This window comes from Schistocerca serialis, chromosome 9 (assembly GCF_023864345.2).
Source record: "Schistocerca serialis cubense isolate TAMUIC-IGC-003099 chromosome 9, iqSchSeri2.2, whole genome shotgun sequence".
NCBI classification, from domain to species: Eukaryota; Metazoa; Arthropoda; class Insecta; order Orthoptera; family Acrididae; genus Schistocerca; species Schistocerca serialis.
The window spans coordinates 35,327,528-36,480,960 of NC_064646.1; the positions used below are offsets into that span (position 1 = coordinate 35,327,528).

A 1,153,433-nucleotide genomic window follows, 5' to 3' on the forward strand; every position below is an offset into this window, starting at 1 on the left:
GTAGCCCTGTTCATAAACTTGAATAACTACGTTATATGTGTGTTGAATGTCCTCTTGAATGGTGTCTGTAATATTTGGGTGTTGCTCTCCATTTTGGTCAATATCTATAACTGTTAGATCTTGCTGTATATTTTTAGTTGGCTGTTGTGTTGGTGTTTGTTCATTAGTTGTCTAGTTTTCAACTAACCTGTGTTTGAGTTTTGGTTTTTGCAAGTCTGTTTTCTTTGTCATACTAGCATCAGCTGAAGTTCTATGGCTGTTTGGTTCTACTCATGGATTATTCTTTGCCCTGTTCTGCGCCTTGGCCTCTGCAAACGCGGGCTGATCTGACATGAACGGGGCCCTGGCTTGCCAATACCCTAGCTAACTTCCCTATTTCTGGCTGTCTGGAAAACTCGCCTACTGAATAACGGATATAAATACAGAACCCGACAATTCTGCTTAGCAAATAAATTTGCTGATTTGCTTCAACTGACTTTGCGAGACTGTCTTGCTGCCTTGTCTGCTATAGTGCCTTGACCTTCCTGCCTAGGACAGTCCTTATCACCCTATTTGTATACTTTTATTTAACTGTATAGATAAAACATCAACTCGCCAAGCTGCGGCAGAACACATACATTGTATACTTTAACTACCCTAGACTGTCGAAGCTCTTTGGAACAATACCCTCAGATGTACACTTGTTTATACAATATGCTAAAGGATACACAGTACAATCTATTATTTTCTTCAGGAAGTTGCAAGATATGTCATATATATCTACACTGTCTGATGATTTCAATTGCCTTTCTGTTTTTAGGATGCAACCAGGTAAAACCACAGAGAACACAAATGTACTTGCATTTATTTGGTGATGTATAAAAATTGTGTGAAAGGAACTCTTATGAGCTAATATCAGGTTTGGTACCATAATAGTAATTCCTACCTCAACTGACGTAGTTTTTGAGAAGAGAGAGATTAATTTTGTCATTTCTTTTATCATTAGCAACACCATTTATTCATTTCCATGTGGCTTTGGACTTACTAGCGCATTTTTCAATACCACTGAAATTGTGTGCTGCTTTGGCTTCCAGAATGGATTTTTTATTCCCATTTGTGGTTTTAACATAAGCTATGGTTGACAGCAGAAAGAAATAGGAAAGGTTTTCCTTGAGCTATTTGGTTGGTTGGTTTGTGGGGGTTGAAGGGACCAGACTACAAAGGCCATCATTCCCGAGCTTTTTATTACTACTGCCATATATATCAGTAACATATATAATGAATGCTTTTCTTTCCATGTACGTCTGCCTCCATACCATGAAAGTCACCTACAACAAGTGGCGATAACTTCATGTATGAGTGTTACTCCTCTAAGCTTCCATGATCAAATATGTATTGGGAAGAAATATGTTGGCTGACACTAACAATGTATGCTTTCAGAATTTTAACAGTAAACCATCCCATTATGCACAAACACCACTATTGTAGTATCTGCCACTGGAGATGGATGAATATTTTCGTGACACCTTTCCGCACGATTTAACATAGCAACTTCTCCTAATACATCAGTATCATCTGTGAACAGCCTCATATTACACATGCTTGTATTTTGTACCAATTGGCAACAGTGACAAACAATACAGAATGCCTTCCAGAAGTCAAAGAACATAGCATCAACCTGGGCACCATAGCTTGTCCATATCAATTCCTCCGGAGGAGATGGACAACTGGCCTCATACACATACAGTTGGTACATGACACACTACAAAGTAAAACTACTGCTAAAATGCTGTAGCTAGTGTTGAACCATGACCTGACTCAAATTAAACATGAACTGAATTCACACGTAACTGTGCCGTCAAAGAAGAATGGCCCAATCAAGGCCCGGTAAGACAACCCACACCACACATTTACTCCTGGCAAATTCACGGCTTTGTCTACACAGACGTTTGGATTTTTGGCAGCCCAGTAGATGCAATTGTGGCGATTTACTGTACCATTGAGTTTGAACCGTGCCTCATCAGATGACACAAGCATCTCTGCAAACTCTTCATCGCTGCGCACCATGTTAGTAAACCACTCACAGTACTCAATCCTACAAAATGGGTCATCCTCATTCATTGCGTGTAGCAATCGTGGGAAATGAAAAGACTGGCTATGGACAGACAAAAGTGGAAGAGGCTTAACCCATGACAAGACCTGCCGTAAGGCAGAATACTATACTACTATTAACTTGGAAATCATAACAGTCTTATTTGGCTTGGATGGAGTAGCTTGGAGAAAGGAAAATCTAAATAAGTGTTTGCACACTAATTTTTACTGAGTGAAATGGGTGTGTGCTCATGGTCATAATTATTTAATTTTCATATAAAAATAATGTTTCATTATTTCTATGAGAATATATCAGCGTTACTAATACCAGTTATGATAAAACTATTACAGTGATGTGATATAAAATCTGTATTTAGCATGGTCATGTTATACAACAAGCAATTCAGATAAAAACATAAAACGTGATGTGGTCCTGTAGTTACACTAGAAACACATTATATTGAATTCTGGTAATAGAAGTGCAATAACGATTTAACAATGAAACAGATAATATCAATGCACAACATATGTTACAATACTTTTAGGCACAAAATCATCAAATTACATTCATGTTGTAACAACAAATAAAGCACCAACCAGCAATCTTCTAGCAGCTACTGATTAAGCTTGTCACCAAATAATGCGCTTCCTACGGTGATTCTGAAATAAGAGGAATAAACTTTATTTATTATTATGATTCAGTCTAGAAATAAGAAAGTTAACAACATTGTTCCAGCAAAAGAAGGATTGTATAAATTAACATCACAGCCACACACTGTTTTAATTCTAAAAAATAAATATAAACATTGTTTTGGGTAAATGCATTCCATTACTATAGAGCCACAAAGTCAGAAATAATATATTTTTTGTACATGTATACTTGCACACGTAAAATAATTATCTACCAAGAAAACGTGTAAGCGAATGGCTCAGCAGAAAAGGACATATGTCAGGGGTTGCTGCTCAGGAATTCCTTAGAAATTACATTTCTAGATGCAATATCAGAGAGAAATTTTTTTTCTCCTTTTTTTTTCTTTAACTAAAACAAATCATCTGCCTGAACAACATTGTAACCAACATTTTTGTTGAAAGTGAGTTACAGTTGGAACAGCGTTGCATCTGACACCCTGCATCTACTAGTTTGACTGTTTCCGCCTCACATTAGCAATCAAATCATAAAATTCTTTGATGCAGAAAACAACATTGTAAGTGAAAGTGTCATGGGTAATGTACTGAATGTTGTGGTAATAAAAACAGTTGAATAAAAGAAGAATGTGTAAAGAACATTTGTGATGGAAGGACAATAAACACAAGGCACTGAAGAACAGTGGATAACCTTTCCTATCATGGAGAAATGCTCTTGTTCCTGGAAAATTGTCACCTGATGGGATGAATAGAGCACCATAACTACTATTCATAATGAAAAAAGATTCTTTATAATTTATGTAGCCAAAAATATGTAGCTATATGTTAAATATTTACAGAGTTGAAATATTGTGATGTAACATTCAGTCAAAACTTGAGGAATTCCTTATTACAGGGTATAAGTTTTGTAAGATGTCATAGGGGTTTTCCCTACAGGAAAGAATCATATATCCGATCATAGTCAAAGCCAATGGTAATGCATTCCTTGTTTGCAAGGTGTTGAGTCAGGGGATTTCAGGAACCTTAGTGACCCAACCCCACAAATGTATTGAGGCTCATTCAAAATAACTGAGCGTGTCCACTAACGAATTTCATCTGATGACCCTACGACAATGATACTACTACACAAAGGGGAAGAAAAAGTCACAACATCCTGCAACTGTGGGCTTGTTTCTTTGTTTATTTATTTACATTTTCTCTGCATGGAGCCAGCACAACAATGGCTTTTGCAAATGACAGACATAACCCGTATGACAAAAATTATATTTACAAATTATGTTACTTGATATGATAGTTGTGTCTTACATCTATTTAATACATAGCTTATATGCTATTGGTTAATATCAAAAGCAGTTTCTTACAATTCACTGAATAAATATAAACATTTTTTCTATTACAAAAGATTTTTAACTTAGTAATAAAAATCAATCCTCTTACATGTTCTTAAATAATTTGGTAGATTGTTAAACCACATCAAACCACTGATGCATGGGCTCAAATCTGCCATTTTTAAGTTTGTGCTTTTCTGAAAGTAGTTATATGTTTTTGTTGTGCTCATGTACACCACTGCACTTGATAACTGCAGCTGGTTGACATAAAAATGTAAGTAATTTAAATATGTATACAGAGAATATTGTAAAGTATTTGTGCTGCATGAAAACTTCATGATATGATTCTCTACGGCCTATCCCAAGTACAAGTCTTATTGCTCGTTTTTGTAACAGCAATATTCTTTTCATGCAGATGTAATGTTTGAGTAGGAATTATTTTGGTGAGCTGGGTATAGAGGTATAAGCCATTACTGACTTTTACACATAGAAAATGAATATGAAACTTGCTCGCAGATTAAAAATGTGTGCAAGTAAGTTCCATTTCACTCTGATGCAGAGTGAAAATTTCATTCTCAAAATTCATGTGGTTTGTCCAGTGCAGATTTTCATCAACATACACATGCAGATATTTACAGTTGCATTTTTCTGTTGCCAAGATGTTTCATATATTACTTACATTGGCATTGTGAGAACTGCCTGTTTTAAATGTCAACAATTGAAATTTGGTTACATTCAGTTTGAGGCCCTGACTGTTGATGTATTTGATTAATTATTTTACACCATTAGTACCAAAAGATTATAATCCCTTATATTCTCTAAAAAAGAATAAGACTGAGAGGCCATCTGCATACCTTATATCATGGGAGTTAATAGGTAAAGCAATGTTGTTAATATATAGGGGAAAGAGAAAAGGAACAAGGACTGAGCCCGAATGTACGCCCTGTGTGACTGTTTCACTGATGGACTGAAAGTTTATAATTTCTTCAACTAATTTAAATGTCAGTGTAGCGTATTGCTTACAGTTCAACACATATGTGGCTATACGATGCTTGTGTGGATCCTGTAAACAATACGAGTTCAGTTTTTTAAAGAAGTAAGCCATGTGTGTCGAATGCTTTTGTTAGGTCTAACAATACATCTGCAGTTGGCACCCTCTGGTCCAACAGATACACTTGAGATCTGCATCCTCTGTTCAGACAGGCAGTACACCTCACGGAAGAAATGTGTAGCTGCTATGGTCATACTTAGCCTTTTCTAAAGACACTCTAGGAATCTATAAGCAGTTTGCGTTTTGTGAAAAAGGCACTAAGCTGGGACAGGATAATACCTGTGAATATCTTACCTAAGGTGGGAATTAATGATATTGGTCTACAGTTATATACAACTTCCTTACTTCTCTTTTTGTACACTGATTTCAAAACATTTATTTTTAGAAGAGTTTGACACATATTTTACCTAATGCTGCAATTATCACATACACTCCTGGAAATGGAAAAAAGAACACATTGACACCGGTGTGTCAGACCCACCATACTTGCTCCGGACACTGCGAGAGGGCTGTACAAGCAATGATCACACGCAGGGCACAGCGGACACACCAGGAACTGCGGTGTTGGCCGTCGAATGGCGCTAGCTGCGCAGCATTTGTGCACCGCCGCCGTCAGTGTCAGCCAGTTTGCCGTGGCATACGGAGCTCCATCGCAGTCTTTAACACTGGTAGCATGCCGCGACAGCGTGGACGAGAACCGTATGTGCAGTTGACGGACTTTGAGCGAGGGCGTATAGTGGGCATGCGGGAGGCCGGGTGGACGTACCGCCGAATTGCTCAACACGTGGGGCGTGAGGTCTCCACAGTACATCGATGTTGTCGCCAGTGGTCGGTGGAAGGTGCATGTGCCCGTCGACCTGGGACCGGACCGCAGCGACGCACGGATGCACGCCAAGACCGTAGGATCCTACGCAGTGCCGTAGGGGACCGCACCGCCACTTCCCAGCAAATTAGGGACACTGTTGCTCCTGGGGTATCGGCGAGGACCATTCGCAACCGTCTCCATGAAGCTGGGCTACGGTCCCGCACACTGTTAGGCCGTCTTCCGCTCACGCCCCAACATCGTGCAGCCCGCCTCCAGTGGTGTCGCGACAGGCGTGAATAGAGGGACGAATGGAGACGTGTCGTCTTCAGCGATGAGAGTCGCTTCTGCCTTGGTGCCAATGATGGTCGTATGCGTGTTTGGCGCCGTGCAGGTGAGCGCCACAATCAGGACTGCATACGACCGAGGCACACAGGGCCAACACCCGGCATCATGGTGTGGGGAGCGATCTCCTACACTGGCCGTACACCACTGGTGATTGTCGAGGGGACACTGAATAGTGCACGGTACATCCAAACCGTCATCGAACCCATCGTTCTACCATTCCTAGACCGGCAAGGGAACTTGCTGTTCCAACAGGACAATGCACGTCCGCATGTATCCCGTGTCACCCAACGTGCTCTAGAAGGTGTAAGTCAACTACCCTGGCCAGCAAGATCTCCGGATCTGTCCTCCATTGAGCATGTTTGGGACTGGATGAAGCGTCGTCTCACGCGGTCTGCACGTCCAGCACGAACGCTGGTCCAACTGAGGCGCCAGGTGGAAATGGCATGGCAAGCCGTTCCACAGGACTACATCCAGCATCTCTACGATCGTCTCCATGGGAGAATAGCAGCCTGCATTGCTGCGAAAGGTGGATATACACTGTACTAGTGCCGACATTGTGAATGCTCTGTTGCCTGTGTCTATGTGCCTGTGGTTCTGTCAGTGTGATCATGTGATGTATCTGACCCCAGGAATGTGTCAATAAAGTTTCCCCTTCCTGGGACAATGAATTCACGGTGTTCTTATTTCAATTTCCAGGAGTGTAGATAGGTGGTTATAAGATTTATTTTAAGCACCCCTTAGTAATTGTGTCGGCTATGCCTTCCCATCCAGATGAATTTTTTTTTTCTTTAGCATGTGTATAACTTTCCAACTTCCTGCTCGTTTACCTCCCAAATTCAAAGTCAGCACACTGAGTGAGATGGCATGGGGTATCAACTTGTGAATCTATAATAAGGATTGGTTGGTTAGTAGGTGAAGTGAAATAGTTATTAAAAATATTACGCTTAGTGCTTGGGCTTTTTACAAAGTTACCATCATGTCTTATGCCGAATGGTTCCATGTTCATATATGGTTACTACCATTTTGACAATGCTTAACTACCTTTTGGGCTTCTCTAACAGGGCAGCAGTAGTCATAATGTCTCAACAGGGTTGAACAGAAGTCACTCCATTCATCATCAAACAAATCAGGATTATTTTTAAAGGTATTAACATTTGTGTTATTCACAGTTCCTTTCTGCATAAGGATCTTTGTTATTTTTGGCACAGCTGAATTTATGTACTCTATCACATGACAGAAGTGGTCACAGTAATGAAAATCTAAGCTACTATAATTTAGCTTATGTGATTGTCTTTTAATTGTGCCTGTCTGCAACTTGACATGTGTTCTTTATGATAAGTGATAATCTGTCTTTTCCTACACTGTTGATATTCCTATGTGGAATTTCCACTGTTTGAGTTTTACCTTATCTATAATATTTCTGCTGATAATAGCATAATCTGTTCTAGTGGAGGAAGTGTCCTTTACTCTAGTGTCTGGTCTTACTATATTTACAAGATTATTTGACCTTAATACATCAGTGAGTATCTAATTTACTGTACTATTAGAATTTGCATCTATATTACAGTCACTAAATTTAGCAAGGTGATTAGGGCCAGTCCAGTGTGGCCAACTACCCTACTAAGTCTGTCCATAAAGCACATTACATGTGCAATGGTGGGCTATATACGCCAGTCATGTTATCGTCAGCTAATTTCAGATCATTGTCTGTATTTTAACTGAACCTTCTGTAGTGTGGTGTTCAAGACAGGATTTTTTTTTTTAACAGTTACATGTTTACTAACATTTATTGCCACACCACCACTTTGCAGAATTGCCTGCAACAATTATTTCCTAACAGGTAACCTTCTGATCTGTAATATATTCTTTCATTGGTTTTGGTCCATGTTTGGGCCGACCGGTACATGTGGCGAGCGCTCCTCTATGAATATTTGCAATAAATCCAGTTTGTGCCCGAGACACTGAACATTTAAATGCATCACGTTTAAGGGATTTGTTATAGGTTTAAAACTTTGCTCTGATAACATTTATTTAGGTTACAATTTTTACAATAAATTATAGTATGAACTTGATCTTTAGTACTGTTCTGCAATGACTTATTTCCCAGTATGGGTTTGCTTCAAGTGAATAGGGTTCAGGCACATCAGAACTACATCTACATCTACGTTTATACTCCGCAAGCCACCCAACGGTGTGTGGCGGAGGGCACTTTACGTGCCACTGTCATTACCTCCCTTTCCTGTTCCAGTCGCGTATGGTTCGCAGGAAGAACGACTGTCTGAAAGCCTCCATGCGCGCTCTAATCTATCTAATTTTACATTCATGATCTCCTAGGGAGGTATAAGAAGGGAGAAGCAATATATTCGATACCTCATCCAGAAACGCACCCTCTCGAAACCTGGTGAGCAAGCTACACCGCGATGCAGAGCGCCTCTCTTGCAGAGTCTGCCACTTGAGTTTGTTAAACATTTCCGTAACGCTATCATGGTTACCAAATACCCCTGTGACGAAACGCGCCGCTCTTCTTTGGATCTTCTCTATCTCCTCCGTCAACCCGATCTGGTACGGATCCCACACTGATGAGCAATACTCAAGTACAGGTCGAACGAGTGTTTTGTAAGCCACCTCCTTTGTTGATGGACTACATTTTCTAAGGACTCTCCCAATGAATCTCAACCTGGTACCCACCTTACCAACAATTAATTTTATATGATCGTTCCACATCAAATCGTTCCGCACGCATACTCCCAGATATTTTACAGAAGTAACTGCTACCAGTGTTTGTTCCGCTATCATATAATCATACAATAAAGGATCCTTCTTTCTATGTATTCGCAATACATTACATTTGTCTATGTTAAGGGTCAGTTGCCACTCCCTGCACCAAGTGCCTATCCGCTGCAGATCTTCCTGCATTTTGCTACAATTTTCTAATGCTGCAACTTCTCTGTATACTACAGCATCATCCGCGAAAAGCCGCATGGGACTTCCGACACTATCTACTAGGTCATTTATATATATTGTGAAAAGCAATGGTCCCATAACACTCCCCTGTGGTACGCCAGAGGTTACTTTAACGTCTGTAGACATCTCTCCATTGATAACAACATGCTGTGTTCTGTTGGCTAAAAACTCTTCAATCCAGCCACGCAGCTGGTCTGATATTCCGTAGGCTCTTACTTTGTTTATCAGGTGACAGTTCGGAACTGTATCGAACGCCTTCCGGAAGTCAAGAAAAATAGCATCAACCTGGGAGCCTGTATCTAATATTTTCTGGGTCTCATGAACAAATAAAGTGAGTTGGGTCTCACACAATCGCTGTTTCCGGAATCCATGTTGATTCCTACATAGTAGATTCTGGGTTTCCAAAAATGACGTGATACTCGAGCAAAAAACATGTTCTAAACTTCTACAACAAATCAACGTCAGAGATATAGATAGGTCTATAGTTTTGCGCATCTGCTCGACGACCCTTCTTGAAGACTGGGACTACCTGTGCTCTTTTCCAATCATTTGGAACCTTCCATTCCTCTAGAGACTTGCGGTCCTTGGACACTAGTGCAATGCTTCTTTATCCCAAGAAAGCCTTGCGGTTGCAATCCAGGGCAATAGGATCCTCCTCTTTAATACACTTGTCGCACAGTTCACTTAACTGGGAAACCAGCTTAGCCTTTCCTTTTTCTGTTTAAGAGCAGTCTGTGGCTTGTGTGTTCATCACAGTTCATTTTTTTTTCCAGCTGAAAACTATGGAATTTTACTTCTTTATTGATGAGAAGAAAGCAATGTGCACTACATGTGTATACTGGGGGAAGTCATCCAAGATGTGAAAAGGGTCCTTTCAGATGCCATGAGGGGTACAGGGTGCAGCCAACTGCAGGTGGTGGCTCATGTCGGCACTAATGACGTGTGTCGCTATGAATCGGAAGATATTCTCTCTCGTTTCCGGTGGCTATCTGATTTGGTGAAGACTGCCAGTCTTGCTAGTGAGATCATCTGTAGTATCATCAACAGGACCAATTTCAGACCTTTGGTACAGAGCCGAGTAGAGGGTCTGAATCAGAGGCTCAAACGGTTCTGGGACCGTGTAGACTGCAGATTCCTCGACTTGCACCATAGGGTGATGGGGTTTCAGGTTTAACTAAATAGGTCAGGTGTCCACTACACACAGGAGGCGGCTACACGGGTAGCAGGGGCTGTGTGGCATTGACTGGGCGGTTTTTTAGGTTAGACAGTCTCGGGAAAGATCAAAAAGGGCTCCAGTCTCAAAGGCTACAGGGCAAAGAAATGGCAAGAATCGACTAAGCAACAGTCGGTATTGTAGTTGTGAATTGTCGTAGCTCTGTTGGAAAAGTACCAGAGCTTCAATCGCTGATAGAAAACACTGATGCTGAAATCGTTATAGGAACAGAAAGGTAGCTAAAGATGGGGCTAAATTCTGCCAAAATTTTTACAGAGGCACTAACCGTGTTCAGAAAGGATAGATTAAATAAAGTGTGTTTGTGTCTGTTTGTAGTAGTTTATCCTGTAGTGAAGTTGAAATAGATTGTTCCTGCGAATTACTATGGGCAGAGGTTATACTCAACAGCCGTACCAAAATAATAACTGGCTCCTTCTACCGACCCCCAGACTCAGGTGATGTAATAGCTGAACAGTTCAAAGAAAACTTGAATCTCATTACAAGTAAGTACCCTACCTATACAGTTATAATTGGTGGAGACTTCAATCTACCCTCGATTTCTTGGCGAAAATACATGTTCAAAGCTGGTGGTAGGCAGAAAACATGTTCCGAAATTGTACTAAATCCTTTCTCTGAGAATTACTTTGAACAATTAGTACATGAGCCAACACGAATTGTAAATGATTCCAAAAACACACTTGACATCTTAGCTACAAATAATCCTGATCTAATAGAGAGCGTCATGACAGATACAGGGATTAGTGAACACAAGGTCATTGTAGCGAGGCTCAACACCATATAAACCAAAACCACTAAAAATAAACGCAAAATATATCTATCTAAAACAGCAGATAAAAATTTGCTTGATGCCTTCCTAAGAGTGAGTCTCCATTCCTTCCAAGCTAATAATGTATGTGTAGACGAGGTATGGCTCAAATTCAAAGATACAGTATCGACAGCAATAGACAGATTCATACCGCATAAGGTAATAAGAGATGGGGCTGATCCACAATGGTACACAAAACACGTCAGAACACTGTTGCAGAAGCAACGAGAAAAGCACGCCAAATTCAGAAGAACGCAAAATCCCCAAGAATGGCTAAGTTTCACAGAAGCTCGAAATTTAGAGCGGACATCAATGTGAGCTGCTTTTAATAGTTTCCACAATGAAACATTGTCTCAAAACATGGTAGAAAACCCAAAGAGATTCTGGTCATATGTAAAGTACACCAGTGGCAAAAAACAAGTCTATACCGACACTGCGCGATAGCGATGGAAATGTTACCGATGATGGTGCCACTAAAACGGAGTTACTAAATGCAGTTTTCTGTAATTCCTTCATGAAAGAAGATGAAGTAAATATTCCAGAATTCAAAACCAGAACAGCTGTTAGCATGAATGACATAAAAGTAGGTATCTTAGGTGTTGCGAAACAACTCAGATCACTTAAGAAAGGCAAGTCTTCCGGTACAGATGATATACCAATCAGGTTTCTTTCAGAGTATGCAGACACAATAGCCCCTTTCTTAGCAGTCATATACAACCACTCACTTGACGAAAGGTCTGTTCCTAAAGACTGGAAAGTAGCACAGGTCACACCAATATTCAAGAAAGGAAATAGGAGTAACCCATTGAATTACAGACCCATATCATTGACCTCAGTTTGCAGTAGGATTTTGGAGCATATACTGTACTTGAACATTATGAATCACCTTGGAGAAAATGACTTATTGATACATAACACAGATTAAGAAAATATCTGTTCTTGTGCAACACAGCTAGCTCTTTATTCCCATGAAGTAATGAGTGCTGTCGACAAGGAATCTCAGATCGATTCCATATTTCTAGATTTCCAGAAGGCTTTTGATACCATTCCTCACAAGTGACTATTAATTAAATTGCATGCATATGGAGTGTTGTCTCAGTTGTTTGACTGGATTCGTTATTTCCTCTCAGAGAGGTCACAGTTCATAGTCATAGACATGAGTAGAACAGAAGTGATATCTGGCATTCCACAAGGTAGTGTCATAGGCCCTCTGCTGTTCCTGATTCACATAAATGATCTAGGTGATAATCTTAGCAGCCCCCTTAGATTGTTTGCAGATGACGCTGTAATTTACCATCTAGTAAAATCATCAGACAATCAATTCCAATTTCAAAATGATCTAGAGAGAATTTCTGTATGATGTGAAAAGTGGCAATTGGCACTAAACAAAGAAAACTGCGAGGTCATTCACATGGGTACTAAAAGAAATCCGATAACTTTTGGCTATGATAAATCGCATAAATCTAAGGGCTGTCAATTCAACTAAATACCTCGGAATTACAATTATGAGCAACTTAAATTGGAAAGACCACATAGATTATATTGAGGTGAAGGAGAAACAAAGACTGTGCTTTGTTGGCAGAACACTTAGAAGACGTGACAAACCCACTAAAGAGCCTACATTACACTTGTCCACCCTCTGCTGGAATATTGCTGCGCGGTATGGGATCCTTACGAGGTATGACATCGAAACAGTGCAAAGAAGAGCAGCTCGTTTCGTGTTATCGCGCAATAGGGGTGAGAGTGTCACTTCTATGATTCGCAAGTTGGCGTGGCAGTCACTGAAACAAAGGCAGTTTTCTTTGCAGTGAGATCTATTTACGAAATTTCAATCACCAACTTCCTCTTCCAAATGTGAAAATATTTAGTTGAGACCCACCTACGTAGGGAGAAATGATCATAAAAAATAAGAGAAATCAGAGCTCGAACGGAAAGGTTTAGTTGTTCCTTTTCCCCATGCACCATTCGAGAGTGGAATGGTAGAGAAGTAGTATGAAAATGGTTCGATGAACCCTCCACCAGGCACTTAGGCGTAAATTGCAGGGTAACCATGTACATGTAGATGTAGTATTAACTGTTGTGGCATATCATGCTGTCCTGGCACAGTTGCGATGATGACATTTATATTAAGTAGTTTTGGTAATCTGTTTCGAGAGCATCACAGAGCAGTCTTGTTTTACTTTTTATACACACCGTTTCCAATACCTATAATCATAACTTGATTGTCTTTATTTAGTTGGCTTGTCTCTATTACAATATTCTCCACCATTGCAGTTAACTTGACACCAGGTTTAACCTTAGCGACAACTGAATGTTTTGAACATATACTCTCATGGAAATGTGTGGAGACGTCTTTTACATGACTGTCAGCATATGGTAGGGGTCCTCTGGTGCATCTTTGCATCAGAAAGTTAACTTTATTTTTTTATTTTTTATTTATTTATTTATTTTGGGAGTTTTGTATTTGCTTTTCTGTTTGCCTACATTGGTTTTATTACCATAGTCTGCACCTAGTGCTGAAAATTTATTTGACTACACTATCACTGGGACCGTAATTACACGTTGAACTTGTTCAAATGTTTTGCTCAGCATATACCAAGTTTCATGCATGGACAACATTATTGTCTCATCAAAGCATCGTGGAAAGGCTGAGAGATACTGGGAAATGAATACTGTTGATAGCTAAAATTTCAATTTTCTTTATCTTCTATGATAAACTTTCACCAGTCAAAACCACACAAAAGAAAGACTTACTTGATATCTGCCAATATATCCCAGCCGAAATATGGAATTGCTATCAGCATCTACCAAATTAGTAGGGAGTTTGCATGTCAGTCTTATAAAATCTACTGACTGAGGACGTTTATTGCTTATTGGATCTGTAGACAAGATATATTGATAGACCAAATAAAATTCTATTACATGCACTGATAAACATATATTGTCTACAGACTAGCATTTAGCAAATTATGATCATTTGCAGAGGTATTCATCATATTGGATTACAATTTTGTTTGCACCATTCATGCTATTATGTACACATATTTCTATATGACAACAATGGGAAGTTTCTGAATGGAATAATATGTAAAATAAAGGAAAGGCTACCATGCAACTACAGCAGATGGACATGTGTCATTCATGTAAAAACATGCAACTGAAGACAGTAGTCACACTAGCTATCGAGCTCTTGCTCTTTCTCTAGGAAAAGTACACACATTTGAATACACAACCACACAGACACCCAAATGCATATACCCATGGCCAAGTGAGGGAGACTGTTGATCAGCAATTACTGAAAGCAGTTGCCTGGGTAGATGGAGGTGGGGAAGGGATAAAGACAGGCGCACAAGGTGAAAAGTGGGTAGCGGGATAGCGTGAGGCAGGTCTTTCGACACATGACACAGCACAATGGTAGTAGTTCAGATGGTAGAGCATATGAGAGATAGAAATCCTTTCATCTTGTTGGGCAGTCACTGAGTCACCTGTCAAACAAGCTAATTCACACTATCCCACTGCCCATTCCTTGCCTCATGCATCCTTCCCTACCCACTCACAATCTCTGTCTCTCTCTACCTGGGCAAGTGCTCTCCAATAAGCACTAAACAATAGTCAGTCAAACTGCAACTGCAGTTGCTGCATTTGGGTGTCTACATGGTTCGTGTATGTGAATGTGTGTACTGTTGCAAGAGAAAGGGCAAGAGCTCGAAAGCTAGTGTGAATACTGTTTTCTGTTGCATGTTTCTTTGTAACACACATCAGTCAGGTAAGCAGTTGCCTTTCTTTCCTCTATTTTACATATATATTCTATATGGTTTCATAGTATTTTCTATTCTCCTTTAAGAACATATTTTCTGTTTAATGTAAGTTACATCTTTTTTTATTGTAGTACCATATTGAAGTTTGTCTTGAGCTATAGTAACATAAAATCATTTATACTATAGTAACTCTTTACTCTCTCCAATGTTTTAAGAAACTTTTTGAAAGTATTTTAATCTCTCTCTCAAGTTTGAGGAGAGTTTTTCTTGTGCTTATGGCTTTGGTATTTCATGGCACAGTGTATGGGCTTGTGGAAGAGGTTCCATTTCCTTGTGTCATGGTTGTGTTGTGTCTTGATATCTTTATTATTCGCAACATATTCGAATTTTGTCCAGCATACGAGTTGTATAGGTATATGCTCAGTAGTGTTTAGTGTTAGTATCTCAAGAGCTTTAACTGCTGGCCTACATGATTCTCCATTTAAGATTGGTTATCATTCTTATTGCTCTTTTTGTGATTTAAATGCCCTATTAATGTTTGATCTGGAGGTGCCTTCTCACAGAACCAAGCCATAAGTTAATGCCAACTGGATTAGTGCATAGTGTGTCATTTTCATAATATTTGTGTCTTATTAGATAGCTGAATTTTTGGCAGCACCCATAGGTTTGAGTTTTCCACTTCTGTATTCTACACATGTTTAGTGTAATTACAACAGAAACTAAGTTAAATTTTTCACTTTCTTCTGTTGCTGTTGCTTACGCATATTTCTATTGCAATAAACATTATGGTTTTGATCTATTTTGTTATGTTTTCTCAAAACAAGCAAAACAAGCTTTCTATTTCCACAAAGAGTAACCCAGCTTAACCAGAGTGTTTCAGCAGAAAAATGTCATAACTGTGCAAATCCAGAATTATTCATCCAGGAAAATTAAAACATTGCTATTTTCCAAAGACAACATAAGCAGTTGTGTAATTACAATTGTGTACTTATAAAAATATGCAAGATCAATTTTAACACATATATACTGACTGACTCAACAAAGGCCAAATCAGTATGTCTAAAATAGCTTATTTTTCTCCTGAAAATTTGCTTACTTGTTGAACAATTAAAATGTGCACGATGAAGACCTTTGAAGGAAAATTTACCCTAATTGGTGAGCATACTGTAAAATCAACCACTGGCAACACAGTTGGACCTACAGATTCTGGGGTGCCTGAAACATTGTGCAAAGGGGAGTTGGAGCATCTTGGAAACACTGAAATCAAAAAGAAAAATTTTGGAACAATAATAATCTGCCACTGGTTGGATTAAAATCTTTTATTTTGTGTTCGCAACTGTTATGCATTTTCATGTGACTGGTCTATCGTGTCTTTATGCTGAAACATGAATGCTACAAGTATCTGAAGCTACTGATCCCAGGGTCTGAATAAAGTCAAAAAATCTGGAGCCTTTTTTATCACTATTACTTCCCTTTGAAGAGAAATGAAATGGCATTACTGACCCACAGACTCCATCTGGGGATGTTCAGCCACCTAGCGCAATTGCTTGTAGTGTACGCCACTTGGCAACTTGAATGTCTGATGAAGATGAGATGAATGACTAGGACAACACAAACACTAAGTCCCAAATCAAGAAAATGTCCAACACGGCCAGGAATCTGACTCGGGGCCCAACAAAATTGAGATACGTCTACATCTACATCTACATTTATACTCCGCAAGCCACCCAATGGTGTGTGGCGGAGGGCACTTTACGTGCCACTGTCATTACCTCCCTTTACTGTTCCAGTCGCGTATGGTTCGCGGGAAGAACGACTGTCTGAAAGCCTCCGTGCGTGCTCTAATCTCTCTAATTTTACATTCGTGATCTCCTCGGGAGGTATAAGTAGGGGGAAGCAATATATTCGATACCTCATCCAGAAACGCACCCTCTCGAAACCTGGCGAGCAAGCTACACCGCGATGCAGAGCGCCTCTCTTGCAGAGTCTGCCACTTGAGTTTGTTAAACATCTCCGTAACGCTATCATGGTTACCAAATAACCCTGTGACAAAACGCGCCGCTCTTCTTTGGATCTTCTCTATCTCCTCCGTCAACCCGATCTGGTACGGATCCCACACTGATGAGACATACTCAAGTATAGGTCAAACGAGTGTTTTGTAAGCCACCTCTTTTGTTGATGGACTACATTTTCTAATGACTCTCCCAATGAATCTCAACCTGGTACCCGCCTTACCAACAATTAATTTTATATGATCATTCCACTTCAAATCGTTCCACATGCATACTCCCAGATATTTTACAGAAGTAACTGCTAACAGTGTTTGTTCCGCTATCATATAATCAGACAATAAAGGATCCTTCTTTCTATGTATTCGCAATACATTACATTTGTCTATGTTAAGGGTCAGTTGCCACTCCCTGCACCAAGTGCCTATCCGCTGCAGATCTTCCTGCATTTCGTTACAATTTTCTAATGCTGTAACTTCTCTGTATACTACAGCATCATCCGCGAAAAGCCGCATGGGACTTTCGACACTATCTACTAGGTCATTTATATACATTGTGAAAAGCAATGGTCCCATAACACTCCCCTGTGGCACGCCAGAGGTTACTTTAACGTCTGTAGACGTCTCTCCGTTGATAACAACGTGTTCTGTTTGCTAAAAACTCTTCAATCCAGCCACACAGCTGGTCTGATATTCCGTAGGCTCTTACTTTGTTTATCAGGCGACAGTGCGGAACTGTATCGAACGCCTTCCGGAAGTCAATGCTAACCACTGGACTATGAGCTGCTGACCTTAGAAGGGAACATTTACTTGTTAAGAATACCTGTAAACTAGTAAATAATAATGAGAACATCACATAATTGTTGCAATTCAAAAGTAGTCACAGTCAGATCCAAAATAAAATGAGATTCCTAGACTACTTTTCATTTTTAAGATAATAGTATCCTGTGGTTGCTGTTACAGCATGTCCAGAGCTTTCAAACTACTCACGAATGCTTCCTAGACTTGTTTGAGAAGTCTGCATTCTTTGTATTGCATCAGATCTTTGAAGTCCTTGTGCAATGCATTAGTCTGAAAGCTGTGGACACCTTAAGCAGTAACCAGTATGGGGTGGTTCAAAAAGATCCACCCGGTTTCAGAAGATTACATCTACCACATGAATGAAGATGGAAACCTACGGTACATTTAACTAATGACTGAAAACAAAATTTTATCTTGGCACCATTCTTAAGTTACTGATTCATATGGTTGCCACCAGGTGTCACCCTGATGCAAACAGTTCACTCGCTCGTTCTTTCATTACCCAACGTGTATCAAGTCAAGATAGCTATTAAGACAGCAAGAAAAGGTATTTTGCATTCTATGTTCAAAGTGGTACAATGTACTTGAAACTGTGTGATGTGGCATTGAGAGAGGGACACAGCACGTCCTCAGCAGTGGATCAGCAATAAGGGTCAGATGGATTTCGCACTGCATCACTGGCCTCCAACGTCAACTGATGTCACACTATGTGATTTTTTGTTTTTTGTTTTTTAATTGTGTGGATTTAGGAAATACCTCATCCACGTGCCTCTCCCTCCAACAACTTTGAGTGAGCAGTGATGCTACATACCAGCAGCCGTAACTGCAGTACCAACAAACATGATGTAAATAAATATTGTACCAAAGGGAGATAAAATGCACACCAAAAATATTCCAGAACAGCCTATCAAAGAAGCATAAATAACAATGATGTCATACTACTCAACAAAATAAAAGAGTAACTAAAAATTGCTGCATACCCAATACTTGAAACATAACTAAAGGTATTTCTAATAAAGCACTGTTTCTATTCTGTAAAATAATTCCTGGATCTGTAAAATAAATGTTACTTAAAAATTTAATTGTAAGAACAAGTACTTTATTTTTAATTTTCCTACTAATTTGCTGGTATTATGTATTACTGTACTTTATTTTCAACTGTCCTTCAACAGTTACTGATAAATTAGGATTATATGAATATCTATGAACTTATTTTCTCTCCTCTACTTATTAAGTATAACTGCATCCTCATTTTGACCTTTCCAATATCAGTTGTACAAGTTTGGTGAATGAAATAAAAGCTAGACCATTAAAAATCAATCAGTCAATCAATTTAACTTACCAGACTGATGAAAATGAAACTACAAAGTAATTCACTAATAGGAAAAGTCAGGTAACAGCTTGTTTTCGTGTAACCCACTTATTTAATGCCCTGAGAACCAAGCTGAGGAGAGGGGAAGAAGCGTAAGTTGAAACTGATTTACTTATGTGTTAATAATGTCTCTGAGTTGACTGGTAGTATGAACTAAGGACTGTTCAACAGGAAATAGTATGTTTTAAATCAAACACAAGGTCAAGGCACCATTTTTCTTCTAGTGGTAAAAACATAAACACGAATTTATTTTAAATTCTCCTTTCAGATCCATAATATATTGATCTATAAATTGGCAGAACTTACTGGTAACAGATAAGCTTCTTTTTCCAAGCGCCTCATCTCAGCAAGGATCCGTTGTTCCTCTTCAATGATCTTTTGTTTTTCTCGTTCAGCAGCTTCTCTTTCCTTTTGGAGTTGGTCCACTTCATCTAGTTGTTTTTGCAATAGCTGAAAAAGATTAAAAAAAGGAAGGCTCTTAATACAAATGTTTCAGCAATCATCCTGGTTTCCAAATAAATTTCTCTGGACACATCACAATAATACAGAAATACAACTATGCATTAAGACAATGATATTTTGTTTTATCATTTTCAACTGTTCTATGAAGTTATTACATAAGTGTACTTTGCTAACTGCAGAAACCTACTACCAATTTCATTTTTAATTAGGATCACTGTCTTGAACAATTAAACTCTCAAAAATATTTGTCTTGAACAATTAACATCTTCCCTACCATACAGAGATGAACAGAGATAAGAACACTGCTATGTAGCTCACTTTATCCTCCATTATACCATTTCCAAAATAACTATAAGCTTAAAGCAGAAAAAAATGAAACCAATTCAGCACACGCCCTCTCACAAACAAATAGCCAATTTATACTTCAATTATTCTCATTTTCCATGCAATGAGACATCTTGCTCCATTCAGTATATTTTATTATTCAGTTTATTTTTTCCTCCCTTCTTTACAATGAGAGGTCAGCTCTTGCAACCCACCAAATCTGATGAGCTTCAGCATACTCTTCAGATGTCAACTGACAGTCATTCCTTCGAAAGGACTGAATTTCCTACAATTTGTTTTCAAATTAAATGTGAGTCAAAGTTCATTATGCAGGATCCATTTTTGACCAGGCAGACTCTTTAGGAATCTCTTTACACAAATCAGGCCACTAAACTAATAATTTCTGACAAATCGAGGAATAGGGTTTTTGATTTATTGCAGATATAATTGAGGAGGAAAGCATATGTTAACCAGGACAGTGGCTAAATGCTATGAGGCCTGCATTCAAATCAATTAGCAATCTACTTCTACATACATGCCACTGTACTGTGTGTGGCAAAGAGTGTCCTGTAACACTACCAGGTATTTCCTTTCCTGATCCACTTACAAATGGAACAATGGAAAAATGTCTGTCTATATGCCTACGTACAAGCCTTAATTTCTCCTATCATATCTTCACAGTCCTTATGTGAAATTACTTTGGTGGAGGTAGAATCTTTCTGCTGTCATCTGCAAATACTGATTTTCTAAATTTTCTCAATAGTGTTTGGCAAAAAGAACATCGGTTTCCCTCCAAGGATTCCCATTTGATTTCACAAATCATCTTCACAATACTGTTGTGTTAACAGAACCTACTGGTAACAAATCTAGCAGCACACATCTGAATTGTTTCAATGTCTTTCTTTAATCTGACAACATGGAAATTCCATACACTGTGTGATCAAGAATGGGTTTCACTCGAGTTGTATACATGGTCTCATTTAAAGACAAAATACACTTTCCTAAAATTCAACTAATAAATTAAAGATGACTATTTGCATTCCCCATTACCGTCCTTATGTGCTTGTTCCATTTCACATCTCTTTGCAATATAACACCCAGATATTTAGTTGATGTGATTGTGTCGAGCAGCACACAATTAATATGGTATTGCCGGATTATTTTTTTCAGCTCATCTCCACTGACTTTCATTTTTCTACAGTCAGAGCAAGCTGCTATCAATCACACCAATTAGAAACTGTGTACAAGTCATCCTATGTCCTTCTGCAGTCACTCATCGACGGTACTTTCCCGTACACTGCAGCATTGTCAGTAACATTTGCAGATTGCTGCTTACCCTATCCATCTGATCATTCACGTATATAAAGAATGAGAGCAGTACTATCACACTTCCCTGGAGCACTCCTGACAATACCCTTGTCTCTCTTGAACACTCACCATTAAGGACAACACGAGGGGTTCTACGGTTAATGCAGTGTCTATAGTTTTATATAAAAACAAAGATGAGGTGACTTACCGAACGAAAGCGCTGGCAGGTCGATAGACACACAAACAAACACAAACATACACACAAAATTCAAGCTTTCGCAACAAACTGTTGTTGCGAAAGCTTGAATTTTGTGTGTATGTTTGTGTTTGTTTGTGTGTCTATCGACCTGCCAGCGCTTTCGTTCGGTAAGTCACCTCATCTTTGTTTTTATATATAATTTTTCCCACGTGGAATGTTTCCCTCTATTATATTGAGTGTCTATAGTTTGACGTAAGTGTTCTTCGGAATAGCCACAAATAGGTGTAGGAGTAGACAGGACACAACAAACTTTCAAAAAGTGTTTGAAAAGTAAGAGGTCAGAAAAAGCTGTGAAGAAGAAGAAAGTTTTGTTGTTAGGTAGTTCACATGGTAGAGGTGTTGGCCAACCGTTGTAGGATCAGGTTACCAAGTCATAAGTTTTTTAAACCTAGTGCAACTCTGGGTCAAATGATAGAGGATGTAGGTTCACTTTGTAAAGAATTCACAAAGGAGGACAGGGGGAATAGTGGGTGGGGCAGGCAACAGAATAGATAGGAACCCTAATTATCCAATTGAGAGTGACCTGGTAAAGATAGCTTCAGCAACCAGACATATTTGTGTTGGGTTTGTGTCTGTTCTGAGGTGCCATGACCGGCCTCATTTGAACTCTTCTGTTAGGAGGGATAATTTAGAGGTGGAACTGCTGTTTGGATCAGATATGTGGTCTCATATCAGTGTAGTTCCTGTTGACTCTATCAGCAGGTGGGACTATACTACACATGGCCTTCACCTCATTCCCCTCAACAGGAAAGGGAAGAGAAAACTGTCTGGGCTAATAGCTAATAACATGGGGAGAGGGGGGGGGGGGGGGGGCACTGTCACGAGTGGGAAAGTACCAGTGGTTACAAGTGACAGATCAGCAGTTTTTTTATGGCAGGGAGGTCAGAAACAAAAGATGTTCAGAGACAGGCTGAAAATGACATTCACATTGATAAAAACAGGCAGTCAGAGAGGAAATTCTAATGTACACAATTCAAGCAGACAGCCTCTGATTGAAATTAGAAATACTGAAAAATTGGCAGGAAAATTAGGTTCATACAGTTGTAATTCAGCCAGTGCAAAAAATCAGTTATCATTATTGCATCAGAATATCCAAGGACTAATGGGTAAGCTTAATGAGTTGCTTATTTGTGTTGAAGAATTAAAGTTGAGCAAACCAGTTGATATAACCTGTCTCTCTAACATCATGTGACTAATGGCATAGATATGTTAAATGTTACAGGATTCAAGTTAGCTTCTTATTTGTGTAGAGAAAAGAGGAGTTGCCACATTTGTCAGAAACTGTTTTGATTTCAAGAATACTGATATTAATAGATTTTGCTCAGAGCAGGACTTAGAAGCTTGTGCAACAGAAGTAGTATTTCATAATAAGTCCTTTATGATAGTAGGTATATACAGATGACCTTCAGGAAATTTTAACCTCTCCATAAAAAAAATCTGGAAGCTCTGCTGTCCCATCTCACAGTAGAAAACAAGGAAATAGGTTGCTGGTGATTTTAATGTGGATTTATTGAAAAGCTCTGTCAGTGAACAATTACTGCAGTCAGTAACACTATCATTCAATTTAGTTCCTACTGTGAACTTTGCTACTAGGATATGTAAATGCTCAAATGGCTCTGAGCACCATGGGACTTAACATCTGAGGTCATCAGTCCCCTATGTAAATGCTCTGAGACTGCTATTGATCATATCTTTGTAGGTGAATCTAGGAAAAAAAGTCATATCACAAAACCAATAGTAAATGGGCTATCTGATCATGACATGCACATCTTGTGTTTAATATTGAAACTTGTCAGGATAAAAAAAAAAAAAATCTATTAAATCTGAGCACAGGAGGGCAATAAATGAGTCGAAAATTGAGAAATTCAGGAAATTGCTCAAAGACATGAACTGGATAGATGTTTACAATATTTCTGACTCAAATGGAAAATACATAGCTTTTATTAACACCGTTACCTCCACTTTTGAAAACTCTTTTCCCCTAAAGATAACTCAAATCACACAGAAGTCAAAAAATAAACCGTGGATTATGCAAGGAATAAAGGTATCATGTGGGACAAAAAGGAGGCTGTATCTACTATCTAGGAACAGCTCTGATGCTAAAATTGTAATGTATTACAAGGAATACAGCAAAGTATTTAAGCAAGTAATCCAGGAATAGAAGCAGCTTTATTATGAGAAAAAGATAATTACATCAGGCAACAAAATAAAAAACTGTATGGGATATAGTGAAGACAGAGACAGGTGGGGCCAAAAAGGAAGAGGAACAGATAGCCCTAAAAATAAGTGAGACTTTGGTAGCAAATACATGTAGTGTTGCAAACCTCTTAAACAAGTACTTCATTTATATTACTGACAGCTTGGGGTTATCAGGTTCGGTGAACAGTGCAATGGAGTATCTGAGACCAGTCTTTAAAAATAACTCCAGTAAAATGGAAATGATGCTCAAGTCTCCCACTAAGTATTCCAGTGGGTATGATAACATATCAATGAAGTTAATCAAAGACTGCTCATGTGTGTTGAGTTCCATCTTAAGTTTTTTGTGTAATCAATCTCTTATCAGCAGAATATTTCCAGACTGGCTAAAATATGCTGAAGTTAAGCCTCTTTACAAGAAGGGGTAAAGATATACCATCAAACTATTGAGCAATTTCTCTCTTGCTGGCTTTCTCAAAAATATTTGAAAATGTTGTGTTCAAGCATCTCCTTAAGCATCTGACTGCAAATAATATATTGTCCAAGTCACAGTTTGGATTTCTTAAGGGTTCTGATGTAGAGAAAGCTGTTTACACTTACAGTGAGAATGTACTTAATTCATAAGATAATAAATTAGAGGCTACTGGCATTTTCTGTGACTTGTCAAAGGCCTTTGACTGTGTGAGCCACAGCATTCTCTTAAGTACATTAGAATATTATAATGTCACCGGCAATGCTGCAAAATGGTTTGAGTGTTATCTAACTAACAGGAAACTAAGGGGGTCATTGCAAAGTACCAGTCAGTCTTCATCTGGCTGGGAATTAATTACATGTAGTGTTTCTCAAGGTTCCATCAAGGGTCCATTGCTTTTTCTTGTGTACATTAATGACCTCTCATTTGTTACATTGCCAGATGCTAAGTTTGGTTTGCTTGCAGATGATACAAACATTGCAATAAGTAGCAAGTCAAGTAGAGATTTAGAAATAGCTGCTAATCAAATTTTCACTGACATTAATAAGTGGTTTAAAGCTAATTCACTGTCATTAAACTTTGAGAAGACCCACTACATGCAGTTCAGAACCTGTAAGAGATTTCCTTCCAGCATGAGTATTACATACAAAGACATGTAGATCAAAGAGGTTGACAGTGTTAAATTTCTGGGATTACAACTTGATAATAAATTCAGATGGGAAGGGCATGCTACAGAATTGCTTAAGTGTCTAAACAAGTCTGTGTTTGCTGTGAGAATTATGTCAGATGTAGGACGTATAAATATAAAAAAAACTTGCATACTTTGCTTACTTTCACTCTATTATGTCATATGGGATCATATTCTTGCACAACTCATCAAGCCGAGCAAAAGTTTTTAGGGTGCAAAAGTGTGTGATAAGAATCATTTGTGGTGTAAATTCAAGAACATCATGTAGAAACCTGTTCAAGGAACTTAGTATTCTAGCCACTGCTTCTCAGTATATTTATTTCTTAATGAAACTTATTGCAAGTTAATACATCTCTATTTCCAGCCATAGCTCAATACATAGTATCAATACTAGGAATAAGAACAATCTACATGAAGACCTAAAATCACTTACCTTGGTCCAAAAAGGGTCCAATGTTTAGGAACACAAATTTTCAATAAATGCCAGCAACCATTAAAAACTTGGTTTTAGATAAAGCACGGTTTAAACTGAGTTTGAAAGACTTTTTTGTAGGCAACTCCTTCTACTCGATAGACGAATATCTTAACAGAGACTGTTAAGCCAGCTTAAGTAAAAATATCTGTTAGATTTCAGTTCTGACAGCACTTGGTCACAACAGTCAAGATTAGGTATTTTGTGTATGATAAATTTATTAATAGTGCATAACAGTATTTCATTCTGATAGCACATTAATTCTGTAAATATTAGATGGCACAGTTTACCGCGTTGTATTCAACTATTTCGACAATCTCCTGACAAATTATCAGGGTAGCAAGTATTATATGTAAATTTTTTTTTATATTATTCTTTCTGACATGTTTCACAACCACAAGAATCATCTCATTATTTGGATCTAAGGAACAAAAACTGAATCTAATCTAATCTAATCTAGACATGCACGTATTTCTCAAGGACATTTGCATTGAACTATACAGACACTATCCAATACAGACACTGCACTAAATGTATTTCATGCCAAAGCACGGCAAACTGATGAGAAAAACATTGTCTATCCCTATATGGAAATCTTACGAATGGAATATGAGCACTTTAGAATGCAGACATTACGACTTGTGGAAGTTTGGATCAGTCCAGGAGGTGTGCACAGACAGCTGAAGTGATTTGGGCAACCACTTGAGATAAGCGAGAAATCCAGATTTGAGTCCACGTCTGGCCCAAATTATTGTGTGTCTATAGTAAAAACCATACAGTTGTTGTAATATCTCATACTTGCAACTGTGAATACATTTCATAACACTGTATTCTATTATGTGAAAAGTCTTTGAGCCATTCCCATATCTGGGAATCTACTCCATATGCTCACACCTCCACTGACAGTTTGCAGAGGGGCACCGTGTCAAATGCTTTCTGGAAACCTAGGAATATGGAATCTGTCAGTTGCCCTTCATATATGGTTTGTAGGATATCATGTGAGAAAAGAGTTCATATGAGTAATGCTCTCTAAATTCATGTTGGTATGTCAACAGAAGCTTTTCTGTCATGAAGGAATTTATTATATTCACACTTAGAATATGTTCAAGAATTCTGCAGCAAACAGATGTTGACAACATTGGTCTGTAATTTTGTAAGTCCATTCCTTTACCCTTCTTATATATAGGAGTGACCTACACTTTTTTCTGGACTCTTTTCAGTGAGCAAAAGATTTGCAATAAATACAAGCCAAGTAAGGGCAATGATGAACAGTATTCTCTGTAAAGACAAATAGCGATTCCATTCAGACCTGGCGATTTGGTTGTTTTCAATTCTTGCAGTTGCTTCTGTACGCCAGGGATGGCTAACAGTATGTCCTACATACAGGAATCAATGCAATGGTCAAATAACAGTGTGTCTGAATGATCCTCTGGCATGAATAATTTCTTAAAAATAAAATTAAAACTTCAGCTTCCCTTCTGCTGACTTCTACTACCACATCCGACTGGTCAATGAGCACCTGGATAGAAGCCTTCAAACTGCTTAATGATTTTACGTAGGAGCTGAATTTTCTCTGTTTCTTGGCATTTGCTGAGGTATGAGGGTGAAAGTTGTTGTTTGTATATTGATCTTTTTATCAATGCATTAATTTCTCCTTTTATCTGTCGATATATCCATATTCATTTTTCAACTGAGAGGTAACAATTTCTGCTTTCTTTTAAACAATGGAAAATCCAGGATGGAAAGTAACAATATTTTGAAAAGGAAAGTTGCTACTCACCATATAGCAGAGATGCTGAGTCGCAGAGAGGCACAACAAAAAGACTGACACAAATAAAGCTTTTGGCCATTAAGGCCTTTGTCAACAATAGACGTGTACACACAGGCGCGCGTGCGCGCAAATGCAAACACAACTCTCACACACGACTGTAGTCTCAGGCAACTGAAATCATACTGCGAGCAGCAGCACCAGTGCATGATGGGAGTGGCGACTAGGTTGGGGTAAGGTGGAGGCTGGGGCGGGGAGTAGGAGGGATAGTATGGTAGGGGTGGCAGACAGTGAAGTGCTGCAAGATAGACAGAGGGCAGGGGAGAGGTAGGAGGGAACTAGCAGAAATGGAGAGAAGTAAAACGATTGAGTGTGATGTTGGAATAACGGCTGTGTAGTGCTGCAATGGGAACAGGAAAGGGGCTGAATGGGTGAGGACAGTGAGTAACAAATGTTGAGGCCAGGAGGGTTACAGGAATGTGGGATATATTGTAGGGAAAAAGTTCCCACCTGCACAATTCAGAGAAGCTGGTGTCGGTGGGAAGAATCCATATGGCACAAGCTGTGAAGCAGTCACTGAAATGAAGGATGGAGCATGTTCAGGAACAGGGTGGCCCACTTGTGTTTTGGTCGCAGTTTATCAGTGGCCATTCATGTGGACAGACAGCTTGTTGTTTGTCATGCCCACATAGACTGCACCACAGTGGTTGCAGCTTAGCTTGTAGATCACATGACTGGTGTCACAGGTAGCCCTGCTTTTGATGCGATAGATGATGTTCGTGACTGAACTGGAGTACGTGGTGGTGGGAATGTACGGGACAGGTCTTGCATCAAGGTCTACAGCCTAGCCACCTATGGTCGTTGCATCTGCAGTGGCGAGCGGTCCATCCAAATGTACCGAACGTCTCACTGAAGCCTTCATAGACTGCAATTATTCTCTCAACCTTGTACAAAAACAAATCTCCCATGCCTTGTCTTTCCAATCTCCCACCACCTCCCAAAGTCGCACCATCTGGCCACAGAGGAGCATTTCCCTCATAACTCAGTACCACCTAGGACTGGAGCAACTGAATTACGTTCTCCGCCATGGTTTCGACTACCTCTCACTGTGCCCTGAAATGAGAAATGTCCTGCTCACTATCCTTCCCACCCCTCTCACAGTGGTATTCTGCCGTCCACCAAAAGTACACAATAAACTCATCCGACCTTACACAACCCCTGTTCCCAACCCCTTACCTCACGGCTCATACCCCTATAATAGACCTAGATGCAAGATCTGTCCCATACATTCTCCCACCACCGCCTACTCCAGTTTGGTCATGAACATCATCTATCCCATCAAAGACAGGGCTGCCTGTGAAACCAGTCATGTGGTCTACAAGCTAAGCTGCAACCACTATGGAGAATTCTATGTGGGCGTGACAACCAACAAGCTGTCAGTCCGCATGAATGGCCACCGACAAACTGTGACCAAAAAACAAGTGGACCACCCTGTTGCTGAACACGCTCCATCCTTCATTTCAATGACGCTTCACAGCCTGTGCCATATGGATCCTTCCCACCAACACAATTATGCAGGTGGGAACTTTCCCTGCAATACATCCTACGTTCCCATAATCCTACTGTTCTCGCCCATCCAGCCCTTCCCTGTTTCCATTCCAGCACTACACAGCCATCATTCCACCATCACACTAGTCTTTTTACTTCTCTCCTTTTATGCTACCCCTCCCTTCCCCACCTCTCACCTGCCCTCTGTCTAACCTGCAGCACTTCACTGTCCACCATCCCCACCATACTATCCCTTCCTCTCGCTGCCCCAGCATCCTCCTTACTCCACCCAATCGCCAATCCCATCATTCACTGCTGCTGCTGCTCACAGTGTGGTTTCAGTTGCCTGAGACAGCAGTCGTGTGTGTGTGTGTGTGTGTGTGTGTGTGTGTGTGTGTGTGTGTGTGTGTGTTGTTGACAAAGGCCTTTAAGGTTGAAAGCTTTATTTGTGACGAGTGTTTTGGTTATGCCTATCTGTGACTCAGCATCTCTGCTATATGGTGAGTAGCAACTTTCCTTTTCATAATACTGTTTCTGCTTTCTTTGAATTTCCTGAATTACATTAGTAAACCACAGTGGGAATTTCCTATCTTTAAACCACTTACTCGGCACATACTTCCCAACAGTGCAATTTCCAACCTGTTTAAACTTTACCCATAATTCCATTATGCGCATCATATTGGAACTAACTTAAGTTCATTCAGTGTCGAAGAGGGATGCTAACCACTGCTTATCCACTCTGTCTAACAAAAGTACTTTTTAGACTTCTTGATGGATTTATTAACTTAAGTATGCATCACTACTGTGATGACATCATTATCATTAATCTCTGCCTCTATATAGACACTATCAGTAAGGTCAAGCCGGTTTAAGTACAAGGTTTCAAATATTTCCATTCCATGTGGGTTGACAAACTAGCTTCTCAAGACCATTTTTGGAGAACATTTTCACAACTACTTCAGAAGACTGACTGTCGGTACCGCCTGCAATGAATCCATAGATGTCCCATTCTATCCTCAGTAGGTTAAAGTTGCCTCCAACTAATGTTACATGACCTGGGTATTTCTTCACTACTGTGTATAGACTTTCTTTGAATGATTAAAAAACTGTCACAATGGAATCATGTGGCTGATAGAAACATCCCATAATCAGCCTGAGTTCCCAAGAACTGTTACACACATCGAGGTAATTTCACAGTCAGGCTCAATTTTTACCTTCAAATTGTCAACTGCAATTAACTTTTCCCCTCCTATGGTGTCTTATCTACCTCTTTGATATACATTCCATGCTTTGCTAGATATTTCCGAGCTTTCTACTTTGGGTTTCAGCAAGATCTCAGTTTGAGAATAATCTGAGCATGACAACTTTCACGGCGGGCAGTAAATTCTTCAGCTTTGTTATGAATATTTCGACAATTTAATGTAAAAATTTTGACAGTTGAAATACCTTTACTTTCTATGCCATCTGATTTTCTCTCTCTATGTAACGACTGGCAAGCATTCATTGGAGGACCTAAAACTACGGCCTAGCCTAAAACACCCCACAAGCACTCTGCTATCCGAATAGCTGCTTCCTTTCTGTAGTGCACCCCTGACCTGTCAAGGAAGTCCTACAATTCTCCACCCCACAAAATAGGTGCAGAAATCTGCAGTTAAGACCATCACAGAATCGATGGAGCCTCCAGTTAAGATCCTCTACTCGGATCCAAACCAAAGGAACTCTATCAATTCTGAGTTCAATAGCATAAATTGTGAGTTCTACTTGGGCTTAATGAGGGAGGCCAGAGGACATCACCACTTCCACGAGCTGCCCATACAAACTGATGATAGCCTCGAACTCTGAGCGACAAGCACCTTTCGTGCCAGCCTAAGCCAAAACTTCAAAATGACCGCACCCTGCAGCCTCGAAAGCCACATTCAGAGCCTCCTCCACATTTTGGCTATCTGTAGCAGAGTATTTGCAGTTGCAGAGCACGGTCTCAGGAGGTGACAGTGATATGAGAATGAGTGTCGTAGTGGTGAAATGGGCAAGTGTGTGAGCATTCACGCAGGGAGCCTATTAGGAACACTAACAGTGAACGGGGCCCGTAGGATATCATCTCCACTGCATGGTATGCTCCACTGCACCTCCAAAGATGGATGCAGTGGTTTTTGCTTCCAGGGAAGAAGTGGGACTCGTCGCTGGAGATGAACTTCTACCAGTCTGTAGGACCACACGTCTAACACTGTCGATACCAGGTGAGTCAGGCACCACACTGTGTGGGTGAGAGTGGCAGCTACTGTAACGATCAGTGTGCGGTGAGCCGTGCACAGTGCCACCACCTGCCAACGGTACTAGCATTTACGGGTTGTTGTACACATGGCAGTACAGCCCATCGAATGGCTCCTATCACCACTGTCGGATTTGTTTTGAGCGTGGCGAACAATCTGTCGGTCCTCCCTCCTTACGGTACATGCTGGACATTAAGACACTACATGTCGTGCTACCAGCAATGGGCAATGGTGGTGTCCGTACGACAGGTGTGGTGTGCAGCAGGACTACCCCAGACTCTCCCACCCCACTGTTGAGCCTATTCCACAGGCACAGAGAATGCTCAGGTGATGCCCTAGTGACGCCTCCCCCTATCATAATGGCCAGCACAGCTGTTTTGGGACCTCTGGATGCAACATCACAGCTCCACTGACTCTCCCCAAGTGCAAACTTAATCAATGGCACAGCTGGTGGTGTGCAACATCCAAACCCAGTTCACAGTGGATCAGCTAGGTCCTTCTGGGTGCAGCTATTCTTATGATGATCAGTGTATTTTTAAAAAAGAAATTTTATTGTAAACAAGTAAAAAAGTGACTGCTGTACGTGCCTCCCACAAACTTCAACAATATATATTTGAGCCTGGGGAATGAAAAGGGAAGTTGCCACTCACCATACAGCAGAGATGCTGAGTTGCAGATAGACACAACGAAAGGACTGTCACAAAATAAGCTTTCGGCCATCAAAGGCCTTTGTCGAAAATAGATACACAACTGCAGCTTCTGGCAGCTGAGAAACAGCAGCAGTGCATGATGGGAGTGGCAACTGGGTGGAGGTAAGGAGGAGGAGGAGGCTGGGGTGGGGAGGGGGAAGAATGGCAACTTTCCTTTTCATAAAATTTTTACATTCCATTCTAGATTTTCCATTGTTTGAGTTGAGCCTGGGGAGACTTTTTGTGTCTTTTTTTCCTTCATGTAATGTATCAGCCATTTTTAAAAGACTATAAAGAATAAAAAGAAAAAAAGTGTTTCATAGTTATTGCACAGTAATTTCTGCCCTCCCTGCCCACCAATCAAAAGAAAAGAAAAATCCCTCCTAGCCATCAAAGCCATCACACTGAGTCAAATAGTTTGTATCATAAATGCAGGAAAAGTATAAAAACCATCTACATTAAGCACACTATATAAAAACCATTAGTCAATTGCATGGGCTGACCTCTCCTGCTTATGTGCATGTTACTGATCTTTTAAAACATTATACGTCTTATAGTACATCGGAAGCCTTCAAGCTGCTTTGTGTCTGAACGATTATTTATGTATCTCCTCCCTGTACACCCCACATTAGAAATAAGATACAATTAATGCTACACCCACTCAGTTATATTAAATATATTAGCTTTCAACATGTATTCACTATTATTTCTCAAAAAAATTAAGGAATAAAGATACCAATTTGATAAACATGAAGGTAACTGTAATGGTTCTCAAAGCATTGGGAGGTTGGGAGGAGGGGCAGGGAGAAGGGGCTGGGGGTGGTGGAATACCTTGCTATATTACAAACATCCTTTTTACATCGTGTATTTACAGCTCTCATGAGTGTTCATACATGTTAAAATTAATTCTAATTTTTTTTCCACTTTTTGTTGAACACACACCTCAAGTCACTCTGTAATAGTGTGAATAACGGTTTCAATACCAAAAGTATAAATACAGAACATACTTTCTCAGTATGACAAAATTCCATGGCAAAAATACAGTCACTTTACACATACACTAACAATTCATTTGTAATTCCATTGCACTAGTCTGTTTACTACTGAGGAAAGGTGAAATCAGTATCAGAAACTGCCAACCTTGTAAATCCCCAACCATACTCAGTCCTATTTTTTAAACGAGTACTTGCTACTAGGAACACACATATGAGATGCAGGCAGGTCAAACTTACTTGTTTCTCAATTTCCAGTTTGTGATTTCTCTTGGCAAGTCCCTGCTCCTCTCGTTCTGCCTGAAGCTGCTGATGTGCTGCTTCCACCTCAGCAAGAATATTTTCTCGCTCCAGTATTAGAGCACGTTGTTCTGACAGATTGCGTTGAAGCTTTTCTTCCAGCTGAACAGATACAAAATTAAATGAAGACATATTGCAATACAAACAAACTATTGAAACTTATTACTATGATTAAAAAACATTACTGCTTAAATTCACTGTCTCATTTACTTAAAGAGGAGGAGGAAGGTTATACATCAGTGGCTGACATGAAATCGTATTTTAACTGAATTTCTCACTTCACCTACAGCTATGTGACTACTCTGCAATTCACACTTAAATGTTTGGCAGAGGATCCATGGAACCACTTTCTGATTATTTATTGACTATTCCATTCTTAAATAGCATGTGGGAAAAATTAACATCTAAATCTTTCAGTGTGAGTTAGGATTTCTCTAATTTCGTAACAAAAGTTATTTCCCTCTATGTAGGTGGGAGTAAAAAAAACTATTTTGCATTTGTAGGATAAGGAAGGCGACTGGAATTTCATGAAAATATTTTTCCACAGCAAAAAATCCCTTTATTTTAATGACAGACACCCCACAACCCACTTATCTTATCTGAACACATTTCCCCCCTGTCCCCCTCCACCCACCCTTTTCACTGTAATACAAAATGGCTTACCCATAAATATAAATTCCCCATCAGTTCTGTTTGCAGATGATACTTCTTCTTTAATTCAAGATGAAGATGCAGAAAAAATTTCGAGCTCTATCATAAGCATACTGGATACACTAGAAAGCTGGTTCCAGTTAAATGGGTTGAAACTGAACATTGCAAAAACCCATATGGTACATTTCAAAACGAAACATTCAAAACGTGCGGAACTTAAAAGACAACATAACGATCAACCTATAAATGAAGTTTACACAGTCAAATTCCTGTGACTAAATGTGGACAAGAACTTACACTGGAATATACAATTTGACTTCCCATCAAACAAACTAAGCAGTTCTATATATGCAACGCAAATACTAGCAATTTCCACCAACTTGAGTACACAAAAAATTGTTTACCATAGTTATTTTGAATCAGTCATTAGATATGGAATAAATTTCTGTGGAAGTTCAAGTAGTGTATCTCGAATACTGGAACTGCAAAAGAAAATTGTCCAATACATGTGTACTGCATAGCAAACAGAGTCTTCTCACTCATTATTTCAGAAACCACAAATCCTGACTGTTCCCTCCATATACATTTATGAAATTATAATCTTCCTACACAACAGACAAAAGTTATTTGAGGAATAATTTTAACCATACATGTAACAGAAGAAATAAAAATAATTTTATGCTACCCACACACCAGTTGAAATTACATGCCTGGACTCCACAGTAAATGGGGATGACAACATATATAACAAGTTAATGAACAAAAACATATTTAATATGAAGCCAGAAATCTTAAAAATGAGGCTACAGCAGATTCTGTGGGAGAAATGCTACTATTCAATGGAAGAATTCATAAAGGATGGAATGGTAATTTGAACAAGGGGTAATTAAGTGTTATATTTCATTGTATGTATGTACATATAACAATATTCTCTTACTATTATAATGCTATTTGTTAACATCAGCTGTTCTTTGTTTACAGTGACATTCTACCACAATTTGATATATCTCCTGTATCTGAATCAAATGATTTTGATTATGTAGGTTATGAGACAGATAAACCACAATTCACAATTCAACAAGTTGCCCTTCTTTGTACTATTGTATTGTCCTCCATCAACCCTATCTGGTAAAGATCCCATGCTTGACACCAATGTTCCAGAACAGTATGGGCAATAGCACTGTAGGGATTCTCTTTCGTATATTTTTCACATCTTCCAAGTGTTCTGCCTAAAAATTGCAGTCTTTGGTTCACCTTCCTCCCAAAATTTTCTATGTGGTGATTCCAATTTAAGTTGTTTGTAACTGTAATCCCTAGGTATCTGGTTGAAAAAACATCTTTTAAATTTGTACTATTTATTATGTAACTTAAATTGAATCAATTTTTCAGTATTCATGAGGTGGGCTCTACACTTTTTATTGTTTAGGGTCATTTTCCCCTTTTTGCACCAAGAAGATATCTTGTCTAAATCATTTTACAATTTGTTTTGATCTTCTGATGAATAGACAGCAAACTACAGCATCATGTGCAAACATTCTAAGACAGCTGCTCAGATTGACTCCAAAATCATTCACACAAATTAAGAACAGCAGAGGGCCTATAATACTTCCCTGGAGAACCCCATAAATCACTTTGTTTTCACTAGGATAACTTCTCCTAAATCACTACAAACTGTTATATTTCTGATAGGATATCATGCATCCAGTCTCACAACTGATGCAACATTTCACAGCCATGTAATTTGGTTAGATGCTGCTTGTGAAGAATACTGTTACAAGTCTTATGAAGATCTAGAAATATGGTGTCAACTTTAGGACCCTTGTTGATAGCACTCATTACTTCATATAAATAAAGAGTCTGATGTGTTGAAAATTTGTTGTTGGCGTCTGAAAGCACAAAAGTATTCACCCCTTTGCTAACTTGTTAGATAAAGATAGGTAAGTTATGTGAATTGAGCTTACTTGTGCAGAATCCAGCAGAGAGAAGAAAAACTGTACAGTGTTATGGATAATTTGGTACAAGTAATATAATATGATATTTATGTAGTTCATTATGATCCTGTAGCACCATGAAATTCAAGTGGTGTGTGTGTGTGTGTGTGTGTGTGTGTGTGTGTGTGTGTGTGTGTGTGGGCGCGCCTTTTGCCTGTTGCCTATTTTTGACAAAGGCCATGAACCCGAAAACTGCTGAGCTGTCCTGCACAACTGCTAAGTGTAGTTCTGTGAAATTATGATTAACATCTGAACAGGTATTTAATGTTCTGAATGAACATTTGGGTATGAGAAACCTGTTATCAATATGGATAATATGATTGTGCATAGCTGGTAGCAAGCGGACATGTTCATGTATCACCAGAATTTGATTATTTTCAAGCATAGTTCAAATGAGTTTTTACTTCCAACATAAAAACAAGGAATAATCCCTTCAATACACGTTCCAAAAGAAGAATAAACTTGATGCCTTCGAAACATTTTGGTAACTTTTTTTTACAATTCTTGGATATTAGACAAGAGGAAAATGATCACAGGCTCATTACACATTTTAATTTAAACCAAGTTTGGCAGAACACATCAAAAATTGCCCATTTGGGAAGTAAAAACACTGTTCTTTGTTAGGACACTACTTTTGCTCAAATTTTGGCAATTTCTTTGAGCATAATTGTTGAAGCACAGTACGAACTCCTACATCTACGTTTATACTCCGCAAGCCACCCAACAGTGTGTGGCGGAGGGCACTTTACGTGCCACTGTCATTACCTCCATTTCCTGTTCCAGTCGCGTAAGGTTCGCGGGAAGAACAACTGCCGGAAAGCCTCCGTGTGCTCTCGAATCTCTCTAAATTTTACATTCGTGATCTCCTCGGGAGGTATAAGTAGGGGGAAGCAATATATTCGATACCTCATCCAGAAACGCACCCTCTCAAAGCCTGGAGCAAGCTACACCGCGATGCAGAGCGCCTCTCTTGCAGAGTCTGCCACTTGAGTTTGTTAAACATCTCCGTAACGCTATCATGGTTACCAAATAACCCTGTGACGAAACGCGCAGCTCTTCTTTGGATCTTCTCTATCTCCTCTGGTATGGATCCCACACTGAGGAGACGTACTCAAGTATAGGTAGAATGAGTGTTTTGTAAGCCACCTCCTTTGTTGATGGACTACATTTCCTAAGGACTCTCCCAATGAATTTCAACCTGGCACCCGCCTTACCAACAATTAATTTTGTATGATCATTCCTCTTCAAATCATTCCATACGCATGCTCCCAGATATTTTACAGAAGTAACTGCTACCAGTGTTTGTTCCACTATCATATAATCATACAATAAAGGATCTTTCTTTCTATGTTTTCGCAATACATTACATTTGTCTATGTTAAGGGTCAGTTGCCACTCCCTGCACCAAGTGCCTATCTGCTGCAGATCTTCCTGCATTTCGCTGAAATTTTCTAATGCTGCAACTTCTCTGTATACTACAGCATCATCTGCGAAAAGCTGCATGGAACTTCCGACACTATCTACTAGGTCATTTATATATATTGTGAAAAGCAATGGTCCCATAACACTCCCCTGTGGCACGCCATAGGTTACTTTAACGTCTGTAGATGTCTCTCCATTGAGAAGAACATGCTGTGTTCCGTTTGCTAAAAACTCTTCAATCCAGCCACACAGCTGGTCTGATATTCCGTAGGCTCTTACTTTAACTATCAGGTGACAGTGTGGAACTGTATCGAACACCTTCCGCAAGTCAAGGAGAATGGCATCTACCTGGAAGCCTGTATCTAATATTTTCTGGATCTCATAAACAAATAAAGTGAGTTGGGTCTCACACGATCACTGTTTCTGGAATCCATGTTGATTCCTACAGAGTAGATTCTGAGTTTCCAGAAATGACATGATACGTGAGCAAAAAAACATGTTCTAAAATAAGTGAGAAACTGTAGCAGCCCGGCTGTCAGTGAACTCCTCACGACAATGGTGGGGATAGTCATCAAAAGCTCAAGGAATTTATTCAAATTGACACGGCTTGAAAATCGAGAACGTTTTATTCATGTATGCCATCGCGAAAGACTCCGAGGATAAGTAGTATACCAATTTTGTGAAAATTAGTGATTATTTGAGTGCTTATAGGTGCGTTCAGTTTAATATTATGATTATTTACGCAGTATATACATTCAAACAATTAATCAAAAATGACAGTAAAATAACTAAATCATAAGTAACAGCCAATTTCATGACCATAAGACAAGGTAAAGAAGCAGTGAACTAAAAGCAATTGGTGCCTCCAGGAGTAATGTTTGGTGATTTGACACTGTGAAAACTTGACTGGAGAAATTTTGAGGGACTGATGACCATAGATGTTAAGTCCCATAGTGCTCAGAGCCATCTGAACCATTTTTTAGAAATTTTGAAGAAGGAAGGTTAGCAGTTTTTATCATAAAATGCACTTATGCCTTGACACACAAATATGCCCAAAACTTTATGACCGCTGCCCACTGCAACGTTGTATGCTGCGTGTTGGTACTGAGGGCACGTGACACAGTAAGAGAAGCGTATGAGGGAGCAGAGACGAATGGGGAATCATTCTAGCGATGCTAAATGATGCAAATGTGAAATTCACTGACTCACGTAACTTTGGCAAAAGCCAGATTGTTGTGGCCAGTGCCTGGGAGTGAGCATCTCAGAAATGATCTACACCTCATCACAGAACATAGGGACCAGAGACTTGACTGCTCCCCAAAGCAGGATACACGACAATCTGTGCCAGATCTGGCAACAGAGTACAATGCTGGCACAGGCACATACGTTTTGGAGAACACTGTTCAGCACACAGTGTTGAATGTGGTGTTCTATGGAAGAGGACCCCTACGTTTTCCCATGTTGACCCAACAACATCATTAATTATGATAACAGTGGGCACAGGACCATTGAGATTGGAACACAAATCAATGGAATCAAATCATGTCACCCATTTATTGTTAAACCAGATCAATGGTTGTGTCCAGATAAACTGTCCTCCAGGTGAACGGCTGCTCAAAATATGCATGACACCATGGATGCAAGTCAGTGGGAGCAGTATTATGTTATGGGAGACATTCACTTGGGCTTCCATGGGATCTGTGATGGTAATCGAAGGCTCTATGTTGTATGTGCACTATATGGACATTACCAGGGACCACTTATAAACCCTTATGCTTCCCCAATAGCAATAGCATCTTCCAGCAGGATAACTGTCCGTGTCACAAGGCCAGAATCGTGCTGCAACTGTTTGACGAGCATGACAGTGAACTCAAGTTGACATTTTGGCCATCAAATTCAGGTTATCTGAATCCGATAAAACCTAAATGGGATGCTATCGAGCATCAGCTCTGCATCCACAAATCGACTGCTCATAAATTATGAGAAGTGTGTGACCTGTGCATAAGCATCTGGCACCACAAACCTGTGGAAACCTGTCAAGTACTTGTTGAGTCCATGGCTTGCAAAATCATTGCTGAATTGCATTCCAGAGGTGGACCAACACACTTTTAAGTAAGTGATCATAATGTTTGGCTCGTCACTGTATCTTAAAACAGAGATGAACAAAGATTTATGCAGTAATTTTGCATTGCACATAAATTAAGTGATAAATACTCCATAAACAGGTTACTGTTGTACTGTGGCCTCATGTACTTCACTATGTTCTGAAATATTCTACCACATTTATACATTGCTTCCAAGTGGAAATTACACTATATGCAAAAACAAAAATCCAAAATTACTAGTCTCGTACAGAGATCGCACTAACACCAATGAAAATCTTAAATCTTGCTTCTGTGTTTTTACATGTTGCATCATAGTTTATCTGATTTGTTGTGTAATGGAAAGTCAAATGAAAACCAAACACTCTCTTCAAATGGACCATGAAATGGTTCCATTCAAAAGCAGTCACCACCAACATTAAGACATTTATCCCACTGGGAACGAGATGATCAATTCCTGTTGGCTGCTGATGGACCAACAACCGCACCCACTCTTGCACTTCCATGTCCGACTGAAACTAACATCCACATACACCTTTCTTCAGGTTGTCAAAGATGTGAAAATCACATGGAAAAGATCCAGACTGTATGGACGACATTGCAGTGTTTCCCAACGAAACTGCCAAACTGTAGCCTTCATCTGATTGGTAGCAAAGCACTAAATTGTCATAAAAACTAGGTGATAAAATTGTGAACTCTCAGTCCACCAGTGAACCTTTATTACAAGTTGTACCACAGGGCTCAATCCTTGGACCCTTTCTCTTCCTTATATTTATTAACAACATTGCACAACTCATTAACTCCCATATTGTAACCTATGCAGATGACATGTCAATCTTATTCTATGAAAGTGAATCTAATGAGCTAGAATCTCTTGCTACCAGTGGTATAACAGAAGTAACAAAATACTTCAATGATCAGGGACTCAAGATGAATGTCACCAAATATCAACTACTGACATTTAAAACAGGCAGTTCTCACCACAACAATATGAATAGTGTGTGTAATATCTCTGCAACAGAAAATGGTAAATTCCTGGGTGTGTATGTTGATGAAAATTTGTGATGGGCATACCACATTAATTTCGTATGCAGGAAAGTCAGTAGTGCCACATATCTCCTCAGCCAGCTCGCAAAGATAGTTCCTAGCCAAGCACTGAAATTAGTATATTATGGAAAACTTTACCCCTATCTTAATCACGGAACTGAACTATGGGGCTTGTGCAGCCAATGTACATTTAAAAAGAATACTACTACTACAGAAAAGAGCAATGAGACATATACATGGGATGGGACATAGAGATTCATCTCGTGAAGTGTTTGTGCAGCACAAATATCTGACAATATATTCTCTGTACATCTTCAAAATAGTTGTATTTTTTATAAGTCAACCAACAGAAGCTATCAAGGGCAGTGACGTACATGATCACAACACTAGAACTAAGTGTAACTATTTCCGTAACAGAACAATGTTAAAAATGACTGATAGAAGTCCATATATCAGTGGCTTAATTTGGTACAACAAGCTACCAAACGCTCTAAGAACTTACATGGGAAATGTCTTTAAAACAAAATTAAAATCTTTTTTAATAGAAAAATGTTTATGTTGTTTCAACAAATTTTAAGATAGCGATTGTAACAGCTGTAATGTGATAAATGTAAAAAATAGACATAAGAAGCAACAGCTACACAATATAGTGTATTTTATAAGTGTAAATATAACCATAGTATTAAGTCTGACGATTGCAAAAGCCATCATTACGATGGCTCCACGCAAAGAAAATGTAAATAAATAAATAGTGTGGGAATAGGCATTACCATACAACAGGATGACTCCATACGACATCATTCCTGGGCATTTTGACTTTACGCTGCATCGCAGTTTCTGCACAGTATCTTCAGAGAAATGTAATTGTGGTTCCACGCTCAAGGAAATCAACAAGCAAAGGGCCCCTAGATTACTCTGTGCTTGGTCATTTCATAAAAACCTTCCTATTTAAATAGGCACTGTGAAGAGTGAGTCATTCTCCATTTAACTTTCAATAAGAGGTGTTCTGCACAGTCAGTCTCTGTTAAAATATCTTGTGTGAACTGTGAAATGTATTTTATTCATTTCATAACGTACACAATTTCAGAACATATGTCTGATGTACAGGAGACATGTCAAGGTTACAATTTGCTTATTTAAAATTTTGTCACACTTACAATAATACTTTGTGGAGCAGTTACTTACTTAAAATTTGTCAAACTTACAATATTTATATCTACTATAACTATCATAAATTTTTATTCCATTTTAGGGATCCAGCTCAAAGTATCACTACATACTTCATGAAATCTTCCACAGAGTAGTAGCATCGTTCAATTAGAACATCATGTAACTTGCTTTTTAAAATATTTATCTTCATATTCATTATGTCACACCCTTTTATTGTGTTGTGAATTTTCATACACTGAGGAGTCTGAGCAAGCTGTTTTAGACGATGAGAGATGAGGATACAGTTTTCTTTATGTCTTGTATCATATGAATGTTCAAAATGATTGTTTTTCTAATAGATCAGCTCTGCCGTGTACAGAAAAGAACCACCTCAAAGATGTATAATGAGGGGACAGTTAATATTTTTAGGTCTTTAAATAATGGTAGACATGATGCCTTCAGCTGTGCAGAGCACATGTTGCGAATGATTTTTTACGACTTTAAAATCTGTGTAATGTTTCCCAAGTTACCCCAAAAAATTATGCCATATCCAATAACTAATTCAAAGTTGCTATAATATGCTATTTTTCTGGTGGCCATATCAGTGGCACAGGCCAAAATTTCCATTGCAAATGCAAGACTGTTTAATTTATTAGCTGGATAATCTATATGAGAATTCCAACTCAAAGTTCTGTCCAAGTTTATTCCCAGGAACCCGACCGAGTCAAGTTCTTCCATTTTTTTTATTTTTGTGAGTGATGCAGATTTCTTCAGTTTTTGACTGTTTGGCTTTGAAACTCATGATGTGGGTTTCTGAAATGTTCAGCCTCAAGCCATTTAGACTGAACCATGTTTCCAGATAACTTAAAGTATTTATGATACTCTGTGGTATACTGTCAGAATTTTTATTTTTAATTAGGGCAGAAGTATCATCTGCAAACAAAGTTAAATGATTATTTATATGGAGAGGCAAGTCAAATAAAAATGAGCATATAGCATTGTTGGCCAGGAGGCCCCATATGGGGGAGTTCAGCCGCCATATTGCAAGTCCTTTTCAGCTGACGCCACTTCGGCGACTTGCGGGTCAATGATGATGAAAATGATGATGAAGGACACACAACACCCAGTCCCCTGCCAGGAATCGAACCTGGGCCCCCTGCGTGGTAGGTAGAAATGCTACCGCTACGCTACACTAGGCGGACGAGTGGTAAGTCATTTACATTGAACAGGAATGAATTGGGTCCAAAGATTGAGCCTTGAGGAGCACCTTGTGACACAGTTTTCCACTCTGAGACGTAATCTGCTCCATTTGATGTGATTACTACCCTTTGTTTCCTCTCCCAGAGATATGATTCAAACCATTTCAAAGCAATATTCCTCAATCCATACCTGTTGAGGTTGAAAAGCATCAGGGCATGGTTTACAGAGTTGGATACTTTTGTAAGATCACAGAATATTCCTGCGACCTAGCTTTCGTATCTAGTTATGCAGTAAAAACAAAGATGATGTGACTCACCATACGAAAGCGCTGGCAGGTCGATAGAAACACAAACAGACACATACATACACACAAAATTCAAGCTTTCGCAACAAACTGTTGCCTCATCAGGAAAGAGGGAAGGAGAGGCAACAGTTCGTTGTGAAAGCTTGAATTTTGTGTGTATGTATGTGTCTGTTTGTGTTTCTATCGACATGCCAGAGCTTTCGTGTGGTAAGTCACATCATCTTTGTTTTTAAATATATTTTTCCCGCGTGAAATGTTTCCCTCTATTATATTGATATATTTGGCACAAATTCTTTGTCTTTAAATATGTCTACTTGTGTCTGTATATGTGTCGATGGATATGTGTGTGTGTGCAAGTGTATACCCGTCCTTTTTTCCCCCTAAGGTAAGTCTTTCCGCTCCCGGGATTGGAATGACTCCTTACCCTCTCCCTTAAAACCCACTTCCTTTCATCTTTCCCTCTCCTTCCCTCTTTCCAGATGAGGCAACAGTTTGTTGCGAAAGCTTGAATTTTGTGTGTATGTATGTCTGTGTCTGTTTGTGTTTCTATCGACCTGCCAGCGCTTTCGTATGGTAAGTCACATCATCTTTGTTTTTAAATATATTTTTCCCGTGTGGAATGTTTCCCTCTATTATATAGTTATGAAGTAATTTTTTCAATTAACTCATGTATCACATCTACTGTGTTTTTGCCTTGTTGGAAGCCAAACTGGTTATGTGAAATGATATTCTGTGTGATGAAGCTTTGTATCTGTAAAGCAGCAATTTTTTCAAATAATTTTAATATGACAGGGAGTACAGAGATGGAGTGATAATTTCCCACATCATCTTTTGAACCTTTTTTAAACAATGGTTTTACTTATGCATATTTTAAGAGAGAGAGGATGAGCTATTATGTTGTAAAAATCTTTAATTATTTTGGTGGGTGGCCCACGCCAGCCAGCAGACTTTTTGTGTTTTAAGGAGAGTGTGATATTTTCAACAAATTTTGCTGAGACTGTGTTGAACTTTTAAGACATTCACTGGTATTACCTTTTAACCCAAAACTATTTACTTTCTGCTCGTAATTTGCTATGTCTAAATCAGAGTTTGCTATATTTATGAAGTACTCATTGAAGCACTCAGATATTTTGAGCTGGATTTACAACCAATTTTTCCTTAAGTTTGATTTTTGAAATATCTTGTCTGTGATTTCAGACGCCTAATTCACACTTCACTACAGACCATACTTCCCTTGTTTTATTTTTCGCTCAAGAATGAACTTGTTATTTGCCATTTGTTTTGAAGCTTTCACAACTTTTTTAAAAATAGTTTTATAGTTTCTAACATATTTTACAAAATCAGGATCTTTGTTGTGCTTCAGCTGATTGTGTGGCTTCCTTTCCCTCTCACTGGATATTTTTATTCCTGGTGTGAACTATCTTATCTTACTTGGTGTTTCATTACAATATGATCTTGGCAGGAAAGTTTCATTAAATACTTCAAGAAAACTGTTTAATAATGTACTAAAGTTTTCATTTGTTGAATCACCATCCCCGAAACACCACTTAACTTTACTTGGTTTCTCAAAGAATATTTCTATATTTGTTTTATTGATACTTCTTTTGATATATTTTTCTCATAATATGTGTATCGCTTTTTGGCAGTGAGACAAACGAGGCTGAGTGATCAGAAAGTCCTAAGTTTAGACAGAATTGATGTACATTATCAAAGTAGTAATTTGTTACAATGTTGTCGATGCATGTTGCTGAGTGGATATTTTCTCTAGTGAACTCCAAAAAACTTAGTTAAAAACCAGACTTTTTAATTGAATCAATAAATTTTGTCGATTGTTTATTGTCATATTAAAATCTGCTGCTATTACAATTTTTTTCTTCTTTTCTTTCTTTAGTTTATCTAGCAAGCACTGGAATTTGGAGAGGAAAGGTGTGACTAAGGCCCTTTCTGGAATTCTGTAAATTGAAATGATTAACATATTAAGGTCTTTAAGCTCTATACAACAACTTTCAAATATGCAATCTTCATTTAAACAATTAAAATCTGTTTTCACTTCATAGCTTATAGAAGAATCCTGGAGTATGCAGCAACCTCCGTGAGATTTTTTTCTCCCTGCAATAGCTGCTTGCACATAGAAATTTTCAATTTTATTTAAAATATTTATTGTATTAGAGCTAAGCCAGTGTTCATTTAAACAAATAATTTTTATGCTTTTACATTCTGTGGGAAGAATTGTAACTCATCGAGTTTGTAGCTTAGACTGCTGGAAGATTTAGAATTTAAGCCATTTATATTCCAGTGCATCAAATAAGAATTTTTGCTTGTTTTAATGGTATTAAACATACATTTTCGTAGACACTCTTTAGCAGTTTTCTTTTCAGCTAATAGGCATTTTTCTTTTACATCCCTTCCAGTAAATATTAGTTTCCCTTAGTTTCAATGGATTTGCAAATATCCATAAACATTTTGTTGAAGGTCATCGATCCTAGTCTGTTTAGATGCAGTGCATCCTTGGCTAGACATTCCTTGCCCAAACTCATATCTGAATTTATAAATACAGCACCTAGTCTGTCACAACACTCATTGAGTCTGCAATTGATTTGACTGATATAACTGTCACTCACCAACTTCCTGTTTATGATTCCACTGATCACTATCCTGGAAGCAGGGTAAATTTTTCTGGCTGATCAGATTATATTTTTTGATTTGTTAATAATTTCCTCTTCATTGTATCCTCAAAGGGAATTTGTCCCAACATAGAAGAAAACGGCTTTGTAATTTTGGTTCGCTTCTTTTTTGATGTTTTCTCTTCAATTTGCAATGCTTTTAAAATAGTTACTGAGCTGACGGAACCTAATTCCTGGGCAGGCTTCAACTTCACAGGTTGGCACTATGACATTTTTCAACATGGAATCGCCAATTATGAGAAATTCATTTTCAGCTACACTTTTAATGCTATCTTTTGTTCTCGAACTTTTCACTTGTCCATTTATATGTAGCATTTATGTCTACCGAGTCTGCACTTTGTTTTATTTCATGTGACATGAATCGCTCATCTTGCAAGGAGCTCGTATTTGTATACCTCCGCGAATGGTGTACTTCCTTGTAAGCTGTACACAATAAAAAAAAACTTTGAAGACATTTATTTAAAGCTTCTCTTTGGAATATTTAACAACAGCATTGATAAAATTTTAACAGGTATCAAGATGGACACTTTCATTTGGTTGACAGCCTGAACCTCTGAATAATACGTAATATGCAAGATGCAGTACCTGAAGAGATCATCATTAATGTCAACCTAGGATACACTAAACATTGTCATCAAAATATGCCAAGGTGGGATAGCCCCACTTGTTATAACACCACCCTGAATAAAAATAATATTTTTTCCCTGTTTTTTACATGAATAAAAATACTATTTACATGGGAACTTACCAAATTATTTCCAAGGTGCAATTTTCTAAACCTTATTATTCAGTGTATAGTTTACACTTTACTGATGATGATGATAATAATAATAATATACATAGTCATGTAGAAACATTTTATTTAAAGAAATATTCAAGTAAACCACGTGCACTTTCAAGTCCAGCCAAGCTAATAATTATTTGTTTTATGATCGACATACCTCGTGGAAGTATTAATCTCCATGCAGTTTCCAGAGGCCCTCTGCCACAAGAAGTAGGGACTGATGACCAAGCAGTTTGGTCACCCCCCCCCCCACCCCCCCACCCCAAAACCAACCAACCACAAGAAGAGAACAATCTTTTGACCGTGCAGAGAGAGAGTAGTGCAATCTGAGTTTTGGTGCAAGGCAGCTGCATGTAATTATGTCAGGTAATAAAATTTACTCAGTTGTATCTGCTGCATTAGTTTCTTATGACAGTCATAAAATAACAGCTTGTACTATGAACCACCCACATCAATGACCCCGAGTCAGTTGTGAAATTCGCAATTCTTCAAAATTTCGTCATTTTTTGTTATGACAATGTAACACCACACAATGCCCAAACCAGCAAATCGCTTCTGGAGTGCAGTGGTGGAAGGACTGCAGTGCAGGATGTGACGTGCTCTCAGTGCACACAAACAATTGCAAAAATTGAGTGCACTGATGACTCAACATCATTAACATCAACCAAGGCTACGGTAAACATTCTCATCAAAATATGCCACGGTGGGATAGCCCCACTTGCTATAATGCCACTCCTAACATACATAGTATTTTTTTTCCTTTTCTGCTGTGTTTTTATATGAATAAAAATACTACTTACATATGAGCTCACAACATTCTACAGACATCATCGAACCTTCTGTACCTCAACAATGCCTATCACTTGTGAATCCAGTTTCATGCCATGAGTACAACTATGTTTATCAATAGTTTTACAATGATCCCATAATGTTTGTAGCAACATTTTTGTATCATCTGCTCCTTCCATGTCACACGTGCAATATGAACATTCGCATACTGACCCGCATCAACCATTTGCGTGCCACAAACAATTGTCACATATGTCGATTCACATTCTGGACCTGCTTTCAGATCTGAAGGATAGTGCCTTTGCGGCCAATGCTCCCATTTGAAACCGAGTGCAACATACATGTGACAAGTTGCGCGCCTCCTGCATCTTCCACAGCATGAAATGCAAACATCCAGACATTTACTGTTTCATTACAATAAACCAGGCTTCACGCACAATCAGCAGCCACCTTGCCTGCTGCAAGAGACAATGCTGCAAATTCGGCCTTCACTTCATGTCCAAAGCTTAGTACTCTCCTCAAATTGCCACCTTCTGATGTCGCTAACAGCCCTTTGTGGTTCACGACGACTGTGAATATTTCTATGGCAACAGGAGTCCTCAGTGGTGATGCTAGATATGTCAGTTAACTCTGCCACCTACCAGTTCAAGCGGAAGTCATCAGTAACGTCACACTGTCTCTGCCTCAAACAAACAAGTTCGATGCAGTGAAGTTCGCACTCCAACAACACCTATCACGTAACCCTGAACAACAAGTACAGGAGGCTTTGGCAACACTCTGTGACACATCTGGCGATGTCTCTGTGCCCTTTGTGCCAAACGTGGTACTACGGATGCTATGGATTGTTAAACTACCAATGGAACTTCAACTAGCAATGACTACACAAGTCTGAACCTCTCGAGAAATGACTCATGCTAACTGATTGTATGTCCTTCATCATCCATCACTGTTGATTAATAAACAAACAGGATGATGACACACCAGGCAGCAGATGGGTGTTACCATCTTCATTGCCAACCACAGTCAGCTGAGCAGCTTAACGTGACCTGAGGGTGACATCATGCTTCATTGTCTACTACAGTAAGAACACCCTGCCCCTACCAGAGATAAGGTCACGCCCAGTAATGCGACCTCTTCACGACCATCGTTCTGCTGGTGTCATACTACCTATGGGCAGACAGCTTGAAAATATCAAAAAACATGCGAGATCCCAAGCGGGCTGAAATAGATGCTTCAGGCCATTCATCACAACATAGTCACCTATCACTCTTGCACGGTGCACAGGCTCACATCTCTTCTACGGTACCCATGGACAAATGCCTCTTCGTTCAAGACCTAACTACAAAACAATTCTTCCTTGTTGATATCGGCTCTGATATCAAGTCTCTGCTCTATAACAGCACGCCCACTAGTCTACACTTCAGTAGATGACTCAGAAATCTCCATCCATTGCATCATCTTGTGCACTGTTCAGCTTACACTGGATTTATAATGCATCTGGACATTTTAGCTCATGGATGTGCACAAGCCTGTTATTGACATGGACTTTTTACACCAGCACAAACTTTTGCCTGACATAGTGCATGTGGCGTCAACACACCACAATACCTCGGCTGCGGTCTGAGGACAATTCTCTTAGACTACACCCACTGCAATGTATTCTGCCAGATATATTTCTAGTCATGAATCTATGATAGAAAAAAATCCACTATGTGTCCACGATTCAAAGCATTCTCTCCTCTCAGCAGCAATACAGTGACTTCTTCACAGAAGCACAAGTACTTCACAATGAAAATTCTGACCTCCGCCACAGCATAAAAGTGTCAATAACCGAACCTGCAACAGTATGCACACTTATACGTGAGCTCATTTGACACGGGCCAGCTGCTACCCTATACTGTGCACCCTCCTCACCGCCGTGGTCTGGACTTCACAGGCATTCTGCTGCGCCACGCACAAGTGCTAGATGTCAACAATAACTTAAAACTGGCCACCACGTAAGAGGTGCCCCCCTTCCCCTTGCCACCTGCCTCCAGACGGTTCTCAGCGAAGCACTCAGCATAGCTGACTAACAACAATGCACACCTCATAGTCGGTATGCTACTAACTACAGTGTTAGTTAACAGACAGAGCACTGGTCCCAGCCACCACCTGCATTTGGGCTTATGCGTGTGCAGTACGCGTCGGTATGATGCTTAGGGTTATGACAACAGATGGTCCTCCTGTCAGACACATACCGTATTGCCTCTGCCCTGCAAATTTACAAGCAACTGAAAACACTATTCATGAACTTTTACATGCAGATATTGTCCACCATCCGACAGCCCCTAGGCATCACAAATTAAACTTCTTCCCAAGAAAGATGGTGAAACAAGACTTTATGGAAACTACACAGTTCTTAATTCTAGAACAATCCATGCAGCTACCCTGGCCTGAATCTCCAAGACTTTACACATGTGCTCACAGATGCAACAATCTTTAGCATTATCAACAGCAAACATGCTTACCTGCAAATCAAAAAGTAGATATCTTAGGTGTTGCAAAACAACTCAGATCACTTAAGAAAGGCAAGTCTTCCGGTACAGATGATATACCAATCAGGTTTCTTTCAGAGTATGCAGACACAATAGCCCCTTTCTTAGCAGTCATATACAACCACTCACTTGACGAAAGGTCTGTTCCTAAAGACTGGAAAGTAGCACAGGTCACACCAATATTCAAGAAAGGAAATAGGAGTAACCCATTGAATTACAGACCCATATCACTGACCTCAGTTTGCAGTAGGATTTTGGAGCATATACTGTACTTGGACATTAGAATCACCTTGGAGAAAATGACTTATTGATACATAACCAACACGGATTCAGAAAATATCATTCTTGTGCAACACAGCTGGCTCTTTATTCCCATGAAGTAATGAGTGCTGTTGACAAGGGATCTCAGATCGATTCCATATTCCTAGATTTCCAGAAGGCTTTTGATACCATTCCTCACAACTGACTATTAATTAAATTGCGTGCATATGGAGTATTGTCCTAGTTGTGTGACTATATTAGTTATTTCCTGTCAGAGAGGTCACAGTTCGTAGTGATGGACAGTAAATCATTGAGTAGAACAGAAGTGATATCTGGCAATCCGCAAGGTAGTGTCATAGGCCCTCTGCTGTTTCTGATTTACATAAATGATAATCTGAGCAGCCCCCTTAGATTGTTTGCAGATGACGCTGTAAATACCATCTAGTAAAACCATCAGACAATCAATTCCAATTACAAAATGATCTATAGAGAATTTCTGTATGGTGAAAAAAGTAGCAATTGGTACTAAACAAAGAAAAGCGTGAGGTCATCCACATGGGTACTAAAAGAAATCCGATAAATTTTGGGTATACAATAAATCGTACAAATCTAAGGGCTGTCAAAACAACTAAATACCTAGGAATTACAATAACGAGCAACTTAAATTGGAAAGACCACATAGATAATATTGTGGGGAAGGCGAAACAAAGACTGTGCTTTGTTGGCAGAACACTTAGAAGATGCGACAAACCCACTAAAGAGACAGCCTACATTACACTTGTCCATCCTCTGATGGAATATTGCTGTGCGGCGTGGGATCCTTACCAAGTAGGATTGATGGAGGACATCGAAAAAGTACAAAGAAGGGCAGCTCATTTCATGTTATCATGCAATAGGAGTGAGAGTGTCACTGATATGATTCGCGAATTGGGGGTGGCAGTCACTGAAGCAAAGGCGGTTTTCTTTGCGGCTAGATCTATTTACAAAATTTCAATCGCCAACTTTCTCTTCCGAATGTCTAAATATTTTGTTGATGCCCACCTATGTAGGGAGAAATGATCATCATGATAAAATAAGAGAAATCACAGCTCGAACGGAAAGATTTAGGTGTTCTTTTTTCCCCACGCGCCATTCGAGAGTGGAATGGTAGAGTAGTATGAAAATGGTTCGATGAACCCTCTGCCAGGCACTTAAGTGTGAATTGCAGAGTTACCATGTAGATATAGATGTAGATGTACAAATTTCGATGCGCCCTGACGTTATACAAAAGGCTGCCATCATAATACCAATCAGGCTTAACGAATACCTTCTTACACCTTATGGCTTAAAGAATGTTAGTCAAACATTGTATCAGTTCATTGACGGCCTCTTCCATCACTTCCCCTTTTGTTATATGAGTCTTGATGATATTTTGGTTTTCTCATGTTCCTCAGAGAAGCACACAGTTCACCTAGAACAATTTCTAACCACGCTGCAGCAGGTTACTATTATCATGAATGAAGCCAAGTCACAGCTACATCAGTTAGAAGTAATGTTTATTGGGCACACATGTAATACGTCCAGCATTAAGCCAATCACCGAACGAATTGACATGCTTAAAAACTTGCCTCTTCTCGAAACTTACCATGACTTGCATCATTTCCTTCTCAGGATTCTCAATTTTTATCACAGACACAGGCATCACATAAAGCTAAGAACAGCTTGATGCAGACCACCAATCTCTCTTCTTCCCTTCCTTCCCTCCCTCTCTCTCTCTCTCTCTCTCTCTCTCTCTCTCTCTCTCTCTCTCTCTCTCTCGCCCCCCCCCCCCCCCCAAACCCAGAAGCTCATCTCACACTCACCACTGATGCTAGAAAATCTATTGTGGTTGTGGTACTTCAGCAGATCGTTGACAGTCTCAGCGTAAATTGTCGGCCTCTGACAGTGAGCTTTTCGCTGTGTGTATGGGTGACAAACTTTTTCGAGAAGACACTGACCATAAGCCAATGACCATAAGCCACTGGTCAACACCATTAGAAATCCCTCCAAAGATGCCATATCTCGGCAGTACAGACACTTAGACCTCATCGTGCAGTGTACTACTGATGTGCGTCACATTCACAGCATAGACCACATCATCACCGACTATCTGTCCCAAATCTGTGTGATATTTCTGTAGTATGATTAGAAACTTATGGTAGCCAAGCAAGGAAAGGGCTCCATCATCACTGATCATCTTAATGATATGGTTAAAATCCTGTAGATTGAACATTGCACTCTCCTCTCCACTAATATAACACTGCTCCGAGACGTTTCTCAAGACAGAGTCAAAGTCCACAGTTTCGATCACTATGTGTCTAAAATGTTTGACAGACTACAAAACTTTAGCCACCTGAGTATCAAAGCGTTTGTACAATTAGTGACAGACATGTTTGTGTAATCTGATGTCAAGTGTGATGGCCATCACTGAGTGCAGAGTTGCCTTCCATGCCAGTGTCCAAAAACGAACTGCCATACCCAGCCACAATTCGAGCGGTTCCCTATTCCAAGATGAGATCCGTCATGTCAACTTGGACACTGTTGGACCACTCAAGGATTCTGACAGATTCCGTTACCCACTTTTGATCAACAACAGAACATCTCATTGGGTTGAAGCAACTTCCTTATGTGACAACACCGCTGAAATGGTTGCATGTACCTTCATGGAAACCTCGAATTGTTCATTTTGGCGTGCTCGATCTGGTTGCCACTTATTAGGGCTGCCAGTTTGAGTCAGATGTCTTCAATGCCCACGTGTGGACAACAGCATATCACCTGCAGAGCAATGGCCTCATTGAGAAGTGACACAGGACCACGAAGCAGCCCTAATGTACCACAATGTTTCGTGGCTGGAAGTGCTGCCCTGGATTCTCCTTGGATCTGCTCCCCATATAAAGAAGATTTACGTATCTCCCCAGCAAAGGTGATGTATGGGAAACCACTAGTCACACCAGCTGTCTTTGCAGGACCTATTAATGATGCCCAACAACAGGACCCACTGGCACTCTCACTGCATGTTCGTCACACCACTCAGAAGAAGCACTTGCCACCTCTGGCTCCCCATACAACCCCCACAGTACTCGTACACAAAGAGCTCTCTACTTGTGAATATTTCACAGTGACCGATGACACAGTTCGGACAGCTCTGCAATTGCCACACACTAGTCCATATCTGGTACTCCAATGCGGGCCACAGCCATTTGTTATCATGCTTCACTGCAAGCCCATGACAGTCTCCCTCTCCCATCTCAAGCCTACCTGGGTTCTACAAGGTACTACATCCTGAGGATGACACCTCGGTCAGCGCTACTGTCGATCAAGGCATGCTGCAACTTCCTTTCCCACCAGCACAGTCGTCTCTCAATGACCAAACTCCTGCTGTTCTATCACCACCACCATCGCCTCTGACTTGGCCATCCACGCCAAGCTACGACCAACCATGATATCCACCGCAGCACACCTGGTACACTACCATGTCATCTATTTACACATCAATTATGACAATTATGACAATCACTTGAGAAATGTGCAAGTTACAACATGGCCAATCCAGTTGCCCACGTCGACGCAACAACACACGTCGACGCAACAACACACAGCGACGCAACAACACACAGCGACGCAACAACCCACAGTGCTCCTCGTCATTACCAGTAGGAAGCCCTGTGTGAGTATCGATCTTAGTGCCATTTCCAGAGCCCTCTGCCATGAGAAGAGAATGATCTTTAGACTATGCATAGAAAGAATAGTGTGACTTTAGTCCTGGTCCAAGGCAGCTACATATATTTATGTCAGCTAATAAAGCTTATGTAGATGTACCCACTGCATTTGTTATTTACTGCAGTTGTAAATACCGTCCAGTACTGTGATCTACACACAGCCTTCTTTCAAAGTCTTTAGTTTCTTTATTCTAATAAACGACCCCTCTTTCTGAGAACTTAGTGCAACTCTAGATGTATTCAAATCTCCAAATATAGTCCTTTTGAAAATTCAGTGTTATTCTCTTATTCTAATTTTTCTGATCACAAAAATCTAGACTTTTACTAAAATAACATTTTTATGAAATATTTCAGTTAGATTTTCAGTTTCCAGAAATTTGTTAGTTGGCTTTGCTGGAACATGAGGGTGAAAGTACACATACTGAATTCTGCCCATAAAAGTAGAACTGGCTATGTGTACTATTTTAACGATATTTAAACAACTGCCAATTAAAATAACTTCAATGCCTAATGTTTATATGTATTCTCTACTTTTCCTGTCTTCTACATTGTTATTTAAAATGTAACAGCTTCGTATCCAAGCAATTTATTACATACATATTTACGTGCCAACAGTTGACAATGCCACACGCTTGTGTGCTTTCGTAGGACAGTGTTAGAACAGTAGTCCACACGGAGCTACTGTAGAAAACAGTCAAATGTGTACAGTCACTTGTTGAGTATGGACATTGCATTAATGCCACTTGTTAAATTTTGTCAGACTTCCCAGGGTCAAGGTGGTTTACTGATTTATTGTGTTAGAAATATGAAGTTAACTGAACAAAAATTGATCATCATATGCTAACTGTCAAAATAAAAAGAATAAAATGAAAATCTACTCTGAAGGCATTATGCAAAGTTATCAATAAATTTCCATGATCAAGAAATCTTTTTAGATAAGCTTTCATAAAAAGAAATCTTGTGTTACTTTCTCTCTCTCCAAAAAGTACTTGGCCGAGGAGTGACCAAGGCATTGCAGCTGGGAGGGGGGAGAAATGGGGTGCAAATTGTTGGAACATTCACTCCTTTCATAAGATTGGCTCACCTATTATTATATCCAAACAAACATGTGGCTGGAAAACATTCCGAGTCAAGTAAAGAGCTTATGCTAACCATGCATGGATATTTCTGGACTTTACAAACTAACACTTAAAGCATGTAATCTGCTCACTTGATACATGCAGATCAAAGTGTACCCAGCTAAAAGGGGATTAGATAATAAATTATTAAGCGTTATTTTGGTGTAAGGAAACTTTTCACTTTCCGTCACATATAAATGGGTTTTGGCATTGCCCATGTACATAAAATTACATGCTAGGAGCAGAGAAGAAATATGATGCCATGACATCAACATTTCACAACATAAACCATACAGTCATGCTGCTGCGACAGATGTACCTGCTGTTGCACAGCCTGGAGGACTTGTAACATCAGCACTTCTCTGGCCTGCTCTTCAGCTTTCCAACGAGATTCCTGCTTTTGCCACATCAACCGTGCTTCTTCACTGCAACATTAAGCACTGTTTCAGAAATTATTCAAAGATCATGTAACATAACAGTCTTCACTGATCAAGAGCTGAAATGTTTCGTAAAAAAAGTTCAAATATGGTAAACAAAGAAGAAAGCATTGTGACAACACTTTAATACTAAATTATAGCGAGTCATTCAATAGATAATTAAGGAACATTTCAAGGTCCTTGCAACAAACATCTGGGGTTGATAGACCACGTCATGAGAAACCACTTCTGTTGGAGACAAAATGTTTGCTGATGCTTTCTGGCGCCATTTAAGATTAGTCATACATATGAGAGATGACAGGAAGTAGACACTCTCTCGCATTCACACGCAATCTGTGTTGCCTATCAAGTCACCTGCTCCACATGTAAGGCAAAACTGAAGTTTCTGATTCATTTATGAAACATCTTTCACTTTGAGACACCCATTCTTATGGTTTTCTTGTGGAAAATCTCAATTTTCTGTGGTGGGTAGTATGTGGATGCAACAAACATGGTTAGCAGACACTGTTAGTTCTGTGAAATCTTGTTTGAGGACCAGCAAATACTAAAGGATGCCTAGCATCACTGAAAAGCATGGGCAAACATTCTGTCTCTAACAATACTTGTTCCCCATGGCATGATACATCATCCCAAGAAATTTGTCACAAAGAGTTTGAAACACCCTACATGTACTAGTGAGTTCTCCGAATTCAACCTTTTGTTGTCTCTTTATCTGTGCCTTCTTCTGTCCTGTTTCAGTTGATGCCTGTTACTTTCTTCAGTTCTTTATTCAATGATTGGGTGGTCTGCCTTGTTGTCTCCTGTCTTCCTTCCATCATTTCTTCATGTGATATATCTTGCCCATTCCTATTTTAGAGTCTTTACACTTTTCTGCAACATCCTGAACTCCTGTTATTTTGCTTTCGAAAAACTTGTTTCAAATCCAAGTTTCAAAGCCATGTATTAATATAGGGAGGACACACTATTTGGAAACAACCTCATTTAAGTGATTTTTTGACTGAGACTCATGGATATTCAAATGCGTGCTAAAGATGGGTTCCATGAAAACAGACCACAAGGTCCAAAGAAAAGCAGTTTCATCTGAAATGTTGGAAAAGTTTGAAGTGATTTGACACTTGGGTGCCTCACTATGAGTTAGAAACAAAAAGGCAGTCACAGGAGTGGCACCATCCTCAATCAGAAAATGAGAAGAAATTCAAGATAGCTTCCTCTGCTGACAAATTAATGAAGACAGTCTTTCGAGATAGTGATGATGACATTCTCATGGATGTGTTTGCATTACAAAATGGGTAAAGCATTAATTCAGACACATATATTAACTCTCAGGACAAACTCAAAAACTGTTTACGACGTGTTTGGTCTGACAAGCATCAAAAAGAAATTTTTCTCCAACACGACAATGCACAGCCACATACAACCGTCAGAACCTGGGAGCACATCATCAAACTGGGATGGACATCACTGCCTCAATCAGCCTATAGCCCAGACCTGGCACCCTCAGACTTCTATCTGTTTGGACCAATTAAGGTCTGTATCGTTTTCCTCATCATTGCGGGTTCTGGGTTCGTATTCTGCATAAAGTCAATTGGACTTCAATAAAAGTTTTTATCTTTTCTCATTGCCTACACTTTCTCCTCGGCAGGAAACACCCAATCAGGTTCCACTCACTGCCAGTGCTAAGTCTTTAGGACCACAGAATTTCATTTAGGTCACGATCCACCTTATTTGTAATTCATAAATAAAAGTTTAAAACAGTCACCTTGTTTATCTGGATATCAACAAGTGCTTCTTCAAGATAATAATACATTGGCTAATGACAGAATCTACAGATACACTGTATACTCCAACAACCAGAATGCCATAAAGCATTAATACTGCAACTGAAGGCTGCTCCACTCATGTGTTTGCTTGATATGGAATAAACTTTGAAGATGCACTGAAAACACAACTATGCACAAAGGGCAAGAGCTGCTACCAACAGGAAATACATGCTCTTACAAAACACTGACATATGGCTATAGAATGCACTGGGAATTATATAGAAAACAATACATATAAAAAAATGTTGACTGATACTGTCGCCAAATTCTAACTACTATGAATAAATATGCTCTGAGAAAAATATTGTTTTGGTGCATTATTTACTGAACAACTCTTGTACACTCAACAAAACAAGAATTTATTTACTTTATTCTGATACAATGAGAGACTTTACTCAAGTGACCTTGGCTTACGTGTTTTAAGAAAACGGCATATTGCTATTCACCATATACAGGAGACAACACTGAAGAGCCAAAGAAACTGTGGTACACCTTCTGAATATCATGTAAGGCTCCCACGAGCATGCAGAAGTGCAGCAACACGACACGGCATGGACTGGATTAATGTCTGAAGTAGAGCTGGAGGGAATTGAGACCATGAATCCTGCAGGGCTGTCCATTGATCTGTAAGAATATGAGGGGGTGGAGATCTCTTCTGAACAGTACTTTACAAGGTATCCCCAATATGCTCAATAATGCTCATGTCTGGGGAGTTTGGTGGCCAGAGGATGTGTGTAACTCAGAAGAGTGTTCCTGGAGCCACTCTGTAGCAATTGTGGACATGTGGGGTGTCACATTGTCCTGCTGGAACCGCCCAAGTTTGTCGGAATTCACAATGGACATGAATGGATGCAGGTGATTAGACAGGACGCTTACATATGTGTCACCTGTCAGAGTCGTATTTAGATGTATCAGGGTCCCACATCACTCCAACTGCACATGTCCCACACCATTACAGAGCCTCCACCAACTTGAACAGTCACCCGATCACATGCAGGGTCCATGGAATTATAAGGTTGTCTCCAGGCCCGTACACATCCATCTGCTCGATACAACTTGAAACAAGACTCATTCGAATAGGCAACATGTTTCCAGTCACCAATAGTCCAACGTCGGTGTTGACGGCCCAGGCAAGGCATAAAGCTTCATGTCGTGCAGTCATCAAGTGGAACTTTGGCTCTGAAAGCCCTTATCCATGATGTTTTGTTGATGATTCACAAGCTGACACTTATTATGTTGTTGATTGTGTTGTGTTCATAAACATTTTATTTTATCTGTCATTACTTTCATATTGTAATTTCATGTACTGACACATTCCATGACCTTGGAGATTTGCCTCCTCAATTTGGCCCAATGGAACTAGATGTGTAAATAAAATAAATAGAAGGCTGCATGGTGCTGGAGCGAGAGCAGGGAAGGGGATAGGTAGATAGGGAATGGGAAGTACTTAAGCTTGTGGCCAGCATGTGTGTGTTCTCTACTTCAGAAGAACGCCTTCTGGCTGAAAGATTGAATATATAGCAGTCTTTTTGTTGTGCCTGTTTACGGATCAAGCACTTCTCAGTAAGGTGAGTAGCAAACTACCCTTTTCATAATACTGTTGTTATTCCATCCTGGACTTTGCATTGTTTGAGTTATGTGATTTCTATTGTCAAGACTAGATACAAGAGCATACTAAGGACCTGTTGACACCTACTTGCACAACATAACTCAAATGGCTGGTTCGTTGTACAGTCAGATAAGAAAAATTCTGATTAAATCGGCAAGATGAACAATCACTAATCTGGTACTGATATGGCTTTTAGCAAGTTTCCTCATACTGCCCTAGGAAGAGACTGCATTATACAGGACACCTCAAAAGGAAGTTTATATTTGAGGAGCTCTCTGCACAAATTGGAGGAGAGTGCTTGGCCTTTCAGAATTCATCAGTCAAGTGTGTCAGAATTTTCAAAAAATGGTCATTCGCTGACTGTAGCATGGAGGAAATTTTGCAGCGATCATGGATTGCATAATGTACATGATGTTCCTTAAGTGCTCCCCTTATCCAGAAATGGATCAAAATGTTTGAAGAGATCGGTTCAACACTGGCCAAACTTAAATCTGGGTGACCAACATAATCAAGTATGTAAATCAGTCTGTTCATGATGATCCTAACCTCTCCATTCATAAGTGTGCAAGTTCTTTAAATGTGTATAGATTATCACTGCACCTAATTCTTCCAAAAAACCTTAAACTGCACCCCTACAAAATCCAGTTAGTGCAAGAATTAAAGCCTAAGGATGCAGGCATAGGCTGCAGTTAATGATGTGACGGAGTCTCCTTCATTTATAAACATCTTGTTTTCTGTCAAGGCTGATTTTCCCGTGAGTAGTCGTGTCAATAAGCAAAACTTAAAGTGCAACTTAAGTGCAATTATCCTAAACGGAAGCATGAGAAACTCCTCCATTCATCAAAAGTTGCCGTATGGGCTGCAATGTCAGCTTAAGAGCATAATTGGCCCATATTTCTTTTCAGGACGAGAGCAGTCATGCAGAATTCAGAACATTATGTGATGATATTAAATTACTTTTTGGTGCCTGAATTGCAAACTTTCCTGGTTATAACAAAATAACTGGTTCCAGCAAGACAGAGCCACATCAAACATATCCCATGCATGTATACTGCGAGTTCATTAAATTTTCCCTGGCGAACTGATCTCCAGGAAGGATGACATCAATTGGTCCCCATGCAGTCCAGATTTGAGCCCCACAGATTTTTTCTTATGGGGATATGTCAAATCTACAGTGTATGTTAATAATCCGACCTCTCTGGAGCGTCTGAAAGAAAATATTCATAGCGAAATGGCAGCTGTCCCAGTGTCTATACGCTGTGCCATGATGCAAAAGTTTGTTCATCATTTCAGTGAGTCCTGTAGGTGTACTGGGTTGCATTTAAATGACATTGCTTTTAAGAAATCAATTCCTAAACTATATATTTCAATAATAAATAAAGATTTTTGTCGATAGACTTCAATCTGTACTTATTTTGATGAATCAAATATATATACTTTCTTTTGAGACACCCTTTATATATCCTTCTTCTTACAGAAAACACAATATGCAAATGAATGAACACAAAAATAGGGAGGACTGGGTTTACAGAATTCAAATACAGATGGCATAAAAGATATTTTATCCTTAGATGAGGGTCATGATGTTACTCCAGGAAGCTCACAGTAACAAGCATCAGATCAGCAGTGATAGTTCAGTTATACGTTCAACAAAACATTTTCCTAACACACAATGACAGGTATATTTATCTTGGTTTTCTAGCAGCATTGGGTTTACTTTTCCTAGTCGACACTGTAATAAGCTAATCTGTCACAACTGAAGTGGTGGTATTTTACATGAAGAAGGACCAAATTGTGTTGTATTGAAATTCTTCAGAGGCTAATGAATGTATGTATGCCATCAAAGACTATGTTGATACATACAATGGAGAAAATTTGGGAACCTCACCAATCTCACTAAAAAGTAAACAACATGGTATATTCCTCTGTAGGGTTTCAGCACCAATCACCTACTTTCATATGCCGCTGAAAGTATATATGAGGGCTATTCAAAAATTATCTGACTTTTATTTATAATATCAATCTTTATTCAGATACAACTGTTTGACACTAGTCACTTTCAAAATAGTTCCCTTCAGATTTTCCAAACCTCTCCCAAAACTATTGACACTGCTAGTAGCATTGCTGGAAATACTCTTTTGGAATGGTGTGCAGCTGCTCTGTTGAATTCTGTATATCATCTTCCCTATTCTGAAATCTGGACCCTTACTGAGTCTTTTTCAGTTTAGGGAAAAGCCAGAAGTCACTTGATGCTGTCAGGGGAAAAGGGAGGCTGACAAATCACAGTCGTATTGTGTGTGGGAAAAAAAAAGAAAGAGAGGGCGGGGGGGGGGGGGGAGGGGGGGGAGGGGGCGGGGGGCAGGGAATTGAATTAACTGAGAATGCTGAGAAGATGCATTATCATAGTGAAGATCCAAACTGCCTACTGCCCACACAGGTCCAGCTGTTTGCATCTCGCTGTTTCATGAAGGTGATGCAGAACCTCTGGGTAGTACTTCTTATTGATATTAGTACCATTGGCGCATGCTTGTGATGGACCATGCCACTGGAGTCAAAAAAGATGGCCAGCATGACTTCACATTGTTGTGGACCTGCCTAACTTTTTGGATCTCGGAGACGACGAATGCTTCCATTGTGATGACAGTTTCTGGGTCATACCCAAAAACCAATGACTCATCACCTGTAATCACTGTGGTAAGAAAGTTGGGGTTACTATTCACAGTATCCAGGAAGTCCTATGCGATCTTCGAACAAAATTGCTTCTGCTCAGTTGTCAGCAACTTCAGCACAAATTTTGCTGAACTCCTCCTGAAGTCCAAATGTTCCATTAAAATGCATCCAATATTAATTTTAACCTTATCTTCGAGTTCTCAGATCATGATTAATCTATCCTGTATCATTAGTGCCCTTACATGGTATTTCACCTGCAGATGTTGAGGGACTACCTGAACGTGCCTTACTCTTCACTGATGAGTGGCCATCTTTTAAGCAGTTGAACTATTCCTTTATCTGTGTAGTACCTGTTGCTTCTTCTCCAAAAACTTGTTGAATCTTGCAGCTTGATTCAATCTGAGAATTGCCAAGCCTCAAACAAAATCTGATGCAATAACTTTGTTCCACTTTTTCTGTCATTTGGCCCACAACACACAATCCGATGACTACCACTTACAAATGTTCACTTGTCAACGTCTAGCAAGTGACTAGTTGTATCTGTAATTGGAAAAAAAAAGATCAGGCACGCGTACTACATATGCCTACAAGCATATGTAGCATACACGTGCCAATACCATTACGGGTTTCGACAATAAAAAGTAAGGTTGGGTACTTTTCGAACAGCCCTCGTACTACATGAACTCCTATTCATCAGTCTACTCATGGAACCTGTAGAGATCAGATTTACACAACAGTAATTTTACGCTGCAACAATTACTACATGTTTAGCAATATATGGAAAGGAAGATTGTGTTTGACATCCTGTCAATGACAACAAGGTCATTAGAGATGCAGGATGATCAAGGAAATGGGCTGTATACTTTTCAAATAGCCCATTCCAGCATTTGCCTCGAGTAAATTAGTGAAGCCACGGAAAGCATAAATCTGGATGGTATAGTGTCCCCTTTGAAATAATACAAAAAGACTTAAAAAACAGTATTTATAAAGAAGAGACATTTAAAAATTGAATAATATACATTTTTATCATGTACCCGTATTATAATAATTTCTCTGTGTAAGTTTCAAGGGCAAAGAAATATAACAAAATGATCTAAAGAGACTACTAGATACGCTCTTTTGTTAATTTTTTAGTTCTCTTCACTTCTTCTCTTGTCTTGGTTGCGTGTAGACGGACATCTTGCGAGTGCTGGCAAATGTAAGCATATTTGTACTAATTACGCAGATAATATATTGATTTAATATTATTGTGAACTTTTAACTTGTAAGAGGTGATCCTGATTTCATGTCCGCCTTCCTTGAATTAACCTGCATTCGAGTAATTTCCAGTGCAACAATCGCAGTGGCCGATGCAGCCAATGACGCCATTATGTGGCGATATTAACTTATAAAATTTGTTGTTGTTGTTGTTGTGGTCTTCAGTCCTGAGACTGGTTTGATGCAGCTCTCCATGCTACTCTATCCTGTGCAAGCTTTTTCATCTCCCAGTACCTACTGCAACCTACATCCTTCTGAATCTGCTTAGTGTATTCATCTCTTGGTCTCCCTCTACGATTTTTACCCTCCACGCTGCCCTCCAATACTAAATTGGTGATCCCTTGATGCCTCAGAACATGTCCTACCAACCGATCCCTTCTTCTGGTCAAGTTGTGCCACAAACTTCTCTTCTCCCCAATCCTATTCAATACTTCCTCATTAGTTATGTGATCTACCCATCTAATCTTCAGCATTCTTCTGTAGCACCACATTTTGAAAGCTTCTATTCTCTTCTTGTCCAAACTATTTATCGTCCATGTTTCACTTCCATACATGGCTACACTCCATACGAATACTTTCAGAAATGACTTCCTGACACTTAAATCAATACTGGATGTTAACAAATTTCTCTTCTTCAGAAACGCTTTCCTTGCCATTGCCAGCCTACATTTTATATCCTCTCTACTTCGATCATCATCAGTTATTTTGCTCCCCAAATAGCAAAACTCCTTTACTACTTTAAGTGCCTCATTTCCTAATCTAATTCCCTCAGCATCACCCGACTTAATTAGACTAAATTCCATTATCCTTGTTTTGCTTTTGTTGATGTTCATCTTATATCCTCCTTTCAAGACACTGTCCATTCCATTCAACTGCTCTTCCAAGTCCTTTGCTGTCTCTGACATAATTACAATGTCATCGGCGAACCTCAAAGTTTTTATTTCTTCTCCATGAATTTTAATACCTACTCCGAATTTTTCTTTTGTTTCCTTTACTGCTTGCTCAATATACAGATTGAACAACATCGGGGAGAGGCTACAACCCTGTCTTACTCCCTTCCCAACCACTGCTTCCCTTTCATGTCCCTCGACTCTTATAACTGCCATCTGGTTTCTGTACAAATTGTAAATAGCCTTTCGCTCCCTGTATTTTACCCCTGCCACCTTTAGAATTTGAAAGAGAGTATTCCAGTCAACATTGTCAAAAGCTTTCTCCAAGTCTACAAATGCTAGAAACGTAGGTTTGCCTTTCCTTAATCTTTCTTCTAAGATAAGTCGTAAGGTCAGTATTGCCTCACGTGTTCCAGTGTTTCTACGGAATCCAAACTGATCTTCCCCGAGGTTGGCTTCTACTAGTTTTTCCATTCGTCTGTAAAGAATTCGTGTTAGTATTTTGCAGCTGTGACTTATTAAGCTGATAGTTCGGTAATTTTCACATCTGTCAACACCTGCTTTCTTTGGGATTGGAATTATTATATTCTTCTTGAAGTCTGAGGGAATTTCGCCTGTTTCATACATCTTGCTCACCAGATGGTAGAGTTTTGTCAGGACTGGCTCTCCCACGGCCGTCAGTAGTTCCAATGGAATATTGTCTACTCCGGGGGCCTTGTTTCGACTCAGGTCTTTCAGTGCTCTGTCAAACTCTTCACGCAGTATCATATCTCCAATTTCATCTTCATCTACATCCTCTTCCATTTCCATAATATTGTCCTCAAGTACATCGCCCTTGTATAGGACCCTCTATATACTCCTTCCACCTTTCTGCTTTCCCTTCTTTGCTTAGAACTGGGTTTCCATCTGAGCTCTTGATATTCATACAAGTCGTTCTCTTATCTCCAAAGGTCTCTTTAATTTTCCTGTAGGCGGTATCTATCTTACCCCTAGTGAGATAGGCCTCTACATCCTTACATTTGTCCTCTAGCCATCCCTGCTTAGCCATTTTGCACTTCCTGTCGATCTCATTTTTGAGACGTTTGTATTCTTTTTTGCCTGTTTCACTTACTGCATTTTTATATTTTCTCCTTTCATCAATTAAATTCAATATTTCTTCTGTTACCCAAGGATTTCTACTAGCCCTCGTCTTTTTACCTACTTGATCCTCTGCTGCCTTCACTACTTCATCCCTCAAAGCTATCCATTTTTCTTCTACTGTATTTATTTCCCCCATTCCTGTCAATTGCTCCCTTATGCTCTCCCTGAATCTCTGTACAACCTCTGGTTCTTTTAGTTTATCCAGGTCCCATCTCCTTAAATTCCCACCTTTTTGCAGTTTCTTCAGTTTTAATCTACAGGTCATAACCAATAGATTGTGGTCAGAGTCCACATCTGCCCCTGGAAATGTCTTACAATTTAAAACCTGGTTCCTAAATCTCTGTCTTACCATTATATAATCTATCTGATACCTTTTAGTATCTCCAGGGTTCTTCCATGTATACAACCTTCTTTCATGATTCTTAAACCAAGTGTTAGTTATGATTATGTTGTGCTCTGTGCAAAATTCGACCAGGCGGCTTCCTCTTTCATTTCTGTCCCCCAATCCATATTCACCTACTATGTTTCCTTCTCTCCCTTTTCCTACACTCGAATTCCAGTCACTCATGACTATTAAATTTTCGTCTCCCTTCAAAATATGAATAATTTCTTTTATTTCATCATACATTTCTTCAATTTCTTCGTCATCTGCAGAGCTAGTTGGCATATAAACTTGTACTACTGTAGTAGGCGTGGGCTTCGTATCTATCTTGGCCACAATAATGCGTTCACTATGCTGTTTGTAGTAGCTTACACGGAATTCCTATTTATTATTAAACCTACTCCTGCATTACCCCTATTTGATTTTGTGTTTATAACCCTGTAGTCACCTGACCAGAAGTCTTGTTCCTCCTGCCACCGAACTTCACTAATTCCCACTATATCTAACTTCAACCTATCCATTTCCCTTTTTAAATTTTCTAACCTACCTGCCTGATTAAGGGATCTGACATTCCATGCTCCGATCCGTAGAACGCCAGTTTTCTTTCTCCTGATAACGACATCCTCTTGAGTAGTCCCCGCCCGGAGATCCGAATGGGGGACTATTTTACCTCCGGAATATTTTACCCAAGAGGACGCCATCATCATGTAATCATACAGTAAAGCTGCATGCCCTCGGGAAAAATTACGGCTGTAGTTTCCCCTTGCTTTCAGCCGTTCGCAGTACCAGCACAGCAAGGCCGTTTTGGTTATTGTTACAAGGCCAGATCAGTCAATCATCCAGACTGTTGCCCTTGCAACTACTGAAAAGGCTGCTGCCCCTCTTCAGGAACCACACGTTTGTCTGGCCTCTCAACAGATACCCCCCCGTTGTGGTTGCACCTACAGTACGGCTATCTGTATCGCTGAGGCACGCAAGCCTCCCCACCAACGGCAAGGTCCATGGTTCATGGGGGGGGGGGTGGGGGGTGGGGGGGGGGGGGGGGGGGGGAGGGTTATAAAATTTAGCGGAAGCAAAAAACTCGCCTGCTATTAACATAATATACATTTTTCTCCACAGCCGCCCGACGCTGCAGAAAAGACGTAGCTTTAAGATTCTTATTTTCAGTACAATAGCCAAGAGCCAGACTCAGACTACAACTACAATGCAATGGTTAACGGAGGTAAGAAGAAAGTGAACTGACTAGCCAAGGAAATTAATATGAAAAGTTTATTCCATTGTTCAACTTATATGTTCATGCTTTAAGATTCAATGAGTCTAACATTCATTAACGTAAAAAATAATTTCCACTCAAGTTTAATATTGTTAAAAAAAAGGAGAACTTCACAAAAGCATTTAATTGTAAATCAGAATTGAATGAAATATTTTGATTAAGGCCAACCATGTGAGTCGGCAACAATCAACATTACCAATAAATAATATATTAAATTACAACGACCGACGGACGCGAGAATGGCTGGATAAATTCAAACCACCATCCTTCCAAATGCAGTTCCAGTGAAACATGGAAACGGGCACTCAATGTTCAGAGGCTACAGATAGACTGCTGAATTACTAAAGTACCTCCATCACTGACATCTATGACGTCTCTAGTATCAGTACAGTTACTGGCACAGATTAGGTGTACTGCCTAAAGGAGACACAGTGACGGTCTTTTAATGAAATTCTTTCATTATTCAGCCCCACTGACAATGAACTTGCCAGGAGAGAAACATATCCACAATTGTCAGGACTGAAGGGTACTGTTAAATATATACTATTATGTTTTGTCATCATCTGTTAATAGGATGACTATACTTGTATCCAATAATGAATTGCAAACTTTTCCATGCATTGTTGTCTTCATGTACACACATCCAAGCTGCTTATTCATCTTTTCTCATGTCATCAGGCCATCTTTGATTAGATCATCATCTCTGTCTCAACTTATCTCCTGGCATCCAGGAAAGAACTCCTTTGGTTCACCTCATACACTTTCGCCTGGGTACATGTCCTGCTGAAGTTTATGTCATTTTGATTGTGTGATTCACTTGTTTGCTAAGTAACTTTCAATTTTTCTGTTATGTATTATATTTGAATGATTTTCATATCACATGTACATGTCTTACTGCAAGAAGACAAAACTAGCAACACACACTGATGGTAAACTTTGTTCCTTACTTAGCACACTAAAAATACTACAGGCCATTTCTACTCTTTTGTTTATATCTTTTGCTGTCCATTCAATCAGTGTCTTTAACTTCTCTAAATACAAAAATTCATCAACTGGTTATATGATTACATTGTTAATTTTTACTATTTTCTTAATGAGAAGTTGGTTACGCATTCTTTTTGTGTCAGTATAACAGATTTTGTGGTCTACTTTTAAATTTGCTATATCTTGATGTTCCATTAATTTATATTGTTTATCTCCAGGACATGCAAACAAAGCAATGTCATCTGCAAAACACAAAGATGGTCTAGACATGTGATTAAGTATGGGTATACCTTCTGCCTTTTAAGGTGACAAAGTACAATAGATAATAAATTTTTGAGAAATTTAAGTATGTAAGTTATTGTTTTACTCTAAGTATGTTACAGGTTCAAAAAAAATGCCTATGGAATAGGAGGAGTCACCAATTTCAGTTTCTTTTCAAAGCTAATTTTGCTAGGAATTTTACATCATTAGGTGTGTTTTTAAAACTGTTCCTTGGAGTGGGATTAACTTGTTGCCCCCTTCTTGTACTACTGCCAACTTTAAAGAAGAGCAATGCATGCCCTGTTTCTTCATCATAAAAGTGGACATTATTATTCCTTTCCTTTTTGATGGACTACTTACAACAAATTTCTCTAGAAAATATTTGTATAGTATTCCCATATAGTTAAAATTTGTAACCCTTCCAAAGGGTGTTTTTAGGATAATTGTAGAGGACTTCACCTATTGTTTTTATGGCACATGCATATGCAGTGCACATATATCCTCTGTAATGTAACTAACCTAAAAATATAATTCCATGTACACTAATGAATTAAAATAGGTTAAATATGACAACTATTTTTGTTTTCGCATTTCCCTGGGTACATTCAGATCGCCTTTTTCTACTTCAGGTGTGCTCTGACTAGTGTGGCGTGGTGTTGATCTACCGAGGCTCTTATGTGTCTTGAAAGCAACTACAAATAAGCTCTTTTACTTGCTTGCTAGGCCTATCGTAATTGAAGATTTCAGGGTTAACTCCCTCAGCCTTTGATAAGCTAATATACTACAAGGCAGCAGCTGCAGGTTTTGGTCCACCCCGGGTATTTTATTTCCCTAGTATCCACATTACCTGGCGAGCATTCCCCTATTCGCCACCTGGGGAGGCACCCGATGGGAGACCAGTAAACTTCACATGGGGGTGTTGATCTATCATAATGTGGAACCTTGTATACTTTCAAAACTGGGCAAATCGATGATACGTTTTTAGTTAGACACAAGTGACAATAACCACAAATTCTCCAAGAGAATCTAGAGCAACTGTACCTATGTAGCACACAGAATACATGAGAAAATTTAACAGTAAAACACAACAGTAAGAGAAAAACTCTTTGCAGATGATAGGTACCTCGCACATAAAAACTACTACCATGGAAGTAACTGCTGAGTTAAATGTGCCTCTAGAGGTCTCAATGATATCAGTGTAACAATAATACATTGAGAGTTGTTATTTCCAGTCCACTTGTGACTGTAACTACGAAGGTCTCTTAATACAAGGAATACAGAACCAGTACTACCAATTTATTAAAACATGTAATATGGTCTGGTGGGTCTACTGCTGGATTACTCTAAGTCCCAAGACATGTAAGAAAATCCAGGGGCATGTACAATCCAGACGGTCTTTTCTCAACTTTGAAGCAAGGTTGAATGCACACAGTTGTTGCGGCATGGTTTCCCACATACCACATCGTCATGATGAGAGGAGAGGTACATGGTAGTTCTACAACTGTTTAGGTGGCTGTTATAATTCAATAGCGCAGGAATTGTTCTTGACAAGGGATTGTATCTCCTAAGATAATGCACCCCCTCAGGTGGCTTGGAGCATCTATGATTGGTTTCATGACAATGAATATGAAACAATATGTCCTCTCTGGCTTACATGATATTTACATGTGAATATTAGGGCTAAGACTGATTGCAGTTTATATTTGAAAAGAAAAATACCTATAATGCTACAATTTTGACCAACTAATATACATGTATTTATGACACATGCTACAATAAACTATAAACAATCTAGAGGCGGGAAATTATTTCTAAGAGTCTGAGTTGAAATGCTGAAGTAGCTGAAGTGGCACAAATGTAAGAATGACTGAGCAATAACAAAAGTCATATATATCACTAGTAAATAAATACTAGAATTATCAAAGGTGTTTACAGATACAATCTACAGCCAAAAAACATTAGAACTCACCTGAATAATGAAGTTAAAAATGAGGTTTATGTATGTTTAAAGCAAATTTGTGTACAACCTTTCAAAGCAAATACTGGCCTTTAATCTCATTTCTCAAATACTCGTGTTACATTATTTTCTCTAACATAAAACAATGGAAAACCCTGGCTGGAATGACACAAAATTCAACAATGGAAAATCCAGAATGGAATGTAACAATATTATGAAAAGGATAGTTGCTACTGACCATATAGCAGACATGCTGAGTGGCAGATAGGCACAACAAAAAGACTGTCAGAAAACGAGCTTTTGGCCAACAAGGCCTTCATTGGAGATAGAATGTAAACACACACACACACACTCAGACAAATGAAACTCGCACACATGTGACTGCAATCTCTGGCTGCTGAGAACACATTATTATCAAAAGGATAGAGTGTTACCATATAGAAGAGATTCTGCATCGCAGACAGGGACAACATAAAGACTGTTATACATTTAACTTTTTGGCTAAAAGACATTCTTCTAAAGTAGGAAACACACACACATTCACACAACTATGAAACAGTCACTGAAGTGAAGCACATTGTGTTGGGCAGCACGTTCAGCAACTGGATGGTCCAGCTGCCTCTTGGCAACGGACACCTTGTTGGTTGTCATGCCGAAATAGAAAGCAGGTCAGTGGTTGCAGCTTAGTTTGTAAATCACATGACTGCTGCCAGACTGGCAGAACATATGAAGGGACGTAAAACAAACTTCACTTTTGGTATGCTGAACAGCACCCAGTTGGTGGGCTCATTCTACAGCAAAGCCTGAATGCCTGCTGTAACACACAGGCCACTTCCTTCCTCCTACCCAGCACCAAGGTCCCCCCAGCTGTTGACTTGGGAACTTTCTCCATAATATGTCCACTCACCCCACAACTGCCTCAGACTTCGCCTCTGTCAGTCTAACCCCCACTCCCCTTCCAATACACACAGTTTTTCCTTTCTCCATGATGTTTTTATCACAGTTTATTTATTTACTCTTCTCGTCCATTAGTCCACATGCTTTTCTTTCTTTTTGAATCCCCCCCCCCTACAAATGCCATCATTAGTGAACACTTTTGGTGGGATCCTGCCCACTCGTCTCTTACAGGGTGCCTAGGAAGCTGCTTTCTCTGATAGCTAGACAACATACAAGCAAATCACATTAATGGAGTTTATTACAGTAATTGAAGTGACAATACTTAACTGTGTATTTATATAATAGAGGGAAACATTCCACATGGGAAAAATATATCTAAAAACAAAGAGATGTAACTTACCAAATGAAAGCGTTGGTATGTTGATACAGACACTAACAAACACAAACACACACACAAAATTCAAGCTTTCGCAACCCACGCTGCTTCATCAGGAAAGAGGAAAGGAGAGGGAAAGACGAAAGGATGTGGGTTTTAAGGGAGAGGGTAAGGAGTCATTCCAATGCCGGGAGCGGAAAGACTTACCTTAGAGTAGGAAAAAGGGACAGGTATACACTCGCACGCACACACACACACACACACACACACACACACACACACACACACACACACACACACACACACACACACATACCCATCTGCACATATACAGACACAAGCAGACATATGTAAAGGCAAAGAGTTTGGGCAGAGATGTCAGTCGAGGCGGAAGTACAGAGGCAAAGATGTTGTTGAATGACAGGTGAGGTATGAGCAACGGCAACTTGAAATTAGTGGAGGTTGAGGCCAGGTGGGTAACGGGAAGAGAGGATATATTGAAGGGCAAGTTCCTATCTCCAGAGTACTGATAGGTTGGTGTTAGTGGGAAGTATCCAAATAACCCGGACAGTGTAATACTGTGCCAAGATGTGCTGGCCGTGCACCAAGGCATGTTTAGCCACAGGGTGATCTCATTACCAACAAACACTGTCTGCCTGTGTCCGTTCATGTGAATGGACAGTTTGATGCCGGTCATTCCCACATAGAAAGCTTCACAGTGTAGACAGGTCAGTTGTTAAATCATGTGGGTGCTTTCACATGTGGCTCTGCCTTTGATCGTGTACACCTTCAGGGTGACAGGACTGGAGTAGGTGGTGGTGGGAGGGTGCATGGGACAGGTTTTACACCGGGGGTGGTTACAAGGGTAGGAGCCAGAGGGTAGGGATTTCATAGGGATGAACCAAGAGGTTACGAAGGTTAGGTGGACGGCGGAAAGACACTTTTGGAGGAGTGAGGAGGATTTCGTGAAGGATGGATCTCACTTCAGGGCAGGATTTGAGGAAGTCGTATCCCTGCTGGAGAGCCACATTCAGAGTCTGATCCAGGTCCTGAAAGTATCCTGTCACAAGTGGGGCCTTTTGGGGTTCTTCTGTGGGAGGTTCTGGGTTTGAGGGGATGAGGAAGTGGCTCTGGTTATTTGCTTCTGTACCAGGTCGGGAGCGTAGTTGCGGGATGCGAACGCTGTTTTCAGGTTGTTGGTGTAATGGTTCAGGGATTCAGGACTGGAGCAGATTCGTTTGCCACTATACCTAGGCTGTAGGGAAGGGACCGTTTGATGTGGAATGGGTGGCAGCTGTCATAATGGAGGTACTGTTGCTTGTTGGTGGGTTTGATGTGGACGGACGTGTGAAGCTGGCCATTGGACAGATGGAGGTCAACGTCAAGGAAAGTGGCATGGCATATGGAGTAGGACCATGTGAATCTGATGGAACCAAAGGAGTTGAGGTTGGAGAGGAAAATCTAGAGTTTTTCTTCACTGTGAAGCCAGATCATGAAGATGTCATCAATAAATCTGTACCAAACTTTGGGTTGGCAGGCCTGGGTAACCAAGAAGGCTTCCTCTAAGCGACCCAAAAATAAGTTGGTGTACGAGGAGGCCATCCTAGTACCCATGGCTGTTCCCTTTAATTGTTGGTATGTCTGGCCTTCGAAAGTGAAGAAGTTGTGAGTCAGGATAAAGCTGGCTAAGGTGATGAGGAAAGAGGTTTTAGGTAGGGTGGCAGGTGATCGGTGTGAAAGGAAGTGCTCCATCGCAGCGAGGTCCTGGACGTGTGGAATATTTGTGTATAAAGAAGTGGCATCAATGGTTACAAGGATGGTTTCTGGGGGTAACAGATTGGGTAAGGATTCCAGGCGTTCGAGAAAGTGGTTGGTGTGTCTGATGAAGGATGGGAGACTGCATGTAATGGGTTGAAGATGTTGATCTACGTAGGCAGAGATACGTTCTGTGGGGGCTTGGTAACCAGCTACAATGGGGCGGCCGGGATGATTGGGTTTGTGAATTTTAGGAAGTAGGTAGAAGGTATGGGTGCAGGGTGTCGGTGGGGTCAGGAGGTTGATGGAGTCAGGTGAAAGGTTTTGTAGGGGGGCTAAGGTTCTGAGGATTTCTTGAAGCTCCGCCTGGACATCAGGAATGGGATTACCTTGGCAAACTTTGTATGTAGTGTTGTCTGAAAGCTGATGCAGTCCCTCAGCCACATACTCCCAACGATCAAGTACCACGGTCGTGGAACCCTTGTCCGCCGGAAGAATGACGATGGATCGGTCAGCCTTCAGATCACGGATAGCCTGGGTTTCAGCAGTGGTGATGTTGGGAGTAGGATTAAGGTTTTTTAAGAAGGATTGAGAGGCAAGGCTGGAAGTGAGAAATTCCTGGAAGGTTTGGAGAGGGTGATTTTGAGGAAGAGGAGGTGGGTCCCGCTGTGACGGAGGACAGAACTGTTCCAGGCAGGGTTCAATTTGGATAGTGTCTTGGGGAGTTGGATCATTAGGAGTAGGATTAGGATTATTTTTCTTCGTGGCAAAGTGATATTTCCAGCAGAGAGTACGAGTGTAGGACAGTAAATCTTCGACGAGGGCTGTTTGGTTGAATCTGGGAGTAGTGCTGAAGGTGAGGCCTTTGGATAGGACAGAGGTTTCGGATTGGAAGATTGGTTTGGAGGAAACGTTAACTGCTGAATTAGGGTGTTGTGGTTCCAGATTGTGTTGACTAGAATTTTGAGGTTTTGAGGGGAGTGGAGCTGGAAGTGGGAGATTGAGTAGATGGGAGAGACTGGGTCTGTGTGCAATGAGAGGAAGTTGAGGTTTGCTGGAAAGGTTGTGGAGGGTGAGTGAGTTGCGTTTCCGGAGGTGGGAAACCAGGAGATTGGATAGTTTTTTGAGGTGGAGGGTGGAATGCTGTTCCAATTTGCGGTTGGCCTGTAGGAGGATGCTATGAACAGCCGGTGTGGATGTGAGAGAGGAAAGATTGAGGACTTTTATTAAGGATAGGAGTTGACGGGTATGTTCATTGGCTGAGTTGATGTGTAGGTGAAGGATTAGGTGGGTGAGGGCTATGAATTGTTCAGTTTGGAACTGGTATAGGGACTAATGGAAAGAAGGGTTACAGCCACAGATGGGAACTTTAAGTGTGAGGCCTTTGGGGGTAATGCCAAATGTCAGACAAGCTTGAGAAAATAAAATATGGGAGTGTAATCTGGCTAGGGCGAAGGCATGTTTGCGGAGGGAATGTAAATAAAACTTAATGGGGTCGTTGTGGGGATGGTGTGAGGGTGACATGGTATTAGAAGGTGGAAAGTGTAACATGAGGCTGAAATGAAAATGAAAATAAAAATATAAATATATGGGGAGACATAAAGGTGAACTGGAAAGCAACTGGATATCTGGTGTGAAAAAAGGCGAAAAAGTGTTGGTTATAGCTGGGCTTGTTGATCCTGTGGTGAACTTGTGTTGGTAGACAACGATGTGCACAAAGGTTAGGTGGTTGTGTTGCCGCCAAAACACGTTAAAGGGTGGAGAAATTCGGGAAAATTTCAAAAAAACTGCGTGTAAATGTATTAAAAGGAGTGGTTTTGTGGTGGCAGATTATGAAAATGAAGCTAACAATTGTCTGACGAAGAAATAATGACGTTAAAACCTGTGGGAAGATCAGTGATGTGGGAAAAACGGAAATGGAAATAAAGTGAAAGTTGTTAGAACTAGCCGAAATTGTTTAATAGGTGGAAGGAACTGTTTCTGAGCTAGGAATGGCGGATTTTATAGTAGCGGTACTGTTGAAAGCGGGGAAAAAATTTTATTGGTTATGGTTTGGAAGTGAGTTACGTATTATTGAGTATATATAGGCAGGATAAAATTGCATGGTAGATTACACTAAAAAGGAGAAGGTGAATACAAAGTGAAACTACTTGCGCAAACAAAAAGAGAAAATAAGATGACAGAAAAGATTTAGAAATGCAACAGTGACAATAACAAACATAATTGTTGGGTTCAAATTAATGATATGAATATAATAGAGGGAAACATTCCACATGGGAAAAATATATCTAAAAACAAAGATGACGTAACTTACCAAATGAAAGCGTTGGTATGTTGATAGACACACTAACAAACACAAACACACACAAAATTCAAGCTTTCGCAACCAAGGGTTGCTTCATCAGGAAAGAGGAAAGGAGAGGGAAAGATGAAAAGGTGTGGGTTTTAAGGGAGAGGGTAAGGAGTCATTCCAATCCCAGGAGCGGACACACATATCCATCTGCACATATACAGACACAAGCAGACATATGTAAAGGCAAAGAGTTTGGGCAGAGATGTCAGTCGAGGCAGAAGTACAGAGGCGAAGATGTTGTTGAATGACAGGTGAGGTACGAGCGGCGGCAAACTTTGTATTTACAATGAGTTGCCGCAAGCAATTGACGACTTGCAAATAATCAATGTCCTTCAACATATACAATTTTCATGTAAGATAATCACACAAGTTCACAAGTCACTGCTATCTTTAACATCACTGCGACTCTTCTAGTGCACGTCTTTTACTGTCCGGGTCTACTGGTGCCCATCTTCTACTGTCCGGCCACGGCTAGGCAGCGCGTCACTTCTATTCTCTTCGTGTAGACGCTGCTCCTGTAGTGGTGACATCCCATCAGCATGCAACTGGCTGACGTCATCTCACAGCCCTCTCTGCTGTATCGTTCTTGATCTTCGTGCCAGCGTTCCGTCATTGTTCCTTCAATTTGCATTTTATTTTGTGTTTCTAATCATGCTTTACATCTCACTTTATACACTCTTCAACTATTTCTGAACCAAAGCCAGTACAGCGATTACTAACGCACTATCTCCTACTCTCTCCAACAGCTTTCCATCTATCTTTGCTGTTTTACCTCCTCATAAAAGGAGGGTCCCTCTCAGCCTCAGTTGTAAATGATCTGCGACCCATCCCTTCACCCTCTCCTGTAAAAGATCCATTAACTAAATGCTCTGCTCCTTGAGAAAAAAAACCGTGGGTTCAAAAGCCAAGAAACACAGTTATCTGTTTTTATTTTGTCAATACTGAGAAATGTGCCTCCTTGACTGTATGCATTAGCCACCCCAAATTTCTTTGAGATTATTAGAGAATTCAAGAAGTCTTCTCAAGTTATCAATGTTGCAACCATACAACAATATTACCTGTCTGATAACCTGAGAAGAATGAATCAATGAAATTCACTGAGAAAGCCTGACTTCCCACGTATTTCATAATTTCATCATTTGAACTGCTTTCCTCTTAACAAAACACATTATCTAAGCACTCTTCAGTGTTTCCTAATGCAGCTCTTCACTCTTCTTTTTCTGTTATCTTACATGTGTAAACAAATTCTACAGAGGCTTTCAAATCGTGATTGGAACAACGTAGTGAATGCATGCAGTAAAGGATTTTACGATGATAAGTCAGTACTCATTTTATTAAAATATATCTTCTATACACCATGAGCTGCTCCAAAAATGTCTTATTTGCCAAAACCGGTTTTCAGGTTTATAACACACCATCAGTAGCATCTGATACAGAGGAACAAAACTATATGTGCATCAATTTCTACAAAATGATAACTGTACATATATAGCAGTAATATGTCTACTTACATGTGCATTTCTATAGCAATGTTAGCAATGAAATGACATGCTTGTCAGTTAATACAACAGGATCTGAAATATGTCCTGCAACACAGTACACAGTTTGTCATATATGTTACTGCAGTTAAATATTGGCCAGTGACAATTCTTCATAATGTTTGACAAACTGTCATATGGAGTAAATGTGGAACTGACAGGTCAAGGAGTCCTTTCGTTATTTCTAAGATGACGTTTATATAAGTCTGTGACATGCATAATGTAAGTACACTTAGATTACTGCTACACATGTACAGTTACCATTTTGCAGAAACTGATGCACATACAGTTGTTTGTTCCCTTGCATCAGGATGCCACTGATGATGGATTATAAACCCGAAAACTGGTTTAAGCAATGTCTTTGATGTCTTTTAACAAATATCCAAGAGTTGTTGAGCACCAAGCATTCAAGGTACGATAAGTCAGTACTAATTTTGTTTTCATTTATTTTCCTTATCCACAAAACTTCCCAGGACGTTTTTCATATTCTTGGACTGATCAACCATTCCTACTAACCTCTCCCAAATTGCAAAACCTATCTCCAAAGAAAAATTCTCACCCTATGAGTCTGAATTTTTGTGTCATTTCATACACTATTATTACAGCTCAATGTAGGGAGAATAGAAACATCAGGTTTTTCTAACTGCACATGAATGTTAAAAAACTTAACAGAAAATTGTAATCTGAATTCCTCCAATTACTAAAATACCTATTATAAAACTAATTTTGTATTAAGACAGGTCATACATGAAGGACAATTACCATGCTTCAAACTGTCACTGACAAGTGTCATGTAGTGTAGTGCAGACAACCATATGCAGTTCCATGTGAAAGACTTAGAACTACATTTTAATACAAAACAGCTATGAGTACAATTAGTTAGTAATAGTTTTTTACACACTGAGACTTACTCAAACATTAACTCCATGTCTGCAATTCTTTTCTTCTCTTCTTCCCGTTGCATTTTTAACTGATGTTGTGTTCTCAGCATCTGTAATTTTAACGCTGCTCTTTGGATCTTTTCTTCCTCTGCCTCTTCTTGTTCGAGTGCAATGATCCTTTCCAACATTTTAAGATCTTCCTCTACTTGTTCTAATACTTCACGAGCTCTTTTACGTAACTGAAGCTGATACTGCTGTCGGTGAAATACACTGCAAAAACAATAAAATTTATACCATGAAAGGAAGGTCATCTGTATGTACAGTTAAAATTGATCGTAAATCAATAAACAAATAAAATCACAAACTCTTAACAATCAATACTTGTTCTTACTTAAGAAGCTGTAAAGAAAAAGGAATGGACAGGAATTTTGGAGGGGTTGTGGCTGTGTCCATTTCACTCCTGCCTGCAAACAACTATCATGACTACATACCGATAAGCTCAGAGACTATCGTAACCTGTGTTTCCTTACTGTCTTCTCAACCACTGCATTCCATCTAATTTGAAGAGATTTCAGGACTGCAACCGGTCATCACAAACTTCACTCCATGATATTTCAACTGGTCACCTGCCAGTCATCTTCAGCTGAGCCATTGTAGATTGATGAGGACATTCTCCGCTCCACCTTATCTGGCGCACTGATGGTACTGCCACGCATGCATCACAGTCATGGTGACACAAGGACTACACACCACCTGGCGGCAGTGCTGTCGCTGGTGGAACTGCAAGGATCAGCTATCTCCGGCATTGCCAATCGCTGCAGTCAGCGAAGTTTTCTGGCGTCTTTGTCTGAAGCAAATCTTGGAAATGTCAGAATTCTGTGCATTATCCAGTGGGTAGCCATTTCCATGGTTCACTAGATTTTCCACGATGCATATTTCGACAGATTCTTTTATAATGGAGTCCCAAAAAGATGTTGCTGTGGCCAAAATTAATGTTTTGTCGTACTTCATTGAATGTCAATAGACAATGTTCCACACCTGCTGACTTCCTGTGTTGCACAAGATGAGTGCAGCGTTAATGTTCTGTGCAGCGTTAATGTTCTGTGCAACATTCTTCCATTGTGTGTGTGTTTTTTGTCCTATATAGGCCGTACCACAATGGCAAAGTATTTTGTAAATTTCCGCCTTCTCCAATAACAAGTTATCCTTCACTGATCCCAGCAGGTCCGAAATCTTAGATGGTGGGTGGAAAATCACTTTCACCTGAAAATTGCTAAGGATTCTTGCTATTTTGAAGGAATTATTTCCAACAAAGGGAGTATGACAAAACATTAATTTTGCCTGCAGGAATGGCTTTTTGGAACTCCATTATAAAAAAATCCATTGAAATATGTATCACGGAAAATCTAATGAACTGTGACAATGGCTATCAGCTGGATAATGCGTGGAATCCTGTCATCTCCAAGATTTACTCCAGACGAAAACATCAGAATACTCCGCTGACTGTGGCAAGTGGCAACGCTGAAGACAGCTGATCCTTGCAGTTCCACCGACGAGGGCACTGTGTGGTTGTCCTGTCACCGTGACTCTGACACATGCACAGCAATATTATCAGGGTGCTATAAAAGGTACAGCAGAGAATGCCTTTGTCAGTCCATGATGGTTCACCTGAAAGATGACTGCCAAGTGTCCAGTTGAAATATTGTGGAGTGAAATTTACAATGACGATAAAAATTCTTAACGAAGTAAAATGCACTCTATACCACTACGTAATACAGCCATCTTCCCAAAATTATTTTTTGTATCAGGAACCCATCTTAGGAATGATATGTCACAAAATATCAGAAAAATTAAATTCCTTTCACACTTCAAAAGACTCTAATAGACCACCTTCTGTCATATCATCTCTCCCACATACTTGTCCACAACTCATTCTTGTCAAGGTCCCCTGCCTTCCACTCTTCTCTTCCCTTCCCTTGTAAAACATTCCTCTACTGAAAGACTTTACCTTGTAACAGCTATTGTCAATGTAATTTTCAGTCTTCTTCTCTTTCACTATTCCTTCTGTTTATGATAATACTAAACACGGCTTCAAATGTGCTGAAGTAATCAGTATTATTTTTACTCTTAATGCCATAATAATAATAATAATAATAATAATAATAATAATTACTGTTGCAGAAGAAGCTGAGTAGAACTGAGGTGTAGTGGTGATGATACTAAACTGTTGCATGGAGGGTCACAAGTTCATAACTCACTTGGACTGTACAATTTTAATTTCTATATTCGGTTCGAGTTCATTCTAAAAGTATCCACAAATGTCAAGAATCATTGTACTGGAATGTCCCGTAGCTGTATATACACTGTATGTGTTCTGACCGGAGGCAGTTCGCTCCGCTCTCTTGCATGCGCAAGTGCTGAATCAACCTTCGTTAAATGAAGTTACTGTTCGTCATTCATCTACTTGCACTTTCTTCTACGTTACAATACTGTTAATGCCAATTATTATTATTAATGTATGCGTTGATGCATGTTATTGCTGGTCCGACGGAAGACTGGATGTTAATGTCCTAATCTGGTCAGCTTAAGTCAGGGTTTCATAGACTGTGGTACACGAGGACATTTTAGGTGGTACACATACAATTAAACAAAACATATACTGATATAAGAGGAAATCAAATGAAAATGAGAAAGATGAAAAAAAAGTAAGTAAACTGTTTATTATTTCAAAAGTAATCACCCTTACTATTAATACTGTGAAACAAGATGGTGAATTGCCTTCATGGAAAAATGTTTGCAGTTGCCTATGCTTCCATGATTGTACCCAAGTGTGCACCTCTATGTCCAAAGCAAAGGAACCACCACAAATGTCTTTCTTTAGGGCTCCAAAACATGAAAATTGCATGGGGAGATATTGGGACTGTATGAAGGAGGTGTAAGGGCTTCCCACAGAAACCCTTTAAGGGTAGTCAAAACAACCTGTCACCAAAATGCCCACCCACATGTTGTCAGGGTGAATTTGGTTACACTGCCCAAGTTTCGCTGAGAAGACCTGAAATGACTTTCATGCAATCCTGATTCCTCCTCATGCGATTTCCATATTTTTGGAGCTCTGAAGATAAACATTCATGGCTGTCCATTTGCTTCAAATGAAGAGTTACACATATGGATACAATCATGGTTCCAGGGGCAACCACAAACATTTTTCCATGAAGGCATTCAACATCTTGTCTGACAATAGGGGTCAATCCATACCAAGTAGTCCAGCACTGGTTGCTTGACCATCTAAGAAAAATTTTGTATTTGCTGGGTGAATTCCCCCAATGTTTAATGGAAAATCTCATATAAAGATGCGAAACAAATACTAACAAAGAGATAGAGGGGCTGGCCAGTACTTACCTCAGCTCAGTACAGCCGATAGATACACAAAAAACAGAAACATCTCCTAGGCGGACAGTTCGTCTGTTAAATTATTCATATTTTTTGGACATCTCCTAGGCGGACAGTTCGTCTGTTAAATTATTCATATTTTTTGAGATGTCCAATACCCAGCAGCGGAGCATGCCCTCCAGCATAATTCTAGGGACCTAGGAACCTGCTACACTGTATGTGCCATTTGGCTTCTCCCACCCAACACCAGTCCCTCTGAACTGCGGAGATGGGAACTTGCACTCCAACACATCCTTTCATCCCGCCATCCCCCTGGACTGAACCTACGTTAAACCACCTCACTCCCATTTACTCCTCAGTCTTCTCCTCTTTCCCTTTCCTCTTTAGCCATTCACGCATCTTTTCATCCTACATAGTTGTGTTTATCTTTATACTATATACCTCTTTACTTCTGTATGCATCCTCTTTGGTTTGAAGCTGGCACAGTACTTACAGTAGAATATCTTTGGCTTCCTCTGACAACCATGCCTCCATCCTTGCTACCCTCCCTGTTTTCCTTTCCCTGTTGCTTCATAACCTGGGTTGTGTGTAACTGAATCTACTTTCCCTTCTTCCCTTTCTTTCCCCTCTCTCCTCCCTGATGAAGGAACATTTGTTCCGAAAGCTAGGAACGTAAATTTTTGGTTCTGTTTTTTGTGTATCTATTGGCTGTACTGAGCTGAGGTAAGTACTGGCCAGCCCCTCTATCTATTTGTTAGTATTTGTTTCCCCCAATGTTTAGTAGTCACAAAAATATTTTTTTAAAAAAATTATTGTTTATTATTTTGAAATGACGGCCATATTTGTTCTAGGCCACATGCATTTTTTTCGTATTTGCAAGCATCTACATTTTTTTACAGTTATTCAGTAGTGGATTGTCCTAAGCCTTTCAGATAAAATGCATTCAGTTCAACACACTCTGGGCTACAAATTAACATCATTATCACTTAGCTGAACGTATTCTTTAACATATTTTTGACAGTTCAAAATTATCAGCCACAAATTTAAAAATAAAAAAAAACCCTCAATTTTTGAACAGTAGTTTCCCAAAGAAAGATTAAATTCTCAGCTTTAATATTTTTTCTGCTATTACACTGTATAGTATAGTTACTTTTTATAGAATATCAATGGTCAGCAGCTTACACCTAAAAAATACGCTATTTTAAAAATTGATTTTATTTTTATTTTTCCATTTTGTGGCCTGCAATATCTTTGTTGGGGGACCAGATAAAAATCTTAAATTTCACAGGTAATAGACCTTTATGATATCAAACTTCAGTATAAATTTCAGCTTTGAGATTCAATTGGAAGTTATGGAAAAAGGATTACAAACATGAGTCGAAAATACTTTTTTTAACATCTGCAATATCTGGTAGGCTAATCAAATAAAGTATACCAACTGCATAATGTAACACACCACATTACACTAGCTAATGATTATTTGCCAAAATAATGCTGCGGTAATTGTTTCAGCAGGCTAACAATTGCATCTGCAAGCCTATACAAGTCTGACTATTGTCTTCCCCCTTACACCAACAATTATATACTCACACTAATTTAGCTAGAAGTTCTTGAAGTGTGCAGTTGAAAGATGGAGTGTCAGTGTTCTGTTGGTGTTATTATTAATGAAGCATGTCATAAAAGTGTGTATGTAGTGTATCCTAAAGACATTACTTTAATCGAAGATTACAGTGAAGAAGAAAAAGTGTTGTTTTACTTACGAGTCGGCCCAGAGGTCAAATCAACATGCAAGTACCATGAAATGAAATACTTAAGAAATTTTTATCACCTTTTTGGTCAGTCTTGCATGAACTCTTTTGAGAAACATAAGAAACCTATAGCAAAAGGTCTGCAAGAAATAACATTTGATCATTATTCTAAAAATAAAAGCTCTTTTGTCAATCTCATACCAGGAAAATCATTGTGTCCAACATGTTATTCTAAGATATTTGTAATTCAAAAGAGAAAGGATAGTGAAACCTCAGATACAGAATTTTGTGACTTATCAGCAACCATTAAAAAAGTAGATACAGCTTGTATCGCCTGCTAGTAAAATTAGAAAACTAAGTCAAGATAAAAGACCAAGTGCCTTGAATACAAAAACTGAGAAAGTGGCAGCTACAGCCAAAAAGAATTTGGAAGTTTCATTTCAAAATACAATTTGTACTAAAACAGATGGAAGTACTAAAACTTCACCAACCGAATATGATGATTTGATAGAAAAACTAAAAATTAAATGCGGTACTTCAAACAAAGAGGATAAAATTAAGATTATCAGTTTACTGCTGAATTCTTAGAGTCGAGCAAAAGTTAGTGATGAATTTAATGTGTCAGAATGTCTTGTTAAATTGACAAGGCAATTAGTAAAAGAACAGGGAATTTGACCAGCATTACAAAAGAAAAGTGCATATAATTTGGTAGACGAAAACACAATCAATAAAGTTATTAAGTATTATGATGATGACAATAACAGCCATTTGATATCTGGCAAAAAAGGTTAATGTTCTGCAATTTAAATGAACTGTTCACTGAATTTAAAAAAGTAAATCCTGACATTAAAGTTGGAAGATCAAAGTTTTGCGAGTTGAGACCAAGATGGTGTATTGTTGCAGGGGCATCTGGCACCCATAATGTGTGTGTGTGTGTGTGTGTGTGTGTGTGTGTGTGTGTGTGTGTGTGTGTGTGCGTGTGCGTGTGTGTGCCATCATCACGTAAAGTTGATGATAGATGGGGCCAATCGACTATAAAGACCTTTTGGAAGTTATGGTATGCATTACTGACAGTTACAATTGTATGATCAAGGGAAAATGTAAAGATTGTCCAGGCAAACAAGCCTTACTTGACATGTTTGAAGAATCCGAAGAAGACGATTTAATGCCTGACAATACAAAATACAAACAATGGATGACACAAGACAGAACTGAAATGGTGACAGTCATAAAATCACGAGAAGAGTTTTTTGGAGTGTTGGTGGCTAACCTTTAAAATCTGAAAATGCATCATTTTACTGCAAAAGCTAAAAGAAAATTTTTGAAAGACAAAAAGCAAACCTTGAAATTAATAATGAAGTTTGATATCATACAGGTCTACTGTGAAATTTTAAGATTTTTATCTGGTCCCCCAACAAAGATATTGCTGACGACAAAACGGAAAAATTTAAAAAAAAATCCATTTTTTAACATAGTGTATTTTTTACAGTGTAAGCTGCTGACCATTGACATACTGTAAAAAGTAACTATACTATACAGTGTAATAGCAGAAAAAATATTAAAGCTGAGAATTTAATCTTTCTTTGGAAAACTATTGTTCAAAAATTGAGGTATTTTTTTTTTTAATTTGTGGCTGATAACTTTGAACTAGTAAAACATATTAAAGAATACATTCAGCTAAGTGATAATGATGTTAATTTGTAGCCCAGAGTGTGTTGAACTGAATGTATTTTATCTGAAAGGCTTAGGACAATTCACTACTGAATAACTGTAAAAAATGTAGATGCTTGCAAATACGAAAAAAACGCATGCGGCCTGGAACAAATATGGCTGCCATTTCAAAATAATAAACAATAATTTTTTTAAAAATATTTTTGTGACTACCAAATATTGGGGAATTCACCCAGCAAATATAAAATTTTTCTGAGATGGTCAAGCAACCAATTATTTTTTCCTTGGACCACTTGGTATGGATTGACCCATAGGGCAAATGTATTAAGAATTATGGCGATTACTTCTGAAATAATAAAGTTTACTCACTTCTTTTCCACATGTCCATTTTCATTTGACTGCTTCTTATGTAAGTAAAATTATACTATTATTTTACTTTATTTTTAAAGAAAAACGACAATGAGAAAACTGATTGATAAAACTAGAATCTAGATAATATTAAAGAAAATGGATTTAACACATAATGTTTGTTTCAGAGTGTATGAAGGACACACGAAGATCAGACTGTATGCTTACCACCACTTCCTTCATTAATCATTGCTGCCTTGACCAGGAGTGATTCAGCTTGTTTTGACATTTACGATACTCTGATTGGGCCTTGTTAGTGGTTATACAAAAGTTTTCATGCCGTTTTGCGACTACTGCCAACTTACACAGTGCACTAATGTGTCGTGCTGCAGTAGGCATTACACAGTGAACGGTTAATTGTTGTTAGTGTCACATTGCTGGACGTTACGTTAAATGACATTGTGATGTGAAGAAAGTTTGTGTCTGGAACTGGAGTGTTACAATAAACTGATTCTTGACCACTGTAACTGTGATTGTGTGACATACGTCATTGTGTTTTAAGTTAACCATGAAGTGTTATTTAACGAAGCAAGCTCCTCCTACCTCCAAGTATGCAGTTAAAAAACTTAAACCAACACCTAATCGCAAGGATTAATTGACTGATTTCTTTATTAATCCATGTAACAATTTACATTGTGTGGATTTCGTCAGCAAAATCATATGCAATACAATATACCTACAATTTATACACATAAAATTAATATTTACACACATTTTTAAAGTATCTTGCATTAGTTTTATATCCTTATGTAATTTTCTTATAGTACTGTAAAATTCTAGATTTCATATTATAATTATTTCCTCAAGTATTACAATGCAGGCTACTTTAATTATGCTTCATGTTTTAATTCAGATAGTCTGTTACTGCATAATAACTTTTATTTAATAAAAATTTTTTAGTTTTGTTTTGAACTGTCCAATTGTGTCAATATCTTTTAGATTTTGGGGTATTTTATTATATAATTTAACATCATTGTACAACAAGCTCTGCTAAGTTTTAACTTTATTTTTCCCTCTCTAGATGCAGATTGTACTGGTTTTTAGTTTCATAGCTGTGTACTACAGAATTTTTAACATAGCAGTCAATATTATTATTATTTTTTTTTTACATACATAATACTTTGAAAAATGTATTCACAGGAGACAGTTAGGATTTCCAGCTTTTGGAAATGTTCAAGGCAGTGAGCCCCACTGCCACTCCTGGTTATTATACGAATTGCTCTTTTCTGTAATTTGAAAACTATTTGAATATTTTTACCATTGAATCCCCAAAATATTATTCCATAGGTAATAACAGAGTGGATATAAGAAAAATATACAGATCTGACACATGTAGTATCACACTAACAGAATCGCTACAACATGCTATGTTCTTAGAATTCTGACTGCAGAGTAAGTATTTTAATATGTTCTTCCCACTCTGACTGTCAACATGCATACCAAGAAATTTTGTGTAATCTACACATCCTATAGTTTCATCGTTTAACTTAAAGTTGTTATAGTGTGGTTTATTGGAGACACAGAAGTTAACAGCATTTCTTTTTTTTAAATTTAGTGTTAGTTTATTATTGGATGCCCACACACGTACAATGTTCAGTGTTTGTTCGGCTTTTTCTTTCAGTGCATCTGGTGATTTGTCACTGATTAGAACATTTAAGTTATCTGCAAACAATATTGTTTGTCCATGCTTGATGCTCTGTGGAAAGTCATTTATGTAAAAAGTTACTCACAATTTGTCTTTTGCAGTAAAGGTTGGCACAGAAACCAGTGATAATCCACTTCATCAATGCATTGCAAGCTTAGAAATGCTTTCAAATCAAAGCACGATTGGTAAACCTATAGATTTTTTAAAGGAAATTTATGCTTTGTAAAAATGAATCTGTATGAATGGCAAATTTTGTTAACACTGATATGAACTTGATAAAAGCCTCATACATGGTTAGTTTTAGAATTGCAAAGGAAGGAAAACCTCACACAATTGGCAAACCTCTCTTACTGCCAAACACGTCTTCCGATACCAAAGAAACATTGTTATTACGAATGTAAGAGTGCACTTATATCACTCTTCAAGTACCCGAGATTACAGATGGCACAAACAAGGCTTAGATCCTCACTTTTGTACATTTTGGCTATCATGAAGAATTAAGAGAAGAGTTTTTATTTTGCAAACCATTTGAATCAAATATTCCAGTACACAACATATTCAATATGACTGACTTTCATCTGTAAAAAGTAGGTATTCCTTGGCAAAAAGTGTTGATATTTGTACAGACAGAGCCAAGGCAATGTACAGTCACTGAAAGAGCTGGCAGCAAAAGTGAAAATAGTTGCACCCAATTGTCGAAGCACACCCTATACGATACACCGAGAAGCATTGGCTTCTAAGGAAATGACACAAACACTTCATATGGTTTTGACAGATGCTGGAAAGGTTATAAACTTAATTAAAGCAATGACTCTAGACTCATGGCTGTTCACGCTATTCTGTGAAGATGTGGGAAATAAATTAAAAAGTTCACTTTTTCATACTGACGGAAGATGGCTCTCTCTTGGCAAGATTTTAAGCCGGATATCGGAACTGAGGTTCGTGGCTTCTATGATTCTCAGTTGCAAAAACAGTGACATGAAGAACTGTTTTGCTGATGATCAGTCGTTATCAAGATTGCCCTATATAGCTGATATCCTTGACGGGTTTCACATTTTGAATATGGGGCTACAAGGACAAGGCCCAACAGCTCTCTAAGCAGATAACAAAATATTGTCTTTAGTTCACAAGTACTGAATAATAACTTTTTCACATTCCCTACTCTTACATCATTTTTGGAAGACAATGAAAGATTTATTTCAAGACACTGTTACACAACTAGAGATCATTCAGAAAAGTTTTGGAAAGTACTTTCCCAAAGATTAAACAAAATATGACTAGGTAAGAAATCAATTTTAACGAAAGGTAACAGAAGAAGTAATCATGAAATAAACTTTCGTTGACATGAGTAATGACATCTGAATGGAAGATGTTTTCAAAAACAAAACTGTTTTCTTTTTGGGTGGGAACAAAACCACAACACCGTTCTCTTTCCAAACAAGTAATCTGATTTTTGGCACTGTTTGTTACTGCTTACATGGATGAAAAATGGGCTTCCTGAGCTTCTGTACATTAAAAATAAATATAGAAACAGACTTAGTGCTGAAGAAGACTTGCGAGCCAATTTGAGCTCAATCTAGCCAGACTCTGAAACTGTGATAAAGATAAACAGCAACTTGCTTCCAACTGATACACGTAGTGTTCTTTCATCATAATCTAAATTTGCAGAATGACTACATACTGATTTTGAAGTCTGATTTACCACCAAAGTTTGATATGATTCTAAATATTTGTGCTTTTTGGCCACTGATTTATTTTAGTCCATGTTCAGTTTATTACTCTCTTGCACAACTGGTTTACATTATTTGTGATCCAAAAGTTCGATAAATATTTAAATGTCATTCCTCTCTTAACACTGGATATTTGTATCAGAACCAGTTTAGTTTAATTTCATATTATTTGTGACAAGTAAGTACCGCATGTGAATGTGAATGACTCTGTAAAATAGTCCTTCCACAAAACCTTATTACCTGTGTGTCACATTTCCACCATACACAGTAGCTGGCAGCACGATGCAAAAACCATAAGTGTATTGTCAACACTGGGCAAAATGGTCAAAATTATTCACCACATTCTGTTCCTCACTCCAGTGGCAGACATCGCTCAACCTTCCACCCCCCCCCCCCCTCCCCCCAATCCCCACCAGCTCACAGTTCATTAAAAAGTGAACAAGCCATAGTGGTACACCAAAATTTCTAAAAAATGCCAAGTGGTGCACAGTACAAAGTCTGGGAACCCCTGGCTAAATAAACCATAAATAAATGACTTATGAACAACAGGATCAACATGAAAAATTATACGAAAAACACACACACACACACACACACACACACACACACACACACACAGAGAGAGAGAGAGAGAGAGAGAGAGAGAGAGAGAGAGAGAGAGAGAGAAAGGATGACCTGCTAGTTTGATCTTTGTGGCATCATCTAAGGCAGAGAGCTGGGTGAATAGTAGAGGCAAGGAAGGAAAACAGCAAAAGACAAGAAACTGCAATGAGGCAGCCAGAGAGCGACCCTAGCAACCCCCCCCCCCTCCCCCTCACTCCTGCTTTACTCCACAGGTCTATTCTGCAGCGGGAAGTTAACTTCTAAAACCGTTCAGCAGACCCCACTTCACTGTAGAATACTGGCTGAATGTTCACATCATAGAATGGAAAAAAGGAAATGGGATCATAGAGATAAGCTTTCAATGAGTGTACACAAACCACTCTCTTGTATAAAATGTAAAACTATGATGTGGACTTAACAGTAGAGATAAAGAGTTGTCAAGTTGCAATGTTCATTGAGAAGCAGTGAAGTTGGGGCTCTCTTAACAGGATATAACCCAATGACAGACTTTCCTTTTCTTTCTTTTTCCTGTTACAACAATGGGGTGAATACTCTCACCTGAACATGTGGCCACGAGTTGGTCAGGTACAGACGATACACGGCCAGCAAATGACAGTACATTTCCTTCGAGAAGGATGAGGAGGAGAAGGAGGTCTTGTACTTGTGGACTCCTTAATGGTATAGAGCTTGTTCGTAGTGGCCATAATGAGCCATTCTTTATTCCAAGCCACCAAAAGTTGAAGACATAGTCAATTGCAAGCTGGATCCCAGTATTCTCATTTCCAGAGTTTCATCTCAGTAGCTTTCTTTGCTAACTAGCCAACAAGATTGTTTCAAGAATCGCTAGATTACTTGGGACACACAGGAATACAGTCAAGGTCCCAATATTGCCGAGGCAAGAAATAAGATTGTGAATGGTCAAAACATATGAGTTTCTAGGATAGCATTGGCCTATTGTCTGCAGGCTGCTTAAATGATGACACTTTTGTGTGTGCAAATGCAAATATAAGGAAGGGATTGGAAAGTGGCCACTAATTATGCTGTAAAACAATTCACTCAGATGGTATTGAATGTTGTTCATGATCCCAAAAACATGTGTCGACATTTGAGCTGTCATTACAGATGACTGTTGAATCAAGGAATTCACCAAGAACTGAGAGACTCAACCACTGAGTTGTCCATCATATCATTTGGTAAAGTAGAAAGGTCCAGTCAGATTTTTGGACAAGGTATGCACCAGAGAGCATTTGCAGAGATAACATGATGAGAGGGTACAATGGTGAGAGGTGAAGGTCATAACAAAGATACTCCAGACAAAGTACTGCTGGAACACCAGACCTGGATCACCCCTAAGGGAAGCAAATCTGTGTGTTACGGAAAAGGATATGGTGAGCTGAGTGTTCAGCACAGCTGTGAGCATATTCTGCATACTTCAGTAGTAATTGGTGATGTCTCATCCATGGAGGAGAAATCCTAGCCTCGACCAGGAGGCTGCCCAAAAGTCTAGTCTGAAAGGTGCCAGCTGCCAGCTGCCAGCTGGATCCCGCACTGCTGAACCAGGTCCAGAAGTTGTAATGTCGAAGTGACTACACTGATCTACAAGCAAGACACCTGTAAACCAGTCAGGATAGGACTAGTACTCTGCACAGATGCAAGTGGATGGAATAGTTCACGCATCATAAGATGCGATTGTGGTAGTAGAGCGTATTGAGTTTTAACGGGTACTTCTTTTTAAGTTGGTACATATGCAGTAGACACATCAACCAAGCATCACATAAAAGTCCCAAACATGATATGACTTTAGTAGATCATAACAAAAGGAAAGTTCTGAATCTGAATGAATGGTTCTACATTGGCAGAAGTACAAACAAGTGTCTTTGTGGTGAAAAACTGGAAGTCATGTGTGAGAGCTATGGATAGTGCTTTCCTTATGGCACCTTGCATCTGGGGTTCAGCAACGTTCATGACTGAAGAACAGTAGGAAACACAAAAGTCAGGCACATACAGTGGCAGTAAACCAAACAGGCCAGTGAGACTATACACCCCACAGCCACTGCAAGCCCATTAATTGCTATCAGAGAAACGGTCACACTGAGCACAGAACCCTATGGAAGTCCATTTCCTAATATATGGAGTGTATTATAGGATGCCTCAACTTGGACGAAAACAACTGGAGAGAAAGAAGAAGGGTGGGGGATCTAAAGCCCCATTCGTATACTGTGATGTGCTATAGACCTTCCTGAAGTCAAAGAGACAGCAGTGAGGTATGGGTGATGGGAAAAAGTTGTCTATGTAGCAGACTTCAGTCAAATTAAGTCATCAGTTGTGGATCAACTATCTCTAAATCCACACTGGCTGTTGCACAAAAGATCCCTTGTCTCAAGAATCCAACACAGCCATCAGTTCACCACTCATTCAAGCAATGTACACAGAACATTCCTGAGACTTATGAGTCTGTAGTTATACATTTTGTATTAAGTTTCACTCATGCTCCAAATCACATGTTGCTACAGGAAGTGTAATCATCATTCTTTGTTTTTACTGTCTAGTACTGAAGTAGTTGTATCCTGTATCAAGTCATTGTTGTTGTTGTGGTCTTCAGTCCTGAGACTGGTTTGATGCAGCTCTCCATGCATACAGTAAAGCTGCATGTCCTCGGGAAAAATTACGGCTGTAGTTTCCCCTTGCTTTCAGCCGTTCGCAGTACCAGCACAGCAAGGCCATTTTGGTTAATGTTACAAGGCCAGATCAGTCAATCATCCAGACTGTTGCCCCTGCAACTACTGAAAAGGCTGCTGCCCCTCTTCAGGAACCACATGTTTGTCTGGCCCCTCAACAGATACCCCGCCGTTGTGGTTGCACCTACAGTACGGCCATCTGTATCACTGAGGCACGCAAGCCTCCCCACCAACGGCAAGGTCCATGGTTCATGGGGCAGTCATATTCATTTGTAGAGTATCACTGCATGGTATGGCGGCATTGAAAGCAGCATGTCAAGCTGCTTTCTTGAGGGCCCATCATCAAGGACACTTGGTTGAGTAATGGTGTGGGAGGGTCATGACAATTGGAAGTGATAACTCTCACAGAAGTTATCATGTGTGCTGGATTGGATTGAAGAGACAAGACTAGGGCTACACATCACGAGATCAATGGCTGTATACACTCCACGTGCCACATTAAAATGAGATGGTGTGCCTCTGTTTAGTATGCATAAGTCAAGGTCTGTGGTTACCTGTTGCTGTTCCATTGCAGTACCATGTCACCACTCCTCAATCGGTTGTGAGTACCAAAATAGAATGGGAGGCGAAAAGGTGGAGGTAGCTAACAGATCAAGTCAAGTATATCCTGATGTGTCAGATTCCTGTCTAGAGAGAGATAGGCATTACAGAGAGTAAAATCCATAGTTGCATTTATGTAAACAGCCACACCTTCTACTGATTAAACTTTATCACTAAAAATATCCACACGCACCAGACTCCAGACATCAGCTGATGTCCTTTCAGGGCCAACTCTACTTTTGAAATGGGCACAACAGCTATATAGTGTAGGGGTATGTTTCAGGGAACCTAGTTACCTGAAGGGCTATACATTATGATGGATAAAAGATAAGTAGGTGATTGAGTTCTGCAAGGTGGTGAAAATTACATAACAGGTCCACTGGATGGTGGTTGTATAGGTACCCAGGGGTGGCAGGGAGGCAGTGAGAGGATGGGTCATGTTTCAGTCTACCTGCACCACATGCTGACTAAGGATGATGTCAACATAGGTAATTTCAGTTTCAGTGGTACAGGGGAAGAGGGTTCCGGTGCAACTGATGCTGTCAGGTACACCTCCACCTTTGGTTTTTTCCTTGTCCTATTTCTTTGTTATTTTTGTTCTCTTTGTGAAGTTTTAGCTGTAGTTGGGGGTTATTTGGTTTTCTATAAAAAAAAAACAGGGAGAATGAACGAGTTGTCCTGCAGCCCACAGTTCACATCTCCACGGAGCACTAAAATGTCGTACCCTGAGGCAGCGACAGTCTGCCAATAAAGTCCAGGTGAAGGTTATCCTGTGCTGGGCAATGCTGGATGGTTTGGACTCCTTTTCCAGCAAAGGGTAGGGAAACAAGGTCCATGAAGTGGGTTTAGAAGGAACAAAGGGGAAAGGGTCTTGTCCCCCTCACATACAGAAGAATTCAGGGGCCACCTGGGCCTACCATTGAGAGAAAACCAGTTCACTTCACCTTTATTATAGATAGAGTTTAATTACTGTGTTTGTACAGTTTGTGGTCATTTGAACTGGATGTGAAGGTTTACATTTTTTTCTTTGTCTCAGAATACAGAAGGTGGTTAAGGCTTTTGTTTCCTGCATCTTGTTTTTCCTTTCTTTAACATGGGATAGATCAAAGAACATGGGGAGTGTTATCTCTGCAGTTTCCACATACGGAGGTGCTGATGCAGGGTTGACAACATTTGTCCAAAACACTAGCATTAAAACCCCATGGAAGGTGGTAAGAAACACTTTATATTACAGAAGGATACCAATATTTAACCTTTCCAGGTAATATGTCCTCTTTGAAAGTCAAAACTGAAAGCTGAAGTACCCACTCTATGATTCATTCACCCCCCCCCCCCCCCCCCCAGCAGTTGCATACAGTGAACAAAACAGACACTCCATTTTTCCAAATTTTTCATACAGTCCTCCATGTGTCTGTAACATGATATCTCAATGAGAAATAACACCCTGGACCACACAAGAGGTTCTTGTGGAGAGGGGGCAGTGAAGGTGATGGCGACATCAGTGAGCTTCTCACAGCAGGCCAGTGCCTGTAGCTGAGTAGGTACTGCTGTTTTAATGAGGGTACAACCACTTCCAGGCTGCTAATGGATGCTACTTCCTCACATTTTTTGTCAATATGTAAGAACAGTGGTTCTGTACTCAAAACGATTCACCACCAGTTTGGTCACAAACTGGTTACTGAGGTGAGTACTTCTCGCCATTTCTAATGAATTTGCTTTCCTCTCATGCCATCGTCAGTAAAAGGAAAGCCTTTTGACTGTCCCTTCCCTCACTGTACCAGTTCGTTCTGTCTGGTGAGAATTCTGAGACCTTCTGACTATATGTGTGAAAGGTTTATGCTCTTCATTGCAGATCATCCAACATGGTTGCAAACAAGGGCTCTACCCGCAGGTGTCACCCCCACCACAGCAATACACGCCCAGCATGGCAGCCATCACTACGAGTCCCCACGTCCCTAACTCAACAGGTACATACTCCTTTGCGCATGTGAGGAATTTGCAACTCTGACATCAACAATGCATTCCAAACACTGTTAAGGCCCTACGACTGTACAGGTGTCTGATGACCCCTACAATGGACTGGCTAGTATGTTACATTTCAGGGGTCTAATCTGTCTTGACTGACTCAGACAAGAGGAGCATAAGACAGAATTGAACAGTGGATGGAATGTGTTTCACAATAGGTGAACTTCTCTGCACAGCCCATATTACCATAACTTTTTGAAAAAGATGGGTGTCAAACCCAATTCCACAGAATGAACACAGCTTAGTCAACAAACGTTTTGGGAAAAATGGAAAAAAGTTTGAATTAGTAACCCTAGTCAGTGTCCAAGAGCAAAGCCAGATTCTCAAGACAGAAGCCGTCCTACACACCAAGTCAGAGAGAAGGTGCAATCAGACAATAGGACTGCAGTACAGGAAAGGAAGGCACTGCAATGGCTCAAGGCACCATGCTTGCCATGCATGTACCCACAAAAGAGTAATGAGCCCAAGGAGAGGATAGCTGGTGAATTATACTTATGGTATGGAAAGAGGAACTAGCACCACAAGAGATCAGAGTCCTGCGTTAGCCAATCATGTACTTACAAAGCAACTGTAAGCTCCCTTGGAGTGGAATTTGAGTGGAGCAAAGTACCAGTCCTGAGCTCATGTGGGGCTTTGAGGGGATGGGCAGGTGGAGGAATGTGATAGGATGGGGCAGGTTAGAGCACCACATGCAGGATCAATGAGATAAATAAAAGGGGTAGTACATGGGAAGGTGGAGGATCCAGATTAGGACGACATACAAAGTGGTAATGAAAGGACAGAATAGATGAACTGAACAAACTGAAATAAATAACCAATAATGAGTGCATAAAAGACTGGAATTGGGGCAGGAAACTGGAATGGACTGAGAAGAGGCTGGTGCAGGAGATGGAGCAGTGGGTCTTACTGTACCATTCCTCAGTATTTTTACTTTTTATTTTTATTTATTAAATGAATGCTAAGTTGTTTTAACAGAGGGAGGACTTGATGCAACTCTACAGGTTTGTTAATTTCACGCCATTCTTAGGATATGTATAAATAAGAAGGAAAATGTACAATGTATGATTTACTGCACATTACTGGTAATTTTTATTTCTCCCTTGTGCAATGAATGATAATGTGAATATTGTTTTGTACACATACTACAATAAAGTAAAGCAAAGTGGGTAAAATGACAGCAGCAAACGTAGTGTCATCACAGCTGAAATAAGTTATTAACAACTCATAAATGATGACAACACCACACAGAATAATGAACAGATAGACAGACAGACAGAGAGAGAGAGAGAGAGAGAGAGAGAGAGAGAGAGAGAGAGAGAGAGATATATTCTCTCCTCCACTCCGCTTTCTCTCCCACTCATTCTCGATTTACTTATTGAGGTATTCCTGAACTCACTGCAGTTGTTGCTTTCGAAGTTTCTCTTGAGTTCGTTCTCTCTGCTGCCGTAGTTCTTCCAGTTCTGCCTGCTTCCCTATTGCTTCTGCTTCTTGCCTTTTTAAATCTTCTGATTCTTTCTCCTTCTCCCTGGAATTGCCATATTTTAATAAAGTTTTCAGCTGACAATTGATGATTATGGTGGCTTGCATCCATCACTTCCTCCCTCATCACACTTCAGTAAGCAATTTTTTTTAAAAATTATATCAATCACAAGGACAAGTTGTTGTAATTTCATTTTGAATTACATTGCTTTAATACTGTCAGGTAGATGATAATTTTATAATAAAAGTATAGTGGTGTGGAAAATCTGGTGCTGCCTGTGGGGGTTTGCAGGGATGTGGTGGGAACAGGATGTGGGGCTGCAAGGTTCAGCACTGAAAGAATTTGCTGGAGGGATTGGTTAAGGACTATGCAGATGCATTTACAGGATAGAATGTGTGTGTGTAACATTTGAGTGGGGGTAGGGAAGGAGATAAGTAAGTGGGACACAGGGACTAGTGAAGGTCCTGGGGCAAAACGGTGTGTGTGTGTGTGTGTGTGTGTGTGTGTGTGTGTGTGTGTGTGTGTGTGTGTGTGTGTGTGCGCTCAGCAACAGGGTGATCCGGCTCTATCTAGCCCACAGTTTGGCAGTGGCCATTCACACAAACAGACAGCTTGTTAGTTGTCATGCCCATGTAGAAAGCAGCAAAGTGGTTGCAGCTTAGTTTGTAGATTACATGACTGCTTTCGTATGTAGCCCTGCCTTTAATGGGGTAGGACACGCCTGTGACAGGTCTTGAGTAGGTGATAGTGGGATGGTGTATGGCACACATCTTGCACGGTGAAAGAAGGGTGAAAATACCGGGAACCTACTTTTGGTTGGGTTTCTGGACTCAAAAACCAAATTTGCTGTGGACTTCTTTGAGAAACTTCACGTGTGAATATCAACAACATTAAGAAGACACGTCAAGTTGCAGACGGCTGATTAAAAGACACTTACGTAAGCCACAGCCTTCACTAGTGAGGACGGGACACACACCATTCACAATCAAAAGCCAGTAAGACTCACTCACAAACGACTGCCAGCTCCGGCATCTCGGGCCAGAATGCAACTATCACTTGGGGTGCAAGCAGCAATCTGGAGGGGCTGGTGAAGGGAAATGAATAGCAGGGATAGTGTGGTCTACTTTGCTCTTGGCTATGTTTGGCAGTGGCCGTTCATCCTGATGGACAGCTGGTTGGTAGTCATACCAATATAAAAAGCTGTGTAACGATTGCAGCAGGGTTGGTAAATGACATGACTGCTTTCACAGGTGGCTGGGCACCTGATAGGGTAGGATAAACCTGTGACAGGACTGGAACAGGAAGTGCTGGATGGGTGGAATGGGCAGGTTTTGCAACTGAGTCTTCCACAGGGATATGATCCTTTTGGCAAGGGGTTGGGATTGGGAGTGGCATAGGGATGCACTAGTATGTTGTGGAGGTTGGATGGGTAACAAAACACCACTTTAGGAGGGGTGGGAAATATCTTAGGTAGGATCTCTCTCATTTCAGGGCATGATGATAGGTAATCAAAGCCCTGGCAAAGGATGTGGTTCAGTTGTTCCAGTACGGGGTGGTACTGTGTGACAAAGGGAACGCTGGTCTGTGGCTGGTTCTTGGGGTTGGTGGAAGGACTAGGGATGTGCGGGAAAATGGCACAGGAGATCTTTTTGCAGACTAGGTCTGGGGGATAGTGCCTGCCTATGAAGGCCTTGGTGAGACCCTCAGCGTACTGAGCAAGGGAGTTTTTGCCACTGCAGATACACCATGCCTGGGTGGCTAGGCTGTATGAGAGGGATTTTTGAATGTGAAAGGGGTGACAGCTATCAACATGCAGGTACTGTTGGTGGTTGGTGGATTTAATGTGATGTCATATGCCTTTGTGATATCCAAGGAAAAAAGTGTAAGACTGGATACGAACACAAGACAGAAAAATTTGAAATTTTGCTATTAACCACTATGCTACTGACACGTTTGACTTTATCTGGTGCAAGCATACCAATGAACCAGCTTTGATCATCATTTTTTCCAGTGTAAGGATAGCGATGAACCAGCACCAAAGCTTAGATCATCATTTTCTCAGAAACTACCGTGTGTTGGAAGCTAAGCCTAAAGAGGTGTCTTTTTATTTTCAATCTTCTTCCACCTCGTGAAGTTCTGACTGTGACAGCGAGTGGAACAAGGTTTCAGGCCGCAGTGCTCAACAGTGACAGCTGCTTCCAACAAAATATTTTTCAAATGCACTGGACAATCAAACGAAAACCTCAGAGTTAATTTTAAAAGCATGAATAGTATGGTGTAAGGGGCTTGCCAAATGAATGCATCAACACATATTTGGAGTATTATTTTCAGGTAACAGAAAAAAAGAACATGGAAGAAAATAAACACCAGATTCACTTTTTTTTTTTTTTTGTAACAATTTGGCAGCAAGTACAGATGTACATGATATTACTGCTAAACTAAATTACAGTGATGTAGTTAAAAAGATCGCTTGTGTGAAGTGCTAAGATGAACTTAAAATGTATAGTGAACGTATTTCAAGTTTACAATCAGTAATCTTAGGATTAAGAAGAGAAAATGACAGCCTAAGGCATGAAAATATGGAGCTTAGGTCGAAACAAAGCATGGGTGTACTGCCAAAAGTTAGTAACTATAAGTCGATGGAATGGAAGACAGTAAACGGCAAATGTAAAGCACAAGGCGAAAAAAATGTCACCTACAGTGAGTAAACCAAGTTTCGAGTGTGAAAACAATTTTAATATCCTTTATTCCGAAAACTGTAGTCAAGTGACTGGATCGAAATATGAGGTAAATTTGAGTGGCACACTCTTATGGAAAACGTTACAAAAAGTAATCTTCACAGCAAAAAAAGTGAAAACCCACACAAAACAGTTAGATTTGCCCTACCTGTGCCTCAGCTCTTACCAGAAACCAACAGTGGTAAATTTGAAAGTGTGAAATGTGGCGAAAACGAATTTCATGAACTATGCAGTGGCAAAACTAACAAAAAAACGGTAAAAAATACGACCGTCAAACCGTCGAAAAAGGTACAAATTTCTCTTATTAACAGACAGCCACGGCAGAAATTTGGCGAGTGTTTCACAGGACAATTACAAAGATATCCAAGCAATAGGAATAGTGAAACCAGGTGCAAGTACGAAATCTGTTACTGATGTCGACCTGCAGGGAAACAAGAAAGAAGAGAATGAATATGTAGTGTGTATAGCTGGTGCCAATGACATCGCAAGAAATGAAGAACGAAATTGCCTAGCAAGCCTGGAAAACTTCCTAGAAGCAAATAAATCATGAAACACCATTATTACAATGCTGCCTCACAGGTATGGTCTCATGTACAATTCGTGTATAAATAAGTTGATTCAAAAAACAAACATTAAAATGAAACAAATATGTGCTCATTTTGGCAAATGTAAAATATTAAATATAGGTAAACTGAAAAGAAGCCTACATACCAGATATGGTATGCACCTAAATTTTGAAGGCAAAAATTTCTTGTGTGACAAAATATGGTAAATTATCAAAGAAAAAGATGATTTAAACAGAATTCTCAGTCACAAAGTAGACTGATGTTTTTTTAGGGGAAAGCATAATAAATTAAGCCTTGCATATCAGAATGTCCAGTATGTAACTAATAAAACAGAGCAGCTGAGTGTTTACCTAAATGAAACTAAGCCACACCTCTTCCTAGCGAGTGAATCGGGATGCAAGGAAGAGGAAGCATATGGTTACAGGCTAAAAAATTACAAACTTATAAACTTGTACTGCAGAAAGACACACAAAAGTGGTGGGGTAGGCATTTATAGTAGAAATGATGTAAAATGTGAAAAAGTTAAATGGATAGATGATCTGAGTACTGAAATGATATTTGAGGTTGCAGCAGTAAACCTGAAGTACGGAAACAACAGCCTTATTATAGCAGCACTGTATAGGTCACCTGGAAGTAACACAGAAGAGTTTCTACATTGCCTAGAGGACTTGCTGGAGGGGACAGCAGTATATAAAAAACACTTGTTGCTTGTTGGAGACATCAACATAGACTCATTAAACAATAGTGTTAACTATTTGTGCTATATGGATGTATTACAGTGTTATAACTTTAAACAAATGAATTCAGAACCTAGAAGAGTCATTGCAAATACAAAGACATGTATTGACCATGTTCTCACAAATGTAGGAAAAGAGAAAGCAAATGTAAACACCTTAGAAAACTACATTTGTGATAACAGAGCCCTTACTATGGAAACTGATGTAGGGAACATAGATGTAACTGAAAGTGATAAAGTTATATATAAAAGAAAATTTAATTATTCTAAACTTAAGATGGCACTAGGGAATGAAAAATGGGAACCAGTGTACAATGCAACTGAAGTGAATGAAAAATGGGAATATTTTTATAAGTTATTCAGTAACACTTTAAATCAAACCTGTCCTTTAGTTGAAAAAGTAAATAAAGCTGTAAACCATAAAGCCGAGAATCTCCCTTCTGAAATTATTGAACTGAGGGAGAAAATGAAAGATTGCTATATACTTTTTAGAGATACTAAACTACAATATTTCTCAACAACATATAAACTGCTCAGAAAAACATACAGAGAGTCCTTGACTAACCTAAAAGCACAGAAATATACCTCTGAAATAAGGAACTCTAGCTGTATCAGTAAAACTGCCTGGAAAATAATGCATAAAGAAAGTGGGAAACAGAATTCTTATGAACACAGCAACATAACATTAAAAGAAAATGGTGAAGAAATAAATGACCCAAAAGAAGGGTGTGAGAAATTTATACAAAAGTTCAGTACAGTTGGTACAAATGAAGTTCATGTCAAGCCACAAAATTTTAGTCTTGGAAAATCTAGCCAGTCCTTTTACATCCACGGCATTACTGAGAGGGACATCCTAGCAATCATATCAGCACTTCGATCAAAAATGTCTTGTGGCTGGGATGACATTTCTCCTAAACTGCTAAAGGAATGCAGCGATGAATTAGTGAAACCCCTGACTCACTTGATAAGTACCTCCCTCAGAAATGGAGTATTCCCTGACCTTTTGAAAATTACTGAAAAGGGATTAAAAACTGACACTAAAAACTACAGGCCAATATCATTAACCTCAGAACTAGGAAAATTGTTAGAGAGAGTAATACTAAATCAAGTTGAATCATATTTCACCAAACACAATCTGTTAAACAACCTACAACATGGATTTAGAAAAGGGAGATCTACTACAACAGCAGTAGCATCTTTTATACATGAAATATTAAATAAGCTGGACAAAAGTGACAAGGTAATAGGCACTTTCCTAGATATGAGTAAAGCATTTGATACTGTGAATCATACCATTCTTCTGTGTAAGCTAGAAGAGTACGGGTTGAGAGGACTAGCCTCGAAACTACTTACCTCCTATTTGAAAGACAGGAAACAGTGTGTAAAGCTAACTTATCTAAATAATGAGCAGCTCCTAACAACCAAATCAAACTTCAGGACACTTCAATGTGGTGTGCCTCAAGGAAGCATACTAGGGCCTTTTCTGTTCCTTGTATATGTAAATAACTTATATGAACCCCAAAATTGCATGGTTGTAAGCTATGCTGATGACATATCCTTCATCGGCTGTGGCAGTGATATGCAGTCTGCAGCTAAAAGTACCGAGGTCAGTTTCAATACTCTGTCCGCATACCTTACAGCAAACAAGCTTCTTGTAAATAAAGACAAAATGGTAATAATGAAGTTCATCCACTGTTATAATGCTGTCATAACTGATACAGTATTTACATCCCCATTGGGTCTTGCATATGCAAATTCACATAAATTTTTGGGCATCGTTGTTGACGAACACTTATCATGGAAAGAACATGTAGATAATATTTGCAAGAAAATCAGTAGAAATGTGTGTCTACTGAAATGGGTCTCAGCCTTCTTGGACCATGATACTTTAAGCAAATATATTTTGGGTTAGTTGATCCGCACCTTCAGTATGGTATTGAGATATGGGGTGGGGCATCAGCAGTTCATATAGATAGACTTTTTAGATTACAAAAAAAGGCAGTAAGAATGGTAGCCAAGGTAAAGAAGAGAGAGCCTTGTAGAGACATCTTTAGAAAATATAAAATTCTTACGGTGTACTCCCATCTATATACTGCAGACAGTCATGTTCGTGAAACAAAATCCTGAATTTAATATGAGAAACAGAAATGTACACAACTATGTTACACGGGGAAGGGAAAATTTTCATAGAATTGTGACCAATAAAAAGGCAATGGACCACAGTCCACACAGAATGGTAGCAATTTTTTACAATGCACTACTCTGTGAACTCAAGAAAGAAAATCTAAATATGCTAAAGAGTAGACTGAAGCAATTATTAATAGAGAAGTGTTGTTACTCTATAGAGGACTTTAAATTGTAGTGCCATCTTGGAAAACAGTGTATATAGACAATGTCTCCAATCTACCAGTCGTATGAAAGAATGTAATTATACACTGTATTATGTGTACTGTACTATTATAAATATAAGCTAAATTGTGTTACACTATAGAGGAATCTACTTGTAGTGCCCTTTTGAAAAATAATGTGTACAGACATGGGTCTGATCCATATGTTGTTATGAAAGAATGTAAATATTTTACTGTATATGTGTAATGTAATCTAAATTTTCCTGACAATGTCCTAAAACTTTTTATTATATGGACAGAAAATAAATAAATAAATAAGTTAAGGTGTTCCACAGGCCTCAATTTTAGCAATTATTTTTTTCTTGTATACAGAAATGACTTCTCATTAAGAAGAAAGCATAATGTGTGTTGTTTTGTGGAGTGCTCTCTGCCATGCCCTTCACAGTGGTTTGCAGAGAACAGAAATAGATATAATTATTGCTTTGCAAAGCTGCTGAAGTCTTTAACATATATTATAAAGAAATCCAGATCTCTGCTTTAATTGTCAATCATCTACATTAGTCTTGGAGCATCCTTTATGGCCCTTAGTTTTAATTTCATATGATGGACTTGTAAGGAGCTATAGACAAAGTCATTCCTCCCTCACTCCACCTATCAGTGGAAAAGAAAAGGGAATGATTAGCAGCGGTACAAGGTACACTCTGCCATGGCTTACAGAGTATGTATGTATTAAAAAACAAAGATGCTGTGACTTACCAAACGAGAAAGTGCTGGTAGATAGACACAATAAAAAACACACAAACACACACACAAATTTCACGCTTTCGCAACCCACAGTTGCTTCATCAGGAAAGAGGGAAGGAGGGAAGGAGAGGGAAAGACGAAAGGATGTGGGTTTTAAGGGAGAGGGTAAGGAGTCATTCCAATCCCGGGAGCGAAAAGACTGACCTTAGGGGGAAAAATGGACAGGTATACACTTGCGCAAGCGCGCGCGCGCGCGCGCGCCCACACACACACACACACACACACACACACACACACACATCCATCTGCACACATACAGACACAAGCAGACATATGGTTTTTCATAAAAGTAATTAACAGATTTTCTGGAAGGTACCACTGTCACTTTTACATATACTGTGAACAGTAATGGAGGAGATCATGCAATAAAATGTGTTGGCAGCAAGTGTTTTTATATTGACTTCTGAAGGACATGTGTAAGTTAATTTCCAATAACATGCTTACAAAACAATGAAAAAACTATTATATCCCACGAGTCTAGAGACATCCAATTGGACTTCCAGAAAAATATCATCCATACCATCCTGGAGATAGCAATGGCAGATAAGTGTAAAAAATATTTCACAGTCAGCTTAACAGTTCATGCAACTGAACTGCTGACAAAAAGAATGGAGAAAATATCTGAGAATCTGTTAGGTGATGATCAGAATGGCTTTAGTGTAAGTGAAGGCACCACATGCAGTTCTGATGTTGTGCTTGACAATGGAAACAAGACTTAAGAAAACTCAGGACACATTTATAGGATCTATCAACCAAGAAAAAATATTTGACAATGTAAATTAATGCAAGATGTTTGGAATTCACAGAAAAATTGGTGAAAATACAGGAAATGACAGGTAATATACCATACATATTTGAACCAACAAGCAATAGTAAGGATGGAAGATTGAGAAAAATTGCTCATATTAAACAGAATGTAAGATAAGGATAGTCTTTCTCTCCTACTGCTCAATCTGTACATCAAAGAAGCAATGCTGGAAATAAAATAATGGTTCAAGAGTAGGATTAAAATTCATGCAAAAAGGACATCAATGATGGGATTTGCTGATGACACTACCATCATCTTATGACGAAAGTGAGGACACTGAATGGAAAGACAGTCTATTGATACAGAAACTAAAAAAGTAATGATTAGTGAAAAATTTACCATCAAAATTTGGGACCACGAAATAGAACAATTACGGAAGTATGTTACCTTCAAAGCAAAAAATAAGTCATGGATAAAGCAAGGAAGACATCAAAAGTAGACTAGCACAGGAAAAGGGGGCATTCCTTACAGAAAGAATGCCTACTAGTAACATATTTGTCACAACAGCAGATACTCTGTTGGCAGTATTTATTAATGCTTCAATAACGATCAGCAACATATGCCATACATACTGTTTCTTATAACAATGAAAATAACCAATTTACGACAATATAATGCAATTGGACAGATTTAAAAAAAAAACTACTCACTAAGTGGGGCAGGAGAACACACACATCAAAGAAGGTTATACTTATGCAAGCTTTCAGAGTCAATTGTTCCTCCTTCCGGCAGAAGGGTTGAAGGGGAGTGAAAGGGGTGAAGGAAAGGTGTAGATTTCAGAAAAAGTCACACAGAACTGCGGGTCAGGGGCGGCTTACTGAACGGGATGAGAAGGAAAGCCTCTTTTCCTCTCATCCCGTCTGATAAGTCTCCCTGACCTGCAGTTCTGGGTGACTTTTCCGAAATCTCACCCTTTTCCTAAACCTCTCCAGTCCTTTTATTTACCCCTCTTCCTTCCCCTTCAACCCTTCTGCCGGAAGGAGGAGCCACTGGCTCCTAAAGCTTGCATGAGTATAACCTTATTTCATGTGTGTGTTCTCCTGCAGCCACCTGGTGAGCAGTTATTTTATTTGTCCGCTTACATTAAATAATGTTTCTTACTTTATTACAGCAACCTGCTCCATCAGCTGCTGCTGTAGCAACTCAGCCTTCTTTCTCTTCAGCTCCTTCAGCTCCTCCTGCTTACGTTGTTCTTCTAAAAGCTTAGCCTCTCGCTCACGCAATGCTTCCATTTCTTCCTGCTCTCTCTTTGCTCTTAGCTCTTGCTGCTCCTTGACCTGATCCACCCACGCCCGTTGAACCAACTGCTGCTGCTTCTGCCGTTCCCACTACAAATATATTACAATTATGTACTGAGAATAATCTATGTTATTTCTCAACATTATTTTTTTTACGTAACCAAAATTAATGACTGAACCATCATTTTCAATACTTCTTTCACCACTAATGATGAAAAATACACACATTGTTTAAAAGTTATTGTTTTTGTCAAAAACATTATTTTGAAAACATCACGGTTCTTCACCATCATCTGTATATTCTGTTCTCATTCTTTTTTTTCCTGTCAATATACCTAAGTTGTGGACAACATTTCAGGACGCACTTTCAGAAGATTTTCAGAGACAGTATGTGCTACCTGATGCCTACAACCTCGCTCTGCTAGAATAGGAGAATGTTTTTACATATCATGGCAAATCTTGCCAACATTTCAACCTGGTGACCCCTGTTGTGAATGTCACACAACACAAGCATACAAGACCATACAAATGGCAAGACAGCTTACCAAAAGGTAAATATAGAACAAAAGGCAACACATGAACAAGTCTTACATTCAATAAGAAATAAAATTTCTAACAGTTCCTTCACTGATGGACAGGACACACCGGTAAAACATTTGTCTACAAAACTTTGTGTCACATTTGACAAGATGAAAACAAGGTTTTTTGCTGCCCATCTCTTACCTGGGGGCACATGCCACACATGATTTTCAAGCTACTCATCTTGAACACAGCACTCTCATCGATTCACACTCACACAAAGGATGTAAAACTTCTCTGTGACTCTGACCACATCTTCTGGGGTGAGATTTTTGTGTCATATTTGACAAGATGAAAACAAGGTTTTTTGCTGCCCATCTCTTACCTGGGGGACACATGCCACACATGATTTTCAAGCTACTCATCTTGAACACAGCACTCTCATCGATTCACACTCACACGAAGGATGTAAAACTTCTCTGTGATTCTGACCACATCTTCTGGGATGAGATTTTAGTGGTTCCCAAACATGTGCTATGCACTGTCGATTGACATTAAGGAACCTCATGAATAATAATCTCGCTTATGGAGGCAAAATGATTCTGTTTGGTAGAGATTTCCGTCACGTATTACCCTTCATTAGACAAGCCAGTACAACAGCCATTGTTGAAACTACAGTTAAACAGTACCCTTATTGCCTCATGTTAAAATTCCAAAGTTAGCTCAAAATATGAGGGCAAATGATGATCCCATTTTCACTGAATGGTTACTTAAATGTGGTAATGGCGATTTACATAATCAAACTGGTTACTTCACTGAAGCAATCAAAACTCCTAAACATTATTTTGTAGTTATGACAATTTTATTACCACTACATTCAATGTCAAAGAAATCAATGACCAAAATGTTTCTCAATTCCATTTAGAGGTGATTGCATGTCCAATAAATGATTGCAAGTTGTTGTTGTTGTGGTCTTCAGTCCTCAGACTGGTTTGATGCAGCTCTCCATGCTACTCTATCCTGTGCAAGCCTCTTCATCTCCCAGTACCTACTGCAATCTACATCCTTCTGAATCTACTTAGTGTATTCATCTCTTAGTCTCCCTCTACGATTTTTACCCTCCACGCTGCCCTCCAGTACCAAATTGGTGATCCCTTGATGTCTCAGAACATGTCCTACCAACCGGTCCCTTCTTCTACTCAAGTTGTGCCACAAACTCCTCCCCAATTCTATTCAATACCTCCTCATTAGTTATGTGATCTACCCATTTAATCTTCAACATTCTTCTGTAACACCACATTTCGAAAGCTTCTATTCTCTTCGTGTCCAAACTATTCATCGTCCATGTTTCACTTCCATACATGGCTACACTCCATACAAATACTTTCAGAAACGACTTCCTGACACTTAAACCAATACTCAATGTTAACAAATTTCTCTTCTTCAGAAATACTTTCCTTGCCATTGCCAGTCTACATTTTATATCCTCTCTACTTCGACCATCATCAGTTATTTTGCTCCCCAAATAGCAAAACTCATTTACTACTTTAAGTGTCTCATTTCCTAATATAATTCCCGCAGCATCATCCGACTTAATTTGACTACATTCCATTATCCTCGTTTTGCTTTTGTTGATGTTCATCTTATATCCTCCTTTCAAGACACTGTCCATTCCATTCAACTGCTCTTCCAAGTCTTTTGTTGTCTCTGACAGAATTACAATGTCATCGGCGGACCTCAAACTTTTTATTTCTTCTCCATGGATTTTAATACCTACTCCGAACTTTTCTTTTGTTTCCTTTACTGCTTGCTCAATATACAGATTGAATATCATCGGGGAGAGGCTACAACACTGTCTCACTCCCTTCCCAAATACTGCTTCCCTTTCATGTCCCTCGACTCTTATAACGGCCATCTGGTTTCTGTACAAATTGTAAATAGCCTTTCGCTCCCTGTGTTTTACCCCTGCCACCTTCAGAATTTGAAAGAGAGTATTCAAGTCAACATTGTCAAAAGCTTTCTCTAAGTCTACAAATGCTAGAAACGTAGCTTTGCCTTTCCTTAATCTTTCTTCTAAGATAAGTCGTAGGGTCAGTATTGCCTCACGTGTTCCAACATTTCTACGGAATCCAAACTGATCTTCCCCGAGGTCAGCTTCTACCAGTTTTTCCATTCGTCTGTAAAGAATTCGCGTTAGTATTTTGCAGTTGTGACTTATTAAACTGATAGTTCGGTAATTTTCACATCTGTCAACACCTGCTTTCTTTGGGATTGGAATTATTATATTCTTCTTGAAGTCTGAGGGAATTTCGCCTGTCTCATACATCTTGCTCACCAGATGGTAGAGTTTTGTCAGGACTGGCTCTCCCAAGGCTGTCAGTAGTTCTAATGGAATGTTGCCTACTCCCGGGGCCTTGTTTCGACTTAGGTCTTTCAGTGCTCTGCCAAACTCTTCACGCAGTATCGTATCTCCCATTTCATCTTCATCTACCTCCTCTTCCATTTCCATAATACTGTCCTCAAGAACATCGCCCCCGTATAGACCCTCTATATACTCCTTCCGCCTTTCTGCTTTCCCTCCTTTGCTTAGAACTGTGTTTCCATCCGAGCTCTTGATATTCATAAAAGTGGTTCTCTTTTCTCCAAAGGTCTCTTTAATTTTCCTGTAGGCAGTACCTATCTTACCCCTCACGAGATAAGCCTCTACATCCTTACATTTGTCTTCTAGCCATTCCTGCTTAGCCATTTTGCACTTCCTGTCGATCTCATTTTTGAGATGTTTGTATTCCTTTTTGCCTGCTTCACTTACTGCATTTTTGTATTTTCTCCTTTCATGAATTAAATTCAGTATCTCTTCTGTTACCCAAGGATTTCTACTAGCCCTCGTCTTTTTACCTACTGCGTCCTCTGCTGCCTTCACTACTTCATTCCTCAAAGTTACCCATTCTTCTTCTACTGGATTTCTTTCCCCCCATTCCTGTCAATTGTTCCTTTATGCTCTCCCTGCAACTCTGTACAACCTCTGGTTCCTTCAGGTCCCATCTCCTTAAATTCCCACCTTTTTGCGGTTTCTTCAGTTTTAATTTACAGTTCATAACTAATAGATTGTGGTCAGAGTCCACTTCTGCCCCTGGAAATGTCTTACAATTTAAAACCTGGTTCCTAATTTTCTGTCTTACCATTATATAATCTATCTGAAATCTGTCAGTATCTCCAGGCTTCTTCCATGTATACAACCTTCTTTCGTGGTTTTTGAACCAAGTGTTAGCTATGATTAAGTTATGCTCTGTGCAAAATTCTACCAGACGGCTTCCTCTTTCATTTCTTATCCCCTATCCGTATTCACCTACTACGTTTCCTTCTCTTCCTTTTCCTACTCTTGAATTACAGTCACCTATGACTATTAAATTTTCGTCTCCCTTCACTACCTGAATAATTTCTTTTATCTCATCATACATTTCATTGACTTCTTCATCATCTGCAGAGCTAGTTGGCATATAAACTTGTACTACTGTAGTAGGCGTGGGCTTCGTGTCTATCTTGGCCACAATAATGCGTTCACTATGCTGTTTGTAGTAGCTTACCCGCACTCCTATTTTTTTATTCATTATTAAACATACTCCTGCATTACCCCTATTTGATTTTGTATTTATAACCCTGTATTCACCTGACCAAAAGTCTTCTTCCTCCTGCCACCAAACTTCACTAATTCCCACTGTATCTAACTTTAACCTATCCATTTCCCTTTTTAAATTTTCTAACTTACCTGCCCGATTAAGGGATCTGACGTTCCACACTCCGATCCGTAGAATGCCAGTTTTCTTTCTCCTGATGACGATGTCCTCTTGAGTAGGCCCCGTCCGGAGATTCGAATGTGGGACTGTTTTACCTCCAGAATATTTTACCCAAGAGGACGCCATCATCATTTAATCATACAGTAAAGCTACATGCCCTCGGGAAAAATTATGGCTGTAGTTTCCCCTTGCTTTCAGCCGTTCGCAGTACCAAAACAGCAAGGCGTTTTGGTTAGTGTTACAGGGCCAGATCAGTCAATCATCCAGACTATTGCCGCTGCAACTACTGAAAAGGCTGCTGCCCCTCTTCAGGAACCACACGTTTGTCTGGCCTCTCAACAGATACCCCTCCATTGTGGTTGCACCTACGGTACAGCTATCTGTATCGTTGACGCATGCAAGCCTCCCCACCAATGGCAAGGTCCATGGTTCATGATTGCAAGTACAACACTCAATTAATGTGTTATTTACCTGGAAAGGCAAAGGGTTACTCAAGTTATGATTCTATCCAAACTGAAGAAATAAAAGAACATTCCATTGTATTCCATAGATTTCTTGAACTTTTTAAATCTGCCTGATTTACCACATCATTTGTTTTCAAAGAAAAATGCTATTATTCCATTAATTAAAAGTCTTAATGCTAATCGGGGATTCATTAATGGTGAGAGATTAGTGGTAACTCACTTATGTGAGTAAGTACATCATCACTGCTAAATTCATTAACTCTGATAAAACTGTGCTCATACCCTGCAAATACCTTCTGATACAACCACGCCTTTCCAGATGTAAGGGAACAATCCCCAATAAAACTGGCCTTAGTTATAAACACTAATAAAGCCAACGGTCAAACACTTCAGAGGGCAGAGTTGTATTTACCAGAACCTGTTTTCTCACAGGGACAGTTATATGTGGCTTTTTTACGAGTTTGCAAACTCAGTGATATTTATGTTTGTGCTAAAGAAACATACAGCCAAGAAGTAAATGATGATCAGATTATAACTGCTGTTTTCAAAGAAGTTTTGTAAAATAAAGAATGTTTAAAAAATAAAATTTATCTACACGGACAATATCTACTCTTCATATGTTTTACAACTAAACATCTATGTAAATAAAAATGTAAATGTTTGTTCATTAAAAAGCATGTATCTCTGAAAGTTCTTGACCAATAGCTTTGAACTTTTGACACAAATTGCATCAAAATACTCACATGTTTTTATATTCTTACTGGAATTCCATCTTGCATATAAGTAATATGTATTTAATAAAAGGGAAACGTTATAAAAATGTAAATGTCAGTTTGTTCAAAATTGTTAATCTCCAAAAGTTCTTGATCGACTGTGTTGAAATTTTGTCACAATGTTGAATTCTAATACAGGAGAGCTTTTAGGTACCTTCTCCTGCAAAACTTGCAGGACTAGCACTCCTGGAAGAAAGGATATTGCAGAGACACGGCTAAGCCACAGCCTAGGAGATGTTTCCGGAATGAAATTTTCACTCTGCAGCAGAGAGTGTGCTGATATGAAACTTCCTGGCAGATTAAAACTGCGTGCCAGACCAAGACTCGACATCAACACCTTTACCTTTCGCAGGCAAGTGCTCTACCAAGAGTACTCAGATCCTGAATTCCTGGCTAGTTCAGCTGCATTGTTGATAACTGCACAATTTGGAGCCAGGGACATGACACCCTGTCCTCATTCCTCCACAACTTGGCCACCTTCATCCTCATTACTCAGTATCACACCAGATGGAACAATTTAAACACATCCTTTGCCAGGGTTTTGCCTAGATACCATCATGCTCAAAAATTAGGAACTTCTTACCCACAATCCTTTCAGTCTCTCTCAGAGTACTGCTATGCTGCCAAAGCAGTCTACAAAACATTCTGTCCATACATATGTCATATATATTCCCATCTCCTTCACAGAATACCCCAGTGCAGAACAAGTCTTTTTCACACCCTCATCCAGTCCCATCACAGTCATATACCCTGTAAGAGGAAGGGACATATGTGTAAGCAATCATTTCATATACCAACTCTGTTTTACCTTTTGCACATGCTTTTATGTGGGCCTGACCACCAATCAGTTGCCACCCAAATTAAGGCCACTGCCAACTGCGACCAAGGGCATGGGCAACTACCCAGGGGCAGAACACAATGCTCAACTTTATATGGTTGCCTCACAACTTGTGCCGTGTTGATTCTCTCCCAGTAGCAGATTCTCTGAATTATGTAAATGAGAATTGTCCTTATAACACATCCTTTGCTCCCGCAGACCTCTTGGCCTCCACATCCACTTGCCTGTTTCATACTCGCCTCCATCCCTGACTTCATGGCCTCCTCCTAACTTCAGCCCACTAATTTACACTCTAACTTTCTGTAATTGTAGTCATCGTTTTTTTTCAATCTCTTCCCCTCAATCCACCCTTCCACCTAATCATATCCACCATGCAACTTCCCTTCCTGCACCACAATAAACCACTGATGCCACATTCATATTTTGTTTCCTTGATGTCTTTCCTTACCAGCCCTCAGTCACCCCCTCCTCTATCTCCACACTATCACCTTTATTTTCCGATCCACACCATTTAATCCTTCATCCAATTCAGCTGTTAACACCAGAAAAATGTAGCTGTATACTATCCAGGATCATATTTTAAAAAAGGAAATGTATCATATTAAAATAAGGAACGTGTTTCACATAATAGAAAAGTGAAGACTGTACAGGAGCATATTAGAAAAGTGAAAACAGTACAAGCACAGATGATAAAGTCAACTACTTAACTTGCAGAAAGCAAAGGGTTCTGCACATGTGATGAAAGCAAAAGAAAATATCAAATGGGATGAGGAAACTAGAAAAAATGGCAGAGTGTCAAGCACAAAGAACAGAAACATGATATAATACGCAGAATTAAAAATACAATTTGAAAATTTTCTCGAGAAAATGTGAGAAAATACCATAGTAATATGACAAAAAATTTATTTAAAAGAATGACATGAAGAATACAAAAATCAGACCTATGTTTGACAAATAAAACATTTCATCAATTAAGATGACAAATGGCATAGTAACTAACAATAAACACAAAATTGCACAAGCATTCCATGGTGACTTATTTAAATGTTAGCATGGTTTGAGAGGTAAGTCACAAACAGATAACTGATCATGAAAATAATAACATCAGAGAAGCAATACAAGACGTGGGTATAAAGTATTTTACAGTACGAACAAACGAAAAGCGTGAGAGGATGGTGTAATATCATTATAAATGGTAAAAGCTGAAGGTAAAGCAATACAACAGAGGCATTGAATTTTAATGAAGCAAACAAATAAGTTGGCTTTAGAAATGGATATAGCACATTGGACTACTCGCAAGTCAAGCATGAAATGATAGAATAGGTGAATGAGATGAATAACAACTTTTTCTGGGATTCACAGATTCAGAAAAATCTTTGGAGTCAGTTAAACAGAATTGTACTAACAGTGCTTGAAAAACAAGACACAGAGTCTTAGAATACTGAAGAATATGTACATTAATGCTAAGCCTTCTGTAACACTTCATTAGGATAGTGAGAAATTCAGCACTTGAAAAGAGGAGACTGACATGGATATTCTAATGACACTAGAAACTATTTTCTTAAGTCTCAGAGCAACTTTTTATACGCTTACACTGAGCAAACCATGACTGAATGTGTGCTCATAAAATATATCTGAACCACCTTTATTTTGTTAAGAAGTTGCACTGTTTGCTGTTAGTGCAGATAAGCTGCTGCAACATATGAATAAACCTGATAGTGTCAGTTTGAAAGCAGGCTTGAAAATCACTTATAATAAAACTAACATCATGTGTAAGTACCACGATGAAAACAAATAATATAAGATAAAAATTACTTCGCAGTACCAGTTGATGAGTCGTCGTACTTTTGGTGGTTGAAAACATGGACTGTAGAGACAGGAAAGGTTATAAATAAAAGAGCAGATAAGGTAGGGACTTGTTTCTGTAAAGTAAATGAGATTTTGAAAAGCAAATTTTCAAAAATGAAAATTCACAAATTGTGTGTATTATCACATCTCATGTTAGAAGTGAAACACGATTCGTAATCTAAAAACAATTACAAAACTGAGAGTTGTTCAGCGAGTGACGGAGAGATTCATATTGAGATCCCAAGAAAGAGAGGATCAAGAAACAAGGTGACATGGAAGATGTAATAATGAAAATGAAATGAAATTGACTTGTCAAAAGCTTTTGACATGGTGGACCATAAAATTCTGCTATCAAAGCTTGAAAGATATGGTATTCGAGGTCTGTCCAACAAGTGGATCAGTTACTTCCTGACTAATCATAAGCAGGCAGTGAGCATCAAGCACACAAATATTGAACTAAAAACTGTATCTAATCACTTATCGGACTATAAACAAATTAAATGTGGTGTACCCCAAGGATCAGTAATGGGACCCCTTCTGTTTCTTCTGTACATAATTGATCTAAGCTTAAATGTTGATGCACACAAAACAATCACATTTGCAGATGACACCACGATTCTACTAAAAGGTGACGACGATGAACAGTTACAGCAGACAGTAAACATGGTCACGAAATAACTTAGCAGCTGGGCACAGAGTAATCAGCTTGTAATAAACAGTAAGAAAACCATTGCTCCAAAATTCCATAAGGACATGTTTATCCCATCAGTCTCTATCAATGACAAACCAGTTGGTAACAATACTGAAACCAAATTCTTAGGACTTTGGCTGCAGAGTAACATCAGATGGAATAGGCATATTGAATATCTCAGTGCAGAACTGAGTAAAATATGTTACCTTCTTTGTTCATTAAAATCATGCTGTAGTGAGAAAACAGTATTGAATGCATATCATGCGTACTTTCATTCTCGTCTCAGATATGGGGTCACCTTCTGGGGAAACTCTAAAACAGCTAACCAAAAAAAAGGGCCATTAGAATCTTGTTTGGGTGCAAGCCTAGAGACTCTTGTAAACCCCTGTTTAAGGAATCTGGTATTCCTCCATTACCATGTGTATACATTATGGAAACGCTTTTGTTCTTTAAATTAAATGTAATAGGCAAGGACTGGAGACTGCAAAAAAAAACTGTGATATACATGATCACTTTACCAGACAAAACAGAAACTTACATATGACTCAAATCAGCACAGCACTGTGCCAAAAAGGTACTTTTCACATGGGAGTTAAGCTTTATAACAAACTTCCTGAAAACATAAAAGCTATCACTGAGGTCAATACATTTGGAAAATCTCTAAAGTCATATTTACAGCCTCACTGCTTTTACTCCATTGAAGAATATTTAAATTTATGAAATGTGTTATATAAATACTTACGTGTAAAGTGTATTACTGTAACCTTAAATATGTATGCCTTGAAATGACTTTCAGCCTGTATATTTATAACTTGACTTGTCCAATGTCTCATGCATAAGCTGCTATGTAGATAACAGGACCAATAAAAATACAATACAATACAATACAATACAATACATGGGCAGGACATGCATGTAAGTAAGTGGATGGAGGATGGACCCAGGACCCAGTAATGTAATGCTAAAGCTAAGGAGTTAATGGCCCAGTGTCAATATTTATCAGATTTGGTACCTTCCTCTTATATTCACTCAAAAGTAGTTTTTCACTGGATAACTTTTCCACTTCAGTGTACAGATTACAGCAGCAGTAGATGTGTATTTTGCAGACATGGAAGTGTGCTGAAGTGATGGAACCTTCTCTCTCGAAAAAGGATCACATTGAGAATAAGTTAAATTTTTAATCTAAGAAACCACATTTTTCTGTAATGTATTATTACTCCTGACTATTGACCAAATTTGTAATTGTCAATAATGTGCAACAAAACTGATAACTTCTTGTTCTTGTCAGACATGTGTTACTGTGGTGTTTCATCACATTTAAAAGCAAACTGCGTTAATATTTCAGTAGTCACAATTATAAAAAGGGAAATGAAAATGTGAATTCTGAGAACAAATATTAGACCTGATATTTGTTTTATCTGCTGAACTAATGTCTCCTTCTGTAGATGGGTATGAACACACTCAAAACCGCAAAATTTTGTACATGGCTGCACGTTCAGAGACCATGAATGCATTGGATCTGATAAAGAGATAGGCCCCATGAAAGGAATAGAGAAATATTTTTTTGAGTTAGACTCGATAACAGAAGTGCCTAGCATAGTAATTATTTTAGCAGTTTTCTTTTTGGGGATGTCTTATACTATGTTAGGTTTATACTCGTTAACTGCTATTGTTTTAAGTAAATTGATTTCGTTGTTGAACTTTTCTTTAGAAAGTGGGATGGAAATGGCTTGGTGAGCAGCAGACTGAAAGAAGGCTTTTTTATGTGATTGTGGATGAGTAGAAGATGCAGGAACGATCTGGTCGGTATATGTTACTTTACGAAAAATACTCAAAGAAATTTTATTTGTTTCTATGGTAAGCATCAAGTCAAGGAAGTTTTATTGACGGGCCTCATTTTCAAATTCGATAGTGAAAGAAATTTTCTCTTGAAGATCATTGAATAGGTTAAAGATACGATCAACACCGTCAGCGGGTCCTTTGTAGATGATTAGAATATCGTCAACGTATCTGGAATATGAAAGAATGCCTAGTGACGCAGATGGAAAACAATTAAAAAAATTTTCTTCTAGGGAGTTGATGAAAATATCAGCAAGGACACTAGCTAACGGATTTCATATAGCGAGACCGTCTGATTGCTGGTACAAATGTCCATTTTGAAATAGTTGAACTTGACTACAACTGAGATGAGATTCATGAAGTCTGTGATTTGTTCATCTGAAATATCTTTTTTGAACCGACGTAAATTTTTTTCTACAATTCTAAGCGTTTTGAGTACGGGGACATTAGTATAAAGGTTTCTGATGTTGAAAGAAACTAACTTGGTGTCCGAACTGCATTCTAAATCTTTTATTTTTTGGACGAAGGTGTGACTATTTGGGACAGAAAAACTGTTCACAAAAACGAATGATTCTCTCTGAGTTTCATGTAGAAATTTGGCCAGATCATGGTATGCACTATTCATACTATTAGATATCGGGCAAATTGAATGATTATGTTTGTGTATTTTAAATTGAGACCAAAGTTTTGGGGGCTGAGGGTTCATATTAATGAGCATTTTCTTCTGAAATGGTTTGAGTAGGAAATTTGCACTGTTGATGGCTGTCCTGACCTTTTTTTTGTAAAACTGGAGTCGGATCCTCGTGCAGTTCCGAAATATTATTTTAGTTAAAGAAATCTAATGTTTTTTAAATATATTCAGAGTTATAAGCAATAACTAAATAGCACCCTTTGTCTGACTTAGTAATTAGGGCTGCACATTCAGAGACAGTGAATAGTTACAATTGAAAGAAAATAGCCCTCGGTCACAATTTTTAATGAATTAACCGGGTTTCAGCACTGCTAGGAGTGTCTTCCTCAGAATTTAAATCAAAGAATGGTCTATAAAATGGTCACAGAATTACGACTAAAAATGTATGATACAGAGCATAAGTACAGAATCATCGTGAAAGACTAGCAGTACTTATGTGTCATTTATAAAATAATAAATATGCCGAAAGGGCATTAGTCACAAAGATATTTAAGATAAAAAATTGTGATGGCAAGCCACTAAAAATGACTGTCAATCACCATTCATAATTCCTTAATAGTTCATAAACGAAAGGTTTTGTTTCAATAAGTACATTGAACAGAATATAAGTTGTGACAGTTAAATATGATGTACTCAAATGATCCTATATGACCAAAATGACATATGTAACAGTCTTTCCTGTTGAATCTGTACAGATAAACTGCACATGAGCCATGTCTCATGTAAGTAATATACCATGCCCTGCCTGAGGTTTTTCAGTCAAGGATGTTCACAAATAACGGGGAAAAGTTCTCTTTGGCCCCATTCACTGTTGTCGCCGGTACGCTGCCGCACATTCACCTGTTCAGGAGTTGAGCCATGCTTGCTACTCTTTGTTCTGTGATATCTTGGGCTTCTGTGAAACCCCCTTAATGTAGCTAGTATGAGGCCATACATCATCTTTCCACAACATTTGCTGGGTAAGTCCTGAGGATCAACCACAAAGCATTGGTTTGTATGATACCAAAACCCCTTTGAGGAGCACATTCCCTCTGTACAAATCCCCAATTTGCCTATTCCACACACAGAAGCCTGTATGCCCAGACCCTTAACCACAATGTGGGCATGAAATTGCGATATGTCTTGAACATATGCAGCAGTAGCTTTTAGTTAGTTGTAGAGGTGCAGGCAATTTTGTGCACAATGTTGCTTGCTTAGTGTTTGGCAGTCAGTCTCAGTTGTGTGAAGTTACACCTTTCTTCCAGCTAGCCTCAGAGGTACCATGTGACTGTTGACCTCGTGATTAGATGTTTTCTAATTTAACTGTAGTATTTCTAGGAAAAGACACTGACCTTTTAAGAGTATGTACACAGTTTCAAGTAGAGCTATAGTTCATTTATTTTCTACATACCACTGAAGAATGTTGGAGAGAACCTTATTGCCATTACGTCCATCTCAGTTCTTGAGATCACCTACACCAGAGTGAAGATATTGTCAGAAAATCCTATCACCCGATTGACTTGGACATCTTCCAACAGGTACAAGACAGGGTTGATTGCCAAATCCCAAAATACTACCCTGCAAACTGACCCCTGCTGGCACACCTTATAATTTTTATTCCTCTTCTGACCATTCCACAGCTCTACCACTGCAATAATCAGTAAAGCTGTAGTACAGACATTGGGTGTCTGTAGCTCTCACATATGCAGAAATAACTCTGGCCACCATGAATTGTCGAATGCTCCTAACTATGAAAATTAATATTGCAACTGCATGTTTTTTACTACATGCGTATTGTTTTGGTCTCATTCTTGACCACATCTTCAAAAATTTTTCAGTTCCTAAAATCAAACTGGCACTGATTATATCCATGGAGCTCCATGTGCAGCTGTAAACTGCCACAAGGGAGCCACTGGATCTTCACAAGTACAAGGGCTATTCAATAAAAATTGATCATACTTTTTTTTAGAACATACCTTTACTGCCCCTCATAATTTTGATGGTCCTTATCAAAACAGTCTCCTTCAGATATGACACACTTGACCCAGTGTTTCTGTTAGTCTGCAAAAAAATACTGGAAACCACTTCTCAAAAAGTGCCTTCAGAATCACCTCCACAGCCTTCACTTTCTCTTCTGGTGATGAGAAATTGCTTCCACAAAGGTGTTTCTTCAGGTTACAGAAGGCTGTAGGAAGGGTGAGGGGTGCACTTCACATTGATTTTTGCAAGAAACTCAGTCAAAACATTTGCAGTATGCAGACGTGTATTATCTTGGTGCAGCATCCAGGACATCCCCAAAGTACTGTACAGTTATTGATGTATGTGTAAGTACAACATGCTGATAAATCATTCCACAAAAAGCAAAAAATAAGATTATCATAACTTTCCCAGCAGAAGCAACCAATCCTTTTCCTCACTGACCTTTACTGTTTGCTCTCAGGATCAAAATGATGTAGGCACTTTTCATCAGCAGTGATCATCAGCAGTGATCATCTTTGAAAGTAACTATGGATCTTCCTCTAACATTAACTTCAACTGCATGCACACCCACAAGCAAATGTCCTTTTTTTCCCAAGAATTAGTAGCCTTGGAACCCACCACACAAAAATGTGTCCCAAGTGTAAATTGTTTGTCGCCAACTGGTGAATGGCACCCAATGAAATTTCCAATATTCTAGAGAGTATTCATTGATCCTCTCTCACAACGAAGCAGTGGTGTCGATGTCCTCTTTTGCTGAACAGTAACTGGATCGTCGGGCCTACCTTCCTTTGAAATTGACCGTCTTCCCTCTTTCAACAATTTAAACTTTCTTTGAGCTATGCTGTAGGGAAGAATATCCTCTCCATAGGCTTCTGTAACAATGCATAGGCCTCAGCTGAAAATTTGTCGAGCTGAAAGCAGAATTTCAAAGTCACATATTGGTCACTGTGTGTCACTTCCATTGCTATGATAGGAGATACTGAATATATCTCAGCTTGTCCACCTCTCACAGGTAGGAACTACACTATCCAATCACATTAATGTGATTCCCTATCAAAAGTCTGAATATGGTCCACACAGATAGATGCATACTTATGTTGATCCGCTGTGCCTTCCAGAATGATGAGATCACCCAAGGAATGCCACGAAAACATTCCCCAGACCATAATGCTCCCTCCTACACCCCGAACCCGTCCATCGATTGCTGCAGGGTGTTTGATTTCAGACCATACATGCCAATGGGCATCTGTCTGATGGAGCACAAAACTTGATTCATCTGAAAAGCTCACCTGTTGCCATTCAGTGGACACCTAGTTGTGGTATCGGCACGTAAAGTCCAGCCTTCATCGCTGATGAACAGCTGTCAGAATGGGTGGATGAACCAGGTGCCTGCTCCGGAGACCCGTACACGGCAACGTTCGCTGAACAGTCCTCGAGGAGACACGACAGATAGCAGCACGTGAACAATTTAAAAACTTTGCCGTTGTGGAAATGCTTCCACCCTTGGGCCAAAAGCCAATGATCGTGCCCTTCTGGATGTCAGATAAATTGCTCTGTTTCTGCATTACAATAACAACAACTGCACTATTTTCCGTGCCTCCCCCGTCAAGTTATACGTACCATCCACTGCTAGTGCTGCCACCCGCCACCTGTCAGTGGTTTTGCACACTGACATCGAACATAGGCAGTGGTCACATTAATGTGACTGGACCGTGTAGAAGTAACAACAATGAAAGTAATACAGCGTATCTGTTACATGCTAACAGAACATTGTAAGATTCAATTACAGTGTGAGAAATTATGACCATAAAAATATAATGATCATTCTTTATTGAACAGCCCTCACATGGTAACCAGACAGATTGGCCTATAGCTTGTAGTATTTGTCTGACCTTCACCCCTGAACTTTTTGACTACTACAGTTTTCGCTAATTTCCGACTGGCAGGCACCTTGGCCATTTTTAATGAATCATTAAGCTGTCTGGTTAGGAATGAAATGATTTGCACTTTTATTTGTTTGAATGCCTCAGTTTAAATATTAATCGGTCCTGAAATCTTACAATTTTTTTAAATTTCTTTATGGCTATGGCTACTTCTTCCTCAGTAAACCGTGTAGTTAATAATTAGTGCATTCACTTTGTAACACATATCTAAGCTTTGAACACAGCTGATCTGCATCTAGACTGGCATTTGGGACGAGTTGAAAAATAGATATTCTGCTGACTGTCTCCACCTGTGGATCACCAATCTGTCTTCAGCCTTTATTGTGGGCAGAACGATTCAAGCTTCGATCTTCTTTGTAAGATCAGTAATTTGTACAGTTTATCCCTAAATATCAATCTTTAACCAATTTTGTCAGTAAGCTTTCCCACTGTGCTTGTTTGGGCTTTCCAAGCAATTCTTAGTATTAAGACTTCAGGTTTCTATATTATACCTGTTAGGCTACATCGATGGACCTTTGACTGCTCTCTTCTGGCATCACCTTGTATGCAGTGTAATATATGTCAACTCAGGTGGCCACAGAATATTCTTTAATGGTGAGATGGCAGTTTTGGGTATGTGCATGTTGTATGTTTTGTATTATTTCTTACAGGGTCTGTGCACTTAGCTCTATACTAACACAGTGAACGGGTGATGTGGGCTACTGTATCACGTAGCTTGTTCCAATTTGCTTCTTAAAGATTTTTTATCATTAACTGTTAATGTAACTATATTGAGATCACTACTACGCAATCCAAAGCAGACGGTCTACATGGAAATTTTATTTATAACATATTTGTTACTGTCATTTGTACATTAGTAGGTGTTCCAGCTCTCCATGCTAGTCATGGATTGCCCTGGATAATTCATCAACAGGCGAATTTCTTGGACTGTGTCTAAAACCTTCTGCCCCCCCCCCCCTTGTCATCTGTGTGCCTGCTAAACCAGAGTGTGTTCTTTTTTATCATTTATCTCCATAGCTATCACAAATTTTGAGAGTGCACGTGTCACTTTCCTTGACATTTTTTAATATATGTGGTCTGAATACTGTGCATATGTATTTATGAGCATATCTGCTCGTTTGATCTTACAATACAAGACAAATATTCACTACACATTTTTAATGTTTTATTAATCATTACACTTCTTTTTCTAACTACAATAACTGCCTTAGGGCTAGCTTATCCAAGGAAATAACGAAAGTATGGAGGTGAGTATTAGTCGTCATGTGAAATACATTTCAATACAGTACTGGTGACAGGAGATGGAGCTCTAATTCAAGTCCTTGTAGGTGTGTAGACCTAAATGTTCTAATCTTTTTGAGTAGATCTGATGTGGTAGGTCACATAATTCTCTGATAACTACAGGCAGATTGTTTGTCACCAAGATTAGTCTACCCGCTGTGTAAGTTGAGACAAGTGATCGCAACTTTTCATACCTAGGTCTAGTTATGTATCTCAGCATGATTTGCATCATTCTTTCACCCTCTATCTTAATGAATTTTAAGTCATCATGTCTGTAAATCTGAGTTGATTTTAGTTTCTAAATATTCTCTGGTGTCTACATTTGCTGGTGAGATCACATCGCTTATTACAATATTCATTTCATCCTTATTCATACATTTCATAAGAAAATATGTCTACTGTTCCTATTGGCACATTGCCTGTCTGTTGAGTTTGCTCTATAATTACACAGTGTGCGGGATATGCATTCCACTTAATTTATTAGTCAGCCTTCGTTCTGTCATACATTTCTATCAATGAGGCTGTAATACCCACATTAGTCAGTTGAGAATCTGGTTTCTTGCACAAGGCTATACCAACCCGGGTAGTGTTTCATTAGTTTTATAGGTTCAGCAAGATGGCAGAAGCAGACGTTTTCATACCACTGGATAATCACTGTATGCATTTTAATAGACAGTGAAAGTTGTGAAAAATATACCACAGTTCAGTGTGAATAGATTATATTTACCTGTTGAGAAATTATTGTCCACCTTCATAATTTCTGTAGGGAACGCCGTAGCCCCATGGCCACTGAGGTTTCAAAACTGTCAAGTTGTTCCCTTCCATTTTCTTCTAATCATTATGGAGTTTTATTTACTGCTGGGAAATATCTGGGCAGGTTTCAGGAACTGATGATGAATGGACTACGCAATGGCCAATGTCCTTCCTTCATCTGAGGCATGGGATGCTGGTGATTTGTTGGCTGGATCTAAGGATGGAAAGTAGCCCTCCCCAAATAGGGATCAGTTGTGAAGATTACTGCTCTGCTTGGAGAATGGGACTACATGGTAGTCGAGGCAGATACAGAAGGAATAGTAGGCACAGAATACCCTCTTTTTCTTCCTGTGATTGGTAGACCATTGGGACTGTCGAGGAGAAAGTGAGTACTTTCTTAACCTCTGTACAGGATGTAAGCATTCTTATTTCTTCCAAACTTCAAAACTAATTAATCGGTCAAAACTATTATGCTCCTGTATTTTGTGTTTTTTGCAAAGAATTAGTAAGTCACTGAGTGGAGGGGACTACTTTCCACACAGTTAATGCAAACCAGTGGTTCTCCATGTGGTGCATTCCCTTGTAATGGTTGACCATAATCTCTACAAAATGAGTCATTTGCACATACAGATGCATTTTTAACATCACATATGGGTTTGACATCATGTCAAAAGACAGCTAGTTTCCTTTTTCTGGGTGCAACTCACCTCCAGTGTATCTCCTGCTATCTTTCAGACTTCTTTGGACAAGGGGAATGTTTCTAAATTAGCCCATATTTCTTCACCCATTTGTAGTGTAAGGCCACAATGACAAATTATTCCTTGCACCACAATGAGGGTCTTATTAGATGTAATTGTGACAAGGGATCACCAAGTATGTTAAACTGGAGCAGTGCCTCCAGATGAGTGGGAGATTGACTTTTTGATTAATATACCATCCACTTCTCATTTTATCTAATGAAGTGACTGCACTGAATTTTAATTCTATTTGTTCTACTATGAACGATGTTTCTGCATTCAGAAAGGGTCACTATCTCTTCTACTGTACTATAGTGCATATGCTTCTCCTGGTTTCTTAAACCAGTTTTCTTCCCACAGTGTAGCTAAGGAAGGAAGCAGTTTGGGATTATATCTCTCAGCATTGTACCGATTTCATCTGTAAGGCAAAACTGCTGCATGTGTACAGCCACCAGCTTGTGATGGTTGAGAATCTCTCCACTGTGTATTGCCTACCTTTGTGTCACTTAACAACCAGGGACTCCCCCCCCCCCCTCCTCATGGCATCCTGACAGGCAGGGAAATAGTACCCTGCCACAGAAACTGCTACATGACACAGGTAACCATCCCACGGAGTCCTAGAGTCCCCGATGCAATGGGCACTTTCTCCTCACCACTGATGGAGAGTGGACAACTCAGGTATCGAAAGTGCAGTCACTAAGAAGTCAAGGGAACACTTAGCAACACCCCCTACCCACCCCTCACCCCCCTACACAGGAGGTTGGGTGCCACACTGGTATATGGCCACTTGTCCGTTATCACAGACAACAGGTGAATAACATGGAATTGCATGCCATGCAATTCATGCCACACTTAGTGACTTTCCCCATACAGCCTGCCCCATACAGCCTTTACAAAGAAAGTTGAGAGTCAAACCCAGTAATAGCAACCAAAACCAATTTGCCAGAAATGATGGTAAGATTTAACTTAAATGACGAAAGCTAATGACAAAAATTCAAGTCCTTGTGCAAGCTCAGTGCACATCAAAGAAGTCAACATTATTGATGAGTCAGAGGAGAAGAATAAACAGAATCAGTGAGGGATGGATGGGATGAGTTGTGGCATGAGGTAAGAGGAGAAGCTCCAATAACTCAAGGTCCCTGAGCTCACCATGGACATGTTCACAACAGCATACTCAGCCCCCAAAAAGCAAAATTAAACAATTGGTCATGTATTTTCTTTTTTTGTACTTTTTGGCAGCTGAAGATTACCTACACTGGATTTTAGAATTAGGGATCAGTTGACCGCATCCAAATACACCACTTACTGTATGAAAGATGTTTCAATTGTCTATGAAAATCTGTGTTCTCAAAAAGATCCATATTCATCTACATCAAGAAAGCAACTGACTGTTGAAGAAATAAAAGAAAAACAGAGATGTAACAGATTAGTGGCCAGTCTGATTGGAGACTAATTGCACCAATGACAAAAAGTCACTTATAGCGAGGAGGTTGTCGCAGTCTGGTCTTTGTGAAATCCTTCTAAATGGGTTACAGTTGAGCCCTGTGAGGGTGATTTAATTTAAGGGCTTTTGACTTTCTCAGAACAGCAAGCATTTTCCATCCACTGTTACAAAGAAACTTCTCACGACTGCTGGCAGGAAGCAGCACCTTACATATTATGCTACGAAAATGGTGAGTGGTATCTATTAAATAATTCTAAAATATTAACTTTAAATAGTATTCATGTTATTTTGTTGTGGAGATTACTGTAGAAGTTGCTGGGAATCAGATGGGAGAAATGTATGAACAATTAGTAGAGGTGCAATTTCCTGTCCAGTCGCTGGATAGTGATGTGCTACAGAACATTTATCAGTGTCAGTTTTAATTCTGCCCAGAGTGGCTGCCCGCACCTGCCTCAGTACGGGCTGCCCGCGGCACCACTGGTGGTGGAGGCGCAGCTCGGCTTCGCGCAGACGCGCCGCGTCCTCGCGCCTGCGCAGCTCAAGCGCCGCCAGCGATGCCTCCTGCAGCTGAAGTGGCGGCCGCCCCCGGCCCCGGCCCCGCTCCCTGGCTGCCGCCGCACACTCCGCATCCAGCTGCTGCCTCTCTGCCTCCAGCAGCTCGCGGAGGCGTTGCCTGCGCTGCTCCAGGCACGCACGCCGCTGCTTCTCCGCAGCCTCCTTCTGCAGCCGCTCCTGGCTGTGTGAGGAGACAACCTAGCTCCAAAGCATGTAGTGTACAGTCTCTCTAGATTATCTTAGTTTACTTTTACATGTCAGATTCGTGACAACTTACCGTGACAAGGAATGTATAAATGTGTCCACACGTAATGCACATTTTCCCTGGGAAAATAAGGCTTCGTGATAGATATTTACGTAACTGAATGTTTTTCTAAGTTTAATCTACGACAAAGTTCAATATATACAACCAAACTATTTACGTACTACTAACTCAGAAATACATCTATGGGGTTCAACACACACTACACTTTTTATTGACTGCTACAAGACTTTAAGGTTTGCTGGTGACATTATAAATCTGCCACACTGCAAAGGACTTGAGAGCTCAGTTGAAAGAAATTGACAATGTCCTGAAAATATTTATTCTTCTTCTTCCTCTTCCTTTTTGTCATCTTTCTTCTGACTGGTTTGATGCCGCCCGCCATGAATTCCATTCTTGCACCAACCTCTTCACCTCAGAGTAGCAACTGATAACCTACATTCTCAATTATTTACCATATGTATTCCACCCTGTGTTTTCCTCTACTGTTCTCTCTAGTACCGTCAAAGTTATTCCCTAATGTCTTAACAGATGTCTTATCATCCTGTCCCTTCTTCTTGTCAGCGTTTTCCACAGATTCCTTTCCTCGCCGATTCTGCAGAGAACCACTTCCTTCCCTACCTTATCAGCCCATCTAATCTTCGACATTGTTTATAAGATTATCAATAAGGGGTAACAGAGTGTATTAAAATTTAATCGGATAATGCTGGGGTAATTTACATTAAGGAGACAAAAGTTGTTGGATACCTATTAATATGGCGTCAAACTTCCCTTTCCCAGTGTAGTGTAAGAACTTTAATAAGTGGTGTGGACTCAACAAGTCCCTGGAAGTCTCCTGCAGAAATAGTGAGCCATGCTGCCTCTAATAGCCATCGATAATCATGTTAAGTGTTGCCGTTCAGGATTTTGTGCACAAAGTGACCTCTAGATTTTGTCTCATAAATTTTCAGTGGGACCCGTGTTAGGTGATGTCGGTGGCCAACCAATTAGCTCAAAATGTCCAGAATGTTCTTTAAACAAATCACGAACAATTATGGCCCAGTGCTATGGCACACTGTTGTTCAGGAACATGAAGTCCATGATGGCTGCAAATGGTCCCCAAGTAACCGATCATAATCATTTCCAGTCAATGATTTGTTTTGTTTGGCCAGAGGATCCAGTCCATTCCATGCAAACACGGCCCACACCATTATGGAGCCACCAACAGCTTACACAGTGCCTTGTTGACAACCTGGATCCATGGCTTTGTGGAGTCTGCACCATACTCAAACCATACCATCATCTCTTACCAACTTAAATTGAGACTCATCTGACCAGACCACAGTTTTCTAGAGTCCAACCGATATGCTCACGAGCCCAGGAGAGGCTCCGGAGGTGGTGCTGTGCTGTTAGTAAAGGCACTCGTGTCTGTCGTCTGCTGCCATATCCAATTACCAATTAAAGCCAAATTTCGCTGCACTGCCTTAACGGATACACTCGTTGTATGTCCCACATTGATTTCTGCTGTTATTTCGTGCAGTGTTGCTCGTCTGTCAGCACTGACAACTCTACGCAAATCCGCCGCTCTCAGTGATTGAGTGAAACTTGACCACTGCATTGTCTGTAGTGAGAGGTGATGCCTGAAATTTGGTTTTCTCGGTATACTCTTGACACTATGGATTTCTGAATACTGAATTGCCTACGATTTCCAAAACAGAATGTCCCATGTGTCCAGCTCCAATTATCATTCTGCATTCAGAGTCTGTTAATTCCCATTGTGTGGCCATAACCACGCCATAAACCCTTCCACGTGGATCATCTGAGTACAAATGACAGCTCTGCCAAAGCACTGCCGTTTCATACCTCGTGTATGTGACACTGCCGCAATCTGTATACAGGGTGTTACAAAAAGGTACGGCCAAACTTTCAGGAAAGAATTCCTCACACAAAGAAAGAAAATATGTTATGTGGCCATGTGTCCGGGAATGCTTACTTTCCATGTTGGAGCTCATTTTATTACTTCTCTTCAAATCACATTAATCATGGAATGGAAACACACAGCAACAGAACGTACCAGCGTGACTTCAAACATTTTGTTACAGGAAATGTTCAAAATTTCCTCCGTTAGCGAGGATACGTGCATCCACCCTCTGCCGCATGGAATCCCTGATGCGCTGATGCGGCCCTGGAGAATGGCGTATTGTATCACAGCTGTCCACAATAGGAACACGAAGAGTCTCTACATTTGGTACCGGGGTTGCGTAGACAAGAGCTTTCAAATGCCCCCATAAATGAAAGTCAAGAGGGTTGAGGTCAGGAGAGCGTGGAGGCCATGGAATTGGTCCGCCTCTACCAATCCATCGGTCACCAAATCTGTTGTTGAGAAGCGTACGAACACTTCGACTGAAATGTGCAGGAGCTCCATTGTGCATGAACCACATGTTGCGTCGTACTTGTAAAGGCACATGTTCTAGCAACACAGGTAGAGTATCCCATATGAAATCATGATAACGTGCTCCATTGAGCGTAGGTGGAAGAACATGGGACCCAATCGAGACATCACCAACAATGCCTGCCCAAATGTTCACACAAAATCTGTGTTGATGACGTGATTGCACAATTGCGTGCGGATTCTCGTCAGTCCACACATGTTGATTGTGAAAATGTACAATTTGATCATGTTGGAACGAAGCCTCATCCGTAAAGAGAACATTTGCACTGAAATAAGGATTGACACATTGTTGGATGAACCATTCGCAGAAGTGTACCCGTGGAGGCCAATCTGCTGCTGATAGTGCCTGCACACGCTGTACATGGTACGGAAACAATTGGTTCTCCTGTAGCACTCTCAATACAGTGACGTGGTCAACGTTACCTTGTACAGCAGCAACTTCTCTGACGCTGACATTAGGGTTATTGTCAACTGCACGAAGAATTGCCTCGTCCATTGCAGGTGTCCTCGTCGTTCTAGGTCTTCCCCAGTCGCGAGTCATAGGCTGGAATGTTCCGTGCTCCCTAAGACGCCGATCAATTGCTTCGAACGTCTTCCTGTCGGGACACCTTCGTTCTGGAAATCTGTCTCGATACAAACATACTGCGCCACGGCTATTGCCCCGTGCTAATTCATACATCAAATGGGCATCTGCCAACTGCGCATTTGTAAACATTGCACTGACTGCAAAACTACGTTCGTGATGAACAGTAACCTGATGATGTTATGTACTGATGTGCCTGATGCTAGTACTGTAGAGCAATGAGTCGCATGTCAACACAAGCACCGAAGTCAACATTACCTTCCTTCAATTGGGCCAACTGGCGGTGAATGGAGGAAGTACAGTACATACTGACGAAACTAAAATGAGCTTTAACACGGAAATTAAGCATTTCCAGACACACGTCCACGTAACATATTTTCTTTCTTTGTGTGTGAGGAATGTTTCCTGAAAGTTTGGCCGTACCTTTTTGTAACACCCTGTATATGCGTATAGCTATCCCCTGACTTTTGTCATATCAGTGTATTAGGAAATGAGACACTGTAATGCCTCATTTCCTGGCCATGCCTGTGTGCCCTTGCTTTGGCTATTGCCTACAAAAGGGTCACGTTCTGAGGGAAGGAGGCTTTCTGCAAACTGGAGCTGATTGGACGGTCTTTCTGTAATCCTCCTAAGTGGATTGTGGTCGGATTCTACAGGGCTGCCTTAGACAGTGAGTAATTTTTCCAACATTCGATGTAGGAAAGGTTCTGAAGTGTCCTGCCAGATGGCAGCACCTTAAAGAAGCGTTGTGAGAAGCAGCAGAAAATAGCTAACGAGAATGCCTGCATTTCGTTCCTGATTGTGGTTTGCTCAAAGATGCATACGTACAATAATTTCGCACAGAGGATTTTGGAGCTCGCAAAATAGAGTCCGTGGGAACTGGGCATGAAGCGACAAGTTTTGGGCAGTCTGGGGTGCTATTTGTGTTCCGAGTTTGCAATCATTTCACAAGCCTGGAGTTAGTGACCTTTCGTGATCGACGAGGTTTCGTTTCCGGTACGGAAAGCCTACAAAGCATTTGAAACTACGTTCCCTTGCACGGCCAACGAATTTTGCCCACACACTTCCCCGTTCTTCGCAATGAACGTCGCAGATTACTGAACGCAGACATGCTGGGTAAGAAGAGGCTTCAGAGAACAGGGATGATGCGATAGCCAGCGACCCTCGTGAGACTGACTCCACGTGTGCGAGCAGTGCAGTCAGCTGACGCGGGGTCGCCGGGGCAGGGCGTCGCGCGGCGCACACCGCCAGCGGCTGCGTGCTGAGCGCGGAGGCTGCTAACCGAAGGGGCGCAGGTTCGATTCCCGTCCGCGTCTTTGATTTTCTCCGTTCGTGCACAGGGCGTTGTGTTTCCCTTACCTTTATGCCGTCATAAATGCCACGAAAATCGCTTACATAGTGCCAACGACACGTCTAAGACTATGTTAACTTCATATAAGGACACGGCTCGACACTGATGAATATTCTGAATTGTCCAATGACACTGCTGTATCTTCTTTCCACTGTTGAGATGGCTGTGTGGGCACATCTGTGGATACTGTCCGCCACGGCGAGTATGGTTTCAACGCTGACAGTAGCAGACGAGGTTTGCTCTTTGATCCGCAAAACAACTGAACTTGTCTGAAGTAGTGGGGATATTTAATGCGAGAAAGGCGTTTCTGAAAAAGGGAAATTTGTTAATATCGAATATAAATATTAACTGTTACGAAATAATTTCCGAAGATCTTTATCTGGACCGCAGCCTTATACGTCGATTAAACGTAGACGATAAGCAGTTCAGACAAGAATAGGATCTTTTGAGGTGTGGTGCTACAGAAAACTGGGTTTATCATATAAATATCTAACTATCTAAGAGATACTGGCTGAAACTGAGCAGAAAGAACTTTATTCCACAATATGTTTAAAGGAGGGGATAGGTTTATGGGACATAAAATGGAGAAGTCAGCTCGTAAAATGGAGAAGTCAATTGACAGCCCTCTCGGCGATTAGCAGGCAAATTTCGTGACACCTGAGAGAGAAGGCCTGGAGAACCTGGTTCCCGAGCATGGGCACAGCATTCTGACTGACGCATTTACAGAGTTCAGGGGGAGTGGTCGGATTTAGTGACTGTCGAGCGATCTCGTGTCCATAGGCAGAAAGCCTCGTATTGGATCGCAGGGATAGTAGCTAGCGGCAGGTGGGGCCGGATAGGCCTACAAGTGATTTGCTTCCTGAGGTTTAACCGAATTCAATTTGTTTTTGTGGAACATAGAAGTGTGGCGTTTTTGTGTGTCGTTGACCAACTGACTTTGAACGTTCGTTGCTGGGAGCGGCGTATAAACCGTTAACGCTGTACATTTTTCGATCGAGAGGTCCGATCTCTGAATGTTTCTGAAAGTAGTTATATTGCTCCAGGACGGTTATTAGCAGTGGAGGTAATGCCGAACTACTGAACATTTTAACAATGTCTCGAAGCGAGGTTGGTGATCCGTATTTAAAACTGGTTTTAATAGGGCACAGGATTAATTTACATCCGCCGATGAACGTTTCCAAGTAAATCTGCAGAGTGTGTGGATTCCGGCCGCCAGGAAGCTCAAAGGAGGAGATAAAAGGAACGCTCGAGGTGGGTCGACAACGTTACAAAACACGGATGAGCAGCGTGTATGCGTATATCCGGAGACAACAGCACAAGGAAACGCGCCGGGCAGGCATTTAACCTGCATTGGGCGTCGAATGGTTGATGAATACGGAAATTTTCTGGATCAAATGACTGAAAAGCAAAGTGAGAAAAGGCCCGGGTTTCAAAAGAAAAGAATGGTCATCTGCCGCAACGACAACACACCTGCCTACAAGGCAGAATATGACAGTGAATAGCTGTAGGACGTAAAGTACGAATTTTTGGGAACATCCATCGTTTCCAGATTTGGTAGCCGCTAGCTTCGGCCTATTCGCACACGAAAAGAAATTTGTGGCTGATAGACTTCAAGAAGAATATAATAATTCCATTTCCAAAGAAAGCAGGTATTGACAGATGTGAAAATTACCGAACTATCAGTTTAATAAGTCACGGCTGCAAAATACTAACGCGAATTCTTTACAGACGAATGGAAAAACTAGTAGAAGCCGATCTCGGGGAAGATCAGTTTGGATTCCGTAGAAATATCGGAACACGTGAGGCAATACTGACCCTACGACTTATCTTAGAAGCTAGATGAAGGAAAGGCAAACCTACGTTTCTAGCATTTGTAGACTTAGAGAAAGCTTTTGACAATGTTGACTGGAATACTCTCTTTCAAATTCTGAACGTGGCAGGGATGAAATACAAGGAGCGAAAGGCTATTTACAACCTGTACAGCAACTAGATCGCAGTTATAAGAGTCGAGGGGCATGAAAGGGAAGTAGTGGTTAGGAAGGGAGTGAGACAGGGTTGATGCCTATCCCCGATGTTATTCAATCTGTATATTGAGCAAGCACTAAAGGAAACAAAAGAAAAGTTCGGAGTAGGTATTAAAATCCATGGAGAAGAAATAAAAACTTTGAGGGTCGTCGATGACATTGTAATTCTGTCGGAGACAGCAAAGGACCTGGAAGACCAGTTGAACGGAATGGACAGTGTCTTGAAAGGAGGATATCAGACGAACATCAACAAAAGCAAAACGAGGATAATGGAATGTAATCGAATTAAATTGGGTGATGCTGAGGGAATTAGATTAGGAAATGAGACACTTAAAATAGTAAAGGAGATTTGCTATTTGGGGAGCAAAATAACTGATGATGGTCGAACTAGAGAGGATATAAAATGCAAAGTGGCAATGGCAAGAAAAGCGTTTCTGAAGAAGAGAAATTTGTTAACATCGAGTATTGATTTAAGTGTCAGGAAGTCGTTTCTGAAAGTGTTTGTATGGAGTGTAGCCATGTATGGAAGTGAAACATGGACAAGAAGAGAATAGAAGCTTTCGAAACGTGGTGCTACAGAAGAATGCAGAAGATTAGATGGGTAGGTCACATAACTAATGAGGAGGTATTGAACAGAATTGGGGAGAAGAGGAGTTTGTGGCACAACTTGACTAGAAGAAGGGATCAGTTGGTAGGACATGTTCTGAGGCATCGAGGGATCACAACTTTAGCATTGGAGGGCAGCGTGGAGGGTAAAAATCGTAGAGGGAGACAAGGAGATGAATACACTAAACAGATTCAGAAGGATGTAGGTTGCAGTAGGTACTAGGAGATGAAGGAGCTTGCACAGGATAGAGTAGCATGGAGAGCTGTATCAAACCAGTCCCAGTATTGAAGACCACAACAACAACAACAACAGATATTTCAGTTCAAATGGAGAGGTTAGTGCGGCCTCAGCCGTGGGCGCACCTGGCCTGGTAGTACTGCGGCGACGCCCAGTTGTTGTACTGGGTCATCTGGCGGTCCCAGTCGCAGAAGTAGCTGCGCACGCCGTCCCAGTGCCGCAGCCGGTCGTCGTCCGCGTTGCGCTTGCGCACCAGCGCCTCCTCCTGGCGCTGCAGCCTGCGACCGGAGGGCGGCCGCGCCGTCGTCGCGCCCTCGAACAGGCTCATCCCCCACCCTGCAACACAAGACGCCGGGTCAGTGGTCAGGTGACAGCTGCAAGAGTCACAGCTGTCGCCGCGACTCCAGAAAAATCTCTAATACTCCTTTGCTTCCACTTCGCGACATTCGTCAGATAGTTCGCTACATTCGTGTACTTCTATGGTTCTATGCCTTTTTGCAATAAAGTGCCCCTTTCTACATCTACATCTACACGACTACGCTGCAATGCATAATTAAGTGCCTGGCAGAGGGTCCATCCTACTTTTTCACCAATCCACCCTCGAACAGGACGTGGGAAAAATGAACACTCAAATCTTCCCTTGCGAGCTCTGATTTCCCTTATTTTATCAAAATAATCATTTCCTCCTATTTGGGTGGGCGTCAAGAAATATTTTCGCTTTCGGGGCAAACAACTGAAGATTGATATTTCGTGAGAAGGTCACGCCGCAACTAAAAACGCCTTTCTTTTAATGATCACTGGGCTGGCGTAAGCTGGCGCCAGCACACCATGCGGCACAGAGGTTGCGAGAAGATCGACAGAAGCCAAAAACAGACTCGCAGGAAACGCGCCGCCAACGCCCTGTCGGCCGCCAGTATTTGGATCGCCGCCGCGTCCCAGTTAGTTTTCCAGTCTGTCATCCAGTGAGTCACCGATACATCAGTCGCAGCCCAGTCACTTGCAGTCGCAGACAGTCCCAGACACCACATAGCGACCCGAGTAGTGTACATAGTGGACTTTGTACTTCACCAGCAATGAGGCTAACGTGGACTATCACACAGAGCTTGTACCACAACGACTATAAACTTTCCTTTCTTATGAATAAAGAACCCTGCTAATATAGGAGCGCAGTTTGTGTTATAGAAAGAGGTTACCAGCCACCAAACAACATCCTCTCCCTGCTTCCCATGGTACAGCTCTACAGGGAAAACGTGACGACATAAAAATTACCACCCCAATTACCCGGGTGAAACATATCCATGACACTCTCTCCCCCATTTTGCGATAGTATAAAATGAGCTGCCCTTCTTTGTACTTATTCGATGTCGTTTTTCGATGTCCTCGGTCGCCCATACCAGATGCGCATCCCACACTGAACGCCAGTACTCTAGCAGCGGACGTACAAGTGTGGTGTAAGACAGTCGCTTCAGTAGGTCTGTTATATTTTCTAAGTGTCCTGCCAATAAATCGCAGTCTTTTGTTTGCTTTCCCCACAAAATTGTCTATGAGATCGTTCCTGTTTATGTTATCGCCAACTGTAATCTCTAGGTACTTAGTCGAATTTACAGCCTTTGGATGTATTTGATTTATCGTGTAACCGAAATTTAGTGGATTCTCTTTAGTACACATGTGGATGACTCCACACTTCATTATTTAGAGTCAATTGCATGATTGCAATTTTTTCCCACGAAGATATCTTGGATAAATTGTTTTCAAATATTTTTTTATCTTCTGATCTTTTAGTAAACGGAAAACGACAGCATCACCTCCAAACAACCTAAGACGGCTGCTCAGATTGTCTCCTAATTCGTTTATTTAGACAAGGAGCAGCAGAGGACCTATAACACTACCTTGAGGAACGCCAGAAAACACGTCTGTTTTACTCGATGACTTGCCGTCAATTACTCTGACCTCCCTGACAGGAAATCACGAATCCAGTCGCATAACTGAGACGATACTCCACACGCCAGTAATTTGATTTGAAGCCGCTTCTGGGGATGGTATCAAAAGCCTTCTGGAAATCTAGAAATATGGAATCAGTGTGAGCACTAATTACTTCGTGAGAATAAAGAGTTAGTTGTGTCTGACAAGTACGATTAGGGTGACCACATTTTCTTTGGACAAAAGTGGGACTTTCATACATTTTCTTGGTCAAAAAGTGGGACAATTTTTGTTTCTCGTTAAATATCACTTTTAATGCTAACATTTCTTCTTCCTCCGCATATATAGCCTTCACTGATATTTGTGTGTGTGTGTGTGTGTGTGTGTGTGTGTGTGTGTGTGTACAAAACCAAACAAAGAATGGAAAGACTGGAAAGAAGTACATTTCAAGTTTTCAGAAATCTGCTTATTAAGAAATGTAACATTTATAACACAGAATGTAGAAAGACATACAGTAACAATAACTACAAAAAAAGTTCTTAGTGAACACAAGGAATTTATGGTTTTGTCGATTCCACACTACACTCATATTTCTTCAAAGATGAAATTTCATTCAGCAACTCAGGTTTGCCTAATAGGTATGAACAGAAGTCAGTGCAACTGTATTTACTGAAGTTTAAACAGGTCAGTAAAATACACTTAACGCTCCTCACCGTAAATCTATTCCTCTCATCTGTCCACTGTGACGATAGGTGACGATAGTAAGCTGAAAACTCTTTCAACATTTGCGTTGTGGGCAGGGAGTGAAAAGAAGTACTGCGCTATATTAAGCGATTCTCTGAACTGTTCATTACACTGGCAAGATCTGAAAACCTACACCATTTTTCATGTGCCATCAACTGATTCCATTGTTCACTTCTGTTTCCACTTGTTTTACAAATGACTGTATATGAACTATTTCATCAAATAAGAGGCTGTCATTTACCAGAATGCCCTTTTCATTTAGCCACATTGAAGTATTTTCAACTACTGACCATTCTGGTGGTTCTGTGAGCATCATCCATGAGAATACAGAAAACTCAGCTATTCCCTGTAACCATGAGGATAAATAGTCTACTGAAGCATCATAAAACGTTGATACTGCTATTCAAATTTCTTAACAGACTGGTCATCACAATCATTCAACGGTTTGTTTACACTTAGTGGTACAAAATGTTCATGTTTCCTTGAATTTAGACTTGTCAAAGCTTTATTTAAGACTGCTAATACTTCACATATGGAATTATTCTGTTTCTCAATGCTCAGAATGGATTGTTGGAAAACACTCATTTGTGAATGTACAAAAAGTAAATAACATTCATTTATAGGATCACTGAAAAAACTCTTTAAGGTTGCAGGGCACTTTGAGTTAGACTGTGACAAATAGTAAGATTTCAAAGGTTCATACATTTTCAAGATCCTTTCTATGGCTGGCAACAATGAAAGCCACCTTGTTTTGGAAAAGTAAAGTACATTTTTGTAAGTGACACCAACAAATTCACAGAATTCGGTGAGTTCTGCAACACAAATAGAAAAAATATGAAAATGGTTGTACAATTTCATGACAATGCAGTCAATGTCAACAGGTAAAACATCACAAGCACTTTGAAGTGTGTTATGAACAACATGTACTGGACAACCTATGCCAACAATGTTAGAGTTTTTTAATTTTTCTTTCAGATGTGTGAAAACATTATTACCCTCTTTCTTCATTAACCCCCCAAAATTACAGTTAGTATTGTCTGCACCAAATGCAACACACTTTGAGATGATACTGAATGACTGTATAACATGAGAAAGATAATTGGAAATTGTTTCGGACTTCTCGTTCTGCAATTCATCAAGATCAAGCAATTTCGTCTGCAGTCCACCCTCACTTACAGAAAAATACTGAACTATCACAGGGCAAATTTTCTGCTGCCCATGGTTGCTAGCATCAGTAGATATTAAAAAGTATTTTGCACTGTTTACAGCAGCTATTACCTGTTTCTGGGAATGCGGAGCTGTAACATTGTTGATAATTGCTTCACACTTTGTTCTTCCACACGAAACATTTTCTGCAATCTTAGAATCAGGAAAAAAATTTTTTGTTTAGTTGAACACTGCAGTCATTAGAACGATAGCTTTGGTGGTGTTTAACAACATGGAATGACAGGGTTCCTTCTGCTGCAGCTACGTTTTTCTGTTCCTGTGTATTTGAAGTTACAAAATATCTCGTCATTTTTTGCGAGGAACCTGCCGATAGAAGATTTTTCCTATGTATTCTGATTCCATATGATGCTTGAGATCTGCAGCACCACCATGAGACACGGATACAGCACAGTTACATACGTTACATTTTGCTGAACAGTCATTGTCTGTAGCAGTGAAGCAAGGAAATTTCCTCTGGAGCTCTTCTGAAAACTTTGATTTTCGTTTCCGCATCGCCACGACGTGCTAGCACTTCACGAAACTGATACTGAGTGCTGTAGACTTGGCCACTGTTTCTATGTTTCGATACAGTGTATCGATACGTGGAACTGTTTCAGTGTTTCAGAACGGCTGTGGTTCTCTGTTTCGAAACAGTGGTGTTTCATTTCGCCCCTGTCTCGGATAACCGGACCAGACTGGATCTCGAGCCAGACACAGAAACTGTATCGTTGTTTCAAAATAAGGCTGTTTCAGTCCACCTGTGCTTGGAACGGACTAACTGTATCAAAACAGTGATGTTTCATTCCGCTCTGTGTCGGACGAGATTCGGGCCGGCACAGGTACTGAAACACAACATACCATTTCATGAAACACTTTCAAGAGTGTCGAAATCTTTTTGACAGGCAATAGCATGAAGCTTAAGATATCCGAAAATAAAGCTTCGTTTCTAGCTGACTGTCCTATTCCGAAATGGCGTAACATCTGCTTTATAAACACTAACCAAACAATAAAACAACGCGTACTATTCACATTCAAAATAATAAATATGTGAAAATCATTAAGTTAAATTACACTTTTTTCATAACATACGCTTCTCTGTTCATGTATAGTAATCATATTAAGAAACACAAGTAGACCTACAACATTTTGAATAAAGAAGGCGTAGAGTGACAGTTATTAGACACATACTTAAATTTGATGTAGGTATAATTGCAAGCAATGTTTGATGGTTGGTTGGTTGTTTGGGAGAAGAGGCCGAACAGCGAGATTATCGATCTCATAGGATTAGGGAAGGATGGGGAAGGAAGTCGGCCGTGCCCTTTCAAAGGAACCATCCCGGCATTTGCCTGGTGCGATTTAGGGAAATCACGGAAAACCTAAATCGGGATGGCCGGACGCGGGATTGAACCGTCGTCCTTCCGAATGCGAATCTGTTTGACATATCACTTATAGTGTAATGGTGAACGGGAAGGGCTGGGGAGCATGGTGAATTTATAGTAACGGTTCGAAACACCTTGAAAGACAAAATTTTTTCTGTTATATTTTGTTATTTATTCGAATTATCTGTGAGTCTATAGTCAATGTGCCTATTATCCACAATGATTCCCTTTGTGTGCATGGAAATTAGCAGGATGGGTATATTACCCGCATTAACGGAATGTGGGAATCCCAGTAGCACGTCCGTAGTTTCTGCAGTTTGCTCCCACCTCCAGTTCCGTTCGTGGTGGTTCTTCTGTCTTCAGCTATGGCTGTCCTCAGCCAATTGAAAAGTATAAAAGTCACACGACACGAAAGCAGTGGATTTCCTGCAGGAAATACGAAATGCCTATACGCCTAAGTGATAGTTTCATACTTTCTGCAATATGATTAGCGCTCTCGCTCCTCATTTGTGTTTATATGGACATACTTATACAGTAGACATTCAAGATGATAAAATACACTCCTGGAAATGGAAAAAAGAACACATTGACACCGGTGTGTCAGACCCACCATACTTGCTCCGGACACTGCGAGAGGGCTGTACAAGCGATGATCACACGCACGGCACAGCGGACACACCAGGAACCGCGGTGTTGGCCGTCGAATGGCGCTAGCTGCGCAGCATTTGTGCACCGCCGTCAGTGTCAGCCAGTTTGCCGTGGCATACGGAGCACCATCGCAGTCTTTAACACTGGTAGCATGCCGCATGGACGTTCACGTATGTGCAGTTGACGGACTTTGAGCGAGGGCGTATAGTGGGCATGCGGGAGGCCGGGTGGACGTACCGCCGAATTGCTCAACACGTGGGGCGTGAGGTCTCCACAGTACATCGATGTTGTCGCCAGTGGTCGGCGGAAGGTGCACGTGCCCGTCGACCTGGGACCGGACCGCAGCGACGCACGGATGCACGCCAAGACCGTAGGATCCTACGCAGTGCCGTAGGGGACCGCACCGCCACTTCCCAGCAAATTAGGGACACTGTTGCTCCTGGGGTATCGGCGAGGACCATTCGCAACCGTCTCCATGAAGCTGGGCTACGGTCCCGCACACCGTTAGGCCGTCTTCCGCTCACGCCCCAACATCGTGCAGCCCGCCTCCAGTGGTGTCGCGACAGGCGTGAATGGAGGGACGAATGGAGACGTGTCGTCTTCAGCGATGAGAGTCGCTTCTGCCTTGGTGCCAATGATGGTCGTATGCGTGTTTGGCGCCGTGCAGGTGAGCGCCACAATCAGGACTGCATACGACCGAGGCACACAGGGCCAACACCCGGCATCATGGTGTGGGGAGCGATCTCCTACACTGGCCGTACACCACTGGTGATCGGTCGAGGGGACACTGAATAGTGCACGGTACATCCAAACCGTCATCGAACCCATCGTTCTACCATTCCTAGACCGGCAAGGGAACTTGCTGTTCCAACAGGGCAATGCACGTCCGCATGTATCCCGTGCCACCCAACGTGCTCTAGAAGGTGTAAGTCAACTCAGCAAGATCTCCGGATCTGTCCCCCATTGAGCATGTTTGGGACTGGATGAAGCGTCGTCTCACGCGGTCTGCACGTCCTGCAGGAACGCTGGTCCAACTGAGGCGCCAGGTGGAAATGGCAAGGCAAGCCGTTCCACAGGACTACATCCAGCATCTCTACGATCGTCTCCATGGGAGAATAGCAGCCTGCATTGCTGCGAAAGGTGGATATACACTGTACTAGTGCCGACATTGTGCATGCTCTGTTGCCTGTGTCTATGTGCCTGTGGTTCTGTCAGTGTGATCATGTGATGTATCTGACCCCAGGAATGTGTCAATAAAGTTTCCCCTTCCTGGGATAATGAATTCACGGTGTTCTTATTTCAATTTCCAGGAGTGTATGTAGGTTTATTAGATTACTAAACACAAACTGTTTCACTGTTTCGAAACAGCGTATCGAAACATTACATTGTACTGTTTCATTTGTTTCGAAACAGTTACGTGTTTCAGTTTGCCCATCTCTAGAGTGCTGACAATAAGGGCAAGCAAAAGCAAAGAAAATAAAAGAGTACGCAACAATTGTAGTGCTTAAGCTGTACATTATCAGGGGGTTCCAACGCACGAAATGTCAGTTTCAATTGATAGTTCATAAAATCGACACTCGGAAAATATTTTAACCACTTTGTAAATGTCTGAAAATAATCCTTGAAAATCGGGACAAACAGCTTGTTTTTTTAAAAAAAGTCGGGACAAATTTTTGAGCCTTAAAAAACGGGACAATCCCGATTAATCGGGACGTATGGCCACCCTAAGTACGATGTTATATGAATCTGTGCTGACTATCTGTTAATACATTGTCTTTTTCGAAGTAATTCATAATGTTCGAACACAGTATATCGACGTCAGTGATTTGTGTCTGTAATTCAGGGAATTACTCCTACATCCTTTCTTGCGTATTGATTGATCTGGACCAGAAAACTTGCTTTTATTAAGACATCTGAGTTACTTCATCACACCGACGATATATACGGGGGCTGTTCAATAACGAATGACCATAATTTTTATGGTCATAATTTCTCGCACTAAAATTTAATCTTATGACATTGTTAGCTTAATGTGCAACAAACACGCCATAGTAGTAGTTTCATTGTTGGGACTCATGGTTCCCGCCTGTGAGAGGCAGGCAAGGTCAGACATGTTCAGTATCGCCTACCGCTGCAAAGGAGGTAACAAGCGAGGAACAATATGCGGCTCTGAAATTCTGCTTTCGTCTCGACAAATCTTCAGTTGAAGGCTACACTACATTACAGGAGGCCTATGGAGAGTCTGTTCTTCCCTACAGCACAGCTCGAAGTGGTTTAAAATGTTTAAAGAGGGGAGACAATCAATTTCAAAGGAAGGTGGACTCGGTGCTCCAGTTACTGCTCTTATGGAAGAAAACATCAACATTGCCATTGTCATTGTGAGAGAGGATCTATGAACTACTTTAAGACCACTTTCTGAAATAATGAATATTTTATTGGTTGCCACATATACGTTGGTGACAGAAAAAGTACACATGACACGTGTTTGTGCGCGATGGGTTTCAAGACTGTTGATTCCCGAACAAAAGGGCGTTCCCGTGCAGGTCTGCATGCAGTTAAAGTTGATGTTAGAGGAAGATCCGGAGTTTCTTTCAAATGTAATCACTGCTGATGAAACCTGACTACATCATTTTGATCTAGAGAGCAAACAGCAAAGCTCAGTGTGGAAATCTCCATCACCAACCCCTCAAAAAGCAAAAGTGGTTGCTTCTGCTGGGAAAGTTATGGTCATCTAATTCTTCGATATTCAGGGAATAGTTTATCAGCATGTTGTACCTGCACACGCATCAGTAACTGACCAATACTACAGGGATGTCCTGAAAACACTGCAAGTCCATATCACGCGCAAAAAGACCACATTTCCGTGAAGCACGCTGGATGCTGCACCACGACAATGCGCGACCGCATATTGCCAATGTTGTTGATGAATGTCTTGAAAAAAATCAACGTAAAGTGCATCCCTCACCCTCCCTATGGTCCGTATTTAGCCCCATGTGACTTTTTCTATTCCCTAACATGAAGAAGCGCCTTCGTGGGAGGCATTATCAATCATCAGAAGCAGTGGTGAAGGCTGCGGAGTCGATTTTAAAGGACCTCTCTAAAAATAGTTTCCAGCATGTGTTTGAAGAGTGGCAGAAACGCTGGGACAAGTGCATCACATTTCAGGGAGACTATGGTGACAAAGGACCATCAAAATTATGAGGTTGAGTAAAGATATGTTGTGAAAAAACATTATGATCATTCTTTATTGAACAGCCCTTGTACTTCTAAGTTAGGCATGTTGGCAGCAGTTCTTGATTAGTATTCTGGAATATTTACTTCGGATTACATTGTGAAGGAATACAATATTTAGTAACTATATTTAGTAACTCCGCTTTAGGGGCATTGGTATCATCACCATTGCTATTGGGCAGTGAAGGTATCGATTGTGTCTTGCTGTTGGTGTACTTTACATACTACCAGAATATCACTGAAATTTCTGCCACATTTCGAGACTGTCTTCCTCGTTAAAACATATTCAAATTTAACTGGAATGCGAATCCCTCTATGTACAAAGCACTGCGATAATCTGTGATATAATTTTATGCAATTCTCCGCTCGTTCTGTAAAACAAAGATCAATTGCCGACACTGTCTATGCCTAATCGATACCTCCAGACTGTTCATCACAACTAGAGCCTGGATTTTTATCTAATTACGTATTATTTTCCTTCACTCCTCGGTACCTGAAAATGGCAAATTTTAAGGAGGCGCTGAATTAAAGCTTCCAGAAACTTTTGAAAGAAGAATGGTTAGCACTCAGCTATACTGTCACTTTATTACACGGACAGTTTCAGTCCAGACCATCTTCAGGTATACCATGACATCATCATAATGAGATGTACGACAATCCATGTACGCATCTTGTCACAAATCAACATGTCGGTTCAGCTCTAAACCTGGGCCACATATAGTATACAATAGATCTGTGACGAAGCGTATGGCAAGACTAGTCTTTTTGTTTCCATCCCCTGTCAGAGTGAATTCCTCAGCTTTTTCGCCTCAAATACAGTATTTAGTGATATGTTAAGGATTTAATTCATTTTCATTATAATGGGTGATTGCAAGAGGCTCACAGAAGGAATCAACAGGGTTTTTACGAATAGACTACTTTCGTTTTTGGCTTCGAAATAGTTGCCTTTGTTGAAGCAAAGTAACTATTTTAAAACTCGTAAAAGCTGCGATTAGCTAAAATACATTTATCGTAAATTAGTTCAGTACATCACAGTGTACATGGACCGGAACAAAACGATAGTAAAAAGAACCAGAAGCCAACAGGTAGTTTGTCAACAAGTGGCTATGAAAGCCTTAACAGTCTTGTTTTTCTTATTTATTAGAGCGCTGAGATGTAGATAGAAAATACTTTGGTAAGTTTCAATTACAATTGTTATTACTAAAAATACACTAAGTTGTAGGATTCCGCTGGAATTTCATCAAAAGCGGCGATTTACTTTCGCCCGATTTTTTAATCTTTTTTTCTTTCCGATTAGCATCTTCAGTGGCGAGTTATGAGTAATGCCAAAATTTTTCTAGGAGTCATATTGATTTTCACTTCTTTCGTCAAAACACAGTGGAGTTTACACAGCTACATCTCACTGAATGCTAATGTACGAGGGGCGTTCAGCAAGTAATGTAATGATTTTTTTCCTCGACCAGTTAATGTTGAAAAATGCGGAATTTATTGTGGGACATCGTGAAATATTCCCACTTCAGCCCCTATAGTTTCATGAAGTTCCGATAGCTGCCGGCGCTTTACATAGGCTTCAAAATGGCACCAGTAAGGGGCGTGCCTTCCAAGCACAGGCGTTTGCTGAATGTCTACGGAGACATGGCAACGAACAAAAGCACTATGAGTCGTTGAGCGAGACGTCTGTCACTACCGCAACGAGGTCGCACAAACCTGACCAGTCTCCAGCATGCCTGCTGGCCGCAGACAGCTGTGACTCCTGCAATGTTGCAACGTGCGGACACCCTCATTCGAGGTGATCGACGGATCACAATCAGCTACCTCGCTGCATAACTGGATGTCTCTTTTGGTAGCGCTGACACACTCGTTCACCAGTTGGGGTCTCAGATGTGTGCGCCCGATGTGTTCCTCGCCATAAAAACCATAAAGAGCAACGAAGGACCAACTGCACGAATCAGCTTACGTATTATGAGGCCGAAAGTGACAACTTTTTTGTCGAAAATCATCACAGGCGATGAAACGTAGGTTCATCTCCTTCAACCGCAAAGAAAACAGCAGTGCATGGAGTGGCGCCACACCCCCCTTCATCCGAAGAAAAAATTCAAATCGTACCCTCAGCCGATAAAAGCAATGGTGACGGTCTTCTGGGACTCTGAAGGGACTATTCTGCTTGATATCCTCCCTTATGGTGCAATTATTAACTCTGAAGTGTATTGTGCTAACCTCAGGTAATTGAAGAAATTACTTCAGAATGTTTGCGCCACAAAAATGCAAACAAACTTCTCCTTCTCCATGACGACGAAAGGTCTCACACAAGTTTGCGTACCCGAGAGCAGCTCACATTGGACTGTTCTTTCTCATGCACCTTATATCTCGCGCCTTCCAGCTCCCATCGTTTTGGCCCAATGAAGGATGCACTCTGCAGGAAGAAGTATGTGGATGATGGGAAGGTTACTGATGCAGCAGAATGTTGGCTCCAACGTAGACCAGCAGAGTGGTACCATGCGGGCATACAGGCCCTTGCAGTAAGGTGGCGTAATGCCGTCGCATTGAACAGAGATTATATTGAAAAATAGGGTTTTGTAGCCAAAAGAGGGGGCTAATATGGTGCACTGGAATCCTGTATAGGACCAACCTGCTTTCAGAACTGTGCGGCTGGTCCCGACGGAGGTTCGAGTCCTCCCTTGGGCGTGCGTGTGTGTGTGTGTGTGTGTGTGTGTGTGTGTGTGTGTGTGTGTGTGTGTGTGTGTCCTTAGGATAATTTAGGTTAAGTAGTGTGTAGGCTTAGGGACTGATAACCTTAGCAGTTAAGTGCCGTAAGATTTAACACACTTTTTTTTCTTTCAAAAAAAAATGTTGCATTATTTATTGAACGCCCCTTATACGACTGAGTTCTTAAACAGTAAACATGCAACTGAGGACAAGGAAGGAAGCTTATGAAAAAGTTCTTTCTTGCTATAACAATAAAACTCTAATTTCTTCATTTTCATTGTTGCAAACATACTCCAATTCCCATTTCACCAGCTTTTGCTGCACTTTAAAATTTTGTGGTTATCGTACACTACAGCAAATAAAGTTTCACATGTTAGACATATAGCAAAAGACTTTCCTGTTTTCATGGTAAATCTACCATAACTCGTTTCGATAATTCGAACAGTTTATGGGATACGAGTAGGGTCGCCAGATTTCAGTGAGGGAAAATGGGAACACATTCACAGACACTGAAATTGTTTAAAATACTTACTGCATTTTTTCTTCATAATACCCTCAACACAATGAAGGTGAGCATGCAATTCTCAACATCTTTCATTAGACAATACTGTCTTATAAAAATCAGTGCAAAAAGTGTACAATTAATTTTTTTATTAGATCAACTGAACATCTGTTTCGCTCATCCCTCCATTTAACGTTCATAATGGAGAAAACTCTCTCCATGAATGCATTTGAAGGAAATATACTCAAAAGAAATGTAACTAAAACTAAAACACTGCACAATTCTGATGCGCCAATCATTTCAATAAAGTAGACCCATCTGTGGTATTGCCATAGTAGCTAACTTTGCTTTCTAATGCTCATTTCCTTCCTCCCAAAACAAATCAGAAACCATAGCGACCTCTGAATACATATTAGCTACACTAAGAAAATCAACAACACAAAATGATTCGGCTAATTTCAAAATATTTTGAAACTCGGCTTTTATTTCCAAGTGATATGCAATCCATTAAGGACAAAACGGTACTCTCATCAAAATCAAACCATTTATTTAAATATTTCAGACAAACTTCATACAAATGTCTGCATTCTTCCAGTTGTGTTTGTTTTTCACCTGGGATCAGGTCCTCCAATTTATTAAGCAACTGTTGCACCTTATACCTAAAAACAGATCATTTGTCCCATGTTCTAACTCATCACATGGAATACTTCACATATTGTCAGTTTATTTTTTTCTAAGATGAGTACAGCCTTCGAAAAAATCTCAGTTAAGTGCAAGGAAAATTTTAGATATATTTCCACTACAATAAGTTGTTTTTCTGAACCAGACACTACTATCAATTTGTTTTTAATGAAGCTGGCGCAATCATCTACACTAGAAACGTTTGATATAACTGCAAGAGATTTTTCAACAATCTGTGGCAGGCTTTAGGCTTAACCACCTTGTAGGTACATGTCTCAACAAAGCACTGTATTCTATATCAACAAATCGAAAGAAATCTTTCAACTGAGATGCCCTTTTAGCTGAATTTGAGAAATGGTTGAAAGTCTTAATGACTAACATTTCAATTCTATTGACATAGCGTTCACACCAGATTTACAGCAGTTATGGACTATATGTGCGCAGCGATTTGATTTCACTATATCACGATATTTCTTTTTTAAGTGAACATAAACAGAGTTTTTCTTCCCATAGTTTGGATTTGTATTGTCTGTAGAAAAACTTGAAACCTGGGACAAATTCAACTTGTGTTTTGGAATCCTTTTCAAGATCAGCTCAGACGTTGCAGATGCAGATTCACCAGAGTCCTCACAGAAATCTAGAAATCTGTGGGACACGCCTGCTTGCACATCGAAGTACCTTACAGAAATAGGTTAACACTTTTGATTACTAACCCCTTTGATTACCTTTGTTGGAAGCGTCAAACCCCACAACAAAAAAATTTTACCTTTCAATTTATGAGTTAAATTATTGACGCTATATGTTTCCAAAACAGCAGTAATTAATGCCTCACATCTTGTTTTATCACACGTGATTTTATTTGCAATTGCGAATCCGGAAATAACTGAGAAGATATTTTTACATTGCAGTGAGTGCTACATAGCTAAGATGATGTTTAACTGTGTGAAACGCGAATGTGACCTAAGATGCTGTTATCTGAAAAGGAAGAAAGAAGCACTAGTAATAGTGTCTTTCTATAATTCCCTAAACAGGTCTATTATTACCTTGAAAACTAGAAATGTTGAAATTAGTGACACGTTCCACATAATTAAATGACACGTTCCACATCATTACGAAATTTTGTGTTCATGATCTATGGAACAAGGATTAATGTATGTATGTACGTACCTACTACATACCTTTTCTACTTCAACAGAGTCCACCTTGTAGAGACTTTTCATCGGTGTGGTTTACAGATGTTAAGCGTCTTTATCTATTTTGAACACACTACTTCCACAACGAAATAAGTTCTAAAACGTAAAATATACGACGGCTTGCGATAAAGTGCTGAACCTGCTCCCGAAATGAAGGAAACAATGTGCCTTGCTGCGTAGAGTGGAAGTACAGCTTGTTTACAAAAAGAAGAAAAATTCTGACGGGGTGCGGTGTTAGGGGAATAAGCCGCAGTTCCGTCACGCAGTGTTACTACTAAATTCGCACTTATTATAATACCGGTACCAATTTATGTCCAAGCTAGGCTCCAATCGGAATTGATATTTTCATGTTGAATGACGGTGTTTTTTTGCTTCTAATTCCGTATCATAGATAATTCTAAACTGAAAACAGCCAGCAATAAAAATTACATTTTTGGCAATAAAAAGAACACACCACAACAATTACTTCGCAACGGCTGCAAAGCAAGGTTGTATGTTGCATCGCTGAGGTCAGTTTTGCCAACTCCTAGAAAACGTTCCAGATAGGCATCTGTGTTTGACAGAAACACTGAACTATTAATAAAAAAACACTCGGGTACGAAGAAATGATTTTATTTACATAACTGTATTTTATACAATGCAACTTATAATCTAAATACCCTATTATGATAAACAGACACTGGCGAATTATTTCGACTAATTCTTAAGCGTTGTGATGACGTTAATTGATATAAAACAAGACATTTTTATGTAAGGGTATTTGATTCATTATATGAAAAACTTGGTAATGCTGTTTGTTCACTAACTTCGAGGTTAGTAAACCTGAAAGTTAAGACGATAATGATAATGAAAAAAAAATAACACACAGTACGAATTCTTCTAATTTAACATGAAACAAAAATATTTCGGGAATGATAAAAATGTGCTCCGATTTCGACTTACAAAACATCGTACATTTCGTCAAAGGCTTGAGTATCATGTTGCGTTTTACTATTGCCTGAGAGCTTGGGACCATGAATATTGACGTTGAATAATTCGAGCATACGAGTAGATGGAACGAATTTGACACATGAACCGCAGTCTCTTTGCAATGTAAATCTTACTATCATGATACTTTGAAGTACTCCAAGAGGCAGGTTATTGCGCAATTTATTTATAGTTACATGTTCGATACTTGCGTTTGGTATTGGTAGCGTGAGCAGTGCCATTGAAAATTTGGCTATATTTCCAAAACGCTTTTGTCCAGCGAAATCACAATCTTGAAACACCTCGGTAAAAAATTCAACGGTGTTGGCTACATTCGACCACGACTTATTTTGTAACTGATTCCATTCCGATTCCATTTCATTCTTGTCGCCGTGTAAGTGAGTTCTGTTAAATTTTAGTGAAAATTCCAGACACACCCAGTTTTATTTGAGGCAAACGCAACTTGAGGGTGAAGATTGGCCATCGTCTTCAGAATAGACAGATTATCTGGCAATCTTTTTTGAATTTCTCGCCCCAAAGTACAGAGAAATTTCTTGCACTGTTCTTTGGCATCTGGTAAGTCTTTCGTCGATATTTTCTGCAATGGAGTGAAACTGATAGCCAAAATACATTACGGATGTATGCATTAGATGGGACTCGAAATCAAAATCCGCAAATTCACTGTCACTCACCTTCTGTAGGCTCGATGGTACATCAAGTTCTTGCCGTAAACTTTTGAATATCAAAAATAGATCTTCGAGCAACTTAGTAGGTTCCTCGCGGTCACTTTGGAAAAGTAAATTCAGTTGCGTTATACTTTTCAGTTCAAATTTGAAGGAGGCCAGAAAAGCTTTGAATGGTACTGCTGTTCAGCCATAAAGCATTTATCTTCCGATTTAGCAATTGAAAATAGCAGTTGTAGTTCTTCCCACTGATGTAATATTGTGTAATTGCCTCGGACCGTGCAAGCCAACGTGTTCCACTAGGGCCTTGAATCTTTTTTTGTTTTCCAGTGCCATTCATAGTTTCGTACAGTATCTTATACTTTTCTGATCGTTTAGGGCTGTAGGAAAACCAATTACGCGTTTCCCGTACGAGGAATTCCAGTTGAGGCGGTAATGTCTGCGATGCCTTTTCAGCGCACAAATGGAGTGAATGACAAACGGACCTCATGACAATTATGTCACCTATTTTATTCTTAAACAGAGCGGTGACAGAATTGTGTTTCCCAACCATGACACTCGCGACATCGACGCCAATCTCGACCATATTTTCAACTCTCAAACCATCTTCTTCTAACTGAGCTTTAATGGCACCGAGCATACTTTTTGCATTAGCATCAATTATTTTTATCAATCTGTAAAAAGTTGTGATCAGTGCCTTTTTCTTTGCACAGAAAAATCGCAGCATAGCACACAAAACTTTTTGCGTTGAAAGATCAGTGCTCTCATCGATTATGATCGAATACGGACCATCACCAATTGCTTCTACCAAATGCTGAAGCATGCAAATTTTTAATTAACATCGAATATTTAGTATGATGGAGTTTTAGACCCGAAATCGCAGGCAACGAAACTGATTTGAACGTTGAAGTCAAAGTTTTGCATGACTTTGCAGATTTGTCGAATGCTACAGCCTTCTTATGTTTTTCAGTCTCTGCGTGACTCACGAGATCCTTTTTGTGCGCTTTTAACGTAATTCGACGGTACTTGCAAGTCGTGGAGCATGAATCAGTTGGATCAGGTCCTATCCAACCTGTAATAAAAATAATACCAAATTGAAGAATATATAACGGTATTTATCAGTGCAAATTAAACCAGATTGACAAGATTTAGACAATTTTTAAATGAGTTGCAAAGACCACCTCAACTGCTTGGGGAACGGAATAAATGTAAACATATTAGTTAAAAAGAGCTTTCACACCACCTCTATATCTAACGTCACGAGTGCAAGCATGAAAATATTCAAAATGCCGTGCCGATAGAAATATCCCCATGATTCATTCATAAGCTAGACAAGTTAGCGAACTGATATAGAAATAAAATTAATGTGCAACACCTGGAAGTAATAGTCAGTCACTGCCAAATCAAGCTCCTGTTCAAAGGCATTCCACAAGTCACCTAGCGACGTGGCGCACTACGCTCGCATTCGGGAGGACGACGGTTCAATCCCGCGTCCGGCCATCCTGATTTAGGTTTTCCGTGATTTCCCTAAATCGCTCCAGGCAAACGCCGGGATGGTTCCTTTGAAAGGGCACGGCCGACTTCTTTCCCCGCCCTTCCCTAATCCGATGAGATCGATGACTCCGCTGTTTGGTCTCCTCCCCCAAAACAACCCAACCCCATTCCACGAACTGAAATGAAACGCACGGACAACTGACATACTTGACCTACTTTACCTTTTTTAAGAAAATGTTGCGAAAATCGTGGCTGGTCTCCTGGTCCGGAAGCTTCGAAGAAATTCTTGTATAATAAATATTGATCGGAAGAACCAACATTTACATGACAATTCATTACGAATATTGCTGCAAAACAATGTCTGATGGAAACAATCTGACACCGGAAATTAGGTTATCTCCCTAACCTCATTTTACTTTCCAATTTAGATTTTCCGTGATCACATTCGGTTATTCTTTATTTCGGACAGAGTATGATAAAGAGAATGTAATATTTCGACTAGAATGCGATATATTATGTACAGTTTTTATACCAATTAATAAACAAAATTTGGCTGCAAACCTTTGAGTTCTGGATCAGTCTCCCAACATTTCGCATAGTATCTTTTCGTGTTTTCTTTTGGCATTCTACCATGAATATAAGCACCAATCGTTATTCAATGATATTCTTGTTCATTTCGTGGTACTTCAGAAAGGCAATTGTAACGTACTTCGTAATTTTACGGAGTAGAATACGCTGCTACATAGGCCATCAGGTACCTGGCCACGTTAGAATCTCAACCATGGAGAATAGAGTGAAGGCGTGATCACAGGATAGAAGAATACGTAGTATCAGCGTACTGGAAATCTGTTCTTTCTATAGTTCCGTGTTCTACCGCGGGCGCAACATCCACCAATAGTAGTACAATACCATTGAGCGCCACCGTCTACATATATACACGTCTTAGATGTTGCCGACCGCAGCGCCGCCACAAGAGGTACGGATTTCGTGTCCAACGCTCAAGCACGCTGTGCACACTCCTTTGCTCTAGTCTCCATGAACTCAACCGCTATCGTTCGCGCGCGTTTTCTGTCTTTCTCTCAGTCCCCCCCCCCCCCCAATAATCCCTCCGTAAAAATGAAGCACCTACAAAAAACCCTTTCCATCTAGCTTCCTCCAAAATTTGGGGGAAAACCCCTAACTTCGCAACACTGGCTGAGGTTGGCATCAACCGACACGAAACATGAGCAGGCCGAAGCCGACCGACTTCTGCCGCGCTAAAGCTAGGCAGGCTTCGTTGATCAATTTGTTAACAGACTGCAAACAACGCAGTTCTGCTTCTGACGTCACATCCGTTTCACTCTCAGTCTAAATGCGCTCCCTAGCATGAAAAACGTAAAATTTGGTACTGGAAGATTAAAAATCGGAACGTTTGGCGTACGGTTGAAGGTTTGCACCGTGCCCGGAACAGAACAGGAAAATTCCTTATTGTTCCGGCTAAAACCGTACGTCTAGCAACCCTAGATGTTATGCATATCCCTCACTCATAATGTCGTTTGCGTATAGCGGAAGTGAGCACCCTACATACAATCCATTTTCTGGAGACTTGGGATATACAGGGTGGTCCATTGATCGTGACCGAGCCAAATATCTCACGAAATAAGCGTCAAACGAAAAAACTACAAAGAACGAAACTTGTCTAGCTTGAAGGGGGAAACCAGAAGGCGCTATGGTTGGCCCCCTAGATGGCGCTGCCATAGGTCAAACGGATATCAACTGCGTTTTTAAAAAATAGGAACCCCCATTTTCTATTACATATTCGTGTAGTACATAAAGAACTATGAATGTTTTAGTTGGACCACTTTTTTCGCTTTGTGATAGATGGCGCTGTAATATTCACAAACACATGGCTCACAATTTTAGACAAACAGTTGGTAACAGGTAGGTTTTCTAAATTAAAATACAGAACGTAGGTACGTTTGAACATTTTATTTCAGTTGTTCCAATGTGATACATGTACCTTTGTGAACTTATCACTTCTGAGAACGCATTCTGTTGCAGTGTGATTACCTGTAAATACCACATTAATGCAATAAATGCTCAAAATGATGTCCGTCGACCTCAATGCATTTGGCAATACGTGTAACGACATTCCTCTCAACAGTGGGTAGTTCGCCTTCGGTAATGTTCGCACATGCATTGACAATGCGCTGACGAATGTTGTCGGGCGTTGTCGGTGGCTCACGATAGCAAATATCCTTCAACCCTCCCCACAGAAAGAAATCCGGGGACGTCAGATCCGGTGAACGTGCGGGCCAGGTATGGTGCTTCGACGACCAATCCACCTGTCATGAAATATGCTATTCAATATCGCTTCAACTGCCACGCGAGCTACGTGCCGGACATTCATCATGTTCGAAGTACATCCCCATTCTGTCATGCAGTGAAGCATCTTGTAGCAGCCTAACATCGGTAGAACATTACGTAGGAAATCAGCATACACTGCACCATTTAGATTGCCATCGATAAAATGGGGGCAAATTATCCTTCCTCCCATAATGCCGCACCATACATTAACCCGCCAAGGTCGCCGATGTTCCACTTGTCGCAGCCATCGTGGCTTTTCCGTTGCCCATAGTGCATATTATGCCGGTTTACGTTACCGTTGTTGGTGAATGGCGCTTCCTCGCTAAATAGAACGCGTGCAAAAAAATCTGTCATCGTCCCGTATTTCTCTTGTGCCCAGTGGCAGAACTGTACACGACATTCAAAGTCGTCGCCATGAAATTCCTGGTGCACAGAAATTTGGTACGGGTGCAATCGATGTTGATGTAGCATTCTCAACATCGACGTTTTAGAGATTCCCGATTCTCGCGCAATTTGTCTGCTGCTGATGTGCGGATTAGCCGCGACAGCAGCTAAAACACTTACTTGGGCATCATCATCGTGATTGACGTTTCACATAAATGTAATATAATGCGCAATAAATGTAATATAATGCGCAATAAATGTAATATAATGCGCATACATAGGGTCAGAAATCCATTCCAGTACGATTATGCCATAGGTGGTAAATCATTGGAAGCGGTAACGACCGTAAAATACTTAGGAGTTACTATCCGGAGCGATCTGAAGTGGAATGATCATATAAAACAAATAGTGGGAAAAGCAGGCGCCAGGTTGAGATTCATAGGAAGAATTCTAAGAAAATGTGACTCATCGACGAAAGAAGTAGCTTACAAAACGCTTGTTCATCCGATTCTTGAGTATTGCTCATCAGTATGGGACCCTTACCAGGTTGGATTAATAGAAGAGATAGACATGATCCTGCGAAAAGCAGCGCGATTCGTCATGGGGACATTTAGTCAGCGCGAGAGCGTTACGGAGATGCTGAACAAGCTCCAGTGGCGGACACTTCAAGAAAGGCGTTACGCAATACGGAGAGGTTTATTATCGAAATTACGAGAGAGCACATTCCGGGAAGAGATGGGCAACATATTACTACCGCCCACATATATCTCGCGTAATGATCACAACGAAAAGATCCGAGAAATTAGAGCAAATACGGAGACTTACAAGCAGTCGTTCTTCCCACGCACAATTCGTGAATGGAACAGGGAAGGGGGGATCAGATAGTGGTACAATAAGTACCCTCCGCCACACACCGTAAGGTGGCTCGCGGAGTATAGATGTAGATGTAGATGTGGCTGAACACTTCCTGTTTCCTTAAATAACATAACTATCCGGCGAACGATACGGACACTTGGATGATGTCGTCCAGGATACCGAGCAGAATACATAGCACACGCCCGTTGGGCACTTTGATCACAATAGCCATACATGAACACGATATCGACCTTTTCCGCAATTGGTAAACGGTCCATTTTAACACGGCTAATGTATCACGAAGCAAATACCGTCCGCACTGGCGGAATGTTACGTGATACCACGTACTTATACGTTTGTGACTATTACAGCGCCATCTATCACAAAGAGAAAAAAATGGTCCAACTAAAACATTCATATTTATTTTCGTACTACACTAATACGTAATAAAAAATGGGGGTTCCTATTTAAAAAAAAACCGCAGTTGATATCCGTTTGACCTATGGCAGCGCCATCTAGGGGGCCAACCATAGCGCCATCTGGTTTCCGCCTTCAAGCTAGACGAGTTTCGTTCTTTGTAGTTTTTTCGTTTGATGCTTATTTCGTGAGATATTTGGCCCGGTCACTATCAATGGACCACCCTGTATATCTATCTCCTCCAGAGCTGAAAGTAAAATTTAGTATGTTAGCTACATTTCACACGCATTAAGGCATTACCTAACATGCGCCATACAAAAACTCACAGCGACATCTGTATTTCATCAGAAACCATTCTAATTTCGTATGGTTGCTTACTTAATTTCTAAATATCACAGAAAGGTTGATCATTAACGAAACGATAGACAGTTCAGTATGAAGCTGAAGAATGAGACTATGATGAGGTAACAATTTTTTTATTCAGCAGTTTCTTTTCAATTGTTTGAGAAAGATTGTAAGCGGCCGGAGTGCGCATGACATTTGACTTGTCCGAATACTGCTGCATCTTGACAAGGTGGCTCACAGACTTCCGCGTGTGCACCTTATAAAATACCAAGGCTGTTTCGTTCTTCTAAACTAAATCTTTCGATACAGACTTCTTAGTATAAGAATCATCCGATACCTTTTTTTCGTCGCATTCTCGTAATCTTCAACTTTTTTTTTCAGAATCTCAGTTTTTTACTATTTTCGTCCTGGTTTGCTATTTCACTACTCATTTTGTAAATTATGAAAACATTTTAGTGCGATTTTCACACCGGATAAGTTGACTCCAAACACGTAATCACCCTGATATTTATTACGACCCGTTTAAATAAACAGGGTGATAACTGCATAAGGCAAAAATACGTTTTAATGTAGCAAACTATTACATAAAATCAGAATTTCATCGACGTTGTCGAAAACACAGATAATACTTACTTTACTGAAAATCATCAGATACATACACTGACTACTAGACTATTTGGAGTTGTCATTCGCGCCATAACTGCGAGTAGATAGTTGCAAGTAAGTTTAGAAAAGTAAAGGAGGTCGGGTATATTTCTCCGAAATTGTTAACTGATTACCGTCATAAGACTGCGAGGTCAAGAGCCAATTTATAGGCATTCTTTTGATAGTTTTGTCGAATATTACTGATGTTGAATCAAAGAGCTGGCAACAAATCAGCTATGTTAAAAGTGGCGTTAGCCTTCTCACTTAGTTGGAGGTGAAGATGTTTTGTCTGGTTTCGGAGGAGGCAAACACAGAAGGGTAAGGGACTATTAATCGTCGGCAGTTCAAACGTACGGAGAATGGTGGCACCCCTTAGGGGAATGGCACCAAGGGACAGGAAGGGACATCAGGCACTCAGTGCATATGCCTGGAGCCTCAGCGTGTTGAAGAGGCTGTTCCGGCAGGCACTGATGGAGTTTCAACGAAGCTCGCAACTTGCAGCGTTGTCCCCAGAACTGATCGTCGCCCTTTGGTTCTGAGTCGAGTAGAAGGACTGAACCAGAGATTGTTGATGTTTGGTTTGTGAGGCGCTCAACTGCGTAGTCATCTGCGCCCGTACGAAGTCCCAATCTTTACACAGTCCAATCTAGTCACATTCACAAATGATGAGGCCAATACAAACACCCAGTCCCCAAGCAGAAAAAAAAAACAACCACGCCAGCGATCGAACCCAGGACCCCGTGACAGCAATGCTGGCCACTAGACCACGAGCTGCGGACCTGAACCAGACTTCTACAGTTCTGTGACAAGCTAGCCTGCGACTCCTTGCACTTGTGCCATACGGCTGAGAGCAGCAGGGACCTGCTAAATAGGTCAGGTATGCAATACACATCAGAGGCTGCTATTCAGTTAGCTGACTGTGTGTGGGGTGCTCAGAAGTGTTTTTTTAGATTAGGCGACTCTCCATCCAATCCACAAAACGATAGCTGTAGGAAACCCAGAAGTATCAGTGTAAGATCGAAAGAAATATCTACCACAGTTGGGAGTATTTAAGTCCTACGGTAAACTGCCGAAGCAATCGCAACAAAATGTCAGAGTTTGAAGCATACATTAAAAGAATTGAAGCTCACATAATACTAGCTGGTTGAAACCTGAAATTGATAGCAGTGAAATTTTTGGGGAAAATGATTATGGATCCTTCCACCGCCCACCAGACTCATCTCCTGATGCAACCGAAAACTGTACAGAAAACCTCCGTTCACTTGTATGGAAGTTCCCCTATCATACTGTAATCATCAGTGGAGACTTTAATCTTACAACAATTAATTAAAACAATTACAGTATTGTTAGTGGTGGACGTGATAAGACATAGTGTGAACTTTACTAAATGCCTTCTCTGAAAGCTACCTGGAACAGGTAGTTAGGAACCTCACTCATGATGGAAATATATCGGATCTAATGGCAACAAATAGAGGATGTCCACATTGAAACTGATATTAGTGACTATGACGTGGTTGGGGCAACAATGATTACCAAAGTACACAGAACAACTGAAACAAGCAGAAAGATGTATATTTTCAGTAAACTAGATAAAAAATCAGTAGTGCCATATCTCAATGAGATACTTGAAGCTTTCAGCACAGGGCAGGAGCATGTAGAGGAACTCTGGCTCAAGTTTAAAATAACCACAGTTTACCATTCTCTGGGCTACAGACAGAGAAATGCTGAATGAAACGCGTTTGGCTGTCAAGAGAGCAATGCGTGATGCCTTCAATGACTACGCAATCTTTCACAGAATCCAAGGAAATTCTGGAAGTATGTATAGGATGTTAGTGGCAGCAAAGGTAGTGTCCAGTCCTTAACGAATGAAATATGAACTGAAACTGAGGGTAGGAAGCAAAAGCTGAAATACTTAACTCCGTTTTTAAATGTTGCTTTAAAAAGGAAGACCCAGGAGAATTTCTCCAATTTAATCTTCGTACCATTGAAAAGATGAATGAAACAAGTATTAGTGTCAGTAATGTTGAGAAACAGCTGAAATTATTAAAACTGAACGTCGAGGCCCCGATGGAATCCCTATCATATTATATACTGAATTTGCGGATGAGTTAGCCCCTCTTCTCACTATAATCTACCGTAGTTCCCTCGAACAAAAAACCGTGCCCAGTTGTGGCAAAAAAGGCACAGGTCACACCCATCACCAAGAAGGGTAGTAGAAATGATCCGCAAAACTACCGTCCAATATCCTCGACATAAAATTCTTGCAGAATCTTAAGAGCATATTCTGAGCTCAAACATAATGAGGTATCTTGGACAGAATGACTTTCTCAGTGCCGACCAGCGTGGATTTCGAAAACATCGATCATGTGAAACCCAACTCGCACTTTTCTCACATGACATACTGAGAGGCAACTAGGTAGATGCTGTATTTCTTAATTTCCGAAAAGCTTTTGATTCAGTACCGCACCTACGCTTATTGTCAAAAGTTCAGGCATATGCGGTACCAAGAGAAATTTGTGACTGGATTGAGGACTTCTTTGTTAGGGAGGACACAGCATGTTATCTTGGATGCACAGTCATCGTCAAACGTAGAAGTAACTTTGGGGGGTGTGCCTCAGGGAAGTGTGTTGGGGCCCTTGTAGACAATGTTAATAGTAAAATCAGGCTTTGTGCTGATAATGCAGTTATCTATAATGAAGTACTATGTGAAAGAAGCTGGACAAATATTCAGCCATATCTTGATAAGATTTCAAAGTGGTGCAGAGATTAGCCACTTGCTCTACATGTTCACATATGTAAACTTTGCACTTCACGAAACGAAAAAAGATGTAGTCTCCTGTGACTATATAATATCAATGAGTCGTTGGTGGAACCGGCCAACTCATACAAATTCCTGGGTCTAACACTCTCTAGGGGTTTAAAATGGAATGATCAGATGGGTTCAGTCGTGGGTAAAGCAGGTGGGAGGCTTCAATTTATTGTAGGACACGGGGGGAAGTGCAGTCTGTCTACAAAGGAGATTACTTAAAAAATCACTCGTGCGACCGGTTCTAGAATATTGCTCAAATGTGTGGGACTCGTACCAGATAGGACTACCAGGGGATGTTGAACGTACACAGAGAAGGGCAGCACGAATGATCACAGGTTTGTTTAATTCGTAGGAGAGTGTCTCACAGATACTGGAGGAACTGAACTGGAAGACTCTTGAAGATAGACGTACACTATCACGTTAAAATCTATTAACAAAGTTTCAAGAACCGGCTTTAAATAATGGCTCTTGGAATTATTACAACCCACTGCGTGTGGCTGGCATAGGGACCATGACGATAAGATTAGAATAATTACTACACGCACACAGGCATTCGAACAATCATTCTCCGCGTGCTCCATATTTTAACTGAACGGGAAGAAACATTAATAGCTGGTACAATGGGACGTACCCTTTTCCATGCATCTCAGGGTGCTTTGCAAAGTACAGATGTGGATGAAGATGTAGACCAACTAATTTCAGATCTTGAAGAAACTAAGTCTACCGCTGGACGACTGCTGCCATTCCAAAAGATAAGTACTGACATGAAAATATTGTAGCTTCACAATATTATCGTTATTCATTGTTAACATTTAAGAATCTTCAAACCCTTTTTTTGCTAAATAAGGTCTAATAAATTGAAGAGATTCATAGTGAGTCAAGACTCTTCCGCTTTAGCTGCCTACGATGAGGCACTGTTAACTGACTTGCAGTTTTTCAGAATAGGATTTTATTGACAAAGTGGGAACATGTTTTTATAAAAAAATTTAAAAATATTTGTGGAACGTGCATTTAAAAAACTGGGCGTACGTCTGCCGGAGCAGAAACATATTACAGGATTTCTTTTACTTATTTTATGCTTTTCATTATGGCGTCCCTGCAAAACAGGCTTGGTTAAGTAACGTTACTTTTACTTTCGTGCCACTTGCATTACTTTACCATCAAGGTCGGTCGTGTACATTGCAAGTGGTTTCTTGCCATAGGTTCATTCTTTTTCATAGTTTTCCATCACAGCAAATCTCATGATTCATGGTATCAAACTGTCAAACTGGGGATGAATGTTTGGCAATATGAGTTTATAGTAGAACTAGTCCATAGCACTGGTATTAACAAACAGTCAGCGGTTTTACATTTGCTTAATGGTAAGTGATTCAAAACGCACCAGTACTTCGGTGGGTTGCTATTATTTAGCATCGCAGAACCCGTAGACTAAGTTTTTTACACCCTTTGGACATAAATTTTAATGGTTGCATTTATTTTTTTATATTAGGTGTAATCACCCCGTGTGTCCAGCTTGACATTCGCGTACTGATGCTTAATGCCAGTTTTACTGTTGACAACAACCTATAATGGATTAACATTTTCGCTTTGCAACTGAACTACGGGGCATCATAGCTATCTGTCTGACTGAGGGCTAAACATGTGAGCATTGACTTTTTAAAAAATTTGACAGTGTCACAGTTAATGTATGTTCGACAAATATTTCTAAGAATTTTTATAAAAAAATTCCCTCCTTCACTTTCTTAATAAAATTCTATTTTGAAAAATTACATTTCAGTTAATAGTGTATTCCCTGAAGATGCATCTGTAACGGTGCGGAACTGCTTGTGTTCCCAATAGAGGCCTACTAAACAGCTAAAGTGGCTTGAAGAGACATCATTCACAGTGAACCCCACAACTTCTAAGACCTTTATGGTAGAAAACGGATTGAAGACTTTTAAATATTAACAAAGTTCTTTTAGCTGTGGTTGTTCTGTGTATAAAATAGTATGAAACATCGTTATTCATGTTGCAAAATAGTGATGATCCTTAAAATGAACGTTGTGATTTTGTTCGATTATTGGTTGGTCATCTATTGTATGTGCATGTTGTAAGCAGATATAATATGGCGTGCTGAAAAGGAAAGCCTCCGATTTTTTATATCAAAATTCTATGAGGCTTTAAATAAAACTACCATTATTAGCATTGTACATCTTTATTCTTGATGTGTACATATTTACTTCTCAGCTTATTCACCCTGGTGACGGAACACATTTCTCCCAACGAGAGGCCAGTTTGTTGATAATCTCATTGTAGAAAGATGGACTTTGTTGACGCAGCCACAACCTGACTTCTGCCTGCAAAGCTTGGTCACTTAGAAAGTGCAGTCCTCGAAGGTGTACCGCGTGGTCTAGGGCGCCTTGCCACGGTTCGCGCGACTTCCCCCTTCGGAGGTGTCCCTAGAGTAAGTTAGTTTACGTTAGATTACGTAGTGTGTAAGCCTAGGGACTGATGACATCAACAATTTCCAAAATTTTCATTGAAGGTCTTCTTTCACAGATGAAAATAGGATGCAGCCAACTCTAGACTGTACGGAGGATGACAAACAACAATGAAACAAAGGCGCCGAATAGTTGCACATGTCGCAGTGCTCGTGTGTGGACGAACTCATCGAATTCAAAACTTGGTTACAGTAAGGTGTTTCTCTCTCACCGACATAGTTACGTGACATACCAACATTTTACACGCTATAATGCGAATGGAAAAACTAGTAGAAGCCGATCTCGGGGAAGATCAGTTTGGATTCCGTAGAAATGTCGGAACACGTGAGGCAATACTGACCCTACGACTTATCTTAGAAGCTAGATTAAGGGAAGGCAAACTTACGTTTCTAGCATTTGTAGACTTAGAGAAAGCTTTTGACAATGTTGACTGGAATACTCTCTATCAAATTCTGAACTTGGAAGGGGTAAAATACAGCGAAAAGCTATTTAGAATTTGTACAGAAACCAGATGGCAGTTGTAAGAGTCGAGGGACATCAAAGGGAAGCAGTGGTTGGGAAGGGAGTGAGAGAGTTGTAGCCTCTCCCCGATGTTATTCAATCTGTATATTGAGCAAGCAGTGAAGGAAACAAAAGAAAAATTCGGAGTAGGTATTAAAATCCATGGAGAAGAAATACAAACTTTGAGGTTCGCCGATGACATTGTAATTCTGTCAGAGACAGCATAGGACTTGGAAGAGCAGTTGAACGGAATGGACAGTGTCTTGAAAGGAGGATATAAGACGAACATCAACAAAAGCAAAACGAGGATAATGAAATGTAATCGAATTAAGTCGGGAGATGCTGAGGGTATTAGATTAGGAAATGAGACACTTAAAGTAGTAAAGGAGTTTTACTATTTGGGGAGCAAAATAACTGATCATGGTCGAAATAGAGAGGATATAAAATGTAGACTGGCAATGGCAAGGAAAGCGTTTCTGAAGAAGAGGAATTTGTTAACTTCGAGTATTGATTTAAGTGTCAGGAAGTCATTTCTGAAAGTATTTGTATGGAGTGTAGCCACGTATGGAAGTGAAACATGGACGATAACTAGTTTGGACAAGAAGAGAATAGAAGCTTTCGAAATGTGGTGCTACAGAAGAATGCTGAAGATTAGATGGGTAGATCACATAACTAATGAGGAAGTATTGCATAGGATTGGGGAGAAGAGGAGTTTGTGGCACAACTTGACTAGAAGAAGGGATCGGTTGGTAGGACATGTTCTGAGGCATCAAGGGATCACCAATTTAGTATTGGTGGGCAGTGTGGAGGGTAAAAATCGTAGAGGGAGACCAAGAGACGAATACAGTAAGCAGATTCAGAAGGATGTAGGTTGCAGTAGGTACTGGGAGATGAAGAAGCTTGCACAGAATAGAGTAGCATGGTGAGCTGCATCAGACCAGTCTCAGGACTGAAGACGACAACAACAACGAGTCCTCTAGTGACAGAGAGCAAATATGAAGACATAAAGAATAAAGGTGTAGAACATTAATAACGTTTGTTTTATTTAAAAAGTTTTACGAGTTTTCACATAAAAAATTCAGCACACGTTCATGTATTCTCCGGCTTTCTTTGTGTTCTCACACCCGTCCATCAGCAAGATAACGCAAGATCGCGTGTCGGTCGCAAGACGGCGTGGTGCCCCCGCTGTTCTGAACCACCTCCGCACAGAGGGTGTTCAACTGCTGGCCGGCTCCCCCATTGGAAACACGAGGTCACGGGCTGCCTCCGGTCGGCAGCACCACGACTGGTGAACCTTGGAACGGAGCTTTCTGAGTGAGGCGGCAGGCCACCCGAGCTTCACCTCCAGTCCATACACAGCCGGGGCAGAACCAACGTCGCTGTCGAGAGGTGGCGGCTTTCTGTACTGAATTTCACATCCTGTACACCCCCACTCAATCGCCTACAACTTTAACGGTTTATTCTTCCTATTACAATCTATAATTATACATAGTAAGTAAAATTTCGTAATTTGCGACCCCGGCCCAGCGGTGTATATAGGATAATTTACTAATACGAAAGTGTGTTTCATACAGTAGCGAATAAATATGCAACAACATATTTATGCAGTCTGTGTAATCCACAGGAACAAGATTAGGTGCCTGGATTCTTGAAAATAATTTCAGGTAGCAAGGTGGACAAGATGATACGTTTCCTTTGTCTGTCCCCGTAGTGGTCGGTCATGGTGTCGCGCGAAACTCGACTCCCGACCGTACCCTGCATCAGTTTTTTAAACTGCTACACTTTCAAAATCAGTCTACATAATAATCATCTGCTTCGCTTTGGCCGCGTGACACGATTCAAATTATCCCTGCTCTTCCACCAGTAGCAGCCAAACTACTTTCAGAAAGGTTCCCCAGGGCTGCGACTCCTTCGGCAACATCAACAAAAAAAGAAGCAAGGTAACAACTCAGAGTCATCTGGTCGAAACTCACATACACACCAAACTCCAAGTTTCCACAGAAACGAACTTACACACCACGTTCAGTTTGACCTCGCGACATCCGCCTCGTTCGTTGATCACCACCACCACTGGCCAGCTCGTCAGTTGCGCTGTCCTCCGATACGAGGACTCTTCCCACGGGGCACGTGCATTGCTCACTAATCTGCAACACTTTTCTAGAAATTCGCTAAGTGGCTAAGCACAATACCCATTTTCTTGTACACGTCTAGATTGGAAAAGTATACTTGCTGATCAATGAGACTAACTAACTCAAGACTTCCAGTTGTTCACTATTTTAAATCACAAGCTCAGCCTCACAAGGATACGTCCCCAGCTGTGGGATCAACTTTTTGAAACGAATCTATATGGTGATGTAGGTTAAGGTTTACAGTCTGAATTGTAGAATTTGAGACACGTGTTGAGAGACAATGATTATAGCAAGAGAGACATTGCAAACGCTTTCGAATGACGCCGAAGAAGAACGCCTTGTGAATCGGCAGAAGAGGCCAAGTCAGCAGCTTTCCTGCCATACTGTGTGACAACGGGCAGCGAGTTAGGACGTGTGCTGCAGAGACTTGCACTGACACCAGTGTTTCGGCCCGCCCCCAAGTCAACGAGATACGCTGCGCCCTGTTAAAAGACGACATAGCTCTTCGTCTGCCCGGTGTGTGTAGTGTCCCTTGCGAGTGCGGCAGTATCGATATAGGCCAGACAATTCGCACAGTTGCAGAGCGCTGTACCGAACACAAGCTACATATTAAACAAAGGGAGATTGACATGACGGTCATAGTTGAGAACTGTCCAGAAAACAGACACAGAATACAGTTAGAAAACGCGAGAGTTCATGCGTACCCGTAATTCCGTTATAAAGGAGGCGACTGCGATTAGAATAAACAAGTATTTTTAACAGAGACAAGAAGTACACGCTTAGTACGACGTGGGGGCGGGCTTTGTATATCGAAAAGAAGCGGAGACGGATGTGTCATGCATGTAGGGAGGCGGCAGCGGCAGTTTCAAACTTGGTGCCGGCCCCTTACGCCACCTGACGTCATTTCGTTCCGCGGCGGCAAGGAATTCCTATGATCTGCACGTCTCGCCTTCCGCGCACACGTCGTTTCGGCCCTCTATGGTTGGTTCCAGAGGCTACAATCATGGCCATAGAAGCGTAAAACCGTACCAAAACCCGCCCATTTCGACACCCTCGTGTAAACCTCTCCACCACTTACTTCCGCATCCCACTACCAAGCCTCTCATCATACCGTGACAGCACTACAGCATCCTATATAGCAACATCCGCTCACTACCCGCCAATAAGCCCTTGTATGCATACCCTTTCCCAACACAACATCGAGACCTTCATTTCCTCCAACCACACCATACCATCCGTACCTCTCCCTATATCCGCAACCACACTGATAACCCTCCTACCCCCTCCCCCTCCCCCTTCCCTGGCCTGAGGTGGAGTAGCAATTGGCCATCACAGGATCATCCTCATTCGGCCGCAACCCTTATTCAATAACCTCACCGAACAGCTTACACTTAGCCTCCTCCTCAAACCCCTAACTTATTTGTCCTACCATCCACAACCGACCTAATAATCCCATCTCCTATGATTTCATCACCAACATCGAATGTACCATTTGCACCTACACTCCTGGAAATGGAAAAAAGAACACATTGACACCGGTGTGTCAGACCCACCATACTTGCTCCGGACACTGCGAGAGGGCTGTACAAGCAATGTTCACACGCACGGCACAGCGGACACACCAGGAACCGCGGTGTTGGCCGTCGAATGGCGCTAGCTGCGCAGCATTTGTGCACCGCCGCCGTCAGTGTCAGCCAGTTTGCCGTGGCATACGGAGCTCCATCGCAGTCTTTAACACTGGTAGCATGCCGCGACAGCGTGGACGTGAACCGTATGTGCAGTTGACGGACTTTGAGCGAGGGCGTATAGTGGGCATGCAGGAGGCCGGGTGGACGTACCGCCGAATTGCTCAACACGTGGGGCGTGAGGTCTCCACAGTACATCGATGTTGTCGCCAGTGGTCGGCGGAAGGTGCACGTGCCCGTCGACCTGGGACCGGACCGCAACGACGCACGGATGCACACCAAGACCGTAGGATCCTACGCAGTGCCGTAGGGAACCGCACCGCCACTTCCCAGCAAATTAGGGACACTGTTGCTCCTGGGGTATCGGCGAGGACCATTCGCAACCGTCTCCATGAAGCTGGGCTACGGTGCCGCACACCGTTAGGCCGTCTTCTGCTCACACCCCAACATCGTGCAGCCCGCCTCCAGTGGTGTCGCGACAGGCGTGAATGGAGGGACGAATGGAGACGTGTCGTCTTCAGCGATGAGAGTCGCTTCTGCCTTGGTGCCAATGATGGTCGTATGCGTGTTTGGCGCCGTGCAGGTGAGCGCCACAATCAGGACTGCATACGACCGAGGCACACAGGGCCAACACCCGGCATCATGGTGTGGGGAGCGATCTCCTACACTGGCCGTACACCACTGGTGATCGTCGAGGGGACACTGAATAGTGCACGGTACATCCAAACCGTCATCGAACCCATCGTTCTACCATTCCTAGACCGGCAAGGGAACTTGCTGTTCCAACAGGACAATGCACGTCCGCATGTATCCCGTGCCACCCAACGTGCTCTAGAAGGTGTAAGTCAACTACCCTGGCCAGCAAGATCTCCGGATCTGTCCCCCATTGAGCATGTTTGGGACTGGATGAAGCGTCGTCTCACGCGGTCTGCACGTCCAGCACGAACGCTGGTCCAACTGAGGCGCCAGGTGGAAATGGCATGGCAAGCCGTTCCACAGGACTACATCCAGCATCTCTACGATCGTCTCCATGGGAGAATAGCAGCCTGCATTGCTGCGAAAGGTGGATATACACTGTACTAGTGCCGACATTGTGCATGCTCTGTTGCCTGTGTCTATGTGCCTGTGGTTCTGTCAGTGTGATCATGTGATGTATCTGACCCCAGGAATGTGTCAATAAAGTTTCCCCTTCCTGGGACAATGAATTCACGATGTTCTTATTTCAATTTCCAGGAGTGTATATTACTGCCACTGACCTCAACATCCATAATACACTCCTGGAAATGGAAAAAAGAACACATTGACACCGGTGTGTCAGACCCACCATACTTGCTCCGGACACTGCGAGAGGGCTGTACAAGCAATGATCACACGCACGGCACAGCGGACACACCAGGAACCGCGGTGTTGGCCGTCGAATGGCGCTAGCTGCGCAGCATTTGTGCACCGCCGCCGTCAGTGTCAGCCAGTTTGCCGTGGCATACGGAGCTCCATCGCAGTCTTTAACACTGGTAGCATGCCGCGACAGCGTGGACGTGAACCGTATGTGCAGTTGACGGACTTTGAGCGAGGGCGTATAGTGGGCATGCGGGAGGCCGGGTGGACGTACCGCCGAATTGCTCAACACGTGGGGCGTGAGGTCTCCACAGTACATCGATGTTGTCGCCAGTGGTCGGTGGAAGGTGCACGTGCCCGTCGACCTGGGACCGGACCGCAGCGACGCACGGATGCACGCCAAGACCGTAGGATCCTACGCAGTGCCGTAGGGGACCGCACCGCCACTTCCCAGCAAATTAGGGACACTGTTGCTCCTGGGGTGTCGGCGAGAACCATTCGCAACCGTCTCCATGAAGCTGGGCTACGGTCCCGCACACCGTTAGGCCGTCTTCCGCTCACGCCCCAACATCGTGCAGCCCGCCTCCAGTGGTGTCGCGACAGGCGTGAATGGAGGGACGAATGGAGACGTGTCGTCTTCAGCGATGAGAGTCGCTTCTGCCTTGGTGCCAATGATGGTCGTATGCGTGTTTGGCGCCGTGCAGGTGAGCGCCACAATCAGGACTGCATACGACCGAGGCACACAGGGCCAACACCCGGCATCATGGTGTGGGGAGCGATCTCCTACACTGGCCGTACACCACTGGTGATCGTCGAGGGGACACTGAATAGTGCACGGTACATCCAAACCGTCATCGAACCCATCGTTCTACCATTCCTAGACCGGCAAAGGAACTTGCTGTTCCAACAGGACAATGCACGTCCGCATGTATCCCGTGCCACCCAACGTGCTCTAGAAGGTGTAAGTCAACTACCCTGGCCAGCAAGATCTCCGGATCTGTCCCCCATTGAGCATGTTTGGGACTGGATGAAGCGTCGTCTCACGCGGTCTGCACGTCCAGCACGAACGCTGGTCCAACTGAGGCGCCAGGTGGAAATGGCATGGCAAGCCGTTCCACAGGACTACATCCAGCATCTCTACGATCGTCTCCATGGGAGAATAGCAGCCTGCATTGCTGCGAAAGGTGGATATACACTGTACTAGTGCCGACATTGTGCATGCTCTGTTGCCTGTGTCTATGTGCCTGTGGTTCTGTCAGTGTGATCATGTGATGTATCTGACCCCAGGAATGTGACAATAAAGTTTCCCCTTCCTGGGACAATGAATTCACGGTGTTCTTATTTCAATTTCCAGGAGTGTAGATCCGCTTTTGAATTCCAACTGTGGTACCAGTTTACTCAACCCCTCCAAGGTGAAATTGTCTCCATGTCACAGCATACCTGTCCGAAAGCAACACAACCCCAGATGTCATCCTAGCATCACCCAACCTCCTTGGACACCTCACTGCACAAGTCCTCGATCCAACTGGAAATGATCACGTACCTGTCCTCCTCGCCATTTCCTACACACTACTCCATCTCCATCGTCATGCACCCCATCCAAATGTTATCAATTACTGCTCCCGTACCAAATGGAATGCCTACCAGGAATCCTGAAACAGACCTTGTCAGATGCTATCTCCGCCCATATCACTATTATATATATCCTCAGCGCCCCACTCTCCCCCACAAGCTGCACTCCTCCGTGAATCCCATCGCTTACTTCAATCCTCCCTAAAGGCTAGTGACTGGGAACCGCTCAAACACCTCTGGCAAATACAACGACGCATTAGAAATTTACTCAATGCTGGAAAAAGGCGGAACTGGCACTAGACATGCATCAGACTCAATGCTACACTCCCAGTTAACTCTCCCAAATACTAGAAAACATTCCACCAACTTACTGGCTCCCATCCCATTCCTCATTACCCGATATTTCACAACGACCGACCCTTACCTGACGACGTGAACAAAGCAACTCACTTTGTGTACTATCTCTCAGGCATCTTCCCCATCCCTGACGACCCTCACTTTGACTGCTCCCAATTCCCTTCTGTCCCCGAATACACAGATACCACCCCTGGCCCTCAGCTTCTGGTACTTCAACATACCAGAAACGCAATTAAACACATCAGTCACAGCACAGGACATAAAACAAGTACTTCACAGGAAATGCAAGACGTCCGCTGGTCATGACTGAACTACCTATCGCCACCTCAAAGAATGCCCTTTCTCCTTTCTCATCACCTTTGCAACCCTGTATACCACCATCCTCTCCAGAGGCTACCATCCCAACCTGTGGAACGCCTCCAAAATCCTAATTTTTTTTCTCACCAAACAAACCCCCCACTGATACCTCCTCGTACTGCCTCACCTCAGTGTTTAGCAAGGTCTTTCAATCAATCCTCTCCTGACACATCCACCAACATCTGCTCCAACAGCATCTGTTTTCTATTACCCAATTTGGCTTCTGTCCCTCCTTTTCTGCTGATGATCAACTTCTGAACCTCACCCCGATCTCCTATCCCAACAGCTCAACAACTGTACATCCGCCATCTTTGTCTCCCTTGACCTAGAGAAAGCACGCAACCACGTAGGGCATTCCAGTCTCCTTTCCAAACTCAAGAGTTATGCACTTACAATCAATTATTCCTGTCTTATTGCGTCCTTCCTCTCCAACCGGCCGTCCTATGTCTTTTTACCATCACTAATTCCCGAACCTTCCACCCCACTGCAGGAGCGCCCCAGGGATCCTCCCCTCTCCTTTACCTCTTATACACTGCCGATGCCCAAACCACCTCCTTCAGTATGGTGATGACATCACTTTCCTCGCCCTCTATCCTATGCTCCAGAAATCCCAACAATCCCTCTAAATCCACCTGAATCAATTTACCTCCTGGTGCAATCAATGGCTCATTAAAGATTAACCCCTGCAAAACGCAGGTAATAGTTACAGGACACACCATCTGGAGCTTCCATCTCCATGACTTCCATTTCACAATTTAAGACCGTCTCATCCAGCTAACGCGCTAAAATACCTTGACTAACCTTCGAACAGCAACTAATGTGAAGACCTCACCTACCAATCACCCAACAGAAAGCCCAAAACAGACAAACTACTAAAGAGGCAAAACGTGGGGACTGCACCCCTCCACAGTCCTTCACACATAGAAACCGCTGATCTGCCCCATCCTTTGCTATGCAAATGTTGCATGGATATCCGCCCCTCCCAAGTTCTAAATGTCCATCCAGATACTTGAATTCCATGCTTACCGCCTCGCTTTCTGCATCCGCTTACCTTCCCCCACAAGGATCCTTTAACTCAGTAAATTTCGATATCTCCTCACTCACACTGAACACCTCTGGATAACCTACACCACACGTAAACCCGACTCCGACAATCATACTGTGTCCCCTCCCCTTTGCAATCCTAGTGTGCTGCTACATCTCACACATCCCACCAACCCTCCACCTGCACACCCTCCACATCCTCTCGCAAAGGAATTTCAACCGTCTCCCTCTCCCGGATCACGTACTCTGCCTCGACATAAATCCGTCCTACCAACACTGAATCAATGAAGACAGCATTACATTACTTCTATCCCCCCATTAACATCACCTTTTAAAGTAATTTTAAATTCATAGTACATACGTCTCCTTGTTCTTTTCTTTTAGCATCTAAGTTAGAAGTAAATTCTACTGGCTGCAGAGTGGGTTGTTCGTGCCGCTGCCAGCCGCCCCGCCCTCTCGGTTCACATGGGGGTGAGGAGGGAGAGATAACAATAAAGGAAAAAAATAGTCCAGGCAGTCTGTGGTTTTTACTCCTGACGACAATGGCAGATACAGCCATCGAAAGCTCAAGTATTTTATTCGAACTCATATGGCTTGGGAACCAAGAAAATTTTATTGACATTTGAATTATATTCCTATTCTTGTTTTTCCTTTGAAATTGCGTTTAAATTTCCGTGCTTAGCTTGGAATCTGTTTAATGTTGTCATAGTTACAACTGACGTCGCAGCCAGCTAAAATAAGAAACTTACTCGACTGTCTCATCAACAGCAGTTTTTGATCTACGTGGGTAATTTCCTGTTAATGCTATTACTTGCGTGTTATTTCTAAAGCAGCAAATTGTAGTCAGACCAGCAGATCTGACTCATGAAATTACAGCGAAATCCAGACATTTAGCTGCTTACAGGCGTTGATAAATATCAACGGGGGCAGTTGAAAATGTCTGCCCCGACCGGGACTCGAACCCGGGACATGTCCGAAAGAACAGATATCATCTTCATATAGATAAGGCTTACCGGCTAACGATCTTCTTCAGTGCGGATGCACTCACATTGCCCGAACTCTTACGGGAATCAGTAGAGTGAATGCCGCGAGTAATCCGTATAGTGGGCAGGGGCACTATAAATGTAGTGTGTTGACAGTAAGTTGGAAGTGTGGGTCTTACGGGGAGTTTGCAAGAGACACTCCCCTGCAGTCGCATTATCCTCTGTGTCCTCGATGGCTCAGTCGGAGAGAGCGTCTGCCACGTAAGCAGGAGATCCCGGGTTCGAGTCCCGGTTGGGGCAGACATTTTCAAATGTCCCTGTTGATATTTATCAACGCCTGAAAGCAGCTAAAGGGATGGATTTCATTGTAATTTCATTCTTCGAGAGCTGCAAGGTCACCAATGGTATGTCCGAAAGAACAGATTGTTTATTATTGACGAATTGCGGCTTGCTCTCGTTACCTTCACTGAAACTCAGCATTTGCACTTTGATTGTAAGCGAACACTGGAAATTCTATTCAGGGAACTACGACTGTAAGTACTATATGTGTGAATATACACGAGGTGTAACGGGTGTAAGTACAGATCATACAGATGACTGAGAACAATGTACTGAACAACATTACATCGGTATTTACTTCATTTGGGGACAAATAATTATACCTATTACGATTAGTACGTTTTAGGTTGGTTAGTACCTCCAAGTACGTGTAGCAAGAGCAAGCCACTGATATTTATTTTCCTCTGGGTAGCAGAGTATCGTGGACGCATGGATACAAAACGGAGAGACTATACTGCCGGGCATAGTCCACTTTGTGGCACAAACGTGCAGAAAACACCAGGCAGTAAATCATGTGATGTGTTTCCAGGAAGACTGTTAGAGAAAAAAAAAAGAGACACTAATCCACTAACGTGGGTACATATTAAGTTAACAAGGATCTCAATATCTGTATGTATACGCCTAACACCCTGTACTGATTCAAGAAAATGTTTATCTCTCTACGAAACAATACCTCATTTACAACTCTTGTGATCCCGCTTGTTATAAAACGATTTGTGCTTATGTTTCTTTTGGATTCGTTAACCTTCAAAGATCAAGGCTCCAGGAATGTAGAACTCTACGAATAAAAGATCTTGCTAAATGGGAGAACAAACATATTCGCATTTTGAAATCATGTTTACTTGATTTTAGCTGCTTCGAGCTGGTGTACGTCTCTTTTAAGTGTCACTTCTGCAGAACAAATTTAATAATATAGCAAGTATGTTTGAATGGGCAAAACGAATATTTCAATACTACAGATTTTTCACGTTTTAAAAACCGAGCGTAAAGAAGATTAGGACTTTTTCAATGACATATGGAATTCATACAACTTGTTACTGGCTCTATCTAAAGTTTCAATTATTTATCTACATAACCCATCAAATTTCTAATTATTGTGGACCTCCGCTTTGGACCCATTGGCAGGAAATTTGTGCAAAACACAAAACAATCCTATGTTTACAGGAGATAAACGAAAGACACTATGTGTGCCGGTAACACCTGTCCCTTTCGTTCCGAAATGCACGTCCAGTTGGTGATGGCGCTCCTCTAGTATTATATAAATCCAAATTCGCCGGTTCGCTGTGACCTACGGGGAAGTGCTCTGCCGACCGACAGCTGATTGACCCGCGTCGTGGCATTAGTGCAGGAGAGAGCGCAGCCACAGCAGACTTCCTTGCCGGTCGTACAACGCCACTGAACTTGAATCGACTCCCCTCCAGACGCTGCTGCGCGAGACTTCCTCGCCTTGCCGCACCTGCGGAACAAACAGTGCGACCTTCTCGTCAGACCATCCAGCAGTGTGCGTCCAGCACGCCAGAGGCCAGCACACGTGTCCACCGGCGAGCATGTCGCAGGCAACGTGCGGTGAGTCCGGTGTTTACGTTTACCTGTGCCTGTGCTCCGCGAGCGGTTACGGTAACGCCACGGCTGCCAAGTCAGTGATTGTTCATATTAGGCCTCAGGTTAAAGAGCCAGGGATCTAACAAACTGCTGTCTTTGCGTCTTCAGAGACCCAAGCACAAGAAATCTCGTACTCCAGACTACATTTTTAAAAGTTTATTTTTTCAATTTTTAAGATTCTTTCGAGATGTTATCTATACGGATGGTTCTAAGTTGTGGAATATACTCGTTTGTTCACCTGTTGTTATACATACGGTCTTCAGAGTCCGCCTTCCAGAACAACAAACAAATTATGAAGCCGAGAGATACAGAGTCCTAAAGGCACTCGAGCCGGTGAGCAACCGTCACGGTAGTGCTCCGACTCTCTCTGTGCCCTGCAGTATGTACAGCAAATGTATCCAGCACTTCCACCACGTGCTAACTCTGTCGGGTACGGGGACATATCGGGATATGAGGAAACTATGCAGCCGACGAAGCAGCCAAGGAAGCGAGTTGGTTGGGCGTTGCGATCCGCCCAGCACGTTTTCCTCTCGTTGTGCGGCAGAAGGGTCACGTGTAAGCGGGGGCGCGATTGGATGGAGGTGGTAAACACACAGTTTCCTCATCCGGCAGCATGATCCACCAGCACTCGACGCTTGTTGAACATCACTTTCGTTCCAACGTATTTTGATCACTTGTTTTTCACATACTGACGTAACGGCGGCCGGCCGCCTCTTTGGTTGGATGGCCTGTCCACCATCCCGGACACAACAGTAACAGGGTAACACGCTCCGCCCCTGTTTTTTATTAAGCTGTCAGCTATCCACATACAACCAGCAGTTTTAGTATTTTTATTCAGCTGATCCTCGTTCCCTTAAGTAGCATCCCAAGCCAAACTGAATCTTAAGCATCGTAGTTTAGTGTTACCAGGAAAGCCTCTACCCACATTCTTCAAAGAATCAAATTACCACGTATGAAACAGCATCAAACATTTGATTCCTTTAAAAACGAGTTGATGTGTTAAATATTTGAAGTTAAGCATCTAAGCAAGAGAAGTTTACGTGCATACATGTCCGAAGGAACTTTCCATCACACTTCTGAGCAACACAGCAACTGCAATATCGTACTTTGCAAAAGGTTTGAAATTATATTTAAAGTCTCTAAGTACTGTTGTTCTCAGATACTGCATGAATATATCAGTAATTTGCAAGCCGTAAGTTACACTATAGCTCAATATACACGCTGTATAGCTTCTAGCAGTAGTACTTGTCTTACTGTGTTAAACCTTTAACATAAGACTACACATCTTATTGAGCAGCTTACGAAAACATTTTTAATTTTTAAATCTGGTCAATAATTAAATGAAATAGTGAAAATTGCCCACGGAAGCCGTTCGACAGCCAACCTGTATATGCCTTCATACCAATTCGACGAAACATTAGCCTGGTTACATCCATTACTCGGCAGATTAGCTTCGTGTGTCGAGTATGCGATATCAGCTTTTCTCAAGCACAAATATGCTGCTGGTTCTCAGCGTGAGGTGCTGAACTTTAGACAATGTGTCTAATAGTGTAATTTAATACGACATTATGCCATCCTAGGCAATTTATAACACTTAAACACTTGATAATGGCACTTTGAATCCGAAATCATGATTATCCAACTATGAATGTAACACTTTAAGGAAAAATGAGAAAATTTCGACACTCTACTTTTGAAACCGCAATATGAACAAGCAGTTATCCCCTTTCCTCTGCACTGTTAATACGGTCGGAATAGTTATTCGCAGGAAATAACATCAAGGAGTCACTCAAAAATTGCAATAACAATCACGCAGTTTCCCTCGTGAGCAACACGCCGACAAACGCATCAGATGCTAAATACAAAGGCACAGCCGAGAACGAAGAAAATCATACAACCGCCCCTGTTAAATGCGGGCACAAGTATTTCTATTTACAGGGTCCACGAGATCACACTCGTCTCCTTGCCTCAACAAGGGGAAAATCACACAAAAAAGCACTGCATCCGGAAAATACCTAATAATAACAGTCGGAAACGTAAGAGTGAGGGTTAGAAACCAACGCCTATTCTTTCATCTTGCAGAATATAAGGCTAAAGTTATAAATTTAACTTATGTACCGACACCCAACTTCCTTTTACTCACTTTAGAAATGACATCGGTAGCGATCGCCGGGTAAAAGTTGATCCCGTATCGCACGTTTCCCACCTCTGAAGCAACTTTGATTATACGTGAACTGGGTTACATAACTCTCTGTACTCGTCGGGCATCAGAAACAGTGATATCGGAGTTAAAAAGACGACGAAAGCAGTAACAATGTTTCATCGTGGAATGAGCGGAGTTCTTAGGAGAGGTTGTCGAAAGATGAGAAGTATATTCATTTCCTCGTATCTAAATCGAAGAGATTCGGCGGAAAGCTGCCACACGTCAGTCGCCGGAATAAAAATGAGAGTTGTATTTTCCTCGCAGGAAGTCTTTTCTGCAGCATGTGAGGTGGGTTATTTTTAAAAAGATACACCAGTTACTTTAGTGCGATGCATCGACAGACTGAAAGAACGTGAAATTCCGGTGAGTTATAACGCAGTAGGGGGCCAGACAAGCGCTGAAACCACTGCAGAGACAAAAAATTGGCTGCTACTGCCCCGTCCACAGTAATGTCAGGAATTAGCACATCACCTTACAACTGTTCGGCGCTCTTAAGGAAGCTCACCTGGTCGTCGCATTCAGTATAAGGAGATTGCAAAATTCTGTGCTCAATTCCTCACGAATTTCGACAGTAATTTGTACAGCTTTTTTATGTTTTTGTTGCAGTTTGGAATATTCAAGATCTATAGCATTAAACTACCGAAACATTTTTCTTGGACCAGGAAGATTGAAAATTATCAAAATCTTTAATGTGATATGCATCTTCGTATTTTCGCGGCACAATGATTGTTCCACAAAATTTCGGGCGTGCAGCCGCATAAATTTCACTTCTGATGTTTCGGCTGCATGCCGTCCAGTCATCTTCAGAATGGGCGGGATGCGGATGACTGACGCTCAAGCACTTGCTCCGTCTTTTTAAACCCGTGGACCGCGCCACTGCGCTTGCGGCCACTGATACATTAAGGCGCCAGAGATGATGATCGGCAGGCAAAGAGGTAAAACATGCATGAAATTAGATCTATGGTTGCATGGTCGATCCACACGGTGATATCGATGTGTCACTGCGAGCTGCACCATTGCGACGTCTTTGTGAGTTTACTACAGAAAGTGCGGGATTCCATGATTTGTAGTCCCAGATAGATGAGGTCGAGGCTAAAATTTCGACGTTATCGTACACCATAGGGTGGCCAGTGTCTATACAGTGCTCTGCCACCGGCGATTTATTAGGTTGTAAGAGCGGGGTGTACCTGCGATGCTCTGTGCTAGAGTCCTGCATGACCGAGTAAGCGAGCACAAAATACGAGATGGGGCGAGCACACCCTAACTCGATAGACTGCCCGCACTAGTTCTCGTGACCGAGCATAGATGCCGTGACCGAATACGTAGCAGGTAACTTCACACACATTACAAATGTCATTATCCGTGTGAGACAGCAGCCAGTACGGCCTTCTCATTTGTGGCGTGTCTGTAATCATGCAGCGCGAGGAAGCCAGTGTAGTAAGACGTAAGATTGAAACCAATGTTTACAGATTGAAGAAACGGGAAGGTCTAAAAAGCCAAGTATGGAGTACATTTCTGTTAGTTGTAGACGAAAAGAGTGCGTCTACTGGGTACGTATCGTGCATAAACTGCTCCACATTATTGTGTTTCCAGTCGGGAACTACTCATTTAAAGAAACACAGTTGCAAGAAACCTCACAAAGATACAGCTCCTCCAGGGTTACAGGCAGCAATAAAAAATAGTATTACAGCAAAGTGTGTTGCAATGTGTGTTAAAGATATGAGACCTTTTAATGTTGTTTCCGCTGAAGGTTTCAGAGAACTAGGCCAAGAATTAATACATCTAAGTGTGCATTACGGAGAAGTTAACGTGGCAGATGTCATGCCATATCCCTCTACTATAAGCAGACATGTCAAAGAACAAGCTGATGCAATACGAAACAGCATAATGCCTTCTGTTATTGCGGAAGTTATTAATAAAAACCTGTGCTGCGACAGTTGATATGTGGACTGATTCGCATAATCAGGTGCACTATTTGACGCTTACAACACATTACATAAACACAGATTGGTCTCTTGTGAACAATGTTTTATGTACAACAAAATTCCCGGACGTTAAGAAGACGGGAGTAAATATTATGAAAGAAACTGAAGAGAGGATGGCTGATTGGGACATTTCGCCGGCCATGTTGCACATTTTTGTTTTTGTCTCCGACCAGGGTGCCAATGTGTAAAGGCTTTGGAAAATCACTAAAGGATTCCTTGTGCTGATCATTGTATAAACACAGCACTTAGCCATACTTTCGATGAAGATAACTTCTTGTTAAATCATGCCCCGAACGTCGCATCAACAATAAATACTGCAAAATGCATTAAGAAAAGTGGCCTCTGCTCGTCTTTGAAATCATCGTTGAAACAAGAGGTCTGCACTCGCTGGAACAGCTTGTACACTATGCTGGAATCCTTACACACTCAGTATAACGAAGTTGCTGCTTTGCTGACGGAAAAGGACTCCGCTTACAGATTGCAAGGATATGATAGTGCGCTTGCAGGAAAAATTGCGCATTTCCTGAGACCATTTAAAGAGGCCACAGATGAATTAGAAGGCGAAAAAGAACCGACAATCCAGTTAGTTGTTCTTTGGTTTCACAAACTGCAACAAATTTGCAGTGTCAATGACATTGACTGTCAGGTGATTACTGCAGTGAAAAGCACTGTTTCATTATGATACGCGATAGATTTATAATTAACAAGCGTAATTGATGTGTACTAACAGATATGTATTTTTTAACAGGAAGTACAAAGGATTAAAAATCGAACCTTGGCTTTCGTTTGTGAGAAGATTGTGATCACTTCCAGACATAAAATTGCTACGTTTCTTTGGCCGTCTTTCCGTGGTCTTAATATGCTTGAAATAAATGAAAAGCAGGAAATTCTTAGCAATGTGCGACAGATGTGTGCTACTTATGCAGGTACAGCATGCAATCATTAGCATAATCGTTTTTGTATAGTTAGTGGACAGTGTATTATAGAGAAACGGGAATGTTATAATTCGTATAATACTTCATTAACGTAAAACACCTGGTTTTTACGGGAACTTTTCGATGATTTCCACATCAGTCCTGTATTACTTGTCTCTTTCGTTTATTATCATAGATCCTTCAAGTACTGTGTCATCACCACCCAGAAAGAGAGATCGTTTCAAGGAATGGAGGAACATCAGATCATCCGCAGCAGATGAAGTAGATCTCTACATTTTAATGCACCCCGGAGACGATGATGACATCTTAAAGTGGTGGAGCAGACAAGAAACAGATCTGCCAGGCCTGGATGCAGTTGCAAGACGTATTTTATGCACCCCCGCAACAAGCGCACCTAGTGAAAGATGCTTTAGTAAAGTCGGCATGTTACTAACAAATCGCCGCAGCCAACTAAATCCGGAACGCGTTAGTGATTTACTGCTGATCAACAATAACTATAATTTTGTTTCTGTTGCAAACAAGTGAAAAGTATGACAAGTTACGTCTGTAAAAGTTTAATGTTTTTTGTATGCTTTCTTCATAAAGATGATTGTCTTGTAGATTACAGGGAAAGCACTTATTTAATGTTTCCTATTGATGAAAGGAAAAATATATCTTCTGTTTGGAAATGAGACTCGTCTTCTATCCGCGATTGTATCGAAATATCATTTTACTTTCCAAGTGCTTTATGAATTTAGCAGTATCACGTACCCGTCCTTGGAAACGTTAATTTTGTATTAAAAGAGAGAGAGACAGAGATAAATACATTGTGTGTGTGTGTGTGTGTGTGTGTGTGTGTGTGTGTGTGTGTGAGAGAGAGAGAGAGAGAGAGAGAGAGAGAGAGAGAGAGAGAGAGAGGCGTTGTATTTGTACAGTACAGTGCAGAGCCGGGGCGAGGGGAGGTGAGACGTCAGTGGTGACCGGTCATGCTCGGTTATCCGCGTGTCCGGAATCCGGACAACAGACACGGGGCGAGTACGTGACCGAGCCGAGTCGTGTGGGGCCGGACACGAGCGGCTCGGTCCCCCCGTCAACAGGCGAGCCGTGACCGGTCAAACAGGGAGCGCTGCAGCACTCTACTCTGGGCATCTCTCATGTACTGTACGTGTCGCCTGTCCGACGTATGAACGGCCACACCCACAAGGGGATCTGGTATACCCAAGGCTCCCGAAGCACCAAATCATCTTCAACGGAACCCAAGAGTGCTGCTGTCTTTGGTGGTGGGCAAAAAATCACTTTCACTTTGTTTTTGCTGCGGATCTGTCCTGTTTTTGACGACAGGCTTCCCACATATGGCAGAAAATCCATGGATTTCCGTGTTTTGTCTCTGCTTTCCTTACGCCCCTGTTGGTTTCATTCGTGGCCTTGGTGGTCAACTTCTTTATGGACGACTTCAACAAAAAGGTGCTGGAATCAGCTACCTTGAAGCCCACAGTATTTTGGAGGTATGTTGCAGACACGTTTTGTAATGTGGCCCCATGGTAAAGACACATTAAAAGAATTTGTAATCATTTCAATTCCATCCACAGACAAATTTAGTTCACAATGGAAATCGAAAAAGATAGAGGCCTTCCATTTTTGGATGTTCTTATACGGATTCATATTTACGGAAAAATAGCTGCCACCATCCTTCGCAGACGATGAGTGTTCTCAGCAATCCGACACACAGACCACACGTAGTTGCTGACGAGAGCAGTGTGTAGGACGAGTTTCTACACTTGAGAAGGGTTTTTAAAACCAACGCGTATACTCCAGACCAGAAACGTAAGACATTACGAATGAAACAAAAAGTACACATACGGAATGCGGAAGAAAACACGGAAAGTTTTAAATCCATGGCTTTTCTGCCATACGTGGGAAGCCTATCATCAAAAATAGGACAGATCCTCAGCAGAAACAAAGTGAAAGTGATTTTTTCGCCCTCCAGAAGAGACAGCGGTATTCCTGGGTCCTGTTACAGATGGTTTGGTGCTTCGGAAGCCTTGGGTTTACAAGATCCCCTGTGACTGTCGCCGTTCACATATTGCACAGACGACACGTACAGTACATGAGAGATGCACAGAGCACCGCAGGTACACCCCGCTCTTACAACCTAATAAATCGCCGGTGGCAGAGCACTGTATAGACACTGGCCACCCTATGGTGTACGATAACGTCGAAATTTTAGCCTCGACCTCATCTATCTGGGACTACAAATCATGGAATCCGGCACTTTCTGTAATAAACTCACAAAGGCGTCGCAATGGTGCAGCTCGCAGTGACACATCGATATCACCGTGTGGATCGACCATGCAACCACAGAGCTAATTTCATGCTTGTGTTTTACCTCTTTGCCTGCCGATCATCTCCCTGAGCGCCTTGTGTATCAGTGGCCGCAAGCGCAGTGGTGGGGTCCACGGATTTTAAAAGGACGGAGTAAGTGCTTGAGCGTCAATCATTCGGCTCACAATGAAGATGGCTGGACGGTATACAGCCGAAATGCCAGAAAAAGAAGTGAAATTTATACGGCTGCACGCCCGAAATTTTATGGAACAATCTTTCATATGAATTCGTTAGAACTACACTAACAGTCATAAGATAAAATAATTCTCAACAAACGATTCAGTAATGAAGCAAGAAGTTTAAAAATTGTGGATGGTTGACGGCTAACGAAAGATATGAAACAGCTAGAAATTACGAAGTAGTGAAATAATACTAGTTAAAACTTTTTCACGAACGCTTTTGGCTGAGTGAGTCACCGATATTTAAAAAAAAAAGTTCTGGTATTGCACAAAATTTTCAAATCTGTGATACACTCGTGCAATCGTCACATAAAGACGCGCAGGAAATAATGCCCTTATTTATTGGCGGACGGAAATCCTTGTACTATATTGTAAAGTGAGAAATTACGAAAACTGTGTTGCATAAATTTAACTTCGTTGTCTTGTGAGTTAAATGATAAGTAAATTAGCGACTAATTCAAATAATTTCAAAATTAATGTGTCGTTTATTTTTCCGTCGCCGTTCCTCATTTATTTATTTATTTTTTTACAATATGACTAGTTTCCTCCTTCCTGGATCACTTCAGATGTACGTAGCTGCGCAAACAACCCGTCGCGTCTTTATCGGGACTACAATGAATGCTCTGTTCGATTTGTAGTTCCGGTACAGAAACGACATGTTGCTTGCGCAACTACGTAGATCTGAAGATGATCGACGGGCATCGAAATTAGTCATACTGTAAATAAAATCCGGATAAGTGTAGGTAGGACCCGTGCACCGAGGGCTTGGTAGAAAATTTTACATAGTTCATTATTCCGCGAATCGAGAATCTCGACGATTTTTACCTGTTATACTGGCAAGATATCAAAACGTGTGACATACATAGCCGTGTCTTTTGATTACACTGAATTACAATGCTTAATTTTTTTACACCCCTAATGGACCATAGACCTTAGCACGTGAGAGAAATTTCAATTTGATACAACTACCCGTTCCTAAGAAAAAGCGATCTTAACAGACTGTCAGGCGTACTGGCGGATAACAAAACACAAAAAAATGTAACTGTCGTGTGATGCAATTGTAAATTAACAATTTTCGGATTTTTTTACTTCACTTGTACTGTAGAACCTTGCTTCCTGCCAAATTTCATGATTATAGGTCAATGGGAAGTATCTTACAAGTTTTGATGAGTGGGTTTGCGAGTATGTGACATAAATGGCCGTATCTTTTGAGAGCATTGTCGTAAAAGCTTTAATTTTTTACACCGCGAAGAGACGGTAGATCTTAGAATGCGATATAGATATCAACTTAACCTCCACCCGTTCCTGAAAACAAAAGCGGTCTTAACAGTCTTAAGAACGGACGGATGGCTGGACGGACGAACGAACGGACACACAAACAGACTGGTTGGCTGACAACAATGTGATTGTATACGCGTACCGTTTGTACCGACTGAAGTATTGAGCACCAAAAATGTGCAACTGGGACTTAAATATAAAAGATATACAAAATTTTCACTAATATCAACACAGTTGCCGAATTCTCTTCCGGCGAGTATGTCGGTCATAGTGAGTTCTGGGAGATGAAGAGTGAGTACTGAGGAGCGAGTACTGGGAGATGATGAAGCTTGCACAGGATAGAGTAACATGGAGAGCTGCATCAAACCAGTCTCAGGACTGAACACCACAACAACAACAACAACAACAGCGAGTTCTCGTAATGGTGAAACAGTATTCGTCAACAATAATAATTTAGAGATGATAATTTTGGAAATGGTAGATACTACAACAGGAAAAGTCAGAAAGATAACAAAACTATTTAAAATGAAAGAATGAGACGGAATCCACTAAGAAATAAATTTTGGAACTTAGCTCCTTCTTGCTCTTTGCAATTATTAAGAATGCATTTACACTAAGACGAGTTCCACAAGCTAAGAAAAAAATAAAGAAACGAACATTCTGTACTGAAGTACCTGATATTAGCAAAAGAGCTGTTGCATCTAACGGTGCTCCCTATATAGTAACCAACAATGAACTGATCATCAATGATATGGTTCGTTATTCGCATGATTAGCTTCTCTCCCGCAAGTCATACGCCACTCCGGGCAAGTCGGCTGTTTTTGCATTCCAATTCGTTACATTTACTGTAGTTTAGAAATTATTCCAAGCTAAAAAGTCATATTTTTATCTGAAACAGTGATCATACTGTTGTTTTATTTAATGGCAACTGTTAATTACGTATCTTTTCGTCAAACAGTGTACGTGTCATATACGCTACTGTCAAAAAGTACGAAGCAGTGCAGAACCGCGGCTCAGAGCAGCACACTGCGGGACGCCGTTAGTCCCAGTCCACGCCCACGCTTCCTGGTCACGCCATCACTCCAAACGCAACCGTCTGTGCTGTGGTGTCAACGCCAGCCTGCGCGTGGGGCGGTACTCCCCGGTACAGCTGCCGCTAGTACGAGTGCGGGAGGTCCAGAACGTTCTAGGTAGTGCATTACCTGTTGTTGGATGGCAGGCGCAGATGTGGAGGGGTTGCGTTCTCACCGGTGCGACCCTCCCACGTGGCGGTCACACGTGGTCGACCGGAACCTTGACGAGGAGTACGCCTGCACGCAGTCAGACGTCACGCTGCCGTCAGGTTCAAATGCCCCACAAAGCTGGATACTGCGCGGTTTGAGCAGCCTGCTAAATGAAGACCCCTTTCAAACTCTGTCTCACATGAGTACGCGGCATTTCCGTGTCCATCACAGTGATCAGTCTACATCAAACGCCGTTCGCGCCCGTTTTAGACGCTACCAGCCTCAGCAACAACGCAAAACACCGACAACACTAATGCCCGGTTTTAAAACTGGCAAATGTCAACGGTAAATCAATGATGAGGTTACTGTACTGCCATGTATTGGTGATTTGTAGGAAACTTAAACAGGCTGTGTGCGGCTGCCAGCAGTACAGTTTCATAGAGCGTTGCTGTTTACTATACGGTTCAAGACTGTAGTATACAGTCGTAAGGATTTTTAGTAATTAATACACCGATTCTAGCGGCGTAGATTGCTACATCGTCAACAGTATTTTAATACGAGATGTGCCTTCACCCTCATCCCTTCTCCCCAGCCCGCCGTTTCTGAAAAGTGTTTCTGGGCAGAAACTGAGGAGTGACGTACACTTTGCAACTGGTAGCTGACTCGACAGCGACGCAATACACGTGATCCAAAAGTTACTCATTACTCGGAAGCCTGGTTTACACCAGAGCGAAGGCAAGTGAACGAGCATCAGCGAACGTGAACTTGTGTAACGGTAGGTAGGAGACTGCGAGCGAATACCATTTGTTCTTATTCCGTTCGTATTCGCTGGTGCTCGCTCGTGTTCTGCTCGTTGGCGGTCTTTCGACAAACCATCAGAAGATCTTCGCGTCCTCTCCGCTTCGGCGCTAGCAGCGCAGACGGCTATGCTCTGTTGTTTTTCATGCGAAATACTGTTGGTGTTGACGAGCGTCAACGACGGTGTGGCCTGAAGAGTACGTCCTATGTAATGTTGGTGACAGAAGAATACAGGTATAGTAGGTTGTTGTGGGACTCGAGAGCATATGCCGAAGAAAAAGAAATGTGACTGGCAGAAAATTACCGTGATCTCAACGGTACAACTGGGGAGGTGACAGAGGTGATCAATTTATTACATGCTTTCGTCAAGTAGAAAAGAAGTGAATAAGCACAAGCTTTTTATAAAGCACAACAAATGTGTTTGGAAGAAATCAAGTACGGATACATATCTATTATGCTGCTCAACATTAAAAATATGCGAAAGACGTGGTGAGTGATTATCCTTTTGATGCCAACATGTTACCTGTCTAAGAAAGAATTAGCAGATCAAGCTGCCTATATGACAGGTTTACGTATGTTCCACTTTTCATTAATCATAGTTTATTGACGTTCTCTGCCTTATAAGTGTTTTAGTAAAACTCTTGAAATGCTCCACAGTGCCACTGCAGCCAGTAGGAACTATCGCAGATGTAGCAGCTATTGAAATGTGAAATCATTTGTAACATATAATGACAAGTGAAACTGAAAGGAAACAAACGGGAAAAAAGTAAGTAAACTTTATTATTTCAAAAGTAATCGCCATAACAGTTAGTGCATTTATCCAACTAGCTCTCTGAGACAAGGTGGTCCTCGCCGTCACGAAAACTCCAAAAATATGGAAATCGCATGCGAAGAGATGGGGACTGTGTGGAGGACGTATCAGGGCTTCTCAACGAAACTTCTGCAGCGCAGTCGAAGCAACCTTGGCAACGTCGCTTCCCACGAGGTTTTCATATTTTTGGAGCCGTGAAGAGGGACATTTGTAGCCGTAGATTTGCTACGAAATAAGAAGTGCGCACATGGGTACGTAATGGTTTTACATGAAGGCACTGACCGTCTTGTGACACAGTGAGATAAATGTATTAACAGTTACGGCGATTACCGTCGACGTAATAACACTTTACTTAGATTCTTTGCATCTGTCTCGTTTTCATGTAACTGCCCGCCCCCCCCCCCCCCCCCCCTCCATGAATGTTTATATTACGTTGCTCGTCGGTAATGTGTGTTTTGATTTTCAATTTGCTCCTCAGTTGTAATGCGAAGCCAGCGAAAAGCGTCAAGCGACATACGCGCCAAGCTTTAGGGTGACGCTGAGGACGGCTGGAGATGCAGTTCAGTGTTACGCGCACTGCATTTCACACTTACACACAAATTTAGGCACCTGCATTCTTCTTCTCCAACATCGGTTTGCTTGCGTGTTAGTCATGCAAATATTCATATCTGCATATGAAGAAGTTTTACACTGTAACTGGAAACTGTGTTTATCGAGTGAAACCTGCCTGACGATTGTAAAAAATACTACTACGCAGCAATCGTAGGACTTGCGCACTACTATGCTTGTCCCCCGTCGCACGCTCTCCTTCCGTTTCCTCGCATCAACGCTCGTTCACGGGTACAAACGAATGGTAATAGAACATTGGTTAACTGTATGCGAATGTTGCTTTACATTCACTCCAGTATAAACGATGTCTGGCAGCTCTGATGTCAATATCGAAGAGCAAATAAAGACGTTTCGCTTTTCAACCTTCTTGCTGTACTGCATCATCGGAACAACGCCCGGAGAGAGATTGGCGACGCACAGGAGACCGACGCAGCTGAGGCGGCTGCGAGCGAGCCGGACACTTCGGTGCGAAGCGGTCGCGCAGAAAGCTCGTGCCTCGCAGTATCGCCCAGGGGGAACCACCGGCGAGCTTCGATGACAAAGCGGCCGGCGGCCGGCGGCCGGCGGAGGCCTGGCTGTCTCTCACACGGAAGGGCGGCAGCGGCGGCCAGCGACGTCGGTAAAAGCTGCGTCCGAGCAACTAACTGTGTGGCTTGTATGTCGTACCTGGCCACCATCAAAGGGATAATATATGAGGGAATACTGAACAATGGGATACACCGCCTCGACTTTGACCACACATCTGTACACAAATTCTTTAAAAAGACGAACAACAACGAAACGATTCGACGCTTCGTTTCCCAAGGTAACTGCTTAATTATTTACGGCTCACAAATTATCATCTATGATTTACATCTACATCTACATCTACATCTATACTCCGCGAGCCACCTTACGGTGTGTGGCAGAGGGTACTTATTGTACCACTATCTGATCCCCCCTTCCCTGTTCCATTCACGAATTGTGCGTGGGAAGAACGACTGCTTGTAAGTCTCCGTATTTGCTCTAATTTCTCGGATCTTTTCGTTGTGATCATTACGCGAGATATATGTGGGCGGTAGTAATATGTTGCCCATCTCTTCCCGGAATGTGCTCTCTCGTAATTTCGATAATAAACCTCTCCGTATTGCGTAACGCCTTTCTTGAAGTGTCCGCCACTGGAGCTTGTTCAGCATCTCCGTAACGCTCTCGCGCTGACTAAATGTCCCCATGACGAATCGCGCTGCTTTTCGCTGGATCATGTCTATCTCTTCTATTAATCCAACCTGGTAAGGGTCCCATACTGATGAGCAATACTCAAGAATCGGACGAACAAGCGTTTTGTAAGCTACTTCTTTCGTCGATGAGTCACATTTTCTTAGAATTCTTCCTATGAATCTCAACCTGGCGCCTGCTTTTCCCACTATTTCTTTTATGTGATCATTCCACTTCAGATCGCTCCGGATAGTAACTCCTAAGTATTTTACGGTCGTTACCGCTTCCAATGATTTACCACCTATGGCATAATCGTACTGGAATGGATTTCTGCCCCTATGTATGCGCATTATATTACATTTATCTACGTTTAGGGAAAGCTGCCAGCTGTCGCACCATGCATTAATCCTCTGCAGGTCCTCCTGGAGTACGTACGAGTCTTCTGATGTTGCTACTTTCTTGTAGACAACCGTGTCATCTGCAAATAGCCTCACGGAGCTACCGATGTTGTCAACTAAGTCATTTATGTATATTGTAAACAATAAAGGTCCTATCACGCTTCCGTGCGGTACTCCCGAAATTACCTCTACATCTGAAGATTTTGAACCGTTAAGAATGACAAGTGTTCTTTCTTCTAGGAAATCCTGAATCCAATCACAAACCTGGTCCGATATTCCGTAAGCTCGTATTTTTTTCACTAAACGTAAGTGCGGAACCGTATCAAATGCCTTCCTGAAGTCCAGGAATACGGCATCAATCTGCTCGCCAGTGTCTACGGCACTGTGAATTTCTTGGGCAAATAGGGCGAGCTGAGTTTCAGATGATCTCTGTTTGCGGAATCCATGTTGGTTATGATGAAGGAGATTTGTATTATCTAAGAACGTCATAATACGAGAACACAAAACATGTTCCATTATTCTACAACAGATTGACGTAAGCGAAATAGGCCTATAATTATTCGCATCTGATTTATGACCCTTCTTGAAAATGGGAACGACCTGCGCTTTCTTCCAGTCGCTAGGTACTTTACGTTCTTCCAGCGATCTACGATAAATTGCTGATAGAAAGGGGGCAAATTCTTTAGCATAATCACTGTAGAATCTTAAGGGTATCTCGTTACATACGCCGTCATTGGTTAGAACCGAAGAGTTGTATCCCTTTCTTTAGTTGATCCGTGGTGTTATACCCCGTACGAGTAGTCACAATCGTAGCAGGGCAAATGGCATGATGACACTTTGGCTGCAGACCTAGCCCTCATACTACTGCTGAATGTCGTGACTTAGGTACACAGTCAGCGTACGGTCTGTCTTAAATCTAGTAGGAAAGTTTTAACCAGTGGGTTCATTTATCTCCTGAACAGCATCTTAATGGCGTAAAGGTAGTTAGCTGTTGAAATTGTGTAACATCTGCACTGTCGTTTCACTGACGAAATGAAATGATCGTATGGCATGGCCGGGAGGCTCCATGAGGGGAAGTTCAGCCGCCGCATTGCAATTTCTTTAACGCCACTTCGGCGACTTGCAAGTCAATGATGATGAAATGATGATGAAGAACACACAACACCCAGTCATCACGAGGTAGAGAAAATCCCTGACCCCGCCGGGAACCGAACCCGGGACCCCGTGCGAGAACGCTACCGTAAGACCACGAGCTGCGGACGTTTCTCTGATGATTTCAGGGGACTTTCATGTGCATGATGGTAGTCTTTTCGATTCGATTTTCACTCTGGCGAATGATTTTCAGAATCGTATACACCATGTGGTTTAGTTACAAAGCGCAAGCGCAATAAAACATTTATGAAAAGGCGACGCGCAGAATCACGTTCGTAGAGTGTGTGTGTGTGTGGGGGGGGGGGGGGGGGTTCTTGGTGCTCAGTACCTACCTGAGCCAGGAACGGGGTAAAAAAAAAAAAATTTTGGTTCAGCCCGCCCACTTGTATAACTATTCGAACATCTGTCTCACTGCAGCTTTGTTACAGTATATGAAACACGTTTGAACGACGAACCCGAGCTGGCGCCCAGGCAAATTGTGCGAATCGATTAATTTCTTCTGCAAGACATTTTAATTGGGCTGAAAATAATGCTCAACTAATGACGCCATTTGTATGTGCACCGTTCAGATTTTACACGCAAAAGTAGTCAACGTCGTTCAGATTATAAGTGCAAAAAAAAGGAATACGTAAATAAATCCGGGTTGGAGGTAGACTGGTGGTTCAAATTTGGTTCACCGGTAGATCTAAGACAACTTTTAACCATTTAAAAAATCTTGCATCTTTTGGATTTGATGGGAGAAAACACGTTTTCTGCGAGGTATTTGAAGTGTGCCACTTCTATACTGTGCTTTACACTTGTACGAAACGGTTCTAAATTAGCACGAAGGTAGATAAATGGATAATGCCAAAAAGAAATTCTTTTTTATCCAATAAACTTCGTTCTTACGTGAATCGAATGCGCAGAAAGGTTTAAGGTGATTCAGATAAATATGAAATGCATTATTTCGATAAAATTGGAAACTCGCATTCAAAAGTCTAGCTTTATGCGGGTTTACGTGCAAAAAAACACGTCTTTTGTGAGTGTTTCTACGCGCGCCACATCTATGTCTCAAACGTGTGAGAATCTGTTCAAAGTCCGTGAGAGGATGAACAAATACATGTAATTGGTGGTTGTCCTGTTGTTCTCTGACATCTTTCTCCGTTGCCACGTTGCATATAAAATGCTCGTAAAATGCGGATTTACGTTACGCGAATCGCACTTGCTGAGAAGTCTTAACGTGATACAGATGATAGTAAAAATATATTCTTAGGGTAATTATAAGAAGCTTTTCCAAAAATCTTATATCGTTCGGCTGCGAAACACAACGCGTGTGCAAATGAATTGTGTTTCGTAGAAATGCGCTGCATTTTAAGCATATAATTAAAAAACTTGTTATTACAGTTGAATATCGTTTCGTTGTTTATATCACTGGCTTTAAATCACCAAAAATCTGTGTGCCTGTACAATAATGCACGTACCAATCCAGAATTATGTCCAGCCTTGTACAAAATGGTATAGGCCTACTGTCTGATCGAGCATTTAAAAAGGTTTTCGCGATGACCACGCAGAAAATTAAACTAAACCGGAAACTGCAATTATAAAAATAATTGTCAAAAAAGTCATCTTATTTTTAATGAATAGAAAATGATTCACTGCGTTTTCTTCAGAAACTATTATGCTGTCTTGCAGAAAATTTATTTTCAAACAAAACAAGCTGAAGTTCGACAATTTTATTACAGGACTGAAAAGTTGATAGTATTTTGACGTGTATACATTGTTTCGCAATTGTTCTACTTATTTCAGCCTACTAATTCCGATTGGTCGTTGCAACATTTCATTTCACGCCAAAATTAGTCATGCGGGTTTTTCTACCAGTCATTTGTTAATTTTCAATTTTTATTATTGCTTACTTTAAAAAAAGACAGGACTTTTACGAGATAATAACAAGGGGTATGCTTTTCAATAATTCACTATTTGTTGCACAAATCCTTCAGCTTACGACACAGTAAGCAATTAAGTATGTTTAGCTATGTAATATGGTGATACCGTAAGTTTATCTACATAATATAAACTATTTACAGACATTATCATCGTAAACTTCGCGCAGTATTTAATATTTCTTTCGCTATCGTATTTATGTTTCGATCAGTCGTCGCCCAAGTCAACAAGAATCTGCATCGGATTCCAAGCTAGGGCGGTTTAATGTCAAAATTTTGGGAACAGAATGAAAAATGCTTTTATCGTAGCACAAAAGAAAGTGAACATATCCCAGACCGAATTAGTTGTGTAAAAGAAGGGATGTAGCCCTCAAAGACATTTAAATCAAAACATCTTCACATATTCGCGCTTTTCTACGAGTTAACTCTATTTCCCTAGCGCAGTGTGCTTCCTTAGCTGCAAGGTGTTAATACACCCACATTTTGTAATTTATAGCCAAAATCCTTGATCCTGTGTCCAAAATCCAAAAGATTCGCCAGCCATAGTAAACAATATATTAAAAAATATGGCCTAAGAGGATACTTGAGACATCTAAAAAAGTTTTACTGAAGGGATAACATTTCTGGGGGTGGATTTGTTCCGCGGGGGAGGGGGGGGGGTTGGGAACGCTAGTAATTTTTTGACTTCTGGGTGGGGCGGTGGTCGATTTTTTTCACGAGAGGCCCAATTTCTCCCGCCAAACTCAACCTATGTTACATTAATGTTGAGGGGTGAAAGGACAAATAGACACAAACTTATGTGCGTCTAGACAGTGCGTTTATAATAGAAAGTATCCCAGAGTGAGGAAGCATGTATCCTGAACTTTTAATGACACGCTGTGTCATATTGCACGGCATGACAAACGCCATGCTGGATGGTACGATGGCATGTGCTTATGTTAATACGACATGGCATCATGCATCTACTTTGCTTGACACGATGCACTGTATTACATGACATGGTTACTAATACGCTGATGGGAAAAGGCGCCAATATGTCACGATGTTTTGATTTAAGTGCCTTTGAAGCTGCCAGATAAGACGAAAAATCCGGTTTCCTTCTTTTGCATCCCTAAACCCGCCCAAGACATATTCGCCTTCTTTGTGCTATGACAGTAGCATTTTTCACTCTGGTAATATTATTTTAAAATATCTTTATAAATAATCATGCAGACCATGGGTCTGATCGCACCAGTACAGTTCATTCGGACACATTTTTCGCATGTATCAGCCCTACGATCAGGTATCATTAAACGTGCCCCGACTGGGCGAAGGGGGCTTACTCCGTCCCCAGACCTAGCAGTTTTCCGCTGAGTGTGTGTTCTCTGAACAGCATTCCACGAGAACAAACCAACTGCGTCTGTACTTGACGTTGCTCGCATCTTAGGTAACTGGGCTATGCACAGCTCTGTTTAAAAGGAATAGCTCGAAGTATTCGTAGGGTCGAGCCGCGCACGTCCGCTTTCATGTCCAGCAGATAGGTCGCTGCAAATAATAACCTGTAGCTGTGATCCTGCAGTCAAACAGTCTACACAATGGCTACAATTGCGAGTTAATAAAATACACAGAAATACAAAATAAAAGATAAATGAATAATTTAATAAAAAGGGTTCTATTCTAATAGCTGTAATTGATGTAGACGACAGATAATTATGTTGGATAATGTTTATCCATGAAAGTACGTCTCCACTAAACGGAAAGTGGTCCTACGATATCAAAATAAAAAAAAATACAGACAGAAAATAATCTTATCAAATCCAGTACTGTTACGTTGAGAGCCTTACGAGCATCGTAGCAGAATCCCCAAGCTAAATAGTAATCCAAGGCGTGTGAAAACTAAGTCCATTTCGTGATCAAAATACACGAAATATTCATCAGCTCAAAATAGTTCACGGTTCAACATGATGATTTCAACACATCGGAGATCACGAGTAAAAACTCAAAATCTGTTTATTCTCATTTCCATAATACAACTGGAAAAAATCAGAGAGTATTGTGCACTCAAGCGCCAAAGAAGCTGGTATAGGCGTACGTATTCAAATACAGAGAAATGTAAACAGACAGAATAGGGCGCCGTGGTCGGCAAAAAACTATATACTACAATAAGTGTCCGTCGAAGTTGTTGGGTCGGTTACTGCCGCTACAGTCTGCCGTCTGGGTTCAGAGGTCATCCTCAGTTCGTACAGGCGGTTGGCGGAATTGGTAAAGGCGGAAAGCCTCGCTCGCGGGGTGGAATCAGAGCTAACTATTTATAGTATCGTTCCCAGAACCGATCGCGGTCCTCTGGTTTGGAGCCGAGTGGAAGGCTTAAACCAGAGGCTCAGACGAGTCTGCGGAGTGGGTGCAAATTTCTCGACCTCCGCTATCGGGCGGAGAAATTTAGGGTCCCCCTGAATAGGTCAGGCGTGCACTACACGCCGGAAGCGGCTACAAGGGTAGCGGAGTACGTGTGGAGTGCACATGGGGGTTTTTTAGGTTAGAGAATTCCCTCCCTAGGCCCGACAAGACGCCTCCTGAGACGCGGCAAGGTAGGAGTAGGCAAAATGCAACAGCGGATAACAATATTAATGTGCTAATAGTAAACTGCAGGAGCGTCTATAGAAAGGTACCAGAACTGCTCTCATTAATAAACGGTCACGATGCCCATATAGTACCGGGGACAGAAAGTTGGCTGAAACCAGACGTAAACAGTAATGAAATCCTAAACTCAGATTGGAATGTATACCGCAGAGACAGGCTGGACAGTGAAGGGGGAGGCGTGTTTATAGCGATAAGAAGTGCAATAGTATCGAAGGAAATAGACGGAGATCGGAAATGCGAAATAATTTGGGTGAAGGTCACGGTTAAAGCAGGCTCAGACATGGTAATTGGATGTCTCTATAGGCCCCCTGGCTCAGCAGCTGTTGTGGCTGAGCACCTGAAGGATAATTTGGAAAATATTTCGAGTAGATTTCCCCACCATGTTATAGTTCTGGGTGGAGATTTTAATTTGCCGGATGTAGACTGGGAGACTCAAACGTTCATAACGGGTGGTAGGGACGAAGAATCCAGTGAAATTTTTTTAAATTCTTTATCTGAAAACTACCTTGAGCAGTTAAACAGAGAACCGACTCGTGGCGATAACATATTAGCCCTTCTGGTGACAAACAGACCCGAAATATTTGAAACAGTTAACGCAGAACAGGGAATCAGCTATCATAAAGCGGTTACTGCATCGATGATTTCAGCCGTAAACAGAATTATTAAAAAAGGTAGGAAGATTTTTCTGTTTAGCAAAAGTGACAAAAAGCAGATTACAGAGTACCTGACAGCTCAACACAAAAGTTTTGTCTCAAGAACAGATAGTGTTGAGGATCAGTGGACAAAGTTCAAAACCATCGTCCAATATGCGTTGGATGAGTATGTGCCAAGCAAGATCGTGAGAGATGGAAAAGAGCCACCGTGGTACAACAACCGCGTTAGAAAACTGCTGCGGAAGCAAAGGGAACTTCACAGCAAACATAAACATAGCCAAAGCCTTGCAGACAAACAAAAATTACGCGAAGCGAAATGTAGTGTGAGGATGGCTATGCGAGAGCCGTTCAATGAATTCGAAAGTAAAGTTCTATGTACTGACTTGGCAGAAAATCCTAAGAAATTTTGGTCTTATGTCAAAGCGGTAGGTGGATCAAAACAAAATGTCCAGACACTCTGTGACCAAAATGGTACTGAAACAGAGGATGACAGACTAAAGGCCGAAATACAAAATGTCTTTTTCCAAAGCTGTTTCATAGAGGAAGACTGCACTGTAGTTCCTCCTCTAGATCGTCGCACAGATGACAAAATGGTAGATATCGAAATAGACGACAGAGGGATAGAGAAACAATTAAAATCGCTGAAAAGAGGAAAGACCGCTGGACCTGATGGGCCAGTTCGATTTTACACAGAGTACGCGAAGGAACTTGGCCCCCTTCTTGCAGCGGTGTACCGTAGGTCTGTAGAAGAGCGTAGCGTTCCAAAGGATTGGAAAAGGGCACAGGTCATCCCCGTTTTCAAGAAGGGACGTGGAACAGATGTGCAGAACTATAGACCTATATCTCTAACGTCGATCAGTTGTAGAATTTTGGAACACGTATTATGTTCGAGTATAATGACTTTTCTGGAGACTAGAATTCTACTCTGTAGGAATCAGCATGGGTTTCGAAAAAGACGGTCATGTGAAACCCAGCTCGCGCTATTCGTCCACGAGACTCAGAGGGTCATAGACATGGGTTCACAGGTAGATGCCGTGTTTCTTGACTTTCGCAAGGCGTTCGATACAGTTCCCCACCGTCGTTTAATGAACAAAGAAAGAGCATATGGACTACCAAACCAATTGTGTGATTGGATTGAAGAGTTCCTAGATACCAGAACGCAGAATGTCATTCTCAATGGAGAGAAGTCTTCCGGAGTAATTTCAGGTGTGCCGCAGGGGATTGTCATAGGGCCGTTTCTATTCACAATATACATAAATAACCTCGTGGATGACATCGGAAGTTCACTGAGGCTTTTTGCAGATGATGCTGTGGTGTATCGAGAGGTTGTAACAATGGAAAATTGTACTGAAATGCAATAGAAGGGAGAACAGATAGAGGTACTCAGGGTACCCTCCGCCACACACCGTCAGGTGGCTTGCGGAGTATGGATGTAGATGTAGATATCAAGATTTAAGTGAGTTTGAACGTGGTGTTATAATCGGCGCACGAGCGATGGGACACAGCAACTCCGAGGTGGCGATGGAGTGGTGATTTTCCCGTACGACCATTTCACGAGTGTACCGTGAATATCAGGATTCCGGTAAAACATTAAATCTCCGACATCGCTGCAACCGGAAAAAAATCCTGCAAGAACGGGACCAACAACGACTGAAGAGAATCGTTCAACGTGACGGAAGTGTAACCCTTCCGCAAATTGCTGCATATTTCAATGCTGGGCCATCAACAAGTGTCAGCGTGCGAACAATTCGACGAAACATCATCGATATGGGCTTTCGGAGCCGAAGGCCCACTCGCATAGCCTTGATGACTGCACAACACAAAACTATACGCCTCGCCTGGACCCCTCAACACCAACATTGGACTGTTGATGACTGGAAACATGTTGCTGGTCGGGCGAGTCTCGTTTCAAATTGTACGGGTATGGAGACAGCCTCATGATTCCATGGACCCTGCATGTCAGCAGGGGACTGTTCAAGCTGGTGGAGGCTCTGTAACGGTGTGGGGTGTGTGTAGTTTGAGTGATATGGGACCCCTGATACGTGTAGATACGACTGACAGCTGACACGTAAGTAAGCATCCTGTCTGATCACCTGCATCCATTCATGTACTTTGTGCATTCCGACGGTCTTTGGCAATTCCAGCAGGAAAATGCGAAACCCCATACGTCCATAATTACTACAGAGTGGCTTCAGCAAAACTGAGTTTAAACACTTCCGCTGGATACCAAACTCCCCAGACGTGAACATTATTGAGTATATCTGGGATGCCTTGCAATGTGCTGTTCAGAAGAGATCTCCATCCCTCGTACTCTTAATGATTTATGGATAGCACTGCAGGATTCATGGCGTCAATTTCCTTCGTCACCACTTTAGACATTAGTCGAGTTCATGACACGTCGTGTTGCGGCACTTCTGCGAGCTCGCTGGAGCCCTACACGATATTAGGCAGGTGTACCAGTTTCTTTGGCTCTTCAGTGTAGCTGTCGTTCACCGCCTAGAATCCATCACCCAATCGACCGAAAAAGGCACTATTTCACCGGTACGTCTGCTTTCTTCAAGAACCAAAGTAAAAGTGTCCAGAATCGCTTCCTTGAGCATACCATTCAACCGTCTGTCACCACTTGACTCCACTGTGTTTTTTCCAGCTCTTGGCATATTGGCCGACCTGCACAACAGTCACGTTGTGTGGGAATGGTATCGCCTTCCCTTGTCAACCTTCTTTGCAGGGCAGTCTGAAAAAAATGTTTTCCGTTCTCCTACATGTAGGCATATTTGCACGACCGGCGTGTTGTGTTGGAGTAGTATCGGTCTACTTTACTGACCTGCTTCGCTTGAGGGCTGTACGTCAAGAGGCATATCAATTATTTAGAGGCCCCTGATGTGTACAATGCTCTGCATGAGAGGAGTGAAATGGGAGCCGTATCGGCACCGTTTATCGAACTGTAATGCAGGAGCTACACACGCAGACGCGCATGGCTGGGGACAGGCTGAGACAGACATTGGAAGGACTGGATGGAGCAAAGGCGGCCGGCCGCTGTGGCTGAGCGGTTCTAGGCGCTTCAGTCCGGAACCGCGCTGCTGCTACTGTCGCAGGTTCGAATCCTGCCTCGGGCATGGATGTGTGTGATGTCCTTAGGTTAGTTAGGTTTAAGTAGTTCTAAGTCTAGGAGACTGATGACCTCAGATGTAAAGTCCCATAGTGCTCAGAGCCATTTGAACCAAAGGGGAGGAGAAAATGGACAAAGTGAGGGGAGGAGGGGGACCTGTGTGAGACAGGTGAATGATGTGGAGGAGTAGTGGGCAGATGGAAAAGGAAGTCGAGGAGATGGAAAGAGGTAGGGGGAGGATACGGTGGGAAGGTCGGGGATTGAAGATACAAAGGGAGGAAGAGGTGGACACAGAGAGGCGGAGGAGGAGGAGGAGGAGGAGGAGGTGTGTTCAGTACGCTCGTACTAGGACGAATACGCGGGCGAAGCGGCGGGGAAAAGGCTGGTTCAGGCCAATTAACTTCATTCACTCACTCACTCACTCACTCTCGGGACGTTCTGTAACTTCTCCGCCAGGGTACTGCAAGCACGAATAAGCAATTGTATTTTACTCCAGCACCAAAAACTGCCTTCTCTTAAATAGCGTGGCTCACTAAATAGTGGGTCAGTCAAAATACATTTTCCACAGAAATAACCCTTGATTTGTCGTTGTGTGTGCATAAGAAATATGCACAATTAGGGGACCCGACAAAGTTAGGGAAAAACAAGAAAAGAGAAACGAAACTGAAGGCGCAACAATTCCGACTTAAGCAAATTCTGGTATTATTCAAAATAGCCCGACTTGTTTCATCAGCAGTAATATCATTGTAAACACACGTGTAGACGAACACAACAGAAGTATACTAACTGTGTCTGTAACCTAATCCACCATTACCTATATACGGCCAAAAGGGATGTTTGACAAAAATTATTCTTGGCATCAATGGTGTCTCTTCTCTACGTTAACATGCTTCTTGATTCTGCCTTCACATCGTTTATATTATTACCTTGTATTTGACAAAGTGGCACAGGAAAACAGTGAAAGAGAGCGAATGAAAAAGGATGTACCGTTCGGAAGACTACTAGCGTCGATCTCCAGTGAACTGCATTTGAAACTTGTTAGGGTCTACATCACGACCGTTTTTCTCACACACTAATTTTTTATTACCCATTGTACTAAGTGTAAGATAAATTGCAGCTACGCTAGAATGCCTGTCATTTCTGATTTATGTTTTACTTGTGACACGGAACGTTGCGCGCTACCCACACTCAAGCTTAAATACCGAAAGTGATTTCGTTTCTAAGAACAGAGCCACAATTGCAAGGAGAGGCCGACCGCGCCGTCGCAACGACTTCAACGTAACTCGGCACTCCTCTCGCGGACTGGCGAAAAGCAGAGGCTTTACGTCACTTTACTACACTTCCCTGTCACAGGTCGTAACGCAGGTTCCGTACCGGACAAGGAACACTTAAACTGAAGAAATTTTGTTCTTGTACACATCAACTGCGCGAGGATTATATACAGCGAATAACGTTTTATCAAGAAACCGAGGGACCGAAATATTTTTCGTGTTATATGATGCGATCGAAAAAATGTTACTCACTTTATTATAGTACCATCAATCGATTTCCTGCTAAAATTTACTCTTGAAATAGATACTGTACACTGAAAGTCCAGAGACAGTATACTATTGCTTTTGGGAAACAATGTTTTTTTGTTTATCGAAATTGAGAATCCTTTCGGTGAACTTAACCACCTCATCCACGCTTTCTTGTTCGCCATACACACGGTGAATCACCTAAATATTGCACCGTAAATACTGAGTAAATGTAAAATGCTTGGTTGGTTCAAATGGCTCTGAGCACTATGGGACGTAACTTCTGAGGTCATCTGTCACCTAGAACTTAGAACTACTTAAATCTAACTAACCTAAGGACATCACATACATCCACGCCCGAGGCAGGATTCGAACCTGCGACTGTAGCGCCTAGAACCGCTCGGTCACTGCGGCCGGCTGTAAAATACTACTGGTGTGCGGTTTTCACAAAGTGAATTGGTAGTCAGGGTCTCGTACTGTTAACCAATAAACAGATTGTAATAATACTTGGAAAGTGTATTTCTGTGCAAACGTACACAACAATGTCTGTGGTATTTGTCGCAGGATTCTAGTGCGAGTCGTTTACGAGATATCGTATTTTGAAAAGTTTCCGTATCGACACTTGTTTGTGTCATTCAAACTGCAAGGTTGCTAGGTACGATGTTATCATGTTTGCTTACATTGCGCTTGTGTCTTCCTTGAGTCCACTGCTACTTGCTAGTTAGCTAGTATGTGACAGTCCAAGCAGTAGGCCGTGAGTGGATAAAGGGATTTAACAATGCAGCAAAAGCCGACATGCTCATGGTGGATGGAGAGTGTAGAAAAAATGCAGATAGTTCTTATACAGTGTATGCGGCAAGATATCCTCATAGACGTCAACCATCTCGGCAATTATTTATCAACCTCTTCATCCACTTGAGGCGTAGCGCCTGCAATCATGGCTATTCAGATGAGACACTGCATAGTGATCAGAAGTGCATGTGTCACGCGCATGAAAGGTGGCGTCAGATGGTTCGAGTGTATGCAGTTTCTGTGCGATGTGACAAGAGATCACTAACTGACGGGCACTGTTTGAGCTGCAGTCAAAATACTGTCAATTTTATTTCCTGTTTGTTTGTTTATATTTCTAACTGTTTATTAATTACTACTATTGTCGTGTTTAGTTGTGAGAATGAAAGAAGGCGTGAACGTGAAATACTATTTTATGTACAATTTTTACACTATACAGTGAAGTAATTAGTCACGTGAGGAATGTTGGAGAATGATATGTGTATTAGTTATCCGCTCAAATGGTTCAAATGACTCTAAGCTCTAGGGGACTAACATCTGAGGTCATCAGTCCCCTAGACTTAGAACTACTTAAACCTGACTAACCTAAGGACATCACACACATCCATGCCCGAGGCAGGATTCGGACCTGCGACCAGCCGGCCGAAGTGGCCGCGCGGTTCTGGCGCTGCAGTCTGGAACCGCGAGACCGCTACGGTCGCAGGTTCGAGTCCTGCCTCGGGCATGGGTGTGTGTGATGTCCTTAGGTTAGTTAGGTTTAACTAGTTATAAGTTCTAGGGGACTGATGACCTCAGCAGTTGAGTCCCATAGTGCTCAGAGCCATTTGAACCATTTTGAACCTGCGACCGTAGCAGCAGCGCTGTTCCGGACTGCAGCGCCTAGTTAGTTATTCGTACCGAGGCATTTATTATAAACTATTTCGCCAGTTTACGGTACTGGGGAAATGAGGTAATGATTTCTGTAAAATAGTTTTGCTGAAAGGGAATTAATTTTATTTTTGTGAGTTTTCAAAATTTATTTATGATAATTTACTGTTCTGATTCAGTGACAAATTTTGATTGGTTCGGTATATATGCATGGGACTGAATGGGCTTGATACTTCTTTGCGATTGGCTGATGTTTTTCTGTTAATCGGAAATTAGGGTATTCGTGCGTTTTTTTGGTGAACTATGTTCTTTTACCTAGAGAGAGAAGTACAGTCTGGGCTTGGATCTCATAGTGATAATACCTATTGATATGTGCTCCGTTGAAAATTATTAATATATATTTCGGTACCAAAGAGTTTTGAGAAGAGCAGTAAAGTGTGGAAGAAAGTTCGATTTAATGCACGGTGTGAAATTCAGAACTTTTGGTTACGTTTAAAATAACAAAATTCCGCGTAGCGTGATGCTTACTCGCGAACGTGAACATTGTGTAATGTGAGACTGTTTACAGCAACATTTGAATGAGTCATTCTAAAAGAAACAACCAGTTTGTAAACATTCTGTGAAGAATAATTCATAATTACCATAAACTGGCTACGGTGGATGTGTGCGTATGGACTTTTCAGTCTTTGTGCAGCTTAGAGTAAGACTTGTTAGTGACTGGGGTCCGCAAGCTTATCGTAATAAAGTGAAATATTGCGCACATAAACACTTTCATTTAACAATTCCTTCCACGGGCAAAACAATTTTAGTGCGACTTGAGGTTACGATGTGTACAGCTGTTTTTTCTATAGCATGACAGAAGGCGTACGTGTTAAGTTCATCACGAGATGAGTAGAACTTTGCAACGCGCCGCACCGCCGCACTATTTAGATGACGTAACAGAAGTAAACAAGTGACGGCAGAAGAGGGGGAAATTCTTAGTTTTCTTGCTGCTCTTGCAGCTCATCCGCACGATAGCTCCCGCCCAATCGCACGAGGCAGTGGCATGAGTCAGGCAAATGTTCTACGCATTCTGCATCGACATAGGTTCCATCCCTATCACATCCCTCTCCATCAAGGGCTGAATGGAAACGATTACAAGAATCGTGTAAACTTCTCTACACCAGATGTGTAATGTTTCTTGTTTAGTGATGAATCCACATTTACCAATCATGGCCAGGAAAACCACCGAAACATGCAGTATTGGCCTGTAGGCTTCGTCAGGTGGAACGTCAGCGTCTGAGGAGTGTAAACATGTGGTGTGGGATAGTGAACCGTGAGCTCATAGGCTCGTGTTTCATAGACGGAACACCCAACGCCGACAAGTATCGCAGCCTCCTAACAGACCATCTTCCACGGATGCTAGAAGACGTTCCTCAGCAGACTATGAGGAACCTAGGGAACCAACACGATGGCTGTGCAGCCCATAGTGCACGAAGTATTACAGCGTGTCTTCGCACATTGGTCCTACATCGTTGGGATGCACGCAGAGAACCAGAACCTCGGCTGGCCCGTTCTCCGGATTTGACACCTGCAGACATTTTTCTGTGGGGAGAGCTGAAAGACGATTTCTACAAGGACAAACCAACTACACCCGATGATATGCAAGGACGTGTTACTGCAAGCTGCTCGAACATCTCCGCTGAAATGCTAGCACGTGTGGAGCAATCGTTCCGTACCAAACTGGAAGGGTCTACTGCCGCTGCTGGTGGTTATTCTGAACACAACCAACTGTCTCGTTACTGGTCACAACAGTCCACATAATTAGTGTATGCACTTGTGCTGTTCTTTAGTGTGTGCTACCACAGGTGTTGTACAAGTGTCGGTGCGGCAACTTTTTCACAATATGATAGGCCTCTCTCGTAAACGACTCGCAATAGAACCCTGCAACGAACACCACTGATATTCAGATTTACCCTACTTTTCTGTTCATAGGCACTTTTGCATTTAAAAAAGAGTATGTTTGCACACAAAATACACTTTCTACGTATTATTACAATCTGTTTTTACATCAATAGCGCTTTCCATTTCTGCAATATTTGCGGTGTAAGTTGTAGATGATTCAACCTGTGTTTCAATGGTAATGGCTTTCACTTTTGATCCACTGCTGTTTCAAAAGTTTCCATATGGCAAGCGTAATTTTTCAGAGCCATGCGAGTTGCAGTTTATCAACACCACAGTCTTTCCTTAGAGAGACCCCCCCCCCCCCCAAAATCCCCTTTGTCCCGACACGAATGTCTCTTAAACGATAAAGATTCAGCAGGCGAGTAGCAGTTAAATCCGCCCGGATAACCCGGCGCCTAAAGCGCCGCTTCCGGCACGAGGAGATGCGCCGTCACTAGGTCGAATCCGCGCGTCGGGTTGACGGCGAAGGTCGGTGTGCCGGCCAGACTGAATGTGGTTTTGGGGCGGTTTCTCACATCCGACTAGGTGAATACCGGGCTGGTATACACATCCCACCTCAGTTACACGATTCGCTGACGCTCAGAGCCGCCCCGCGGGGTACGGGATAGTGACAGGAAGAGCACCCGGCCACACCTTAAAATTAACGAATTAACCATGCTGACCCTGGTAGTTGCGGGACAAAGGCGAAAGAAAAGAAGAGGTAAGCAGTGGTAAAACGAGCCAGCTTTGGAGACTTTTTTGTGTCGTATTGCTCGAGTAGTAGCACAGACTGCAGTCAGTCGGTAGTTATAGCAGTTCATCAGTTTTTTCAGTAATACGGAAACATGTGCCAAACTATTTGCTGAATGCCTATTTCAACCTCAGTTTTCCATCAATTGCGCTTGGTAGACCCATCCTCGTTTTAACCACAAAAAGCCAATAAATCTTGATGACGTCGCGACAGCAGAAAGCAGATCAATCTATTTGACTGAGGAGCGAACTAGTCTCGTGTTACATGATGCCCGTTTCGTGCTACGAAACGTAGAAATTGCACACTGTTTTGGACTCTAGTATTGTTTCGTGCTAACAGACTTTCCGTATTAAGCGTTTTTCATTGTATTGTTATTTTAAATAAAACAAATTCTGATGCCAACAAGGATGAAAGTGGTCAGTGTATGTGCGGACTAGCTTTGACGACACGTTACAAGTGTTGCAAGCAATGCGACTCGTGAATGAGGCGCCCCAACTTTGCCTGTGGCTGGAACGCAGGCTTTGTACCTCAAGTGGTCACGTTTGCTACTTGCAACTGCTTCCCTCCTCAAGTATAGAGTACCAGCAACAGACTGAAGTTAGCAAGTTAGCATTTCTCGGAAACTGTTACGTCGCGGGCTTAATAATTCCCGTATTTTCGAGTATTTTAACGACTCCCCCTGACCGGAAACACATCCTGACCACTGACCTCGACTTTTTTCCCTCCCCGAAAGTTAATTTCATGTTTTATAGATTATTTGAACGATTCTTTTACCGAAATTATGTGGAATGAGACAGTTTACAGCATATATGATCAGAGTTAATATTAATGAACACGTTATTTTTTTAGTCCTATTAATGCGACTAAATTTAAAAACAATTTTTTTTGGCTAACAGTTTTTAAGTAGAGTTGTCCTGGATAAATAATTTCAAGTTTGATTTAAAACTTGCTTTGCTACCTGTCAGTTATTTTATGGTATTGGGCAAACGATCAAAACCTTTTATTGCTACATAATGAACTCTTTTTCCGAGACACTGGCAGCTTAACAATGGATAATGAAAATCATTTTCTCCTGTAGTATTGTAGGTATGGAACTCACTGTTCTTCTCAAATTGTAATGGAATATTTATAACGAATTTCATTAGGGAATATATGTACTGTGATGGCGCAGTGAAAATGCCTAGTTTCTTTAAGAGGAACCTACATGACGTCCGTGGATGAACAATACAGATTATGCTTACTGTTCTCTTTTGTGCAATCAGTACTTTCTAAGTGACGAGTTACCCCAGAAAATTATTCCGCACGACATTATTGAGTGCATACATATATAAAATATGTCAGGAGGTTGACACGTTTATTTCAAAGACCAGCAATTATACGAAGAACAATTAATATGCTTCTTCCCAGTTCACTGTTTCATCAAAACTTTGGGGCATTCTACCCTACTTACTGACTTCTGCTCATGTGTTACATCAATTGTTGAAATGACTATTTGCAGTAAAAATTGAATACAGTGTGTTTTTCAAAATTTAGGGACAATTCATTTTCAGAAAACCACTTAATAATTCTTTGAAAAATATTATTTACCTACTCTTACGTTGCTTTCTCTGTAATGGGACTTATTATGACACTAGAATCGTCTATAAAAAGAACAAATTTTGCTTGTTCAGTGGGCTCGCTTTGTGATTTCTCCCTAGTAACTAAATTTTTCTGGCCTTCCACCATAGTTTGAGTTATTCAGCACAACGTTTTGCAGTCAGTTTCTTAAGTAAGATTCAAACCAGTATCATAAAACTTGAGTTTTTCTAAGAGAGTAACACGATCCACACAAACAAATGCCTTTAAAGCGTGGAGATGTAAATCCTTTGAGAGGAGTTACTTTAGGAGTGGGTTCCGTCTAGTATGCCGAATCACATCGAAGTCATTGGGTTGCCGGACAATACCCACATGCCTTGAATAAAGAGGGATGTATGATAACGCACATGGGTGTAGGAAAACAATATGGTAGACTCTAGCAGTAGCATTAGCGATCAGCCGCTAAGGTTAACTTTACGACACACTATGAAGTGAAACTACTTTGTTTGAATTTGAGGGAGGTCAAACAGATAACGCCGGTGTGACAAGATAATTGTGGACAAGAGCAATGGAGCTGCTCTGCAACGTACTCTCGAGCGGTGTAGGAGTGTTTGCGATCACCTCCGGCTCCGATTCAACTAGAGGAACGAAACATGCTGCTAGATTCAGTCAAAAAATGGTTCAAACGGCTCTGAGCACTATGCGACTTAACTTCTGAGGTCATCAGTCGCCTAGATCTTAGAACTACTTAAACCTAACTAACCTAAGGACATCACACACATCCATGCCCGAGGCAGGATTCGAACCTGCGACCGTAGCGGTCGCTCGGCTCCAGACTGTAGCCCCTAGAACCGTACGGCCACTCCGGCCGGCAGATTCAGTCAACCAGCCAAACAGCAGAAGAGTGTTGCGAAAACGCTGAGGGAGCTTACAAGACGATCTTTGGTAGCAAGTGGACCTAATTTTCCCTTAGCATTCTTCGCTCTTCAGAAGGCCAAGCAAGATATACTGAAGATACAACGCCATCATCTCGCGGAGTGGACTTATCAACAAATTCAAATTCGTAAGGATTACTGTGCGTACGAACGGTCATGTTTTTCGTCCTCGATCTGTCTGTTGAAAAGGAAAAGGAACGACTGGGAAAAAAAACAGGAGGTCCATGAACGTAAGGCACTTGTAAGAAACCAGTTTATAGGTAGGCTTGAGAATGAAATATAAGAAGAGTAAAATGGCAAACAATGAACACACTGAGAAGAAAACTGTACAAGTTAACAATGGAGAAACAGGATCAATTACTAACTTAAAGCGATCACGGCACTGGATGCACGGCAAAAGACAAAAAGAGGGGAGTAAAAACTGCTAGCAGAGCTTTTGGTAAAGTAAACAGCACTTCTAACCTTGGCTTCCGATGTGTGTGAAACTGATAGTTTACTGTCAATATGGTATTAATTTTCGGTTATGGCAGCGAGAAACGAGCTTTCAATGAGAAAATAATTGCAGCCCCACAGTTATCTACGTATAATTACGCACTATATGAAATAATGAACCGCAGATACATTCAGTCAGATCTTTATAAGATTTAAAAGTGGTGCAAAGATTGGCAACTTTTTTTTAAAAGTTCAGAAATGTTAAATTGTGCATTTCACAAAACGAAATATGTGGTACCCTATGAGCGTAATATCAATGAGTTACAACTGGAATCGCTAAACCCACACAAGTGCCCGAGGGCAACAGTTCTTACTGAACTGAAACGATCACATCTGTTTTGTCGTAGGCTGCCCAGTATCCTACCAGTGTACTAGTCTAATATGGACAGTTTGATAGCAGATTACATGTCGAACACTCGTGTGATCCATACTAGAATACATCTGAAAAGTGTGCGATGCGTCTGAAATATGATTAACGGAACGAACTGAACGTAAACAAGGACACCACGAACGGTCACTGGTTTGTTTGATCCCTGCGACAGTGTCACAAAGATGCTAAAGAAACTCATATGACTGACGCTTGATAATAGGCGCAAACTATTCTGCGGAAGCCTGCTTACTAAAAGGAACCAACTTTATGAGTGGAACCTACGTATCGCTTCCGAAGGGATCACGAGGACAAGATTAGACATCTCGCACAGAGGCAAATGGCACGGGAATAGCCAAATAACCCGTACAATGGGAAGGACCCTGTGCCACGCACTTGACAATGGTTTGCGGAGTATGAATGCAGAAATACGTACATGTGCACGCTGATAAAACGGAGAGCTGTATGCTTGTAGAGGCAGGAAGAATGAAGGAGTCAGGGCGCAACAGACCACAACTGTTCCATCTACGAGTTCCAACGAATGGAAAGCAGGAACATTGCAGGTCAGTCGTCCGTTGATAGTGGGATCGTTGAGATAGGAAATCAGCCGTGTCCTTTCTAAAGCATGCATTCCAGCATCCGCCATCATGGAGTTAGCGTAACCAAGGAATACGCAAATCTTGATGGTTGACGCGAATTTGACGGCTCCTTGATCTGTGGGTGGCCGCCCCGGACATGGCGCGGCAAGCCGCCAGTTTGCAGGGTCAGGGTTTGGCTTTCCGATGGCGGCGATGGCGGACGCAGGGAAAGCACAGGCGCCGCTGGACGGGGCTGGAGTCTGGTTCTGTGCTAGAGCGGGCCGCCTCCAGCGGCGCGGTGAGTCACGCCGCTGCGGGCACCACCGCCTGCTTCCCGTCCGAAAAAAAAAAAAGCCGTCCGCCTCGGCCTTCCTGCCGGGGCCGCCAGCTGGCGGATGATCGCGCGAAAACTGCTCTGGGGGAAGCACACAGTCGCAGCTGCTGCCGTACTTTTCCAGACGTCCTTAGCCTCCCCTCGCTTCTCTGACCTGGGATACACCGCAAAAGTGTGTTTCAGTCATTTGTGTCCTTCTGAGAGACGCAGAGTGTCTAATAGTTATGAAACGGGCGAGATTTCACAGACTGCCAACCAAACACAACACTGAAAGAACGAGACTGCTCTTGCCCATTAAAACTGCAACGCTAAGAAGGCGGAATGCAGCAAACCTCCTCCTAAGGATTCGCGGGAAAAGGCTCGACCAGTGCTGGGATGCTGGGGAGAGGAAGGTGTGTACTTTATTTATTTTAGAACACTTTATTTAGGGATGGAGTATATTTATCACAGTGATAGAGAACACACGCTCTGACATGCCACACAGCATACAGACCTGCAAACTACTCCTACATAACTTATGTCTAATGCTCTACACATGCACTTCATAATTGTAAACCGTAAAAATAACGCATTGTACAGCCTACAGACATGCAAACCACTCGTAAATAATGCAATATGCAATACATTTACGTCCAGAGAGCCAAACAACTCGCAAATTGTCAAAATAATAATCCATCCAAAAGACTCTGCAAACATGCTTGCTAGTCGTCAACTGTCGAACTCATGCACCAGTCTTTATTTTTTAACAATTACAGGCAGCACCACCATCCAGTGTGTTCGCCATGAGGTCTGCACTCCAACTGACCTAGTACATAGTACTACGATCAGAGGACGCTGTCATCTGTTTCGTCATGTAACCCAAGACGGCAGCCATGACGTCAACTGATGACGCAAGTACCATTATCCAAACAGTGTGTTCACCACGAGGTCTGGACGTAGTACACAGTACCACCATCAGAGAGCGCTGTCATCCATTTCGTCACATAATCCAAGATGGCGGGGGGGGGGGGGGGGGGGCGGGCTGAGGCGCGAAATGGCGGGAAAACGACTCTGCCTGTGCTGGACGTAAGTTTTTATTTTGCAGGCAGTGTCTCCACCACAAGATGTAGAGTCCAGCTGGCCTAGTACACAATACTGCCGCCAGAGACTGCTGTCATCCATCCTGTGATACAATCCAAGATGATGATCTGGGGTGGGGGAAAATGGTGGGAAAAGGACTCTGCCTGTGCTCAACATGAGTCATTATTTTGCAGGCACTCTCTCCACCACGAGATGTAGAGCCCAACTGGCCTAGTACACAGACTGCCACTACTAGTTGCTCTCATCCCTCCTGTGACAATATCTGAGATGGTGGTCTGGAGGAGGGAAATGGCGCGAAATGACTCAGCCTGCACTGAGCTGCTGGGTAGAGTAAGGAAGGAGTGTACCCTATTTATTTTGGAACATTTTATTGAGGAATGGAGTATATTTATCACACTGACGCGAAACACTCGCCCTGATGTGCTTGGGGTCACTATACACAGTCTGCAAACCTCTGAACTACTTCTAAATAACGACTCCAGACACGCTACCAACTCCTGATTTTCCGAAATAATTTCAGCACAGACATGCAAACTGCTCCTAAATAATGCAGTACACGGAAGTGCAGACACTAAATCGTAAACTGTCAAAATAACGCATAGCACAGCCTACAGACCCGCTTGCAAAATAATGCAATAGACACGCAATCAACGTACACGAGCACCGCCGCCCACACCCTGCCCACTGGAGCGCACAGGAGATTAGTGGCAGCCCTTACAAAGTGACGCGGTGTCACCTCTCAAACAATAAAGACACACGAGGCGGCGGCATCACTTTCATACTTGACACCTGAGAAATTCCTCTCGGAATACGTGTTCAACTAGACACCGGTGCTGACGTGGCTGGGCGGCAGTGCAGATGCTCCAGGGGCATGCACGCCGACAAAGCCATAAACTGCCCCCTGACGCAGTCGAAAGTTGCCTCTGTTTTCGAGCATACAGTCAGTGTCATAATGATGTCACAGTACTCCAAGGCACGCTCACGCAAACTCATACACTAGACGCCTCTGGGCAGCACGTGTCTTTACCATTGACGAAAGAGTACCACAGGGTGCATTGTTCCTATCGTGACATGAGACACGTGTCCAACCCTGCTTAACTGCCCAGCGTGACTGATGGAACGGCTCGAAGTGCACGCATATAGCTACAAACCTATACAAGCGCATCTAAGAAGTTTCTCAATCTTACACTGATGTCACCTGACTATGTGAAAAATAAGAAACGAGTCGACCCCACAGAAATTGCACAGTGTTCCAAAAATACTTAACGCTCGCTTTTTTGATGTCCCAGCTCGTATGCACGAAAATTCTTTCCATAACACAACCTGTTTACGAAAACAACGAAGAATAATGTCGAATGCAGTCTTCCTCATGGACCTAATGTGGTACCCAGTCCATCACGTGATACCTGTCCTGCTTTCAACACACACAAACGCTCCCTCCGCAATGCAGAGGCTCCTATATCCCAGCACAAAGGATGTGAATGAATAGAGCATTATGATTGGCTCTTATCGAATTTACCCGCCGAATTACTGTTGCCGCCGGTATTGAATCGCCATCCGCCTTTTTTCCTTCTACAGACGAGACTTTCAGCGGTTATTTTATACAGATCACCATATTGCACTGGTAATTAAATCTTACAAACTACCATATACATAGTCAAATACGGAAAGACTCTTACTGATTTACACTGCTCCCACACCAAGGACAAGAGATTGAATATTAGTGCGCGAAACCTATCTCCAACCCAGCCATATATCACCGTGTACCGTGTTGATGTAGTAATCATACAATTCGTATCCTGCGCCAAACAGATTCAATCCTTTCGTATAATTCGTATATACTTCTCTCAGCACTAGATATTTTCCCACAGATCAGAAGTCATCCACCCCCAACGCACAACCAGAGCTACCCTCAGCAGACTGAAGTCGCTCTCAGAGCTGTTCTACAAATTCGGGATCATTTCCCCTTGGTGCATACACATTAACCCTTTCGTGAGCCGTGGGGAACATGCTTCCCACTACAATGAACTCACTCCTAGTCCCGTGGGATTCACAGTTCCCACCTCTGTACTGTGTTACCATCTAGTGAACAGTATAGGGTACTACTTCCAATCGGAAGTTCCCGCCGTTTTTGCTGTACCTTCGCGCAGAGGCATTGTATAGCTGAGTGTTGCTCTGTAGAGGAGCCTTTCAGTGTTGTTTGCGTGGCATTTTGTGATTTTTTTCCTCAAAGCTATAGTATAAGGTAAATACTTTTGATTTACCCAAATTTATGAAGGAGCACGTAAAATAGGAACAAGGAGAATTCCAGTTTGCAACAAAAGGAGCCATTTCTGCAGTAAAATGGATGGATAACCATCCAGTCACTTTCCTGCCCTCAATTCGTGTCGCCTGAGAAACATCCACAGTGAAAAGGAAAAACAAGGATGGAACTAGTACAGAGATTTCTTGTCCTGAAGTTGTGGCAGAATACAACAAATTAATGGGTGTTGCCGAAAAGTTTGATCAATTACGAGAAAGGTATGCTATTGGGTTGGAGAAGGTGGTGGATATGTCTTTCTCCGACTTCTGCTCTGTACCGACTTAAATTGGAACGACCTCATGTGGAAAGCTGTAGAAATGGGAGCAGTTGCAAGATGCGTAGTGGGTGACTAAAACCACATTTGAATTTTGCTGTAGCAGCTAGGTTCGGGAGAGGTGACTCATTTCGAGATAAGAGAGGGTCAGAAATATGACTTGAGTAGTAGCTGTAATCATTAAAGGAGTTGTCAATAGGATCCAACGCATTTATGTGCTTGAATGGAAAGACCATGATTCCAAATCATGGATATCATTTCTAGCGGATAGCGTAACACTAGAGATCTCAGAAGCTGGGGTGGTGTGAGGGAGTCGCAAATACCGCTTACATACCTTGTTCCTTAGCCGAATCTCTTTCAAAATACGGTAATTTTATCACAAAGTTACATCGTGGGCTCTGTGTTGGGCTGATAATACCATTTTTACGATCACCATCACGGTATTTGTCCGAAAAAAACCACCTCATTCAGAGGTAATGTCGTAAAGCGGGTATAGCTTTTAAGATGGATACTTGTTTGCACCTGCTGAACCAAGATCGCTTATGACACTAACATGCAGTAGTTGTTGTGATCGGGTATTTTTTAACGTCTGGCCAATTACGTCTCTCTTTCTAAGACACAGTGGTAGGACTCGCAAGAAAAACCCAAGATGCCCATCCATCGTTGATTTTTCAGTCAGTATTATTTTTCATCGTGTGGAATCATTTATTGGTCGAGTATTATTATCAGCAGTAGCGGGGGGGAGGGGGGGGGGCGGGTGCGTGATATGTTTGCATTTGAGCATCAGGCTTAGAATGTATGTGTTTGTGTTCCAACATGTGTAAAGGAAATAACTACACCCAGTCGTAAGTAAGATACAGATATTTCCATTTCCAGAGCCACAACCTTCAGCAGGGTGTATTTCCGATACTTCGCTCATTGTCGAATGCCGTTCAGTTGAGACCGCGATCGTAACATTTAATTGTAAGTATAATGATAAAACATATATGTGACCGGTTTTATAGAATGATTCCATGTATGCATCGCCTTTGGTGGGAATGATTCACGTTTCCTGTTAACGGCAGCAGCTGTCCAAATGCAGAGGTCTGTTGGAGTGTAGGAATGTATCTAAGTTTATTTTGCCGTGCTCCAGGCGACCGAATAGCGAATTAAAACTTAATATGTGTTGGGTAGCTTTCGTGATCAAGTGGAAAACTGAGAAGAGTGTCTATGAAGGTGCGTTTGCGCTGGACTGTTATTTCCTTGCATGTAAATTGTTCGGTTGACTGCTTCTGCACATTGCGCGGCTTTATTTAGTTGAGAGAAGATCGATTGTGGTGTGTGCATCTAGCATGTGGAATACAAGTTGTAACCTCCCCACAAAAATTTTAAAAGAAAATAACGATACTAATTACAAATGCTAATGGACATTGCTCTATGCGTAACCTGCCTACAATCAAATGTACTGACAATGGCAACAAAAATGTGAAATACGCAATCTGACTCAAATATAAATCCTTCAAAAAATTAAAGTCCATTCAGTGACAAGAAAATTCAATTAAACCGAAATATCGGTCTTTGGCCCTGTGTAAAACAATCAGAATTAAAGTCTTACCTCAGAATAAATGGATGTCACATATCTGCTCTTGTTGTTGCGCACCGCTTGGAGGAACTGCATTGCAAATAATAATATTCCCTTTTTTTTTTGTGATTCTAGTGAAATTTTTCTTCAAAAGAAGTGGAATGAAATGGGAAGTGCAACGAAATCTTGAGTTCAATAAAAAATTAAATTTTTGAGAAAATGCTTTTGAAATAAAAAAATTATTATTGGGAGACTTGTTGGAGAATAATTACAATAAATAAAATTTCTCATTATCTAATGATTATATTAATTAACAGTATACCTTATTGCTCATCTTGACCAGAGTTGCCGATCGCCTACATCACACAACCGCACTGGGCTGCTACTACTGACCGACCGCTCTGCATGACGACTACAGACTCAGTACTGCTCTCAACTAGACAGAGCTACAGACTCGCAACGACTAAACTGACAGACTCGCAACGACAGACTGACTGCTACTCTGCATAGCGACAACTAACTCGCAAAGACCACTACTGACTGACTGAGAACCGCTCGCAACACTCGCGCGGTCAAGCGCATACTCTCTGGTCACAGATGCTACAATGCCTCGCCATCGCTGCTGCGTTACATACGTGTTTCATAACCCTCCACTCGGGGGGCAAAAATTTGGCAGCGATGGTGAGTCATTTGGACTTGCCAAGCGCGGCAAAATTTTTCTTTAATTAACAAAATCCTACAACTTACAGAATATTTAAATGTTGTGCACACGCACTAAGTACAAAATATATCAGACAAGGACAAAATGTGAATACTAAACATAGTAGCAAATCAGAAAAAAGTATATACAAACTTTTTGACAGATAAAGTGCACAGGCACTGAAAAAATTCTCTAGCATATGCAGAACAAATAAACAGACTGGCAAGAATAATTAGATGTAGTACATAAAGTAAATGTTGTGCACACGCACTAAGTACAAAATATATCAGACAAAGACAAAATGTGAGTGCAAAACATAGTAGCAAATCAGAAAAGTATATACAAATTATTTGACAGATAACAAAGTGCACAGGCACTGAAAAAATTCTTTAGCATATTCAGAACAAATAAACAGACTGGCAAAATAATTAGATGTAGTACATAAAGTAAATGTTGTGCACACGCACTAAGTACAAAATATATCAGACAAAGACAAAATGTGAGTACAAAACATAGTAGCAAATCAGAAAAGTATATACAAATTATTTGACAGATAACAAAGTGCACAGGCACTGAAAAAATTCTTTAGCATATTCAGAACAAATAAACAGACTGGCAAAAAATATTATGTTGACAAGTGTACATGCACTGAAAAATGTCTTTAGCATTTTCACAACAAATAAACATAATGGCAAACATCATGTCGACCAGTGACATAAGTGTACTCACACTGGAGTTTAGCGAATCGAAAAATGTATAACCTATGAACATAAATGATGTTACCAAAAAAAAAAATTTTTCTTTATGTGACAAGAATCAGGATAGGAAAGGGAAGGATTGCATCATGGTTGTAGCACTTTAGATTGCACACAGCTGCTCTGAAAGTCCATATCTTTCCACAGTAGTACAACCAAGTGACACAACTTGAAGTTCTTTTCCCATCAGAATTTATCAGTGTAGCCAAGACACTGAACTGTCGTAGTAATGTTCCATGTTTTCATTTTGGCAGTACATTAGGTACACCAAACAGTGGGACCATAATAATGTCTTCATCGCTCATGGTGGTGGACAGCATGTCGTGTCAACACCACACTCTTACAAGGCACACCAACGTAGAATTAGTGCAAAACCAAATATAGTGCTCCATGATCACTGGGATAAACAGGACAAATGGACATTGCAGTAATTCAGGGTAGTCAGCTTATGAGGTGAAGGACATCAAGTCACATAATATTGACAATTACAGTCTTCATTGATAGTTCGTGGCATTCATAACCCAGTTATTGAACATTTCTGTACCAAGTATGTAGTATTACAGAAAAATGTTCATTAATTGTTTTACATAGAATCAGTAGCCTTCTTTTCCTGGTTACAAAATATTATGAAATAATCGCATTCTTTTCAGTTACAGAGTATAATCAAGAATCATTAACCTTCTCCTAATTACAGTTAATTAATCATTTGTCTTTAATTAATCATTTGTCTAATTACAGTTAATTAATCATTTGTATAATTACAGTTAATTAATCATTTGTCGTTAATTAATCATTTGTCTAATTACAGTTAATTAATCATTTGTCGTTAATTAATCATTTGTCTAATTACAGTTAATTAATTAATCATTTGTCATTTCAATATACTAAGAATTATTAGCCTTAATTAATTACAAAGCATTATTAAACAGTACCATAGTTAATTAATTATGTGTCATTCCAATCTATTAAGAATCATTAGTCTTTTCCTAATTACAAAGCATTATGAAACAGTCACATTCATTTCCAACAACAAAATATCAACATTGGAAACAAGAGCTAATCAATGGCATAATTAATAACAATTCGTGGAGTGACATTAATTATTGGCACTCAGTGGCCAGCAAGTATTGAATAAAATCATCATTCAGTATTATTCAGATTATTACGAAGTCATTATTAAAAATCAGTTAATTACAGTCAAATCATTAGTAATCACAGGCATTACAATAAACAGTGGCAGTTATTAGCTAGTGACAAAGCATTATTTTGAATATAGTCTCATTAAGAGGTCATTACTCGAGTGACATGCTATCCAGAGTTGATCAGTATTATTCAGAATTATCATAAACTAGTGACATTATGTGGGACTGGTAATACATTTTTTTTTTTGGTAGCAATGCATTGCGTTGGGATCGATAATTAATTGCTGAGGCATAATACTTTTTGCCTTTGACCTATTGCTGCAAATGAGGATAGGTAACGTCATTCGTCATGAGTCAGCTGTAGCAAGATTATGTAACAAGGCAGTACATGTGATCACATTTATAAATGATAAACACAAATGGGTAAAAAAATATAAAAATGCAAGTACTAGAACAGGTATAATAAGTAACAGGTTTAGTAAGTGTCATGAAAAACTTCTCCTGGAAAAAATACAAAAACGGATTATTGACCTGAAAGAAGAAACGCACACTATGCTGAAAAGTAGTGAACTTCGAATTAACAAGTAGTGAAATGTGTATAAAATGTGTTCCATAGCTGTCCTTTCCAAAACTTTCCGTCATCCTACTATGCAATGTAACACCTGCTGTCAAAGCAAACTGCAACAAATACTTAAATAACTACGTAGCATAAATACATAACTTCAACATTATCCTCATCTGTAAAGAAAAAACTTCATTATTCATTATCCATATTATCATAACTTCACTATTACCATCACCTGTAAAGAAAAACTTCATTATTCATAATACCATTTCCTTCATCATTATTCATCAGTATTCACTATCATCTGCAAAAATCACTTCATTACTCATTTCATAACTATTCCTTATCTCTAGCATATTTCATCACTAAAACTAAGATGTGTAGTTCAGTCCGACAGCCTGCATCAATCACTTTGTATTCTGAAAGAAAAAATTAGTTAAGACTGCTATTCTTCGATGAGTATAGTATATTCTTGTTAATGTTTGTTAATCCTGATCCATTTACTCTTCCTCATAAAGTTATTGCATCTCCTTTCGTTTATTCCGTAGGTGAAATTCCCATTTATGTTAAATTTATTTCTTAGAATCATCATTCCTTTCTGAAATTGATGAACAAAGATTAATGTCTTGCATTTAAATCCTATACCCACTAAATAATGACTGGTTTATGGTGACACAATTAACCATACAGCATAACATGACAGAAAACGTAATATGTCCAAGACATTGACAGTGTTCGGATGCGAAAAAATGTACACAGAATAATACAATGCAGTAGCAAAAAAAAATGTGAAACAGTCACGATGTTGAGATGTCATAAGGCAAAAAAAAAAAATGTCAAAGTCGACTGGTGTGTGTTATATCTTAACTATTTCATAGTGCATACAAACAAAACTGGAGTACAGTCATATACACAAAAAAAAATGGAAAATGTGCACGGTCTGATGTGTAACGACAAGAAGAGCGACCTGCTAACCTTACCTTGCCGGGCACTTGCCAAGAAAAAAAAATACGATAATCATCAATAAGTAGTCACATAAATATAATTGCAGAAATAGTCGTAAATGTGTAAACTCATCTGGAAAAATATGCACGGTCTGATGTGTAACGACAAGAAAAGCGACCTGCTAACCTTACCTTGCCGGGCACTTGCCAAGAAAAAAAAATACGATAATCATCAATAATTAGTCAGGTGAATTAATTGCATTAGTAAATGGCATCATAGTGTGTTGAATCATACAGTGGTTTCACTCAATAAACGGTTTAATGTTTGAGATATGGTGATTGCCTTTCGATTTTCTGGTTCTCAAAGTTTCGACGTGTACAACATTGGGGTGAGGGATGCTGCGAATCCGATACGGACCTGCGTATAGAAGTTCAAATTTACTGCACTTACCTTTTAATTTGCTGGATAAATAGTGTGTACGTACTAATATCTTCTGTCCAACGTGAAAGTCGCGGCGTGTACAAACCTGTTTTTGCTGTCTTCTCCGGCGCTCTGCGGCACGTTTGATGTTGTTCAGCGCAATGTCAATTATTTCGTGGTGTCGTAGGCGACGATTTTTGGGGAATTCTATTAATTCTTTAATTTTGTTCGGTGGTTCAACGTTTTTCAGTATAACAGTCGGAGATAGCATAGTGGATTCATTTGGAATGGAATTAATTACATCTTGGAATGAGAGTATGTGTGTATCCCAATCAATATGTCTTTTGTGGCAGTATATTCTACACAGTTTACCAATTTCCTTCATTAATCTTTCACAGGGGTTCGAAGAAGCGTGGTACTTGGATATATAGATCGGAGAAATGTTTCTAGCTCGTAACATGCGTGTCCATACACTACTACGAAATTGAGATCCATTATCAGAAATTACTTTCATTACATGCCCTACCTGAGATAGAAAATGTTTTACAAATGCTTTTGAAACAGTTTTAGCAGTAGCTTTGCGTAATGGAGTGAAAGTAACAAATTTTGAAGTGAGCTCAACAGCGACAAAGATGTAGCAAAAACCTCTGTTAGTTCTCGGAATCGGACCAAAAATATCTACTGCGGCCATGTGTCTTAATTTAACAGGTATAATGGGATATAAAGGAGGAATATGTGAAGTGGTGTCTGATTTAGCTTTCTGGCAAATTTTACAAGAAGCTAAAACTCGTCGTATACGTTTTTCCATGTTAGTAAAATAACAGTTCTGTCTCAGTATAAGAAAACATTTTCGTGCTCCGTAATGTGCGTAACTTAAATGAGTGTACCAAATTAGTTTGTTAACCAGTTCGTCAGGAATGCATAATAACCAATTGTTGCTGTCAGGATGAGAGCGGCGAAACAGAATGTCATTGCGCACAGTGTAATGGTTTCTAATCGTAACATTATTCTTATCTTGCCAAAGCTGTTTAATTTCTTTCCACACGTTGTCTTTATTTTGCTCCTTTGCTATGTCCTGTAATGACGATGAAATAAAGTTTTCAAATGCAACTTGTTGAATGTACATGACACTGAAATTTGTTTTACAGAAGTTGGTTGCTACGTCTTGCTGATTGTTGCCTAGAGAACGCGATAGTGCGTCTGCTATAACATTTTGTGTGCCGGGAATGTGAACAATCGTAAAATTAAATTCCTGTAAATACAGTTTCCATCTACTTAATCTATCGTGAGTGAATTTGGCTGAAAGTAAAAATTGTATCGCTCTGTGATCTGTGTAAACTGTGGTATGTCTGCCATAAAGAAAGTGCCTAAATCTCGTAAAAGCCCATACAACACATAATGTTTTAAGTTCTGTAACAGAATAATTTCTTTCAGCAGGTGACAAAATGCGACTTGCAAATGCGATGTTTTTGATTACTGTAGAACCATCTTCTTCTATTTCCTGGAAAATGTGTACGCCTAAAGCGGTGTTAGAACTGTCGGTGGCAATGGAAAAATTTCTAGTAAGATCTGGGTGCGATAACAGTGGAGCATTCAACAGAGCATGTTTCAGGTTCATGAATTCAAAATGTGCTTGCTTATCCCAAGACCAAATAGTGTTTTTACCCGTTAATTGGCATAGTCTAGGCGTGTCTAAAGCAGAATGGTGAATAAATTTACGAAAAAAGTTAATTAAGCCCAAAAAACTGCGTAATTGCTTCTTCGTCGTAGGAACACTAATGTCACGTAGAGCCTGAAGTTTTTCTGGATCAGGCGCAATGCCTTCTGCTGAAATTACGTGTCCAAGAAATTTTATGGAAGTTTTGCCAAAATGCGATTTACTGAGGTTAACTGTAAGTCCTTGTGCATGAAAAGTTTGCAGCAGTTGTTCAAGAATCAGATTGTGTTCATACCAGTTAGCTTCTGCGATAAGAATGTCGTCTACATACGTCGTAATTCTGTCTTTAAGTTCTGTCGGAAGTATTGTGTTCAAACCGCGAATAAAAGCTGCAGAAGAAATAGTTAAGCCGAACGGTAGTTTGCAAAATTGATAACAGTCGCCGAAACAGAGAAAAGCTGTGTATTTTCTGCAGTTCGGATGAAGTTGAATTTGCCAAAATCCCGATTTCAAATCTAATGTAGAATAAATAGCTGTACCATGAAATTTCTGTAAAAGTTCCTCTAGTGTCTGTGGTCGATCTGTTTCGTTAATAATAATGTCATTAATGTGACGTGAATCAAGTACAAGGCGAAGTGAGCCATCTTTTTTCTTAACAATATGTAGCGGGTTTATGTACGGACTAACTGCTGGTTCAATAATTCCCTGATCAAGCATATCCTGCAATTCTTGTTTAACCTGTTCTCTGTGAATGTATGGAATAGGATAATGCTTTGCTTTAAATGTGTCGTGCGGTTTGACTTGAAATTCATACATAAAGCCGGACATAGTACCAGGAATGTTGTCGAAAACTGGAGCTTGCTGTAAAAGAATTTTGTGTAATTGCGTTCGTTCGTCGTCTGTACTTGCACTGCTCTCTTTAACCTTATCGGAAATCATTTGCATTACGTCGTAGTCAACTTCATCTGGAGTATTATAGTTGTGTACGTACGTATCCGTGAACAATGTGGGATTACAGTCTATGTTACGTGTTGCGGAAATGACCTCTGTGCGGTTAATTGTTTGTTCTTCCGTAGATAAAGAGTGCTGAAATTCTAAAGCAAGTTGTACACTTTCATCCTTTAACATTAAATAAGAATTCTGAAAATCAATAACTGCGTCGTGTTGTACCAGAAAATTCGTACCTAAAATAACGTCTGTTGTCAATAAAGGCACAATCCAAAAATTAGAGTGAAAAGTATGACCTCCAATACAAAATGATAAATGCGTCTGTAATTTAACGTCTACTCCTTTACTCGATACTGCTCCTTTCACTTTTGTTTTGCCTAAAGGTAACGTCGGATAAGTATTCTCTTTGTTGCACTCATTAAAAGTCTCCTCATTTATTACTGATATTGGTGATCCGGAATCAATTACTGCTGAAAATTTCGATGAACCAATTTTAATTTCGATAACAGGATGTGAAATGGTTTTCTGAATAACTGGCCTTTCCTGTAAAAGAGTGTCTCTGATGTCGTCAAAAGTAATTACATTTTCGTGAACAACACTTTGCGTGTCTAAGGTAGTGCTTGTATTATTGCAAGATGCGTCCTGTACATTATCTAGTCAGATTCTATCTGACGTGTTATTATTATTAGGAGGATTCTGTGGCATTTCGACTATTTGAACTGTTCTATTACTTCTTCCAGGCGTATTACGCTCTGGATGGTACCTACTGTCGGGTTCATTCATGACAATATGTTCTTGCGTATGATTTTGCTGTTGGTATGACCGACTGTTGTTAGATGTTCGCTGAAAATTGTCCTCATTATTTTTACGTCTGTCGTAATAGTCATTCCTATACGGTGCATTACGATAGGAATTGAAATACTGTCTTCTTTGTACGTAGTTGTTTCCTTGCTGACGTACGTTACTATTTGTTGGACCAGGGGCTATACGTCCACGCGGCGAAACATTAAAGCCTGGTTGACCTTGTGTATTCCATTGTTGGTTAGGTATGTTAACCGGCTGGTTTTGATGTTGTTGTTGTGAAACACCTCTATTGTTACTAAAGTGTTGTTCCTGTTGCTGAAAATTTTGACGGTATTGATAATTAGAGTTTTGTCTGTTATTAAAGTTTTGGTAGTTGTCGTTCCTAAAACGTCTGTTATCTTTCCGATTGGAATTACGTCCCTGATCATAATTGTAGTACTGTTGTTGACCTTGGTTGTTACTCGAAAAGTTTTTGTTTACAAAAGAATAATCGGATTGCTGTACTTCCAAGAGCTGTAAAAGATCTCTGAATGCTGAAATGTTTTCTTTTTGCTGGCCCGTTAGAAGTGACACTCGTAATGACCGTGGTAATTTAGAGATGCATAGTTGTATAAGTGCGGATTCACTGTACGGTTCACTTAGGTACTGGTTTTGTTGTACCATATGCTCAAAAAATTGCGTTACACTGGGAAAATTTGAGTTTTCATAGTTTGGCAAACTAATTAGTTGGTCTTTAATTCCGCGCTGTGTCGTCTTCGACCAGTACGCTGACAGAAAAGCATTCTGAAATTCCTCTACCGAGTAACACTGTCTCGCGATCGGTCTCATACGAGTTGCCGGTTCGCCTTCCAAAAAACTGCAAATAAATTCAAGTTTATGTGTTACAGGCCAAGTCGGTGGAAGAGCAAAACTGAACTGTTGAATCCAATCCAGTGGGTGAATCTGCGTTCTATCGTTTTTGAAAACCTTAAACTTTCTCACTGACAGAAAGTGTTTGTAGTCGAAGTTATCATCTCTGCATGATGGAACAGGTTCAGGATCGTAAGAGTATCTATTGAACTGTGGTTGTTCGGAATCTAAGTCCCGTACTCTCTGCAGATTACCCAAATTATACGCGCTGCGTGAGTCTGACACATGTTCATAAAGTGGCGTCTGTTGTGTATTATTAACAGAAGTGTTTTTCATTTCTGTTACTTCTTGTTGTAAATTTGACAACTTCCTACGTAACGTATTGTGAGATGAATCGATCTCATTAATTGTCTGCTGTAAATTTTGAAATTCAGGTGTTTGGATAAATGAAACCGGTGCAGTATCGTCTGATTTATTGTCATTAGCATTTTCGATAACATCAATACGACTGGCCAATTCATCACATTTTTCAGTCAGTATTTTAACCTGATCATCGGTTTTAGAATCAGACGCATTAATCTGTTTTTGCAACTTGGGCGTAGTTTCGCTCAGTTTTTTAACATCAGCTTTGATGACATCGCAATCCTGTGTTAGATCTAGTTGTTCGAATCTATCTGTCACTGTTTGAATATTTACTGTGTGTGTATCCGTTTTTGCTTTAAGATCAGAAATTTCATCCCGTAATTCCGCGTTCAATTGTTCTATGGTATTAATTTTGTCGGACACTGTAGTAATATTATTGTCTACATACGTCTTCGCTTTCGCGAATATTTTACGTTTGTCCTCTTGTCTTTGTGCAGTGATTGTTTCCATAACCTGACGTTTGACTTTATTTTGATCTTGAATAAATTTGCGGAAACGCGTATCACTGTTCTGTATGTGCTGACTAAAGCGCTCATTAATCTGAGTGTTCTGCTGTTCGAATTTCGCGTCTATCTTTGCGTCCATAGTGCGCGACAGTTCTACCGTCATTGTTCTAAACTCGTCCCGTAGTTGTGCAGCTTTTTCAGAGCACTGTTTGGCGACTCCGCTAATTTCGTCTCTGAGTGTATCTGTCGCGGCTGTTTGCATTTCCCTTAATTCTTGCGCAACCGACTTTATTTCTTCGCTATTTTTTTGTGAACAAGCCTCAATTTCCACGCGCAACTGTTCCTTAGTGTCATGGCACTGCGCGGCAACGGCTCTAATTTGTTCGCTAAGCTGTTTGAGATTTTCGTCATTATTGTCAAGTTTCTCATGTAAGTGTTTGTTATCTTCCCTAAGTTGTTTGAGATTTTCGTCATTATTGTCAAGTTTCTCATTTATTTTATTAAATTTTTTATCCTGTTCACTAAATTGTTGATTGGAATGTGCAGTAAGGTCGTTCTTAAACTGTAGCATTATTGCCATAAATTGATTCACATCACAAGTAGCAGTTGCATTCTCAGTGCTCTGTGATGGAGTACATGCAATTGTCACGTTCTGTGTGACCATTTGGTCATTCCGTAACTTACAAAAAGGATTATCAGTCGGACCTACACTGTCACTCACTATTTCGGAATTAAATAAATCCGTCGTACTTTGTGTATCCTGTTCATTTTCATTAGACAAATTTGTCTGTACATTACTTGGATTTTCTGAATCGGGTGTGTTAAGCTCGACAGCGCTCATTACTATAGACCGCTCTGCGTCATCAATTGTCGTCAAGTTAATAGACGAGACAATTGAGTTCGTTTGTTCATCATTAAGGTGAAAGTCATCATTAGTGGTTGTAATGCACTGATTGTTAGTGGACGCAGGATTGTCATCATTACACTGCGTGTCACATGTCCTATCGATAAAGTTGTTTGAGTCGGTAATTTCATTCAAAATACCTCGCGATACACTATTCACAGTCTTTCGCGGCATATTTACAATAGTCACAATTTTTCAGAAAAATAAATAAGCACAATGCAAAAGCAACACACAAATACAACAAAGCAACAAATTGCCGTTGACCTGTAGAGAGAAAGTCACAATATTATTAAAAGCGTTGCGCTAAATCTTAATTATATCTAAGCAAACAAGAGCAGATGTCTGACTGTTGCTCAAAAGACTCTCAACGAAATACGATCCTGGCAGGGTCGCCAAGTGTAACCTCCCCACAAAAATTTTAAAAGAAAATAACGATACTAATTACAAATGCTAATGGACATTGCTCTATGCGTAACCTGCCTACAATCAAATGTACTGACAATGGCAACAAAAATGTGAAATACGCAATCTGACTCAAATATAAATCCTTCAAAAAATTAAAGTCCATTCAGTGACAAGAAAATTCAATTAAACCGAAATATCGGTCTTTGGCCCTGTGTAAAACAATCAGAATTAAAGTCTTACCTCAGAATAAATGGATGTCACATATCTGCTCTTGTTGTTGCGCACCGCTTGGAGGAACTGCATTGCAAATAATAATATTCCCTTTTTTTTTTTGTGATTCTAGTGAAATTTTTCTTCAAAAGAAGTGGAATGAAATGGGAAGTGCAACGAAATCTTGAGTTCAATAAAAAATTAAATTTTTGAGAAAATGCTTTTGAAATAAAAAAATTATTATTGGGAGACTTGTTGGAGAATAATTACAATAAATAAAATTTCTCATTATCTAATGATTATATTAATTAACAGTATACCTTATTGCTCATCTTGACCAGAGTTGCCGATCGCCTACATCACACAACCGCACTGGGCTGCTACTACTGACCGACCGCTCTGCATGACGACTACAGACTCAGTACTGCTCTCAACTAGACAGAGCTACAGACTCGCAACGACTAAACTGACAGACTCGCAACGACAGACTGACTGCTACTCTGCATAGCGACAACTAACTCGCAAAGACCACTACTGACTGACTGAGAACCGCTCGCAACACTCGCGCGGTCAAGCGCATACTCTCTGGTCACAGATGCTACAATGCCTCGCCATCGCTGCTGCGTTACATACGTGTTTCAAAGTATTCCTGTTCTCTAGACATGGCAAAGACGTTAGTTGGTTTGTAAATTATAGGGATGATTTGGAATCTGTTACATCACCGACATCGGTATTTGCGAGTGGAACTATCAGTTTCCTCTATTTCTTTCTAGTTACTCAGTGGTTTACAGCAAGCTGCACCTCGTTAAAGTTTGGGGGTTTGTAGAGAAATAATTTCCAGTCTATTTCTTGGGAATTATGTTATGCTAGCGATCGGTGGGTTGCTGCCTAGTGCTTGATATCGAGAAGTACCGCGAAATGGTGTAATATTATGGCAAATCATGCGAAAAATACATGTGTTCTTGTAATCCTTGAATCTGGAGATGTGTGTACAAAAGCGAGCAAGCAAGGAAGCAGGTTCAGAGGAGAAACATTAACCCTTTCGTGTTCAAAATTATTGAGCAGTTTTTTTTTTTCATGAATGGAGATCAGATAGTAGTTAACAGATAGGTATATTTATCATACAGAATATCAAATTTGGTCCAACTGTGAAAGTGAGGTCACCAATAAGGTGGGAAGTATTCTTCCCACTGCCCTTCCTTGGAGTTAAATGACAAAAACAAATTTTCAATATATGTCACATTTATTTGATAAATTTACTTCTCTTGTTACAATGATTGTTCATAATTACTTGCCAAGAAATTTTCTGAAACATGGGTCTATGCAAAGTGGTATTTGACAATATGTACAAACACAGCGAATGCTCTTTTCCGCAGCTTTGGTACTACAATGACGGCACGTCCAGTAGGTTTCTCCTAAAATGGGTTGATGTTCCCCTACAGACACATGACGAAAATCTTCAGGTGCTTTACCCCTTTTTGGCAGAAAGACAGGTTTTTGTCCATGCCTTTTTTGGGATGAGAAGCCAGCGATCATTTGTCTGGCTCGATGGATCCTGTATGTGAGCTGATCATGCTGTCCACTTTCTCTTTTACTAATTTTCCACAGGATAAAACTGTTCACTGCAGCAACATTCACAAGGAAATTAAATATTCTGTGCCACCATTTTACAGAACGTCTGCCAATAGCATACCTTTCTCGTAATTGTTCAAACTTTTCGGCAACACCCATTATTTTGTTGTATTCTGCCACAACTTCAGGACAAGAAATCTCTGTACTAGTTCCATCCTTGTTTTTCCTTTTCACTGTGGATGTTTCTCAGGCGACACGAATTGAGGACAGGAAAGTGACTGGATGGTTATCCACCCATTTTACTGCAGAAATGGCTCCTTTTGTTGCAAACTGGAATTCTCCTTGTTCCCATTTTACGTGCTCCTTCATAAATTTGGGTAAATCAAAAGTATTTACCTTATACTATAGCTTTGAGGAAAAAAATCACAAAATGCCACGCAAACAACACTGAAAGGCTCCTCTACAGAGCAACACTCAGCTATACAATGCCTCTGCGCGAAGGTACAGCAAAAACGGCGGGAACTTCCGATTGGAAGTAGTACCCTATACTGTTCACTAGATGGTAACACAGTACAGAGGTGGGAACTGTGAATCCCACGGGACTAGGAGTGAGTTCATTGTAGTGGGAAGCATGTTCCCCACGGCTCACGAAAGGGTTAATGTGTATACACCAAGGGGAAATGATCCCGAATTTGTAGAACAGCTCTGAGAGCGACTTCAGTCTGCTGAGGGTAGCTCTGGTTGTGCGTTGGAGGTGGATGACTTCTGATCTGTGGGAAAATATCTAGTGCTGAGAGAAGTATATACGAATTATACGAAAGGATTGAATCTGTTTGGCGCAGGATACGAATTGTATGATTACTACATCAACACGGTTGTTGTTGTTGTTGTGGTCTTCAGTCCTGAGACTGGTTTGATGCAGCTCTCCATGCTACTCTATCCTGTGCAAGCTTTTTCATCTCCCAGTACCTACTGCAACCTACATCCTTCTGAATCTGCTTATTGTATTCATCTCTTGGTCTCCCTTTACGATTTTTACCCTCCACGCTGCCCTCCAATACTAAATTGGTGATCCCTTGATGCCTCAGAACATGTCCTACCAACCGATCCCTTCTTCTGGTCAAGTTGTGCCACAAACTTCTCTTCTCCCCAATCCTATTCAATACTTCCTCATTAGTTATGTGATCTACCCATCTAATCTTCAGCATTCTTCTGTAGCACCACATTTCGAAAGCTTCTATTCTCTTCTTGTCCAAACTATTTATCGTCCATGTTTCACTTCCATACATGGCTACACTCCATACGAATACTTTCAGAAATGACTTCCTGACACTTAAATCAATACTGGATGTTAACAAATTTCTCTTCTTCAGAAACGCTTTCCTTGCCATTGCCAGCCTACATTTTATATCCTCTCTACTTCGACCATCATCAGTTATTTTGCTCCCCAAATAGCAAAACTCCTTTACTACTTTAAGTGCCTCATTTCCTAATCTAATTCCCTCAGCATCACCCGACTTAATTAGACTACATTCCATTATCCTTGTTTTGCTTTTGTTGATGTTCATCTTATATCCTCCTTTCAAGACACTGTCCATTCCGTTCAACTGCTCTTCCAAGTCCTTTGCTGTCTCTGACAGAATTACAATGTCATCGGCAAACCTCAAAGTTTTTATTTCTTCTCCATGAATTTTAATACCTACTCCGAATTTTTCTTTTGTTTCCTTTACTGCTTGCTCAATATACAGATTGAACAACATCGGGGAGAGGCTACAACCCTGTCTTACTCCCTTCCCAACCACTGCTTCCCTTTCATGTCCCTCGACTCTTATAACTGCCATCTGGTTTCTGTACAAATTGTAAATAGCCTTTCGCTCCCTGTATTTTACCCCTGCCACCTTTAGAATTTTAAAGAGAGTATTCCAGTCAACATTGTCAAAAGCTTTCTCTAAGTCTACAAATGCTAGAAACGTAGGTTTGCCTTTCCTTAATCTTTCTTCTAAGATAAGTCGTAAGGTCAGTATTGCCTCACGTGTTCCAGTGTTTCTACGGAATCCAAACTGATCTTCCCCGAGGTTGGCTTCTACTAGTTTTTCCATTCGTCTGTAAAGAATTCGTGTTAGTATTTTGCAGCTGTGACTTATTAAACTGATAGTTCGGTAATTTTCACATCTGTCAACACCTGCTTTCTTTGGGATTGGAATTATTATATTCTTCTTGAAGTCTGAGGGTATTTCGCCTGTTTCATACATCTTGCTCACCAGATGGTAGAGTTTTGTCAGGACTGGCTCCCCCACGGCCATCAGTAGTTCCAATGGAATATTGTCTACTCCGGGGGCCTTGTTTCGACTCAGGTCTTTCAGTGCTCTGTCAAACTCTTCACGCAGTATCATATCTCCCATTTCATCTTCATCTACATCCTCTTCCATTTCCATAATATTGTCCTCAAGTACATCGCCCTTGTATAGACCCTCTATATACTCCTTCCACCTTTCTGCTTTCCCTTCTTTGCTTAGAACTGGGTTTCCATCTGAGCTCTTGATATTCATACAAGTCGTTCTCTTATCTCCAAAGGTCTCTTTAATTTTCCTATAGGCGGTATCTATCTTACCCCTAGTGAGATAAGCCTCTACATCCTTACATTTGTCCTCTAGCCATCCCTGCTTAGCCATTTTGCACTTCCTGTCGATCTCATTTTTGAGACGTTTGTATTCCTTTTTGCCTGTTTCACTTACTGCATTTTTATATTTTCTCCTTTCATCAAGTAAATTCAATATTTCTTCTGTTACCCAAGGATTTCTACTAGCCCTCGTCTTTTTACCTACTTGATCCTCTGCTGCCTTCACTACTTCATCCCTCAAAGCTACCCATTCTTCTTCTACTGTATTTATTTCCCCCATCCCTGTCAATTGCTCCCTTATGCTCTCCCTGAATCTCTGTACAACCTCTGGTTCTTTTAGTTTATCCAGGTCCCATCTCTTTAAATTCCCACCTTTTTGCAGTTTCTTCAGTTTTAATCTACAGGTCATAACCAATAGATTGTGGTCAGAGTCCACATCTGCCCCTGGAAATGTCTTACAATTTAAAACCTGGTTCCTAAATCTCTGTCTTACCATTATATAATCTATCTGATACCTTTTAGTATCTCCAGGGTTCTTCCATGTATACAACCTTCTTTCATGATTCTTAAACCAAGTGTTAGTTATGATTATGTTGTGCTCTGTGCAAAATTCGACCAGGCGGCTTCCTCTTTCATTTCTGTCCCCCAATCCATATTCACCTACTATGTTTCCTTCTCTCCCATTTCCTACACTCGAATTCCAGTCACCCATGACTATTAAATTTTCGTCTCCCTTCACAATCTGAATAATTTCTTTTATTTCATCATACATTTCTTCAATTTCTTCGTCATCTGCAGAGCTAGTTGGCATATAAACTTGTACTACTGTAGTAGGCGTGGGCTTCGTATCTATCTTGGCCACAATAATGCGTTCACTATGCTGTTTGTAGTAGCTTACCCGCATTCCTATTTTCTTATTCATTATTAAACCTACTCCTGCATTACCCCTATTTGATTTTGTGTTTATAACCCTGTAGTCACCTGACCAGAAGTCTTGTTCCTCCTGCCACCGAACTTCACTAATTCCCACTATATCTAACTTCAACCTATCCATTTCCCTTTTTAAATTTTCTAACCTACCTGCCCGATTAAGGGATCTGACATTCCACGCTCCGATCCGTAGAACGCCAGTTTTCTTTTTCCTGATAACGACATCCTCTTGAGTAGTCCCCGCCCGGAGATCCGAATGGGGGACTATTTTACCTCCGGAATATTTTACCCAAGAGGACGCCATCATCATGTAATCATACAGTAAAGCTGCATGCCCTCGGGAAAAATTACGGCTGTAGTTTCCCCTTGCTTTCAGCCGTTCGCAGTACCAGCACAGCAAGGCCGTTTTGGTTATTGTTACAAGGCCAGATCAGTCAATCATCCAGACTGTTGCCCTTGCAACTACTGAAAAGGCTGCTGCCCCTCTTCAGGAACCACACGTTTGTCTGGCCTCTCAACAGATACCCCTCCGTTGTGGTTGCACCTACGGTACGGCTATCTGTATCGCTGAGGCACGCAAGCCTCCCCACCAACGGCAAGGTCCATGGTTCATGGGGGGTACACGGTACACGGTGATATATGGCTGGGTTGGAGATAGGTTTCGCGCACTAATATTCAATCTCTTGTCCTTGGTGTGGGAGCAGTGTAAATCAGTAAGAGTCTTTCCGTATTTGACTATGTATATGGTAGTTTGTAAGATTTAATTACCAGTGCAATATGGTGATCTGTATAAAATAACCGCTGAAAGTCTCGTCTGTAGAAGGAAAAAAGGCGGATGGCGATTCAATACCGGCGGCAACAGTAATTCGGCGGGTAAATTCGATAAGAGCCAATCATAATGCTCTATTCATTCACATCCTTTGTGCTGGGATATAGGAGCCTCTGCATTGCGGAGGGAGCGTTTGTGTGTGTTGAAAGCAGGACAGGTATCACGTGATGGACTGGGTACCACATTAGGTCCATGAGGAAGACTGCATTCGACATTATTCTTCGTTGTTTTCGTAAACAGGTTGTGTTATGGAAAGAATTTTCGTGCATACGAGCTGGGACATCAAAAAAGCGAGCGTTAAGTATTTTTGGAACACTGTGCAATTTCTGTGGGGTCGACTCGTTTCTTATTTTTCACATAGTCAGGTGACATCAGTGTAAGATTGAGAAACTTCTTAGATGCGCTTGTATAGGTTTGTAGCTATATGCGTGCACTTCGAGCCGTTCCATCAGTCACGCTGGGCAGTTAAGCAGGGTTGGACACGTGTCTCATGTCACGCTAGGAACAATGCACCCTGTGGTACTCTTTCGTCAATGGTAAAGACACGTGCTGCCCAGAGGCGTCTAGTGTATGAGTTTGCGTGAGCGTGCCTTGGAGTACTGTGACATCATTATGACACTGACTGTATGCTCGAAAACAGAGGCAACTTTCGACTGCGTCAGGGGGCAGTTTATGGCTTTGTCGGCGTGCATGCCCCTGGAGCATCTGCACTGCCGCCCAGCCACGTCAGCACCGGTGTCTAGTTGAACACGTATTCCGAGAGGAATTTCTCAGGTGTCAAGTATGAAAGTGATGCCGCCGCCTCGTGTGTCTTTATTGTTTGAGAGGTGACACCGCGTCACTTTGTAAGGGCTGCCACTAATCTCCTGTGCGCTCCAGTGGGCAGGGTGTGGGCGGCGGTGCTCGTGTACGTTGATTGCGTGTCTATTGCATTATTTTGCAAGCGGGTCTGTAGGCTGTGCTATGCGTTATTTTGACAGTTTACGATTTAGTGTCTGCACTTCCGTGTACTGCATTATTTAGGAGCAGTTTGCATGTCTGTGCTGAAATTATTTCGGAAAATCAGGAGTTGGTAGCGTGTCTGGAGTCGTTATTTAGAAGTAGTTCAGAGGTTTGCAGACTGTGTATAGTGACCCCAAGCACATCAGGGCGAGTGTTTCGCGTCAGTGTGATAAATATACTCCATTCCTCAATAAAATGTTCCAAAATAAATAGGGTACACTCCTTCCTTACTCTACCCAGCAGCTCAGTGCAGGCTGAGTCATTTCGCGCCATTTCCCTCCTCCAGACCACCATCTCAGATATTGTCACAGGAGGGATGAGAGCAACTAGTAGTGGCAGTCTGTGTACTAGGCCAGTTGGGCTCTACATCTCGTGGTGGAGAGAGTGCCTGCAAAATAATGACTCATGTTGAGCACAGGCAGAGTCCTTTTCCCACCATTTTCCCCCACCCCAGATCATCATCTTGGATTGTATCACAGGATGGATGACAGCAGTCTCTGGCGGCAGTATTGTGTACTAGGCCAGCTGGACTCTACATCTTGTGGTGGAGACACTGCCTGCAAAATAAAAACTTACGTCCAGCACAGGCAGAGTCGTTTTCCCGCCATTTCGCGCCTCAGCCCGCCCCCCCCCCCCCCCCGCCATCTTGGATTATGTGACGAAATGGATGACAGCGCTCTCTGATGGTGGTACTGTGTACTACGTCCAGACCTCGTGGTGAACACACTGTTTGGATAATGGTACTTGCGTCATCAGTTGACGTCATGGCTGCCGTCTTGGGTTACATGACGGAACAGATGACAGCGTCCTCTGATCGTAGTACTATGTACTAGGTCAGTTGGAGTGCAGACCTCATGGCGAACACACTGGATGGTGGTGCTGCCTGTAATTGTTAAAAAATAAAGACTGGTGCATGAGTTCGACAGTTGACGACTAGCAAGCATGTTTGCAGAGTCTTTTGGATGGATTATTATTTTGACAATTTGCGAGTTGTTTGGCTCTCTGGACGTAAATGTATTGCATATTGCATTATTTACGAGTGGTTTGCATGTCTGTAGGCTGTACAATGCGTTATTTTTACGGTTTACAATTATGAAGTGCATGTGTAGAGCATTAGACATAAGTTATGTAGGAGTAGTTTGCAGGTCTGTATGCTGTGTGGCATGTCAGAGCGTGTGTTCTCTATCACTGTGATAAATATACTCCATCCCTAAATAAAGTGTTCTAAAATAAATAAAGTACACACCTTCCTCTCCCCAGCATCCCAGCACTGGTCGAGACTTTTTCCCACAAAGCCTTAGGAGGAGGTGGCGGTCGGGTGTCTGAGGTTAGTCCAAGTGTATTTCCTTTCGCGCCATTTTCTTAGCTTAGTAGAGATGTGCGAATTGACCTTTCTTTACAGCCAAAATTCGAACTTGGCGCCAGTTCCTAGAAGGAGGTGGCGGTTGAGTGGTTTGGGTTAGTTGAGGTAGCCCAAGTGACCTTTTTCCCGCCATTTTGTTTAGGTCAGTAGAAGTGTGTTGCTTTGTCCTGTTGGAATTGGTACTTCCCGCCATTTTCTGTGGGACCGTCGGAATAAAAGTTCTTCGTGCCTTCTCCTCCCAAGGGATGTTACCTTATTACTAGAGTTCAGTGTCTGGTGTCAGTGTTGTCCTACTCGAGGATGATCCTGCTCTCCACGAGTTCAAAATGGCTCCACCCTGCAGTGTGACCGGTTGCATTCACCATGGTAGCGCCTATCATGTACGCGGCCATCATCCTGGGAGAAGTTGAAGTGAGTCTCGTCTGGAGACACGCGCCCATTGCAATCTGATGCGTTCGCAGTTCCTGGTCAGTGGAAGGCGGGACGCAACGACACGCATGCGCCCCATCAATGCAGTCCTCAGATGGCGCCTGACCGTCGACGCAGATGTGAGCAGGCTGCCAATGACGCGGTATGAAAAAACCCATTTTTCGGAAACCAATCATTCTTTTCCATTCGACGTCCCTCAAATGCTGATATTGCGCCCTTTGATGTCGCCGAGGTGTAGCGGCACTTGCTGGCACGCTTCCACTATGTGTGACGGGTATGCATGACTGATCTCGGCGTTTAACACTCGGCTGTCTGGCCGCACGAAAGAGGGGGCTGATGGTCCCAAGTGCACGCCATCTGTCTGCAGCGTAATCACCTATCATGCTTCCACTGTTCTGTACATGCTCCGGATTTGGGAACGGTTCGGACTGTTCCTTGCTGGTACTGCCATTTTCACAACAGCAGCAGTGTATACGCCAGATGTTCTGCCGTGACTCTGCCACGAAGCACGTAGTAACGTGTAGATCTGGGTGAGCCCGTGGCGGTCAGGCGTAGATGATCGGGAGTATTCGGGTAAATTCAGGGACTGTCTTTCAAGAGTGAAGCGGGCGTATGACGCATTGATTCACCGACTTGATTATTTGATTGTTCCTAGCTGCGATCACTTTCACTTCTCGCTCGACGTTATTACTGAAAGTAAATTGGTAACTGCAAGATAAATTACGAAAAATGTCATGGGTAAAAAAAAAAAAATTGCACGTTTGGGACTGAATTAACATAGTAACTGCAAGAATAAATTTTCCGTTACTTTGTTATGTCGCGTTCCATTTTTTCGTGGCAGAGAAAGAAAATGAGCCTTAGTTTGTTTTTTATTCTTTTGTTTTGAATGTTTCATTACACTTATCAACAAGGTGTTTGCCCATAGACAGCACGACTAATATCGTTTACTACCTACTTGTTTATCGAATATTCGCTTTAATTAAACTTGTTTGGGCTGCCTGGATGTCTTTGTGAAACATAATTATTAAAATCATTTAAATTAACAAAAATACCTACCCTATCATAAACACAATGATTTTTTCCTTGACAGGTACACATCAGCGGTGAAAAATCATTTAAAAACGAAACATCTAGATAAATTACGAGCAATTAATAAAGATACAGCCGCTGCCGTATTTATATTGTCTTAACCATCCCCATCTTCTTAAAATCTACAGAAAAGAATACACTACGTCAGAATCGTTCCACAGGAAATTTGATTTGCGATGTAAACGAAAAGCTAATAAAAATATCATTATTTAATAGCAGATATGACTGCACTAGACAACAACCATTATCTACCGTAGAAAGGACCGGACTTACAAGACATTTAGAACAAACTACAACATGCCAAGCCCCACATATATTTTCTAAAAAACTGTTCTCGACGAAACGCCTGCGCAAAGAAGTGGAGGCGACGAGAGTGAATCAACTATGATTCACGAAACACTGACGAGGTGGCCAACGAAAGTAATAGTAATCAGTATGACGGCGAAGGTGCAAACACGATTGGAAGCAAGACTGACTATTGTTTGGGGACACATCGAACCGACTGCAATCACGACCTTCATATGTTTGATCATCAGCTAATGCGACACAATACCAGAATCTGACGAAGTTTGCCAGAATTTATCTTCCAGCGCCTTGCGGGTGTGCTTGTAGCGAAAGATTTTTCTCTGGAGTTGCCTTTGTTTACAAACACAAGCGAAAGCGCTTATTACTACTCGATGCAGAAAATTTGGTATTCATTCATCATAATTTACATCTCATTCAGAGCGAGTACTAATTTATTTTCTAATACACGGTGTTTGGTTTGGAGATATTGTGTTTTATTTGTCTTTAGAGTGTATTATACACAAATGAAAGAAAATCAACAAATTATGACAAGCCATAAAACCGTTGTCTGTCAGCTATTGACCTACTGTACAGATTCCGGCCGGATAGTAAACTTGAGTGGGATAGGCTCGATGACTGATAGTTGCCGGATAAGTTTCATCTGTATTTTTTACCTCGAGCTCCGTCTCCATTTTCAGTTTTTTCTCATGGTTTGTTGTCTGACTGAGGTCGTCACACACTGAAAATTTGCTCATATTAAACGAGTAGAATCAGGATGAGAAGAGTTTCGTAGCATTGTTCAGGTATGGTGACGTAGGAAATTTCCGGGCAACAATACAACAGAAATCGTGTACGTCCCACGACTGAAAGGTCAGGCAGACTCAAGTGAGCAGAGCAAAATTCTGTCGCTGGGCCGCCTCACTCTTCCACAACACGGTGTTGCGGTTCCAGACGCGCCCAGCATAATTTACGGTCGGTTGGCGTGAGACCTGGAGCTGACAGCAGCAGCCCCGGTGCAATGCAAAAAGTTCACCCTTTCGGGATCAGTAACCGACATTCAAGTCGGTCGGCTGCTAAGACTGATGTCCTCGCGAGTGATGCAGTAACATATGATACTCGAGGCCTACGTAACTCAGCGCTATTAGCGTGGGGGATTCCTCGCCATGCTTTTTTCGCTAGTGGCGGTCAGAATTGCGCATACTGGCGACACAACGGCGTTCTGACGTCAGACACGGTAGCATGCAGGAGGGAGTGCCTCTGCAATCGCTTATGCCAGGCCAACTCTTGTGTAGCGCTTCAATGTGCATCAAACAAAATATGGAGCGTCATAGAATTGTTGATATAGTGTTTCACTGGCAGACGCCAGAAGAAAGACGTTTGTTAACTCATAAATAAATGCTTAGAAAACTTAAAGAACCAGTTTTAAGTGAGGAATTTATGTACATCCCACTATTCTCGACACAGGGAATGCGAGGATACGGTTAAACCATTACAGTTCAGTCATTCCAGAGGGGAGATAAAACTTTAATTAACGTACTCTGTAACACAGGGTGTCTGGCAAAATGTTTAATATTCAGGACTATGAAAGGAACCGTCATTTGAAGCAAAAAATGAGCTGTAAAATACATACTTCAAGAGCTATGAACACTTGTTCTGAAGAAGAGATGTATTTCACAGTCGAAGATGTTCGTAAATTTTTAAGGTACGTATTTTAGAGCCCATGTTTACTAGAATTTTTTGCTTCGAATGATCATCTCTGTCATATCCCTGAATACCAACCATTCTTCCTTGTATACTGCACCAACTTACATGCATTTTACAATCCTGTTGTCATTCGTGGGGTCCTTTGCCAAGATTACTTAAAAAGGTAATTTTTATAATAAAATTTCGTGAACAGTTTGCGAACTAAGGTCATTTTTCTGTTCAAGTAATTACCTAAATATTAAAGCGTAACATTCTAATCCACAGGATACGGGGTTTTTTGAGATCCATCAAATACAGCCCCGGCACAGCGATAATGCGTTCTCTGGTAAGTGTCATGGCAAAACTGTGACCAGCTTACGAGGATAAGGAACCAACGTAAACGGCGACTAGAAGGAACACTAACTACCTATCTGACAAGCGATCGTGTGCTTGAAGCTAGCCGATATACACCTAGACCCATGGTATGCATAAACTACACGACAGTAGTAAGTAGGGTACTGTGGTCACCACCACAACTTTGATATCAAACTGATATGCAGAGTAATTAAACTGATCAATTAACTACCACCCCCAACTACACCCACTCACTGGAAGACGTCATGCGTTTTCGTCAGCCTGCACGTGGGTCCCCGCTCCCTTCCCCCATCTACCATATTGGTGGGAATTTCGAACTTTGGCGGGAATTTCGAATTTTGGTGGGAATCCTACACCTACAAGCCGACAGTAAAAAGGCTGAGGTGATAGGTACTTTTTTTGTGGGAAACATATTCAACTGGCGAGATGTGGCATTGGACAGAGAGTTTAGTAAGTGTATTACCTGTCAGCATACAGCTGACGAATGTATCTATTGTCATTTGGCGCCAGAGTTAGCTACAGACGCCTGCTCGACAATCTCCTTCAGTCCAAGTAATCGAAGCCAATACACGCTACCGCAACTGATGCAAAAAATGCACCACTGTTGTAATTACACTTCAAATAGAACCTCCTACAAGATGTTACCGTGTCTATTTCTCTTACCATCTGCGTGCTTACATTTGACATTTTTTGCTCTACCGACGTGTCTGAAAACTTTCTATCATACCGTAGATTCTTGTGTTCTAGTTCTTTAGCAATTTGGTCATCACAGCCTGTTTCACACAACTACGCATATGTCGGGAATAAAAACACTATCATTTCTGGGTTCCACAACGAGCTATAATACAACCGGTGTCTAGTTTATAATTACAGGTTATGAAGTATGAAGTATGAAATAACACAGGATTTGTGGTAACACCCATTTTTTTGCACGGAATCGTGACAATAATAATAAAAACAGGCATGATTCCACGAGGATAGATACATCCACTTTCTATTAGTTTTATGAGCAAAATCGGTGTAATTTTGAGAGAACTATCTGCATCCTAACTTTAACCAGTTCTACCACTCCTTATAATAGAGCCTCCTATAAGATTTTACCGCATCTCTCTATTACGATCCACCGAAAAAACAAATACCGTCTGGATGTTCACATCGAGCACATTACACATATACATATCGCCCCATTGGAGCACGGGGCCAGTGCTCGAAATCGCTTGCACAGATCTGCTTAAGTTTTGCCGACTGCACTGGAGGAAGGCCATATCCAGCAGATTATCAGTTACAAGAGAGGGTTCCTGTATTGGTCATTCACAAGCAGTTTAACACATTGTTTTTCGGCTGTAGCACATCCAAGCCGTACAGTTTTATACACTGCCATACGCTTTGTTTTTCTATCATGACTTCTAGGTCGGTGTCAGGTGCTAAAACGATATTAATACGTTTCGATCCTTTGATCTCACAGGCTTTGGGTCTCACAAGGTGTCAAGTATGCAGCTCCCACAACACACAGGTCGGTAGAAAGAAAGCACAGAGGCGATCTTTCTCATTGACTAAAGAGTCGAAGACAATGCAACATACGGAAACTGGAAGAGTTTGCAGCATTGTAGAGCGTTTCCAACAGCTATCCAATGGTGATGACCTATACCTTCAACTCATCTTCTATAGCGAGAGGGTAGCGGATGTCTCGGTGTTCCGTTTTGATGAGCATTGTTTCCTTATTTTGCAGTCATGTACGTGTCTACGGTCTGCGAGTTTATTTCCTGGAAGGCCTATTTGGCTCAGTGTCCAGATCAAGGTCATTGTCTTTCAAGAGCTGTAGAGGTCAACCAGTAGATCGTGGATGTTGGCGACCAAAATACTTTTGGATAACACTGGGATAAGCCTTTTAAGCAACTCAGGGAATTGCTACAAATCAGAACTCGTCGTGGCCAGGGATTTGACGTACCGCAAAGCCTGAGATATGGCAAAGAACTCTGCAGTGTATATACTGTAGGCACTCGGCGGAGAGTGCAAAAGTGTAACCAATCCTGTCGTTGACTTTCGATCCATCCACGTAGATGCATATCAAATTAGAATAATCGTGGAGGATCGAACGAAACAGGTGTCGGAGAAAGGTAGGATCAGCATCCTTCTTGGGGTCACAAAAGAGGACCATCCTTACAGACTACGGGGAGTGTCGAGTGAGAGCTGTAGGGACACAGACTAAACGAGGCTGTTGGAGTTTACCCAGTTTTGGGCGTTGTGCAAACAACCTGAGCTGTTGGTTATGGAACTGGGTTGAGTGACATGAGTGAGTTGTCATCTGACAGACTGTGACTGCATCTGTCATCTAACCCGCAGCTGTGGGACACCAGCTTAAGCCAGGAGGTTGTCAATATGGCTCGCACAGGAGGCCCCCATTGCCAACTGCAGGCCAGTGTGATGTACAGGGTTCAGCAAGCTGAGTACAGACGATGCTCTCGACCCATAGGCAACATATTCATAATACAAGCGGGACAAAACCAGAGCTTCGTAAAATTTCAGAAGAACAATGCAGTCTGCACCCCACCAGGAGTTACTAAGAAAACGGAGCGTATTTAGTTTTATCATGCAAGTTGCCTTGACCTGACGGACAAGTGGCAGCCAAGTTAGCTTGTTGTCAGAATACCTAAGAACTGAAAAGTTTCAACAGCTTCAAGTAACTGGTCAACGAGATAAACTTCTGAGTGCAGCGGGTCCACAGTCCGGAGTCGGCAAAAATTCACGACTCGTTATTTTGCAGGAGAAAATTGATAGCTGTCATTCGGAGCCCAGAGTCCAGTTATGTACCATCCAAACAGCCCCTTGCAGTTGGTGCTCAACAGTGCACAATGATGCAGAGGTATAATGCAGGCAAAGATTCATCCACACACAGTGACAGAGAGGCTGTGGCACCCACTGCATTTACGATAACACTGATGACGATAGTGAACAGCAGTATGCTTAGAAGTGATCCCTGAGGGACTCCAGTTTCCTGCAAACTTGTATACTTGTTGCTGAGAGTCGAACCTGTAGCCGAAAATGTCTGGACCCGAAAAAGTAGGAGAGACTGAAAACTCTGAATAAAAACGGATAAACTGCCCCAAAACCCCAATCCTGAAATATAGATAGTATGAGATGCCACCAGCTGCTACTGTAAGCTTTCTGTAGGTCAAGAATACAGCAATCAGATGGCAACGCAAAAAAGCATTGCACACTGCAGATTCCAGACGAACCAGGATGCCCAAAAGTCACTTTGGAATCATGATATATGCCTTCCAGCATCAAGGCGCCAACAAAGACAGTAGTTGACCACATGTTCGAATAGCTTACACAGTCCATTCGTCTCAGAGATTGGTCAGTTGTTAGTTAAAGTACAGTTTCCCAGTTGCAGAAAGGAATAATAATACCTTCCCTCCATTGAGAGAGAAATTCTCCATCCAACAAAATACGATTAAAAAGCGTGAGAATATGTTTCATGCTATCAACATGAAGATTGCAGCATTTGGTTGTGGATTTTGTCAGGCCCAGGGGCCGTATCTCGACACTCTGCCAAAGCACTGAGAAACTCTCATTCGCTAAAAGGGATGTTGTATGACAAACGAGAGCTGTGTACATAGGAGGACAGCGGGTGGCGTTCAGTAAGGTGTTTCCGGACCAGGAAATGAGGATGGTAATTACTGCAAGTGGACACTTCGGCAACGTGTACGACAAAACATTTGGTAATTACCACAGGATCAGTGCAGCTGTTACCATTGAAAGGATGCCAGGAACAGCTGGGGTTGGTGGATGGCCGCAAATGCGGTGGAGTTTAGTCCACACTTGGTACAATGGGGTGTGGCACCGCACAGGTGATACATTTTGCTCCCAATACTCCTGTTTCCTTTTCTTTATTAAAAACCATGCTTTCGCCCAGTCTCTCTTGAATGATACTGAATTATCCACAGAGGGATGGTGCTTGTGCCACTGAAGTGTATTGCAGCGTTCCCTGATAGCTGCGGCTGTATCTTCACATCACCATGGCACCGGCGGTCGTTGGAATGCACTGGAGGTGTAGGGTATCGTTACTACTCCAGCATGAACAATAGTATCCTGTACCACTTTATCGATATCCGTCGCACAACTGGCTGTAAAAGTGCTGTAGGGGAGAAAGCCTGCCAGTTAGCTTTCCGAAGCGACCAAAGTGGAGCATGTTCCAAATGTCAGTGAGTGAAGAGGGAGAGAATGATAGGAAAATGGTCGCTGTCACAAAGATCGCCATGGAGGCGCCACTGAATCAGGAATACGATACTTGGGCTGCAAACTGTGAGGTCAATAGCTGACTGCATTCCGTGGGCCATACTGAAATGTGCTGCAGCTCCAGTGTTGAGCAGACAGATGCCCAATTGTGAAAGGATGTGTTCTAGTATTCGATCTCTGCAAGACGAAGTGTTGCCACCCCAAAGAGGATTATGGCTATTAAAGTGCCCCACTAAGAGGAAGGTGGGAGGTACCTGCTCCACTAACCCTGAACAGCTTGTGATAATGGAAAAGTCAATCTGGGGGTAGACACATATTAGAGATTGTCATCCAAACTGACAGGTAGATGGCCTCGGCCTCTAGTTCAGTGGTAAGGGGCACCTGCTCACTGAAAATATCAGAGCATATGAGGCCACAAACCCCAACGGGCACTCTCTCGACATTAATGCGATTGGTACAGTACGGTTTGTAGTTTCTCAGAGCAGGAAGGTGAGTTGCCGTAAACCGTGTTTCCTAAAGTGCTTTGCCAATTACGGATAAGTAGCCAGTAAATGATGGAGATTAGTCAGATGCTGATGGTAGCTGTTACAGTTCCATTGAAGGAGAGAAGGAGTCAGGTCTGAGAAAGTGGCGAATGGAAAAGATAGGTGTGATTACCCCATTACCAGGTTGCAGTCTACCTGATTGTGTGATCTGTCGTCAAGGTGCATAGGTTTGACTTTTGCAGGAGTGCGAAGTGCAACATCTGAAACCTCGGAAGGTATCTTCCTTTTTATACTTGTGAGATTTGAATTTCTGTAAAGATTTCCCCATTTTAGTTTCCGGGAGCAAAGAGGACTGTACTTTTCTTGGCCCTGCAGCCTGGGGTAGCTGGTCATTGTCTCGAGAGGAGGGGGGAGGGGGGGTGGCACCTGGACAGGTGTCCTCATCCGAGGATCACTAGGCATTTCCGGCCACACCGTTGGTTTGGGAACCACCGATGCTGTAGGGTTAGGGGGTATGGGGGCTGTCATTCCCTCCCTCAGCTGCAGGGCAGACCCTGGAATACGACCAAGGCCAGGAGGTGTCATGCGAAGACTTGTCATCACGTGACATATGGACTGTGACACTACAGTCGCAAAATTTGAGACCATATCAGTCGGATGAAGCCTTTCAAACATTTTTCTTTGCATCTTGATAAGACAGATGGTCAAGTGTTCTAGACTCCTAAATGTTATCCTGTTAAACACTGAGCACTGCGGTGAATGAGGAGGGTGCGGTTCCAGACAGTTGGCACATTGAGTGGCTGCTCACAAGTGCTGCCCTCATGGGATGCTCGCCCACATGCCCAACAGAGAGCCTCATTAGAACTGCGCGAGATGTGTCTGAACCTCTGGCAATTAAAACGTATCATCGAAGGAGGAAAATGCCCGACATCACACCTAAAAACCATGACCTTAACCTACACAGGCAAAATGTTGCCGTAAAAGACTAGGATAAAGGCTCCAGTGTCCACTCTATTATCTTTGGGTCCCTTCTGGACGTGGCAAAAAAAATGGACTCCACCCTGCGCCAGATTAGTATGCAGCTTTTCATCACTTTGTAGCGTTAGATCCCCATGGAACATAACATCTTGAATTCTATTGAGCTTGTTATGAGGACAAATGGTGACCAGCACATCTCCTACCTTGACACAGGCCTGAAGTGCCTGTGATTAGTTGGCGTGTGACGTTTCGATCAGTAAAGATCTATTCCTCATCTTTTCTGTTGCTGCAACCTCCCAAAATCGATCTTCAGTCTTTTCAACAAAAAAACAGTGCTTCATTGTAGCGAAAGATTCACCGTCAATTCGGGATGAAACCAATAACTTTGGCAAACTGTCCACTTCCATATCTCCTTAGCTGGCCCTCGTCTTGAGGTATGGTCAAAGATGGAAATGTCATAGGATTGTTAACCTCTGCTTTAAAATCACTGTTCCTGGCTGTTGAGACGGCTGTGTTGGCACAGTTTGATCCGTTTCACTGCGGATCATTTGCCTCAATGTCACCCAATCTGATTAGAGGCTCTCCGCATGGGCGCCACCACGCTGCCAATGAAAGTCCAACTGGCACAGCAGCCGTCGCCCAGAGTCCTGGTACCCCAAAGTCGATAGATACATATCCCTTGGTTGACATGGGGAAGTTACAGCTCAAGCATCAACAGTGCCATCCCTGTGTTGTCCCGACTACCACCGAGAGCATACATTACAATCCCACCACGATGGACTGGCTACTGTACTGGATTTTGGTTGCAGAGTTAGATCCACTAATAACAGTGCACAGTGGAGGGTTAATGCACCACAGTAAGGCGTCCTTTCCCAAATGGCTCGCATTTTTGTAAAATTTGGAAAGTGGAGATCAAACCCAAAATGGGGACCAGAAACTAAAAAGCTGAAAAAGCCAAAGGAAAAAGATTTAAACATATTGAAAAGAGTGGAAACCTTCAGAAGTCCAAAGGATAGTCACAATACCAAAGTAAAAAGTGACCAAATAAAATCACTCCTGGTAGTCATCTCTTATGACAGGCAAGAAAGGGCTGTGGGTCTATTCTAGCCCCTGACAGCGCACAGGGGTACTGAGAAGGTTACTACTAAACGTACTAAGTAATTTTGCAAGCCCCAGCTTGTCAGGATGTTCCATCTATTGATCGAATCAGATTTTAGGTCTAATGAATAAGAACCAGTGTCTCAAACGCTAACCACTGTCTTCTTGTCTTTAGTTTTAATTATATAATGAGGAAATCAACACATAGTCACACCATATCTTGCAGTGTATGGTTGATTTATTTTGTGTGTTTAACTTCCATTTATAACTACGGTATTTGTGCTGCACATATGAAGAGGATATTGTAAAAGAAAAGAGACATTAGCCTGTTCACATGTAATTCTTGTCAAATGTAGACCAGTTGTAAAAGGTGGCGGAATGGCCCAAAACGCAAGCGTAAAAACGGCAGAATTAGTTACCTGACATTAAGATAACAATCTCCTTTTAAGTACCTGTATGGCTGCCTTTAACACGATTATGGGCACTGCCTCTACTATAAATGAAGACAAACTTTTATTATTCACTATGTCTGTAACCATTACAACGCATTCCCATAATTTACATCCACATGCAGTAAACTGATACTTACAGCAAAGAAAGTTTCACATGTTTACAATGTGATTCACCCTGTCATGTGACACCTATATGAAACGCATACGACACATTTTGTCAACCTCATGACCACCTCACCTGACAGAACTGCCAGCCGTGCAACCCAGCAGATGTGTAAGAGAAAACATAATTTAATAATAAGTGTGTTGTTCATTTTTTCCCCTTGGAATAATGTGCGCCCTGCACCCACGCATGTGTTAGCAGCACCTTTTAACATGTACCAATAAACTTAGACGCTGTACACCACCTGGATGCCACACAGCCAGCCAGCACTATACTGAGTGCATTTGACAATGGCTATGTCCTGTGCCTATCTCAACTCGCCACAAAAAAAGATGCATCATCCCGTGTATGGCAACTGTGAATTCAGCACATAGCACATTTTCGAAAGTCGATTTTCTCCAATATTCTGTGCTACTCACCACCCAGCTACTGCCAGCAGGGACACATCTGCATCACCAAGTACGGGGGTATGTAGAGAGCCGTATTTCCCTCTGCTACATTTGTGAGTGCAGCAGGTAACTGAATTACTATAAAATAAAGGCATAATGATGTTTTTTTTCTAGAAGCACCTACATACTGCCTACTGCTACACACAATAGACAAGTATTCTATATGTAAATTCATATGTTCTTATTGCTGGTGCGGGTAGGTATTTCTACCATCTAGTCAGAGTATCAACAAACTGTACTTCTTCCAAATGTTAATCCAACCCGAAACTAACTGCCAAGGTCAACACTTACAAATAGGCATACACTAAGAAAACATGGAAACTGACACCATGAATCCTGCAAGGCCGTCCATAAATCCGCTAGAGTGGGAGGGGGTGGAGATCTCTTCTGAACAGCACGTTGCAAGGCATCCCAGATAGTCTCAATAACGTCGAAATCTTATCAGAATCATCATTATGCTAGAACAGGTACAGTGGGAAATGATTCCCATATTTATCGATCGTTGGTTCAGAAATTTTACCTTAAAAAGCTGTTTATTTTGTGGGGAGATGCTTCACAGGATTACATCAAAAACGAGCTGAAGAAACCGGTTTTATTAAAAAATTGTTGTTCGTGACAAAGACATTTTCAAAATCGATAACGGAAATAGTGACAAAACGGACTAGTACCTAGGGAACTCTTGTAAAATTTCCAGTAGAACACAGTGAAGATTTTCTTGTTAAAGGTAGATACCATGATAATTGTGCGATAATGTTTTTCAGACATGATGTTGCAACTCACGGTAGCGTTGCATGACCAAAAAATGATGAGATATCTGTTTGGGTGAATTTCATTTGTGAGCGTGTTCTTGTCTGGGGAGTTTGGTGGCCAGCGGAAGTGTTTAAACTCAGTAGAGTGTTCCTGGAACCAATCTCTAGCAAATGAAAATGAATAACAATCCGCGCTCTAAGAAATTCTGAAGAATTTTAATGGATAGGCTGCTTCCCAAAGAGGGAGACAATATAAAAACGGCTGTTCTAAAAGTTCTACGAAGATATGCTATTCGTTAGAAAAATAAATCAGCATAAGAAAACCACGCTGTGCATTCGAAACACAACCTGTTCCATCTCATCTGACATGTGATATGAGACAAGAATCAAAGACCAAGAAGAGGAATGCATCTGAGTTGTTGAAACTGCTGCTGTAATGCTGGTGGACATTGGATCACGAGTCTGTGAACTGGAGACCTGACTCCCCTCAGAAATGTTTCTTGGACGAAATAACGACAAATAAATCACTGGAAGAGCAGTTGAACGGAATGGATAGTGTCTTGAAAGGAGGATATAAGATGAACATCAACAAAAGCAAAACGAGGATAATGGAATGTAGTCGAATTAAGTCGAGTGATGCTGAGGGAATTAGATTAGGAAATGAGACACTTAAATTAGTAAAGGAGTTTTGCTATTTAGGGAGTAAAATAACTGATGATGGTCGAAGTAGAGAGGATATAAAATGTAGACTGGCAATGGCAAGGAAAGCGTTTCTGAAGAAGAGAAATTTGTTAACATCGAGTATAGATTTAAGTGTCAGGAAGTCGTTTCTGAAAGTATTTGTATGGAGTGTAGCCATGTATGGAAGTGAAACATGGACGATAACCAGTTTGGACAAGAAGGGAATATAAGCTTTCGAAATGTGGTGCTACAGAAGAATGCTGAAGATTAGATGGGTAGATCACATAACTAATGAGGAGGTATTGAATAGAATTGGGGAGAAGAGGAGTTTGTGGCACAACTTGACAAGAAGAAGGGACCGGTTGGTGGGACATGTTCTGAGGCATCAAGGGATCACAAATTTAGCATTGGAGGGCAGCGTGGAGGGTAAAAATCGTAGAGGGAGACCAAGAGATGGATACACTAAGCAGATTCAGAAGGATGTAGGCTGTAGTAGGTACTCGGGAGATGAAGAAGCTTGCACAGGATAAGAGTAGCATGGAGAGCTGCATCAAACCAGTCTCAGGACTGAAGACCAAAACAACAACAACAACAACAACAACAACAAATCATTCACACGTCATACTGTCTGCCACTGATGGTTCAGATGCCTCTAGGGACTATGGGACTTAACATCTGAGGTCATCAGTCCCCTAGAACTTAGAACTACTTAAGCCTAACTAACCTAAGAACATCACACACATCCATGCCCAAGGCAGGATTCGAACCTGCGACCGTAGCAGCAGCGCGGTTCCAGACTGAAGCACCTTGTCACTGATGAACGTAACTAAACAGTGTAATGAAACATGCAATTTCCATAAAACTGATTAACGGCGATATTTACTAACCAAGTAGCTTTTTCGACGCACTGTTTGCCTTTCTGCAAACACATTTTCCTGCTTTATAACTTTTCTCCTATAATTTTTTCGTCAAATTGTTCAATTCTCAGACAGTGAACGTTTTAAAGCGAGGAAACAAGTGTTTATCGCAAAGTGAAAAACTAGCGTTTTCTGATATAGCGTGGGAGTAACAGTGCTTCGTGGAAGCACATTACAGATAAGTTCACATCAGTAGTGGAGCGGTGTATTTACTGGCAGGAATTTCGCTGACATCAGTATAAGCATTCCTGAAATTGATGACATCAGCATCGTATTTCTCGGAATCACAGACGGCAGCGTCTGGTGTTTGGAGAATGACATCATTATCAATATTTCTGTAATTCCCACTCCATCCTTGCCCCCTCGCTCTGTGTCCAATGGCATTATGTGTTTATGGAAGCGGAGGGGTTCCAGAGCTTCAAAGTCGTGTAAGCTTCGCCCCTGCGCTTTCAGCGATTTTAATTTTCGTCGTTTGATTGCATGTGTGCCACAATTTCTTCGGTGTCTGTACTTAACGTCGAGTATGAGGCAGCACCAGCAGCGATCAGTTGGGAAGTACAAGTGTGAGTATTTGTCAGTTATTTTTTTGTTATAACAACATGGTTATTATTACGTAACGGCACGCCAACACGGCATCAGGGCAGCGGTGAACGTTGTACTGCTTCCATACAAGGCGGTGAGAACTATTGCATGTGTAACTTTTGTTTCGTTTTACAGATGCACTGACCTATTGTGAAAAATTAGTAACATTATGGCATTTTCTTATTCATTGTGTTAGGTTTTAGTTGTTATTGCTACAAATGACGACTTAGATGCGTTCTGCGACATTGTAGTACCTCAGCAGTAGCTGCAATCCCTCTCGACAGCATGCCTGCCTCACCAATCGGACATATTGTCGTTCGATTGTGCTGTAACAAAGCCACAGCAGCTACCATCTGCAGCCCAAAAACCCTCTAATCCAGTGCTAGCAGAACTGCTGGACCAGGACGTGACAGTGTTCCATGACATACTACTACCTGAGCCACAGCATCATCCTTCTGCATCAAGATATGACAGTCTTTTGGGCTGCCAAGAAATCAGGAGGAATATAGCATGATAATGCAGGGTGTATGCGACCCGGGACAACCGGGAGATCCGGGGAAAACCCGGACATTTTTTTCATCCGGAAGAAAACCGGGAAAAACCCGGGAATTTTTTAGAATTCCGGGAATTTTTCATTGTTTTTGTTTTCAGTTACTTTCTTGTAATTTTGACTGGTAAGAACCGATACTCTAACAAAGGATATTACTGTATCCCGCTACTACAGATAATACTGCAGTACAATAAAACATGAACGAGAGAAAACGAAAATAAAACTTAAATTGCAAAGGAAATGCGCCATATATAGCAACAAAACACAGTGCTCATACAAGCGTCTACCAACAGCAAAATGTGTCAAAGGCTTTAGGAAGACTTCGTAACAACAAACTGCCTCCGATGAGCGTGACGTCACAACTGTTTACATTAGCTTCGTTTTAGCAGTTACGAGCGGGATCAAGCGCATGCGCAGTTGAGTAGTACCTTCCCCCGCTTCTGGCTACAGAAATGTGGCTGTTGGCTGTGTAAGCAGTCGCAGCAAGCAGCTAGATGCTACCGGTAAAAATTTTACTGGAGTACCCAAGTTGCCAGATTCATGCATGCGCAGCAGATCCAGACCTAGGAGGGGGGGGGGGGGGGCATATTCATATTCTTGAGGGGAAAAAATCGTTTTGCACAAAGCGACTAGTATCCAGCGAACGTAAGTCTAATGATTATTCATATGACTTTGAAACGCATCTCTATCGGTTTTCTACCATTTTTGAACACATTCTAAGTTGATCTGTGAATGCGTGCATAGTGTACATGATGTCTCTGTCAGGGGAACCCTCGTCGCATGTAGAAACAAATTTTCCTACAGACAAAAGCGGCTACACGAGCTGACCGAGTAAAGGCGTACGGCTGAATGCCAACCGCTGTCTGATTGTCTGGTTGATCGTGTTTGCGAATGATGAGCGTTGTTATAATTATTAGCGAAATCCATAAATACAGACCAGAGGAGTGGAAATAAACGAATAACAGGTAAGAAAGATTACTTATTACCTTCTCGGTGTATCGAAGAAAATGAAATTTTGTCGGAAAATTTTTGGCCACATCGCTATACTAGTAAGGGCCAGATGTACAGTCCCCATCTAGCAGCCGCTTTAAGTTCTATTCTGGAAGAAGCGCGGAAAACACGTTGTACGAACATGTAACTACGCCTAACCGAAGAATAATCGCGGGATAACTCAACCGGTGATTCTGGCAGAGTTAGTGAAGTTAACCTGTGAATAAGCTTTGACATTGGCAGGAATAGTTACAGAATTAGTGATAACAAGACTGTTTGTTAGAACGAGGAAGGAAAAGAAACGGAGACATCACACAAATTATGGAACAATATGACGATTCCAAGTGTGTATAAAAATTTCGTACTACTACTTCTCGATCTCATGCTTGAGAAACTGGAGCGTATGAATGAAGAGTGAAACTATTCCCTAACGTAAAGCTTTTTGCTTGTAGTAGGCCTAATAGGCATTTGACATTGGTACATGGTGAATTATATTCTGTCGTTACAAAAAAGACCGTTTGTGCCAAAACAGTCTCGTTTATTTAGTGTGTGTTACAATTGTTGCAGTATTAGAAAGGCTTAGTTTGTTTTATCTAGCAGACAGTGACAAAATAGACGTAATCAGATCGGGAAACCACACCAGTCTTGGGCCCTATTTGTATTAGTACCTTTTTAAGTATTAGACAGCGACATTTCGATTTTTCATGTAGCAAAACGTTTGACGAACTTTCGCAGAAAGGAAAGTACGTCATGCAAAGCTGTAGCAAGATTAGAGAGAAAAAAAAATTCTAGGAGCTAAGGATTGACTAAATGTGTATTGTCTTGCTTGTCTCATGTCATTACTGGGTCTATGTATCCTATATTTAATTTTATGTCACACAAAGCAGCAAGTTGTTAGCTGATAGGGAATAAAGAGTGCATTTTTTTTTTAATAAAAATGAGGGACAGGATGTCAAACCGGCTGTCTGTAAGCAAGAGAGGGAGCACAGGACATTTTAATTTCCATTGTCCTGAATATGGCTTGATGACATCCATTACAAAATATAGGCGTTTGAATTCCACAGACCGAAATACAGTGATGTGCGGTAGAAGAATGCTGTGTAGGGAGGCGAGGCACTGCACTTTGGCGCACTTACGACCAAATAACATGTTTTACATTTCCTCGAACACATATGTTTTATGCATCAGACTCTTCAGAAAGCTAAGCGCTACAAAAGGAACATATTTTTGAAAATTCTTTTTTTTTTTTAATTTTTGACGTCCTGTCTCAAGTGCTCGGGGAGTGGCGGGGTATTGCCCCGATTCGGAAATATCATAGACCCGGGGCTGATGCGCAGAGGAGTCTGAGTTATAGTGGGGAAGTGGGTAGTCTCCACGTGACCCGTGTTTACGTTTAGTGATTTTGCTGTTTCCTTTTCGTTTACTGCTCTCACGTCAAATGAAAACAAAACAGATTCCTGTAGCCGGGAGCTATCAAGTGAATTAAAATACATTCACATAATTATGGAAGGTTAAAATGTGTTGTTAGTTGCAGATTTTATTTTATTTCCACCTTCCTGACAGTCACGAATTAATTGCCTTACAGAATAATGAAGTTATTTTTGTCGCTTTGCTGAAGAAATTTTCTTTTATTAATATTTTCTGCTGAGGCAGACAATATATTTGAAACGAAGTGTTTAATTCCACACAGTTCGCTGCATTTCAACTTCGAGCACGTATGGCATTATGCCATAATAAACAACCAAACATGAGATAACACAGTATTGGTACTCCAAGAAAATTTACGTCCTGAAAACCACATTGATAAGCTTAATATCAGGTCGTGGCCTACTTCACTGGGAATCTGCACATACGAATGTGCACTTTATATGTGCACATTTAAGTGTGGGTCATGAAATTCCAATGCTTTTGGAGTACCCTCTGATGTCTTGTTTCTTTTATGACATAATGTAAGATCTTTTAATGTTTTCCACGTTCGAACATATGGGCTCCCTATGGCATTGTAGCTGCGCAAGCGCGGTGACGCATGTCATCTGTCGCTCTCTGGCAACTGCAGAAACGAACCTATTTCTAACAGGTCACTTGAAAATATTCCGAATGATGGTTCGAAAAGCGTTAGCATCAAAGCAAGTTTCCTTTTACGCAAGTTGAACTATGTGCGAGAATGTACGATTAATTTCTTAATTCAAAGAGCATTTGACTTTCATTTAAAAATCAACTCTTTTATGACGAGCCATTTAGATAAATTTCGAGCCCAGAAGATCAGACATTTATGTCGTTATTAAAAATTTTACTGGCACAGGTGGGTGATATATCATAAATTGTAATACACACATAAAAACCAACTTTATATGTGAAAGCGTAGCTTCTCTTTCAACGTATTAATCTTGTAGACACAATATTATATGTGAAAGCTTTTCGTTTCGAGTAGCAACACTATGTATATTAATTTAAACCATTAACTTTTTCTGTTTGTGTGTTCGTGCTACTTAAGTGATGTTGCTATTGGCTGAATACATCACGTGTCGTAAGCTCTGAATACCCGCTGTCATCGGTTGGCGAGATCACGTGACATGAGCTTTGACTGGCTTACAAAAGCGCATCGCAATCTCGATTTCAGTGCTTCAGAAAGTAACATGCGGTGTTCGGTGGAATTCGAATATATACTTTCGTAATATGAAAATATGCACACCAAAGAATTTTTTTTTTCCTTGTCCACGTATACACCCTGTAATGAGTGTTTATTACGGTAACTGTCGGGTTTTACTTGACCCCCCAACAAACACAAACACACACACACACACACACACACACACACACACACACACACACACACACACACACACACTCTTGGCGTACAAGCAACTTTCCAATATCACTAGGACAAGGCAAAGCGCAGTTTATAAGACAATGTGCACAGCATCTGCACACTGAGTAGTTAAAAGGAAATCCAACATACATCCTCGTACGCACTTAAATTCAGCAACATTCGTTTTAAATTGATTTACAATCGCTAAAATAAGTGAATGGATCGACAGGGAATGAAATCGATAAAGACGTAATGAGATTAAATGAGATCAAAGAAAACTGGCGAAAAATTCGAAACGCGCAGAGCAATAAAAACTCCTGAACAATGAGGACACGAATGCACCTCTCGACGCCCAACTTACTGCAGGTGGTGCATTCTCGTGGCCAACTTCTTTTATCTTTCGCAAACTTGTGCATTTGTACCCTTATTCTGTAATAATTCATACGTATTAACTGTCGTGTATTAAGTACATGTATTTTTAGTCTTTATGTTCCTTTGTGTTATTAATTTAATATTTTAACCTCTCGTGAAAGTCTCTTCCACTTATATGAGGGCGATGAAATTGCGCTTATTGTCGGATGGCTGATAAAGTAACGTTCCCTAATACTTCACTGGATGTAAAGATGATCTGTATTTCGGATCGAAACTGGCTACCCAAATAAAAACATAGCAAGTGACCTGGACGGTGTCTCGTTTTTCCATTATGATCTGTCTAATTTGTTTTCCTTGCCCCCTAACGGCACGCGAAGACGAATGAGCAGCGCCTTTGCTTAAATACGGCATGCGGCATCCTGCATAGATAATCTTCAGGTGAGACAGAATCAGTACAAACTACGATGTGTATTGGTTACAAAGAGACACAAAACAGGCACCTCTTCTTCACCTATTCTTTTTTTTCTTCCTTAGAGATACTGAAAACAGAGTAGATTGACGTTACTGCCTTTGCAAAATAGTGTAAACTGCAGTCTTAGCGTAAGAAACAATAAGTAAAAGCCGGTGCATTGCGCCCGGTTCTTCCACCTCCGGCTCTGATAACAAAATTGTTTCTGCTAACTTGTAAATCGTAGCTGGTAGTAGTAAACCCCCTTCACCACTTATCACTGACAGCTATCGCAGTACAATGTCCTGCAAAGCTGTTGCTTAGGCGATAGCACATACGCAACCGGCCGCGTCACGATAATGTGATGTCACCACGAGGAGCTGGAGGACTCACACGCTCTTGCACAACTCTCGCCATCCTGAGTTTTCGTCAAGGGCCGTTCTTACAGTTTTCATGCTTGAAAGAGAATTTGTGCACCAGTGTATCTAACGTGTCATAATAACTACAACAGATTAGCCAAGACGTGCATCACAGCACATTTGTACGACAAACACAACAGAAAAAAAATTAAAAATAAGGCAGTCACTAAAGACGCAGACAACAACACAACAACCTGTGTGTGTGTGTGTGTGTGTGTGTGTGTGTGTGTGTGTGTGTGTGTGTGTGTGTACCGACCTGAAAGACCATCACCCAGACTATATTAGGGTACATGAGGACGCTGTCCGGTATATTTCGCTGAATACGCATTTCAACTGCACTGAGTGCGATACGCGCATGCTATACAGAAAAACCAACAATATGTTTTACTTATTTTATGTAGTTTATGTATTTATCATATTCCGTGTAGCCACCCGAGCCAAAGTTACTTAGCCATGGAACGAGTCAGTACAAAGATCACAAAACGCTGATCACAAAATTTATAAACAAAATAAATAATAAAACATGAAAAATAGTATACGAATAAGCATCACATTACAGAGAAAAGTTGCCAACTGCTAACGCGAAACTCCTGTACAGAATAGAAAGAGTGAGTCACAATGAAATCTTCAACTTGGATTTGAATACTTCGGATTTATGACTCAACTCTTTTAAGACCGCAGGAAGCTTACTGAAAATGAAACCCGCTGAATAATAAACCACTTTCTATCCAGTGCTTACGGAAGTGTTTTTGTTGTTGTTGCGGTCTTCACTCCAAAGACTGATTTGATATTGCTCTCCATGCTACTCTATCTTGTGCAAGCCTCTTCATTTCCGAGTAACTACCGCATCCTACATCCTTCTGAATCTGCTTAGTCTACTCATCTGTTGGTCTCCCTCTAAGATTTTTACCCCCCGCTAAATTGGTGATCCTTTGATGCCTCCGAACGCGTCCTACCAACCGATCCCTTCTTCTGGTCGAGTTGTACCAAAAATTCCTCTTCTCCCCAATTCTATTCAGTACCTCCTCATTAGTTATTACGTGATCTACCCATCTATTCTTAAGCATTCGTTATCCAAGTGTATTTAGTTTTTCTGTCTAGCGCTCACTGATTGAACGTTGCACATTGTTTCCTGACTGAGTCCATACTGCCAACAAGTTCTACGATGTAGTATATGCGGAAGATTTACGGAGTTACTAATCCCGAGACTTCCATACCACCGCCTACACAAATACGCGAACTGAAACCGCCGATCAGGCCGCCCGCCCATTTCTGGCCTAACAATATGCTTGACGAGTGCACAAAGTCGCCCCGAAATATAACACCATACCAGATAACGAGAGTGAAAGTAAAAAAAGTCTTCGCGTTTCACAGTCATAGACACCGTAGATGATTCTCATACTGAGGACAGCAACAGTAAGGTTCTAAGCACGATGCTGAGCGTGATACTTCCGACAAAGCCTGCATCTACCTTCTAGTACTAAGAATTTAAAATGTTCCACTTAACTGACAGTTTGACCACGTTTAGGTAATAATATGTCGTATTTACAAGAAGCGCATATAAGAAGCTGTAAACACTGTGTTTGGTTAGACTAAAGAGTTAATCTGTTCTCCGAAAGTCATGTGTTGCTGTTACTGACTACCTCATTAGCTACATCATTTATATTACATTCCACATTTTTCACAATGACACTTGTCATTTGCAAGGACAACAATTTTTCTGTTGTTTGTCATGTAAAGTGGCAGATCGGTGTCATATATACCTCAACAAAAAGCAGTGGACGCTGAACAGAACCCTGTGGGAACCCCCACCCCCACTTTACATGATTAGAGAGATTAGAGTAATACTAGTTCCATGGATCATGAATACGATATTTCGTAATGATGTGGAACGAGTCAAATTTTCCCAGACACTTTCAAACCTCTTCTTTTTTGTGGACACTGGCGGACAAATTCCACTCCTACTTCACAGATACTAAGTGAACCATTGTTGGCTTTTTCCCTAATCCCATAACGTTCCAGACTACGAAAAAGTATTCTACGGACTACACATTCAAATGCTTTTCTTGAATCAAACAACCTAGCTGCAGCCTTCAACACATAGTTTAGCCTTTCTAGGCCTCATGCACATAGGAAAGATTTTTTTTCTGTGTATACTTCCTTCGTGGCGGCAAACAGATTCTGACAGCAAATTATGTGTGCTGAGATGAGCCCTAAGTCTCCTATTTACTGATCAGCCAAAACATTATTACTATTGCCCACCGCGGCATTGGATGCCACCTGGTGGCAATGCGGGTTCATGACGCAGTAACAGAAGTATGTAAACGGAGCAGACACAAAAGGGGGATCACCCTAGAGAAGACACTGGCTGAAAATGCAGAAATCCAATGACATATTCGACTTTGACAATGGGCAGATAGTTATTACCCAGAACCTGTGAAAGAGTATTTAGAAAACGGCTAAACTGTCGAATGTTCTCGTACTACTATCGTGAGCAACTACTTAAAGACTTTTTTTGGAAATTTGTGGTAAGTTAGTATGGGACCAAACTGCTGAGGTCATCGGTCCCTAGGCTTACACACTACTTAATCGAACTTAAAGTAACTTACGCTGAGGACAACGCACACACCCATGCCCGAGGGAGGACTCGAACCTCCGACGAGGGGAGCCGCGCGAACCCTGGCAAGGGGCCTCAGACCGCACGGCTATACTTAAAGAGGTAGAAGGGCAGTGAAGCTACCACTAGGCGCTAAATGGTTGGACGTCCACAGCTCTTGACAGCGCGTGGGATTCGGAGGCTGGTCTGCTCCATAACGTTGGGTAGTTGGTGATCTGTGGCATCTCTGCCGAAAGAGCGCAATGCTGGTGCAGGCACAAGTGTTCCGGAGCACACCGTTCATCCTACTTTGTTGAATACAGAGCTTCCCGGCAGACGACCCCTACGTGTTCACAAGTTGACTCAGCGACATGTTTCTTCACCAAGGAAGCACATGAAGTCGCAGAGCTTCGAGGTTTCACCATTTAAAATTATTTCTTGGCTTCCGCATAGAGGATGCGTTTTGTCTCTTACTTCTAGAATTTGGTGTGAATATTGGGTGGCCTTGGGTTCATACTGTGTAGTTGATGCAATGGCTGTAGATGCGCAGTCACTTCCAGGATAATGAAATACCTTTCCGAATTTTTCGCGCGCTGCTTCGCCTGTATAGCTCATTCTGATATAGCTAAGCGTCAGCATGGGTTATAGAAGTCAGGTGTAACCCCAAAGCGGACAAAACCTGCCGTGCTGTACTTGTCCTACGACGGGGTATTATGAGTCACAATGAAACTGACAGGGCTGGGGGCGATTGGTTGTAGGTCTCAACCGGCTCTCTATTACTTTTGTTTGTGAATTATTAATTTTATATAAGGCTTCTGCCATCACTTATTGGTAGAACAATTCCATATTTAGGGTTGAATAACAAGTAAGCTGTAATAGTTCTAGTAGTTTTTGTTTATTTTTAACTAGTTTTCAGCCTACTGGGCCATCTTCAAGAATGGTCTTGCAACCATATCAATGTCACAACAGAATTTTCAGACAGAATTGCACAGCATTAAACATATGTCTGACTTAACTGACAACTGTCTACATAGGAAACAATGAAGAAAATTGTTACAATATGTGTATTCCCCATCTGCAGCAATTGTCATATCTAAAACCAACATGTGTGCAATCCCATATTTACGAAAACTGTTCGACAAATTAGACATAGCTCTCAAACCTTGCAATTATACAACTTTTTATGTTAGAGGCACAGCAGCTCACGTTTTATTCAACGAACGCAGCTGGAGATTCCACAAGTTAGACTCCACCTTTGCCGAACATGGCCAGAAGGAAGGACACAGATACGAAGTCCACACACAAGTACTAAATACAGCCAAGAAAGAAAGAAAACTAAGCCTGTTAGAAGCACTTGACGTACACAAACATTTGGCTTAAAGCCCCTAGCTGGTTCTAAATGATAAATTGCAGCTGATCACATCCTCACTTTAAGGCTTCACACGATGCAATCAACCAGTCACATATCCACAGATCGTCACAATGACACATACTGTTACACAAAATCAAAACACAACAGAATTTTATATTCCTCTCCTTACTTGCCTCTCAAACTTAAACACTATAACAATATAACTTGTAATATTGTGTATTTCAATCATGTACTGTGTTTAGTACTGTCCGCTGGGTAAACTGTGATTTACAACGTAAAAGATGTTTGTTGCACGACATACATCAAGATTGCTCAGGCTCACAGTTTCTCGTCCAATGTCACGACCTAATAACCTTTGGCATTATAATCGTACAACCAGTAATACTATAATATTAAGCAGTTTAGTTTTTTTATTGCGTTTAATATTGTCAACTGTGTGAAGTGTAATTTACAACGTTAAAAATGGAGCAGCCATTTTATGCAATTGGATTTATCTTTGCTTACAATGTTTGGTTGCCGAAGAGCTACTGTCACTTCCGGAGGCTACTCAGTTGTTCCCTGAAGATAGCCCAATAAGCCGACAATTAGTTAGAAATAAACAAAAATCAGTACAACAAAAATAGACTACTTATTATTCAACCTTAAACCTCTATTATTACTTACTTGTATTTCTCTCACGTCGACTATTCCCCATGATGCACGTTCTTGTTTAATATCTGAGATATCCATTTCCATTACATCACGGAATTTGACTTCTACAACATTTGAGTTGAGAGAGTTGTGCATGTCAGATGTTTTGTTTAATTTAACCAGTTTCTCCAATTTTCTCGGTAATTCCATCTACTATGATCTGTCAGTTTCAACTAGAAGGGGATATTTGCTGCCGAAGAAACGCCCATGTAAAGAGAGGAAGGAAGCAATGTGCAGTGTAACTTTTAAGTTTCATATGTGTGTTTCTACAATGCTGTCACAGGGTTCCCCGCGAAGCATTTCCATGGAAACTGGCTCATCAGATTTGGTGATAAACCAACCACATCCGTGGCCAGTATTGTTCTCTTTTCTGTTAATGCCAAACAGCACCCTGCTTTCGACATCACAGAGAATACGATAAGTTTTCTTCCTACGGATAACAACATCACACATCATGAGTGTTAGAAATCATACATTTCACAAGAATATTTCGAGACGACCAGTCATGTTCGTGGCATGAGCTGTTCCCTTCGAAGCGGCATCCTCTTTCAGTACAACTACTCCATTATTTCTTGTCGCACTCTGTAAGCTTAGGGAATCTGCGACATCAACATTTCCTAGTACTTCACTGACTTTTCTCCTTTCATTTTTATATTTTTGATTTCGTCCTTTCTGCTTTTATCTTTGATTTCGACTATCTTCGACTAATTATTTTGCTAACATGTTCACTGCATTTTGTTTAGTTCATGTGGATATTACTTCCTAGTCTACAGGCGTTTAACACAGATACTCCTAAGGACATTCCTAAATTGTGTAAACAATTACAGCCTTTTTTCGCTCTCAAAATTTCTGCTGTAACGCCTTACAAAATTTCTATACTCTCCCCCCCTGTTTTTTTCTCTTTTTCTTTTTGCAGACATCTGTTTATGGTCCCACATATATATGTAAATTTACTTAGTTTTTTCTATATACTTGCAGTATTTGTAAGTAATACCACAACCTCTGCAAATAAAATGTAAAGAAGGACGGAAAACAGTCCACTGTCTTCCCACAGCACCATCACGTTAAGCTCAAAGTTGAATATTTAACTTCTTCTGACACTCGTATACACAGGCGGAAAAATGCTCCTATCGGAACACAAAATATGTACGAATATGTTCCTGATTATTTAAAAGACTGAAATGTGGGGTACCAGCTACCTCATTCTACACAGAAGAGGCAAAGAAACGGGTACACCTGTCTAATATCGTCTAGGGCCCTCGCGAATGCGCAGACGTGACATGGACTCGACTAATGTCTGAAGTAGTGCTGGAGGGAACTTACACCATGAATCCTGCTGGAGAGTCCATAAATCCGTAGAATAAGGGGGATGGAGATCTCTTCTGAACAGCACGTTGCAAGGCACCCCAGATATGCTCAATAACGGAAATGTCTGCGCAGTTTTGTGGCCAGCGGAAGTGATTAAACTCAGAAGAGTGTTCCTGGAGCCACTTGGTAGCAATTCTGGACGTGTAGGGTGTCGCATTGTCCTGGTGGAATTGCCCAAGTCCACCGGAATGCACAGTGGGCATGAAAGGGTGCTTACGTGTGTGTTACCTGTCACAGTCGTACCTGGACGTATCAGGGGTTCCATACCACTCCAACTGCACACGCTCCACATCATTACAGAGCCTCCACCAGCTTGAACAGTCCCCTGCTCACATGCAGAGTCCATGGATTCATGAGGCTGTCTCCATACCCCTACATGTCAACCCGCTTGACAGAATTTGAAACGAGACTCGTTTGACCGAGCAACATAATTGCAATCATCAAAAGTCAATTGCCGGTACTGACGGGCCCAGGCGAGGCGTAAAGCTTTGTGTCGTGGCTTTGGCTCCAAAAATCCATATCGATGATGTTTCGTTGAATGTTTCGCACGCTAACACTTGTTGATGGCCCGGCACTGAAATATGCAGCAATTTGCGGAAGGGTTCCACTTCTGTTACGTTGAAAGATTCTCTTCCGTCGTCGTCGGTCCCGTTCTTGCAGTATCTTTTTCCGGCCGTAGCGACGTGGGAGATTTGATGTTTTACCGGCTTCCTGATATTCACGGCACACTCGTGAAATGGTCGTACGGGAAAATCCTCACTTCATCGCTGCCTTGGAGATGCTATGTCCCATCGCTCGTGCGCTGACTACGACACCACGTTCAAGCTCACTAAAATCTTGGTAATCTGTCATTGTAGCAGCAGTAGCAGATGTAACAACTGCGCCAGACATTTGTCGTCTTATATTGGCGTTGCCGACCGCAGCACCGTACTCTGTCTGGGTTCACATCTCTGTATTTGAATACGGATGCCTATACCACTTTCTTTGGCGCTTCTGTGTACCTTCCTCAGAACCTTTAAAAATTACCCCAAAAATTTTTTCAGCGAACATATTCGCGCCCTCTCTGACATGGAACTCACCTCGGACTCACAAAAACTCTCCTAACAGTAACTAACTCACACCCACTAGTCCATCGCTGGAAGTCGCTCCTACCCATCTAGTTCCACTTGCTCATTCTCGATCATTCATTCAGCCTAAGTCATTGTCATTCTCTCTGTAACTTTCTCCTGTGGCACAGCTAATGTCTCCTTCGTTCCGTCCTACTTCTGCTGTCTCTTCTCACTGCCACCGTCTCTTTGCTGTCTCTTACTGCTTATATCTCATTCTTTCCTTCCTGCTGCTGCTGTCTCTTTCGCTGTCACTGTTTCTCTCTTCCTCGCTGTTACTGTCATACACACTGTCTCTCATTATCACTATCTCTCACACAATTTAAGTTTATCTTTCTCTTTATTATTCCCACCATCCCCGTGACACTGTCTTCTTCATTCTTTTTCCTAGCACTGTTGTCTCACTTACAGAGTATCCAAATAAGTTTTTGGGGTGTTTCTCGATAAAGGATAAAGATTTTTGAAAACGTGGAAATAGTTCTTCTACACACATGTCTAGAGAATACATCGTTAAAATTTGAGCAATTCGCTGTGGTTATATATTATTTAGATTTTGCCTCATACCGGATTTTACGTGTAGAAGTTTGGTGACTTTGAACCTATCTGTCTTGGAACCGGCTAAAGATATCAAGGAAATTTTCAAGGCTGTTCGAAAGAGGGAATTTAGGAATATATGGTAAAAATTTCAGCCAACTGCCGTGCTTAGCCGTCTCGGGATCTTCGGCTGGATTTTGGTCCACTGGTGACGGCGAAAATGTAGTAAAAAAACCGTTCCTCGGGGTTTCCGAGGAACCGCCCATGAACTAATGAAACCTCAAAAGTCCCACAAGCCCATCGTAGAGCACATCAAATGCAAAAACAACCACCCAGTTTGCTCCATTTGCCTAAGCAGGAGGAAGTATATAATATTCATACTCTTAGTCTGTACTGTAGGATAGTGACCCTAAGACGATCCTTCTGTTGGACATACAAATGGTCCCTTGTCCAAGGGCTATCCAAAACACTAGCCCTACCTTTTTATCACCAGTAGCAGCCAAGGTACGAGCACTGGATAAATCCCGCTTTTATGCGCAACGTTTGGAACATATTTGGTACGCATACTGTTGCATGCATATCGAACATCAATAATAGTTCTTGTTCTTGTCATTGTTCTGTTAAAACTCAAACGATTTTTCCTGTCGATATCTTTAGGCTGTGTTTTTCGTATATTCTAGTTAAGAAATACATTTGCTTTACAAATTTCACCTTCTTGTTCTGCCAAACATTTGACGCCGTTCGCATGTATGAGACGATTTCGCCTATCTTGATGTTTCTGGCGGTATGCGACTACGACTGCAGTACAAGCAATGCTTGTGAAACAAAAACAATGGCTGAAGTACTTTAAAATTTAATGTCTGCTTCGGAGTGAACGAGGGTGTGGGAAGGAGTTGGTCGCGGGTTTGTTAAACGGGCCCATGTCTTCACTGGCCCAACGTGACGTATGAAAGCTTGCAAAATCTAAATTCGTGCGGACGGATAATTCGTATCCAGAGCCCTCGAATACGAATCCATTGTCTTAACCACTGCCGGCACCATCCACTGTAAGAATAAATCACACATAGTGCTTCTGGCTAAAGTTTTCCCTGCAGAAAGGAAAGGAACCCTTATACTGCAATCCTTCAGAAGTTACAGGATTGCGCTGAAGAAAACGCGAAAGAAAGAAAGTGTAAAAAACTATCTAGAATACAAGTTAAAAAACTTGCCTCTTTGAATTGTTGTATCCGGCGATGCTAAAAGGGTGCGCTTATAATGTTGCTGCAGCAATGAGTGAAAAGGGTCAGTAGACAGTAGTCAACAAGCGAACGTGAAGTTGCATCACAGATTACAACGGAATCTCCTTAAAACAGAAGTTCTATTGGGTTAGAAGTTTTAAGAATAACGTGTGGATTGTTACATATTTGCAGTTACAGGTGAAATACATTTGATGTCAATGGTGTTCTGCTGCTTTAGAGAATCTCGAAACAGCTTTAACGTAGATTTCGGCCCACGGAAAACTAAATCGAGAGGAACTGAAATTTCCCGATCTTGTGTATTGAACCGGGATCGGAATCCATGTTTTGTTTTTCGCGGCTGTGTACGCCACAGTACGGAAGAAGGGCAGGCTGCGGGACCAGCCGTAGGTAGCGTCGGTCTGCCTACTGCAGTTACGACCACAGCACAGGCAGCTGCTGCTGCTGGAAATGGACGCGGAGGGGGCGCTCGGAGGACAGAACTTCGATCGTAGACTGCGGCTATGGCGTTCGAGCTGCTCCGGTTGCATTCAGCTATTGTTACAAATAATAGCAAGCTTGGCATCCGTGCTGTATTGTTGAATGAACGGCATCAAACATGCACTGATGTCGACTGTTCTTACGAAGCGAATTCCCAGAAATCACAAAAATTCTGTAAAAGACGCACGGAGAGGCCAAGGGCGGTGACACTTTTTAAATTTAGTGAAAATTAAGGTCAGAGTTTACAGGTTATAATTAATTTTGAATAAATTTATCATTCTGAAACTTTGTATTATCAGTAAGGTTCTGTCTACCTCTTTTTTAAAAAAAGAAAAATGTTATTCAACCAATGGATTCATATTATCAGCACATTACTGATAAGATGCTGCCTTTACCTCCACTGGCATTGTGTTCAATTAAAAGCGAAGCCGTGAAGTTCATCAACGTATTTTAAAACTTTTTACAGTATTAACGAAGAAAGGAAAAGCATTAGCACAACAATGTAGTTTGGCAAATATTTAAAATAATCATACGCAACAAACAACAATGTTTGTCCTTCCACTCATCAGAAGGCATTTTATTACTGATCAGAATCAGAAATATCTTTTCTTCGTCATTACCATTCTCTTCGTAAAGTTTTATTTCTCTTCTGTTCCTTTATTTCTTGACTTTGCTACATATTTTAGTGCTTTCTAAAATTTGAGGTGGATCGCGGGGATGAAATCCAGAAGCTTTTAAAGATCATCGTATTCTGCTAATTTGATAGTGTTCAACATGGTTCTTCAATGAAGTCCCCAATGGTTTCTTACTGTTAAGATCTTTTTTGGCAAAAGCCATGGGTGCAATGAAAGACTTTAAAAATAATGTAAAAGAATCTTCCTTTTTCAGTAGAGACCATGTCATCTTATGTATTCGTGGTATCTTAGACGCAAGGTATTTGCCTCGAGAGCCTTCCAAGTTCACTAAATAACCGTGCATATCAACTACTAGAAATCTGCAGCTGGGCTTTGCTACAACTCTTTATTAATATTGCCGGCCGCTGTGACCGAGTGGTTCTAGGCGCTTCAGTCCGGAACCGCGCTAGGTTCGAATCCTGCCTCGGGCATGTATGTGTGTGATGTCCTTAGGTTAGTTAGGTTTGAGTAGTTCTAAGTCTGGCGGACTGATGATCTCAGATGTTAAGTCCCATAGTGCTTAGAGCCATTTATTACTATTCTGAGAAAAATCTCTTTTGGACATGTTTTGTTTGCACTTTCGAAAAAAGCAAAATGTTGGTCCCTCCCCATAAGTGAATGACTGGTACAAAAACAAACTGATGAACCACATTCGATCTGGTTATTGGCTACAACGTAATTCAAAACCTAACGACTTCAATTTTAAACCACAGATAATCATTCGAATAACTTGTTTAAAATGAAGCAACAAAAATGCTTTGTTTGCCGTTCTGTGCTCATTTGTAGTTACAATGTGCTAAACAGACGTGAAACACTTTCAAAGTGAACACCACAAAATTGGCTGCATGTTAATGCAATACTTCACGAAAGTTGTACTGTTAGAAGCCAATGGGGTAAATGCTTCACATATCCCTGTTGGCTTCCAAGGATATCATTTGGTTTTCTTCGTACTTCAACTTGCTGCCACTAGATATCAACACGTGTCGAATTCTCATTTACAATACTGGCCATTAAAATTGCTACACCAAGTTAAAATTGCTACACCAAGAAGAAATGCAGATGATAAACGGGTATTCATTAGACAAATATATCATACTAGAACTAACATGTGATTACATTTTCACGCAGTTTGGGTGCATAGATCCTGAGAAACCAGTACCCAGAACAAGCACCTCTGGCCGTAATAACGGCCTTGATACGCCTGGGCATTGAGTCAAACAGAGCTTGGATGGCGTGTACAGGTACAGCTGCCCATGCAGCTTCAATACGATACCACAGTTCATCAAGAGTTGTGACTGGCGTATTGTGACGAGCCAGTTGCTCGGCCACCATAGACCAGTCGTTTTCAGTTGGTGAGATATCTGGAGAATGTGCTGGCCAGGGCAGCAGTCGTACATTTTCTGTATCCGGTAAGGCCCGTACAGGACCTGCAACATCCGGTCGTGCATTATACTGCTGAAATGTAGGGTTTCGCAGGTATCGAATGGGCCACGGGTCGTAACACATCTGAAATGTAACGTCCACTGTTCAAAGTGCCGTCAGTGCGAACAAGAGGTGACCGAGACGTGTAACCAATGGCACCCCATACCATCACGCTGGGTGATACGCCAGTATGGCGATGACGAATACACGCTTCCAATGTACGTTCACCGCGATGTCGCCAAACACGGATGCGACCATCATGATGCTGTAAACAGAACCTGGATTCATCCGAAAAATTTAAGTTTTGCCTTTCGTGCATCCAGGTTCGTCGTTGAGTACACCATCTCAGTCGCTCCTGTCTGTGATGCAGCGTCAAGGGTAACCGCAGCCACGGTCTCCGAGCTGATAGTCCACGCTGCTGCAAACGTCGTCGAACTGTTCGTGCAGATGGTTGTTGTTTAGCAAACGTCCCCATCTGTTGACTCAGGGATCGAGACGTGGCTGCTCGATCCGTTCCAGCCATGCCTGTCATCTCGGCTGCTAGTGATACGAGGCCGTTGGGATCCAGCACGGCGTTCCCTATTACCCTCCTCAACCCACCGATTCCATATTCTGCTAACAGTCATCTCGACGAACGAGAGCAGCAATGTGGGGATACGACAAACCGCAATCGCGATAGGCTACAATCCGACCTTTATCAAAGTCGGAAACGTGATGGTACGCATTTCTCCACCTTACACGAGGCAACGCCCGTCAACTGCTATTTGTATATGAGAAATAGGTTGGAAACTTTCCTCATATCAACACGTTGCAGGTGTCGCCACCGGCGTCAACCTTGTGTGAATACTCTGAAAAGCTAATCATTTGCATATCACAGCATCTTCTTCCTGTCGGTTAAATTTCGTGTCTGTAGCACATCATCATCGTGGTGTAGCAATTTTAATGGCCAGTAGTGTATATCCAATAGTCAGTACATTTTTATGTATGTTTCTGTACGTAACTCGTATTTTTTAAAGAGCGGCCTCATCATAACCCCTAGGCCTCTGGATGCCTCAAATGAAAAAGTAACGTGATTTTAATTAATGAGGGCGATATGCGTCCTTATTTTGGTGTAACAGCTTAAGGTTTTCAGGTGTGATTGGATTAAGGATGCAGTTAGTGTAGGTAGGTTGCAGTACTATGTCTGTCACATGTTGCAAGTGTAGTCAGCTGTGAGCACAAACGATGACTCCCCAGTGTTCTGCCAAGGGACGGGAAATGAGAGCGCACGTCTCAAGAAACTCGACAGTTTGTCGATGCACGTCTCGTGAATCTCTCGGGTACGTGAACACGCTTCTGGCGCTACGCTTCACCGGCCCACACTCTGAGAACGACGGGCTCGGGCGTCTCCTGGAATGGAACGACATGATCATCTCCTCACAGCGAATACTATACCTCTAGCTCCAATTTGGCAGGCGAACAACGGCAGAAACGCGAGGAAAACTCGTCATTCCACTTGAGCTCCAGCTTTCGTTTGGCGTAGATCGAAAAGAGCTGTACTGAAAGCAATACTTGTAGGGGATACTGACGCCAACGATGAGGAAATCATGGGTCTGGGAGTATGTCACGGACGTCCCTGAAAAGGAATCGCAGTTTCGTGTTTCTTTCTGGTGTATTAGTTTCAAACACCGGAATACAGGATCCATCATAAAGAATCAAACGATTTGGGACCTCTATATTTCCGAAACTAATAAACATATACAATGAATTTTGTATTTTGATGAACGGGAAATTCAAAAACTTTTTTTCATACCTTTTCACAGGTGTTCATGCCTGCTTCGAGATGCTCGGCATATGTCAATGCGGTATTCGGATTGCTCCCACGCTGCAGCGAGCATTTCTTGAATTACAGCTCCCACAGATGCTGTTATGCAGTGTTCTCAGTTCACTCGTTGCTGTTGGTAATGGAGGCACATAAACAGTCTTTTATAAACTCCCACAAGAAATAATCACATATAGCAGGTCCGGTGACCGTGGAGGCAACTAATATAAGGCTGAATCATTTGGTCCAGTGTGACCGATCATCGTTCAGTAATCCTTTGGTTTAAAAATTCCCGCACTTCCAGACGGCAGCGTGGTGGTGCCCCATCCTGTTGGTAAATGAAGTCGTTCGAATCAGTCTCCAACTGTGGGAAAAGAAAGTTCTCAAGCCTATCGAGATATGTGGTTCCTGCAAAGTGTTCTCGGCAGAGAAAGATGGACAATATACCTTTTCCCGTGAAACTGAACAAAACACATTAAATTTCAGAGAGTCCCTCTCCAGTTGTACAACTTTATGTGGTTGCTCCGTAAATGTTGCGTCGTCACTAAACATTAAGCGTGGAAGAGGACTGTCAAATTCCCAAGAACGAAATTGCATAACCACATGTTGTTTGTCACCTTCACGAAGAGCTTGCAGTAGCTGAATTTTGTTTGGTTTCATATGTAAACGTCGACGCAACTCACGCTAGACGGACATGGGGGCCATGTTGAGCTATCGAGCTGCACGGCGAGGGGATTTTTGCGGACTCCTTGTGAAACTATTGTGGATGCGTTCGACGTCTGTATCAGACACTCTGGGACGGCCTGGCGATTTCACTTCACTCAAGCAACCTGTTTCTCGGAATCGTTCATGCCATCGTCTAATGCTCTGTGCTGTAGGAAGATCCACACCGTACCTAGTACGAAAGTCGCGCTGAACAGCTATTACTGACCTGCACTGCGCAAAACGTAGAATACAAAATGCTTTCTGTTGTTCCGACACCATTTCTACTAGAACTGAAGTGGGCACACACTGCTGCTATCTAGCGGGAACCATGTAAAATTCGAATGTTTGCACTTTCCAACAGTAAGTTTTTCACGCACATATCTCAAATGATGATTCTTTTTCATACACCCTGTACAATGGCCACTAATCGCCAGTTGAGGAGGCATGAAATATTTCAGAGCAATCAGCCATCGACTAACAGCTAACGAGTACAAACTGTATTGCGATGACTTGATTCGTCTGCTTAGGAGCGTGTTTAGGAGCAAATTACTGTGCTACCAAGAACGTGCAAAACAGATTGTAGTTGCTACAATATTTATTATTATACGTGACGTACACAAAATTAAAAATGGAACATTGTTTTAAATAAAATGAAACGTGAGGTAACCATCCGCGCCCCTCAGGCAAGATGTATTCGGACATCAAGAGTCTTCCTTTTTCTAAAAAATACTTGCTGGGGTCATATTCTCATGCTAAAATGGACTAAATATATTTGGGAACTAAAAAAAAAATTGGCATAAAAGCGATTTGAAGTTTTTATGGGAATTAATTACTCTGAGAGCACAAGAAATACAGAAAATGCTGACAGTCTGAGAGTGTGATGTGACTACAAAAGTAATCAGAGAATACTACAAACTGTATACTTCGTGTCAGCTAAGCGACATCGTAAAAGTTATCTACCTTCTCCGTAAACGCTCTTTTGAAGCATTGCTTTAATTGATTGTAGCGTCCGCAGCTCGTGGTCGTGCGGTAGTGCTCTCGTTTCCCGCGCCCGAGTTCCCGTGTTCGATTCCCGGCGGGGTCACGGATTTTCTCTGCCTCGTGATGACTCGGTGTTATGTGATGTCCTTAGGTTAGTTAGGTTTAAGTAGTTCTAAGTTCTAGGGGACTGATGACCAGAGATGTTAAGTCCCATAGTGCTCAGAGCCAATTGATTGTAGCAGCCTAGATATCTTCCGTGCCGCTATTTTCCCGCACGCTTCTGGAAGTGCTTGTACAGATCAAGGTTCTAAGATGTATCACAAATTTAGCTGCTCTCCTAAAGAGTTGTTCTTACACTGACAGTAGGTTTGTTTTGCGTTCCTGGTCAAGAACGCGCAGCACGGTTCAGCCCATGTCGAGTTGTTTCTAGTTTCTGGATAATTTCGATATTTTTTTCGAGAGTCTCGAACGAGACACATTCGATCTCTAGTTCTGCTTGCTAGCGTTCACCGGAAGGACAGAACGCGCCCTTAATCCTCTCTCTGATGCAAAGTGGTGTAAGCGACAATAACAGCACCGTTTTCTATCCAAGTTCCTACACTCAAAGTAACCACGAAGAGCTGCACTGGCGCCGCCGTCGCGTCGCTCCCCTTTGCCCCACTGCGGCCGTGTGTGGCTGGCGCTGTGCAACGCTGCTCGACGTAGAGACGGCCGACAACGAAAACTTCGAGGAATTGGGAACTGTGTTCTAGAAACCGAAATAATTGAATACAAATTCATTATTTTGTGAGCAGTTCACTTGCCACTCTATATACCTTAAAGAAGAATGTGTGCCCTCTAGATGATGAGTAGCTAGCAAATGTAGTGCTACAAGTTAAGTGTCAAATACTAATTATCCTAGTGACGACAAAAACAGTGGACTAATATCGGTCATTCAGCGATGCACGTAACCCCTTCCTGTTGCCATCCCCGCCGATAAGCAGTCATCTTTTGGAACTTTCCGTTCTTCTTATTTCCGCGCATGCTAATAAAAACTGGAGAGAAATTCGGTCTTATGCAAGACACCGTTTCATAGTTTTCTTTTACGTAGACATGTTTCACCAATTTAACTCCTGTCTTCAGTAGGATGTTTTCAAGGCAGTACATAAAGTGTTGAAACATGACTGTGTAAAACGAAACTTTAAAACGGTGTCTTGCATAAGAAAGAATTCCTCTTCGGTTTCTTCCCTCAGTAAATGTGCAGCGCTCACCCTCGCGGTATTTTTGTCCAGATAGTAAGCAATGAGAATCTCGTTATACTGTTCCGCCTATCACTGAGCAATTTAGCTCATCATATTTTCAGGTTTTTTTCCTTTAAAATTTCTTTTCACATATGAATACGACTGTCATCTGAAATGTGTCGTTGGGTGACACTACCATTTTGATTCTTACGGAAACCGCACTCAGTACATGTTAAAATGGACACACACACGCAGGGTTCGAACCCGCGACCTCCACTATACCAGCCACTAACTAAGCCGCGGCCGCAGACGACGGTTACCACACCCGGCCAGACATCAACCTAACCGCCGTGACGTTCATCGGCAGCTTAGAAGTTTTAACTACGATAGCGGTACATCTAAACCACTAGACAAATTTTTTACCCCATATATATTGTTTCTGCGTACACATAATTCCAAACAAAAACTGTATACACAACAATGCATTGTTTTGTTTTCTTCCTCGCAGTAGCTTTTAACAGAGAGCCTGTATGATTAGGAAGTTGTACGTATTACTTATCGGCTTTTGATAGTAATACTGCTACGCAACCAGAATCGTCCGAAACTTTATAATGCATTTGAAATAAACAATATTATTCTGCAAAAAGTAACACGAAAACAGAAAGAATACCAACCGCTCGATACTGTAGATGCTGTTCAGTATGCCGGGCGCAGTGGTCTAGCGGTTCTAGGCGCTCAGTCCGGAACCGCGCGACTGCTACGGTCGCAGGTTCGAATCCTGCCTCGGGCATGGATGTGTGTGATGTCCTTAGGTTTAAGTTCTAAGTTCTAGGGGACTGATGACCACAGATGTTAAGTCCCATAGTGCTCAGAGCCATTTGAACCATTTGCTGTTCAGTATCCACAAGAATTTCTAAATTCACTGAATCCTGCTGGTTTGACAATTGAAGTCGGCGTTCCTGTAATGCCATTACTCGGTCTTAATCCTCCGACGCTTCGTAACGGTACTTGTTCGCGGGTTAAAATTGTGGTTAAAACTGTGACCGGTTTACTCGTTCGCTTGAAGCGAGTTCAATAACCCTACCAAGGTGTCGTTTGCAACAACTATAAATAAGGCTCAAAATCTGACAATTACGTTGGCACTGATGTAACATCACACTGTTTTTCGCATGGTCATTTGTATGTTGTCCTATAACAAACCGGTATTTCAGAAAACCATTGCATACTGTTACCACAGAGGGCCTTGATAAGAAATTTTGTAAAATGACAAGTCCATACCTTCGAAGTGGACGAAGTCGAAACAAAGAGTCGAAATTGGTGCGCAAGCGCATTTCCCAGGGTTGACCCCGATTGGTGTCCATAGCTGAGGGACAGCGCGACAGAACGCCTTGGGAGGGGCCCAGGTTCGATTCCCGACCGCGTCGGAGATTTTCTCCCCTCGGAGACTGCGTGTTCTGTCCAACATCATTTCGTTGTGACTGACAGGCAAGTTGCCGAAGCGGTGCCACCTAGAAAGACTTGCACCAGGCGACCGTTCTGCCCGGCGGCAACCCTAACCGCACGCACAGTCCACGTTCCACCAAGAGTAGGCTGTATTTCCAGTTTCCCTACATATACTGCAATTGCGAAGCACTGCCGGGTTCGCCAGTAATTTACATTTTCTTAAACATTTTTTCAATATAATATTTTACTTTGTATAACAACTAAACAAACCAAAGAATTCGCCCGTATGAAAGCGAATACAAATCCGAGAAACGAGAACTCTGGTCTCGTTTTGGTCAACGGAAACTAATTCACATCTGTGAACCGAGAACGAAAAATCGAGAACTGAGAACCCAGAACTGAGATCTGTTCTCGAGGACATTGAGAACTCGTTGGAACCGAGAAGTAGATGGGTTACCACTAGCTCCTCCACTGTAATCTTGGTCTCCACTCGTGAGCAAGTTGGACTCGCATTCGGGAGGACGAAGGTTAAACCCGCGTCCAGCCATCCCATTTAGGTTTTCCGTGATCTCCGTAAATCGCTTAAGGCGAATGCCGGGATGGTTCCTTTGAAAGGGCACGGCCGGTTTCCCTCCCCATCCTTCCCTAAACTGAGCTTGTGATCCGCCTCTAATTACCTCGTCGTCGACAGGACATCAAAAACTGATCTCCTCCTCCTCCTCCTCCTCCTCCTCCTCCTCCTCCTCGCGAGCAAGTGCTGCAGAAGCTTGTTTCCTCCTAGTCCCTGCTGAGGCATCGCTGATTGAAACAACATTACAAATAGGCGGCCCAGCGTTCTGCAGATAGTATCGGTGACTAATGAAGCCGGCCGCTGTGGCCGAGCGCTTCTAGGCGCTTCAGTCCGGAACCGCGCTGCTGCTACGGTCGCAGGTTCGAATCCTGCCTCGGGCATGGATGTGTGTGATGTCCTTAGGTTAGTTAGGTTTAAGTAGTTCTAAGCCTAAAGGACTGATGACTTCAGATGTTAAGTCCCATAGTGCTTAGAGCCATCTGAACCATTTGACTAATGAAATTATGTCTACGATGACAGTTCGAAATTTTATTCAGAGTAGAGATCTTGTTCAACCATGCGAACAGAAACAGTTTGCAATAAAACAAAAGCAAACAAAGGAGAGCCACAAAAAAAATTGTTCAAATGGCTCTGAGCACTATGGGACTTAACATCTATGGTCATCAGTCCCCTAGAACTTAGAACTACTTAAACCTAACTAACCTAAGGACATCACACAACACCCAGTCATCACGAGGCAGAGAAAATCCCTGACCCCGCCGGGAATCGAACCCGGGAACCCGGGGAGAGCCACAGCCTGTGCTTCTGCACACATTACCAACAACGTCAATCTCGTAGAAGCTTGATGATGACATGGAGATGGGACCACAATCTGATCCGTGCATCCTCGTGCATTTTCGGAAGTCTATAGCTGACTCATAACAGTCAATCAGTTTTGTTATAAATTAACAGGTTTACTTACATTTTAAGGAGTACAAAAAAATGGCTCTGAGCACTATGCGACTTAACTTCTGAGGTCATCAGTTCGCCTAGAACTTAGAACTAATTAAACCTAACTATCCTAAGGACATCACACACATCCATGCAAGAGGCAGGATTCGAACCTGCGACCGTACCGGTCGCTCGGTTCCAGACTGTAGCGCCTAGAACCGCACGGCCACTCCGGCCGGCTAAGGAGTACAACAGTACCCATCTCGAGTTAGCTCTTCCCCTAGGTCCTTCATTGTGACTAAATTTTCGACTGATTAGGCGGCAGAAGGCAGGACTATCCGCGTGCCACATCTTCGGATGGCGGCTCCTCGTCCTACACGTCTTATCTTCGGCGACACATACACCAACCCATCTGACGCTGTTCGCCCTTCAGCCGTGCTAACGCTGCTCCGTCCGCCTACAAATTGTCGACAGAGCTTTCCGTAGTTTAACCCTTTATGTCAGACTGGTAAATATATGTACCAATGGAAAAAACAGCTGGAATTGCCATTTGCAATTGAGTTGCTACTGCTTCTTTGGTATGAAAATTTACCAAACCGTTTCTCGTGGTAAGCTTTAAAATACACAATAAATTGAGCAGATTTATTTATTGTTGTTAACAAAGTGTACATACGAGGGCTATCCACAAAAACCATTACGTTTTGGAATTAAAAATAAATAAAGTATTGGAAATTTTTTTATTATATACAGATGAAAGCCACACTTAAATACTACTTTTCTACATAGTTGCCATTTAAATTAAGGCACTTATCGTAGTGATGGACGAGCTTGGAAATTCCTTCGTCGTAAAATTCCGCCGCCTGCGCCTTCAACCACGTGGTTACCTCTTCTTTTGGGACAGAAAAGGTGTGATTTTTGTGGATTTCCTGGAAAGAGGCACTACAATAAACTCTCAAAGGTATTGCCAAACTCTGCACAACCTCAGAAGAGCAATACAAAACAAGCGCAGGGGAAAGTTGAGCTCAAAGATCTTGCTGATTCACGACAACGCCCAGGCGCACACGGCAAATGCCACTCGTGAAGTTCTCGAATCTTTTAAGTGGGAGTTGTTTCCTCATCCGCCGTACAGTCCCGACCTGGCACCGAGCGACTTCCACTTATTCCCAGCAATGAAGAAGTGGTTGGCTATGCAGCGTTTTGATGACGACGCACAGCTTCAAGAAGAGGTAACCACCTGGTTGAAGACGCAGGCGGCCGAATTTTACGACGAAGGAACTTCCAAGCTCGTCCATCGCTACGATAAGTGCCTTAATTTAAATGGCAACTATGTAGAAAAGTAGTATTTAAGTGTGGCTTTCATCTGTATATAATAAAAAAAAATTCCAATACTTTATTTACTTTTAATTCCAAAACGTAATGTACTTTGTGGATAGCCCTCGTACATACACGTATTTCATTGTTGTGCTTGCAAAAACCTTCCGTTAAGCGTTAATGTTACGCCTTGTGGTAAAGCTGTCCTCAACCGGAGTGTCGGTGAGAGCAGCGCAGTGCTCCACTAGGCGGCGTCCTCCTGTTGGAGGTGGTGTGTGCTCTGGTATCCCTCCAACCTCTGGCCTGAGGTGGTTACGGGGGACCTACGGTTCAACGTGGGCTCCGAGGCACGGTGCTCACTGATAATTTTTACGTACACATATCGTTGTCAGACGTGGAAGAAGTGTAACTGACAAAAATTAATACTAGGAATCTCGGAGGATTGAACCCCGCAACTTAGGGTTTGTAGTCTAACGCTTAATCATTGAGCTATCGAGCCACGCATGTACGAAAAGAACGTAGTTCCGTTGGTAGTGTGACAAAAACCGCTACATCTGCGTATTTTCCAAGTAACTGTACTCTAACGAGGCACACAGGAGAGATAAGGAGGAGTTTCCACAGGAGAGAGGTACTGCCAGATTGCTGTTGCATAAGGTTCGAGAACTGTGCCTGGTTAATGGTGTAGAAATGGTTGCGAAAGGCGAGAGTCTGAGCACTGTACTTGATCCAGTGCAAAATTTTCATTTGTCAGGAAACTTCCTAAAAGCCTACGCTCTTTAACATTGTGAAAGACTTGACACTCAATCGTCGCCAAATCGTGCTTACTCCAGACAAAAATATTCATACCACAGCGAAACTTCCCACTATACGACGGTACCCCAGCGTTCTGTGATGTTAGTCCATAAAGATAACATTAGTTTAATGCGAATTTAAACTCTACGGCTTAAGAATCTCTCTGTTCGTCTTGAGGCGTGGGATGCCCCGCCAGGTACGGACGCGTACGGATGGAAAGCTGCTTCAGCTTGACAAGGCTCACCAGAGGACTCAGTAATGTCGTCAAAGGGAGCACGCCCATCAGCCGAAACGTTCTGACCGCAGCCCTCCGCGACAGCGAATTCTACCTGCTGGCGTCGCGGCAAGTGACGCTGTAAGAGAAGTATGTAAGTGCAGCAGAGAGGAGTGGGGCATCTTCCTAGCGACGACGGTTCAGGCCGCAGATGTGGAAATCCACTGACATAAGCGACCCTGACGACAGATGGTTCTGGACCGGCGCCTGGAAACGAGCATCTCGGAAACGGCGAAGCTGCTCGGCTGTTCGCATGCCACTGTAGGGAGCATCTGTGGAGAGTGGCTGAAGAACGGTGAAACCACGAGTAAGCGAAACGGTGTCGGACGTCCACGTCTAATCAAAGAACGTGGAGGCCGAAGGCTTGCCTGCTGTGTAAAGCAGAATAGGTAGACGTGCCAGGTCCGACTGCAAACTACAGTGCTGGCGCAGGCACAGAAGTGTCCCAGCACACCGTTCACCGTGTCTTGTTGAACGTGGGGCTCCCCAGCTGACGACCGGTACGTGTTGCCATGTTTAGTAACGGCCTCATCAGTTACGATTGCAGTGGGAACTCGCTCATCGAGGTTGGACAGTGGATCAGTGAAAACACGTCGCCTGGTCGGATGAATAACGTGTCTTCTTACACCAGGTCGATGGTCGTATACGGATACGACTTCATCCACGTAAATAGGTGTTCGAAATGCGCACTGTGGCACACAAGCAGGCCCGTGGAGATACTACTATGCTCGGCGGACGTTCAGCTGGGCTTCCGTGGGACCTGTGGATGTGATCGAAGGCACCATGACGGCTGTGGACTACGTAAACGTTACTCACGGCGGCCTATATTGCTTCAAGCTTGATGTTCCCCTTGACGGCGATGGCATTTCTCCAGCAGGATAACTGTACGTGTCACAAGGTCAGCATCGTGGTACAGTAGTCTGACAAATACAATTGTTAATACGTACTGATGTCTTGGCCACCAAATCCGCCTGATATGAACTCGATGAAAGACATCTGGGACGATATCGGCCGCCACCTCCGCGACCACAAACCATCCGCCCGTAATTTACGGTAATTGAGTGACCTGTACGTAGCCACCTGATACCACAGGGGTAGCTTTAGAAAGCTACCAAGGATCTGTCGAATCAGTGCCACGCAGAATCGCTCCCGTACTGCTTTTCAGAGTTTGGACCAACACGCTGTCTAGCGGGTGGTCACAATGTTTTGGCCCATAAGTCTCGTTTTGCTTTGCTATACGCGATCACAAACATCACATGAAAAGAAAAATAGCTCTCCGTATAATTATTCAACCTTTTCAATGTTGGTGTGTCTCATCCAGTACCACACCAGATCAAAATGGCGAAGAACTCTTGTTAAATTACATTAAATACTGACATTCCGTATCACCACGCTTGCTGAAGAATCTCAAGAAATTGTCATCATTCACAAAACAACACATACTGTAGTCATCAGCATCTCATTCCACGACGCATTCTTTGCACTGTCTGAAGACATGAAGTGGAGATAAACGTTTCACGTGAACAAAGATTTCGAGTTTATGTATGTAACACGTTCTTGCAGTGAATATCTTCCAACAATGAAGCTGGACGCTGGATGCAAGCTATTAACGCCAGTCTGTGACTTCCACAGCCTCTCTACTAAATCGTACCTTTTCCCCAACACAAATTTCTTCAGATGCGCGAAACCTCGGAAGTCAAAAGGTGGTGAAGAAGGTGGATGTTTTAACAGTTCGCACTTTGTCACTCTTTCTTTTCCCACAGTCAAACCACCATTGTGGGCAGATGGATTCTCACTAAGAATGGCACGTTTCCCGTTCGTACTTCAGTCTAGGCCACACAACATTTCATCCAGCTGTTCCACAACGATTGCGCCTCACCCTTTTCAGCAGATACGAAACTTTGTCCTTTACGTGGAGAGTGACCGGCTTCCGTCCACTGTGTCTCGTTTCCGGCGAGAAGAGGTAGACAGATGTCTGTACAGCATCAAGTAGATTCTCGTTAAAACCTTATAAAGTTCGATGGTAAACTCGTTTTCAGTTTTTCTCCTGGTCAGCACTTAACAAATGTGACACTCATCTTACATAAACCTTTGCCACAGTTCAGTCTTCACATGGCATTATAAGATGCCCACAGTCGGTCAAAGCGCTCCCCCCACTTATCACTCCTTTCGCATCCGGCAAGGAACTTTTTTATGTGAAAAACGCCGGACCTCACTGTGGTTCGGCGTCCACATCAAACTGAGCAGACCACATAACTTATCGGGTAAGACGGCTTAATGGTCACTCCCTACAAGAGCACTCCTAGTAAAGCAACGTGGTACTAACACCAACTTCCATGCTGAATATGGCTTTAACCACATTTTACGATAGTTGTTTTTTTCTGACATGGGATCAGCGTTCCATGCATCTTTACTCGCCGATTGTTGTTGTTGTGGTCTTCAGTCCTGAGACTGGTTTGATGCAGCTCTCCATGCTACTCTATCCTGTGCAAGCTTCTTCATCTCCCAGTACCTACTGCAATCTACATCCTTCTCAATCTGCTTAGTGCATTCATCTCTTGGTCGCCCTCTACTATTTTTACCCTCCACGCTGCCCCCCAATGCTAAATTGGTGATCCCTTGATGCCTCATAACATGTCCTACCAACCGATCCCTTCTTCTAGTCAAGTTGTGCCACAAACTCTTCTCCCCAATTCTATTCAAGACCTCCTCATTAGTTACATGATCTACCCATCTAATCTTCAGCATTCTTCTGTAGCACCACATTTCGAAACCTTCTATTCTCTTCTTGTCCAAACTATTTATCGTCCATGTTTCACTTCCATACGTGGCTACACACCATACAAATACTTTCAGAAACGACTTCCTGACACTTAAATCTATACTCGATGTTAACAACTTTCTCTTCTTCAGAAACGTTTTCCTTGCCATTGCCAGTCTACATTTTATATTTTCTCTACTTCGACCATCATCAGTTATTTTGCTCCCCAAATAGCAAACCTCCTTTACTACTTTAAGTGTCTCATTTCCTAATCTAATACCCTCAGCATCTCCCGACTTAATTCGAATACATTCCATTATCCTCGTTTTGCTTTTGTTGATGTTCATCTTATACCCTCCTTTCAAGACACTGTCCATTCCGTTCAACTGCTCTTCCAAGTCCTTTGCTGTCTCTGAGAGAATTACAATGTCATCAGCGAACCTCAAAGTTTTTATTTCTTCTCCATGGATTTTAATACCTACTCCAAATTTTTCTTTTGTTTCCTTCACTGCTTGATCAATATACAGATTGAATAACATCGGGGAGAGGCTACAACCCTGTCTCACTCCCTTCCTAACCACTGCTTCCCTTTCATGCCCCTCAACTCTTATAACGGCCATTTGGTTTCTGTACAAATTGTAAATAGCCTTTCGTTCCCTGTATTTTACCCCTGCCACCTTCAGAATCTGAAAGAGAGTATTCCAGTCAACACTGTCAAAAGCTTTCTCAAAGTCTACAAATGGTAGAAACGTAGGTTTGCCTTTCCTTAATCTAGCTTCCAAGATAAGTCGTAGGGTCAGTATTGCCTCACGTGTTCCAATATTTCTACGGTATCCAAACTGATCTTCCGCGAGGTCGCCTTCTACTGGTTTTTCCATTCGTCTATAAAGAGTTCGCGATAGTATTTTGCAGCCGTGACTTATTAAACTGAAAGTTCGGTAATTTTCACATCTGTCAACACTTGCTTTCTTTGGGATCGGAATTATTATATTCCTCTTGAAGTCTGAGGGTATTTCGCCTGTCTCATACATCTTGCTCACCAGATGGTAGAGTTTTCTCAGGACTGGCTGTCCCAAGACTGTCAGTAGTTCTAATGGAATGTTGTCTACTCCGGGGGCCTTGTTTCGACTCAGGTCTTTCAGTGCTCTGTCAAACTCTTCACGCAGTATCATATCTCCCATTTCATCTTCATCTACATCCTCTTCCATTTCCATAATATTGTCCTCAAATACATCACCCTCGTATAGACCCTCTATATACTCCATCCACCTTTCTGCTTTCCCTTCTTTGCTTAGAACTGGGTTTCCATCTGAGCTCTTGATATTCATACAAGTGGCTCTCTTTTCTCCAAAGGTCTCTTTAATTTTTCTGTAGGCAGTATCTATCTTACCCCTAGTGAGATAAGCCTCTACATCCTTAAATTTGTTCTCTAGCCATCCCTGCTTAGGCATTTTGCACTTCCTGTCGATCTCATTTTTGAGACGTTTGTATTCCTTTTTGGCTGCTTCATTTATTGCATTTTTATATTTTCTCCTTTCATCAATTAAATTCAATATTTCATCTGTTACCCAAGGATTTCTACTAGCCCTCGTCTTTTTACCTACTTGATCCTCTGCTACCTTCACTACTTCATCCCTCAGAGCTACCCATTCTTCTTCTACTGTATTTGTTTCCCCCATTCCTGTCAATTGTTCCCTTATGCTCTCCCTGAAACTCTGTACAACCTCTGGTTTAATCAGTTTATCCAGGTCCCATCTCCTTAAATTCCCACCTATTTGCAGTTTCTTCAGTTTTAATCTACAGTTCATAACCAATAGATTGTGGTCAGAGTCCACATCTGCCCCTGGAAAGGTCTTACAATTTAAAACCTGATTCCTAAATCTCTGTCTTACCATTATATAATCTATCTGAAACCTCTCAGTATCTCCAGGCTTCTTCCATGTATACAGCCTTCTTTTATGATTCTTGAACCAAGTGTTAGCTATGATTAAGTTGTGCTCTGTGCAAAATTCTACCAGGCGGCTTCCTCTTTCGTTTCTCTACCCCAATCCATATTCACCTACTACGTTTCCTTCTGTCCCTTTTCCTACTACCGAATTCAAGTCACCCATAACTATTAAATTTTCGTCTCCCTTCACTATCTGAATCATTTCTTTTATTTCATCATACATTTCTTCAATTTCTTCGTCATCTGCAGAGCTAGTTGGCATATAAACTTGTACTACTGTAGTAGGCGTGGGCTTCGTGTCTATCTTGGCCATAATAATGCGTTCACTATGTTGTTTGTAGTAGCTTACCAGCATTCCTATTTTTATTCATTATTAAACCTACTCCTGCATTACCCCTATTTGACTTTGTATTTACGACCCTGTATTCGCCTGACCAAAAGTCTTGTTCCTCCTGCCACCGAACTTCACTAATTCCCACTATATCTAACTTTAACCTATCCATTTCCCCTTTTAAATTTTCTAACCTACCTGCCCGATTAAGGGATCTGACATTCCACGCTCCGATCCGTAGAACGCCAGTTTTCTTTCTCCTGATAATGACATCCTCTTGAGTAGTCCCCGCCCGGAGATCCGAATGGGCGACTATTTTACCTCCGGAATATTTTACCCAAGAGGATGCCATCATCATTAACCATACAGTAGAGCTGCATGCCCTCGGGAAAAATTACGGCTGTAGTTTCCCCTTGCTTTCAACCGCTCGCAGTACCAGCACAGCAAGGCCGTTTTGGTTAATGTTACAAGGCCAGATCAGTCAATCATCCAGACTGTTGCCCTTGCAACTACTCATAAGGCTGCTGCCCCTCTTCAGGAACCACACGTTTGTCTGGCTTCTCAACAGATACCCCTCCGTTGTGGGTGCACCTACGGTACGGCTATCTGTATCGCTGAGGCACGCAAGCCTCCCCACCAACGGCCAGGTTCATGTTCATGTTCGCCGATTGTCCAACCAAATTTAACGATGCTTTGATGCGTGTCCGCAGTTTTGGGACGTCCATTTTATTTTGGGTATGGTTTACAAAAGTAGGGTTTACAAGTGCATACAACATTAACTGATACAAGATAAAATGAAACTATTAAGAAAGAGGATGAATCTTTATACAAGTTTCACAACTTGTGGTAAATTCCTGTTGGTGATAAACTGTGTAAAACAAATGTTACGACTAGAAGGTTTACCAGTATATTGTACGCCTACTTACCTGGGTGCTAATGTGCTCGCCTCCCATGCAAGCGGGCCCGGGTTCGATCCCCGGCCTGGTTGGAGATATTCTCCGCTCGTGGACTGATTGTGAGTGTTGTGTTGTCATCATAATTTCATCCTCATGAAAGGCGCTCAAGTCGCCCAATGTGGCGTCGAATGAAATAAGACTTTCACTTGGCAGCCGAACTTCCCCGAATGGGGCCCCCCAGCCAACGATGCCATACGCTCATTTCCATTTACCAGTGTATCAAATCGGATGAAACACAAGCTGACTACGTTAACAAAACGTATAAATAAAACCATTTTGCGCTTGATGTTGACGTGTTTCTTTACAGAACATGTACCGATAAGAGAAAATTAACAATGAATGCTACACTAGTTCTGTTGTAGCAAGGAAATTATGCAGCAACTGCGGTTACTGTGAGCATACTTTAAATTACCGAGACGCACTGCTGATGAACTGGTTATGAACATCTAATTACGAGCGTGAAGTCGTTTCTGGACACTGGTACGAGCACAGTTTTCCCACACTCAAGAGATATCCTTTGTGCTCTAGCTCCACTTTCACATTTTCTGCGACCCTGCAGCGAGTGGCTGGTCGGCGAGCGGCTAATTAAGACGGCTGGCTCGTTCGAGCGTTGTGTGCCCCAACGAGCGCGAGCCAAGGCAAGCTCAGTTGCTCGCCAAGTCCTAAGCGGAAGCGGAAGTGTTGGCATCTGCCTTTCGCGGAACTACCTGCGACGAACAATTCAAGTGAGCATAAACGCCAGTTGTAGACTTCTATAGTGATCGCAAATTAAGTGTGATCAGTTAACTACAAGATGAAGAGAGAGAATTTTGTGTAACCGTGACAATCTAAGAAAGACGTTTATCTGATTGACAAGAAAATGGAGTAAATTACGGCCAAGAACGAGTTGGAATATAGCGTGGGCGTAGTACCGAGAAATTGTTCTTGGCAGACACTAACTGTACCGTGGACATGGATACATGATAATTATGGTCGAGGATCTGGAATGTAAGCAGTGAATCACATTTCAACCAAGATTTACCACTTACATGGAACATATAGCTGCGTTGCAATTTGACAAATTATGCGAAAGAAGACAAAAAAAAGACTATATCTCCTTACGATTGGTGACTGCCATGCTGCATCACATCACATTAGAAACCATTTAAGCGCGAAAACAGACAACGTATATTTTCTACGTCTCCCTAGGTGACGTACGATCCCATAACGCATTAAAGCTTAATAACTGTCCCCCTGTTCCCAGAAAGAATACGTTGTACCACTTGTGACCACACATTCTCGCTGGTGTAAGGGGCTTTACTTTGTGTCCCAACTGGATGGGCGAATAGTTGGTCAAACGTCCTACGATAAGCAACTTCGATTCCGGCGACCGCAGGAAGCCCCCAATCGTGACACACACACACACACACAGTCGGGTTCCGGTCGGCGCCAGCTCAATTTCTCGCCGCTTGGTCATGCGAGGACGGAGATAAGATAGGCAGCAGCAAACCGCGGCGACCACGGAGTGGGGGTCCGCTACAAGTAGGGAGCCGGGTCCAGGGCGTCAACCAGCGCAGGCGCGGACCGCCGGCAAGAGATTCGCCACGTCACACCGAGCAGCGCGGCAGCACAGCATGGGGGCAGGTAAACAGCTGTTTAGCGAGCGCAGGCCGGGCACCACGCGACTAGGCGTGCGTTTATGTCAGAGTTGCGACAAGCGACAAGAGGTATGCGAACGTGTACACAGTACTCTCACAGAGCTGTTTATATACGAGCAGCGTTCTGAGCCACGATTAGTAACTGAGCAGCAGAATGAGTGTCGATAAACCTGCTTGTATCGAACATAGATGTCGGGAAATTTATTGGTCCAACTACTTGCAAGGCCTATAGTGATGGACCAGAAAGACAAAAACTACTACAATTTGGTTCATATTGGAATGAAGTCAAGATAAAACTGAAAACAGCGAGTCTGTGGGAAAAGTTTGTGTTCGCAGTAATAATCGTTGTAGGTATGATTGGTTTCCAACAAAGATAAATCTTGAAGACTTTCAGTGGCTGCTTATTAATTGACACGCTTATTGTTGGTGTATTTGTTTCCACTGTCAGATATGTTCACTACGTCCTGTAAATTATGAAATGTTATATTTCTGTGGCTAATATTCCCCATTTAAAAACATTATACAAAGCAGCATTTTAGAGTTTTAGTTTCTCATAGTCTGCTAAACGACTGTCGTCTGCAATTTTGAACCTTTCGTCCGAAAATTCAGAAACAAAACTGAAGACATACCTGTTCCACCATCGCTTCGTTATCCGTAACGACCAGCATTGTCTATAAACTTACAGTTACTATCAACCACTCACTGTAACAAAACAGAACATAATGTTTACAATTGAAGTTTCTAAACACAGCCAGAATGGGAAGGACAAATAATTCGAATGTGTTTTTGCTTCATATTTCATAAGCAATTAGGAAAAATTCAAACACTGTGGTAATCATCCGCAATTTTTCTGCAGTCCTCAATGTCTGCAGTTTTCATTTCTGACAATCTTTCTGTGCAACTTCACTAACCTCTCTCACAATTTTTACAAAAATTGCAACTGTAAAAGGAAAAGAAAACTCTACGCTTTCAAATAACTAACACATACTTGAAAAAAATTTAATTAGGTACAGTATTTTTTGGTTTCAATTTATCTTGTAAATGGAGATCCGCAGCGTGGGTTTCAAGAATAAAGTATAGTTGATCGCATGTAGCATTGTTTTTCACAAACTGCGGGAAGACATAAATGGAAAAAGTTCCGTTATAACTTTATAACTATACTGGCTTCCATTTTAAGGCCAGCAGTCAACACTGCTTTACTCGCTGCTCTATTCGCCGGGCTTGACGCTTGCCACAGGCCCAACATTAACGCACTCTTAACGCATCTCTGTCTTACGCAGTGTGCCACTCACGCTTTCAATGCTGCTGGCGAAATATGTTGTAACTTTCATGTAGAAAACAACAAGATTACTCCGAAGGCCATTCAGAATTCAGCCTGTTCTCGAGTTCCACTGGGCTCTAAGTCGCTTAGGTCAGACTGAGGACGATTTTTCTGACTTCAGGAGAAACTCTGATGCACTTTCGCCCGTCGCATGCTAAGCAAGACATGTTCTTTTGGAATATCGTTACAGGCGCGCGACTGATTTGAATACTAGCCAACAAACTGAACTCAGCGCGTTGCTCTTAATGCGCCGACCGTCAGCTGTTCGCAGCATATGAAGAGTCTGTGTGTTCAGTATAGTCTGGAAACCGTGCAGAAATTAAAGAGTGACGAGACAGCCAAAGCCTTTCGCCAGGGCTGCAAAAATGCGGAAATCACATGGGGTGAGATCGGGAGCGTGTAGGACAGCGCACATGTTGCCGAAGTCATTTCGACTATACTGCAAAAATTTCTCTGCGAAGCCTTTACACATCCTTCTTTCAGTCCCGATCTCTCCCCAAGTGATTTCCATATTTTTGCAGCCCTGGAGAAAGACATTCGTGGCTGTCGATTTGCTTCACATGAAGAGATGCACGCCCGTGTACTGCCATGTTTTCGTAGGCAACTGCAAACATTTTTCCATGACGGCATTAACCGCCTTGTCGCACAGTGAGACAAACGTATTAACAATTATGGCTATTACTTTTAAAATAATTAACACTATACTTACTTTGCCGGCCGGAGTGGCCGTGCGGTTCTAGGCGCTACAGTCTGGAGCCGAGGGACCGCTACGGTCGCAGGTTCGAATCCTCCCTCGGGCATGAATGTGTGTGATGTCCTTAGGTTAGTTACGTTTAAGTAGTTCTAAGTTCTAGGGGACTGACGAGCTAAGAAGTTAAGTCGCATAGTGCTCAGAGCCATTTGAACCATTTTTTACTTACTTTCTTCCACATGTTTCGCTTACATTTGACTGCCCCCTTATAGTAAGGTCACAAATAAATGCTGTGGCTCGGTAGAACAGATGACAAGTAACTTTTCAGGGGAACTAAAAAAGACATTTCAAAAATTATGGCAGCCACGAAAGGTAGCCTATAAAATTTGTGGAATTTAACTTTTCACGAAATTTGATCTCATGTAGGAATAAAATGGTAACTGACACAGTTTTGATGTACACTGAAGCGCCAAAGAAACTGGTATAGGCATGCGTATTCAAATACAGAGATATGCAAACAGGCAGAATACGGCGCTGCGGACGGCAACGCTTATATAAGACAAAAAGTGCCTGACCCAGATGTTAACTCTGTTACTGCTGCTACAATGGCAGGTTATCAATATTTAAGTGAGATTGAACGTGATGCTATAGTCGGCGCACGAGTGATGGGACACAGCATCTCCGAGATAACGATGAAGACGGGACATTCCCGGACGGCCATTTCACGAGTGTACCGTGAATGTCAGAAATCCGGTATAACATCAAATCTCCGACATCGCTGTGGCCACAAAAAGATCCTGCAAGAACGGGACCAACGACGACTGAAGAGACTCGTTCAACGTGACAGAAGTGCAACCCTTCCGCAAACTGCGGCAGTTTTCAATGCTGGCCCATCAACAAGTGTCAACGTGCGAACCATTCAGCGAAACATCATCAATATGGGGTTTCGGAGTCGAACATTAGACTACTGATGACTAGAAGCGTGTTGCCTGGTCGAACGAATCTCATTTCAAATTGTACGGATGGGCGTGTACGGGTATGGAGACAGCCTCATGAATCCATGGACCCTGCATGTCAACAGGGGACTGTTCAAGATGGTGGAGGCTCTGTAATGGTGTGGGGCGTGTGCAGTTGGAGTGGTATGGAACCCCAGATACGTCTAGGTACGACTCTGACAGGTAACACACACGTAAGCACCCTAATGCCCACTGTGCATTCCGACGGACTTGGGCAATTCCAGCAGGACAATGCGACACCCCACACGTCCAGAATTGCTACAGAGTGGCTCCAGGAACACTCTTCTGAGTTTAAACACTTCCGCTGACCACGAAACTCCCCAGACATGAACATTATTTAGCATATTGGCTCTTCAGTGTATGCAGAGCGCAAAACTTTATGCGTCTGATCCAAATATATCTTTGGATTACAAGCAATTTCACTCGTAAGCCGTCTTAAATCTGGCCGAAGCTCTTGCACAGCTCGCACCACCTTTTGTAGTCCTCGACTTCAAACGCAGTAAGATGCTTAATTTTTTTATGTTCAGTTCGAATTTTGCACAGACTTGTTTCAGCTTGGGCTATAACACTGGTTTTGGACAATCGACAGAATGGAGAAAGTGGGGGTGCAACATGCCATTCCTTCACCGCGCCTGTCTGCTCGTCCCGCAGCTGTTGTGTACGCTAGAGCCGACTTCTGGTGTCAGAGGGAAGGGAGCAGTCTCCAGCCTCCCCAGTCCTCAGAAATGACTTGTGGTCGTAGGGTAATTGGTTGCTTTGCCACTTTGCACGACGTTAGGTGTTTTCCAACACCTCTTGGAAAGAAATTTCAACGAGTTCTGGCTGGAAGCAGCAACTCCGAGAAAAGCGTCATTTGCGCTAGCGGGATATGACCATGGAACTCCCTGCACACAGCTACTGAGTCTGAGCGGCTGAAGGGCACGGGTGTTGAAACAGTTCCGGGGAGCGTTCTGGAGCTCGCGAAGCAAGAAACTGGCCAACAGTACTCACGAGGGTAGGAGTTAAAAGAGTCGTGTGCCCGTATGGAGGAGGTCGCGGTTTTGTTTGGGATCTCTGAAGTCGGAAGTAATTGAACACCCTCGATCAAGCAAATTATTTCTTTCAGTAAAGAAAACTGAGACAATCACGAAGTGCGTTCGCGAGTGTGGGCCTAGGTTTCGAATTGAAACGCTTTCGGTTTCCTATGCACGGCTGTAGAGCAAAGCAGGTACCTGTGGGGTGGTATTTTGCGTTAAACGGACGTACATGACGGTTTAATTCAAGCCAGAATATTACATTTGTTTCTGTGTTAACTTCAATTGTGGTGATTCTTGAAATTTCCTCGACTTAAAGAGTATTCCATGAAGTTTCGGGTTTGCAGCCAGATGACGTCGACTTCCTGGCACGATATTTCGGCCCACAATCATTCAGCCATCATCAGATGAGTGTTTTGCACTGGAGACTGCTAGTTCACACCGCTAACTGTATAACAAAAACTGGCGTGGAGACGCATGCGCAAAGGCAGCCGATGATGAGCGACCTCTGTCGAGTTTGGTGCCCTCTTCGAATACTGCTCTATCTGCGGTGCGCATGTCTCATGCATAATGGTTAACACTACATGCCAGCTTTCTGTCGGTATGTGCACTCGCGGAGTTAAAATTCAGATGTCAAAATTAATAAAGTTCAATGTCGTTAGACGTGACATTGGTCAAAAACTGTTTTCTTTCGTTTTCTTTCTGAAGATATTAAAGAGATCACAGGATCCTACGCCTTATCCAGCTGAAAGCCGCCATCACGATTAATAAGATCTTCTTCCAGACTTATTTCCACCGTTTCGTTAATAACTGAGGCCAAGAATTTCTGTGGCAGAATAATCCACGGAAATACCTGTGTAGATACAGTGCTCGGCAATGGCTGACTTATTGAGCTGGGAAAGGTGAGTGTTGTCTGACTAACGTAGGCTTTGCCGCACTGGCAAGGCGTTCCGCCGATTACAGCCCGCCGCAACCCCAGATTGTCCTTTCCCGAACCGAGAAATACGGTGGCAAGAGCTCGACGTCATCCGTTGCAATCCCGAAACTTCACTGAATTGTGGTGTTGTCTTTTGTGGAGACTTTACTTGTTGACTTTGAACTTTTTCCTGTATTGTTGCCGTGATGATTATCTGCGGAAGTTGGTAGGAGCCAGCAGGAGACAGTGGAGGCAGGGTGTCAACTGTTAGGGGTGTACATATCCCAGGACAATAGTCGAACCTCAGAATCTTTCTCAATCAGTGCATTGCTTCATCACTATGAAAGTGAAGTCCTCAAAGGTGTCCTTTTAAGTTTTCGGAACACATGAAAATCCGATCTTGCCAAGTCGGGAATACATAGAGGACGATCGATGGCAGTGAACCCAAGGCGTCGGATTGTTGCATATGTCGCAGAACTCGTGTGTGGTCTGGCATTGTCATGCTGAAGGACATAATGTTCCATGTGTGAAAGAACTCTTCGAGTTATCACGCACCGACACATTTACATTACACGCCGAAACGTTACAAGCCCTTCTAGGGGCAGAGGGCCGCCGATATTTACACACGAGGCATAAAAAAGATACAATGTTAATAACACGTTGGTTTTATTGTAAAAGCTTTTAGAATTATCACTCAAAAACTTACAGGCACTACTTTTCAGCACACCCTCGTACACCGCAACAGTGGCTAAGTCGCCGCGCGCTGGTTCCTGGGGAATTCCGCCATAGATCTCCACAACAACAGAACAGGCTAACAGTTCCACGGTCAATACGTGAAAAGTTTTAATTTCCACGGAATGAAATGTAATTTATTTGCTTCAGCCAGATCTCACCGAGATGTCCCTTTCGTTAAACACTCCTGGAGCTAGCTAAGGGGTGCACCAGCTGGCACGAAACCCCTGTCCATCTAACAAGCGCACACCCACTAAGCGCAAACCCTCACCTAGAAAAACAGAAAATGACTAGTCAGAAATCCACGGTCGTACATGGGTACGTACATCCGAATTTACGTTGACTTCCCGTGCTGGAAGAATAACTTGCTTGACAACTAACGATCACAAATTGCCGACTCCAGAAACGCTAAGTACTTTGAACACCAGCACCGCCGTAGAGGTGGATGACCCGTCTCCTGTACCTTTAGACTAGACCACACACGCGTATAGACCGCGTCCACCAATATCTCTGCCGTGTTTAGTTTTGCAGCCAACGCGAGTCACGTGGCGGAAGGAAAATCGCCGAGTTTCTGTCAGTACGAGCCGTGCGAAGCGGTGCCGACAGTTGCAGTTTCTTTTATATCTAACTGAAATCAAGCACTGGTTGGTTGGTTGCTTGGTTGGTTTCAGGTATGATGGGACGAAACTACAGGGTCATCAGTCCCTTTTTCCTGAAGCAAACGAGGCTTAGGGTAAAACAACACCCGCAGTACGCTTGGGAAAGTAAAAGGAGGGGGAAAGGAATCCGGAACCACACCTAAAAAGAAAACGAATGGAAGGAACAAAAAACGGGGAAAACTGACGCTACAAGTAAAAGTAGGAGGAGGAATTAAATCCATATAGCTGAAGATCTGGGATGGCTAATCAAAAGAATAAAAGACGATGAGCCAGCCACTCTGCAACACACTAAAATGTCCGCCCCAAAAGACAAGGCACGATGACACATGAAGGGCAAATAGGAACACCAGGACAAACAAATGCAAAGGAATGGTGATAATAATTAAAATGGAGGGAGGGTGGAGGCCCTGGAGAGAAGGCCGAACACCTAACCTTACATGGCATGATAAAAACCTCCCCCACGAATAAAACGCAGAACTAAAACTGCTGCTGAGCCATTATCGCCAAATACCGAAGGTAGGGTGCTGGGAAGGTTAAAAGTCCGCTGCAGAGCGACTAAAATTGGGCAGTCCAGCAAGATGTGGACGACAGTCATAGGGGAGCCACATCGACACCAAGGTGGGTCCTTGCAATGGAGCCGAAAAACTTTGCAGCGTAATAGGGAACACAGGTCCGTTTCAGACATGCCGATCTCCAGAAGTGGTTTCCATGTGGCCTGTTTGCCCAGCCTGTCGGCTAGTTAATTTCCTGGGATTCTGACAAGTCCTGGGGTCCAGACAAACACCACTGAACGAATGGACCATTCCAGGGCATAGGTGAACTCCTGGATGGTCGCTACCAAAGGACGGCGAGGGTAGCACTGGTCGATAGCTTGTAAGCTGCTCAGGGAGTCAGTACAGAGAAGAAACGACTCACTAGAGCATGAACGGATGTGCTCAAGTGCACAAGATATGGCCACCAGCTCTTAAGTGAATACACTGTAACCATGAGGCAAGGAATGCCGTTAAATATGGCCGCTGTGGACTCAGGCGAAGCCAACATGACCATCAGCCATCGAGCCGTCGGTGTAAACCACTTCAGAGCCCCATAACACGTCAAGAATCAAGAGGAAGTGACAGCGGAGCACTGCGGGGTTAACTGAGTCCTTAGGACCATGTGGAAGGCCCAGGCGAAGCTTCGGCCCAGGTATACACAATGCAGATGTATGCAGATGGACCCGGAGGGGAGATGGTAAATGAAAGGACTCTAGTTCACACAGGGTGGATCGGTTACGAACTGTAATCATAAGCCATGACCTGGGCCGCCGATGCAGGAGATGAACCGCAGTGGTTGGGAAAACGAGACGGTAATTCGGATGCTCAGGACAACTATGAATGTCTGCAACGTAACTGGTGAGCGCCTGTGCACGTCCAACCTTCAATGGAAGGACTCTGGCCTCCACCAAGACGCTGGTCACCAGACTCGTTCTAAAAGCTCCCGTCGCTAGGCGAACGCCACAGTGGTGCACTGGGTCGAGTAAACGCAACGCTGAGGGCGCCGCCGAACTATAAACCAAACTTCCATAGTCAAAGTGGGATTCAACAAGGGATCTGTAGAGCTGCAGCAGTGTAGAGCGATCTGCACCCCAGTTGGTGTTGCTCAGGCAGCGGAGGGCATTGAGGTGCTGCCAACACTTCCGCTTAAGCTGACGAAATTGAGATAGCAAAGTCAATCGGGCGTCGAAAACCAGTCCTAAGAATCGATAGGTCTCCACTACAGCGAGTGGATCGTCACGAAGGTAAAGTTCTGACTCCGGATGAACGGTACGACGCCGACAGAACTGCATGACACACGACTTTGTGGCTAAAAACTGGAAGCCGTGGGCTAGAGCCCATGACTGCGCCAGTCGTCGGCATACAGAGAGGGTGAGACGGACGGCCCTACAGCTGCTGCTAACCGTTAATGGCCTCTAAAAATAGACACACTCAATATATCAGGACCCCATTCTCCTGGATATGGAGGAGCTCTGGGAGGCACCAACTTGGACACGGAAAGTACGGGGCGACAGGAAATTTTAGATAAAAATCGGGAATGGGGCCTGGAGACCCCACTCGTATAAAGTGCCAAGGATTGATGTGACCAAGCTGTGTCATACGCTTTCTGTAAATAAAAAAAGACGGCAACCTGGTGTCGGGGTCTGGAAAAGGCTGTTCGTATGGCAGAGTCGAGGCTCGAGGGACAAAAGATTGTCAGTGGTAGAGCAACCCTGGCGGAAACCGCCCTAGCATGGATCCAGTAGGCCGGCCACATGACTCAAGGATCCAACCCAACCGCCGACTGCCGACACACCATACGCTCTAGCAGCTTACAAAGAACGTTGGTGAGACTAACGGGCTGATAGCTATCCACATCAAGCGGGTTTTTACCGGGTATGAGCACAGGAATGATGGTGCTCTCCCGCCATTGTGATGGAAAGACGCCACCGCACCAGATCCAGTTGAAGATGACAAGGAGATGTTGCTTGTAATCGGATGAGTGATGTTTGATCACCCGACTGTGGATCCAATCTGGCCCAGGAGCTACGTCGGGGCAAGGAGCAAGGGCGCTGACGAGCTCCCACTATGTAAATGGGGCTACACTTCACTGTGGCGTGTAGTGAACGAGAGAACTTTCCCTTTCATCCGCCATTTGGGGGTATGAAAGGCTGGTGGGTAATTCTCTGACACAGAGGCTCGAGCACAGTGCTCAACATCGTGTTTGCATCGGTAGATAACACGCCATGGATTTTAACGCCAATGACACCTGTTTTGGTCCAGGTACCCAAAAACACGTCTGATCTTCGTCCAGACTTGAGAAATGGCACCCAATGGTCGAGATGTACCTTTCCCAACACTCCTGTTTCTGACTTTTTATAAGCTGGCGAACGTGGGCACTGAGCTGCTTAAAGGCTATTAGGTGCTTCGGAGAACGGTGCTCCTTATGTCGCTGTAGAGCCCACCTACACTCTTTAATGACCTCAGCAATTTCTGGAGACCCCCTAGGCACTGTCTTTCACTCCTAAGGAACAAGGGATCGCGTTTTCTGCCGCAGAAACGATCGTTCTAGTGACCTGCTCAACCACCACATCTATGGTACCATGTGGGGGAGATTCAGCGGTGTCAGCAGAGGTAAAGCTTCCCAGTCTGCCTTGTTTTAAGCCCATATGGGTAGGCGTCCGTGGGCATGACGCCCGGTGAGTGACAGGAAGTGGTCACCACCACACAAGTCATCGTGGGCTCTCCAGTGGACACATGAGAGAAGTCCTGGGCTGCAAAGTGATAAATCAATGGCCGAGTAACTACCACAAGCCACCAGTGAATGGGGGCCCCAGTATTTAGGAGGCAGAGTTCGAGCTGAGACAGTAAAGTTTCGACATCTGTACCTCAGCCAGTAAGCATGGTGCCACGCAACAAGAGGTTTTGGGCGTCAAAATTTCCCAGAAGTAAGAAAGGATTAGGGTGTTGATCAATCAGTGCAGCCAATACGTTTAGGGGTACTGCACCATCTGGAGGAAGGCATACGTTGCAGACAACTATTTTTGCATCGTCCTTATCCTGACAGCCACAGCTTCGAGAGAGGTGTGAAGGGGCACAGGTTCATTACATACCAAGTTCAGGACATAGATGCAAAGTCCACCTGACACACTAATATATTCGCTAAGGTTCTCATAATATCCCCTATAGCCACGGAGGGCAGGGGTCCGCTTTGCTGGTAACCAGGTTTCCTGGAGGGCAATGCAGAAAGCAGGTGTAAAGCTTAACAACTGCCGTAGATCAGCCAGGTGGTGGAAATAACCACAGTAATTACACTGGAAGAGACATTATCGTGATTCATGGAAGGCATGAAACACTTAATGAGATAGTTTACGCCTCATGGTTACCTGCTGCCACCGATTGAGTACCTGTGCGATCAACATACATTGTGTCTGAGGTCCCAGAGAGATCTAGGTCAACAGTGGGGCGCCATCCTTAGATGCAGAACTTGTGTTTGTGGTCTTTTTCTTTTTACGTTTCTCTCGTAGTTGACACAGATGGTAGGCAGGGCACGTAGACTACTGGGATGTGAAGGATGTCCACAATCCCGACAGGTGACACTGGAAGTACAGTGGGAAGACACATGGCCAAACTTCCAGCACTTAAAGCACTTCATCAGGAGAGGGATATATGGCTTTACATCACAGTGGTAGACCATCACCTTGACCTCCTTGCGTAATGCGTCACCCTCGAAGACCAAGATGAAGGTACCGGTGGCCACCTGATTATCCCTCAGACCCCAATGAACGCGCCCGTTGAAATGAACACCTCGCCGCTCTAAATTGGAGCGTAGCTCGTCATCAGACTGCAAAAGAAGGTCCCTGCGGAATATAATACCCTGGAACATTATTAAGCTCTTATGGGGTGTGATAGAAACAGAAACATCCCCCAGCTTGTCACAGGCGAGTCATGCCCATGACTGGGCAGAGGATGCTGTTTTCATAAAGACTGACCCAGATCACATTTTGGACAATCCTTCCACCTCCCAACCCATTCATCGACGATAAGGATGCTCCATCAGCTCTCGTACAGACGAGGTACCGGAGTGAATAAGGTTCGCTTCCATCCTTATCCTGGTGTTCCTCTCATGGTGCGGCCAGGGAGGTGAACGATTGGGGGTCGTAATGCCTTGCATTAAGCTGAGACCTGGAGCACTTAAGAGACTGCTGTGGTCTGACCACCAGCAAGTGATGACTCAGTACGCTTCGTGGCGTGTCATACGCCCTGATGCCACCCACTCCGAACAGGGGCCCTCCCCACGGGCGCCACCCAGCCTCAGCAAAGGCCACCTGGCAGGATGGCCATTGCTGGGAGTCTCCTAAGCTCTTTGGAGCAGGCGTGTACGTTTACTCAGTGCGCTCGTAAGTACAGGTGTTCACTCTTGGAAAAACAATTTATTAAGGCAATGTTGTAGCCTAAATAAGTAAATTAGTATCTATTGTGATCTACATATTGAAGCAGTGAACACATGGTGTGTCGTGGGGCGATCACTCTGTTTTTAAATAATTGAAAAGCCACGATCGCTTCAATATCATTTACTATCGTTTATTATATATTGAAGGTTTCGCTTTTACTTGCGTAGTTTTCGTGAAAAATTAACTGTTCTAAAGTGCAAGCCGTTGGCGTGGGTTCTTTTTCGTTATCGCCGCAGTAAGTTATGTGATTATTCAGTAATTTCCGGGTAGTGTCTGTGTAGCTTTATTGTGAGGAGGATCGTGCGTGTATAGTTTGCGTTCGGTTTGTGTTTTTTGTTTTTCTATACTTCAGTACAGTTAATTTTCCATATTGTGCAGTAAAGTGGTTAAGTGGTGTTTCTGGTCCCATTGGAGTATTTATACATAATTCAGTGATAGCGCCTGTTCAAATACGTCGTTAGAAAATATCGAGCCTCTGCAGTCTCTTAGTTGTTTCTTGATTTCCGCCACTATAGCCTACGCCAGCAATTAACATCGCGCTGTTCACATTCGCCTGCTGCTACATTCGCCTGACGTCAAGAAGTTCTCTGCTCATCTCATCGGAAGCTTAGTTACTTTCTACTAATTATTAATTGGTGTAGTGGAATTGTTTGTAGTGTAATTTGTATTTGTGTTGTTTGTTTGTAGTGTAATTTGTATTGTTTAATCTGCCGTCATGTGTGACAAATGTGGATGTTGTCGTAGGTAAGTGAGCATGGGAGTGAAATGTCAGGATTGTGGGTTGGTGTTTAATTGGGGCGATTGTAGCGGATAAGCTGTTATGGTGCCAGATAAGGATCGCCAATGGAGTTGCAGAATATGTAGCCGTGACAAGAAAATCGTAGAACAGGAAAAAAAAAAAGATTTGTGCCCTTCAGGCTGAACTAGAAATGGTATACTTCGAATTAGACAGGTTGAAGTGGGAAAGAGGCAATGGGAGCTGGGACAGGTAATAAGTCGTAGTCAGAAGGAGATTAAAACAGAACAGTGCCATAATGTCTGCAGCAGTATACAAAGAAATAAAATTTGTGTGTTTCATCAGAACACTAGAGGATTGAAAAATAAGATAGATGAGCTTCTTTTATGCCTAGAAAATGGGGTAAATTCTGAAAGTACAGATGTTTTGTGTCTCTCTGAACACCATGTAACCGCAGGGATGGAGAAATTAAACTTAAGGGATTACAGATTAGCATATTATTCATGCAGAGTCAACATGGAAAGAGGAGGAGTTGCTACTTATATAAAAACTGGACACAAAGTCAAAAATATTTAAACGAATAGTTTTTGTGTAGATCAGATCCTTAAAGTATATGCCTGTAAGTTGCTACTGCAATATACTTCTACAGTGAAACTTCCTGTCAGATTAAAACTGTGTGCCGGACCGAGACTCTAGGGAATGGGAGGTCCCGAGTTGGAGTCTCGGTCCGGCACACAGTTTTAATCTGCCAGGAAGTTTCATATCAGAGGACACTCCTCTGCAGAGTGGAAATCTCATTCTACTTCCATAGTAATTGTAACAATGTACACATCCCATCAAGGTAACTTTCAGCTATTCATGAAAAATCTAGAGGCATTATTGAGCTATCTGTCAGACAAAAAGAAACAGTTAGTGGTTTGTGGTGATTTTAATGTAGATTTCTTAAAAGATACGGATAGGAAAAATGAGCTAGAGTTTTTATTTGGTTTTTTCAATCTAATCTCTTCTGAAAATTTTCCAACCCGTGTGCAGCAGGATAATAGGCCACTTATCGATAACATTTGCACAGATAGTGCTCAGGCATAAACAATTAATGTGTACCCAGATGTTAATGGGCTATCTGATCATGGTGCACAGTTAATGGAAATAACTCATATAGCACCTTACAGGCTTCAGGCAGCCTCATACATGGCAGGGAGGTTTATTGATGCGAACAGGGTACAGAGTTTAAAGAGCAGCGTATAAGAAATAGAATGGGATGAAGTATGCACAGAAAATGATCCTGATGCCAAATTAAATTTATTCCACCGCAAATTTGTCTCAATATTTGAGAGTTGCTTTCCTGAAACGTTATCCAAAAAAGCGATTACAAAGTCAAGTAAGCCATGCATTATTAAGGGAATTACGATATCGTGTAAGAGGAAGAGGGAAATATATGGACAGGCTAGAATAAGTCAGGATCCGACGTTACTTGCTTACTACAAAAGATACTATAATATTTTAAGGAAAGTAATTAGGAAGTCGAGAAGCTTATGTGTTCTGACAGAAATTAATAATGCGGATAATAAGATTAATACTATATGGAATATTGTCAAACGGAAGACGGAGCAGCCTGACAGTGAACAGCATACCATAGCAATAAAGCTAAATGATGATGATGTGAGTGGTAATTCACAAGTTGGAAGTATTTTTAACAATAACTTTCTGTTAAAAATGTCATTCCCAGGACTTTTGGCCTTTAGAAATAGCACCAACATCCCCCCCTGAAATTAAGGGAATTATAAACATACTGAAAAATAAGAGCTCATGTGGTGTTGATGGAGTCTTTAACAGAATTTTGAAGCGTTGTTTTAATAAGTGGAGTCCTTAGTGATATATGTAATGCTTCGCTGGCACAGGGAATTTTTCCAGACGGATTGAAATACGCAATTGTCAAACCTCTTCAAAGGGACTAGAGTGACTTAAATAACTATAGACCAATCTCATTGCTGACTTCATTTTCTAAAATATTCGAAAAAGTTATGTATTAAAGATAGTCTCACATTTAAGTGAAAATAATTTACTCAGCATGTTACAGTTCAGATTCCGGAAGGGTTAGTCGACTGAGAATGGTATCTACACATTTACCTATCAAATAGTACGAGCCCTAAATAACAAATGATCGCTAGATGGTATTTTTTGTGATCTTTCCAAGGCATTTGACTGTTTGGATCATGTCACACTCTTGGAAAAACTCAGGTTTTATGGAATTGAAGGCTGTACACACAGCTGGTATCAGTCATACTTAAAGAACAGAAAGCAAAAAGTTGTGCTGAATAACACAAATAATGTTGGGAGGGTGGTCATTTCTAGTGAATGGGGAGTTATCACAAAGGGAATCCCACAGGGTTCAATTTTGGGCCCCTCTGCTGTTCCTTATTCATGTGAATGACCTCTCACTTAACGTTCAGCAAGCAGAACTAGTACTTTTTGCAGATGAGACGAGTGTTATAATAAATCCCATTCCAGAAAAAGCAGCTGAAGATATTGTTAAGGATCTCTTTCAATGAATTATTAAGTGGTTCTCAGAAAATGGACTCTCCCTTAATTTTGAAAAAAACTCACTATATACAGTTCTGTACACCAAATGGAGTCATTCAAACAATTGATGTAGCATATGAACAGAGCTCAGTTAACAGGGTACATTTCTTCAAATTTCTGTGTGTTCACATTGATGGCAACTTGAACTGGAAGAAACATATTACTGAGCTTCTCAAACAATTAAGTTCAGCTTCTTTCGCTCTTCGTGTAATCGTTAGTCTTGGTAAGAAACAGATCAGCCTCCTAACGTACTTTGCATATTTCCACTCAATAATGTCTTATGGAATAAGTTTTTTGGGGTAACTCACCACTTAGACATAAAGTATTGATAACACGAAAGAGAGCACTGAGAATAATTAGTGGTGTTCACCCAAGGACGTCATGTAGGCACCTACTCAAGGAGTTAGGTATTTTTAACTGCACCATCAGAATACATATATTTGCTAATGAAATTCATTATACATAATCCATCTGAATTCGCGAAGAACAGTGATGTTCATACGTAGGACACTAGAGGGAAAAATGACCTTTCCTATCTGTTATTGAAGCAGTCAGTTGCTGAAAAAGGAGTACATTATTCAGCAACAAAAATCTTTGATCAATGTCTGGGAGGAAGTTTTAAATCTATAAATCTAGCTTAAAATCATTTCTTTTGGACAACTCCTTCTATTCCATGGACGACTGTCTGTTTCAGAACTGGTAAAAAAATTTCAGTAATATTAATATTAGCACTATTTATGTGTGAATATACACTCCTGGAAATGGAAAAAAGAACACATTGACACTGGTGTGTCAGACCCACCATACTTGCTCCGGACACTGCGAGAGGGCTGTACAAGCAATGATCACACGCACGGCACAGTGGACACACCAGGAACCGCGGTGTTGGCCGTCGAATGGCGCTAGCTGCGCAGCATTTGTGCACCGCCGCCGTCAGTGTCAGCCAGTTTGCCGTGGCATACGGAGCTCCATCGCAGTCTTTAACACTGGTAGCATGCCGCGACAGCGTGGACGTGAACCGTATGTGCAGTTGACGGACTTTGAGCGAGGGCGTATAGTGGGCATGCGGGAGGCCGGGTGGACGTACCGCTGAATTGCTCAACACGTGGGGCGTGAGGTCTCCACAGTACATCGATGTTGTCGCCAGTGGTCGGCGGAAGGTGCACGTGCCCGTCGACCTGGGACCGGACCACAGCGACGCATGGATGCATGCCAAGACCGTAGGATCCTACGCAGTGCCGTAGGGGACCGCACTGCCACTTCCCAGCAAATTAGGGACACTGTTGCTCCTGGGGTATCGGCGAGTACCATTCGCAACCGTCTCCATGAAGCTGGGCTACGGTCCCACACACCATTAGGCCGTCTTCCGCTCACGCCCCAACATCATGCAGCCCGCCTCCAGTGGTGTCACGACAGGTGTGAATGGAGGGACGAATGGAGACGTGTCGTCTTCAGCGATGAGAATCGCTTCTGCCTTGGTGCCAATGATGGTCGTATGCGTGTTTGGCGCCGTGCAGGTGAGCGCCACAATCAGGACTGCATACGACCGAGGCACACAGGGCCAACACCCGGCATCATGGTGTGGGGAGCGATCTCCTACACTGGCCGTACACCACTGGTGATCGTCGAGGGGACACTGAATAGTGCACGGTACATCCAAACCGTCATCGAACCCATCGTTCTACCATTCCTAGACCGGCAAGGGAACTTGCTGTTCCAACAGGACAATGCACGTCCGCATGTATCCCGTGCCACCCAACGTGCTCTAGAAGGTGTAAGTCAACTACCCTGGCCAGCAAGATCTCCGGATCTGTCCCCCATTGAGCATGTTTGGGACTGGATGAAGCGTCGTCTCACGCGGTCTGCACGTCCAGCACGAACGCTGGTCCAACTGAGGCGCCAGGTGGAAATGGCATGGCAAGCCGTTCCACAGGACTACATCCAGCATCTCTACGATCGTCTCCATGGGAGAATAGCAGCCTGCATTGCTGCGAAAGGTGGATATACACTGTACTAGTGCCGACATTGTGCATGCTCTGTTGCCTGTGTCTATGTGCCTGTGGTTCTGTCAGTGTGATCATGTGATGTATCTGACCTCAGGAATGTGTCAATAAAGTTTCCCCTTTCTGGAACAATGAATTTACGGTGTTCTTATTTCAATTTCCAGGAGTGTATATCTTGTGATCTGACTTCTTCCACATCATATCGATAAAATAATCGTGAAAATGATCTACGGAACGTGACATAACTAAACTAAACTAATGCCCCAGGGAGATGGGCATCTAGTCCATGGTATACGTGGGGAGTTAAAGGCGCAGGCATCAGCGGGGCGATCCCTGTGTTTTCAGGGGACTACATCCAACAGGGTACATGGCGGCCCAACCATAAAGGACTGGCTACCATGCTGGATATGAGGTGCAAAGAAGTCCATTATCATCGTCGGCGCAGAAAACGACACTGCACAGTGGATGGAGGAAAACGCATGCAAGAAGGTGTCCTCGCCCAAGAGATGGAGAATGAGCGGAACTGCAAAGCCACGATGAGAAAGAATGCTGAAGGTCTCAGTGCACGATGGACACGATGCACCATGTATGGCGCCCTTCCCCAATTGGCTCGCTTTTCGGAAAAATTAGGAAGTATTGACGCCAAACCCTACAGGGGACCGTCACGTAAAGACCGAAACGTGCGAGACTCCTTTTAGTCGCCTCTTACGACAGGCAGCAATACTGCGGGCCTATTCTAACTCCCGGACCCGCAGGGGGGAAATCAAGCACTGAATATAATAATTGAACGACTTGTGTTAACACATTACGCACAGTTATCCTAGTTTCTTTGAAATTCTCAGCATTAAGGTGACGGTCATCGTTTTTACATTTTACAGTCTCTCTTTTTACTCGTACAAGCGACAGAGTCACCGTTGTTCGGCGAATTTCCGTTTTCGTTCCACTGTGAGTCATTTAGTTCACCGTCTCCAGAGGAGCACACGATGAAATATTAGATTGGCATGAACTTTTTTTTTTGTGCATCCTCAACAAAACCGGTGCAAGTGAAGTGTTTTATTATACTTCTATAAAAGTTGACATCCGTTTCCATGCACATTGTTCACTTTATACACAAAATAAGCGTATGTATGATTTCTACTTATTGCAGGACAGAGACCGAACAATATCAAGATGAGAAGCCTAACATTTTACAAAATGCTGACTATTAAAAACAACTCTTGCACTGAGTTAGTTACTAACATTCTGTAGTTTCAAAATCCTCGTCATTCAGCGAGTTTTAATAGATCTAAGGCCCAACGACTTCTTTCGAGATAGCTATAGAGGGTGCAGAAAAAAATGCTGCACTTGGAGGTCAGCATGCGACTCTATATCCGGATTAAAGACAAAAATTTATCTAGGAAAATCAGATCGGGTGCATTTTGAAAACACATGTATGAAAACGAAGAGCTGGCAACACTGCCACACCGTGCAGCGCATTTGAATGTACATAGAAACATGTATAAAGCCACATTATATTGTACCAGCCGTCGTAGCTCACTGAGTAGACTGCTGGGACCTCAAACCCACATCTACCATCGAGCTATCGTTCGAATCCTTGTCGATTTTTATTTTCTATTTTTTAGACGTCCTTCACTAGTTCTCGTCGTTAATATGCAGGATATCCTTTTGTCACATGACAACAGGCTATCAAATGACAGTGGGATCCATTAAACTGGATGCATACATCTACTAACCGTCCACTGCACAACCATAACTGGTCCCGTTAAGTTCCTGTAGAGCGGCAACCCGATGGAGTACACAAACGATGAATACGTCGATATACTTTTGATGCTGTGTGCATTCGATAACAAAGATGCTGCTGCTGCTACTTATGTGTATGCTACATGGTACCCTTAGTGACGCTATATCGATAACAATGGTTTTCGTCGCCTGGAGCAACGCCTTCAGGAAACCGGTAACCTTCGTCCACAAGTGATGAGCAGAGGTCCATGATCTAGACATACTCCACAAACAGAGGACGTGATTCTTGAAACTGTTCACCAATCGCCTCGGCGAAGTATCTGTGATATTGTATGATAGTTTCAGATATCTCAAGGACTGGTAATATAAGAGTCGCGCGATGAAGAACTGCGTCCGTATCACTAAACGTTAACTCAACACCAGCGGCCAGAAGACCGCATTCGACGAGTACAGTTTTGTGAATGGCTTTTGCACCGTTTGGAAGAAAAGAAACATTTTATAAATAACGTGATATGAACTGACGAATCTGGCTTCATTCCTGAAGGTATTTTCAACCTCCACAACAGCCATTATTGGTCTGAACACAATCCACATGTCACCCCCATTGCCGGAAAAGTTGAATGTACTGTTCCGTATGTTTCTTTGCAATACTTTGCCTGACTCAGTAGAAAATATTCCACTTGGTGTTGGGCGAGCGCTATGGTTTCAGCATGATGGTGAATCGCCACTCTTTGGAATGAAATGTTTTAACGAATCGTTTCCACGGAAATGGATTGGTCGTGGAGGTCCATCAGGGAACTGTGTAGAGTTTATGCTACCTGTTCTTGACCACGCTGCGCGCAGTTATAGGGCAGCCAGAGCCTCGTTTTTTAAATATCATTTCTGTTAAATCTACTGCCGGCACTATGTTTTGCTAGATACGCTTTTGTACTGAATCAGGATGTGGAATCGCATGCCGACTGCCAAGTGCGGTATTACTCTCAAATAGAAGGATATTCGCTTCTTGTTGGTAACGATATCACTCCTTAGCTTCAGACTGTAAATTCATCGACTTAATCCGCATCTGTTCCAGGCTGGACAGAGCTCCCTTCCACTGGATGCCACTGATCGGCTGATTATAAAATGAAATGTCAGTGCAGCAGCTGAACAGTGATTTAGAAAATCTCATGGGATAGTGGGCACAGGTGATGCAGATGTGTTGTGGAAGTGATTTGTGTGGCATGCAGCGTCGTCGTGATCTGACGCCGTTCGAACGAGGTATGGTGGCCGATGCCCGACGGACAATAATTTCGATTTCGGCAGTGGTGTTAGAATTCGACGTCACACCTTTAGTCATATCCGCGTTGTATCGTGAATGGTTAAATAAGGCTATCACAATCCACAACAGATGAACTATCGGCCGTCCAGCCGCCCTCCAATGACAGTGAGCGGCGACATCTGAGACGGATCGTCAGTAGTGGCAGAAGGGCAACGGTGCAACAAACCACGGCTCAGTTCGACACACGACGTGCTGGACACGTCTCCCAGTGGACAATGCGTAGGAGCAGGGAGGGGTTCGACTGTGTCTGGGAGCCGGCACCGCACGCGGCTGCCACTGTTAGCCCAACGTCATCGGGCACAACGGCTTGCATTTGTCGCCATCACCAGGGTTGGACACTGGAACAATTACGTAACGTGGTATGGTCGGACAAATCACAATTTCAACTGCACCTTGCCTATGGGAGGCACCATGGATCCCGCCTGCTAAGAACGTGTGCTCCAAGGTGGTGGCGTCTACGTTAGTCTGGGATGCACTTTCTTTGTATGTAATGGGCCCCCTAGCTGTTCTGGAAGGGACTTTGAATGGTCCGCGGTATGTTGAGCTGTTAGGGGACTATCTCTAGCCATTTTTGGCCTTCCGACAACCTGAAGGTTCTTCGGTGTTTCAATGTGGCAAAGCGCCGCCACATCCCTTCCACGTCGCTCGGGAATGGTTCCAGGAATAGGCAGGGGTGGTCCAAAGACGGAGATGGCTACCATGGAGACCAGATTTGAGCCCCAAATCTGGGATTTCATGGAACGCAGGCTCCGTGCCATGGATCCTGCACCCACGAGCAGACCAAATGGTGTCAGCTGCTTCCAGAGGAGTGCCACGGCCTTGTAGACTCACTTCCACAGCGTCTCACTGCACTCCGCAGGGTCAGAGGAGGCCCGACGCGATATTAGACGCCCATCCCGTGACATGTGCTAAGTCAGTGTATGTTCGTTACTGTCCAACTAGGACCCCTTCCGGTGGTACATAGGCCGCAATCACTCACTGCCCGCACTGCAACAGATCGTACCTGAAAGTGTTGACTAAGTACGCATCAAGGCGAGTTTCGAATAATATCCCACAAAATTGGAAATACACTCGCGCGCATTCTGCAAATCTATCAGCTGCACTGTACGTTTGATGACAGCCGTTCATACGCGTACAAGAAAGTAAATTTGATCCTTCATTACACGATGAATAAGTTCTGAATATTTTCAGACCTAGTATGGCAATAAAGCTCATAAATACTGATGTGCTGTCAGTTAACCCGTTTCCACACAAGAGATTCAGTTCAGTCTGGTAGTGTTGCTGAAGTTTAATCATAAATATCTCGATCATAATTAATGACCGCGAGTACATAAACACTGCAAGCGACACCACCATCCACTTATTAGTGGACACGACAAAATTTCTATAAAAACGCTTTGTGCGATTTTTCACAACTTTTAATTGCATTCCAGCGAAACAGCGTTACGACATTCCCACACGGCACTGGCTCGCCATGGACACAGGTCCCAACATACGCTGTTCTGACTCCCAATCGTGCTGGCGACGAAGTCCAGATCCGGCGACAACTGAAACCGTTAGTAAGTGCCGGCGCCGTACTAAAATGTTCCAGTACTGAGTAAGGTGTGATGACAGTACGCTAACACTTTGTCGGACAATACTTGTTACAATTTCTCTTGGCGCAACACGAAGGAATCAGAAGATAACGTTTAACGTACCATTTACAACAAAATCTTTGAAGACGGAGTACAAACTCCGTTTGATGAAGGATAGGGAAGAGAGTCGCCTTGCATTTTCACAGGAACCGTCTCGGAAAACGCCTCGAACGATTTACGGAATTCACGGGAAACCTGAATCCGGATGGCCAGGGGGGAAATCAAATGCGGTGCTCTCAAATGCGGGTCCAGTGTATTACCGGTGCAACAGGTCTACCAAGTTGAAAAACGTGCCGGAACAGCAGTATCACAATAAGTCATTTGCGCAACACTGGCTAGCGATTGGGGTCGGAGTGTCATTATTTGCGATTTTGGGCAGGTATCTTAATCTTCAGAACACAAAGTTTTCGGTTGTAACAGGGAGGACGTTTCCAGAAACATGCGCTGCTCGGCGCTCCATAGCACATGTACAGGGTGTTCCAAATCTTTAGGTCGAAAACTGACCAGGTAAGGGATGACCTTCAATCGAGGGCTCAGAGATCAGCAAGTAATGGTGCGGAAATAAATATTTCGTTATTTACTTACAAACACCTTGCAGCAAGTTCAAAATAACGACCGCCTGTCTCAATGGATGTAATAAAGCAACGCATGCATTTCTGACGCTTCTACTATTTCCTCGATTGGCTAGCGACTGAATTGCAACTTCCAAACGATACAGAATTCGACGATTCGCTTCACAACATACTAGGCAAAACAAATAGAGGGAAAAATCACTCCTTAATGACAACAGATCCGCGGAAAGAACGCGCGTGCTTCTGCAATCGGGGCAGGTGACTTGATATAAGAGGTAGGCACCCCCCACTGACCATCATCTGATACCCTTGTTTGTTTTAGAATCGAACACGCCGCTAGGACCCATCCAATCAGTTGCTCAACAGTGCTTACTGGCATTTCATACTCTAATGACTTCATGTAAGCCACGGGCACGGGCGTCCGAACAGGGCTGGGGAGGCAAGAGGAGCTAGTTTCGCCCTCCCACTCCTCCCCCTGTACCTCTTGCAGTCTGGAGCATTGAGCTTCTATTCATTACAGAATTCTCATACACTTCTAGCAATGATTTCTCGTAATTCTTTTAAACCTCTCATTTAGCAAACTGTACGATTATGTGGCTCACTGTGGTGAGACAGTACTTTGCCTTCAGCAACTGCTGTATAACTCATGTGTATTTGATTGTCACAATCTTCATGCTAAATTATGCACTCCTTTCGGCGCAGCTGAGTTTTTGTGTTTTCCTGAACTCTAAACAGATGCAGACCTTTGCTGGACAATGTTAAAAAAGAGCCAGTAACTTTATCTTGGAACTCTTCCATTTTGTCGTGTTTGCATAGAAACACAAAATATCAGAAATTGAGTCCGCCTTGATACAAAACACCTTGTTGTTTGTTTACTTGTTTATTTTCCCAAAATTAGTTTCGGCGACAAATATCACAATCATCAGTGTTTTTTTTTAATGTAATACATGCAGAAAATAGCATAGTTATACAACAAACACAGTGACACATTATTACATTTTTACCATACGTTTTCTGAAATATAGTTTTCTATGGAGACTTTCAGAATACCTTATTTATTGTATGTTATAGCATGTTTTTGAGAATTATTTTCGCTGTTTGCGACATATTTCTGTGCTTTTTTTTTCTGTTGCCGTTTTTTCTCAGCGAACATCATGTCATCTGCAACTGTGTGAGCGGCTGTTAGTAAACAAAGCACTACAGGGTGAACTTCGTATGCCAGCAATATACGCTTGGGGTTGCGGTAGTATTGTGGAATCCAATTATTTGGTGTGTACTGGGCTGGTACTTAGTTATTCGTGTACTCACGTTCGTTGGACGGCATCTAGCTGATTCTATACACAGAAAAACAAAACTTCCGCACTTTGCTTATGATCAAGAATGTTACGCCATCTTGCTGTTCGCGCTTGCCGCGAGAGGTGTATCGCATGTTGCGAGAAGGCTGTGAAAACTGTAACGCGAATTACGGCTACCTCTGTTCCCTATTTATGTCTCTCTATGTGTTGTGGAAGTTGTTCTTTGGCGTGTGTGTACTTTCTGTTCTGTGTCCTTGGTCAGTTCTCTCAGAGCGGTAAAGAGTGTGTTGTTGCAAAGTGTTGTGTTTTCGTTTATTACATTTTTCCCTTCGACTATAGCCTTTCGTATGTAGTAATTTTCTTCTATTGTTAGTTGTCGGTATAGTGTGTTGCTGTTTTTCGGAATGTATAGATCGTTTTCGATATTAGTGGGGTTATGGTTATTGTACATTAGATGTTCTGCGGAAGTTGAATGTTGCTGTCACTCTTTAGACCTCTCATGTGCTCTGTGTACCTCGTTCGGAAGTTTCTGTTTGTTTGCCCTATGTATTGGGCCTGACAGGAGTTGCAAGTGAGTTGATATATTCCAGCGTTGCTGAAACTATTTGAGATTATTCTGACTGGTCTTAGTCTTTTCTGAACTGTATTGTTTGTTCTGAATGATTGTTTGTTCTGAATGATATTGGGATCCCTTGCTTTTTCAAGATGTTTCCAGTGCTATGTGATATTTTTTTATTGTATAGTGTGTACCATCTGTCCTTTTTCCTGAAGTGGTGTGGTCTGCTGTGTGTACTGCACGTATCAGCTTTCCCTCGTTGTTGAATTTGTTTTCAACAGCAATTTGTTCGATTATATTTAGTTCCTATGTGTAGTTTTCTGGTTTAATAGGTGTTCTGTTTATCCTCTGGAGCGTGTGTGTGAAACTGACATATTTATGCACTGTCAGGTGGTTGGATGAGCTGTGGATTACAGTGCTTGTGGATGTGGGTTTTCTGTAGATGGAAAATTCATGTTGAATGTTGTTATGTTGTTTCTTGTGATTGTAAGATCCAAGAAATTTAGTTTCTTCTTGTTGTTTTTTTTCCTTTTTCCTTTGTGAAGTGGATCTGTGGGTGTACGGTGTTGATGTTACTGTTTAGTTCTTCTATCCTGTTATTAGTTTCATCTACAAGGCAGATTATGTCAACCACACATCGGTACCAGTAGATTGTTTTGTACCCTCCTTGTTTTACATTGTTATTGAATATTGTATGCTCTATATGGTCCAAGAAAATGTTGACTAAGGTTCCACTTGTGGGGGACCCCATGGGTAGCCCCTCTTGTTGCAAACGGAAGTTGTTGTTGAAAGTGAAGTAGTTTTATTATGTAATTAGCCTAAGAATGGATGAGATTTCATTTATTTGTATGTCTGGGAGTTTCTTGCATAAATATGCCAGTTTCACACACGTGCTCCACAGGATAAACAGAATACCTCTTAAAACCAGAAAACTACACACAGGAACTAAACATAATCAAACAGATTGCTGTAGAAAACTACTACAAAAACAAAATATCACATAGAATTGGAAACATCTTGAAAAAGCAAGGTATCCCAATAACATTCAGAACAAACAATACAGTTCAGAAAAGACTGACCAGTCAGAAAAACCTCAAACAGATTCACCAACGCTAGAATATATTAACTCACTTGCAACTCCTGTGAGGCCCAATACATAGGAAAAACAAGCAGAAACTTCCGAACGAGGTACACAGAGCACGAGAGAGCTCTAAAGTTTGACAGCACACATTCAACTTTCGCAGGACATCTAATGTACAGAAATCGTAACCCCACTAATATTGAAAACGATCTACACATTCTGAAAAACAGCAACTGTCTATACTGACAACTAAGAGTAGAAGAAAATTACTAGATACGAAAGGCTATAGTCGAAGGGAAAAATGTAATAAACGAAAACACAACACTTTGCAACAACACACTCTTCACCGCACTGAGAGAACTTACCAAGGACACAGAACAGAAAGTACACACACGCCAAAGAACAACTTCCACAACACATAGAGAGACATAAATAACGAACAGAAGTCGCGCTACAGTTTTCACAGCCTTCTCGCAACATGCTGTACACCTCTCCCGACACGCGCGAACAGCAAGATGGCGTAATATTCTTGATCATAAACAAGTAGTAGTAGTAGCAGCAGCTTTATTCATCCGTAGATCTCTTTTCACACGGATATAGGACATGTCAAAGTATTTACAAATTTAGATCAATTTAAAATAAGCTAATTCGTAAACACATATATTTACAGACTTCGAGTTAGAGACAATCATTAGATTTACTCCCAGTATACAATACTTTTTTACAAATAACTTATTAATTAATATAATGCCGCACTGTTCACTCATATCTCACTATCAGTCACTGCACACACTATACACACATTGTTTCATAACACTTCACTCACCACACACACACACACACACACACACACACACACACACACACACACACACACACGTGATCTCTGGGCCATTTTCTGTACTGCAACTTCCCATTTGCTATCCTGAAAAACTGAGTCAGCATCCCTCCATAATGAGTGAGATGTTGAGCTCAGAAAGAGGAAGAGGTGTTAGTATTGTGCTATGCAAAGCTTGGGGGTAAGTATTTCTAGAAAGGAAAGAAGGAAAAAAACATAAAGTGTAGGTGTTATGTGGAATTTTGGATGTTTTATAATAATTATTATTTATTTGTATAACTTTTTAAATCAAAGCCCTACTCTGTTTTATCTATGTAATCCTTCAAAATACAAAATTTATTGCGTAACAGGTACTTTCTAGCTGCCTTTTTAAAAAGTGTATTTTTGCAATTTCTTTACTCTCTTTTGGTAATTTATTGTACAGTTTTATTCCTTGGTAGAAAATGCTGTTTTGAGTTTTATGTTTATTTTTTCTTGGTAAATTTAAGTTGAGTCTCTTGTTGCATGGTCATGGACAGAGCTGTTTGTGCAGTAATTACCAATGTTATTTTTGATGTGTACAACTGACTTGCAAATGTATTCACATGGAGCAGTTAAAATCCCCAGTTTTTTGAACAGATCTTTACAATGAGCAGGGCTAGTATTTTTGGTTATTATTCTTATGGCTCTTTTTGGATTTTGAAAATTGTTTTCATATTTTGTGCGTTTGTTCCCCAAAAAAGAAAGCCATAGCTAAAAACTGAGTGTACATCTGAATAATATGAAACTAAAACACACTGCATGTTACACACTGATGACAGGATTCTAAGGTCATAAGATGCTGATGTTACACAGTCCATAGAGGTGCCCTCTACATTTATATTAACATTGTCATTTTTCCTCTTCAAACTGAAATTCATGGCATTAGTTTTCTTTATGTTCAGTGTCATTTTATCGCGTATTGACCAATCATAAACTTCCTTGAGAGTTTCATTTGCTTTCTCGGCAAGGAGTTCCCTGGTTTTCTCAGTGACTATAATATTGCTGTCATCAGCGAAGAGAAATTTGTCACCATGAGTAACACGACTGGGAAAGTCATTGATGTATATCATGAACAGTATTGGTCCTAATATGCTACTTTGCGGAACCCCAGTATTAATGTATTTTGGTTCTGATAAGTGTTTTACTAAATGTTTACATCTATTTGAAGTATGTGTTATCTCTACTCTTTGTACCCTATCTGCTAGGTATGATCGAAACCAGTCATTAACTACCCCTCTTATTCCTAATGCTTCTATTTTATTTAATAGAATCTTGTGGTCGACTGTATCAAACGCCTTAGAAAGATCCAGAAATATGCCTGTGACACACTCATCTTTATAAAGAGCATCAAGTACACCTTTTGTGAATTCTACTATGGCTCACTCCGTATTTTTGCCACCTCGGAAAAAAATGGTTCAAATTGGCTCTGAGCACTATGGGACTTTAACTTCTGAGGTCATCAGTCCCCTAGAACTTAGAACTACTTAAACCTAACTAACCTAAAGACATCACACACATCCATGCCCGAGGCAGGATTCGAACCTGCGATCGTAGCGGTCGCGCGGTTCCAGACTGAAGCGCCTAGAACCGCTCGGCCACTCCGGCCGGCGCCACCTCGGAAACCAAACTGTGATTCGCTTAAAAGACTGTATTTATTCAGGTAATTCATTAATCTGTCTTTCATAATTGCTTCTACTATTTTTGAGAATGCTGACAGCAGAGAAATGGGCCAGTAGTTTTCTATGTCTTCTGAATTACCTTTCTCAAGCAAAGGTACAACTCTTGCCTGTTTTAACTGCTCTGGAAATGTCCCTGATGTGAAGGATTCATTTATTATATTTGTCAAGAGGCCTTGTAGAATCGCTATGCATTGTTTCAGTACACACATTGGTACTTCATCTAAGCCTACTGAGTTTTTATTTTTTTTTTTAGTTTTTGAACAGTTACATTGACTTCATTCTCTGGGAATTTTTGCTGCAACTTCTCTACAATACTTGAAAAATGCTCGTTTACATAGTTTACTAAGTGTCGTGGATCATTTATTACCTTATCCCCCTCCCATAGATATTCTGCATTTGTTTGCCTCTCCCAGTTTCCTTTTTTATAACATCCCAGACTGCTTTGCTTTTATTCTCTGCATTATATATTATTTTGTTATTAAATGACTTTTTTGCAGCAATCAGCACCTTCCTATAGATCTTTTTGTATCTATGATATAAGGTTAAGAATTCAGGATCGTTGTGAATCGTTTTCATGGAAATGACGTGTTCAAGTGTTTGGGAGGACTTCTTAATCTGCTTTTGTGAGATGTTGATACAGACATACATACTTTTGGAAATGCCTTTTCAAAGTTCAATTTAAACAATGTGGAGAATTTAGAGAATTTCGTATTCACTTTGGTTTCCTTATACACTTAATCCCATCTTTGTTTTGCTAGTTCTTTTGGAAAATCATTTATTTTGATTTCTGATAGATGTCGTTTGTAGGCTTGTACTTTAGGGACTGATTCGATGCCTGATGTTACTGTTGTTATTTGACAGAGATGGTCTGATAGTCCGAGATCTTTTACAGCTACATCACATTTTTCCCTGTCCATATTTGTGGCCGCATGATCAATTACTGCTTGCAGCAACCCTTGTTGCACTATTGACCAATAGGGTCATGCCAGAACTTCGAAGGATGTTTATGAAGATGCTGCTGGATTCATTTATGATATTAGTGTTGATGTTAATGTCCCCACACAGATAATGTCACGTCACCGCCAGCAAGGAAGGCCCCCCAAATCACACAAAGAAAAATAGATACAGAAAAATTAACAAACCTGCAAGAACAAATAACACAAATAGAAACTTTTTTAGAGAACGAGACCTTGAAAACAGACTAAGGAAAAAGACAATGTATGGGAAACTATAAATGAAGAAGATGTAAAAGAAGTAATAAAAATACTGAAGAACAAGAAAGCAGCAGGACCTGATAATATATATTATGAACATATAAAAGATGCAAAAGAGGCCCTCCAGCACATATGGATCAAATTAGTCAACAAAAGCCTGGAACTTGGAATAATTCCGACCCAATGGAGACACTCGACAAGAAAAGTCCTCTACAAAAGTAGAGGAGACCCGACGGACCCAAACAAGTACAAAGGCTTAGGCCTGGAAAATACTCAGTTAAAGACGTTTTCAAAGATAATTATACAAAAAATCAAAGCCTGTGTGGACAGTCATCTCCCAGAACGACAAATGGGCTTCAGATCTGGAAGATCAACACTTGCGGCAGTCAGGCTTCTTCTAAACAACATCGACGAAGCGCTACAAAAGAAACAAATGTTCTACACAGTGTCCATAGACTTCACCAAAGCCTACTGGAAAGAGATCTCATAGTCCGATAACTGGAAAACACAATGGGAGAAGATAGCATATGGGCAAGAATAATCAAGTCAATCCTCTAATACAACTTAATCACAATATCGGACAACCTCTCTTTTTCGAACCTCATTTTGCAATCGAACGGAGTCTTACAAGGTGACCCAATGAGCCCTTTACTCTACATTCTTGCCACTGAAGAAGTACTGCGAATTGGAGAAAATGAAGATGATGTACACATATATGCATACGCTGACGACATAGCCGTAGGTTCAACACATATACAGAAGCTGTAGAAAATCATTGAGACAATAGACAAATGGTGCAGTGAACACAAACTAAACCTTAACATAACAAAGACAGAAATGGTGATTTTCAGAAAAGGAGGCAAAACCCCCAAGAATGCGGAAATCAACATCAGAGGACAAAAAATAAAAATCTCATCAGACTTTAAATACTTAGGGGTGACATTGCAACGAACAGCCAAGTGCTTCACAAAACACAGAACGTGCAGCCCAACCAATAATAGCAATACAGGACATCAAAAACATCCGCCTACTCAATCTAGAAACGGCCATGAAATTATTCAAGGCAAAAATCTTGCCAGTCCTTGCCTATGGGATGGTGGTTATATGGGACCACCTGACAGAAAAAAATCTAGAAACACTAGAAAAGGTAAAATCGACTTATCTTAAAAGAGCAATAGGTCTCTCAAAGACAACAAGATCTAGACTAGTGTACCTGTTAGCGAGAGAGACATTCCGAATTGAAGATCAAACTTCGATATATGATGCCACACACCAGGACTTCCAGAAATCAACTGAAGATCATAGAGGACAAATGAGAAAAAGTATGGCCGGAGTTCTATGGCACCGAAGCAATGACGAACCGCTCATGGACAGCACCAAACTCCGAACTGCGACATGCCGTAACTAGATTTTCTATTCACGGCTTTCATCATCTAATTTGCAAAAAGAAAACTTATCACGATCCAGCCACAACCTGTGTATGTGAACTGTGTAACGAAGCCTGTGAACGATATCACACAGAACTGTGCAGTAAAAGAGTGAAATCGATAAATGAATATGCAAAAATGTAAATGTAAAATGTTAAGCAAAGTAGCTGTATATGGCTATTTGGCTGCAATTTTATTATTTAATAAAAGATTTATGTTGACCTTTGTACTTGAGACTTTATCTAGAACTTATGTTAATTTATTGAAAAATGTGTCCACACTACTACTGGGAGATCTATACACACACAAAATGATTAATTTCTTGATGATATCAAGTCCTGTTAATTCAATAGCTGATATTTCAAAGTGTGTATCTTCACTTACTGTACTGAGGTCAGGTCTTGATTTGAACTGTGTTCCTTTTCTGATATAAATGCATGATCCTCCACCCCTTGAAGTAGTTCTGCACTAAGAGTTTGCCTTTTCATACAGTGATAATACTACATGTTGGATTTCTGTGTCTCTACACCAGTGCTCAATAGTACAAACTACTGTGCAGTTGAAAGATTGGAGCTCAACTTCTAATAGTTGTATTTTATTTTTTATTTATTGCATGTTTTGATGGAGGATTGTTAAGTCTGTGAAATGCCCCGTGTTACTCTTTCCAATGGTTTGTTTTTCTTTGTGACATCTGGTATATGTGATATTTGAAGTGTTAAAATCTGTTTTGTGAGTAACTGTTTCAGTATTTTTTAAACTACTGGAAATACTCTTTAGGCAGGGGAACCTGTTGTCTGGATTTATCCTAAAAAAGACCTACTTTTCCTACCTATGACAACAGGTATTTCACCATGTGTGGCGCGACATCCACCCCCTGTACTTTCATGAATCAGCTGTACCAATCTTCCCTTCCCAGTCTTGTTTCGGTGTAGGCCATGCCTAGTGAAACCCCATCTGTTGATAGTCCGACGGGCACCAGAGAAACTTTAGCAAAGTTGGTTGTCCTTAGAGCCATTCCTAACCCCACATTGATTCGCCTCACAGCTCCATCAAGGTGTGGTCGATCATGACGCCGGAACAGCTCAACAAAGTGTACGTTGATGCCATGAGTCAGGGAAGCTATCTTGTCCAGGTCACCGCCTATGTCATACGCCCCACCCCTGTCCAAACTGTTTCCCGCCCCACCCACTATCACTACATGATCTTCATTTGTAAAGTCCTTACATAAAGACCCTAGGTCCTCTATCACATGACTTAGCCCTGCATTTGGCTTGAAGATACTGGTGGCCTGGTACGCTGCCCCTAAACATTCCTGTAACTGAGGGCCTACCTACACCTCGCCCGTGGCTACTACCTACCTACCAGCAGCACTTTCTTCTTCCTAACACTTTGTACACTCCTAGGCTTCTTGGCCTCCGTTGAAGTGTGCTGCACATTTCCTGCTCCTCGTTCTACAAAGTGCGAAAGTTTTGTTTTTCTGTGTATAGAATCAGCTAGATGCCGTCCAACGAACGTGAGTACACGAATAACTAAGTAACAGGAGGATCTGCAGCGAATTGACCCATGGTGCAGGGAATGGCAATTCAATCTCAATGTAGACAAGTGTAATGTGCTGCGAAGACAGAGAAAGAAAGATCCCTTATCATTTAGCTACAAAATAGCAGATCAGCAACTGGAAGCAGTTAATTCCATAAATTATCTGGCAGTACGCATTAGGAGTGATTTAAAATGGAATGATCATATACAGGTGATCGTCGGTAAAGCAGATGCCAGACTGAGATTCATTGGAAGAATCCCAAGGAAATGCAATCCGAAAACAAAGCAAATAGGTTACAGTACGCTTGTTCGCCCACTGCTTGAATACTGCTCACCGGTGTGGGATCCGTACCAGATAGGGTTGATAGAAGAGATAGAGAAGATCCAACGGAGAGCAGCGCGCTTCGTTACAGGATCATTTAGTAATCGCGAAAGCGTTACGGGATGATAGATAAACTCCAGTTGAAGACTCTGCAGGAGAGACGCTCAGCAGCTCAGTATGGGCTTTTGTTGAAGTTTCGAGAACATACCTTCACCGAAGAGTCAAGCAGTATATTGCTCCCTCCTACGTATATCTCGCGAAGAGACCATGAGGATAAAATCAGAGAGATTAGAGCCCACACAGAAGCATACCGACAATCCTTCTTTCCACGAACAATACGAGACTGGAATAGATGGGGAGAACTGATAGAGGTAGTCAGGGTACCCTCCGCCACACACCGTCAGGTGGCTTGCGGAGTATGGATGTAGATGTTTAGATCAAAAACGCTAATTTTAGAGTCTTCTCACTTATTAGTTCTCGGTGAATATCATAAATCATGCTGGGAAGAAGATTCAGCTGATGAATTAGTCCTTATTTGCCACAACACCACACATTTTCTGAAATTATGTTTGTTATCTATCTGTTTTACACGCATATATATCGATTTATGAAGTACCTGTGTTTCCTCTACCTTCCTCACACTTGATTTGTTTTAATGTTGTACTCCTATCCTCCTTTCTCATTCCTCCACTCTTTGAATGACAGAGTGAATGATGTGTGTGGGTATCGCGTTTTCAGTGTGTTTGGTGGTGGGTAAACTTCTGATCTGCTGCGGTGGCAGTTAAGCCAGCTGCTGTGTAGGCTAAGAGTGAGGCAAGGAGGTTTGGCCCCCTCTGGTCGAAGCGCTATCGTGCTCAAGTTGGCAGGGTGCACAAAGCGTTTAGATCTTAACATTTTACTTTTATACTGTTTTTGTTGATCTTCCTATATTTAATGATAATGTTTCGTTCTGACAACTCCCGCTACCTACGTGGACACAGATTTTGCTAGTGCGCTTTTCTCTGGTTTCTGGAAATTTGGTGAGTGAGGTTGCTCGTGGGAGATATATAATGACTGAGATCGTGTAAGTTTCAGTCTAGATGAAGTCTCAATCCATTTCTTTCATAGCTTCAGATCGTAAGAATTATGCGGAAAATTTTATTCGGTATAGGGACTGGTAATGTTTTTGTTATTGTTCGATTTTATAGGTAATTACTTTGTTCAGCCCCCCCCCCCCCCCCCCCCAATGAACCATGGACCTTGCCGTTGGTGGAAAGGAAGGTTTGCGTGCCTCAGCGATACAGATAGCCGTACCGTAGTTGCAACCACAACGCAATGGTTCCTGAAGAGGGGCAGCAGCCTTTTCAGTAGTTGCAGGGGCAACAGTCTGGATGATTCACTGATCTGGCCTTTTAACACTAACCAAAACGGCCTTGCTGTGCTGGTACTGCGAACGGCTGAAAGCAAGGGGAAACTACGGCCGTAATTTTTCCCGAGGGCATGCAGCTTTACTGTATGATTAAATGATGATGGCGTCCTCTTGGGTAAAATATTCCGGAGGTAAAATAGTCCCCTATTCGGATCTCCAGGCGGGGACTACTCAAGAGGACGTCGTTATCAGAAGAAAGAAAACTGGCGTTCTACGGATCGGGGAGTGGAATGTCAGATCCCTTAATCGGGCAAGTAGGTTAGAAAATTAAAAAAGGGAAATGGATAGGTTAAAGTTAGATATAGTGGGAATTAGTGAAGTTTGGTGGCAGGAGGAACAAGACTTTTGGTCAGATGAATACAGGGTTATAAATACAAAATCAAATAGGGGTAATGCAGGAGTAGGTTTAATAATAAATAAAAAAAAAATAGGAGTGCGGGTAAGCTACTACAAACAGCATAGTGAACGCATTATTGTGGCCAAGATAGACACGAAGCCCACGCCTACTACAGTAGTACAAGTTTATATGTCAACTAGCTCTGCAGATGACGAAATAATTGAAGAAATGTATGATGAAATAAAAGAAATTATTCAGGTAGTGAAGGGAGACGAAAATTTAATAGTCATGGGTCACTGGAATTCGGTAGTAGGAAAAGGGAGAGAAGGAAACGTAGTAGGTGAATATGGATGGGGCTAAGAAATGAAAGAGGAAGCCGCCTGGCAGAATTTTGCACAGAGCATAACTTAATCATAGCTAATACTTGGTTTAAGAATCATGAAAGAAGGTTGTATACATGGAAGAAGCCTGGAGATACTGACAGGTTTCAGATAGATTACATAATGATAAGACAGAGTTTTAGGAACCAGGTTTTAAATTGTAAGACATTTCCAGGGGCAGATGTGGACTCTGATCACAATCTATTGGTTATGAACTGTAGATTACAACTAAAGAAACTGCAAAAGCGTGGGAATTTAAGAAGATGGGACCTGGATAAACTGAAAGAACCAGAGGTTGTACAGAATTTCAGGGAGAGCATAAGGGAACAATTGACAGGAATAGGGGAAAGAAATACTGTAGAGGAAGAATGGGTAGCTTTGAGAGATGAAGTAGTGAAGGCAACAGAGGACGCAGTAGGTAAAAAGACGAGGGCTAGTAGAAATCCTTGGGTAACAGGACAAATACTGAATTCAATTTATGAAAGGAGAAAATATAAAAATGCAGTAAATGAAGCAGGCAAAAAGGAATACAAACGTCTCAAAAAGAAGATTGATAGGAAGTGCAAAATGGCTAAGCAGGGATGGGTAGAGAACAAATGTAAAGAAGTAGAGGGTTATCTCACTAGGGGTAAGATAGACACTGCCTACAGGAAAATTAAAGAGACCTTTGGAGAACAGAGAACCACTTGTATGAATATCAAGAGCTCAGATGGAAACCCAGTTCTAAGCAAAGAAGGGAAAGCAGAAAGGTGGAGGGAGTATATAGAGGGCCTATACAAGGGCAATGTACTTGAGGACAATATTATGGAAATGGCAGAGGATGATGATGAAGATGAAATGGGAGATACGATACTGCGTGAAGAGTTTCACAGAGCATTGAAAGACCTGTGTCGAAACAAGGCCCCGGGAGTAGACAACATTCCATTAGAACTACTGACGGCCTTGGGAGAGCCAGACCTGACAAAATTCTACCATCTGGTGAGCAAGATGTATGAGACAGGCGAAATACCCTCAGCCTTCAAGAAGAATATAATAATTCCAATCCCAAATAAAGCAGGTGTTGACAGATGTGAAAATTATCGAACAATCAGTTTAATAAGTCACGGATGGAAAATAGTAAGGAGAATTCTTTACAGACGAATGGAAAAAACTGGTAGAAGCCGAGATCGGGGAAGATCAGTTTGGATTCCGTCGAAATGTTGGAACACGTGAGGCAATACTGACCCTACGACTTATCTTAGAAGAAAGATTAAGGAAAGGCAAACCTACATTTCTAGCATTTGTAGACTTATAGAAAGCTTTCGACAATGTTGTTTGGTATACTCGCTTTCAAATTCTGAAGGTGCCAGGGGTAAAATACAGGGAGCGAAAGGCTATTTACAATTTGTACAGAAGCCAGATAGCAGTTATAAGAATCGAGGGGCATGAAAGGGAAGCAGTGGTTGGGAAGGGAGTGAGACAGGGTTGTAGTCTCTCCCATATGCTATTCAATCTGTATATTGAGCAAGCAGTGAAGGAAACAAAAGAAAAATTCGGAGTAGGTATTAAAATCCATGGAGAAGAAATAAAAACTTTGAGGTTCGCCGATGACATTGTAATTCTGTCAGAGACAGTAAACGACTTGGAAGAGCAGCTGAACGGAATGGACAGTGTCTTGAAGGGAGGATACAAGATGAACATCAACAAAAGCAAAACGAGGATAATGGAATGTAGTCGAATTAAGTCGGGTGATGCTGAGGGTATTAGATTAGGAAATGAGGCACTTAAAGTAGTAAAGGAGTTTTGCTATTTGGGGAGCAAAATAACTGATGATGGTCGAAGTAGAGAGGATATAAAATGTAGACTGGCAATGGCAAGGAAAGCGTTTCTGAAGAAGAGAAATTTGTTAACATCGAGTATACATTTAAGTGTCAGGCAGTCATTTCTGAAAGTATTTGTATGGAGTGTAGCCATGTATGGAAGTGAAACATGGACAAGAAGAGAATAGAAGCTTTCGAAATGTGGTGTTACAGAAGAATGCTGAAGATTAGATGGATAGATCACATAACTAATGAGGAGGTATTGAATATGATTGGGGAGAAGAGAAGTTTGTGGCACAACTTGACCAGAAGAAGGGATCGGTTGTTAGGACATGTTCTGAGACATCGAGGGATCACCAATTTAGTATTGGGGGGCAGTGTGGAGGGTAAAAATCGTAGAGGGAGACCAAGAGATGAATACACTAAGCAGATTCAGAAGGAACAATAACAACAACAACTTTGTTCAGCCGAAACTGAGGAATGTGGGAGCGTGGTTTACGAGCCACGCTTGGTCTCAGCTGGAATTCGTGTTTTCGTTAGTTTCATCTCTATTTTGTATTTTCTATTCGTTTAGTACGTGTTCCTTTGTTTGTTCTATCCCACAAGTTTGTCGATGGTTAGAAAGTCGTAAGTTCTCGGGAACTGTTCGTCTTGCAATTATTTCGCAGCAATTTACTGTGTGGGTAATACCTTCCAGATTAACCAATTTTTCGGAATGTTAATATTTTATTTTGGTCTGGCTTTGTGTAACTTGTGCCACGTGCTTGAAAAACGAATGAGACTTCAGCTCGTCGCTTTTCAGTTCTTTTTCTTCACTGGTGGGGTTTAAATGTTTAAACTACATTTATGTGCATTTATGACTATTCGTATCGTCGGTTTTTTTTTATTTCCCTGCCCGGGTGCCTTGTATGGTTATGCCACTTGATGTGGCCAACAGTATGCTTGAGGTCGTGATTATTTTGCCATTGCAATTTGTTGTAGGTTTAACACTTCGGAACTGTGGAATGCTCGTGGTTTGTTCGACATCAGAACTCGTCCGGCCACATAGTTCTTTCTGTCCGCTTTAAGTGACTCGGTATTTCTGTGCGTTATTGAATCACTATTTCCGATCTGAATTGCATTTCGAATCGCAATTCCCATTCAGTTCGAGCTGTGAATTTCCTGCTTAATCATTGATGCGTAAGCCTTTGCCGATTATGTGTGTTCGTGGTGCACGTTGTAATCGTTCTAGCTGCTCTTCCTTTTTCCATGTGGTGCTGGCATGGATGCAAATTGCGCGTATGATTTCTGAGCATTAAATTATTCCTATGTTAATAGGTAACTAATGGTTTACTAGCCCATGAGGCAAGGAGTTTGCTTAGTTGTTGCACTTGCGTGCTTACTTAAAGGAGGCACCAGCAACCATAATGGTTTTGTGTAAATGTGCCGTATTTTTCCAAATGTTTGAATACAACAGATGTTCAGTCCAATTTCAACCGGATTTCGGCGTTACTGCCAATGATCAATCCCATACATCCTGATTTCCTTTTTATAGGATACATCCTATGGCATTTTCCCCTGCGCAAATGTATACGGGGGCACTCCTTTATTTTTGTTATTAAAGATTCAGTTTATAGAGTGCACAACTCGGGAACCGATTGATTGTCTGATTAATGACAGGTTTAAGCTGTGAGTCGTCTACTTTTAGCCTCCCCCATGCACAAATACTAGTATTTGAATGTGTACTATCCTTTGATGACAGAGGTTTGTCCTCTGCTTGTTAAATGTAAATTATTTATTGTCGAGCCAGGAGAAGCACGTGGGGCTGCAGATACTTTTAATTAATCTTGAGATTCTGCCACTAATTGCACCTCTGGCTCAGTTCACTCGATTATTCTGAATTAAATCAATTGATCAGTCAATTATTATGCAAACCAACAATATATATATCGACGACTATCATTTAATGGCGACCCTGAATTATATCTATATTGAATTAGACCTGGTACTGAATATTCCATAACAGATGGGCATCGTTCATGAAGATTTCCATAACCACAAAGAATTAAGGGAATAGTTCAGTTTCTTAGATTCCAACAAGTAAGACATTAAAATGTCTCACATGTTACATTAAGTACCGGGAGCTAGCAGGTACAATGGGCGAGATGTGATACAAAGAACGCATGAGAGTCTGGAAATATGGGACAAATCACTCCTGATTTGCACAAAATCTCAGAGATCATAATCGCAAGCTAGCTTCTACGGAAAATATGCACATAAATCAGAATAAACATTTAAAGACTCTTACTAAGCTTGCAAGAGGGAAAAGCGGGCAACACACATATACACAGATAAGTAATGAGACACTAGTAAACAGTCAGTGTGGCAAAGGTAATCGCTTACAGTTGTTTTAAGAAAATCAGCAGTTCTTACCAGATATATAGTAGTGTTTCACAGCACTTAGCTAACGGATTATTGAAACTGTAAAACAAAAATGAGCGCGACGTGAAAATATGTAGATGTTTTATAACTGCGACCTTTAATCTATGGTTATGTAAATGGGAATGCAGATTTTAGTCGCACAAATGAATGATTGTTAGGTGAGGATTTAGTCATTTAAAAAGTATGGGGTCAACTATTCACGGAACTATTGACAGGATAATTTTGAATTACACATCATCATCATTATCTCTGTGACCATGTCGGTTAGCAATTTCTTAGTTGACTGCGGGTTTATGAAAGAGAACACCCTTTCGACGGTTCTTTCGGCATTGGCATTGTGCCTTAGAATTGCAGAACAATATTCTGCCAGTTTCAGTAACTGATATACCTTTAAATCCTTATGGTATATACCTTAGTCCTCCTCATACTTCTTCCTCGCGCTTGTATCATTAGCTTGGAACGGACCTTAGTTGTACGTTATCTACTTCACCGCTGAAAAGCCTAACGAAGGCCGGACTCGCATATACATGGCCGGTCACTCGGCAACCCTACTGCTAGCAGTCGTATCCGTTAAGTTGTTGTACAGAGCATCTTCTTTACTTTCCAATTTATCTTAGAAGAACGTAACAGGGGTTAAACTTCTCGCTTGCTGTTTTCCTCTGTGCTACTCGTTGCTGTATTCCTCAATTACTTATCCTACCTTGCGATCTGATGCTGTCAAAATATTTAAATGTCTTACATGCTTTGACGTGTTGTCCATCTACTATTATGTTTCCTACATTTTCTCCGCTGCATTGATATTCAATCTTTTGAAAGTTTACTTTCTATCCCCATTTATCTTATTATTCTAATAATTTTCTTAGCATAAAGCAAATATCATCTTCACTAGCCGCCACCATCACCTCATCACCTGCGACGAACAAGGTACACATACACTGGTACTTTATCATCTAAATGCCCATCCCTGCACACTACCTTTCCCTCCAGAAGTCTAAAGCTATCTGCATATATATTTTAAACAATGCAGGAGACAAGAAACCCCTGCTTTAATCTTTTTGTAATTTTGAAAGGCTGTGACGAAACTTTGCTACCCACATTGACTACACAATATGCAAACTTAAATAGTTTGCATATATGTCTAACTTACGTCAAGTACACTCCTCCTAGGGACTTCAAATAGTTTCTTCAGCGGCACTACACGTTATACACCTTGTCCAGACCCGCAAACACTAAATGGCTTCTCAGAATCCTTTCTAGTCTCTCTCCTTTCCAGTCATTAATTGTCTTACGAATAAAAGTGTTGTCGCCACAAGATCTCCCCATGTGGGAAAAATAATTTGCTCTTCAACGTCTATCAGCATCCCCACTATCCTGCCTTTAAGCACCCGACCACACAACCTGCCAACACAGTTTGTACTACTGGCTCCACGATAATTTTCACAAAGCTTCACATTAAACAGCCATTAAGCAGCCTTACAATTTGGCAGTTATGGTAGGAACTATGTGCTCAGTCTTCTTTCTAACCTTCCCTTCCTCGCATTTGCGTCTTTCAACACGAGTAGGAGACACGCGCGAGCGAGACGCGGTGGGACACTCTTCTGCCTCGCTCTCTCTGCGCGTAGCGCGGTTGCGATGTACTTAAGCTCTTTCGGCCTACGAAAAATAAAGTTGCGCGCACACACACATGAGAATAGCATCGGCTACTATATATACAGGTTGATTCCATGGCGATGTTACAAAATTTTGGGGATTATCGATAAGGATAAATGTATCAATTTTAGGTAAGGGGCCTTGGTTTGGAAGCATCCGAGTCGAAAGTTATAAGCGAAAATCACTGTGATACCTCTGACAGCGGAATGCATGTACCGGTATACAGCTGTTGCTAATATTGTGGGTACGTACCTGTCAAAAGTGTTAGTATGAACCAAAACAAGAAAAAAAAGTGCAATAAACATGGTCTCTAAAATGTATACATTAAGAGATATGTGCACAAGTTCATCTTCGCTACTGTGAAATATGTCTCTTCTGCTGAACAAGTGCTCACAGCTTTTGAAGTGTCCGTTTCAGAGGTCATGCTTACTAGATTTTTTTTCTTGTTTTAGTCCGTAATACCATCATAGGCGCCGACTTTTGAAAATCTTGGCGTATGCTCATCAGGTTACACTTTAAAACTCATAATTACCCTCTATATAATTATAGTAAGTGTAAATGGCACAAAAGTAACTTAAAATAGATGAACACTCATCTAAACAGGGTGAGACTGGAACGTGCCACCCCTGGCAGTTGTTTCGCTGATGAATTCGTTGATTAAAGGTTCAGTTCCCTTGCGAGATCGGAATGTATGTTCAACAATGCTACACGATTTAACCGGTCTTGGTTCATGGCGGCTCTGGTGTAAGTTTTCTGTCTTTAAGTGCAGAAAACGAACGTTCTGCAGTACACGTGGATACAGATATCGTTAAAAGAAGTCGCAAAAATTTTACATATTCTTGTATTATGTTCTTCAGAGCTACACACTTGTCATCCTCTTGCGTACTCGAGTATTTCACTACGGTTTCAAAGCTGTCTAGTGTAACATTGTTATTTTACCACATCCAACAAAATATCTCTATGAAAACCCAGTCTAGCATACTCGAAGTCGTCATTTTGGAAAGATATAACGTAACTATCTTCTTTGCCTATTTTGAGAAGGCGTGGCAATTTCGGGCGGAAACCTGCTTTTAAAGCTACTTATTGTTTGATCCACAGTGTCAAAAAATAGAAATCGCCACTTTTCTTGAATATCTCATGAATTACAATCTGGTGAGCAAAATGTATGAGACAGGCGAAATACCGTCAGACTTCAAGAAGGATATAGTAATTCCAATCCCAAAGAAAGCAGGTGTTGACAGATGTGAAAATTACCGAACTATCAGTCTAATAAGTCACGGCTGCAAAATACTAACACGAATTCTTTACAGACGAATGGAAAAACTAGTAGAAGCCAACCTCGGGGAAGATCAGTTTGGATTCCGTAGAAATATTGGACGCTACGACTGATGTAAATAGCCGCGGGCTTAGTTTCTTTTATCCGTGACTGTAATTCTTGCAAACAACCGGCAACGTTTGTTGCGTCGTCATAGGGTTGCCTACAATTGTTCATAGAAATAGAATATCTTAATAATACATCCTTCGCAGATTTAAACACGGTATCTATCACAGTTAATAGGCGCTCATAAAAATCATGAAACAACTCATAAAAAGCAAAATTCTGGTCAGTAGAATGGAAACAGACATCTGCTCTCTAATTGATACATCGGATGTCTCGTCCAACATTATGCATATAAATCATATTCTTTTATTTGTTGAATCAAAATTCTCCGAAGAGACTTGCTTATCAATGTTATTATATTAATTATGTCATGAGACATCCAATTGTTAACTAGTCTGATAAATCCAGAGTTTCATTACGGGCACATCCTCGGAACGTGATTTCAGAAGATTTGACAAAATCAGGAGACTTATCACCATGAACAGACAAGGTGAATCCTTGGCAAACCAACAAGAATACTGAAGTAAGAAACAGTAGCGGCCTGCATTTCTTTTGCTTTAGAATGACTAACTGATGACAGAATAATTACTCCTTTTTTATAGAATTATTTGTACTAACTGAATACATATGCAAATTACTTTTTGCATGAGATCTGAATCGTTTTAGGGCAATGGACCAATTCTTAAAGTCGCACTTAACGAACGCATTACAGAAATGCTTGTTCGCAGTGACAGCTTTTGGAGACAATCTCATGTTTTCACGCACAGACCTACGCAAGAAACAAACTCTGACGTCGTTTTTCGTCGTACTGAATCCATGTATATGTTTTTACTTTCAGTACCACTATCATCTGTTGTGGAATTACCATAGCAACAGAATTCATCGTCACACGCTGCCGGAGATAGATCACTTTTACTGCTACACGCTGTCGATTCGTATCACCATCACGATTATCAAAGTCCTTTTGTATTTCACGATACACTTATCCATCTTAATAATTTTGACACGCAAGACATGACGACGTAATTCCTAGCACAGGCGAAGTAGGCCAAATACAACACAAATTAACGTTTAATGGTCTACACGTTATGACTACTTCGTTGTTCGTTCAACTGATGAAGTCTGGAAATTCAAATTCAGTGTAAGTTACACTTTTTCATCTTAATTTCACAAGACAAAAGTATCTCATTGGCTGTTGCGTTTCGTGACTGTTGCAGAGCTGCCAATTAAAGCACAAAGAATTTCGCCAAGTTGTTATAAGTGCTGTCCATTTACTGAATGTTTTAGCTAGGAGCGATGGGGCGCTCTTTCTAGCAGGTACGTCGGCTCACTGGTAGTCAAAAGATTATCTTAAAAGAAACCGCTAATTAAATTCGTACTTTGTAGTGTTAATGTTTTCACCGTATCGTACCAATCGGTTGCATTTCTAGTTATTTAATACAATAAAAAAATAATTATTATTATAGGTTACCGCCTTCAGTTTACATTATTGACTTAACAAGCGGCATCCCCTTAATATTCGCAGTTATTAGGAAACGGCCGCTTCGCTTTTATGTCAACGTGGGTTTTTTATTCCGTCGAATTCAATTAGCAGTTTGTTTTATGATAACATTTTACAGCGGTGTATTACAAAAGCCTGCCGCCCATCAATGCGATGTGAGTCGCTTTTAATTACGTTCAAGAAGCAAACCTTTACAGCGCCGGTTAGGTACAATGAAAATGCAGAATGATTTTTCGCTTATAACTTTCGACTCGGTCGTTTCCGTAGCCGGCTTCCTCACCTCAAATTGACACGTTATCCTTCTCCATCATTCCTGAAAGTTTGTGTCATCACAGAATCACCCTGTGAATGTCCTTATGGTACCTGTCGTTAATCCTGCTTATTACTCGCAAATAACGGTATTAACGTGGAACGGGCCTCAGTTGTGAGGTATCTACTTCATCGTAAAAAGCCTCAAAAAAGTCAGACAGTCCGAACTTGTATAATTTGGCCACACAGGACCGGATACCTGCCAACCCCTCTTATCACAGTGGTTGGTTAGTTTGTTGCATCAAAAAGGGAGCTCCTTTTTGTTGCGGTCAAAGTTAAATTAAATGGAACTTAATACAGCAGCGGAGTGCTTGTCAGTCGTGTATAATTTTTTGATTCTATTTAGCATATTGTTGTTGTTTCCTCAGTGTACATTGCTGAACGAATAATGATTGATTTGGAAAAGGAAAGATTATTAAGCTCTGGAGCTAGTGCTTAGTTTGAGACTTCTGATGTGAAAGAAACTACTTCTAGCGAAGATGGTGAAAGCAGCAGTCGCATTCCCGTACGTGAAAGGCGGAAAGTTTAGAAACCTAGAGAACTTAAACGAAATTCAATTCAATTAGAAATTGGAGGCACAAAGCGTTAAGTGGGGACGATAAATTATTACAGATAGTGACAGGTCACGATTGTGCATATGCACCAATTTTTTTGGTCAGCTCACAAATCATCAAAAAGTTGCGTACTAAATTGTTTTAATAAACCGTGCGAAAGACGAACTCAAGATGGACTACACGCAGATAGAGCAATCAGATTAGCCAGACGTTAGCAGAGGGGCGAATGTGAAGAATGAAATCCAGTTTGTATTAGTACAATAAATGCTGTATTTGAGTTGAAGTTATCAGACAAAATGACTGACGCAGGCATTTTTTATGAAATCTTTCTAACAGCAGACAAAATACCTGTTTTGTGACGAAGAAAGTGGCAGTTCCAACAATGAGACACGTGGAAGGATGGCTGGCCAAACGTCCACAAACAAAATAAAAAATGTGAGACTCGTGCCGTGAAACACGAAAGAGTGAATACTGGCTTAACCATTACGGAAAAAGAGAAAGGAAAATTTTACACATCTAAGAATTCTGTTTTTTAAAAGCTTTTTCGGTTTACCAAAAGTCGGAAAACTGGAAATAGCTTTTTTTGCAACAAATCTTTCAACTGTTGCTTATTTCTTTGTATAGCACTGCAGATGTCTAATAGCATCAGGTGAAACACGTACAGTGAAAACAGTAACAAAACGTTCAGCTACAAAATCCGAATAGGATTGCATTCATTGTTAGCTGCAATACAAGAGTCGGCGAAGCAGAAACTGAGGAAGAATGGCGAAAATAGTAACGATAACAAAGTAATAAAGTGTTTGCTGCTAGTTGCGGTATCTCTCGACAGTTTTTAATGGGCCTACATAATTTCCTGAGCTCCCCACACTGGATAAATTTATTTTAAAATGAATGTGGACACGTGAAGCTTACGCGAGTGATCCGCGTGGCTCTCGTAAAATCCCCGCGGACGGCGACCCCTCTCCGGTCCCGTCACCTCTCCGCCGGCCTTGGCACGTGGTTTCCCCCGCGGCCGCCGCACGTGCGAAACCCCCGGTCGGTCGGCGGAGCTGGGCTGTCCTGTGCTGTGCTTGGCCAAACCGTCTTTCCCCGATCCTCGCCGCCCCACCACTGGAAGTGCCGCTGCCGGCACAGGGCACAGTGACGTCACAAACGGCGCAGCAACACGTTAACAACGCTCGTCCGGCGCGGCGGTTTAAGTAATCCGGCGCCCGCAGGCGGCTCACAGTTTAAAAAGAGGCGGCAGGGCAAGGTGAGCCGGTGTGAGCTGTCGGCACGAGGGGCGGCCAGCAGGAGGCGAGTCCAGAGCGACAGGCGGGCAGCAATGCTGGTGGTGCAGTTCCTGCTCGCGGCCGCCGTGCAGCCGAGTGAGTAGCCACGGCGGGCGCCGTCGCGGTCGCGTGCGACTGGTGGTACGCTTACGGCTTCAGAGGCTGTGCGACAACTTGGCAAACAGCCGCCACGACTCGTCAAACGTTTAGATTATTTTATAGTCTCTTTTCATTACTAGTTTCGACGAAAACGTTCACCAGATGGCTGTAGTACATTAATACCACGAATTATTATTCACCTGGTACATCTTTGAGCAACAATATAAAAAACTTTTAATCGATAAACAATGGAAAACAGCTAATACCTCAACTCAATTTAAATCATTGTAGATGTATGCGCCGTCTATTTCCAGCGTTTCTTCCGAAAACTGACGTTTCCACGGACCGTAGTACAAAACTTCAATTTTGAATATAAAATCTGCTTTCACCGCCTCACTAGATAATTTTTAAACCTGAAATATGGCACTGGCCACCATAATATATATATATATATATATATATATATATATATATATATATATATATATATAGTGTGTGTGTGTGTGTGTGTGTGTGTGTGTGTGTTTCACACGGACACATTGTGGGTGGTTCTGTAGATTTTACAGCAACTTTCACGGAGGACACACCTTTCTAGCTTATAAGAACGGGATACACTGCTGTATGACAAGGAAATGAAGCGCCAGCAGTGATAATTTCATGAAATTTCTTTCATTAGTGAAAACCTGACTTTCGGTCATCTACACTCACTTTCCGATGACGAACTCGGCTTAGGGTCACTTTGCATGGAACAGAAAGAAAGACCAAATTTAAATTTACGCTATGTACACAACTACAGTGCGTGTATGTCTGTAATACCAGTATACTTTCTCTCGCTACTAATTAGTAACGACCTCAGCTGCTTTATCGTTTCTATCATTTTCTCAGCTTTTGCAGAGACTGTTGTAGCGTACACAGTGCCTTTGTAAGATAAAAGAAACGATCAGCGACTTTTCTATGCTCATCTAAAGCCTCTGTCATGCCAGTTGCAAAATTCACTTTTCCTACATTCTACATGTGCTCCATCGAAAACTATGCAATGACTTAAAACAGAATTATTCCGTGATGATGTCACACACTTTCTGGATTGATGGACAAGGGTAAACGTATCAATTTCACGAAAGAGACCCAGGTTCGGAAACCGACGAGTGAAAACTCTTCTGATACCTCTGACAGTAGTATACATGTTCCGGCACTGCTGTTGCTAACATTGTAGGGTTCATGACTTTCAGAGGTGGCAGCAAGGACTAAAACAAGGAAAAAGCTTCTAGTAAACATGGGCTCTAAAATTTATACCTTAAGAGTTATGAGCACTTGCTCATCTTCGCTACTATAAAACCCGTCTATTGTACTAGAGTCCATATTTACTACACTTTTCTTCTTGTCTTGGACCATATTTGTTGTGGTCTTCATCCAGAGGCTGGTTTGATGCAGCTCTCCATGCTACTCTGTCCTGTGCAAGCCTCTTCGTCTCCGAATAACTACTGCAGCCTACATCCTTCTGAATCTGCTTAGTGTATTCATCTCTTGGTCTCCCTCTACGATTTTTACCCTCCGCGCTTCCCCCCCAATAATAAACCGGTGATCATCTAGTCAAGCTGGGCCACAAATTTCTCTAATCTCCAATTCTATTCAATACCTCCTCATTAGTTATGTGATCTACCCATCTAATCTTCAGCATTCTTCTGTAGCACCACATTTCGAAAGCTTCCATTTTCTTCTTGTCTTAACTAGTAATTATCCATGTTTCACCTCCATACATTGATGCACTCCATAGAAATACCTTCAGAAACGACTTCCTGACAAATCTACAATCGGCGTTAACAAATTTCTCTTCTTCAGAAACGCTTTCCTTGCCATAACCAGTCTACATTTTATATCCTCTCTACTTCGACCATCATCAGTTATTTTGCTCCCCAAATAGCAAAACTCTTTTACTGCTTTAAGTGTCCTTTTCTAATCTAATTCCCTCATCACCCGATTTAATTCGACTACATTCCACTATCCTCGTTGTGCTTTTTGCTTTTGTTCATGTTCATCTTATATCTTCCTTTCAAGACATTGTACATTCCGTTCAGCTGCTCTTCCAGGTCCTTTCCTGTGTCTGACAGAATTACAATGTCATCGGCAAACCTGAAAGTTTTTATTTCTTCTCCAGGCACTTTAATTCCCACTCAAATTTTTCTTTTGTTTCCTTTACTGCTTGCTCAATATACAGATTAAATAACATCGGGGAGAGGCTACAACCCTGTCTCACTCCCTTCCCAACCACTGCTTCCCTTTCATACCCCTCGACTCTTAGAACTGCCATCTGCTTTTTGTACAAATTGTAAATAGCCTTTCGCTCCTTGTATTTTACCCCTGCCACCTTTAGAATTTGAAAGAGAGTATTACAGTCAACACCGTCAAAAACTTTCTCTAGGGATACAAATGCTAGAAAGTTGGGTTTGCCTTTCCTTAAACTATCTTCTAAGGTAAGTCGTAGGGTCAGTATTGCCCACGTGTTCGAACATTTCTACGGAATCCAAACTGATCTTCCCCGAGGTCAGCTTCTAGCAGTTTTTCTATTCGTCTCTAAAGAATTCGTGTTAGTGTTTTGCAGCCGTAACCTATTAAGCTGATCGTTCGGTAACTTTCACACCTGTTAACACCTGCTTTCTTTGGAATTGGAATTGTTATATTCATCTTGTTTGAGCGTATTTCCCCTGCCTCATACATCTTGCTCACCAAGTGGTAGAGTTTTGTCAGGGCTGGCTCTCCCAAGGCTGTGTCAGTAGTTCTAATGGAATGTTGTCTACTCCCGGGCTCATTTCGACTTAGGTCTTTCAGTGCTGTGTCCTGCTCTTCACACAGTATCATATCTCACATTTCATCTTCATCTACGTCCTTTTCCATCTCCATAATATTGCCCTCTAGTGCATTGCCCTCGTATAAACCCTCTATATACCCCTTCCACGTTTCTGCTTTCCTTTCTCTGCTTTGGACTAGTTTTCCATCTGAGCTATTGATATTCATAGAATTGGTTCTCTCTTCTCCAAAGGTCTCTTTAATTTTCCTGTAGGCAATATCTATCTTACCCCTAATGATACATGTTTGTACATCCTTACATTTGTCCTCTAGCCACCCCTGCTTGCCTGCCGTGGTGGCCAAGCGGTTCTAGGCGCTTCAGTCCGTAACCGCGCGACTGCTACGGTCGCAGGTTCGAATCCTGCCTCGGGCATGGATGTGTGTGATGTCCTTGGGTTAGTTAGGTTTAAGTAGTTCTAGGGGAATATGGACTGGGGGGAGGGGGGGGGGGGTAAGTAATGAAAGAGGAAGCCGCCTGGCAGAATTTTGTACAGAGCATAACTTAATCGTATCTAACACTTGTTTTAAGAATAGTGAGAGAAAATTGTATACGTGGAAGAGGCCTGGAGACACTGGAAGATTTCAGATAGATTATATAACGGCAAGACAGAAATTTAGGAACCAGGTTTTAAATTGTTAGACATTTCCAGGGGCTGATGTGGACTCTAATCAAAATTTATTAGTTATGAACTGTAGACTAAAACGGAAGAAACTGCAAAAAGATAGGAATTTAAGGAGATAGGACCTGGATAAACACAAAGAACCAGAGGCTGTAAAGGGTTTGAGAGAGAGCATTATGGAACGATTGACAAGAACAGGGGCAAGAGATACAGTAGAAGAAGAATGGGTAGCCTTGAGAGGTGAAATAGTGAAGGCAGCAGAGGATGAAGTAGGTAAAACGACGAGGGCTAGTAGAAATCCTTGGGTAAAAGGAAAGATATTGAATTTAATTGATGAAAGGAGAAAATATAAAAATGCAGTAAATGAAGCAGGCGTAAAGGAATACAAACGTATGAGATCGACAGGAAGTGCAAAAAGGTAAGCAGAGGTGGTTCGAATGGCTCTGAACACTATGGGACTTAACATCTGAGGTCATCACTCCCTTAGAACTTAGAACTGCTTAAACCTAACTAACCTAATGACATCACACACATCCATGCGCGAGGCAGGATTCGAACCTGCGATCGTAGCGGTCGCGCGGTTCCAGACTGAAGCGCCTACAACCCCGGCCGGCAACTATTAATTACTTTTGAGTGTATTTAGTGCATAAAACGCAAAACAATTAAATTGACAATTACTCCAGTCGTGAAGTAGACGCTAAAAAGCAAAGATATACACCGATAAGCCAAAACATTATGATCACTTTCCACCGCGACTTTGGATGCCGCCTGATGGCGTTACGGGCACGTGACGCGATAGCAAAAGTTCAGTAAGCGGAGCAGGCACGGAAGGGGGACCACCCTAGCGAAGATATGGGCTGCAAATGCGGAAATACAATGACTTGCGACATTGATAAACGGTAGATTATTATTACGCAGAGCTTGTGAATGTGTACCTCGAAAACGGCTAAGCTGGTCGAATGTTCACGTGCTACTTGCTGTCTGAAGTGTCTACGGAAAGAGGTAGAAGGACAGTGAAACTACAACTAGGTGCTAAACAGGAGGACGTCCAGGACTCTCCACACAATGTGTCGTTTGGAGGCTTGCCTGCTCTGTAAATTAGGATGGATGGTGATCTGTGGCATCTCTGCTGGTGCACGCCCAAGTGTTACGGAGCAGACAGTTCATCGCAAATTGTTGAGCATAGAGCTCCGCAGTAGACCACCCCCACGTGTTCACATGTTGGCCCAACGACATCGTCAATTACGATTGCAATGGGTATAGGACCATCAGGATTCGACCGTCGCCCACGGCGATGACATCTTTCAGCAGTATAACTGTCTGTGTCTCGGAGGCAGAACCGTGCTACAGTGCTTTGAGGAGCATTATAGTGAACTCACATTGATGTCGCGGCGACCCATCTGGGTCGCTGTCGGGCGCCATCACCGCGTACGCAAATCAGCGGCCCGTTATTTATTATACGACTTCTGCGTAGGAGGCATCTAATGCCACATACCTCCACAAAGCTACCAACAAACTGCCGGATGTCTGATACGCAGAATCAGTGATGTACGAGGGTTATTCGGAAAGTAATGAACGATAGGTCGCGAAATGGAAACCACAGTGAAAATCAAAACTGTTGTATTTGCAACAGTTAGCTACAACTTCCAGCTACTTATCTCCATAGTCGCCGATCCGACTTAGACGTTTGTCGTAGCGTTGTACAAACTTTCCAATACGCTCGTTATAGAAGGCAGCCGCCAGCGCTTTTCGCCAATTCTCTACGCTGGCCTACAGATCGTTGTCTGTGCCAAAATGTTGTCTTATAGCCAGGGTTCTTGTGAGTAGAGATGAAACTCAGATGGAGACGATTACGGGCTGTATTGTGGGTAATCAATCATTTCCAATTGAAAACGATGCAGGAGCATATTCATTGCCCCTGCAGAATGCGGCTGAGAATTGTCTTGTAGAAGAAAGCACACGACAGTTATTTAATGTTGGCTGCATAGCTTCAGGCAAGATTACTCACCAGGCCCTCGTACTTTGAGGGAGACAATATTGTTATAGGTGCCTTTATGTGCTCCCTGTGTGCTCAGAACTAAAAAGAACGACGTAACGGACGTACTAGAGACACTGCCCAACACATTTGTGCAAAACTTCATCGGATTTTCACTGTGGTTTCCAGTCCGCGACCGATCGTTCCTTACTTTTCGAATAACACTCGCATTTCGTTCCAATGACGGACAAACAAGTTATTAGGCAGGTGGTTAAAGTATTTTGGCTCATCAGTGTATATTGCGTATATTATAAAACAAATGTAGAGATGAGAATATTATCGGTGTGTTGCGAACTACAGCAGGCAAAACACAGTGGCAAGAGAAAACTCGTTAAATGTATTCGAAAGATATTAAGAGCGTATTCTGACGTAAATTATAAATGATGCACTAATCTATTTATTCTTCAATTGTGAGTAGCACTGAAATGCGGGTAGTGCACGTTACATTTTTATTAAGTTCGTGTTTCACACGTATTTTTTGAAGAAACCAATAATTTCGGCTGTAAAGCATGTAATATATTCAAAAGCAACAGGAAGGAGGTACGTGGGCTATTTGATCAAAAGTATCCGGACACCTGGCTGAGAATGACTGACAACGTGATGCTGGAATTCAATATGGTGTTGGCCCAGACTAGGCCTTCATGACAGCTTCTACTCTCGCAGGAATACTTTAATCAGGTGCTAGAAGGTTTCTTGGGGAATGGCACCCCATTCTTCAAGGAGAGGTATCAATGTCCGTCGGTGAGGCCTGGCACGAAGTCGGCGTTCCGAAACATCCCAAAGTGTTCTATAAGATTCAGGTCAAGACTCTGTGCAGGCCAGTCCATTACAGGGATGTTATTGTGTAATAACCACTCCGCCACAGGCCGTGCATTATGAACAGCTGCTCGATCGTGTTGAAAGATGGAATCGCAATCCCCGAATTGCTCTTCAACAGTGGAAAGCAAGAAGGTGCTTAAAACATCAATGTAGGCCTGTGTTGTGATTATGGCACGCAAAACAACAAGGGGTGCAAGCCCCAGTCATGAAAAACACGTCCACACCACAACACCACCGCCTCTGAATTTTACTGTTGGCACTACACATGCTGGCAAAGGACGTTCACCGGGCATTCGCCATACCCACACCCTGCCGTCGGATCGCCACATTGTGTGCCGCGATTCGTCTCTCCACACAACGTTTTTCCACTGTTCAATCGTCCAATGTTGACGCTTCTTACACCAAGCGAGGCGTCCTTTGGCATTTACCGGCGTGATATGGGGCATCCGCTCGACCATGAAATCCAACTTTTCTCACCTCCCACCTAACTGTCATAGTACTTGCTTGGAATTCCATTGTAATGGTCTGGATAGATGACTGCCTATTACACATTGCGACTCTCTTGAACTGTCAGCGCCGCGCGGGATTAGCCGAGCGGTCTAGGGCGCTGCTTCATGGACTGTGCGGCTGATCCCGGCGGAGGTTCGAGTTCTCCCTCGGGCATGGGTGTGTGGGTGTTTGTCCTTAGCATAATTTAGGTTAAATAAGGTGTAAGCTTAGAGACTCATGACCTTAGCAGTTAAGTCCCACAAGATTTCAGACACATTTGAACACTTGAACTGTCGGCTGTCTGTCAACAGACGAGGTCGCCCTGTACGCTTTTGTGCTGTACGTGTCCTTTCACACGTTTCATAAACACATCGGAAACAGTGGACCAAGGAATGTTTAGGAGTGTGCAAAGCTCGCGTACAGACATATGACCCAAGTTCAAAAATGGTTCAAATGGCTCTAAGCACTATGGGATTGAACATCTGAGTCGTCCATCAGTCCCCTAGAACTTAGAACTGCTTAGACCTAACTAACCGAAGGTCATCACACACATCCATGCCCGAGGCAGGATTCGAACCTGCGACCGTAGCAGCAGCGCGGTTAAGGACTGAAGCGCCTAGAACCGCTCGGCCACAGCGGCCGGCATGACCCAAGTGACACCCAATCACCTGACCACGTTCGAAGTCCGTGAGTTCCGCGGAGCGCCTCATTCTGCTCTCTCAGATGTCTAATGACTATTGAAGTCGCTGATACAGAGTACCTGGCAGTAGGAGGCAGGACAATGCACCTAATATGAAAAACGTATGTTTTCGGCGGTGTCCGGATACTTTTGATCACATAGTGTATATTTCGCATATGCTGTGGAAATTCAGCTTCACTCTGCTTAGGACAAATGTATTAAAGTTGAATTCATAAACTCGTAATATCTGTCAAATATTTTCACATATAAGAGGCGATCACAGAGTTTCTGTTTGAGGGCGTTGCTGCAGCGTATATGCAACGTAGCGCCTCTCTGATGCGGGTATAAAAGCACCTACATGTAGGCAAAGGGATTAGTGTGGCATTCGTATCTTTTCGACGAGCGCTTGGTAAATGCGGAAACGTAAACTATGGCGACGTTATTACTAAATGCTTCCGAACAGGATAATGTAATTCTTTTCTTGGCTGCCGAAGGACAAGCGTGTAGACATCCATCGGAAGAAGACGAATGCGTATGGGGCAGTGTATCTGTTGAAAACCACCATTGTGGAATGGTGCACCAAGTTCTCTGCTGACTGCTATTCGACATAAGACGCCGGTCGATCTGGTTGCCAGCTTCGTGCTTTACAGGAACGAGAGTCTGAAAGCGTAAACGATGCAGTGGTGACATCCATCGTCCCCTCGTCCCAAGAAGTGTAAGAACCAGGCATCTGAGGGAAAGGTGATGTTCACCCTGTTCTTACGGATGCCTATTGGTTATTGATTTCAAGGAACCAGGTGTGTCTATCACGGTGTTGCGCAACAATGGAGATATTACGGCGCGCAATTAAGCTGAAACGTCTGGGAAATATGCGACAAATGGGGTTGCTGCTCCCTAATAACGCGAGTCCCCATATCGCAAATGTCGTAAATCAGACCCGCCCTAAAGTCTCGATCCCTCGCTGGAGGACGAGCTTTTGCAGCAGGGAGTTCCGGGCTTCTTCGCGCAACAGGTCACGGTGTTTTACCAAACCAGTACCTTCAGCCTGGTGCGTCAGTGTTCAAGGCGATTTTACCTGATTGGCATATACCGACTGTGGACTGTGCAGCCTTGGAACGGAAACTCTGTGATCGCCCCTTATAGTTAATGCTGGTTACCGAGTTAGGGTTATATTTTTACTTTTGATGTCAGTTCGACAGTAGTGTCGCATCTTTCAACTCACACCTGGTGTTTAGTGTACACTGCGGGTATCTTTCCTTTGTAGCTTCGCAGTGTGCCATCAATACATGCCAAAACTTGTGATGTTACTGTGAAATCAGGCTGTTCAGCGTACAACTTCTAATGATGGCCCAGTCACTCAAAACATTTGCGATTGTGCTTGCCTGTGCGCTCGAGTACTTCGCTGCACATGGTTCTACTGGAGGTTATACGCACTCACCTCAATCTGGCTTTTGAACTGATTGATGCACCGAGCAATAATGGGACCTACATAGTGAAGTGGAATCCGTACTACGGTACAAATTGGTATTTGTCACATTCATTAATAATTGTCACACAGCAACGTATTGGAAGATAGAGATTTTTAGCAAAGCGCACTTGGAGAGATTTATCCCTCGAACGAATTCGTAAGACAGGTGATGTATTAGCCTACGATGAAGTACCAGTAGTCTTCAAAAATAACAGCGAAGAAAGCATGGAATCGCAGAGCGTGGGGAGAGACAGACTGATCCAGGAAAATGTACGTCCGTCCAGCGCTATCGGCTAACATACTGGATGATAGGACGATAAAATGCTGTGCGGACGGGCAAATGACGTCATACCAGCTACGAGAGCGCAGCGGCGGCAGAAGCAGGCGGGCGCAGCGGTTGTTTTAAGCGTGGCCTCCGCAGCGGAAGTTGGTCAGTACTCGTTGGACTCCCGCGCACTACCGGACACCACCGGCCATTCGACATGTCGCCCCTGTTGTCTTTGCTTCTGGCAACGGCGCTTCAACTCACCGACATCGCCCGTGAGTAAATACCATGTTTAATAATGGCTGTTGCTGATGTAGTTGTTATTTTTCTTCAGTTCGAAACATCGTTTGATACAGCTCTCAACGGTAGTCTATCCTGTGCAGCCCACTTCCTGTGCAGCCCACTTCATCTTAGCATAACTGCAACCTTCGTCCATTTGAAGCTTGCTTACTGTAGTGAAGCCATGTTCTACCTATTACAATTTTTAGGCTCTCCCCACACTTCCCTCCCTTGACAAATTGAAGATTCTTTGATGAGTCAGGTTGTGTCCTATCAATCGCTTGTTCTAGTCAAGTAGTGCCACAAATGTACTTTCTCCTCAAGTCGATTCAGTACCAGCTCATTAGTTATCCGATCTACCCATCCAATCGTCAGCATTCTCGTGTGGAGTGATATTTCAAAAGCTTCTATTCTCTTCTTGTTTGAACTGTTTATCGTTCAAGTTTCACTTTCTAACCACACTACATTCTAGAAACAGTCCTTCAGTTCATATTTTTCAGACACGTTTTTGTTGCTTGCGTTTGCACTTAATGCATCTTTACCTGGAAATGTTCACTAATTTTGCTATACAACGAGTAAAACTTTTCTGCTACTTCGGTAATCTATTTCCTAATTTAACTATCTCAGCGTCACCTGATTTAACAGGACTACATTGTATTACTTTTGTAGTTATTCATCTTTTAACATCTTTTCACGACACTACCCATTCCGTTTAACTGCTCTTTCGGGTCCTTTGTCGTCTCTGACAGATTTAAGTGTAATAGTTAAAACTCGAAGTCTTATTTCTTCTCCCTGAACTTTAATTACGTTTTTCTCTACGGGTTCTTTTCCTGCTTGTCAGTGTACAGAATTAGAAATTTGTGGTAAGGTCTTATGGGACCAAACTGCTGAGGTCATCGGTCCCTAAGACTATACACTACATAATCTAACTTACACTAACTTACGCTATGTAGAACACACAAGCCCACGACCGCGGGAGGACTCGAACCTCCGACGGGGCAGCCGCAAGGACCGTGGCAAGTCGCCCGAGACCGCGCTACCCCGCGCGGCCAATGTGCAGAATGAACAACACGGGAAACAGTGTGGCTTGTGTACAAGTTACAGCCAATGTTTCGGTCCTCGTATATTATTTCCGCTACCTTCGGAATTTCAACATTATCTACAGCTACACTAGTTGCTGTAAATGCGTCACCAATTTCGTTTTTTTTTTTCGTCATCTCGTTTCTTTTTCTTGATAGAAAGACTGGCGAAGACGCCCGAGAAATCGTCGCTGGGGTCCCGTGTGCCATGCGAGCGAGTTGGGGCAGTCTTCGTCCTCTGTAGTCCACCTAGTGCATTGGTTCACTACACTTCCATAATTACTGTTTTTGCGACTGAGGATTATGAAATAATCAATGTATTTAAGCTTCTCAGTGATATGGACAGTGTTGAATTGCAAGTACAGACGCTTTTATATATCAACCAGGGAATGGACGCTCAATATCCGTGCGACTTTTGAGAAAAAAAATGTTACACTGCAGAATTAACAGAAGCATAACTGACAAGAATGAGCACTGAGACTGTTGCGCAAATATCCATTTATCGATGAGGATAAAATGTTGTGCGAGAACCATTTCAAATCAGACACTGATCGATCAGTTCGACTTTTGAAAAAAAAAAATTTAATAAAATAAAAAAAGGATGGAACGCTGTAGAATTAACATAAGCATAACTGACAAGAATGAGCATAGAGACTGCTGCGCAGATACGCATTTATGGATGAGGATAAAATAATATATGATAACCATTTCAAATCAGACACTGATCGATCAGAGACACTTTTTTTTTTTCCTCCTTCAAAAGTTGCGCAGTATGAACATTGAGACTTGCGCAAGTTCGCATTTTATCGAGGAGGATAAAATGTTGTATGAGAACCATTTCAAATCAGACACCGATAGAAAGGCTGTACCGGTACTTCTTAGTAATGATTATTTACTGTCTTTTAATGTATTCACCACAATTACGAAATCGTAATTAGATTAATTGCGTGAATCCAAAGTATCACGTTTAACATACGAAACAGTCTCTAACCTGGCCATAGCATATCATTGGATCATACCTGAAACAGCTTACTGGGACACTGACACTTGACGGAAAATAAATCGGATGTAATCCACTGTGGCAGGGTGTGGGTGGCTGTTCACGAACATTTTCGCGAAAATTTAATTGTAAATTTCTGTAACTGCTAGCATATGCATTAGATTCTCGGCCCATGCGAAATCTTTCCTCTTAATTACGAAGGAAACGGAAGGAGAGTTAACAATCGGAGGATTTAGGAAATCACACACTTTCGGAAAATAACTTTCACAGGGGGCGAACATACAGATGGAGCGATATGCACGTCATTGTTCTTACAACCGCAGACCGAGGCTTAGGCGGAATTCTTATTAATCTTGCCTGCATATAATAGGCCACGTGAAATGGACCACTGCGTTTCGTTTTAATAACTGGAAACAGTCATGTATCACTTTCCTTCTTGGAGGAGGAAACCACGTCGCCCCGAGGACTGAAGTCGTCGAACAAGTCTCGACGGGTACACTTGGGCAAGCAGCGAACCTGCCCGCCGTTCCCGCTGTTCCGGCCCGTCATTCCCCGTGACTGCTCTCCTCGTCGAGACGTGGATTGCTGACGCGATCAGCCGTGAAGACACGCAACCAATAGAGCTGTGCAGAAAAGAAAAACACCACCTCGGCAGTCGCTCTGTTTCCAGCTGACCACCGACTCAACAGGTGGCGACGCAGTGACCTAGTTTACAAAGGCCGCCGTGGCGGAAACCCATTCAGTCTCCGAAAGCGAGATGAATTCAAGGTTTCATTCAAGTGCCAGAGGTGAGACCAGCCTCTTCAGCTTAGTTACTCACTTCCAATAAAATCTCGACTGAGTAGTAGAACTGCGAGGATTAATGCATTTTGTATGTCGTCTGTTCTCAGATGAAAACCGCATTTAACCGAAATCTCTTTCAGCTTGGGAGCTACCCAGGGTGGTCCATTGATAGTGACCGGGCCAAATATCTCAAGTACGTGGTATCTCTTAACATTCCGCCAGTACAAACGATATTTGCTTCGTGATACATTACCCGTGTTAAAATGGACCGTTTACCAATTGTGGAAAAGGTCGATATCGTGTTGATGTATGGCTATTGTGATCAAAATGCCCAACGGGCGCGTGCTATGTATGCTGCTCGGTATCATGGACGACATCATCCAAGTGTTCGTATCGTTCGCGGGATAGTTACGTTATTTAAGGAAACAGGAAGTGTTCAGCCACATGTGAAACGTCAACCATGACCTGCAATAAATGATGATGCCCAAGTAGGTATTTTAGCTGCTGTCGCGGCTAATCCGCACATCAGTAGCAGAAAAATTGCGCGAGAATCGGGAATCTCAAAAACGGTGTTGAGAATGCTACATAAACATCGGTTGCACCCGTACCATATTCCTATGCACCAGGAATTGCATGGCGATGACTTTAAACTTCGCGTACAGTTCTGCCACTGGGCACAAGAGAAATACGGGACGAGGACAGATTTTTTTGCACGCGTTCTATTTAGCGACGAAGCGTCATTCACCAACAGCGGTAACGTAAACCGGCATAATATGCAATATTGGGCAACGGAAAATCCACGATGGCTGCGACAAGTGGAATATCAGCGACCTTGACGGGTTAATGTATGGTGCGGCATTATGGGAGGAAGGATAATTGGCCCCCATTTTATCGATGGCAATCTAAATGGTGCAGTGTATGCTGATTTCCTACGTAATGTTCTACCGATGTTACTACAAAATGTTTCACTGCATGACAGAATGGCGATGTACTTCCAACATGATGAATGTCCGGCACATAGCTCGCGTGGCAGTTGAAGCGGTATTGAATAGCATATTTCATGACAGGTGGATTGGTCGTCGAAGCGCCATACCATGGCCCGCACGTTCACCGGATCTGACGTCCCCGGATTTCTTTCTGTGGGGAGGGTTGAAGGATATTTGCTATCGTGATCCACCGACAACGCCTGACAACATGCGTCAGCGCATTGTCAATGCGTGTGCGGACATTACCGAAGGCGAACTACCCACTGTTGAGAGGAATGTCGTTACACGTATTGCCAAATGCATTGAGCTCGACGGACATCATTTTGAGCATTTATTGCATTAATGTGGTATTTACAGGTAATCACGCTGTAACAGCATGCGTTCTCAGAAGTGATAAGTTCACAAAGGTACATATATCACATTGGAACAACCGAAATAAAATGTTCAAACGTACCTACGTTCTGTATTTTAATTTAGAAAACCTACCTGTTACCAACTGTTTGTCTAAAATTGTGAGCCATGTGTTTATGAATATTACAGCGCCATCTATCACAAAGCGAAAAAAGTGGTCCAACTAAAACATTAATATTTCTTTATGTACTACACGAATATGTAATAAAAAATGGGGGTCCCTATTTTTTAAAAACGCGGTTGACATCCGTTTGACCTATGGCAGCGCCATCTAGGGGGCCAACCATAGCGCCATCAGGTTTCCCCCTTCAAGCTGGACAAGTTTCGTCCTTTGTAGTTTTTTCGTTTGACGTTTATTTCGTGAGATATTTGGCTCGGTCACGATCAATGGACCACCGAGAGAGAGAGAGAGAAATGTGAAGGATTATTTACATTAAAGCTCTTTTTTTAAAAAAACTGGAGTAATCTACTTTTTTTTCTATTAGCTTATGCAGGGACTCTTCCCCTCTCCTGACATACTCTGCAACAGATAAGCTGAATTTCGTTGTAGTACAAGCGGTCTGACTGAGGCAGAAACAAGTTTACCAATGAACTCGACATGTAAACTGAGGGACCTTATAGTAGACGAAGTGAAAGAATGTTTTTATCTTACAAACAAATTGATACATGACAAACGAAGCAAGAAGCACAACTGAAACAGACTAGCGCTGGCAACAAGAGCATTTCTCCCAAGTCTACTAGTATGAAAGCCTGGACACAATTTGAAAATCAAATTTTTCAGAATGTACGTATAGAGCAGAGCGTTTGTAGGTAGTTACTCATAGACTAGAAAGAGAGTCGGAATAGCAGAAAACCGAAGCGTTTGACATGTGGTGTTACAGAAGAATGTTACAAATTTAGTGGCGTGATCACAAATGTCGAGAAGTTCTGGCAACAAACGGCGAGGAAAGATATATGCGGAAAACGCAAACTATGTAAAGGATTAGGCTGACAAAATGTGTGTTAAAACCTGAGGAATTGAGGGGAAACATTGTAGGGGAAGACGGGCGGGAAACGTACAGGGTGACTCTGTGATGACGTTACAGACATTGAGGGCTGATGAAGAAGGGGAAATGTACCAATTTGGTTCGGAAACGACCTAGTCGAAAGTTGTATGCTAAAATCGTGGATCTCTCCTACTGCAAGCTCTTTGCTTTCCATGTTTTGGGAGAAGGTTAGTACGGATCAAAACAAGAAATGTTCAAATGTGTGTGAATGTAAGCGACCAAACTGCTGAAGTCGTCGGTCCCTGGACTTACAGACTTACACACTACTTGCTCTAAAATGCATGCCTTAAGAGATATGAGGATATGTTCATCTTAGCTACTGTGAAACACATCTTTCCTCCTGAACAAATGCTCATACCTCTTAAGGTAGACATTTGGGAGCCCCATGTGTAATGAACTATGTTTTCTTGTTTTAGTCCATACCACCTCCTTCCAAAATATGGAAAGCAAAGATCTTGCAGTAAAAGACGTCCCCTGTAACAGATATCAGAGCGATTTTTGTTTTTAAATTTCGACTTCGCTTCCAGACGAGGGTTCCTTTTCTGAAATTGATACATTTACACTTCTCCATCATCCCTACAACTTTTTAACGTCATCACCGATTCACCCTGTATAATTAATGACGGCAGAGGAGAGTAGATCTTGGGGTGCTCCATCAAACCAACCAATAAACTGATGATTGGTTACGGTGTTTACTGCTACTATTTCATCCAGTTCCCCGATTTGAGCCACTTGCCCATTCCAAACTTGATTGAAGTACACGGTGGGAGATTAAGGCTTCAACACGCTAGAACAATGTTTGGCAGAGTGTATTCTTTCGGGAGGCAGCACTTCCGCCAGCCGCCTAACTTTGCAGACCCGGACCGGTGCCCTGAGATGGTGACCCGGGCGCAGTGGGGGGCGCGGCCGCCGACGGCCCGCGAGACCATGAAGACGCCGGTGCCGTTCGTCGTGATCCACCACACGTACAAGCCGGGCTTCTGCGCCACCACCGAGGACTGCAAGAAGGCCATGCGTACCATGCAGGACATGCACCAGTTCCAGCACAAGTGGAACGACATCGGCTACAAGTGAGTATGTTCTCTCATCTGGTCGTGATAAAACGATACTTGTGAATGGACCGAGAACTTCTCGGTAGGCAGGGCGCGTCATTGTATCCTGGATGCAGTCTTCCACAGGTGTGGAAATAAATTCTGCCAAGCTACAGGGATGGATGTTGGGACCGCTTCTATTCTTATTGCATACCAACCAGTAAACCTTCGATTCTTTAAAGCATCGAGCTTCCATGCATAAAACGTATTCAAGTTTATAAGCGAGGAAAAGTCTGAAATTATCCTTAAAGATTGTTGGAAGTCGCTAAGTGGACCAGTATTAGTCTGGGAAATTTGCGTCGCGTTTTAAGCGACAGCGGACTTTTCACACATCTCAATGTTTATGACGCCATATTTTGTTAACTGTGTCGTAGAATGATAATTTTGCAGGTACATTCAGTAGTATATGTGGATACTGATAGAATTAATAGTAAATAAGTAATAGTTTAAAACGTACGCGTTTATAGTCCGCGTATCTGTGCGCGGTGTATTACGCTGTCTCAAGCCAAACACACAGTTCGTAACTGCAACATTTGTCTTATTGTATTAAAGTTTTAATATAAGATATATGTCTTAATGAACTGATTATGAAAGCATGTTACATTTTTAAATTCGGTCACTACGAGAAATACAGGGTGATTCAAAAAGAATACCACAACTTTAAAAATGTGTATTTAATGAAAGAAACATAATATAACCTTCTGTTATACATCATTACAAAGAGTATTTAAAAAGTTTTTTTTTTCACTCAAAAACAAGTTCAGAGATGTTCAATATGGCCCCCTCCAGACACTCGAGCAATATCAACCCGATACTCCAACTCGTTCCACACTCTCTGTAGCATATCAGGCGTAACAGTTTGGATAGCTGCTGTTATTTCTCGTTTCAAATCATCAATGGTGGCTGGGAGAGGTGGCCGAAATACCATATCCTTAACATACCCCCATAAGAAAAAATCGCAGGGGGTAAGATCAGGGCTTCTTGGAGGCCAGTGATGAAGTGCTCTGTCACGGGCTGCCTGGCGGCCGATCCATCGCCTCGGGTAGTTGACGTTCAGGTAGTTACGGACAGATAAGAGCCAATGTGGTGGCGCTCCATCCTGCTGAAATATGAATTGTTGTGCTTCTTGTTCGAGCTGAGGGAACAGCCAATTCTTTAACATCTCCAGATACTGTAGTCCAGTTACAGTGGCACCTTCGAAGAAAAAGGGACCAACAACTTTATTGGCTGAAATGGCACAGAAAACGTTCACCTTAGGCGAGTCACGTTCATACTGAGTTGTTTCCCGCAGATTCCCAGTGCCCCATATACAGACATTGTGACGGTTGACTTTCCCGTTAGTGTGGAAAGTTGCTTCATCACTAAACACAATCTTTGAAACGAAAGATTCATCTGTTTCCATTTGAGCAAGGATAAAATCACAGAAATCGATTCTTTTAATCTTATCAGCTGCAGACAGTGCTTGAACCAATTTCAGACGATAAGGTTTCGTAACTAACCTTTTTCGTAGGTCTCTTCATACAGTTGATAGTGGAATTTGCAGCTCTCTGCTAGCTCTGTGAGTCGATTTTCCTGGGCTGCGAACAAATGCTTGCTGGATGCGTGCTACATTTTCATCACTCGTTCTCGGCCGTCCAGAACTTTTCCCTTTGCACAAACACCCATTCTCTGTAAACTGTTTATACCAAAGTTTAATACACCACCTATCAGGAGGTTTAACACCATACTTCGTTCGAAATGCACGCTGAACAACTGTCGTCGATTCACTTCTGCCGTACTCAATAACACAAAAAGCTTTCTGTTGAGCGGTCGCCATCTTAACATCAACTGACGCTGACGCCTAGTCAACAGCGCCTCAAGCGAACAAATGTACAACTAAATGAAACTTTATAGCTCCCTTAATTCGCCGACAGATAGTGCTTAGGTCTGCCTTTTGTCGTTGCAGAGTTTTAAATTCCTTAAGTTGTGGTATTCTTTTTGAATCACCCTGTACTGAAAATAGAATTTATCCTGTACATACGCTGCAACTGGTACCAGACGCTGGCGTTTCAGTAATATATGTGTAAGCAACCTCCGAACAGTATTAAAAATAATCTCATGGACTTTCCGCAGATGATTCAGGATCTATAATGAAAAGTTGCACACATGTTCAGTGAGATCTTGACAAGATTTCGAAGTGGTGCAAGGATTAGCAGCTTGCTTTAAATGTACGGAAATACAACACTGTGCACTCCACAAAATTACAAAAATTTAATATCCTCTGGCTACAATGTCAACAAGTCACAAATGGAATCGGTCGGCAAATACGTAATACTGTAACAATTTGTGGGAATATTAACTGGAATGATCACACCGGCTCAGTTGTAGTTGCAGTAGTTGAAACAGTGCCTTCATTGGTAGTGCACTAGGGAAATGCAGGCTACAAAGGAGATTACTTACAAAACATCCGTGACCCACAATAAAATATTTCTGAGGAATGTGGAACCCGTATCAAATATCACTAACACGAGATATGGAACATATACAGAGAAGGGCAGCACGGATGGTCACAGTTTGTTTGACGAACGGTAGTGTGTCACAGAGATGCTGAAGCAACTGAATTGTCTGATGTATGAAGACGGACGCAAATTATCCTGCGAAAGCGTGCTTACAGACTTCCAAGCAGCAGCTTTAAGTGAGAAATCTAGGAAAGTACTACAGCTCCACTACGTGTCGCTCGCTTATGCGCCCCGAGCGCAAGATTAGGCTAATTACAGCATGCACAGGGGCGTTTAGGCAGTCATTCTTCCGGCGCTCCTTACGCACACCGAATGGAAATTAAACTTAATATGTGATAAAGTAAGTGCCCTCTACTATGCGCTTCACAGTGGTTTACAGGATGTAGATGCCGATAAGATATTTCTGTGTAAATACACAAAACTTACAGTGTTCCTTTATGCGTGTATAAATCAATACCATTCTTTCCCCGAAGGCTGTTTGTTTAATTAGACATATGCCAGTACTAAGAACCACACCCTTGAATCACCACAAAAATCCAGCAGCAGTGGGGGGCGGCAGCAAGAAGTGAATCATTCAGTCGCACGCGCTATCTGAACACGAAAGTGTGTTACCGGCCACCAGCACTGTGCCGCTGAGCTGGCACGGTCTCACTTACCCCAGCTACCAGACCACCTGGGCCATCCAATAACGGTGCAGTTGACATCTGCGTCTGAATATGAAGTCTGAACTACAGTTAAAGTTAACAGAAATGCTAAGTGCTACCTTCGTTCTCAACCTGTAGATTGATCGGCAAATCTCGTTGTCTATTTTTCCCTGTTTTCCGCAAAAGTCTTCAGTTTAGAGTATGTTGTCAGTTTCAGAATTCTTTTTGTTATCTGCCTGGTGTACAGCGGTTTTGCTCTTCCTCCTGCCAGTGATTTTTCCCCCTACTAACTACACAATAGCCCGCCCGGCTAGCCGCGCGGTCTTACCCGCTGCTTCGCGAGCGGGAAGGCGTGCCGGACCCCGGCACGAATCCGCCCGCGCAAACACCAATTCCACGTACGCGTACACCATCATTACCCTACCACGCAAACATATGGGGTTACACTCGTCTGGTATGAGGGGGGGGGGGGGGGGGGCACTGGGGGCCGAACCGCACAATAACCCTGGGTTCGGTGTAGGGCGGCGGGGGAGAGTGGACAGTACAAAGTTGAGGATTGAAGGAGTACATCGGACAACTAGAGAGCTGAACCGAAATGAACTGAATCGGGGAGAAAATATTTTTATGGCACAATATAAGGAATAAATTCATAGGACAAATTCTCAGGAAACAAAGAATAATTAATATGGTATAGGAGGTACGTGTAGCGGGCAGTGTGAATGAAGAAAGAAAGATTAGGGTTTAACATCCTACCTACAACTAGGTAGTTTGACATGGAGCGTGTTGGGGAAGGATAGAAAAGGAAATCATCCATGTCCTATTCAAAGGAACCATCTTAGCATTTGCTTTAACTGATTTAAGGAAAACAGAAAATGTAAATCTGGATGGCCGGACAGGTTTTCAAACCACCAACCTACCGAATGCGAGCCCAGTCCCTCAGCACTTAGTTGCCTTGCTCGGAGTCCCGGGGTGGGCGACAAAAATTGTGGAGGTTCCACTAAAGGGCAGATGAGCTGTTACGGCGGTCTCGACAAAGAAAGAGTAACACAGTTCCCAGAAAACGTGCATAGTAAAAATTCAGAGTAACGTTTGAGTGGATGAGCGATTAACTGTCCGCAACTGAACACTTTCAGACTAACTGAGCGCAAGCTGAAACCAAAAATAGGTAGCACAATGCAATTTTTTTTCTGTTTTGCAGTTTTGTGGTTGGCGGCGACGGCAAAGTGTACGAAGGACGCGGCTGGGGAATAGTCGGTGCCCATGCGCCCAACTACAACAGCCGCAGCATCGGGATCAGCTTCATCGGCGACTACACAAGTGAGTATCCCACACACTTGTTGCAGGACATTCGTTTTCAGTGCAGGTTAATCTTTGAGATAAGCCGCTTGAATGATAGCAGAGAAAAAGGTTGAAAAGCAAGTATATCCATCCCCCACTAGATATCACTGTCCACGTCAAATTATTGTTTTTCCCCCTCCTTACTTTTGCACTTACCTTCAGGCACCGAGCAAACGTCCCTGCGAAGACGGCACTGAAAAGAAAGTAAATAAATAAATGAATGAAAGTACCGTCTAACTTTTAATTTAATACGATCTACATTTTGAAGCACTGCTGCTACAGAATACCACTTTTAAAGTGGCGTTACATACGAAAGCTAATCGACCCGATACTTGTACATAACGGTTTATCACTATTTTATAAATAAATTGTTCCACCTTTCCGAAGTTTTCTGAAGAAAATTAAAAAGAAAATAACGTTTAGATCTATTTACATACAAGTGCGCAATGCCCCTAACGCAATTCAATAGCTCAAAGTAAGCGAATTTAGTCATGCAAAACAATAAGATAGAACACTGCGTTACCCGATAAGTGACTAATATATAAATTATGAGTTACAAATACTACTTCCTGTCTCCGTTCCAAAATAGTTACGTTCCACGAATACGTGAATTGCCTACGATGTTGCATAGCTTGTCAAAAGACGATACTCATCGAAATAATACATCCCAAATGAAATGCATTAGTTTCTTCAGTATCATGTTTCGGCAAGGCTACGTTTTCCTAATAAAAAGGCTGCTTGTATCGTCTAGTGGTTGGACCCTGTTTCGATTCCCAGTGAGCAGTTCACATTATTCTGTGGGGGAAAGATGTGGAGCGCATTCACGAAAGCCTCATGAGGTCAAATGAGGAGCTACGAGTACTTGAACAGAGGAACATCAGCAAGCCACTGACGTGGCATCAAATCGAAAGCTCTGCACCAAACTGAGACAACCAGAACATGTGTCTACATTATGAAAATGTATTAAATTACATAATTCAAAAATCATTAAATACGTTATTTTTCCAAGAAGACTGCGTCTTATGTTTTGCTTTCAGGATTCGTCCTTAAGGCTAACCTGTTTCAAAAACTACTGTGTTACGTAAATGAAACTGTCTTGTTGCTGATGCTAATCCAGATCATATCCAATGATTCATGTGACTAGCGTAACCCAGTCTGATAATTACAGAGTATGAGAGAAATTGTGCATAGCGAAGGATTTACTTTAAAAAATTGTTCAAATGGCTCCTAGACTTAAGATCTACTTAAACCTAACTAACCTAAGGACATCACACACATCCATGCCCGAGGCAGGATTCGAACCTGCGACCGTAGCAGCCGCGTGGTTGCGGACTGAAGTGCCCAGAACCGCTCGGTCACAGCGGCCGGCTTTTGACTGTTGGTTGACAATTTTATAAATGCCTTAACACGAATAACAGTGAAAAAAGCAAACGTGCAAAATTGCATTGGCAAGCCAGGCCAGGTGGTGAGGCAGACCCGCCTTGAATCAACGTGGGCGATAAATGACCACTGGTCTTATACACATACAATTCTGAATTTGATTACAGCCGGTTTCCCACACTCGTTACCTGTGCCCCAGAAACACAACACACAATAAGCAAAAACACGAAAATAAGAGTTCCCGCTACTCACATTATCGTATCATTATATCATAGTTAACGTTACTGCTTCAAGAATAGCACCCTGGCTTGGACACACGCAGGAGATGATGAGAAAAGTCTCATCCACAGAATGGAACGCACATTGTATAGGCCACAAGCCTAAAACAGATAGAAAGTATTCCTAAACAATCACGCTGAATACGACACGCAGAATAATAAACAAGTAATTGATTAGTTTATTCTCATTCATTGTTAAGAATGGAATTAAAATGGTCCCAATTTCGTGACTTCTGCTGGTGCTAGTCACCTGTGACGCGACGTGCTGCGGTGAACAATTTGCTTCACCCTTTTGTTATGGTAGTATTTATAGCTAGTAGGCTGCCGGAAGTGAGAAAAATCAAGCCAACAAATCCAATGGTCTATGATTCAATCCCCAGTCAGCCTTAGAAGTTTTTCTGGCACTTAACGCTTCAGTCACCTTTGGAAATCATTTATAAATGCCAAATTGCACGGTGATTCGGATTCTAAGCTCTTCCCCCTTTAATCGGCTGACTGAGTCACTTCAGAGGTTGGTAGGAGGCAACAGCGTATCACCTCCAAAACAGTACAGCGCCTAGTCAAACAAGGTGCCGTTCATAACAAACTTCTGGTTGATAACAGCTTCACCATACAATTAGGATCAAAGCTGACAGTATTAAACAGAAGCGCCAAAGAAACTGATAGAGGCATGCAGCTTCAAGTACAAAGATATATATAACCAGTCAGAATACGGCGCTGCGGTCCGCAACACCCTTTTAAGACAAGAGTCTGGCGCAGTTGTTAGATCAGTTGCTACCGCTACAATGGCAGGATATCAAGATTTAAGTGAGTTTGAGCGTGACGTTATAGTCGGCGCACGAGCGGAGGGAAACGGCATATCCAAGGTAGCGATGAAGTGGGGATTTTCCCGTACGATCATTTCACGAGTGTACCGTGAATATCAGGAAGCCAGTAAAACATCAAATCTCCGACATCGCTGTGGCCGGAAAAATATCGTGCAAGAACGGGACCAACAACGACTGAAGAGAATCGTTCAACGTGACAGAAGTGCAACCCTTCCGCAAACTGCTACAAATTTAAGTGCTGGGCCATCAACAAGTGTCAGCTTGGGAGCCATTCAACGAAACATCATCGATATGGCCTCTCGGAGCCGAAGGGCCACTGGTGTACCCTTGACGACAGCACGACACAAAGCTTTACGCCTCGCCTGGGCCATTCAACACCGACATTGGACTGTTGATGACTGGAAACATGTTGCCTGGTCGGACGAGTCTCGTCTCAAATTGTATAGAGCGGATGGACGTGTACGGGTATGGAGACAACCTCATGAATCCATGGACCCTCCATGTCAGCAGGGGACCGTTCAAGCTGGTGGGGGCTCTGTAATGGCGTGAAGCGTGTGAAGTTGTAGTGATATGGGACCCCTGATCCGTCTAGATACGACTGTGACAGGTGACACGTACGTAAGCATCCTGGCTGATCACCTGCATCCATTCATGTCCATTGTGCATTCGGACGGAGTTGGACAATTCCAGCAGGACAATGCGACACCCCACACGACCAGAATTGCTACAGAGTAACTCCAGGAACAGTTCCGCTGGCTGCGAAACTTCCCAGACATGAACATTATTGAGCATACCTGGGATGCTTTGCAGCGTACTGTCAGAAGAAATCTCCATCCCTTCGTACTCGTGCGGATTTATGGGCAGCTCTGCAGGATTCGTAGTGTCAGTTCCCTCCAGCACTATATCACACATTAGGCGAGTCCATGCCACGTCGTGTTGCGGCACTTCTGCGTGCTCGCGAGGGCTGTACACGGTATGAGGCAGGTGTATACCAGTTTCTTTCTCACCTGGGTGTAGTATGTTTTACTATGTCGCCTGCTATTACAGTTGTGTCCGTGTCGATGTCACAACGTGCCGCAACACTCTCTCTCTCTCCCTCTCTCCCACAGACCTGTACCTGCAACCTCCGGACAATGTTTGTGCGTGTTGTGTGCAGGTAACTTGCCGACGCCGGCGATGCTGGAAGCGGGCCAGCAGCTGATCCGGTGCGGCGTCGCCCGCGGGCAGATCGCCGCCGACTACAAGCTGCTCGGCCACCGGCAGGTCAGGGCCACGGAGTGCCCCGGCGACGCGTTCTTCGCCAACATTCAGAAGTGGCCCCACTGGTCTTCGCTCCGCGACATCGTTCCCAAGCTGTAGGCCTTCCAGCCGGCGGCGGTTCCTTAAGCGTCGGTCCAACTTACTAATCTTGTGTAATGTAAGGAGTGCCTTTTTAGCGCGTGACGTGGACGCGAGGACAATATTCTCATCGGAGTGACTGAAATGTTTCTTTATACTGTACCATCGCAAAAACGACGACAAATATTAAAATTAATGGCTGTTCTGAAGAAGTTTGCTTTACCGTTCCTGCACAATGTAGCAGTATATCAGGAACTCAATCGGCAGGGTACGACGAGTGACAGCATAGCTGGTCATTCGTGCAGATCAGTTACGTAAACAAATGTACGACCTACCCTTAGCCACGAAAGAAAAGCCTCTAAGACTTCTATTGTTTTCCCTTGTGTAAAGTGATTCGGTCAGTATATGATGTGATTTTGAGTGTCACGTAAGATAATCTAATTGTCCAGAGCTTGTGCGGTGTACTGAACTGTCACTTTCACGTAAAAATATAAAACAAACTCTCAAGGAAAGTGTATTTCATTATCCTGTACTTACCTCAAATTTAGCGCAGCACGTTCAGGCAAGAAAACTGTCTTCCTTTGACACAGCGTTATCCAAAACTCTGTCATAACTAGTTTCTACTCAGTTCGCAGCAAGATGAAACGTTACAAATAGACTGTTGATGGAAAGAAACATTCAGAAAAAGAAATCACGTTCCAAAAACATAAGGACAAATCATTTACTTTCGTATACAATTCACAATCGAGAAATAACGTCTGGTCGACGAGAAGTGTTAATTCAAGTACGACAATATGTAATTGAAATTTTCGTCGAGTCTCTTAATAGATGGAAGACGTGCTGAAAAGTAATGCCTCCGAAATTTTCATGCGAAAATTCTTGAAGCTTGTTAGATAAAACAAATGTTATCAACATTGTACATCTTTATTCTTCATGTCTACATATTTATTTCTGAACATAGTTACTCTGGCGGCGAACATTTCTCCCAACGAGAGACCAGTTTGTTGATACTGTCGCTACAGAATGTTTGGTTTTGTTGGCGGAGCCACCACCTGACCTCTGCTTGCACCGCTCATCACTATCAAAGTCAAGGCCTCGAAGGTTCTAGAAACAAATGAAAATATGATCGTGCCGATCCGCGACTGCGTGGAGGATGGTCGATGAGAGAGCCCAAGGCGTGGAATTGTTGCAGGCGTCGCTGCGCTCGCGTGTGGTCTGGCACTGCCATGATGACGTCCGTGTGTGGATGAACTCTTCAAATTCGGAACTTGAGTACAGCTCGCTGTTTGTCACGCACCGACATAGTTACGTTAACACGTCGCCATATATCACGCAACAATTCTGAGCCCTCCAATAGCAGAGGGCTGCAAACAAGTAGACATGAAGAATAAAGATGTTTGCTTCCTTAAACAGAGTTTTCACATAAATTCGGAGGCATTCCTTTTCAGCATGCTCTAGCATAGAAAGTGACAATTTCTTTTCGTGTTGCACACAGCGACAGTTCAGCAAGGACATAAACGTCACATCAGTTGAGAGTATTTATGGCGATTTACACTGCAGAAAATGCACCATCATGTGCCATCGCCTTTGCTACGTCCTGATATTTACCATAATCATTAAGGACGCTCAAATTCTAGGAGCTCACCAGATAGTACTGTATCAGGGAATTGGCATGACTGATGTCTTCAGAAGATTGTTGTTACAGTATTTCAATTAGTTACAAAACAGGTAACTTTTCAGCTATCTATAAACCGGGACAGTGCTCTAAATATTTGTTTTCTCATATATATTTTCTTACCTAAAAACTCCTGTTATTTGGGAGTTTTTAGCGACTGTAACGAGTAACGACAAATGCGACTATTATCGAACTATCAATTTTGCGAGTCAGTTACAGAATACGGACACGAATTATATACAGAAGAATGGTAAAACTGGTAGAAGCCGGCACTCCGGGCAGATCAGTTACGGTGTCGGAGAAATGTTGGTACACGGAAGGCAATGCTGACCCTACGACTTATTAGAAGATCGGTTAAGGAAAGGGAAACCTATGTTCATAACATTTCTAGACTTCGAGAGCGGTATTGACAATGTTGACTGGAATACTCTCATTGAAATTCAGAAGGTAGCAGCGATAAATTGCACGGAGCGAAAGGCTATTAACAACTTGCACAGAAACCAGTCGAGAGGCACGAAAGGGGAGCAGTGGTTGAGAAGGGAGTGAGACAGGCTTGTAGCCTATCCCCAATGTTATTCATTCAATCTGCAACATTGAGCAGACTGTAGAGGAAACCAATGAAGAATCTGGAGCAGGAATTCAAAGTTCAGAGAGAAGTAGTAAAAAATTCGAGGTATGCGGATGACTTTGTAACTTTATCAGAAACAGCAAACGGCGTGGAAGAGAACTGAATGTAAAGGGTATCATCTTGAAAAGAGAATATAAAATGAACGTCAACAAAAAAAAGCAAAACAACGATAATGGGACGTAGTCTGAGGAAATTAAGATTAGATAAATGAGACATTTAAAGTAGTGGATGAGATTTGCTATTTGGGCAGCAAAATAACTAATGATAGAGGATATAAAATGTAGGCTGGCAATAGCAAGAAAAGCATTTCTGAAGAAGAAAAGTTTGTTAACATCGAATACAGAATTAAGGGTTGGAAAGTCTTTTCTGAAGGTATTCGTCTGGAGTGCAGTCATGTATGAAAGTGAAACATAGATGACAAACAGTTTGGACAAAAAGAGAATAAAAGCTTCCGAAATGTGGTGCTACAGAAGAATGTTGAAGATTAGAGGGGTAGATCGCGTAACTAATGAGGAGGAACTGAACAGAATTGGGGAGAAGAGAAATTTGTGGCACAACCTGACTAGAAGAATGGATCAGTTGGCAGGATACATTCTGAGGCATCAAGGGATCACCAATTTAGTACTGGATGAAAGCATGGGGGGGGGGGGGTAAAAATTCGTTGAGGCAGATCAAGAGACGAGTATAGTAAGCAGGGTCAGGAGGATGTAGGTTCCAGTAGTTATTCAGAGATGAAGAGGCTTGCACAGAACGGAGAGCACCAGTATTCGGACTAAGGACTACAACAACAACCTTTAATAAAATGTTCTCGGTGCATGTCGAATTCAGCTTAAGAGTTTTCAAGAAGCTTGGGAGTGATACTGTGAACAGAAGCAGCATCGTGCTGGAGCGTATAGAGCAGTGGTGTCCAACACCGCGGGGCGCACGCGGCCCACAGTTCAATCTGGCCCGTGAAGTGAACATCCAACACATGATTGGAAAAAATTCACAAAATTCAAGTTATGTAACGTTACGATAAGTTAAATATTTTCAATTTAAAACTCCCGCTAGACGATGCTATTCTCTCACTGCTCCATCCCCTTCTTAACATACCGCCCGTGCTGTACTTGCAACCCCAGAGACTCGTTCTTATAACCGGCCAATCCGTCACACGCGTTGGTCTATCTTAGACTAATTCAGTTTCAACTACGAAACTAGAGATTCAGACACGTATCACGTAGTTCTGATAACTAGACGTCGGCAAAAGTTACGAATCTTAAAGTGGATTGCAATTACTGCTATCTGACAGTACTGTCAATCTGTTTCAACAGGTATAATTTGATATCATATCCGTTGCTACAAATAAGAACCACATTTGGACATGGCCATCTTTATAATGAACTTTCACGAAATATTCTTACCTTCCTGAGCAATTTCAATCACAGCAGATGATCGGTACAGTGAGATGAGTTTTAATTCAATTCAATTTCTTCATTCGACTGCCCACGGGCTAGCTTCCTATGGGATTGAATCACTGTCTGTTCCAGGAATTCCTCAGAAGTCTGGATGCTGATTGCGGTAATATCGTATGTTTTACAGAAGTACTGTGGCTCAGTCGGGGGCAAACCTTAAACAGACTTAATAGCATAATTAATGAAATCAAATCAGTCATGATATTCAAAGCAAAATCTGCGCCAGAACTTGATGATGCCAATTTGGTGGCATATTAGCAATCTACATCTACATCCATACTCCGCAAGTCACCTGACAGCGTGGGGCGGAGGGTACCTTGAGTACCTCTATCGGTTCTCCCTTCTATTCCAGTCTCGTATTGTTCGTGGAAAGAAAGATGCCTTTGTGTGGGCTCTAACCTCTCTGATTTTATGCTCATTGTCTCTTCGCGAGATATACATAGGAGGGAGCAATATACTGCTTGATTCCTCGGTGAAGGTATGTTCTCGAAACTTCAACAAAAGCCCGTACCGAGCTACTGAGCGTCTCTCTTGCAGAGTCTTCCACTGGAGTTTATCTATCATCTCCGTAACGCTTTCGCGATTACTAAATGATCCTGTAACGAAGCGCGCTGCTCTCCGTTGGATCTTCTCTATCTCTTCTATCAACCCTATCTGGTACGGATCCCACACCGGTGACCAGTATTCAAGCAGTGAGCGAACAAGTGTACTGTAACCTACTTCCCTTGTTTTCGGACTGCATTTCCTTAGGATTCTTCCAATGAATCTCAGTCTGGCATCTGCTTTACCGACGATCAACTTTATATGATCATTCCATTTTAAATCACTCGTAATGCCCACTCCTAGATAATTTATAGAATTAAATGCTTCCAGTTGCTGACCTGCTATATTGTAGCTAAATGATAAAGGATCTTTCTTTCTATGTTTTCGCAGCACTTTACACTTGTCTACATTGAGATTCAATTACCATTCCCTGCACCATGCACCAATTCGTTGCAGATCCTCCTGCATTTCAGTACAATTTTCCATTGTTACAACCTCTCGATATACTGCAGCATCATCTGCAAAAAGCCTCAGTGAACTTCTGATGTTATCCACAAGGTCATTTATACATATTGTGAATAGCAACGGTCGTACTACACTCCCCTGCGGCACACCTGAAATCACTCTTACTTCGGAAGACTTCTCTCCATTGAGAATGACATGCTGCGTTCTGTTATCAAGGAACTCTTCAATCCAATCACACAATTGGTCTGATAGTCCATATACTCTTATCTTGTTCATTAAACGACTGTGGGGAACTGTATAAAACGCCTTGCGGAAGTCAAGAAACACGGCATCTACCTGGGAACCCGTGTCTATGGCCCTCTGAGTCTCGTGGACGAATAGCGCGAGCTGGGTTTCACAGGACCGTCTTTTTCGAAACCCATGCTGATTCCTACAGAGTAGATTTCTAGTCTCCAGAAAAATCATTATACTCGAACATAATACGTGTTCCAAAATTCTACAACTGATCGACGTTAAAGATATAGGTCTATAGTTCTGCACATCTGTTCGACGTCCCTTCTTTGAAAACGGGGATGACCTGTGCCCTTTTCCAATCTTTTGGAACGCTACGCTCTTTCCAGAGACCTACGATACACCGCTGCAAGAAGGGGCAAGTTCCTTCGCGTACTCTGTGTACAATCGAGCTGGTATCCCATCAGGTCCAGCGGCCTTTCCTCTTTTGAGCGATTTTAATTGTTTTTCTATCCCTCTGTCATCTATTTCGATATCTACCATTTTGTCATCTGTGCGACAATCTAGAGAAGGAAAAACAGTGCAGTCTTCCTCTGTGTAACAGCTTTGGAAAAAGACACTATTTCGGCCTTTAGTCTGTCATCCTCTGTTTCAGTACCATTTTGGTTACAGAGAGTCTGGACATTTTGTTTTGATCCACCTACCGCTTTGAATAAAACCAAAATTTCTTACGATTTTCTGCCAAATCAGTACATAGAATCTTACTTTCGAATTCGTTGAACGCCTCTCGCATAGCCCTCCTCACACTACATTTCGCTTTGTGTAATTTTTGTTTGTAAGGTTTTGGCTATGTTTATGTTTGCTGTGAAGTTCCCTTTGATTCCGTAGCAGTTCTCCAACTCGGTTGTTGTACCACGGTGGCTCTTTTCCATCTCTTACGATCTTGGTTGGCACATACTCATCTAATGCATATTGTACGATGGTTTTGTACTTGAGATAAAACTTTTGTGTTGAGCCATCACGTACTCTGAAATCTGCTTTTTGCCACTTTTGCTAAACAGAAAAATCTTCCTACCTTTTTTAATATTTCTATTTACGGCTGAAATGTTCGAATGTGTGTGAAATCTTATGGGACTTAACTGCTAAGTTTATCAGTCCGCAAGCTTACACTCTACTTAACCTAAATTATCCTAAGGACAAACACACAGACCCATGCCCGAGGGAGGACTCGAACCTCCCGCTACGGTCGCAGGTTCGAATCCTGCCTCGGGCATGGATGTGTGTGATGTCCTTAGGTTAGTTAGGTTTAATTAGTTCTAAGTTCTCGGCGACTGATGACCTCAGCAGTTAAGTCGCATAGTGCTCAGAGCCAACAACTCGAACCTCCGCCGGGACCAGCCGATTTACGGCTGAAATCACCGATGCTGTAACCGCTTTATGATCGCTGATTCCCTGTTCTGCGTTAACTGTTTCAAATAGTTCGGGTCTGTTTGTCACCAGAAGGTCAAATATGTTATCGCCACGAGTCGGTTCTCTGTTTAACTGCTCAAGGTGTTTTCAGATAATGCACTTAAAAAAATTTACTGGAATCTTTGTTCCTGCCAGCCGTTATAAACGTTTGAGTTCCCAGTCTATATCTGGTAAATTAAACTCTCCACCCAAAACTATAACATGGTGGGGAAATCTACTCAAATATTTTCCAAATTTTCCTTCAGGTGTTGTGCCACAACAGCTGCTGAGCCAGGGGGCCTATAGAGGCATCCAGTTACCATGTTTGAGCCTGCTTTAACCGTGATCTTCACCCAAATTATTTCATATTTCGGATCTCTGTCAATTTCCTTCGATACTATTACACTTTTTTTCGTTATAAACACGCTTCCCCCTTCTCTGTCCAGCCTGTCTCTGCGGTATACATTCCAATCTGGGTATAGAATTTCATTACTGTTCATATCTGAATTTTGGTAGATTCGTGCGCCCATTTAGGTGACTTAAACAGGCATCTTCAAGGTAGAAAAGTTATCAGTACAATGTTCCAAACAATAAACGCGTTCCAAATGAAACTTAAATTATGGGAAACACACATAAAGGCAAGCAATTTTTTTCATTTCAACACGTTGCCCAAACGTAAACCTAAAGACGGGATGAAATATTATGTAGCAAGAATTTGGAAATCGATTTCAAGATTCAAAAAAAAAAAAAAAGATCAAAATTTTTGTAATCATGCGACATCTTTTAAAAACAATACAGAATGATGCCAGAAGATTTCAGATGGAATGAAGGGAGTTTGAGTTGCAGTCTAACATTCAGCTAAAAGAAAAATTTGATAACGTACCTGTGTTGCTCTTTAAAACATCATACCTGCCCAGAGACAAATATCTTGCTGTACAGTCATCCTTTTGTGTGTGATAGTTTTGTCTGGAAGCACGTATCTTTGTGAAAAACGCAAAACGTAGAAATGGAACAAAAACCTCAGATGAAAATCTTGAGGACACACTGAGAACTGCTACCACTTCGGCGGAACCTGATACTGACACATTAGTTTTACAAATTCAGAATCAAATATCACATTAACTTTATGATTTGTAAATACTTACATGTAAAATTATTAATGAAATCTCATATATAAAACGTCAAATTAACTCCATCGTTTTAGAATAAAAAATCAAATTCTAAACTAGTAAACTGCGTTCACTATGTATGTCCGACCCACTTCTCTCTCTCTCTCTCTCTCTCTCTCTCTCTCTCTCTCTCTCTCTCTCTCTCTCTCAACGCTTATTGTTAGTGTTAAGTAAATTATGTGCAGCCCAGTAAGCTAAAAGGTTGGACACAAGAGAGAGAGACGTGATTCATCTGCGGCTTGACTGCGAAAATGTTTGTGCAGATTTCCAATGTTATCTACACACACTGACAACTTTCTCATTAAAGATTTCAATAAGTCACATTCAAAGCTTAACTACAGATTTCACAACAAGCGCGCGCTAAGCAGGCAGGTGCGCAACAGGGAAGGTAAATATCAGGAAGTCTTTGGCTAGTATTCCGGCTGGCAGTGCGTGTGGAGATATTTTGTGAACTGTGATGGTGGTAGTCTATGATTAATGATTGTAACGTGCGATCTCTGAAGAATACACTGCCTTCAGACTGGCTCTGAAGTAATTTATTATAACAATTCATTTTCCGGGTTTTTAAATTGAGAGTCTAGGCGCGCAGTCCGGAACCGTGCGACTGCTACGGTCGCAGGTTCGAATCCTGCCTCGGGCATGGATGTGTGTGATGTCCTTAGGTTAGTTAGGTTTAAGTAGTTCTAAGTTCTAGGGGACTTATGACCACAGCAGTTGAGTCCCATAGTGCTCAGAGCCATTTGAACCATTTTTAAATTGAGAGCAACAAAAATCTGTTGCCATCCTTTTATTTTCAGACTTTCAATGTAGTGAAGTTAAGATATTCCCAATCGCCATTCCATTATTCACCGTTCACTGTTGGCATGTTGGGATCTGCGGCCGGCGGATATGAGAAGCAATGGGGACATCGAAACAAGTTTAAAGGACGCGAGGTAAGCAAGCCTCTCCTTCTGCCGAGCCAGGGAATAAGGAAAGTTTCTAGACCTCTTCGCAACGAATTGGTCAACATAGCCCTCATCATGCAACAGTTAGCAAAGAACAACTTTTGGTGTGACCATACCCGACACACTAATGTGTCATGGCATGAACATTCCATATATCATTCTAATTAGTTAATTATCTGGGAAGGGGTAGGACTCGATATAAGGAGAGTGTTTCTTGTGGCAGCAGACAGAATGCGCAAATGTCAAGGAGGCTTGGGACCACAAATATCCTCAGGCAGCTTGAAAGTAAAAGATAGAATGTGTCCAGTTGAAGACAGCTCATGCGTCGAAGCCACATGTGTCATCATTGTACTCTACGCATCGAGGAAGGCAGTTCAATATCAGAAGAGGCTCTTCCATGTAGTTGTAGATTACGTTTTCGACAAAAGATAATCGTGGAATAGGGAAGAAAGATTTGTGCCCTTCAGGCAGCATTGAAAATCACACATTTTCAATTAAATAGGTTAAAGGGGGAAACAGAAAAAGGGTGCTGCGAGAAGGTGTCAGGTAGTAAGCAAAAAGAAAAAAACCTCAGAAATGACATTCCAAATTTCGTTTAGGAAACAGTTTGACTTATTACCTGACGAAGGAGAATAGCCTCGACTACAGTAGTTTGAGCAAAGTAGAGTGGAGTAGGCTCGTAGGAATAACTTTGTAGGCTAAGTTGGTAGAAAATTCAAATAATTAGAAGAGAGTCCCGCTGCTAGGTAGCAGTTCCCGGGTTCGATTCCCGGCGGGGTCAGGGATTTTCTCTGCCTCGTGATGACTGGATGTTGTGTGCTGTCCTTAGGTTAGTTAGGTTTAAGTAGTTCTAAGTTCTAGGGGACTGATGACCATAGACGTTAAGTCCCATAGTGCTCAGAGCCATTTGAACCATTTTGCTAGGTAGCAGTCACGGGAGGAGTGTAGGTGAAAAGGCTACAGGATAAGGTAGGTACGAAATACCAGGTCACGAGCATCATGAAGTTTAGCACCAAGCTTAGGCAGTTGACAGAGGACATAGCGACCTTGAGCACAGATTTTGATGAAGACGAGCAGGTATTTATAGTAGGAGGAGCTGAAAACAGCCTGGCTAGGGTATAGCAATAAAGGTGGCCTGGAAGAAATTGGAGTTGCAACAGGACACATTCGTGTGGGGTTTGTCGAAGTTCTGCAGCGACATGACCAGCCCTGGGTTAACACAGCTGTTTGTTACCGGAGTAAGCAAAGACCTGAGTGCATTCCTTCTGACTGAAACAAAGCCTCAATCGGTGCTATGGCTGTTGCTGGAATTGGGATGTGGGGATATACTAATCACTGCCTGCTCCAACACAGAGGGAGGAAAGAAAGATTAGCTGTGCACCTTTCAGAAAGTGTGAGGGGCCCCCAAACACTCAAGACAAAATCCCTCTGACTACTGCAGTCAGAGAGGCACTTTTTAGTTTAGTCTACAGTCAGTTTAGAGATCCACAGTCTTGGTCATAATACGAGGTCAGTTCAAAAAATTCCGGATCATTCGTAACTTCGCCCCAATGGTGGGTTGGAGCGAAATGCGGTTGGCATCCCTACACCCGCTTGTGTTTAATTTGTAACTGCTGAAAGTTTCACTGTTGTATATCTGTCAGTTATTGTTCAGTGCTCTAGTGAGTAAAAAGTTGTGTCGCACAGTTTGCAAATTCCGAAATGACAGAGTTAGAAGAGCAACGCGTCTGCATTAAATTTTGCGTGAAATTCGAGAAAACCTTCACAGACGTACACCAAATGATGCGGCAGCCTAAGGTGATGAGAGCTTAAGCCGTGCTCGCTGTTACGAACGGTTCACACGGTTTAAAAATGGCCGAACGGAAGTTAAAGATGACCCTCGTTCAGGACGCCGTTCGGCGTCTACCAACGACGCTCATGTCAGGAATGTCAACGAAATTGTGCGTGCCAATCGAAGACAGAGTGTCCGAGAGATTGCAGAAGAATGTAGCATTTCAGTTGGATCATGTCATGAAATCCTGATACAGCATCTTGTGTTGCCGCCTAGTTCGTCCCACGGCTCATGAATCGAGACCAGAAAGATCGCCCCGCAGTCTATGAAGAGCTTTTGGATAGCACAAATGAGAACGAGATATTCCTTAAGAGAATCATAACTGGTGATGAGACGTGATGTTAAGACCAAGGTTCTTGTTAATCGATGGTATTATCGGGACGTGTAGGAACGCCTGCGAGAAAATGTGAAAAGGAAACGGCCAGAAATGTGACGAAACAATTAATGGGTCTTGCATCACGGTAACGCACCTGCACATTCATCCCTGTTGGGGCGCGAGCGCGCGCGCACACACACACACACACACACACACACACACACACACACACACACACACAAACACAAACACGCACAAATCTTTGTGCTCTCCAGAACTGGCCCCTGCAGACCTTGTATTATTTCCAAAGTTGAAAACCGCTTTGAAAGGACAAAGATTTGTAACGATTGACGAAATAAAAGAAAATTCGCAGACGGTGCTTCGCGCGATCCAGCAAGAAGCGTACCAAGGCTGTTTCCGGAAGTCGAAACGGCGCTGGGAGCGGCGTATCAATAGTGGGCGGAAATATTTTGAAGATAATCGTAGAAAAATTTTGTGAACAATGTAATGCAATTTTTGAACAGACCTCTAATATAGAACAGTTTCTAGAAAAGTAAAATTAGTTCGTTTCATCAGAACGTCACGGCATGAAAATCATGGTAGATAATCTTTTTGTATGTCCAAATCACGTGAAAAATTCTGAACCGATAGGTGTTCTCCGCCTCTCTGAACGCCAAGTAACCAGAGCGATGGAGAAGTTAAATACACTGAAGTGCCGAGGAAACTGGTACAGGCGCGCATATTCAAATACAGCGACAAAGAAATAGGTATAAGCATGATTATCCAAATTCAGAAGTATGTTAACAGGCAGAATACAGCGCTGCGGTCGGCAACGCCTATATAAGACAAGTGTCTGGCGCACTTGTTAGATCAGTTACTGCTGCTACAATGACAGGTCATAAAGATTTAAGTGAGTTTCAACGTGGCGTTATAGTCGGCGCACAAGCGATGGGACACAGCATCTTCGAGGTAGCAATGAAATTGGGATTTTTCCGAACAACCATTTCACGAGTGTGCTCTGAACATCAGAAAACCGTTAATTGATCAAATCTCCGACATCGATGCGGCTGGGAAAAGATCCTGCAAGAACGGGACCAACGACGACTGGAGAGAATCATTCAACCTGACAGAAGGGCAATCCTTCCGCAAATTGCTACAGATTTCAATGCTGGGCCATCAACAAGTGTCAGCGTGGGATCCATTCAACGAAACATCATCGATATGGGCTTTCGGAGCCGAAGGCCCACTTCTGTACCCTTGATGACTGCACGATACAAAGCTTTACACCTCGCCAGGGCCCGTTAACATCGACATTACTGTTGGTAACTGGAAACATGTTGCCTGGTCGAACGAGTCTCCTTTCCAATTGTATCGAGAGGATGGACGTGTACGGGTGTAGACACAAACTCATGAATCCATGGACCCTGCATGTCAGCAAAAATTGGAAATTTGTGGTAAGGTCAAATGGGAACCAACTGCTGAGGTTATCAGTCCCTAAAACACACACACACACACACACACACACACACACACACACACACACACACACACACACACACACACACACACACACATGCCCGCCGGAGGACTCGAACCTCCGACGGGGGGAGCCGCACGGACCGTGACAATTCGCCCCAGACCGCGTGGCTACCCCGCGCCGCGCAGGAAACTATTCAAGTAAATGGGGGCTCTGTAATGGTGTGGGGCATGTGCAGTTGGAGTGATATGGGAGCCCTGATACGTCTAGATACGACTCTGACAAGTGACACGTACGTAATCATCCATTCATGTTCGTTGTGCATTACCGACGGACTTGGGCAATTCCAGCAGGACAATGCGACACCCCACACGCACAGAATTGGTGCAAAGTGGCTCCAGGAACACTCTTCTGAGTTTAAACACTTCTGTTAGCCACCAAACTCCCCAGACATGAACATTACTCAGCATCTCTGGGACGCCTTGCAACGCGCTGTTCAGTAGAGATCTCCATCCCCTCTTACTCTTACGGATTAGTGGACAGCCCTGCAGGATTCGTGGTGTCAGTTACCTCCAGCACTACTACAGACATTAGTCGAGTACATGCCACAATGTCCTGCGGTACTTCTGCGTGCTTGCGAGGACCCTATACGGTACTAGGCAGGTGGACCGGTTTCTTTGGCTCTTTACTGTATCAGGAATTACTGACTTTCATCATTTTCGTGTGAAGTTAATGTGGAAAAAGGAGGATTTGCAACATGCGTAAGAACTGGACATTAAGTCAAAAATATGGAATGAAATTCCTTCTGCGTTGATGAGAACCTAGAAGCATGTTCTTATAATTTGCAGAATGTGCTCTGGTAGCTGTCTGCAGATCCTCTATCGGAAGCTTTGACCTTTTCATCAGAAATGTAGATCCATTATTGATGTACCCGTCAGACAAGAAGAAGCAGTAGTTTGTGGAGTTTTGAATGTCGATTATGTAAAAGATACGGACAGCAACAATGGCATAGAATCATTGTTTGCGTGTTTCAATCTAATTTCATTAGTCAGTTTTCCAGCTCGTGTGCAGCAAGATACACTATGTGATCAAAAGTATCCGGAGACCCATAAATACATACGTTTTTCAAATTAGGTGCATTGTGCTGCCACCTACTGTCAGGTACTCCCTATCAGCGACCTCAGTAGTCATTATATATCGTGAGAGAGTAGAATGGGGCGCTCCGCAGAAATCACGGACTTTCAACGCGGTCAGGTGACTGGCCGTCACTTGTGTCATACGTCTGTAAGCGAGATTTCCGCACTCCTAAACATCCCTTGGACCACTGTTTCCGATGTGATCGTGAAGTGGAAACGTGGAGGGACACGTACAGCACAAAAGCGTACAGGCCGACCTCGTCTGTTGACTGACAGATACAGCCGACATTTCAAGAGAGTCGTAATGTGTAATAGGCAGTCATCTATACAGACCATCACACTGGAATTCCAAACAAGTACTATGAGAGTTAGATGGGGGAGGTGAGAAAACTTGGATTTCATGGTCGAGCGGATGCCACACATCACGCCGGTAAATGCCTAACAACGCCTCGCTTGGTGTAAGGAGCGTCAGCATTGGACGATTGAACAGAGGAAAAACGTTGTGTGGAGAGACGAATCGCGGTACACAACGTGGCGATCCGATGGCAGGGTGTGGGTATGGCGAATGCCCGGTGAACGTCCTTTGCCAGCATGTGTAGTGCCAACAGTAAAATTCGGAGGCGGTGGTGTTATGGTGTGGTCGTGTTTTTCATGGAGGGGGCTTGCACCCTTGGTTGTTTTGCGTGGCACAATCACAGCACAGGTCTACATTGATGTTTTAAGCACCTTCTTGCTTCCCACTGTTGAAGAGCAATTCGGGGATGCCGATTGCATCTTTCAACAAGATCGAGCACTTGTTCATAATGCACGGCCTGTGGCGGAGTGGTTACACGACAATAACATCCCTGTAATGGCCTGCACAGAGTCCTGAACTGAATCTTATAGAACACCTTTGGGATGCTTTGGAACGCCGACTTCGTGCCAGGCCTCACTGACCGACATCGGTAGCTCTCACCAGTGCAGCCCTCCGTAAAGAATGGGCTGCCACTCCCTAGAACCCTTCCAGCACCTGATTGAACGTATGTCCGCGAGGGTGGAAGCTGACATCAAGGCTAAGGGTCAGTCAACACCACACTGAATTCCAGTATGAGCTTGTATATTCCAGTACGAACTTGTAAATAATTTTCAGCCTGATTTCCGTATACTTTTTAACACATAGTGTAGGAAGATCCTTCATTGATAACGTATTTGTAGTCAGTACTGAGGCTGAAACAATTAGTGTGTACTCAGCTGTTAATTGACTATCAGAGGACAATGCACAACTAATGGCAGTGAACAATATAGCACTTTACATCCCTAGGACAGGTTCACATAAAGCAGTGACGCTTATGATAAGGACAAGATACAATGTTTTAAGAGTAAATTAAAAAAAAGGTGTCAAGGGATGAGTATATTTAGAAAGAAATGCTAGTGTCAAATTCATTTTATTCCATAGCAAATTTGCACCAGTATTTGAAATATGCTTAAAAGTTATACATAAAAACCTCAAAAACCAATTTAAGGGCTCTTCTGCACGCGAAAGCGATAATATAATTTATCGCGCTATCGGTAGACAATACGTAGTTGTGCTGAAAAAACAGCAAATGTCTTAATATTGTACTTGAGCTTTTTCTCCTTTCGCGTTACTTAGAGTGGTGAGATACTCTGTTTCTGTACGGACGCATTTTGTCATTGCTCCGTAACTCCAGACATTTTGTTACATACTGCTAAATCACACGTTGTGAGTACTTTAAACTATAACGTTCTATATGTAGCAGCAAAAATAGGAATTGATGGTTGAGGTGAAGAACAAGAGAATGTCTTTAAAATGTAATATTCCAAAAGTTGAAGCAACTACAACTAGCACCAACATTTCACTGAAATTGATATAATTATAAAAATTCTAAAAAACTATAGCTCAAATGATGATGGTGGAATTTCAAACAGAATTCTGAAAAGTTGTTCTAACTTAATTAGTGTTGTCCTTAATAATATATGTAATGCGCCTCTGGCACAGGATATTTTTCCGGACAGATTAGAATATGCAACTGTTAAACTTCTTTATAAGCCAGGGGACAAGAAAGACTTAAATAATTATCCTCTTTTTCCAAAATATTTGAAAAAGTATTGTACTCAAGATTAGTATCATATTTAAGCAGAAGCTATTTACTTAGCATATCAGAGTTTGGATTCTTGAAGGATTGTTGGACTGAGAATGATATTTATAAATTCACTCACCGAATACTCGTATTAGAAGCCTTAAATAATAAAATACCGCCAGCTGGTAGTTTTGGTAATTTTTGAGACGTTTTATTGTGCAGAGCATATTAAACTTCAAGAAAAATGTAAACTTTGTGGAGTCCATGGTATTACACACAAGTGATTTAAATCAAACGTAACAAAAGGTATGGAAAACGTTGCGCTGAATGATTCGTTCAATGTTGAAAACGTAGAAAGTTTTAATGTCTCGGCAGACATCACAAAGTGAGTCTGACAGGGTTCAATTTTGGTTCCACTGCTATCCTTTATATACGTGAATGAAGTATAACATTCAACAAGCAGAATCGGTGCTTTTTGCAGATGATACTAGTGTTACAGTAGATCCAATTAGAAAGAAAGTAACAGAAGAGACTGTTGCTAGTAGTGTTTTTCAAAGAATTATTAGGTGGTTGTCTGGAATTTGACTCGCCTTAAATTTTAGGAAAGCACACTATATGCAGTTTTGTACAACAACTGATGTGGCACATGACCAGGAGACAGTAAATAGTGTAGAAAGTTTCACATTTTTTGGTGTGTATATTGACGAAAATATTTCAGGTGTACATACTAGTAAAAATGTGAACAAGGAAGAAGCCTATTGCTGACCTACTCAAATACGGAAGTTCGGCTGCTTTTGTTCTTCTTGTAATCGCTAGTCTTGCAAACAAACGAATCAACCTTGTAACATACTTTATTTCCAGTTGGCAATGTGTCATGGAATAATTTTCTGGGCTAACTAATCACTTCCAAATAAAATAATGTTTACACAAAAGTGAACAATAAGAATAATGGTGTTATTGTTTTAATTAAAACTGTCTGCAGGAACAAATTTTTTTATCATTTTCTTGCTTAACCAGTCGGTATTTTATATGTTCTTTACTTCTGCTACCGTTAGTTATTTTGCTAACAACTGGCGAACTTCATCTACTGTTTTTAGTAACATTTCCTAATCTAATTCCTCGTCATCTGATTGACGTAAATCTCGCAGAGTACACTCCACGACCCTCTCTCTACTTCTGTTTATGTTTCTGGTAGTGTACAGGAACCAGGCAATGCACTCCGCTTGCACCGTTCTGGCCGGTGGTGAGGGTTTTCTCGTGTAAGAGACGTTTACGCATCATGGAGTGAGGCTATTGATACGTTCGCCATTGAAGGTCACTGTCAGAAAACCACGTATTCATCATCTCTTAAGTGACATGTACCTGCAGCGAGACAAACTTCTCCTTGGTCTCGACCTGTGGCAAAATCGTTTGGAAACTATTCCGTAGCACCACATTTCGAAAGCTTCTATTCTCTTCTTGTCCAAACTATTTATCATCCACGTTTCACTTCCATACATGGCTACACTCCATACAAATACTTTCAGAAACGACTTCCTGACACTTAAACCTATACATGATGTTAACAAATTTCTCTTCATTAGAAACGCTTTCCTTGCCATTGCCAGTCTACATTTTATATCCTCTCTACTTCGATCATCATCAGTTATTTTGCTCCCCAAATAGCAAAACTCCTTTACTACTTTAAGTGTCTCATTTCCTAATCTAATACCCTCAGCATCACCCGACTTAATTTGACTACATTCCATTATCCTCGTTTTGCTTTTGTTGATGTTCATCTTATATCCTCCTTTCAAGACGCTATCCATTCCGTTCAACTGCTCTTACAAGTCCTTTGCTGTCTCTGACAGAATTACAATGTCATCGTTGAACCTCAAAGTTTTTATTTCTTCTCTATGGATTTTAATACCTACTCCGAATTTTTCTTTTGTTTCCTTTACTGCTTGCTCAATATACAGATTGAATAACATCGGGGACAGGCTACAACCCTGTCTCATTCCCTTCCCAACCACTGTTTCCCTTTCATGTCCCTCGACTCTTTTAACTGCCATCTGGTTTCTGTACACATTGTAACCTTACAGTAAAGGTGCATGCCCTCGGGAAAAATTACGGCTTTAGTTTCCCCTTGCTTTCAGCCGTTCGCAGTACCAGCACAGCAAGGCCGTTTTGGTTAGTGTTAGAAGGCCAGATCAGTCAATCATCCAAAGTGTTGCCCCTGCAACTACTGAAAAGGTTGCTGCCCCTCTTCAGGAATCACACGTTTGTCTGGCCTCTCAACAGATACCCCTCCGTTGTGGTTGCACCTACGGTACGGCTATCTGTATCGCTGAGGCACGCAAGCCTCCCCACCAACGGCAACGTCCATGGTTCGTGGTTCACGAAGGGGAAGACAGAAACTATATCTACCTGGAAATGGTACGTGAACATACTTTGTATACTGCATCATGAGAGCGCCGAGTTTCGATCGAACTTAATTTTTTAGCACATTACCTCAGGCTATGGGATGGTTTCCTCACAGCTAGCAGAACTGCCAGAATAAGCAAATGTATTTCTTGCTCATGAGGTTCCAAGAGGGTCACCCACGTGGGAAGTTTCTCACATTTAGTGACAAGTTCACATCCGTTTGGTCACCAACTGCTAAGTACAGCTGACGTAAGACTGCGCATTTGTCGAAACGACTCATAATAAAACTCCGTGCTGCAGGCTGGTTTCAGATTTGACGCAGTACGCTTGAGGCACAGAGGAGCCAACAGAAGATATGAGTCTGACATCCATGGGAACTCTCCCAATCTGAGTGTGTTTCCAACGCATTTTTGTAAAACATGAAGAGCTTTTCGACAATTCCGTTCTTACTCTTCTTGCTTGCCTCATCCCGCGTCATCACGGACTCGGCATGTTAGTGCTTGCCTTGGCAATGTCAGTGGCAGAGGGTGACTGGACGCCCTTCCTGTCGGTCGTTAGCGACAGAGTCCATATTCTTATTAGAACCCCACTAACGTAGTGTCTTACAGCTGCGCCACTTCGCCCGCGCCCTCCGTTAGAAAAATCTCTCATGAAATTCATTGCGTTACCAATCAGAGGGGCTTTCACAGTGTACACTATGATCGAATACTTAATTTTACCTACATACGCTAATGGGTGAAATATAGAATGTTATTTATTTCCAATACTGCGGTCAAGTGCAGAGCAAAATAATCAGTTCTCACTATTTTCGGGTACTAAAGCCACATTCTTGTCGTGGTCTTCTGTCCGACGACTGGTTTGCTCTCCATGCTACTATGACCTGTGTAAGACTGTCCAGCTCCGTAAAAGCAATGTTTCCTCAACACTTCCCTCCAGTACTAAACTGATGATTCCTTTATGCCTCAGGCTGAGTCCCATCAGCTGATCCTTTCTTTTACTCAGGTTGCGCCACGTTAAATTATTTTCTCCTCATTTAGGTTCTGTAACTTCTCATTTCCTATTCGATCCACGCATCTAATTTTCAGCATTCTTCTATAACATCACATTTCAAAGGCTCTTCCGGTCATAACTGACTATCGTTCACGCTTCACTTCTGATCCTCCCTGAAAATAATTTCTACGTTTTACATTTATACCCGCTTATAACGCTCTTGTAAATGCTTTTGCTGTTACCGACAGTTTGCCCAAACTGCTCTACTACTTTCCGTGTTTCATTTCCTAATCTAAATCTCTCAGTGTCGCTTGATTTAACTCGACCCTGTTCTGTTATCCTTGTTCTACATTCGATGTTCACATTATAACCTCTCTTGTAGACAATATTGGACACGCAGGATGAATTAGGCCTCAGTCGGTGAATGACATAGATGTATCTTTAAAGTGTCTGCTGCACAGCGACTTTATGAACTCGTTACTCGCGTTGTTGTAGTGGTCTTCAGTCCAGCAACTGACTTGATGCAGCTCTCCGTGCTACTCTATCCTGTGTAAACGTCTTCATCTCTGAATAACTACTGCAACCTACATCCTTCTGAATCCGCTTACTGTATTCATCTCTTGGTCTCCCTCTAAGATTTTTACCCTCCACGCCTCCCTCCAATACTAAATTGGCGATACCTTGATGCCTCAGAACGTACCCTACCAACCGATCCCTTCTACTAGTCAAGTTGTGTCACAAATTCCTCTTCTCCCCAATTCTATTCACAGCCTCTTCATTAGTTACGTGATCTACCCACCTAATCTTCAGCTTTTTTCTGTAGTACCACATTTCAAAAGCTTCAATTCTTTTCTTGTCTAAACTTGTCGTTACTCTTAAACGATTCGTATATACGTTTCCGCTATTAGGCCATTTTCGAGGATGCTGCAATACCAATGATAGCAAACACTACGTTATATAAGTATTTGTTCGATTGCTTACGCCATGTTGGTAATTATTTGCCTTGCGTTTTCGATGTTAAATGCAGAGTCCTAGCGTGATTTGTTGAGATTACTCCTCAATTTTCGCGCTGATGGAATCCGTCAAATTTAAGTATGGTGCTCACTTTCGTATTTGCACCGTTGGTTATTTCACAGGAATGCTTACTCCACTGGCGCCATTAGGGTTCAAAGAACACTTCGAAATAGTGAAAGTAATCAATCTACATTTTACATGCATTTACGCAACCAAACGTACAAAGTAGAGCGAGTAGAAAATGCAATCCAGTGGAACTACAATGAATGTCCTGCAAGACCTCGAAATTTATATCCACGCAAATGCGTATCCACATGAAGTTCTTAATGAACACACGGAGCTAATACATAAGCAATGTTCGTATACATTTATTGCTTTTTCTAAAAGAAAAAGAATAGATTTCAACACCTCACAACACACAACAATAAATGAAAAACAACAGAATTCTCAACGCAAAAATATCTTTGCACGATACAGTAATTCGATCTTTGTTATGTACCTATTACCATTAATTTTCCGCGAATGCAAACTCATTGCCGACCGCTGTGGCTGAGCGGTTCTAGGCGCTTCAGACAGGAAACCTCGCTGCTGCTACTACGGTCGCAGGTTCGAGTCCTGCCTCAGGCATGGATGTGTGTGATGTCCTTAGGTTAGTTAGGTTTAATTAGTTCTAAGTCTAGGGGACTGATGACCTCAGATGTTAAGTCCCATAGTGCTTAGAGCCATTTGAACCATTTGCAAAATCATTGCGAACATATATGCATTAGTGGAATAAGCTTTTCTGTGAAATAATCGTAGTGCAAACACAAAAGCAAGCACCATGCATAAATTTCTGAAGAATTTCAACTGCACAGAAACTCAGATGTAAACTCAGCTAAGCACACCACGAGGCTATATCGCAACACTTAAACCGTAAAACAAATAATTACCTACGTAGTCGTAAGCCACTGAACACACACTTCTACAACTTTATACAAAAATTTTCAGCAGCATTGATATTAAAGCATCACTTGAAAATGGCATAATAGCCATTTTCGTATACAGACAGGTAGTAAATAAAGACACTGTGCAGCAGCAACTTTAAGAAATATATATTATGACAGGATCCATTCAGTTCAAACTATCTTCCAAGTCATTTGCCATTTTGGACAGAATTACAATTTCACAGGCAAGCGTCAAAGTTTTCGTTTTTTCTCCCTCAACTTTAATAATATCTTTCTCTTTAATTTCTTTTATTGCTTGCTGAATGTACATGTAGAATAACATTGGTGACCGCCTACAACGCTGTCTCACACCCTACTGAACTACGGCTCCACTTTCATATCCTATGTCTCTTATAACTGCCACCTGGTTTCTGTACAAGCTGTAAGCAGCCTTCGCTCCCTGTATATTATCCTTGTTACCTTCAGACTTCCAAAAGGTGTATTCCAGTCAAAATGTCAAAAGTCTAAATCTGAAAATGCTGTAAACTCACAAGGGAATGGTCCAACCCACTGTCGCAGATGTAATTGTTAGACAAGTGACTAGAATATTAAGGCAATGTATGTTGTTACATTGCAGATAACTCCCATCAATTGGGACTTTAATTTGTTGCCATGAAATATTTTATAACAATTTCTGTGAGACAGTTCTTCCTGATAATTTTTAAATAAAATATATTTTACTAACAACGAAACATTTCCCAGTTTGTTCCCTGCAGTTGTCACAAAAATACAAGAAAAATTAATGTATTCAGGCACTTCACTGTAATTATTAGTTTTAATTAGAAGTGAGATGGATTAAGAAATTATCATGGCTGTTAGAAGTAGGGTGAACTTCATACGAGGACATTTTGTTAGTGTAGGTTGCCTACATCAGAGGCAGGTATGCACTCAGGAGCAAAACTGTTGTTCTCCTTTGATTGACAGGTACTTAACCTATTGCTCTCCTTTGATTGACAGGTACTTAACCTATTGTTCTGCTAAAAGGATCCTTCATTCTGACAGACAGGTCCTTAATCTGTTGTTCCCCCAACCAATCCCACTCCCCTCCGCCCTCAGGAAACCTCCAACCACGCCCTCCCCCTCGCTGCTATAAGTACACCTTCAGGTTTGAGTTACTGGAATAGCCCCTCTCACTCTTATCAATTTGACTGACTGCATAGTTAAATTAATCCATTAAGTAACCTCTTTCCCTTTGATAAACCCCTCCCCTCCCACCCTCCCTCCCGGAAATTGGCAGGAAAAACAGTCAGTTGATCGGTCATTTCGAGGGAATTCGATTGCAGTGTATGGAAAATTGTATAAACAATTTATACAATGTGTGGTATATCGTTTATTTAAACAATTTATGGGATTAGAGGCAATGTATACCTTTTATAATAGTATCACTAGTGCAGAATATTCGAAGCTATGACACTGCACCAGTGTGATATACAAAATAATCGAATGCTGTGGTCATACCTATGTGTTATAAATACTGCACACATACACTGTCATCCTCATGTATCAAATGGAATGCGTAGCATTCTCGCTTATTGGACACTACACAGTTTTAAGTCTGTGAACTGTATTGAAAACAATACTTGCAGCCGGCCGCTGTGGCCGAGCGGTTCTAGGCGCTGCGGTCCGGAACTGCGCTGCTGCTATGGTCGCAGGTTCGAATCCTGCTTTGGGCATGGATGTGTGTGATGTCCGTAGGTTGGTTAGGTTCAAGTAGTTCTATGTTCTAGGGGACTGATGACCTCAGATGCAAAATCCCATAGTGCTCAGAGCCATTTGAACCATTTGATTTTGTGGTGGAGAGGAAGGATCTTGTTACAGGAAATTCATGGGTATATTTTTTATCCAAAAAAAAATCAGTTTGCAGGGGTTGCAGGGGCCACGGGGGCCACCAGTGCCTCCCGACTCCTGGCAGCGTGCGCAGATTCGGGATGTGTTTTTTATTAGTGATCTTGTGTTTAAACTATATTTTATCGATTTCCCCTACCAATAGGATGCTGAAAATTAAAAAAAAACTATCCCATACATGTGAAGGATATTGATTTAATTTATTTGCATTAATTTTTTATATCAACGTGCTGTTAGCGGTACAATAGTTCAGGGAAGGGTATGGGTGGGTGGCTGACATGGAGGAGAGCAGCTGGTTAACTGCAGAACACTAGGTTAATTTGTATAATTAATTTGCATAATTTTTATGTAAAATGCAGTACAATAGTTTAAGAGGGTGGGGGTGGGTGGCAAAGAAATGTGCGCCAGAAATGGCGTTCAAAAGTGTGTGAAATTCGAAAAGTATACCAGAAAATGGTGGGAGGACATAACTAATAACTTAAAATGATATCAAAGGCAGTATAATAGTTTAAGGGGATAGAGGTGACACAGAAGGCCACTTAACAAAACAATAGATTAAGTGCCGACAAAGGACTGAACATTTGGTTAAGACACCCAGAGTGCAGTGCTGAACATTAGGTTAACAACATGTTCGTCCCATTAATTACTTCTTACAAGACCTACATCTTTCTAAACAGCTGAGAATGAAAAGCAAGTGATTTCCAAACCCTCTGCAAACTGAATTTTTAAAAAATAAAAAATATACCATTGAAGTTCCTGTAACGAGTTCCTTCCTCTCCATCACAGAGGCACCAGTTTCCATATATTCGATACATTGCCTTGAATCCCATAAATTGTTTAAATAAACAATATTCCACACATGGTCTAATTTATTTATACAATATTCCATACACTGCAATCTAATTTCCTCCAAATGACCGATCAACTGAGTCTTTTCTGCCAATTCCTGGGAGGGAGGAAGGTGGGAGGGGAAGGGGGTTTACCATAGGGGAGAGGTTAATTCACTGATCAATTTAATTAAGTAGTCAATCAAATTGATAAGAGTGAGGGGGGCTATTCCAATAACTCAGACCTTAAAGTCTACCTGTAGCAGCAAGGGGGAGGGGGTGGTTGGACGTTTCCTGAGGGGGAGGGGAGTGGGAGGGGGTGGGGGAACAACAGGTCAAGGACCTGTCAATCAAAAGGAAGGATCCTTTTGGCAGAACAGTAGATTAAGTACATGTCAATCAAAGGAGACCAACAGGTTTGCCCCTGAGTGCATACCTGCCCCTGATGTAGGCAACCCACAGTAACAAAATGTGCTCGTACGAAGTTTGCCCCACTACTGCCATTCTGCATGCAGTACTCCTTATCAGGCATACTTTATCAAATTCGTAATGTTTAACAACACTATACAAAATCATATTTGTCCATCAATTTTCGAAAAAATGCTTTACACTGTGGAAACATTCCTTTATAGAGAGGCTGAATCACACTATAGTTCCGAATGGAATCCCAATTTTTTTCAATCTTCTCGTAGTTCTACTAAAGATAGATGTGTCGTTACATCCAGACCGAGAGTCCAACAAAAGCAATGAATTAATTTCTGCAACTGGTAAGAAGACGTTTCAGCTGTAGTATTGAAAATTATTCTCATCCCTTTTTCAAGGTTTTGCTACGTCGATCACAAGATTTTTGCAACTAAACGCTCCCTTTTTTTAAGTTGTGGTCGTAATTCGCGTTGACATTCCTGAAGACAGATATAAAGCTCTGGAAACAATAATCTACTGATACTTACCGCTGTTATTGTTGTATACGAATGTGACATAGGATTCAACGACTTCACAAGCGACTCCGTCTGTTTTTGTGTGAAATGATAAAATGCGGTTCGCACATAGTTCTTATACAAAACCTGACTGACAGCCTTTATATACAGCATTTTAAGGGATAACAAGGAGTTTCGTCTTCACATCAGTTATGAATTTCTCATTAGTATCACCTCTTAATGACATCTGTATACGTTTACTTCAAGTAAACTTCATAATTTTGCGACTTTTTTTTCCTTATAGTATCCAGAATGCGTGTAACCAGTGTGAGTGTGTGGGTTTTATTTTGTCAAGCTGCGCAATGGATTGATCCAACAAGTACCCTTTGGCTCCTGCGAGAAACAATTTCGAACTCTCACTACTATAGAAGTCAGACAGACGCTCCTAATGTACCAATATTCAGCAACATTCAGCAACAAATATCTTCCTTCCACTGTAAGGAAAAGATACAAAAATATTCTATATTCTTAAGTAACTAGTGGAATACTTGGGTACTGGAGTATTGCTAGTTAGTGTAGGAAAAACATAAAACGAACGAAAAATATTATTCATTGCAGAAACAATTCTGAAAAATCAAGTGAAACGTTTTCTTATAAATTAATAAATTTCCGGGTTCTTTTGGGAACAGTAGATTGCCTCTTAAGGATAGGAATGCTATTATTTTACAAAGTATAGAAAGGTTCTTTTCTCCCTTTCCTTTAAAAATGTTATTTTCTTGGCAGAATGGCTGAGAGCTGCGCCTACACAACTTCAATAACTTTTCTAGGTACGGTCAAGGCTGTTGTGTAAGAAATGTAATGGCGTGTACTGTTAGGGAGGAAAGATGGGGCTCGCATACGCTGTAGCGCACAATACCATGAGCTGCGACGACTGCTGCCTGCATCGCTCACTGCTGACCAATAACGCAACTATCTCTTTCTATCTGGATTGACCTTCGCCAATCAAACTCTCCCTACGCCTCGATGAAGTCAAGGACTCCTATCCGCCCCTAGTCTAACTATTAGCACGGTACACCGGTCAGATAACCAGTCCACCGCGGTGCCACTCAATATTCGCTTGCAGGCGTTTAACTGGTACTTCACACCGCACAATAAGTGTGGCGGCCAATGCAGTAACAACACTTAATCGCGAGCGACTCAATATAGAGTGTCACTCCGATTCGCTACCGACACAAGTGCTCTCCCAGTGGAGTACTGAGGAGAGACTTCGTTCCTCGCTCTTTGCGTACACGTACGAGCGCACTCGCTCTCGTTACGTGTTCCCACTGCAAGAGCGAAAATGGAACGGCCCCTTTTTCTGGAAAAATTGCAAGGGTATATCATTTGCTGTCTTCCCTCACTCCTCTGGCTGTTTGCGTCAGAAATATTCCGTCAATCAGCGTTGGTCTTTTAAACGGGAGAACGACGTTTCGTTTAAGTCGACCCATGCGGAAACATGTAGCATCTCCGTTAGGCATATACTGTCCTCCTGTGAGAACTCCGTAACTATGCAGTCGGTCCATCAAAAAGTGCGTCTTCTGGGTGCTACCACACAATGTAGTGGAATTTGCTTTTAAATCGAACACGGGGGGCGTTATCCCTTCGCTCTGGCAAAAGCTGTCCTCTCTCTGGGCGGTCGCTGCGGCCGAAGTAGGGGTGCCTCGACCCACCCCTGTGAAGGGACGGGCCTCCCAGCGGGCTGGTTGCCTCTTTAGAACGAAAATTATAGTGGCTGTCATGTTGTATACGCCAGCCTTGACTTTTTCAACCACGGTGCGCACTTGCGATTTACTTATTAGATTTGCATATCGCTTACATGAATTCATACAAAATTGACACTACGTTATCGAGTTCTGGTTCGAATGAAGCGTCTTGATGTGCAGAATACGATTGTGAGGACGGAATATGTAAGAAATGAAGGTCAGTAGACCACGCCACCTTACACCAGAGCGCTGACTATCACAAGTAGTTCTAAATCTTTGGAAAAGTTTTTCATTTCACATTTTTGTGAGTCTTTATATTGGTGCATATTTTGTACTTCATGTAAACCTTTCTTCCATTTATAAGAATTTACACTCAGATTTTATGACACAAAACCGACTTTGCACACTGCTTAACTTTAAGCGCTTTCTCTCTCTTTTATTTAACAAAAAAAATTACAGCCTTTTCTTTCCCTTTTTTCTTCCTATTACTATACTTTTTTGGAGTTAGAAGGTATTTTTTTCTCGATTCTAATTAGCATATCAATCATTGTTAGAACCACAATCCACGGAACTGTCAGTGATTTCCTGTTTCTTCAATGTTGACACAATTTATAACGAAATGTCGACGTCATGCAAATGAATTTCCAAAACGTTGACTGATAAATACAAATATGCAGGCCTTTACGAGAAATTCGAGGCATACCACGTTCTTCATATTTCACCTTTGCAAGGATTACTGGATTCCACGTTATTGTGAAATACTGGAACCTGCACAAAGTCTGAACCTGTTAGCAACTATATACAAAGGAACACAAATACTATAAAATTGATTTAGCTTTATCTCCATTGTTAACACTTATTGGTAGTTGATGACATTTAGTTTCCAAGCCTACCAAACGCGCACACACGCACACACACACACACACACACACACACACACACACACACACACACACACACACGCGCGCGCGCGCGCGCGCGCGCGCACAGAGACACACACAGAGAGAGAGAGAGGCGCACACGCATCTCCATCCACAATTACAGTAAGAGCGACCCACTGTCGTGCTATATTCGTCCGGATAAACTTGACGTGGAAAGTCGCTGTTTAGCCTCAGGCAGTAGTGCATCTTGGGCCACCCCCGTGTCGTAGTCCTGCAGAATACCAGCTGCGACTGCGGCTGTACCACTGCGTAGTCAGGTGGCAACAGGTCTGAGGTCGGGAAGTCACCGAGTGGACAGTGGCGGCTACTGCTGATGCTCAGCGAATAGTACGTCGCAGAACACAACCATGTCCTGGTCCAACACCAGAACACAGTCTACATGTTGGTTGGTTGGTTGGTTGGTTTGTGGGGGTTGAAGGGACCAGACTACAAAGGCCATCGGTCCCTTTTTCCACGATCATGAAACACCCACAAGAAACAAAAAGCAACTCCTGCACTACGCCTGCACTAAAGAAATAAATATGTTTTCGGCTATAAAGAATAAGAAGTTAGCCTCGCTAGACATGAAGATGGGAGTCCAACATTTGTTCATGTTTCAGCTCTGGCTAACTACAACTGGGAGAAAGTAGCAGTATGAAAACCCGGATATATTGTTTCTTGTAAGTATAGTTTTGCACCACAAAGGATCTATTAAATACAGCTGTACAACGCGATCACTCTTAGTAGCCAGTATAAGGCCTCCACCCTCATGTTACCGAACGTACACACGGATTATCTGTGTTCCGATTGCTCGCTCAGTACTTCGGTATGTTCACACCAACAACGACTGCACAGCAATCACACAGAGGAAGTCCGCAGGTTCTGTTTAGGCATAACAAGCGCCGGCACGTAGATCAAGAACGATTTTCCGTAATGAACCAAAACGATATCAAATTACTATAGACCAATTCTATTAATTAATAAGTTTCGAAAAACCAAATACACTCAAATTAATCCCCTCTTTAAATGAATTACTGAAATACGTTTCTTGTTTCCCGAGTACCTTACACTGGCGTCTTACAAATCATAAATTCCGCCGACGTATGTCACTCATACACGCAACACAGATGCATGTTCCCACTCTATGATACACTCAGTTAATTACAACTGCAAATATTCACACGTCAGATACGTCACAATCAGTTGGTTGGTTGGTTTATTTATTTGTGGAAGACGAACAAACAGCGGTCCCATCGGATTATGGAAGGATGGGGAAGAAAGCCGGACGAGCCCTTTCAAAGGAACCATTCCAGCATTTGCCGGAAGTGATTTAGGGAAATCACTGAATGGCTTGACGCGCGTGTGAACCGTCGTCCCAGTCCAGTTCGAGTCCAGTGTGCTAACCACTGCGCCACCTCGCTCGGTACATCACATTTATTCCTTCATTTACTCACGTAATCAAACAAATGAAATTAGAGTAATTCGATGTGAAATCGACACAGAAAAAAAAAATCATTTTGAACCTCACTTTGTCAGATTTTCTTAAAAATTTGGCACACGTGTATTATTGGTACAAACTTGAAAAATACGAAATTTTACTGAGATATGTCAAGTCGGTTTTGTGTTATAGGGCTGTAAAGTTCTCATAAATGGGGCAAATACAAGGAACGGAAGTTTCTCGAATTGCTGTATAAGCTTTCCTAATAAAACTGTAACGTGGGATAGGTGCCCTTTTACAGCATGTTTCATACGCTGTCCTATGATATACAACAATATATTTGAGTAAGATAAAAATTTTCAGAACAAAATTTAGAACATAGTTAACAATTAAAGATCCCTGCTCCTTGTCATTGAATTCATGCAGAACCAAAGAGGAACTTGATGCAGAATAAATCAATAAATTTTTCTTCGAGCCTTTATCTACAATCTCTAGATTAAAAGGGTTATCTAACCGTTTTTCAGTTGAATTTTCTGCAAAAGATTCTTTCAAAACTTTGTGTGTCTCGTTTCCACCTGGACAGTAAGTACATTTCCCCATGTTGCAACCAGTAGGCGATGGATTACATAGCACGAAAATGCAGATGAAATACCTTCTGCACCATCCAAAATTTTCGTCGTTTAATATCCGTTGATAATTTGCACTGTACTTTTGATTCTGAAGCCGTAAGCTGCACTACAGAAACTATATTTAATACGTAATCGATGTACTACTGTATTTATTTTTGAAAATTACTGGGTAACAGGCAAGGGAACTTGACTGAAATGTATCGATTGCAACGACTAAATGGCAGTAGTTATGCCGTTGTTTATCTTTGCGTATGCAGAGTCTCTGTCGCGTTGCGAGCAGAGAGGAGGCAGAGCAGCTTGAGTGCGGAAGTGTTTGTTAGGCGCTTGTGTGGAGCATGTTCGTGCGAATGTGGACGCGCCTGATATGTTAAGCCGCGAGTATTGAGAGCACGGTAGGAGTGGACTAGTGGACGAAGCTGCAAGTGCAATTCCAATTATTGCCTGTCCCATAATTATCTGTGGCTCTGGGGACGACTCAGGGTTCTCATCGGGCAGCAGCAACGGCAGCTCAGCATTGTCGTCGGCTACATTCTTCGTCGTCCGCACAGCTACAACACCATAAGATTGTTAACTGACAGATACAGAAATGTAGGGGCTTTTCCCAGTTGATTTTCTTTCACAAAGTATGAATAACTTGAATAATAACTTGCAACAGTTAAAACTTTAACGGGACTTGTGTTGTTATTGTCCTTAGACATTACTACCAAGCAGAGTCCCTTTCCTTTCCATGCAAACACCGAGTGTCGCAAGAATATGCAAAGTGATTAACTATTTACTACCAGTTAGTGTATTTGCTGAAGTCCCGTTCCAAAAAGAAATGTTGACGAGTGCAGGCAAGATCTTTTAAACAAGGATCAATTCAGAGCCGATTTTTGCGAGAATTGTAAGTGCTCAAATTTCAAGATTGGACTCATCACATCAAAACAGTTACATAAAACTAAAACTAAAATACCAGTACAAAACAGGTAAAAATAATTAACTGTGGCTGGGTCACCACTTACAAATAATGTGTGACCAAACCACTGTACAGCACATTAAGATCTCAGTCCCAATATTTTGGTAAGAAGTCCAGACATCACACAAAAACGTAAAACTCTAGCCGCACTCGCCTCATTATTAGTTAAAATAGAGGGCAGGTCTAGTGGGAAACTTAAATCTTCCCTCAAACCCGCATATAAAACACACTCAGTTAAAATATGTCGTATGGGTTCGTCAATAAGAGAAATTGGCGCCATTTGGAGGACTGAGAATCCCCATTTTGCGATCGAGAAGTCTCTTCACCCTCAACGGGTTATTGTGTGGTGTGCAAGGTCCAGTCACGGAATAATCGGTGCGATATTCCTTGAGACAAGAAGCAGGAGAGTGTTTGATGTCCTGGAGGAGCACTCTGGGGACCGCATTCTGGCTCGGGGCTACCCAGAGGCCACTGGCATGGGCCTCGATTGACCACCATGTTCTCCGGATCTAAATATATGCCACTCCTTTTTGTGGGGCTATATTAAAGACAAGGTGTACAGCAATAACACCAAAATCATTACTGAGCTGAAAACAGCCATTCAGGAGGTCATAGACTGCATAGATGTACCCACACTTCAGCGGGTCATGCAGAATTTCGCTGTTCTTCTGTGCCACATCATCGCCAATGATGACAGGCATATCTAACATGTCATAACCTGAATCCGAATATCTCTACTGACGTTTGCTACATGTTGAATAAAGTGTGTGCACGCCAAAGTTTGTAACTAATTTACGTTTTTTCATATAGTTCAATAATTGTCTTCCTATAGATTTCAAAAAAGAGTTGTTAACTGGCGGAACGAGAGAACGGAAAACAAGTGCAAGAATGCATTAATATGTGATAAATGGGTGAAATAATACTAAACTTGTACAGTTATACAGGACGAAATACGTTCCCTTTACCATTATTTAGAATTTCAAACTACTATTTCAACAACAGCTTGTACAAACCATATTCTATGTCTAGTAACAGCTCCCTCGGATTTTATTACGTGAATCAAGGTCGATAAGAATCTACTTTCTCCTCTGATGACGAACGTTTTCCACGTGGTCCTAGTCTACATGGATCCACAGATGAACACCCTTCCAACTGTGACTTTACCGTGTCACTATAGTTCATATGAACACAATTTTTATTGCTTTAGGCATATTTGCTCGGGAAAGGAATTTTTTCTCAGCTTGTAACTAGCTGACTGTTCATTAGCAGCGAACATGTAATAAGATAAATAGCAGAACACTGGAGCGCCAACATCACCCACCCTATCGTTAGAAGTAGCAGGAAATTAAAATGTCACAATCAGTTTCCGTAATTGACACCTGTAACTATTATCCTGGAAGTATCTCTTAGAGCGGATCTGCAATGAAGACTTCGTTTTCGGAATCGCTGAAAAGCCATGAAAAACAGTTCAGCGCCTGAAACTATAGATTTCAAATCGTGCTATACGAGGTTCTCGCGTGGACTACTCTGTCACTTACCCTGCTAGACTTCCCCGCCCCCCTCACCAGCTCTAGATGCAGGCGATGTCACAGGATTCCTCCGGCCGAGAAGCGGTGTGCCTGTGGTTATTTCCGAACAGATTTTCTTAGAAATCTGACACAGTGTGGAGATAGGAAGAACGAGGGTCTGGAAACAGGTGTGAATTCCCGGATTCCCTTCCAACAGGGAAGGGAAGGCCCGCCAACGGGGTACGTGCTTCGCTCTGCTCACATCTTCTCGTACGTAGAGTATCAAATGGCAGTCTGCTACATGCTTCTATAGAAAGCTTCTACCCACGTTGAACGAAAATCGATACGAAATGCTGTACATTTTCGCATTTCTTTTCTGCGGAGTGAGAGGACAATGGAGATTAAAGTGAATTCGTTTTATTTCGACAGTAAAAATTTCAGCCAAAAGGTAGTACTGCAATCAAGAGAAAAAAAATCCAACTGCAAACGAACAGTATAGGTGGTGGGTAGTGTTTAACGTCCCGTCGACAACGAGGTCATTAGAGACGGAGCGCAAGCTCGGGTTAGGGAAGGATTGGGAAGGAAATCGGCCGTGCCCTTGCAAAGGAACCATCCCGGCATTTGCCTGAAACGATTTAGGGAAATCACGGAAAACCTAAATTAGGATGGCCGGAGACGGGATTGAACCGTCGTCCTCCCGAATGCGAGCCCAGTGTGTGCTAACCACTGCGCCACCTCGCTCGGTGCACGAACAGTATGCCTTAACTTAAAAATCAAACATTGTTATTTAGAAAAACAAATAAAGACCCATTAAACTGATAAATTTTGAAAGAATTAAGATGCAATATTTGCAATTATAGCACTATCGAATCCACATATGCAAATCTGAGCTATATATATGCAAGGAGTGTTCATAAAGGCAGAATGGCTCCGCTTTTGCAGCTGCTTTGGAGTGAACAAACAATATTCACTCCTGTCTACTCTCGTAGGTGGAAAAGCTCCCAGAACGTAAAGTCCTGGTCATGTGAACTTTGAATATACGAAAATTATTTTTTGAGTGACAGCACTAGATCAATTCGTTGTAGCTCGGTGGTAAAAACTATGAGAATTCTCAGCGCTGGCGTCAGGACTGTTACTGAGAAACAAAAACATATTTTACATCTGTTCCTGCCAGGCATTAGTCATTAACCTGTAGCAACTAGCGTGTCACTAAAGCTGTAATGACTCAACTCCACACTTTAATATGTTGTCGTAAATATCAGTGGAAAATAGCAGATACAAAGATACGGCCAGTCTCAAACACCTGCTGTTGGTATTACCCAGAGCTTTTCAACTGACGAAAGGTCTTACGTGTTGGCTGCACGTATACAACATACCATAGACTTCGTTTTTTATTTCAAGTGAGCACCTCTCGTTCCGGTAAATCCAGACAATGCAACACGAAAGACATGCTCCTAATGGCGGGATCTCTTAGTATTCCGCACCTTATTCCAAGCTTACTAACTACTGAATGCGCAGCATATAAAGTTCCGTAATTCGTAAGACAGAGTTTAGTATGAGAGTTGTTAATCAATAACCGACATCGGTCGCCAACGAGAGTGGTCTCCAAGACTCCTTGGCACACGAACAATATGCTGTAGGAAGAACGTATGAAGTAGGGTACAACTAGAGATAAATTGGTATGGCAATGTCCGTGCCACTCACTGATCGTTAGATCCAGTAGACCTACCAAACTGCAGGCATTATGACAGCTACATTTACTTGCTCATTCAAACTGTCGCACACATTTCCTACGGAATATAAGATCGGGTGAGGTCCAAAGCATACTTACCACGAAGATGTAGAAAAAAGAAGGGGCAACACCTGGCCACCGAGAATGGTTAAAGAAATGTACGGCTACACGTTCACCGTAACCTGAATGAGTGGACCCAACTTATGGTATGTAAAATACTCCAAAACATCGCAGAACCACCTCCGGCGTGGACTACATCCTCCGGAAACTACGCATTAAACGCCTGATAGGGTCGTTAGTACACTCGACACCTTCAGCCATAAGGGAAAAAAGGAAAAATCGCGACTCGTAAGACCAAAGTACAAACTTCTAGTAAACTGCTTTCCAATTTGGCCAATTGATGTCATGCAGCTGCCAGAAAAAATCATCTGTGAGGTACCAGGCTCCAAACGTCGATTGCACTGAGTTCACATCGCAACTTTAACTCTGTAACTGGCTGAGATTGACCTGCATTTACCGAAGGAAGCAGCAAGCGTGTCCCGTTCGAGACAGATAGTCGCGGACAAGGTGTTGATACCCTTCTCCGGCGGATCTCCACACGGCGGCTCCCATCTGCCATTCCGTCAGTCTCAAAGTCGGCACATCTTAGAGCGTTGACTGCACACAACCGACTGGCACAAACACACCACTTCACTGACATGACTTACGTCTGCTAAAAATGGTTGAAATGGCTCTAAGCACTATGGGACTTAACATCTGAGGTCATCAGTCCCCTAGACTTAGAACTATTTAAACCTAACTAACCTAAGGACATCACACACATCCATGTCCGAGGCAGGATTAGAACCTGCGACCGTAGCAGCAGCGCGGTTTCGGACTGAAGTGCCTAGAACCGCTCGGCCACACGGGCCGCCTTTACGTCTGCTGTGCAGGGTCACGTACGCACTTGGTACCAGTTTGAAAATGCCTAAAGAGGTCGAAAGCGATCAGTGTGGTCTTTAAGAGAGGTGAGTAATATTTGTCTGGTGATCTTAGCAGTTGTTTACAGATTAGTCACAAAAAAATTAACAGTTTCTCAGTTCTAAAGATGCGGTCTCACAAAAGCGCCGCCACTCTGTCTTACGATACGATATTGCAGTGTCCGTGTTATTCAGAAATACGACGCAATGTTCCTTCGGACATCGTATTTCTGAACAACACAGGCACTGAAATACCTTATTTACCCGCCGACACCGGCCGAGCGACCTTCAACTGAAATGTCTTCATTGCACGGGAATAGACATAATGGATGTACGAGTACAAATTGCAGATGCGTGGTTGACCAAACATGGAAGTTTGAGTGTGACCGTGAGTCGTGCTCAGACAGCCTAATAGTAAGGAGAGCCGCTCGCAATAAACGGGAAATCTGCGTTCAAGTCCCAGTCCGGCACAAAATTTCATCGTCATCATTCCATTATACAGCTGATGGTTGTCCTATTTGCAACTACGAATACATTTATGCCTATCTATCTTATCTTATGCCGTAAGACATGTTCACAAGCGACTTACAGATGCAGTAGCAACAGTGAAGCTTGGCGGTGCATCTACCAGTCTAACAGCAGCTGGCATAGGCCTTTGTAGCATTCCTACTTCATGTGACAGTCACCACTTCCGCCTCCGAACGGAGTTACACGATTGGACATCAACACCTTGTAATGGAAGTCACTTGCTGTAACAATTACGCAACGGCTGTTTATGTCTGGCAGGGATTATTTTCACACACACACACACACACACACACACACACACACACACACACACACACAGTAAAAAACAATGGAAATCCAGTCTGATATCCAGAATTAGTAATCCCAAAAGTAAGGTCTCCTATTTTTTTAAATAAGTACATAGACCTGTTTATTTCTGCAATGGTTTACATCAGTTTGCAGCTTGAACATTTAGCTATTTTTCGACATAATCACAATTTCTGTCGATTCATTTTTGTAAACTCTGTGGCAATTTTTGTATGCCCATGTCATACCAGCTCGCCGCCATGCTGTTCAGAAAGTTATGAACCTCTTCTTTCACCTCGTTGTCGGAGCTGAATCGCTGGGACCGCAATTAACGCTGACAGGTACTGTGAGACTCTGAAAAAATTCAAACGGGCAATTCAGAACCGGAGAAGAGGAATGTTGAGCAAGGGCGTACACATTCCCCATGACAACGCTCGCCCACACATCGCTCGGCAAACCGTTGCTCTCCTGCAACAGTTTCAGTGGAACATAATCACCCACCCACCCTATAGTCCTGACTTGGTGCCGAGTGACTATCACCTGTTTCCTAGGTTAAAAGAACATTTGGCCAGAAAGTGATTCAGCTCCGACCACGAGGTGAAAGAAGAGGTTCATAACTTTCTGAACAGCATGGCGGCGAGCTGGTATGACATGGTCATACAAAAACTGCCACAGCGTCTACAAAAATGCATCGATACAAATGGTGATTATGTCGAAAAATAGCTAAATGTTAAAGCTGTAAACTGATGTAACCCATTGTAGAAATAAACAGGTATATGTACTCATAAAAAAATAGGAACCTTATTTTTGGCATTACCCTCGTATATTCGAAATGCGTTATTAGCGTTAGTATCAAATGTAAAAGATATTAAACACACGCGATACATGTTATTTGTTTCTTCAATGTGAAAAATGTTCAGTATTATTACTAAAAAGCGTCCAAGGTTTCTTTTTTCTTTATGATTATTCTAAAGAGCTTGTATAAACTATACAAACTTTGTAATAACTATATTACGAGCAATACATACGAGGGTTGTGTTGTATTGCTGGTTCTGGTTTGGACAGCTTCAGTTAACAGCTGACGCAGCGATGAAAATGAGAACTGTGACTAAAGAACGACAGATTACGGTAACTAGCAGGTCGCCGCGACTGATCTTAAAGCGCTGATGAAGCAACCACATGCTCACCAAGTTTACATGCAGCACAACATGCCGCCGAAGACGAAAATTACCGACACTTATTTTCGTTGCTGTGTTTACATGTTAAGCCCGGATCGATTTTGCTAGGCTGCTCAAGTAACGTTTTTTACAGAGCGTCAGTTGTTTCACACAATCGCAGTCTAAATTCAGCTGTTCAGATTTGTGGAAATGATGAAAAGTGAGGCTCTCATTACCTTCGCAATTTTTTTATTCATGAGAAAGCACTATTTCCTTACGGATAATTGTCAACTTGCGAGGAGGATGAGGAGGGCCTTGTCCAAGGAAAACACGTTTAAAAGTTAAGTCTCACGTTAAACGGCTTTATTGCACGCACTTAGATCATCAGGATAAAAAGGGGGGCGTGATCATAGATGTTACGACATTGCACTCGAGAATTTTGGAGACTTGGAACGGCTAGAAAACACGAGATTGTGTGAAGAGACACTCCGCACACAGAATTAGTTAATGTTTTGTCATGATCCACTGATCGTGTAGGAGGGCATTTGCAAACAGAAAAGGAGAGCGGGTGTAGCAGTTTATACATTAACCAGCTGCGAAGCGTGTAGGATTCTGACAGTCACTCAGGTTCTGCTGACTGAGCCGTTCCACGCTCCACGTAAGTGCTGTGTCCGAATCAGGCGAGGCAGGAGTGACTTGGCATTAACTCAGCGAAAATCGCTGCGCCATTCGGCACCTCAGCCTGGTGTGGCAGCCGCGTCTGGTCAAAGAGCTGTGCACAGACTCGCACTGACACCCTACCGAGTAGCGGAACAGACTGACCGACTGACAAGTTCAGATATCACTGCTCGGCGACACGAGGCTGCGGTCTTTGTGTGGTCCTCGTATTCCAGTGTGTCTAGTCGTTCTACGTAAAGGGGTAGAGTGTTCTACCTGGCACACACATTACAAGATCAACTGCTAGGACGCCCGCTGAACCTCTGAAAGAGCTTGTACTTCTGACTTTTCCGTCCTGCCTGACTCTTCTTGGAATGTACGCTGTCGGAATTTTAACAGTAAATCTTTCCGTTAAGCACAACGCCTTTCTTGTAGCATCTGTCACTGGAATTTGATAAGGTCTTGAGGTTAATAGACAAACCAGTGAAGAAATGCGCCCTTGTTCTTGGGATTTTTTCTATCTCCCCTATGGTCTGTACCTTGTAGGGTTCCCAAACTTATGAGTAATATGCAAGAATCGGCAAAACTCTAGATCACTCCTCGCCGGTACTCTTAACACATTTCTTGTTTGTTACTGTCTTAATCGAATGCCTTCTAACGTGTCTTTGATGTACACCTTAAGTTACTGTTCATTTGACAATTTTGTCCCATTAAGAACAACTTGTTCAGTTCTATCTGCTATGAAGTGATGGACAAAGAGAGGGGGGGGGGGGGAGATGAGTTAAGGATGGATATCCAGTTTCCATACACATTTAGCAATTGCGATTCATTGCCGGGTTCGCTAGTAACATTATCAACAACAACAACAGCAACAACAACAACAACAACAACAATAATAATAATAATAAGTAAAACAAGTGGCAACATAAATATGGGATTGGCAACAATTCAAAAGCAAACTGATCGAAACAGCACAAATACTAATTTCTCTGCAGAAAACGGAGAATGCAACCTTGGTGGAATGAGGAAAATGAGCATCCAATGCAATCTCGACCCGATGCACACAACAGGAACTGAAACGGAAATAAGAGAGGACAACTAAAACACATTCCTGACAATGAGGAACTGCCAAATCAATCAGAAACACCAAAAGGCATTAAGAAAAACATCCACTTGCTGTAATCGAAGATTTTAAAGAAACAACACACGAAATTTGCATAAGAACTTCAAAACTAAGCTAAATGGTTCAAATGGCTCTGAGCACTATGGGACTTAACATCTGAGATCATCAGTCCCCTTGAACTTAGAACTACTTAAAGCTAGCTAAGCTAAGGACATCACACAAATCCATGCCCGTGGCAGGATTCGACCTACGACCGTAGCGATCGCGCGCTTTCAGACAGAAACGCCTATAAAACGCTCGGCCACAGCGGCCGGCTCAAAACAGCTCACTGGATGTCAACTACAAAGTCTCTGCTTCAAGAAAGAAAATGAGCAGCTGTCTAAACATTCACGAAAACTGCAAGGAACTTGCCGGAGATTTCAGAGAACTACTTAATTGCCCAGTACCAATACAAAAATTTCCACCACAGAAACCTGAGGACATAAATTCATTACCGCCAGATGAAAACGAAACTATTGAACAGATCCAAAGACTCAAAAATAATAATGCGTCGTGGGAAGAAGAAGGAATAATAGTTCATGTTCTTAAATCAGCAGGCTTAAACACAATAAACTAAATCATCAAAATCCCGCAAACAGAACCTAAAGCTATCCCGACGACATTAGAGAATCTGTAGCAAACATATAGTCCGCACATTTGTCTGTTTTAAAAATCCTATAGCACATCACTCTTTCAAATATTAAAAGAACAAGTCGTAGCTCTAAGCATACCTCCAATTATAATACAGACACTTATAGACACAAAGCCCAAGCTTAAATTTATGGGGAAATTCATTTAGTAATCAATAAAAGGGAGTAAAACAAGGAGATGGGTTGCACTTTAGGTAGAGCAAAGTTATCTGCAGACTGCCTAGAATTTGAAGACTATATAGCCATCATAACTGGCGACATTTCATCATCTCAAAAATAAGGTTGACTCTTGAAAGAAGATGCTGCCTCCAGACATCTTTTGGAAAGACAGGTTATGTGCCTAAACGAACAAGCACCAAAATTCATGGAGACGAAATAATGTAAACTGAAACGAGTTCCACAATTGAAAAACGTCTGTGATATCATTCAGGAAAATGGAATCGAAACAAAAGCAAGCGAAATTAAATGGCAAACGGTGAAAGCTGTTTACCATCATACCCAAAACCCCTAAGTACATCAAAAAGGTATCTCCAAGAACACAAAACTAAGAAAAAAATGGCTCTGAGCACTATGGGACTCAACTGCTGAGGTCATTAGTCCCCTAGAACTTAGAACTAGTTAAACCTAACTAACCTAAGGACATCACAAACATCCATGCCCGAGGCAGGATTCGAACCTGCGACCGTAGCGGTCTTGCGCTTCCAGACTGCAGCGCCTTTAACCGCACGGCCACTTCGGCGGGCACAAAACTAAGACATTACAATATAGTAATTAAACCAGAATGCCTCTATAGTTCCGAAAAACTAAATTTGAACAGAAAAAACAGACAATCAAAACACAGAAATAATAAATCAAAATCGTAAGAAAAATTCTAGGTCCAAACCCTGTGAACGAACAATACCGACTCGAAGGCAAATAAGAAATCAAACAACACACAAATATCCACAGCGGTATTAGGAAACGCAGGTTAAGATTCTATCGACACATAACAAGAATGAATCCAGACGGAGTTACAAAACAGGTTAAGTCTTTGAGAGCAGGAGTAAAGCGAAAAGGGACACGATGAAATGGATTAGCGAGATCTAAATTAATATGAAAATGGCAGCAATTATACCAGAAAAAGTCCAAAAGCGAAAAGTTTTCAGGTCCAAAATTCAAAACTGGCAAGTTGACAAAGCGGAAAGATCAGGTAAGAAGGCTGGAATACCATTATTTGATGAGAGAAAGGAACCTCACAGGAAGAGAATGAAAGAAATACGGGCGCAAAGGAAGGGAAATGGCCACCGCTAAGTACTACGCGTTGTCCTAATGTGCTTATTCGCAAGTAATAACAACAGTTACTGTATGTTTATGAAAGGAATTGTAGATCTGACGAGATACTATGTATCTACTTATGAGCGGATTTATTTATTTATTTTGTGGAACGTCTCTCTCTCTCTCTCTCTCTCTCTCTCTCTCTCTCTCTCTCTCTCGTGTTCAGTGCGCCACGACAAGCATTTCCTGGGTGTCATGGTCAACAGAAACGCCGATGGTACACTAGGACACAGTGTCTCTTTAAAATCAACTCACACGGAACCGTATATGCAGGCCACGGGTTATCGCCTCGTACAACGAGGTAGTGTCTTACGCTTTTTGGTGCGTAGAGCACATGTGCTATCAGATGCCGAAACTCTACCTGGTGAGCTAACGACACCTAAGAGCGGTATTCCAACAGAATGGCTATTCCAATAGATGGATACGCCATGCATTCCGTTCTAAGCAAATTCAAAGCAGGAATGTAAATGAGAATGTGGAGGGACCCATTGGATCGGCGTCCTTGCCCTATTTTGTCGGCATGGCTTCAAGAATAGAACTGTGCAAAAACACTGTGTCGAAGACCATCGTAGTACTGAGGCAAAGGGGATTCTACGCCACTCTGCGTTGTTGCCAGATTTCCCAAGATGACGGCGATGATGACATCCAAGTTGGAGTCGTATAGACTTGGCAACAGTGCATGACGTCATTCAAGATGGCGGATTTTGGTGGGAAGTTTGAATTTTGGCAGGAAGAAGGTCACTTGGGCTACCTCCAATAACCTAAACCCCTCCCCCCCCCCCCCCCCCAAAAAAAAAAACTGGCGGGAAGTTCAAATTCGAGCAGGATAATGCACCACACCATGGTTATCTCTACTAAGCAAAGAAAATCGCGGCAAGATAGCTTACTACCTCCACGGGAAGATAGCTCACTACCTCTACTAACCTAAGTCACCCGACCGCCACTTCCTCCTATGAACTTTGGCGGTAAACAAAGGTCACTTGGGGTTTCGCTACCAGCCTAAGAAAATCATGGGAAGATAGGTCACTTGGCCTACTTCCACTAATCTAAGTCAATCAAACGCCACATTTTCCTAAGAAATGCCGCCAAGTTTAAATTTTGGCAGTAAAGAAAGGTCACTTGGTGTTTTGCTACCAACCTAACAAAATTACTGGAAAGAAAGTCACCCGAACGCCACCTCTTCCTAGGGATTCGTGGGAAATGGAATCAGCCTGCACTGGGTTGTGGGAGAGAAGAAGGACTGTACTTTATTTATTTTGGAACAATTTATTTAGGGATGGAATATATTTATCATAGTGACACAGATCACACTCTCTGACATGCTACACAGGATACAGACCTGCAAACTACTCCTAAATAACTCATTCTATAATGTTCTACACAAGCGTCTGTTAATTGTAAACTGACAAAATAACGCATTGCACATCCTACAGACATGCAAACCACTCGTAAATAATGCAATACATTTACATCGTCAAAATAATAATCCATCTAAGACACTCTGCAAACATTCATGCTAATCTTCTTAAATTTCCACTTGATCACGAAAGCCGCCCAACGCATACTAAGTATTAGTTCGCTATTTGGTCCTCTAGAGGATGGCAAAGTTAACTCAGATACATTCCTACACTCCAACAGGCCTCTGCATTCGGACAGCTGCTGACATTAACGGGAAATGTGAAACATTCTCACCACAGAATCATTCCAGAAAATTGGTCACTTATATCTTTTATCATTATACTTACAATTAAATATTACGATTGCGATCTCAATTGAACGGCATTCGAAAATGATCAAAGTATCGGAAATACACCCTGCTGTTGGCAGTGGCTCTGCAAATATAAATATCACTACCTTTCTCATGACTCGACATACTCTTCCCCTTGCTATCACAGTACTCCAAGTCAAATTCATACCCTCCTTACAACTGGACATACTCATTTCCTTTCCACAAACACATACTTTATATACCTGATGCTCAAATACGAACATATCACGCACTCACCACTACTACTAAGTATAATACTTCCTCAATAACTGACTGCCTACGATACGAAATAATACTGACCGAAAATCAACGATGCGTGAACATGTCTCTTATGTTTTTCTTGCCAGTGCTACCACTGTGTCTTAGAAAGAGACACGTAATCGACCATATGTTTTAGAATATAAAAAAAAAAATGAACGGATGTGAACATTGGACACTATATGTCTCCAGAAAGCTATATTCTGCTTGTATCACGCAGAGCAAATGTTTTACGGAACGATAACATAGTTTATCATAGAGAAACTGGGAAGAAGGATGTATGTCATGCACTTGAAATATATTTCTCACATTGGAATATTAACAATGCTACACTCCATACACCTGATAGGTCGGAAACGCAGCTGATCTAACATTATAGGCCCGTTTTAAGTTCAGAACATTGTAACCGTAGGAGTGAGTGTGTTTATGTTCTCTCTTACCAATACCTTCCAGGTACCGATCCTAGACTCTAGAACAGTACTTAAGAGTTGATAGCTTTGTTGAATTACGTAAAAATGCGTCGAACTCCATCTGTCTGGAGCTCCATCACCTATAAAAATAATTCCTTTCTTGTTCTTCTTACTTTCTGCTATTACATCACGGCACTTTGAAATATGTTACTATACATCGATAAGGAGTGCTAAGCTCCTCGACATGGACGCATCTCGAGATGGGTGAGGACTCGGAAAGCTCCATCCATTCACGAGAGGTGGCGTGTAGCAGACTACTTCTGGTCGGTTGCAGATTAATTCGCTAATGCTGCTGCAGCGCTGGTTGGTCAATGGCAGTGTGAAGATGGTCTTTCACTCTCTAATTTTACACTAAGACAGTGAGAATGCTCTGTCACTCCAACACGCAGAGACATAGATCGTAAATTAAACACTATACTCGAGGTGATAGAAATATGTGGAGCATTGTCTGGTATACTTTGATGATTTGTGTGTTCGAGAATTAACACTGAACCGATGTGCTGCACAGTCACCTATACATGTTCATAATGATACTCGCAAAGTGGAGAAGGGGTGGTTTAGCTATGATACTTACATTGGGGAAACATGCTGTCACATCACTGGCCGGTGTTGAAGTTACTGTAAAATTGTTCATGCTATCAACTGTGATGCTTATTATTAGAGTACATCAATGGTGTCATTCCCATCCCACCTGTGCACTGGTTACCACAAAATGATTGACTGACATTGCTTGTTTGAGTTGGGGAAAAAGTTTTGGTGGATAGCAACGAAACACTGATCGCGTACATGAGTGCAATATGAGGAATCAGTCGAAAGGGAACGCAGAGTAATCAGCTATTCCGTCAATGTGAGAGATGAGTCTAAATGTAGAGCTCATGAATAACCTTCGGACTGTAGTTTGGAGACCTATGCCAGCACGGCAAAACTCTTCCAGTTTGCTTATGTTTTAAGTGTTTTTTATTTAAAATCAACCGATGTGTGGCATGTTATGCTATCCACTGTAAGAATATGATTTACACCATGAAACGTCTAGTTTCCTGCGAAAAGCCATGGATCAGAACTTCTTAGTGCCAGTTTAGAGCTTGACACTGGAATTGAAGTCATGGCAGAAAAACGAAATGTTTGGCATTGTACAAAAGCGTGTTAGAAAACAACATTTGAACCAGGACCAGAGGGAGGGTCTCTTGCAACTTAGTATAGTCTGTGGGATACGATCATTTGCCTATATTATAGGTGACCAAACCTTAAAGCGGCCTCTGCGGTGCCTGTATGTTTTATAGGCAGCAGTATCAGCAGCAGGTTGAGGTGTAAATTTGGTGAGGGTGAGGTATACCGTTAGGAGTGCTCGGATGGCTGCACGCTATGCTATTCTGGGAAGCATTGCGGAATCTCCATCTCCGCGCTGGAAGCCCACCGCAGCTTTGCGCCATTGCCTCGGCATCAGTGCCTAGATGACTTCTAAATCGAATGAGCTTTTATAGTTCGTAATTTTTCTATGTTGGGGGGGGGGGTAGAGAATAACGATGATAGCATGTTGGGCTAATTGATTTGAATGGACACGTATCTGTAGCACTTGTATGTAGTTTGGGGATGTACCACATTGCGCATGGTCAAAACATGCTCCTGTTGCACTAACTCAGATCGTCCTCTTTCTACATGGGTTGCAGAAGGTGGTAGATATGTCTTTCTCCTACTTGTGCTCAGTTCCGACTTGAATTGGAACAATCACATGCACGAAGCTGTAGAAATGGGAGCAGTTGCAAGATGCATAGGGGGTGACTAAAACCAGGTTGGAATTTTACTGTAGCAGCTAGGTTTGGGAAAGGTGACTAGTTTTGAGACATGGGAGTGCCAGAAATATGATTTACTTGTGAGTGTGATCTGATGCAGGTATGTGCTTGAATGGAGAGACCCAATTCGAAATCATTGACATCATTTCTAGCTGGTAGCATAACACTAGAGATCTGAGAAGTTTATTTTTCTTCTTATGACCTCAATCGGCACATCATCCACTACTACTGTCTGTGTTTCTTCTCAATCAGTCATCGTCTATAACTCAGTGGATATATCGCAAAACTTCTGATATGGTATCGAGACAGAATGTGCTACAACTATTATAAAATTATCAGTTGGAGGGAGTGGCAAATACCGTTTACATACCACGTTCATCAGCTGAATCACTTTCAAAATGTAGTAATTTTATCATGAGGTTGCATCGTGGTCTAGTAATACGCATTCCTACGATCACTGTCAGGGTATTTGTCCTGGAAAAACCCACTTCATTCAGAGATAATGTCTTACCTTGATTCGTAACACGGGTATAGCTTTTATCATGGATACTTGTGTGCACCTGTAGAACCAAGAACTCGTTCACAGTAACATACAGTAGTTGCTGCGACAGGGTTTTTCTTTATCATCTCACCGATTACGTCTCTCTTTCTAGGACAAGGTGGTATGACTCGCAAGAAAAACCTAAGAGACATGTAAACCCATCACTGATTTTCGGTCAGTATTATTTCATATCGCAGGCAATCAGTTACTGACGAAGTGTTATACTTAGTAGTAGTAGGGAATGGGTGATATGTTCGCATTTGAGCATCAGGCTTTATAAAGCATGTGTTTGTGGAAAGGAAATGTCCAGCCGTATGGAGGCTATTGATTTGACTTGGAGTACTGTGATAGCAAAGGGAAGAGTATGTCGAGTCATAAGAATGGTAGTAATATTTCTATTTCCAGAGCCACTGCCGACAGCAGGATGTACTCGTATATCTGATACTTTGCTCATTTTCGAATGCCGTTCAATTGAGAACACAATCATAACATTTAATTGTAAGTATAATGATAAAACATATATCTGACCGGTTTTCTAGAATAATTCCCTGTATGCATGGCCTTTGGTGGGAATGATTCACGTTTCCTGTTAACGGCAGCAGCTGGCCAAATGCAGAGGTCTGTTGGAGTGTAGGAATGTATCTGAGTTAACTTTGCCGTCCTCTAGAGGACCGAATAGCGAACAAATACTTTGTATGTGTTGGGCAGCTTTCGTGATCAAGTGGAAATTTGAGAAGATTGTTTATGTGTACTATTCCCTCCGATGTATATTGTTCGGTTGACTGCTTCTGCACTTTTCGCGCTTTTATTTAGTTGAGGAAAGATTGATTGTGGTGTGTGTATCCAGCATGTAGAAGACGCATTGCCGCACGGGATTAGCCAAGCGATCTAAGGTGCTGCAGTCATGGACTGTGCGGATGGTCCCGGCGGATTTTCGAGTCCTCTCTCGGGCATGGGTGTGTGTGTTTGTCCTTAGGATGGTTTAGGTTAAGTAGTGTGTAAGCTTAGGGACTGATGACCTTAGCAGTTAAGTCCCATAAGATTTAACATACATTTGAACATTTTTTTGAAGACAGATTTGCCTGTTCTCTAGACATCAGAAAGACCTTACTTGGCTTGTAAACTATAGGGATGATTTGGAATCTGTTACATCACTGATATCGGTATTTGAGAGTGGAAATAACAGTTTGCTCTATTTGTTTCTACTTACTCAGTGATTTACAGCACGCTGCACCTCACTAAAGTTTGGGGTTTGTAGAGAAATAATTTCCAGTCTATATCTTGGGAAGTATGTTACGCTAGTGATCAGTAGGATGCTGCCTAGTGCTTGATATCGAGAAGTACCGCGAAAATGGTATAGTATTATGGCGAACCATGCGAAAATACATGTGTTCTCGTAATCCCCGAGTCTTGAGATGAGCGTATAAAAGCGAGAAAGTAAGTAAGCACAAACAGTAATGTGTTTGTGCCGGGGGAAACGATCCCAAATTTGTGGAACAATTCCGAGGTGCTGTGGGCACCCGTCGGGCATAGATGCTCTAGTGCTGAGAGGAGTATATATGTGGTACTGTCTGTCTTCACAGTATATGTACGAATGACGTAAAAGGGATGATTTTGTATGACGGAGGATATGAATTGTATGTTTACTACATCGACACGGTAGGCGGTGATATATTGCTGGGTTGGAGATCGGTTTCACGGACTAATATTCAAGCTCTTGTCCTTGGTGGCAGAGCAATATAAATGAGTAAGAATCTTTCCGTATTTGACGATGTGTATGGCATTTTGTGAGGTTTACTTGTCAGTGCAATATGGTGATTAGTGTAAAATAGTTTATTGCGCTGAAAGTCTCGCCTGTGGAAAGAAAGAAAAGGCTGATGGTGCCTCCCTAGGACTGGGGAGCATGGCGATATATAGCTGGTGTGAGTGTAGGCATACCATAATTTTTTCAGGAGCTGTAAAAATATAACAGATAACTGCACTGTTTGTGTAAAATGTGTATATATATTATATTGTAAAGTTACTGCGGCTTACATTGTGTACAGTGTGTATGTATTGCATTGTAAAGTTAGTGTTGTTTATGTTATGCCATGACTGGAGAGGATGACTCTGTGTCCTATCATGAGGAACATATAGATTCAGCACATCACTGTGAGGGTATGAGAGTGATTTTTTACGTGGAAAATTATATGCGCTATAGATACCGAGATTCGTTCCAGAAGCACAGTCGCCAAGAGGAGACATTACATGTACATCGATCGGTAACTATCTTCCTGGCTTCTAATATTCTTGTGAGTCTCGTATGTATTTGATGATCTGTACACAAGTCTGCGAGTTTAACTGTGGATGCAATTTAGTGATCTGTGGAAAACAATTTTACCTCTGAATGTCCTAGAAAGAAAAGATGGATGGTGCTTCGATACTGGCGGCATCAGTAATTCGATAAGAGCCAATAATAATGGTCGATTCATTTACATCCTTTGTGCTGGGATATGGGAGCCTCTACATAGCAGTGAGAACATTTGTGTATGTTGACAGCAGGAAGGCTATCATATTAGGTCCGCGAGGAAGACTGCATTCGGCGTTATTTTCGTAAACAGGTTCTGTTAGGGTAAGAATTTTCGTGCATACAAGCTAAGATATCAAGAAAGCTAGCGTTAACTATTTCTGGGGCATTATACAATTCCCGAAAGGTCGACTTGGCTGTTATTTTTTACAAAGCCATGTGACGTAAGAATAACATTGAGAACAGTTTAGTTGGCGAGTTGCCATGTGGGCGTTTCGCGGCGAGACGAGGTGTGAGCTGCACTGGAGCAGGTATGCACGGCTGAACACGTCATGCATGATCCGTTACAAACGCTAGAGGGAAAGCAGCATTCTGTCATCAGTGGTAAAGACAAGTGCTGCCTTGAGGTGTCTCAAGTATGAGACAAGCGTGAACACGTCTTGGAGTTCTGTGACGTCAGTACAACTGTGACTGTTGTTGTTGTTGTGGTCTTCAGTCCTGAGACTGGTTTGATGCAGCTCTCCATGCTACTCTATCCTGTGCAAGCTTCTTCATCTCCCAGTACCTACTGCAACCTACATCCTTCTGAATCTGCTTAGTGTATTCATCTCTTGGTCTCCCTCTACGATTTTTACCCTCCACGCTGCCCTCCAATACTAAATTGGTGATCCCTTGATGCCTCAAAACATGTCCTACCAACCGATCCCTTCTTCTGGTCAAGTTGTGCCACAAACTTCTCTTCTCCCCAATCCTATTCAATACCTCCTCATTAGTTACGTGATCTACCCACCTTATCTTCAGCATTCTTCTGTAGCACCACATTTCGAAAGCTTCTATTCTCTTCTCGTCCAAACTGGTTATCGTCCATGTTTCACTTCCATACATGGCTACACTCCATACAAATACTTTCACAAACGACTTCCTGACACTTAAATCTATACTCGATGTTAACAAATTTCTCTTCTTCAGAAACGATTTCCTTGCCATTGCTAGTCCATATTTTATATCCTCTCTACTTCGACCATCATCAGTTATTTTACTCCCTAAATAGCAAAACTCCTTTACTACTTTAAGTGTCTCATTTCCTAATCATCACCTAATTTGACTACATTCCATTATCCTTGTTTTGCTTTTGTTGATGTTCATCTTATATCCTCCTTTCAAGACACTGTTCATTCCGTCCAACTGCTCTTCCAAGTCCTTTGCTGTCTCTGACAGAATTACAATGTCATCGGCGAACCTCAAAGTTTTTACTTCTTCTCCATGAATTTTAATACCTACTCCGAATTTTTCTTTTGTTTCCTTTACTGCTTGCTCAATATACAGATTGAATAACATCGGGGAGAGGCTACAACCCTGTCTCACTCCTTTCTCAACCACTGCTTCCCTTTCATGCCCCTCGACTCTGATAACTGCCATCTGGTTTCTGTACAACTGTGACTGTATACTCGGAAATAGAGACAACTTTCCCCTTCATCTAGCGGTGGCTCGGAGCTGTGCGAGCCCCCTTGAGCATCTGCGCTCCCGACCGTTCACGTCGGCTGCGTCGACCACACACGCAAGCGGCCCAGCTTGGAGCGTCTGCGGTCTGTAAATAAGTCTTTGCTCCCATCCGATCACGTCATCATCGGCGTCTAGGTGAGCACGTATTGAGATAGGAATTTCTCTAGTGTCAAATATGAAAGGGCTGTCGCCGCCTCATGCCTGAGGGCACAGTGTGTAGTTTAACAGCTGACAGCCGCATCACTTCACGGGGAGACCGGCGATGGTGGAGGGTACTTGCGTGTGTTGATTGCATTATTTTGTGAGCAGATCTGTAGGCTGTGCTATGCATTATTTGGACAGTTTACGAGTACTGGGCATGTCTACACATCACTGTGCTGCATTATTTAGGAGGAGTCTGGAAGTGTGTAGTGAAAATGATTTTTTTAATTCAGGAGTTGTTTGCGTGTCTGGAGAGCATTATTTAGTAGTAGTTTACAGCTCTGTGGGCTGTGTGGGATGGCCCCAAGCATGTCAGAGCGTGTGTTTTGTATCAGTGTGATACATATACTCCAAGCCTAAATAAATTGTTCCAAAATAAATAGAGTACACTCCTTCCTTACTCTCGCCAGCAGCCCAGAGCAGGCTGAGTAATTTTCACACCATTTTCCCCCAACAGACCACTATCTTGGATTACGTCACATGAGGGATGACAGCATCATCTGGTGGCAGAACTGTGTACTAGGTCAGTTGGACTCTGAATCTCGTGGTGGACAGACTGCCTCCAAAATAAAGTCTTGTGTCCAGAGTCGTTTTCCCGCCATTTCCCCACAACATCGTGGACTACGTCACGAAATGGACGACAGCACCCTCTGCTGGTGATACTGAGCACTAAACCTCATGGTGAACACACAGTTTGCAACCATCATGGATAACTATTGCATCATCACCTGACGTCATGGCCGCCATCTTTGACGACAGCGCCCTCTGGTGCCTGTACTGTGTAATATGACACTTGGAGAGCGGACTTCATGGCGAGCACACTGGATGGTGCTGCTGCTTATAATTGTTTAAATAAAAAGTTGTGCATGATTTTGACAGTTGATGATAAGCAAGCATGTTTGCAGAGTGTTTTAGATGGATTATTATTTTGACAATTTACGAGTTGTTTAGCTCTCTGTTTCCTTAAATAACATAACTATTCGGCGAACGGTCCGGACACTTGGATGATGTCGTCCAGGATCCCAAGCAGCATACATAGCACACGCCCGTAGGGCATTTTGATCACAATAGCCACACATCAACACGATATCGACCTTTTCCGCAATTGGTAAACGGTCCATTTTAACACGGGTAATGTATGACGAAGTAAATACCGTCCGCACTGGTGGAATGTTACGTGATACCACGTACTTACACGTTTGTGACTATTTGACTATTACAGCGCCATCTATCATAAAGCGAAATAAGTGGTCCAAGTAAAACATTCATATTTCTTTACGTACTACACGAATATGTAATAAAAATGAAGGTTCCTATTTAAAAAAAAAAACGCAGTGATATCCGTTTGACCTATGGTAGCGCCATCTAGCGGGCCAACCATAGCGCCATCTGGTTTCCCCCTTCAAGCTAGACGAGTTTCGTTCTTTGTAGTTTTTTCGTTTGATGCTTATTTCGTGAGATATTTGGCCCGGTCACTATCAATGGACCACCCTGTATAAGGCTGGAGTTACCGAAAGGCCGGATGTATGAATTTTAATTAAAACAAAAAAGAACTGTGCGAAACAGGTGGAATATTTAATACCTATTGTATCTTCAGTTGCAGCTGAATCGCATAAAATATTTAATCCGTATCGTTGGTATGGGCAGAGGTCATTGTTGGCAACCGGAATAAAATAATAACTGGATCCTTTTACCGACATCGCAGTTCAGATGATACAATTGTTGAAAGGTTCAAAGAAACTTGAGTTTGATTTCAAATACTAGCCCGACTCATACAATTATAGTTTGTGGTGACTTTAATTTAGCCTCGTTATGTTGGCGAAAATACGTGTTTAATTCCTGAGGTACGCATAAAACATCATCCTAAATTGTGCTAAAAGCATTCTCTGAAAATTATTTCGAGCAGTTAGTTCATGAGGCCACGCGAAGAGTAAATGGTTGTGAAAACACACTTGACCTCCTAGCAACAAATAATCGTGAGTTAATAAAGAGCATTAAAACGGATACAGGGGATTAATGAGTACAAGGTTGTCGTAGCGAGATTGTATATTGTGACTCCCAAATCAAATATACCTATTCAAAGAATAGAATTCTATTGACGCCATCTTGAAAGACAATCTCCACTCGTTCCAAATTTACAGTATAAGTGTAGACCAGATGTGGCTTAAATTCAAAGAAACAGTATCGGCGGCATTGAGAGATTTATACCTAATAAATTAACGAACGACGGAGCTGATCCTCCTAGGTACACAAAACGGTTAGAATACTGTTGCAGAAACAACGAAACAAACATGCCAGATTTAAAAAAAAAAATGGTTCAAATGGCTCTGAGCACTATGGGACTCAACTGCTGTGGTCATAAGTCCCCTAGAACTTAGAACTACTTAAACCTAACTAACCTAAGGACAGCACACAACACCCAGCCATCACGAGGCAGAGAAAATCCCTCACCCCGCCGGGAATCGAACCCGGGAACCCGGGCGTGGGAAGCGAGAACGCTACCGCACGACCACGAGATGCGGGCGCCAGATTTAAACAGACGCAAAATTCCCAAGACTGGCGATATTTTACAGAAGCTCGAAATTTAGCGCAGACTTCAATGCGAGATGCTTATAATAGTTTTCACAACGAAATGTTGTCTCGAAACTTGGCAGAAAAGCCAAAGAGGTTCTGGTCGTATGTGAAGTATGTTAGCGGCAAGACACAATCATTGCCTTCTCTGCGCGATAGCAATGGAGATACTATCGAAGACAGTGCTACCAAAGCAGAGTTGCTAAACACAGCCTTACGAAATGCCTTAACAAAAGAAGAGGAAGTAAATATTCCAGAATTCGAATCGAGAACAGCTGCTAACATGAGTGACGTGAAGTAGATATCCTCGGAGTAGCGCAGCAACTTAAATCACTTAATAAAATCAAGTCTTCAGGTCCAGACTGTATACCAGCTGGTTCCTTTTAAAGCATGCTGATACAATAGCTCCATACTTAACAATCATATACAACCGTTCGCTCGGCGAAAGATCTGTACCCAAAGACTGGAAAGTTGGACAGGTCACACCAATATTCAAGAAAGTTAGTACGAGTATTCCACTAAACTGCAGGCCCATATCGTTAACGTCGATATGCAGCAGGATTTTGGAACATGTAATGCGTTCGAATATTATGAATTACCTCGAAGAGAACGATCTATTGACACACAGTCAACACGGATATAGAAAACATCGTTCTTGTGGAACGCAACTAGCTCTTTACTCGAACGAAGTGTTGAGTGCTGTTGACAAGGGATCTCAAACTGATTCCGTATTCCCTGATTTCCGGAAAGCTTTTGACACTGTACCACACAAGCGGCTTGCAGTGAAATTGTGTGCTATGAGACTGGATTCGTGGTTTCCTGTCAGAGGGGTCACAATTCGTAGTAACTGACGGAAAGTCATCGAGTAAACCAGAAGTCATTTCTAGCGTTGCCCAAGCTGGTGTTACAGGCCCTTTGCGTTCCTTATCTATATAAACGATTTGGAAGACAATCTGAGAAGCCGTCTTAGCTTGTTTGCAGATGACGCTGTCGTTTATAGTCTAGTGATGTCATCAGAAGATCAAAACAAATTGCAAAACGATTCAGAAAAGATATCAGAATGGTGCGAAAAGTGGTAATTGACCCTAAATAACGAGAAGTGTGAGATCATCCAAATGAGTGCTAAAAGCAACCCGTTAAACTTCGGGTACACGATAAATCAGCCAAATCTAAAGGCCGTAAATTCGACTAAATACCGACGGATTACAGCTACGCACAACTTAAATTGGAAGGAACACATAAAAAATGTTGTAGGCAATGCTAACCAAAAACTGCGCGTTATTGGCAGGACACTTCGAAAATGTAACAGACCTACTAAGGAGACTGCCTACACTACTCTTGTCCGTCCTCTTTTAGAACACTGATGCGCGGTGTGGGATCCTTACCAGATGGGACTGACGGAGTACATCGAGAAAGTTCAAAGAAAGGCAGCACGTTTCGTATTATCGCGAAATAGGGGAGAGAGTATCACAGAAATGATACAGGATTTGGGCTGGACATCATTGAAAGAAGGGCGTTTCTCTTTGCGACGGAATCTTCTCACGAAATTGCAATCGCCAACTTTCTCCTCCGAATGCGAAACTATTTTGTTGACACCGACCTACTTATAGCGGAACGATCACCACCATAAAATAAGGGAAACCAGAGCTCGTACGGAAAGATATAGGTGTTCGTTCTTTCCGCGCGCTGTACGAGATTGGAATAATAGAGAATAGTGAAGGTGGTTTGATGACCCCTGTACCAGGCACTTAAATGTGATTTGCAGAGTATCCATGTAGATGTATTTACAAATATAATTTTTGAAGGTGAGCCATTTATATTCGTATTGTGATCAGAAGTTTTGAAACTAAATTTCCAATCCACTGGGAAAAGAAAATCTTTCTTGGTAAAAAAGGGCAAACATTTAACTAACGCTTTGTGGTGCCTGAAGTGGACAGCCAGGCTGGCCAGATGCTTTGAAGGTACACAGGAGGCCCTTTGTGAATGGACAGGTGGAACGCGACCACTCGGCGAAGGCGCCAGACAACAGCGTTGACAAGCCTGGGAGGTAGGAGTCAACGGTCCAACTGGCTCTGAGCTCCTAAAAAGCAATAGTCTGTCAAGATACGGAGCCAAAGTATCCCAGGATTCGTTGTGCATCCCCGGCAGTGCAGAGACGATATCGGTGAGATGCTGTACAACAGTTACCTTGTTCTACTGACGCTCGTCTTCCCTATTGAGGAACAATTCGTGGCCTGGCCATTTTAGTGCAAAAAAATGGCGTGAGGTATACTGCTTCTGGAAACTAAATCCACGATAAATTGTCGTTCGGGTGTGACAATTGTAATAAAAAGCAGTCTTAGCTTTGTTTATGCAGGATTGGGAGCGAGCGAGGTGGCGACCTTTGCGTTTTTCATAGTTCCTCCAAATGTTTCTGCGCATGCTCTAAGCTGGAATGTTGGGTGTCTCCGTTGTGCGACAGGCCACAGAGGTGAAAAGTACGATAGAACAACAGAATTTCGAATGGCTAATCCCATAACAAATTGTACTATCGCAAGAGACTTAGCACAAAGTTGAAGAAGTCAGAGATGGGAAAGAAAATCGACCGTGTGGTTGTGAAAGCAACCATCCTGGCATTCAATTCAAGGTATGTACTTCTAAACACAGAAAATCTAAATCTGAATGGAAAGCTGGTAATTTGAGTCCCGCACATCCAAAATGCGAGAAGGGCGTTTTCACCGCTGCACCGCCTCGCTCGCTGATGGTGTTTTGCAGAGTCGACCATCTGATTAAGAATGTGTTTGAAATTGTTGGGTATGAGTGAGAGAGAGAGAGAGAACCGAGGGGAAGTGGCCTCGCTGAGCGACGCTACAAAAAGGTCTCGGAGACGAGTGACGTGACGTCAGAGGTGACATCTGGGCAAGCGACTGCGACCTCGCAGGCCGCTCCTGTCGTTCTCCCCCAGAGCGATGCTGACACTGGAGCACTGTCACTGACCTGCTCCACCGACTCTCAGGGACACGGCCGCGATCCAATGTCGCCCTGTTTACAATGTGCTCGTAAGGCGTTAGATACGCATGAACGACAACAGGCTGATAGCAGAGATTACGGCTTCGTATCCCACATTGGAAGACGCTATCTGTGTCTAAGTCTAAATTTTATGTCCTATTGGTGACATTCATAACAACAGCTATGAATACCGTATCGTTAATTTCATAACATATGACCCGATTTTAACTTACAATAAAATTGAGACAAATGTCACTAGGTAACCGAAACAGCGCTAGATGTAATCTGGATGGTCCAGAGTTTCGGAAAAAATCCGCTAGATGTCGCTACGAGCGCTGACCTGGAGCGTGCAGCGTCTCGCGCAATATAACGTCTGCGCGACAGAAGGCGTATTGTGTTACTGAATTTAGTCGTACTCAATCAGTGATCGAAGTTCAGCGGGCGTTTCATATTCGATTTCGTGCCAAACCACCATCACCAAAGAACATTCGACGGTGGTATAAACAGTTTGAAGAAACAGGGTGCCTCTGTAAAGGCAAAAGTCCTGGCCGGCCACGCGTTCCTGAACAAACAGTGGAACAAATCCGACGAGCAACTGAGCGGAGCCCCCGTAAGTCTAAGCGTCGTGCCAGCAGAGAACTTGTGTTCTGGCCATGACAGTGTGGCGTGTGTTACGGCGTCGTTTAGCCCTCAAACCATACCGATTACAACTGGTACAAGCTATTCGAGATACTGACAAAGTGAAGCGAGTGGACTTTAGCAACGCTATTCTATAGGACATGGAAGAGGACATTTTTATGTCGCGGTTGATACTGAGCGATGACGCAACTTTCCGTATTAGCGGTAAGGTTCACCGTCATAATGTGCGTATATGGGGGCTAGAAAATCCTCATGAAACATTTTTGTGCTGTTTCGCAAAGCAAGCTTTGTGGACCCTACTTTTTTGAGGAAGAAACCATAATAGGACAATCGTATCTTGCAATGCTACGGAGCTGGGTATTCCCACAACTTGACTCTGACAATTTCATCTATCAGCAAGATGGAGCACCACCGCACTGGCACAACAACGTGCACATTTTCCTCAATGCCAACGTGCCTCAACGTTGGATAGGGCGTACAGGACCGTGAAACAAGGTTTTACACTCTTGGCCTCCTAGGTCCCCTGACTTAACACCATGCGATTTCTTCCTGTGGGGATATGTTAAACAATGTGTTTACGTTCCTCCCATACTTCCTGACATTGATGACCTAAAAACCAGAATATCAGCTGCTGTAGCTTCAGTGACAGAAGATACCTTACGCTCAATTTGGGATGAATTCGGCTATCGGCTAGATGTCGTCCGTGCAGCCAGTAGAGGACATATTGAACATTTATGGTGGATTTTTATAAACTTCTGTCTTTTCAGAGTAATTTAGTATGCAATTTGTTGGTGTTAAGCCCTTCTTCCTAATAAATAATTCTATTTCACATCGTGTGATTCGTTTTGGGACATCCTGTATTCGCACTTCGTATGCACATAGTAAAACAGAGGCCAGCGTTAAATTATGAAAATTCAGTACAGTGACTTGGGTAGCTTTGTGGAGATTGCAACTCACCAATACCAATACGTTCTAGTACTTTCGGTACCACTATCTGATCCCTCCAACCCTTTTCCACTCGGGAATAGTGCGTGGGAAGAATGATTGTTGGTAAGCCTCTGAATTGGCTCTAATTTCTCGAATTTTCTCCTAGTGGAATACGCGAGATGTATGTAGAGGGGAAGTAATATGTTGTCTGACTACTCCTGAAAAGTGCTGACCCGAAATTGCAGTAGTAAATCTCTCTGTGGTGCAAAAAAATGTTCAAATGTGTGTGAAATCTTATGGGACTTAACTGCTAAGGTCATCAGTTCCTAAGCTTACACACTACTTAACCTAAATTATCCCAAGGACAAACACACACACACACCCATGCCCGAGGGAGGACTCGAACCTCCGCCGGGACCAGTCGCACAGTCCATGACTGCGGCGTCTGTAGTGCACAACGTCTCTCTTGTAACGTCTGCCAGTGGAGTTTTAGATCGCCATGACGCTCTCTTGCCAGCTAAACGATCCCGTGACGAAACGTGCCGCTCTGCCTTGGATCTTCTCTATCTCTTCTATCAGCCTGTCCTACCTGATAGGGAGCCCACATAGATGAACAGTACTCAAGAATCGGGCGAACAAGTGCCTTATAAGCCACTTCGTGGATGAGTTACATCTCCTTAAGATTCTTCCGATGAATCTGAGTCTTGTGTGTGCTTTTCCCACTATCTGTTTTATTTGATCATTCCATTTAAGGTCGCTCTGGAGAGTTACGCTTAGATATTTTACGGCAGATGCTGGTTCCAGCTGTTTGTCATCAATAGTGTAGCTGCACAGTAGTGGGTTTCTTTTCCCATGTATGCGCAATATGTTACATTTATTTACGTTCAGGGTTACCTGCCAGAGTCTGCACCATTCATCAGTTCTCTGCAGGTCATTCTGCAAATTATTACTATCTTCTGGCGTTGCTACTTTGTTATAAACGGCTGCATCACCTGCGAATAGTCTTAAAGAGCATCCGACGCTTTCTACTAGATCATATATATATATATATATATATATATATATATATATATATATATATATATAGTGAACAGCAACGGTCCTATCACACTTCCCTGTGGTACTCCGGATATTACCTTTACATCTGTCGATTTAGTTCCGCTTTATTTCTCTTCCTAATGTTAACTCAAATCTGAGGCGAGATAAAGTACCTGCTTTTGTATCTGACCATATTGAACTAACAACAGTTCGCCAATTTCACGTGGCGAGATTACAACTTCAAGACATTTCCCGATACTTCAAATGACACAGGTTCCCCTCTCAGCGCAGCCATCCTATTGCGTATCCCAGTCTTGTGTAATCTGGTGTAATCTACAACAAACACAGACGTAAACTGGTATCCCGCTTTTGCTCGAAGGAACTGGTCCCTGAATGAATTGTCTTCTGAAGGAAATCATGTCACGTGACACGTTAATGATAGCTCCTAAATGAGCGTGGGACAGAGATTGAAAAGCCCTCTTTAATAGGCAGAACAAAAATTCTCAAGTCTAACAAATCAGCATTTTCTCGGTGCCACGGAAGGAGAAACACGTGAGGAATGAAAAAAATCCAGATGACAGACACAAGGTTTTACTTCCGAAATATTCTTGAATAGAGTATATATGACACTGAAAAACTCAAGATAAATCTTAAGGAGTCAGTTGGGTTCAGCATATTTCACTACTGCAGCAGTTGTCACAAGGCTACAGAGCAAAAACGCAGCAGAAAAGCAGGACGAGAAGTGGAGCGGGAAGACGGCGACTGTCAGTGTTTTCCGACAGTCGCGGTTTAGCCGGGTATCTGACTGTTCCTGTGCTTTTCGGAACCAAGGCTGGGAAAGATGCTGAGGGCCACGGCAGGAGCGTCCGCACGTTTTCATGTCAGTAGGGGCAAAGCGTTTTCCCGTACATGTGCTTTAGAAATTTTGACACTTATCTGCTAATCATTTTCTCAGATTGGTTTTTACAGTTCTCTTTTAGTACTTCGTCAATGTTAAAAACATACACAAACTAACAGTATAGTTATACTAAAACCTGCTTTTACGTTGTCTTTAGGAGCTGTTCATTGAAATAACTGTTTTGTTGTCACTAAAAATTTAATGTGGATAAGATTTCCCACGTTTCGTGCTTTTGAACAACTACCACACGTTGTAACACTTTCTTTTTTTTAAGTCGATTTGTGCGGAAACTACAAGGTGTTTCGCTCACGCACAACCTCTAGAATAATGTATAACATAAAACTGTACAGTTTGTTTCAGTAACCAAATCGTTTTCGGTTCTACGACAAATGTAGGTGGCGTTTTTAGGGACACTCAAAATGTTTCTGTAATGCTTCGTGAACTAACTGTACGCTAACCTAGAATAAGTAACCTAAAACCGCATTTAAAGCCAAGACATGTAACGCACAAAACAATACTTAAGAAACAACTGACTTCGACTTTTTCAAAATTCTCAGTGACGAGTTGTTTTACATAGTTTTGTTTGTCATAGTATTAACAAAATTACTTCACTTTTCAACTGCATCTTTACGCCATTCGCAATTCACATGCGTTTTTGCAGATCTGAAACTTTTTGAAATTGGCGAATGGACGCCTTGCGAATGCGCCATGATGTGTGGCCAGAAAAGCACACACAACTTTTGTTTTAAAGTGCCTGTAGCTGTTTTAGAATAAGCCAGCTATGGATATAATGACAGCCAGTACAATCGAAATGTTCTATTTATGCCGTATATGTCTTTTTTGAAATGATCATTTTTGTGAAGTTGCTATGGATTCAATAAAATCTTATACTTTATGGAATAGTCAACATTTTTCTTTTCCTCCAACGTAATTTTCGACATCGGAAATACTGACTTCTTTTCTTTTAATCAAAGCACTTGAAGCCACCAGAGGTAATGGCTAGGTCATTATTTTCTCCATCAGCACAATTACCGAGATTTTTAAGAGATATATTTGAGTCTGACTCACGTTTTTCTTGCAGGTAGCATATTTCTCGAGTCCCTCAATTTCATTTTCGGTTTTTATTCGTTATGAGGAACAAGAAACATTGACCATTTTTCCTCTCTGCTCACCATGCCTTCACGCTTCCGATCAGCGGCCACACAGTACAAATGAACACCCCTTCAGCAATGAAAATAAATATAACAGAATATGGTATTTTAAATTAACGCCTGACAGTCACTGACTATTATGTAAGGAGTAAGCTTTTGTCGAGTTGTCGAGAGTGTATTGTGAAACTGTTTTGTTACACTAATAGCGTACTTAGTGACCTGGGAACTTTGGAGGGTGGGTTTTGCATTCCCTAGGAAAGCAAGGCAAAATTTGGAGTGTAATTTGAGTAGAGTGGGGTTCGGACTGGGAGTCGTGCAGGCGTGGAGTCTGTTTTACAAACACTTTATTAAACATGAAGTATCTTTCTTGACTATCAACAGTAAGATAAATGAAGTTAATCTGGAGCTCAATTATAATTGTTCACGGGATGGCTTAGAAAAAGAGGCTAACAACGTAAATTCCTTCAGCACACTAAAAAAATTTCAATTAGACAACGCCCCAGTAAAGAAAATTTGGTCGATAACCACAATATTCAATATGCGGCACTTGGCCATAGACACTAAAGAGGCAAATAAAATAGCTCCCACAAATAACCAATCAGAACAAGCAAAAAACGAAAAGACAACTCCACGGCTGAATATCACTCAACCAAATCTACGTCTCCGAGCATTCTCATCACCATCTACTCCCTGGAGCAACGCTATTGTCCACTCACTATAATACTACCTATGCAAATTTCACAATTACAGTTTTCTGTACACTGGAACATACGCAGTCAGTCACGTTCACAGCTTAAAACTAGCACGATCAATATGGTTTTGTAAATCTGGGTTTCATCGTGACACTGTAAAATCTCCCATACTACCGTGTCATTTACCTCAGTCCTCGTGTGCGCACGCACAACCATCTTAAGCTACTATTTTGGGTGCACTGTTTACTGTATTCCGCTTGTCCGGTGTTCGCTTAACGTCGGGTTCCGTTGCCTCGTTGCGGCTGAAATCTTATTTAAACTGTTTTAATGTAGTGTTGCATCTGTTTAAAATTATTTACTGTGTGTACAAGTGATTTTTTTCTTTGTAACGCTGCTCCTCCTGATTCTTTCATGCTTGCAAAATTGATGTAACACTTCACAATTGTGGGGCAGCAGTTAGTTTCTGTTATTTGGTATTACTGGCATCACTTATTTCCAGTAAGATTGACGTAGAGAAATTACAGCATAAGTTTACGTAGATTGTAAATCGTGGTCTGGAGAATTACGTGCCTAGTAAGTGGATTAAGGACGGAAAACACCAACACGGTTTAAAATCGAGATTCGGAAAATGCTGAGGAAGCAGACACTGTTGCACTCTCGGATCAAAAGAGAACGCGCAAATGTCGACAAGCGAAGGTTACTAGAGATTCGTGCGCCTGTGAAAACACCAGTGCGCAAAGCATACAACTACTACCACCGGCACAACTTAGCAAAAGATCTGGTAGAGAATCGGAGAAAATACTGGTCTAAGTAAAATCGCTGAGTGGGGCTAAGGCTTCCATTCAGTTCCTTGTTGAGCAGTCTGGTATGGCACTTGAAGACGAAAGCCGAAGTTTCAAATATCACGGTCAAGAAATCGTTCACGCCGGAAACTCATACAAACATACCGTCATCTGAACATTGGACAGACTCCCGTATGAACAGCATTGGAATAAGCACCCCTGGCGTAGAGAAGCAACTGAAGAAGTTGAAAACAAATAAGTCACCAGGTCCGGATGGAATGCCAATTTGGTTTTTTAAAAGAGTACTCTACGCCACTGCTCCCTTACTTAGCTTGCATTTATCGTGAATCTCTATCCCAGCGCAAAGTCACAAGCGACTGGAAAAAAGTGCATGTGACTCCTAGAGGGTAAACAAACGAACCCACAAAATTACAGACAAATTTCCTTAACATCGGTTTACTGCAGAATTGTAGAACATAACCTGAGTTTGAATATAGTAAATTTACGAGAGACCGAAAACCTTCTCTCCATGAATCAGTACGGTTTACAAAGCATCGCTCGTGCTAAACTCAGCTTGCTCTTTTCTCACATGATATACTGCCAGCTATGGTTGAAGGGCCCCCCCCATGAACCATGGACCTTGCCGTTGGTGGGGAGGCTTGCGTGCCTCAGCGATGCAGATAGCCGTACCGTAGATGCAACCACAACGGAGGGGTATCTGCTGAGAGGCCAGACAAACATGTGGTTCCTGAAGAGGGGCAGCAGCCTTTTCAGTAGTTGCAAGGGCAACAGTCTGGATGATTGACTGATCTGATCTTGTAACAATAACCAAAACGGCCTTGCTGTGCTGGTACTGCGAACGGCTGAAAGCAAGGGGAAACTACATCCGTAATTTTTCCCGAGGGCATGCAGCTTTACTGTATGGTTAAATGATGATGGCGTCCTCTTGGGTAAAATATTCCGGAGGTAAAATAGTCCCCCATTCGGATCTCCGGGCGGGGACTACTCAAGAGGATGTCGTTATCAGGAGAAAGAAAACTGGCGTTCTACGGATCGGAGCGTGGAATGTCAGATCCCTTAATCGGGCAGGTAGGTTAGAAAATTTAAAAAGGGAAATGGATAGGTTGAAGTTAGATATAGTGGGAATTAGTGAAGTTCGGTGGCAGGAGGAACAAGACTTCTGGTCAGGTGACTACAGGGTTATAAACACAAAATCAAATAGGGGTAATGCAGGAGTAGGTTTAATAATGAATAGGAAAATAACAATGCGGGTAAGCTACTACAAACAGCACAGTGAACGCATTATTGTGGCCAAGATAGATACGAAGCCCACACCTACTACAGTAGTACAAGTTTATATGCCAACTAGATCTGCAGATGACGAAGAAATTGAAGAAATGTATGATGAAATAAAAGAAATTATTCAGATTGTGAAGGGAGACGAAAATTTAATAGTCATGGGTGACTGGAATTCGAGTGTAGGAAAAGGGAGAGAAGGAAACATAGTAGGTGAATATGGATTGGGGCTAAGAAATGAAAGAGGAAGCCGCCTGGTAGAATTTTGCACAGAGCACAACATAATCATAGCTAACACTTGGTTTAAGAATCATGAAAGAAGGTTGTATACATGGAAGAACCCTGGAGATACTAAAAGGTATCAGATAGATTATATAATGGTAAGACAGAGATTTAGGAACCAGGTTTTAAATTGTAAGACATTTCCAGTGGCAGATGTGGACTCTGACCACAATCTATTGGTTATGACCTGTAGATTAAAACTGAAGAAACTGCAAAAAGGTGGGAATTTAAGGAGATGGGACCTGGATAAACCGAAAGAACCAGAGGTTGTACAGAGTTTCAGGGAGAGCATAAGGGAACAATTGACAGGAATGAGGGAAAGAAATACAGTAGATGAAGAATGGGCAGCTTTGAGGGATGAAGTAGCGAAGGCAGCAGAGGATCAAGTAGGTAAAAAGACGAGGGCTAGTAGAAATCCTTGGGTAACAGAAGAAATATTGAATTTAATTGATGAAAGGAGAAAATATAAAAACGCAGTAAATGAAGCAGGCAAAAAGGAATACAAACGTCTCAAAAATGAGATCGACAGGAAGTGCAAAATGGCTAAGCAGGGATGGCTAGAGGACAAATGTAAGGATGTAGAGGCCTATCTCACTAGGGGTAAGATAGATACTGCCTACAGGAAAATTAAAGAGATCTTTGGAGATAAGAGAACGACTTGTATGAATATCAAGAGCTCAGATGGAAACCCAGTTCTAAGCAAAGAAGGGAAAGCAGAAAGGTGGAAGGAGTATATAGAGGGTCTATACAAGGGCGATGTACTTGAGGACAATATTATGGAAATGGAAGAGGATGTAGATGAAGATGAAATGGGAGATATGATACTGCGTGAAGAGTATGACAGAGCACTGAAAGACCTGAGTCGAAACAAGGCCCCGGGAGTAGACAACATTCCATTAGAACTACTGATGGCCTTGGGAGGGCCAGTCATGACAAAACTCTACCATCTGGTGAGCAAGATGTATGAGACAGGCGAAATACCCTCAGCCTTCAAGAAGAATCTAATAATTCCAATCCCAAAGAAAGCAGGTGTTGACAGATGTGAAAATTACCGAACTATCAGTGTAATAAGTCACAGCTGCAAAATACTAACACGAATTCTTTACAGACGAATAGAAAAACTAGTAGAAGCCAACCTCGGGGGAGACCAGTCTGGATTCCGTAGAAACACTGGAACACGTGAGGCAATACTGACCTTATGACTTATCTTAAAAGAAAGATTAAGGAAAGGCAAACCTACGTTTCTAGCATTTGTAGACTTAGAGAAAGCTTTTGACAATGTTGACTGGAGTACTCTCTTTCAAATTCTAAAGGTGGCAGGGGTAAAATACAGGGAGCGAAAGGCTATTTACAATTTGTACAGAAACCAGATGGCAGTTATAAGAGTCGAGGGGCATGTAAGGGAAGCAGTGGTTGGGAAGGGAGTAAGACAGGGTTGTAGCCTCTCCCCGACGTTGTTCAATCTGTATATTGGGCAAGCAGTAAAGGAAACAAAAGAAAAATTCGGAGTAGGTATTAAAATTCATGGAGAAGAAATAAAAACTTTGAGGTTCGCCGATGACATTGTAATTCTGTCAGAGACAGCAAAGGACTTGGAAGAGCAGTTGAATGGAATGGACAGTGTCTTGAAAGGAGGATATAAGATGAACATCAACAAAAGCAAAACAAGGGTAATGGAATGTAGTCTAATTAAGTCGGGTGATGCTGAGGGAATTAGATTAGGAAATGAGACACTTAAAGTAGTAAAGGAGTTTTGCTATTTGGCGAGCAAAATAACTGATGATGGTCGAAGTAGAGAGGATATAAAATGTAGACTGGCAATGGCAAGGAAAGCGTTTCTGAAGAAGAGGAATTCGTTAACATCGAGTATAGATTTAAGTGTCAGGAATCATTTCTGAAAGTATTTGTATGGAGTGTAGCCATGTATGGAAGTGAAACATGGACGATAAATAGTTTGGACAAGAAGAGAATAGAAGCTTTCGAAATGTGGTGCTACAGAAGAATCCTGAAGATTAGATCGGTAGATCACATAACTAATGAGGAAGTATTGAATAGGATAGGGGAGAAGATAAGTTTGTGGCACAATTTGACTAGAAGAAGGGATCGGTTGGTAGGACATGTTCTGAGGCATCAGGGGATCACCAATTTAGTATTGGAGGGCAGTGTGGAGGGTAAAAATCGTAGGGGGAGACCACGAGATGAATACACTAAGCAGATTCAGAAGGATGTAGGTTGCTGTAGGTACTGGGAGATGTAGAGGCTTGCACAGGATAGAGTAGCATGGAGAGCTGCATCAAACCAGTCTCAGGACTGAAGACCACAACAACAACAACAACATGGTTGAAGGGCAACAGGCCGATTCCTTATTTCTAGATTTCCAGAAAGCGTTTGACACGGTACCCAACTACAAACTGCTAACGAAGCTACATGCATATGGAATAGGTTAACAGAAATTTTAGTGGCTCGAAGACTTCGTAAATTATAGAACCCAGTGTGTTGTCCTCGATGGCGAAGGTTCAGGTTCATCACAGATAATGGTATCGTCAGGAGTGCCCGAGGGAATTGTAATGGTATCCCTGTTATTTTCTACATACATAAATGATTTGGCGGACAGGGTGAGAGGCAGTCTGTTGTTTGCTGATGATGCCGTGGTGTACGGTAAGATGTCGAAGTTGTGTGACTGTAGGAAGATACAATACAATACAACATGACTTCGACAAAATTTCTGGTTGATGTGATGAATGGCAGCTAGCTCTGAATGTCGAAAAATGTGAGTTAATGCAGATGAGTATAAAAACAAACCCGTAATGTTCGAATGCAGCATTAGTTGTGTCCTGCTTGACACAGTCACGTGTTTCAAATATCTGGGCGTAACAGTGCAAAGAGATACGGAATGGAACGAGCGTGTGAGGACTGTGGTAGAGAGACAAATGGTCGACTTCGGTTTATTGGGAGAATACTAGGAAGGTGTGGTTCATCTGTGAAGGAGACTGCGTACAGGACACTGGTTCGATCCTGAGTACCAGGTCGGATTAAAGGAAGATACAGAAGGAATTGAGGGGTGCACTGCTAGATTTGTTACTGGTAGGTTCAAACAACATGCAAGTGTTACGGATATGCTACGGGAACTCAAATGGGAATTCCTGGAGGAAAGGCGACGTTCTTTTCGAGGAACACTATTGAGAAAATTCAGACAACCAATATTTGAAGCTGACTGCAGAAAGATTCTGTTGCCTCCAACATACATTGCGCATAAGGATCATGTAGATAAGACATGAGAAAACAGGGTTGATACAGAGGCATATAGGTAGTCGTTTTTCCCTCGTTCTATCTGTGAGTGGAGCAGGAAAGGAAATGACTAGCATTGGTATGGGGTACCTTCTGCCACGCGTCATAAGGTGGGTTGTGGAGTACCGATGTGGATGTACATCTCCAAACGGACAACTTTAGGAATTTATTTTTAAATTTTGGCTGAAGTTATTACAGTCTCTTTCCTATTTATTGATTTTGTTAGGTTTGATTAAATATTTAAATCATGAATGTTTTTCTTAATTTACACTGTATTTAATTGCTGAATTTTATTAATTCAACCTGTTTATATTTTGAGTCTTAAAATTTAAGATTAAAATTTTCCTTTTAATTAATGTGATCTGCTTCAATCGTAATAGTTGTGAGTTTAATAAATCACTTTTCCATGTGTGTACATCACCAGTGATTCCAGAATTAAATTTTCATTCTGCAGCAGAGTGTGGGCTGATATGAAACTTCCTGGAGGATACTGTGTGCCGGACCAAGAGACTAATTTGGGACCTTGGCCTTTCACAAGCAAGTACTCTACCGATTGAGCTTCCCAAGCATGACTCACGACCTGTCCGCAGCAAACTTCACAGAAGATCTTCTGTGAAACTCGCCAGACTAGCAGTCCAGGAAGAAAAGATATTGCGGAGACATTGCTTAGCCACAGTCTCATGGAAATTTCCTATTCTTCTTCTTCTTCTGTACCGTCATCCATGTTGAGCGACGGTGCTCTCGAGGACCTTGTGAAGCAGCTTTGCATTCCAATCGTTGGCGGTTGAATAAATCCTGATTTACTTGAACATTAGTACCCATTTCTCTCCCTGCCTTCCTCTCCATGTGTTTCCGTGTGCTGTAGAATTCTTCAACGAGATAATTGCCATGCGATGGATCAAGTGCTGCAGCCAAGTCCTGAACCACCTGAGTCAACGCTGCCGCAGTTGCCCATTAGTAATTACCAATAATCATCATATGCAGGAAATGCCCATATCCATTTCCACAGTGAGCTAATGGGGGAGCATGCCAGTCATTGAGGAGTAGAAACGTGAGTAGTAGTAGAAGTAGCAGCAGCAATAGTTCTTCCTATTATTCTATAATACTAATATTGTGCCACGTAATTGCAAGCCTGCATCACTAACGTGATGTATTCTTGTCTGCTTGTAGGTACACTCGACGATGAATTCCGGATGAGCCCATTGTCCAGCATTAGTTCTTGGGGCATGAAGCTTGTCATTGAAAAATGAATATGTGAGTAGTAGACCTTTCTATTCTGCTTCTACAGTACTGATAACAACGCCCAACACATGACTGCTTGCATGGACTACTAACGTGATGTGTTCTTGTTTGTTTCTATGTGCACTCGATAACATCAGCCAGGGGAGTGTCGATCCACGGGTAGGGCTGGACCAAATAATGCTGGAGGTATTGGCCAATAGGATCCCATGGACTGATTCAGATGCAGCAAATTCTGACCATGAGTAAGAACACTATACACACATTCAACTTTATTTTATTAATTAAGAATGATACTTAATATTTTTTTCCTTCTCCTTTGTTTGTAGGTTATACGGGTGGTGAAAGTGCACCTGCAGCTGGATGTGCAGCGACCCAGCAACCCATCTGTGATGACATACAGGCAGCCAAGTTCGTCATCTGTAATGATGTCCCCACAGCCTGATCAGTCATCAGCCCAGTCTGCCGACGCCCCAGGCCAATCCGTCACCATGGCATGGCATTACAGTTCTGCCTCATTTGCCGTGGTCTCAACCGTGCTCTCTGCACCCTCGCCCACCTCGCAATGTCACCACCACCATCACCATCACCAAAAATTATCAACACATTCTGTTGCACCTAGCAGCAGCAGCAGACCTGCCCAAACTAATATGTATCTTCAAGTAAATTCTGAGATCACAATGACTACAATTGGTGCTGCATTTGAGGACTGGATCTCACTTGCCCGCATTAATAACTCGAACGCAGGCTACTGAGATACGGCCGCTTTCCTCAATGCTCGTCAAGCTGTACTGTAAAGTGAGCTCCTTAGGAACATCAATGATGTTTGGTATCTTACCATTAATGAAGAGAACACGGCAAGTGCCATCACCTGATTTCTCAATAACTTCACACAGTCAAGATAAATGAACACGTGTCTTGGCTTATCTGTAGGTACTCGATCATTTCTGCGAAAATGACGCTTAAAGTTTTCGCCATAATTTATATGTCTTTTAGTACGCAGGTCATTGAACCAAAGTGATGAAGTGGCTAGCGTTACAGCTTCACAGTTTTGTGCACCATGTTGGAAACATGATTTTTTAAAATTTTATTTTACTTGTGTATAAGTTCGTAGGAAGTTACTACACAAATTTTTCTTATCAAATTAGAGGATACAAGGGTGATATATTAACTGTGAAATTACAACTAGGTTTCACAATAAGTGACATACATTAATTATGCAATATATGTGTGTATGGTATTTTCAGAGTTTACAGTCTTTTTAAATTCTCACACTCCAATATTTCATTCTTTTATCTATTCATAAATTAATTATTACATTTATTCTTACGTTTATTCTTCAGGAAGAAGTGGTGCATTCCCTTGGATGATACCAATTGTAGAAACATTCGAAACTTAGAAATTCTGAACACCATAAGCAATGCATGAAGGCTGATTTACCATAGTGACATTTCTTTGGACAGAAACGTCGCAAACACTGCTGAATTTCATGAATACGCAGTAATACTGCTGCAACCCACGCACAAAGGATCATTTTTCCGAAAATTGGCGTTTACAACTGATTACGAATCAGGACGAACTACAGAAATTTCCCCGAAAACAATTTCAAATAACTTCCCTTTTTGTATATCATTCACCAGACAAATAACTTGTAGATAAATAACGACAACATTATTTCGACATACAATGGAAAAATTCATGTCGTAATCTTCTTTGGACATGGGTAGATAAATGAGAAACAAAAGTAAAATTATTAATTGTATTCTCCTCGTAAGTAAAAAGCAATTCTGTACGGTGAAATCACGCACCCCCTCCCCTCTCCAAAAACAAGATTGCACTTATGCTGCTGGTGAGGAGAAGAGCATCACCCAAATTTCGGGGGTGGGGGTGGTGGTTAATGGAGTGATATTGCAAGGCAGGTCGATCGCTGAGTTGTTAGGAATTTTTATCAAGAGCGTCATCCTGGGCCATTTTTCCGAAATGCAGGGAAGAGGTCCAGGTAAAGCACCCAGCTGCATACACCACCTTGATATATATTTGCATTTATTTGGTCCACTTATTAGGGGAGGGGGTCCTGTTACAGCCCTCTTCCGAACGATATTGCCGCTAAATGCGCTTTCATTAATGTCCAGAATCTGATACTGACGTATGTTGCTTTGCATGTTCACTTCTGGTTAGCGACAGAAATTACTCAACTAACACGCAGCATAAAGTCAATATGAAATCTGATATCTATGGGCGTTTCAATTTCCAAGCCACCTAATTCCCTGTAAAGCTCCAGGACCTACCACAATTCGAGAGACAGAAACCAGATTATTCAATTCACATATACGCCCTGGATGTTAGTAGCCAGAAGATGACGACCAGGAGCACACTGTGAAGGGCAAAGAAATCAATCGAAAGTCGATAGACCTCTATTTCTCAAAATTAGCCGGTCAGCATACCAGATACATAGACCTGCTTCAACTCTCCGAAGGCGAGCAGCAACACTATGTGTGGATCAAACACATGCCCCACCTACTTTTCTCCCAAAAGAGTAAAAATTAACAACTCTTTTGCCAAGAATGAGTATCTAGGAGGGCACCTCACTGACTGCTCGACCCAGGAACCCAAACATGTAAAAATACCTACTGAGGATAAAAAATTTCTTACAATGTAAGAATGCTCGCCATCAAGAGCAATGCCCATTTTGTCGTTTACTACAATTCTGAGTGCCTCCTACCAGCTGTGGCACACTGTGAAGCTGACCCGTCTGCCTTCCACCCTTCCTTCACATAACAGCACGTACCGTATGTGGCAGCGTATCAAGTTGTATGCTCGTAAGATTCTAGTCGCAACAAATTCGAATCTTACATCTAGGGTAATTCTGCAACATGGTTACTCACAGAACTCGAAAAATTTGCATGGGAAGTTGTTGGGATTTATTGCAACAACGAACCCATGACTGACTCGAAGGAGACTGTCGTCTTGTTTGAACGGGAAGTTCTGGGTCATATCTGTGGGCAGCCACTGAAAAATTCTACATGGAGACCACTGTCATCGAACAGTGAAGTTTTGCAGTTAACAAGGCATGCAACTTTAAGTAGCAAGTGCCACAGCACATACCCGCCCTTTTCTACAATTTGAGGGGGTATACTGCCCACTTTCTCGTACTACACTTGGGTGATTTTGGACTGAAATGTGATAAGGTCAGAGCAATTCCTCACACTGCAGAGAAGTACCTCTCGTTTTCCAAGGAACTCGTGCCAAGAATAACGCTCCACTTCTGGATTCCCTTCGTTTCATGGATGCGTCTCTTCAGAAACTTGCCATGACAATGCATCGGGAAGATATGCTTATCACCAGAGCCACATATTTCAATAATGGAAAGTTTCAGCTTGTGATGAAGGAAGGAGGTGGATTTGATGACTCCACGATATCACATTGCCTGACATACCTCGATTCTCCAGTAATCTGACAGGCACTGATGTAACACACGTGGTGTACGAGCACGTGGTGAATGTTTGGCAGGAATTCAGCATCCCTAATTTAGGAATTTATTCTAGATTATATATGAACACAAATGTACACCTGCTCCCAGACTTTTTTTTTTTAATTTGTGGTAAGGTCTTATGGGACCAAACTGCTGAGGTCATCGGTCCCTAAGCCTGCGCACTACTTAATCTAACTTACGCTATGGACAACACACACACCCTCCGAGGGAGGACTCAAACCTCGGAGCCGCACGGACCGTGACAAGGCGCCTTGGACCGTGACAAGGCGCCTGAGACCGCGCGGCAACCGCGCGCGGCGCTCCGAGACATCTTCGGAAGTTTCAGAGTGTATGCCTGGGCACATATTATCTGAATCCTGCCTTTAGTTCACATGCCACGGCTTTCGTGAGACAGAACATTAAGGAAACCATGTGACAGCATCGAACTGTTGACCGAAGTTGACATGCTGCTCTTCTTCGAACACGGGATCCATGGGGGAATTTGCCAGTGCGTGCACAGGTAAGCCATAGCGAACAACCCGTGAATGAATGAATGAATGAATGAATGAATGAATGAATGAATGAATGAATGAAGAGTGCAGGCCATCGGACGATTTAAGTTACATACTTTACATGGCCGCCACGCAACAAAGTCTACCATTTGGAGGGTTCTGATGGCTGCCTGAGGAAGAAACCGTCGGTTTGAACGAAAAGATCAACGATGTGAATGAGATAGCTAGTGAGAGGTATGTCTTGGAGGTAGAACTGCAATAATTTGCATGACAAGCGTAGCGACTTGCCACTTGACCATAACACCTAGTCCTGCAAAATGGTTCCATCCTGAAGCTGTTGACAACGCTGCACAACGCCAGTGTTGCTAGCTGAAGGAGTGCATTGACGATAACACCAAAACAAGGCCTCCCGTGAAGCGTGATTTTGAAAAAGATTTTTACAAGTTAATGAATAATTCAAGTTTCCAAAGAACCATAGAGAATGTTGGAGAATACCGCAAAATTCATTAGTTTATCAGTGGGACAAGCACTATGGCACAGGAGATTACATTGCCAGAGAAAATTTAAAATTGGTCACCATACTCAATAAAGGACTGGTGACTGTGGAGATGACCAACGTTTCAGAGCAGTTCATGAAGCCTGTGCATATCGGTATATGTATTCTGGACCTTCCCGAACTACACATGTACCTATTTCATTATGACCATACACATCCATATTTTGCCGACCATAAGTTACTTTATACGGATCCAGGTAGTATCATCCGCTACGTGAAATGCTATGATCCATATGGCAAAGTTATAATCCCAAACCATTTGGCACATTTGTATGCGCGTCCGATAATACTTTTGGAGCAACACCTCAAAACAAGAAGATTATTGGCCTGATGAAAGACAGAGCGAATGACTTGCAGTTTGTGGGGCTCAGATCAAAGATTTACGCCTATCATATAAAAGCAGGTGTCACCCAGGGGCAGGCTAAGGGTGTGCACTGTGCGGCTCCAAAGACTCTCACAACTGAGGATTACAAGAGGTGCCTCCTCCAAGTCACTGGCGCAACTCCACATACTGTGGGCCAGGTAATCTTTCAATCGATAAGCCATGAGGTACATACTGCGCTGCAGGTGAAACTGGGGCTGTCTCGTCATGACAAAAAACGGTTCATCTGTGACGACAGGACTGACACTGTACCATACTCTCACTACTCGCTGGAGTGATCGAGGGTATGCCGTGTGTTTATGTGTAGCTAGTTCACGTGTATGTGCGAGTGTGTGCGGAATAGTTAGGTAAAACAATGTTGCTAGTGCCTGTTTTCCATTGCATACTCTGTACAAACAAAATTATGTAAATGTAAATAGAAAGAAATGATGAAACACAGCACAAAGTGATGATTATATGGGGTTCTGGTTCTTCTTCTTTCATCCTTATTTTAGTGTGAATGGTATCTCTGTATGTATTTACGTGATGGTAATAGTTTCAGTGAAAAAAGTATATACAACCAATCTTTTAAATTACAAGGAAAAATAATTTATTGTAAAATAACTTTGCAAATATTTTGTAAATAAACCATAAATTAAGAAAATGTCATTGTTAATAAATATATAAAAATTGTTAACAAAAGAAAAGTTGTCAATAAGGCACAAGTTATTTTTTATATCGATGTTGTTATTTACAAAAGACCCTGACCATTACACTACAGAGTACAGTTGAGCAGGATCATGCAACTGAACTATATGGATAGAAAATTGTTGTTGATAATCAGGAACTTAATTTGCTACTGGTTATAACAAACCCGAAACTCTTCCCTACGATGCACAGACCTCGAATGAAGGGGGCTACACAGTTAAACTAATTATAAACAATGGTAAGTGGGACGAGGGAGCTCTCCAACCTTATAGCACCACTAGGTTGCGTCATTTTAATGTACCCCACTGCTCCCCCCTGCCAATTTCATATCGTGTGGCTAGTGCAGAGTTATGTCACGCCCTTGAATAAAAGTACTTCACTTGCATGCTTGAATAGGACAGTGGTCTCTCTGGATGACCTCGAATATAACTCGCAGATTTGTCTGAGGTGTGTGAGGGTTCCCATGGATGAGGAATGGACCATACACACGTGTCGGCCATTCCGCGTTGGAGAGGGGAGTTGTAGGTTGATTTTGATTATAAGTTGCCCAAGTGTGAAACCTGACATCAGAAGCCCGTGTCAGTGGTCTTGGATAAGATCGTTCCAGAAATGGCACTGATGACCTACTGAAGCACACTGCTGTCAGCTATGAGTCCACAATTTAATCACTGTCGCACCTTCATCGGTTGATTTGCATACGTGTACAGTCAAATTACATGGCAACTAATATGGCCTCTGTCAAGAAACACTGCATAAACGTTAATAGTGCCAACTTTCTCAATAGTACAGAACAACAGGCCCATAAAAGAACCATGAAGTCTCATCTACTCCAGCAATTCTTAAGTTGTAATTTGGTAGGGTATTCTGGGCAGGAAAATTTGCTTGTTTGGCGATAGTGCACAGAAGACACCACATAACTATATTTCAATGACCAGAAGCATAAGTTACACAGGCATACGTTTTAGCATCATGCTCTGAAACAACATTTTTGTTATATCATCTCTATGTATAAGTGACATTGCAAGTACTGGCTCAAATGGCACTGAGCACTATGGGACTTAACATCTGAGGTCATCAGTCCCCTAGAACTTAGAACTACTTAAACCTAACTAACCTAAGGACATCACACACATCCATGCCCGAGGCAGGATTCGAACCTGCGACCGTAGCGGTCGCTCGGCTCCAGACTGTAGCGCCTAGAACCGCACGGTCACACCGACCGACGCGACCGTAGCAGCAGCGCGGTTCCGGACTGAAGCGCCTAGAACCGCTCGGTCACAACGGCCGGCTGCAAGTATTGTTTTCAATACAGTTCACGGACTGAAAACTGTGAAGTGTCCAATAAGTGAAAATGCTTCGCATTCCATGTGATATATGAGGACAACAGTGTATGCGTGCAGTATTCACGTAAGTATGACCACAGCATTCGAATATTTTGTACATCACCCTGAAGCAGTGTCAAAGCTTCGAATACCCTGCACTAATGATGCTATTATAAAAGGTGTATTTCCTATATGACCCGCTTAATTTTCTCTCCACTTGTCGGGAAGCAAACCTCACAAATCCAGAGAGATTAGATCCGGTGTATAATTAAAATAAATGCATTTCTGATACTTAATATGCAGTTAATATAAAAACCAATAAATGCGAAACACGCAACAAAAAGATCAAATGATTAAATAATTTAGGAAAGTAAATGGTAAAAATCCATTACACTGCAAATTCCAAAGGTCTACCAAATTATCAGCGTTTTATAACAAAACATAATGTACAGTCGTATTATTAACACTACACACGACAATTTCATCGTTATACAGCCTACTTTACGTAAATGTCGTATGGCAATGTGGTCTGGGATATCCCCAGGTCGTACAGTGGCCTTTTATCACCTCGGCTATCAAATACGAATTACTAACACTTCGGCCGTTTGCAACATGGCTAAGGAGCCAGGCCATCAGTAGAAATCACCACCGCCAGGAGGAGCGATAAATTAGCAAAAGCGGATGTCAATCCATGATGCTAGATATCCCTGTACCATTCTAAGATCTCCTCCTCAGGTTCATACTGCTGATGGGATTCTCCAATTTTCTTTTACACTTATTATCTTCTTCTTTTCCCTTCTGAAATATTTTCAGCTAACACCCTCCGTTTTCTTTCGCTAAATTATAAGATGCTTATTTTTTGTTACTCATTATTAATTTTTATTTATGTAACAATCTTCGCAATATACGTTTTTAGTACGGAACAAGTGATTTTATTACAGGACCAAAAATCTAAAATGGTTTGTCCTAAAATACTAGGTAAAACTTCAACTACGCAATAAACGAAATGAAAAAATGAATTCCATATTCTAACGTGCTCTGTAAAAATTATTTTATTAAAGACTCGAGCACAACAAATGAAAAAGGAACACTACATGTAAAATCTTTGTGATGGAGAAGTTTACAATTTTAAGTATAGTTCAAAACTGACGCGATAGACGACGTACTGCAGTAAGAGCAAAAGGTGTCGGTACCCCCTTATTCACGTATCGCATTGCCCAACCATGGACCATGGGCGAAATTTGAGCACAATTAGATGATGACTCAGTCGAAAAATGTACATCTGAAGTAGATTTGTACTGACCAGTAGAGTATTTTATAATGAAACGAGTGGAGGCTGGAAAACACCCGCCACCACACACACGCAAACAAAATCACCTCGCGAACGGCTCGTATGCGGACTCAAGTTTGCTGGAACGTTTTATCACATACTTCCACCTGCGACAGTTTTCGTAGTAATTATGATACGCATTACACATAAACTTCATTTTTGATTGTGTTTCTAATAAAATTTCTGACACAAAAGAAACACTACTGTTCCCCTTACAAACGAATCATTTGTCGTAGTAAATCAAAGCGCGACCGTTCATCGATCTTTTTGAGTGCTCACGACTGATAAGTTTCGTGCAAAGCTACTTCACAGCCCGAAGAAAAACGAAATGTAGAAAAGTTTACAACAGTGGTAGGAATGAATGGACATTAAAGTGGACTTGAACGGGTTATAGTTTAAAGGTGATTAAATGAACATGTTTTGTAAGTAGCTCAACACAATTCCGCACCACGAGTCTCTTTCGTGACCAGCATAGTACATTTTGCTGCTACTTAAACGGATCAAACTTTATAAAACTTGCCACATCAAAAGGACAGTTTAATGCTGAAAACGTCGCGAACTAAGATGGCAAAAGAACTATTTCTTTACAAAGCGACAAGTCTATTTGATTTCTGTCGTGCAAGCATATGCAACAGAAATGGCGATGCCTCGCCAATGAACCAGCTGGAACAACTATCTCGTTCGCAGCCCCCTCTTGTTTCCCACGATATGCCCAGCGGTATGTTAGACTCGTCTCAGAGTGTGGAAATAAGGTGAAAATAAATTGAGAGAAGTAACGGAGATAGTGATTGGTCTGGATGTAATTAGCGCTAGCGATAGTATTTCATATTTTATGAGTATTAAATGTTTGTGTGTAACGTTCCAAACAGTTTAAAGCCAATGTCGTTCAAGTGACTGCTTACTCCAAGTTAAAAAATGGTTCAAATGGCTCTGAGCACTATGGGACTCAACTGCTGAGGTCATCAGTCCCCTAGAACTTAGAACTACTTAAACCTAACTAACCTAAGGACATCACACACATCCATGCCCGAGGCAGGATTCGAACCTGCGACCGTAGCGGTCGCGCGGTTCCAGACTGTAGCGCCTAGAACCGCTCGGCCACTCCGGCCGGCTCCAAGACGTTAATACTGGCTTTCAAATGCAGACCATTTTCTAAAGACGCTGAAATACGCCACAAGGAAGGAACTCCGGGTTTCGGTGGCAGACAGCTGACGTGCCTCTAGGCTGGCTCGGGCGCGCGCTCACGTGCCTAGCGGAACACGCTGTCGCCCGGTAATTACATTACGGGCTCGCATCCACTTGTTGCTTGGCTACGTCACGGGGAAGAACCGGCCCGCGGACTGCTGTGTATCGCCAGTGCCTTCCACACTAGTCCGCTGCTAGCTCACCAGCTCCCAGGGGGGAAAAAAGCGGCAAGGCGGCCACAGCCAACGGAACAAACCTCTTGATGTGTCGTAGTCCTGCCTCCCGCTAGCAAATCCCCCCCGCGAAAAAGAGACAAAAAACCACAGTGTTTGTCTCGCGTCCCTCTCTCGTCGTTGTAGTCCTCTCACTTTTTCCGCTCGCTTCTCTCCCCACCTCCGACCTTCGTTTCTTGCCCAGTAGACGGCCCGCTCAACAGGACACGGAGTGGGGGTCTGGGAGCAAGAAACGGGTTTATAGGGGGCATTTGCTGCGTGCGGATCCCTATTCTGTGTTACGCTGACGGATTGGCAACATGAGGAAAACTGGCGTAATAGCATTCTTCGCATTACTTCTCGTAATCACTGGAACTCGTGGTAAGTGCAAAAGCTGTTACTGTAGCACGTTATTCAGCATGTTGAGTTCACTGGTTTCTATCTCATCTTGATCGCGCTGGAAAGGAAAGATTTAGAAACCTTTTTTGTAACCTACGACGGTGTTGATGAAACATATCTGCAGTGTTCCGAAATTGCTGAAGAACGAAATATTCTTAGGACAGGCTCACGCTTGTGAAAATTTTTCTCCTAAAAACGTAAGATGTTCACCCTCAATTATTTTTCTTTCTTATTAAGTCAGCTTCACGAAACCGAGCGAAATGAACGAAGACGCATTCTAAAAGGAAACTACAGATCCTATTCAGCAAACGAATTGTTCCTACAGCTGTAAAAAGGAAGACTGATCTTCCACTAATATGTGATGACCCGAGTTGCTGGCCGCAGGTTCCATCTCAACACTACACAATGGAAATATTGGCTGGGTACCATTTTATACTGACGAGTCTAAAAATTTGACCACATGCTTAACAGCGTGTTGGTCCATATTTGGATAGGAATATAGGTGCGACTCTGAGTAGCACGGATTACGGGAAGTCCTTTGTACGTGTAGAGAGGTATGTGGCACCAGATTTCAACTTAAAGATCACACACAATTCTCGTAAAATACGGGCCGGTGGTTTGTGGGGACGGAGCTGGCGCCCGATACCGTCCCACATATCTGTCATCCGGTCCACATTGCACGCTCTCGAGCCACTGTAGCACGATCCTTCTAACACGGACAATGGTCCTACTGGAGGACGCTATTGGCGTCTGCGAAGATATCAACGATGAAGGGATGCAGGTGGTCCGCAGTAATCTTCACGTAGTCCACAGCTGTCATGGCGCCTTTGATTTCTAGGCCACGCGTGTCCCAGAATCCCACGTGAAAGTCACCCATACCCTAATACTGCCCCAGGCGGTCTGCGCACATGGTGCGGTGCCTGTTTTGAGCAACTCTTCGCCTGTATGAAGGCGTATCCGGACATGACCAGGAAACGTGATTCATCCGACCTGGCGACAAGTTTACATTGATCCATGGTCGATTCTCGATTATCCATTGTCCACTGAAATCGTAATCGACGATGTCATTGGGTCTACATGGGAACACGTGGGAATCGCGTGCTACGGGCTTCCTGTTTCACAGTGAGTGCCGCACGGTGTGCTGTGAAACGCTCGTCCCTGCATCATCACTGTACTCTGTCGTCACGTGTCACAGATCGCCGCCTGTCCTGCTTTGCAGCCACTGTCTGTGGTGAGGCGTGGACGCGCGCCACCTTGTCGCTATTTGTGGGTTCACGGTCCTTCAACCCTTACGACACATCCTCACGACAGCAGTACTCGTTTCTGACAAGGGAACCTCCCCATCGCACCCCCCTCAGGTTTAATTATAAGTTGGCACAGTGGATAGGCCTTGAAAAACTGAACACAGATCAATCGAGAAAACAAGAAGAAGTTGTGTGGAACTATGAAAAAAACTAATAAAATATACAAACTGAGTAGTCCATGCTAAGATATGCAACATCAAGGCACTGGGAGTCAAGCAGCGCCGTGGTCCCGTGGTTAGCGAGAGCAGCTACGGAACGAGAGGTCCTAGGTTCAAGTCTCCCCTCGAGTGAAAAGTTTAATTTTTTATTTTCAGTTTATGTGACAAACTCTTATGTTTTCATCACTTTTTTTGGAGTGATTATCACATCCACAAGAAAACCTAAATCGGGCAAGGCAGAAGAATTTTTTTACCCATTCGCCAAGTGTACAAGTTAGGTGGGTCGACAACATATTCCTGTCATGTGACGCACATGCCGTCACCAGTGTCGTATAGAATATATCAGACGTGTTTTCCGTGTAGGAATCGGTTCACCTATGACCTTGCGATCAAATGTTTTCGGTTCCCATTGGAGAGGCACGTCCTTTCGTCTACTAATCGCACGGTTTTGCGGTGCGGTCGCAAAACACAGACACACACTTATTGCAGTGAACGGAGACGTCAATGAACGAACGGGGAGATCATAACTTTGCGAAAATAAAGAAAGTAAAATTTTCAGTCGAGGGAAGACTTGAACCCAGGATCTCTCATTCCGCAGCTACTAACGCTAACCACGGGACCACGGCGCTCCTCAGCTCACGTTCTCCTTGATGTGGCCTATCTTGCGCATGGACTACTCAGTTTGTATATTTTATTAATTTTTTTTCACGGTTCCACACAACTTCTTCCTGTTTTCTTGATTTATCTGTGTTCAGTTTTTCAAGGCCTATCCACTGTGCCAACTTATAACTAAATCTGATGGGGAGGTTCCCTTGTGAGCTCTCCGTTCCTAAGCGCCGGGGCACAAGAAGTCGAAGTCGCCAAAGTGATCCCCTCATTCGCGTCTGCTCCGCTTAAACACTTCGCTCGCCGCCTCACGTGGCCGCAATGCCATCAGACGGCATCCACTCACGCGGCAGCCAGTGGCCACTACGCTTTAGCTCACCAATGTGCATTCAGCAAGATCCCAGTGTGACTACCTGATTTTGGGAGCGGTGGAGCGGAGGGATAACAGTGTTAATATGGGGCATGATGTCGGGCAACAGTAACAAAAAAAAAATGGCTCTGAGCACTATGGGACTTAACTTCTGAGGTCATCAGTCCCCTAGAACTTAAAACTACTTAAACCTAACTAACCTATGGACATCACACACATCCATGCCCAAGGCAGGATTAGAACCTGCGACCGTAGTGGTCGCGCGGTTCCAGACTGTAGCGCCTAGAACCGCTCGCCCACCCCGGCCGGCCTACAGTAACAAGAACATAATCCTGGAAACTGCGTACGAAGTACAGTGAATACATGATTGCAAAATATAGTCTGGAAGTTTTGCTTACGGTTGCTGGAAGAACGCGAAGACTTACCAGTCAGCGGGCCAGGCACTGAAAAAAAAAAGAAAGAAAAACAGTTATGTAGGTGATCACAACAATGTATCTAAAGGCACAACATAACTTGAGCCTTTTCCGAGAGCAAAGGAATCGGCGGCAGTTGGAAAAATTCGGCCCAGAACGGAATATTTCCACTCGCTGCCAACCCTACTTACGCAGCAGCGCTTAAAGATAGGAGGTGATAGCGTGCTTTCGCTTCCAGCATCCGTTGCAAAAGCGCCAAGTTATTGTGCGTATACAATACTTCTTTCCAAGCAAGAAAAGACATACAAAGCACGAACTACAAACAGCAATTTACTGTTACTCGGTCTTTTCTCCTAAGATATTTTTTTTTTCTCAATGCAGAAGTTGTCCGTTAGTAACTCAACTGATGTTTACGTTACATTAACAATAACCTAGGCGTCTCGTAGGTATATTCGTAAATTACGTCGCACCAAAATTACGGAGGTTCTAGTTATGTGTTTACCACGAAAATTCGTATTCCTTTGTGGACTAGCTACATTTACTTCGCGTATGGCAGAAATTACAATTTATAAAGGACGCCATCGTAAATGCGCAAAAAGAATACAGCTAGTTGGCCATCCCGTGGTGCACCCTCGGTTACGCTAAATGAAGTAGCACAATGCAAACTTCAGTGTGAAATCTCTTTCTAATAGCTCGCGCTAATGTGAAAATCATTATTATTTATTATTATTTCTGTGTGTTCACCCGTTAAACAGAGTGATGAAAGGGCGATGAAGAGTAAATATTTAATAATAATAAATAAAGGCTGTAAAAACAGGCAGGTTTAAAATCCGAAGCGGTATACGGACATTGCCTTGTTAGAGGCGGTGGTGTGTGTGTGTGTGTGTGTGTGTGTGTGTGTGTGTCCTTTCCTTCCTCCGACCTTCAAACCGACTCGCTTATCTAGTTGTAGAGGGACCTAATTATATATCTCATAATAAAAACAACAGCGTTTTAGTTGCTTCTTATAAGCCCAAGGAAGTAACCAATCTTAATTACTAGTTACTACTACATAAATAGCGCATATCTAGTACATCAGTACTGTTGAGTATCGATACGGTACCACAAAATTAGCTTTATCCTTCATTATAAACTAGCTGAGCTTCAGCAGACAATATTCCGACTAAACTAACCTGCTCTAGATGCGTGGCAGCTGCGTCCGTCTCTCTCCTATTCGCAAGAATTATATTTCACTTACCAGTCTTCAGATTCATGTTTCAATGAACCTGACAATATGTTTTCGTGTTCCATTCTAGCTGACAGCTTTTGCGCACAATGTGTAGATACCTGGCATAGTCTTACGAGCCGTTTCCTTGTTCGTTCTCGTTTCGCACTGCTGTTCAGACAACTCAGTCAAAGCCGCTGTAACGAGGAAGTGTGTAATAATCTTCTCGTGTATAAGCACCGCTTTGGTATTTCAGTATGCAGACTATATGTAAATAGGGCAGCCGCTCTAACACGACGGGTAATTATTCTGCGAATTGTCCTCTATGTGTTTATGTTTTTCGAGATAACGTTCTGCATAAACATGACCGCAGTTACCATTCTGGACAAACAGACCAGTTTTGTGATGCCCTGTCAACATTAACAGTTCTGCAATATTCCTCATCAACAAGCCACAAGTCTTTTCCAAGATAATTTTCGGGCCAACATTTCACATACTACTGGACCATTTGCACAGTGGTGTACGTAAAATTTCATCCAGTATGGACATACTGGATTTCCCATCATTAGCCTACAGAGCAGAACGACATACACGATATTTTTGAAGCCCAGTGGTAGAGTGTGCGCAAAACGACCCCCCCCCCCCCCACCCCCAACCCCCAAAAAAGGAACGCATGATACTGTTGTGCTGTATGTATTTTAAAATTCTACAACGGACAACAGACATTATAATATAACGGTACAGCTTATACGCTGTTATCTTCCATTACTTATCCGTGGAATACACTGGGTTTTCCTCAGTGATCGTAGCCTTTCACTCTGTCAAAGAGTAAAAGTCTTCTGATCGTATCGGTTGAGAGACTTGTCAGAGTAGATCAGATTTCTTTCTTTGGCGCTTTGGCAGTTTTCCTTCGAAACATACTATTATCGTTTCTAAAATATTATTCTTTAGAGAGAATCCCCGTGAAGACTGCATATAAATGGTCATTTTCCCCTCCTCCTGTGACAGTGGAGAAAAGTGAAAGGGTGAAACTACTGCGGGTATATGTTTCTCTCGAATAGCAACAGGGAGTCCTTCCTGACTGACGAATCAACATCAGTGTCCTGTGTCCTCATTCCACGAGATACTACGCACAAGTTGTTGATGTTTAATCCTTTTCAGTGAGACAGCTTGGTAATCAGAAACTTCAGATCCACTTCTCACCTACCTCTGGAGGCCAAAGACTTTTTCCACCGCCAGGAGCGAAGTGACTAAGTTCGTTTCAAATGCCACCGCACTGGTGTGCATCAGCATTGTCGGTTAGAGATGCAGTTCGAGCAAAGTATCCATGAGACTAGCTCGCCCCATTAACACAGGGTGACACACGGGAGACGGACGGTTTTTAATGAAATAATACTCAGCCAACTTTAAAATTAATGCATGTTTATTTACACAAAATCAAAGCTCATTATATGCCATTTTAGTTAACGAAGTTATTTCTGAGAAATAATGTCGTCAAGGTGATGTCCATGATTTCGAATGCAGGACTCAAGTCTCTTCTCAGAATCCTCCATCACACGGACTAAAATCTCTGCAGGGATGACAACAATTTCTTGAATGTTTGCATTCTTCAACTCGTCCAAATTTCCTGGTTTGTGATTATAGACACAGTTCTTAAGGTACCCCCACAGAAAAAAGTCACATACTGAAAAGTCGGGAGACCTGGGAGGCCAAGGAACATTGCCAAAAGGTGAGATAATTTGGCGAGGAAACATGCGTCTAAGAAATGTCATTGAAGTGTTTGCGGTGTGCGATGTTGCCCCATCCTGCTGCAACCAAACGCGTTTTTAAAGGGATTCGTTGTCTTCTTACTTCTGGTTTCAAGAGTGTTTCAAGCATACGAACGTAGCGAATCGAATTAACAGTAATTGTGGCCCCGTTCTCTTCAAAAAAATAAGGTCCAATAATGCCCACAGAGCCAAGAGCACACCAGACTGTTATTTTTTGTGAATGTAGAGGACGCTGGTGGATAAGGTGTGGATGTTCTGGAGCCCAGTAACGTAGGTTTTGCTTATTCACGGTCCCGTTTAAATGAAAATGAGCTTCATCGCTCATCAATAAAATTTCATTTTCATTCGATCCCAAAATCACTTGCATTCTGTAAGCGAAGTCTTCTCGTACAGCAAAATCAGTTTCCTCGAGTTGTTGTACAATGAGCATTTTGTAGGGATGGAATTTTAATTCTTTATGCAAAATTCGTCTAACCGATTTACGATTGATTCGTAACTCACTAGCATGACGTATAGCTGACCGTCCTGGGCTTCTGACTGCCGCTTGCCTTACCCTCTCAACATTTTCTGGTGTCGTTACTCTGCGTCTCGGGCCAGGATGCTTCTTATCCAGTATGTTTCCAGTTGATCTGAAGTTTTCCACCCATCTGAGGATTGTGTTACGGCTCGGAACAGCTCCATGTCGACCGACATTAAACCGCGCACGAAACAATTGCTGCGTATCAATAATAGACTCACCACTTTTCACGGAACTGTCATAGACAAACACTCGCCGTTGCAAGTCCAACTGCTCCATAGTGACTGAGTAAATGAAATGGCGTCTTGTGTGGATCAAAACTATCCCCACCACGACCACCTCCCACCACCGCGCCCTCAGTACTAAGCAGTTCAAAGCCGTCCGTCTCCCTTGTGTCACCCTGTCCAGTGAAATGCCTTCTTTTTTAGTAACTTTTCTATTTAAAATTTTGATGTCTGTCGATTATCCACGATCGGTTATAACGTTTAAGGCCCGATATTGAAGACTTCCACATGAATTACTACTCCATCAACTCGATGACTTCGGCATGTGAGACCCTTACAGGCAGCCATATCGTTAGGGGTCGATAAACTGGTTAGTGATAAGGTAGTAACGCGCAAACTGTAATGCTCGCTGGGTTTAATGCGGTTTACAATGAGGAATATTTCAGATTTAGTGTTCGATTCGAAAAACTGTCAATTTTTACTTTTATAAGACTGAAGAAATATCTATGCTGAGTTCATAAAGTGTGATAGGAACGTTAAGAGAGCGCTGTGTAAGGAAAGCTAAATGCCTATACCGTATTCCGGAGTGTTGAGATCTAGTCGAATATTTGGCAAGGGATACACCGCTTGAAGAGAGGAAGGCTGGAGACGGAAACGTTGCATCGACATCGAGGTCATCATCAGAGCCAGGAGGGTAGCTCTGAATGGCCGCAGAACGATGGGGAGCTCTTACTGGCAGAAGCCGTTTTGAAGAATGACCTTGGCATCAGCTTAAAGCGGTGGGTCCCAAACTGGGGGCAAAGCGAAATTTTCTGAGGGGTAAAAACAAAAGGACTCAATAGCGTTTGAGTCACGAAACTAACTCATTTTTAAAAGATCATTAGTATTATCACTGTTTCGGAAGACTTAAATACTGGCTACATAAGTCACCAATAATCACATTTTTTTTCAGCTACTAGCACTAACGCGCGAGGCAGTCTGCTGGAGGTTACGGCTCGTGAAACGAATGTCTTAACTACATCTTCCTCACAAAGTCCACCCGCTGCACACATACTTTGTAACATTCATTTATTACAGTAATATATATATATATATATATATATATATATATATATATATATATATATATATATATATATATATATATATGCTTAAATATCTCACGAAAATGCCTTATACGAGTTGCAGGTAGTTTGCGCAATAGACCAGAAGAGACCGAAAGTCTACGGGGGTGCGATGAGAGTTTCCCTTATGAGAAGTAGTTCTACGTAGCACTCGCGATGCACTAAGATTTGCCTCATCATACTGTAAAAAGGTTGTTAGAAACAATCAGTGCTAATTTTCTTAGCCGGCCGGAGTGGCCAAGCGATTCTAGGCGCTACAGTCTGGAACCGCGCGACCGCTACGGTCGCAGATTCGAATCATGCCTCGGGCATGGATGTGTGTGATGTCCTTAGGTTGGTTAGGTTTAAGTAGTTCTAAGTTCTAGGGGACTGATGACCTCAGAAGTTAAGTCCCATAGTGCTCAGAGCCATTTTTTTTTTAAATGTTCTTAGTGACTCATTAAGAAAACACCTACAAAAACTAAATATGATTTATCCTTCGTCACGTTAAAAATAAACGTGTTCACAGAAAATTCCTTTCCATTCTAATGGTGCTGATGTTGATGACGAGGGGAGGTTGGATGGTAGTGGGGGTACCACTTAATATCTAATTTACTCCGGGGTAATGGTCTCGGGAGAACGCACAAGAAAGAAATCAGACATCAATGACGATCGACAGCCGTACGAAACTAATCCGAAATAAATTCGTTAATACAAACATCTTGGCTACAGCAGGCTTAGGCACACGTGAGAAAATTCGTGCTGGACCGGGACTCGAACCCGGATTTCGTGCTTATGATGATGAAGGTGTTTAGTTTGTGGGACGCTCAACTGCGCCGTCATCAACAGTCCATTTTTTTCACAGTCCAATCTAGTGACTGTCACAAATGATGAAGATGATGAAATGATAACACACACACATCAGTCTCCAGGCAGAGAAAATTCCCAACCCGGCCGGGAATCGAACCCGGGGCCCCATGATCCAGAGGCAGCAACGCTAGCCACTAAACCACGAGCGGCGGACATGCGTGGTTATCGCGAACGCACTTCGGCTATGCGTGGACGCTTCCCGGGCCGACCCAAACTTCTAGATGTCACACTGTCTACATTTTTATACCATTGTTGGATCGTCCTGGAGGCGAGCACGCATAGCCGACGTGCTTAAGGCGACAGCTCGCGACAAGCACGATATCCGGATTTGCATTAGCGAATCTGTTTCGAATAAATCCACGAGAAGCCTGCATCGTGCAAACCGGTCTCCTCCGGACCTTGTGCCTGCGCTGTTGGTCACTGGGGCGTCCACAGTGCGACAGACAAAATAAGAAATAATTACCGCAAACTTGTCGCCAGAAACGTGATGTAATTCGAAGGGAAAACAAAAGAAGGCAGAGACTTATCTAACCAATGAAAAGATTGCCATACTACCGATTTTTTCATCGACAAGTAGGGCTTTGTCAGTTCCGTATCTATTGCCCGTCCTTATACACATAGATACGTTGGGCTATATAAATCGAAAATAATGTAGACTAGTTCTCATGTGGACAGATTAAGCACGATCATCACACTCCAACGGGAGTGTCAATGCAAGTAGCTGTAAACTTGTCGACGAAAGGACGCATATCTTCAAACAGTGTTATTTTTCACAAAGAAATCACGTAGCCCACTGTTGGTTTCCGTGAAAAACACACCTTACTATTAGAAATTATTTCAATTTTTTCTGTTGCATTTGTATCTTCTGCCCGACCGATAATATGATGCGAACCAATATGGCAAGAATACTTAACCCACCTGGAGACAACAGGAGGTTTCACATATATCATACAATCTTAAGACAGTGTTCGAAAACAAAATTTAAACTTCTTAACATGCCCAGGAGCAGATGTGGCTTTGACCTATATTTATTAGTACGAAACTTGTACTACAACTGAAGAAATTGCAAAAAATGTAGAATGTAAAAGACATGACTAAGTTGAAGCAACCACAGAGCGTTGAGAGTTTGAAAGGGAACATTACAAATGACTGACTCAAATACATGAATGGATAGCTTTGAGAGATGAAATAGTGAAGGCAACAGAGGGTCAAACCGACAAAAAGACAAAGTCCGGTATGAATAGTTGGATATCACTAGAAATACTAAATTTAACCCTTTCCAATTTTACGTGAATGTAATTGAAGCCTTAATATTTGGCCTGTTGACGCTGAATGTTAAAACAAGTAGAGAAATACGGACCGGAAAACCTGCACAATCGTTTTACATCGGAGCACGACAGAGGACTAAAGTCTAGGTGAAAACTGCCGTGGCAGTGCATGTTATGGTGGAAAGTGTGTGCACCCTTTCGGCTAGTCGACGATGACAGAATCGAGGTGCACTCCCTGCAATCTTCTCCAAACGATTTTACAGAAACTGTTCGGCAAAACAATTTAATTTTTCTTTTGTTGTAGCTTTATATGTCAGCTTCATGACGATGTGCCTATCATTTCGTTAATGAGCGTAGTTATTGTGATATTCGAAAACGTTTGCAATGAAAAATAAGGGTCTCTATGGTATTGCATGTGATTTGTATTACGTAATATGCTGCTGCATATTAAATTTAGGTAACATATTGAATTTTTCTTCAGACTTAGGTGGAGGTCTCTGTCTGTCACCTATCACCAGAAAATTAATCAGACATAGCGCACTTGTTTCCGTTCGCGTGCGTCAGAGATAAAGCCAGAATGAAATATCCACAACATTCCTCACATTTCATAAAGGGCTTGAGGTATCTAAATGAGATTTTCGGAAATGATAGCACACTAAGAGGATAGTACTTTGCCATATGGTTATTAGGCAAAACTTCATTATCTATCGTGTCATTCCACCAGCTACATTCTTTTTCGATGAAATAATGAATTTTTATGGGCCATCGATAGGTGGTTAAACGAGAAATGCTATGGGTTTTGGAACAACGTAAGCGAAAACATAGCACGTTTATTTTTGCACCGAGAATGTGCTGTCTCAAAGCTGCTGGACCTTACTTTTCATCCATTCCTCACTTAACACAGCACTATTTCAGAAATCTCTTCCAATTGCGTCTGCACAATAAGTTAGTGAGGTGAGACTGTGTAAACTCCACTGTGTTTTGGCAAAAGAGCAAATTTTACTCAGAATTCGCGACCCATGATGCTTCTCTGAATGTTACAAATGGATAACAAATCAGGCGCAAATAAATCGCCGCTTTGGTTGCTTTTCCAGCGGAATTCTATTTAGATACTAGCCAAAGCAGAGGTGACAGCAGATCTTTTTTGAATGGACAATATGCAAGTGTGGTTGTGGAGAGGCTCCACTTAAGATTTACAAAAAATGAGACCATAGGCTTCGTTTTAGAAACGCACTTCCCTCCAGCGTTCGGCACATACCCTACATTGCCTGCCCGCAACACCTACCACTACAATTTCCCGACGCATACCCCGCCGATTGCCCATCTACCGGCCGCGTTGTTGTACACGCACTTTACCCATTATCATGTGTCAGTGGCTCAGAAAGGAGTTCCATATGCGGCAACAAAAACTTTTAACCGTTTGCCCAATAATATAAAATGTCTGACAGTGAGCAAAGCAAAATTTAATCTACCGTAAAATCATTTCCCCCGAACAACTCCTCTTATTCCTGGAACGAGTTTTATTTTAAAAAAGGGGCTATCTGTAAAAATAATCTTGTTTTTAAGTGAAGTTTCGTGAGTAGGCCTGAAACATGTGTTCATTAATATTAAAACTAATTATGTATACAGTAAACTGACTCGCTCAACAACATTTTCATAAAAAAGCCCCTCCCGCCGGAGGTTCGAACCCTCCGTCGGACATGATTGTGTGTGTTGGTCTTAGCATGAGTTAGTTTAAGTTATTTTAAGTAGTGTGTAAGTCTAGCGACCGATGACCTCAGCAGTTTGGTCCCTTACGAATTCACACACATTTGAACATTAGCCATAAAAAAAGCGTGTAAGTCACCTGTGGAACAGGCATGTAGAACTACGCAGCCGTGTTCCATAATTTGGTATACGTGAACTGCCAAAATATTGTTACCGCAATAGCTCGGTGTTCACTTTGTAAATTATGTTGTGGTGTTGTATTACTGAGTTTTAAAGGAAATATAGTGAACATTACTTGCGAGAGAAAGCGACGTTTTGATTAGTATGCGTTGTCAACACCGAGTCAGGTATTAGTGCAGCGCCACACAATATTGTTACGGAATTATACAACTGTCTGTCCATGACAATGGCATGTTTAAGGGAATATGCCTCTGTTGTGTACTGTAACGCTTCTCTGCTTTGATTTTATGCCTGCTAAATGATTATGAACAGTACATTTCGTAATGAATATCTAAAACTTCCGTTTACTGCGTGAGGCAGTGGGCTACATACGTAAAAATAATACACGTTCACCGCGTCGGTCATTCTCTAGTGCTGTGACTTTTGCCTGATTCTGTTATTCAAAATGCTGTATAGGAATAACCAGTGCTACAGACAAGAACAGGTCAGTACAATGGCTGAATAAGGGTGTAAGTCCTTCACTTGGCCAAAATAATTACCTGTATTATATTTCAGTGTTGCTCTCTTCTGCAGTATGCACATAGATAAGCATCCGACTACAATGACCACTGTGGAATCCCCTTTAAGTCAGGGCAATGGAGAGGCGCGAAAAATTAAAAACTCCTAGTAGCAATAATACATGCAAGATATGTAGTGATCAATTAATACATGCAGTGTCAGTACGGAGTCATTACATACGTCCTGCAGAAGTTGTAACGTGAAGCATGTAGAAGAGAATAAACATGTCCAACAGACAACATAGCAATCCACCAGTAGCGTCCACTGTAGCACATCGGCTGTGATAAAACAGTGTAAGACAAAGTGTGCAAACTGCTACCAAAGTTAATGCGAAGAGAGTTGCGAATATACATCTCGTTCTTGCTGCGTTTTGGTTTACCACTGGGTGAAGATAATCGACAGAAGATTTATAGCTTTTTGCTTCAACGAAAAGTTTGCTCGACATTTTTTGCAGGAACATCTCAGATCTTCTTTGATATTTGTAGAGAGTATTCCTCGTGTCATTCACGCTTTTCGTGCAGTTTTAAATGTGCAATATATTTACATATGTAGACAGTGCAAACATGTTTTGTTTTTGCACAATTGCAGTGAAACCTCCATCACCCCTTCATATTTTCATGTATAGATGATGAATGGGGCTTGATTTTTAAGTCATGGTATTTTTTTATGATGAAAGAGCGACAGATAAGTTTTAAGACCAATATTTAAAATCACTGAGAACGCTTCCAAATTGGAGTTGTTGAATGCAAAGTGGAACTTAAAAGTTATGCAGTGCGATGCAATTGTTTCAAGTTTGATTTGTGTTCTGTGGTGTTTGCATTTCCCGGAGGTTTATACGTGCATCTTATTTTCTACCTTATTGCATATACTTAAGCAGAACTGACACTGCGATAGAGAATTTCTTATTACGATCGTGAAAAATAATCGATTCGCACTGGACTCACATTAGGAAGGAAGAGTGTTTGGATTTCCTTTGTCATCCATATGTACCTCTGCCTTTGCGGAAGACAGAGATTTCCTTGCCCTCGCTCGACGTTGAACTCCGATCTTCCTCCCTCCCTTCCTTCCTAGCATGTATGCACATACTGAGAGACCGGGTGCCGTTTCTCCACGTGTAATGGAATCGGGCAGATGCTGACTGGCAAATGGGATCATTAGCTGGCACCAGGAGATTATTCCTAAAAAGGAAATCTCATAAACCAAGTGGGATTCGAAATAACTATTTGGGGAAGTAAGAACTGAAATACGATCCCTTGCAGACCGCGAGAGAAAACCGTTAGCAGCTCTAATACCGGATTAACTGTGTTTGTGGTTGTATTCGCAAAGCGGAAGACATCTCAAATTTTACTTCCCTTTGCAGCAACAAAAGAATTGTAAGAGATTATCGTAGCTCTCTCCTGAATTGATTTAATGTGATCAGGGGAAACCAGTTTCTGGATTTGAACTCCACTTCTCCCAAGCATGTTAACCATTGCAGCACCTGCCTCGGTGTAAATTTACTATAATGGTTAAAATGATAATATGCTAAACCGGGAAAAGACAAATGTAAACTTGATTGAAAGTAGGATGATTGGTACCAAACCTTTAAATTGACGGACAGACACGTATAACAATTCGCCCTGTGACGTTGACGTCAGCCTCAAACAATAATCATTACCTAATAGATGTCCTCATTACGACTAATAAGAGGAAACACATTCATATGAAATGTACTCCATGATTTGAAAAATTTCTCAGTAACTGAACCAGTATTAAAAACACTACCGCAGATTTGGGAATAGTGAATGAAAACAGCCCTGTGAGTCTCTACTTACTACAAAATGCGAGATTTAATTCAGGCTAGCATAGATAGCAGAAAATTCAATAAAGTGATAGGTACTGAATAAATATAGAAGCATAATACCGCCAGGCGTTGACCGAATGTTGAAACATGTTGTCTCAAAGAAAATGTAAAATAATGACTGTAGGTAATAGGACACACTGAGCAATAAGGAATCCCAAGGACTTATCTGTTAAAGCTTTTTTCTTTCTTTCTTTCTTTTTTTTTTTTTAAATACGTGGCTGTAGTCCAGTCTGTATTTCCCATGAGTGGTGTCGAAATGGAGGTTAGTCTATATGACTTTTACAAAGCGATTTACCAAATCTTTCATAAACTGAAAAGTGTGCCTTCTGTCTACGATCAAAAAAAATGTGACATGCGACGAGCATCTCAAACAGAAATTTAGGCGAACCTTTGGCGAAAACTATGTCATGCATGGAGTGAATAACACATTATATTTACCAGAACGACTAAAATCTAGGACGAATCTCATGTCACAACGTAGTGTAGAACCGCCAAGCTGATAACTACTTCAAAAGTGAGGGTGTGCGAGCATTAAAGTTCCATGGAAAACTTGGAGAATGCTCAGTGGACTTAGAGCATGTGTGAAGCTGGCGAAGACCAGCGATAACGAGATGGGACAGAGAGGAGAAGACGATATCATTTTTAATAGGACTAGGTCCAAGATATGTAAATAATTTGATATGCCCTTTTTCTCTGTACCAATGTACTCTTGAAGAAAAGTTTGATGCAAATAAGTGTGGCAGTGAAAATAAAATACACGACGACTTTCTCAGGCTTTTTTATCCATTTAAGCCAGTTTCGTTAGATTTCGGGCTTTGCTTTCAAAACTGACGGCTGGACTCTGAATTATTTAAACAAAACACATTAGCGTGTTTTAACTTCAGAAAGGTTATTTTGTACCCTGGATTAAGAGCGTACACACTCTCATTTGTGCTCTGAGCCCTTACAGTGTTGGGTACGTCGCAAAGACGACGAAGGTTCAACAACATGTCCCTGTTGTTTCTCAGTATTATTCTCTCTCACTCTGGTCAGAAACGTGGTGAACAACTAATCTCCATCTGATTTTCGGTCACATCGTGGATCAGAACTTGGGATGGAGAGCGACAAAGCTGAAGCGACGGTTAGTCTCCACATTGAGCCGTCGGCAGAAATTACAGAGATCTAGGTCCTTCCGTTTGCCGTTGGTCGTCAGTTCCGCTAGCCTTACTTGTAGTATTGCGAGTAACGGCATGTACCCACGTGGGATACCTGTCCGTAACCTTTAGAAGTATGTTACAGAAACAATCATCTGAGAACCAAGAATTACATAGAAAACTGGTAAATTAGGCTAAACAAATTATTAAGAATCATCAACAAGATAGCTGGAAGCACACATCTCTCACATCGAAAGAGTCGTACACGGACGTCAGAACGCATCTTAGAAAGTAATGAAGCATGTGTGTTTCACTGTCACGTAAGTGAGAATGGAATTGTCCAGATAATGGAAGAACAACAGTAACTGGGATACTATAAAGATGTGTGTACGTATGTAGAGAAAGAAGTAGATGCACAATTAAAAGAAGCCGCTATCAGCGATAATATACGGTCCAGTCACATTAATGTGACCAATGCCTATGTTCGACGTCAATGTGTATTAACCACTCACAGGCTAGAGGTGGCAGCACTAGGAGTGAAAGGTATATAAAGCGTGTCGGGTGGGGACGCGGAAAACAGTGTGTTCGTTGTCGTAATGTTGCAGCGGAGCTATTTGTCTGACGTCCAAAAACGCATGTTCATTGGCTTTGATACCAGGTGGACGCATTTCCGAAACGGCTAAGTTTGTAAACTGCTCGCGTGCCACAGTCATTAAAGTATACTGTGCATGGCAAACTGGCTCTATCCAAAACCGGCGCCGAGCCCATAGCAACTGACCACCCAGATGAACCAAGGAGCGACCGTGCAGCGAGCGTTGCTGCGCATGGGCCCCCGCAGCAGGCGCCTGGTCCATGCACACATGCTGACTTCTGTTCACTGGAAAACAAGGCCGGAATGTAGTCGCCAGCACCGCAGCTACACGTCCACTTAGTGGCGACAAGTGACCTTTTCAGATTTTCAGATTAATCGCGTTTTATGGTCCAACGGATAATACTAGTGTCCGATTCCATTCGTCGGCTGTGTGCAATGACGTCATACCTAAGGCAGAGACACTACATAGAGGCAATCTTTGAAAGCAACTGATCACATTCGTAAACAAACGAATGTAGCATACGATAAAATTACAATCACAATTCATGTGATTGATTACTTAGCCAAAAATTATGTCGAAAAGAAACGAAGGTAACGAAAATAAATAAGAACAGAAAAAGAGAAGCAGACATGTCTGAAATTAATTATTATCGTGATTTATGCCAGTAAGAAAAGCACCTAGAACCTTTAAATCCATTACAGTATAGAGCTTGATGAAGTCATGATACTCTAAAGTAGCGTTGATTTTTAATTATTTATTAGATCAAACGGGACTACTACACAAGTAACTAAAATTTACAAAAAGTGAAACAGAGTGGCTAGCTCATCCACTTTTTATTCTTGTGATAAGCCAGATCAGACCAGCTGCTCTATCATTTACCTTCCTCTACTTTTCCTTGATGTGTCCGTTTTCCCCCTTTTTTTGTTCGTTTCTTGTTTCCTTAGTTTTCTCTGTCGCAGTGGTTTCCCATTCCTTTTACTTTCCCAACTAAATTTCGGTGCTGTTTTACCTTGAGTTGCCCGCATCTCGTGGTCGTGCGGTAGCGTTCTCGCTTCCCACGCCCGGGTTCCCGGGTTCGATTCCCGGCGGGGTCAGGGATTTTCTCTGCCTCGTGATGGCTGGGTGTTGTGTGCTGTCCTTAGGTTAGTTATGTTTAAGTAGTTCTAAGTTCTAGGGGACTGATGACCATAGATGTTAAGTCCCATAGTGCTCAGAGCCATCTGAACCATTTTTTTACCTTGAGCCTTGTTTGCGTCAGGGAAAAGGGACTGGTGAGGGTGACCCTGTAGTCTGGTCCCTTTACACTCCCAACCAACCAACCAACCAACCAACAAACCTAAGTGGCATTGCAGGTTGGGGCAGATGGAGAAATCGGCCGTGGCAGAGCACGCGCTGTGTGAAGCCAACCACGTAATAAAATTCGGCGGCAGGGAAGTTCTGGCTGTAGAGAAGAGCTATCACACCAGCTTTTTCAGAGAAGCTATAGAAAAACACAAACATGAGAATATCTTCAACAAGAAAGAAGAAAGCCTCAATGTGAAGGGAACCTGAATTCCCATGCTGCGGCAAACGACCGTTGCAGGTAGCAAGAAAAGCGCACCGGAAACGAGTACGGAAAAAGCCCTTGAATGTTGGTGCGCCAGGTACGTATTATCTGCGGCCACGAGCTCGACTCCAGTCCACCACCAGCAATAGAGGATGAGGTTCCGACAATGCCAGCCATTCGTGCTGGCGAAATGTCAGGAAAATCATCAAATATCGGCCGAAGAACCCGAGAGGGAAGTCAACAGGCAATTTGTCAGGGTAAGGTGACTTCAGCGGAAGATGGCAGGTAGTAGGAGCTTTTAGAACAGCCGTTGGTAATATTTTGTGGGACCGTTCTCTCGCTCCGCGCGAGAGAAGAGAAGCAGCTCCACGGCCCCACGGAGCAGCCTGGCCGGCGTATTTTTAGGCCACGGACGCGGCCGCGGCCCTGCGCTGCGGATGTTGCGCGGCTACTCGCGTTCTGTTTACAGGCGGGCGACACGCTCCGCGTCACGCCAACAAGCGCGAGCGGGCCGTTGTTACCGCGTGGGGCAGGTCGCCGCCTCCCTGCCCCCCACCGCGTCACGCTGTGCTGCTGTTGTCGGCGGCCCAAAACATCCGTTTTTGGTCTTTAGTCCTCACTTTTTTATCCTCATGTTGGCCAACTAGGATCAGGTGACGACTTCTCTTATTTCTTTTCTGTTTCATTTGTTGTTTCCTATTTCTCCTTTACTACTCCATCTTCTCTGCAGGTTGTCTTTTTATCTTTTCTTTACATCTTCCCCTGTTTTCCCATTTATTCTTGCTTGAAAGTCCCCTCAATTTAGTGTTTTATTCTGAAACAAGTTTCTTTCTCTAATGTCGATTCTTTAATGTTGTTTCTTTCTAGTGCTTTTCCGATTTCTTTAACTGATGTTGTTGTTGCTTTTTTTCCACAAAACAGGGATATTTGTTCCACTCATTCGATAGAGATCCCAAAGAAGATTAACCTTCTCTTTGCTATTACGCTTGATATATTCTGTATATTTAGATAGATGTCATTACTTCTCATTGTCTAACCATTTTTAGTTTGCGTTGCACCGATTATTTTTCTAATAACTCGTCTTCAAGGTGTATCTATTCTTTTCAGCTTACAGTTCACCTTTAAACATTCGTTTGGATTTAAACGTTCTATTCTTACCACTGTGGTTAATTTTTGTTTTTTAATTTGCACATCTTGTCCTAGATGTCTTTAGTTATACCGTATGCTCTTCCATTTTATTAACTGGTACATCCAACACAATTTTTTGACCATTCTGCTGTACGGTTTTTCTAAGATGTTTGATTTTACTAACTAGCTCCAATTTACCTGTTCGTGTTCCTATGTATTTTCGCGAGTTTTTGTATTTGCCATGAATATTGTTTTTTCAGCTGTTTTTCTGAGAGCATTTCTCTTAGTTGTTCTTGCTAGGAGAAATATTTAAGTACTACTTCCTTCAGATTTTTTGGAATCATTCCAATACCATCTCCAAAAACCAGTCAGTTTACCTAAATTCCATTTGTTATCCTTCGCGGAATTATTGATTCAGTTTTTCTATTTTTTCAGTTCCAAATTGCAAATGCTTACAATTAAAAAATAACACCGTTAAAGATTAAATACACAGTAAGCCGTCCTCTTGTATAAAACCAGTTTTTATTTCAGTTCCTGAAATATGTCTCCCATAAATTTCAGTTTTGATATCGTGTTTTAGAATTTCGCGAATTACGTTTGCTAATTCTCATTTAACACAAAATTTTATAATGATTGTTACCTATTATTTCTCTGTCTACAGTATCGAATGCTTTCTTTTATTCCTTGTTATACGTCACCACTGACGAAGGGGAAAATTTGGGGGAATCCTGCACGAGATATTACATCGCATTCCCATTATAAGCTAGGAACGGACGAGAAACCAACGCCACCTACAAGAATTATACCGTCACGAAGAAATCTCAGTAGCGGCGTAACGGTACCAGTATTAAGAAGCTAATGGTAAGGCAGATACTGAAATCATGTACGCGTAACTATATGATGTGACCGATATTAATCCTAAGTGTCTAGTGCACTAAAGAGGTACGCCTCTGGTACCGCTTATAGTCAGTCAAAGTTACAGTGTTGGCGTAACCCCACGCATAGTGTTGCATATAGAACGACATGTATTATTCTCCTCTGGAGTACGTCGCAATGTACAGGGTGAACATTAATAAAACCGACAATCTCCGGTGACGGATTCCTGACTGGAAGCAGAGGAAAAATATCCTACGAATATATGTCCGGAAATGCGTCGTTGCCTTGGTAGATGGCGCTGACGGATGAACGTCATGTGCCTTGTGTTCCTTGAGTGTTGCAGGCTGTGTGATTGACGCAGCGTACTGTAAGCAGAAGAATGGTCCGGTATTCATGTCGGGAACGAGCCGAGATGGTGCTTGTGAACGGCGTCCAAGCAAATGGAAACGCTCGAAAGCCAGTATGACTATACAAAAATAAGTATCCTCACAGACACCAACAGCATCACACATTTCAAGCTCTTTTTGGACGTTTGTGTGATCATGAAAACTTTAGACAGACGAACGTGCAGGGAGGCGGCAGACTGCGAACACCAGATTTGCAGGACCGGGTTCTACAGCATATTGAGACTAACCCCATTACAATCTACAGGCAAGTGGCCCGCCAGCATGGTGTAAGCCAAAGTGCGATTATGTGTGTTTGCATAACATTGCATCCCATGGAGGCCACTTTGGACACCTGTTGCGATGTGAATGCGATGCAGCTTTGTACTGTTTTTTTGGGACAATTTGTTGTCATTGCATGCACACCGTCCATTTACGGACACATTTCCTTAGTATCTTTTCCCCTCAATTTCCAGACAGAAACCCGTCCCTGCAATTTGTCGGTTTTATTGATGTTCACCCCGTATACCTGGCGCGCAGCGGCTGCCGCATTCCTTTTGGACGCGTTCTTTTCAGTGGCGGGCAGTATGCAAGGCAGATCGTTCAGGAAGCGGGGCCAGCACTTAACGCAGAGATGAAGAAGATAACTGGCAAACAGCAGGAATAGCCTAAGCGGATCAAAGCAACATCTGTTTAATTACAACAAGAGTATAAAACTGTATGTTCCGACCGTCTGAAAATGAGTTCTTAACTATTTCAAAAAATGTTCAAATCTGTGTGAAATCTTATGGGACTTAACTGCTAAGGTCATAAATCCCTGAGCTTACACACTACTTAACCTAAATTATCCTAAGGGCAAACACACACACACACACACACACACACACACACACACACACACACACACACACACACACACACACACACACACACCCATGCCCGGGGGAGGACTCGAACCTCCGCCGGGACCAGTCGCACAGTCCATGGCTGCAGTGCCCTAGACCGCTCGGCTAATCCCACGCGGCTCTTAACTATTTGAAACTAGTTAAATTTCGTAAACAAGCGAACGACCGATGCGCTTGTTATTTCAATAGCGAAAATCACAGAGAATCTTATCTGTCTCTATCTAATCGAGAATGGTTCGAGAAAACAGCTACGTTGTAGGTACCAAAATGGCCCCACTATGCACCTTAAAGTCCCTTGTGGGATTTGTGTGGATGTATAATAGGATGTAACTGCGTCAAAAGCTCAGAAAATCATATCTGTCGATCCTCTGTCCAGACACAGCAGACTTTAATTCCTTCCGCTCTCTGTCGTAGTTTATTGTTTTCCAGTAATTATCTAATATAAACTCCATGTGCTTGGGGGTTTGATTTTCTCGACAAAGTCACAGCCAATTCCATCATGATTCCTTCTTGTGTATTTATTCGGTCATCAGTAACCCCACTGTCGATGGATAACTGAGTCACAAGAAAAGCGAGGAAGTCTCAACTTATTCCATCTGCTGATTGACGATCATATAAACTTCTCTCTGCCTCCATGTGCAATTTCCTTAATGATTAGTGGAAAAATTTTCAGTGCTATTAGTCCATAAATATTTATACACTTATTTTCCCGTGTAACGTAAGCATTTCTACTCATTCTTCTGACAAGAAAAACACAACAAAAAACGATTTGTTGTCACAGGTATAATGAGAAAAGACAGAACATGTCTACAGCCCCGGATCTATGATATTTCTAAACGGGGAAAAACTTGGTAGTGGCCTCCCCCCCCCCTCCCCCTCTCTCTCTCGAGCGTTTGATATTGGACATCAAAAAGTTAAAAATTCGATTTTTCAAAAATTTGTCCATTTTTTAGCGCACATCCTTCTGGAGAGTTTGGTATATACAACATATATATTCGAGGAAATGTAGTACATATTATTTGGTCTTACGTGTGCCAAAGTGCATTCCACGCCTCATCACACAGCGTTCTTCTGTCACACGTCACTGTATTTCGCTTTATGGCATTCAAGCGTGTATATTTTGTAATGGAAGCCATCAAATCTATAATCAGCGCAGTGGAAATTAAAATGTCCTGTGGTGCCTCTCCTGCTCCCAGTCATCAGGTTTGACATCCCATCCTCCCCCTTTTTTTTATTAACTATTTGTGACTGCGAGAATAAGAACTTTTATGAAAATGTGCACTCTTTATTGCCTATTAGCTAATAACTTTCTCTTTTGTGTGACGTAACATTAAATATAGGAAACATAAAACAAGTAAAGACAAGAGACAAGTAAGACAGTACACATTTCTACAATCACAGCATTTTTTTTCTCTCTAATCTTGCTACAGCTTTAATGGCGTGCTTTCCTTTCTGCGAAAGACTCTATTAGTCCATCAAAGTTCGTCAAACGTTTTGTTACATGAAAAATCAAAATGTAGTTGTATAATAAATTCCATATAATTTGTATGATATCGCCGTTTCTTCTCTTTCCTCGTTCTAACAGACAATCTTGTCATCACTAATTCTGTAACTATATCTGACATTGTCAAAACTTATTCTACGGTTAACTCCACTAACCCTTCCAGAATCACCAGTTTAGTTATCCCGCATTTATTCTCCGGTTAGGCATTATTACGTGTTCGTACATTGCGTTTTCCGCGCTATTGTCACAATAGAACTTACGCGGATGCTAACTGGGGACTGTACAACGGACACTTCGCAGTGTAGCGATCTGGCAAAAACTTTTTGTCAAAATTTTATTTTCTTGGATACACAGAGAAGATTAATACGTAATCCTTCTTACCTGTTATTCCTGTTAGTCGTCTACTTCCACTCTGGTAGTCTGAATGTGTGGATTTCACTAATAATTATAAAGACGTTGATCATTCACACACCCAATCAACCACATAAACATACGGTGATTGGCATTCACCCGTTTGGGTTTATTCGGCTCAACAGGAGCCCTTTCGTCTATGGGAAAGTTTTTAATTCCTAGATGCGACGGTGATTCCGCGGCAAAGACCTCACGTACACTATGCATGCACTCAAAAATCAACTTATGAGTCGTACAGAAATCAACTTATAATATGTTCAAAGACAAATGCAGATGCGTTTCAAAATCATATGAATACTCTTCTACTACTAATAGATACACCAACGTGAGCGGACGCTAGGTGCTTTGTGAAACAAGGTCTTTTTTCTTTTTTTTTCCTTCAAGAATATGAATTTGGTGCCCCCTGAAATTGCCGCCTGGGGCAGACATCCCGGTGTGACCCCCCCCCCCCCCCCCCCCTTGATCAGGGCCTGCATGCCTGTAATAAGAAGTGAGGAGTGTCTCTGACGTAGAAGCCCTTCCGGTTCTTGCCTCTACGTTTGAGGGCTGCTCTATCTCTTCATCGTTTGAAAACGTTGAAAATTTAAATAAGTGTTTATATACTGTAGTTATTAGACATTATTGACATTTTTTTCAACAAAATTACCATGGCGGAATAGACTTATGTCTTAACAGTCGACCAGATCACAGTCAGGAAGCCGTTGACTATTATTTGTGCTGATGTTCAACCCGCGTAACTGGTTTTGCTACTTCTTATCCAGGCTTACTAAATATGGTAGGCAAACTTTCCTTAACTAAACATAACCATAATGTTGTTAATGTTTGCAGTCATTTTCCTCAGTTGCTACTTCAGCTATTATTTATCACATAGATATTTTTTTCTTATTTATACGATTAAGCATAATTAAAAGTAAGCATATTCTTTAGACGCCGAATTAGGTCCTCGTGGGGCGAATTACATGTCCTTACATACCACTACAAAGCTAGTTATCAACCCTTTCCACTGCCTTTTGTTTGGCCCTGCATATATAGTCATAAAACATTAAACCGCACTGTTTTTCAACCGACGCCAACACAGTGTACTCGGAAGTTATGTACCCTCAGAGCAGAATCAGCTGCTGCATCCTAAAACGTCTTGTTTCCTGTTTCCAGCATTGCCATAGTTTGATGCAAGTTTCCTTTATGGTAGCTGACAGCTTGCTTGAGTGTTACAGCCTGCACTTCAGCAACTTCACACTGGTGGATGACAATATTGTTCTATATGGCTGCTGCAAAAAGTATTCGAGCGCCTGTGAAAGAATTCCGTCTATGTAATTAGATGTTTCAGGTGTATAACAACACCGTGTTCCGAGAGGTACGTCTGTTTTGTTGTAGGGGCGTAAGCGGAAAACTACGAGGATGCTTGGCAAAGAAAGCTAAGTCAGCGACAGCCGACCGGCGTAAAGCGTCCAGTTTACACTATGTTTTGAACTGCGATTGCATAGTTTGGCCGGTCCGGCGGAGCGCCTATTTTTAAAATTTGATTTAGTGTCAGCGGCCCACGCTCTTGGACAGCAACAGTAAACGTCAGCGGCCATTGGGCGACATCCAGGCCGCTTCCAGGCGGGCTATACGGCGACAGCGGCGCGCCGTTACGCAATTCTGGCCCGGCCGATACTCTTGCACTCTGAATGCTGCCGCAGCACGCCTGCGTCCTCCCTAGACAGACAGTTGGTGCCATCGCCGGACTGATCGAACAGGATCGACTGTGGTCTGCGTGCGTCCCTCTTGCAAGCCGACGTTACCGCTTGTGTCGTCTGCTGCCGCTATTCAAAGCCACTCCAGCTTTCTTATCCGGTTCAAATGGCTCTGAGCACTATGAGAATTAACTTCTGAGGTCATCAGTCCCCTAGAACTTAGAACTACTTAAACCTAACTAACCTAACGACATCACACATATCCAGACTGAAGCACCTAGAACCGCTCGGCCACACCGGCCGGCTCTTGTCCGGGACTCTCGAGTGCGTTGCCAGTGTTCATTATGCGCCTAGTGAGAAACTCCCATCTCTAATGAAGTTGTCTGCATACCACTGTCTATACTGGGAAAAAATACATAATAATATTGTAGTCTAGACTGTGTCATTCAGATAATGTGAATGTACGGATCACTGTGGCGTCTCCTCCACAGCATTATTTCGCCTTTTAGTCTAGTAAAGTTGCTACGCGACGTTGAAGTTCCAACAGTATTTGTTAAAAACAACTATCAATATGAAGCAACGCGGGACAGGCTCTTTCGTTTTGGAAACTTCAAATTTTCCCCGAGCATCGTAACTCCTGTGTGATTGGTCTAACGATGGATGTGACCCAGTATGTGGGCTATTAGTTTCCATAGACAAAACTTTGTGACTCTACAGATATGTAAATTTACGGGCCTCCTCTACAATATTTCACAATTTTCTCTGCATTCTCGTCGCAGAATTCAGGTTTTGCTACACCAATGTCATTGAAAGCTCCAGATAAAAAACTAACTGATACAGCTTAACAACAAAAAAGATTTGAATAACAATGATTTTTCAAGCATTGCACCGTTGGAGAGGCAGTGTTTGGTTTCCTTTCTCCGTTATGATACCTGGCTCATAAAGTCTTGCAGTTTAACCTAAGTATACTGAATGTGCGATGTTCCTCAGGTATTATCAGTGATATTGACTATGCGTATATACAGTAGTAGTTGTTGTTGTTGTTGCTGCTGCTGCTGCTTTTTTTTCTTTTCTTTCTTTTCCTTCGAAGATTTGTTTGGCGCAGCTAACACTCGCAATTATTCTTATTGCTTGCTTTTGTGCATCAATTGTTTCTTTTCAAGGATGAGTTACGTCAACAAATTATTCCACAAGACATTACTGAGATGCGAAATAGGTTAGGAGATTGATTCGTTTATTTGCAAGACTAGCAATCATACAAAGAACAAAAGCAGCTGAACTTGACTGTTTCAAGCAGCTCAGTAATGTGCTTCTTCCAGTTGAAATTTTTATCAGTGTGTATACTCAAAAATTTGCAATATTCTACCCTATCTACTTGCGCCTGTTCATGGACTACATCAGTTGTTGGTATATCTTCAAAAGTGTACAGAAGAACTTAATATAGCGTGTTTCCTCAAAATTTGGGGGAAGTACACTTTCATACAATTACTTAATAATTCTTTCAAACCTCATCAGAATTTCTTCTGTTGTTTCCTTCTTAATGAGATGACGCTATTTTGCAGGACATTCATTGAATCATTGTAAACAACGGTTTACAACGTTCTACTAGTTATTTAATTCCTTGACAGTACATATCCGTTTATCGGTTATGGCGCCTTTCGAGGATTGCAATGTGAACGTCCTCATCATTCTTAACTTCTCATTCCTCCCACGTGTTCTTTCAGCTTGCCGGAAAGATGGAAATACATGGTGCAAGATCTGGACTTCCCATCAGCACCACCCACAACTGAGCGGCCTTTGTCAAACCGTTGGTATCATTTCATTACATATGTTTTTTATTCCAGTCTTTGGTCACAATATCACTTATTTAGACGATAACCGGTTTCAGTCCGTAATGACCATCCTCAGATCTTTTTTACACCATGGCCTAAAGTGATAAGGCCATAATGGCATAGTCAAAACATATAAATATAACCAGCACAGCATCGTCACATAGATCTAAAATAAGGTGTAGAATAATAGGGCATTTCATTACGGCTGGACGCGACACTTCATTTGGTTCATGGTGAATCTGTGTGCAGTTTACACGTTTCGCCCGCCAGAATCCTACTATTCCGCGCGCATCAACACTGCAGCCGTTTCCAGTGGCCTGTTCGTTTCTCTCCCACACTGTGACGCCCCTTTTATCCGGAATGCAATAGAAAAGTTCCCCCAGGCGACACAGAGCTAGAGGACGCACAACGGTCTTAGCGTGGGACGGCACGTGTGAACCTACTTTTCCACGTCCCCTCATGTAACGAATAGGAGTGGACCAAAAACAGATGTCAGTGCGACTTTCTTGGTGATTTCACCACAGTCGCTAAAACTCTCTCACTTTCCAACAAAGTTTGAATTATTCAGCACAAATTTTCCATCTTTTTGTTAAGTATGATAATACCAGTCCTCTGTAACGCCACCAATTCCATTAAGCTTTGACTTTTTCTAAGAGTGCAACATGGTCTACACATAAAGTGCATCGACCAAAAATACCAACTGGCGATATTTTATTATTTAAGACTTTTACTATTTGATGAGTGAGTGTATAAATAGCATTCTCAGTCGAGCAATCTTTCTGGAATCCGAAGTGTGACGTACTAAGTAAATATTTTCTACCTAAGTGTGTGCCTCCTCTTGAGTACATTACCTTTCGAGTATTTACGAAACACATTGCAGTACGAAAATTCGACGATAATTATTTTTAAGTAATACTTCTCACTTTTACTATCAACAGTTTTAAAAATTGTATATTTTAATCCGCATGGAAAAATTCCCTGTGCCAATGACGTATTACAGTCATCTCTATCGACATTACTTATTAAGTTAGCATAACTTCTCAGATTTCTGTTGAAATTCCATAAACACCATACGAGCTTTCGGTTTTCAGAATTCTTATAATTCTGTTAATTTGAATGAATGATTATTGTCCTACTTTTAATTGCTTCAAGAGTTATGGACTGACATTTTTACGTATTCTCTGGCTTCTTCAGCCAAACCATATAATTCTGTTTTTGCTGCTACATCCAGAAAGCGATTACTACAAATACTAGCAAATTGTGAATTATTAGTCACAACATTGTCATTTATTTTAACTGTGATTTTACAGGGTGACAATGATTGAATTATATGTAAAAAAAAGTAACTTAGTTACAAACTATGGCCTGCACACACTTTATTCAACATGTAAACGTCACTACAGATATTTGGATTTAGGTTATGACATGTTCGATGTGCCTGCCATTCTTGGTGATGATGTGGCGCAGGCGAATAGCGAAACTGTGGATGACCCGCTGAAGTGTCGGATCATCGACGCTATCGATGACCTCCTGAACGGCTGTTTTCAGCGACGCAATGGTTTTGGGGTTATTGCTGCACACCTTGTATTTAATATAGCCCCACAAAAAGGAGTCGCATGTGTTCAGATCCGGAGAATATGGCGGCCAATCGAAGCCCATGCCATTGGCCACTGCATACCCCAGAGCCAGAATGCGGTCCCCAAAGTGCTCCTCCAGGACATCAAACATTCTCCTGCTTCGATGGGGTCTAGCTCCGTCTCGCATGAACCACATCTTGTCGAAATCAGGGTCACTTTGGATAATGGGGATGAAATCATCTTCCAAAACCTTCACATACCGTTCGATAGCCACCGTGTCATCAAGGAGTATAGGTCCGATTATTCTGTGACTGAACACTGCACACAACCAGTCGCCCATGGAGAGTGAAGAGAATGCGGATTCTCAGTTCCCCAAATGCGCCAGTTTTGCTTATTGACGAACCCATCCAAATGAAAGTGGGCTTTGTTGCTAAACCAAACCATATTCACATCGAAGTCCTATTCGTCAATTCTGTGGACAACAGCGATGGCGAAACATATCTGCTGTTCCATGGCTCTGGCTTAACGCCTGTTGGATTTGAATTTTGTAGGGGAAGAGATGCAGGTCTGCAACAACAATTCGTCGCAATGTGTCCCGGTTGAATCCCACCTGTTGGGCAGCTTGTCTGATCGATTTCCTGGGGCTGGTTTGAAACACAGCGCATGTCTTCTCCATGTTTTCAGGCGATTTCACCCTTTTTGAACGACCGATATTGCCAACAGTATCATCACGAACGCTACCCGTTCTCTCAAACTTGCGAATCAAATTCTTGATTGTTAGCACACCTGGACCTTTTGTCTTCAGCTTTAACTCGGTGGCAAACTTCCTTTGAGCCGCAGCTGGGCTGTTTTTGCTCGCATAGTAGGCCTCCGCGAGCGCTATACGCTCAGGCACGCTGTACCGTAAAATTTTCACGTGCAAATGGCGGCCAACAACAAGGCGCGTGCGCATGCGCATACTAATTCTCGTCATGCCCTGCGGCCACCCGCGCAGTTTGAACGTCCTACCGCGAACCGTTCATAAGTTATGACCAGTCACTCGTTGTCCTATGCGCATTTTACAGGATTCCCCATGTGGTCGTAGTTTTAATTTTCCTATAAGCACTTCTCATTTCTGTCAGCACGTGCATGTCTCTACACATTTTAATGATTTTCCTTAAAATATTACAGTATTTTTATAGTATCAAAGAATGTCGCATCATGACTTCTTGTTGCCTTTATTTATATAATTTTCCTTTCCCTCTTACATGAGATTTTAATCCCTGAAGTTATCCATGGCTTGCGTATTTTAATGGACTTTCTGGATAACATTTAGGAAAGCAACTTTCAAATATGGACACAAATTTACTATGGCTTAAACTGAAATTGACACCAGCGTCTCTCTCTATGTATACCACAATCCATGCCACCTCATGTAACTTACTCTTCAAAACTCTAACCTGGTCTCATTAACAAACCTGAATGCTTTGTATGACCATCCCTTAGAGATGTAAAGTGCTTCACTGTTTATTTACATTAATTGTGGATCATGATCAAATACTCGATTAACAGTTGGGCACAGTCTATAGATATATTATCAGTCAGGATTCTGCAATCTTGCTGCTCACCAGTTGGAAAATTAACAAATGAAATTAGACGGAAACATCCAAAAATGATTCTCGTTAATTTTTCCTATCTGTATCTTTTTAGGATCTACATTCAAATCTCCACAAACCCCTAACTGTTTCGTCTACTCTGACAGGTAGCTCAATAATGCTCATAAATAGCTGGAAGTTCCCTAGACGGGGTCTGTAGTCTGTTGCATCTACTAGCGAAGTATTCTGTGGTAGCAACTCGTATGCAAATGCTTCTAGGTTCTGATCAACGCAAAAACTATTTGTTTCAACATTTTTGACTTTCCATCCAAGTCTTAAAAATGTTGCATTTCCACCTTTTTCCATGTTAACTATACACGAAAATGATTCTAGTCTATAATTCGCGATATTTAACTTCTCTAGCCCTGTCGTTACACAGTGTTCAGAGAGGTATAGAACACCTATAGCGATGAGCTCTGATGCCTCGTTCTATGACACCCCATATGTATTAGATGGAGTTCAGATCTGGCGAGTTCGAGGCCAGCAGATCAACTGGAACTCGCCACTGTGTTACTCGAATCACTCCATCACACTCCTGGCCTTGTGATATGGCGCAGTATCTTGTTTAAAATGCCGCTGCCATCAGGAAACATGATCGTCATGAAGGGGCGTACGTGGTCTGCAAGCAGTGTACGATACAGTTTGGTCGTCATGCTGCCTTGCACGAGCTCCATGGGACCCATCGGTGCCCAAGTGAATGTTCCACAGGGTATAATGGAGGCACCACAAGCTTGTCTCCATCCTGCAGTACAGGCGTCAAGGAGCTGTTCCCCTGGAAGACGACAGATTCGCGTCCTCCCAGCGGCTTGATGAAGGTATGGGGATTCATCAGACCTACACACAACGTTCTGTCACTGCGCCAACGTCCAATGACGATGCTCACGTGCCCATTTCAGTCGTAGTTGCTTGTGTCATGGTGTTAACACTGGCACGTACATGCATCGTCGGCTGCGGAGGCCCTTCGCTAGGAGTGTTCGGTGCACTGCGTGTTCAGAAACTCTTGTACTCTGCTTAGCATTAAAAGTCTGATTTTAGTTCCGCCACAGTTCGCCGCCTGTCCTGTTTTACCTTTTCCCAGTCTACTACGTCCGACGTCTTTAATGAGGGGAGGCAGCCCAACCCCACGTCGACAGGACGTGGTTTCATTTTGGGGTTCTCCACGTGCTGAAGACAAGTCGTACAGTTTTCGAAATGCTCGTGCCGAGCCTCCGGGCCATCACGATCTGCCCTCGGTCAAACGCAGATAGATCGTCCTCACTCCACACACGGACAGCACACTTAGTGACTCTACATGTACAAGTGTGTGTGTGTGTGTCCGACTAGCAGTTACTCGTCGCCAGGTGACGCTGCTACTGTATGGACGGATTTATATCGGTAGTAAGGTCGATGGTCATAATATTCTGGCAGATCAGTGTATTATTGTCCCGTTAAGTTCTAGTTTCTTTTAAGACTGTCCGTCTGTAACCTGGCTCTAACCTCGAAAATGTGTCGCTCTGACTCCAGTGAACACATGAATTTTGTCTTGTTTGCTTGTCCCCCCCCCCCGCCCCTTTCCCACTACTTCCACTTCCCTCTTGCTTCTATAATTGCAGCCTGTTACTTTACCACTCTAAGGAGTACCTGCTGTTACCAACATCCTGCTGTACTGAAATATCGACGGAACACTAAACATTACTTCACGAACAAACCTATAACAACTTTATCTTCATCGGACAGGTGACGTGTCAAACGATGCTGAGGAGTGTATGTAGGCCACGTAATAGGTTTCGCCAAGCAGCGAAACAGGAAACGTTGAATACGTACTCTCGAGTTCTGTCAATGGGCGTCTCTCGCCGAATCAGCGCTTCTCCTCTAGTGCTTGTTAAATGTATAACGCGTCTTTTAACTCCACAGCTGGTCCACTGTTCAACTCGACAATCGGGACAGATGTGGGAAGTGCTGACGATAACGCCATCGGCGGCCCCTCGAACAAGACTGCCCCCGGCGCAGCCATCCGCCCCAGCCATCTGTCACGCGGCTCCGATAGCAACGTTGGCGTCATCCACAACGCTACAGCCAACGCTACCAAGACGCCTGGCTTCGAGAGCATCGTCGGGGTCATTCAGAACAGCACTGCCAATGCCACGAAGAATCTGCTCGGGGGAAACACTGCAGTCAACTGGAGCTGCGGTGTCAACGTCAGTCACGCAGTAAATCAGTCTGGAGGCGACGCTGACAGCTTCCCTACTCCGAAATGTGCAGCAGTTCTTCCAACTAATGTCAGCACAGTTCTTCCAACTAATGTCAGCACCGCCAACTGCAAGAACAGCACGCACTGCTTGAACGCCTCCGTTGCATCAGGCAACAATGGTACACGTGTCACTGAGTACGTATGACCTCATTCTCAGAAGCAAATTGTCCCAATTTAAGAGGAACTAACTAACTGTGTTTGTTGAGAACTAAAATATCACCAGGCACTGGCCAGTAACTTAATTATCAAAATATCATTAGACACTAAACGAATGAAGTCCATCTATAATGAAAAAAAACTTAGTTTACTTACAACTCTTTAAACGTGTAAGTACAGTGTACAAATTATAAAGAAACATTTTCAGTCTTCGCCCCAACACTAACGCCTATGGGTAAAACGTTATCAGAACAATCACTAACCAGTCTACAACCTTTGAATATTGTGGAATCAACAGTAACATAATATGTTCACGGTACAGTCCAATGTCATGCCCCTGCTGCGCGTTTTCCAGGTAGGAAGTGATGTTCTACATCTGTATACATGTAAGTGGAAATGTCCTGACTGACTGACTGATTAACGTCCAGCAAAAACAGTTAGGGGTTTTAACTTGAAATTTGAAAAGGCTGTTGTTGATCTTATACTGTAGACATCGTTCAAGAGGGGATTTTTCGAAATTTTGCCCCTAAGGGCAGGAAGTAGGGGCTCAACGGTTTTCTGAAAATATGTCCTTATTAAGGAAATTTTGAATTCGGCTTCTCGGCAGAAATAAAAAAAATTGGGTGTTCCCGCATTTTTTGAAATTCAGTCCCTGAGGAAGTGAAATAATGGGTGAAAAAGTTTTTTGAAATTAAATCATTATTAAAGAACTATTAAACCATTTTTAAAAATACCTCTATGAAAAGTGGTATTTGGCCTTTAGGTTAGAAAAAGGAAATGATTGTTTAAAGTGTTTTTAGAAATTCAACCCCAACCGGCAAGAAACAGGGACTCAAAAGTTTTAAAAAATATTTTATTATGAAACCAGAATCACTTCTTGGTCAGAAGTACGTTCGAAATTCGCGTGAAAATTTTAGAAGGTGTTGCAATTTGTGAACTAAATCAAAGAAAGCTATTTACCGGCCATTGCGACAACTCGGTTTTGAGTAAGTTGAAAGAATTCAGTACCGGACGTAAGACTGGCGCTAATAACTATAGAACCATATCCAGCATGTCAGTTCCTTTCTTCAACTCGCTATATGAAATAAAATTACACACGTGGAATACTTTAATTACGCAGAGCCTGCTAGCCACGTAAAGCGTCACTAACTCGCTTATAGTGCACAGATTTACAAATTGGCAACGGGCGTAACAACATACAAATCCGATGAAAGAGAAACGAAGAAAAGAAACCTGTGCAGGTCGTAAAGGCTACGCGTGCCTGTCAACACAGCTGTGGAGTACCTGCAGTAATTTCAATAAAATTTGGTACAATATGAGATTGTGCTATGAGAAAGTGAGATTACTGCGGGTGGAACCGATGAGACACCTGTATATAGGAAGGGTAGAAGGACGGATCCTCAAAATTACAGACCAATATCCTTAACATCGGTTTGTTGCAGGATTCTCGAACATATTCTCAGTTCGAATACAACGAATTTCCTTGAGACAGAGAAGTTGCTGTCCATGCATCAGCACGGATTTAGAAAGCATCGCTCCTGCGAAACGCAACTCCCCTTTTTTCACATGATATCTTGCGAACCATGGATGAAGGGTATCAGACGGATGCCATATTCCTTGACTTCCGGAAAGCGTTTGACTCGGTGCCACACTGCAGACTCCTAACTAAGGTACGAGCATATGGGATTGGTTCCCAAATATGTGAGTGGCTCGAAGACTTCTTAAGTAATAGAACCCGGTACATTGTCCTCGATGGTGAGTGTCCATCGGAGGTGAGGGTATCATCTAGAATGCCCCAAGGAAGTGTGGTAGGTCCGCTGTTGTTTTCTATCTACATAAATGATCTTTTGGATAGGGTGGATAGCAATGTGCGGCTGTTTGCTGATGATGATGTGATGTACGGGAAGGTGTCGTCGTTGAGTGACTGTAGGAGGATACAAGATGACTTGGACAGGATTTGTGATTGGTGTAAAGAATGGCAGCTAACTCTAAATATAGATAAGTGTAAATTAATGCAGAGGAATAGGAAAAAGAATCTTGTAATGTTTGAATACTCCATTAGTAGTGTAGCGCTTGACACAGTCACGTCGATTAAATATTTGGGCGTAACATTGCAGAGCGATATGAAGTGGGATGTCAGTTGTGGGGAAGGCGGATAGTCGTCTTCGGTTCATTGGTAGAATTTTGGGAAGATGTGGGTCATCTGTAAAGGAGACCGCTTATAATACACTAAAACGACCTATTCTTGAGTACTGCTCGAGCGTTTAGGATCCCTATCAGGTCGGATTGAGGGAGGACATAGAAGCAATTCAGAGGCGGGCTGCTAGATTTGTTACTGGTAGGTTTGATCATCATCACGCGAGTGTTACGGAAATGGTCCAGGAACTCGGGCGGGAGTCTCTGGAGGAAAGGAGGCGTTCTTTTCGTGAATCGCTACTGAGGAAATTTAGAGAACCAGCATTTGAGGCTGACTGCAGTACAATTTTACTGCCGCCAACTTACATTTCGCGGAAAGACCACAAAGATAAGAGAGATTAGGGCTCGTACAGAGGCATATAGGCAGTCATTTTTCCCTCGTTCTATTTGGGAGTGGAACAGGGAGAGAAGATGCTAGTTGTGGTACGAGGTACCCTCCGCCACGCACCGTATGGTGGATTGCGGAGTATGTATGTAGATGTAGATGACACGATTGCAAAACTCTGGTGAAGAAGGATCATACGCGCTAAGAGCAGATAACGAAATCGAAAATTACGAGTATGTCATAATTTGTTCGGATATGAAAAAACGCATGTTAAAATTCTATGGGCAAATTAGAAGAAATGAACTATCCAGATCAACGAGGTTGTGGAATTACACGAAAGTCGCAGTAAAGCTAAAACTGAAACATTAAAATGGATCACACAGTAAATAAAGGCTTGAGGGAAGCAGCAATAAATAAGTCGTAAGAAGACAGAAAAAATTCCAGGCCGAAATTTCACGTCCGGACAGTTGCCCTGGTAGTAAGACCCAAGAAGCCCAGAATAAAATGGTTTCCCAACAGGAAAAGAGCACGTTCGCAAAGAATGAGTCATTTGGACATAAAGAAAAGCCAGAACATTTTTTTCCCAAGTGAAATGGAATCATCAGTGCGCATTTAAGTTGCAGACAAGTCAACATGGGTCTGGAAGAGGTAAGCTGCGATCTACTCGTAAAGCTGTTTTATATATAATTAAAAAATTTAAAAAACCAACAACAAAGCCAGCAGTAGCGCTGCTGCTCTTCGCGAGTTATCAGGCATTAAGGGAATACGGAGAGGTTCTCTTTCCACAGCGGGGTTGAAGAACATGATTCAGAAGTTGGAATTAACTTGCGATTTGAGGACTGCTCTTGGGATAGGCCGACGGCCGACTCTCCCAGAAACTGTCGAAGTACTTAGGTGTTATCACGGCTGAGAATGAATGCTGGACGCGATGTGCGATCTTCAAGCAGTGCACGAGCAATGCCACGACAGCTGATCATTTCACGGTCCACCGATCGTAAAGTGCTACGTAAAATTATTGTGGAACGGTACCTCTAGTGCGCTTCCAGGCTTTCTTGGTTGCAGAAGGTCGTCACAATGAACAACGCTTGTAATCTGGAAAGTAAACATGATACGGAATTAATAAATGTTACCGTCTCACCTGGAAATTAAATTTTGTTTCTTTCAATGGTTTACTTGTAATTTCTGTACCGCACGTCCTTACAAATGTTTCCACAAATTTTCATTATGCTACGGTCACTTATTTGTCATGGTGCTCCTCTCAAGCAGCCAAAGTTTCAACTATAACCACTCTATATATGTAAGAAACAGTCCCAGAATTCACCTAAAGCGACATAGGGAAATTTCTGGAAACGTAATCTGGATCTTGAAATGGGATTTGGACTTCGCTCTGCCTAAATATAAACGCCGTCTCCACCGCAGGCTAGATAGTTTCTGCTTACGTTGTATGCACTCTTTAGAATGGCCAGTCTAGTACTCGAAATACGCAGCTAATTTATGATACCAATAATTTAACAAATTGTAGTTAAAATTCAGCATAGTAATCCAAGAGATATGTGATGGACCTTGAAACGCTGGTCTAATAGTTGTAACAGTAAAATGTATAACACAAAAACTAAAATTCAAAAAAGCGTTAAAATGAGGATATAACAGTACGACTGCATGTTCATATGTGTAACTGAGGCTAAACAACGAGTACTGTTAGTGTGATTATCAGAGTGCATATAAAAATATTATCTACTGGGTTCTCTTTGGATGGATACCGAAGGAACCAGACACAATAAAAATCGACTTTTCGGCGTTAGCGTCATCGTCTCGTACAGCGGAGGTCACGGGCATGTGAGAGGTGCAAACGTATTTATTTCTTATTCGTAACACAACAATAATATGTGTGCTGAATACTGACCTGTTTCAATAACGATTGATCTGGCGGTAGGATCTCTTTTCTGATGCTAATGTGTGTTCAGAAGAAGAAAAAAAAAACACCTGTCGCTTACATCTGATAAAGAAGGTAGTGAGATGGCCGCCGGAATGTTTCACGGAAACTGTGAATAATATCTATCGGGATGACTGCATCGGGTATCAAATCTCTTTCCGTCCCAATCTGTGCTCATCGTTTCACCGCAGAGCCGTCTTGTTCGAAACACGCAAAGAAGTGATTAGCTCAGAAGACAGTAACATGAAAGACTTCACAGAACTAGTGATTCGTGAACAACGTGACCTACGAGAAAATTAACGTGGAATGTCTGTAGGAACACGAAAGAAGGTAGGGAAGTAACTAAATTGCCCGACAAGACATTGATTTTAATTACAACAGCCCATCTGCGTACACGAATACGCACGTAACGCGGCACGTAAACCCCTACAATTTTAAGTAACTGTAACTCATACTAGGAGACTAAATTTGCTTCTACGGTAAAATGGCCAACGATAAATGTTTTGCTGAAATATAACCACGCAATGCGAGAAATAGAAGAGAGAAGCTGTGTATTCTAATGTACTGTGCTGTACTTTCAATCGAGACGAAGTCGAAATCTATTCCAGTGGATCGAAGTTGCCTATGGTACACCTTTAGGCACTAGTCCTAGTCAATTGTGCTTTTTCGCCACACAGGTCGAAAACAGAAAAACTGAAGAATGATAATATTTTAGCGTATGTGTTACCCGTGAATTTCTTTCTCCTTTCTCAATACATATTATAACAAGCTAACTGGTGTGGCTTATTTAATAGATCCCCACGCATTTGTGTACTTGCGCAAATTTCTTCTTTCCAACACAATTTCTGCAACCTACATTGACTTGAACTTGCTTGTTGTACTCAGGCTCTGGTTCACATCTAAAATGCTTACCCCGACACACCAAATTAACTATTCCTTCCTGCTGCAGAATGTGTCCAATAAACAGATCCCTTCTTTTAGTCAGGACATTTCACAAAGCTCTTTTCCTTCCAATCTGATACAGCACTTCCTCGCTAGTGACTATCTACACACTGAATCTTCAGCATTTCTCTGCTGTCACCAGTAATTTTACCAAAAAAAAAGCAGAACTCGCCCACTTTTTTTGCTTCTCACTGTCTAACCCAATTCCACCAGCATTATCTGACTTCATGCGACTACCAGCCAAGAACGTTGTTAACTTTAATTCTTCTTATAACCTGTTTTCAAGATAATATCCATTCCGCTCAACTCATCTGTCAAGAGCTTTGCAATTTCAGGCAAGATTACATGCCATCATAAACCTCAAAATTTTTCTCTCTCTTCCAGGAACTTCAATTCTTGCACCATAATAAAGTATCTTAATTAAAAAAACTTGTAAAATCTTCTAAAAACTTTTTGGTAGCCGTATAAGCGGTTAGCAATTCCTTTATAACAGGATCACACACAACCCGTTTCGCGATGGTTTATTCACTTTCTCAGATGTTCGCATGTAACTAATTTAACATTGGTTCGTTAAAATACATGGTTTCCTAACTTTCGGATGGCATTCTTGTTGGCAGAACCGCCTAAATTGAATGGTTACGAGATGACACATCAAAATTCCAAATTCCAAGTTTTTTAGAAGATTTTAATAGTCTTTTGAAAAAATTTTTAAAATTTGTGGATGCCCAAACCGTAAAATAATATGTTCTTTCGCCATACTTCTCCTAGGTTTCCTTTACTGTTGCTTCAGGGTGCGAGGATAGATTACAACCTTATCTCATTCCCTTCTCAGTTACATCCAATTTTCATCTCGTTCGACTAACTGCAATCTGGTTCCTGTATAAGTTGCAGATAACTTTCCACTTCTTTTCTTATCACTGATAACTTCTAAATTTCGAAGACAGTTTCTGTCAGCATTGTCAAAGCTCATCTCTCCGTATACATCCAATCTGAATGTGGGTTTGTCTTCCTACATTTCTCCTGAGCCCCAAGCGTTCCTCCCCCATGTCGGCTTCATATTGTGCCTTGTCTTTTGCCCAATTATTCGTCTGCTGCCTCCAGTATTTCCACCTTTGAGAGTTATCTATTTTAGTCAAACGTTGTCTAGTGTTCCCTTTGAAACTCTCAACAATCTCCGGTTGTTTAACTTACACAGGTTCCATTTCATTTAGATTCTGCTGGTTGGTTGTTTGGTTAGGGGGAGAAGACCAAACAGCGAGGTCATTGGTCCCACAGGATTACGGAAGGATGGGGAAGGAGGTCGGCCGTGCCCTTTCAAAGGAACCATCCCGGTATTTCCCTGAAGCGATTTTGCGAAACCACGGAAAACCCAAATCAGGATCGCCAGACGCGGGTTTGAACCATCATCTTCCGGAATGTGAGTCCAATATACTAACCACCGCGGCACCTCGCTCGGTTTTATATTCTTCAGTCCATATTTCATAAAAATAACTCTAGGTCAAAGTACAGATCTTCGCATGAGTATGCTTTTCACTTTAAAATATCGTGTCGAAATCTCTGTCTTGCTATCACATAATTATCTCCCATCACGTAATTATCTCTGAATCTCTAACGTGTATACATCCTCCTTTCGTGATTCTCAAACCAAGTGTTGGCAATGATTAAATTGTGCTCCGAGTAAAATTCTATCTGGCTCCTTGCCCTTTCATTGATGTCCTCCAGTTATCTTTCTCCTACTATTTTTCCTTCTCTTCCTTTCCGTACTAACGACTTTTAGTTCCCCATCACAAATTTTCATCTCGCTTATCCACCTGAATAATTTATGTTCCCTCATTATACATTATTTAAGTTTTTTCATCATATTATGAGCTAGTAGGTATATAAACATTTGACTAATGTTGTAGAAGCTGACTTGAATACGATAACCTGTTCTCCATGTTTTTCATAGATTTGACGCGTTTTTTTTTTTATCTTGTTCATTATTAGAGCTATTCCTGCATACCACATTTGATTTCGTGTCCAGCACATTGTACTCACCTAATCAGAAATCGTGTTTTCCTGGCACCGCACTTCAATAATTCATTTTATCCGACTTCAAACTATTCATTTTACTTTTCAATTTCTCTAATCGAAATGCTTAAGGCTTCTGACATTGCACGTTCCGACCTGTAGAACGCTGGTGTGTGTGTGTGTGTGTGTGTGTGTGTGTGTGTGTGTGTGTGTGTGTGTGTGTGTGTGTAAATCTTTATGAAAACTTCCTCCTCCTCAAACATTCACGTCCAGAAATTCGAATAGTCTACCTAGGAGAATTCCATAATTAAGCCACAAAATTAAGCTGCACGTCATAGGGGAAATTAACGACTACAGTTTTTCTTGGGTTTTTACACTGCCGTTATACCAACAGTAAATAGACATGTTGCCTTATATGGCATTCCATCGGCAACCAAATCTCAAAAGATTGCAGTTGTTGCTTTTCCGACAGAAAATACACAACAATTATGTCAAGATTTCAGCTTCTCTTGTTCAATGTTTCAGGCGCAACACAACGTTACGGAACGGTACACTAGGAGAGCACATGTTGAACGATGAAGGCGTTCCGAAGATAAATGAAACAGGTACGCTTTTTTGATATAAGAAATTTTATTCGTAATAGCCACGACTAATTAACATCTGATACCTGTTTACTATGATGATGAAATGATGAGGCATTCATCTATTATGGTTTTGTTTATTTAAACATGCCTTTCATACAGTAGACAGTGGTGCTGCTTACGTCCATCATCATGCATGATCAATACAGTTACTAATGATTGACTAAATGGATAAAATTATACCAATTTAAGGTAGATGTTAAATCGTTGTATCTGATAAATCTGTAACTAATTCTTCCTAGATTAGGATAACTAACACTGCCTAGAACTACTTTGTGTAACATGTATTTATATGGGCATCATTTTCATTAACGGCTCGGACGACACAAACCAGTGTAGAAGAACCTGTGCTGGATTCAGAATCGTTACTGTAGTATGCTATTGGAAATTGCGTATTTAAATTTAGACCGATCGACGAAAGATCTTTGCTTATCATTCGTTAGGTCTTTTCTTCGATACAGATGCCACACGAAATATGTTAACAGTTGAAACATTGCATTGTTTTTCTCTTTTGGGGATTACATGCTGCGTTGTGTGTGACAAGTTAAGGCTCTTTGTTGGAGCGGCAGTGGAACACGGATGCCTGATGTTAGGTACGCAACAAAGTAGAAAAAGAAAAAAGTACAGAAGTTTCAACACGTGTCTCGGAAGTATGCTCTATGTTTAAGAAAAACTGTTTGAATCAAATGAAAGCTGAAAACAAGCGCTTTTCCGACCACCATGAAACAAAACAAGATGTTTATTTTGTCAGAATTACATCGAGGATGAAACTGAACATAAAAAAATGTTTTTAAGAAGGATGCCTTCTTTTCACGGGACTGCGCCATCGAACTGCACCACTACGGCTTCCCTCACGGACTACTTCAGATCTCTCTGGTTGCTCTTGGGTACTTTCCAGGTTTCAGTCCGTTCATGAGAAGTGCCTTGGTAACAGAATAACTAAAGCAGTGTCCGCGAAAGCCAGCCGTCCCGGTTCTAGTTCATATTACGGTCCAACACACAGTTTTAAATTTTCACATTTAGTAACGCAATAAATTAATTACAGTGTGTGTGCATCAAACCCAAGCCCAGCACTTCACGTGCAATAAAATGATATAAATTTAAATTGTATTTCGAGTATCTAACCAAGCAAGCACTGGCTTCGAAGACTACTACACTGAAAGCGATAATGAAAGTTTGTGACGACTGGGTATAGTAAGCTTTCCATAACTTTCAGAATTTGTAGGACTGCAGATTTCGGTGCGAGTGTATATACGTCGATGTCATATGTGTTTCGTGTGTTAGATCTTTAGTCCCAATACTGGTTTGTAGCTCCCTACGATAGTCTATCCTGTGCAAGCGTCTTCATCTCCGAATAACTATTGTAACCTACATGCATTTAAGCATGCTTACCGTATCACGCCCTGGTCTCCCTCTACAACTTTTAACTCCCCCCCCCCCCCCTCTCTCTCTCTCTCTCTCTCTCTCTCTCTCTCTCTCTCTCACTCTCTCTCTCACACACACACACACACACACACACACACACACACACACACACACACACAAACACAAACACACATCCCTTCATTATCAAACTGATGACTACTTGATGCTTCAGGATGTGTTTTATCAATCGACCCGTTCTTTTAGTAAAGTCGTGCCATAAATTTCGGTTTTCCTCCAATTCGATTCAGTACCCCTTTATTTGCTATCCTATCTGCCCATCTAATCTTCAGCATTCTTTTGTAGCACCACATTCCAAATGTTTCTATTTCTTTCTTGACCAGGTTTTCGTTCTCTACTAGGCTACACTCGACAAAAATACTTTCAGGAGTGACTTCCGAACTGTTAGATCTACGATGTATTACAATTTAAAAATTTTAGCTCTTTCATAAATGATCTTCTTGCCAGTGTCACTCTGCTTTTCGCATCCCCTCTACTTCGGCCATCATCAAATAGCAAAACTCATCTCTAAGTTTTAGTGCCCGTTTCCTAATCTAGTGCCCTCGCCATCGCCTGATTTGATTCGACTACATTCCATTACCCTTGTTTTACTTTTGTTGAGTTCATTTTATAATCTTCTTTCAAGACACTATCCTTCACGTTCAGCTGCTCTTCTGAGTCCTCTGCTGCCTCTGACAGAACTACAATGCCACAGGCAACCCTTCAAGACTTTTTTCACTTCCTAAACTTTGCATCCCTTCCAAAGTTTTACGTTGGTTCTCTTTACTGCTTGTCCCCTGCACACACTGAATAACTTTGGGAAGAGGCTAACAGCCCTCTCTCGCTCGCTTCTCAACTACTACTACTCTCTCATGTTTCCCGACTTTTGTAACTGTGGTCTGGTTTCAATACAAGTTGCATAGTGTGTTGCTCCGTAAAAAGTATTGATTGCAATTTCGTGTCTGTAACAGGACTATTCAGATATCAGTAAGACTCTGGCACTGTGGTTTTAAACCACCAAATATATCTCTCTCAGAATATGGACTTACGATTTAAAAAAAAACCTAAAACGATGGTGATGTGGAGCATTTCGAAGGTGAAGAGAGGTTTGTTTAACATAAAAATTGGCAGTGGAAGTAGTCAAACTATTCTGTCTAGAAAGTAAGACTACACAGCACGATCCAAGGAGGAGATGTATCATAAGACTGACGGATGTATGGTTTTCTTTAATGAAAGTATCATCAAATATTCGAATAGAACTGAAGAAGTAGTGTCCGACAACAATATCTGAAGTACGGCATTGCATGGAAGTAACGTGAATCATGGAAAATCTATATTATGGAAGTAAGAACACTGAAAATTAAGTGACCCAGTAAGATACGAAATACAAGTAGTACACCAAAGGGCATATGGCGACGGCCTTCATCGAATGACCTTTGCTACACTATTTAGGGTTAATAGTCGCCAGGAGAACAAACGAGTCAGTTGCCATTTGGTACAGCATCCAACTTGCCGCTGGAAGGAGCAGCAGAGTGAAGAAATTGCTGGCCGTGTTAGATGTAACAGCAGAGAAGCAGAGATGAGAAGATCATCACAAAACAGGGAAGAGTTGTAGGATGGCATCAAAACTGGTCGATGGGCTCAAGACTTTGAAAATACGCTTCTAATTAAGATTTTCAGTGCGATTGAGAAAAAATTAATAGATGGACGCTGATGAGTCGAAAAATTATTTATAATAACTGAAATTACAATTGTTGTCATAGAAGGAATAGTTGTGTGTCGTGGGTGCTACACCGCTTCCTAAAGTCGTCTTACTAACAAACAAAAACATAACAAGCACAAAATAAGTGCCAGGGTAGCTCATTTGGCAACAGCATTGTCCACAGAAGGCAAGATTCTGGGTCGAGTCCCAGTCTGCTTTAATTTGCCAGACGGGTTTGTAAACAAAATTATTTTCGAGTAATTCTCACCAGTACTGAATAATTCCGTTAAGCAGTGCACATGTAGCAAAGATACTGTGTCTGAACACTTCCGATACTTTTTCCGGAGCCCAAGACGATTATCCAACCAGGCAACAATGTCAGCCCTACGCCTTTTAGCCCTTAGTTAAACACGTCGAAGAGCTGTAACATCTGAGCTTTCTGGGAACTCGGGATGCAGAGGTTCGAATCTCCCTCCCCGGTTATTTTCACACAGAGGACGCAGCGTAGCAACTCGACTCGCTCAGAATGTGTGTTCTCGACAAGTTGAAATTTGCAGTCGACGGCGACCCGTCGGTGTGTCCGCCGCTGGTGAGCCGTGAAGGATGGGGCGGCAGACCGCCGCTGGCCGTGGAGAAAGTGCGCACGCCGGTGCCGTTCGTCGTCATCCACCACACGTACATTCCCGGGGCCTGCAACACCAGCGACGACTGCGAATCCAAGATGCGTTCCATGCAAGACTTCCACATGGGCAAGGGCTGGCTCAACATCGGTTACAAGTAAGTTCCCGACGGCTTCCAGGGCAGACCATTCCTGGACTAACTCAGTGTAAACAGTTTTTTTGCCTGTGCTTGCTACTTACGAATGTTTACAGTCTTTGCCGCAGTTTATTACTTCCGATTCTGATTACACATTTCCACTAACTGCCATCATCGGATCTGTCGTGACACGAAAAATATAAGCGGTAGTAATACAGTCGAAACGTTGGTTTTAAGTTTATAATTAAAGTATTTTATACAATGACGCAAAAGTACAACACCCAGAAGAATTTTAATCATTATTGACACAGCCCGCGGAAACCTTCGTTTGTAGAGCGGTATGTAGGCGAGTGGTATCATGTTGGAAAACACCCATTGGCGTGTTGTTCGCAATTGGCAGCGCAGCGGATTGAATCACCAGATTGACGTACAAATTTGCAGTAAAAAAATGGCTCTAAGCACTATGGGACGTAACATCTGAGGTCATCAGTCCCCTGGACTTAGAACTACTTAAACCTAAGGACATCACACACATCCATGCCTGAGGCAGGATTCGAATCTGCGACCGTAGCAGCGGGGCGGTTCCGGACTGAAGCGCCTAGAACCGCTCGGCCACCGGGGCCGGCTATTTGCAGTCAGGGTGCATGGGATAATTAAGAGAATGCTCCTGCTGTCATATGAAATCGCACCACACACCGTAACTCCAGGTGCAGAGCCACGCTGAGAGGTTGGTTAAATGACCTCAACTGGCCTCCTAACCAACAAACGGCCTTATTTCCCATCGAGGCAGAACCAGATTTCCTCAGAAAACGCAATAGACCTCCACCCTGCCCTCCAATCAGCTTTCACTTCACACGACCGCCTCCGAAGTCGCAAATGAATGTGTTTTGGGGTCACTGGAATGCATGCTACAGGACATCTGGCTCGGAGCTGCCCTTGAAGTAACAGATTTGTAACAGTTCGTTGTGTCACTGTGGTGCCAGCTGCTGCTCAAATTGCTGCTGCAGATGCTGTACGATGCGGCAGAGCCGTACATAAAAAAACAATGGTCTTACATCTCGGTAGAGCCACGTGGCCGTCCAGAACTCGATCATCTTGCAACCGTACATTTTCGTGACCACCGATGCCGGCAACCATGTACAGTGGCTACATTCCTGCCAAGTCTTTCTGCAGTATCGCAGAAGGAACATCCAGGTTCTCGTAGCCCTATTACACCACCTCATTCAAACTCGGTGAGGCATTGATAATGGCGTCTTTGTCGCCTTAAAGGCACTCTTGACTAACAGCAACTCACGTCTTGCCTCAAAGGTAACTAACGCTCACGACCATTACAGCGTGTATTGAGAGCAAACCCGATTTGCATCTTCGTAGTGGTGCTTATGCAACTGGCGCTAAATATGAAAAGGTATCATCATTCAGATGTATAAACACACTTACAAACTTCCGTTTATGTCGCGCAACTTCTCCTTGGAGTTGCGAATTATTTCCAACCGTGTATTCACATAAAAAAGGCAGTCACAACGAATAATAAAAATTGGTTTTCTGACATCATGAGTGATCTGTTGTGACGTTTGAGTGCTTTAATAAACTAACCCTCCAGCTCCATATTTTTTCATTGGCTCCACACTAATAGCCTTGCAGTCATTCCACATACGCGATTTTGTCACTGCTGTTTAGTATAAATTTTTCGTTGGTTGTTTATTTCTGGGCTCCACGATTTCTCTAGTTTTTTGTCTGAAGCATTTCATTTTGTGCTGCAATACTTTACTGTAAGTTGCCTTACTTTCTACTGCCCTTATGTTACGTTAGGTTAGTTAAAATCTACCGGGAGTCACATACATGTGTTAATCCAGAAGGATTTGTCTTTTTATTGTTTATGTAACACATTTGCAAGAAACGAAAGTATATTTTAAATCTAATTTACCTTTTATTCACGTTTGTACTTGTCCGTCATCTGTGAGTCAGTGTGTGCTGTTACTGAGCTTTGGGCGCCACCTGGTGGCGGCTGGGTAATTTACCTTCTGAGTGCGTCGCCGCCGGTGTGCACCTCGTCCTATTTGACGATATACACTGTGCTGACTTTTTAAAGTATTTGGAATGTATCACTCATCTATAACACCGTGTTTGTACACTACTGATTGTGTGCAGTTCTCAATTTGTAAGCTACTGAAATAACGTGCCTCCCATGGTTATTTTCTTGTGTTAAGAAAAACATTTTTGTAATATATTCAAAGAATTGCATATCTCATGTTTATGATGGCAATTAGTCGAAATGCGTAACGGGGAATCAGAAATAATAAAGTGCTGCCAAGACTGAAACAACCGTGTTTGTGTGTGCATGGTTATAGCCTCTGCTGTACACTATATAAAGATGTCCTGTCTGCCATTTTTACTTACGAATTTTATGTAGTGGTAAAACTTAACGAGTAGCCAAAGGTCATGAGAAGGCACAGGATGTAATGTTATCAATGAGTCACTTTCCCACGAGGTCTCAAAACTGCAGTTAGACATCAAGGCTTGGCATTTACGATGTGTAACGATCATTCTGGGGAGATATTGATCCACGTATCATGCAGCGCTACTCACAATAGTCCTTGTGTGGTTGGTTTATTGACAGCATCCCATTAATGATCGATTAAGAAGTGGCGATCTCGGCGCCAAAGCCACAATGGTGAATCCGCTGAAGTGTTCATCAAGCCACCCGCGAGCAACCAATGAGCGACGACACGTCGTATCGTCCTGCTGAACAAGGAATGTCCAAGCTCTAGTGCAGGAAAGTGATGCAGACAGTTTCCAAACCTGTCCACATAACGAACATCTGACGATGGTCTCCGCAGCCGGGAGGCAGTCTTGTCGACATAGAGGATTCACAGAGCACAATCCACAATCTCAGACACCCATTAGCTCGATACAACTGAAATCGGGATTCACAGGACCATCCTAGAAGCCGCCACGTCTCCATGGTCCAGTGACCTGTCTCTAACAGACTGCTCAGATACCATGTCTACACTCTCGCCATACACAGCACCTAGTCGCAACAATCGGTCGTCACACACGGCACGTCTTCAAATGGGGTAACATTTCCCCAACTTTAAGCCACTCAGTTTAGTTACGGCCTGTGGTACATACATAACTTAGGAGAGGTCCAAACGAGTAGCAAAGATAACAGAGGTACGTTTATCGCTGTCCATACATATGCAGTGCAGGATTTCCTAATTAGCAGCTCAGTCACCGGTGATCCCATATTTCAGGAAAGCAGTTCCGCAGTGTCGCCTAGTGACAAGCTGAAGAGATGTCGTACCAGCTTTGAGACGGGGCTCAGGACTTCGTAGCAGACGTAACTAAGTAAGTTCTTTCAAACGGGGCGAAATTGCAACATGTAAAAGAAATTTAGGTATTGGCGGTTGGTGTCCTATACGGCCGTTACTGCAGACAATATGCATCAATGATTCGGCGGGTAACGTCGGAAGCTCCGTAACGCTCTTTACAAATCATGCTGTCGTTTATGCTGCCACAATGCCGCAAAATTATAACGATATTCTGCAGGAATTACAAAGTATCGACGCTTGGTGCAAAAAGAGAAGAAACATTAGGGTTTAACGACCCATGCACGACGACGCCATTGAGATGGAGCACATCCTCAGATTGGTGAAGGAAAACGGCCGTGCACTTTTAGAAGGAACTATCCCAGCGTTTACCCAAAGCGATGTAGGGACAGCACGGAAAAGTCGGTGTGAACGGCTCGATCTGACACCAGACTTCACTCCTGCGCCATCGTGCTCGGTTGAGTCTTGCGCAGGGACCGCCAGTTTACACGCAACATGAATAAATGTAACATGTTGCGACAAACAGGCGGAGAGACCCATTATAGTACCGTACACTATTTTCATTGTACCACTACAACAGTAGCAACCTGAAAATATCGACGACTAACCCTTTAGAGAACGAATACTAAGAACTGGTTGTATGAAAAGCACGTGCTAGGTTGAGTCTAAGACGAATCTTTAGGAAATGTAATTCACCCATGAAATAGGTGGCGTACATAATCCTCGTTCAATCTACCGTTGACTACTGCTCGTCGATATGTAACCGTTACCGGGTACGATATCCTGGTACTTCTGGAGTTGAAGAATCAGCCGACATGTATACACCGTTGCCGAGAGAACGTCCGAATGTTACTCACATTCTGCGGTGAGGCATCTTCCTTGTCCCATTGTCGTATTCCAAGGCCAGCCGAGTATATGGAGCATACGAAAGAACGGTCTCCTAAAAGATAGTGTTCTTTCACCAATTGAGTTTAACATATTACCAATGGCAAACCACTCCCATCTCATACAAAGAGGTTCCTGTATGCAGATGACTTGACCCCAGCTACTCATAGTAAAAATTTAAAAGCTGCGGAACAAAGCTTCACTAATTCTATGAAAATGATTTCAAACTATTGCAAGGAAAATCATCTCTAGCCAAATTAAGCGAAAACCAAAATCTGCGCCATATATTTGCAGTACAAAGAAGCCTGACGGAAGCAACGCGTGAATTTGAAAGGAACGCAACTGGAACACACACTGTACCAACATCAAGACAAAGGTTTCATCACGTAACTGTCCGCTATGGGTTTGTTGCCACACTCAGACAGTAAGGACAACTTCCTTACCACGCTGCTACTATGTTGCTGAATATGCTATTGCTGTGTGGTACAAATTTTCTCATGCAAAAAGAAAAAAACTGATATTGTACTGAAAAAAATCTGCGAGCTAATTACGGGTTGTTTGAAGCCGACACCTACACAGATGTTGTATCCACCTATACGCACAGCCCCGGGCCGATGTCAGACGTGAAGTGACTACTAATATAGGGTGGAAAAACGTTTGTAAAAGCTCAGTCCATGCTACCCTTCATGAACCACAGTCGCCATCAACGATTGAAGTACAGTGGAGTTTCTTGCAGTATTCTGGTCCACTTCAATCTTACCAGAGAAAGGCCAGCGTGAAATCTGGAGCAGAGGTATTCTGATCATCCGGAATGTGACAAAACTGAAGAATTGCCGCCAGGTCGTGAAGAGTGGTGGTGCAGTGGAAGTCCTTAAAGAGACTGCACCAAGGGGGTTCCATCATCCAATGACAGCCTCACGAAATGGGGCACGAACAGGATGGAGACTCACTGTGCAAATGTGGGGAGGAACACAATTCCAGCCGTCTCATGAACTCCCGCCTTCATACCCATTCGCGTAATGGGGTGGAACTGGCACTGACTAAAAGCAGTGCCATAACTGTAGGAAAATACTGGCCACAACACATATGAATACGGTATATAGCATTAATATTTGATTATGTCAATTTATGTTCTGTGTAGTACTTTATATCCTGCCGTTTTACTTTCTTTGTTTATGACTTGTTAATCGATTAATTTGAACATGTATACTGTCCAACGCAATGAAAGGGTCACTTTTTTTGAAACCGCATCTTTTTCTCCCATTGCGATGTAGAAGCTCTAAATTTTCCTGGAAGGTGGCTACAAACTTCCTTTGTAGTGGTGCGAATGCGTGGCGCCGTGAGACTTCACCGTCGGACTCTAAGACCCTTCAAACAGCAAGGTATCGACATATGGGGAAAAATGGCCAGAGCTCAGAAGTTCATGCGAGCTGCAAAGTTGGTTAGTGGTGCTACATTGGCATCAGATTTCACCATCGCGTCTCTTACATACATTTCGAGCCTCCTTTTGAAGCCTCTCCCATGTATGTCACAACCGCGGCGCCCAACGTTGAAAACACGCGGTTTTCTTATGGGGAGCCGAGGAAAAGATTTCAGACACGGCGCCGCTCAAACTCGACAAGAAATGTAACCAGGAGGTGGCATAGAAGACGTCAGTGAAACCACATCTTCCATGAGGGGCGTTCATTCATTCGCGGTCGAAAACGACAGTTCGCATTGCGATGCGCAACAGAACGACGTTCTTGACAACGTTCGAAATTGGTGACTACTCCCCCCCCCCCCCCCTCCACGTCACCTTTCCCGGACGATTCAGCCCTACTCTAAGGACATCGTGGGGTTGCAATCCTTTCGTGCGCACTGTACAAATGCCACTGCACAGAGAAATTCATTGACTGAAGACTATGCTCCGGCGGGATAGGCAACGCTTTCGACTTCCCAGATTTCGTATGCAGCTAGCAGGTGCTAAAGTAGCGATGTAGTGACACTCGGCTGAGGTTGTGTCGATAAAGTTGTCTATCCTGCGGGCAAACAGTCATCACTGAACGCGTGTCTGTTGTACAGGGACATTTTTCAAATGCCTATCAAAGGTGTGCGGGTGGCAGTGAGAGTGGTGACAAACTAGGGCGTCTTAGAGGGACACTTTGTGCTTTTCAATCACGTGCTTGTCCATGTCGCACTCCGTCATGATCATGACCCAGGATGGCGCGAAACAGAAGGTTTGAAAAAGCTGCTCGTCGAATCGTTTTGCACGGTTCCTAGTGTTCCCACACTGTATACCATAAAAGAATTGCGGTCGTCCTACACTCCAAAGGGGTGCGACCACCTTCAATGCGGTTGTGTCACAGGTTGTCAAGAACGTGGTCCTATTACTCATTATATTGCCAACTGTCGTTTTCGACCGCTAAATGTTAGGGAACCGACTCTTCAATGGAAGGTGTGATTTCACTGACGCCCCTTGTGTCACCCGCTGAAGCCTCTTCACGTTGATTCGGAGCGGCGGTGCGTCTGAAGTGTTTTCCTTTGCCAACCACAAAAAAGTGCCCGCTGGGCTTCGCGGTTCTGATCTTCATCGCACAGGCGTGAAGACAAAGAGTGAGATGTAGATAACTGGTGGCGGGGGGTGGGGGGGGGGGGGGGTGACGGCCTTCCTATCGTGTGACACGTCCACGATGGCTTCTGTCAGAATTGTGGTGAAATTTGCTGCGAATGTGACATCATTAACTCACCTTACACCTTCTGATCTCTGGCCCTTTTTTCCCTCCATGTGTCGACGCCTTGTTGTTTGATGCGTCGCTGAGTCCGAGGGTGAAGTCGCAGAGCGCCATTGCAGAGGAAGGTTGTAGGCACCTTCTAGCAAAATTTCGAACTTCTGCGACGCGACGGGAGAAAGTGACGGGGTTTCAAAAAAGTGGCCCTTTAATTGTGACGTGCCATGTATGCAGGGTAGTTATAATTGATCTTTCGATAATTGAGAGGGAAAACTATATACGATATGGGTACCGAACTTAATATGAATGGCGTTCGGAGTGTGCGCTGCAGGATGTACGTTGTTAGTAGCGTTACTGTCACGAGTTGTGTTCACGCGCCGGTCCTGGAACGGTGACTTAAGAGTTGAAACACAGGCATCAGTGTTGTGCATTACAGTTGCTGACAGTCAACACTGGTCCTGACAAGGTGAGCAGGGCTTTGCTCGCAAAACTGTTTTATCAACACAGCGGCAACAGAGCTGCTGCCCTTCGCGAGTACTGACGAACTACAGGAACACGGGCACGTCCTCTTTCCACACAGAAGCTGAAAAACACAATTCGGAAGTTCGATTTAACTGGCGAACTGCTCCCGAGAGAGGCCGACAACCGCTCCACAAGCTAGCGAAGAAGTTGGTGTTTCCATCGCTGACAATGCTGGACACAATGTGCGATCTTTAAGCAGTACACGAGCTGCGTCACGACAGCTTAACACTGCGTGGTCCACCGTTGTTCGGACAGAAGTAGGGCAATCTCTACTGCTGTTCTAGGTTGTCGTAGACGCAAACGGTCGTCAAATCGATCGTGTGATATAGAAAGACGAATAGATCCTGTGAAAGTGAAGATCTGGCGGAAGCTCCTTATCCATCACCGTTCTTCCTTTGTTAACAAATAGCAGCGCATGCTCAGCGATAATATAAGTTAAATGTGTCGTACGTAATGACTATCAGTAATGAGTAACGGATACTTTACCACAGGTAGGGGAATGCATGTACCGAATATTTAACATTAAAATTTGGTTGTTACTGTCACGGACCTGGTCGCTACAGGTGCTTTGATACCAAGTTCGCAGTCCGACGCCGGCAGAAAGCCGGTAAATCAGTAACCAACTCTGTTACAGCGACTTTCCATGACTCTGCTCTGGCTTGCAGCTTCATCGTGGGTGGCGACAATCGAGTATACGTCGGCCGCGGATGGGACACGGTCGGCGCACACTCTCCAACCTACAACTTCAAGAGCGTCGGTATCAGCTTCATCGGCGACTACAGGAGTGAGTACTCAGTTCTTCTGTCTCTGGGTAAATTGCAACGTGCTAGCTCCCAAATATCTTGATGCTGCAGGTAATGCTAGAAATAAAGAATGCTGAAGTATTGATCACGCAGCCGTTTCGTTCGGAGCCATTCCTACCTATTGCACCATTTCAGACGGAGCGCCCGACTTGCTCCGGTTGGATTTCAGACTCCTCCCGTGGTCCCAGTGTAGCCTCGCTTTGCAGAATCACACGTATAGGGAGAGGCATTTACTTCACTTTAAACAGCGAAGAGCGTGTTATCGCAATTTTACTAGCTCCCTCTTTGTTAGCTTCCAGTAATCTCCGGTGCAGTTCTTGAGCAGCTTTCAGACAGCTCTCGCGCCGCTGTTCGTCGACTCGGTCGTGTGATAGGTCGCGTTAGCGTGACGTACTGGCACCGTTCATTTCATTTTCTGGCGCCTGGGTACTCAGTTTGGGCTCACGAGTTTTGGAATTGCCTTTTGTGCACTGGGTAACTTTTCTTGTTACTCTCAATCTGTCGTCAACACAGAATCTCTTGGTTCGGAACATTACCACTTTAGTCAAAGTTGACTATCTTCTTCTATTCGGATTTTCAAATTGTTACTTACAACAAACAAAAGTTTTGGCACCAATTAAATTCAGTAATGCTATTCGCACTATGGATACCCCAAAACGAAATTGTAGTATTGGTAATATTTCGCGGAAGGTGGAGACGATATAAAAACTCACTGGTCTGTAGACCAAGATACAAAGAAGTCTCAATGACAGGCAATATGTACTGACAATCACTTAAAGTGGAGCAAATACTGCAAAATTTTTGATGCAGAGAAATTTTATACCTTAAAAACAGCCAGAGTAGTGCACTTTTTATTTTATTTGTGTATACTGAGAAGAATTAACGAATATGTAACGTATCTTTTGTTTTTTTTTCTTCCCCTTCTTTACATGTGTAAAATGTTGCAGACAAATATAATTGTCACATTCTTGTGCTTCAATTAACTATACCCCCCACGAACCATGGACCCTGCCGTTGGTGGGGAGGCTTGCGTGCCTCAGCGATACAGATAGTCGTACCGTAGGTGCAACCACTACGGAGGGGTATCTGTTGAAAGGTCAGACAAACGTGTGGTTCCTCAAGAGGGGCAGCAGCCTTTTCAGTAGTTGCAGGGACAACAGTCTGGATGATTGACTGATCTGGCCTTGCAACACTAACCAAAACGGCCTTGCTGTGCTGGTACTGCGAACGGCTCAAAGCAAGCGGAAACTACAGCCATAATTTTTCCCGAGGGCATGCAGCTTTACTGTATGGTTAAATGAAGATGGAGTCCTCTTGGGTAAAATATTCCCCCATTCGGATCTCCGGGCGGGGACTACTCAAGAGGATGTCGTTATCAGGTGAAAGAAAACTGGCGTTCTACGGATCGGAGCGTGGAATGTCAGATTCCTTAATGGAGCAGATAGGTTAGAAAATTTAAAAAGGGAAATGGATAGGTTAAAGTTAGATATAGTGGGAATTAGTGAAGTTCGGTGGCAGGAGGAACAAAATTTCTGGTCAGGTGATTACAGGGTTATAAATGTTGTTGTTGTTGTGGTCTTCAGTCCTGAGACTGGATTGATGCAGCTCTCCATGCTACTCTATCCTGTGCAAGTTGCTTCATTTCCCACTACGTACTGCAGCCTACATCCTTCTGAATCTGCTTGGTGTATTCATCTCTTGGTCTCCCTATACGATTTTTACCCTCCACGCTGCCCTCCAATACTAAATTGGTGATCCCTTGATGCCTCAGAACATGTCCTACCAACCGATCCCTTCTTTTAGTCAAGTTGTACCACAAACTCCTTTTCTCGACAAGTTCCATTCACTACCTCCTCATTAGTTATGTGATCTACCCATCTAATCTTCAGCATTTTTCTGAAGCACCACATTTCGAAAGCTTCTATTCTCTTCTTGTCCATACTACTTATCGTCCATGTTCCACTTCCATACATGGCTACACTCCATACCAACACTTTCAGAAACGGCTTCCTGACACTTAAATCAATACTCGATGTTAACAAATTTCTCTTCTTCAGAAACGCTTTCCTTGCCATTGCCAGTCTACATTTTATATCCTAACTACTTCGACCATCATCAGTTATTTTACTCCCTAAATAGCAAAACTCCTTTACTACTTTAAGTGTCTGATTTCCTAATCTAATTCCCTCAGCATCACCCGATTTAATTCGACTACATTCCATTATCCTGGTTTTGCTTTTGTTGATGTTCATCTTATACGCTCCTTTGAAGACACTGTCCCTTCCGTTCAACTGCTCTTTCAAGTCCTTTACTGCCTCTGACAGAATTACAATGTCATCGGCGAACTTCGAAGTTTTTATTTCTTCTCCATGGATTTTAATACTTACTCCCAAGTTTTCTTTTGTTTCCTTTATTGCTTGCTCAATATACAGATTGAACAACATCGGCGATAGGCTACAACCCTGTCTCACTCCCTTCCCAACCACTGCTTCCCTTTCATACCACTCGACTCTTGTAACTGCCATCTGGTTTCTGTACAAATTGTAAACAGCCTTTCGCTCACTGTATTTTACCCCTGCCACCTTCAGAATACAAAATCAAATAGGGGTACTGCAGGAGTAGGTTTAATAATGAATAGAAAAATAGGAGCGCGAGTGAGCTACTACGCCGGCCGCGGTGGTCTAGCGGCTCTAGGCGCTCAGTCCGGAACCGCGCGACTGCTACGGTCGCAGGTTCGAATCCTGCCTCGGGCATGGATGTGTGTGATGTCCTTTGGTTAGTTAGGTTTAAGTAGTTCTAAGTTCTAGGGGACTGATGACCACAGATGTTAAGTCCCATAGTGCTCTGAGCCATTTGAACCATTTGAGCTACTACACATAGCATAGTGAACGCATTATTGTAGCAAAGATAGACACGAAGCCCACAGTAGTACAAGTTTATATGCTAACCATCTCCACAGATGACGAAGAGATTGATAAAATGTATGGTGAGATAAAAGAAATTATTCAGATAGTGAAGGGAGACGAAAGTTTAATAGTCATGGGTGACTGGAATTCGATAGTAGGAAAAGGAAGAGAAGGAAACGTAGTAGGTGAACATGGACTGGGAGTAAGAAATGAAAGAGGAAGCAGCCTGGTAGAATTTTGCACAGAGTATAACTTAATCATAGCTAAAACTTGGTTCAAGAATCATAAAAGAAGGTTGTATACATGGAAGAAGCCTGGAGACACTGGAAGGTTTCAGACAGATTATATAACGGTAAAACAGAGATTAACCAGGTTTTAAATTGTAACACATTTCCAGGGGCAGATGTGAACTGGTTCAAATGGCTCTGAGCACTATGGGACGCAACTGCTGAGGTCATTAGTCCCCTAGAACTTAGAACTAGTTAAACCTAACTAACCTAAGGACACCACAAACATCCATGCCCGAGGCAGGATTCGAACCTGCGACCGTAGCGGTCTTGCGGTTCCAGACTGCAGCGCCTTTAACCGCACGGCCACTTCGGCCGGCCAGATGTGAACTGACCTCAATCTATTGGTTATGAACTGTAGACTAAAACTGAAGAAACTGCAAAAAGGTGGGAATTTAAGGAGATGGGAACTGGATAAACTGAAAGAAACAGAGGTTGTAGAGAGTTTTGGGAGAGCATTAGAGAACGATTGACAAGAACGGGGGGAAGACATACAGTAGAAGAAGAATGGGTAGCTTTGAGAGATGAAACAGTGAACGAAGCAGAGGATCAAGTAGGTAAAAAGACGAGGGCTAGTAGAAATCCTTGGGTAACAGAAGAAATATTAAATTTAATTGATGAAAGGAGAAAATTAAAAACGCAGTAAATGAAACACACAAAAAGGAATACAAACGTCTCAAAAATGAGATTGACAGGAAGTTCAACATGGCTAAGTAGGGATGGCTAGAGGACAAATGTAAGGGAGATACTGCCTACAGGAAAATTAAAGAGACCTTTGGAGAAAACAGAACCACTTGTATGAATATCAAGAGCTCAGATGGAATCCCAGTTCTAAGCAAAGAAGGGAAAGCAAAAAGGTGGGAGGACTATATAGAGGCCCAATACAAGGGCAGTATGGAAATGGAAGAGGATGTAGATGAAGATGAAATGGGAGATACGATACTGCGTGAAGAGTTTGACAGAGTACTGAAAGACCTAAGTCGAAACAAGGCCCCTGGAGTAGACAACATTCCATTAGAACTACTAACTGCCTTGGGAGAGCCAAGCCTAACAAAACTCTACCATCTGGTGAGCAAGATGTATGGGACAGGCGAAATACCCTCAGACTTCAAGAAGAATATAATAAATCCAATCCCAAAGAAAGCAGGTGTTGACAGATGTGAAAATTACTGAACTATCAGTTTAATAAGCCACAGCTGCAAAATACTAACACGAATTCTTTACAGACGAATGGAAAAACTGGTGGTAGCCGACCTCGGGGAAGATCAGTTAGGATTCCGTAGAAATGTTGGAACACGTGAGACAATACTGACCCTACGACTTATCTTAGAAGAAAGATTAAGGAAAGGCAAACCTACGTTTCTAGCATTTGTAGACTTAGAGAAAGCTTTTGACAATGTTGACTGGAATACTCTCTTTCAAATTCTACAGGTGGCAGGGGTAAAATACAGGGAGCGAAAGGCTATTTACAATTTGTACAGAAACCAGATGGCAGTTATAAGAGTCGAGGGGCATGAAAGGGAAGCAGTGGTTGGGAAAGGAGTGAGACAGGGTTGTAGCCTATACCCCATGTTATTCAATCTGTATATTGAGCAATCAGTAAGGGAAACAAAAGAAAACTTCGGAGTAGGAATGAAAATCCATGGAGAAGAAATAAAAACTTTAAGGTTTGCCGATGACATTGTAATTCTGTCAGAGACAGCAAAGGACCTGTAAGAGCAGTTGAACCGAATGGGCAGTGTCTTGAAATGAGGATATGAGATGAACATCAACAAAAGCAAAACGAGGATAATGGAATGTAGTCGAATGCTGAGGGAATTAGATTAGGAAATGAGACGCTTAAAGTAGTAAATGAGTTTTGCTATTTGGGGAACAAAATAACTGAATGGTCGAAGTAGAGAGGATATAAAATATGGACTAGCAATGGCAAGGAAAGCGTTTCTGAAGAAGAGAAATTTGTTAACATCGAGTATAGCTTTAAGTGTCAGGAAGTCGTTTCTGAGAGGATTTGTATGGAGTGTAGACATGTATGAAGATCGGATGGGTAGATCATATAACTAATGAGGAGGTACTGAATAGAATTGGGGAGAAGAGAAATTTGTGGCACAACTTCACTTGAAGGGATTGGTTGGTAGGACATGTTCTGAGGCATGAAGGGATCACCAATTTAGTACTGGAGGGCAGCGTAGAGGGTAAAAATAGTAGAGGGAGACCAAGAGATGAATACACCAAGCAGATTCTGAAGGATGTAGGTTGCAGTAGTTACTGGGAGATGAAGAAGCTTGCACATGATAGAGTAGCATGGAGAGCTGCATCAAATCAGTCTGTGGACTGAAGACCACCACCACCACCACCACCACCACCACCACCACAACAACAACAACAACAACAACTATCTATAAACAGGATTTATGTGTAATAATAAGGAATATATGTAAGACAAATGCCCTGTATTTGTTTTCACTTTGTCATGTGTTCATGCGCGTTTAATTTTACCACGTCCCCCAGGGTGCTGTGTTCACGTATTATTGTCCACAGACAGACAGACATACATTTTGTTTCACACTTTGGTGTGTGTATAAATATAAGGTGGTTAACATTATAGGAAGTGACCAGTATTAGGGAAGTACTAACCAGCACTTCTGTTAGAAGAAAAGTCGAATGACTTGGAGAAAAAAACAGGGTCGAAATAAATAAACGTAGTCTTTACAGCTCCCTCCGAAGATGTGTTGACAGTTTACAGCCGACATACAGGGCTATTCAAAAAGAAGGAACAGATTTCAAACATTTATTGCTTCCAAACTTCGAAAGATAGAAACAATCCTACGCTTGTGGAAAGGGAGAAGTTCAAATTGTTATACGTTCTGTGTGGGCACCATGTGTTACACGACATATATGAATACAGCAGTTCATTTCATGGCACACACGAAGCACCTGGTCTCTTGTCATCGAATTCACAGCGCAGACTTTCAAGATTGACAGGCATAGGAGGGGTGGGGGGGGGGGGAGGGGGGCAAGGGGCAGGAAGAGAATTTCTCCACGCACGTCCGACGTTACATGAATGGCCCCATTCCAGGACGTTTGGGAGAGGAGGAGCAGAAGAGGGAGTTCATGGCAGCTGGCCTCGCAGGTCTCCAGACCTCAGTCCTTCTGACTTTTATCTGCGTGGTTACGTAAAAGACCGCGTTTTTATCCCCCCTATGCTTGACACTCTTGAAAGTCTGCGATATCGCATTGTTGAAGCTGTGAATTCGATGATGACGAGACACTAGGTGCTTAGTGTGTACCAGGAAATGAACCACCGTTTGATATATGTCATGTAATAGAGGCGGAGGCTATTCCTTGTATGGTTGCAGCTCTGCGGGACTGGAGCACTCTTTTTTCCAGCAATGACTCACTGGGTGTGTCCGTCCAGTTGATAGGCCAGCTCAGCTCTTCGACTACATTTTATTGCTCTTTATGAATGCCTTGTTTTCTCACACTAAAAACACACTTTCAAGAAATGTTCTCTCTAAAGGCATTCCGGCGTAATATGTCGTACGATTTCTGATTATTGCATAGAACTATGTCCTGTTCACTGTTCGCTACTACCGATCCTACATACCAACAGCAAGCGAAGGTTCGAGAAGGTACAATCATTTACACTAACGGATACGTGAACGTTACCACAGATACAGATGTACTGGTTAAAAGTAAGAAAGTCGGTATCTCTTTCACAGTTCTCAGTTTGCAGACGATACTATGTTATGAAAATGTTATGGAATTTAGAATTTATGAACGTGGCGTTTAATGTCCTTCGAAATTAATGATATACTCAGAATAATACATCGTTCACTACATACTTTTATTCATCTGTAGTCTGTTTCATTACAAGATGCTTCATCCTCTAGTTGTCTAACATGGGTGTTCAGCGACCGTGCGGCAGCTACTGAGCATTATCGTGCTTCTCCCACTCCTCATTACAGCCATTGTGAGGGAAGTTTAACGTATCAATTTTAGGTTGGCGAGGCGTTTTTTTTTTTTTTTTTAAATTATGATTGCGTAAGGTAACAATAAGGATCTGGCGTGGTCTGCCTCGTTTGCGACGCTGCTATCTTGAGCAAACAATTGCGCGGCAGCCATTACAGAATGCTTTGACTTGAGTTGTGCGTTGCTCGTTGTTTTGAAATCAATGAAGATATTAATTGTAGTCCACCGGGGGTCTTCAGTACGTCTGCCACTACACCGGAAAGGGTCATCAGTGACTCCTAAGACTTGTGCTTCCGCCGAAGGACAAATGACGGTTTTCGGCTGCCAGCTCTCCGGGCGGAAGGCGATCTACATTCTCCCCCCCCCCCCCCCCTCCCGCGCGTCAGGCGAGTGGTCTAAGTTTTCTACTGTCTACAGTTGGGCCGACCGGTTCGTTAGTGTCCGCACTGTGGTAGCTTGGTGTCGGTACTCCCCACTGCTGAATCTGAAGACTGCAGACCGGTAGTGTTATCTGTCTGGTTGCTGCCAACAGAAGCCTTCAACAGTAGACACTTTTATGGCACTGTTTTGTTACTGCGTTTTATTTCGCTGATATCTACCTAGGTACAAAAGTCATATCGTAGCGATATGCACATGTACAAATGACGGCAGTGCCGCGTACACTAGGTATATGAGGGCAGTGCATTGGCAGAGCTGTCACTTGTAGCCGTGCGATCCACGTGGACAGGTTTCCGACGTGATTATGGCCGCACGGCGGGAGTTAACAGACTTGAAAGCGGAATCGTAGTTGGAGGTAGGTGCAGGGGACATTCCGTTTCGGATATCACTAGCCAATTCAATACTCCGAGATCGTTAGCCAATTCAATATTCCGAGATCCGCAGTGTCAAGAGTGTCCCGAGAATACAAAATTTCAGGCATTACCTCTCACTACGCACAACGCAGTGGCTGACGGCCTTCACTTAACGACCGAGAGCAGCGGCGATTGCGTAGAGCTGTCAGCGCTAACAGACAAGCAACACTGCGTGAAGTAGCAGCAGAAATCGACGTGTGACTACGACGAGCGTATCCGTTAGGACAGTGCGGCGAAATCTGGCCTTAATGGGCTGTGGCAGCGGACGACCGACGCGAGTGCCTTTGCTAAAAGCACGACATCGCCTGCAGCGCCTCTCCTGCGCTCGTGACCCGAATTCCGTCAAAATTTTCGGCAGTAGTTGAGGGATATTTTCTGAGTATTCTCATATAACGGACACGCGGTCTCCAGTGGCTCGTTACAGACTAAATTGTGGAAATGTGACTCCTTCGGTTTGTTACCCCAATACCTTTGTTTCTATGGAAACACCTCCACAAAAATAAAATAGTCTATATAATACGCAATCTCTAAGACGTACGCCACACACTAACGTAACGGAGCCAATAGCACAGAGGTACCGGGAACAGCTCAGCACAGCGTTGCAGTGACGCCCTTCCGCTGCCGTAAGTGGACCCACGCAGGGGGTGGATATCGGCCAACTCTCCGCCAGTTAATCTGTCCATACTGCTGCGTATCACTGTTAACGATCAATGGATGCTGTCGGAAAAACGGAAACCCGAGACAGGACGGAGCACACTAAGTGCGTGTGGACAATGAGTAAAGTGGCATTACTGTTGTCAACAGCAAGTTGAGTGGGTGAACGGAGTAAGTTTGTTTCCCTGCAAGACATGCAGCTCATATCAGCGACATTTGCTCGTTTCATATGCAAAGACTAGCGGGGATAAGACACCGAATGAAATACAGCTACTCTGAAACGCGTCAACGGAGACCGCGTATCCCTTATATCAGAATACTATGAAGTTACCTCTGAATAGTCTCTGTAATTTTGTCGGCCTCCCTGTACGTGCCACTTCTCCCTCCGCACCGCTCTTGTAAGTGCGGCCGTGTGTGCTGGGTGGAGCTCGGTTGAATCCTTCACTTAATACTGCTCCACTCGATAAGCACTGGACGAAATACTGCGGGGCAGACTGTGCAAGGGTGGCGGGTCTTGTTAAATCAGTATCTATCTTTGGTGGAGATGGTTGGATAGGAGACAGAAAGTGTTTGGATTGGATAGTAGTGGTTAGTAGTGAACGGACCGGGGGGGGGGGGGGGGGGAAGGAAAAGATACTGCAGGGAGGAGACAAAGGCAGTGTAGCATAAAATTAATGCATACGGTGTTTCGATTTCAACTGATTAGCTATTTTCTTGACCGTTGCAGCTGAGCTGCCCACGCACGACATGCTGGAGCTGGCCTGGTCCTTGATCCGCTGTGGAGTCGCCAGAGGCTCCATAAGCGAGACGTACAAGCTGGTCGGTCACCGTCAAGTGAGGGACACGGAGTGCCCCGGCGACCGCCTGTACCAGGAGATCCAGACCTGGCCCCACTGGGTCGCTCACCGCGACATCATCCCCAGGACTAACGCCACCAGCACACCCTGAAGCGATGCTCAACCTAAACGCCGCGGGTGACACCTGGAGTGCCGCTCAAGATCTGATGGTCACAATACAATAGCCTCTGATGCCGTGAATATACAACTGCTTACTTAAGTCGTCTTTTTTTCTTCAAGGCATTTTGCAAGTACAACACAGACATTCATAAGTGAAACTCATCAATTTCGTGATGCCAGTTTCGTTACTTCTCCAGAACGATAATGAAACTCCGAAATTCATCAACCTCGTGATGCCAGTTTCGTTACTCCTTCAGAACAGTACTGGAAGTCATTGCCAACCTTAATTAAAAGAGTTGCTGCGAGCAAAAACACGGCTATTCCATGAAAGCTTCACTTACATGACAAATGTTCTGCCGTTAATGACACAGCCAAAATGTAAACAAAGAACGTATAAACTTCGAACTGGTCTTCTTTCAGTGTTGACGAAACTAAATGTGAATATAAATGTATTTATTCTTCGAAAGTGCCATACCGTTTTACACTGAGTACTTAAGCGGAAAGAAATTACATCAGTTATACTGTTTATCCTCAGAGCTTTCCCGGACATATATCGTCGATTTATAAAATTACACGGAACATCAATCTGAAATTTACTTACTTCCATGGGGCACTTCGTACGTCATGAGGGTTTGTTATCAACTAAAGCTACTTTCTCTCTTATAGATGTGTATCCTTAAAAATTGCAATTTTGATATTTGTCTATAAAAATAGTAACTTCGATATGTGTTTATAAAAATAGGAACTGTATGTAGCTGTACACAGACAAGCTACAAAAGAGTTACTTCCGAAATATGTAGGAGATGCAATATAATAACTATGAACACTACCGCCCAGTGACTGATGAAACAATTTGCTACGTCTGGTGTCCCATATAACGCTCGTGCTGTGACAAACATACCTCATGAACTCCGTTCTAATAGTGCAGAATATGTAAATGCATCCAAGAATGCGAAAAATCCTATACATAATTCCGCAAACACAAATACGTTATACTATTGTATGAATATATAAGATAAAAGATTTGCCATTAATGAAAAATACCAAAAACTTTGGTAATGTTTAGTTTTCTTTCACGGCAGATTAAGCGCAACAAATATTAAATATCAAACATTGTCAATGTAAGGAAATCATTAGCCAGTAAGCCATTTTCAATAAATGCAAATATAGCAAGAGCACTCTAATCCATGTAATGTCCTAACCCTGTTGTTCTTAATACATCTATACTTCTAGATATGTTCTAAGAAAAAAAAACCGACGCGCCACGAAGGAGTTACGCAAATTGGGCACAAGCCAATATACAGTTATCGATGAACAATGCAAAATTGTAAACTCTGGCGGCCGATGGACGAAAGTGGGATGCTGCGGCGCAGTTTCACGAAGCAGTTGGCAAGGATGGTAAACAAGGGACATGTCGATACTAGGGCATAATGTCTTTGCGAATTATTTACGTGTATTCAGTTGGAGGGTAACTATACCACGCAGACAGGCTCGTGAACAATGTACGAAGATGTCAGCATTTGAGAGAGGGCGTGTGGCTGGGCTCAAAGAAGCCGGTTGGAGTAATCGGCACACTCGTTCGCCATTTGTAGGAGCGAAGCCACTGTTCGTCGATGTAAGCTGGAATGGGTGAACCACTGCCGAACAACGTGTCAGGCAGGAAGCGGTCGACCCAGAGGCACAACAGAACATGAGGATCGAGCAACCGTTAGAGACGCACTCAAAGCCCCGGATTATTCATCATCATCACCACCAGCATCATCGATAGATCCGCCGTGCAACTGGTGTTTCAGTGATCGGAAGGACTATTAATAGGCGGCTCGCAGAAAGGGGGCCGAGCCCAGGGCGCCCCTTGCGCTGAATACCACTCGCCTCTGTACACCAACACGCCCATTTGCTGGCTGTTCGTCACGTTCGACTTGGAATCTCAATGAATGTAGTAGAATTGCCTTCAATGACGAGTCTCGCTTATAACTGAGCCTCGATGACTAGCGAAGACGTGCCTAGGGAAGCTCCAGACAGTAGTGCTGTATCAACCTGACTGTCGCTCGCCATAAAGGCCGACAACGAGGAGTCATGGTCTGGGCTGCCTTTTCTTTTTAAAGCAGGACCCCTACTCTTGTCATCTACGGCACTCTTACAGCACAGCGGGACGTCGATGATATTCTATCCCCCATTTTATTGCCCTTCATATCAATCCATCCTGGGCTTATATTTCAGCAAGATAATGCCCGAGAGTTTCTACTGTTGGTCTTTATGCTTCACAAACCCTGTTTTGGCCAGCAACGTCACCTGATCTCTCCACAGATGAGAGAGTTAGGAGCACTGTGGGCACGGCACTTCAACCAGCTCGGGATTTTGATGACCTAATGTGACAATTGGACAGGATTGCGCATGATATCCTTCAGAAAGACATCCAACGACTCCGTCAATCAATAACTGCTTGCATAAGGCCCAAAGGTCGGCCAACGCGTTATTGATATGGTCAATTTGTGAAGCTCTTTCTGTTGAACAAACCATCCAATGTTTCTGAAATTGTAATCATCTGTTTGTCTGCACATGTTCATATCTACAGATATCCGTCCCTTACCGATTATTCCTTTATGGTGGTTTTTTTCTTTTTCTTTTTTTTTTTGGGGGGGGGGGGTGTCCTTAGAGCGTATTTACATGTGGAAGCTGGAGTTCGTCTACCCTTAAAAACGTGTGGATTACTTTTAATTCCCACCATTTGATTCAACAAACTGGGGAACGTTCTGGAATCTAGAAGATTGTATGTAACTGACGATTAAAACACAGAATTTATCAGCAGTGTAGACACATTTGATTCACTGCTCTTCACTAGGTGACGCTGTATCTGGCATTTTCTAGCTGAAGTATTATAGAAAAAACACAGTAAGAAGTTTAGTAGCATTTATGACAACAACTGAGCTTTTTCCCCTACTTTTCTGCAGAATCAATAGTTTAACCAGTACGATTGGTTTGGTGTCTCAGTCACAGTGAATTCCGCTCTCATCGACGAACTACATGTACAAGAGTATCAGGGGTATAATTATACAGCCGACAATTCCTTATCGCCGGTGACTATTCATCCTGGCTCTTGAGGGGCACGAGTTACAGCAGTGCTGGTGAACTGTGACTTTCAGTTCACCTTGTTTTCAGAAGCCAGTGATGACTGGTAAAAGCCAGTTCTTCAGGTGCACCGTTCACCTTCCAACTCAATCCTTTATCTGTAAAGAGCTCTGGGGATCATCCACTTCTTGCCGGGCTGCAAAATATCTTTGGGTTTTGTTCACGTTTCATTTGGGAACTCCTAAACTTCTCAACGGCCACTTGAATTTTTTGCTGGTTACTAAGAAGCTTCTCTTGATTTTAGATTCCCATGTGCTGCAGATCTAGAACAAGTGGTGAGTTATGTCGTCAGTGTACTAAGTAGGGCCACATTTTCTCGGACACATACATACAATGTAGAATACTGTGAGGAGCATGGGAGAGGATACTTCCCACAGTACCAGTTGCTGGGGCTTCTTCCTTTCTATTCCGATACGGAGCGAGAGACGAATGACAGTCTTTTTCTTTAAATGCCTGTGTGCGCGCTGTAATTAATGTAATATTATCCTCACGATCTACACGAAAGTGTTATGAGGGGGAAGTTGTTGCATGTTCCTATTCATCGTTTAAAGCTGGTTCTTGAAATTTTGATAAGTACGCTCCCTCGGTATAATTTGTGTCCATCTTCAAGCATCTGCAAGCACAGATCATTCGGCATCTACGGGGCACTCTCACAAGGACCACACGAACTTATGACAATTTATGATTCCTTCCCTGTATAGGCTACATTCAGTAACCCATGGTAGTCGTATCTGGCAAAGTTCCACGCAACTGGGCAATAATCTAGGATGGGTCACACTATTTATAGGAGATTTCATTTCCAGACTGATTGCATTTCTATAATATTCTCCAATGAATTGAAATCTACAGCCTGCTTTACCTATGACTGTGTGCATCTGATCGTTCTCTCCCACATACACGCAGATTCTCACACCCAGGTATTTGTATCCGTTGGCCAATTCCTGTTGTGACTCGCTGATACTGTAGTTACAGGACACTACGTTTTTTTCGTTTTGTGAAGTGAACAATTTCACATTTCTGAACAAGTTGCCACCACTTTGACATCTTATCAAGATCCGGCTGAATACTTGGGCAGTTTTTCTTTCGGACAGTACTTCATAATTGGTAACTACATCATTTGCGAACGCATTAGGTTACTATTGTTAGCAATGTCATTAATATACAACATGAACAGATGAACAGCAAGGTTCCCAACACACTTCCCTGGGCCACTTCTACATCTGACGATGACTCTCCATCCAATACAAGACGCTGCATCCTCCCTAAAAAACAAAAAAAGTCCTGATTCCAATCACACCTTTCGCTGGCTACTCCTTACGATCGTACTTTTGATAATAAGCGTACGTATGGTACTGAGTCATGTGCATTTCGGAAATTGAGAAATACTGCATCTACGTGACTGCCTTGATCCATGGCTTTCAGTTGGTTTACGTCATGTGAGAAAAGGACGGGTTGGGTTTCACACGATCGATGTTTTCGAAAACCGTGCGATTAGCATTGAGTAGTTCATTCTGTTCGCAATACCTCTCTATGTTTGATCTCGTACTGGATGGTAGTTCAGTGAATCACTTCTGCTACCGATCTTGTATACGAGTGTGACCTGTACTTTCTGCCATCCACTGGGCACGGTTTATTGTCTGAGGGATCTACGATAGATTATACGAGGTGTGTCATTGTAATGAGACTGATAACACTGCGAGAGATTTGGCAACGCTGTGTTGGTCTACTCGTGTAGAACGGTGTATTCATCCCTTCCAGATGTTTAGTCCGCGTTTCAGCTCCTTACAGCCATCACGTGATTTTTGAGAGCGTCATCAATGAAGTTGTGTTTTTGTTATGTGTTACGAAAATGGAACAGCGGAATTTAGAGCAACGTTTTGCCATAAAGATTTGTTTTAAACTTGGGGAATCCGCGAGTGTGCCCTTCAAAAATTTGAAACATGACTATAGGGTACATTGCTTACCACGAGCACAAGTTTTTCCTGGCACAAATCATTTTTGGAAGGTCCAGAACATTGTGAAGATGAACTTCGCTCAACTTCGAAAACCGATGGAAACGTCGAACAGGTGCGTGCTTTTGTTAGATGAGACCGACGTTTAAGAAGTGACCCTAAAGGTCATCCTCACGAGTGCTAAAAGGAATCCCTTGAACTTCGGTTACACGATAAATCAATCAAATCTAATGGCCGCAAATTCAACTAAATACCTAGGAATTACAATGACGAATAACTTAAATTGGAAAGACCACACAAAAAATGTTGTGCTGAAGGCGGGCAAAGGACTGTGTTTTATTGTCAAAACACTTGGAAGATGCAAGAGACCTACTAAAGGGACTGCTCGTTCGTCCTGTTTTGGAGTACTTCTGCGCGTTGTAGGATCGTTACCAGATAGGATTGACGGAGTACATCGAAAAAGTTCAGAGAAGGGCAGCTCGTTTTGTAGTATTGCAAAATTGAGGAGAGTGTGTCATTGACATAATACAAGATTTGCGGTGCATTTCATTAAAACAAAAGCGTTTCTCGTTGCGGCGGGATTATCTCACGAAATTTCAATCACCAACTTTCTCCTCCGAATGCGAAAACATTTTTGACGTCGACCTACCTAAGGAGAACAATCATAATAAAATAAGGGAAATCAGAGATCGCACGGAAAGATACTTCCGCACGCTGTTCGAGAGTGGAATAACAGAATTATTGTATATGAAGGTAATATCTGTTTCCGAAATAACAGATACCATTGATGACCGTGCAGCTTCTCTAGAATGAAATGATATTTAAATCGACACCCTAGCTGCAAACAGGCGTTGATATACATCATTGGGGCCATGTTGAAAATGTGTGCCCCGACCGGGACTCGAACCCGGGCGGGATCTCCTGCTTACATGGCAGACGCTCCATACTTTTTGTTTTGCATTTTGTTCGTTTTAGATCGTCGTGTTTGGTCGTTGCGGACGTCATATGACATCCGGTCAAGTTCGTATGTTGATCCTTCCACTCAGTTTTTTATTATAGAGGCCAACCAGCTCTCTGACCGAACACGCTGAGCTACCGTGCCAGCATCCATTTTGAGCCACCAAGGGCACAGAGCATAGTGCGCCTTCAGGGACTTATCCCTTGCACGCTCCCCGTGAGACCCACATTCCCAACATGTCCACACCACTACATTCGTAGTGCGCCTAATAGATGTTTACCCATCACACTCATTACTCGTGGCAGATTAATCTACCAAGTCCCGTACGATTTGGGGCATAGCGTGTGCGTTCGCACAAGAAGGCCAATGGCCGGGTAGCCATATTTTAACTATATAATTATGAAGGTAGGATCTGTTCCCGAAAGAACAGATACCATTGATGACCGTGCAGCTTCTCTAGAATGAAATGATAATTAAATCGACACCCTAGCTGCAACGCCTGTGCTCTACACCCGTTAGCTCATCCGCTCTGATCACATCAACGTGTGGCTCGACAGTGGACCGCTGTGTGTCACAACAAGGATCTCGACGTCGCGGTCCGAATCGTGAGGCTGGTGCAAACCTCAGCGGGCAGCCTCTGCGCAGTATCTGCCTCACCCCCCATTTACTACACTTACCCGGACAAGAGAGGCTCACCCTTCGTGAACAGTACTGATACCTAGCTAGCTCCTCGTGTTAACAAAATAGTTTTCAGATTAGAAACAAAAATTCGTAATGGTGGGTCGGATGAAACATCACTGAGTAAAATGTGCCAAATTTTGGGAGCCTTTTGCTGGTATTTTATAACCCATGTTGTTACTACCTCGTTTGCTTAACAACGATCTCAAAGTTGATGTTACTTAGACATCCGTTAAAATGCATAATTATGTAGTATGTGAAAACACATATACCTTATGGAAGTTGCACTGTTCTATTTATTGAACTGGATACATTGGGTAATAAGTCTCTTGTTTCCTGACTTAAGGTTTTTGCAAATGTACAACTGCAATATTCTTCCCACGAGAAGTTGGTTAAGGAACATCAAACAGCACATCGCGGGGACTGAGAGCTTGCTTTCGTCTTTAAAGGCAAGACTGTCCATCCTAATTCACGTGTAGCCTTCATATCTGTTTGCTCTTTATGATCTTCACGCTTCTTCAAACTTACACAACCACGCGTTTGACACTTTTACTTTGGCGCTGCTCTAGCTTATTTACTAAGACAGTCACTTACAGTGTCAAAAACTACTCAAATTGCAGCTGTCGTGCCTTCCACAACACAGGTTGTGTGAGTTGAATATGAAGATGAAAGGCGTCACAAACATCTACTAGATGGAGAAGCAAAGGAGGAAGACGGAAACGGTGAGTCACCCAGTCTAAAGATGAATGAAGAAGTCACCGCTTCCAGACAGTGTTCAGCCGGCGGGAGAGAAGGCATCAGATAGGAACTTGGCCAGCACTTCTGTTTATTGGCAACTGCCCGTGCGGGTTACAGGGGCACTGCGGCCTGCGCAGCAGCTAAGCGCATGCTGGTAATATAAGCCTGACTGCCCATGATTAAAACGCAACGGAACAATGTGGGAGCGCTTCACAAGTATGGAAAGGCGTACGGTTGGATGTACTCTAATTCAACATATAAAATGGTCGTTTAAAGCGCATTTGTACGTGGTAAGTGAATTGAACAGTGAAAATAATTTTATTTTGAGTAGTATTTGACACAGAATTGTGCAATAAGTGACATTAATGCGAATACGAGACAAAAGATAAGACATTATTTGTAGCTCGAATGTACCAATTCTGATCCTGGTATACCTCTCATTTTAAGAAGCAATATGGGTCCACAAACAATCAGAAAAAAAAGCGACGCAATACAAATTTGAGAAATGATATCCATTTTGTTTTGTTATCCGTGATAAATAAAGGATCTTCGAAGATAAGTTTATAATCGTGTCTACATTCGCGTTTCATGTACTGTACGTTCAACGGGCGGAGAAAAAAAAATACCTATGCGTCTAGTAGACAAACGGAAACAAGCTAGACAGTTTAATTGCAAATAGAAATTAAAGAATTGTCATTTAATACGGCTGTCTTCTGACATACAAACTCTTGATCTTTACGAATCAATTCTTAGTTGACAATACTCTTTTCCATTGGAACAAAATACTAAAATTCCTTCACAATTTTACATTCTCTGATTTGGTATTTAGTGCACAAATACAGACTTTTTCGTTTGTCATTTTAAGCTAAATTAAACTTTTCAAAGGTGACGTAGAACGCGGTGCATGATGCTATTGTCTAGCAGAAGAATGAAAGCTGCTCAGACCATACCAGGAAGCTAAATGGGTGCATGAGTGACTGGGAGAATATTTGAATCAACAGATAAGTGTAGAAAAGAGAAAGTTCACTCTTCGAGTGAAGTCTTCAAGAGAGCACAGTGGTTCTGGTCTATACGTTGTATAATACACAGAAATGGCAGGCATTCTGCACGGTGATGTCGTGTATAAATAACATCATAAGTCTGATGAGTCTTTCGTCAGGTTTGGGATCATTCTCCCCGCTTCCAGTCTTTTTATCTTTCAGTACATATTACCGTCAATAATCTCGATAATTTTATATTCTTTCCATCTTTGATCTCTATAATTCTTCTGCTCTACTACTCCTTTCGTTGTCAACTCAGTTATCCCAGAACGTTTTCAGTATTAGAGTTTGGTAGTATCGAACTGCCGCGCGGAGTAGCCGCGCGGTCGAGGGGGCCTTCCACGTTTCGCGCGGCTCCCTCCGTCGGAGGTTCGAGTCCTTCCTCGAGCATGGGTGTGTGTGTGTGTTGTCCTTAGCGTAAGTTAGTTTAAGTTAGATTAAGTAGTGTGTAAGCTTTGGGACCGTTGACCTAAGCAGTTTGGGCCCATAGGAACTTACAACCAATTAAAGTATCGAACTTGGGGTCTTTGGATAAGTGGCCAAAGATGCTAAAGATTAGAATACACGACATTCCTGGTTACATACTATGCATAAAGTTGATGTCAGAGGTGCAAATTTCGGCAGTCTGAAACAAATAAATGGAACAGAAACGTGGTCAGCAAATATCCTTTAAACAGCAAAGTTGTTTCTTATGGAAATGGAAATGTTAGGTCACACCATCACAGTATCAAAACTACCATAAACAATCGGAAAATTAGTTAACTGTAATATGGGATGGCTAAGCTACTATCAATTAAAAACTGTGACGTAAAAGAACGCCGTTTTGCACATACCATACCACCGTTTAAATTTTCCTTTGCAAGGATGGAACACAAGGGTATGAAAAGGTTATGGGTAAATTTGGAGAGGATATGGAGGCCAACAGGAACGGGAAACAACTCTTGGATTTCTGTGCCAGTATGGGCTTAGTAATCACAAACTCCTTTTTTAAACATAAGAACATTCACTGGTATACTTGGGAAGGCAGTGGAACCAGATCTGTCATTGACTATATAATAGCAGATCAGGAATTCAGGAAGGCTGTGAGGGACACACATGTATTCAGGGATTCTGTGATGACACTGATCATTATTTAATCTGCAGTGAAATTGGGATTGTGAGGCCGAAAGTGCAGGAGGTCAGGTCCATATGTAGGAGGATAAGAGTGGAGAAACTTCAGGATAAGAAAATCAGGCACAAATACATAACAGCGATCTCGGAAAGGTACCAGTTAGTTGAATGTCAATTACAGTTATTGGAAAAGGAATGGACAAGGTAAAGGGACACAGTGCTAGAAGTGGCTAAAGAATGTCTTGAAACAGTAGTGTGTAAAAGTAGGATGAAGCAAACAGCTTGGTGGAATGACACAGTCAGGGCAGCCTGCAAAAGGAAAAAGGCTACATACTAGAACTCAGGTAGACAGAGAAAGTTATGTTGAAGAAAGAAACAAAGCCAAACAGATAATTGCAGCATCCAAGAAGAAATCTTGGGAAGACTTTGGAAACAGGTTGGAGACTATGGGCCAACCTGCTGGAAAACCATTCTGCAGTGTAATTAGCAGTCTTCGAAAGGGAGGTAAGAAGGAAATGACAAGTATTTTGGACAGGTCACGAAAACTGCTGGTGAACCCTGTGGATGCCTTGGGCAGATGCAGGGAATATTTTGAAGAGTTGTTCAATGTAGGCGAAAATACGATCAGCAATGTTTCAGATTTCGAGGTAGAATGGGATAGGAATGATGATGGAAATAGGATCACATTTGAGGAAGTGGAGAAAATGGTCAATAGATTGCAGTGCAATAAAGCAGCTGGGGTGGATGAAATTAACTCGGAACTCATCAAAAACAGTGGAATGTCAGGTCTTAAATGGCTACACAGGATAATTGAAATGGCCCGGGAGTCGGGACAGGTTCCATCAGACTGGACAAAAGCAGTAATCACACCAATCTTTAAACATGGAAACAGAAAAGATTTTAACAACTACAGAGGTATCACTTTAATCAGCGTTGTGGGTAAAATCTTCTCAGGTATTGTTGAAAGGAAAGTGAGAGTATTAGTTGAGGACCAACTGGATGAAAATCAGTGTGGGTTTAGGCCTCTTAGAGGTTGTCAGGACCAGATCTTTAGCTTACGGCAAATAATGGAGAAGTGTTATGAATGGAACAGGGAATTGTATCTATGCTTTATAGATCTAGAAAAGGCGTATGACCGGGTTCCTAGGAGGAAGTTATTGTCTGTTCTACGAGATTATGGAATAGGAGGCAAACTTTTGCAAGCAATTAAAGGTCTTTACATAGATAGTCAGGCAGCAGTTAGAGTTGACGGTAAATTGAGTTCATGGTTCAGAGTAGTTTCAGGGGTAAGACAAGGCTGCAACCTGTCTCCACTGTTGTTCATATTATATATGGATCATATGTTGAAAATAATAGACTGGCTGGGTGAGATTAAGATATGTGAACACAAAATAAGCAGTCTCGCATATGCTGATGACTTAGTTGTGATGGCAGATTCGATTGAAAGTTTGCAAAGTAATATTTCAGAGCTAGATCAGAAATGTAAGGACTATGGTATGAAGATTAGCATCTCCAAAACGAAAGTAATGTCAGTGGGAAAGAGATATAAACGGATTGAGTGCCAAATAGGAGGAACAAAGTTAGAACAGGTGGACAGTTTCAAGTACTTAGGATGCATATTCTCACAGGATGGCAACATAGTGAAAGAACTGGAAGCGAGGTGTAGCAAAGCTAATGCAGTGAGTGCTCAGCTACGATCTACTCTCTTCTGCAAGAAGGAAGTCAGTGCCAAGACAAAGTTATCTGTGCACCGTTCAATCTTTCGACCAACTTTGTTGCATGGGAGCGAAAGCTGGGTGGATTCAGGTTACCTTATCAATAAGGTTGAGGTTACGGATATGAAAGTAGCTAGGATGATTGCAGGTACTAGTAGATGGGAACAATGGCAGGAGGGTCTCCACAATGAGGAAATCAAAGAAAAACTGGGAATGAACTCTATAGATGTAGCAGTCAGGACGAACAGGCTTAAATGGTGGGATCATGTTACACGCAGGGGAGAAGCAAGGTTACCCAAGAGACTCATGGGTTCAGCAGTAAAGGGTAGGAGGAGTCGGGGCAGACCAAGGAGAAGGTACCTGGATTCGGTTAAGAATGATTTTGAAGTAATAGGCTTAACATCAGAAGAGGCACCAATGTTAGCACGAAATAGGGGATCATGGAGGAATTTTATAAAGGGGACTACGCTCCAGACTGAACGCTGAAAGGCATAATCAGTCTTAAATGATGATGATGATGATGATGATGATGATGATTGCAAGGATGGAAAATAGGTACTAGCAAAATACGAGTCACGGCTAGAAATGAAGGGTTGATATCATACAACAGGCAGCTTGAATTAATGACTGGTTCGCACCTGAGCAATAGCGTTGCGAACGTAACCGCCGTACTGCACTGTGTTCGCTGCTGTCTGCTTTCGCAACACTGTGTCTGCAACAACTGATCAGTTACAATCGCGAAGGAACCTCAACTCACCTGACGCAAAGACCAAGGTATCGACAGCTAGTGAGAGACGTCCCTTGAGTAGACCCGTATACAGGTAAAGAAAGTATTCGTCCGAGGAGATCATGCTCAAAGTCACGTGCACTACAACTGAGTATGACGCCTTGTCCCTGGATTCCCTGTTAAATAGACTGAAACATTAGTACATAGAGACCTTCTTGACGGTTGACAGTGCTTGATGGTACAGGGCGTCATTTTTGGAGGCGAGGACAACGCTACAGATTGTATGCATTACTGTATATGCGATAGGCTATATTTTTAATCATAGCGAGAGTTTCCATTTATGAAGTTTGGTGTGATACGTGACCGCCGAAAACATGCCACTCGATAACTTCGACTTCTGTTGGATCTTGTATTGCTAAGCATCTTCTCTAGTTGGGCTATCATTAGGAGATTTTTGATTTGCCTAAGATGAGTCTAGCTGGCTGTGGAAAGGTTCCAAATCGTCCACAATACTATAACGACGAAACCACAATGAAGCACAGTTAGCTAGTTATCGATTTTCATATGTAGTTAGTGGCGGAATTGGGAAGAACTTGTACTTACAGCTCTTCCAAATTTAGTCACTAACTACATATATATTCCAGTGAAGTCAACAAAACAAAGCAGAACCTCACACAAACATTACGTAAAAATGGCAGAGTATAAAGAAATGCACACTTGAAAATGGGAATCATTTCCCGAAACGTGTCATGTAAAATATGAATAAAAGAAAACCTGACTGGTAATAGAAAAGTTATTTATAAACAAATCCATTGTTTTCACAGTCGCAGCCTTAAAAAAAGATTTATAATGGACAAAATCAGATTAAGGAATATTGTTATATTGAAGGCGAGAGTGTCGTACAGAGTGTCTGCGGAAAAAACTACTTCGGTGAGAAGAGCGAGAGGGAAGTTGTTTCGATTTCTCGCCCGAACAGCGAATGTGAAGAAGGACACTTAAGGCAATCAAGCGAGATTTCAGAAAACGAGCGCTTTACTCGTAGACACCAGAAACGTTTTGTCATATTACTTAGAAAGGACGTAGAAGTCTATGGTCATGAGAATCGATGTGACCAAATTTGTTGAAACAACAATAAACTGTGTGGTCTTCACAGAGGTTAAAGTGACTTTATTCACAAACTATTAATTACCATCTCGAGACTTTTCTCTTGAGACGTCGATGGGCGTTGAACTGCAACCAGTGAACGGTTAAGTGGAGACAGCAAGCGATGTGAACCCTCTGGACCAGTGGTCAAGTCTAGTGCCTCTGGCAGCAGAGGCTCTCCGGCCCCGTCCCGAGCATCAAATAGAGACTGTTGACCGACATGCCGCTAAAGGAATACAGTAGGGAGCGGGACTTGATCGGCTCTGAGAGAAGTTTCGGTTGCCGTACGTGAGGTAATTTCGTCGGACAGCGAATCTACAGTGCAGAGTCTGGATCACGCAGACTGTGTTAGCAATTGTTGTTCCAGCTGGAGGTAAGGCTAGTTTCCTGAATAGAAGGTTATCTCGAGGCATACAAGGGTCACGAGTAATTAATTAATAAACTGCGGGAGAAGACAACAGTAATTTTTGAACAGATTTCTTTTTCCCGAAAACATCTGCATTATTTTTTCTGGAATTGCTTAAGGCACGTGTTGATAGGTTTGATGGAACATGGTGGGGGAATGGATTCTGCACAGTATTACAAGAAAAATTCAATGGTACCATTGCGGAAGCAGTGTGATCAAGGTCTCACACACTAAGGCATTTCTAAATGATGTTACGTCATGAAGACCAGACTGGATTAGTAAGAGGAAGCAAATCACACACGGGACGTCGTCGACAATATGCACTGAGACGACAAAAGTCATGGGATAGCGATACGAACATATACAGATGGCGGTAGTATCGCGTATGCAAGGTGTAAAACGTCAGTGTATTGGAGGAGCTGTCATTTTTACTCAGGTGATTCATGTGAAAAAGTTTTCCACATGATTATGGCCGCAAGACGGGGATTAAGAGACTTTCCACGTGGAATGGTAGGTGAAGCTAGACGCATGATACATACCATTGCGGAAATCGTTAGGGATTTCAATATTCCGAGATCGACAGTGTCAAGAGTGTGCGAGAATACCACGTTTCAGGCATTATCTCTCAACACAGACAACGCGGTGGCCGACCGCCTTCACTTAACGATCGAGAGTTGCGACTTTTGCGTAGATGTCAGTGCTAACAAGTGATACTGCGTGAAATAACCACAGAAATCAATGTGGGACGTACAACCGACCTATTCGTTAGGAATTTGGAGTTAGTGCTGTATGGCAGCAGGCGACCGACGCGAGTGCCTCTGCTGACAGCACGAGATCGCCTGCAGCGTCTCTCCCGGGATCGTGATTATATCGATTGGACCCCACACGACCGGAAAGCCGTGGCCTGGTCAGATCAGTCCCGATTTCAGTTGGTAAGAGCTGATGGTAGTATTCGAGTGTGGCGCAGACCCATGAGGTCATGGATCCAAGTTGTCAACAACGCGCTCTGCAAGCTGACGGTGTCTCCATAATAGTGTCGGTTGTGTTTACATGGAACGGACTGGGTCCTCTAGTCTAACTTAACCCATAATTGACTGGAAATGGTTATGCTCGACTACGTGAAGACCATTTGCAGCCATTTATGGACTTCATGTTCCCAAGCAACGATGTAATTTTTACGGATGACAATGCGCCATGTCACCGGGCATCAATTGTTCACCACTGGTTTGAAGAACGTTTTGCACACATGAAGCTAATGATTTGGCCACCCAGATCGTCCGACATGAATCCCATCGAATATTTATAGGACATAATGGAGAAACCAGTTCGTGCGCAAAATCCTGCACCGGAAACACTTTCGCAATTATGGACAGCTTTAGAGGCAGCCTGGCTTAGTATTCATGCAGGGGACTTTTCAACGACTTGTCGAGTTCATGCCTGGCCGAGCTGCTGCACTTCGCTGGGTAAAAGGAGTTACGATACGATATTAGCAGGTATCCCATGACTTTTATCTCCTCAGTGTAAAGATAACATCAAGTAAAGCAACGGGACACCGTAAACTGCAACATCTTCTGATTCGAATTTTATCTTTTGACGACGAAAAGACCAGATCTAATAAATAAACGACACTTCATCCAGTAGAAAATCATATTAATGAGGTGGTTAAACGGTTAAGGAAGTAGTACAGTAGTTAATTCAAGTGGGCGCTCGATATCCAGTTAATGGCTGTGTACAGTCACTTTGTATGCATCACCTCGGTGGTGAATATGCTTCGGTATCTACGTCTACATATACACTCCGCATCCCAACTCGCGGTGTGTGGCGGAGGGTACTTTTTGTACAAATAACTGATCCCCTTCGCCGCTCTTGGTTCGATCTTCTCTCTGTCTTCTGTCAGTACTGTCTGGTAAGGATCCCAAATGGGCGAACACTACTCAATAATAGCTCGAACAAGATCATTGTGGGCCACTTCCGTCATGGATGAGTTACATTTCCTTGAGATTCTTCCTATCAACCTGAGTCTGACATCTGCTCCTCCCACTATTTGTTTTATGTGGTCATACCACTTAAGGTCGCTACGGACAGTTACTTCAAGGTATTTTACGGTACATACTCTTTCCTGCAGTTTTTCATGAACAGTGTAGTTATATAATAGCTACTTTCTTTTCCTATTTATGCGCAATATATTACATTTATATTTACGGTCAGGATCAACTGCCATAGCCTGCACCATTAATCAATCTTTTGAAGGTCATTTTGCAAATCGATACTGTTTTCTGGCTTTGCTACGTTCTTATAGACAACTCCATCATCTGCGAACAGTCTTAAAGAGCTGCCCATGCTTTTTTTTTTATTTGGCCTTTGAGTGTGTACTCAATTTAGCCATCGGCAACACATAGTGACAATGTACACATAATTAAATAAACAAATACAGAAATGCATATTTACAAGAATAAAAAGCTTAACTGTTACAGTTTTGTACATAATGTTTTAAAAATTGAATTGAATTGGAAAATAATTAAAAGTGTCTTGGCTTACAATTCACACCAATTCTGAAATACCTTCATCAGCAAGACATATTTATAATTTACGTACACCATTAAAACCTACAGATTGTAACCAGAACTCTTGATGAAGTTAACTATCACTTTATATAGACGAACGTCTTTAGTACACAAAAGAGAAGAAGCTGATTGAGGAAAATGGTAGCCCATACTCAGCAATGTCTTCAGAAAGACCAACCGTTCACGGTCAAATTTGGGGCACATAAGTAAGATGTGGTTGACATCAGCTTCCGACTCAGGATCACACTCACATGCTGGTGAACTGTAAACGTTGATCCGATGTAGATGTTGTGGGAAAGAGGTATGATTGAAGCGGAGTCTTATGATGGTAGAAACCGTGGATCGGTCCAGATGTGTCCTCATGAACCACGGCTGTGAAGGAATCCGAGGTTGTATCACTGCGTAATAACCCCCTTTTGTCTCTTGAGAAACGTTCCACATTTCCTGCCATTGTTGTCTTGCGTGATCCTTGACTTCACGTAAGTAGTCTGTATAAGGAAGGTGCAGATCCAGGACGGTGCCTAAGGTTGCCGCTTGTTTGGCTAATGCATCAACTTCATCATTATAGAGGATACCGGAGTGGGAAGGTACCCACAATAAATGGATCGTCCGGCCCGTGCGTGTGCTGCGAATATATTCAGATATCACAGCCAAGATATAACTGTTGGTTGCTTTGTTCCATCGACTGTACTGAATGTTTTTAAGAACGCTTTGCGAGTCAGATACTATCAATATCTTGGGGAAGGAAGTGCTAGAGACAAACTTAAGTGCTTCCAAAACTGCCACTGTCTCCGCCGTAAAAACAGAAGTGCTCGTAGGCAGTTTGAAGGTTTTGCGGATCTGGATCTGAGGGCAGAAAAAAACGCATCCTGTACACTCTTCTTGCGGAATTTTGGAGCCATCGGTATATACACAGAGAAAACCCGGCCATTGTGCTTGAACGAGACGACTGAAGCCAACGTTGACATTAGTACTGTCCAGCCAGGTCGTACTTAAATAATGGACTGGGATCTGAGAGCAGAGCGTTTGAAGATCATATTCAAAAACAGGTAGATACGCTGAACGCCGTATAGAATGTATGACAGGTGACCAAGTATCAAAGATGGCACAAACGGCTGGCACTTTATTCCTTCTGTGGGATGCAATCCACAGTCGATAAATGCAGTCTCTACTTTGATAGACGGAACTGTCCATAATGGCCACGCCTTGAATGTAGAATTTGTCCGATAACATTTGGCGCCTAATGATCAAGGGCATCTCCCCTGCTTCTATTAAAAGGGCGTTGGTGGGCGTCGATCGCATGGCTCCAAGACAGGTACGAATGGCTCTATATTGAAGAGTATCTAATTTGGAGAGATGAATCTTTGACGCAGTGTGGTAGAATTGACAGCCATAGTCTAATCGAGATATAATTATCCCTCGGTACATGGTGAGTAAAACACTCTGGTGCACTCCCAACCAGACACGAGTGAGTGATCTGATTACATTGAAACCTTCTTCACACTTGGTAACGGTGGATCGGATGTGGGGCGCCCAGCTTAACTAAGAGTCAAAAATCATCCCCAGAAATCGAACGTGAGGTTTTATTTGGAAGGTGTACTTGCCACAGGTAATGTGATCTTCAGTGCGAGCTGTCGTCGACTTGGAGAAGGGAACGACTGCTGATTTCTCAGCCGAGATCTCCAGCCCATTGATAGAGAGCCACTCATCGATGTGTGCGATGGTTGTGGTTAATGCCGTTTTGGCCTGAAGATATGAAGCAGCAGTAGAATAAACACATATATCATCAGCATACTGTAGGATTTTTGTGGGGGGAGTAAGTATGCGTTGTGGGTCGTGCGTATATAGAGTATACAGGAGAGGACTTACAACTGCACCTTGTGGCAAGCCCTGGGAGACATAAAAAGGTCCGATCATGGTACCTCTGAAACGGACGTAGATCGTTCTTTGAGTAATCAGGGTACTGATACCGTAGATCATCCGTGAAGGAATTCCGAATCCTGCCAGCCTGTCCAAGAGTATCGGTATTTGTACGTGATCATATGCACCCTTAAAGTCAAGAAAAGCTGCCACTACTGTCTCTTTCGTTTGAAAGGCTGACGTGATATCCATATTAAGCAAAAATAGGTTATCCATGGTCCCTTTGCCTTTTCTGAAGCCGTATTGACTCCGAGGCAACAAATTACTTTTTTCAAGCCACCATTCTAGTCTCCTTTTTACCATTCGTTCCAGTGTTTTTGCAACACACCGACGACAAGGCAATAGGTCTATAATTAGTACCGACATTTGGATCTTTACCACTTTTGAGAATTGGAATTATTACTTGCGTCTTCCATGTTGATATGAGATCTTTCTTCATCCAGTACTGATTAAAAATGTTCAAGAGAAAGTCTTTCGCTTCTATAGGCAGGTGTGCAAGCATAGAGTAGTGTATATGATCAATGCCAGGGCAACTGTCGCTCGATACTTTAATAGCTTCGTTGAGTTCTTCTTTAGAGAAAGGACGAAGGAGAACATGATAGCGGTCTTCTTCAGCAGGGAACCGATGGTTTAAAAATGGCACCGTGGGAGGAGCGATTGTATCTATGAATTCCTCTAACCAGGCCGTGGTAGCAGGAGGGGAGGAAGACAGTCTTCTTGATCTAAAAGCTTTTATTTTATGCCAGATGCTAGCCATACTGGTTTCATTATTTAGGGACAGGGAAAATTGTTTCCAACTGTCCTCCTTGGTTTTCTTCCGGAATTTGTTAACTCGCGCATTCACTTTTTGCACAGCCAAGAAGTTGTCCAACGAAGGATTCTTATGATAGGTTTTCAAGGCGAGTCGTCGCTTCGCAACTTCCCGAGAGCATTCAGAATTCCACCAAGGAGGAGAACGGTGCTTCATTACTGTAAACTCTTTTTTCTTAGGGATGCTGATGCCAGCTCCGACGTTCATAGCATTGAGTAAAACTGGGTATGCATCTTCGTCCCGTAAGTCACGTCTCGTATTTGCGAGTGCCCGCCGAACCGTTTCCTTATAAGAGGCCCAACTGGCTTCCTTGATTTTCCACGTGCTATTAGAGTAACAGATATGCGGAGTATCGACGTTGATGTTACTGAGAAACTCTATTGGGAAATGATCGGATCCCATTGAATCTTTTTTAACGCACCAATTAGGTATTTCAGTAAAGCAGGGGTGCAAAGAGTTACATCAACTGAGGAGGGTCTACAGAGAGGTGAAGTTACCATAGTAGGAGAGCCATCGTTGAGTATCACTAGGTTACTATCTTCGATATCGCTTATCAAGGTCCTGCCATTCCCGTCTGTCACGTCTCCTCCCCACGCTACATTGTGGGCATTCACGTCTCCAGCTACGATAAAGGGAGGACGAAGCTGACTTATTGTCTCCAGTCAACTTCCACGATACTGTGGTGGGGAGCGTTATACAACGAGACAACTGTAAAGGTTTTGTGGGCAGTTCTTATCTCCACAGCAACTAATTCAAGGTTGGTGACAGGTACGTGTAACACGCGTGGTCGATGCGGCAGCGAAGCTTTTACCAGTATAGCTACGCCGCCCCACCCATCGAGACGGTCTTCCCTTACTATAGAATAATTTTGAAAGCGAAGAGTTCGTTCGAATTTGAACCAAGTTTCACATAACAGAACGATATCAGGCTGACTGACGAACAGTTCTCGTTGCAAGCTTTCTCTATGAGAATTAGCCGATCTCGCATTCCACTGCAATACTTTTAAAGCCGTCATAATTTAGGAAGAGAGAGTTTGAAATATGCCAGTAACGAGGTGCCGGATATCTGAATTGTTCATAGCACTATTTTGTCTCAGGTTTTGCATGACAATATCAATCACATTTATTATCTTATCTATAAGTTCAGCATGACCTTGAGGCTGTCGTTGATTCGGCGCTTGTGGGGTTGCTAATATGTGAGCAGCAGGCTGGTATGGATTTTGGCTGATAGGAGTGAATGAATGTTGCATGGGATATAACAGGCTGCGGTACTGAGACCACTCACTCACGAACGTTACTTGGGTTGTTTACTTGCGCCTGCCGCCGGGGAGGCCGGTAAGCGACGTGTGTCTGCTGGGGCACAGTTTCACACTGAGTTGCGTCCCCACTTCCGCGTTGTTGACTCTGCATGCTTGCGGCGGGCAGCGGCGGGAAGAGTTGTGGGTTTTGAAAGTCCGGAGAGCTCAAATTTGTTGGAGCAGGAATGATCGGGGCCGGCAAATGATGATGTTGAACCCCGGTGACGGATGCATTGGTTGGCATACGAGCAATAGACAGCGCATCCCTGAAGTCAATGTTGTTGAACGTAGCTAATTCTTGAGCTCGTCGCCATATATGGTATTCCGGGCAGGAACGGTCCGTGGATGCGTGTTGTCCCTCGCAATGAGCGCAAATAGTGATAGGTGAGACACAGGATTCAACATTATGTGGACCACTACACCTTAATGCATCTCATCTGAGATCGACATTGTTTGCTGATGTGCCCGTCACGAAGACAATTAAAGCACTGCCTGACAGTTGGTACATAAAGGTCTACGGGACATCTTGTTCCGTGAATAGACACGGCTTCCGGTACTGTTTGAGAGTCGAAAGTTAACAAACAGGTCTGCAATTTTTTGGTCTTTACCTTATCTCTTCGTAAACCTCCGAACGCCTACAACAGGGAAGGGAGATTGTGCGACTTCCAAAATCTCCGCTTCTTCAAGGTTGGTGTCTACTTTCCTGATTACTCCCAGCTTATGGACAGCAAAGGAAGGAATGTAACCTTCTATATTTTTTTACTTTAATACCTCACTGGTAACTATGAAATTAGCCTTGTCTGGGGTTTTCAGTTCCACCTCAACTTTTGCTTTTCCTGCTGAAGAGATGTTAAGTATAGAATTCTTCACTTCTGGCAAGGAAATATGCAATAATTTCCCTAGTGCCATAGGGTGCAAGCGGCCTAAGTTTTTGTCCAAACATTCCATGTAAACTACGAATGGTCCCCTGTCTGTACGTTTGTAAAAGTTGAGAGACCTCGGAGTAGGTGCAGGTCCCACAGGAGGGGTGTTAGTTGCAGCATGTTGGTTAGGAGTGAGCCCAGAAGCAGTTGCTACAGGGGGGTCAGCTACATTTGAAACGTCAGTTACAGGTAAGAGTTGATTAGCGTCTGCTATGAAGGTTTTGGAATTTCTTAAATCCAGACTGACCTCACTTTGTCGCTTGTTTCTCGTAGCGGAGAAGCTGGAGGAATCCTGTTCCGATAAATCCATTTGCTCTTCTGCCGGCTGTATTCCAGATTCTCCCCGAACAACTGCTAACGAGTGGCTGATCACAGCCGTCGTGTTGTCCAATGTAGTTCCTGGAGGAGCTGCTAAGGGTGCTGCATCTGGATGTAGCCGATGGGCAGGTGGTTGTTGTTGATGTTGTCCCACAGGGACGTCGAAGTCACCACCCCCCTTCTCCATACACCCCACCATACATGGCCTTGCCGTCACCGATAGTAATGTTAGGTGTTAATGTGCCTAACAGAAAACCGTACCAAACGAAAGCTGTTACGCGCGTGCACTAGTAGGTAAACACAAGCGTCACATGGAAGAGCGACCGCTTAGCACGTCTTAACACTTCCGCGTCTGCGAGCGAACTGTGTGCCCATGCTTTCTACTAGCTCATTTATATACACTGTAAACAGTAACGGTCCTATTACACTTCGTTGGGATACTCCGGAAATTACCTTTAATTGTGTCAGTTTTGTTCCGCTAAGAGCGACGTGTTGAGTTCTGTCTGCAAGGAAGTCTTGAATCCAATCGCAATTCTGCTCCGATGCTCATATATTTTTCGTTAAGAGGCAATGCAAGACGGTATCAAATAACTTCCTGAAGCCAAGGAACACAGCAACATCATGAGCGTTATTGTCTACGGCGTTGTGGATCTCATGGAGGAACAGAGCGAGCTGAGTTTCGCAAGGTCTCTTTTTGTGCAATCCATGTTGATTTTTATAGAGCATGTTTTCTTTCTGCAACAAGGCTTTAATTTTTCAGCGTAAAACATGTTCCATAATCCTACAACATATTGACGTGTCAGCGATAGAAACCTCTAATTAAGGGCATCTGTCCTACGTCCCTTTTTAAAGGCGGGAATGAAATGCGCTTTCTTCCAGTCGCTAGGTACCCTTCGTTGCTCAAGCGATCTACGATAATTAATCTGCAGCTAGAAGTGCAGCAAATTCGGTCGCATAAGCTTTTTAGAATCTTATAAGGGGAAGGCCTCAGACACGGCCAACCGTGGCAGGTGGCTTGTATACAACTTAAAACGAAGTTCTCTTAGATATTTTGGCTCAACACCCTTTTTTGAGAAAATCACCTCTAAAGGTTATGACGAGCAATCGACTCCAAATTGGCGGGGTCAATAGATAATTGTAAATAGAGCATCTTTGGTCGTCAGGTGTGTGGTCCACAAATGCAGACTTTTCCAGAAATCGAGGAAAGAAATTTTTACAACTGCCCACACGGTAAACGCTTTTCGCCGAGAGCGCCGATAGCACAACGGCCAAGGTAACATCGGCACGATGGCTCAACGTGTTCGGTCAGAGGATTAGTTCCCATCTACAATTTAAAAAAAAGGCTGAGTGGATGGATCTACAATGAACTTCAAGGGGTGTCATGGGACGTCTGTCCCGAACAAACACCACTAACTATAACGAACAAAATGAGGTTAAAAAATGTAACTGGCTGGCAAGCGGAGAACCTCGGTTCGAATCTCGAGGAAGAGTCGTCGGAAAACAAACTTGGTTTACATTTTAAAATATGGATTTTTCGGGAATTAATTTTGATGCTTACCATGCATACGATATCATTCCCACAAAAATCTGCGCTGAAAGTTGATTATGAATTATGCTGTGAATAGCTATTTCATCCGTGCGGTTGTGCAATTCCCGCTGGGTTTTCAGAAGCACACTGCAATTCTGAATCCTCGAAATATAGTTTTTAGCCTGGCGATAGAAATAAACATCACACGGTTGGCACAAAGGTGTGCAGTTTGGCGGTATTACTTTTGCCGTTCACGTCGGTTGACCCTCGTCATTTACAAACATTGTGTAATACATTAGAGTATTAGTTTCTCCACCCCAGGAATCCAATATTAGACAAAATTTGTTATCAGCAACGTATGGTTTTAAAACATTATCAAGAAATGTTCTGTAAATCGCATTTGTCAATTTCCCGGATTTGGAGCAAGTAATGTAGAGTCAGCTAAGCGACTGACCTCTTCTATAACACGAGGACCAAATGTAACATTCGTCTCTTATAAACACAGGAAAACCTTAGGCAACACTTTTCCAGAGACTGTGATGGCTTATTGCGCCGTGTACGAATGTGTTAGTTTGTTTTTACTACCGGCTGCGACAAGGGTTACTTTTTCTCCCTTATGCGATAACGTGCGTCGAATGTTCACCTGATACTTGCATCTTGTTTGATCGGTGATGATCACGTAATCACGATTAAAACCGGTGACAAGCGACGCCGTACGCGTGCTGAAAAGAGCCGCCACTTTCTGTATATCTTCTATATTATTTACCTCCTTGTGGGGACGTATTTAGTGACGTCCCGTTGACGAATTTTATATACCGATTTGAAATTACTTGTTCGAGATAATGATGCAGCAAACGTAAAATCCTTGTTGGTCGTGTATTGAAACGCTGCACCTGCAGCCCATTCCTGGAGTATTCTCGTTATTACATTCTCGTTACGACGTCGAGATTCGACAAATCGGTCGAATGTTCACTTATTTATCGCCTGGTATTTTCGTATCTTGTCCCTCCTTTAACGATATTATTTTCCCGCAGTTTTAGACCCTTCTTCCTCTCCAGGGCTGTTGTTGCTCCATTCTTTTGCAGTGTTTGTAGGTTCCAATTTGGATGATTTCTGGCTAGCGCTACAGCCTTTACTTTTACTACAAGCGGTATAGCGCCGTAGTTTAGTCGTTTAATAACCGATTCGTAATATCATCGGGAACAGATGAAGCACAGATTGCCTGCGACGTGGACATTTCCAAAGTGTTATGACCATTTTGCGATTCACTAGTCATGGTATCTTCCACTGAATCACCTTCTGCATCGCCTTTATTGTACAGTTCTTCAGTACCAACAAAAATAATTTCGTTCGTCAGCTCCACAAATCCCTCACTCGGAGTTGTCTCCATGTGACAAGGGTTAAAAGTTTAATTCTTTACTAAATCACCTCGTGTGGGAAATTAGTTTCCCTACCTCATTATTATTATTATTATTATTCCGTATTGAGTTCCGTACCTTATTAACCCTCCTATCCCTACGAATTCTGATACGAAAAACTACAATAAAAAAAAACCACGTACATTTTACTCGAGATTCGAACCCGGGTTCTCCACTTCCCAGCTAGTTGCCTTGGGCGTTGTGCTCTCGGCGCTCTCGCCGAACAGCGTTTACCATGTGGGTACATAAGCGGCAGTTTTAAAACGTTCTTTCCTCGATTTCTGGAAAGGTATGCGTTTGCAGATCCCATGTCTGATGATGAAAAATGCTCTATTTACAATTATCTGTCGATTCCGCCAATTTCGAGTCGATGGCTCGTCATAACCTTTATGGGTGATTTTCACAAAAACGGTGGGGTGTTGAGCCAAAATATCTTAAGAATCTTTCATTTTAGGTTGTACACAAACTCTCTTCCAAATTTGAGCCGAATCGGCTAGCCATGTCTCAGGCCTTCCCCTTGTTAGCCGTGTCATCTAGTCCTGTTGCCTTTTCACTTGTGAGGTAACGGGCGAGTTGTGGCGCCCTGAAAATATTCCAAGTTCGGAATTGGCGTGGCCCGACAGGACGCTCGGCAAGCCGGGGCTCGTCAGCAACTGCGGGGTGCCGAACATAAGCCTGTGCACGAGGGGTAGCCCCAGCGCATGGTCCACGCTGACCGCACGCCTGGGAATTCCATGTTGACGCTGTTTCGAGGACTGTGTCGATGAAGGGGATTTGTATGCCAGGAGTGCCAAAGATGGCGGACTTTGTGAAACCATAATGGCAGACATTTCACAGTTCATGTGTCGATTAGTAATAGCCAGAGCAATCATGATACCTCAAAAAGAAACACGTACATTACCATTATTTGTGTGTGTGAAATCTTATGGGACTTAACTGCTAAGGTCATCAGTCCCTACGCTTACATGCTACTTAACCTAAATTATCCTAAGGACGCCGGCCGCGGTGGTCTAGCGGTTCTAGGCGCTCAGTCCGGAACCGCGCGACTGCTACGGTCGCAGGTTCGAATCCTGCCTCGGGCATGGATGTGTGTGATGTCCTTAGGTTAGTTAGGTTTAAGTAGTTCTAAGTTCTAGGGGACTGATGACCTAAGATGTTAAGTCCCATAGCGCTTAGAGCCATTTGAACCATTTGAACCTATCCTAAGGACAAACACACACACCCATGCCCGAGGGAGGACTCGAACCTCCGCCGGGATCAGCCGCACCATCTACGACTGCAGCGCCTTAGACCGCTAGGGTACTCCCGCGCGGCTTACCATTATTTGCACGACGATTCTGATGGTGTAATCAGATTTTCAATATCTTTATTAGTTTAAAGTTTAGTATCTGACTGTAAATTATACAGGTAACACCCAGCAACGAATTTCCAAAATCTAAATGGTTCATCCGATTTTGTAGATCGACGAGTCTATAGAAAGCTATTAGTATAAACCTAAATTGGTATGAATTACAGGCATGTAACTTGAATAGTACATGTGTTATTGGAGGTCAAAGTGGCCTATTACTATGGATCAAACGGTTCAAATGGCTCTGAGCATTATGGAATTTAACTTATGAGGTCATCAGTCCCCTAGAACTTAGAACTACTAAAACCTAACTAACCTAGGGACATCATACATATCCATGCCCGAGGCAGGATTCGAACCTGCGACTGTAGCGGTCGCGCGGTTCCAGACTGAAGCGCCTAGAACCGCTCGGCCACAGCAGCCGGCAGTGAATCTTTCCCATCCCTTAAGACCTTACTCGGTGATGATATGATGTTTGGTTTGTGGGGCGCTCAACTGCGCGGTTATCATCGCCCGTACAAATTCCCAGCCTTTGTTCTGCCCAGTCTCGCCACTTTCATGAATGATGATGAAATGATGAAGACAACATAAACACCCAGTCGTCTCGAGGCAGGTGAAAATCCCTGACCCCACTGCGAACTGAACCCGGGAACCCGTGCTTGGGAAGCGAGCATGCGACCGCGAGATCACGAGCTGCGGAAACGTTACTCGGAACATATTGGTTAACATTGCCAGATGAGAGGTTAATGTAAGCGCTAGCTAAGGCACTGCAAATGTGAAATCCTGGCATATTAATAAAGAAGTAACCGCCAGAATGTTGAATGCAAGCTTGCAGACGTTGTGCTGCTGCCGGATGTCAAGTTTGTGGTATGGAGTTCCATGGCTGTTGCACTTGGTCGGTCAATACAGGAACGATTAATGCTGGTTGTGGATAACGCTGGAGTTATCGTCTGATGATGTGCCATGTTTTCTTGGCTGGAGACAGATTTGGTGATCGAGCAGGCCATGGCAACATGTAAACACTCTGTGCAGCATGTTGCGTCACCACAGATGTATGTGGGCGAGCGTTATCCCGTTGGATAAACACCCTCAGGCATGCTGTTCATGAATGGCAGCACAACATGTCTAATCACCACACTGACGTACAAATTTGCAGTCAGCGTGCATGGGATAGCCACGAGAGTGATCATACTACGCATGTAGACGCTCAACTGACCTCCTCCTAACCAACAGACAGCCATCACTGGCACCGAGGCCGAACCAGATTCCATCATAAAACACAACAGACATCCATCCTGCCCTCCAATCAGCTCTCGTCTGACACCACTGAAGCGGTGGTTTGGGCTCAGTAGAATGCACGCTACATAGCGTCTGGCTCCGAGCTGTCCATGGAGTAACCGATTTGTAACAGTTCGTTGTGTCACTGTGGTCCCAAATGCTTCTCAAATTGCCGCTTCTGAAGGAATACTATGTGCCAGACCCGTACGCCAAACACGATGGTCTTCCCTCTCGGTAATGCCACGTGGCCGCCTGGAGCCTGCCTGGTCTTCTTGCGACTCTACATTCTCGTGACCACTGCTGCCAGCAATCATGTGCAGTGGCTACATTGATGCCAAGACTTTCTGCAGTATCGCAGAAGGAATTTAGAGCTTCTCGTAGCCCTATTACAAGACCTCGTTCAAAGTCAGTGGGACGCTGATAATGTCGTCTGCGTCGCCTTACATGCACCTTAATTAACATCAACACACCACGTCTTATCTCAAATGTGACTAACGGTCGCGAGTGTTACGGCATGTATTTAAAGCAACCCTGATTTGCATCCTCGTAGCGCCACTCTTCTTTGCGACTGGCGTGAAATCTGAACAGACATCTTTCAGGTATAGAAACACGCCTACCACTGCCCAACTCTTCCTTGTTGTTGCAATTTTGACAATACGATCAAAAAAATTACTAACGATATTCTGCAAGTTCTGTCTGAAGCGGCACTCTACCAGCACAGCTCCTGTTCGAGGCAGCCTGTGATAGCATTCTATTACCATTTTTGACTGACCTTTGATGCTTAACTTCACAAATATTAACTCACATTTGGAATCTATGATTACTTCGCTCAATATTATAGAGTTCCTTATGGCAATAAATACACCACCACCCTTGGCGTCTAACCTACCTTTGCGATAAATATTACAATATGAACTTCCGATTTCGTTACTGTTAGTATTGGGACAAAGCTTTACCACCCCACTCTCCATTGTTGCCAGATGTATCCAAGATGGCGGCGATGACATCCAAATGGGGGATGTAGACTTGGCAACAGCGCATGCTGTCATCCAAGATAGTGGATTTTGGCGGGAAGTTTGAATTTTGCCGGGAAAATAGGTCAATTGGACTACCTCCACTAACCTAACCCATTCCCCCAGAAAATGGCGGGAAGCTCAAATTCCATCAGGATAATTCATCACACCGTGGTTACCTCTACTAGCCTAAGAAAATGGTGGGAAGATAGTTCAGTTGGGCTACCTCCACTAACCTTAGTCACCCTACTGCCACCTCTTCTTAGGGATTGGCAGGAAATTTGAATTTTGGTGGGAAGATAGGTCAATTGGGCTATCTCCACTAACCTAAGAAAATGGCAGGAATAAAGGGCACTTGGGCTACCTCCACTGACCTAAGTAATCTGACCACCACCTCTTCCTAGGGATTGCTGGGAAAAGGACCCAGCCTGCACTGGGCAGCTGGAGAGAGGAAGGAGTGTACTTTATTTTGGGACAATTTATTTACGGGCAGATTTTGAGTGATAATATATTTATCACAGTGATACAGAACACACGCTCTGACTTGCTACACAGCCTACAGACCTGCAAACCACTCGTAAATAATGCAATACATGTATGTCCAGAGAGCCAAACAACTCGTAAATCGTCAAAATAATAATCCATCTAAAAGACTGCAAACATGCTTGCTAATCATCAACTCGCCCATTTAGGATCAGACAGACGTAACTACGAGGGTTGCCCAGTAAATAATGCCCCATATTTTTTTTCTCCAGAAGTATTTATTCCACAACAATCAAATTTACATATGTGAAAGACTGATGTTTTGTCTACTTGCTTTATTTTTCCACATAATCTCCTTCAAGTTCGACAGCCTTTTTCCAGCGAGACACAAGAGCGTGTATTCCCTGCCGGTAAAAATCTTTACTCTGCCTACGGAGCCAGGTTGTCACTTCGTGAATCACTTCTTCGTCATCGGCAAAACGTCTTCCACGAATGAAATTCTTCATTGGCCCAAACAAGTGAAAGTCTGAAGGAGCCAAATCGGGGCTGTAGGGTGGATGGGGTAACACTATCCAACCCAGTTTCGCGATGTGTTCACAAGTCCTCAAACTTGTTTGAGGACGAGCGTTATCATGCTGAATCAAAACATCCTGTGGGTTAACATGACGCCCAAGGCGCCGGAAGTGCTGCTTAAGTTTGTCTAATGTTTTGACATAAGCCTCTGAATTAATGGTACTGCCTTTTGGCATCACATCAATGAGAATTACGCCCTCGCAAGCCCAAAACACAGTCATCATGACTTTTCCGGCTGAAGGAACTGTTTTGAATTTTTTCTTCTGTGGAGAATAAGCATGACGCCATTCCATCGATTGTCTTTTTGTTTCGGGCTCAAAATGATGCACCCAAGTTTCATCACCTGTCACAATCCGTGACAAAAAGGCCTCCCCGTCAACGTGAAAGCGTCGCAACAAATCGAAAGAAATGTCTTTTCTTTGGGATTTGTGATCGACAGTAAGACACCGAGGAACCCATCTTGCACACACTTTTGAGTATCCAAGCTGATTGATAATCACATCCACACTTCCTTTGCTTACTGACAACTCCAGTGCCAATTGTCGAGTCGTAATGCGTCGATCCCGTCGAATGAGAACATCAGCCCGCTGCAACATGTCAGGCGTGACAGCCGTGGGAGGCCTTCCCGACCGCGGCAAATCTCGGAGCTCCGCAGCACCGCCCTCTGATGCTTTCACCCTCTGTGCCCAGCGACCAACAGTACTCCTATCGACTGCAGATGTTCCGTAGACGTTGCACAAGCGTTTATGAATATTGCCCACGGTTTCTTCCTCTGCTACGAGAAATTCAATCACTGCACGTTGTTTCTGACGGATGTCACTTGCAGACGCCATTTTAGAACATTCCTACACCACCGCTCTCTGTCGGAGGAAATTTAAACTTTGCGTACACACGCGGGAAACTTCAAATAACTCGCAACTAAAGTGTCACATTTCTAATATTTTTTATTTCGGAGAAAAAAAATATGGGGCATTATTTACTGGGCAACCCTCGTACATTTCTGCCACTTTTGAGTTGTTAGTACCATAAGGTACATGAAATCAAGACCTAAGTTACGAGCAAACAAGTGTAACTGTATCTTATGTGTTTTCCGTTTTAGTTGTCAATGTATCTACATTTTACGAAAAATAGTAAGAGTCAGACAGACGGAAGAGCTGATCCGTTTTTAGACCACTGGACGCAGTGCTAGTTTGTGAAACGGAACAGCTCTTACGTTTCTCTGACCCTAACAGAACTGTTAGAAGTTGTTTTTCCTGCTACTTCTTTTCAGCAGCATTGTCGCCATCGCTCTGTGACAGCAATAATATGCTACTTCCTGGCAAGGAAGATAAATATTGTTTTAGTTGTGAATGGGTTTACAAGCAAGTAGGAGCGCTATGGAGTACAGAGGAAGAAGGAGGGATCAAATGTGCCTTAGAGGAGCAGAATGTAATGGAATCTTGCAAGTATTAGAACCTGATTCTTAGTGTATGTATTTCGGTGGTAAGTACTATAATAATAATAATAATAATAATAATAATAATAATAATATTGTTATTACAGCTTTGTCATCATCATTATTACTATCACTATTATGAAGCTTTTGTTATTACAGCTTTGTCATCATCATTATTACTATCACTATTATTATTTTTTATTATTATTATTTCTATTACTGCTGTTGTCATTATTATTATTGTTTATATTTATAGCTGAGGAAGAACGTGATGTGGTGATGGTCAGAATATTCATTGGTTCAGATACAGATGATGATCCTTCCTATGAACTGGACAACACTACAGATTCTGGTGAGTCGCCAAACAATTACTAGACACTATAGCAGTTCTAGTTAATTTTTTTCCCTTCCTCTGAATACCTGTCACTTTATTGTTACAGACAGCACTATTGAACATGAAACGTCCAACGTCCCTTGTAAAGAATGTCACAAAAACTGCTGAGGATGCAACTAAATCATCACAAGTAAATCATCACCATCAGGAAGGGGAAATTGCAGATGACAATGTTAGTACTGAGAATAGTAACACAACAAGAAAACGAAAAAGGGTAGCGGGTAAAGAGGAATGGAAAAGAAATCAAAGAAAAATCAATCGACAGCATGGCAGTGCATATATTTCTACGAAGAATTCCAGTTCCTGCAAGAAATGTGAAGCCAAAAGATTGCTCTAAATGTCCACAACAATGCCCCAGTAAGTTTACGAAGCAAGACAGACAAAATAACCACAGAGCGTACTGGGATCTTGGGTCAGTTGAGCTACAAATGCAGTACCTCAATAAGTTAGTGGAAGAAGAAGAGAAACGAAGTCTGAGGACAAAATCGGATAACTCACGAAGGAAGAGGACCAAGAAATTCTATCTAATGAAGGGATCTCATAAGATTCAAGTGTGTATGCAGTTTTTTCTCAAGACAATTGACATTTCTGAAACCTTTGTAAGAAATACTATTTAAAAAAAAAAAGAGATGAACATCATGTAACTGAGAAAGAGCGTCCGCATCTCGTGGTCGTGCGGTAGCGTTCTCGCTTCCCACGCCCGGGTTCGATTCCCGGCGGGGTCAAGGATTTTCTCTGCCTCGTGATGACTGGGTGTTGTGTGCTGTCCTTAGGTTAGTTAGGTTTAAGTAGTTCTAAGTTCTAGGGGACTGATGACCATAGATGTTAAGTCCCATAGTGCTCAGAGCCATTTGAACCATCTGAAGAAAGAGCAAAGAGGATGTCATGAGCCAGGTATAAAGAGACCTGAAGAAAGTAAAGAGGCTATAAGGAAACACATTAAGAGTTTTCCTACACTTCCTTCTGATTACAAGAGGAAAGAGTGTACAGCAGACTATTTACTTGATGATATGAGTATGAAGATAATGTATGAGTTACATCGGGAACAACGCTATGAGGAAGGAAAGATAGTTGAGAAATTAGGCTGTATAGGGAGATATTCACAAAGGAATTTAATCTGAAATTCCAACAGGCCACGAAAAGACATGTGTGATAAATGTTTAAAGTTTTCACACCTTTTGGCTGAGGAAAAGGAAGACAAAGATTTAAAAAGGGAATAGGAAGAGCATCTGAAAAGGAAAGAAATGGCACGGGAATTTAAGAACATTAAGAAAGAATGTGCAAGAAAAGGTGAATCTTTGCTAGCGGAATTTGACTTACAAGCCGTGCTTTACTGCCCTAATGTGAATGCAAACGCAGTATTCTATAAAAGAAGGCTCTTCGCGTATTATCTCACAGTTCTTAGTGTAGGAGGAAACAAAACCGATTGCTACATGTGGGACAACAGCAAAAGGGAGGTCTATAGAGGTGGCTTCATGTCTGTGGAATTTTTGAAAAATCAAGCACTTGGAAAACCGGTAACCTTGTTTACTGATATATGTGGGGGCCAGAAAAGGAATTCCAACATGAGCACTGTGTGTTTGCATGCCGTGAATACACTGGACATTCCAACTATCGAACAATGCTTTTTTGAGCCTGGACATTTACAAATGGAAGTAGACTCAATGCATGCGAGCATCGAAAGAAAAAGTAAACATGAGGGTGTTTTTGATCCAATTGTAATAATGACTTCCAACAAGTCAATGAATAACACTCAAATTTTAGATTTCAACCAGCTTCAGAAAAAAATAATTCAGATAGGAAAACTGCTGAGAATGGAGAAAGTGTGAAATGGCTTAAGATTGTTTGGATGCGATATAGGAAAGATCAGGCTGACATGATGTTTGTCAAATATTCCTACGATGATCGTGACTTTCAAGTTTTGCACACCAAGAAAAGACCTGGCCTACAAAATTCTGCGAATTCAGGACCTGAAAACAATACTCTGTGCCCAGCATGTGAGAGTCCTCTCTGCATAAGTAAAGAAAAGTATTTACGTAAAAATGGTATTATACCTCCTACACACATTATATCAAAAACTCAATGCTGCTAACGATTTAGTAAATGAGGAAAATGTGGAAGAATCACAGGAATAGACTTCATGTTTATTTTCAGGTTTTGTCTGCTTTATTATTGTTGTTAGTTCATCACCTTAGCTATTTCATGTACACCACTAATTTTGGCTCGTTTAAATGCCTGTGTTGTATTATCTTTCAAACAGTAATCCACGAACAGAAAAACAGGTGTGAAGGAGCACTGTGTTTCGTTAAAATGATTTTTCTTTTGTTTGTTATTTGAAGATTAGAAAAGAAAAATATTTTTTTGTTACCTATAAATTATTTGTTGTTCAATGATACTGCAGACAAATAATGCAAAGTGAAAATAATAATGACTCATGTATTCTCCATCATAGCCTGATCATAAACTTCCTGGAAAACAGTTCTCTTGCTTATAGTACTCAATGAAAGCACCAACACACATTCCCATAGCCTGCTCGTGTAATCTGTATTTGTAAAGACATTATTAACACAACTGCAGTAATCTTTAATGTGATAATATCGCTTAATTCTGCATATTATTTGTTTGACGTTCATATGTTATACAGCAGCAGCCATTAAGTTAAGGATCGGACAAACATAACTGTGTGCATAATTTCATTAAATATTTCATTAGAGTCCATCGAATGACTAAAATACACTCCTGGAAATTGAAATAAGAACACCGTGAATTCATTGTCCCAGGAAGGGGAAACTTTATTGACACATTCCTGGGGTCAGATACATCACATGATCACACTGACAGACCCACAGGCACATAGACACAGGCAACAGAGCATGCACAATGTCGGCACTAGTACAGTGTATATCCACCTTTCGCAGCAATGCAGGCTGCTATTCTCGCATGGAGACGATCGTAGAGATGCTGGATGTAGTCCTGTGGAACGGCTTGCCATGCCATTTCCACCTGGCGCCTCAGTTGGACCAGCGTTCGTGCTGGACGTGCAGACCGCGTGAGACGACGCTTCATCCAGTCCCAAATATGCTCAATGGGGGACAGATCCGGAGATCTTGCTGACCAGGGTAGTTGACTTACACCTTCTAGAGCACGTTGGGTGGCACGGGATACATGCGGACGTGCATTGTCCTGTTGGAACAGCAAGTTCCCTTGCCGGTCTAGGAATGGTAGAACGATGGGTTCGATGACGGTTTGGATGTACCGTGCACTATTCAGTGTCCCCTCGACGATCACCAGTGGTGTACGGCCAGTGTAGGAGATCGCCCCCCACACCATGATGCCGGGTGTTGGCCCTGTGTGCCTCGGTCGAATGCAGTCCTGATTGTGGCGCTCACCTGCACGGCGCCAAACACGCATACGACCATCATTGGCACCAAGGCAGAAGCGACTCTCATCGCTGAAGACGACACGTCTCCATTCGTCCCTCCATTCACGCCTGTCGCGACACCACTGGAGGCGGGCTGCACGATGTTGGGGCGTGAGCGGAAGACGGCCTAACGGTGTGCGGGACCGTAGCCCAGCTTCATGGAGACGGTTGCGAATGGTCCTCGCCGATACCCCAGGAGCAACAGTGTCCCTAATTTGCTGGGAAGTGGCGATGCGGTCCCCTACGGCACTGCGTAGGATCCTACGGTCTTGGCGTGCATCCGTGCGTCGCTGCGGTCCGGTCCCAGGTCGACGGGCACGTGCACCTTCCGCCGACCACTGGCGACAACATCGATGTACTGTGGAGACCTCACGCCCCACGTGTTGGGCAATTCGGCGGTACATCCACCCGGCCTCCCGCATGCCCACTATACGCCCTCGCTCAAAGTCCGTCAACTGCACATATGGTTCACGTCCACGCTGTCGCGGCATGCTACCAGTGTTAAAGACTGCGATGGAGCTCCGTATGCCACGGCAAACTGGCTGAAACTGACGGCGACGGTGCACAAATGCTGCGCAGCTAGCGCCATTCGACGGCCAACACCGTGGTTCCTGGTGTGTCCGCTGTGCCGTGCGTGTGATCATTGCTTGTACAGCCCTCTCGCAGTGTCCGGAGCAAGTATGGTGGGTCTGACACACCGGTGTCAATGTGTTCTTTTTTCCATTTCCAGGAGTGTATGTAACACCTAGTAGAAAACAACAGTCAATGAAGTACACTTTTTATTTACCATAAAACGTTTGTGAAAAACTATAAGAAAGTACTCAGTTTTTTGGACAAAATCTTTAAATCGAATTATCTCAAAACATCTTTAAATCGAATTATCTCAAAACACTGTTTTTGTAGTTACATTTCTTTGATCCTAAATGGGCGAACTGTCGAAGTCATGCACCACTCTTTATTTAAAGAATTTGAGAAACTACCACAATCCAGCATGTTCACCATGAGGTCGAGCCTATCTGACCTAGAACACAGTACCACCACCAGAGGGCACTGTCGTCCGTGATGTAATCCAAAATGGCAGCTATGACGTCAGCTGATGACGCAAGTACCATTATCCAAGATGGCAGGAAACAGTGTCTTCACCACGAGGTCCAGGCCTAGTACACAGTACCACTGCCAGAGAGTGCTGTTATCCGTTCCATGACGTAATCCAAGATTGTGGGGGAAATGGTGGGAAACAGTGTGGTTGCCACGAGGTCTGGACCTAGAACACAGTAATGTCACCAGAGGGTGCTGTTGTCCATTCAGTGACATAACCCAAGATGACTGTCTAGAGGTGAAAATGACTCAGCCTGTGCTGGGCTACTGGAGAGAGGAAAGAGTATACTTTATTTATTTTGGAACGAATTATTTAGGGATGGATTTATGATAGTATATTTATCACACTGATACAAAACACAAGCTCTGACATGCTCGGGGTCACACCACACAGACCTGTAAACTACTCATAAATAATGCTCTGCAGACACGCAGACCTGTAAACTACTCGTAAATAACGCTCTGCAGACACGCAAACAACTCCTAAATTGCCGAAATAATTTCAGTACAGAAATGCAAACTTCTCCTAAATAATGCAGATCACTGATGTGCAGACACAAAATCAACTTGTAAACTGTTCAAATAACTCGTAGCACAGCCTACAGGCCTGCTAGCAAAATAATGCAACAGTCACACAATCAATGTACACAAGCACCGCCCGCCACCACCACCTGTCCACTAGACCACACAGGAGGCTGCCGGCAGCCCTCGCGAAGTGACACGGCCATCTGCTGTCAAACCACGCACAGTTGCCCTCAAGCAAGAGGCGGCGACATCCCTTTCATACTTGGTACCTGAGACACCTCTGTGCAGCACATGTGTTTCACCATTGCTGATGCGATACCTGGGGATACAGACATCGCCGAATAGCACAGGATGCATTGTTCCTTCCATTACGTGTTACCCTTCCTGCTTTCAACACACACACAAATGTTCCCACCACCATGCAAAGACTCCTATATACCAGCACAAAAGAATATCTTTTGAATGAATTGGGCATTATGGTTGGATCTTACCAAATTTTACCCACCAAATTACTGATGCCGCCTTTACCCACCGAATTACTGATGCCGCCAGTATTGAAACACTGTCCCCTTTATTTCTTGCAGCAGATGAGACTTTCAGTGGAAAAATACTATTTTACACAGACTGCCGTATTGCACTGACAATTAAACCCTTTAAAGTGCCCTGCATATCGTCAAATACGGAAAAATCTTACTCAATTACACTGCTCTCCCACTCAGGACAGGAACTTGAATATTCGAGCGTGAAACCAATCTCCGAACCAGCAATATGTCAGCACTTACTGTGTCGACATAGTAAATATACAATTTCTATCCTGCCCCATACAAAATCATTCCTTTTACGTCATTCGTACATATACTGCGAAGACAGACAGCACCATGTACACTCCTCGCAGCACTAGATATTTCCCTGCAAGGTCGGTGGTCATCCACATCTGACGCGTTACCAGAGCACCCTAAGTGGACTGAAGTCACTCTCAGAACTGTTCTACAAATTCAGGCTCGCTATGCCTCAGCACAAATGCGTTACTGTTTCTGGTCTGGACATGCTCGCTTTTCTACACCCATCTCCAGATTCTGGGATTACAACAACACGTTTTTTTGCATGGTTTGCCGTAATATTATACCATTTTCGTGGTACTTCTCAATATCAAGCACACAGCAGTAGCCTACCGATGGCTCACGCAACATAATTCCGAAGATACCGACGGGAAATTATTTCTCTACAAACCTGCAACTTAAGCGCTTATCCCGTCTGCGAACTCCTTTACATGAGAACTCGAAACAAATAGAGGGAACTGATATTTCCACTCACAACTACCGATGTCCGTATTGTAATAGATTCCAAACCATCCCTATAACTTACAAAGTAAAATAATGTGTTTCTCATGTCTAGAGAACCAGCAAACGTGTCTTTCGCCTGCTACATGGACACACTACAATCCATGTTCCCTCAACTAAATAAAGGAGCGAAATGTGCAGAAGCAGTGAACCGAACAATTTACATGGGAGGGAATAATCGACCAGCGCAAACACAACTCCATTTTCAATCTTCTCAATTTTCCATGAGATCACGAAAACTATCCAACACATACTAAGTATTAGTTCGCCATTCGGTCGTCCAGAGGACAACATGGTTAAGCCATCTACATTCCCACACTCACAACAGCCCTCTCAATTCGGGCAGACCCTACTGTTAGCTAGAAATGTGAATCATTCCCACCACAGGCCACACACAGACAGAATCATCGTATGAAACCGGTCATATATATATATATTTGATCGCTACACTGGACCTCATGGCGAAACACTGGATTGTGGTAGTGCCTCAAATTATTTAAATAAAGACTGGTGCATGATTTCGACAGTTGATGATTAGCAAGCATGTTGGCAGAGTCTTTTAGATGGATTATTATTTTGACGATTTATGAGTTGTTTGGCTCTTTGGACATAGATGTATTGCATTATTTACGAGTGGTTTGCAGGTCTGTAGGCTGTGTAGCAAGTCAGAGCGTGTGTTCTGTATCACTGTGATAAATATATTATCACTCAAAATCTGCCCGTAAATAAATTGTCCCAAAATAAAGTACACTCCTTCCTCTCTCCAGCTGCCCAGTGCAGGCTGGGTCCTTTTCCCAGCAATCCCTAGGAAGAGGTGGTGGTCAGATTACTTAGGTCAGTGGAGGTAGCCCAAGTGCCCTTTATTCCTGCCATTTTCTTAGGTTAGTGGAGATAGCCCAATTGACCTATCTTCCCACCAAAATTCAAATTTCCTGCCAATCCCTAAGAAGAGGTGGCAGTAGGGTGACTAAGGTTAGTGGAGGTAGCCCAACTGAACTATCTTCCCACCATTTTCTTAGGCTAGTAGAGGTAACCACGGTGTGATGAATTATCCTGATGGAATTTGAGCTTCCCGCCATTTTCTGGGGGAGGGAGTTAGGTTAGCGGAGGTAGCCCAATTGACCTCTTTCCTGCCAAAATTGAAACTTCCTGCCAAAATCCGCTATCTTGGATGAAATCATTCGCTTTTGCCAAGTCTACACGCCACCAAATTGGATGACCTCATCGCCGCCATCTTGGATACATCTGCCAACAATGGAGAGTGAGGTGGTAAAGCTTTGTCCCAATACTGCTGTTCACTTCTGGCTTCAATCAACTTTCTGTTCCTAATACTTTCTGGTAATTATAACCTTCAATAAAAGATATTAATTCTGGGACCTTTCCTTGGATTTCCGTGTAGTTTACTAAAATCATATTAACCTTTTCCATATCCAATCAGCGAGGAAGAGCATTCACTGAGAATCTCGTGGCTGATATAACTTCGATTTTGGCAGGCAATTCGTGTTTGATCCAAGGAGGAGTAGTTCTTTAACCTAAAACACGCCACACACTACTCTGTCACCCTAGTAGCTGTTTCCTGTGTGTAGTGCACGATGATCTATTAAGGGGAACCCTACAATTCCCCATTCGATGGCGGAGGTCGAGAAATTCGCATCGACATCGTAGCATAGAGGTATGAGCCTCTGGTTTAGACCTTAAACTGCGCTCCAAAGAGGATCGTGATCGAACCTGGGCAGGGTGCTACACACATTCAGCTTAGCTTGCACCCTGTGAGCGATGCTAGTTGCCATCACCAAATGAGTTATCCGCTAAAGTAAACCGAGTATGCGCTCAGAACCCAAGCGGTAGGAGTCATTCGTGCCGAAATGCGTCACTATTTGCAGCTGGTTGCATGCAACCACTGCGTTCGATAGCTGCCGGCTGGGCCTCCTGCACGTCTCTGACTAAACACCCCGGCAAACACAGCGCTCACACCCAAGATGGATCAAATCCAACAATACGTGGGGGTCCTTCCATGTTTTTCGTTACAAATACGCGGTGTAAACTATGGGAGGCGCAGTGGAGCATGGACGCAAAAAAAAATGGTCAGATGATGATGATGTACTAAGCTAAGGAGCACGGCGAATGAAAAAATAGCTATTGCAATAACAAGTGGTACCGGTATTGATAAGAACGTTAACCTGCACTAGAGACAAACACTACGTAACGTGTATCTTTCCGTTCGAACTGAAATAATTACACAGGAATTCTAGTAGTGCTCTGCGGCGCCTAAGGCCTGCAGCTGGATGCGCGGGATGTTCCGGACACGCGCAAATAGCTCAGTGTTTACGTTGGCACCCTTCTCCCCTCTTACCCGTACCACGTGACGTCAGGCGCCATGCCGAACAATGTAAACAACTGGGGCGTCCTCGCACCGCCTTTGTGCTTACTCTAGTTCAAGCGGAACGAAAATAAATTGCTACGATAGCTGGGTACGGGCAGCTACAGAGCAGATGCTTCCTTATGTTGTATAAACTTTAAAGCTGTGTAGTTTATACGCCGGTGCAAGCCTTCGTTCTTGTCGCCACTCGACGGTTTAATTGCCAAATGCGCTACTTTTTTGTTGAGTGGCTACTCATTTGATCTCATGAATCTGAGTGGAACACATTGCAGAACTCTTCGCCGACAAATCTGAGGTGGTCACTGCGAATCGAATCAACGACCACCGACTCAGTAGCCAGCGACGCTAGCTACTTTTTTACAGCATATATTTTTATTTTAATTTATAACAAATTTACAGTTGTAAGTTACAAAAAAATACAACTTCGTAATTGTTCGAAAGTGCAAAAGTATACAGCATTACTGTCAGTATTTTGTTTGTTGACTGTTCCTGTTTCCTCTCGAAATCAAAACCTCCTCCTTCTTAAGTGTATGACATTATGTAATTCGTTGAACTTGCGAAGAATTAAATTTTTGTTCTAACTGCATCTGAAATAAGGGAACTAATCTGTACATCTACATAAACTCGAGTTTTCCTTTAAAAGTACTTACTTATTTGGTGTTTCCCTTTTTTAAACATCCTTATTTTTACAAAAAAAAGTACGAATGGGCCAAATTTTTCCTTTTCCCAGTTATTTCTGACAATTTCGTCCCTTTCTGATGTGTCACAAAGAACGGGATAGATTCACTAAAACACTTTTCTCTACTAGATCTGTTACGTGTTCCTGATGGGACACAAAGGTTTAATACTGTTATTTCAATTGGTTTGGCTTTGATAACGCGTCAATTCAGTTGCTTTTTCTAAACTCTCTAGTTCCAGTCTCATTCTGATCAAAATGCAGCAACCCCTACCGTTAGAGCCGACATCGTTGTACACACTGTATTGCTATTTTAGATTCGTTTCTTCGCAACGTACTTTCTGAAGGAAGGCAGTGTCCACGTCATTGGTTTTTAAGAAAACCCCCAGAATCTTCATCTTTTTTTCACCTGTTATTCCGCAGATATTTAGCGTGGGTAGACTAGGCACCCTCCTACTGTCAATTGCGAGCCATTTGTCTGTTTCCACGTCCATTCGTATTCCCTTACTTAATTGTCTTGTCCGGATTCGTTTCCTGGAGTTTGAATTTCCATTTTTTATTTCTCGTCGTTTTGTTCTTCTCTTTCCGCATCTTTCTTTTTTTTCCACGTGCCGCATTCAGATTTAGCTTCGCTTTTATTTTCTGTGCCTTCTCAACATCTTCAGATTTTATAGTTTTTTGGTTGCTAATACTTCCCTCTGCTGCCTTAATAGCGTACTTTGCGGATCATGTTGTGGCACTGAAAGCTGTTTCCGCATAATCTTCTACCTTACTTCCCCACTTACATGCTCCAGTCACATCTGCTGTGGTTGCACTCAGCTGTTCCTGTGTAGTCGGCTGGCGTGTTGTTTCCCACAATGGTTGGTTTTTACTTTCTTGCTGTGGACGGCTCAAGGGTCTCGCCACGTGTGGTTGTCGGGACTGAAGAACGTCTGCGTCCGCTTGACTTTCCACCTCAATCTCGGGTATAGTCAGTATTGCTGGAACGTTATCGGGCTTCTGATTCCTTGGTATCCGGACCGAGTTTTCTTCAGGGTCTTCTTAGGAACTCGCACTGCCCTTTTCCAACGACTTTTTCATGTCCTGATTTCGTTGAGAACAAGAAACACTTTCATTTTCCGTATCTCTTTCGTTTTCTTGCTCTTGAATTGAAATATCATGGACTCTGTAGCTGTTTTCCTGAACAATAGTTGCATACTGTTCTCTATCTGTTTCATCCTTTTGGTACTTTGGTACTTAATTTTCTGGTAGTCTCTTGTTCAAGAGTGGAAATTCCTTTTCAGCTAAAACTAGGAGAGTGGCCAGTGGATTCCACATGAGTTTTCTCGGTGTTGCCCGTTGCAGTACTCGGAGGAATCAATTCTGGTGCCCGCAATCTTGTCCGCTGTTGCAGATTATTTCGTTGAATAAACACGCACCGTGGACAGTTTGCTCGAAGATGTCTTGGTTCACTACACACGTGACATGTGAGGGTTCGCCCAACGTATATTATGTGTGCCTTGCAGCCGCCTACTAAAATGTGTAACGGCATGTCTGAAGTAAAAAACACTCCTACAGATCTAATCCCGTTGTAGCACTGGATCTTGTATCTAGTAGATCACTTTTCGAATTCGATGTTTTTTACCTGTCCATAATTAGAAAGTGCCTGTATTAAATCCTTGTTGTCTAGCTCTGGGGAAAGGTTTAGCAACCTGACAGCTTCCAGTTCGGTGTTCGCGACACTTGTATCAACGGTACTGAGAGGATCATCGCGATGACGGAATTCAAAAATTGCGCTGGGATTTTAGTAATATTCTATCTAACATAGCAGATCTATGCAATTTAGCAAAAACGCAGTATATCTCATTTTCTATTTGAATGAACTCTGCATTATGACCAGAAATACCGAAAGTTTCATGTAGCCAGTCGTGAACTTTCAAAGCCGTGGGTCGGACATGCCTTGCATTTTTGTCAAAGGCGTGCCTCAAAGAATTTTTCCTGATCGAATCCAGACACAACATTTTCGTATCGTAACAGCTTTTTACGTGAGCAGTCAGCTACAACACTGAGCGCTGCATCGTACGTCCACATTGGGTGAGCACTACGCCGCGACTGTGTCACTTACGGAAGGAGCAATCTCAAGTATGGCACGTCAACACCGTTACACTTATCTCGCCCAAAACTGGCCTGCCTTCTATCCTCTAAATGTTTATGTATTATTCTCTGTATTTTTAAAGCTATTTTTCGGCTTATCAATGTCTTTACTTTTTCTTCATATATGGGTTCCCATAAGTTTCGGCTAGGTGTCTGGTATCATTCAGTGGTCTTTGTACTGCGCTTCAAAATTTTTATTTACTTTCATCAACCATTCCTCCGTTTTTACCTTCAAATTTTCATACATCTTAATACGACCACAACCTGCACGTGTAAATGTTGTGTGCGCAAGTGGTAAGACTTTACTATCGCTTCTGTGTCATTGTTAAAGGACAGTCAGTATAGCCTGAGCGAGAGATGGACACAAAAACAGAAACGACCGAAGACTCACTCTCCGAAATGAGGAAATTAGCGGAAGAGCTGTCGTTCACTAAGAGTTTACTGACACTTCAGTCTTCCCCGCTCGGAACCTTGGGCTGCTTTGAAGTGTTTAAACTGGTTTTTACCTTAGAGACCTAATGGCTCCCCTCACAAGGCGCAATTGAAGTTCAAAATGGCTCTGAGCACTATGGGACTTATGAGGTCATCAGTTCAAAAAATGGCTCTGAGCACTATGGGACTCAACTGCTGAGGTCATCAGTCCCCTAGAACTTAGAACTACTTAAATCTAACTAACCTAAGGACATCACATGCATCCATGCCCCAGGCAGGATTCCAACCTGCGACCGTAGCGGTCGAGCGGTTCCAGACTGTAGCGCCCAGAACTGCTCGGCAACTCCGGCCGGCGCAATAGAAGTCTAGCCATCAATCTGTACATTTCTGATAATACATGACCGTTCTCATCCTCATTAGAACGTAAGGGTACACTTGGGACTCCCATGTTTCCAACTATCAAGACGTGTGTTTCTAATCGAAACCCATGATTAGTAAGAATTTTGCATTGGTACCTCCAACAATTTCCATCTGCGGTTCTGTGAATCCTATGAACAAACAAAATATTGCTCTTTGGAACCTCGTTTTCACTAAGAACACACGCAACATTTTCAGCTATTAATGAAGACTTTTCTTTCCGTCCAGTCTCTGTCCATAATTCCATCCGTATCAAAATGATTTATGCATGTTCGTTCCACATCTCCTCCTAAACCACTGAATTGATTTCAATCAGACTTGGTACAAATATCACTTACTCCCTGGGGAAAAAAAAATAAAAAAATGTGGGGGTGGGGGAGAATCACCTATGTATCAAAGGGGTGGGGATGGGAGTCGAGTGAAAGGTCAGTGTAGCCCAAGACGCGTGAACACCCATATTTTAGCCTACGTTTCGCTGCTCATGCAGTAAAATAGCCGCATGAAGCATGACCTTTTAATTTGTTACTTCTTTATTACCAACCGTATTCGCAAGATATTTCGCACACAGTATCCACATATGCCAGTGAATGTACTTAAAGATACATATCATTATACGACACAGTTCAGGGGAAAAGACATCATAAATGTAGAGATGCTTGAAAAACTGGGGCATCATATCATGACGTTTATTCATAACACATTTCGCAGATAGTATCCACATATGTCATTGGAGGTACCTGCAAAACTGTATTATTATAAAATACATAGCTCACGAGACACGACGTCACAAACATTGAGCTGCGTCAAAATGAAACTGCACGGCGAAGTTTGCTAGACATACAGGTGAAATATGTGTAATATATATGTGAAGCATATTTGACGTGTGCGTACGCGGGAAAAGGCGAGGGTATAAAGCTCATCCTAAACCTATGGAACGATTTCAACCAAATTTGATACATATATTAGTTACGATCTCAAAGAAATACCGCGGGGGGATAAGAACCACCAGCCTCCTACGGGGTGAGAGAGAATCTGGAAAGAGGAGATGGACAGACAGCGAGCGGCAAGGAGGAGATGGACACAGACAGGACGAGGAGCAAGTGAACAGAGTAAGGGAGAAGGGAAGGGGGACGTGGACAGAGAGATAGGGAGGAGGAGATGAAATAAGAGGGGAGAGAAGCAGATGGATAGAGGGGGGGAGGAGTAGATGGACAGAGCGCTGGGTGTGGAGGAGATGGACAGGGAGAGTGTGAAGAAGGAGATGGAGTAATAGAAGTCTGGAATAAATACATACCTGGGCAACGCCGGGTACTCTGCTAGTGTTAATATAAATGCTGTGCATCTTACCCTATTCGAAGTTTTCCTCTCTGTTGACACGATCGTCGACGGCACGTTAAACCTCCTCCTTGCCTTGTTACTCTTACACTGACCTGAAGCGGTTCATAAAAACCGCCTCAAACAGAAAATCTGGGCGAGGATTTGAATATCACGAGTCGAGCGACTTGCGCCACCTCGCTTTGTTTGTCTTATGGGTATATGGGTGCACTCAGAGACCAGCAGGACTGAGGTAAGTCAATACATTTGTATTACTGAGAGTCCCGTCACGATGTTCGGTAATAGAAGTTCGTACCACCATTCTAACATTTGCAAAGCAGTGCAATAATGTCATGAAATAAAATGTGTCCTGAACTAATTAAATAGAGTATTAGAGAATTTCTACGACAGTAGGCACCACTAGTAGCACCAGTTCAATAATTCCCTGATTTATGTTCCTGCAAAAATAAACTGCTTCAGCTATAGGCCGACGTCGTTAAAGAACTCTCTGTCGAGCGTGTCTTTGGCTGAGTTTCCTGGCAGCGGTGATCAAAAGCTCGCGGTGACGTACAATTCGCTGTCACGATTACTTACGAGAAAGAACCCGTCTATTATGCTTACCTCCGACGCACAGTCCTCAATCGGGAAGAGTAAAACTTCGCCACCGAAAGAATTAAACTTGTTGTTGTTGTTGTGGTCTTCAGTCCTGAGACTGGTTTGATGCAGCTCTCCATGCTACTCTATCCTGTGCAAGCTCCTTCATCTCCCAGTACCTACTGCAACCTACATCCTTCTGAATCTGCTTAGTGTATTCATCTCTTGGTCTCCCTCTACGATTTTTACCCTCCACGCTGCCCTCCAATGCTAAATTTGTGATCCCTTGATGCCTCAAAACATGTCCTACCAACCGATCCCTTCTTCTAGTCAAGTTGTGCCACAAACTTCTCTTCTCCCCAATCCTATTCAATACCTCCTCATTAGTTACGTGATCTACCCACCTTATCTTCAGCATTCTTCTGTAGCACCACATTTCGAAAGCTTCTTAAACTTACGTTTGATAAAATTGTAGTGCTCGTGCAGACTAAAATCACGCCTTCGTCAAAGATGCTTATTCAAACGGACATGGTACAGGGTAATTGACTGACTTCTCGATTGTTTAAAACAGTTTGGACAGAGCTCTTTAACATCTACACAAATGACCGCAACCTTCAACCTTCATGAGCACAACAGCAATTTTGTTCACGCAGATCATCTGCCGTTGGCAACTCCTGTTACGCCCTTCGAAAGAGTCTGCCTGAAATGTTTTAAAGAAGATGGGTTTTATTACAATAATCATCAACACAGCCCAAAGCCAAATAAACTCAACTGAGTGCTTAACATCTAAAACATAGTCACATCGTAAACCCATCGTCTCAAGGGCAAGGAAAACAATTTAATGTTACACTATCTTCTTCCTCTTGCTCCTTTGTCCCGCTTCGGCGCAGAGTCGGCATGGTTATTAAAGTATTTGGCGTGGTTTTAGTTTAAGGGTGGCCGAATGCCCTTCCTGTCGCCACCCCATTACCCCTGGGAGGGGATGTGTGCACCCCAACTGTCTGTGTGTAGTGTTATTTACGTGAAAGTGAGCGAAAGTTTCCTAAATGTTTGAGAATCGTGTAATTTAGGTGGGACTTTGGTATCTGCCCGGTATTCACACATTGGGTTGTGGGAAACAGCCTAAAAAAACAGATCCAGGTTGGTTGGCATACCGACCCTCCTCGTTAATTTGCAGGGCGTATTCTACCCGGGCCGACGCACCTCCCCGTCCCGGAAGCGGTGCTTTAACACGCACGGCTATCTAGGCGAATAATTTGATACTATACTACACTGAAGAGCCAAAGAAACTGGTACACCTGCCTAATATCGAGTAGAGCCCCCGCGATCACGCAGAAGTGCCGCCGCAAAACGACGTGGCATGGACTCGACTAATGTCTAAAGTAGTGCTGGAGGTAACTGACACCATGAATCCTGCAGGGCGGTCCATAAATCCGTAAGAGCACGAGGGGGCGCAAATCTCTCCTGAACAGCACGTTGCAAGGCATTCCAGATATGCTCAATAAAGATCATGTTTGGGGAGATTAGTGTCCAGCAGAAGTGTTTAAACTCAGAAGAGACTTCCTGAATCCACTGCAGCTGTTCCGGACGTGTGGGGTGTCGCATTGTCCTGCTGAAATTGCCCAAGTCCGTCGGAATGCACAATGGACACGAATGGATGCAGGTGACCAGACAGTATGCTTACGTTCGTGTCACCTGTCAGAATCGTATCTAGACATATCAGGGGTCGCATATAATTCCAACTGCACACGCCCCACACCATTACAGGACCTCCAACAGCTTGAACAGCCTCCTGCTGTCATGCAAGGTCCATGTATTCATTAGATTGTCTCCATACCCGCACACGTGGGCCATCCGGTCGAAAACATTTTGAAACGAGGCTCTCCCGACCAGGCAACATGTTTCCAGTCGCCAACAGTCCGATGTCCATGTTGATGGACCCAGGCAACACATAAAGCTTTGTGCCGTGCAGTCATCAAGGGTACACGGGTGGGCCTTCGGCTCCGAAAGCCCATACCGATGATGTTTTGTTGAATGGTTCGCACGCTGGCACTTGCTGGTGGCCCAGCACTGAAATCTGCAGCACCTTGCGGAAGGGTTGCACTTCTGTCACGCTGAACGATTCTCTTCAGTCGTCGTTGGTCCCGTTCTGGCAGGATTTTTTCCGGCAGCAGCGACGTCGGAGATTTGATGTTTTATCGGATTCCTGATATTCACGGTACACTCGTGAAACGGTCGTACGGAAAAATCCCCACTTCATCGTTACCTGTCCCATCGCTTGTGCGCCGACTATAACACCACGTTCAAACTCAATTAATTCTTTTATAATCTGCCATTGTAGCAGCAGTAACCGGTCGTTGCCGACCGCAGCGCCGTAATCTGCCTGTTTACATACCTCTGTATTTGAATACGCATGCCTATACGAGATTGTTTGGCACTTCAGTGTATTACTTAAGAAGTCTTCGTGCCATTGACGTATCTGGGAACCTATTCCATACGTTCGTACGTTCGTTACCAGTCTTCAATGGGACACCATGTCAAATGCTTTTTGGAAATGTAGAAATATGGAATCTGCCTGTTGCTCTTCATCTATAGTTCGCGGTATGTCGTGTGAGATAAAGGGAAGCTGAATTTCGCACGAGCTATGCTTTTTAAAAATCATGCTCATTCGTAGATGTAGCCCTATCGATCTCAAGAAAATTTATTATGTTCTAACTGAGAATATGTTGAAGCTTTCTTCAGCAAACCGATGTTAAGGGTATTGATCTGCAATATTCCTGATACGTTCTTTTGCCCTTCTTATACACAGGAGTCAGCTGCGCCTTTTTCCAGTCGCTTGGGACTATGCGCTGGGCTAGTGATGACGATAAATGTACGCTAAGTAAGGGAGCAATGCCGTAGAGTACTCACTGTGAAGGCGAACAGCGATTCCATACGGACCTGGTGATTTATTTGCTTTCAAATCTTTCAGTCGTTTCTCTACGCCAGGGATGCTTATTAGTATGCCGTCCACAGGGGAATCTGTTCGATGGTCAAAGGACGGTATATTTGTACGATTTTCCTGCGTAAACGGTTTCTTGCACCTGTAATTTAAAACTTCGGCTTTTGCTATCTTCAACTGGCAAACCAGACTAGTCAACAGGTGACGAGGTGGAAGCCTTAGACCACTCAGCGATTTTCCATAGGTACAGAATTTCCTCGGGTTCTCTGCCAGATCTTTTGCTTAGGTATGACGGTGGGAGTAGTCGTATCGTACGCTCACCCTACTTAGGGGTGTGGCTGTCATTTTGGAAAATATTTTTCGGTATGATAAATTATGAAAAATCTTAATTAGTGACTTAATCATTCAGTGAAGTTCACCGTATTTTTCAAAGAAGATGATTTCGACGAAATTATAACATCAAAGTTCGGAATCTCACAAACATTAAGAGGCAAAAGAAAATTAGGATGGTCGTTACCTTTGATGTTAATTATTCCGTAAATTAATTACTTTTGTGAAATGCGAATCTATCTAAACTTGTATGTTACTTTATTTAAATATGTGGATTAGCTTACTAGAAATTTGTCATGACGAAACATACAATCATTTTCAATTAGTAATATCTTTTGATTAACGCATTTTCGAGTAAAACTAAATGCAGCATTAATTGGCACTTTGAAAATATTATCTGGAATAATGGACTAAAGTGGGGGAAAGTTTAGTTAATGTTTTGAAATCTTTGATTAGCTACCGCACGCATATTACTTAGAAAACCCACAAAGACTGAGAACTATGGAAAGGAGGAAAAAATTTAGTTGTTATCACGAATTGAAGTCCTCCATTTTCTACGCCTCCAGGTCGCGGGTCTCCAGCACGCTTCACTGCAGTAGCCACGCCAGCGTGTGACGCCCCGCAGGCTGTGCTATGTCCGCAGCGGCAGCGGCAGCGGCACCAGGTGCAGCGGCGGCGGCGGCGGCGGCGGCGGCGGCGGCGGCTCGCCTCCTCCCCGTGACGTAGCGCGGGCCGCCAAGCCCCGCCAGAAATAGCGGCGGCCCGCGGCAGGGCGCGCTCGCCACCCACCCACCAGCCAGTCAGTCCCCAGCAGACGCGCTACCTGCCCGCCGAGCGACCGGCGCCCTCCTCGGCTGCAGCCACATCACCGACGCAACCGGCCGCCCACGCCGACGCCGCTCGTCGACACACTGCCAGAGACGCCCGTCATCCCCTATCAGCTGCACGCGTAAGTCCACCATACTGTCACACGTACGCTCTCACGGTGGCTCTCGTCCGTTAAACCCTCGAGGTTTCTTGTGGCTCCCAGCCTGACGCGAGTCTTTCGGTTTGACGACACTCTGGCGGCTTGCGTGTCAATGTCGACGCTTTTCTCATTTGGGTACCTTCTCACTTGCCCCACGAAGCCAAGTGGATCCCATTCCTTACGTTTCCAATAGATAAAATTTAAGACAGTTACCGTGAATCAAAAGCGAGACTTCGGCGTCATTAGCCAGTAACGCTAACCATTAGACCGTCGCGGCAGCCTAATGGCCCCGCACAGCACCCGCCGTGTCAAAACGTACGCCTCGGACTGACAAACAATAGGCCACGCGCTATAGCTCGCGCTTAAGACTGCACAACGCCCCCCTGTCCCAGGCGAGTTACAACAAACACTGCCGGACGCGTCCGGCAACCACTTATCTCTTTGGCACGCGCCACTGTTTGCCGGCAACAGTTCTCTATTGGCTACCTCATTCAATAACCGTCACCTCTCCGCGACTGATCTGAAATTCCCTTCGCCTCTAGCCATTTTCGTCAACGGTTACAACGGTCTTTACTAGGACACTCGTAATGCCACATTAGACCTCGAGGCCTTTCCCGATGGCTCAGATGACACTGCTCTTAATAATTTCCAGGATCAGTAAAAATTATTGCATTTTTGAGCTGATGGACAGTACGAACAGGGATGGTAACAAACTGATTTTGACCTCCTTTACACTGACTGACAAAATGGATATGTATTCCGTACTCCGATGTAGAATGGATGAAATGACTACGCGAATTTACGGTTTCTCCGTTTCTTTCACTGAGTAGAAATTGATAAAGATAAATCGAGTGTCACTCTCCAAGGTAGTATTCTGAGAAAATTCTCGTAATATCAAAGCTTACGATAAGTCACAGCAAGCCGAACAATACCTGCTTCTCTGTCTTACATCAATACAGCAATTTACTAACGTCGCCTTCAGGCTGCTAGAATCGAAGTAAATTCTGTAGTCCTCGTGCATCATCAGAACCATCTTAACCAAGCGTTATAGTTAGTTACGATGATCAATGATGCCTTTAACAATTCCATATCTCCCTGCACTCTAGACATAACACACTTGTACTGGACGAACTTGAGCCGCATCTTGTTTCTAGGAATATCGACTGCACTGTTTCTCAACTCTCAAAATCATATGACATTCTAAACCTAACGTGTGAATTCCTAAATGCACTCAAGTCCTATATCACGTATTCCTACGTAAATTCTGCACAAAAATAGGAGAATCGTAACCACACTAACTGTACCCCACACATCACATGCGGAACCACAATTAAATTCAACGCACCTAGTACACTCACTTTATACCCTTATGTCGTAATGAACACTACTCAACTTCCACTATTCAAATCATAGTATGGTTCTTGAACATTAATGGAGCATCCTCACATGCACACGATATGCTGGACTGATATTTGCTGATGAAAAATGTTCAAATGTGTGTGAATTCCTAAGGGATCAACCTGCTGAGGTCATCGGTCCCTAGACTCACACACTATTTAACCTAAATTATCCTAAGGACAAACACACACACCCATGCCCGAGGGAGGACTCGAACCTCGGCCGGGACCAGCCGCACTGTCCATGACTGCAGCGCCTTAGATCGCGCGGCCACTCCGCGCGGCATAGTTGCTGATAAGTCAATGTTAACTATCTTTATTTGTCTCGTCTCATATATAATGTTTGATTTTTATTGTGGAATTCACGGGGAGTTTTGTTGGATCTCGGATTTTGTGGAAACATTCTGAGAACCACTGTTATTGAATAACGTGAAAGTATAGTAAAAAGCCAGGATCACGAGAAAATTATGGACACCGATGCGCATTCACGTTCATTTCAGCGTTCGGGTTCGAGAAGAGGGATATTCTGAATAGGTCCAATATAGCACGAAGCAATACACTAGTACTGTCAAGAACGTAATATTTAACATTCCCGAGTAGAGGATACAATATTGACATAGCAACGTATTTAACGAGACAACTTGGCACTGAACGGAACAAGAGTATTACTGCTACAGTATTTTACCGCAGCAGTAAGTGTCAAATACAACATTCCATACTTTGGCAGTCAGCCTGGCTTGGAAGCACCAAGCTGTCATTCGCAGTGATGCATCCAATATCCGATAATTTTGTGTTGGCAAGACAGTTTTTTTTTTTTTCAATTACAACAACTGTGTTCATAGGATGTGTAACAGCCAAAAAATACAGCCCCGTGATGGATTTCTTCAGTATTAATTTGGACACTATATTGTAGTTCATATAACAGCATTCACTTTGCAGTTTCCCAGCACATCAGCACAGAAAAATCTGAATACGAATTATGTCCACTCATAATGAACCGTGGGACGACTAGCACCACATCAATAATATCGCATTACGTCACTAGTCACTCGAAATGATTATTTCTCACATTAGAAAGTAGTACAAACTGTCGTGCACAGTACAGTATATTGAAAAAAAAAATGCAATTATTTCTTACCCGGAGGACACTAGTAACTTCTGTTTCGCACATGAAGTTTGTGACCGCTTCAATACAGCGATGCTTTCGTTTCTTATTTTCAAGAATTAGAAATGCAAAATTTTGCCACACCCATTAATCAACTAGCGCTTCATGTCTGTGTTGCGAGAGGTAGAAAACTTTCATTCTGAATTATATAGGAAGGTGTGTTTCATACACACTTTCAGAAAAAGGAAGGTCCAGTTTAATGACGAATAGTGAACAAAAAATTGGTCATGACGGAGTGCACGTTGTCGACTAAAGTAAAATGGCAGCAGTTCAAACTGTAACACGTGTTCAGAGGCGAGTGTTTAGAAACCAACGCACGTTGAGCAACGAGCAGCGGCGTTGGTTGACATACGACTGTGTAACCAACTTGAAGACCTCGTTTGTTACTCACAGCGGACGACAACACACCGATAAAATTGCCTCATACTGGAGTAACCTGTGTGCGGCAATCGCAAGGAGCATTCAGTATTAACGAATAACACAAATTCAACAGTCTATGGAAGGCGGCTCCCCTCTGGCGATGTTAGCATAACGTGGTTTTTGAACTTCCAATAGCGAAATCAAGCTATATCACAATGGCCCAACTAGCAGGATGCAAGCAAATCTGGTTTTGAGACGACAATGTCGTAAGTGGACAACATAATAATATGGGAAATGCTGGGACTCAACGATTATTTTCTGCCTTTAGAAGGCTATCAAGCATGACAACTGTTCGCCAGCGTTTTTAACAAACTCCAAGGAGACACAATTAAGACTTGCAGGATCTCCATGTACTTTAAATACGAAGTTTCTTTCATTTATACGCCATTTCCGCTTGTTTTCCAAGGTTTCTCAAATACAATGCTTCAACAACTGTAAAAACTCACTCTACGGTAGCCTGACCGTTTGCAGCAACCATTCGTTTTGCTAGCATTCTGAAACAACATGCGAAAATGTATATTCTTCTTTTTTCAATACATTCCTCAATTTTCTTCCTGATGTAGGTGTAAAGAGTTAGAAAAGGAAATAGAGGAAATATATATTGTGGAAGACTGATTTTTTATTATCGTTGTTGCTATTACTATTATTATTTTTTGAGTTACTTTTTTTTACCAAATCCCTACTCTACATTATCCAAGTAATTCTTAAATGTGTAGAATGTATTTCCCAACAGATACTTTTTAACTGCCGCTCTAAATACGTTTGTTTTAGCAATTTCTTTACTCTCCTTTTGAAATCTATTATACAGTTGTATTCCTTGGCATAAAACACTGTTTTTAGTTTTATGTTTATTCTTTCTAGGTAAATGTAAGTTCAGTACAGATCTTGCTCCATCGTCATGGACAGAGCTGTTTGCGCAGTAATTATCAATGTTATTTTTGATTTTTACAACTGATTGGTGAACATACTCATTCGGTACAGCTGAAATCACCAGATCGTTACAATGAGCTCGACTAATATTTTTGTTTATTATCCTTATGACCTTTTTGTCCAGTCTGAAAATTATTTTCATATTTTGTGCATTTGTCCTCCCAGAAAAGAATGGCATACCAAAGAACTGAGTGTAAAAATGAATAGCATGTAACTAAAAGACACTGGCTGTTATATAGTGATGACAGGATTGTAAGGGCATAACTTGCTGTTGACATTCTGTTTGCAAGTATCATTGTGTGGTCACACCACTTCAACTGAGAATCTAGATTCATTCCTCGAAATTTGTTACACAGTCTGTAGAGGTGCTATCTACAAATGCGAAGCTATTTGGTACAAGTGTATAATAATGTCGATTTTAACATCTAGACCAACCACTCATTTGCGACTGTTCGTGAAATCCGCCCTTTGGTCACGGAGTCATTCCATAACCGATGTGTGAACGTCCTCCTCCTGGCTGTAAAATCTCTTTCCCTTTAGATGTTCTTTCAGCGTGGTGTACGACGGATCAGCGTCACCCACGTGTGTGCGACCTCGGCCAAACTGTTGGCATCGTTTTACTACGCCTGGGCGCGACAGTGCGTTTGGCCCACATAGCACCAAAATTTCACGGTGAATCTGAGTGCAACTTACACGTTTTGCCCTCGAGAATAGTACTGCCAAGCGTACTTCAACTCTGGAGTGCGTTTGCAGTTGTCGCGCCATTTCACTCCCACACGTTGATGAAGGATACCCGGAACGTGTACTACCTTCTGAAAAATGCGCCACTCTAGTTGCGTCATGGTCTTAGCTTAGAGTGAGATGGTCATGCGTAACTTACTTTCTGAAGCCCCTACGTAGCACTAGTACGGGCCGCACAGTGACTATCATGAGGCTGGATAGTTCATGCAACAGCCAGACACGAAGAAATACTGATCAGGCCTTTTGTGACAGACCTGGAGTGATTTGCACAAAAAAGCATGCAATGGGTGCACAACTTTCTTTCACAGCTCTGGCACACGTATCTGGGCCCACTGCCGTAGAACCAAAACCGTAAGTGCAATTTTGTTTGATGTGATTTTGAGCATGTCTTTCTTGCAAATCGGAACACTGCTTCTATCAGGGTGGTCCGCTAAGTACTCGTCTTTGACGACAGATGACGTTCTATCGCCTTCTGTTATATCAGTGGTTCCCAAACTGGGCGTAATTACGCCTGAGGGGGAAAATGTAACTTTCTGAGGGACAAAAACTGAAGAGTTCGAGTGTTTCGGTCACAAAACTACATTATTTTCAAAAGATCATTACTATTATCACTATTTCGTAAGACTGTAATATTTATTCCTTGATTTACCATTAGATACATTTTTTTCCAGATACTAGCTGTAACGTGTGACGCAATGTGGCAGAGGTTACAGCTTGTGAAACGAATGTATGAACGACGTCTTCCACTCGTAGTACACTCACTACGCACATACTTTGGACTACGCACCTATGATAGTAAAATTGAACCTTATACATTACATACTATTCAATACATTATGAAAATGCTTTCTCCCAGTTGTTGATAGTTCCCACAGTAGACCAGAAATTGCTTTATTAATCACTTTGAAACAATAAACGAAGTAATTGACAGCATAATACAACAGTTAATACGTCATGGCTATTACCATTTTGCAGGGCGAATACTGATTATTATTCTATTATTATTATTTCTGTAATTAGTGACGGTGGTCAGACTCAAAGTATTGGCGCCTGAAGCCTTCCAATTTCTGTCAGTTCAGAATAAGAAGTCCAGCAATCAAGTAATATACAAACAGTAGGCCTAGGTATAATACATACTTTTTGATTTGGCTGACTTTGAACGGGGGTGCACGGTTTAGGTCAAGCAAATGTCGTTAGGGGGAGGAGTTTTGTAACAAATGTCTAACCTCAATGTGGATACTGTGGTTTCTTTTCCGAGAAGTAGCTGCAGGTAGCACTCGCTATGCACTCAGAATTTCATCAACATTCTGTAAAAAGACGTTGTTAGAAATAAGCAGTACCAATTGCATCATGGTTTAATAAAACACCTACAAAAACTAAATATTTATCTTTCGTCATTTTAACAATGAAAGTTTTTAAAGAAAATTATTTTTCATTTTAGTTAGATGATGGGTGCGTGGGGCGCAGTGTAATAGGTAATATCTTATTGAAGTTAGGGGTAATGGTATCAGAAAATTTCGGAGTTACTGTGTCAGATGACACCAAAACAAATACGTTACTGATTCATATTTTAGTTTGGGTTTAGTAGCTAGTGAAGTTGTGTTTCGCGGGTTTAGCCGAAATGGAAAAAAGTCGGGCTTCATTGATTTTTATTATACTGAAGAAAACGTGCTACGAGATAACAGCAAAATTGCATGCTGTCTATAGCGGCCACTCGCCATCAAACGACAACAGTTACATATTCCTTCAACGAATATAAACGTCATCCAAAAACCGTTTTTGTTCAGGACATCCAGCAGGCGTAGTTACTTGAGAAACCATTCCGCTCAAGAAATAGCCCTGGATGATCATCGATCGAAAGGACGCAGAGTAACAGAGGCCATAGCTCTGTTGATGGATGATTTTTTATATGATAAGTTGGCAACTGACAAATTCCTGAAGAGGGGCAAGCAGTAGTTGCAGGGGCTACATTCTGTACCATTGATATGGCCTTGTAACAACAGTCAACATGTAAGTATAGAAGCATGTATAACTGGGGGAAAGATAAATACCGCCAACAAAAAAATTAAAGAGGCCTTTGTAGAAAAGAGAAGCAGCTGTTTGAATATCAAGAGCTCAGATGGTAAAACCGTACTCAGCAAACAAGGGAAAGTTCAGAGTTGGAAGGAGTATATAGAAGGGCTCTACGAGGGAAATGAAATTGGAGGCAATATTACTGAAAGGGAAGAGGGAATAGGTTAGGCTGAGATGGCAGATACGATCTGCGAGAAAATCTGACACAACACTGAAAGACCCATGCTGAAACAAGGGAGCTGGAGCAGATGGCATTCCGTCAGAACTACTGATATGTTTGAGAGAATCTTCCATGACTAAACCGTTCCACCTGATATGCAAGATGTACACGGCCCAGTTACATTAATGTCACCACCGTGTATATTCGGCATCAACGTGCAATATCCACTAACTGCCGGCAGGTGGCAGCGGTAGCAGTGGGGGTGGGAAGCGGCGGATAACAGTGCATTCGTTGTCAAAATGTGGAAAAGGACTCATTTATCTGGCATTCAAAAGGGCACGATCATTGGATTTCGGACTAAGGATGGACGCATTTTCCTAACGTCTAAGTTTGTAAACTGCTCGCGTGTCGCCTTCGTTAAAGTATACCGCATATGGCAAAATGACGATACTCAAAACCAGCGCCGAGGAAGCTGTGGTTCACCACGGGCCACAGATGTCACGGGTGCTAGGCGGCTGCGGTGACGTGTACGTGCGAACAGACGTGAAACTGTTCACCAACTGACCGCCCACATGAAGCTAACAACAGTGTCTCTTCAATGACCGTTCACCGAACGTTGCTGCGTACGGATTTCCCCAAGAGGTGCCAGAGTGCCTGTTTCGTACACCCATACCGACTGATGTTCATCGGCGACAAAGGCTGGAATTCGCACGCCAATACCTCAACTGGACGTCCACCGACTGGCGGCATGTTGCTTTTCAGATGAATTACGTTTTACGCTGCACAGGACAGATGGAGGCAAACACCCTGCAACAGATACGGTCGGGGGAATGTTTTCGTGGCATTCTCTGGGTGATGTCGTGATTCTGGAAAGCACAATGGATCAACACAAGTACGCATCTATCTCTGGGGACCATGTCTACTATTGCAAGCTGTTTGTTCTTCCTCGGATCGATGGGATCTGTCGGCAGGACAATACAAAGTGCCACACAGCTCGCGCTGTACGTGCGTGATTCGCAGGGCACCAGGATGAGTTTACCGCACACCCCGGGCCACCATACTTCCTGGATTTAAACCCAATCGAGAATCTGTGGGACCGCCTCGATCGGGCTGCTCGCGCCACGGATCCTCAACCAAGAAACCTATCGCAGCTGGCCACGGCACTGAAGGCGGCATGGCTCCATGTCCCTGTCGGTACCTTGCAGAACCCCAATGACACTCTTCCTGCACATCTCGCAACGGTCCGCACTGAGAAAGGTGGCTTTTGGCAGGTGATAACATTAATGTGACTGGATCGTGAATGAGACAAGTGAAATACCTTCAGACTTCAAAAAGAATGTAATAATACCAATTCCAAAGAAAGCAGGTGCTGAGAGGTGTTAAAACTAACAAACTATGTGTTTAATAAGTCACAGCTGCAAAATATTAGCAAGAATTCTTTACAGAAGAAGGGAAAAACTGGTAGAAACCGCCCTACAGGAAGACCAGTTTGGGTTCCGGAGAAAAGTAGGAACAGGCGAGGCAATACTGACCCTACGACTTATCTTAGAAGATAGTTTAAAGAAAGGCAAACCTACGTTTATAGTATTTCTAGACTCAGAGAAAGATTTCGACAATGTTGACTGGAATACTCTTTCAAATTCTGAAGGTTGCACGGGCAAAATACAGGGAGCGAAAGGCTATTTACTATTTCTACAGAAACCAGACGGAAATTGCAAGAGTATTGGGGCATGAAAGTGAATCAGTGATTGAGAGGGGAGTGTGAGACAGAGGTTTAGCCTATCCCCTATGTTATTCAATCTGTATATTGAGCAAGCAGTAAAGGAAACCAAATAAAGGAAACAAAAGAAAAATGTGAAAAAGTATTAAAGTTCAGGGGGAAGAAATACCAACTCTGAGGTTTGCCAATGACGTTGTAATTATGTCAAAGACAGCAAAGGACTAGATAGAAACTGCAGTTGAGCTAACTGGACAGTGTCTTGAAAGGACGACATAATATGAACATTAACGAAAGCAAAACATCATTACTTAAATGCAGCCGAATTAAATTAAGGGACGCTGAGGGAAGTAATATCAGGAAATAAGACAGTTAAAGTAGTAGATGGTTTTTGCTCTAACTGATGATGGCTAACAGAGAGAGAATATAAAATGTAGACTGAGAATGGTAAGAGGAGGATTTCTGAAGAAGAGAAATTTGTTAACATCGAAAATAAATCTAAGAGTAAGGAAGTTTTTCCGACCTGGAGTGTGGCTTTGTACGGAAGTGAACAGAAGATTTTGAAATGTGGTGCTATAGAAGAATGCTGAAGACGGGATGGGTAGTTTCCGTAATTAACGAGCAGATACAGAATATAACTAGGAAGAACATAAATTTGTGGCGTAGCCTGACTAAAAGAAGGGATCGCTTGATAGAATACATTAAGAGATATCAAGAAATCGTCATTTAGTTTATGATCACGGGGTCCCGACTTCGATTCCCGGCCGGGTTGGAGATTTCCTCTGCCCGGGGACTGGGTGTTTGTGTTGTCCAAGTCATTTCATCATCATCATCATCATCACTCGTGATAGTGGCTAGATTAGATTGTGTAAAAAAATTGGACTACGTAAAATCTGGGACTTTGTACGGACGCTGATGATCGCGCAGTTGAGTGCCCCACAAACCAATCATCATCATCGTCGTCGTTTAGCACTGGAGGGAAATGTGTATAGAAAAAATTGTAAAGAGTGACTAAGAGATGAATATAGTAAGCAGGTTCAAATTGATGTGGGTTGCAGCAGTTATTCGGACTTGAAGAGGCTTGTACAGCATATAGTATCGCCGTCAGCTACATCAAACAGGTCCTTTGACTACAACCCACCACTACAACAACGACAACGCGTAAGCCGTTCCCTGAACTCTTCCAAGCCAAGGAAACAGAATTAGAAATCTCCTGTCAGATTAAAACTTCATGTCAGACTGTGACTCAAACCAAGAAAGTTGTCTTTCGATGAAAATGCTTCGACTGACTGAGATCTCTCTCTTTTTTTTTTTAACCAACAGTCTTTTTTGTGCTGAAAAACAATGAACTACAGCGTCACACAAATTCTGATACAAAGCTTACCTATCATCAACAGTCCTCCACATTCTCTATTTCCAGACAAGATTCTCAAAGCGCCCCCACGGCTTTACTTTGCCTCGGACCTCCTTTCTACTTTACTAACCTGCTGGGCTAGCACTTCTGGAAAAGTTCCGGCATGCAGGTCACGCGACTGATTGTCTCAACTTCACTAATTTTATGCTGTACTAAAAACACACACACACTTATTGGTTATTATAACTCTCTACCAATCCCGAGAATACACTTGCGTCTTACACTACAACATTATGATTGGTATATGGTAGAAGCGTTCCAGTGTTTCATTGCTTACCAATAAAGACCTCTCGTCATAATCATGTGCCTTCCAGTGGGAAAAAGTGATGAGGAATAGAGGACAATGGTAGTAAGCGATTAATTGTAAAATCCAAAATGCAAGGTACAGAGAGAACCAAGCGATGAAATAGTGACATTCCAAACAAGAAGAAACTAGCACCACTTCCAGATTCATAAACCGTATGTAAAAATTCGTGGCTTCCCATATCAAGGTAAATTTTTATTTGTGTATTTCTGTACATATTACGTACTACATACGAGAGAAACATTCCGTATTTTAGACATATATAGAAATGATTAAATGAAGCCAATACTTTGAATCGATTTGAGGAAGTTTAGTGGTAGAAGATAAACTTCTTTCACTCAGAAGGAAAGCATCTGCTGTTGTGAAACTTCCTGACATACTAAAAGCACTGCCCACAAACACACGGGTTTGGATTCAAGTTCCAGTCTGGTACACAGTTCTAATTCTTCATAAAGATTCCCCAGAACTCAGCCTTCAAAAGAAATCAATGTCTAAGACATGTTGTGATATATATGTATGTAGAGTGTATGTGTGTATGAGCAGTATCTCTTCCCAAACTCCCCTACTGCTTCCAACAATATTTGCCATAGAAACAATAAGCCTCACAAGTATCAGCACTTCAGGGCTTACAATGTCTTGCTCCAACAGGAGTGGAGTTAGGGGCAAAAATGTGTTTTTTCCAGCCTCTGGGCTATAGGCATAAGGGCTGCCCTGCATGACAGGTGGCTTGTGTAGGGATAGTGTTGGCCTGCCCCTCCTTTGCAGTGCAGCATAGGCATCAGGTGCACAGAACAGTTTTCAAGCCCCCAACGTGTAGGTTGCCTGCACAACAGATGTGTTGAGTGGGAACAGTATCAGTCTTCCCAATCGACCTCATTTGCAGGGGCTACATTTGCAGATGGACACTGTTCAGCAGAGAGATGGAGGGGGCAGATGAATAGCGAGAGAGGGAGAGGATGAGCTGGACAGAGAAAAGGAGGGGAGCAGATGGAAGGGAGAGAGGTGGAGGATGAGATGGACAGGAAGTATAGGGAGGAGGAAGAGAAGATAGATAGTGAGAGGGGGGGGGGAGGAAGTGTGTTGTGCAGGTAGCATTGACATGGCTTGCAGGGGCTGCACCTGTGGTTGAGCGTGGCTGAACAGAGAGAGGGGAGTAGCGAGAGAAGGGGAGAATGAACTGGACAGAAGAATGGGAGAGGAGAAGATGGACTGAATGAGGGGGGCGGAGGAGAAGAGGGGATGGATATAGTTGGACAGGGTTGGGACAGACAGAGAGCAGTGTAAGAGGAGATATGCACTGAGAAGGAGAGATGCAAGGGCAGGGTGAAGAGGTAGAAGACTTGTGGGCAGGTGGAAAAGGAAGAGGAGCAGGCAAACAGGGGGAGGGGAAGAGGATAAGAAGAGATGGAAGGGGAAAGAAAATGTGGCCAGAGAGAGGACCAGAGGAAATGGACAAAGAGAGGGGAGGAGGAGATGGATAGACAAAGTGTGAGGGAGAAGATTGAGAGATATACTGGGTGATTCAAAAGTAGCTGTACACAGTTCGTGGGTGTAATGTATGAATCAAAATAAGAATAAAAAGTTGTATAAAATTTCAAATGAAACTGCTATATTTCCATGTTATGATGCATATTACCATTTGTGGTAGGCACTACATCATGGGCCAGTACAGGCTTTGGCCGTGACTTGTTGACTTGCACACAGACTGATGTTGCTTTGTACATTGCTCGATTGATTCTGGAACGAAATTCCGTTATCTACTTGACTGTCAAGTGGTCTGTTGTTCTCTTTGTGCTGTTGTAGAGTAGCGGCACCAGATCTACTGCGTACGTTCATTCTGTTGGTAGTTTATACACTGCAGTCATTTAGCAGGGAACGTTTGTGGTGATATACTGGACAGTCATTTCCTTGGATTGCATTTTATTCCACAGTGCCTGACTGACAAGAGTATCGACAGTTTTTGGAACGTGAATTGGATGGTCTGCTCCCCGATGTCCCACTCGCCATATGAACCAGTTTATTGTTTATGCTTGACAGGGCCCTGCACAACTCAGCTGGTAGACGAGGGAGTATCTCAGTGTCATTCATCCTGATAAATGGATAGGGTGTACAGGTCCAGTTGCTTGGGCCACTGGGTCTCTGGATCTTAACCCCCTGGACTTTTACCTTTGGGGCTGTTTCAAGGAGTTTGTGCATAGTGTAACCGAGAACATAGCATAGCTACAGCAGCGAGATGAAAATGGCTGTGCAATTGTGCAGAATGAGATGAACAGACACTGTAACATTCCAAGAGCGGTAAGACGTCGAATATGTCACTGTCTTGCTCTACATGGACATCGTTTTTAACATGTTCTTGACTAAATTAGAGTACATAGTTTTGTTGAATTTTTAGTCCTTTCGTGTTATTACTTTCTGAGAAGAATTACTTTTGTGCTGTTTGGGTTGCACTTGTGCTCCTTACTCTACTGCAAAGCTCTGAAATAAAGAAATTTCAGACAAAAATTTATTTAACATTTTATATTTATTTTGATGCGTACATTACACCCACAAAGTATATACAGTTACTGTTGAATCACCCTGTAGGGGAGGAGGTGGTGAGCAGGGAGATGCGAGGGAGGAAGAGATGAACACAAAGCGGGAGGAGGAAGAGATGTTTGCAGTATATGTGTCAAAGGCAATATGTAAGTGATGCTGTGGGAAAGGGGTAGAGTGTGTGTGTGTGTGTGTGTGTGTGTGTGTGTGTGTGTGTGTGTGTCAAGCAGGGCTATTTTGTGTGCACGTCTGGGATCCCCTCCAAAGCTCTTGGAGCAATTTCAACCAAATTTGGCACAGGAGCAGCAGGGTTCACGACTAGAGCATCGCCGTCTAGCAGAGATACAGACAAAAACATATTTTTCCAGCCCCTGGCATATAGGCTGCCCTAAAAAAGGCCTTTTGCGTGGGAACGGTGTTAGCCTGTCAAATGAGTCTGCTTTGCATGGCAGCCTACATGACTGAGGCAAGGAACAGTTTTCTTGTAGGCTGCCCTGTATGACAGGTGTATTGTGTTGGAGTAATATAGGTCTGGTTCATCAACCTCCTTTGCATGGCGGCCTCTACATCAGGGGCACATAAATTATGTTCAAACTCATGTTGCGTGGCTTGTCCTGCATGACAAGTATTTTGTGGAAGTAGTATCGGCCTGCTTTACTGAACTGTATTGTAGGGGCTACATGTGCCGATGAGTATGGCCGGTGACAGGTTGAGAAGGCTAGAGGGGGGGGGGGAGGGGGATGGACAGAGTACTATGGGGGAGATGGAAACGGAGAGAGAGGGGGGGGGAGGAGGAGGAGGAGATGCATGAGGCAGGCTGAAGATGTAGAGAGGTAGGAGGCAGGTGAAAAAACAAAAGTGAGAGTTGGATATGGAAAGAGAGAAAGGGAGGAGGATATTGGAGGAGGGAGGAAGATATTATCAGTGAAAAGGCAAGGAAGATATGGTCAGAGGGAGGACGATATGGTCAGAGAGAGGGGTGGGAAGAAATGTACAAAGAGAGGGGGAGGGGGAGATGAAGAGACGGAAAGAGTGGGGAGGAGGTGATAGACAGATACAAAAGGATGTACGAGGATGAGGTGAACACAGAGAGGGGAGGATGACGTGGACACACAGAGCGAAAGGAGGTGGTGGACACAGAGAGGGGAAGGAGGAGGTGTGTGCAATAAATGAGTCAAGCACTTACGTGGCTGAAGGTGCAGCGAAAAGGGTTGTATACGTACATCAGTCCGCGTGCACATGCTACATGGAAAAGCAATAACACTCTGTCGGCTGAAAATAACTAAGTAGGTTTCTACCACGAGTACAAAAATGAGGCTGAGAAAATACTGAAATATACATCCAACATGAATGGACACTTAGCAAATCATGTTAACACAAATAACCTTTGTTCCACTGAACAAATGGAAAAAAACATTTAAATACAGTTCATGGGGTTTTCAATAGATGCATGTAATCACCATTCTGCCCCCCATTTTAAGATACAGAATATAATCGATTATTAAGAACGTTGGTCAAGTATAAAGTCTTTCGAGAACTAAGTACTGAGTGCCGATTTATATAAACGACTACACCCACAATTTTAAGTTTTGCGCTTCTTGACTGACATTCACTAACACTCAATATTAGTTTCATTGCAAAGTGGAATGTTTGCCTTGAATCCACTTACGCATTTGATTTACATTCTCTGATCAAAAACATCTGACACCTCTTAGTGGACATCAATATGGGGTGTGTCCACCTTTCGCCCTTATGAAGCTTGAACTCTGCTGTAGTCACTTCCACTGAGGTGTCGCAATGTGTGCGGAGGAATGGCAGCCCATTCTTCTTCAAGAACCGAAACCAAATAATGTGGTGACGTTGAAAGCTGAAGCGAAGTCGACGTTCCAACTCACTTCGAAGGTGACCCACTGGGCTCAAGCTGGGACTTTGGTCAGGCCAATCCATTCCAGGAACGTTACTGTCCACAAGCCATTGCCTAACAGATGCTGTTTGTAACAGGGTGCATATGTATTAGGGAAGGCGAACAGTCGACTTCGTTTTATTCAGAGAATTTTGGGAAAGTGTAGCTCATATTTAAAGGAGTCCGGGTATAGAAGACTAGCAAAGCAATTCAGAGGTATGCTATTAGACTTGTAGGTTCAATCAGTAAGCACGCAAGTGGTACACAGATGTTTTGTTAACTCAAATGGGAATCCCTGGAGGAAAGACTACGTTCTTTTCGCGAAGCCATACTGAGGAAGTTTAGAGAACCGGAATTTGAAACTGACTGCCACACGATTCTACGGTCGCCAACATACACTGCATGTAAGGACCACAAAGGTAAGGCACGAAAAATTAGGTCCCATACGGAGGCATATAGACAGTCGTTTTTCCCTCACTCAATTTGCGAGTAGAACAGGAAAGAAAATGACAAGTAGTGGTACAGGATACCCTCCACCACGCTCCGTACGGTGGCTTGCGGAGTATCTACGTAGATGCAGGGTATTATCGTTGGAAGAGTAGAGCTAGACTAACTCAGAGAAGCAAGGAATAGTGGCGACAGAGTAAAGTACTCAAGAAGTAAAAGGAACTGCGTAATCGTAGCCCGTAAGTGACTCACATGAACAAATAGATATTAAAAAAATAATAAAACATCTGCCATTTCACAACACTTTTCGAACTGTTCTTTCTCTAAAAAGATCTTAAACCATAGCTCTCAATGGATGCTCTCTCTCTCTCTCTCTCTCTCTCTCTCTCTCTCTCTCTCTCTCTCTCTCTAATCTGCAGGGACGCCGTCAAAATTTTTCAGGAAAGCAAATGGGAAGTTCGGATACACAAAATGGAAACCTGTCCTGGTGTCGGCTGATACGTGCATGTATAGCGTATGTATGATGTGCAGTTATTAGTGTTGAGAAATGTCTCTTTAGCGTTTCACATTATGATATAATGTGAGAATAGTGCGTGTAGTGATTAATGTTGAATAACACTCTTTGCAAGAATGTATAAACAAAACAGAATTGTACACTAGGGATAAACTAGAAGATGTGGCACACTTTCAAACAGACTGACCTTGTATTCGGGAAGATGCAGGCTTCAATCCTCATTCGGTCACCTACTTTAGATTTTCTGTGGTTTCACTGAACTCTTTCTGGAAAATTCCGAGATGGTTCTCTCTATAAGGCCACAGTCAACTCCTGCCCCATCCTCGGCAAACTATTGCTGTGTATAAATGTCCGTTAATATGAATTACGCTTTTTTACAATTCCGGCCGTGAAAATTTACATTTTACAACCATTACGTTTTTTGTTGTTACAATGTAATACCGCAAATCCAATGTTCATGAAAAAGTGATGCTTGAATGAATATCACCACCACTACTACTGCTGCTGCTGGCGCTACTACGTCATCACCGAAACCTGGCCGTAAGCACCGAACCGGCAGTGTTTTATTATTTCGGGTATCAACTTGTAATATGCCTTGTCCATACACTGTAACTCGTCACCGCGCGGTCTATGGCGCCTTGTCATGGACCGCCCCCCCCCCCCCCTCCCCGCCCCCGTCGGAGGTTCGAGTCGGGTGCATGTGTTGTCCTTAGCGTAAGTTAGTTTAAGTAGTGTGTAAGTCTAGGGACTGGTGACCTCAGCAGTTTGGTCCCATACGACCTTAACACAAATTTCCAAATTTGTAACTCCTCTGTAGTCAAACATACTTATTTTTGTTTATTTATTTGCCCTGCACCATACAGCCATAAAGTCGTGGCAAACAAAACATTTCAACTTACTAAAGGTATTAATAACAGACTTGTCCCAGCATATTAACTGGAGTTTCACAATTTATAAGGATCAGAAACAGTTTAAAACGTATGGAGCAGTCTGCGCACGACATCTATAGTAAACGCACCACAAATGTTTAAGGAAAATGTTTCTTTTTAACAAGGTTCAACGGCATAAATTCTGAACTTAAATTTTTAGACCATATCCTGAAATTAATACTATATCTCTAAAAATTTGGAAGTATGATGCCAGATGACACTGTATATTAACAACAAACGATATACCCATTTTTTTAAAAAAGTTCGTGTGCCGATTATCCGTGCCCCTCGTGTACTGCTTGCATTTAAAAAACAGATGTCAGTATAATCTAAGTTGAAAAGCCGAAGATCGTGCGGAGAACTGCCTTGGTTAAATCTCAGACGAATTATTGATGCGATGACTTACCGACATGCTTATTACAGACGTACTGCAATTCAGAGACCAATCAGTGCAGTTATTTATAGTATTCACATTCGATTACACATTTCAGTGCGCCGTGGATATGTGCACAAGCTCAAGTACTGAAACAAACAATGTGGATATTGGTTTCTACTGACACTAAAACTGCTCTACAAACTGCGAATTAAAACGGGAGCCAAATATCAGTGGGTGACAGCCGCAGCCGTCGATCCCAGTCTGGACTGTCTGTGGCGATAGCATCGATCGGCCTTTGTCGGGATGACTACGTGTGCGTGGAATGTGGCCGGAAACTAAAGCCAACGGGCGACGATATTTTTGACGACGCGACGGGAACCAAAATAAGCCGGCCAACCTTGCCCGCTCGCCGCGCCGCGCAGCGCCGCCCCAACACGCGCTGGCGGTCTCACCTCGGTCGCGTCACACAAGACGTGTGGCAGCATATGGCGCCAAGTTCCCTCCCCTCCACTGGAATGTTACACTGGCAGCCTACGCAGGACGAAATGCTAACTGGTGGCCCTACGTATACACTGAATAGCTGCTCGTTAACAACATACTTTTTCAGCCTTCCTCACCCACGGGGGTAGTTACCAAATTCTTATTACCACACAGAAGAAATAAAGTGGTGTAATTAGTTTTTGTGTTTGTTCGTATCTGGACGGCACGTGGAACACGATTTCGGGGCCCAAACTTTGAGGAAAGAGACCGATATCGAGGAGGATTATGGTGACCACTCGAAAATCTCTTCATGAAATTGTACAGGTGAATCAGCAAGATTTAACTGCTTTCAGGTACCGTGAGGGGATCTTGGGATCTCACGCGCGGTTGTTGCTGTGAGCCCAGATTTCGTATTCGTGGACGATAATGCTCGATCTCAAAAAGCATCTGCAACGTAATCACAAAAAAAAAGTTCAAATGGCTCTGAGCACTATGGGACTTAACTGCTGAGGTCATCAGTCCCCTAGAACTTAGAACTACTTAAACCTCACTAATCTAAGGACATCACACACATCCATGCCCAAGGCAGGATTCGAACCTGCGGACGTAGCGGTCTCGCGGTTCCAGACTGTAGCGCCTAGAACCGCTCGGCCACCCCTACCGGCTGTTATCAGTAAACTGTACCACTCTCATTTTCTGTCCGCCCCAAACAACTGCCAGTTCGAGATGGTCTTAGTTCTCTATAAGTACTTTGGTTAACTTCTACTGTCTCTGATTCGTAGAACAACTTCCTATTTATAAACGAAAAGCACAAAAATGTGACTACTACAGTATTAGTTTAGCTAACTGATTTTCTAATGACGGTCTCGTTAGCTGAAACCTGTTATCTAAATAAACTAATAATGTAGAAAATCTACATTTGTGTGTTTTTTATTAATAAATTCTGTGGTACCCAACATTAGTGTTAGCTTCCAAACGCCCCTACGAGGGGCTTCATAACAACGCTGTCGTGCTATAGAACATGAATCTGCGTCCACTGGCGCTTAACACGCTTCTGCAGCTAGAGACCAATGCTGGGACCGTATTTGTGTCAATCTGTGCTGCTAACTACGGCTGACGCTCCTACGAAGAATGCAACTGAGAAGTATGTCTCACAGCGTCCAACTATCGAGTGATTATAACTGAAGTGAATCTACTCAAAGAGATCCACCGTGGGGTGTAATTATCGTACAGCAGCGAAAATTGGTACACGTGCTAATGCGTTAATGTGGAACAGATTTACATTGAAAAATAGATTAATTCCAATTTCGGCAACCAAGTACAAATGTGACGCTATACAGCATCTCGTCAACGTCTGCGGTGCTCACAACGAACAAACTGTGTGTGCGACAGTTAATGATGAAATAAACATTATGCCTTTCTCAAATGTTTGACCTTTTCTACTCATTTCTTGTTCTAGTCCATTGCATATGGAAAAATTTCTACACATCTTTCTTGTATGTACAGCACCAGATTTGCAACAGTCTTTTTTTTTCTCAGTGTAAATGGGTTCCACATTAACGTATTAGAATATCTCCCAAGTTTCGATGCCATTCGAGAATTACAGCCCACACTGTACCTCCGTGAGTAGCTACACTTTGATTATAACCAGCCGATACAATCGCTCCTGTCATTGCTAAGAGTCACTGTTCCGCAGTGAGAAAATCTGAGTCGTCCTTGAACAAAAATTACTCTTTGTTCTGTTAAATTCGATATTGGTGCTTATGTTTTACTTGTAATGTTACTTACCAAATTTTGTGAATACAAGTGCTAATACGTCAGATGTTTCCTAATATAAATCACTGTTCATATTGGGAAAAGAATAAGCACGTCGGATTAAAAATCAGTCATCCCGCCGGAGACGTCGCGCCGCTATCGTCCAATACCGGCTCTACCTTCTATAGCGGCCTCAGTTCGGCGAGGGAGACAGTCCGTATCCAGCTCAAGACAGTCACTGGAGACTGAGGGGGTGTCGACTGCTACATGTCACCTGCTTTTCAAAATAATCCTGGGGTGAAGACCGGGTGATTCAGTGGGCCAGTCGACGCAGGATAGGATGCCCAAGTGTACGCCAGAGCACAAACGTGCGACTCAGTTAACGCGGCTGCTGTCATCTTGTAAAGCGGAGAAGAACGGTGCGAGAAACAGCCCAAATCATGGCGGAACCACGTGCAATCTGATCTACACCATCCACTCCGCACACCGCGGGTTAGACGCCTCGCATCACTTGAAAACCTGGACTCATCGGACTACCCTACACGTCTCTGCAGCTCCTGTGCTGTCTGGCCCACTAAACATGTGCAACTTCATGTGCCACTGTGAGCACTGGCCTTTGCGATGTACCTGACGCCAAACGTCCGTTGCAAGCAGACTTCAAACGTTGATTGCAAGCACTTTCTTTCAGAATGTTCCCTTGGAAAATGGTTGACATGGATCTGCATTCACTGACAGTTACAATTCCTTTCAGGCCTCAAACCGATTGAGATTGTCATGGCGTGACTCTTTATGTCCAGTCCCTTAGGACTTCTTTCCGACCACTGTTCTTACGCCGTGTTACATGGCTGCAAGTGGTAAACCATTCTATTTAGACCTGTTCGACAGTCGGCATTGATACACCAACAATCGGACAAATTCATCCACGGTGTGGTCATGGGCACTTCCTAACACATCCCCTTCCTGCCTTTCTGACACATCGACTCGTCTTACTGCACTCACTCTATGCAGACGACTGGTACATAAACTTACAGCAGTGGAAGCTGACGTGACAGGCCGGTGCCAGTTCTACATCGTCTACTGTGCTTCTTTTAATGGGACGATTAATATAGTTTGTCCTGTGATCTTAATTCTACAAAAGTAACACGTAATGATGTAATGAATAAAAAAGTGGATAAATATTAGTGCAACTTTTTTTGTATTTATTAACGCAAGTTTTAGTGTGCCAAGGATTCGAAGACAAAGAGAGAGAGACCAACACAAACCTAGAACCTCAACATCAAAAAGAAGATGTCTCTATCGAGAGTAATCCCAGTCAAAGGGCGTGGCTCAGTAATATTGTAGGCACCGTATGGCTTTCTGTGTGAACACGTCAAACCTGGAAATTTCGAACGCAGCCAAATAATATGGCGTCAGCACGAAAAGCTGCATTTCTTCACTATTTTTTAAATAGTATGAAGCAGATTTTGCTTGAAGTGCAAAATGTGGACAATTCTTTTCCGAAAAAAAGAAAAAAATCATCTCGGGCGACTAGACTTGGCCTTACCATACGAACCTACCAGAAAACAACAAAGTGGAATGGGTCTCTGATGGTTCGCCAAGACCGAAGAAGGTGCAAATGTGACGCCTAAGTTCAACAGCATCCCAAACAAGGGCTTTTCTAACAATTTCACGACGTTGTATGAACATTCTGTACGTTGTACTCAAGGCGGGAGGAGTTCATGTAAAATACCTGAAACACTAGGACAACTAGCTTAACGTTTCTCTTGCATTTTATACTAATCCAGTCTCGATACTTTTTGAACTGACTGGGTGTATTACGAAACAAGCTACAAAAGTTCTAATAGGTAAACCATAGACATTAAAGTAGAAAATATGGGTGACAGTGGCTTGAAAAACAATTTGCATTTCTGTTTGATATTAAACGATTGAAGATACAGAACAAATGCATTCGGTTTATTTCTAGTATAGCACCTTATAAATGAAGTGGCTGTCGAAAATCGAGTTTCGATGGCCTGTTTATTCATTAATCCTAACAAAATTTGGAAATCTGTAGCAGTGTCACTTAAGTGGTCGTCAAACTTGAGACGTGAAAACATCAGAACGTCAGTGGCCCAGTCTATGTACGGACCTGTTCAATTTGAGCTCTCACAGCTAATTAGTCACAGCGTCAGAGAGCAACAGGCGCGCGTCTGCACCACTATATTTTTACGTACTCATCGTCAGCCATCTGATTTAAAGAACTTCTCCAGCCTTCTCCAAGCGTAACGTCAGTGCCTTATGCCTGCATGTTGCTCCTGCATGTTTTCTAATGTCGTCTTCTCGCCACCCACTCCATCATCATCATCATCATCATCATCACCATCATCTTTCTCTCTTGGAATCGACTACAGAACTTCCTTAGTCGATTCGACTTGTAACAAGGCCTCACAAACCTCCATTTCACCTTAATTTGCGCCAACTGCCTCGCCTTGTTGAATAGACCTGTTACAGTCATATCACCGAAGTTCAGCAACGCTGGGTGTGGCCCCTACTTGGATGGGTGAGCGCGGGTGCTCACGCGCTGTTAAGTCTTTTCCATCCTTCAATCCACTTACTCGGCACATAACTTCTCCAGGGCGTGGTTTACCTTCCGTTTAAACTTTTCCCATAATCCCTCTACGTCCATCTTACCGAACTAAGTGATGTCAATTTACTGTTCAAGTCGGATACTACCAAATGCTTATCAGCTCTTCCTAGCAGAAAGATTCTTCTGGCCTGGTTTAGTAACATAATTAAGAAATCGCAGAGGAGCCAGAGACTCTTGCAGTCTAGGCTCAAAAAAGAACGTGCCATCGACGACAACCAAAGTTAGTAGAAATTCATGCGTCGATAAAAAATCGATGACAAAGCTTACAATGTACACCGTCATATCTTACCAAAAGATCTTGTGGGGAAGCCGAGAAAATTGTGGTCCTATGTAAAATCGCTAATCCGGTCGAAGGCTTCTATCCAGTCACTCGTTGACCAGTCACGTATGGCAATAGAAGACCGCAAAAGGGTAGCCAAAGTTTTCAATCACTATTTAAGAAACCACTAACACAAAAAGATCGCACAAACATAACGTCTTGCGATCGCCGTATAGACTCCCATATGAAGGACATAGTAATAGGCATACCCGGCGTAGAGAAGCAACTGAAAGAGTTAAAAATAAAGTTCCTTTGCTGAAAATGCAGTCTTTACGGGAGCAAGTTTGTGAACATCGTATGTCAAGCTTTTACAGTCACCAGATGTGGCGAACTTCTACATGAAGGAATCTGAGAAGAAAGGTAAACAATACAAAATCCACTAATGCCCACCAAACCACTTCTACACATACACTGTGGTTACAACAATCATGGGATAGCGATGTGCATATATACAGGGTGAAGCGAAATTCGCGCACTTGGGCTTCGCAACGCGGCTCCTGACATGACAGCGATAAAAAAATATCTGTCACAAAATTTAGTCTGGTGAGTACATCCACCAGAAAAAGGACGTTAAAGAGTGACACTCTGGCAACACTGTAACCACATGTGTGTTGAACTCTGTCAGAACGCAACAGTTGTACTGTGCAGTTGGTGCAGTGGATAGAGTTTTGGATTAGCATGCAGGAAGTCGTTGGTTCGATCCTGGGTTGAGGTATATGTTTTTGTTATTTGGTGAATGTAGTCCAGGTGATACAGTATCTGACATCTTAATCGTCAACAGCGATTGCAGCGGGTCCTCTAGAAAACATCTGCACTTACTTACTACAATTGTAGAAACGGAAGATTGGTCAGCTTTGAAAGAAGGCCTTTCCACGTCGTGGGCGTCAATTTATTCGCACCACTTCAATCTATTAGATGCGAAACCTGTTTTCTTTGTACCCTTCTCCAATGGTCCATAGATTAGTACCAACTATTATTCTTGCCTCCTTGAGGTCCTTTACATTTCGTTAGAGCCAGTAGGACTAGCTACATGCTTTGAAAACAATTTCCAAACTCAGTTACTATCTGTATGTGTTTTCAACATGGTCCCATTAATTATGCCTTTCAACTTTGAGTCTGGTAACGGCATACTGTTCAGTACGTATGTCAATGTATTATTATTATTATTATTATTATTATTATTATTATTATTATTATCATCATCATCATCGATGGGATTGTGGAAACATCACGTCAATTACCGCTAGGGAAACAGTGTAATTCGAAACTGAACATTTTAAAATTAGAGGTATCGGGGTGAATCATGCAGAACAATATCTGTAGGAGGGGTAACGCATGTTAGGTGCAACAGCGTGCAGGACTAACGACGTGTTTATACTGCATGCGCTGTCCATCAGACAGGGAGTAGTTGCGAGTGGAATAACGTGCCCGTGGCAGACTCCAATGTACATGCGTACACGTATCGAATTTTCTCATTGTAAACCTCTAAACCAGTGTGGCAGACGTATAGCATGCACAAACGATGAATATGTAGATGTTTCTTTTCCTTGGTGCATCTGATAACAGGGCTGGTGTTCCAATTCGTGAATATGTTGCTAGATATCCTCGTCGACGCCATCCACATACATATGTGTTTCGTCATCTGGAGTTGCAGCTTCGGGAGCCAGGTTCTCTTCTTCCGCAACTGTGTGACAGAGGTCTTCCACAAACCCGCCGTAGTCCAGCTACTGAGTAAGCTATTCTGGACGTTCGAATGGCTCTGAGCACTATGGCACTCAACATCTGAGATCATCAGTCGCCTAGAACTTAGAACTACTTAAACCTAACTAACCTACGGACACCACACACATCCATGCCCGAGGCGGGATTCGAACCGGCGACCGTAGCGGTCGCGCGGTACCAGACTGTAGCGCCTAGAACCGATCGATCACCCCGGCCGGCTATTCTGGAGGTCATACACCAAGAACCTCAGCGAAGTACACGCAGTGTAACAACATAGCTGCGTGTCTCGCAAAGCGAGGTCGTTAACGTGCTGCACTACCACGGGCTGCAACCCTATCATTATGCTTTCATGCAACATCTGCATTCTGCAGATCGCCATCAGCGGACGTAATTCTGTGAATGGTTCCAACAACGACGGGAAATCAACGATGACTTCGTCAACACTGTAAATATGGTCGGATGAAGGAGCATTCGCTCGTGAGGGTGTCTTCAATATGCACAATGCACGTCACCCACGACCATCGCTATCAAGTTTGCTTTAGTATCAACGTCTGGGCCGGAATATTAGGCGACAGATTTTTGGGCCCCTACATGTTGTCTGAAAAGTATCATGTATTTGTCACAAACTATATAGCTGATGTGCTGGAAGATGTTCCACTACATGTTCGGGAAAGGATATGGTTCCGACGTGACTGTGCACCTTCACACTCTGGAATTAATGTACGACAGTATTTGGACACAACTTTTCTAGGGAAATGGCTCGGACGTGGAGGTCCAATTGTATGGCCACCTCTTTCACCTGACCTAAATCCCCTGGATTCCTTCCTGTGGGAACACCTTAAAGAGTACGTGTACTCTAATCCACCGACGTATGTGGAAGAAATGGTTGCACGTATTCGTACTGCTCTTGTTACTGTGGATGCAGCTTTGCTGCGAAGGATCCAGAGCTATGTAAACTGACGTGTTGCGCAATGTTTGGACGTGCAGGGAGGTCGCTTTGAGCATCTGTTGTTCTGAGGACAACGTATTCTGTTGCGAAGGTCATGCAGTCATTGATATGACATTATTATTGTCAATGGTTGCTAATGTGCGACGTCTGAGCGCTCATATTACATGTAGTAGAAATGACAAGTAGATGTTGTGTTATTGCACTGTGCTAGCGTCTTTAGTATCTCGAAACTGATAATGTTTTTGTAGTTATTCTATCCTATGACAGGTCATTTGTTTCAACTATCTGCTTCTTATCTGTCTAACAACGTATTTCTGAAAATAGAAATGAGCGTACGGCACTGTGGGCCGGGAGTCCACCATTCGAGGAAGTTCGGCCGCCGAGGGCAAGTACTTACTGCATTCGACGCCACATTGGGCGACTTGCGCGTCGGAGATGGGGATGAAATGATGATAAGGACAACACAACACCCAGTCCCTAAGCGGAGAAAATCTCCTGCCCCAGCCGGGATCGAATCCGCGCCCCTTGGCGTGGCGTTCTGCCGCACTGACCACTCAGCTAACGGTGGCGGACCACGTATTTCTAATGTTCAAAGTTACAAAATGTTGTAAATTTAGGATAGATGTGAACTAAGAAACTGAGAATATTACAGTATGAAACGTCAGAATGAAATTAGCAAATAAAAAAGTGCGCCCCAACCCAAGATCGAACCCTCGACCTCCTGCATGCTAACCCAAAACTGTATCCACTGCACCAACTGTACAGCAGGACTGGTATGAGGTGACAGGGGTAGTTACAGTGTTGCCAGATTGCCACCCTTTAACGTCCTTTTTCTGCCGGATGTATTCGCCGGACGAAATTTTGTGACACGTTTTTTTATCGCTGGCATGTGAGGAGTCGCGCTGCAAAGCCCGAGTGCGCGAATTTCGCTTCACCCTGTATAGTCGGCGGTAGTGTCGCGTACGCAAGGTATAAAAGGGTAATGCAGTGGCGGCGTTGGCATTTGTACTCAGGTGACTGACGTGAAAAGGTTTTCGACAAGATCACGGTCGCACGACGGTAATTAACAGACTTTGAAAGCGAAATGGTAGTTGGAGCTAGACGCATCGCACATTCCCTTTCGGATATCGTTAGCCAATTCAGTATTCCGAGATCCACAGTGTCAAGAGCGCGTCGACAGTACCAAATTACAGGCATTACCTCTCATCACGGACAACGCAGTAGCCAACGGCCTTCACTTAACGACCTAGAGCAGCGGCGTTTGTGTATTGTTGGCAGTGTTTACAGACACGCAACACTGCGTGACAAGCAACACTGCGTGAAATAACAGCAGGAATGAATGTGGGACGTACGACGAACCTATCCGTTAGGACAGTGTGGCGGAATTTGGCGTCAGTGGGCTGTGGCAGCGGACGACCGACGCGAGTGCCTTTGCTAACAGCACGACATCGCCTTCAGCGCCTGTCCTGGGCTCGTGATCAGTGCCTCTCCTGGCTCGTGACCATATCGGTTGGACCCTACATGACTGAAAAACCGTGGCCTGGTTAGATGAATCCCGATTTCAGTTGGTAAGAGCTAATGGACGAGTTCGAATGTGGCGCAGACCCCACGAACCTATGGACCCAAGTTGTCAACAAGGAACTGTGCAAGTTCCATAATGGTGTGGGCTGTTTCACATGCAATGGACCGGGTCATCTGGTCCAACTGAACCGATAATCGATTGGAAATGGTTATGTTCGGTTCCTTAGAGACCGTTTGCAGCCATTCATGGACTTCATGTTTCCAAACAACGATGGAATTTTTGCGGATGACAATGCACCATGTCACCAGGCATCAATTGTTCACCATTGGTTTAAAGAACATCTGGACAATTCGATTCAATGATTTAGGCACCCAGATCGCTCGACATGAATGTGTTCGAACATCTACGGGACATAATCGAGAGATCAGTTTCTGAGCAATTATGGACGGCTGTAGTGTCAGCATGGCTCACACTACTTCTGCAGGGGACTTCTGACAATTTGTTCAGTCCATGCCACGTCGAGTTTCTGCACTGACTCGGGCAAAAATAGGTCCAACACGATGTTAGGCGGTATCCTATGATCTTTGTCACATCAGTATAAATGATCTGACGGACAGGGTGAGTAGCAATCTGTGGCTGTTTGCTGATGATGCTGGGTGTACAGGAATGTGTCGTCATCGAGTAACTGTAGAAGGATACAAGATGACTTGGATAAAATTCTGGTTGTTGTGATGAATGTCAGTGTGCTCTGAACGTAGAAAAATGGAAGTTAATGCAGATGAATAGGAAAAACAATCCCATTATGTTTGAATATAGCATTAGTAATGTACTGGTTTATATAGCCACATCGATTAAATATTTGGGCGTAACGCTGCAAAGCGATGGAATCTAGAGTTTAACGATGACAGTAGGGAAAGTGAATGGTCGGTTTCGGTTTGTTGGGAGAATATTAGGAAACTATGGTTCATCTGTGAAGGAGACCGTGGGTGACCAATTCTCAAGCGCTGCTCCAGTGTTTGGGGTCCCCACCAGGTCGGATCAAGTGAAGCAATTCAGATGTGGACTGCTATATTTGTTACCGGTAGGCCCATCTACACTCTAATATTAAGAAGGTGCTTTGTGAACTTATGTGACGATCTCTGGACGAAAGGTGACATTCTTTTTGCAGGGCAGTTGGGAGTACCCACGAGTTTCTCAGAATTTTAACTGGATGATCTGACTGATATAAGCGTACGGGATCGGGTCTCTCCTCAGGAGACAGTGTTCATAAATTAAGTGGCACAACGGAATTTAAAGAACGCGGCAAGTTATGGGGCCATTAACACTGAATTCTGAGTGTGCCTCACATAGATTTTTATTAATTCTGCCCATGGATACTGGTTTCATTAACTACCAAAAGAAAACAAGAAGTTTAATATACTCATAATTTATTTCGAAATTGGCATCTTAAATACTGAAGGAATTACACATTCAGTATGAACCATTCTGAATCAAGTAGTACACAGGTGGTCAAATTAAGGACAATAAATAATTGTTGGTCAAGTTCGGGTGTGGATGGGTGCAGTAATTTGATAACGCCAATTTTATATCATCGTTATCCAGTCACATAGTTAAACAAAAAGCGAGCAGTCACTGCAAGGTGAGAAGGTTATTATAGCAGAGCGACTAATCGACATTTCAATACTTCCATAAAGTGAAAGAGTTAACACGCCTATCCAGCCCTGTCATGCTGGTGCTGCAATACGTTCTTACTGGAGTCAGAGGTAGCTGGCATCGGGCCGTGGTGGCGCGAGCTTGAGGGGGCTCCACGTCTCTCCTCAGAGTCTGGATTTCAAGACTCCTCTCTCACCGTCTACGGAGCTGACGTCTCCTCTATCATCTCCGTAACCTAAGTCCGTCTTCTGCCGACTCTTCCTACTCCTTCAATCCTGAACTCAAATCCCTTAGTGGCACCATTTTTGGCCTAACACTGGAGCTCCCGTCTGTCATTAATCCCACCCTCTGTGAATGCCCGCTTCTTGCAGACTAAGTAATTTCTTCTGAAACAGGACAAGGGACTGCATCTGGCCGAACTTGTTTATCAGCCACAGACAGGTCCTGAAACATGTTTACCAGACGAACCAGGGAGGCCTTTCAAAATGGTTCAAATGGCTCTGAGCACTATCGGACTTAACTTCTGAGGTCATCAGTCCCCTAGAACTTAGAACTACTTAAACCTAACTAACCTAAGGACATCACACACATCCATGCCCGAGGCAGGATTCGAACCTGCGACCGTAGCGGTCCCGCGGTTCCAGACTGTAGCGCCTAGAACCGCATGGCCACCACGGCCGGCGGAGGCCTTTCGATCAGTACCCCAGGTAGTCTTTCACTGCCTGCCACATCTTGGAACTAAATCCCATTCGACGACCGATGATGTGTCAACCCTCAGTGTGGGCAGTATCTGGTGCAGCTACAGTAGTTGACCGGTAGGGGGGAGATACGAGACATGTTGAATGTCCCTTGGATCGTCACGTCCGCCCCCCACAGTGACACCCATTGGCAGCAGCCCCAAATTGCGTCGCCGAAGCCAGCACCGTGTGGAGCTAGGAGCAAAGTGTCACCAAACAATCTCGCATCCGAACACAGCCGTCACAGTCCTTGTAACTAGATAGTTATTAAAACGCAGGATTGGTGCCTTGCAAATACACAAAAAAGGAATAATTCTAAGCACACGCATGAATAATGACAATAAGCCGCTTCTAGTCAGAAGCTTGTAAAATAATTCACCAAGGAATGACGTAGTCCCCTGTGGTGCTGCACGAAAGGAAGCTGCCAGCTAACTAAGGTGTATTACAACTGAACAGACTGTTCAGACAAAAACAAAACAAATGCAGTCCCACCTCACCTGTTTTCGAGCCAACATGGCGAAGGTAACTGCAATCAGTGGACGATTAGAGTCGGGTACTTCGAAAAAGGCCATTCCTCACAGCGGGAGGTAAATCTGTACGTCTTCCGTGGGCCAGACAACACATAAAATTAAGAACAGCTGACTGGAAGCATGTAGTGTTCAACGACGAGTCACGGTTTTGCCTCTTTGTTAATGATGCAAAGTGTCGAGTGCACCGACGGGCCCACGAGGTGTGGAGGACGTAAACTGGGGCAGAGGTTATCGTAAGATGTTTCTCGTGTTGCCTTTGCTTCTACCTCTTCGTGATGAGTATGTTGTGGAAACTTCCGTTTTCCAAGATGACGACGACCGTGCTGACGTGGCTGCATGCACATGTCTCTTGTTTAGCAAACACTCAGGCACCTTACCGCACCTCGATTGGCCCATTCAATCATCCGATCTCGTTCCCACAGAAAACGTCAGAGATACTGGCAAAAGCAGGTAGCAAATCAACGTCTCCGCAGTCTGGTAAGTCTACGGAACCTAATCATCAATGAGCGACCTCAGCTAGATATAGCGGCGATTATCAAGGTTGGAGGGTGTCTTTCTCATATAGTTTTAGCGTGATATCCTCTGGATAGCTTTTTTTGTCCACTGTGGTTATTTAGTAATTTTAGACACGCATAAACTCAAGTATGCTGTTTCATTTATTATGGTGCCAACTGAGAAACAGGGCATTTCTCGGTATTTATTTAACCTATCTTCTATTAGTCAATCTCCTCCTCCCCCTCTCACTATTTCCTCCTCCTTCCCCCCTCTCTTATCCTCCTCCTCCCTTTCCGTCTATCCACCTATTCCTCCCCTCCCTCTTATCCATCTCCTCTCTCTTTATTCACCTCTTCTCCCTCCTCTCTCTATTCATCCCCACTGTCCCTGTCTATCACATCCATCCCTCCCTCTCGCTGTCCATCTCCCACGCCCACTCTCTCTGTTCACCTTCTCCTGTGCCTCTCTCTGTCAATCTGCTCCTACCTCTTCTGTCCATCTCTCCCTCCCCCTTCCCTACAATACAAAATTTGATTTGTACAGTTAATAAGTTTAGATTAAGACACTGATGAGGAAATTTTGTATGTTTTTCATGTAATCGAGAGCAGATACGTTTGTCATGGACTGCAACACTTGAGACTGACCGAGTGAGGTGGCGCAGTTGTTATCACACTGGACTCGCGTTCGGGAGGACACGGTTCAGACCCGCATCCGGCCACTCTGATTTAGGTTTTCCGTCATTTCCCTAAATCGCTTCAGGCAAATGCCGGAATGGCCCCTTTGAAAGGGCACAGCCGACTTCCTTCCCCATCCTTCGCTAATCCGATGGGACTGATGACCTCGCTGTTTGGTTCCCTCCCCCAAATCAACCAATCAACTTCAGGTTGATAACGGCCGCCATATACAGCTGAAGCCACTCACTGACGATTACATCCCATAGACCTACCAAACTGTGGGGATGTTGATTTGCTACCTTCCCCTCTCCCTTTTCATCTCCCCCATTTCCTCTGTGTGTCCATTTCCTCCTCTGCTCTCTCTCTGACCATCTACTCCTCTTCCTTTTTTTTTTTTGTACATCTCCTCATCCTCCTGTCTGTGGCTATCTCTATCTTACTCCTCGTTCTCTGTACAGCCCCTCGTCCTCCTTTCTCTTCACGTGACCACATTCACTCCAATGTGAGGCTGGTGGTTCTTAGCTTTACAGTATTTCTTTCCAGATTGTAACTAATACGAGTGTCAAATTTGACTGAAATCATTCCAGTGATTAAGGAGACTCGTCTACGTACATGTCAAATATATGTGACACATCTTTAACATATCTCACGCTTATTTGTACACATATTTCACTTGTATGTCTAGCGAATTTCGCCCTGCAGTTTCCTTTTCACGAACCTTAATGTTTATGTCGTATCTCCCGAACTATGTGCCGTATAGTAATTTAATTTTGCAGGTACATCCAGTGGCATATGTGCCTACTTTCTGCTAAATTCGTTGCGAATAAAGTTAGTAGCAAAGAAGTAATAAATTATAACGCCCCATGCTTCACGCGGCAGTTTTACTGCATGAACAGCGAAAATGTAGTAAGCGACAAACATTTTTGCTTTCATCATTTTGTAGAGGTCGTCAGCGAGAAAAAATTTCGCAAAGGTTTGAAATTATGCGCAAAGTTTGTTACAAGTATCTACGTGCTCTCATTCTCAAGTATATTTTGGGTATTTTCGCGTCGTGGTTTACACTGTTCGTTCACCCCACTCCTTTGATAGGTGGGTGGTTCTAACTCCCACAGCGATTCTTTCCAGACTTAAAACATACATACATACATACATACATACATACTACTATTTTTATAATCTGTATGGATGTCCTAGAATTTTATACATTACTAGGTCCTGTTAGGATATGTGGTGACCTAAACGCAAGAACAGGGCGCCAACCAGTACCAGAACTAGCTGGCACTTTCGGAGAGCCAGTCATTAATGTTAAAGGCCGAGAGCTACGCTAATTCACCACATGCAATCAACTGAAAATATATTCTGTAATTCCTATTTTACAAAAAAGTAATTTATAAATATACGTTAACTGCACGATGTTTTAAATCAATAATAGATTATTGTATCGTGAACTCATATCAAATACAAGACTTAAGAGTGCAGACAGCACAGGATATAAATTCAAAGGACTTTCTCTTAACCGAAATAACAGCTCTAATAGCAAGATCGAAAAAAAATTGCTTGAAGGAAACCAGCATCAGAAGAATTATTCGAAGTGTATATTTATTATAGGAAGAATATTAAAAAACTGTATCAACAGAGACTACAGAAATACCTAGTAACAGTCCAGCCGCGGATGATGGGTCAAAGAAGAAGTTGGTAAGAAGAAACAGCTATGAAGGAAAAGAGGGTTAAAAATATGGATAAAGAAATTGAAGAGGCTGCGAAGGAGAAATAAAGGCGTATCAACTGCTGGTAGAAAAGGGAACACAAGAAACAGAGTAGCAATATAGGGAGAAGTGGAATCAATCTGAGCAGATAATAAGGAGAGCATCTTACTACAAATACCAAATATTATACACATGGGAAGGAGAACTATGCATTAAATATTGAAGACTTAAACCACTCAGCCCGCATCTCGTGGTCGTGCGGTAGCGTTCTCGCTTCCCACGCCCGGGTTCCCGGGTTCGATTCCCGGCGGGGTCAGGGATTTTCTCTGCCTCGTGATGGCTGGGTGTTGTGTGCTGTCCTTAGGTTAGTTAGGTTTAAGTAGTTCTAAGTTCTAGGGGACTGATGACCATAGATGTTAAGTCCCATAGTGCTCAGAGCCATTAAACCACTCAGAAAGAGATAACGTTAGAATTAATATAATTAATGGAGAACAGTGTACATGCCATTACAAGAAGTTATGGTACTGTGAAACTGCTGCAATAAATACATAATACCTGACACGCTATTAAAACAAGACAGCTGATTCAATAATCTTAGATGGGGTTCAACAGGTGCTGCAAAGTTTGAAAAGTCGCAAGAGCTGTGGCCCAGATGGAATAAATGCTGAACTTATTAAGTATGGAGATACACTCTGCGAATTAAAACTGTTAAGACTGTTAGATTTATGTAATGAATAGTGAAGTTACAAAATTCCTGATGATTGGAAAACCGCCGAAGTAAATTCTGTTTTTAAAAAAGGCCAAAGAAATGCATGTGACATATAGGGGGTTAAGTCTCACCAGTACAGTTTAAAATTTTGCACAAAAATAATAAACAATCGCTTGAAGGTACTAACAGATGCGTGTCTCGGAGAAGAGCAAAAGTGGGTTTGGGAAAGTACCCTCACGCAGCGATAATATTTTTAGCATCAAGACAAATTTAGAAAAACGATGAGAATCAATTTGAAAAACACATTTTGCCTTCACTGACTTCGAAAACGCCTTTGAGTCGGTAATTAGAAATAGACTATGGACAATAACGGATAAGCGGGGATACTCCGTACTCTTATACAGGTAAGCAAAAGCTTATATGATGACACTGAAACAATCATAAACACAGCTAATTTCAAAAAGAGATGGAGATAATACTAAATCAAGGTATAAGACAGGGGTGTACCCTGTCACCGACTCTTTTTAACATTTATACTGAAGATCTCAACTGGAAGGAGGAAGTCCTTGAGGGCATAAAGCTGAAAAGGAATTAGCATCTAAATGTAAAACTGTAAGCATATGATGTAATTGTATAACAAAAAACAGAGGTATACTTACAATACCGGGTATAAATTCTGCAAGTTGGGAAGAAAACATTACATCCTAAAAATATCTGCTAGTGAAACATAAGTTATGGCTCACTACAGAAAATTCCCAATTCGATCTAAGATTGTTATCGAAAACAATAGTACTAGGCAGCGACATAAGTGTGGAAAGGGAAGGACACACACAAAGGAAACCAACAAATTTCGACATATATGGAATTATAAACAAAACTTTAAAAAATAAAGTTAGGAAAGCCACAATTTGAAACTGTATAAAACAATGGTAGTGGCTCTGCTGCTTTATGGCACCGAATCCTGGACTGAGAGAAAAAGAAATAAAAACAACGTACAGTCAGCGCAAATGAGACTTTTTGAACTGCACTAGGAGGGCCCGCATAAAAATGATGATATCCGGCAGAAATGGGAATTTATAATTTAAATTAGAAGATTAAAGAATACAGGGAGGAATGGAGACAACATCTCAGGTATGGATGAAGACAGTATACTAGTCGATGCTTACACATGATTCTGTCGCTTATCGTGTAGTGAAGACATCAGAAGATAAAAAAAAATCGCAAACGATTTAGATAAGACATCTGTATGGTGCAAAAATTGACAACTGACCTCAAATAAGGAAAAGTGTGAGGCCATCGACATGAGCGGCTAAAAGGAATCGGTTAAACTTCGGTTACACGATAAATCAGTCAAATTAAAGGCCGTAAATTCAACTAAATACCTAGGAACTACAATTACGAACAAGTTAAATTGGAAGGAACACACAGAAAACGTTGTGGGGAAAGCGAGCCAAGGACTGCGTTTTATTGGTAGAACACTTAGAAAATGTGACAGATCTACTAAAGAGACTGCCTACACGACGGTTGTCCGTCCTTCTTTGGTGTACTGCTGTGCTGTGTGAGATCCTTACCAGATAGGATTAGCGGAGTAGATCGAGAAAGTTCAAAGAAGGGCAGTACGTTACGGACATGATACAGGATTTTGTGTGGATGTCATTAAAACAAAGGCGTTATTCATTGCGGAGGAATCTTCTCACGAAATTTCAGTCACCAACTTTCTCCTCCGAATGCGAAAATATTTTGTTGTCGCCGACCTATATAAGGAGAAACGATCATAATAATAATAAAAAAAGGGAAATCAGAGCTTGCACGGAAAGATGTAGACGTTCGTTTTTCCGCGCGCTTTTCGAGATTGGAGCAATAGAGAACTGCGTTAAGGTTGTTCGACGAACCCTATGCCAGGCACTTACGTGCGATTTGCAGAGTAACCATGTAAAGGTAGATGCAGATGTAGGGGAGTACAAGTCCTCAGGAAGAAGACATGTAGGATGGCCGAGAAAGAGATTGAGCTAATTATGTAAAGTCGGAAAGGCTTACTGCCAAAGCCTTGAAGTGCATAAGACGAAGACGAAGAAGAAGAAGAAGAAGAAGAAGAAGACTAAGACTAAGCATGTATGTGAATGCAAAAAACTGTGTTATGTAGTATTTGTTTTTATTAGCGTTGAACTGACGGTTGGTGCGTCGGATCCAGTAATATTATGAAAACTTTGTAAGAGATGGAGTCCATCAAATGAACTTCACATTTTATGAAAAATAACGGGAATCTCCATCACGAGAACATGCCGCGTTTGCAAACTGAGCAAGACAGTTTCCTGCAGCAACAGTCCACCACTGTCAAATTATTTCAAAGAACAACATAAGCCTCCCACAAACATGATTAATTAGTTTTGGGAGAGAAGTAGTTCGCGCCTAATGACCTCTATGTTGAGTAACATACATTGTGGACATTACCCTAGAGGCAACATACTATGCTGACTCGCGTACTTAAGGAAGCCCCATTTCGACTGTCGGAAAATATGTGCCACAAGAGTTACCTATCTTGCACGGATATTAGAAAAAATATTTTCGTGTTTTTTCATGCCTCTGCGTCACTAACTGAACATTCGCAGAGTTTCGAGAACGACGTAATCTACTGTGGATGTTTGCCGTGTTAATCATAGTAGTTGAGTTTGGCACTCCCTTCTGAGAACGTCACGGTGTCTGAATCTCTGCCGCCACATTCTATCTTATTTGATCTCTTAGTCAGTATCTTAAAATACTGCGATAAGTCAGCTTTATCCATATAACACAAACAAGTAACTTACGGCAAATTATTACAGGAGGATCGAATCGGTCTAAAAAGCATGCAAAATCGTTTGCAAAAGCTACGAAGATAATTGAAAAAAATTCAATTGAAGCAGTTAAAACTTCTAAGGCGATATGGCGAAACGTCTCACAGATATTCATATCAGTGACATTTTACTTCTGTTACGTTGATGGATTCGTGCGACAACCTCCATCAAGTGCCCACTTGAACTGCAGAATAGTTTTGTTCATACAACTCAGAACAGCAATTTCCAATCCTTGTGACAACGAGATGTCCCCAGGGGTGGGATCGATCGTATGAAATCAGCTATACGGCGGTGTACGTTAGGGCTCCACGTATCGCAACCAGCACCCATTCGCCCTGGTGGGCACTCATTTGCGAGTAATCTTTTATCTCTTTATTGAAATGACTTTAATTATTACACTTGATCAATTAATAGGTTTAAATGTTTTCATTTCCCCCCTTTTTTTCCTCTGTATCATTGTCACTGGCTCGGCCCCCGCCCTCTTCTAGTGTAGCGGCGAAGAAAGGCTGCACTCCACCTACAATCACACTTGTAATACAGACGTTTATCTACCTCTGAGATGTTTTATCAAACTCGGAGCAATGAGTCAGTGAATCAATAGGTACCGCTTACTTCTAACAACATCTTTTTATAGAATAATGAAGCAATCCTCAGTACATCATAAGTGCTACCTACAATTTCTTCTCAGAAAAGAAAGCTTACTATCCACATTCAGGTAGACACCTGCTACAAAACATGCTGCTTCTGCACCAGTCCTGTTCCTGTTGCTTAACCCATACATTGCGTGCCCATTTGAAATCACCACGTTAAAATGTGTACATTGTACTTATAGTTTGTAAATCACTTGATCACTGCCCACCTTACCTCTGAAATGACAGAATTGGAAGACTTCACACTGCCAAGTTTTTGTATTTGATCGTGGGGGCGATGCTTGCACGTGTTGATTGCATTATTTTGCGAGTGGGCCTGTAGGCTGTGCCATGCGCTATTTGGACAGTTTATGAGTACTGAGCATGCCTACACATCACTGTGGTGCATTGCTTAGGAACAGTTTGCAGGTCTGTACTGAAATTATTTCGGAAAATTAGGAGCTGTTTGTGTGTTTGCAGACTGTGTACTGTGACTCCAAGCACATCAGAGCAAGTGTTTTGCGTCAGTGTGATAAATATACTCCATTGCTAAATAAAATGTTCCAAACTACATAGAGTGCACTCCTTCCTTACTCTCTCCAGCAGCCCAGCGCAGCCTGAATCACTTTCGCGCCATTTTCCCCCTACATACAACCATCTGGGATTAGGTCACAGGAGGGATGACAGGACCCTCTGTTGGCAGTAATGTGTACTAGATCAGTTGAAGTCTAATTCTCGTGGTGGAGACACTGCTTATGTTTAGCATAGGCAGAGATGTTTTTCCGCTATTTTGCCACACCATCTTGGATGACGACATGCGCTGTGCATGTTAGTGCACGTTAGCCCACCAACATGGGTTGTAAGGGGACGTGGTGGTGTACTAAGTCAGCTGGAGTCCAGAATTTGTGGTGAACACACTGGATGGCCGTGCTGCATTAAAATGAATAAATATAGACTTATGTCCAAGTCCTTTCCCCACAAATCCTTAGGAGGAGGTGGCAGTCGGGTGACTGAGGTTAGTACAAGTGTCCTCTCTTTCGCGCCATTTTCTTAGCTTAGTAGAGATATGGGAATTGACCTTTGTTTACCACCAAAATTCAAATTTGGCGCCAGTTCATAGGAAGAAGTGGCGGTCGGGTGACTTAGTTTAGTGGAGGTAGCCCAAGTGGGCTATCTTCCCGGGATTTTCTTTACTTCGTAGAGATAACCATGGTGTGGTGCATTATCCTGTTGGAATTTGAACTTCTCGCGATTTTTCTTAGGCAGGGGGGGCGTGGCACTTTCCCATCAAAATTCAAACTTCCTGCCAAAGTCCATTATCTTGAATGACATTATCGCCGCCATCTTGGATGATGTCATGCGCTGTTGCCAAGTCTACATGACACCATCTTGAATGACGTCATCGCCGCCATCTTGGATACATCTGACAACAATGCAGAGTGTACACATTATGGCTTTGCTCCAATACTAACGTTTGCGTTAGGACAATGCGGCGAAATTTGGCGTTAATATGCTACGCCAGCAGACGATTGATAAAGTTCCTTTGTTAACAGCACCACATCACCTGAACCGCTCTCCTGACCTCGTGACCATATCGGTTGGGTCCTAGAGTGTCGGAAAACCGTCGCCTGGTCAGATGAGTCCCAATTTCAGTTGGTAACTGCTGGTGGAAGGGTTCGAGTGTGGCGCAGACCCCATGGACCCAGGTTGTCAACAAGGCACTGTGCAAGCTTGTGGTGGCTCCATAACAGTGTGGGCCGGATGGTACAGACCTCTCCCTCTGATGCAACTGAACCAATCGTTGACTGGAAATGGTTATGTTCGGCTACGTGGACCCATCTGCAGCAATTCATCGACGTCATGTTCCCGAACAACGATGAAATATTTATGGATGACAAGCTGTCATGTCACCGGGCCACAATTGTTTGCAATTGGCTTGAAGAACATTTGGACACTTGGGGAGAATGATCTGGCCACCCACATCGCCCGACATGAATCCCATCGATCATTTACAGGACAGTATCGAGACATCAGTTCGTGCACAAAATCATTCACTGGTAATACTTTCTCAATTACGGACGGGTATAGAGGCAGCATGGCTCCATATTTCTGCATGTGACTTCCAACGACTTGTGGAGTCCATGCCACGTCGCATTGCTGTACTGCGCTGGGCAAAAGGAAGTCCGGCGCGATATTGGGAGGAATCCCATTACTTTTGTCGCCTCCGTGCAGTTAGAGCACTTGTTTAATAGCGTGTTAGTCTACCTTTGAGACGCAATACAGCATCGATTCTGCGTGACATGGATTCAACAAAACCTTGGTAGGTTTGCGTGGCACCAGATCTCTATGCACAGGTCACGCAATTCCCGTAAATTACGCATCAGTGGTTTGTAGGTGCGCAGCTGGCACGCGATAGCGGCGCAGACTTGTTCGACCGGATTCACATCAGCCGAATTTAGTGATTTAGTGGCCAAGAAATGAACGTGAATGGATGCCATCTGGAACCTTAACTGACAACGTCATTTGCGTCAACATGTGGACATCGGGACGTCGTCTGCTGCGGTGCCTGTCGGCCGATGTGGCCGTGCGGTTAAAGGCGCTTCAGTCTGGAACCGCGTGACCGCTACGGTCGCAGGTTCGAATCCTGCCTCGGGCATGGCTGTGTGTGATTACTAAGGTTAGTTAGGATTAAGTAGTTCTAAGTTCTAGGGGACTGATGACCTCAAATGTTAAGTCCCATATTGCTCAGAGCCATTTGAACCTTTTTTTTTTTGTCAGTGTCACGCGGCGGTTTTCCTTCACTATGGCTTCAACTGATGCGATGTTCCTGGACGAGGAACATCTTCCACTGAAGTCACACCATTTGCGAACTTCCTTCTTCATTCGTAGACTTGCTGCTGTGACAGACATGCATCACAGTACTGAACCTTGATTCGTCGATGAATTTCAATAGGTTTCACACCTTCACCGCGCAAAAACCGAATAACAGAACGCTGTTCTTTCCTGGTGCAAGTCGCAAGTGGGGCGGCCATCTTTATACTGATACTGCGACGATATGTGTGCATCTGCACTATGCTGCCACCTACAGGCCTTTCTGCACGCTGTTTGTAGCGCGCTTACCAACTTACAGGATAACGGTGCGAAAGTTCGATTTGTTTTTACAAATTTAAGGTTTCCACTTGACTCACCCTCGTATCATCATTCTTCCCAAGGCAAAAAAGGTAGATTGTTGAGTACCCTAAAGAAATAAATACACATACACGGAGCTACGCCCAAACGTTCTTAATTAACAGAAAAGAGTTACGCAATAATATGTACATACATAACTTTTAACAATGTTTTATCCAGAAAAGCTGCTATTGGAGTTTTCTCCGTTTTCCTGCTTGTAAATACGACTAAACTTTGAAAGAAACGTTAGTACGTCCTTTCATCCAGGTTGGGTCGGCAACCTCGTTATACCTTAGACACTGTTTGTAGTACAGTTACGCCCGTCTTGCTCAGTACATTGTTCATAGCAGTTATATATATATATATATATATATATATATATATATATATATATATATATATATATAAAATTATATGTATATGCCACCGTTATAAACTATCTGTCCAAGCACAGTATTCAGTAAACAGGGACGTATGTATGGTCTCTGAGGTGAAAGGAGACTTGTATCATGAGAATCTTTGCCCTGACTACCAGCCAGCTCCATGTCTTCTTAGTGTGACAACTGTGTCTCGCAGAACCACGAAGTGTAGCCGTTCTGTGTTTCGCAGTTGTAACATGTACACATGACGGTATGGTACTGCAACGGTAAGACAGATAATAGACGCTATCATGGTGACATTGTTATCTCTTCTTGTTCTTCTTCTTCTTTCCTTTTGTGCCTCTGCCCCGTATCGGCGAATGGTCGGTATGGTTATCATCAGATTGGGTATGGTCAATTTGTTTGTTTGCAGGGCCATCTTCCGCAACAGCTTTTAAAATCAGTTATTACTGGTTTTTCCCTCTTAGGCTTACTGCAATTTAATTGCAATTGAAGTGCACTATGCTTAAGACGAAAAAAAAAATCAATAATAACTGATTGGCACGGTTAGTTTACGGGGCGGCCAGGTGCCCTTCCTGTCGCCACCCCGCTACCTCCGGGACGAAATACGTGTACTCCGAACTGTCTGAGAGTAGCGCTATTAGCGTGAATGTGAGCGAAATTTTTCTTAATGTCTGCGGATTGTGTAACTGAGTCGGGACTTGGCTACCAGCTCGGTACTCGCCTGGCGGGCTGTGAGAAACCGATGTCGGCATGGTTATGTACAGTGTTATAACTACATTTTAAAAATTCACGTGGAGCTGTGTTTTCAAAATTTACATCATTTTAACCATACTTGACAGCACTGCATTTGATGCAGGCGCGCAGTATGTAAGTTATATTTTGTTTCTACTTTAGTCGATAAAAAGGGGTCTTGCGTTATCTACATTGATAAGCGTACATTTGTTGGTTCACCCTCTGTTGAATATCGGCCTGGAAATAAATATTTTTGACGTGCAGCTCATGATGCACAACGAGATGTCCTTTGTTAAATATTCTCTGACTCCCGTACACGGACGAAAGAACCAGTAGTGGGGTGGTTAACGCTCGATATGTGAAAGCAAAGGACCAGTGCTCCAGCTTCAGTATCCGAAGGTGTCACCCGCGCGCGTTAAGACACTGTAAGCTTGCGACGGATTTTTTACGTGCGCGCGTGCGATGCACCAATTGCGGCGGATTATACGTAGCTGCTGCAATGCAATGCAATTTCTTTTATAATTTTTGTTCACCTACCTCTTTACAGCGGTAGATCTTCGCACGTAAAACTCCTGACTGCAGCTACTTACGAGATCACAGAAAAGCAGTGTTGAGGAAACTATAACCTCATAGCTACACGCCGGAGGCCGCTATTAGTAAAATTTGCTGAAAATTGTCTATATACTTTAAAGAAATGATTCGGATAGGGGATATCACTCGTACTTTAAACGTGAAGCTCCAATTTAAACCTACAATAGATCTTTATTGCCATTAAGCAAGATCATCAGCCCACATTTACGAAAATTACTAAAGTTTCTTCTCACAGTTATCACCATACCTAAAACAGCCAGAACTTAGACCTTCCCAAATTCCGAAACCAATTACTTGTAACACAGTCAATGATCGGCCAGTTACTTCTGCACACGATATTCAGTGGTTGTCTTTAGTAAAAGTTTATGCTCGCCATAAAATACTCAATAAGAATATACTCAGTACCGCCACGCTATATAATTCAAAGTTCACTCGCGATTTTCGTCGGAACGAATTATCACAACACTCTAAAGTTTTCATAAACAGTTTCCGGTCACTACCAGATACCATTAACACTCGATCATAAGGCGGAAGTCATCCCAAGACTTCATCTTACACATAATGCGAGAAGTCACATCCAGCATAACCGCCCCCAATCAAAGCTAGCTCGCGACTTCCCTCTCTCTCTCTCCCACACTCAAAACTATATCTCCTCACTAGCCGGCCAACCGTCTCGCTTCTCGTTGGCTGTCAGCACTTACCACCAATGAGAACTCACTTCCAGGGCGCGGCTCGCGCCAAAATCTAGCAAGCACCAACCACTTCTCTAGGCTCATTGACGTCATCAAATTAAGTAACACAAAACTCTCTAATTAAATAAACAAAACCAAATGAACTATAAAGCTTTACTCTACATCTGGAAATTTATCATGTAGTCGCGAATGTTCTGGCTGTCTTATACATAAGCATACATACTTGGACATCCAATATTCACTAGTAGGGGAACCACTAGTGGATTCGTTCGCACGTTACAGAGTTGCAACACTTGCCAGTTCCTGTAGAGAATTACATGAATGACGTTTAATAATGCCGAACGTCCCACATACTCTCACGCACGCATTCTCGTTCACACGCACCCTAACACACAATACACATATTTACTTAGAATTCTTGAAATTATTATTATAGAAAAGTTACAGAGGTTTTCTGAAATTAAAAACTTTCCAAATTTATATACGAACACTGAAAGTGTTATCAGATCATCGTACATAGTCACTGAAGGTGAACTATTACATCACTGTATTTATTTAAATTCTTGACTGTCGGAAATTTACATTTTTTAATAGAATTTTACTAACTTCCAAAATACAACTATTTTTGATCTCAGACTTTGACATATTGTTTGTTTTCACAACGAATGGTTGTACATCAAATATAACGTTCCTCAGGTTATTCCGTTATTAGTAATTAATATTTTTAGTTTCGTATAATGTAAGTGGCCTGCCAGCGCTACTCCACTGCTTTCACACGAGCAGCTGCAACAGATGGTCGTGACGTCAGTCTGCAGGACAACTCGTCTGTTACTGACCGTATAATACTCTACCGGCTTACATTGCAGCCCACATACATTCTGAAGTACAGCTTTTAATAGACAAATGGGCGATCGCGCACTAGTTGCGACGCCACAAAAAAAATGGTTCAAATGGCTGTGAGCACTATGGGACTTCAATTCTGAGGTCATCAGTCCCCTAGAACTTAGAACTACTTAAACCAAACTAACCTAAGGACATCACACACATCCATGCCCGAGGCAGGAGTCGAACCCGCGACCGTAGCAGTCGCGCGGTTCCAGACTGTAGCGCCTATAACCGCTCGACCACCACGGCCGGCTGCGACGCCACAAGCTGTGCACGCACTTTCTCACATCATCCCTCATGTGGTCACCTGTGCAGGCAATTATTGATGTTTGACGTAGTGAAACACGCAATTCTATTATCCCTCCCCACCTCGCCATGATGAAAACAGAGCCTCTCATAGCACTGATTGCGTGAAACGTTGTGAAATTATCCTTGTTCAACCTTATCGTACAACAGTTGTCCACAAGTCATGGAGATCGATCGGAGCAAGGTGAGGTAAACTGATCAAAGGGTTCATAGTAAGACATACTTGTCTGCGAAGTGTTCGTTAAAAACAATTCAACGATTAGGGAACAATGCAGTACTGCATTATGTAGCTGAAGGCAAATTTTGTTCCTCAGATGCTGTGGTTGAATAAACACGAAAATCTGGTTGAACAGTTGGTTCATGTATCTCTCACCATTGAGAGACGATGCGAAAATGTAGCGCAACACAATATCACCAACACAAGCGTCAACGCTACGCTGTTGGCAGGTATTATTCATCGCTTGGATACTTTTTAAGGCATTACTACTCAGACACTGATGTACCAACGTACAATGTGATGTCAGTACGGGTAAACATTTTCGATACTTCGTGCGTCCAACAAGCGGTTTTTTGGGCCGATGCTACACTGTGTCATATGATGTGCGATGATCAAGACGCACACGTGTGTAGCGGTACGTACTGTTCCCCACTGGGAGGTGGTGGTTCTGGACGCTATGGCAGTTCACGTGTTGTCCAGCACTGGATCGAACAGTTATCTGCAGCAGTGTGTGTGGCCCGTCTATTCCCTGTCAACAAATCGTTGCTCCCCACAGCAGTTGATGTCGGCGGAGGCAGTGCACCACGATACATCCTTTAAATGCACATGGCGTCACGTGATACGATCAATGCCTGTACAACCTTTGTGACGGAATGCCCCGTTGTCGGGTGACCACGACCTCTGCGCAATCCACATACGGCGCGATACCACGCGGCTTGTCCGTCGTTCGCTCGCTGCCAAACCGACGGCCGTTACAGCGTCTGCACAAAGTCAATATCGTGGCGTGCCAAAATTATCGATTCGCCATGGAGGCACGTGAATATCCCCTCCAACACAGTAGCTGTCTCTAATTCAGTTTCTCATATAGCCAGCGTACGTATGTGAGCTAGAATTATGTAATGCACTAGGGTTAAGTAACCAAGATCACGAGGAGAGGGGCAGCTAAGCTCTCCATGAAACACTAACGAAACACGAGAGACCGGGACTAAGTATTTTGCTTTACGAAAATTATGTATTGTGCCGCTCTTTCGCCTCTCAAAATAGTTCCATCCAAATTTAATACATTTAATTCACAAGTAATTTCAAAGACTCTATTAAATTAATATTCCATCCTATTAAATACATTTTTGAGCATTGTCCGTCCAGCACTGACAAGACATTGCCTTGCGCTCTAAAGCGCTTGCCCTTCACGTTAAATTCGTCTTTGGAAAGAGACCAAAGCCACGCGCAGCACAAACAGGTAATCAAACACATGCGGCTCTGAATCTGCACGAACAGCTCTAGCACACTGTCGCGATGGAGCAACAGTGCACAGTACTTGCGCTAGTTTGTTTCCAAGCGTCGACAATTCGGGGACACAACAGCTCACAGCAAAAGCACCCGCCTTACGCATCCTACGAAACCTAAAAGAACGATAATCTTAGATGGAGGTCAAAAAACACACTACACATCATATTTTCGCAAAATACGCCAATCCTGTTGAAAATGCTCCCTGCGTAAGGCTAAAAGACCGTAGACTTTGGTGTTATCATCACTCACTCGGTGCACAGTTGGTCGATCGCGCAACACACGGCTGACCTTTCTTTCACTACAACCATTCTGACGAAAGGTGACGACGAGATGGGCTAACTCAGCTGACAAACTCTCAGGGTTCGAGATTACATGGACCCTGTGAACCAAGGTACGAAATACCCATTCACGTTGAACCGGATGGTAACTACTATCAGCCCGCAGATATAAGTAAGTGTTAATATGCTTCCTACAAACAGCATGTCCCAAACTACCATCAACCTTCCGCCTAACCTACACATCAAGGAAGCGAAGACAGCCATCCTTTTCCACCTCCATCGTGGAGCCTACTCAGACTGACTTGTATCCGCAGCTGTTATATTCATTCCCTTCCCCTCTTATACGTGTACCATACTGGGCACACAGGGAAAAATTTAGCGACAAGGTACAATCCTGCGTGAATATTCAAGGCGGCCGAGATCTGCCAAAGATTGCAGGCAGAATGAAAGCTGCTGTTGCTGCATAGAAAGTCAACGACTCACGGAGGTCACGCCACCTCTCTCGTTATGCGATACAAACCTTACTGTGTGACGAACACACAAGTATTGGCAGCTCTCTTGTTCGATGTTTTTTTCGTAGCTGTTTACGTGTCTTCTAGCAATGTCAAACACTCTCTACTAATAATGCAATACACAGATCAGCCAGAACATTAAAGCTCACCTACCTAATTGCCGGTACGTCCATCTCTGACAAGGGTAACAGCGGAGACACGTTGTGGCATGGAAGCAATGAGGCCTTGGTAGGTCGATGGAGGGTGTTGGCATCACATCTACACACACGAATCACCTAATTTCCGTAAATTCCGGGTAGGTGGGCGATGAGCTCTGACGCCACGCTCAAAAACATCCCAGGTGTGTTCGATCAGGTTCAAATACGGCGAGTTGGGGGACTAGCACATCAATTGGAATTCGCCACTCTGTCACACACCTGGTCTTGTGACATGGCGCATTATCTTCCTGAAAAATGCCACTGGCGACTGAAACATGATCGTCATGATGGGGCGTACGTGGTATGCAACCAGTGTACGGTACTCCTTGGATGCCATGGTGCCTTTCACGAGCACCACTGGGCCCATGGATGCCCATGTGAGCGTTCCCCGGGGCATAACGGAGCCGCCGCCAGCTTGTCTCTGTCCACCAATACAGGTGTCAAGGAGCTGTTCCCCTGGAAGTCGATGGATTCGCGCCCTCCCATCGGCATGATGAAGAAGGTATCGGGATTCATCAGATCATGCAATGCTCTACCACTGCGCCAACATCCAGTGTCAATGGTCACGTGCCCATTTCAGTCGTAATTGCCCCCCCCCCCCCCTCCGTGGTGTTAACATTCACGTATGCATAGGTCTTCGGCTGTGGAGGCCCATCGTTAGGAGTGTTTGGTGCACTGTGTATTCACGCATACTTGTACTCCGGCCAGCATTAAAGTTTAATGTTATTTCTGCCACAGTTCACCGCCTGTCCTGTTTTACCATTCCTCCCAGCCTACGACGTCCGACATCTGTAATGAGGGGTGGTCGCCCGACCCCATGACATCGTACCTTGGTTTCTCCACGTGTTGAAGACACCACAGCACCCCTCGAACGCCCGACAAGCCGTGCAGTTTCCGAAACGCTCATCTCTAGCCTCCGGGCCATCACAATCGGCCCTCGGTCGAAATCAGATAATTGCTGCGCGCCTGTCCCATTCTACACCCGGACAGCACGCTCACTGATACTATATGCGTCCTGCGTGTGTGTGGCTAGCAGTCGCTCCTCGCCAGGTTACGCTGCTATCGGCTGGATGGTTTACATCGACAGAAGGTCGGTGATCTTAATGTTCTGGCTGATCAGTATAGCTTATATCGTGTTACATGGCTTTTTGGTTGGTTGGTTGGTTGGTTTGTGGGATTAAAGGGGCCAGACTGCGATGGACATCGGTCCCTTTTTCCAAAAAATTAAAACCGCCCAAAGAGAATAAAAACGAACAGCAGGAAAGACGTCAGACGACACGGGACAAGAAAGACTCCGACAGAGATCAGACAAAACAAATTAAAACACACAGAGAGTGACGGTGGTTGGCCGACCATAGAGAAAAAAAAGAGGAAAAGTCAACCACCAAGAACACATTAAAAACTCAGTTTAAAATCAGAGGCTAAAAGCCAGAATCAACACTAAAAAACATAAACACTCAGATTAAACGATAAAAACCCCCTGCCCGAATAAAACGCAAAACTAAGTCCACCATGGCAGAGTCATCTAGTAAAAGGGCAGGGAGCGTATCAGGCAGCGCAAATGTCTGCCTGAGCACAGTTAAAAGCGGACAAGTTAATAAAATGTGCACCACCGTCAAAACCGTCCAAAGCGACAGAGAGGCGGGTCCTCACGACGCAATAAATAACTGTGAGACAGTCGGGTGTGGCCAATGCGGAGCCGACAAAGAACAACTGAATCTCTGCGAGTGGCTCGCATGGATGACTGCCACACACGCGTCGTCGCCTTGAGAGAACGGAGTTTGTTTGGCGTGGGCAGATTGCCCCATTCAGTGTCCCAAAGCGAGAGAACTTCGCGGCGGAAGACTGCCCGCAAATCAGTCTCCGGGAGGCCAATGTCCAGGTTGGGTTCACTGGTGGCCTGTTTGGCCAGGCGGTCAACATGTTCATTGCCCGGGATACCGACATGACCGGGGGTCCACACAAAGAGAATGCAGGGACTCGTGGATGGCCATCACCAGACGAGAACGAGGGAAACACTGGTCGAGAGCTCGTAAACCGCTCAGGGAATCGCTACAGATGACGAAGGACTCACCTGAGCAGGAGCGGATATACTCTAGGGCACGAAAGATGGCGACCAGCTCAGCAGTAAAAACGCCGCGGCCAGCTGGCAATGAATGTTGTTCAGAGTGATCCCCTAGAGACAGAGCATAACCGACACGACCAGCAACCATCGAGCCGTCGGTGTAAACAACTCCACATGGCTTTTTCTTTTGCCTGCGAACTCTGGCTGACCGAGAATGTCGACGTTCACGCACAAGCTCTTCTTTTCGAAACTGGATTATGGTTGGTCCAGAGAGAGAGAAAGGACGGACTGCAGTGCCTGGAACTTATCTACAATACAACACACGAATTTCCACTGACGTGTTGGGATCCGCTTGCCGTTATTATTACCGTGGGTTTCAGGCCCCTCGCTTGATAAAGCACCTGTGGGAAACGATTACACCTAAAATAACACTAACTTCTCTGCCATTGCTAGTTCGGTTTTCGCAGCCAATGCTGTAATCCACATGTCAGAGTTAGAGGAGTTGGATAACCTTCAGGCGCGACAATGTTCGCCGGTAACTTCTCTAGATGTGCATTTTGTAGCCCTCTGCTATTTCTTATACACTCACTATCTTTGGCTGGAAGCATCAGAATACTGCCACGAGGTCATTAATATTTCTAACAATGCACTCGTTTTAAAACAAACTAATAGTATGTTAGCAGGGGATTATCCATCACGTGTGTGAAATCTTATGGGACTTAACAGCTAAGGTCATCAGTCCCTAAGCTTACACACTACTTAACCTAAATTATCCTAAGGACAAACACACACACCCATGCCCGAGGGAGGACTCGAACCTCCGCCGGGACCAGCCGGCGAGCGTTTCCCCTCAGATAGGTACTTGTAGTGTTTGACTTCCACTATGTGTTCCTTACCACTGTTTCTTGTCACTTACTTTCCTGTTAACCAAAATCATCCTTTGCGCTAGAATTAGTGGTCAGAAAAAGAGGCGTTAAAATTTTTTTGAACATAATATTCTGATCATTCAGTTTCTTGAACCGAGACAGGTAAGATTGTTAAGCTGATGGAATATGATTCGGGAGGAGGGGGCTCTGAATTGCCGACTGAGCAATTAGATTTGTTATAGTTTCGCTAAATTGCTTCATGGAAATGACAGGATGGCTCCTCTCAAGCATCTCTGTGCTTCTGCTGACCTTTGCAGAACCGGAAACAAAACATTAAGCTTCGTTATTTCATCTATACGGTGCAAAGTCGTCCTGTCACTCGACCCTGTTGCAAAACTTATTAAACGTAGCAAAAAGTTCCGAACTCTGCAATAATTTGTGCACCAAAATGAAATTCACTAAGAGGTTTTGCTAACTGAAAGTGTCGGCGCGAGTACCATTCCGTCTCATAATTTTACTCCGTTGGACTACTTATTTTCAAGGGCGCTCTGTAACGGGTTAAATGAAGGTAAAGAATGAAACTACTATTAGGAATTCACGTTTCGCCGATATCGTCGTGGCATTTAACTTTGTTGATTCAGGGAGGGAGGGAACCATGTCCTATCATTGTTGAAGGACTAATATGGTATTCGCTAAAGTGATTTAGGGAAACCACGGCGTACCTAAGTCAGGCCTGCTTGGCGTGTAGTGTTGGGCCATGGTTCTGGGTGAGACACGAGTTTATGCCAAGATGGAGTAATACGACCGTTCTGCCACATCTAGTGGCAGCTAGATGCAATAGCAAATATATGGTAACTGTAATCTACCACCAAACACTGAAAATTAGTTAAAAAAGCAGAGTGCATATTGAAGTTTGTTCAATATCAGAATCTAATCGATGTTTAGTATTAAACTTATAACAAAACAATGGAAAGTTTAGAAATATCTTCATGTATATAAAACATCTGACACAAAATCTGATGAAAGAAGAGCGCGAATATATTAATTACAGTTACTACCGATTATCAGACAGAATTTCAATTTTTAATTGCGAAACGTGTGGTAAACTTTTAATTGCTAATGTGTGCTAGGAGATGCTCAAGAATATAAAATTTATATTCAGTCAGTTCATCTCGACATGTCGGTAGTAACTTAAAAACGGTACAAGCCAATCAGCACTACAGTATAAGCAACAAACAATTAGTTTCTAGAATGAAATTTTCACTCTACACCGGAGTGTGCGCTGATATGAAACTTCCCGGCAGATTAAAACTGTGCCGGACCGAGACTCGAACTCGGGACCTTTGCCTTTCGCGGGCAAGTGCTCTACCAACTGAGCTACCCAAGCACGACTCACACCCCGTCCTCACAGCTTTACTTCTGGCAGTACCTCGTCTCCTACCTTCCAAACTTTACAGAAGCTCTCCTGCGAACCTTGCAGAACTAGCACTCCTGAAAAAAAACGATATTGCGGAGACATGACTTAGCCACAGCCTGGGGGATGTGTCCAGAATCAGATTTTCACTCTACAGCGGAGTGTGCGCTGATATGAAACTTTGGAAGGTAGGAGACGAGGTACTGGCAGAAGTAAAGCTGTGAGGACGGGGCGTGAGTCGTGCTTGGGTAGCTCAGTTGGTAGAGCACTTGCCCGAGAAAGGGAAAGGTCCCGAGATCTGCCAGGAAGTTTCAAACAATTAGTTTTCTGATTTTGTCTTTATCTTGTCGGCTTTTTTAGAATGTGTGTCATGCTCCTTCTGCTTTTACCAAACAACTCTAACCATCAGCGCCAAACCGTTACCCACAAAAATTGAAAACCTGAGATGTGGAAGGATGAAGATCGGAATTCGTATAGTCGACACGACTGCCTCAAATACGAGGGTTGCCCAGAAAGTAATGCATTGTATTTTTTTCTCAGCCGAAGACAGTGCTACGAATGCGAAACGTTACTATGTTTTATTTGAAGTCTCCTGAGTGAGCATGCCACGATTCCGTCTCTTCCGACAGATAGCGTAGCTGCAGGACAGTTTCAAAACGACGTATGTAGGTGACGTACGTTACAAGCAACGTCGCTTCATTGAATTTCTCACCGCAGAGTAAGAAACTGTGTGGAATATTCGTAAACGCTTGTGCAAAGTCTGTCGTGCATCTGCTGTCGACAGAAGTACAGTTAGTCGCTGGGCACGGCAGTTGAGGTCATCAGAAGGCGGTTCGGCGGAGCTCCACGATTTGCAGCCGTCGGGGAGACCATCCACGGCTGTCACGCCTAACATATTGCAGCGAGCTGGCGTTATTCGCGAGGTGACATTCATTGAGACTCGGCAGTTTGCGCTGCGTTTGACAGTCAGCAAAGGAAGTGCGGGTGCAATTATCCGCACTCTTGGATATTCAAGGATTGGCACCGACAAGGGCTAAACGCCTGTGTTTCGCGCTGGAGGAAGCCCATAGAACAGGATGGAGATGAAGTGGAAAAAAAGGTGTGTAGATAAAACACCATTCTTTCGTGTGTGTTATCCTCATCATGTTCAATACAGAATTGCTGAAGGAAAAAAATGCAGTGCATTACTTTCTGGGCAACCCTAGTACAACAGAATAGCGGAAACTTATCCGTTAACTATCTCATGTCAGTCATTATAAATTTTAATGTAGTGTCTGATGATACTGAAAGGTTGCAGCAAGATCTTGTTTAAAAACGCGGGAACGCAAATACAAATCCCAGGAAGCGAGTCCATAAATAAACGTCGTAAGTAGAACGGTTATTTAGGGCAGCTGGTGACAAATATTTCAACAGAATGGAGGTATCAATTGAGGAGCTACAGCTGCTGGAAATCAGCAGTCAACATACGTAACGTTGTATGAGCACAGGGTAAAAAGAGAAGCAGTGAAAAATACCGACAAAAGGTTAATGAAATGTTTCCAGATGTTGCGAGAGCTCCCCTATAAATATCCAAGTATCATCTTCGTCCGATTTATTGCCACAGACATCAAGACACAACCTCTTCTCTCTATAATTCGCTCGTTACCAAATTCACCACCAAGATAACTTCCAATTTCTGAAACCAAAAAATGCAAATTGCCTGTTTCCTCTGCTGTAGTACGCTCTGCGGTTACAAAATTAATAGCGGCAATGATAATGGATTGCAACAACAGACAGAATCAACCGAGTTTTATACGTATTCGGGGCTTCCCGAACTACCACCAATAAAGGATGCGAAGGAGGTTTTGTATTTAAATTCAATATCCGTAACAATAACAACAGCCAATAGCGCGTGAAACCGTGGGCAGTCTGGTACCAACCAAGTCGCAAAGGCAATAACGGGTGAAACATTGTCAACTTAAGACAGCAAAGAGATCTTTCGCGCACGTAGTGTAGGTTATGGGGGTTGACTGACAGAAGGTTACCGTCAAGCAGTCTACTACAGCCCCAACACTGGATCATTACACACGTCTGTTACAATTATGGGGACAGGGTCAAGAATTAACATAGCTAGCTGTTATAAGACTTTGTATACTCTTTAATCACAGTCAGACAAATAGATTAACTAAAGATGCAAAAAACCTCGGAACAAAAGAACATGAGGTGACAAACGAACTGAACAAGGACAAATAGTACAATAATAAATATCAATACGTGTAAAATGGGATTTACGAACTCTAGTTTTATTAAATATTATAATTAACAAAATATTTAAAAAGTAAAATTATTACAAAACTACTTGTAATTAAAGAGCAAGATTAATATCCTTGCACATGTAGTTGACATTGTTCTATTAGCTAAAAATGAAAATAAGTTGAGTTCTCACAAGACAATAAAACCTACGAAAGGCACGGGGTTCAGACGGGTACCGATAAAACATGTGCTCGCGATTCAGTATGTAGGGAGATTAAAAATATTCCTACAGGAGGTAGTACATGTAAAATATAGAAGAAAAGTTCATGTAATTATATATCCGGAAACCAATACCTGTCGATACATTGACAGGTTTGCTTGTGATTAGTAACGTGTAGCATTTGCAGAGGAGGTAGGATTCACAAGAGGTAAATTACAACGGCAGTACATATGGGCAGATGCGAATTCTCCAGCAATTATGGAGGTGCTGCATCAGGATGGATTTCAGTAATTGTTGATGACAGGCTCATAGAGCCACACACTTTACCAAACAGATTGAGAGGTTCTGTGTCTCACGGGTCCACGCCATTTTCTGCGACAGCACCTAACCGCAACGTTTAAGTGGGCGCCGGACTGGTCAAGGAGCATAGCCTCCCCGTTCACCGCACTTGAATCCGTTGGATTTCTATGGTGATATTTAATGGCATCTGTCTGTCCAAGCCATCGACAGGAAATTTATATTTAATTTCAAACATTTCAGCAACGGTTACATTATCACGTAAGGCATGGTCCCAGAAAGGCGCCTAGCAAATCCGCAGTGAGAAATAATAAACAAATGCGGATGATGTGCAGCTCGTTTCTGAGAACTTATTTGAAAATGCATCCTCCCCGTGTATAACCACACTGTCTTCAGTGTGAAATAATATTTGGCAATTATTTAACTACAACAGGAAACGGATCGTACTGATAGGACCCGAAGTGTTATCATCCGAAGAGCTTCACACGATCGCTCTTGTAATGTACCTGCAGACGCCACCCACGCTACACATAGTGAGCTATACTCTGTCAGATATATTTGAAGATGTGCCAGGTGAAAGATAACATCCTTTTGTCGAGACCGTAATAATCACTCTCACTTTCCAGTTCTATAAACGGCTGCTGTACACATCACCTTTCTTCTTTATTCCTAAACATCTCCCTCCCCCCCCCCCCCCTCTCCTCCTTCACACCTCATTTTTAAATAATTTACAATCAAATGCAATCTAGAAAAATTGTGTTTAAAGTTAATGAATATATAACGGTATCCGAAACTACTGTGAGATTCCTTCAAAGGCACTCAGGGTAGAAGCTGAAGAAGACTGTGTGTGTGTGTGTGTGTGTGTGTGTGTGTGTGTGTGTTTTGACGTAAAGGAGAGAAATTCTTCCACTAATTAGTTCTATTCCCTAAATTGTTCAACAAGAAATGCTTCGCCAGTTTTAAGAATGAACACGTACACAAGAGATAGTACTGACCAGTGAATTATATCCCATGATTGGCAAAGGAAAGCTACAAAGTGAAGTAAAACTGTATTATAGGTATGACAGTCATGAATGTTGCGAATCAGCTGAGCTGCTGAGATTTATCCTGGAAAAAATCTAACCAAAGTTCCTACAGAAAATTGGAATAGAGATCAACATGACCATCATTTCCGCCTTTTTTTATTGGTCATGAAAACAACAGATTGCATGTTGTGCCACCATACAGTGAGACCTTCAGAGGTGGTGGTCCAGACTGGTGTACACACTGGTACCTCAAATACCCAGTAGCACGTCCTCTTGCATTGATGCATGCCTGCATTCGTCGAGGCATACTATCCACAAGTTCATCAAGGCACTGTTGGTCCAGATTGACCCACTCCTCAACAGCGATTCGGCGTAGATCCCTCAGAGTGGTTGGTGGGTCACGTTGACCATAAACAGCTCTTTTCAATCTATCCCAGACATGTTTGACAGCCGGCCGGACTGGCCGAGCGGTTCTAAGCATACAGTCTGGAACCGCACGACCGCTACGGTCGCAGGTTCGAATCCTGCCTCGGGCATGGATGTGCGTGATGTCCTTAGATTAGTTAGGTTTAAGTAGTTCTAGGGGACTGATGACCTCAGAAGTTAAGTCCCACAGTGCTCAGAGCCATTTTTTTGAACATGTTTGACAGGGTTCATGTCTGGAGAACATGCTGGCCACTCTAGTCGAGCGATGTCGTTATCCTGAAGGAAGTCATTCACAAGATGTGCACGATGGGGACGCGAATTGTCGTCCATGAAGACGCATATCTCGCCAAAATGCCGCCGATACTGTTGCACTATCGGTCGGAGGATGGCATTCACATATCGTACAGCCGTTACGGCGCTTTTCATGACCCCCAGCGGTGTACGTCGGCACCCCTGAACAGCAGGGAACCTCCACCTTGCTGCACTCGCTGGACTGTGTGCCTAAGTCGTTCAGCCTCATCGGGTTGCCTCCAAACACGTCACTCACGACTGTCTGGTTGTAGCCATAAGCAACACTCATCGGTGAAGAGAACGTGATGCCAATACTGAGCAGTCCATTCGACACGTTGTTGGGCCCGTCTGTACCCGCGCTGTATGGTGTCGTGGTTGCAAAGATAGATCTCGTCATGGACGTCGGGTGTGAAATTGCGCATCATGTAGCCTGTTGCGCACAGTTTGAGTCTTAACACGACGTCCTGAGGCTGCATGAAAAACATTATTCATCATGGTGGCGTTTCTGTCAGGGTTCCTCCGAACCGTAATCCGTAGGTAGCAGCCATCCACTGCCCTTGGGTGGCCTGAGCGAGGCATGGCATGTCTTCGACAGTTCCTGTCTCCTTTATGTCCGAACAACATCGCTTTGGTTCACTCCGAGACGCCTGGACACTTCCCTTGTTGAGAGCCCTTCCTGGCATAAAGCAACAATGCGGATGCGATCGAACCGCGTCTAGGCATGGTTGAACTACAGACAACACGAGCCGTGTACCTCCTTCCTGGTGGAGTGACTGGAACTAATCGGATGCCGGACCCCCTCTGTCTAATAGTGATACAATATCGACAGTCAACGTCTATCATCAGGAGTTCTGGGAAACTTTTTGTTATGTGTGTACTTTGACTGCATTACCGTGTGACAGGAGATTCCAAAGTTTCCCTCTGAGGGAATACTTTGAGAATCCTGCTACTCTGATGAAACACAATGTTTATTTTGAGCGTTAGCAAAATCTTTAAAGGGTGAGAAAAACTTTTTGTTTCAGTGATCACTTTAGTTTTAAATGATAACTAACAATACTGTTACAGAAATCATTACAAAAATTAGTATCGTCAAAGTGTCGGGAAAAAAATCCATGTTGTTAATACATTCTGCCGGAGCACTTACTCCGCAGAACAGTTTGGGAAACCTTGCTAAATGAAAAAGAAAGTAAATACGTTATTCTCTGCCTTCAACTAGTTGAATCAACGCCAGAGCGCGCCAGCGGCAAGGAAGGAGCTTAACCTGTTTCTTTTGCCAACAGAGGGCACTACTGGCTGGTGCTGGGCGTCTCAGTACTTCTTTCAGTGGATCGCGACGCGCTCTTCAGTCTGCGGACGCAACTGCTTTCAGTTGCTTTGATGCCGCAATACTTCTTCCACTATCTCATTCCTGCCGAAGCAGATTTACATCCTTTACCCGTTCAATATTACAAAAAAAATATATTTTTTTTCCACGTACTGGTCTTGGAAAGTGTACAAATGACTTTAGTAAATCATTTGGTTTCTTTTCAAGCGTAAACTCACGACATTGAAGATGTATTATTAGTTGTAACTGTCACAATGAAAACCGGAGTAACTAAATGTAGCTCCTTTTTTTTTCCAAAACTTAGCTGGACCTATAATTTGACAAATAAATTCCTACTGCAGAAGTACTCACGTGCTGTAATTTTATCTGCATACTTAGCTTTAATTAACTAATTTTGGTTGTAGTTGACTAACAATGGTGTTGCAGACAGAAACGTGAGAACGATACTCAAGATCGAAGCGGACGAAGACGAGGACGGGAAGAGAAGAGGAACTACAAGGAAGGCGTGGACAGGCCCTGTTGCTTCGCTTTTAGTTGCTTGACTGTATTACCTGAAACCAAATATGTAAGTTTCGCAATAGCACGCTTAGTAACAATATAACTTAACATGCTAATAAAGCTTTTACCTCTACATAACTGTCCAGTTGGTGCTTAACATGTGATTAATTGCACTAAACCTTTTTTAAGTGTCTTGATATTAAATTAAAACTGACATGTCAATAGCATAATTCTTCCATAATTATTAGGGCAAAAATAACTACACCTGAAACTTTATTGTCTGAGATCTGACAGCGGAAAATAAGGATCACAGCCCTTCAATTTAACGCCGCAGCTCGCCATTGCTACACCACGAAATAGATCAAACCAATATTCTGAAGACGGAAAACAGTTACCATGGAACCCAAAAAGCACAAAACTGCATTGCCGAAATCAGCACTGAGAAACGCCTGATGCATATTTGAATCGCAGATCTAACCAGCTGACAAGACGGGACAAATTGTTTTGTGATCGTCGCGATTAACACACGAACCTCACAATCTGCATTCACCCATAAGTGGTCTAATGAAGAAAACGATGTGTGGAAAAAAAGCGGATGATTAAAAAAGCAACTTTACGGGCTTCCCGGTAACAGCATTTAAGCAAGAATCATTTTTTCACTAAGCTTTGCAATATTTACATAGCAAATAGCTGTACATAATATAGGTTAAAAAGTTTCACTTGCTGAGCAACGTCGCGACACGAATTTTTTCTCTTTTTCTTTACGCCATTCTTATTCAGCCGCTATCTGCTCCCCTTTCTACTATAAAATTACGAAGTACTGGACGCAGTTATATATTTTTTTTTTATATTTTGACTAAAGTTCAGTCTTGATCACGTCATGTATGTTTTAATGATACAGGTGACCGGTTTCGGTTCTTTCTACAAAACCATCATCAGACCCGAATCAGTTGACTGCGTAGCAGCGAGGAGAGCTCCGCCTACCATCATAAAGGAGCCAGGGTCTGATGATGGTTTTGTAGAAAGAACCGAAACCGGTCACCTGTATCATTAAAACATACATGACGTGATCAAGACTGAACTTTAGTCAAAATATAACAATTTATTGATCACTGCTGTCCAAAAATGTTTACCAAAATTGTACTGGACGCAGTAACTTACATACAATAGCCGCCTTCTAATCGTACTTTTTACTATCCGTACGCATCCATTCTGCACACATCTACTTTTCCCTTACACCTTTTCCACACTGTTCACGTTCACTTCTGTCTATGACCTGCCACAAACGAGCAGTTTCAGAAACTGATTCTTCTTACAAGGAGGCGACTATGATCAATAGGCGTATTTCGCTGAAGAAATCTTCCATCGCTTTTTATGTTCCATGAGATTGTTTCACAGAGAACACTTTTTTTTTTACTCTATCTTTCCGATTTTGGAAGCAGCGTAATCATTTCAAACGCACCTCATTAAGCCAACATTTCGTATGTTTATAATCAAGTCTAATTATGTTCTCAGCAGCCTCTCCCGCTCCCCCCAATTTTATTTCATATTTTATATTCAAGTCTTCCTTCTTTAAGCGAACTGAGAAGTGTCGTTTTCAAGTACCTGCACACTGGTATCCTTTGTCTTTGAACTTGGATTATTGCTCTTAAGCATTTTTTCGCTTTCTTCAGCGATCACAAAAATAGTAACATGAAAGAAAAAGAGTAATAATCAGCAATAAGGCTTTATACATGTGCACCATATTATTTTCTTTTCCTGTTTCTATTATGTCCTTACATCGCCGTCATACTGTCTGGCAAATTCCACGAACCACTTGTGCGAACTCATATTCTTAACTTGCTTCTCAAGTACACTCTCACATTTTATTTCACTCGTGGCTGAAAGAAGGAAAGATTATAAATCGCTTCTGACTGATCTTTCCAAATGCTGTCTGAATATTGCGGCCCTCACCTAAGCAGGCAATCTGAGGATGCTACAAAATGGCATCAGTTGAAAGGAATGTACAGTTTATATTACTTCAGATATTTTAATTCAGACACTGAGATTTCCACTACGGAGGAACGTAAGTTGCTTACTGAAGCATCTCTACAATGGATACTTTTATCATTATTTATCAACCAGCTACTTTTGTGGAGGATGTACATATAAATCCTTCAAACATGGTGACAATGAGACGTCTCAATCTTATTTCTTAGGAAGTTCCTAGTACAGGCAAATATCACGCCATTTCCTAGCTTCCGTCCAAGAGCCATGTAATAAATGTATCGTGCAGATGATTGTGGGGAGTCTGTTCCGTGTGATAGCATGATGGTGTCGTTATGTATCATTACCAAAGAGAAGCAAAGACGTAGTGATGTTCTGTTCCAAACCACACCGTAAAAGATTAGGTAGACAGTTCATTTCGTAAATCGTGAGCGGATCGAGGAGGATGTCGAACACGTCAGAAATTAATAAAGCCAAATTTACAGAACATTATTTATACGCTGATGTTCCTTCCACAGACTAAGTGAGGAGGTCTTCAAAGATGTGCAAGAAGTAAAAACAGAATTATACCTTTCTTCAATTACATAACTATACAGCTTCCCACAAACTCTTTTTCAGTAGGATCAAATGGGTCGCCAAATCTAAGGACCCCTCTAGAAAGACTTATCATCCTCGACAGAGTCATGTCTTTATTCTGTGAGACAATCTGTCGAGGTATATCGTTTTACCCACTGTGGACATCCAGGAACGGGAGACAGTTTCTCTTTTCAACCTCCATGGCCGAATTTTATCTTTTTATAAATGTTATTTAGGTGGTCGAGAAATTCGCCTGGAGCATCCCTTTCCATGTTGCCAACGTACACTGAGGTGACAAACGTCATGGGATACCTCCTAATAGGTGTCGGACCTCTTTTTCTCCGGCGTAGTGCTGCAACTCGACGTAGCACGGACTCTACAAGTCGTTTGAAGCCCCTGCAGAAACGTTGAGACATGCTGCCTCTATGGCTGTCCGTAATTGGGAAAGTGTTGCCGACGCAGGATTTTGTGCACGAACTGATCTCCTGATTATACCCCATAAATGTTCGATGGGATTCATGTCGGGCGATCTGTGAGGTCAAATCTTTTGCTCGAACTGTCCAGAATGTTCTTCAAACCAATCCCGAACAACTGTGGCCCGGTGACATGGCGCATTGCCATCCATAAAAAGCCATAGTTGTTTGGGAGCACGAAGTCCATGAATGGCTGCAAATGGTCGTGAAGTAGCCGAATTTAACCATGTCCAGTTAAAGACCGGTTCAAGTGGACCAGAGGACCCAGTCCATTCCGTCTAAACACAGACCACGCCAGTGCGGAGCCACCACCAGCTTGCACAGTGCCTTGTTGACAACTTCGGTCCGTGGGCTCATAGGGTCTGCGCAACACTTGAACCCCACCAGCAGCTGTTACCAACTGAAATTGGGACTCACGTGACCAGGCGACTGTATTGCAGTCGATATGGTCACGAGCCCAGGAGAGGCGATGTCGCGCTATTAACGAAGGCACTGGCGTCGGTTGTCGCCAAATTCCGCCGCACTGTCCGAACGGATACGGTCGTCGTACGTCCCACATTGATTTCTGTAGTTATTTCACGCAGTGTTGCATGTCTGTTAGCACTGACGACTATGCGCAAACGTCGCTGCTCTCAGTCCGTAAGAGGTGGTCATCTACCACTCCGTTGTACGTGGCGAGAGGTAATGCTTTACATTTGGTATTCTCAGCGAACTCTTGACACTGTGAAGTTCGGAATACTGAATTCCAAATGGAATGTCGGATGCGTGTAGCTCCAACTACTATTCCGCATTCATAGTCTGTTAATTACAGTCGTGCGATCATTATCACATCGGAAACATTTTCACATGACTCACCTGAGAAGAAACGACAGCTCCGCCAACGCACTGCCCTTTTACACCTTGTGTACGCGATACTAACGCCGTCTGTGGATGTGCATATCGCTACTCCATGACCTTGTCACCTCGCTGTATGTGTAGAAGTGGCTCGGTGGGCATCATGCGACCCTTGCCAGTGGATTTCTTTTCTTTTTTCTTTCTTCTCAAATTCCTTCAGGAAGACGTTCGCCACATCAGGTGACAGTAAAAGCTTAACATACGATGATCAAAAAAACTGCTCCAGTAAGCACTGTGTTTCTTGGAGAGGAACTTTGTTGTACGGCGATCCACTTCTCAACTCACCAATATGTCGCCTGGTTGCAGATTTACTGTTCGTAAGATATACACGACCCATGTTGTTTTTTCTTTTTCTTTTTTGCGGCCAGCCACGTGAGCACTTAGCACGGTTGGCAGATGTTTAGCCAAACCGTGTATCAGTGACTAGCGACTCTAATTATAGGCAGAAATGTATATCCCTTAGGAGTAGAATGGATGCATTCCGAAACATTATTGCCACACTGCGGTCTGACGGGACAAGAGTTACGAGAAAATATTGCACAGACACGTCATCAGTAGAAAACTCTGTGTGGTAGTTCACCGCAAAAGGAAGATAATCCAAATTTTCTGAAAGTTAATAGACAGTATGGTTGTTCATTTCTCAACAGGCAAGGAAAAATCATAGAATTCATTCCCTCAGCCATATTTTACTTTATTTGCATTTTATTTTTCTGTAAAATTAAAAGTGTCGAAGACTGAATGCTATGGTTGATTTAGGTATTAAGTTGTTGGTCACATTTACAGATTAAAGCGACCTTGTTTCAGGATAAGAAATATATGGTTAAAATGAAACGTAGCCGTACTTTCCCTCATGACGTACGAAAATTGCCACTAGATAAGACTATGGACAAAGTGTACAACACAATATTGGGACCATCGGCGATTAAAACGTGTACGGAAAAGTTGATGCCACAGGCATATCAAAACATTACGGTACAGTTTAAACGAAACAAATACAAAACTTCTTGCAAAACGGGTAGCATATTCTTTTGAGTGCTGGCTAAAGGCAAATGTGAAAAGGTATTTTTCAGCAGCGGTTTCAAAATGATCCAACTGACGTACTACGTCAATGACTTGCTGAGTGTTAGACACTTAACGGAAGAAACGAAACAGCAACCTGAAGAGTGGGCTGATGCTGGTAGCCTTGCACACAAAGGCGAGGTCTACTTCTTCTATTGGAGAGGTTACTGCCAATGTTTTGCGCTATCTTTTCTTAGTGATTACCTGGAAAATCATAAAACAATAACTGACGAAAACAAGTAACTGTACCAAATGGACGAAAAAATACGCGATTATAAAAGAAACAAAGAAGTAGTAATCAGAAATATGTTCCTCCCCGAAATTATGCAATGACGGTGAGAAAACAGAGCTTTGAAGTATCGATGTCTCAGACAGATCACCTGTTACATATATTTGGCATCCTCTAACGCCTATCTCGTTTCCCCAAATACATTTAACACTGACACATGATGAGAAATCGCTGATGAAAGTGGCTTAGTTTTGCGATTTTTAGTGAGCATTTATGTGACGGCTCCCAAACCCAAGGTCCTCGGCGGTACTTTTGGGGCAGTCACCACAAATTGTATAAAGCGTGGGTAGTGACCAGGATGTAGCTATTTCTGTTGGCCGAAAAATAATTAATGACAAGAATTGCGCCAGCCAGCTAGAATGAAGAGATGACTTATCGTTATTTCTGACGAAACGTGCACCAGCAATAGAAGTCCAAGTAATATCCGAGAGTAATCCGTGTACTGAGCCTAGTCGAATACAATAGCAAATATCACGCTGCAATGGCTCCGCGATAAACTCCACGAAAGGCTAGCAATAGACAATCGACAATAGACTGTCCGTCTCGGGGCCAGCGCTCCTCCTTACATGCAAAAGGCAGAGGGCAGAGGGCGCTGCGGACCCGAGCTCAGCCATGGCGCGTGGCGCGACCTCTTCCGTCGGCGGTAACGCCCTGAGACGCCGACGGCCGCGACAGGGACTGTGGCCAGCGATGTCACGGTCAGGGCGCGAGTTGGTTGGTTGGGTCCGTGGACACAACAAGCATAATCTTAACGTAGCAACAAAGAAGCCACAACATCCACCATTTTTTTAAAGTTAACAATTAAGATTTTAAAAATGCATTATTTGCGATTTTAGTACAGAGAACTCCACACGTTGATGTTTGTCACCTTCACGGAGAACTTGCAGTAGCTGAATTTTGTATGGTTTCATGCGTAAACGTCGACGCAACACACGCCACACGGACATCGAGGGCATTTGATCTGTCGAGCTGCACGGCGGACTCGTGAATCTAGGGCGGGTGCGTCAGACACTCCGGGACGGCCTGGCGATTTGACTTCACTCAGACAACCTGTTTCTCGGAATTGTACACGTCATCGTCTAATGCTCTGTGCTGTAGGAGGATCCACACCATACGAAGTACGAAAGTCGCGCTGAAAGTTATTACTGACCTGCACTGCGCAAAATGTAGACACAAAACGCTTTCTGTTGTCCCGACACCATTTTTACTAGAATTGAAGTGGGCGCACACTGCTGAGGCCTAGCGGTAACCATGTAAAACTCGAGAGTACGATCTTTCCAACAGTACGTTGTTCACGCACATATCTCAAATAACATAATAGTTAAGATTTGCAGTGGAGGAAGACTGGTGACTTCAGGTATCTTAAATATCGTTTTATACCTTTTAATTCTTCCAAAATCTCACTCCATGACCAACTAACGGCGACGACTCCGTTTGTACTGTCTCGTACTATAATAACGCAGATAACAGTCTAACTACTGCTGTGAAAGCTTCGTATATACCCTAAAGATACAAGATGTATGCAGCAGACGGAAATAATGTTTGAGGGACTGATTTTATCAAATTGTACACACTTAGCACAAATACCTATTTTATTGTGGATGCATGTGTCGGTTTCTCACAACTAAGATAAAATTCACTGATTTTGGAGGAGAGTATCGCACATTGGCGTACTTGCATACTATATAAACACATTAGTTTACATGATATTTCGAACATAAGGGACATGGCGTATCAGTTGCTGTTTTGATGATTCGGCATAGTTTACGTTGCATCACAGATACACATTCGCAGATTTTAAAGTCATTTCCCTGGAGACGGTGAACAATGTGGTGATGTATCTTCCTCCGTGGTCTGCACAAATCCCACCACAGAACGGAACTATAGTGCATTATTTAAACAAACAACATTCTAGCAACAAAAAGGAACATTCGATATTAAAATGGGTGTTCAAATGGATCAACCGCCTGAACTATTGCAACGGTTTGTGTATATGACTACTGTCTTAGATAACACTAATATTACACATAAGAACCATACTATTGACGATGGGGAAATACATTTTTCTCTCAATCCAGGACTTTGTTCTCCGCAATATGTATATTACCGAATTTAGATTGGCTCGTTTCGAGTATAAAACATGTACGTAGCATTACTGTCGTTCTGCAGTAGGGTATTTGACTGTTTTCTGGAAATCGTCTTAAATGGATAATTATGTCGTTTTATGCTCATAACATGCCTTTTTCCTTCTCGAATTTCAGGATACTTTTATAAAAACAGAAATGAAATTCAAATAATATAAAAGCCCGCTAAAACGCTCCAGTCGAGTAACGTGATGTCTGTGACGTCACTGGCTGGCTCGCTGCTTCTACCATCATAAAGCTAATTCACAGTGTTGCCTTGTTTCGGAATTTACGTTTCGAAAATGGCAAATAATGTGTAGTAAAATTTATCTTTATAGGCAGCTTCTTTGGCACACCACTGTTAGCTTGGTCGGTAGAACACTGGACTGTCGAATAGTGAAAAATGATATGCAGAGGTCCCTGGTATTTTAGCATAAAACAAATAGTCAATCACAGTCAAAAAACTTCATCGCACCTGTTAGAAACAGAGTATTATCGTGTCTTCCTTGGTGTTCACATGTCATTGCATTTGCAATAGCTGTTCATGCAAATTACGTTCAAAAAGATATTTTCTAGATAACGTGACCACACACTTTGTACTTTATTACAAACAATGTTTTTATCTTCATAATGTCTAGCTGGGATCCTTACTGTTTAAACTTTTGCAGTTTCATCATCTTACATAAAGATGAAGTAAGTCTGCTTCAGATACTGACTTTAGTTAACACTTTCAAACAACACCGCCCTTACGTTTATGTTGCCTGCATGTTGCACATGCTTTATTATTCTCCGCATACTGTACCTTATCGTCCTACACCTCGTCGTATTGCGGAAGCATAGCGATATCTTCACTACTAGCAATGCTTTCCAAAAAAGGTAACTGTTTGTAAGCAGAGAAGACGCATTTATCCTTAGTTGTCCATTTCTCAGACTAAGATTAAGCTGAAACTACACACAATACACGCCACCATCGAAACAACTGCTACAATGAGTTCTCGCAAACGTTATTTTCATATTTCGTGTAAAACTTTCAAAAATTTATGGCGCTTACAGGATTCGAACCTGCGTTCTTCTTCTTCACCGTAGTTACAAGCGCTATCTGGTGCGCCACAGACTCCATGCTTCTCGCCAATCGTCAGCTGAGTATCTTGTAGGCGTTTTCCATCATTAAACAATTAAACTGCTTGCAGGAAAAGTACGTAAAACGTAGTAACTACAGCTAGCCCTCTGTAACACACACATAGCTTTGTCTAACAAGGGGAGGCCGCCAATTGTGAAATTCAGATTCGATTCATACCGTGCATAATAAAAGCTCATAGCCAGAGGTGTAATGTGGCGAAGCACCAAGATGCACTTCTCAGCCGTTGTCGAGAAAATCGACAGTCAAAAGAAACTGTTGCGGTGAAATACTCTCTACGGAGCGGTAAGCGCTCGGGTTCATAATCCGAAGGTCGCCGGATCGAATCTCGCGCCATGCAACTTTTTTTTATTACTTGTTTTTTTGTAATTCAAATGTATACACACACACACACACACACACACACACACACACACACACACATATATATATATATATATATATATATATATATGTGTGTGTGTGTGTGTGTGTGGGTGTACATTTGAATTACAAAAAAACCAATAATAAAAAAAGTTGCATGGCGCGAGATTCGATCCGGCGACCTCCGGATTACGAACCCGAGCGCTTACCGCTGCGCCACGACGCTGTAGAAAATTATTAATCGTCGAGAGTATTTCACCGCAACGGTTTCTTTTAACTGTCGATTTTCTCGACAACGGCTGAGAAGTGCATCTTGATGCTTTGCCACATTACACCTCTGGCCATGAGCTTTTATTATGCGCGGTATGAATCGAATCTGAATTTCACAATTGGCGGCCTCCCCTTGTAAGTCCTAGTCTGTCACGTCCCAGAGCGTCAGCCAATAACAGAGCGATTTCGATAACGTGACCAAATCTTGATGTTTAATGATTTTTAAGCTTTAATTTCATAAATATAAGAGATATGTTGTGAGGATATTGGTCGTAAATGCGATAGGAATCTTATAATCACTCCGAATAACAACAATCCTAACCATATTTTTAACATAGGGAAAGGGCCTATTAGTCTGTCTGGGTAATAAGAACACATGTAAGTTTGACTGCTGTAGAAGACCGTCAAGACGGAGAAAGTGTTATAAACTACGCTCTGCCTGCCTACGGTTTTAATTACTTGGCTGTAAACTGTATTTTTATTCCCGGAGTGCGCCCAGCGCTCCCGCTTCTGCCGCCACTGAACAACCACAAGCAGGTGTGCGAACGAGGCAGCTACACACGTAGGGAACTTGGACATCTTGGCGAGAGTACGTCTACTTCCAAGATGCGAATACTGCAACACAGTTTTACGTGCTGGAGTTTGTTAGCAGTTTTCGTATTCAACATCTTATCTTAAATAACTACATTAGACAGTGCCAATACGCGGAGGAGAATAACACACAGGCTTGAAATAGCAGTTTTGTTGTTCATAAAATTATACGCATATCTATTTTACAATATGTAACATACCTGGAACTATGGTTTACAAACATACCCCAGTTAACCAGATTAAAATCTGTTAACCCGAATGTTGGTACGACTTTGTCAATTTCATAACAGAAAGAAAAGAGGTCTACACACATACGTTGAACCAAACACTGAAAGAACTTTCGCTACGGTCGCAGGTTCGCATCCTGCTTCGGGCATGGATTTGTGTGATGTCCTTAGGTTAGTTAGGTTTAAGTAGTTCTAAGTTCTAGGGGACTGATGACCGAAGCAGTTAGGTTTAAATAGTTCTAAGTTCTAGGGGACTGATGACCGAAGCAGTTAAGTCTCATAGTGCTCGGAGCCATTTGAACCACTTGAAAGAACTTTCGCAACTTGTCTACGCAGGTGAGAATATTAGTCTTGGGATAATTTTTTTTTTATAAAAATCTTTTAAATTCGTTGTACAAACAGGTCATAGAGCTGGATGCTACTCCGTGGAAGTAATGAAATACATCAACAGCCAAAAGCGAAAATGATCTTATAAATAAATCGAAATCAGTCTTCAGTTGTGCAACGTCTTGGAATCGCTTTGAGAACTCTTCATGAAATGCTTCAATTATTGAAATGTAGTCAGTCATGTCTGGTCTACAAATGACTGCATTGAGTTCTCGGAAATGTTCTACATCATGAAATTGAAGCTTATTTTGCCATAAGATTAATTTTTATTTGATACATCTATCTTGTCTGCCACATCTGTTACCACATGAGACTCCCCTTGCATTAAGAGACTTAATAAATTCAAATAATTGGTGATGTTGTTGTTGTGGTCTTCAGTCCTGAGACTGGTTTGATGCAGCTCTCCATGCTACTCTATCCTGTGCAAGCTTTTTCATCTCCCAGTACCTACTGCAACCTACATCCTTCTGAATCTGCTTAGCGTATTCATCTCTTGGTCTCCCCCTACGATTTTTACCCTCCACGCTGCCCTCCAATACTAAATTGGTGATCCCTTGATGCCTCAGAACATGTCCTACCAACCGATCCCTTCTTCTGGTCAAGTTGTGCCACAAACTTCTCTTCTCCCCAATCCTATTCAATACTTCCTCATTAGTTATGTGATCTACCCATCTAATCTTCAGCATTCTTCTGTAGCACCACATTTCGAAAGCTTCTATTCTCTTCTTGTCCAAACTATTTATCGTCCATGTTTCACTTCCATACATGGCTACACTCCATACGAATACTTTCAGAAATGACTTCCTGACACTTAAATCAATACTGGATGTTAACAAATTTCTCTTCTTCAGAAACGCTTTCCTTGCCATTGCCAGCCTACATTTTATATCCTCTCTACTTCGACCATCATCAGTTATTTTGCTCCCCAAATAGCAAAACTCCTTTACTACTTTAAGTGCCTCATTTTCTAATCTAATTCCCTCAGCATCACCCGACTTAATTAGACTACATTCCATTATCCTTGTTTTGCTTTTGTTGATGTTCATCTTATATCCTCCTTTCAAGATACTGTCCATTCCATTCAACTGCTCTTCCAAGTCCTTTGCTGTCTCTGACAGAATTACAATGTCATCGGCGAACCTCAAAGTTTTTATTTCTTCTCCATGAATTTTAATACTCCATACGAATGTCAGCCATAAAAGATTTTGTTACTACTCTGCTTATGCTTAACTCATTGATTACTCCAATGGCAGCATGCAGTTCAGCCAGCAATCACCCTCGTTCACCAGAATACAAGAGCATCATATCGTCTTCGTGGCTGATTTTTTAATGACGTTCCACTGAGTGTACTTCCACGTCATAATGGTGTGACAGCATATTAAGCGCTTTGCAGGACCTTCAAACTGTACAAAAGTAGGGCAGTTCCTATTCCAAATCGAATGATGTGGATTCTCTACTTCATCATTTTTTGGAAAAGTCTTTAGACGCCACAGTATTCCTAATGCAAGCAGTCCTAAGTGCTTAGTCTGTGGGAAGAGAATGTCTAGCGGTAGCTGCATCTGGCTACAGCCTTCCTTTTACTTTCCCTGCTCCCCTCTCACCGTCAACCCCCACCGCCGTTGCGTTCGGAGCCCTCGGCAGGAAGCGCTCTTTGGCTACGTCTGTTTAATCTGAGAACGAAAACACCCTAAGGAACCAATGTGTCAAGCACACTTAAACCATTTACCAATAAAAATTTATTTATATACACTCCTGGAAATTGAAATAAGAACACCGTGAATTCATTGTCCCAGGAAGGGGAAACTTTATTGACACATTCCTGGGGTCAGATACATCACATGATCACACTGACAGAACCACAGGCACATAGACACAGGCAACAGAGCATGCACAATGTCGGCACTAGTACAGTGTATATCCACCTTTCGCAGCAATGCAGGCTGCTATTCTCCCATGGAGACGATCGTAGAGATGCTGGATGTAGTCCTGTGGAACGGCTTGCCATGCCATTTCCACCTGGCGCCTCAGTTGGACCAGCGTTCGTGCTGGACGTGCAGACCGTGTGAGACGACGCTTCATCCAGTCCCAAACATGCTCAATGGGGGACAGATACGGAGATCTTGCTGGCCAGGGTAGTTGACTTACACCTTCTAGAGCACGTTGGGTGGCAAGGGATACATGCGGACGTGCATTGTCCTGTTGGAACAGCAAGTTCCCTTGCCGGTCTAGGAATGGTAGAACGATGGGTTCGATGACGGTTTGGATGTACCGTGCACTATTCAGTGTCCCCTCTACGATCACCAGTGGTGTACAGCCAGTGTAGGAGATCGCTCCCCACACCATGATGCCGGGTGTTGGCCCTGTGTGCCTCGGTCGTATGCAGTCCTGATTGTGGCGCTCACCTGCACGGCGCCAAACACGCATACGACCATCATTGGCACCAAGGCAGAAGCGACTCTCATCGCTGAAGACGACACGTCTCCATTCGTCCCTCCATTCACGCCTGTCGCGACACCACTGGAGGCGGGCTGCACGATGTTGGGGCGTGAGCGGAAGACGGCCTAACGGTGTGCGGGACCGTAGCCCAGCTTCATGGAGACGGTTGCGAATGGTCCTCGCCGATACCCCAGGAGCAACAGTGTCCCTAATTTGCTGGGAAGTGGCGGTGCGGTCCCCTACGGCACTGCGTAGGATCCTACGGTCTTGGCGTGCATCCGTGCGTCGCTGCGGTCCGGTCCCAGGTCGACGGGCACGTGCACCTTCCGCCGACCACTGGCGACAACATCGATGTACTGTGGAGACCTCACGCCCCACGTGTTGAGCAATTCGGCGGTACGTCCACCCGGCCTCCCGCATGCCCACTATACGCCCTCGCTCAAAGTCCGTCAACTGCACATACGGTTCACGTCCACGCTGTCGCGGCACGCTACCAGTGTTAAAGACTGCGATGGAGCTCCGTATGCCACGGCAAACTGGCTGACACTGACGGCGGCGGTGCACAAATGCTGCGCAGCTAGCGCCATTCGACGGCCAACACCGCGGTTCCTGGTGTGTCCGCTGTGCCGTGCGTGTGATCATTGCTTGTACAGCCCTCTCGCAGTGTCCGGAGCAAGTATGGTGGGTCTGACACACCGGTGTCAATGTGTTCTTTTTTCCATTTCCAGGGGTGTAGTTTGTCTACTTTGGTAAAGCTCTTCCAGATAACTTAGACATTATTCTACATGTTTTGGAAGCACTTCCAGCAGCATATAGATGGCAGATAGCATGTACAGAGACGTAAAGAGCTACGATGTACCCTCCGCTATGCACACCAAAGCGGCTTGTACAGTATGTGTTTGTACGTAGATGTAATGATGTCATAAGAAGGTAGCAACGTTGGTAGGCCGTCGCGAAATGCACAAACAGGAGCTGCGTTGCAGCGTAGATTGATGTAGACACCGGCTGTAAATAAATGTAACATATTGTGTGTATAAAAGAGTCGAAGAGGTCCATTTCTGTTCGATCAAGCTACTGGTAGTAAGCCACTGGAATTGGTAACAAGCATCTGATGCCTTAATGTAGAGTGTTTACATAACACAATTTATATGAGAATCAAATGTCATGATGAGGTTCGTTGGCAGAATCTTAAGGAAATGGAATTCACCATCCACGGAATAGTAACCGGCTTACGAAATATCTTTTGTACCGATTACACTTTCCCACACGCATCTCGAGAAATTACAGTTAATATGAAGGCTCAGCCTAAGGATGGCATGGTCCCGTATACGTGTGGGTTTCAAATGCGGTAATCTCATTGTTCTGCGTAATATTGCCAAGCGATGCAAACCTCGACCTATTGAATCCACTTTTCGGCCCATCTACATTAACATATATATTTTATCTGCATGTAGTGAAACTGGCCATTGTTATTGTTCTGTGTGTCTTATACTGAATAGATTTTATGTAGGTCCCTATTGAAAATTTTACTTCTACATTCCTGCAACAGTTGGCTGAGACACACGCTGCACTACCCTACATCTAATACCAGACTCTGATGCTACCTGATCTGAGCTTCGCCTTTAATAACTCTGTCGTAGACAGGACGGTTACCTACAGTCTTCCTTACATTTTTTACCCATCCTCCAAAATAGTGGCCTGTGTCAGTCGCCATAAACTGTATGATGTACTCTTCCCTCGCTCCAGTGAAACGATCTCTGTGAATCAGCGTAATGCTGAATTTTACGAATCAAAAAGTCCCTTCTGTCGGTCCTATGACATCTGAGATTGAGTTCAAGCACTGACGTATAATACGAAGGTGTCCATTCCTTTGTCACACAAAACACTATGTAAATACGTAGCGACGTTGAACAAGAAATCCTTCTTGTCCGCTGCTAACTTTTGGCATTGTTTTGTTTCTTGCCTAACATAAAAAACTTCGTTATGTCCAAAATTCTCAGTATATGATTCCTTGAGCAACAAATGGGTTCTTGACTTAATTCGTCACAGAATGCTGTGGGTAACAATAACGTGAAAATGATCAGTGTAATCCGAAGGAGACAAGGGATCCAAAAAACAATGATACCATGTCAGTTAGCGCCACTTCGGCAGCAACAGTGTTTCAGACATGGCTCAGTGTGATGTGACTTTGCAAATTAAATTCTCGGTTATGCAAATATACAGCAGGTTACAAGAAATTATAAGAATGTAAGTGCACTCAAAATGATTGGTAAATGATACTACGCAATTGGAACTGTAAGCTTGCCACTGATTACAGAGGTCTGTGAGCAAATAGCTCTAAGCACAATGGGACTTAACACCTGAGGTCATCAGTCCGCTAGACTTAGAACTATTTAAACCTAACTAACCTAAGGACATCACACACATCCATGTCCGAGGCAGGATTCAAACCTGCGACCGTAGCAGCAGTGCGGTTACGGACAGAAGGGCCTAGAACCGCTCGGCCACAGCGGCCTGCGGTCAGTGTGAATCAGTTTTTCCCGGTCCCAATTGGGAACCACCTTTTCCTTGCCTGAAACTCGCCCAGAATTGTCTAATGAAAGAGTTTCACTACCGTCGGTCCACTCCACGGGCATAGGAGATGAGAGATGGAAAAGAGTTACACAAGGAACCAACGTGAGGACGTGTCCTGCACAATGACATGTGATACATGATATGTGGCACTGTCATTAGACAGTGCATGACATAAAGCAATGATATTGTACCACTATAGAGTAAACAAAACGCAAATTTAACGATTCCATCGAGGTTGCTAGTTGTCGTCAGGCTGTGACCATGAAACAGATCATCGTACAGCTGAAATTGTCACTGTCCCAGAACATTTTTCAGTCACCATAAAAATGTTTAGTGTAGAGGATAATTTTGCTAGTATGCGAAATGTTAATAACGACTCGTTACTGAAAATATTATGAGCGAATTATAGATACTTGTAATAAAATACATTCTATCGTTTGAAGACGGGCTGCATGGAGTATCCTCAGGGTGCGTTTCCTATCGTAGCTGATACCGTATTTTTTTTTTTTTTTTTTTGATGGGGTTTAAGGGCGCTCAACTGCTGAGGTCATTAGCGCCCAGTCACTGTTGTTAGAGCACATGGAATCTAGTAAAACTCAAGGGGAGGGGGGGGGGGGGGGACACCAGAAAGACCTGACAAAGATGCAGATAAAATAAGTAAAAAGGTTAGATGTCTTTGGACAAGCCAGTCAAAGTTATAAAACGCAGAACACGAGCAGCTGCTCGAGCGTCATCCGCTAAAATATCCTGTAAAGTAGATGGCAGAGACAGGACAACACGAAATTGGCTAAAGCGGGGACACGACAATAAAACATGGCGCACTGTTAATGCATGACCACAAGGGCACTGCGGGGCTGGGTCACCGGAGAGCAGGTAGCGGTGGCTAAACCGGCAATGCCCAATCCGCAACCTGGTCAGAAGGACCTCCTCTCGCCGAGATGGTCGGGAGGAGGTTGTCCAAGCAGTTGGGAGCGGTTTTACTGCCCGAATCTTGTTTCCTTGCAGGGATGACCAAGCATCCCACCACAACGACATAAGCCACTTACAAACATCCCCACGAACGTCAGATGACGGGACACAATGGGAGACTGGCCGAGGCATGAGGACTGCAGCCTTGGCTGCAGCATCCGCAGCCTCATTCCCAGGCACTCCTACATGTCCGGGAACCCACAGAAAGCTGACAGGAGAACCATTATCAGCGAAAGAGGGGAGGGACTGCTGTATCCGTTGAACCAAGGGATGGACCGGATAGGGAGCTCCAAGGCTCTGAAGAGCACTGAGTGAGTCAGAGCAGAGTACATACGATGAATGGCGGTGGCGGCGGGCATACTGAACGGCCTGATGGAGAGCAAAAAGCGCGGCCGTAAAGCTGGAACATTGGTCGAGGAGCCGGTATTTAAAGGTGGCGGCCCCGACGACAAAGGCACAGCCGACACCATCGTCAGTTTTGGAGCCATCGGTGTAAATAAAGGTGTGACCGGCAAGTCGAGCACGAAGTTCGACAAATCGTGAGCAATACACTGCAGCCGGAGTACCCTCCTTCGGGAGTGAGCTGAGGTCGAGATAAATATGAACCGGAGCCTGGAGCCAAGGTGGTGTCAGGCTCTCACCCTCTCTGAAGGTGGTAAGGAGGGCAAAATCCAATTGTCGAAGCAGGCGACGAAAGCGGACTCCGGGGGGCAGCAGGGCAGACACATACAACCCGTACTGACGGTCGAGAGAATCGGCGAAGAAGGACTGGTAAGAGGGGTGGTCGGGCATAGACAACAGCCGGCAGGCATACCGACACAGCAGTACGTCGCGCCGGTAGGTCAATGGTAACTCGGCAGCTTCAGCATAAAGACTCTCCACAGGACTAGTGTAGAAGGCTCCGGTCGCAAGACGTAACTCCCGATGGTGGATGGAGTTGAGACGGCGTAAGAGGGATGGCCAAGCAGACGAGTAGACGAGGCTCCCATAATCCAGCTTCGATCGGACTATGGACCGATACAAGCGAAGCAGGACAGTGCGATCCGCTCTCCAAGATGAATCACTAAGAACTCTGAGAACATTAAGGGAACGTGTACAACGGGCTGCCAAATAAGAGACATGCGGAGACCAACACGGTTTCCTGTCCAACGTGAGCCCTAGAAACTTAGTTGTTTCCACGAATGGGAGAACAACGGAACCGAGATGTAAGGATGGCGGAAGGAACGCTTTATATCGCCAAAAGTTGATACAAACCGTCTTCTCTTCAGAGAACCGGAAGCCATTTGCCACGCTCCATGAGTATAGGCTGTCTAGACAAAGCTGAAGGCAGCGCTCCAGGAGGCATGTTCTCTGGGCACTGCAGTAGATCGACAAAGAGAGAGCCTGAGATATTAGGTGGAATGCAATCCATAATTGGATTGATCGCGATGGCAAAAAGGGCTACGCTCAAGACGGAGCCCTGAGGCACTCCATTCTCCTGGAGGAAGACGTCGGACAATACGGAACCCACACATACCCTAAACTTTCGATCCGTTAAAAAGGAATCAATAAAAAGGGGCAGGCGACCGCGCAGACCCCACCTGTGCATAGTGCGGAGGATACCGCCTCTCCAACAGGTATCGTAAGCCTTCTCCAAATCGAAGAACACGGCTACCGTTTGGCGCCTACACAAAAAGTTGTTCATGATGAATGTCGACAAGGTCACAAGGTGGTCAACAGCGGAGCGGCGGCGACGAAAGCCGCATTGGACATTAGTAAGTAGCCGTCGAGATTCAAGAATCCAAACTAACCGAGCATGAACCATGCGCTCCATCACCTTACAGGCACAGCTTGTAAGAGAAATGGGGCGGTAACTGGAAGGAAGGTGTCTATCCTTCCCAGGTTTGGGTATAGGAACAACGACGGCGTCACGCCAACGCATGGGCGCCAACGCATGGGGACCTGACCTTCGGTCCAGACGCGATTGTAGATACGAAGAAGGAAGCTTTTGCCCGCCGGAGAAAGGTGTTCCAGCATCTGAACGTGAATGGCATCTGGCCCCGGAGCAGAGGACCGGGACAGTGCAAGCGCACATTTGAGGTCCCGCATAGTAAAGGGGGCATTACAAGTTTCCAGATTCAGTGAGTGGAAGGAAGGTCGCCGAGCCTCTTCTGCCTCTTTCCTGGGAAGGAAGGCAGGGTGGTAATGGGCGGAGCTTGAAACCTCCGCGAAAAACCGGCCGAAGGCGTTGGAGACAGCCACAGGATCAACGAGGACCTCATTACCTGAGGTCAGGCGGGGTACCGAGGAGAGGGCCTTAATGCCCGACAGCCGGCGCTGGCCACCCCATATGACAGAAGAGGGAGTAAAACTGTTAAAGGAGCTGGTGAAAGAGGCCCAACAAGTTTTTTTGCTGTCTTTGATGACTCTACGGCATTGCGCTCAGAGTCGTTTGTATCCAATACAATTCGCCAACGTAGGATGGCGGCGAAAGGTGCGTAAAGCACGTCGTCGAGCACGGATAGCGTCTCTACAAGCCTCGTTCCACCAGGGGACGGAAACGCGACGTGAAGAAGAGGTAGTACGAGGAATGGAACGTTCGGCAGCATTGATGATAACAGCCGTGAGGTATTCGACCTGACTGTCACAACTGAGAAAATCGTGGTCCGGAAAGGGCGCCAGGGAGGAGTAAAGTCCCCAGTCAGCTTTCGCTATGTTCCAGCTCGAAGGACGTGGGGATGGGGTGTGGTGCAGGAGACGAACGACACAGGGGGAGTGGTCGCTCGAATAGGTGTCAGAAAGGACACACCACTCGAACTGACGGGCAGGAGTGGTAGAACAGATCGAGAGGTCCAAGTGGGAGTAGGTATGAGTAGAGTCCGAGAGGAAAGTCAGGGCGCAAGTATTGAGGCAGACAAGATTGAGATGGTTGAAGACATCCGCCAAGAGTGAGCCTCTTTGACAGGATGCAGGAGAGCCCCAAAGGGGATGATGGGCATTGAAGTCGCCAAACAATAAAAACGGCGGGGGAAGCTGAACAATCAGGTGCATCATGTCAGCCTGACTAACAGCAGATGACGATGGAGTGTAGACGGTACAAACTGAAAAAGTAAAAGCAGAAAGAGTAATACGGACAGCTATTGCTTGGAGTGGGGTGGTCAATGGGATGGGATGGTAATAGACATCGTCCCGAACGAGCAACATGACCCCACCATGAGCTGGGATACCGTCCACAGGGGCGAGGTCATACCGCTCCGAGGTATAGTGGGTAAAGGCAATATGGTCAGTCGGGCGCAACTTGGTTTCCTGGAGACCAAGGACGAGCGGACAGTGCAGGCGGAGGAGCAGTTGTAATTCCTCCTGATTGGATCGAATACCTCTTATGTTCCAATGTAACAAGGCCATCGCTAGTCAAAAAAGAGGGGGAAGGAGACGAGGGGAAGAGCTGGTCACCTCGACGGCCGCAGAGGGCCAGGTTTCGAGGGAACAACGCTACAACCGGCGGGAGGCGGATCCTGTTCCATCGAGTCGTCGCCACCTGCGGCCGCTGTCCCTGGTTGTGTAGGAGGGGTAGCATCATTTGCCGACGAGAGGCCAGCTGAGCGCCTGGCAGCAGAGCGTCCCGACGAAACTGAGGACGGCCGGGAGCAGCGATTCACGGATGGAGTGTCAGACGAAACGCGCCGGGGTGGAGAGGGGGATAGAGACTTCTTGTTGGAGGCCTTCTTGGAAGTCCGAGGAGGCACAGGGATGGTGGGCTGGACCCGAAGAAGGTCCTCACGCGCGGGGTCCGTTTTGGAACGCCGGACATCGGAAGCTGGGGTCCGGAAAGTTTCCCCGATGGACGCCTGAGAAGAGGATCGCTTCTCAGGCAGCGGCGGAGAGAGGGGGGGGGAGGAGGAGGAGGAAGGGTGGCCCCTGGGGCAGAGGGGGCGGGGGCCACGGGGGAGGAGGATTTGGAAGGGAGGGATTTGGGAGGCGGAGGCAGAGACCCCGGATGGGGGGGAGGAGGTGGAGGGGGGACAGGATAGGGGTGATGATACCACGGAGGGAGTGGACACAACTGAGGCAAACGAAGTGGTCAATGGCACGGGATGGAGGCGGTCATACTTCTTCCTGGCCTCAGAATAAGAGAGACGATCCAAAGTTTTGAGTTCTTGTATCTTCTTCTCCTTCTGATATGCGGGGCAGTCTGAGGATCTAGGTGAGTGGATGCCAGGACAATTAACGCACCGAGGTGGTGGGGTGCATGTATGTTCCTCACGAAGAGGACGTCCACAATCGCCACAAAGGGGCTCAGTCTCACACCGTGACGACGTGTGCCCAAAGCGCAAACACCGAAAGCAGCGCATAGGAGGCGGGAGGTAAGGTCGCACGTCGCACCGGTAGCACATCACCTTTACCTTCTCCGGGAGAACGTCCTCCTCGAAGGTGAGGATAAAGGCCCCGGTGTCGATGCGACGGTCTTTGGGGCTGCGCTGGACTCGCCGGACGAAATGCACGCCTCGGCGCTCCAGGTTGGCCCTGAACTACTCATCAGATTGCAGCAGGAGGTCCCGATGAAAAATAACCCCCTGCGTCCTATTTAGTGCCAGATGCGGGACAATGGACACTGGGATGTCCCCTAGGCGGTCGCACGCCTGGAGCGCCGCCGACTGTGTGGCGTTGGTGGTCTTTATAAGAATGGACCCCGAATGCATCTTACTGAGAGCCTCGATTTCCCCGAAGATGTCCTAAATGTGCTGAACAAAGAACATGGGCTTGGAGGTGGCGAACGTCCCCCCATCAGTTCGAGAACAGACCAAATAGCGGGGGAAGTACTTCGCCCCAAGCCGGCGGGCCTGTCCCTCCTCCCAGGGAGTGGCCAAGGGGGAAAGGGCAGGAGAACCAGAACTAGAGACAGTACCTTTCCTTTTGAAAGACTCGGCCGCAGAGCGACCTGATACGTGTTGACGTTTCATCTGCGAAACGTCCGCCCCGATACCACCCACTCCGACCAGGGGCTCTCCCCACGGGCGCCACCCAGCCTCAGCAAGGGCCACCTGGCAGGATGACCGTTGCCGGGAGTCCTGATGCCCCAAGGAGACGGGCATCTACTCCTTGGCCGACGTGGGGAGGGTGCAGCTCAGGTATCGGCAGTACGATCCCTGTGTTGTCAGGGGGCTACAACCTAGAGGGTACACGACGACCCCACCACAATGGGCTGGCTACCGTGCTGGATTTCTGGTGCCATGGAAAGTCCATCATGATCGTAGGTGCAGATGGGGATGCACTATGGGCGTAACTTGTACAACCCATCAGGCGTTTAGGCCCAATTTGAGGAATAGTGGGTATGGTTACAACGCCAGTAGAATGCTGAGTGCCAAGGTCTTAGTGCACTGAGGACCAGTGGTACACCACGTAAGGCGTCCTTCCCCAAAAGGCTCGTACTTCTGTACAATTTTGAAAAAGGGAGGTCAAACCCCAAGGGGGACCATCACATGGAAGGCCGAAACGGTTGAAACTCCTTTTAGTCGCCTCTTGCGACAGGCAGGAATACCTCGGGCCTATTCTTACCCCAGACCCGCAGGGGGTACCGTATTCTCCGACAATGGCAGTGGCGCTTGATGATGGTGCCGCTGGCTGTTATGTGTATGTGTAGGCGCGCGCGCGTCCGTCCGTCCGTCCGTCCGTCCGTCCGTGTGTGTGTGTGTGTGTGTGTGTGTGTGTGTGTGTGTGTGTGTGTGTGTGTGTGTGTGTACATACAGATACACACAGAGAGAGAGAGAGAGAGAGAGAGAGAGAGAGAGAGAGAGAGAGAGATTATAAACACAGGGTGTATACGTAGGCAAGGAAAAAAAATTCCCGGATTTCCCGGTTAAAAATACACTTTCTCCCGGGTGACAGTATATTTTCCCTTATCAATCCTTTCCCCCCATGAACCATGGACCTTGCCGTTGGTTGTATGATGAAATAAAAGAAATTATTCAGATTGTGAAGGGAGACGAAAATTTAATAGTCATGGGTGACTGGAATTCGAGTGTAGGAAAAGGGAGAGAAGGAAACATAGTAGGTGAATATGGATTGGGGGACAGAAATGAAAGAGGAAGCCGCCTTGTAGAATTTTGCACAGAGCACAACATAATCATAACTAACACTTGGTTTAAGAATCATGAAAGAAGCTTGTATACATGGAAGAACCCTGGAGATACTAAAAGGTATCAGATAGATTATATAATGGTAAGACAGAGATTTAGGTACCAGGTTTTAAATTGTAAGACATTTCCAGGGGCAGATGTGGACTCTGACCACAATCTATTGGTTATGACCTGTAGATTAAAACTGAAGAAACTGCAAAAAGGTGGGAATTTAAGGAGATGGGACCTGGATAAACTAAAAGAACCAGAGGTTGTACAGAGATTCAGGGAGAGCATAAGGGAGCAATTGACAGGAATGGGGGAAATAAATACAGTAGAAGAAGAATGGGTAGCTTTGAGGGATGAAGTAGTGAAGGCAGCAGAGGATCAAGTAGGTAAAAAGACGAGGGCTAGTAGAAATCCTTGGGTAACAGAAGAAATACTGAATTTAATTGATGAAGGGAGAAAATATAAAAATGCAGTAAGTGAAACAGGCAAAAAGGAATACAAACGTCTCAAAAATGAGATCGACAGGAAGTGCAAAATGGCTAGGCAGGGATGGCTAGAGGACAAATGTAAGGATGTAGAGGCCTATCTCACTAGGGGTAAGATAGATACCGCCTACAGGAAAATTAAAGAGACCTTTGGAGATAAGAGAACGACTTGTATGAATATCAAGAGCTCAGATGGAAACCCAGTTCTAAGCAAAGGAGGGAAAGCAGAAAGATGGAAGGAGTATATAGAGGGTCTATACAAGGGCAATGTACTTGAGGACAATATTATGGAAATGGAAGAGGATGTAGATGAAGATGAAATGGGAGATATGATACTGCGTGAAGAGTTTGACAGAGCACTGAAAGACCTGAGTCGAAACAAGGCCCCCGGAGTAGACAATATTCCATTGGAACTACTGACGGCCGTGGGAGAGCCATTCCTGACAAAACTCTACCATCTGGTGAGCAAAATGTATGAAACAGGCGAAATACCCTCAGACTTCAAGAAGAACATAATAATTCCAATCCCAAAGAAAGCAGGTGTTGACAGATGTGAAAATTACCGAACTATCAGCTTAATAAGTCACAGCTGCAAAATACTAACACGAATTCTTTACAGATGAATGGAAAAACTAGTAGAAGCCAACCTCGGGGAAGATCAGTTTGGATTCCGTAGAAACACTGGAACACGTGAGGCAATACTGACCTTACGACTTATCTTAGAAGAAAGATTAAGGAAAGGCAAACCTACGTTTCTAGCATTTGTAGACTTAGAGAAAGCTTTTGACAATGTTGACTGGAATACTCTCTTTCAAATTCTAAAGGTGGCAGGGGTAAAATACAGGGAGCGAAAGGCTATTTACAATTTGTACAGAAACCAGATGGCAGTTATAAGAGTCGAGGGACATGAAAGGGAAGCAGTGGTTGGGAAGGGAGTAAGACAGGGTTGTAGCCTCTCCCCGATGTTGTTCAATCTGTATATTGAGCAAGCAGTAAAGGAAACAAAAGAAAAATTAGGAGTAGGTATTAAAATTCATGGAGAAGAAATAAAAACTTTGAGGTTCGCCGATGACATTGTAATTTTGTCAGAGACAGCAAAGGACTTGGAAGAGCAGTTGAATGGAATGGACAGTGTCTTGAAAGGAGGATATAAGATGAACATCAACAAAAGCAAAACAAGGATAATGGAATGTAGTCTAATTAAGTCGGGTGATGCTGAGGGAATTAGATTAGGAAATGAGGCACTTAAAGTAGTAAAGGAGTTTTGCTATTTGGGGAGCAAAATAACTGATGATGGTCGAAGTAGAGAGGATATAAAATGTAGGCTGGCTATGGCAAGGAAAGCGTTTCTGAAGAAGAGAAATTTGTTAACATCCAGTATTGATTTAAGTGTCAGGAAGTCATTTCTGAAAGTATTCGTATGGAGTGTAGCCATGTATGGAAGTGAAACATGGACGATAAATAGTTTGGACAAGAAGAGAATAGAAGCTTTCGAAATGTGGTGCTACAGAAGAATGCTGAAGATTAGATGGGTAGATCACATAACTAATGAGGAAGTATTGAATAGGATTGGGGAGAAGAGAAGTTTGTGGCACAACTTGACCAGAAGAAGGGATCGGTTGGTAGGACATGTTCTGAGGCATCAAGGGATCACCAATTTAGTATTGGAGGGCAGCGTGGAGGGTAAAAATCGTAGAGGGAGAGCAAGAGATGAATACACTAAGCAGATTCAGAAGGATGTAGGTTGCAGTAGGTACTGGGAGATGAAAAAGCTTGCACAGGATAGAGTAGCATGGAGAGCTGCATCAAACCAGTCTCAGGACTGAAGACCACAACAACAACAACAACAACATCAATCCTTTGAATGGTTATGGTTTTATGCACGGGCGTACAATTTCCCAGCACTTTGGGAAACGAAACTCAGGGAAAAAGACACGTTTTGGAAATATCTTTGATGTGCAGCAACATGTACGCTGCGTATTTCCGTATTACGAAAGCATACATTGGAATTCCACCAAACAGCGCATGTTACTTTCCGAATCATTGAAATCGAGATTTCGATGCGCTTTTGTAAGTCGTTCGTAGCCCATGTCACGTGATCTCGGCGGACGATGACAGCGGATATTCAGAGCATAGGACACGTGATGTAGTCCGCCAACAGCAACATCATTGTTAAGTAGCAAGAACACACAAACAGGGAAAGTTAACAGTTTAAATTAATATACATAGTGTTGCTACAAGAAAAGCAAAGCTTTCACATTTAATATTGGTCTCCAACGTTAATAAGCTGCAAGAGAAGCTAAGCTTTCACATATAATGTTGATCTTTTTTGTGCGTGTTACACTTTAAGATATATCACACAAATGTGCCAGTACAATTTTTAAAAATTACATAAATGTCTGATCTTCAGGGTTCGAAAGTCTTCTAAATGGCTCGTCATCAAAGAGTTGATTTTTAAATGAGAGTCGAAACTCTGTGATTTAATAAATTCATGGTACATTCTTGCACATGGTTCAACCTATGTAAAAGGATATTTACTTTGAAAGTAACGCTTTTCAAATCACTATTCGAAATATTTTCCCGCAACCTGTTAGAAATAGGTTCGTTTCAGCAGTTGCCAGAGAGCGCAGATAACAGACGACACCGCGCTTGGGTAGCTATCATGACGTAGAAAGCCCGTACGTACGTACGTACGTGTAAAACATTGAAAGATCACACATTATGTCATAAAAGAAACAAGACATCAGAGGGTACTGCAAGAGCATCGGAATTTCGTGAACCATATTAAAATGTGCGCATTTAAAGTGCATACTTAAAGGGCACATTCGCACGTCCAGATTCCCAATGAAGTAGACCTCGACCTGATATTAAGCTTTTCAGTGTGGTTTTCGGGATGTACACTTTCTTGGAGCACCAGTACTGTATTATATCATGTTTGGTTCTTTATTATGGCATAATGTGATACGTGCTAGAAAATGAAAACGTGCACTTGAAATGCAGCGAACAGTTGAAACTAGCCAGTACTCTGGAGTTAAACATTTCGTTTCAAATACATTGACTGCCTCTGCGGAAAAGATTAACTGCAGTCAAATTTTTTTTAGCAAAGACTGTGTACGTGGTAGAAAACTAGAAACACAGGAAGGATTCAGATAATTACATAATGGAAACACAGAGATTTCGTAGCCACATTTTAAATTGCAAAACATTTCCAGGTTATATGTGGACTCGACCATAATTTATTTGTTACGAACTGTAGAATAAAACTGAAGAAATTGCAAAAAGGTAGTAAATTAACCAGATGAGACCTAAATACATTGAAAGTAGCAAACGCTGTTGAGAATTTAAAAAATAAGTTTGCGAAAAAGTAAAAGTAAATGGAATTTTTGTTTTTGGAAAAAAAAATATTCATTCAGCTACATCAAAGCTATCCCCTTCAAAACAGTTCCCATTTGAGATATTATACACTTATGTCTGCGTTTTTTCCTATCCCTAAAACACTAATGGAACTCGCTCTCTGGGATACCAAAGATGCGTTTTTTAATCTCATCCATGTTTTAAAACGACAGGACATTAAGGTTTTCTTTAGTTTTGGGAACAAGCTGAAGCAACATTACAGTATTGTTTTTAGCCAGAAACTCACAAAAAAACAACAAAGTATGAGCAGGTGTATTCTTGTTGTGCAATAGTCATGAATTTGTTTCGCCAGAAATTCGGATTTCCCCCACGCAAACGGCATTGAAATTTTAAGCAGCACTCCTTATTGATCATTACACTCTGTGGTCAGATTGCATTGAAATGATAGAGTTAAAGGGGCCAAACTACAAGATCGTAATTTCCTCCACCGTATATATGTCAAACAAGGAAGAGTCCCCGGAAAACATGGACACAGAAGACAAATCATGACGAACCCGATTGTAACCGAGTATCAATAGGAAGGAAGCTGAGGCGAGAGAGGGGTAAGAGGGTGAAGACAGGTGAGCTTATCCGCCCAGGTCCCCCGGACACGTTATGCGATGGGAGATGAGCGCCCTGCATCTGACCGGTGTTTCCTCACCCTCCATTATCACAAGACCACAAGGCTACTAGCAACGCAGACAAGTTGATAAAATATCAGGAAAGGAACACAAACGATTAGATAATAAACTAAAGCAGATGTAAAAGAAAACGAAGAAGAAAAAAAGCTGGGAAGGGCAGTCATGGGATCCTGGGTCAGAGCAGTCGACGGGGCACCCTGCAGATGAGGCCAGTGTACTGTACCTCACAGAGAGGTGTAACAACCACCTGCAGAGACAACAGGCAAAACTAGCTCAGCAGCTGTGGCAGCGTCTGCTGGCACCGGAGGTGGCGTGTCAGCAAGTTTAAGGTTTTGCCGTAAGGTGGCCAAATTGGGGCAGCCCATCAGGATGTGGGCCACTGCCACACAGGCACCACACTAACAGCGGGATGGATTCTCACGTCAGGCGAAGAGCCGAGGGTCAGCCAAGTGTGGCCAATATGAAGCTGACAGAGAATGGAAGAAAGGAAGAATGCCACATGGACGGGCCCTCCTTATTGCTGTCAGTTTGTTTGAAGATAGCAGGCACACCAATCCGTGTTCCAAGCCCCCATTAACTGATGGCATAGAGTCGATCAAACTTCCAGTTCCGGCATCCTCATTTCCAAAGCCGAGATCTCGTTGGCCAACTGGTCAATATTTCATTCCCCAGGATCCAGCTTTGACTTCGTTTCCAGACAAGGACAAATGACTATCCATCTTAATGGAGATTATACAGGAGATCCGTAAAGCCCCAAACCAATCGATGTAGAGGTTAGCACTGGTCAATAGCCTAAAGATTACTCAGGGTCACTGCTGACTAAGAAAGTTTCACTGGTGCAAGAACAAACATTATGGATAGCTTGAATCACGGCCACCAAATCTGCAGTGAATACATTGCACCTGTTTAGCAGGGAGCGTAGTTCACTGCACTTTGTGTGTGTATAGGCAAAACTAATTTGCCCATCGACCACAGCGCCATCAGTGTTTACTATTCCTGAACCCAGAAATGCATCCAGGATCAGAAGGTAAAGAACTATGGGGTCAACACAATCTTTCAGTTCAAACGATAGGTCGAGACAGATATGAGGACAGAATACACTTCATTGGGGAGTATACAATTGCTTCCTGGCAGGAATCGACAGTGGGGGAAATTAAGAGTTCAGACGAGAGATACTGTATGTGAACTGCAATCGTGACTACAGCCCTGGGCTGCTGTTGTGGGAGATGTCTCCCCCTACCAGGAAAAAGGTCACTGCAGTTCATATGTTCAAGGGAGCAGCAAATGTGTATTGCAGAGTTCAGCAGAAGTTGTTGGCACCTGATCTACAGTGGAGGTTCCCAAGCATCCTCCAGCAGACTGTTAACATAGCTCATCCAAAAGACACTTGTTGCAAGATAGACCCTACAATGCTGTACCGAGTCCAGCATCTGTACAGCTGAAGGCGATGCTGAGCCACTGGCCAGACTCCAGCATTAGAGCCTTGTAAAGTCGCAAAAGTGTAGGCGGGTCTGCACAACAGCTGGTTTTACAGAGGCAGCGAACAGTATTAAGATCTGGCCAACACATTCGCTTAAGGCGGTGATGATAGGGAAGCCACATTAACTGGGCATCGAATACAGGTCCCAGAAAGTGTAAAACTTCACCACATTGAGCAATTGGTCATTGTGGTAGAGTTCTGGATGTGGGTGGACAGTACAATGGTGACTGCAGTACATGACGCACATCTTGGCAGCTGAAAAACAGAAGCCATGGGCGAGAGCCAAAGACTGTGCATTTCATATGGCACCTTGTAGTCGGTGTTGAGTAACACACACAGAGGAGAAGCAATAGTACATGTAAAAATCGTCAGTATATCAGCAGAATGGCACTGTACACCACACAGCTGCTGCAAAACCACTGACAGCCTCTAGGAAAAGGGCAACTTCAATACAGGACCCTGTGGGACGCCTTTCTCTTATATATGGGGCTAATGTGGATTTTGGAGTCCACCGAGGTACTGTCTTCTGAAGGGGGTATACCAAGGAATAGGGGATTTCAGTCTGGCTGCGGATATGCTCTCAATGGGTAAAGGCATCTGAGAGGTAGAGACGCACAGGCGAGTAAGGAAGAGACAGGATGACTGGAAAATGATCACTGTCACACAAGCCATCATTCAATCTCCAATGGATGGAGGGGAGAAGGCCAGGGCTGCAAATAGAAAGATCAATGGCCAAATAAGATCCATATGCCACACAGATGTGTGCAAGGGCAACGCTACTCAAGAGAAAGGTAGAGCTCTGCAAGCAAAGTTTCGATAGCTTTATGTGGTCAGTGGTTGTAGTTCCATACCACAAAGGTTTGTGGTCATTGAAGTCACTCAAAATGAGAAATGGTGGTGGGAACTGAGAAGGCAGTGCAAACATAGCGTTCTGAGACACTTCACCATCAGGAGAGGAATACACATTACAGATAGTAAAATCCACAGACGGCAATGTAGACAGAGTCCAGAACGTGCATGCAAATCACGCCTGATGCTATTCCATATTCAGCTCGATTCTGAAAATAGGCCTGATAGCCGCAGAGGGTAGGTGTTTGCAAAGCTGGGAACCAAGTTGACTGGAGGTTAATCCAGAAAGCAGGGGGAATGCGTAGTAAGAGATGTCATAGCTCAGCCAGATGGTGGACAAAACGGCTACAGTTCGACTGGATTATGACGCTATTAGTATCCTATGGTGGTATGAAGGGACCAAGGAGGGAAGTCAGCATTGCCTGCTGCCACCGACCATGATGATTCGGCATCAACACACATTCATTCTGAAGCAGGTTGTTTTGGGGATCTGATGCCACAGGGACCACCAGAAACTCTGCCTCAGGCACACAGCCAGAACATGTGGGGTCCAATGGCATGGAAACCACCGGAACTTAATTTGTCTCAGAGGTCTTATATTTGTCTCAGAGGTCTTATTTTTGTCCAGTTTCATAGAGGGAGATTTTGGTGTGTGAAAACGGTTGACTGCCCTAGTTTCAGGGGCAGACGAGGTACCCAAAGCCCTACAACCAGCAACCTGTGGCTTCAGCCACTGGCTGGCATCCAGTTGCAGATCAGCAGAATCTTGGGAGGGGAGTGTCCCAAGCGACCCCTACCTGGTGAGAGACGCTGGAGGAGGATGTTGCTTCACCAGTTCGGGCTTGGGGGATCGATGTCCAAGGTGGATGGGGAGTCAATGCTCCCAAAGTGGGTGTCCGGGAAACAGTAGGAGAAGCCGCTCCCCCCCCCCCCCCCACCCCAGCCCACCCATCACAGGGGAGCAAAACTAGTTGAGCAACCTCAAGAGCCTGACGTAGATGGCTGATGGCTGAGGGTACTGTCTCTAGAGAAGATGACATGATATCAGCTGTAGCTAACATCATCGTCATACGTATAGGATCCAGACAATCATATTTCTTCTTGGTCTCTTGATACATGAGTTGGTCAGCAGTCTTGTAATCCCCGGTTTTCTTTTCTCTTTGGGAGATGGCGCAGTCAGGTGAACAGGGAGAATAATGTGCTCTGCTGCTGATCATATGAGGAGGGTGGAACGGCACAAGAGCATTTGTGTGCAACTGTCATCCACAAGCCTATAGATGGGTCTGGCATTACAATGCAAAGAGATGTAGCCAAAGATGCATTTGAAGCATTTCATGGGAGGGGGAACACAGTGTTTCACATCACATTGATACATGATCACCTTGACCTTTTCAGCCTACAAGTCCTCTTCAAGGGCCAAGAAGGAGGCCGCAGTATCAAACCTATCGTCTTTTGGTCCCTGTTGGACACGACAGATGAAATGCACAACCTGTTGCTCCAAATTGGCAAGTCTGGTCTGTAAAAGAAGGTCGCTGAGGAGAATAATACCCTGTAACACACTGAGACCATTATGAGGGGTGATTGTTACAGGAACGAATTCGCTTCATTTGCAAGTCATCGGCCTTGGTGCCACTCATTTGGAATGAGGGCTCACCTCACGGGCGTCATCCAGCCACAGCAACAGTTACCTGGCCCAGTAATCGTTCCCAGGAGTCTCCATGATCCAGCCACGATGGGCACATACTCCTTGGTATATGCAGGAGTTTTCAGTGCAGGCGCCAATAGTGCGATCCCTGCGTAGTCAGGTCGCTACTGCCGTGCAGGTATTTGACGACCCTACCACAATGGGATAGCTACCGTGTTGGGTTCTGAATGTATTACTTTTGCCAAAAAGGAAGCGTGCATAGACAGAAGGGCACAAAAGTTGGAATATATGTACACCATGTTGGACTATCTTCCCCGCGCAGTCCGCACTTCTGTAAAATATGGAAGGGGAATGGTAGGTCCAGCCAACAATGGGAAAAATTTGGAAATTTGTGGTAAGGTCTTATGGGACCAAACCGCTAAGGTTATCGGTCCCTAAGCCTACACACTACTGAATCTAACTTAAACTAACAAACGCTATGGACAACAGACACCAATGCCCGAGGGAGGACTCGACCCCCCGATGGGGGGAGCCGCACGGACCGTGACAAGGCCCCTCAGAGCCATGCAGTTAAAGATCTACATCTACATCTACATGGTTACTCTGCAAATCACATTTAAGTGCCTGGTAGAGGGTTCATCCAACCACCTTCACAATTCTCTATTATTTCAATCTCGTATAGTGCGCGGAAAGAACGGACAGCTATATCTTTCCGTGAGAGCTCTGGTTTCCATTATTATATAGTGGTGATCGTTTCTCCCTATGTAGGTCGGTCTCAACAACATATTTTCGCATTTGGAGGAGAAAGTTGGTGATTGGAAATTCGTGAGAAGATTCCGTCGCAACGAAAAACGCCTTTCTTTTAATGGTGTCCAGCCCAAATCCTGTATCATTTCAGTGACACTCTCTCCCATATTTCGCGATAATACAAAACATGCTGCCTTTCTTCGAACTTTTTCAATGTACTCCGTCAGTCCTATCTGGTAAGCACCCACACCGCAAGCAGTATTCTAATAGAGGACGGACAAGCGTAGTATAGGCAGTCTCCTTAGTAGATCTGTTACATTTTCTAAGTGTCCTGCCAATAAAACGCAGTCTTTGGTTAGCCTTCCCCACAACATTTTGTGTGTGTTCCTTCCAATTTAAGTTGTTCGTAAATGTAATTCCAAGGTATTTAGTTGAATTTACGGCCTTTATATTTGACTGATTTATCGTGTAACCGAAGTTTAATGGGTTCCTTTTAGCACTCATGTGGATGACCTCACACTTTTCGTTATTCGGGGTCAACCGCCAATTTTCGCACCATTCAGATATCTTTTCGAAATCGTTTTGCAATTTGTTTTGATCTTCTGATGACTTTATTCATCGATTAACGACAGCGTCATAAGCAAACAACTGAAGACAGCTGCTCAGATTGTCTCCCAGATCGTTTATATAGATAAGGAACAGCAAAGGGCCTATAACACTACCTTGGGGAACGCCACAAATCACTTCTGTTTTACTCGATGACTTTCCGTCAATTACTACGAACTGTGACCCCTCTGACAGGAAATCACCAATCCAGTCACATAATTGAGACGATATTCCATACGCACGCAATTTCACTACAAGCCGCTTGTGTGGCACAGTGTAAAAAACCTTCCGGAAATCCAGAAATACGGAATCGATCTGAAATCCCTTGTCAATAGCACTCAACACTTCATGTGAATGAAGAGCTAGTTGTGTTTCACAGGAACTAGTTTTCTAAATGCATGCTGACTGTGTGTCAATAGGCCGTTTCCTTCGAAGTAATTCCTAATGTTCGAGCACAATATATGTTCCAAAATCCTGCCGCATATCGACGTTAACGATATGGGCCTGTAATTTAGTGGATTACTCCTACTACCTTTCTTGAATATTGTTGTGACCTGTCAACTTTCCAGTCTTTGGGTACGGATCTTTCGTCGAGAGAACGGTTGTATATGACGTAAGTATGGAGCTAATGCATCAACATACTCTGAAAGGGACCTGATTGGTATAGAGTCTGGACCAGAAGACTTGCTTTTATTAAGTGATTTAAGTTGCTTCACTACTCCGAGGATATTTACTTCTACGTTACTCATGTTGGCAGCTGTTCTTGATTCGAATTCTGGAATATTTTCCTTCGTCTTCTTTTGTGAAGGCATTTCGGTAGGCTGTGTTTATTAAACTGAGAAGTTTTATAACATGTCGGAAGAGAAAAATAAACACATGTTCAAAATCATACGCCAAATCCAAGACACCACCCAATGGAATGGTTGGCGAGGGGAGGGGAGGAAGAATCGTAGAAGGCTGGACTTAACAGCACAGCACCGCAAGGGCCAGGGACCCATGCTGACCATGCATATATTCCCAAAAGACATGTGAGCCCTCTTAGGCACAACTCATGGTCCACCGTGATTTTAAAATCCAAGAATACAAATAGTATATAACGTTCACATTTGACCGGACTTGTAGAGATTTTTACAATCTTATCGATCGAGAATGCTTCCACTGGGATGATTCAGCCTCAGTTACAATGAAATATCCATAAAACCCATGTTTCATCATCTGTGATGTCACCTTCCGGTTATTCTGCTTCGCTGCTGACTCTTTCTAGCGACTTCTGAACAGCTTGCATTCACCGCCGTTTTTGTTCGAAATTCAACAATTTTGCAACAAATTTTGTTGCGACATGTTGCATACCGAAAACGCCTGAAAAAATTTCATGACATGAGCTAGTTGCTTTGCCAACATCAGCAGCGACTTGTCTGATCGTGAGTCGGAGATCCTTATAATTATAATCATTTCTTTCACTTTTACACGGTTTCATTCCCTGACGCTGTGGTTGGTTGGTTTGGGGAAGGAGACCAGACAGCGAGGTCATCGGTCTCATCGGATTAGGGAAGGACGGGGCAGGAAGTCGGCCGTGCCCTTTGAAAGGAACCATCCCGGCATTGGCCTGTAGCGATTTAGGGAAATCACGGAATACCTAAATCAGGATGGCCGGACGCGGGATTGAACCGTCGTCCTCCCGAATGCGAGTCCAGTGTGCTAACCACTGCGCCACCTCGCTCGGTCCCTGACGCTGTGCTTCGGCGTTCAGGACAGTAGTCATGTTCAAAGTCTTCACGGTCTTCTTCGAAACGCTTATAGCCACTACTCGTAAATCCTTGTTTTAATCAGGGCAGACCCACCAAAATAAACAGTTAACGTTTCCGATCCATTTTTATACAAAATAAACAGTCACCGCTGCTACCAAACAGTCTAAATATCCAGGATAGCCAGTACTACACAGATTATTTTCGGACAAGTTAACCGGAGAAAATGCCAGAAACGGGCTAATACAACAAGCGAAATTACAAAATCCCCGTTATTTAATACAACTCGTAATACCAGGCGATTGCCTGAAACAGGGGCAAGGAGTACAACAGAAGGCGAGCCTTGAAAAATGAAATAGTGAAGGCAGCAGAGGATCAAATAGGCTAAAAAACAATTTACAAAGTTTCAAGAAACCGGCATTGAGTGAGATCCAGGAATACCACTGCACTGCAACTCCCATCTCATCGCACCTGTAGATTAATTACGAGGCATTTTAGCAGCCATTCTCCCCACGGTCCATACAAAAGAAGAACAGGAAAATGTCCTCATACACAGTACCACGGGAAGCACCCACTACCACGCTTTTCACAGTGGTTTGTGGAGTATGGATGTAGGTGCACTGAAATATAGAAGCTGAAAAATGAGGTTAGGAGTCCGACTTATTCTCAGCGTTGGAGTGGTCTCAGAATATTTCAATCAGGGCAATATGTTCGTACCAGATGAAACAACATAGGTAGGACTACTAGGACACAGTTTAAAGTCCCGTCGATGACGAAGTCATTAGAAACAAAGTGCAATTATTATCTGGACAAAGGCGTGATAAGAAGCAGTGGCCTCTGTAAAGGTATCATACTGCATTCGCCTTTGTAATTCTGTCACAGACAGTGAAGGACTTGGAAGAGCAGTTGAACGGAATGGACAGTGTCTTGAAATGAGGATATAAGATGAACATCAACAAAAGCAAAACGAGGATAATGGAATGTAGTCGAATTAAGTCGGGTTATGCTGAGGGAATTAGATTAGGAAATGGGAGGCTTAAAGTAGTAAATGAGTTTTGCTATTTGCTTTTATTGATGTTCATCTTATATCCTCATTTCAAGACACTGTCCATTCCGTTCAACTGCTCTTCCAAGTCCTTTACTGTCTCTGACAGAATTACAATGTCATCGGCGAACCTCAACGTTTTTATTTCTTCTCCATGGACTTTAATACCTACTCCGAATTTTCTTTTGTTTCCTTTACTGCTTGCTCAATATACAGATTGAATAACATCGGGGACAGGCTACAACCCTCTCTCACTGCCTTCCCAACCTCTGCTTCCCTTTCGAACCCCTCGACTCTTCTAACTGCCATCTGGTTTCTGTGGAAATTGTGAACAGCCTATCGCTCCCTGTATATTACCCCTGCCACCTTCAGAATTTGAAAGAGCGTATTCCAGTCAACATTGTCAAAAGCTTTCTCTAAGTCTACAAATGCTAGAAACGTAGGTTTGCCTTTAATTGATCTAGCTTCTAAGATAAGTCGTAGGGTCAGTATTGCCTCACATGTTCCAACATTTCTACAGAATCCAAATTGATGTTCCCCGAGGTTGACTTCTACCAGTTTTTCCATGCGTCTGTAAAGAATTCGCGTTAGTATTTTGCAGCTGTGACTTATTAAACTGATAGTTCGGTAATTTTCACATCTGTCAACACCTGCTTTCTTTGGGATTGGAATTATTATATTCTTCTTGAAGTCTGAGGGTATTTCGCCTGTCTCATACACCTTGCTCACCAGATGGTAGAGTTTTGTCAGGACTGGCTCTCCCAAGGCTGTCAGTAGTTCTAACGGAATGTTGTCTACTCCCGGGGCCTTGTTTCGACTTAGGTCTTTCAGTGCTCTGTCAAACTCTTCACGCAGTATCATATCTCCGCAGATCAGGTTCCTACGAATACAAATACGTAAGAATTTAGCACGGTGCACTTGCATTAGGGACGGCAGCGGTTAAAATCTACGTCCAGTCATTCAGATTTAGGCTGTCTATGATTTCCCGAAATCGCTTAAGCCGAATGCCAGGATGGTTGCATTGCAACGGGATAGCCCATTTCCTTCCTTCGTTGTAACGCAGAGAATGCGAAGAAGGGTCGTAACCATTGTTCGCGCACAAACAGTTCCTGTTTGAGTCAGAGACGCAAGTCCAGGAAAGCAGCTGAGCTCGTAGTTGTCTTACGGCGTGTAAGATCTAGCGATTGTGTGGGTCAGCGCGAGTGAGGTGGGAGAGTGAGTGCCGTTTTGCACGTTTACTCTTCACGGTGTCAACACTTTTAGCCCATTTATCCACATTCGCTTCCGTTCTCACACACGTGGCTGGAGACTGTGCGCGTTGACCCCACTCAGCGCCGCGCCCGCCCTGCCGGCTGCGTGGGTGGGTGAGCAACGTCACATGTGCGCACACGGCAGCGGGGGCCAGGGCCCGGGGCGCCGTGCCAGCAGAGCAGAGCAGAGCACGGCGGCGTGTGTGCGCCCGGCAGACGGGCGGCCGTCTATTTCGCCCACAACGGGGATTCCCAGGCAGTCTGCGCCCACGCGTCCGAGTTCTCACTCCAGCTCACACGGAGACGAGTCTTGAAGTTCTACAGCGCTAACGTTGCAGATTTCATATTCCGCGAGCACCGCGTTGTTCTTCCGGCGTTTGCGTTAGCATTTCTGCTAAGTAATTACCTTTTCCACATATGTCAGCATATCTTCAATTTCCAAGCCGGCAATTTCATCTTTGATACCACCCTATTCTTAAACAAGTTCGCACAATTTTCATTTCTCAAATATTGCCTCATGAGTTTGTGTATATTTTTTACTGCAAATCTTGTAGAGTCAAGACCACCTGAAATTCTGAAGCTGTTTAGGATTATCACATGCTGTACACTGTCTCCATTTGTCTAACTACAGTGTCCACACTTTCTGTATAATTAGATACAGGATTTCAAATCCGTCTTTGCAACTATTAAAATGCTTATTCTTTACCATAAGCGTTAAACTTTATTGCTTCAAATATAACTAATAACGATGTTTTAAACGAAGTGCATGGGGTATAATAAACACTCATATTTGGTAGTTGTAAAGGGATACTTGAAATAACAGAAGTAATTCGTGTACTACTTCATAAAGTAAAGTCAGTTTCACGTTTCGTTCCATTTGGTTCTCGCCACATGCATTTTAGATTTATCTTTTTATAGAAGCATTTGTTAAGAACAAGAATCATGATCATCTCGGTGAATCAGAATAAAATATGTACTCCGTCATCTCTAGTATGATATTTGAACTTCCCCAATTTTTTAGTTTCGTCCTATTTTCGCTTTAAATAAGCCAATATAATCTTGTAGCGGCATTTTCTGCTTGTTATTAGTATCTATAACTCTCTGTAGAGCTCTTCTACTTCCTCATCAGAACGTGAGCATGTTCCCACATGGATTTGAATGTTTTCAGTGAAATAATTTTTTTTTTAAAAAACATGCCTTGCTACTTTACATGGTCATCAGAAAGAATCTGATAAGCATGTAAGGGTGTCGCAGGGGAGGTCGTGCTGAGAAAGAATTCTTAAGAAAAAAATTCGATATGTTGAACCGTTCCCGACTCATTTTAGTGTCGAAGGGAGCCAATGAGGCCGCCGCGTGCGTAAATACAAGCTGCCTGCCTAACGCGGTGACACCACACGCGTTCTTCGTTCGGTTTCCTCAAACCGAAGAAACTTAGCTTTTGCTCACCTAACTTAAATTCATCACGTCCGAAAAAAGCCCATTTTAACTGATAATGAGTATTTGAACAAGTGGCAACCCACCGACCCACAGATGTCTGTGAATAACCGCGTTTTAGCACGTGCAAGTGCTTGTATTTGCCCGCGTGACGACTTGATTGGCTAACCTGAATGTTAAATAACTCGGAAACGGCGCAATGTACCGAAATTTTTTCATAACTCTTATTTCTCAGCACAATCTGCCGTTACAAACTTTTCGGACTGTTTCTAACCACTCTGTATAAAATTCCTTCAATGTTTCTAACATTATGTACAATTTCCTTGTTTACAATAAAGACCATTTCAAGATTTGAATTCCGCTTTGTCATCGATTTTTCGTTGTATTTCTGATACGCCTAACATAGACCATTTGATGTTATTTAGCTCCTTTTTCAGTTCCACCTATTGTGTCTAAGGACCAAAGTTTCGCAACGAATTGAAGGAAATCTCTAACTCAACAAGACACTGAAGAGAAGGCGAGGGCCTCGAGGAAACGACTGGTGACAACAACACGGTAGAAGATGTATTAAACAGAACTATAAAGAAACGACGTCTAAAGGATGTGAAAGGCTAATAGAAATTTGACGCGAAAAACAACTGAAAACAATAACAGTATGAAGCACACGTCGCAGAAACTTACCTAGGGTGGCAGAGACATTTCATCAACGAAGATCGCAAACAGTACAGTAATTAATAATAGAGACCAAATTGTCTAAAAACCGAAGACCTGTAAATATTTGCATGGTTTATGAGATGGAACAGAAAAACAGTTAATGATAAAAACGGTGCCATTCTGAAAATAATGGTAGGACAGCGAAAAATTCAGAATAGACAGAGGAGTATGAAAACGATATATCCCATCAACGTAACAATTCTCAGCTGCCATGAGTGATGTTTTCAGATTCTTACACTGGCAAAACCGAGACGAATTACTTGTTTGTGGAAAATTACACTGTTTCCCTCTAGTAAAGATGAGAAACAGCGAACTTAATAAACAAAGTAACAAAGTATCAAAGTATGCCTGCAATCAGTGATAATAAGACTAAAATAATGTACAATGAAGGCAAAAAAAGAAAGTAACGAAAATTAACAACGAAGTCACAGTACGAGTTACTGAGTTTGGGAAAAGAATGGAATGAAAGACGTAGTGACTCTAATGAAAATTAAATGAGGGGACTTGAGCAAAGTGGCATTCCCTGATAGATTGCAAGAAAAGTTCTAGTGGAAGATGGGCAGACAGCATTAGATAACACGCAAAGACAAGTCTGGAAGAGGGCTTTATTTACCAGTGGATGTGAAATGGTTGATAATGATGATCTGAGTGTGGCAGAGGACATTTCATGGCCTTTATATCCCATAATAATATGCCCGAATGCAGTAAATACCATGTCGATGACGATGATGATGACAATGTAGAGTATTTGAAGAGCATTGTGCCTATTCTATCAAAAATAACATACTTTTCATTACAGATATACCGTCGTATGCTGCTCTTACTCTAACTGAAATATGTGGCAACATTTGAAATTTGATTTACTCATTCGCATTACACTTGTTTGCACAAGCCTCCAACCTCAAGCGTATGGTGACGCGAATGAAATAGGATATTAAAATAAAAATGCTTGTTTCAGTAACCAGAAAATATCAGTAGAAGCCTCCGGCTCCTACCTTTCGGAAGACGTTCGTGGTACGGAATTTGTAAATAAACTTAAATAAGTGCGTTATATAATGGTGGAAGACACCCTCTGTGAAACAGAATCAGTTCTTTTGATTTTACACAGTAAACATGCAACAACAAGTTCACGAGATCTGCTGTACAGCGATCTTTAGTTATTGATCTGAAAATTTGTTCCATAGTTTTATTTAACATGAAAATCTATTTTACCTTACACGTAAAATATATATTTTCGAACGAAATGTCACTTCAATGCGTAATCTGAGGCCACAAATGCGTTCTAACATGTTTAGGGCGTACAAGAAAAGCAAAATAACTTTCTTTTGTATAGACTACCCACTACCGATATACTTCAACCTGCAAGCGCCGAATACTAATACATACGATTAATTAAAAATAATATTTTTCAGAAAAGACACAGTATCGCCATAAATATCCTTGCGCACATGGACCACTGCTTTGACTATTCGATTTTAAAAACTCTCTCTCTAAAAAGTTATTTCTTAATATTGAAACAAAAGTCGTACAGCGGAAAGGCTGGTAAATAATGGCGTTTAGAAGACAGATAGCAATGTTAAATCGTACCTTTCTGTGGTGACAACAGTGCGGAGAAGCTTTGGTATTTTTCGAAGAGACAGCCTGCAATTAAATAAAACAGTTTGTCAGATCATTATAATAGATGCATCATTTCTTGCAGTATACACGAGACTGTTAATAATACACTACTTGATATGCACAACTTCCGAAAACGAAAAAAAAAAACATTTACAAGTAAAAACAATCCTAAACAACATTTTAAAAAAGGTAGAATTTCAGGTAGCTCATCGTAACACAGCTAGCAATCACAAGTTTTCTAGTGTGAATAAAAGCTTAACTGTACAGTACATAATCAGTGTAGGCTGATTGTACATCTACAGCCTCCAACAATAATGTCTCAAGTACAGTAATATATAACTAACAGAACTACTTTCCGAAGATTTACATAGAGACTAGGTTATTTTACAATTAGAATCATTCTGTGCCAGTCAGAACCAGCAGAAATACCTTTCCTTCTATCAGTCTGGATTACTTGAAATTTGCTTCATTGGTTCTGGTTATGTGTAAGATGCAACTGCATTTATCGATCTATACGTTCTCTACTTTACCTTACAAAAACTGTTCATGTGTGTCAGTTAAAAATCAGTTACGAGAAAAAAATTGACCCATTGTGAACTATTAGTTATTCCAAAAGTTGGTTTCTATTTGTCTTCTGACGATTAATATCAGTCCTTATACAGGGTACTTTTCCAGCTCAGTACTATATAAAAATCAACACCTATTTCTTTCAGGCACTGTTTATAATGTATATGTTTTACAGATTTTTTTGTTGACATCAGGTAATGCAGCACACTTTCTAAACAAATTAGAAGTATTTTGAATATTTTTGAACCTGCTTAGGGCTACGAAAGTAGGTGGCCCATACAGCTTTTCTCATTGCTGTAACATCATTCAGAGATGCAGTTCGTCTAATGGCCAGTCCATAATAACTCTGAAGAAGGTATATTTCAGTTTCTGTCGATCTGCCTCGGCCAGACAGAGATTTTCCATCAGATAGCAACTTTCGTTTCATTTCTCTTCGTAGCTTCCTCAATCTAGCACCCAACCTCTTTTGCACATGTCCACAAGACTCCAGGTTTGTTACCAAGGTATCACCATAAACATTGAACTCATTAATTTTATTAAAAGCTTTAGAGTCCCCACCGCCTAGGTACTTCGTATATCTAACGTTATAAACGGGCACCGACCTCTGAAATATTTTTAGAGCTCCATCACACTCCACACCTCCACTGTAACCGTTATAATTCTTAGAGCACTGGTGTTCTATATGTCCTTTAGTGTTACCATGGCAGGTGTGGCAGTACTTAGATAAGCACTTAACATCAACAACTTTTCCATTTTCCAGAGAAGTAGCACTTACAACACAATTCAAGGAACGATGTCCTCGACGTTGCCATGTCCCTGGTTCCACTAATATTTACAGTTTCTTCTACTGCACGTTTCATAGATGCTGTAGACACGACCCTCAAGGCACCTAAAAGTATTTTTATGTACTTTCTGAACCTACTGGGAGGAGGAGGAAGATCCATCAAACCACAAAACATTTGAGCAGCCTTTTTTCATTTTCCTATTGCACCCATCGCATACACTCAATTCAAATTCACATCATATGAAGTATGCACAATGTTCGAAGTCATTTTCGAGGTAGATTTATTGCAGAATCTACACAGAACAACTAATTTTGACGCTAAACCCTTCCTGCTACTTTGTTGTTCAGTTACTTCCAGACAGTCTACACCATCACATTATTTACATTTCGCCTCTTCCTTTATCAAAGAAGATAAGATGCCCACATCAACAACAACAAATCCACTACAAACAGCGTCATTGTTAACACAGAAATTTGAATCACCAGGAGGCGTGCCATGTGGGAGTTTCTTCCCTGAAGAACTGATACATCGGCTACTTTCAACAGAGTGGCTTGCTTTGTTTGTAAACTGGTTACCATGGAATTCCCTTTTATTGAGTTTTTTGATGCGTGCCATAATTCGTATTTGTTGCACATTTTAAAGGATTTGTACTTCCACGAATATATGTAGCACTTAGGCAACCAACATTCAGTAACACGTGAACAAACTGCTTCAGCGAAACAAAAGTAAATACTAGCCAAGATAAACGTTTAGAGACACTAGAAACCTGCACTGTTACCAACATATACAATTTATCATACGTATAATCGCTGGAAACAGAAAGTTCACAGTTCTTTTCGATATAATACTGGTTTCTGGAACAGAAATAAAGGGGGCGTGGTAGCATACATGACCGTAACTTTAAAATTTGGTATACATAGTTCATTTTTAATTTGAAACTCTATAATGTAAATACCAATGTAATCAGGAAAGACTATAGATTTAATAAAGTTGTTGAAAATTTCGATTTTTCCACCATTTATAAGTACCCTGTACCTTTAAGCCATTTTATGGTTGGCAAAATAAGAACAAAGAACAGCTGCGCGGAGTTTCTTTTCTACACCAGTCCGATAATCCCGAAGGTGCAGAGTACTATGCATCCATTATCTCTGAGACAACAATCCAATCCAATACCTTCATTTGATCTTAGGTGAAGAAACGAGACAATACGGCAGTATCTCTCAGATAAAGTGTAAGATGCGCTGAAATACATGGCACATCATATGTCCTGTGCACCAAGGATAATCTCGATTTCCCACAGTAGTTATAGTTACGTCAGAACGTACCACACTGCATTTCAAACAGTGTCATTCACTTCTAAAATAACGGAAAGAAACTCTAAGTCTAATGGAAAATTCCCATAAATGAGTTTTTTCTACTTCAGGTGGAGAGATCTGTGGCGTGATGTTACCACCTGGCTCAGAGCAACCTGGTTCTCTGCACGATGTGTGCTCTTGCCACGTTTACTGTATTCGTAGGTTTTCTGATTTTGTTTGGCGTTTATTTATTTTACTACTTGATATTATCGTGATACTGCGATGCTTGTATAAGGAGTTATTATCTTCCCCACGAGTGTATCCTACGACGAATCGCAATAGCCGAAGGAACAGTAAACTGCTCGAACAAGCTAGTCACCGCCCTCATGACTCGGACAATTTGTGTATTTTTTGTCGGAAACCTGTCTTCCACGACTTCTCTCATCACAGCAAAGCGCTACGTACCGCGTACCATACGTGAAAGGGAGGTAAAATTAAACTTGAATACCTAGCGCAGTTCTGTACAGTGTACTGTGTTTCTCCAGGGTGGCCTGTGCTCGCTCTTCATTCTATCACAACATGCGTCGAAGGACCGTTTCGAGCTGGGAACGTAGGCTCATTATCAGCTGGCCCGGTCGACAGATACCTACCTGCTGACTACGCAAAGGCAGCGCACTACACTGCTGCATTCTACACGTGGTACCCACCCACTTGAGACTACCACGTTCAAAGTTTAGTGTCTCGCAACAGCGGATGAATGTTAGAACGCCGCCGAATGATGAAAGCTAATTCGTCGGCCGGGCACTTGGCGACAGTAGGTGTCAGAATTCTTCCGACATTAGTGTCCTAATAGAAAATTGGTATATTGCGCGAGTTCCACCAATGGATAGGAAGGGGCCAATCGACAACGTATCGAATCAGCACCTAGTTCCTCTTCATTCCAGCAAAACACTCAAGATCCCACCTCTGCGTGTAGAGACAGAAAATAAAAATCGTGCGCAAACAGTCCAGTTTCAGAGCGGTCTTCCTTGATGAAGCGCAACAAATTAACAACAGCAGACGGGTTAACAGCAGCTTGGGCGCGTGGCGCTGTTCGAGACACGGACTGCCGTGTGTCGCAACACGAGGAGTACTCTGGGTGTTGGCATATGGCGAGTGTCGCGGTTTCGCAAAACAGGGGCGCCTGCCAACTAGCTGACACGGCAGCCGCCTCCATCTGGCGACTGGTGAGGTTAGATTCTGAAATGCACCCGTAACACATATTACAATTACAGGGCTACGTAGATGAGTATCCCAAATTATCAGTTCCTCATCTCTCTACTGAGAACTGACTGAGCAATATACTCAAATGTGCCGAACTCCTCTTACAAGCAAGCATACCGGACAAAAATATTAAGTCGTCAGCGTCCCTCTCCGCCAGGCGACCTCACGCTGTGTCATGTAATACCGCGTCTATCCTTCGTAATGCACCAAAATTCGGTGGGCGAGAGGGTACACAAATTTCTTCAAATGTGGTAAATACAGCTGAAGTCACTAATTCCTGATTAGATCCCGTAGAGCTACCAAACTTAAGGAATGTTGACTGCTAAGTTTCGCCTGTCGTTCTGAATAACCCCACCGCTTCTGTAAGTTAAGGAGGACTTATCGAACGCGTTGAGTAGCGACAAGTTGCTTCGACTGTCCGTCAAAACAGAAACGTGCGTATACAGGCCTGTGGACACCGCTGTTGTCTTGGAAGATGGGAATGTCTACAGCATATTCACGACGAGGATGCAAGAAGAAAACAGCACTCGGTAGCCCAGAATGTAGAAATAGTTCATGTGTACAGTAACATGAATGGTGGGCCCCGGTAACGGCACGGAAAACAGCCTCACAACAACACACAATCACCTCTGATCTGAACCACAGCTCAGGCAAAATCGCGACTCCGGGGACCAAACTAAACGCACCCAGTCAGTCAGCAACTGAACAGCGCAGCTCCTGTGTTGCTTCGACCACTGAAGACGGCCAGCTTTGTATTCCGCTGTGAGCATTGACCTTTTGCCTGAAACCCGACTCGTTATGCCCACTGAATGCAGTTTCTTTCGCAGTGGTCGTCAGGAAACCAGTTGAGGTGGGCCTGACAGTCGCAACTCCTGTCGAGTTTTCAACTGGATGTTACTGACAAGGCGTGACTCTTATCCCCGGTCCCTGTCTGTCAGGATCTTCTTACGACCACTGTTTTTACGCCCTGCACCGTTACGTGCACACCTCCTACTGCGTTGACGCCACAGAACTGGCCGGCGCACACACGCAGCCACTTCACCGCCACGACTTACGCCAGCGATCGGGAGTCATCCCACCGCCTGGAACCACTTCTACACCACAGCGTTCCAAAGCCATATTTGGGATCTCTTGGTAGCGTGGTTAACATTTTGTTCGGTTTGGTTACAGAATGCTTGTGTATAGTAATGCAGTCGAATCGGAATAGGAAAAAGTTCAAGGGACCAGAAATAATTCGACGCTTATACAGCTTTCACACTTAGAGATTCACAACCAGTTTCTGACACTCAGGAGTTTTCCTTAGTCCATATCTCATAGGACTCTCAGTCACGGATTTTTTTTTAAGGGAAGCAGATGAGGAATTATGCAATAACTTATAACGTAACCATCACTGGATGTTTGTCCCATGTTTTTCAGATAATACTGTATTATCACTAAAAAGTCTGAGGTTGTATTGTATTGAACTGGGGGACCTAGAAACGACGGAGAGGCTTCGTCCTCGCCGTAGCCCTCGGAACCCCACAACAGGCCACAGCAGTCCGCTCACCATACCGCCGCCCCACACCGAACCCAGGGTTATTGTGCAGTTCGGTCCCCAGTGGACCCCCCGGGAACGTCTCATTCCAGACGAGTGTAACCCTAATGCTTGCGTGGTAGAGTAATTATGGTGTACGCGTACGTGGAGACAGTGTTTGCGCAACAATCGCCAACATAGTGTAACTGAGGTGGAATAAGTGGAACCAGCCCGCATCCATCGAGGCAAATGGAAAACCGCCTTAAAAACCACCCACAGACTGGCCGGCACACCGAACCTCGACACTAATCCGCCAGGCGGATTCGTGCCGGGGACCAGCACGGCTTCCCGCTCGGGAAGCAGTGCGTTAGACCGCATGGCTAACCGGGCGGGCTAAGTCTGAGGTTACTCTTAATATTCTCTGGCAGGTTATTAACATACAAAATCAACAGGAAGGGTTCAACTTAATTCCCTGGAACGTAACTGAAACTAATTTTATGTCTGTCCATGACTCTCCATTTTCATGTGGTACTGGATCAAATCCTTTTCTGAAATCAACAAATACTGAATGTATCTGACTGCCTCCATCCATGGCGTTCGGGTTGTCATGTGAGAATCCTTCCAACTATTGGGCACAGATTCTTTTCCTCAAGGGATATATGGTTAAAAGAGAGGGTAAGTCAGGAGTGGATTCTTTGTAAAATCTCACATGGACGCTATCGAGCCCTGGAGTTTTGTTCAGCTTCGTTGACTATAGCAGTTTCTCAACATCAATTACCGTGACCAGCTAAACCCATACTAAGCAAGCCACCTCAGAAGAATGTGGCGGACGTTATGCCTAGCATCACTGGCTTATCCTTTCCTTCGCTTCCCTAATCCATACAAAAATGTCGCGTGGGAAAAGAGGCTGTCTGTAAACTTCCGTATGAGTTTCAATCTCTCCGCGGAGGAGGAAGAGATTAGTGTTTAACGTCCCGTCGACAACGAGGTCATGAGAGACGGAGCACAAGCTCAGATTGTGTCCAGGGTGGAGAAGAAAAGCGGCCTTGCCCTTTCGAAGGAACCATCCCAGCATCTGCCTTAAGCGATTCAGGGAAATCAAATTTCTCCGATTTCCACGTTGTAATCATTTGGAAAAATATGCCTGAGAGGAAGCTAAATGTTGCCAGAATTTTCCTGCAACGCACTCTCTCGGAATTTCAGAAGTTATGGCGATGCACAACGCCTCTCTTGCGGAGGTGCCACCGACTCCTGAAAATAACGTTTTAGGTCTCCTGGTCACCAACAGGCCCGAACTTTTCGAATTAGTTAACTCAGAACAGGGAATGAGTGACCCCAAGACCGTTACAGCATCATCGATTACGGCTGTGATTAGGAATAAAAGAAAGGTAGGAAGATACTGATGCTTAGAGAAACAGATTTCATATTACCTCGTGTAAATTTCATCTACAGCACTGACGGTGTTGCGCATTACCGGGACGCCTTACCCTGGCGTGTGCAAGATGGGAAACACTCGTCGTCCCTCGACAGCTGTATCAGAAAGCCGTGTCAGAAAGCTGCTAAGAAAGCAAAAGGAGCTTCGTTGCAAATTTAAACGTCGTCAAAGACTCACAGACAAATAAAAACCAAACGAAGCCAAAACTATTGTAAGGAGACACAGGCATGAGGCGCTCAAAGAATTCGAAAATAAAATATATCTACCAACGTAACAGAAACTCCTGAGAAGTTTTGGTCTTATATTAAATCGGTAAGCAGATCGAAGTGATCTGGCCATACTCTCTGTGACCATATTAGCAACGAAACGGAAAATGAGAGAGAGAAAACGGAAACACTAACTCCTTTTTTCGAAACAGTTTCACTGAGGAACGTAGCACTGAAGTTCCTCCTTTAAATCGTCGTACGAACTTCAAAATGACATAAGGAAATGCGTGACCATGGGCTAAAAAAGAAACTGAAATCGCTCAACAGATAGTTCGCTGGATCTGACGGGATGCCAATATGATTCTGCACCGACTATGTGGAAGAACTTGTCATCCTTCTAGCAGCCGTGTGCCACTGTGTATCAGCCGTGTGTCACTGGAGGAGCTAAGCGTTCTTGATGATGGGGGTAAAGCACAAATCATTCCACAACCGCACAAAACTATACGCCTATACTTCTGACGTCAGTCTGTTGCAGAATTTCGGAACATGTTTTATGCTCGCGTACTATGAAATTTTTGGAGGCCGAAAATCTCCTTTGTAGGAACCGACATCGGTTCCGAAAGCAACGATCGTATGAAACTCAGCTCGCTCTGTTCTCCACGAGAAAGAGGAAGCAACAGATACAGGCGCCTAGGTAGATACTTGACTTCCTGAAGGCATTCGATACAGTTCCGCACTGCCGTATATAAACGACCTACTGGATAACGTAGGAAATTCCGTGAGGTATTTCACGAATGAGTCTGCTGCATAAAGGGACGTCGCAGCGCTAGAAAATTGTAGCGAAATGTACAAACACCAGCGGAGGATTGACACTTGGTACAGCGATTGACAATTTATCCTCTGCATAAACCAATGTAACGGCCTGCTCATAAACAGGCACGAATATCCGTATCGTATGATTACAGAAAAATCATTGGAAGCAGTCACATCCACTAAATGTTTGGAAGTATGTTTGCGGAGAGATTTAAAGTGTAACGACAAGGAATAGCGTGCCAAATTCTGTCCATTTGGCGCTTGGATCGTCAAAATCTCGAGTGGGTTGGAAGGCTCTCACTATAACTCTCTACACCTCAATTGGGGGGAGATCCGACGACCTTGCTGGTCAAGGTAGGGTTTGGCAAGCACGAAGACAGGCAGTAGAAACTCTCGCCGTGCGCGGGCGGCCATTATCAGACTGAACTGTAAGTCCAAGATGGCTTGCCACGAAGGGCAACAAGCGGACCGTACAATATCGTCGACGTACCTCTCTGATGAAAGGGTGCTGCAGATGACAACAAAAGGGGTCCTGCTATGAATGAAATGGCACCCCATATCATCCCTCCGGTTGTCAGTGCACATGGAAGGCAACATTCAGCGTCAGTATCCTACCACAATCTGTGGTTTCTCCAGACACGTCTTAACTGGTCGTCGGGAATCAGTTCGAACAGGCATTCATCAGTGAAAACAATTATTCTCTAGTCAATCAGATTCCAGGCCGAAGACGTGTCTGAAGGCCCCCCCGGAAAGCGGTGGATTACCGACCTGACTGTTTGTCACCCACTACACGGCCCGACAACCAGGAGTGCTGGTCAGCGTTGCCATCTCTTTTCGCAGCAGGACCCCTTTGGTTGTAATTCGCGGCACCCTTGCAGGACAGCGTCGACGATATTCTAAGCCCCGTTTTGTTGCTCTTTATGGCAAGCCATCCTGGGCTTACATTACAGCAACATAATGTCCGCAGCACACGGCAAGGGTTGCTACTGCTTGTCTTCGAGCTTGCCAAACCCTACCCTCGAGAGCAATGTTACCGGATATCTCCCAAACTGAGAACGTTTGATTCATTGTGAGCAGGCCCCTCCAAGCAGTTCGGGATTTCGACTATCTAACACACCAGTTGGATAGAATCTGGCACGATATCCCTCAGGAGGACATCCAATAACTCTGTAAAACAGTGCTAAGCCGAATAAGTGCTTGCATAAGGGCCAAAGTTGGACCAACGTGTTATCAACTTGCTCAATTTGTGAACCTGTTTCTTCTGAATATATCAGTCACTTTTTCCAAAACTGTAATCATTTGTCTGTACATATACATCACGTCTACTGATTTCCGTACCATTCGGATAATTCCGTTGTAGTGTGTCTTTTTTGTCTTTAAACGTATTACATTTCCTTATTATCCTTCCAACAAATCTGAGCCCGACGCCCTCTACCTTTCCCACTACTAAATTTACATCGTTCACTTTAAATTGCTGCGGATGGATACCCCTGGTTATTATATGGTCGGTAGTGCTTCCAATGACTTGTCCCCAGTAGTGTAATTGAAAGTACCTGTACGTCTCCACCTGCTTATGTAAATACATTACATTAAGGGACAATTGCCACTCCCTGCATCGATTATCATTCGCCTGCGGGTCTTCCTGCATTTCACTACAGTTTTCTGGAGTTGCAAAGTTCCTGCACACAATACTATCATCCACATGTAGGCTCACGGAGCTCCTGACTTAATCCACTGCATCATTTATATGTAGCCACAAGGGGTAACCGTGTCGTCTGAGGCGCCTTTTCACGGTCCGTGCGGTTCTCCGCGTCGGAGGTTCGAGTACTCGCTCGGGCATGGGTGAGTCTGTGTGTGTTGTTGTCCTCAAATTGTCTTTAAATATGTTGGTTTTCTTTTCGATTGCAGGCCGCCGATCTACATCGCGCCGATGCCCATCCTGCACCAGCCGCCGCAGCAGCGGCAGGGAGTCGGCAGCGGGGGCGGGGGCGGCGACGGCGGCGCCCCGCCGCCGGCCGGCCAGCAGCCGCAGACGCCGGGCGCCAGGGCGTCGTTCCGGCCGCCGTGGGTCAAGGAGGCGGCGGCCAGCAACTCCGTGCAGGCCGCGCCCTGGACGCTGGCCGCGCGCAGGGACAGCCTCACCAGGCCCAAGCCGCCCGTCGCAGGCAAGCGCGCGCCAGCCCTCTGCTTATCAGTCTTCTGCTCGACTACTCGTGCAACCTAACGCGAACCGCGATAGACTGTGAGGCAGGGAGGTGGTCGAGACACGGGCGAGATCCGTGCGGCGGTTTAGCGGATATTTTCCGACCTCAGTCTTACCCTACAAATGTTACAAATATTGTTTTTCCTCTACGGTAAACGATACAGTAAAGTAGAATATTAGTTTTGTTATTTGGGCAGCTAAATAAATGACAACAGCCGGAGTAGAGACAATACAAAGTGCCGAATGGCAATATCAGGAAAGAAGTTCCCATAAGAGAGAAATATTTTACCATCTGTTATAAATTTTAGTGTTTGAAAATCTTTTCTGAAAGTATTTATCTGGAGTTTAGTTAATACGGAAAATTACCTGGGCTAGTCTGAGCTCATTCTTTTTAACACATCCTGGGACCCACTGACGACGGCGACACGCAAACATCATATCTCTATAGTTATCGGTACAAAGATGAAGATCGATCTGATATCGAAATGCCAAGTTTTGACCGCGGAGGGCGCCAGGCGCAGCGTACGGAGTTGTGAACGCGCACGCTAAACAATACATGCGCAGCGCATGCGCTATGCAGCACCCTTTGGCTTTAAATAGCGCGTATTCGTCAGTACTTCTACAGCTGTACTCACCTGAAGATGGCCAAAAGACTTTGTGCCGAAACATCGTGGCAAGATTTTACTCACCTACGGCAGTTCTCCCGGGTTTTTATGGAACAATCAGTACGCCGGGAAAGTTTCAAACATCACATCATATCTCTAGATTTCCGGAAAGCGTTTGACACAGTCTGACGCCGCACTGTCGACGAGGGTTTGAGCTTACGTATGTAGTGCGTTGTTCTGGACGGCGGATGTTCATCGGAGACGAAGGTATCGCGAGGAGTTCGCCAGTGGAGTCTGATAGGACCGCTCTTGTTCAGTATGTACACAAATAATCTGTTGTATAGGATGAGCAGCAATCTGCGGCTGTTTGGTGACGACGCTGTATCGTACGGGAAAACTAGATAAATCGTGGCTAGTATGGAAGCATCGTGGGGCAACATGGAATAATTAGTTTGATAAGGGAGGCAAGTGGGAGGTTGAGCGGGCGCTCAAGGCACGACTACAGTAAGCAGATCAGCGTCGAGATCTGTTCTTCTTTCCCTGTTTTCCTACAGTCCATGATCCACTTCCACACAGTGTTGCGGTGTGCTCCAAACGTACATTGCTAGAAATTTCTTTCTGAAAACAAGGCCTACGTTGATACTAGCAGACTTCTTTTGGCGAGGACAGCTCTCTCTGCCCGTACTAGTGTACTTCCAGTATCAGCCTTGTTTCGTCCGTCGCACTTTAATTTGCCTCCAATGTTGCTAAGTTCCTTCGCCTCGCCTATAAGTGATTCCCAACTCAGATGTTAAGTTTATCGCTGATCTCATTTTTGCTGCTGCTTAATATTCCCTCATTCTTTGATTTATTCTAAATCCAGACTTAGTCACTACTAGTAATATGCACTACCATCCTCACACCTAAGCACATGAAGCGTCACTCCATCTCTTAACGACTGACAAAAGTTCCAACCTTTGGCATTTACGAAGTTACCGAAACAAGTTTGCATTAGGATATACGGGTTCGAATTTTTTTATGGCAAATGTTCGTCAATTTTGTCTGTAGAAATAATGGAGAACTGGGGATTTTTTTTTTTTAAAGGAAACTGTGCACATCTTAATAGTGCCAGAGAGGTCTCAAACTTGGTATTGATTTGAATGTTGACACAGTCTACACACAAAAGAACATCAATTCCAGTTTCATCCGCACTACCTTTCGAACACTGCACAACAGGGAAGGAACTGCACTGAGGACATTGGCTTGTGCTACATGCAATTACCTTCATAGTTTCTGAGATCCAAATAAGCGACTACAGAAAAGGCTCATTAGATCTCTGCCACATGAGTTTCATCTCCTTTGTTTATAATGCATAATCAATAGCTATTTTACATGGTTCCTGATTCACGTTTTCTGCCGCGAGGGAACTGTATGTTGTTGTCCTACGTACTCCAATATGTCCTACTGGGGACATTTGAGTGCATGTTTCAAAATTTCCGCCTCACATTTTACTAGCACAGTTGTAAACGAAAAAAAACATACTAGGATGTTTTACTTAAAGTATTTATTAAATTCCGTCTGTGTATGCAGCACTACACATTTCTTGATGTGGTATACACTGAAGTGCCAAAGAAAATGGTACACCGAGCACGCGGAAGTGCCGCAACACTACGTGGCATGGACTCGACTAATGTCTGAAGTACTGTACGAGGGGGTGGAGATCTATTCTGAACAGCACTTTGTAAGGCATCCCAGATATGCTCAATAATGTTCATGTCTGGGGAGTCTGGTGGCCAGTGGAAGTGTTTACACTCAAAACGATTCCTTCCTGCCGCCACAGTGTAGCAATTCTGGACCTGTGGTGTGTCACATTGTCCTATATCTACGTGATTACTCTGCTATTCACAATAAAGTGCCTGGCAGAGGGTTCAATGAACCACCTTCAAGCTGTCTCTCTACCGTTCCACTCACGAACGGCGCGCGGGAAAAACGAGCACTCAAATTTTTCAGTGCGAGCCCTGATTTCTCTTATTTTATCGTGATGATCATTTCTCCCTATGTAGGTGGGTGCCAACAGAATGTTTTCGCAGTCGGAGGAGGAAACTGGTGATTGAAATTTCACGAGAAGATCCAGCCGCAACGAAAAACGCCTTTGTTTTAATGATTGCTACTGCAATTGACGTATCGTGTCTGTGGCACTATCTCCCGTATTTCGCAATAATACAAAACGAGCTGCCCTTCTTTGAACTTTTTCAATGTCATCCGTCAGTCCCACCTGATGCGGATCCCACAAAGCACAGCAATACTCCAGAATAAGACGGACAAGCGTGGTGTAAGCAGTCTCTTTAGTGGACCTGTTGCTCCTTCTGAGTGTTCTGCCAATGAATCGCAGTCTTTGGTTTGCTCTACGCACAACACTATGTGATCGTTCCAATTCAGGTTACTTCTATTTGTAATCCCTAAACACTATCTACGTGATCGTTCCAATTTAGGTTATTTGTAAGTGTAATCCCTAAGTATTTAGTTGAATTTACAGTCTTCAGGTTTATGTGACTTATCAAGTAATCGAAATTTATCGGATTTCTTTTAGTACTCGTGTGAATAACTTCACACTTTTCTTTATTCAGTGTCAATTGCCACTTTTTACAACACACAGATATCTTATCTAAATCATTTTACAATTCGTTTTGGTCATCTGATGACTTTAAAAGACGGTAAATGACAGCATCATCTCCAACAATCTAATACGGCTACTCAGATTGTCTCCTATGTCGTTCATATAGATCAGGAACAATAGAGGGCCTGTAACACTTTCTTGGGGAACGCCGGATATTACTTCTGTTTTACTCGATGACTTTCGTCTATTACTATGAACTGTGACCTTTCCGACAGGAAATCACGAATCCAGTCGCACAACTGAGGCGATATTCCATAGGCACACAGTTTGGTTAGGATACGCTTGTGAGTAACGGTGTCGAAAGCCTTCTGGAAATCTAAAAATATGGAGTCAATTTGACATCCCCTGTCGATAGCACGCATTACTTCATGAGTATAAAGAGCTAGTTGTGTTTCACAAGAACGATATTTTCTGAATCCGTGCTGTGTCAATAAATCGTTTTCTTCGAGGTAATTCATAGTGTTCGAATTTATTATTTTCGAATACAGTATGCGTTCCAAAACCCTAGTGCAAATCGACGTTAGTGATATGGGCCTGTAATTCCTGCTGGAATTGCCCAAGTCCGTCGGAATGCACAATGGAAATGAAGAGATGCAGGTGATCAGACAGGATGCTTAAGTACGTGTCAGCTGTCGGAGTTGTATCTAGACGTATCAGGGGTCCCATATCATCACAGAGCCTCCACCAGCTTGAACAGTTCCCTGCTGACATGCAGGGCCCAAACATTCATAAGGCTGTCTCCATACCCGTACACCGCTCGATAAAATTTGAAACGAGACTCGTCCGACCAGGTAATATGCTTCCAGTCATCAACAGTCCAATGTCGGTGTTGACGGACCCAGGTTAGAAGTAAAGCTTTATGTCGTGCAGTCATCAGGGGTAAACGAGTGGGCCTTCTGTTCCGGAAGCCCATACCGATGATGTTTCGTTGAATGGTTCGCACGCTGACACTTTTTGATGGCCTAGCACTGAAATACGAGTATCCAGCAATTTGCGGAAGGGCTGCACTTGTGTCATATTGAACGATTTTCTTCGGTCGTCGTTGCTCCCGTTCTTGCAGGATCTTTTTCCGGCCGCAGAGATGTCGGGGATTTGATGTTTTAGCAGAATCCTGATATTCACGGTACACTCGTGAAATGGTCGTACTGGAAAACCCCACTTCTTCGGTACCTCGGAGATGCTGTGTCCCATCGATCATGCGCCGACTATAACACCACGTTCAAACTTACGTAAATCTCGATAAGCTGCCATTGTAGCAGCAGCAATGGATCTAACAACTGCGCCAGACACTACGTAGGCGTTGCCGACCGCAGCGCCGTGTTTGGCCTGTTTGCGTATTTCTGTATTTGAACACGCATGCCTATACCGGTTTCTTTGGCGCTTCAGCGTATTATGGCCACACAAATGAAGAACACAATCGTGTCGTCTTCATAACAATATTGCAACAGAGTCACATACCCGGAAAAGATTTACTGGTAGCCGCGAAAGCTTACGCTCGCAAAATTTTTCTCAAGATATCACTGCAAATTTTAAAGTTTTATGGCAGTCCTTCAAATTTCGAGAGTCCTGGAAAGAGGTTAAAAAAAAGAGTAAATAGTTTCAATCTGAGAAACAAATTAGCTTCAGTAGCTTAGCAGACACAAAAGTGAGTCGTAGTAACCATACACGAAAGCGCTAGGCTTTTGTGTGCTATCGCTTGCTTCAATATGCTGACCTCCCATTCGGGGATGTGGAAGTGACTCCTGGAGGAGGAAGGGCTCAATAGCAGTACGAACAAAGTCAAACATGTGCTACACCAACCCAGCGCCAGAAGGATTATATTCGCAGGAGTGGTTGAAGAAATCGTAGCCAGCAGTTTAAACGCTATGTGAGTCTTCCTCTATATGTGATCTTACTTTATAATTTTATTTTCTTTCACGTACAACACCTGTTTCTCTTTCAGCATGCAAGATACTGTTCTATGGCTTATATTCTGGGAGTCACTTAGCTCTGCTGTCATAATAACTGTGCCAGCACAAGTGTGTGATTTCTATTGTCTCTAATTCGCTACACGCAAAGTGTTAGTCCTATAGAAGAAATGCACAGGATGGTTTTAGAGGAAATTTAATGTGGTGAAACTTCATACTGGGATACGTTGACGCTTGAGGCACATATTCAAGAAAAACGCGTTTGAAGGTCACTTTTGTATGTTTTTCTTGAATAATTCGAAAACAACGGCCTCTAGCGAAAACGTATCCGATTATAAAACTTAACTACATCAAATATCCCACGAAAAGGTCCTATTCATTTTTTGTACAGAACATATAGTTTGCATGTATCGAGGGAGAGGATATGAAAGTCTTGCGCGTGGTATTCGAAGATGTTGCGGGTTGCGTAAAACCCACAGGTGGGGGCAGCTGAAGCACCCTGTACACTGAGATGGTTCAAATGGCTCTGAGCACTATGGGACTTAACTTCTGAGGTTATGTCACCAACAACTTAGAACTACTTAAACCTAACTAACCTACGGACATCACACACATCCATGCCCGAGGCAGGATTCGAACCTGCGACCGTAGCGGTCGCGCGGTTCCAAACTGTAGCGCCTAGAACCGCTCGGCCACTCCGACCGGCCTGTGCACTGAGATGCCAAAACATTATGACTACCAGCTTAATAGAAAATTTGTGCAAAAACGGAACGCTGTACAGGAGGGATTTTGAATGGCATGGAGTCGACAAGTTCTTGGTTGTTTTGCTGAGGTATGTGGCACCAGATATTTGCGCAAAGGCCACGCAACTCCCGTAAATTACAGACCGGTGGTTTGCGCGCTGTGAGCTGGCGCCTGATAGCGTACCGGATGTGTTTCGTCGAGTTTTGTCCTCAAGATATCAATGTGAATTCACAGTCTTACACCACAGACCTCTAGCACGATTCTGGATTTACAACACAGTCAGTTATCCAGCCGGACATTTCATCGCCGACGGGGTACACATCAGATCAAGCATGAAGGGGTGTGTGTGGTTCTCAATCATGTTCACGTAGTCAAAAGCTGTCACGGCGGGAGCACAGGTGAATGTCCTCCGTAGCACAACGGTGTCCGCTCCGGCCTGCATGTTTCGAGCAGTCATTCGCTCGCATGACGGCGTATCCAGACACGGCCACCGGCCTCCTTTAACAAGAAACGTGACTCATTCGACTAGGCGACACCTCACGACTAATCTAAGGTTCAACCTCGATGATTCCGTGTCGACTGCAATCTTACCTGATAATGCCGTAGGGTCAGCATGGGAACTCGTATGCTGCAGACGTGCGCTGAACGGTGTCTTCCGAAACACTTGTACTCTGTTGTCAGATCTACCACAAATCGCCGCCTATCGCACTTCACAGAACCAAGAAGCCTACAACCTCCCCATTCCGAGGTGAGGCGTGTACGCAGATTGTCTTGTCGCCAACTCGTGCCTTCTTTACTCTTCCAACCACTTTCCACTGGTACTCACGAAAGCAGCATATGTACAGTCTATTAGCTTCGTTGCGTGCGGTATGCTCGTTTCCAAGGCCCGGATCATTAAAATCTGCCCCCTTATGTCTGTCGATTTCCCCATTTGCGGTCCATACAGTCGACAGACTTCTTTCCCATTCGTCTCAGCTCGGCTTACGCACTTTTTTTATACCATCAGGTGCCCGCAACGTCACCGAACGGTCATAATGTTTTGGTTCATCAGTATAGGCGTGTCACCAATGGAGGCAGTACACCTTTCCTAGCCAGCCACATAAATGAGAATCTAGATTCTAATGTACATTATGAACCACATGTCAAAAAATAAATGTTATTGTCGGCAGTAAAAACAAGAAAGTACCAGGTTCTGAGCAGGGAGCATTAATGTGTCGAAAAGTAAATGTTAATTTCATTAAGAATTCTTATTATAACTCACCACGAACGTACCAAAATGATTATCGCTAGTATTATAGCTCCTTTCGGAAGAAACAATTATTTGTACTGATGCAAGTATTTGGTGGAATTTCAGAAAAAATACAGTAAACTACGTGACTCCAAGTTAGTAAGGGTCGGCCTGTAGTTTGTCGCCTTATACGGTTTTATTAACGCTGTTGTTCTAATACAGTATTCAACGGTTCGTGAAACCTTGAGCGTGGATTCCTCGAAAAAGCCATAGAAGCGCATTGTACTAGAGCAGAATTTGTTACAGCCAAGTGTGGACTATAGCCCTGCGAAAGAATGAATAAAATCGGCGATCAGTTAGGTGAACGCTGCCCTTGTTAGCCAGCGAGCCACACGTACACAGAAACGTGGTTGGTTTTATGCTAATTAGCCGCGGCATATCCGCCCACAACGCCCCGCGCCCTACAGGACGAGAGGCGACACCCCCTATCTGGATGGGCAGCACGGGGCGTCGCGGCGCGCTCTGCCAGAGGCAAACAACAACACAGTGAGGAGGTACAGGTGGGGGGGCGGGGGGCGGTGCTGGCGGCCGGCCAGTTAGCCAGGCGAGCCGAACTGCGGCGAGACGAGGCGAGCCGCGGCGACGCCGCGCGCGGCAGCTAGCAGCTGGCGCTCCAGTCACGGCCCGCGCGCTATGCGCCTTCCCTTCCTGTTCGCAGACGGTCCGCAGCCGCCGCCCGTCACCCACAACACCGCCAACGCCGCCGCACCTGCCACTGCCAAGCAGCCGCCACCGCAGCAGCAGCAGCCGCCCAAGGAGAGGACGGTGCCCATCGTGAGGGAGGAGCCCAGGCCCAAGGAGAAAGTCGTCCCTATAACGAGGGAGGAGCCCCGGCCCAGGGACAGGACTTCACTTCCGGCGTCCAACAGGGAGGAACCGAGGCCGGCGCCACAGCCGCAACACAACTCGCCGCGGCAGCCTCAACCGCAGCCGCAAATACTGCAAGCCCAGAACAGAACTACCCAGCCGCCGCAGCAGCAGCAACAGCAGCAGCAGCAACAACAGCAGCAACCAGTCCAGAATAAGATACAGCAGCAACAACCACCCCAGAACAAGGCCCAGCAGCATCAGCCGGCACAACCAGTCCAGAACAAGGCACAACAGCAGCATCAACCACCACAACCTGCCCAGAACAAGGCTCAACAACATCAACCACCACAACCTGCCCAGAACAAGGCTCAACAACATCAACCACCACAACCTGCCCAGAACAAGGCTCAACAACACCAACCACCACAGCCAGCCCAGAACAGGGCTCAACAACATCAACCACCACAGCCAGCCCAGAACAGGGCTCAACAACATCAACCACCACAGCCAGCCCAGAACAAGGTGCAGCAACAGCAACCACAATCGCAACCGCAACCAGTTCCGAACAAGGTGCAGCAGCAGCCGCTGCAGAACAAGACGCAGCAACAGACTCCACCGACTGGACAGCCGCAACAGCAACAGCAGCCACAGCAAAGCCCTGTGCGCAAGCAGAGCAAGATAACCATCATTCCATCGCAGCCGCGAGAGAACGGTCTGTCGCCTACTCGCCCGGCAAGCACCGTGGCGACGACAACGACGACGGCGACGCCCCAACCGCCGGGCCCGCCGAGAAAGACGTCGACGCCCGAGCAGGCCTCCGCTCCGCCGGGGCCTCCCACCAGGAAGGTCTCGACGCCGGAGCAGAGGCTGCGGCAGGACGTGATCAACGCGGCGGCGTCCACCAAGGAGCAGCTGCGCCTCGCCAAGGAGCAGCTGGAGCACGTGCCGCGCCTCAGCAGGCTCCAGCGGCAGGACTCCATTGGCCAGGAGCCACGGGTGCGCCCCATACAGCTCGAATCGCGACAGCGCTCTGCCCCTCCGAGGGAGGAGAACGGGCCTTCTAGCATCGCCACGGCGCGAGACGACCTCAGGCCGGTAGCGAAGGAGGAGCCCAAGCCGAGAGAACGGACTTCACTTCCCACTAACAACAGAGAGGAGCCCAAACCCAGGGAGAGGACGGTGCAGGTGCAAAAGGAAGAGCCTCCGGCGCCCAAGCCGCGCGAGAAGCTTACCCTCGAAATAAATAGAGAACCCCCGCCGAAACCCAAAGTACCGTGGGAACAGCCCAATCTCAGGAAAGTGGAGACGAAGATGGACTCACCGACAAAGAAGGCTCCACCGACGCCTCCAATTATGGTGCAACTGAAGCCGCCGGCACCACCACCGCCCATGCCACCACCGCCCATGCCAAGTAAGTACCTAACACCTATCTCGTATTTCTATGGTTTTAACAGTTGCAACATTTACCCCAGATTACCCAATATAACAAAACCAACAAACTAAAATTTATTTCCAGCAACAGACGTTCTTTTGTGTTAAACATTTACAGCACGTGTGTTTAAAAAGGGCGGTGACTTTGCTTCAATAAAAGATTTCTAGGCTGAAATTTCATTTCTCCCGGAATCAGTTTTTGTTGTATGTGAAAGCAAGTTTTACTTTGCTAGTTTTCAAGGCCGCAAATTTTTGGGTTGCCCCATCACCAACTAAATGTTTATTCCAAGTTCAGCTACGACTGAAAACAAACAATGTACGAAATTTATGATTTTTGTTGTTCGAGAAATAATATTCAGTCGTATTACTTTGTAACACAGCTACTGCAGCATAATATAAAATGGTTCAAATGGCTCCAAGCACTATGAGAATTAACATCTGAGGTCATCAGTCCCCTAGAACTTAGAACTACTTAAACCTAACTAACCTAAGGACATCACACACATTCATGCCCGAGGAAGGATTCGAACCTGCGACCGTAGCAGCAGCGCGGTTCCGGACTGAGGTGCCTAGAACCGCTCGGCCACAGCGGCCGGCCAACATAATATCAATATATGTTGATAGCAAAGACGCGTTATCATGATTCAAATCTGACGGTTTTGACACTAGGATCATTTCTGATGTGCCGTATGACACTGGAAGAATGTCGGCGAATAACTACTTGTACCGAAATTAGTAAAATGATTCCTGGACATTCAACGCTGATCTATAAAAATAGCTCCTCATGCACATTTTATAAAATTAAGAAAATCCAGCTTTGTTTCTGTGCTAATGACATTCGCAAGCTACACTTTCTGTCCCTCAAATTCTTGCGAAGGGAAAGCGATCTGAAACCGAAGACCCCACCGACAATAATTGAGACCCTCCTGAGTCGTCAGCGGGCCCGAAGTAGCGGCTGTCGAGCAGTAAACGTAACAGCAATTCAATGACCTCCTTGAATTTTCGACTCCACAACCGATTGTTTTCGGAACAGAGTCTCGCAGTGATTTTTAGCACAATATTTCTGAACATTTGTTCTAAAACAAACAGCTGTACTCTCTTTAGAGTCCCTCGTAATTCCCAGAGTGTTTCGGAACTCACTGATAATTCCCTATGTTCCAGATTTTGCAGACTAAAGTCGCCACCCCGCTAAAAAAAACGAAAACTTACTAGCGGAGCAAATGTTGTGCTCTATGAAACAACTGTGATCAGTGTACTTACAAATGCATGAAGTGCTCCATTATTAGCCTTTCACTTGAGTTGGGTTGAAAAATATCACTGCGTTTGAGGCTGTAATTTCATCTGACAAATTCAACAACCATATTCTATGACTATGTACCAAAATAAATAATTTGTCCATCAGATCGTTCAACTCCATTTCTACAGGAGTAGTTCATTTTCGTGATAATTTATTCTCCACCAGTAAACAATGAATGGAATTAACGCCTTTAAACTAAAATATTCAGTGAATGTGAAACAAATATGATGACGCTGTGTTAAATAATATAAAGTGAAAAGGTTTTCATTTTCATCTTTTTCCTGGCCTTACCCCGTGTCTTCACAGGGCCGGCAGGTTAGTCTGGATTTGGTAATGGGAGGAGGAGGGGAGGAAATTAGTGTTTAACGTCCCGTCGACAACGAGGTCATTAGAGTCATTAGAGACGGAGCGCAAGCTCGGGTTAGGAAAGGACGGGGAAGGAAATCGGCCGTGCCCTTTCAAAGGAACCATCCCGGCGTTTGCCTGAAGTGATCTAGGGAAATCACTGAAAACCTAAGTCAGGACGGCCGGACGCGGGATTGAGCCGTCGTCCTCCAGAATGCGAGTCCAGTGTGCTAACGACTGCGCCACCTCGCTCGGTGGGATTTGGTAATGTTAGTGGCAGTGTGTGGCCGGATGCCCTTCCTGTTGCCACCCCTCCTCCTCCCTGACGGAATTCGTCTACCCCGTCTGTATGCGACTGATGTTCTCCCATCTTAAAGTGTGTGAATGCTTTTGCGAATCGCGTAACAGGCGGGACACGACTTGCAGCCCGGTCGGCCTGTTCACCCGGTAGGACATGGGAAACCGCCTAAAACCCACAGCCTGACTGGTCGTCACACTGGCCCTCTTCCTTAATCCGCTGGGAGGATTCGATGCAAGCCGGTAGTTCCGAGAATCCCGGAAACGGTGTACTAACGCGGTTCACCAACTCCACACATGTTTTCTTGAAAAGCGTTTTACTTCAACTGCTTTACATCAGGTAATGCTTTCTGAATTACTGCCATAATTGAAAGTATAACTGATGTTTAAGACGTTAAAATGTATTCACTGTCTCCAGTGTGTGTACCCAGACGCGCCATTACCAACAGCAATCTCAAAAAGTTAGAAATTCATCGATGGGCTTATAAGATAGAAACCTTTACCAACACATAATTGGGAATGGTCCACTGACTATCGTTCTTACGGAAGAGTTACGTCGCCTCACCTTCTGCAAGAATGTGTACTCACAGAGTTACGTAAAAATGTAACACAGGTGTCATGCAAAGAGGAGGAACTTCCACCCATGCCGACGAAAATGTGCTGAAGTGTCAGATGCGCGCACTCCTAAGACCCTACGCACCTATTGGTATGGATAGGGTTTTGATCTTAATTTATCGGTGCTTTTCCTGTGAAAGTTCACATAAATGTTACGATGATTGCAATGTGATTACCAAGTCTTGCGAGTCTAGACATCCCTTTCGTTGCCACCAGCGGTCAACAATTACCGTGACATGCAATGTTCCTCGTGCGGCTGGTCCCGGCGGAGGTTCGAGTCCTCCCTCGGGCATGGGTGTGTGAGTTTGTCCTTAGGATACTTTAGGATAAGTAGTGTGTAAGCTTAGGGACTGATTTTGTCCTCTTGTAGGAAGAACGTAGTAACGCATTTTTCTGCACGAGGCAGCGCATGACGAATCTACGCACCTAGACGCCACTATCTCTCGAGTTCCTGAATATCTGTTGAGGTGGTAACTCCGCTTATTTGGGCAAAATATGAATGTCTTACCGAATTTATTCCGTCATCGTGCTTAACTTTTAAGGTCTCAAGCCCTTCAAATTTAAATAAATTTTTTTCTACTTTTTAAAAATGGTTTACGATCCAGTAAATCAGTTAGCTGATGACCAAGCATAACAGTAATATGACAATGACTAAGACATTTCTCAATACAGCATCTGTGCATTTAACTTTAACACTATGAAGTCGGGAGGGGGAAGGGGTGGGGGCGGGGGAGGGAGGGGGAGTGGGAGGGAGGGAGGGAGGGAGAGCACACATTGACATATGAAAAGACACTGAAGGCACCAGTCAAATTTGAATGTATAAACAACTAAAGATGTCTGTCGGATTTTGAATGTACCAATACAATCACAACACAGACAAAAAACATGTGTTAATCGAACTGGTGTACAACGCATCTATTATGAACAATTGAACATCACTAATGCACGTAGGTCATAAAAGATTTACTGCACTGCTCTAATCTGTGCACGCAGATTGCTCGTAAATTATCTGTGTAACTAAGCATTTTGTATTTCATGTTTTGTTAATAACAGTGTAGCTTCTAACGTAGGTAAAAGTTTGCGAATGAATGAAAATCTTCAGAAAACTGATGGAAACCTTAATTAATAAATTACGAACACAATGAGTTGCTGATCGTAATACCAATATAAAATTGGAGTTACCTACATACATTACATACATAAAGAATTAGTTCTTTTTGCAAGTGTCACTAGCATTGTAATCATTGCAAACATACATACAACAACAGATAAAATGGCAAGCAATGTTCTCAAAAATGGTCTTCGGCAAATGGTCTCTCTCAATTTCAAATCGAGACAACATGTTCAGTTCTGCACACTAGAGCTATTATATCAATCAAAAGATAATCCCGGAACCCTGTTCCAGTTGCAGGTTGCCAATTCATTTTCAATATTTCAAGTAATTACTGATCATATTTAAAATGATGTAATAATCTACTCATTAAGCGCTAAAATTTTATATCAAACGTTTGACAGAATAAGACAATTATTTCAGCTAGAACTGATTGCTGCGCTCTATAATTTATAATTCACATGGCAGTCGCTGAGTGCACCCACTTTCCTAATGGAAGGTAAGCTGAAAAACTGTGTGTTTGACTTTGAGGAAGTGTAACTGATGGTGTGCACATATCCGGGTTTTATTCATCCAGTATTTTATAATGTAGAGTACTTAGCGACTTTCAACAAACCTTATATATAATCTGGAACCTTTACGAAACACTTTCTCGCTGACCCCCTCCCCACAAAATGATGGAAGAAAGAAGTTTACCGGTTACTACGGCATTTTCGCTGTTCTTCAGTCAAACTTCAGAATCGGGGGGATGAAGTTCTAATCTGTCACTTCTTCACTGCTAAAGCTATTCGTAACACACTTTGCAGGTAGTATCTACATACATCATTGAATGTACCTGCAAAATTACACCACTGTACGACACACATGTCAGGAGATATGATGTCATTAACATTCAGACGCATGAAAAACTTGATTTTGCTTAAAATGGAGCGCAAATTACCTAAGCTATATTCGTCCAGTGTTTCATAATGAGAAAATTTAGAGACTTCCAACTAGCTTTAAGAACAATTTCAAACGTTTTCCAATTTTTTTTCTCGCTTACATGCCAGAGACCATTTTTGAGAACATTGCTTGCCATTTTATCTGTTGTTGTGTGTATGTTTGTAATGATTACAATGCTAGTGACACTTGTAATATTTAACACATTAACAAATCTGCAAATTAATGAGACGTTGGACGCTGTTGTACACACGGGAGCTTGATTTTTTAAAGAATCGGAGGTTTACTGGTGATGATTCTGGTAGATGGTGAGGAAATAAAAACTAGGGTGGAAACTTAAAAATTTTTCGGTGTCTTATTGATGGGATTCAAACTGGAAAAAACACATTTAGAACTGCTAAAGCAGTTCAGATCTCCCAATTTCGGCTTAGAATAATTGCATATCTTGTAGATATAAAAATCAGTAAAAAACATATTTTGCTTATTTTCATTCAGTAACGTCGTATGGAATAATATTTTAGGGTAACTCATCTGTAGGAAACAATGTTTTCATTGCTAAAAAACACGCAGTAAAAGCAATGTGTGGCGCTTACCCACGATCATCTTGCAGACATACGTTTCAGAAATTAGGAATTACAGTATACGTATTTCCTCATGAAGATTGCTGTAAATAATCCACTACAGTTCAAAAAGAACAATGACATACATAATTACAACACGAGAAGAAAAAATAGCATTCACTGTTTCATGTTAAGGTTATCTTCAGCAAAAAGAGCGCATAATGCTACTACCACAAATTTCTTATCACATACCCAATGACATAAAATTTGTGACAGATACCAAAGTTAAGTTTGAAAACAAGATGAAGTTTCTCCTTGACAACTGCTTCATTCTGTAAAAACATTTCTGTTTATATAACATATAAAAGAGGGTGGGCAGGAATTTCTAATTCACATCTGGACATAAAAAAGGACTTTAAATGGGCAACATGTAACCATATTTACACATTTATGGATAATATGAGTATGAAATTCGTTACACATCATTACAATTAATTGTACAAATGATCCATGAAACTTGCTAGTTCTACATGATCAGTCTTCTAAATTGAATTGACTAAGTTCTACTATTATCAAGACTCGAATCAGCTGCATTTATATTCGAAAGCGTAGGGATCTTCGAGGATAACGAAAACGTTTCAACAATGAGTGGACGTATCTATGACGGAACCGGACAGAAACATCTCAAGTTTAACAAGATGGTCCAGTTACCACATTTGGATGACATTACGCATGGCTGGATCGTAGGTTTACTTTTGTAGTTGGCTAGGAGTTTCATATCGTCCTTCGGGTCAGGTCGTGGCTGCTTAGAAGGTGCCAGGAGGGAGGAAACATTCGATGGTGATGTGGGCAAGGTCGACTAGCCACTGCAATCGAGAGCCAGGACGCTCAAACGCCAGTCACCAGCACAGCACTTGCCGTCGTAAAGGACCTCGTGTATCCACGGTTTCGGGAGGGTGCTCTGTGCGCTCATCCTCCTGCCAGGGGCATTCCAGTCACATAAATGTAGTGTCTGTGTCAGGGGATGTGGTGTACTTCCCACCGTCAGTCGACACAAAAATAGTGGACGGGTCTGGGGACTTATTAAAGCGTCTGTTCATGTGGCGCACCAATTGGAAACGTTATAACCATGTCAATATTGTGGAAGTGGCCAACACCGAAGCAGCATTGTTCTCTTAAGGGGCAACTTCCTTGGTATCGTTGCCACACTAGGCTGCTTTTTACTGCCAGTCGCACGGTAACTAGGTGGTTTGGTGTACTCTGTTTCTTCCGTGTGTCGTAATGTCTGAAAATAGTACAGCGGTTGCCATTCTAAGAATATTAGAAGTGATTAAGCAATTAACAGGACCTTGTAAGAAAACGTTTATTTTCATAATTATTTACTCGATTTAATAGCAAATTCAAACGGCTCTGAGCACTATGGGACTTAACATCTGAGGTCATCAGTCCCCTAGAACTTAGAACTACTTAAACCTAACTAACTTAAGGACATCACAAACATCCATGCCCGAGGCAGGATTGGAACCTGCGACCGTAGCCGTAGCGCGGTTCCAGACTGAAGCGCCTAGAACCGCCACATCGGCCGGCTTTAATAGCAAAACTTAGCTCATTGTTACTGCAAGTTTTTCTTCTGAACCAACACAATCACATAACTGGGTTTCAATATTCGACAACTGTAAGTCGAGAGATGTTATACCCAAACGGCAGAAACAAAATAATTCCTCGAAATAGTCCTTAAGTTACTTGTGTAACGACACATTCTTTCCTTCAATTGGACGGTTCAGAATAACTGGATAAACCCACGGTTTCCGTAGGGTACTACGTCATCTTCGAGGACGAACAACACATTGTAATGCTCCTCCAGCTTAACATTTTAGAATGACAACTCATCTTCCACGGTGTGTGTGTAAGGAAGGCTGCAACACAACTGCAGAAGCTACAGATATTTGTCACAAGAATGACACCGAGTTTTTATTTTGGCGCGACTTCATACACCGTGATTACAATTGTTTCAAATGTGGCACCCTTCGATGACCATTTCACCCGCGAATATGATCGGAGAAAATCACCAAGTGTGGCACTAGCTGTAAAACCCACCACGGACAACAGTTTACCTCTACAGGGCGTTTGTCGAGAGGCGACAGGAATTATTTCAACCCATGTTGGGTGGCCTAATCCACACTGCCAGTAGCCATTGCGTATCCGATATCATCAAGCGAGGGTGTCACACGCACACCCTACACTGACGATCTATACTGCCTGACAAAAATGTGAAACACTCAGTGGACATGGTAAGATTTCAGTGAAACTTCAAGACCGCACATACCACTGGCGGGTACGCAAACGACTAGAACTGCAGTCCTCTTTGACAGGTAGAACGGCCACTCGAGTGCATGAATGTTGTTAGTGTGTACTGCTGTTACCAGGCCTGGTAGGGTATATAAGGGCCGTAAACAACGTCAGACGTATAGTGATCACTCTGGAGGACACTGATACGCCACACCATCACCAGCTGGAAGAGTTTGAAAGAGGCGTCATTCTGGGTCTCCATTTGGCCGGATCGTCGACTCGTGCAATATCCAGATTTGTGAGGCATCATTGATGGGGGACTAGCAGCAGCCAGACTAGAAAACTGACGCCCCATTCGTAGGACGCCGGTAAAAGCACAACAAAAACGGCTGCGTCTGGATTGATGCTGTGACTGGGGAGCAGGGACTGTTGATGAATGGCATCGCATTGTATTAAGCGACGAATCGCGGTTCTTCACAATCCTCGATGACCATCGTCGGCGAGTGCGGCGCTGGCCTGAAAACACGTCCCATTCTTTCAATGTTTTGAAGCGGAGCAGTAGTGTTACTCTGGTGTCATCTAGAGAGGAGGCCACTGGTTATGTCTTCAGGTCACGGCTGGTAGTCACTGAGAGATCTCTGACGGCACAAAAGTACGTAACGGACACTATGCGACCTTATGTTTTACCTCTCATGCGACAGTATCGTGGTGCCATTTTTCAGCAGGACAGTGCTCATCCACACGTGGCACGTGCTCCGGAACTGTGCGTGCCATGTTGAGGTACACCCGTGGCCTGCAGCATTTTCAGATCTGTTCCCGATAAAACATATGTGGTACGGAACTCGGACATCAACTCCGACCCAATGGTAGTATCCAGGATATCAAGGCCCAGTTCCAAGTACTTTGGACCAGCTTGCTTCAAGAGAAGATATAACTGTTTTATGGCACTTTTTTTGTCAGGCAGTGTATATTACATCCGTGCAGGGACATCCCACATTGTATCAAATATCACGTTTTACGACGTCAACAGGCTATCTCCTAGTGTACACATTATTATCGTGTCTCATTTTGTTACCTGCATATCTAAGAACTCCTATCTTCTTGGCAAAAGTGTATGTCAGCGATTATCACTGTTATTTGTAAGCTCGGTCAGGTGTACGTGTCATGTTTCTGTTGTTTAAGTAAGAATAACGTTATTCCCTCCACAAAACAAGTGAAGAGAAATGGAGAGTAGTCAATCTCTTGTCTTACTCGTGTCCGAACAGGGAACTCAGATACATCTCTCTCTCTCACGAATTTTGCTTTTGACTTTGCGCCAGTGAGAAACTTTAGGATAGGGACTATATTACGTCAGACGGTGGTTGGAATTAACGTGTGTTTATTCTTTGGTCCTTGCTCACAGCATTGTATATATTTAATTTTAGTAACAGTAAGTGGATACGTAAAATTAAAGAAGGCTCTAAGGAAATTCAACTTGAGATAATTAATGATGAATATAGCTAAGAAGCCAATAAAGAACGGCATAACTGAAGTGGTATACCAACAGAGTCCAAGATACGTGCAACAAATATAATCTCTCTGTACAGTGGTCAAACCAGCAAGTCTTGATCCTGGTTACGGTATGTTCTCAATTACATCAGGAGAAACAGAAAAGAATTACAGAAGATTTTAAAGAAAATATTCCGACTAGTGAGAACAGAGAAAGGGGAGTTAGACCACAAAGAAGAAGGCGTCAACAAGAATAAAGATAGCGAAAAGATCTTTCGATACTATAAGGTGAGCTAGTTTCATTAGCCACGTCATGGGAATGGGCAAGAGTAGACTGGACAAACGAATTTTCTTGTTTATATTTGCCATATTACTTGCAGCGAGCACTTTACAAGTAACTATAAAGTTTACTTCAGCCAGTGCTCTCACAAATTGTTTTCTGTCACTTCCTTTAGTGGGAGCCTCAGGAGGATGTTGACTCGCAAATCCTTTGACTCACCCATTGGCCATATCCACAGGCTACTGATAATGACCTGTCAGTCGGATCCAGCACAGCCATTAAACAAATTACGTGTGCATTGACTGAAAAGCTTTATAGTCAAATTGTCAATCACGCTTACAGGGGTAAAAGAGCAATAGTAAGATCAAAGATATACTTAAGAATATAACAAATGAGTAGAAGGAAGACAACATGTAAAACAAAATTATGTTTAGAAATTAGAAATAAAATTTCAAGGATTTTCAGATGTAAACGAAAAAACTTACGGTATTACTACATTGAGGAGGAGAGAAAAAAGCAAAAGTAAATAAAGAAATTTTGAATGCGAATGATATGCAGAATATAAGAAAAATTAAACTTTTTTAAAACTTATCCCATGATGAGGCAGAAAAATGATCACAATTTCGGTAAGATTCAAACATTTGCGAGCCGACTCTATTTACTTTTCTTCCTTCATGACAATTTAGTGCAGTTCCGAAATTATGTCGGTCTTCCGCGAACGTCAGCAGCCAGGCGAACGCCTGGCGCCTATGGCGAGGTGGCCGCTGCGACCTAGTGAGCAGTAGGTCCCGGGTCTACTTTTAGCGGCTGCCGCGTGTGTGTTTGCTTTAGCACGCGGAGCTTGCACAACCCCGATTCTCCGCGGCTGAAAGCCGTCAAATCAGTCGTTCTTCTGCAAGGTGAATCTGGCCCGCATACAAGTGGGCGTTCGCCGGAGCAACATATAAAAACCTACGACAAAAGCAAACACGTTCCTACGATCGACGGAAACTGCGCCGCATACTGGAATGTGTCTCGCTGCTTTCCTGAAATAGAAGTGGACGCAAAAAAGTTATCCTCAACTTCCATTTCAGAAACCACGTCACTACCATTACGAACCACCGTCGGCGCTTCGCGAAACACGGATGGAAAATCATGCATAAGCAAAACCGAACGTAGAGAACACATTCACAGAACAACCAAAGACTATTAATTATTTTTCACTTGGGGGCATGCATGGAGTGAGATCGTACTGGAACAGGTTTGAGTATTGTAGTGAGAGGGGAAATAAAAGAGTGATTTACTATTTCCAGCTGGACATGAATACGTTACACCGATCTGTACACAACAGCAAATGCATTTCGGCAGACCAACAAATGAAACGAAATTCTTGGCAGACAGTTTTTTTTTTGTAAATTAATATATACTTTGTAAAACAATGGTGGTGTTAGTATTTCACAAGGACGTAACGTTCAGACAGTACCGAGAGGCTCAGAGATGTACGAGGCGTGTTTTTTTAAGTAAGGTCCGTTTTGTTGTACACACTAGTAGTTCGCGCGCAAAGCGCAACGAGCGCGGGCGTCGTGTACCGGCATGCCTCGGGAACAACTCTGCTCCCTTTCAGCCCTGTAGCTAATCTGTACGGTCCTGTTCTGTGCTTTCAAAATGTTTAAGACTATCAACTCGCCCGCCGGGTGTGAGGTTCGCTCAGTGATACGGTTTTTGTCAGCAAGGAACCTGTCTGCTGCAGAAATTCATCGACGGATTTGCGAAGTGATACTGTTATGAGTGAAAGCAAAGTGCGTAAGTGGGTACGAGAGTTCAAAGAAGGCCGTGACAACGTCCACGATGAGGACCGCTCCGGTCGCCCTTCTTTGATTGCAGACGATTTGGTGGCTTCAGTTGAAGCGAGGATTCGTGAGAACAGGCGCTTCACAATAGCAGGTCTCTCAAACGAATTTCCTGACGTGTCAAAATCAGTGCTTTACAACATTGTTTCTGAACACCTGAACTTTAGGAAACTGTGCTCCCGTTGGGTCCTCGGGCATGTCAGCAAAAAAGTTATAGACTAGTCTTTTATTTTAATCTACAGCTCTTAGACGTGGTACACACAGTTAATTTTTATTTTTAACCCATTCATTTAAAGATAAACATTAATTTTAAGTGGTTACAACAATATTTTTAATTTTTAATAATTGTGAATTTTCCATCCTCTGCAACGCAGAAAGTGTTAGTCCTGGAGAAACATTATCGCTAGGAGGCGCGGTTTTTCAGTTATTTTAGAAAAACATAAAGGTGGCCTTTAAACGCCACCCACTCGCTCTGGTCACGATTTTTAGTATGTTATTCATTACATTCCCTCCAAGCATTGTGCAAAAATTGCGACTACACGATTTTTCCCTTTAGTCCACCTTTTTTGGTCCTCGTTGACTAGGCTATTGTAGTAGAAATGATAACTTCATATTTTTCCACATTTAGTCAGGCAACGTTAGCAAGGGACTAAACTAGTGTCGAGATGTGACGCGGCATTCGTACATTTTCAGTTGCCTAACATAATAACGCCGGCATTCAAATATATGTTCGCTAGTGGACGGAAACCACTCGCATCATGAGTTTTTTCGCCATCCTTCTATGAGGCGCACTCGATAGTATTCACACGTTTGTGAATTACTTTCTGCCCTAAATATCTTGCTGCATTCTGCCTGTCAATAAATGTCCAATTACGTCTGATGATGAGATCAATTCGAAAGCAAACGTAAATCCGTATTTCACGAGTACTGCGGTGCTCTGTCGGCATTCCAATACGTTCACTACAAGTAAAAAACGTCACTGGGTGCCAATCACCACAGAAAGCAAACAGCTAGTTGTCTGGTGTACACCTGCACGAAAAATAAGAGTAACAATGGCATTTCTTGAGTCTTCTTACGTAAATGGTGTATTTTCTATAATCCTGCATCAGGCTTCCTTGGCGAATGGTTCACAGAGAAGATTACCTATGCTTTCTTGTGTTCCAAGACAATTGTAGAAAATCTAACTCTATTAATTCCGTCCCTTCCCTAAAACTGTCATTGTGAAGAAAGAAAGGGTGAATTTTCTAATGTTCGGTCTACGACCAAGGTAAATACTGAAACGAAATTTACTCAAGTCCAACGATTTGTTAGCACATCATAACAAATGTATGTCGATCTTCGGAAGAGCTTAATTAAGACAGCGAATTTTCAAATGTTGAGCACTTTTGCACTGCGAGTCAATTTTTCTACACGACTGGAGGGGCGCGGGGGGTTTAGAAGAAAGTATTTTTGTCTGACTGCTTCGCTCTTCAAACGAACCTAAATGTATTAATTAAGAAACTGTATGTTCATTTTAGTTACCTATCCATCCTTAAATAAGTGCTCAACAGTTCTAAATGTCGCCTGCGCACACCATTTTAACGTTTCTTTTCTGTACGTATGTGCTATTATGCACGATGGATCGTATGAGTAATAACAAGAAACGACGCGGTTCGATCCATTAGCTTCAAAGGAAGAATGAGTCGACACAGACAAGACAATGGCGACTTATTATTGCGTAACGGCTGACAACGCTGACCAGCGTCAAATGAAAGGCATTAAATTGCAAGTTGAATAAATCTGAACTCTTTGAATCTGCGGAACTGAGAGGACTGCCCCTTTATAAAATTTTACACAGCAATAGCAACAATCGCACATGTAGAGAAAGAAGACAGACCATGTTCCCAGCTGCTTCATAATTTCGTGTAGCTAATAGCTAATACTAAAACCTTCAGTTTGTTTAGGTTGTGAAACGTGTTACCAAAGCACGACTTAGCCCCACATCGATTTATTAAAATCTGGACGTCGTCCAAAACGATCCTCACGGGCAATAAGGCTGATAATAAATCAAGGAAAGTAGGGCGCGTCTCCGTATGAACGGAGGACACAAAATAAGAAAAATTACATAATCCTAGCACTGAAATAGCGCCCTTAATCATTCAGAATATAATAGACCAGAAAATGTTAAACAAACACACCCTGGCCCGATCGGTGTGGCCATTATTCTGTCTCTGTCCTTTCTGCGAGACGCTCTCTCTCGCCCCCCCCCCCCCCTCTCTCTCTCTCTCTCTCTCTCTCTCTCTCTCTCTCTCTCTCTCTCTCTCTCTCTCCCTCTCTCGTGTGTGTGTGTGTGTGTGTGTGTGCGCAGCACCCACTCATTCACACACGTGGCGGAGAGTACTCAATCGAAACTGAGGAAACGCGTCATAACCCGAAGCTGGATCTGTTATATGAACATCACAGTGCTTTACTATGGTGCTCCTGTTTATAGTGTTACGTCCCTGACCTTCATTCAACTTGCAAATCGGCTCCACCAGCTATCATAATTTCTTTAGTCGTTAATTACGTAAAATACCATTACTTGTTACTACTGGACATAGGGCAGGTAACCTAAACTATGTTGACAGTGATCTACTAAATCCCATCCATCATTAACTGTAGCATAAATACTCTTTTTCAATAACGAAACGTATCTTTCACAAGACAGTCTTCGACTTCTGCATGTATAGTCCCCGAGCCACCTTACGGTTTGTGGCGGAGGGCACTTCTGGTACCACTATTTTTTCCCCCTTTTCTGTTCCAATCACGAATGGAATGCTGCAAGAATGATTTCGATAAAGCTCCATATTTCATCTAATTTCTCTGAGTTTCTCGTCGAGATCATGTCGTGAGATGTATGCAGGAGGAAATCATACGTTGCCCGACTCTTCTTCAAAAGAATGCTCTCGAAATAGCAACAGCACGTAAACCCCTCCGTGAGACACAACGCCTCCCTTGTAGCACCTGTCACTGGAGTTCGTCGAGCACTTCCGTAAAGGCGTCTACACACCGGGCCCACGGAGGCGGAACGTTGGCTGCCAACACACTCTCAGTCCTCACTGACAGGCATCCTACGGAAGTCCATCAGCAGATAATGGCCTGGGCTGCTCGCGGAGGGAGTGATGCTGCTGCACGGTAATGCGCGTCCCCACGTCTCCAAAGTCACAAAAAGTGTTACGGGCCCAGTTCAAATGGGAGCAGCTAGAACATCCGTCCTACAGTCGGGAAATGTCGCCCTGCGACTTCCATGTATTGGGCCACTTAAACAACACCTGAAAGGTAAGTGCTTCAACTCGCACGACGAACTGAAGGACACACTAGAGAACTGGTTCCTGTCACAGCCACAGAAATTTCGGGAACAGGGAATCCGGCTCGAGAAATAATGGGATAGTTGTGCTCAGGCCTCTGGTGGTAACTTTTGACTAAAGACTTCACTTATGCCCATAGTGCTGTTTCGTACCATATCTTCTGCACTCCCCTCATATAACACGATCACCGTATCATCTTTCTGAGCTCAATATCTGATTTATTATAGAGGGATGCTGAATCAGTTTTTCAGGCAACCAAACAGGCAAAGAGTGGCCCTGAGATCAGAACCGAATGAGGTAGCATTGTTACAAACAGAGTGCTCTCTTATCTTCATCAGGCCGGCCGCGGTGGCCGAGCGGTTCTAGGCGCTTCAGTCCGGAACCGCGCGACTGCTACGGTCGCAGGTTCGAATCCTGCCTCGGGCATGGATGTGTGTGATGTCCTTAGGTTATGGTATCAGACGGATGCCATATTCCTTGACTTCCGGAAAGCGTTTGACTCTGTGCCACACTGCAGACTCCTAACTAAGGTACGAGCATATGGGATTGGTTTCCAAATATGTGAGTGGCTCGAAGACTTCTTAAGTAATAGAACCCAGTACGTTGTCCTCGATGGTGAGTGTTCATCGGAGGTGAGGGTATCATCTGGAGTGCCCCAGGGAAGTGTGGTAGGTCCGCTGTTGTTTTCTATCTACATAAATGATCTTTTGGATAGCGTGGATAGCAATGTGCGGCTGTTTGCTGATGATTCAGTGGTGTACGGGAAGGTGTCGTCGTTGAGTGACTGAAGGAGGACACAAGATGACTTGGACAGGGTTTGTAATTGGTGTAAAGAATGGCAGCTAACTCTAAATATAGATAAATGTAAATTAATGCAGATGAATAGGAAAAAGAGTCCCGTAATGTTTGAATACTCCATTAGTAGTGTAGCGCTTGATACAGTCACGTCGATTAAATATTTGGGCGTAACATTGCAGAGCGATATGAAGTGGGACAAGCATGTAACGGCAGTTGTGGGGAAGGCGGATAGTCATCTTCGGTTCATTGGTAGAATTTTGGGAAGACGTGGTTCATCTGTAAAGGAGACCGCTTATAGAACGCTGATGCGACCTATTCTCGAGTACTGCTCGAGCGTTTGGGATCCCTATCAGGTCGGATTGAGGGAGGACATAGAAGCAATTCAGAGGCGGGCTGCTGGACTTGTTACTGGTAGGTTTGACCATCACGCGAGTGTTACGGAAATGCTTCAGGAACTCGGGTGGGAGTATCTAGAGGAAAGGAGGCGTTCTTTTCGTGAATCGCTACTGAGGAAATTTAGAGAACCAGTATTTGAGGCTGACTGCAGTACAATTTTATTGCCGCCAACTTACATTTCGCGGAAAGACCACAAAGATAAGATTAGAGAGATTAGGGCCCGTACAGAGGCATATAGGCAGTCATTTTTCCCTCGTTCTGTTTGGGAGTGGAACAGGGAGAGAAGATGGCAGTTGTGGTACGAGGTACCCTTCGCCACGCACCGTATGGTGGATTGCGGAGTATGTATGTATGTAGATGTAGTTAGGCTTAAGTAGTTTTAAGTTCTAGGGGACTGATGACCTCAGATGTCAAGTCCCATAGTGCTCGGAGCCATTTGAACCATTTTTTTCTTATCTTCATCGAGCCATCGTCACTTAGGTTTTCCGTGGTTTGCCTAAATTATTTCAAGCAAATGCTGGGATGTTTCCTACTAAAAGACCATGGCCGACTACCTGTGCCATCCTTGTCATTCTAGACCTGTGAGTCTGTAAATGTGAATTGCTTTAATATTGTTTCTTAAATTGTTATACCAAGAAACGTCCAATATCCATGTAAATGACAAATAAGGATAAATAAAACTACTACTACTACCTCTACAATCACCTACTACTACATCAGCCCCCCTCCGTAATTTGTAAAACAGTCACTGAACTTCTCACGACCACATACATGAAACCTTATATTTTATTCGAGGGCAAATGAACAACCTGGCTTTAGAAGTGGATACAGCACAAAGGATCACTTGCAAGTTGTGAATTGAATATGTGGGTACGCTGCACGATGCGAAAACACAGTAACTGTCTTCCCTGCTCTGTCAATTGCGTGCAACAGAACGTCAATATTCCAGTTTTCGTTGCCACGGAGGCCATAAAAGGCAAACTAATAGATAAGGCACACCAATATTAGCCTGAAGTCATTTAGAAAAACGGCGAAAACTTATAATCATTATTACCGCAGTGAAATCTGAATTCCTACGAATCATTCAGTCACTTTTTTCAGTAATATCGTAAACCGTCGATGTATTTCCACGTTAGAAACTAGTAAGTTTATTCAGCAACATGCTCTCTGATCGGCGATTTTTCTGAGTGGAGAAGCAAATTGATGGAGATCCCTGAACAGTATCCTGCCTCAAAGAACAGTTGTGGTTCCCATTACACAGACACACACGATATGTCAGCTCCTATCTCCAATTCGCAGATACTAGGCATTAACATGTCAGAACAAAGACATCCAGCTTGTGAGAGCACACTCTCAAGTGATCACCAAATAGAATGGGTATTTTTGCAAAATAGATGTCAACAGTGTTCCATCTAAATAGTAAAGATGCACACAGGAAATTACACAAGTATTTTTCCGTAACTACCTCCCTTAATATCTGGGTGCCTTCTAGAGATGGGCAAACTCGTTCATCCTTAGGAACTAGTTCACTGGTGACAGTTCTTTTTTGGGAACCGTTCATTTTTACTCGTTCACCGTTTATTTGTGCTTGGTATATGGGTCTTATGAAAAACTGAAAATTAGTAGCATACGTGACTAGAGATGGAAGGTGCCAAGACGGGGCACTTACCTGCCCCCTGGAGTACCGAGTTTTTATTCATAACAGAATTCTCACACACTTTTAATTTTCCTGACTCTGCAAAACCCCTCGTTTAGCAACTGTAGCGTTACGTGGCTGATCGCAGTGAAATAATATAAGGTGGCGCACAAAAAACCGGCCCCGAGTACAGACTGCTCGCCAATTACGCACGATTTGTTGACCGCTACGAACAGAATAGATGATGATGATGAAGTCCCATACTCCGAGAAGCATAGGGGATGATGCGGGAGACCCGCAACGCTGTACTAGGCAAGGTCCTAGTGGAGGTGGTTTGCATTGCCTTCCTCGTGTAATGGGGATGAATGATGATGATGAAGACTACACAATAACACCCAATCATCTCGAGGCAGGAAAAATCCCTGACCCCGCCTGGAATCGAACCCGGGACCCCGTGCACGGGAAGCGAGAACGCTACCGCAAGACCACGAGCTGCGGACAGCAGAATAGATAAACATGTAATAATTAGGCACTGAAGAAATAACGAATAAGGTAATGCAAACAACAACTTCGAAACAATAGATGACGATTGGTGGGCGACAATGAGCAGACTAGTACTTGGGGCTGATTTTTCGTGCGCCACCCTGTACCACTGAAATAATATTATAGAAGTTATCATATTCTCTTTACAAAATGTGACACCAGACACTAGATTATGGAGCGCCGACTTCATTCTGTTGTAAGTCGGTCTGCCTTCCATAATAATGAACATGTTCTTTTACCTTCGATCAAAAGAAGACGGAAAATGGCCACTCATGTGTGCCGTGCCGACTTCCTTTGCATGTGTAATAACAAAAAAATCTTGCTTTTTTACAAGTCTTTCTCCTGAAGTTTATCGAAATAGCGAAGTAACATGATATGTTGTTTTGTTACCTGAAAAGATGTATGTATTACATAGCACGTAATTTTTATCTAATTTACGTAATTATAAAATACATTTTAATTACCGATCGTGGACGCTGAATAGAATAAGAAAAGAACCAGAAGTTCAGAGTTCAAAAAAGGTTTGGAACAGATATAGAATGGGCGTGCGCAGCGAACGAAACGAACAACGACTCGTTACTGAACCTACTACGAGCAGTCAGCAGTCGAACCGCGACGAGTGGCAACGCAAAAGACGAGTCTGGCCGAGCGAGGCCGAGACAGGCGGGAACGGGACCGAGACTGGAACGAGACCGGCCGACGTGACGTTGCGGGAACGGAATCGACCGTTTCCCTTTCCCGGGAACTATAAGCAGAAAGCCGCGACCGAAGTGAACCATGAATGACCGTTCCTTAGAATTCGTTACTCGCTCGTTCCGTTCGTCTTAGTGAACCGTTCCTTTGAACCCGATAGTTCGCGAACGAACCGTCTCTAGTGCCATTCCCATTCGGACATTATCATTTAAGGAGCGCTGCACGGACCTGACGGAGAAGCTTGGCTCAAGAGTATATTCTGTTGCACAAAACAGCCCCACACAACTGGAGAGCAAATGCTGATACGGTACGCACGGAATGCTGCAATTTCGCTGCTGAAAATTGTGCCCCTGCATGGGAAACTAAAGCAAAAAACCTTTAATGTTTGAGTGTTATGAGGCCAATAACGGACACTGTCAGATCGATTCCCATTCACTGGTTGCCAGCTCTTTTCAGTATTGCTCTTCCGGATCTCAGAAGAGAAGCTGTCAAGGGACAAACTCTTGAGAATACTGAGTCCCATAAAAATCCGATTCTAAACAGCGTTTTCCAGAGCCCATCGGTTATATTCTGAAATCATAAGCCAGCTTGGGTTGACCTTCGGGTCACAGATGTTTTGGATGTCACCGAGAAATGGAAAGAACGCTGGAATGAGACTACCTAATTCAAAACCTAACGCCAAAGGTTAGAGGGTTTGACTTTCCCTGTCGCCAGTTGTCGAGACACAATCGCATCCGAATGGAACAAGGGACATGTTGGTCACATCTTGAAGTGGGTTCATTGTGAACGTGCTGCTTGTGACTGTGGTGAGAAGCAGCAGTGAATAAGACAAACTGTGCAGAATTGCCCGGTTCTTGCTTTTGAAGATGGTCTGAAACACTTGAAAAGTAATACCGACTTCTGTGTCCAGGTTGCCAAATTTAAACATTAACCTGTTAAATTCGTTACGTATGTATGAGGGTCGATTCGGAACTAATGCCTCCCACGTATTTTCACGAAAACTACAACAGATAGGGAAAAAAAACAACAACACATTTAAACACAGCAAGATTTCATCTACATGGCGTCATATTTCCACACAGCGCTATTCCCTGTGATATTTTACCAACGATGAATAGGAGCGCAATCGCTGCTTGTAAAAAGTCTGCGCCAGCCGAGGCTAGTCACTCTCTTAAGCGTTTGAGTCTGGAAAATGTTGGTCACGTAGTCTATCTTCCACAGGCTCAAAGAGATGTAAGAATGAATGTGCTGAACCAAGACTGTACGTGGATGTATTAGCACAGTCCAGCCGAATTTGGAATGAGTTCCACAGTCGAAAAAATGTTGAAATGTGTGTGAAAACTTATGGGGCTTAACAGCTAAGGTCATCAGTCCCTAAGCTTACACACTACTTAAGCTAAATTATCCTAAGGACACACACACACACACACACACACACACACACACACACACACACACACACACACACATGCCCGAGGGAGGACTCGAACCTCCGCCGGGACTAGCCGCACAGTCCCTGACTGCAGCGCCCCAGACCGCTCGGTTAATCCCGCGCGGCAGTCGAAAAACTGTCGTAGGGCCTGGCGTTATCGTGTTGCAAGCGGAAGTCTGACTACTACTCGGCCTGACTGGAAATTCGAACTTTTAGGTTAGTCAGTTACAATTCGAGCTGAAATTTGTTTACGCTGAAGAAAACGAATAAGGATCACAGTCTGTCATCCCCAGAAGACTGTACCCAACACTTTGCCTGCACACGGCTGTCTCTTGAACTACTAATTTGTTGGAAATTCCGCATGCTGCTGCTGCTGCTGCTGCTGCTGCTGCAGGGACTGTCCTTTAGATCCTGGCTCTTAGTGATGATACTACGTCTCATCTCCAGTGTTGTGGGTTTTCAAAAATTGTTACCTTTAGTTTGATATTGCTGCTGCAAGACGCGATAATTTCCATACGTCGACAAGAGATAATTCCTTGACGCTGTCCGTCGATTATCACGGATGCGATGTTCTACACAGTGTTTGTTATGAGGGATTGCAGCCGGGAACGATTCAACGGGGTGTGGTTTGTCTGCACCCCGTTTCTACCACCACTGAAATGCACTGCCTCCATACACCTTCAGCAAGCGTCGATAGATTTCAGTTGGCGTAATTTGTTCATCAGTGAAAGATTCAACGACACTCCTATGTCACACGCCGTTTTAGAACACTCCCCTCCTGCTGCCGCCGCCGCCACTGCTGCTGCTGGGGAACGAAACCAACAGCATACTGGCGGGAAGATAAAAAAAAAATTGTACATAATGTGTTTACGAAACAACGTGAAGTAAAAAGAACTGAAGGAACTAGGTTCGGAATGGTTCACACACTATATACACTCCTGGAAATGGAAAAAAGAACACATTGACACCGGTGTGTCAGACCCACCATACTTGCTCCGGACACTGCGAGAGGGCTGTACAAGCAATGATCACACGCACGGCACAGCGGACACACCAGGAACCGCGGTGTTGGCCGTCGAATGGCGTTAGCTGCGCAGCATTTGTGCACCGCCGCCGTCAGTGTCAGCCAGTTTGCCGTGGCATACGGAGCTCCATCGCAGTCTTTAACACTGGTAGCATGCCGCGACAGCGTGGACGTGAACCGTATGTGCAGTTGACGGACTTTGAGCGAGGGCGTATAGTGGGCACGCGGGAGGCCGGGTGGACGTACCGCCGAATTGCTCAACACGTGGGGCGTGAGGTCTCCACAGTACATCGATGTTGTCGCCAGTGGTCGGCGGAAGGTGCACGTGCCCGTCGACCTGGGACCGCACCGCAGCGACGCACGGATGCACGCCAAGACCGTAGGATCCTACGCAGTGCCGTAGGGGACCGCACCGCCACTTCCCAGCAAATTAGGGACACTGTTGCTCCTGGGGTATCGGCGAGGACCATTCGCAACCGTCTCCATGAAGCTGGGCTACGGTCCCGCACACCGTTAGGCCGTCTTCCGCTCACGCCCCAACATCGTGCAGCCCGCCTCCAGTGGTGTCGCGACAGGCGTGAATGGAGGGACGAATGGAGACGTGTCGTCTTCAGCGATGAGAGTCGCTTCTGCCTTGGTGCCAATGATGGTCGTATGCGTGTTTGGCGCCGTGCAGGTGAGCGCCACAATCAGGACTGCATACGACCGAGGCACACAGGGCCAACACCCGGCATCATGGTGTGGGGAGCGATCTCCTACACTGGCCGTACATCAGTGGTGATCGTCGAGGGGACACTGAATAGTGCACGGTACATCCAAACCGTCATCGAACCCATCGTTCTACCATTCCTAGACCGGCAAGGGAACTTGCTGTTCCAACAGGACAATGCACGTCCGCATGTATCCCGTTCCACCCAACGTGCTCTAGAAGGTGTAAGTCAACTACCCTGGCCAGCAAGATCTCCGGATCTGTCCCCCATTGAGCATGTTTGGGACTGGATGAAGCGTCGTCTCACGCGGTCTGCACGTCCAGCACGAACGCTGGTCCAACTGAGGCGCCAGGTGGAAATGGCATGGCAAGCCGTTCCACAGGACTACATCCAGCATCTCTACGATCGTCTCCATGGGAGAATAGCAGCCTGCATTGCTGCGAAAGGTGGATATACACTGTACTAGTGCCGACATTGTGCATGCTCTGTTGCCTGTGTCTATGTGCCTGTGGTTCTGTCAGTGTGATCATGTGATGTATCTGACCCCAGGAATGTGTCAATAAAGTTTCCCCTTCCTGGGACAATGAATTCACGGTGTTCTTATTTCAATTTCCAGGAGTGTATATAGTAGTGCGACACAATAATAAAAACGAAAAACCAATACGGTTCAACTTCTCTTGAAAACAGGATCGGATGAAATTCGCCTCGAAAAAGTTCCTGGTGCGCTAATTTGGCAGCGGTCTGAAGCGAGTTGCCGACTTTTGGAGAGATGTGCTGTCTCGCTGACGCAGACATTAAACTCGACCGCCGCGCTGTGGCGCCCTCCGCCTGACCTGCTGCAGGTAGCCACACGCACGCGGGCCTTTCCGCAACGGTGCGAGAGCGCAGACCGGCAAGACGCATCGGACGCACGGCCTGCTATTTCGCGGTCTTGAGTCACGCTGTGCGGCGCGGCTGCCAGACTAATCTGGGAGCGGCCAACTTGCGGGAGAAGGCCTCGCCCGTCAAGTGAGACGTGTGTGTCTCACGTGGTCCCAACGGGCGCTGGGGCGGCAGGCGCCGTCACTCTGTTGTCTGGAAGACGAATGTCTCTCACTGGCCGCTTGCTTCCTTCATTAACGTCAACTCCAGTACTGGGATACTTTGGATTTTATGTCAAGAAACACAAGTAAAAAATAAACTGTAGCCTACCAGAGTTCCGGACTACATATGTACTCACCTGAAATTCGCTACAACAAACACAGCATCGAAAGGAAAAATGAGTATCTGTTACGAAACAATAGGAAATGAAGTTATCAAATCAACCATTATCAGGTAAGAATGTTGCGGAGAGCGTAATACCAGTATTAACAGCATACTGAATTTAACTCCCGTCAACTGGATACACACCACTAAATGGAAACTTAGCTCTGTCCTATCTGTCCCTAAAAACGAATGTACCCGAGCTTGAACGGATAAAACCGAATAAAAACGATTTTAAAAATACAGAGATTTGCTTGTTGCATGATATAGAAAAGTGGTTTATCTGTGAAACTCTGTATTTGTGTACAGTCAATGTCTTTAACGAATCTGAAGACCACAGACGCAACAGTGGCTGGATGGAGAAACAGTAGACTAGCGTGTCACAGGAGATTACCACATTCACAATGATGCGTTATCTGGCAAAAACACTAAACATTCGCTTAAACAGTAACTGTTAACACATGCAGCAACTACAGAGCCATATTTCAATTCAGACAAATTACGGGATAATGAAGTCGCAGTTAGTTGTGTTCACGCGTTTCTGAGATGTAAACCTGCATCAGTAGGTGGATTTATGTCGGTTAGTAAGCCACGTGCGCATTGTACAGTAAATAAGACTTTTGGATACGCTGTGGCACTATCTGGTAGCAGAGGACAAGAAACAAAAGACTATTTTCGTACAAATTTCAATGTTGTGTGGTGGTTTCGATTGTGTAGGTGAACAGTAAACAAATGGAAACTGCTTTCACTCTTATATTACTCCTCACCTATGCAACCAAATGGTCTTCATAACGGTCACCTAAAGCCTAAACTAAAATAGTATTTGAAGAGAAAAATTTCCCAAAATCGAGGTTGCTGTGTTCTCGGTACGCCCTTACTGTATTCATCATCCAAGTGCACATTGGAAGTTTTAATGACATGGTTAAAACACAGCTGAGTGCAACAGCTCCTGCCAAAGATCTCGGTAGAGTGATCACTGAGGCTGTTAATACTAGGCTACTGCAGTGACGATGCACACAAAGTTGTGTAGTTTGCCGGCACGTCGCCCTTGGTAAGTGGCGGTTCTGTTTCATTCCGGTATGTTAACAATCACTTCACTAAAACTACGTATTTGCACTTCGATGTCGAATAAGAAGAGAATGGAACGCAACAGAGAAATACATAGTTCCGTAAGGATGACTGTAAGTACTGCACGCACACTGTTTCTAGGATATGTTTAGCCGGCCGTGGTGGCCGAGCGGAACTAGGCGCTACAGTCTGGAGCCGCGCGACCGATACGGTCGCAGGTTCGAATCCTGCCACGGGCATGGTTGTGTGTGATGTCCTTAGGTTAGTTAGGTTTAAGTAGTTCTAAGTTCTAGGGGACTGATGACCTCAGCAGTTAAGTTCCATAGTGCTCAGAGCAATTTGAATCTTTTTTTTTAGGATATGTTTACGCATTTGGAAAACACCTCATTTATGAATCTTGTACATCTTGCTCATAACTGCCCGTTCCACGAAATTGTTTATTTATGCGAATAAGTAGTTTTTTGATTCGTCAACCATGAAGCATCCATTTCACAGGAATAAAGGGATTTTTATACAAATGACGTAGGTGCGAGGTAAAACAGACATCCCCGTATTGTGCTATCATTTTCACATGGTTTTAGTGGTTTCAGTTGGAGTACTTCCGTTGCAAGTGACATAATCCCGCTATGTTCACAAACAGTGCGATCGAGTTATGGCAATGGAGCTGGGGGAAGAGACGGGAAGGAATAGCCTGGTACAGGAAGGGGAGGAGAGCCAAGGACAGGAAGAGGAGGAGGAGGAGGAGCAAGAAGAGAGAAATAAACTGTTGTTATGGTCGGAACGCGGCACTAAAGTTGTTTGCACTTTTATATACTACTTGTCACAGCAGGATTAGCAAGGTAAACATTCCGGTACCGCTCTGCTCTGCTCTTTGTAGCGCGCCTCTAACAATCACAATAGCTAAGCTGTAGCAAGCTTGAACATGCGTAACTGCGACAGTTACACCTCAGCAAATACGCATCGTTTCAAGCTGACGAGTCTTTCACGGAAGAAGCGCGGTCCCTGCTGTAACTCGGGCAGAGTGCTGGGACACGACACTCGGAGCCTCCCTGCCGACTACCTACCGCCCGCCCCTCGAGTGGGAGGCGTGCTCGGCCGGCCGCCGTACCGAAATACCCCGGGGCAGCTGTCAGTACGAGTTCCAGGCGCGCAGCTCACCGCCTCCCGTCACCGCGCGCGACGCCTTCATTACGCTGAAACGAGCGCCTCAAAAGTCACACACTTCCTTGTCCGAATCGCAGCCGTTGCCTTCGGCCGAAAGCGTGCGCGGTACCAGGGTGGAGAAAAACGACCTGGCGATATGACTACAGCAAGCTCAGGGACACGGAATCGACTCCTCCAAGTAACCGTTGTGATATTTAGTCGGAAGACGGGTTTGTTACAACTCCCCGCGCTTCTCTATCCTGTGCGACCCTCATCTTTCTGCAGAACTGCTGCACCCTACAACCGTTTCAACCTGCTTACAGTATTAGTGCCCTGGTCTCCCTCTACAATTTTCAATTCTTACACACCGCCTCAGCCAATCTATTACCAAACTAAGAACTGCTTCCAGTTTCGCTATCGGCCCTATCAGTAGGTCCCTTCCTTTAGACCAGTTGTGTCATAAATTTCGTTCTTCGTCAATTCGAAGTCGGAAAGGCATCGCAGTGCAGCGGCAGCCATAAACCAAAAGCCTGTCAGCGACGAGCGAGTGAAGGTGTGTGCATTTTAACCAGTTTCCCCCAGTTAATTGCTGGACTAAAGACTGCAGTTACTAAGTAAGTTAAGTGAAGATGATGATTTCAGGTGAAGAGACGAAGTCATGCCAACTTTAAAATCCTATCCAATACTGGTTATGCCCCCCCCCCCCCCCCCCCCCATGAACCTTGCCGTTGGTGGGGAGAATTGCGTGCATGAGCGATACAGATGGCCGTACCGTAGGTGCAACCACAACGGAGGGGTATCTGTTGAGTGGCCAGACAAACGTGTGGTTCCTGAAGAGGGGCAGCAGCCTTTTCAGTAGTTGCAGGGGCAGCTGTCTGGATGATTGAGCCATCTGGCCTTGCAACACTAACCAAAACGGCCTTGCTGTGCTGGTACTGCGAACGGCTGAAAGCAAGGGGAACCTACGGCCGTAATTTTTCCCGAGGGCATGCATCTTTACTGTATGGTTAAATGATGATGGCGTCCTCTTGGGTAAAACATTCCGGAGGTAAAATAGTCCCCGATTCGGATCTCCGGGCGGGGACTACTCAAGAGGACGTCGGTATCAGGAGAAAGAAAATTGGCGTTCTACGGATCCGAGCCTGTAATGTCAGATCCCTTAATCGGGCAGGTAGGTTAGAAACTTTGAAAAGGGAAATGGATAGGGTAAACTTAGATTAGTGGTAATTAGTGAAGTTCGGTGGTAGGAGGAACAAGACTTTTTGTCAGCTGACTACAGGGTTATAAATACAGAATCAAATAGGGGTAATGCAGGAGTAGGTTTAATAATGAATAGGAAAATAGGGATGCGGGTAAGCTACTACAAACAGCATAGTGAACGCATAATTGTGGCCAAGATAGACACGAAGCCCACGCCTACTACAGTAGTACAAGTTTATATGACAACTAACTCCGCAGATGAAGAGATAGATGAAATGTATGATGAGATTAAAGAAATTATTCAGATAGTGAAGGGAGACGAAAATTTAATAGTCATGTGTGACTGGAACTCGATAGTAGGAAAAGGAAGAGAAGGAAACGTAGTAGGTGAATATGGAATGGGAGTAAGGAATGAATGGGGAAGCCGCCTGGTAGAATTTTGCACAGAGTATAACTTAATCATAGCTAACACTTGATTCAAGAATCATAAAAGAAGGTTGTATACATGGAAGAAGTCTGGATATAATGGAAGGTCTCAGATAGATTATTTAATGGTAAGACAGAGATTTAGGAACCAGGTTTTAAATTGTAAGACATTTCCAGGGGCAGATGTGGACTCTGACCACAATCTATTGGTCATGAACTGTAGATTAAAACTGAAGAAACTGCAAAAAGGTGGGAATTTAAGGAGATGGGACCTGAGTAAACTGAAAGAACCAGAGTTCGTAGAGACTTTCAAAGAGAGCATTAGGGAACGATTGTCAAGACCAGGGGAAAGAAATACAGTAGAAGAAGAATGGGTAGCTTTGAGAGATGAAATAGTCAAGGCAGCAGAGGATCAAGTAGGTAAAGAGACGAGGGCTAATAGAAATCCTTGGGTAGCAGAAGAGATATTGAATTTAATTGATGAAAGGAGAAAATACAAAAATGCAGTACATGAAGCAGGAAAAAAGGAATACAAACGTCTCAAAAATGAGATCGACAGGAGATGCAAAATGGCTAAGCAGGGACGGCTAGAGGACAAATGTAAGGATGTAGAGGCGTATATTACTAGGGGTAGGATAGATACTGCCTACAGGAAAATTAAAGAGACCTTTGGAGAAAAGAGAACCACTTGCATTAATATCAAGAGCTCAGATGGAAACCCAGTTCTAAACCAAGAATGGAAAGCAGAAAGGTGGAAGGAGTGTATAGAGCGTCTATACAAGGGCGATGTTCTTGAGGACAATATTTTAGAAATGAAAGAGAATGTAGATGAACTTGAAATAGGAGATATGACAGAGCACAGGAGATTTGACAGAGCACTGAAAGACCTAAATCGAAACAAGGCCCGGGAGTAGACAACATTCCATTAGAACTAATGACAGCCTTGGGAGAACCAGGCCTAACAAAACTCTACCATCTAGTGAGCAAGATGTATGAGACTGGCGAAATACCCTCAGACTTCAAGAAGAATATAATAATTCCAATACCAAAGAAAGCAGGTGTTGACAGGTGTGAAAATTACCAAACTATCAGTTTAATAAGCCACGGCTGCAAAATACTAATAAGAATTCTTTACAGACATATGGAAAAACTAGTAGAAGGCGACCTCGGGGAAGATCAGTTTGGATTCCGTAGAAATGTTGGAACACGTGAGGCAATACTGACTCTACGACTTATCTTAGAAAATAGATTAAGGAAAGGAAAACCTGCGTTTCTAGCATTTGTAGACTTAGAGAAAGTCTTTGACAATATTGACTGGAATACTCTCTCTCAAATTCTGAAGGTGACAGGGGTAAAATACCGGGAGCGAAAGGCTATTTACAATTTGTACAGAAACCAGATGGCGGACAGGGTTGTAGCCTATCCCCGATGTTATTCAATCTGTATATTGAGCAAGAAGTAAAGGATACAAAAGAAATATTCGGAGTAGAAATTAAAATCCATGGAGAAGAAATAAAAACTTTGAGGTTCGCCGATGACATTGTAATTCTGTTAGAGACATCAAAGGACCTGAAAAATTGAACGTAGTCGAATTGAATCGGGTGATGCTGCGGGAATTAGATTAGGAAATGAGACGCTTACAGTAGTAAATGAGTTTTGCTATTTGGGGAGCAAAATAACTGGTGATGGTCGTAGTAGAGAGGATATAAAATGTACACTGGCAATGGCAAGGGAAATTTGTTAACATCGAGTATTGATTTAAGTGTCAAGAAGTCTATTCTGAAGCTATGTGTATGGAGTACAGCCATGTGTGGAAGTGAAATATGGACGATAAATAGTTTAGACAAGAAGAGAATAGAAGCTTTCGAAATGTGGTGCTACAGAAGAATGCTGAAGATTAGATAGGTAGATCACATAACTAATGAGGAGATACTGAATAGAATTGGAGAGAACAGAAATTTGTGGCACAACTTGAGTAGAAGAAGGGATCGGTTGGTAGGGCATATTCTGAGGCATCAAGGGATCACCAATTTAGTATTGGAGGGCAGCGTGGAGGGTAAAAATCGCAGGGGGCGAGCAAGAGATGAATTCTCTAAAGAGATTCAGAAGGATGTAGGTTGCAGTAGGTACCTACTGGTAGATGAAGAAGCTTGCACAGGATAGAGTAGCATGGAGAGCTGCACAAACCAGTGTCTGGACTGAGGACCACGACAACAACTGGTTATGTCAGACGCGAATTATCTGTGACGTTTTATGTGTAAAGCTTGACTATTTAAATTAACAACTGGTCGTCGGCATAAGGTGTTAATGCCATCTATAACGAACTCTAAATGCCAGACGTTGGTTAATGTAAAAACGAGCGCGAATTAATCTATATCCCAACAAATACAGCAGCAGCTTGGACAAACTCGCACTGCTAGATACACACAGCTGACGCCCGCTTACCGGACACACTCCCTCTGATTGACTGTCCTATGATGGCCGTATTACCATAACGGTGCATTTCCGACCCGTTGACATCCGAAAAATTTCGTCCTCTTCGATACCCCAACCTGCAATCTTCTAATTAACACGTTGTTTTTCCGTCACCCAGCATGCACATTCACTGTCGCCATGCAACAGTTGAGTATCAATTCACTGTAATGATGATACTACTGTGTTTCCTCCAGTACACATGACAATCTTCTGCGTGTAAATAGTGATGCAGTATATGTAGAGTGTCGTTCAGGGACAACACGATAGTTTGCAGATCTCGACGTTTTTAATAAACCGGAATGCTGACAACAGGCCTCAAATAGAATAGCAGTGTGGTACTACAACACCACACAGAATAGTAACAACTGCAGATGAAGGGAAATATTATTAATTTGGCGTTATTAATCATATACCACAGTACAAAATACGCATTTCACACTGAAACGATTAACTAGTTGGCTTCCAAAAATGGTCTTCATTATTCACATCTTCTGGACTTACATTAACTGTCCACGATTTTGTCTTTAGTGCTTTACCGAAAATATTAGCGGCATGAAGCTACATTCACTACAGTTCTTACAGCCAGTTGTGCAATAACCTGGAACTGCAATTTATTGCCATTTAAAATTACATAAACCATATTAGTTTTAATCAGAATGGATTGACCATCAGGGGAGTCGATCATTAGCCTATACACATATTATAGTAATAATTAGGAAGTGTAATTATTGTGGAAACGAACATTGTTTTAAATGGAACCATGCCTGTTGACATAAGGGTAAAATAGAATGTCAGTGGTTTTTGTTTGGGGATTCTACACTGTACCGTTTAGGAGATATATTTTAGAAAGTTACCACACTGATACATGTAAAATAACTGTGGTAGCACACACTAAAGAACCACACAACTGAAAACACTAGTTATTTGGTTCCTGACCAGTAACAAGACAATTGACCATTATAGGTTTTGTTCAAAACGAACACCGGCAGCAGCAATCCACGCTTTCAGTCTGGTATGGAATGACTGCTGCACACATGATAGCATTTTAGCGGAGAGGTCCGCGCAGGCTGCAGTAGTGGAACATGTCACTGCATATGATCGGGTGTAGTTGGTATCTCCTTGTAGACAGCATCTTTGAGCTTTCCCCACAGAAAAAAAAAATCTGCAGGCGTCAAATCTGGGGAACAGGCCTCTGCGTCCAATCCAACGATTTGTAAACAGTTCGTGCAGACATGCTGCAGTATTTTGCACACTATGGACTGCACAGCCATCATGTTGGAACTACAGATTTCTCCTGGTCTGTAGAGGAATGTCTTCTAGCATCCGTGGAAGATGGTTTCTTAGGAGGCTGCGATACCTTTGTGCGTTCACGGTGTTCCCTCTATGAAAAACGGGCCTGTGAGCTGACGATTCAATATCCCATACCACACGTTTGCACTTACGGACACTAATGTTCCACCTGACGAATCCAACAGGGATTGTCGACAGACCTGTAGTGCATGTTTCAGTGGTTTACCTGGCCGTGATTGGTAAATGTGGCTTCAGCATAAACAGTACACGAGTCACATGTGGAGTACCCTGTCTTAATGCCCATCTACAGAAGTTAACACGATTCTCTCAATCGTTTCCATGCAGCTCTTGATGGAGAGAGATGTGATGGGGACGGAACCTACGTTGATGGAGAATGCGTAGGACACTTGCCTGACTCGTGCCACTTCCTCGTGCGATTGCGCAGGAGCTAACTTGCGAATCAACTGCAATAGCAGCAAGAACATTAATTTCCCCCTCTTTTGTTGTCACTTGTTTCCTTCTGTTATGTTGTCTAGGTGTTAAGCTACCACTTTCACGTAGCTGGTTGAAGAGGTTGATGAATAACTGCCGAGGATGTTGGAGTCTATTAGGATGTCTTGCCGCATACACCGTACAAGAACGAACTGCATCTTTCCAACACTCTGCACACACCATGAGCATGTCGGCTTTTTCTGCATTGGTACATCCCAGCGACCGCTTATACGACCTAGTGCTTGGACTGTCACACACTGACTAGCAAGTCGCAACGCACACAAGTATACACAAGTACATTAAGCAAATGTAACAACATCGTGCCTAGCAGCTACACACGTTCAATGGCACAAATAAGTGTCGGTGTGGAAACTTTTCAAAACACGGTATCTCTTAAACGATTTGCACTAGAATCCTGCAACAAGCATTATTGACATTCTAATTTACCCTACTTTCAGTTCGCTAATGTCAGTAGGCAATGTTCCGTATAAAAAATTGTGTGTTTGCACAAAAATACACTTTCTAAATATTACTATAGTCTGTTTACTGGCTAACAGTACGGGCCCCTACCTACCAATCAACTGTGTGAGAATCGCACATGAGTAACACTTTCCATTTCTGCGATATTTGTGGTGCAAGTTTTATGTGATTCACCCTGTTTATGCTCTCATTGTAAATTCCCGCAATGAATTATTTAACAACAAATACGTTGTCGCAGGGATGATAAATGGTAAACAAATAGCACTATAAACAAATAAACTCTTGCTAAACCACCACTACACAGCTTGATTCTGAGACGTCGTAGCACATGATGGGCAGTCAAATGCAAACAACACTCGCCACAACGGGGCCTTGAAATGGTTCCATTGAAAAGTAATCGGCACACGTGTTAATTCCTTTATCCCTGGGAGACGAGACGATCAATCAGTGTTTCCCAGAACGCAGTCGGCAGCTACCGGATTCACTCTTGCACTTCCTTGTCCGACCGAAACTAATGTCATTGTATGTGTGTATTCACGTCACCAAAGATCTGAGACCCACTCGGTGAAAGATCCGGGCTGATGGTGCCGGGAGGATGGTGGAGTGTTTCCCAACCAAACTGCTCAAGTGCAGCCTTCGTCCTATTGGTAGTGTGGGAGAAGGGGGTTATCGACGGTTTCAGTCGGCCGAGGGAGCGCAAGAGTGGGTTCAAATGGCTCTGAGCACTAAGGGACTCAACTGCTGAGGTCATTAGTCCCCTAGAACTTAGAACTAGTTAAACCTAACTAACCTAAGTACATCACAAACATCCATGCCCGAGGCAGGATTCGAACCTGCGACCGTAGCGGTCTTGCGGTTCCAGACTGCAGCGCCTTTAACCGCACGGCCACTTCGGCCGGTTGCAAGAGTGGGTGCGGTTGTGGATCTGTCAGCGGCCAACCGCGATCTATGAAACACGAATTGATCATCTCGTCTACCAGTGGGATAAATGTCTTAACACGTTTTGTGACTTCTTTTGAATGGAACCATTTCACGGTCCTGTTGCGAAGTGTTAGGTTTTCATTTGACGGCCCCTCTTACACTATGAGGTTACAGAACGTAGTTATGGACATGTAACATCTGTGTGGCAGAATGTTTGTTGTCAAACAATTCGTTGCGGGAATTTACAATAAAACCATATATAGTCTTGTAAATTTACATATATACTATATGAAGTATGGAAAAAGACATAAAAATGTGAAAAATTTGCAGAACTGTGGAAAATTGTAGAAAATGTGGAAAAATAGATAAAATTGTAGAAAATATAGAAAAATACACTAAATGCTGAAAAAAAGAGAGTACATACATATCTGCCTGGGTGTGGTCTCTCCTGATGCCTCGAATGACCAACATCGTGTAATATTAATTTTTTTTATTAACGAACATTCACACCCTCGTCCTCTCCCTATATCTCGACTGGTGTGACTTAACGTAATTACAATAAAATTAATTTGTTGTCACAAATACGCAATCCCGATCCTCTGCCTGTGGGGTACAGCTCAAGAATAAAGTTACCTGCTCAAATGTTCTAGTTATAAAAGCACGAGTGGCGAGGTGGAGGGCTTGGTTGTGTCTTCACCGGTCCGGAGGGGGAGGCGAGGTGTGTCCAGCCATTTAAATTGTTTACCATTGGATGAGAGATAGTAGGGGTCGCCAGTCAATTTTATGTAACACAAGACCATGTGACCGATATCTAGTTGCCTAAGGTGCGTGGATAGGACGAGAGTTCCCCTGGATGACCTTGAACAATTTCTGGCGGTTTCCCAGTGGGAGGGGAATGGGGGTGACCTTGAATACAACTAGCACTATTGGGTAACGTAACAGACCTATTCTATAGGTGTCTGTGCACTTCTATAAGTCCTTTGCCGGTTCATTTTATGTAATTGAATGTCTATAAAAGGATCGTAATCAAGACGGATCTGCAGCAATGACTGTCACATTCGATTTGCACGCCAATTTTTTTGACTAAAGTTTTGTTGATTGCGGAATTCTGGATGTAACTTATATAGTTTATGTAATTTTAAATGACAGGAAAGAGCAATTCATGGTTGTTCCTCTACTGGATGTAAAAGACGAAAGACAAAAACTGCGGGCATTTAATGAAACCTGCTATCCTATTGTGAGAGCGTTGAGGAGCATTAAAATCTGTTTGGTAGCACCGTGCCTACTAATCCATCGACGGCAAACACAGATCAATTAAAACATGGCGTCCTGAGCTTTCCACCAGTAAGTGTCGATATCAACATTGGCCTCCGCCCCCCCCCCCCCGCTCTCTCTCTCTCTCTTTGTTCTCTTTGTGTGTGTGTGTGTGTGTGTGTGTGTGTGTGTGTGTGTGTGTGTGTGTAGGTCCTCTAGAGTACAGTAAGCAGGGACAAACAGACGTAGGTTGCAATCGTTATTCGGTGATGAGGAGATCTGCACAGAACAGACTAGCGTGGGGACATGTACGAACCAAGGCTCCGGACTGAAGATGGCAACGACGACAATAGAGTGATTCAGAAATCTCCACAGTGCAAGCTGAAGAAACTATCTCGAAGAGTAACTTTAAAATAGCTACGAAGTTCGCGATTCAAGTGCTAGTGCTGCAGATCCATGCAGCTGAGGCTAACGGGAACGGGAAAAGTGAATACCGAACGTGACGTCCTCCGTAGAAAACCATCTTCAAGCCAAGACGGCACGGGGCAATATGCCTGACTTCGTGACACGTCTCATGTGTGTGGTGTAAGGCGCAGAGCGCGGGGTTATTTTGGAAGGGGAGGTATGCGATGGCGCACTAGGCAGTGCAGCCAAGGAAACAGCTACTGGACTCACGAATTATCTCTATACGCCTGTCACCAGGGAGAGTACACAGCTAGCTGCCCGCAGCATGGTGGTCGTTTCAAGGTCCAGAACAGTTTGCTGGAAACACTGGCTATCTCTAGGACAACAGCACATAAACGGGAAAACCATGCTGAGAGTTTAACGTCCAGCTTACTCTGAACCATAGCAGAGCGAGCAGCAACATGAACTGGAGAACTATTGAAAAAAAGAGTCACAGCGTCGCCCGATATATTCCTAAACTGAGGTAAGCAAACTGCGGAACATGTTAAGTGAGCAACGGCTAAAGCGGAATTGATCAGCGTTAAGGACATATAGTGGGAAGATTTAGTTCAGCGTCTTCTCGACGATGAATTATAAAAGCAGAACACTCTAACATAGAAGGTTGGGGAAGGAAATAGGCCGGGTATTTTTCGAAGGAAGCATCCTGCGTTCGTCTCAAGTTATTTAGGAACTCCACGAAAAACCCAGATTTGGAGGGGTGGACGGAATTTAAACCCCGCTCCGTACAAAAATGGAATCGGTATCCTAAACTGCAGTTTACAAGTTAACGTTATACGCACAGTCACAGTTCACAGCCTTTTCAAATTGCGCTCAGTGAACATCGTGAGAAATTTTCTACGTCCAAAAACACTATCCACATCTAGAAAAACAGAAAAAAGGATAAATTCTGTTAACTAGCAACCGTCGTTTACGGGAACTGAAGTTTTACAGAGGATATTCAAAGTTGTAACTATCCCCTCGAAAAAATTAAGATAGCTCATTAATTTTTTGTCTACAGATACATGCCAGCAGTCCACGTATGCACTGAAAATGGTTCAAATGGCTCTGAGCACTATGGGACTTGACTTCTGAGGTCATCAGTCGCCTAGAACTTAGAACTAATTAAACCTAACTAACCTAAGGATATCACAAACATCCATGCCCGAGGCAGGATTCGAACCTGCGACCGTAGCGGTCACGCGGTTCCAGACTGAAGCGCCTTTAACCGCACGGCCACATCGGCCGGCACGTATGCACTGAAATCTCGGTGCTACAGTACCGTAGCAAGCCAGTAGAGGGACCAAAGGAAAATCGCGCAGCCCACTGGTTCTAGTAGCGGCGTGCTACTGTACTATGGCGCAGCGACTTTAATGTGTTCCGGGACTGGAGGCGTGCACTGACGAAGAGAGAGAGAGAGAGAGAGAGAGAGATAACTAACTTTACTTTTTAGAAGCGATAATTATAACTGCATGACTACTTCCTGTACAAACAGAGCAGTGAAAACTGAAATGACTGTATGGCGTTATTGGCCAGCAGACCCCGTCTGGGGTTCTTCGGTCGCCTGGTGCAAGTCATTCTGTCTGACGCCACTTCGGTGATTGGCGTGTCAATGAAGGTGGTGTGAAATGATTAGGACAACACAAACACCCGGTCCCCGAAAGAATAAAATCTCGAATAAGGCAGAAGTCGAACCTCTGACTCCGCGAACAAGAGGCAGCGACACTAACCATTAGACCACGAACTGCGGACCTGTACAGCAGTAAGAACTTGGGTCAAGAAGTTACAGCACTATCAGGCAGTGCATCCAGGGAAACAGCTACTGGGCTCATGAGTTATCTCTGTAAGCCCGTCACAGGTGAGAGTCCGCAGCTAGTCGTCCGCAGCTCGGTGGTTGTTTCATGGTCCTGAACAGTTTGTTGGGAATACTGGCTATCTGCACAAAAACGTGGGCGTCTAAGAATGAATGCAGGAACTAACACCAGGTGCCCGCCGGGCTAGCCGCACGGTCTCACACGCTGCTTCCCGAGCATGAAGGCGTGCCGGTCCCCGGCACGTATCCGCCCGGCGGATTAGAGTCGAGGTCCGGTGTGCCGGCCACCTGTGGATGGTTTTTAAGGCGGTTGACCATCTACCTCAGCGAATGCAGACTGGTTCCCCTTATTCCGCCTCAGTTACACTGTGTCGGTGATTGCTGCGCAAACAAGTTCTACACGTACGCGTACACCATAATTACTCTACCATGCAAACACTTAGGGTTACACTCGTCTGGCATGAGACGCTCCCGGGCGCTGCTCTGGGGGACGAATGGCACAGTAACCATGAGTTCGGTGTGGGGCGGCGGTGGGGTGGGTGGGTGGACTGCTGTGCCCCGTTGTGGGGTTGTGAACCACTGAGATCTACAGTGGGACGAAGCCTCTCCATCGTTTCTAGGTCCCCCTTTAATACATACATACTTACATACATACATACATACATTACCAGGTACTAGCAACGATATTTACCTTTCCAGTAGGTGTCCATTATCTGGTCGCTAACTTTGATCTCGAATTTTGACAGGAAACATTCTCTCAATTGAGATGTCCGACCAAGCCTCATGGCACAGTTCGGACAAAAAGCTGTGACTGCCGATAACTGTGTCTTTGATCTGAGCCACGCTCAGATAACTCACCCAGTAATGTGTTGTCTATGAATGGTAAAGACCCACGTTAAAGTCCTGATACACATCAGTATAGACATCGCTAGAGTGGAAGATTAATTATGGAAACAGTACCTTCTTATCTAACTAATGGAATGTGTCCGCATTTCTAACTTGAACATACAAAACTAATGCCTAACGGTAATGGAACCCGGATCCCTGTCATTCGCGTGCAGTGCGCCACCAGTTGCGCATCCGCATACGCTGTTCGGACTTCGTGCTGCCGTTGTTTAGGAATAGTTATTCCTATGGGACCAAACTGCTGAGGTCATCGGTCCCTAGGCTTACACGCTACTTAATTTAACTTAAACAAACTTACGCTAAGGACAACACAGACAGACCCATGCCCGAGGGAGGACTCGAACCTCCGACGGGGGAGAAAAGTTGTTCGTAATTTGTTTTTCCCTTATGCATTTCACTTTTGAGTTAAAAAAAATTATTTTTGAGAAACAGAACTTCCGGGCTGAAAATAAATGTGCAAGCAGTTCTAGAACATTTCCCACATTTATGAAAATATCGACTTCGTGCCAACCAAACTTCTGTTACACACGCAGAAAATTGTGCTCTGTCTGCTGGATTATTCATTATTGGAAATTTGTGGTAAGGTCTTATGGGACCAAACTACTAAGGTCATCGGTCCCTAAAATTACACACTACTTAATCTAACATTAACCAACTCACGCTTAGGACAAAACACACACACACACACACACACACACACACACACACACACACACACACACCGACGGGGAGAGCCGAACGGACCGTGACAAGGCGCCCTAGACCGTGACAAGGCCCCCCGAGACCCGCGGCCACCCCGCGCCGCGATTGTTCATTATTCTCACGTTTATTACATTGAGATAATTATTAAGCTCTCAATATAATCCTTAAATTTGATACTTTCTGTACCACAATATGGCTTAGTTTACTCCTACAAGTGCAGTACTATACCCTGAATTATAAGTTTCTTGCTGCTGTTGCCGGAGGTTCGAATCCTGCTTCGGGCACGAATGTGTGTGATGTCCTTAGGTTAGTTAGGTTTAAGTAGTTCTAAGTTCTAGGGCACTGATGACCTCAGAAGTTAAGTCCCATAGTGCTCAGAGCCATTTGAACCATTTTGGTGCTGTTGGCAGTAATGCAACAGTTGTGCTCGATTCCTCATAGTGTTGATACAGCAGTTACAAAGCCGTTGTTGTGCTGTATTTACTGATACTAGTGCACCACAGAGTATAGACTACGCTAGATTTTCAAATTGTTAGTCGTGCAGAGTTATCAAAAAGTCAGTACAAATTTGAAAACTTAATAAACCACGGAATAATGTAGATAGAGAGCTAAAAATTGACACACATGCTTGGAATGACATGGGGTTTTATTAGAACAAAAAAAAAAATTGCTAGACGCGTGAAAGATCTCTTGCGCGCGTCGTTTGGTGATGATCGTGTGCTCAGCCGCCACTTTCGTCATGCTTGGCCTCCCAGGTCCCCAGACCTCAGTCCGTGCGATTATTGGCTTTGGGGTTACCCGAAGTCGCAAGTGTATCGTGATCGACCGACATCTCTAGGGATGCTGAAAGACAACATCCGACGCCAATGCCTCACCATAACTCCGGACATGCTTTACACTGCTTTTCACAACATTATTCCTTGACTACAGCTATTGTTAAGGAATGATGGTGGACATATTGAGCATTTCCTGCAAAGAACATCATCTTTGCTTTGTCTTACTTTGTTATGCTAATTATTGCTATTCTGATCAGATGAAGCGCCATCTGTCGAATATTTTTTGAACATTTGTATTTTTTTTGTTCTAAAAAAACCCCATGTCATTCCAAGCATGTGTATCAATTTGCACCTCTATCTACATTATTCCGTGATCTATTCAGTTTTCAAATTTATACTGACTTTTTGATCACCTGGTATATCACATTCTAGTCGCGGATACACGTGGACTTATTCAAGTATTAGTTTGAGAAAAAAATTCAAATGTTAATCGTCCTGAATCTGTTTTATCGATATGTACTGGTAACATTCTGACAAATTTATAATGTAGAATGAAATGCTAGATATAGGTCTCTAGATATTGACTGTGTCAGCATGGTAGATCGGATAGCCTGGAAGAGCATTTAAGGTGGTTTTCTATACCCAACTGGGAAAATACCTGTGTGGTTTTCGTCTCAGAAACACAACACATGAGCAGCTGAAGCATAAAGAACGAAACAAAGATGATTCGCAGACAACTGACTATATAACTGTTACCTCTTGATCACCTTTAGGATAAGCTGAAAATGTGGAGACAAGAAAGCCATCCGATGAAATGAATAAGCTCATCTGGCGAAAAATTAGTCACCCCCAAGATACATGGAGCTAATACCGCGTAACACCAACTCTGTCCCTGATGAAGGCCTCAAATTCACCGAGGATGTGAGTAAAAAAGCTGTTTTTAAGTATGCTGTATCCTGCCGGAGACACTGACGGTTAGATCCTGTAGAGTTACCAAACTGCGCGACTATTGACTGTTACGTTTCAGCCGCTGTTCCAACAAGTTCCAGGCGCTCCGAAGTGACCTGTGTGCTCTTTTAAGTGGGTGACTAACATTTTGTCCGGCGATCTTACAGTAATGCCAAGTGCAGGGTGAATGGCTGCTCGTCAAGTTGCAGTACCCAGGAAAGTCGGGAATCACGCCAAAGACAAAGATGTTTTCAGCATGGTCCCAGCGACATTTCCATATCCCCCCCCCCACCCCGTTTTTCGCAGATACGAAAGGGGGAGGGGGTGTACCATGAGGAGGGAGATTACCCAGCCACGATTAGAGGGAAATAGAATGAGCGGAATTTCAGTGTGGTTCCAACTGAGGCTCGCCTTGCTTCATTCCAGGGTCACTGTCGATAATATCTGGGTACAAAGACCCGAAAGACTACAACAGCCGCTGTAGCCCAAAACACGTACGGAAAGAAAAGCGTATAGAGCGAGACGGCGGTGTGTACGGACTCTTCTGGACCGCGCTGCCCCATCCTCGGTCGGATCGCCCCCCTGGTCCACGCAACGCCGGCAGCTGGCCAGCATTGTGCCGGCGGCATTCCGGCCCAGCTTCCCAGCCTCATTGATCTGTTTCACCACCCGCCGAGGCGCAAGCCGCGCCAACTATTACGACCACAATGCCGACCCACTTCGCAGCAGCTAAAAGTGAAGGGCATCTTCGATTAAAGGGGAACTCCGATCGTTAACAGGGGCATTCCTTTGCTCCGAGTTGGACTTAGTAAAATATCGATTGGTGCTTAAAAACCGATGTAAATCGGGGTAAAAACACAAAATAATGATACTCATGTTTAAACTCGGATTTAAACTATAGTTACCGGAAATTTTATTTCCGTCAATAACTCGGAAACAAGAGTAGAATGTAGTGGAATCAGTAGAAATCAGGAGATGCTGGGGGAACGAGATTGGAAACGGGACACTTATAGTAGCGGATATGTTTTGCTATTTGGGCAGCAAAATAACTGATGATGGCCGAAGTAGAGAGGATATAAAATGTAGGTTGGCAATGGCAAGAAAAGCGTGTCCGAAGAAGAGAAATTTGTTAACATCAAATCTCGATTTAAGTGTCGGGAATTCTTTTCTGAAAGTATTTGACTAAAGTGTAGCCATGTATGGAAGTCAAAGATGGACGATAAACAGTTTACATAAAAAGAGCATAGAAGCTTTTGAAATGTGGTGTTACAGAAGAACGTTAAAGGTTACGTGGGTAGATCACGTAACTAATGAGGTACTGAAGAGAATTGGGGAGAAAAGCAATTTGTGGCACAACCTGAGTAGAAGAACGGATCAGTTGATAGGACACTCTGAAACATCAAGGGATCACCAGTTTAATGACGGAGGGAAATGTCGGGTTCGTGGAAGGAGTTCAAGAGATGAATACAGTAAGCAGATTCAGAAGGGTGAACGTTGCAGTAGTTATTCGGAGATGAAGCGGCTCGCACAAGATAGAGTAGCTTGGAGGGCTGCATCAAACCAGTCTTCGGACTAAAGACAACAACAACGACGACGACGACGACGACGACGACGACAACTACTACTACTAAGGAGGAGCAGAGGTTACACCCCCACAGGCCACTCGAAGAATATGGTGGACAGCCTTTATCCCAGCACCACTACACAGTTCCGTGTGGCAGCTTCCGCCACACATGCGGACATTTCCCGTGTCCAAGTCTTATTCTCTGTATTTACAATCATACCATCTGCGGTAACTCAAAATTCTGAAGGATCGCAGTTAAATCTCACCTGGTGGTATCCTCATTGAGTGTACCTCGCTCCACCACCCTGTATTCAGATCATATGAGAGATTATTACTTGAACGAAATGGGTCAAGCCAGGAAATCTCACAATTAGACATCGTGAACACTGAGCTCCTGATTGCCCAAAATTTGGTTGTATTGTTTTTACAAGAGAACTTTTCTGGCGTATCGCAGGTGGGCGTAGGTGAACTGTGAGAAAATCTGTGAGGGGGTCTGATTCCACAGTATCAGTAACAATGCGCATGATTTGATGTGTTGCACAGACACAAAATTTACGACGACACTGTTTAGCCTAACCCGTACTCATCGCCGGAATTGAAAATAGTAAAGGCAAAAGATGCAGCGTGGACATAGAGGAACACTCTGAGATTTCACATTTCTTAATCAGAATATTATTTGTCATTTTGAATTTGTCACTAATTCACTGAAAGTGAATGCTCTACACGGTAGCCTATATCAAGATATTGAAGACGTCTGTCGTGGCATTTGCATCTGCTGGCAATCAGATAATGTGCTCCTCCACTTTCACAAAATAATGTGATGGCACAATTATCAATTTTTAATTTGTACTCTACACTGCAGATAAATAACTTCTACAGGAAACGAAAACAGTGATTTTCGTAACAGGTCTGTGTCTAGAAATCAAGTACTGGTCGATGTCACGTGATTATTATTCCGTTCTGCCTTTAAAAAAGAGGGAAAGTTGAAAATTTGTGCCGGACCGAGATTCGAACCCAGGTGTCGGGCTTATTAGACACATGCGCTGACCACTGCGCCGTCCGGACACTGGCCGTCACAACTGCACGGACTACCCTAGTACGATTCGTCAACCCAGATTCTCAAGTTACCCATACACTGTTGATGTAGTCATCGTTGCCCATTATCCTCATTACTCATGGCGTTTCGCCGATTCTCGTAAGAGTTCGACCTTTGTGTGCATCATTGGTCGTTACCGCCTTAATTACGTATGTGGTCTGTGTTCTTTTGGATGTGTCCGAAAGAACAGATACCGTTTTGATCCTGCATCCACATGCTGCCTTGTCCGAAAGAACAAACAGCACGCATTCATATTACTGATTCGCTCGATGGGCAAAGTATCCGCCTTCTTTAGTGCGGATGCACAAACACGACCGACCTTCAGCAGGTATCTCAGAGTAGCGAGCATTGAGGAATGGTCAGCGACTGTGGACAGGTGGCGCTAGGTGGTAATGTGGATCGGCCGAAAGGCGTGCTGGGATAGTCCGCAAACTTGCGATAAACACACGGTCCGGGAGGCACAGTGGTTGACGCAATTGCCTAGTAAGCACGAGATCTCGGGTTCGAATCCCGGTCCGGTGCACAATTTCACCCGTCACTGCTGATTCCCAATCCCAAAGCAGCTGACATCAACGGTCCTTTTCCTTTCTCCACCTCCATCTTCAATTTACATAGTAATGTATCGCAGCTTCGGATTCCGCGTGGAGTCAGTTCTTTCGGACGTACACTTTCCCTAGAAACTGTACGCCGCATATTGTCAACATACACGCCAGGGTGGTCGTTACCTCAAGGAAAGAACTTGGCCGTTAATTATTGGGTAACCTGTTCGCCAAACAACGACATCACAAGATGAATTTCAGTCTGCAAATTATTTGTATATTCTGAACGTGACGACTCCACACGCATCAAAAAGTCACACTGTGTATACGCCTCATGTTCACAATCTCCTCTTTCGAGAACGTTTATTGACTATCTGATTTACTGTTTGCCTTTCTTCACCAAACTAGGAATTATTTATTTCACTGTGACAAATCCAGCTTATGTATAGTCAGTTTTGTCTTTTCGTGAGGTAGATAACTTTAGCGCCGAATGACAAACTCGCGTTAGTTTTTCGCGGCATTGCGATGCAACAGTATTACACATGTGGAAGCCAAGGGGCAATTACGCCCCACCTTGAAAGAATCGCGGCTTTCTTGTGGTATCACACACCCAGGGGCGTGGACTGCACGCTATCGGACACTACTGTAAAACCTGGGATGTTTCATCTTTGCTTACAAATTCTAGGGCGTACTGCACATAAAATGAATAGCAATTATAGCTTTAATTCATATAAAACCACCACTTTATTATTGAATATCTACATGACAGTAATAAAAGAATGAGTAAAATAATATTCTTCTGTAAGGGAGGTTGTATCCTAGCCTGAGGACCTGCCGTGCCATTTGTCCGGGAATGTATACGTTGGGTCCGTGAGATACAGAAATACGGGAAGACCGAGTAAGAAACCTTCATCACTTTATTCCATAAAACAATTCATAGTGACGTGCACGCTACGCTGACCCATCATCACTATGTCTGTCACCCTAGCACCGGATAATCAAGGACTTATGGCGACTCGATTGTGAGCCGAGAAAGACGCTTATTCCGCGTTCGAATCACGCGAGCTGGAAACAGCTTTACTGCGTACAGGCGGCCAGCGACTCGACCGTGTGTGTGGTGGCACTCTGTAGCCGGCGTGTATTGGCAACACCAGCAGTTTGCATTCCGAGATAGCGGCAGCTCGCGTGCGTGAACACACGAAAGAAAGGGAAAGTGTTAAAACTGAAGATAATATGGTACAGTTTAAGACAGACTAAAGAGTTCAACGTAAATATAATTGACATAGAAAGCAAGCCTCAAAGAAAATGTCCTAAAGGCATCCTTCAAGAGAATGCTCCGTATCCAAAAATAGAGATTTTGGTCGAGATAGTAATTAGTATCTGACAACACTGGATGAAGTACTGAAGGAAAAGAAATTAGCCTATTTAACACCAACATACAAAAATGTGAGCCGTGACAATGTGTAATAATTATAGAGGTATTAGTGTAATTTCAGTTACTGGAAGGCTATATGGATGGTACATAAGAGAAAGAACACATTTAGGAATAGATACTGAGAAGGAACAGTGCAGTTCCCATGTAAGCAGGCAATGTATTAATAACTTCTTCGTTAAGGGAAGAGGGATAAGGTGTCACAGAGAGAGGTACCTAATGTTTTTTACTGCTTTATAGAAACACGGTGGTTACGTGGGTCTGTGTCACACTATAAAACTTTCGGTCCCGAGTTTAAGGCGTGCTTGTTCTGTCACTTGCCGATTCTTTTACATCTGACACAGATTTACACATGTGAATAAATGCACAGTGGTTCGGAGTCCATGTCGAACCACAGGTCCCCCATAAGCGTCTGAAGGTCCTAGGAAGGCAGAGCAATGGCATACCACTTTCATTACGACCCTGTTGCTTGGAGCAGTGTGGTGTTCAAAACCAACCAGGACAGTTTTTACCGTAGAAAGCTTATGGTAAAATCCTTATTGCAAATTTATATAAGATACGATTAACATGTGGCGTGAATAGAAACTACGTATTAGTAGTCTCAAAACTTATATCACGGTATGAAAGCGAGGTTGAAGCTGGGAGACAAGCTGTCTGCAACAATGAGAATATGCCAGCGATTGCACCAAGGCAGCTATTTTGTCTCCAATCCTTTGTTCGATTCACTTTAACGAAATTCTAAAATAATGGTAAAGGAAACGTGGAGGATTGGAGCTGAATATAGGAGATGATTTTTTATACGTTTTCCTGTTAGTGGTGATCTCAGCCACTGATGAGTTTGATTTACCGTAGATTGCTGGGAGAGTTATCTAACACAAACGAAAAGGCGCAACCTAAAGCAAATTTCATAGAAACAAAATATCTAGCAGAAAAGCAGCAGAATGACGACAGTGATGCAAATGTCGCAACTATCCAGTTCTTGTGAGGAATGTAAGCAGTTAAGTGTGTTAATATGAGCGTGTAGTAGATAACATGATTAGGGAAAGACCCGCATATCACCTCCGAGCTCTAGGGAACACTCTTCCCCAGTTAGCGACCCAGGCGGCAGCCACGGGGAGAGCACAAGGGCGCGGCCAAGAAACAATACGAGTGGGTTACACCGGTACGACTATGAAGGGGAAACAGAACTAGCGTGCTCTCCGTGCTCGATGCCTTACGGCTCTTGCCCACCACCCTGTACAGATTGTACCAGAAGCCTTGACTTGTGGGCCCACATCACGTTCCAGCCGCTTAAATATGAAGGCTTGAGGCTGCCATATGACGCGGTATAAGGTTTATTTCAGTCTCTGCTTAGATGAAATGTTTACTGGCTATAACGGTTTCGGTTCTGTTCATTATCAATAGCACATAAATAATTTTTGGCCGATGGCTGCATTAAAAAAACCCTAGGAGTCAACATTTCGTCCCAGAGGAATCTCATGGAAACGTTGACTCCTAGTATATTTTATTGCAACCATCCGCCAAGAAATATTATTTATAAGCTACTGATAAAGACAAGGGTTGAAATTGGTAGACCCAATAAACATAATTATGTGAGCATAAACTTTATAGCGAAAAGTAATGAGGTAACTGATGCTCTCAGCCAATAACATGGAAAATATGAACATGTGAGATAGTGACATCATCCTCGCTGCTTCATCAAAATGTTCGCGAATACTATTTTGAGGTGTGGAAGTGTCTAAGCGTTATACTTTGTGAGCTCATTCGTCAAGTTCAACTCACGTGTGAAGTATGCGTCTTTCAATACGATGCTTGACGCTACATTTTACCAGTCTTAATTGCGCTGTACTCTCTCTAGTTTCGGCTCTCTTTTGGACTCAGTATACAGAACTTGCTGTCTTGTTTTCCTCTTGGGTTCATTGTCTCCCATGCAACGAATAACATTTACACTAAGCGAAACGAGAATCTTCGATGTGTCTACCTCCGCGGCGAAACAGCCTCGCGCAACTTGTCCTAGGCCAAAACTAATTGAATCCGTAATTTTCCTGATCTGATCTCGAACATCGGACGACATGGGAAGCAAAACAAACATCAGGACTACAATGTAAGTGGGTAGAGTGGAAGCGGTAGCCCGATCCTGCAACAACTGATGACGCCTGATTACGAACCGACGAGTTGAAGGATCAAACAAGATTGTTTCCAGTCCGATATCAGTTCCTGATGGCCCATAAAGAGGCGAAAACTGACTATCTCTAGCTCACACATACTTACTCATTTCCAGTTCTTTATCAGTAATACCAATATTAGTGCGAAAATGTTATCAAAGTCAATCGTTTTCACTTGCCGTGTTACGATGCAAAGCTTTCCTTCTGGAGTGATACAGTCCTGAAGTTAGACTGACCAACAAGACTGGGTCGAGAACATTTCCCCCCCGCAATTCGACGTATCATTTGGCTCCCCCACCTCAGAAAGAAGTTGGCTTTCTCTGGGAAGAGTTTGACTGAGAAACTGCACATGGCACGCACATAAGCAAAACTGGTTCGTCTGTCGACCATGGAGCCATATATGTATACATTTCCAAGCCCTGAATTGCATCAAGGATGGCCAGGAACAGCTGGTGAAAAATCGTGGGGTCAACAGTCTATTGGTCCAAAGAATAGATCGGAGAGATTCTAAGACAGGGTACACACTATACACACTATGGGTGCATCTGGAACTACTCCCTGACAAGAGCCTACAGTGGGCGAAGTTGGAATTAAGAGCAGAGACATTTATACGAACTGCGATCGACACTCAGTCCTGGGCAGCTATTGAGAGAGGTGGATCTCCACATCAGGAAAAAGGACACAGTAATTCGGATGCTCATGGGAGTAGCATAAATGTTTCACATAGTTCAGCAGCAGTTGTTCTTGCCTGATCTGTAGTGGCGGGACACCAGTCTCTTCGAGCAGGTTATTCACTGGGTGCGTTCAAAAGGCACCCATCGCAAGTCAGATCGCACAATGGTGCATCGAGTTCAGCATCCACAATGCTGAAGGCGATGCCAAGCTGTACGCCAGGTTACCATAATCAAGACGTGACAGGACCAGAGCTTCATACAGTCGCAAAGGTGTAAAGCAGTCTATGCCCCAGGTAGGCAGCAAAGAGTATTAAAGTGTAAGACACATGTTCCATTATGCTGGCGAAGATGACAAGAAAAATTCTGGTTGTGGATTGACAGTACAAGGGCGACAGAAGTCCATGGCGCTTGTCTTGGTGGCTAAAAGCAGGAAGCCATGTTTGACAGCCCAGGACTTTGCTTTCAAACAGCACCTTTTAGTCTGCATTCTGCAACACCTACAGTGGAGGAGCACAGTAAACGCAAAAAAACGTCAACATACAGGAAGCGTGACACTGTGAACCTCTCAGTTGCGGCCAGACGTTGATAACTACTTGAAAAAGGGTAACATTCAATACAAAATCCTGTGGAACCCCATTCTCTGGCATATGGGGAGTACTGTGGGAAGCACAAACTTGAACAAGGAAAATGTAGAATGACAAGAAGTTTTAGACAAAAGGTAACATGGATGTGATGATGCCATGTGTTGTCATAAACTTTTTGCAAGTCGAAGAAGACAGCAATAAGGTTACGATGCTGGGCAAAAGCTGACTGGGTAGCAGATTTTACAGAAACCACACAATCAGCAATAGAACGGCCTTGAGGAAAATCGGCCTGGGACAGAGACAAAAGACCCCACGGCTCAACGTACTAACACAACCATTGGCTTACCATACATTCTAGCAACTGGCAGCGAGCATTAGTAAGGCTAATAGGGTGACAGATGTCCATCTTAAGGAAATGTTTATCGGTTTCAGCACTCTGATAATCACGCTTTCTTGCCATTGAAATGGGAACTCACCTTTGCACCAGAGACAGTTGAACATTTGGCTGTGGATGCGGTCTGATCCTGGAGATGTGTCAGGGTGAAGGGCTAGGGCACTGAGGAATTCCCATCCAATGAACAAAGCATTCTATGGCTACAGGTGATATGTAATGAAAGTTAAGATAAATCGCTCAGCATGCTGTTTGAAGACACGAAATGCAATCTGATAAGACACAGAGGCTAAAGCATAATGCAGAGCAAACTCTAGATGTGAGATGATCAGAGCTTTGTACAGCCGCAAAAGCATGAAGCAGCCTATGCCCCAGCTAGACAGCAGTAGTATTAAGGTGTAACCAACATGTTGGCGAAGATGGCGATAGAAAGTTCTGGTTGCGGATGGGCAGTACAAAGGCGATAGAAATGCATGACATGTCTTGGTGGCTAAAAACTGGACGCTGGTGACAGCACCTGGATCAGCGTAGATACCACACCATTCAGGGAGACACCCCGTACAGTTTTGAGGGAGTGATTTCCATACAAGCATCACAACTTTGCCCAAACCTGCAAAGAGTGACAGACCTGGACACAGCCAAAACACTTTGGAAATCCACCATCGCACAGTCTTCTGACGGGCGGCTCCTGAGGAACAGGGGATCCTTAAGTCTACTAGTGATAGAATAGCAGCAGATATAATCTAGACAGCTGCATCAGTACCACCATATGGGGAGGTGCTTGAGGCAACAACGGAGGCAAAGGCATCCCAGTGGGCACTGTTAGGATGCCACACTGAAGATCAAGGTCTAGGAGCAACATTTCAATAGCTTTTGCACGGCCAGTGGTCGTAGTTGTAGCCCACAAAGGTTTGTGTGCACTAAAGTTACCCAAAATGGAGGAGGGTTGGGGGTAGCTAAGAAATCCGTACAGGCAACGTATTGTGATGCATTTTGCCATCGGGAGGGAGATACACATTACAGATGGTAAAATCGAGAGACCTCCTCACACAAACAGCCACAGCCTCCAAAACAGTTTCGTGTGTCACTTGTTCACTGCAGACAAGAGTCCAGGACATATATGCAAAGTCTCCTCAATGCTCAGTCAGTCAGTCAGTCAGTCAGTCAGTCAGTCACCTAGATTCTTAAAACAGCCCAATAGCTGTGGAGGGTAGGGGTGCACAATGTTTGGGGATCAAGTTTCCCGGACAGCAATGCAGAAAGCAGGGGAAACACGTAAGATACGTAGTGGCTCAACCAGGCTGTGGAAAAAAACGCTGCATTTCCACCGGAGAATCACGCTATCAGTATCTTGTGGGGGCATGAAGGGACCAAAGACGTAGGTCATGAACTAGGGCCACCTCGTATCACTGATCATGAGGATACGGCATCAATACACATCAATTCTGAAGCAGGTTGTGTGTGTGTGTGTGTGTGTGTGTGTGTGTGTGTGTGTGTGCGCGCGCGCGCGCGCGCAGGGGGGAGGGGGGGGGGGATCTGGTGTCACAGGGACCTCCAGGAATTCCGTTTTGGCGACAGAGTGGGAACAAGCAGTGTTGGGTGGTATGAGGACCACTAGAACCTCTATCATGTTGGAGGTCTTCTTTTTGTCCCTCTTCTCCTTGGTTGATTTTTAGGTCCACAAGGGCCTGTCTGCCCTAGTTTCACAGATATGAGGAGGAACATGAAGCTCTTACAACCAGCAACCTGTGGCTCCTTCAGCCACCGGCTGGTATCCATTACAGATCCTTGGGTTACAGATCAGCAGAATCCTGGGAAGGGAGCATCCCGTGGGACTCCTTCCTGCCGACGTATACTGGAAGGGGATGTTGCTTCTCCAGCTGGGGGTTTGGGATCGACGTTCCCCGTGGCTGTGGAGGAAACAGTATGAGGAAGGCCCCTATCCAATGGCAGAGTATATGTAGTCAAGTCCTCAGGCCCGATATAGAAAGTACGAAGGGCAAGGGTACTGTCGCTAGAGAGGATGACAATGCTGTAAACACAGCAAATGCATTATCATGCATACTGTATGCAAACATTTATATTTCTTCTTGGCTTCCTAATACACGTGTTGATCAAGTCTCTTGAATTCTCTTTTTGATCTGGAAAACTGTGTAATCTGGTGAATAGGGAGATCGGTGCTTCCTGTAGTTGACATAGATATGGGAGGGGCACAAGGAACGTTCATATGCAACTGATGTCCAAAATCCTTGCAAACAGGATTGGCTGTGCAACACAAACACATCTGCCCAAATATCATGCATTTCAAGCACCAAAATGGAGGGGGGCAGGGGGGGGGGGGTACACACAGTATCACATCACACATTTGTTTGTGTGGCCATCTTCCGCAGAAGCTGTTAACATCTGTTGTTATAGATTATCTGTCTTGAGCTGACTGCGATGTAATGAAAAAGAATTACACCAGATTCGTTTCGCTTTTATTTACAAAGCATCTTCTGTGGTATTCTGTAAATTGGATACACACGTTTGTACATTAGTTTTTTGGTTCTTTTAGGTTAAAAAAGGGTTTTCTTTGTGAAGTTGGTCTGAAAGCTACTTACGGTGTTCCTTTACACAGTCTGCATCTTCCCCTCTTGCCAGCAGTGGTTGGTGTCGACAGGCTTCATTTCATATCTGCAGTCTTCGGCATTTTGCGTTTTTCCTGTGCTGCACTATTTATAATTGACTTTCTTAACAGTTTTTCATTCATCACTGCCACAGTGTTTCACACACACACACACACGCGCACACACACACACACACACACACACACACACACACACACACACACACAAAATTATTTCATAGGTTGGCCACACTCACAATGTGAACGAAAACAAACGAATAGGCATAAACACTGTGGCAGTGATGAATGAAAAACAGTTAAGAAAGTCAATTATAAATAATGCGTCGAAAGAAACTACGCAAAATGCCGCATGCTGCAGGTATGAAATGAAATCTGTCGACACCAACCACTGCTAGCAAGAGGGGAAGGTGCAGACTGTGTAAAGTAACACAGCAAGTAGCTTGCAGGCCAACTTCACAAAGAAAGCGCTGTTTTTAACCTAAAAGAACCAAAAAATAAATGTACAAACGTGTGTATCCAATTCACAGAATACCACATTAGATGCTTTATAAATACACTCATCAAAAAAAGTTTTGCATCACGCCAGTTCACAGGACTCCTGAAGACAGACGTTGACTGTGGATACTGTATCACAGACACAGTACCTTTGACTGTTCAGAGATGTCACTAAGCCCGCCCAAAGATGTAAACAACCATGCATGAGCAGCGCCTATTAAACAGAGGGGGTCTGACAGTCGATCAGTTCCAGTCATTCCACCAGGAAGGAGGTACACGGCTCGTGTTGTCTACAGTTCAACCATGTCTAGACGGTCAATAACGCGGTTCGATCGCATCCGCATTGTTACTCTGTGCCAGGTAGGACTCTCAACAAGGGAAGTGTCCTGGCGTCTCGGAGTGAACCAAAGCGATGTTGTTCAGACATGGAGGACACAGAGAAACAGGAACTGTCGATGACATGCCTCGTTCAGGCCGCCCAAGGGCTACTACTGCAGTGGATGACCGCTACGTAAGGATTGTGGTTCTGAGGGACCCTGACAGCAACGCCACCATGTTGAATAATGCTTTTCGTGCAGCCACAGGTCGTCGTGTTACGTCTCAAACTGTGCGCAATAGGCTGCGTGATGTGCAACTTCCTCCTGACGTCCATGGCGAGGCCCATCTTTGCAACCACAACACCATACAACGCGGTACAGATGGGCCCAACAACATGCCGAATGGACTGCTGAGAATTGGCATCATGTTCTCTTCACCAATGAGTGTCGCACGGCCTTCAACCAGACAATCGTCGGAGACGTGTTTGGAGGCAACCCGGTCTGGCTGAATGCCTTAGACACACTGTCCAGCGAGTGCAGCAAGGTGGACGTACCCTGCTGTTTTGGGGTGGCATTATGTGGGGCCGACGTACGACGCTGGTGATCATGGAAGGCGCCGTAACGGCTGTACGATACGTGAATGCGCCTCAGACCGCTCGGCTAATCCCGAGCGGCTTTACACTGCTACTGGAGGATGATAAATACAGGAATGTCACCCAGCTGGTCACAGGCAAGCAGCGACCGATAGTGCAACAGTGTCAGCGGCATTTTAGCGAGATATTCGTCTTCATGGACAACAATTGGCGTCCCCATCGTGCACATCTTGTGAATGACTTCCTTCTGAATAACGACATCGCTCGACTAGAATGGCCAGCATGTTCTCCAGACATGAACCCTATCGAACATGGCTGGGATAGATTGAAAAGGGCTGTTTATCGACGGCGTGACCCACCAACCACTCTGAGGGATCTACGCTAAATCGACGTTGAGGAGTGGGACAATCTGGACCAACAGTGCCTTGATGAACTTGTGGATAGTATGCCACAACGAATACAGGCAAGCATCCATGCAAGAGGACGTGCTATTGGGTATTAGAGGTACCGGTACGTACAGCAATCTAGACCACCACCTCTGAGAGTCCCGCTGTGTGATGGTACAACAAGCAATGTGTGGTTTTCATGAGCAATAAAAAGGGCGGAAATGATGGTCATGTTGATCTCTGTTCCAATTATCTGTACAGGTTCTGGAACTCTCGTAACCGAGGTGATGCAAAACTTTTTTTTGGTGTGTAAAAACGAAACGCGTCTCGTGTAATTCTTTTTAATTACGAGTACATTGCAGTCAGCTCAAGACAGATGACCTATAATAACAGAAGTATTACATCGGATTGATACACCATTACATTGACCTTTTCAGGTAATTGGTTGGATTCAAAGGTCAATATGAGGGCCTCAGTATTAACAGTTGTCGTTTTGTCTCTGCTGGATACGATGGACAAAATGCACACCCCACTAACACTAACTCATCACTGGTCTGTAAAAGGAGGTCATTGTGGAAGATGATACCTTACACTGGTAAAAATGTTCAAATGTGTGTGAAATCTTATGGGACTTAACTGCTACGGTCATCAGTCCCTGAGCTTACACACTACTTAACCTAAATTATCCTAAGGACAAACACACACACCCATGCCCGAGGGAGGACTCAAACCTACGACGGGACCAGCTGCACAGTCCACGACTGCAGCGCCTCAGACCGCTCGGCTAATCCCGAGCGGCTTTACACTGCTACTGGAGGATGATAAATACAGGAATGTCACCCAGCTGGTCACAGGCAAGCAGCGAACGCGACTTCTCCCAAACCCGTCCTCAAAGTATTCAATAACGAATAATGGCTTTGTGGTCATCCCTGTCAGTCGTAGAACAAACTAAGTATTGTATTTATCACCTTGTCTCTTAGCCTTACGTTCTTCCTACAGTGCAGCAGGGAAAGGAAGCATTTTCGGGTCATACCTCTCTTCAGAAGAGACTGCTGGGGCTGGGGTCACCAGCAGAAGAAAGTTTAATTTCATTTGCGAGTCATTCGCCTTGGTGCCATCCATTGGAACACGGGATCACCCGATGAGTGTCCCTTGGGTCACAGCAACGACTACCTGGTCGTTTAACCATTGTCCGGAGTTCCTGTGCCCAGCCATGATGGGCACTTACTCCTTGTCGTACATGGGGAGTTCCCAGCTCAGGCACCAATAGTGCGATCTCCGTGTGGTCGGGGTGCTACCACCATGCAGGAACTTGATGACTCCTCTCCACCATGGGATGAGTATCTTGTTGGGCGTTGGGTGTTTTACTTTTGCCAGAATGGAAGAGTGCAAAGAAAGAAAGGTACAAAAGGTGGAGTGTACACTATAAAGGGCGAACTCTCCCACATGATCTGCACTCCTGTAAAATATGGAAGAGAAATGGTAGGTAATACCCAACAATGCAGACCACGTAGTTAAGAACGGAAAGTTGTATACAGTGTCGGAAGAGAAAAAACACACATGTTCAAAATTGTAAACCAAATCCAAGCATGGTCGGCACCAAGAAGACCCCCCAATTGATAGACAGAAGGGAAAAAGTTATAGCATGACAGACGGACTTGCAACACGGAAAGACAACTACCATTTTGGCCAAAAATGTACTAAAAAAAAAGTTGAGAGCACACTGGGAAAAGGGGCGGGGGGTTGTCTACAGAGAAAACTTTAAAAATTACTTGCGTGTCCCATTTTAGAAAATTACTGAAGTGTGTTAAACTCGTACTAAATAGGACTTACAGGGAATACTGAATGTATACAAAGAGCGGCGCGAATAGTCACGGGTTTGTTTGAATATCGGCTGACTCTTGAAAACAAGCACAAATTATCCCGCAAAAGCCTACTTACAAATTTTCAAGAACCAGTATTAAATGAATAATCTAAGAATATACTTCACGCTCCTGCATCATAAAAAAAGCTTATTGCAACTATTCAATGTCACTACAGCTAGTCTCATTGAGTGCATTACAACATACACTCCTGGAAATTGAAATAAGAACACCGTGAATTCATTGTCCCAGGAAGGGGAAACTTTATTGACACATTCCTGGGGTCAGATACATCACATGATCACACTGACAGAACCACAGGCACATAGACACAGGCAACAGAGCATGCACAATGTCGGCACTAGTTCAGTGTATATCCACCTTTCGCAGCAATGCAGGCTGCTATTCTCCCATGGAGACGATCGTAGAGATGCTGGATGTAGTCCTGTGGAACGGCTTGCCATGCCATTTCCACTTGGCGCCTCAGTTGGACCAGCGTTCGTGCTGGACGTGCAGACCGCGTGAGACGACGCTTCATCCAGTCCCAAACATGCTCAATGGGGGACAGATCCGGAGATCTTGCTGGCCAGGGTAGTTGACTTACACCTTCTAGAGCAGGTTGGGTGGCACGGGATACATGCGGACGTGCATTGTCCTGTTGGAACAGCAAGTTCCCTTGCCGGTCTAGGAATGGTACAACGATGGGTTCGATGACGGTTTGGATGTACCGTGCACTATTCAGTGTCCCCTCGACGATCACCAGTGGTGTACGGCCAGTGTAGGAGATCGCTCCCCACATCATGATGCCGTGTGTTGGCCCTGTGTGCCTCGGTCGTATGCAGTCCTGATTGTGGCGCTCACCTGCACGGCGCCAAACACGCATACGACCATCATTGGCACCAAGGCAGAAGCGACTCTCATCGCTGAAGACGACACGTCTCCATTCGTCCCTCCATTCACGCCTGTCGCGACACCACTGGAGGCGGGCTGCACGATGTTGGGGCGTGAGCGGAAGACGGCCTAACGGTGTGCGGGACCGTAGCCCAGCTTCATGGAGACGGTTGCGAATGGTCCTCGCCGATACCCCAGGAGCAACAGTGTCCCTAATTTGCTGGGAAGTGGCGGTGCGGTCCCCTACGGCACTGCGTAGGATCCTACGGTCTTGGCGTGCATCCGTGCGTCGCTGCGGTCCGGTCCCAGGTCGACGGGCACGTGCACCTTCCGCCGACCACTGGCGACAACATCGATGTACTGTGGAGACCTCACGCCCCACGTGTTGAGCAATTCGGCGGTACATCCACCCGGCCTCCCGCATGCCCACTATACGCCCTCGCTCAAAGTCCGTCAACTGCACATACGGTTCACGTCCACGCTGTCGCGGCATGCTACCAGTGTTAAAGACTGCGATGGAGCTCCGTATGCCACGGCAAACTGGCTGACACTGACGGCGGCGGTGCACAAATGCTGAGCAGCTAGCGCCATTCGACGGCCAACACCGCGGTTCCTGGTGTGTCCGCTGTGCCGTGCGTGTGATCATTGCTTGTACAGCCCTCTCGCAGTGTCCGGAGCAAGTATGGTGGGTCTGACACACCGGTGTCAATGTGTTCTTTTTTCCATTTCCAGGAGTGTATTTATAAGACGAAACTGAATTTTGGTTTTAAAATCAATTGACACCCATTGCTATCACACGCAGTTTATGATAGGGACGCAATTGCAACTCCAACGCTATCTGCACAGTGTTCTTATTTCACAGCACGTTGACGGAAGCTCATTGTTGAAACTTCTCCCTGGCGATGCACAACCACGACCCTACTGAGTGCACATCACAGATGATAGTTTGTTTTTTACGGTTGCGCCACCAACATCAACACGACAGGGGGTTGTTATAAAGCATAAGCACTTTACAGATGAGTCTCACACGCATTACTCATTCATAATCCTGTAACGTCTGCAGATTCATCTTTGACCGTTAGTTCCTATGCCAAAATACGGTAAATTTAGGATCATGAATGTTTACATCTGGTATGACACATTACGGTACAAAACTAATGCAAGGAATTCCTATACGGAAATAACGGTCGGTTCACAAACACACTCGTGACGTGACAGTGCCGTGTCTAGCACATGCATCTTCTAGGCAAGTAAGAAATATTCTTGTCAGACTGTGACTTGACAGTATTCGCTCTCGCCCGGCGAGGCCAACAATACTGTCGCCTTCGGTGTTCTGTAATCGTCGTATTTATTGCAGACAATGTTGTCGTCGTCTCCGTAATGTGATTATCTTTCACGGGCGCGCAGCATGAGTGTTGATGTTTTCCCTTTTTCCATTTTTACAGTTTGTCGTTTTATTTAATAACAGAAAAATGAACAGCAACAAAGCTTATCGAGTCAGTGACAAGTATCCCACGCTACATGATCTGTCCAGTCCAAAGTACACGTACGCGAACTTCAGAATTCCATCTAGTGTGAAATTCGAGTGAAAATGAAGATAAATGGTACGAAATTAATATTTATCGGTTTTTAATAGCAGCATCTTATGAAATCAGATTATAGATATAAGCTTTTTTTTTAACGTTGTTCATCAGTGCCGTGTCTAGCACATGCATCTTCTAGGCAAGTAAGAAATATTCTTGTCAGACTGTGACTTGACAGTATTCGCTCTCGCCCGGCTGCACACTGCGTATTCCTAATTTACACTTTCTTATATCTAGGCAATTCATCAACAGGTTGTCAGAACGTAAGTATTCAGTGAATACGTTTCTTGAGGGAAAGGCAAATCCAGTTTTTGTACTGTGTCATCTCCACTCATAAACTCCACTGGCGGTGTAACGTAACTCACTGCATTTGTATTGCATTTTTAATGAAACTACGCAGGAAGCAATTGGTTAAATATATCGAATCTACTGTTCTGGAAAATCCTGAATCCTCCTAATGTCAAGTCTAAATCGTAATATCGAAAGTGATTTCTGATGAGCTTTGGAACGATTCAAAACGCCAGCTAAAGTGATGCATCCAATTATCTAAATTAACTGCTACATAAGGTTTCATCATATATTCTTCAACTACAATATCGCATGGAAACCGAGTACCAGTGTCTATCAGGATAATTTTCTGCAGCATTCTCTGAATTGGCAAAATGTTCATCACCACTTTTGCCGAATGCTCAGACATCAACTGCAACATAGCATCATAGCACTGTCACGGCAAGGTTGTGTGCGAATGAACGTCAATATGAGACGAGGAGTCACGGACTGGTCAAGGTTCCGTCACGTCATGATTGGTTGTGAATGGATCTTAGACAACTTTTTGACTTAGGATTGCTCAGTGATCGGACACTAATCCAACAAAGCCGTACGACGCAATTATATAACAAAGACCCACCCCTCGTACGAACATCACCACCTACACAGAAACTGGGATCCAGAGAAAACTTCCTGAGCAGTACAAATCCTTTCGATATCATATGTAATTCATCTAGTCTCCATCTATGGCGAGCTACGCTCAACACATCATAAAGCATGCGTGGTCCGCCCTAAAGGAGCCCTATCATCTGGCCAAAATCTGGATTGGAAATTTGAGAAACCCCCTGGATTAAGAAGCAGAGTAGAACAAAAGTAATCTATGTCAAGGTGGAACTTCCTTGGGGACCATCCCGACCTGCGAGACTGCAGAGAGCCACAAATTATCCAGGACTTGTTCTTCTCAGTGGAAATCTTTATTTCGCCACATAACATGTTGCCGAACTTGTATATTTCTCGAATGAAAAAATTTAATAAATTTTCCTGATTGATTAATCGCCGGCCGAAGTGGCCGTGCGGTTAAAGGCGCTGCAGTCTGGAACCGCAAGACCGCTACGGTCGCAGGTTCTAATCCTGCCTCGGGCATGGATGTTTGTGATGTCCTTAGGTTAGTTAGGTTTAACTAGTTCTAAGTTCTAGGGGACTAATGACCTCAGCAGTTGAGTCCCATAGTGCTCAGAGCCATTTGAACCATTTGATTGATTAATACCGAAATAACAGTTCATTTACTAACGTTGCTAACCACTTTTCTTAGCGTTTCCTGTTGTTTCAGTACTCTGGCTTACGTGTAAGGAGCGATCAACAAGTTTCCGTTTGAAGGTTACATTAACCTCCTGCCTACATGTCGGTGCTTACATACCCGCATGGTAGTCGCGCTGGGTTACATACACGCTGCAGCAACGCCCTCAAACGGAAACCTTTCGATCGCCCCTTACGTAATTTACAATGGCAGTTGTTATCATCTAGTGTTATTTTAAAAATATGCTTTTTTGTTGCTGTATGCAAAATGAAAGGCATAAATGTATTTAAAAATTGATTAAAATAATCGACAGTAGTTGAATCCTTAGCGTAGAAGTTCGTAATATTAATGACGGTAATTTAAATTCTGATAGTAGCAACTTTTCAAAAAAATTTATTTCAATTCCATACTTGGTAACAAATTGAAGTGTTTGTTGATATATGGCCACTGAGACAAGCTTTTTAATAAAAATGACGTCTTACTAATCGCATGAGAATGCGAGCATTCATAATTAACGAACATTTAGTTCAAAAATAGGAAACAGCAAACAGAACACGACGCACTTTTTTTTGTTTCTAATGACCGAACAGTATCGCCGATGTATGTATTTTTTTTTATTTAACAATATGGCATTTCACATGTCTGCATCACGCTTTAATTTGTATGACCAGTAATTAAAAATAAAAAGTATGATTTTAATTAAAAATTCTGATTCATACTTGTTACTCTACTTTTCCATTTGATAATAAATACAGAACTTAAACAAAAGTTGTTATCCTGCGAGGTTCGAACCATCAACATTACAGTTAGGCAAATTGTACGCTACACACTCAGCTGCTGGGCGATTACATTAAATGATAGCAAATGTTTTATATTTAACAGCGCTCGGAATTTTTCTGATCTCCAAAGACGATTTTATCGAGTTATTCTGAAAATTGTGTCGTGTTGCTTTAGGAAAATGGTGTCAGAGCTCTAAGTTTCATATCATGTAAGTGTGAAGAAAATCGAAGGGGACTAGCTCTCCTTGTTAGTCAAGCGTGGGGCCCAGTTTCACAGTAAAAATACGTAGTTAACTATCAATCTTTTTAATAAAATGGTTACACAGGGTGTAATAATAGTGTATGCTCTATGGGCCAGCCACGTAACCGCTTTGCGCCATTTTGTCACAACTTTTTCGACGCTTTTGTGGCTCTCGCATTTGCTGGGCACTGGTCATTTTGGGTTTTCTGGATTCCTTTCGACGCAAATTTTCCTCCGACTTGCGTTTTCTGTAGTTTCGAGCATTCTTAAGACATCTCATTATTTTGTAATTTTCTATTTAACACCGATTTTCACTAATATTCCGGTGAATATTTTGTAGTGTCACGAATATTTTATTCTGTCACTGTGCGTCCTATTAGTGATTCTCAAGCTCATCACAATGACACCGGAATCAATGCCCTACCTAAACGTCTTTCCAAGTGACGCCTGTTTATAATTGTACACAAAGCTAATTTGTAACAATCACGCGCATGCGCCTACACTAGTACGACGACGTCCCAGGCAAAACAAATACTGTGCGAGAAACACGTACATACAAGACCTGTCCGTTGACTGAGTGTTCGTGCTTTACTAGTCTAGCGTTATTAGCGATTCAAATCTCAAGTATTCGGTCACTCGAGAAAGTTCGGCCGACGAGATAATGCGCGTTTCCGCGTCACAAAATGTTTTCGTTTCAATACACCCGTTTCCCTGTTCACATTGCTCGCCGAGGTGGCCTGCAGCAGGGACAATTCATTACTAGAGCGACGTGATGCTCGCGCCTGCCCGCTACTCACAGTGCCGCCCCGCCCATTTCCCGAGTCGCAGAACTACTTGCATTTGGCGGTCCGCCCGAGCGTCTCGTCGCCAGCCGGGCCGGCCGCGGCCACTCACCGCCAGTCACCACCCAGTGTACAGTACCTACCGGCTGTTGCAGAGCCGCCGACCCAGCCACTGCCCCCAGAGAAAGCCGCCAAGCTGGAAGCCCTCCGCAGCCGGCCCCGGAAGCGGCCCGACTGGGGCGCCATGATGAAGGACATCGAGCACGGCAGGCGCCTGCGGCACGTCCAATGCAACGACCGGAGCAGCCCGCTCATCCCCAAGATCAAGGTCAAGGACAAGGTGAGCCACGACCTGCAACAAGTACCAGTCCCCCCCCCCCCCCCCCTCCACGAGAATACGACGAACCTACGACTCCCCAAGTCCCGTCCACTCTTGTCCGTATTGCACTACTGACGTACGAGCATGTCTTCGATTACCTGGAACCTGTACTCCATCGGGGCAGTACTCATGCGTATTGGCCTATTTACACGGCAGGTTGTATCCTACTAGGGCCGACGTGTCCAATGGCCAGTACACTGACCAGATGTGGCCTAGAATATCGCGATCCAGGGGTTGAGACATTCAGGATAACCGGAACCGCAAACAGCCATCCTGATACAAGTACTCCGTGCTTTTCCTTAATCGATTACGGCGAACTCCTGGATAGCTTTTCTTACGTGGGTATGGCTGATTTTCATCCCTATGCTTCATTTACTCAAGCTTTTACTTTGTTTTTAATATTCTCATCGTCGAAGGGATGTTAAATCCTTATCTTCCTTACTTTTTTCACGAGTCATATAACACAGGGTTTGTAACAGAGGTGACATATACTGTGTAATTACTAAACTATAACTACCGACTAAAATTCACACACCAGCGATTAATGTTGCGCTGTTTTCATTACATTTAAGTACAATTATTGTATTGCGGCCAAGCACGATGCTAAAGCAAGAGATGGAGCTGTATAAAATGAAAGCACTGTTCCAGTAACTACTACAATTACTAAACCAGAACTGAGATGTGATGACTACTTGGACCAGTTATTATGAAAAGCGAAACAGTGTCAATAGCTTCCAATGGGTAGGTACCAATCAGTGTTGAAACATTCCGCAGCGTTGAGAACATGCAACAATGTAGACTCGATCCACTGCACAGAAGAAATCACTTCAGAATCTAGGTAGAAGTTCGTTCCTATGGCAAACGTACGTGCCCAACTATGCAGAAGAATTCAATCTGACGTTTTAGACCACTCTACATTTTCCACTTGGAATGCTGATTGGAGCGACGGAGTCGCTTATCACGACAGTAATTCGAACAGTTCGCGGAATCACCAGTCAGTGCTAGCGCTACGAAGGTCCGGAGTAATAATAGGTCATCCCTTATGAGTAATAACGTGACGCCTCAGTGCTCTGGGCAACCTGCGCTTGTGGAGATGTAAAAAATCGAGATTCGAGCAATGACTAAGTACTTTGTACAGAAATATATGGAAGCAAAGGAAATTTCACGCTGATTTTCAGAACACACTGGAGACTCTGCTACTTCATATTCACTTGTTACTAAGTGGATAAACAAATTTAAATTGGTCGGGACAGCTAATATGATGCTCCACATTTTCGTTGGCTAGGACATGCCACTGCCCCAGAAGTTATAGCGGAAGTGCATTAAATTCTCATGGAGGATCGTCGATTGAAAGTGCGACAAATTTTAAAGCTTAGGGGTATCTTCTGCATGGGCACACCACATTTTTTAATAGAGTAATTGGATATGAGAAAATATCTACTAGATGGGTGCTGTAACTCTTAAGGCAGGATCAGAATTGTATCACAATGGAAATGTTCGAACAATGTTTGCCCGTTTTCAGAACAACGAACAAGATTTTTTGCATTCGTTTTTTGATCACAAATGAAACTTGGGTTCATGCCCGCCCACACACAAGTGTCGCTCCCATGCCAAAAAGATGTGAACTACGCCGCTAAGATAAGAACTGTTTGCTCACCCACCTTATTCGGCTGATTTGGCTTCGTGAGACTTCCGTCTCCTCCCCAAGCTCAAAAATTTTCCTCGATGGACGCAGATTCTCTTCAAACGAAGATCTGAAAGCCAATGTTGACATGTCCTTTGCAGGCCTGAGGAACTAATTTTTGAGATGGGATCAAGGCATTGGAACACAGATGGATAAAGTGCCTTATTGTGTACAGACACTACTTTGAAAAATAGAAAAGTTTCTCCGACGCAAGTTGTTTCTTTCTATTCCATTCTGAAAACTTTTCCAGCACCTCCCGTAACTCTCATTGGGCGCGACCGGGAAGTAGACATCTACTAGAATAGTCCCCATTTTGGAAACACGGCACACAGTGATCAATGACATATTTTTGAGTTGACTATAGCGGTAATGAATGAACAGCTGTTTCAGGTGCTACTTCTGTTGACAGGTATCCTGTTGTGGAATTCTGCGCTCTCTAAGACCATCCTTTTCGTCATTCAAACTACCGTTTGTTATATCTGCCAGTCTTCCTACACCTTTAACTACGGCAGTTCACGAGTAACCCCCAGCTGCGGCAGCTTGCGAGATAGAGGCAACATTTTGAAAGGCCTTGCGTCCTTTTAACAATCAGCAACTGAATTCTACAAGTTATTGTTTAAGATCACAAGCGAACAATACCAACAATGCAATAAGGTCGCTGTATCCTTTTATAGGTTCACAATCTGGTCATAATTTCATGGTCATACAATGTGTGTATCCTGAGAATAGAAGCAAGATATTAAACTCTGGTATCCCACGCAGAAATCGGGCAGATGTTGTCGAGTGCCAACAGTAATACTGTGTGGAGACTGATCGATTGTTGGCTGTAAAAGGGCGAAATCTGAAATGCTACTGTTGTGTTCGCAGTTCATGTACGAGTCAGAGAAGGACACAGTGCACAACCAACTGCTGAAGGAGATCCAGAGCGGAGTCAAGCTCAAGAGGGTGGTCACCAACGACCGCAGCAAACCGCAACTCGATGGTAAGTAGTAGCACGCTGTCTAGCTCTCACAAACTGCAACATACAATCCGCCACACACAACGTCACTAGGGTGCTTAAATTCTTCTGTTTTGCTCGTAATACATACCAAGGGCAACACGATAACTCTACTGGTAATAACACTTTTTTCAGGAAATGGTACAACCATATCTAAGTCTTCTAAAATGGTAGAAGCTTTTGGCAACAGGCTTTTGATGAGTTCACGAACCTTACAGACGAGAAGGAAAGATTTCTGAAGTACATGAAAACTATTGTAGCGCCTAAAATAATTCAAGGCAAAAAGTAACAAGAAAGCTTGTCGCTACAGGGGGAACAAAAGTAAACACTGAGTATACTAAGTTTTGCCGTAGCTTGTTTAAGCTTTAAGTGACTGAGCGACATAATTATATAGCGCAAAAACTGACTCGATATCCCACTCTCCTTCCAAACAGGAATGCAGAGCCTCAGCACCTGATCAATTCACTGTGACAATAATAAAAGCACGTAAAATTCGAAGCAGTGCTTCAATGCGCAGCAATCAAAGACGAAGAAGGGAGGAAGGGGGAGGGCGAATACGATTAATGCGGCATCAATGAATCCGCACTCGCACTCGCGGCGATGTCAAAACTAATCCCTATGCTCTAGTTTACTTCAGTCCGGAAAACCTTCACCTCCGAGGATAAATAAGCGAAAAAGTTCGCATCTGGCGTGGCGAGGGCGTAACCACGAGTTCTCGAAACGCTGGTCACTACATATACTTGTTCTGAAAAGTGTGGCAGAACTTTCGAAATAAATGGCTAGATCCACCACGGTGTGAAACGTAACGTTCTCAGCGTACAGTACCATCGCTTTAAAAGTACGCACTGTTATAACGATCACACGAACAACGTGAAGGCGTACGCCTTCCCTCCCACCTCCCACACCCACACACCCACCCACACACACACAGTTTTATAAAATTAAACAGGTTTCTACAAATGTGATCAAATATGTGACGAAACATTAATAAGACGATGGTTTCGGGACTTTTACAATTTACAAGTTGACTACATCACATCACACACTTGCGGTGTTCTTGAAGACAGAAAAAAACAAGGGCTTAGTTTACAGCGGCCAGTCTTGTATATGTGAAAAGCCTCATTCTTGCGAATATTTTTTTCATTCTTTGATTGCGTACTCGCGGAAGTATCATATCTGTTACAGTAATTGTGAAAATTTACACTTCTGTGCTGTTGCATAAGTATATGGGTAGAGAGGCAAGCATTGGAAAAAAAAGAAAAGAAAAGAAAACACTGCAGTGCAGAGAATGCGGACGGTACAATTCTGTTAAAACAGAAAGAATATGTTTCTTAACGAAACAATCGTACACAACAATGTTTTTCCGCCGCTGCAGAGTCTCTCAGTTGCAATAGACGCTAAGTTATTTGCGGCTAATCCCTTCCCTTTTCCACTCCTTTCGTAAATAAGTAGTAGCGAGAAAACAATCTAGCCGATTATCTGGGCACTATTTCTGTAGCACGCGGCCCGGGCTCTTGGCTCTGTCTCTTTAGAACACTTTCATCCCACTTCCCGGCGTCTCCGCTGTAAAACATCTGTGCTGAGGGTAAGTAGACCGCGCCGCTTTGTCAGGAAACCTAACCACACTATCTGCAGAGCTCCCTGAGCAAGTGGTAGAGTCGAACTAACACGCCAAAAGAGGTGCCAGTGCAGGAAATTAGACCGGATGTTTTAAAACGTACGAGAAGTTAGTTACGTATAAAACGAATTAGCATGGTGCAGAGTAGCGAGGTGATGACATTATTTTTGAGCAGGCCTACTTGTTTTCGTCAGATTTAGAGCACATATTTCGTTGACAGCTGTTTGGAAACAAACCAAACAGTAAGTTGTAGATAAGTGCCTACCAAGGTGTTAACGCTGTACGTCACAGTCATTACGGCGTTCTCTTTGTTTATCACTTTACGATTTGTCGGTACATCTTAAATTTCAGCGATACTGTCTTGTCTTATTCATTGATGGCGCCGGAAAGCATCGCTAGAGCAAGGTACTGCGTGTCCCGTTCACCGTCTGGTTACAGACAAAACACCCAGCAATGAAAACTGCGGTCTACACCCGACGAAGACAACTAGGGAGGATGTCGACGTGTTGTGGAACGGATATCACGATATTAATTCGCCTGAAGACCAATATGGTGGAAAATTGAAAATTTTTAGCCTAGAAAACCTAAAAAATTACATCACACCATTTCAGATGAACTATGGCTCGGAAAGGGTTAAATATTTCTCTAGTGCCCGTATTGCTAGGAAGTTAGCAAGCCCAAGATCACCAGATTTAGCACCAGTAGAGATCTTTCTACGTTGCTATGTGAACAATTTGTTAAATTGTAAACCAGCGGAGAGAGTGGATGATCTCGTACCTCACATATCAACAACGAAAACTGTAGTAATACTTTTATCACCCTTCAGTTCTTTCTCAATAGGCATTGCATATGAAGCTGCAGGTGAAAAGTTTAGGGCAATACAGTTATAACAATAGTTCAATATTAAAATGTCCTCAAAAATACAATGGCTCGATCTGTAAATTCACTTACTGTAATGTGAAGGTAAACTGCCGCAGATCGCATACTATTTGATTTACTGGACTAGTTTCGCTTTTCAGAAGCGAGCATTCTCGGATGTTCCTTGCTTTGGTGGCAACACGAGAAACGTTCAAAGCTTGGCGCCATTGTCAACACAAAGTGATGTGAGCTGGATCGAGCAATTACTGTTTGTCGACTTCACTTTGCTCGGCTGGCGACCATTTTGCACCTCGCAGCAGCCTCACTCCTGCACTTGTCTCGTGTGTGGCCCAGGACTGCGCAAGTTCCGGCGGCAGATGACCATCGAGGAGCAGATCCAGAAGGCCGAGGTAGAGCCTGACGCTGCGGAGCCGGACGAGCTCGACGACATCGATAAGGTGCGCGACGACCTGCAGTCGACCAAGCAGATGCTCGCGCTCGAACTCCGCAACAAGGAGGCAGTCGAGCGCGAGAACAAGCGCCTCCAGGTGAGTGCAGACTTCCCAACACTGGGGGCCGCCAGCAAATGCGCATCTCTACAAGACGCGCACTTTGTAGGAGCACCGATTAGATATAATGAGTCCTTTCCATATAATAAACAACTTGCTGCGTCCCTCAACACACACATTAGCGTGCTCTCAGTCGCCCTTCGTATTATTTGGCTTGAAGAGAAGTATCTTACGCCTAGGCGGTCCCTCAATTGCCCTCAGATTGCTGAGGGCCGTAATAGTCAGCCATTCCACATCACAGTGGTTCAAAATTTGATGTCGCAGCTGCAATTTTAAGTCTGTACCCGCTACTCCAATTTCAAGTTTGCCTCACGTGGTTGCTTCCTTAGCTAATTGTCAACTAACTCAATTCCCAGATCATGTGGCTCGATCACATGGATGTTGCAGTGGATCCGGAGCTGTGAAAGCACTTGGATAGTAGCAATTAAAAAGTTTCCGGGGTCACACTGAGATATGTTTTACAAGTAGCTCGTGAAGTCGCTTCCAACCAGGAAGTTCTTTGTTGCTAGATTTTCAATGTATAGCAGAGATCGTGTTAAGGCGACCAACTCTGCAGTTTTTACGCTACGTGCACTCAGCAGAGAATATTTCTTGTGGCACCCTTACGTGTGCAAAAGCAAAACTAACCCCGTCGTTGACTTTCGATAAACCTGTGTTGACGCATTTGGAGTTGGTAGTCATCGAGGATTGAATGGATCAGGCGTGTGGTGGGGTCAGTATTTTCTTAGGGCCATGGAAAAGGTCCATCCGAATCACAGTACACACCACAGGGAGCGCCAAGAGTGAAGTCCATGAACGCAGGCAACAGGGGGAATTGCTCCTTACACAGAGCCTCCAATCCTACCCCACCTGATGCACACATTTTTGAGCGATTTGTAAATACTCTTAACTGTTGGCTAAAACCGAGTCGAGTAATACGCACAGGTAGGCATCTAATGGATTGTGACCACATGGTTCACCACCAGTTGCTAGTATCTGACCCTCAGTGGCGCAATCCGAGCCTTCACCAAGAGGCTATCTACAGGGCTAATAGGGAAGGTTCCAGCTGTCAACTGCATACCACTATGGTGACGAGGGTATAACAAGTTCAAAACTAATGATGTCGTCAACCTGTAGGCTCCACATCCATAGTCCATGTGGAGTAAGATCAAAGCTTTTGTAAAATCACAGAACAGTGTGGTCTGTGCTCCAGGAAGTGCTGCTGAGAAATCTGACAGTATTAGGTTCCCTCATGTAATCTGCCTTGAGCTGGTGTACATGTGGTAACCATGTTAGCCTACTATGAAATTAAAGGTCTACAAATTTAAAATTTTCAACGACGTCAAGTAACAGGTCACCGAGATAAAGTTCTGGGTGAGGGTGCACATTTCTGAGTCTACAAAAGTGCATAACGCAAGTTTTCGTGGGGGAAAACTGATATCCCTGATTCAGGGTGCAATTATGTACTTTCTGTATGGCTCCCTGAAATTTGCACTCTGTGGTGTGCAATGATGTGGAGCTGTAATACAGGCACAGATCGTCAAAATACAGTGATGGTGAGACTGTGGGTCCCACTACAGTCACAATACTACTGATGGCGATGGGGAAGATGGTTACGCTCAGAACCTGTCCCTGAATTTCCTGTATTACAGTTTCCTGTACATATTGGTTTTTGAGGGCTAAATCCAAGGTATGCAGAATAAGGTTGGACTTATTACACCCAAAACGGTCAGACGGATAGGACATTACTGACAGAAACTGATAAGCAACCCCAGGAGTCCAACTCAAACAGTTGGTATCGTTCGTCTTTCACAAGTCAAAGAACACAGAGATTACGTGTTGGCAAAGCACAAAAGCATTGCGCATTGCAGATCCGAGACATCTCAGTTGGTCTGTGGTGGACCAGAGTGCCCTAAAACCACCTTGAAATTTCGATAAATGTGCTAAGGCTTCCAGGCGCCAACATGCTCGTGCGTTGACCATTCTTTCAAATAATTTAGACCCCATTCGTTACAGAGATTGGTCGATAATTAGTCAAAGATTCAAAAACCCGAAGATGTGTTTTATACTGTCGCTGTTAATATGTTTAAGCATCTGGTTACGGATCTGTCAGGTCCTGGAGCTGTGTCTCGACACTCTGAGAAAGAACGACGGAACTCCCATTCACTAATGGAGCAACTGTGATTCAAGGCCTCCTGCATGGAAGGATAAATAGTTTTCTGCGCCAGCGCCTTCCAGGTCACTAAATTAGGATGGTGGTTACTATATGCGGACACTTGAGTGAGTTGTGGGGCAATGACCTTGCGATCAGTACAGATGTCGCCACTGAGGGAGATGCCACGAATTGCTGTACAGTGAGTGTCCGCAAAGGCGGCCGAGTTAAGCCCATACTTGAGACGATGGAGTGTGGGCTTCCCCAAATGTACATACTGTTCCCAACACTTGCGCTTTTTTTTAAAATTAAAAACCGCGCCTTCGCTTCGACGTCGCAATTAAATGTTACGTGAAAGGATGGCGTTTGTGTACTGAAGTGCCCTTTGACGCGCTCTGATAGCTGCAGCTATTTCTCCACACCACCACGTCACATTTCTGGCAGGAAGTGCCTGATGAACAGGGTATTGTTCCTTCCACAGCGTATACCGAGTGTCCCCGCTATCTTGTTCACCCAAAATATCTCTGGAACAATAACAGCTATTGGAAAATGACTTTCACCGGTATCAATGTAGGGCTGGGGCCCATTAATGTACATATTTGGAACCATTCTAAAACGAAAGCATATGTGTTTTTTTAACACAAACTTATGTTTTTTTAAATGGACCTCCTATATTTTTTCTTCAGCAATCCATAGCATGACAAAGCACATACACTATGGCGTTGATTGCATCGCAATATTCCCATTACATCCCTAGATATTGAGAGGCGAAGTTGACGCTTGAAACACCCGACATGCGCTGCTAGTGCACGTCCTGGGGCTCAGGCGTGAACCGCATGCTGCCCGCAATCGCGATGTGATTGACATGTGTAATCACACCTCCATACTTATCAAGAGGTCCGAAACAACGGTAAAACTTTTAGTCCACTTGCTCGTTTCACTAAAACCATCAACATGAATTTTACTATTACGAGTGAATGATTAACTGTCACTTGCGCTAGATCTACAGTGAAGTAAAGTTTTAACGTTGAACGGCGTTACCTTTTTAGTAACGGATTAACGATAAGCGATGTTAACTTTGTGACTAACGTTGCGGTACACAGACATGTTACAGAACCGCATCACCCCTAGCCTATGGGATAAATACCTGCTGGAATGTACAACGTTAATTCAGGATGGCAGCAGACCGTACTATTCGTTTCGAACCTCTTGATAAGTATGGAAGTGTGATTACGCATGTCAATCACATCGCGATTACGGGCAACATGGGGTTCACGCCTGAGCCTCAGGACGTGCGCTAGCAGCGCATGTCGGGTGTTTCAAGAGTCAACTTCGCGTCTTAATATCTCGGGATGTAATGGGAATATTGCGATGCAATCAAGCCATTGTGTATGTGCTTTGTCATGCTATGGATTGCTGAAGAAAAAATATAGGAGGTCCATCTAAAAAACATAAGTTTGTGTTAAAAAACAGATATGCTTTCGTTTTAGAATGTTTCCAAATATGTACATTCATGGGCCCCAGCCCTACATTGGTACCGGTGAAAGTCGTTTTCCAATAGCTGTTATTGTTCCAGAGATATTTTGGGTGGACAAGATAGCTGGGACACCCTGTATAATCGTGTCAATTGTATCTTGTACCACTCCTTCGATATCCTTTGGAGGTGAAAGCTTGCTAATTTGAGATGTTACATACTATTACCCTAGTTAGCAGGTGGACACGGAACAGCCACAGCTTCTAATGCAGTATTCAGTGGCAGCTGCTTACTGAAAGAGTCGGAGTATATGAGTGTGCAGACTTCCCTCTCTGTGTTAACAGTATTTTTGCGTTGGGATCTGTAATTTTTAACAACAGGGAGCTGAGTTTCTGAGAATCATGTCCAGTGAAATGCCACGCCGACTGCACGGTAAGTAGCTGTTAATCGAAGGAGTTCGGATAGTTGGCGATGGTAGCCGTTACAATTCCACTGAAAGATCATCAGACTGGGTTCTGAGAATGCAGCAAAGGGGAAATGGGAGTATAGATTATTTTTCTGTTGAGTCATCAGTATTCATAAACTCGACCTCGAGAGAGAGAGAGAGAGAGAGAGAGAGAGAGAGAGAGAGAGAGAGGGGGGGGGGCCTGATGTACCATCTCCTGACTGAAAAACAGGCACTGCCATTTGGCTAGGACCATGAGCTGAGTGCCTGTCATCGCGCAACATGTGGATTTTGGCACAATGATTGCAAAGTTTGGCGTTATATGGACTGGGAGAGAGAAAAGAAAACCCAGGAATATAAAGCACTTGATCGTATGTTGCATCAAGATTATAAGAAAAAGTCTGAATGACTACAGAACTGATAATAATAACTGTAGTCATTCAATTTTTTTCTTACAATATTGATGCAACAGACGATCAAGTGTTTTAGATTCCTGGTTTTTCTTTTCGCTCTTGAAAATTGAACATATTATCAAATAAGGCGGGTGGAGTCGTGTGAAGTTAGCACCCTTTTTCGAGAAATATACATTTTTTTCAGAGTTCTTGATAGATATGGCATAGTTCTAGAGTTCTTTGTACAAAATTTCAATAGTTCTGCAGAATTTAGCGAAGAAAACCACAATATTCGAAAAAATTTTCGTATCGAAAACGTTCTTTGGCAATTTCCGCAAAATGTAAATAAGTACAAGAGTTCTGAGCACAGTTCTGAATAGAGCTCCAAGAGTTCTTTCGAAAATCCAAGTAACATTTTTTTGTGCAGCTAATAGTTTACGAGATAATTGCATTTTAATGAGAAAATCTTTTCACTTACTGTGAAGTTGGCACCCTTTTTTCAGAAATATATATTTTTTTCAGAGTTCTTGATAGATATGGCATAGTTCTAGAGTTCTTTGTACAAAATTTCAATAGTTCTGCAGAATTTAGCGAAGAAACCAACAAAATTCGAAAAAATTTTCGTATCGAAAACGTTCTTTGGCAATTTCCGCAAAATGTAAATAAGTACAAGAGTTCTGAGCACAGTTCTGAACAGAACTCCAAGAGTTCTTTCGAAAATCCAAGTAACATTTTTTTGTGCAGCTAATAGTTTACGAGATAATTGCATTTTAATGAGAAAATCTTTTCACTTACTGTGAAGTTGGCACCCTTTTTTTCAGAAATATATATTTTTTTCAGAGTTCTTGATAGATATGGCATAGTTCTAGAGTTCTTTGTACAAAATTTCAATAGTTCTGCAGAATTTAGCGAAGAAAACAACAAAATTCGAAAAAATTTTCGTATCGAAAACGTTCTTTGGCAATTTCCGCAAAATGTAAATAAGTACAAGAGTTCTGAGCACAGTTCTGAACAGAACTCCAAGAGTTCTTTCGAAAATCCACGTAACATTTTTTTGTGCAGCTAATAGTTTACGAGATAATTGCATTTTAATGAGAAAATCTTTTCACTTACTGTGAAGTTGGCACCCTTTTCTTCAGAAATATATATTTTTTTCAGAGTTTTTGATAGATATGGCATAGTTCTAGAGTTCTTTGTACAAAATTTCAATAGTTCTGCAGAATTTAGCGAAGAAAACAACAAAATTCGAAAAAATTTTCGTATCGAAAACATTTTTTGTCAATTTTCGTAAAAATTAAACTTGTACAACAGTTCTGAGGACAGTTCTGAACAGAACCCGAAGAGCTCTATCGAAAATCCCAACAACATTTTTCTATGGCGATAATGGTTTGAGATAAATTGATTTAATATGGAACACACTTTCTTTACGGAAAATATAAATATATTCGTACAACAGTTCTGATGACAGTTCTGGACACCACGTGAAGAGTTCTATCGAAAATCCTAGTGAAATTTTTTTGTGCAGGTAATAGTTTAAGAGGTAATTGCAACTTAATTAAGAATTCCATAAGAGCTCCTACTGTGAAGCTGGCACCCTTTTTTTCCCAAATGTATACTTTTTTCAGATTTCTTGATAGATATGCCATAGTTCTAGAGTTCTTTGTACAAAATTGCAATAGTTCTGCAGAATTTAGCGAAGAAAACAACTATATTGGAAAAATGTTTCTATCGAAAACATTTTTTGTCAATTTTCGCAAAAATTTAACTTGTACAACAGTTCTGAACAGAACCCCAAGAGCTCTATCGAAAATCCTAATAACATTTTTCTATGGCGATAATAGTTTGTGATAAATTGATTTAATGTGGGACACACTTTCTCTACATAAAATATAAATATATTCGTACAACAGTTCTGATGACAGTTCTGGACACCACGTGAAGAGTTCTATCGAAATTCCTAGTAGAATTTTTTAGTGCAGGAAATAGTGTAAGAGGTAATTGCAACTTAATTAAGAACCCCATAAGAGCTCCTACTGTGAAGCTGGCACCCTTTTTTTCAGAAATATATTTTTTTTTCAGAGTTCTTGATAGATAAGTCATAGTTATAGAGTTCTCTGTACAAAATTTCAATAGTTATGCAGAATTTAGCGAAGAAAACGACATTGTATAACATAGCTGATTCAGGAACCCTTTCCTTCTGATACAATTCTTACTGTTGCCACAATAAATCACTTGTGCATAGATTCCAACGGTACTGATCATTACAAAAATACAACCATTGACCAGCGGCGCACATTTCTTGCAGCGTTGTACAAAGCATTCGGCTTATCCGCTGTGAAAATACCACGCTTAACGCTATTTTAAAATTTACGGTGGATGGTTCCCGTTTATCTACAATGTCAGCATCTATCGAATTATCTTTATGCAAACGTGATGCCTGGATCACACACGTCCCCTTTTTAGGTACGGAGAAAACTAGAGTTCAGTCTTGTGGAAGCCAAAAAAGGAAATGTGGGCATCCCTTCTTTTACTGATAGCAAACTTTAGAGAAATCTCCACGCTTGTTTTTCTTCATCATGCCAACAAAAGAAAAATTCTCCCTTCATAGCTCTATTATCATTCCAGTACTAGTAAACCAGTTGTCCGCTTTCACATTTCGACCTGACTTATATATAGGTTTACACAGTCACAGAACAACATCAAAATGTTTATTGCTCAGTTGGTAAATCCTTCTGGTTGCAACACAGCGTATATTTCCAAATTGTACAGGTAAAATACTTAAGAAACCACACTTAAGAATCCATACTCGTTTGTTTTGATTGATACATATTGGCGAAAACTGTACCTTCCACAGAATCCTTCCAGCTTCTTGTCTACTGTAACATTTTCTCCATGGGTGTAAGATTTGTGGTAGTTGCGTACAAACACAGTAAATATTTCCCGAATAGCTGTTAGCTTGTCTAATTGTCTCCTTTCATCACGAATAGCGCGACTGTAAAATCTAAGGCTCTCCAGAATAAATTTGAAACGTTTTATGTTCATTTGCGAGGTGAAATTTTTCAATGCCATCACCATCAGTTCCACACAGATCTTCCAGGCTTTATGTGTTACTTTTGTTAACAACAATTAAAAACAAGAGACTCATGAAGGCTTTCAATTCAATATCATCTATTGATTTTACCCCTCTCTCACGTTGAAATGAGGCTTTGATGCTCTCAAAATTCTGATTGGAATACAAAACTACAATAGACAAATATCGTTATCTATGAGGTAATTACAGCATCACAAATGCTGCTTTGGCTGCACCTATTGGTACAGGTAAATTTCGAATAATATTATGCTCTTCGAACAATATGCTTTGGATTTCTTCAACACTATCTAGTACTTCCCACTTACAATAATAAAATTTCTATAAAATAGCGCAGCCACGCGCAGTGTATTGATCTGAAATTTGACGTTCAGACAGCGGACACTGACTATTAAACAGTTCAAACAGAATTTAAGTGCAGTTTACATTCTGGATTAGCTTTGTACTACTTACTACGGTGATAAACAAATAAATTAATCGCTGAAATGAAATATGAAAGGGCACAGTGGATAAAAACGAGCAATCGGCTCATATCTCATCAAGAGAGCATTAGCGTCGATACTGAATCATACAACAATGAAAGGCACACATGAAGTGTATACTTTTAGAATCAGGAAGAACCAGATGAATTTTATTACGTAAAACAGTAATTGTTTTGGGCTCTCATGACATCCAGGACCCACTAACAGCTAAAAATATGCCCAGGACCCTCATGGATGACAGTTATGTGGCAACATCACCAGCCGCTAGGATACATAAAAACATGTGCTGTGTGTAACGAATAAATTTGAAATTGCTGTCGTTAATATTGTTGCAAACATTTGTTTTACTTAGAAAGGAAGTGTGGAAGTTTGATGAGTTACACTACAGCGAGAGTTAAAAGTCTTTACAATGTATAGAAATGTAAGTATATTTACTGAATATATCGTAGAAACGAACTAAGTAGTATGTTTAAATCCTAATTCAATACATGACTGATAGAGGTGTTATAATGTTGAGGGGATACAGTATTAAAGTTAATAAGAAGTTCGAAATTTGTAAATAAGAACCTCGTTTATTTCGTCCTCAGTAATCCGGATTTCCTGTTTATCCGGATTCATATTTTGTGTCCCTTGGTATTTTTCTCTTTTTTTCTTATAACACGAAGATGTGTAGTCGGTGAGGTACATAGGCTGCTTATCACTAGGCCGGCAATTTAGTCTAGTACTGAGTGATAAGGAACTCGGAGTGTGGGAATGACATTGTTTCTCAAGTATTGTACATTAATATAACGGTGTATTGATGCCCATCAAGTAAGTTGCATAGTAACCACGCCAACAGCACTCCACCACAGCTCATTGTACCTCTGGTGCGATTCTCGACAGGTGTGACACCATCTGGTTAGTGGCGCGTGTGAATGTATCTGCTCTCTCAGCCATCTGTTTGTTTTGCACTGACGAGCCTTCTCTCCTTGAATCATCTAAGCGTGCACATCCCACGCTTCCACCTACAGTTACTACAGTCAGTCTTAAGTAGGTGTACTGGCATTTGTATAGTGCTGAACATTTAGACTTTTTTGTGTTTAGTAGAATATACATCCGGGTTTTCGATTTTCGGTTTTCGAAAATAAAAGTGAGAATTTACGATCGTACTCATAGCTGTACTTCCAGCAGTACTTTAACTCCTGCGTTCCCAATTTCGTAGAAGTTGTCCTACGAAAACTGCAGAAGAAGCACTCCTGGACGAAAGGATATTGTGACGATATTCTTTCGTCACAGCCTGGGGTTAGAGACCCGGTCCAGCACACAGTTTTTATCTGCCAGTAAGTTTCACATCGGCGCCCACCCACTGCAGAGTGAACACACAATCAATTTCATAATCTACTGGCACCATAAAAATGTTATGAGGGTTTTTAAAAGAACTCTTTCGGTGCTATCCAGGACTGTCAGCAAAAGGGTTGTGCCAGTTTATTATAATGTAGACCAAGTGGGTCTCTCGAAAATGCTATTATCTCATTAACTGTTATCCCCACAAAAAATGTTATTACAGTTGTCGGTAGAACTCTTAGGGTCGTATTAAGAAATGCCATCAGATCTTTTGTACGAATTTATTACTTTTACATGACAAAAGTGAGTCCCACATTAATTATCTCATATAATGTCATCGTCACAAATAATGTTATTATAGTTTTTGGTAGAACTCTGTGGGTGATATTCAGAACTGTCATCAGAACTATTCTACGAATTTTGCTATATTAGATGAAGTGAGTATCAGATTAAAACAATTATTGTATAAACTATTGTCGCCACAAAAATGTTCTTATCATTTTCAATGCAACTCTTCCGGTGCTATCCAGAACTGCCAACAGAACTATTATACAAATTTATTTTTTCCAAACTGACAAATAATTTTTTACCATACCAAAATTTTGCCGAGTTAATGTTTTCTTCCCGAAATTCTGTAGAACTATTCGTGTTTTGAGCAGGGAAATCTAGAACTATTGCATATAAATCAAGAACTGTGAAAAAAATTTATATTTATCGTAAAAGGGGTTCAAACTTCACGGGAAATGCTCATAAGCATTCCTTAATAAAGGCAGTTACTACGTAAACAATTACCTGCACAGAATATGTTACTAATATTTTCGATAGAACTCTTACAATGCTATCCAGAGCTGGCATCAGAGCAAACGAACAGACAAATTTTTTTTTAGTAAGAGTGCCCCACAATTAATCAATTACCATACAAATTATTATAACCACAAAAAATGTTATTATGATTATCGATAGAAGTCTTGAGGTGTTAACCAGAACTGTTCATCAAAACTGTTGAACGAATTTACTTTTTCTGTGGAGAAAGTGGGTCTAACATCAACGCAGTTACCGTATAAAGTACCATCCCAACAAAAAGATATTATTAGGATTTTCGATAGAGCTCATGGTGTTCTGTTCAGAACTGTTGTACGAATTTACTTTTTGCGAAAATTGACAAAGAATGTATTCGATAAGAAAAATTTTTCGAGTACTGTTGTTTTTCTCGCTAAATTCTGCAGGACTATTCCAATTTTGTACAAATAACTCTAGAACTATGATATTTCTATCAAGAACTCTGAAAAAATATATCTTTCTGAAGAAAAGGATTCCAACTTTACAGTAAGTGAAGAGATTCCCTCCTTAAATTGCAATTATCTCGTAACGTGTTAGCTGCACAAAAAATTGTAATTAGGATATTCGATAGAACTATTGGGGTTCTGTCCAGAACTGTCATCAGAACTGTTGTACGAATATATTTCTATTTTCCGTAAAGAAAGTGTGTTCCATATTAAATCAATTTATCTCAAACCGTTATCGCCATAGAAAAATGTTGTTGGGATTTTCGATAGAGCTCTTCGGGTTCTGTTCAGAACTGTCCTCAGAACTGTTTTGCAAGTTTAATTTTTGCGAAAATTTACAAAAAATGTTTTCGATACGAAAAATTTTTCGAATATTGTTTTCGTCGCTAAATTCTGCAGAACTATTGAAATTTTGTACAAAGAACTCTAGATCTATGGCATATTTATCAAGAACTCTGAAAATAATATACATTTGTGAAAAAAAGGGTGCCAACTTCACAGTAAGTGGAAAGATTTTCTCCTTAAATTGCAATTATCTCGTAAACTATTAGGTGCACAAAAAAATGTTACTTGGGTTTTCGATAGAACTCTTGGAGTTCTGTTCAGAACTGTGGTCAGAACTGTTGTACTTATTTACAATTTGCGAGAATTGACGAAGAATGTTCTCGATACGAAAATTTTTTCGAATATTGTTTTCGTCGCTAAATTCTGCAGAACTATTGAAATTTTGTACAAAGAACTCTAGAACTATGCCATATCTATCAAGAACTCTGAAAAAAATATATATTTCTGGAAAAAGGGGTGCCAACTTCACAGTAAGTGAAAAGTTTTTCTCTTTAAATTGCAGTTACCTCGTAAACTATTAGCTGCACAAAAAAATGATACTTGGGTTTTCGATAGAACTCTTGGAGTTCTGTTCAGAACTGTGCTTAGAACTTTTGTACTTATTTACAATTTGCGAAAATTGACGAAGAATGTTCTCGATACGAAAATTTTTTCTAATATTGTTTTCGTCGCTAAATTCTGCAGAACTATTGAAATTTTGTACAAAGAACTCTAGAACTATGGCATATCTATCAAGAAATCTGAAAAAGTATACATTTGTGAAAAAAAGGGTGCCAACTTCACAGCAAGTGAAAAGATTTTCTCCTTAAATTGCATTTTTTCTCGTAAACTATTAGCTGCACAAAAAAATGTTACTTGGGTTTTCGATAGAACTCTTGGAGCTCTGTTCAGAACTGTGCTCAGAACTGTTGTACTTATTTACAATTTGCGAAAATTGACGAAGAATATTTTCGATACGAAAATTTTTTCGAATATTGTTTTCGTCGCTAAATTCTGCAGAACTATTGAAATTTTGTACAAAGAACTCTAGAACTATGGCATATCTATCAAGAAATCTGAAAAAAGTATACATTTGTGAAAAAAAGGGTGCCAACTTCACAGTAAGTGAAAAGATTTTCTCCTTAAATTGCAATTATCTCGTAAACTATTAGCTGCACAAAAAAATGTTACTTGGGGTTTCGATAGAACTCTTGGAGTTCTGTTCAGAACTGTGCTCAGAACTGTTGTACTTATTTACAATTTGCGAAAATTGACGAAGAATGTTTTCGATACGAAAATTTTTTCGAATATTGTTTTCGTTGCTAAATTCTGCAGAACTATTGAAATTTTGTACAAAGAACTCTAGAACTATGCCATATCTATCAAGAACTCTGAAAACAATATATATTTCTGAAAAAAAGGGTGCCAACTTCACAGTAAGTGAAAAGATTTTCTCATTAAATTGCAATTATCTCGTAAACTATTAGCTGCACAAAAAAATGTTACTTGGATTTTCGAAAGAACTCTTGGTGCTCTGTTCAGAACTGTGCTCAGAACTCTTGTACTTATTTACATTTTGCGGAAATTGCCAAAGAACATTTTCAATACGAAAATTTTTCCGGGTGTTGTTGTTTTCGTCGCTAAATTCTGCAGAACTATTGAAATTTTGTACATAGAACTCTAGAACTATGGCATATCTATCAAGAAATCTGAAAAAAGTATACATTTGTGAAAAAAGGGTGCCAGCTTCACAGTAGGAGCTCTTATGGAATTCTTAATTAAGTTGCAATTACCTCTTAACTATTTCCTGCACAAAAAAATTTCACTAGGATTTTCGATAGAACTCTTCACGTGGTGTCCAGAACTGTCATCAGAACTGTTGTACGAATATATTTATATTTTCCGTAAAGAAAGTGTGTTCCATATTAAATCAATTTATCTCAAACCATTATCGCCATAGAAAAATGTTGTTGGGATTTGCGATAGAGCTCTTGGGGTTCTGTTCAGAACTGTTCTCAGAATTGTTTTACAAGTTTAATTTTTGCGAAAATTGACAAAAAATGTTTTCGATACGAAAAATTTTTCGAATATTGTTTTCGTCGCTAAATTCTGCAGAACTATTGAAATTTTGTACAAAGAACTCTAGATCTATGGCATATTTATCAAGAACTCTGAAAATAATATACATTTGTGAAAAAAAGGGTGCCAACTTCACAGTAAGTGGAAAGATTTTCTCCTTAAATTGCAATTATCTCGTAAACTATTAGGTGCACAAAAAAATGTTACTTGGGTTTTCGATAGAACTCTTGGAGTTCTGTTCAGAACTGTGGTCAGAACTGTTGTACTTATTTACAATTTGCGAGAATTGACGAAGAATGTTCTCGATACGAAAATTTTTTCGAATATTGTTTTCGTCGCTAAATTCTGCAGAACTATTGAAATTTTGTACAAAGAACTCTAGAACTATGCCATATCTATCAAGAACTCTGAAAAAAATATATATTTCTGGAAAAAGGGGTGCCAACTTCACAGTAAGTGAAAAGTTTTTCTCTTTAAATTGCAGTTACCTCGTAAACTATTAGCTGCACAAAAAAATGATACTTGGGTTTTCGATAGAACTCTTGGAGTTCTGTTCAGAACTGTGCTTAGAACTTTTGTACTTATTTACAATTTGCGAAAATTGACGAAGAATGTTCTCGATACGAAAATTTTTTCTAATATTGTTTTCGTCGCTAAATTCTGCAGAACTATTGAAATTTTGTACAAAGAACTCTAGAACTATGGCATATCTATCAAGAAATCTGAAAAAGTATACATTTGTGAAAAAAAGGGTGCCAACTTCACAGCAAGTGAAAAGATTTTCTCCTTAAATTGCATTTTTTCTCGTAAACTATTAGCTGCACAAAAAAATGTTACTTGGGTTTTCGATAGAACTCTTGGAGCTCTGTTCAGAACTGTGCTCAGAACTGTTGTACTTATTTACAATTTGCGAAAATTGACGAAGAATATTTTCGATACGAAAATTTTTTCGAATATTGTTTTCGTCGCTAAATTCTGCAGAACTATTGAAATTTTGTACAAAGAACTCTAGAACTATGGCATATCTATCAAGAAATCTGAAAAAAGTATACATTTGTGAAAAAAAGGGTGCCAACTTCACAGTAAGTGAAAAGATTTTCTCCTTAAATTGCAATTATCTCGTAAACTATTAGCTGCACAAAAAAATGTTACTTGGGGTTTCGATAGAACTCTTGGAGTTCTGTTCAGAACTGTGCTCAGAACTGTTGTACTTATTTACAATTTGCGAAAATTGACGAAGAATGTTTTCGATACGAAAATTTTTTCGAATATTGTTTTCGTTGCTAAATTCTGCAGAACTATTGAAATTTTGTACAAAGAACTCTAGAACTATGCCATATCTATCAAGAACTCTGAAAACAATATATATTTCTGAAAAAAAGGGTGCCAACTTCACAGTAAGTGAAAAGATTTTCTCATTAAATTGCAATTATCTCGTAAACTATTAGCTGCACAAAAAAATGTTACTTGGATTTTCGAAAGAACTCTTGGTGCTCTGTTCAGAACTGTGCTCAGAACTCTTGTACTTATTTACATTTTGCGGAAATTGCCAAAGAACATTTTCAATACGAAAATTTTTCCGGGTGTTGTTGTTTTCGTCGCTAAATTCTGCAGAACTATTGAAATTTTGTACATAGAACTCTAGAACTATGGCATATCTATCAAGAAATCTGAAAAAAGTATACATTTGTGAAAAAAGGGTGCCAGCTTCACAGTAGGAGCTCTTATGGAATTCTTAATTAAGTTGCAATTACCTCTTAACTATTTCCTGCACAAAAAAATTTCACTAGGATTTTCGATAGAACTCTTCACGTGGTGTCCAGAACTGTCATCAGAACTGTTGTACGAATATATTTATATTTTCCGTAAAGAAAGTGTGTTCCATATTAAATCAATTTATCTCAAACCATTATCGCCATAGAAAAATGTTGTTGGGATTTGCGATAGAGCTCTTGGGGTTCTGTTCAGAACTGTTCTCAGAATTGTTTTACAAGTTTAATTTTTGCGAAAATTGACAAAAAATATTTTCGATACGAAAATTTTTTCGAATATAGTTGTTTTCTTCGCTAAATTCTGCAGAACTATTGAAATTTTGTACAAAGAACTCTAGAACTATGCCATATCTATCAAGAACTCTGAAAAAAATATATATTTCTGAAAAAAAGGGTGCCAACTTCACAGTAAGTGAAAAGATTTTCTCATTAAAATGCAATTATCTCGTAAACTATTAGCTGCACAAAAAAATGTTACTTGGATTTTCGAAAGAACTCTTGGAGTTCTGTTCAGAACTGTGCTCAGAACTCTTGTACTTTTTTACATTTTGCGGAAACTGCCAAAGAACATTTTAGATACGAAAATTTTTTCGAGTATTGTTGTTTTCGTCGCTAAATTCTGCAGAACTATTGAAATTTTGTACAAAGAACTCTAGAACTATGCTACATCTATCAAGAACTGTGAAAAAAATGTATATTTCTCGAAAAAGGGGTGCTAACTTCACACGACTGGCGGGTAGTGTACTGGGCGGTTTACATTTGTAGGGGGTTGTTTACACAATATCTGCCCTCATGCATTGTTCTTCCACACGTCCCACAAGTAGCCTCATTAGTCCATGTGTCCAAGCCTGTGGCACCTGAAACATCTCTCAGGAGGAGAAAAATACGATTTGGCATCACACCTATGAACCATGATCTTAATATTCTCAGGTAAAAGATTTCCACTGAAAGGCAGAATGAAGGCTCCAGGGCCCACTCTATAATCCTCAGGTCCTCTCTGAATGCACACCACTCTAATTAGTGCGCAGTTCTTCGTCTGTTTGTGTAGTGTCAGATCCGTGTGGAAGATAAGACAATGAATCCTGTTGAGTTTGTTATGAAAATAGATGGTAATTGCTGTATCTCCGACCTTCTTGTAGATGTGAAATGCCTGTTATTGGTTAGGATTCAAAATCTTGACGAACAAAAATCCTTTTCTCATTTTCTCTATTGCAGCAACTTTCCCGAACCTATATTTAATATTCTCAACGGAGAATAGTGCCTTTGTTGTTGCTGAAGATTCTCAGTCAGTTCTGAAGCATGCCAAGAACTGGGTACGTATCTGTATTAAAATTTTGCTTTCCAACTGCTCAGACGGCCATGTTGGCGCGACCACTGGTATGAGCGAGTTTGATCCGTTTCATTGCGGATCTCTCGCTCCGATGCCACTCCCTGCGATCTGAGCTCTCCTACGGCAGAGGCTACCTAGCACAGCAGCCGCTGCCCGGAGTCCAAGATTTGACAGGTGCCATCTCCGCCGCATACATGGGGAATTTACGGCTCAGACTAAAGCAGAGCTATATCTGGGGTGTCAGCGGGCTACAACCGTGTGGTGTACGAGTCCCGACGTCTTCCCCCCCCCCCCCCCCCCCACACACACGCACACACACACAACAGATTGGCTATGATGCTGGGTTTCCAGTGAAAACAAAGATTCGCACAGCGCACAACGGAAATATTATACACCAAGTAAGGCTTTCTTTTCCAAACGGCCCAGTATCTGTTAAATTTAGAGAGGAGGTCAAACCCTACGGCGGGACCATAAGTAATTAACACAAAAAGGTTAAGGAAGAGGGTGTGAAATGAGCTAAAACTGACGACTGTCCTTAAAATAGCTGAGTCATCAACATAGAAACTTGACTAGGTATAAGACTCCTTATAGTCGCCTCTTACGACAGGGAAGCCATACGCGCGAGTGTGTTCTAGACCCGATATCGCAGGGGGGAGGGGCGGGGGAAGAGGAAATTAGACCAGATGGTAGAAAATTTCATTCAATGACTCCTCAGGTAGCGCAGCCACCCTCGAAGGAGATAACTTAAAACACGCTTTCTCGAACGATACTAATTCGTGTGCGAATTAACAAGAACTGTGTGTTTTTTATGTGAACATTACATGGGAATGGGGAATTTTACAACCAAAAGAACCGCTTACCATCATACTACTACCGAAACGAACAAGATTACTGGAGTAAATTAAGGGACACAATTAAATTTCTCTCACGCCCATCAAATATAACTTGCCAGGGATTCTATGAAGAACCGCAAAGGATATTCTTCACCACAACAACTGTGCTATACTGACCGAGATTTAGAAATAAATTGAAACGGCTTGTGCAGCAATTATAACCTGCACTTCCGCGAACTTTCTTCTTTCTTCCCAAGCGATGGTCGTGTCAGCCTGCAGTAACTATATTCAGACCTGAAGAAGTAAAACGCAAGCCAGCACTGTGACGTCAAACAACAGCATACAATATAGAATGCATCCATCACTGATAACTGGAAATAAAGGGAAAAACTCTACACTTCTTAGATCGCTGGTACTCTATAAAGTGACACAGACGACTCAACAAACACGTTTACCGTAGTAGGGTGATCAATCTGATTAGCTTCAGTAACTGTGGAAGGCGATCTTGACTACGATTCCTCGTACACCTGTATGCATCGAGTGCTTTTAAGTTTGTAGTTTTTATTTCCCTGAAATGTACGTAAATTCTTCGCACCACCAGGATAAATACGACGAAACAGTCAAATAACAAGGAAATTCTCTTCCACAATTGCACAAATAAATCATCAACAGTTTACTGTAGTCACCAAAACGATTCCAACCAATGAACATGTGCAGTCTTTAATTGAGCACGCGTTTTCCTAGGATGGAAGAATGTAGGAGTTAGGTCTGGACAAAGCCTTAAAGAAAGAAAAAAAGAAAAGAAAAGTACGACTTACAGCACCAAGCAGGTTATTTTCGTCCATGGTTATATGCAGTAGAACATTAGTCAAAAGAATAGAAGCTCATTGCATATTCTAACAGCTTAACTTCGAATAAAAAGAATTGTTGATGTTTTACTCTGAGCATGCATATTTGTTTTTAAACTATAAAACAGATACAGATTAGGAAAATCACCTTATTACAGTGGAAGCAAGCTTAAGAATCAGTAATACAGGATATTCACAGCCATGAGCTAAAGTTCATTTTCGAAAAATGCATCCAAACCGAATTCTTAATGAGCACATTGCGAGACCACAATATCAAACTAAGCTTAAATTTTCGATGCTTCTCTAGGGAGCTCCAAAAAATTGCAACTTTAGGCTTCTTTATATATCCTTGGAGTATTTGGATCACGTGATTGCCTTAGACCTCAGTAAAACCCATTGCTTCAGAATTTGCCCTTGTTACCTTAGACCATTTTGCTCTTTTACAACCAAATCCGCCAATTTATTGCGTGATCTGAACTGCTCCGTATACATCTAAACAAGGACGCAAGACATTTTTGTCTCAGCTCTGGGGGAACGAACGGCGAACGCCGTTCTACCGCCCCGCACCGTTTCAGCAGAGCGGCCGGTTATTTTCGCCGCTCCAGTAAGACTCGCCCACGGGCCGCGACTGCGCTGCCAAGTGACAGGTTACCAAACGCAGGAGTGCGGTCGTTACTTCAACAGCTTTGTCAGCTGTCCGTGTCACGCGCGGCCCTGCCAAAAACAATATGACACGCGCGCGTCTTTCACACCCACAAGCAGTGCATGTAATCTCTAAAGAAAAGCACTCGTTTCTGGGAGGACTCTCCCGACCGTTCGCTGTTAATTTTTAACTGTTACTATCTGTCTACATTAAATAATATTGCATGTTTCAGAACAGCAAGTTTAGGTTGCCAAATATCGCTTATAGCTCTCTGAGATAAAATACTTGGTCATATTTCTAAAATGGGGTAATGGAAAAGTTTACATTTCAAGAGGGAGAAATAGGGGATAAAAGCTTTTTTATTTTTATTTTTTAAAATATGTTGCTATTAAAGCAATTTTTAAGTTAAACCAACGAAAACTGTATTCGCTTTACCAATCGGAGATGAAAATGAGGTGTTTCAGCATTTTTGAAAATTTAAACGCTATGGGAATGAAACTGTGGGAAGCTCTTTTTTAAAATAAATCATTAAAAAACTACTAAAGTATTTTTAAAGCTACATACATGATAAATGGTATTTGACTTCTCGGTTACAAATGAAAAAAAAAATCGTGTTTCTGGTTTTTTTTTAATTCAACCCCTAATGGGTTAAGATACGGGATAAAATATTTTACGAAAATATTTCATTATGTAAGTATTTTTAAAGCTAAATCTATGAAAACTTGAATTTGGCTTGTCGGTTGAAATATGTTTCATGGCTTTTGGAAATTCAACCCCTATAGTAGCGAAATAGGGAATGACAGTTTTTATGGAAACGTTCAATAATGAAAGCATTTTTGATGCTAAATCTATGAAAATTTGTATGTGGGTTCTCTATTAGAATAACAAAATACAAAAGAGATCGAAGTAGGGAGTGAAATGTTGTATTAAAATATTTAATGTGAACGCATTTTTAAAGCAAAATCTTTGAAAACTGGTATTTTTTGGTTACTTTAAAAAAATTTAAAGCTAAATCTATGAAAACTGGTATTTCAGTTCTCGGTTATATATAAATACCTGTTAAGGGATGAAAGTTTCTGACGACGAGAACACAAGAGGCATGATTAACACAAACCTATGATTCCAGTTACCAGAATCGCCTTCTGATCAGAAGTACGTTCGGAAAAAACGTAACCACAAATACGCAATTATCTCGCAAACGGCTGGATTGCATACCTTTTTTTCCCGACCGTTTTCGCCCCTATTATAGTATACCTTCATCTGTACCAGTTTTCGCTATTATGATACATCTGGGTTGGTGCTTTCTTCCATGGTGTCTGGTACCGTGGAGCCCGACGAATTCAAACAACTCCTGCCGCAGGCACGCGTGCTGGACTTGGAGGCGGAAGTGGAGAAGCTGCGGGCGCAGACGCAGGCGGGCGGGCAGACTCCGGCGGCCAAGCGCTCGGAGGAGCAACAGGTAAGAAACTGCTGCTGCCACTCTGCCCTGTGCAAGCCGCATAACTCCTGCGTCCTCCTATATCCGTCTGAACCTACTCATTGTATTGTAATCAAGCTTTGGTCTCTCTCCACAGTTTTTAAATCCCACACTCTCTTTCATTGCCAAATTGATGTTTCCTCGATGCCTCAGGGCACGTCTTATAACCAAAATCCTTCTTTTAGTCGAGTTGTGCCGTAAATTCCTTTCCTTCCCAGTTCTATTCAGTGCGTCTTAGTCATCCGACATGTCCCTCTGATCGATCTTTAGAATTCTTCCGTATCACCTCTTTTCAAAGCCTTACATTCTCTTCTTATCTGAACTCTTTATCGTTTATGTTTTTACATACAGGGCTACACTTCATTCAGAGGAATATCTTCAGAAAAAGTTCCTCTTCTCCAGAAATGCTGTTCCTATTGTCCGTCTGCATTTTATATCCTTTCTACTTTAGCCATTATCAACGGTCATGCTGCCCAAATAGTACAACTCATCTATTTTTAGAGTCTCATATCCTATCTGAATTCCCCCAGCATCGCCTGATTTAATTCGATTATCCGTTATCCTTGTTTTACTTCTGTCGGTACTCACCTTTTCTTCAAGACACTATTCACTCTCTTTACTTTCTCTTGCAAGTCCTTTGTCATCTTCAACAAAATTACAATGCCATCAACAGACGTCATAATTTTCATTTTCTTTCTCTGAACTTTAGTTCCGTCTCATTTTTCTCTCTAATTTCCTTTACTGTTTGCCTAATGTACAGACTGAATAACACTGGGGATAAACTATAACCCTGACTCACTTCCTTCTCAACTACTACTTCCCTTTCCATGTCTCTCTCGATTCTTGTAACTACAGTCTATTGTGTGTACAAGTTGTAGATAGCCTTTCGCCCCCTATATTTTCTCCCTGCTACCTCCAGAATTTCAAAGAGTGCATTCCAGTCAACACTAAAAACTCTCTCTATATCTGCAAATGCTAAAACATAAGTTTGCCTTTCTTCTTCACTTCGGCTTATCTTCTAAGGTAAGGTGTGGAACCAGTATGTCCTTGCCCTTTTCTACATTTCTCAAAAACCCAAACTGATCTTCCCCGAGGTCGTCTTTTATCAGTTTTTCCATTCTTCTGTAAAGAATTCGTATCACAATTTTGTAATCATGAATGCTGATGGTTCAGCAATGTTCACACCTTTCAACATCCAGTTCTTTGGAACTGGAATTCTTACATTTTTATTCCTGAAATCTGAAGATATTCCGCCTGTCTCATACATCTTTGGTGGAACTGTTTTGTGATGGTTGCGTCTCCCAACGCTCTGAATATTGGCTTCGTTTACCTTGTACACGCCGGCCGAAGTGGCCGTGCGGTTAAAGGCGCTGCAGTCTGGAACCGCAAGACCGCTACGGTCGCAGGTTCGAATCCTGCCTCGGGCATGGATGTTTGTGATGTCCTTAGGTTAGTTAGGTTTAACTAGTTCTAAGTTCTAGGGGACTAATGACCTCAGCAGTTGAGTCCCATAGTGCTCAGAGCCATTTGAATCCCTTGTACAGCACTTCTGTACATTCCTTCCAGCTTCAGCTTTCAATTCTTTGCTTAGTATGGGCTTGTCATCTGAGCTCTTAATATTTACATGTGTGTTTCTGTTTTCTACGAAGTTCTCTCTAATTTTTATATAAACGTCATCCATAAGGGGCAGTCAAATGAAAACGAGACATATGGATGGAAAAAAGTAACTGAACCGTTTATTATTTCAAACGTAACCGCCATGAATGTTAATACATTTATCCGCTGTGAGACAAGACGGTCAGTGCCTTCATGGAAAAATGTTTGCAGTTTCCTACGGAACCATGTTTGTACCCAGGCGTGTACCTCTTCGTCTTAAGCAAATCGACGGCAGCGATTGTCTTTCTTCAGCGCACCAGAAATATGGAAATCACATGGAGAGAGATCGGGATTGTAAGAACGACGTGTAACGGCTTGGCAGCGAAAGTTTTGCAGCATAGTTGAAACAGCCTTGATAACATGAGCGCGCCTACGCGATTTCCATATTATTGGAGTCCTGAAGTAAGACGTTCGTGGTCGTTGATTTGCTTCGTATGAATCGTATGAAAAGGTGCGCATCTGGCTAAAGTCACAGTTCTGTAGGCAACCGCAAACATTTTCCCATGACGGCACTGACCGTCGTGTGTTGATTACTTGTGAAATTATAACAAGCGCGCTTACTTTTACCCCATATGCCTCGTTTTATTTGATTGCCCCATATTCTTGGTCGGAAAACAGTAAAATAACATGCAAATACCATCCACGCCTAGCGGCCCTAGTGGACAGTTTAGAATTCAGTAATGTTTCTGACGGTGACAATTTGTTGCAGGAGATCAAGAAACTGCGGGAGCAGATGCGCGAGGCGCAGAAGGCGACGGAGGAGCTGGAGAAGAAGTACCACGACACGGCGGGCCAACTGGACATGACGCGGGCAGAGGTGGACGACCTGCAGCGCAAGAACCAGGCGCTCGAGAAGAAGCTGGCCGCGCTGAAGGTAGCGCAGCCGCAGCCCAGCCCCGGGGCCGGGGCCCCACCCTAGAACTCCCGCAAGTAGAGAGCGCGCTAGTGCACGGTAAGACTAGCTGTAGCTGCGGCTGCGAACCTCTCCCCTGCAGGTCGTATCACTCGTGCTTGGACGGTGACGACCGCGGGCGAATACCTCACAACACGCCGCCTACCGGAATGAGTCTCCTTACTTGCTCCTGTATTTTGAAATATTTCACATTTTTTTATTACAGCCCACCGTTAATTAAAAAGAATACGATCGGCAGTATTAAACACCTCTCGTGCAGATACTGACCTAGCACTTTCTCCTATGACTTTTGCAGGGACTTGAGGCTCCAATGGAGGTGTGCCACACGAATGCTTTAACGGGAGTCATACGTATTTGTTTTACAATAGGAAAGTAGAGCTACGGCACAACTCAAAATACATTTCTCAGTGCCATAATGCCACTCAGTGTTTGATTTATGATAGATTTTCCACTTGAGTTTGGTTACAGTCGTCAAGACTTCGCCTTTCTCCACAATTTTCATTCCCCACTCTTCCCTTCATTACCAAATCGACAACACGTTGATGCCCCGGCTGTGTCCTATCAACCGATCACATTTTTTAGTCATGCTGTGCCATGCATGTCATTTACAACAATTTAATGCCGTGCCTCCTCATTAGTTGTCCGATCTACGCAGCTAAACTTCACCATTATTCTGTAGCACCACCTTTCAAAGGCTTCTACTGATTTCTTGCCTGCGTTGCTTATCGTCCACTTTTCAGGTCTGTACAAGACTATACTCCACACAAACATCTTTAAAATTGCCTTCCTAACACTTATAATTTATATTCGATGTTAATATATTTCTCCTTTTCAAAATGGTCTTCTTGTTATTGCCAGTCTGCTTTTCATATCCTCCCTACTTCAGCCATCGTCAGTTATTTTGACGCACAAATATCGAACTCATATTATATTACTTTCAGTGGCCCATTTCTAGTCCAATTCCCTTCGCAATTCCTCTTGAACTTACGCTTCAGTGCTTGTTGACAGGGTAACTTGGCGGACCATCTTTGGTAACAATGGCTAAACGTAACACTTTCTCATTTTCCATAAAGCAACAGAACAGATCTCAATGAAGCCTTATCCTGGTTTCTAGATAGGTCGTTGCGTCGTCACCAACATCATTACACTGTTCTTCTTCATATTACTGATTATGGGATCGGTTGAAGCCCGACATCTAATGGCAAACATTTTCAAACCAGATAGGAATTCTTGCTCAGTTTTTACACGCTTGTGTTCACATCAAAAAAGAATGTAGACAGCAGATCTAATCAGGATCACAAAATGTATATACACCAAAAAGGACTTTTTTTATTACTTACGGCATATTAATTGCTGACATTTTCATATAGCTGCCTCTTGAAAATCACAGATCATAGAATATAAGTTTATCTGATGTTTCTCTCCGAAATGGGAGCACACTCACATCCAACTTTTATTCGTTCCTTCCTGGAACACTCAGTACAGAATGCAAGGATAGTGTGTACGGTAGACCGACAAAAAAATATAGTTTAGACAAATCTCAATGCAGCACTTTATATACAAGTTCTATATTTTTATTGAAGCTTGTAACACGAATTATAAACTTTAATATTAGCACACGCGAACCGCAAAAACACACATCAAACTCTTTCTCGATTCGGAATACCAGCGGAGGTCAGTAGAGTCCGAAGTGCAACAGGGCTCAATGTAACCACTGTTCTGCACGGTCAAACATCATAAATCCAAAGAAGAAATATTTTAAATTTACAAAAAATAAACCTCCAGTTAGTGACTGCCCAGTCCTCATTTGTACGTTTCAGTTAGTTATGTCCTGTAAGTAGTGTTTTGTTGCTGAATATGTATTAACCAAAATCGTCGAGAAGCTATAACACTGTAAACACAGCTACAGCTCGTTGCCATCGCAAAAAGGTTTCTGTTATGATATTACTGTAGAGTGATTGTTTGTTTACAGAGAAGCTGCAGTTTATACGCAGAATGTGAGTATATCAGGCGCCCATGCGCATACGCTACAGACAGGAGGTAAGTAAGTATGAGCCACAAAGGAAAGACAGAAAGCAAATGAAAGAAAAAAAAGACCACCACCAACAATGAAAATCGCCACCACCATTTCTTTATACTGTGTGTGCGCGCTGCACCTCCGGCGAGAGGGGTTGCAGGGTTGCTGACGGCTCTCCCGGATGACGGCGATATATGTGCGTGCATGTGCTTTCAGGATAACCCGGGACTCGTGCTGTCCAAGCAGCCGTCCGCCAAGAAGGTGGGAGCCGCTGTGACCAACAACCAGAGGCCCGGCGAAGAAGACGAGGAGTCGGAGTACACGGAGGAGACCGAGACGGAAACGGAGTCCTCAGAGGTGCGATAAAAATTCTGCCTGCCACTGTAGTAGCTGCAGTCAAGTTTCTAAACAGTGCAAAGTTTTGAGTTTCCAGCCGCATAAACTCGTCGACGTTTGGCTACTCTCCCTACTTTCGCCGGAATATTACTCTATAATATCTCTACTAACGAGTTGAATTGAATTTTTTTAAAAATTTTCTTTTTCCACATACGTACTTATCTCCACAGAAATACGTTCCGTTCACTATGAAGTTTATCAAGCTATCCTTTTCTTCCTCATCTTAAGTGGGGTATCAATTCCCTACGCTGATAATGTTAAATTTAACGTATTTATACGCCGTTTTCTCAGGAACTATCCACAGTAATAAAAAGAAACTTTGCCAAAATATAGAGTCATATCATATACATTGCCTGATCAACTGTCAAATACACTCCTGGAAATGGAAAAAAGAACACATTGACACCGGTGTGTCAGACCCACCATACTTGCTCCGGACACTGCGAGAGGGCTGTACAAGCAATGATCACACGCACGGCACAGCGGACACACCAGGAACCGCGGTGTTGGCCGTCGAATGGCGCTAGCTGCGCAGCATTTGTGCACCGCCGCCGTCAGTGTCAGCCAGTTTGCCGTGGCATACGGAGCTCCATCGCAGTCTTTAACACTGGTAGCATGCCGCGACAGCGTGGACGTGAACCGTATGTGCAGTTGACGGACTTTGAGCGAGGGCGTATAGTGGGCATGCGGGAGGCCGGGTGGACGTACCGCCGCATTGCTCAACACGTGGGGCATGAGGTCTCCACAGTACATCGATGTTGTCGCCAGTGGTCGGCGGAAGGTGCACGTGCCCGTCTACCTGGGACCGGACCGCAGCGACGCACGGATGCACGCCAAGACCGTAGGATCCTACGCAGTGCCGTAGGGGACCGCACCGCCACTTCCCAGCAAATTAGGGACACTGTTGCTCCTGGGGTATCGGCGAGGACCATTCGCAACCGTCTCCATGAAGCTGGGCTACGGTCCCGCACACCGTTAGGCCGTCTTCCGCTCACGCCCCAACATCGTGCAGTCCGCCTCCAGTGGTGTCGCGACAGGCGTGAATGGAGGGACGAATGGAGACGTGTCGTCTTCAGCGATGAGAGTCGCTTCTGCCTTGGTGCCAATGATGGTCGTATGCGTGTTTGGCGCCGTGCAGGTGAGCGCCACAATCAGGACTGCATACGACCGAGGCACACAGGGCCAACACCCGGCATCATGGTGTGGGGAGCGATCTCCTACACTGGCCGTACACCACTGGTGATCGTCGAGGGGACACTGAATAGTGCACGGTACATCCAAACCGTCATCGAACCCATCGTTCTACCATTCCTAGACCGGCAAGGGAACTTGCTGTTCCAACAGGACAATGCACGTCCGCATGTATCCCGTTCCACCCAACGTACTCTAGAAGGTGTAAGTCAACTACCCTGGCCAGCAAGATCTCCGGATCTGTCCCCCATTGAGCATGTTTGGGACTGGATGAAGCGTCGTCTCACGCGGTCTGCACGTCCAGCACGAACGCTGGTCCAACTGAGGCGCCAGGTGGAAATGGCATGGCAAGCCGTTCCACAGGACTACATCCAGCATCTCTACGATCGTCTCCATGGGAGAATAGCAGCCTGCATTGCTGCGAAAGGTGGATATACACTGTACTAGTGCCGACATTGTGCATGCTCTGTTGCCTGTGTCTATGTGCCTGTGGTTCTGTCAGTGTGATCATGTGATGTATCTGACCCCAGGAATGTGACAAAGTTTCCCCTTCCTGGGACAATGAATTCACGGTGTTCTTATTTCAATTTCCAGGAGTGTATATAACTTCTTTTGGAATCAACATATGAATTTTTAATGAAAATCTTTAATTTTTTTGTAATTATTTTAAAAAAGTATTGATGCCAAAACTACGAGTTCTCTCTCTATCATTGTACATTCATATAAACATAATACCGCTGTCCATAAGAGACAAAAATTTCAGTTTTAGCTTAAGTAGTTTCTGAAATAATGGGAAACATTTGCAAAAAGAGTTGTGAAGTAAAGGAAAAGTCACTATTGAATGAAGAGAGAGCCTAAAACTCTCCAGCTTTGTAAACTTCATGTTCTTCAGGATCAACGAAATGCAATCTCTGTCTCCATCTGAGCTTCTGTTACATTTGTGACCACAACTTCTGACTTGGAAGCTTGCTGTTTGTCCAGTTCTTGTTGTACTGATTCTGTATTATGGCCAGATATAACTGCAAATTGCTTGAGAACCTTAATCCTGCCTGCATTTCCATCGATGATGATCCCAGTATCATTGACCCCATTCTTCAGTGTTTTCGAGCCCACAAATGCATGCGTTTTTTGGCACCCTGGTCCATACAAGATTGTCAAAAACTCATTTACATTTTGAGTTTTTCCTGTGAGGCATTTCTTCAGAAGATGTGGATGTGCTACATCTCCATATACTGGCTTTATTACTGTCCAGCAGCTCCAGGAATGGTGTTTCTGTGGGTATATTCGGTTCCTGCTGCCTCGGCTTTGCGGTGTTTACATCCTTCACTTGAACACAAACTGTGTTGTGGCTTCTCATTACATGACGTCTTGTTGACAAACGTAGCCCATAATGCTTTTCTCATTGCTTCCCCACGTTGTTTGTATTCATTCTAATGGCTTGGTCACAGTATTCACTTTGCTGACGGATTGGTTTGTCAGTGCCATCTTCAAGGTTTTTGCTGGAAACTTTCTGCCTGATTTTACACAGTCGGGTACCCATTCATTTCTGGACATGATAGACACTTTCTAACTTCTGTGGTGCTAGGTCACCATAGGGCCAGCTGTCAATTATTGATTTGAATGAACGGTAATCACCAGCAGCAAAGATTTGAGCACAGGGAACCCCACGTTGTTCTTGAGAGCGCTGAAACAACTTCACAATGGAGGCACTTTCCGTGTCTCCACTGGATCCCTCAAATGTTTTCTGACAGTTGCGTTCATGCAATTTGTTCTTTTCATTTTCTTACTCACTTTTGTGCATTTTTTCGACAATACTGCAACAAGAGTTTCCAAACTAAGAACTGAAGTTTCCTTTAAAGACATTTTCAGAAACTATTATTTGTCCACCACACAAATTACAGCACGCAATCTGGTTAAACATTTTTTAGTACACTTAAACCTAATATTAAACTGATATCACTGGCACTGGTTCCACTTTTGTCCACGACCTGCTTCTTGGAAGAAGCAGTTGGTTTATTACAACTTTGTTCAGTGCATTCTCTGGATGTAAGCTTCCCAACAGGACATGTTCTATAGAATCTACTTCCCTTATTTCTTCTCTTCTTGAGTAAGTCCTCTCGTGTGGTGATATTAAAAAGAGGAACTAAACTCAATGAACAACAAGTCTGAATATACAGAGTGAAAGGCGCAATGTGCCTTACAAAATGTGGGTGACATCATGTATTATACCACAAACAGGAAGTGATATCACATAAACCAAAGAAACAAACCTATGCGGCAGGATGTTTGCTATAAATCACCGCGCTGTAGAGCACATATTTCCATAGGTATCTCATTGTAACTGAACAAGTGCACATAGAACCTATAGAAATTATTTGTGATGTAAATCATTTCAAAATAAAAATACTTACAGTTATCCAAATCAACGAAACATACTTCAAATGAAAGAGAAAACTCTGTATAACAATTTTCCATAAAAATATAAATATACATTTTATATGCACAATACCTTTTTAACTCCCCTTAAGTATTCACTCCATATTATAGTCCCCTCCCCCCATCTGCTCTTGAGCTCATACTGCCCGTGTCCTACGCTCATGTATTTCTGGGATCCATGTAGTATACGCTTTGAAATATTTGCTTCTTAGTCCAATAAGAATGTTTGCTGCCTCAGACATCTTTAGCCAGGAAAATGCTTTTTCATCTGCGCATGTCTTCTACATATTTGTTTCAAATGCCCAAAGCGATAATTTTCTAAACTGTAGGATCCTTCCTTTGTACTTGATATTGGATTGGTGCACGAGTTCATAGCATTTTTCCATACGTTTAATACACAACAGATACGCGTGACAGATACTTTAGTCATCAATAATATAGTCTCCTTCACTATTTTACAGTCTTCCAATGCAGAGATAACTTTTCGACTCTGCGACTGTAAAAATCATGTGGTTCTGTGGCGAAGAACTTACCAAGCCATGTTCGGAGCGCACTTTCATCCAGAAACGATGCTGCTCGATAGGGTGCGGAAAAGGTGAAAATCTGAGAGCGCAAGATAAGGTGAAATTGAAATGTTTCTTTGTGGCACAGACCGAGGGAGATTGTGCAGCGGTTAACACACAGGACAAGCATTCGGGAGGATGACAGTTCAAATCCCCGTCCGGTCATTCAGATTTACGTGTTCCGTGATTTTCTTAAAGTGCTTAAGGCAAATGCCGGGATGGTTCCTTTGAAAGGGCGCGACCGATTTGCTTCCTCATACTCGAAACAATCCGAGCTTGCACTCCGTCTCCATTAACCACGCTGTCGACGAGACGTGCTATGTTCCTTCCATTTTTTTGTAGCACACTTCTATTTTGTACAGGAGTTCCTCGCAGTAGTTGAGATCTTTGTTGTGTAATGTGTTATTTATCTGTGTGTACGAGGTGTAGTCACGAAGTTTTAATTATCACCTCAAGAAAATAAAGTTTTTGTTTGGTTTCTGGTACATGCCCCCACTTCTGCTGCTGCCGCAAACAAATCACCGCACGACGCTTCGCCACTTTGTTGTGGTTCCTGTAGCAGCGTGCTTATTTTCCGAGGTGACCGTTAAAACTTTACTTGCGACTACGCGACGTAATTGCGGCGGGCAGTTCTCAGAGCAGTGTTGACACTGGCGGTGCAGGAGGAGGAGAACGAGGAGAACGCGGCGGCGCTGAAGGAGAAGCGGCAGGCGCGCGAGCTGAGGCTGCTGGCGACGAAGCTGAAGAGCTACAAGGACAAGGAGGCGGCCGCCAGGAACGAGCGCAAGGCGCTGCGCGAACAGCTGCGGCGCGAGCAGAAGGCGCTGCGCCAGGAGCGCCACAAGTACCGCCTGCTGCAGAAGGAGGTCGACAAGATGGCCAAGCTCATGAAGGTAACTTGAGGCGAGGCGCGCTGCCGTCCTTCGCCTTCCCTCTTCTCCTACACCTCGCGCTTGTCAACTGCACTTTAATCCTATGATGTGCCGTGTCCACTGCCGCGGACAGCTGTCGCTTCTTTGGCGTTTTCAATCAGTCGTGAACCTGCAAATGCACGCAATCCACTGCAGTGCACTCCCTATTCTGCCCGGCATGCATTTTCAGCCTAATGACTGACTCAAAAAAATCAAAGAAGCGACTGTTAAAAGCTATACACTGCAGTGAAAAGGGTGCACCACGGGGATAAGTGTTTGGAGGGTAGAGTCTACAAACGGGTAAACAAAAGCAGCTATGACAGTGAGACTAGTGCCCCTCCCATAGCGCTATTTCGATTTAAATGCATTTTGACCATCAGTCGCATTAATTCAAATCATCAGCTGCTGTAGCATGACTAAAGTTCTTGCAGCTGCTGCCGCTCAGCTCGCTCGCGGGCAGGCGCAGCGAGCAGTGGCTACCCGCCGGGCGGCCATATTCCACGCGCCTGACTGTCGGTCTTCAGAGCAAACTTGACCGCCTGTGCAGTGGACGCAAGGCTCCCCACCACCACGCGAGCTGGAACAGCCAGCTATATCGTATAATTCATAACAAGTCAAGTGTGAAAAATAAGGTCGCTTTATTTAACAAATATGAAATCTCAACCATAATGTTCAAGTTCGCATTCAAACTTTCCACTGTTATTGCAACACAACTTTCACTCTCAGCTCTGTTTTCCTGGATTATTTCCAAATGATCTTTATAGTTGTTTGTTTATGATAATCGTAAAGTATTTTGCAACGAATCCGTTACATCAACTGTTCTCGGTGCACTTATCTCGTTAATTCTCGATGAAGATTGAAGCTTTCCACATTAACCACCACTGAGACTTCCTGCCATTTAACAACTGTGTCTCAGATCAGGATCTTTGCCTTTCACAAGAATGTGCTAACTCAACTGAGCAATCTAGGTGCAACTCACGACCCGCCCTCACAACTTCACTTCTGCCAGTACATCTATCACGTAGCCCATTGCAAGAAAGGAACTGACTAGAAACAGTAACACAATCTCACTGATACCCAATGCCATGAAATGCCGGACAATGATCGTTATACTCGGTATCTCATATTTTCATCGAGAATTAACGTGACAAGTACACAGAGAATTGTTTATACAATCCAGTTTACTCTGTAGCATAACGTAAATACACCATCTGATCAAAAGTATGCACGTGACTACAGTCTTTGCCTTTAGGTCGGCTTGAATTCGCCTCGAGACACTTTCAATGAAATGTCTGTGGACGAACAGCGACCCATTCTTCTAGAGCCGAAACCAAAAATGTTGGATGCTGGGGTCAGCAGCGATGCTGACGCTCTACTTCATCCCAAAGGGTTCATGTCAGGACTCAGGGTAGGCTAGTCCATTTCAGGAATGTTCTAGGCAGCAAACAATTTCCTCAAAGCCACTGCAGGGTACCCGCGCCGTCTAAAGCACCTTGTCATCACGGTAGGCGCGGCTCGCCCCCCACCCCCCCTCCTCCTCAGAGGTTCGAGTCCTCCCTCGGGCATCAGAGTGTGTGTGTGTGTGTGTTTTCTGTCCTTAGCGTAAGTTAGTTCAAGTTAGATTAAGTAGTGTGTAAGCCTAGGGACCCATCACCTCAGCAGTTTGGTCCCATAGGAACTTACCACAAGTTTCCAAAGGCGCTGCTTTATGACAGTGTGCATTGTCATACTGATGAAATCAGTCATAGTCTCCCAACTGTTCCTGTACTTTAGGCAGTATAGAATGCTATAAAATGTGTTCATATTCTTCCGCATTTAGCACTTTATGAAGCACAATAACGTAACCACTCTCTAACCACGATAAAAGCCCTAATACCATAACACCACTTCCTCTGTGCTTTACTGTTGGCACCACACGCGATGACAGATGACGTTCTCCAGGCAATCGCAAAATCCAAACCCTTCCATCAGATTGCCACAGGGTGTAGTGTCATCACTCCAAATCACTCGTTTCCAGTGCCATCGTTCTTTGCAAGTGTCACTTAGCACCGATTACAGAAAGGTGTGGCTTATGAATAGCTGCTCGACCACTCTCTTTAACTCCTTATGAATTCAGGAGTGATCCCTTCCGCAGATTGCATGCGATTTTTTACAACCACTCTTCACAATGCTCCATATTCTCTGTTCGTCAGTATAAGAGGTCTGCCTGATCTTTAGTTAGCTAAGTTTGTCCCTGTGCGTATCCACTTCTCATTCACACCACCATCAGTCGACATGGGCAGCTTTAGAACGGAGGACCCCGATGGTAACACCCAATAACTGGTCCACGTTCGCAGTCACTGAGCTCTCCTGACTGACTACTGCTTCTCTACTGACAACACAATATTCCCCGCCTCAAGTGACATCTAGCGGTCAATTCCGCATTACATGGCGATGTGTGAACACTTTGGATCAGATAGCCTATGAACCATTCAATCCCTGGGAATTATTTTAAACTTGATATACGGGCACTTATCACTTCTTGCTACTGCACGCTATTCTTACCCTTAATTATTTGGCTCTGTGTACATACAGCGATACTCCGTTGAATGATCTATCACAATCTCTTGAAATATATTAATTAATCTGCTTTCGCCTCATCAGGCACTTTACTTCCCATATACGTATTGGCTCAAATGGCTCTGAGCACTATGGGACTTAACATCTGAGGTTATCAGTCCCTTAGAACTACTTAAACCTAACTAACTTAAGGACATCACACACATCCATGCCCGAGGCAGAATTCGAACCTGCGACCGATGTGGCCATATACATATTACCACATTTTATATTAATTACTGCTCACGTAACTCCAATGCTCGTCTCATACTGAAGTTTAAAAATGAACACGTGTTCCAACAGAAAAAAAACACGTTAAAACTACACTGCCCAGCGGAGGTTTGTCTGGTTACCAATGCTACGCTTACGAAATCCCCACTCAAATAACAGACTGTCCTCTTGTTAGAAAGTGCAACTTAAGGTAAAGCTGTCATTAACACCTCGGTGCTTCACTATACATACCCTATGTTCTGCAATGGCTGTTGTTGGTTCCTACTGGCTGCAAGGAGAATACTGGAGCTGTCTCCCAAAATCCCTCAAAATAAATTCCAAATTGGGAGGCATACCCACGAAACCTTTAGCACCACAATCGCTGATATTAAAACAAAGACAACTACAGAACAGAAAGGATACGGTCCTATTAGAGGTAGTATGCCCTTGCCTCCTTCTGACCTCTGAACTGACTTGTCCAGGCGGTTATGGCTGAATCTACAGTATAAATCGAATCCAACCAAAGTGCCACTCGGCATTTTTCAGGTAAACAGTTCACTGACAAAGATGAAAGAAAGGAGGCAGACAAAAATCCTTATATCAAATCCAGAGTGAACCTCAAGCCTTTGGATTGGAGTGTCAGATGTCGAAATAAGTGGCGTCACGGTATGAGCTTTGTACCACAGCCCAGTGTCCAGGAACAGTAGAGCCACACGTGGGTTGCTGGCTTCGCAAACTGCAGTCTCGTGTTCCTCACTGCCAGCCACTATCTACACAGTAAGATCACTGTGGGCTCGGGGACTTTACGTCGTAGAGTGCACGCATCCGTAACTGCTGCACCCGCCCCCCCTCTCCCCACCACCACCTCATCGTTGCTATATGGGGTTGTAGCCAGCAGAATACCACCTCTTTCCATAGGCACTGTAAGCGAATGAAGGTGTCTTTCATGGTTTGGAGTGGTTTGTAGCTCAAAGAATTCCCAGTGTACGGGGAGAACTTTGGAAAGGGAAATAGAGTTCAGGGACAAGAAATAAAAATATTGAGGTTTGCCAATGACATTGTAATTCTGTCAGAGACAGCCAAGGACTTCAAAGAGCAGCTGAATGCAGCGGATACTGACTTGAAAAATAATTAGAAGAAGATGAAAATCAGCAAAAGAAAAACAAGGGTAATGGAATGTTATCTAAATAAATCAAGTGATGCTGAGGAAATTAGATACGGAAATGTGACATTAAAATAAGTAGATGAGTTTTGCTGTAACAGGTGATGGCCGAAGTAGAAAGAATATAAAATGCAGGCTGACAGCAGCAAAGAAAGCAGTTCTGAAAAACAGAAATTTGTTAAAAATCTCTGTATATAAAAGGCAATGTCCTGACGGACTGACTCATCATCACCCAGGCAACATCGCTAAGGATGGAAAATTGAAGATTGGAGAGGGTGTTGGTCTTATACTGTACCCATCGTTTATGAGGAGACTGTCCGAAATTCCACTCCTAAGGAGGTGAAATAGGAGATGAAAGGCTTTTTGAAAGTATGTCGCTATCAAGGGCTTTTTTGAAGCTAGAACTACAAAACTGGTATTTGGTTTCTCAGTCAGAAAATAAAAAATATGTTTTAGTATTTTTCGGAAACTCACCCACTAAGGGGATAAAACAGTGGGTAAAGGCTTTTTTGAAAGTAAATAATTACTGAAGAACTACAGGATATTTAAGGCTACATCTATGGCAATTGATATTTGACTTTTCCGTTTAAAAAATCAATACGTGTTTCAGTGTTTCTGGAAATTCTACCCCTAACAGGTACAACAGGGGATCAAAATTTTTAAGAAAACATTTCGTTACATTAAAAATATTTGAAGGTAAATTTATGAAAACTGGTATTTCACTTCTCAGTTAGAATTGAGAAATACATGTTATGGGATAAAAGTTGCTATGGAAATATCTCCCTGAGAACACAAAAGGCCTGATTAACAAAAACTTTGGACTGGACTGAAGCCAACAGAATCGCTTTTTGGCCGGAAATACGTTCTGAAAAGACTATGCGTCTATTGCCTTAATCAGCGTGAAAAGCTCAGAAGGTGTTTTATTTTGTGAACATAAAACTTCACTTAAAAGGACAGTCTACGCGAGTGAAGCAGCGCGCGCTATCCTACTCTAATATAAACTAAGTGTCCGGAACTCTTTGTGGAAGTATTTGTCTATAGTGTAGATTGTTTGGGAGTGAAACTTAGACAATAAGGAGTTCAGAACTGAAGAGTCTGAAATAATGTACTGTAGAAGAATACTGAAGATTAGATGGGTAGGTGGAATAATATGTGAGAAGGTACTGAATCGAACTGGGGAAAAAAAGAAATTATGGCAGCATAACTTGACTAAGAGAAGGAATCTGAATATGGATTGACTAAGAGAAGGAATCTGAATATGGAATTGTAAGAAAGAGTGTGTGTGTGTGTGTGTGTGTGTGTGTGTGTGTGTGTGTGTGTGTGTGTGTGTGTGTAGGAAAGGGGGGGGGGGGGCAGGCGGAGGAATTCTAGACAGACATCAAGGCTTGAATACAATGGGCACGTTTAACACTAGAACGGTAATTTTGACCCCACATAAATTATTTTCATATTTGACTTATACAAGTAATTTTTTAGTGTATGTTAATCCATACTTTATTTCTAGTAATCTCAACAAGTATTTACAATTATAAATAATAATTACTAATTTATTTGAACAACAATGTATTATACAATTTTTTTATTAGCTATTCATACAACCTTCTAGACACATTTAGTATATTTGTTTCATTTTACTCTCACATGTGTTGTACGAACAGTTCTGTGTTACTTTCCACTTAAGTCATCTGAAGCTGCTAGACGCACTTAGCACAGGTGATTTCTGTTTTACAAGCACATTTTTCGCACACGGCTTTGTGGCACTTTACACAGTTTTCGCTGGTCTTGTTGTCTTTACAGAGGCTGATTTGACATTTCCTCCGCTTTCTAGGTAATTTCAGTCCCATACTGTCTTCCTCTGCCTGATATTCTTGCTCTTTCGTTCCCTTGAGTTCATTTGCCAGTTGAAGTATGAACTACTTCCTTTCCATTTTCTTGTTCGTTACAATGTTGTAGATGACCCATAAATTTATTGCCGCCATGTCCACTATGTTGTAGAAGACATGCATTGGCCATCTCTTACATGCAACCTTCATAGTACATTTACGGGTCATTTGATCAACCCCGTACTTTGTTGCTTTGTGGAATGTTCCGGTTTCAGGTTTTCTCTTTCCTTCCTTGCTTATTGCTACTTCAGCATGCAGCGTACTCAGAAGAAAGACATTTTTATTCTTCTTTCTTTGGTGTACTGTAAGTTGCAGTCTGTGTTGCCACTATTATCGAGTATTGTGGTGGAGCATATTTCAGCATTCAGCTTCCTTACTTCATTGGGGATTTCACGGCAGATCTTGTTCATTGCACCGACTACTGAAGTTTTCTTTTCGAGCTTTTTAGCAAGTTGAAGAGACGTAAAGAAGTTGTCTGTGGTCACATTTCTTCCTTGATTTACAAATGGCTCCATGAGACACAGAACGACATACTCTCCAAGTGTTTGTTTCTCTCCGTGTGTGTCCTCTATGCCGAGGTATGGGAAAGCATTACATATATATTACATATATACTTCGTAGTTACATCAACAGCCAACCAGAATTTGAGACCATATTTGTCTGGTTTGTTGGACATGAACTGAATCAACCCGCATCTTGCTTTGCTTGGTAACAGCTGCTAGGCAATGGTTATATTTGTCCAGAGTGGTAAGTGCAAATGGTTTTCAATGAACTTTCCCCAAATTTCAGATACTTGAGCGAATTTGTTGGCTGACAGGCATTCAGAACGGTTTGATTTTTCACCAAACAGAGAAATCGGAGAAGCTTCTGAAATCTGTCACTTGGCATAATATCCTTGATAAAAGCAGGCCCCCACGAGTGCGACCAGAGATAATCCATAGACATACCTTTTGTGCACAACAGACCTCGAACATACATGATGGCTATCAGTTTCTCCAGTTCCTCGAGTGACACAGCCCAGTCATTGTTTTTTAGTACTTTTCGAGGATTTGATTCCGCGTATTTCTTCATGAGACATAGCAGTGTTTCATCAAAAATAAGACGGAAGGCACTGATGACAGACCTGTCTACTCGTTGGCAAGCATAAGCAGTGGGACCTCCTCTCTCCTTCAGAACATTCACAGCTGACCGCCTTCCAGAAGATGAATAATTTCCAATCTCCCACACCATTCCATACCTTGCAATCATCTTTTTAGACACTTCCAACTGTACCTGCTGGGTTGAAAGAGGTGATGACTGACGTATATCAGCATCTGAAGCCACCTCCACTAATCGCCCATCGTTCACAATGTCTTCATCTTCACTTGTCTCAGGTACATAATCATCATCTTCATCAGTGAAGTCAATTTCCAATTCAACTTCGGAATTCTCTAAGAGATATAAAACTTCTTCATCAGAAAGTCCATGCTGACGATACATGTTCGAAAACGTGTTCCGCGGACAAAGACTGCCTCAGTGACAACATAAGCAGTGGCGGACTGGAATGTACACGTGCCAAGTTGCAACAATGAGGAGCAACTGCTCTGCGTTACTGCTCGCTGTTGCCACTGTATTGTCGGATAATTTACTTATATTCAGAAGATAAATTACAAAGGGGTCAAATTGACCCCTTCCGCCGTTCTAGGCATACTGAATGAAATGGCGAAGAAAATTAAAATATTTTGTAAATACTAGAACATCTTCAGAAAGAGGAGAAAAATTAGAAGTCATATAATTTCATTAAGGAAGTAAATAAATTGGATATAACAATGAACGAAAAACGTATGACAGGGGTCATTTTGACCCCTTCCGCCGCTCTAGTGTTAAAATGCATGGAGAGCTATATCGAATCACTCTTCGGACTGAAGACCACGACAACAATAACGCAACACTAATTAGGTACACACTACGTTCTTGTCCAGTTTCTTAACAACAAAACATGTTGTGTTTGGCAGCGTGCATGCACGTATAGTTCTGGTGTCAAATATTAGAGCAGTATGGCATTAATGCAGTTTCATATCTGCTTGCCAAGTTTTCCTGGTGCATACAAAGATTCTTAAGAGGTGATACTATCAATATGTATATGTGTATCAGTATATTTGGCTGGAAACTTACAACATGGAACTAAGTTTATCTGTCACAATAAAAAGGAAAAATAGACTTCTATGTAAATACCGTGCACATAGCCACAGAAGCACTTGGAAAATATACCTAACATATTTACTTTGTAACACAGTGAGATGCTGCTATTATAAGAGACTGTCGCATAAGTAAGGTTTGCAACAAGAAACAAGGCAAATATTTTTGCACGTGGGTTTATAATTTCTCCAGAAATGAAATGTGGAGTACTATAAACACATTGCGGGGATTCTGCAGACCTGATCATGCTGGACTCTGGTCTTTTGGAACGCCAGGCGCTTTGAATGATTATGAAAGAGGCAGTGAAATTCACAACGGTATGCATACACAGCTACAGCTACTGCTCGCTCCCCCCGAAAAATATAGCACAGACAGTACAGAACGCAGTACGCCAATATGAAGAGACTCTTACACATGGAGAGACAAATCATAAAACAGATGCCCGCTACACGCTACAGAGAGAAAGGCGCTGCTCTGGTGTCAATAGGGCCCATCTTTATTCCAACTACTGCTTGAGTTATGTCAATATGACAGAATAACTTTATTTGTTTCTCTCCTGGATTATCATGGCCTAAAGTGAGGTGTTTACGAAACTACAGATTGTGTTTTTCCAGTGTGAATATCATCGTCAATAAGTACTCCTTTAGAAGGTTCTACCTAAAATATAGCGGATAAAGGGTGCTACGGCTGGTCGCTAGTCATCCCTCCCTCCACTAAAAGAAGAGAGTCGTGAAAACGTTTATATTCTTGGATAAATAAAATTCCAAATTTCTCAACAATCTTTTAGGGAATAAAGTAACATAAAAACGAAGAGTCGCGAAGATGGCAGAAGAACCCAGAAAATTACAAACTTTGCGGCCTTGCATCCTGATTGCCTGTAGAAAACATTCCTGCCAGGTAAAGGTGCACCTGGCACAACAAATCCATGGCGATTCGATAGTCCACAAGTAGGAGCAACAAAACAAATGAAGCTAAGAGTATCGCAAGACAGAAGGGGACCACCACCACGACACTCCCTCCCTCTGCGCCGGGCCATATAGCTTGACGGTCTGGGCGCCCTGCCACAGTTCGCGCGGGTCTCCCCCCCACCCCGCCCCGTTGGAGGTTCAAGTACTCCCTCGGACGTGTGTGTGTGTGTGTGTGTGTGTGTGTGTGTGTGTGTGTGTGTGTGTGTGTGTGTGTGTGTGTGTGTGTTGTCCCTACCGTAAGTTAGTTTAAGTAGTGTGTAAGCCTAGCGACCGACGACCTCTGCAGTTTGGTCCCTTAGGAACTTATCACAAATTTCCCACCGTGCTAAGTAAAGAGCAACTAATACTAACTTCCTGAATGAAGGCGGAAATGACAAAGAAACACCTTCTCCTTCATTTACACGCCCACACAGCAACAGTTTCTGAGTGCACCACCTTAGTTTCAGGCGAAATACTGACAATGATGAATGCAAACCCCTATTTTATATTGCGTAAATGTGAGATGATGTCAAACTTGTGGGAGTTTGTTGCTATTATAGTTCCTAATCCAATTGCATGACATATATGTCTCAAATTTTTTGTCGAACGCTTTTCAAAGATTATATTTTTCTGAATTCCAATTTCTTGGTAGTTGCGGTAAAGTGACAGATTAAAAACTTTTGTATGTAAACATATTATAGTTACCAGTGTTTCAAAGCATTTATCGTAGGCATCTGTGGAGCCTTTAAAAGAGGTGATGGCAAGCTAAAGTGAACATTTTGCAACTCCTATGATGTCTGCCCAACCACAGGAGTCTCTTGAGTAAATTCGTCGAATTAAACACGCGTAACTGAGTGCCCCTTTTGTTAACTATGGCGTTAGTTAGCTGCAGCATTCATTTTACAAACAGTGCTTCTAAAAAAATAAGATGCATTGATTTACATACACAAGTATATTGATAGGTATTGAAAAATAGCAACTGATGTACTTTTATTATTTGATACTTATATATTACAGTGAGTGTGTTACAGATATTTTGAGTGGAACAACACCTGCAGATCAATCTTATTTTGCTAAAGATTTTATTATTACCCAGGTGCGAACTCACAATTTTTTCCGAGATGTTGAACCTGGCTCTCCGTTTCAGGAGGAAGAAGACGACGAGGAAGACGAAGATGAGGAGGAGGAAGAGGAGAGCGAAACGGAAAGCGAATCAGAGTCTGAGAGCGAGCAGTCCGAGGAGGAGCAGAGCGATGGAGACCTGGCGCCCGACGCGCCGCCAGAGAAGCGGAAGCAGAACCTCACGGAGAGGGCCAAGAGGCACGAGAACGCGCTGGCCGCCCTCAAGAAGGGCAACTTCCTGCTCAAGGCCAACATCGACCGCCTCAAGGACGAGCTGTTCAAGCAGAAGGAGATGTCGCTGACGCTGCAGGAGGACCTCAACTCTGTGCTGGCCGAGCTGGGCTGAGCTGAGTCCGGTCGGCCGGAGGAGGCGGGCAGCTCCGAGTGGGGGCGCTGCGACACGAACGAAGACTGCTGTCTCTCCCTGGACACGCCGAGACTTTGCGGGTTGGATGCTCCAGTGCATCACCTGCCCATTCCGAGGATGCAGCAAATACATGACCTGCTCCAACATTCAGAGTTAGCTTTATTTCCAAATACGACCAGAGCAAGTTTAAAAATGCTCATTTCTGATCAGTCGACACTAACAACATGCAGTCAGTGTCGTGGCGGTTGATCGTAGTCATCTGGTCCCTGTCTTTACTGACGCTAGTTCCTACTTCGAGGTTAACATGAGGCAGCCACTCAACCGTCACACGTTTCTCATTACTATTACGTTTCTGCAGCTGGATGCCGTCCTCTCACCGCATCATTCAGAAGTAAGTTGAGAGTGTCATCTACGACACCTGTCTGCAGATTTTCTTCTGTTTGGTTTAATAACCTGTGTAGTTTTTTTAACCAGAGATCGGAAATTGGCAATCGAGCATCTGCTTCTTAAGAGTTCTGACAACCACAGCCAGAATAGTCAATGTATTAGTTTCAACAGCCACGAGGACAGCTCACCTCCACGTCATGGAAGCCATTGCTCTATGATATAATCTACACAAGCAGGTTATTCCAATATTACTTACTTAATCAATATCCACATTAACCGTCATTATGCTTCAGTACAATTTACAAGTAAACAGAACTATTCCTGGCAGAAAACAACACATGATTTTAAGGAGAAAGCATATATGAATATGTTTGACTCTCACTACAAAAATCTTTGCTCGGTTCCTCACAGAGCACAACATGTCAAGTGGCATACAGCCTAACTTAGTGCATACTATAAAGATGAATATTAGTTATTTTTTCTTTTCGACTCCAAAGCCTGGCTATAGTCTCTCTGCAATCTTATTTCTTGCAGCGGTGCCAGTTCTTCAGGGATCATGTGAACACCCTAGACCTGAATGGAGGTGGCACTGTCTTTCAAACTGTATATATTTGACGATCTCACTCGTAAGCTCAGTCTTCAAAGTATATATCCAGTTTTTGGTCTGTTACAGAGAGGGAATTTGATTCTCCAAATATGGGTTGATACCCAATAGTATCTCAGAAACAAATCAGACAATCCAATCCATTATACTGGAGCATAGTGTGTAAGCAAAGGCAAGCAGAAAAACAGAACTGTAGACAGCACAATCTTCTCACTTCACTACCATTCATGATTCATTCTGATGAAACTGCATTTATCCACCTTCTTCTTCTTCTTCTTCTTCTTCTTCTTCTTCTTCTTGCTCTAGTTTCTGAGTCATGCCTCCTTCCCATTCTCAAACGGAAATTTCACTAATATCCCCCGATCTCCACAGAGGTTCTTTGTCTTACATCTTACCATGCTAACAATCACAGAAAATGATATGTAGGACAGTTTTAAAATATTTATTATGTTTACTGCAGCTGAGTTCTGTAAGAGTGGAATTACTGATGAACTATAGTAGCCAGTTTTATAGATGTGTCTTCAAGAAACTATCTCGCTGATAAATCTACATTATGGTATACTGCATAGGAGCAACACCACTGATATGCTGTACTCATGGAAACAGCAGCAGTGTCACAAAGCATAAAAAGCAAGAATAACAGGAGTGCAGTGTATTTGCAACATTCTCCAAAAGCAGCTCATTTCATTGGCAGAAGAAAGATGAACACAAACATTCCTTAGACTCATAACTCAAACAAACGAATTTTCAAACTAACAAGCTTATGTCTTTTTGAAGTTTTCAAACTACAATATGTTTATAGTTTACGATGAACATAAAAAATAACAAAACACTCTTTACTATGTATATCCAAGAAATCTATTACAGCTCTTCACTGACACCACATCATAAACATGTTTAAACATGTTCTGTATTGGACATATTAAGTGACAAAATATGTGGTCCTGGCTGTGTTCAAGCTGCAAAGTCTACATTGAACTCTCGACCGACATGTTCTAACGTCTCTGATCGATGAGACACAAGGACCTATTCTTTTTTTTAAAAAAATGTTGTTTGTGCAATGTGCTGTACTATAGAAACTTTTATTGTATGTGAATGATGTAAGGAATATATGCAGAGAATGTATCCCACAACCACGAATACAGAACGTAAAATATTACATATGGCAATATCGTCCTCTAGTCACTGTTGCTTTAAAAGTACCAAAATAAAAACCACGCAATAATAATTTGAAACGTTCAGACAGTTATCACTCAAATGATAAAGCACTTCAAGAATAAATGAATATTTAAATTTTTTACACTGATACGTTCCTTTGAAGTAACTGTAGAGGAAATTAATTACTGATGCTTCTACTGAAGATACTTTTTCTGAAACAAGGCTTAGAACTCTTGACACAACCTTCATTTAGTAGCAACTTCTTAATTATACACTGGTAATGCAGTGGGTACTTGGTATTTTGTGCAAATACTAATGGACCATTTCTTTTCTTACCAATTACAGTTAACTGCAGAAGTTGATATTTTTCTGTAATAATTAATCAGATTGTAAGATCTAATGAAAATGATTATAGTGTTAATTAAGCATCCCTAAAATAATGGGACACATTCTTGGCATTTTTATACATGTGAATGGTCTCAAAACAGAGTGTATTTAATTCCTACTGAAAGAAAAATTTAAAAGTTTGTATTTTTGATGTTTTTATATGTTGAAATTCAGCTTTAAGTGATATTAGTAATAAAAAATGCTCTTAGCTGTTTAACAAGAATTATGTAACTGACAGTTTTCCATAACCCAATTAATATCAAAATATTAGATACTTTTAAGGATTCATTATGTATTTTTATATAACAGAAATACAAAAATATTACACAAAAGATGTACAATCAAACTATCTTTCAAAAACACCACAAAACATTTTCAAGAAACAGTCACCCATCTTCCTTAAATACACCCAAGACTCAAGTTAAGTATGTTGTAAGTTACCAAGTTTACTTCTTGTCTGAACGTAAACTTCATCGAAAAAGTATGCTGTCTACTCCAGCACAAAAACCCGGTCAGCTTAGATGTTAACACCACACGGTATCTGTCGCTCACACACATTAAAGTATGGACAGTCAAGCTTTGAAAGGTGGAAATGACTAGTCGACAATATCTCTGTCAATTTAATTACACTAGCTGCAACTACCCTAAAATAAATTTTCCCACACTTTATGTTTACAGCAGATAGCGTGAACTTCTGGGCGAGGAGATGAGTGCCACTGTTGGACAGGTAATGCTGAGTACATCTCAGTTTATAAGAATCACTGAGCAATAGACTGTATCCAAAGAACATAACTGTTTCAATAAAAATAATAAGGTTATGAAACACTGGCACTATAAGATGTGTATCAAAAGCTAGCAGAGTATACAGGATGCTCCAAAGCTTTGGGGCCAAAATTATACACACATTAGAGGGTTCTGAAGTGAGTACATTGAGACAAAGAACTAATGTAATTAAGGAGTGCATCAAAATAAAGCTTAAGAGAAACGTAATAAACTGTATTAAGAATAAGTTATCACTATGCTTCCTGATGATACAGGGTTATTACAAATGATTGAAGCGATTTCACAGCTCTACAATAACTTTATTATTTGAGATATTTTCACAATGCTTTGCACACACATACAAAAACTCAAAAAGTTTTTTTAGGCATTCACAAATGTTCGATATGTGCCCCTTTAGTGATTCGGCAGACATCAAGCCGATAATCAAGTTCCTCCCACACTCGGCGCAGCATGTCCCCATCAATGAGTTCGAAAGCATCGTTGATGCCAGCTCGCAGTTCTGGCACGTTTCTTGGTAGAGGAGGTTTAAACACTGAATCTTTCACATAACCCCACAGAAAGAAATCGCATGGGGTTAAGTCGGGAGAGCGTGGAGGCCATGACATGAATTGCTGATCATGATCTCCACCACAACCGATCCATCGGTTTTCCAATCTCCTGTTTAAGAAACACCAAACATCATGCTGGAAGTGCGGCGGAGCACCATCCTGTTGAAAGATGAAGTCGGCTCTGTCGGTCTCCAGTTGTGGCATGAGCCAATTTTCCAGCATGTCCAGATACACCTGTCCTGTAACGTTTTTTTCGCAGAAGAGAAAGGGGCCGTAAACTTTAAACTGTGGGATTGCACAAAACACGTTAACTTTTGGTGAATTGCGAATTTGCTGCACAAATGCGTGAGGATTCTCTACCGCCCAGATTCGCACATTGTGTCTGTTCACTTCACCATTAAGAAAAAATGTTGCTTCATCACTGAAAACAAGTTTCGCACTGAACGCATCCTCTTCCATGAGCTGTTGCAACCGCACCGAAAATTCAAAGCGTTTGACTTTGTCATCGGGTGTCAGGGCTTGTAGCAATTGTAAACGGTAAGTCTTCTGCTTTAGCCTTTTCCGTAAGATTTTCCAAACCGTCGGCTGTGGTACGTTTAGCTCCCTGCTTGCTTTATTCGTCGACTTCCGCGGGCTACGCGTGGAACTTGCCCGCACGCGTTCAACCGTTTCTTCGCTCACTGCAGGCCGACCCGTTGATTTCCCCTTAGAGAGGCATCCAGAAGCTTTAAACTGCGCATACCATCGCCGAATGGAGTTAGCAGTTGGTGGATCTTTGTTGAACTTCGTCCTGAAGTGTCGTTGCACTGTTATGACTGACTGATGTGAGTGCATTTCAAGCACGACATACGCTTTCTCGGCTCTTGTCGCCATTTTGTCTCACTGCGCTCTCGAGCGCTCTGGCGGCAGAAACCTGAAGTGCGGCTTCAGCCGAACAAAACTTTGTGAGTTTTTCTACGTATCTGTAGTGTGTCGTGACCATATGTCAATGAATGGAGCTACAGTGAATTTATGAAATCGCTTCAATCATTTGTAATAGCCCTGTATTTGTGCTTGATTTATTTATACTTAAATCAGTAATGTAGAGAAAAAACTGCTGCTTCCTCATTTTCATTCAATAGTTGTTGTGCTACAGATACAGCCACACATGTTAGAAACTGATTTGGTGATAAGAATCTAGCAAAGTGTTTGTTGAGCTGACAAATGCCAACTGTGACAGCTTGGACACCACTGAATAATGCACAGCATCTCAACTTTCACAAACTGATGGTGATGTGAATGTAAAACATAACCCCACAGAGTGTTTAAAAGTTGAGGCACCCCCTTTCCTTCAGATAACTCCACATTTATATTTCACCCAGATAACACCAGTCAGAACTGGAGTGGATTACACAAGCCTTCTTCAAAGAATGCAGTGTAGCACTACTGCCACAGCGAGCATATTCACCTGACATGCTGTCCAATGAACTTGGCAGAATATTTTTGATTAGTAACTTGCTCATCACGGTATATCCCCAACAACAGATGGTTCTTTGTGGACTCTCAAAACATTGCACGGAGGGAGATACATCACTCTCTCATTCTGTGCTAAATTTAGGAGTTGGTTCCGATTGCAGGATATGGGAGCATCTCATCATACTGAATTCTAAACACATGTACAGTTCCGTTATTTTTAATCATTTGTGTTCGTCTTGTACATAATATGGCTTCAGTCATACGTAACCTTGGTGTTGCAGTCAATATCAGATGAATTGCTTAATCTGAATATAAACAGTCTACGGGCTAAAGGCAACTATTTATCAAAAAGTTGAGGTGGTGTGCCACTGATAACCAATAAGCAATACAGAGAAAGTTGCTAGCTTTTGACTTCCAGTCGAGCTGTCTCGTTGGGAGAATGTAACCACCTCCACAGCTCTGGAGGACGATTCCTTGTTCTCAGTCTCTAGGTTATTTAGCTCATTTTAGGTTTAGGTCATTACCTTTGCTACTTAAACTATCCATAATCCACCAAGGACTCTTTGGACAATATTTAATTAGAACATACAATGATAGTAATAATGGGAACACTTGCAGCTAGTCTTTCATGAAACACAAAGAGATTGAGCAAGACATTCTGAAAAACATTAAAGCTTCCTCTTCATTAAAATCCCCATATTTTTATGGTCCTGTGTATTATACACTAGGGATTTTACGAAGGAGGGTCAGATGGTGATAGTGGGTGGAGCAGGGAACAGTCTCGATAGGGACGAGGAATATGATGTAGGTGGTGACCTGGTAAAGATGGCTACTCAAACTGGTGGCACTAATGTGCATTTCGTGCAACTGTTTCAGCGTGATGATCAGCCTTGTCTTAATGTGGCTGTTACGCGCGTTAATGTGGGGCTGGGGAGAGCGCTGATGGCAGAGGGCACGGGTCACGTTTCAGTGGTGCCAGTTGGGTCTATCAGTAGATCAAGTTACACTAGGTGTGGCCTGCACCTCAACAGGTATCTGAAGGGAGGCTGGCAAAGCTTATAGGTGACAGTGTAGTGGGTGGTGGTGGGATCACTCATGGAGGAATTCCTGTAGTAGTTGGTGTTAGAGATGCACCTTTTTTTAGATTGAAGTCAGCTGATAGGTATAGCTGCTTAAAGGAAGTCCCTCTAAGGATTCACCTTCAGAGGACGTCATGTTTCGAAGTAGAGAAGAAATTAGCATATTTCATCAAAATATAAGAGGTATTAGAGATAACGTTAGTAAAGTGCTTATAGATGTTGACTCTGAAATTATTGGTATGTCAGAGCGCCACTTAAATAATTTGACAATTCAGAGGCTTCCTTTACCACAATACAGATTAGCTGGCTGTTTTTCAAGGAGTTCCTTGTGGGGTGGGGGAGTGGCTACGTATGAAAACAGTATTCCATTTGGGTCCATAGACGTATCATGGCACTAAACTGAACAGATATTTGAATATTGTGCACAAGCAGTTGAATTTAGTGAACCGAAATGTCTAATTATTGTTGTTTATAGGTCCCCTAACTCTGATTTCACAGCATTTCTGCTCGGCTAGAGAGGATTCTTGATTCACTTTGTAGGAAGTGCCAGAAATTAGTTATATGTGGTGACTTAAATATAAATTTTTTATATGATGGTGCAAGAAAAATAATGTTTGTCGATCTCCTAAATTCATATGTTCTGATGCAGACTGTGTTTTTTCCAACTAGGGTGCAGCGGAACAGTAGCACAACAACAAACAATATTTTTATTCATTCTTCCTTACTAGATGGGCATTCTGTTAGTAAAGGGGTGAATGGCCTTTCAGACCATGATGCACAAATTTTAACACTAAAAGGCTTTTGTACTCAAACAGATGTCACTTATAATTACAAACTATGTAGGAAAGTTAATCCAACAGCATTAGAGAGTTTTTTAAACCCTGTCAAGGAACAAAAGTGGCAGGATGTTGATAGTGCCGCTAACATAGATGATAAATATAATGCTTTCCTTAACACATTTCTCATGCTCTTTGAGAGTTGCTTTCCATTACAACGTTCTAAACGGGTACTAGCAGTAATAGGCAGCCCAGGTGGCTGACTAGTGGCATAAGGATATCACATCAAACAAAGCAGCAATTATATCAAAATGTTAGAAGTAGTCATAATCAAGCTACTGTAGTCCATTACAAACAGTATTGTAAGGTGCTTAAAAATGTTATTAGCAAGGCAAAGAGTATGTGGTATGCAAATAGAATAGCTAATTCACAGGATAAAATTAAAACCAATTGTCAGTTGTGAAGGAAGTGTCTGGTCAGCAGCACAGGGTCGAGGAATAAAGTCAGACTGTAGTAAAAATATTTCTGTTACTGATAATCAGATATATGTACAGTATTTAACTATCATTTTCTGAGCATTGCTGATGAATTAAATAAAAATTTAGTTTCTATAGGGAATCATATAACTTTCTTGGCAAATGCCTTTCCGAGATTAATGTCTGAAATACTCCTCTGAGATACAGACAAGGGGGAAATCGAGTCAATAATTAAATCACTGAAGACTGAGGACTCTCATGGATATGATGGAGTGCCTAACAGAATATTAAAGTACTGAGCTGCACATGTTAGCCCTGTATTTAACCAAATTTGTAATTTTTCCTTTAGGAATAGTCAGTTTCCTGAACGATTAAAATAGTCAGTAGTAAAGCCACTTTATAAAAATGGAGAGAGGGATAATGTAGACAATTTTAGACCTATTTCTATGCCATCAGTGTTTGCTAAAGTTATTGAAAAGGCTGTGTATGTAAGGACAATTGATCATTTTATATCACACGATTTGCTATCAAAAGTACAGTTTGGCTTTAGAAGTCATTTAACAACTGAAAATGCTATATTCTCTTTTCTCTGTGAGTTACTGGATGGGTTAAACAAAAGGTTTTGAACACTAGGCATATTTTTTGATTTAACTAAGGCATTTGATTGTGTTGATCACAAAATATTGCTCCAGAAGTTGGACCATTACGGAATACGGGGCGTAGCTCACAGTTGGTTCACTTCTTACTTTAGCAATGGACAGCAAACAGTCGTTATTCACAATGTTGAAAATGGCTGATGTGGGCTCTGAATGGGGTATGGTCAAGTAGGAGAGTGGGGGAGGGGGGGGAGGAGGGGGGGGGGAGGGGGCGGTGCCCCAGGGATCAGTGTTGGGGCTACTCCTGTTCCTTATTTATATAAATGATATGCCCTCTAGCATTATCGGTAACTCTAAAATATTTCTGTTTTCTGATGACACTAGCTTGGTAGTGGCTTGGTTTCAAATAGTGCAATTCATGACTTAAGTTCATGGCTTGCAGAAAAACTAAAGCTAAATCACAGCAAGACTCAGTTTTTACAGTTTCTAACACACAATTCAACAAAACCTGACGTTTTAATTTCACAGAATGGGCATATGATTAGTGAAACTGAACAGTTCAAATTTCTAGATGTTCAGATAGATAGTACACTGTCGCGGAAAACCCATGTTTTGGATCTTGTTCAAAGACTTAATGCTGCCATTTTTACTATTTGAACAGTATCTGATGTGAGTGATTGTTCAAGACAAAAATTAGTCTACTTTGCTTATTTTCATTCGCTTATGTCATATGGTACTATATTTTGGGGTAACTCTTTCCATTCTTAAAGGATATTTGGATCGGACTTCCTTAACTCTTGTGCAGAAAGGTGTGCAGTATACTGTCCATTTTCAATAAGCTACCACTTGAATTCAAAAATCTTAGCAGTAATCCACGTGCTTTCAAATCAAAACTGAAGAGTTTCCTCATGGGTCACTCTTTCTATTCTGTCGAGGAGTTCCTTGAAAAATGAGTCTGATTCTTGTTGTATTGTTGATTGCGTTTACTTAAACTTATGGCTTGATTTTTTTTTGGGTTAATAAACATTTTCTTCTTCTTCTTTCGATTTCGGCCATCTTTGGACCACGTTCAACAATTCACTTGCCCGGCTTTTTGATCTTTTTTTCTCTCTTCCCAATATTTCCTCATCATTTTCGAGTGGTTCCTCCTCCGCTCTTCCGACCATTTCCTGTTATTATTCTTTAGTTTCGTTTCTTCTGGAAAACACTTAATTTCGTTCACTATTTGTCTAAACTTTTCCCTGTCCCTGATTGACTCACGGGTGACATTAAAATAGGCCAAATCCTTTTTCACCATCTGTATCCATTTATTGTTGGTTTTTTCGTTCCTGTTACTATGTTCAAACACTTTTCTTGTTAGTCTGTTTCCATCCATCCTCGACAGGTGACCATAAAACGTTAGTCTGCGTTTACGCATTGCCTCACTCACTTTCTCAATAGTTTTGTATATTTCCTTATTACTCTTTAGCTTGTACTCTTCTCCAATCTTTCTCGGTCCTAATATTTTTCTCAAAATTTTCCTTTCTTTCTTTTCCATGTTTTCTATTTCCCCCTTTTTGTTAAGAGTTAGGCACTCCGATGCATACAGGCATTCTGGTCTAATGACAGTTTTATAATGTCTTAATTTAGCTTGAATCGAAATGTTTTTTTTTTGTTATATATGTCTTTGGTTTTTTGAAAAGCAAATTCCATTTTCCTTGCTCTCGCCTGGTTTGCACTCTTGTCTAAACCATTCACTTGAATTATTTCACCTAAATACTTAAATTTTTCTACTCTCTTAATATTGCCGTATTTAGTAATAAGATTTTTCTTGTTATTTCTATGATTAGACATATACACGGTTTTTTCAAATGAAATCTGCAGTCCAGCTCTGGCCGAAACTTCTTGTAGTTTCTCCAGGTAGTTCTGAGCTATTTCTTCGTTTTCTGTAATTATTGCCAGATCGTCTGCAAAAGCTAAACAGTCCACTTCTATTTTTTCTTTTTTTGTTCCAATTCTGATGTCATTCTTGGTGCCTTTGAGTTCTTCTTTCCATATTCTCAATATCTTTTCCAGTACGCAGTTGAAGAGGATTGGGGATAAACCATCACCTTGTCTAACACCTGTTTTAATTTCGAACTTCCTTGAAATTTCACCCATAAATTTAACTTTGGCCTTACTGTTTGTTAGCGTCTGTTTGATAATTTGAATTGTTTTCGTATCGACCCCAAATTCTTCCAATACTTTCAGTAATGTTTCTCTATCTACCGAGTCGTATGCTTTTTTGAAATCTACAAATACATTTTATTTTTATCTGTTATTACTTTTGTGTTATAATTTCTTGTTCTGACATGTTCCATGACCTTGGAGATTTGCTCCTCAATTTGGTCCTAGGGAAACTGACATTTAAATAAAAATAAAATAGAAATCAAAAGGATCTGGACACCTGGCTGAAAATGACTTACAAGTTTGTGGCACCCTCCCGGTAATGCTGGAATTCAACTGGTCCACCCCTAGTCTGGATGACAGCTTCCACTCTCACAGGCATACATTCAATCACGTGCTGGACAGTTTCTTGGGGAATGGCAGCCCAATCTTCATGGAGTGCAGCACTGAGGAGAGGTATTGATGTTTGTCGTTGAGGCCTGGAACGAAGTTGGTGTTCCAAAACATCCCAAAGGTGTTCAATCGGATTCAGGTCAAGACTCTGTGGAGGCCAGTCCATTACGGAGATGTTATTGTCGTGTAATCACTCCACCACAGGCCATGCATTATGAACAGGTGCTCAATCGCATTGAAAGAGGCAATTGCCATCCCCGAATTGCTCTTCAACAGTGGGAAGCAAGAAGATGCTTAAAATATCAACATAGGCCTGTGCTGTGATAGTGCTACGCAAAACAACAAGGGGTGCAAGCCCTCTCCATGAAATACATGACCACATGATAACACCACCGCCTCCAAATTTTACTGTTGGCACTACACACGCTGGCAGATGACATTCACTGGGCATTCGCCACACTCGTACCCTGCCAACGGATCGCCACATTGTGTACTGTGATTCGTCACTCTACACAACATTTTTCCACTGTCCAATTGTCCAGTGTTTATGCTCCGTACACCAAGTGAGGCATCATTTGCATTTACCGGCGTGATGTGTGGCTTACGAGCAGTCGATCAACCGTGAAATACAAGTTTTCTCACCTCCCACCTAACTGTCATAGTACTTGCAATGGATCCTGATGCAGCCTGGAATTCCTGTGTGATGGTCTGGCTATTAAACATTACGACCCTCTTCAACTGTTGGTGGTCTCTGTCAGTGAACCAATGATGTCAGCCTGTACGCTTTTGTGGTGTATGTGTCCCTTCACGTTTCCACTTCACTATCACATCAGAAACAGTGGACCTAGAAATATTTAGGAGTGTTGAAATCTCGCATCCAGATGTATGACACAAGTGAAACCCAATCACCTGACCATGTTCGAAGTCCATGATTCCGTGGGGTGCCCCATTCTGCTCTCTCACAATGTCTAAAGACTACTGAGGTCATTGTTATGGAGTACCTGGAAGTAGGTGGCAGCACAATGCTTGAGGGTGTCTGGATACTTTTGATCACATAGTGTATGTATCCCAGAAGGAAGCGTTTGCCTTTCCAGATTATATGTTCTCGGTTTTCGAATGATCTACATCTTTGTCTACAGCGATACTCCACAATCCACCTTATGGCACATGGCGGATGGCACCCCGTACCACTACTAGTCCTTTCCTTTCGTATTCCACTCACAAACAGAATGAGGGAAAAACAAATGTCTATATGCCTCTGTAAGAGCCCTAATTCTCATACATTATATTTGTGGTCTTTACGCACAATGCATGTTGGAGGCGACAGATTTGGTTCTCTAAATTTTCTCAATAGTATTCCTCAAAAAGACTGTTGCCTTCCCTCCCAGGATTCCTATTTGAATTCCCAAGCATCTCTGTAACACTTGCGTGTTGTTTGACCTACCGTTAACAAATCTAGCAGCCTGCCTCTGAACTGCTTTGATGTCTTCCTTTAAACCGACCTGGTACGGAGCCCAAACACTCTAGCATTACTCAGGAATATGTTGCACTAGTGTCCTATTCGTGGCCTCCTTTATAGTGTCCTATTTGTGACCTCCTTTACAGATGAATCTCATTTTCTTAGAATTCTTCCAATAACCCCAAGTTGACAATTTGCCTTTCCTACTACAATCCCCACAAGCTCATTGCATTTCATATTGCTTTACAATGTTGTACCCAGATATTTAAACGACGTGACTGTGACAAGCAGGACGCTACTAAAGCTGTGTCCAAACATTATGGGTTTGTTTTTCCTACTCATCTGCATTAACTTACATTTTACTACATTTATAACTAGAACATTACAGGTACACTATTTCAATAAGTTACCTCGTCAGAGGCAGTAAGCATGAATTAAAAGGAAAATTCAACTTGGTCAGACCCAAATTTACTGACTGCAACTTCTGCTTTCTCACCCCTTGCCAATTCTTGACTTATTGACGCTTTGCTCCTTGGCTCAGCTTGAAAGTGGGTATTGCAATATGCCACACAATATTCTTGACACGATGTGTTAGCTGTTCCATCAGTTATCCCATTTTGTTCTATTCTCATATGTACCACATAGAATACTAACAACTGTATTTTTAAGTACACTATACTAGTTTCTTTGATTATCTAGGCTAGTTTATCTGCTGAATACATTTACTCAGTTGCTCGTATTAAGCTGAGAGAACAGAAGCAGATAAAGAAAAATCATTTTCTGTGAGATTTCATCTGTATCAGAGCCCACAAGGTAACCCACAGCTCTGACTAATACGCTGAGATATTGCATTGCATTTCATTGTATGAATTCATTGTATGTGAATCCTAAATATCTTAAAAAACTATGTAGTAACCTTCCTTTATCTCCCTACTTAGGCCCATCTGTGCTAACAACTAGTGAGCCACAGCTACTTGGCTGTGGAATCATTAATACATAATTCAAAGAAAGTGGATACCAAAACTTAAAAACAAAAAACAAGACAATGCAAGTTAAAAATCACACTCAAATAAGTTTTCCAATAGTAACTTGTACGCGATGAACGAGATGTTACAGTGCAAGATTTTAAGTTACTGTGAGAAACTCTTGTACGCAATGAAAAAAATATTCAATAAGAAAGCTTTTCAATGCAAATTTGAAAATATGGGGATTAGCACACAAATTTTTCAGTTCTACTAACAGCTTATTGAAAGCGGAACAGACAAAACCGTCTAGGTCTTCATGTACAAGCTGAAGGAGTCTTATCCAAGTGCAAGGTGGTTTTCCATCTGGTGTTAACACAATGAGTAGGAAGTTCTTTTTGAGCAAGTCCAAATTGTTAACAAAAAAATCAAAGGAAAGGGTATATGTACAAAGAGTGCAGAGTTAGACTTCCAAGGATCCTTAAACAACAATCTGCATGAAGTTTACAGACTAACACCATCCAATAAGAGGGTCCTTTTTTTGTCAAGAATTTCAAATGCAACTACACAGTTTGAAAACCATAAAACTGACAAACAATTTATGACTTCTCAACATAATCTCTCTCCACTTCCACAATTTTCATCCATCTTGACAAGGGCACGTAATCCAGTGTGATAAAACGCACAGTCCTGGTTCCAAATCCACTGACCAACATACGTTTTCACAGCCTCCTCACCTTCACCTTCAAAGTGAATTCCATGATGAACTTCTTTTAGCAGCCTGAACAGATGTAAGTCTGATAGTGCCAGGTCAGGGCTGTATGGGGGACGAGGCAACACTCCCTATCCAGTTCTCAGTGATTTGATGACTGGCGTGTGGTCTTGCGCTATTATGAAACATAACATCTGCCATACCTTTTGTTGCGCAAACTTGCTGAAGACATGCTTTAAGCTGTTTGAGAGTTTTGACATATTTTGACGTATTGGAAAAACTTATTGTGCATTCCTAGCCCCAAAAAATCAACCGTAAACACATCCTCTGCATCCCAGAATGCTGTAGCCTTAACTTTCCCTGCCAATTACACAGTTCTGAACTTTTTCTTCTTTCGAGAGCTTCTATAATGCCATTTCCTTGACTGTGTCTTTGATTCTGGTTCAAAAAATTAACTTGTGTTTTGTCCAAGTCAGAATTTTTTCCAATAACTACTCCCCCTCCAAACAGAAGTGCTGCAAGAGTTGTGAGACAGTTATTTTTCTCGTCTTTTTGTCCTGCATAGTTAACATTCTTGGTACCCAAGAAGCGCAAACCTTTGAGTATCCCTGTCGTTGAATAATCATTGTCATACTGCCTTTACTGTGGGAGGTAATACAATAAAAATCATCTCCAGTCACCTGGTGGTCACCATGAATGATGTCATCACTTACTGAATGTTGTGTGCAGCACTGCAGTCACCAACCTGCTGCTCCATTTTGTCATCCAACAGTGTTTGCCCTTCAGCTTTGTTACAGTGATGATCCCATCATGTAATACTTGCTATGACCCCCTGGTCTCAATGGGTCGAAATGCACCAGAATGACAGAGATATGGGTAAACACACTGGAGCAAATTTGGCATTGACTTTTATTCTGCCAAAGAATACACAGTACCCCTGCTGAACCAGGTGACAGTGATGTGGCACGTGTACATGTGTCGGTGCAAATGCCCAGTGCAAGAACTTGCTGCAGCACCAGCTGCTCAATCCTCATGACATAATGGCTCGAGTCCTGGGCCAGGTGGCATTTCTGGCAATGTGTGTTGGCTTAGCCAGAAGCCCCGTGCCTTCCTTCTGGAGTGCAACTGGCTAGTCCCTCACCTGCTTCTCCTAGTAACAATGTAGAGTGTGGAATGGTAACAGCCAACAACCATGGTCATAGTAGAGTCTCACCAGCTGAATTCACCCACCCAGGGCAGCTCAGTCAGTGCTTGAGGACAGCCTCAGTCTTGGGAGGCCGTGAGAGTGGAGGCTGGTCACCCCCCTCCCCCACTCACTGTACCCGTATAGCATCAAGTTTCAAACCTGTCTCACCATGGCCATGGTGCGTTCGCACAGCAGAGCCTGACTGTTTGTTCAGCAGACCGGCATGGCATTCAAAATTCATGACCAGATGGTAGTTGTGGTTGGCCTGAAACTTAGACAATCCTCATTCTCTCTAGTTTCTGATGTGGACAGAATGGTGACACGACTGTTTGCCTTGAGTCTTTGGGGTCCCTTATTTGTAGTCCTTTTCTTACACCTCTGACATAGTATCTGTGAAGGGAACAAGCTGAATGTTCTAAGCATCAGCTTTTTCTAGCCAGCTTCGGCCCCCCACACAGAAGTTGCTAGGTGCCATTGTAACTGCAATGTACAGGTTTTTCACAGCACTTCAGTAGTCTGTGTTGCACCTGATTACTCCACACTCTTCTCCACATTTGTTTATAGTGCATGCCAAGCCGTGTCACTTGCGAATGATGTTGTAAACCTGCCTCGCAGAACTATTTGCTTAATGAGAACATTGCCAGTGTCCCCTAGCCAATGGGTCCATCGGTCCCTTAACTTCTATCTTCCAGCCGTAGCTGTGAAAATTTTCAACCATTCCCCAAAGCCATACCTACACTTATTGGTGGTGCAGCAAACCACCTCTCTTTTGATGATACACTTACGATTAACACTCTGGACTGCTAATTGTTCCTAGATATGGTGTATATGCTGCCACATCTGTTCAATAAAAATTCTCCCTTGCTGGGACTTTATTAATTTGGTCAAGCACTGCACAAGTTATGGATTGAGTGTGTTACTGAAATAGTTAAATTTTGAAGTCTTAGAACTCTCAGAGATCCTTCAGGACAATACACCGTATTCTGTGACAATGTCACAACAGTTGAGCCTGTGAGTGTGGCCAGAAGCCAAAAATCCACCCCAATTACCTCACAAATCATTCCATTAACAATCATTCTGCTTTCCCTAAGCTTGAGTTTTCTCAGTTCTGCTTAACTTCCTCCTTCATCGTTATTCAACCATACAGTTTCCAGCACGAATACTGAGTATCACCAATCCTCTGAATGTAAGTTCGAGCTAGCAGAAGCTCCTTCCCACAATTTGTCCCATTTACTTCTACCACAAACTCGCTTCACATGTCTGCATATCCATTTATACATGGCAACCCGGGCAGATCACAACCTTCCTTTGTGCCGAACTTTCCAAATCTATCCATGACATTACCACACGAGTCTACCTGTCCTTTGAAACTAGCAATACTTCCCATGTTCTCATCTGCATCGACTTCCCCAATATCTCCTATTTCACTGGATACATGTGAATGCTGCAGCATTGAAAACTCCGAGTTTATCCCTGCAACAGGGACGTGGATCACTTATATGCTCCCTGGCCCCATCTGTTTCCACCTCTACCCTACCCATATGGAACAATAATTCCAAATTTTCCTGTGAAACTGACTGCACATTGCATTTCTGCACGAAGCAGCTTTTCTGCTTAATGAGATCACATCATGTATTCCCTAGGCATAACCAATATCCATTTATCACAAGAAACATCGTCTCTTATAACATTGCCACTTCATTCCTAGCACCTCCATGTTGGTCCGCTAGCCCATGTAGCAACCTTGCTATATTCGATATGTTGTCCAGTTCACTCAGTTGCTTCTGTATTCTCTCCAAATAGCTATGCACCACTTCCTTCATTTCACTAGCACATTGGGTTAGCTCTGTTACCACTTCCCATACTAGTCTCGTGTTATTCGACACCCTTTGTCCCAAGTTTGATAACCATGTTGTGTGCCACTCCATGGCATCCTTCATAGAACTTGCCATTTGCTGTACCTGAACAACTGTGCTATGTAAGTCCTGCACTTCCTCTTCATCTGCTGTTTCAAATATTGTCTTTAACAATTTTCCTCCAACATTTACCCAGCCCCCCTTCCGCCAACTCCTGACTTGCAGAAGCACAGCTATTAACTGTGCCAACTGCATCCTTAATTTACTGTAAGTGAACTGCAAATCCTCATACCCTCCCTTTATCTCCATACACAAATTATTTCCCTGTGCCTCCTTATATAATTCTGAAAAGTCATCTAGAATGTGTACCACATTTCTAATCTCCCAGATCTCCACTGTTGCTTTTAGTGTCCATTATGACTAGTAAGCCACATATCCGATTGTCTCGAGAACACCACATCCGATTCTAGAGGCTGAGAGGCTGAACAACTGTTACATGCCTTCCCTCACCCCTGATGAAGCACTGCACCAGCAGGACCATCCCTGTCGCCCAGGGTGTCCTTATGCATTTGCCACCCGTACAACAACATTACACTATCACCCCCTCCCACCTTCTGAGAAGGCAAAATACACAAAAAAGGACGGTATCAATTAGAACAACATGAATGAAAACCACAACTACACATTACTGTGACCAATGGACTTTTGCTCCTTTTTAAGTAGCTTTTATTAAGTCCCTCAAGAACTGTCTGTAACAATTACAGAGGCTGATGAACAGCCTTGTGTGTGGAGTTTCAACGAAGTCCACAGTTGCAGCATTGTCCCCAGAACTGCTCATGGCCCTTTGGTTCTGAGTCGAGTGAAAGGACTGAACCAGAGACTTGAAAGTTCTGTGACAAGCTAGACTGTGACTTCCTGGACTTGTGCCGTAAGGTTGAGAACTGTAGGCTCTCCCTAAACAGGTCATGTGTGCACTACATGTCAGAGGCTGCTACTCAGGTAGATGACTCATGTGGGGTGCACATAAGGGTTTTTAGTTTAGGCAACTCTCCACCCATTCTAGATAACAATGGCTGTATGAAACCCATAAGTATCAGTGTAAGATCAAAAGAAATGTCTCTCGCAGGTGACAGTATTAAAATCCTAATGGTAAACTCCCAAAGCATTCACAACAAAGTTTGAAGCACTTGTGAAAAGTAGCGAAGCTCACATGATACTAGTTATGGAAAATTGACAGCAGTGAGATTTTTGGGGAAATTTTAAATGTATATCAGAAATATAGGCAAATGAGAAATGGAGGTGGTGTATTTATCGCAGTAGACAAAAACTCAAATCCACCGAGACAGAAATTGAAGCTGCATGCGAAATTGATTGGGAAAGACTCAGTATCAGAGATGGGCATAAAATGATAACTGGATCCTTCTATTGCCCACCAGACTCATCTCCTGATGTAACTGAAAACTTCAGAGAAAACCTCAGTTTACTTGTACGTAAGTTTAAGTTCCCCAATCATACTGTAATCGTCTGTGGAGACTTTAACCATCCAACAATTAATTGGGAAAACTACAATTGTTTTAGTGGTGGGAATAAAAGACATCCTGTGAAACTTGACTAAATGCCTTCTTTGTTAATAACCTAGAACAGATAGTTAGGAACCCCACTCATGATGAAAATATGTTGGGTCTAATGGCAACAAGTAGACCTGATCTCTTTGAGGATGTCCACATTGAAACTGGTATCAGTGACCATGGCGCAGTTGTGGCAACAATGATTACCAAAGTACAAAGGAAAACTAAAACAAGCAGAAAGATACATATACATTCAGTAAACTAGATAAAAATCAGTAATGTCTTACCTCAATGAGGAACTTGAAACTTTCAGCACGAGTCAGGAGCATGTAGAAGAACTCTAGCTCGAGTTTAAAAGAATAGCTGAACACACACTGGATAAATATGTACCCAGTAGAATAATTCATATGGGAGGGAACCTCCATGGTATACAGTCACTGTAAAGAAACTCCCAAAGAAACAGACATTACTGCACAACAAGTGTAAAACAAAGCCCAGGGTTATAGATAGAGAGATGCAAAATGAAACATGTTTGGCTGTCAAGAGAGCAATGTGTGATGCCTTCAATTACTACTATAGCAGAATACTGTGAATCGACATTTCACAAAATCCAAAGATATTCTGGTCATATGTAAAGGCTGTTAGTGGTACTGAAGTTAGTATCCACCCCTAGTGAATGAGACAGGAACTGAAATTGAGGGTAGCAAAGCAAAAGCTGAAATGCTGAATTCCGATTTCAAAAGTCCCTTTACAAAGGAATATCCAGGAGAATTGCCTCAGTTTAATCCTTGTACCACTGAAAAGATGAACAAAACAAGTATTAGTGTCAGTGGTGTTGAGAAACAGATGAAATCCTTAAAATTGAACAAAGCTCCAGGCCCTGATGGAATACCTGTCAGAGTCTGTACTGAATTTGTGGCTTAGTTAGCCCTTCTTCTCACTATAATCTATTGTAGATACCTCGAACAAAACACCATGCCCAGTCCTTGGAAAAACGCACAGTTTACACCCATCTCCAAGAAGGGTAGTAGACGTCATCCACAAAACTACTGTCAAGGATATTGAATATCCTTGACATTGATTTGTTGTAGAATCTTAGAACATATTCTGAGCTCAAACATAATGGGAGATGGAACAGAATTACCTCCTCAATGCCAGCCAGCATGGATTTTGAAAACTTTGATAATGTGAAACCCAACTCACACTTTTCTCACATGACATACTGAGACTTTGGATCATGGCAACCAGGTAGATGTATTTCTTGATTTCCAAAAAGCATTTGACTCAGTACCGCATCTATGCTTATTGTCAAAAGTACGGTCATAGGGGCTAGCAAGTGAAATTTGTGACTGGATTGAGGATTTTTTAGTAGGGAGGACACAGTATGTTATCTTGGATGGAGAATCATCATCAGATGTAGAAGTAACTTCAGGTGCGCCCCAGGAAAGTGTGTTGGGACCCTTGCCGTTTCAAAGTGGTTCAAAGATTGGCTACTTTCTCTAAATGTTCAGAAATGTAAAACTGTGCACTTCACAAAATGAAACAACATAGTATCCTATGTCTATAACATCAATGAGTCACTGATGGAATCGACCAACTCATACAAATACCTGGGTGTAACACTTTGTACGAATATGAAATGGAATGATCACATAGGTTCAGTCGTGGATAAAGCAGGTGGCAGACTTTGGTTTATTGGTAGAATACTGGGGAAGTGGAATCAGTCTACTAAAGAAATTGTTTACAAATCACTTGTGTGACCCATCCTAGAATATTGCTCAGGTGTGTGGGACCTGTACCAGATTGGACTAACAGAGGATACTGAATGTATACAGAGACGGGCAACAAAAATGGTCACAGGTTTGTTAATCCACGGGAGAGTGTCACAGAGAGAGTGAAGGAACTGAAATTGCATGCTCTAAGACATACATAAACTACCTCGAGAAAGTATATTAACAAAGTTTCAAGAACCGGCTTTAAATGGTTATTCTAGGGATATACTACAACCCCTACCTATCACTCACACAGGGGTGGTGAGGCTAAGATCAGAATATTTACTGCACACATAGAGATATTCATTCACACAATCTTTCTTTCCATGCTTCATATGTGAATAGAAGAGGAAGAAAGCCTTATAACTGGTACAATGGGACACACCCTCTGCCATGCACTTCATGGTAGTTTGCAGCATGTATATGTACAACAACTGTACCTGCTTAACTGTTTGTGGGGTCCGAAAATTTTGAACTGCTTCTGTAAGACAAGGATCAATCTGCATGCCATGTTCATTAATCATGTGCCCCAGATAGTTTACCTGAGTTTGTACAAAATGGCACTTGTTCATACTACTTAAGACATCCTCCAAACAAATTGCACACCCCAGTAAATCCTTCGAAAGGACAATTACATCATCTACATACACCGAGCAAGCTTTTGATTTTAATCCTCTTAATACCCTATCTGACAACTGCTGAAAGTTGCTGGTGTAATCTTTAGTCCAAACACACGTGTTTGTAATGATAATGGCCACATGGTACCATGGCTTATCATGAGGTGTCATTTCCAATTGATAGTACCTACTCCTGTGATCCTTACTTGTAAAAAACTGATACTGACCAGGTTATCCAGAGTTTCTCTGATGTTTTGAAATGGATAAGCATCCAAAACAGTTCGTGCATTTACATATCTGTAGTCACAGCAAAATCTGCATTTCCTTGTTCCGTCCTCCAATTTTTCTAGCACGACCACTGTATTCACATTCCTGAGGTTATCACTAAGTTCTATTATCCCATCCTGTAGTTGTTGCTCAATAAACTCTTCTGCTAATGGTTGCAGTTGCCTTGCTATAAACTGGTGTACTATCCGCTGTCGGTATATGATTTTGTGTCACCGGGATTGCTAGTAACCTTCCACCCGCACAAAATAAATCACTAAACGTCACCAACAAGTTTTCCACAGCCCCTTCCACAGCCTTTCAAGGGACCAACTTCCCCTTGTAACACTTCTGTGTTGACGGTTTGTTTGTGCCTTTCCTCTAACTCGGCCTATTGAAGTTCTCATCTTCCAAGATTTCCCGAGTGGCTATTACTGCACTTTTTGACAGAGTCACCTTCCCTCTGCCAAATTTATCTGCACTAACCGGAACCATTCTTTCCCCATTAACATCACTCAAACATGCCAAAATCCTCCAGCCAAAACAGCGTGAAGATTCAACTCTTCACTGCTTATGAGTGGTTCAACCACATACGATGTTTCTGTCAGTAAATTGGTATCTACTGAAACCCATACTATCTACCCTCTACCTGCTTGTATTTTACCCTACAGATTGATCTTTACTGAAACCGTATGCAGTCCAGTTGGTCTCACTTCCATGATAAGTGAACCTTCTGCAATTGCCTCAGCTGGAACTGTTTCCCCCAATTGAAACGAAGTCCCACTGAGTTCTACTGTGCATCACCAAAGATCAGCCTTAACATGATGTTTGTCAAGAAAGTCTAGCCCGAGAATCACTGAATAACCTTTGCCTATGTATGGTATGACAATATGTCCACGCATTCCCTGAACTTAGTTTTCACAACCAAAAACTCCAGTACTGCTGTATATAATGATGCCACACTATTATTGGCAACCGATGTAACCTACATCATGATGGCCCCAGTCCTCTCCTTCCCATGAGGTCCACACTGATATAGGACACATGCGCCTCTGTATCTACCAAAATTCTCTGTTTCCTGCCACTGACCAAGACCACTATGCAGCAGTCCATTTCAGCACTAATTAGTGCACTGTTACAGTCTATCAAGACTGCCTACCAACAGTTGAAGCACTCTCATTTCCATTTAAGGGCCACTTCCCTTGCCGGTGCTTCCCACCTTTCCTACTTCTACAATTAGATTACTGGTGGCCCACTTTGCCACATGCTTATCTCTCTGCTTGTATACTCGCTTCCTTACATGCCCCTACTGACCACACCTAAAACACTTGATTTCAGGAGCTAACAGCTGGTGGTCCACTCTTTGCTTTGTTGCAATATCCAGCTCCTCTACATCTGTTGCGATCCTAAGAACTAACACTCAATACTTCGGATTCTCCAATTGTACCCTCTATGATGTCTCTGTGTGTATACCATGCAGAAAAACATTCACTGCTCTATTTTCTGCCTCTCGCAATAACAGCCTACTAGCTTCCGCATTTGGAGTTTGTATATACTTCTTTGCATTCAGTTTAGGGTTTCCATCTGAGAATGCCCTTACAGACTGGTTGTACTGCATTAACAAAACACTGAGTTTCTCCCAAAGAAACCGCACACTATTTTGCTTTTGGTACTGCTGGCACAGTCCAGCGGCCCATGCCTTAAACATCAGTGCCTTACTCAATGTCTCATGGCACACAATGTATGCTTTGGTATCCCCTGAAAAATGCATACTAACAACATGCAGGGTTGTTTCGTCTAACCACCCATGCACTTCCACAGCATCCCTTACAATGTTAACAAAAATTGTTGGGTCCTCTGTTGCCTTGCTCAAGAAAAGATTAACTAATGCAAACATTGCCAAGTCATATGGAACAGAAGGCACTCCGTCTGACTCCAATTGCGGCTGAACCTGATTCCAACTCACAATTAAATTCGAAATTTCTCTTGTGCTCCAATTCCTGTGTCAATGTGTGCACTTGGTGCATTAAAGCAGCAACTGCATGCATGGTAGGGGTAACACATGTTTCCACTATCTTGTGTACTGTACTTCTACCGTAAGAGGGGGAAAAAAAAAGCCTTCCATTTTAATCCCTCAAAAATGTAATCACAAATTAATTCTTCCAGCAAATTATCACCCATCTACTTAGTACAGCTACTAGTCAGACAGCCAATTCACTTACACACAGAACAAGTACCTCCTACGGCTATAGTACATGGCAAATCGTGCCCACACACATTACACAATGGATACCTCACTGGTACTAAATTATCATGTTCAGCATTACCTCTAAACAAAGATTAGAGCACAAGTTCCTGTAGCTTCACAAAATTAACTCTTGGCATCACATTCCCTAGCTCACACAATTAACTCTGACATCAAGAGTGAACACCAAAAATAACACAAATAAAACTAGTATCACCGCACCACCCTGTGCTGGTTGGTTGGTTTAAAGGAGGGGGAGGGGGCAAGGGACCAAATTGTGAGGTCATCGGTCCCTCGTTCCCGGTAAAATAATTACACAAGGGAAAGAAGAAAATAAAGGAGACGTACAGCACAATAACAGAAGAATGGAAGAACCAGAAGAACAACAGGAGGACAACCAACACTACTATCGACAAAACAGGAAAAAGAAAACCACAGAGAGAAGCAAGTAAGAGGTAGAAGGGATAAATACAAGAGAGCGGATGACTGTGCCTGGCCGACCACAAGAATAAAAAGGGAATGCCATCCACTCTGCGACACATTAAAACATCCAGCCTAAAAGCATTAGAGTGGGGAACACTAAGGGACGAAGGACATGCGCAAAAACTTATATAGAATGATAAAATCCACTGTCACACATATAATGTAAAATTAAATTAGTATTAGTATTAAATTGGTATTTTCTGCAACCGCTCTAAGTCTTGAGTGTGTGAATCATAGTATTCTCCTGGACAAATTGACGTTTTATGGGATCAGTGGTATAGACAATCAATGGATAATGTCATATCTAACGAAAATAATATAGAAAGTTGTATTTAGTAATTCAGGCACTATAAGCCAAGGGACATAATCTCGACTGGAAAGAAATCACATACGGTGTTCCCCAAGATTCAGTCTTGGGTCCACTACTGTTCTTCATATATGTACATTATCTTCTGTCTAGTACTAGCACACAACAAGAAGAATTTTCTCTCTCCTCTCTTTTAAGATGACACTAGTATTGTAATCAATCCAAGCATATATACAGAAACAGAATAAATGGTAAACAAAATTCTTAAAAGCATCATTGACTGGTTTTCTGTGAATAGTCTCATGTAAGTTTTAATAAGACAACATACTCAGTTCTACACATCTAGGTGTACTATGCCAATGATAAGTGTAACACATGGTAAAGAAATAACAAATAGTTTGGTTGTTGGTTGGTTGGTTGGTTTGTGGGATTGAAGGGAACAGACTGCTAGGACCATCAATCCCTTTTGCTAAAAACTTCAAACACCCGCAAAGAATAAAAACGAACAATGGAGATTACAAGAGAAGACACAGGACAAGAAAGACTAAGACAGAGACCAGACAGAAGAAATTAAAATCACACAGACTGTGACAGTGGTTGGCCGACCAGAGAGACACAAAGGAAAAGCCAACGACCAAGAAACACACTAAAAAACCCAGTCTAAAATCGTAGGCTAAAGGCCAGACAAAAATTAAAAAAAATGAGAAGTACTTAGATCAAATGAGAAAAGCACCCTGCCCGAATAAAATGCAAAACTAGCCTGCCATGGCAGTGTCATCTGTTAAAAGGGCAGGGAGCGTATCAGGCCGCGCAAACGTCTGCCTGAGTGCAGTTAAAAGGGGACAGGCTACCAGTATGTGGACCACCATCAAAGTGGATCCGCAGTGACATAGGGGTGGGTCCTCATGGCGCAATAAGTGGCTGTGCGTCATCTGGGTGTGCCCAATGAGCAGCCAGCAGAGAACAACAGAATTCTTGCGAGAGACCCGCAAGGAGAAGTGCCACGTACCGGTAGCCTCTTTGATGACCCGGAGTTTGTTAGGTGAAGGCAGGGAGCGCCATTCTTCACCCCAGGTGCGAAGTACCTTCTGCCGCAAAACGGATCTGAGGTCACTCTCCAAAAGGCCAATTGATAAGACTGGTGGACAGACAGCCTGTTTGGCCAGCACGTCAACACGTTCATTTCCTGGGATGCCGACATAACCCAGTGTCCACAAAAAGACCACAGAGCGGCCGCAACAGGCAAGAGTATGGAGACACTCCTGGGTAGCCATCACCAGATGAGAGCGAGGGAAACACTGGTCGATAGCTTGTAAACCACTCAGGGAGTCACTACAGATAACAAAGGACGTACCTGAGCAGGAGCAGATGTACTCTAGGGCACGAAAGATGACGACCAGCTCGGCAGTGAAAACACTGCAGCCAGCCGGCAATGAGTGTTGTTCGTAATGATCTCCTAGAGTGAGTGCATAACTGACACGACGAGCAACCATCGAACCATCAGTATAGACCACGTCAGAGCCCTGAAACGCAGCAAGGATTGAAAAAAAAAAGCGGCGGCAGAAGGCCGCAGGATGGACCGAGTCCTTCGGGCCCTGTGCCAAATCGAGCCAAAGGCATGGGCGAGGCACACACCACGGGGGGTATACACAGAGGGGCCCGGAAAAGAGGTGGAAGAGGGAAAACCCCAAGCTCAGAGAGAAGAGCTCTGACGCGAACTGCGATCGTACAACCCGACCGAGGCTGGCGTTCTGGGAGATGATAATTGGGATGCCCAGGCAAGCTACAAACGTGTGTAGCATAAGCGGCTAGTAAACATTGGCACCAGAACCGCAGTGGAGGGACACATGCCTCCACAAGTATGCAAGTCGGATCCCGCTGTGAAGGATAGGGTCCAGCACCCGCAACGTGGAAGGGAATGCCGAACCATAATCCAGGCTCCCATAATCCAGACGGGACTGAATTAACGCCTGGTAGAGCCGTAAGAGGGTAGACCGATCGGCTCCCCAGCCGGTGTGGCTCCAGCAACGCAGAGCATTAAGATGCCGCCAACACATCTGTTTAAGCTGCCAAATATGAGGGAGCCAAGTCGACCAGGCATCAAAATCCACACCCAAAAACTGATGTGTCTCCACCACAGTAAGAGGTTCGCCGTCAAGATAAAGCCGTGGCTCAGGGTGAACAGTGTGTTGCCGACAGAAATGCATTACGCAGGTCTTGGCAGACGAAAACTGGAAGCCATGCGCTACAGCCCAAGACTGCGCCTTGTGGATAGCGCCCTGCAGCAGCCGTTCAGCAGCCGCAATGCCAGTGGAGCTATAGTATAGATAGAAGTCATCAGCATACGAGGAAGCTGAGATAGACGTTCCCACCACCGCAGCAAGCCCATTGATTGTAATTAAAAAGAGGCAGACACTTAAGACAGATCCTTGTGGGACCCCATTCTCCTGAACTCGGGAGGAACTATGGGAGGCCACAACTTGCACATGGAACGAAGCGACAAAAAATTGTGAATGAAAATTGGGAGTGGACCAAGAAGACCCCAACCATGAAGCGTAGAGAGGATGTTAAGTCGCCATGTCATATCGTATGCCTTCCTCACGTCAAAGAAGATGGCGGGCAAAGGCTGTATGGATGGCAGACTCCAGACACACAAGATTATCGGCGACAGAGCGGCCCTTACAGAACCCACCCTGAGATGGAGCCATCTGGAAGGTCCCGAGACTCAAGTAGACAACTCAACCACCAGCTCACCATGCGTTCGAGCAACTTGCAAAGAACGTTGGTGAGGCTAATGGGGGCGGTAGCTGTCCACCTCCAGTGGGTTCTTGCCAGGTTTAAAATTGGGGATTACGGTGCTTTCCCGCCATTGTGACGGGAAATCACCACCAATCCAGATACGGTTGTAAAGGTCTAGGAGGTGTCGTTGGCAGTCCACCGAGAGGTGTTTGAGCATCTGACAGTGGATGCGATCTCGCCCGGCAGCCGTATCAGGGCAAGCGGCTAGGGCACTTTGGAATTCCCACTCACTGAACGGAACATTGTAGGATTCAGGGTGGCGCGCGTGAAATGAAAGGCTCTGACGTTCCAACTGCTCTTTCATGGAGCGGAAGGCAATGGGTAATTCGCAGAAGCGGAACTCTAAGCAAAATGCTCTGCTAAGTGGTTTGCAATTGTGTCGGAGTCAGTACAAACTGCTCCATTCAGTGAAAGCGCAGGGACGCTGAGGGGGGTCCAATACCCATAGAGCCGACTAATCTTGGCCAACCCTGTGATGGAGAGATATGGAGGCCAATGGTGGAGACATACCTTTCCCAGCACTCCTGCTTGTGTTGGCAAATGATGCAGCGGGCCGACGCACGGAGCTGTTTAAAGGCGATGAGGTGTTCCAATGAGGGATGCCGCTTGTGATGCTGGAGCGCCCGCCTGCGATCTTTAATCGCCTCAGCGATCTCAGGCAACCACTAAAGCACATGGAATGGCAGATTCTGCAGCAGTAATGATGCTGGTGGTGACCGAGTGAACCACCGCATCAATGGCGTCATTGGAAAGAGGCTCAATAGTGACAATGGAGGAGAACAAGTCCCAGTCAGCCTTATCCATAGCCCATCTGCAGGTGCACCCAGAAGAGTGACACTGTGGCAAGGACAGAAAGATTGGAAAGTGGTCACTACCGCACAAGTCGTCAAGTACACTCCATTGGACAGACGCGAAGAGGCTAGGTCTGCAGATCGGAAGGTCGATGGCTGAGTACGTGCCATGTGCCACACTGAAATGCGTGAAGGCACCATCATTTAAAAGGGAAAGATCGAGCTGTGCCAATACATGCTCAACAGTGGCACCTCGGCCACTAATCCACCCCAAAGAGGGTTATGGGCGTTGAATTCGCCCAGTAACAGAAAAGGGGGCGGCAATTGGGCTATCAGCGCAGCCAAGACGTGCTGTGGGACATCACCATCCGATGGAAGATACAGACTGCAGACAGTAACAGCCTGAGGCATCCACACCCGAACAGCGACAGCTTCTAAATGTGTTTGTAGAGGGACAGATTCGCTGTGAAGGGAATGAAGGACATAAATGCAGACGCCACCAGATATCCTTTCATAAGCTGCTCGTTTCCTATAATAACACCGATAGCCATGGAGGGTGGGGGTTCGCGTTGCCGAAAACCGAGTTTCTTGAAGAGCAATGCAGAGGAAAGGGTTAAGGCTGAGAAGTTGTTGGAGCTCAGCAAGATGGTGGAAGAAACTGCTGCAGTTCCACTGGAGGATAACATAGTCCATGGCTGAGAAAGGCGTGAAGGGACTGGAGAGGCAGATTACGCCACTGGGTCGCCTGCTGCCACTGATTGAGCACCCGTGCAAGTGACATCCACTGCGTCCGAGGGTCCGGCGAGATCTAGGTCCTCAGCGGACGCCAGAATCTCTTCCTCATCCTCAGACGCTGAGCTTGTAGGAAGCAATGGGATGGGTGCCACTGCAATATCTGGATTCTTGGGAGCCTTCTTCTTTTTCTGCTTTTCGCACTGGGCCTTCGGTGGTTCTGGTTGGGAGGGCTTCACTGGGTTGGTCTCAGGGACGGACGAGAACCAAGAAGCACTACGACCAGCGACCTGTGGTTGCTTCAACCACTAGCAGGTGTCCGTTTTTCCACTGGTCAGAATCTGAGAAGGGTTGGCCACAAGGGACCCCTTCCTGGTGAGAGGAGCCGAAGAAGACTCACGCTTCTCCAGCTGGGAAGTGGGATCTGATGTACCCGATGGTTGTGGGGGTGTTGCTCCTGAAGTAGATGGAGCAGGAGCGACAGGGAGTGAAGTGCCCCCCCACCATCAAGGGGGCAGGTGGATTCTGATGGACCAGAGAGCCAACTGTACGCGACGAAGCGGGAGACGGTAGAACCGTTGACGCAGCGGCGGTGTAGGTGTATGTCATTGGCACAGGATGGAGTCTCTCATATTTCCGCTTAGCCTCAGTGTAGGTCAGGTGGTCCAGGGTCTTATATCCCATTATCTTCTGTCCTTTCTGGAAAATAATACAGTCCGGAGAGCAAGGGGAATGGTGTTCTCCGCAGTTAACACAGATGGGAGGCAGGGCACATGGAGTATTGGGATGCGAAGGGCATCCACAATCTCGACACATGACACCAGAAGTACAGCGGGATGACATATCGTCAAACTTGCAGCATTTAAAGCACCACATCAGAGGAGGCATATATGGCTTCACATCACAGCGGTAAACCATCACCTTGACCTTTTCGGGTAAGGCGTCACCCTCGAAGGCCAAGATGAAGGCACCGGTGGCTACCTAATTATCCCTTGGTCCCCGATGGACGCGCTGGAGGAAGTGAACACCTCGTCGTTCTACGTTGGCGCGCAGTTCATTGTCTGACTGCAACCTCCGTGACTGGGTAGAGGATGCTGTTTTGATTAGAACTGACCCAGAGCACATTTGGACAAGCCCTCCACCTCCCCGAACTTGTCCTCTAAATTCTCCACAAAAAACTGAGGCTTCGTCAACGTAAACGATTCACCATCAACTCGCGTACAGACGAGGTACCGGGGTGAATAAACTTCACTGCCTTCTTTACCCACACATTTTTCCCATGGAGTGGCCAGGGAGGGAAATGATCTCTGATCGTATTTCTTGCCATTGAGGTTAGACCTCGATCGCTTAGAGATGGCTGGTGGAGGACCACCAGCGAGAGATGATGTACCACACTTCATTGCGGGTCATCCGCCCTGATGCCACCCACTCCGACCAGGGGCTCTCCCCACGGGTGCCACCCAGCCACATCAAAGACCACCTGGCAGGATGGTCTTTGCCGGGAGTCCTGATGCCCCAGAGAGATAGGCATCTAATCCTCGGCATACGTGGGGAGGTAGCAGCTCAGGCATCAGCAGTGCGATCCCTGTGTAGTCAGGGGCTACCACCAAGAGGATACATGACAACTCCACCACAATGGATTGGCTACTGTGCTGGGTTTTGGGTGTTGAATATCCATTTTTATCGTGACAGGGAAGATGGAAGCGCACAGTGGAGGGCATGTATGCTACCCGGAGCACACCACAGCCGAAGTGGCCGGAAGCTCGGTTAAGTCCAACTCCATGACGATATCGAGTGTGCCAGATCTGAGGGCATGATGGATTTATGATACGCCACGTATGGCGTCCTTCCCCAAATGGTACACACTAACAGAGAATTTTGAAAAGTACAGGTCAAACCCCTTACGGGACCATCACATTAAGGCCGAAACGTTGGAGACTCCTTTTAGTCGCCTCCTATGACAGGCATGAATACTAAGGTCCTATTCTTACACCCCGACCCGCAGGGGGGGTAACAAATAGGATGGAAACTTCACAATTCATATTCATCCACACTGATGACAATTTAAATTGGAACTCCTAAAACAACTTAGTTCAGTCACATTTTTGCTTAGGATCATCGCAAATCTGGGGGAGAGTACTTCATTAAGGGTACACCCGCAAATTACTGCACTTGATGAGATGACACTGTGCAGACCCAACTGTACATTTCATGAATGAAATACATAAATAAGTGGCAGGCCCGGATCCGAAAAGGGGGGGGGGGGGGGGGGGAGGCAAACAGGGGTATCTGCACCGGGCGGCAATTTCATGGAATCAAACATTGGAACATTCAGGTTGGAATGTCAACAATATTACGACAAGGAAAGTCGCTACTCACCATATAGCGGAGATGCTAAGTCGCAGATAGGCACAACTAAAAGACTTCCACAAATAAAGCTTCAGGACATTAAGGCCTTTGTCCCCACACACACACACACACACACACCCGTACGTACGACTTCAGTTGCCTGAGACTGCGGTCGTGAGTTGCAGTATTTGCGTGCGCACGCGTCTACGTCTATTGTTGACGAAGGCCTGTAATGGCTGAAGGCTTTATTTGTGCCAGTCTTTTTGTTGTGCCTATCTGCGACACAGCACCTCCGCTACGTTATTACTGATATGATTTTGAAACGCAACCCTGTTGGTTTTTGAACACATTCTAAGCTGATTTTTGAATGCGTGCGTAGTGTACGTGATGTGTCTGTCGCATCAAGAAACAAACACCTTCCCCGCAAACAAAAGGAGATACTACAAGAGCTGAGCCAAATGAACCCGAACGGATGAATGCCAGTCGCTGTTTGATTATGTGGTTGACTGGGTGTGCAAATGATAAGCGTTCTTATAGTAATTAGCGAAATCCATGGATTCAGACTACAAGAGTGGAAACAAACGACAAGCAGGAATAACAGGTAAGAAACATAACACATAATCTTCCCGGTGTATCCAAGAAAATGAAATTTTGACAAAAAAAAATTTGTCAGGGCGCTACCCTACTAGGGGCCAGTTGTACAGGTGCCGATTAGCAGCCGCTTTAAATTCTGTTCTCGAAATAGCTCTGAAAGCGCCTAACCAGAGAAGAAACGCGGAACCAAACCGGTTATTCCGGCAGGGTCAGTGAAGTTAACCGGACAATAAGTTTTGACAGTGCCTAGTGATGATAAGATGGTTTTTAGAACGAGGAAGGAAAAGGAACGGGAACATCACACAAATTATATGGAAGAATATGACGATTCCAAATTTATACAAAAATTTCGTAGTACTGCTACTTTTCGATCTCACCCTTGGGACACTGGAGCGTATGAACAAAATGTCAAACTATTTCCTAACATAAAACTTTTTGCCTGTAGTAGGCGTAATAGGCATTTGATATTGGTACTTCGTCAATTACATTCTGTCGTGCTATATATGTAAATGACATAGATAGAAATTTGTGCCAAAACAGTCTCGCCTATTTGGCGTGTGTTACAATTGCTGCACTATTAGAAAGGCGTATTTCGTTTTATCTAGCAGACAGTGACAAACTAGACGTTAAAAAGTACTATCTGTATTAACAGCTTTTTCAGTATTAGACAACGACATTTCGATTTCTCATGCAGCAAAAAATTTGACGAAATTTGATGAGTTGCAGATTCTTTCGCAGAAGGAAAGCATGAGGGTGTAAAGTAGTAACAAGATTAAAAAAAAAAAAAAAACTGCTGGGACCTAAGAACTGAAGAAATGTACTGTCTTGTTTGTCTCTAGCCTTTGCTGGTTTTGTGTTTCCTGTATTTAATTTTAGGTCACACAAAAGAGAAAGTTATTAGCTAATAGGCAATAAAGAGCGCAAATTTTCTGAAGAGTTCTTATTCCCCAGGTCACAAATAATCCCACCCAGTATTGTATTAATTGTGAGGTTTTTTTTTGTTTTTTTTTTTTTACGGGGGGTAGGATGTCAAACCGGCCGACTGGGAGCAGGAGATTTTAATTCCCACTGTTCTGAATATAGGTTTGAAGGCTTCCATTAAAAAAATGTACAAGTTTGAATTCCACAGAGCGAAATATAGTGATATAGTGACGTGCGATAGAGGAATGCTGTGTGACGGAGCGTGGCGCTGCATTTTGGCACACTTGTATCTCCTCGAACATATGTTTTATATAACAACCTCTTCAGAAAGATGTAGGCTACAAAATGAGCATTTTTTGAAAAAATAATTGACTTCCTATCTCGGAGGGGGGCGCGCACTACCAAGTTTTTGCCACGGTTCGGCAATTAAGTAAATCCGGGGCTGATACGTAGTTTCCGTCTTTACTTTGCCTTCTTCACACACATTCAAATAAGTAAAAGTCAAATACATTTTTATATTCCTTGTTCCTCGCGAATATCACTTAATAGCAGACAATGTTCGTTAAATGCTGTCTGCATGTGCTCCTGTACGCAGCTACTTGACGTGAAGATTAATGTTCGTTTTACAGAGAGGTGTTTCAATCCATCAGACGGGCTTTTATAGTACTGTAAACACCAGACACTATGGTTGTCCTAAGTAAGATTTTTTTTCCTTAGTTATATTCAGCAGTATCTCATTCGACAACACGGAAAATCACTGATCACTCTTTCAATAGCGCCGAATATTCATCGCCCGTTGCATTACTTCCTCCTCAGAACAGGGATTCACTTCAACAATTAAGTCTTTTCCTAGCAAATTAATTTTTTTTCTGTAACACACATTCCTGTACAATATTCCTTTCAACCAATCGCGACCGAGCGAGGTGGCGCAGTGGTTAGCACACTGGACTCGCACTCGGGAGGACGACGGTTCAATCCCGCGTCCGGCCCTCCTAATTTACGTTTTCCATGATTTCCCTAAATCGCTCCACGCTAATGCCGGGATGGTTCCTTTGAAAGGGCACAGCTGGCCGACTTCCTTCCCCTTCCTTCACAATTCCGATGACCTTGCTGTTTGGTCTCTTCCCCCAAACAACCCAACCCATCACGCATCCATTTCCAGGTTTTAATCTTAGAGATAAATTTGTTGCCAAACTTAAAAACCATGAAGTGTCATAGACAAATGATAGACGGAAACGAGCGAACCAAAAACCTTTCCATAATGAGAATTGTTGCTCACACCCATTATTTCCTTTACGCGACACCGCCATACCGTTTATTAAAATTTTTTCTTCCGTTCGTAACGACAGGGGCACATCACTTACCTCTTTCGCGATGAAACCTCTGGTCATGCACCCATTTATTATTTCCTTCTCGACTTTTAAATCGTTAAAAAAATCCAAATAAATTCACCCGCTCGTTTCGGCAGCTCGGGAAAAGAACTCACTCAAAATTAAAACATGTTCGAAACCGATCACAAACTGAATAACCGCCAAACTATTCACTTGTCAATACTAGCCAAAGGGAATACAAATGGTCAGAGAAAGAAAGCGAACTTCAAATTTTCACACGTAACGCATATCCCCGACTTGCCAGTGTTTTAGCTAATAAATTAATTAATGCATTCATTTTATGAAATGATCGTATTGCATTGTTGGCCTCGGGGCCCCTTCTGGGTTTGTTCAGCTGCTTACGTTCTAAATAGTTAATACTCCGCTGTCAAGATACGACTTGTATTTATATTATGAAACTGTAGTGTGAAAACAACAACAAAATAAGCAATGTATCGTGAGCTACATGTAATGCAATGTAACTGTTCCCCTATGTTGTAGGTCTGTTCGCATTTAGGGAAAAGCAGGAAATTTTACTCGGGGCATAAGCTACGGCTAAAGGGGGCGGCTTATAATTACATAAGGAAATTAAAAGAATTTCTGAATGGCATCTCCTTCTACTCATTAGATGAATTTTTGGATATAGTAAGTGGGTAATTCCCCTCCATCACCAAAAATAATATTAAGTGTCATGTAATATTTTGTGTAGTAATCTCTTGTATAGACACCTTTTATTAACCTGATACGTTCCATATCATTACGAAGTGTCGTATTCATGATCTATGGAACAAGCACTAATCTAATTTAATCATACAGAATACAATACCAAACTTCCGCGTAACTAAACATCCAAACTTCCGCATAACAATCTCGAGTCCGAGATGAAAAAAATTATATTTTAGGTAAAGCACTTTATATATGTTTCAAACGGGGTTAATTATTACGTAATATCTAACAGCCAAACTCTCACCTTTCCTTACACAGATCTCGGGCTAACCCACAGATTACACTGACATCACCCACAGATTACACTGACATCACACACAGATTTTTTGATTTACTGGCTGGCTTATATGCAGCTCACAGCCAGTCACCTTCAACCTACACTGTGTGTCGGGCTGTGCTACAGATCAGTCTGTCACCACAGTCGGCTTTTTAAACTGTTCACAACTTCATGCTAACCACAATATCAGAAATCTATTTATTATCTGACGCTATTTTTAACAAAGGTGATAGTTTATTAAATTGTCGAATATCATTGTCAGCACCATTTCATAAATGCCAAAATACGAAAAAAAACCCTATGAAGACGAGTTTAATCGTTCGATTGTAATTGTCATTTGAGCTAACGTATTACTTCTAATGCTAATTTCCACAGTAGCACAGGAACTAGACTATTACATCAGAATATTGTTATCACTTCATCAGTTCCTAATAATATGACATATATTCGATTTGAAATATAATTAGTCCATAAAGCAGACGACGATTTTTTCATATCGTCAATAATTATTTAAATATAAGAAATAAGTACAACAGGGCCATACATTTGGGACACGAAAACGTCAATGTATATGCCGCATCGAATTGCATGTCACTCACTTAACCAAATGCTTCATTCGGCCGGAAAGCGATCTCGTATCACATTGCAAATTAAGTTTTCGTACCCTATGTCCCTTAGTTACTTCAACAATTTTTTTTTTTTTAAAAAGGACCGTGAACACAATGCAATTTTATCTTCTACAAACATTACATATTTCGTCACTTGTGTTGGCGAAGAACTTTCCTTAACAGAAAGTAAAAGATTCGATCTGGGTGATTTTTTTGTATATATAATTTGTCTGTTAAAAATCTGATAGAATTGGTACATTGTTCCACGCGCCAAGATCTTTACGTGCATAACCGCTTGTTTTAGACATTCAAACGAATTCATCTATAAAAAAACGGTGTTGTACTATAAAACTAATAATCAACCTGGTATGTGCATTTTAACTTACCTCGCACAGCACTTCACACAACTGTCGGCTAACTTTCGTAGTTTGTACAAACTAAGCGCCGGTCGTAAACAAACATTCACAGTCACTTGTTTACAGAGATCTTATATGTTTTTTTTTTATTCAGAAGCGTCGTCTGTCATCAAAATTTGTGAAGTCGAACATACTGCAAGCATTAACAACTCTGATTGTAGGTCGACTCGTGTCTGACTATGTACCAGAAATAAACACTATGTACCAGAAATAAACAGTACATTTTGCTAGTTTCAGTCTTTTATGTAGTAAACAGAAATAAATTTGTAATTTTATCAGTTGCTTAGTGTTTCAGTCCTGCTGTGGTGGAATTTAGTAATCGCAAATTGGTATTAAAAATGCGTATGGCAATAAAAAAAATATGAATTGATAAAGGAACTTGAAGAAATGGAAAGATTGACTAATCAATACAGAATGAGGAATGAATGTATGATGAACTTTGCAGCTGTTTCATTTTTACGGTTGATAATGAATAAAAACACAGTTTCGTTTCATATTATGCTTGTTTCATAGCGGAGCTGTCACTAATTATTTTTATTTCAGCGCTGTTGAGGAAGAATGATTATAGTAGCGTTGCCCAATACAGGAATGACAGCTACCTAATTTCTTTGGATGACTTGTTTTGAACCCTGCTCCCCGGTTCAGAAGCCACTTAGTACATACCTTTAATAATCGTAAACATAGGGCTGAAGATAGTTTTCAGCTTCTTCGAAATGTCTGTTGGTAAAACAAGAAAACTTTTGGATGTAGGTAAGAAACGTGATTTTCCGTGTGACACCCCTTGATGAGCATTTGTTAGCATTTAGTGCAAATATGATGTGAAGATATGTTATATGTTTGTTATGGGACAACACTACATGTTTTCATTTCCTACAGCTCGCTTTAGCAGGAGTCCGTTATGTCACTTTCAACACAGATCAGTTTATACGCATTCGCAGCTCCCAGAAACACACAAAATGCTTTATAAATCTGTCCGCGACTTCTCTGAAGCCGAGCTGAAACCACTGGCGTCAACGTTCGATCGTGAGCACTTGTACCCGGGTGATCAGGTACGTTTTTCTCCTAATACTTTCATCATAAATTAACATGGAGATCCCCGAAAACTGCATGACCCCCCCCCCCCCCCCCCCCCCACACACACACACTGATAGTCATTGTTAACGAGCTTGTAATCACCATGCAAATATTGTTTTGACTAGATAAAGAAGATGGGAGAGTTAGGCCTTATGGCTGTAGAGGTTCCAGAGGATTTAGGAGGAACTGGTTTAGACTATCTTGCGTATGCCATTGCCACAGAAGAAATATCAAGGGGTTGTGCTTCTGCAGGAGTAATAATGAGTGTCAACAATTCTCTGTACCTTGGACCTATTCTCAAATTTGGTACACAGAAGCAGAAAGAAAAATTTATTACCCCATTCACTACAGGTCAGCGTGTGGGCTGCTTCGCTTTGAGTGAACCAGGTAAGTTGTATTTCAAAGTTTCTTGAAATTACTGCTACTAGTTGCCTTTTGTTTTGTTCTTCAATTTCTTTATTATTCCATTACCAGTTTCGAAGCACCTAGTGATTCATCGTCATATGGTACATATTTATTAATTGTCTGCAGCAGTGTAGGATTTGTGTTGCTGTGGCAAGATTTATAGGCCTAAATGAAACACGTAAGCACTCAGTGTGGCGAGAATTATTCACATTAATTCCCGCCACACTCAGTGCTTACATGTTTTGTTTATACATCTTGCCGCAGTTACAAGAATCCTACACTGCTGCAGACAATTAATAAATATATACCATCTGATGATGAACCACTAGTTGGTTCAAAATCAGTAATGAAATAATAGAAAAATTGAAGAACAAAATAAAAAGTAGCTGGTTGCAGTAATTTCAAGAAACCTTTATTCATAACAGTCGCAGTGTTCCTCATCCATCATGGATAGAAGTGTTATGTTTTATCCTTGTTTTTCATTTGTAATATTTATGGAACCTTGACATGTTTCTCATACTTGTGGCGAATACTCTAAAGTAGCTAGTTAAACTTGCTAAAGATCTTTAGGTGATTGATTGTGCTGTTGTAATCAATCTGCAATCACTATAATGTATTCTAGGAAATGGCAGTGATGCTGGTGCAGCATCTACTACAGCTCGTAAACAAGACAAAGGATATATTCTCAATGGTACAAAGGCATGGATTACCAACGGTTATGAATCTGAAGCCACTGTTGTTTTTGCAACAACAGATAAAAGCAAGAAGCATCGTGGAATTAGTGCCTTCCTTGTTAGTAAACCAACGAAAGGTGCACAGTTTTGTTTCATTGATAATTGTTATGCTTTCACAAATCTTTTATGTTAACACAAATAAAATTTATGTTCAGGTCTGGAACTGGGAAAAAAGGAAGATAAACTAGGTATAAGAGGCTCTTCAACATGCAGTTTGATATTTGAAGACTGTTCTGTGCCAGAAGAAAATGTTTTAGGAGAGCTTGGGATGGGTTTCAAAATTGCAATGATGACACTGGGTAAATTTCTTAATGCATATGCCTAAGTTGTCTTTATATTTTTACAGTGCTGGTGTAGCACATAATTTATAATTGTTATTTCCATTTGCTTTCAGATGCTGGTCGGATTGGAATTGCTTCACAGGCTCTTGGCATTGCTCAGGCATCACTTGACTGTGCAGTTGATTATGCAAGCAAACGTATTGCATTTGGCTCTCCTATATTGAAACTACAAGCTATACAGGTTTGTTTCTCAGAATAGTCTGGATGTCATATTATGATACATGAGATTTATTGGTATTACTGTTGCAGGCAAAGATAGCTGACATGGCTCTGAAGGTAGAGTCAGCAAGACTTCTGACCTGGCGGGCAGCACATTTAAAAGATACAAAGCAACCATTTACGAAGGTGTGTAGAACTCTAATTATTTTAATATGTGAAAGAAAGAAAGCAAGTAAGTTTTGATAAGTTTTTAAGCATAATAGCTGGTTTTTCTAACCATCGGAAATACGGAAGCGTCCGATCCCACCCGTCTGCTTTGACCCATGATGTCACAAATATGGCGGAAACAAAAACAAACACACACACTTTCCACAAGAAGCCTAATGACACTAACGGGACAAGCGCGGGAAATGGGGTGTTTTGGGTGGGGAGCAAACTAAATATAAACAAATTTAGATGCTTTGCGCAGCTACAACGTGTAAGTGAAGACAGCCATGCATGAATACCCACCCACCTCCCCAGGGGTCGTAACCCCTGCAACCCATAGAAGATAAAGATGCTTCAGTAGCTGATTAGTGTTTTTTGTCTTTTTTTAAAAAAAAATCTCACGGGATAGAACGAACAGATCAGAAAGATAAATATAATAAACTAAAACAGAAATTCAAGGAAACAGATAATTAAAATAAGTAATAAGCGTTTTTAAATTAAAAAAAAAAAAAAAAAAAAATCTCACGAGATAGAACGAACAGATCAGAAAAGTAAATAAAATAAGATAAAACGGAACTGGAGACAGCCACACTCAAACCAAACTCCGCGCCGTCATGACGTCACACACGACAACACCCTTACGTCACGGGTCAAAGCCGACGCATTGGATCGGACGCTTCTGTCGATCCTAACCATCTGCTGAAACAGCAACAACTGAAAAGTAAAGTTTACACACGTGGAAGCTAGGATAAGAAGAGTAAAAGTATGTTTTATGACTTACAACACTTCCTTTCCCAAGTAATGTACTGTGTGCACTATATCAAAGCTAAGGAAAGCACAGAGTGCAGAGAAGGCATCAGAGATGAAGAGATGTTAACAACAGTTCATTGCTATGTCAGTCTTCCTTTTATCATCTGTCTTTCTTGATCTGAGATTAGGGACCACTTACTCAACAAATCAGGTGCACATTTTACTCTTTCATATTTCTGTTGCTTGTAATCAGACCAGGGGTATAGTGACAGGTGAAAGCAGTCTGCTTGTCCTGGGCTCAAACCTCAATTCTAGCCTTTCTAGGGCAATGGTCTTACACCATGGACCACTTCAGAGCTTCAATTAACCATTCCTCTCTGCTGTGTGTGGTGTATTCTATTGTTTGTGTTTCATATCATACTTATCTGCCACAAAGTGCTGTCATACAGCTTCTAAACTTTAAGATAGTTATTTGATTATTCATACAGTGTCAGGGCACATGCATTTGCTCCTAGAGAGAATATTTTTACATATATAGGAAGGGTGGGAACTAGCATGAAAATATAACAAGACAGTCGTACATTCATGTGATGTTTTTCCTTTCTGCAATACGGGGTAGGGGGGGGGGGGGGGCTAAAAACTGTCTTCAACTAAAATCTTGCACTGAAAGCTGCAGTGCTTTACTGGGCATGGCTGTTGCATTTCTCCAGCCTTTGAACTGATTCTCCGATAGAACTATAGCCTTCAATTCTGCCCTTCAGCTTTGAGCTGTTACATAATGGTGCTGTAATTGATTATGCCGTGTGTGTGTGTGTGTGTGTGTGTGTGTGTGTGTGTGTGTGTGTTCAGAATATAAGTGTGAGTGGAGGTTACCAAATATGTCGTTTGTAGCAAGAATGTGCGGCTGCCTTAAGTGTCTACCAGTCGCCATTCAGACAGGTATATGTGAAGGTTTTAGTGTAATAATTTGTGATGTTCAGTCTGCCAGAGGACTTGCTTTGAGAGATCGAGGCTGAACATGTCAGTTATAGTTAGGCTGACCTACTTCTTTTTTTGTCATTAATCGTCTGTTTGGTAGCCTGTACATGAAACAAGTGTCATTAGATGGGGTAATGGTTGAAACTGATGAGGTATGGTTTAATTAGAGGAAGTATGGAAGGGAACATGGTGTTGTGGGGCTTTGGGTTTGGTGGGGTGGATTTTGTTCAGATGTTGTACCTTTGTGATGTGCAAATATTGTTTTTATAGTTAATTGTTAGTAATATATTTCAATTTATTGTGAATTGTTTGTTTTATGTTAGTGTTATTGATTTATTTAGTTTAACTAAAGTTTACAATATCAAATGTTGTTAACTGTGTCAGTTTTTGCTTTCTGTGTTGCTCTCAGGCATTTCAGTTGAGCTATGTAGATAAGCACAGTTTTCAATACCATATCTCTCTAATTGCTGTGATTTTTGCTTTCTGTATTAGTATCGGGCTATTTAGTTAAGGTGTGTAGGTTAATTGAAGTCTTTGACACCTATTGTAGTTATTTAGCTCTAATTTTGTGATTTTTAGTGCCTTTGTTAATAACTATTCTGTTCTTTTTCTCTTTCTGTTGTTGTTATTATGTTGTTGTTGTTGTTGTTGTTGTTGTTGTTGTGGTCTTCAGTCCTGAGACTGGTTTGATGCAGCTCTCCATGCTACTCTATCCTGTGCAAGCTTTTTCATCTCCCAGTACCTACTGCAACCTACATCCTTCTGAATCTGCTTAGTGTATTCATCTCTTGGTCTCCCACTACGATTTTTACCCTCCACGCTGCCCTCCAATACTAAATTGATGATCCCTTGATGACTCAGAACATGTCCTACCAACCGATCCCTTCTTCTGGTCAAGTTGTGCCACAAACTTCTCTTCTCCCCAATCCTATTCAATACTTCCTCATTAGTTATGTGATCTACCCATCTAATCTTCAGCATTCTTCTGTAGCACCACATTTCGAAAGCTTCTATTCTCTTCTTGTCCAAACTATTTATCGTCCATGTTTCACTTCCATACATGGCTACACTCCATACGAATACTTTCAGAAATGACTTCCTGACACTTAAATCAATACTGGATGTTAACAAATTTCTCTTCTTCAGAAACGCTTTCCTTGCCATTGCCAGCCTACATTTTATATCCTCTCTACTTCGACCATCATCAGTTATTTTGCTCCCCAAATAGCAAAACTCCTTTACTACTTTAAGTGCCTCATTTCCTAATCTAATTCCCTCAGCATCACCCGACTTATTTCGACTACATTCCATTATCCTTGTTTTGCTTTTGTTGATGTTCATCTTATATCCTCCTTTCAAAGACATTATATCATGGCAGTTCTAGGCAGGGATGTTTTGAACTATGGTTGCATAAGATGCTAGTAGAGATCGGGCCTGAAGTACCACTGCCACCTGTAGCAAATAATTGCCCTGTAGCCATTACCAAATGCTTTGTTACTCCAATTTGCCCTGTGTGGCAGATTGCTTTTTTCCTTATTCTGGAATGAATGAAGAGACTAATCGTGGTGCATAAAGGGAGTCGAATGTGACTCTCTCAAAACAAAATGAATCCGCGATCCCTGTGACTGTTACTTAAGTTCTGCATTCATGGAAGCACAGAACGTGGATATAAAATGGTAGTCCTTTGAGAGGGAGGCGGGGCTTATTTCCCTGCAACGCTCCTCTTCCCCCGGGTAGTTTGAGTTCTCATTTTTTTATGGTTGCGGCCGATATACTGTCTGCATAATATTCTTTTTTGTTCCTCTCTCTGTTTTTATTTTGGTTTTTATCTCTGAGAATTTGTGGTAGTTGTTTTGGATATTATTTTGTTCCTTTCCAAAAATCCTCAATTTCCTGCTCAAAAGTCCTCAGTTTCTCACAGTTGTCCCTTGTGATACCGTAATTTATGGTGTATACATTTTCATGCCAATGAAACAGTTTATTGTGATGTTATGGCTGCCATCTTGAAATCATGTCTATAGGTATTTTGGGACTTGTCAATTGATCAAAGTCGGTGGGCAGTATCAGTGGTATCAGTATATCAGTTTTATGTAGACTCTGAACTGTGATGCAACTTTGAATTTTTCACATGTAGTAATCGTTCCCAGAAGAAATGATAAGTAACAGGAAAAAAATGTGGGATTAGATGAGTAATACATTCATTCATAGTGTTCTATAGATCCCGCAAAGAAGAATATCATCTGAATTGTACTAAATGCTTTTTCCGAACATTATTTGAACAATTAGTTTGGGAGCCCACTCAAAGTGTAAATGGTTGCGAAAACATACTTGACCTCGTAGCAACCAATAATCCTGAGCAAGTAGAGTGCGTCATAATGGGTACAGAAGTGAGTGCCTGCAAGATTGTTGTTGGAAGACTGAATATCATAAAATCCAAATCCATCAAAAATAAATGCAAAATGTATCTATTAAAAAAAGATAGATAAAAATTCACTTTATGTCTTCTTAAGCAACAGTGTCCACTCCTTCCGTACTCACTATATAAGCACAGAGCAGATATGAACAAAAAATTCAAAGAAACAATATTGATGACTGTTGAGAGATTTATACCAAATAAATTAATAAGAGATGGAACTGAATCCCCATGTCACAAAAATAGGTCATAACACTGTTGCAGAAGAACAAAAGTAACATGCCAAATTAAAACATAAAATGTCCAATATTGCCAGTTTTACAGAAGCTCTAAATTTAGCAGAGACTTCAATTAGAGATACTTTTAATAGTTTTCACAATGAAACTGTGCCTTGAAATGTGGCAGACAATCAAAGAAGATTCTGGTCATAACTGACGTACACCAGAGGCAGGACATTATCAGTCCTCTCGCTGCATGAAAGCAATTGTAATGCCACCAATAGCAGTGCCACTAAAGCAGAGTTACTAAACACAATTTTGCGAAATTCTTTCACCAAAGATGAAGTAGTAAATATTTCATTGCTGAGACAGAGAATAGCTGGCAACATGAATAACTTAGAAGTAGGTGTCCTCAGTGTAGTGAAGTCACGTAATAGAGGCAAGTCTTCTGGTCCGCACTGTAAACCAATTCGGTTCTGTTGAACATTTTTTAATATAAATGTGAAAACTTTCTGATTCAACATTTTATTAATTAATCAAAATGTGCATAACAATGAGTACACACCCCAGAACACATAATAACCACCGAGTAATTACAACACAATGGATTGGGGGGGGGGGGGGGCCTGACGATATCAGTTTACATATCTTAACATGTCCCCTTAAATTGACAACACACTGTATGAAGTATAAATGTACGGTCACTCCTTCACTTATTTCACAAGCCCACAGTTTCTTACACGTTTCTTGTCTGACATTGACAAGTAGTTTTGCGAAAGCATCAGCAAACATTTCTTCAGAAGGCACATGTTCAATAACAGCAACACCTGACTCAACTTGCCTTCTTATAAAATGATACTTTATATCTGTATGCTTTGATCTAGAGTTTGTCACTAGATTCTTGACTAACTAAATGGTTCCTTTATTATCACAATATACTGTAAATGACTTTATGACACTGCTTGGATTTACCGCAAACATAAATTGTCTTAACCACAGTAAACCTTGAACAGTTGATGCCAAGGTCACATATTCAGCTTCACAAGCAGAAAGTGCAGTAGCTTTTTGTTTTCTAATAGACCACGAAATTAAAAAAGTTTTGCAATTATATACATGAACCAGTTACAGGGTGTCTGTCATTATTGTACTTGCCAATCTACATCACTGAAGGCCATTGTTTCTCTATTACCATCTCTAGAAAATTCTAGCTTGTAGTTCATAGTTCCCTTTAAATATCTAAACAATCTTTTTACTGACAACCAATGAATCTTTTTAAAATGATGATATCTGTTAAGGAGATTTACAGCAAAACACATATCAGGTCTGGAGATTTGGGATAGATATAGAAGACTTCTTATTGCTTCTTGATATGGTACCTTGATATCACCTGATTTGACTGCTTCAAAGTTCAAACCAAGTTCAAGTGGTGTTGACACTGGCTTGGCTTCATTCATTCCAAATTTCTCCAGAACTTTTTTTGCATAGGATTTCTGGGAGATCCAGACTTTTCCTTTATCACGACCCCATGTAATTTCCATGACTAGGCAATGGCATATCTCTCCTACATCTTTTATCTCAAAAAATCTCTTCAAATAACTTTTGAATGGATTCAAAATATTTCTGTCATTTAAGAATAATAGTCTGTCATCCACATATAAAGCTATGATGACTAGTTTGGTGCCATCTCTGTGAAAATAGATACATGGATCAATGTTTGATCTATTCAGTTTCAGTTTTCTTAACACATCATCAACTTTTTGATTCCAATTCCTATCAGCCTGTTCAAGTCTATAAACAGCTTTCGTCAGCCTCAATACATTTCCAGGAGTTGCAAAATTTTCTGGTGCAATGACATAATTTTTTTCATTTAAGTCTCCATAGAGGTAAGTAGTAGTGATGTCAACGTGGTCCATCTCCAGTTCTCACGAGCTGCTGTAGACAAGTGATATCTAATGGATGCATCCTTACCACTGGTGCAAAGGTTTCCTGATTATCAGCACCTCGAACTTCAGTGCATCCTTTTAGCATGAGGCGTGCCTTAAATGTTCCTGGTGTAGCACTAGTCCCAGGCTTTATTTTTAATATCCCCTTAGTCTTGAGTGGTTTGTGTCCTGTGGGTAGTTTTACTACTTCAAATATGTTATTACAAACTATAGATGAGAATTGTTTCTTCATTGCTTTTACAAATTCTTCGTTATTTGTCCCTACCGAGGCTTCTTTATCATCATTGTCTTCACTTGGAAGTCCTTCTTTCAAATAGTAAATAGCATGATCAGGCCATGTTTGGGTTTTGATTGTCTGTCTGACCTTCAAGGTGTAACCTGTTGAACTACGTTTTGATTCTCATGACCCTCGTCTTGAGCTTCAGTTTCTATTGAATCACTGTCAAAGCCATAAAAGGGTTTCTTATCACTGTCTTCTGATTTAACTACTTCTTCAGTTTGTGAAGTGTTGATGTCCTGAAGAACTGCTTCTTGTTCTAATCCTAAGGCATTTGTCGTCCTTGGTTCCTCTGTCTTTGAATTTGAAAACTCCAATCCTCTACGAATTCTACGTCCCTGCTGACAATTATCAGGCCAGTCTCCCTACTGAGGAATCGATTGCCTTTGGTTGGCTGACAGTAGCCTACAAATGTCAATTTCTGTGACTTTTTATTCCACTTCTTGCAGTGGAGTTTTGGAATGTGAGTCATTGAACTGCAGCCAAAAATTCTCAGATGTGATAAACAATGCTTTCTTTTATGGCAAAATCCATATGGCATCTTATTTTCGAGTGTGGTGGATGGTGAATGATTTGATAGGTATGCAGCTGCAGAGACAGCTTCAGCCCAATACTCCTTTGGTCATTTAGCATCAAACATCATACGAACCTCTTCAACCAATGTTCTGTTAGCTCTCTCGGCAACACCACTTTGATGTGGACCGTTAATGTACTGTAAACTTCAGAAGCCAGAATCCTTTTAGTTCATTGTTGACATACTGCTTCCCACTGTCAGACCGAAACTTCTTGATATTTACCTGTATGTTTTTCCACCAAGGCTGTGAAGCTCTTAAATATCTGTGTTACCTCAGATTTTTCTTCAACAAGTAAACAATCTTGAAAAATCATCAATACATTTGAGAAAATGATTTCCACCAATAGACACTGTCTCCATTTGCCCACACAAACCAGAATTTACTAAGTCTAAGATGTGTTTACCTTTTTCTAGGTTTGAATGGAAGACGTCAGCTGTTTTCCCATAAAGGACAACTCACAGGGTTCGTTAACCACAATATCTTCATTTAGTCCTGTCAAAATCTTTGACAGCTTCAGCATACTTCTGCGATTCACATGTCCTATAGCGTGCGATGCCATTAGAATCCACTGTCTTTTGTGTAGTAGCACTGTTTCATTTCACTTGTATTCAGACAATAGATGCCATTCGTAGGTGATGCTTTGGCAATTAGTTCACCTTCTGCATTGTAGAAGAATCCATCTTTTTTGTTAAAAGTCACTTTATGCACTTTGCCTACAATTCTACCAATTGAGAGCAAATTTACAGTTGATTTTGGAATATGAATGATGTCAGATGCTTCTACTTCTACAGTTTTATTACCACTATAGAAGGTCTGATCAACACTTCCAGTAGACTCTGCTGCTAAGCCATCAGCTCCCATGCTGGTCACTCAACTATTACATGGCTCGACATTGTTGTTGTTGTGGTCTTAGTCCAGAGACAGGTTTGATGCAGCTCTCCATGCTACTCTAACCTGTTCAAGCTTCTTTATCTCCCAGTACCTACTGCAACCTACATCCTTCTGAATCTGTTTAGTGTATTCATCTCTTGGTCTCCCTCTACGATTTTTACCCTCCATGCTGCCCTCCAATACTAAATTTGTGACCCCCTTGATGCCTCAGAATATGCCCTACCAACCGATCCCTTCTTCTAGTCAAGTTGTGCCACAAATTTCTCTTCTCTCCGATTCTATTCAATATCTCCTCATTAGTTACGTGATCTACCCATCTAATCTTCAGCATTCTTCTGTAGCACAACATTGCAAGAGCTTATATTCTCTTCTTGTCTAAACTATTTATTGCCCACGTTTCCCTTCCATACATGGCTACACTCCATACAAATACTTTCAGAAACGACTTCCTGACACTTAAATCTATACTCACTGTTAACCAGTTTCTCTTTTTCAGAAACGCTGTCCTTGCCATTACTAGTCTAGATTTTATATCCTCTCTGCTTCAACCATCATCAGTTATTTTGCTCCCCAAATAGCAAAACTCTTTTACTGCTTTAAGTGTCCTTTTCTAATCTAATTCCCTCAACATCACCCGATTTAATTCGACTACATTCCACTATCCTCGTTGTGCTTTTTGCTTTTGTTGATGTTCATCTTATATCTTCCTTTCAAGACATTGTACATTCCGTTCAGCTGCTCTTCCAGGTCCTTTGCTGTCTCTGACAGAATTACAATGTCATCGGCAAACCTCAAACTTTTTATTTCTTGTCCATGGATTTTAATTCCTAATCCAAATTTTTCTTTTGTTTCCTTTACTGCTTGCTCAATGTACAGATTGACTCACATCAGGAATAGGCTACAACCCTGTCTCATTCCCTTCTCAACCACTGCTTCCCTTTCATGCCATCTGGTTTCTGTACAAATTGTAAAAAGCTTTTCACTCCCTGTGTTTTACCCCTGCCACCTTCAAAATTTGAAGGAGACTATTCCAGTCAACATTGTCAAAAGCTTTCTCTAAGTCTGCAAATGCTAGAAAAATAGGTTTGCCTTTCCTTAATCTATTATCTAAGATAAGTTGTCGGGTCAGTATTGCCTCTTGTGTTCCAACATTTCTGCGGAATCCAAACTGATCTTCCCCGAGGTTGGCTTCTACCAGTTTTTCCATTCGTCTGTAAAGAATTTGCGTTAGTATTTTGCAGCCATGGCTTATTAAACTGATAGTTCGGGAATTTTCACATCTGCCAACACCTGCTTTCTTTGGGATTGGAATTATTATATTCTTCTTGAAGCCTGAGAGTATTTCGTCTGTCTCATACATTTTGCTCATCAGATGGTAGAGTTCTGTCAGGACTGGCTCTCCCACGGGACGTTATGAAGCTTTTTTCCATTGTTAGTAGTGTGAGTCAAGGCACAGGAATCTAAATATGACATATCCTTTTCCTGAGGCTGTTTGACATCAGCAGCAAGAAAAGCTTTCTTTTATTGGGTCTGTTTCCTAAATACATTTCCGTCATTGTTACTTTTTGACAAGCTTCCTCCTTTTTCATCCTTTCTAGGACAATATTTAGCAATATGATTCAATTTGTTACGTTTGTAGCATTTAATAATATGTTTTGTGGGCTTCTTCGTATGTAGAGCAGAGTCTTCATTTCCATGTGTGTCTTTGGGTTTGACATCTTCTAGCAGTTTCACTTCAGTAGAATCTCCTGTGATATGTGTGGTTTTCAAGCGCCATCAGCATAGGCTGATAATGATCAGGTAATCCAGCCAGGAGCAAAGTTCCTATCCATTCTGTACTCACCGCAAACTTCATTTTGTTTAACTTAAACGTGGTCATTATTAATCTATCGCAGTAGTCGTCTACTGACTTGCATTTATGTAATTTGGTTGTGATTAATGATCTAAGCAAGCCCATTCTATGTGTGAGTCCTGAGCTTTTTCCAAGGCTGTCCAGGCTTCTGCTGCCATATTTGTGTCCCTTATATGGGAATAATTCATCTTGTCCTCGAAAAGTATAATCCAGGAGTGTGTCGTTATGTCTCTCTTCTCCGAGGATTGTCCTGTTGCGTCGGATCCGGAGAAAGATTTTTAGCAATGTGCCACAGTTCATTGTGGGCCAAATATGCCTTCATGGCAAATTTCCATATTGAGTAATTTTCATGGCTGATCAACTTTTCAACCAAAGGAAGTCCAGTTGAGGCTGTACCACTCATTTTTAGCTTTGAGTGTAAGAGAAAATATTGACAGTCTGCATGCAAGAATGATCAATTGGCAAAATGTGAATGATCAGCATACACGTAACTTCCGAACCGGCTCTGGATTTCTATGCACAACTTCAATTTTAACATTTATAAAACCTTACTTTCACAGCTGTGCCTGGGACCATAACCTTTTGTAGCATTATTTAATATAAAAATGAAAGCTTTTTGAAGCAATGTTTTATTACTTAATCAGTATGTGCATAACTACACGCCTCACACATTCGGGAGGACGACGGTTCAATCCCGGGTCCGGCCATCCTGATTTAGGTTTTCCGTGATTTCCCTCAATCGCTCCAGGCAAATGCCGGGATGGTTCCTTTGAAAGGGCACGGCCGACTTCCTTCCCTGTCCTTCCCTAGTCCAATGAGACCGATGACCTCGTAGTTTGGTCTCTTCCTCCAAACAGTCCAGCCCTACGCGCCCCAGAACACACAATTACAACCAAGTAATTATAACACTAAAGAGTAAACAAAAAAAAAAGAGGAACTGTTGATATCAATTTACATATCTTAACAGGTTCCATCAGACTATGCCCATATCATAGCTCCTATACAGCCACTTGCTTGCAAAAGGGCTGTACCTAAATAAAAATCTGGAAAGTTGCACAGATCACACCAGTACTCAAGAAAGTAAATAGGAGTAATCTACTGAGTTACAGACCCATATCACTGACATCATTTTGCAGTAGGATTATTAGTCTTGTGAATTTCTTGGTTGCATTAGCATATCTGTTACAACTATGCATATGACTCTTAAATTCTGTATGTATATGAAGAGGCTTGTTTGGTTCATTATTGTGACTGTAGCCTTTTTGCATATGCTGACTTGATATTATTAGCAAACTGTGTGTATTCAGGTCTGGAAACAGTCATTACTGACTGAAATTAATGACATGATATACATACATAGAAAATTTTGATCCATAACTGGAAATATAATAATCCTGGAGCACTGGAAAAATTTGGTTGCAGTTATGTTGGAACTCTTAAAGCTTTTCATTTCAAAATTGTCCAAGTATTTTTCTACTTTCTTTTTTACTATCCTTAATTCACTGCCATACAGTACTGCACATAAGACTAAACATTTCTTTTTTATTGGTGTGAGAATTGTTTCAAAAGAGTTCCTTTAATCTAAAGCTCTTTTACCTGTAGATATGTTACTACTTATTTTCTCCAAATGTCTTCCATTTTCTGTGACCAAACTGCTTAAATACATAAAAGATTTTACTTGTTCTAATATTTTTCCTTCTGCAGGTACCGTATTTACTCGAATCTAAGCCGCACCTGGAAAATGAGACTCGAAATAAAGGAAAAAATAATTTCCCGAATCTAAGCCGCAGCAGAAATTTGAGACTCGAAATTCAAGGGGAGAGAAAAGTTTTAGGCCGCACCTCCAAATCGAAACAAAGTTGGTCCTTGTAATATGAGACAGAATTCAGGTCGAATGAATGACGATACAGCTGCAGTAGTTTGGTTCGAGCCGTAAGCTTAGCAGTTAAGCTTTACCAGGTAGCCATTGCTATGCGTCAGGCGCTCCGTCCTTATTTATGCGCGTACCCTTCGTTTTTCATGTCCTTCGTCTGGTTTGAATTGATTGCTTATTTTTCTTTGATCTGATAATTGCCGTTCTCTTTGTTATAGGTGTTTTCATCACTCTAAGCTGAAAATGCATTACTGTACTGTGTCATGCATTGTTTGTCGCATTCCGATAATGAATGTTCACGACCTGTCGCCGCTCGCGGCATGGTTTGCTTTTGTGCGTGCTACCGCCGCTTACAATTAAAAAAAAAAAAGAGAGAGAGTAATTGTCTCAGTAGCGAAGCAATGGCAAGCGACTGCTATTTGTTGTTATTTACACTGCTGCTTTCTTTGATAATGATCAACAAGAACCAAATAATAAACTGCGTATGATAGAAGATGTTCTGAACGAGAGTTTAGCGAAAATTTTTCTCCGCTTGAAAATCTTTGCAGACGCCTCTTTAGTACATTATTTTCTGCACAGAAATTAGAGTCATCTTAGATTTAAAAATCTAGTCAATTGCCGTGCTTCATTTCTGACTATATCACTATTAGGCATAAGAATAATACGAATATGAACATGACATATGTGTATACTTCCGCGTTTGTGTTGTCTCACTCTAGTTTCGTAGTTTATTAGGCAGACAGGATTTAAATGAGATAGCAGCAAACACGAAAGAATACATGGCAAAATGTTTATATTCGTATTATTCTTATGGTGAAGAGAATACTGCATGTAATTCAGAATTCACAAAAGTTCCCATTAGCAACCATCTCTTCTCACAGGTAGAAAAAAAATCAGAACGTAGAATTGGCCATACTGACAAACATCGCAAACGGTCTTGCCAGTCGGATTTTCGTAGTACATTGAAAAGCTGCTACGTTCGAAGATGAACAATACGGAGTTTGTATTCACTTCGTTGGATAATGTATGAAAATGCAGTGGTCGAAATTTGGGGCGGAGAAAAAAAGCTAGTCTTCCACGTTTTTTTTTAATTTATTTACTGACGCAGAGGTTTTGGCGCCAGTATTTATCTTTGTGCCTGTAAAGTATGCCTGTGTAGCGCTACATATATTCGACGGCAGAAGTTAGTTGTGGCGGCACCTACCAACATATTTCAGAACTTATGCTTATTTTGCACTCGATTCTAAGCCGCAGGCGGTTTTTTTTTTTATTACAAAAACCGGAAAAAAGTGCTGCTTACATTCGAGTAAATACGGTATTTTGATGGAACCTTTACATTCACTGATACTCACCACTGTGTTGTTTCCTATAATTACCCTCATTCCATACTCTTTCTCCCACATCATCTGCATCGTGAATGGATTACAGTTTGAAATCTTTTCATGTTTTTTTTAAATTTGTGCATTGTAATGCTCTCTCCATTAAAAATCTTTTTGTTCTCCATATTAAATGTAAAACATTGGACTTTGTATCCCCATTTTAGGATTTTTCTGTGCTTTTCTTTCCACATTTACCTTAACTAGGATTCATTGAAAAATCTTTCATTAGTTTTTTTTTCCATAGTGTCACATTTCACATACTTTAAACTTGTGGTTCTTGAAGTTTTCCCACTGCACAGAAAGTTTTTTCACTGTTTGGGTGTACAGTAAATGTGGTATGTCGATGATCTGGAGAGCACCCAAAAATGCTTTTCTGACTTATATAGCTTCATTTTGAAACACATGAGTTTTCTTTCATTTCTAGTATCTATCTTTAAAAGTTTTGGTTCTCAGCAACTTCTTACAGTCGTTTGCTTGGGTTTTCATGTTTTGTCCATCTTTCTTCTGCTGACAAATTATTAAGTCTATATAGTTTTCATCACTTTCACGCCTCTGTAATTGTGCACCTTTTGTATTTACTGTGGTGGTAACGGTAAAGCTCTCATCAACCTGAAGGTTGGTTTGAACAACAGGGTGTTTTACTAGGTGTGACGCTATGGAAGATGGTATGCCCTTGCCTTCCTCCAAATTTTGGGTTGCCTTACCAAGCCACCTGTTGGGGAAACAGCATGTACAAAATTTAAGTTCCCCTGCCAATAAGTTCCAGAATTATGGCTTGTGAAAGAAGGTGGCATGACCTGGAAATTGCAACCCGCATCTGGCAATCTATCTTCAGACCCAACTTCAGGTCTTAATAACTTTGGAACTATTCCTCACAGGCTAGTGAAATTTTTACAATCCAGCAACATCCACTTATGGAACACATTCTATGAATCAAAACACGAACAACATATTTCTGAGGGGAAAATAAAAAATTCCAAAATGTGATTAAAAAAATGTAATACGTTTAAAGGTACATATTGTAGGTGCCCTTTATGCCAAATATAATTCACCCAAAAAGGGTATAAATCTTTTTGTGGTAAGCTTAATGTGGTAAGTTACACAAAGAGAGTTACATGCACACGAAAATACAAAAATTTGAAAAATTACCTGGTAAACATGGATTTTCTAAGTGTGATAGCACAAAAGGTACAAGTGATATCCAAGCCAAATTTCAAACACTGCATAAGTAGACCATAATATAATATGTGGCAAAATTTCAACTTGTTATTGCTAGGCATTTGTGTGCAATAAAAGTTGACAGAGATGTATTTGGTTACGTTTCTTTTAACACGATTTAGCAAGTAATAGTGATAATGCAGACAGCTTGTTCCAGATAAAGCTGTTGCAATTGTTGGGAACCATTAGGCAACAGAAAGTTAAACAATGTTAGTTTTCAGGGACAGAATGAGTCATTGTTAGGCAGGAACAACAAAGGAGACAAGCAACAATTACAGGTTACTCATGTTTTTAAGATTCTAGTTCAGACTGGTCAGTACTGTTATGGAAAGTCAGTATGGAGGCAGAAGAGTGTACTAGTGGTGATTTTGTTCAAACAAGTTGCAGTATTGGTAGAGCACAAGCATCTGAATGTCATAAAACAAACATATGGAACAGAATGTGGCTTTCGCTTTGTACTGTATGATCTGGATGAGTCGGACCGAGATTTGTTGCTATGGAGATCCGGGATGTACCCTGGGCACAGGAAGTACAGTTCGAGGAAACTTTAGTGTTTGTTATCATCATATGAAAGTGTTTCTGGATAAGTATTCTTTCCTACAAAGAAGTTGTTTTGATCCGTTTCGGATTCATAAGAAGACAGTGAAGTGTAGCCTCAGAGAAATTGATATAAAATCAGTATTGAAAGTGAATCAGTGCATGGGACTTAACATGAAACCAGGACAAAAGTTATGTTCCAGGTGTGTTACACTGTTAAAAAAAAAAAAAAGAATAATATTCAGATAATTTACATGACAGGGACGAAGAGTATCAGCCACTTACAACCACAGTGGATGAGCAATTAAATACTTCAGTGACTGCTCTTGGTTTGTCTTCCATGAAGACACACAAAGTTGGGAAAAGAGACAGACCCGGCTATGGTAGAAGAGAATTACAAGCAGCTCAAATGAAATTAAAACACAAAATAGCTGACACACTAATGGTGGAAGAGGAAGAACTATCTGCTCCAAAGGAATAGAAATCGTGCCAGAAATGCTATGATTTGGACAAAATTGTGCATGATTTGAAAATGTGCCATATCCACACGCCAGAAAAAAGTAGCTATTCTAACTCTTGTACCTTCCAGCTGGTCTATTGACTAAACTGCAAAAGAATTCAATGTTTCTACATATATGGTAAAGCAAAGTAGGAAAATAAAAGCAACCCAAGGAGTGCTTCCACAACTTCAGCAGGCTCAGGCTAAGCAATTGAGTTCAGAAATACAGGTGTTAGTGTTGGAGTTTTGTGAAAATAATGACTACAGCCGAATAATGCTTGGAAAAAATACTATGTAACGGTGAAAATGGGAAATGTTTGTGTACAGATGCAAAAAAGACTGTTGCTATGCAACATATCAGAACTATATGTAGAATTCAAGGAAAAGTATCCCAATACCAAAGTAGTTTTATCATCTTTTTTCAGTCTTCAGCCAAAATGGGTTGTGCTTGTAAGTGCAAAGGGCACACAATGTTTGTGTATGTGAGACCCATCAAAATGCTAAGCTGATGTTTGCTGCTATAAAGGATTCTGGTCTGGATTACAAAGGTGCAATGAAGCTCCTAGTGTGTGACATCAGTTTCTACCAGTGCATGATACACAGGTGTGAAATGTGTCCTGGTAAGGCAAATCTTGCAGAACACATGAATAACAAACTGTATGGTGAACTCCTTATGGATGACGAACTTGTTTCTTATAAACAATGGACACACATGGATCGCTCAAGTCTTGAAACAAAGCAAAGTACACTGGAAGATTTTATTGAAATGTGTTGTCAAGAAACAGACAAACTGACCCCACACAGCTTCACAGCAATAGCACAATAGGTGTACCTCCAGTTTTTTAAGGATAATTTGAAACAAGATGAAATTATAATAATACTAGACTTTTCTGAAAATTATGCATTTATAATTCAAGATGCCATCCAAGGATATCATTGGGACAACAGTCAAGCAACTCTCCAGCCATTTGCGATTTACTATAGAGGTGAATCAGGTGATGTGTCTGTCATGAATCTGTGCGTTTTTAGTGACTGTTTAATTCATGATGCCATTGCAGTTCATGCCCACATTCGCACTGTCATGGAATATGTGAAAAACAAGCTGCCTCACATACATTTTGCGAAATACTTCAGTAATGGGGCAGCTAGTCAGTACAAAAACTGTAAAAATCTCAAAAATTTATGCATGCATTACCACGATTTTCAGATTCGCACAGAATGGAATTTTTTCGCAACAAGTCATGGTGAAAATGTATGTATAATACTAGACTTTTCTGAGAATTATGCATTTATAATTCAAGATGCCATCCAAGGAGCCATCATCACTTCTCTCCAGCGGACTCTGACAATGTGCAGATGAACAGACTGTCCGGTTATAACTATAGGTTCATGCACAACATGTGTCTTCACAGTGTGTCTGACTCAGGATTCATAAGCAAAAGCAGCAACATACAACCAGGTTGCTATGTTATTGCTGTTTATGATGACAAATGGTACTTAGGATGTGTTGCAGAGTGCTGTGAAGCAGAAGGTGATGTATTTGTGAACTTCATGGCACCAGCAGGACCAGCAAGATCATTTCATTGGCCACATTTGGCAGACAGGTGTTGGAGTCCTTTTGAACATATTCTTATGACAGTTCCAGTTCCTACCACAGTGTCAGGAAGACAGTACAATTTACCACTCAATGTACAAGTACAGTAGCTAAAGTGTGGGGGAACTTCTGTTCGAAGCACAATCGACTGGTTTTTAGCAGTTAAGGTGCAGTAAACATTAATGATAGGTTGTGTCAATTTGTCTATATGTTGTTGCTTGGTGATTAAACAGTTGTGGGAGAGGATAAGAGGAGGCAGAACAGTTTACGATATGTTTTTACAAAATGGTGTTGTGGAACAATGGCCACATCACCAAATACATCTGTCAGCTTCCATTGTACACAAATGTCTTGCAATAACATGCTGAAATTTTGAGATATATATCATTATGGTCTGCTTATGCAGTGTGTGAAATTTGGCTTGGATACCACTTGTCTCTTTTTTTGCTACCACACTTCAAAAATCCATGTTTTTCAGGTAATTTTTGTATTTTCGTGTACATGCAACTCAGTTTTTGTGACTGATATGGGCATAATGAGTTCTGTGTGTGTTTAGGCCACATTAAGCTTACCACAAAAAAATTTATACCCTTTTTGAGTGAATTATATTTGGCATAGAGGGCACCTACAATATGTACCTTTTAACGTATTACATTTTTTAAATCACATTTTGGAATTTTTTATTTTCCCTCAGAAACATATTGTTGGTGTTTTGATTCATGGAGTGTGTTCTCTAAATGGATGTTACTGGGTTGTAAAAATTTCACTGGACTGTGTGGAATAGTTTCAAAGTTATTAAGACCTGAAGTTGGGTCTGAAGATAGATTGCCAGATGCGGGTTGCAATTTCCGGGTCACGCCACCTTCTTTCACAAATCATAATTCTGGAACTAATTGGCAGAGGAAACTAATACTTCGTACTCGAGTGTTCCAAACATGGTAGAATTAGTGTACTGAATATCAGTCAAATCCGAGACTATGAGCTGGAGCCCCTGGTTGAACTGACATGGAATGACCCAACTATCTTTCTTTTATTAGCTATAAACACCAATAATAAGTATTTGTAATGGGATTTGGTTGCATTAATTCTAAGATCATTGAAGATGCCCTGTAAAATGTTTCATTATCCCGTGTTACCAGCTGAGGATGCAGTTTTGAACTTTTTGTTCAGAGGAGAGGTGGTGTGGCATTACACCATGGATAGCTGTTCTGTTTCCAGTCTGAAGTGATGAACCCATGTTTCATTGCCTGTGACAATATTCGACAAAAATTTTAATTATGCATTTTTGCACACTACATATTTACTACATCTGCATTATCCCAGACAATGACTGGATAATACAATGCAGAGGAAAATAATAAAATGATCTAGTAACCCTGCCATCAGCTAAGTGCAGGGAGATACGTTGGGATCACTTAGAGTATACACTTTGCATTTCTGCTCTTCATTTATTCCTGATTTTTTGCCCCTCCTTAATTAAAAGATAATGATCAAACAGTGGCTTGCTCCAATTGTTACTGCTTCAGTAGCTCCGTGACAAATCTTGCTAGCAAACTATAAAACAAGTGTTCAGAAACACTAATGAAGTTGTTGTTGTTGTTGTAGTTGTTACTATTATTATTATTATTATTATTATTTATTTTTTAAAAAGATAAATACGAGGGGCATTAATAAGTAATGCAACACATTTTGTTTCTGAAAGCAGGCTGGTTTTATTCAGGATTCCAGTGCACCATATTATTCCCAACTCTTTTGGCTACAAAATCCTATTTTTCAACATAATCTCCGTTCATTGTGACAGCCTTATGACACCTTATTAAGATGGCCTTTATGTCCTCATGGTACCACTCTACTGGTCAACATGGGAGCCAATATCTTGCAGCTTCAATAATCTTCCCATCATCCACGTACTGATTCCCGCAGAGTGAATTTCTCATTGGGCCAAACAGATGGAAGTCAGAAGGTGCAAGATCTTGGTTGTAAGATGGATGAGGAAGAACAGTCCAATGAAATTTTGTGAGCTCCTCTCAGGTGCACAGAAATGTGGAAGGCCTTATGTTGTCATGGAGAAGTTCATTCACATTTTTGTGGTGATAAGCACACTAAAGTTGTTTCTTCAACTTCCTGAGGGTAGCACAATACACTCCAGAATTGATCACTGCACCATGAGGGAGGATATCAAACAGAATAACCCGTTCAGAATCCAGAAGGTGTCACCATGACTTATACCGGCTGAGGGTGCAGCTTTGAACTTTTTCTTTGGGGGAGAGGTGGTGTTGCGGGAGTCCATGGATAGCCGTTTTGTTTCCGGTTCAGAGTGATGAACCCATGTTTCATCACCTATGATGACGTTAGACAAAAAGTTGTCATGATCAGCTTCATAACGCGCAAGCAATTCTGCACAGGTAGTCATTTATTGTTCTATAAAGAACAATAAATGACTACCTGTTTTCTGCCAAAAGAAACTCAATGACAGCTCTGTGCTTGGATCGCACCTCCATTACAGGTGCCATTTTGAAGGCTGTGTATAGTGCCACCACCTGTTGGAACTTTGTGAAACTATAGAGGCTGAAGTGAGAATATTCCATGATGTCTCACGACAAATTCCGTATTTTATTACTGAAATTGGCAAGGAAAAAAAGTGTTGATGGCAAGGAAAAAAGTGTTGGATTACTTATTGAATGTCCATTGTAAATTTATGTTATGAAATAAATTGTTTCTTCAACAAATGAAATTGTTCTTTCTGCATATGGAAGGACATTTAATAACAAGAAATAGCCTTCTTAAGTAGTATACAGAAGAAATGCTTTTGTATTGTAGGAAGCAGCAATGGCAAAACTGGCTGCATCAGAAGCTGCTACATTCTGCTCCCATCAGGCGATACAGATTCTTGGAGGAATGGGCTATGTGAGTGACATGCCAGCAGAGAGGCATTATCGAGATGCACGCATTACTGAGATATATGAAGGAACGTCTGAAATTCAAAGACTTGTGATTGCTTCCAATATTGCAAAGGAATATGGACTGTAAGCATGGGGCTTTGGTTTAACATTAACGATAATTGGGTTGCTGATGTCCTCTTAATCTTGTAAACAAGATTAAGAAAAAGTACAGATGGAACGTAGACGTAATACACAGAGGCAGCTTGTGTGAACCTGTGGAGTTTCTCATTGTTTGCACGAAAGGAAAGTGACAGCTGTTTTTCCTCTTAACATTTGTTGTACTTTATTATTTGCTAATTCAGCTGCAAAATGTATGTGGATGTCCATTTGTCAACAGTCACATGTGTAAAGAATTGTCAAAGTTGCTCTCTAGGAAAATTACCATAATTATTCTGAGACTGGACTGCACACCCTTGTTAAGTAACTACTTCATTGGTCTCATGTCTCAATATTAAATGAAAATGTTCATGCCTAGAATGTTGTTTGGCTGCAGTATTTGTGATAAAGTGACTTTTTTTTTTTACCCTTGAGTACTTTATATGCACTGTATGGCTGGAGTATTTTAATAATGTTATATTGACTGAGGTCTCTTATATCATTATAGGAAAATGTTTACTATACAGTGCACAATTTAAATAATGAATGTTTACAATATTTGAATAGTAACATTTATTTTATTTATTGCATATTCTTTTATAAAAGAGGCAAATAAGAGTGCTGTATATTATATATTTTGATATAAACATTTTGTATAAGAATTTGTACGTGTAATATTTTATCATTGTGAGAAATACAAATAATCTTGTACATACGTTTTCTGATTTTAGATCTGAGAATCAATATCACATGCCTGTTTTCCAAGCAATATTCCAAATAAATTTTGATTTATTTTGAAATTTACCCATATTTGTAAAAAGAAGTGATGAATCTTCAGACTTCCACGAAAGCTAATTTGCCATGTATTTGTGTACATATTTAATAATACATCAGTGTGGAGAATAGTAGAGACTAGAAGGCAATATTTGCTTTGGCATGTGCAGTGATTGTGATGAATACCTAGAATGAAGGAGTTAATGCTGTAAATGTTATTATATTTTGTAACACTGTAATTGTTACATACTACAGAATTGTATATAAAATTACCTTTTTATGTACAAATGTGCTGGTGTCCTGCCATATTAAATCATCTCAATTTAAAGCATAAATGCACTGCAATCCATGAAAGGATTAAACAAAGTGCAATTTTTGCCACTAAGTGAATTATATACAGCCTGGGGAAAAGTAAAGTTTCTGATTAGACTTGTGGTATACGTGTAAGACAAAAGTTACAAAATATTTAAAATAACTTATAACTGATACTAAGTTACTGAAGGGGAATGTATTAAGTCAGTGAAGTTACATGCTCAGGATGTATGATGCAAATGTGGCACTTTAGCTTTTGCAGGGTATGAAGCCTGCAATAAAATTCCTGATGTGACTGTTAGTAGGGGAAAAACAGATACAGTACAAAGTAGACACAACATGTTCCCTGTCTGACTATGGGTGCAAAGTAGCACACAAAGGGTGTGTTATATTAAAATGCAATGTAACATTTTTCAGTGTAGTAATATCCAAATCTTGAGTGAGTAGCACAGAGCGATGTTGGCACTAGTTAAAGTAGTGGCAAGAGAATACACAGCATTTTCTGTACAGGTATGTCAGGAAGGGGGGGGGGGGGGGGCGGAGCAGCTCATATCTTTGTGCAGTTAATAATAAAACAGTTTTGAGATTTCATGATAGCAGGTGTGTTAGTACTAGTCAGTGTCCATTACAGTTACTTAGTTGGGTAGTTACATGTTCCGGTGACCATTTTGCACAACAGATCTTAATGGTTTAGAATCAGACATTTTACATTCACATCAGAAATTAATTTATTCATATGGTTACATACTGAACATTTCTAAGTGGTGTTGTGTGCTTTTTTGTACTTGTTCTGGCTGCCTTCAAACTGATACTTAATCAGTACCTCGAGCTGTTTGGCAGGTAGGATGCATGTTTGGTTGGCAAAAACCCTTCTTCTGAATTAGCCAACACTACACACACACACACACACACACACACACACACACAGTGTCTCACTGGCCTCCGTAGCCAGACACAGTGGTCATGGGTGCGAGAGTTGCGTGTGTTTCTTTGTTGTTCCTGTCTGCTACTCAACATTTCCACTATGTGGTGAGTAGAAATATATCCTTTTCAAAATACTGTCATTATTCCTTCCTGGGTTTTCCACTGTTCATTTAAAATATTTCTTTATTTGTAGTATTCTTTCACCTGCTGGCATCATTAAATCAAAATTTGAACTTGTAAAATGCTGTTCAGTGCCAGTTTCAATCAGACCTATGCATATGTCTGTTGACAGTATATGACAATATTCCATCCTGGATTTTCCATTGTTTGTTTGTATCTACCTCTACATATATACTCCGCTAGCCACCAGGCGGTGTGTGGCGGAGGGCACTATTCACGCCAAATTTCTTATGTCCGTTGAAACTGATACTGATCAATGTTTTACAGGTTCTGAGTTTTAATCTGATGATTACAGTATCTGAAATAATGTTATAAATAAAGAAATATATTAAGCAATCTAGACAGCTTTATTCACAAAATTTCCACTATAATCACAAGCTCACCCAGGAAATTTATTTTCTTTACTGATATACTGGTCTTGTATAAATTATCTGCATGGCCAGGAGCATAATCAATGGGTGGAGCATGGAGATGATGCAATAGTCTGTACATTTAAAGGTAGATTCTGTTGTACGTAAGATGTACGCATAAGTAAGATGAATGTGGTATGTAAGAAATGGACAGAATGCTAGAATTAATTTTGAAGCCTATTTACATATTTTTGTATGTGTGACTGTATTGTTTAAATATTACAACAGTTACTTTCATGTCATTTTTTTCTGCTCTTTAAATATCATATGGTTGCTGTAGTTTACTCAAGATTATTATGTAAGAATTGAAATTTGCTTACCTTCTCAGTTTCAATTTTGCTTTTGTGATACTGGCATCATCCAGGTTTAATATGAACCTCCTATAACCAAGTACCCACAGTTTTATGTAATCAGATATGTCAATCCTTGTTGCATCAAAACTAAATTGCTGCTGGTCATGTTTATTTAGCCTGTGCTGAAGGTCTTTAAGATTCTGGTTTGGAAATGACCACTCATTAAGAATGAAATATTTCACATTCTCTCCAGCTTCATATATTTTCTTTTGTAGTTTAAATAACCTGCCAATCAAGTGAATGAGTTTTATAAACCATATTGTGAGAGTGATAGCGTGTAACAAAAATTTGCTAACATTACATACATTGTTCAGAATTTTATTATTGTGTATAGCACATAAAAAGAAATTGGAAAATACCTGCCAAAGCAAAGATCGTGATATACAAGCCACATTATTTGCCAATTTTGACCTACGGGTCAAAATGTTGGAGTTGGGCAACGAAAGATCTGAGCAGAATACAAGCAACAGAGATGCACTTTTTATGAGGGATCATTGGTAAGACGAGAAGGGACAAGATAAGGAGTGGAACAATGTGAAACACCCTGCAGATCAAGCTCCTAAAAAAACTATGGAGATGAGTAGCTGAAATAGTTTGGACACGTTGAAAGAATGGGACCAGAAAGACTTCCAAGAAGACCCCTAGAATGGACAGAATCTGGACGAAGACCAGCTAGAAGATGGAGAAATCTGGTGAAGGATGATGTGTGAAGCCCAGAGGATGCAATGTGAGGAGGTGCTCAGTGATAGACTGTGGGCGAAAGGAGAAGCTGGAAAGATCCTCTGTGAATGACCCGCATAAGCAGAAACGTTTCAGGAAGAAGAAAAAGGTTACAAACACCAAAATGTTATGAATATAAATGAAGAAGTGGAGGTTGTTGCAAGATGGATAAAACACTGCATTTGTTCATCATATAGATCACAGTGCCACTAACAGATAACACAAAGATGGTAACATTTATTTTCAGTTTCTCAAAGTGTATTCTGTGGACACTGATAGCAGCAACATAGAAAAGGAAGAAAAGAATACTAAGAAACCCTATTTTATCATTAGCATTGTAAGAAATTAAGGAGATGATGTAGAATGAGAAAAAAGAAAGAAATGTATATGAGCTACCTAAACTATTGTTCCAGAAAACTCAAGAGTTGCTGTCACCCATTTTAATACTGCTGTTCACAATGAGGCAAAGCATAAAGTTAGTGAATACATTCTTTTCCAACTGTGCTGCTGTTGCCTTTGAGAGACTTACACAATTCACATGTTTGTTTACATACAGAAGCTGATTTCCAAATTTTTCTTTGTGAGAGACCACATGTACCAGATAGTTCCAATTCAAAATTGTGGATTCTAATATTTTACTACTCATGTCATTTTCACATAATTTTTCATTGACTGTGTCAGTAATGGTGTGTATGATTATATATTTTTGAGCATTTGCAAGTGCTGTAAAGAGCTTGTACTATAATTTTCAATCCAATAGGGCCTGCAGCTGTGATGAAATTTTTGAATGATTTTGTGTTGCCTTTAGCTGCCATTCCCTTCATTTAATGTACAATTGTACAATTTCGGCCTTAGACAATTTTCAAGTATCGAAAACGGAAGCATTATACATAAGATATAATAGTAACACTTGTGATTTTGATTTAGAAACAAGTCATATCTGTAGATATACTAAGCACATGATAACTTACTTTATGGATGATTTGTAACAATGTTATGTGAAGAATAGATGCTAAGTCACAGATCATCATCATCATCAGCAGCCAATTCAATCATTAAATGATGTGGTGTCTTTGAGTCGTGGATTCAGGTAGGCTTTCAGCAGTCTTCTCCTAGTGGGACGGTCGTGGGCAGTTCTCTGCCAGGTGTTACCAGCGATCTTCTTGATGTCTTTGTCCCATCTGTCTGGTGGTCTTCCTCTAGGCCTCTGGTGCTCTCTTCGACTCCACTCCAGTCCTAGCTTTTTTTCCATCTGTTGTCTTTTCTTCTTGCGACGTGGCCAATCCACTGCCATTTCAAGGAACCTACTGTCTCCAAGACACTAACAAGTCTAAGTCATAGATAGGCACTACAAAATAACTGTCACAAAATAAGCTTTCATCCAACAAGGCCTTTGTCAAAAATAAATGACAGACATACACAGACTGTCATGCAAACGCAACTCACACACACATGACCACAGTCTGTAGCAGCTGGAGCCGGACTGAGCCTAGTCTGGCTTCAGCAGCCACAGACTGTGGTTATGTGCATGTGAGTTGTATTTGCGCGTTTGTGTGCGTTTTTGTGTGTGTGTGTGTGTGTGTGTGTGTGTGTGTGTGTGTGTGTGTGTGTGTGTGTGTGTGTGTGACCTATTTTTCACAAACACCTTGGCCAACAGCTTATTCTGTGACAATATTTTTGTTGTGCCTATATTTATTTATTTATTTATTTATTTATTTATTGGTCCAAGAATCAGTTTTGTACATTGTTTGTACATGTGATATAGGACAGTGGTAAACCTAGTTAGTTTACAACACAGTAGTTATTTTGACTACATTGTTGACATAATAAAAATGCATAATAATGTAGGTTGGTGTACTACATTGCTTCTACATGTGATAATAGCAGTTATTAAGTGAGATGACATGATAAGCTCAATGTAAACTATATTATGAATTGACAATTAGTGACATTTGGCAAATGAAGTTTACTTATTATGATGTTCCATAAACTCAGACAAAGAATAGAAGCAGTGGTCAACCAAAAACTGTTTTAACTTTATTTTAAATGCATTTAATGTTGGTATGCATTTTAGGTAAGAAGGCGTATGGTTATATAACATAGCTCCAGAATGATACATTCCTCATTTGCATAAGTTTGTATTTACTTTGTTCCTGTGTAGGTTCATCTTCTACCTAGTTTCATTTGTGTGTATATCATAGTTGTGTCTGAAGAGATTTTCTTTTTTTAAGATGCTCCCTTTGTGAAAATTAGTATTTCGTATATATACGAGTAAGGCAGTAGCAATATTTTCAGAGTTTTAAAAAGGGGTCTACAGGAATCCTTACATTTAGCTTTTTTTATAACCCTGATAATCTTTTTCTGTATTTTAAATGTTTTGTAGTATTTGTGGAATTCCCCCAAAAAATTATTCCATACATAAGTAGCGACTGCATACTGCAATGATACATTGTCAGCACCGATGAGCAACTTGTATTTTGAGTGACAATCCTAACAGCATATGCTGGTGAATTCAGTCCCTTATTTAAATTGTTTAGGTGTACCTCCCACTTCAGATCTGCCTGAACATGTACACCAGGAAATTTTGTATGACTGACCTTCAACACATTTTTTCCTTCGATAGTGAAAACAGGGTTTGCAGGATGGAGGTTTTGTGTGGTATGAAAGTTAACTGCCACAGTTTTTTCAGAATTTATGATGAGTCTATTGCTCTCGAACCAGTGTGTTAAGGTACGCATAATTGATACTGCAGTCTCCTTTAGATTTTCCTCATTCTGTGATTTAATTAGAATATTAGTGTCATCTGCAAACGGGATAGTGGTTCCATAATGTATTTTAATAGCCAAGTCATTTACATACAGCAGAAATAGGACAGGTCCTAGAACTGACCCTTGTGGGACTCCATACTTTATTTTCTGCTCATCACTGTAAAAACTAGAAATTTTTTTTTCACAATCTTTGTGTTTTATTTCTGTAATCTGCCGGCAATTACTGAGATATGATTGGATCCACTTTTCAGACTGGCTTCGTAATTCCATAATTACTTAATTTACACAAGAGAATGCCATGATCAGTTATATCAAATGCTTTACTTAGATCCATAAATATTCCAGATACAAAACTCGAACTCGGGACCTTTGCCATTCGCGGGCAAGTGCTCTACCATCTGAGCTACCGAAGCATGAGTCACGCCCGGTACCCACAGCTTTACCTCTGCCAGTATCTCGTCTCCTACCTTCCATACTTTACAGAACCTCTCCTGCGAACCTTGCAGAACTAGCACTCCTGAAAGAAAGGATACTGCGGAGACATTGCAGAGTGAAAATCTCATTCTGGAAACATCCCCCAGGCTGTGGCTAAGCCGTGTCTCTGCAGTATCGTTTCTTTCAGGAGTGCTAGTTCTGCAAGGTTTGCAGGAGAGCTTCTGTAAAGTATGGAAGGTAGGAGACGAGATACTGGCATAAGTAAAGCTGTGGGTACCGGGCATGAGTAGTGCTTCGGTAGTTCAGATGGTAGAACACTTGCCCGCGAAAGGCAAAGGTCCCAAGTTTGAGTCTCGGTCGGGCACACAGTTTTAATCTGCCAGGAAGTTTCATATCAGCGTATACTCCACTGCAGAGTAAAAATCTCATTCTGGATTCCAGATACATGTTGTTTATCATCCACTGCTTTTAATACTTCATTTAAGAAGGCAAAAATTGCTGACTGAGTTGACTTTCCAGCTCTGAACCCATGTTGGGAGTCACTTATCAGCCTCTCTTTATTGAGGCAAACTTTTAATCTTCTAAGGAACATTTTTTCCATAACTTTGCTGAAGCCCAACAAAACTGAAACTGATCTGTAATTAGCAATATCACTTTTTGCACCCTTCTTATGCAAAGGTGTTACTTTTGCAGTTTTTAGGTTATTTGGAAATACACCACTCTCAAAAGATGAATTTACGATGTCTGTTAGTGGTTCCACAATAAATGTAGCACTAGCTTTGATAATAGCATCTGTTATCTCATCAACACCCACTGAATATTTATTAGGTAATTCTTTTAGGATTCTTGACAGTTCCTCAGGTGTTGCTGGATACAGGAATAATGTGTTTGAATGAATTTTTTGATCTGTTTGTCATGGTGTGTATTTATTAACTGCTGTGCTGTGTTTGGGAAGTTATTGTTGGAAGCACTAGCAACATGTTTGGGGTCAGTTAGTTTATTTTTGTTCATAATCAGCTGTATATTACTGTGATTAATTGGCATGATACCCATTTATTTCCTTATAATTTGCCAGGTTGCTTTAGTTTTACTCTTGGAATCACACAATTTTTTGTCATTTTCCAGGTTTTTTGCTTTTGAAATAACTCGTGTTAGTATTCTTTTGTATCTTTTGAAATATGCAGTAAAGTCAGGACTGGTATTATGCTTGGAATACTCATACAATCTCTTTCTTTTATTTAAGGAAAAGCCATTTCAAAAAAATGTTTGAATGTAGCCATAAACTTATCATATTTCTCATTGGTCTCATTACAGTCATATACATCTTTCCAACTTTCACCCTCTAGGAGAGAACAAAAATATTCCTCATTTTTTATACTGAAGTTCCTTACAGTGTGTTGTATTCAACTGGGAATTTGGTGTCCTGAAACATTCATTGCAAGAATATGAGCATCATCATCATCAGTTATCTGCTATATTAGCAGGTCCTTTGCCTCTCCATTTTCTGCGATCCATTGCTTCCTTCTTAAGGCTGCTGTATGTTGTACCGTCCATTCTGTCATCCAGTATCTGGAATCTCTTCCTTCCTCGCTTCCTTTTCCCTTCTACATAACCTTCTAAAACTGTTTTTATCAGTCCGTCATTCTTTCTTAATATATGCCCAATCCAATTTCTTTTTCTTCTCTTTATTACATCTAGTAACTGCCTTTTCTCTCCCACTCTTCTCAGTACCTCTTCATTTTTTACTCTGTCCATCCAACTTATTCCTTCCATCTTCCGCCATGTCCAGATCTCAAAAGCCTCCAGCCTTTCTCTGTCTTTTTTCCTCATAGTCCATGTTTCAGCGCCATATAGAAGAACACTCCATACAAGACATTTTATGAGTCTCTTTCTGAGTTCTCTGTCCATACCGCTGCAGAAGATTCTCCTTTTCTTATAAAACGCCTCTTTTGCCATTGCTATCCTTGTTTTAATTTCTGTGGTGCACTTCCAGTCGGTGTCTATCCTGCTTCCAAGATACTTAAAATTTTGCACCTGTTCTAGTTTTTCTCCATTCAGCACAATTTTTAGTTCCTTATTTCCTCCTATTGCCAATACTTTTGTTTTATTTGTGTTAATTTTCATTCCATATTTTTTCCGTTAGTTGCAATGGTGTCCACCAAATCCTGTAATACTTTTTCCCCTGTGGCTAGAAGGACCATGTCATCAGCAAATCTCAAGCACCCTACTCTTCTTCCTCCAATTTCTACTCCTTTGTCATCTAATGAGCATTGGTCAATCATATTTTCCAAGTACAGGTTGAAAAGAGTAGGTGATAAACAGCATCCTTGTCTTACTCCTTTCCCTAGTCTGATCCAGTTTGTACTTTCTCCTCTCACTTTAACTGAAATAATATGAGCATAGTGATCGCTAAAACCCATGTTTACAACTTGTGTGTTATAGGCATATTTGCATGTATTTATCAAGATCTGATCAATAATAGATGCAGAGGTAGGTGTTTCTCGAGTTGGTTCAGTTACTGTAGGACTGATGTTGAACGATTGTAGTAAATTGATAATGTAATCTTTGAATTTATTGGATTTCGAGAAATCAATATTAAAGTCACCACATATAATTATATTTTTCTTGGGAGAGAGAATTTCTTCCAAGAGTTCCTCCATGTGATTGTAAAACACTTTTTGTCTCTATCTGGTGACCTGTATACACAAATAATAAATGTATTTTGCCTTGGTAGTTCAGCAATAGAGAGTCTATATCTTTTTTACAGGACAGTTTATGATATTTAGTTACAGTATTGAATTCAGTATTTTCTTTAACATATATACAAGTACCCCCATGACTCGATATTTCCCTAAAAACATGCTTGCAAGTTTGAACTGAGGAAGGTATGTTTGCTCTAACATATTTTGTCTGAGCCAGTGTTCAGTAAAGGATAGTACAGAAATATCATTTAGGTCATTTAATATTATTTCTATTTCATTTAGTTTATTTGGGAGCCACTGAACATTTTGATGGAGTAATTTAAAATTAGGAACAGGGAGGGAATCATTTCTTGCTTGACCACTTACCTCACTATTTGAGCTAGTGTACTTAGTGGTAAAAAATCCTCATGTTTTCCAGGAATGGTATTCCTGGTGTTTACCATGTGGCTTGCTGGTTCACCGTTTGTGGGTTCCTGCCTTTCTTCTGTCGAAATGTTCCCAACTTTCACTTTTTTTCCGTCCTTTTTCACCCATCTGTCCATTAACGACTGCCTTGTTGCTGCATTTGATGGCTTGAAATCGACCTAGTGAGTGAGTTGTTATGACTTTCATTGGGCTTATTTTTTGTTATAAAATGGTCCATAACTGTCTTTTGTGTGTGTGTGTGTGTGTGTGTGTGTGTGTGTGTGTGTGTGTGTGTGTGTGTGTGTGTCACTTTCACTTCGAGACTGGCACTTTCTATCTGATTGTCCGTTTGCATATGCTTTTTTCCTGTACCAGTACTTGATTTTTCAGTTTTCTCCATGTGTATGAAAGAAGCAAGCCTATTACAAATGCGAGTCTTTCCTTGTTTGTTTACATGTAAGCCATGAGTTGTATATTCATTTCTTTTCAAGCGTTCGATTTCGAAATTCACAGATAACCTCTTCCTACACACGCCTGTGGCAGTGTTGATTTTTTGTAACATAATGCAGTTTGCAGCTTTGATTTTTCCATTTAGACCTTGTGCATCATGTCTAAGAGGTATTGGATGAATTATTACATTTGTTTTTTTGCATGAGTTTAAGTATGTATTCCAAAAGGATCTTTCTATGTTCCTCTGCAATTCTTCCAGAGGTTTAGTTGACGGAGAAGTTATCAGTTAATTTGTCTGCGTTTTTCACAACTTCTTTAATTGGCACACCAGGTTTTATAATACTTTGCACACTGAATGTTTTGCCTAATTCATCTTGTAGTATACTCCCACAGTTTCTGCCATGACTGTTGCTTAAAACAAGAATTTTATTTCCTTTTATAGCAGTTGTTTGAGGCCTAACAGATCGCGAGTTTTCACACTAAACATGGTTATGGTTTTTCACTGCATTTTGCTCATTATGAGGTACTTGTGCTTCTGAATCCTTGATTTTAATCTTCATAGCACTGTTTTCTTCTTGCAACACTTTTTTAACTTCTACGACTTAGCATCTCCACTATATGGTGAGTAGCAACTATCCTTTTCATTATATTGTTACATTCCATCCTGGATTTTCCTATGTTTTATGGATGATTTTTTTTAGTAGTAACACAGAGTCATAGGGGCAACAACATACATGGCATAATTTATTACTAAAAATCATCCATAAAGTAAGCTATAATGCACGTAGGATATCTACAGATATGAATAGTTCCTAAATCAAAATCACAAGTGGCACTACTGTATAACGCTTCTGTTTTAGATACTTGAAAATGGCGTAAGGCTGAGATTGTACAATTGTACATGAAATAAAGAGAAGGCCAGCTGAAGGCAACATGAAATCATTCAAAAAAACTTGTACTAGTTTATCATTAATTGTAAACTTACTTATTACTTTTTATAAACTTTTGCAACAGCATCCTTGTTCAAAAACAACTGTTCCTCAATTTCATTGTATATTGCAGTGCATATCTGGCTGAATAAGCATACTTTTTTTTTTTTTGGTTGAGAATTTTTGCTACAATTGTTATGTATACCAGTAATTTATTTCATCATACATTTTACAGTTACTGCAAATACTTAACATGTCATGTAACACTAGTTCTGTCTTTTAATAGGAGTGTATGTTGTCTGTATATATAAAAAATTAAGGCTGTTGATTAATTTGTTGGTGACAACTCCAAAAAATTTCAAAGAAGCAGAAAATTGTATACCAAGTTTTTCTCTTGTCATAATAGATATCTCTTTTTGGTTATTAATCAGTCCAGTGCCTAAAGACAACAAGTAGTACTTGTCACGTATTAGGCCAATAAATTAAAAGAGAATCGGGAAGCTTAGTTTAAAATTATTTGTTTACTGTTTTGTAAAGTCTTACATCTGCATCCAAATAGGTACTCCACAAGCCACCATAAGGTGTGTGGCAGAGAGTACCCATACCACTACCTATCATTTCCCCTCCTGTTCCACTCGCAAGTAGAGCAAGGGAAAAATGACTGTCTGTACATCTCCGTATGAGCCCTAATTTAATCTTCGTGGTCCTTAAATGCGATGTATGTTGGCGGGTGCAAAACTGTTCAGTAGTCAGCTTCAAATGCAGATTCCCTAAATTTATCAATAGTGTTTCCCCGAAAAGAAAGCCGCCTTCCCTCCAGGAATTCCCACGTGAGTTCCCGAAGCAGCTCTGTAACACTTATGTGTTGTTCGAACCTACCGGTAACAAATCTAGCAGTCCCCCTGTGTGTCTTCCTTCAATCCAACCTGGTTCGGATCCCGAACCATAGAGCAGTACTCAAGAATAGGTCACACTAGCGTCCTATATGCGGTCTCCTTTACAGGTGAGACACTCTTTCCTAAAATTTTCCCAATAAGCCGAAGTCAACCATTTGCCTTCTCTACCACAGTTTTCACATGCTTCTTCCACCTCATTTTGCTTTGCAACGTTCCGCCCAGATATTTAAATGCCTTGACTGTGTCGAGCTGGACACTAGTAATACTGTATCTGAACATTACAAGTTTGTTCTTCCTACTCATTCGCATTAACGTACATCTTTCCACATTTAGGATTAGCTGCCATTCATCACACCTATTGGGAATTTTGTCTAAGTCATCTTGTATCTTCCTACAGCCACTCAACTTTGACAGCTTACTATACACCACAGCATCATCAGCAGACAACCACAGACTGCTGCCCACCCTGTCTGCCAAATCATCTATGTATATAGAGAACAACAGTGGTTCTATTACACTTCTCTAGGGCACTCCTCACAATGCTCGGGTCTCTAATGAACACGTGCCATCAAGGGCAACATACTGGGTCCTATTATTTAAGAAGTCTATGAGCCAGTCACATATCTTTGAACTTATTCCATATTCTCTTACCTCCGTTAACAGCATGCAATGGGGCATTTTGTCAAATGCTTTCTGGAAATCTAGAAGTATGGAGTCTGGCTGTTGCCCTTTATCCATAGTTCTCAGTATATTATGTGAGAAAAGGGCAAGTTGAGTATAGCACAAGCGATGCTTTCTAAAACCATGCTGATTTGTGGACATCAACTGCTTAGCCTCAAGATTGATTATATTTGAACTGAAAATGTGTTCAAGGATTCTGCAGCAAACACAAGTTAGGGATGTTGGTTTGTAATTTTGTGGGTCCATTCTTTTACCTTTACTGGAGTCACTTGCATTTCTTTCCAGTTGCTTGGACTTTGTGCCGGTCGAGAGATGCACGATAAATGCAATATAGGTAAGGGGCCAATGCCGTAGAGTACTCTTTTGTAAAATTGGACTGGGATTCCATCCAGATCTGGTGATTTATTTGTTTTCAAATATTTAAGTTTCTTCTCTATACCAGGTATGCTTCTGTCTATTTCATCCATATGGGAGTTTGGCCAATGGTCAAATGATGGCATGTTTGTAAAGTTCTCGTGTACGAATGATTTCTTGAATGTGAAATTTAAAACTTCAGCTTTCATTTTGCTATCTTCAACTGCCAGACCAGACTGGTCAACAAGGGACTGAATGGAAACCTTAGACCCGCTTAGCAATTTGACGTATGACCCGAATTACCTCGGGTTCTCTGCCAGATCTTTTGGTAAGGCGTGACGATGGTAGTAGCTGTATGCTTCGCGCGTAGATCTTTTCACAGACATATGAAGCTCTATTAACCTTTGCTTGTCATCATTTGTGTGTCCCCATTTGAATCTAGAGTGCAACAGCCTCTGCTGCCTCAGCATCTTATGAATTTCGTTATTAAACCATGGTGGGTCTTTTCCATCCTTTATCCACTTACTAGACACGAACTCTCCAGACCACAATTTACAATCTGCTTAAATTTTGCCCATAATTCCTCTACATCCATCTTACTAGTACTAAGTGATTCACTGTCTAAGTAAGATGTTAATAACTGCTTATCTGTTGTATTTAGCAGAAACACTCTCTTAGTCTGCTGATCTAGCTGCTCAAGACAACCAGCTACTTTGCAGCACAACTTGAATGCTGTTCTCAAACATGGGATGGGTTAGTTGCTGTTCCTTTGCAGGCTTTCCTGACAGATCTGTTACAAATAAACTTTTCAGGTTTGCTGCCAAATAACATTGTACATCTCTCACAATATTTCGCTGAACCCAGTGTTTGACATTTTCAGGTAGCAGCAGTTGCTGTAGTCACTCCTATAAGATGTGACGTGATAAGCGCACGGCAGCATCGAAATTTATCAGGCCAGGAGCAGGAATTATGCTTGCACAGAGAGATGCTCACAGTGTGTGAAGTGTCTGTGTCTTCATGATCTTTGCTTGTGCTATGCATGGCTTGATTCACTTGCAGCAATGTAAGCTGCCTTCTTGGGTTCCTGCCTAACTGCATTTTTGGGAATGAACTGCCAGTATCCTTCGTTTACTAATCAGATGGAGGTAACAAAATCGAAGAAACTCATTCCCCAGAGAATGCGCATAAATATCTTTGAATATTGCAGAACATTCGTATTATACTCAAAATAAATTCACAGTATGTGTTGAAAACACTGACATAAAAAAGTAAATTTAAAATAACGTACTTCAGAATGCGAACCTTCTTATTTCGATTCTGTAATCCATATCTTTATCCACTACGTACTTTGAAAATGTGAGATTTTTGTCTTTTGTGTTGGTATCACAGTATCTTTCGAAGGCTTGACTCAGTGATGCACTGATACCAAATGTTTAATTGTGAAGGTGACGTGTACTCTTTGTGATCAAAAGTATTTGGGCACCCCAAAAAACATACATTTTTCATATTAGGTGCATTGTGTTGCCACCTACTGCCAGGTACTCCATATCAATGACTTCAGTAGTAATTAGACATCATGAGAGAGCAGAATGGGGCGGCCCACGGAACTCATGGACTTTTAATGTTGTCAGGTGATTGTGTGTCACTTGTGTCCTATGTCTGTATGCAAGATTTCCAAACTCCTAAACATCCCTAGGTCCATTGTTTCCTATGTCATAGTGAAGTGGAAATGTGAAGGGACATGTACAGCACAAAAGCATACAGCCCGACCTCGTCTGTTGAGTGACAGAGATCGCTGACAGTTGAAGAGGGTCATAATGTGTAATAGGCAGACATCTATCCAGACCATCACACAGGAATCCCAGACTGCATCATATCCACTGCAAGTACTATGACAGTTAGGGGGCAGGTGAAAAAAGTTGGATTTCATGGTCGAGCGGCTGCTCATAAGCCACACATCATGCCTGTAAATGCCAAATGAAGCCTCGCTTGGTGTAAGGAGCATAAACATTGGACGATTGAACAGTGGAAAAACATTGTGTGGAGTGATGAATCACAGTACACAATGTGGCGATCCGATGGCAGGGTGTGGGTATGGTGAATACGCGGTGAATGTCATCTGCTAGCGTGTGTAGTGCCAACAGTAAAATTCGGAGGTGGTGGTGCTATGGTGTGGTCATGTTTTTCATGGAAGGGGTTTGCACCTCTTGTTGTTTTGCATGGTACTATCACAGCATAGGCCTACATTGATGTTTTATGCACCTTCTTGCTTCCCACTATTGCAGAACAATTCGCAGATGGCGATTCCATCTCTCAATGCGATCGAGCACCTGTTCACAATGCACATCCTGTGGTGGAGTGGTTATATAATAATAACATCCCTGTAATGGACTGGCCTGCACAAAGTCCTGACCCGAATCCTTTGGGATGTTGACTTCGTGTCAGGCCTCGCCGACTGACATCGATACCTCTCCTTAGTGTAGCACTCGAAGAATGGGCTGCCATTCCCCAAGAAACCTTCCAGCACCTGATTGAAAGTATGCCTGCGAGAATGGAAGCTGTCATCAGGGCTAACGGTGGGCCAACATCGTATTGATTACCAGCATTACCGATAGAGGGCGCTACGAACTTGTAAGTCATTTTCAGCCAGGTGTCCGGATACTTTTGATCACATAGTGTATGTGATAAATCTTTAATACACCATTGCCTTGAAATGGCGTACTGCAAATTACAGTGAAAAACAGCTAAATATTTCATTCAGGATTCATTGAATATTCAGATGCCAGGGTGGTGGAGCTGTGTCCTGCTGTAATAAGTAGTCTCTAGAATACTCAATAATTTTAGGAACAAGCCAGTTTTTCAGGAGTATGTTGCTCCAGTAACGATACTGTGATCAAAAAAGAAAAGTTCATAAACTTTTATCAGTGATACAGAGCAAAACACACAGACTTTGGGGTTGACTTGTTCATGTTCCAGTGTCACATGGTGATTTTGTAGCCCCATATTTGAACATTGTGCCTGCTGACTTTCCCATGTAGGTGAAATGTAACTTCTTCACTAAAAGTTCCACAAGGCAGAAACAATGTATCTTCTTCCAAGTTTTGGAGCACACAGTTACAAAATTCTACGTGCTTTACCTTACTGTTTGCCTGAAGAGCCTGCACCTGTTGTAGATGGTACGGTTTGTACTTTAACCAGCACCTTGGTATATGCCAGATAGTTGTTTGCTGTAGTCAAAGTTCCCTACTTACTCTGTGGGTAGATTCCTTAGGTTATGTTCAGAACTCACTCGAATGCACTTTATGTGCTCCTTCGATGCACGTAATCAGCCTGGGCTTTTACCTTTGTGCAGAGAGCCAGTTTTGTCAAACTGTTTATTCCACTGACAATACTCTTCCTCATTGGAGGTTTGACGTTAAACTTATGCCAAAATGCACAGTGCACCACAGTCGCAGGCTCACTTATACTGAACTTACGAGTGCAAAAATCTTGTATTGTACAGTAGCCATCTTGCTTACAGCTAATGCACTACAAGATACGGCCAGTGTTGGATTGCTCTTATGGCAGTACTCTAAACTTTACAACATCCTCTCTCAAGTATACTTAACAGAATTCATGTACAATGTATAGTGCAGGAAATATAGTGAACTAAAATTGTGCCCATCTTTTTGAATCGTCCTGTATTTTCCCCATTCCTATGACATGATAATCCACATATCACAAGTACCAAATGATGAGAACTTCAAAAAAGGGTGGAAAATCTAAAAATATGAGATACATTGCTTAAATAAAAAAATCCAAGATTGTCCGCAAATCTTAAGTTTAAAACTAAGACAGTTTTCTTATTATATGTTTTAAAATAATTGCTGACATGTTTTATTGCATTACAGAAGTTCAAGGTATTTATTCAAACATCAAAACTTTAACATTATTTAACATGAGGCAGGAATGTTTTGAAGAATTTATTTCAAGAAAAACAAGCAGAGAACCCCTTACAAGATGCACAGAAAATATTGCGAGCCCACTACTACCGTTTACAGATGCGAGCGCACTGCTTACTCACGGGACAGCTGCCACCAGTACAGTGGTGCATGTTGGGTGCCTCGCAAAGCCAACTGGCAGCCCATGGCTCAGCCTCTTTGTGCCAGCAGATCCTTCCACCTCTGTCCCAGTGTTTGCCTCACTTCGGTCCCCACCCCAAACCAGGGGACCATTGCTAGAAGTTGACGGGACAGAGACTTGGCTTCTGGAGATGGCAGTGACATGTCAGTTCACACGACAATACAGACTGCTTTCTACATATGATAAATGCTCTCAGAAACGTAGAAATTCAAGTTCCTGATTTGTCGTCGTCGTCGTCGTCGTCGTCGTCATCGTCATCATCTTCATTTCCCCTCTATCCAACATCTGGTCAGTATGGGATATCAATGGTACTTCGCTACTTTACTCGGTCTTTCCACCATTCTTCTTCCACAATTTGGTTCCATAGCAGGTTTCTCCTCCTTAAACTCATCTTTATTGTATCAGTCCATCTTGTTCTTGGTCTTCCTCTTGGCCTCTTGCCCTCAATCTCAACTCTCTCACCTTCCCAGTAAGGGTCATCACATTAATGATACCCACCTTCATTGTGTTGGTGCTGTCCGCCCCGATAGCTGAATGGTCAGCGTGACGGACTGCCATCCTAAGGGGCCCGGGTTCAATTCCCTGCTGGGTTGGGGATTTTCTCCGCTCAGGGACTGGGTGTTGTGTTGGCTTCATCATTATTTTATCCCCATCTGGTGTGCAGGTCACCCAATGTGGTGTTGAATGTAATAAGACCTGCACCGAGGCGGCCGGACCTGCCCTGTTACAGGTCTCCTGGCCAATGACGCCAAATGCTTATTTCATATCATTGTGTTGGTGCCTAGTTGCCCACTTCTCACAGTTCCCCCATCACCCCAAGAACTGCGCGTCGCCTGCAGGGAATGCCCTAAACTTTTCCGAGGCTGGTTTTGAAGTACCATTTCATATATAAGCTATTATTATGATGGGGTCGCCACTCCCAAACGCATTTTAGAGGTGCTGCCAGCATATGTTTAGGCTGCTCCTACCATGTTGTATATTTTCATAGTTTCATATTACTGACTTTCTTACTGAAACATGGGTGATTATTATGCTGTAATTATTCCCTTATGCTAAAGTAGAAAAATCTCAGAATATTTTTGTATGTGTCAAGATATGGAAGTAACTACAGTCTTTTTATTTTTTAAATAGTGTTTAATATCTCCCCAGAGAACAATATGTTGACATGACACATGTTAATATTTGCAATAATCTGTGTGGGCTAATAATAGTTTGAGCCTTGTACTGAGTCAAGATATAACAATTATCTGTTCTATTCATATAAAAACCAAGAAACCACATAGCTAGTATGAAAATGCTGGGCTCATAAAAAGTGATGCTGTTTCTCACTGAGTTAATAAATATTGCCGCTGTATATTAGCGATAAGTTGTCCTGTTCAAGTGAGAACAGCTCTGAACGATCGAAGACACAAGGTTTCTGTAGACTGGTAATAATACACTCAGATGTGAAGTACAGTGAAACCTTGCTTAGTGAGCACCTCCCATAACACGCAATGAGCAAAACAAATTGCAAAAAGAAAGACCCGCTTAACGAACGATGTTTCGCATAATGAATGACGATGGTTTAGTGGACATCTCCACTGTCGGCAGTGGCATATGAACAACGTTTTTAGTATGTACTGCTGTCTGGGTTTAGCACTCTTTCTGCTACCCTCTTAGTGCAGCTTGTGATCATACATTTTTTTAAACTTGTGTTTACACAATATTTTTTGTGTGCAAATTTGAATAATCTTCGTAGAAATGTCCCCAAAGATAAAGCTGCAAGAAGACAACCATAAGAGAAAGAAAATGACCTTAGAAATGAATCATTGAAAAATGCAGATGTGGTGCGAGTATTGCTGATTTAGTACACACATACAATCGGTCTACATCAACTATTTGTACTATCCTTAAGAACAAGGACAAGAGTAAGGAGATAGATACTTCAAAGGGAGTGAGAAGAGTATCTAAACAACAGCTTCATATCCTGGATCATGTTGAAAGATTGCTCCTTATATGGGTAAATGAATAGCAATTTCAGGCAACACTATTAACAAGAACATCATTTTGTGAGAAGGTGAGAATGATTTTTGCTGACCTCATTAAGAGGATGCCAGGATAATCATTCGCCAAAGAAGTGTTTATCGGAAGCCGTTTATGGTTTGAGAAATTTGAGAGATGAACCGGTATCCACAGTGTTGTGAGGCAATGTTGATGCAGCCAGCTCTGACACAAAGGCAGCAGAGAACTTCATAAGGAACTTCAAGATGCTTGTAGGTTCTGAGGATTGTCTGCTACAACAGATTTTTAATTGTGCAGAGACAGGTCCATTCTGGAAAAAGATGCTGAAGCGTACCTTTACAACAGCAGAGGAGAATGCATTGCCCTGTCACAAGCCAATGAAAGACTGTCTCACACTGCTATTCTGTGCCAATGCGAGTGGCGAATTCAAAATTAACCACTGCTTGTTTACCATTCATAAACACCTTGAGCCTTCAAGAAGGGTAATATCCAGAAGAGCAGGTTAAATGTGATGTGGAGGTCCATGAACAAGGCTTGGGTGATGTGATCTTTTTTGTGATTAGATCAATGAAGTGTTTGGTCCTTCAGTGAAAAAATATTTGCTCGAGATGAATCTGCCACTCTGTCTTGCTTGTTATGGACAACACACCTGCTAATTCTCCTGGCCTACAAGATCACCCCCCTTGAAGAATGTCAGTTCATCAAGATCCAATTTCTGCTCACAACACCACTCTGTTGCTCCAGCCTATGGACAAGCAGATCATTTCTAACTTTAAGATGCTCTACAGTAAAGCACTCTTCGAGCATTTTTATCAATTTTCTGAAGCTACCGATCTCACTTTCAGAGAGTTTGGGAAATATCATTTCAACATTGTTTCCTGCGTCAAGATGATTGAAAAGACGTAGGAAGGGGTTACCAAGAGAACTCTTATTTCTGCTTGGAAGAAGCTTTGGCCAAAGTGCATTTTTGAATGAATGAATTTCAGTACCTGTGGAGCCTGTTGTCAACAAGATTGTGTCTTTGGGCAACAACATGGGATCAGAAGTAGATAACAGTGGTATTGTTGAGTTTGTGGAAGACCACAGCCAAGAAAAGACCACCAAAAAGCTTATGGAGTTGCACTGTGTTTCACAGCAGGAAGTTGTGGAGAGGAGTTCAGAGGAGGAGGAGGAGGAGGAGGAGGAGGCAGTGGCAGCAACACCAAAGTGGCATTCTTCTGGCACAGTAAGAGAAATGCTGAAAGCATGAGAATCAGTTGCATTGTACATTGAAAATAATTTTCCCAATAAAGCAGTGGCTACGTGCGCTACAAATTTATTTGATGATAATGCTGTGTCACATTTTCACCAAGTGCTGAAGCATCAGCAAAAAGAAATGACTGTAGGTAGGTTCCCAATAAAAAAGAATTAGTTGTGCATCATTAATAATAAAGTACATAATGCTATATGTATTATTATTTTTAAGTAAATGGCATGAATAACATAAATCTTTCAGTACTTTTTCTGCATGGAATGAATTATCATATTTTTCATTAATTTATGTGGGATAAGTTGTTACGCTTAATGAATGTTTAGCAGTAAGAGTAAGATTCTGGAATGAATTATGCTCGCTGTGCATGGTTCCATTGTATCCCATACATGCAACACCATAGCTTTTCTCAAGTAAAGAGGTGGGGAGTGGACTTTCAGTGAAACTTGTTTCTTGCAGAAGTGCACAGTAGCAGAGCAGGAGGAAACTTCACATGGATGGAACACAAGTACAGTAATCGCATCAGGAAAACATGCTCATGAAGCTCCTTAAAGACATGGTCATTGTGGTGCATTCAGTAAGGTGGTGTTACATACATACTGTACTTTCAAACTAAATTCCTAACTAGCTGTAGTGGCAGCAGTAGTAATAGCTTCATACCAATAATTCAAATAGATTATTGACTAGTTGTACCACAACGACCACAGTTTTGATATGTAACAGTGTTGTCCCTTATCTACACTGATTTTTGCTGTTGGCAGGCTTTTGTGCGATTGAAATTTGTCAGTACTCATATCAGAGGAGAGTTCTAGATGGATAGTATGGTTGTAGTGCAAATGAAGTCAAGGATAGATCGCAAGCTTTCAAAACACTGTTTTTCAAGAAAATAAGAAAAACATAGGAATGGTGTGAAATAGTTGTAGATGTAACCCCACATACGTGGTTATAAAGAGTTAATCTATTATGAATTAAGGCTCTACAACCTGTTCTTCCATTTACTCCCAGGATGACCTCTTGCACTTGGTGGATGATGCCAGCCATGATGTGTGCCGCATGCACTTTTGATGCATTCTCATCCTCAACTCTTTGGCTGCTGTAGATGTCCTTGTTACCTGCTGAGTGGAGTGTTGTGAAATTATCACATCTGTGTGTGCTTAGTAGCCTGCGACTGAGCTTCTAACTGGGCAGGTCCTACCTCGCCCTGTGCTGAAGATTTGTGGAGAGCTTTCTGTGATGTTTCCTTCTATTGCTCAAAGATTTATCACTATCAAGATGAATGTAATTGTAGCTGTAAAAACTAGTTTCTGACTTTGAAGCCTCACTGTGAATTTAGGGTCGCAAATATGCAGAAACGTAAAGACACCTTTTCATTCAACAGTTTCTGTTCCGAACTTATTATCACCGCTTTCCGATTTTTGGTATTTGGAGGAACTATTAAGTATGTCTCTTGTCAAAACACAAGACTGTTGTGTTACATCTGTTGATGTAGACAGCTTATGGCTGCTGCTTTCAGAATGTGTTGGGGAGTTATCATTAACAATAACATTGAATAATTCACCCTCATTGCCACTTTGTGTCCTTATGATCTCTTCCTCATAGCAGTTAGACACCTTGTCATTTTCTTTGCAGAATAGATGATGAGAAAAATGTGATCCCATTCTGATAAACAGTAAGACAATGTGAAGTGGAATGCCGGAAAAGAGAGATCATAATAGCTAAAGTACCTAAAGAAATTCTGGTTGTATGTATAGGCTGTCATTGACACTGAAATTAGCATCCAGTGACTCTTGGGTGAAACAGGAACTGAGACTTAGGGTAGCAGAGCAAAGGGAGAAATAGTAAACTCTGTTTTCAAATCTTTCTTCTGTGGGAGACTACAGTGATGTAGATTTTTTTTTAAAGAAATTTCTGCCATTTGACTTAATTGTTTTCAAAAACTTCTTTACAGAGGAAACCTCAGGATATTTGCCCCAATTTAATCCTTGTACCAATGGAAAGATGAATGAAACAAATATTAGTGTTAATGTCATTGAGAAACAGCTGAAATCATTAAACCTGAATTAAACTCCATGGCCCGATGGAATCCCTATCATATTCTATACTGAATTTTTGGCTCAGTTAGCACCCCTTTTTTCAACCATAGTATGTCACTGATCCCTGGAACAAAAACCATTCCCAGTAATTGGAAGAAAGCACAGGTCGCACCTGTCTACAAGAAGGGTAGTAGAGGTGATCCGCATAGCTACCGAACAGTATCCTCAATATGGCTTTGCTGTAGAATCTTAGAACATTTTCTGAGCTCTAACATAATAGGCATCTTGAACAGAAGATCACCTCCATTCCAACCAGCATGGATTCTGGAAACATCAGTCATGTGAAACCCAATTCGCCCTGTTCTAACATGACATGCAGAAAGCCTGGGTCAAGACAGTCAGGTAGATGCAGTATTTCTTGACTTCCAAGACACGTTTGACTCAGTACCACATCTACACATATTATCAAAAGTACAATCATACAAGATACCAAGCAAAATTTGTGACTGGATTGTGGATTGTCTGGTAGGAACAATGCGACAAGTTATGTGGGATGGAGAGTCATCAATAGATGTCTTATTGTGGTCTTCAGTCCAAAGACTGGTTTGATGCATCTCTCCACACTACTCTATCCTGTGCAAGTCTCTGAGTAACTATTGCAGCTACTTCCTCCTGAATCTGCTTACTGTATTCATTTCTTGGCCTCCCTCTATGGTTTTTACCCCTCCACACTTCCCTCTAGTACTAAATTGGTGAGCCCTTGATTCCTCACAATGTGTCCTACCAACCCATCCCTTCTCCTAGTCAAGTTGTGTCATGAATTCCTCTTCTCCCCAATTCTGTTTAGTACCTCCTCATTAGATATGTGATGTACTCATCTCATCTTCAGCATTCTTCTGTAGCACCACATTTCAAAAGCTTCTATGATCTTGTTGTCTAAACTGTCTATAGTCCATGTTTCATTTCCATACATGGCTACACTCCAGATAAATATTTTCAGAAAATACTTCCTGACACTTATATCTATACTCGATGTTAACAAATTTTGCTTCTTCAGAAACCCATTTCTTGCCATTGATAGTCTACATTTTATATTGTCCCTACTTCAACCATCATCAGTTACTTTGCTTCTCAAATAAAAAAAACTCATCTAATACTTTAAGTACCTCATTTCTAATCCCTCAGCATCACCTGATTTAATTTGACTACATTCCATTATCCTTGTTTTGCTTTGCTTTTGTTGATGTTCATCTTATACTCTCCATTCAAGACATTGTCCATTCTGTTCAGCAGCTCTTTCAGGTCCTTTGCTGTCTCTGACAGCAAACCTCAAAGTTTTTATTTCTTCTCCTTGGACTTTAATTCCTGCTCCAAATTTTTCTTTTGTTTCCTTTACTGCTTGCTCAATGTATGGGTTGAATAACACTGGGGATAGGCTACAGCTCTGTCTCACTCCCTTCTCAACCACTGCTTCCCTTTCATGCCCCTCGACACTTATAACTGCCATCTGATTTCTGTACAAATTGTAAATAGCCTTTTGTTCACTGTATTTTACCCTGCCACTTTTAGAATTTGAAAGAGAGCATTCCAGTCAACATTGTCAATAAATTCTCTACGTCTACAAATGCTGTAAATGTAGGTTTGCCTTTCCTTAATCCATCGGCCATAAGAAGGCGAAGGGTCAATATTGAATGACATTTTCCTACATTTCTCGTGAATCCAAACTGATCTTCTCTGAGGTTGGCTTGTACCGGTTTTTACATTCTTTGTATTTTGCACCCATGACTTATTAAAGTGATAATTCGGTACTTTTCACATCTGTCAGCACCCGCTTTCTTTGGAATTGAAGTTATTATATTCTTCTCGAAGTGTGAATTTTTTTTTTTCCTGCCTCATACATCTTGCTCACCAGATGGAAGAGTTTTATCATGGCTGGATCTCCCAAGGCTAACAGTAGTTCTAACGGAATGTTGCCTACTTCCGGGGCCTTCTTTCGATAGAAGTCTTTCAGTGCTTTGTCAAACTCTTCACGCAGTATCATATCTCCCTTTTCATCTTCATTTACATCATCTTCCATTTCCATAATACTGCCCTCAAGTACATCTCTCTTGTATAGACCCTCTATATACACCTTCCACCTTTCTACTTTTCTTTCTTTGCTTAGGAATGGTTTTCCATCTGAGCTCTTGATATTCATAGAGGTGTTTCTCTTATCTCCAAAGGTCTCTTTATTTTCCTGTAGGCAGCACCTGTCTTACCCCTTGTGATACATGCTTCTACATCCTTACATTTATCCTCTAGCCATTCCTGCTTAGCCATTTTGCATTTCCTATCAATCTCATTTTTAGAAATTTGTATTCCCTTTCGCTTGCTTTATTTACTGCATTTTTGTGTTTTCTCCTTTCATCAATTAAATTCAATATGTCTTGCGTGTTCAGGGTTTCTACTAGTCCTCGTCTTTTTACATACTTGATCCTCTGCTGCCTTCACTATTTCATCTCTCAAAGCTGCCCTTTCTTCTTCACTGTATTCTGTTCCCCAGTTATAGTTAATCGTTATCTAATGCTCCCTCTGAAACACTCTGCAATCTCTGGTTCTTTCGGTTCATCCAGTTTCCATCTCCATAAAATCCTGTCTTTTTGCAGTTTCTTCATTTTTAATCTGCAGGTCATAACCAGTAAATTGTGGTCGGAGTCATTGACAGGTGCAGCAGTAATTTCTAGTGTGCCCCAGGAAGTGTGTTGGGATCCTTTATGTTCAGGTTACATATTAATGATCTTGCAGATGATGTTAATAGTAACTTCAGACTTTTCACAGATGATGCAGTTGTCTGCAACGAGGTACTGTCTGAAAAAAAGCTGCATAAATATTCAGTCAGATCTTGATAAGATTTCAGTGGTGCAAAGATTGGCACTTTGTGATGAAGCAAGCTGGGATATTTTGACTTCCCCACTTGTTTTGCCATATGCCTTGTTAAAAGTCATTTTTTCGGAAATTTTGGATGCTGATGCGGGGCTCCTGGCATGTTGGAGGACCCTGGCATAACATCCTCATGCTGCCTATCTACTCCAACCACTGCCTTCGCCACATTCACATCAGAGTGCTCTTGACATACTATTGGTAGTGTTACATCCCATATGAAGCTCAGTTGAAAACTGCTATCCCAGTTGACAAGATCATCATGGACTCATATCTCCAGTGCCTCTTTTATGATCAAGTTTCAGAACCCATTCATGTAGCACAACACCTTTTTCTGTTCAAAATTGAAGTTATGACTTTCTTTGAGACTGTGTTCTGCCACTGCAGATTTGTCAATTTGGTCAAGGTGAACACTTCTCACATGTTATGAGCAGTGCTGCAAAATGCACTACTGTATCTGGCTGATATATTGCTTGCCACACTTACAGCTGGTGCTATAGAATCCAGGTATTCCTAGTCTTAGTTTGTCTTTTGCTGAGCCAAGCATATTTTTAATTTAAGCCAATGAGCAGAAAATGATTTTAATGTCGTCGTTCTCCTATATCCTAGCAGTCTGGGCTGTGGGGAGCTGAGCATATGCAAGGAATGCCAGGTGTTTTATATCTGTATCTGAATCATCATCTTTCTTCTTCTTGCTTGGTTGGAGAGTTGTTCTTATCTGTGTGACCGAGTAGCTGTTCTTGTGGAAGGTTTCCCTCAGATGCTGTAACTCAGTGGGTAGACTCTCTTAGTCACATATGTCCCATGCTGTGTGCAACAGGGTGGTGGTAATAGTGATGCAGGCTGGGCAAATGCCCAGTGGGCAGGATATTTATAAATAAGTATGTGTCCGAGAATTTGCCCAAAGCAGTTTTAAGTGCCCAAAATCTGGACATTTATAAAAAAAGTACTTTTTAAAGTTTTTACTGCTAGACTGCATAATTTATCAATTAAAATAAGAGAATGTAACAATGAAAACAATCACTTTTGTAATTGGATGGATGAAAAATCTACTCACCAAGCAGTGGCAGAACACATAAGAGAGGGTTGTAACTAGGCAAGCTTTCAGAGCCAGTGGCTCCTCCTTCAGGCAGAAGGATTGAAGAGGAAGGAAGAGGGGTGAAGGAAAAGGACTGGATTTCAGGAAAGTCACCCAGAACTGTGGGTCAGGAGAGATGAGAAGGGAAGACTGATCATTGGGGACTGCATCGGACGAGATTTGAAAACCTGAGAGCTTAAAAGGGGAACACAGGGTGATATGCAAGACAGAGATTTCTGTTTAAACACCGTGCATGAGTTAATAAGAGTGAAAAGCTAAATGCGTTGTATGTAACAAAGGTGGGAGGGGGCAGCGAAAAATAGATGGGTAAGACAATGAGAGTTGTAGAAAACTAAAATGGAGTGAAGAAAAGAGTAGCTACTGTGAAGAAATGCTGAGATGGAAGAAATTAACATAAATTAAGGCCAGGAGGATGGTGAGAATGAAGGATATGTTGTAGCGCTAGTTTCCTCCTGCAGAATTCTGAGAAACTGGTGTCTAGGGGAAGAATCCAGATGGCAGGTATGCTGAAACAGGTGCCGGGATTATAATTGTCATGTTGTAAAGCATGCCGTGCAACAGGATATTGCGTGTTGCCAGTATACACCCCTACCACCAAATTATCAGTTAGAATGAATGGACAAGTGTTGCTGATGGCTGCTTATAATTTATAATGTCATTTTTACTTTTTTTACTTTTATCATTTCTACTCTCTCTCTCTCTCTTTCACACCCATGCATGCGTGCACACCTGCCTGCACACACATTACGTTGAACAGCTGTGTAGTGACAAGCCGGTATAAAAATAATTGTCCTTAGGTCATCATTTTGTAATGTAACGCACTTTATAATCCATGTCAAATATTAATGAAGAATGATTATTAACACCAAAATTACTACTTAATGTATTAAACAGCTGGCATTTGGTTTTTGATGACAAATATTTTCTTAAATATTAAACTATTTTCAGTGAAAAAGAAAAAAGTTTGTCAGATGTAGCGACATTTGGGGCAAGCTATTGTTTTCTGTTCTGTTTTTGTATGACTGCACTGCTGTGAACATAAAAAAAGATGTGATAACAAAGAACTGATGCCCAAGATGCTGGACTCATTTGATTCCGATAGTAGTGGATTCCTAGAGAATCTGTGATTCTTGAATTTGTGGAATCAGAATTGATACGCGACACATCGAGAACTAAAATGATTATGAATAAGCTGTTTTTACTCCAATTTCAGTTATTCCAAGGAAATATTAGTGCTATTGTTGTTATTGCAAATTGGTAGTATGTAACATTTTGAGTGAGTGGCTAGTAATTTCAGGTAATTCATGCAATTCTGCAGGTTATTTATTTAAATGGAATTGGCAACACTGATCTGTCTGTCTGATAGTCATTCAAGTCTATGTGGTTGAGGGAGAAGCAACATAACCTTGTCCTTCTCTTATTTACACTGTTATAGACAATATGCTATTGAGCAGTTGCAAGATGGTTAAGGAAAAAAGGACCTGTTTGGGACTTTTTCAGTTTAAAAGGGAAAGGAGTATCTTGTAAATATTGGTTTGATGAATACAAACATTCACATTCCAACAAAATGTAATAGCATATCAAAAAGTATTTCAACTGCCCTCAGAATTTGAAAAAAAGTGCTTGAGTTCAGTTCAGCGATTGAGAACAACTTTTTAACTTTTCCCCAGTAGCATGGTATAAGTAAAAATACTACCTCCAAGCTAGCTGCTCTATGTAAACTATACTTTATTTCAAAAATTACTTTTAAACTTCAGTGATGTTTTCTTCTTTTATTATATACTATATTATTTTATTATATACTATAATTGACCTCATTAAAAATGTAAAAAGCTCTGTTTACAGTCCAGTTTATTTCTCCTTATAACTCTCCTAATAACTGTCCTAATAACTCTCCCCTAACTCTCAAGCAGCTTTTTCAACTTGGTTACCAAACCACTCAAGAAGCAGTCTTACAAAACACCTTTTCCAACACAGAATATCAGCTTAAATTTTTTACAAGTACCGCTTATCAGTTAATCTAAAAAAATCATAAATTCTAGGGTATTTATGAATTTTTGGCATTTTCACAGGCGTTTCTCCTGGTCATTTACCACAACTTATAAATGCCCAGCTATTTTACACCACTAGGTGGAGTTCTACGGATCAGAGCGTGGAATGTCAGATCCCTTAATCGGGCAAGTAGGTTAGAAGATTTAAAAAGGGAAATGAATAGGTTGAAGTTAGATATAGTGCGAATTAGTGAAGTTCGGTGGCAGGAGGAACAAGACTTTTGGTCAGGTGAATACAGGGTTATAAATACAAAATTAAATAGGGGTAATGCAGGAGTAGGTTTAATAATGAATAAAAAAAATAGGAGTGTGGGTAATCTACTACAAACAGCATAGTGAATGCATTATTGTGGCCAAGATTGACACGAAACCAACGCCTACTACAGTAGTACAAGTTTATATGCCAACTAGCTCTGCAGATGATGATGAAATTGATGAAATGTATGATGAGGTAAAAGAAATTATTTAGGTAGTGAAGGGAGACGAAAATTTAATAGTCATGGGTGACTGGAATTCAACAGTAGGAAAAGGGAGAGAAGGAAATGTAGTAGGTGAATGTGGATTAGGGCTAATAAATGAAAGAGGAAGCCACCTGGTAGAATCTTGCACAGAGCATAACTTAATCATAGCTAACACTTGGTTCAAGAATCATGAAAGAAGGTTGTATACGTGGAAGAACCCTGGAGATACTAAAAGGTTTCTGATAGATTATATAATGGTAAGACAGAGATTTAGGAACCAGGTTTTAAAATGTAGCCATTTCCAGGGGCAGATGTGGACTCTGACCACAATCTATTGATTATGAACTGTAAATTAAAACTGAAGAAACTGCAAAAAGGTGGGAATTTAAGGAGATGAGACCTGGATAAACTGAAAGAACCAGAGGTTGTAGAGAGTTTCAGGGAGAGTGTAAGGGAACAATTGACAGGAATAGGGGAAAGAAATACAGCAGAAGAAGAATGGGTAGCTTTGAGGGATAAAATAGTGAAGGCAGCAGAGGATCAAGTAGGTAAAAAGACGAGGGCTAGTAGAAATCCTTGGGTAACAGAAGAGATACTGAATTTAATTGATGAAAGGAGAAAATACAAAAATGCAGTAAATGAAGTAGGCAAAAAGGAATACAAACGTCTCAAAAATGAGATCGACAGGAAGTGCAAAATGGCTAAGCAGGGATGGCTAGAGGACAAATGTAAGGAAGTAGAGGCTTATCTCACTAGGGGTAAGATAGATACTGCCTACAGGAAAATTAAAGAGACCTTTGGAGAGAAGAGAACCACTTGTCTGAATATCAAGAGCTCAGATGGAAACCCAGTTCGAAGCAAAGAGGATGTAGATGAAGATGAAGTGGGAGATTTGATACTGCGTGAAGAGTTTGACAGAGCACTGAAAGACCTGAGTCGAAACAAGGCTCCGGGAATAGACAACATTCCATCAGAACTACTGACGGCCTTGGGAGAGCCATTCCTGACAAAACTCTACCATCTGGTGAGCAAGATGTATGAGACAGGCGAAATTCCCACAGACTTCAAGAAGAATATAATAATTCCAATCCCAAAGAAAGCAGGTGTTGACAGACGTGAAAATTACCGAACTATCAGTTTAATAAGTCACAGCTGCAAAATAGTAATGTGAATTCTTTACAGACGAATGGAAAAACTGGCAGAAGCCGACCTCGGGGAAGATGAGTTTGGATTCCGCAGAAATGTTGGAACACGTGAGGCAATACTGACCCCACGACTTATCTTAGAAGAAAGATTAAGGAAAGGCAAACCTACGTTTCTAGCATTTGTAGACTTAGAGAAAGCTTTTGACAGTGTTGACTGGAATACTCTCTTTCAAATTCTGAAGGTGACATGGGGAAAATACAGGGAGCGAAAGGCTATTTACAATTTGTACAGAAACCAGATGGCAGTTATATGAGTCAAGGGACATGGAAGGGAAGTAGTGGTTGGGAAGGGAGTGAAACAGGGTTGTAGCCTGTCCCCGATGTTATTCAATCTGTATATTGAGCAAGCAGTAAAGGAAACAAAAGAAAAATTCGTGGCAGGTATTAAAATCCGTGGAGAAGAAATAAAAACTTTGAGGTTTGCCGATGACATTGTAATTCCGTCAGAGACAGCAAAGGACTTGGAAGAGCAGTTGAACGGAATGGACAGTGTCTTGAAAGGAGGGTATAAGATGAACATCAACAAAAGCAAAACGAGGATAATGGAATGTAGTCGAATTAAATCGGTTGATGGTGAGGGAATTAGATTAGGAAATGAGACACTTAAAGTAGTAAAGGAGTTTTGCTATTTGGGGAGCAAAATAACTGATGATGGTCGAAGTAGAGAGAATATAAAATATAGACTGGCAATGGCAAGGAAAGCATTTCTGAAGAAGAAAAATTTGTTAACATCGAGTATAGATTTAAATGTCAGGAAGTCGTTTCTGAAAGTATTTGTATGGAGTGTAGCCATGTATGGAAGTGAAACATGGACAAGAAGAGAATAGAAGCTTTCGAAATGTGGTGCTACAGAAAAATGCTGAAGATTAGATGGGTAGATCACATAACTAATGAGAAGGTATTGAATAGAAATGGGGAGAACTGGAGCTTGTGGCCCAACTTTACTAGAAGAAGGGATCGGTTGGTAGGACATGTTCTGAGACATCAAGGGATCACCAATTTAGTATTGGAGGGCAGCGTGGAGGGTAAAAATCGTAGAGGGAGACCAAGAGATGAATTCACTAAGCAGATTCAGAAGGATGTAGGCTGCAGTAGGTACTGGGAGATGAAGAAGCTTGCACAGGATAGAGTAGCATGGAGAGCTGAATCAAACCAGTCTGAGGACTGAAGACCACAACAACAACAACAACAGTTGCTAGGACGACTGTCTTCATCTTCTCCGTGGTTGCATTTTGCTCTGTGCCCTGCCGAGGAGATGTTAGTTTTCAGCATTTTTGCTTTGTCAAGACCCCTGCAGGTCTCCCTCCTCACCTCTTCAGAGGTATCAAGAGAAGCCCCCAAATTGCTTCCTGGATGCTGCTGCTAATCTCTCATTTGCGTAATGCGTTTGGATCTGGCACAAGATTTAATTGTTTTGACAGCATGGATGTTGTCACCTCGTCCAGTTCCTTTCTAGTCAAAATGATGATGGTCCTCAAGTTCTTGGTGTCGATATTCTGCATGTTTGTCCCCAGAAGTCGGAGAACTTGTTGTGTTGTCCCAAGGTAGTTCTGTGCTTGCGGAGTTCACTGTTTACCATCTACGCACTTCCATGTGCCGGAGGAGAGACTGGATGTGAGTTACAGGTGGCATGTGAGTAGAGTATGTCCAGTTCAAGCCTTGTGATGAAGATCAACATTAAAACCATTTTCTGGTCATGGGCTGAAATAAAGAAAGAAATGCTTGTCTCAATGAAAGACAAACTAGGACTACGGACACCTAGAGTCTACAGCATCAGTTGCAAATGTGGTGATCAGTATATAAGCCAGGAACAACTGTGTATTTTGCAGCGCTGTTCACAACATATGAGAAGTGTTCTCCCTGTCCAAATGGACAGATCTGCAGTGGTAGAGCATGGCCTCAATGAAGGTCATATGTTTCATTTTGAACAGACAGAGGTGGTGTGCTCGATGAATAGGTTCTGAGACTCAGTCTTCAAAAAGACAGTGGAGATATGGATCCATGATTATCTTGTCAACTGGGATACCGGTTTTCAACTGAGCAGTGCATGTGACGTAGCAATAGCAAGAATATAACAAGAACACTCTGATGGAAAGTGGCAAAGGCAATGGATGGAACAAACAGGCAGCAGCAGGGCATAATGCCAGTACTCTCCAACACGCCAGTAGTCCCCCACCACCTGTGATTCTCCCCCACCCATCACCATCCCTAACACCCCTTCTGGAAGTGCACGATTGTCCTAGCTGTTGCAGACGAGACAGAGGAGCTGGACACAAAGCAACACTTTGCCGGAAAATAATGAGTGAGAAACTTGTAGAAGCATTGCTGCAGAATGACGCCTTGTCTCAGCTGATAACCCTAGAAGTCTTCATCATTGAAATTCTCTTACTAACTTTTTTACTTCCTACTAAATTTTTCTCAATTACACTGATTACTTTCAAGCAATTAAATATATATATTTTTTAAACTAGACCTCATGTTTGTCAATTTAATACCTCATTTGTCCATGTTGCACTCTTCTTTTGCTATGAAAATTCAGACAAAAATAACTTCTAGGGAGTCTTGCCTTCACTCTGCTCAAACATTTGACCAAAAATACATAGGCTGCACCTAAACTCACCAACAGCACCTGGGGAGCAGTGGAGCATGAGAAGTAAAATCATTGACAACAGTCAGACGGTTGAGAGGTACAATAGGGTGCACATTGTTCAAAAACTGGCTACTACTAACAGCCTCTTCCTTCCCCAATGCTGCTGCTTATACCTTGGTTGAAGAAGGGGCCACTACTTGAGCAGGAGAGGCAAGGCACACGGTACTAGGTGTGTCTTGCTATCAGTGAGAGGCAGTGCCCGAAGCTATTCCTCATAAGTGTAGGGATAGCCTTCAAGCCATTTTCCATATATAACTTTGCTGAAGGAACAGTGCTGGACCTGGCAATGACCCATCAGCAGCTATTAGACAACATTCATGATTTCTGTGAGAGATTATCCCAGTAATGTTTTGAATATATGACACTCAGGTAAATAATTACACTTTCCATCACAGTTAGGTATCTCTTCTCTCATCCTCATGGAACAGCACTTGGGTCCTCATATCTACACTGGCATATTTGGTGCAATATTTCTTATATTTTCTACATAAGACATTTCCTTTCAGGAGCTTTCACTACATACTGTATAAGTTCCTGGATTCTTCCCACACCTCATCCTAAAAAAGTTGCATATTGTTATATGTTTTTCACAGATTTTGTTTGAGATTTTTCTTGCCTTGAAAAATCACTGCAGTTTTAATCAGACATATTTGACCGTGTTATACTAATGAAGATCTAAGAAATTCTTTTTAAATGATGTTAACTGCATATACATTCATAGTGAATTGGGTAAGTAATTGCATGTGTAATGTTTCATTACCATGGTTTCTTCCCAGAAAGTACAAATGCCGCATCAACAATGATTGCTGGTAGAAACTGGAACAGGACAAGACATATGATGTACACAATACAGTTTCGATGAATGGCTCCACTGGGGTACCACAGCATCTTTGGGGAGGGAAACTGTGTGTACAGATCTTGTCCAATCTTTACAAGTTCATTCCATGTCACTGGCATATCTGAACTTGTTGTACAGTTGTATACTGGCATTTTACACCACCTGGAACAGCAGAAAAATAGATTCATGCTAATTTTTGATTTCATAATTTAGTGAAGATAACATTTAAATAAATAAAAATGAAAAAGGCAACTACTCACTAAAATTAATTGATGGGTGGCACATAGAAATATCCAGCAACAGAGACAAATTGCACTAGCTTTTGATCAGTGCACTCTTTTTTATAGTCTAACAAGCCAAGTACCCCACCTCAAACAGTTAAAATTGGATAAAATGATTTTAAAATATGTTGATGTGACTGTGCTTCAAACTGTTAAGATCATTTATCTGTAAAACTCTGCATATATGTAATCACATTATCCAGATATTGGCCACAAACTCTGCATTTTAATCACTTCATTAAAACTCCATACTTGCACTTGGATGATGAAGAAGGAAAGAACGTACAGCTCTGCAGCAACTTCTGCCATGGGAAATATGGCTCTATAAGGACTACATGTGTTGACCTATATTGATTCAAGGAAATTTTTAGTGTCTTGCCACGTAATACCACATTAATGACCGCAGCGAATTTGCTGGCCATAACTGTTTGTTAGACAGCCTTGTTTCTTTTCCAACTTGTACTTCTGTAGTCTGTAAAATGTAAACTTTCAGGACTGTGAAATGTCACAATTAACAAAATTTTCTGGGTTATTGTGCTATGTTTGGATGGATTTTTCATTAAAATCCACTGTTTCATCCCCATCCACTGAGGACATTTTCAAGGGGGATTGTAACTGCTCTGGACATCTGATTCACATCCTGGCTCACTTCTGACTGCAGCAAAACTTCGTTGGTGCATGCTCACTGACAGTGGTGTGGCGTCACATGCTTTGCATGCCCGTGTGCAATTGGCCATTGTTGGTTGCCATCTCTTCATGGCTCGTACACATCTAATTCAGCATCAGGAACCAGATGTCATTCAATTTCATGCCCTCCTCCTTCCTAATGGAATTCCTAGGGTATTTAACAGTCTCTATGGCATCTCTGTACAGCCTTTCATAGTATCTGCTTGAGGCTGCTAGTGGTTGAGTCCTATCAAAATGAGTGTGGTGTTCTCCTGGCAACACAGCATGTTCTGCAACAGCTGATCTGTCAATCTCTCCCTTCCTACAGCTGTTCTGAATCTTTGAATTAATCCCATTGAGATGCTTGTGAAAACAATCTAGTTCCTCTCTGCCAAGCCTGCACAAAACAGGCGTATCATCTTTGTTGCAGAACCATATGTTCAGTTTTTTGTTGGCAATTTACAAAGTCTCCTCTTTGAATTTTTCCATAACGAAATTTTTTGTAACTGGGACTAAAGGGCACCCCATAGCCACACCATCCATCTGTTCATAAACCTCATCATTCCATTTGAAATGGTCATGAGGCAATATTCAGTTTACCACAGAGGAGGAGGCAAGCAGAAGATTAAATTTTCTTCATGTGCTAGTTTTCAAGAAAGACATGCTAGCTAAGGCCACACATTTTACCAAAAAACCCATGCACTCAGACCATTATGCAATCCGGGATTCAAACCACCAGTCCGCAGCTTGTGGTCTAGTGGTTAGCATTGCTGCCTCTGTATCATGGAGTCCCGGGTTCGATTCCCGGCCGGATCGGGGATTTTCTTCACACCAGGACTGGGTGTTTGTGTTGTCCTCATCATCTCATCTTTATTTGAGTGGTGCCAAGACAGGAAATGGAAAGATTTGAAAATTGTATGGGCACTGATGACCATGATGTTGAGCACCCCACAAACCAACATCCTCCTCCTCCTCCTCAAACCACTGCCGACAGCAATAACAAGGCATCATACAAATGTTGTCAGATAGAGCAAGAGACATTTGCAAACAAGAGCTGCTTGATCATCATCATCATCATCATCATCATCATGGACAGTTTCCAGCCTCTGGCCAGGTTTGTATGGAACATAGGCCTCTCCATCGTCTTCTGTCTTGCCACCATCTCTCCGTCTTCACCTTGGTCCAGTATTTTCCTTTCTTCTGGTCACATTCCTTTACTCCTTTCAGCCATCTGACTCTCGGTCTTCCTCTTGATCTCTTCCCTTCCAGTTTCATCTCGTGTATCCTCCTGGGTATCCTCTTCTCCTCCATTCTCTTAATGTGTCCATACCATCTCAGCCTTGATTTCTCTATCTCCTCCTGTAATGGTTCCACCACCATTAACTCTCTGATCCTCTAATTTCTTAACCTGTCTATCTTTGTCACTCCAGTAGTGTTTCTCAAGAATTTCATCTCACTAGCTTGTACTTTGCTTTTCTCTCTTCCTTTCATAACCCAGGTTTCTGATGCAAATGTCAGGATCGGGACATAGTATGTCCGGTATATAACCTTTTTACTGATTTGGGGTACATCCTTGCTCCATATCAGGCTTCTGACACACTTCTGAAATGCTTCTGCTTTTCTCCCTCACTCTTTTATTTCTCTGCCATTTTTTCCATCTTCCTGTATCAGGCTTCCTAAGTACTTGAAACTCTTCACTCTCCTCAATTTCCCCACCAATTGTTATTCCAGTTGTTCCTCTCTCCTTCTTTCTTGTTGTGATAATCATCTCACTCTTACTTATACTAAATTTCATCCCATATTCTTGTACTGTTCATTCCCATACGTCCAACTGCTCTTGTACTTCCTCTTCCTTATTCCCCCAAATCATCAGCTCATCTGCAAACACCATAGCTTTCATCTTACTTTCACCAATTACTTGTGCTACTGTTCTCGTTATGTCATCCATCATTACAATGAAGAGTAATGGTGAAAGTACACTTCCCTGCCTCAAGCCATTCTTCTGTTCAGTCCAAGCTGATCTCTCTCCTCCCACTTTCACACAACTCACTCATCCATGGTACATTTCTGTTATCCAAGACTGAGATGCCAGACTGAGATTCATTGGAAGAATCCTAAGGAAATGCAATCCGAAAACAAAGGAAGTAGGTTACAGTACGCTTGTTCGCCCGCTGCTTGAATACTGCTCAGCAGTGTGGGATCCGTACCAGATAGGGTTGATAGAAGATATAGAGAAGATCCAACGGAGAGCAGCGCGCTTCGTTACAGGATCATTTAGTAATCGCGAAAGCGTTACGGAGATGATAGATAAACTCCACTGGAAGACTCTGCAGGAGAGACGCTCAGTAGCTCGGTACGGGCTTTTGTCAAAGTTTCGAGAACATACCTTCACTGAAGAGTCAAGCAGTATATTGCTCCCTCCTATGTATATCTCGCGAAGAGACCATGAGGATAAAATCAGAGAGATTAGAGCCCACACAGAGGCATACCGACAATCCTTCTTTCCACGAACAATATGAGACTGGAATAGAAGGGAGAACCGATAGAGGTACTCAAGGTACCCTCCGCCACACACCATCAGGTGGTTTGCGGAGTATGGATGTAGATGTAGATATCCTCCAAATAATCTGTTTTGCTACTCCTCTGTTCTCCAGGGATTCCCACACTTTGCTTCTGCGTACACTATCATACGCTTTTTCATTGTCCAGGAAGGTCATTAGTAAATCTATTCCATATTCATTCCTGCAGTTGTCTTACAGCAAAAATTAGATCCACCGTGGACCTTCCTGTTCTGAAGACATGTTGCTCTTCTCTCATTCTTCCTTCTAATTCTGCCCAAATTTGTGCTCCCAAAATTTTCCCAAACATCTTTGCACAATGACTCAATGTTATCCCCCGATAGTTCTTGCACTCTTTTCTGTTTCCCTTCTTAAAGATTGGGACAGTTATTCCCTTCTCCCTGTCTTCTTGGATCATATTCTGTCTCCACTTAATTTTCATTACTCGATATAGCCGTTGTATCCCTGTAAAAGCAATATCGACTGTAAGTAGTTTGTACTGTGTAATTATGTGTATGTAACTGTGAAGTGGTTGTTGTTTACTAATGAAGATCATTGAATTGTCAGAGAGAAAGTGGAAGTTTGTAATATATGTATTATGGAAACTAAAATAATGTTTAAAAATAAAGAAACTTTATAAAAAATGTATGTTCAGAAAGGGAAATTGTACTTTGAAAACTGATTCATGCTTAGGGATCTTTTATTGTATAGTACAAAAGGTGTAGAGAACCCCCTCCACTACAGAAGTGGCCTGGCACACATTAAAAGGTGGTTTTGGTGGTCGATCTTGGTGGCTACTGGGTGAGCACGCTATGCAGTCTGTGGCTAGCCATTGTACGGTTAACATCGAGGGTGCCAAGTGAGAATTTATAAAGAGCATTCAACATCAAATGTGTGAGACCAGACTTGCTTGCCACTGCTATTGTGCCACTGCTCCACCAACTTCAGAACTCAGATATGTATCATAGTATGAACCAGTATGTTTGTGTGAGTGTTTTTCAATAATAATTCCAGTGATATAAACATGTGTTTGAACCTTAAAATTATCCTGACCATGAAACCAATGCAGAGTCCCATCCTAAATGTGCGGAAACTGAGTATCCTGTTTGTAACTAATTAATGGTTTGTTTCTGTACTAAATGTGCTAAAGTTCAGTGCCAAAGTGTGTAGTGTTACCATAAAAATACCTGCTTCACAGATAATGAATAAGGCACACAAATTGAACCTATATGGAAAGTAATTTTGCTTTGATTATTACCATGAACTAATTTCTGAAGTTATTGGACTTGATATTTGAATTACTTGCTTTAAAGTGTGAACATATAAATTATTTCAAGTGGTATTAGAAATCAATATTGGCAAATTGCAGTTTGTTTCTGAAGTAGTTACAGAATTTACCTGTAAAGACAGTTTCAGTTTATGGGTCCCCACTATATTCTTTTCTATTATAAGAAAGATAAACTAAATATTGCTTTTGCTAAAGAAATCTGAAGCATTTCCATAAAATTGTGAGTATAAAAAGCGTCTGTGTAATGTCATTTAACTTTATTTGTGGTGTCTGTATGTCAGTTAAACCAGGACTCTGGTCATGCCCAATTTTAGTTTCGTGAAGTCTTTAGTAACATCTTATTGCTGAGTTAGCTATTGATTGCAACAGTAACTATTATGACTATGAGTGAAATAACTTTTAAAATTCCTATGATTGCTGATTTGTGTAAATAGTAACTACTGCTACCCACTACTCAGTTCGTCCGGTAGTCATGTGTATTCATTGCACTATTCATAAGGAGTATTAATGAAAGTCAATTTAGTAGCTCATATTAAGTTTTCTTGAAACATAATGTTTCAAATTATGATGCCTAATTACGCTGGTGACCATTTATTATTTCATTTGTATGAACGTCAATACTAGTATTACCTCCAAAGTAAAGTCTTTCAGTTTTCCATTAATTGCCACTTATATGAAATTAATGTTTGAATACCCTCTGCCCATTAGGTATTCACAAGGTCAAATAAACAACTAAAATTCCTCCCAGAGGGTAATGCTCATGTGGTTTAGTGTTATATTTGGCGCTAACTTGCAACTCTTGCGTTATATCCCCACCTCTCCTGCTGCTCTCACCATCTCTACACTTAGCTCATCCAGACCTGGTGACTTCCTTCCCCTAATCTTGCCCAATGCCTCTTCCGCTTTTCTCTGTGTAAGGTCTTTTTCTATTTGCTGTTCCTCCCCTTTTTTCTCCTCGGCTTGTTCCTCCGCATCCAGGTCTCCATTCGGGTTCAGGAGTTCTTCAAATATTCTTGGGTTCCTCCTTATTCTCTACATCTTGTCGACTTTTGTTCACCATTCGAGCATAATCTGTCGTATTGTTCTTCCTCTTACTTTTAATCATCCCATATAACACCTGTTTTGAACCTTCAGTATCCTCCTCCATCATTCTGGTTCGCTGTTCGATTCACTTTCTTCTTTCCTCCGCCACCACTCTTTTGCTTCTTTCTTTCTTTCTTGCCTGATACTCTTCTCTTGTCTCTACTGTTCTCTTCTGGAACCATACCCCGAAGGCTCTATTGTTGTTCTGTGCTATATCCTTTGTTTTATCATTCCACCAGGGTGTTTCTTCCCATCTCTTTTTGTTGCTTGTCCTCTCACATACTTGCTTTGCTTGATGTGAAATTAAAACACAATCACAAATGCATTGCTTAAGAATGATTATTCATCCATTCATCCGCTGTTATAAAAACAGAATTAAGAATGCTGCGCAAAAATCGTAATGATGCACAAGCACATGTGAAATCCAAAATTTTCCTGCCTATCATTAAGGATGTTCCTGACAGCACAGGAAAAATCTTGACAAAATGGAACGTTTCGTTAATCTACCAGGCCACCCGGAAGATGCAGAATAACCTAAAATTGGCCAAGGATGCTCTCAAATTGCTGGAGTAAGCAGGAATTCATAGGAGTCATGTAGTCATGTGGAAGTGTATGTGGGTACTACAAACAGAATAGTCCAAAAACAGCTAGAAGAGCACTGTAGGAGGGAAGAGATTGACAGATCAGCTGTTGTGGAACATGCTTTGCAGATCGGAGACCACCACATTCATTTTAATAGGACTCAAGTACTGGCAGCCACAAGCAGATATCATGAAAGGCTGTACAGAGAGGCCATAGAGATTGTTGAACACACCAGGAGTTTCAATAGGAATGAGGAGGGCATAAAATTGAACGATCTCTGGTTCCCAGTGATGTAGAAGATGTGTACAAGTCTTCCACCATGGGGCGATAGCATCAGCAAACGATGACAGCCGACAGTGGCCAACTGTGCCCAGGTATTCAAAGCATGTGACACCACACCACTGCGAGGGAGCATGCGTGAATGTGACTGACTACCTGGGCCACCTGTTGTCATCAGGAGCAGGACCAAGCCCTTTTTAGGTTAAATCATGACAACAACAGTAATATGAAATCCTCATGAATTTACAAATTTTGCAATGACAGTTTCTCTGCTATTACAGCAAAGTTGCAAAACAAAACCTTTTAAAACACATGCAGCAGCCACAATGAGTTATACAACAAGTGCAATGATGTTTTCCCACAACAGAGAATGAAGTCAGAAAGACAATACAGAAGAAAAAGAAGTTAGCAGGCATAGATGGGATTCCAGTTTCTTTTCTGAAGGCACGCACAGACAGTGTACAAACCCCATTAACAAACATAGAAAATGACTCATTTATTGCAGGTGGTGTTTTGGAGTACCTATAGCATGCATGAGATATGTCCTAACTAAAGAAACGTAATGCAGAGAGTATAGAACACTATGAGCTAGTTTTACTACAGCCAATGCACTAAAAAATAATTCAGTCAAATATGAAAAGTATACTAATGAGTTAACTCGATAAATACAACATTTTTAACAAAACACAGTTTGCTTTCCAAAATTAAAGTACAATATTGGCCATTAAAGAGTTTGCAAAAGCAGTACTTGAAGCTCTTAAGGCATATTCTCAGACTTGTCCAAGCCTTTTGACAATGCGGATCATAAAATACTACTGAAAAAACTAGAGGCTTTAAGAATGAGGAGTAACAAATTAGTTGTCCCAGTCTTACCTGTAAAATAAGATCCAGAAGGAGAGAAACACTGTCCAGCAACATTAATGTTACCACCTTTCAGAAAACTGAATAACCACCTTTTGCAATGTGGACCTCTGCGAGACATGCAGGAGGAGAGTCAGTGAGATTCTGGAAGTTATCAACAACAGTGTAGAGCCATGCTGACTCCAGTGCCGGGCCCAGCTGCACAAAGTTTCTTGGATGAGGACCCATGGCATGAACAGCCCAATTGAGGGGGTCTCATAGATTCTTGACTGGGTTTAAATCCATGAGTTTGGTGGCCAGGAGAGTACAGTAAACTTATGTTGGGGGTTTTCGAATCACACAAGTACCCTGTGAGCTGTGTGATATGTTGCATTGTCCTGCTTTTAGAAGCCATCATGCTGAGAAAAGATGAACATACCCTGAAATGAGGTCCAGTCTGTCTGACATTTAGCACACCACACTTCGAATAGTTTTACATCATCCTCCCAATCTCCACAATATACTTGTCAGTTCCTACACTCCTGCACCCATTACCCTACCCTATGGCTTCTAGCCCAGCGACCATCCCAGCTGTAAGACTTGCCCTATGCACCCTTCTGCCACCAACTGCATCAGCCCTGTAACTATTAAAAGATACACTATCAAAGGGACAGAGATAAGCAGCAGTACACCACCAGTAACACAACAAGCAGACAATATATACGTGAAAATCAAGGATGACGAAGAACGAGAACTGGTGGATCATGACAGGCAAGGTCACATCAGACCAGTACATGTACAGGAAGAGAAAGAGACTCCACAGTACAGTATAAGAGTATTAATGTACCTTCACCCATGATGCACATGATTTCAGAGATTGCACGTCCATACAGTTCACAGGCCCACTTATAGATGTAACCTTGGTTGGCTCCCTGGTGCAGTCTGATGAGCCACTAAAGAAACAGTATTGTATAAGTGACCCAAAACAAGTACTCAGCCTATTCTGTAAACTGTGTTACTGTTGTCGAGTCAATGTGTTCAGTGCTAGGCGCAACCTGTACTTCATTGTACACTCCTGGAAATTGAAATAAGAACACCGTGAATTCATTGTCCCAGGAAGGGGAAACTTTATTGACACATTCCTGGGGTCAGATACATCACATGATCACACTGACAGAACCACAGGCACATAGACACAGGCAACAGAGCACGCACAATGTCGGCACTAGTACAGTGTATATCCACCTTTCGCAGCAATGCAGGCTGCTATTCTCCCATGGAGACGATCGTAGAGATGCTGGATGTAGTCCTGTGGAACGGCTTGCCATGCCATTTCCACCTGGCGCCTCAGTTGGACCAGCGTTCGTGCTGGACGTGCAGACCGCGTGAGACGATGCTTCATCCAGTCCCAAACATGCTCAATGGGGGACAGATCCGGAGATCTTGCTGGCCAGGGTAGTTGACTTACACCTTCTAGAGCACGTTGGGTGGCACGGGATACATGCGGACGTGCATTGTCCTGTTGGAACAGCAAGTTCCCTTGCCGGTCTAGGAATGGTAGAACGATGGGTTCGATGACGGTTTGGATGTACCGTGCACTATTCAGTGTCCCCTCGACGATCACCAGTGGTGTACGGCCAGTGTAGGAGATCGCTCCCCACACCATGATGCCGGGTGTTGGCCCTGTGTGCCTCGGTCGTATGCAGTCCTGATTGTGGCACTCACCTGCACGGCGCCAAACACGCATACGACGATCATTGGCACCAAGGCAGAAGCGACTCTCATCGCTGAAGACGACACGTCTCCATTCGTCCCTCCATTCACGCCTGTCGCGACACCACTGGAGGCGGACTGCACGATGTTGGGGCGTGAGCGGAATACGGCCTAACGGTGTGCGGGACTGTAGCCCAGCTTCATGGAGACGGTTGCGAATGGTCCTCGCCGATACCCCAGGAGCAACAGTGTCCCTAATTTGCTGGGAAGTGGCGGTGCGGTCCCCTACGGCACTGCATAGGATCTTACGGTCTTGGCGTGCATCCGTGCGTCGCTGCGGGCCGGTCCCAGGTCGACGGGCACGTGCACCTTCCGCCGACCACTGGCGACAACATCGATGTACTGTGGAGACCTCACGCCCCACGTGTTGAGCAATTCGGCGGTACGTCCACCCGGCCTCCCGCATGCCCACTATAAGCCCTCGCTCAAAGTCCGTCAACAGCACATACGGTTCACGTCCACGCTGTCGCGGCATGCTACCAGTGTTAAAGACTGCGATGGAGCTCCGTATGCCACGGCAAACTGGCTGACACTGACGGCGGCGGTGCACAAATGCTGCGCAGCTAGCGCCATTCGACAGCCAACACCGCGGTTCCTGGTGTGTCCGCTGTGCCGTGCGTGTGATCATTGCTTGTACAGCCCTCTCGCAGTGTCCGGAGCAAATATGGTGGGTCTGACACACCGGTGTCAATGTGTTCTTTTTTCCATTTCCAGGAGTGTATTTATGTGTTGGTGTATAAAGTACTGTGTTCCATAAATCCTGTTTGTTCTCGCTACAGAAAACTTGGCAGTGAAGGAGAGTTATGTTTTCTCCACGTGTCAGTGTCAGTGCTGAGTCACCCGACAAACATCTCCATGGATGAAATACTCCACATACACTTAAGTGACAAAGAAACTGGTATAGGCATGTGTATTCAAATACAGAGATACCTAGACAAGCAGAACATAGCACTGCAGTCTGCAATGCCTACATAAGAAAACGAGTGCATGGTGCAGTTGTTACATTGGTTACTGCTGCTGAAATGGCAGGCTATCAAGATTTAAGTGAGTTTGAATGTCATGTTATAGTTAGTAAATAAGCAATGGGACAGAGCATCTCTGACGTAGTGATGAAGTGGGTATTTTCCCATACGACCATTTTGTGAGTGTATCATGAATATCAGGAATCCAGTAAAACATCAAATTTCCAAGATTGCTTTGGCTGGAAAAAGATCCTGCAAGAATGGGAACACCAATGACTGAAGAGAATCACCCAACATGGCAGAAGTGCAACCCTTCCACAAATTGCTGCAGATTTCAATGCTGGGCCATCAACAAGTGTCAGTGTGTGAACCATTCAATGAAACATCACTGATATGGGCTTTTGGAGCCAAAGGCCCACACATGTACCCTTGATGGCTGCATGATACAAAGCTTTAAGCCTCACCTGGGCCCGTCAACACTGACATTGGACTGTTAGTGACTGGAAACTTGGTGCCTGGTCAGACGAGTCTTGTTTCGAATTGTATTGAGCGTATGGACGTGTACAGGTATGGAGACAACCTCATGAATCCATGGCTCCTGCACGTCAGCAGGGGACTGTTTGAGCTAATGGAGGCTCGGTAATAGCGTGGGGAATGTGCAGTTGGAGTGATATGGGACCCCTGATATGTCTAGATGTGACTAACAGGTGACACATTTGTAAGCGTCCTCTCTGATCACCTGCATCCATTTGTGTGCATTGTGCATCCCGACAGACTTGGGCAATTCCAGCAGGATAATGCGACACCCCACACATCCAGCATTGCTACAGAGTGGCTCCAGGAACACCCTTCCAAGTTTAAACATTTCTATTGTCCACCAAACTCCCCAGACATGAACATTATTGAGCATATCTGGGATGCCTTGCAACATGCTGTTCAGAAGAGACCTCGACCCCCTCATACTCTTACAGATTTATGGACAGCCCTGCAGGATTCATGGTGTCAATTCCCTCCAGCACTACTTCAGACATTATTGCAGTCCATGCCAAGCTGTGTTGTGGCACTTCTGCATGCTTGCAGGGCCCTACACAATATTTGGAAGGTGTACCAGTCTCTTTGGCTCTTTAGTGTATCATTGCCCAGCATCAAGCTTTCATGGAACAACAGCAGGCTCTTGCAACCGCTCTCAATCAACTGGTTTCTGGATGTTCACTGCAGACTACTCTTCTGTCACGGCAACTTTCACCCTTTCCAGATGTGATAAATTGGCTGAAGATTGGGCTCCCATGAGACACAGTTGTATGAACATTTCCAGGATTTTCATCTGGGTGATGCAAGCCTGTGGAGGGCTTTCTTCTTTCCTGGCTTTCACTGCAACTTGCACCTTTGCAAGTACCAGCAAGCTTATCATTTGATGAAATGTGCAAGCTTCTCTCAACCTATTACTGTGACAGAATGCATGTAATTGCAGTGCATGTAGAATTTTATTATTGTCAGAAACATCCAAACCAATCTTAAGAAGCCTGTCTGCAGAATTACATGGGTTGAGCCATCATTGTAAATTGATCACTAGTAGAATCCTACGCTGGTCACATGGTGCATAATGTTATTTTCTGGCCCCAGACAGGGAAGTCCATGAAAAAGTGCTTTAATGTGAGTACCTGATGCTTTCAGATGTGCTCAATATAGCACAGTGCTTTGAAGTGTCACGGGCATGGGCAATCAGATTCTGTGAGGGTGGGAGGGGGGGGGGGGGGGGGGAGTGTATCAGAAGTTGTTCAGTCAATCCCTGTTAGGCATGCTCCAAGTGTTCAGGATGACAGGGAAGCCATTGCCACAGTACAACCTTCAACTCAGAGTCACACGGGGCACTGACAGTTAGGCCATGGCAGCAACAGGCCTTTCACAACAGCAGCTGTGTGCCCCCCTTCCATCTTGACCATGCTGCTTCATCCAACACGAACTTGCTGTGTGCCCTAAGCATTGGGCTGTTTGCAACAAGTGTCTAAAGAAAGGCCACATTGCATTGGTGTGTAACTCCTCTTTAAACTTGTTGGACACAGTAGTACTGATGGACATAAACTGCATCTCTACAGTGACTGTCTCCTTGAACAAATTTTTTATTGACTTGTGTATGTTTAATAAACTCCTAAAAATGCAAGTAGACACAGAAGCTGCAGTGACTTGAGTAAACACACAAATGTAAGGGGATGTGGGTCCCCCTCACCTCACACATATTTCATAGAAGTTGGCTAGCTATAATAAACAGCAGATTTCTATCCTAGGTCAGTTCTCTGCACCTGTATTACATATCTGTTGTTCACACTCTCACCTTCCTTGTTGTGGATCATTTTCGCACTGCAGACCTGTTCTGGTTAGATGTGTATAACACATTTGGTTTCACCATTGCCAATGAAGTAAATTTAGTGTCAGATCAAGTTCCATATCAGCAACTGGAGTCCTTCTGCTCTGAGTTTTTGTCTCCATTTTCCCCTGATCTTGGGTGGCTACTGATTTTCATGCCCACATTACTGTGGAAGGGTCCGTCCACCCTCTTCCCCACACCCCCCACCCCCTCCCCACCCTCTAGGAGCCTATTTCTTCCAGTAGAATGGACTACACCACTGGTCATCATTAAAAATCTGAGTGTAATCTTTGCCTCTGTGAGACTTCATTGTCACATTTAATGTACAGTCTGTGATAGATAGCCGGCCGCAGTGGCTGAGCGGTTCTAGGTGGTTCAGTCCGGAACCACACGACTGCTACGGTCGCAGGTTCGAATCCTGCCTCAGGCATGGATGTGTGTGATTTCCTTAGGTTAATTAGGTTTAAGTAGTTCTAATTTCTAGGGGACTGATGACCTCAGATGTTAAGTCCCATAGTGCTCAGAGCCAGTTTGCACTTTTTTCTGTGATAGATACGTACCCTTTGCCCTGCCCTGACAAGTTGCTCGCAAAATTATCAGGTGGCCAGTACTTTCCGAAGACTGATTTGTCAGAAGCATAACTCCAGCTCCCCTTATATGAGGCCCCTAGACACTTTCTCATTGTCAATACACCTTTTAGCTTTTACCAATATCAGTGCTTGGCCTTTTGGTGTCTAGTGTTTCTGCAATTTTTCAACATTTGAGAACAGCTGACAGCCTCTGTGCCCAGCTGCATCAATTACCTCGACACTATCATTGTTTCAGACTCTTCTACCGAAGACCACCTTAGCAACCTCTGATTATTGTTTTCTGTTTCGCAGTCCGCAGGTCTCAAGTACAGCGTTGCCAAGTCTCACTTTTTTTCAGCCAACAATTGAGGTTCCTCACACAGAGGTCAAGCCATTGCATCACCATGTTGCGGCAATTGCAGTATTGCCGTGGCTGACCCCCATTAAGGAACTGCAGGCATTTCTAGGTAAAGTTGCGTACTACTGTAAGTTTTTACTGGGCACATCCTCTGTTGCTCAGCCACTGCAAGCACTTTTGCATAAAAATGTGCCTTTTTTCTGGTTCCCAGCTTGTGATCGAGTATTTACTTTGCTTAAATCTGTGGCTGTCCACTTTTCAGTTGTGTCAGCGTTTTGTTTTGGCTACTGATGCCTCTCAGCATGGTCTTGGCAGAGTGTTGGCACACAAATAAGTGGACAGTTCTGAACCACCCATTGCTTATATTTTTAAGCCTTTAACTTCTGCTCAGCAGCAGTATTCTCAGATTGAAAAAGAGGCTTTAGTAATTATGTTCATTCTCAAGAAATTTCACTTCTTCTTGTATGGTTTTAAGTTCCATTTAATCACAGATCACAAGCCACTGGTTGCTCTTTTTAACCCTTCCGCTTCCATACCGGAGAAGCATGTGCGTCATTGCAGCACTGGGCTTACTTCCTCTCTTGTTATCGTTTTCAGATTCATTACCGGCTGATAGCCCGACAAGACAATGCCGATGCCTTATCTCGCCTTCTGATCAGGCCGGACCTGGCGTCTGATCAGAATTATCTGCTCCGTTTCTATTTAGACATTGAGAACCAGAATGCGGTCGATGGTTTTCCCTTCATTAGTGACACGATAGCATCACCTGTCATCACAGATCCTATAATTGGTTGGTCCTCTCTTTTGTGCTGCACAGTTGACCAGAAAAACCCTGGCTCGTATGTAATTACTTCTTCCTCCGGCACTGCCTTTCTGTGTTTGACAGGGTTCTTTTGTTAACTACGGAGGATGCTGCTCCCAGGGTTTTGCTTCTTGCTTCCGTGTGCTGTAATGTACTACAGCTTCTGCATGTCAGTCACTGGAAGATGTCTCACACCAAAGCATTGGCCTGCCAGCATGTGTATTGGCCAGGCATAGATGAGACATTATGCAGCTTATCACTACTTGCACTCACTGTGCTCAGCAACAGATGGCCCCACAGGTGTCTGTATCCCCCTGGCTGATGCTGCAGCACCCATGGGAGTGTCTACATGTTGATTTTGTTGGGCCCTTTCTAAATAAGTATTGGCTCATTCTACTAGACACCTATTCCACGTTTCCCTATGTGCGCATTGTCCAACTACATCCTTGGCGGTCACTATTTCAGGCCTGTCTTGTTGTTGTTGTTGTTGTGGTCTTCAGTCCTGAGACTGGTTTGATGCAGCTCTCCATGCTACTCTATCCTGTGCAAGATTCTTCATCTCCCAGTACCTACTGCAGCCTACATCCTTCTGAATCTGCTTAGTGTACTCATCTCTTGGTCTCCCTCTTCGATTTTTACCCTACACGCTGCCCTCCAATACTAAATTGGTGATCCCTCGATGTCTCAGAACATGTCCTACCAACCAATCCCTTCTTCTAGTCAAGTTGTGCCACAAGCTCCTCTTCTCCCCAATCCTATTCAATACTTCCTCATTAGTTATGTGATCTACCCATCTAATCTTCAGCATTCTTTTGTAGCACCACATTTCAAGAGCTTCTGTTCTCTTCTTGTCCAAACTATTTATCGTCCACGTTTCACTTCCATACATGGCTACACTCCATACAAATACTTTCAGAATAGACTTCCTGACACTTAAATCTATACTCGATGTTAACAAATTTCTCTTCTTCAGAAACGCTTTCCTTGCCATTGCCAGTCTTCATTTTATATCCTCTCTACTTCGACCATCATCAGTTATTTTGCTCCCCAAATAGCAAAACTCCTTTACTACTTTAAGTGTCATTTCTTAATCTAATTCCCTCACCATCAACCGATTTAATTCGACTACATTCCATTATCCTCGTTTTGCTTTTGTGATGTTCATCTTATACCCTCCTTTCAAGACACTGTCCATTCCGTTCAACTGCTCTTCCAAGTCCTTTTCTGTCTCTGACAGAATTACAATGTTATCGGCAAAACTCAAAGTTTTTATTTCTTCTCCATGGATTTTAATACCTACTCTGAACTTTTCTTTTGTTTCCTTTATTGCTTGCTCAATATACAGATTGAATAACATCGGGGATAGGCTACAACCCTGTCTCACTCCCTTTCATGCCCCCTTGGCTCTTATAACTGCCATCTGGTTTCTGTACAAATTGTAAATATCCTTTCGCTCCCTGTATTTTACCCCTGCCACCTTCAGAATTTGAAAGAGCGTATTCCAGTCAACATTGTCAAAAGCTTTCTCTAAGTCTACAAATGCGAGAAACTTAGGTTTGCCTGTCTTAGATTTTTGCAGTTGAGAGACTTCTGTATAGTGTGGTTACCAATAATGGCCCCCAGTTTGTTTCTTGAGAACTTGCATATTTTTTTTCAGGATAGTGGTGTTTGTCATCTTGCGGCTCCCCGTTTCGTTCTCAGTCTAATGGTGAGGCTTAACACATTGTTCGCACGTTTAAAACTCAGATCTGGAAGTATGTATCTGAGAGGTCCCCAGAAGCTGCTTTAGTCCATTTATTGAGTTTGCACCATTTCACTCCAGTGGGAGATGAGAGCCCCGTGAAGCTGCTACTTAGAATCCAACTGTGGACCCTCCTTCACGTGCTGCATCCTATGCTGCGTCTGCCAGAATTGCCAATGTGAAGATTCCGGCTGGGGGTGCTTGTCTGGGCTCAGTGTTTTGGCTGCCAGCCAAATTGGATTTTTGCCACCATCAAGTGCCAGGGCCAGCACTTATGCATCGTCCATACTCTTGATGGGTGGATGTCGGTGACTCAGACCAGCTGCGCGCTGCACACAGCAGAGTCTTTTCGGGAGGGCCCATTGCCTTCCCTGTCCCCATTGCTTCCGATGCCTGTTCCTGTGTCACAGAAGGTCTGCATTGCACTGCAGAGGGCTGCTGCCTGATAGATCACTATCTGCGGTTCCTGCCTCCACTCCCATTCCCACACTCTCATCACCAGAGCAGCCCCTGTACACCTGATGCCACAACCGCTCCCGTCTCTGTTGCCGGGTCCTGTGTGATTGTCGTCTCTGATGCCCCCGATGATGCCTGCAGTGCTGACTGCTGACCTCAACAAGGACATCACTACGGAGATGCCGACCCCAATCCTGCTCTGTGTCCTCTCACAAAAGGGGGGCACAGTGTGCCAACCTGTCCCCTCATCACTTGTGCCCCTACTTACCGGCAATTGCCCGCCATGTGCTGCAGCAGCCAGCATCGTCGTGTGATGAAGTGGACATCAGTGCCATCGTTGGTGGTGTCCGTGACTTTTAATCTCATTACCTTGAGAAATCAGTGCTTTTTTTCATGGTACCAGTGCCTTTTCAGTTACATTGCTGTCTAGTGCCAATAGTTTTTTTTTTTTATGTGCCGTGCATTTTTCTGTACCGTGCACTTTTTCTGTACCACGTAGTTTCTATGCCTAGTTTTTTTAATGTATGTATGTGGTTTTCCACTCCCTAGAAAGGAGGAGTGATGTACCTTCACACGTGATGTATGTGATTTCACAGATCATACATGTGTACAGTTCACAGGCCTGCTTATAGAGGCCACCTGGGTCAGCCGATTTCACAGATCACACGTGTGTACAGTTCACAAGCCTGCTTATAGAGGTCACCTGGGTCAGCACCTTGGTGTACTCTGGTGAGACGCCAAAGAAAGAGTATTATTTAAGCGATCACAATGAGTGCTCAGCTTATTTTGTAGCCTGTATTACTGTTGTCCAGTCAACATCTTCAGTGCTATGACAGTCTGTACGTCATTGTATCTCAAGTGTTGCTCTATAAAGTACTATGTTCCATAAATTGTGTTTGTTCTTCCTGTGGCACGTATCACAACAGCTAACTGAAGAGCTACCTTTTGAAGTATAATTGACATGGCTACAAGACTGTTCTGCAATTTGTAAGCCAGCAAGATATGAAGTTGATTTCATCCAACATGACGCTCCTAACAGTTTCAAGGTAGCACTTACCAGTCCCTACTCAAAAGAACTGGATGGCCAGTGGCCTTGCCACAGTGGTAACATCAGTTCCCATCATATCACCAAAGTTAAGCACTGTTGGGCTTGGTTAGCACTTTACTGGCAAGTGAAGTGCACTCAGCCTTGTGAAGCCAATTGAGGAGCTACTTGATGGGGAAATAGTGGCTCTGGTCACAAAAACTGACAACGGATGGGAGAACGGTGCGCTGACCACATCCTTCTCCATATCCGCATCCAGTGATGCCTGTGGGCTGAGGGGGGGATGACAATCAGTCAGTACTGTTGAGCCTTCAAGGCCTGCTCAGATGGAGTTAGTTAAAAGAAATGAATGCTCACGAGTACAACAAAACTTGGAAGGGCAGCTCTAAATCCAACAGTCAGCAAGTTATTGTCTCAAGTGTGTTTTAATTGTCATGTCTGACACAAATGGTAAGATTACAAAATACCAATTTGACAAGCTTCAAACAGGAATACAGGGTCAATTGCAATGAGACCTTCCTTTTTGCAGTCATATGGTATGATTCATTCCACAAACAAAGAACTGGAAGTGATACAGTTCACTTTTCATACTGAATTTCTATATGGCTACCTTGAGGAAGAAATATATATATAGAAGTACCTGAAGGGCTGGTGATTGACACAAAAAATCCTGTGGTCTGTAAGTTTGAGAAACTGCCACACAACCTAAAGAAAGCTAGATGTTTCTAGAACCAGGTTGTACAGACTTTCTGGTATAGCAGGCCACAAACCTCTCACAGACTATGCAAGGGGAAAAAAAATTGGTCCAGCTACATGCAAACTGCCACATCTCACTCTGTAATTTGTGCTTCCTACCTGTTCCTGTTTGATCCATTCTAGGTTTAATTCGAGACCTTCTCAGAGTAGGGACAGTGAATGTTTACAACAAGGTCTATGAGACAAGAACAAAAATGTTTGTATGCAATAAAATGATTACTGCATAAGATTTTGGAATATTGTTATTGACCGATGAGCATAAAGTAAATGCTTTCATGTCCACAGAAACACACAAAATTGTTGGTTACCTTCAACTCCAAAAGTTCAGCACTCTACTGAAGAGGCTGATGGAGCTCACTGATTTGGGATATGTACTGTAGGATACGTGAAACACTGATGTCAGAATAATGTTGTTCCCTGCAGGCGCACATGTAACTCTTCTTGTCATGACTGCGTATTTGCATAAGTTCAAAAATAATGTACCATGAGACAAGTTGTTATTATGAATTGGGATGCCCTCACCCCAGTGACAGCTACACTTGCCTGGCTAGTAAGAGTGAAGTTATACAAGGGCTGATGCTTTGCTTTCTCGAGGGAATGAAATATGACTAAAGAAAAACTCTTTTACAAGAATGATTGGTGATATGTGGGCACTATCAGATCAGTGGTCTGTGCACCACCTTCTAGATTTTCTTTTGAAGTGTAATTTTCAAGCAAATGACACTGACTCATGCTTATTCTGTGCCACAATCAGGAGTGAAGTTGTTTCATTAGAGTTATTTGTAGATGAGTGACTTACAACCTCAAAGTACAGGAAAATGATTAGTAAAATTGGTTGTCACATCACTAAAAGGATCATTTTGTATTAGAATCTGAGATAGTCATTGTTTAGTTGGCATGGAAATTGAGGAGACTGTGCAAGAAAGAAGATGTTAATACATCAATGTGAGTACATGAGAAGAATAATTGAGAAGTTCAGAATGATCCATGTAAATTGTTTGAGTGTTCCAGCCAATCCTCAATCCTCATGTCAGTTTATTACCCACTAACAAAGTATCTGAGGTTGATAGAATACCGTACTGTGCAAAAATTGAATCACTCTGGTTTTTTCCGTTGTCATGCAACCAGATATTTTGTTTGCAGTGAAAAGTGTGAGCAAGTTTTTGAATGATGATAATAATGCAAATTAGTAAATGGTAAAGATAATTTTCCATCAACTGATCAAACTAAAAGGTTAATGTATAGAGTACCCCAAATGTAGGTAGTTGGTTATACTGATGCTGTTTATACAGGTGACCTTATATCACAAGAATTTATTTATTCCTTTGCATTCAAAATTTGGCATTGTAAAAGGGCAAAACCTGTCACTAAAACAGTGGGAATGTTGAAAAAGCTTCATGTGCTTGCATGTAACTTCAGTTCTGTCAACACAAAGCTCCTGCTTTTTGGAGATGTGCTCATATTTGTTCTTTGGTTTTGATCATTATATTTTAAAGCAACCATTGTACAGGACACTAGTTCAGTCAAATAAATAAGTGATTTAGTTGAGTCAACCATCGTAAAGGACACTAATTCAGTCAAATGTTTCATTATAATACTTATGCAGAGAATACATCTGTTTTACAAGTTTCTCTTACTGTATTTCGTAAATGGATGCTTTTGATGAATAGAAAATATACACTGTAAAGAGATTCATGATATATGTTTGTGATTTGTGGATTAGTGGACACATTTGTTATCTTAAATTTAGCAGGTTTACTAGCACTAACCAATATTGTTCACACATTTTTGTGTTAGATATGAGTACAGGTAATCTGTAATTGACTTTATCTTTTAAACCTCTGTACTTTAAGCCATTGCCACAAATTTACCAAGTTTGATAGTCAGAGACATCTATTTATAACTACTATCTGGTACAGTTAGTGGAATAAGTCATTTATACCACATGTCCATGAATAATAAATAATAATGTTAGAGAACATTTTTGCTTTGTTCTTACAGATACCAGGTTTTTCAGAAATAAGTACAGAAGATTTGTGGGATAATAGGTTGGACATAGGCAATCATTTAAGTAAATGAATATGGGGTCTCTGATGCATACTTACCTCAAAAAGTCATCAGTCTGACTGGCAATGTGATAACTGGTGGTACATATCCGTAAGTTTAATTCTCTCTCTCTCTCTCTCTCTCTCTCTCTCTCTCTCTCTCTCTCTATCTCTCTCTCTCTCCTCTCGGTCATCATCTCCATCAAAGAGGCACATTACAGGGAGATTTCCATGCTTGAGGTGATCACAGAGTGTACATAATCAAATTTTCGAGGAATGAGTTCTACAAATGCTCGACAACAGTATTTCATTTCAGATAGCATACGCTCCATTGCCCGTGCTGTAAATCCTAATTCTAGCAGTGTTTGGAGAACTCTGTGTGATGATCATTGTCATCCCTACAAGTTGTATAAGGTACAGGACCGTCTACCCACTGATTTTCCAATTCAGAATGGCTTTGTCATATGGTTTTTACAGCAAAGAATGCTAACTCCTGACCATGCAAACACTGTTCTGTGGACTGATGAACTGGCTTTCACCCATGAGTGAGTGTTCAACAGTCGCAACTCTCATGGATGGTCTTGTGAAAATCGTTGAGGTATGGCTGTTCAACTTTTTAAGGAATGATTTTCAGTTAATGTTTGGGCTGGAATTATTCACAACCAAGTAGTGCAGTCTTACATTCTTCCACACCACTCTTCCACTGGTTGTGTTTACTGTGTATTTCTGAAACATGTTCTTCCTGGTCTTCATGAAGATGTGCCACTTCAAACCAGAAGACAAATGTGCTTCCAGTGTCATGGGGTGCCTTCCCATTTCACAAATTGAGTGACAAGATGCTTGTACAGACAATATCCTTGACACTGAACTGGACATAATAGACCTTTTCACTGGCCTGCAAGATCCTCAGACCTCATACCAGCTGATTTTTATCTTTGGAGCCATGCAAGGGCTCTTGTGTAGCAAATTACTGTAAACACTATGGAAGAACACATAGCTCGAATTGTTCTTGCTGCAGGAGATGTCCGAGATCAAGCCAATGAAACATTACCCAATATCTATCATTCTGTGGTTCGATGGCTTGAGTTATGCTGTCAAGCCAGTGGTGCCCACTTTGAGTATTTACTGCAGTAATTACAATATATAGTGATGTTCACTCCAGGCAAAGCAAATGCACTTTGGTGTTGTCTGTTGCACCAACTATGAGGGAGAGACCCCTTGTTTGTATACTTAAAATGATTACCTGTGCATTTTGACACCATTTTGCACATAAATTCTTATCTAATTATTGTGACTTAATAACAGGATAGCTTCCAGAGCCATTACCATGTCCAAAAAACATTTTCTGGTTAGATGACCACATATCATGTTGTTATGCAGACCAATATTTTGGTAATTGTCGCAAATGTTGTGCATCAGATGAATGTATTAATACTCTATATCCTGTATTTTCCTTTTATTAGCTGAAATGTCGTGTGACGAGGGCCTCCCGTTGGGTAGACCATTCGCCTGGTGCAAGTCTTTCGATTTGACGCCACTTCGGCGACTTGCGCGTCGATGGGTATGAAATGATGATGATTAGGAAAACACAACACCCAGTCCCTGAGCGGAGAAAATCTCCGACCCAGCCGGGAATCGAACCCAGGCCCTTTGGATTGACAGTCTGTCGCGCTGACCACTCAGCTACCGGGGGCGGACCTTTTATTAGCTGTGAGTGAATGATAAAAATAATACTACTCATTACTTTTCATATTCTGGAATCATAAATGTCGTCTGATAAGACAATCAAGCTCTAGCCTTCATATCTCACAGACTGGCTTTTGTGCTTATTTGATCTGTTCAGTTTTACATGCATGTTGTAGATTGCTGTTGGTAATGCCTGTCTCTGGTCTATTTCTCCTTATATATGTGTCTCTTTCTTTCTGTAACTTAGAGGAAGGTAATTGCAGTTTCAGGAATTCAAGATTCACTTTTTATCACACACTTCAGTTGATCATACTATTAACCTCATTCAGTTAAATAAATCTTTTATCACAGTATTTTGAATAAGGATAGATACAAAATGGCGTGATGGAAGACTTATCACTGGAAACAAGTGAATAAGCTACATTCACTGATGAGCCAAAAAATCATTACCATCTGCTTAACAGCATGTTGATCCTCCTCTGGAATGCAATACACAAGTGAGTCTGCATGCCATAGGATCAGAGGTATGTGGGGCTAGACATCTATGCACAGGTGATGCAATTACAAGCCAAGATTTGTGGGCATGTAGCTGGTGCCAAATGGCATCCCAGTATGTTTTTATCAGGTTTAAATAAGGCAAATATGGTAGCCAAGATATTAGAGTGAGTTCACTCTCATGCTCTTCAAACCACTGCAGCACAATTGTGGTCTTGTGACGCAGGCAGTTATCGTGCTAAAACATGCTGCCACCAGCTGGGAAGACATGAAGCACAAAGAGATGCAGGTGGCCCACCATAATGTTCACATAGTCAATAGCTGTCTAGGTGCCTTCAATTACTACCACAGATTCCCGGGAAGCCCACATGAATGCCCCCACAGCATTATACTTGCTCCCAGTGGACTGTGTCTGTGGCGTGGTGCACATTTTAGCAGGCGTTCACCTGGATGACAGCATAACAGGACACAACTGTGTACCTAATGTAGCAAGAAACTTGAGTAATCATCCCAGGTGACACAATTTTCATTGATTCCTGGTCCAGTCTGAGTCAGCCTGTGCATGCTGCAGTTATAACTGATGATGCTATTGGGTCAACATAGGAAAACGGGAAGTGAGGAAGACTGGGATTTAATATCCCATCAATGTCCACATCATTAGAGATGGAGCATAAGCTTGTACTGTTTCAAGGATGGAGAAGGAAACTGGCCAGGCCCTGTCAAAGGAACAATCCCAGTATTTGACTGGAATGACTGTGGGAACTCAGATGGCTGGATGCAGATTAGAGACATGGATGGTCCTCTCAAATGCGAGTCCAATGTTCTAACGACAGCATCAGACAAACAGTCAACCAGGTTGACCATTTCTGAGATGCCTGCCCATGCACCAAGCCATTATAATTGACCTTTGCAAAAATCACTTATGTCAGTGGATTTTCCCATTTGCAACCCATATCGTCACTAGAATGATTTCTCATTTCTCTGTGTTCCACATATATATTTTTGTTACCACATTACATGTCCACAATACCACATCCAGTCTTGCACTGGGCAGTGGTAATGATAATGATGATGAAGAAGATAATAATAATAATAATAATAATAATAATAATAATAATAATAATAACAATAACAATAACAATAATAATAATAATAACCTGACATCATACTTACCAATAAAAAGAAGAAATTAACACAACTAATCGAAATATCCATACCCAATACAACAAATATACAGAAGAAAACAGGAGAAAAAATTGAAAAATACATCCAACTGGCTGAGGAAGTCAAGGACATGTGGCATCAGGATAAAGTTGACATTATACCAATTATACTATCAACTACAGGATTCATATCACACAATATCCACCAGTACATCAACACAATACAGCTACATCCAAACATATATATACAACTACAGAAATCTGTAATTATTGATACATGTTCAATTACTCGAAAGTTCCTAAATGCAATGTAACATATACCGTACAGTTAAAAGGAAGTCACGCTTGATCGAGGTCCGCGTCACTTTCCATTTTTAACCAGACATAACATCTGAGAAAGGAAAGTAATAACAATAACACAGTCTGAAAGAAAGTAAAGAATAACCATTCAAAACTATGTCTTAGATTGTTGCCTTTTGCAGACAACTGATCATTAAATTGGGCAGTGCACACTATGTGCAATATCAGAACAATACATACTTGTTGACAGCTGTGTCCCATGCAGCTGCTATCAGGGAATTGGCAACAAAGTCCACTGGCAGAAGATCAGTATGCATGTTACCGTCACCTCGCAATGACCGCAGGATTCCCGAGGAAGCTCCAATTAATAATCCCATAGGTCCATTATGGGTATCCACCCATCCTGGGAATGGGTCTTTCAAGGCAGGACAAACTGTTATGAGAAAAGAATGACAAATATTGACAAAGCTTTGTAACATTATAGACACTAATAAACAGAAATACTCTGCACAATCTTAATGAAATGAGCATGCCCACTTCAAAGCTAAATAATGATAGAAAATATTCAGTATTATCGTAGATAATAGAAAGGTCCTTAAATTGTAGTGACAGTCTTAATTTCTATTTCTTCTGTTCTGTGTCTTTAAAGAGCTCTCAGATGAATCATTTTACAGAGCTATAGAGTAATACATATGAGGGCGTGCTGCAAAGTAATACCTCAGAAATTTTTACGTGAAAACTCTTAAACATTTTTAAATAAAACAAACTTAATTAGTGTTCTAAGTCTTTATGCTTCATGTCCACATATTTATTACTCAACATAGTCACTCTAGTGATGAACACATTTCTCCAAACGAGAGGCCGCTTATTGATACTGTCACTGTAGAATGTTTGACTTAGTTGGTCCAACTACAGCCTCATGTCTGCTTGCACCACTCAATCACTATCAAAATGAAGTTGTTAAAGATGTGGTAAGTTTTCTACAATGGAAACTCCAGGTAGGACTATCAATAACGTAGGGAAAAATAGACTGCTACTTGCTATAAACAAGACATGTTAAGTTGCAGATAGGCATCATTAAAGGACACTTACATAAAGGTTTTGGATGGGGCCAAAAGCTTTACGCAAGTGTCTTCCTTAATCGTGCCTGTCTGCAACTTAATGTGTCTTCTTTATGGTAAGTAGCAATCTATGTTTTCCCACATTGTTGGTACTCTTCTGGAAAAAGATGAAAACTGGATGGGGCCAAGTTGGGACTGTATGGAAGATGATCGATGACAGTGAACCTGAGGTGTCAGATTGTCGCAGATGTCACAGCACTCGTGTGTGGTTTGATGTCGTCATGCTGAAGGAGAGAGTGCTCCATGTGTGGACAAACTCTTCAAATGTGTGCTTTTAGTTTTCTGATGGTCTTGTAGTACACCAGCATAGTTAGGTTACGTGCTGCCATATTACACACTACAATTTAGAACCCTCTAGTAGCAAAGAGTTTGCACAGTTTGAAGCCCTCTAGTGACAGGTGGTTGCAATTTGAGTCAGTGAAGTGGGAAAGTTGACTGAGTAATATGCATCGGATGTAATATATCAACCAATCTTGAGAAGAGAATGAAAAATTCAGAGTCATTACTTTCGAGTACTCTCTCTCATAAGCATATACAGTTTCTGATCGACAGTATCCAGACATTCCTTTGTATGTGTAACTGATGAATAGATATTACAACAGGAGACCATACAATACAAAAGAAGGCAAGGTGTATTGTGTTGTCAATAGAGAAGCAGTAATGGGTCTTTTAGGAGAGGTCAGTAATTTTGAATGTGGAATACTCACTGAACGTCATCTGATTAACAAACCCGCCAGGGACATTTCAATCATCCTAAAGCTGTCCAAGTCGATTGTTGCTAGTTGATTGTGAAGGAACAGCCACAGCTAAACCAAGACCATGCAGACATCATGTAGTGTCAGACAGAGATCATCAACCATCGTGGAGGCTGGTTGTAAAAATGGCATGAAATCAGGGCAAGGATCACTTGTGAGTCTCAGAATGTTATCAGCAGTCCATCCAGCACAATGGTGGTGTACAGGAAGTTAAAAAGAATGGAGTGCAATGGTTGGGCAGCTCTTCATAAGCCATACATCTCTGTAGTGACTGCTGGGTGCAACTTGAGGTGGTGTAAAAGAGCAGCATCACTGGACAATGGATGACTGGAAACAAATGATTTGGAATGATGAACCACTGTCACTGTAAATCATCCTGGCAGATTAAAACTGTTTGCTGAACTGAGACTCGAACTCGTGACCTTTGCCTTTCACGGGCAAGTGCTCTACTGACAGATACCCAAGCGTGACTCGTGGCCCACCTTCACAGCTTTACTTCCGCCAGTACTTCATTTCTGACTTTCCAAAGTCTGCAGAAGGTCTACTGCACACAGTTTTAATCTGCTGGGAAGTTTCATGTCAACTCACACTCCACTGAAGACTGAAAATTTAATTTTGGAAACATCGCCTAGGCTGTGGCTAAGCTATGCCTCCATATCCTTTCTTCCAGGACTGCTAGTCTAGCAAGTTTCGTGGGAGACCACCTGTGATGCACAGAAAGTAGGCGATGAGGTACTGGTGGAAGTAAAACTGTGAGGACAGGTTGTGAGTTGTGATTGGGTAGGTCTGTCAGTGGAGCACTACACCATCAAAGGCAAAGGTCCTGAGTTCGAATCTTAGTCCGACAAACAGTTTAAAGTGCCAGGAAGTTTCATATCAGGTACATTCCACTGAAAATTTCATTCCAACACCGTCATTATAACTTATCACAATCCAAAGGAAGAGTTTGAATTTGACAAATGCCTGTCACATATAGGACCAACAGTGAAGTAAGGAGGTGATGGTGCTATGGTATCCAGGGGTTTTTCATGGTCAGGATATGGCCCTTTATTATGCTTAAGAAAATACTAAATGTGGAAGAATATGAACACATTTTACAGCAATGTGTACTGTGTACAGTAGAAGAGCAGTGTGGGTATGATGATAGTTTGTATCAAACAGTGGAAAATCCAGGATGGAATGTAACAATATTATAAGAAGGAAAGTTGCTACTCACCATATATCAGAGATGCTGAGTTGCAGATGTTATTGTTGTTGTGGTCTTCAGTCCTGAGACTGGTTTGATGCAGCTCTCCATGCTACTCTATCCTGTGCAAGCTTCTTCATCTCCCAGTACTTACTGCAACCTACATCCTTCTGAATCTGTTTAGTGTATTCATCTCTTGGTCGCCCTCTATGATTTTTACCCTCCACACTGCCCTCCAATGCTAAATTTGTGATCCCTTGATGCCTCAGAACATGTCCTACCAACTGGTCCCTTCTTCTTGTCAAGTTGTGCCACAAACTCATCTTCTCCTCAATCCTATTCAATACCTCGTCATTAGTTATGTGATCTACCCATCTAATCTTCAGCATTCTTCTGTAGGCACAACAAAAAGATTCTCACAATTACAGCTCTCAGCCATTAAGGCCTTCGTCAAGTGTGGTTTCAGTTACCTGAGACTGCAGTTTTGTGTGTGAGTTGCATTTGCGTGTGTGAGTGCATGCTGGTACTCACCATATATCAGAGATGCTGAATCACAGATAGGCACAACAAAAAGATTCTCACAGTTACAGCTCTCGGCCATTAAGGCCTTCATCAAGTATGGTTTCCATTACCTGAGACTGCAGGTGTGTGTGTGTGTGTGTGTGTGTGTGTGTGTGTGTGTGTGTGTGTGTGTGTGTCACACACGCACGTCTGTATGTCTGTGTATTGTTGATGAAGGTCATAACGACCGAAAGCTATAATCGCGAGACTCTTTTTGTTTTGCCTATCTGCAACTCAGCCTCTCCACTATATGGTGAGTAGCAACTGTCCTTCTCATAATATTGATAGTTTGTATCAGCATGGCAATGCACCCTGTTGTAAAGCAGCATCTCTGAGGCAATGGTTTGTGGACAATAAAATTCCTGAAATGGAGTGGCCTGCCCAGAGTCCTGACCTGAATCGAATGGAATGCCTCTGGAATGAGTTAGAATGGTGACTTCCCTCCAGTTCTCAGCATATAACACCACTACATTCTTGATCCTTGAGAAAGAATGGGCTGCCATTGCTCCACAGACACTCTGACACCCTGATATTGATCCCAGCAGATTTCGTAAAGGTAGAGGTAAAAGTAAAGGTAGAGGGTGGACACACACCATATTGACGTCCAGTAATAGGTATCTGGATAGTTTTGATCAGATATTGTGCACACACACACACACACACACACACACATACACACACACACACACACACACACACACACACACACACACACACACACAAATGGCTAAATTGCTCTGACGGTGAACAGTGAATCAAGCTACAATGCACAGGTCACTGTATGTGTACTGCACAGTTCTATAAAGGATTTGTCTGAAAGCCAGCAAAGTTTTCAGTCTTTTGATGACTCAGCACCTCTGCTATTTGGTGATTTGTTACCTGCAATCTTTAAATATTTACATTCCATCAGGACATTCTTTTTACCATATTTATATCAGCACTTGGCACCTGCTGTCCTATACCTCATACTGGCCAACTTTTTTGTTGCTGCCTTGTGTTTCCTATTTGTTTTGATCTTTATTATTGCCATCTGTATCATTTCCTATGTTTACCTTGCCACTATTTTCTGTCAAATTGTAGTTTCAAATTTACTAAACTGTTTGTTCACTTTATACTTGTGTAGCAAATACAACCTACCTGATCTCTATCTCTGCTATAGTGGCTGTTAAATCACATAAAGGAAACATCATCTTTCATAGAAAATGTTTAGTACTGTAAGTTCAACTAATTTCCTAATATAGCAACCTGGGGCAAGTGGGATCATTATGGTGTAGAGATGACGGAGTGGCAGGTGGATAGGAAGACTCTGATGTAAGATAAAACATATTTTATTTATTCTCAAGCTACAATGCTGTAGTGCTGTGATGCTCCAGACATGCCTCAAGCAGACGTGTGGTCTACCGGTGGTGCCAATGACATCAGAAGGTCATGGTGGTGGGATGGCCATTTGACGTCCATGTCCTGCTTTGCTGACACTGTTTACCTCACTTGTTGGTACTTGCCTGAGTTAGCACTATTTGGCCCTGAGGGAGCAGTGCCAGCAACGCAAATGTGTGCTGAATTCTCGTAGGCATCCATAGGTACCAGACTAGATGCTTGCCCTGGTGTGGATGAATGGTGGCTGTACAGTCCTGGCTGTGAACTACTGCCCTCAAATACAGGAATTTGGTTGCTGTCAAGGAGTCTGAGGAGGGCTCATCCATTATGTCCACATGTGTGACTTAGAACCATGGAGAGGGCTGACCAGACTGGCGTCTGCTGCTCGCTGGTTGTCCCATCATATGATAGAGACTTGCATGGATGTGATGTTGTCAATGTTGCTGTCAGACTGTGCATGAGTGTGCTAGCATCAGAGGATATTTACAATGATTAACAGTCTACCCCCTAGCTGCGTAGCAACATGTCTGACTGCCATGCAATGGGCCCAGGTTCAATTCCCAGCCATGTCGGAGATCTTTACTTGTGGACTGGATGTTGTTTTGTCATCATCATCGTCATCATCATCATCATCCAAGTTGTCCAATGTGGTGTCAACTGAAAATACTTCGAGTTCCAGCTATTACAAACAGGCTTGCTTGTGAAATTACGTATCAGCTCCTCTGTGACTGCCCACTTCCGTCACATATGGCAGCAGTGGGGGTGCTTCTCACCCAGTAATGCACAAAAATAGCAACAGCATTACATACCTCCTGTCTTTGGAAGACTCAGATCCGGGTCTGAACCTGTGACCAGCCTACAACAGACACATATTATTTACAATTTTCCTCTTACATTAAGCACAATGCTCAAAAGCCCCACAGTCCCTCTACAAATTTTAGCCTATTGGTTCATGCATCTCTCCTCACTCTACTGCGTAAAACCTCTGTTCTCATTTCAGCTACCTCCTAAGCATTAATCCCTCCAAAACACTTAACAACTATTTACGTATACATCCACTCATTTCACCCTTATGATGTGTTGTACTGTAAGCAACAATGCTCATTTTAAGAACACTCAGATTCCCTTGTCTTCTGCATCACAATTAATTATATACAATAACTCAATTCTCTTATTACTATACCCAGTTTCTTGCACCTTTCAAAGCTTCTTTTGTATGAAGTATCCAGTGGTACCAAATGTACTGTAGGATCACATTGACAACTGGCCCTCTGCCTAAGGTAGACAAAGGCTATGCAAAACAGAGTCACCACCAACATCATGCCTGTGGCTGTGACACTTAGGGTCCTGGCCGTGTGCTGCTGTTCCTCCCGATATTTCTGTACATGTGAAAGCATTTGCTCTACTGAAACATGTCCATATTATGTGTGTAGTGGCTGGTTTAAGTATAGGATTAGGTTAGGATACAATATTTCTCTTGGATAGGTCAGATTTCACACTGGAAGTACCACTAGTGGCTTCCCTGGCCGGTAAAAGTGCGGTTGCAGAATGTTCAACTTGGTTTCCCCTGTAACAGCAGTTGAGAGGGGAAGGGTCTGCCCTGGTTACATCACAGTCCATCCCTTTAGTAATTGTTCCACTCCCATGCAGTTTCAAACATTTAGCTCCTGTGAGCCTATGTTACCACATCAGTTAACTACTACATCTTTGGTAATGTTTGCAGAATGAACCCAGTGTGGACCCATTTGCTGGAAGTAGGGTTGTGGCTCTAGAATCTCACATGGACAGTCCTGACCTTATGATTTACCTAAGTACATCTGCATGTCACATGTCCCAGTATCTGTATACACCATCTGGGTCAGGCAGATAATAACCTTCTCACATAACAATGTTTGAGTTCAGTTAGTGACATCACTTCACGGCTACCATCATCTTCTGCAATCAGCAGTATATCCTTTGTCTTTACTTGGACTAACATTTTCAAGGTTCTCCCCTGTAACATGTATGAGTGTATGAATGTATGGTGTAACATTTGAAGCTAGCTCTCTAGTTGCTAATTAGAAATCTTATTAATACATACAACTGTGCAAGATCCATCCTAATCTTAACTGCTGTTATGTTGAATAGGATGGTAGATTTGATTTGTATGGTTCAATTATTCGTTCAAATTCCAGCAGCATGTCCTTCTGCAGTTTCTGCAGGCACACCAAGAACTGATCTGGTATTAACAGAGTTGGACTCAACTGCCCGTGTGCAACATGTAAGACATCTTCCTGCAGATCTGTTACTCCTACCTGAGAAGCCCACAAGCTACTGGCTAAAGACTGCAGAAATCTTGCTATTGCCATTTCCTTAGCCAAAACTTCCACTCATGCCCATATAACTTCAAGGTCCAGGTACACACTATTTAGTGTCATCTTTACCAGGTGTGTTACCTCTGTTGCTAACATCCAAGTGCCCATGTCTTGTTCAATACCTCTTGTGCGAAACCAATTAACTGTGCAGTGTATCATTCCATGATGGCCTTATTTCTCCTTGTTACATTAGTCACTCTCTCTTTTAGTATGTCCTTCATTCCATCTCCCAACGTAGCTCCACCTCACCTCTTTATGCATTTCCTAAGCATTCTGGGTCAGGTTGAGTGCCCAATGATGGCCTGTGAGCACTGCATTCTCTTTCCTTGTAAAAAGTACTCCTGTTTCCAATGGTAGTACACACAGCACCCCTGCTCCACTGCTGGTGAAGAGGGGCAGCACTGCCAAGATAAGAACTTGCTTAATCTTTCCTTTGATGTGCAGCAACCTGGGAACAGGGAACTCCCCTCCCTCCTTTCAAAAGTCTTCTGTTTTTTAGCTTAAATGCAAATTAATATAGAAGTTTAACACTGCATGAAACATGGACAAAACTCCTCTCTCCCTCTCTCTCTCCTGTCCTCACCCTCAAATGATACGGTAATCACTTATGCATCTAAATATCTAAATAACATGTTGATCAGCTTAACTTTCACCCATATATATTCTAACAAAACACACGATTGTTCTCTCTTACTTCTTTGGTCTTAACCCATATGGAATCTGCTGTAGAGATGTGCAAGGTTCCTGTGCTTCCTTTTCTTCCTACTACCCATAGCTTTACCCTCAATGGATGATTGTGCTTGCATCAAAGCATCAGAAGCTCTTTTAGATGGCTTCAGATGCCCAACATGAATAATTGTTGTACGAGTCAGTAACTGAACTTGATGTTCATTGGCAATGTTATTTCAACTACCTCATATGACCCCTGATATCAAGTTACAGATTTCTTGACCTGACCTTTCCGAATGTAAGAGAGTGATAACATTACCCACTGACTGACTTTATTCTGCGATAATCTGCCCATACATTTTCCCAATGGCTGTTGGCATTCCAGAGCTCTGGTGTTTGCTCCCTTATCAAGTTTCCAAATTTCCCTCACTGTTTCTATTAAAATCCTTAATGGACTCCCCATCCTTGCCAACTCTTGGCCTTATTTTGTCAAGCAGTGATGGCATGTTCCTGCTGTAAACTAGATCATATGGTGATAGTCATGTAGCAAAATGAACTTTTGAATTATATGCACTTACAATGAAAGATAAATACAGAGTGTCCAACTCAAACCCTCCTGATTTCAAGGAGCCAGGAGAGAAAAACCACAGTAGATATGACAATGAAAAATGCACCAAATTGTAGAGCATCTCAAAGAATTTATATTCCTACATCAGAAGTGCCAAGTATCATCACCAGATTGCAGCATAGTCGCATGAAGTAAAAATGATGACTCCACAGCTGTGCACACAAGCAGTAGTGTGGTTTGCAGAAACAAAATCACTGATTACTGTGCAAAGAAATTATTGTCATGTGTACGAATGTGATCCTCCTGGTGTGAAAACAAGTAAGGAATGGTATGGGAAGTTTCTGGCAACAGGAAGTGTTCTGAAATATTCTAGCGGTGCACATTACAGAGTTTCAGAAGAGACAGTGGAGGACAATAGACAAACATTTCTCAGAAGCCCACGTAAGTCTATTCAAGCACCTAGGCAACTTCATGTACCTCGATCAACATTGCATCACGTAATTCACCAGGTTCTTCCTATGTGTGCTTACAAAGTGCAAATTCTGCAACATCTGATGCCAAATGATAAACTACACTGACAACGATTTGCTGCGGATATGCTGCAGCGTATTGATATGGATGCCAGCTTCCTGGAAAGATGTTTATTCTCAGATGAGGCAACCTTTCATCTACCAGGAAGGGTTAATAGGCATAATGTTCAGATTTGGGGTTCACAAAATCCACACATTGTCATTGAACATGTTCATGATAGCCCTAAAGTAAATGTCTGGTGTGGGCTAATGCACGACAGGATTGTTGGATTGTTCTGCTTTGCAGAGCAAACAGTGAATGGGTCAGTGTATCTGGACATGTTGTAGCAGTTTGTGTACCCTCAGGTACAAGACTTGCAACCATACATCATTTTTCAACAAGATGGAGCTCCACCACATTGGTCAATGGCTGTTCGCAAGTTCCTGGATTGGAAATTTCCCAGTCGTTGGATTGGATGCGGAGGATCCATTGCCTGGCCACCACATTATGCCACTTGATTTCTTCATGTGGGGATTCATGAAGGACCACGTGTATGTGACCAAACTGGATGGTATTCCTACACTCATTCTCGTAAATTAAGGATAACTGCAGAATGTGGTGCCACACAACATGACACTACACTAAACTGGCACTAATAGCATAGGCACATAGGGAACACACATGACACAGATCTGTAAGTCAACAGTATTGGTGATAAGCTGAGAAAACCATTCTGAAACACATGTGCTACAAAACAACACTGTTTCCTGTGCATGTACCCCGACATCAATATGGGATATGATCACCATGCACACGCGCACAGGCCGCACAATGGGTTGGCATACTCTGCATCAGGTGGTCAAGCAGCTGCTGGAGTATAGCCTCCCATTCTTGCACCAGTGCCTGTCAGAGCTCTTGACTTGTCATAGGGGTTTGAAGACATGCTGTGGTACGTTGACCAAGAGCATCCCAGACGTGCTCAATGGGGTTTAGATCTGGAGAACAGGCCTGATATCTTCTGTTTCAAGGTACTCCTCCACGATGGCAGCTTGGTGGGGCCGTGTGTTATCATCCATCAGGAGGAACATGGGACCCACTGCATCCATGAAAAGGTGGACATTCTGGTGCAGAATGATGTCCTGATACACGTGACCTGTTACAGTTCCTCTGTCAAATACATGCAGGCGTGTACATGCACCAATCATAATCCCACCCCACACCATAAAACCACGACCTCCATACAGATCCCTTTCAAGGACATTAAGAGGTTGGTATCTGGTTCCTGGTTCATGCCAGATGAAAACCCTGTGAGAATCACTGTTCAGACTATACCTGGACTCGTCCATGAACATAACCTGGGGCCACTGTTCCAATGACCATGTACTGTGCTCTTGATACCAGGCTTTACAGGCTCTCCTGTGACCAGGGGTCAGTGGAATGCACCTTGCAGGTCTCCAGGTGAGTAAACCATGTCTGTTCAGTCGTCTGTAGACTTTGTGGCTGGAGACAACTGTTCCAGTGGCTGTGTTAAGACACCGAGCAAGGCTACCTGCAGTACTCCGTGGCCATCTGCAGGCACTGATGGTGAGATATCTGTCTTATTGTGGTGTTTTACACTGTGGACGTCCCATACTGTAGCACCTGGACACGTTTCTAGTCACCCTAGTAATCTACCCCTCATAACATCATCTACATGTGTTCTTTGAACCATTTTCGACACAATGTCACCATTAGCATGTCTGAAAACATTTGCACACTTACTCGCTGTACCGTACTCTGACATGCACCAACACACCTCTGCGTATGTGGACTGCTGCTAGCGCCACCGTGTGACAACCGCAGGTCAAATGCACCACGTGGTCATACCCGAGGTGATTTAAACCCACAAACTGCCCACCAGAGAATTGTTTCACCATGTATCAGCATTATCCGTAATTTATGAGCATGAGTGTATGTTGCGACATCGCATCACTAATGTGATTGCAACAATAATAGAGAAAATGTTTCAAAGAACTTGGCAAGAAATTGAATATAGACTTGATATTCTTTGCACTACAAATGGTTCACATGTAGAGGTGTATTGATGATAAATAAATAGATTCTTTGAGATGCTCTACAATGTGGTGCATTTTTCATTGTCTTATCTACTGTGGCTTTTTTCCTTGGTCTTTGAAATCAGGGAGGGTTGAGTGGGACACACTGTACATATCCTAATTGCTATGGAGTAAGTTCACATAATGGTTCAGCTTCCATCTAATTGTAAAATGTACCCTCTCTGTCCTACAATTAACCCGATGATGCAGTGAACTTGTCCTTAACTTCCTAATCTTTAGCGGCGTACTCAGCTGCTTTAACGAACCAGACATAAAGTTTGTTCCTCAATCTGTAATCATAGTTTCTGGCACTCAAAATTTGGGCATCCTGCTTTGAGTAATGCCTGCACTACCATTTCTGCCTGTTGGTTAGGGATTACCATTATTTCCACATATCTAGAAAAATGATCAATAAGAGTCAGTACAAACTGATTCTCAGCTGGAGCCCCACTGAAAAGCCCAAGGAGGTCCAGCCCAATCATTTTAAACAGTTCTGTTGCTTCTGGTAACCTCTGGAAAGGTATTAACTCATGCATTGTATTCAACCTCTCACATACTGGTCCAGATCTTTTTTCCTCGGCTTTCACCAGTAGCGTTCTGCTACTCACCTATTCACTGTTCTACAACCCCCATGTCCTGACAATACATCATATGCTTCTTTCAGCACTTCCCCTTTCAGCTCCACTGGCACTACTACCCATATCCCCAACCTCATTGTCTTACACAACATTCCATCACACATAGTGAATTGCAGCTGTGTCACATACTGTTTGTGTCCTATGTCAGCCTGTTGTGCTGCTTGCCATTGTGCAAGGTTATGACTCAGTGTTTGTATCACTTCTACTTTTCAGCTTAAACTATCTGCATTTGTATTTCTGCTACCAGACTTGTGAATGACTTCATACTTGAACTCACTTAACCTCAATGCCCATCTTACAAATTTCCCAATTCCCTAATCCCAGGAAAGACTGTAGCTTGTTAGCTTTTCTAGGAATTTGAAATTCTCATACTGCCTGTATGAACTGAAAATCCATCTTAATCCCTTCACTGCTAAAACATGCCCTATACCTGTAACTTTTACCAATGCAAACTGACATTTTTTCATGTTTAATGTTAAATTCACTGCTTGTAATCATCTGTAAACCTCTTGCAAATGTTACAAATTTTCTGCCGTAAATAATTATATCATCCAGGTATGCCATGAACTAGTAAGGTTTTAGTCCCCTCTGCACTCCATCCAGAAAATGCTGAAAGATTGCCAGAGCATTCTTTATCCCAAATGGCATCCTACAATACTCAAAATGGCCCCAGGGGCCAAGAAGCCTGTTTTTGATGGTCCTCCATGAATACCCCTTCTTAGATCCAAGGTAGAGAAGTACATGTGCTGCATCAAATAGTCAGTAGTTTCAGTAACGTTCAAGATTGGATGAGCACTGGTTACAGTTTTGCTGTTAAGATGTCTGTAGTCACAAGAGAACCTGTATCTTATAGTCCCGTCTGGTGACTTTTTTGGTACAACCACAACAGCTGCACTCCATGGACTTGTGCTTTCCTTTAAAGGTTGTATCAGAGATATGGTTTACAAATACGGCATATTATTCAGTGAAAAAATACCTTCAAAAAAACCAAGGGTATAATCAGGGAGAAAATTCTTAATGTAGTAAATAAGAGTATCATAGCTGTATAACCATGATATACTTTTTCATTCATGTAAAATTTAGATACACCACATACATAATGTGGAACTAGAAGAACGTGTTTCTACTTCTGTAATTAGTATGCATATAATATAAAATGGAAGAGATGCTGTATGTATTTATGTATGATTGTTTAGGTATGTAATGAGATATATTAGATTGTAAATTATTTAATGAGACTCACCAATCAGTAAATGTGCTAAAAACTATACTTATTTAACTAGCAGTACAAATATAAGCACCACAAAGAAGACAAGAGATTAAAATCAGAAAGAATCAGCCAACAGATACAAGGTTCAGATAACTTTTCAAAGACTTGCTGGTCAGTTGTAAATAAAATTAGAAACAATGAAACAGAAATTAAAATTAATAATGTACAATTAACTGTGAACAATGAAGATATCCCTGATCCTCTTCTATTCAGCAATATTTTTAATAATTACTTCTTAGATAGTGTGAAAAACGATGTCTCTATGAAACAAGATATACAGCACTCTTTTGAGTCATGTAACAAACAGAACTGCAGTATACTACCCACAGTAAGCACATATGACATTCTGCAGCTTATTGATAACCTCAGAAACAAAAGATGAGCAGGGTTAGATGAAATTTCTCCATACCTATTGAAGAAATATAAACATGAACTAATGGAACCACTAGTTCATCTAATGGACTGTGTTCTCAAAGATGGTGTGTTTCCTGACAAGTTGAAACTGTCTGAGGTGAAACCAGTACACAAAAAGGGGGAAAAAAGCATGTACAGAACTACAGACCCATTGCCCTGATCTCAACTTTCAACACACTAATAGAGATAATATTTTTTAAAAATCTTGGAGCATAACAACAATGCTGACATAATAAGTGATTTCCAGCATTCTTTCAGAAGAGGTCAAAGTACCATGTCAGCAGCAGTACAATTTGTCCATAATATACTTGAAAAAATAAATGAATAATCCCAGGCAGCAGGAGTATTCCTGGACCTCTCAAGGGCTTTTGATAGAGTACATCATGACATGCTCTTATCTAAAATTGCAAAGAGTGGTGTCACTGGAAAAGTCATGCGATTGCTAGAAACATATTTAAAGGGTAGACAACTGTGCATAGAGATTATGTACTCGAATGGAGAAATACTGGAGAGGAGAAGGTCAAGTATAAGAAATATACATTTTCATGTTCCTCGGGGCTCTATTTTAGGTCCAGTCATATTAATATACTATGTAAATGATTTCCCAAGTTCTCTTGGTAATAACCAATTGACTACTATGTATGCTGATGATACATCAGGTGTCTGCTATGCAGACAATGAGCCCAGCCTAGTTGACGATGTACATAACTTCATTGAAAAGGCAAGAGGACCTAAAAGTAAACATAGAAAAAACTAATATTATTCATTTTAAACCAAGTGGTCCAAATAGACAAAATACTGTCATTGATGAAATTCTACCAAAAACCTGTACAGTTTGTAAGTTCTTGGGTTTATGCATAGATTCTCGACTTTCATGAAAGCAGCAAGCTGATTCTGTAAAGAAATAACACCCAGTCTATATGTATTAAGAAGATTATCACCATATCTTAATTCTGAAATCCTAAGGACTGTATATTATGGATTAGTGTATCCATTCTTGTCTTATGGAATAGTACTGTGGGGTGGGACATGCCAAACTAATATTAAAAGAGTTTTCATACTGCAGAAATGAGCCTTGAGGATCATAGCAAAAGTGAAGCCAGGAACTTCTTGCAAACCCCTATTCATTAGACACAATATTCTCACTGTTTATGCCATGTATATACTAGAAACTATAATGACAGTGAAAGAAGACACTAAGATCACAAAAAGAAACATGGATATTCACAACTACGAAACAAGGCATAGAAAAGATTTTCATATGGTTAACAGAAGATTAACTTTAACAGTGAAAAGCCCCTATGTCAAAGGAGCTGTTTTTAATAACTTCTTACCAAATGGAGTTAAGGTATTGACAGGGGATGCTTTTAAAAAGTGAGTCAAGCAGTGGCTTATCCAAAAATGCTCTTATAACTTGAATTTATAATGAATTACAATGTAATAAGAAATAATGTAAACTAAAAAAACTATAATTGTAAAAACTTTATACTTTGTTGAAAATGCACATGCATGTAAAATTATGTGTTACAAGCAATAAACTGAATTGAACTAAAAAGAACATATACACTTATAACTTCAACTGATGATGCCAATTGCATGTTAAAAATGTTGGAAGGCTAATGTGTAAACATCTAAACAGCTATTCTGTCTGCTACCTGTTGGTCAATGAATTATTCTAATACTGGTTGCAGATATTGTGGTATGAGGTAAGGTCTATGACATATCAGTGACTCAGTTCCTGTAGGGATGCTATGTTGTGTTATAGATGACTTTGGTAAAGGCCCCTGAGGAAAAAACAAATCCTCAAATTCAAACAAGAATTTCTCAATTTGCAATCCATCTATACTTCTAAGAAGCACTAACTTTCTAAACAATGTTGTTTTGTTGCTGGTTTTCACATTACTCTGTTGTGCAATGACTGAGCCCTACCAACATCATCTACAGCTTCCAAGTTAGCTACCAACATTCCTTTGATAAGCACTAGTATCAGTGCCAAAATTACCTAAATCCACAGGCACAAATTTCCTGTCCAATTGCTCCCATATGAGTACAGTGCTTCTTGTTACAAAGCAACATGATGTGTCTAGTACATCATTTACAATCAGTGGTTCTACCAAGCACAATGCATTAACAGGCTACTCTGGCTTCACATTTACCTAGACCAACTTCTCAGTGCCTTGCGGCACAATAGCATCTGAATAAATCCTTAGTGTTGTTGTCCACAGTCCAAGTTGTTCACCCCTTAACATTGATGCCCCTTGCCTCCATACTTTACTGGCAGATGTCTTCCCTAGATGGGATGCTGTTTCCCTAATTTTAAGTACACTTTTCTGAAGATAGATTTTGGCATGCTACATTACCAGAAAGTCTAATGCTAAGATCATGCTGTAACCATCACTTACCTGGGGCATGATTTCTATGCATAGCTCAAAATGCTGCACCTCAACCTGAAAATCTACCATTGCTGAACCCAAAGACTCCACATCATAATCTCCAACTCCACATGAATTATAGTGTGGAGGATTTAATCACATCTGACCCATGAAGTCCATACATGTTACAGAGACACGCACCCCTCTGTCCAATGGAAACATGCGCTTTCTACCCTTCAATATTCCCACATTACGACATTCCATTTCTGCATCCATATTAGTTGCACTGAAATTTATCAGGAACTCCATGTGGTGGACCTGGGATTTCATTTCACACTCAACACCTGTTTTTCCTTACCATTTCTACAATTGTGTTCATGGTGTCCAACCACACCACACCTACCACACAGAGATTGGTGACATTGCCTATGTATATGTCCCATTCTCCCATATCTGTAACATCTGACATTAGCATTCCTGTTACTACATCAGTTTCTTCAAACTCCATGGATAATCTGACCCTCAGGGTATAAATCCTTCAGGGTACTTGTTCTCATCCTTCTTGACATATCAGGTGCCAAATCCCTTAAGGCATGATAAAACGGACAGTGGCTAGTCTAACAAAGGAGTAGGTTGCTTGGCTAATTCCAACTCTTCATCTATAGCTGCAAGCCTATTACACAAGTCTGTATTATCTGCTCTCGACTGTGCCATTTCACTGACCATTCTTGAAGTGCCTCCAAATTAGTGACATCCTGCATTTTAAAATCTGCCATTGTGGAGATTTAATCTCTCATAAACATTAAGGAATGCAAAATTCACTCACAACAGGCTGACACTCACACAAGACACAATTATGTCTTATCATCATCCATTTTGATTCAGTGCACTAACTGGCCATATACCTGTCGCGATGATGTAACGCAAACTACTGGTACTGACTCCATACAAGATGCAGAATGCCCCAGCAAATTACATTGACCACATCTCACAGGTTCTAAATAATGCTCCTTTGCATTACATCAGAATTGTGAAAGATCAGCTGATTCCCCTGGCTGCACAAATGTAACCCTCAAATTCCTGAATATCACTTGCTTACACTCCATGCCCTCTACAGATAAAATGGGGAAAACAAAAACCAATAGTCTGCTCACTCACACTGCTGTTTGATGAAACTGCATGCTGTGTTTGCAAAACCTTGCTGTACGGAGGCCAACTGTCTTGCCATCAGCTGCCAGCCGAGGTCCATGATATCAAGATACTTCTGATACCACTCTGTAGTGATGCAGGGTTAGTGGAGCTGCTGTGGTGTAGACATGGTAGAGTGGCAGGTGCTGGCCAGGGGTCATTGGAGAAACTTCATTGCCAGATGTGACATCCTTTATTTAGACCTGAGCTACAATACTGAAGTGCTATGAAACCACCAGGCATGCTGGTGGTGGTGTTGACATCAGAAGGTTTTGGCTCTGGGATGAGTGTTTGACATGCTACTCTTTTCAGTAAGTGTGGCACACAGCTGGGGCGGCAGCTGACGTTTATGTAGTCGCTGTTGTGCCCTTCCAGTGGTGAGGCATCCTTGACTGAATCTTAGATACTACTTGAAAAACGTTACAAAACTATCAGTTTGTTTCTCTGTTGGTTGAGGAAAATTTGTGAAGTCTGCCGAGATGTGTTCTTCGTGTCAGTGCCCTTCCTAGGGATGAAGGATGCTTTGGCATAGAGAGTAAAAGTTACAGGTAAATGTTCTAACACAAGGGCATTCTTCACTTTTCCTGTGATAATGTGTGGAACCCCTTTGACTATGCAGACATCATGCATGTCTGCCAACTTCTTCTCAAGATGGGTAGTTTGTTGGCTCATAGGGGCCAATAGTAGTTGCTTGTTGTTGCTTGATGACATGTAATAGTGTCCTGCCTACAGCGTTTGTGAGCCTTTAGAGCCTTTAATTTCATGCACCATTTTTTGCATTGAAATCCCCTCCGATAAAAATCATGCCCGGAATGGACGACGACATTGTGAAATTGCCCCTTGGCAGCTTGTATCTCACTATTATGAGGTTTTGCCCTCAGGAGGTGCTGATGACAATATTAGTTGCCTCAGCAGTCATCAGAGCCAGTACATTCAGCCGATGTTGTAATCTGCAGTACCACCTCCAGCTGTGAGGCAGTAATTTCTGTAGCACCAGATGTAGGCGACTTTTACACTGATGGCTGGCTTCAAGCATGTTTCTTCCGTGAGACACAGTAAATTTTTTCTTCACGAAGAAATAGTATGAACTCTCACCAGCATGTGTGGATGCTGTTGCATTTCCCTTACAAACATGCTCAGATCACATGTTTCAGTGCCCATGCTGTAGGTGATTGGGTTTGATGGCTCAAAGTATGGGTCCATTTGATTGATGCATGTGTAGTGAGCTGCAGCAGTTCCTTCATGATGCCAAGAATTACATCCATGGTTTGTTGCACCATATTTATCATTTTATCCAGGTCTTGAAGGCCACTGATTGTAGTTCCATCGCCAGTAATGTGGAATCCATGAGTGGTTTTGTGACTTTGTGCATCATGGGCTACAGCTTTCCCATGCAGTTGAGAGCCAGTAGTGCTTCTTGGTTGATTGTGCTTCTTCATGGTCAGTGGAGGTGGGAACTCTGTGGGTTTTCCTCAGGAAGTTCAGTAACCAGCTGTGCTGTGAGTTGATGTGTCTCATTCAAGGCCGTGGCTTGAATGTACAACACTCCCTGTCTTCTTGTATTTGTATGGGACAAGTTTTTGATCCTAACAATAACTCACTGGAGTTCCTTGCATCCTCTGTAATTGGTGACATGCCTGAGTTTATTGCAGTTGATGCAGAAGTGGTTGTTAGCCTCCTTACATATAGTGGAATCCTTGTTGTGGTGTTATTGGCCACATTTTACAAAGTGCAATGGAATAGTACAGTGATGTACAACATGATTTTTACACTGGAACTGGAAGCACTGTGGGGCCTACATTTAGCTCAGAAGTTGTCAGTGGTTACATCGCATGCTGCAACTAACATAATTTGCCCAAGTCCTTGGATGAACTTGTTACTGGCAGTAATAGTGAGAACCAACAGAACTGTGGCATTAGTACATACTGACTTCACCCTGGTGACTGAGCGCACTTCATTACCTTGCTGGGTGGGCTGCCTCTGTTCATGATCTTGAGTGGTTTTTCCGGTATAATGGTGTAAGTGTAGAAGCCAGCTCCACATCCTTCAATCCTTATGGTGCAGGTAACTGTCTGCTTTCTTGCTGCTTGGAGTGCTAGTGTCGCTCCAGCTGCCAAACAGTAACAACTCTCACACCAGTTGGTGTCATGACTATTCATGTTAGACTGCTGTTCTAATTCCCAGTCTGACATTGATTTTGTAGTTGGGGACAATGATATTTTTCAGCAGCAAATTGCCAGTTATTAGAATTGTACCCTTGGATAGCTGTGGTCTTGTCTTTATCGTGACATCATGGATGTGGTGGTATTTTTAGGTTTCATAGGCGCATATGCATTTTCGTGGTCTTGCTTTTGTGTTTGATTTATTTCACTCACACAGAACTGTTTTTCACATATTAATCTATCATTTTCTTCCTTTATAGTCAATATTTCTGTTTTCTGTGTTTCAATGTCACTTTGTAGTAGCTTTATAATTTCATTTTTTGAGTCCACTGCACCTAAAAGATTGGCTGTTTCATCACGTAAACAGCCGTGGCATGTTGGCGGAAAATCATCACTGATGAATTTCAGATTTGCTTTTGTGCTCTTCTCATGTAATCAGAAGTTGCACTTTATGCACAAAACATCTTTCATCACTCGCTTTTCACATCCCCTACATGAAGAACTATTTATTTTTTGCCTTTTTAACGAGAGCGACGCGTCATTACACTTTTCTAGTGGTGCCATCTTGCAACTTGTAAATTATTAGTCATAACATTGTCATTTAGTTTAATTATTTGGGAATCTTTTATACTGACTGGCTTTCCTGTCTCCCATTTGACAATGTCCCATGTAGTTTTAATCTTATTATCTGCATTATTTATTTCTGTCAGAACATGCATAATTCTGGACATTTTGAAGACGTTCCTTAAAATACCACAGCATTTTTTTTAGTATGCAAGTAAAGTTGGATCTTAACTTACTCTGCCTTTAGTTATCCTCAGCTTAGTTATTTTTTTAATGGAACTTCTGGATAATTTTTTAGGAAGCCAGCTTTCAAATATTGACATTGACTTTGACGTTAGTGTCTCTTTCTACATGTTCCTCATCCTGTACTACCTCTTTACTCTTAAAATATTGCATCCTGTTCTCATTAATAAGCCTCACTGCTTTGAATGACTCTGCCTCTGTGCTGTAAGGTGCCACACTATTTATTTCCACTAATTAGCAATTGGATACACACTAATTTGTATTGCTTCTAGTGTCCCATTTCTTCTCTTTCCCCATGAGTGCTAGAGAAGGCAGGAGTCAGTCTCATTAGCATAACAAGCCTTCTAGCAGAGCAAGTCCTTCATCAGTGGTGGCATATGCCCAGTCTGCAGTGGTGCATATTTCATCATCCTTATTCAGCTGAAGAGATGTAATAGTGGGGTGACTAGTTGCAGCTTCCAATGGACCGAGACCCATCAGTTGCCAAGCAGCTGACACCTGTGCATCAGTTGCTGAAATAACAGCTACAGTGCACTCATTCACCTCTGTATTCACAACTCAAATTTATGTGGCGTGAGGAGCCCAAGTTCTGTCCATTAGACTCATGTCCCCTTGCTGTGGCACTGCCCTGCTGAGTGACTGTCGATTGCTGCTGGTGCCTGGTGATAGTTTTGTGGTAGCGGCAAAATTTATTGGGGCCACCAGCAGGAATTACACGTGCATGGGAAAGCAATCACAGTTGGACAAAAGTAGCGTTCACAATGCTCCTGCCGGGAGCTGAAGAGAGGCCTTCCACATGTGTGCAGAGGGCAATGGTGTTGCTGTGGGTGAAAGCTGAACTAACTGTCTACAATGCACTGCATCGTGTCAAAAATCAGGGGTTCTTGTTTCTTGCATTTTATTTTCATTGCAGCCAGTGACAGATCACGCGCATTGATTACTTGAAATCTAGCATCTCTGTTGACAAGATTGTCTACTGCGTGGATAAGTACAGCCTCCTCGATGATGACATCCTAGAATGATGACACTGAGGATGAAACTGCAGTCTTCTCATAAAACATGTGATGCCCTGTGTTCAGGCAGTGCTATGCTATCATTGTTTCACCAGGTTGGGCCAGCCATGTATTATTTATGGTGTTCAATACAATGTTCTTGCTCCTGTGATATCCGCCCAATGTAAGATTTCCCACACTGGCATGGAATCTTCTATAATCCACTTTTCTAAGCCCAATATTTGTAGGCCAAAAGCTGTCATTACTCGCACACAATGTGGTAGTGACTTACACTCCCACATAGAATGCTTGTGGTCTCAGATCCTCACAGTCTGCCTGGTGAGCTGCAACACCAAGGACTGATAAACAGGTACACAGTGCATTCCAATCAAAGTGAATTCACAGTAGAATTGTAAATGATGGAGTGGAGACACCCACTGCAAAGACCTTCTCATCATATTTTTGAATTTTTATCACTAATTTTTTGAAATGTCTCCTGTAGCTGAATAAAATGATTCTGATTATGCAACTTATGAGATAAATAAATCACAATTGACAATTCACTGGAATTATGCCGCTGAACATTAAATAAAACATACATTAAAATATAACAATATGTCCATTACCACAGTGAGGTGTGAAATATTTTAAGCAAAGAAAATGTTGCAGATAGCATCAAAATTGAATTAGTGTTCTTTTTCTTTTTGTCTGTTTCTCCAATTACAGAAATATTAATGCTGCATTTTTCCCCTTCCAATTACACCTTTTCAATCATTCAGAATTTTTTCTATATTTCAGGTTTTTAATTTTCAGCATCATTCTAACAGTATTGGTATTAAAAAAGATAGTTGCCACTCACCATGTAGCGGAGAAGCTGAGTCACATATAGACTCAAAAAAAGACTATGAGAAAGTAAACTTTCTGCCAACAAAGCCTTCATTGGAAAAAAAATGTCTCTGGCTGCTGAGGCCAAACCTGCAACTTTCTTCCTAGTTGACATCGTGACCAGCTATACCCTGAATCACATTTACTTCTTCTTTGAAACCGTCACCTACAAACAAATCCAGGGTACAGCCATGGGCACCTGTATGGCACCATCCTACGCCAACCTATTTGTGGGCCATCTAGATGAACCCTTCCTAAACATCCAGAATTCCAAACCCCTCACCTGGTTCATATTCACCAATGACATCTTTGTGATCTGGGTCGAGGGTGGGGACACCCTATCCACATTCCCCCAGAACTTCAAACCCTTCTCTCCATTCACTTCACTTGATCCTACGCAACCCGAAAATCCACCTTCCTCGATGTCGACCTCCACCTCAAAGAAAGCTACATCAGTACCTCCGTCCATGTAAAACCTACTAACCACCAGCAAATACCTCCACTTCGACAGCTGCCACCCGTTGCATACCGAGAAGTCCCTTCCACACAACCTAGTCACCCATGGCCATCGCATTTGTAGTGATGAGTCGTCCATCTTGAAATATACCGAGGGTCTCATTGAGGACTTCACAGATCATTACCCTCCCAACCTTGTGCAAAACCTGATCTCCCAGAGCTTATCCTCCATCACCCACCACCTCCCGAAGTCCGAGATAAGCATTCACCTCATGACTTAGTACCACTCAGGACTGGAGCAACTCAATGACATTCTCTACCAGGATTTCAACTACCTCTCACTATGTCCTGAAATGAAGAATGTCCTACCTACTATCTTTCCCACCCCTCCCACAGTGCTATTCCACTATCCACCGAAACACCACAACATCCTCATCAATCCCTACACAAACCCTGCTTCCGACCCCTTGTGTCATGGCTCATATCCCTGAAATAGACCTATATGCCAGACCTGTCCCATACATCTTCCCACAACCACCTATTTGAACCCCATCACAAGCTTCACCTGTCCTGTCAATGCCAGGGCTACCTGTGAAATCAGTCACACAATCTAAAAGCTAAGCTGCAACCACAGTGCTGCCTTCTACGTGGGGGTGATGACTAACAAGCTGGCTGTCCACATGAATGGCCACTGACAAACTGTGGCCAAGAAACAGCTGGACCATCCAGTTTCTGTGCTTATTGCCCAACATGACGTTCTTCAATTCAGTGACTGTCTCGCAGCCTGTGCCATCTGGATTCTTCCCACCAACATCAGCTTATCTGAATTGTGCAGGTGGGAACTCTCCCTGTGGTATATTCTACATTCCCATAACCCTCCTGGCTTCAACCTTCATTAGTCATTGTCTTTACCTATCAGTCCCTTCCCTGTTGCAATTCCAGCACTGCACAGCCCTCCATTCCACCAATGCACCAACTGTCTTTTACTGCTCTTCTTGTCCACTAACTTGCCCTCTGTCTAACCTCCTGGCTGCACCAAACCGTCCTACCCTCTCTCCACCCTTGTTCCTGTATGCCCCCACAAGCAGCACTTTATCTACCCCCACCCGTACCCGACTATCATGCCACCTCCCTGGCCCAGCCTCCTCCTTACCCCCACCATCTGGTTGCATCTCCCATTTTGAGCTGATGTTCACAGTCTGGCCTCAGCAGCCAGAGATTGTGGTCATATGTTTATGAGTTGTATTTATGTGAGTGTGCATGTGTGTTGGCTATTTCCCATGGTGGCCTTGTTGGCTGAAAGCTTATTTTCCGACAGTCTTTCTGTTATGCCTATCTGCGACTCAGCATCTCTGCTATATGGTGAGTAGCAACTGTCCTTCGTAATATTGTTATATTCTATCTTGGATTTTCCATTGTTTGCCATTATTGGTATGCTAATAATTTTTTTTTGGGAATAACTCGCTGAATACTCTGGATTTAATCATAATAAGACTTCAATTTTAGATAGCTGAACTAAAACTGCGACATTCAAACTCATATTGATAATTGCAAAAAACATATTCTGTGTGTGCTTCTGAAATATGCCTACAATTTAGAAATTGAAGTAATATAGCTATAAAACAATGAGTGAATACATATCAGTCATTTAAGATACTAGTAACTTCATGAACTTCCTGACAAATTCAGTTCTTGACATACAATTCATTCTCAAACTCATCAAATCAGTTATATTAAAATGATACTTTTAGAATCTTGCACACTCCCACATGATGTTTTGAGGATGCTCGTATCAACAAGGAAACAAATTTCTTGGTAACCCTTCAGATGTAAGTTACTTTTCAACATGCAGGACAAACTAATTGTGAAACCAATTGTAAAAGAAATCTTTAAACTTCCAGAGGCTTTGATGAGTTTTGTAGCAGATAGGGAGACTTCCAGGCCAATTTTTTCAGAGCTCTTGGCTTGGCAGACACACCAGTGACCATAAGCAAAGAGTAGTGAATTGTGCTGGTGCTATCAAGATCTGTAGTAAATCGTGTTACTGGTTGAGGTAGACACGTGAAGCAGCTGCACCAAGCCCACTGCAGCTGTTAGGGACCTCCTTTCGCTGCTGCTACTGTATGAGGGTACGTGGTACGGAGATGAAGAGCAAGGGGCCAAGGATAAGGCCAAGGGACAAGTGGCTGAAAGGAGTGGAGGAAAGCATTTGGAAGAGGGAAGAAGACATCCACAGCATCGAGAGAGACATGGTGGGAAGCCCGGAGGAGACGGGAGATGCTTGTTTTCCAAATGGAAATTCCTTATGGTGGGGAACTGTACAAGATGATGATATTATGGTGAATACAATTTTAAAATTTAAGCTTGCCTCATTAGTATTATACAGGGTGAGTCACCTAACGTTACCGCTGGATATATTTCGTAAACCACATCAAATACTGATGAACCGATTCCACAGACCGAATGTGAGGAGAGGGGCTAGTGTAATTGTTTAATACAAACCTTACAAAAATGCACGGAAGTATGTTTTTTAACACAAACCTACGTTTTTTAAAATGGAACCACGTTAGTTTTGTTAGCACATCTGACCATATAAACAAATACGTAATCAGTGCCATCTGTTGCATTGTAAAATGTTAATTACATCCAGAGATATTGTAACCTAAAGTTGATGCTTGAGTACCACTCCTCCGCTGTTCGATCATGTGTATCGGAGAGCACCGAATTACGTAGGGATGGTGATGGACCTTAGGTACAGAAGAGACTGGAACAGCACATTACGTCCACATGCTAACACCTTTTTATTGGTCTTTTTCACTGACACACATGTACATTACCATGAGGGGTGAGGTACACATACACACGTGGTTTCCGTTTTCAATTACGGAGTGGAATAGAGTGTGTCCTGACATGTCAGGCCTACAACCCCAGAGGATATGAAACAACGTATAGTGGCAGCCTGCGGCGACATTACACCAGATGTACTGCGGCGTGTACGACATTCATTACACCAGAGATTGCAATTGTGTGCAGCAAATGATGGCCACCACATTGAACATCTATTGGCCTGGCATGTCGGGACACACTCTATTCCACTCCGTAATTGGAAACGGAAACCACGTGTGTACGTGTACCTCACCCCTCATGGTAATATACATGTGCGTCAGTGAAAAAGACCAATAAAAATGTGTTAGCATGTGGACGTAATGTGCTGTTCCAGTCTCTTCTGTACCTAAGGTCCATCACCGTTCCCTTTGGATCACTACGTAATTCGGTGCTCTCCGATACACACGATCGAACAGCGGAGGAGTGGTACTCAAGCGTCAACTTTAGGTTACAATATCTCCGGATGTAATTAACATTTTACAATGCAACAAATGGCACTTATTATGTGTTTGTTTATATGTTCAGATGTGCTAACAAAACTAATGGGGTTCCATTTTAAAAAATGTAGGTTTGTGTTAAAAAACATACTTCCGTGCATTTTTTCATGGTTTGTATTAACGAATTACACTAGCCCCTCTCCTCACGTTCGGTCTGTGGAATCGATTCATCAGTATTTGATGTGGTTTATGAAATATATCCAGCAGTAATGTTAGGTGACTCACCCTGTATAGTTGATCAGGTGTGTAACTCTCTTCTCTAAGTCTTTAAATTCCTCAGGAATCAGAAAAGCTGCTGTGTCATTTGGGAATAAATTCCATCAAAAATTATAGCTGTCATACCACATTGTGTGTTTTCCACCTGTTTAGCAAACTTTCACTCACCAATAATTTTTTACCATCGCCAATGTTTTCGAATGTTTCCTTCACCTCATCAATAATTACAGTATCTGAAAATTGCTTGTCTCTGCTATGCTGTTGTTGGACTCAGACAAAGACAGTTCATCTGTTTATGGGGAAAATCAACCTCCTCACACTTTTCTGCCACAAAGAATTTATGTGGATTGTTTCACAAATACATGTAGATTTTGTCTGTTTCTTTTGCAGTCATCACTACCTGAGCTGATACACAATACTTACTAGTAACTGTATATAGTTTATAATTGTCAATAGTTTTAGTACCTGTAAAATATTTGGAAGGTAAACTACCAAGGGTTTATGCTTTAAAGTTGTGATTTTCTCAGGTTTAAAATTTAGTGGGACACTGTCTGAATGCTGCAAAAATCAAAACTGGAGCGCAAAACAATAATGATGTTGATGTTCTCTAAATGCTGTTTTCTATGTACTAAGAAATTAAGTAGTAACACTGTTTATGTGCCACAGGAAATTATTTTCTCTGAAACCAGCTTTCATTAAGAGATCATGCATACAGCTGAACTGGAATATCATAGATAATAAATGTTTTGATGGCAATAAAAATACACACTGACTGATGTAAATACTGTTTCCCGTGACCCTAAGATAATTAGTAGTGGTTACTAAATCCTGAAAAGGTCTTGAACAATCAGAAGCTCTGACAATTTTTATTCACATAATTAGGGCTGTGCTGCATCTTTCATTAAATCCAGTTACACACCATACCAAAATATTGCAGACAAGATCCACTGAACATGAAAATAACTAAGATATAAGTAAGAGCAAAAGTTAATCTGTTAATTGAACTAAAGTAAATTTCAAAGCATGATAATGAAGTATGTTGAGTGTAAGTAAATGCCTCATTTTGGAATAGATCAATAATGGCAATATTTTTATTTCTGCAAACAATGATTTTTAGTTTCAAGGGTAAAACAAGTAAATGAACGTTTTTATTTATTTGTTTATTTATTTTATTACACAACTATGTAAAATGAAAGTAGACTCCTCTAGGTTCCAGAATGATCACCCCTCTGCAGTGGAGTGTGTGCTCATTTGAAACTTCCTGACAGATCAAACCTATGTGAGGGACTGGGGCTCAAATCTCTGACATTTGTCTTTCATGGGCAGGTGCTCACCAACTGATCTACTCAAAAAAGACTGTGGCCCCTCTCACAGCTTTGCTCCCGCTACAGCCTTTCTCATGTTTTCCGAGCTTAAAGAAGTTGTGCCACATACTTTGTCACACTAGCACTCCCAGGTTTGCTAGGAAGTGTCATTTTCCTTTTATACGTAGTGAAGATCACAAAAAGACTTATTTAGGCTCTATATAACACATAAAATGCTTTTCGTTATACAATGACATTTTAAAAGCTCTCATTATTTTTTAGAACCTGAATAACTCAAAGAAAAATTATATTTTATCTGCATATTCCTCTTTGTTGTGTTTGACAGTCTAGTATTATACAGAGAAGTACTTACCTATTGACGGTCTAAGTATTGCCACTGGTAACAAGTCTCTAAAGTCATTTATCACGTTTTCAGCAAGTGATTTTGTGTAAACATATGTGTTGGGTAGATTTCCCAGCAACCTAAAAATCACAAACATAATCAGTGTAAATACTACACTTGAAAAAACTATGAAATGTCCAGACCAATTAATGAAAGAATTTTAAATGTATATGTCTGTTATCTCATCCCAAGTTTTTAACAACATTTCAAGAATATTTCAACATCTTGGAGAGCTAACAAACACAAATAATATTAATTCACAAACATAGATTTTTTCCTTCTCCATGTGGATGTACTTAATGCTTAAAAACTGGGTACTGCAGCCTTGAATGTGATATAGTGTCGAATAAGATTATTAGCCTGTTGTCAGCTATTCTGTTTAATTCATTTTTTAGGTTCTTTTCTTTTATGCGGACATGATTTCTGTGGCTGTAAATGAACTTCAACAGCTTAGGTTTTCACAGCCGGCCATACGGAGTGACCACGTTGTGTCATGTCACGGATTGTGTGGTCCCTCCTGCCAGAGGTTCGAGTCCTCCCTCAGGCATGTGTGTATGTGTTGTTCTTAGCATAAGTTAGTTTTAGTAGTGTGCAAGTCTAGGGACCGATGATCTCAGCAGTTTGATCCCTTAGGAATTCACATACATTATAAATTTTTTTTGTTTTTCACAGCTGTCTCTCTATGAGAAAGCTACAGTTAAGAAAAGAGGTGTAGGCAAGAACAAGAACAATTCTGAATGTTCCAATTGAAAAGTTGTTTTTTCTCCTGTGAAATAAAAAAAAAATCTGTTTTGCATTCCATATTTGCTGTTTGTAGATGATGTAATGTGGACAAAGGATGGTTTTAGAAATGTAAACAAAATGATGGAAACAAACTAAAAAGCATGAAAAGTCAAAGAGGCCTGCCAATAATGCAGTTTCACTTTCACTTTTAGGAACAGAGAGAATTAAGGAGAAACTTAGTGAGGTGTTAGACTTTCAGTACGTTGAAAATAACAGAGGAACTTTTTCTGAGTAATAAACTGTATTTTCTTTTGTTGAAAATTCAAAACTCCCTTACGTGGGCATCACAAAAAAGACAATTTGCTCCAGTGAAAACAGGGGCACTTTGAGAATTATTAAATTATGCATCTAAGTTAGATTCAGATCTGAATAATCGTTTAGAATCTAGTGTAGTAGTCAAAGGTGTTTTTAAGCCCATCCAGAATGAGATACTTGACTGTCTGCTACAAATAAATGTAGTATGAGAAGATAAGGACAGAAACTGGAAAAGATTCTTTTACAAACTATCATGGGCAATGACACAAGAGATGTATCAGAACACATTCAAGTCATCCTTGTTCTTTAGTACATATTGAATGTAGAAATATTTTAGTGTTGTGGGGATTCTAAGAAAACAAATTGCAGTTCCATATTTTAACATATTTTGGAACTACTGGACATAATTCTTCAAGAAATTAATCAGAAATTTGTCAACTACATTTAAATAGTTATAAAATTGGTTCTTCCTACTATCAGAGCAACTTTAGACAAGGCGGAGTGGCAATTTACACACACAATACTATTAGGTCACAAGTTATAGATGTCTCTAAATACTGTATTGAAGAGCACTCTGAATGTTGTGCAGTCAAATTAGAGCTTGAATCACAGTTCCCGATCATAGTAACAGTTTACAGGACACTTATGGGAAACATTCAAAAATTTCTCTCTCAGCTAGAAACAGTTCTTACTAAACTTTGTAGAAACAATAGTAATGTCATCATATGTGGTGGCTGTAAAATAAACTTATTCACAAAACATAACACTCAGATACTATTAGAATCACTATTGTTAACCTTCAATCTGCTCCCCATGATCTCATTCCCAACAGGAGTATATGGGCACAGCTAGACCCTGATTGATAATCTGTTCCTAGATCTCACAAATTACAATGAAATGATGACACGGGTAGTAACAAATGGTCCTTCTGATCACGATGGTCAAATGACAACCATAAAACTTGCCAGCAGGAAACAGCACATGGCCATTGTAACCAAGTTAAACATGTTAGAACAATAAATGCTGAATCTACTTGCTTGTTCAGAAACAGTTTATGCCATGAACTATGGGAGGAAGTATACCAGGCTGACACATGAATGAGAAGCTCAACTCTTTCCTGAACTTATTCCTTAAAGATTCTGAAGCTTCTTTTCCCCAAATACAGATTAAAATCAAACCAACTTGTAGTAAAAGGAAAGAGTGGCTAACTACTGGCATAAAAATATCATGTAACAAAAGGGGAGATCTGTATGTACAATAGAGGACTAGTACAGACCCAGCAGTAGAGTTACACTATAAGAAATACTGTAAAATTCTAACAAGTGTAATCAAGGAGGCCAAACAGTTGCACTATGCACAAAAAATTAGGAACTCAAGCAATAAAACAAAAACAATATGGCACATCATAAAAAGTGAAACAAATAAGAACATAAATTGTGACAATAATAACCACAAAGTTGCAGCCTTAGATTTCAACAATTTTTTTCTCACTATAGCTGAAAAAACAGTGAACCATAATAAACAGTCTCATGTAGAAGCTATTGAACTACTTAACCACATGCAAACAACATCTAAAGTAGCACTTCATTTCAGCAGTACAACTCCTAAAGAAATTGAAAAAACCATAAAATTACTCAAAACTCAGATTCCTGTGGATACAATGGCATATCAAGTAGGATTTTAAAATCAGGTGCAGACTTATTCAGTTATATATTGTGTTATTTGCACAACCAATCTATGGAAACTGGTGTGTTCCCAGATAGATTAAAACATGCAGTGGTAATGCCAATCCACAAAAGTGGAGCAAGGGATGAAATATCCAACTATTGGCCCATCTCTCTGCTGCCGGTGTTCTCAAAGGTATTTGACAGAACAGTGTACGGTAGGATTTATAGTCACACTACACAAAATGGCTTACTGGCTCCTACACAGTTCGGCTTTCGTAAGGCCTCCTCCACAGACAGTTCTATATTTAACCTAACAGATGAATTTTAGGTGAACTACAAAAGGTATCCAATGGGGATATTTTGTGACCTTGTCAAGGCATTTGATTGTGTAGATCACAACACACTCTTACAAAAGCTTCCATATTATGGCATTAAAGACAAATCTTTGACTTGGATAGAATCATACTTACAGAACGGGAAGCAAAGGGTTGTCTTAAGGGGAACAGGTACAGCATTAAAATCAGACTGTGGAAATATAAAGTATGGAGTCCTGCAGGGCTCAATTCTTGAGCCACTAATTTTCCTGATATACATTAATGATCTACCAATCACAATCAATAACAGAGCAAAAATAGTAATGTTTGCCGACAATACAAGTATCCTCTTAAAAGGACACAACTCCACAATGCATCATACAGCCATGTCAGTCTCTACCCAAGTACACAAATGGCTCACTGTGAATAGCGTAACCTTAAATATTTCAAAAACCAATATGATACAGTTTCTGACAAAAAATAAGAAAATTAAGTTCCTGAAACACATGTTAATAATCACAAAATTAATGAAACCACACATACAAAATTCCTAGGTATCCAGATAGACAGTCACCTAAGATGGAAAGAAGAAATTGATCAGCTGGTCAAGAAACAGCTCATCGTGCTTTGCACTAAGAGCTCTCCATCAGTTAGTGGACAGAGAAATAATGTTGTTGTCATATTTTGCATATTTCCATTCTGTTCTCTCCTATGGCGTAATTTTCTGGGGAAATCCTGCAGGCATTGAAAAAGTCTTTAGAATACAAAAATGAGCAATGAGACTAATATGTGGGGTCCCTAATGGGGCATCTTGCAGAGGTCTCTTCCAATCTCTCAGGATACTTACCATCACAGGTCAGTATATATACTCACTTATGTTATTTGTAGCCAAGAACAGGGAACTGTTTCAACAAAATTGTTACATCCACAACCATGACACAAGACAGGTGAAAAATTTTCACCAAGGCTCTGCAACTCTCACTAAAGTACGCAGGGGAGTTACTGAGTCAGGTATAAAAGTCTTCAATAAGCTCCCTATCAATATAAAAAAGGAAATAAATAATGTACAGGTTGTCAAAAGAAAACTAAAATTATTCCTCATCAAACAAACTTTCTATAAAATTAATGAATACTTAGAGTTGTAAGGTACAAGAGTGGGGGAAACTGCCTACGAAAAGCACTCCCTTAAAGATAAAGTGTGATGCTGTTACTTTTAGTTTAACTGGAATTGTGGTGATAAAATGTAAATTTAACTATGTCATTACTAGAAAATGTGAACTCCCATGTATTCCACACTCTTGAGCATTCACTTAAACCTCTTCTTGAGGAATGCAGTTAAAATTTATATTCAATCCAAACCATGACCATGAAGCAAGTTTACCTGCTTATACATGCCAGTAGCATAAAAATATGCACTATCACTTATTCTACTATTTTAAACAGTTACTTAAACTGTTTTTGGCATAATGCAGGCTTTAATACTGCATGCTAGTCATTGTTCTTGGTAAATAAACAAATGTCTGTGCAATGTGATGTATAAATGTTCATGTACTACTGTATTGCACCAATTGACTTGTCCTATATTACTTGTACATTGGTTGTATAATATGTAATCAACGGGACTAAATAAATAAATAAATAAAAAGGAAGTGAGTATTGCACAAAATGGGACAACATTGTTCTCTAACATTCAGGCTGTTCTAACAGTCTTCTCAAGAGCACTGCAATGCATGTCCATTCTCAAAAAGCATATGGACATCATCATTCCATGTGCTTCCTCTACAACATAGAACTTGAACATACAGATCACAAAAATTTACAATCTCTAAAAAATAGCATTACTGAAATTCAGTCAGTCAACAACAAATGTTGATGGAACCATTGTCACAGGAATTTTAAAATACCTGTATGATGATAATTTTAAGATTTTGTTATGGCTTTTTCGTCGGATTATGCCTTATGTTGAAATAACTTACAACCAAATGCAACCTCAAGAAAGTGAAGTTAATGAATACATAACAGAATTTGAAACTGCTATTTTACAATTAAGGAACTAAAAGCACTGTGAGAATCTTTTGAAGATGCTCTTAAAAGAAGCTGAGTAAGCAATTGACTGTATAATGGACAGATATACTTCCATTAAATACGTAGTACCTGCTAAATTTTTCAGTGAGAAATGCTTCACTAGTTTTATGAATGAACACCCTACAGAAGATATGATACTGGTCTCTCAAGCTTATTCCATGATTGACAATGAAAACCTCGAAACTTGACTAAAAGCATTGTACTGTAGGTCTGATGTTCATGAATATTGCAAATTAACAGAGCTGCTCATATTTATCTTGTAAAATAATGTATATGATGTTCTTAGTGAAATTACAAAACTCATAAAAATCCTGTTGACAGTTTGGATAACTAAATCAGAGGCAGAATGCTGCTTTTTAACACTGAAAAATACAAAAACTTTTTTAAAAGCACTATGAATTTGGAAAGACTGAATGCACTTGGAGTCCTTTTAATGGAGAAAATTTTTTCTCAGTTATCATCCAGAGTGCAAGCAGAAACATATTGATTTTTCACATAAATAAAAACAAGAAGAATGGATTTCATTTTCAAATAAATAGATTAAGCTTGAAAAATAACAATTTGAATTAAAGAAAACAAGAATATGATTTTATTCTTGTAGAAATTTAACAAGTTTCTGAATGAATTTTCCTTTTATACATGTAAGTTCCCTTTTACAATATTTTAAATGATGCTATTTTATAGAGCAGTACTCCCACTAACTTTAGCCAAGAGCTACCACTGATACCTGCACTATAATAAAAAAAAATTATGTTTGTGGCAAATGAATGATTGACATTAGCAGATGTTATGTCATGGTACATAAGTGTTACCATTGTTTTGACAGAAATTTGCATGTGCGTTTTGTAATGTTGTAGAGATTAATGGGCGTAGGGACAACAGATATCGTGTAACTGCTAAAATAATTATGATGCACCTGTAGAGAGAGATTTTATTTATAGTGTATAATAATATAACATACTCTGGAGTCAGTTTCTCAAGATTTTCAGGATCCATATTCTCTGCAAGTTCTATTAGTTTCATGTAGTTGCCACGGGCAGGATACACAATTTCTTGTGGTGCTTTATGGTCACAGTTACTGTATGCTGTTGAGACATGCACAAATGCCTGTGGAAAGAAAAACAATCAATAGTTATCTCACCTAACTATTCTTTCATTTAAAATGTTACTGTCAGTTGCCACAGAACAAGACTACACCAGTAGTTGGTAACATGAGTGCTCATGATTCTAACTTAATAATGTCATTCCAGGTCAAAAATCAAAATGAGAAATTTTTAAGTTAGTTCCATGTTGCATAGACCAGGCTTACAATAAACTTTATTATGTGGAACAATTCAGCCAAACAAAAGATTGCATACACAATTAAAAGTGTATTCATAGGACTACATGCTGACTATTTATAAGTTTGTAATTAATTATATATAAAAACAAAGATGAGGTGACTTACCGAACAAAAGCGCTGGCAGGTCGATAGACACACAAACAAACACAAACATACACACAAAATTCAAGCTTTCGCAACAAACTGTTGCCTCATCAGGAAAGAGGGAAGGAGAGGGGAAGACGAAAGGAAGTGGGTTTTAAAGGAGAGGGTAAGGAGTCATTCCAATCCCGGGAGCGGAAAGACTTACCTTAGGGGGAAAAAAGGACAGGTATACACTCGCACACACGCACATATCCATCCACACATGTGGATGGATGTGTGGATGGATATGTGCGTGTGTCTGTATGTGTGGATGGATATGTGCGTGTGTGCGAGTGTATACCTGTCCTTTTTTCCCCCTAAGGTAAGTCTTTCCGCTCCCGGGATTGGAATGACTCCTTACCCTCTCCTTTAAAACCCACTTCCTTTCGTCTTCCCCTCTCCTTCCCTCTTTCCTGATGAGGCAACAGTTTGTTGCGAAAGCTTGAATTTTGTGTGTATGTTTGTGTTTGTTTGTGTGTCTATCGACCTGCCAGCGCTTTTGTTCGGTAAGTCACCTCATCTTTGTTTTTATATATAATTTTTCCCACGTGGAATGTTTCCTTCCATTATATTTGTAATTAATTACTTATTTTTAATGAGCAGAGAAGCGAAGCAGTGCCAGGAATTGTCGTGGCCGAACGTGGCTCACCAGTGCGACAGCCTGGCCCCCCTACTACATTGTGTCAGCAGTGTCGCAGGCCCCACAGTAGCAGTGAGGGGCTGGATGTGGGAGTGTGCTAACCTGTTTCACTGTAGAGCCAGGGTGGAGGCTCCTGTCATTACTGGGTGTCCTCTTCTGAAGATACAGCCAGTAGTGACAGGTAATTTTTTTTCTTTTATCTGTCATTTCTTTCACTTTCTTACACTAGGTATTCATGTCTTCGTTGGCACAGCTTACCTGTGTTTGGTAATAATATCAAAACATAATTGCAATTTATTTCATTTTCTGTAATGGACAAATATGTTTTTGTATTATTACATGAATATAGAAAGACTTTAAATTCTTTTGTCCATTTTATGTGCATTTGTAATATTAACTGAGATGTGAAGACTGCTGTGTAAATCGTGTAAATCGTACACATGAAAACACTTAGTAATACACAGTGAGGGAGAATTTGTGTGTGTGTGTGTGTGTGTGTGTGTGTGTGTGTGTGTGTGTGTGTGTGTGTGTAGGTTTGAAATGCAAAGACTTACCGAGACATTGAATTGTGGAAATCAGCAACTGACAATAGTAGTGGGGGAACTGACACATTTTGGAACTGAAACATTTCGTTAGTGTGGGTTGCATACATTGAGTGGCATACTTGATTGACTTATGGCCCCCTTCCCCTCCCCTTAACTTATTATTCTGTGGATTAATTTTATGAACCCCTAGGGATAGTCCATCCTTGTGAGAATCTGCCTTTCTGAAAACACTCCATTCTCCCCCCCCCCCCCCCCCCATCTACCACCTCCCCTCCACCCTGTGGGAAATCACAACCCCCTCTCCCATCCACCTCTCTGATACAGGCACACTTTTGATTTCAAATTAATTGACTAATTAATTAAATCAAATGATTAATTAGCCCTTCCCCCTATAGGAAATCCCACAACCCTCTCTCCCATACCCACTGCCCCTCCCCTTCCTCCCCCATCTGGTAAGTGATGGGAAAGAGACTCAATCTGTGCTGGAGAGGAAGGGTCTCATGACACGAAATTGAAATCATGTTGGTGTTGTAGCAGTCTTCAGTCCAGAGACTGGTTTGATGCAGCTCTCCATGCTACTCTATCCTGTGCAATCTTCTTCTTCTCCCAGTACCTACTGCAGCCTACATTCTTCTGAATCTGCTTAGTGTATTCATCTCTTGGTCTCCTTCTACGATTTTTACCCTCCACGCTGCCCTCCAATACTAAATTGGTGATCCCTTGATGCCTCAGAACATGTCCTACCAACTGATCCCTTCTTCTAGTCAAGTTGTGCCACAAACTCCTCTTCTCCCCAATTCTATTCAATACCTTCTTATTGGTTATGTGATCTACCCATATAATCTTCAGCATTCTTCTGTAGCACCACATTTCAAAAGCTTCTATTCTCCTCTTGTCCAAACTATTTATCATCCATGTTTCACTTCCATACATGGCTACACTCCATACAAATACTTTCAGAAATGACTTCCTAACATTTAAATCTATATTCGATGTTAACAAATTTCTCTTCTTCAGAAACGCTTTCCTTGCCATTGCCAGTCTACATTTTATATCCTCTCTACTTCGACCATCATCACTTATTTTGCTACCCAAATAGCAAAACTCCTTTACTGCTTTAAGTGTCATTTCCTAATCTAATTCCCTCAGCATCACCCGACTTAATTCGACTACATTCCATTATCCTCATTTTGCCTTTGTTGATGTTCATCTTATACCCTCCTTTCAAGACACTATCCATTCCATTCAACTGCTCTTCCAAGCAACCTCAAAGTTTTTATTACTTCTCCATGGATTTCAATACCTACTCCGAATTTTTCTTTTGTTTACTTCACTGCTTGCTCAATATAAAGATTGAATAACATCGGGGAGAGGCTAAAACCCTGTCTCACTCCCTTCCCAAACACTGCTTCCCTGTCATGTCCCTCGACTCTTATAACTGCCATCTGGTTTCTGTACAAATCGTAAATACCCTTTCGCTCCCTGTATTTTACCCCATCCACCTTCAGAATTTGAAAGAGAGTATTCCAGTCAACATTGTCAAATGCTTTCTCTATGTCTACAAATGCTAGAAATGTAGGTTTGCCATTCCTTAATCTATTTCCTAAGATAAGTCGTAGAGTCAGTATTGCCTCACGTGTTCCAACATTTCTGCGGAATCCAAACTGATCTTCCCTGAGGTCTGCTTCTACCAGTTTTTCCATTCGTCTGTGAAAAATTCGCATTAGTATTTTGCAGCTGTGACTTATTAAACTAATAGTTCAGTAATTTTCACATCTGTCAACAACTGCTTTCTTTGGGATGGGAATTATTATATTCTTCTTGGAGTTTGAGGGTATTTCGCCTGCCTCATACATCTTGCTCACCAGATGGTAGAGATTTGTCAGGACCGGCTCTCCCAAGGCTGTCAGTAGTTCCAATGGAATGTTGTCTATTCCCGGGGCCTTGTTTCAACTAAGGTCTTTCAGTGGTCTGTCAAACTCTTCACGCTGTATCGTGTCTCCCATTTCATCTTCATCTACGTCCTCTTCAATTTCCATAATATTGTCCTCAAGTACATCGCCCTTGTATAGACCCTCTATATACTCCTTCCATCTTTCTGCTTTCCCTTCTTTGGTTAGAACTGGGTTTCCATCTGAGCTCTTGATATTCATACAAGTGGTTCTCTTTTCTCCAAAGGTATCTTTAATTTTCCTGTAGGCAGTATCCATCTTACCCCTAGTGAGATAAGCCTCTACATCCTTACATTTGTCCTCTAGCCATCCCTGCTTAGCCATTTTGCACTTCCTGTCGATCTCATTTTTGAGACATTTGTATTCCTTTTTGCCTGCTTCACTTCCTGCATTTTTATATTTTCTCCTTTCATCAATTAAATTCAATATTTCTTCTGTTACCCAAGGATTTCTAATAACCCTTGTCTTTTTGCCTACTTGATCCTCTGCTGCCTTCACTACTTCATCCCTCAAAGCTACCCATTCTTCTTCTACTTTATTTCTTTCCCCCATTCCTGTCAATTGTTCCTTTATGCTCTCCCTGAAACTCTGCATAACCTCTAGTTTAGTCAGTTTATCCAGGTCCCATCTCCTTAAATATGCACCTTTTTGCAGTTTCTTCAGTTTTAATCTACAGTTCATAACTAATGATTGTGGTCAGAGTCGACATCTGCCCCTGGAAATGTCTTACAATTTAAAACCTGGTTCCTAAATCTCTGTCTTACCATTATATAATCTATCTGAAACCTTTTAGTATCTCCAGGTTTCTTCCATGTATACAGCCTTCTTTTATGATTCTTGAACCAAGTGTTAGCTATAGCTGCATATTCACTTTATTCAGTCAGTTTATGGGGGACAGGCTCCCCCACTTTGGAAGAGCTCACATCTGAACCTCCCACCCCAAGCTTCCCATGATGTAATAACTGTAAGCACCAGAGAATGGAACAAAGTGCAGTATAGAAGCCACTGTTTGGGTTCCTCGGCACGTGTGTCCGTCATTCGGACGCTGCCACGGAGGTCGAAAACTGCCCACTGTCCTAATTACATATCACGATAGTAAATACTACTGACCATGGACTGAATATGGGCCTTTTTTTATCTCACGGCCCCAAAGAAAGCATCAAGTGTCGCCATTCTGTCACTTCCTGGCTCTGTCTCTCTCAGGATGCTACTTCCTGTTTGTATGTATGAACCAACTTCTTCAAACATGCAGATGGAGGTTTCCACCTCTCCTCAGAAGACTGTGTTCCTATTGGCTAATGATAGGGACAAAGGGAGAGCTGACACAATTTCGATATCAGAAATAGAGGGAAAGAGCCCGTTTGCACTACCCTATCAAATTATTTACAGGAGTCAAAAAGATTACTTAAACCACTCACCACTATCCTACGATGATCGTTCTTCACAGTAAAAATATATATTCAACATCTGGGTATCTCACGCAAACATTATGCAAATCAAGTAATTAAATTTCCGCCACAAACAGATCGTAGTGCTAAACGTATCTGAGGTCTCATATGCACTGACGTATGACAACACAGGCACCCTGCTCCACTAAACAACTCGCCAGTGGCCGACCACCTGGAGCCGCTGCCGCCATCACCTGCTACCTCTGTCACAGGATACTTCCTCACTTTCGAATTCTGCTAAAGTAATCAAATGCTTCATCAAATACGAAGTCTCTTAAGGTAACAGCACAGAGGAGCTGTAACTATCACGTTTATACTACACTGAAGACTCAAAGAAACTGGCACACGTGCCCGACATCGTTTAGGGCCCCACGAGTGTACCGAAGTGCCGCAACAGGATGTGGCGTGGGCTCTACTAATGTCTGCAAGTAGTGCTGGAGGGAATTGACACCATGAGTCCTGCAGGGCTGTCCATAAATCTGTAAGAGTACGAGGGGGTGGAGACCTCTTCTGAACAGCACATTGCAAGGCATCCCAGATATGCTCAATAATGTTCATGTCTGGGGAGTTTGGTGGACAGCGGAAGTGTTTAAACTCTCGAAGAGTGTTCCTGGAGCCACTCTGTAGCAATTCTGGACGTGTGAGATGTCGCACTGTCCTGCTGGAGTTGCCCAAGTGCGTCCCGTCGGAATGCACAGTGGACACGAATGGATGCAGGTGATCAGACAGGATGCTTACGTACGTGTCACCTGTCAGAGTCGTATCTAAACGTATCAAGGGTCGCACGTCACTCCAATTTCACACATCCCACGCCATTACAGAGCCTTCACTAACTTGAACAGCCCCTGCTGACATGCAGGGTCCACGGATTCATGTGGTTGTGTCCATACCCACACACGTCCATCCGCTTGATACAATTTGAAACGAGCCTCATCCGACCAGGTAACACCTTTATTGGTGTATGTATCATATTATAAATTCGGTAATGCAGCTGATTTTGTTACGATGGTCATCTTTCCCTGCGAAGGTGGGAGATTGAAATTTTGTTAAAAGATCTCGCCCTCACCTCCACTGACCTGGTGGGACGCCATTGATATCATATTGATAGACTAGGTAGGTAATTAAAATGATCACAAGAGTCACTTTGCATAGTGAATAATTTCTTTCCAACTGTTGGATTACATCGCCAAGTAGCTCAAATGGGAATCTCTGGAGGAAGACGATGTTCTTTTCACAAGGGACACTATTGAGAACTGACTTTTGAAACTGACGTAGGAAGGAATCTACCTTCATCAGCATACATTTTGCTGAAGGGCCATGAACGTAAGATACAAGAAATTAGTGCTCATAAGGAGGCACATAGGCAGTCTTTTCCCCTCGCACTATTTGCGGGTGGGATAGGAAAGGGAATGACTTGTAGTGGTACAGGGTGCCCTAAGCCACACCCTGTACAATGGCTTGCGAATTAAACATATAAGTGTTAATGTAAATTTCATCTTCCTATTACGATATCAATCCATCTGTTTATAGGCAAACCAACCACATGGGAGAATGTTGTATCTTATTTATCGAGAAAACAAAATACGAAACTCCTGCTGCTGACTGTCTCTCGGTAAAAATCCTCATATTGGCTCCTAATTTTCTCAGTGCTGTCACTTTGCGAGATGTATGTGAGTGGTTGTAATATGTTTGCCCACAACACTTAGAAGTAGTGGTACTAAGCTCACCTCTCAACTCCCCTCTCGTGAGTATCGCTTACCTGCCGTATTCCCACGAATCTTCCAGTCTTCGAAATCACAATTTGAATCCACATGATTTCCACAAGTAAGAGATGTCCCCTGCCAAGTCAGATGCCTCTGCTAATTCTCTCGAAATCCCATCACATTCCGACAGTTAGTTAGAAGGCTGTCTAGTCGTCCACCCATCACTGACTAGGCAGAGGGGTACCACGAGAAAAATAGCACACGAAGGTACAGTAGGGTATTCGCAACTGAGCAGAATACAAGTGAACTGCACAAAGAAATTCAGAAGCATTACATCTACAATTCATCAATATCTAATGGTACATGTCCTGATCTCTATTTCTATGATTACTATGTTAGAAGTACGACAGTGTAATGGTGTCACAGATTCTGCTGACAGCACAGTCTCTCTCTCTCTCTCTCTCTCTCTCTCTCTCTCTCTATCTGTCTCCTCGTTATTTTTATAATATACAATGGAGTGAAACAACAAACTATAAAAATTTTGCTAATGTCACCTGGCAGAGAACTCTGTCTTTTGATATCGAAAACAAATACCATCTGCTGTTGATATCATGGATATGTGGTGATCCTATTAACTATACACGTAGGTTTGAAAAAAAGCTACTTACTACTGAAAAAGATACACTCCTGGAAATGGAAAAAAGAACACATTGACACCGGTGTGTCAGACCCACCATACTTGCTCCGGACACTGCGAGAGGGCTGTACAAGCAATGATCACACGCACGGCACAGCGGACACACCAGGAACCGCGGTGTTGGCCGTCGAATGGCGCTAGCTGCGCAGCATTTGTGCACCGCCGCCGTCAGTGTCAGCCAATTTGCCGTGGCATATGGAGCTCCATCGCAGTCTTTAACACTGGTAGCATGCCGCGACAGTGTGGACGTGAACCGTATGTGCAGTTGACGGACTTTGAGCGAGGGCATATAGTGGGCATGCAGGAGGCCGCGTGGACGTACCGCCGAATTGCTCAACACGTGGGGCGTGAGGTCTCCACAGTACATCGATGTTGTCGCCAGTGGTCGGCGGAAGGTGCACGTGCCCGTCGACCTGGGACCGGACCGCAGCGACGCACGGATGCACGCCAAGACCGTAGGATCCTACGCAGTGCCGTAGGGGACCGCACTGCCACTTCCCAGCAAATTAGGGACACTGTTGCTCCTGGGGTATCGGCGAGGACCATTCGCAACCGTCTCCAAGAAGCTGGGCTACGGTCCCGCACACCGTTAGGCCGTCTTCCGTTCACGCCCCAACATCGTGCAGCCCGCCTCCAGTGGTGTCACGACAGGCGTGAATGGAGGGACGAATGGAGACGTGTCGTCTTCAGCGATGAGAGTCGCTTCTGCCTTGGTGCCAATGATGGTCGTATGCGTGTTTGGCGCCGTGCAGGTGAGCGCCATAATCAGGACTGCATACGACCGAGGCACACAGGGCCAACACAAGGCATCATGGTGTGGGGAGCGATCTCCTACACTGGCCGTACACCACTGGTGATCGTCGAGGGGACACTGAATAGTGCACGGTACATCCAAACCGTCATCGAACCCATCGTTCTACCATTCCTAGACCGGCAAGGGAACTTGCTGTTCCAACAGGACAATGCACGTCCGCATGTATCCCGTGCCACCCAACGTGCTCTAGAAGATGTAAGTCAACTACTCTGGCCAGCAAGATCTCCGGATCTGTCCCCCATTGAGCATGTTTGGGACTGGATGAAGCGTCGTCTCACGCGGTCTGCACGTCCAGCACGAACGCTGGTCCAACTGAGGCGCCAGGTGGAAATGGCATGGCAAGCCGTTCCACAGGACTACATCCAGCATCTCTACGATCGTCTCCATGGGAGAATAGCAGCCTGCATTGCTGCGAAAGGTGGATATACACTGTACTAGTGCCGACATTGTGCATGCTCTGTTGCCTGTGTCTATGTGCCTGTGGTTCTGTCAGTGTGATCATGTGATGTATCTGACCCCAGGAATGTGTCAATAAAGTTTCCCCTTCCTGGGACAATGAATTCACGGTGTTCTTATTTCAATTTCCAGGAGTGTATTTGTGATGAACAAATCACTGACCTATTTCGCTTGCTAAGAATAGCAGTAAAATGCAACTGTTTTTTTTTTTTCAGTGCCAAATTACACCATCAGCCTGATGGCGTGGCAATGGGTAACCCACCGGCAGACGTCTTGGCCAATATTTTCATTAATTCGCTGTGAGAGAGATTCTTCAACAATGTTTCAGCTGCTGATCTTAGTATTTTGTCTTATGTTCAGCACAAAGACGACATTTTGATCATATACAGTGGTTCCCAGAAAGGAATGCAGCATTTGTTTGAAATTTTTAATGGTGTTCCCTTGCAAACTAGAAAATAATGACAGTCAGCTTAATTACTTGGCCTCAGTATCACTATTGCAAATAACAGACTCACTTTCAGTATTTTTTGAAAGGCCGCTAATACAGGTAGAATTGTGCCTGATAGTTCAATGCATCCTCTTCCCACAAGAAGCATTTTTCCATTCATCCATCTGTACCTTTGTCACCTGACAGGCATAATGAATATAATAAAAACTGTTGCAGTTAATAACAGCTATGATCCCACATTAGTTGACAAGATCTTCAAAGTTGAAACTGATGCTAAAGTGACCACTTCAGACAAAAGCGCTGTTTCTGACAGTAAGAAGTACAAAAATGTTTTCTTGATTCCATTTTTAGGCCCTATTTTGTGTAAAATTCGTCCTATTTTGGTTAAAAAATATGGATTCGAAGTTAGCGTTTCCACGAACAATAACTTACAAAAAAAAAAAAAAAAAAAATTCACAACCTGATGTCCACAGTTGCGCCTATACACAATTCAGAAGTGTATAAAAGAACCTGTGATACGTGTCCCATTTATTATATAGGACAAACTGGAAGGTCTTTTAGTGTCAGGTACAAGGAGCATTTGTTGGGAAAGGAGGCACTAATGTAAACAATTCCACTTTTTGCTGATCATATGTTAATTTCTGGATACAAACTGAAATGTGTTGAAGAAATTTCCATTTTACATAGAGAAAAGAAAGGTGATAGGCTTGATTGCTCGAAGAGCTGGAGATTTTCAAGCATATTTCTAAGAACGATTGTCTCATCCTGAGTGAACCGTTACAGCTACATAACAAATTTTTTTCAATGCTTTCAACCCACTGCTCAAAGAATTTTGATTCGTCTCTTTCTACTGTATTTTCCTACTTCTAGTTCTGAAACATTTTCTTCGAATCTCATTGATATGTGCTGCTAAAGTTACCTTCATGCAAATATTTTTTGGATTGTACAGCTGTTTATAAAATTTTTCTATATCATTATATCCTTTACATAATAATAATTTCTGTAAAGGCTAACAGAAGACTCTTAGTATTACTTAATCTGCTTGACTGCTGTATATTTTAAAAAAGGTAATAAGCTCTCTTCCTTTATATTTTGTTTTTAAAATTAACCGCCTTTTTTTCAATTATTTCTGTTATAATGTTTGAAATGGGCACATGTCACTGCCAGGGCCTGACAGGTGGCGCAACGTGTATTGTTTTTGTGGCAGCAATGTAAACCATTTGGGCAATCAGTCTGAAGTTGTTCCCAGCTAGGCACACATGGCAAAGGCTGGAACATTTCATTTCACTTTTGACCTGAGCATAGCTGCTCTAAATTCTGACCACTGCTTTTTAGCAATGTAATTTCATGTAAGTAACCTCTGTACATCATGAAAATTTTATCATGGTTAATGTGTTTCTTTGTCATATATAATTTTCTACATATCATTTTAGAGGATTTATCAAAATTTCATTCTGATGAAGACACCCTTAGTGGGTTTCGAATCCCAAACAGTTATTTGCAACCGGTTGGCTGTATAATCGTACGTTGAAAATATACATGTATTGGTCCACTGGAGCAGGTGGCCAGTGATTGAAGTCACTTGCACAAACTTGTAATGTAGGAGGACCAGATCCCACAAACTAACAATCACAAGAGAGGGTTCCTGTGTTGTTATTTGATAAGCAGATTGATACACTGTCTTTCTACTGTAACGCATCCAAGCACTGTACTACTACAGCTTTGTACACTGCCATATATTTTGTTTTTCTACCATGACTATGAGGACAGCATCAACTTCTAAACTAGCATTAACTCGTTCCGATTCATCAGAAAGCTGGATATTGTGTGGTGTAAGTTAAGCTACTCCCACAATACACGAGATGATTGAAATAAAAGACAGAGATGGTGTTTGTTATTGACAAAAATGTGGAAGACATCTCAGTGTATGAAAACTGGAAGAGTTTTTGGCATTGTGATGTGCTTCCAAACAGCTATCCAAAGGTGATGACCTCCTCATTTAATCTCATCTTCCATAGCAATGGAGTAGCAGATGTCTCAGTGTTCTGTTTTTGAAGAGACCCACAGCATTGATTCTCCATATTGGTGGTGGATATTGCGCCTGGATATGTGGTCATTGTTGCAGTGTTTCAGGCAGTAGTCATCCTGACCTTCAACCCTTTGGACACTGCATGTCTCATTTTTATGATTTACAAATGCATAACTGCATGTGGAACAAAGGGGTGTTTTTTTTCAGGACTTAAGCACATAGAGCACGAATAGTGTGCACTATCAGTTGTCAACCCCACTGGTGGAGGAACAGAGTGATTTTCATACACCCGGGCGAGCATGTGAGTACCCTCACCCTTCCACATTTTTTGTCATATTTTCATCAACTTTACGCATTCTCCGTCAATTTTCGTTATTTTACCAGATTTTCGATAATTTCGATGCATTTTACTAAATTACTCGGGGTCCAAACCACCACTTTACGATGAGTTGTCACATCGACAAAACACCTCATCACATTGACGTTGTGACGCTGTCAGCCAACGACATTGCAGCACGGTACCGAGGGTCATATAAATGTGGACATATTGTGAACCCTGTTACACTGCCTACATCACGAGACACAAACACCTTTTCTTAGTGTAGGAAATACCCATCATCAGGCAGTAGGTACAAAAACTATGTTCCTTAGGTGAAACACTTTATGAATTCGATACGATTTTAATATAATTGACCATCTCTCCCTATATAGGTGGGAGTCACAAAGTATTCTCACATTTGTGGATCCTGAGCAATCTCTAGATTATCTCTCTATGCATCTTCTAACTGTTTCTCCGTCTTTAACCGACCCCACCTGCAACATTGTCTATGACTTAATTTGTAACTGATCAGAAGTAGGAGGGCGCTATACCCACTACATTAAATGTCTCATTAAGGAACAGAACAAGCTGAGTTCCATGTAATCAATATATTTTGATATGTGGCTTTCGGGAAGGGCATAACACATGTTCCAAACTTGCATAACAGACCAACGCCTGTGATATAAAGCGGTGCTCTCATTCCAATACTGTAACTACTGCTCCGTGATGACCATTCTGAACCAATCTTACCCATATCACTCATCTAATTACACACGATGTCTCTAGATGCTTGCATGATGAGGAGCTTAGCACCATTTATTGGTGTACAGTAAATATCTGCTTGATACACTTGAGAGTGTTGTGGTGATGTAATAGATGATTAAGAAGAAGAAGAAGAAGAAGAAGAAGAAGAAGAAATGTATGTTTTATACATGATGGAGCTCCAGATGGAAGGAGTTTGAAACATTTTATGTAAATCACTTGTGCTATCAGGACAGCAGTATTGTTGTAGTGTTTGGATTCCATACCAGGAAAACATTGGAAAGAGAGAGAGAGACTGTAGAACATAAACACACACTCCTAAGGCTATATGGTTCTGCACTTACACATGCTAAATGTTAAAGTAGTGTGGTTTCCAATATATTAGTCACATGGAATCCAATGCTGTTAAACCCCAATGCAGGAAATATATTGCCAGTACCTGATGTACAATCACACTGCAAGTTTTCTACACCACACATTATAGCGAGAAACTTTAGGTCAATAAAACAACTTCCTTCTACACCAAAGGAAAGAAGAAACATAGATTCTTTGTCGTACATGACATTATATAGTTTTCCAGAGGTGTATAGTGCTCACTATACAACATCTGAATACAGTTCAGAAATTATGCTATGTTAGCACCAGTCCTATAAAATGATCATCGGCGATGGAAAATGCACGAAACTATGACATCTTACGAGGAAACAGACAAATGCATAGCAGCAGTGTATGACATGTGGAATTACATGCCATGCTGCACTGACCACTTGAACAGAACACGGTCTCTTCCATACACACGATGCCTGTCAAGTACATGTACACACAGGAATTGCAGTACCTCACAAACACCTGTTGCTAATTTAGAATCACTGCAGTTATGAAACTGAAGATTTGATTAATGTCTGAGAGGTGGCAGGGGACTGGATTACTTTGCACGCACGTTTGTTCGTCTAGAGGAGGGTGGCAACAAAGGTTTTCCATCAGTTTGGTGGACTTAATTCATCATACATGTGCCAGAAGACCTCTGCTGACTTTTGTATGGAGAGGTTTGCTGTTAACGGTCGCAGGTAGAAAGTGCTCCAAGTCACTTGCTGAACACAATTTTATACGAGTTGAACATAAGTTCCATCAAACAACTGATACATTCCTGAGAGAACAAAGGAAAAAGATCGTTAAATCCATGATAAATGACCTGCTGCAACATCTCCCTCTCTCTAGAATGCACCATCAGTCTACCTCTTTACAACTCATCCCAGTCGACTACTCCATCTACTTTCTATCATCCTTTAACACAGGTCCATGTCGATTTAGAGGCAGATAGTTTCCCATTCCAGGAAAGCATCAAAGACAGCAGTCAACTGATATGTATCGCTAATACCTCAATAGGCATACAGCAGAATGTTGTTAAAAACTATGCAGCAACTGGTCTGTAAGATATTTGTTAGCCGACACTGCATGGCTGTGATTGATAGAGAGTACAGAGAAGCTCGTTGTAATTACTGTTTGTTACAGTTTCAAACACATAAACAGTCTTGACAGGGTCAAACACGTGATACATTCTGTAGTTGTGTATTGCAGTCCCCAATCCAGTAATGCAATTCTCTTTTGGAGTCACATCTGGGCTTGTAATCTGACAGATGTAAATTTATTACTCTACATTTGGCAGTCATCCATAATAAACAATGTATTCCAGCCGTCTGTTTGCTGTTCACAAAAAATGACTGTTTCTCTGGTTCTCTGTGCTTCCATGTTAACTTTTTCTCATATTCCTCTTGCTCTCACATGCTCGTCCCCATGCACGAGAATTTTCCTGGACCAAGTAGACACGTAAGTATTCCCTCATTATCCCTCAATTTCCTCGCATTTTGGCGTATTTTCCGTCAGCTTATACGTATTTTCCGTCAATTTTCGTAATTTTATCGATTTTATGTCACTTCTGCTCATGTGACCATGAGATCACATCTTGCCATGCATACTAAATTACTTGTAAATGTAGTACAGTTCTCAATGCTATTTTTCTGTATGTATGTGTGTCTCTGTATTTTTTTCATGTGGGGGCCCCTCCTGACCATACACCAAAACTACCACTGGTGAATAAATCTTCAGACCCCACCCCCAACATATAGCGATGGATGCACCTTCAAACCATGTCCTGGCAGTAACGTGTGGTGGATCCACCGAACCCTATCCCAGCCATAACGCATGATGGGTCCACCTTACAACCATATCGTGGCCATAATACATGGTAGATCTACTTTCTAATACTATCCCATCTGTCATTCGTGGTGGACCTGCCTCCGAACTCTGCCGCAGCCATCACAATTGTAGGTCCCCTTCGAACCCCATCCTGACCATAACACGTGGTGGATCTCTGATGTAATGCTTTGTGCACCCACTTACGAGCTCTATCCTGATCCTATCCTGGATCTACCCTGTGCCATGCCGCCCCCCCCCCCCCCCCCACACACACACATGAAACCAATACAGCCACACACACTTACAGGAAAACTGTGCAGTTGTACTAGGTGTGCCGGCTGCAGTGACCGAGCGGTTCTAGGCACTTCAGTCCGGAACCGCACAACTGCTTCAGTCGCAGGTTCAAATCCTGCCTCGGGCATGGATGTGTGTGATGTCCTTAGTTTAGACAGGTTTAAGTAGTTCTAAGTTCTAGGGGACTGATGACCTCAGGTGTTAAGTCCCATAGTGCTCAGAGCCATTTGAACCATTTTTTTGTACTAGGTGTTGACAACTGTACTACATTCACAAGCAATTTTAGAATATGTGGTGTGAAGTGATGTCGTGATTACATGAGCAGAAGTGCTGGAAAATTGGGAAAATAACGAACATTGACGGAAAATAAGTATAAATTCAAGGAAAATACGCCAAAAAATGGGGAAATTGATGGAGAATGGGGGAGTACTTGCATGTCTACTTGGTGCAGGAAAATTCTTGTACATGGTAATGTGTAAGTGACAGCAAGAGGAACATGACAGAAAGTTGACATGGAAGCAACGGGAACCAGGGAAACAGTTATTTTTCGTGGACAGCAATAAGACGGCTGTCACAGATTGTTTAATTGATTACGTGGAACTCAGATTGTTCTGTTCCTTAATGAGGTGTCGACTGCAGTGGGTCTAGTGTCCTCTTACTTCTCGTCAGTTCCAAATTAAATCGTAGACAATGTTGCAGGAAGAGTTACAGGACGCATAGAGAGATCATCTAGAGGTTTGCTCTAGATGTGAATACTATGTGACTCCCACCCACATAGGAAGAGATGGCCAATTGAGATGAAAGCTTACTGAATTTATGAAGTGTTTGGGCTAAGGAACATAGTTTTTGTACCTCCTCTCTTATGATGGCTATTTCCTACACTAACAAACAGTATCTGCATCGTGTGATGAAGGCAGTGTGAAAGGGTTCGCAATATGTCCACATTTATATGACCCTTGCAACCGTGCTGCATTGTCATCAGCTGATAGCATCACGAGATCAACGTGATGAGACATTTTGTTGACAGGGGAACCAGCGAACCGTCTATACACCAGTTTGGAGAGTGACCGCTGTCCACAGAGGGAACTCTGCTTACGCATCAGGCGAGTGTGTGTGTGTGTGTGTGTGTGTGTGTGTGTGTGTGTGTGTGTGTGTGTGTGGTCGGGGGGGGGGGGGGGGGAAGGGGGAGCAGCTGCCTTGTTGCCTTGTGACAGCACAGGAAATATCTAGTGTTGCGACTATATATGGTGCATGTGCTTATGTTTTTTGGGATCTATCTGTCTTTGCGATATATGTTCGAGTGTCTGGTGGTCGATAGCTATACGCAGGATGCAGAAGTGATTATTTTGTATGGTGCAGGATACTAATTGTGTTTACTACATGGTTATGGTACGGTGGTACAATTGTTTGTGGTGATATAGTCTGGTTGGAGAGATCGGTTTCACGCCGAAAAATTCAAGCTTTCCTCGACAGTAGCAGAAGCTGTGTAACTGAGCAAGTGTCTCTGGCAATAGTTTCCATGTTTTATGATCTGTAAACCACTTTTACAGGGTTTAACTGTCAGTGCAATATGCTTGCTGTATGTTATTCGGTCTGTACAAAATGGTTTTTCACTGCACTTCTAGTAATTTACCCGTCTGCGGAAAGTGGTGGACAGTGCTCCCACACCAGCATAAGCAATTTCGAGTTTAAATTCAGCAGGAACAAATCAGAATGCTCCATTCACAGGAAGTTCCGCTACATCTGACAGTCATAAGACATCCTTTGGGTGGGACATAGTAACCTCTACAGACTGACTCGAATAACACAGGGGCAGAACAAGGTAGCTGCGGAAAGATCTGTGACGTCTGAGAGTCATGTGGTGTCTTTTTTGTTTGAGTGTTCAGAGGTGAGTCCAAGCAGACCAGCTTCCACTGGTTCGGACAGGTGGAATGCCGTCTCCCTCCCCCTGCACCGCCATTGTGGCTTTAGAGCAGCTCCAGACCGGTAGTTGTGGGACATCGAAAATTGACCTAAAATTCCAGTCATTTTTCTCTTTTGTAGGACAATGCTTCGAATTCTGTTTGTGTTTTCTTCTCGTGGTCTGTGATGGGTTTCAAAGTATGTCATGAAATTTTAGATATGCTGTGCTTAGACACCAGTGTGCCTCGACAAGAGAGGAAAATAAAAACTAAGAGCCTGAACATCCCTGACTGCAGGAGGAAATATAAGCTAAGCCCATTCAGCGTTTCAGAAAAGTGATGAACACAACAGCAACTGCAGGACTCAGAAATTTTTCTCTCACTGGCAGTGCATTCAAACAAGCAGTTAAAAATCAAAAAGTCCTGGACATCCTATTTAGAGTTATAGAGATATGTATTTCGACTACCAAATATCGTCGTTTTGGCGTGTAAAATCGGATATTGCAGCTGATGTCGATTTCAGGATCGGTAAATTAATTCGCGATTGACCAACCATTTCTATTGACATAGCTTAGAAAGTAAACATTCACATAATTCCAAAGTCTGGAAACGGTCGCCGCACCAGCTACAGCTCCCACAGTGCTTTATGTGCAAGTGTGTTTCGAGTAGCAGTTTTGTGATGTATACAGGGTGTTGCAAAAAGGTACGGCCAATCTTTCAGGAAACATTCCTCACACACAAAGAAAGAAAATATGTTATGTGTACATGTGTTCGGAAACGCTTACTTTCCATGTTAGAGCTCATTTTACTATTTCTCTTCAAATCACATTAATCATGGAATGGAGACACACAGCAATAAGACGTACCAGCGTGACTTCAAACACTTTGTCACAGGAAATGTTCAAAATGTCCTCCGTTAGCGAGGATAGAAGCATCCAAACTCCATCGCATGGAATCCCTGATGCGCTGATGCAGCCCTGGAGAATGGCGTATTGTATCACAGCCGTCCACAATACGAGCACGAAGAGTCTCTACATTTGGTACCGGGGTTGCGTAGACAAGAGCTTTCAAATGCCCCCATAAATGAAAGTCAAGAGGGTTGAGGTCAGGAGAGCGTGGAGGCCACGGAATTGGTCCGCCTCTACCAATCCATCGGTCACCGATTCTGTTGTTGAGAAGCGTACGAACACTTCGACTGAAATGTGCAGGAGCTGCATCGCGCATGAACCACATGTTGTGTCGTACTTGTAAAGGCACATGTTCTAGCAGCACAGGTAGAGTATCCCGTATCAAATCATGATAACGCGCTGCATTGAGTGTAGGTGGAAGAACATGGGACCCAATCGAGACATCACCAACAATACCTGCCCAAACGTTCACAGAAAATCTGTGTTGATGACGTGATTGCACAATTGCGTGCGGATTCTCGTCAGCCCACACATGTTGATTGTGAAAATGTACAATTTGATCACGTTGGAATGAAGCCTCATCCGTAAAGAGAAAATTTGCACTGAAATGAGGATTGACACATTGTTGGATGAACCATTCGCAGAAGTGTACCCGTGGAGGCCAATCAGCTGCTGATAGTGGCTGCACACGCTGTACATGGTACGGAAACAACTGGTTCTCCCGTAGCACTCTCCATACAGTGACGTGGTCAACGTTACCTTGTACAGCAGCATCTTCTCTGACGCTGACATTAGAGTTATCGTCAACTGCACGAAGAATTGCCTCGTCCATTGCAGGTGTCCTCGTCGTTGTAGGTCTTCCTCAGTCGCGAGTGATAGGCTGGAATGTTCCGTGCTCCCTAAGACGCCGATCAATTGCTTCGAACGTCTTCCTGTCGGGACACCTTCGTTCTGGAAATCTGTCTCGATACAAACGTACCGCGCCACGGCTATTGCCCCGTGCTAGTCCATACATCAAATGGGCATCTGCCAACTCCGCATTTGTAAACATTGCACTGACTGCAAAACCACGTTCTTGGTGAACACTAACCTGTTGATGCTACGTACTGATGTGCTCGATGCTAGTACTGTAGAGCAATGAGTCGAATGTCAACACAAGCACCGAAGTCGACATTACCTTCCTTCAATTGGGCCAACTGGCGGTGAATCGATGAAGTACAGTACATACTGACGAAACTAAAATGAGCTCTAACGTGGAAATTAAGCGTTTCCGGACGCATGTCCACGTAACATCTTTTCTTTATTTGTGTGTGAGGAATGTTTCCTGAAAGTTTGGCCGTACCTTTTTGTGACACCCTGTATTCAGTTTGTGAAGCGAATTGTTTAATATGCCGTGTGGCACATTTTCTGAAGCAGCAGCATTTGCTAGCACTGGAGTGGAGTCCGAGAGAGCACCAGAGGCCTAGAGGAAGACCACCAGACAGATGTGACAAACATCTTCAAGATGCATTGTGAGTATATTCTGCACATTGCTTAGACACCAGCTTTAATAATTCCTGAAGCAGTTTGTGTTGGACCACAAGGGATATCGGTGTAGCACAGGGATTAGGAGGAGGAGGGCCGAGGTATTTCCCCGCACGACAGGAGGTGCTCAGTGTGGACCTGCGGCTGCCCTGTGTCAGGCCCTGGCCGGAGCTGTGAGCCCACCGCATGGCTGCTTCCAGTGAACGTAACTCTGGTGCACGGCGAGACGGGAACGCCAGATATACACTCCTGGAAACTGAAATAAGAACACCGTGAATTCATTGTCCCAGGAAGGGGAAACTTTATTGTCACACTCCTGGGGTCAGATACTTCACATGATCACACTGACAGAACCACAGGCACATAGACACAGGCAACAGAGCATGCACAATGTCGGCACTAGTACAGTGTATATCCACCTTTCGCAGCAATGCAGGCTGCTATTCTCCCATGGAGACGATCGTAGAGATGCTGGATGTAGTCCTGTGGAACGGCTTGCCATGCCATTTCCACCTGGCGCCTCAGTTGGAATTGTCCTGTTGGAACAGCAAGTTCCCTTGCCGGTCTAGGAATGGTAGAACGATGGGTTCGATGACGGTTTGGATGTACCGTGCACTATTCAGCGTCCCCTCGACGATCACCAGTGGTGTACGGCCAGTGTAGGAGATCGCTCCCCACACCATGATGCCGGGTGTTGGCCCTGTGTGCCTCGGTCGTATGCAATCCTGATTGTGGCGGTCACCTGCACGGCGCCAAACACGCATACGACCATCATTGGCACCAAGGCAGAAGCGACTCTCATCGCTGAAGACGACACGTCTCCATTCGTCCCTCCATTCACGCCTGTCGTGACACCACTGGAGGCGGGCTGCACGATGTTGGGGCGTGAGCGGAAGACGGCCTAACGGTGTGCGGGACCGTAGCCCAGCTTCATGGAGACGGTTGCGAATGGTCCTCGCCGATACTCCAGGAGCAACAGTGTCCCTAATTTGCTGGGAAGTGGCGGTGCGGTCCCCTACGGCACTGCGTAGGATCCTACGGTCTTGGCGTGCATCCGTGCGTCGCTGCGGTCCGGTCCCAGGTCGACGGGCACGTGCATCTTCCGCCGACCACTGGCGACAACATCGATGTAGTGTGGAGACCTCACGCCCCACGTGTTGAGCAATTCGGCGGTACGTCCACCCGGCCTCCCGCATGCCCACTATACGCCCTCGCTCAAAGTCCGTCAACTGCACATACGGTTCACGTCCACGCTGTCGCGGCATGCTACCAGTGTTAAAGACTGCGATGGAGCTCCGTATGCCACGGCAAACTGGCTGACACTGACGGCGGCGGTGCACAAATGCTGCGCAGCTAGCGCCATTCGACGGCCAACACCGCGGTTCCTGGTGTGTCCGCTGTGCCGTGCGTGTGATCATTGCTTGTACAGCCCTCTCGCAGTGTCCGGAGCAAGTATGGTGGGTCTGACACAATGTGTTCTTTTTTCCATTTCCAGGAGTGTATTTAGTGCTATCTGTGTCTACCTTGGCCAGATTATAAATATGAAGGGAGACATAAGGCCAGAAATCTATCGACGCGTCAAGCGTGAATGGCAAGCATTAGAGAAGAATTCAAAAGTATTCAGATCAAAAATGCCAGTAAATTTGAAGAAAGCAGTATTTGATCAATACATTCTTCCTGTGATGACGTATGGCTGCGAGACATGGACACTGAACTCATTTACAAAAGGGAAACTTCGGACAGCACAGAGAGCCATGGAGAGATCAATGCTGGGCTATACAAGAAAGGACAGGAAAAGGGCAGATGACATCCGGTCTGTGACGAACGTTAATGACATCTTAGAGACAGTAGGTTCCTTGAAATGGCAGCGGGCTGGCCACGTCGCAAGAAGAAAAGACAACAGATGGACGAAGCTAGCACTGGAGTGGAGTCCGAGAGAGCACCGGAGGCCTAGAGGAAGACCACCAGACAGATGGGACAAACATATCAAGAAGATCGCTGGTAACACCTGGCAGAGAACTACCCAAGACCGTCCCACTTGGAGAAGACTGCTGAAATCCTACCTGAATCCACGACTCGAAGAGGCCACATCATTTAATGATTGAATTGGCTGATGATGATGATGATGATGATCTGTGTCAGTGTAATAACATGGTTCCTTTTCCTATCAGAATAAAAAAAAGAAATGTATCACAGTTGTTTAAAATCATCTAAATTGTTTAAACACTACCATTAGTTTCGAGGTGTACTGCGATTTCAGAAATACACAAACAATATTCTTAAACAAATTGATTAAACAATGAAACTTCCTGGCAGATAAAACATTGCCTTACACCTGCTCATATTAACCTAATATCGTGAGATCCTCCCAGTCCAACAGCTCGACACAGACTGAGTGAATTTCCTGCCAATTTCCAGATGGGGGAAGGGAGGGGTGGGGAGGGGAGGGGAGGAAGGGCGGGAGGGCAAAGGGGAGTGGGGGATTGGACGGGGAAAGGCTGTGGGGGAGTTTCAACAGTGCCCTTGTGTGGTGGTGTCATGAACAAGGTTACTTGGTCTTCGGACCTCAAGGTGACCGCACAAGAAATTTGAATATCCCGCCATTTTTTTTTTAAATTTCGCTGCATTCCAGGTGTGTGGGTGAGTGGAGTTAGGCAAGAGGAGGTAGTTCCATAACAACATAGGAGAAGTGCCGGGTATCAGTAACGTCCTGCCACGATATTTCGGCTCGGAGTCTTCTGGCCATCTTCAGGTGAATGCCACTGTAGTAGTACTGGCGAGTTCGCGCTGAGCTCCGCTATTTAAAGCCTTGTGAGGTGACATTGCGCATGCGCTGCTCAGCGTGCGCGTTCATAACGGCTCCGTGCGCTGCGCCTCGCGCCCTCCACTGCGAAAGCCTGGCGTATCGGTGTCAGGTCGATTTCCATCCTTATGCAGATAACTACGTCGACTACGAAGTTTCTCTATAACAGGATTCCAAGCAGAGTTTAGCTGATAACCGTTATCTCGACTGATGAGAGTCGTTGTCAGACAATCTTATTTCCACAGATTCATTGATAATCGAGCTCTAAAAGTTTGATGTATGGGCCAAAATTTTTGTGGAAATAAGATTGTCTGACAACGAGACTCTCATCAATCGAGAAAACGGTTATCATCTAAACTTTGCTTGGAATTCAGTTATAGAGAAACTTCGTAGTTGACGTAGTTATCTGCATAAAGATGGAAATCGACCTGACACCGATACGCAAGGCTTTCGCAGTGGAGGGCCCGAGGCGCAGCGCACGGAGCCGTTATGAATGCGCACGCTGAGCAGCTCATGCGCAATGTCACCTAAAAAAATGGCTCAAATGGCTCTGAGTACTATGCGACTTAACTTCTCAGGTCATCAGTCGCCTAGAACTTAGAACTAATTAAACCTAACTAACCTAAGGACATCACACACAGCCATGCCCGAGGCAGGATTCGAACCTGCGACCGTAGCGCTCGGTTCCAGACTGCAGCACCTAGAACTGCACGGCCACTCTGGCCGGCGCAATGTCACCTCACAAGGCTTTAAATAGCGCAGCTCAGGGCGTACTCGCCAATACTACTACAGTGGCACTCACCTGAAGATGGCCAGAAGACTCTGCGCCAAAATATCGTGGCAGAACGTTACTGATACCTGGCACTTCTCCCGTGTTTTTATAGAACAATCAGTACGCTGGGAAAGCTTTAAACATCACAACAAGTGGAGGTAGCCCAATTGACCTATTTTCCCACAAAAATTTGAATTTCCCGTCATATATGGCCGCCATCTTGGATCCATCATCTTGAATAAATTTGGCAAAAATGCAGAGTGGGATGGTGCCCCCTTTGCCCTGCTACTTATTCGAACTGTCTTCTTTTGTGCCACTGTGGCATCTGTGCCAAAAGCTCAATGAGGCATATTTGCAAAAAATATTGGTGCCTATATTTTTAAAGGTAAAATGAATGTACGTTCAGTAATTTTTCAAGACTGGGCAGACTGTACACGGTGCAAGGCACCCCACTCGCGCCCCCGAGGTACCTGCACTGGCTTGTCTTGGCTCCACACCTCTTGCACCCCTTGAAAAGGACAGCCCTGCCTCTGAGAACAGTTTCCTCCACACTCTCTACAGTTTGTTGTGTTGGAACACGTTGCCAGCTTTCCGTTTGCTGGGCCACGAGCTACAACTGTCAAGCTGAAAGGCAGTGGCACAACACATTACTGGCCAGAAGACCCCGACTGGACTAGATGAGGCGCCCGGTGCAAGTCTCTCTATTCGGCGCCATTTCGGCAACTGGCTCCTCGATGAAGATCAGATGAAATGAGGACAACACAAACACCCAATCCGTGGCTGGAGAAAATCTCCGGCCCGGCTAGAAATTGGACCTGGGACCTCAGGATCTAGAGGTAGCAGTGGGTAACCATTTGACCTCATGCTGTGGGCATTCCCTAGAGGCTGAATAGAGGTGTAGTTTATTATCACTGATTTGAGGCGTTTCCAGAGTTTCTCCTGGTTTTGCTCAGCTGTCTGTAGTGTGTGGTCCCAAGCCATGTAGTGGAAGGTCTGGAGTTTCCTTTTGATTCGCCTGGCGAATCTGTCTGACAGGCTCTGTGCCTCATTGTATACTGGTAGGTTTGCCTCACGTGTACTGATCAGTTTCGCATTACATAGCGCTTTTGACCAAATACAGTTGTTTTGAAAAAGGGAGTGTGTATGCAGTGCAACAAATAGCAGCAATATAAAAAAAAATGACACCACATTTGTCATACTTAAGGTTTACTAATATCGTGAGGGGTAAGAAACAGTACATTAGAGGACAGTTTACTTACGTTTCTTTTGCAACCTACAGGCAATAACTGAAGTGCGTCGTTTTACTTTAATAATGAAAAGTGGCTAGTAAACAATAAGAGACCTGACTTTTCCAGAGAGATGTCGTATATCAATAGAACAACGTGAAGTTACACTTCGACTCTAATCAGTTAATGTGGAATGTAGGAAACTTGCGAAGAATGCAATACATAACTTAACGTACCAAACAAACCACTACAACAGTAACTGAAGAGAGAACCATACAGACGTGACAGTGAATCGTCAACACTAATAACTGTTTCCCAACCTAGAAGAAAGGAGGTCCGAAAATATTACTTAACCTGTCAAACATCGGAGCCAGAAACAACAAGACTCTTCAACGCAGAACAAATAATTATATTTACAAAAATATTTGCCTGTTGGGAAGTGAAGTGTAACAATGTACAGATAATCGTATTCCGTGTAAAATTGTCAAAGTGTCAAGGAATGTGACTATCGTAATAAGAACACAAAGCAATGGAAATATATACCTTTCTCATGAATGAAATACTGTGTTTGTACTGCCTGGCTTTCAGTAGCGTAAGCTGCAATTATACACATACTTGAAAGTAATACTTGTTCACATCAGGTTATGTATTTGACTCAGTGAGATTTTTGCGTTATTTCACAATCATTCAGGTCTTTTCATAATTTAGTAGTGCATCGGCCACAGAAATATAGTAACTATTCAGTAAATGAAGGAAAAAAATATTTTAAAAGAACATCAGTTTTACAGTTGGGTATCTGGCCATTAGGAGCTCTAGTGTCACTTGAACTGTCATACGATAACAAACTTCGACAGCAAGGAGTGCCACAGTGATCTCTATATTACGTGGGTGTTCATCTCTGACCCCGGAGCACGGAACTGCGGCGTGTGTGCAGATTCTTGTCATTCACATAGTGCACCGTGTTATAGTCAGGCAAAAAAATAAAAAATAAAATTCCAATAGTCTGTACATGACAAAGAATTCGTTTTTTATTTCTAGATTTGAACTTTATATCAACATGCAGTGTAATAGCCTGATGTCAGAGCAGAATGAAAAGTATTTTCATTTTGTGTTCTCGACACTTCGTGGCACCCACGTGTAATTAGGCAGGAAACAAAATAGGAGCGGCTTTGGCCGGCACGTTCAGACAGCTGGAGTTCGATCGTGGAGGTGAAAAAAGAAGGAAGGTGGGACTACAGACTTACGCTGCATGCTGTTTTGACGCTAGAGTGGGCGCCATTTCGAGGAGCCCAAAACATTACCAGACAACTGTTTACGAGTGCTTCTCGTTCATTATTTTCGTCGTGTGCGCGCAATAACTGTTTTAAACACTAAAAATTATAGAGATTACACGAATAACAGTGTCAGGAAGGCAATTTCGAACGTTTTTCTGTTCTTCAAGGTATATTTGCTCTAGTAATACGAAACAGTTAGAATGACGTCACGGGGAAGCGTCACCGCGGTGAACTATGGGAGTACGAATGCGGTGAACCTATTATCTACATCTACATTTATACTCCGCAAACCACCGAACGGTGTGTGGCGGAGGGCACTTTACAAGCCACTGTCATTGCCTCCCTTTCCTGTTCCAGTCGCGTACGGTTCGCGGGAAGAACGACTGCCGGAAAGCCTCCATGTGCGCTCGAATCTCTCTAATTTTACATTCGTGATCTCCTCGAGCGGTAGAAGTAGGGGGAAGCAATATATTCGATACCTCATCCAGAAACGCACCCTCTCTAAACCTGCACAGCAAGCTACACCGTGATGCAGAGCCCCTCCCTTGCAGATTCTGCCACTTGAGTTTGCTAAACCTCTCCGTAACGCTACCACGCTTACCAAATAACCCTGTGACGAAACGCGCCGCTCTTCTTTGGATCTTCTCAATCTCCTCCGTCAACTCCACCTGGTACGGATCACACACTGATGAGCAATACTCGAGTAGAGGTCGAACGAGTGTTTTGTAAGCCACCTCCCTTGTTGATGGACTACATTTTGTAAGGACTCTCCCAATGAATCTCAACCTGGCACCCGCCTTACCAGCAATTAATTTTATACGATCATTCCACTTCAAATCGTTCCGTACGCATACTCCCAGATATTTTACAGAAGTAACTGCTACCAATGTTTGTTCCGCTATCATGTAATTGTACAATAAAGGATCCTTCTTTCTATGTATTCGCAATACATTACATTTGTCTATGTTAAGGGTCAGTTGCCACTCCCTGCACCAAGTGCCTATCCGCTGCAGATCTTCCCGCATTTCGCTGCAATTTTCTAATGCTGCAACTTCTCTGTATACTACAGCATCATCTACGAAAAGCCGCACGGAACTTCCGACACTATCTACTAGGTCATTTATGTATACTGTGGAAAGCAATGGTCCCATAACACTCCCCTGTGGCACACCAAAAGTTACTTTAACGTCTGTAGACGTCTCTCCATTGTTTTGGGCTAGTTAAGATGGCAGACATACAGTTAGCACATAGAGTAAATATCTCTGGAGTGAGCATTCACATGCGCAGAACAGAATTTGTGCTGTCAACATACATTGCCGGCCTGGTCACGTGATCTCGGGACGTCGTGTGTTTGTCCGTATAGCGCCCTGTATATTTAGAATGTCACTACATCCCCAGTACAGACGGATTCTTTTTGAACATGTCGTGGATTATTTATATATGTTGCGCAAACATTTTAACAGTATCCTATTTGATACCGGGAATAAACCAGCTACATAACTTTTAAGGGCAAGTGATATTACATCCTGCTTCTTTGCGATAGGTGTCACAGTTCAGATGCACTCTATTTTTGGTAGTTTTCGGTATGGTACGGCACTTTATATTATTACAGAGCCTGACGTACATTTTAGCAGTGATAGTCTTGCGAAACGACTTGACAGTACGCTAGTACTTTTGCAAGTGTCCGAAAAACACCGAATTTGCCACACATTAGCGATTATATCCCTGCTAATTCGTCCTTTTTTCTGCTGTTTCTACGTATTTATTTTCTCGTTTTTGCGACCTAAAGCACAATTTTTCGTAGTGGTGGGACTTTGAAGTATTTATTTAACCCATTTTAGGTACTTGCTCCCAGTTTATTAAATAAATAGTAGACTGCGTAATCTATATACACAATCGACAAGTCACTGATAAATGCATGGAGGATAGTATTTGGTGAAACAACGAACCATTCCCTTTCCTGTTCCACTAGCAAATTTACGAGAGGAAGCGATTGTTTGTAAGCTTTTGTACGAGCCGTAATATCTATCATAGTCATAAAATCGTAGAAAAATAGATCTACAGAATCAAGCCTTAATTATAATGCATCTCGAAATTTTTAAACATATACAGTGTATCTTAATAATATAACTATAATTAGAGCTACATGGTATGTATCCATGAAAAGTTACTATCTCTCCTTTCACATATTTTTCTTTGCATCCGTAGCAACAACAGTAATTCACCATCGCTATTACACTATCAACAAACGGTGAAACACAACAAAAACTCTTGATATTATAACTTCAAACGTTGCAGAAAGCACACACGCACAGCGAAGTCCCGAAAACACTTGACAATCCCGGTTTTGTGTTTCAACATGCGCAGAACGCAATGCTCACTCCAGAGATATTTACTCTATGGGCACGCCAGAAGTTACTTTAACGTCTGTAGACGTCTCTCCATCGTTTTGGGCTAGTTAAGATTGCGGACATACAGTTAGCACCATGGTGGTAAGAATAGAGGGAGACGCCGTGACGTCACAGCTGTGAAGCCGAGGGTAGCCATCTCAATCCGACCAAAACATTGCTGCTGTAAGCTTGTGTGCATAGGCTTGTCGCTCGCTTTTGGAAGGATTTTGCGCTATTATGGTGACTTGTGAGGTGTTCGGGTGTACGAATCGTTCTGATTGTGATGCGAAATCGAAGGGAATAACATTTCGTGTGTAAGTTGTCTCGTTAAGTGTGATTTTACAACATCATTGTGAATGAACGTGTGCTACATCGGTACTTGTACTATAGCGTTTTTTTCTCCTGTATGATTTTAGATTTCCTAAAAATGAAAGTCGGAAAGCTCTGTGGGAGAATGCCGTGAGGAGGAAGAATTGGCGTGCGTCTAAATGGAGCACTGCATGTTCTCAGCATTTCCGAGAAGAGGACATAGACCGAACTTCCCTTTCAACAGTAAGGCTCCGAGAAAATGCTGTACCATCAGTTTTCCCTACACACCCAAAACATTTGCAAAAGGTATGTTAATTCAAAGAATTAAATTCTTAGTTTTCAAGTTCACGTTTCAGTATAATACGTACGTATCGTCGGTAATCGAGTGTTGAGTAACTCACTTTGTCTTCATCATGTACCAAATTAAAAGCTAACACTACATTAACTGGCGTAAAGTATAGGCCTAAACAGGACACTGTGTAGATTTGCCATTCTATGTACCGTATTTAAGTAAATATTGGTGGCAATGAACAGTGTTTCCCAGTAGTGTAACGTAACTGAAATGTCCCAGTACGTATTACAAACAAGATGTATTTATGGGGCTTTGGAGGGAGGGTAGAGCTAACTTAGTTTTCAGTTTCTATTATTTAGTTTGTGATACACGTTTATTACTGAATTAACAAAATTGTATCGTTTACATTGAAGGCTAGCTATTCGTAATATTACATTAAAAACTATTTTTAATCAGAAGAAACGCGGAATTTCGCCTTTACGAGATTTTATTTTAAACAAAAACTTTGAAACAACCAATCTTATGACGTTGCATGCGTATATGGTGCCATTAGCGACCGTAATACACGCAGCGCTATAGCACACTGGCAATGTTTTGGTCAGAGTGTCATGGCAGCGAGCCACGCCCCCATGGCTTCAAAACGTAGTACGGCTGGGATACGTAGCGCCATCTCCCCTTATTCTTACCTCCATGGTTAGCACCATGGAGGTATAACGTCACAAACTTGAAGCCGACAGAAAGCGAGCTCCGCCATTGCAGTTTGGTCAGAAGACTCGTTTCTGAAGCACAAACTATGTTTGTATTTACAAATGAAATTTTGTATAAGTGTGTAAACGAGTAAGCAATATCGTCCGGTATGTAAACAAGCATAGCTTTCGGGTTCTGCTTTCAGTTTACATCGACACAAATACAGTAAAAGGTGATTTGAGTTTGAAAAGAGCATTGTACACTATTATTTTTTATCATTCGAAGTTCGTATCCAAAAGAAACACTTAAGTTAACGAGACCAAATCAGTTTTATTGCTGGGGCAAAAACGCATTAAAAACAAAACGAAAACGCCTGAAAAAGCTATTCTGACGTTGTGTTATGCATGTAAACAATGTAACACTCAACATCATCTGAAATCATTTCGCAGACATAACGTTAAATATGAAGAACAAGCAATTCTAACAAGAGCCCTGTCACTGTTTTGACCAATCAAACATGGCGGCCGACCATGCCCACCGCCTTCAAACAGATGTACAGCAGACGGCCATAGTGCCATCTCCCCTCCTTATACCTCCACGGTTAGCACAGAGATCGCAGTAGCGCCAGGTATATCTGTGGCGGCGCGCGGGCCTCACCTGCAGCCGGCGCATGCGCGTGGCGAGCAGCGCGACCTCCCTGGTGCCGCGCACGTTGAGCAGCAGGGCGGCGGCCAGCGGCTGGCGGAAGCTGACGCTGGCGGCGCAGTGGAAGACGACGCTCACCTCGGCCTGCAGCGCCGCCGCGTCCGCGGCGGCCAGCGCCAGCCCCGGCGCCGACGCGTCGCCCGCCACGGCGCGCAGCTTCTCCAGCGCCGACCCGCCGCCCGCCTGCCGCAGCCGGTCGAACACCTGCAGGCGACGCCGGCGCTCGTAAAAGTCACACGGGTTCGCTATTCATTAGTTCCACACTACAGCCGGAGGCGAACTTTCGACTGGCGGTGTGGACAGCTAAAGGAAATCAAAATCACTACGAACGGCTGCCCTCGAGTCTTCGTGTGTTTTTCGGGATCTAGACGTCGAGTCCTTGCTAACTGTGCTGGATTAAGAGCACAAAGTGGACAAGGCCCGAGGGTGAAACTGCAAGCAAAAGCAGCAAGTGTTTCGTAACTGATAGGTGGGTGACAGGAATTATTTTTACCGAGGTATTAGTACAAAGTTAATTTAACTTAGCCTTCTACCAAAATGACAAACATACAAGTTCCTGCAAAACGTATCTCCGTATTTAAGCATAAAAAAAACATTTATTGAATTCAGTAGTTTTACCAACTCTGTCTATCCAGTGACATATGCGGTTGGATAAAATATTTTCTAACAGACAGGGAGCAGTATGTTGTCCTGAACGGGGTAACTTCGACAGAAACAAGAGTAACTTCAGGTGTGCCCCAGGGCAGCGTAACAGGTCCTCTGCTTTTTACGATTTACATAAACGATCTGGTTGATGGTACTGACAGCGGCCTTAGACTGTTTGCCGATGATGCTGTAGTCTACAGGAAAGTAGTATCACACGAAAGTTGTTAACACATCAATGAGGATTTGCAGAAAATAAATGTGTGGTGTAATGATTGGCAGTTATATCTCTATTTTAGTAAGTGTAACCTACTGCGTATAACAAGGCGAAAATCCCCATTAATATATGAGTACGAAATAAATGATCAGTCTTTGGAAGTGGTAACATCCGTCAAGTATCTGGGTGTGACTATTCGAAATGATCTCAAATGGAATGATCACATTACACAATTAACGGGTAAGGCGAACTCTAGATTGTGGTTTATTGGTAGAATCCTGAAGCGATGCAGTCCTTCAACAAAGGGAATACCTTACAATAAGTTAGTTCATCCAGTCTTAAAGTACTGTCCGTCTGTATGGGACCCTTACCAGTTGAGTCTGATTCAAGAGATTGAGAAGGTCCAAAGAAAAGCGGCAAGATTCGTGACTGGTACATTTAGCCATCGCGAGAGCGTTACAAATCTCAGACAGTTTGAAGTGGGCCACAGTTGCAGATAGACGGTGCGCTAAACGGAAGGCGCTGAATTCCGAAATCCAATCCTCACCGAGGATGTAGAGCATGTATTATTACCACCAGCTTTCAAATCGAGCAATGATCACCATTCAAAGATAAGGGAAATAAGAGCTCGTACTGAGGCGTTCAGACAGTCGTTTTTCCCTCGCGTGATCCGTGAGTGGAACAGAGGGGGGAAAATATAACTTTGGCGCGAATTGTGCCCTCCGCCACACACCGCTTGGTGGCTAGCGGAATGTGTATGTAGATGTGAGATTAATGAGAAATAAGCCTTTCATACACAGCTTAACTAGAAAACTTTTCGTTCGAGACAATAAGACATACTTTTGGTTTACTGTCACCGACATAAGGTCACTGCAGGTAACAGCTTCGTAGCCCTCAATGTCGTGCGCCTGACTTCATCCACTTAGGCTAACTTCCTTCTTAAGGCGCTCTTCAATGTTAAGAGTCGAGCCTGGATTGCGGGAAGCGCAACGAAAGTAGAAGGCGCCAAGTAGAAGTTTCCCACCCTGCCACAAGATGGAATCATATAGCGACGTAGCGCCTCCATTCCATCACCAGTGGACACGTCCGAGCTCACTCCGGCGCACGACTCATTCCACGAGCGCCACTGATCAGCTGACGACGGCGTAGCTCCGGCTGTCCCCAGTGGGCCGGAAAGTAAGCAGGTTCTCAAAAGCTAACAGAAGACACAATAACACATACTATCGATCCCGCGCCTTCGCGCAGGCCAGTAAACTGTCAGTAGGTGCCCAATTGGCAACCTTTTTTTACTGATGAAGGTTAGAATGTACCGTACCTAATAAGTAAACGCCATCTCACGCAGCCAACAGTGAGAACGAGTATTCGTGTCTTCTGCACATGTGTCAAGTTACCCAGCTCTAATGGTGTCTGGCAGGCCATTCATATACAACGTGACAACGGTATCAAAAAATGGTTCAAATGGCTCTGAGCACTATGGGACTTAACATCTGAGGTCATCAGTCCCCTCGAACTTACAACTACTTAAACCTAACTAACCTGCGGACATCACACACACCCATGCCCGAGGCAGGATTCGAACCTGCGACCGTAGCGGTCTCGCGGTTCCAGACTGAAGCGCCTAGAACCGCTCGGCCACACTGCCGGCGACAAGGGTCTCAACTCGACTCGAGTCCCTAGGCGACTCTGTAGTTAAAATTTTCTATTTGTGGGGATTCACAGCCTCCAAATGTTTAATAAACGTAAATATGGCCCGTAGTAAGCTGCATGTGATTTTCATTCAGTCGTACAATTAGCTAGTTTCCAAAACCAGGTTAGAACCTACGATGGACCATATTTACGTCTCTCTCTTACGTCGCGAGAAGCCTCCAGCTTATCATAGGTTTGGGACACAGCTGCTAATACGACGTGTTTTAATTGAATATGTTTCATAAGACGACCTACTTGCATTCTATTTTAACTGAAAATAAAGCGAGTGTGCTTCGCGTTTTAAAATTTTGTTTGACATCCGCAGTCGTTCCCAAAATCCTGTAAGTGAGATTTCAATGTGTCAGAGCGACTCGGTCACCCGTCATTTCTAAGCAGTCATCCAGCCACTGTCACCTGTACCTGTTTAACCGTGTCTGTATTCATATTTATTCTGCTGTGTGGCGAGCAGCCTTGCTGCAGTGGTAACACCGCTTCCCGTCAGATCACCGAAGTTAAGCGCTGTCGTGCTTGGCTAGTACTTGGATGGGTGACCGTCCGGGAATGCCGAGCGATGTCGGCCAGCGGAGTGCCCTCAGCCCTTGTGGACCAAACTGAGGACCTACTTGACCGAGAAGTAGCGTCTCCGGTCACGAAAGCTGGTAGCGGTCAGGAGAGCGGTGCACAGGCCCTTCGTATCTGAATATAGGCTCAGGGTGACGTGGCGGTCGGTCAGTAGCACTGCGCCATCCGTGTCCTATTCGGACAGAGAGATGTTCTGCTCAGGGCTTTCATCGAGGGATTTTCGGATGCTCACGTTATCGGGCGAAATACCCTCAGACTTCAAGAAGAATATAATAATTCCAATCCCAAAGAAAGCAGGTGTTGACAGATGTGAAAATTACCAAACTATCAGTTTAATAAGTCACAGCTGCAAAATACTAACACGAATTCTTTACAGACGAATGGAAAAACTAGTAGAAGCCAACGTCGGGGAAGATCAGTTTGGATTCCGTAGAAACACTGGAACACGTGAGGCAATACTGACCTTACGACTTATCTTAGAAGAAAGATTAAGGAAAGGCAAACCTACGTTTCTAGCATTTGTAGACTTAGAGAAAGCTTTTGACAATGTTGACTGGAATACTCTCTTTCAAATTCTGAAGGTGGCAGGGGTAAAATACAGGGAGCGAAAGGCTATTTACAATTTGTACAGAAACCAGATGGCAGTTATAAGAGTCGAGGGACATGAAAGGGAAGCAGTGGTTGGGAAGGGAGTAAGACAGGGTTGTAGCCTCTCCCCGATGTTGTTCAATCTGTATATTGAGCAAGCAGTAAAGGAAACAAAAGAAAAATTCGGAGTAGGTATTAAAATTCATGGAGAAGAAATAAATACTTTGAGGTTCGCCGATGGCATTGTAATTCTGTCAAAGACAGCAAAGGACTTGGAAGAGCAGTTGAATGGAATGGACAGTGTCTTGAAAGGAGGATATAAGATGAACATCAACAAAAGCAAAACAAGGATAGTGGAATGTAGTCTAATTAAGTCGGGTGATGCTGAGGGAATTAGATTAGGAAATGAGACACTTAAAGTAGTAAAGAAGTTTTGCTATTGGGGGAGCAAAATAACTGATGATGGTCGAATTAGAGAGGATATAAAATGTAGACTGGCAATGGCAAGGAAAGCGTTTCTGAAGAAGAGAAATTTGTTAACATCGAGTATAGATTTAAGTGTCAGGAAGTCAGTTCTGAAAGTATTTGTATGGAGTGTAGCCATGTATGGAAGTGAAACATGGACGATAAATAGTTTGGACAGTAAGAGAATAGAAGCCTTCGAAATGTGGTGCTACAGAAGAATGCTGAAGATTAGATGGGTAGATCACATAACTAATGAGGAAGTATTGAATAGGATTGGGGTGAAGTTTGTGGCACAACTTGACCAGAAGAAGGGATCTGTTGGTAGGACATGTTCTGAGGCATCAAGGGATCACCAATTTAGTATAGGAGGGCAGCGCGGAGGGTAAAAATCGTAGAGGAGACCAAGAGATGAATACACTAAGCAGATTCAGAAGGATGTAGGTTGCAGTAGGCACTGCGAGGTGAAAAAGTTTGCACAGGATAGAGTAGCATGGAGAGCTGCATCAAACCAGTCTCAGGACTGAAGACCACAACAACAACAACGTTATCGGAGTCGTCTTTTTTTAATTCCTTTGTATGAACGCAACTTGGTTTTCGGATTTCTTATATTTTTTAATATATTTTCACCATGCTCGTAACATAACCCGGAATTCTCTTCTCCATTTACAATCACTGAACTGGAGACAGCCCTTAAGAACACGAAATGTATAAAAGCTGGAAGTGCAGACGGGCTTTACCCTGAATTTTTGGTGCACAGTGGACCGGTAACGCGAAATTGGCTAGTTTGCCTTTTCAACGAAATTCTGCGTACAGCAACATTACCCAAAAAATTTGAAAGAGTAAAAATTATCGCTATCAAAAAGCCAGGGAAAGAGGGAACAGCTGCAGAACACTTCTGCCCAATATCTCTTCTTAGCTGTGCTTACAAGCTATTGGGAAGAATGATTCTAAACCGAGTCCATGATCAAATTAATGCTATGATACCTCCTGAACAAGCTGGATTCAGACCTTATTGAAGCTGCTGTGAACAAGTCCTCTCCTTGACTACTGACATAGAATGTGGATACCAAAACAAACTTAAAACTGGAGTAGCGTTCATTGACCTGTCAGCAGCTTATGTCACACTGTGGTGCGAGAGCCTTTTATTGAAATTTTTGAGAGCAATACGTTGCAAAACTCTAGGCAACCCCTTAAGTAACATGTTAAGCAGTAGGCGGTTTAAAGTACATCAAGGACAAAAGAAAATCAGATGGCATGTACTCAATAACGAATTACCTCAGGGCTCTGTTCTTGCTCCAGTGTTATTCAACCTCTACACAGCTGACCTGCCGAATTTGACCAATATGCAGATGACCTGGCAATTTCATACCAGAGTGAAGACCTTTCTGAATGTGAAGAACACCTAACGAACAGCCTTACTAAACGGCGACTGAGACCAAATGTTTCTAAAACTGAGGTAAGCCTGTTCCACCTCTCTAATCGCCTTTCATGAGCTAAGATCAGTCCACAGTTCGGCCCTCTTGGCACAGTCAGATAGAACAAATGCCCAAAATACCTGGGAGTCACTCTGGAGAGAACTTTAACATACAAAAAACACCTTTCCAACTTGGCCAAGAAGATACAAACACGAGTGAGCCTTGTGAGAAAGCTGGCTGGCAGTACATGGGGAGCAACCACATCAGTTCTCCGAGGAGCATCCCTCGCACTGGTATACTCTGCAGCAGAATACTGTGCACCAGTTTGGCTCCGAAGCACGCGTGTTGCGAAAGTAGACGTCCAACTGAACTCAGTTATGAGAGTAATTAGAGGTACAGTCCGGTCTACACTTACTTGCTGGCTACCCGTGCTTTCAAACATTTGTCCACCAGACCTCTGTAGAAAGGCTGTGCTTTACAACCTCTGACAGCAAGTTTCTGAAAACAACTCGATCCCTCTTCGTGGCGATTTGCTATCACTGCCCAGGAAACGCCTCAAATCTAGAAGACCAGCATATGAAATGGGAGTCCAAATGCTATCCACAGGATTCGACCAGGACGCAGAGTGGAAACGTGAGTGGAAAGCTAGAAGAACCCGAAACCACATCTCGGTCACCACGAACTTTGTAGACAATCCAACAGTTCCAGTTCCAGGCCTCCACTAACCAATGTTGGTGTGAGTGCAGTTAAACAGATATCGGACCGAAGAGGGTAAGTGCAAATACAACACGCACGAGTGGGGCTTTTCAAGTGACAGTGTGTGTGACTATGGTGACACCCAAACAATGAGCCACCTTGTGAATGGATGTCCAATCAAACGCTTCCCTGGTGGCATTGAGAAGCTCCATCAAGCATCCCACGAGGCACTCCGCTGGATCGAGTCCATCAACATACGAGTGTAGCCTGAGCCGTCTTAAAACTTGTGTACTATATATAATTTCGCATGTTCATTTATATATATATATTTCTTTGTTTTGCTTAATGTGTATTACTGTAATTGATGCATACGATAATAATAATAATAATAATAACCACGCTCGTCTGTATATCATTCGTGCAACGGTACTGATGACCTTGCTGTTTAGCGCCCGCACCCAAAAATCATCGCTAGAATATCCGAGATAAGGCACCGTGTCCAACCTGCCGAGAAATCCTCAGTCCCGGTCAGAAATGTCGTCTCTGTCAGGCCGTGCTGGACACACGCCCTCCGCCCTCCGCCCTCCGCCCTCCGCCCTCCGCCCTCCGCCCTCCGCCCTCCGCCCTCAATCCGGAACAACGCCGTTGCCCGCCGTCTAATTGTCAGTGAAGACCATCTACATCCACACGGTTACTCTGCAATTCACATTTAAGTGCTTGGCAGAGGGTTCATCCAACCACAATCATACTATCTCTCTACCATTCCACTCCCGAACAGCGCGCGGGAAGAACGAACACCTAAACCTTTCTGTTCGAGCTCTGATTTCTCTTATTTTATTTTGATGATCATTCCTACCTATGTAGGTTGGGCTCAACAAAATATTTTAGCATTCGGAAGAGAAAGTTAGTGACTGAAATTTCGTAAATAGATCTCGCCGCGACGAAAAAATCGCGTATCATATCTGCCACACTCTCTCTCCTATTGCGTGATAACACCAAACGAGCTGCCCTTTTTTTGCACCGTTTCGATGTCCTCCGTCAGTCCCACCTGGTAAGGATCCCACACCGCGCAGCAATATTCTAACAGAGGACGAACGAGTGTAGTGTAAGCTGTCTCGTTAGTGGACTTGTTGTATCTTCTAAGTGTCCTGCCAATGAAACGCAACCTGTGGCTCGCCATCCCCACAATATTATCTATGTGGTCTTTCCAACTGAAGTGGTTCGTAATTTTTACACCCAGGTACTTAGTTGAATTGACAGCCTTGAGAATTGTACTATTTATCGAGTAATCGAATTCGAACGGATTTCTTTTGGAACTCACGTGGATCACCTCACACTTTTCGTTATTTAGCGTCAGCTGCCACCTGCCACACCATACAGCAATCTTTTCTAAATCGCTTTGCAACTGATACTGGTCTTCGGATGACCTTACTAGACGGTAAATTACAGCATCATCTGCGAACAACCTAAGAGAACTGCTCAGATTGCCACCCAGGTCATTTATATAGATCAGGAACAGCGGAGGTCCCAGGACGCTTCCATGGGGAACACCTGATATCACTTCAGTTTTACTCGATGATTTGCCGTCTATTACTACGAACTGCGACCTTCCTGACAGGAAATCACGAATCCAGTCAACTGGTAAGGTAGGGCTCATCGGGAGGCGCAGTGGAGATCGGTGTCCCAGGTGAGGCCCGAGGCACCTCATACGGGAAACTGAAAAAGAGACAAGTTAGAGAGAGAGGTTATATATACGTTCGAATGCTGAACCTCTTTCCCTCAAAAATATTTCTCTTTTTCATACCTGCTCTGTGTCACCACAGGTGACCTGTCAGTGCTCTCATTTGTACTAAGATTGCAGTACACGCGAGGTGCCTATTTCCTTCCACCGCCCTGAGTGGAATACCCGAGTTCTAACAAACGTCCACCAGCTTGCAGTCTTCTACAGTTGTTGTCCCCGGCGCAGAAAACAGCGCGTAGGTCGTGAATCCGTAATTTTCAGGCTGTGTGGAACTCTTAGTGAGGAACTGTTGTTTCAGAAGTGATTAAATTTCCAATCAGTTTGTTTATGTGGGACGCCACTCGTTTTTTACTAGCAGAACACGAGAAACTGCACAATCGTCACATTCCGCTTTTACATTCGCAAGTGATTTCTGTTCAACAAACTAATAAACTCCGTATTTCCGTAAATTAGTATGACACTGTTCTCAACTATATGACCAAATAACTATACGTTGCTAATAAAGTCTTAACTAACACCGACCAAGGCAGACAAACATCTCGGTCCTCTGATACTGCCGAACGAGAGCTGCTCTTACAGCCGAAACACTTCGCCCGCCATCCAAGTTAGGCGCTATCCGAAGATCACCGAAGTGCTCCGTGTATCTTTCCGTTTATCAGTTGTTTATTATTCTGCTTGTTATTAATACCTGTGAAATAAGGGAATGATACCACACTACTGACATATACTTTAAATATGAAGTGCAAGTAAATGCGCTGTTCAGCTTGTCTAATATTAACAACAGAAGATTATCAATTTGGCGTGCAACTTCCGAATGCAGCAGCCAATCGCGGAGAAGGACCACAATTTAGGCGGTATTTGTCACGATGCCCGTACCAGACAAACCGAGCGTCATCGGTACCTCACAGCACGTTACATCATCTTGCCACTGCTGCCTTCTCAACTGCTCTAAGCAGAGCTTCTCGTACCTGAATATGACTGCCGCTAAGCCAGAAACACTGCACTCACCCCACCCACCGCTGTCTTCGCCCCACGGCCCTTACGCGAAGGTGCAGCCTGGAGCCTCAAGCAAGTCGACCGTGAACGGTGCAGAACCTGTTTCCGGACAGCAGCCAACTTGCCGTCCACCATGACGCAACCAATCCAATACAATCGCGAGCCATCCTTCCCCGTCAGATGAAACTACATTTCTGGCCATTAAAATTGCTACACCACGAAGATGACGTGCTACAGACGCGAAATTTAACCGACAGGAAGCAGACGCTGTGATATGCAAATGATTAGCTTTTGAGACCATTCACACAAGGTTGGCGCCGGTGGCGACACCTACAATGTACTAACATGAGGAAAGCTTCCAACCGATTTCTCATGCACAAACAGCAGTTGACCGGCGTTGCCTGGTGAAACGTTGTTGTGATGCCTCGTGTAAGGAGGAGAAATGCGTACCATCACGTTTCCGACTTTGATAAAGGTCGGAGTGTACGCTATCGCGATTGCGGTTTATCGTACCGCGACATTGCTGCTCGCGTTGGTCGAGATCCAATGACTGTTAGCAGAATATGGAATCGGTGGGTTCAGGAGGGTAATACGGAACCCCGTGTTGGATCCCAACGGCCTCGTATCACTAGCAGTCGAGATGACAGGCATCTTATCCGCATGGCTGTAACGGATCGTGCAGCCACGTCTCGATCCCTGAGTCAACAGATGGGGATGTTTGCAAGACAACAACCATCTGCACGAACAGTCCGACGATGTTTGCAGCAGCATGGACTATCAGCTCGGAGACCAAGGCTGCGGTTACCCTTGACGCTGCATCACAGACAGGAGCGCCTGCGATCGTGTACTCAACGACGAACCTGGGTGTACGAATGGCAAAACGTCATTTTTTCCAGATGAATCCAGGTTCTGTCTACAGCATCATGATGGTCGCATCCGTGTTTGGCGACATCGCGGTGAACGCACATTGGAAGCGTGTATTCGTCATCGCCATACTGGCGTATTACCCAGCGTGATGGTATGGGCTGCCATTGGTTACACGTCTCGGTCACCTCTTGTTCGCATTGACGGCACTTTGAACAGTGGACGTTACATTTCAGATGTGGCTCTACCCTTCATTCGATCCCTGCGAAACCCATCATTTCAGCAGGATATTGCACGACCGCATGTTGCAGGTCCTGTACGGGCCTTTCTGGATACAGAAAATGTTCGGCTGCTGCCCTGGCCAGCACTTTCTCCAGATCTTTCACCAAATGAAAACGTCTGGTCAATGGTGGCAGAGCAACTGGCTCGTCATACGCCAGTCACTACTATTGATGAACTGTGGTATCATGTTGAAGCTGCATGGGCAGCTGTACCTGTACACGCCATCCAAGCTCTGTTTGACTCAATGCCCAGGCGTAACAAGGACGTTATTACTGCCAGAGGTGGTTGTTCTGGGCACTGATTTCTCAGAATCGATGCACCCAAATTGCGTGAAAATGTAATCACATGTCAGTTCTAATATAATACGCGTTTATCATCTGCATTTCTTCTTGGTGTAGCAATTTCAATGGCCAGTCGTGTAAATTACCTGTGAAAGAGTCTAATGAGCTGAAACCAGCTAATAAATCAAAGTAAAACGGTTTCCAGAAACAGGGCGCAGCGTCTGCTGTAATTGGCGATACTGTGACCACATACTGGTAAAGCTGGCGCATTTCTTATCTGCGCTGTCTGATGAGAAGTATCCACGCGAGCCTACGTAACGCGGAGTTCACCACTGAATATCGTGGGGAGCGGATCTGCCAGGGTAAGAGGTGGCGGGGAGTGTCCTGTTATCAGCAGAGAAGCGGAAATAGCGGAATGGGTCGGTCAGCCGAGCTCGAATGTGGGCTAGTCCCTGGATGTCACCTGAGTAGAAAATCCGTCAGGGACATTGCAACCCTTGCAAAGCTGACCTGGTCAACTGCTGGCGATCTTTGTCTGAAGTGGAAACGCGAAACAACGACCACAGGAAATCAGGGACCACGCAGACCACATGTACTGCCGGATACTGACCGTCGAGCACTTGCAGAGTCCACCTAGCACAGTGGCTGTGCGTCAGGAGTCAGGAAGAACACATTTCTGTAGTGAGGGCTAAGCGACGCTCGATGTGGTGTAAAGAGGGACACCACTGGATAGTGCACACCTCTAAACTGGTAGTCTGCTGTGGTGACAGCCGTGTACCGCAAGTCTCTAGAGGAACGGAAGGTCCCAAATGATTGGAAAAGAGCACAGGTAGTTCCAGTCTTCAAGAGGGGTCGTCGAGAAGGTGCGCAAAACTATAGGCCTCAATCTCTGACATCGATCTGTTGTAGAATTTTAGAACATGTTTTTTGCTCGCGTAGAATGTCATTTCTGGAAACCCAGAATCTACTCTGTAGGAATCAACATGGACTCCGGAAACAGCGATCGTGTGAGACCCAACTCGCTTTATTTGTTCACGAAACCCAGAAAACATTAGATACGGGCTCCTAGGTAGATGCCATTTTCCTTGACTTCCGGAAGGCGTTCGATACAGTTCTGCACTGTCGCCAGATAAACAAAGTAAGAACCTACGGAATATCAGGCCAGCCGTATGGCTTAATTGAAGAGTTTTTAGCAAACAGAACACAGCATGTTGTTCTCAATGCAGAGACGTCTACAGACGTTAAAGTAACCTCTGGCGTGCCACAGGGGAGTGTTATGGGACCATTGCTTTTCACAATATACAGGGTGATTCAAAAAGAATACCACAACTTTAGGAATTTAAAACTCTGCAACGACAAAAGGCAGAGCTAAGCACTATCTGTCGGCGAATTAAGGGAGCTATAAAGTTTCATTTAGTTGTACATTTGTTCGCTTGAGGCGCTGTTGACTAGGGGTCAGCGTCAGTTGATGCTAAGATGGCGACCGCTCAACAGAAAGCTTTTTGTGTTATTGAGTACGGCAGAAGTGAATCGACGACAGTTGTTCAGCGTGCATTTCGAACGAAGTATGGTGTTAAACCTCCTGATAGGTGGTGTATTAAACGTTGGTATAAACAGTTTACAGAGAATGGGTGTTTGTGCAAAGGGAAAAGTTCTGGACGGCCGAGAACGAGTGATGAAAATGTAGCACGCATCCAGCAAGCATTTGTTCGCAGCCCAGGAAAATCGACTCGCAGAGCTAGCAGAGAGCTGCAAATTCGACAATCAACTGTATGGAGAGTCCTACGAAAAAGGTTAGTTATGAAACCTTATCGTCTGAAATTGGTTCAACTAACCGAGGCGATGGATCGGCCGCCACGCAGCCCGTGACAGAGTACTTCATCACTGGCCTCCAAGAAGCCCTGATCTTACCACCTGCGATTTTTTCTTATGGGGGTATGTTAAGCATATGGTGTTTCGGCCACCTCTCCCAGCCACCATTGATGATTTGAAACGAGAAATAACAGCAGCTATCCAAACTGTTACGCTTGATATGCTACAGAGAGTGTGGAACGAGTTGGAGTATCGGGTTGATATTGCTCGAGTGTCTGGAGGGGGCCATATTGAACATCTATGAACTTGTTTTTGAGTGAAAAAAAACCTTTTTAAATACTCTTTGTAATGATGTATAACAGAAGGTTATATTATGTTTCTTTCATTAAATACACATTTTTAAAGTTGTGGTATTCTTTTTGAATCACCCTGTATATAAATGACCTAGTAGATAGTGTCGGAAGTTCCATTCGGCTTTTCGCGGATGATGCTGTAGTATACAGAGAAATTGCAGCATTAGAAAATTGCAGCGAAATGCAGGAAGATCTGCAGCGGATAGGCACTTGGTGCAGGGAGTGGCAACTGACCCTTAACATAGACAAATGTAATGTATTGCGAATACGTAGAAAGAAGGATCCTTTATTGTATGATTATATGATAGCGGAACAAACACTGGTAGCAGTTACTTCTGTAAAATATCTGGGAGTATGCGTACGGAACGATTTGAAGTGGAATGATCATATAAAATTAATTATTGGTAAGGCGGGTGCCAGGTTGAGATTCATTGGGAGAGTCCTTAGAAAATGTAGTCCATCAACAAAGGATGTGGCTTACAAAACACTCGTTCGACCTATACTTGAGTATTGCTCATCGGTGTGGGATCCGTACCAGGTCGGGTTGACAGAGGAGATAGAGAAGATCCAAAGAAGAGCGGCGCGTTTCGTCACAGTGTTATTTGGTAAGCGTGATAGCGTTACAGAGACGTTTAGCAAACTCAAGTGGTAGACTCTGCAGGAGAGGCGCTCTGCATCGCGGTGTAGCTTGCTGTCCAGGTTTCGAGAGGGTGCGTTTCTGGATGAGGTATCGAATATATTGCTTCCCCCCAACTTACACCGCCCGAGGAGATCACGAATGTAAAATTAGAGAGATTCGAGCGCGCACGGAGGCTTTCCGGCAGTCGTTCTTCCCACGAACCGTACGCGACTGGAACAGGAAAGGGAGGTAATGACAGTGGCACGTAAAGTGCCCTCCGTGACACACCGTTGGGTGGCTTGCGGAGTATAGATGTAGATGTAGATATAGACCCTGTGGCAGTCCGACGGAAGGGTTTCGATTTGGCGAATGCGTGGAGGACGTTACTCGCCATCATGTGTTGCCCCGACAATGAAGGATGGGAAAGGTCGTGTTACGGTATGGGGGTTGTTTCTCTCGGTTAGTCTGAGCTCCCCTTACTGCGCTTAAAAAGCGCTAAATGCAGAAGGACACGCGCATATTCTACGGCACTGAGTACTGCAGAGGAACAGTTCGGCTGCCACGATCGTCTGTATCGGCAGCACAACGCGTCCTCTCATAAAGCTGCATCTGTAAGGCAACAGTTTGTGGACGAGAACATTCATGAACTGGAATGGCGTGCTGAGGGTCCCGACCTGAAGCCAGTGTAACAGCTCTCGGGTGAGCTGAGGACGTTGGAGACTTTCCGGACCCCAGTGTCCAACACCTCTGCCCCCTGTGGTCTCCGCTCTTCAGGAACAGTGGGCTGACATTCCCCCACTCACATTCAGACACCTCACTGAGGGCGCTCCCAGCACAGTTCAAGTCCTCTCAAAGGCGAAGGATGCACACACTCCATATTAATGTCCACTAACAGGTGTCCAAATGCTATTGATCAGGTAGTACAGGTTTGCGACAGTTTCATATTCTGTAGATCATTTGCATGATAAATCGTAATAATGAGCAATGAGTCATTTTACATGCACATCGCAAGTTAATTTGTAGCTTCATGCTGAACATTTCTGTTTTATTATTATTATGAAATATGGATATGTGAGCTAGTAATTTCTATCCGACGCCTTTTACACATCACAATAACAGGAATTCTTCTACGAAATAGAAGAGCTGTCAAGGAGAAACTTTTCCCGTTTGTTATAGAATTTTACTTTGCTGTCCGTTAGTAATTTTACATCGCTGGGTAAGCGATCCAGAACTTTAGGTGCACCATTGTGCACTCCTTTTTGCGCTTAAGACAACCTCAGTGTGGAGTAATGAATGCCATTTCCCCTTCTTGTATTACGATTTTGGTACACTTGACAGCAAAAGAAGTGGGCCACTATTGAATGCAACCAACATATCGTAGCTGTGTCGCAGGTCCTCTCAACGCCCAATCCCCGCGGATTACAGTCGTTTGACTACGCATAATGTTTATCACAAGAGACTGCAACAGAACACTGCTCACTATGGCGGGCCGCCCAGATGTAAACTAATATCGCGATACAACAAATATTAGAAAACACTTTTCTAGACATGAGACAGTCCCTAACGGTTGTAAATTAAACTTTATTACAGCGAGTGACGCTGCAGATGCCTTATCACACCCAGTAAATGACATGACAAGTTTTTGTTCGTGATCTGAATTTCAAGCCACTGTCAGCCAAAAAAGCTTGCGAGCCACGATTAAGCATAAGGAGCAGGCCGGAGTCACCGAGCGGTTCTGGGCGCTACAGTCTGGAACCGCGCGACCGCTACGGTAGCAGGTTCGAATCCTGCCTCGGGCATGGATGTGTGTGATGTCCTTAGGTTAGTTAGGTTTAAATAGTTCTAGGTTCTAGGGGACTGATGACCTCAGAAGTTAAGCCCCATAGTGCTCAGAGCCATAAGCATAAAGAGACGTAAAATATCGAACTTTTCACCAGTATCAGCTTGCAAGGCCAAATGTTGCAACACGGAAGTAAATGACAGTATGTTTAGCACTGTACAGGGAACCCCATGAAGCTTATATTGCCCCTGAAAAGTAACCACGAAAGGTATGCAATAAAGTGCAATTCACAAATGCGAAACACCATGAAGCAAAGTCGTGGTGATCGACGGGCAGTAGAACACGGTTCCTATATGAATTGTTAACTGAGCACAATCAGATCTCAGATATTAAATATATTCACCAATAGCTTCATACTGGAACCCGAAACGACGATACCTATTTTTACCTGACAGCGATTGGAACGCGGCGCCTTTTGCTTTTGTCGTATATTTATTGCTTCTTCGCTAGTAGCCAGATGTGCATATGTTCGGCTGGAGGTAAGCCAACAAATAGTTCTGTGTTGCCTGCGACTCCAACCCCGCGCATATCGTCATTGTTGACCCCACACGATGTGGTGTCAACTATCAAATTCCCTTTCACTAGTTGTTACAATCGTGTCATTCGAAGAGACATGGAGGGTTTTGGTATCGAGAGGAAACAACGAAATTATGTAACAGTTTCATCTCGAAGCGCTCAAATCCGGAGAAAAATTGGAACCCCAGTCCAGTGCCAACATTTTCAAAATCTCCAGCTCATTTAAAATAATACATGAAGGTCGTTGGATCTTACAAGACGATTGGTTCGTGAACCAAACTAACACTGTTAGTGTAAAAAAGCTTACTAGAGACAGAGTTTCTGCAAGCAGCGATTTTCGCCTCTGGCACCCAAAACTAATCCAATTCTGTTCCAGCCAGTAGTGAATGGACATGTTCAGTGTTGATTTGGAAACACGACAGAGTCGTGCATTCCTAACTTGGCATTACTGGAGATGACGACGACATGTTTGCCGGCCGCGGTGGCCGAGCGGTTCAGGCGCTCAGTCCGGAACCGCGCGACTACTACGGTCGCAGGTTCGAATCCTGCCTCGGGCATGGATGTGTGTGATGTCCTTAGGTTAGTTAGGTTTAAGTAGTTCTAAGTTCTAGGGGACTGATGACCACAGATGTTAAGTCCCATAGTGCTCAGAGCCATTTGAACCATTTTTTTTGACGACATGTTTGTGGCTGTTAAAAACTGGTACCCCCATCGGAAATCGAACCCACACACCTTAGCCATTACAGGCTACCCTCAACCCGACCAACCGCCGAATTTCACGTGTGTCTAGTATCATGTTTTGGGATACACGGCAACTTTACGAGAAGTGTTGGCTTCCACTTGAGCTGTTGTTGCTAGTAATCTGTTCGTGTACTAGTAGTCAACGCCATGCAGTGCTGACTCAAAGCCGTGATATCAAACTCATCTTTTCTTTCCTTTTTCTACATCCATTTACATGGATACTCTGATAATCACATTTAAGTGCCTGGCAGAGGGTTCATCGAACCACCTTCACAATTCTCTATTATTCCAATCTCGTTTAGCACGCGGAAAGAACGAATACTTAACTCTTTCCGTATGAGCTCTGATTTCCCTTATTTTCTCATGGTGATCGTTCCTCCCTATGTAGGTCCGTGTCAACAAAACATTTACGCATTCGGAGGATAAAGTTGGTGATTGGAATTTCGTGAGAAGATTCCGTCCTAACGAAAAACGCCTTTGTTTTAATGGTGTCCATCCGAAATCCAGTGTCATGCCCGTGACACTCTCTCCCCTATTTACGATAATACAAAACTTGCTGCTCTTCTTTGAACGTTCTAGATGTACTCCGTCAGTCCCATCTGGTAAGGATCCCACACCGCGCAGCAGTATTCTAAAAGAGGACGGACAAGAGTAGTGTAGGCAGTTTCCTTAGCAAATCTGTTACAGTTTCTAAGTGTTCTGCCAATAAAACGCAGTCTTTCATTAGCCTTCCCCCACAACATTTCCTGTGTGTTCTCTCCAATTTAAGTTGTTCGTAATCGTAATACCTAGGTATTTAGTTGAATTTAGGGCTTTTAGATTAGACTGATTTATCGTGTTACAGAAGTTTAACGGATTCCTTTAAGCACTCATGAGGATGACGTCACAATTTTCGCACCAACCAGATGTCTTTTCTAAATCGTTTTGCAATTTGTTTTGATCTTCTGATGACTTCACTAGTCGATAAACGACAGCGTCATCTGCAAACAACCTAAGACGGCTGCTCAGATCCTCTCCCAAATCGTTTATATAGATAAGGAACAGCAAAGGGCCTATAACACTACCTTGGTGAACGCCAGAAATCACTTCTGTTTCACTCGAAGACTTTCCATCAATTACTACGAACTGTGACCCCTCTGACAGGAAATCACAAATCCAGTCACATAACTGAGACGATACTCCATAAGCAAGCAATTTCACTACAAGCTGCTTGTGTGGTACAGTGTCAAAAGCCTTCCGGACATCCAGAAATACGGAATCGATCTGAAATCCCTCGCCAATAGCACTCAACACTTCATGTGAATAAAGAGCTAGTTGTGTTTCACAGGAACGATGTTTTCTAAACCCATGTTGACTGTGTGTCAATAGACCGTTTTCTTCGAGGTAATTCATAATGTTCGAACACAATATACGTTCCAAAATACGGCTGCATATCGACGTTAACGATATGGGCTTGTAATTAAGTGGATTACTCCTACTACCTTTCTTGAATATTGGTGTGACCTGTGCAACTTTCCAGTTTTTGGATACGGATCTTTCGTCGAGCAAACGGTTGTGTGTGATTGTTAAGTATGGAGCTAATGGATCAGTATACTCCGAAAGGAACCTAATTGGTATACAGTCTGGACCAGAAGACTTGCTTTTATTAAGTGATTTAAGTTGCTTCACTACTCCGAGGATATTTGCTTCTACGTTCTCGATTCGAATTCTGGAATATTTACTTCGTCTTCTTTCGTGAAGGCATTTCGGAAGGCTGTGTTTAGTAACCCTGGTTTGGCAGCACTGTCTTCGATAGTATCTCCATTGCTATCGAGCAGAGAAGGCATTGGCGGGCCGGTGTGGCCGAGCGGTTCTAGGCACTTCAGTCGGGAAGCGCGCGACCGCTCCGGTCGCAGGTTCGAATCCTGCCTCGGGCACGGATGTATGTGATGTCCTTAGGTTAGTTAGGTTGAATTAGTTCTAAGTTCTAGGGGACTGATGACCGCAGATGTTAAGCCCCATAGTGCTCAGAGCCATTTGAACCATTTTTAGAGAATGCATTGACTGTTTCTTGCCGCTAACATACTTCACATACGACCAGAATCTCCTTGGATTTTCTGCCAGCTTTCGAGACAAAGTTTCGTTGTGGAAACTGTTATAAACATCTCGCACTGAAGTCCGCGCTAAATTTCGAGCTTCTGTAAAAGATTGCCAATCTTGGAGATTTTGCGTGTATTTAAATGTGGCATGTTTGTTTCTTTGTTTCTACGTCTTCTAACCCGTTTTGTGTACCAAGGAGGATCAGCTCCGTCGTTTGTTAATTTATTTGGTATAAATCTCTCAATTTCTGACGATACTATTTCTTTGAATTCAAGCCACATCTGGTCTACATTTATATTATTAATTTGGAATGATTGGAGATTGTCTCTCAGGAAGACGTCAAGTGAATTTTTATCTGCCTTTTTGAATAGGTATATTTTTCGAGGAAGACGTCAACTGCTTTTTTGAATAGGTATGTTTTTCGCTTTTTTTTTTTGGAGGATTTGGAGATTACAATATTCAGTCTCACTACGACAACCCTGTGTTCACTAATCCCTGCGTCGGTTTTGATGCTCGTTATTAACTCAGGCTTATTTGTTGCTAAGAGGTCAAGTGTGTTTTCACAACCGTTTACTATTCGCGTGGGCTTATGAACTAACTGCTCGAAATAATTTTCAGAGAATGCCTTTAGCACAATTTCGGATGCTATTTTATGCGTATCTCCGCAATTAAACATGTATTTTCGCCAACTTATCGAGGGTAAATTAAACTCACGACCATCTATATGAGTCGGATACACGTTTGAAATCAGACTCAAGTTTTCTTCGAACCTTTCAGCAACTGTATCATCTGAACTGGGAGGTCGGTAAAAGGGTCCTATTATTATTTTATTCCGGTTGCCAACAATGACCTCTGCCCATACTAACTCACAGGAAGTATCTACTTCAATTTAGCGACAAGTGAAACTGCTTCTAACAGCAACAAACACGCCACCGCCTACCTTATTTAGCCTATCCTTCGGAACACCGTTAGATTCTTCGCAAAAATTTCGGCTCACCCTATATCCGGCTTTAGCCAGCTTTCAGTGCCTATAACGATTTGAGCATCAGTGCTTTCTATTAGTGCTTGGAGCTCTGGTAGTTTCCCAACACAGCTAGCTCGGCCGGCTACAACTGTTATACCAATGGTTCCTGTGTCTATGTTCTTCCTGTGTTCAGCCTGCACCCTTTGTGACTGAAGCCCATCTTATGTTTCCCGAGACCCTTTAACCTAAAAAACCGCCCAGTGCACGCCACACAGCCCCTGCTACCCGTGCAACCGCCTCCTGCGTATAGTGGACACCTGACCTATTCAGCTGAACCCGAAAGCCAACCACCCTTTAGCGCAAGTCGAGTAATCTGCAGCCTACACGGTCGCAGAACCGTCTGAGGCTCTGATTCAGACCCCCCACTCGGCTCTGTACCAGAGGTCCGCAATCGGTTCTGTCGACTATGCTGCAGATGGTCAGCTCTGCTTTCATCTTGCAAGCAAGACTGGCAGCCTTTACCACTTGTGTTAGCCGCTCTAAACCAGAGAGAATCTCTTCTGATCCAAAGTCCACACATCATTGGTACCGACGTGAGCAACGACCTGCAGTTGGCTGCACCCTGTGCTCTTCATGGCATCCGGGAGGACCCTTTCCACATCTGGAATGACTCCACCCGGTATGCCGTATTCCGTCTGTCTGCTAAGAGCATCAGTCTGACAGAAGGTCAGAGACAGTTTTGTTCATTTTCTAACCAGCCAGTAATAGAAAAATCTTGCGGAAACATGTTTGTGAAAAGGCTCGCGGGTGTCTGTCACGGTAAGACCAATTTCAGCGCCATCACACAGCGGCCGTTTGATCTACACCGGCGTCCCCGCAAGTGATCGCAACGCATTAACGCATTGGGTGTAGAGCCTGTAATCTCCAGCGGACTTTCCTGCACTCGAATTAGCAAGAGTAACATTATGTAGCGTTGTTCATGATATAATACTATGCCGTGGCGATTTTGTATGGGATGTAGCTATAAGCGTATTTAACTATGGTCTTGTTTTGTTCAAGTTTTTAGTATAGCTTGTGCCATGACAACTTGAAAATCTGTAATTTTTGACATTATGTGGAGCGTCTTTTACGCCTTAGAAAATAGTGTCCAAACCAAAAGAAAATGTCTAACATTTGTGACTCTGTGTTCTGTTTGTTTTTAATGAAAGGGTGAAAGCAGTGGAAGCAATTCAAAACACCTGTGCCCTATACGGAGTGAGTGCTACCGAGAAAGTCAAGTTGTATCGTTTCAAGTATGATCGTTATGAGATAAATTAATCACCACATCGAGGAAGACAAACAGGCGTTGATGAAGGACGTTTCTGCGATTTACTACTGTGGGCAATGACAGTGTCTCCGATAACTGACAAGTGTGACGACCAGTTAACCGTCGTGCGGCACTTGCCTTCAGGAGTAATATTGAGGTTAAAAGGAAGGAAGATGGATCACGCTACCGTGTCTCGTCAAAAACCAGATTGTACGTGAAGCAGGATTTCGAACTGGGAAGTGTGGGAAAGGAAGACGTCTGTGCCCTTTCAAAAGATTGATCCTGGCGTTTGCAGTAATATATTTAAGGACGTCACCGGGAACCTAACTCTAAATCAGTGCGGCCTGAGGCGATTTGAGGTACCGTGTGGTAACTTGAGAGGGAGAAAATTGTGGGTAAGCCATAACAAACATTATTTCAAAAAAAAAAAAAATGGCTCTGAGCACTATGGGACTTAACAGCTGCGGTCATCAGTCCCCTAGAAGTTAAAACTACTTAAACCTAACTAACCTAAGTACATCACACACATCCATGCCCGAGGCAGGATTCGAACCTGCGACCGTAGCGGCCGCGCGGTTCCAGACTGTAGCGCCTTTAACCGCTTGGCCACCACGGCCGGCATTATCTCAAATGATAGCGTGTATACATATATAAAACGTATTTTTATTGATATATATCTGGTGTCACAAAGAAGGTGTTTTGTGCTACAACTGCATCACAGTGATGTGTCATTTGCAGTTGACATTTGTTGCCAACAAATGAGATGTCTTGCAGTCGCAGAGTAACAAATGCGACCTGGAAGGCGGCTCCAAGGAGCTCGTATACCAAACACGCCTGCCGTACGTCTTCTAATCGGTCACCCGCATGTGTTTTCTTTTCTCGGCCCTTATCGGTCAACCACCGAGAAAGTTAGTTTTTGTTTGTTTTGTATTAGCGATTGCACTTTAAATGTGGCATAACTCAGAATCAGCAAGTCGTTATACGCGTGGGATTAAAAAACTGTGCGCTGCATCCTACGGTTTTCGATAATGAGTTTGAAAATATTGTTGACAGTTTCTCTGACATTTGTGTCTATTTCGTTAAACAGCTTGTTGTTGTTGTTGTGGTCTTCAGTCCTGAGACTGGTTTGATGCAGCTCTCCATGCCACTCTATCCTGTGCAAGCTTCTTCATCTCCCAGTACCTACTGCAACCTACATCCTTCTGAATCTGCTTAGTGTATTCATCTCTTGGTCTCCCTCTACGATTTTTACCCTCCACGCTGCCCTCCAATACTAAATTGGTGATCCTTTGATGCCTCAGAACATGTCCTACCAACCGATCCCTTCTTCTGGTCAAGTTGTGCCACAAACTTCTCTTCTCCCCAATCCTATTCAATATCTCCTCATTAGTTATGTGATCTACCCATCTAATCTTCAGCATTCTTCTGTAGCACCACATTTCGAAAGCTTCTATTCTCTTCTTGTCCAAACTATTTATCGTCCATGTTTCACTTCCATACATGGCTACACTCCATACGAATACCTTCAGAAACGACTTTCTGACACTTAAATCTATACTCGATATTAACAAATTTCTCTTCTTCAGAAATGCTTTCCTTGCCATTGCCAGTCTACATTTTACATCCTCTCTAATTCGACCATCATCAGTTATTTTGCTCCCCAAATAGCAAAACTCCTTTACTACTTTAAGTGTCTCATTTCCTAATCTAATTCCCTCAGCATCATCCGACTTAATTCGGCTACATTCCATTATCCCCGTTTTGCTTTTGTTGATGTTCATCTTATATCCTCCTTTCAAGACGCTATCCATTCCATTCAACTGCTCTTCCAAGTCCTTTGCTGTCTCTGACAGAATTACAATGTCATCGGCGAACCTCAAAGTTTTTATTTCTTCTCCATGGATTTTAATACCTACTCCGAATTTTTCTTTTGTTTCCTTTACTGCTTGCTCAATATACAGATTGAATAACATCGGGGATAGGCTACAACCCTGTCTCACTCCCTTCCCAATGACTGCTTCCCTATCATGCCCCTCGGCTCTTATAACTGCCATCTGGTTTCTGTACAAATTGTAAATAGCCTTTCGCTCCCTGTATTAGACCCCTGCCACCTTCAGAATTTGAAAGAGCGTATTCCAGTCAACATTGTCAAAAGCTTTCTCTAAGTCTACAAATGCTAGAAACGTAGGTTTGCCTTTCCTTAATCTTTCTTCTAAGATAAGTCGTAAGGTCAGTATTGCCTCACGTGTTCCAGTATTTCTACGGAATCCAAACTGATTTTCCCCGAGGTCGGCTTCTACTAGTTTTTCCATTCGTCTGTAAAGAATTCGTGTTAGTATTTTGCAGCTGTGGCTTATTAAACTGATTGTTCGGTAATTTTCACATCTGTCAACACCTGCTTTCTTTGGGATTGGAATTATTATATTCTTCTTGAAGTCTGAGGGTATTTCGCCTGTCTCATACATCTTGCTCACCAGATGGTAGAGTTTTGTCAGGACCGGCTCTCCCAAGGCCGTCAGTAGTTCCAATGCAATGTTGTCTACTCCTGGGGCCTTGTTTCGACTCAGGTCTTTCAGTGCTCTGTCAAACTCTTCACGCAGTATCGTATCTCCCATTTCATTTTCATCTACATCCTCTTCCATTTCCATAATATTGTCCTCAAGTACATCGCCCTTGTATAGACCTTCTATATACTCCTTCCACCTTTCTGCTTTCCCTTCTTTGCTTAGAACTGGGTTTCCATCTGATCTGAGCTCTTGATGTTCATACAAGTGATTCTCTTCTCTCCAAAGGTCTCTTTAATTTTCCTGTAGGCAGTATCTATCTTAGCCCTAGTGAGATAAGCATCTACATCCTTACATTTGTCCTCTAGCCATCCCTGCTTAGCCATTTTGCACTTCCTGTTGATCTCATTTTTGAGACGTTTGTATTCCTTTTTGCCTGCTTCATTTACTGCATTTTAATGTTTTCTCCTTTCATCAGTTAAATTCAATATTTCTTCTGTTACCCAAGGATTTCTTCTAGTCCTCGTCTTTTGACCTACTTGATCCTCTGCTGCCTTCACTACTTCATCCCTCAAAGCTACCCATTCTTCTTCTACTGTATTTCTTTCCCCCATTCCTGTCAATTGTTCCCCTATGCTCTCCCTGAAACTCTGTACAACCTCTGGTTCTTTCAGTTTATCCAGGTTCCATCTCCTTAAATTCCCACCTTTTTGCAGTTTCTTCAGTTTTAATCTACAGGTCATAACCAATAGATTGCGTTAAACAGCTTATGGGAAACGATATTAATATGCACTACACTAATACAACTGCTGTCTCATCATAATACCATACAAAGAACGGCTATCTTAATTACATTCGAAGTCTTTTGTCATACTCAACTAGCTTTACCAGACCAAAACGTGAATAGGACAAAGTGGCTGCGAGAATAGTTGATGAATGAAACACGGTTTAGATAAGATTAGATTCAGTTTTCGTTCCATAGACCTAAAAAATGAGAAGATTCTCGTGGGTGTGGAACATGTCAAAGTATAACATAAAACCATGAAACATTTGAATATAACACTTACTATCCTGATCATTTGTCTGGCGGTAGTCGAAACAGGTGAATACAATGCAGTAAACTGGAACAGCTAATATTTACAGAATTAACACACTGTCACAATGAAACACTGTTATGCACTATTAATAAATGTATCATACACAAAATACCTAATCTTGACTGTTGTGACCAAGTGTTTTCAAAACTGAAGTCTAACAGATATTTTTACTTAAGCTGGCTTAACAGTCTCTGTTAAGATATTCGCCTATGTAGTAGAAGGAGTTGCCTATCAAAAAGTCTTTCAAACTCTGTTTAAACCGTGCTTTATCTGAAACCAAGTTTTTAATGGTTGCTGACAATTTATTGAAAATGTGTGTTCCTGAATATTGGACCCCTTTTTGGACCAAGGTAAGTGATTTTACGTCTTAATGTAGATTGTTCTTGTTCCTAGTATTGATACTATGTATTGACCTATTGGTTAGAAATAGAGATGTATTCTTGCAACAAATTTCATTAAGGAATAAATATATTGAGTAGCAGTGGTTAGAATACAAAGCTCTTTGAACAGGTTTCTACAACATGTTCTTGAATTTACACCACAAATGATTCTTATCACACGCTTTTGCACCCTAAAAGCTTTTGCTCGGTTTGATGAGTTTCCCCAGAATATGATCGCATATCAGATAATAGCATGAAAGTAAGCAAAGTATTTTATATTTATATCTCCTACATCTGACATCATTCTCACTGCAGATACAGACTTGTTTAGGCGCTTAAACAATTCTGATTCTTGGTATGCCCTTCCCAACTGAATATATTATCGAGTTGTAATCCCAGAAATTTAACACTGTCAACCTCTTCAATCTGCATGTCTTCGTATGTTATACCCATGCTGGAAGGAAATCTCTTACAGGTTCTGAAATGCATATAGTGGGTCTTCACAAAGTTTAATGATAGTGAATTACCTTTAAAGCATCAGTGACTTGCTACTTATCGCAATGTTTGTGTATCTGAAAAAAAAACTTAGCATCTGGCAATGTAACAGATCAGAGGTCTTTAATTTACACAAGAAAAAGCAATGGACCTACGATGGAACCTTGAGAAACATCACATGCAGTTAATTCCCAATCAGATGAAGACTGACTGCTTGATGCACAGGTATTTTGCAACGACACCCTTTGTTAGACAGATAAGACTCAAACCATTTTGCAGCATTGCTGGTGACGCCATAATATTCTAATTTACTTAAGAGAATGGTTTGGTTCACACAGTCAAAGGCTTTTGACAGGTCACGGAAAATGCCAGTAGCCTCTAATTTATTATGTAATGAATTAAGTATGTTCTCACTGTAAGTATCAGAACCCTTCAGAAATCGAAACTGTGACTTGGACAATATATTATTTGCAGTCAGATGCTTAAGGAGACGCTTGAACACAAATTTTTCAAATATTTTTGAGAAAGTTGGCAAAAGTGATTTTGGTCGATAGTTTGATGGTATCTCTTCATCCCCCTTCTTGTAAAGAGGCTTAACTTCAGCGTATTTTAGCCAGTCTGGAAATGTTCCATAATGTTAATGTAGAAGTCAGTGATACGATTTCATTAACTAATTAGTGTAGTTCTTACATCTAGATTTACTGGTTACTGAACGTAGCGAGATGTCTCATGGCCACAAAATTTCTAAAGATGTCGTTCTGAATACCACATAGCTGTTTGTACCTCTGTCACAGAGGACGCAAGATGTCACTCTCCTGCCGAGAATTCTTCCGGGTTGTATGGCGGCCCACGGAACTCTTCTGTCCCTCACGGTTCGTCTAAAAGCTACGTTGGACATCTTGGGAGGTGCTCCTGGCTGTGCTGAGCCTTGCCGACCGACGAGTGGAAGAACGGCCTAAGTACAGTGGAAAGTGGTCTGGACTTCACGTGATAGTAGAGATGGACCTCGTCAAGGATATTTCACACTCGTCAGTCGGCAAGGCTCAGCACAACCAGGAGCACCTCCCAAGATGTCCAACGTAGCTTTTAGACGAACCGTGAGGGACAGAAGAGTTCCGTGGGCCGCCATACAACCCGGAAGAATTCTCGGCAGCTGAAACATCCGGTCGTGTAAGCCTTCATTGTTTGATATGACAAAACGTTTTAAGGACGCTAATATTTCATCCAGAATCGCACACTATTTTATACTCCTATAATTGTCTTGGCTTAGAATCTATAGGCAATCGGAGGTTAACAGCCTGAAAAAGCAACTCCCTCCCAGGCTTCAAGAATGCAGTCCCAGAGAGCGTCAGCTGTAGTTGGTTGGTTTCGCGGCCAGTTCTCTGTTGACGTTCTGGCCGACCTCAGCCCACATGTTTCTCATAGGGTTCACACCAGCAGCCAGTCCGTGACGTTGACACCAATCGTGGAGAGCCGCTGCTGAACGAATACAGACTTGTGAACAAGAGATCAGTCCTCTTGCAGTGTCAAGTCCTGTTCTCCGTACAGCATTCGCAGTGACGGAAACATCACATTTTTCAATATGTACGCGTACTGCTTCTTGTCAAGAGTCCGTTCTATCCTTCGAAGAACTCTTGCTTCTCTCGCAGGAATCTACCCAGCATGGAACAGGCAGTCGCTCACTTCGCGTCGACGGCAAGTCCCTTGCGGCCTACAAACGACTCTTTGACCGTCGTTACTGGTGGAAAACACCTTCTCGTCAGTGCAAGTGGCACGACGCACTCATATGGAACTCCAAAAATGTCAGCCGCTGTAAAACTTTGTCTTCATCGAGCTCTTATTCCATGGCAGATCGTCGCCCGTGCAGTCCAGCGTCCCTCAGCCTTTGTGTCACTGGAGCCGGGGAAGTTGATCCCCTGGCGCAACTGCTTCGCGTTTGGAAAAGGATTTTCTCCGCTCTTAGACACTAGCTCCCTGTCCTGCTGTGAGCTCGCTCTCTTCCTGTCCGAGTCAGGAGCTCTGTTGGTAGTGCCTCTTTCAAGGTAGTTCCACGACCATCTCGCTGCAGTGATATGTCGCATGCCATACCTTCTATCAGCTTCTCCGTTGGAACATCCACCTTCTTCAATAAGAGCGACGACGCAGTCTCGAGTAGATCTCTCCCAGTGAGCCATTGCAACAGAGTGCCTGGCATGTATCTCTGCTTGCCGCTCTTACACCTATGCCTGGACAGGAAATAAAGAGGGGGCCGTTGGACCGCCACCACTTGCTCGCCCGCTTCGGTCTCGCCTCGGCACCAGACTTGTAGCCGGCTGGCCAGTCAGCCAGTCGTCCAGCCTGGCTGGCCCGTGGCTCACGAGCCGCGGCCAGTACAGACCCAGGCCGCCAGCCCACGCTCAGCCCTAGAAGGATCAAATGTTTCATCTACCCTACCCAAGTCTGCAGTACACTGAAGAGCCAAACAAACTGGTACACCTGCCTAATATCGTGTAGGGCCCCCGGGAGCACGCAGAAGTGCCGCAACACGACGGGGCATGGACTCGACTAATGTCCGAAGTAGTGCTGGACGGAACTGACACCATCAATCCTGCAGGGCTGTCCATAAATCCGTAAGAGTACGAGGGGGTGGAGATCTCTTCTAAACAGCACGTTGCAAGGCACCCCTGATATGGTCAATAATGTTCATGTCTGGGGAGTTTGGTAGCCAGCGGAAGTGTGTAAACTCAGAAGAGTCATTTTGGAGCCACTTTCTAGCAATTTTGGACGTGTGGGGTGTCGCATTGTCCTGCTGAAATTGCCCAAGTCCGTCGTAATGGTTCAAATGGCTCTGAGCACTATGGGACTTAACTTCTAAGGTCATCAGTCCCCTAGAACTTAGAACTACTTAAACCTAACTAACCTAAGGACATCACACACATCCATGCCCGAGGAAGGATTCGAACCTGCGACCGTAGCGGTCGCGCGGTTCCAAACTGTAGCGCCTAGAACCGCGAGACCACCCCGGCCGGCTGCAATTTAGTACAATGGTCAATGACAGTGTGTCCGATAATTGACAAGTACGGGAAATAATTAACCTTCGTGCGAACCTTGCCTTCAGTAGTCATATTGAGGTTAACAGACAGGAAAGAGGATTACGGCACAATATCTCGTCGAAAACGAAATTAGACATGAAGTAGAATCTAGAACTGGGAAGTGTGGGGAAGGAAGACCTCCGTGCCCTTTCAAAAGATTGGTCTTGGCCTTTGCTGTAATAGATTTAAGGAGGTTTCCGTAAACCTGAGTGTAAATTGGTGCGTCCTGATGGCGATTTGTGCTACCGTGTGGTAACTTCATACGGAGAAAATTATGGTTAAACCATAATATTATCTCAAACGATGACTTCTAGACACCCATAAAATGTTTATATATAGAACATTGTCGAGCTGTGTGCGATTATTACCTGATGGGATTGACGGAGGACATCAAAAACGTTGACAGAAGGCAGCTGATTTTGTACTGTGGAGAATTAGGCGAGAGAGCGGGGTGGATGTTTGTTTGCTCCTTGAGGTGGGGGTAAGGGGGGCAAGGGAACGAGTTGGGGATGCAATATTGAAACGCATTTCACTACGGCACGTTTTTTTCCCCACGCAATTTCCGTCACCATCTTTCTCCTCCAAATGCAAGGAGCTTTCTTTGGCCCCGCTGTTCAAAGTATGATATTACAACTGTAATAACATATGAGAAATTAGAGCTCGCACATAAAGATTTTGGTGTTCGTTTCTCTCGAGCTTCGTACATGAGTCTAACGATCGAGAAACTGAAGAGATTCTGTGAATCCTTTACGAAACACATAACTGTGAATTGCTGAGTATTCGTGTATCATTGTGACGTAGATGAAGTCCCTCAGCAAAACGTAGTTTCCGTCGTGCAGCACTTGTTGTTTCAGAGACACTGAGCACGCGAGTGCTGAAGATGTGAATCGTATACTACGTATACACAATTATTTGGCAAGGTGGCCACCACCAAAACTGTTTAGTTTTAAAATTTGCTTAGTTAGCTTCGTAGAATAGATACTTTCTTCAGGCGAGATCTAAGGCAGAGCGCTTACAAGAAAATATAGTTTCTTGCGTCATGGGATTGCTAGCTAGTAGAAATATTGTGTGTTAGCTACGATTATCATGAGTGTATTCCTTCACTTATGTTTCGTTAAATATTTGAATGAAAAGACAAAAGTAGATGTATCTGCTCATGTTATAGCAAAATAGCTCTAGCTGCATTAATTTATACAATGAAGCGCCAAAGAAACTGGTAGAGACGTGCGTACGCAAGCGTATTCAAATACAGATATACATAACCAGGCAGAATACGGCGGTACTATCGGCAACGCCTATATAAGACAAAAAATGTCTGGTGAAGTTCTTAGATCGGATGCTGGTGCTACAATGGCAGATTTGAGTGAGTCTGAACGTAGTGTTACAGTCGGCGCACGAGCGATGGGACACAGCACCTGATACGACCAGATACAACTCCGACAGCTGACACGTACGTAAGCATCCTCTCTGATCACCTGCATCCATTCGTGTCCACTGTGCATTCCGACGGGTCGGCGGGAGTGGACGAGCGGTTCTAGGCGCTTCAGTCTGGAACCGCGCGACTTCGCAGGTTGGAATCCTGCCTCGGGCATGGATGTGTGTGATGTCCTTAGGTTAGTTAGGTTTAAGTAGTTCTAAGTTCTAGGGGACTGATGACCTCAGATGTTAAGTCCCATAGTGCTCAGAGCCATTTGAACCATTTGAACTAAATTGCAGAAACGTCCTTCATCAACGCTTCTTTGTCTTCCTAAATGTGGTGATTATCTCAAAACGATCATACTTGAAACGATACAACTTGACTTTCTCGGTAGCACTCACTCCATACGGGGCACAGGTGTTTAGAATTGCCTCCACCGCTTTCACACTTTTAATAAACACAAGCAGAACACAGCGTCACAAATGGTAGATATTTTCTTCGGTTTTCGAACTATTTTCTAATGCGTAAATGACGCTCCTCGTAATGTCAAAAATGACAAATATTCAAATCGTCACGACACGAGCTATACTACAAACTTGAACAAAATAAGACCATAGTTAAACAGGCTTATAGCTGCTACATCCCATACAAAATCGCCACGACATGGTATTATATCATATACAACGCTACATAATGTTACTCTTGCTGATTCGAGTGCAGGAAAGTCTGCTGGAGATTATAGGTTCTATACCCAGTGAGTTGCGATTACTTGGGCGGACGCCGGTGTAGATCAAGCGGCCGCTGGCTCATGACGCTGAAACTGGTCTTAGCGTGACAGACACCAATGAGCACTTTCACAAACATGTTTCCGCAAGATTTTCCTGTTACTGGCTGGTTAGAAAATGAACAAAACTGTCTCTGACCTTCTGTCTGACTGATGCTCTTAGCAGGCAGACGGAATACAGCTTAAAAAGGGAAGGAAAAGGACGAGTTTGATATCAAGGCTTTGCGTCAGCACCTCATGGCGTTGACTACTAGGCCAGGAATAGGTTACTCACAACAGCAGCTCAAGTGGAAGTCAACACTTCTCGTACCGTGTGCTGTGTATCCCATTATGACACAAACATGGTACTAACACACGTGAAATTCGGTGGTTGGTCGGGCTGAGGGTAGCTTGCAATGGCTAGGGTGTGAGTCCGATTACCGATGGAGGTACCAGTGTTTAACAGCCACAAACATTTCCTCTTCATCTCCAGTAATGCCAAGTTAGGAATACACGACTCTATCGTAGTTCCAAATCAACACTGAACATGCCCGTTCACTATTGACTGGAACAGAGTTGGATTAGTTTTGGGTGTCAGAGGTGGAAATCGCTGCTTGCAGAAACTCTGTCTCTAGTAAGCTTTTTTACACTAACAGTGTTATTTTAGTTCACGAACCAATCGTCTTGTAAGATCCAACGATCTTCATTTCTTATTTTAAATGAGCTTGAGATTTTGAAAATGTTGGCACTGAACTGTTCCAATTTGTATGTGGATTTGAACCCTTCCAGATGTTGTCCCAACGTTTCGTTGTTTACTCGTCGTGCCAAACTTCTCCAGGTCTCTAAGAACGGCGCGATCCTAATTACTATTGAAAGGAATTTGATTGTTGGCGCTTCTTCCTGTGAGGTCAAGAAGGACGACATGCGCGTGGTTGGATACCCAGGCAGCACAGACCCATTCGTTGCGTTACCTCCAGCCGAACACGTGCACGTCTCATTTCTGGTGGAAAAAGCAAAAAAGTATTCATGTCTACTCGTAGTAGCGAAAGGTGCGCGTTCGAACTCCTGCCAGGCGAAAGTCATTTGAGAACTTCCAGCATGCTGGAGTAACTTAGGTCAGAAACTTCGGTTATAAATAAAACGAAAAAACATGTAAGTTACAGATATTTTATTTTTCATTCGATGACTAGTTTCGGGGCGAGACCCATATTCAAATCAACATAACAAAGTCTAAAATGGCATTTCCGATGATATCTACAAAATGTTTAATAGTTATCTGTCAGTACTGTGAATGTACATTACACATCTTCGGAAATGCCATTTTCGACTTTGTTATGTTGATTTGAAAATGGGTCTCGGCCCGAAACTAATCATCGAATGAAAAATAAAATAACTGCAACCTGGACTGGTCTTTCGTTCTATTAAAAAATCACTCGTATCGTCGTTTCAGATTCCAATATCACGCTATTGGTGAACGTATGTAGTATCTCACATGTGTATTCTACTCCTCACCCATCACCACAACTTTACTTCATGGCGTTTACGCCGGCCGGGGTGGCCGAGCGGTTCTAGGCGCTTCAGTCTGGAACCGAGCGACCGCTACGGTCGCAGGTTAGAATCCTGCCTCGGGCATGGATGTGTGTGATGTCCTAAGGTTAGTTAGGTTTAAGTAGTTCTAAGTTCTAGGGGACTGATGACCTCAGAAGTTAAGTCCCATTGTACTCAGAGCCATTTGAACCAAGGCGTTTACCACTTGTGCGTTGTACTTTGTTACATACCTTTCGTGGTTACTTCTCAGGGCCAATATACGTTTCATGGGGTTCCCAGAGCAGTCTCAAACGCATTTTCATTTATTTCCATGTTCGAACATTTGACCTTGTAAACTGATTGATTATGCCTAGTCGAGTCTCGCAAGCTTTGTTTGGTTAACAGTGGGTTGACATTCAGATCACAAACAAAAACTCGTTATGTCATTTAACGGGTGTGATAAGACATCTGAAGTGTCACTTATTGTAGTGAACTTTAATTTTCAACCGTTAGAGACCATCTCATCTCTAATAACATATTTTCTAATATTTGTTGTATCCTGGTGTTAGTTTACATCTGGACTGACTGCCATAATTAGCAGTGTTCTCTAGTGGTACCCATTCTGTGTAGTCAAAAGATTGCACTGCAGAAAGTTTAGAGGACCTGCGACACAGCTATGCTATGTCGGTTGCATACGGACAGGTGTGACCTATACATCAGAATTCAGGGGTGGCGCATTTTTTATGCTGTATATACCATTGTCCCTTTTCAACTACATTTGGTTACCAGAATGAGATTTTCACTCTGCAGCGGAGTGTGCGCTGATATGAAACTTCCTGGCAGATTAAAACTGTGTGCCCGACCGAGACTCGAACTCGGGACCTTTGCCTTTCGCGGACAAGTGTTCTACCATCTGAGCTACCGAAGCACGACTCACGCCCGGTACTCACAGCTTTACTTCTGCCAGTACCTCGTCTCCTACCTTCCAAACTTTACAGAAGCTCTCCTGCGAACCATGCAGAACTAGCACTCCTGAAAGAAAGGATACAGCGGAGACATGGCTTAGCCACAGCCTGGGGGATGTTTCCAGAATGAGATTTTCACTCTGCAGCGGAGTGTGCGCTGATATGAAACTTCCTGGCAGATTAAAACTGTGTGCCCGACCGAGACTCGAACTCGGGACCTTTGCCTTTCGCGGACAAGTGTTCTACCATCTGGTCTACCGAAGCACGACTCACGCCCGGTACTCACAGCTTTACTTCTGCCAGTACCTCGTCTCCTACCTTCCAAACTTTACAGAAGCTCTCCTGCGAACCATGCAGAACTAGCACTCCTGAAAGAAAGGATACAGCGGAGACATGGCTTAGCCACAGCCTGGGGGATGTTTCCAGAATGAGATTTTCACTCTGCAGCGGAGTGTGCGCTGATATGAAACTTCCTGGCAGATTAAAACTGTGTGCCCGACTGAGACTCGAACTCGGGACCTTTGCCTTTCGCGGGCAAGTGTTCTACCATCTGAGCTACCGAAGCACGACTCACGCCCGGTACTCACAGCTTTATTTCTGCCGGTATCTCGTCTCCTACCTTCCAAACTTTACAGAAGCTCTCCTGCGAACCATGCAGAACTAGGTAGGAGACGAGATACTGGCAGAAGTAAAGCTGTGAGTACCGGGCGTGAGTCGTGCTTCGGTAGCTCAGATGGTAGAGCACTTGCCCGCGAAAGGCAAAGGTCCCGAGTTCGAGTCTCGGTCGGGCACACAGTTTTAATCTGCCAGGAAGTTACATTTGGTTATTTAGAACAAACTACATGAGGGAATATATATATGGTGAAACTGCGGTCAGAATTTTCAACTCCTTAAACAGATATCTACAAGACGATCGTGGGTGAGTACCACAAATACCGGGTGATCAAAAAGTCAGTATAAATTTGAAAACTGAATAAATCACGGAATACTGTAGATAGAGAGGTACAAATTGACACATATGCTTGGAATGACATGGGGTTTTATTAGAACCAAAAAAATAGAAACGTTCAAAAAATGTCCGACAGCTGGCGCTTCATCTGCTCAGAATAGCAATAATTAGCATAACAAAGTAAGACAATGCAAAGATGATGTTCTTTACAGGAAATGCTCAATATGTCCACCATCATCCCTCAACAATAGCCGTAGTCGAGGAGTAATGTTGTGAACAGCACTGTAAAGCATGTCCGGAGTTAAGGTGAGGCATTGGCGTCGGATGTTGTCTTTCAGCATGCCTAGAGATGTCGGTCGATCACGATACACTTGTGAGTTCAGGTAACCCCAAAGCCAATAATCGCACGGACTGAGGTCTGGGGATCTGGGAGGCCAAGCATGACGAAACTGGCGGCTGAGCACACGATCATCACCTAACGACGCGCGCAAGAGATTTTTCACGCGTCTAGCAAGATGGGGTGGAACGCCATCCTGCATAAACATCGTACGTTCCGGCAGGTGTTTATCAGCCAGGCTGGGGATGATGCCATTCTGTAACATATCGGCGTACCTCTCACCCATCACGGTAGCAGTTTTGCTGTGCAGCGCCATCCGTCGGACGTTTTGTGAACTTTGTTGTTTTTGTTCTAATAAAACCCCATGTCATTCCAAGCATGTGTATCAATTTTACCTCTCTATCTACATTATTCCGTGGTTTATTAAGTTTTCAAATTTATACTGACTTTTTGATCACGCGGTATTCTTACAGCTGACATACCAGATTAGTTTCGTTTGAGAGCCGCGATGAACGACAAAAGCAGTGATGATAGTGTAGTGGCGGAACGAGGTAAGAGCTTTCCCACAGTAGTTTTTGTTCGGAGGACCACTATGGGTAACGTTTAGTACCTGATTAACAATAACTTTGCTACAAAACTTGTCTGAGCTTTATTCGGTAGTACCGAGGATGGATGTGTCCATTGATGAGAGATTAAATTGGAAGAAACACATTGATGATCTGCTGAAACGTTTGAGTTCAGCTACTTATGCAATAAGGGTCATTGCAAATTTTGGTGACAAACATCTTAGTAAATTAGCTTACTACGCCTATTTTCACTCATTGCTTTCATATGGCATCATATTTTGGGGTAATTCATCACCGAGGAATAAAGTATTTATTGCACAAAAGCGTGTAATCAGAATAATAGCTGGAGTCCACCCAAGATCATCCTGCAGACATTTATTTAAGGATCTAGGGATATTCACAGTAGCTTCTCAGTATATATACTCTCTTATGAAATTTGTTATTAACAACTAAACCCAATTCAAAAGTAATAGCAGTGTGCATAACTACAATACTAGGAGAAAGGATGATCTTCACTATTCAAGATTAAATCTAACTTTGGCACAGAAAGGGGTGAATTATACTGGCACTAAAGTCTTTGGTCACTTACCAAATAGCATCAAAAGTCTGACAGATAACCAACAAGTATTTAAGAAGAAATTAAAAGAATTTCTGAATGACAACTCCTCCTACTCCATAGAGGAATTTTTAGATATAAATTAAGAAAGAAAAGAAAAAAAATATTAAAAAAAAATAAAAAATAAAGAAAAACAAAAAACACAAAAAAATAAAGTTGTTATATTAACTTAAGTATGTTGTTAAATTAACCTAATTATGTCATGTATTAGAAAAGTCGACTCGTTCCACATCATTACGAAATATCGTATTCATGATCCATGGAACTAGTATTAATCTAATCTAATCTAATCTAATCTAATCTCATCTGACTGGTTAGAGAAATGCTTGAATGCTCTGCAATTTCTGATTAGAAACACAGAAACAATTTTAATTGTGATCGTTTTGGAAGGAATCTGGCAAGAAGCGTCAGTTGAGTTTAAGACAATGCGTTAAGTGAAATAGATTATTTTCTAGTAACAATTGTAATCGTAATAAACAACACGAATTCGCATTGGATCCGGACAGAGATATGTTTCTGAAGAGATCGTAAACATTTTTGGCCGTCTGTGTACTGGGACATGACATGTTTTACATTCTTGTGGAACGGTTGTAAACTTCCCCATAGATCTTTAGTTATTTCTCTTACTATTTATGCAACAGTTAGAAGACAAACATGAAAAGAATACTCTGTACTTCTAAGTGAGTGAGTTTTAGACAGACACCTGAAAAGTAATCGTAATGCAGTCAGCAACACGCATATATTTTCAGCTGATCGAGTATTCGTAGGTAAACAGCGCCCTTTTCAAAAATATTGACAGTAGCGCGTCTGCAGCTGCGCTACGAAAGAAGAGGGAAAGCTTGCGACTGCCTTGGCTTCCCTACGACAGCTAGAATAGCCGGACCGGCCAGTGCTCAGCCACGTGCAGTTGCCAATGGCCGCCACAGCTTGTGTCCGTCGCTGTTCTCTTAGAGGTGTTTACCATTTATGACAGCTCCGACGCAGAAGCACCGTCACAATCAATCGACAGTTACGCTTATGGACCCTTGTGAGTATACTTCAGAAGTTTTGCACATGAGCGTAGAGCTCGTGAGTACTCAGTTATGCAAGAAAAAAAGAATACAATATGCTCACAGACAAAAGCTGCAAAATGTTTCCTTCCATACGGAATGTGGTGTGCATGACCTTTTTAAGGTCTGAGGGACTGTAAGCCCAGAGCTTAATATCTGCCAAGAGGGAACAGACAAATCTTTTCTTTGCGTCTGTTTCTGCAAGAGAAAACGCATTTGGTTCCGTTCAAGTGACATTTACAGCGATTTCAAATGCCATTCGTCTTAAAGTACTCATCTAGTTTCTTCCGCATCCACAGAAGAACTCTAAAGAATGCACGGTGGCGGGTACTACATCTTATTTGTCACCGTATTGTTGTTCCACCCACGACTGGAAAGAAAATGATTGTGTGTGTTCAGTTTGTATTGTACGTTGGTTCTTTAAACGACAGAAAAGTTGAGGAAATTTGCTTAAGCGAGGGCAAACAACTTCATTGTTCTTACTTACATTACAGTTGCATTAAATAATTGGACATTGGTACGCATTTGACGTAGTTTATTTGGATGAGGATTAGGTTACTGAGTATATGTTTAATTATCGGAATAACTACGTTTAATATAACCATTCGTTTCTAGGCATATCTGTCGCTTTCCTAAACCTCACAGAACGTTTACAGCACAAGTTTTCGACGATGTATTTGTAAACATCCTAAACCAGTCACGTAACACACAATTTCTAAACCTTGGCAGTGAGTGCTTGTTGTGAATTATCTCATCGGTATTTGTAGTGCCTCGCTAGGAGGAAATTAACTGAGCTAAGGGAGTCGTGATAAACAAATAAACGATGTTAAAGAAGTGCCTCGAATTCGGTGAGTAGGAAGACTCCATTACTGGATGATGTACTGTGCCACGTGATGAAGAAGGAAAAAGCGGTTAAAAAATAAATCACAAACTGTCTCTAGAGCCGCGCGGGGTAGCCGCGCGGTCTTGGGCGCCTTGCCACGGTTCGTGCGGCTGCCCCCGTCGGAGGTTCGACTCCTCCCTCAGGCATATATACAGGGTGTTACAAAAAGGTACGGCCAAACTTTCAGGAAACATTCCTCACACACAAATAAAGAAAAGATGTTATGTGGACATGTGTCCGGAAACGCTTAATTTCCATGGTAGAGCTCATTTTAGTTTCGTCAGTATGTTCTTCCACCTACGCTCAATGGAGCACGTTATCATGATTTCATACGGGATACTCTACCTGTGCTGCTAGAACATGTGCCTTTACAAGTACGACACAACATGCGGTTCATGCACGATGGAGCTCCTGCACATTTCAGTCGAAGTGTTCGTGCGCTCCTCAACAACAGATTCGGTGATCGATGGATTGGTAGAGGCGGACCAATTCCATGGCCTCCACGCTCTCCTGACCTCAACCCTCTTGACTTTCATTTATGGGGGCATTTGAAAGCTCTTGTCTACGCAATCCCGGTACCAAATGTAGAGACTCTTCGTGCTCGTATTGTGGACGGCTGTGATACAATACGCCATTCTCCAGGGCTGCATCAGCGCATCAGGGATTCCATGCGACGGAGGGTGGATGCATGTATCCTCGCTAACGGAGGACATTTTGAACATTTCCTGTAATAAAGTGTTTGAAGTCACGCAGGTACGTTCTGTTGCTGTGTGTTTCCATTCCATGATTAATGTGATTTGAAGAGAAGTAATAAAATGAGCTCTAACATGGAAAGTAAGTGTTTCCGGACACATGTCCACATAACATATTTTCTTTCTTTGTGTGTGAGGAATGTTTCCTGAAAGATTATTATTCACCTTTCGACCCCACTGGAGTTAGCGATGTACAACGAATGGTATTTCATACTTTTCTTTTAACCTTTCTTTGTGTTCAGATTACTTTCATTAACTCAGAGCAGGTTCTTTGTCTTCCCGCAGACCGGAAGTTCTTCCTGGGTCTTTGTATAAGGGGCAGTCAAATGAAAACTAGACACATCGGAAAAGTAAACTATTATTTCAGTGGCAGTCGCCATAACTGTTATTTCATTTATGGTTGGTTGGTTGTTTCGGGGAAGGAGACCAGACAGCGAGGTCATCGGTCTCATCGGATTAGGGAAGGACGGGGAAGGAAGTCGACCGTGCCCTTTGAAAGGAACCATCCCGGCATTTGCCTGGAGCGATTTAGGGAAATCACGGAAAACCTAAATCAGGATGGCCGGACGCGGGATTGAACCGTCGTCCTCCCGAATATTTCATTTACGTCACTGTAAGAGAAGACCGTTAATGTCTTCATGGAAAAAATGTTTGCGGTTGCCTGTATCCGCAGAGGGCTCCAAAAATATGGAAACAGCATGGGAGGAGATCGAGAGTGTATGGAGGATGCCCAGAAAAACTGCAGCGTAGTCGAAATAGCCGTGGAAAGATGTGGGCGAACATTACACTGCAACAGCATGATGCCATCCGCCAATATTCCCGGGCGTTCTGACTTGATGGCGAGCTTCAATTTTTGCAAAGTGTTCAAGTACCGCTGCGCGTTCAGAGCGGCGCCCTGTTCCAGCAGGAAGTCACTGGGCAGCGGGTTGACGGTCGGCATCGTTCCGTTGCAGGACAGTGTCGGTCCACATGCTGCCAATGTTGCTCCGACTACGCCGGGAAGCCCTAATACATCCTCCACGCAGTCCTCATATCTCCCCCCACGCGATTTCCAAATTTTTGGAGCCCGGAAGAAGACATTCGTGGCCGTCGGTTTGCTTCGGACGAAGAGGGGGACTTACATGTATAAAAAACTTCCTGTCAGATTAAAACTGCGTGCCGAGTCGAGACTCGAACTCGGGACCTTTGACTTTCGCGGGCAAGTGCTCTACCAACTGAGCTACCCAAGAAAGACTCACGCCACGTCCTCACAGCTTTACTTCTGCCAGTACCTCGTCTCCTACCTTCCAAACTTTACAGAATCTCTCTTGCGAACCTTACAGAACTAGCATTCCTGAAAGAAATGATGTTGCGGAGAGATGGCTTAGCCACAGCCTGGGGTATGTTTTCAGAATGAGATTTTCACTCTGCAGCGGAGTGTGCGCTGATATGAAACTTCCTGGCCGATAAAAACTGTGTACCGGGCCGAGACTCGAGACTTTTGCCTTTTGCGGGAAAGTGCTGTACCAACTGAGCTACCCTAGCACGACTCAAGCCCCGTCCTCACAGCTTTACTTCTGCCAGTACCTCGTCGCCTACCTTCCAAACTTTACAGAAGCTCTCCTGCGAACCTTGCAGAACTAGCACCCCTGAAAGAAAGGATATTGCAGAGACGTGGCTTAGCCACAGCCTGGGCAGGTACAATCATGGTTCCCCAGACAACCCCAAGATACGCCGTTAAAAAAAATCGCACCACGAAGGAATTATCTGAATGGGAAGAAAATCGGTAGAGTTGATGCACATGTACAAAGAAACAAATGATTAAAATTTCAGAAAAATTGGATGTTTTCTTCAAGAGAAAGAGCTTCAATAATTAAGTAAGTCAGTAACACGTTGGTCCACTTCTGGGCCTTATACTTGGCTTGTCATTGACTGATACAGTAGTTGGACGTCCTGCTGAGGGATGCCGTGCCAAAATATGTCCAATTGACGCGTCAGGTCGTCAAAGTCCCGAGCTGGTTGGAGGGCCGTGCCCAAAATTCTCTAAAAGTTCTCAGTTGGAGATAGATCCCGCCATCTCGCTGGCCAAAGTAGCATTTGACAAGGATGAAGACAAGTAGTAGAAATGCAGAAGGGCATTATCTTGCTGAAATGTAAGCTCAGGATGGTTTTCCATGAAGGGGAAAAAAACGGGACGTAGAATATCGTCGACGTACCGTTGTGCCGTAAGGGTGTTGCGGATGACAGTGGAAGGGGTCCTGCTGCGAAAGGAAAGGCCACCCCAGACTATCATTCCTGGTAGTCAGTCTGTATGGCGGGCGACAGTGAAGTTCGTGTGGCGCCGTTTTCCAGGGCGTCTCCAGACACGCCTTCGCTGGTCATCGGGGCTGAATTCGCAGTGATATTCATCACTGGAGCTAATTATACTCTGTTTAGTGAGATATCAGGTCGAATGGGCCGGATACTACTGCAGACTGGCCAGTTGGTGTACAGAGGTCAATAGCAGTCAACCCAAGTGGAGCTGTGAGCTCGGCCCTCTTTCTGTGAGACGGTCCTTGTGATCGCTGAAGCACCAGTTGTACGTCGGATCGATGATAATGATGAATACGGGGCTCTGAGTACCTCTCAGACGATTGCTCAGTCTTCGTTTTCGTTCTCTCTATGCCGACCGCTTCCTTCTTGACAGTGTATTCAGCCATAGTTCAGCCATTCTTGCCAATATCGTGGAATAGTGGCATCACTCCTGTTTAAACGTCGAGCGATTCTCCAGTTACTCTAACCGGCTTCTTTGAACCCAACTAGACGTAATCTCTTAAATGCGTATCTTGTTCATGTGTCTGTCTGCGACGAACAGTTACTGCCTAACTCAGCCGCAAAGACTTTACGCCCTGCTATCGACATGTGCCCTGCTTACTCTCCTCCCCAGCTGCGCTGTGGATGTGCGCTGCAGCGTTACACGGTCATCCATCGGCCGCCAAAGTTTACAGTTTTGCATTTTCATTCGATACCTTTGTGAATATAAGTTTCTGAGCAGTTTGCCTAACTACTTCGTGGTGCGTCGTCTTTTGTCTTAGAGTGCGCCTTCCTATGAAGGCACTGACCATCTTGTCTCCTAGTGCGATAAACTTATTAACAGTTATAGCGGACTAGTTTTGAAATAATAAACAATTTGAAACTTCCTGGCAGATTAAAACTGTGTGCCCGACCGAGACTCGAACTCGGGACCTTTGCCTTTTTCGGGCAAGTGCTCTACCAACTGAGCTACCCAAGCACGACTCACACCCGCTCCTCACAGCTTTACTTCTGCCAGTACCTCGTCTTCTACCTTCCAAACTTTACAGAAGCTCTCCTGCGAACCTTGCAGAACCAGCACTCCTGAAAGAAAGATACTTGTTTTTTTGTCATCTGTCTCGTTTTCATTTGACTGCCACTTGTATGTGACAGGAAGAAGGGAAACTGCTCTGTTCTAGTTTTCTTCTTAATTTGATTACATTGTCATTTTTAAGCTCGCGCCATAATTCGTTGACTTTTCTAATGGCAATTGTGCGTTACCTTGATCTCAGTCCCGATGTACTGTGGTAGCATTCTGAAATTTCTCACCTGAACTTAGCTTCAAAATTTGTACACTTAAGCGTTTCTTCAATATTTATAGTGGTTTTGTGGTCCAGACGTTGTTCCTTGGGAATTTAGACGTGAGCCTCTGAGCCACTTTTAAAAAAAATACAAAGCTAAAAATTTCTTTCTTATTATACAATGCCAGCCCTTAAAATTGCAACTGCAGGAAGGACAGAAAGTAAGACAACTTTAGTTATTGAGCCTATCCAGTGTAGTAGAGAATGTACACGACTTAACTTTTAGGGTGAGCGGGTCACTAGCGCTGGTGGCGGCCGCAGTGGCTCTAGTAGTGTGGCTGGACACTCAGTAGAACCGAACTTGGATGGCCAGAGGGAGAGTCATTTCGAGCTATTACAGCTCTACGCCGGAGTACGCAAACTGTCAGTCTCTCGGCAGCCTGTTTCCTGACGCAGGGTATGTGACGTGATTCAAGACTGTGCGATCCTGCATGGCCGAACGAACACCGAGTCTCTCCTCTTGCGCGCTAGTCGCGTGGAGCCATTGCGGTCCAGCATTGCGTTGAGTATGGCCCTCCTGAACCCTTCGATTCCGTATTCGCACGACAGTCGTGTGATCCTTGCTACCGCGACCAGCAATAAGGCGAACGATAAACGGCAGTCTGAGTAGGCCGTGGTCCCACTGGTGTCGGATTCGTGCTAGTAGAGTTTTCTCTTTCTTACCATCTCCTCATCAAAAACCAACACTGAAGTGCAATATGTGAATGAGAAACACGCTGCGTAATATTTCTTTATATATCACCTATTTTGTGCTGTTGCGCTGAAATGCTAATCATTTCCACATCCAAACACGCAGCGCACTTCGTACCAAATAGTTCAAATGGCTCTGAGCACTATGGGACTTAACATCTGAGGTCATCAGTCTCCTAGAACTTAGAACCACTTAACCTAACTAACCTAAGGACATCACATGCATCCATGCCCGAGGCAGGATTCGAACCTGCGACCGTAGCGGTCGCGGGATTCCGGACTGAATTGCCTAGAACCACTCGGCCACCACGGCCGGCGCACTTCGTACCAATTTGGCGTTTTCTGCAACCTGCCTACACGGTGTTGCAGTTTGAAAGGCGTCGGCCAATGCTCTGGCTGACTTTTTTCGTACTCGCTTTATGCGATACCAGTTTGCGCCAGTCGGGCACACGAATGAGAACGATACTGAAAAAGTAACGGAGACAACTGTTCGCATGTAGTTCACAGTAGAACTCCAATTATTCGCTACCGGACCCGTCCCAGATGACAAAATATCCGGATAATTTGATAAATCGTAAAAACAGGTCATTTATTTAAAAAAGGGGAAGCTAAATTTGTGTATAACTACTAGGGTAATATTAATTTAATGACTACAAAACAATGTTGTTTGGATTCTGTTCAGTTCTGCACTTGTGAACAGTGTCGGTTCTTGAACATATCTGTCAGTCAGTAAGAGTCAGTTGATTTGCTGTCTTGAATCGTTTGCAGCCAACTCTCTCACCCGCTTGACGGTGATTGGCTGGATACGGTGACACCCAGGCTGCCGCTCCATCCGTGTTAGCGCTACAGAGGGCCGAGGGGACACACCTGCGCTGTTGCGTACCTGTGAAACGTCGACGCCAGTAAGACATCACCAGCGTTCAGTGGTTTATTCTCAATGTTTACAAGTCGTCGTTCTTCCGCACCAGCCTCGGCTGTTGCTGATTCGGCTGTCCGTCGAGTCAGCTCAGCTGTCTGCGCGCCCAGGAGATGACGTCAGCGACCCTGGCTGTACGGCGGGTTGCCGGCGGGCAGGCGCGGCCGCTTCCGGCCGGCACCTAGAGTGTACTGGCTCCCACTCCCAGTTCTACGATGGCCCTTGCTGATCCATCAGCGATGTATCTCGTGTCGGCAATCGTGGTGGGTTGATCCCCTCCCTATCCATGATAGGTTTCAGGACCCCTGAGTGTTGATCAGGAACGTGGACTCCAAAAGGTGCTGTTGCTGCCTTTTGCGTTGAAGTGTGTTACATCGGTTACTGCTGCTACAATGGCAGGTTATCAATATTTCGGTGAGTTTGAACGTGGTATTGCAGTCGGCGCACGAGTCATGGGACACAGAATCTCCGAGGTAGCGATGAGGTGGGGATTTTCCCGTGCTACCATTTCACGCATGTACCGTGGATATCAGGACTCCAGTAAAGCATCAAATCTCTGACATCGCTGCGGCCGGAAAACGATGCTGCAAGAACGGGATCAACGATGACTGAAGGGAATCGTTCAACGTGACAGAAGTGCAACCCTTCCGCAAACTGCTGCAGATTTCAACGCTGGGCCACCAACAAGTGTCAGCGTGCCAACCATTCAACGGAACATCACTGATATGGGCTTTTGGAGCCGAAGGCCCATTCGTATACCCTTGATGACTGCACGACACAAAGCTTTACGCCCTGCCTGAGCTGGCCAACATCGACACTGGACTGTTGACGACTGGAAACATGATGCCTGGTCGGGCGAGTCTCGTCTCAAATTGCATCGAGCGGATGGTCGTGTACGGGTATGGAGACAACCGCATGAATCCATCGATCCTGCATGTCAGCAGGGGAATGTTCAAGCTGGTGAAGGCTCTGCAATGGTGTGGGGCGTGTGCAGTTGGAGTGATGTGGGACCGTCATACGTCTAGATACGACTCTGACAGGTGACACGTGTGTAAGCATCCTGTCCGATCACCTGCTTCCATTCGTGTCCATTGTGCATTCCGACGGACGTAGGCTATTCCAGCAGGACAATGCGACACCCCACACGTCCAATGATACTACTGAGTAGCTGCAGGAACAAACTTTAAACACAGGATTCATGGTGTCATTCTCTCCCCCCCCCCCCCCCCCCGAACTACTTCAGACATTACTCTCGGCCATGCCACGTCGTGTTGCGGCTTGTGGGGGCCCTACACGATATTAGGCAGGTGTACCAGCTTCTTTGGATTTTCAGTGCAAATTCACTACAGTATCGCAATCGTAGAATAGAGTGCTATTACTGTGAATGCAAACGATCCCAAAGGTCAAGACGAGAGTTGGAGTAGTTAAAACGAGCTAGCGCGAAGCTGTGTGCAAGGCTCGAATGTGTTCGTCTTATTGTGATATATGCACTTAACAGGCTGTTAACTGTTATATCGGTCCCTCCCTCAGTGATCTTATGAAAGAGATACAGTTCCCTGTAACATGCCTCACGAGCTACCGAATACGCTCGCCTCGCCGTCTGTCGCAGCCTCCCTTCTGCTGAATGCGTGCCCCTACCCGGCAGGCAGACAGTGTCGTCCAGCTGACCCAGTTGCCACATTCTGGTTTGCCCCCTGCCTCCGCCTCTCACGTAACTTGATATTGCCTGTCGCAATGTGGGTTAGTGTCAATAAAAAATTCCCTAATTTCCACCACTTACAGTTGTGTGCCGTAACAGTGCAGCGTCAAGACTCGCAAACGCCTCACCGTCCGACGATCGCGCATCTGGTTCAGCGGACACGTCGTGCTGGTGGCCATCAGTTTCTCCTCTCACACTCTGAATGGTTTCAGCGTCACTGAGAATTTGGAATCCAGGTTTCCGAGAATCACAAGCGAGCCACTCGCCTATATCCTCTGCACTGCAATCGGAACGTCTATGAAATTTCAAAAGTATCCTTCTTAACGTCCTCAGGTGATGTTTCGACCTCTGCCGCTTCTCTTTCTTTTCACGCTTCTTCTTTTCGTCTTCGTATTTCTGTACCTCATCTTTGCATGAAATGCCTTTCAATTTGTTCCAAGCTCTTTTTAATCTGTTTATCCTCACCAAATTCTGTTATTCTGCCAACCTGTAAGAGCAGTCTTTTAAATTCACTTTTTGGTGGTGAGACACAATGCGTTCTCCATTTCCACCTTCTGTCAAAAGCTTCCTCAAATGTTGTCTTCTGTGATATCACTTCATAGTTTCGGTAGCCCGTTGGTCCATTGGCCCTAAGCAAACTTGTTACACTTGACTGCAGGAAGAGTATTTTGAAATGTCTACGTTCTCCATCAGGAAGGATTTCTCTGAGGTGGGTGGGTGCATTGTTCAGAATTAGAATCACCTTAATGCTTTCTTTCCCTGTGGCCTTTTGGTATTTGTTAACTTCAATTGAATCGTACCATTATCGAAACAAAGTAACAGTCATCCAGGTCTTTGGTTGATTCTTGTAAAAGATAGGACGTTCTTCAACATTTTTCAAAGCCCGGGGTGTTTCGATTTTCCTATTAACAGAAGGGGCATTTTGTGGCTTCCTGTAGAGTTAGCACACTTCAGCGTGATAACGCGGTCACCACTAACTTTATGGGCAGCGCACCAGTTTCTCTTTTAGGAAGCTAATGTTGTTTCAGCCAATGCCTTCGAAATGAGGAGTGCCTGAATTATGTTGTACAAAAATTCAGGGTGATAAGAACCTCCTTCAATTTTGGACGTTTCAAAAAAAGTTTCTGCTGCTTTTGATAATTTGCTAATAATTTTTCGCCACTTAAATCCATCTGACGCGTACCTTGTCTTCCCTCGAAATATCGTAACAAGTCATTGCTCGCTTTAAATGAAGACATACTGTCTATTTTCTCTGCTGAAAGATTTGCTTTTTCGCCACAACCGGCCCTGAAAGATTGTTTCCTAATGCTTGCTGCTGCAAAAACCACTTGTCTATCGCCTGTTCAAGCGGTTTGTTTTCTGCTCTTTTCACCGCTTTTTCTCGAAGAACCCCCTCTTTATTCTCAAGGACAAACGCAAATTTTAAAATTGAGGACGCTCTTTTATGTCTGAAATTGTTGATTCTCCCACGCGAAATATCTCATCTAACTGATTAATTCACCGCCTTTGTGCAATTGTTTATCGACTTTTATTTTGTTTGCGAAAAATAAGACAATGCGTCTTCTCTTAGAAGACATATACCTCACATGCAGAAAACAAAACGAAAGTCGTGGAACACGGAATATATAGCAACAAATCCATGTGTACTTTAATGTCACGACACTGACTGATGTAAGCCGCGATGAATGACGGGCACCATCAACACAACATTGCGTATACTGCGCGTACAACAGTGCGCGTACTGTATTCATTGTTCACTGGAAGGTTTTATCCTTTAATTTATTCGCTGCAGATCGGATTCAGAACGATAAAGGAACGAACAGTGTACTGAATACTGCAACAACTATAGAAGGAAACCAACAATTTTAGTCATTCAGTACAAATTTATTTTTCCTCAAAGCCATTCACATAATCGGCGATATGGATAGTTGGAGATAGGATAATTGAATTTACACTGTGCCTACCCCTCTCTGATATGGTTTTTGTCACAGTAATGCACTGGCAGTTGGCTCTCCCTGTAGACACATTGCACGAACAAATTTTTACGTATCTAGTGTGAGAATGAATTTATGACAAGTGATGTCGATCAGTGGACTTACATGGCTGTGGTATGTTTCAGTGCGTTTTGTGTTTAAGTACGTATGTTCTTTGTTCTGTTCTTCTGGTGCTCACTCTCGATGTGTTTTAGCGCTAGCTCGTCGTATTTGCAATTTGTGGTTTAGTGTAAATATATTAAGTTATCTTGCAAATATGGAGCTTATTTTCTCGCCGTCAATTCTATTCACTTAAGGTAGACAGCTAAAGTGCTAACCAACTTGTGACAGGGTTTCCGTTCCTGTTTTGTTACACTGACGACGTTCTCGTCTTCTCCGACACTATGGAACAACGTAAGGAGGACCGACGAACTCTTTTTCCAGAGGTTTAATGACTTCGGGGTGGTAATTAACGAAGACAAGTACATTTTTGGGAAAGAGAGCGTACAGTTTCTAGGGTTCCTCGTTTTCGCTAAAGGTCTGTCTCGAAACCCTGAAAGAGTACAACTCATCCGTGACTTCCCGATTTCAAATGGTTCAAATGGCTCTGAGCACTATGGACTTAACAGCTGAGGTCATCAGTCCCCAAGAACTTAGAACTACTTAAACCTAACTAACCTAAGAACATCACACACATCCATGCCCGAGGCAGCATTCTAACCTGCGACCGTAGCGGTCGCGCGGTTCCAGACTGAAGCGCCTAGAACCGCTTGGTCACTCCGGCCGGCACTTCCCGATTTCGAAGACTTTCATGGAACTGCGAAGATTCTTGGGAACGATTAATTCCTACGGGCGCCATCTTCCACTGGTATCTGCGAAACAGGCTGCTGTGAATGTACTTCCGAACGGCAAGTTCACCTCAGAGAGCAAGAAGGTACCGTGAAACGAGAATCTACTGGAAGTCTGTAAGGACGTGAAGGATACTATGAGGGAAGCTGTGCTATTACACCATCCTATTCACGATGTCAAACTGGGCATCATTGTCAACGCTAGCCAGGATGGAGTCGGCGCGACATGACGACAGAGGACGAATGGCGACTGGCAACCGTGGTTTTTTTCCCGCCTGTTGACAGGAGCACAGTGCAAATGAAGCGCTACACACCGTGAATTACCAGCCATTCACGCAGCGGTTAAATTCTTCAAAGAATCCCTGGAGGGCGAGGAGCACTTGACGGTTAACACAGGTCGTGCACCGCTTACGGCACTCTTTTCCGAGGCGACAGACGTAGCGTCGCCCCGGCAGTGCAGAGCACAGCGGACTCCACAGGCACGAGACACGTAGGCTGCAGGGACGATGTTGTGGCTGATTACGACGTAGCTGCGCCAGAGTCCAGGCAGCTCTGCTGGGAGAAAACAGCGGTTGACCAAAAGGAAGACTCTGAGTTGGCCCAGTTGTTAGCTAATCAGGCTGATGGTCTGGTGTTTGATAAAGCAGAGGTAAAAGAGCTGAGACTTGCCTTATGGTGTGCTATATCACAGGGTAGGTTTCGTCCGTACATTCCACCAGAACACTGGAAAGAGGTTTGCTGCGCCTTTCGTAATTTAGTACACCCCGGAGTCAGGGCTTCAACCAAACTGCTGCAAAATACGTGATATGGTCCGGAATAGACGCGATTCCCGCCGCTGGGCTGTGGCAGAAGAGCAAGGTTGGCAGAAGCGTGTACGCGCCTATGGGAACCTTCGCCGAACCCACAGCCCCTTTTATGCACCTACTTATTGATCTGGTGGGACGTCTTCCGTGGTCCGAAAGCTGTAGCCAGGTGTCGACGGCGGTGGGTCGGTTTACCCGTCGGCCAGAAGCTGCCGCCGGTTGCAGTACTCGGGCAGACACTGTGGCCACCACACCCCTGGCACACTGGTTTGCTCGCTGCGGCGTACCGCAAGTGATCACGTCTGGCCGCGGGACGCGGTTTGAGGTTTATCTGTCTCAAGAGATGCTACAGATACGCAGCTGCCGTCACATTCGATCGACTAGTTCCCACCCAGCAAGCAGTGAGTTAGTTGAAACATTTCTTCTTCTTCTTCTGTGGCTGTACAACTCATGATGAGTCTTGGCCTGTTAAAGTATGTGCTTCCTTTTATCTCGGTCCCTGCTATCATTTTCCAATTCCTGTAGCCCACCTTCTGAAGGTCTTCCAAGATTCCGCCCTCCCTTCTACTTTTCGGTCGACCACGTCCTCTATGTCCACCTGGCTTTCCCTGTAAACTCTTTTTTTTCATTTCTGTACCATTCACCCATCCATGTGTCCAGCCCACCTCAGTCTAGATGACGTCACAAATCTTCTAACAGGCTGATCTTTGTAGATGCTGTACAACTTATGAATGTATCTCCTCCACCAACTTTCCCTTTCGCAAACTGGGCCGATGATTCTCCTGAGTATCCTTCTCTCGAATGCATCCATCGATTCGGCGCCCTTTGTTGACAAGGTCCAGGTTCCAGGGGCGTATGTAAGCACTGGTGTGACCAGTGTTTCGTAGATTGTTAAATTTGTGGTCCTTGTCAAGAGCCTTGAAGACAGAAGCTTTGTTAAGGCGAAACACGCTTTATTGCTGCAATTAGTTCAGAAATAGTTCAAATGGCTCTGAGTACTATGGGACTTAACATCTGTGGTCATCAGTCCCCTAGAACTTAGAACTACTTAAACCTAACTAACCTAAGGACATCACACACAACCATGGCCGAGGCAGGATTCTAACCTGCGACCGTAGCGGTCGCGCGGTTTCAGACTGTAGCGCCTAGAACCGCACGGCCACTTCGGCCGGCAATTAGTCTCTGCTTTATTTAATATGAGGTATTGTTTAGGCTGGTCACTGCCTAACCCAGGTACTTGAAATGATATATAACTGACCATCCTTGCGGTTCGGGTATTCTCTTTGTGTGCCTTCCCAGCAGCTAGGTATTGTGTTTTCTGCTCACTGATATTTAGTCCTGTATTCCTCCCGGCCTGTTCAAGTGCCGTGAATGTCTTTTCCCTTGCCGTCACAGTTCTTGCTACTTTGACGATGTCGTCCGCATAAGCCAGTAGCTGCACAGGTTTATCAAAAGTCGTTTCCCTCTTCAAAATATTTGCTTCTCTTATCACCTTCTCCGAGGCAGCGTTGAATAGGAGGGATGCCAGCGTATCGCCTTGCCGTACTCCATTTTTAATTTCCGAAGTATTGGACAATATTCCTTCAGTTTTTATGCTACCTTTCGTTTCTCTCATTGTCATTCTTACTACCCTTATCAGTTTTTTTGAATACCCAATTCATCTAGAGCTTGATACACTTGCCTTCTGTCTATACTATCGTATGCTGTTTTAAAATCAATAAAAAATGATATGTTCCAACACATATTCCCTTGCTCTTTTTCACAATTTGTGTTAAGGTAAATATCTGGTCGATAGTTAACATACCGGGGATAAATCCACATTGGTACGACGTCCTTTCCGGCTGTATTATTGAAAGAGTCGCTCATACAGAATGTTAGCGAGGATTTTATATCCCACATTAATCAGTGTGATCTCTCTACAGTTATCGCATTCCACCTGGTCTCCTTTCTTATATACATAGGGCATATAATTCCCTCATTCCATGTTTCAGGCATTTCCTCTTCTTCCCATATTAGATTAACCACTTCCAGATTCTTTATTTCCAATTTAGAGCCTCCTTGTTTGAAAAAGTTGTGCTGTAAAGCCGTCCGTTGCTGCCGCCTTGTCGTTCTTTAATTTCCTCATCGCAGTTTTGACCTCTTCGAAATTAGGTGGGTCGACACTGTCATTTGGGTCCTCTTCCTCCTGTACTTCTGCTGGGGTCCTTGGTACAACTGGTCTTGGATTAAAGAGTTTATCAAAGTACGGACGGCAACTCTCACATCTATACTTCGCTTATAATTTCGCACTTATCTTTTATTAAACTTGTTCTCACCTGAAAGGTTTCTGTTCCTTATTCAGCTCTCTATAAGGTTTCTTTGCACTTATCAGAAGCTCCATTTCTTCAATATTTGCCTTCATCCAATCCCGCTTTTTCCTTTGATGGGTCCTTTCTTCAATTCTCCGTTTTTTAAAATAGCCGGCCGAAGTGGCCGAGCGGTTCTAGGCGCTACAGTCTGGAACCGCGCGACCGCTACGGTCGCAGGTTCGAATCCTCCCTCGGACATGGATGTGTGTGACGTCCTTAGGTTAGTTAGGTTTAAGTAGTTCTAAGTTCTGGGGGACTGATGACCTCAGAAGTTAAGTCCCATAGTGCTCAGAGCCATTTTTTAAAATACTCTTCCATTATGCTGCTGGTAAGTGTGGTTTCAGTGCCCTTCTGTATGCTTTGTTTTTTTTTCATTTGTTACTGTTTCACATTCGGCATCGAACCACGAGGTTCTTGTTTGCCTTACACTGTTCCCAAGTACAGTAGAGCGTCGATTATCCGAAGTAATTGGGGGACGTGGGTGTTCGGAAAGTTTGTTCGGATAATCGAACTGTACATGTTTATTTGCCAAAAAGATGTACTGTACAGTAAATTTATTCATTAAAAACAGGCATCTCTTTTAGTATTACAAAGTAACACACAAAGGCAACTTCAGTAGGAATATATAGTATGTGGCACAGTTTATTGAACAAAAATATATACATATCACATACGCATTTTGCATGAACAATACACACAGTATACAAAATTAAAATTGGATAAAGTGGTTGCAGATTCACCTTCTTCTAATCCTTTAATAATCTCGTACTTGTTCCACATAGAAAGAACAACACGTTTACGTTCAAGCGTTTTGTATCGTCAAGTTCACTTCTTCACGCAGCAGCACACAAGTGGTCGTAACTGACAACAGAAGGTGACTGTTTGCACCATGAGAAGCTCTTCTTGGGGGCGCGCAATCCTTCAAACTGCGCGGAGCGGCACGCCTCAACTCTAAGCTGGCGCAGCTGTTGCTGTGAGCAGCTTTGATACTGCCGCTACTTCTACTGCCAGTGCCAAGCCGACAGAAGTGTGCTGATTGTTGAAACACCGCGACTGGCGGCTCGGCCGGTCAGCAGCGCCTCGTGAAGGCCCCATTAGAAGCAATGTTCCGCTAACGGTGGCCCAGTGCGGGGACTACTGTGGGAAACTTGGTTTGGGAGTGAGGGGGATGATGGAGAGTAACAGGTGCGAGGCGAGCGAGTACACAGTTCGGTTAAGCGGTCGTTCGGTTGACCGACGTTCGGGTAATCGACGCTCTACTGTATCTTGCTTGCTGCTGTCTGCACTGTCTTTTTCGTCTTTTCACATTTATCTTCAATAGTGTTACATTGTCCAGCATTTTCAAGGGCCTGAGCTCTGATACACGACCAGCTGGCCACATCAGCGCACGTCTGTCTACGGGATGACACTGCAAGTCTCCCTCTCCACCAACCACGTACAGGTCGGATCAGAGTGCTGTGCAGACTGCCGAACGACTTCGTAATGGATTGGAATGGAAAGCATGAAGCGGTCTTCGTTCAAATGGCTCTGAGCACTATGGGACTGAACATCTGAGGTCATCAGTCCCCTAGAACTTAGAACTACTTAAACCTAACTAACCTAAGGACATCACACACATCCTTGCCCGAGGCAGGATTCGAACCTGCGACCCTAGCGATCGCGCGGTTCCAGACTGAAGCGCCTAGAACCGCTCGGCCACTCGGCCGGCATGAAGCGGTCTCCACAGAGCCGCTAACACCCACTCACCCTGACGCATGGGGTAACTTGACTTTGGGTGCGGCCGCCACAAACGGAGACCTCCGGGGGCCACACGGACCTCGAGCTACGGACTGTGCCACACCACCTATAGGCCCTCCACATATTGCTCCAGTGATCATATGAGCTGCAAGAACTGTTCGCCACCAGCACCACAACATCCCTGGGGCACCGAACTTCAAGAAGGGGGCTGGTGTAGTGGCAAGTGATATCGAACTGTCGACATAGACGGCAGTGGTACGTGCGTTTTACCTTTACACACACACACACACACACACACACACACACACACACACACACACACACACGCACACACACTTTCCAGATGATGTTTCCTTTAGAGTAGATGTATGTGGCCGGGAAAATTGCGCATGTGCAAGAGTTCTATGACGTGACAATCAAATGCCAGCCATTCTCGCCTGGGACCCTATTCTGTGTCTCTCCGCCATTTTGTCGATCGTTTCGGTAGGCGAACGCACCGAACGGTCCTGTTTTCGAAACAGAGCCCCAACATTATTCAGTAAGCATTTCGAAAGCGATGCCGAACAGTTCAGTTCTAACGAACCGAAACGCTGTTGTCAATACGCCTCACGCCAACCAATGAAAAGCAATCTGCCTCAGATCCGAGCGTGCGCATTGCAGCGTCACAGCGGAACGAACTCCAAACGGCTAGCAGCCAACCCACGCATGCCATTCTTCACAGCACCGAAAAGTGTGGTTACAGTATGTAATACTATTCAAATTTCGCTGACCACAGGCTTCCATGAATGCATGATAACGATAGAATATTGACTGTTTTCTGGACACTGTCATTAATGTCACATTACGTGATTTTATTCTCATTCATATCGACGTCTTGTTTTGGATTTTACGTTTCGGAATATGAGTTAGGAATGGAGTGTAATACCACACTGTACAAATACATCTATCGAAACACCCGAAAAATTCGTCATTTTTTCTGTATTCCGTCATTCCTTAGTTGCTTCAAAATTCATGGAGATACGTTCCATCTATGCAACTAATTGAAGGCAGTCTGTTTATTGCCGTACGCGTTTCGCTTCCTTTACTCCTGATGATGCCTCACAAATAAAAGAAGCCAAACGCGAATGGGAATAAACTGCCTTCAATTAGTTGCATAGACGGAACACGTCACCACGAACGCGAAAAATTGTTCAAGAGTATGTCAAAGAATAAGATGATGCATAGATTGTGGTTGTAGCTCGCTCCTACGGATCCAAATGATGACGTAGCCTGCTTCCCTGTATGATACAGCAACGATTTGGTTCATAAAAACAAAATTTTAAAGAAATCGCCTTTTCGAGAGCGTGTGGCGAGTGTAACTATAGAAGTTCACTGTAGTTTAGAACATGCATCTGATGAATCAAAATGTTTCATATATGGTGGTATAGTCTGAGAATATTGTGGCGGGAACCTTCCATCTCTGTCTACTGTTGTTAAGGATTCGATCGCAGGTAAATACTTATGACAAACTAGGGTAGAAAAACGATTGTTGCTAGTTTCATTCGCAGTAATTTACGTTGTGCTCTTAGATTCCTGTCTGACTACACTCTTGGAAATTGCTAAATATTCCGAAACAAATGGTGAATTATTTGTGACAAGAAGTAGTATAAATGTCACTGTCAGTTGTTTCACGCACAGTAATTTCATCTCTCATTTCATAAATATGGAAGTCACGAAGTAGGAGATACTCGTTACTGAGAAAGCGCGCTCTTGCGTGTAAATTACAACGAATATTTCAGAAAAATGCTTAACTTTGACGAATAACGAAGTCTCAGAATGTGTCGCAAACACGAAGAGGAAAAAAAAAATATTTTCGTATCCAGCAGTATACGAACCTATGCCCTCAGCCACCGCAATTTTTTTTTCTCATTTTGTTCGTTGCATCTGCTCGTGGCGGACGTCGTAAGACATCCGTTTAAGTTCGTTGTTGATCGATTAACTCAGTTTTTTATTACAGAGGGCAGCTAACCCTCTGACCGAACACGCTGAGCTACCGTGCCGGCAGCAATTCGTCGCCTCACCAACTTCGCTACTACAACTCACATGCTGTTGGTGCTTTATTTCATGTAATTCCATCCGAGAGAGAGACAGGCTGACTTCGTTCCCCAACGATGAGGGCGTAAGCGGTAAATGCATCAAATTCTGGAAGGTTTCCTCTATCAGATTTCACAGAATTCCTTTGATTGTTACAAAAATTTTAAACGCGTTTCGAAAGTTAATAAGTAAACTATTTGCAGAAAAGAGTACGCTAAGTCACTAGTAATTTTAGCTAACACTCATGTAATATACGTAAGCAGAGCCAATGTCTTGATGTTTAATGACCTTTAAACTCTTAATTGCATAAAAATAACAGGCATTTTGAGAGAACATTGACAGAAAACTTTTTTTTTGTATGTTGTAATCATTCACACTAACAAGCTAACCTAACCATATTTCTAGCAAAGGAAAACGGTCTATTATGAACTCACTTTCCAACTGGATGCGTCCTGTGGTGATTCTTTAGTAACACAATCACTAAATCCAAAGCTAAAACTGTTCAATATGTTTAAAATAACAAATTATAAGTGTAAATATACCACAGGTAACCGAACGACAGGGCCATACCGAAATCCAAAACGTCTCGGTACGGCTGTCGAAAAAATCGGTTGGAGGACAGTTCGGTAACAGGCCTCAAAAGGTTACTGAATAGGAAATTCGGATGAAGAACCGAAAATGACGTCACTAGCGAGACTAACTTACTGCACCGATCGGTATGAACGATACAGAATAGCGCCCCTTCTGCCAGTACCGTGTACCACGGCAGCAGTGCCCCGAAATGGCGCCTCTTATTCGTTCTCCCGCCGCCTGTGTGGTTCGGTCATTGGTAAGGCTCCTTAATGTACAAAACACGGCGCCCATCGAAATTCATCGACAGCTCTGTCAGGTCTACGGACAGAACATCGTGAGCAAACAGCTGGGGCGTCGCCTGTGTAGGTCGTCAAAGTGTCCACGATGGAGAGCGTAGTGGGCGACCGCCCTCGCCACTGATCACCTGGTTGAGTGGTGCGGCGGCGCGTCCTGGAGAACCGCCGCCTCTCCATTACGGAGCTCGGCAGCCATTTCCTGCAGATATCGCGGTCCTCGTTGCACGAAACTGTCACTAAGCACCTGCCGTTGAAGAAACTGTGTGCCTGGTGTGTGCCGCGAAACCTGACAGCCGAGAACAAAACGAACCGCTCTGGAGCAGCGCAGACACTGCTGCAGGGGTATCGCGATGACGGCGGCGAGTTTGTGGACAGGATCGTCACGGGCGACGAGACGTGGACTCCTCACCTGACCCCGAAACACCGAGCGGCAGTCAACGCATCGGCGTCGCAGTGGATCTCCGTTCGAGACGAACTTCAGACAGGCTGTGTCGGTGCAGAAAGTGACGTGCGCGGTGCTCTGGAACAGGGGGGGGGGGGGGGGGCATCCTGCTCACTGCCTTCCTGCCCAGACGTGGGACAGTGAACGCTGGCGCCGGCCAGAGTGGCCGTGCGGTTCTAGGCGCTACAGTCTGGAACCGAGCGACTGCTACGGTCGCAGGTTCGAATCCTGCCTCGGGCATGGGTGTGTGTGATGTCCTTAGGTTAGTTAGGTTTAATTAGTTCTAAGTTCTAGGGGACTGATGACCTCAGAAGTTAAGTCCCATAGTGCTCAGAGCCATTTTTCTGAACGCTGACCGCTGTTGTGACAGAACGCCGAAACTGCGACGTACCATTCGGAACGAGAGGCGTGCAAAACTTGCTGCAGCTGTTGTCCTCTTCCCTGACAATTCTCGCCCCCAAACGGCTCGGCGCACCGCAACTGTTTTGCAGATAGGCTGGGAGGTGTTTGATCGTCCAGCATACAGTCCTGATCTTTGTCCCAGCGATCTCCATCTCTTCTTGCACCTCAATACGTCCCTGTCCTCCGGCCAGCGTTTTGACATCGAAAAAGACTTGAAGACGACTGTCACTCGCTGGTTCCACCAACAGTCGGCGGACTTCTACGGCACTGAAATACGAAAGCTGATGTTACAGTCTCAATTCTTTTAGCGAGTATGTCGAAAAAATCTCAAACATTGTTGAACCTGTTGTCCATAAAGGTTTTCATGTAACTATGCTGTCTTTGTGTAAAAAAAAATAAAAATAAAAATAAAAATAGGGAAACACTTTCTGTATGTGGGATTTTAAACATTTGATTGGTTCTGATCGAGCAACCGTATGCTATTTAATTTTGTGCAACCGAAGTGGCTGTATATACGCCCTGTAATTTCTGGATGTGCCTCGTAATTTGTGCTTTAGTGCAAAATACATTAACTTATCTGTCAAGAACGGAGCTTTTTCTTTCTCATCCTTAGTTCTATTCTCTTAAGGTATATAATTTTTCTTCTTTAGGGTCAGCAGCATAATATAAGACTGATAGCGACATGTTTATTAGAGTAGCTGTACCAAATAGCTCTTCATAACAAGTGATCTTTATTTACAACAGACTGTTTCGGCTTCATCGCCATTTTCTACTACCTGCAATTTTTTTCGTGAGGACAGATATGGATGCCAGTGTCTTTTACATTAAAGTAGCTGTATTGTACTCACGTCTGTATTGACGCGACGTCCATATTACGGCGTTAGTGGACTGTTTTATAATATGGTTAATGATGTCAAGATGTTGAAAATGAAATGTTAATTACGACGTGACAGCAGTTTGACAGCTCCACTCTTGCTACGCTATATGTTACAAAGACTGTGCAGATGAACAGCGATATTATTTCATTAACTAATATTTGTTACCATTGTCTTTGGTTGTTGCATTTGTTACTTCCGATTTATCCATTCTCGTGTTCTGAAAGTTCAATAAAGTTTTTGAGGTAGTACTTGTGTCTAAATTCTCTATGTTCGTTTACTATTTCAAATGTGTGAAATCTTATGGGACTTAACTGCTAAGGTCATCAGTCCCAAAGCTTACACAGTACTTAACCTAAATTATCCTAAGGACAAACACACACACCCATGCCTGACGGAGGACTCGAACCTCCGCCGGGACCAGCAGCAGTCCATGACTGCAGCGCCTGACACCACTCGGCTAATCCCGCGCAGCGTTTACTATTTACTGTCGGGATTTTCTCTTGTACATACAGATTCCTAATTCTTCAAGAATCTTCATTGCAAAACCTTTTGGTATTCTGTGCAGAATCTATAGTGCACTTGCGAAATGAGAACAAAGACTCAGGAGGACACCTGTCCGAACCTGCACATTGTCTCTTTCTGGCGCCGCATCGTGTATTGTATTGTATGGAACTGGGGACCTAGAAACGACGGAGAGGCTTCGTCCCTGCCGTAGCCCTCAGTGGTTCACAACCCCAAAACAGGATACAGCAGTCCACTCACCCCACCGCCGCCCCACACCGAACCCAGCGTTATTGTGTGCGGTTCGGGCCCCCAGTGGACTGGACACCCCCCTCCTCCCCCCGCCCCCCAGCCCTCCCCCCCAGTCTCACACCAGACGAGTGTAACCCCAAGAGTGTAACCCCAATGTTTGCGTGGTAGAAAATAATTGTGGTGTACGCGTACGTGGAGAAAGTGTTTGCGCAGCAATCGCCGACATAGTGTAACTGAGGCGGAATATGGGGAACCAACCCGCCATCGCCGAGACAAATGGAAAAACTGCCTTAAAAACCTTCCACAGACTGGTTGGCACACCGGACCTCCACATTAATCCGCCGGCGGATTCGTGCCGGGGACCGGCATGCCTTCCCGCCCGGAAAGCAGTGCGTTACACAGCACGGCTAACCGGGCGGGCAACTAGAGAATACTCCCCCTCCCGGCCAACTCAGATCAGCCAATTGAAATATTCGTGAGGTTTCTTCCTAGTCCTTTTTTTTTTTTTTTTAAAAAAAAAAAAAAGACGGTGAACTAACGGCGTGCGCGCCTGGATGAATGTTAAACCGATAAACTCTGGACGGTTGCACAGGACGGCAAAACGAACATTTTTCTCTAATGTCGTAATTAGTTGGTAACATTTTTTAATCCGGTAGAGGGCGTAACTGCTCTCTGTATTCGTGCAGTTGCGCATAACACTGAGACGAATCAGTCCAGTGTAAGGAACGACCTTCACGAGCATATGTGCTTATACGTGTGCACAACCTGGAACCGGATGATTAGCTCCTCAGAGCACAGTTTTGGCAGTGGTTCCGGCTACAGCGTCAAATGCGTCCTGAATTTCCCTCCTCTGTGCTCTTTACATTCGAAGCAACGTTCGGGCGTGACGGGATGTCCAACATGCACAATTCCCCTGTTTTGAGTGAGGTCAGTCCACATGCCACATTTACTCGCGCTCATCGATTGCGGTGGGCAAGTCTTGTTGGTGACAGTTTTACTGGCCCGTATCTCCTACGTAGGCCATTAAATGACAGGCACTGTTACAGGTTCCTCTGCAGAGCATCGCTGGAACTGCTGGATGAGGTGCCACTCGCTACCAGACAGCCACGCACTTCCGGCACGGCAGGGTACCGCACGCTCCAGCCGTGCTGTGCGTCTGTTCTCGAGCCGACAGTGAGCAGTAAAGTGGACTATCGGCGGTGCTGCTGTATACCGTGTGGCGCTTAGCGCCTGCCGAGATCGCGCGTAACAGCAGGGAACAGACGTGCAGCAAGAGCCACGCGGAGGGCAGGCGGCGTCAGGCGCCCGAGTGCGTGCACTTTCCGTGCGATCTAGTAGACGTCACTAGCTGACGGACACTGTTTGAGCTGCACTGAAAGTACTATTATTTGTATTTCCAGTTCTGTTTGTTTAATTTTCCAATTGTTTATTAATTGCTATCATAATTGTGTTTAGTTATGAGACTGAATGAAGGTGTGAATGTGAAATGATGTTTTATGTAAAGTTTTTATACTATACATTTAAGTAACGAGTCTCTACATGTTCATGATTACTCTGCAATTCACATTTAAGTGCTTGGCAGAGGGTTCATCGAACCACAATCATACTATCTCTCTACCATTCCACTCCCGAACAGCGCGCGGGAAAAACGAACACCTAAACCTTTCTGTTCGAGCTCTGATTTCTCTTATTTTATTTTAATGATCATTCCTACCTATGTAGGTTGGGCTCAAAAAAATATTTTCGCATTCGGAAGAGAAAGTTGGTGACTGAAATTTCGTACATAGATCTCGTCGCGACGAAAAACGTCTTTGCTTTAAAGACTTCCATCCCAACTCACGTATCATATCTGCCACACTCTCTCCCCTATTACGTGATAATACAAAACGAGCTGCCCTTTTTTGCTCCCTTTCGATGTCCTCCGTCAATCCCACCTGGTAAGGATCCCACACCGCGCAGCAATATTCTAACAGAGGACGAACGAGTGTAGTGTAAGCTGTCTCTTTAGTGGACTTGTTGCATCTTCTAAGTGTCCTGCCAATGAAACGCAACCTCTGGCTCGCCATCCCCACTATATTATCTATGTGGTCTTTCCAACTGAAGTTGTTCGCAATTTTAACACCCAGGTCCTTAGTTGCATTGACAGCCTTGAGAATTGTACTATTTATCGAGTAATCGAATTCCAACGGATTTCCTTTTGGAATCCATGTGGATCACCTCACACACCTCTCTTCAGGAATGTTCCGGAGTGACGCGTGAGCCGTGGTAAAATTTGCTGTTTTGAAGAGCGCGCCGAACCACGTAGTGTAAAGCAGTCGCCTTCCGTTTCTGGCGGTGGCGCCGCTGTGGAAGTCGCAGTTTTGGTGTCTCCCTATGGTGGGAAAGGGGAAAGGTTGCCTGTTCACGTGGATTTAAGGGGCGCTATGAGCTCGCCAGGGTCAAATGGCTCTGAGCACTATGGGACTTAACATCTGTGGTCATCAGACGCCTAGAACTTAGAACTACGTAAACCTAACTAACCTAAAGACAACACACACATCCATGCCCTAGGCAGGATTCGAACCTGCGACCGTAGCAGTCGCGCGGTTCCGGACTCGCCAGGGTCAGTCTGAGTCGCCGAGTCTGGTTAGTTGGTGAGCCAAGTTAGTCTGGGTCTGTCTCTCGTCAGCATTCGTGAGGCGTTTAGTATCTGTCTGTCGTCCGGAGTGCTAATATGCGTCAGGCCGCCAGTTTGCTCCAGTTGGCTCAGGCAATGGGCATTGGCGGTTGGATCGATCGGTTGGTTGGTCGGTCGCGTACTGAGACACGAGATGACTTGTCCGTCTTGAGCGTCGGCGCGGTCCCCACGTTGAGTGCAGTGGGCAACGCCGTTTAGAAAGGGGTAGTGGCTCCGTGGTTCACATGAGAGCAACAGGACCGAAACCACGACATAGAGCTGGCCGGGGCGAGCTGCGACGCCGTGAGACGGGAGATCGGCGCGCCTTCCTGCGTCCGTGGAAGCGGCTGGCAGCGGACGGTTCGGGAGAGCGTTGGGGGTGCTGCGCCAGGTCTTCGCCAGAAATCACAGTTTATTAGAAGTTAAGTGGTTGGAGATACGTTGTTTCATTTACTTGTTAAATTCTACTTGTTTTCTTGGTGAGGTCACCAGCTGCTTTGTTTTGGGGTCGTCCCACTATTCTTCTCCGGTTGCCCACCCGCGGGAAGGTGGTTATTTGTGAATTGGGAGATCCGTTTTTCCCTTGTGGAATTGGGGCGGTTTAGAGCAATCTGCGGTTCGCGTTGTTTAGTAAACCCCCCGTCAATCTGCTGTACATTAATAGCTGCCTCTGTCATGTTTGTTGGATTCGATGTTAACGAATTTGTACAATTAAGGTACAGGCCGAATTCCTGAAATATGTTTTTATCTTGCCTACCATCTTGCGAGGCGGTATATGTGTAATGTAGAGCATGTTGTACATTTTGTTTAAGTCTGAATTTCATAGGTTTTATTTAAATAGTCATTTTCTTATAAAGTTGCCACCCTTCCACCGTAAGAGCCCTTTTAAAAACAAATTGCACTTTTGGTGGCAAATAATTTCTTAGTGTGAGTGTTTGAACCATTTCCACCCTTTTACGGGGTGCATACTTAATGTGTTTGTGTGAGTGGTTAAAATTCTTAGTTTAAAGTAATCTGGTGTGTTGCAGATTTGCACCAGTGTAGTCTTTCAGAGGTCGTTGTGAGCAGTCGTGACTACGGCCGTGTTGAAAGGGAGCGGTAAGCTTCTCAGCCCGAAGGTTCCTACTGTAAAAAAAAAATTGTTATTCGGCCTCTCAATAATTGTAATCTGATATACAGAGGGTGCTTTCTGATTGCAATTTTAAATCTGTTTTTGAAAAGGCTTTTAGGAATAAAATTCTCATTTGTTAAAGGTAATTTTATTCTCCATCATCTACTTCCTGGCAACTACTTCCACGCTCACCTAGTGTGATTAAATGTGTTAAGTGACCTGGCCAAATATCTCACGAAATAAGCGTCACACGAAAAAACTATAAAGAACGAAACTTGTCTAGCTTGAAGGGGGAAACCAGATGGCGGTATGGTTGGCCCGCTAGATGGCGCTGCCATAGGTCAAACCGATATCAACTGCGTTTTTTTAAAATAGGAGCCCCCATTTTTTATTACACATTCGTGCAGTGCGTAAAAAATATGAATGTTTTAGTTGGACCACTTTTTTCGCTTTGTGATAGATGGCGCTGTAATAGCCACAAACATATGGCTCACAATTTTAGACGAACAGTTGGTAACAGGTAGGTTTCTTAAATTAAAATACAGAATGTAGGTACGTTTGAACATTTTATTTCGGTTGTTCCAATGTGATACATGTACCTTTGTGAACTTATTTCTGAGAACGCATACTGTTACAGGGTGATTACCTATAAATACCACATTAATGCAATAATTGCTCAAAATGATGTCCATCAACCTCAATGCATTTGGCAATACGTGTAACGACATTCCTCTAAACAGCGAGAGGTTCGCCTTCCATAATGTTCGCTCATGCACTGACAATACGGTGACGCATTTTGTCACGCGTTGTCGGTGGATCACGATAGCAAATATCCTTCAACTTTCCCCACAGAAAGAAATCCGGGTACGTCAGATCCGGTGAACGTGCGGGCCATGGTATGGTGCTTCGACGACCAATCCACCCACCATGAAATATGCTTTTCAATACCGCTTCAACCGCACGCGAGCTATGTGCCGGAGATCCATCATGTTGGAAGTACATCACCATTCTGTCATGCAGTGAAACATCTTTTAGTAACATCAGTAGAACATTCGAAGGAAATCAGCATACATTGCACAATTTTTACTTCTTTGTTGGTTTATTTTGCTGGTGTTTATGTTTTTTCTTCTAAATGTAAACATTTATTGATGGTTCTTCTGAGATTAGAGTATATTGTTCTTTCTTTGTTTATATTAATTATTGTTTTTCTTATTAAGTTTGATTATGATTATTTCCTTCCTGTTATTTTTTTTAGTTTTTCTGTTTGTGAAGGTGCTTTAGGTCTTTCTATTTTAGTTTCAATAATTCGGTCTCATGGTAATGATTTCTTAAATTCTTTTGGTTTATCTTTATGTTAAAGTATTTATTTATAACTATTTTTTGATCCCCCTTTGTTTGCTGAATAATTGTTGGTGGTTGGTTCGTTCTTTAATGTTTCTGTCGAGTTTTGTTTTTATAATTTCTGTTTATTCATATGCTGATTTGAACATAATTAGATACTATTTTGGTATTGATTTTTTCTTTTAGATTGATGCTGTTTAGTTTTTGAATTTGTTCTTTAATGATTACTGCTAGAGGTTCAGTTTATTTAAGTTCTTATGATTCTAATTTTTTGTTTTTATGGTTTTAGTTTTAATGATCATGCTTTATTGTTCATTTGCTAGATTGAGTCTTCTTTCTTTTTATATTTTTTTGAGGCTAGATTAGTTCCTACTTTACTTATGATTTTGGGTTGAGGTTACCAACCTGAACGCTTACAGTCTGGTGTTTATTTAATTTTTTATACTTTGGTTTCTAGATTACCTTTATTGTTGGTTTTATTTAGGGTTTATGACTTTTCTAACACTTTATATTTCCCTTTATTGGTTGATTTTGGTTCTTATTATTTTGTTTTATGTATTTATAATTCTGGCTTTTTTTAGTTAAGATGCCAATATTTTTGGGCTCATTTATGGCTTCCTAAGGCTCATGTAGAGGCCCCTATTTGAGGTAGAATAATTCTTGCTGGTGTTTTATTGAAGTTAGGTGGTTATGGTATTTTTCATGTTATAAAGGTTATTTCTTATTTGGGTTTAAAGTTTAATTATTTTTGATTATGTTTAGGTTTATCTGGGGGGGGGTTATTGTTAGATTTATTTGTTTTCGTCAGGTTGATTTAAAGTCTTTAATTGCATATTCTTCTGTTGCTCATATAAGAATGGTTATTGGCGGATTGATAACTATAAATTGATGAGGTTGTATGGGTTCTCTTTCTTTGATGGTTGGCCATGGTTTTTGTTCTTCTGGATTGTTTTGTTTATCTAATATTATTTATGAACATTTAGGTAGATGAAGATTATTAATTAACAAGGGTTTAATTAATTTGAAGCCTAGAATGGCTTTATGGTGATTCCTTTTAAGATCAAATATAGCTGCCCCTCCATCATTAAATTTGGTAGGTGAACTTAGATTATGAAATTGAATTATGTCTTGATCTTCTTTTAGATTTTTGCTTTAATTTTTTATCTTTTTTTAGAGCTGTTTATACTTTATATATATATTCTTATTCTCAGCATGGGAATAATTATTCTGGGGTTTATACTTCTTCTCTTGGTTATTTTCGTGAATATCATCTTTTACTTTTGCACTCATCGCCTTTAAACATTTTTTGTTTAAAGGGTGAGTATTTCTTTGTTCAAATTGCTTAAGTATTTTAATTTAAAATATTGTTTTGTGGAAACAATGATATGAAGGTTTTCATCTTAGGCTGTGAATTTATTTTCTATTTGTTCTTTGAGGTTTTTTCTTTATTCTTTTCTAGAACTATAATTTTTATTTTAAGTATTTATTATTTAATAATTGATTATAGAGGTTTTGCTGAATGAGAACTTTTTAATTTAAATGGTTCTATGGTTGTTATAACTTTAATTTTGGATTGAATATCTCTTATTTTTATGTCTTTTGTTATATATATTTCTTCTTTGGTGATTTATTATAGAGAGGGTTATATATTGGGCGAAAAGAATATAAATCGTTTTATTATTATTGTTTTAATATTTATTCTTTCTATAGGTTTTTTAATTATTAGTCCTAATTTGATTAGAATTTTGTTAGGATCAGATGGTTTGGGTTTGGTTTCTTATTGTCTAGTTATTTATTATCAAAATGTAAAATCTTGTAGTGCTGGTATATCAACTGCAATTTCTAATTGTATTGGTGATGTTGCTATTTTAATTTCTATTGCTTGAATATTAAATTTTGGTGGTTGGAATTACATTTATTATTATGATTTCATTTCTAATTCTTTTGAAATAAAGCTTATTACTATATTAATTGTTTTGGCAGCTATAACTAAGAGAGCTCAAATTCCCTTTTCTTCTTGACTTCCTGCTACTATGGCTGTTCCTACCCCTGTTTCTGCTTTAGTTCATTCTTCTACTCTTGTTACTGCTGGGGTTTATTTATTAATTCGTTTCAGACCAATATTAGACACTTATAATTGTCATTGATTTTTACTTTTAATTGGCTGTATAACTATATTTATGGCTGGATTGGGTGCTAATTTTGAATCTGATTTGAAGAACATTATTGCTCTTTCTACCTTAATACAACTTGGTTTAATAATAAGAATTTTGGCTATAGGTTATCCAAAACTTGCATTTTTTCACTTATTAGCTCATGCTTTATTTAAGGCATTATTATTTATGTGTGTAGGTTCAATAATTCATAATTTAAAGGATTCTCAGGATATTCGTTTTATAGGCTCAATTGTTAATTTTATACCTTTAACTTCCATTTCTTTTAATATTTCTAGTTTATCTTTGCATGGTATGGCTTTTTTGGCAGGGTTTCATTCAAAGGACTTGATTCTTGAAATGGTTTATTTAAGATGAATTAATTGTTTAAATTTTTTATTTATTTTTTCTGCTGGTTTAACTGCTTATTCTTTTTGTTTATTTTATTATTCAATATCTGGGGATAATAATTTTACTTCTAGATTTTCTTTTGATGATAATCGTTGTTATATTTTGTTTGGTGTAATTGGTTTATTGTTTGTTGCTGTTTTTGGTGGTAGTCTTATCTTGATTAATTTTTCCTATTCCTCATATTATTGCTTTACCTTATTATTTAAAGTTTTTAACTATTACAGTTGTTGTTTTAGGTGCTCATTTGGGTTATCTTATATCTAAGTTTGATTTTTCTCATAATTTGTTTTCTTTAAGTGTGCTTTCTTTTGTTACATTTGCTGATTCTATATGATTTATACCTTTTCTTTCAACTAAGTTTGTTAGATATGTTCCTTTAAACTTAGGTTATTATTCATCAAAATCAATTGACTATGGTTGAGTTGAGTTATTTGGTGGCCAAGGTTTATATAGATTATTTATTTATTTAATTGGATATATTCAAGGTTGATATGATTCTAATTTCAAGATTTATCTTTTAACTTTTATTTTTTGAATGTTTATTTTAGTGACATTGTTTTTCATGTACTTAAATAGCTAATAATTAGAGCATGACACTGAAGATGTTCAGGAATTATTTTTTACTTTTAGGTATTTATAAATATAGATATTATTTTTACTATGAGAATGTAGTATTTTATTTAAACTATATAAATTTTAGAAATGTCAACGGAGTTTAACTACTAATATAAAAAGTTAGCAGCTTTCATATTGGCTTTACATTTCCTTAATTGGAAATTTATAGTTCAGTTATATTATTAACAATAATGAACCTCTTTTTGGCTTCAATTAATAAGAATAAGGGTATTTTATTTACCAATCTTCCAGGTCGAAACTGACTGCAGTATTTTGCTTCTTATTCTATTTAAGGTTGATTGATTATATCAATACTTTTTGAATGCAATCCAAATGTTATAGTTAACTGCAACCCTCTATTCTGCTCATTGTAAGGCTCCTTGATTTCATTCATGGTATAGTCCGCCTAATAGGACTACAATAAAAAATATTGTTGATACTATCCAGATTATAATGTCTGAAGTTTTGAAAATAATTGCAATTGGAAGAATTAGTGCAATTTCTACATCAAAGATTAAAAAAATTACTGCAATTAGGAAGAATCGTAGGGAGAATGGTATTTGTGCTGATCTTTTTAGATCGAAGCCACATTCAAATGGGGATCTTTTTTTCTCGATCATTGATTAATTTCTTTGATAATGTTGTTGCAAGGACTGTAACAATTATTGGAATAATAAATCTAATAAAAACTCTTGTAGATAGAATTAGGATTGTTTTTCTTGATTTATATCAAGCTTTCTGATTGGAAGTCAAATGTACTATTTATACTAGAAAAACAATTATCTACCTCATCAATAAATAGAAATGTATAAGAATAATCATACTACATCTACGAAGTGTCAGTATCATGCTGTGTCTTGGTGAGAATTAATTTATTGAGTGTCAAAGTAGACATGTTGTTAAGAAGATTGTTCCAATAATTACGTGGAGACCATCTGTCATCCTCCCGTAATTTCTCTTGTGCCCAGTGGCAGAACTGTACATGACGTTCAACGTCGTCGCCAAGCAATTCCTGGTGCATAGAAATATGGTACGGGTGCAATTGATGTTGATGTAGCATTCTCAACACCGACGTTTTTGAGAATCCCGATTCTCGCGCAGTTCATCTGCTACTGATGTACGGATCAGCCGCGCGACAGCAGCTAAGACACCTGCTTGGGCATCATCATTTGTTGCAGGTCGTGGTTGATGTTTCACATGTGGCTGAACACTTCCTGTTTCCTTAAATAACATAACTATCCGGTCCGGTCCGGACACTTCGATGATGTAATCCAGGATACCGAGCAGCATACATAGCACACGCGCGTTGGGCATTTTGATCACAATAGCAATATATCAACACGCTATCGACCTTTTCTGCAATTGGTAAACGGACGATTTTAACACGGGTAACGTATCACGAAGCAAATACCGTCCGCACTGGCGGAATGTTACGTGATACCACGTACTTATACGTTTGCGACTATTATAACGCCATCTATCACATAGCGAAAAAATTGGTCGAACTAAAACATTCATATTTCTTTACGTACTACATGAATATGTAATAAAAAATGGGGGTTCCTATTTAAAAAAGCGCAGTTGATATCCGTTTGACCTATGGCAGCGCCATCTAGCGGGCCAACCATAACGCCATCTGGTTTCCCCCTTCAAGCTGGAAAAGTTTCGTTCTTTGTAGTTTTTTCGTTTGATGCTTATTTCGTGAGATATTTGGCCCGGTCACTATCAATGGACCACTCTGTATATGCGCTGGATTGAGCGGGTTTCATGCTTTTTTCCGATTGGCTGCGATCTTTCTCCACCAATAAGAAAGTAGCATATTCGCGCGTATTTTGGGAACCACAACGCACTTCTGTACAGAGAGAAGAGTAGAGTCGGGGTTTGAATGTCATAGTGATTAGAGCTGTTATAGCTGCTCCGATGAAAATGACCAATATTGTTATATTTCGGTAGCAAAATGTTCGAGAAGTGCCGTAAAGTGTGGAACAGAGTTCGATTTAATGCACGGTGTCAAATTCAGATCTTTTGGCGACATTTTAAATAGCTAATTTCCGCGTGGCGTGTTGCTTCCTCGCGAACGTGGACATTCTGTTACGCGAGACCGATTATAGCAACATTTGAACGAGTTATTCTGTAAGAAACTATCCGTTTCTAATAATTACCATAAACTGGCTACGGCTGTGAATGATGTGTGCGTGTGGAGTAAGGCTTGGTAATAACTTGGGTACGCAAGCTTACCGTAACAGTGAATTTTACGCACATAAATACTATAATTTAATTATAATTAACCTTCCACCGACAAAAGAAATTTGAATGCGACTTGTGATTACGAAATGTGCAGCTGTTTTCTCTATAGCTTTCTCTGGTTGAGAACTGCATTTCAGTATCGTCGATGAGGCGTGAGGGTGAGAAGAGACTCACCACGAGTAGAACTTTATAAGTTGCAGAAACGGACGGCGCCGCCGCACGTGGCCTATACGAGTCCCTTATTTGATGTGTGTGTGTGTGTGTGTGTGTGTGTGTGTGTGTGGGGAGAGATGTGCCACCTTGTATACAAAACCGCTGTTGAATCGGAGGGGGGGTCTGGTGACCCACATAACAGCAACAGCAGTCTCTGACAGTGTTAGACAGTACATGGCCCACTGGTCTAACCTTTGCTTACGAGTCAATGGAATCATTTTTGAACCTCTCCTGTAATTGTGTTGTGCTAATGTTTTCGTCTCTTGGTAATAAAGAATTAAATTGGGTTGTTTTACTTTTGGTTCTCTCAGGAAAACACATTAGGAAAAGTGTTTTCATTGTCCCATGCAACCTCCCAGACTTTGTTAGTTCAATTAAGTTTGGTAGAGAGAAGGCGTCCTGTATAGGTTTAAAAAACCCTCACAGGAACATGTGTCATTAGAGAGAAAATGTTTATTTCTGTGTCCCTTGCAACCTCGCAGAGACTGTCGGCTTAAACAATTTTTACCCTGTACAGAGCATGGACGGCACGTCCGTCTCTGTCAGCGCCGAACGTCGCCCTGGACGGCTGTTTGGAGTGACCATTTTTCTCGTCTATCCTACCTGTTCCACGCGCCCCACCCGACGACATGTCTAAAGAAACCTAGTAATTTCCGCTTCTTGATCAATGGTTTATTACTGTTGTTTTGCTTCGTATGTAAATTCTCTCCCTCTCTCTCTCTCTCTCTCTCTCTCTCTCTCTCTCTCTCTCATTATGCTTACCGAGCGAGGTGGCGCAGTCGTTAGCACACTGGACTCGGATTCGGGAGGACGACGGTTCAATCCCGCGTCCGGCCATCCTGATTTAGGTTTTCCGTGATTTCCCTAAATCGCTCCAGGCAAATGCCGGGATGGTTCCTTCCAAAGGGCACGGCTGACTTCCTATCCCGTCCTTCCCTAATCCGACGGGACCGATGACCTCTGTTTAGTCCCCTCCTCCAAATCTACGAACCTGCTTAATAAACTTGTGTTTGCTCACCAGACTAAATAAAATTGGGCAACCTGGATTTTTTCTTTTCGTAGCTTAGACATCCCCTGCCCATTTTTCTTATTTAAATGACAGGTCAACACCGGCATCCATGTATTCATTTCCGAAGCTTATTTTTGGCGTTAATGATTGCGCTGCTTTCATTCACATCTGAACCCACGGACAGCTTACCGACCTTGGGTGAAGCCCGGTCGGAATGAGGTATCGAACTGGCTACTGTACGTCAAAACTAGACGGCTGGCTTCTATCACATTTTAATTCCCAGCAGAACAAATTTCTTTGATGTCTGAGAATTAGTTTCAAAAATAAAATTTGTCGGTGACAGATCTATTTAGTCTGAAAGCTGTTTGATATCCGTCATTTTTTTTAAATTCAATCTGCGTTGCGTTGAGGATACATTGAAGAGGAATTCTGTATGTGACAGGAAGAAAGGCAACTGCTCTAAAATTATTAACGATATTTCTGTTCTCGTCTAATGTAGTGAGGCTCATCTGAACAGTTTACCTGTATTGACATCTTCAACTTTTGTAGTCCTGTCTTCCTCAGTTGCGTGTAATATTACGGTATATTGATAACTTTTACTTATGGATCGTCAGACGGAATGCCAGTGAGAGCTGTTATCAACTTCAAGAACGCCCCAACATACCACATAGCCAAACACCTCTAAAAGTTAGTTACGAAACACTATAAAGTAGAAAACAACAGAACAGTGATAAACACAGGAAACCTAATAGAAAACATACAGAACATATGGGTACCACACACAGCATCACTGATTTCATTCGATATAGAAAATATGTCTACCTCCATCCCTATCACAGAAACAATAGAAATCATAGAACAAAAGCTCTCATCCCACAGCAACCTCACCACAGTCGCAATAAAAGAAATAACAGATATGCTCAGACTGACAACTGAACAAAACTACTTTCAGTTTGAGAAAGAATATTACCTACAAAGTGATGGACTGCACATGGGATCCCCAATATAAGGAACACTGGCAAACATTTTCATCAATCATCTAGAAAATTAGATATTTGAAAAGATAACCACTAATGAAAGTTTCAAAATCATATATTGGTACAGATACGTGGATGACATTATTTGTATGGTAGATGAGCCAAGTGAAAAAAATAGATGAACTCCATTCGGAAATAAACAAAGCTCATCAGAACATAAAATTCACATTTGAAAAAGAAAAATAAAATCAAATAAATTTTCTTGACATTACAAAAAAAAGAAAAGAAAATGGTAAACATACATTTAACATCCTTAGAAAACCAACAGCCACAGACACAATAATACATTCCACATCCAACCACCCCCACAGCCAGAAACTTGCAGCACTAAGACACATGTTACATAGATTAAACAGAATCCCAATCAACAAGAGAAACTATGAACAAGAAATGAGTACAATCATACAATAGCTAGGAACAATGGGTATGACACACATGTGGCACACGGGCTCAATCAAAAAATAAAAACACAAATACGAAACAAACACAAGATTTCCAGAATACAAGAGAACTCACAAGCTGAAAACTTACAAACACACTCAACAAACACACACAATGACAACACCACACAGAAAAGAACCAGATGGTACACCATGACCTACACACAAACTAACACACAGAGCTGCAAACATCCTAAAGAGACAGGGCTTCAAAATAGCATATAAGCCTGGGCAAACCCTTCAATCACACCTAAGCCAGCCAGCTACCAAGAGAGAAATTCCAACAATCAGGAATATATAAACTCGAATGTCAAAGTTGTGATGCAGTATACATAGGCATGACATGCAGGAATTTTGAAACACGATACAAACAACATATCAGATGTTCGAAGTATGAAACAAACCATTCCACATTTGCAGAACATTTAAAACAGCATAACCATCATCCTACAAACATGGAACAAGACATGAAAATAATGAGAATAAGCAACCATGATAAACATCTTGCCGGCCGATATGGCCGCGCGGTTCTAGGCGCTTCAGTCTGGAACAGCGCGACCGCTGCGGCCGCAGGTTCGAATCCTGCCTCGGGCATGGATGTGTGTGATATCCTTAGGTTAGTTAGGTTTAAGTAGTTCTAAGTTCTAGGGGACTGATGACCTCAGATGTTAAGTTCCATAGTGCTCAGAGCCATTTGAACCATTTGGCAAACATCTTATACAAACGCAAGAAAACTTCCACATCCAGAAAGCCATAGCAGGAAGAAAACATGTGATAAATGAACAAACACACATCAGCATAGGCTCCATACTACACTTAATAATGGAAATGATAAGAGAAAACAAAAAACTCTACCCCTTCACCTTCTGGACACACACACACACACACACACACACACACACACACACACACACAAATGCGTACACGAACAGGTCACAGATACTTCAATAATTACAATCGAAAGTTTGGCAATAACATTCGATCTTTGGCAAAAACATTTGACAGTCGGCAACAGAAACCAAAACACTGCATTGAAACAAGCGTTCAATTCATAGAGCTGTGGAATGTGGGAAAAAAGACCCAAATTGGCATTCATAAGAAGAACAACACCAAAAATGCAACAGGAGCGTAATATGTAAGAAATTGTCCACGCAACTTTTAAGTACAGTTCAAAACATTACTACTTAATAGGAAATACCAACCACCAGAACTGTTTATAACCTATAGGTACAGTGACAAAAATGTAAATTAAATAGCAAACATATGTACATATTCCAGGCCACTGATGATGCCTTGCAGAAAATAAAGGAGAACCGTGTATGGCACTAAAGTTGTGTTTTATTCAGTTGCTGTCAGACGGTCCATAAGTAAGAATTATCAATATACCGTAAGTTTACCTGTCATCAGTAATTTCTCCGACTCGCTGACGTTTCGCTGTTATCAATTTTATTTCTTTTATGGATTTTTAGGCTAGTCGACTTGATCCGTTCTGTAACAATTCTATCTTTACAATTTCTTCTGTGTTTCGCGCCTGCGAATTTTAATTAGTGATTTTAATTGTCAGGTACTTTCGAGCCCCAACGGCGCGACAACGGTTGGGGGCAACTCTGTGTTGGCTTGCCTTTGTGACGCAGCTGCGTTGCGTGCTACAGCTTTACAATTAACTCCCACCCCCACTGCTACCCCCCCCCCCCCCCCTGGGTGCACCCTGTGCCACGGCAAACAGCGAGAGGCGTAGGCGAGATAGGGGCTCCACCAGGGTAAAGCGTCCGACAGGCGGCCTCTGAACGGAATTAAAATCCGGCGGCTGCGCCGCTGGGCCTCGTAACGCGGTGCTAAACCAAACTGGAAAACCAGAAACAGACTCGAAATATGCCCCTTTTTGAACTCGCGAAAGATTTCAGTATCTACAACCGCAAGTACGAGGGACATTCTGAAAGGAAAGGACGTTTATTTCTCCAGATATTTTTATTCGAGATAATGAAATAAATCTTATTTTCCAAGATATTTTAACATCTTAGCCATTTTTACACATTGTCGCAGTTTAAATTTAAATACAGTGCGTTACGAAAGTTACTGTGCTCGGGACTACGGATGTACACCACGTTGAAAGTTCGGAACAAATTTGGCATAATGCAAGGTGGTAGACCTATTTTGTCATAGATAAATGATTGTTTATCAATTCGTTCTGATGTTGCGTTGCATTTAACTGTTTGGATCGCTTGATGAGAGCTTGACTGCGGTTAATGTTATTTAGCTGTTCGATTTTTTTTTGGATTGTGGTGGTTTCAACTGAGTAACGTATTTTTTTCGTCGAACATGTCTTTCGACAAGCAGGTAAGTACACAGACTTAGTGCGGGAGACATCTGATGAAAATTTCCCGCCAACAGCTGTGCCTCATCGTAATGCGGCTCGTAGAGTTATTGAGAAATTTTGTGAGACAGGCCCTGAATTAGATAACGAACGAATTGCAACACTACCTAAAGTAATCCAATAGAAATTGAAACGTCCCCTTAGAAAAATTTATATTTTACTGTGCAGGAAAACCTCTACGTTATTTGATTTTCAAACAGCTGAGCAGAACTGAACGTACTCAGACATTTTGCTCTTTACTTATTCTGATCAACACTAAACTGACACACAATATTTTTAGCCCAACGCCATCTGACTTTCAATAATCCCTACAAAACAATGGCCCTGACTAACAACCACCTATACCTTTCATGAAACACTAACCTCACAAAAATCTTCGTTGCTCGAACTACTACAATACAGCGAGCGCCAATACTGCCAGCTAAATAAAAGATTCAAACTACTGAAGGCACTAACTACTGATAGGCATAGTTAGCAAACGAAAGATTTTAATAGAGAACAAACAATGTATTTATTTTAATAAGTGATCATATATATCAGTTCATGATATGCAGTATTACAAATTTACTCTTTCTGATAATATGAACGTCCATATCGTCCGCTCCCAAAATTCTGCCATCTCTCTCCCCACATCCACCACTGCTGGCGGCTCACCTCCAACTGCGCAACGCTACGCGCTGTTCACATTCAACTGCCCAACCCTACAATAGCGAATTTTCCAACAATGCCAACCAGCCACAGACTTCACACAGCACAGTCATTGATTTGCATATAGAGCGCTACGTGGCGTTACCAACATAAAAACCTAAACAGCCTACTTACAAAGTTGTTGGACATTTCTGACTCTATGCAGCAGAGCCCAGCGAAATCATTGCACAAGAAGGCACAAGAGAAAGATACAGGGCTTGCAAAACCGCATAAAGTAGTTGGGCAAACACTGAAATTTTTCCTGTATAAAGTGAAGGCAGTGCATAAATAGTAAGATGTGGATAATTAACAGCGAACGCGGTACTGCAAATGGTTTATGTTTTTAATTGAGAGGAATACCATTCATATTATTCATGTCACCTTCTATACAGACGAAACGTGGTTCCACCTATCTGGTCATCGTAACACACAAAAAACACGATTTTTGTCACGGAAGAGTCTTGTTACGGTGTTTCTAGCGCCACTGCACGGGTAGGAAATTGCAGTGTGAGTAGCAATTTTGAGACGGCACATTACGGGACCAATATTTTTTGGAGGAATCCTGAAAAGTGAACATTATTGTTTGATAACCCACAATTTCATGAACAATTCGCAGCTTCAAGAAGATGGAGCTACTGTGCTCACGGCTAACTACAATGCGCGTCTTCTGGAAGAGTTTTTCCGGGAACTCGTTGCTCGTCCGACCTTACTGCACCAGACTTTTCTCCTTGGCGCACACTAAGAACTGTGTTGTATCGCAGTCGCCCATGCACGCTATGTGACCTAACAACTGAAATAAGTGCGTACATTAGAAGCATATCAGAATCAGATCTGCAGGAAGTGTTCTCCATTTGAGTTAAGCAGGTTCAGACTGTTGTAGCCTCCCGTGGACGTTGTTTCCAACAGAAGTTGTAACTGCACTGCAACTTTTCGGACACTGCGCATTTGTTGTAGCGTTCCACAAGCTTTCCTATGCCTTCTGAATATTCAGCTGCGGCCACGTTATTGAACCAGTCGCTAACGTTCTCTTTCACTTCACTGTCATTTCCACAGTGCTTATCGCCCAGAAAATTCTTCGAATTGGGCGAAAGACGTCAAGTCCTGCGCTACAGCGGGTGTTCAAAAACTTGGCACTAAAAATGCCGAAGCACATCCTTCGTCCAAAGCAACAGAGTGCGGGCGATCGTTATCGTATAGAAGCACAAAGTCGCCCTCAAAAAACCCTCGTCGTTTGTTCTGAACGCCGAGCTTGTGACACCTATTTTCGACCTATTTTGTATCTGTATCGATATTTCTATATGTGATGCTTAAGTAGAGTGTTGTATCTATCAAATGGCTCTGAGCACTATGGGACTTAACTTCTGTGGTCATCAGTCCCCTAGAACTTAGAACTACTTAAACCTAACTAACCTAAGGACATCACACACATCCATGCCCGAGGCAGGATTTCGAACCTGCGACCGAAGCGGTCACGCGGTTCCAAACTGAAGCGCCTAGAACCGCACGGCCACACCGGCCGGCTTGTACCTATCATGGAAATTCTTTGACTATGTACACATATTTCAGTTATGTAAATTTTTGAACGATGTTGTTTAAATTATGTCTGTGAATGAAATAATTGTTATATAATGTACTGTAAATGACTTGGTCCATAGTTAGGGAACATAGGGTTGAATGTAAAAGATGTGGGGAAGCCCCGCAGCTTCGGAACTCTGTAAATGTACCAAGTATTTGTGAAATTTGGTTGATTTTAATAGTAATCGTTGTGTTACTAAAACCTCCATCTTACACCCGTGACTATCCCAAATCACAAACCTGGACAGGAATCCTAGCCTAGTGGACTTAATTCCGACTGTCCGAATTTATTATGAGAAAATGGTTGACTTGAATTTAAAGTTCTGTTATCATTTGCATAGTCAATTATATCTTTAAGTAGGTCACAAGACTGCTTATGAAAGCACATTTGTTATTTAAAGTGTTATAGTTTTCTCTGCTTTACTTAATTAATAATTAATGATAACAATACTTACCATTTCTCATACATGCTAGTGTAGTTTTGTTAATGAGCATGGTTCTTCACCAAACCATGAAACATTAAGGGCCCTCATGTACTATGCTAGTTAATGGAGCAATGCAAAGGCTCCTTCAGAGCCAGTGTAGTTAGATTTGCATTCTGTTTAGTTGGGCTTCAAACCGAGTTTAAGAAAGAACTATTAACAGTCTTACAGTTGGTTAATGCACAGTCATAGGGACCCTATACGCAATTTACAACTTGCTTTTGTGCTGGGAGAAGGTCTGTTCATAACCCACCTGTTTACTGTTAGTTATACCCTGCTGGAGTGTTTCGGAAACGAATCCCAGTTTGGTTGTTCTGTTTCCATTAGGTCATCTCACGGTCAACTTCCTCAAAAATTCCTCTCAGAGGTATAACGTTAGCATCGACTGCCGTTCATGGCGACCGCTGTTACCGTTACAAGCGGTACTCGGTGAAGCGTCTGGCAACGGCCGCATTACGTTGCTGCCTCCGGATTCCCTGGGACTGGGTGTTTGTGTTGTCATAATCATCATCATCATCATCATCATCATCATCATCATCATTTGTGGCAGTGGCAAGAGTGGGCTGTGAAAAAAATTGAACTGTGTAACAATTGGGACTTTGTGTGGGCGTTATGACCGCACAGTTGAGCGCCCCACACACCAAACATCATCATCAAGGCCGCATTATGCACTTACGATCTCACCTCTAATAAGCATAAAGTCGATCCCGAAACACTGTGTCCATCATCTTATGTGTGCTCAGAATTCGACTTTCTACACTCCTGGAAATTGAAATAAGAACACCGTGAATTCATTGTCCCAGGAAGGAGCAACTGTATTGACACATTCCTGGGGTCAGATACATCACATGATCACACTGACAGAACCACAGGCACATAGACACAGGCAACAGAGCATGCACAATGTCGGCACTAGTACAGTGTATATCCACCTTTCGCAGCAATGCAGGCTGCTATTCTCCCATGGAGACGATCGTAGACATGCTGGATGTAGTCCTGTGGAACGGCTTGCCATGCCACTTCCACCTGGCGCCTCAGTAGGACCAGCGTTCGTGCTGGACGTGCAGACCGCGTGAGACGACGCTTCATCCAGTCCCAAACATGCTCAATGGGGGACAGATCCGGAGATCTTGCTGGTCAGGGTAGTTGACTTACACCTTCTAGAGCACGTTGGGTGGCACGGGATACATGCGGACGTGCATTGTCCTGTTGGAACAGCAAGTTCCCTTGCCGGTCTAGGAATGGTAGAACGATGGGTTCGATGACGGTTTGGATGTACCGTGCACTATTCAGTGTCCCCTCGACGATCACCAGTGGTGTACGGCCAGTGTAGGAGATCGCTCCCCACACCATGATGCCGGGTGTTGGCCCTGTGTGCCTCGGTCGTATGCAGTCCTGATTGTGGCGCTCACCTGCACGGCGCCAAACACGCATACGACCATCATTGGCACCAAGGCAGAAGCGACTCTCATCGCTGAAGACGACACGTCTCCATTCGTCTCTCCATTCACGCCTGTCGCGACACCACTGGAGGCGGGCTGCACGATGTTGGGGAGTTAGCGGAAGACGGCCTAACGGTGTGCGGGACCGTAGCCCAGCTTCGTGGAGACGGTTGCGAATGGTCCTCGCCGATACCGCAGGAGCAACAGTGTCCCTAATTTGCTGGGATGTGGCGGTGCGGTCCCCTACGGCACTGCGTAGGATCCTACGGTCTTGGCGTGCATCCGTGCGTCGCTGCGGTCCGGTCCCAGGTCGACGGGCACGTGCACCTTCCGCCGACCACTGGCGACAACATCGATGTACTGTGGAGACCTCACGCCCCACGTGTTGAGCAATTCGGCGGTACGTCCACCCGGCCTCCCGCATGCCCACTATACGCCCTCGCTCAAAGTCCGTCAACTGCACATACGGTTCACGTCCACGCTGTCGCGGCATGCTACCAGTGTTAAAGACTGCGATGGAGCTCCGTATGCCACGGCAAACTGGCTGACACTGACGGCGGCGGTGCACAAATGCTGCGCAGCTAGCGCCATTCGACAGCCAACACCGCGGTTCCTGGTGTGTCCGCTGTGCCGTGCGTGTGATCATTGCTTTTACAGCCCTCTCGCAGTGTCCGGAGCAAGTATGGTGGGTCTGACACACCGGTGTCAATGTGTTCTTTTTTCCATTTCCAGGAGTGTATGTTTTGTTTTGTTGCGTATTGAAAATCATGCCATTCCTTTGACAGTTGCTTTGTTTATGAGTAACCCAGGGTTCGTCACCAGCAACAGAGTGGCTCAGAAACCACTGTCGTAGTAGGTGGGGAAAGTGTAGCTCTGGTTCGTTGTTCTTTGTGTTCGTCTGTTCAAATGGTTCAAATGGCTCTGAGCACTATGGGACTTAACATCTGAGGTTATCAGTCCCCTAGAACTTAGAACTACTTAAACCTAACTAACCCAAGGACATCACACACATCCATGCCCGAGGCAGGATTCAAACCTGCGACCGTAGCAGCAGCGCGGTTCCGGACTGAAGCGCCTAGAACTGCTCTGTCACAACGGCCGGCTGTTCGTCTGTCAGAAGCCGAGCATACCACCTGGCACTCTCTTTTCTGTAGCCCAGTCTGATGAAGAACTGATCGTGAAATTTCAGGAAAGAATAAATCAATCCATCCACAATCAGACATCTACCTTGTTCATTTTCTTCTCAGTCTTTGAATTAGTCAGTCACAACTTAGGTCGGCCTGATGGATATTCATCGTGAATATTCGTTGACTCGTCATTAACGACACGCCAATTTCGAAATGAAACTTCAATCATCACATTTCCATAAACTTCGATTATCTGTCTGTAGATTTCGACAGAGTGCACTTTTTTGTTTTAGAAATTACACTACAAACCTCACATTGGCGGAATCGTTATTTTTGTCACAGTTTATAAAACCGCCTATAGGAACTGTAAACAACCGTTCGTTGTAAACGTCTAATTGGTGCCAACGCTTAGAAAGACATATGAAACAGTGGCGGGGTTGAGGGTGGGGGTGAAGGTAGGGTGTGGCGGGGGGAAAGATTGCGCGGATCGCCAGGTCGAAAAGTTCTTCACTTTTAGAAGATCCTTCACATAACTTTGGTGGTAAATTCTCAGTACCCTCCAAACTGCAAATTCAAAGCGATAGCTATAGATGGTCCAACGAAACAGCAAAATTCAATAACGGTGATCCGTCTATTCATCATCAATAGTTTGTTCGTAATAAGCTGCATTTCTGAGTCTCAGAATTTGTGAGTAATTTCGCTTGGGCAGTATTATTTTGTCTCGCAATTTACTACTTTCATGTGGTTCTTCTCACTGTCATCAACCGCCGCAATGCTCAGCTGTATAAAGGCAAGTGTCAGAACGGTCCAAAAATTGTGAGAGTCGTGTAACTGAGTCGGAACGTGGGCTCAGCTACTTGCCAGTGGGAAACAGCCTAAAAATCCCGTCCAGGCTGGTCAACACACCGGCACTCGTCACTAGTTCGTCGGGTGGATTAGATACGAGGCCGACGCGTCCCCCCGAATCTCAGGGGCTGCTTGCTAACGCGCTCGGCTAACTGGATGGGTTACCAGCGTACAGATTGTTCCACGAATTTTCGGGAGAACTGCCGGATGTCTGCAACTTGCTGCCACGATATTTGGGTGGCCGTCTTAAGGTGTACACCGGCGAAACTGTACTGACCGACCCTGCTTTGAAACGGCGCCAGCGCATGCGTGGAGCAGTCACTTGCCACTGCGCTCGCGTCCGCTGTTCTGCGCTGCCCGTGGTGAAGGCTCGCCTCGTCGATATCTGGTCGATCGTCTTCCCGCGGCAGAATCGCCGAGCGGTCTTAACGCAGCGAACTGGGCACGCCAAGCAGGCAAAATCAGTATCGGAAATTTTAGGCCTAGATTATAACGTCAGAAAACTGACTGTCCAAGATAAAAGTGGCGTCCATCAATTTTGGTGCTTAAAGTTACTGTAGAGGACCTTTTTCGTGTAGCAGTAGATGAACGTTAACTGTTTACGAATTATTAATAATGCTTACTGGTGTTTGTAAGCCATGATGGTGGTGATTCTGTTATATGAGGTGTTTAACAAATGTGATGTATGTGTTTCCACTACACTGATTTAGGTGCTGAGATTCTAATTACAAAATTTGTGTCATGTAGACTGATACGGTAAGGAATGACGTTGTTCTCCGCAGAACTGATGAGGAAAGGAATACATGGCAAACAAAGACGAGAAGAAGAACGGACGGGGTGATAGGACATCCGTTAAGGCGTCAGTGAATAGCTTCCACGCTATTAGAGGGAGCTGTACAGGGTAAAAATTGTAGAGGAAGACACAGACGGGGATACATCCAGCAAACAACTGAAGACGTACGGTTCAAATGCTACTCTGAGATGAAGAGGTGGTTGGCCACATCAAACAATTCACAAAGTTGACGACTGAAAGAAAAAATGGCTACACTCATAAGCTGAACGACAGTTATTAGAGGTTAATTGATAAATGTCTGTTTTTGTGGAGACCGATGTTATCGGGTGACCTCTGACGACGACGATGGTGTCTGATGCCGCTGCGGACGCTGCGTTAGTGTCGGGCGACCACCACAGACGTCTGAGTCTCCAGATGTTACGAAATGGAAAAGTGGACGGCAAAAGAGGTTCTGAAACCGCCGATACCAGACTGCCGAGGACTCATCTGATGCCACCCACTCCAGGGCTGTCAAACCGCAGCGGCCACGTCAGAATTACACTAACTGAATTCGCAGTTGCGAAGGAGGACAACCATCAGCTGCAGAGTGGAATGGCGACAGGGGAAGTTCGTGCCTGACCGCTACTCCAATCCGGACTTGCCGCTTATCGCGAGCGCCCGCCTAACTGTCTTTTTTTTGTTTTTATATAGATTCTAAAAGCAAGACAACAAAATGAGATTATATTCTCAATAGCAAACCAGTAAGAGTCCCAGTTTGATTGCAAGGATTGTATAAGCTCATCTGTGAGTGTATATACACTACTGCCCATTAAAATTGCTACACCAAGACGAAATGCAGATGATAAACGGGTATTCATTGGACAAATATACTAGAACTGACGTGTGATTACATTTTCACGCAATTTGGATGCATAGATCCTGAGAAATCAGTACCCAGAACAACCACCTCTGGCCGTAATAACGGCCTTGATACGCATGGGCATTGAGTCAAACAGAGCTTGGATGGCGTGTACAGGTACAGCTGCCCATGCAGTCTCAACACGATACCACAGTTCATCAAGAGTAGTGACTGGCGTATTGTGACGAGCCAGTTACTCGGCCACCATTGACCAGACGTTTTCAGTTGGTGAGAGATCTGGAGAACGTGCTGGCCAGGGTAGCAGTCGAACATTTTCTGTATCCAGAAAGGCCCTTACAGGACCTGCAACATGCGGTCGTGCATTATCCTGCTGAAATGTAGGGTTTCGCAGGGATCGAATGAAGGGTAGAGCCACGGGTCGTAACACATCTGAAATGTAACGTCCACTGTTGAAAGTGCCGTCAATGCGAACAAGAGCTGACCGAGATGTGTAACCAATGGCACCCCATACCATCACGCCGGGTGATACGCCAGTATGGCAATGACGAATACACGCTTCCAATGTGCGTTCACCGTGATGTCGCCAAACACGGATGCGACCATTGTGATGCTGTAAACTGAACCTGGATTCATCCGAAAAAGTGACGTTTGGCCATTCGTGCACCCAGGTTCGTCGTTTAATACACCATCGCAGCCGCTCCTGTCTGTGATGCAGCGTCAAGGGTAACCGCAGCCACGGTCTCCGAGCTGATAGTCCGTGCTGCTCCAAACGTCGTCGAACTGTTCGTGCAGATGGTTGTTGTCTTGCAAACGTCTCCATCTGTTGACTCAGGGATCGAGACGTGGTTGCACGACCCGTTATAGCCGTGCGGATAAATGCCTGTCATCTCGACTGCTAGTGATACGAGGCCGTTGGGATCCAGCTCGGCGTTCCGTATTGCCCTGCCACCGATTCCATATTCTGCTAACAGTCATTGGATCTCTACCAACGCGAGCAGCAATGTCGCGATACCATAAACCGCAATCGCGATAGGCTACAAGGCGACATTTATCAAAGTCGGAAACGTGATGGTACGCATTTCTCCTCCTCACACGACGCATCACAACAACGTTTCACCAGGCAACGCCGGTCAACTGCTGTTTGTGTATGAGAAATCGGTTGGAAACTTTCCTCATGTCAGCACGTTGTAGGTGTCGCCACCGGCGCCAACCTTGTGTGAACGCTCTGGAAAGCTAATCATTTGCATATCACAGCATCTTCTTCCTGTCGGTTAAATTTCGCGTCTGTAGCACGTCATCTTCGCGGTGTGGCAATTTTATTGGCCAGTAGTGTACTTCATCTGTACACATTTTACAATAGAACTGGAGCGATGCTGAAAAAAATTAAAAAAAAAAAACGAACAGGGAAACCAGAAGTGAACAAGCCGAAGGAAATCTGATGGGAACATACATTACAAAGAAAAACCCTTATCACAAAAATTAAATTAACCAACACCTCTCCGACGGAAAACAAGATTCAACATGCTGGCGAAGAGGTCTCGATATCGAGGCATCCGCAAGCATGTCCAATAGGCCGTTATCATATACTGCATGAAGTCCATGTGACCTTCTCCCTCGCCTTCTACATCTTAACGAAGGAACTGTCCCGGCAACCACATAACGGTATGGGTTTTCGGCCATGGAAAGAAGGAAGAATCTGGGCGCAATATGATGTCCGTAGTGCATGCAGTCTCAGAAGATCGAGTAAGGAAGGCCAATTGTGTCCTAATCCAAGACCAGTTTGCCATATGACCTCCACAAGTAAAGCGATACCTGTAGACGTACAACGAGTACGTAATTCCGTGTCGCTAAGCCCAATACGGAAAAGTCGCTCGTTCGTTGGAATCAAGTTATTTACTGCCTCATACCACGAGGACGCTACGCGCATCGGCAAAATCGGAAGCTTTATATTGAACCAAACTGTCGTCCAGGTCGTTTCCGGCGATTCTGTTTCAACGAGATTCTGGCAAGGGACTGCTTCCCAACAACTCTTTAGGAATTCCGTGGTGAGGACGGGTCTCTTTAAAACGTCAACCCCGAAATAGCTCACCGCAAGATAGAAGTCACGAATGTGTTTTAACTTATAATTTACGTGACCAACCAGCAGGACGGACACGGAGAAATAAACGAGACGTAAATGTGGGGATTTCTTGAGCCATCGTCACAACAGTACGCCGCACACATAGCATCTGCGTCTCCCTTCCCGTATCAGTTAGTCCCAACCCCTCCAAAGGAACGACGCTTTGTGGCCGCCTCATACCGCAAGCGAAATATATGTCTCTTCCATAAGAAACGACCAGACAATTGTTGTATTTTCTTCGCTGTCATCGAGGGTGGCGGATAACCTTGGGCCAGGTAACAAGCTTTGCATGCGACATATGTATCCAGTATTCGGACTTTCTGGAGGAGAGTAAGAGAACGCCTTTCTTGTTCTAGTATCGCTCCTGTAACAGACTTCCAGTTGAGCGTCGCCATTTTGAGTGGACAACTGTCAATGATGATACCGGGAGACGAATGCTGATCCACTGTAGTAGCCCATGGAACAACCGCGTCATCAAAACCTCGCAAAGTAAGAAGCCAGCACTTACCTTCATTATGCAGTCCACCTGAATTTCGACAAAAATCATCGATTACAGCCTTCATTCGAGGTATCACCGCAGGATTGCGAGGTAGAGCTGTCACGTCATCCGAGTATGCACGAACAGCTACAGTCCCGTCGGAAAGCGTCCAACCTGTCAGCCAGGATGCTAGCATCCGAAGTAGGGGCTCCTGAGACAACACAGACAAAGTCATTGACAGCGGGCTTCCTTGAGGCACTCCACTACGTATATTTATCGAGGGTGGCAGTTGGTCATTCACAACCACCGAAGCTGAAATACCCGTATACAGATTTGAGAGCACTCGCCCTGTGTCAACAGTAAAACCAAATGCCTCCAGAATCCGAAGCAAAAAGTCTTGATTAACAAGATCAAATGCCTTATCAGAATCTAGGAAAGCAAGGGCACAAGGGACGGACGTTACAGAAGCAACCGAAACCACATCACGACACTCGACTATAGGAGTAAGAATCGTACGACCAGGTACGCAGCTCTGATGTTTTGCAACAATCGTCTCCATCAGAGCCAAAATCCTACTATTAACTGCCCTCGCCACAAAGTTTAACAAAGTAGTTGGGTGAAAGCTATCACGGGCAACCGGTCCAGGGCGTTTCTGGATTAAAACAATTTTTCCCACTTTGAACGATGTCGGCACTACTTTACCTTGTAACACTTCATTCAAAATGGACGTAAAGGGAGCACCCAACAACGGTCAAAAGCGCACTTAAAATTCTTTGGGAAGTCCATCCAGACCCGGGGACTTTTGAGAAGGTGATTCCACAATAAAATCGTTAAGGCTTTCGTGGCCACTTGTTGACAATATGCCCATTGGCTTCTGTCTCGGGTTCTTCGGCCGACGTTCATCTAATGATTTTACTGACGTTTCGCCAGCACGAGTGGCTGGCATTGTCAAAGCTCCACCCTCCATTTCCGGTGGTGGAGCCGAGATCGCGGCCGCAGACTATATGTACCTGGCGCGCCAACGTCCGAGGGCTTCTCCGCGGTCATTTCCGGTGCGGTTCTCCTCTCGCTACCTGCGACGGTCGTTCGCTGCAGTACGGGAAGCCAGGATCCGTTTACCTTAAGGCTTTCCTCTTTCTTGTTGAAACTGTTCGTGTGTTTTTGTACATCTACAGCTTCTCTGAACAAGCGCGTGTGATAGTGCTTCTCTACAGCCAGAACTTCCGTGTCGGCGAATTTTATTACATGGTCGGTCTCACTCAGTGCGTGCTCTGCCACGGCCGATTTCTCCACCTGCCCCAACCTGCAATGTCGCTTGTGCTCTTTGATCCTGGCGTTAACTGATCGTCCAGTCATTCGGACATAAACTTTTTCGCATGTGCATGGTATACGGTATATTCCCGACATTGAAAGTGGGTCCCTTTTCACCTTCGCCGATCTAAGACACTCTTTGATCTTCCTTGTCAGTTTGAAAATCGTCTATACGCCATGTTTGCGCAATATACGGCCGATTCTGTCCGTCACTCTGGGAATGTATGGCAGAAAGGCCGTACCCGACATTTCTTTTTCTGGTTCCTTACTTCGCCGAGTGTTTGGCTCTGTTACCCTTCTAATATAATTTGTGGAGTACCCATTGCTCCTCAGGACAGTTTCCAGGTGTTGCATTTCTCGTTTGAGGTGTTGCGGCTTACATTCTTGTCCTGCTCTCGTTACGAGCGTACTAATTGTGCCTCTTTTCTGGCTCGGGTGGTGGTTTGACAGTTTGTGCAGGTATCGGTCCATGTGTGTCGGTTTTCGATACACGCTGTGTCCCAGGTTTTCGCCGTCCCTTGTGACCAGCACAAATGGCACTTTCTTGTCCTTTTCTACTTCCATGGTAAATGTTATGTTGGCATGGAGGCTGTTCAAGTGTCTTAGGAAGTCACCGAGCTGTTCTTCACCATGGCTCCGTACCACGAAAGTATCATCGACGTATCTGTACCACACCTTAGGTTTGCAAGTCGCCAAGTCCAGTGTCTGTGCTTCGAATTGTTCCATGAAGAAGTTGGCCACCACTGGACTAAGAGGACTACCAATGGCGACGCCTTCCAGCTGTTCGTAGAAATCTCCAGTCCACGTGAAATAGCTCGTGGTGAGACATGCCTGGAAGAGCTTTTTGATGTATTGCGGGAAAATGAAACCGATGTGCTCCAGAGCGCCACTGAGTGGCACTTTCGTAAACAACGAAACAACATCAAAGCTGACCACGATGTCGTTTGCTGCAAGGTTCAGTTTCTTCAGCTTCTCAATGAAATGTTCTGAGTCCTTTATGTATGTGTCGGTCTTCCCCACGTGTGGCTGGAGCAGAGAGGCCAAGTGTTTTGCCAGTTTATACGTCGGTGCGCCAGGTACATATTGTCTGCGGCCGCGAGCTCGGCTACAGTTCACCACCGGCAATGGAGGGTGAAGCTTTGACAATGCCAGCCACTCGTACTGGCGAAACGTCAGTGAAACCATTAGATGAATGTCGGCCGAAGAATCCCAGACAGAAGCCAATAGGCAGTTTGTCATTCCACAATAAGTTTCTAAACTTCCTCAGGCTGAAAGGCAGCTGAAGCGCTGCATTATGTTCAGCTGTAATTGTCGTATCCAAGATGCTGGGGTCGTAACAGGTTTCATTGGACTCATCGATGTCTTAGATGTCTACATAGTGCTGGTGTAAGATGCGCACTATATGAGCTTGCGCCATTACGGCACGTCCATCATTTGTCGTGAGAGAATGAATACAAGCGCGACGGCGACGGGTGTGATGACGAAGCAAATGACATAAGGAAGTCAGTTCTTCCGTCACCAATGAACGCGGTTTCGATCGAATTTTCAAACCTTTCATTAGCATTCTCTTAAAGGTCAACAATTTTGCCTTTACACGCCAAACATCCGCAATTCGCAGAGGGGCGTGACCCGAAGCAGCATAAAGTTCACGCAGGATGGAATAGTAATATTCGTAAGTTCTCCGAAAGTATCGCGCTTTGGCAGCATAGAAAACTATCAAAGTTTGCCAGAGCCTCGGTTTTGCTAGCCGTGTCCACCAGTCAAGAGTATTTCCCAGTGGACCGTAGAGTACGCTCCCACACGACTCGCATCACGTCATCGAAAGAGGGGTTCAGCTAGGTGAGCGACGTTTAACATCGACGGCGGGCGAAACAATTTGACTGGTTGCCGGTCAAGATTGAGATTTGTGGTCAGAGCACAGTGATCCGTAAAGGAAGCTGGGATGACTTCAACATTAAGAATACTATCGCTCAGGCAGTCTGATAAGTAAAACCTATCTAATCTGCTACTAGAAGTCACAGTAAAGTGGGTAAATTTAACTAACGTCGAGTATTTACATATCCAGACGTTTTAGTAGTAAGGAGCGGAACTATTCACGTAATTCAGGATAGAAATTAAAATTTGGAGATTGATCAGCAGAACGCAATAGACAGTTAAAATTACCACCCAGAAGAATACGCGGAGGACTCTTAGGCAACAGATAAACACTTTCCTCTTTGTAAAAATGCGAACGATCTACTGTGGGGACAGTGTCAGAACAGGCATATAAAAGAACCAAGGTAAGATTAAAAAGTCGACAAATTATGCCCCTGGCAGAATCCAACATTTCCACCTCAGCAATAGGAATGCCTTCGCGAAAGAATAAGGCGGTCCCCGCAGAATATGTGGGTGTAACATTAAAGATCACACGAAAACCAGGTAAGGAGAAATTCCTAAATAACACCTACTGTAAGAACACTATGTCCGCACGTGAATCATAAATTAACTGACGCAGCGAAGCTGACATTTATATATTTAATACAGTAGTTCGTTTTTGCAGCGTTTAAGACCTCTTTATTTTTGAATCATGGATGGTTGATTTCTCTGTTGCAGCGCACATAAATCTGGGAGGATACACAAATGTGAAATAGTTTTCCTAAGCCTTTTGTGACACGCTTGATTGTAGCCCTCGCCGTATTTCCACATACAACGTTCGTAGCTGAACGTGCATCTAGATCCCAAGTTGGTTCAAGGGGGAATAAAACTTTATTCTCGTCGCACAGGCATACGTTACAGTGTAGAGCTACGCAGCCTGCTCCGAGGCGCCTGACTGGCAGTGTTTGCACCGTGCTCTCACATTCTAGGACATTTCTCGAATTTTTTCAAGCAGGTTTCAACGTCAACATTAACAAACGCTGTATCACTGTAATTGTCTTCTGAAGAGCCACGAAAGCAGTTATAAAAAGTATACTGCTCCATTTGAAAGAACAATAGTTACTTCAGTATCTCAGTTGATACCAGCGGAAAAACATTCACCAAACAAAACGATATGTGTCCCTCGACGCTCTAACATTTACTGAAAACCGCGTTTTGATATGTGCAACTGTTGACCAAACATAAGGGGAATTACGTCTTACGTGCCTCGCCATGTATATAGATAATAATTTGTTTATAAATAAACAAACCAGCATTCTTGCGTAGATGTGCTCACGTTAAATGAAAATAGGTTGTTGTCAAATATTGTTTAAACGATTACTTGTATCTGCTTTTTAAAATCGTCTTTTGACACAATTTTCAGGAATACTGTCATCTAACACATGCGATTCACCACTTTTAAATTACATTGGTTTTTAATATCGCCCGTAATCATAATTAAATGAAGTTATCGGCAAATGTAGTAAAATATTCCTTAAATACTACACAAGATGACAAGACATGCATTCAGTTGCTGTGTTATTGTGGAGGATGTGATCTGGCAAATAATTGCAGAATGAAAAAGATATCGAAAAGCAATAAATCAAACTATCAAATAGATATAGATATCTAGCTTACACGGATGATAGCTGTGGTGCTATGATGTTATCCGAGACATTGTTCGCTGAAATCGCAAGAAGTGTTTAAAGCTTATGAATTGTAAAGTTCAGCGTGAAAATATTCAGTCACTGCCACTTTTGCAGGCTTTAAGATATTGAAAATATTATTGCTTCATTGGACACACCTCATTTTTCTGAGACTGCAGGTGTATTCAGATTTGCGTCTTTATGTAACTTGAAACGTCAATTACGGCGGATCACAAACAACCACTCAAGTACACATGTTATTCGAAAAAACGTTATCGTGGAAGTAGGGGCGAGGAGACGCTGGTGAAAAAGACATTGATAAGCTTATCTTTCATTCTAAAAGGCTTACTCATCAATAAATTTTTAAGTCTGGCATTTCTTTTAAAAAATAATTTCAAAAAAATTTCAAGTAGCTTGAAAATTTTCATTATGAAAAGGAGATTACCGGGTATGACATTGACAACTTGCCAATAATGAGATTTTAATATGATATTATATATATATATAAATATATATATAAATAAATAGCTCTATGTAAAGTATATTGCAAGGTTTGATGTTAACAATAAGACTTTAAATTTGTTATATCAAAAAGGGAACAATAAAAAAAAAAAACTTTAGCTATCTTGTACTAAGCAAAAGTAGTTGTCTCTCGCCAGCTACATAACTTACATTTGTTACAAGATACATGTGAATAAGCCAGCACATAAACCTTCACATTAAAGGCAGTTCCAAAAAAAAAAAAAAAATTCCTTCGCTCGGTGAGGGAGTGGCACGTGTAAAGGGGCCCAGGTTACAGTAGTCGGAATAGTTATTGGTGGTCTACAGGGCCACAGCAGATCAGCCCCAAAACTTCCATTACAAGCCACTATCTCCCCGAGGTACCCAAAACCAGAAGATGTAGCAAGGGCGGTGCCTGCACAGACTCTGAACCACAGGGACCCGCGACACCGACCCTAAATCACCGCATCGAGGCCTGAATGAAAACGGCTCGACCAAGAAGCAATTACCACATTCCCGCGGACAGGCAAACGAAAACTATGGTGGGACGACCCCAATAAAACCACTGGTTAAGAAACCCACACACTTCACTATAACTTGAAAGCCATAAAACTCTGTTACATAAACAAAAGTACTCTACTTCTCACTCTCCACCCCAGCGCCGGGAACACGTCGCACTTCCTTATGCTCGTCAGAGCCAACCGCTGCCAGTGGTTTCAACGGCCGATAAGAAGACACACGGGCCCACTCGCTGACCTCCTGCACCAACGCTTCTAAGCTTCGCAAGCCACGTACATGCGGGTAAGGCAGACTCAGCCCCCGACAGCCGAGAGGTCGGCCAAAGCACGTGACGAGCAGTTGACGACCCCCAACAGCAGGGCCCCGCTCGCGCCACCACCTCTCTCGGTCACCGCCCAGTACGTACTCCCCAGATCGGCACGCGACCGTACACTTGCTCCACCTCCTGCCAGAGGGCGATAGCGATCCAAACAGCGCGACAAACCGAAAGCGTCACTGCAGACGCTATAGTTCAATTCTTTTATCTTGGCGGCTCGCGCGTGGCCGCCCAGACGCGGGAGATAGCTGCGTTGCCAGTTGCAAATGACGCACGCGGCTAGAGAAGCAGCGCCATAGTATAGTATAGTTCGCAAACTTACGTTTAGGGGGGAGCGCGCAGTTTATGAACTAAAGCCACCACGGCTGCATTAACCTTTTCGCTGCTGCATAGACGTGCTCCTCGCATTCCGCGCTGTGAGCGATTTTGTCATCACTGCACTGCTCGCCTGTGCAGACACATGGTGTTCCGACTGCTTTGACACACTTATCATTCGATTTCACAAAAACGATTTGGCCCCAAAATCAGAAAAACCGAAAACTTATGATGATTATAATGAAGAGACAAAGCACTAGAAATTACATTCAAACGAATAAAATTCATGAAGTAAGGCATTTCAATATTTTTTAAAATAAAGAATATATTAATCACCATACAAGGTTTGAACTCGGGACCTTTCACTTAGCAGCCCGACACCTTAACCATTACGCTAACGCAGCTTAATATTCAAGAGGATTCCTGGAGGACTCTAAAAATCACGAAAAATACCGACAAACACTGTTAGTATGACTATGAATTACTCAAGTTTCATCGAAGTACAACAGGAAATAAACAATTACCACTGTTCTTTATTGCGAGAAAGCGGTTTGTGAGAATGATACAAACACCTTTCCTTGCTATCGCCTGAATTCCCAGGAGGCTTATTGCTTGTTTGGTTTAATTAATTATGAAGCAATTGGTATAAAGAAAGTCTATCAAGACATTACTCTTGTTCAATTACTTTATTTATGACTGAACGTTTGTAAAACTGAAGACACTCGTCCGTGCTCTGCACTGCTGTCGAGCTCTGGCAACGTAGTTCTCTTTTCATTGGCCGACTGTGTTTTGTGAAGTCAGATGCGCAGAACGAACCTAAACTCGGCCGCCGTCGTAAATGACGCGCACTATAGACGCGAAGCGAAAGCACTCCGCCTGGCGCACTTTTCGAAGAGCCGGACACAACTACGGCTCGTAACTGTGACTTTTTTTATGGAATTTCTAAGAGCTGTAAGCAGCCATGTTTCAGAGTGCCGCCATTTGTGGAACACCTCTTGCACTCTGCCCACGAGAGGAGCCACCGTCCAAACGCTCCCCGCTCTGGGGGTCGCCCTTTTACGGCCACGTGCTTCTCGGCTCTGTCTGTACGTGGGCTGACCGGTAGCCAGCACTTCGGCCGTACCAGCCGCGCCGCGCCTGCTGGCGCTCAGCCACACACACAGGTTCACCTCACCTTACTTATCCCGCCACGCGGTCTCAGGCACCTTGTCACGGTCCGCGCGGCTCCCTCCGTCGGAGGTTCGAGTCCTCCCTCGGGCATGGGTGTGTGTGTGTGTGTGTGTGTGTGTGTGTGTGTGTGTGTTGTCCATAGTGTAAGTTAAAGTTACATTAAGTAGTGCTTAAGCTTTGGGCCCGATGACCTTCGCAGTTTGGTCCCATAAGACCTTACAGCAAATTCTTACCTCTTCTCAGTTGTACACGGCCGTATAACTCGCCTACATATGCACATCACACATCAAATACGCGCCATGGTACAACAGACGCCAGAATGGTGCATAAGTCACAGCTACTTACATCTACTACTCTGTAGTTGACACTTAAGTGCACGGCAGAGGGTTCGTCGAACCACCTTCACACTGTTTCTCTACCGTTCCACTCTCGAGCAGCGCGCGGGAAGAACGAACACTTAAATATCTGCGTGTGACCCCCGATTTCTCATATTTCTTTACGCCGACGATTTTTCCTTATGTAGGTGGTCCTCAACAAAACAGTTTAACATTCGGAGGAGAAAGATGGCGATTGAAATTTCGTGAAAAAATGTCGCATTCATTTTAGTGAGTGCCACACCATCTCGCATATCAAATGGTTCAAATGGCTCTGAGCACTATGGGACTTAACATCTGAGGTCATCAGTCCCCTAGAACTTAGAGCTACTTAAACCTAACTAACCTAAGGACATCACACACATCCGTGCCCAAGGCAGGATTCGAACCTGTGACCGTTGGAGCAGCGCGGTTCCAGACAGAAGCGCCTAGAACCGCTCGGCCACCCCGTCCGGCACACGTTTAATATCTGTGACACTCAATCCCCTGTTTCACGATAGTACAAAACGATCTGCCCTTCTTTGAAATTTTTCTGTGTCCTCCACCAGTCCTATCAGGTAAGGATCCCACATTGTACAGCGGTGCTCTAACAGAGGACGGACAAGCGTGGTCAAGACCTGTTGCATCTTCTAAGTGTGCTGCCAATAAAATGCAATCCTTGGTTCGCCTTCCCTACAGCATTGTAAGGTGGCTATAATTTCGCACCTTACAAGCACTCATCTACATGCTTTGCCGCGATCTACAACCAAAATTAGGTATCATTTGGTAGATTGTACACGGTGGTCCATTGATCGTGACCGGGCCAAATATCTCACGAAAACAAGCGTCAAACGAAAAAACTAAAAAATAACAAAACTTGTCTAGCTTGAAGGGGGAAACCAGATGGCGCTATGGTTGGTCCGCTAGATGTCGCCGCCATAGGTCAAACGGATATCAACTGCGTTTTTAAAAAAAATAGGAACCCCCATTTTTTATTACACATTCGTGTAGTACGTAAAGAAATATGAATGTTTTAGTTGGACCAATTTTTTCGCTTTGTAATAGATAGCGCTGTAACAGTCGCAAACATATGGCTCACAATTTTAGACGAACTGTTGATAACATGTAGGTTTTTCAAATTAACATACAGAGTTATTACAAAAGATTGAAGCGACTTCACAGCTCTACAATAACTTTATTATTTGAGATATTTTCACAATGCTTTGCACACACATACAAAAACTCAAAAAGTGTTTTTAGGCATTCACAAATGTTCGATATGTGCCCCTTTAGTGATTCGGCAGAAATCAAGCCGATAATCAAGTTCCTCCTACACTCGGTGCAGCATGTCCCCATCAATGAGATCGAAAGCATCGTTGATGCCAGCTCGCAGTTCTGGCACGTTTCTTGGTAGAGGAGGTTTAAACACTGAATCTTTCACATAACCCCACAGAAAGAAATCGCATGGGGTCAAGTCGGGAGAGTGTGGAGGCCATGACATGAATTGCTAATCATGATCTCCACCACGACCGATCCATCGGTTTTCCAATCTCCTGTTTAAGAAATGCCGAACATCATGATGGAAGTGTGGTGGAGCACCATCCTGTTGAAAGATGGAGTCGGCGCTGTCGGTCTCCAGTTGTGGCATGAGCCAATTTTCCAGCATGTCCAGATACACGTGTCCTGTAACGTTTTTTTCGCAGAAGAAAAAGGGGCCGTAAACTTTAAACCGTGAGATTGCACAAAACACGTTAACTTTTGGTGAATTGCGAATTTGCTGCACGAATGCGTGAGGATTCTCTACCGCCCAGATTCGCACATTGTGTCTGTTCACGTCACTATTAAGAAAAAATGTTGCTTCATCACTGAAAACAAGTTTCGCACTGAACGCATCCTCTTCCATGAGCTGTTGCAACCGCGCCGAAAATTCAAAGCGTTTGACTTTGTCATCGGGTGTCAGGGCTTGTAGCAATTGTAAACGGTAACGCTTCTGCTTTAGACTTTTCCGTAAGATTTTCCAAACCGTCGGCTGTGGTACGTTTAGCTCCCTGCTTGCTTTATTCGTCGACTTCCGCGGGCTACGCGTGAAACTTGTGAAACTTCCCCTTTGAACAATTATACATGACTGTGCTTAAACTGACACACAATGTTTTTAGCGCAACGCAATCTGACTTTCAAAATTCCCTACTAAAGAATGGCCCTGACTAACATTAAACTATACCTTTCACAAATCACTTACCTCACAAAAATCTTCGCTGCTCAAGCTACTGCAATACAGCGAGCGCCACTACTGCCAGCTAAATAAAAGATTCAAACTACTGAAGGCACTAACTACTGATAGGGATAGTTAGCAAATGAAAGATATTAATAGAGAACAAACAATGTATTTACCTTGATATCATCATATATAAATATAGCAGTTCATGACAAATTTCAAAACTCCGCCATCTCACTCCCCACATCCACCACTGCTGGCGGCTCACCTCCAACTGCGCAACGCTACGCGCTGTTCACAGCCAGCTGCCTAACACTACAATGGCGAGTATTACAACAACGCAAAGCAGCCACAGACTGCACACAGCACAGCCAGTGATTTTCATATTGAGCGCTACGTAACGTTGCCAATAAGAAAACATAAACAGCCTACTTACATAGAGAAAACATAAACAGCCTACTTACATAGAGAAAACATAAACAGCCTACTTACATAGAGAAAACATAAACAGCCTACTTACACTTGCCCGCACGCGTTCAACCGTTTCTTCGCTCACTGCACGCCCCTTACAGAGGCATCCAGAAGCTTTAAACTGCGCATACCATCGCCGAATGGAGTTAGCAGTTGGTGGATCTTTGTTGAACTTCGTCCTGAAGTGTCGTTGCACTGTTATGACTGACTGATGTGAGTGCATTTCAAGCACGACATATGCTTTCTCGGCTCCTGTCGCCATTTTGTCTCACTGCGCTCTCGAGCGCTCTGGCGGCAGAAACCTGAAGTGCGACTTCAGCCGAACAAAACTTTATGAGTTTTTCTACGTATCTGTAGTGTGTCGTGACCATAAGTCAATGAATGGAGCTACAGTGAATTTATGAAATCGCTTCAATCATTTGTAATAATCCTGTACAGAACGTACGTACGTTTGAACATTTTATTTCGGTTGTTCCAATGTAATACATGTACCTTTGTGAACTTATCATTTCTGAGAACGCATGCTGTTACCGCGTGAATACCTCTAAATACCACATTAATGCAGTAAGTGCTCAAAATGATGTCCGTCAACCTCAATGCATTTGGCAATACGTGTAACGACATTCCTCTCAACACCGAGTAGTTCGCCGTCCATAATGTTCGGACATGCATTGACAATGCGCTGACGCATGTTGTCTGGCGCTGTCGGTGGATCACATTAGCAAATATCCTTCAACTTTCCGCACAGAAAGAAATCCGGGGACGTCAGATCCGGTGAACGTGCGGGCCATGGTATGCTTCGACGACCAATCCACCTGCCATGAAATATGCTATTCACTACCGCTTCAACCGCACGCGAGTTATGTGCCGGACATCCATCAAGTTGGAAGTACATCGCCATTCTGTCATGCAGTGGAACATCTTGTAACATCGGTAGAACATTACGTAGGAAATCAGCATACATTGCACCATTTAGATTTCCATCGATAAAATGGGGGCCAATTATCGTTCCTCCCATAATGCCGCACCATACATTAACCCGCCGAGGTCACTGTTGTTTCACTTGTCGCAGTCATCGTGGATTTTCCGTTGCCCAATAGTGCATATTATGCCGGTTTACGTTACCGCTGTTGGTGAATGACGCGTCGTCGCTAAATAGAACGCGTGCAAAAAATCTGTCATCGTCTCGTATTTCTCTTGTGCCCAGTGACGGAACTGTACACGACGTTCAAAGTCGTCGCCATGCAATTGCTGGTGCATAGAAATATGGTGCGGGTGCAGTAGATGTTGATGTAGCATTCCCAACACCGACGTTTTTGAGATTCCCGATTCTCGCGCAGTTTTTGTGCTACTGATGTGCGGATTAGCCGCGACAGCAGCTAAAACATCTACTTGGGCATCACCATTTGTTGCAGGTCGTGGTTGACGTTTCACATGTGGCTGAATACTTCGTCTTTCCTTAAATAACGTAACTATCCGGCGAACGGTCCGGACACTTGGATGATGTCGTCCAGGATACCGAGCAGCATACATAGCACACGCCCGTTGGGCATTTTGATCACAATAACCATACATCGACATCGACCTTTTCCGCAATTGGTAAACGGTGCATTTTAACACGGGTAATGTATCACGAAGCAAATAGCGTCCGCACTGGCGGAATGTTACGTGATACCACGTACTTATACGTTTGTGAATATTACAGCGCCATGTATCACAAAGCGAAAAAAGTGGTCCAACTAAAACATTCGTATTTCTTTACGTACTACACGAATATGTAATAAAAAATAAAAAGAAACCGCAGTTGATATCCATTTGACCTATGGCAGCGCCATCTAGCGGGCCAACCATAGCGCTATCTGGTTTCCCCCTTCAAGCTAGACAAGTTTCGTGCTTTGTAGTTTTTTATTTTGATGCTTATTTCGTGATATGTTTGGCCCGGTCACTATCAATGGACCACCATGAATATGAATATTTAAAGAAGAATGACATTGTCACGTATGCCTTGTAAATAATTGCTAACGCTTTTGCATGAAAGGTGATGGAGTGTCTTTACTATCAAAACGGAGTAATCAATGATTGCGTATACCAGGACAGATTGGAACGCCAGTGGAGATGAAACGGCAGGTGGAACTCAAGCCCTGGGTGGATATAAGCCGGCACAGGTGTGCTGGACACAGGAAGTGCCAAGACGGACAGTCTTGACACCTGGGCGCGGAAGCACAATACAGCGGTGGCTGGCCGGTGTTGTAGCTAGGCCAGAAGGATTACACTTCGGAAACTATGGAAATCTTGGACGCACTTGAGAGGAACGAGGAATCGTCACCTCGGAAATCACGCAGGCTGGGTTAATTCCAAGGATTTTACTCAGAAGCGTACTATTGTATGAGTATAGGTATTTCCTCACAAGCTTTCCGCGCTGGCCGACAAAAGACTAAAACATGGTCGGCGTTCGGGACAATCTGTAGGGAGCGAGAATATTCCGTGGTTTTGAGAATATGATTTGCCTTCTGCAGTTACGAGGGAGGTTAGCCGAGCTTGCTGGGGAGCCAGCGATGGAGAGAAGAAGTCTTCCGTTTTGAGCACCCGTGTCTGACAGTCGCTCAGTATCAGCTTTGTTAGTACACACGGACTTGCTGTCTTTGCTCTCAGGAGAGTTCACAGTTAGAACGGTTAGGCACTGTACTGTTTGCGAACTTATACGATTCTGGACTTCACCTCCGGGTTGGAAGTCGTCGTTGAGTACGCAGCGTTCTGTGATTGAGAGCATTTCTTCTGCCTCTACTTACGTTGAGACGTTATTTGAACTCCGTCCTTGTGGCTGGGAGTTCGCGTTTCTCGTCTGTAGAACACATAGAGGAGAAGACAGTATTAGAGTATATTGGTCAGAGGACCGCCTTCTGTCGTCCTAGTGTTACAAAGGGTTTTTATTTTGTGGCTGGAGTTCTTCCATCATTGCAGGCGTGTACGAGAACCATCACTGAAACGCACCGGGCGCATTACATACGGTGATATCGCAAATTACTTCGGCTTATTAGAGCTATAAAAGCTAAACAGCTGTGATCACGTAAGTTTATTTCCACTGAGGTTCCACACCATCGCAGATCATCTTTGAAAGTACAACGTTTATCATTTAGTAGTAGAAGAGATAGAGAAGATCCAACGGAGAGCAGCGCGCTTCGTTACAGGATCATTTAGTAATCGCGAAAGCGTTACGGAGATGATAGATAAACTCCAGTGGAAGACTCTGCAGGAGAGACGCTCAGTAGCTCGGTACGGGCTTTTGTTAAAGTTTCGAGAACATACCTTCACCGAAGAGTCAAGCAGTATATTGCTCCCTCTTACGTATATCTCGCGAAGAGACCATGAGGATAAAATCAGAGAGATTAGAGCCCACACAGAAGCATACCGACAATTCTTCTTTCCACGAACAATACGAGACTGGAATAGAAGGGAGAACCGATAGAGGTACTCAGGGTACCCTCCGCCACACACCGTCAGGTGGCTTGCGGAGTATGAATGTAGATTTAGATGTAAACGTAGTGTCTTCTAGACTTTGGTACGTAGATGATGTCAGTCATTTCGTGTTATTTATGTTAGATCGCGTGGCCATAAAAAGGGGCAGTGTTGGGCAATTGATCAGGAATTTTAGTTAGGAAATATAGACATTTCTAATAAAGGGTTGTTTTTTTAATGTACAATAAACATATAAGCAGGAGCAACGTTTATCATTTAGTAGTATTAGTTGCTTTAGTCATTCATTTATGTTTAGGTTGTAATTTATACACTCCTGGAAATTGAAATAAGAACACCGTGAATTCATTGTCCCAGGAAGGGGAAACTTTATTGACACATTCCTGGGGTCAGATACATCACATGATCACACTGACAGAACCACAGGCACATAGACACAGGCAACAGAGCATGCACAATGTCGGCACTAGTACAGTGTATATCCACCTTTCGCAGCAATGCAGGCTGCTATTCTCCCATGGAGACGATCGTAGAGATGCTGGATGTAGTCCTGTGGAACGGCTTGCCATGTCATTTCCACCTGGCGCCTCAGTTGGACCAGCGTTCGTGTTGGACGTGCAGACCGCGTGAGACGACGCTTCATCCAGTCCCAAACATGCTCAATGGGGGACAGATCCGGAGATCTTGCTGGCCAGGGTAGTTGACTTACACCTTCTAGAGCACGTTGGGTGGCACGGGATACATGCGGACGTGCATTGTCCTGTTGGAACAGCAAGTTCCCTTGCCGGTCTAGGAATGGTAGAACGATGGGTTCGATGACGGTTTGGATGTACCGTGCACTATTCAGTGTCCCCTCGACGATCACCAGTGGTGTACGGCCAGTGTAGGAGATCGCTCCCCACACCATGATGCCGGGTGTTGGCCCTGTGTGCCTCGGTCGTATGCAGTCCTGATTGTGGCGCTCACCTGCACGGCGCCAAACACGCATACGACCATCATTGGCACCAAGGCAGAAGCGACTCTCATCGCTGAAGACGACACGTCTCCATTCGTCCCTCCATTCACGCCTGTCGCGACACCACTGGAGGCGGGCTGCACGATGTTGTGGCGTGAGCGGAAGACGGCCTAACGGTGTGCGGGACCGTAGCCCAGCTTCATGGAGACGGTTGCGAATGGTCCTCGCCGATACCCCAGGAGCAACAGTGTCCCTAATTTGCTGGGAAGTGGCGGTGCGGTCCCCTACGGCACTGCGTAGGATCCTACGGTCTTGGCGTGCATCCGTGCGTCGCTGCGGTCCGGTCCCAGGTCGACGGGCACGTGCACCTTCCGCCGACCACTGGCGACAACATCGATGTACTGTGGAGACCTCACGCCCCACGTGTTGAGTAATTCGGCGGTACGTCCACCCGGCCTCCCGCATGCCCACTATACGCCCTCGCTCAAAGTCCGTCAACTGCACATACGGTTCACGTCCACGCTGTCGCGGCATGCTACCAGTGTTAAAGACTGCGATGGAGCTCCGTATGCCACGGCAAACTGGCTGACACTGACGGCGGCGGTGCACAAATGCTGCGCAGCTAGCGCCATTCGACGGCCAACACCGCGGTTCCTGGTGTGTCTGCTGTGCCGTGCGTGTGATCAGTGCTTGTACAGCCCTCTCGCAGTGTCCGGAGCAAGTATGGTGGGTCTGACACACCGGTGTCAATGTGTTCTTTTTTCCATTTCCAGGAGTGTATGTTAAAGAGCATTAAGAGATCCTAAGATCTGCTTCAGGGGGTAGTCAGACAGGGTCAAATCATCATTTTAGCGTTCATTATTTTCCATTCCGCACATTCATTTTATACCCGCCTGGAGTAGCATCATAGAACATTATCAATGTGATCGTTCTAATTTAAGTTCTTCGTAATTGTTGTACTACCTATTTACTTGGAGTTATCGTGTGACCGAAATTAACGGATTCCTTTCATACCTCATGTGGATGACCTGACACTTTTCCTTAGAATCAATTGCCACTTTTCGTATCACACAGATACTGTATCTAAATAAATTTCAAATTGGTGTTTATCTTCAAATGACTTTACTAGACGCTAAATGACAGCATCATCTACAAACAGTCTAAGATCGTCTCCTAAATAGTTTATCTAGACTAGGAACAGCAGAGGGCCTATAACACTTCCTTGGGGAACGCCAGAATCACTTCCCTTTTATATGACGGCTTTTCGTCGATTTCTACGAACTGTGACCTCTCTCACAGGAGATCACAAAATCCAGTCGCACAACTGACACGATAGGCCATACAAGTACATAACGCAATTTGATCACAAGCCACTTCTTACGAACGTTTTCGAAACCTTTCCGGAAATCTAAAAATATGGAATCAATTTGAGAGCCCTTGTCGATAGCGTACACTACTTCACGAGAATGAACAGCTACTTGTGTTACACAAGAACAACATTTTCTTAATCAGTACTGACTGTGTGCCAATAGACCGTTACCTACGAGGTAATTCGTAATGTTTGAACACAGAATATGTTCCAAAATCCCGCTGTAAATCGACGTCAGTGATACGGGTCCGTAGTCCGGTGGGTTACTCCTATGCCCTTCTCAAGTATTGGTGCGAGGTGTTCAGCTTTCCAGTCTTTGTGTAAGGAAGTTCCCTCGAATGAGCAGTTGTACAGGGTGGTTATAATTAAACTTTCCCTATTTAACACGTTATAACAGTGAAACTAATTACCTTACGGAGACCAAACTTGGTAGCATTAATGTCAAGGGCGTGGGGAAGAGAAATAATGCAGAATCAGCTCAACTGAAACACAATGTGCCTCTACGGGACATCGAACCATTACATACTGGTACCATTACTGCTACAAAAAGGGCTCAATATGGCGCCCATCAGTGTCCAGAAGAGTCTGAAAGCGCAGGAGTGCATTCTGCACAGCAGACCGAAGCATGTCCGTAGGTATGCTGACTACCTCTCTTGATTTGCTGCGCTTCGGATCAGCACACGTGTCCTTCAGGTAGCCACACAACCAGAAATCGCAGTGAGTGAGATCGGATAATCGTGCCGTACAAGCATGTGGAAATGATCGGCTGATAATTCGATCGTTTCCAAATGTGTTTCGGAGAGGCTGGCGAACTTCACGACCGACGTGCGCTGGGACCCCATCTTGTTGCATGAGAACTGTTGAGTTCAATGCGTCTCCCTCCTGTAGGGCGGGTACGAATGGCGAAGCATATCCCAGTAACACAGGCCAGTCACACTGCACGTCTTTGGTCCCTGAGCGCCAACCTGTTCAAAAAAAGAATGGCCCAATGATGAACGTAACCGTCAAGCCACACCATGCGGTGACACGTTCACCAAACAGAGGAACTTCATGCACAGTGGCTGGAGGTGAAGATCCCCGCAGTCGGCAATTCTGTGTGCTCACCTCACCCGTCAGAGAGAAATGAGCTTCGTCTGTCCATAGGATGGTCCAGGACCAGCCCTCGTCAATTCCAATCCTTGTCAGAAAGTGGAGAGCGAAGTCAACACGTCGTTGAGCGCCCTGTGGTGCAAGCTGCTGTACGGTATGGATCTTGTTAGGATACCACTTGAGAATGGTTCGAAGCACCTTCCGTACAGTGGACCACGGGATGTTCAACTGTCGTGACACAGCACGCGCTCTGCCCTGACGGTCGGGAACTGCGCGCAGCACTGTCTGCCATAGGAACAGCGATTTCGTCAACCATCTGTGGCGCATCCGGTCGTCGGCCTCGTCACGGAGCGACGCCCAGTTCTCCAGTTGATTCCAACTTCATCATCATGCTCTGCACAGGCGGTGGAGAAAGAGGTCCGTTCTGTAACCCTTTCAGCCGGCGATATTCTCTAAGTGCAGCTGCAGCGGTACTGTTGTTTTGGTAATACAGCTTCACCAGTAATGCCCTGCTTCTTTGGTCCAAGCTCACGTTGACACGTCAACAAGTGCACTGCGACTGGTCAGGTGTGCAAGACTATGAATCACGATGACTGATCATGGCAACTGGTTGGCCATAGTTGGAATTGGATTGTGGCGCATGGAAATCATGCATCCCCTATCCTGGACATTAATGCTACCAAGTTTGGTACCCGTACGGTAATTAGTTTCCGTGTTAAAACCTGTTAAATAGGAAAGTTTAATTATAACCATCCGGTATATGATTGCTAGATATGGAGCTATTATATAAGCGTACTCTGAAAACAATCTAATTGGTATAGTATCGGGACCGGATGACTTACCTTTACTAACAGATTTTTTAAGCTGCTTTGCTGCACCAAGGATATCTATTTCTTTGTTACTCATGGTGGCAGTTGTTCTTGGTTAGAATTCTAGAATATTTAATTCGTCAAGGAATTTCGGAAAACTGTGTTCAGTAAGTCTCCTTTAGTGACACAGTCATCAGGAACATCGTCATTGTTATCGCACAGTGAAGGTATTGATTGCGTCCTGCCACTGGTGTACTTCACATACAACCAGCATCCCCTTGGCTTTTCTGCCAGATTTCGAGGCAGTTTCGTTGTGTAAACCATTAACAGCATCTGGCACCGAACTTCGCGCTGTATTTTGAACTTTTGTAAAACTTCGCCAATCTTTGGGGATTTTGATTTCCTTTTAAATCTGCCGTGCTTTTTTTCGTTGCCTCTGCAACAGCGTTCTGACCCCTTTTGTGTACCATGGGGGATCGGTATCATCTCCTATTGATTTGTATGTAATCAACTCTCGTCGATACAATTTCTTTCGATTTTAAGTCACATCTATTCTACGGTTACATAGTTTGCAGGGAATGGAGACTGTCTCTTGGAAAAGCGTTAAACGATTTTTATCTCCTTTCTTAAATAATATTTTGCAGTCATTTTTGATGGAATTGGATGTTACGGTATTCAGTCTCGCTACGACTACCTTGTGGTCACTAATCCCTTCACCGGTCACGATGCTCCTTATTCGCTCGGCATTGCTTGTTGCTAGGATGTTAAGTATGTTTTCGCAACCACTTACAGTTCGAGTGAGCTCCTGAAGTAACTGGTCTAAATAGTGTACTACTATTTCCGAAGATGTTTTACACGTACCACCTGTTTTGAACAAGTATTTTGGCCAACATATTGAGTATATATTGAGGGATGAAGTAGTGACAGCAGCAGAGGATCAAGTAGGTAAAAAGACGAGGGCTAGTAGAAATCCTTGGGTAACAGAAGAAATATTGAATTTAATTGATGAAAGGAGAAAATATAAAAATGCAGTAAGTGAAACAGGCAAAAAGGAATACAAACGTCTCAAAAATGAGATCGACAGGAAGTGCAAAATGGCTAAGCAGGGATGGCTAGAGGACAAATGTAAGGATGTAGAGGCCTATCTCACTAGGGGTAAGATAGATACCGCCTACAGGAAAATTAAAGAGACCTTTGGAGATAAGAGAACGACTTGTATGAATATCAAGAGCTCAGATGGAAACCCAGTTCTAAGCAAAGAAGGGAAAGCAGAAAGGTGGAAGGAGTATATAGAGGGTCTATACAAGGGCGATGTACTTGAGGACAATATTATGGAAATGGAAGAGGATGTAGATGAAGATGAAATGGGAGATATGATACTGCGTGAAGAGTTTGACAGAGCACTGAAAGACCTGAGTCGAAACAAGGCCCCCGGAGTAGACAATATTCCATTGGAACTACTGACGGCCGTGGGAGAGCCAGTCCTGACAAAACTCTACCATCTGGTGAGCAAGATGTATGAAACAGGCGAAATACCCTCAGACTTCAAGAAGAATATAATAATTCCAATCCCAAAGAAAGCAGGTGTTGACAGATGTGAAAATTACCGAACTATCAGCTTAATAAGTCACAGCTGCAAAATACTAACACGAATTCTTTACAGACGAATGGAAAAACTAGTAGAAGCCAACCTCGGGGAAGATCAGTTTGGATTCCGTAGAAACACTGGAACACGTGAGGCAATACTGACCTTACGACTTATCTTAGAAGAAAGATTAAGGAAAGGCAAACCTACGTTTCTAGCATTTGTAGACTTAGAGAAAGCTTTTGACAATGTTGACTGGAATACTCTCTTTCAAATTCTAAAGGTGGCAGGGGTAAAATACAGGGAGCGAAAGGCTATTTACAATTTGTACAGAAACCAGATGGCAGTTATAAGAGTCGAGGGACATGAAAAGGAAGCAGTGGTTGGGAAGGGAGTAAGACAGGGTTGTAGCCTCTCCCCGATGTTGTTCAATCTGTATATTGAGCAAGCAGTAAAGGAAACAAAAGAAAAATTCGGAGTAGGTATTAAAATTCATGGAGAAGAAATAAAAACTTTGAGGTTCGCTGATGACATTGTAATTCTGTCAGAGACAGCAAAGGACTTGGAAGAGCAGTTGAATGGAATGGACAGTGTCTTGAAAGGAGGATATAAGATGAACATCAACAAAAGCAAAACAAGGATAATGGAATGTAGTCTAATTAAGTCGGGTGATGCTGAGGGAATTAGATTAGGAAATGAGACACTTAAAGTAGTAAAGGAGTTTTGCTATTTGGGGAGCAAAATAACTGATGATGGTCGAAGTAGAGAGGATATAAAATGTAGGCTGGCAATGGCAAGGAAAGCGTTTCTGAAGAAGACAAATTTGTTAACATCCAGTATTGATTTAAGTGTCAGGAAGTCATTTCTGAAAGTATTCGTATGGAGTGTAGCCATGTATGGAAGTGAAACATGGACGATAAATAGTTTGGACAAGAAGAGAATAGAAGCTTTCGAAATGTGGTGCTACAGAGGAATGCTAAAGATTAGATGGGTAGATCACATAACTAATGAGGAAGTATTGAATAGGATTGGGGAGAAGAGAAGTTTGTGGCACAACTTGACCAGAAGAAGGGATCGGTTGGTAGGACATGTTCTGAGGCATCAAGGGATCACCAATTTAGTATTGGAGGGCAGCGTGGAGGGTAAAAATCGTAGAGGGAGACCAAGAGATGAATACACTAAGCAGATTCAGAAGGATGTAGGTTGCAGTAGGTACTGGGAGATGAAAAAGCTTGCACAGGATAGAGTAGCATGGAGAGCTGCATCAAACCAGTCTCAGGACTGAAGAGCACAACAACAACAACAACATTGAAGTTACCACCAACTCTGATTGTATGGGTCGGGTACCTGTTTAAGATGATACTGAAGTTTTCTATGAACCTTTCAGCAACTACACTCTCTGAATCGAGGGGTTTGGTAAAAAGGAACCAATTATTAATTCATTCCGGTTTTCAAGCGCAGTCTCTACCCGTAACAACTCACAGGATCTATTTGAATTTAGGTGCAAGAAAATTAGCCAGAGGAACGGTTAACGCTTTCGTCCCTCGCTAGCTGGGACAGGCAGGTCATCCAGAATGGCAACTCGCAATCAGATCAGTAACGCTTCGAAGAATCTGTCAATTTCCACTGCCGCGTGCCGTCATTAGAGAGTACACCTTCCGCTCTCCCATTGCTTCAGTTTTTGGCCTGTTATGAGTAACGTGTAGATTTTCGACTGAGCGACTGTAGTCTACCCGCCCAGTACTAACGTTCATGAATCCAGACACTTTAGCCCCCTAATTCAGTTTCTTTTTACGGAACTCAGTCTGTGAGCTTCATTGTTAATATATTTGTCGGTCTTTACAGAAAATATACTGTCTGTGGTCGCTCCTATTTGAGTTGAGCTGTGGTTCTCCTTCAGTCCCTCAGCTGTCAACTGTGATTGCGGAGACCAGGTTGGGTAACGCCTGTGGCTCGAAATGAACTGTCAGGGCAGCTGGTGCTCGTTTCCAAGTGACGCAGCTGGGAACGTAGTTTCAGCTTTTCAGACTCTGAGGTATCTGAAGTCTAAGTAGTTGACTCGCAGACAATGTCTAAGAATTTATGATAACGCTTTAATCACTTTCATGTGCAGAGATCGTCTCTGTTAGTCTCCACACGTAAAAAGGAGCGAAGCTGATCCAGTTAGGATATAGTGGAGATCAGAAATGAGATCTGTACACTCGCTTTTGACAATGTTGACTGGAACTGGAATACTCTCTTTCAAGTTCTGAAGGTGCCAGGAGTAAAATACAGGGAACGAAAGGCGATTTATAATTTGTACAGAAATCAGAAGGGAGATATCAGAGTTGAGAGGCACGAAAGGGAAGCAATTGCTGAAAAGAGAGTGAGACAGGGTTGTAGCCTATTCCCGGTGTTATTCAATCTGTACATTGACCAAGTGGTAAACGAAACAAAAAAAAAAATTGAGTAGTAATTGAAATCCAGGGAGAAGAAATAAAAACCTTGAGGTTCGCCGATGACACAGTAATTATGTCAGAGATAGGAAAGGACTTGGAAGAACACTTGAACCGAATGGGCATCAAATAGATATAAAATATAGACTGGCGATGGCAACGAAAGGGTTTTTGAAGAAGAGAAATTTATTAACATCGAGCATAGATTTAAGTGCCAGGAAGTCTTTTCTGAAAGTATTTGTATGAGTGTAGCCATGTATGGATGTAAAACATGGACGATAAACAGTTTGGACAAGAAGTGAATAAAAGCTTTTGAAAGGTGGTGCTACAGAAGAATGCTGAAGATTAGATGGGTAATCATTTAAATAACGAGGAGTTACTGAATATAATTGGGTAGAAGAGGAATTTGTGGCACAACTTCCCTCAGAATGTGTCCTACCAACCGATCCCTTCTTATAGTCATCAAGGGACCACCAATTTAGTGCTGGAGAAAAGTGTGGAGGGTAAATATCGTAGACGGAGACCAATATTTGAATACACTATCAGATTCAGAAGGATGTAGGTTGCTGTGGTTACTCAGAGATGAAGAGGCTTGTACAGGATAGAGTAGCATGAAGAGCTGCATCAACTACTCTTTGCTGTGACGTTATTTCCGAACTCGCCATATCCGTACTGTCGGAGGTTCGAGGTGCCACTGCTGCCTATTTAGCTGAAAACTCCTGAGTTGAGTCTGTTGTCGCGCGCAAGTGGACTGCGCTAGCGTAGAGAGGAAGGTGAGCACACGCGTCCACAAGTAAGATCGAGGAGTCGCGGTAAAGCCGCTACACACGCAACTGGTAGGTTAGCAGTGAGTGAGGGGTTCGTATTGTTAGCCAATACACAGAGTGTAATAATAGAAAGTGCATTTTTTGAGCAAACATAGTCGTTTTCTAAAATCGAACAATGCTTATTGACATTAACCAACTAAAAGTGGGGAAAATTAGAATGTCAGTGTTGTTCGTGCAGGAGTCTAGAGCGACTCGTCTACAAGATACCACATTTTGAAAAAGTTTCCACACCGAGACTTGTTTGCGCCATTCAAACTGCGTAGTTGCTACGTACGATGTTGTCATCTTTGACTAGCAAGTCTCACTGCACTCAACGAACACCCAAGCACAATGTAAGCAGCTACGGTGTGACAGTCCAAGCAATGGGTCGTGAGTGGATGCTGGGATTTACCAGTGCAGAAAAAGCCGACATGCTCATGGCGGATGGAGAGGTAGGAAGAATGCAATTCGATCCTGTACGGTGTATGCGGCAAGATATCCCACCTCGGCAATTACTTATCAGTCTCTTCATCCAGTTACGTGAATGTGGTAGTGTAACACCAAGACAACGCAACAGGAGGAAACAAGCGACGACAGAAGAGGGGGGAATTATTGATTTCCGTGCTGCTCTGGCAGTTGACCAGCACTTTAGCTCCCGCGTAATTGCACGAGGAAGGGACACGAGTCAGGCAAGTGTCATACGCGTTCTCCATCGACATAGATGTATCACCTCTCTCCATGAAGACCCATATGGAAACGAGCATTCTCCACATGGGCTTTACGTCAGGATACTGCAGATGTATCGTATATCTTGTTTATGATGAAGTCACGTTTAGCAATCACGGCCAGGTAAACCGCCAAAACATGCACTATTGGACTGCTGACAATCCGCGTTGGCTTCGTCAGATGGAACGTCAGCATCCATGGAACGTAAGTCTGTGGTGTGGGATAATGAACCATCAGGTCATAGGCCCGGTTTTCATAGAGGAGTACAGAACATCCAGGAGGACCGCAGCCTCCTAACAGACCGTCTTCCACGGATGCTAGAGGACGTTCTTTGAGGACTACGAGGAACCTGTGGTACCAGCATGATGGCTGTTCAACCGATAGTTCACGAAGTGCCACAGTACGTCTACACGAATTGTTTCCATATCGTCGGATTGGACGTAGGGGACGTGTACCTTGGCTGGTCCGTTCCCCGGATTTCGCGCTTGCACACTTTCTTCTGTGGGGGAAGCTGAAAGACGCTATCTACGAGGACATACCAGCCACACCTGATGATATGCGAGGACGTATTACTGCAGCCTGTTCGTGTATCTCCTCCGAAATGTTATAACGCGTGCAGTGGTCGTTCCATACCAGACTGAAAGCGTGTATTGCCATCGCCGGAGGTCATTTTGAAAAGAAACCGTGATGGTCAGAATACACACAACCAGTGTATACACTTGTGTCGTTTTTTAATGTGTGCTACCACAAGTCTTGTACAAGTGTCGACTTTAACTTTACAGAGTACGATATCTCGTAAACGGCTCGCTCTAGACTCCTGTTAACAAACACCTCTGCCATCCTAGTTTACTCTACTTTTAGTTTGTTAATGTCAACAGAAGATGTTCTATTTAAGAAAGAGTATGTTTCCACAAAAAAGACACTTTCTAAGCATTATTACAATCTACGTATTGGCTAACAATACATGCCCCTGGTGGGTGGGTGTGTTTGTCCTTAGGATAATTTAGAGTAAGTTCAAAATGGTTCAAATGGCTCTGAGCACTATGGGACTTAACATCTGAGGTCATCAGTCCCCTAGAACTTAGAACTACTTAAACCTAACTAACCTAAGGACACCACACACGTCCATGCCCGAGGCAGGATTCGAACCTGCGACCGTGGCAGCAGCGCGGTTCCGGACTGAAGCGCTTAGAACCGCTCGTCCACCGCGGCCGGCTTAGGTTAAGTAGTGTGTAAGCTTAGGGACTGATGACTTTAGCAGTTAAATCCCATAAGATTTCACACACACATGCCCCTGGTGATTTAGGTGATTTACTGTGTGTGTGTGTGTGTGTGTGTGTGTGTGTGTGTGTGTGTGTGTACTCTAAATACTACAGAGTCTCTGATAACAATACCAGGAAACAGGACACGAGGATGCTGTGTATTCACTAAATCTTGTTCATTATTACGATAAATATACAACAGTCTACGAAAACGTTACAGAAAATTGAAGCCACAACTCGCTATTATCCCATAAACGTTAGTTGTCACGGCCAGCGGATGTATAAATAGCGCGCTTTTTGGACGCAGGGATGTAACTGTGAAGTTCCTGTGTGCCATGTTTTCATTTGAGGGGTCACGTATGTTGTCTGATGGTAGAGGTGTAATAAGCACGAATACAGGCATTGTGTTTGCATTGGACGAACTTTGTTTTTTCTTGGAAGTTTGGTGTATAGCGTAGAACGTTTTCCTGTAATGGAGCATATTTGCAATTTTGTATACTGCATCACGTAATTTTCGTCTTACACCGTCCACGCAAGACGCAGTGTCGTCGTAGGCCTTTTTCTGATCACAGCAATCCGTCACATTCGCCCTGTCAGTGCTACTTTATAACTGCAAGATTGAGGACTGAGCTTGTGTACTGAGCCACGAGTCGTCTTACACTCCTGCTCGCTTCAGTAGGAGGAGGAAACAAGAGCAGCCTCACCATTCCCAGACTCGTCATTCTCGCATACAACAGCGGCGAGACTGACGTAACAGCGGCGCCTTAATTTCTAATGCGTATGCAACCCTCAACACAAGACTCGTACTCTTCTCCATTTCTGTTCTTCACTGAGCGAGCGCTTGTTATTCGATGTGAGCGCAGAAGCGGCGAGTACTTGGCAGGTGGCGGTAGCTTTCAGTCCTCGACATTTCTCGCTGCTGCTGCTGCTGCTGCTACCGCCGCTACTTTTCGGATAATTACTGGCGATCCGCGAAGCGACTCCGCCCGGGCGGTAGGCGCGCGCAGACAATGCGCCGGCGGCTGCCGCGTGCCGAAGGTCAGGGGTCGCGGCCGCACAAAAGGCGCCGCTCGTTTGCGGGAAATTACGGCCGCGGCGCAGCACAGGGGGCCACTTCTGCCACAGGCGGGCCGCTCCCGGCGGAGAGAACGGCGCGCCTCGGGCGTACCCACCCTCCGTGTCGCCGCAGCGTCGGCCTGTCTTTAGCGTCCCCGCCTCCAGCGGCACAGCTCACGCACCTGTATTCCCCAAGCCAGCTACTTCCGGGAGCACTAGTATTTTTAAACCACCCGGTTGTTGACAATAACTTCCGTATGCGTACCGCTGCGGCAGGCACGGTAGTGTCACATTCAGCTACCCTTTCTACACCGAAGCGCCAAAGAAACTGGTATAGGCATGCGTCTTCAAACGCAGATATCATTTGACAAGCAGAATACGACGCTGCGGTCGGCAACGCCTCTACAACACAACAAGTGTCTGGCGAAATTGTTAGATCGGTTTCTGCTGCTGCAGTGGCAGGTGATCAAGATTTAAGTCAGTTTGAACGTGGTGTTACTGTCGGCACACGAGCGATGGGACACAGCATCTCCGAGGTACGACTATTTCACGAGAGTGCCGTGAATATCAGGAATCCGGTAAAACATCAAATCTCAGACTTCGCTGCGGTCAGAAAAAGAGCCTGCAGGAACGGGACCAACGACGACTAAAGAGAATCTTTCAACCCTTCCGCAAATTTCTGTAGATTCCAATGTTGGGCCATCAGCAAGTGTCAGTGTGCGAACCATTCAACGGAACATCATCGATATGGACTTTCGGAGCCGAAGGCCCACTCGCGTACCCTTGATGACTGCACGACGCAAACCTTTATGTCTCGCCTGGGCCCGTCAACATCGACATGGGATTCTTGATGCCTGGAAACATGTTGCCTGGTCGGGCGAGTCTTGTTTCAAAGTGTATCGAGCGGATGGACGCGTAAGGGAATGGAGACAACCTCATGAATTCTTGGATCCTGCATATGAGCAGGGGACTGTTCAAGCTGGTGGAGGCTCTGTAATGGGATGGGGCGTGTGCAGTCTGAGTGATGTGGGACGCTGATACATCTACGTAGAGACTCTGACAGGTGACAATTACCTAAGCATCCTGTCTGATCAGATGCATCCATTTATGCCCTTTGTGTATCCGCCGGATTGGGCAGTTCCAGCAGGACAATGCGTTACCCCATACGTCCTGAACTGCTACACAGTGGCTCCAGAAACACTCTTCTGAGTTTAAACACTTCCATTGGCCACCAAACTCCCCGGACGTGAACTTTATTGAGCATATCTGGGATGTCTTGCAACGTGCTATTCAGAACAGATCTCCATCCCCTCGTACTCTGAAAGATTTATGGATAGCCCTGCAGGATTCACGGTGTCAATTTCCTCCAGCACTACTTCAGCAATTAGTGGAGTCCATGCCCTGACGTGTATCGAGGGCCCTACAGTATATTACGCAGGTGTACTAATTTCTTTGACGCTTCAGTGTAATTCACTTACAGTAAAGTTGCTACATATTCCGCTTTCAATGCACTATTATTTGAATAGCTTAAATTTTTCTTTTATCGGGACTGATTCTTGCGCGCAGTCTTTTCTTTTTTCATGTGAAGTAAGCGACCGCCCCAACCTACCTCAATCCGTCCGCTGTGGATCGTAACTAGGCCACTATTTTACCGACCGTCCAGGCCAAAGATACTAGGAAGGCGAACTCCACAGCGCCGCGCAGGTGCTATTTGTTGCCTGTTTCTAACATTAATTACTGTTAATCGTTTCTATCTGAATTTAATGCCCTAGATTGAATGTAAAACACTATTTCAATCCTACATAACAGTAATTTTCGTTTCCCCCTCCCACCCCCCTCAAAAAGGCCATATCTTTCTATCATTGCGCTATAGCATCTTTAACACCCATCTACATAGCAAAATGTGTATTTGTTTTCGTGTGCTAAAGATCAGAATATGTGGTGGACTTTCGAAAGTCGTTTTATGCATTGCAAAGTATATTTCACGAATTATCAAATATGTGTGGACTGCTTTTTGCGGGCTGTCGATGAAATGGAAATCGCAATTACATTTTTACGAGTTACCTGCCTTTTATAAGAACGGTTATTGAACCTGCAACAGGGGGGAAAATATACGGGGAGGGACCCTGTAATTTCGCCTTTCCTTTTCAGTCGTACGTCGTATATCGACTGTTCGATAAACCTCAGCGCTACCTGTTTCTCGTCGAGGTCATTTCGCGAGAAGCGAGAGGGAGGAAGTAATACGTTCCAGCAGTGTTGTCTTCAGTTGTAGGGCATCCTGTAGCAACGACGTTTGCTACGCCTCAGCATTCTACAACACTTAACACTCGTAGAAATGGTTATGTCAGTTCCATCAAGCTGACGACGACTAACACACCTGCCGGGTGTTGAGAGTTACAGATCACAATGGTGATTACGACGCTTAGCTCTCGTTTGGAATCACCGTCATCAGTATTCTGTCCACGTGGTAACACTCTGTGCTCTCCTGTCTTCTGCCACCCTCTTCAGGTCTGCGTAATTTCCAGTTCCAGTCTGTCATTTATCTGCACCTTCCTCTCAACCCCCTCACACGAACTAGATCTTCCAAAGCGTCTACCAGCAGGCACTTCCGTCTCATCGAATGTCCTCTCCAGCTCTTCTTCCTTTATCTTACAACCTGCAGCAGTCTTCTCCTCTCACCAACCCTTTTTCCCAGTCTCTTTTGTAACTCACTCTTTCCGTCCAGCTTATCCATTCTCTCCCACACCCCACATCTCAGATACTTCAACCCTTTTCTCAACCTCCGGTCGCAGTGTACTTGTTTCTGCCACCCTCCAGACCAAACACTTGCCAGGTCGTTTCCTCAGACTCTTATCTAGTTTTGCACATGATAATCTCCTCTTTCTGTTGAATGCCTCCTCCGCGATAGCAGAGCGAGCTTTCAACTCTTGATGGCTTCTCAAGTCTTCAGCAACCGTCCTTCCAAAATATTTAAATACTCTTACTTGGCTTATAACAACATGTCCTATCTTAATATGCGCGCCGATCTTCTTCCTTTGCCAATAACCATACTATTTGTTTTTACCGCATCGATTCTCATCCAATATTCTACACAAGGATCATTCAGACCTTTTGGCATTTTATTTGCAGTTCGTTCACTTTCTGCCACTAATACCATCAGCAAAGCATACACATCAGTACACATTCGTCATTTTCCACCTAAGCCTTTCGTAATAACCTCTTGAACAATAGGAGGGGAGAGGCAACAGTTTTCTAACGCCCGTTCCAGTGTTGCTTTCTTCAGACATTTCGTTTCCAATCTTTATGCTTACTTTCTGTTGTAAATATACTTTCTGCAGCAATCGTCTCTCCTTCCTGTCTGCTCCTTTCCTATTTAAAATATCCATCTGCTTGTTAGACTGTGCTGTGTCGAAAGCTTTTTCCAAATCAATAAAAATAGCATAAATATCTAACTTTCTCGTTATATCTTTCCCCTATGATCCTTAACAGGCGAATTGCTTCTCTTGTTCCGATTCCTGTTCCGATTCTTCATTTCCTGCAGATCCTTTTCTACTTCTGCTTCCAAGATGCTGTACCCCTTTCCATTTTCCAGCATACATTCCTTCTCTTCAGGCTTGATTTCACTTGGTATTTGATCCATCTTATACGTACATTCTATATACACTCCTGGAAATGGAAAAAAGAACACATTGACACCGGTGTGTCAGACCCACCATACTTGCTCCGGACACTGCGAGAGGGCTGTACAAGCAATGATCACACGCACGGCACAGCGGACACACCAGGAACCGCGGTGTTGGCCGTCGAATGGCGCTAGCTGCGCAGCATTTGTGCACCGCCGCCGTCAGTGTCAGCCAGTTTGCTGTGGCATACGGAGCTGCATCGCAGTCTTTAACACTGGTAGCATGCCGCGACAGCGTGGACGTGAACCGTATGTGCAGTTGACGGACTTTGAGCGAGGGCGTATAGTGGGCATGCGGGAGGCCGGGTGGACGTACCGCCGAATTGCTCAACACGTGGGGCGTGAGGTCTCCACAGTACATCGATGTTGTCGCCAGTGGTCGGCGGAAGGTGCACGTGCCCGTCGACCTGGGACCGGACCGCAGCGACGCACGGATGCACGCCAAGACCGTAGGATCCTACGCAGTGCCGTAGGGGACCGCACCGCCACTTCCTAGCAAATTAGGGACACTGTTGCTCCTGGGGTATCGGCGAGGACCATTCGCAACCGTCTCCATGAAGCTGGGCTACGGTCCCGCACACCGTTAGGCCGTCTTCCGCTCACGCCCCAACATCGTGCAGCCCGCCTCCAGTGGTGTCGCGACAGGCGTGAATGGAGGGACGAATGGAGACGTGTCGTCTTCAGCGATGAGAGTCGCTTCTGCCTTGGTGCCAATGATGGTCATATGCGTGTTTGGCGCCGTGCAGGTGAGCGCCACAATCAGGACTGCATACGACCGAGGCACACAGGGCCAACACCCGGCATCATGGTGTGGGGAGCGATCTCCTACACTGGCCGTACACCACTGGTGATCGTCGAGGGGACACTGAATAGTGCACGGTACATCCAAACCGTCATCGAACCCATCGTTCTACCATTCCTAGACCGGCAAGGGAACTTGCTGTTCCAACAGGACAATGCACGTCCGCATGTATCCCGTGCCACCCAACGTGCTCTAGAAGGTGTAAGTCAACTACCCTGGCCAGCAAGATCTCCGGATCTGTCCCCCATTGAGCATGTTTGGGACTGGATGAAGCGTCGTCTCACGCGGTCTGCACGTCCAGCACGAACGCTGGTCCAACTGCGGCGCCAGGTGGAAATGGCATGGCAAGCCGTTCCACAGGACTACATCCAGCATCTCTACGATCGTCTCGATGGGAGAATAGCAGCCTGCATTGCTGCGAAAGGTGGATATACACTGTACTAGTGCCGACATTGTGCATGCTCTGTTGCCTGTGTCTATGTGCCTGTGGTTCTGTCAGTGTGATCATGTGATGTATCTGACCCCAGGAATGTGTCAATAAAGTTTCCCCTTCCTGGGACAATGAATTCACGGTGTTCTTATTTCAATTTCCAGGAGTGTATTTTTGTCATCTGCTCACAACCTCCTGCGATTCTACAGCTATCTTCCACTCTTTCTATTTCCATGTTAGTCTTCCTTCTTTTACTTGCAAAAACTATCTTCATAGCTAATCTGTACACCATTTCATACTTTCGTCTCCCTTCATTTTCTCTGTTTCGTCGCATTTACCTTTCACCCATGATCCAGTTTCTCTTCTTAATTATTCAGTTTATTGTTTCTCTTTTTACTTTCTTCATTTTCCACACATTTCCGTTTTATGCTTTCTTCCATCTGTTTCATCATGTTTCTGTTACACATTCTTTACGCCAGGCGTGTTGACAGAAGACGACACTGTTGTGCCAGGGGCGGCCCCGGCGGGTGATGCTCCACCAGTCCTAGTTAGAGCGGAAACTGGTGCATTGGCAGTCACCCTGGACCAGAAGCTGACGTGGAAGCCACATATAGAGGACGTCAGGGGCAGAGCAATAGGGCGCCTACGCGTTCTGTACCCTCTGCTCAGTCCGTCGTCTGCACTGCCTCCCCAACATGGCGTCACGTTATATCTGGCGCTGGTTCGTCCAGTGCTGGAATATGCAGCCGTGGTGTGGGGCAACGCAGCCTAAATGCACGTCAACAAGCCACAGAGGGTGCAGAACAGGGCTCTCAGTCTCGCTCGGCGCCTGCCGAGGCTCTACTCGACTCGACTGCACGGCTGCACGAGCAGACAGCCACCCCCCTCCTCCGCGGCCGCTTCAAGCAGTCGGCGCGAGTGTTTTACGAGCGGGCCGAACGGCCCGACAACCGGTTCATCAGGGGTTTGGACCATCCTATACATCACAGGCCAACCAAGCGTTGGCCTGACCCGTTGCGGGAGTAGAAATTCCGTAACAGAGCCAGGACATCCCCATCCAGAAATCAACTCCAGGCCAATTCGACCCAAGAGAAAGCCATCTCAAACAAATAGGATAAGCAGGAATAGCAGCGAATGCTTAACCTGTCCCCCCACGAGTCAGGGCAGACTCGTAAGGAATGAGTGAGTGAGTGAGTGAGTGAGTAATGGGCGCAGACCGAAGATGGAGCGCCTAGAGGCTGATACCACCCCCACAAATGGCCACAGTGGGCGCGGGCGGCGTAGGAAGCTCCACACACTGCCCAGGCACAAATATGGGGCAAGGTCAGCTCGTCAACCATTCTCAGGGAACACCCGATGAAGATGCAGAGTTACGACGTCGAAATATCGTATTGGGTCGACGCGGACCACTGGCAGTACACCCGATTCTACAAGATGACAACAAACCGCCGGGAAAGCCTTAGAAAATCGTCTCGTCCTCGAGCTTGTCTCAACAGTCCTTGAACTACCGCCTCGTTGGTCTCAAGATCCTCCTCGATCTCCTGCCTTGCCGGATCTCGTCTCAAATGTCGTTCAATTCCTGCCTCTCTGGGCATCGTCTCAACCCTTGCTCGACCTCATCACCTTGCTGGACTTCTTCACCACCTTCTACCTCACTGATTCGCTGGATTCTACCTACAGTCTATCCTTCAGAAGCCTACCACTCTCGGGTGAACACAGTCTGATGAACTTCCTTTGTATAAGAACATTCCAGTGCAGCACCACTCACTGACCTACTGCCAGAAACTAGTAGTGCACACCTTTGTCCCAAGAAACTGTGTTGTCATAAGTGATTGACTTCCAGCCAGACCCATGTACTGTGTAATGATGTACAAAGGGAACTATGCAATGGTATTCTGTTTGTTAAACTCGCTACGTGGGCACATAAATGGCAGTGTGTTGTTCCCCTCGGTCACGAATACTGCAACGGTGACAAGGAGCATCAGGTTAGCAATTAGCAAGGACTAGCGTCGAGACTGCAAGACTTGTGTGTTGCTGTAGCTGCCCAGAGTCGCCCTTCCACACACGTGCATCTCTTCAGGGCATTGCAGATTTTTTCGCCTGGTACGTGTGCTTTGGAAGGTACTGAGGCCCACAGACGTTTTGGCGCAGCCCCTGCTTCGCTTACAGCACATACAACAAGTTAGCCCAGCTGGATGCTGCCCTCCCCCAGGCGTTGATGACGCAGTCACTGTTACTTCAGGAAGTCGATGAAGAATTGGAGCCATTGATTACTTATCTCACACGTCTGGAACTCTCGAAAGTTCCTCAGCCCCGGGGAAGACCCTACTACCCTGTCCTAAGTCCACTTATGCCAGCAGCGCAATTCCCACTACAGAAATTTTTGTGTTGGCACACACCATTAAAATTCCGAGGAGTCTTCATTGGAGCCCATCCTTCGCACTTCTGGAACTCTCAATGCTCAACCGCACAATACACAGTCCACAGCACCTTCCACATCACTTGTCAGCACCATATTGCTCCTTAATTATAGTCAATATACTCGAAGGCTTTGGCACTTCTGCTACTCACGAACCCTCCACACAACACCTTTCGAAGTTCCCTCGCTACTTGCTTAACCTTTGCCGGGACCAGTCTGTTGCAACCTCAACAATCCTTTACCACTGGACCCGTCAGCCGTTGCCACCAGCATCAGCGCTGCTGGGAACAGGATCGGCTCTCCCGTCCCCCTCGGCTCAGCCAGCCTAGCCTCCTGTCATCCGTCTCGCCTTCCTCTTCGATCGTCCACTTCTCTTACGTTCTTGCACTGTGTTAAGACTAGCAGCGTCGCGGGATGCAACACGCCTCCTTACGATCCACGTCCTGTGCCACCTCTGCTCGGTCTCCTCTCCAGGGCTCCTCAAGCTGGTGGCACCACATGCGGCAGCAGGAATCTTTTGCATTGCACTGAGCTGCTGCTGCTGCTGTTCCTCCTCTGCACGCCCTGCTCGGGCCTTCAGAGGGGCGTCTGTGGCCCTCTACTTGTGCACTACTGGAAATTTCAGTGCAGAACCCGGGCCACACTGGGTCACGTGTTGTAGCCGCCTTCGGTGGCCATGTCGACTTCCCAAGACGACGACTTCACGTAACCACCGCCGCTTTCCGTGTCGTGGCCAACACTACCAGACAGTGTCTCTGCTCATCTTTCATTTTCAGGTCTGTTTCTTCCAGACCCATCTATAACACCTGTACCCGAGATGCCTGCCTTCAGCTAAGGCTCAGCCCTCGCAGGCACTCACCCCCAGACCCGCTTCCCCAGTCCTGGGGCTGCTCATCCCTCGGATGCCTCGTCATTCCCCAGGTGATTCTCGTATCGCTCTCTTAGAGGGGAGGAATGTCGTACGCTGTCTGCCTCACAGCCACCAACAGTACAGCAAGGTACCAGAGAAAGCTGAAGCTCTGGCGCACTAACGACACGCGCTGGAGACCGACCGCGGCAACCACTCTGTAACGACATGCGTCTGCAGGCGAGCTACGGCCCAGGTCCGGGCGCGCGCCGCGGCAGCTCCGGATTCTGGCTGGGTGACCAGTACGAGCGGGTCCACCCACAAAGACTAGCGGCGTCGTAGAAAATGGGGAAAATCACGGCACGGGAAATTTTGACGGCTGTCGCTCCTATGACTTCTGTGGAGGAGACAATTTACCAAGACATGGCGGAGTATCAGAGGAGCTGAAAGATAACATCTTACAGCTCTTTGACATTCTACACTACTCGCCATTAAAATTGCTACACCAAGAAGAAATGCAGATGATAAAGGGGTATTCATTGGACAAATATACTAGAACTGACATGTGATTACATTTGCACGCAATTTGGGTGCATAGATCCGGAGAAATTAGTACCCAGAACCACGATCTCCGGCCGTATTAACGTCCTTGATACGCCTGGGCATTGAATCAAACAGAGCTTGTACAGTTTGTACAGGTACAGCTGCCCATGCAGCTTCAACACGATACCACAGTTCATCAAGAGTAGTGACTGGTGTATTGTGACGAGCCAGTTGCTCGGCCACCATTGACCAGACGTTTTCAGTTGGTGAGAGAGCTGGAGAATGTGCTGGCTAGGGCAGCAGTCGAACATTTTCTGTATCCAGAAAGGCCCGTACAGGACCTGCAACATGCGGTCGTGCATTATCCTGCTGAAATGTAGGATTTCGCAGGGATCGAATGAAGGGTGGGGCCACGGGTCGTAACACATCTGAAATCTAACGTCCACTGTGCAAAGTGCCGTCAATGCGAACAAGAGGTGACCGAGACGTGTAACCAATGGCACCCCATACCATCACGCCGGGTGATACGCCAGTGTGGCGATGACGAATACACGCTTCCAATGTGCGTTCACCGCGATGTCGCCAAACACGGATGCGACCGTCATGATGCTGTAAACAGAACCTGGATTCATCCGTAAAAATGACGTTTTGCCATTCGTGCACCCAGGATCGTCGTTGAGTACACCATTGCAGGCGCTCTTGTCTGTGACGCAGCGTCAAGGGTAACCGCAGCCATGGTCTCCGAGCTGATATTCCGTGCTGCTGCAAACGTCGCCGAACTGTTCGTGCAGATGGTTGTTGTCTTGCAAACGTCCCCATCTGTTGACTCAGGGATCGAGACGTGGCTGCACGAAACGTTACAGGCATGCAGATAAGATGCCTGTCATCTCGACTGCTAGTGATACGAGGCCGTTGGGATCCAGCACGGCGTTCCACATTATCCTCCTGAACCCACCGTTTCCGTATTCTGGTAACAGTCATTGGATCTCGAACAACGCGAGCAGCAATGTCGCGATACGATAAACCGCAATCGCGATATGCTACAATCCGACCTTTATCAAAGTCGTAAACGTGATGGCACGCATTTCTCCTCCTTACACGAGGCATCACAACAACGTTTCACCACGCAACGCCGGTAAACTGCTGTTTGTGTATGAGAAATCGGTTGGAAGCTTTCCTCATGTCAGCACGTTGTAGGTGTCGCCACCAGCGCCAACCTTGTGTGAATGCTGTGAAAAGCTAATCATTAGCTTATCACTGCATCTTCTTCCTGTTGGTTAAATTTCACGTCTGTAGCACGTAATCTTCGTGGTGTAGCAATTTTAATGTCCAGTAGTGTATAATAATTCACCTCAAATACTAAAGCAAATTTGAGTACATCAGCAATCTCAGATCAATGTGCCGTATCCAGTGACACAACAGTATTTCGATATCTTTAAAACTAAAGATGTTAATATTCCTCAGCGAATGAATATTTTCACACTAAACCTCTGAATAAACAACTTCTAAACGGTTAGTGAGATTTCAACAAGCGTTATGTCAGATGATAAAATTTCACCATAGCTACCATCTCAGACAGTCACTCATGTGTATCTATTTTATTTCTTGATTTATTACGTCTTTTATATCTTTGTTGTTACACAAATGTTTGTCAGAACATCGTATTCTCCACATTCACACGGTAAATGAACACAGCATTAGTACCTCATATGTTGTCATACTTACATATTTATTTAATGAACAGTTTACTATTTTACTGGACATTGTATTTAAATATTGATTGTAAGTGGCATTAAAAAACTATACTAATTTAATGTGGTCAGTCACTTGTGTCAGGGGGTACCACAGCTGAACACAGAACTAAAAGACTCTTCTGTCAAGAAGGCATGAATAGTTGCTTAACGAACATTTAACGATATCTCGTTGTCATTTAACATTAGTGCGTCTGTGTAAGAGCACTAGCTTATTTATTTATGAACCAGCTATTACTATATTTATTATAAATGATCTTAGTATAAACGATTGTTTATAAAATTTATTTACTTAAATATTCCAGGATGACATTTTCACTCTTCAGCGGAGTGTGCGCTGATATGAAACTTCCTGGCAGATTAAAACTGTACCGGACCGAGACTCGAACTCGGGACCTTTGCCTTTCGCGGGGAAGTGCTCTTCCAGCTCTACCAGCCTACCACTCTCGGCTGAACACAGCCTCATGAACTTCCTTTCTGTAAGAACATTCCAGTGCAGCACCACTTTGACATTCTGCCAGAAACTAGTAGTACAGCCGTCAGCCAATGGGAAAGCAGACAGCAGTGGAACACTACGGGAGTCAAGTACAGACTGGGACTTTCCGAGTGAAGAGCTCAAGGGAGCGATTCTCGATGCTTTTACGTTTGTGCTGGAAGAAGACAGGCCTGCCTGTGGTAATATGCATCATTCGGATGTATGGGCTATAATATTCTAACTCTTGAACGGACTCAAACTCACGACAGATCTGAATGTGCTCCAGAGCAGGACCTTAACTTTTCTGCTTGTATTTCGGAACTGAGGATAGGGAGAGTATCAGTTACTGTTCCTTGTATCACGTGTGTCAATCTGTGAAGCATCATTCTGAACTCTGAATTGTTTTTAGTTGGTCATCTGTCGTGTATTGTCAGCACGAAATGGACTCGCTTTCCACGTATCTTTGATGACTATTTAGTTTGGGGATTTTGCTACCATTCCTGTAAGGATCTAAGTGTAACTTCACTGCATTTGATAAGGGTATTTCTGTCTGTATTTCCGTTGAATATCATATGACACTTCCAGTTTATCTGCGATGTTCTTTCTTGAATAAACATTGCTCAATATAATTCTCTGTCTTCTACATTACTTACAGACATTAGACTGTTGAGTATTGTAGTTCAGGATAGGACCACGCCCTATTTTTTGCCACGTCTATTTCTCATTGTACTTCCACATAATCTAATGATGCCCTACTCGGGTGAAACGCGTCGTTTTTGAGCCAATGAAGAAGATTCTACAACCTAGGACTGTCTTTTAATATTAATCACAATAGAAGGTTGCTGTATCACCGCCCCACAATGGACTGGAATAAATGTAAAAGTAATAGATGAGTTTTGCTACTTGAGGACGAAAGTGACAATGACTAAAGTTGAGAGGTTGTAAAATAAAGGCTGGCTATAGCAAGATAAGTTGTAACACTACCGGCTACTACTACCGATAATGTTATTCCTGTGAAAGGATTTTTGTGACCGTGACTCTGTATAATGGAAAGGTATTGGACTATTTTTCGATTCTGGAAAGACTGCTATTGACAGAAAACAATAGCAAAACAAACTGGAATCGAACCAAGGTTCTATTAGTAATCAAGAAAACTGTAATTAAGTAAAAACAAACGGACGCCAGCGTAATTGGGCAAACTTGTACCCCAGTAGTAGTACCAAGGTTCATAGAGAAAGTTAACTATTTGGATTGACTGTACTTGTTACTAACTTCTGTTTTGCTGGTAAGATACAAGACAACAGCATACTTTAGCGAGTAATGTAACAATGAACTGACTTGAACTACACAGGGGTGATATTAATGTGTTTAGGCAACAAAAGTGTTCAAATGTGTGTGAAATCGTATGGGACTTAACTGCTAAGGTCATCAGTCCCTAAACTTACACACCACTTAACCTAAATTATCCTCAGGACCAATACACACACCCATGCCCGAGGGACGATTCGAACCTCCGCCGGGACCAGCCGCACAGTCCATGACTGCAGCACCATAGACCGCTCGGCTACTCCCGCGCGGCGTTTAGGCAACAACTGGCTCTCACTAACACTATCTGTACATTATAGTAGGAAGAGAATGATAATTATATGTAAATGATTATTAATGGTGGAGTCCTACTGACATGGTCCAGAGATTACTTTGTGTGTTTAGTTACAGATAATTACTGCTACTGAAATAGTTATGAGGCAATTGTATCTTTTGCACTGCTTATTATTTGCATTCTCAAGGAGTATTCACTGCCTTCTATTATTTAGCTCAAATGGAATATGTGGCACCTGGATCTAGTGCAGTTTGAATAAGTGTAACCAGTTGGTTATTTTTGACTGCTGTTGTAATAAGACATTTAAATATGGCTCAACAGCCAGTATGGGGACCCAGAAAATAAGCTGTCGGTAGATTCAGATCGTGGCTGATCACGGTAGTCATAACACAAAATAGAGAACAATTACATTCCGCATGAAATTGTAAATACCATTATTTCAATTAAAAAAAAAAGCTTTGAAACGAATATTTTAACTGCCCATTCGTGAAAATTACATGGAGTATTTCAAAACTTACGCTCACTAAATAATCATATATTTTACAACTCCACAAAGTCTGTTAACTTTCGTTAAGGAAAATAATTTGCTTTTCAGTTCAGTAAAACAGTACACACTGATTCCTCCTAGCGCTTGGGATAGCACCTTGTCAAGGTAAATGACTAAGCACCGAATACAATGGCTGAACTCAACACAAAGTTTACAGAACACAAAATTGCTATTGAAAACGAAACCACGTAACTGGTCCGTGCAGTTATACAGTACTCAACTCAAACTTTCAGATGGAGGTGGTGGCACCTCCTATCTCCTGTGCTATTCAAAGAAGAGCGGCAAAAGTATCCACGGCTCTTCCAGCACGACGAACTCTGAGTGTTCTCTTCTTAACGCTGATTTTAATAGTACAGCCGCATTACTTCCGCATCTGTGGCTACATTATATATTCTCGTGGTTCCTCTCGCCTCTTCCAGATCACAGGGTGCGCACCCTTTGCCTGCCAGCCACCGACTGGCTCCACCCACACGGCAACCTTGCAGTTCGACCGCCGGATGCGTCTTTTCTGTTCCCCCCTAGCCCTGGCCAGGGAGGGACTCTCCTCCAAGTTTTACACGATTCCAAACCTACTTCCCCTATGCACAAACCAGTAAAATACAACACTTTCACTGTTTTAAAGTGCGTTAATTTTGACATTGCGTCCACAGATCAATTACAATTATATAAATTTTCATAAATAATCAGTGAAACAGTTACATGGATGGCACATCAAAGAGCATAGCTATACAGAAATCACATTAAATAAAAGCAGACAAAGAAGTTACACTACTCGCCATTAAAATTGCTACACCACGAAGATGAGCTACAGACGCGAAATTTAACCGAACCGAAGACGATGCTGACATATGCAAATAATAAGCTTTTCACAGCATTCACACAAGGTTGGCGTCGGTGGCGACACAACGTGTTGACATGAGGAAAGTTTCCAATCGATTTCTCATACACAAACAGCAGTTGACCGGCGTTGCCTGGTGAAACGTTGTTGTGATGCCTCGTGTAAGGAGGAGAAATGCACACCATCACGTTTCCGACTTTGATAAAGGTCGGATTGTAGCCTATCGCGATTGCGGTTTATCGGATCGCGACATTGCTGCTCGCGTTGGTCGAGATCCAATGACTGTTAGCAGAATGTGGAATCGGTTGGTTCATGAGGGTAATACGGAACGCCGTGCTGGATCGAAACAGCCTCGTATCACTAGCAGTCGAGATGACAGGCATCTTATCCGCATGGCTGTAACGGATCGTGCAGCCACGTCTCCATCCCTGAGTCAACAGATGGGGACATTTGCAAGACAACAACCATCTGCACGAACAGTTCGACGACGTTTGCAGCAGCACGGACTATCAGCTCGGAGACCGTGGCTGCGGTTACCCCTGACGCTGCATCACAGACAGGAGCGCCTGCGATGGTGTACTCAACGACGAACCTGGGTGCACGAATGTCAAAACGTCATTTTTTGGCTGAATCCAGGTTCTGTTTACAGCATCATGATGGTCGCATCCGTGTTGGCGACATCGTGGTGAACGCACATTGGAAGCGTGTATTCGTCATCGCCATACTGGCGTATCACCCGGCGTAATGATGCGGGGTGCCATTGGTTACACGTCTCGGTCACCTCCTGTTCGCATTGACGGTACTTTGAACAGTGGACGTTACATTTCTGATGTGTTACGAGCCGTGGCTCTACCATTCATTCGATCCCTGCGAAACCCTACATTTCAGCAGGATAATGCACGACCGCATGTTGCAGGTCCTGTACGGGCCTTTCTGGATACAGGAAATGTTCGCCTGCTGCCCTGGCCAGCACATTGGCCAGATCTCTCACCAATTGAGAACGTCTGGTCAATGGTGGCCGCGCAACTGGCTCCTCACAATACGCCAGTCACTACTATTGATGAACTGTGGTATCGTGTTGAAGTTGCATGGGCAGCTGTAACTGTACACGCCATCCAAGCTCTTTTTGACTCAATGCCAATGCGCATCAAGGCCGTTATTACGGCCAGAGGTGGTTGTTCTGGGCACTGATTTCTCAGGATCTATGAGCCCAAATTGCGTGAAAATGTAATCACATGTCACTTCTATTATAATAAATTTGTCTAATGAATACCCGTTTATCATCTGCATTTCTTCTTGGTGTAGCAATTTTAATGGCCAGTGGTGTAGATACGATCATTATAGGTAGTATCGTTAATAGTGTTACAAAGCGTTTCTGAAAAAGATAAATTTGTCAATATTGAATAAAAACTTGTGTGTCAGGATGTCTTTCCTAAATGTTTTTGTCTGTAGGGTAGCCTTGTTCGGAAGCGAAATGCAGACGATAAAGGTCGAGACGAGAAGGGAGTAGAAGATTATGAAATGTGTGGAAAAGAATGTCAAAGATTAAGCAGCTAAGTCGGTTGATGGCACATGTCCTGGAGCTGCAAGGTTTCGTCGGTTTGGTAATGGAGGAAAGGGCGTGGAGTGGAAACTACAGGAGGAGACCAAGATATGAATATGGTGAGCGGGTATAAACCTAGGTCGCAGAGATGAAGAGGCTTGCACAAGACAGACTAGCTTCAAAAGCTGCTTATCAGCAATCTTAGGACTGAAGACGACGACAACAACAACTACAACAGAAACAGCAAAATTTGAATCAATGGGAGACAGAAGTGAACTAAATGTCGTGGTGTTGTGCGAAGGGCGAGGTGCCAAACTAAATTTAGTACCTCACGACGGAACAAGAAGCAAAAGACTGTCGTTGCCAGTCGCAGCCACGAATGAGAGGCGTCAGCGAATACACGCCCTCAAGAGGTTCCGTATGCCGGCGCTGCTGGAGGACTGCTGACGTCAGAGCGCAGCGCCGATGGATTGCGTCCCAGTTAAGGGGACCACACCGTGGTTCAGGTCTAAAAAAATCGATTTTCGTTTTTCATCATATTTCCATAGATTAAGGTTTTATTTAAGTACTCTGAAAAGGATTTTGCTGAAAAAAAATTGTTTCGAGCATTTAAAGAGCATTTTCCTACCACGTGGTGTGTTTATGTGCAACGCCCATTTTTCTGTCACCCTCTTTTCTGCACATATTTTAGATCTTTATATCCCCTACATTGCACTTTAGGGATCTTTTTTTTCTACTCCCGAGTGTGTTGGCTGTCCTTGGAATGCAACGGTCGGTATTCATTGGTTTCTGCTGTTTGTAAACAACACGCTTTCAAACACGCGGTTAGCTTTTGTCAAGCGTGATTGCGAGTAGTTGTTATACTTACGTTTGCAGTGCTTGTTTACGTGTGTTTTTTTGCGTTTATTGAAGATGACGAAACGTAAAGGTGTTTTCAAGAAACGACAATTTAGAGGGAACAAGTTTAGAAAGCTTTCTGTACAAAAGGTTATGTCGCCTGACAACGATGTTTCTAATTGTAATTCTTCAACAAGTGCATCATCAAAGCTCTCACCATTTCAAGAGAGTTATAACGAATTTACTGTAAGTGACAAGGGGTGCAGTAACATTATTATAAATTTGAGAATATTATCAGATGTAATTTCTAAATTTGTACAATGTAGACAGTGTAGTGAGTCAGAGTGTGAAAATTTGTGAGAGCGCCAGTGGGAGAGAAGGCCTAGCAATTGCTTTGGATTTAATTTGCACCAAATACTCAGCTGTGATTTCATTTATGAGTTCTTCAAAACCAGATTCAGGTGGCCCATATGAAATCTATACTAGATTAGTTTATGCCTTACGATCCTTTGGCAAGGCCATGGCTGCAGGGGGGATGTTTTGTTCATTGATGAACTTACATCAATCACCAAAAAAATGGTTCAAATGGCTCTGAGGACTATGGGACTTAACTTCTAAGGTCATCAGTCCCCTAGAACTTAGAACTACTTAAACCTAACTAACCTAAGGACATCACACACATCCATGTCCGAGGCAGGATTCGAACCTGCGACCGTAGCGGTCGCCCGGTTCCAGACTGTAGCGCCTAGAACCACTCGGCCACTTCGGCCGGCTAATCAACCACCAAATAAATTTGAAAAACTGACTGCAATATTAGAGAAAGCTGTATGTGCGGTCAGTGAGGAAAGCATGAAACTGGCTGCTAGGGAAACAGTGGAAGAAAATGATGGATGTTCCGATATTGCAATTCCACTTGATGGAAGTTGGCAGGAAAGAGGACATACTTCTCTTAATGGACTAGTGACTGCCACGAGCGTAGACACCGGTAAAGTGTTAGATGTGGATATAATGTCTAAATATTGCAAATGTTGTGAAGTCAATGAAAATAAAGAACACAACTGTGTGGCTAATTTTAGAGGAACAAGTGATTGTATACAAGTTCATGGAGTACAACAAATATTTCATCGCTTCGTAAAAACAAGAGGCGCATGGTGCACCAAATATTTGGGCGATGGTGACAGTAAGGCATACAACAATGTGGTGAACTCTAAGCCATATGGAGATGCCATTATTAGCAAAATAGAATGTGTAGGCCATGTTCAAAAATGTTTGGGAACAAGGGTGAGAAAACTAACTGTTGATATGAGAGGAAAAAAATTAGAAGGTGGAAAATTGTTGACTGGACAGGGTCGGCTAACTAAAACTGAAATAGAAAACTTGCAGGTATACTATGAGCAGGCAATAAGGAGAAATAAAGAAAATCTGGAGGCAATGAAGAGAGATATTTGGGCCATATTCTTCCATAAGTCCTCTACTGATGATAAGCCATGTCATGGATTGTGTCCATCAGGAGAAAATTCGTGGTGCAAATACAATAGGGCTCAGGCAACTGGAGAATCTTATTCTCACCAGCATTCTCTTCCTGCTGCTGTTATTACCGCAAGTAAACCTATTTTCAGAGACTTGGCTCATCCTGACCTAAGGAAATGTCTGCATGGGCGGACACAGAACCCAAATGAATGTTTCAACATCATAATTTGGAACTGCCTTCCTAAAACTGTATTTGTAGGCATGCATACAATGAAACTAGGAGTTCATGATGCTGTTATTACATTCAATTGTGGTAATATTGGAACGTGTTGGGTACTGAAAAAGCTGGGAATTAATCCTGGTGAAAATATGATCTGCAGCGTTGCAATAAAATGAGGATATCCGATGCAGCCAGGTCTGCATCTAATATGACCAAGAAAGCAAGACAAACACCCAGAAAGGTGAATTAACTGTAAGTAACAAATTTCAAAAGTTTTTTCTATAAAGTCAATTTTCCGCAAACTAAAATTTTCAGTACATATGCCCCATAATATGAGAAATTATCATAGGTAAATGAATGAAATTTTCAGAGACTCTGCATAACATAAAAAGCCACCTCTGGTACTACATTCATTAATATTCCCTCATTAGGAAGTTCGTTAATAAATTTAAAAAGTATTTCTTAAAAACTATGAAATGTATAAAGAAGATTTTAGTACAGTTGACTCTATTAGTATCATGTAACATACAGTAAAAATATTAAGGTCCTGCATCAAACAGTTTTTTCAGAAATGGGTCAAATACTTGCCTAAATTAACATGGGTTAGACAGGCAGGGTGTGATCCCCTTAAGTATGATATGCTGAAGTGTTTTACTGAAGTTGGCTAACGTTTTATGTGTGTAGTAGCGACGTCGTCCTGAAGCAGACCTAGGCTTACAACGACACGCAACGAACGATATCACATAACGCACTCTTGCGGAATTCCAGCAGGTACCAGCGGTATCATATATCTCTACTTTTTGAGGCTCAGCTGTATCCTGAAAAGTAAGCAAAATTGTTAGTTCCTTAGCTGCTGTTCGCTCTAAGTTCTCACTCCCTTTGTTGGAGAGGTTCAGGCGATGAAATATCCTTCCATCACCATGATACCATACTGCGCTACCGTGTGTTAGCTGTCTCGACTACTGTGGGGTCCTGTATACAATTATTTCGTTTAATTTACGCTGTGATGTTAATTACCTTCGTAACTGAATATGAGATTTGAAACAGCAGGCGTTAATGACGTGTTTAGGCAGCGTAATTAACTTGCGGCGTAATTTGATGCACTTTTCAGTAAAAGGTTACACCTGTCAGCGCACGAATGTTTAAAGCAAGTGTTTGTCTAGTTCATGTTACAGAACACGGCGTAAAAACGGAAGAAAGGGATACAAAGCTTAAGGCTGAACGATCCGTCGATAAGAGGATCATTAGAGAGGTAGGCTAAATCAGTATTGCCCATCTCTGTCCCTACCCCAGTGCACTGGACCGCTGGCCTCGAGAATGTGAGGCAGATGTGAGCCACCCCTCTCGCTAGCACGTGTTGTCAGCTGTTGTCTGGTTGCGATTACTTTCACCCAACACACACAGGGGGAGGTGTCGACGTTGTTGTTAGCAGCCTGCACTTCCTATCTAGTATCCTCATTCTGATATCACCAATCAACAAAACTTACAATTACATGTGAAGTAGGTGGTTCTAAAGGTCGATTCAGAAATTGTAATGTTTTCTAGTTGCAGGTGTACTGCTCAAAGACTCAAACCTTAGCAGACACAGCTCAGGTGACAGCTGAACAGGACTGCAACTGGTTCTGAGCAAACAATTTAAGTTTTAATGTTACAGAGGCTCGTATTGTGCAATTTCAAACAAACAAAATAATTCGTTAGCGATAGCAGCAGATATTAATGGTTACACACTGAATGAAACACCACATGTAAAATTCTTTGCAGTCCAGTTGCATGACAAGTTAAAATTGAGGCAGCACGTAGATAAACTAATCAAAATAAATACTTCTTTTACTTTCACTATGTTGACCCAAAGACAAAGATTGTATGTTTTTATGCACATTTTCACCCCCATTACCTTCTGTGACGATGCATTTAAGTTAAGTAAGGTATTTATTCAGCAGAAACCAGCAGTAAGAATGATGTGTACAATAGATAAATCCACTGCCGCCTCTTTAAGGATTTTGTAATTTTTACATTAACTTCCAATTAACTTTACTTGCTAACGGCTTTTGATTACGAATGATAAAATTTAGTTTCGCCTGAACTGCGTTTTGCACCAGCGCAACACAAGAGAATTTTTTAATGTAGACTGAAATTACGTACACCGGTGGATATACTCTCTAAGACCAGTAAAACAAAGCACTACAAAGGAATTATCCGAATGGGACGGAAATCGGCAGATGTGATGCACAGGGTGGTTATAATTAAAGTTTCCCTATTTAACACGTTATAATACGGGAAGTCATTACCATATGAGTACCAACCTCGGTAGCATTAATGTCCAGAGAATGGGGTGCATGATTTCTATGCGTCACAGTGCCACAGTCCAATCCCAACTATGGCCAACAGGTGCCTTGATCAGTCATCTTGGCTCGTAGTCTAACACACCTGACCAGTCGCAGTGCACTTGTTGCTGTGTCAACATGAGCTGGGACAAAAGGAGCACACCATTATTGGTGAAGCTCTATTATCAAATTCAGTCCAGAACCGCGCTGCTGCTACGGTCACAGGTTCGAATCCTGCCTCGGGCATGGATGTGTGTGATGTCCTTAGGTTAGTTAGGTTTAAGTAGTTCTAAGTCCATGGGACTGATGACGTCAGATGTTAAGTCCCATAGTTGGTTGGTTGGGGAAGGGACCAAACTACGCGGTCATCAGTCCCTCCGACCTGAGATTAACTAAAACCTATAAAATCCCACATTAAAAGAGGGAACTACAACATCCATAAAATGATAAACTATTGACAGGGAAGGAAGGAAAAGGACAGAAGCCGAGGTGAGGGAAAGAAAGTGGCTAATGACAGGGGCAGGATGGAAGAAGCACAGGAGACAAGAGAGGCGCTCAGGACATAAAAGACCCCACGAGGATAGGAGTGGGAAGGCAGAGGGCCAGGGTGAACCACCAAGCCCAGTTGAACCCAATCCAGTCGGGGATGAAGGGGGGAGCATGAAAGCCTGCCATCCCCTCCACTCACCGATAAGGTGGAAGGCCCCTCACTAAAATAAAGCGATAAAAAAAACCATCACAAATTAAACGTAAAACGAGATCCGCCGCTGAGGCATAGTCATCCAACACCAGGGGTAGCGATTCTGGAAAGCTAAAAGTCCGTCGTAGGGTGGATAAGTTGCGGCAGTCCAAAAAGATGTGAGTTACAGAACATCGATCCACAACGACAGAGAGGGTGGTCCTCACGACGGAGGAGATAACCGTGAGTCAAAAAAGTATGGCCGATGCGGAGCCGGAAGAGGATGACAGAGGCCTTACAAGAGACGCGTAAGGAGGACCGCCATGGAGCTGTAGAATCCTTAATTGCCCTGAGCTTGTTTGGCAAAGAAAGAGTGCTCCATTCTGCATCCCAAAGGCCCAAAACCTGATGACGTAATGCCGAGCGAAGGTCTATTTCTGGAATGCCAATAGCGAGAGATGGCCTGGTAGTAGCTAATTTAGCCAGTCGATCGGCAAGTTCATTGCCAGGAATAACAACATGGCCTGGGGTCCAAATGAAAACCACCAAGCATCCACATTGTGGGAGGGAAGCACTGGCCGATAGCGTGCAAACCACTCAATGAGTCACTACAGATAGTGGAGGATAGTCCTGAGCAGGAACGGATATGGTCCAGTGTGTGCAAGATGGCTACCAATTCTGCAGGAAAAACACTACAGCCATCAGGCAAGGAGTGAATTTCCGTGCGTCGCGCATAGCTGCAAGCAAAACCAGTTAAGCCAGCAACCATGGAGCCATAAGAATAGATCACTTCTGAACCCTGAAGGGAACAGGAGACAATAGAACTGGTGATGAACAGCCATCGGAGGGATAGAATCCTTTGAATCGATTGAGACGTCAAGACAGAGTTGCGGCCGAGAGACGCACCACGGAGGGGTACATGCGTGAGCAGAAAAGAGAGGTGATAAATTGCTGGAGCTCATAAAAGAGCGACTGAATGCAGACATCCATGGTAAGCCCACATAGTGGCCGCCGCTGCGGCAGGGTGTTCTCCGTGTCTGGATAAAGGAGACCATAATTAGGGTGCTTTGGGGTGCAGCGAATGTGGAGTGCATAAGATATCAGCTGTTGCTGATGCAAAACTCACAGTGGCGGAATCCCCGCCTCTGCAAGAAGGCTAGGTATGGGACTAGTCTGGAAGGCACCAGTCACAAGTCGGACCCCACAGCGGTGGATAGGGTCTAGTATCTGCAGTCTCGAAGGTGACGCTGAACCTTAGGAAGGACTTCCATAGTCTAAACGAGACTGGACCAACGCTTGATACAATCGCAAGAGAACAGAGTGGTCTGCACCCCAGGTAGTATTGCACAGACAGCTAAGAACTGAGATGGGACCAGAACGTCCTCTTCAGCTGGCGAAGGTGAGGGAGCCATGTCAACTGGGCATCGAAGACCAGACCCAAGAAGCGATGGGTGTCCACCACCTCGAGGGGCTGGCCGTCGAGGAACAGTTCTGGATGGGGATGGCCTGTATGTCGATGGCAGAAATGTATGACACAAGTCTTGGCTGACGAAAACTGAAAGCCATGGGAGAGAGCCCATGAGTGGGCCCGACAGATTGCCCCCTGTAGACGGCGTTCTGCAGCGCCCATTGCAGTAGATACAAAAATCGTCAGCATACAAAGAGAAGGATATTGTTGGCCCAACAGCTGTCACTAGACCATTAATGGCTATGAGAAAGAGAGGGACGCTCAGCATGGAACCCTGTGGAATCCCATTTTCTTGCAGATGGGGAGAGCTGTAGTAGTAGCCCACATGGATCCGAAAAGAGCGACAAGAAAGAAAATTTTGGATAAAAACGGGCAGAGCGCCACGAAGGCTGCATTCGTGAAGGGTGGTGAGGATGTGGTGGCGCCAGGTGGTGTCACAGGCTTTATGCAGATCAAAGAAGACTGTAAGGTGGTGTTGCCGATGGGCAAAAGCTGACCAGATAGCAGACTCTAGGTGCACCAAGTTATCCATCATAGAGCGGCCACAGCGAAAACCACTTTGAATCGATGACAAAAGGTCTCAGGATTCAAGGATCCAAAACAGTGGCCGTGTCACCATGCATTCAAGGAGCTTGCAGAGGGTGTTGGTGACGCTAATGGGACGGTAGCTATCCAACTGAAGAGGCAGCTTCCCTGGCTTCAACACTAGAACAACAATGCTTTCCTCCCAGGGGGTGGCCAGGCGGGGGGGGGGGGGGAGAAAGGACGAAGGATCGGAAGAAGGAGTGTCACGTCTGCTACCACTCTTAGAGACGGTCACAGAATGGCCAGGATGGTGAAGTTTTTGTGGCTTCATGTGCAAGGCATCCTCCCTAGGACCACCCACTCTGATCAGGGGCTCGACCTGTGGACACCACCCAGCCACAGTAAGGGTCGTCTGGCATGGCGGCCATTGCTGGGAGTTCTGGTGCCCCAAAACAATGAGCATCGACTCCTGGGCATACACAAGGCGTTAACAGCTCAGGTACTAGCAGTGTGATCCCTGTGGTTTCAGGGGGCTCAGCCAAGTGGGCACTTAAAAGCTCCACCACACGGACTGGCTACCGTGATGGTGATCTAGCTGGAGGGGGGCCAGGGTGGAAAGGGGAGGGGAGGGGAGGGGAACCTGCACCATGGAAGCTAGATACAGAGTTCATCCCCAAATGGCTCACACTGAGCAGAAATTTTTAGGAAATGGGGTCAAACCTCAAAGGGCCCAAAAACGCCGAAAAGGTGATGGAAACAGGGATGATAATGTAGCCGTTAAAGGAAAGGGAAGGAGGCTGCAATAGCTTGGGGTCCCGTGCGCGCCACACACGTACCCACAAAATAACTGTGGCCCCCTCGGGGGGGGGGGGGGGGAGGGGGGGAAGTCCCACAGTCCTTAGATCCATTTGAACCATTTTTTTCTATTACCAAAACAATAGTAATGCTGCAGCTCCACTTAGAGAATATCGCCCACGGAAAGGGTTACAGAAGGGTCCTCTTTCTCCACCTGCTGTGCGGAACATGATGAAGTTCGAATCAACTGGAGAACTGGACGTCGTTCCGGGAAGAGGCCGCTGACCAGTTGCCCCACAGGTGGTTGGTGAGATCGCTGTTGCCAGTGCAGACAACGCTGCGCACAATTCCCGATCGTCAGGGCAGTACACATGCCGTGTCACGACAGTTGAACATCCTGTGGTCCACTGTACGGGTGGTGCTTTGAAACTTCCTCAAATGGTATCCGTACAAGATCCATATCGTACAGCAGCTAGCGCCACAGGACGCACAACGATTTATTGACTTCGCTCTCCACTTTCTTACAAGGATTGAAATTGACGAGGGCTGGCCCTGGGCCATCCTATGGACAGACGAAGCTCATTTTCCTCTGACGGGTGAAGTGAACACAGAATTTCTGAGTGTGGGGATCTACACCTCCAGCCGCTGTGCGTGAAATTCCTCTGTATGCTGAACGTGCGACCGTAGGGTGCGGCTTCACGGCTACGTCCATCGTTGGCGCTCAAGGACCAAAGACGTGCAGCGTGACGACTGCGACATGCTTCGCCAGGATGTCGTACCCGCCCTACAAGAGAGAGATGCATTGAACTCAACAGTTCTTATGCAGATGGGGCTCCACTGCGCATCGCTTGTGAAGTTCACTTGCTTCTCGGAAACACATTTGGAAATGATTGAATTATCAGCCGATCGGTTCCAAATCGTTGGCCAGCGTGATCACCTGATCTCACTCCCTGTGATTTCTGATTGTAGGGCTACCTAAAGGACAGGGATTAGCAAGGGAACATCCACACGTGCTCTGATCTGAAGCCCTGCGCAACATGATCTCTAAGTTGCTAATTTGTATGTGTGCCGATGGCCTGAAGAAGCATGGATGTTTACAGCTGTAGTTGCTGCTTCTCTGTAAAAACTAAGATCGTGTTCACTGTTTTTTCTGGTAATGGTAAGGAGCAAAAAGTTTATTGAATTATGACTTTCATATTCACAAGTAAACTGAATGTTCTTGTGCATGCTGTTGAAGGGTTGAATTATTGCCTCAAGATCTTGTTTATTTTCCCCGCTGTGTTATTGGTAGTGTGTAATCCACATATTTTGTAAAACTTAATGTCATCTAAAAAAATGGTTCAAATGGCTCTGAGCACTACGGGACTTAACATCTATGGTCATCAGTCCCTTAAAACTTAGAACTATTTAAACCTAACTAACCTAAGGACATCACACAACACCCAGCCATCACGAGGCAGAGAAAATCCCTGACCCCGCCGGGAATCGAACCCGGGAACCCGGGCGCGGGAAGCGAGAACGCTACCGCACGACCACGAGCTGTGGACTTAATGTCATCTATGTATGGACTGTTGCTACTGAATAATTACTGCTCAACGTGGTTAATGGATATGTTAGCTATGGTCCCCGATATGCTGTACCCCATTGCTAGATCATTTGGTTGTCTGTATACTTTCTTACTGGCAGTGAAATATTTGTAATTATCTGCCAGTTCAAACAAATCAGTGAATTCAACTATACCATCTACTGATGGCTTTTTGTGTTTCATGAGATTGTGTTTAATAACATCCACTGCTTCATCCATCGGGATGTTTGTGTATAAATTGGTGACATCTAGTGATAGCATCTGGCTCTTGTCAACAACAGGAGAGTTTGGTAGCCCATGTGCTAAAGGATAACCGTTTTCAACATAGTAGTTTACTTCAAAATGGTTCAAATGGCTCTAATAACTATGGGACTTAACATCGGAGGTCATCCGTCCCCTAGACTTAGAACTACTTAAACCTAACTAACCTAAGGACATCACACACATCCATGCCCGAGGCAGGATTCGAACCTGCGACCGTAGCGGTCGCGCTGTTCCGGACTCAACGGCTCGGTCACAGCGGCCGGCACTTCAACTACAAACCAACTACGTCGTCGCTTCCTGAGACTCGTCGACAACGGAAAAGACATCATTGGTTTACTGCGCCAATATTACACTAATATCTGTGAGGTAATGAGTCTTTGAGTCGCGTGATACTGAACGGGGTACGCCGATAGCGTATGAAAGACTGTCACTGAGTTTTGTGACGAGGATACTATAAGGTACAGCGCAAAACCACCAGTGTGTCGAAGTCGCCGCCGTTTGCGTGTAGGGCCTTATCAGCTGAGGGACTGGTGCCCCCGGATGGCGGCGGCTGGGGAGCCACCAACGGCTCCCTGTGCGGTGGTTCTGCTCGGGCTGCCCAGCGTGGTTTGCGGTAATTCCTGCCACTGGGGACGGATCTGCCTCTGGAGATCTGCAGCGGCGGCGTGAGGGCGGAAGTCTTCCACTCTGCAGCGTCCCAGTCATATTTAATGGAACTGAAGTCTTCATTGTATAGGAGTGGACACATCCATCGTTGTCAGTTCAGGCACCAAACAGTTGTACCCAATTTTGTGTAAGTGCACCAACACGAAACGCTGCGATGTTGATGGGAAAACTGCTGCTAAATCGCTGTAGCCGAAACGTTTTGTTTTTGACAAAAAGAAACAAATTATTTCACTAAAGATTAGTGGCCTGTACATAGCTGTGAACCTGCACTCTTTACTAGCTCCACAGTAACGCAGTACCGGCAATGGTCTATCAAATAACAAGGCCAGCAGTTTGTGTATTACACGATTGCCCTTGTCGGGACAGCCTGTGTTACGGCAGCTGACCTGCACTGAGAGCGCTGATCTCGTCTCAACTGTCGTCTTCAGAGCGATTTTATGCACAACGCACGCGCGACTACTTGCCGTAAGTTTTACGTTTACGTGCCATGTGCCGGTGGTTGGACAGGTTGTGGACTTGGGCTCCAGCACGTCGACTACCGCTTCAAAATGACCTAACAGCCGAAATTAAACAACAACGTCAATAAGAAAATAATTTCAGACGGCGGTAGAAAATGTTGCCATCTCGCAAATTTTGTGTGACTTTGGTGCCTGCCTAAAGGAGAGGGACTGATTTTTGGTTAGGTCTGTATGTAACTCCCGTTTACAGGCGAAATACAATGTCGTCGATAGGAATGGCTGCCTCAAGAGATGTCTCTCGCCGAATAATTTGAACTGGCTCTCCAAACGTCTTTATATATCGGGTGATCAAAAACTCAGTACAAATTTGAAAACATAATAAACCACGGAATAATCTAGATAGAGAGGTAAAAATTGACACACATTTATTAGAAGAAAAAAAAAGTATTGCTAGACGCGTGAAAGATCTCTTGCACGGGTCGTTTGGTGATGATCGTGTGCTCAGCCGCCATTTTCCTCATGCTTGGCCTCCCAGGTCCCCAAACCTCAGTCCGTGCGATGATTGGCTTTCGGGTTACCTGAAGTCGCAAGTGTATCGTGATCGACCGACATCTCTAGGGATGCTGAAAGACAACATCCGCCGCCAATGCCTCACCATAACTCCGGACATGCTTTACAGTGCTGTCCACAACATTATTCCTCGACTACGGCTATTGTTGAGGGATCATGCTGGACATACTGAGCATTTCCTGTAAAGAACATCTTCTTTGCTTTGTCTTACTTTGTTATGCTAATTATTGCTATTCTGATCAGATGAAGCACCATCTGTCGGACGTTTTTTGAACTTTTGTATTTTTTTTTGTTCTAATAAAACCCCATACCATTCCTAGCATGTGTGTCAATTTGTACCTATCTATCTACATTATTCCGTGATTTATTCAGTTTTCAAATTTATACCGACTTTTTGATCACCCGGTATTACTAGCAAACCCAGTAATGCTTCGCAATGGCTGAATATCTGTGGGAACTGGATGTACCTCCTAAACTACTTCTCTCCCCTCTCTCTGCCCATCTTCTCCTCCACTCTCCACCGAGCGAGGTGGCGCAGTGGGTAGCACACTGGACTCGCATTTGCGAGAACGACGGTTCAATCCCGCGTCCGGCCATCCTGATTTAGGTTTTCCGTGATTTCCCTAAATCACTCCAGGCAAATGCCGGGATGGTTCCTTTGAAAGGGCACGGCCGACTTCCTTCCCCGTCCTTCCCTTATCCGATGAGACCGATGACCTCGCTGTTTGGTCTCTTCCCCTAAACAATCCAATCCTCTCTCTCCCTTTGTACATCACCTTCTTCCGCCCTCTCTGTCCATCTCCTCATCATTCCACCCTCTCTCCGCCCCCTCCTCCTCCCCCTTCCCTGTCTGTCCAACCCCTCCCTCGCCTTGCCTTCCCTTCCCCCTCTCTGACTATGAGCCTTGTTTATTGGTATCGTAAACAAAACTTTGACTGGGAACTGAAGTACCTTAAAATGAATGGGTAATTGGCGTACGGGGTATGAGGGAGACCTCTCCGAGCTGCTGGATCTGTGAGGGTCGTGGCCCCAGTGATAGTATTTCGCATAGTTTTAAGCAGCGAACGGGCAGGATCACAAAGTTACGACCGATTCAAATTCTGTAGTAGTTTTCCAATAGTGGGCAGAGAAGCCAGAAACACAAGTTTCTAGTTTTCTGTAAAAACCGACTGCGAGGAAGAAAACAAAAACGCACATTTCCACAGCACAGCACACGACAATATAGTTTTTTTTCTTCCAGTAGGTTTCAACAGGAAACGTGTACTGTATATATACACTACTGGCCATTAAAATTGCTACACCACGAAGATGACGTTCTACAGACGCGAAATTTAGCCGACAGGAAGAAGATGCTGTGATATGCAAGTGATTAGCTTTTCAGAGCATTCACACAAGGTTGGCGCCGGTGGTGACACCTACAACGTGCTGACATGTGGAAAGTTTCCAACCGATTTCTCATACACAAACAGCAGTTGACCGGCGTTGCCTGGTGAAACGTTGCTGTGATGCCTCGTGTAAGGAGGAGAAATGCGTTTAACATCACGTTTCCGACTTTGATAAAGGTCGGATTGTAGCCTATCGCGATTGCGGTTTATCGTAACGCGACATTGCTACTCGCGTTGGTCGAGATCCAATGACTTTTAGCAGAATATGGAATCTGTGTGTTCAGGAGGGTAATACGGAACGCCGTGCTGGATCCCAACGGTCTCGTATCACTAGCAGTCGAGATGACAGGCATCTTATCCGCATGGCTGTAACGGATCGTGCAGCCGCGTCTCGATCCCTGAGTCAACAGATGCGGACGTTTGCAAGACAACAACCATTTGCACGAACAGTTCGACGACGTTTGCACCAGCACGGACTATCAGCCCGGAGACCATGGCTGCGGTTACCCATGACGTTGCATCACAGACAGGAGCGCCTGCGATGCTGCACTCAACGACTAACTTGGGTGCACGAATGGCAAAACCTCATTTTTTCGGATGAATCCAAATTCTGTTTGCAGCATCATGATGCTCGCATCCGTGTTTGGCGACATCGCGGTGAACGCATATTGAAAGCGTGTATTCGACATCGCCATACTGGCGTATCACCCGGCGTTATGGTGTGGGGTGCCACTGGTTATACGTCTTGGTCACCTCTTGTTCGCATTGACGGCACTTTGAACAGTGGACGCTACATTTCAGATGTGTTACGACCCGTGGCTCTACCCTTCATTCGATCCCTGCGAAACCCTACACTTAAGCAGGATAATGCACGACCGCAATTTGCAGGTCCTGTACGGGCCTTTCTGGGTACAGAAAATGATCGACTGCTGCCCTGGCCGGCACATTCTCCAGATCTTTCACCAGTTGAAAATGTATGGTCAATGGTGGCCGAGCAACTGGCTCGACACAATACGCCGGTCACTACTCTTGATGAACTGTGGTATCGTGTTGAAGCTGCATGGGCAGCTATACCTGTACACGCCATCCGAGCTCTGTTTGACTCAATGCCCAGGCGTATCAAGGCCGTTATTATGGCCAGAGGTGGTTGTTCCGGGTACTAATTTCTCAGGATCTATGCACCAAAATTGCGTGAAAATGCAAACAAAAATGTCTCTGAGCACTATGGGACTTAACCTCTGAGGTCATCAGTCCCCTAGAACTTAGAACTACTTAAACATAACCAACCTAAGGACATCACACACGTCCATGCCCCAGGCAGGATTCGAACCTGCGACCGTAGCGGTCACGCAGTTCCAGACTGTAGCGCCTAGAACCGCACGGCCACACCGGCCGGCGAAAATGTAATTACATGTCAGTTCTAGTATAATATATTTGTCCAATGAATACCGGTTTATCATCTGAATTTCTTCTTGGTATAGCAATTTTAATGGCCAGTAGTAGTATATATATATATATATATGGTGCATAAACTAACGTTACCGCTGGATATATTTAGTAAACCACATCAAATACTGACGAACCCATTCCACAGACCGAACGTGAGGAGAGGGGCTAGTGTAATTGTTTAATACAAACCATACAAAAATGCACGGAAGTATGTTTTTTAACACAAACCTACGTTTTTTTAAATGGAACCACGTTAGTTTTGTTAGCACATCTGAACATATAAACAAATACGTAATCAGTGCCGTTTGTTGCATTGTAAAATGTTAATTACATCCGGAGATATTGTAACCTAAACTTGCCGCTTGAAACCTCCGACGTTCAGTTGCGTGTTGTAACAAACACGGGCCACGGTCGGCGAGCAGCATCTGTAGGGACATGTTTACGCTGACGACCGTGTTTACGAGTGTAGCTGTAGTGCACTGTTGTGGTTTGGTCTAGCTGTCGCAGTGTCCGCATGTAGCGCTTGCTGCTATTGTTATTCTGCATTCGTCTCCGCACGCAGACCAACTGTAGTACACCGTGTTACCAGACGTCTGTGATAGTGTAGTGCTCTAGGAACTGTGACCATGGTGTATTCGAACTCTGAAAAGGCGGAGATGATACTCATCTATGGCGAGTGTCGACGAAATGCAGCTGAAGCCTGCAGGGTGTATGCAGAACGGTACCCGGACAGAGAGCATCCAACGTGCCCCGCACATTGCAAAACATCTACCGCCAACTGTATGCAACAGGTATGGTCGTAGCACGCAAACGGGTTTGTAACAGGCCCGTCACAGGAGAAGCGGGTGCTGTTGGTGTGTTAGCTGCTGTTGCCATGAACCCACACATGAGTACACGGGACATAGCGAGAGCCGGTGGACTGAGTCAAAGTAGTGTCATGCGTATACTGCATCGTCACCGCTTTCACCCGTTTCATGTGTCGCTACATCAGCAATTAGATGGTGATGACTTTAATCATCGAGTGCAATTCTGTCAATGGGCATTAACAGAGAATGCGTTGCAGTTCTACCTATTTACCGATGAAGCAGGTTTCACAAACCACGGGGCAGTGAATCTACGGAACATGCATTACTGGTCCATGGACAATCTTCGCTGGCTCAGACAGGTCGAGCGACAGCGACCGTGGACTGTAAATGTATGGTGCGGAATCATTGGCGACCACCTCATTGGTCCTCACTTCATTGCAGGGGCCCAAACAGCTGCAACATACATCGCGTTTCTACAGAATGATCTGCCAACGTTGCTCGAAAATGTCCCACTGGAAACGCGTCGACGTATGTGGTATCAGCATGATGGTGCACCTGCACATTCCGCAATTAACACTAGGCTGACCCTTGACAGGATGTTCGACGTGCGTTTCATAGGACGTGGAGGACGCATAAATTGGCCAGCCCTTTCTACTGATCTTACACCTCTGGACTTCTTTCTGTGGGGTACGTTAAAGGAGAATGTGTACCGTGATGTGCCTACAACCCCAGAGGATATGAAACAACGTATTGTGGCAGCCTGCGGCGACATTATACCTGATGTACTGCGGCGTGTACGACATTCATTACGCCAGAGATTGCAATTGTGTGCAGCAAATGATGACCACCACATTGAGCATCTATTGGCCTGACATGTCGGGACACACTCGATTCCACTCCGTAATTGAAAACGGAAACCACGTGTGTACGTGTACGTCACCCCTCATGGTAATGTACATGTGCGTCAGTGAAAAAGACCAATAAAAAGGTGTTAGAATGTGGACGTAATGTGCTGTTCCAGTCTCTTCTGTACCTAAGGACCATCACCGTTCCCCTTGGATCCCTACGTAATTCGGTGCTCTCCGATACACACGATCGAACAGCGGAGGAGTGGTACTCAAGCGTCAACTTTAGGTTGCAATATCTCCGGATGTAATTAACATTTTACAATGCAACAAACGGCACTGATTACGTATTTGTTTATATGTTCAGATGTGCTAACAAAACTAACGGGGTTCCATTTAAAAAAAACGTAGGTTTGTGTTAAAAATATATTTCAGTGCATTTTTTATGGTTTATATTAACCAATTACACTTGCCCCTCTCCTCACGTTCGGTCTGTGGAATCGATTCGTCAATATTTGATGTGGTTTACGAAATATATCCAGCGGTAATGTTTTATATATATGCGCTGTCGTTAAATATCACTATACAAGATTAGGTTTACAATATTTATCCCTATCCTTTTTGTTCATTATACTGACTTTACGTGGTAAAGATACAAACAGCATCAAAGCGAAACTTCCTGATTGGTTGCCACTTTGTCGCACGATCGGACTCTACACCAGAACTCTGCGTCTCGCACGCAGCTCTCTTATCGTACCTCGCCTCTTAACTAATGAGAGTTATTTCCTCAACTGCTACATATGGAACTTTACAGAATTTTTTCCGCACAACTTACGGTAGGTATAGGAGTAACACTCGCAGAAGAAGGACACAGGTGAGGAATGGCTTAGCGGCATCCCAGGGGATCGAAACTTTCCTGGCAGATTAAAACTGTGTACCGGGCCGAGACTCAAACTCGGGACCTTTGCCTTTCGCGGGCATGTTCTGCAAGGTTCGCAGGAGAGCTTCTGAGAAGTTTGGAAGGTAGGAGACGAGATACTGGCAGAAGTAAAGCTGTGAGTACCGGGCGAAAGTCGCGCTTGGGTGGCTCAGTTGGTAGAGCACTTGCCCGCGAAAGGCAAAGGTCCCGAGTTCAAGTCTCGGTCCGACACACGGTTTTAATCTGCCAGGAAAGTTTCATATCAGCTCACACTCCGCTGTAGAGTGAAAATTTCACTCTGCCGCAGGGGATTGTTTCCAGAATGGATCTTCCGCTTGGAATGGAGTGTGCGCTGTTTCGATGCTTCAGATCTTGCAGTTGAACGCTGAATGTTGCTTTCGGAAGTGAAAGTGTCGGGGCGCGTCGACAGTCGTGCTTGGACAGCCCAGTAGCGGCAGAGCACTTGTCTGTGAGATGCAAAGGTTCTGGGTTTGAGTCCCGCTCTGGCATGCAGTTCTAATCTTCCAGGAGGTTTCAGTATCAATGATCATGTAACTCTCTCAGAAAAACTCTAGTTTATGAATTGGTGGCTTCGCACACGGCTGGTTTGAATCCTACTTAAGCAGATCGCAAAACGTTGTGATAAATAATTCAAACCACCTCGGAAGCGTACAAAATTTCAGTGACTAGCGAAAAATCACAAAGCGAGTTTTACAGGATTCAGTTTCGGGTCTACTATTATTCTTTATATATTCCTTATTCTATTTACATGTAAATGACCTTCCACTTAACACCCAGCAATCGGAGTTGGTACTTTTTACAGCTGATACTAACAAGGGGAGGCCGTCAATTGTGAAATTCAGATTCGATTCATACTGCGCATAATAAAAGCTCATGGCCAGAGGTGTAATGTGGCAAAGCACCAAGATGCACTTCTCAGCCGTTATCGAGAAAATCGACAGTTAAAAGAAACCGTTGCGTTGAAATACTCTCTACGATTAATAATTCTCTACAGCGTCGTGGCGCAGCGGTAAGCGCTCGGGTTCGTAATCCGAAGGTCGCCGGATCGAATCTCGCTTCATGCAACTTTTATTTTAGTATTTGTTTTTTGTAATTCATATATATATATATATATATATATATATAATTCCCGGCAATCAGTTGCAACAATTATGCATATAATAAGTTGTTGAAAGTCGTTTGTCGTGGAAAAACTGGCGACTTCGAAGATCATTATGTTTTCCGCAAACAAAGTTGTATTTCACAAATGTTATTAATTGTCTTCATAATGTTAACCACGTATAGTTAACGGAAGACGTAGAAACGATATTCCGAAACGAATACGTATAGCGTAAGTCAAACGTTCGATTTAGAATAGAGACCCCACGAACACAAATTTGCTGTGGCAGGTATGAAATATAAACTCCGTTACTCGCTCGTTACACTTGAATGACGGATGCTGAATGGACCGAAACGAGCCGCCGCATAACAGCGTAGTTGCCTGCTAACTTCGAAAGAAGGTAGATGCGGTCCCTAGCGCAACTTATAACATTGTCGAAAATCAGTGCGGACGGGAGAGCTTTGGTACACCCTGTTAAAAAAAACGGAAAAATGGAGGCGGTACAATTGGAGAGCGATCCGCCTTCACCAACATACATAAGCAATTCATTAATACTTTATATATATATATATATATATATATATATATATATATATATATATATTTGAATTACAAAAAACTAATAATAAAAAATTGCATGGCGCGAGATTCGATCCGGCGACCTTCGGATTACGAACCCGAGCGCTTACCGCTGCGCCACGACGCTGTAGAAAATTATTAATCGTCGAGAGTATTTCACCGCAACGGTTTCTTGTAACTGTCGATTTTCTCGACAACGGCTGAAAAGTGCATCTTGGTGCTTTGCCACATTACACCTCTGGCCATGAGCTTTTATTATGCACAGTATAAATCGAATCTGAATTTCACAATTGGCGGCCTCACCTTGTAAGTCCCATTAAAGAGAAAGCAACAGAAGAGATTTTCAATGACGTTTTCCAAAGAATGAACACCCTCTAAATTTGGAAGAAAAGGCAGTGTATTGAGTTCTGTACAACAAACAGAATCATACCAACAACTGATGCAACACATGAGCAGGAGGCATCAGATAGGGTGGAATGCTCCAAAATTCCTGAATGTATACACTGATGAAAACTTGAGCTGGAAGAAACATATTACTTGAAACAATTAAGCTCTGCTACTTTTGTTCTCCTCATAATCGCTAGTCTTGGAAACACACGAATCAGCCTCCTGATTTATTTTGTGTATTTCTACTTGGTAATCTCTTACGCAATAATTTTCTGGGGTAACTCTTCACTTAGCAAGAAAGTATCGATTGCACAGAAGCGATCAGTACAAGTAATATGTGTCGTTCAGAAGTGGACGTCATGTACGTACCTCTTCAAGGAACTAGGCCTTTAACTGCGCCGTCACAATACATCATTCCATAATGAAATTCGTTATAAATAATACGTCATAATTTGACAAGAACGACGAAGCCCGTGCGTACAACACTGCAGGGGAAAAAAATCACATTTACCGCCTCGTTATGAAAGCTGTCAGTGGCGCGGAAAGCAGTCCAGTGGGCGGTAACAAAACCTTTTATTCATTTTCTCAGTAACATAATGGCTGGACTGGTCAGGTAGAAAAGAATCATTTCTCCTCAACAACTACTTCTGTTCCGCAGACGAATTTTTATTTACAAACTGGTATCTTGTAAAAAAAAGTCTTTTTTGAGTGTACTGTACTGTATTTTATGTTAACCGGGGACCTAGAAACGACGTACAGGCTCCGTCCCCGCCGCAGCCGCAGTGGTCCGCAACCCCACGACGACTACCGCAGTCCACCCCTCCGCAGGCCGACAACCCAGAGTAATTGTGCGGTTCGCCCCCTCCCCCACCCTCCCCAGGGAACGTCTCACACCAGACAAGTGTAACCCCTATGTTTGCGTGGTAGAGTGATGGTGGTGTACGCGTACGTGGAGAACTCGTTTGCGCAGCAATCGCCGACATAGTGTAGCTGAGGTGGAATAAGGGGAACCAGCCCGTATTCGCCTAGGCAGATGGAAAACCACCTAAAAACCACTCACAGACTGGCCGGCTCACCGGACCTCGACACAAATCCGCCGGGCGGATTCTTGCCGGGGACCAGGCGCTCCTTCCCGCTCCGGAAAACCGTGCGTTAGTGCGCACGGCTAACCGGGTGGGCTTTTTGTTGTTTTAAGTGTAGTCACATGAGCAAACTAAAAAAAATACTGTCTTCATTAATGTTAAAACTAATCATGTACAAATATCCTGTAAAGTGACTCGTTCCACATGATTTCGATAGAAAAATCATTCAGATGATCAGTGGAACAGGTGGGATCTTTCTGCTGCCACTGTAGTGACGCCATTTTATATGGCTGCGAGGGGTTCGCCTACCCTTGTAGACACGCTATCGGACAGTCCTCGACGATAGCCCGACAAATCGGGCAGCGTCGCTCACGTTGCGGTGACGCGCCTGTCCGAACACGACTCCTCCTTTCTGCAGCCCTGTCCTGTCTCCACGCCGACCCACGTGAATGAAGCTGACTCCACACACCGACCGGCACTTCCTCACTGCTTCAGTGCAAATGACGTCAGCGGTGGAGGGTCATACTATTTTAGTACCAGTTTGTAAGCGTACTGTCATATCGCTGGTTTGGTTGCGGAGTATCTTTGCGGGCAGCCGCGTCTGTCCAGTCGAGCTCGGGACACGGAACTGTTATGCTCTGTAGTGTGTGGCTCTGCATGTGAGAGGCATTGTTGTGATGGAATACGGAAGTGATGGAATACGGAAGTGATGGAATACGGAAGTGATGGAATACGGAAGTGATTCAGAGGAAAGTGCGTCAAGAGGTAATAAAAAAAAATGACCAGTACCGCCGTAACGTATTTGTGTATCCTCTCGTTGCGTGTCGCACTGTACAGTATCTATATTCCGCGCCGTGTTCGGTCTCCCAGAGTGAACTGATGTGAATCAGTAGAAATTAGTCACCATAAAAGAGCGCAGTCAAGAGCCAGTGTCTTGTAGCGAGCGTGAGGACGTGTGTTCGATCATCGCGTTTCCGCATTGTCAACAATCAGCCGCGCCGCGACGGTTACGTGCACGCTCGTACAAGTGAGAACTGAAAAATTAACTTTACGAACAGTGTTATATGATTACTAGGGTCAAGGAGGACTATTACCAGGTATCTGTATGTGTGACGAGCGTAAAAATGTTCGTTCGATCATTCGGCTTCCGCATCATCAACAATCACCCGCGTCGTGTCGGTTACGTGTAGCTGGCCTGCGTGATATTGTGGACAGATAATCATCAAGATTGTTAATCGGGATAAACATTCATGAATTAGAATGTAAACAGTCCAACCTGCGATTTCCTTTAATCGTCTCAGAATATAGTTGTTCATACCAGACGTAGAACAGTGTTGCGTTCTGACGTTGAGTGGCTCCCCAGACTCGCTTGCATATTTCTGTAGATAATTTCAGGCAAGCCAGCAGCAGTGTGGAGCAGAACAGTACGACCGCTGCAGGATTATCAGGTACGTGGTCCTCACCACGCACGGTCACGAAACGACAGCCAGTATAAGTATACCCCCACCCAATTGTACCCCCGGGCGCGTTACAAGTTATGCATCGTCTGCAGAGCTCTAAAGGCGGCACTGTGATTTTTAAAGCAGCTTACTAACAATTCGTCCAGTCAGCATACAAACTCGACACATTACAGTGCATCGTGGAGGGAAATTTTCACCGACGTTAACCACATTCCCTTCTATTCCATGAACGTATTTTTCTGCATGTTTGCTAACCGCGTCTTCTTATCGTGATACTTACGTAAGACGCACGAACTGTTGCATAATCTGTGTTGATCGACCGCGGATACAAGCAGCAGCTAGTCGGATATTTAGCAAAAAAAAAAGGTGCACAAAGAAATCACGGAATCCAGGTATTGACGACTGCAGTTGTGCGTATATTGATATACCTGGTTCTGCACACATTTAGTGGATAGCGGCCTAAAGATTGCATTAATGAGATCTAAAACTGGTTGTCTAAATATGAAAGCTACGAACCTGATATTGTAATAGCTGTGTAAATGACAAGTAAACCTACCCAATGGATACATTTCGATTGTGACCGCCTTTGAATGTGTTGTGTAGGGCAAAATATGAGGCACTTTTTTATATGTGCCTATACGGCTGTTAAGGGGGTGAAACATCCCCCTCACGTACAGAATTTGATGTTGCTGAATGAATATCATGGAAATGGTAACAGATATAAAAAAATCTTTAGTTTTTAGTATACATTATAACACTGCATCTACACTCCTGGAAATGGAAAAAAGAACACATTGACACCGGTGTGTCAGACCCACCATACTTGCTCCGGACACTGCGAGAGGGCTGTACAAGCAATGATCACACGCACGGCACAGCGGACACACCAGGAACCGCGGTGTTGGCCGTCGAATGGCGCTAGCTGCGCAGCATTTGTGCACCGCCGCCGTCAGTGTCAGCCAGTTTGCCGTGGCATACGAAGCTCCATCGCAGTCTTTAACACTGGTAGCATGCCGCGACAGCGTGGACCTGAACCGTATGTGCAGTTGACGGACTTTGAGCGAGGGCGTATAGTGGGCATGCGGGAGGCCGGGTGGACGTACCGCCGAATTGCTCAACACGTGGGGCGTGAGGTCTCCACAGTACATCGATGTTGTCGCCAGTGGTGGGCGGAAGGTGCACGTGCCCGTCGACCTGGGACCGGACCGCAGCGACGCACGGATGCACGCCAAGACCGTAGGATCCTACGCAGTGCCGTAGGGGACCGCACCGCCACTTCCCAGCAAATTAGGGACACTGTTGCTCCTGGGGTATCGGCGAGGACCATTCGCAACCGTCTCCATGAAGCTGGGCTACGGTCCCGCACACCGTTAGGCCGTCTTCCGCTCACGCCCCAACATCGTGCAGCCCGCCTCCAGTGGTGTCGCGACAGGCGTGAATGGAGGGACGAATGGAGACGTGTCGTCTTCAGCGATGAGAGTCGCTTCTGCCTTGGTGCCAATGATGGTCGTATGCGTGTTTGGCACCGTGCAGGTGAGCGCCACAATCAGGACTGCATACGACCGAGGCACACAGGGCCAACACCCGGCATCATGGTGTGGGGAGCGATCTCCTACACTGGCCGTACACCACTGGTGATCGTCGAGGGGTCACTGAATAGTGCACGGTACATCCAAACCGTCATCGAACCCATCGTTCTACCATTCCTAGACCGGCAAGGGAACTTGCTGTTCCAACAGGACAATGCACGTCCGCATGTATCCCGTGCGACCCAACGTGCTCTAGAAGGTGTACGTCAACTACCCTGGCCAGCAAGATCTCCGGATCTGTCCCCCATTGAGCATGTTTGGGACTGGATGAAGCGTCGTCTCACGCGGTCTGCACGTCCAGCACGAACGCTGGTCCAACTGAGGCGCCAGGTGGAAATGGCATGGCAAGCCGTTCCACAGGACTACATCCAGCATCTCTACGATCGTCTCCATGGGAGAATAGCAGCCTGCATTGCTGCGAAAGGTGGATATACACTGTACTAGTGCCGACATTGTGCATGCTCTGTTGCCTGTGTCTATGTGCCTGTGGTTCTGTCAGTGTGATCATGTGATGTATCTGACCCCAGGAATGTGTCAATAAAGTTTCCCCTTCCTGGGACAATGAATTCACGGTGTTCTTATTTCAATTTCCAGGAGTGTATATTTGTCGAAGAAGTAATTTTTTTGGGAGCCCCTTCCCATTCAGCATTTTAATGACCCCAAAAATTCTTTGCTTCCTCATCATTGTACAGATTTTCAGTAATGTTACAACAGAAATTTACAAACAATTTCAAATATAACAATTATTTCTGAAAAGATTACTACTCGAAAATAAAAAAAATACACATAATGTAAAAAAGAAAATACAAACACAACACAAGATATTTTATATTCCATAATTTTATTTATCTGGGAGAGGCTTATTAAACAACCAAACCTGACAACAGACGTTGCATCGGACACACATTTGGCGCGTGTACAGTAACACAGAGATATTTCTAGCTTTTTCTGAAAAATGCGTCTTTGGGATAGTACTTCATCATATATGATAAGTTGGTATTAACGAAGCTATAGGTTTTGCTGTTGGTCAAATGTCGAAATGATAAGCAAAGTAGTGTGGCACAGGGGATTTAGAAAAAATGACTCTTTCAACAAATATGGGTTGCACCGACATCAAAAACCATAGCACTTTTATTGGAATTAATTTTTTTCAATATGTTACCGTTTCAACGGCATTCATTCAGAAATGTTAAATTCAGTTTTTCTCAAGGGGACGTTTCACCCCGTTAAAGGCCATATGGGCATGTATAAAAAATATGAGTTCCTTATGTTGCCCTACACTACTCAATATTCAAAGCCGATAAAAATCTAATTGTATCCTTGGATATGTCTACTTGTCAGTACGGAATCGTCGTTCTGAAAAACTTTTTCAGTTATTTTCAATATTTGCCACTTTATTAAGTAAAATGTATACTTGTGATGAAAAATAAAATAGGAGACATTATCAAACATTTTGGCTTAAGATGTAGTTTATAAATTTGAACGGCTTACTTGTCACGTGATATAGTAAATCTGTCCCAAATTTCATGTTTTTAGTTATACTATTTCAACGTAAAGAGAGTTTTGAGCCGATACATTCGGAGGTGAAAGTACGTAGCAGTTTCATTTACGAAAATTACAGAAACCTTATTTGTAGGAGTAAAGGATTCTAAGTATCGTTATCGTACCAAGAAATCTGCTTCTAATATGGAAAGACTCAGCGCTAACTACGGCTATCCAGGTTTTCGTATGATGTGATGGTCTTTCATTAGACTCTAGTAGACGTGGCTCGCAGCAGGAAACTCGAGCGTTCCTTACGACATCCGCGCGCACGAACGACATTAAAATCGTTCAGCAGCCGTCTGCCAATCAGTTAGTGCCGAGCACACTGTTTGAATCAGTTTGTGCTGGTCTGCGTGGAAGTATCATCATACGAAGTATCAAAAAACTACGTATATAAAATTTTACATTGTTTGAATGAGGAAAAAAGAAACCATTTTCATGTGACGTCTCCTTTCCCCGCTGGGAGCCCTCGTGTATCCCACGGGGCACGCGGTACACCAGTGCAATTTTGGTTGCCTGCTCAGCAGGCGTTAAGCGGCGAGACGGCGCAATGCTAAAGGCGTAGCACCGACCTGGCCCGCAGAGAGCTACACCTTCGCCACCCCACTTTCCATCGCAAGTCACGTGGGCAGAAATAGTGCGTTATTCGATGCCTGCGTTTGATGTTCCCACAGACGTAAGTGTGGTGGACACAGAAATAGGTATCTCTAGCCTTGAGAAACAACAGAGTTGAAAACAAACAAGTCGCCAGTCCAGATGGAAGCCAAGTTCGATTTGACAAAGAGCACTCAACGGCAATGGTCTCTAATTTAGCTTACACTTATTACGAATCTCTTATCCAGTCTTGAGTCCCAGGCGACTACAGAAAAAGGGCAGGTGACTCCTGTATATTCGAGGGCTATTCGCAAAGTAAGGTCTGATCGATCGCGAAATGGATATCACTGTGAAAATCAAAAATGTTTTATTTGCAACAGTTAGCTACATCCCACTGCCATTTTTCTACATAACGACCGCTCCGACTTAGACATTTGTCGTAGCGTTGCACCAACTTTCCAACACCCTCGTCATAGAAATCAGCCGCCTGTGTTCTCTGCCAATTCTCTGATCCGGCCTCCAGTTCGTTGGCTGTGCCGAAACATTGTCTTCATAGCCAGCGGTTTATGTCAGCCGAGATGATACTCAGAGGAAGCCAATTACTCGCTGCATTGTGGGTCATCAAACTCTTCCCATCGAAAATGCTGCAGAAGCATCGTCATTGCCGCTGCAGAGTGTGGCCAACAATTGCCATGAAGCAGGAAACGCAGGACAGAAATGTTATGTGGGGTTACATGATATCAGGCGAAACCTCTCAGTGGACCCATACTTGGCGGGAAACACTGTTGTTCTGGGCAGATTTACGAGCTTTCTGTTCAGAACTGAAAAGAGCGACGCGACACGATCTACAGAGATACTAGAGCCACTGCCCAACACACCTGTGCAAAGCTTCCTCGGATTTTCACTGTCGTTCTCATTTCACGACCTATCGGACCTTACTTTGCGAGTAGTCCTTGCATTTCAGTACATTCGCCTTATATAGTGGCTCACCAACAGTCATGACAATGTGACGTCAGTGCCAGCTCGTAATCACAGATAACGCATCCATCTCGCAAACCACACGTCTGTTGACGCACGATTAATGAACCATTTTTGCTTCTTTTCTCTTGTGCTTTCACCTTTGCCAGTATTGGCTATTGATTGTGATAGATACTATATGTCAGTGCAGGCTTTCTCGGGGTATTTCATTGATATCATCTTCTCGGGCGATCAGGCAAGTTGTGGCATCGTCTTGTTGCGACGTTTCAATCTGTTTCGTAGCCTGAAGATGATGGGTACAAAACTCATTGAAACGTTGCGACAAGACGACGCCCCAACTTGCCTGATAACCCAAGAAGATTACACCACCGATATACCTCGTGTATCAACACTAAGAGGCCACCTTACGGTATACACAGCGAGGTGGCGCAGTGGTTAGCCCAGTGGACTCGCTGTCGGGAGGTCTACGGTTCATATCCACGTCCAGTCATACAGATTTAAGTTTTCCGTGATTTCCATGGATCGTTCCAGGCAACTGCCGGGGTGGTTTCTTTGAAAAGGACGACTTCCTTCCCTACTCTTCATTTATCTGAGCTTGTACTGCGTCTCTAATGACTTCGATATCGACCGTACGTTACACCCTACATCTACATCTACATGCATACTCCGCAAGCCACCTGACGGTGTGTGGCGGAGGGTACTTTGAGTACTTCTATTGGTTGCCCCTTCTATTCTAGTCTCGTACTGTTCGTGGAAAGAAAGATTGTCGGTATGCCTCTGTGTGGGCTCTAATCTCTCTGATTTTATCCTCATGGTCTCTTCGCGAGATATACATAGGAGGGAGCAATACACTGCTTGTCTCCTCGGTGAAGGTATGTTCTCGAAACTTCAACAAAAGCCCGTACCGAGCTACTGAGCGTCTCTCCTGCAGAGTCTTCCACTGGAGTTTATCTATCATCTCCGTAACGCTTTCGCGATTACTAAATGATCCTGTAACGAAGCGCGCTGCTCTCCGTTGGATCTTCTCTATCTCTTCTATCAACCCTGTCTGGTACGGATCCCCCACTGGTGAGCAATATTCAAGCAGTGGGCGAACAAGCGTACTGTAACCTGCTTCCTTTGTTTTCGGATTGCATTTCCTTAGGATTCTTCCAATGAATCTCAGTCTGGCATCCGCTTGACCGACGATCAACTTTATACGATCATTCCATTTTAAATCACTCATAATGCCTACTCCCAGATAATTTATGGAATTAACTGGTTCCAGTTGCTGACCTGCTTTGCTCGCATCTCGTGGTCGTGCGGTAGCGTTCTCGCTTCCCACGCCCGGGTTCCCGGGTTCGATTCCCGGCGGGGTCAGGAATTTTCTCTGCCTCGTGATGGCTGGGTGTTGTGTGCTGTCCTTAGGTTAGTTAGGTTTAAGTAGTTCTAAGTTCTAGGGGACTGATGACCATAGATGTTAAGTCCCATAGTGCTCAGAGCCATTTGAACCATTTGACCTGCTATATTGTAGCTAAATGATAAGGGATCTATCTTTCTGTGTATTCGCAGCACATTACACTTGTCTACATTGAGATTCAATTGCCATTCCCTGCACCATGCGTCAATTCGCTGCAGATCCTCCCGCATATCAGTACAATTTTCCATTGTTACAACGTCTCGATATACCAGAGAATCATCCGCAAAAAGCCTCAGTGAACTTCCGATGTTATCCACAAGATCATTTATGTATATTGTGAATAGCAACGGTCCTACGACACTCCCCTGCGGCACACCTGAAATGACTCTTACTTCGGAAGATCTCTCTCCATTGAGAATGACATGCTGCTTTCTGTTATCTAGGAACTCACACAACTGATCTCATAGTCCATATGCTCTTACTTTGTTCATTAAACGACTGTGGGGAACTGTATCGAACGCCTTGCGGAAGTCAAGAAACACAGCATCTACCTGGGAACCCGTGTCTATGGCTCTCTGAGTCTCGTGGACGAATAGCGCGAGCTGGATTTCACACGATCGTCTCTTTCGCAACGCATGCTGATTCCTACAGAGTAGATTTCTAGTCTCCAGAAAAGTCATTATAGTCGAACATAATACGTGTTCCAAAATTCTACAACTGATCGACGTTAGAGATATAGGTCTATAGTTCTGCACATCTGTTCGACGTCCCTTCTTGAAAACGGGGATGACCTCTGCCCTTTTCCAATCCTTTGGAATGCTACGCTCTTCTAGAGACCTACGGTACACCGCTGCAAGAAGGGGGGTAAGTTTCTTCGCGTACTCTGTGTAAAATCGAACTGGTATCCCATCAAGTCCAGCGGCCTTTCCTCTTTTGAGCAATTTTAATTGTTTCTCTATCCCTCTGTCGTCTATTTCGATATCTACCATTTTGTCATCTGTGCGAAAATCTAGAGAAGGAACTACAGTGCGGTCTTCCTCTGTAAAACAGCTATGGAAAAAGGCATTTAGTATTTCGACCTTTAGCCTGTCGTCCTCTGTTTCAGTACCATTTTGGTCACAGAGTGTCTGGACATTTTGTTTTGATCCACCTACCGCTTTGACATAAGACCAAAATTTCGTAGGATTTTCTGCCAAGTCAGTACATAGAACTTTACTTTCGAATTCAATGAACGCCTCTCGCATGGCCCTCCTCACACTACATTTCGCTTCGCGTAATTTTTGTTTGTCTGCAAGGCTTTGGCTATGTTTATGTTTGCTGTGAAGTTCCCTTTGCTTCCGCAGCAGTTTTCCAACTCGGTTGTTGTACCACGGTGGCTCTTTTCCATCTCTTACAATCTTGCTTGTCGTATACTCATCTAATGCATATTGTACGATGGTTCTGAACTTTGTACACTGATCCTCAACACTATCTCTACTTGAGACAAAACTTTTGTGTTGAGCCGTCAGGTACTCTGTAATCTGCTTTTTGTCACATTTCTATTTACGGCTGAAATCATCGATGCAGTAACCGCTTTATGATCGCTGATTCCCTGTTCTGCGTTAACTGTTTCAAGTAGTTCGGGTCTGTTTGTCACCAGAAGGTCTAATATGTTATCGCCACGAGTCGGTTCTCTGTTTAACTGCTCAAGGCAGTTTTCAGATAAAGCACTTAAAAAAATTTCACTGGAACCTTTGTCCCTGCCACCCGTTATAAACGTTTGAGTCTCCCTGTCTACATCAGGAAAATTAAAATCTCCACCCAGAACTATAACATGGTCGGGAAATGTACTCGAAATATTTTCCAAATTTTCCTTCAGGTGCTCTGCCACAACAGCTGCTGCCCTAATCTTCCTTCTGTCCTCCTTCTATGATGCATGTCGGACGATGTCTCGGTCACGACGTTCATTTCCCCACTTTTCCTGCTCCATTCGCGAAACGTACAAGGAAAGAACGAATATCACTGAACTTTCAGCATGACGTATAACTTTCCTGAATTCTGACGTCGTCGCTATCAATCCGCAAGATGTGTACACGAGGAAGTATTATATCGGCTGAACCTTCTTGGAGCGTGTGCTCCGGGAATTTTAACAGTAAACACGTCCGTGTAGCACAACGTCTCTCGTGTGACGCTTGGAACTTGCTAAGAAGAGCAATAGCGGAAATGCCGCTTGATTACATTGGCGATTGATTGACTTTGATGATTTCACAGGTAGATAAATTTGCGTATATTGTAACGTACACACGAATGGATCTACAGGTACGAATCCCAATATATCTGCTGTCGTTACTATTGTCAGTGCAGCAAATGGAACGTGTTTATTAATGCATATTATACAGGGGTTAACAGGTATGCAGTATGTGATCAAAAGTATCCGGATACCTGGCTGAAAATGACTTAAAAGTTCGTGGCGCCCTCCATCGGTAATGCTGGAATTCAATATGGTGTTAGCCCACCCTAAGCCTTGATGACAGCTTCCACTCTCGCCGGCACACGTTCACTCAGGTGCTGGAAGGCTTCTTGGGGAATGGCAGCCCACTCTTCACGGAGTGCTGCACTGAGGAGAGGTATCGATGTCGGTCGATGAGGCCTGGCACGAAGGCGGCGTACCAAAACATCCCAAAGGTGTTCTGTAGGATTCAGGTCAGGACTCTGTGCAGGCCAGTCCATTACAGGGATGTTGTTTTCGTGTAACCACTCCGCCACAGCCCGTGCATTATGAACAGGTGCTCGGTCGTATTGAAATATGCAACGCCATCCCTGAATTGCTCTTCAACAGTGGGAAGCAAGAAGGTGCTTAAAACATCAATGTAAGCATGTGCTGTGATAGTGCGACGCGAAACAACAAGGGGCGCAAGCCCCCCCTCCGTGAAAAACACGACCACACCTTAACATTATCGCCTCCGAATTTTATTGTTGGCACTACACACGCTGGCAGATAACGTTCACCGGGCATTCACCATGTCCCCGCCGTGCCATCGGATCGCCACATTGTGTACCGTAATTCGTCGCTACACATAACGTTTTTCCATTGTTCAATCGTCGAATGTTTACCCTCCTTACATCAAGCCAGGCGTCGTTTGGCATTTACCGGCGTGATGTGTGGCTTATGAGCAGCCGCTCGGCCATGAAATCCCAGTTTTCTCACACCCCGCCTAACTGTCATAGTACTTGCAGTGGATCCTGATGCAATTTGGAATTCCTGTGTGATAGTCTGGATAGATGTCTGGCTATTATACATAACGACCCTCTTCAAATGGCGGCGGTCTCTGTCAGTCAACAGACGAGGTCGGCCTGTACGCTTTTGTGCTGTACGGGTCCTTTCACGTTTCCCCTTCACCATCACACCGTAAACAGTGGACGTAGGAATGTTTAGGAGTGTGGAAATCTGCCGTACAGACGTATGACCCAAGTGACTCCCAATCACGTGACCACGTTCAAAGTCCGTGAGCTCCACGGAGCACCCCACTCTGCTCTGTCACGATGTCTAATGACTACTGAGGTCGCTGATATGGAGTACCTGACAGTAGATGGCAGCAAAACGCACTTAATATGAAAACGGTATGTTTTTGGGGGTGTCCGGATACTTTTGAGCCGGCCGGAGTGGCCGTGCGGTTCTAGGCGCTACAATCTGGAACCGCGCGACCGCTACGGTCGCAGGTTCGAATCCTGCCTCGCGCATGGATGTGTGTGATGTCCATAGGTTAGTTAGGTTTAAGTAGTTCTAAGTTCTAGGGGACTGATGACCTCAGAAGTTAAGTCGCATGGTGCTCAGAGCCATTTGAACCATTTGATACTTTTGATCACACAATGTACGCGTAGGCATTTCTATTAGTGACAGGACAGTGTACTGATCAACATTACTTTGGTATTTACGTCATTTGCAGACTAATAATCGTAGCTACTACAAGTCGTATGTTTTTAGGTTTTCGTAGTGCTTCCAATTGCATGTGACAAGAGAGGTTACGTTCACGAAATTGACCGAAAACGTCAATTTTTCAGTTTATTTTTTTATTTATTACTAGAGCTCATGGACAGTAAGTTCGCAAAGTGTCAGTGATCAAATCGCATTCGAACTGCCTGCAAAATAATTAAATGTGAGGCTACCTTGCTGCACTTCCACTTTTTGAGTCAACACTTCAATACTAACTGGGCGCCGGCCGGAGTGGCCGAGCGGTTAAAGGCGCTACAGTCTGGAACCGCACCACCGCTACGGTCGCAGGTTCGAATCGTGCCTGGGGCATGGCTGTGTGTGATGTCCTTAGGTTAGTTAGGTTTAAGTAGTTCTAAGGTCTAGGGGACTTACGACCACAGCAGTTGAGTCCCGTAGTGCTCAGAGCCATTTTGAACTAACTGGGCGAACAACAATTCCGTCGTTTACTTTCAAGCAGACTTGCATGGAATACGTGTAGAAGGCTCTGATATGTACTCTTTGGTTTTAGAAATCACACGTGACTGTTTCGTATCTTTGAAACAATAGCGTTGGTGAAACGCGTGTTAAGAACGCCGACCCAGTACAGACGCGGGAAAACTCAAGCAACAAGAAGAGGAGGAAGTAGACACTTTCTAGTTTTGCGCGGTCGTGTAATGTCGGCGTTTTTGCTGACGAGTTGGAGCACCGGGTGAGGGCACAGAACGGCGCCGCCGGTGTGTGTTTTCCCGGAGCCGGCCCGTGCTTTGTCCGGGACAATACGGCGGCCGGCGGGCGGGCGCGCGCGCTACTTACCGCCGTCGTCCCGTCAGCACACACGTGTGTGTACCGCCCACACACCCACCACCCCTCCCCCATCATCCTTGCACAATGCTCGGAACAAAAGCTGAGCTGGCAGTGGCGCGCTAAACACGAAGCTGCTTCTTTCAAACTCATACACAGCAGCTCAAAGAGTTGCATGTCGGCTCGTAATAAATTCAGGCCAACCACCTGACCTCATTATTCCAGACCTCTGAACACTTTTCTTTTATCTGCCGCCCAATTTTGAGGCCAGATAATTGCGTGATTTAAAGTTGCTGTATTATCCCTTAGCCGGGGCGACAGCTTGTGTGTGGCGGTTGTACAGCTGGGAGTAACAGTTTCTGGGGATACGAAACAGCGGTCGTAGGCGAGGCAGCTGACACACCTCGGTTCATTGCCAGGACACTGCATTCTGCCTCCCAATATGTTTTGCTCACTGTTAGTCGAAAAAGTTTTGTTTGCGGCGATCGGACATTGGTAAATGATGTGAAACACAGAGAAAACGCTTCGTACGAATCCTGACCGTGTTGTCAAAAACGAAGACGTGCCTTTTTCTGTATGGATATTAAAGTTCCTGAGTTTAAAGTGAAAAAGCTTTCTTTCAAAGGATAACAGTTCATACCACTTACTTCGTAAGTAAAACACTTCCTCACAATGGCTGGACCAACCACGCTCATTTTAACAATTGAATTTAGTTCCACTTTCGAGATGGAGTTTGCTAATGCTGTCTTGCTTTTCCGGAGTACGGTATAACGCTGTAACAGGTCATGCAGCCTTAACAAGTATTGAAATGATACACTCCTGGAAATGGAAAAAAGAACACATTGACACCGGTGTGTCAGACCCACCATACTTGCTCCGGACACTGCGAGAGGGCTGTACAAGCAATGATCACACGCACGGCACAGCGGACACACCAGGAACCGCGGTGTTGGCCGTCGAATGGCGCTAGCTGCGCAGCATTTGTGCACAGCCGCCGTCAGTGTCAGCCAGTTTGCCGTGGCATACGGAGCTCCATCGCAGTCTTTAACACTGGTAGCATGCCGCGACAGCGTGGACGTGAACCGTATGTGCAGTTGACGGACTTTGAGCGAGGGCGTATAGTGGGCATGCGGGAGGCCGGGTGGACGTACCACCGAATTGCTCAACACGTGGGGTTTGAGGTCTCCACAGTACATCGATGTTGTCGCCAGTGGTCAGCGGAAGGTGCACGTGCCCGTCGACCTGGGACCGGACCGCAGCGACGCACGGATGCACGCCAAGACCGTAGGATCCTACGCAGTGCCGTAGGGGACCGCACCGCCACTTCCCAGCAAATTAGGGACACTGTTGCTCCTGGGGTATCGGCGAGGACCATTCGCAACTGTCTCCATGAAGCTGGGCCACGGTCCTGCACACCGTTAGGCCGTCTTCCGCTCACGCCCCAACATTGTGCAGCCCGCCTCCAGTCGTGTCGCGACAGGCGTGAATGGAGGGACGAATGGAGACGTGTCGTCTTCAGCGATGAGAGTCGCTTCTGCCTTGGTGCCAATGATGGTCGTATGCGTGTTTGGCGCCGTGCAGGTGAGCGCCACAATCAGGACTGCATACGACCGAGGCACACAGGGCCAACACCCGGCATCATGGTGTGGGGAGCGATCTCCTACACTGGCGGTACACCACTGGTGATCGTCGAGGTGACACTGAATAGTGCACGGTACATCCAAACCATCATCGAACCCATCGTTCTACCATTCCTAGACCGGCAAGGGAACTTGCTGTTCCAACAGGACAATGCACGTCCGCATGTATCCCGTGCCACCCAACGTGCTCTAGAAGGTGTAAGTCAACTACCCTGGCCAGCAAGATCTCCGGATCTGTCCCCCATTGAGCATGTTTGGGGCTGGATGAAGCGTCGTCTCACGCGGTCTGCACGTCCAGCACGAACGCTGGTCCAACTGAGGCGCCAGGTGGAAATGGCATGGCAAGCCGTTCCACAGGACTACATCCAGCATCTCTACGATCGTCTCCATGGGAGAATAGCAGCCTGCATTGCTGCGAAAGGTGGATATACACTGTACTAGTGCCGACATTGTGCATGGTCTGTTGCCTGTGTCTATGTGCCTGTGGTTCTGTCAGTGTGATCATGTGATGTATCTGACCCCAGGAATGTGTCAATAAAGTTTCCCCTTCCTGGGACAATGAATTCACGGTGTTCTTATTTCAATTTCCAGGAGTGTATAAGAGCCTGGCAACGGATGCTACTGATGAAGAACACCGATACTAATTTCTCCATTATGTCGTGTGTAATTACACGCATCCTCCGTGAAGATGCCAATTAATCTCAATACTTGCCAACCACATACAGCCGGTGGCTCGACGAAAGATACGTACCTAACGAATGGAAAGTTGCTCGAGTCACAGCGATACCCAAGAAAGGAAAAAGGAGCTGCTGTTGTTGTTCTTGTTTTCTTCCGTCCTGAGACTGGTTTGATGCAGCTCTCCATGCTACCCTATCCTGTGCAACCCCTTTATCTCCGAGTAACTACAGCAACCTACATCCTTCTGAATCTGCTTAGTGTATTCATCTCTTGGTCTCCCTCTACGATTTTTACCCTCCACGCTGCCCTCCAGTACTAAATTGGTGATCCCTTGATGCCTCAGAATATGTCCTACCAACCGATCCCTTCTAGTCAGGTTGTGCCACAAACTCCTCTTCTCCCCAATTCTATTCAATACCTCCTCATTAGCTATGTGACCTACCCATCTAATCTTCTGCATTCTTCCGTAGCACCACATTTCGAAAGCTTCTATTCTCTTCTTGTCCAAACTAAATATCGTCCATGTTTTACTTCCATACATGGCTACACTCCATACAAATACTTTCAGAAACGACTTCCTGACACTTAAATCTATACTCAATGTTAATAAATTTCTCTTGTTCAGAAATGCTTTCCTTGCCATTGCCAGTCGACATTTTATATCCTCTCTACTTCGACCATCATCAGTTATCTTGCTCCCCAAATAGCAAAACTCCTTTAGTACTTTAAGTGTCTGATTTACTAATCTAATTCCCTCATCATCCCCTGACTTAATTTGACTTCATTCCATTATCCTCGTTTTGCTTTTGGCAATGTTCATCTTCTATCCTCCTTTCAAGACACTATCCATTCCGTTCAACTGCTGTTCCAAGTCCTTTGCTACCTCTGACAGAATTACAATGTCATCGGCGAACCTCAAAGTTTTTATTTCTTCTTCATGGATTTTAATACTTGATCCAAATTTTCCTTTTGTTTCCTTCACTGCTTGCTCAATATATAGATTGAATAACATCGGGGAGAGGCTACAACCCTGTCTCACTCCCTTACTAACCACTGCTTCCCTGCTGCATCTGCTGTTAAACAGTGCTGTAATCTGCTGAATTACAGACCCATATGAAATGGCTCTGAGCAATATGAGACTTAACATCTGAGGTCATCAGTCCCCTAGAACTTAGAACTACTTAAACCTAAGGAACCTAAGGACATCACACGCATCCATGCCCGAGGTAGGATTCGAACCTAACGCGAACGTCTATTTTCAGCAGCATTTTGAAACATATACTGTGCGGAAATGCACGAGTTATATTGAAGAAAACAATTTATTGAGAAATAGCCAACACGGACTCAGAAAATACCGTTCTTGTCAATCACAAGTAGCTCTTTATTCCCATGAAGTAATGAGTGCTGTTGACAGGACATATCAAACTCCTTCCACACTTTTAGATTTTCAGAAGCCTTTTGACACCGCTCCTCAGATGCGTATGGAGTATAGTCTCAGTTGTCTGACTGGATTCGTGATTTCCTGTCATAATAATTCACGAAAAGTCGTCGAGTAAAACTGAAATAATATCTAGGGTTCGCGAAGAAAGTTGCTGATGTACATAAATGATGTAGAAGACAATCTCAGGAGCCCTCTTATAATGTTTACAGATGATGCTGTCATTTACCGTTTTATAAAGTCATCATATGATCAAAACGAACTGGAAAATGATTTATATAAAATATCTGTATGGTGGAAAAAATGGAAGTTGATTCTAAATAACGAAATTCATGTAGCTATCTACACTTATGCTCATAAATTAAGGATAATTGCAGAATGTGGTGCCAAAAACTGGCGCTAATAGCATTGGCACATAGGGAACACACACGGCACAGATCTAAGTCCACGGTATTCGTGATAAGTTGAGAAAACCGTCCCGAAACACATGTGCTACAAAACGCCACTGTTCTCTGCGCATGTACCCCGACATCAATACGGGATATGATCACCATGCACACGTACACAGGCCGCACAACTGGTTGGCATACTCTGGATCAGGTGGTCGAGCAGCTGCTGGGGTATAGCCTCCCATTCTTGCACGAGTGCCTGTCAGAGCTCCTGAAGTGTCGTACGGGTTTGAAGACGCGCAGCGATACGTCGAACAAGAGCATCCGAAACGTGCTCGATGGGGTTTAGATCTGGAGAACAGGCAGGCCACTCCATTCGCCTGATACCTTCTGTTTCAAGGTACTCCTCCACGATGGCAGCTCGGTGGGGCCGTGCGTTATCATCCATGAGGAGGAAGGTGGAACCCACTGCACCACTGAAAAGGTGTAAAATGACGTCCCGATACACCTGGCCTGTTACAGTTCCTCTATCAAAGACATGCAGGGGTGTACGTGCACCAATCATAATCCCACCCCACACCATCAAACCACGACCTCCATACAGGTCCCATTCAAGGACATTAAGGGGTTGGTATCTGGTTCCTGGTTCACGTCAGATAAAAACCCTGCGAGAATCACTGTTCAGACTATACCTGGACTCATCCGTTAAAATAATCTGGGACCACTGTTCCAATGACCATGTACTGTGTTCTTGACACCATGCTTTACGGGCTCTCCTGTGACCAGGGGTCAGTGGAGTGCACCTTGCAGGTCTCCGGGCGAATAAACCATGTCTGTTCAGTCGTCTGTAGACTGTGTGGCTGGAGAAAACTGTTCCAGTGGCCACGATAAGGTCCCGAGCAAGGCTACCTGCAGAACACCGTGGCCGTCTGCGGGCACTGATGGTGAGAAATCGGTCTTCTTGTGCTGTCGTAGGCTGTGTACGTCCCGTACTGTAGCGGCTGGACACGTTTCCTGTCTGCTGGAATCGTTGCCACAATCTTGAGATCACACTTTGTGACACACAGATGATCCGTGCCACGACCTGCTGTGTTTGACCAGCCTCCAGTCGCGCTGGCCGAGGTGACCGAGCGGTTCTAGGCGCTACAGTCTGGAACCGCGCAACCGCTACGGTCGCAGGTTCGAATCCTGCCTCGGGCATGGATGTGTGTGATATCCTTAGGTTAGTTAGGTTTAAGTAGTTCTAAGTTCTAGGGGACTGATGACCTCAGATGTTAAGTCCCATAGTGCTCAGAGCCATTTGAATCTCCAGTCGCCCTAGTATTCTATCCATCATAACGGCATCAATATGTGTTCTTTGAGCCATTTTCAACTCTCAGTCACCATTAGCACGTCTGAAAACGTCTACACACTTACTCGCTGCACCGTACTCTGACATGCAGCAACACACCTCTGCGTATGTTGACTGCTGCCAGCGCCAACGTGCGGCGACCGCAGGTCAAATGCACCGCATGGTCATACCCCGAGGTGATTTAAAGCCGAAAACCGCCCACCAGAGCGTTGTTTCACCATATATCAGCATTATCCTTAATTTATAAGCGTGAGTATACATGACCACTAAAAGCAATCCGCTAAATTTCGGTTACACTGTAAATCGTAAAGGCAGTAAATTCAATTAAATATTTAGGGATTACAATTACGAAAAAGTTTAGTTGGAATGTTGCGGGGAAAACAAACCAAAGACTGATTTATTGGCACAATACTTAGGAAAGACAATAGTCTACCAAAGAGACTACCCACACTACGCTTATCCGCCCGCTTTCATAGTATTGCTACGTGGTACGGGATCTGCATCAGATAAGAGTGACGGAGGACATCGAAAAAGTTCAAAGAAGGGCAGCTTGTTTTTTATTATTGCGAAATATGGAAGAGAGCGCCACAGATATGATACGTGTATTGGAGTGGCAGTCATTAAAAGAAAAAGGAGTTTCTCATTGTGGTACGATCTTCTCATGAAATTTCGATCACCAACTTTCTCCTCACACTGAAAATGTATTATTGGCACCCACGTAGATAGGGAGAGATCATCAGTCTAAAAAATGAGAGAAATCGGAGCTCGCCCGGAAAGATTTAGGTATTCGTTTTTTCCACGTAGTGGTCGAGAGTGTACCTGTAGGAAAATAGTTTGTAGGTAGTTCGATGAATTTTCTGGCAGGTACTTAATTGTGAATTGCAGAGTTATCATGTAGAGGTTATTATACCGGAGCCAAGGTAGCTCCTGAGGACCGGCAACCCATATGACATCACAGAGGACGAGGTTGTCTTTAGCCCAAGGCGTACCCAAAAGCACCATGGTAAACACCGGCTATTTACGTACAAAGTAATGGAAACAGACATTCCGAGCACTACTTCCTGCAGGGGGAGCTCGAGCCACGGCCTGCAGAATGTATCACTATGCCGAAGCCTGCCTGGGTGGAGACAGCTATTTAGGGACTGGAACCAGGCCCGAAGTTCAGTTCACGCCGGATGCCGACCTCATGTACTGCGACCGTTGAAGATTACGTCTTCGTCTCGGAATTGGACTGTTACTAGTGTGTGAGTGTGTTACCACGAACCTTTGTGGAAAATTAGTAGTGAACTTTCGTTTGGCTCAATTAGGAGACTTTTTTTCGTTATTGTTACCTTTCGTTTGTATGTTCAGTCATCAACCTCGTGAACTTACATCAATAAAAGTTGTGTTTGTGAAAAATCGCGAACAGTCAGTCACAACAGAGGTTGCCCTGCCACTCGACGGAATTCTTTTAAACCCATGTGCTAAGTGGTCATATATTTTTCGTGCAATTTGACTGCATACAGCAGTTCCACGCGAAACCTGAATCACAACTGCTTCCGCCTCGCATTAAGTACATGGAGTATTGTTGAACGAAAAAGCAAGACAAGGCGCGCGCACCCCTACGAATGTCTCAGAAAACCAGTGATGGCTAAGAAGTTCGACTAGCTATGTCGTACCACTGTCGATTAATGGTACCCCTCACAGTACTGACGAAATCCAGTCAGTCCACAGAGGAGATTGCTAGCACAACTCTCGCGCCGCACGTCCTACGGTATTACTGGAGTGTGTGTGGGAATCGTACCGCATAGGTGTAACAGGACATACTGAAATACACGGACAAGTGCGGCACGAATGATCCACGGTATGTTTGGTCCTTGAGAAAGCGTCACGGAAGTGCTGAGAACGCTGAATAGGCAGACGCAAATTATGCCGCGAAAGGGAACTGATGAAGTTGAGAGAGCCAGTGTTAAGACCCCACCGTATCGCTCCGTACGCTATTGGAATGACGAGGGACGGTAACATGCATCATGCTAAGCAGGATGTGCCACGGTTTGCGGAGTTTAGATGTAGATGTCAGCAGTATCGCACATGACGGGGTGTACGAGCAAACAATGGCTAAACCATAATTTCTTTGTGCTCATAATAACAGTGGCAGCTTCATCAAGTAACACTCTTCTGAACGATGAGATGTTTACAAATATTTCAAATTAGCAGTTAGAACTTCGCATTAATCTCGAAAGTAAGGAGAAACAAATAACTGTTCCTCATCAATTTAAGTTATTAGGCATAGTTTGAGTAAGTGGGCAGTGCCTAAAAACGAAAATACGTTTATGCGGGATTAACTTCGCAAGCTTACAATTGGATTTCGCACAGGAATGGCGCTGCACCGGATTGGTGACGTCACGCGGGCTAGTTGTCGCCTGCTGCAGGCTCTGCTCTGCTCTGCTGAGTGTCCCGCTGATTACGGTGTGGCCTGCATACAGAGTCCGATCTGGTAGGGCACCTGTCTGTCCCTATCTCGCTTGCAACCATTAAAGCAGCTCAGCCTTAGGCAACGGAGACACAGGTGTACGTGTTGTGTACTGAAGCACAGTAGTCAGAGCAGGACAACTTGGGCTCCAGATACTCTGGCAATCTTCACGAGACCAGTTCAGCCCGACAATAGGTTGTGCTATAAATCCAGCGTGACTACAGAACAGCCAGGTACATCCTTTGAAAGACCAGCATCTACCGTGCACTTCTTTCACTTATTTATGATTTACGCTATTGTCACTTATTTATGATTTATGCTATTGCAGTGAAATTATCATCATTACTAATACGGCAATAGCATGCCTCCTATTCTGCTGATTTCTTTCAGTATCGACAGCATAATGAAACTGGAGAGAGGATTGGAGCAAGGTTATTATATTTCATTTCCATATTGTAACGCCGCAAATGCATATCCTCCTGTTCCCATCTATTGTACTATAATTTTTTCCTTATTTTGTTACCTGAAGATACGACATTTCTGTGTCTCCATATATTGTAATTATTTTACAATTTGTATATGTATATTTATGCATTTATGTCGATGTTTAATTTGTTTGTTTTGTAAATAGTATTTGTATTTTTACGCTGGGTCTTGCCTTGGGAAAACTATGCTATCGAACGACTACGTCGATAGCTCGTGTGGAGAACCAAAGTGTTTATGATCTTTGGTAGAGTGTGAACTCTGCCGCGTGGAGCGCGAGCAGAGAGAGTCTGGCTGGAGTAGGGCGGTGGAGCAGGTGTGCTGTGTGAAGCTCCCGCGAGTTGCCGCGCTTTCGGGGTTTGGCAGCATGTAATTGCGCTCGACTTGTTATGATAGTTTCTGACACGGTGTCGCAGACGGGAAGCATTAGCTGGCGCACATCGAGAGCCCGTTTCGCCTGGCGACCGTGTCGAGAAGAAGGCGCGCCAACATCCAGTTCCTGCAACAGCGACGGCCGACATGATTGACTGTCGCCACCTCCTCGATCGACGGCTTCAAACCTTCAATCAGCCAACAAGGAAGACTGGAAGCACGTAAAGTTTTAGAACTGTGTGGCAGACCTCAGCTTCTCGAACTGTTCAATTTGTCTCTCAAAATTACAGCAACGTAGAATGAACCTTTGTTGCTCATTGTCCCAATTGCATTACCAAGCAGGGTCCCTTCCTTTTCCGGAATGAACCCGAGTGTCGTTGAAATTCAAACGTCAGCATTCACGTAATATCGTTCCATTTCACTGCTTTAATTTCAAAGTTCACTTAAAGTGTTTATAGCTGGCTACAATATTTAGATTACACGAGCACAAATTAAGAGTGCGAGTTTTGTTACCATATTTTAGCTTACCTGTGACTTCAGCTCAGCTTGGTACGTACTAAATTTTACTATTGTTAAGTGTTCTTAATCATTTAATTCAAGTTCAAAGTTAAATCTCTTATTTCTAAATTGCGTAGATTCAAGTAGCTTTTGAAATGATTGTTGAGGTAGCCCAAGACTAACCTTGTTTTATTGAATTTCGTAGTGCTTCAGAAACAAAGTTTACTATCAATTTCAGTCACTAAATTAACTTTCAATTTTCCGGTTTTATTAATTCTTTTGCTAAATTAAGTCAGAGTGTAGCGAAATTTATTACTTCTGACAAACATTCAGTTTTCACACAACACGTGTCAATCTTCAGTTGCCACGCCTTTAGTGCTAATTATATGTGCATTAATCTTTCATTTTCAGTTATTATAGTAGTTGTCCGTAGGACTGGCGACCGTAATTTTCCCCAAATCTCAAATATCTAATTAACGCCAATTAACTGTTAACGTAACGACCGCACATTTACTTTCTTTATTAATTTTATCCTTTTCTCAAAACTAATTTCCACCAATTTCATTTGCATTTTTCCTTTCATTTAGATGTAACCCTTTCCTCCCTCTTTATCGACAAATTAGTTTCAGTGACGGTTTGCTTTTCCCAAATTTCCATTAGGTGCACGCGGTTTAATTTTTCACTGTCATTAAGGTCGATAAGTGAGGGGGAGGTTACAATATTCAGTAGTCTCCCTCAGCTAGCCATGTTGGCTTTCCTTTTCCCGCGCTGACCTTTGAGCTTAGAAGCATGGGCTGGTAGTTTGAATGACTTGGAGAAGCCAAAGTAGTCCTTATTCTTCTAAGTACTAGTACCAACCTAAAACTCAATTTCTCCTGCACGTCTGGCTCTGTAAAGAGGACTCCCTGACTAAATTCTACCCAATCACGAGTCACTCCGCCAAGTAAGGAATGTCTGCTTGAACGGCAGCTAGTTCGGCGACAGATCCGTACCCTCTGATTGGCCGGCGAAAAGGGCGCCAATTCCCACCCCCACAAGGCGCGGCTCGGCTGGAGCAACGGCCGGTAGGCGGTTAGCAGTCGTGGGGAGTCGGTGGCCAGATCCAGAAGAAGACTGTTGCAAGCTGGTAAGCATGCGTGCTCTTGCTAGGTTCAGAAGTGGATTGACTCGCGAATACATATTAAAGTGCTAGGTGATCTTTTATTTCGGGAGGATTTGCACCTCATTGCTTTTATTTCTTCCTCGTTTTGCAATTTTGTTTTTGGACTGGGCGTCAGAGCCTGGTCGGTTGCAGTATGGCAAATATACGTGGGACTCTGAGTCACCACGTTCGGTATAATTGAACCCTCTTTGTAACCCCGTCGCCTACCGCGAATGTCTTTCCTTTTCCCATACTCCGTGACATTAGGGAACAATTCATAACGGCATTTTGTGTGTTTGGTTTTCCCTTCTTTGTAGCCCACGTGTGAACTCGTGGCGAATAGTACTGCACACGATATCTAAACTGAACCAGAAGTAGCATGGCGCGCGGTTCTTGTTATTCGTATTCATAAGTCAAGGTGTTGCAGAATGAGCTTTATGAATTTTATTAGTTTACGGACGGAAGGTCGCTTTAAAAACGTGCACCCGCAAGTAGTTCATAGTTTGTCTTTTCAATATATTTACGTATTACCTACTGGATCCCGTCTCTTACCTTTAACTAATTATTAGATTAAATTCTTTTGTGGATGGTCAGCTCCCACCTTTCCTTGTCCATTTAGAACGCTAGTATTGTGGGTGACTGCTGAATTTAGGCCATATCCACCCATGCCGCCCCCCCCCCCCCCTCAAATCGTGTATTAACATCCATATGTAACAAAATATGTATACAACTGTAATTTCGATTTATAATAAATTGTTGTGCTTTTAATCCGACTTTCAATGAAAGTTGTTAACCCCATGTATAGAGATATCAATGGAATGATACCCCCTGTTGAAAATGCTCCTTTGAAGAAGGTAAAATTAAGTGTAAATTGAATGTGTAGTTTTGTTTGATCGTGGTGGGTATTATTTATGCAGTCACATAGACGATCCTTGCGCCATGCCCTCATCCTTTCTGATGCGCCGACGACTCTCGTATGTGGTTATCTGTACGAAATTCAACCCCAGTCCTCCCTTCTAGATAAGGGAAAGTGAAACTCATAGGGCAGTTGTGAGCAAAATCCACGTTATGTGGTGAAAGGGGACGGGGGGGGGGGGGCTGCCATTCACGATCCCTTTTAATGGGCAAGGCACCTCTTTTACCTTGCGTAGACAGTTTCACTGCAGCTCAGTTATAATGGCGGGAGCAGCAAAATGAACAAACCAAACTTCCAGGAGACTGAGAAGAAATTAAGGATTGGGAAACATATACCCGTCATCGGAACACAGGCCATGTCCAGCATAGGAAAGTAGTTGTTCGTTTATGAGGCAGCTTCAAAGACATGTGTAGGTGTGTCGCGATGCAAATTGTGTAAAAAGTTACTAAACGCTCATTTGGGAACCTCGAAATCTTTGTACATTTGAGCATCAGTTTCCTCTTTTCTAACGAGCACAACCACTTAGTGGCTGACAGGTGTGTCGAAATGTGTCTCAAGTACTTGAGACCATTTTGCAGCATATAAGGCTTTCTAAAATTGCGGCAAACAGACTGAAATAGGAAAAATATATGGTTCAATGGATATTAGAAACCACATTCTGAAGATATTCAAGGTAGTGCGAAGAAACCTTAGTAGGAAAGAAAAGCTTCGTCTTTCAGACTTACTTTTTAGATCAACATAATATGAAGAATGAACTTCGTGTTTGTTAAAATGCATTTGGGCAATTTAGAATAAACTATTTCGGCCACTTAGAATGAAGTCAGCGAACTCGCAAAATTAATTAAAATTGTTATTATGGGGTTCAAATTTGGCTGAAACACACTAAGGTTACAGAAACTAGACTTCCAGGAACTCACTTGCTTTAGTTGGCGTTACAATATGATAGACATCTTTAGATTCTTAACTGCAAAGGATCTCTACTTTTAGAGATGGTTCTGCTTACTATAGAAAACATGTATGACAGGTTACCAGATGATGGATCGAAATGAGAAAAGCCAGTAATAGTCGTAAATAAACAAGCTTGAAATACGCCAAAAGGAGTAAAGGGCCAAATACCTTCCACAGTTTTCTGGGCTACAATGACCCAAAATGTATATATGGTATACAGGTCCTGCGATACTCGGGTGAAATCGTCCGAAACCTGGTCGAACCAGTACAGTGAATACGTGCAGAAGAAACTGCTACGTAGCGTAGCACAGCGGGAAGGTGGGCAGGCAGCCAAGCGAGACTCTCCGTAGCGTGTGCTCGGGTTGGGCACAGCTTGGCTTGGATGGGATGGGAGCACAGCTGCTGGTGACGTGCGGCAGCCCGCCTGTGTGGCTAACAGGCAAGTGCGGGCAGTTCATGTCACACATTCTCATATGGAACCTACATCTGCTTTCTTTTATATACTGTACATGATAAGATACTGTCATCCCCCTTCCCTTCTGTGTGAGAGGATGAATGAGCAAATGCATTTCTAGTTGCATGCTTGTTGGTAGCAGACAAGCCTGTCTGCTAGAGAACAGTAGGACCAACGTCGGTACAGGTAGCTACGCTTTCTAAAAGCAAAGAGGTTTCTATTCTTGGTATGGTCCTGTCCGTCCCTTGTCATGTTGGTATAGGAAGCTGCCTCTCTGGTCACTTCCGTTTGTATCTGTGAGGGACCCGCAGGAGGGGCCCACGGCAGTCTGTCCGCGGCGAACGTCTGAAGTGGTAAGATCTCCGGCTAAGCGCGTTTCTGCTAAGTCCGCAGGACAATGGATTTCTTAAGTTCAGCCTAACTGAAAATTTAACCACCTTTATTTCAGGTTTAGCTCTAAAATATCTAATGTTATCTTAAATTGCAACGCAGTGTATTTCGAGTGTGAAGTTCAGAATATCTTCCAGTAGTTGCCTTGTCACTGCTTTGTGAGTAAAGTGGAACCACGGGGTTGATGTTCCGTAACTCTAACTAAGATCATCAATCTTAAATGCGAATGTGCGTGATATTATAACGTCTCGTCTTGACAATATTGTTCAATATAGCAACTTTTCTTTATGTTCAACCCACGTGGGGGGTACTTTGTGAGACCAGTACCACGTGCTTATACAACTGTTTGACCCATCAGGTTAATAGTAAGACGATTGTAGCCAGTTTGAGGTTTTTCTTTTGTGAAGTGCGTTTCGATGTAATTTATTTTAATTAGCAAAATTATTGTGGAGTTACGCTCTTTGTGTAAACCAAGTTGACCACGTGAAGGATTCCTATTCTTTTCAGAAAGATTTCACACAGTGTTAGTATGAATTAGGTATACCAGTGTGTGGTAATTTCATGACGGACAGGATTGTGCTACGAACGTAACTTCTTTGGGTGAAAATTGAATCGGTTGGTTGTGGTTAATTTGCTCTTGCCTATGTTTCGACGTTCTTCGTGTGTTATTTTATGAATGCAGTGTTGTATGCAGTCTCCCAATCTTGGCTCCATATTTGATGTGTTCCGTAAGATTACAAACTCACATTTTCACAATCCTATATAAGGCACCAGTTTAGTTATGAATCAAGTTTAATATGTTGAAATTTTAATGGAACAATGATCAATGTTAAAATAAATGTCTAAATATAAACTGATTTATTTCTTTTTATTTAAATTCTCATATATATATATATATATACACTCCTGGAAATTGAAATAAGAACACCGTGAATTCATTGTCCCAGGAAGGGGAAACTTTATTGACACATTCCTGGGGTCAGACACATCACATGGTCACACTGACAGAACCACAGGCACATAGACACAGGCAACAGAGCATGCACAATGTCGGCACTAGTACAGTGTATATCCACCTTTCGCAGCAATGCAGGCTGCTATTCTCCCATGGAGACGATCGTAGAGATGCTGGATGTAGTCCTGTGGAACGGCTTGCCATGCCATTTCCACCTGGCGTCTCAGTTGGACCAGCGTTCGTGCTGGACGTGCAGACCGCGTGAGACGACGCTTCATCCAGTCCCAAACATGCTCAATGGGGGACAGATCCGGAGATCTTGCTGGCCAGGGTAGTTGACTTACACCTTCTAGAGCACGTTGGGTGGCACGGGATACATGCGGACGTGCATTGTCCTGTTGGAACAGCAAGTTCCCTTGCCGGTATAGGAATGGTAGAACGATGGGTTCGATGACGGTTTGGATGTACCGTGCTCTATTCAGTGTCCCCTCGACGATCACCAGTGGTGTACGGCCAGTGTAGGAGATCGCTCCCCACACCATGATGCCGGGTGTTGGCCCTGTGTGCCTCGGTCGTATGCAGTCTTGATTGTGGCGCTCACCTGCACGGCGCCAAACACGCATACGACCATCATTGGCACCAAGGCAGAAGCGACTCTCATCGCTGAAGACGACACGTCTCCATTCGTCCCTCCATTCACGCCTGTCGCGACACCACTGGAGGCGGGCTGCACGATGTTGGGGCGTGAGCGGAAGACGGCCTAACGGTGTGCGGGACCGTAGCCCAGCTTCATGGAGACGGTTGCGAATGGTCCTCGCCGATACCCCAGGAGCAACAGTGTCCCTAATTTGCTGGGAAGTGGCGGTGCGGTCCCCTACGGCACTGCGTAGGATCCTACGGTCTTGGCGTGCATCCGTGCGTCGCTGCGGTCCGGTCCCAGGTCGACGGGCACGTGCACCTTCCGCCGACCACTGGCGACAACATCGATGTACTGTGGAGACCTCACGCCCCACGTGTTGAGCAATTCGGCGGTACGTCCACCCGGCCTCCCGCATGCCCACTATACGCCCTCGCTCAAAGTCCGTCAACTGCACATACGGTTCACGTCCACGCTGTCGCGGCATGCTACCAGTGTTAAAGACTGCGATGGAGCTCCGTATGCCACGGCAAACTGGCTGACCTGACGGCGGCGGTGCACAAATGCTGCGCAGCTAGCGCCATTCGACGGCCAACACCGCGGTTCCTGGTGTGTCCGCTGTGCCGTGCGTGTGATCATTGCTTGTACAGCCCTCTCGCAGTGTCCGGAGCAAGTATGGTGGGTCTGACACACCGGTGTCAATGTGTTCCTTTTTCCATTTCCAGGAGTGTGTATAGATATATATATATATATATATATATATATATATATATATATAACCACCGGTTGTCAATGATGAATATTAAAAGATTATAATTAATGTTAGTCTGGTTGGGAATTTGGTAATCTAGACTGGATACCTGGTGAAACAGTTGCCCAGTAATGCAAGGTTAACTTCCCCAGATAGCTCACAGCTTTTAACCCGCTTTTATTGTCGTGAATATCAGCACCGCTTTCAGAACAACATAATGCATCAACACTACATGGGTAGGCGCGCGTGCGCACAACATGTACTTTGTTCGATAGCTTAACTGCCTTCAACAGTTCCTTGTCAAATTAGCCTGTCTGCTGTTCAGTGCCTCCTCTATGTGGTGGGCAGGTCTTTAATCTTAACTACTCTTCCTTAGGAAGATATACGTGCAAATCCACTGCACAGCCTTGGGCATCCGCTTGGCACCCGGATATGCCAGAATCTGTTTATGGACAAAGTTAAAGAAACCTTTCTGTACACCATCGTGAACTCTTGCCTGGTTCAGATTCACTGGTGATAACTGCACGATATGGACCCAGGGCTGAGCCACCCTGTCCTCATTCCTCCAGAACTTTAACACCTTCACCCTCACTACTTTGCTCAATATCGTACTAGATTAGACCAACTTAAAACACCTCCTGTTTCAGAGCTTTGCCTAGATATCACCAGGCCCAAAAGTTATGAATGTCTTAACCGCAATCCTTCCAGTAATCTGCTGGCAATGTAGTCTACAATGTACTCTGCTCCGTACTTATGCCACGCTTATTCTAATCTCCTTGCCAGATGGGTCATATCCCTGCAGGGCACGTCTCTTGCATATCCTATTACACGGATGACCCAAAACATGACTACCACTTTGATAGCGTGTTGGTCGACTTCTGAAAGACAGTACAGCAGCGATTCTGCTTGGCCAGGATTCTACAAGTCCGCGATAGGTTCCCAGAAGTATGTGGCACCAGACGCCTACTGACAGGTCAAGCAATTCCCAGAAATTACGGGCTGGTGGTTTACAGGCACGCTGCTGGCGCCCGATACGTGTTCCACTGGGTACTGCAGACCAGAGGAAGCTGCTGGCCTCGCAGCCGACGGCACCAGCGCGCGCTTATCTGTCCGGCCTCGCAGGTCCAGCCTCCCCGCCGTCCCCACGGATCGCCCACGGCAGATGCCGGACCTACCGGAGCCACCACCACCACCACCACCACCTCCTTGCTAGGACAAGGTGTTATGTAGTCACCTGTTCTGGTCTCCGTCATCCAGCAACCTCTTACGAGGCCTACCTCGTTAATTGTCTCCAGTCTCCAGTCCATAACTGATTACTTTTCCAGGGTCCGCGTATCGGTCGGTAAAAACGGAACCCTTATAGGACCACTTTGGCATCTGTCTGTCTGCCCGACTGTTAAAAAGACACTTTCGGAAGAACAAGTGGACGTATCAACTCGAAATTTATGTCACATGTCTAAGTCTACGGCCGCACGGTGCTGTAAAAAAGAAGCATCTAAGACAAATGCAGTCAAACGATACGGTCATTAACGTCACTTATTCTGATACTCGCAAAGTCATTCATCAAGACGCACAGGGTACATCTCATTGACCTAGAATCATGAAGTTTGGCAAGAAGCAAGGTTTCACACTACAGACACAGGGAAATATCCGAGAATTGTTAATATGCAATTATAGCACACGAGAAAATATTTCTTTTGTCATTTGTTATCCGACAGCAAACTTCAGACATTCTCGGAATCCTTGGGACCGACATCCTGCCGTATCAGTTACGATAACAATCAAAAACTGCCGGGATCCTCAGTTCCCAGAATAGACAATTACGTTTTTACGGAACCCTCCCACCGCCAGTCCTGATCGCAATGGTTCAAATGGCTCTGAGCACTATGGGACTTAACATCTGAGGTCATCAGTCCCCTAGAACTTAGAACTACTTAAACCTAACTAACCTAAGGGCATCACACACATCCATGCCCGAGGCAGGATTCGTACCCTGCGACCGTAGCGGTGGCGCGGTTCCAGACTGAAGCGCCTAGAACCGCTCGGCGACACCGGCCGGCTCCTGATAGCACACGGTCAGCTTTTTGGCAGTCTATCTCCACTCATTGTATCAATATAATCCTTCCATTTCATTCTGTTCTCTTTTATCATCCAAAACATGACGTTATTTCGATCCTTACTTAATCCATTTTATATCTCTTGGACTTCACTTCTGCTGCCTGTACACGTAATTTTTTTTTGTTATTATCAATTATTCGGAACCATATAGGGTACAATACTAGGTACAGCCGTAACTTTATAACATTTCATTTGTGTTTCTTTTCTCCTTTTTCTCTCCAAATTTCTTCTAATTGTTCTGCAGATAGCTCGAAATTTAATAACGTTCTCCTCGATATCTTTCTAATAATTATAACTTTAAAGGTATACATATTATCAGAAATAGCTATCAGAGGTATTTGTATGCATGAGAAATAGTCTTTTTGGTATGTTTGCCACTGTAAGAATCTTTGCCTGCCTGAATACGTGAGTGAGACGAATTCTTTGGCTAGCGGAGGTTGTGTTATTGAGCAAAGGTTGGGCGAGAGAGTGAGTCAGTTGCGGACAGACAGACAGACACAGAGAGAGAGAGAGAGAGAGAGAGAGAGAGAGAGATAGTGTGCTGCGTCGTAGCAGAGTGAGGCGGCTGGATGGCAGGCGTGGGGGAACACGCAGTGAATTTCATCTGAGATGATTCCTGACGTCTAATTGAGGATTAACAATAGAGGATGATTTTTACGAAGATTTTTGTAGGGAGACGACATGTTAGGAAAAGATCATTTGCACTGAGTTTATTTCCTATAAGCGCTAGCCGAGTAATTATTGTAGTGCAAAAATTATACTGAGATTATCAGTATCTGTGTGCTGACATCCAGCGTGAATTATGTCATGTGTTCAGTATACCAATTATCTTTCTCTCGCCACTGTCTGTTAAAAGTATAGGAGAGTGAGGAGTAAATTTTACGTAATTTAAAAATTGGATGTAAAACTAATTTTTATGGTGTAAAACAGTTTGAGTAAAAGTTACAGTTCATGTTAGTACGAGTCACGTACTGTATATTTCAGTGAACATAATCAACACTGTTAAATAAAAAATAAATATGGTTAAATTTGCGCTGTCACCCCTTGCAGTATTGCGCAGACCGTGAGCTGCATTTTTATAAAGAGAAAAAAGTTAAATTTACGAAAGCAGCTTAAAATAACACAAGATAGGCAGTTTGCAGCGCACTGATTTATTTCAGGGACCTGCAGTTCGCCAGTTCGTGTCGTTGCAGTACGCGGACAGGCCGGCGCTGAGTTATCCGTTGCAGAGGTAAGATACAATTGTAGGGCCTAAACGAACTCCTTGACATGAAATTCGGAACAGCTCTCATTTCCAAAATTTTCATATAAATTCATTAGATGCGTTTTTCTAACAGGGCGCAGTTTTCATACGCAACAGTTTGCCTTTGCGTGTAATTGCTGAAAAAGCGTTATTGCTAATTAATCTTTGTATCCAAAATCAGGGTGAAGGCTATTCTAAGTCAGAATACATCGGTTACACTGTAACCGGAATCTGAAAGCATTTGTTTTCATATTGTTAGCGAGAGGTTTTGTCACACAGACTTCCCAATTAACGAGCGAAAGCTTTTAAAAGTTTCAAACAAATCTCGCATACTAGATAACTGAAATAGAACACTTGTTGCATCTATTATCATTCTCGATCTCACTTAATTCTTCCCTTTGAAAGGAGTTCACCGTGTTTTTTGTAGATGTTGTTAACTTGCATTTTGGCCTAATCTCTATACTACAGTTTGTAAATTATCTTCTGTTTCATGAATAATTACCTGTTCATCAGCACATAACAGAGTGTTGAATGGTATGCTAGGTCCAATTTCAATTCCTAAATTTATTTCATTTCATCTTTCCACTTCATCAGTAGATCCTCAGCATAGAAAGAAAATAAAGTGAGTGACAGACTAGTCTCCTATCGAACACCTTGGTTTACAAAAATTTCATCTGCAGTTTCCGTTCCTGAATTTACAAATATTTTCTTACTTACGAATGAAGTCTTTAGGACATTAATAAAGTGTCCTATCTATAATATTTTGCACAAAATGGGTCTTTTTCCTTCTTAAAAGGCCTACTCGTAATCAATAACTCATAGCTGCGTTTCTGAACCCAATTCCCGAAGTTTTTCAATAATTTATCTTATTTTAAATATATTATTGTTGTTCAAACGTCCCTTCCTGGAGCCTGACTGTTCTTCAGAAATTATTGCGCCAGCTATAGTTTGCGATCTTTGATTAACAGTTTCCCCGGAAGTTTTACACCCTGCAGTTGGTGAATTTACCCCTCTATAATTTCCTCTGTCTTTGCTACTGCCTTTTAAAAAACTGCCAGATGCGAGGACGACTCGCACACTCAAGGTTCCCTAGGAACGTAATTATGTACACAGACAGTTGATCCATTCCGCGAATCCAGGATCTCTCTGATTTTTGCGTCTAATCGACATTGATACTGGCAAGATATCGATCCCAGGGGTTCCAAGAGATCCCATAATGTATTTATTTCAAGTTTAATGTCGAATAACAAATGACAAAAAATTCTTTTTTCGTGTGCTATAATTACAAACTCACAATTTTGCGATTTCTCCCTTGACTTCTACTGTGAAACTTTGCTTCTTACCAGATTTGCTGATTCTAGACCGAGTACGCTATAGGTTTTGATGAGTGAGTTTGCGAGTATCAAAATATGTGTCGTAAATGGCCGTATCTTCTGACTGCATCAAATTAGAAGCTTCACTTTTTTAAAATGTGTGTGTGGATTCCTACGGGTCCAAACTACTGAGGTCATCGGTCCCTAGACTTACACCTAACAACAACACGCACACACATGTCCGAGGTCGAAACTTCGGCGGGAGGGGAAGCGCAGTCCGTGACATGACGCCTCTAACCACGCGGCCACACCGCGCGCCTTCACTTTTCTACATCGCTACGGGACCGTTGATCTTAATACGTCACCGGGACGGTAGATCTTAATATGTCACGCAATTTTCAAATTGATGCGTCTAAGCGCTCCTGAAAAAAAGGGTTTGAATAGTCGCACGGACAGAAAGACTGACGGGCAACATAGGGTTCTATTTTTAGCGACAGAGGTACGGAACACTAAAAATGGAGAAACAAAAATTCTAAATGGATTCCTCCATATTGTTCCACCTAAGAGCACACGGCCGACTTCATATCCTGGTCCCTGTACAATCCGGGCAAGCGATCCGTCGCTCATGACCTCGTCGTTGACGACACGCGAAACTCGTTTTCCTTCCAGTGCTGCACAGTGCATGTCGAAAAAAAAGGACAATATTATTACGTTTTATTACATAGGTTTTTACACCCAAAATGAGAAATCTCCATGTACCAGACTATTTTTTTTTATTATTTTGAGCTTTTCCTCATTACAGAGGCTTATCTCCATCATAATAATTTACTTGGAAATTACAATACAAACAATAAACGTTCTTAAACTATATTCTCAAAATATTTCTCCAGGTGTTTCGATCTTGTGTGTCTTCTTCCTCTGCGCCCATTCTCCTCATTGTGTGCTGTACATTTTGGAGCCAGGTGGTCATAGGTCGTCGTCTTCTTCTTCTTCTCCCCTCTGGTTCCCACCCCAGTATCAATTTTGGTATTCTGGTTTTCTCCATTCGTCGTACATGCCCGTACCACTGTAATTTCTTCCTATCCATTACGTCATATATTCTTTCTTTTATTTCCATTCTCCTTATTACTTCGGTGTTCCTTATCTTTTCTTTCCTGGAGATTCTTGCCGATCTTCTCCGAAAGTCCATCTCTAGAGCTTGTAATTTTTTAATGTGCTTCATGTTAATTGTCCAGGTCTCCGTTCCATACAGAACCACACTCTCTAATATGGATTTGTATATTAATTTTTTAGTTCTGCTCATTACATTCCTGCTCCATAAGACTGAGTTAAGCATACCAATGACCCTCCGTCCGCTACTAATTCTTTTATTGATTTCTGACTCTGATTTTCCCTCGATTTCTAAAATGGATCCCAAATAACAGAAAGTGTTTATCTTTTTGATTTTCTTTCCTTCAGTGTATAGCTCATCTGAATCATTAGTCAAGTATTCGGTTTTCTGGTAATTAACCTTCAAACCCCAAGTTTTGTATGCTACTGCTAGTTGATTGCACATATAGTTAGCGTCCTCCCCATCTTGTGCTACGACTACTTGATCATCAGCAAATAATAAATGATGTAGGTAAACACCATCTCTTATTTCTAATCCCATACTACTACATTTACGAGACCATGTTCTAAGACTAATGTCTATATAGATTATAAATAATGATGGTGACATGGGACAGCCCTGTAAAAGGCCTTTGCTTGTTCTAAATTTCTGTGAAAGTTTATTACCAACTTTCACTTGGCAAATGTTATTTATATACATCTGTTGTATTATTTTAATCAAGGAAGGGTTTATGTTTGCCATATGTAGTTCTCTCCAAAGTAATTTTCTTGGAACAGTATCATACGCTTTTTCTAGATCTATGAAAATTAATCCTATATGTTTCGATTTTTCCCTATGTTTCTCCAAAATCTGTCGTAATGTGAAAATATGGTCTACACATGATCTCCCAGCCGTGAATCCACATTGTTCTTCTTGGGTTCTAAAATTTTTTTCCAATTTGTTTTTAGTTACTTTCGCAAAAATTCTCATTAATGTGTTTGTAACACAAATTCCTCGATAGTTTGAATAAATTTTGCGATCCCCTTTCTTAAATATTCTATTAATGTAACCTAGCTTCATCTCGTTGGGTATTGAATCTCCATGTATCATTTTGTTGATGAGCTGTGTTATCAGTTTCACAATTTTGTCACCACCATATTTCAGACACTCCAGATTGATATTACCTGGTCCCGGTGATTTACCATTCTTTCCTGTTCTCAACGCCTGAAGTAATTCACTTTCTAAAATCTGGATCTCATCATCTTCATGTCCTTTATCTTCCCTTGTTACTTCTTCTAGATATTCTTCTCTGTCCTCATTTAATAATTTTTGGAAATATTCTTCCCATTCCTTTTGTGTTATCAGTTGGAGATTAGTTTTGCTTTTTGTATCATGTCGAAGCCCTTTCAATACTGACCATGCTGCTTTTGCTCTCCCAAATCCTAATTTGCTATTCACCTTGGCACATGTTCTTTCCCATGCTTCATTTTTTGCCATCCTTATTTTTTACATCACTTCATTCTTCTTTTCCTTGTATATTGATCTTCTTTCTTCTGATTTATCTTTCAACCACTGAAGGAACGCATTTCGTTTTTCTCTAACAAGGACCTCTAGTTCCTCTGACCACCACTCTGCTTCACGGTTGTGGTTGCTATCTTTTTTACCCAACGCCTCTGTTGCTATGATTTTCACATTAGCTTTTCTATAGTCATATATTTCCTCTGTACTTCCTTCGAATGATTCAACCAGTTTCCTTTCCATCCTGGCCGCAAAGAGTGTTCTGATACTTTCGTCTTGCAGGCTGTCAATATTAAAAGGTAAATTTTCATCTTTCTCAGTCTGGTTCGTTTTATTTATGTTAATTGCATCACTCCTTGCATTCTTCCATGGCCAGAAAGACTTCATTTTAACTAGATAGTGGTCTGATCCACACTGGGCTCCTCTATAAGATCTGACGTCTATTGCTTTGAAACTACTTGTTTGCCTAATGATAATACAATCTATTATAGAACGAAGTTCTTTGGTGTTCTGTTGCAAAGTATATTTATGAATGTCCTTATGTTTGAAAAATGTGTTGGTAATTTTTAGATCAAATGTACCAGACTAAACAAACGTTAAATTACACATCTAGCTTCTTTGTAGTGCTCCGTACCTCAGTTGTCTATCTGTCCTACTGTTACGAAACTTTTTTCTCACAAACTAGTAGACGTCACATGCTACTTACGTGTATGATCCCTTGGCAATGAACATCTACATCGATACTCCGCAAATCACAGTTAAGTGCCTGGCGGAGGCTTCATCGAACCAACTTGACAATAATTCCCTGTTATTCCACTCTAGATCAGCGCGCGGAAAAAATGGACACCTATATTCTTCCGCTCGAGCTCTGATTTCCTTTACGTTATCATGATGATCGTTTCTCCCTATGTAGGCCGGCGTCAACAAAATATTTTCGCATTCGGAAGAGATAGTCGGCGAGTAGGTTTAATAATGAATAAAAAAATAGGACTGCGTGTAAGTTACTACAAACAGCATAGTGAACGCATTATTGTGGCCAAGATAGACACGAAGCCCACGTCTACTACAGTACTACAAATTTATATGCCAACTACCTCTGAAAATGACGAAGAAACTGAAGAAATGTATGATAAAAGAAATTATTCAGATAGTGAAGGGAGACGAAAATTTAATGGTCATGGGTGACTGGAATTCGGTAGTAGGAAAAGGAAGAGAAGGAAATGTAGCAGGCGAATATGGATTGGGGGTAAGAAATGAAAGAGGAAGCCGCCTGGTAGAATTTTGCGCAGAGCATAACTTAATCATAGCTAACATTTGGTCCAAGAATCATAAAAGAAGGTTGTATACAAGGAAGGAGCCTGGAGATACTGATAGGTTTCAGATAGATTATATAATGGTTAGACAGAGATTTAGGAACCAGGTTTTAAATTGTAAGACATTTCCAGGGGCAGATGTAGATCCCGACCACAATCTATTGGTGGCAATTTAAGGAGATGGGACCTGGATAAGCTGACTAAACCATAGGTTGTACAGAGTTTCAGGGAGAGCATAAGGGAACAATTGACAGGAATGGGGGAAAGAAATACAGTAGAAGAAGAATTGGTAGCTTTGAGGGATGAAGTAGTGAAAGACAGCAGAGGATCAAGTAGGTAACAAGACGAGGGCTAGTAGAAATCCTTGAGTAACAAAAGAAATATTGAATTTAATTGATGAAAGGAGAAAATATATAAATGCAGTAAATGAAGGAGGCAAAAAGGAATACGAACGTCTCAAAAACGAGATCGACAGGAAGTGCAAAATGGCTAAGCAGGCATTGCTAGAGGACAAATGTAAGGATGTATAGGCTTATCTCACAAGGGGTAAGATAGATACTGCCTACAGGAAAATTAAAGAGCAGGGAAACCAGAAAGGTGGAAGGAGTATATAGAGGGTCTATACAAGGGCGATGTACTTGAGGACAATATTATGGAAATGGAAGAGGATGTAGATAAAGATGAAATGGGAGATATGATACTGCGTGAAGAATTTGACAGAACACTGAAAGACCTGAGGCGAAACAGGGGCCCAGGAGTAGACAACATTCCATTGGAACTACTGACGGCCTTGGGAGAGCCAGTCCTGACAAAACCCTACCATCTGGTGAGCGAGATGTATCAGACAGGCGAAATATCCTCAGACTTCATGAAGATTATAATATTTCCAATCCCAAAGAAATTAGGTGTGGACAGATATGAAAATTACCGAACTGTCAGTTTCATAAGTGACGGCTGCAAAATACTAACGCGAATTTTTACTGACCAATAGAAAAAAACTACTAGAAGCCGACCTCGGGGAAGATCAATTTGGATTCCGTAGAAATGTTGGAACACGTGAGGCAATACTGAACCTACGACTTATCTTAAAAGCTAGATTAAGGAAAGGCAAATCTAGGTTTCTAGCATTTGTAGACTTAGAGAAAGCTTTTGACAATGTTGAGTGGAATACTCTTTCAAATTCTGAAGGTGGCAGGGGTAAAATACAGGGAGCGAAAGGGTATTTACAATTTGTACAGAAACCAGATGGCAGTTATAAGAGTCGAGGGACATGAAAGGGAAGCAGTGGTTGGGAAGGGAGTAAGACAGGGTTGTAGCCTATCGCCGACGTTATTCAATCTGTATATTGAGCAACAAGTAAAGTAAACGAAAGAAAAATTCAGAGTAGCTATTAAAATCCATGGAGAAGAAATAAAAACTTTGAGGTTCGCCGATGACATTGTAATTCTGTCAGAGACAGCAAATGACTTGGAAGAGCAGTTGAACGGAATGGACAGTGTCTTGAAAGGAGGGTATAAGATGAACATCAACAAAAGCAAACCGAGGATAATGGAATGTAGTCGAATTAAATCGGGTGATGCTGAGGGAATTAGATTAAGAAATGAGGCACTTAAAGTAGTAAAGGAGTTTTGCTATTTGGGGAGCAAAATAATCGATGATGGATATAAAATGTAGACTGGCAATGGCAAGGAAAGCGTTTCTGAAGAAGAGAAATTTGTTAACATCGAGTATAGATTTAAGTGTCAGGAAGCCGTTTCTGAAAGTATTTGTATGGAGTGTAGCCATGTATGGAAGTGAAACATGGGCGATAAATAGTTTGGACAAGGAGAGAATAGAAGCTTTCGAAATGTGGTGCTACAGAAGAATGCTGAAGATTAGATGGGTAGATCACACAACTAATGAGGAGGTATTGAATAGAATTAGGGAAAAGCGAAATTTGTGGCACAACTTGACAAGAAGAAGGGATCGGTTGGTAGGACTTGTTCTTGAGGCGTCAAGGGATCACCAATTTGATATTGGAGGGCAGCGTGGAGGGTAAAAATCGTAGAGGGAGACCAAGAGATGAACACACTAAGCAGATTCAGATTAGATTGGATTGTATCCAATTTTCCGGGTGTCCAGCCGGATCCGTTCGTGGAAGTTCCACATTTCGGCGAATAACCGTTCCGCCATCATCAGTTGGTGGTGATGGAATGATCTGTCTGCGCTGTGTCCGCAGTATTTATGTCCGCGGGGTCCCGAGTCGTACCCCGGCTCGGGCGGCCGGCAGGGCGCCGCGCGGTGGGAGGGGTGGGGGTAGCTGCAGCCACGCCCGGTGGTAGGCGCAGTCCATCTACGTCCGCCGTGGTGGAAGGATCTCGCGTCCGCTCGCGCCGTTGCTCTTTGATGGTGTTTAATAACGGTTTCCAGGCCTTGCTAAGATGAAACACGGTGTCCCTGTTGATGAGGTTATGTGTTACTCGAATTTCTATGGCCTCCTTGTAGATACTGTCCCAGTAGGCACTTGTGGCAGTCAGGATTTTTGTCTCTTCGAATTTCGCTGTGTGTCGGGTTTCAATGCAGTGTTCTGCTAGGGCCGAATGGCTGGGTTGGCGTAAGCGGGTGTGACGTTCGTGTTCTTTGTTGCATCGGTCCTCGACCGTGCGAACTGTTTGGCCGATATAGGATTTGCCACAGCCGCACGGGATTTTGTATACGCCCGCTTTCTTCAGCCCTACGTCATCTTTTGCCGTTCCTAGTAGGTCACGAATCTTTGCTGGTGGCCGGAAGACTGTGTCAATCTTGTGTCGCCTTAACAGTCTCCCTATTTTTGACGACACGTTGCCAGCAAACGGCAGAAAGGCCAGAGCTTGCTTTTCTTCTTCGGGTTCTTCTTCATCTCGGTTCTTGCCGCACTTCTGTTGTCGGAACGCCCCTTGGACTTGGCTGTTGCCATACCTATTCTTGCGGAACACGGTCTCCAGGTGTTTGAGCTCCGTTGTCAAGTTCTGTTCATCTGAGATCGAGTGTGCTCTATGTACCAAGGCACTGAGCATTCCATTAAGCTGCGCGGGATGGTGGCAGCTGGACGCATGTAGGTACAGGTCAGTGTGTGTGGGCTTTCGGTACACACTGTGACCCAGTGAGCCATCAGACCTACGTTCCTTTAGGACATCAAGAAAGGGTAGTTTTCCATCTTTCTCAGTCTCCATCGTGAACTGAATGTTACTATGGACCGAATTATATGTTGCACAGAAATATCTGTAGCTGTTCCTGTCCATCTGGCCAGATGACGAACGTGTCGTCCACATAGCGAAAGAAGCATACAGGTTTCAGTTCGGCGGCTTCCAGTGCTTCCTCTTCGAAACTCTCCATGAACAGGTTGGCCACCACTGGGGAGAGCGGGCTCCCCATGGCTACTCCGTCGGTCTGCTCATAGTATTGACCGTTGAAGACAAAGTACGTCGATGTTAACACGTGCCTGAACAGTTGTGTCAGTTCAGGCCCGAATTTCTCACTGATTAAGTGGAGAGAATCTTCCAGCGGGACACGTACGAGTAATGAGACGACATCGAAGCTGACCATGATGTCAGATTATTGCACTGTCATCTCTTTCAGGCGGCCAATGAAGTCCGTCGAGTTCCGGATATGGTGCGCACATCTCCCCACATAAGGTCTTAGCATGCCCGCTAAGTGCTGCGCCAGAAGATACGTCGGTGCCCCCATGTTGCTGACTATAGGTCGCATCCCTTCTTTGTGCGTTTTTGGGAGACCATATATCCTCGGAGCTACCGCCGAACGTTGCCGAAGTCTTCTGATGTCCTTGTCCTCGAGCGCACCATTTTTCAGCAAGGTGGCGGTGCTTTGTTGTATCTTCCTGGTCGGGTCTGTGTTGATTTTCCGATATGCTGGATCGTCTAGCAATTGCAGCATCTTCTGTTGGTAGTCGCTTCTCTCAAGGATGACTGTGGCATTTCCTTTGTCGGCAGGAAGAACGACGATCTCCATATCGTCTCTGAGGGCTCGTAGTGCTGCTCTTTCTGCTCTCGAGATGTTGCTTCTGGCTGAAACAATCCGGCAAGTTACCCTTCTGATTTCTTCTGCTTTGTCGTCTGGTAAGCCACGGACTGCCTGTTCTAGTGAAGAGATTATTTCATTGAACGGCAGGTATGCAGGTGTCCTTTTTCAAGTACAGCGAGAGACCAAACAGCGAGGTCAACGGTCTCATCGGATTAGGGAAGGAAGAGGAAGGAAGTCGGCCGTGCCCTTTCAAAGGAACCATCCCAGCATTTTCCTGGAGCGATTTAGGGAAATCACGGAAAACCTAAATCAGGATGGCCGGACGCGGGATTGAATCGTCGTCCTCCCGAATGCGAGTCCAGTGTGCTACCACTGCGCCACCTCGCTCGGTGCAGATTCAGAAGGATATAGGTTGCAGTAGGTACTGTGAGATGAAGAAGCTTGCACAGGATAGATTAGGATGGAGAGCTGCATCAGACCAGTCTCAGGACTGAAGACCACAACAACAACAACAACAGTCGGCGACTGAAATTTCGTGAGAAGAGCTCGCGGCAAGGAAAAAAGCCTTTGTTTTAATGCTATCCAACCCAAATTCTGTATGATTTTAGTGACGCTCTCATCTATTTCGCGATCATACAAAACGTGCTACCCTTCTTTGAACTTTTTCGATGCACTCCGTCAATCCTATCTGGTAAGGATACCACACCGCGCAGCTGTATTCTAAAAGAGGACGTATAAGCGTAGTGTACTCAGTCACTTTAGTAGATCTGTTGCATCTTCCAAGCGTTCTGACAATAAAAAGCAGTCTTTGGTTAGTCTTCCCAGCAACATCTTTGAATTATGTTTCCAGTTTGCTTGTTGGTAATTCGTAATTGTAAATTTCTTGTGACTAGGGCGTCCCAAGGGTAGACCATTCGCCGGGCTGCAAGTCTTTCGATTTGACGCCACTTCGGCGAGTTGCGCGTATATGGGAATGAAATGATGACGACTAGGACAACGCAAAACCCAGTCCCTGATCGGAGAAAATCTCCGACCCAGCCGGGAATCGAACCCGGGCCCTAAGGATGGACATTCTGTCGCGCTGACCACTCAGCTACCGGGGGCGGACAATTCGTAATTGTAATTCCTAGGCATTTAGTTGAATTTACGACCTTTAGATTAGACTAATTTATCGTGTAACCGAAATTTTCATTATTTAGGGTCAATTGCCAATTTTGGCATCATTCAGATACCTTTTCTAAATCGTTTTGCAGTATGTTTTGATCTTCTGATGACTTTACTAGTCGATAAACGACAGCGTCATCTGCAAACAACTTAAGATGGGTCCTCAGATTGTATCCCAAATCGTGACTATAGATAAGGAACAGCAGAGAGCCTATAACAACAGGACCTGTGACAGGTAATCCAGTCGCACAGCTGAGTGGATATTCCGTAAGCACGCAGTTTAACTACAAGCCGCTTGTGTGGTACAGTGTCAAAAGCGGAGCCGCCGGTCCGTGGGTGCTACTGGCAGTTACCCGGATATTTTTGTAAGCTACCTACGTAAACACTTCGCAAGCCAGCCTACGCTGTAAAGCGGGGGGGGGGGGGGGGGGGGTATTCCTGGTAGCACTAACAGGTCGCACATTGCCTGCTGCATTCGCGGATGGCTCCTCCGAAGAACCACGCACAGCCGCTAAGCCTCGCTGCGAGATCTGATTTCCGTGACTTTCTCGTTGCGATCATTTCGCGGCGCGTATGTGAGAGGGAATAATGTGTTGCCCGACTCTTCTTCCAGTGTACTCTTGTCTCGTAATTTCAGAAGTACACCTCTCCGCGATGCGGTGTGCCTCTCGTGCAGCGTCTGCCCCGCCGTAATGCTCTCGTGCTTCTTAAGCCAACACACCGAGAAGCAAACCGAGCACGTCGCCGTTCGTTTTTCGGATTTGGGGCGGTTGAAGACGTCAAGTGGACCGACAGCAAAAGAAAAGAGAATAAGTTTTCGGAGCGTCAGGGAAAGTCTACGCTCTGTACAGATTACCAGTTCTGCTAGAATCAGTGAGATATTGACATCTGACGTGACGAAAATTCGGAGCTCAAAGTTTTTCGGCCAGCAATAGAGAGACGCATGCAGGGAATTCTTGAGAAAGATTGGAAAAACAAATGAGCTAATGGACGCGGGTGGGGGACGTAATTGACAGTGTGGATATGAAATGACGAGCCGCATATATTAGCAGAAAAACGGATAATACACTACATGCAACCAAGGGATTACACTGCTTGAATCCAGGAGCTGGGAGGAGTTTAGGTAAGTGACCTAGTGAAAAGTGGGTTAGATTGCACCAGAAAGACGCAGACGCAACGGCTCGGTACTGCTGCGAGACCACAATACCTGGAAAATTGCGACATACGCAGTATTGGTAAGTCACAATAGCGTTCACTTCATTTTTTATTTTGAACCACAGTTGCCTTTCTACATCATCAAACAACTTAAGACTAGATAGTTGACACAACATCACGGAGAGCTTCTAGCTGTGCCAAGACTTATTCCAAAGCGTGTGTCACAGCTTGAAGACTATATATGTATACAAAAAAACACAAATTATAATACTTCAATACCTAAACCCACTTACTGACCTACGCAGGTTGCACTACACAGGTTAATCGCATATTGGCTAAATTTTCTCAACTGTACACAAACTCGTAAACTGTCAGAAGCATATAGAAATACACAAATGGTTCAAGTGGCTCTGAGCACTATGGGACTCAACTTCTGAGGTCATCAGTCCCCCATAGCTCAGAACTACTTAAACCTAACTACCTAAGAACATCACACACATCCATGCCCGAGGCAGGATTCGAACCTGCGACCGTAGCGACCTTGCGGTTCCAGACTGTAGCGCCTAGAACCGCATGGCCACTCCGGCCGGCAGAGGCACACAGAAAGGAAATACATACAAATAAATGTCACTATACATTTTGCTCGAACATGAAATGTATATGAATATAAAGGGCAAACAATTGCACCAAACAAGAACTGGCACCAGCTGGTATGATAAACGGACAAAAATAAAGAGGTTGCTGAACATGATGAACAGGTTGGTGAACGTGATGAACAGGATAAGGAGGACGGCGGAGAGGAGGGAAGGAAGGAAGGATACGTGGGATATGGGCAACATAATTTACATTCAACGTATCATCTTATCGCAAGAAAATTAACAGCCGGCTGCTACTTTAGCCAGATTAATAATGGAACTATATTTAGTCATTATGTATTAAGTTGGGACTGTGCGATTCCCAGTAAAGTTAGTTTTCTCTTTTTATCTGTGGAGAATATATGTTTTTCGAAGTACGTACGAAATATTCGATAAATAGTATGCATGAAAAAGTTCAGATGGATTTCTTGCCCAGGATTGGATGTAGAATGAAACATGATGATTATCACAATGACTTGTAACTTCTGATTGTGTGGCTTTATGAAACTTCCCACTGGTTTCCTTCCTATAGTATCACAGAGGAATAGACCCCGAACTTGTGGAACGTATTCTGTACACCGCTCGCCGTCAAAACTGCAAAACCTTAATGGCGACGTGCAGTAGACGTCCAAAGGGCTATAGTACTGCCTCCGGTAAAAAATAAGAGAAATAAAATGCAGAGACTTAACAGTGGAGAAGAGTTTTGTTCTATCAGAAATACAAATATTATTATCTGAGTTTTTTTGTAGAAGAAGGATGAGTGGTTTTTGTTTCATTGTCCTGTCGATTCTGCGGTCCTCTCTGACGGACGTTAAATTTTCACGGTCTGTAGCTGATACAATTCTTTCTAGCAGGAATATAATTTTGTTGAATACATATGAGATTAATAACTGTAGTGCGTATTTTTGTGAGTAGCTAGTACCTATCCTGTATATGATTCAGCACGTCATAATTAAATATTGCCCTGGCCATTTCTTTGTAAGCACATTGTTGTAGCGACGCCATTAATGATAAAAATGATACAAGTTCTTCCAACAGTCATATAACACTAAAAGTATAAAGAGAATAATGTTAATAATCTGAAAACGGCGTCATGCAATATTTTTCATATCATATTAGGCGAGAGGTACAGTTTTTATTAATAACAATATCAATAAATGTTTACGCTGCCATTGCACATAGGCAGCTATCCTGGAACATCCAGCCCCTTAGAAAAAAAATAAGAATTGTTTAAATGTATTATTGCATAACAGTTAAAAAGGATTTTAATCCATCGTGAGTAGGACAGATGTCTTCGCGTTGAGTTATGTATGCTATTGTTGGTGATAGCACCCTGAGAAAAATGAGCCGTGGTTTTTAACATACATAAAAGAGAGAAGATTCATTATTTCTATTTCTCAAAACTATTTCATACAGTAAGAATGAAGCACGGTTATTGTTGTATGAATTATTCAATCAATCATTTATTATCATTTAAAATTACGCGATGACTGGCGCTCAACGTGGGGCTCGAGGTTCCGGAAAATTTATGTATGTGGCAACAATATCTTATTAATAGAAGAAAATTAATGCTTGTATATGTAATCTGTTTCATGTGGACAAGGATTATTATTTTAGATGTTAAGAGAAATGGAAGACCTGGAACGTACAACAGATTTAAATAAGAATAAAGTCAACAATAAGGACGAAGGTAAGGGCTTCTGAAAATATCTCTTGCTTTCGTGTGTCGTGTTGTTTGCCATTATTCATGGTTCGTACCGTGTGGTAGTGTCTTGCAAATAGTTACTCAAGTAGGCAAGAAAATTTATATTTGCTGTAAATTTTTGTAGAAATAGAAATTTTATATTGTATTGTTATTAATTTTTTGTGGTGATTCCTGTGTGAAAATAATTGTGATAGAACAATGTCTCGTACAGAGTCAATGAGATTACGTAGTAAGACTAGGAGAGAAGTTGATATGGAAGCAGGTTCACGAGAGGCTAGTGACAACGAATTGGAGGAAATCCCCACGGGATCTACATCCAATAGAAATATACAGGAAAATATTACGGATCATGAAGTAGAAACTACATATCAGCGCGCAGAAATTGAGTGTAACGGTGACAGCAGCGTGTTCACAAATGTTGCGGGTGAAACAGCCGCGTCCGCAACTAAGCAGACAGTTAGTGCACCGCACCTGGTTACGACTCCGTAACTGCAATTCTAATGAAGTTAGATCAATTCCAGAAGCAACAGGAGGAGAGAGATAGAGAGAGGGAAAGAATACAGTTAGAAAGGGAGAGAGAGCAGGAGGAGAGAGAAAGAGAGAGGGAAGAAAGGGAAAACAGAATATATGAACACCTTAAAAGTTTAGAAGTCATGAAAGCAGACATAGACAGTTTGAAACAAGCATACCAGGAATTGCCAAATTTGGTACCTAGCTTAACAACAGATGTACAAAATTTGCAACTAGAGCAGGCTAGCACGAAGGAAGACATTCAGAACATAACCGAGAGGGTAGAAAAGTTAGCAAATGAGGAAAGAATACAGAATTTCCGCGCGGAACATACTAATAAAGTCGAAGAAAAATTAGAAAATGGATGAATAACAAAGATAAATATATAGACGATAAAATACAAACAGAAGTGACTCGCGCAGTTCACTCGACTAGTCAGATCTTCAGACATAACAGGAAAGAGTAAATTGCATGAGAATGTAGGACAATTACGTACCTGCTTCGCATGTTTCACATGAAAATCCGCCGTTCTCTGCCACCTACAGTACGAGTAGAATTTGTGGGTTACAGGCTGGAACGTGTGGTCCTAACAGTGAAACCGTTGAATGGTGCGGGGGCTATACCCACTGTGGAAGAGAGTTTAATTAAACACCGACAGATCCAAAACTTCTCCACCGACAAGAAAAATATCCACCCAGTTGTATTTATAGAGTGTTTTCGAAACGTACTGCCCAGAGCGTGGACAGAGAAACAAAAGATGAAGTTTATTGTTAGGCACATAGTAGGAGATGCTGCTCTATGGGCGACAGATGCAACTGAAACCAGCTACATCTGTGAACAATTTGAGAAGGCATTTCTAAACAAATGGTCGCCTTGTATTCAGGAAAGAATTAGAAAAGAAGTATATAGTCCAGAGGCATGTAGTTCTAGACATGGAAGCCTTAGAAAGTATTTTGAAAAGTACAGCAACAAAACGCGATAGTGGGACGAACCGATCTCAAATCGTGATGTGATCAGTCTATTAAAGGCCAGACTTCCGCCAAATATTAGAAACTAATCCATGACCCAGACAATGATCTGGATGACTTCTTGTCTGTCTTGGATCCAATAGAATTAATTCAGTAAGACTTAAAGATGCAAAGTGGCAATGGAAATACACTCCTGGAAATGGAAAAAAGAACACATTGACACCGGTGTGTCAGACCCACCATACTTTCTCCGGACACTGCGAGAGGGCTGTACAAGCAATGATCACACGCACGGCACAGCGGACACACCAGGAACCGCGGTGTTGGCCGTCGAATGGCGCTAGCTGCGCAGCATTTGTGCACCGCCGCCGTCAGTGTTAGCCAGTTTGCCGTGGCATACGGAGCTCCATCGCAGTCTTTAACACTGGTAGCATGCCGCGACAGCGTGGACGTGAACCGTATGTGCAGTTGACGGACTTTGAGCGAGGGCGTATAGTGGGCATGCGGGAGGCCGGGTGGACGTACCGCCGAATTGCTCAACACGTGGGGCGTGAGGTCTCCACAGTACATCGATGTTGTCGCCAGTGGTCGGCGGAAGGTGCACGTGCCCGTCGACCTGGGACCGGACCACAGCGACGCACGGATGCACGCCAAGACCGTAGGATCTTACGCAGTGCCGTAGGGGTCCGCACCGCCACTTCCCAGCAAATTAGGGACACTGTTGCTCCTGGGGTATCGACGAGGACCATTCGCAACCGTCTCCATGAAGCTGGGCTACGGTCCCGCACACCGTTAGGCCGTCTTCCGCTCACGCCCCAACATCGTGCAGCCCGCCTCCAGTGGTGTCGTGACAGGCGTGAATGGAGGGACGAATGGAGACGTGTCGTCTTCAGCGATGAGAGTCGCTTCTGCCTTGGTGCCAATGATGGTCGTATGTGTGTTTGGCGCCGTGCGGGTGAGCTCCACAATCAGGACTGCATACGACCGAGGCACACAGGGCCAACACCCGGCATCATGGTGTGGGGAGCGATCTCCTACACTGGCCGTACACCACTGGTGATCGTCGAGGGGACACTGAATAGTGCACGGTACATCCAAACCGTCATCGAACCCATCGTTCTACCATTCCTAGACCGGCAAGGGAACTTGCTGTTCCAACAGGACAATGCACGTCCGCATGTATCCCGTGCCACCCAACGTGCTCTAGAAGGTGTAAGTCAACTACCCTGGCCAGCAAGATCTCCGGATCTGTCCCCCACTGAGCATGTTTGGGACTGGATGAAGCGTCGTCTCACGCGGTCTGCACGTCCAGCACGAACGCTGGTCCAACTGAGGCGCCAGGTGGAAATGGCATGGCAAGCCGTTCCACAGGACTACATCCAGCATCTCTACGATCGTCTCCATGGGAGAATAGCAGCCTGCATTGCTGCGAAAGGTGGATATACACTGTACTAGTGCCGACATTGTGCATGCTCTGTTGCCTGTGTCTATGTGCCTGTGGTTCTGTCAGTGTGATCATGTGATGTATCTGACCCCAGGAATGTGTCAATAAGGTTTCCCCTTCCTGGGACAATGAATTCACGGTGTTCTTATTTCAATTTCCAGGAGTGTAGTTAAGATTATAAGGAAAAGAACAATAATAGACGAAATGGCTGGAATAATTGTGGGAATTGTTCTAATGGGCGAAACCACAATGGTGAACCTGTGAACGGAAACCAGTCATGTAACGGCCATCCAAATAATGACAAAGATAATAACTAGAGACAGGCTTGGGGGAACAGTTCACTCCAATACAGACGGAAACTTAGGTATAAGGAAAGGTTTGGCCCAGGAGGTGGCAATCAACAGCAAATGCGAGTCACAGGGCAACAGTGGAAGAATAGATTTACAATGCCATGGTATCCGAGACAGTATAGTCAGAATAACACAGAAAGATATCCGAACAATAGCAATAATTGGAACGACCATGGTCAAGCAGGTACTTCAAACAACCTGGCTTGGCAGAATCAGAATCAAAGTGTGAGAATAGTGTATGTGATGAATGACAATCGTCCTACGTCAACCGATCCGACAAAGTAAAGACGGCCACAATTAGCTCTCCGTTGTTGGCCGTGGGACTGAGGGAGAACACACAAGAGAGTAAGGAGAAAATTGACGTAGTGAATAGGTTAAGATATAATAATGGTGTTGGAATGAGGGAGGAGCTTTTATCGGAGAATAAGAGACGTAACCAAGTAGATAGTTGATACAGACTGTAGTTCAGGCTAAAGTTCTTAGTATACCGGTCAATATCATGATTGGTAGAGGAGCTTCCGTTAATGGGATGAGTTATGATTTTTATAGGAAATTGTGACAATTGCATAAAGTGCCAATGTTGCCAGTTGAGAATTGCAAAGTGTCGGTGCTATTGGTGCACAGGTACGAGTAGTGCAGAGCCAGGTACAGGTGGACGTATTTATGGGAAATGGAGCATTCAGTTGCACGTTCCTGGTTGCAAAGGGATTGAGAGTCGCCTGTATTCGGGGTTGGGAGTTTTTGAGGGAAAGGAATGCCTGTATGGACCTCTCTAACGGTATTTGCAGTTTGGAGAATAGAGAAGTGAATGAAACGGAATTTCTACGCACTAAAGTTATACATGGCAAGTATTGTCAGAATGTTAAAGTGAAGTGTAACCTGCCAAAAATACTGCATATGCAGCAGTATTTTGGGGGGGGGGGGCGAGTTATAGCCATCACGGTGAGGAGAACGTTACTACCACAGAGTCCTGTCAATCAATAAACAATAACTTAGAGGAATCCACATATCTGACACCAGAGCAAAAATTACAATTATCTCAGATATTGAAGGAACATATAGAGTGTAAGTAGGCTGTTTAGGTTTTCTTATTGATAACGCCACGTAGCGCTCTGTATGAAAATCACTGGCTGTGCTGTGTGCAGTCTGTGGCTAGTTTGCATTGTTGTCTGCCGTTGTAGTGTTGGGCAGCTGGATGTGAACAGCGCGTAGCGTTGCGCAGTTGGAGGTGAGCAGCCAGCAGTGGTGGATGTGGGGAGAGAGATGGCGGATTTTTGTGAATGGATAATCTGGAGGTGTGTCCATCAGAAACAGATTTGTAAGAATAGATGTCATGAACTGCTATATATATTATGACTATTAAGGTAAATACATTGTTAGTTCTATCACCGAGCGAGGTGGCGCAGTGGTTAGACACTGGACTCGCAGTCGGGAGGACGACGGTTCAATCCCGCGTCCGGCCATCCTGATTTAGATTTTCCGTGATTTCCCTAAATCGCTCCAGGCAAATGCCGGGATGGTTCCTTTCAAAGGGCACGGCCGACTTCCTTCCCCGTCCTTCCCTAATCCGATGAGACCGATGACCTCGCTGTCTGGTCTCCTTCCCCGAAACAACCAACCAACCATTGTTAGTTCTCTATTAAAATCTTTCATTTGCTAACTATGCCTATCAGTAGTTAGTGCCCTCAGTAGTTAGAATCTTTTATTTAGCTGGCAGTAGTGGCGCTCGCTGTTTTGCAGTAATTCGAGTAACGAAGATTTCTGTGAGGTAAGTGATTTGTGAAACGTATAGGTTAATGTTAGTCAGGGCCATTCTTTTGTAGGGATTACTGAAAGTCAGATTGCGTTGCGCCAAAAATATTGTGTGTCAGTTTAAGCACAGTCTTGTATAATTGTTCTACAGGGACGTTTCATATGTCGACCCTTAGCCGAGGATACCTCACTGGAATCTGATTTTTTCTTGTAGTTTGTGTAATTAGTGTAGCTATTGTTTATTGCTAGCCCATAATTATAGAGAGAATTTCCTTTGTAGTTGTAGTTTTTTATTGTTGTACAGTAAAACACTTGTGGCATGCATGTAGATTTGCACCAAGTATTTCGCAGCTGCGCTTGCAATTAACTAGATATTATTTTCAGTGCTATGTTAATGTGTTTTCTTATTTTGCTCTTCAAATTGTGCTTTTCTGTGATATCGTGTGAAATATTGTGACAATAATGGCGTGTGAAAAACGTAATACTAGGCTCCAAAGTAAACTGAGAAATGACAGTGAAGACGAAAGCAGTGTGTTAGCGCCACCATGTAATTAATTAACTAATGTTCAAACTAGTAATTTGGTAATTGTGCATAGGGAAATGGAGCGGGCGGCAAATAATGGTGTAGACAGTGAAAGAAGTAGTGAACACGGAAGGATTATCGGTCGATCGGTCGGCAACAGCTCGCCTCAGGAATCCGAAATGACAGGACACAATCTTGCAAATACTGTAGACTCAGGTTTTGGGTCCTCACCGTTTTCTCAAATGAGTCAAGGCACATTTTCTGCTTGTCAAAATGTGAATGTTGCCGGTGAAAATGCACTGCCAAAAAGCATAGAGAAACAGATTCCAGACACTAATACATTATTATTGCAATTAATGCAACAAATGGAACAAAATCAGAGACAAACACAGCAAAAGCTTCAAAAGTTAGACACCATGCTTGAACAAACACGTGAAGATTTAACTACTGAGTTACATAAGATTGAATCGAAATGTCCAAAAGTCTGTAATGACAAAAACACAAATTTGTGAGCATTTTCAACCTATTTTTTCGCGGCATGAAAATGCATTACAGAATCACGAAGCAGCCATAAAAGAACTGCAAACTATTGTTCATGAAAATCATGAGACCTTGTAAGCTAAAATTGACTGAGTTACATCTACCGATTCGGTTACTCAACTTGCAAAAACTCAGGAAAACTTAAAGGACACAGTAGATACTCTGAAGATTGGTTCAGAAAGACACATAGAGGAAATTAGTTCATTATCAGAGAAAGTAGTTGAACTTTCGGATCAGCTATTTAATTTATCAACGAAGGTAGATGATAATCTGAATGACACAAAACCGGTAGTCTTTAATGACACAGAAGAGTGTGAACAAATCAGGGAATTCAAACAAAATCAGAATCAAATTAATACGCAACACCAAAGAGAAATCCGGGAAGTACAAGATCAGCTGACACAGGTAATACAAGAATTACGTATTTCAGAGGAGACTCGCGCTCCAATTCGGGAAGAGGGACATAGAAATACGGAACAGCAACAAAATAATAACACGGGGTACTTCGGAAATTATGCAAGAAATTGGCAAGGTACACCGAATTTTGAGATGGAACCGCCGAAACGACGTAACAATGATCGATATCTGACTCGCCGACATGATGATTTTGACTATAAGCTATTTATTACTACACGTAAATTCAAAACATTTAAGAATTCCGGCAACGAAATTCATCCACAAGCGTGGCTTCATCAATTCTCTCATTGTTTTTCTCCCAACTGGTCATTAGAGCACAGATTAGAATTTGTGTGTGGCTACTTAGAGAATGAACCAGCTGTAAGAATGTGATCGGTCATTCACTATTGCCACAGTGAAGGAGAATTTTACCATGTATTCCTCTCAGAATATTGTTCTCAAGCCACACAAGAGGGCATTATTGAGCCTGCAGTAAGCTCATACAACAATCCATTACATGTTGTTGAGAAGAAAAATGGATCGATCAGGCTTGTCTTAGATTCGAGACAAATCAATACTATCATCATTCCTGAAACAGACAGGCCGCAAACGTTAGAAGAACTTCTTCAAAATTTTAATGGTGTAAAAGTGTTGTCTTCTATTTGTCTCAGATCGAGCTTTTATCAGATCGAACTTAATCCAGAATGTAGAAAATACACAGCTTTCCTTTGTTTCGGCGTTTGTTATCAGTTTCGGAAACTTCCTTTTGGTTTGAACATTTGTTCAGCAGCATTCATTCGCGGGCTAAATTCCATGTTACCTGAGTTCTTAAAACGTCACATCACCTTATATGTGGACGATATTCTGATAGCAGAAGCCTCATGGGAACAACACAATCGCATCCTCAACAGCGTGTTACATATTTTTGCAGAATCTGGAATTACAGTTAACTTGGAAAAGTCTGAATTCGGTAGGATAAAGGTGAAGTTTTTGGGACATATTTCTTCTGAAGGCATTCAGCCGGATCCTGAAAAGTTAGAAGCAATCAGAGCCATTCTAGTTCCATCCACAAAAAAACAAGTCCGCAGTTTTCTAGGTCTCGTAAATTTTTACCGTCGTTTTCTGAATATGCAAATTCTAGTAACACCAAAACTTTGTTCTCTCACTGGAAAAAATACTATTTGGAACTGGGACGAACAAACACAGTTGGAATTCAATTCTTTGAAAGAATCGCCACTTAATGCGCCAATACTAGCTCATCCAGATCTGTCACAAGATTTCTGCCTTAGCACGGATTCTTCTAAAGTCTGTCTTGGTACCCAATTATATCAAGAAGCCACAGAAAATGACACTACTGTTCAGAAAACCATTGCTTTTGCTAGCCGAGTGCTAACAAAATCTGAAAAAAATTATTCCGTTACTGAATTAGAAGCTTTAGCTATCGTTTGGGCATCTAACAAATTCCGTTTCTTTCTTTCTGGTAAGCACGTAAAAATATACAGTGATCATCGTGCATTACAATTTCTTATGTCTTCAAAGTTAAATCATGACAGGTTAAAACGTTGGGCATTGTTTCTGCAAGAATTCCACTTCACAATAGTCTACATTCCCGGCAAGGAGAACGTTGTTGCGGACGCACTGTCACGCGCACCGGCTGGGCTTGAGAAAATTAACACAGAAGGCAACCTCGAGAAAAATTTCAGTATTCTTTACATTCAGAAAGTCGCCTTTGAAAACATCACCACATCTTTAAAGGACATTGCTTATGAACAAGATAAAGATCCGATATGGAAAGACATCAAAAGCAAATGGCATGAAAAGACACACACACAGATTAGGCATTATTATCTGGGTAGAAACAACATACTGCTCAAACGCTGCACTGTTGATGACAAGCTATGGGTACTTTGCATTCCTGACGATTTTGTTAATAAGCTCATTTGGTGCATTCATTTCGGCTATGCACATTTTGGCCCACGAGAATGTTATCATATTCTTCGGACGACTTGTTATTTTGACAATATGGAAAAGAGAATTCGAAGAGTCTTGTCTATTTGTAAACTTTGTCAAAAGGCGAAACCATCTCCTATCTCACATCGTGCTCTGTTGTTTCCTATCATTCCTTCTAAATTAAAAGAATTTGCTGCTGTGGATCTCTTGGGACCCCTTGTCAGAACATCGAATGGATTTTCGTACGTTCTAGTTGCTGTTGAACTTACTTCAAATTTGTTTCTTTCACTCCATTACGTAAACCCACTGAACGGTCTGTATCCAACGCCTTTGTTAAAAATTTCTTACGTGAAGTTGGTCACGTTGCTAAAGTCATTTCAGATAACGGACCGCAATTCAGATCTGCTGTTTGGTCACGCATGCTTCGGAATCATAAAATCAAACCTGTTTTTATTTCATTGTACTCACCACATTGTAATCCCTCCGAACGGATTATGAAAGAAATCAATAATCTTTGCAGACTTTCATTGTCACAGAAAGCATCAGCACTGGGACAGATATTTACACTTACTTCAAAACGTGCTGAATGAAATGCCTCATGACTCCACTGCTTTACCACCTACTCTTGTACTGAAGAGTGAAGAACCACCGAACAGAATCAGAGAGCTTGTACCTTTCCCGAATACATGTAAACTTCGACACAAAGACATAATTGATTTGGCTCTTAAAAATATAAAATCTGCAGCAGACAAAAGGAGAGAACTACACGGTAAAGCAAATGCAAAGAAATTATATATTGGTCAGAAAGTTCTCATTAAAGCTCATTCATTGTCACATAAGAAGAAACACTTGTGTCACAAATTCTTTCTAGTTTACAATAGACCTTACAGAATCCGACGTATACCACATGATAATTGCGTTGAAGTTGAAACTCTGCGTACTAGGAAGAGTAAAGGTTTACACCACATTTCACATGTAAAACCGTTTATTGAAAGATAATCTGCTTTTTAACTTTGTCTTTGCGTATAACTTTTCACTTTACATTACTAGTATGCTTTGTCAGACTTAGAATCTGTTAACATGCAACAATGTTTGAAGTTAAATATCCAGTCAAGAACCAAGAGAACTTATTTAAACAGAAATTACGAATGCATTGTTATAGTGAACAGACGTCACAATGTTATTGCGTGTGTACATTCTTGCTTCTTAGTGGCATGATTACGTAACGACCATAAACCTCACATACTTAGAACATGTACCGGTACTGCTAAAGAGATTTTAATGCAACATTTTGGTTTACTTGAAAATACATTCTGGATTTAAAGTACTTTCTGAGAAATACCAGATGACACAGTGGTTAGTTTATTTGGCAGCTACACGGTTTTATCACGACGCTACTAATGAGTGACACAATTTATATTATTGCTTTTGCGCTGTATCTGTTTTATATCTGCAAAGTTTTTCTGTATTATTCTGGAAAGTAAAACATGTTTTAGTAGTAACTTTTCTGGTATAGCTACAATGAGACAGCCTTTTCCGTAGCACAACAATACGTTACATTATAGTACTTTCTTGATCACGGTAAGGTACGTAATAACTACGATATCTATACACAAAGCATTTCACTTTCGTTTATGATGAGGTAAGTACATTGGCTTCAGCAGAACTTTGCTTACAGAGGACGATAACTACGACAGTTCCACAGAATTATCTTACAGCAAGACGCACATTTAGCGCTACAGGACACGCATTTGAGTGATTAATTTTGTCCTTAAACCATTTATTTTTCAAGATTTTTCAATTAAAGAAAGTTTTCCATGATACATTTCATTCCATTGCTGTAATCTGTAACACCTGAGGGTATAATTACATTAATCCTCAGGGGGGGTAATGCTTACTTTGTGTACCATGTATGTGGGAAGCACAAGGAGCCCTAGCTAATATGGTATTTGCTTATACAACTTTACACATCGGTACCATATTTTTCCAACACAGAATTACACAGCTATCTGATTATTTAACAGAGAAACAAAAAAATTTTTTATGTCAGTGACACATGTTTACACAATTATACAGTTGGATAGGTTCACACTTATGAAATTGTACTTTGTACTTTGTGAACTGTTCATATTTTTTCGGAACCATTGTGATAATATGAGAGCTTAGAATGATGTATTTGGTAGGGGATCATGATTTTTGAAATATGTTTGAGGTAGATGACTTTATTGAAGGTCTTGAAAGTATTGAAAGAAGCTGCGACGATTCTGAGATGTGATTGATCTGTTATGATGTTGTTAATGCAATGACGATGTGTATTATGCTGTTGAGGTACGTTTATGATCAATAAGCTGAGAATCGTACTTTAAAGAGTTATGAAATGTGTGTACATGCGTGAATGTATCACAATGCCGCCAACAATTTTTTGGATTCTGTTATACTGATAGGATTTTGTTTCTACACATTTGTAACGCAAATTCTCGACCTGTGAAATTTTTATATGAGACTGCTACTGCTGTCATAAATATTTCGGTAAGAAAGTTAAGTGACCACCTTTACGTAATGTGTTGTGGGCACCCAGCTGCACGACAATCGCCTGGAAAAAAGCCATTAGTGTGTGCCTTTCAGAGGCACAGGTGGAGAAAAAAGGAGGCCATTATCCTCGCTATTGACATTTCTTTGTAGAAAGCATCACAAATACGACATGCTCAAACTTGAAAATATATGATTACACTGTGGAGCTCTTAATTTATGATATTTACTAAAATGCCTAATGAAATGATGAGAAACATTTTACATCTATTGTCTTTCTAGTTGAGGGATTGCTCATTTTGGTTAATATCAAGTTTCTAGCTGCAGGAGCATTGGTTAAAATAAAATTAAATAGATGTACTAATATCACTATTTTCTGTCTACAGACCCAGTAAAGAATAATTTTATGATGTACTTTCGTAGAAAAGAGAGCACAAATGGATATTTCCCTTCACAGGAATAGCAAAAAGAATTTTTTAACATGTTGGTAACTTATCTGCTAGAGTAAGTCAAGGTGATGCATCACTCTAGTGTAAAGATGTGACACAGGTATTAAACATGGCGATTTTTACTGTAATATTTTTTCTGCTTAAGCTTTGTCATGTTTAGATATAAGTTATTGCATTTGCTGCTGCTGTTTGCCAGGCATAGTGCTACTAAATTTCACTTTGTATTACTCTGTTAAGCTACTTTTACTACTGATTTATTTTTCTTGTTGCTGCACATTGGCTCATATTAGTTGTAATGTTGCATTTGCTTGGTAATTTAGATTTACTGTAGCTTGCTTTGCCAATTTCCATTTTTTTGTCATTGCTGTTTGTGTTAATTGTTTTGTGCTGCTGCATTGCCACGTCCCTTAGTTTAGCATCTGAGCTCAGTAGATTTAAGTTAGCTTAAGATAGGGTAGGCTATATGTGAGAACGAGTTGTGATGAATTGGAAGAAATGCATTGGGAAGCTATAAGAAAATGGTTTGGCCAACAAAGAATTTTGAAAGAGGATGTGAACAGAATACAGAAAGCATACTTGGATAGGATTTTTTTTTGGTGGAAACAAATGTTGAAATAAGGGGAAATATCTACAGAATGAAGTTTTGGGTTAGACTGCAGTACCAAATGTCACACTGAAAACGAACCTTGTCTTTCCTTTTGTATTATTCCGCTATGTGTTTATGTACCCTTGTGTATTTGTCTTTTTCCTGTCTAAGTGTTTAGCTAATAAGATTTATGTTGTAGAATTTTTCAAATACTATGTTATTTACATTGTAAAGATGTTTAGACATTTATTCTGTTTTGTTTTAATGCTCACGTGTGAAGTTGATGTTTCAAAAGTGGTTCTGATCTTTTATGTATTTACTTATGTCATAATTCCTGCAACACTGATGTATATGTTATTTCGATTCTTCTGTAAAGCCTGCATTACCACAAATGTTATCTGCATTGTTATGTTCTTTAATGATGTATTTTGTACCATTGTTATTGTATTCTTATGTTATAAAATTGTAATTGACACCAGTTCATCAAATTAAGTAACTTGTAAGTTACACTTCACTGCACACGTTTCTGTTGGTCATAGTATATGGACAATATGTGAGAAGTAGGGACTGATAGTGTTTGCACATGTGTTAATAATTCAGCAAGGGACTGGATAACAGCATTGCTGGTTCTAAGGATAATTCCAAAAACTTGGAGAGTGCACAAGTGGTGGTTTATGGACTTGCTATATTGTCCGCAAGACTCTTCGATGGTGATTGTGCACCTGCACAGTTGCAACAGATGGCTGCTGGCCGTCTCTACAAGGAATACAGTGGGTCTGCACCTTTGATGGCCCACCAATACCGTAATCTCTACCAGGACTACAGTGGGTCTACTCTGTGATGACCTACCTACCAATATTCTTCAAAACTTCGACTGACTGTGGTGGGTTTGCTCTGTTGTGGCCCATTACCTGTCTGCATGTCGAGAGTCAGCACTGTCTTTCCGTTGGAATGACAACACTACTTCTTCAAGACTGCATGGAAACCAACTACTTCTGTGTGCATTTTCTTTTACTGCTCAGACTTTGAGAAAAACACTGCTATTTTACGGTGAGGAACGATCAGGACTGTCTTTATGGACTGTGAGAAAATTTTATCTTTTGACCAACATTGTATCAATAAGTGTGTGCATATGATTTCTTTGTTATTGTAATTGTGAAAATTTTTTTAACAAATATGTATTGGCCAGTGCCCAAAACAATTTGTAAAATTTTTTGTGGGGGAGCATGGGGGCTATGTAAGTAGGCTGTTTAGGTTTTCTTATTGGTAACGCCACGTAGCGCTCTGTATGAAAATCACTGGCTGTGCTGTGTGCAGTCTGTGGCTGGTTTGCATTGTTGTCTGCCATTGTAGTGTTGGGCAGCTGGATGTTAACAGCGCGTAGCGTTGCGCAGTTGGAGGTGAGCCGCCAGCAGTGGTGGATGTGGGGAGAGAGATGGCGGAGTTTGGAAATTTGTAAGACAGGATGTTATGAACTGCTATGTATATTATGATTTTTCAACATTATTAAGAAAAATACATTGTTTGTTCTCTATCAAAATCTTTCATTTGCTAACCATGCCTATCAGTAGTTAGTGCATTCCGTAGTTTGAATCTTTTATTTAGCTGGCAGTAGTAGCGCTAGCTGTATTGCAGTAGTTCGAGTAACGAAGATTTTTGTGAGGTAAGTGATTTGTGAAACGTGTAGGTTAATGTTAGTCAGGGCCATTCTTTTGTAGGGATTACTGAAAGTCAGATTGCGTTGCGCCAAAAATATTGTGTGTCAGTTTAAGCACAGTCATGTATAATTGTTCTAAGGGGACGTTTGAAGAGGTATTCTCTTAGAGACCAGGGACCATCAGAGGTTATATGTATAACATTTATGTGACACTACACAAGGCATTTTGTAACGCTACTTACTCCGTTCCATGGTCGAAAAAGGAGGCAGTGAAGCAAGAGATACGTAAGATGCTAGAATGGGGAATAATTGAGCCATCAATGTCACCTTATAGCAGCCTGTTGCTAACGGTTACAAAAGATAGTGAAAAAATACGACTGGTGTTAGACACTCGCGACATTAATAAGATTATTGTGCCAGTAAGAACCAGACCAGAGAATTTGGAGGAACAGTTGCAAAAGTTCTTTGAAGTGAAGTATCTTTCATCTATAGAATTGCGATCTTCCTACTTGCAGATACCTTTGACGGAGCAGTCGAGAAAGTATACACCTTTCATTTTCGCTGGTCGGAGTTACCAGTTCAAAGTGCTCCCATTCGGGATAAATACGTGTGCTGGGGTGTTCATAGGAGCTCTTGATTCGGTGTTAGCCCCAGAGTTTCTTGATAGTCACCGTATATGTGGATGACATTTTGATTGCGACTCCCACCGGGGAAGAGCATATTGAGATAATAAATAGAATACTCAGCAAATTCGAACAAGTGGGAATCACTGCAAATCTAAATTCAAAACTTGGTAGAAGAGAGATTAAAATATGCTCAAGAAAAATATAATTTGGCTCCCCTATGAGAGAGAGCTCAATAGAATCGAGCAAGCGTTGGTCAATGCAGGTCTTCTGTACCACCCCGACAAAGATTTCTGCATTGCTGCTGATGCATCTTTTACAGGACTAGGAGCTTGTCTGTTCCAAGTTCATGGAACAGACTGCAAACACCAGATTAAAGTTATTAGTTTTGCGAGTCGTGTACTAACAGAATGTGAATGATCGTATTCAGCAACGGAACTTTGAGCCTTAGCTGTGGTTTGAGCCTTCAAGAAATTTCATTTTTAAATTTACGATGAAAAGGTAAAGGTGTATTGTGATCACCAGTTTTTAAGTTTCTTGTTAACATGTAAATTGTTACATGCACCCTAGCGAGATGGGCTTTAGTGTTGCAAGAGTATCGCTTCCAAATTGTGTATACGTATTAATGGGAAAGATAACATCATTGTTCATGCTTTGTTCAGGTTGCCACAGGGCATGTCTGAAAATGCAGAACTTATCGAATAGGCATCAGTGTACTAGGTACTGTTGATTATAGATCAAATATACTGGCAATATTTTTTAGATATGTGTAAACGTATGTCTGAATTGCAAACTGCTGACTGTAAGTGGAAAAACATTGTGCAAATGATCACCGAGAATCAAAAATCTGAATTAGCCAAGCAATTTAAGATAACTGATGGCATTTTTATACCATAAACCTACGAAAGAGGAAGAACGGTGGTGCGTGTGCATTCTGGAAAGTTGTTTGCAAGACTTTATCTGGTATACCCACAAAACTTGGGGGCATTTTGGCATCAATAAAACTATTGCTAATATGGAACGCTTTTGCTATTACCCAAATTTAGGCAGGTATGTTCGCAGAATTATGAGAACATGCCTCATATGTGAGAAAACGAAACCGAGCAACTGTTCAGCAAGAAACGAATTACATGCAACCGTATCGACGCACCCGTTACAACTAGTTTCTTTGGATTTAACTGGACCACTCCCGACAGCACGAGGAAGGTGATAGTATACATTGGCAGTTTAGGATGTATTTTCCAAATTTTTGAAGGTGTATCCGATCAAATGCTCAACAACTACAGCCATTATGAACAGGATAGAAAAAGATTATATACCTATCATTGGTAAACCGGAAGCTATCATTTCAGATAATGCTTCGTATTTTACTGGTTACATGTAGAGAAATTTTCTGAGAAACCATAGTATAAAACAGATACTGATAGCTAGGCCCTATCCGGAAGCCAGTCCGATGGAACGTATATTCAAAGAATTGAACAGATTCATGTGGACATACGTGCCAAATAAACATACAAAACGGACTGAATATGTAAACTTGTTTGAGAACATATCGAACCCTCTACCCAACACACGCTAGCAGTATTGATATTGCCTGAGGATGAAAATGGCGAGTGGGTACCTCCATTGCGAAAGTTAAACTGTCAGCAGCTGACTGGAGAAGAGATCAGCAAGAAGTACGACCAATAGTGAAGGAAAGTACGAGAGTATGAAGTAGGGAGATGGTACTTCTAAAGAATCACCCGAAGGCCTCTCTTGTAAACAAAATAAATAAGGAATGGCAATTACTGTATAGTGGACCATATGTGATTGGAAAGATACCGTATGGATGTAGTTATTTTCTAACTAATCCTGAGAATAAGAAACCAGTGGGTTTATACCCATACAAGGATTTAAAGAAATTTTATAAATAATATATATGTATGTAATAGATGTCAGTTTAGGCTTAATAATATTTCTTTTCATTAATGAATTTTCAATTTATTTGTAGTCAAGATTAAAGTTTTATCCTAGTATGTAATAAAAGTTTCAAGCAATTAACGTCATGATAGAATTTGTTAGAAATATGTTATGACAAATACAGTGGTATGAGTAGAATTTTAAAAAGATTAAAGAATTTATTAAATGATCATGAGCGTAGTACACGTAACGGTACAAGCCATAAATCAACTGAATGAAAAAATTAAAGATCAATAGGTAGAAAGTAGGTAGTTTTATCAACCGAATTTATAACGATAGGATGTCATCAAGATACGGTCACGTTTTGAGTGAACCGGACTGTCAAGTACAGTGATGTTAAAAGTATCACGGAAGCAGAGACATATTCAGGAGTCTTGTATTCAGTGAATATACATTTATATGTATCTTAATATGTGACCAACTGAGTTATTGTATAAACCTGACCAGTGCTGAAAAGTCAAAAAAATGGTCAATTGGCCAAGCATATGTAACAGGAAGGTACTAATGTTACCAATACCTAATGTGAATTGTAATGAGTTATAATGTGAATACGAATACATTGTGTATTTCGTCATGTAAGTAAAATGTTAAAGTTTTCATGAACGATTTAATGTGTCAGAAGAGACTGTGAGGAACGGAAGTATCGTGTAATAAATATTGTTCATGAAACGTTATGAACAGTACAACGCCAGAGATGTTGGTTTTATTATAGTGTATTAAGGGGAGGTCTACTATCTTTGGCCCAAAAAAAAAGCATGTTCTTTGAGAATTTTTTTCTCGGGATGTGTTATGGATAACAGTGTAAAATCTGGTCAAACTGTTTATTGATATTTCCTCTACAAACTGGAATTTTTTTCGACTGGAAATATCGAAGAGAAAGGAGGAAGTGCCGTCGGGACGAAACAAAATTTCGATGTAGACCTCCACGCGCGGTAAGTCACAGCTCAGCCGGCTGGTCCGAAATCAAAATTGAGTTGACGTTAACGAAGTATATAAGATTATTTAGGAGAGGTATCTGGCTTAAGTTATTTGGACCATATGAAACAAAATGGCGGCCATTTGAAACAAAATAGGGGTTTTTCATCAATTTTTCGATTTCGTCGGCCAAGTAAAAATATTTATAGTTGATGGATCGGAATAAGCGTGGTACAACTCCTAGACAATTTATTTAGCTTTGTCGGAAGCAAAGAATCATGCCAATCGGTTCAGTAGATTTGAAGTTACCATACCGCGCGATAAAAGAAAGTCATTTCGAGAAAAACGCGTTTGAAGTTTTGACTACATATAAATGCAATATTATGCAACTTTCGTTCAATCTGCTATTCCGGGTCCATAAACTAGTCCTTCCTCTTCCTCAAGAGGGCGTTCTGCTCGATCTGGGCCATCCTGCGCTGCTCCAGAGCCGCTCGTACGGCCGGCGACAAGCTTGAATCCGGTGGTCGTCCTAATGCTCGGCGAACTGAGTCGAATAGAGTCCCAGGGTAACGTCCATCGTTGTCACGGTCTTCGGGATTGCTGAATACCCATCGTTGAAGGTGCTCACTTCCAGGAAAGTCGCAATCTCCAGAGTCTTCGCACAAGAATGCGAATAATTGGGGGTTAACTTCCAAACACACGCGTTCAAACTTTCATTTGAATTTTGTGTATTTCCTCCAAAGGACCCTTACAATAACTCGTCCTCCGAAAGGGCTTCGTAGATCGGAAGAATCACTTTTTGAACTTCTCTGGAGAGCGGCTGGTCGTATTGTTATTCGTCCAGATGTCCGGTAGCCTCTGCAATGCGCCACTTTATCAGTTTTAGTCATGCGCAAGCACATAGAATTTTTCGCGGCCAGAAAGTCGAAATTCCCGAAAAGGAAACTGGTGCGTGAAAAAGGCCGATTTCAGGCATGTGAATTTTTTTCTTCAACCGCGAATAACAAACATTTCTGTTCCGTATTCTGAAAAAACCGTTTCAGGAGTTGACTCTAAACACTTTTATGGATCCAAAAATGCAATTTAAAAAAATCGCTTTTTAGAACCAAAAGATAGTAAACGTCCCCTTAAGGTGAAATGTAGTAGATAGATAACAGCCCGTGGCAAACTGATAAGTGTGTTTCGGACGAGGACGTTACTTAACCTGTTTCGAAGCATAGCTGATCTGAACGGACATCTCACCAACGATTGGAGTGGAGTAAGTCAACAATGGGAATCCGACCGCGAAAGCGAACAGAACAGCTGATCTGTGCAAGCGTGTCCGGAGATACCTCTTCGTCACATTATAGACAATGTGGTGTGTAACAGAAGAAGTGTGACTGTGTAGACAGCATACTCTAGGGCGCAGCAACTGTATGAAGCAATAAAAAAAGAAAACGTTAACGTGTGACAAACTGTGAAATTGAACAGTGTCATGCAGCAATAAGAAATCGAAATATAAACTTCAACAAGAGTGTGAAGAACTGTACTTAAACTGTGTCATACATTGGACTTCGTATGTATTAACGAGTGGACGATTAATTCATACGCGAAACGACAAACTGGTGCTGGCTGAAGCAATAAAACAGGATTAATAATCAGGTGTTTTTCCCAACCGCAGAAATAAGCATCTATTTATCTATAACAAACTGATGTCGCTGTTCTTGCATTTCATGAAATTTGGCTGTGGAGCGGTGGCGGAGAACAACCGCAAGGAGGGTGGGGGGGGGGGGGGGGGGACGACGCACGGGCGGCGGGCGGCTGCGTGCGGCTCGCCGCAGTCGCGCGTCAGCTGTCGCTCGCCTCGGTGACGTCACAACGTGCAGTACGCGCTGACGGGGTCGCATTCCGGCGCCCACTCCCTCGTCACTTCACCAGCTTACCGCGAAAGAAAAATAACTACGAACATTCTGTTTTATGTAAAAATCTTAACGACAAACCAAATTGAAGGTAACTGTGTCTGTTTTTATGTATTTAAATGTTTAATAAGAGTACAGTCTTTACAGCTCTGCCCTGGTATTCCCTCCATTTCCCAGTAGCCTTTACCCAAATGGGGGAGCATAAAACAAATCATTCCGAGGAGAAATAGCAAAAAAAAGGCTGCACTCAACTTTAGAGTAAAAGCACCCATATAGAAGAATGGTAAGAAAGCACATGTATTATCATAACTATTAAAATCACATGTGCCTGCAGTCACCTGTTTGGACGCAGGCAAGCTTAAAACACATTAATATGATGATTAAAAAACAACGTGTATCTGTCGCCACCTGTTTGGATGCAGACGAATTAAGTCAATAATAATAATAATAAAATAAATAACATCAACCTGTAATCACCTGTTCGGAAGCAGATAAACATAATAATTAAATAATAAAGATTAAATCAAACACGTCGATCGTCACCTGTTTGGTCGTAGACAAACGATAAAAGGAAATGTGCTATCGTGGAATGCCATTTACAAGGCTGTATGTAACTATACAAATGGTATTCCAGGGTTTTTTTTATAGCATTGCCTCTGTTAAAAAATAGCAGAAATAAAATGCAGAGACTTAACAATGGAGAAGAGTTACCTGTGCTATCAGAATTACACATATTATTATTATCTTTCCTTTCTCAGACCTTAGGTCTGGTTCGGAATGAAAGTGACGCGGACCTTGATCAAGCGTCACTTCCTTCTAACTGTATGGTATATGTTACATTGCGTTTAGGAACTTTCGGGTAATTGAACATGTATCAATAATTACGGATTTCTGAAGTTGTATATATAAGTTTGGATGTAGCTGTATTGCATTGATGTACTGGTGGATATTGCGTGGTATGACTCCTGTAGTTGAAAGTATAATTGGTATAATGTCAACTTTATCCTGATGCCACATGTCCTTGACTTCCTCAGCCAGTTGGATGTATTTTTCAATTTTTTCTCCTGTTTTCTTCTGTATATTTGCTGTATTGGGTATGGATATTTCAATTAGTTGCGTTAATTTCTTCTTTTTATTGGTGAGTATGATGTCAGGTTTGTTATGTGGCGTTGTTTTATCTGTTATAATGGTTCTGTTCCAGTATAATTTGTATTCATCATTCTCCAGTACATTTTGTGGTGTATACTTGTATGTAGGAACGTGTTGTTTTAAAAGTTTATGTTGTAAGGCAAGCTGTTGATGTATTATTTTTGCGACGTTGTCATGTCTTCTGGGGTATTCTGTATTTGCTAGTACTGTACATCCGCTTGTGATGTGATCTACTGTTTCTATTTGTTGTTTGCAAAGTCTGCATTTATCTGTTGTGGTATTGGGATCTTTAATAATATGCTTGCTGTAATATCTGGTGTTTATTGTTTGATCCTGTATTGCAATCATGAATCCTTCTGTCTCACTGTATATATTGCCTCTTCTTAGCCATGTGTTGGATGCGTCTTGATCGATGTGTGGCTGTGTTAGATGATACGGGTGCTTGCCATGTAGTGTTTTCTTTTTCCAATTTACTTTCTTTGTATCTGTTGATGTTATGTGATCTAAAGGGTTGTAGAGGTGGTTATGAAATTGTAGTGGTGTAGCCGATGTATTTATGTGGGTGATTGCTTTGTGTATTTTGCTAGTTTCTGCTCGTTCTAGAAAGAATTTTCTTAAATTGTCTACCTGTCCATAATGTAGGTTTTTTATGTCGATAAATCCCCTTCCTCCTTCCTTTCTGCTTAATGTGAATCTTTCTGTTGCTGAATGTATGTGATGTATTCTATATTTGTGGCATTGTGATCGTGTAAGTGTATTGAGTGCTTCTAGGTCTGTGTTACTCCATTTCACTACTCCAAATGAGTAGGTCAATATTGGTATAGCATAGGTATTTATAGCTTTTGTCTTGTTTCTTGCTGTCAATTCTGTTTTCAGTATTTTTGTTAGTCTTTGTCTATATTTTTCTTTTAGCTCTTCCTTAATATTTCTATCATCTATTCCTATTTTTTGTCTGTATCCTAGATATTTATAGGCATCTGTTTCTTCCATCGCTTCTATGCAGTCGCTGTGGTTATCCAATATGTAATCTTCTTGTTTAGTGTGTTTTCCCTTGACTATGCTATTTTTCTTACATTTGTCTGTTCCAAAAGCCATATTTATATCATTGCTAAATACTTCTGTTATCTTTAGTAATTGGTTGAGTTGTTGATTTGTTGCTGCCAGTAGTTTTAGATCATCCATGTATAGCAAATGTGTGATTTTGTGTGGGTATGTTCCAGTAATATTGTAACCATAATTTGTATTATTTAGCATGTTGGATAGTGGGTTCAGAGCAAGGCAGAACCAGAAAGGACTTAATGACTCTCCTTGGTATATTCCACGCTTAATCTGTATTGGCTGTGATGTGATATTATTTGAATTTGTTTGGATATTAAGTGTGGTTTTCCAGTTTTTCATTACTATGTTTAGGAACTGTATCAATTTAGGATCTACTTTATATATTTCCAATATTTGTAGTAACCATGAGTGGGGTACACTATCAAAAGCTTTTTGGTAATCGATGTATGCGTAGTGTAGCGACCTTTGTTTAGTTTTAGCTTGATATGTCACCTCTGCATCTATTATCAGTTGCTCTTTACATCCTCGTGCTCCTTTGCAACAGCCTTTTTGTTCTTCATTTATAATTTTGTTCTGTGTTGTATGTGTCACTAGTTTCTGTTTAATGACTGAAGTTAATATTTTGTATATTGTTGGTAGGCATGTTATGGGGCGATATTTAGCTGGGTTCGCTGTGTCTGCTTGATCTTTAGGTTTCAGATAAGTTATTCCATGTGTAAGTGTATCAGGGAATGTGTATGGGTCTGCAATGTAACTGTTAAATAATTTAGTTAGATGTGAATGTGTTGAGGTGAACTTATTTAACCAGAAATTTGCTATTTTATCATTTCCAGTGGCTTTCCAATTGTGAGTAGAATTAATTGCTTGGGTGACTTCATGTTGCAAAATTGTCACTTCAGGCATTTGTGGTATCATCTTGTATGTGTCTGTTTCTGCTTGTATCCACCGTGCATGCCTGTTATGTTGTACTGGGTTTGACCATATGTTGCTCCAGAAGTGTTCCATGTCTGTTATGTTTGGTGGATTGTTTATTTCAATGTGTGTGTTATCTATTGTCTGGTAAAATTTCTTTTGGTTTGTGTTGAATGTTTGGTTTTGTTTCCTTCTATTTTCACTTTTTTTGTATCTTCTGAGTCGTTTGGCGAATGCTTGTAATTTCTGCTTCTTTTCGTCTAATTGCTCTGTCGCTTCTTGTTGTGAGATTTTACCTAACCTTTTTCGTTTTTTTTCCGAGATTTCATTTCTTATAAATTGTGTTAGCTGTCCGATGTCTTTTCTCAGTTTTTCTATTTTGATCTGTAGCCTGTGTTGCCATGCTGGTTTTGTGGGTTTCTTCTGTGTGTTGGTTGGTTCTGATTTCTGCCTAGTGTGTATATTTAGTGTAGTGAGTGCTCCTATATATACCAGTAGTTGTAACTCTTCCATAGTTGTGTTTTCATTTATTTTGTTGTGTATGATTGTGTTGATAGTTTTTATTGTTGTTTCGACTAGTGGGTTATTTGGTGTCTATGCAAGAATGGTCTAATGTCTGTATTTGTGTCTTTGTATTCTATATATGTTAGCTGAAATTTTTCTTCTATATCTAATATCTGTGTCACTTTGTGTTCTATTTGTGCTTGTTCTGGTGGCTGCCTTAAGATTTCGTTTTCCTCTGATTGTTTAATTGGTGCGTGTTGTTCTTTGTTTGTTTGCTCTGGGATGTTTGAGTCCATTACTGTATTTTCTTCTTCTTCTGATTGCACATTATTTTGTTCCAGTATTTCTTGTACTTGTTGTTTGATGTTTTCTAATTCTGACTGGGGTATCCTGTTATTTTTTATTATTACACGGATCTGATCAGCTAGTCGTTGTTCTGTTAAAAATTTTAATTCCGGGTATCTGGTAATAAATGTTGTGTATACTTGTGATCTGTATCCAGTTGTGTTGGTTCCTAGGTTTGTTGCTTGGTAATAACAGAACATGAGGTGTCGATTAACTTCATCTGACCGTCTCATCCTCTGTCTTTGTTTTCCTTCTAGGGTGGTTGCAGGAAGCATATCCTGCAAAACACCTCTATTTGGATTTAAATCATTTTCCAGTTGGCTAGCAGTGTTGTTACCATTGTGGTCGGGCATAGGGTTCAAGCTTCGTCCCCGACCATGACGGCGCTTGTCCGAGCTTCTTTAGTTCTGTCCTGAACCAAGTAATCACACTAAAAGGGGGGTTAGCCCTATTAGTGGTTTGTTCTTTTCGTCGCCTTTTACGACTGGCAGAACATAC

At 42.7% G+C, this 1,153,433-nt stretch overlaps 6 protein-coding genes, 1 non-coding gene and 1 pseudogene across 20 annotated transcripts; 6 read left to right on the forward strand and 2 right to left on the reverse strand.

The window, feature by feature from the left end:
- Positions 1-2,420: 2,420 nt before the first annotated feature.
- Positions 2,421-794,331, reverse strand: LOC126419883 (trichoplein keratin filament-binding protein). 10 transcript variants are annotated; one of them, XM_050087138.1, is made up of 15 exons: positions 794,212-794,331; positions 632,559-632,612; positions 460,500-460,562; positions 428,135-428,152; positions 344,712-344,748; positions 181,709-181,892; positions 132,153-132,363; positions 124,425-124,713; positions 104,267-104,493; positions 95,082-95,210; positions 77,218-77,457; positions 55,027-55,132; positions 32,875-33,036; positions 19,493-19,636; positions 2,421-2,730 (listed from the first exon to the last, which is right to left on the reverse strand). In XM_050087138.1, exons 7-15 carry the CDS (start codon positions 132,353-132,355, stop codon positions 2,701-2,703), a joined length of 1,530 nt encoding a protein of 509 aa, XP_049943095.1. In that variant the 5' UTR covers positions 132,356-132,363; positions 181,709-181,892; positions 344,712-344,748; positions 428,135-428,152; positions 460,500-460,562; positions 632,559-632,612; positions 794,212-794,331; the 3' UTR covers positions 2,421-2,700. The 10 variants fall into 10 exon arrangements, with proteins under 10 accessions (XP_049943095.1, XP_049943093.1, XP_049943096.1 ...); XM_050087136.1 differs by lacking the exon at positions 460,500-460,562; XM_050087139.1 differs by lacking the exon at positions 181,709-181,892.
- Trnat-cgu (transfer RNA threonine (anticodon CGU)) lies at positions 169,851-169,924 on the forward strand. Its single transcript has one exon. It is a non-coding gene; the product is annotated as a tRNA-Thr (tRNA).
- LOC126418803 (peptidoglycan-recognition protein SB1-like) lies at positions 204,999-348,890 on the forward strand. The gene is made up of 6 exons (XM_050085738.1): positions 204,999-205,083; positions 322,067-322,103; positions 323,973-324,178; positions 339,841-340,054; positions 344,416-344,534; positions 348,197-348,890. Exons 1-6 carry the CDS (start codon positions 204,999-205,001, stop codon positions 348,397-348,399), a joined length of 864 nt encoding a protein of 287 aa, XP_049941695.1. The 3' UTR covers positions 348,400-348,890.
- Positions 425,116-487,921, forward strand: LOC126419886 (peptidoglycan-recognition protein LC-like). The gene is made up of 6 exons (XM_050087148.1): positions 425,116-425,253; positions 456,457-456,928; positions 464,881-464,960; positions 468,678-468,897; positions 476,983-477,101; positions 486,515-487,921. The coding sequence occupies exons 1-6, from the start codon at positions 425,193-425,195 to the stop codon at positions 486,733-486,735; spliced, it is 1,173 nt and encodes a 390-aa protein (XP_049943105.1). The 5' UTR covers positions 425,116-425,192; the 3' UTR covers positions 486,736-487,921.
- LOC126419882 (protein piccolo-like) lies at positions 536,039-761,308 on the forward strand. 4 transcript variants are annotated; one of them, XM_050087133.1, is made up of 13 exons: positions 536,076-536,192; positions 592,411-592,545; positions 642,374-642,630; positions 650,527-650,991; positions 651,031-652,089; positions 712,014-712,198; positions 714,789-714,903; positions 717,749-717,942; positions 737,774-737,872; positions 740,256-740,420; positions 742,693-742,833; positions 747,725-747,955; positions 758,099-761,308. In XM_050087133.1, coding segments are annotated over exons 2-13 (3,234 nt in total). In that variant the 5' UTR covers positions 536,076-536,192; positions 592,411-592,543; the 3' UTR covers positions 758,420-761,308. The 4 variants fall into 4 exon arrangements, with proteins under 4 accessions (XP_049943092.1, XP_049943090.1, XP_049943091.1 ...); XM_050087134.1 differs by having other exon boundaries at positions 651,070-652,089; XM_050087132.1 differs by having other exon boundaries at positions 536,077-536,192; positions 650,527-652,089.
- A 124-nt stretch (positions 794,332-794,455) lies between the features above and the next one.
- On the forward strand, positions 794,456-818,315 carry LOC126419885 (short-chain specific acyl-CoA dehydrogenase, mitochondrial). 2 transcript variants are annotated; one of them, XM_050087146.1, is made up of 9 exons: positions 794,456-794,702; positions 794,785-794,991; positions 795,118-795,290; positions 795,441-795,702; positions 796,343-796,531; positions 796,610-796,753; positions 796,849-796,976; positions 797,045-797,140; positions 816,979-818,315. In XM_050087146.1, the coding sequence occupies exons 2-9, from the start codon at positions 794,955-794,957 to the stop codon at positions 817,186-817,188; spliced, it is 1,239 nt and encodes a 412-aa protein (XP_049943103.1). In that variant the 5' UTR covers positions 794,456-794,702; positions 794,785-794,954; the 3' UTR covers positions 817,189-818,315. The 2 variants fall into 2 exon arrangements, with proteins under 2 accessions (XP_049943103.1, XP_049943104.1); XM_050087147.1 differs by having other exon boundaries at positions 794,462-794,668.
- Positions 818,009-947,720, reverse strand: LOC126418805 (putative fatty acyl-CoA reductase CG5065). The gene is made up of 9 exons (XM_050085742.1): positions 947,598-947,720; positions 938,510-938,761; positions 908,960-909,105; positions 902,865-902,974; positions 875,451-875,643; positions 851,040-851,279; positions 820,117-820,374; positions 818,244-818,371; positions 818,009-818,156 (listed from the first exon to the last, which is right to left on the reverse strand). The coding sequence occupies exons 1-8, from the start codon at positions 947,718-947,720 to the stop codon at positions 818,284-818,286; spliced, it is 1,410 nt and encodes a 469-aa protein (XP_049941699.1). The 3' UTR covers positions 818,009-818,156; positions 818,244-818,283.
- On the forward strand, positions 941,564-941,682 carry LOC126420192 (5S ribosomal RNA; annotated as a pseudogene).
- Positions 947,721-1,153,433: the final 205,713 nt, after the last annotated feature.

Coding starts and splice junctions, on each gene's coding strand:
- LOC126419886 (XM_050087148.1), top strand. CDS start 425,193: ATGAGGAAAACTGGCGTAATAGCATTCTTCGCATTACTTCTCGTAATC. Junction 456,929..464,880: donor AATGGTACACGTGTCACTGA/GTACGTATGACC, acceptor TCAATGTTTCAG/GCGCAACACAACGTTACGGA. Junction 468,898..476,982: donor TGGCTCAACATCGGTTACAA/GTAAGTTCCCGA, acceptor TCTGGCTTGCAG/CTTCATCGTGGGTGGCGACA.
- LOC126418805 (XM_050085742.1), bottom strand. CDS start 947,720: ATGGTGGACGGCAAGTTGGCTGCTGTCCGGAAACAGGTTCTGCACCGT. Junction 902,975..908,959: donor CTTGAGAAACTGACTCCAGA/GTATGTTATATT, acceptor TGTGATTTTTAG/GTTGCTGGGAAATCTACCCA. Junction 818,372..820,116: donor GCAAAATTGAAACTGAGAAG/GTAAGCAAATTT, acceptor ACTTTTCCCCAG/GCTGTATATAATTCACTTAG.
- LOC126419882 (XM_050087132.1), top strand. Junction 642,631..650,526: donor GCCCAAGCCGCCCGTCGCAG/GCAAGCGCGCGC, acceptor TCCTGTTCGCAG/ACGGTCCGCAGCCGCCGCCC. Junction 742,834..747,724: donor CGGAAACGGAGTCCTCAGAG/GTGCGATAAAAA, acceptor CTGGCGGTGCAG/GAGGAGGAGAACGAGGAGAA.
- LOC126419885 (XM_050087146.1), top strand. CDS start 794,955: ATGTCTGTTGGTAAAACAAGAAAACTTTTGGATGTAG. Junction 794,992..795,117: donor AAGAAAACTTTTGGATGTAG/GTAAGAAACGTG, acceptor CATTTCCTACAG/CTCGCTTTAGCAGGAGTCCG. Junction 796,977..797,044: donor TGAAACTACAAGCTATACAG/GTTTGTTTCTCA, acceptor TTACTGTTGCAG/GCAAAGATAGCTGACATGGC.
- LOC126419883 (XM_050087142.1), bottom strand. CDS start 132,355: ATGAGCCTGTTCGAGGGCGCGACGACGGCGCGGCCGCCCTCCGGTCGC. Junction 124,714..132,152: donor CCGCAGTACTACCAGGCCAG/GTGCGCCCACGG, acceptor CTCCTCACACAG/CCAGGAGCGGCTGCAGAAGG. Junction 2,731..19,492: donor AAGAAGCTTATCTGTTACCA/GTAAGTTCTGCC, acceptor CTCTTATTTCAG/AATCACCGTAGGAAGCGCAT.
- LOC126418803 (XM_050085738.1), top strand. CDS start 204,999: ATGGCGGACGCAGGGAAAGCACAGGCGCCGCTGGACGGGGCTGGAGTC. Junction 324,179..339,840: donor CGCGGCCGCCGTGCAGCCGA/GTGAGTAGCCAC, acceptor CTAACTTTGCAG/ACCCGGACCGGTGCCCTGAG. Junction 344,535..348,196: donor CTTCATCGGCGACTACACAA/GTGAGTATCCCA, acceptor TGTTGTGTGCAG/GTAACTTGCCGACGCCGGCG.